This window comes from Symphodus melops (assembly GCF_947650265.1).
Source record: "Symphodus melops genome assembly, chromosome: 8".
Classification (NCBI taxonomy): domain Eukaryota; kingdom Metazoa; phylum Chordata; class Actinopteri; order Labriformes; family Labridae; genus Symphodus; species Symphodus melops.
In genome coordinates, this window is record NC_136698.1 from 20975893 (window position 1) to 21856828 (window position 880936).

Sequence of the window (880936 nt, forward strand, 5' to 3'; positions counted from 1 at the left end):
CACCCACATCCCTCCTTTTTTGAGGAAACGCTGCGGCCTGACAAAATGATATGTATAAAACTAAACGAGAGCAAAACGTGAGACAAGATCTCATGTGTTGGCTTGTAAGGTGACGGTGATACAGCGGAAGTGAAGCAGTGCGGAGCCGAGCAGAGGGAGCTGTGGTTCTGCCACATTAAGGCTTTGCAGTAAACATCAGAGCTGAGATGCTGCTGCCCCCCCCTCCCCAAATTAAAAAAAAACAACTAATACCGAGACTCATGTCTTGTCGATAAGCCGGCACGGACAGAAAGACATGCAGCGACTCACTCACCCAACACACACACGCACTCACAGTTTACCGACACACACAATCAACAGATCACTTTGAGAGACTTGCCACCGCCTCTTCAGGTTTTCTGTTTGTTTTCTTTTTTATTCCCCTCTCCACCACTACACCGCCACTCCGCTCTGGAGCGGCTCAACGGGCCCCTGAGAGGCAAGGCCAGAGGGGAGCTGGGTGAGCTGGGGCTGTGGACCAAGGGTTGGGTAGGGGTGTTGGCTGGGGGGTGGGGGGGAGGTTAGTGAGGGGCAGTTCAGTAGTCTGCAATAGGCGCAAGCTCGGGATAAAGGTCCACTGTGATGTTCTTGTAGAGGCTGCTGAGGGAGATCTGGGGGCTGTAGTGAAGGTTATTGAGGCCGTCCAAGTGTTGCCGCTCTTTGGAATACCTCAGGAGTTTATACCTACAAGACACACACATTCCTGACGTCAGTATTCATCAACTTCACCTGCACTTCTCCTTCCCTCCAGCAGGGGATGTTAAGCAACAAGGCAGAGGTGACATTAAACCCTCTCCTGATATTAACATTCAGTCACAATGTGTACTTAAGGTACTTCTTATTTGCTATCTCCTCTGGCCTCGGCCGAACTGGAAGTACTTCCAGACCCACCAAGGATCGTCCCAAAGCTCTTACTGAAACAAGGAGAGAGGATCGAGGAGAGAGGAGGGAGATGAAAAGGAGCCATGACTGAGGAGACAAGAACTAACTTCACAAACTTCTTTTCATTGTCAGACACCCCCCCCCCCCCCCCCCCCCCCCCCCCCCCCTCTTCTTGTATATATTATATGATTGGACGCTGCAGCGGATCAGACTTCTCAACATGAGCGGAGTTTAATACAGGAGAAAAGACAGACATTAAAAAAGCGGGCTAAACGGACTGTTGGACATTAAACAGAATATAAACATCTGTGAGTGTGTAAAGAGTAGTCTGTGATGAGCTGGGATTAAAGTGTCTGACGAAGATTAACAACCAAAAATTAAGTTCTATAACTTCTATAAAATCAATACATAAGAGTGTAGGCCCATCACTCCCAACATTTGAACACTTCATATTTACAGTTTTGATTTACTGTTTGACATGAATCAGAAAACTAAAGATCTTTGATGAAGAGGGAGTCTGTCAGTCACAAACACTTACATTCACAGTCCTTTACCTTCTAAAAGTTTCTATCATTTAGATCCTAATAAATTATGTTCAGTATTCCTTAGACATGTTTAACTAAGATTATCATTATCAAGACTATCATTGTCGTATTATAAGTCAAATCTAATACAAATAATGAACAGACGAAATAGGGAGAACTCAATATGAGATCTGTTTGTCAGTAGAAATTGTCCTTTTGGTTTGAAGCAGACTGCAGGTTGTTCTTCAGGTGTTTGTTATCAGGTAAAGAGACTAAAAACTGTCACTGTGTGTGTTTGATTAGAAATAATACAGTGGTTATTTGTGTGAACATAAACAGCTGTTAAAGCTGACTGACAGTTTGTGATCAGCTGATATCATCCTCAAAACAGATGTCGCTTAACATGGTGCTTTTGAGGAAAAGACGTCTCACGTGTCTTAAAACTGATTTCCTTGTTCCTCTCTTTCTCTGTTGCATCTCTGGTAGGCGGGACTAAGACCCAAGTGGAGGAGACAACTTGGAGGACACTCGATGCAATTCAGGGAAGTGAGAAGCACCCCGAGTATTCAATAGTGTTTGAGTTTTGTCTTCACACTTTCCCCTCCTGGTTGTTTAAATGTCGGTCTAGTTTTTGTAGTTTGTCCGACTACGTCACTACCAGTCTACATTTTTTTGGGCCGATTTGACACATTGGTGTTGACCATAAGGAGCTGCTTATCTACGGTGGCTAGGAAGTGCAAAACAAAATGAAAAGACCAATGTTAATTTGTATCAAGCTTTGCAAAAGTGTTTCTCACTTGTTTTTTGCACTACCCAGACACCATAGTTATCAGTATAAGCTCTTTGTGAATCATATCGTGTATCCCTAGGTATACATGTCATTTTTATTTTAATTACACTCCTGCAGAAATAGTTTAATGGTTATCAATTTTTTGTGGATGATCAAAATTCATATGAATGGTTTTTTCATATTTTTTCTTTATTCAAACTGAAGACATTTGGGGGTCTGTGCCGGTTGTCTTACCTCCCAAGGAACTGCACCTCTCCTCTGTGGTGGTGAGGAATAGACTTGTATTTTCCGATCTCTCCCTCTGGTCGTGTGACATTCAGACCTACATAGTGAACCCTGAAGAGAAGCCATTACACGTTACAGTTTACTGCATTCAACCAATATGAGCATGAGCATGCTAGCCTTATTGAGACGCTTCACATTTAACATTTCTCCTCTACTATGATCTTTATGCTAAAATAAAGAACGGTTTTTGATCTTCAGATGAATATTCTTACATTAACATCAGTCCTGGGTGATCTGATACCCAGCCTTCTTGAAATGTGGGAACGCACATCAATGTATCCTGAAAAGGTCTGAATACTTTTTGAAAGTTCCTGAACTAACCTGTTCCACAAGTCATCATCTTCTCCTCCCCAGCCCCAGAATGCATTGGGAAAGCCATTGATCTTACGAAACTGCTCCACAGTGAGTCCACTCACACCACCGAAGAACTCAATGTATGGAAGGCTGCAATAGACGACAAACACCGTGATCATTGATAATATTACCTAGTACCGATAGCCTAAGTCTGAAAGATGATACTCTCCACACTTTCATCGTGAACGTACATGTACATGTATTTGTCCAGCTTGGCAGCAAAGTGGCGTGGCATCTGACCACAGCCGTAGTAGTTTCGATCGTTCTCGGGGATGTGGTCAACATCATGGAAGATCAAGCAGTCCCAGTCCAGGTCCTTCATGGCCTCGAGAAACCCCACATTAAACAGCATTGCTCTGTTGAAGGGCTGGCTCCCGCTCTAAACATAAAACACACATGCACGCGTGCACGCGCACACACACACACACACACACAAACCGAGTCAATGCATGCTGCAAAGAGTGAAAAAGAAAAGGAGTCAAGGTTCAAAGGTGACATATTCTCCTTCTTATCTTATTTAAATAAGTCTCAGAGCTCCCCAAAACATGTGTGTGAAGTTTCTTGTTCTAAATCCACTCTGATCAGGCCTATAAATCCCTTTACTTCAACCCTGCTCAGAACAGGCTGTGTTTGTCGACCACGCACCTCTCTAGAAGGGCTTGGGTGGCTCGGACTTTCTCGCTCCATTTAAGCGGGCAGAACCCCCCCCCCCCCCCCCACACACACACACACACACACCCCCAGACAGACAGAGACAGAGACAGTACCTGTTCTATGACATAAAAGGCAAACTGCAGCCGCTGTCTCTGCAGCATGGGGATGAGGTGCTGGAAGAGGATGGGGAGATGTTCGTGGCGGTTTCTAAATGGGATCAAGATGGCCACCTGCAGCACAAGCAACAAAATAAATTAAAAAAACAGAAAGAAAACCAATATTCTGTTGTTTATCTGTATGCAGCGGGATTTGAAATGAGTGGCATTGAAATGCTTCCACCCACCTTCCAGCGAGGTCTGCAGTCCTTTGGTTTCCAGTGGCCTCCGAACTCAATGTCAAAAAATGTGGAGAACTTGACTTCTTTCTCTTCGATGGGGATCTCGGTCATGTTGACTTCCATAAGGCCCTCTGAGGAGGGGTCAGCAAAACAAAAGAGCGACGTCAAAAAAACCACAGGAAAGCATAGGACTGTTTCACTTACATAGATAACAGAATGTCAGGCTCAATAACACACTCTCAGATTCAACACCCACCGGAGCACCGCAGTTCTTTTAACTCTATATACTAATGATAGCTGCCTCGCACCTCATTTCCTTTTTACATTTAATGAAGACATGTTGTCTGAGGACATGGACCCCTCATTATGTTTCACTGAGGAACATACTTTTGTTCAAGGGTGTGATGCTAACTACCTTATTGTAAATGTAATTTAAATAGAGGAGATGCAGTGTGCATCAATGTGCAGGTGCAAAGAATCATCCAGGAAGAAAACAATCAACCAGGTCAGCTCCTACAGGTATCTTGGTATACATCAAGATAACCTGTTTAACTGGAACACCCATGTTATTCGTTTGTGTTCTTGTTTACAGCAAAGACTGTCTTCTTATGTAGACTCAGGGTGTTTGCTGTTGACGATAACTTTATGTTTGGACAGTATTCTTAGACACATGATGTCAGTGTGGTTAAGGCAGTCCCTGATCAAACCCAAGATTTCTCGTCTGGTGCAGACTGCCATGAAGGTGATGGGGAGGACCAATAACCTCTCCCTACAGCCAATATATGAGCAGAGTCCCCCGATGTAAACAGAACCCACTGTGTGTGTTGTACAATAGCATCATGGTGTTCCTGTACTTTTATATATTTTCCTATCTTTGTTATTGTGTCTCTCATGCTGTGGTTTTGCAGATCTTGTGCAATATGAGTCGTGTTGTATTGCATTGATGTGAGTCGCTTTGTTTACGTGTGGATGTGGTTTTCAATTTTTTTAGCCATTGATTCTGAAGGAAGCAGCTAAATGTTGGTAACGTATCGTAGGGTCCAAACGAATCCAGACCATTCAGGCCCAGAATCTAAAGTTAGGAGGACATACTGGCTGCTACAGAAAAGCCAGTACTTCAACAGAACATGTATCCTTAGTGTCTGATCAGAGAGTAAAGTCAGTTCATCATTTAATTTAGCAGAAATCTTACAGATTGCTCCTTAAACTTCTCTACCAAAAGAGACTTGTCTTGCAGGGCACGTTGCGTGGGGTTCTGTGTGAGAGCACATGAGCAGTATTGAACCTAGTGTATGGGAAGGAATGATCCATAATGGATCTGGTTACCACCATGGATCTTATGACATAACCCACCCTTGATCAATGTTTCAGTCGGAAAGACAATATTGTTGAAGATCATGTGCACAGCAGTGACCGGTGACACTATGGGTGCAAGTCTGTTAGTCGAATAAAACTAACAATTAGATATTTTACAGACATGATATCAAACCATATGTTCACATGTGTGAAAGTAAAAAGTGAATTGTTACTTGTGTAAATGTGTACTAAAGTAGGACTGACTAATGAGTAAGGTAGCAGCCGGAGCGCCGGGTGTGTTGCAAAGGATCATGGTTGGTATGTGTCACAGGTTCAGCAGAATAATGCAAAGGAAAGGTCAGAACCAGCTCCGTGCACGTGAGGGAGATGAAAGCTGCTTCAACAAAAGGATTACTTAAAAAATTCATTTCTGCACAGAGGATGGACTTGAGGTCTTTAAATCTCAGGAATGTAAAGTATAATGTCTGCTTTTTCCTTTTTTCAACTGTTGTTATGTCGGGTTAGAAAATGCTTTAATCCGTCAAGAATACAAAATTGAATCTCAGTTCTCAAAGGAAGAGTGAAGCCCAAGTATAGAACCAACACAAAGTAAAACCTCCGCTCTCCTCCAGCCACACACCTCCAACCAATCTCCACTCACAAAGAAGTTTAGCACAAGCAGCGGACAAAATTGTCCCTTGCCTCGAACTGCTATTGCCTGTGGCCTGGGTTGTTGTATTAGCAGGCTAATGTTAGCACACTTTAGTTAGTTTGTAGCTTTGGCTTTGAGCTCCTACTCGTTACAGTAGGGTATCTTTTCTGCTCAGTCTTTGACTTTAATTTTGAAGACTTTCAATCAGTCCAGCACGCCATAACTTGTATTTAGTGAACAATATGCAACTTTTTTCTTTGCATGAAACATTTTAAGGTAATGAGGGAGGAAAGTTGCTGCCTGCCTCGTCTGTGTGGCTACAGTTTCCATCCCATGAACTTGTAAGTTTCAATGAAAAGGCGATTTTTAATTTTTTTTTTTAAAAATATTTCTGGTCACGTTCAGTGTGTGATGGTCAGTGCTGCACTCTCCATAAAGATAGCACCATTGTCAGCACTTAAACTGGTAACCTTTTGGATGAAATAAATAAGTATTAAAAGTGCATCCTATCCACCAGATTTTATGCTATGTGAAGTTGGCCTTAATACATTTTTTTCTTTAACTAGCAGTTACTTTGCACACATCTTATTTGAATAAGAAGAGAGCAAAAAGAGTTGGCCAGATTTACACACACATTTGACTTTCAATCAAATGTGGGAGCAGAATGCCGTGTGGGACTCATCGACTCACTCATAGAAGGTAATCGCTCTGGACAGGGGAGGTTCTGGGCGTAGGTGAAGTTCTCAGGGAGGTATGTCGTTGGCTGGACCAGGTACTCACTGGAGTTACTGCCATCAGGATAGTCTGCAGAGAGAAAATAAAGCTAACATCAGGCCTAGCAGCAGGACATGATGCTACTTGAAAAAGCTTGATGCTGCTCAGTTCACGGACCCAACGGCTGTCAATACGAGTCAAGTTCCATGAAGAAGAAGAAGATTTACTTTACTGATCCCTGAAGGGAAATTAATCTGAGTTTGCACTCCGAGTGAGTGAGCTGCCCCGTCAGTTGTTAATAAACATTTTCACATGTTTTCAATTTGGAAGTCAAGCTATTGGAATGTATGGAAAATATACAGGAAAGTTAATGAGTAATACAAGAATTACTAAAAAAGTATCTTAACATTCACAAAACATCTTTTTCCCAACATGTGAGGGCACCTAATGCTATCCCTGCTTTCAGAGTCATTGTTCCCACTTCACGGCCATCATGTGCATCTTCCACATCAACTGTGGGATTGAAGCTGAACTTTTCCAACCTATACATGAGATTATCAGTGTTTCAGTATTGTTACATATCCAAAAGTAAAGTGGTCTGAAGTTAATGTGATGAAGAGCTGAAAGACACTTGCTTACTAATGGTTCAGCTAATGGTTGTAATCCTATTAATAATAATTTATAATTATTCTCATAAGGGGAAATTTGGTTTACATTGTGTTTATTGGACATGAACACACACGTAGGCCGAACTCCACACTCACGCACAAACAGGATCCTAGTCACATGCATTAATAGGGAGGTCTCAGAGTGAGGGGGCTGCCCACAGCAACGCTCCAGAGCAGTTTTAGGATTCGGTGCCTTACTCAAGGGTACCTCAGCAGTGCTTAGGAAGTGTACTGTCACCTCTCCAGCTACCAAACCAATTTCCAGACTTGGTCCATGCCGGGACTTGAACCGGCAACCCTCCAGTACTCAACCCAAGTCCCTACAGACTGAGCTACTGCTTCCCCAGAAGTATAAGTTTAGGTTCATGTAGGTCATGCAGGCCACAATGACATTTCTAAAAAAATGTGTGTAAAACTTACCCGTTCCGTTGAGGGTGTTGTTTTTGTTAGTGTATAATCGGATCATTTGGCCGATGGTCCTCACATTGTCCCTCAACATGATGCCCTGAGCCTGCACCATGAAGAAGTATGTGTTGGCTGGAAGAAAGATGAAGGAGAAAAAGTTCAATGACAGGACATAGGGGGATGTGGAACCAGAGTTCAGCATTTAACAGTGTCATCACACCATTCCTGACATTATTCTAAACACTGGCATCCCCCACGGATGCGTTCTCGCTCCACTTTTTTCTTATGTGTGCTTAATTTAAGCAGACAAGACATGGGGTGGTGTGTTATCTAAAATAATTAAACAGCTTGCATGGAAGAGGTGGAGACATGTGAATGGTTCAGGACAACTATAGCATTACAGCAGATCCTTAACAGTCGTACATTAGATTTTAAAAGCAAGTTCATAAAAAAATATATAATTTTTTTTAATATTTTCTAAGTTTGAGAGGTCATACAATTGTATTGGCACTTTTTCTTTGCTCTCATGTTTGTGAGTCAACAACAAAAAGTCAAAATAAAACAAAAATAAATGAAAAATCGCAAACTATTATAACCATGACAATGAGAACCAGATCTGTTGAGTCCACACTCAAATTTGGAGCAAATATGTTATTGATCCTCCTTTTTGTGTGAAATAAAAACAAGTTGTGTTTTTGATTTTAATTAAGTGTGCATCGACTGTCACGGACAAAGATTCACACAGAACCATAAAGTTTTTGTCATTATCAGTGACACAACATTAGTATGCTGTCTTTCCTTTTTTGAAGTAAACGGCCCTGTCGGAAGAACAAATAAAATTCATGGAGAAAGTGTCAAAGAACTAAGATAAATGTGGTTCATCAGCAAGTCTGTGAACGGATAAACTGTGTTATGGGATGATAGAAGTCTTAGGCCCGAAATATGCTCAACGTTAGATACGTAGCCGACAACGCAGGATACGCACTTGTGTACCTGGCGTTTGTGGTCGCACCAAAATGTGCGAGGTACAACTACGCGTCCGCAAGTTGCAGTATCATCAGTCCCGCTAGAGGCGCTCGTGGGCTTAACATATACAGTCGCTGGTTTCTATGGTTTCCCCGGACGTTTGGCGGTTGACGTGCATATAGGAGGCGGTTTTTTAAAAATGACGGAACAGGACACTATGTTTGAGGAGCGTTTGATGGATATGGTTCGTGATTATAACCATCTTTATGATATCCGTTTCCGGACCACACAAACGGTAGACAAACCGAGCTCTATTTGGCTGCCTGCCCCCTACAGGAGGCCTCCGGTAAGAAGCGTATGTTACGTTTGGACTTTGCGAGTGACAATCAGAACGTGTACGTGTCCGTTTGGTACTAACGTTGAGCATATTTCGGGCCTTATCACAAAGTATCTGTGCAGCCTTGTTAGAGCCTGAAATGTTATAAAACTATGGAATAAAAACCCAAAATGTAAAAAGTGGTCGATGAGCCAAAACGTAATAACTTTTCACCCAAAAGGTAACAAGTTGTTACATCCTTTTGGGCAAAAAGTTGAGTTTTGGGCTCAGCATTTTCTTACATAATCGACCACTTATTACATTTTGGGTTTTATTACATTGTTTTGGGTTGTTGTTACATTCCGGGCTCTAACAAGCCTTCTCACTGGCAATCTGTATTGGGCCCTAGCATGCTTCAATCCTGAAGTCCATTTCATTTGACCAGTGTTACTGCTCCGTTCCGTGCTCACACCCGGTACATTTGTGTCACACGGGTACACAACGCTGACAGCGATCATTATGGAGAAATCCAGAGTTTAATGACGGTGTCTGACATGACTCAAAATAATTCACCAGGTACGGTGAATTACTGTCACGCTCACTTCGTTCTTTGATGTGCAGACGCGACTTGACTTCGTCCTTTCTGCTTTTGCTTTTCTTGAGGCAGCCTTTTTGAAAAGATAAATATTCCCCTCATTACCTACTCCCTTACATAGACATGTATCAGTACTCTAGCTGTAAAGCACATAGTGCTTGAACAGTGTCATTTGTCACAGTGTAGAAAGAACTACCAATGCATGAAATGACCATCCTTCATTCTCAGGTTGATGTTGAAGCAAATAAGTCAGCTACATACAACAGTCTACAAACTTCTTTAGCCTTGTTACAAGCTAACAAACGGAGAGAAGCAGCCACAGACATACGGTATTTATACCTCATATACTCGGGCTGTGCATAGAAAAAAAATCGACATGGCAAAATATCATGTGTTCCTTGCACAGACACATCGCTGCAGATGTCACAGAATGGACGGCTGCAGGGCTGTGATGACAGTTGACCTGTGGTCTGTTCACAATAACACCTTAGACAGAGCTCTGGGATTCAAATGTTTGAATGCACTTCTCAGATATCTGAGGACCTGAACTGAAGTAAGTGAAGTTTTAGGATCCTTAAAATACCTCTGCTGGTATTCTCAACTACAAAGAACAGCTGTAGAAGTAGGACATAGTCTTTATTCAAAGAAGTGTTGGGGGGGGGGGGGGGGGGGAGAATACTCATCCCTATCATATATCCTATGTATTGTATGTTTTGCACATCTAACATATTTACTCCTGACACAATAACTTAGGAGTGTGCCATATCATTAACTAATTGCATTTTTATTGTGTATTACTTTTGTTTTACACTGTGCTTCTTTGCTTGTACAGCACTTTGGTCAACCAAAGTTGTTTTAAATGTGCTATAGAAATAAACTTTGACTGAATGATTACAGATAATGTCTTCTTTGTTGTTTTAACGATGTTTGACGTGACAATATTGATGATGTCACTCAGTTTGCGAGAGAGTTGGAACAGCTTCCCTGCATATGATCAAGAGCACACACACAATGCCCAAGCATTACAACAAGCCAAGGTGACGTTAAAGAGGACATTATCCCCTTCTCCACCTTTTCAAACGGTCTAAATGAAATACCTGTGCTGTGGTCAAAATATAACATGAGTCAATCATTTTATGAGGTTTGGGACCCTGTAGAAACCTTCTCACTCAGAAAGCTGAAACTGAACAGTTTAAGTCATTTTTAAACTATTTATTTTATCTGGCTTTTACCTCGAGTTGAGTGTTTTATCCCAACAGCAGTGTCCACTACAACCTTTACTACTGTTTAGCATTTGAACTTATTTTCTTTTATGTTTTTTATGATGTATGGATGAAATGTATTTTACTAAACTTAATGTGCAGCACTTTGGTCTGCCTTGGCTGATATAAATGTCCTATATAAATAAATTTGACTTGACTAAAATTGGCAGACCTGCAAAAAAAGTGCTCTCGTCTGGGGTGGAGATACAAGGGTAGGGGATTTTTTTTTTTTTTTAAACCACAATCCAAATTATTAAGTCTCAAGTTGAGAAATTTTGAAGTTGAGCATTTTTCTTTATTTTGAATGCTGTAAACGTCAATTTTTCATACTATGTCCCTTTTAAAAATGAGTGATCAAACAGCGCTAGCAGACAATAAACAAAGACCACCAGCCTCACAATCAATGACATCAGAGTTTCTACTCATGGCTCAGGTTCACTCGCAGGGAGGTGGTACAGCTTCAATGGAAGTTACCTAAAAGACACATCTGCAGACTAGTGGTGTGCAAATGTGATATAACGATCTTTGAACATGTTGACGATCTGCCAAAGCAGAGAGATAATAGAACTGGGATAATATGTTTATTCTAATATGCTGCAGTTTTTGCTCTTACATAGACGCGTGTCCCTTCCTCTTTTTCTCCGCAGTGGAACTGGATCACTGCTGAATATGAAACTTGAGAGTTAATCTATAGAAACAACTCAAGCCCGATTATATGCAACTGTTTTCATACTTTTCCAAACCGACACGGCGTAAGCAAAACTTAACTTATCCACAGAGTTTACATCCCTTTCCACTTGAAGCTCACTTGTTGTGATAACGGAACCTCAAGCAACTAGGCTACATACGTTGAAACGGAGGGAGATGATCATGCAGTGAGGTCCAGACCTTGGTCGTCATTCTTTCAACAGTAGATCCACAAAGCCGAGTTTGAAATGCACTTTAATCCTGTAGGCCATTTTGAAATGTTTACTCAACTCTCCACGGTTTGACCTCAATACTTGCTCCGGTGATGTTAGTGTTTTTTTTAATGACTCCAAAATAAGTAAAAGGGGACATATAATCTTTTTAAACCTTTTCAAACAGTCCCCTGTGGTCTAAATCAAACATCTGTGAGGAGATACCAGGAGAGGGGAGGTTTTTTTTTTTTTTACTAGAATCCAACATGTGATGTCACAAACTGAGAACATTTGAAACGGAGCGCATTTCTCTGTGTGGTAAGACTAAGGCAGATCAAAACAAAAGGACTGGATGGATTTAGTTCAACATTTATTGGGTCAATAGATACTCAGGTTACCCTAATATATGTTCAAAAACACTGTGGAAGTGAATTTTCATTATATGCCCCCTTTAATGACTAAGACCTGTTCTTGTTTTTATGAATGACTAATATTATTAACAAAATCGAATAAACTATTAGAAGGTTTTGTATTGGTCTTTACTCCAAACAGCGCAGTCATCACGTTGGACTGTTTGGTACATCTCCACTCTAGGGATGTGGTTTGGGCAGGTAAAAAAAAACAAAAAACGCTTAATGTCAAGTTCAACCTTTAAAAGCCAACGTAAAATGACTAAATGTGCCTTTGTGTTTCTTTCTTTGAAAATGTTGGGTGTCTGCTGTGATCAAAAGCTTGAAGCATTTTTGCTGTATTGCCCTAGCAGCTTAAATAAAAATGCCAACACAAACTATACTACACAAACTATCGATACAGCTGAAAAGACCTGAGGTCCCGCCATGTAACAGTTTTTAGATAGACACAAACCCATCTCGTCTTGCCAACCTTTTTACTTTATCAACGGTTTTGCTGCTAGACCTCAGGCTATCTTAATTCTTGAGTGAAATTTCCCAGAACTGTCATTCCTCCCGAGCATGACTAGCACTGACTGCCAGTAAAAGCCTGCACTAAGAGCATATAATTCCTGTCGGCACACAGCCACTTCCTCCAGCATGTGATCAGAAGAGAAAAGATCCAGTTAAACTTCACATGAACAACAGCTAGAGATACCACACCAACAAAACTGGGGCCTGTCAGCACGAGTGTAGCAGTGCCTAAAGGAGTGGGTATACTCCTCATTTTGACCCCAAATGTTTGCTTTCAAGTATCCCGGTCAGGACAGGATCAATCGTAAACAGCGAAATAGAAAAACACTATTCTACATTTAGTCGGTGTATTAACCACTTAGAGACCAAAAGGGAAGGGTCACGGCTTCACCATCCTAAAACTAAAATGCAGCATACTACTGAATATTGTCAGTCAATCAGTGTGTACCCTTTGGAGACTGAAAATTAAGTGGTTATACTGTATATTCTTCACTCGAGACATGGAGGATGTAGGCAACGACAGCCACACTTTCTTTCTCAATATCATGCAGCAACTATAAGACACAGCAGTGTACTCAAAAACCCAGGCTGTATTTCACTGTACATCTGGTATAGGAACTGGGCAATTGGAAACTGGTCCAACCGATATGGGATGTTTAGGGCCAATATCCATATTATGGAGAGAGGAAACGCTCATACTGATATATTGGCTGATATTTCAACATCATTCTGTACAGGTAGGTAGATATACACATTAAACTCTTGTGGAAAACGTATATGAAGACATGAGAGTCACTGCACATGTACGAGCATTGACACTTTGTAATCCATACAGCACACTTTTATGGTGAACACAAATTAAATGCATTTTGACTGGCAAATTAAGGAGTAATATCGGTACATGTCTGCGATAAAGTTAACGGCGATAGCATCGGCATTGCAGGGGATCAACCAGGCTCTATTTTTTACCCATCAAATTATTTTGTTAGAATATGTAAGAATAACTCAGAATTGCATATATCTGCCATACGGCATTTAAAGGCTGACGTCTAAACCAACACGACAAAAATGAAAATGTGTCCTGAAATCACATAAACTGGAAACCTTTGGGTTGCTGAGTTGTGGTTCATTTAGACCCTGTGATTAGTAGCAGTGTAAGTCAAAACCCTAGTCATGGGTTGGCTCAGCCTGCCTGTGTTGATGCTGGGAATCCCCGAAATTAACATTAGCACTTCATTCATTCACAAGCCAGGTATCAAACTCAAAATGATTCGCGTACTACCTGTATATCCAATAAAAAAAGGAACGCATTTTATCAGCATATAAACTCCTTGGCTATCAAGAGGAGGTTGTATGGTGTTTAACATCGAGAGCTCAGTGGGCACCATCACGCCTCGGGGGGACCTTTAAGCTGCGGGCTAGTTAGCTCACTGTGTTAGCATTAGCATCATGGGCTGTGACAGCAGCTGGAGCTTAGCGAGATGCAGGAGATAATCCAGCACATAATCACATTAACTGATGCTGTGAGTAGTTTACAGTGAAATCACTGACCTATCCCGGGGGCCACGTAGATGAAGTAGAGACAAGTGGTGGACATAGAGAAGAAGAAGATGAAGGCCAGAAACGATCGGTTGGACATTCGCAGCAGCCGCCTCCAGTTCACCATTTTGGCTTAGGCCTGCTTCTCTTCCTCCGATATGAATCCCATAAAATACTCCGTGGAGTTAAAAACGTCCTCAAGTTGACAGAAAAAGGGATGTCAAATGTGTAGTCATGGAAACCCCTGCAGCAGCATCAAAGCCCAGAGAAGGCTAACACTAGCGGTGCTACCTGGCCTGCTTCCCCCCCTGCCAAGAAATTTCCAGATGGAAAAAGCAGGCCTGTAACGTTAATATCAGGCAACCGAGACCCTCGTGGAGCACCGCCGGTCGTGCATATTGAAGGCGTCACTCTGCGGACCAGGAGCGCTGTAGCATCTCTTGTATATTAAGGATACTCGTGGTAGCCTCCCATGGTTACAGCGTCTCCAGCGAGGTTTTTATCGTGAAGGTGGGTCATTGAAAGGGGGCAGGACCGCCCTGCCGTCTCCCACACACAAGTCTACTCTTGGCCGGTGTGATGTTTCCAAAACAGTCCGCTCACTTTATCAGCAAACCGCCAACACCCCGGGGGTCCGCTCATGCCACCACCGAGGGTCTCAACGCCGGTTCCACGCTCTTTAGATAGTCAGCACACATACGAGCGGAATGAGATATGTCAGAAAAAAACTCAATTAAACTGATATGAAATCCGCCTCCTTTTCATTTTCTGCTGGCACTGCAGCGCCAGTTTCCGGTTGGGGTTAACGTCACCCGTCCCCCGTGTTGTCATGGAAACCCTTGTGCGCGGTGGTGCGGTGGCTCTACGTGTAGCGTTTTATTGACTTTTTTTCAAAATCTTTTAGCAGCCTTGATCAACCATAAACTATTTTACAGAGACAAAACTAAACACCTGAAAGAAAATCTGTGAAAACTGCTCAAGGTTGGGGTACCCAGAACCTTACAGTTGAAAAATTCAGATTAAATTACACAATTGACATCAACATATAAAGCTACTTTAAATGTACATGTAAAAGTGGGCTTGAGCGTTTTGATTTGATTAGTTCAGAGCTCACATTGGAAATCGAGTAATAGATTAAGGCAAGATTGATCATGAAGAAATGCACTTTATCATAACAATACTGACACTAGTTTGTCACCATGGTTACTGAGATCTTGAGGAGCGTGAAGTTAATTTCTTATTCCTGACAAAATACTTCAGGGAAGCAAACAATGACAAGATACCAAAACTATTTATTACTTTTCAAATTGCAAAACAAATCCAAAAATAGATGAAATAGATGAAAATGTGTTAGAAGTTACGTGACTGAAAAGGAATAAAGAAGCATCGGATTAATGTTTCAAGAGAAGAAGGAAATGCTCCTTGCAGAGCGGAAATGCATCAAATACAGACAGAACCCCTCGATCTGGTGGTCTTTAACAGAAAACATCACTGTTTTCTGGAATTCCCTCCACTGATTTCTTGAATCCAGCTGGCTGTGGCTGAAGTACTTTATGTCTCTGTGAGGTAGTTGGTCCTGATCCAACCTCTCTGTGTTCTCCAACAGAGGTGCACCTTTGTTGACTCTCAGTTGTTCTGGGACGCCTGCTGCATTATGACTGAACACAAACTCAACATCTGCAGGTACTCATCCGCACCGTCCGACAGGCATTTTCCAACGACCTAAAACAGTAAGGGGAAGACAGAACACACACACACACAGTTTATACAAGGTTCAAATTTGAGGTGGGGAAAATCGTGATTCCTATCTTCTAGGATTTTAAATCAATTAATAATTTCCCAAAATTTTAGCAAATCAGCTAAAGCTCTTTCACTCAGGAAAAATTCAAATGGAGCAGGAAGAAATTCAGCCATTCCCACAGGTGACTGGAGTAGAACCTGAAGTATATACTCACTGAAAAATAGGAGTATCAACATGAATGTGTTCAAAATATGTCCATTATTATTCTAAATAACAGGTACAATATGTCAGCGCAGCAGGAAGGTGTATGTTATTTATATATACGTAGAGTTGCTACATGTTTTGTATGATCTCTATTTATGTGTTTTTCATTCTCTTGTACCTCTAGGTCACATTTTAAGTACCGTAAATTTCGGACTATAAGCCGCTACTTTTTTTTTTTTTAAAGATTTGTTTTTGGCCTTTTTGCCTTTATTGATAGAGGACAGTGGATAGAGTTGGAAGGGGGGAGAGAGTGGGGAGAGACATGCGGGAAGGTGGCCACAGGCCGGACGCGAACCCGGGCCGCCCGCGCGAGGAGCGAGGCCTCGCAATATGGTACGCGCGCTGTCGCTGCCGCTGAGCTATCGGCGCCCCAAGCCGCTACTTTTTGTCGCGGTTTTTAACACTGCGGCTTTTAAAACGATGCGGCTTATTTATGGATTTTTCTTGCGGGACAATGATCTTGTGCCGCAAAAACATTTGACTTCGTCACATCGGATCTTAATATCCGTCATTTTGCGCTTTATGCACGCACCCTCATCATGGAAAACACACGGAGAAATACATATGATGCAGCTTTCAAGTTAAAGGCAATTGACCCGGCTGTCAAAGAAGGAAATAGAGCTGCTGCACGTAAAGTTGACACTGACAGCGACAACGAAAAAGAGACTGAGGAAGTGAGTAATGAAGTCATTCTGAGGCAGTGAATGGATGGACTTTTTCCTGTGAAATATATTACGGTAATCTTTTTCATCAGCCGTGTTACAGACACTGTTTGATAAAGGATTTACAGTAGGCTTCATATTTGCGGATGTTACCAGTAGTACGTATTTCATTAATAGTTAAAAAAATGTCTTTGTGTCACGTCTTTCTGTGTAAATAGCTCTTGTTATAACGTGGACACCTGCGGCTTATAATCAAGTGCGGCTTATATATGTACAAATACATTTTTTTACCTATTTTTAGCCAGTGCGGCTTATATCCAGGTGCGCTCAATAGTCCGGAATTTACGGTATATCTCATTTGTCTGAAGGGACTTAAGGTAAGCATTTAAAATCTGAGTATATGAAGGCATGAACAAATAAGTCAAGTGAAGTTGTTTTCTTTTTCTCCATAGTGTCCTGAGATAAACCCTTGTTTGATCACTAAAGCCACGTTTCCACCAAGCGCTTTAGTTCGGTTCGTCTCGGTACACACAGAATTATCTGGCGAAATTCCCAAATTTCCCGTAACGTTCTACCTTTTGGGACCCTTCTGTTGGGGTGCCAAGAATATCGATCAGACCCTAAAAGATGGAGCTAAACACTGCAGTCTGTTGATTGGTTGAAATAATTGTTACTTTCAGTGCGGCAGCAGCAAACACAACCCCGCCGTGTCTAGATACACAGTCGATTGTTTATTTGTCTGTATTTCTCCTCGCGGCACACAACCTTCTCTGAAAACAAGCTGGATTGTGTTTCTGTAAAAAAAGAGCCACATTATGAGTACATGAATTGCTGGATGTCTTATATTGTTGGTTTTGTTTACCGTCGCGTTTTTCTCCTTTGTTGACATTATTAGCGGGTTAGCTGTTAGCAATTATCATATCATCATCATATAATTACGTAGCTGGCGCAGCTATCAGCATGCGACTTACACGGCTAAATACTCTGCATAGTTTTGATGACTTTTTGGTAAAAAATGTATCCGCCCTGTGACGGACAGCCCACTGAAATGTACTCAACAAAACTCTTTTTTTCTTTTTTGCTATTGATGCTGTTTATATTCCCTGTTTTACTGTTTTTTGGAGCTGCTGTAACACCCAACTTTCCCCCATTGGGGGATCAATAAAGATTATCCTTAAACGGAAAATGTACCTAAATTTGGCGCTTGGCGGTTGTTAATTTTTGGACCTTGAAAGCAGGGTTGGTTATTTTCAACAACAAGCATGATTTTGAAAGTAGCATTCCCTCTGTGCCCACTCAAAAGCCACACCCCTCTCTTACATGCAGCCTTGGCTCCAGAAGTGGACTGTAGCTCATCGCTTGCAGCGTGTAGAAACTATGTTGTCTCATATCTTATAAGTAAACACTAAAATTTATCAGAATACTTTATTTTTATTTTTTAAAGTGACTATTTTACTACTCACAAAGGCCAACAACAAACTCACAGTATTAACTGTCATCTGTGACGTGCTTTGAGTGTGGAATAGTGCATGTACGGGGTAGAGAAGGAGCAGAGAGAAAAGGAGGCGTGTGATTGGTTCATCAGATTGGTACCTTGTGGCAGACAGATGCCAGAATTTTCTTTGTTCCTTTTTCAAACAAATGACATAGTAATATCTGCCAGGACCTAAAGACCATTTCAACCAAAACCTTTTTTTATTAGTTACTAAAAATTAAAGTAATGTATTTTATTTGTATGTAGATGTATTTTTGATGCGTTTTGTTTAAAGACTTGTCTTTTCTCGTATTTAAATAGGCTGTGGACAGTATCTTATGTGCTTTTGAATCCTGAGCTCATATTTACCGTACAGTCTGGAATAGAACTGGCCCCAGTTTATAACACACGGTCTGTTTTTGGTGAGAAGAAAAAAGGTGTAAACTGTCTTCCTGCGTGATGGTTTTCAATGCACTCAGCAAAGTCTACTAAGTGCCTATTCTGTGCAGCTCATTTTGCACCATCTCTTTTTCTGTGTGGCCTTTGCACTCCTACAACCTACAGTACGGTGGTACAAGCTCTCAGCCTATGGTGAAAGTTCTGAAGTACCGACAGCCTGCGAGTCGTGCTGCCCTCCTCCGCTGGTCAATCAGTCCAGCACTCCACGGTCAGCTTTAAATGCAGGATTTTGAGCTTATTAGTATTTTCTAACATTTCAGGTTGCGTGTAGTGTGTGATGTTGTTGGCTCTTTTCCAACATTTTGTACTGGTATATTGGCCGCACTGGTATAAAAGATGCATCCGACTTTTTAGATGAAAAATTAGGTGTCAGAAGATTGTCCCATAGTCCAGATTTTACGGGAATTAAAAATGTTTTCGTACAAATTTGTCTCTGATCTTAAACATTCTCTGCTTCCTGAAGCGCCACAAGATTCACTCACCGCCATCTTCTCTGTGATGGCCGACTTCTGCTTGTCACTCAGGTCTCTCTCGATGACAGATTCATGGACCTGAGTGAGGATCTGTGTGGCTGCATAGCCTTCGTCTATTACGTCCTGAAAGAGGACATTAAACATGTGAGACACATACACTCCAGAAAATGTCTTTACATCTTTACTCTCTAAATGAGAACTGACATGAAAACAAATTCATGTCAAAGTTAACAGTTGGGACACCTACCCTGACTGCCACCTCAAGTTTCTCAAATGTTCCTTTGAGGCATATCTGAAGCAAGTTGTCAATCATCTTGTCAGGGACAACCTTCAATAGATCAAAACAAACAGTGAGATATGAAGGGCAGGCGGTAAAGCAGGTTTTCAGGTGCGTTTCAACCACAGTCAATACATGAGTTTCTCAAGGTTCAAAGAAGACAGTCTCACCCCGGCTATTTCAATAATGCAGCACTCTGTGATCTCCTTGTCCACATTAAGGCGTGCGGCACTCTGGAGGAATGTGATGGCTTTGCGAAGGTCTCCCTCTGAAACCTTCACCAAAGCTGCGATACTCTAGAAGTACAGAAACAGTCATCACACATCACATCTGTACCAGACAGACAAGGAAAGCAGTCGCAGCTCTCTGACAAACCTGAAGCCTACATACTCTTCAGTGTGTGTGTGTCTTTTTTTTTTTTTTACAGGTTTCTGCTGTTTAGAACAATAGGCCCCAGTTCCACCTGGCGTTTTTGCATCAAAAAAAAGCGCTCGGGAGAACTTGCATGAAGCGTTGTGTAAGATCTTTTTTTGTTAGGAGCAGAGAGGACGTGGGTACAACACACGATAAGTAGGCAAGGCCTAGGCGATTAAAACGCGGATTTATTTATTATCAATATAAATATAAGAAATGTTTGACATGACCAGCTCGTGGGCACAAGACATGCGTCTGGAGGGGCCGCACAGAAACAAAGCGCCGGGCAAATCTCCTGAATAATAACAATAATAATAAATTTTATTTGTAGCGCACCATTCATTTAAAAGAAAATCTCAAGGGGCTACAAGTAGGCCTACCATAAAACCATTAAAACAATAGCAAGCGTCAAACTTCTGCTGGAAACAAGTGAGAAACCCCGCTGGTGCTTACAGGGCCTTAGACCTGTACCAAAAACAATTCACACCATACATTAGTGGAAGTTGTAAACTTAAGACCCCACCTGGCTATCAAAAATAAAAAAATGTACTGAAGTCAGATTAAATGGAATAAAAATCTACTCTAGCAGGAACTCCAGTCTTCACTCAGACACACATCAGGCGCCCCCTTGTGGCCTCTCTATGCAGAACACACTGAATACTTTACAACACATTTCAGCATTTTACAAACTTGTCATTTGTCATTTCTAAGAGTCTTAAAAACAAGCTTCAGTACTGTTCTGTGAAAGTCTCTTCAAACTTAAGATCTACTGCTATAAAGATCGTGTAGAGATTTGATGAACGATCACTTACAGTCCATGAGAAGAGTGTGGTGGTGTATTCATGCACAGACTGTGCTCTCTGTTTTTTCTAACTCTCTTACGATTTTTTGACATTTCAAGGCCTTGCATGATTGAACAGTCTCTTAAAGTTTCACATTCAACAGTCTGAAAGGTCCAACTCATGGAAACCATAAAAGTACCAGGTGGCATCACTGCTCCTTTCTCTCCTCCTCAGGCTTTAAATCAGGCAGAGGGGAGGGGAGGGGACCATGACTGCAAGAGAGATTGTTGGAGGGGATGCCGTGCTGCTAGCCAAAAGATCAGCTACCACCATCAGACAGTGTCATCCCACAACCATCGCCGCCCTCATTCATGAACGGCCTGTTCTGACCTCAACCTCAACCACAAGAAGGTGTGGACAACAGCAACGTCAGGAATGCATCTTGTCTCATCTGTTCTTTTGTAAAGCATCTTGAGACAACACTTCTCATGAATTGGCACTTTCCAAACAATAAATGATTGATTGATTAGAAGGACAAAAGCCTCTTAACAGAACACGACCTGACGGCTTGGCCCCCTTGCACCTCAACTTACACATCTTTATGAAATGCTCAAATGAGTCAACAAAACATCTGCGATTAAGAAAGTGTTTGATGGGTTCTCTTTTACCTCTTTGGTGTATTTCAGATTCTCCTTCCCACAGATCTCCAACAGGCGCTCTTCTTGGATCTGATTGGCCAGAGGTTTGAAGCGAAACTTTGAACATCTGGAGGTCAAAGGCTCAATAATCCTAAAAAACCCTCAGTTAGGTTAGTATCTGCGGAACACAGAGTGCGTCTGTGGTGTGATGATTGGGAGAAGCATGCTGACCTGCTGATGTAGTTACAGATGAGGCAGAAGCGGGTCGTTCGGGACTCCTTTTCCATCGTTCGCCTGAGAGCGGCCTGAGCCGGACCAGTCATCGAGTCCGCCTCATCCAGGATGATGATCTTGAAAGGAGGACACGGCTTCCCACTACAAGTAAAGCGAGACATAAACGCTAAGGTTGCATGTCAAAGTGTCTGTACAGAGACACTTCACAGACATGTCCCCGTCTTTAAGCATACTCACTCTGTGCGTGAGCCAGCCACAGTGAGCTGAGCAAAGTTCTTGACCTTCTGTCTGACGACCTGGATACCTCGCTCATCCGACGCATTGAGCTCCAGCACCCTCTGCCTGTACAGTTCGGGACTGCAGGAGGATCAGAGAAGGAGGACGGGATAAACACAGGAGCAGCAAACAGATGATCTGAATATATACTGTGACAGAGCATTCTGGAATCACAAAGAGCAGAAGCCTCTACGTCTCGGCCTCAACACGACAGCGCACTGACCCATAAAGTTCTCTTGCAGCAGCTAAGATGGTGGAAGTCTTTCCTGTTCCAGGTGGGCCGTAGAAGAGCAGGTTGGGAAGCTGTAATCAAAACAAACACGTTGAGGATTTGCAACAACATAGAACTACTGCTATAACCCAGCTTTGAGATTCCTCCTCCTCTCTAGTGCTGAATTAATAAATACAGATGTAAAGTTAATGAATGGGGTTTATCTTTGCCTATCTATCTGGGCTTAACCTGCTGGGGTCCACATGTGAGACGGATGAGCAGGGCTGTCTTTTCAGATCTATGGAAGCAGATTTTTTTTTATTTGATAGTACTTAGTTAGTTACTTACTTACTCAGTACAAGTGCTAGACGATACAAACAAAGCAGAGGAGGACCGCAAAGGAAAAGAAAACAACACAGAAACATCAGCTGACACACACTACAACCAGTAAAGACGTGGAACAACGAAATACATGAAAGAGGATACAAGAAGGGAAAGATGATGGATGGAGGGAGAGAGAGAGAGAGAGAAAGAGAGATGATGGGGGACAAGAGGAGAACAGTGTTTGGTATGTGTAGAATATGTTGATGTGTGTGTTCATGTTGTGGTGTGACAGGTGAATGTTTGTGTCATGTTTATATTGGGGGTAATGGTTTGGGGGTTGATTGTCGACTGCCGTTAAGGATAGGATGGAGGGAGAGGGTGATGTTGCTGTTCTTTGGTCAGGTCCTGCAGCAGCAGCAGCAGCCTCGAGACCCTCAGGAGGGGACCTGGGGTCTCATTTATAACCGTTGCGTATGGACAAAACGGGGCCAGAAACTTGCGTACGCCCTTTCCCAAGCAAAGTTTGTGATCTATAAAAACAAACTTGAAGGTAAAATGTGCGCACATTTAAGGACACTCTGACCCATGCGTACGTACATTTTGGAGACATGGTACATTGGCGACACACACAGCAAAGTGGTGAATTGAAGGCTGCAGAATGTATATTCATTTCACTAAATATCAAACTTACTGACAGATCCACGTCATTATAATCATTAAAACCAGCCGTTCTTTCATACGCGGGCATGTTTGAGCCGTTTTTAATGAATAACTTTAAATATGACAATATTTAAACATCAAGAAATACATAAAAGTCCACTACTCATATTTAATCAGCACCTTATCACTTATTAACCCGAACGGACCTCAGAAGACCAGACTGTACACTGATGACATCGCTGATGTAGAAATCAGATTTATACTAACACAAAAGCCATAGCACCAACAGTTCAAATGAATATCTTTAAATATCGAGCATTCATCATCAAGTAGGATTTTTAGTTTGAATAAAGATGACTGAGCTGCAAGACGCACAGAGCGCACAGACACAGCGGGAGCTTCACACATTTTGTCTTGTCCTTATTCAACGCTTCTTCATCACCTGTACGTATTTATTGTGTAAATAATACAAGAGTGGGCATTTCTGACACGACCATTAGACCTGTATATAATCATAATTAGTCACAGAGCAGAGGGAGTTTATCATGAAAAACATGGCCAATAATTAAAAGTTGTTTATTGATCAAACTATTGCTTAATATCCTAGACTGATGAAGACTGCTGACTGGCATGAGCAGTCTGACAATATAAATAAATCATTGTGGGTCCCGTAAATATATAAACATTGTACATATACTCATGCGTAATGATGAACGGTGGATGTTTTGGCACTGCAGCAACGCAGTGTCATTCTGAGGTTTTCTTTAGTTTGTGAACCTCTCGCTGCTGCAAACTACCGATATGTGCTTTCTAACCTTCACTTTTTATTCACAAGTTCTTCCTTTTCTGGGTCAGAAAGTTTATTTTCTTCGTCTAAACTTTCGTTTTTCGGCGCGATCCAGCGCTGAAACCTTTTATCTGCCCCCTCGTTTGGATATGCATTTTCATTAACGAGTTGCTTTACACTATAGTCCTCTGTATATATCCCCCCCTTACTACCTGGATTGTATTTATGTTTACATTATTATTTTATTCCGTTTTTTGACTTCCTGTTTTGATTCTACACTGCTGCTGCTGCTATAACGCTGGAATTTCCCCATTGGGGATCAATAAAGTTATATCCTATCCTATCCTTTGCATTGACCGTTTATGGTTGAATGTGGGCGTGTAGCAGGCGGAACATGAGGATAATCTACATACGCAAATTTCCAGGTGGATTGTGACATATAAAGGGAACTTTGCATGAAGGTGTGCGTACGAACGGTTTCATAAATCTGAATTATTTTGTACGCAAGCCATTTCCGGGTTGTTGCTGCACATACATTTTTAGTGTAGATTATACGCACTGTTTTATAAATGAGACCCCAGGCCTGTTTAAGGTGTGCACATGTGAGAGTTCCCGTCGCCGTTGTCGTCTCCCCCCTCCCACACACACACACTTTGGTTGCATTGCCAGTCCTAACCGTCCTATCAAAGGACACATCAGACCAGCTCTGCATCCAAGTCAACCACTAAAATTGGTTTGACTTGGATGCAGAGCTGGTTTTGACTTGACATCTTTCAAAGACACCTCAGGGTCTGATACTCACGTCTGCTCCTTCCAGAGACTTCTTAAGCACGGCCACCACCTCCTCCTGAAAGGCCACCTCATCCACACACTTCGGCCTGCTTGGGTTTATGAAGAAAAACAGGCCAAGTTGATACTGATTTCACATAGAACTTCCTTGACTGTAATAATAAGATGCTTGTTATTCAGCTCTGCAGGGACTGTCTCATATCATTATTGTGCTGTAAGTAGAGAAGCACCAATCCACGCCTTTTCACACTCATTTCAACTTTGTGCTAGCTCCACGTACAAACAGGAAGCAGCAACAAACTGTTTGATAAAAAATCTTTTATCATACAGAAGTTCCACCTCATCCGAATGTCGCCATGGAAACGATCTGTGGACAATTCTTACTGTGCAGGCCTACTGTATACAACAACCTCGCTTATTGCATATTGTCCATGCTGCTTGTGGGTGTGAACCATGGCACGAAGAAGCAAATGTCAAACACAGTAGAGCAAATGCCACGAAGATCAAAAAAAGATTTTTTATTGCTTTTAAAACAGCCGCTTGTAAGTGTGTTTCTATTTGCCTTTTGTTCCAAATGTCTCGCACCAAAGACTTTCAGAATGAGATTTCAGTTCACTGTTGATGTATAAAAAAACCTATTTATATCCAGTTAGTAATCTGGAGAGAACAGCCTTTCCTGTCAATCACGGAAGAATCCAGAACATCCAATCAAATGGTGGATCACGCAGCTCACGTTATGCTCTTTAGAATATTGTTCACTGAACTTTAACAGTGTCTGCTCGTCAAGCATCCCATAATCCTTTGCCTCACTCTTGTGTTGTGTCCAATACAAAGTGAATGAGACCTGAGAATTGTCACGTACAGCTGAGCCTGGAGAGTGTGTGAGCTGAGAATGTTTAAAGTGCCCAACAATCTTTTTGATCCGTAACGTGGATCTGAGCCATCAGGCTGATAACCGATGTCAATAACGTCAATATCAGACCCGATACTGATAATAAATCTGTCCCATCTCCATCTGTAACCTCTTCATTCTGGTGATGACAGACACAGAAACAGTACTGTCAAAGCACTTACTATTTTTCCACCCATGGAACCGCCTTCGCTCTCTTCTCTGTGCCGGGACCAGCTGCTGCCTTATCTTTCTGAGGTCTGCTTGACTGAATAGTTGCTCCTTTCAGAAACGCCTGCATGACTCCTCCTGCTTTTTTCTTCAAGCAGCAGAAACACCTAAAAAAAAAAGGTTACACGTTATTATTAGCATAACCATAAAGAAGCTGAGCAAGAAAACAGTCCACATTTTGAAGAAAAAAGCAAAAAGCAGACTGTGGCTTAGTAGGAGAGTCTGTCATCTCACAACCTGAAAGTCAGGGTTCAATCCCGAGTCCTGTAGCTGATCTGATCATTTCTGGTCTGATATGTCCTTAGACAAAATACTTAACTGCTGCCCCTGCTCTATCGGTGAAGTTTGTATGCTTTACATGAAAGCATAAAAAAAGTACACAGCCAAATATCAGCAGTTAGCTCCCCTCGTAAATCACACACAACACAACAGCTAGTTCAGACCAGACAATGTGATTGGACGAGAGGCGAAGACAACAGCACAATATGAATCCTTCTCCTCAGCACTTCAATCAACACTTACAGCCTTATCCATTAGTCTTAGAACCTCACACAACAGACGATATTATCAATGGTATATCATGACACTGTGAATGTCTTTAAATGTCTATTTCATTCAAAGACGCTTACTTTAGCACAGATTGAGTTATCCAGTTACCTAGCTCATTTGCTCATCAGAACTGTAGTAGCTGATACTAAACAGGAGATCTAAATCGCTATAAATGCTCTTTTACACAGTGTAAAGTAATGTGATGTGAGGAAATACAAACTTTAATAATAGTTTCTGCACGAAGCTTAGCAGCATCACGTTCGCATTCAAAACTGAGAAATGTTGCGGAGACTTTTAAAGCTTAACTACAGTGCAACAAATAATGCACACATCTTTAAGTACAATACTTCAGCGATGACTTGTCTGTGTGCTGTTAGCTAGTGTGAGCTAGCTGTAGTTTCTTAAGATAGACACGTTACACTTACTTTAAACATCAATATTAAGACGAACTGTGCGAGCAGTTCAGAATCCTGCTGACGAAGTTACTGCGTGTCCAAACCAAACAAACATAAAGGAATATATCCTAATATCTCGTTTTCTTGATGGTCGGTAGAGCCAGCTTATTGACATGCTCAGCACTCACTAGCTGTGTGTCTTCCCGCCATGGCTCAGGAATCAACTTCCTGTGACGACATCTCACGGCGTTCAATCAGAAACTGAGGATGCTGTAGTTGGCTCCGCCCACCCGCGCCATCCTTTTCTGGCCTCCTCCTCTGCTCTCGTCTCTCCACGTCGATGAACACCCTGAATGTCCTGTGTATGTTGCTTGATTGTTTGGCAGTAAATGTGTTTTTAGATTACTTTATAATTTGTTGTTAATACTTATTTTTATTTATTTTTCTGTCTGTTCTTAGTTTATTATACTCAAATGCTTGCTCTTCTTCTTGTATTTTCACTGCTTCAACACTTTCATTTCCCCACTGAGGGAATAAAGGATGATCTAATCTTATATTATTTTATACTACAGTTTAGGATGGTTTAGAATCCCTAGAAGCAGCACACCTTAACTTGCCTTTTTTGGCGATTATATACAATTTTGGAAAATTAAAAGGAAAGCTTAATGATGGCACACATGAGCAAGAACAGTGTTTATTCAGTTAGTTATTCTACTGCATATATATCACACTCAGACCAGTATTGTGCTTTGCTTTGTCTGCCAGCTGCTCTCTCTGTTAATGGACAGCCTTCAGTACAGTGCCTGCATGTATTTGGCTGGCACAGTGATGATAAGTGAGAGGCAGGGTGAGGCGGAGTGCAGATGTCTCCAGCTAATGGTTGCCTCCCAGGAAATCTTCACAGCCCCAGGAGGCATTGGCTCATGAAGAGATGCTAATGCCCCCCCACCCCCTTGTCTGGCATTGTTTGCCTGAATCAAAACACGGAGCGGGATCAGAAGAGGGGCCTCTGGTAGCACTGAATGAACCCAGGCAGACATCAATGATGAATGATGGGTGGGGGCTATTGATTTGTTTTGTTTGAGCGAGCACTCATGCAATAATGATGTTGAAATAAAAGCTGCCTGGCGAGGACATTTTCTTTTTAGCGACTTCCAAAAACAATGTTGTTTTTTGAACCATTCTCTCTGACATTTCCTCTTCCTGAAATCAAATAATCTCAGGAAATGTTTCAATTTAAAGATCACTCACAAGCTCCAATCCATTTACAGCCCAGCTCCAGGCACCAGGATTTCTCTCATCGACCTATTAACACCCCACCCCCCCACCCTCCCTTCTGTTTCATACTTCCCCCCACTCCGCTGGCAGGTACAGCAGCCCTCCGATTCGTTTTCTCTCATTGTGACTCAGCTTCTTTATTAGAGCAAACAGAGCATCATCAAAGCAGCAGCAGTGTTTTCCAACGATCAAGAGGAGTGTCTCTATCAGTGGAGTGGACCGTCAACATATACTTTAGATACATTTTTATCTGTAGCTCTCTTCTGAGGGAGCATCCTTTCCTCATCTTTTTTTTGCTGTGTGGAATATTGTATTTTGGACTTGGAGATTTGATTTTGCTCTGTGGATATTTTATACCAGCTTCAAGAGAAGGACTCCATCAGTGGGTTACTATTTTTTGTTGACTTTTCTGATTTTTTTCTGTTGCTTTCAATTTTACAAAGCGACTCAATTTTCTGGGTATTTTCCCACTAACTGGCTAGTCTGAGCTGCTAACAAAGTGAATTTCCCTTTTGTTCACTGACTTATTGACTGGCTGCTATGTAAACTGACAAGCAAATGAAGGAGCTATTTGTTCACTGAACACGGCTGACTGCTTTTTTTTTATCATTTCATTGGATGACTTGGCAGCTGGCTGTATTATTCCCACACTGTCTGTATTGAACCTGTGTCTGGCAGGTGACAAACTGTTTATTTTATTTCCATGCATACTATTTTGCTGACTGACTGGACTGGGAGTGGCATCATCAACGTCATCCCCAGACTTCTTGACTTTTTGTTCTCAGGTGATGATATAAAAAACAAAGACAGAAACAGAAAAAAAGGAGGCACTGATAGAAAAAAAGGTGAAAATTAAATTAGGTAAGAAGGCAAGATTGTTGGGGGAGCAACGGTGACAGGAGGAGGCGTGGCAGAGAAAGAGAGAGAGAGAGCAGTGAGAGAGAGAGGGGCGGAGGAGAGTGGACTCGACCAACACTGTGAGATGCTGTGCTGGCTGAGAGAAGACGAGATGTCGGTCCAGGAGCTGCTACAGAGGGTGGAGTGTGTCATCACTCATGTTGGTAAGTCCTTTCCCTCATATTTCTTTCAGCATCTTCAACTCTATAAATGAGTATATCCAGAGGAGCTTTCATTTTCTCGACCGTCTCCTTCGGGAACAGCTCTCTTCTGTTGGAACATCCAAGCTGATGCTTGAAGAGTTATGTGTACTATGAGGTTCTGCCTTTTCTGTAAATCCTATTTGTGTACATTGTATTGGGATGCAGAGCAGATGAAAGAGAAGCAGGGGATCACCATCCTCTCATCAGGACCACTGAGAGCAGAGGGATGCTCTGCACATGGGCAGAGGAGGAAGTGTGTCATCAGGGGGCAGGCGGGGGACTCGTTGAGAACGATTAATGTCTGTTTTTCTGGAGTTATGAGCAAAGATTCAGTTCATTAACAATCTCACACTGCATTCACACCCTTTCTCCTTCTCTCGGTCTTTGCTTTTTTTAAATTTCCATCTCTCCTCTTGTCATTTTTTCTGTTCCCTTCTCTCCATCCCTTCTGTGTGTCCTCCATTCCTCCCTCGCTCCCATCTATCCCAATCCCCTTCCCTTTCTTTCTGCCTTCTCATCACCATCCTTCCCTTTCCTTCCTTTCTCTTCCTCGTCCTCTCTTCCTTTTTTCTCTCCTTCTGTCTTATCACTGTCTTATTCTACGTCCAGGTTATTTTCTGTCTGTTGAGGAAGTAGGTTAATGTGCCACGCTGGAGAGTATCGCACGGCATCCTCCATCACGACACTTCCTGCATTGAGTAGAGCAGCGAGGGGTGTAGGGAGGCGGAGGAGGGCCTGTGCAGAGTGTTACTATGGAAACTGTGCTATAGCCTCTGCCATACTAGCAGCCCTGCATTGATATATTGGGAGCCAGGCACACATGGGATGCATCCAAGGGTGTTTGCAGCATTGGTTGCAGCCCCAAGGTGACAATTAAACAAGGTGTTTTCTTTTTCGCTTAGGGATTTCGGTAAAAGCCTGCTTGTATACTCCTTACTCTATGTCATGCTATTGTCATTTTTAAGAGTAATACCCAGTGCTTAATATTTAGAGAGAATCATAGGCATTAAGCTTTTTTTTTTTTTTTTTTTTTTGGAAAATCCTTCCTGTAACTTTTGCTTTTTATGTTTTATGTGTTTTTAACTACCCTTTTATCCTTTTAAACACTGTAGCACTTTGAGATTTAAAAAATGTAAAGTGCTTTACAAATAAAATTTATTATTATTATAAAAAATGTATTATTAAGCTCAAAATGAACAACAGTATACACAATGTTGAGCCCCTTAGATGGGAGTAGACTCATAAAGTGCAGACCCAGATAACAATTTTAAATGTCAATTTAAACATTAGGAACAGTGACCTCAAAGGTCAGTCTGGTTTTTATCCACAAGTGTTTATACTCCTTTATTGTTTGGCTGTGGTTCAGTCGTTGTCTCTCAACTGGAAGGTAGGGGTGATCACCAGTTCCTGCAGCCACATGTACGATGTGTCTTTAAGTTGCTCCCGCTGCTTTTTCCCAACTGTGACCATCCGAGGAGCATGCTCAAATCATGTGCACAGGGAACTTAAATTAATTGATCATTTCTTGGACATAACCACACTAAACATCCGTCATAATGTCAGCGTTGTTCAGGGCAATTGTTTGCATTCAAATTAGAAACATCAAAGTCGGCTGACTGCAGTCTCCATTTATGAACCCCCATTGAGCAGCAGGGAGCTCACTCCTTTCTGCTTGAACCTCACCGCAGTTGGTAAAGGACTGCAGCACAGCTTCTAGTCGTGCTTATACTTAGTATTTGAAGGCCACTCACTGACTGTAAGTGTATGCCTGGATTATTACATTCAGTCTCCCTTTTCAAATGTTGAGGTTTTTCAATACTCTGTCTTATGTCTTTGTCGTCTGATTGTCAGGTTGGTCCATCATTAGTGTCACAGAGAAGAAGGCTTGTGTGATGAGACATCATTGATCTAAGCTGACCTCAGCTCTCCTCACTGAGCGTTAAATCACTGATGAGTAATCAGAGGAAACCCTCGATGTCACAGAACTGTCACAACTGCTCTGTTTAACCACTGAGTTCAGCTAATCATCTGATCTGTTTCGGTCAGCCGTGCAGCTTCATGACAACCTTGGAAAAAAAAAAGATTTTCAGTATGTACCAAAACTGTTCGTGTACATTAAGCGCTGTTTTCAAAGTTATTTGAAATGTGTTTTTTCTTAGAGAGAGATTCATTAATGTAAGAACAACTCAACTTGAGAGCTGCTCGGGAAATCTGCTTTAAATCCACATGCTAGGCTACGCTACAAACAACAAGAGTCACACAAATATGAGACCAATATCAACTGTCCCATTTTATTCTAAGATCACTTTAAAAAGTGTGATCTCCAAACTATTGGGTTTGAGGTCAGATACAATAAAACAAACTACAACACTTGAGTTGGTGAAAAATAGAGATGATAACATGAACTGAAAAGACAGGTAATACTTCACAATAAGGTAACACATTCTGCATAGTTCATGGAGAAGGAATGAGGAACAATTAAGAACTAATAAAGCTTTGGTTAATTGTCAGATAGTGTTGTTGTACTTCAGAGTCGTCTTTGAGGTCTCTGCCTTTTCTCAGAATAGAAAGCATTTTTACTTGGTCTTGTCACAGTCTCTCAATGAGCGGATTTTAAATCAACAACACCACTGTGATTTTTCCATGTCAGTACAGTGATTTGAAGGAAAATGCCCCTTTCTAAAATAACATATAAAATGAATTAAATTGTAATGTTTTACCCCCTGGTTAGTGTCATGGTTTGGTCTTGTTTATGTTTTATTGCAGAGTTTTGCATTCTGCTGTTTTAGTTCTCCCAAGTGTTGCTTGTTTTAATTGTGTGATGTTTCCGAGATTCATCTTCAGTGTTTCCTTGTTACTTTGTATCCTTGGGTCTTTCTATGCTGTCGGTGTCTTCAGTTCTCTATGTTGCATGATTTACCCTTAGTTGTCTTCTGTGTTTATGGGTCTTGTGTTCAGTTTTGTGTCGATCCTGCCTCTGTGTGTTTCCCTTCCTTGATTACCCTGATTGTCTGCACCTGTGTCATTAGTCTCACCTGTGTCCCATTAACCCATGTCTATTTAGTCTCAGTGTTTCTTCCATTCTGTGTCAGTTCATTGTCTTTTGTAGTTTGTCGTATGTGGCTCTTGTTGTATGCTCCTGTTAATTGTGATTCCTGGTGGCTCCCTGTGTGTTTTGAATTTAGCTAAAAGTGGTACGTTTTTGTGTTTTTGCTAAAATAGATAATTTTGTTTTCTGCAAATGGGTCCTCATTCCTGTTTTTTCAACCGGCAATGTGACAGTTAGATCCGCAGCCTCCCGATGTTCTGGTCTAAGTAAATGACTCGCCTCCTGCAGATATAAAGATTTTTCTGTGATGTTTACAGTCTTGGTCTTGACTCAATCCCTGACTGTCTTTGTCTTGTTGAAGCATTCCTGTCTTGGTGTTGGTTTGTGTAGTCTTTAAAAGTAGATAGTGAGTAACTTCTTATCCAATTCTGTTGACTAGCTAATGATGAGAAGTGTGGGGGCGTGCAGTATCTCCACTATCCAACAGCTAGCGACAGATTAAACACAGTTAAGAATAGGGGTTAGTATTGACCCATGTACTTGCTTGCCTTGCTCTGTTTAAAGGAGTTAGTAAAACAGGCATAAGTCCATCAGAAACAATACACAGAGCTCAACAAATCAGTCATTCATTTATTGAACTGTCTCTACAAAACTGTGACTATTGTAGAGCTCAATATTTCAACTGATCCTGCCACAGTCTGTTTGACAGAAAACTAGAGAAACGTTATTCTGGGTATTACTCAGAACTGAATCATTACCTAATTACTCTTTTGATACTCCACAATGACATGAAGCTTCAAAATGGGTAGTTACTCCATGAGCTGATTGTTAACTAGGGGTTAGTTCTCATTTGGTACAGCTACGGAAAATGTGTGTACCTTATCTAGCATTAATTCTCTGTAAAGTAATTGTTTGCTACTCTAAAATGTGATGAGGAGATAATCGCTCATTAAGGGGCTGGCTGTGTCTCGGTGTTAGTCGCTTGTCTCTAAACCAGAAGGTTGGGGATTCAGTCTACAGCTCCTGCAGCCACATGTCCACTGTATGTTGCTCCTGCTGCTTTCTGGGGCTGGGAATAGATGTGTATGAATATGATAAGCCAACACTGATGGACATTTTGGATGACAGTGTGTATGTTGTGTGACCTGTGGTGTAAAAGCACAAGACGATGTCTATTTATCATTAACTTAGGGTTAAGTAGTAGTTAGTTAATCCATTATTCTCCAGTAACTATGCAAAACTTGTGTGCCTGAAGGTACATGCTCGATGGTATTTTTTTAGTTTTCTGACTTGTCAAAGCGCTATGGTCACACCTACACGTTCACACCCAGATGGTAGAGGCTTCTATGAAAGGTGACCATCAGAAGAAACTAGGAAGTGACGATTCATATGCCACGGACGAAGCAGGGTGCATCTTGGAGTAAAGTGTCTCGCTGAGGACACAGGGACATTGCAGGAGCCAGGGAGCAAACCCGGACCTCCTGGTTGAGAGAAGACCAACCATAAAGCTAGCAATGTAACATAATACCTAGTTTATAATAGTCAAGCAAAAAGGCTTATTTCTGTAAAGCAAGGTGCTTACAGGAAACTCTGTCAAGGGGTGTGTGGGAGTTCATGAATGCCCTTTTTGCCCCCACTTGAATTTCCCTCGGGATCAATAAAGTATCTATCTATCTATCTATCTATCTTTTGTGTGTTGAGCTCAGTGCTGCAAAAATAAGAGACGACAAAAATATCTCATCAGAAAACACTCTCAGCAGTGAGATTGCTTTTCGGCTGGGCCTGACCGAGTGTATTTCTTTGAGCTGGAGAGAAAAGGTGAGGCGATTCAGCAGTTTTGTATCTATTGCTGGATTTGTGCTGAGCATCCATGGAGCTGTTTCTGAAGTCCAATACATGGTTGGCAAATAACTCTCTCTAATACCACAAATACTAATTTCACTGGACTGTTTGTAAAGCTTTTTCAGCAATATTTGTTTGTCAGCAACAGTGTCTATTCAAAGTTGTTATACCGTATCCAGATTCAGATACTGTATTCAACTTAATAGACGTGATCTCCCCTGAGTATTGTCACCTTCTATGTTGCAAAACAGGTGAACACCATGGTGAGTGGGGGCTGTCCTTGGCCCAGTGATGAAAGCCCTTGTATTTCCTGTAATACCAGGGAGGATTAACTGGTACACGATACATGTAAAGACAGCCGTGTAACGTTTGTCAAATTTATCCCCAATGTTCAAGGGGCTAAGACCTTTGCCTGAGAAACTTGCAATGCAAATATTTTGAATTATAATTACATTATAAAGAACAATAATTTAAAATTAGTGCTTACCCTTACTAAGTTCTGTGGTTGCTGAATCTCAAACCAAAAACTGTATCGAAAGTATTTCAGGACAGCAAACCCGCAGCTTAAATTTCCTTTTTTTTTTTTGTTTCGGACTCAAGGGTAACTCCTATTTGACACGTATTAGTTGTCTGATCAGAGGGCACCAGGCTGCAACAGAGGTTACCTCGAAAATTAAGCGAACAGTAGGCTTCTCTCAAAGGGACACAATAGATGTCAAAGTCAAAAATATCTGATATTAAAACAAAAAATTAAAAAAACTATTTTTTAAAAAGAATTACTGATATAAAAACTGTCGAACTTCATTCGGTATCGAGGAAATGAAGTCTTTCCCAATCCCCTCTACAAGGTTGTATTGAACTGTCTCTGTGCCCATGTACCTGAGATCTGCTGTTGTGTTGTCTAGCCACAGAGAATTTTTACATCATTATTTGTGTTCACAGAATGTTTTTTTAGTTTGCTTTTAGAAGTAATATAGAAAAGGCAGATGACTTTGGAAAATGTTGGGATGTTTCGGTGTGTATTGAGTCATGACTTTGTGTATTTGTTCGGGGGGATTCATGATTTCAGTGTTTTTAAAATCCTACCTATGGTCACAGTCAGTATTTTTGGAGGTTTTTGTCGATTAGCATGGCTTTGTCTATCAATTTATGGTTTCATTTTTTATTGTTATATTTCTAAAGAAAGCCAGGCCTTTGATACACATGTATTACAGGAAATGTCCTTTTGTGTTATCATGATATCATTCTGTACTCCACCACGTACTCCTACACAAACGCCCCCTTTGTCATTACCCATAAAGCATGTGACAATGTGACTCACGGTGAAATCCTCTATTGGTGGCTGATGACATCACAGCAGCACCAGGATGTGTAATTTACCGTAACGTCTGCCTTCCCCTCATGCATAATTCACTAACGCACATGCTGCTTTATGCATACTCCATCTAAAATGGCTCCCCCTGCCCCATCCCAGTGAAGCAAGCTGTCAGGATGATTAGTGCTGAGGCATGCAGAAAACAGCTCACAATCAGATTCTTGTTCAATTTAAAGCTCCTTTGACTTGAAACCCCTGCGCCCCATCCAGCCGCACTCTGTCTGTGAGCCCCTCCTAAACTGGTTCTCTATCAAAGGAGGGTGTGTTACAGGGACCTTATGAGTGACCTTCAGAGTTTCCAGTGTAAAAGGTCACGCTGTGGGGAAGAATGATGCTGAATGTTGCTGTGTTCGGTTGCTTGGGGCAACAAGGAGAGTAGAAAGGAGGACAATACATTTCTTTGAGCATGCAGGGAAATTCCTCCTTTGACACTGACAGTGTAAATGTGGACTATATTACATGTAATTCAGTATTCTTGGAGATTGATTGGATGGAGGCAGAGCGAGACTGTAACTCAGTTTTGGGAGACTGCGTAGGATTGCTGATCAACCCTGATACAATTTAGCACTGACTTATTACCTTTGGATTTACTTTACTTTCTCTGCTCAACCTCTCTCCGTCTCCGTCTCCTCTCCATCTTTTTTCCCTCTTTCTCTTCTCTCCCTCTTTCTATTATCTTCGTCTCCTCTTTCTCACCGTCTCCTCTCCCCCATTTATTTTCTCTCCCTCTTTTTCGTTACAGTATCTTCTCTCTATCTTTCTCTCCCTTTTCTCTTCTCTCCTTCTTTCTCTTCTCTCTTTTTCTCCTTCTCTTCAAGTTGGTTCCCATTTGAATAATGGAAAGACTCTACGCTTGTCTATTTCTTATGAATAAAGCCAAAACAAACAAAACCTTTGTAGGTAGTGTTTGAATTTTGGGTATTTTAGGTAGTGTTTGTGTCATGGTTCTCTGTGTTTCTTCTAGTTTTAGTTTTCATTCTGTCCTTAGTGTTACTTGTTTCCTAGTGTTGATTGTTTCCCTTGTGTGCTTTAATGTTTCATAGTCTTGTGTTTACTTTAGTCTTGAGTGTGTTTCCCTGTGTCCTCCTATGTTGCCTGTTAGTTTATTTCCGGTCTTGTGTTTTAAGTCTAGTCTTGTTTCCTGTTTTATTTTGTATATCTGGTTTTGGTGGTGGTGTCAGTGTTGGGTTTTACTTTGTACTTGTCTTCAGGGTTCTGGTCTTGTGTTCTTTGTTCCTGGTGTTTCCCGCCTTTCTGATTACCCTGATGTTCCTCACCTGTCTCGTTAGTATCACCTGTGTCTGATTACCCCTTGTCTATTTAGTCTCTGTGTTTGCCTGAGTTTCTTGTCGTGTCAATGTCAGTGTCTTGTCAGTTGTCGTGAGTATTGGTAGTCTGTCGTTGATCGTTTGTTCCCTGCTTTTTGGATTTCGTGTGGAGTAAGTTTTTGTTTTGTATTTTTGCCTTTTGATTTTAAGGCTGCTTTTTGTTAAATAAACCTTTATTTTCTGCAATTGGGTCCTCCTCCCTGTTTCCTACCCGGAACGTGACAGTTTGAATTTTATACTTCTACTTCTACTTTATACTTATTTTTATACTTAGAGCATTTTATGCAAAGCTCTGTCAGACAGAAGCTCATGATATCTTTGTATTTATTTATTGAATCCGATTTGAGAAGAGATAACATTTAGACATTACATTCTGACATGACAGTTATGTTACAGTAGTTATGGTTACTCTTTTTAGTTTGTGTTTCAGTCTCTAAAAACGTCTGGAGGGAAATTGCAAGATTCAGTACTTAACTTTCTTCACCACTTTGCAGTTAATATGTTGAGATTGCTATCAATAGATATATCATCCCTCATGGTGTAAATCCACGTCTGTCTTCGACTTGGTGTACTGTTTACAGACTGCTTGGTAGAATTACATTTAATGGGACAGGAAACTGCTTTCCAGCACTACAGTAACAGAGCTAATAGGATTAGCATAAAAGCCAGAATTGACTGGGTTCTTGGTATTTTGAGAGTATTTCTTTACATAGTTCACATATGCCTCTCCAAGTAACTGCAGGTACTTTATGTTAAGGAAGAACATATTCAACATATGTGCAAAACACAGAGAGGGTGTCTTGGTCAGTGGGAAGAGCGGGTAAAATATTAACATGTCAGAGTAATTACTACAATATATCAGCATCAAAGGCGTCAAATACTTGACATATTTCCCACAGATGTTGAAGCTGTTGTTGACAGCAAAGAAAATATTTTTTTTGTACAAAGTATTGCTCTTTTAAAAATCACAATTTGACAGAGAAAGTTCAATAAATGAATGGCTGATTTGTTGAAATTAATATATTGTTTTAAAGCCAGTTTTAGCAGCTCTTAAATACTAGCCATTATTTTTAACGTAGCCCCTTGATGCCTGAATTTTTTTTCAAGTACATTTTTTTTCATGTGTTTCTGCTTTCAAGTATATGCTAAATTAAGTTAAGAGAGTTAATTTGACAAGCACATAAAATAGCTATTAGCACATACATAGCACATAAAACGGATTTTGTTCTGTCTCCGACTGGTCCTATGACAAACTAATGCTTGCAAAAGGTTCTTAGGTATATATTGAAAGGAATACAACATAAGGTGTCAAGGGGCTAAATGTTGGTCTTGGGCAGTGTTTCCACTTTTTTTTGTTAACAAGCAGTGCATAGTTACTTTTCAAATCCAACAACAGTATTACAATTACAGAAATTTAAATGCACCTGTTTCTCGTGACTTTATGTGATAGATTTGTCTTATCAGCTGTCCTATCTAATAAAAATGAAAAGGTCCAAAAGTATAACTTAAAAAAATCTGCCACTAAGTCTTTGAAACCTCCTTAGAATATTAGTTTCAAAATAAATCTCGAGTCAAATATTACGATAATAAGTAGCCAGGATAACGGTAATCAAATTGCACGTCATAGTCTGAAGTACTGTAACTCCAATACAGACGCTCGGGCTGGATGTTCACTTTCTTTCGTCCATGGAAAGAAACATAAAATAAAAGAGCCAGTGGGCACTGAAGAGCAAAAGTCTTCCGGCTCTGTGTCAGTCACAGTGAAGTGAAGATGTTGTTCAGAGAAAGGTGAAGAAGTTATGTCCTTCACACTTCCTACTCCTAGTTACTTCATGGAGAAGGAAATCTTTGGCTCTTACACAAGCATGTTTTGGTGAGTTTTAGTAGTGCTAGAGGACAATCACTCAGATCTAAAGCAGATATTCTGATTACTACACAATCATAAACTATGCTGTTAACAATTACATTTCCAGACATAGTTGTCTATAGTTTGCTTTGTTGATGTTTTGATGACTATCATGAAAGTCCTCAAGTTTCACTTTCCAGCATTGACCTAGTGATGTGTAAAAAACAACATATAGAGGTGAAGGGGTTCAGAGATTTATCTCACTAATAGCGGCTCAGGGTTGGTGGTATTACCAAGAGGCCCCCTGGAACAGTCCCTAGCCTTTGTTGTCATGACGTCAGAGTTGCATTCTCTCCCCTTCCTCTTCCTGCCTCTTATACAGGGATGTGGTGGTGGGAACCCATATCCTTTGGAAAGCATTTGTCTTTATTTTTGTCAGCTGGACTCAAGCCAGCTGACAACTTCGGCACATGACAACACAGCTGAACAATAGAAAATCAGGTTAGCAGGAGCACTGATCGGGCCCTTGCATCCCCTGATGTGTCTGAGGGAGCAGCAGCTGCTGTCCGAGCATGGGGTCTCTAAAAATCAAACACGTAATATTACTCAATGTGTAGACCTTATAAAAATCCAACAGTGCTGGTAATTCCCACTCCCTGTTTGATAATACATCAACAGATGTCATATGTTTTTATTTGTTCACTCCTGCTTTATGCTGCACAACATTTGTGTTATAGTAAGGTCATTTTACTATTTAAATCAGCAGATATCTTAAATGTTAGACCTTTAACAACAGCTGTGTTGACTTGTACGCCGTTTTCACACATGCTCTCCTTAAAATATGTAGATAATTTCATTAGGACTGCTCCGGACATTCTTCAGACCTCTTCTTCAGACATTCTTTAGTGGTAGCATGCATACAGTACACTCTATGCACTGTGCAGCAATCACAGGATATTAACACCACTACCCTCTCCCACGCACTCAAGGTGACTTCTCCCGATTATATCCTGCTGCGTTCTCACATCAGCTCACTCAGACTTGCTGCAGAAAAAAACATACTAGAGGGCTGGAGGTGAAACTTCGGATTAAGTCAGAGTGAAAAGTAAAATGCAATCAGGAGTTTTTCAGGGGTTTTATGCACGTGTGAAAGCCCTATAGGTCTAATGAAAACTGAATAATGTATCAATGTGTCAGCTGCTGTACTCCCTGTCTCCAAGATTATGACTCACTAAAGACATGTAGAAATCCTAAAGTAAACTGAGTAAATATGTCGCAGTCTCTGAAATTTAATCTCAGAAGTCATTGGCTACTGTCTTACCTTGATGCATCTTCTGGAACAATGTGAAACTTTTTCTTTTTTTTTTCAAAGAAGAAGATGTTTGGGGTGGAGATATCATGAAAGCAGCTTTTTAAAAAGAAAACAGAAAACAACAGCTGTTCCCTTAAGCGGTGGGACTGGTGGGAACATGCTGCTTATCAATTATTTAAAGTGCTGGAGGCAGTAACCGTATTGACTGGTGGTGGATTACAGTGACTAATGAGCTCATTGTGTGGCCCCTCAAAGGACTGAAACTTTAAATGTTTGGTCCTATTTGTTGTCCATGGGGTTGCACTGCTTCCAACAGGAGAAGGTCAATCCCAGTGAGGTGATGTAATCCATGATGTCATGAAGCCTCCTCCCTGCAGCTGAAAAATTCACTCCACAGTCAGTATGGCTGTGTTGATAAGGAGACTAATCTTGTCTAAGCTCAATCTTAATATTGAACAAGTGTTAGCTTGAGATGCTTAATAAAAGCACATATGGGATAAGGATTCCTCCGCTGTATTCCTTGTGTTCCTGTTGTCCACACTGCCTTGCCACCAAGGTGGAGGTCGGAGCAGGCCGTGCATGAATGAGGACGGCAATGGTTGTGGGGGACGACACACTGGTGGTGGCTGGGCGTCAAGGACATTGGGTGAAAGCGTGGCAGATCACCTCACAAGGAAGGAAGGTTCGTGGAGCTCCGTCTACTCAAGAGCCTGGTTTCTGCTGCTGCTCCTGGGCCTCGGGGGCTTCCAAACACTGACACAACAAGTGACTATTTCTTTGTGTAAGTCACCTGTTAGCGTCTCTAGTAGTTACAGTAGCACGGCTAAAAATATATCATTAAAACTGCCTCTAAATAGATGACAGTAAGAAGATTAACTGGAGACACTGACTTGTGAAAAGATCAGCAGGAGATTACCAGAGTGTGTGTGTGTGTGTGTGTGTGTGTGTGTGTGTGTGTGTGTGTAGGTGTGTGTGTTTATGAGGAATTCTCTGTCCTGCTGCTTCGTTTACACTCTGGCTTCACACAAACATACACATGACACTCAAGCAACAAAGCCATGTAGACCTGTGATTTATTAAGGAAAGATCTATTTTCAAGACGCGCGCTTATGACGCATGTTTTGCTTGAGAATAAAGGTGGAAGGAAAAGGGAGGAGGCTGCACTTGTTTGGATTTCTGTTTAGCTGAAAGAGTGACACTAGTGGTCAATGGGAGGAGTAAAGACACACAAGAACCTCAGTTTACCAAATAAAGCACAACTGAAACTAATTTTTAACACATCCGCATAAAAATTGGAAAATATACAGAAAGAAAGCCAGAAAAAAGGAGGATATAAGAAAAACAATTAGAAAGAATTCCGCTGTGTTGTTGTGCAAGCTTTTAGATATAGCTCCAGATGTGTTTGGCTAGTTTACCTGATTATTGTTTGACATATGGATGAATATACTCATTCATCAAAGATCGGATCATCAACTGTAGTGTGCAACAATGATGGTCACAATAAGGGAAATTAGAAGAGGCACACATCCTAACTGACCTACTGCCGGTACTCACAGTATATTCTGCATACTGCCCACTAACCTGACAGTTTGTGTTCCTTTGGCAACATATTAAACAACAGGTTACAACACATATTCCCATTCTGAGCGATGTTGAAAAAAGCTAGCATCAAGTTATTGACCATCGGTAAATAAATATCAACTACAATACACATCTGTCACATCCCCGGGTTAAGTTTTCTTTGTCTTTGTTACCTTTGCCTGGATCTTTGGATTTTGTGTACCGACTACTGGACTGATTAAACAGATTTTGAAACTGCCTGTCGACCTGAGTCGTTGCTTTTGGGTTTTCTGTGTCCAGCCGTGATGAGTAAGTAAAGTAAGTAAGGAAGGTTTATTTATATCGCACGAAAACGTCACAAAGTGCTTCACAATCAGAAAAATAAAAACACAGTGCATACAAAACAATCACAATAAAAATACAGAGACAGATTAGAAAAAGGCATGAGGGCAACATCTGCCCATTGCTAATAGAGCTACGTGGTCATTTTAACCGATTAGATAACTGTGTAAGCAAAATCTTTAAAAATAAATTCAGTAAATTAACATTAGTTTGATATTGTGTTCATCACCTCAGCTAAGTGTGAAAACATGTTTTGTATACTAACTGAAATTGTGGTGGTTCATTTTAGTTTATTTTGTTACATTTAAAATGTTCATTGTATTTACAGACTACAGACTCTCTTGTGCACCTAATTAATGAGATGATGAACCTAACCATAACTATGAAGCTGTCGGATGTACTTGTATGCCCATAATGCAGTTTGTCTCTTAAGCATCATGTTCCAAAGTACGTTTGTATCCACAGTGTTACTGGACTCAGAGCACTGCTGTACTGTGACTGAACACATCCGGTGTACAGGAGCTGCTTCTGTTTTGCTGTTCTTGCAACTGGCAAAGTATAAAAGGACACTTGAAATAAACATGAACAAAAAAGGAAAAAGTCCTTTTTGTCGAACTGACAGAGAAAGGAACAAGTGAAAGAAAAAGGTAGAGGACAGAAACACCGCGATGGGGTTGAACTTTAAAGAATCTCAGAGCAGCCTGTATCTCACTGCTCTGTAGCAAAACAGCAAAGCCTTTAAATAAAAGGGGAACACACAAGGAAGGGAGGGGGGGGGGGGTATGCAGAGGGGAAGGGAAGTCTCAGCTGCCTGATGAGAGTATTGTTGAGGATATTTGTGTAACGTGTGGTAAAAAACTCAGCAGCTCAGCCGGTCACGAGGCTGCCAAAAGAGGCTCAGACCCCTGCTCTGAAGAAAACACACCCACACACACAGTTACATTCCCCTCTCTCTCTCTCTCTGACTCTTCCCCTCTCTATTTCTTTCTCTGTCTCTCTCTCTTGCCAAACAAAAGAGGCGGGCTCTCCCTGCACTGTTGTAGGAGACCAGACAGACTTGGTGATTGGACTTAAGTGTCACTTGATCACTCTGTATGTGCCTGTGTTGTGTGATATGTTGCCGAGGATGACGGACTGGATGCTGATTTAGCGGCGTGACTCGGACCCTCTTGTCTGTGTGGACTGTTAGAGAGCGAGAAGAACAACATGGGATCAGTAATGTGTAAGCAAAATATTCGAATCTTAACAGTTTTGTGTTTGTGTGTGTGTGTGTGTGTGTGTGTGGGGGGGGGGGGGGTGGCTAGTGTGGTTGACATACTGTACTATCTCGAATGACTCTAATGAAGGGTCAACACACAAAAAACTGTGAAGTGTCAGAGCGACTGTGTCAGTCATTTCTCAACCTGATGGTCAGGGGTTCAATCCCCAGCTCCCCATGTCCGATGTGCCATTGGACAAGACTCTTAGCCCCAAGTCATTAACTGCTGCTTCTTCTGTGGTCTGTGCATGTGTATGATTAAGATCAGATAACAGAGATAGATACTTTAACCTCTGCCAGCAGAGTGCTTTGACGAGTCAGAAGACTAAAAGCCGCATTTGTCAAATCTATCTACTATGTACCCCAGCCAATTGTTTGGTGCTACTGCTTCGAGTGATGGAGGTTTGACCTTTGACCTATCCCTAATGACAACCATGAGGAGGAATGTATGAAGTAAACCTTCACTCTAATCTTCATCTTCAGGACTTGTTGATGTGTAAGCTGTAGTGTGAAGTTCAGTGATACTCGGGGGGCTCTCAGGCAGTTCAGAGGAAAAAAAGCAGGGCCTCTGTAACTGTACGGTCAGGTATAGAGGACATGCATAAACTGAACCCCATTTTCCCATGATATTTAGTATTAAAAAAGACTGTTTCTTATTTGTTTTCACGGTATAACTTCCATAGGGATCTTAAGATAATGAGTTCCTGGTTATCAAAGGAAAACAAAGAGAAAGAATAAGTTTGGATTCATCTCCTATTTTAAACCAAAGTCAGCAAGGCCCAATTATCTAATGGATCCAAAGACCATCTTGCCAGATGTCCATGTGATTTGAGGCATGAGAGTGATTTTAACCACCCTGATCTGCTCGGAAGATGATAAATAAAAAGGATATTCAATATTTAGGATCAGCAATTCTATTGTGTGGGGAGAACACAGAGGTCAAGCAATCTGTTGATTGTCATGTAGAAAAGAACACTGGCCAATTAGGAAGCAAGCAGACTGAAGCAGGAAGCACAACAAACATCAATCATGGCAACGACAGCAAACGCAAAGCACCCTTGGGCAGGTATTTACACTGGCTGAATCTTATTTATAAACCTCTTCTTCAAAGAACCATAGGCCAATATGCCTTGCGTTCCTTATACATTTTTGAACGGTCTGTTCCTTGTGTCCGCACTGAGCTCGGGAAATAAGCGTCCAGTTTTGCTGCTCCTTCTACTTTGTTTGAGCTGCAGTGCTCCTGTTTCTTTGATTGATTCTTCATCACATTTCAGGACAGAGCAAACATAAATGACTCTTGTTTTTCAGATGAGATCACAATTCAATCAAAGACCCATCACATCACCTGAAGCACGGTGCTACACTGGGGCTAGGGGGCGCTATAGCCCCATCACAAAGCCACAATATTAAGCCCCCTCACATATGGCTGCTTTGTTTGAAAAAATTCATGAAAATCAACTATTAGATCCCATACATATTAGTCAAGCCCCCCCTCAGCACTGGGAAAACAAAAATCCTGGTGCCGTCCCTGCATCACCTACAGTGTGCACTGCCGTTGACTCTCCTGACACACCTATGGTGACCATAGAAACAAGCTGAGATCAGACATCCTGCATTATCAAAATGTGTGTGGGGCTTTCCTTGTTGCCCCACACACTTTCTCCTGAACTTTCTCCCCCCACCCCCCCATTGTTGCCTTTGGCCTTTAGAGGGTCAAATATGATTACATATTAATGTGTTTATAGAAAAGGGGTTAAAATAAACACATTTCAGTGTAATCTTTCATTTGTCTTTAAAGATGTCTTGTAAATGCTGTGTCACACTTAAGTGTCAGAAAGTGTTCTTGCTGTGGTGACTTTAATCATGGTACACTATCGTTTTATCGCTAGTTAGTAACACCATCACTAACGCAGATTTTTACCTGATATAATGAGCTCAATAAAAGGTACTTGTCAGCAAAATACATAAAAACATGAAAATACATGAAAAATTAGAGTAGTGATCTTTTATTTTGAAACTGTGCAATGTCTAACAAAATTAAAAAGAAGATTGGGGGGGGGGGGGGGGACCGATAAAGATGATCCAAAATTACAAAAACATTAGGGGAAAAAAATTCTAAAAAGAAAAACAATGAAACTGGAAACTTGCTCTTTGATGACCCATTCCTGGGACATTTTAGACTTCTCTTATGAAGGCACAGTCTCCTTAACACACAGACAGCTGCAGGTAGAGAGAAACTATTGCCGGGTAAAACTCCCTCGAACACGTGCCTGTAGCAAAAGCACGTTTTGCAGAAGCTACCCAAGGACCCATGACACTCTGAAACAAAAGCAACATAATGACAATCATTTAAAGATGTTTGCTCGGGTGAACATCACCCGGCTACAGTATGGTCAAAAACAGCAGCTGAGGCTTGAGCGTGTTTCAGCGTTGACTGCATTGCTGTAACGTTGATGCAGTGTCTCTTAAAATAACACCTCTGCAATGGGATAGAGCAGGCCGAGGTGAATCGCTGTACCTGAGTTTAGAGTCACTCCCTCACAGCTGAGGAGGCGGGTTTATGCAAATTACCTGTAATAGGATTTACTTCTAACACGCTGATTATGACGGAGAGACAGACGGTGAGAGATGCAGAGAAGTTAGAGGCATCCTGCTGGACGCGGGCACTGTCAGAAAGAACTGCAGTAGCACCACTGTAGGAGAAAGAAAGTGTGTGTGTGTGTGTGTGTCTTTAATGTGTGTGTAAAGACGCAGCAGCCCTATAGAGGAAACATGGATTTTTCCATCGTCTCTGCTGCAGAGCCAGTGTGCAGGCTTAATTAGGAGATACAGTAGATAGAAGCACACACACTTGCTCATGTCTGGTGAGCTCATTTTGTCTAATGATCTGAGATGGACCCTGTCTTCAGGCAGAGACGCCCGACCATCGTGTCTCGCTGTCCACATTGTGGTAAATATGGACAGGCCTACTCCACCGTACGGATCTCCACTGCTGAGATGGAGTGTTACTTCCACTTCCTCGGGGTGTGTCAGGAGATTGAGGCAGCTACAATAAGAAGTACGTCTACTCATCCCTATACATCCATAACCCCATCTTCCCTTCAACATGCTTGTGTCGTGTTTTGCGTGTCTTGAGTCATTTTCATAATTCAGAGTCAACGACAACCACAGCTCGTAGGTCTTTGCTTTCTGGTTGTTTGCTTGGCAATCACAAATTTATTGACGCGATAGCTCAGAAAGAAATGGAGGAAACATTTTCAAACTCTGTGTCAAAATTGATCAAAGGGTCAATTTTACTGCGACTTCACATCTCTTGAATAGAAGTAAAATAACCATATCTTAGAGACTCCAGGGGAAATTTTGCATTTATTTTACGTTTATAAATTCTCCTTTTAATATCCTTTGTATACTTAATTTTGGCTGTCACATTTTCAGCCTCTAACTTTAGTTTGACCTCTCATGTCGGACTTTTATGTATTTGCTATGTTTACTTTTTTTTAAATGAATTATTGAGAAAGCACCAATATATTCCCAGTCGGTATACAATTTGCATGTGTGACTGGTCAAAGAAAGTTCTGACAGAGTTAACAGGTTACTACAGTGATGTTTTGAAAAAGGTTTCTAGTTATTGGGGGGCTTAGTCTCAGTAGATGTTGCGGTGATGTCTAAACTCAGGCCTAGAAAAAAATGAAAGTAAATGGTGATAGAGTTCAGTAACAGACTTCACACAAGATAAGAGGTTCATTTGCTGTGCTGCCAATTGTTATAATGTGACAATGGTGCCTTTTGTTTGGATAGCTTCTTGAGTTTTTAAAGGTAGAGTCAGTAAAAATGTTTTTTGCAGCTTGTCAACACAAATTTCAAACTGGACCCTTCCTCCTGGGTTCATTGCCAAAAAAGGCTCACACGTAGTGGGTACGTTTATTACTTGTACCTACACTGCAGGCAACTGCAAGCTAGCTAACAGCAGGTGTTCAGCACCGTCATATTCGCCTTTTGAATCCAACTTATCGCTTTATTCCATCCACCCCTAAACTTACCTGTGCACTATCATTGGTTTGAGGAAACACACCAGCTCCCCTCTCAGAGTCAATCAAAGCAAAACATGAAAATAATTATTGAGATACATTACTTTGGTACAAGTCTGTATTTTAGTTCTTAGGAAAAAGCTATTGACTGTACCTTTAAGTCAACATTTAAGAAAAACTGTAAAAGCAGATTCATCATTTTGCAGTTCCTTCAGTGTCTTTCCTTGAGCGTTATGTTCTAATGACTAGAAAGAGTACAAAGAGTGACGCTTGTTTGAGCCTGAGCGTTTTAGCTTTCTTATTGGATCACCAGAGTGAATATATCAAAGTGAAAACAGAATACTTATTCAAACCTGTTTAAATCAATTCATTTTGCATAAAAAATTGTCTCAAGATAAACTCTGCGATTCAGCAATATTTGTTTTGTGTGATTTATTTTACACAAGTCAACACCAAGTCAGAATACCTGAGCAGGATCAGCAGGAACACCAGTGAGATTGTTCTCTGACTTGTTTGTGCGCCTGGAGGTGCAGTAAACACACATTGTGACTTATACAGCGATAAATGAAGGCCCATTTCTTTCAGAAACTTTCAATGTCATCTGACAAATGGAGCATCTCAATCAATCAATCTATATTTGTATAGCGTCAATTCATAACAGGCGTTATCTCGAGACACTTTACAAAAGCAGGTAAAGGACCTTACTGTTTGTCTGTTAACATTAACGAAAGAGCAGCTAACAAGACCGTGCTCATTGTTATGTTTACAAAAAGCAGGTAAAGGACCTTACTTATGGCTATATTACAAGAGCCAAGCTTAATCCGTCATAGCGTGGCAAGAAAAAACTTCCTTTTAACAGGCAGAAATCTTCAGCAGACCCGGGCTCACCTCCTATTAAGATTTCAGATTTCAGTTTTTTTACTACTAAGATTTCAGTAGTTAGTTAGGAGATGGTCTCGAATTAGAGATGTGAATGTCATTCTGGATTTTTGAATGGATATATCCCACTGAGACTTATCATTGAACTCTCCTGATTATTGTAAGTTTCAACTCATTGGTTTGCTGTCCAGTCTGTAAGTGTAAAGGTGTATCCACACCTACCTTGTTTGGTTCACTTGAAATGAATTAAAAACCAGTGCAGTACTTTTGAGTAGGTGTGAATACAAACCATCGAACTTAGGTGCGCACCAAACAGCCGGACCAAGACCCAGCCGAACAGGTGGTCTCGGTTCGCTTCCAAACGAACCCTGCTACGGTTCGTTTGAGGTGTGAAAGCAACCAGAGCTCAGTCCGATCCACTTCTAAAAAATTAAGGGAAATAATTGTTCCCTTAATGCACAGCACAGTGTTCTTGTTTGTTTCTATTGCCTACTTCTTTGATATAAGACGCGGAGGTAATCTTTAGTCTATCTTTCAGACACTTTCACTGGTGTTTCACTTCTCTGTTCTTTTATTATCCAATACTTTTAAATCACACAGACTATGAACTGAACAGCAGCTGCAGCAGAGTTTTCCTGGCGCTTTTCCCCCGCGGCAGTCTGATCCTCCTCCTTTCCCCTGCGCCACATACTTCACATATAACCTCAACCAAATTCATCATAACACTGGTTGATTGCCCACACATAGGTCTACATTTTTAACACAATTAAATATTTTTTTACCTGTACTAAATAGATGAAATTGTTGTTAAAATGTGCAATACCAGGACAGCGAGTGCAGCACGCAAGTTCTCCATGATTGTTTACTTTCATCTTGCGATTACCGCTTTACCCCGCCCTAAACCTTTTTATCGAATGATTGAACGATCTTTGCACACGTGGTTTTGTTTATGAATTCTGGGCCTTTTGAGAAAAGTGCAATGTGAAAACAAACTGCACCAAACCAAAAAAGAAACATTGTATTTGGTCCGAACCAAAGAAAGCGGACTAAAGGACTTTCCTGGTGTGAATACACCCTAAGTTTTGGTTAGTTGGAATGCAACGCCATTGTTTGGCTGTAGCAGGGTGCTGTTTTAGGGTGCACTCACACCAGGCAAAGTTGCTCTATACTGTGCTGAAGCAATGATTGAAGTGTAGGATCGAAGCACTCGCACTGGTCAAACAACCTGGACTTTGGGGTTGAACATGCTTACTGCAGGCATGGTACGGATTGCATAGTTGGAGTGTGGCATTATGCAAGAAAAGCTCTTAAATTGCAGCTCAAACAAAAATGTCAACAGACATCTTAAGTGACTAGCTGATGATGATAGTGAAACATTTTGAAACTCAGCGCTCAGATACTGCCTTGAGGAGTTTGTAGACCAAATTCAGCGCTAAAGGAGAATGTATGTTAATAACAACTTGAAAATTGGCCGAAGGGAAATGCATGCTTGTAACTTTTCAGCGGTGGTCTTTGTGTTGTTAAATTGGTATTTCCTAAGTTATTTTTGGGTTTGAACAGATACAGTTCATCTTAGGGCATTTTGACTTCACCCGCAGTTCACAGAATCAGCCAAAGAGGAAAGGACCCAATCTGTCAGGGTTATTTTAGGACTTCATGGTTAGAAGATCAAACTCTCAAAAGGATTATCGGAGGGTGTTTTTTCAGGTAAAGCTGATATCTAAGCAGTTGCAAACAACCCTGCATGTCTTGACAGATAAATAATTGGCTTACATAGTTTCCCAGTGGGCAGTTAGAGGCAGCAAGCCCAACAATGTGACTCTGAACAATCAAAACCGGCCAGTGGATCTACATGGAACCAAATTCTTTCATGTTGGAGAGAATAGAGAAACACTTTCTTGTTCTCCACATAACAATCAAAACTTTCCGCTCAGGAAAGGCTGGAAATAAGGTCTGTTTGGAAATCATTTTCAACAGGTTATTGAATCTGCTATCGAACAATCACATCAAAGCTAAGTCAATGTTCAGCAGACATGACCCATGACCATATCAAAACATTAAAACCAGCCAGAGTCATCACGCTTTCATTATGTTTGGTCTGTCAGGAGAACTAAGTAAAGTTGATTGTCTGTGTTCGCCCTCCATATGCAGAGAGGCTATTATATAACTTAATGTGTCACAGCACATACTGTTATTAACTACAGGCTCAGCAGTCATGTTAATAATAGGGATTATGTGTACATGCATTGCATTTTTGGGCTAATTACTTTGTGATAAAAACTTCCAGCAACTTCAAAACGTCAACTCCCACTTGACTTCTTTTGGATCACGTCTGCCTGCTTGATAAACTGATCCCATTCAATGTTAAGTGGGAAATACAAGAGGATACTGGAGAGGTTGCAGGACAAGACAGATTTTTCAGTTTTTGCCACTACAGGATGATCATTTCGGTTTTTGTACACAGTGACAACATGTTTCTGAATGAGCCCGACTGGTGGTAGAAAGTAAGCAGGCGGTATTTTGCTATCAGTTAACATCTGAAAGTTATGGACCAACTTAAAGCCTCAACAATCATTGTAATTGATTGCTAAATAGACCTGAGCTTGCATAGGACTTTTAGCACTTTTCTAGTCTTCTGACTACTCAAAGCGCTTTTGCGCCTCAGATCACACCTACACAATCACACACTGATGGCAGTGACCATCAGAAGTAAGTCATCACATTCATACGCCGCTGAAGAAGCAGGGAGCAACTTGGGGTTAAGTGTCTTGTCCAAGGATACATTGGACATGTTGCCACAGGAGCTAAGAATTGACCTTTCAACATTCTGGTAGAGACACGACAACCCTACCAACTGAGCCACAGCTGCCCTGTGCAGATTGAAAAAAAAAGAGGAAGAATCAAAAACGACCAAGTACTTTGAGTTTTCTGTTGTATCTTCCATAGAAGTACACTGATTTACATGATGTCTTACCACAAGCTAACCTTTAGAAATGTGGCAAGGTTTCATGACCCGTTCACTCTCGAGACATTTGGTCAACAATCTGACTATAGCTGGCTCCACGCTTGACAATTTTATGCTTGATTTTGGGCCTGATTTGCCTGTGTTTGTGTCAACAGTGACAGATTTTTAATATTATGAGTAGTTCATATTCACAGTTTCAGTTTGAGCATAGAGAGCAGTACTAACAGGAAAATGTTCCGAAACCCCTGCTGTGTGTTTTTGTCAGCCCCTGTGACCATTCAGGTCAAGACTGGGCATGCTCAGCAAGTGTCATCATTCACATCCTTACAACAAACAAGAAGAGTGGCGACTATAATGGGTGTAATACTTGCATTTGTGGTGAGTCAACACATTTTTTTGGTGTTAGGACATTGTGCTTCATACATCATATATCATGCCTGGGCCTGTTTGTCAGTGGTGTGTGCGGTGAGGCGATAATGGTATTCTGAATAATCTGTGTGTGTGTCCGTATGTGAACGAGGCCTGTTATCAGCAGATCCTGTCATTAGACATCCTCTGATTGTCTTCTTGCGCTGACGCCTTCTTCCTGAGAAACAATAGGAAACCCCCTTCCCCTTCAGGAGCAGCCGTGAAAAAAAACAATACAGTCACTGTGTGATGTATGTATGCATGTTTTTGAGGGAAGAGCATTTAAGCACCGTTTCCACCAAGAAGTTTGGGTTCTGTACACTTTGGTTCAGTTTGGTACGGTAAACTCTGCTCTTGCTTGAGTCTCCACAGACAACCGTAGCCTTATTTGATAAGTGGAGTGTAAGCCAGATGGAGATAGCTGTGAAATAGTGTGACATCATAGCAGCCCAATATAGTGGAACCCGCTATTAGTATAAGTTCAACAAAAAAGAATGGTTTAACTCTCCTCCAGTTGAAATCATGAAACCAATGTGTCATGCCATGAGAACTAGAGCAAAATACACAAAACACAAAATAAGAGAGCATTCTCACAGAGAATAATGATCAAAAACATAATAAACACAAATTGACATATTCACACAATGTTGATAACATTAACTTCAACTGTCATGTTAAAAAAATTGTCATGATGTCATTCTGTTACCTAATTAGCTTAACAAAAAACACATCAGCGATTAGCTACAAGTAAGTCATAATATATAAACAAATACATTAACAAAAATACAGTATACCTCATTGGCCAAAGGGGGTTAAAAAACCTGACAGAATAAGAGAAACCTTCTTCAGAAAACTATTCTTAATTAACTTAATGTTATAAGACTAAAGTATTCCTTTATTAAACGTAGGTCATTGTAATATTTGACTCCAAATTAAGAAATTAAACTGTGCAGGCCAAACTGACTCTGATGGCAGCTACAAATGGGACACAATAAATAATAATAAGGAACACAATAAGGAACCCTTTACGACTGGCACCCCAACAGAAGGGTACCAAAATAGTAGGACAGAACACATCACTTATTTTGGTACCATTCCCAACTTTTGACAGTGGAAACGCCAATACAAGGGTACCGTACCAAAGTGAACTGACCCAGAATGCTTGGTGGAAACAGGGCTTTAGTATTCATATTTCGATTGTGTACATTCTAGACAACAAGGACAGCAAGACTGGCTGTGGCTCAGTTAGTGTAGTTGTAAACAAACAAGAAACAACTTTCTTCCCCCCACCTTCAGGTTAAGAGGTATAACCTCTCAACCTGAAGGTGGGGGGGATCGATCCCCAGCTCCTATGGCAACATGTCCAATGAAGACACTTAACCCCGAATATGTGTATGTGTATGAATGGAGTTATATCTGATGGTGACCTTACATAGCAACCTCTGCCATCCATTAGTAGGTGTAAACTGTGGTGTAAAAGCTCTTTGAGAAGTTGGAAGGCGAGAAAAAAGCTAAACAAGCTAAAGTTTATTTGACAAGCATCAGCAACTCCTAAATAGCTTCTGCTATTTGGACAAAGGCTGCGACTCAGCTACAGAGAGCGGACTGAAAAAGAAAGAAGAATAAAAACAAAGAGAGAGAGAGAGTGAGGGACAGACAAAGAGGGCTCAAACAAGATGAAGTCCATACATTTAATGCCTTGCTGTGTCAAATCATCAAGCATAGCAGAGTCAATGAGAAGAAACAACTCTTACTGGACAACATAACCATGCTATTTTTATGCCATACAAATAGATACGTTTAGGTATTACAAAACTTCCTGAATCGGAAAGTCGGACACATGAATGCATCATCAATCCCGAAATGATCGGGGTGTGGCCTCTCCTGTGAGCATGTTGTTTTGTTATCTTAGTGTTTTAGTAATTCATCCCAGTCCCATAAATATGCATCCTTCATGTCATTATATGGAAAACACTGATTCTATTGACTGTGACTTACATAGGTCTTTTTGTAAATGAATAACGTGTCGATCAATATGAATTACATGTTCACACATCACTTGTGTCCTCCCTGCAGCCTGGCTGCTGCTGTTCCTTCTGGGGCAGGTCATGAGATATGCTCAGGTCCTGCAGCCTCAGGTTGCAGTGGTCACATGTTAACAGAAGATGGACTGTATTTCCGCTGAGATTAGAGACAAGGGCTTCTTCAGGCTACTATAGCCCCATTTCAACACAGCAGTCTGGTATGGATCAGTACAGTTTGGTATGGTTTGGTTTGGTAAAGCCTGATGCTGTTTGCATTTCCACAACCAACCGTGGCATATTTGGAAGGTGGCATGTAGTCCAGATGCCGATAGCCACGTCAGCTGTGGCTGTGTGCCATGCACGAGGAGAAATACAGACAAATAATCGAATGTGTATTTAAACACTGTGGGATAGTGTTTGTCGCTGAAACACGGAGAGTAACAATTCTTTCGACCAATCAATTGACTGCAGTGTTTAGCTCCACTTTTTAGGGTCGATACTCTTGGCACCCCAACGGGAGGGTCAAAAAGTAGGATGGTACGGATCGGTTATTTGGGGATCTTTCCCGGTTTTAGTCTATGGTAGGGGTGTATTGGTATCGGCTCCGGTACCATCTTTAAGTACTTGTACTCTTAAAACTACGCAGATATAACGGCACCAATACCACTTTGCAGCTAATGCTAGGGGGCTAGCGCTAGGGTTGTCCCAACATTCTCCAGCGTTGGCTGCAAGGCCGCAAGCCTCATAGCGCTAGCAGCATGAGACAGCTACAGCTAACTTTGCAGCTAATGCTGGAGAATGTTATAAGACAACAGTGAAAAAAGTAAACAGGAAAAAAAAGTAACAGAAGCTTGTCCTCTTTTAAGTGTTTTGGAGCCCAAGTATGAGGTTCCCAGCCGTCATCACATCACAGACACCATGTTTGCTTACTGTACTCTATCCGAGGTAAAGTACCTGTTTATTTCTTTGAGCCTACTTGAGAGTGTGTGTCTGTGTGTCTGTCTTTTATCATCTTAAAAACTAAGTTATGCCTCAATTTCAGTGGCATTAATATTGGCATCGGTGAGTACCCAAACATAAGTACTTGTACTTTGACTCGGTTTGCAAAAAAGTGGTATTGGTGCATCTCTAGTATATGGAAACTCCGCAAAATGCGTGTAGAACCGAGACTAACTGAACTGAACCACTCGGTGGATGGGGCTTATGTTTACAAAGCTCCTAGAGCAGGGTTTCTTAACCATGGGGCCACCTGCAGGGCTGCGAGGGGATAATATTTTTGCATCTGTCGGCCGTAAAGGCCATGATTGTTGGCCTGCATTATACTCTCCGACCACCAGAGGCAGTAACGCGCCAGACAGAAGTAGGCCTACATCGCGAGAAGGAGAAGAATATTTAGCCTAACATCTATAGAGAAGTCTCAACTCTGCTCGGTGACGACCCTGAATGGAAACGTACTGGAGAGGTTCTTAAAAAAATGATGACAGCAATGGGGGCAGCGCTACACAAAAAACTAAATTCATGCGCAAGTACAATCCTGATTTTATCAAGTTCAGTTTTGTTCACTCAATGGAGGGAGTGAAGTAGAGCCAAGAGCACAATGTGTGGAGTGCGTTCTAACCCTATCCAATGAAGCGCTGAAACCTTCAAAACAAATACGAATTAATTGGCACCAAGGTCATGTTTAATGCTCTTGTAAGGTTTGCTTGGCACTGACTACTTTACACTTCATCATTTATATTTAATCCAATTTGTATTTATTTTCAGAATGCTCTTTTTAATTTCAACAAATCTACGAAACTTCATTGAGCACCTAATTGTATTGCTTTTATTGCTAAGTTTATATTGTTACTTATTTGAGCAAAATTAATTAAATGATCTTGTTAACTTGTGCAAGGTTTTATGCACAATTAGCCTATGTATAGGTTCATATTGATTAAAAAACATACAAATGATGAACAGTATTCATTATTACTACATAGTGACACAAACAGCTATTAAATAAAAATGACCGCAAAAGTCAAATCAGAACCATTTACTCGATTGGGCACCAGACTACCTTGCCCTGAAAATGTTGGGGCCCAAGATCAAAAAGGTTAAGAAACCCTGTCCTAGTGGACTCCTTTACTACATATGATTAGTGGTATAAGCAAGATAAGCTAAAAAAGCATTATAAAGTTACACATAATAGCCCTATTCAGACATATTTACGCCCCTGTGATGTTAATTAATGGGGGATAAAGTGATCCCTCCATGTACCGTCTTTGGAGGTAGTAACAGAGGCGTGCCAGAGGAGAGACAGTAGCTCTCACTGAGCATGGGTTGAGGGAGGAGGGAATACAATTTGATAATTTAACATTCTTTCTTATAGCTGGATTTTGTTTACATAAAACACCAGTAAAAGATCTTGATAATATCCATCTTGTGATGTCCCACATGTCACTCTCTGTTTTCATTTTTGATCCATAAGGAGTTCCTTTTTTCGTGGTTATATGATATTTTGCATTAAGATAAGACCCTTGAGATGTGCCATCTCGTTTTTAAGGAGGTCCCAAAATAGGACAAAGTTAATGTCAGAACCAGGATGTCCTTATTTTATTTCAAAATAAAAGCAGGTTTGTAACAGGAAGTAAAGTGCCCTTACCTTGAGATGGTGCAAAAATTCATAATAAAGGCATAACAGCAACTGTTTGAAAAGCAAAATAATTGGATTTCAAACATGCAATTACAAAAGTGATTAATCACGAACAACTCTTGAAATCAGCGATTGATAGTGTGCTTAAAATGTACTATTGGTGTGTATGTGTGGATGCAGAAATGTTTTTCTTTTTACGTTCCTTTCCCATGGATATGTAATTGCTCTCACATGTTGCTCTGCTGACCGACCCATGTACTCCTTACCGTCTCTTACACCTGATTCAGAGCTCTGACTCATCTCCAGCTCATTGTCCTCACTATCAGAGAGGATGACACTCATAGTCCTCACATGCTCAGATATCTTGAGCCAATCAAATGTCCATTTCCTGTAAGTATCCATATATTGTGAAATATATGTCCTGACACAGGATATTGTGTGATCAAACGTTGCCATAACATTACATTGGTGACCTGAGGCAGAGAGATAATTTCACAGCAGGTATGGATCCTCGTAAAGCTCATATACCGTTAGTCATACTGCCTCACAAACTCGTACAAAACTTCAGAGTTACAGCACCTCCGTGCCTCGAGGTGTAATCTCCTCTGCTACGTAAGCTCTTTAACACAGACTCAATTGTCAGTGTGTGGGAGGTCTGTTGCTTTGAAGGAGCAGAAAAGGTAGACTAGACACTACAGTGGTTACCTTATACTTACACACAAACATACAGTATACACTCACACAGTCTTTAAGGAGTAATCTGTTAGATATCTACTGAAATGATAAAGTGACCTTACTCTATGATCAGACGTAAAGAAAACATGTTATGTTAAAGTGCTGGCTTCTCTGACCAACAATGCAGCAGCCAATATGTCCTCCTTCTAACTTTAGATTCTGGTCCTGAATGGTCTGGATTTGTTTGGACCAGAGAAGGTGGGTGGTTTTAAGGCACCCTCGGACGCCCCTCGGTTTGCAAGATATCAGGGCAAACCAACAGGTGATGCAGCAATGGAAGCTCTCTCTGATGTTTTAAGTTTGGACTGCAGTACCACTGTTCAACATTTGGTGTGAGAGTTACATATTGCTCCTTTAGGTTATGTTAAGTATCCTCTGTTACATTGAAAGGCGATATAGAAATTTGATCTATCATTATTATTTGTATAATTGGCTTTGCTGTACCTTAATTTACACTGACAGGCCTTTCATTATACTTTCATTTGACTTAAACATGTTGTGGCTTCTTAACAACATTTCTTAAATTACTGAGAAAAGATTTTGGGGGAAGATTTCTCTAGAAATCTTTCATAGAAGTTATCAAAGTCAGCTGCTGTTTGATCATGGTGTAAGTAAAATATGGATAGAAGGACAAATACAAAGATGTACTTTATTCAATCCCTAGCAGTAATCTTGTTAGTCTAAATTAAGCATTGGGGAAATAAATTCATAGTGAACATTGAATTTAACGTCATCGATATTCATTCACATTAAAAGTCCTCTTGATAAAGCATCACGTTATTTGTCCATGCGCTCTGCAATCACAATAAAGTCAACTACTTCTCTCTCATAAAATCGAGCAGCTGGAAGGGCAAGAATTTAATCTGAACACACATCATGTTTATTCCTTTTTTCAAAATCCCATTTCAGGTATTTGAAAACTGGTCTACAGTGACAGGAAATGATAAACACACACACTCATTACTTGTCTGGGAATATGAAATTGTTCATGTTCTTAGCGGAAGTAATTCCCCAAACATATCTGAAAGCTACATCGCCATTGTACTGAAACAATGTGTGTGTGTAGCAGACTTAAGATGGACGCTGGCATTCATGAAGGCAAACGCTCAGGCAGGCATCATGATCAACACGTTTATTTTCTGTAACGTAGCAAAGAGGGCACATGTCACACGTACACACGGACAGCAGTATGGTCTCTCTCCCTGTACAAAAGCCGTCCCTCTTATATTTCAAAGTGCAATATGGAACATTAAATCAACAAAAATACATTATAACACACCTGTAACATAGCAAAGAGGGCACATGTCACACGTACACATGGACAGCCCCCCCCCCCACACAACAACAGGTAATATGGAACCAAATAAGCTATTTACAACAGTACTCTCCATGTAAATAAAAAACGCACAGGAAAAGTGATTGTACAGTTCTGGACAACATGTTTTGAGAATGTTCACAAACATTAAATAGCAAAATATTTTAAAACAAAAATATTTACTCGGCTACATGTGTGTAAGTATATGTGTGTTTGTGTGTGTGCGTATGTCTGTGTGTCCTCACATGTCCACATTAAGCACTGAACGTCAGTATGTGTCTGTTTCTAAGCTCCATCATGTGCATGTTTGGGTTTTAGTCCTGCAGGACTTTAAGGACCTGATTTACTAAACATTTGCGTGTATTAAAACGTGTTCAAACTTGATACCACCAGCAAAAAACGTGTTATCGGATCTACTAACAGCGTGCAGTAAGGATTGTGTCTTTCATATGAGCAAAACAACTCGTATTGTCCAAATAGTACGTTTGTCTTAAAACGCAACATGAGGCGTTTCTGCCCCAGCGTGCACAACACTGGGAAGACAAAATGCAAAGAAGTTAAGTTAGTACATGCAATGCGATTTACCAAACAAGGCAAAAGTTGCGGTGATTGTGACAGTGTCTGAATTTAACACCTTGGAAAGGAACATGCTAATCCAAGAGCCCCAGTGTTACGCACAACAGTCTGCAGTTAGGAGGAGACAGGCACAATAAAAGACGTGTTAACAAAATAAATGGTATGTTTTTTTTTTTTTTTTTTTATCTTGCTTCAATAATAGTTTAAAAGAAACACCATGATAAACTATAACTGAACATTTACAGCCTCTGCATTCTAAAGAATTTTTACATTGAAACTTATGTCTTCCTATTTCCGTCTTCTCGCCAACATTACATTTTAAACAGGGTTTCTTGGGTTACGTGTCTCTGGTGCACTGCAGAGCCCCCTCCCCTGCTGCTGCGCTGTGGGATGCTTGGACTGGGGGACCTCACCACTGCTTGTGCCCCCAACTTCAGTACCTGTTGCCATGGCATTTATGTCCGATCAGACACAGTGCTGACCAGCTTCTTGTGCGCAACAATGGCACGAGTGGCACACACACTGACCACCAGTCAGTGCCACAGAGGACTGTACAATGTATGACAATTCATTCAAAAGAGGGAGAGAAGAAAAGAGAGGACGTGTTTAATTCTGAGGTTTTCTTATAAGCCACGTTTTCCTTTTGTTATATTCAGATTTATTTGCTATTACTTGAAAATACTGGACGTTCATTTGCCTCCCACTAACACCTATTTTACGCTTGCAGTCGTCCTGCTTTCTGTCCAAACTCTCCGTCCAAACTCTCCGTCCAAACTCTCCGTGATGTAAACCAGTAGAACAGGCAAAAGCCTGTCTGAAATACTACCGCCTCCACAAGGTTTGCACCTGACGTCATTCACGCAAATATTCTTCGTAAATCACCTGCCAAACACCCACAAACCAAATGTGCAAACTTTTGCAGTGAACACGCAATTTCGTACTCTTTAATTGAGATCTTAGTAGATCAGGCCCTAAGTGTGTGTCTATAGTTGTGTCTATAGGGGAAGGATGCACTTCTGTACCAACAGAAACTAGTTTAGCAGATTATGAGGGTACAAAAATTTAAAGCCACTCGTTTGGTCTTTCTATAAGTGTGGAGGAGAGACACGTGAATTACATAACTTCTGAAAGCATTACATTTTCACATTTGTGCCGAGTTAGCACCACCAGGGGGTCAGAAGAGGGGGACAGGCGATGTACTTGTTAGCTTAGCTAGCAGACTGAAAGAAAGTAAATGAGCTAGATGCAGTGGTCGGTATATAAACACCTTATAGCCTGTCAACTTAGTCTTGAGCAATGTTCCCAAATTAAACAGTCAGTCTCAGTTGTGAACTATGGAAACAAAAATCCACGTTTATATTTTGTGGTTTATTTGGGGGCAGATTCTAACATGGTGCTGATGGAGGCTGGTTGGAGGGACCCCAACAGACTCAAGCATCATGAAAAACTTCAGACACAACAGCAAATACAGCACAAAATCGCGCCTGCAAAAATGAAACACACATGACTGGATCCGTGCATACACAATCGCTGTCAGTCACTCCCACATACACATACATCCCCCCACTGTAGCTCAGCCCTGTTCTTTAGACCGCCCTGCCTCCTCCCTTTTCTCTTGCACTCTTTCTTTTATGCGCTGTGCCTCACTGCCCTCCCCCTCTGACTCCTCATTGGTTGTTTGAGAACAGAGTTGTTTCACTACAGCTGGAGCTGGAAAAACTGACCACAGACACATGTAACATCGACAACACACACATCTACAGCACACACACAAACACACAGTACAGGGCTGTTCTCGTGCTGTGTGGGTGTGTTTGTGAGTGTGAAACTCGAGAAAAGAGCGAGAAAACGTGGAACTTGTTGGTCCACACGTCTGGAACAGTTGATGATGAGGATCACTGTGCTGCATGGATGGTGAGGAAGAAACAGTTGCTGTTGACAGACCGGGGTTGCTGCGTTGCTGTTTTGGGTTGTTCTCACTGCTGCTGGATGTCATGATGTAACTGCTTTTTTAATGGGATTACTTTTTCATATGGAAGGATTCCTTTTCATGTCTGAATGTGTTCAAGCCAGGAAGCTGCTATGATGAAGAGTGTCAAACACGTAATCGGTAATGTTTACACACCAACACACACTCATACTAACACTGTTAAACCTGCATTAACACGTAAAGTCCTTTTGCCTCATTTTGTACAGTAACACCAGCCTTAACTCCGTGACTCACAGTTACACTGCTAGCTGGTCCAACATGGTACAAATGTGTCTTTGAGTAAACTCACTTGTTGCACTCTCCAACACCAGAAATGACAAGGTAGACTCCTGCTTGAACCATGATTCCCATGACCAACCAGAAAATAAATAAATGTTGGATTGTTTCTCTGTCAGACCTTATTGAAACTAATTGAAGACTTCTGTATTGCTCTTGTTTATAGTAAATGGTATTTCTGTATTTTGTAAAAACACACACCCACCCACACACACACCCACCTACACACACACACACACACACACACACACACACACACACACATACACGTCTTTTGCCAGCAATGCTTTTCACTGTCTGCCTGGTGTCACACTTTTTCCATTTCACCATTTTTTCCCCCTCTTGGCTCTGGCATAATGTAGTTTACAAGGTATTTCCTTTTGCACTTTAAAATAGCTGTAGATGGAGCTACAGAACACCCATGAAACAAATAAAAAAACAACAGAATTTAGCCAGAAAGAGAACGTACCAAATATGGGTAGTGATTTGTTCCAAGTTTTGCAAAAATGCTTCATAGAAATGCTTCCCACTTTGGTTTTTGCATTTGCCAGCCACAATACCCTGTGCATGACAATGTGAGAGCTATTTTCAGTGTTAAGTTAAATACATTTCTTTACCGGTTAAAATTAAGGGCTACAGTAATGGATGTGGAACATGGATGTTCAGGTTGTTGTGTTTTTGTTATATGAACAAATGAAGCATTTGACGCAGTCTCATGGATGAATGTCTTGATAAGCTTTTTGTGTGTTGGAAGAGTGTAAGTCCTCTTCAGCTTCTTCAACACTGTTGATTCTGCCACTCTTATGCAGTCACCAAGACTACAGTGTAGAAACACAGAATCCCATGCCAGCAATAAAGCAAACAGTGTTGCTGCAAATAACAGGCTCCAGGGCTGAATTTTCTCTTGATCTCTCTGTGCACATAAAAGACCACAGAGCAAAAGGCTGAGACTACAGGGGGAATGGAGAGAAAGAACTGGAGTCCCCATTGAGTTCTTGGACACAGAAGAGCCACTCAGCACATGTTGTCTTCATTATGAGCTTCTTCAAAAAGAGAAAAGACTAGAAAGTGCAGAAATGCTGCATGTCAAGAGAACAAATTAGAGAAACAGCCTAATTGTTTCAAGGAATCGTCAGAATTGATGAGCATGTCTGGACAAATCTGGGACACGTTATTTTGATCATTTGAATTCTTTGTGAATTGATTTTGTTTTTGGTCACTTGGGATGGTAAAAGCACGCTAAAAACCACCTTTAAAAGAAACCCAAGTATTTTAAAGGAGCAATCTGTAAGATATTTACAGACTTAAATGATAATGTGACTACTATCAGACATGAAGGAAACGTGTTATGTTGAAGTGCTGACTTCTCTGGCAACAATGCAGCAACAAGTATGTCCTCCTTCTAACTAACTGGTCCTGAATGGTCTGAATTTGTTTGGACCAGAGTAGTAAAGCCATTTTAATATGTTTGATATGAGACCAGTTATCAGGTCAAACCAACAGGTGTTGGCGCGATGGAAGTGAGCAATGGAACTGTTTCAGATTGAAGTGATTGTACCCCACCTAAAAAGCCTCTGCATGTTTCTTATAACCTCCATGAGCAGAAACCTGCTCAAACTAGGAACAATATTGGAGATGCTTTTGAAAAATGGAGAGAGGTTAGAACACAGAAAGGTTTACAGACCAGTGCAGAGCTGGCTAAACACTGAAGCTTCAGAGTCCACAACATGACGACCTGTGTGAGCATCCACTCTAGAAAGGAGGGGGCAGGGGGAGACAGCTCTCTGAAATGTTTTGAATTCGGTCTGCAGTACCCATTTTAAAGGTTTTAGAGTTATTATTGCTCCTTTAAATAGGCACCCACCGCTGGCAGGCAACACTGAGTCAACATCAAGAGTCAGACATCAATCAATCAATCTTTATTTCTATAGTGTCAATTCATAACAGGTGTTATCTCAAGACACCTTACAAAAAGCAGGTAGAGGACCTTACTATTTGTCTGTAAACATTACAAAAGAGCAGATATGAAAACACACAAACAAGTTCACAAGGTATCTCTTCTTTCTATCAATGTAACCATCACTCCTATATTGGCTCAATTTGGGTCTCAACCAACCACAGGTCATTATGGATGGCTGCTGAAAAAAAACATCTATTGACACATAAATATTATGCAATGATCCATGTGGAAAGAGGCACGAGTTAAACCGACCTACCTGTTGCTCTTTTTCCACCTCTCCTTTTTGCTGAACTGCTGCAAATGGCTCAACTTGAACAAAATAAATAATAAAGATAGATGTCAATCAATGTTCCATCAAATAACAATCACATTTCATTACAAGCAAAATGAAAGGCAACATTTTTTTTAAAGTGACTACTATGTCAACAAAATCATTTTACCTCTGCTCATAAGTCCTGCTGTGTTTCTGATGAGTTTAATTCTTGAACGTTGAGCTTCAATCTGTTCGTGAACAACAGCAGTGATGCTGTATTACAGCGTGCTGTGTAATCCTTTTAAATTTAGAACAGACGGACGAAGGTGTGTTTGCTGTTGGTGCGTGCAGACGGAGGGTGAGGAATTGTTGGCAGCACAGGTTTCTTTAGACACCTGACAACTCGGCACAGTGTCTTCAAGTGTTCCCATATTGTCTGTGAGGTTTTGTGAAACTGAGGAAGGTCGCAGCCATTTTAGAAGTCAGGACGTCCAGTGTCAGCAGCAGTTTTCCTCCAGGTACCATCAGAATAAACACAAGTATTCCAAAAGAACATAAAAAACATATGACAGCTGATTAGCTTATAATTAATTGTCAGAAATGTCTACAGAAAATCTGACATATTACCTCGACTCTAAACTTCTGAACCTGCTGTTGTCATTGTAATATTCTCCTGCCTTGGCTGTTCACACATGCTCCTCACAGCGGGAGACAGATGGGACAGGACAGGGGTCTTTGCAACACTATAATGGGAATATCTGCCTAATTTCAGTTTTTCATGTAGTTCAACGGAATCACAGTGTTGACAAAAGAGCGGGGAAAGAACATATTGGAGGTCAGAAAATATAATGCAAATAAAGCTGCTTCCGACTCTAAAAAAGGAGGACTAAGTTGCTTATTCAAAAGAGCTATAACTTAATCGTTACTGTTGATGAATGTGGCAGTCATGTTGGATTTTCAATCAGGCTACTGAAGGCTCTCAGAGTTTCAATGTCAGAATTCCGATTTCAGGGGACGTTCCCGATGACAGCTCTGAGATCAAATGGAACACACCATTTGTTCTGCACAAATATTAGGAAGCTGGCAGGAAAAACTCGGGGTAAAGTTTGAATGTGTCTGTTTGTGTCTAGTTACATCCAAATATGCAGCACGTGTATTTCAGGAGCTTGTAAACTTTATCTGTAACACAAGCTTACAACTTGTTATATGAGCACTTCCTGCGCTTCAGTCCTGTGGCAGTTTCTAAAAACAGATTGTTTCAGTCTGGAATTGAAGCGGTCAGAGATCAGGTCTGTCTGCACCATGCCGCCTACTTTGATGTTCAGACAATACAGAACATCCTCTCTGCGTTAGTGCTGGACTGTGGTTGCATAACCCTGCTGTTCCATATGTTCTTAGACAGAAAGATAACATTTCTTAGATCCTCACAGACTTGCACTCAGTAGCTGGTTTTATCCTTCAGTTAGATCCACCTCATTACTTAAAGCATACGACTCCCAATTGGTTATTTGAAGCAATATGTGTAGCTTTTATTTTTGAATGATGAGACACTGCAATATTGGGAAATTGACCTCAACCCAATTTACACAATTTTGCCACAAGGGCCACTTCTTGTCACTTCAAAAGAAGCAGTCGATTCATCTCCATTGTGCCTCAAGTGCAAAACAGAAACTGGTAGTCTTACACACTGTTTGTGGCATTGTAGAAAAGTACAGCAGTTTTGGCAGGACATCGGACAAGACATAATAGTATTCTTTTGAATTGGATAATGGAGAAAGTCCCATCCAGGATTCAATGGCAAAGGGTGGCACTTGAATATGTTGCTTTGGACTATCTGACATGCAAACTACACGGCAAAGATGATGTTTTTCGTAAAATATGGGAACCTTTTTTGTCATGTATGGGCTTGAATATTTCTACCATTCTTTCAAGAGGGTTTGTATCATAGCTGAGAATGCTCTGCCTCAATGACGCCCTATCATGCATGGCAGTGTACACTTGGTTTATTTTCCTTGCTTATTTTATTTCATTTGTCTGGAATGATTCCTGAATCTCTCGCCTGTATAAATTTAAATTTGTATTGAAATGTGTGTGTGAGCCAAATGAATGTATGTTTGTTTTTGTCAGTTGTGTTCCTGTTTTATTTTTGAAAATTTAAAAAACCTATATTTAAAAAAAAAAAGAAGAAGCAGTCGAACATGAAAAACCTTGATACTATCAGCTGATCCAAAATTTAACGCTGTGGAAGGATTTTATGATCTGTTTAAGAGGTAACAATAAACAACAGCTATAGTTAACAGATGAATACAGTGTTTTTGTATGCATATGAGCTGAATCAAGCTCTAGTCTAAAGCCCCGTTTCCACACCTTTTCGGGTCGGCTTGACATTCTTGGCATCCCAACGGAATGGTCCCAAAAAGTAGGACGATACATATCGGTTATTTGGGAATCTTTCCTGTCATTGGATAATCAGCTCTCGTCCATGGAAGTCATCTAACCAATCACATCGCATTCCTCTCTCATTGTCCTCTTATCATCATTCGGCTTCCCCTTTTAAATATGATTCTTCCTCTGCCTTCGTTCATGCTGATGTTTTGTGTACCCCTCCAGCTCCCTGTCACCGTCCGTCTTCACAGAATCATCACCTATCAATTCTTCACCCATACAGTCTCAACATGTCATCAGCTTCATCAGCACCAGGGTCTGGACTCCATCGGGGGATTTATTCTGTCAATGCTTAGAGCGTCATTCTCCAAACACATCAACCCCCCCATAGAGTCCAAACTTCAAAGACTTTCTGTCAAGTCACATGTCCATGTTATTCATTGTTATAAATAATTGTCTTAATTCACTTGTCTCTCCTGGTTGAAATATGAGTAAAAAACAATCACATTATGAAACTCTGTTTTTCGCAACATGAGATATCATTTTGGGTAATGTCATTATAACAGTATTTCATGGGAATTATAACACATATAAGCAATAACACTGTGGCTGTGGCTCAGTGAGTCAATCGCCTATCATCCAGAAGGTCGAGGATTCGATGCACAGCTCCTGCAGAAATATGTCCAATGTGTCCTTAGGCAAGACAATTAACCCTGAATTGTTCCTGCTGCTTCGTCGGTAGTATGTCAATGTGTATGAATGGGAATGAATAAGTTACTTGTGATGGACACTTTGCTCTGCCATCAGTGTGTGAATGTGTTGGTGTGACCTCCAGTGTAAAAGAGCTTTGAGTAGTCAGAAAATTAAAAAAGAGCTTTAGGCCATTTACCATTTACAAGTACAACAGTACAGGCTTTTTTGGGTTTAATGACATTTGGAAAATGGAATTGGGCTCACCAGTGAGGCACGTAGCAGCCTGAATGATTGTACACTGACTCTTCCTTGTGCCTATATTTTCTAAGGAGTACATAGTCCATCTTAACCCTCAGATCTGTTGGTTGTACATCACTCTGCTTTTACTTTTACCCTTCTGTTTCTAGACTTCCCCCACACCCATATTGGCAACACAAGTGTCTCTGAGACTCAATATGAAAATGTCAAAGCATCTGCGGTAAATACTCCACTGTGTACTTTTATTCTGTGCAGGATGTTTATCCAACCATCACAGGCTGATTTGTTATTCTGGGTGGATGAAAATCACAGTTGCCATCTTAAAATCTAAGACATGTGTAATACATGTGTTCCTTTGCTAGATTTTGTCTCAACGGTGTTCACATTCAGCCCAAACAAAAACAACAACCAAAAAAGCTTAAAGCCGATGTACAGTACCTGCTTTTCCAGGAGCTTTTTAATGAACACCGTCTGCTGAGGAAGATGATGGGGATAAAAGCTGGGAAGCTTTTATACATGCAAAAAACTCTTGATATTACAATTTTCACCAAGCAGACCCATTGTATATCTCCTGCAACAAGTCTGAGTGAACTGTTGTGAAAACACAGCAGGATATTCTCCGGGGAATTCATCTCGAGCCAGTGGAAGTGACATTTTTATTGTCCACAATTTCTGCGTCTTTTCTTTACTTCACGCCTTACCTCAGGAGAACCCCCGCCCCCCTTCCCGTATGACAGGGATAGTCTGCTGCTGTAAGGTGCATATGTGAACAGCCAGGTTGGGAGAATACCGAGAGCAGTCTTACTGAAATATCTAGATATTTTCAGGAGTGCATGTGTGAAAATGGCTTAATTAACCTTGAATTAAGATATGTTGGCCAGTCTTCTGATTTAGTATCAGGCAAGTTTTAAAATCAAGCTTCTGGTTATCTTTTGTGCATTTTAGTTCATAAATTAATTGATGCGTGTTTTGAAGCAATTGTAACACTTTGTACACTATTAAGAAGATAAAACAGCAAAGTTAAACATATTGCGAGCTGTATTTTTAATATCCTTGGTATGTCAGCAGACTCAGAAACCAAGGACTGAGGTACTCAGATCCTCCATCCCTTAAAGGCCAGTCTCTCACTACCACTTTAACCCCCCCCCCCCCCCCCCCCCACACACACACACACACTGACACGCAACCTAGCCAAGCATGTTCCAGAGTCATAAAGTACAGCCAGTGTTAATGCATGTCTTTATTCTTAGGGACAGAGAGAGGTCTGTTTACTGCATACTGCGCTTGAAGCTTCAGGCTGCAGGAGAGACCATAATAACCATTAAAGCAGAGAGTACATGTGATGACAGAGTGTAACCACTGTATCTCTTCTAAATTGGGAACAACACAGATTAAAACTCTGAAACTCATAAATTAAGGAACTTACAGGATGGAAATGTTCACCTCAGGATGACACACCAGCCTTTCAAAGTAGAACTGAAATCAAGATAAATAGATTTTCGAAGGCTATTGATAAGGCTCATTGTTTCCCCAAGCAACTCCAAGAAGGAGACGCAAAACACTGTTTTATGGAATAGGTTCCTTTTTTGTCTTTATTGTTGAGATAGGACAGTGGAGAGAGTCGAGAATCAGGAGGGGAGAGAGTGGAGAATTATATGTTGAAAAGGAAACATAGGTGGGATTTGAACCTGGGACACTATATTTGAACCTGGGGCACCAGCTTGGAGGACTATGGCTTCCACACATGCATGTGTTTGTTTCATTGGATCACCAGTGCCCCCAACCCTGTTAGTAGTTTCCGGTTGTATGTTCAGTCTGCTTATCAAAATCTGAATGTAATGCTTGCAAACACTCAATGAAACAGCATTTCCAAAGCTTGATCCAAAGGCAACTGGATGGTTGAAGATCTTGAAAAACTTTGTTGCCAACTCAGCTAGTGATAGTGCTGTGTGTCATCCTTGGTCATTAGCATGCTAATGATCCACAGAAGCTTCAATTTGTAGCTCCGGCCACCAGAAGGTTTATAAGTGAAGAAGCCTTTGATGAAACATCTTCAATTGCTTCAACCAGTGCAGTGTCCTTTGGATCGAGCTTGTGACTTATAGATGTCACCTTTCTGTTACTGCAGGGGGCTATGGAGTCCCAATGATGGCGTTTTTCATGCTGCAAATCCCGTCTCAGCCTCACTTTCAGTCAACCTAACAATAAGCTGAGAACAGGAGCAGCGGAGGGTTTTAAGCCTCTTGACAAACTTTTAAGATAAATTACGCGCCTTACTGTGCAAATTACTAATCCATCATAAAATCAAAATGGATGAGTGGTCAAAATGTTTTCCTTTTCCAGTGTGAACTGATTGAGACATAAGCTAATACATTTCTGTAGAAAGTGGCTATTTTAAATGAGGTGTGCATGTGACGGTGCTTCTGCAGGACGCTCGACGAACTGCAGGATTTTGCACTTCCACGTCAGCCTAATTTTTCAACAGCAACAGGTTGCAGCCATGTCCTATGTCTCTATTTTATGTTTTGTATGGGCTCTAATAAAACAAGAGTAAGAGCTGATTTTCTTTGTGTTTTGATCTTCTTGATGTTTCTTGTGCAAACTCAGGATTTGTGTGCTCTCACAGTCTGTTTAGATTTCATAAATGTTACAGTGCATGTGTCTTTATCTGATCACTGTGTGTCTCGCCCTACAGATGAGATCATGCAGCAGGAGATCAGGCCCCTGCTGGCAGTGGACATCATTGAGCAGCTTCATCGCCAGTTTGCTTTGCTCTCAGGTACGGATCTCTGCTATGCTGTTGTTTTACATTTTGGCTTCTGACAATAAGACTTATACACTTTTATTTTTTATCACAATCTTATTTGTGACATGACATGACATACAGTACAAATTGGATACATAAAATAAAATGATACTAAGGTCCTCTGTAGCCCTGTTTCCACCAAGCGGTTTGGTTCGTCTCGGTACGGCACGCATTTTGCAGCATTTCCATAGACTAATCCTTTCGGTGACCCTTCCGTTGGGATGCCAAGAATATTGAGCTGACCCTAAAAGGTGGAACTGATCACAGCAGTTGTTGAGTTGTTGATTGGTTGAAAGAATCACTTCCTGTGTGACAGCGGCAAACACAGCCCCGCTGTGTTTAAATACACAGCCGATTGTCGATGGCCGATCTTTTCTTCACTTTCATTTTGCTGCATAAATACAAATAACCTTTCATGCCCCTCTGATGAAAATACTTCTGCTTGTATCTCTCCTTTTCAAGCTGAGAGAGACTTTCAACGCTTACACAGAAGGTGAAAGTTTCCCTTTAAACAGTTCTGATGATTTCACAAATAACCGTAGCTTTCCTGATTGATGGGGTTTAATGTTTTATATCATCAACAACTTGCAGCATTTCTATCTCAATCCCAAAAATGGTTGCCCCCCCCTCCCCAAGTTTTAGAATTTAAGCCCTATACCATAATCTACGGCTACCATGCAAAGCACTTTTACATGTACACCTTCACACACTGGTTGCAGAAACTGCAAAAAGTGCCGACCAGTTTTACCTCATCCCATTTATTTGACACTGAAGAAGCAGAAACTGAACCTGGGGTTAAGTGCCTTGGCCAATGACACATTGGACACGTGGCTGCAGGAGGTAGGGATCCGTATCCGACTCTACCACTGAGTCAGTATTCAGGCATAAACAGTTTTTACTTAAAATTAGCCATGCTCTCGTTTTATGATACATGTTTTTTTATCTTAAGGAATGGCAGCTTTGTACTGCAGGTTGCAATATTTGCTTTCAAAAGTTCAGTCAGCTTAGTCCCAGCATTCACTCGTTGGTGCCCTCAGACTTTCCAGATGTGTTGTTAACGGTGGCACAGCTGCCTGTGCGGTTCTGGATGGATTCTTCTCATTCCTCCTCTCAGCACTCTCAACAACAGTCAAAATAACAACTGTGTAAAAAAAACCCTCTGTCAGCATTACTTTCCTGCAGAGTTACATAAGTTGATGGCTTTCACACGTGTGCCATTTTTAGGTCTTTATAACATTGTCACATGTAACCATTTTTGAAATCACAGCTGTTTTTTCTTCTTCACAGTCACAATGTTCAAAACAACGGGATACCTTTCTTGGAAGTTTTGTTGTTGTAAAACTTTAAACTTTAGCAGATGCTGCTCTTTGCTTCACCTGTTCAGCTCTTTGGTTTTTACAGCGTAATGCTATGTTTTAGGGTTAGGGTATCTAAACCACAAAGAACATGACTGTTTAAGATTTAAAAAAACGGTCTTCTGCAATCAGAAACTTCACTACTTGTCACAAAATATGTTCTTACGTCACATATGCGACCCGTGTTTACATTCGGAAACAGTATGGATGCCCTCACAACAGTTTTGGAGCTGTTTTTTTTTTTACAAGTGCAGATTCTGCTCCATGTTCAAGAATACAGGCGAAGGTATGACGTTAGGGACGGTTATTTTTCATTTGTTTTGTGGATGTGACGTAGAGAGACGGAAGCTTACTCTGATTGGATAGGATTTAGGGAACTACTGCCACTTAAAGGTCTGGCATGCTTATGAATGAATGAATGTGCTTAAAAACACACCTCTGCGGTTGTGTGGATGAAGTTTTTTTCTAAAAACGAGGTTGTGTGTATGTACGTTTTTTTCTAGACGGAGGTGGCATATTTGTTTTTACAAAAACCTGGCTACGTGTGGACAAGGCCTTAGGCCAAGGCACTTAACCCCCTGGTGTGTGAGTGTCTATAAAGGAATTAGCTGATACTGATGGAGACTTTACATAGCAGCCTCTATCAGTGTGGGAATGTGCACTCCCAGGCTACACAGGCAATGACTTATGTTTTTGAATACTGTCTTTAGACACTCAATAAAAGTCCAGACAGGATTGTTCTTCTCAAAAATCTTCATTTCATAACCTGCAAATGCTATGGTGGCCACTTAGGGGCAGCAGAAAAAACTGAGAGCATAGCATTACCCTTCCTAAAAAGTTGATACAGCTGACGTGTTGGCAGAAAATAACCACAGACACAGAGCTACATTGGTATTGATTTGGCCAATCGTATTTTCTGATTCACCAGATGATGTCGTATTATTATGAACTCTTCAGCTGATGTTACATGAGCAACATAAAGGGTAATATAATATGATGATAGGAAACTTAATTGAACAGGGACCTTTGAACTATCTTTCAAGTTAGTTTCTCAGTCTTCATTTCGATCCATTTTCTTCTGTCTTGACAGATTTCAAACAAACATCTGGCCCCCGACCCAGTATGACTTTGTCAGTCCTGCTTTAAAGGCTGTGGCATGTGTCACTTTCTCTGTTTGACAGTTTTTCTTTCGGGTGATGTTTTTGTTTTCTTTGTCTGGTCTTTTTTTGTTTGTCTGTTTTTTCACTAAATAAAGATAAAAAATAATCTTTTTTTATCTATGTTTTTTATTTTCCATTTTGCTAGTTTTATAGCTTTATTTTGGGGCTTTTTATCATTTATATTAGAGACAGAATGTTAATATGTAAGGATGAAAGATAAATGTTAATGCTGTTGGTGACTTAAAATCTTGTTAAATGTGTCTTTTTATCTTGGCATTTCTGCAGCAAACATTTTCAATAGTCATTCCCTTATGTCTGAAATGACTGAAAACACTTTGGCAGAAGTACAAGATGTTTGTAAGCTCAATGGTGCCCTCTTGTGGATTTTGCTGATATGGAGCAGCACAAGAATTGAATGCCATTGAACATATTAAAAGCAATTCCCAGGATGTCCCTCGAGCTTTAAGGTTTTTTTTTTACAGATTTGTGTCACAACATGTTAGTGGCTTTAAATATTACATGTAAGATATTGGGAGATAGTTACCAACTTTCTGCCGAACATCCTTGGCTATTAATCAGTTGTATGAACCTTGACTGTATCATAATATATAGGTTTAAGACAGCTGAAAACCTGAAGGAAAACATTGCTTTTTTATTGATGTTGTTTGTGTTGTGTTTTATGTTGCAGGAGGGCGAGGCAAAGACGGCGCCCCCATCATCACCTTCCCAGAGTACTCAGGCTTCAGTGAAGTGCCAGAGGAAGACTTCCTCAATGTTGTTACCTACCTAACCAGCATCCCCAGGTACACACACACAAACACACATGCAGACACACTTGTATGAGTGACGTAACAAAGTTTCAAAGAGATTTTGATCCAATATGGTACTCAATATGGTATACTCAAATGGACTTATGTGTCAGGAAGCTCAGGGCCCAAATATTTCTGTTTCTGATGGAGTCACATATTATTCTCATTTTTCCTACTCTTTGTGATTTCATGAAGGGAAAGCAGCAGTTTACATGTACTTCTCCTTCCTGTCTCTAGCCTGGATGCTGCCAGTATCGGCTTCGTTATTGTCATCGACCGGCGGAAGGACAAATGGAGCTCAGTGAAGGCGTCTCTATCCAGGATCGCAGTAAGTTCTCACAGACACTTCACACTCAAATAAAAACATCTTATTAATTATTCAGTCTCTACAGCAACAACAGTCACTATAACTTCACAAATGTAGTCAAACTAAACAGGACAACAGTAAGCTGATCAATCGAGCTGGCTCTGTGATCGGCTTCTGACTCACCTGGGGTTACTTTTGCGAGCGAGGACCAAACAAAAACAGATCTGATCTTTGAAGGCCATCCTTTGCACTGTGACTTTAACGGTCGCTGCTTCAGTTAGCGACTAGTGCTATCTGAACTTTAGGATTTCTGGCTACCCCCAGACATCCTAAACACACACTCAGCTTTTCAATCAAGTCATATTTTCTTTACTGTGTTATAAGTAAACATTTATTCAGACCACATTTAGAATTGTTGAGGTATATTATTGTGGACAGAGGAAGAAAGGCTGGGATGACATTCCTGCAAAATGGAGGACAGACAGACTGAGACTCTATAATATATTATGTTTCTTGTTTTGTTTTCGGCTATGGCTCACAGTCGCCTGTGTTCAATAGACAATTGATTTGATATTGATTTATAGTCATTGAATTTCATGGGACCACACATGGTTCTGGACCCAAAGGTTGGGAAAGCCTTAAAGGTCCTTTGTTTGTTCAGCAGCAGCCAGATTTGTTCAGTTGTGGCTGTAAAGGCTCACAAATGGTTTCATTTTTAATTGTTGTGTTCTGTGCTTGTACAGTCCATAATGTTCATTGTGTGTATGAACTGATCAGATCAAGTGTCTCTGCTGGAGATATATATTGATATTAAAATATGTTTTATAGTGCATATTTTTGAATCTCTGCCAGGAGTTTCTAATAAACAACATATTGTGTATACTGTCATAGTTCATTATTATTTTTGGTCATCCTTTCATTTGTTTTTGGGATTATCTGGTCTCTATCTTAAATTATTTTCTGTGGAGGACCCTTTCTCACAGCTCAATCCTGTCACTTGTGTTAATGTCCACTAGAGGGCAGTACAATATTTATCACCAAGCTTTACAAGAAGACCACTTGTGACCCATCATGACATGTTTTATCAGGTTATATTGTTTTTTTATGCATTATTGAACTGAAGGATCAGTACATAAAACTGTCTCGACTGACTAAAAGCTGTCAGATCTCATTTCACCTGAAGCCTTTTGCTTGATTTTAAAAGACAAAAAAACACGAGACCAGTGGACAGTGCCTGATGAGTTTTTGAACTGTGATCTGTGGTCACAACTTCTGCACTTTTTTAAAGACACAATATGCATATTTAATTTTTTTTCTGTACTCTAAACTTATTGTTTGTTAAGTGTTTTTTTATAATGTAATGTTTATTATTCTGACGTGTACTGCTGCCCTCTTGGCCAGGTCACCACTCTGAAAGCGATCTTGAGCTCAATGATTTGATTACCTGATTAAATAACAATGAGAGTAAAACTAACTGTAAAGGTCTCCACTGTGGGATAAATAAAGGTTTATGTTTTAGTATCTAATCTGAGAAAGGTGATAACTGTTGAAAAGGTACAACTTGATGTTTAATTTGAGATGTTTTAGTTGCTTTAAATAAAATGTTCTTTAAATGAAATGAAGCAGAAATTGTGAACATAATAATAACAAAACAGCCAATACTTTACATACTGTAAATGTGTATTTTGATGGTCATAGTATTGTTAAAGCAATTTAATAAATGACAAATATAATAATACAAATCCAGACATATGGATAATTGAAATGCTGTTGTGTTTTAGGGGGCATTTCCAGGAAACCTGCAGCTGGTGCTGGTTTTGAGACCATCCAAGTTTTTTCAGAGGGCAATCGCAGACATTGGGATCAAACTGCACAAGGATGACTTTAAAATGAAGGTACCGGTAAGCATGCTGTCATAAAAAGCATACATCAAAACAAGTTCATTTATGGCGTATTAGTGGTTATTTTAACTGAGTGCATGATAAATAAATGATCCATCCAGTATACATCAGCTCGTCAAAGTGGTGACCCATCAAACCTTCAGATGGTAACGTGAACATGATGTAACTGTTTGTCAAGAGGCTTAAAACCTGCCTCGCTGGGTTGACTGAAAGTTAGACTGAGACAGTGTTTCCATCATGGCTGCTGCTGATGAGTCTTTGGAGCCCTCTGCTGTAACAGATGGCTGATGTCACTCATGCTTCGTCCTTTATTATTTACAGTCTATGGTTCTAAGACAGCACTGTGAGGTAGACTATGAGGTTGTGATGACCAATATGTTATCCATATGTGAAACCTTACGTGCATCTGTACAAGATGACACTGAATGAAAGTAAAAACTAAAACTGTGCATGCAAAAGAGTAACCTTCTGTGACTCTGTGTCATGTGCAGTAATGTATAGGCTGTTATCTGCAGATGGTTATTTTGGCTTCAGTGGTTTACTCATGGGTTCTGCACATCCTGTGAACCGATCTGTTGCAGTGTTTCTCATAGGCCTATAGCATACTGTATATGTGGCGCTATGTGGGTGTGTGTGGCGCTATGTGAGTTCTGCCGAAGTAGCACTCTTGACTGGAAATTGCACTAGAGTGAAGGTGTGCTTTACTTTTTTTCCCTCTCATGTCACATCTTCCCACGTCAGACTCTGAAAGAAGCACTTTCCCCTCACTGAGCCCACATTGTATGAGATCCTTCCTACCTGATGAGCCTCCTACAAACACCATGTTACTTATTTCTATCTCAGACTGTCTCTGATACATTTATTGCTCAAGCTGAGAAAACAATATCCAGGGTTTTCTCTGATGTTTGGATTGCTCCTCCAAGAGGATATTATATGACATGTTTTCCAAGACTAAGTTATAATGTCCATGCCAATTAAATTCAAATACCTCTGTCTTTTGATTTAGGTACATTTGATACTGCAGGGTTCACAGTTTCATTGTTATACAAAGTGAGGTTTGATGTAAAAGCTTTGATCTTGTTTGCAGGTTGTTATGCTGAACTCTCTGTCGGACCTGCATGGCTATGTGGAGAAAGGTCAGCTGACCCGGGAGCTAGGAGGAAACCTGGAATACTGTCACAGTCAGTGGATACACCATCGAACTGTAAGTAAAACATGCTATTATCAATTCAACAGATTCTGAGATGTTGACCAGAAATAGTATGGACTCCATTCAGTGTTCTGTTCCTTTGTACCATTTTCTGTAGGCCATAGAGAACTTTGCCATGACGGTGAAGAGCACAGCTCAGATGTTACAGAAGTTTGGGACGGACCTTGCAGAGACAGAGCTGCCTAATGATGTTCAGTGCACCAAAGACCTGCTCACAGCGCACACTGACAAACACAACAACCTCAAGGTGAGAAAGTACTTCATTACACCCACAAACCTACATGGACAGTGAAGTTGTTTTCACCGTTCAGGATGAAACAGATTTGTCTGTGGAGGCCAGGCAGCATGTGCACAACTTTAGAAATCAGATGTTACATGTCTAGTGTGGCTGAGACTCATTTATGAATCCATGTGAACCTCTTTGTGTCTCAAAGTGCGTTTACACCACAGGTCACACCTACACATTCACAACTCACATTCACACCCATTCACACACAGTGTCCATCAGTATTGACCAAGAGGCAACCTCTAGTCTTGAAAAATGAAGCCAATGTAGAAGTGCAAAATCCTGCAGTATGTTGAAATGTCCACTAGAGGCTGACTTCAGTAACAAATGAAGTCAAATATCAATCAATCAATCAATCTTCATTTATATAGCGTCAATTCATAACAGGCGTTATCTCAAGACACTTTACAAAAGCAGGTAAAGGACCTTACTGTTTGTCTGTTAACATTAACAAAAGAGCAGGCCATCCTCGGGGGGGGGGGGGGGGGGGGGGTAATAAGATATGAAAGCTGGGAGAGAAAGAGGGAGAGAGAGATAAGAGATCCTGGTGCCAGTTCCCCCGGTAGTCTAGGCCGATAGCAGCATAACTATGAGCTGGTCCTAAGCCAGCCCTAACTATAAGATTTATCAAAAAGAAAAGTTTTAAGTCTATTCTTAAAAGTACCTAGTGTGTCTGCCTCCCGGACCCTGACTGGGAGACGATTCCAAAGGAGCGGTGCCTGATAACTAAAGGCTCTACCTCCCATAGTACTTTTAGAGACTATAGGCACCACGAGCAGGCCTGCATTCTGGGAACGTAATGTTCTTGATGGAAAGTACGGTACAATTAACTCTTTAAGATAGGATGGTGCCTGACCATTTAGAGCTTTGTAGGTGAGAAGAAGGATTTTAAATTCTATTCTAGATTTTATAGGGAGCCAATGGAGAGAAGCCAATACAGGAGTAATGTGGTCCCTTTTCCTAGTTCTAGTAAGAACACGAGCTGCAGCCTTTTGGACGAGTTGGAGGGTCTTTAGAGATTTACCATAGCACCCTGCTAAAATAGAATTACAGTAATCCAATCTGGAGGTAACAAATGCATGAACTAATTTTTCAGCATCAGTTTGTGACAGGATCTGTCTGATCTTAGAGATATTACGATGGTGAAAAATAGGCTGTCCTTGAAATTTGTTTAATGTAGGAATCAAAGGACATATCCTGATCAAACAGAACTCCTAGGTTCCTAACAGTGGTACTAGAGGCTATGCTAATACTACTAAGGGCCGTCATATCGGCAGAGAAAGTCTCTCTAAGGTTCATCGGTCCAATCACTATAACTTCAGTCTTGTCTGAGTTGAGCAGTAAGAAGTTTCTGGTCATCCAGGTCCTGATGTCCCTGAGGCAGGCTTCTAGTTTACGAAGCTGGTTGGTGTCTTCTGGCTTCATTGCTATGTAGAGCTGAGTAAATACACACTACAGGCAAAAAAGCTTTTCTTTCAGCATGAATAAAAATGTTTACTGCCAGGTACAAAAAAACAAATAGATCTGCTTAGTTATTCTCATCACTGGAACAGATTGCAGGGGATTAATTTTCCGAAACAGCTCCATTTTGATTTTGAAAACGATACGTGTTATCCGTAGTGGCTGACCCTCGCCTTATGAGATGCAGTACTCCCACCCTTCTTGTATTGTCATCTTAGTTTACACAAATCCAGAGTCTAGTGGAGGTCCAGATGAAATGTCAAATTAGACAAAAGACACACATTTCATGTTATTGATGTAAAAAGGCCTTTAATTTAACAATGACATGTGTGGTAATGCTTCTTTCTCTCTAAACCAGGATGAACTGAGGTTAGCTCTGAAGCAGGGCACCACCTTGTTAGGCTGCATCAAGGAGCAGGCAGCCAAGTCAGAGAATCACAAACTCAACCCAGATGAGATGGAGAACCAGACCACTGTGGAAAGGTAACAGTTGTCAAAGTTGTTCTTATAAATGACATCATATATCTACAGTATAGCCATGTAGTCCCAGAGTAACTCTCACTGCGGGTGTGTATGTGTATGTACTGTAACTAGTTCCTGTTGTGTGTTCAGGCTTCTAGCTCAGCTGGATGAGACGGAGAATGCCTTTGAACAGTTTTGGTGTAAACACCATCTGAAACTGGAGCAGTGCCTGCAGCTACGCCACTTTGAACAGGACTTCAGAGAGGTATATCTGTACATCTGTCTGTCTCTCTGTCAGCCCGGCTGCCTCTGGCCGGAAAAGCTTTTGGTTCTGGTCTCCTTCTCCTATCCACACAGCTTCAGATGACTACAGCTGTATGAGCACATTTTGAAAAACAACCCAAAAGAACACTTGGTAAATTTTAAAGGAGATCTTTAATGCTGACCTGTATTAAAAAACAAACATATGTTGGATCACCACACTCACATTCGCAACTAAACTTACAGTAGCTAAACTTAGCTATTTAAAAAAACAATATTAAGTTGTTGCCGTCATCCCAGGGCGTGGCTTCCTGTTGCTCTAACGATACGTTACGTATTATTAATACGTAACAATACGTTACGTATTATTAGTTTACAAGACTTGGGCCCCGTTTACACGAAGACGCTGTGACAGAAGCACAGCAAAACAACCCCACTCCAGATTCAAAGTACAGATCGTCTACACGGCAGGTCTTGCCTGAGTGAAAACGATGTAGTTCTCATGCCCGGCCAGTAGTGGGCAGTGGAACTTTCCAACGCAACACGTGCCACACTCACCAGTATAACCACTTCCTCCACAACATCCTCCAAGGATACTAGTTCTCCCAGGTCTTACCCAAATGCATATGGTCGCCCTGCGTTTGGGTAAAGGTTGAACTATTTGCCGCAAGTATTTGATGCTCTTTTGGCGCCGACAAACACGATCATATCAACTTTCTGTTTTAAGAGACTATACAACGCCATTGTTGTTTATATTTGTTCTCGGCTACTGCGCATATCCAAATTTATGGGGGGGATGTGGTGTGGTCATCGCAGCAAGAGAGTTCACTCCTTTTTGTTCACATGGCTGCGATACGCCCCCCCATATCAGTTTCGCTCCACCTTGGAGCTAGAATTCAAAAGCTTGCGTCTTCATGCCCGTGAAACACCAAAGCCATGTGAACGAAAGGCCAATTCGTTTCTCAACTGTTTCGTCTTACTGTCACAGCGTCTCCGTGTAAACGGGGCATTGGCAAGAAGCTGATTGTTAGGTTCTGTCAACATATTATAGAAAAGCGTGGAACAAAGCTGTAAAGGACACGCCCCAAGCTTCAAGCTCAGTCAAATTTCCCTCCAACCGCAAACAGTGCTAGCCAATTGGTGGAAAGTGGGCATGGGGGGGAAGGGTGTCTTAAAGAGACAACAGCTGAAATGATGGATTTTATTGACACTTATATCAGATAAAGAAGAAGGTTTTTGAGCTACATATCTCACATCGCTACTTAGAAGGTTTCCCTTACTGACAAAATTAATGTCAAAAATTGAGGTAATAGATCTCCTAAAAAGCATAATATTTTATTATCTGCCCTGAAAAGTTTCCTTTGTGCCGAGGACGGACTCCATACATGGGGCGCTGACCACTTGGCTTCCGGCATCCCGTCATATTGGTAGATTTCCTATCTTAATTCTTGTCAAATCTTTGGTTCTCCAGGTCAAAGTGTTTTTGGACAATTTGATGGACAGTCTAACCAGCCTATTAGACATCGGGGATTGTGTGACCAGAGTGGAACTCCTGCTGAAGGATCTGAAAACACTGGAGGAGAAGGCTAAGGTCAGTCAGATGGGAAAGAGACAATTTAGTCTTAACTAGTTATTAATAGTTATTAATTACTGAGTGCCTACAATATAGCTACAATATTACATTTATCTTATCTGTTTTGTTGATCAGGAAAATGTGCCATTGGAACCAAATGTATTTATTCCAAAAGTAACACGTACAACTTTATTGGGTATGAGGTCATTATATAGTAATGAATTCTTCTGTTAGGCAGAGAATGTTTTTCTTCTAAACTCTACTGTAGTGCTTTGAACAAGCATACTGGTGTCTCTGGTAGTGATAGCTGTCTCTTTGTTCTCAGCTTAGCACACCCTCATTTGGCTACATTTACATTTCAACAAAGCTAAAGATGGGATTTTCTTCTGAGAAACAGCCAAGACAGCAGAAAGCAAAACTCCAACCAGCGTCTTAATCAGATAGTCAATCAACCAATCAATCAATCTTTATTTATATAGCGTCAATTCATAACAGGTGTTATCTCGAGACACTTTACAAAAGCAGGTAAAGGACTTTACTGTTTGTCTGTTAACATTAACAAAAGAGCAGGTAACAAGACCATGCCCATTGTTATGTTTACAAAAAGAAGGTAAAGGACCTTACTTATGGCTATATTACAAGAGCCCAGCTTAATCCGTCATAGCGTGCTGACATCACAGATACTATCACATGGTTTTCCTCTGCTCTGACCTAAAAGGTCATTATTATTTTTATGTGGATCCACAAAAGTCTCAAAACTGAACGGATTTCAACACTTCTTCCAACCTTTAAGAACTTTCATGCTCTTTAGAAAAGACAGCAACACTGAGCAGTGAGGATCTTAAAGGAGCCGTGATGCAGTTTGAGTCAGATATCCAATGTATTGTACCGTTGTTCAAGGTTTTTTTATTGGTAAATGTGTCGCGCAGACTAAAGATTTAGTGTTTCAAAGATACTTACAACATATAGTAATACAAATTCAAGGCCTTAACAACCAGACAGATAAAATTAGAACAAACGTTGTGGATTACATCAGGTCAGGAAAGAGATCTTACACAGACACCCACTCAAGAGTTTAGATTAGTCTGTTGTCTGTGCCCACAGTACATCTCATGGACTTGGTGGTGCTGCAGATAATATGTTAATGTCCCTTTTTTATCCATACTCTATCACCATGAATTAATGAGATGGGTGGGGCACATACTCATACTGTTGACACACATAATTTATTCCGAATCTGAATCCTTGTTTTTTCTTCCAGCTCACATTAGAAAAGGCCCAGCTCCATGCTCTGCATGGTGACCAGCTGATCCAGAGCAACCACTACGCGGTGGACTCCATTCGACCCAAATGTGTGGAGCTCAGACGGGTCTGTGACGACTTCAGCAACGAAGCAAAAAAGAAGACGGATGTCCTGTCCAAATCCCTGCAGATACACACAGGCATTGATAAGGTGAGAATATTTCCGAAACTTTGTCCATTTCCACAACAACTTATTGCATCCATGCATCATATATGTCTGTATTATTATTGCTTTATGTTTCTTTTGTGTGTATGGTCATATATTGATAGAAATAATTAATAAATAAAAAAGGACTGGAATGGTTTAAGACAGGAATGCTGAAGAGAAATGTTGGGCGATGAAAGAGTGGCGCACGACATGCAGCAAGGGTCCAAGGATGGATTAATGTCCTGTTTTAACCAGTTTACATTCTGTACAGGTGAACCAGTGGTGTGAATCTGGCATCTACCTGCTGGCCTCCCAAGCTGTGGATAAGTGTCAGTCTACGGAAGGAGCGGAGTCAGCACTGACTGACATCGAAAGCTTTCTGGAGTCGGCACAGAAGAACCAACTGACTGAGCTGAGGAACCTTCATAACCAGTATGAGGTCGTCCTGTCCGAGGAAATCAAGGTATGTTGTGCAAGAGCACATGTTTACAGAATGACTGGAGACAGTTGATGACGTGTGTTGACAGGGAGCTCTCTGCCTGCAGGCCAGTGTGCTTAAGGCGCTCAAGCGTCTGGAAGACGTCCAGGAGATGTTTGAGAAGCGACATGTTAGTCTCAAGAGGCTTTCGGCTAAACAAACGAGGCCTGTCCAGCCTGTCGCCCCGCGGCCTGAGTCTTCTCCTAAACGACCCTCACTGAAGAACCCTCCCAGGAATACAGGGAGCCAGCAGCGTGAGTTAGATATTTTTTAATTATACACAACAGGAAAAAATTCTTATTATTTAAGGTCACATATTCTCCTCCTTTTAAAAAGTTACAATAATTCTCAGAGCTTCATGTGTGTGAAGTTTCTTGTTCTGAAATGCACTCTGATCCTGTATTTGATCATACCTATAAACCCCTCTATTTCAGCCTTGCTCAGAACAGGCTGTTTCTGTGTCTGTAGCTTTAAATGTAAATGAGCTGTCTGACCACACCCCTCTCTGGAAGGGCTTGGGTGGCTCCGACTGTCTCGCTCCATGTCCTATTGTTTACGGTGAGAAGGCAGACACAGAGGGCAGAACAAACACCTAGCTTTGGGAATGTCACCCACCTAGAGGAGAGGCTACTTGCCTTTGTGACGTCATGAAAGGAAAATCCCCTATCGGCCTGTTTGAGCATACATTTTCTGAAAAGTAGAGAAGGCAAAAGATGGAGAGGATGGACTTTTCTCATCTTTGGGGGTTTGTAGACAGTCTAAAGAGACGTTACATCACCTTTAATGCTGGACATTTCTTTGAGCCACTTTAAGAAAGTGTCTTAAAACTAAATGCACATATTGTAAGACTACCTCTGAAGAGAGAAATAAATACTGTTTCTTATCAAACTTCCTCTCAATGTATTTCAGCTCTGGCCCGCAGAGCTTCAGATAATTCCAACAGCAGCAAGCCACCAGTCGACGCTGATCCCAACAAGAAGAGGATTATACGCAAAGCCAAAGGAGGCATCAAGGTAACGTTCCCACTTTGAAATGTGGTTGAAACAAGAAGCACATTTGACATAAATCAATTAAAACATGTAGAAACAGCAGCTGGTCATGACACCTGGGTTCACTAAGAGTAGTTTGATTGCATTCACTGGGGAGATTAATTCTGCTTTAACACAGGGACTCAAGTTATATCTTCTAATGTAACTTTCCAATTATGGTGCTACATGAAGGCAATTACATTTCTGTCCAAGGCTACGTAAAACCAGTGCACAGTGTTGCACTGCAAGTATATCATATCAAATTTAGTTAAGAGGACTTCTAAGGAAACATAAAGCTGACAGTCAATCTACTTCGCAACAACATGATGAGTCATAGCTCGACCTCAGCTTCAACTGGTCAACAGTGGGTAACAAAGCAACTCACAGTCTCTCCTTTCACCACATCCTTCCTGTGTGAGATTTTTTGTGCGGTTGCCTCAATCAAGACAACATACAGATAAGAGATCTGTAGTACAACACAAGTTAACACTAATTCACCATTCTCTTTATTTTAAGGGAGTTGTTCATCTTCAGAGAGTCAGGTTTAAAAACGGACAAAAAATTAAAAAAATTATAGGAATTTGTTAGCAAAGGGCATGACAGACAGTGTGTGTTGTGTAAATCGATATACATATTTTAGTGTGTTGAAGTGTATGGTGAGGGATCAGAGGGCTTGAAAATATTTGTATCTGCGAAAGGGTGGGGGGTAACCGCTGTATTAGATCATATTATAGTCATCATGAGTCATGGAGCATGACATTTTACACAAATCGGTATAATATGCTATTTTAAAATTTCCATTTCTATATGGTTAGGTAGGAATCTCGTGACCTCCTCTCAGAGTCTCACGACCCCCACTTTGGGAACCACTGGCATGTCAAAGAGACTGTCTTTAAGTAGCCTACTTAATTTAAGAAACTGGCTGCTGCTGATGAAGACATTGTCATTCAAACAATTGGTTGTTTAAGTTATTAAAAATTGCTTCTCATTAAGCATTAGCTATAACTCCATCATCAGCCTAATGAGCCTTATGTCAGCACATTGACTCCTAAACTCCCCTGATGTATCACATTAAATGCAGAAGAAGAAGTTGTTGTCATAACAGCTATGTATACTGACTGACATTGATATCCCTAAATTCACTCACAGCCAGACAGCCTTAGACAGCGGAGCCCACACTGAACAGGTAACCTAAGGTCTTAAAAAAATGAAGCCATAAAAGCCTGCACTTGAGGCTGTCTCCAGGAGCACAGGAAGTCACATACACACCACAGACAAAAAGTTTGTTTTTACAGCACAAATTAACACGTTTACAGCTTGGTGGAAAGTAAGTATGTCTGATTAGTTATTGTTATCACTGGCACAGTGTGCACGGGGTGAATTATTTTTTAATTGCTCCGTTTTGATTTTATGAAAAATGTTTGTTATCCATAGTTAACTGTGTAGCTTACATGATTGACAAGTGGGCGTGATGTCAAGACGCTTAAAACCCACCTCAGCTCCAGCTCTCAGCCTGTCATTAAGTTGACTAAAAGTTAGGCAGACAAAGGATTTCCAACATGGCTGCTGCTAGTCATTGCTCATGGTTGGTTAGTTGTAACTTGCAGCTCTGCAGATGTGCATGCTGTGATAATATTTACACAGAGCTGTTACCCCAGAATCCTCCATGCAGCCATAAACAATATCTAATTTAACCTCATGCTGTGCCTTACCCTCACTCTTTAGCACAAAATGTAGATAATGAGCAAACTAACAGCAAAACAAGCTGAAATTGCTTCCAATCATAAACCACTGCACCAGTCTTTCAGAGAGCTTCCCTATCGCTCCACAGGAAGGTCAGATCTGAGGTCACCACAGGCACACACAGCAGTGGCCCAGAAGCTGCTGTGATTCATTGTTTTGTCAGTGGTGGTGATCGTGATTTAAACACAATCCCTCCAGCTGACGCAGGGTCGTGCAAATCAGTATGCCACCCTGCTGCTGTTTGCTTCTACACTGCGATTTTGCTCTGATCTCATTAATTGGTTTACAGTGTGCATAATTTGGATGCACGCCTCTGGGTTATTTTGTGGTGCTGACAAACACAGGCTGTGGGTGTAGTGATAGTGTTGGTGTGTTAGACCGTAAACCTTCCTCCATAATTGATGAAGACAGAGCCATGTGAAGATGGTGCCAAAATCAAAAGTTGTCGTCTTGTACTTGAGTTTGAAATATTGAAGTTGTTTTTTTTTCTTTTTCAAATTGGAGTTTCCGTAACGAAACATTGACCAAAATCGCATTGTTGGCATTGCAGCTGTAAATATAGGTCAGAGATATTACTTGCCGAGTCCCAACTCTGAGTTTACCCTTCACTGGGTGCAATGTGAAACTTATTGATGGATACAGCATGCAGCTGTTGCATGTTCAAGTTAAGTCAGACAAAAGTAACTTTAGAACTGACTGAAATAAGAATGTCAGCAAGTTGTTGTTGGGGTCAAATTTTAGAACCAGCGCCCTCATTTTCTTATTTCTTTTCTGGCATTTCCATTTTGTGCAGGTCTTGAAATAGCTATTCTTTTCAATGGGGAAAGAAATGACTTCATGTATGAAGAGATGACTTCATGGATGCATTTATTTGTTTATTATTTCTGAGTATCACACAGTGACCAGTGATTCATGGCAATAAGATGAAAAATTGTTAACTCGCTATCTTAATTTGGATTAGCAGCATCATACACTAAGCCTGTCCTTTTAAGTGAATCTATGTGTGTGTGTTTGTTACTTACAGATTGAGGTGATGCATGAGGAAAGCCAAGGAGGCTCCACCCACGTGGTAGTTACCAACGAGACAGAGGAGAGCTTGTCCAACAGACGCAGGTAAGGCGTATTTACGTGCAGCTTTCCTTAACGTCACAGCCCTGAAAAATTGTCATTTTCTAGGTAAGCATACATTATGTTTTAGATCAGCCTGCACAGATTGTGTGGATATGTGGGAGTCCAATGTGGAATCAATCCGTGTTCCCCCATCAGTCTGTCGGCAGTCAAAGCATGACATTTATACACATAACTCTTCTTCTATAAAGGTCAGTTCAAGATATTTCTTACTACATACATACATACATGCTTCTGAATCACTTTTTATATATCATATTATTTATTTTATATCAGTTCAATTTAAAAGTTCAGTGAGTTAATAAAAAGTTATCAAGAAAACTATTTTTATTCCCTTTTTGGAAAATCCAGTAGGCGTGCTAGATTTAACTGAGAACATGAAGGAGACTGAAGAGTACATGTTGACAGATATAAGGACACTGAAGATTACAGATATGAGGACACTGAAGAGTACATGTTGACAAATATAAGGACACTGAAGAGTACATGTTGACAAATATAAGGACACTGAAGAGTACATGTTGAATGTCACTGTATAAAAAATATTCGGCAATACAATTAAAGGGATACTTCACCCATTTGCATGAAGCTTTGTATCATTAGAAACATGGTAGTAGTATTGAATGGTCATGAATCCAACCCTCATTTTGCCCTGAGATGAGAAAAATGTGTTTTTCTTTGCCTGGTTTCTGAAGAGTACATTTTACGTTTCACGCTGTAGCCTTCAAGTCTTCATGTTATGCTTTGCAAAGTTTGTTCTGTATGTTTGTGTGTACAGCCGAGACCGTAGAGCCAGTACCTACCTGCATGTGAATAACAAAACGTAACTACATTTTGAGCTGCCATGCAAGGCAACACTTCAGGATGTGTGTCTTAGATCAAACCAAATAAATATCTATTAACAGCAGATGAACTTGCAGTCAGGTCGCGCCCTTGTGTACAAAGGCTGTAATCCATGCAGGTGGCCCAGGTTCACGTCCAAGCTGTGGCTCCTTTCCATAATGTCATTCCCCACACTGCCTGTATTTCCAACTCTAGCCCCTGTCATTATCAAATAAATACAAAAAGCCACCAAAACATCTTTAAAATATATCTATCATCAGTTAAGTGTAGTATATAACTGTATTCCTAGTTTCATGCTTCCCATTGGGGGGATCCACAAATTAGCTCTCTGAGCTGTAAGAAAGGTTCCTTATAAGGCCGTGATGACCCTGCAAGCGCCCGGTAATCCAGCCTGACTCAGTTCTTTTTTTTTAAATAAAAACCACAAGTCAACAGGATACGGCAGAGCAGTTGTGGTGAGAAAAAGATGAGAGTCAGAGAAAAAGAGAGAAAGAGGTCCACAGGGATAAGGGGTTGGGGGGAGGGGGGGAGTGAGAGCACAGGATGTGGTCAACAACAGGAAACAGAACAGAGAGACAGAAGGAAAAAAAACCTCTTTTCAAATCTGATGATAGAAAACTTTTATTTTTTTTTAAATTAAAGACCGGAGAGACTGAAATTGCCTTTGACTTTTACCCAAACATGTTCTATGTTTTGTTCTGTGCATACCTCTGAGTGTAAACTCAGTCATCTGGGAACATTTAACTCAGAAAGTCTGACAGGATGTAGCGTTACTGGTGTCTGGAAATCACTTTGCACTTTGTTAGCAAACTTATTTGGTCTGAACAGCAGTCCAAAGTCTCATTCACTGTACCATTTAACAATGGTCGACAATAGAGAAGGTTCAACACGAAATCTGATCATGCGTTTCCTTTATATTGTACAATCAAAAAATAAATAACATTCAAAGTACTAATGCCTCTTATTTTTCTATTTGGCCAGTTGATCGATTCATTCATTATATACTGAATAAATGGATATCATACCTGAACTGTTTTGACCAAACTTCCCTTCTTTAAGTCTGTTGTTTAGACTTAACTAAGAACTCACAATGAGTCCAATAACAAAAACTGGCAGATGCTAAACTTGTGAAATGTTCTGTCCTTTTTTCATCTCAAGCTTTGTACTTTTGTAGTACTTGTCTGATTAGTTATTGACATCATGGGCACACACTGTACGGAGGGTGAATTTGTTTTTATTTTAAACAGTTCTGTTTTGCTTTTATGATCGAAAAATGTTATCCATAGTTAGACGAGTAGCTGAGATGATTGACAGGCGAGCGCATAGTAACGGTTCTCTTAAATGGCTTCAAACCCCCCCACACACACGCAATTACTTTAACCTAAGATGTTTTTTGAACCAGGCTGTAAACACATTTATTTCTGCTGTAAAATTACAATTTTAGAATATGTGACCTCCTCTAGTGGACACTCAATGAACTGCAGGTTTTCTCCACTTGTGCATTGGCCTCCTTTTTGTAACACTGGAGGATGCAGCTTGATTAGTCTAATACTTAAAGAACTTAAAACCCTGTATAACAATACGCTTTGTAGTTTGCGCTTGGGAAAACAGCATCTTCCATCAAACCTTTGTGGCTTCCTTCGCACACCTTCATAAATTCCTCACAAGTAGTTTCAATCTGACATCAAGGGCTGCATTCAGCTCTAAAAGCGATGACATTTTCCTTTAGTGACAACAGAATTGATAATTCTCTTTCTGAATGTTAACTCAACTGTGTTAAATACATTTAAAAAAGGGTTCTCTGGATCGCACAGTAAAAAAAAACATCCTGCAGATAACTCAAGAACAGTGGGTCTCTTTGCTTTCCAGAACAGCCGTGTTCTTTATTACAAAATACCAAAAACAGTCAACAAATAGTGGAATACAATTTTAAATATGAGAAAAAATGTTTGCATAAGGTAGTATCTTTTGTTTGTGTGTTACAAGTTCTCATTACTCCCTGTGTCTTCATGGGACAGGAATTATGTAAAAGCAGCCATACAGTAGTAAGTGCTTTCGTAAAATGGCCAACATAGGAGCATCACTTTCACTGTTGTACAGTACAAATTACCCACAATTCCCCTGGAGTGGCTGTACACTGCAGGATTTGTTGCTGCCTGCCATAAAGATCGCACATCTGTGGTGTGACCGTGCGACGTGATCATTTGATTGTAGATGCAGGGGTGGTATGGAGCTTTGCCCTCCCCTGAAAAGAACACATGCTCCTGGGGAGAGACGCCCATGGCCTTGGCACAGATCCCCATAAAGACGTCATCGATGTACATGGAGGAGTTCAGCATCAAGGTCGCCTGGTAGATCTTAGCAGCGACATCCCCTGAAACCACATACCCAGCTCCTGCAGTGTAGTCTGGGTAGGCTGGCCAGGGGTACAGATCATACGGAACGTGGTACTTGCTTCTTTTCCAGCGAACTGGAGGGGCTCCTCTGTGTACATGCCCCACCCAAAGGTCCTTAGCCCCTGATTCACTACTCAGGAGCTGCCTCAGATACCTAACCAAATTGGGCGTGTGTATGAAGATGTCATCATCGGCCGTCATGAGGAAGTGTGCCTGAGAGCAGTACTTATAGCCCCAGTGGAACTGCATAATTAGTTTGGTAGTGAGGTTGTGGAACGTGTCCAAAAAGTCCTGCTGAATCAGATCGCCATAGTTCTCATCCTCCTGCATTAGTGCACTCTGCACCCTGGATCTGTGCCCCACCTCAGGGTGCACACCAAGGGCGAACACCAACCTCACGCTGGCTTCAAGCTCTGACCAAACAAAGCTCTCGTTCCCCCATGTGTCCCTGATGGCCTGTCGCCGCTCAAAGTTCTCCGGGGAAGATTTCACAAACAAAAGCAGGAGGACCTCGTCAAGTCTTTTCCCTTCTCTGCCAGCAACCCCACATTTGTACGGGTGGTTGATTAGATAAGGGTAGCTCCCAAAACCATCAACGCTGTTGGCGCCATGCTTTCTTTTTTGATCATTGGTAGCGATGACAAAGGAAGAATTGACAAAGTCGTAGCTGTTGTCCAGGTAGCGGTAGGTGTAGGACCTCATGTGGCTGACAACATGGTGGTCAAGTTCCTCCCAGCAAACCATCACCACACACAAGACCAGGCCGGTGGTGAGCAGCTGCACACACTGGCACTTATGGATTCGGCGGAAGTTCATGAACATTGCGACTAATTCTTATTTTGCTGCTCTTGATATACTGTTGGCATGTATCCCTTTTGATCCAGAATTGCACTATCCTGGATCTATTTCTGAGTCTGACTTACTCGTCTCCACTTTCTTCAGATGGTAGAGTTTGTTATTTCATTTCTGCCTCATTCACGTTCAAGCTTGACTCCTCATTTGACTCAAACATTTGCCTGTAGCCTTCCTTTCATCTATCCAATTGTCTTCAATAATATCTCATCTGCTTTACCGTCTGTCGTCTGTCTCGTCTCACACATATCCTCTTTCCTCTCCCCCTCCTGTCTACCAAACTGGTTTTTCTTTTTTAATGTTGTCAAGTCCAGTAGGCCTTTGTCAGGCTCTTCGGCTGTCTGGGTGCACCGTCACTGATCTTCCTCCGCTGTGTGAAGCAAAGGCTTGACTCCCTCATAGTGAGTGAGTCAGGCTCCAAAAAGCCCCGGGTAAAGTTCAGTGTCCCTCCTCCAGATGAAGAAACTCAATATAGGCTTGGGTCTTCTATCCTGAGGACCCCTAGTTGGTTTTACTCTGCTACTCCACTTACTTTGTTCCTCCTTTATTCTGGGTTACTGTGTCACAGAAATACAGAGGACCTGAGGAGCAGAGACACAAGATTAAACAAGCTTTAACAAATGATTTTAGAGGGAGCAAAATGCCCCACAATTATCTTTCATTAAAAGAATAAACATTGTTGGTTGGTACATTATTGAAATGAATTTGCCGACTGTATTGATTGATTATTAAAGCAAATAAATGTATCACGTCAGTCATCCCACAAATCAATGAGAAACTGTCAGGTCCCAGCCTCTATAAATATGAGTGTCTTTTAATCTGGATTTATTCTTTGTTTTCAAATGTCTGTGGGTTTTAGCCTGTTAATGCAAGATTTTACTTTAGGTGTAGAAGAAGAAAAAAAACGCTATATATTGTCTAACTTCTCATATGGGACCAATAAAAGTCTGGTTAATGAATTAAAGAAAACAAATAAACAAGCATAAAATGACAATCAAATGCACTTTCACATCATATACAAACAACACATGCACACAATGTTCCAAACACAACACATGCTCTGGGTGGGGCTACATTGTTCTTTGGTATTCTCTCTATTCAGTGTAGACAGAGTTAGGACAATAGGCTTAATTCCTCTGACTCCTTATAAGCTTTGAATTGCTACTGGTCCTGTCTTTGTATTGTAGGCCTATGACCAAGTTTACTAGAGTTTGGGCTCGGTTGTGGAGAGGGTGGCCTTCTTATATTAAGGTGAGGGGTTTGATGCCTGGCTCCAAGAGTCTACTTAATCGTTTGTCCTGGGGCAAGACACTGAACCCAGCAGTCCATGTGCGTGTGTTTGGAGTTTGGTTTAATCCTGATAAACAGATTGGTTATTTGTGTAGCAGCTTCTACCACCAGTGTATGTGAAAGAGAGTGTATTTGATATGTAGAGTCAAGCACTTTAAGTGGTCTGAACAGTAGAGAGGGGTTAGGAAAGTCAATGACCGAGCCCTAATTGGCTGAAAAGGTGTACAACACAAAGACAGGGCCAGCAGCAAATTAAATCTTATAAGTAGTCAGAGGAATGTCAACTATTGTTCTATTGTGTCTACAATGAATGGAGAGAGTAAGTAACAGGGATGTCAAACTGGAAATATTTACCGTGCCCAAGCACGCTTCAACCCTAAACTCCAGTTCGTTTTTACCAGTGTGGCCGTTTCAGTACACTTCCTTGACTTTGGCACATTTCAGAGGTGTGCTTGGGCACGGTACACTTCATGCATAAGCATGAGGGTACACAACGCTGACATCCATCATTATAGATAAATCCAGAGTTTTATGGGGTTTTCTGACTAACATGTCTCAAAATAAGTTACCAAGAAGCTGTCATGATCTCTGTTTTTTTTTAAATTAATTTTAATATTATATTAATATTAATTTATCTGATTAAAGTGACTCAAAGGAAAACACAAAGTCAATAAAATAGCTGTTGTGTTGTTCTCCGATGTGCAGAGGCAGATTCGACTGCACATCTCCCTTGTTTCGTCTTTAGTCCACCTTTTTTGAGCATGCTTCATGATAACAAAAGCACCAGGTGCTGTATAATGACTTTACAGGTAATCGTGCTCAGGCACAGTTAGTTCTAATGCAGTAACACTTAAATCAGATCAGATTAAATCTGTTTGTTGAGTGTTATGCAAATCCACACCATGTAAACACAGAAAAGGGATGGCTGAATGCTATCAGGTTTGGAGGCAGGCAGGGTTTAATCCCTGATTTGTAGAAGGCGCATTTAACAGGTACATGCTTCAACATGAGGCAGATGAAAAAGCAGGCTAAAACAACCAGATTACTTCCTGTCAAACCGAAGGTGCTTCATCAAATGATAATAATAAAACAAACAAACAAACAAACAAACAAACAAAAAAACAATAAGGTGTGAGGATACACACCTTATATTGTGACACCGCCCCCAGACTCCATGCACTTATCAGACAAACAAAATGCTGCAGTTCTTTCTCCTCATGAATGGGCGCGTGGGTGATATGTGATTTAAATGGAAACAACAAATGTAGCCTATAGGAGTCCACCGCCTTTATTAAAGCACGTAGCGGGATTAATCTAGCACCTGCAGAAAATAGCAACACATGCAACTCACCAAAGACAAGCAAGAGATTCGAGTTTCACGGAGATGAAGACTTTAGGTTGGCTATGACTTAAGAGTCATCTTAAACGCCAATTCACCTATCCTCAACTGTGTGCATGCATGTTGGATTCGCTGCTGGAGGTACTTGTGTCACCACGTCACCGTCGCGCGACAGGTAACCAGTCCTTACCCTCTTGGCAATGTCACCCATACGCCCAATATTTAGCTTCGCTCTGTTGTAATTGCAGGTGAAATAGTTTTGATCGTTGGAGGTCGCCTTTGGCACATTAACCACGTCATGCTTTATTTGGTCTTCGTGCACTACTCCACTTTATTCCAATTTAGATCAGTGCTCATATCTTATCCATCGTTGTACTATGGTCCCCTTCTTCTTTCAGTATTCATCTTTTTCACATAGCTATAATACGTATATATTTAGTCAGCTGTTCTATTATCTGCCATGCACCGCCATCACTTTATTATTTATTGTCTGCCAAAGTGCGCATAGCTCTGTATTGAATTGTATTGTATTATTGTATTTATTTCCGGTTACTGCATAATAGATGTTTACATCTCTTCACTACTGCATGCAGTATATTTCTGTTTACATCTTTATTTCGATCACTGTCCACTTATACTCTTTTATGCTGTATTCAACTTTGTAATTTTGTATTTTCACTTTCTACTTAAATTTTGAGATTTAAATTTTATATTACGTTTGCAGTATACCTGCACTGGTTAATGCTCTGTGCGCCCTTGAATTGGCTCAATTGGGACAATAAGGTTTTTTGAATTTTAATGTTCCTTAGATATATGCAAGGCTGAGTTATTTAAGTGTATAGCAGGCCTAATGTTAATATTTTAGGTCTCAAATGTCTCAATGTCTTAAATGCAGATTTTAGTGTTAAATCATATATTTACTGATTACTGCAGCAGACTTTTTCTGACTAAATTAAATGTGTAACACAAGGCACATCTGGCGGAGGTACAAAGAAAAATGTTTGAATAGTGATTTCATGCCTGTGTAAGTCCTGAAGTTTTGTTTTTTAGTACACAGTAGTTCAAATCCTTGAAATGCAGAATATAAGCAAATATTTATAGCACATAAATTTGTCCTTGAGGTATCCACTTCTAGATGCGTGCTCAGTGCTACAGGAGCACATTCCTATCATACAACTGTACTCTGAGAGCCTATAAGGTTTCATAAGAAAGTCTGTATATAATGTTTACATGCACTCTGTAGGTCCATTTTCTAGCTTTTGCTTCTTTATTAATGATTGCTTTATTAGAATCTCAGATGCATCTTTCTTGAAATTTTGCCTGCAAACTTAGTTTGCTGCCATCTTACGCATTTTTTTGTTATCATGATATGCCGAGTATGTGTGTACCGAAAAAAAAGCTTCATTGTACAACTGTGAGTTAAAATATTCATCATGAGGAGAATTTACGAGACCACAGTATGTGTTTTCTTATTTTACTGCATTAAAATAAAAACACTGAAGGAGCCATAATGGGCTCATTGAGGAGAGAAAGTTGACCCTGATTGCAGAGGCACACAGATTTTAGGAAATGGTAATCTGCCAGACGTTGTTCATCCTATTGACAGCTGATAAGATGAAGCTTGTGCACTCGACACATTCATACATGCCCACTCGGACACAACGTGGTTTACTAGAGTTTGGGCTCAGTTGTTGTTGTAAGAAAGTGATCTTCTTATATGAAGGTTAGGAGTTTGATGCCTGGCTCCAAGAGTTGACTTAATCATTTGTTCTGGGGCACTGACATATAAAGTTAAGCACTTGAAGTGGTCTGAACAGTAGAGAGGGGTTACATATCTCACATAGGCATAAATAAGATTCAAACATTGTGTTTTAACAACAAAACCTCAGGTATACTGTTAATCACAGCTAAACTAACTAACTACTGTAAAACCATTCAAGTAAAGCCATAAAATACAAAGATGCAAAGTCATGCTCTTTCTTCTATCATTATCAGTGCTGAAAAATTCCTTTATCAGCTGTGGCACCTGTGAGTGTTCACATAGTGAAGGTATGTAGCGTCCTCTTTGTTCAGACGTGCTCTGATGCTCTGTTGATGTAAGACATGTCACCCTGATGTCTTCCCTATATTTCCTTTGAGACATTTGAGTCCCGCACCTAATCATTGGAGGTTAACCCCAAAAAACTCATATAAAATCAATTGCTGAGTTGCCAGTGTGTCTTATGTTTATTCAGGGATGACACAAAATTGAGACTATAATAGAAAAGCGAACTGTTATTGCAGAAGTTATACTTTCAACACCCATTTTTCTTAACTGACTAACTGTAAATCTGATTCAACATCTTTCATCAGCCACTTTGGTCTATTTGTCTACTTAAAGCAGTTTTGTTCTCTTTACTGTACAAGTTTAGCATTTTCAGCTCTGAGCGTCCTCACCTTTACCACATTTCCCAGTTTAGGATCAACAAAGAACATATCCATCTATCCAACCAACCAACCACAAACATGCCCTTAGCACTGTTCTGCACGGTTTGTCTCATATAGGCCAACCCATATTTTCCAGAGAGCTGTTGCTAATGCTAGGACACGATTTCCTTCCTTTGATCACAGGGTGACCATATTTTCAAATCTCCAATTCAGGACACTTTAATTTTACCGCATTGGTGACCTGCACTGATCACACAAGGTGGTTGGTTGAGGTTTCCTCCTGAGTAGCCTGTTTAAATGAGTTGTCAGCAGCGTTTGCCTCACTGATGTAGATCACTCTGAAGCCACCGTTTGTCTTTGCTTTTGATAGTCTTGTTCTTTTGGAAGAACGCTTTAACTCTCCTGGAGCTCTTTGGATAGCGCTGCTGCACGACAGCTGGCCTACCTGTCACGACACAGCAACTAGCAAAGTCCACATTGACACATGACACATGACAAATAACTGTTGAACTTTGATTTGTCTTGCATTAGTGAGATTTTCTATTGCTTGAAACAGCCTTAGCAACAACATTAATTGACATATAGACAGATGACTCAGTATAGCATGGTGCTGTGTTTTGCTTGACTAAAACCAGGACAGAGACTGTTTAAAAACCAGGACATAAAACACTTGTATTGTCAAAACTGGCACAGTAGTTCACAGAAATAGACTGGCCCATGACAGCAAAATCATTATTGTGTATTGAGCATGTTGTCAACTATTTTGGCGAACTGTCTTTAACTACGTGCAGGGTAATTTGAATGTAAGTGCCAACCCAGCACAATACCTATAAAAGAGGGGCTTAAGCCTAACAGAGCTTGAGCAGAGAAGCTGCTGACGTCTGCACAATCTTGCCACACAAAGGGCTGAACACATATTTCCACAGCAGCATATTATAACACTGGGGTCAGCTAACAATGGAGGGCTCTGACAACATGTGTCCGAAGCCGCGACACAGATAGATCTTGTGACAACACATGCCATGAGGAGATCAAGTGGGAAGCTCATGTCAAGCTTCATGTCAACATGTGATCTGTACATATTCATGTATGATCAGCTGATTATTTTACACTCTTTCAAGAAACTATTCAACGTGAAATCAAGTCAGAAGAAAAACTTTGCCTTTACCTGATGATTTGAGTTTTAGAAGTTTTTTCTTTTCGTTTCTATTTCTTCTTAACAAATAGGAACTGAGGTCTTTTCTGTTTCCTCCTTTCTAATATAATATGACATAATATATTTCATAGAAATACAAGTAGGGCTATCATCATTTGTCTTTACCCTCATCTTTTATGTCAAATTGATAACAGAATGGTCTTGACAAAATACTTTCTGACTCGAAGTGGGAAGTTAGGCCATTGCTTCTCAGACTGTGTGGTGACCAAGTGGGGGTCTAGCGACATGAAATTGGACCTGTGGCCTGGGCAGGGCCATGTTCGTATGGGGGGCCTGGGGCCCCCCTTTTATTCCCCTTAAAATCTGTTTAAAAATCTGATTGGCTTTCTCAGGGGCCAAGTCAAAATGCTGTGCTATGAATAGTAGCGTGTGGCACATTTCCTTTCGAGACTTTGAACAGGCATCTTCTCTTTGAGACACACAAGGAAATTTAACATTGCCACTCTAACCCTAACCCTGTGTACCTTTTTCAAGTAAAATAACATATTCATGGTTAAATCTTATAGATTTTGCACACACTTACTTAGTAGGGAAATAAATGCACAAAACAATTCTTTATTAAACATTTAAAAAGACACACATCCCCAAGTTAGTGGTTGCTGGATCTAATCTGAAAAGACATAACTAAGCATAAATATCCACCCACCAAGATGCTCTTGTTAAAGTTTATCTCTTATACTCACTCTTAACATTCATCATGTTACTGTGGGACAGAGAAGAGTAGGATTGTGAGATGTGTAGCTGCTGTCTCTTTAAGCCCCCTCCCCTCATTCAAACTTTCCTCCAATTGGCCAGTTTTGTTTGCAGTCACTAATGGTGCAGCCTCTGTATTGGTGCACATGATGTGCCTTGTTTGAAATTTGCAACAGACCGTCACACGTAAGAATTCCTTTGAAGTGAAGAAGTAACACCTTACGTAATGTTTGGCAGGAAACTCGTAGAATTCACTATTTTTACACCTCATATTACCCTAGTTTTAAGCAGCTAACAACCACAGTGATGTGATCTAAAAATGTTGGTAGCCCAGCAGCGAGTCTGATGGCACTTAAAACTGGAGCTACGCTTCATGAAGCTGCACGTAAACACATGCATGCCCTGAAGACAGTCACATGTGTATTCACTAAGAACTAGGCATTCACTTCACATCTACAAACATTACGTTTCAATGTAACAACACCTAGCTCATGGGATCTTATCAACTAATTATGACTGATTGATTTATCGACTTTAATGGTTTTTGATAGCATGTAACAAATTGTGTGTAAATTCAGAGAGAGCTGATGTTGTACGCAGATGGCTGCAGTAGTAGTTGACTGTGAATGTTCAGGCATGTGGCAGTCTGCAGGGTTTGTTATCTCACAGTCCATGCAGGCTGTTACACAGATAGGTAAAAGAACCACGGCCCCTCTATGACCTTAATCAATGGATAATTTCTCAGTACAGTTACAGTAAGATGGTCAAACCGCTGATATAAGTCCTTGTGTACTCTTTTAGCAGTTACAATTTTCCCTGACATGAGTGTTTTTCACTTCTTTTCACTTTCTAATGGCCTGAAGATAACAAAAGCTGATGAACTCATAGGGGAAGAAAATAATGAAAGTGGAGCAGCTTAGAATATGAGACTCTTTCTCATCAGCTGCCGTTTGTAATTCTTAGGAGTGAGAACATAATCTTCGGGCGCACACAATGACCGACACCATTGCTCCGGCATTCATATTTGACACCACGCTGTTTCTTTTGCTCGAAAACAGAAAGAGGCCAGATCATCTCACCAACATGTGTTTGACCGACACTTCAGCAGACAATACAGATGAGTTCAGCTTACCACGTTGTAAAGAAAAGAACTGGATTCTCAGCCCCTCAACAGCACGGGAGTTAAATTAAAAAAAAAATTCTCAAGCGCAACATATGCTTATAACTTCTGCTTCCCTTGCCATTTGGCAGCTTCATGAATGTCTATCTTTCCCACTGTGATTTGAAGCAGACAGAACAGCTTACATGCTACCTACCTCACTGAATTTGACTGCCTAAGTATGCGGCTGTTTTATAGGTTTTGGTGCTCTACATACTTTGGTATTGGGCGTTGAGGTGTAATATTTCAGGCATGTGGAATATTCCTGTTATGTTGGTTGCGGTAGCACATGCCTACTCAATGCGAGTTAATTCTTACAGTCTTTAAGTCTTAGATGCCTCCAGCAGCTGGTCAGAGACACACATATTAAAATTTCCTTTTTTTAAAAAAATAAGACCTTCCCGAGTTCAAAAGAAACCAGAGAATGATTTCATAGAGGAGGATAAAGAAATGTGATGACAGAAGTGGTGATTCATCCAAGAATGATTTTGGTTTACGACAGTCGGCCTGGTCGTATTTTTCTAATGTGTGCCCTGTTTAATTTTAAACTAATATTATTGTTGTTAGATGTTATAACCACCCATGATCTGTATTACTTAACATTGTCTTGTAAAATTGATCGCTACATAAATAAATAAATGCTAAGTTAGCTTCTTAGCATCTCTACAGTCTCATGCTATAGTTGTACTATTAGTCAAAAGTTTGTGTCCTGTGTTGAATGAAGTTTTCCCAAATGATCACTACATAAAGGGGGCGGGCACTGACACTTGTCACTCATTTTCAATTAAGTGAATGGAGGAGGATGCTTCAGTGCTGGGGCTGTCGCAAAGAAGCTAATATAGACATATTACATGTTTTTCTTGTAAATATAAAGTTTGCTTGCTGCTCTCGCTTCCTGATACTCTAATAAATGTGCCTTAAGGGATTCATGTGCTCCATTACTTTCATTGAATCCTGTTATGAGAGAAGGAGTCCACTGAATTATTTTGAACGTCTAAGGGAGAGCACAGAACTCCATTTATGGAGTGGCTGAAGCGCAATAGTTTCCTTCTACATTTATAACAATCTGTTGCAAGTTATTTTAAGAATCATTTCTCATCTTTACTGTATAAGAAGAGGAGGCTGAGCCCTACAAGTCCATACCAGGGACACACCAGCTGTCCCTGGTTGTACTTTGTGCCTACCAAAATAACTGCTGAGATGTGGGAGCACTGTGACATCACTGCAACATTTTCCACTGGGTAAAAAAACACAAGCAGCCAGCCAATCTGTTGGAAACAGGCAGACAAAAGATAATGCAAAAGATAAATGACTTTATTAGTGAAAGTAACACAATAGAGTGCCCCTAAAATTATGCAATATGTTGGGCAGGTATCATCAGTTGGTGCTCAGACAGCATGTGGCTGCAAAACTCATGGAAAGGAAAAAGTGCCACTCAAAAGCTGAACTGTAACTTTGAGTGTTTGGTGATCTTTTCAAGGTCTTTAAGAGTTTCTGTTCTACAATTTGGCTAGCCTTTCTTTTTGTTCACAGCCTGTCAAATCAGCTGCGGACAGATTTGTGTGAGTTTGTAGAACTGCAGCCAAACCCATAATTTTAACGATACATCTGGAAGAAGAAGGGCACCAAAGGTGGCAGAATTAATGGGAGAAAGTACAAATATAAAACCCATGTTTCAGTCTCGTATCGAGGCTCTGATTATTTCATTGAACTTGTGACTTCTCCTGTCAGGATTTATGAAATCACTGGTATGCAATCGGATAACAACGCCAGCTGCACAGAGATATTGATAGAAAGAACAAGAAAAACATCTTAAAAGAAGGATGTCGGTGGCCTCAGTATGTCAGTCCACATGAAATGTCAAATGTCAGTAATGTGACTGTAAATATTAATGGTGGAGGCATCAAGACTTATGTTAGAGCAGGGGGCTTTGGAGTCCCATCAATGGTTGTCTCCTTGTCGAAAATCCTGTCCCATCCTAACTTTGAGTCAGCCTAGCAACACGCTGAGAACTGGATTTTAAGCCTCTTGATGAAACATTACACCATGTCCGTCTGTCAGTCAGGTCAGCTACCCCTCTAACTATGAATAACTCTTATTCCACCTCCCCCATACAGTGTGTGTCAGACTACAGACTTATTTAGGTATTTGAACCAGGCTGTAAACGTGTTAATTTCAGCTTTAAAAACAGGCTTTGTTGAATGGGTGTGTATGTAACTTCCTGTGGTTCTGCAGCCAGCCCCTAGTGGACACTCGATGATGTTCAGGACTTTGCACTTCCACATTTTGCCTCTTTTTTCAAAGCCGGGATTTTCAGCTTGGTGTTACCATACAGCAGCTCCTTAATAATGATCAAAGTGTGCGCTTCTTGACATTGCTCAGCTTCCATGTAAGTTATTTACGCAGTGTCAGCAAGTGAAGATAAACTGTGTGCTTTAGTAAAGTAAAGCCGAATAAAGAAATAGACAGAGAGCAGGACATGATGAGCACACAGGCAAACTACATGGCCGCATGCGTTGTAGGAATTAATATAATCATATATGTAGGCCTCTTTGTCACATTTACGAATGAAATAGGTTTGTGTTGAAAAAAACTTAGCTGGATAGAATGTTGGATGTGGTCTCAGAAATCGCAACTCTGCATTTATGTATTTCATTTATTAACATAAACTATCAAGCTTCAGAAGTGGTGCTGGGCTGTAAAAAGGCCTGTTCCACACCAAATTATTTGCACTGGAACAACCATCAAATAGAGACCATTGCTACCTACTGGATTACTTTGAAACCCAAATGTTTCACTACCCAGTTAGGGACCATGAAATTCTTCTCATTTTCCGCTTGTTCAGATAAATACTCTAGGGTTTTCAGGTTCCTGTATGGGTCCGTTCTTATCTAACATACATTTCCTTTTGCTTAACTCTTACTAGTGTGATCCAACTTTGCTCTCTGGTCACATGTTCACAGATCACAGTTAAACAGTGTGCTCATGTTTCTGTTTAGCAGACAGTTTTCAGTTATTAAAAAACATAATTTTTTCTGCAGCTGAAGTCATAAAAGAAGCAGTTATTGTATCTCTAAAAACACTTTTTTTATCCTTATTTCGTTGATAAAATTGATCTTTCTTGCAAACTGTTGCCTTTGTATGTTGCACATTGATTTATTATCTTTTGTTCAAATATAAAAACACAAACAATGAATCATTTGTATCATTGTAGAAGCATATTACGTTGTGACATCTTTATGCATACTTGTGATGGACTGTAAATTCTTTGAAGTGTAAAGAGCCTACAGGACCTTTCCAATAGCTTATTAAGTTGATGTTAGGTTTGTCTGTAAAAGTCCACTTTTTTAGACAAGTAGTATTCAGGCATGTGTTATTTGCATTGAAAATAGTCCCTCAGAAATGAAGCTAAAACCTGCCCAAAGGTAAACATGATGGTTGTTAGTTTTCACATCCTGTTAGCTCTCTGTGTTCCTGCTCAGCCTTATAAGCCTGATCATCCCCTCCACCTCACTGGATCCCTCCTGTAAACTCTGGATCTGCAGTCTCTCTGCTCAAAAGTGCTCTCAGTTCTGAGACTGTTTACTTGTTTGACTTCATCACCTTGACACACTCTACACCCCCCCCCCCCCCCCCAACACACACACACGTCTCTAACTTTGTCTGTCAGTCTGATACTGCAAGCTGACACCTCTAGCCTTGAACACTGGGAGGTAATATAAACTCAATTTAGAGTGACACCCTTCAAGCACATGCACGCACACACACACACACGCACAAACACACACACACACACACACACACACACACACACACACACACACACACATTCACACACACAAACACACATACTGCTACGGTGACTTACCGGGCTGTTTCTGAGTCTGTGTGTGAGGCAGAGATACATCCTTCGGTTTGGCTTGGCTCTGCTCAGCTCCTGTAAATTCACTCCTGGAATCAGTCGGCTTCTGACATTCTCTTTCTCGCTATTTCTCCAAAAACCTCTCTTTTTCTCTCTCCTCATATTCAACATCTGCCACAAGATTTCCCCTTCTCTTTGCTTTCCTCTCACTTTTTCCCCTTTTCATATCCAGAAGCCTACGTCGACAACTCAGCTGAGCTCCACAGGTCTGCTTTTATCGTCCTCCACCCTACACTGAGCATATGTGTCAGAGGGACACTGTGTGTAAGTGCTGTTGGTGTGTGTCTGGGTAAGTGGGTGGGTACGTCTTTTAAAAGGGGAGGAACAACTATGCGGTGTCAGACACTATTCATGGGAAGAATTTCTGTTTGAGTTGAACAGGATAAACAGAAACCACAGTGCTCACTACAAAGATAATGGATGGATATTAGTGCTAATGCTTGTTGCCTGCAGCAAGGATTGAAACCTCAGTGAACGCAAAACTTTTATCCTTTGTTGACAGTTTCCTCCAGGAAACTGTCAACAAATATTTTATCATGTACACCAAAAGCTTGACATAAAATAGTTCTTCGTAAAATCCAAGTTTCTTTCAAACACGCAGCTTAATGAGAAATCTTTGAGATGGAGCTGAATGGAGAGAACATTCATAAAAGAGAGCTAATGTAAACCTGTTAAAGACATTATGTGAAATTCGATGTTCCAAGATTTGAGTCTTCAGTTTGGTTTTGTGACCATGCTCATGTGATACTTTGGATACATTTGAACAATGACTCTTGTTCTTAAGGAAGCTTCGATCCTTTGACATTAGCCTGAACTGTGTTTTTATCAGGGAGGAGTGACTAGTGACGCCTAAGACCTAGAAGCTCTTTTGTTTGTTCCAGCAGCTTGTTGGGTACTGTGATTGTACTATCCATATTGTTTGTGGTTTGTATGAATTGACCAGGCAGCAAAATAGTTTATCCGCTGGGTATTAATTACGTTTTCTCATTGAATCTATTGTGGGAACATGAAAATTCACATGCTAAATTAAATGCTTGTGGGCGGCAGTAGCTCAGTCTGTAGGGACTTGGGATGGACAGGAGGGTCACCGGTTCAAGTCCCTGTACAAACCAAGTCTGGAAATTGGTGTGGTATCTGGAGAGGTGCCAGGCCTCTTCCTGAGAGTATGTGCCCTCAAGCAGTCCCCTCACTCTGACATCTCTCCAATAGTCCTTGTTCATAGGATCCTTTGTGTATGATTCGACAACTGAGTGTAAAAGTAATTTTCCATTGTGCGATTAATAAAGTATATAAAAAATATGAATTTTCTTAAACATACTGTATGTAAATTCCACCACTAGGGGGCTCTCAATCAAAACAACAACAAAAGATGACGTGGAGGCCAGCAGGGAATTACGGGAGTCTCTGATGCTCCCCTCCAGAGTCTCTGTATTTTAATTTTGAACAGTCTAAATAAATGTATGACTTGAAGCCGATAGTTTTTTCAAACATTTTATAAGTTTAAGATAATCCTGATTGCAGCTTCGGTCATTGAAGATACACATACCGATCATGCCGATGAATAAACAAGCCAATACAGAAGTGAAAAAATCTGCAGTGCCTCAAGTGTCCAGTAGAGGCTGGATGCTCATGCCGAAGAATACCTATAAAGTCTCATATTAAAATGCCCATTTCCAAAGCAGAAAAAAAAACCATGGTTACAGTATGACACAAAAAAAACTTGTATCAGGGCGTTGTTTCTCTTTTTGGCACATGGTAGGTAATTTCTTTTCTAACTAATATGTTTAGGTTTTCTATTGCCTATTACTTATTCATACATTTTCATGACAAGGGGCGTGGCTAAGTTGACTGACAGATGGAGGAGTTGTAGCTGTTTGCCAGGGGACTGAAGGCCTTCAGCTCTTTCCCCTGTTACTATAGACAAACTGAAAATGTATGAGGAGGTATTTCTAATATTGTGGCTGCTGCTGAGACCAAGTTTTATACTGTCTCTGCTGCATAGTAACTAGGGTTGCAAAGGGGTGGGGTGTTAAGCTTGGGAATTTTGTAAATATTCCAAATCAGAAACTTTCTATGGGAGTTATGGGAATTGATGGGAATTAACTTGAAACTGAGGGTAACATATTCCCCAACTATATTTAAGTTCACTGTTAAGGGCCAATCTTCAATTTTGTAAATAACTTCCCAGAATTTTTCATCCTTAGTATAGCAACTGAAGTGAATGAGCAGCAAATGTGTGCACGAGTGTGTACAGTATGTGTATGAAACATTTGACATGGTGTCTGTACTTTTAGTTATATAAAACCCTAATGCAACTTTATGTGTCCAGTAATAATTGCCAGTACATCAAATACCTGAGTTGCATCAGCTGACAAAAACATCATGTGCAAAAAACTTAATTAGTGCGGTTAAGGAGAAGTCTGTGTTCATGAGCATGTGTGTGAAATTGTACAAATCAGCACCAGCACATATGCTGTGCGTTTGTACACACAGCCAGGGGTTGTGGTGTGTGTTCAGGCAAGGAGCACACAACACAGCCCCTGTACTTGTACACATTCTTACTTATAATGAGGTTAGAGAGAAGTAGGTACTTCAGTTACAGTCTGTGTGAATGTGAGGCAACAAGAGAGACAACTGAGACTGGAGAGTCTACAGCTGCTCAGACATTTCTTCAATTTCCTGTGTGCGTATGATAAATGGATACGTCTTTTGCTTTTATCTTTATGGATCTATGAGACTAGAGTGTGCATCCGAAAGCCTTTTAGCACAAGGCTTGTAATAGCTTCTTAAAATGCACCGGGTCAAAACTTGTATGTACACAGGAAAAAGACCGGTACTGCCTATGGCTCAGGTTGACTCTGTGTTATGGATGTGAGTTCTCTGTGTGTTTGAAAGTTTAGGATGAAAACAAGTTGACAAGGAATTACGACTTTCTTTCATAGTTCCTGTGTCTCTGGATTACTCGGAAAAAGCATTTAAACAGTTTCTTCTGCTTAAATCTTACTGATCTTGTTAAAGTCTTTTTGAGTTTCATAACCTCTTGGTGTTCCAAAATCTATGAGTAAATCCTTATTAAGTTGCTGCAAATTAAGTGCTCTGGAGCCTCAATAACTTCCATGTAAATTGTAAAATGAACTTGAGCTTGTGAAGTGATCATGAGCAACTCTTCTAAAAACTCAAAGTTCTTTTACACTGCAGGTCACACGTGCCAAATCACAGCATTAACTAATCTCATTCATATATATTCAAATCCTGCCAATGAAGCAGCAACAACAACTTGGACTTAAGTGTCTTCCATCAATCTTTATTTGGATCGCGTCAATTCATGACAAGTGTTATTTCAAGACACTGTAAAGCAGGTAAAATACCTTACTTATTGCTATATTACAAGGACCCAGCTTAATTCGTCATAGCATGGCATGAAAAAACGTCCCCCTAACAGGCAGAAATCTTCAGCAGAACCGGGCTCATGATGGAACAGCCATCTGCTAAACTGAGCTGGGATTGAAAATGGAATGGGGAGATGGGATAAGATGCAGAAAGACACATCAGACAAGTGGCTGCATGGAGCTGGGGATCGAACCCCCAACTAAACCTTTAAATAACTTGACATTTTTATCCAAAATCGTGGTTAATAGTGTATACTCAATGAAAGTCACATAAAGCTGTGTGTTTTTAACGGAAGCTGTTTGAACTCTGATGATGATTTGCCATCAGTTGGAAATGTTTATAAGAGAGGCTGTGCTGCTTGAGAGAAGCAAACATTGTTCATGTCTCTTGTGTTCATCGTCTCTTTCTTTGGCCAGTTGCTTGAGGCTACGAGCAAAACACATCCAAACAGTCCTATAACTTTCTGTGCCCAAGTGAGAGATAAAGCTCTAAACCACACTTCCTGACAAAACATCCTATATGTTTTATCCTCTTATATGACCTCATTAGTCTTGATTAAGATTTTTGATTCAGGCTGCACAGTGGTGTTGTGGTTAGCCACTGTTGCCTCGCAGCGAGGGGCTTCCTGTTTCAAACCCCTGTGCATATAGTTGGTGCACACAGTCAATGCATCGTGCAGCAGTTACGGGATGTAAACGTCAGTCCCCCCTTCCATTGGCTCGAGGTGAATTCTGATTATATCCGGTTGTGATCTCACATCAGCCCGCTCAGACTTATTTGATTTTATGGAGCTGCCTGTTTGAAATGTCTCTGCTCAATCCTTTATTGCTTCACTTTGTGACCCCTGTTCTTGAAAGGTGTTACATAAATAAACAAGACTTACTTACTCACTTACTTGCTGCGGGAAAGAAAACTCTGAGGCTGGCAGGAGAAACTCTGGGTGAAGTTAAAATGAAATATTTGACTGTTCTCATTCACACATACAGCTCCTCTGGCAAATATCAGTTTTTTGCAAGTGTGAAAGCACTATAGATTCCCTGTAGGTGTAAATGTGTCTGGTTGACTGGCTCTATATGTCAGCCCTGTGACTGACTGGCAACCTGAAGGGGGTACAACGCCTCTCGTCCAATAGCACCTCTTACACGGTATAGAAAATGGTTTGATGCATGATTTAGCAACATGTTGCACACACAGACTGTGTGAAACCTGTCTAATGTCACAATAAGATTAATTCCAGGGTCCTGGAGAAAGAGAGCTGGGCTTTTCCATGTTACCAGTCTAATTTGCTCCACTCTGATGTCCACACCCATGAGTGGGACTCTGTCATTTTGTCTTATAAATTTCATGAGGACCTTTATTTTTTTATACAGCACCTGAAGAAGAACCTGAACACAGTGTTGTTCACTTTGTGTTCTTTTAATGCTTATAGTGATCCACAGTGTTGTGATTCATCTTCATTCACAAGCTACACATACTATCATTTGAATGATTTAGCATCTCCTGGAAGTTGGACATGAATGTTCTGTGTGTGTTGCTCATAATGGATATGACTGGAAAAAGGAAAGCGCTCTACTTTGTTCCAGAGTAAAGAGTCTGTTGTTCTTTTGAAAATGCTTTTGGGAAACAGATCCTGATGAAGTCTGATCTCACTGCTCATATGAAAACAGCCACAAATCAATCTCTTCTCATTGAGGGGCTCATTACAGCTGTGCCAAGATTGAAAAGCCATTATTTGTGTTTTCATGTTGCTGTCATTAACAAGTTAGTGCGGGTCCCATGTGACCAAAGAGCACTTCACTGACATATTTATTGCTGATTACTGATCCATTAGTTTGTTTGTCAGTTTGCAAAGAGTCCCTGTGAGAGCACGGATGAATAAATGAAGGCCTTTTGGAGGACTTTGTGATAAGCAGTGTGCTTGAAATCACCACATTGTTTTGTCTTTCTCTGCAGACACATCATGACAGAGCTGATCGAAACAGAGAGGCTGTATGTGGAGGAGCTGCAGAGCATCATGGAGGTACAGTGCGTCCATTGTCTAGAGGAGTTTCTCGCACTGTGCTGTAGAGTTAGGAAACATCTGCAGTCTTACATTGAGAAGATGACGTTCTATTTGTTCTGCAGCTTGAGGAGCAACATGACTTTAACTCTCCATAATCAATGCTTTGTGTCATTGTTAAATTTGACCCTCAGACTTTAATTTCACAATTAAAGGCTGAGAACTGACAGCCGTCCAGTCCTGATGAGTAAAGAGGCAGGAGCACAGATTGACAGGCCTGCTCTAAAGGATTGCTCTTGAAGGTTATGTTGACACACCCTGATATAAAAATCACTTGGGTGTTATTTTTAGCATCAACATTACTTGACATTTGACTCAAAGTCATCGATTAATGACACTCAAAATTGTTTGACCCTTGTATAAAATGTAGTTTCACTTAATTTCCAGTTGTGGTCTGTGAGTTAATGTCTGATCATAATCCATCTGGCCATGTCACACACTTACAGAAACACATACCCTTCTTGAATATAGCAGTATCATGTAGAGGGTTTCTTAACAGCACAGAACAACTGTAATAAAGCACTTCCTATAACTCGCAATGTGACTTTAAACCTTCTTCTAAAAAGTCGCTTTAGTGACCATGAGAAACAACTTCTCAGTTAATACATAAATCCAATCTCAGGATTTTCCGGCTTATTAGTGATAATTAATCCCCAAATATACCTCTGTTCTTACCTGTATTATGACAAAACCTCTGCTAAACTGAACTCACAAAAATGTTTACATATATCATTTCATGAAAACATGGCAAAATGAACCTTGTTGGACTGACTTGGAGTGAATTTGGCTCAAAAGGTAGAGATAGACACAATTTGGTGTCAAACTATAGACATGTGGTCCTCAATGTTCGCTGTCATCCCCAAAATCCGGTTTGTTTGACTAGTGTGAGTGCTCCGAACCATGCTCAAGTTCTGTACACTTCCTTGGCCCTTGGACGCGTTCGAGACGTGTGCTTCAGCAGGGTATAGTTCAAGCACAGCCTTCATTCAGCCTTCATTCAGGAGAAATCCGGCAGTGTTTTAGCCTTATGTTGACTAAAATGGCTCAAAATAAGACAAAGTAGTTGTAATTTTCTCTATGCTGATCCCACAGCTTGCCCTTTATTTAGTCCGTCTTGTTAACTAAGCATGCTTCAAGGTCACATAAATCCATTCATGTGTCGTATTACAACGTTCTCCAACTGAGGGCCTGTGGAGTCTTTGAAATCTTTGATGAATATCAATAGCTTGACCTTATTTAAAAAGAGATATAAACGTCAAAAGATAAAGGCTGCGTTTTTTTTTTTTTTTTTTTACAACAGTAGAAGAATATCAGTTGGTTTCTCATTTTACTGAAAAGGACATAGCTCTCAGTATTGAATTACAGTTATGAGTGAATGTAGTTTATCGAGGCCTTCAATAACACTAAGACTACTGGTGCATTCTTGGATTCAATACGCATGTGTTGATTTGGAAAGAAGAACACTTCATTTCTTGGTTTCATAAATTCAATCTTCAGACACCTGGAAGTGTTTGAACTTTTTTTGATCTGCTGGGTTGACTGTGCGATCAATTTACTCCTGGATCACAAAAGCATGAAACTGATTTTAACTGCACTGTACAGTGATTAAATGAAGCCCAGTATAAAGTGTTAGTGTATTAGTCCATACCTCATTTTCATCACCCAAAGAAGTCGATCTGTGGGTTGAGATAGGGAGAGGTTAACGATCTTTTACTCTTATCATCTCAGGTTAAATTGATTAGCCAGGACTGGTTCTTTTCACAGATTGTCGATTTATGGCTAATTTTGCATTCTGCTGTCTCTCTCTTCTTTGTCATCTCGTCTATTGTAACCCCCCACCACCACAACACCAGGGTTACTTTGCAGAGCTGGATAACTCAGAGCTCAGCCACCTCATTCCTCCCTCCCTGGAGAACAAAAGGGACATACTGTTTGGGAACCTGCCAGAGATTTATGAATTTCACAACAGGTAAGGACCACCACTCCAGTTGAACTGTTTCATCTTTTTGGATAGTAACTAGTCAAAGTCGGAGTTGAAGCTGTCATCAGTCTTCCTGCAGTTCTTGCCACTTCTTTATGAACTAAGGGGTCATGATAGATAGATAGATAGATAGATAGATAGATAGATAGATAGATAGATAGATAGATAGATACATCAGATAAGTTTTTACCACTGTATAACTTTAGTAACACTTCCCTTCCCTGACCTTCCCAACAACAATCGGTACAATCCTTTCTTAGATCCCTGCCTCTGAAATTCCTACGTCTTTCAAACTGTTTCCATAGGCTTCTAATATGTCACGCAACCCAGCCTTTTCTGTCAAATGTGTTGAGTCCTCCTTTTTTGTTAAATGATAAACTTATTAAATCAGACAAATTTGAAATCTATACAATAGCACTATGAAGTCTCGAAACTTCTGACACAGTCAACCATCAGGTTGACTGTGTCAGAGTGCCATCAACCCAGATGGCACTCAAATGGTTTGAGTCATATTTAACTGATAGAAGTCAAACAACCAACATTCATCAGCTCTTATTCTACGCACTGGGGTACCACAAGGATCCATACGTGGCCCGCTTTTGTTTAGTTTATATATTAATGATCTGCCGTTGGTTTACCCTGATATCAAAAAACAAATGTATGCAGATGACAGTATATGTGCAAGTGTCCAAGTCAAAACATCTAGCTGATGCCAAACTCACCGCAGCCATGGCTCAGATAACCAACTGGCTAAATCGTTCCTGCCTTCAACTTTATGTCAATAAATCTGTAGGAATGTTTTTCACAAAAATAAAATAAAACATTGTTTCACATATGACTATTTCTGGTCAAAACATTAGTATTGTTCCGCAATGTAAGTATCTGGGCATCATGATTGTTTCTGTTCTTTGTTTCAAAGCACACATCAAGAAAGTGTCCAATAGGGTCAAATTTAGCCTAGCCAATTTTAAATAAATTGGAAATGCTCTAACTTTTAATGCTGCCAAACTGTTTATGGATGCCATGATCATGTCACATCTAACATACTGTATAACAAGCTGGAGACAAACTAGCAGCTCGTCATTAAAACCATTAGCAACCCTCTACAAGAAAACCCTCAAAGTGTTGGACCAGAAGCCCAAAAGTTCACATCATTGTATTATAATAAATAACCACAAACTACTAAGCTTGGATAATGTAGTCCAATACAGAAACATCAGCCTGGTTTTCAAAATTTAGCATAATACCGCTCCTCCTCCTTTGAACTCATTCACAAATCAGCGTAACATTAGCAGTCAGTCCACTAGAAGCATGACACAAGGTGACCTCATTCCGTTTAGGAAAAGCACATTCGGTCAACTATAATTTTCTGTTAGAGCAATAAAAACTGGAATTCACTGCCCACCACTATCAAAGATATACAGATATACTCCACCTTTACAACACACCTTAAAAAATGGTTTACTGACAACTATAATTGCACACATTAATCTCTGTCAGATGTGATATGTGGGCTCGATGTGACATGGTCATTGCTGCTGCCGCTTCATCTCTGCTGTCTTGTATGTATTTTAAATGAGGCCTCTGTGATTGTTCTCATGTTTCCTCTGTGCTGTTTTGGTTGTATGCACTCTTTGATATCTCTGTTCAAACTGTGCTTGTGTGTGACATGTTATGTCTGTATGCCTCTCCCCCTTTTGCATAGGCCCTCTGTTATCACAAATGTCATGTCATTTATTGTACTTTAATCTTTAATTATGCACTTCAGGTTGCCGATTCACGACTGGCCGGGGACTACAGCTGGACATTAGCAGCAAAGGCTAAAGATGTTCCCTTTAATGTAAAAGGGGATTGTCCACAAAATAATAAACTAAACTAAATTAAGAATCTATGTTGGACCATATACTACTCGCACACTTGTAATTTGGTGACTTAAAACATTATGTAAGGAGTTCCAGCATGTCAAAGCCTTCTCACTTTAGCTAACTTACTTTGTTTGTTCCTCATTGATTTGCAGGACATTTCTGAAGGAGCTTGAAAACTGTGCAGAGAAACCAGAGCTAGTGGGAACGTGTTTTCTGAAAAGGGTGAGTAACTCAGAATCAAAGGTGGAGAGTCATTGAGTACATTTAATCAAGTCCTTCTAGTGTTTAAAATGGGTGCTACAATCCAAAATTAAAATCATTGTAGAGAGCTGTCCTCCCGCCCCCTCCTCTCTAGAGTCTGTGCTTACGCAGGTTGTCATGTGGTGGACACTGAAGCTTCAGTGTTTAGCCAGCTCTGCCTCCGTCTGTAAGCCTTTCTGCGTTCTAACCTCTCTTCATTTTTTAAATGCATCTCCAATATTGATCCTAGTTTGAGCATGTCTCTTCTCGTGGAGCTTATTAGAAACATGCAGATGCTTTTTAGTAATTTACACTTTTTATGTGTTTGTATCATGGCCAATAGTTTGTAGATTGAGTATGAGGTCTTCCGGCCAGTGACTGACGGATCATTCATATTCCAGCAGCAGCTCAGATTGACTGTAAGAGACCAGAGCTGACGCGACTCAGCTCTCTTGACTCTTCATGTCTTTGTGTTGACAGAAAGAAGAGCTTCAGGTGTATGAGAAGTACTGTCAGAATAAACCCCGCTCTGAAGTCCTTTGGAGACAGTGTGGAGACAGTCTTTTCTTTCAGGTAACACACACACACACACACACACACACACACACACACACACACACACACACACACACACACACACACAGACACACACACACACACACACACACACACACACACACACACACACAGCTTTAACTTCTATCTACAGTAGCTCCCATATTATAATAATAATAATGTTAGTTGTAGATTAGGCTTTTATTGCCATTTCTGAGTACTCAGAGACGCTAAACAAGGAATAAGAACAAAATAAAACTCACTTTCCAATAGGCCGCTTGTTCAGTTTGGTTCAATACAGTACACAATTGTTGGCGTTCCATACCTTTTTTGGTACCCTTCTGTTGGGGAGTGCTCCAATCTGAGCAAAAACTTTGGAGCTAGACAAACTGTAGTCCTTGTTGGTCGAAAGACTCTACACTTCCTATGCGACCGTGTCAATAAAGGATAAACACAAAACACACCATGTTTAAATGTCCTGTTGATTTGGGGAAAGTAATTTCAAGGCTGTTTTTGTAGCACCGCCCCTGGACAACCTCAGAGGAGCAGACCTTTCTCGTAACTATTCATCTTAGTTTACAGTGTCACACAATGTTCTTTGGTGCTTTTGTTCGTGGAAACAAAAGCGTGCAGGTGGTAGTGTGCTGATGGAGGTGCTTAGACAGGTTAGAGGTCAGCCAAGTTATGGCGAGATTTATAGGTGATAATGAGGAGTTTGATGGTTTGGGCTAGAGTTCATGAGAAAGTTTACATGCTGTTCATCCATAAATTCCCATGCATATAAAAGCAACAAAAATGTTTCCAGAGCACTAGAATTGTCTTGACCGTCTGCAGCTTCACTTCCTCATGAACTCTAGCCCAAACCATGCATAGCTCACAGCTCTTACATTGATCCCTTACTGAAAGAGGATATTTGGTGTTTGTGACAACAGGAATGCCAGAAGAAACTTGACCACAAACTGTCTTTGGACGCTTACTTGTTGAAGCCTGTCCAGAGGATCACCAAATACCAACTGATGCTGAAGGTAAAAAACTGCACACTCATCACACCTTTAACCCGTTGCTTCTCTTCCCCCCCTCCTTTCTCTTAAACTGTGTCACTTTTATTTCAAGCATTGTTTTGATTCTTGATTCTTATCTTTTGAAAATGTGTAACTCGAAGCAAATTCAGCCATATTTTATATGAAAGCTATGAGAATTATGCAAATGAACTGGCTTGACAAAACATGCTGGACTGACTCACAGTGTGCAGAATACCAGACAATTTGAGACATGCTTTCTTTTTGGTCAATGGTGCAGCCAAAGTAGATATGTCTTCAGTAGGGATCTAATGGTACCTCACAGTCCAATAGAGAACAAAAGTAATGATGTTTTGTAGGCTAGCCCAGAAGTAGCTTCGCCATGGGGTCTGTTGAGAATTCACCTATGTGATTACTGTATTGGATTTTGGATCATTGCAGAAAGTAAGCTGTGGCAAACACACGCCTGTGATGCGTAGCTGTTTTGTTCAGCAGAATAATCTTTAGAGATAAACACCATTTATATGAAGTTTGAAGCTAGCCAAACCGTAGCTTAATAAGTTGTTGATTAAGCTAATATTTGCAAGAGCACTGAAAAACATGACTAGAGGCTGTAAGGAGGATTAGTGAGAGAGTTCCCGGCATGATGACGTTGAATGTCTCCAACAACCACTGTAGTCTCAGTACAGGTAGTATTTCCCACAGAGCCAGGTAGACGGCAGTCACAGCATAACATGCATTGTCCTGTGAGTTGAGTGCATCGATACATCTTTAGACCTTAGTATGTGATGGATAGTATTGATATTGATAGTCTGTAGGAGGAAGGACACCAACAAAGGAAGCTGGGATCTCCTCTTAAAGTGGATGTAGCAAACAGATCTGCAGCAGGAGAGCGTAGAGCATGTATAAACTACAACCATGTCCTGGAGGTTTCCAAGATAAAGGAGGGTTGGAAAAGATTTTTTTTTACTACCTAAGAAGGAAAAATGGATTCTGTATTGACTAAACAAGCGTTTAGCTGCAGATAAGGACGTGGAGGAAAAAAAGCAGAGAACATATTGATAGGCAAGGAGGTTTGCTTGGATTTTCACCATTTTTCATCAGCTGCCTGCAGGGTGGTTCTGTCAGCACCCACCGAGTCAGACAAACACAGAGCCAAGAGAGAGAGAGAGAGAGACTTTTCAGAGAAGAGCTCTCTATATAGACGAGTGTTTGTAGCAGTAAAGCTGCATCAGTAAGAAAGAGTAAGGCGAGGGATGAGCTGATAAGATGGATGAGGCAGGAGAGGGCAAGGATAGGAAGTGGCGGTTGCAGTGGAGCGGCACAGAGAGGTTTAGGAGTTTCAGGAAGGAGGGAGTAGAAGGAGCTCTTGAGTAGTGGAAGAGAAGTTTCAGAAGGAACTGTCATGGAGCAGTTTTTGTTGAATAAAACACAAAGTTAGTTACTGATGTTGCGAGTAGAGAGAGAGTGAAAGAGCATAATGCAACGTAAAGGCTTTCAGCTGTCAGAAGTGTAAAGGTTGCTGGGTTGAGTAAATAATTATCCCACATTTGTTTGAGTAATATTCATGAATAACAGGGCACTATGCGCCGTAATTATCAGCCCACTAGTTCCGCCTGCTCCATGTAATCCCCCACAGGAGGTACTAAAGCTTGAGCCTCTTGAGATACAAATTTTTACACTACAGGGCTCAGAGTTATGAACTCAGATTGACACTTTCTCATGTTGCTGAGAGAAAGCTGATTCGCTGTAACCAATCTGGTGGTGACAGACTTTTCTGTATAATTTTCAGGGAACCATCGTCCCACCTGACATTTTAATCTTATCTAAACAATGCTATATCTGTTTTGTGCGAGACAAATAGCCTGTTTTAAAACAGTGATAGTTTGAAAAGTAATTTTTGTAAACTTGATCAGATGACCTTTAGCAAGCGATATAGTACCGGTAAATGAAATGGGTCTTGGTCTCAAGTCCGGTCTCAAAAACACCTATTGAAGGTCTCTGAATCGAAAGCATTTTTCTTGGCATTGTTCTGGTCTCAGGCTGGGCTGACTCCCAATTTTAAATCAAAACTGCTCAAGACCATCACTGATAGACAAGTTTTCCACATCACGCCCCCTGTGCACAAGTTGATGATTTTTCAGTGATATTTATGGTCTGGGTCTTGTTTCGGTCTCGCCCTGCCTTGGTCTTGGTCTTGATTTGGTCTCAGTCTCGGAGCACTCTGGTCTCAGGTATGTCTTTGTTTCAGTTCGTTTGCTCTTGACTACAATACTATGTTTAGCAGCCCACTTATAAAGATTTGCTCTGTTTTCAGTCATTGTTATAACAAGCGGCAGTAGCTCAGTCCATATGGACTTGAGCTGGGAATCTGAGGGTCCACAGCTTAAGTCCCATTATGGACTAAAGTGTTAAAATAGGTCTGGTCTCTGGAGAGGTGCCAGTTCATTTTTAAAGTACTGCTAAGGTTTCCCTAGCAGCTCAGGAAAGAAAACACAGGTTGGATTCAAACTTGGGTTGCCCGCTCGGAGGACTACGTCGTAGTTTTGATCATTTTTGTGGTTGGTCTTCCCTTTCCTGTCCCCAGTAATCTTTTCTCTCTAAACGTGTCCCACCTTTTTGTCCTGCAGGAGATGCTGAAATGTAGTAAAGGGGAGGGGACGACTGAGTTGGAGGAAGCTTTAGCCACCGTGCTGGACATCATCAAGTCAGTCAACGACTCCATGCACCAGATAGCCATCACTGGCTTTGAGGTCAGTGAATGCACACACATTTTTGTACATACATTACGTTTTCAACATCCTCGCCTTCATATACGCTGAACTACAATACATTATAAAGTGAAGAAATTGAAAAAGGAGGAACAGTTTGAAAAGTCTAACCTAAGGTGTAACCCTATTAATGCAATTAACCTGGCTAGGTTTAAAAAAAAAAGACTTGATTGGTGAGAGACAGAACACCCTCGAGGCAAAATCAAAAATGCATTTATTGCAGGGGCTGCCTGGTGTTGCCTCACAGGAGCCTCTCTACGTGGAGTCTGCATGTTCCCTCGTGCATGCGTGGGCTGCTCAGGCTTCCTCTGACAGTCCAAAAGCATGCTCATGACATTGGTAACTCTAAAATTGTCCGTAGCTGTGAATGTGAATCCATGCCTTACGCGTCCAGCATTCATTTCCGGCCTTGATGGTACCAGCTCACCAGCCAACATTTATTCTAAAATGAATGCTGACTCACAACACAATAGAGAAAAAAACTGTCACATAATTGAAATGTAATTCGTTTTCGTAAAAAGCTGTCTCATTTTTTGTGTGCCTGGGGTCCGCAGAGCTTTACGAAGTCAAAGTGAGGTCAGAATCCAAAAAAGGTTGGAACCACTGACAAATAAAGTGGTATTACATGTGGTTAAGTTCTTAACTGCAATTAATCATTAACATCTCTCAGCAGTGTATGAAACTCTTCCCCGCTCGCACACACAGATGAGTTACAGTCATAACTGTCTCAGCCCAGCGTCTGTCTGAGTTGTCACATCATAGAGTCACTGGATACCAGGAATTTATTTTATATTTACGTGACTTTCTAGTTCCAGTTACTGGTTCACTTACAAACATCTACCGTTTCCGTGTCCAATTTCTCATGAGTGTCACATTCACTTAGTCTTGACGCCACGTGAGGAACAAACTGAGAGCGTCCAGGCAAAATGATGTATCAAACGAATCATATCTGTGTTGTCAATAAATGTGATCAAAATATCATACTGTGAGGTTTAATTGGCTGTTTATCACATCTGGGCTTCAAATTGTATATTTTTAAATGCCACTTTATGATGTCTGAACAGAGAATATATTAAAGTAAGGGGTGAATGTAGGTGCTGCATGGTGGTGCAGTGGTTAGAGGGGTACACGCACAGCGAGGAGGTTCCTGGTTTGAATCCCTGTCTGACAGTATCCTCTTTGTATGGGATTTGCATGTTCTCCCCGTGCATGTATAGGTTCACTCTTGATACTCCAAGAGTGAACCTGTGCTAGTAAAAATGGGAGAACTTTTGTGTGGTATTAGCGGTAAGTTAGAAGGCTCTCCACGCCAACCATCCAGAAGAACTTATGAGAGTTCAGGGAAATGTGAACCACTAGTCTTAGCTGCTTAAATATTTCTAACAAAGTCCACCCAAGCCCATCAAGTTTAAAAACAGGTCAAGAGACATATTAACCAAAAAATGTCAACTTTTTGAATAGGTCAGCGAGTTGAAACAAAGCTACTCGGTTCATAAACCATCAAAATGTGAAGGGGGCAGAAAGGGAGGTAGCTATGTTCTTTTAGATGTGTACTTTTGTCTCGCTCAGTAAATAAACATTTCCTGGTAATTACCTCGCTCCCAGGCAATAACAGAGCAGGCTTCTCATTCTGCTTGCGTTCTCAAAGACTGTAATCTCCTCTCTGTTCACAAACAGTGATGTATAGCGTGATATGGATCCTTGGGTTTAATACATCGGGCCCTTTATAATTGATTCAAAAATCACTACCTTTTAATCTAAGTAAGGCAAAGGATGCAAAAAAAGGGGTAGATGAAGTCTGTGTCATTTTCTATTGGAGGCCTATACATAAAATGGGGTTTCTGAAATTCTTCACCTTGGAAGGAGTTTTACAGAATGAGTTTGTCAGTGACCTAAAACAAAGTTTGCGTGTACGACAGCAAAAAACAGGAGCAGCCCTCTGACATCATTCCGGCTGCCTCGCACTGCACACAGAACACACACCGAGCACCAAGTAAATCAAAGTGATTTACAGGTTTTATGTTTGATTCACTCACACAGAAATTAAGTGTCTTTTCAAATGAAGAGAGAGAGAGAACTCAAAAAGAAGCGTTATGTCAGTATTTTTGAACTTGTTTGGTTTTTGCAGCTCGTAGGTGGCTCCTCATTTGAGAGCTTTGATCTTGAGTCTTTTTGCGACTGACTTGATGAACACATCATTTGTGTGATTTGATGAGGCTGCATCAAAAAACAGAACTAAAGCTCATTAAACTAACACAATGAACATTTCAGTGACTGTCATGACAGATGCTCAATATGTGTGACTTTCTGTGTTTTGGTTTTCACAGGGGAACCTGAGTGAACTTGGAAAACTGCTGATGCAGGGATCCTTTAATGTGTGGACGGACCACAAGAAGGTCCACAGCAAGGTACGACTGCACCCTTAAGACAGACCCGGCAAACATTGAAAAGTCATGCGTGTCATTTTAACCTCAATACAAAACTGAAGCCACCATACAAGCTGTTTAGCAAGTTGTTATTATTCAGCAAAAAACACGAAAATGTTTAAACTCCACAGTGTCAAAAATGTGGATGTTTGTTATGCATATTTATCTTGGCTCTAAAAGAACTCATTTGAGGTCCTTATCAGCTCAAACATATAGAAATAATTAAACTACATCATCATCAGTTTTAATCATTCTCATTTTGCTACCTCAGAGCCGACTAAGCCGTCTGACCCCCTTAGGATTGTTAGCGCCCCACTTGGGAAATCCTGCTGCTGCCGCATTAACTTATACGATAGATAGATAACGGTAGATAATTAGGAATCAATCTGTAATAAGGATTCGACTGATTTCAGGTGAAGGACCTGGCCAGGTTCAAGCCCATGCAGAGGCACCTGTTCCTGTACGACAAGATGCTGCTGTTTTGTAAAAAACGAGAGGAGACCACTGATGGACACGAGAAGACCCCGTCCTACAGCTTCAAACACTCGCTCAAGGTCAGACACACACAGCCTGAATGTGGATGTATGAGCAAAGGGTTGATTCCATTAGCCATTCTATTGATTCCATCCCCCGGTTACCTCTTGTACACAACGTTGCATTACAACATATGCATGCCTTTATGTTATTATGAAGCGTGGTTGATTACAAGACAGGCCGACTCAACAATTGAAACAGGACTTCTGGTGGAACAACACAGAACATGGCAACTACTTCAATTACTTTCAGTCATTTTAGTATTGATAACAACGGCTGTTCATGTTATGCATACGCGCTTGTGCTCGTGCATGAACCACAGATCGGTGCACTCTGGACTTTGAGGGTAAAGCGTGCTCTTGCATGGTTGGGACTGCCTGGTGTATGTTCACCATAAGACAACATGTGAAGGTAGAAATTAGTTTGGGACGGACTTGATTCTTTTAAAGCTGAACAAATACAGAAAGATTATGTATCCATTAGTTAAATTCGAGTAAGAACCATTTTTCTTGTCTCCAGGGGGGAATTCAAAGCCACAAAATGTGATGAATAAATGTTACATGGAAGTCTGATTCTTAGTGATGAATTCATAGTGGGACTTTACCTGGTTTGACCCAGCTAGCCCAGAGTCTCTCAGGCCATTGTTTTGGTTTTATCTGGCCTGATTGACCCTGTTTCCAGCAGAAGCTCTTTGCAGTCAAAGGCTCTGATGAACAAACTTCAAATACCTTTACAAAGTTAATGACTAACTCTGGAAGAAAGTCAAATACTTGTCTTTGAAGGATGACTAGTAGTTCTCAAAGGAATGCTGATGGGGCTGATTGTCAACTATCAGCTGACAACTCAACAGACTTTATAATGTTCCAGTTTTTCCTTTTATTGGGAACACCATCAAATAAAGGTTGCCAAATGTAAAGCTCTAACAGGTATTTCAACACTGTATTCTAATATTAAACTTGTGATTTGGCAAGGAGGCTGTTCCTTACCAGCAGTTGGTCTCTGACATTTCTTTGTAAAAAAAAATCCCCAAGGAACTGGAAGTTTTATTGATGAAGATGCTGTACAACCTCTAAGGTTCCTTCTCTAAACAATTCGACAGAGAGCGAATTACAAAGGAATTTTAGTGTGAAAGAATTTCAGTTGTTTCTTGTTTTCTTTTCAGAGGAAATGATCAGTATATCATGCTTGTATTTCTGTCTGTAATGAAGTGGACACTTCCAGGGTTACATTGATGCAGACTGAGAAATTACTTCAGGCTGTAGTATGAACACAGTGCGATTCACTGACAAAGACCTGTTGAATGACTGGTGAAGCTTCTCTCTCACACACTTCCCTCACGTTGTTTCTAAAAGTAACTCCTGTATGTGAAAGATGATTCATTGAAGGTGTGTACAGGCTGTAAGTCATTTCATCTCTGACCCCCTCACTGGGAGAAGAACCCTCATCCGTAAAATAAAAAAAATCAAACCCCTGCCCTTCCGGTTGAGAGGCAACAACTGAGCCACAGCCACCCCATGTAGCTCATTTTACCTAAAGATGTTTTTACATGGTGGAGGGACAAAAAAAAGAAAACCAAACTGGGACAGGTAGCTAAAGGATGGGAGGCTGCAGGAGAGCCAAAGTTAAAAGAGGTTGTACGAATGTGCTTGTTTCGTAAGAATTGTGTCAACAATTGCAACTAAAGTTATCCTGTGCTGACGTTTAACACTTAAAAATGTATCATGTTACCTCATACGGGAGATCCAACGACGTATAAATCCTCAGGGCTCTCCTCCAGGTCAATGTGAAGACTTCCAATTCACTTGTTCTCTGGTGTTAATTGAATACCTGATGATACGGTCGAGCTGTACCTCACTGTGTCTCTGCCTCACTGTCTCTGTGCAGATGAGCGCCGTGGGGATCACAGAAAACGTCAAAGGCGACTGCAAAAAGTTCGAGGTTTGGTACAACGGCAGAGAGGAGGTTTTCATCATCCAGGTTTGTCTTCTTTGACGTATATCCCTTCAATTCTGCTTTAGGTCTTTACAACACAAAAAAGAACTCCTTGTTCACAATGCATTGCCAGGCTTACAACTTTTACTTTTCTAAAACATGTGCATAAGGGGGATTTTCTGAGTTTTTGTTTCAAATATTTTTTATTAGAAGCAAAGAACAAAACAAGTGTGCAGGCCAGACAAGACTTATGCTTCATTTTTGTTTTACAGTGCTCCATAGAAGCCAACAGAAATAACTAAAAAACAAACAGTCAGACAGTTTCTATGAGTTTTTATCACGTTCATCACACAAACTGTTTGTCCTGATCTGTTTACTTAATTTAATTTTAAAACACAAAAAGTAAATATTTCACCAAGAAGGTTTTATTGGATGGATGTCAAAACAATACAAATGTATAGATATTTTTGTGCTTTAATAAGACAGGATGAATGTCGGGAGGAGAGAGTGAGGGATGGCCACAGATCAGATTCTAACCCTTGGCCCCTGCAATTAAAACTAAAGCCTTTGTACATTGGCCACGTGACATCAACGCTCAGCTATCCGGCGCCCCTCAAATATTTGTGGAGAAGAATGATGTAAATCTTTTATTGTGTATCTGACTCGTGTATTTGCATTTGTAATACAAACAAGATACTTGTGCCCTAATGTAATACTGTGATCATGTCAGCGGATCACTTGATAATAAACATAAATATATTTAATTAAAAAAAAAACATGAAATTGATGATTTTTTAAATGCGAAATAACACATCAATTCGAGCGTAAGTGCTTTTATTTATGCCACAAATAAAAAATGTAATACGGCTTTCATTAAAAAGACACACTGACGACTCATTATTGTTGAGAGATTCGATAAATATTAATTTGGTCATAAATTCCTCTCTGAGGATGTCATGGGTGTCTTCTACAGTGCTCCTCTTGGGGGCAGTGTTGCACCACACAGCACTTCAATGTCTCAGTGAAGCAGCTGGTGTAGGGTGGCTTTGTTGTGTACATGACTTAATGTGCACTGTGTGTGTGTGTGTGTGTGTGTGTGTGTGTGTGTGTGTGTGTGTGTGTGTGTGTGTGTGTGTGTGTGTGTGTGTGCGTCGGTGTACGTGTGTTTTCTTCCCCAGGCTTCTTCCATGGATGTAAAAAATATGTGGGTGTCTGAGATTCGCAAAGTTCTTACTGGCCAGCTCGAGGCATGCAGAGGTACGCACACACACACACACACGCACACACGCGCACACACACACACACACACACACACAGACACACACACACACACCGATGCACTTGTGAATTACTTTCCCCTTGCGTATATGTCAGAGTTGAGATCAGTTTCAACTTATAGTCAAAGGACAGGTGTGTGTCTGTGTGGATCATTTTGACCTGTTTAAATCATGTCGTATCATTTGCATACATGTGGTGTTTAGCCTACGGCCTGTCGTTGAATTTCTGATAATGCAGTTCATTTGTTGCTGCTGCTGCTGCCGCTGCCATGTGTCAAATGTTCAGAATTCTTCAGTCCAGCCATTTTCCATTATAGTAGATCTTGTGCAAAGTTGGCACTGAATGTAACGCATTATTGTGTTAATAAGACATAAGTAACATTTCTCTTCATGGAGTCACTGATTGTCTGTTCCATTACTCTGTCATTATTTCCTGCTGCAACGACTCAATTTGTTCCTGTTATCATGAAGATTTTTTTTTGTCAACACAACTATTTATCAGCACATCTAGGAGTCATCCATCGCTGCAGTCTGGAGATTGGCTTGTTATTATCTGCGACCCCAAGTGCCAAGTCAAGAAAATGTCTTCATTCTAACAGCTACTGTCTGTGAGCTCCAGACAAACAGGAGGGAAATTCATTACAATATGGAGGATGTGCAGCAAAAGACTTTCTATAAACGTGTTCAGCTTTGCCTGAGTGTTATGTTAATTGTAGTTCATGTTAAAACCACACTAGAGACATATCATATATATTATATTTTTCCTTCTCTTTCAGTCATGCCACTTGATCAACTGATGAGCTTATTTGAGCTTTTTGTATTTTCTGTTAATGAGGCTTTGATTCTGGTGGAATTCATGTACAAAACACCTGAAAAACACCCTAAAGAGCATATAAGCCCAGAAAAGGCGTAATATGGGACCTTTAGATAGATAGATAGATAGATACTTTATTGATCCCGAGGGAAATTCTTTACCATTTCAAAGAGTCTTTATCTTGGATGAATTATATGTGCTGCTACAATTTTGTTTCTGTTCAAAAAAAAAAAAAAAAAAACATATTTAAAGGAGCATAAAGCAGGTCTGGCTTGCATAAAGCAGGACCCACCAATCTAAACAAAGATGTAAGCATCGTAAGAATAACAGTGAATACACATCTGTCACAAGTCACAAACACTTAAAGGCACAAACGTGCACACGTGTTACTCTAAAAACACACAGCCAAGCAAAGCTTCCTCAGTGTCCCTCTGTGTCCACTGGCTTCTGTCCTCTCTCTCTCCCGATCAGTTTCTTCGTCTCTCGGCCCCTCTCTCTACCAGCAGCTGTTGTCCACGGTTCCACTCTGTGGTCCTGACTGACAGGAAAACCACTGCCAGTGAGACACACTCTCTGCCCGTCTGACAGCCCATACCGTTGTGTGAAGGAGCGTGTGTGTGTGTGTGTGTGTGTGTTTGTGTATGTACCTTGCCTACCTGTGTGTGTGTGTGTGTGTGTGTGTGTGTGTGTGTGTGTGTGTGTGTGTGTGTGTGTGTGTGTGTGTGTGTGTGTGTGTGTGTGTGTGTGTGTGTGTGTGTGTGTGTGTGTGTGTGTGTGTGTGTGTGTGTGTGTGTGTGTGTGTGTGTGTGTGTGTGTGTGTGATTTACACCTCTGACTCCATGTGAGGAGCGTAGAGGAAAGACAGAGGGAGAAAGAATGAAAATTGGTCGGGGGAGAAGAGAAGAGGGAGATTAAATGTGAAGGTGAGAGCAGAGAAGGGTGGGTGGGTGGTGGAATGATAGGTAGAGAGAGACAAAAAAGACAGACGCACAGAGAGATTTTCAGGGTGGAGATGGAGGCTGAGAGGCAGCACGGATGAAACGAAGGGAGACTGAAGGGATGGACAAGAAGAGAGGGAGGGGCGCGGGTGAGGAGGGAAGAGGGGAAATGGAGAGGAGCTGCAGTCGTTAAAGCTCTGGTTGTTGGAGAGGGAGAGGTCGTGTAAATGTGATGAGAACGGGAGAGAAGAGGAAGAGAGATTTTGTTGGCAATTCAAGGAAAAATGACACACAGCACAGACCCTATTAAAACGAAACACAGCAGATTCTTATTGGACAGCAGGGGCTGAGGGAGGCTTAGGCCCCAGTTTAACACCCCTTGTGTCAACCCAAAATTGCAAAACAATGATTGGCAATTTGCCAAGTCAGAAGCTGGACAATTCAGGTTGTTTTGCAGGCTGCAAGTATGTTTTCTTTGCATTAAAAGAAGCAGATATGCTTTTGTTATTAATTCAATTTGTCGAGAAACAGGTTTCATAAAACATATGCGCGAAGGAGAGGAATTATGCCTTTTAAATATATTCAAGTCAACTCTTGCACACTGCCTAAATTCAAAAACAGACAGCTTTTGGTACTGAAACGTGGCAACATTTTTAAAAACGTGTTTTTATTGTCGTTTTTCTTGTTTTTTTAGAGTTCTTTAAGAATCAAACTAACAAGCTTTGTATGATGCCACTCTGTTGTGTTAGGGCCTGTGTCCACAGACTTTATACTTTATGTGTGTTTCAGTAGCTCCGGGTGTTTAATATTTACTGAAGAAGCTTTTCGAAGGACAGGTGAACCGAAAAGAAAAGATGAGTCAAACGGGCTTCTCCTCCGCCATTGTGTTGTTAACAAAGCTGATGTCAGAAGTCCCCCCATTCTTTAGTCTCATTGGTCGGTAAGGGAGTAGTGACATTGACCAGTGTGGCAGTTCCACTTTTAGAACAGCTGAACTACAGTTTTTCTTTTTATTATGTTATTGATCTGTGGACACTGGAGTATAACGTCTATGATAATTTGATCTCTGCATTCCAAGAAGTTATGATTAGTGGCCACCTCTGCATAGGACAGTTTCCCAGATGGCTGCAGCTTCTCTAACAGTAGCACCACCCCCCCACCCCCGCAAACTTCTGTAAAGGGATGTGAATAATACTGCTCCATCATCATAGACAACATGAGATAATGGACACCAATTAGTGCCTATAAAACACAGTTTCACTCAAGCAGCTACATACAGTTTGATTTGTCATCATCATGTTACCACCTTTCAAATGTTGCTAAGATCTAGTTTAGTGGATGTGCTTCAATTGGTAGATGGTTTAGTTGGTTGTCTTACAACCAGAAGTTTGAGGGTTTGATCCCAAGCTCCAGCTCCACTTAACCCCCGAGTTGCACCCGCTGCTTTGTTGTTGCTGTACGATTACGTTTAAATGGGATTAGTTACTTCTGATGGTTGCTTTACATAGCTGCCTCTACCATCAGTGTGTGAATGTGTAGGTATGACTCGCAGTGTAAAAGAGCTTTGAGAAGTCAGAAGACGAGAAAAGCTCTAAGCAAGCTCAAGTCCATTTAGCGTGTACCACTTAGTTTAGAGCATATACTGTATGTCTTCCCCAACTGAATACAAATTTTTTTTAAATAGAGATGGGAATGTTTCTATCATCTCCCTCTCACTTTCTATTCACATCTCTAGACTCTTCTCTTCCACAGCTCAATGCGGAGATCTTTATCCAGGCTGTATCCAAAAACATCGCCACCACTGGAAAACTTTCTTTTTTATGAATGTATTACCTCCTTATGAACCAAAGCACCTTTTTGCATGGCTTCAGGAAAAAATAGACAACATGAGCTGTTCTTTATTGGTCTCCTGAGGAAAGCATATTTAGATGCTTAATAATGAAAATGACACAGCAAAAAAACATGGTGAAGGGATATGTTATGCTATCAAAAAAAAACACATAAACAGGGACAGCGGGTGTAAATAGGCGAGCAGGGCTAAGCTCTCTCTTTCTTATTCAATAAAAAAGAGAATATTGTTCTATAAATTATTATGTTTTGATCAACTCAAATCTAGAGGAGCAAATAAATCCTAATAGTTACAAGAAAAACACAATCATATATGCAGAGGCAGTCTTGTTTTTTTAGCCCAAGCACTGTAGCGTCTTGTTCCTTTCCCTTCAGTAAATGAGTGACAAGGGGTAAAGAGATGACCCCTTGGCTACAGACTTTTGACCAATGACACACAGCTGTTGTGTTACAGACTGTAGAGAGAAACTAACTTAGCCTCTTTCAACTTAGACAAAATCTATTAAAGGTGGGGTTGGTCATTTTTCATTTTCTGTAGACGGAGCACTGAGGAAATGCTACTTTCAAAATCTTGCGAGTTTTAGAAAATTACCAACCCTTCTTTAAATATTGTAAATATAATTGATTGTTTCTTAAAGGGAGACCTATTCTGCTGATCCATTTAAACACAGACATGTAACATTACAATGTTGGACGTCCAGCCTAAACCTCTAAACACAACATTTCCTGCTGCTCTGAACGAGACATTGTGAGAACTTTACGAGACTTGAACCTGACGTCATGTTCTAACTAATCGTTATGTGCTGGCCTCGGAGGTAACAACAGACATGTTACAGGAGAAAGAAGGGATACGTGTAACAGAGGCAGAGCAGTTGGCGCAGAACAGTGCTGTGTTGATGTGTGTGTGTGTGTGTGTGTGTGTGCATGTCTCAGTGTGTACTGTATGTGGAGCCCCTGCTGTGGGTTGACACGTCATGCTTCTGCAATACTGTGACGCAAATGTGAAATCACAGAGTGAGAGGCCAACATTCAGTGGTTGCAGAATTGCAATGAAGGCACAAAGATGAAATGACAGCAGAGCCTGTTATGGCGCTTCTGCGCAATCAGACTCTTAAGAATGTATTAGGAACAGAAAAAATTAAAAAACACACAGCTCCTTGCATGCTCAGTTTGATGAGATGCACATTTGTCTTATGCGTAGTTAAAAGCTGACACAGTGTCAGTCAGGAGACGAAGTCTGGTTTAAACAAGACTTTGAGTTTGATGCTGGGTGTGTCTGTGAGTACACACTCTCACTGTGTTCCTCGTCATCTCAACTCCTGCCTGCTGCTCTTTTGCTCAGGTTCTTGTCTCAGACTGTTCTTGGCTACAAACACTGATATGACCAACCTTGTATGAATAAAACATCACTGGATCTATGATAAAAAAAATATATATATATATATATATCCCTTTTGCTGAGCATAATATTCGGGGCATGTGGAATATCTTCTTGCTGAGTCGGCATTCCTCCGACAGGTTCATTGGTTGCTTGGAACAGGAGGTGACAAGCCAGATCATTCACAGAGCTTGGTATTTCACTTACGTGAGCAATGCGTCCGGCCAAGGCTGCTCCTTTCTTGTCTGCGGTGTTATTTCACCAGTCGAGTCTTCCAGCACATTTCTTGTCACACAGCTGAATGTTGTTGCAGTCCGGCCCTGATAAAGTTGCATTTATTGAAGCTTCTTGTTTAGACACAGGGACACATAGACACATATCCACAAGCTGTATTCCCAGTGACTTCAGTGTTGTGATGTTTCTCTCTGGCTTTACAGCACCAGAGGGTGATTTCTATCAGGCCCATAAAAGCAGCGCTCAGAGTCCACGCGGCGTTTAAAGAGATTTTAAGCAAGAGAATAACTCAACTAGTTTTCTGGAATAAAAGATGTCATCTTTTAACACTGCACTGGAGGTCACAGGCCGTAAACATAGTCAGAAACCCCTTAACCTTTCTGTTTAGTGTGTAACTGTAATGCTGAGGTAACAACAGCAGGTACTTATGTGGGCAAAACACCATAGAAGACTTAAATACTCAACACTCATTCATAGGAGTTAGAGCTTTGTAAAGTGTGCATCCTTCTTTTGAACAGTTAATTCTCTTAGCAATAGTGTAATACTGTATTATTATAGGCTTTATGTGACTTTTATTGAAGAGACAGGACAGTGGTTGGAGGAGGGAATGATTTTCAGGAAAGGAGCCATAGGTCAGATTTGGGCACATCCATAGTACATTGTTTGCTTTCAATGTTTTTCTTTTACAATTTAGCATTTATTTTTAAAGGACAGCTGAAAACGGACATGAGACATTGGGTGTTGAGAGGAAGTGAAGGGGTGAAGGACATGCTGGTTAAGAGGGCCGTAGTCTCAGCACATGTGACAAGTCCTCTATCAACTAACTGAAATGGCTCCCCTTTTTTGTAATGTTTTTGATTAATCATATCTCCCTGGGGCCAGTAGGATTAACGTTTAGCCCCTTAAGCTTTACCAACTGTCCTTTGTGCTGTGTATTCTGCATGGGGACAGGGACATGAACCATGACCTGGACCAGGAACTCATATAAGATAAATATGAACAAGAGACAGCCGATACTTCAAGGTCTTTGTGTAGCCCGATAGACTAACTAGCCCAGTCTTCATTCTTTGAATCGTGTCTTAGATAGCCCTTCACTGAGTGCTTGAAATCACTCAAACTTTTCAGAACCTTTCACTGTCAGGCTGAAGGTCAGGGGGATGCTGTACATTTAATAATGAATTGATCATTTTGGAAGGCAAGAAACAATCTCTCTTGTGTTCGCAGAGGCCAGCCAGATCAACATCTACGGAGGGCCGATGAGGTAAGACAACAACTGAACACATCACTGAGGCATAAAAAATGACATGTTACGCTTGTCTTTCTTTTAGTAGTGGGGAACAGAACTTTCCTTTCTTTCTATTTCAGCTTTAATTTCTTCTTGTGTTGTATGATGAGCCTATTTTGGTTGTGTTCTTTTATTTATAAAATGAGTTAAACTACATAATACACAAATTAAAATGCAATAAAGAAAAAAAGAAGTAACGTCTGGAATGACGACTGTGTATGACCATTGCAAAAAAAAAGTGATACAAAAACTGTACTTTTTTGTCAAACCAGCCCATTTGGGAAGGTCAGATCGGGATAAGGATGTTGGACAGCAATGTTTCTGAACTCTGCTTCCATCTTCTTAAAACACAGATTTTACTGGTTTCTCTTCTCCAATAGGAATGTGCGTAAGATGGCGCTGAGACAGTCTGATTCATCAAGTCCAGAGTCTGGCTTCAGAAGATCCAATCCCAGCCCTAATATGAGACAGAAGAGAGGTAAGAGATTTTTTTGTTGGACTCACTTCAACCACAGACAAAGTATTTTTTTAATCTTTTTCTATTTGTCCTCAATTACCAAACTTTTCCAAGTGCTCTTTGGACAAAGTGAAAAGTGAAATGGACTGTGAACACTTTACGTTGCACATGGGAACCAGTGTTGAGTTTGTTGAGGTAACAAAAAAAGTAATAAAAAAGCCAGGTTAGACAGTACACACACACACACACACACACACACACACACACACACACACACACGCACACACTCACACACACACACACAAAGCTCAAAGACACTTATCAAACCTTTGCACTCACAGTCAGGCCAACAGCATGCAGGGATGCAAGGCAGCCTGGAAACACACAAACACACACAGATACAAGTAGAACACACAAGCACACACAATCAGTTGTCAACCCCAGTTGAGGAGAGGATAACAGTTACGATTTCACGCTTGTGAGGAAGCCCTCTGTGTTATTTTCCAGTGAGTGAAAATATCAACAGTCTATCTGTGGCAGTTGTGTTGACCAGAGTGTGTGCTTGTGTGAATGTGTGTGTGTCAGTGTTGGTCTAGTGTGACAAAGATGAAGTCATGGCAACAAGAGAAGCCTCCTCTAAAACTCATTTCCAAGGAACCACTTCTTCTCTGAACTTCCCTCTTTCATCTCTCCCTCCTTTGTCACATCCTTCCCTCCTTTCCTTTTGTCTATTTTTTCCTTCCTAGCTTTCTTTGCCAACTTTTTCTTTTCCAGCTCGTTGCCTCAACTCCATACACAAGAAGGTCACAAACTATACTTTAGTTCGCTTATCTTGCAAACTTGCATCTTCATGTCCTCCTTTAATTTTACTTCACATTTCTTTGAGTAAAGCATAATGTCCTCCACTATTTCCAGATTATTTACAAATCCAACTAACTGAATGTTAATTTACTCCCAAAGTCATTGTGAAAGTGTCAAAATAGATGCATGTACATTCTTTTAAACCTACAACATATCTGAAACATTTAGAAAGTATTTCCATAACACTGAAGGTATGAACAGCTGCCCAGCATTTGATCATAAATTCCCACACAATCTTCATCATCAGTTAACACAAGTGTGCAGATATTTCTCACATGCTTTCCTACATGATAAGAGGGGGGAGACAGGTAAAAGGTCATGCCTGCTGTTGCCATGGTGATTTGAGTGACTGTCTCTTTGTGCAGTTAAAATCAGATTAAGGAAAGTCTGGTGGTCCAGGAATCGATTGTGTCTCTGCTCACACTGTGTGAGTGTCTGCAATCGTACGACCAAAATATGAAACAGGAAATAATGCGACTGATCAGGAGCAGCTGATCGAACGGCGATAGGCCGTCGTGCCTTAGTGTACACTGCATGACGGACACCAGGCAATGAGAGGTATGAGCTGTTAGCATTTGGCCTGAATGTTTTCTCTTAAGAAGCACGCAGTAGCTGTAAGCATTTTTTTAAGTACATACATTTTTTTTGTGCATTTGAGATGAGATGAGATGAGATTCAACTTTATTGTCATTACACATATACAAGTATAGTGCAACGAAATGAGGTTTGGCATCTCACCAGAAGTGCAAATAAGCAGAAAGTGCAAGAGTTCGTGCTAAATATGTACAGTGATTATAACATTTACAGATGTGGTTAAAGAAAAGTGAATTATTAAGTATATATGGCTGGATGGATTATTGGGATGCTATAAATATAAATAAATGCTATAAATATAAGTGTATACAGAGGATTAAATATACAGGTTAAGGTGCAGAGAAAATGAATATACTAGTTTACAGGTAATATACAGAATATGTACAAATTATACAGATCAATAACTTACAGTGGTGATATGGACATACTATAATACAATAATGTGTGTGTGACCAGGAGTGGTGGGGGGATGAAGGATGTGAGGTGATATGCAGGGGAGGGGGAGGGGGGGGGGGGGGGGGGTCAGGAGGGGGCGGAGTTTGAGAGAGAGACAGAGTTCAGAGTTCGGGGGGTAGAGTTCAGTAGAGAGACAGCTCTGGGGAAAAAGCTGTTCCTCAGTCTGCTGGTTCTGGTCCGGAGGCTTCTGAAGCGCCTACCGGAGGGCAGGAGGGTAAACAGTCTGTGGGCAGGGTGGGAGGAGTCTTTAAGGATGCCGTGAGCTCGCCGCAGACAGCGTTTCCTCTGGACATCCTCAATGGCAGGAAGTAGACACCTTGTGATGCGCTGGGCTGTTTTAACCACCCGCTGTAGCGCCTTACGGTCCGTGACAGAGCAGTTTCCGTACCAGACTGTGACACTGCTGGTTAGGATGCTCTCAATCACACAGCGGTAGAAGTTCCTCAGTACAGCTGAAGACAGGTGGTGTCTCTTCAGTGTCCTCAGGAAAAAGAGGCGTTGATGAGCCTTCTTGACCAGACTGGAGGTGTTTGTGGACCATTATTAAACATTCAGATCCAGATCTCCTTTTGGTTGGTTTTACACAAAACACACACTCATAACAAATTCATACGCACACTCCTCCAATTCCCACTGCTAGTCCAGAGGTAAAGGTTAGGAGTAGTTGACAGCAGCTGTTGTTCTTGGTCTCACTCTTTTAATGGCTGTCTGGCTGCTATTATAGACCCAGTCGTCCAAACCCATACCTGTCTCCTCAAATCCACTCACACTTTCTTTTCTCTCTCTGTCCTCCACCTTCCTCTCTTACTCCGTTTATCTCCACTCCCCCTCTCTGCTCTCCTTCCTCTTCTCTTCTTCTTCTTCTCTCTCTCTCTCTCTCCACGTTTCCCCTGTCCTGAGTTCTCTTTTTAAACACACTCTCTCTCTCTCTCTCTTCGCTCCTTAGTTTTTCTTATCGACCCATCTCCTCTCCTTCTGCTCACTCCTTTCTGAATCCTTACTCCTCTCCCTTTGCCTTATCTCTCTTCTCTCGCTGTTTGCTTCCCTGCATGATGTGTTACTGGTTAAAAATTATAGCGCTGTTTGCGTTTAGCTCAATGCTGTGAATTTTCTCACCCCCCCACCCCTCCCACACACACACACACACACACACCTTCCACAAACACACACACTGAGCAGACAGAAAACACATCACATCTCAGCAGTGATCAGCTGCTTCCCACTGAAGAGTTACACACATACAGTACGTGCATTCTTGATGTGTGGGAATTCGTCTGATTATTCAAGGGTAGCTAGTTTGTCCCAGGCATGTGACACTGTGGTGTTAACTTTCTGCTTGAAAAAAAAGGGCTTTTAGACTCCCGCTGTGGGTAGCTTTGCATAAGTTTAAACGTAGACTAGTTTGAACGTAAGTTCTAACTCACGAAGGAGTTTATGCTGTATCTTAAATTTAGGTGTTGCCCCAGCTGACTTAGCTCCAACGTAGGTCTAAATTATAACTTAAATCTTATACCTAGCTCCTAGGTGTAAAGTCCGCCGTAAAATCTGGTGGTCATGGTGCATTGTTTTGAGAGGTGGGATAATTTAGAGGATGAGGAGGATCGGAGGGTTTTAACGGCTGTTTTGCGTCGGCAAAGAGAACTATGCGACAGGTTATGTCCACTATTAGGGCTACTATTGTTTACAAGCAGTTTTAGAAGATTTTCTAACAAGTGATTAAAATGTCACAGTTTAAAAGTGTCTGCATTATTTGGTGTCTGTAATATGGTTACAGTTTACTCATTGATTTGACTTCGGTGTGTTGCAGTTAACGGTTTTGCCACTCGATGTCACTGTTATTATATTAAACTAGCTTTAGATAGGCTAATGGTTATGTGATTAATTAATCAACATGATGATTTTTCACATTTTACATTTTCGTTGATGTTTCTGAAGAGTGTATCCACAGTAGCGGTAGTAATGTAAAACTTTTTTCCAGACGTCAGCCAGCTTGTTGCGTTCAGGCTCTATAGGCAGTATTGTAGCAAGTGCTGCGTTAAAAAAAGTTCATCACTGATTGGCTGCAGACGTCAAACGTCATATCTGTGACAATGTTTTTGGTTAGTTTGGACGTTATGCTCTAACTAGCTAAGACGTAACTTACATCTCTGTGGTGCAACCAAATAATGACATAACTGTTTTTGTTCCTCCCTTTTGTGTGTTTTCTCTTCATATTTCTGCCTAAGTTGTCAGTGTTTCCTGTTTTATTTTAAAGTTCTTGCCCCTGTAGTTCATCTTTTGTGTCACTTCCTTCTTTTGTATGTTTCTCTCGAAGTGTTTTTATCTTCCTCGTCAGCCCTTCATATGTCATCGTCTCGGTGTCGCTCATGGTGTTTTATGGTCTTACCTACCACAACTTACCTCGTGTTTCCTCCTTTTTTTCTGACTGTTTTGGTGTCTCCTTGTGTGTTATTTGGTTGGACTTTGTACCTTGAAAGAAGCAATCCTTTGTTTCTTTCTTTTTGTTCTATGGGTCCTTGTCTTTGTTTTTGACTAACTGTGATGGGTCAGGGGTACCTTAAACAAATGTCACAACATCATCACCCAAGTGCACGTGCATGATTTCAAAAAGCAGCTTTAAAACACAGACACCGCGAGGCACACTCTTCTTTCTCTTTTCACAATGATTCTGAAACTTTCTGATAAATGATCGCAATATATAGAACACCTCAGAAAAACCCAAAAGGTATCCTCCTCCTTTTCTTTTCCTGCTGCACTAACTCCTGCTCCGTCTTGCTTCCTACTCAGCTGATGCTTCAGCCAGCCAATCAGGCCACTCGGCTGCTAACGCTAGGAAACGCTTCACCTTGCAGGGACTTTCTAACAGGAGGTCTCTTCCAGCAGGTAACAGCACCATGCGAAACCCTGAGTGCTCTTCGTAACAATCATCTTTGTCGACACCTTGTCCATCATTATTTTAATCACAATCCCCATAAACCCCAGCAGCTTCTTTCTTGCCTCCATCCTTCCTTGTTCCATCTTCTTTCTCTGTGAAATGACTGCTGTCCACTCTTTATTCTTTCTCACTTATTAATGTCTGTTAGTGTGCATCTCATTGTTGCCGGGCAGATTTCTCTGCATCCCATCATGTATGATTTCTCAGCCTAATAAAGGTCAAGTCTCCCTCTACTCCTCATCCTCTGCTTTTATCTCTTCTTGTAAGTATCGCTTCCCTGATAAAAACACAGGAACTGTGATTCAGGAAAGAGAGGGTTTTTATTGAAGACAGGAAGAGAACCAGCTAGAGTCCTAACAAAGTAGAGCGTCTAAACACTGCTCGAAATGTCACCTTCTGATATTCAGGCCTTCTTGACATTTGGAAGAGCATTTACATTTTTTGCAGGAGGGCCGGGTGTTGATTTCAGGTGCTGCTTGCCATGTAGTAGCTTTTCAGCCACTTTTCAATGCAGCGCATACTCCTAATGAGACATATAAGTGAGGGTGGATGTGTGGGCGGAGAATGGGATGGCATGTCATTGAGTCAGTTTTCCACTGGAGCAAAGCTCTCCATAAAACCCCTGCAGTAATCCGAATGTAAAGGAACTTCAAGTGGTACAAGAAAACATGTTCAATGTGTTGCCTTTCTTCAAAGCAAAAAGATTTCTGAACTTATAGTGAAGTTTATTAGTATAGAATACTCTTCTCTCTAATCATTTCTTTAAGTATAACAACAGAACCATGCCATGAACACTTTGTTGATCTGAGTTAAGAAAAAGAGGAAGACATGCCATGTAACCTTTAATGGTCACAAATTACACAAAACGCACTTCACCGTATTTCTCTAACAGTAACATTTGTCCCTAGTCTGTCTACAAACCCCCCAATAATGAGAAAAGTCCACCCTACCCATCTTTTGCTTGCTCCACTTTTCAGAAAATGTGTGCTCAAACAGGCCGTTTGGAGATTTTTCTTTACCCTTCATGACATCACAAAGGGCAGTAACCCCTCCCTCAGGTGGGTGACACTCCCACAGCCAGGTGTTTTTTTTTCTGCCCTGGGAGTCTGCCTTCTCATCGTAAACAATAGGACATGGAGCGAGAAAGTTACCCAAGCCCTTCCAGAGAGGGGCGTGGTCAGACAGCTCATTTACATTTAAAGCTACAGACACGGGCACAGAAACAGCCTGTTCTGAGCAGGGCTGAAGTTGAGAAGTTTATAGACATGATCAGTTACAGAATAAGAGTTGATCTAGAAAAAGAAACTACACACACGTTTCTGTGGAGCGCTGAGACTTATTTACAGTGGCTGGAAGGACGAGGATATGTGAATATGCATGTATACTGTTGTCTATGTGCTGTATGTACAAATGGGGGAAAAAAAATGCCTAGCCCAAAATGTGTGGACATTCTTCCTTCCTAAAGTTGTGGACTTCGACCTAGCTCTCGACTAGCCTTACTAAAGCACTGACCCTTTTCCCATCCTTCACTTCTTGGATTAGCTGGAGCACCATCTGTGAGCCCGGCCTTATCATCCAAAATAAGTGTTCAACCCATCGAAAGCCCTTCAGACTGCATGGGAGTAAATCCCTGAAGCCACAAGCCAGGTTCCCAAATCTAGTGAAAAATCTGAAGCTGAAGCAGTTATTGTAACAGATTGATGTGATCCCCAGCTGAGCAACATGTTCAATGTATCCTTGAGCCACACACTTAACCCAGCATTGCTCACGCTGCTTCAGTGGCTGTGTATGAATGGATTTGTTACTTCTGATGGATGATACTACATAGCAGCCTCTGCCATCAGTGTGAAAGTGTAGTTGTAACATGCTGTGTAAAAGAGTAGTCAGAAGACTAGAAAAGCACTTTACAAACTCAAGTCCATTTGAAATGTTATCATTTAAAGCAACTATATGTAGGATTTTAGTTGTTTTAGTTGATGTGCTTTGGTGCCGATCAGTGGTCTTATGAATAGTGGTGCCTCCCCCTCATAGATAATGAGTATGTGCGTTCAGCTGTGACCATGACGACTATAGGCCATGGCTAAATGGCTAAATTGGAGCGGCTAATTTATTGCATGCTGGTTTACAAGGTTTGTAAGTTATAATGTGATACAGCTTATTTAAAGATGGACACAGAAAGAGACAACTTTTGATGTAGCTTCATCGCTACCTGTCTGCCTTTTTTCAGTCTATTAGATGAGTCGAAGAAAGAACGCTGTTGCACGAGAAGAAAAAAAACGGAAGCGCCACTTCTGTTTTGGTTCTACGAATAAAAGACCAAGGGCTGACCTAACCAGTGCCCTTTTCATCTTTTTTATCAGACATTGTTCTTTATTAGAAGTACCTATTGTGTTAGCCTAGGCAATTGTATCAAACAGTACTGCTGCAACACTGCATAGTGAACTATAGAGTTGTAAAGCCATATGCACTTAAATAAATAAATGGTAAATGGTGAATGGACTTGAGCTCATATAGCGCTTTTCTAGTCTTTCTGACTGCTCAAAGCGCTATTCATACCCAAAGACACATCAGACATGGTGATCAAAACCCTTGACCTTCCAGTTAAAAGACGACAACTCTTTCAACTGAGCCATAGCCGCCCACTTAGTCCTAATAGCAGATGGCTGGGGACAAGACAGAGACGCTATTCTCCTCCGTTGCAAGTAATTTTACTATTAAATAGACTTTAATGCTCCAATTTATAGTGGAAAAGTTACATATTGTTGTTTAAATGACGGCTCCATGAACCTGAGCTACTTACGTTACATGTTTACGAAAATATATATCAACCTTCAGCTGTAAGAGTCTAAAGAAGAAACTCTACTTGGCTCATTACTTTCATTCATTCTTAACAATAACCCTGAAATAAAGCTCCATCTATCAAGATCAATGTAGTTTTAGTTGGTCTCCATACTGTGAGTATAACTGCCAAATATACTTGCAGTTTCTTAGTAAATGAACACTGTACCCACTGCCCCCAGCACTGTGCTGTCTGCTGCATGAGATGGAAATCAATGCAATGAGTCGATGGCAGGTGCTCTTCAGCAGAGCAGACTCACCGTTAACAAGAACGTTCCCTCTCAATCTCCTTTGTTCTCACGTCCGCTCAATAAAACCAAAGTGTTATATCTCTGCGGAGAGGACTGAAACCCTAGGATGACTCTGTCTGTGACCTGAATGCACCCTGACGCACACAGCATGACACAGCATTCTGACTACACAGTGAGTCGGCAGCCAGAGTTCAAACGGCAGGTTCAAAACATGATTGACCCCAGTCATCCTCATGGCAGTCACTAAGTGTGCACATCATTTTAAAAAGGAAACGTCCTTTAGAATAAGCTGTTCCACAGTGGTGTTGCAATGATGTTGCATCAGTAAAGAGACATCCTGAAGAGTCACATTTATTTAATTAGTGATGGCTGACAGCTATTTATCTGACGCCTCTTACTCTGGCCTGACTTTGAATATCTAACGGGACTCATCCTTTTGACGTCAGTGAACTGCACAGAAAACTGTTTTTGAACTATTTCTTTTTTTTCCAGTCAAGAAATTATCAGAATTTTAATTCTTTCCGTATTCATTAAAGTGAAAGTAAGTAAGTGCAAACTGTGGATTATACAGCTCAACTGCAAGACACGACATGACAAAGACATGCTGCGGAATTGTTTTCAGCCCATTCCGTCTTCTTCCTTCCATCGCTTGTTCTGTTGTTATCCTTCTTTGTGTGTCTTATGGAGCATTCTGCACATTCCTCCATTCAGCTCAGCTTCTTAATTTCCTCTCCCTTTTTCTCTCCCTGTTTTCCATTCTGCTCCTTCTGCCTCTCCTTAACCTCCTGATCTCATATCGTGAACCTTTTCCTCTTCCTGATGCCTATATAGAACCTGCTGCTAAGGAGACCGTGCCCTCCCGCCGCTTCTCTCTTACCTCCTCTCTTGCCTCATCATCCTCCTCCTCTTTTGCAGCGAGACGCACAAAAGGTACCTGATTTAAAGTCCTCCATCATTCTGCTTCATGGCTCAACACAACGCAAAATACTGTACACATTTGATTTCAACACGAGCAAGGAAGACAAATTTCAAGTGAAGAGATAAGAAAACAATATGGATTTTGTAGCTCAGTACATTCCAGGATCAGTCATGACTAAAACACACACTCAAATTAATTCTGCAATGAGAATGTTGTTCACATGTTCAAAGAGAGAAAGCAACAAAAAAGATATTTCCTCATTACCTTCTGCCCATTTGCTGCTTCCTTGAAATGTATGAGATGCATAGAGAAAGTGAAGCCTGTGCCGAGCATGACAACAATGTTAAAGGGAAAAAAAAGAGGCTGCAAATGAGTAGAAACACATTCTTTTCATAAAGCGACAATATGGAAATCAGAATTTTGATAAGCTGACATTTGGAGCGTAGGGTGACATTCAAAGTGGAGGTAGAAGTACAATTTGCTCGCAGGAATACAGATGAGAAGTTCATGTTCAAACCAAGCAGACGCAGCAGAGGGATTAAAAACACCAGAGGAGAGCTACTGAAGTTTTCTCATGAAACACTTCCTCTCCGCCTGTTCTCGGATTTTATTGTATTTCATTTGTCCTGCATGCTGCCGACACTTCTCCAATATCGTCCGAGCGATGAAAGTGCTGCAGGTCACATTGGCTGCAAAGTATCTGCAGAGTTGGGAAAGTAGTTGTAGCGTTTTGGCCTCTGATTGGATCAATAGTATCCACGTAGTTTACAGCAAGAAATCGTAAACGTCAAGGTTAGGATAGAAACATACGAAATTGAACTTCTGTACCTGTGCTTTGTGTCTGCCAGTGTAATCAAATGTCAGAGAGATATTTGGGCTTGTCTTTTCAGCCCCCCCTTCAGAATGCTTTTTATACATGATTAATTCCTATCAGAATTAGTCTTCCAGCCACTATCATTCAAAGTCATAACAGAAAGTACCACGTAAAACGTTTTATTTGTTTTTACAGCAATCAATTCAGAACTTCTTTTTTAATATAAATTGTGTTCAAGGGAATCAGGAGTGTTTAAATCAAGAGACACTCATGGGCATGATTTCATACAGTTTAACCAGACCATATACACAGCAAACATGTTCTCCTCATTTCAAAACATTCACTCATTTTGGCCACCAGCTTACAACATGGATATCATGCTGCTTTACTAACAGCATGAGTCAAACTATGAACACTTCAGAGTATAGAAAGCAGGCAGCGTCACTTCTTTATTCTATCTGTGAAATATTGTAACTAGAGGAGAATCAGGGTTTGAAGAGGGGGCAATTAAAAATGAGGGTGTCTTCTAACACTCATGATGGTGATTAATTAAGCAACAGGAATGAATATTCAAAAAGGTTTTAAATCCCTCATCCAAATGGTTGAAGAGCGAAGATGTGTGTGTGCTGTTCCATCTTCTCTGTGTACCAAATAAAATAACAAGCTCTCAGGCCTGTATGATCAGAGCCTTTATTTGACCTGCTATTGGTATCTGAAAAGTAGTGGCTGCAAAATATTGTCCAAAGGAGGACTTTGTGTTCATGCTCTTGTTTTTAAAGCGTTTGTTTTTTTTCTAATTAAGCTTCTGGTTATTTATGATTCATTCCTCGGCTAGGTCCACTCTCAGCGAGCATAAAGAGCAAAAGACATGAGATTAAGAGCGATCCAACTCCGTTTGGTTACGAAGGTATTCAGAGGCATGCAAAAGTACTCTATGTTTAGCTTGTGGTGCACAGGCTTGGGGCATGCTGAGCCTTTTATTTTGTTGTTTGGTTCTTTCAATTCATTCTTATATTTGTGGAATATGTGTTGTATGGGTCTCTGTGAGTGTGTTTTTTTTATTTTTGTTTGGCCTTGTCTTGCCTGCTGTGTTGATTCCAGTTGTGATTTGTGAAGTGCTGAGTTATTTTGAAATGCATGGTCAACATTTGAAATAAGTATGTTTTGTTTTCGTTGTTACGGAGCACCTAAAGAGACATCGGCAGGAACAAATTCTGATTCCTCCTGGTGTGGCAAAACTCATGTGTGCAAGATCACTTGTCTGCAACATCGAGTGAGTGCCGTAGAACTTCCTATTTGGGCTTTTCACACTTGCAAAAAACACCTGGAAAAACTCCTGAAATGTTTTGGATGTCATGTGTGAACGCAAACATCCGATTTTTTTCACTCACATTTAACCTGGTGTTTCTTCCTGCCAGCCCCCTCGTATTTTTTATGAATAATTTTCCTCAAGCCATTAGGTCGGTGGTGACATTTTTACACCATGTCTTGAGACTTTCAGGAGCAGCCATCCTGAAATGATCTCAACATTTTCAGGTGTGTATATATGAACATGGCAAAACATTTCTTGCAGGAAGTAGTAAAATGCGCACTCATGTGCACAAAACCCTTTTTTGTGAGCAACAGATGTGTGCATCTGAAACTTTTTATTTCTGCCCTTGTCCTCTTAGAAGCTCTGTGAGTGTTCAATAGCGGTGAGGGATTTCTGGGATTTACAGTCATTGTCTACTTGTTGGAAAACTGCATGAGGAGAGTGGAAATGCACCTGGATGAATTGGCTCGTGTTTATGTTTCACAATGTTGTGTGGACAACTATGATTGAAAGGGTTGTGTAAAGCATTTGACCTCCCTCCAGATACTTTGCGTGGTGCTATGGCTGCAGTCAAGAAACGTCAGAGCATAACTAGCAGCACTGCTGCTGCTGCTGCGGTCACCTCAACTGTTCCTAGATCCACCTCCCAACCAGGTAACTGCACGGCTGGGCTCAACCTATAAGGCGTTTTTGTAAGTGTCTCCTCAGTGGATTTCACATTTGTTTATGTGTTGAAGCAGTGTGGAGAAAGTTCATTTTCTTTCAGTTCATTGTTTGGCTTCAGGCAGTTTCCTTTCATATTGTCCTGTTTTTATTTCTCCCAAAGTGTGTGATGTGAAACTTCATCTTCTTTCTACAGCATATACCTTTCATCCTTCGATTGGTCTGTATGAAAATGCTCTGATTATGATCCTCGATGCATTCCAAATCGGAAACTTGTCCTTTCCTTTGAAAGGGACCGATGAAACTGTAACGAACCCGACACCTTTGAATCTTTGTTGCATTCCTGAAAATGTTAAGTGGATGAAGGGAGTAAAAATGAAAGAAACCCAGAAGATGATCTGAAGCTTGGCTCAGGTATCCTCCCCAGTTTTTAATTCTGGTAGCATCACACACACGAGCAGAATCTTAACAGATATTCTTCTTTATAATCTCAAGCATGAACATACAGCAAGATATGAAAATCGCGGCACACATATGACAAGGTTTTTACTAAGATTATCGCCTCACCTCACATGACATCACGCAAACAACAGAACCAGCTGTTAAAAAAATAACAATGAAGAATACTTTGGTGTCGAGGAAAATTACTCCTGCAGGACAGCAGAGACACAAACTGGCTGCCTTGATCCTTTTTTCTGCTCTTTATACTCAGTTTGCTCGATCTCCAGCTGCAGTGAAGAGCTCAAGGAAGGGAGAGAGAGAGAGCTTGTGAGAGGAGGGAAAGAAAAAAAATAAGACAACACAACAAACTCATGAACACTACATCCCGTGACAATCTTTAAAAAGCCTTTTTGAACCCAGGCCATCGCTCTTAAATCCCATGTATGAGGGTGCCGCCTCTGCCTGTGATGCTGAGAGGAGGTTTCATCAGGAGGAGACGTGTGATGAGTTCATTTGTTTTGCAGGCTGGATCAGAACCTTCTTGGAACAGAACACAAAATAGAAACAAAGCTATCGAACATAATCCAACTGCTGCGGGAGATTTGGATGATTTATTGTCTGAAAAATGCTCAGTTATCAGCATCTGATTGATATATGCTATGATTGTTCTGTGTGCTTTCAGCATGAGAGAAGCTTGGAGGCCTTGAATTTGTGCAAATATTCAGATGACTTCACATTGCTTCCCTATCAGTGAGCGGTGACATCACCTGCCAAGTGGAGCAGTCACACCCCACCTTGTTTACGAGTGAATAATGTGGATTTGATTCCCCTCAGGCTGGGCACAGCGGCGTCTCCCTTCCATGGACACGGATGACTTTGAGACGATCCCCTCCAGCGCCGAGGAGTCCTCCAACTCTTCTGAAGAGGAGGGAAACAATAAGAATGTAGGTAACATTTCAGATTGCAGCACGCTGTAGTCAGAAAGTGTTTGAGAATGAACCCCAGATACCAGAGGGAGCATCACTTGGCCTTCTTTCTAAACTGTATTTCAAAATTCTAATGCAGAAGAACCCCAAGTGTTAGTCGTTTTATTCTGAATTAAAACAAGACATGAGTTCATTACAGCTCAAAATTGTCAAACCTTGTACCCTGAATGAAAAATGGAGCTCAAGCAGACATGTTCTGGTCCTGCAGGGAGACGTCGGCCTTCTCCATAAATCATCTCATTCTGCAGTCACTCACCGTCCCTCGACAGCTCTCCACTCATCCGTCGTTTCCTCTCCACTCATGCTTCACTTTCACCTCTTTTCAGCTAAATCCCCTTCTGATCCCCCCAGTTAGAAGACCTCTATGCCGCTTAATTATTTCCCATGGACATGTGTCTCATTAGCAGCGGGCACTGACGACTTGACATTTAAGAAACGAGAGAGGAGAGACAAAGGAAAGGGAGGATTATAGCTGCACAGGTCTGCTGGGTATGGCTGCCTTTCCACATCCATTATAACCTGTTGGATATATGGCAGTGAGACAGATGCCAGGTTAAATTATTTGTTATTATACACAGTCATAAAAATGTAAATCCTCTCTGTGGGTACTACTTGCAGACAACAAGGAAATAAACAATTGAGACAACAAACTTTCTCTTTTGTGTGGATGTAATTTTAAAAAAGAATAACTTGTATTTACGTTATTTTTATAGCACCTTTCAAGGAATGAAGAGTCACAAAGTGCTTCGCAAACATATAAAAAAGAAAACAAAAAGACAGATGAAGCTAAAGCAAGTTTAAACAAAGACCCACAAATCTTAGAGCCAGAGCGTTCAAAAGTGTCGGAGCTACGACCTCCAAAGCAAGTATAAGGAAATTTGGCTCCAAGATTAAAAAAAGAGGGCATGATAATGAGGCCACTTGATAGATATTCGAAAAACTCTCAAAAAAAAATAAAAAAATAAAAACCAGCCACTCAGTCCAATGCTAAATCTGAAAAGGACAGATGCCACAGGGTGCAAAAATGTTTCTTTATTACAAAGTCTTTAACCCTGTTCAATTGACGGACTGTTTAGCTTTACTGTAGAATCCTGTTCATCTCTTACAGTCTTGACCCATGTCCAACCTGGAGAAAGTATAACTTAGTAATTTCTCCCTGCAGAGTGACAGCGGGCGCTTCCGGGTGCAGCTGACCTACGAGTCTCGGGAAGCAAAGGACCTCACTCTAGAGACGGGCGACTTGGTCCAGTTTGTAGAGGAGGCAGAGAACGGACACTGGTGAGTTCCAGCTGGCTCCACATTAACGCTGTGGGAAGTCAGTCTGCTTGTTCTTGCCCACCCATTGTTTTCCCTTGTTTGGTCGAAACCCTGACTAAGCACTTTATATTTAAAGCGTCTGGCTCGGTGGGTCTCCATCTGCCAATTCAAACACATCTTGTTCTGAAATAAAGGCGCAAGAACATTAACTTATTCATTTTGTTCCCAGTACAAAACAAGCAGGTGTCTCACAAGTGAGCCTGAAATAAACAGTGTGACATTGCATAATATTTTATTTAGGGCACTCTTGTTAAGTGTCTGAGTCCCTCGGTTCGCTATCAGTAAAGTATCATTACTGTGCACATCCTCTCTCCCCGCTCTTAATTGTGGTGATTTTTCTGTTCTCTTGAGAAGTTTATATCTTTCCCCTTTTTTTGCAGAAGACTTCACTGATAAAGCACATTTTCTGTGACAAAGAGAAGAGCATGTTTTACATATATCTCCAGTATTAGCAGAACAGCACTTTACCATTTAAAGAACTCTGAACCTTCAGATAAGAGAAGAGGGTACTTTATTGAATCCCAGATGGGAGTTTCAGGTGTCCAGCAGCACAAAGAAAAGTAGCTGTAGGTAATATAAAATAAACGTGGAAACAGAATAGATAAGATTAACACAAATAAAATAGGAGAGCTTTACACTGAAAACACGCACATGCACAAACAGGTGGACATACCCTAATGGAGAGATGTCAGAGTTGCCCACAGCGAGCGCTCCTGAACTGTTGGGGTTCTGTGCGTTGCTCAAGGCCACATTGGCATGCTCAGGAAGTGACCTGGCACCTCCACAGCTACCAGAGCAATTTCCCGACTTGATCTGCATCGGGACTTGAACCGGCAACCCTCCAGTTCCCAGCTTTAGTATGTACAGACAGCAGCCCCACATCTGGCTGACGATGGGCCGTAAATTCTGGTCCCCAGAATATACTGTAGATCATCTCGGGTGAATCACAAGACTGAAATACTCTTATTAGGTTGATGTGAGAAATTACATTTCCCCTTCTGACTTTGTCACATCAGGCAACATCTGTCAGGCTTATTTATAGGCATGCATATTTTAAAGTCCCGCCACCACAGAAAAAAACTGGCCCTTGTACAAATGTAGTTAATGACCCCTGACAGTATGATATGAGGAATAAAGTATAGTATAGTTTTACAAGATATAAAACCATCAACTGACTGCTCTTAACGTCAAGGTGAAACGAAGGCTGTGCGTTATATAGCGTCATGTTTTACTCCTCTTTTCTTTCTCTTTGTTCATTACATTGAAACACTGACTTATGTTTAGTGTCCGTCCAGCCGAGAATAAATTGCCTCTGTTATTTACAGTGTCATAGAACTCCTCTTGCCTATTTAGTAAGAGACAGAGTAGGGTCATCCCCTTCACCATCCGAGGAATCACAGCATCCTATTGAATAAGGTCAATCAATCATGGTCGGTCAATCAACACTGCTCCACACCACTGTTTCTTATCCCAAAATTCTCTAATAGATCTCACAAAAATTACATGTCGAGCTCGAGCTGTTGCCTCGATTTTGCAGAATTGGTCCTTCAGAATTCTCTCTCCAGAAGATGAAAATTTAAGAAATACAGCAAAGTGGGGAAAAAACACGACTCTTGACCTTGAGAGGGAAGTTTTTAAGCTACAAGTTATCTTTTAATTCAAGACTTTTTACAGTTGAAGGCAAAATCAGTCATTGTTTTTACAAACACCTGTTGCTATTTTTTAAATAGCTGTCTCATGCTGTTCGTTTTTTTTCCAAAATACACCCCACCATAGTACTTTGCCTCCAGCCTGATAGATAACAGCTCCAGCCACCTACAACCCTGAAGAGCACAAATAGAAAATGGATGGATAGACCTTACAATATAATGCATTACAATACAACAACACTATAAACTTCAGCTCCAGACGTTGCGCTGAATCCATCCTGTCTGACATGGTATGAAGACAAACCGAGCAATAAGCCTCAGAAGGCAAAATCGGATGTCGAGCTGTTGTGTTCCATTGTTTTAGATTGTGTTATTGTTTCTAATATTATGTCGTTCTCTATTGCAGGAAGCCTTTTTTTTCACCTCGGCTACTATCTGTAATCATTAGCCGTAGCAGAGACTTCCCTGGTTCTTGAGCTGGGTCCACATTAATCAACCAAGCCTTAAAAAGGAAATGAGAGACGAGTGCTGCCCTGCTCTCTCTCTCCTCTCAGGATTAAAGGCTCAGTGTGGCCCGTTTTGAATTAAAATTTCATTCACTGTTACATTTCCCTGATGAAGCAGTGGGGGATCCAGCAACAGAACGCGTGACTAATGGTCTATTGCCAAATGGCTGAAAACACAATGGCTTCAGATGAATAATAAATATCGGTTTCATTCACTGCGGCAGCCCCACCAAAATCTATCCTTTTGGCAGGCCAGAAAAACAGAAAAAGCCTCTGAAATCCACCGCTGAACACACTGTTGCGGCCTCATGCAAGCTCTCTGCATTTAGAAGTGACTAATACTCAGTCAGATAAAAGCTCCACTTGCTTTGAACATGCTTATTTCTCATCGGCTCATGCATATTTCAGTGCAAAAAAAACAAAAAACATGTCCCTTCTTTCGTCTGAATCTATGTGGGGGGTTTTTTGCAGCCGAAAGGTCTCATTCATTCACACTCGTCTTTCGTCCCTACATAAGCAAAATAGAGACCTTTTATAGTCTCCTTTATTCTTTAGCTTTTATGTTGGATCAGAGTTAATGTGCAACTCCATCTGTCTGCTGCACTCTCACATGCGCTCTATGCATGTGCTTGGGTGTGTGTTCATGTGTCTATGTTTCTATTGGTCCATCCTATTTATGCGTATAAAACAAGTTTGGAGATGTGTTTGAGTGTGCGCCCACGATACTTCCTTTTTCCATCACAAGCTGTTACATGGTTGCTAGCGTTCCCGTCTCAAAAGTTTGTCGCACCTTTCCAGATTTAGGCTTTCATTTCACACCCACAACACACACACACACACACACACACACACACACACACACACACACACACACACACACACACACACACGCACACACTGTTCCTGTCCCAGCTCCTGCAGGCTCGCTGCTGGCACTGTGAGGTATATTTGTATAACGGCTGAGAACACATTAGCACATCCAACCACATCCTGTCAACACAGTATGAGATGAATAAAGAGGGAATTACTTGATTCTGATGTATAAATGAGCCTTAAAGCAACTTCCTACATCCTCAAAGTCGACTTTTTAGCAGGCAAAGGCGTGCTGGTGGCTCAGCTGGGAAGAGAGAGGCTTCTTCAGACAGATTTAGACAAGGTCTTTTTCCTGTCTGGGCCAGTTGCTGTTGCTGCATACAAAGCTAAAGAGACACAATCATACCAGTCGAGGAATAAGGTTTTTATTAGATGATTCAGCAAGTCACAGTTTATATCCTCTACCAATATTCTGTGTACATCAGCACAAATGTGACCTTAAAGGGAGGAGGAATGTCATACTAGTAGAGTTACACTTTTTCTAAGGATGCAATTTTTCTGTTAACCAGTCATTAAACACTTTTGATCAATTTCAATAAAAAGACTCCTGTGTCAAGAGGTGAGAAATAAATGTTAAGCTTTCAGTTCTGTATTGTGTACTGTCTAAAAGCTCAGAGTAGTTTACTTTCTGTTTAAATTCACTGCAGCTTTTATTTTGAAATAAAGCAAAGGCCCTTAGATGGAGGGTTAGAACATTTACTTAAGCACAGAAACCGGAAGTGATTAGGGATCACAGACAGAAGTCAGACCCTTTAAAGTAATGTTAGCAAAGGTCAATGTGAGATATGAGTCATCAGCTGAGCTGTCATCAGCTGAGTTTGTTAAAGTGAGAGTAGACACTGAAAGATGCAGCAGTGTCCTTCTTTTACATGACTACAGGAAAACACGGACGAGGACCTACAGTGAGCCTGAAGGAACAAAATAGCATGAAGATAATCAGGATTTAAAAAAATAAAATAAATGCATTACATTCTGGCTTTTAACTAGTTAATGCTTCTTATATATGAAACTGTTGTGAAATAGTTCATCTGACTTACGTACAATCCTCTGAAGTTAAAACAGACCCTGTCACACCTCTACAAAAACGGTAGTGCTTGGTGTAAATGGATGCTACAGAAACCAAATGCTAATTGATTCACATAATATATGCCACATTTTTTGACTAAAATAAAGGAAAGGTTTCCACAGAACTTGATTTACCTTGCATCTGGAGATGACTTGGCACTGGATGGGGAGAGCTTCTCTGGGTAAATTTGTAAAAATAATTAGTCATTTTTAGTGTTTTCTGATGCTTACTGTCCTTCAATTTCCCTCTGGATAATAAGAGTCCTTTTGGTTTAACAGCTTCTGAAATAAAGCATTAAATTTTGAGAAGCCAAGGAAATGTTTGGACATGAAAATGAAGGTGCTGTTTGCGTTGACTGTCTTCAAATGTATGAGTGAAGACCCTCCCCGACATTGTGTTTTACATTCTAGGCTAGTCAAGAACCTTTTAACAGAAGAGACAGGGCTGGTCCCATCCAGTATACTGCAAACTGCATCTGAAGGAGGTCACTCATTAAGTAACATCTCTGCTATTTCACACTAACCACTGGCAGCACTGCTCTAACACTCTCACTAAACCACCAGCTCCTCCCTCCTCCTGCTTTACTCCAACTTCATCAACTGCTCCCTCGCTCTGTCTCACATGGCGCTTGGGCCAAAAGGGATTGGGTGGGATCGGGCTCGCCGGAGTGAGCTGCTCCTCTGGGAGAGGGAGGGACTGTTGCAAGGGATTGAGGTTGGATGGCAGGATAGAGATGCAGAGCTTCTTTCCTGTAAAGTTGAACAATCAGAGCATGATTCACTGATTGCAGCACATACTCTATGACATTCATCCAGTTATTTCTCTCTCTCTCTCTCTATCTATCTATCTCTCTCTCTCTCTCTCTCTCTCTCTCTCCCTCTCTCTGGGTGGTTTCACATCAGGGACCGGGGCCTGGATCCACCCTAAAGTTTGGTTCATTTGATCATATCACACAAATCCTCCCGTACTGTGCCGAGTCCGTTGAACAGGTAGTCTCAGGTACAATTCATGGTCGGCGGGAGTGAACATAACCCTGTTCAAACAAGGAAGTGGGCGCTATATGCTGCTTCAAAAACATGTATTCGGCCTGTTTCATCTTCCGAGTTGCATGATACCTGTGGAAGTAGGAAGAGGGTCGTTGTTGGCGTCTCAGAACTAACAAAAAACATCCACACATAATCATTATGTATGCAGGATGGACTCGGCCCACGAGTGGTTGCCATGGTTGCTTCTTGGAGGATTTGCAAACCAACGATGTGCGTACTGTTTCGGACCGCGTGCTCTCGGGCATGAAACAATGTTACTAACGTGAACGCAGAACAGCGGGGTGGAGGGGAGGGAGAAATAATCGTGCCTAATGTGAAAACGCCTGCTCTCTTTCTTTCTCCCTTTCTCCCTCTCTTTCCCACTTTTATATTGTTACACGATTTGTCAGTTTGAAAAAGTAAAAACAAAATGTTTAGATTTCACAAACACAAAAAAAGAGCAATTTCAAAAATGTTTTTCTCTTGTTCTATTTTTTTCATTAAGTTTAGTTTGAGGAAAATGAACCTTACACACTTACATCGTCCAAATAGGCTGTACTCTCCCTTCTCTACTTCTATTTGTAGAAAATGACAACTGTCTGGCCATAGACTGGCTGTCACTCTGGTTAATAGACCTGCTCTACATTCATAAGTCTTTAGAAAAGTGAGAGCGAGATAAACAAACACCTTTTAAATCAATCTAAAGCTGACATAGAACAGTGATAGCACAGACTTTGTCGCAGTGCTGATAAGTTTTCTGCCACAAAGTGGTTTTCCTCACAGGACAGTCACTCTAGGACTCTTTGCTCTTTCTGTCTCTCTGTTCTCTCACTTCAATGTCCTCTCTGTCCTCCATCCATCTCTACTCCATCTCCCTCCTTTCATGCTGGCTTGAAGGCTGGTCCCCGAAGTGTTTGTCGTGGCCTTGCTTGTTTCGCTACGGAGCTCAGTCCGCCCCCCCTCTTCAAAACCACTATCACTTCCTTCTCACTCGCCCTTCCCCCTGTTTTTCCCCGTACTTTTATCTTCCTTGTTCTGTTTCTGAGTATTTTATTCTCATACTTGAGGAGGACAGAGCTCTGCGCTCAAGTAGTTGACCTTCAGTCCTTTGGTTAAGTGGAGCCCATTTGCAAAAAAGCCCTCTTCACCTGTCTGTGTTGATTGCCCATGTCTGCCTTCCCTATAATTCTTTATGCACTCTACTGGCTGATATTGTTGCAAAAATTGAACGCCTCACTATTATGTCTTTTTGGTTTATAGTCCTCTTAAATCTGCATAGTTGCTCTTTTATGTTTCATTGGCACTGCAGACCAGGCTGTGCATTCCTCTTCTTAAACACTGTGTTCGAATGCCACAGTTTTTTTTTTTTGTTTTTTTTTTTTGCATTTTTTCCTCATGCACGTTTTGAGCATTATAGAATAAGCTTTTTGAGATTTGTCGTAAAGTTTAATCTGACTTTTAATCTCTCTTGTTTTTGCAGATATCTTCAGCGATCTGTGTACAGCAGCACTCTCTGACTCAGATGGAAATGAAGCCAGCACATGGGGAGATGTGTCCCAGGACAGCAGATGAACTGGAATCACTTCTGTAGTTTGTTCAGAAGGACTATGAACGTTTCTACTGGATTACAAATGTGGCAGATGGCTCGAGCAGTAGTTTTTTGTAATATCCTAAACTGGACATTCAATATCTGTGGCTTTCCATTTTTCTGTGTGGTTTTACATTTTAGACTACAAATATGGCCTCCACTGTATAACGACTGTAGCTTTTTCTACATGACTTATCGAAGCTTCTGGAAAAATCCTGAATCTTCACCTTGAAAGACCACATTGGGAAAGCCATATAAGACTTTCAATTCAAGGAAAAACCAGCTGGCGTCTGTGTATAGCTGAACACTGCATGGATCTAGACACTGAACTCTTTTGTCTGAAGTTGGGGGAATTCACATTATGTACTGTAAAAAAAACGTCTAATTTCTGACTTGGATAACAGCCGGAAAAGAAGTGGGAAATTCAATGAGGCAGCCCTGGCATGTCGCCCTGTTTTGCTGCTAAGCTGTACTCAAGCAAAACTCTTTCAGACCAGGTTCTGCCTCAGCTGCTTCGACTTTTCAGGTTCAGACACTTTACAGTAACTGCAGTCTTCAGGAGAACCTAGAAGTTGTCGTGCTTGCCTTTCCTCATCACTGCTCGAGTATCCGCATAATATCTTCAACATCAGATATATTATCTCGACATGCTGCTCTCCCTTTGTTGCACATTCTCTGTAAAAACTGTTTATTGATACAGATGTTATGCTGTTTAGTCTTTTCTTTCATATATTTCATTCTGGAGTCTTGAAATCTATTGCAATATTTGGTTCAATAATGGTAAATGGTCAATGGACTTGAGCTTGTAAAGCGTTTTCCTAGTCTTCAGACAACTCAAAGTGCTTTTACACCACAGGTCAAACCTACACATTCACACACTGTGAGGCTGCTGATAAGTGACCATCAGAAGTAACTGAACCCATCACACACACATGCACCATTGAAGAAGCAGCTTGGGGTTTGGAGTGTTGTATAAGGACACATCGGACATGTTGCTACAGGCGCTGGGGATCAAACCCCTGGTTTAGAGATGACTCTTCTGAGTCACAGCCACCCGCCCATCATGCTTAGGAAAGGTTGACATCAAGTGAATAAAACATCTTTCACAGCAGAGGGGAGTGGGAGTCAAAGTCTGAATTCCTAAGATTGGGTTTGTCCTGTTAGCTTCCATGAGGCTTTTTTGATACACAGCTGAATTTGGCTCTTTGTCACTAAAGGGAGCCTAACCTAACAGGGAGCTCACAATGAGTTGAAAGTGGGTAAAAGGATCCAGAGAGGTGATTTGACTTGCAGTCATTCGACACTGTGTTCACATAGTGGAATGATTGATGCAGCTTTAAAAAGTTTGCTTTGCCACACTTAAGAGAGTGCAATTCAAAAAGAATTTCCTTTATCAGCTAATGACAGTTAAATTACTTTCCAACAGAAAATGCACCTGAGAAACAAATCAATCATCTTATGGTATCCAGTAATGCACTCACTTTGAATAGCAGATAGAAGATGGCAAATTACTTAAGCACTGCTCAGGCACATCTCTTCTTCTTTTTTTTCTGATTAATGGAGAGATCCTGTCAGTGGTGTTTCAGGAAACAGATACATCTCTCTGACAGTTTGTGCTACTTTGACTCGTCTCTACTTAATGGACACCATCAAGCTTTTAAAGACTTTTCATCCTTTGTTTTTGCTTCATGGCAGCTGCAATCCATACACAGACAGTCCATACTCATTCATTTGTTTTCCGTTTTTTAAAACATGTAAACACTTACTTCACAATAACTCAGATTAAATGCTATTCATGTAATTAGAAACCCTGATGTCAGTTTGCGAAGATGGGCCTTGAAGAATGTGCAGCCTTTACATTATTGCATATTGTGCACTGTTTTTCAAGAGATGATGTTCGTAATATTGAATAAACTGAAAATTGTCATGGCCGCTGGCTTATCTCAACATCCTGACAGCATCAGTCCATGGCTAGCAGTCTCCTCCACACATGCACGATCAGAGACCACATTGATTGTATTCTGGCCTTTAAAGACATTCTCGCTTAATCCAAGCCATAGTTCTGCTTTGCATTATCAGATTCATGGAAGTCCTTTATCCTTCCCCTCTAAAAGAGCTTACATTGTTGTTCATGCTTCTCTTATAAACATCGTTCAAAGTTGTCAACATCACTAATGTAGATCAAGTATGCTGAATTCATTCTTTGTCAGAGATTGTGATGATTATGAGATGTATTTTTGTTCGAAAGTAAACTACAGTATGTTACTGCAAGTGATTTTTCAAGAAAATGCAGTTTTAGGGAAAACAGCTGTACAACTTCATACACTAAATCTTTTACCTATTGGTGGGACCCTGCCAACTCAACACCAACTCAACATTCAGAGAGCCATTAAGTATATTACATTATATATGTAAGTTAACATCAGTATTTGTCTTATTTTGCATTTTTTTTGTCTGTAAACATCCATTTACTGTATGACTGCTGTTGTATTATTTTACTACCACCCCCCCCCACCCCCCCCACACCGATTCATTTTGGAATTGTGTTGCATTTCTACTGAAAGATTGAATCGTATGGATTATGAACTGAGAAATCTGAAACAGCGCCAACATACAGTATATTACACAAATTGATTGTATGTTATGTCAAAGTTAAAAACCCATGTATTTTCTCCAATGACAGATGACTTCAGATTTACTATTTTACTTTATTGTAATGAAAGGAAAAAGGGTTTACTAAATACAAGCCAGAATTTAAGAACATGCAGATATCGAAGACAGATCTTGGACAATAAGTCAGTTGAAGCTCTCTCATCTTGATAGGCAGATGAACAGTAAATGAATGGATGACTTGGATGGATGGGTATATGGTTAACTAATTAATTGCTTGAGTGTATGTATGAACGGATGGATAGACGAATGACTTGCTAGTGTCGTGGAGGGAGGGATGTACTGTTGGATGGTGAAATGGTGGATGTTGTAATCAAGGGATCGATAGATGACTGGATGAGTGTAGCTAGGTAATGGATAGATGGAGTTTTACAATGGATGGATGATTGGTTGAGTGGATGGATGGATGGTGAAATGGTGGATGTTGGAATCAAGCGATGGATTGGTGAATGCATGGATCTTCGATTGGGTTGATGGATGAATGATTGGAGGGTTTGGTCGACTTAGTGTGTGATAGTTGATGAGCTGATGGATGGACTATTTAGAGATGAATAGATATAGAAAGATGATGATGGATACATAGATAGACAGATATTTTGATATTGTCACTGGGTCACCATCTATCAGAGGGACAGACACTATTCATTTACATAAAGTCTTATTGTAAAGAAACACACTCCTCTTGAACATGCTGTATATTTTGTTTATCCCATGTTAATGAAAAGTATTGTATCTTTGTAAAGGAAATATTTATATTGTACTTCATCCTGCTGCAATTGAATTGCCATTTAACTACAATATAGAATGTATCAAGTTTGTCTATTATACAATATGTTATTGTATTGTACATATTGGTTTATTGTGTATGCATTTACAACATGACTTTTAAAGTATTAAATAATACAACTGGTGAACTTTATGTATTCATATGGATTTATTTTTTCATTGTCATTGATGTATGATGAGTACAAAAATTAGTTTCACTTAAGAGTCAGTAGTGTTCAACCAGCAAACAAATAGCGTGCTTATATAAGTGTCCATACTTTCACAGAAGCTAACTGGTTCAATTAAAAAAAAAATCGTTGTATGAAGATTGACGAGCGGGAGTCCCGTTTGTCTGTTTATTTTCTATGCTGGTACTGAGTAAGTAAGGGTCAGTCATACAGTTGGCTCATTTCGACAGCTCACAGCTACCTGGCAGGGGTTTTAAGTATCCCGTTTTTGTATTTGTGCATGTAAACATTCTCATTTCAGAAACCGGGACACGCTATTATCCCGGTTTTGAGAAACTCGATGCTACCTGGAGGATTCCCAAAGACAAACGGGTTACTGTGGCATGTACACTTTACCCCAGTTCCTGACAGCGCTGCCATCACCTGCGCAGGTGCAGACTCAGCCAAGTGACGTACACTCAGCAACAAGAGCTTCTTATTGGGGCTTCTTATTTTGCAATAACTTTTGTGTTTTACTAATAAAACATGAAATATAATTGAAGGTAGGCTATAATATAGACCACACATGGGCAAAATAATTACGGCCTGATCCAGCACGCGTTCTGTTGAGATCGCTTCTTTTTTATTCTAGTATAGCAGTGATCAATCATCTACCTTTGTTGGATTGCTTTTAATTACTTTTTGGATGGACTGAACTTGTTTTGGATGAGCAAACTGCCGCGTTGGGGAATGGGTTTCTTCTTTTTCTGTGGACTAAAAAGAGACTAAAAAGACAATTTAAACGGAACTTTCATAGATCATATTTCTTTTGTTTGGATCTATTAGTTTATATTGGATTCATAAAGCAGTAATTAAACAGATTTGTTGTTATAATTTAATTTTTCTGTATAAGCCACATTGTTTTCATGTTTCTCAGATTTCTCTGCGGTTTGTGTTGCAAAAAATAAACTTGAAGTGCGTCTGTGCAAATAAGATGCATTAATCAAAAACCGGGATACAATAATGGATCATGCAGGGATATGAATAACCAGGGTTCTCTGTTAGCATGTAAACATCATATCCCGAATATGATCAAAACCGGGATATACCAGGCTTATAACCGGGACACTCAAGTCCATGTAATCGCAGTCAACAACTAAAAGATTCCAACCTTTTTTTTTCTAAGGATTATATTTTCCAGTAGCACCAACATCTACTTGAAATGTTCAAACATATCCTGCTTGACCCAAGAACAATAGGAAACATGGGCATTTGACTTGTGTTCACTACGGATTTGTAAAACTACAAGATGGGAAGGAAAACATTTTCACTTCAGCTGAGCAGAAGATTGAACCTCACAGACTGCTTTTCTCACCAACCACAAATCCTGAGACCAAGAGGAGAAACAATGTGAAAAAATGGGGGGGAATATGTGATCATTTTCCAACACCTTACTGTGTCCTCTGTTTCCCAGACCAGACTTGTGCTGAGAAATGAAGGGCTCTCAAACGAGACGTTATTAAAATCTGTGAAAGCAGGTGTTGAATTTCCAAGCAGTCTGAGGAGAATCTTCTCTGCACTTTGTCGTAAAACTCCTTCAAAAGAAAAAAAGAAAAAGTAAGGCTGTATTATAATAAAAATTGATTATGCCAGTTGGGTTGGGGGGAAAGGGAATGTAACTGGGTGGGGAAAAGATGAAATCTTTACTGTTTTAGCTGCAGACATAGACATCAAGGCGATGAATAGCCAACATATGGAAATGGATTTTCCATATGTTGAAATACTGCATGTGGAACAAAGGCGTCATGTAAAGCTCGGCTGGTTTCTTTCTGTCCTTTTATCAGTGATCAATGACTTCTCAGGTATTGTGGAGTGACGCCCCTGCATCATTACCATTCCAGTGAGGCCTCTACACCCCTATCAAGAGGAAGAGAATAAGCTATTAATGTTAGACTTATAGCATAATATATTCTCTGTCTGTGACTGCTGCTAACTCTTTCATCTGCTTTTCACTGCCCCCAGATGAAACCATAATTTAAAGCAGGCAGATGTGTTATAAAGTCTTAAATGCTTCAGATTGTCTGTCTGGCTTCAGACTGTGACAGGGAGATGAGTTTAGACTGCCATTCTTTTTCTATATCAAATATATATATTAATTTTTTTTAGCTTTTACTTTAATTTTGATAGGACAAATTTATATTTATACATTTTTTTAATTTAACTATTTAGTCCTGACAAGTAGCTCGGGAAGGTCACATGTTGGTGCAACAAGGTTGATGTTGATGTAAAGTCATACAATCTAAAACTGGGCGTTAAAAGTGACAGGAAGCCAGTGCAGCGAAGCAGGTGTGATGTGATCTCTTTCTAGCGTTGAGATGTGCAGCCGTGCTTTGAACCAGCTGTAAATGACGAAGAGCAGACTGATCAACACCAACATACAAAAAGTTTTGGTAGTCCAAGTGAGAAGTGATTAAACCTTTAGTGGCAATTTTGGTACACATTACATATGGCCACCCTTCTGCAAATTAGTAAGGTTGAGAAGCATGTTATCCTCACTCAGCCAATCAGAAAAGATCACCCTATATCACTGATCCTGCTATTGTGACATTTAAACCAAATATGGAAACTTTGTCGATGTTTCTTTTTCTAAATAACATTAAAAAAAAAGATTTTTAAAGAAGAAAGAATTTTTTAAAACAGAAATAAAGTTCTGTTATGTCCCCCAATAACACTCTGAGGTTGAATTTTTGAATTTCAAAGTATTTAAATTAGTGCCCTATAAAAGGTTAACATTGGAAGGACTTGCTGAAATGCATTTGCAGAACTACCTTCCCAAAAGCCTCGACTGGAAGATGCTTGTCTAAATGACTAGACAAATGTGTTTATCAAAAAGGACCTGAGGTCAAAATTAACACCTATATTGATGAGCCAGATGACTGTAATGGTCACTGTAGTTTGTTATACTGTAGACAGTTGGTAAATTATAAATGGACGAGCACTTTTCTAATCTTCTGGATGCACAAAGTGCTTTAACACCGCAGGACACACCTACAGCTTCAAACACTGATGACAGATGCTGCTATGTAAATTGTTCATCAGTATCTACTAATCCTTTGCATACACATTCAGAAGCCGCCAGAGAAACAGCAGGAACAACTTGGGTTAAAGTGTACATGCAGGAGTTGGGGATCATACCCCACCCTTCTGGTCAAAAGATGTCAACTCTACCACTAGTGTTGTAGAACTCAAAACAATCTTGGTCTATAGACTTTTGAAAGTCTGCTCTTGGAAATCGAAAGCATTTGTACTTGGCCTTGTGTCGGTCTCCGACTGAGTGAACTTCAAATTTTAAATCAAGATTGGTCAAGGCCACCACTGACAGGCTATTTTGTCAAGTCATCACTGAGATATAAAGGAAAGCTCCTCCTTCTAAATGTATAAATAGCTTCAATTTATTAAAAATTTGATTTTAATACCTCCACGACCGCCCGTGGAGGTATTAAAAAACTCGGGCCTGGGACGAGTTCGGGGAGGCCATGGAGGAGGACTTTTGGTCGGCCTCGAGGAAATTCTGGCAAACCATCCGTCGCCTCAGGAGGGGGAAGCAGTGCTTCAGTGGAGGTGGGGAGCTGCTGACCTCAACTGGGGATGTAGTTGGACGGTGGAAGGAATACTTCGAGGATCTCCTCAATCCCACCTTCACGTCTTCCACTGAGGAGGCAGAGGCTGAGTGCTCAGAGGTGGACTCGTCCATCACCCAAGCCGAAGTCACCGAGGTAGTTGGCAAGCTCCTTGGTGGCAAGGCACCAGGGGTGGATGAGATTCGCCCTGAGTATCTGAAGTCTCTGGATTTGCAGGGGCTTTCATGGTTGACACGCCTCTGTAATATCGCGTGGAGGTCGGGGACAGTGCCTCTGGACTGGCAGACCGGGGTGGTGGTCCCTCTTTTCAAGAAGGGGGACCGGAGGGTGTGTTCCAACTACCAGGGAATCACACTCCTCAGCCTCCCTGGGAAAGTCTATTCCAGGGTACTGGAGAGGAGGTTCCGGCTGTTAGTCGAACCTCGGATTCAAGAGGAACAATGCGGTTTTTGTCCTGGCCGTGGAACACTGGACCAGCTCTACACTCTCCAGCGGGTGCTCGAGGGTTCATGGGAGTTTGCCCAACCAGTCCACATGTGCTTTGTGGATTTGGAGAAGGCATTCGACCGTGTCCCTCGCGGCGCCCTCTGGGGGGTGCTCCGTGAGTATGGGGTTCGGGGCCCTTTGCTAAGGGCGGTCCGGTCCTTGTACGACCGGAGCAGGAGTATGGTTCGCATTGCCGGTATTAAGTCGGACCTGTTCCCGGTGCGCGTTGGCCTCCGGCAGGGCTGCCCTTTGTCACCGGTTCTGTTCATTACTTTTATGGACAGAATTTCTAGGCGCAGTCAGGGGCCGGAGGGGGTCCGGTTCAGGGACCACAGGATCTCGTCTCTGCTTTTTGCAGATGATATGGTCTTGTTGGCTCCATCGAGCCCGGACCTTCAGTGCGCACTGGGGCGGTTCGCTACCGAGTGTGAGGCGGCTGGGATGAGGATCAGCACCTCTAAATCTGAGGCCATGGTTCTCGACCGGAAAAAGGTGGTTTGCCCCATTCGGGTCGGTGGGGAGTCCTTGCCCCAGGTGGAGGAGTTTAAGTATCTCGGGGTCTTGTTCACGAGTGGGGGGAAGATGGAGCGTGAGATCGACAGACGGATCGGTGCGGCGTCTGCAGTCATGCGGTCGCCGTATCGGTCCGTCGTGGTGAAGAAGGAGCTAAGCCGAAAGGCGAAGCTCTCGATTTACCGGTCGATCTTCGTTCCTACCCTCACCTATGGTCATGAGCTTTGGGTCATGACCGAAAGAACGAGATCTCGGATACAAGCGGCCGAAATGGGCTTCCTCCGTAGGGTGGCTGGGCGCACCCTTAGAGATAGGGTGAGGAGCTCGGTCACCAGGGAGGAGCTCGGAGTAGAGCCGTTACTCCTCCACATCGAGAGGAGTCAGTTGAGGTGGTTCGGGCATCTGGTTCGGATGCCCCCTGGACGCCTCCCTAGGGAGGTATTCCGGGCATGTCCCTCCGGGAGGAGGCCTCGGGGTAGACCCAGGACACGCTGGAGAGACTATGTCTCTCGGCTGGCTTGGGAACGCCTTGGGGTCCCACCGGAAGAGCTGGAGGAGGTGTCTGGGGTGAGGGAAGTCTGGGTGTCTCTGCTTAGACTGCTGCCCCATCATCTGATCCCCGCGACCCGGTCCCGGATAAGCGGTAAAAAATGGATGGATGGATGGATTTTAATACCCGGTTACGGCATCACCCTTGCCCTTGTTGCAGTCAAAGTAAGTGACACGCTCCCGACACACAAGATGAGGATTTCAGTGATATTTATGGTCTTGGTCTCGACTCTGTCTCCATCCCTAAATATCTTGGTCTTGTCTCAAAGCACTCTAGTCTAGGGTTTGTCTTGGGCTTGGTTAGTGTGGTCCTGACTATGACACTATCTACCACTGAGCCTCAGCCGGCCATTTGTGGTCGAGTGATCTATCTCAACAACTAGGCTGCCCTCATCATAAAATTGAACACTTTCTAAGCAGCATCATTACTGGAGTAATCAATCTAAAAACACCAAATACCTGAAAATCTCATTTCCTTCCTTTCCTTACAGCCTCCACACTTCTTTGTGTTAAGTGGGCTGGAGGACATTTTCATTCAGTACCATGAATTCACAGAGTTGTTTATTTTCACTCAGTCCAGTGTACAGCATCTTACTGCCCCAAATACTCACAAGAAAACCATTGCGTATAAATAAATCCACAGCAGAAAATGGTCTCTAATAAATGCGCTATTTTTTTTTTCCAGTTTGACAGAAAAGCTGTTTGCCCAGATGTTTGAGGAAACCATTCCTCTAAAGGAGTTAAATACCTAAAATGTATTAAACTAAAACACAAATGCAGGTTTATACTTTTTATGGTGTGCAGTGAAAGAGTGAGGAAATTATTCTGTACTGAAAGATAAGATGATTTTTTTAAAACTATATTTTGCATTTGTTTGTTTATTTGTTTGTTGCTATTGTTACTGTACATTAGTTGTTTACATCTGTTTACATCTTTTCATTACTGTATATAATTCTGTTTACATCTTTCGTCCCATCATGGCCCACTTATACCTCCACTCTTCTTTGATATATTTAACTTTGTAACTTTGTTGTTTACATTTTGTATTTAAATGTTGACAGTTTACTTTTTATCAACACTTTATTTTCTTTGTGTAATTTTAGTAAACCTGCACATTTATTTGCTGCTCTGTGTGCCTTTGAATTGCCCCCGGGGACAAATAAAGTTTTTTGCATTAAATTGAACTGCTGATGAGAGAAGTCCAAAATAAAATCAGCCTTATACTTTTGATCTGAAGAAGATGATCTTTGATGAATACTTAACAGTAACGGCTCACTCAGTTTACCCTTTTGAGGAGTAGCTTTCTTAGCCGTATATTTTTTACCCTGCGGCCAAACACAGCAATACTGTACCAATTACTGAGAAACGCAGACAATCAATTTTTCAAACAAAGTTGTACTGTTTCCAAAGAGCTAGCTTCAAGTAGGACATTACATCTAATACATTTCATAAAATAAAAATATCATGTCAATTATATTCAGATGCATTAGCTCGTCAGTAAACATATTCTCTTCCTCAGGTTGGTTTCACCTGTTTGTCTTGACTATGGTCAAGTTGGAGTTTGATTTCATCGGGCGTGGGCGTTGAGTAGCAGATAGAGAACTCCCACGATTCCCCGTCAGTCTCAATGCCATCTTTTTGTTTTGGTTGTAAACCCCCTGCTGGCGGAATTTACAATGCATTTAAGGACAAATTTCAATGTGTGGGAAAATGTCAGCAAACAGTTTTATACAAGTTTTAGCATGACTCTTGCGCTCATGTCACATACCTGTTTACGGCTTATTTTTTTAGAAGCTTCATTAATCAATAAAAGCTGTTCACATGTTTAAAAAAAAAACCAAAGTGTAATCTTGTAGATTTACTCCAGTGGAATCACAGCCATCATTTGGGAGGTTGATTTTGCTTTTGGTTAGTGTATAAGATAAAGGTTTGACTTTAATGCCCTTTGCCAGACTTTAAAAATACACCAGAGCAACTTCATCTTTGCCAAGTTAGCGCCTTCATTACTTTATATTTAATTCCAAGTCAATGCACATTTGTTGTTGCTGTTGTTTTTGAATGCACATCTTTTTGCATTTTATATTTTTACTTTGTATACTTATATGTTATCCTTTATTTTTGTATTTCTGTTTTAAAAAAAAAATCTTTTAATACTTTTAGAATTTTACAGCTTGCTCCGCGTGGTTCAGATGTATGTTCAGTATTTAGGACAAAACTTGACTTTGTTATGCCAATAAAGCAGAAGTGAAACAAACAAACCAAATGACCCTCAGGGAAAAGTTCCTAAAAGCACTTTTTTTGATAGCAGAATCACTACACTCTCAGCTCAAACATGCAGACTTTGGCCGAGAGGAACTAAAGCTGACATACATTGGGAAAATGCAGCTCTGCAGAGTTTTGCATATTGTAAATTAGCAAGTCCCATGAGTCAACAAAATATAAACAGAATGCCCCCTGAGGGAAAAAAATGGGAAGTTTCAGATTTCATGGATGAATAAGTGTGTGAGAGGGATGTGAGGAAACTGCTGCTTTTGATAGGGTAATATGCATAATATAAATGAGCATATCATAACAATGTCTTTATAGTCGGAGGGCAAAGAAAAAGAAAACAACATATAAAGTATATTCTGGAAAATGTTTTGTCAGTGGAACATTTTATGCTTCAAGTTTACAGTGTTTGCTTTTACCTTGACCGTGTGTTTGAACATACATTTGGTAACCTGAATGTCTACCAACCCACAAAACGTGAAATAAATTCATCCAGTTCTTTGTTTGTGGTCTGCCTCAGTCTTACAACACAGAGAAAAATTATGCATTTCAAATATGCTCTCCTTGTGACATCACAAGCGGGATTCCAGTAAAAAAAATCCCCTCCCCTGTTTTATCCCCAAATAAACTCCACCCACAGCCTATAGTGCAAAACATTTATGCAGGTCCACCATTTTTATTCCCCTCCAGTGAAGGAGTGATGTCTAAAGGGACAACTCGGGGGTGGCTCATTGCATTTGAAGAGACACCAAAACGGAGGGTTCTGAGAGAGCTGGTTTGTACAGGGTCACAAACCTCCTCTGGTGCTTGATCTATATTGACCAATACACAGCACATATGTTTAATTTAGACCACATCAGGCTTTTTGAAAGGGTGGAAAAGGGGGATAATATGTCCCCTTTAGCTAAATATGTACTGTATGTCCACTTGCAAAAACATGTATGGCTGCATTTATTCTGTGGCCATATTACCGCAGTCAGAGACATAATTTCTGTTTCAGAAAAATGGACAGTGATTGAATTTTTTTTATCCATCCTCGGGGGGGGACCTAAGAGAGCTCAAAAGGAGAGGTTAGAATACAAAGATAGTGACAAGCTACTGCTTGTCACTATAGACATATCTTATTGCTATAAGATAAGAAAGCTGGGAGAGAAAGAGGGAAAGAGAGATAAGAGATCCTGGTGCCAGTTCCCCCGGTAGTCTAGGCCTATAGCAGCATAACTATGAGCTGGTCCTAAGCCAGCCCTAACTATAAGATTTATCAAAAAGAAAAGTTTTAAGTCTATTCTTAAAAGTACCTAATGTGTCTGCCTCCCGGACCCCGACTGGTAGACGATTCCAAAGGAGCGGTGCCTGATAACTAAAGGCTCTACCTACCATAGTACTTTTAGAGACTATAGGCACCACAAGCAGGCCTGCATTCTGGGAACGTAATGTTCTTGTCGGATAGTACGGTACAATTAACTCTTTAAGATACGATGGTGCCTGACCGTTTAGAGCTTTGTAGGTGAGCAGAAGGATTTTAAATTCTATTCTAGATTTTATAGGGAGCCAATGGAGAGAAGCCAATACAGGAGTAATGTGGTCCCTTTTCCTAGTTCTAGTCAGAACACGAGCTGCAGTGTTTTGGACAAGTTGAAGGGTCTTTAGAGATTTACCATAGCACCCTGCTAAAATAGAATTACAGTAATCCAACCTGGAGGTAACAAATGCATGAACTAATTTTTCAGCATCATTTTGTGACAGGATCTGTCTGATCTTAGAGATATTACGAAGGTGAAAATAAGCTGTCCTTGAAATTTGTTTAATGTAGGAATCAAAGGACATATCCTGATCAAATAGAACTTCTAGGTTCCTAACAGTGGTACTAGAGGCTACGCTAATACTACTAAGGGCCGTCATATCGGCAGAGAAAGTCTCTCTAAGGTTCTTAGGTCCAATCACTATAACTTCAGTCTTGTCTGAGTTGAGCAGTAAGAAGTTTCTGGTCATCCAGGTCCTAATGTCCTTGAGGCAGGCTTCTAGTTTACGAAGCTGGTTGGTGTCTTCTGGCTTCATTGCTATGTAGAGCTGAGTATCGTCTGCATAGCAATGAAAGTTCATGGAGTGTTTTCTCATAATACTACCTAGAGGAAGCATATATAATGTAAATAAAATCGGACCAAGCACTGATCCTTGAGGCACTCCATGGCTAACTTTGGTGTACAAAGAGGACTCATCATGAACATGCTGAACAGACTGAACAGACTGAGATCTGTCTGATAAATAGGATCTAAACCAACTTAAAGCAGTCCCTGTAACTCCAAGCAATTGTTCTATTCTCTGTAACAGAATCTGATGGTCAATTGTGTCAAAAGCAGCACTAAGATCTAACAGGACAAGCACCGATAGAAGTCCCCTGTCTGAGGCTAACAGAAGATCATTTGTTACTCTAACTAGTGCAGTCTCAGTGCTATGGTAAACTCTAAATCCCGACTGGAACTCCTCAAACAAGCTGTTGTTGTGGAGAAAAGCACACAACTGATTAGCTACCACTTTCTCTAAGATCTTGGAGATTAAAGGAAGGTTAGATATAGGTCTATAGTTAGCTAGAGTTCCTGAATCAAGAGTAGGCTTTTTAAGGAGCGGTTTAATTACAGCTACTTTAAATGACTGGGGTACATAACCTGCCGCTAAAGATATATTGATCATATCTAGTATGGAGCTGCTAACTAGGGGAAAGACTTCCTTAAACAACTTGGTTGGGATTGGATCTAAAAGACAGGTTGATGGTTTAGACGCAGAAATAATCGAATTTAGTTCTGCGAGGTTAATTGGAAAAAAACAGTCGAGGTTAGTATCAGAATTTGGAACCGTTTCTGCCGAATCGAAAATATAGGAGGAATCTGCACTAAGTAAAGGTAGTAAGTTGCTAATTTTGTCTCTAATGTTTAGAATTTTATCATTAAAAAAGCTCATGAAATCATTACTGCTAAGGGCTAAAGGAATAGATGGCTCAAATGAACTATGACTCTCTGTCAGCCTGGCTACAGTGCTGAAGAGGTATCTAGGGTTGTTTTTATTTTCTTCAATAAGAGTAATAGGCAGTGCGGGCCTGCCGTAGAGCTTTCATATATCGAGTATGACTATCTTGCCAAATTAAACGAGATTCTATCGTTTTGGTGGAGCGCCAAATTCTTTCACATTTACGTGACGTTAGTTTTAGAGTACGGGTTTCTAAATTGTACCATGGAGCTGATCTCTGTCGTTTGATTGCCTTCTGTTTTTGGGGGGCGATTGAATTCAGAGTAACTCTAAGTGAATCCACCGCACTATCTACAAACTGATCTAACTGAGAGGGACTAAAGTGATTATAGGAGTTTTCAACTGGGTTAGGGGATGGAACTGAAACAAAGGCAGCTGAAATAGCTTCCTTAGATTTAGCTACAGCATTATCATTTACATTTCTAGAGAGCACTTTTTTATTAAGAGGAGTTAAGGTTGGTAAAAAGAAATCAAAAGTTATTAGGAAATGGTCTGATATCAGAGAATTTTCCAGAAAAACCGACAGACTATTAATTTCAATACCATAGGCTGAAACAAGATCCAGGGTGTGGTTAAATCGATGAGTAGGTTTGTTTACACCCTGGGTGAAGCCAATAGAGTCCAATAGAGACATGAAAGCCGTGCTAAGACTGTCATTAACAACATCCACATGGATATTGAAATCACCTACAACAATTATTCTACCACTGCTAAGAACTATGTGTGATAGAAATTCTGCAAATTCAGATAGAAATTCTGAATATGGGCCAGGAGGGTGGTAAACTATAACAATTAGAACTGGCTGAAAAGTTCTAGAGACTGGATGTGAAAGACTGAGTGCAAGACTTTCAAAAGAGGTATAATTCAGCTTTGGTCGAGGATTAATTATAAGACCAGAATTAAAAATAGCTGCTACTCCACCACCTCGACCAGTGTCTCGAGCTATATGAGCATTCAAATGACTGGGAGGGGTGGATTCATTTAAACTAACATATTCATCCTGAGAAAGCCAGGTTTCTGTTAAACAAAGTAGATCAATATGATTCTCTGATATTAGCTCATTTACCAGGAGAGATTTAGATGCTAGGGATCTAATGTTTAGTAAGCCGCATTTAATTGTTAGATTTTTTTGCCAAATCGTATTTGTAGTTTTGATTTTGACTAAATTGTTATGAATTACGCCTCTTTTATTGAGGCTGGAATTGCCTATGACAGGTCTGGGGCGGAGAACAGACACAGTATCTATAGTATAAGTAGGGTTACAGCTATAAGATGATCTAACTGAGTTACAGTTAGATTTACAGTCACAAGGACAGCTATAGACGTCTCCTCCTTTCCTAAACTAGAATCTTCTTCTAGCCCCCCACTGGTGTAATAAACTCCATTGATCTGCCGTCCTTTTTCACCTTTACGAAAAAACAAAATACCTAGCTCTTTCAAGATTGTTGATTCAATTACAGATAATGATAAATATGATAATGATGATGATGATGAGGATTTTGTTTGATTATGACGTTATTTAGGATAGTTTTGATGCTGCAGCGGTCGTTGTCTGTCAGCGCCTGTCTGTCCAACCAGTCTTAAAGCTGTTCTTTTGCACTTCCTGACTTTATTTCTTCCTCTTTTTTTAACTTCTTCTACTATAATACAGATGGTGGTCTGATTATGATTCAAGAGAGGGAGGCATCTCCTGCTACAGTTGTGTATATTTATATTTGTGTGTCTGTTGACTGAGCGTCAAAGAGCAAAGGACTGAGTAAAAAATATAAAGGTTTGGGGAATCGTAGAGAGGACAAAGGCGGGCAGAAAGAAGATAAGGTCTTGACAAAGCTTTGTTCCACACAGCGAACCCTCCTGAGGGCTGAATACAGAAAGACAGACAGAGATTGTGTGTGTGTGCATGTCAGTAAGATGACTGGAGGAGCGGTCCGACAGCCTGAGGAATGCGACAAGCATACTAAGGATTTCTCAAAAGTCAAAGTAGAGGAAGACAAACAAAGGCATAGCTGGAAGTGTCTTTACAGTCCTGCAGACTGCATGCTGCTGAGGGCCGCTGTGTCTATGTGTCTTTGTAACGTTGTGTCTCTCTCATTGCATCATTATGTGTCGATGTACTTTTGTTTGCTGAGTGGGATAAGGTAACATATTGTTTCTATTGTTTAAGCTGATTCCCAAGGACAGGAAGAAGAGGTACTTTCTCTTCAAAGTCCTGCAAGTTATTGCATCATAATGTGGCTACTTAAAGGTTCGGGCTGAGTGTTTAGATTGAATTTGGGTCACAGTCATCTGAGTACAGCAATTCAGTTTTGTCCTGACTGCTTAATGTGACATAAAGGTCCAGAAAAGTTGCAGATTATAGCTTTGGGATAGATTCTTTAAAAAAGGGCATACTAATGCTCAAAGAGAACCAAGCTGTTATCTGAATGTTGCTGCTTCGAAATGAAGACCTTATGACACCTTGAATTTTGAATCTTGAATTTCCCTCGGGATCACTTGAATTTCCCTCGGGATCAATAAAGTATCTATCTATCTATCTATCTATCTATCTATCTATCTATCTATCTATCTATCTATCTATCTATCTATCTATCTATCTATCTATCTATCTATCTATCTATCTATCTATCTATCTATCTATCTATCTATCTATCTATCTATCTATCTATCTATCTATCTATCTATCTATCTATCTATCTATCTATCTATCTATCTATCTATGAGATGAGATGAGATTCAACTTTATTATCATTACACATATACAAGTATAGGGTAACGAAATGAGGTTTGGCATCTCACTAGAAGTGCAAATAAGCAGAAAGTGCAAGAGTTCGTGCTAAATATGTACAGTGATTACAAAATTTACAGATGTAGTTAAAGAAAAAGTGAATTATTAGGTATATATGGCTGGATGGATTATTGGGATGTTATAAATATAAATATAAATAAATGCTATAAATATAAGTGTATTCAGAGGATTAAATATACAGATTAAGGTGCAGAGAAAAATGCTTATACTAGTTTACAGGTAATATACAGAATATGTACAAATTATACAGATCGATAACTTACTGCGGTGATATGAACATACTATAATACAATAATGTGTGTGTGAGCAGGAGGAGTGGTGGGGGGATGATGGATGTGAGGTGATATGCAGGGGAAGGGGGGGGGGGGGTCAGGGGGGGGCGGAGTTCGAGAGAGAGACAGAGTTCAGAGTTCGGGGGGTAGAGTTCAGTAGGGAGACAGCTCTGGGGAAAAAGCTGTTCCTCAGTCTGCTGGTTCTGGTCCGGAGGCTTCTGAAGCGCCTACCGGAGGACAGGAGGGTAAACAGTCTGTGGGCAGGGTGGGAGGAGTCTTTAAGGATGCCGTGAGCTCGCCGCAGACAGCGCTTCCTCTGGACATCCTCAATGGCAGGAAGTGGACACCTTGTGATGCGCTGGGCTGTTTTAACCACCCGCTGTAGCGCCTTACGGTCCGTGACAGAGCAGTTTCCGTACCAGACTGTGACACTGCTGGTTAGGATGCTCTCAATCACACAGCGGTAGAAGTTCCTCAGTACAGCTGAAGACAGGTGGTGTCTCTTCAGTGTCCTCAGGAAAAAGAGGCGTTGATGAGCCTTCTTGACCAGACTGGAGGTGTTTGTGGACCAGGATAGGTCCTCTGTGATGTGGGTCCCCAGGAACTTGAAGCTGGAGACACGTTCAACAGCCATCCCGTTGATGTGAATGGGGTTGTGCGTGTTTCCTCTCTCTCTCCTGAAGTCCACGATGAGCTCCTTCGTCTTGCTGGTGTTGAGAAGCAGGTTGTTGTCAGTGCACCAGGTGGCCAGATGCTGTACCTCCTCCCTGTAGGCTGTGTCATCGTTGTTGCTGATGAGGCCAATCACCGCTGTATCGTCCGCAAACTTGATGATGGTGTTGGATCCATCATCTATCTATCTATCTATCTATCTATCTATCTATCTATCTATCTATCTATCTATCTATCTATCTATCTATCTATCTATCTATCTATCTATCTATCTATCTATCTATCTATCTATCTTGTCTCAGTGACATTTCAAAGATCATAGCTTTGTTGGAAAGAACTGTCAAGAAGGAATATGTCAGGTTAAAAGAAGCCATGTGTTGTGTTGCCTTGTGAGAAGGAAAAAATGTGGCAAACAAAAGATTCTTGAAAGGAACAATCAGTAAGATATTGACTTCATGAAATGATGAAGTGACTTTACTCTCTGATCAGACGTTAAGGAAACATGCTATGTTGAAGTGCTGGCTTCTCTGACAACAATGCAGAAGCCAGAATGTCCTCCTTCTAACTTCAGATTCTGGTCCTGAATGGTCTGGATTTGTTTGGACCAGAGACGGCGGTTTCAAATCACCCCCAAATGGCCATTTTGGACACCCCTCAGTTTGCCAAATATGAGAGCAGTTATCAGGTCAAACCAACAGGTCATGCAGCGATTGAGGTGTCCAAGAGCAGTGGTTCAGATACAAGTGATTGTACCTGATCTAAAAAGCCTCTGCATGTTTCTAATAAGCTCCACGAGCAGAAACGGGCTCAAACTAGGATCAATATTATATATTATTATTATATATATTTTCAAGCTGTGAACTGGTTATCTACCTCCACTCCTGACCTTGAAGCTGTGAACCAATGAACTATTGGTCTGATGCACTACTCCATTTTATCTGTTTATAATGTTTACACCGGTCTGATGCACTACATTTATTTATTCTGTTTATAGTGTTTACACCGGTCTGATGCAATACAATTATTTATTCTGTTATAATGTTATACTGGTCTGATGCACTATACTTATATTCTGTTATTTTGTTACTCTGGTCTGATGCAATACTCCCTTTATTTATTCTGTTTATTATGTTCACACTGGTCTGAATCCACCTTATTCTGCTAAGTATGCTTATTTATGGTCTTTAGGCATTTTTCCACTTTATTCTGTCTGATATCAGCTCTTATATCGTATCCATCATAGCACTATGGTCACTTTATTTTTCAACATTCATCTTGTTTATATAGAGCTAGTATATATTTAGACTGTTGTTTCCTGCCATGCACCACTATCACTTTATGGTTCACTAGCTGCAGATAGCTTTATAGTTATATATTATATTTCTACTCTATTATATTTCTGCTAACATCTTGACACTTTACCCTCTGCTGTTCTTCGTGTCTAACTCTGTGATTGTATTCTAACCTGTACTAACACCCTTGACACTTATTCTTCTTTGACACTTTATTCTTGTTGATTGGTTAATTGTTAGTATAGTTACACTGTCGTTTTCTGCTGCTCTGTGTGCCCTTGAATTGCCCCCCCGGGGACAGATAACGTTTTTTGAATTGAATTGAATTGAATATTAGAGATGCTTTTGAAAAATTGAGAGAGGTTAGAATGCAGACAGCGCTCTGCAATATTTAGAATTTGGACTGCAGAACACATTTTAAACAGTAGGTGTCACATATTACTCCTTTAAGTCACTCTCTGAGAGCCTTGGTCAGGCTATTGATACTTTAACTTTGAAAAGTTAATCAGTGCCTATAATTATGACGAGATATGACAGATTGTTTTTATATCCAAAGTCAGTTATCCTATCATACTAATGCTAGATAAAGCCTTTATCTCCGAAGAAAAATCCCTCATCATTGGGAAAAATCTGAGAGCATTGTTAGAATCATGGTTTCTGATCATTACATATCATACCAGCCTCTTCATGTGTTTGAAGATCACAGGGTTACACTGAAACCTCACATCAGCGATGAATTACTTCACCAACCAGCATATGAAGATGCCTGACAGTGATTCTGATGTGTTTATCCACAGCACTGGGGCATTAAATGCTCTGGAACCAGCCTGGCCACATAATGAATCTCAACTGTGGGCAGCTCGGGCTGAATCAGTGGACTGGTGATGAGAGCTGACTTTGACCTAGGGTTTGTCCTTCGCTTAGAAGTAGACCAAAGAAAGATATTTTTAAGCAATAATCGCTGATGGAGGACAAATCCTATTCCATGAAGACCCCATGATGGCACTTGGTGGCTCAATGATGAACGGCTTTATACACATTCCAAGAAGAGGAAGTACTGAAGTTCTGCTCTCAGATTTTCAAGTATTAACTCACGTGTTTCATCTGTTTTCTACTGAGTGTTGTTGGTGCATAAAATGTCATGAAGCAAAGATTCTTATATGTTGAAAGTCTTTGCTTTATTTAATGAATCTGAATTTCTTTATCTTTTTATTCACGTTTCTTATAATAACCCAAAGGTGCAGTGTCAGAAAGCCAGGTTTAGTGTGTGTGTGTGTGTGTGTGTGTGTGTGTGTGTGTGTGTGTGTGTGTGTTTGTGTGTTTGTCTAACAGTAGGGTTGCTATCTGGCTGAGAGGAATTCATCATCTGTGCGTATGTGTGTGTGAGAAACACACTTTTGTTTCTCTGTGAAGGGGAAACAAAAAATCAGTTCACAGAGCTTTGGGCCTTTTAGAACTCCTCCTTTTTACTCTTTTATACAAACCTCTTTTGGAAAAGTGCTCTTTGCCTTCCCTTTACTCTGACAGATGAAACTATTTAAAAAATATTTTTGACTGGCATTGAACAAATCAGTTGTGCATGGTCAAAATTGATAAGATTACATTTTCTTTTTCAAGTATGCATGATTTCTTGGAAAAAGCTATGCAATGAACCAATTAACTGGAAGGGCAGGGCAAGATCCTGGTCCTCCTCTCTGCATGTTTGATAATGTTTCTGCAACTTAATACATAAAAGGTGTATCTAAAAAGCAAGGAGAGGAAGGAGCATGCAGCCCTGTGGTCTGCCGGGGGTTCAGGTCGACTCGAGGGTCGAAGAGAAGTGGTTCTCCAGTCCAGTCCAGTCATACCAACTTTGGTGGTCAGGGTGGTATGTGGAAGAGATGAAAGCGAATGGGATGATTTAATTGGCAACCAGGATCTCTTCTCTGCAGGCTGGCCCCACTGTTGAGGAGCTAAGCCAGCATCATGTTTTATGTACATTTGATATCTTCATTGAAACTATGCAGTACACAGATGTATTTTGGCTCACGGACAGGTTGACATGACTCAATTTCTTGAAGAGAGACAATACTTACTTGAATTTCCCTCGGGATCAATAAAGTATCTATCTATCTATCTATCTATCTATCTATCTATCTATCTATCTATCTATCTATCTATCTATCTATCTATCTATCTATCTATCTAATGAGCTGAATAAATTCCTCTGGATGTATAGAAGAAATGTTTGTAAATTTCTCTGTTGTGAGATGAATAAAGGAATATCTTATCTTACATACATTCACCACATGCAGTATGTCAGGGTCAGCATGTTACACATGACTTGTTCTATTGTGGAGAATGGACAATGCATGGACATAACCTATGTCAGTATGCAGGAGTGTTGAATAGCATTGAGTGAATCTCTGCAAAATAATCCAGGTATTTTTTCCTGATAAGATCATACGAAATTATTTCCTTTAACAAGAACAACCGTAGCTGGAAAATTGTGTGTTAAAGCCTGAAGCCAGTCTTACATATCTTGCCAAAAAGCTTCATCGTATTACAATTGATGTATTAACATTGAGAGGACACGGGAAGTACTGGAAGGTAGTCTCGATATCATCACAAAAACACACAAAAAGTTGTTTATATCGAAACCGAAATGCTGTTGCAACAAGTCTCTGGATAGACACACACCATTCAAATTCCTAAAGTGAATTCCCTTTGCTTGGGAGCCGGCGGAAGACTATGGGGAATTTCGAGAAGGCTGAAACTCTGGAAAGCAACAGGAGCAGCCTCAGTGCGCATCGTGATTTGAATACACGGACCAATCAGCGAGCACGCACGACGCAAGCCGCAGACTTTACGTCACTCTTGTCCAATCAGAACGCGGCACCAGTTGTTCGCCTTGCTTTTTGAATTGAGCTCTCAACAGCAGGCTGAACACCTTCGCTATATCACGATTAGCTGTCAACAAACTTCTGTAGACGCTTTTAGAAAGTTTGGATTATTTTTTTAAACTCTGAATAGGCAGCATGCATTGATATCAGATTGGAGATATAACGGAGAGATGTCGGAGCTATTCTAAAGAGGGTTTTTGGACCGAAAGGGAACTCTTCATTATATTGTGACTTTCTGACTCGGAAGCTAATTTGGCTAAGTTAGCTTGAGACCTAATTTAACTGCGCAGTGACTGGTTTAGCTCCTTATTCTCTCATTAAAGGTACCTGCCATCGAAAAATTCGGTAAGTTTTCATTTAGTTTATGTGAATATTTTTTAATGCTTTTGATAAACGTACGATACTCGTTAGCTGTCTGGTGCCGCTAAGCTCGGTGACGAGTAGAATCAGGGTCGACAGGTGTTATGCCGAGAAATGCACCCACCTCGCAGGACAATGCATTTCTACACTGTCTAACTTTGCATCCACACTTCAAATACAATACTGCCGTAACTCTACAGGCACTTTTCAAAACACTGTTCTCAGCTCACATTCGCACAGTTCCCACAACAAAAATGACACTTCATGTTTACTAAGTCAAACCTCGCATACTTTGTCTGTCTATTTTAATTCTAGCACTTCAGCGAGGTGAATGTACTTCTTGGCAGGGATACGTTTTATAGCATAACACCTGCGATTACACAAAGTTTCCTGTTGGCCTGATAATTCAAAGTGTTTTACTCTTTAATGACTGACTTTGATAAAGTGCATAAGAGGCGGCTGTATGGCTTCTTATATGAAAACAACCGAGCATAATCCAAATTTGTACACTTCCAAAATTTCATCTATCAGACTCTTTTATTGAAAGCGAAAGATGAAAGATTAAGTACAACCCAAACAAAAATCTGGAGATTTTGTGTGAAGTTTGTGCTTTCTTAGCTTTTACAAAAGTTATGAAAGTTATGAGGAATCCTCTCCAGTTGAGTTGTCAAACTTCGGCAGGATTTGAGTTTGGCAGTTGTCAGTCACACTTCTCTTGCAGCTTCACTGTCTTTGTCTTCTTGTTATGTTCTCCCTCTGTGTCTCACGCCATTCGTTTCCTGTAACTTCTGATAGTTTGGACAGTCTGGTGTCGCCTTCGGTTCCTGCCATGGCTGACAGCAGCATACTGACTTTAGGAACAGCTCGGAGTCTCTTGGACTCTTCAGTCTATGATTCGAGGATCGCAGAAACCACTAAGGACCATATATTTCTGGGCATGGCATGTGAAGATGGGGAAGGTCAGTCTGCATAGTCACTTCTATTTCTTCTGCCTAAACCCTTTCCCCTCCTTTTTAAATATATCAAAACACAACAGAAAAATACAGTATGAGTATACGGTATGATTTTGATATTAACAAAGTTGGTGCACGTGCTGACAAAACCCACCATCGAGTGCATCCAACGCCATCACACACTGCCCACCACCAAATGTTTGAAACTTCACCTCCATTCCATCACTTGTTAGCTGCAGGCATACATTGCAAAGCTGACAAGGCTGGTGGTGCCGCTTTTTAACATTTGTAAACTAAAAATGCTGCATTTAAAGCACACTGGTTTATAGTTTAGTTTTTAGTTTTTTTTAATTATGCGTTGGTATGATCTTTGTGGGACGTTTGATTACTCAAAAAACCCAAATGTGCCACAATTACTATGAGCTCTCTTGTGCATGCAGCAATATTAATAAAAAAAACAAAATAAAATGGAAATATCACAATATCAGACCAAACCCTCACAACGACACCACCAAGTATCACTTTGAATTTCAACATGATGAAAATCAAAATGAATCACTCGTCAGCTTTTTTTTTCTTTTTTCTTTAAAACACTGTAAGTGGATGCTACACTGTCGTAGCGTTTGACGTCTGTTGGCATGTTTACTTCAGACATTCCAAGACCAGAAACCAGCTTTTAGCCGGGCGTAAAGCAGAATGACTACCCACTCTCAGTCATACTACAGTCTATTGTTGACGTAGTGTGCAGTACTTTCTTCCCCCATTAGTTTATTGCATGGTTTTCCTCCGCACTGATTCAGGTGTGCTGCCAGTCAAACTTAAACCACCAGCCATAGATGACTCTTGATTCGTCTCCCTTGTGAATATGTGTGTGGTTAACTGTCTAACTGTCCCTCTTCATCTCTCAGACATGCATCCAAAAGTGGAGACGAGGGTTGTTCTGGTAGGAGAGGCTGGCAGAAATGGAGCTCTGCTCAAAGCAATGCAGGTACGTATGCTCCAACTTGCTACTCTTAAAGTGGCCAACCTCGGTTATCTTAAGTGGAAATCATCACAGTGTTTCACAGCTTATTTTTGTCCCAATCCTGTGATGATGAGTGGAATCCATTCCTATCCAGCGGGAATTCTTTGGGAATCCTGCAAAAAGGTCTACAGCTCTCTGTTGAACATGTAGAACTTGTCCTATCGGCATTAGAATCGTGGTTTTAAAGCGCGATAGCTTTAAACAGCAGCTTCCATTTGTTTAATTAGTCGCCATAAGTAGCCCACTTAAGGTGTTGACAGTCGTTGCATAATAAACCAAACATCCTGTAGGAGCTGATACCTCAAGACAAAGTCTTTGTTCATCCGCCTGCGGAAACGTACATTATCATCATCACACACTCAGTTGGGATATGATGCTTGTGTATGTTTCAGTGCTTGTTTGTTTCTCCTCCAGTAAGATGCGTAGTTTTGTGTCTTTGAGAATAAGCATGTGAAGGTGGTTTGGAGGCGTGGCGGCAGACTAAGTGCTGCTAGAATGACTTCCTCCCTGGGTCTCCTGAGCCCTGTCACTTCTGAAGGCTTCCCGCTTAAATCATCTATTTCTCCCTGCCAATCTGCAGTGCAGCCACATCCAAAGACATATGCCGACAGCTCCATCAGAGCGCTCCCGATTGCCTGCCTGACCGCCTGCCGCCACCGCTCTTGCAACTCACAGAACAAGAGCCCCCGCCCTCCCGCTATTTTTTTTTTGCGTCCTTTTCCCTTTCTGTCCTCTTCTTTCCCTCCTCTCCTCCGCCCTCGCTTGGGCTTTGAACTTTTATATTAATTTTTAACAGAGTTTTCTCCTCCTCCCCTGCATACCCCCTCTAAAGCTTGATATCTGTTTGAAGTCTCTGCCTTTAGACTTTGCAAGGACAAGGACTCCGCCCCATCTCTTCCTGCATCCCCTAAACTGAGACAACCTCTCATTTGTCCTCAAATGGGAGTTAATTTGAATTATTATTTTTTTTTGTCTAGCTTGCTTTGTTTTTTTTCCCTCATTCTCCTGTCCTCCCTGCCTTTTTACCCCCCTCTGCTCTCCTCCTCTGAAATGCCAGTGTTTGACATCGACTTCCTGCTGGTTGGTTTTTTTCTTTACAGGCCATCAAAGTAATGGAGGTACCCGTGGTAAAGATAAGGGAAGGCGAGGCGGGTGCCGAGGAGAAAATGATGATAAAATCTATAGTCAATATGGTACAGTACAGAGTGTGCGTCTTTGTGTGAATGTCTGACACTTTGATTGGAAGTCGGGGACGTGCTGCATGAGTCTTAATTCAAACTGGCAAGTCACTCAATCATTGTGCATGGTCAAGTCACTGATGGTGGAAATGTTGATAACGGGGACCGGTATCTCGATTGCTCTCTAACAGAGATTTACACTCAAATATCAACGCAAGTTTTTCAACTGAAGAGAAGCCATTTAAAGGTCATCCACTTCCCTTTTAAAAAGGGCACATTTATTTTAGCTGTTTGTCCTGTGAATAATGAAAGCACTTCACTGTGAATGCTCTCCACTAACGGAAAGTATTTCTGAAATGTAACACAACAGCTTTGATTTTTGAGTGTCATCTCCTGTTCTATCAAAATGTAATAGCTGCAAACTTACATTCACTTGCTTTCTTTTTAAAGGTCAGATGAGGAGATTGATGAACTTTACTTTCAATGAAACTTTAACTAAAGTCAGGTTGGTTAAATTAGCGAACCAACGGCATCTTAAGGGTTAAGTTAGCTTAAACGCACAGGAAGTAGATTCTGCCACCAGTGGGAGGGGCTTAATCAAAACAGGAACAAAAGATGACACGGAGGCTTGTGGGGAATCATGGGAGTGAGTCTCTGCGACTCCAATGCCCCCCACCAAGATCGAATGAACATGTTTCGAAAAAAAACATGTTTACTGACAAGCTAATGTGTCATTGACACAACAGCAGCATGCAGTCATCTACAGCAAGGAGGCTGTCAGTAGCAGCTCACGCTTCCTTATGTAGTGGTCTTTGATGTTACATACAATGTTTCCATGGCAACGATTAACATGTTGTCTGTAATGACTGCTCTGTCATGGTGTCCGACAAGACATGTCAAGCCCTGTTACAATTATAATATTACAGAGTTCTTGGGCTTTGATAACTGTTGGAAATATTTGAATAATGACAGAAACTCAACAACAACAAACATACAACATAGATTTAGTCAATTTTTAGTTAATTATTTAGAGTAAAATTTATACATTTTATTTCTAATCAACAATAATACAGTGGACCTGTGCTTAAGTTTAGTCAAAACTTTCGAAACGGCAACAACTTGCAACCTTTTAAAGAAATTGCAACATTCAAGGACATTGTTGGAACTGTTTAACTTTAAAAACTTAAATTAAATTAAATTAAATCATCTCTTTTGAAGAAAGAAAGCAAATGGTTGTATTCAAGAATGTGAAACCTTTCCTACAGCAGTGTCTCGCTCAGTCGTTGTTCTAAACGATGTCATGTGGAGTCTAATTCTAACTGTGTGACCTTTAACCTACTTTGCTTCTGTCCTGTGTCGACTGCTGGGAATTTTTTTTCCAGGTGATTTGTTTTTCAGGCAGCTCGTCCTGAGAGTCTTTCTCAATGCATTCCTTTAGTTTTTTGAACAACAGGGACATATTTACAGGTCTTTATGGCAGTAAAACTACTTAATAAAAAAAAAGAGAGAAAAAATCCAACATGGCTGCCACGTGCATCAGTTATAACATTTAAGCTCTTACTATTTCATATAAAAACAGCTTGTTCCTCTTTGTAAATAAATCAACAACGCAGAGGGCATCATGCAAGTTCCATCTGTGGACTAGTTGTCATGTCACGAAACTATCACGTAGTGTGTGATCTGGTCTTAGCTAAAGAAACAAAGGAGGCGACTGACTTGTTGACAAATGGCAACTGGAGCGCAGGCAACTCGACAGCTCAGAGTTCCAGTTACTGATCATACCAGAGCAAACATTCACATGACGTGTAAATCATCCTCATCAACCTTCATTTAAGCCTGGAAAATCATCGAGGTTTCCTCATTTCCTTTCACGTCAAGGTAGAAAACAAACAATCCCTCACTGAGGTGGACTCGTTCGAGATACTTGATTTGGTTAGTTTGAGAGAAATGAGAGAGACCATCGTCAGAGCGTTTTGTAAAACATTTGGATCAAAGATGCTTCAGGTTTTCCTCTTTAACGTTTAGGTTGTTTATTTGGCCATCAGGACATTAACTTTTTTTGTTCTGTCTTCACACAAGATTAATGAATAAAGTGAGTGTGCTAACAACTGAATAACCACCAGCCTCATTAACAAGGCTAACATCTGTTTGTGTAGCTCATATATCACATTTGGCTTGTCTGATCCATCACTTCATATTTCTCGCATATCTCTTCAGGACATCAACACGCCGTGCCTGCTCACAGACAACGTCCAGGAGTTTGGAGACGGAGAGAACACGGACTTCGAGACAGTCTTCGTCCTATCAGACTTCGACTGTCCCGAGTACAGCTACCTCTACAAAAGGGACAACCGCATCGTGGGGCCTCCTGTTGTCCTGCACTGTGCTGCAAAGGACGAAGTGAGTCCTTCAGTTACAGACTTTTTACCTTCATGCCCAAAACAATGTCTTGAAAAGAAACTGAATTCATGTGAATATCTCGATTACATCCCTGCTCGGGCTAAAAGCACAACTCTTTCTTATCAGATGAAACATTTACAGCTTCACTCTGAAATTCAAGCGCACAGAAATGCATGATCTGTTGGGGGTGGGGGAGACAAAGGCCGGCCTGAGATGAACCCTGATTTCAGGAAGCAGGATTCAGAAAAATTCATTACTGCTCTGAAGAGGAGCCGCCTCCACCTGCTGAGTTGTCTGCCTGACGGAGTCGGCTCATGTGGTGCTGATGTGGAACATGAGCGTTTGGACCTGCCTGCGGCTGCTTTCAACAAGAAGGAGCACGCCACACATTTGTCAGCTAAAGACAGTCATGTAGTCTGTAGAGGATCATACAGATTCACCTGGTACGAGGCCATCTCGCACTAACCTCTGTTAGTCATTTATCTGAGAGGCATTGTAACTGTTATCACCCTGCTTATAAACATCCAAGTTTCCTGGTACAGTCTTTAAAGGAAGAATTTTTGACTTTATAATCCACTAGGTGTTGCCCTTGAGCACCCGCATAAAACCAAAACAAACAGCTGTTTACAGTCACCTCTTATGTTAGAACACACCAAATAATTAAACACCATTAAGCGCAAGCAGCAGACAAAATTGTCACCTCTAGCCTGTATAGAGAACAAACATAATGACGTATGTTTGTAGGCTAGCCCAGAAGTAGCTTCGCCATGGGGTCTGTTGAGAATTCTTTTGACGTCACGACCGTTATGCTTCATCAAGATCAGAAGCTAGTCAAACTGTAGCTTAATAAATTGTTTATTAAGCCAATATTTCCACGAGCTCTGAAAAACATGACTAGAGGCTGTAAAGAGGATTAGTGAGAGAGTTCCCGGCGTGATGACGTTTAATGTCTCCAACAACCACTGTAGTCTCATTTAGCTACTCGTTAGCAACCGCTGTTTTAAGTACCGTATGCGTAAAACTTCAAAATTCAGAAGTGGGCCTCGTCGCTCACATAGTTTATCTTGTCTAACACAATGTCAACATTGCTTAAACTAACCACAAACCCGTTCAAAATCCACGGCCCTGATGGCCGTACACCCGGCTCAACTTGATCGACCTTCTCTTTGTAGACAGTCAGACAGAGAGAGAATACACTGGGTTTCTGACATATTCATGTATAAAATGTTGCCACTCCGCCTGTGAAATATTTCAGTGTTTGCAGTGGTCCTCCTGTGATTTTTTAAAAATCTGATTGAAAGACAGAAGTGAAAAGTGTACTCGCCTGATATTTAAAAGTGTGTGATGATGTGTGAACTCTACCTCTCTCACAGCCGTTACAGTTCTCCTGTCGTCCTCTTTACTCCACGACGATGCTCAACTTGTCGCTATGTTTCACTGGCTTCAGGAACAAAGAGGAAATGGTGAGTTTATCAAAGTCACATCGTGCAACATGAACTTCTGGATAGGAAGATGTTTATCAGATAACTTCATCAGAGATGCTATTCTTCTGGATTTTCTCACCTGAGATGTTTACCCATGAAACTTAAATCAAGAAGTGTTACCTACGCTTAGACTTTATGTTTTAGGTTGTTTAATAAATCACCGCCTTGGTAACCTGTATATTGACCTTTTTCTACCTTTTTTAAAAATAAAAAAAAAATTCGTATAAGATCACCATCTCAGATCCGTACACTAGCAGACGATCTGCACTCAGCATCTACTGCTGGAGGTTATGTTCCTCTGCAGCTGATAAGACAGAAAGCGAGAAATGATGTGATGTATATATTCCTCTTTAATGCAAAAACTGACGTGATCCTTTGGGCTTCAGTAATCCATCGAGTATGGTGGCGGTGATTCAAGTTATCAGAGTGCTGTGAAGGGTTTCTAACAGAATGAACACTCCTTTGTTTGAAATGTACCATGAAGTCCAGTGTATAAGTTTTATTTTTTTCATCTAGAAATTCTTAATGTGTGATTGATATACCAGTATAACATGCTGACACACGCCAAACACTGAGCGACGTGGTTATAAACGCATCAGCATTCATTGTGGATTGAAAGCTGACACAATGTTATGAGGCATTTACAGAAAAATGTGGGAAATTGTTCTTCAACTAAACCTTGTCGAGTGAATGAAACAGTCATAGATTAAAGAGTGAACAGCGGCGTCGAGCAGAGAGCTCGGCATCTCAGCGGCTGTGCTTCACAACTTACAAGAACCTGATAGAAATTGTCAAATAGGAAGACAGTTGAGACTTTTTTTCTTCAGACACTCAAAGTGCTTTTACACCTACCCTAACCCTGATGTGTAGCGAGAACATCAGAATACCTCATCCCTTTCGTACGCATTCACACGCCGCTGACGAATCAGCAGAAGCTTCTTGGGGTTTAGTTTCTTGCTCAAAGACCCATTGGACGTGTACCATCCGGTTGAGAGACGACAGACTTGTTAAACTGTTAAATGTATTGAACAATACCCCCTAATACCTCGGTAATATTAACCTGCTCATTTGTGCTAAGCTTGTGCTTCATTGTCCGCAGAAAAACTTGGTGAACCTGGTGCATCACATGGGTGGAACCATCCGGAAAGACTTCAGCACCAAGGTTACTCATCTCATCGCCTACTCCACTCACGGAGAAAAATACAGGGTAAGAGTATTTTAATAACCTTTGAACCCAGCTTTGTGTGCATCTGATACGAATAATATATATATATATATATATATATATATATATACACACACACACACACACACAAACTTTATTAAGTCTTGAAGGAAGTTCTGGTTTTACACTTTGTTATTGGAGAGACATGCTTCTCACACACGCTGACCTGAGTCACATGCATGCACAAACAGGACCTGTGGACATGCGTAAGTAAAGATATGTCAAAATTGGGCTGCTACACAGGGAGCAGTTGGGGGTTTGATGCCTTGCACATGGGCACCTTGGCAGTCCTCAGGAAGTGCTCTGGTACCTGCGACCCTCCGGTTCCCAACCCAAGTCCCGACAGACTGAGCTACTGTTGCCCCCCTCCCCCCCTCTCTTCGTCTGATTGCTGAGCATCTCTGATGGAGTCCATAGTTCCTACCAGCGCAGCTTGAATCCCATTGGATATGTGCGATGTCAGACAATGAGGAAGACTGTTTATTGAACTCAGATGAAAAAATGATCCAACTGGAGTTTTCTTAAAGTAGAAGAAGGATGGATGGATGATGAGTCTGACTCTCATCTTTCTCTCTGCCTGAATGAACAAATGCTCCATAATGTTCTTCTTTCAATCATTTCAGGCTGTGATGTTATATTTAATCTTCTTTATCTATTCTGTCACTCAGTTAGTGCTCTCACTTCCCCCTCCTTCTCTTCCTCAAAGGCTTTTAGAGGGTGTACTTTGTTCAAGCAGAACAACACAACATGCAGCTCGCGCTCGCTGGCTTCCTGACAGGCAGTTTTCCAGTTGAAAAAAAGAGTGTTTCAAACGTCGAGCCTCTGATTCTTGTTTGTGCAACGCGCCTGAAGTAAAAACAGTTTGTACCTGTCACATTCACGTCGTGATTCTGAGCGACAGGATGATCAGGAGTTCTCACACACTGCGGGGAGTTTGTCGTACTTAGAGCATCGACAGATGAACTTTTGAAGCTTTTATTGATGTCTGTTCACCACATCTCATGGTCACACATTCACTCATTTGTTTTCTTCTTCTCCCCCCTCGCTTTCACTTGTGCCTTCATCACTTAGCTGGCGGTGTGCATGGGGACCCCCATCCTCACTCCGTCGTGGATTCTCAAGGCCTGGGAGAAGAGAGATGAAGTGTGAGTTGAAAATCGTTAAAGGATGCATTTGTTTCATTGTATTCATATTGACCTCTTTTTGAGTTTGATTTATACTCATAAAGGCATGTCAAAGACACAATTCATGAATGGTTTTCAAAACATTTGTCTCAGAGATAACAAAGTTCATGTTTGGAGATGAAGAGGAAGCGGTGCAGGTGGAGTCACATGAGCTCAGACTGCAGGGCCAACTAGAGAAGTCTAGAACTCCAGACATTTAATTAGCTGGGAGATTTACTATTTTCTCCAGAAAACATTTGGACTGAAACCACTTAAATCAAAGAAGCCTGGGATGTAGCGGCAGGCTCTGAGCTCATTTAGACAGTTTAATGGCTCCTAGGCCAACATCACTTAAAGACCTGAATGAAGTCCGAGTGAGCTCGTCTAACGTAGATTTGCATGTTGCGTTTCTACTATTCAAATGTATGTTTGTACGCCGGATGTGTTGAGAAACGTTTAACAATATGTTGACTTTAGTTCATGTTTTGGTACAGTAGCAGGAGAAGTGGTGATCCCATTCATAAACGGACACAGTGAGTCAGTGGTTCTCCACCAGTAGCTTCAGGACCCAAAAGTGGCTCACAGAACTGTTTTCAGTGCTGAAAAAAAGTGTGTACATGTATTTATCATCCAGGTTTGAAACTGCTAACATTTCCTTTGTCTTGTGATTTGTTAAAAACCGAAAATCAGGAATTGAGGATGTGACTTTTCATGAAGGAATCTGTGAAGAGGGCCGAGCCGAAACTTGTTTATTTCCACTTTCATTTGAAAGTTAACCACACAGCAGGATTTTCTATTTAATGACCAAGTGGAGTGCATGAATAATGATCTACAACTATCCTCTGCTGAGAGGAACAGAAGTGAGTGTAGGTAAACTCATTCTGCTGGATTTGAAACAAAACGTGTAGAAACATTTGGAAATCAGGGAGAGTGAGCGAGTCGTGGATGATGTGCCGAAAAGGAACCACTGATTGGATTTCAACCTGAGCCGCACGCTTGAAGGGCTAAAGTTTCGCTGCATGGGGCACTAAGCACTGTGCCACGAGCGCCCCGCGACCAGGCTTTTTGATTATTTCTTTGGCATATGCATTCAATAACTTTTGGAGCTATAGTGTTGGGAGTGCTTGTGCGTCATATTATTAAAAACTCAGCATCTGAATAAGTGATGTGTGTGTGTGTGTGTGTGTGTGTGTGTGTTAGCTGACCTTTTTCTGAAGTTATTTTTCACAGTCACTCTAACCTTAAAAACATCTGATAAAATTTAGAAGAAAACAAAAAAACACTCCCTGAAAATGTCTCAGAACTATTTTCAGCTCTGGATGAAGAGCCTATCCGGTCTAACGTCATAATTACTTATTTGCTATATGTCTTAACGATTTGAAACAAAACATGTAGAAACATTTCATACTATTTGTGTGTGGAATTATTCAGCGATGAATTACTGAGACAGCCTGTGTTTTTGGGTTTATTCAGGCGAGGTCTGATAAACTCTTCATGAGGGCATAGTGTGTCCCACCGAGTGACCGGATGCCTGGACGGTGGAGTTTGTGGCAAAGAGGGTCAAGAATGTTGACTTTTTTTTTTTTTTTTTTTGCTGCACTTATTTTCAGGGTATCTTTTAATATTAGGTTTTGGTTTGTTTTTTTCCTCTAAATTAATTAATTATATTATTGTGTGATTATTATTTGATTAAATTATTAGTGTTTTTGCAACAAACAACTTTAATCTGCTCAATTTATCCAGGCACAGGCTTAAACAGTAGGAGTTCGCCTCGCGTTTTGAAAAGTTCCATTCGTTATTTATCGGAGATCATCACAGCATGAGCAGCAAGCAGCCGCACAAGGCCACACAACAGACGATTATAATAAACAGGGCATCAGGCCGGCGTCATTACTTTTGTGACACTACAGTTATCCTGTTGCCATGGACGAGACTTAGCGTGTGTTTTTTCATTGTGCTGGATTTCATTAAAAAAAAGTCCATAGACTCAACATCGAGGAGGAGACGAGCGCTGGCGGCAAAACGAAGATTCCAGAAATATTTATACACAGCACAATAAAAAATGTAAACGGCTGACTTGCAGCTGCACACTCTCAAACATGGCGCTAACGCTGTCTTTTGCCACGGCCAATCAGACGTCAGGACACTACCAGAGCCTAGTCAATCACACTTTGCCTTCGCTTTTAGAGCCTGGCCAATCAGACGTTCACTCCTGCAGGTGCTGCTAGCTCCACCCCAAAAGTCCTAAGAGCGTCGGAATTTAGTACATAACCACCAGTAGGGTCTTTTATCTGGGAAGATAATTTACCCAGAACTACACATTTACTGGTGTAAAGTCAGTTGAAACACACGTAGTTCCTCCAAAAGACCATAGTTGTGGAGGATTGTTCCTCCGGTCGAAACAGGGCTTAAGTGGGTCTACCTCTAAGAGACCCCTTAATATACTGGGAGGGGAGTCCATGAAAAGACACTGACAGGACTTGGAGGTCAAAATGAAGATGTTTGTTTCCTCCCTCTCTCTCTGTGCAGGCTCTTCCATGCAGGAGAAGAGGAGTTTCGGACAGAGTTCAAAGTGCCTCCCTTCCAGGACTGTGTGCTTAGTTTTCTCGGTTTCTCTGATGAAGAGAAGGTCAACATGGAGGAGCGGACTCTCAAACATGGTCAGTGCTTGTGCACATAAGGAGTTTACAGTCAATTGTAATCTGAGTATGTGGATTCATTTACAGATGCATACTTAGAATACTTAGAAAAACTGAAACCAGCCGTCCAATCACTCATCCTTTCCTCCATACAGAAAGAATGTAGTGCACTCATTCAGCAGAGTTCAAAAACATTTAGACACTTCTCACTCACTCACCGATACAGCCAGTGACCTCAGTATTGTCGCACAACTGAGATTGGCACAATTTAAATTTAATTTCTGAGCGCTCATTGATGTCAGACATCATTTAGTGTATGAGTTATATTTGAATCAGGGACAGTGTACAAAAAGAAACATTAGTCTCTCTTTGTACCAGAATTAGCTCACTGGCTAATTTAAATCTGTTGTCTTAGAGCAGGTGATGCAGACAGTAAAATACTGATCAACACATAAGAGAGAAGAAAGACGTTGAACAACATGCAGATAATTAAACATGTCAAAGTTTCCCTGAGCTGTAAGAGAGTCGTCCAGATGACACATTCATGCTGACGAGACTTAAAATCAATGTTTTAATTTGGCAGTGCAAACGTTTGTGCAACGTTTAAAACAAGTTGGAAGATTGTTACATTCTTTAATGGCTTCAAAAGTAGGTCTGTGTGTGGGGAAACTCTGACTTTAAAATGTCGCGTTGACCACGTAGTGTACTATTTATAGTGGAACGAGTGACTTCAGAGCGGATGATCAACACCGGCTATTAAGAGGTGTAGACAAAATATTTCAAAGAGTAAACAAGGTACAGCAGGATACAATGAGACACATTTAGCTGGGATGGAGCTCCAGGAGTTTAAACTTGAGTACAAGTGTAACCTGGAGTGTGTCACTCTTTTACAAAATGAAGACTTTCCAGTCGTCAATTGAAGCTGCTCTGCGGCAGCCCTGTAGTTTCTGTGTGTGTCTGCAGAAAGGCTGAGGAGGACATCTGTCTCCAGCGTTGTAGTCCTCTGCTTGTTTTGTTCCTCACCATGTTCCTTTTGTGTTTTGTTTTAAGGCGGCAGCTATCTGGAGGTCGGCGATGAAAGGTGTACGCACATGGTGGTGGAGGAGAACTCGGTGAAGGAGCTGCCTTTCTCGCCGACAAAAAAACTCTACGTGGTCAAACAGGAGGTATGCATCTAAAGACGAGCAGGTTTGACACCTCTCGTACTGGTTACAGACGAGGCCGTGTACTCTGAGGTTGTGCTGCAGGAAGATACAACACAGGAGGGCAGGCGAGGAAATCATGAATCCTTTAAGTTGTTTCCTCTTAAACAGAATGCCCAATGATCAAGCGGTCAGGATTCCTTTTAGGTTAAACCTCAGTCGATACGCTCGCTGCTCTCCTTCTCTCTGTCTGCGCTGTCAGAGAAGGAGAGTCAATAATAGATTTCCCGTCTCAGTGGATGAATAATTTGCACCGAGGTAGAGCGGTGGTTTGGTTGTATTTGTAACCCCACAATCAATAGCTCCTTTTCTGTACTCTGCCACTTTCATTGGTCTTCAAAAGGAGAGTGTGGATCATTTCTGTATCATGGTGTTGTTTTTTTTATCAGCTCAGTGAAATGCTCTCTCTCTTCTGTGCCAGTGGTTCTGGGGAAGCATTCAGATGGACGCCCGGGCTGGGGAGTCCATGTATCTCTATGAGAAGGTGAGTGTATTATGGGTAATGTTGTCCATGTGGATTAAGACTACAGATCACCGATGCAATGTAAATAATACAAAAACTGATTTTTTTTTTTTTTCTTTCTCTCTATTTTCATAATTATTTGCAAACTGTATCAGTGTAAAAGGGCCTTAATATTCTTATTTCTCTTATTCCAAGCTTATGTTTATGCTGCCATTATTTAAGTCATCTTTATCCTCAGAGCACCTGAGGCCCAGGCCCCTCTCTTGGAGCCACCAGTATCTACTCTGAATTCTCAAAATCTGACTTTTTTTTACTTTGATCAATAAAGTCATCCCTTCCCTTTCGCCCTTATGAAACAATGAACTTGATCACCACATGAAGAGATCAGCATACAACCATTTCCGTCAGATTTATCAGCATAGTCATAAATGATGAGTAAGCCGGAGACATCGCTCTCTCCGAGGATCCCCACAGGATCATTGCAGCTGCTGTTCTTGGACACTTCTTCCTCAGATCACACATTTCCCCTGCAGCTTCACAGCAGGGATAACTGCACTGTCCTATATGCTTGTGTATCTACATGATTACTGGTAGTAAAGGCTCGGGTTAAAGGTCAGAGTGTATTTGAGCTCTCCTGATTGACAAGTCCGCCCAGCCGTTTTTATCAGTGATGAAATCATTTCCAAGTCGTATTCAGGATGATGAAGAATCAAAGGGAAGAAGCGCTTAATAATGCAGACATGAACATTTTAATGTGGCATCGTCTCTCATTTTGAAAGGTTTGAAGGATGAATGTTTCCTCTCTTTCCCAACCTCACCTTAACTACACTTTGATTGTTTTTGAATATTTTTCTTCTTGGTATCCTGCACAAGGACTCGCAGCACTGTGGCTCCCAACTTATGTACCACGACATTGTTTGAGCCCGACCGAGATACATTTTGGGGGATTTTTGTGCCTTTATTGTGGAGATAGGACAGTGGATAGATTTTGAAATCAGGGAGAGTGAGCGAGTCGTGGATGATGTGCTGAAAAGGAACCACAGATTGGATTTCAACCTGAGCCGCACGCTTGAAGGACTAAAGTTTCCCTGCATGGGCACTAAGCACGAGCGCCCGCGACCAGGCTTTTTGATTATTTCTTTGCATATGCATTCAATAACTTTTGGAGCTATAGTGTTAGGAGTGCTTGTGCATCATATTATTAAAAACTCAGCATCTGAATAAGTGATGTGTGTGTGTGTGTGTGTGTGTTAGCTGACCTTTTTCTGAAGTTATTTTTCACACAGTCACTCTAACCTTAAAAACATCTGATAAAATTTAGAAGAAAACAAAAATACACTCCCTGAAAATGTCTCAGAACTATTTTCAGCTCTGGATGAAAAGCCTGTCCGGTCTAACGTCATAATTACTTACCGTACTTGCTATATGTGTTAATGATCACATCTCTTTGAGCCGTAGAGTGGCCAGTCCTTTAGCATAATATTAATCATTTTATTACCAATATGATGCACAAGCACTCCCAACACTATAGCACTCGGCACCTAAATAAGTGATACATGTCTTTGCTGACTTTCTCCATCTTTTTTCTTGACCCCTTGTCTGTCAGAACGACAGTCCTGCCATGAAGAAGGCCGTGTCCCTGCTGAACCTCACCACCCCCAACAGCAACCGTAAACGCAGACGTTTCAGGGACACGCTGGCTCAGCTGTCAAAGGAGACGGAGATCTCCCCCTTCCCTCCGCCACGCAAGAGGCCGTCCGCAGAGCACTCCCTCTCCATGGGGTCTCTGCTGGACATCTCCAACACCCCGGACACATTAGCAGGTAAGAAGAAAATGAAGGGGCGCGAGAACACACCTGTTTGATCCGACTCCGTTTCCAGTTGGCGGTTCCACATTCCTGGTTTATTTGTAGAGGAGTCTTTTTTGTGTGTGAGATTGTTGATCCTTCAGTCTCAAGATGGACCACTTTTTGTTTCAGAAGAGAGAATAGGGAACAGTACAGGCGATGATTCTGTGACCAGAAATAGGAGAAGGAGAAGGAAAACCAGGGACAGAAGGATCAGGTCAGACAGGGAAGAGAGGAGGAAAAGATCCAGCCTGAATACAAGAGTTCTTCAGTCACCAGAGGAGGATCAGCAACAGCCAGGAACCTGCACAGGTCAGGTTTTGCTTCCAGACTCTGTCTTATATTGTCAGCAGATATGAGTCACCAAGATGCATTAAAGAAGTTGATTTGTGTAGGATGAAATAACTGAATATATGATCATGATCAGGAGGATTTCTTTTCAAAGCAAATTTCAGGAAGCAAACAGTGCTGTATGTTTCTCCTTTCAAACTAGACTTAGACTTCCTTTGTCATTCAAACTTGAACTTTATAGTGCAGATAAGAAGGAAATTTCCTTGCATTGGCTTGCAGTGCAGGATAAAAAACAGCAGCAAGTATTTATATAAGGTAAGTAGTATTTACAAAATAAGGTGCAGATATATAAATAGATGTAAAAACAAAAGCTATGTGTGAAATTACTGAACAAATGGTGTCATCATCTGCTCGGTTGGAGCCAGAAAACAGCCTTCCACACATACGTAGACGTGATCTTAAAGTCGACAGGCACTTTGAGACTGCAGAGGCCAACAGTCAACTCTTGCTTGTTCTGAAAATCTGCAGATGTGACTTTTATTTTTATTTTTTTACCACTGTTAGAATTGAATTTGAATCAATCAAGCTTGTTTGTGAATCCTATTGTCAACATTTCTCCGTGGTTTTTCTTCATGTTAGGCTGCTGTTTGAAGCATTTCTTCCTCATGTTTCTCCAGAGAGCTCAAAGCCCTCCAAGAGTTCAACTCCGGCTCTGTCCAAGCAGTCAGCCAGGTGGCAGGTCTCCAAGGAGCTCTACCAGACTGAGAGCAACTACGTGGACATTTTAAGCACCATCCTCCAGGTATCACTGCGCGTCTGTGTTCGCACCATGTGGACTTTTCTAACACTCTCACAGGCTGGCCAGTCAGTTGCCCCTGACAACACTTTCAGGTTAAGCTACAATCATTAAAGGTGTGTGTGTGTGTGTGCGCTTGCATGCTCTCACTTGGCCTGTCTTATCTGTCGGTCCCTGCAGAGTCAGAGACAGCTGACCAGTGAGGGAGAAAATGGCCTGCCTGAGCATCTCTGTCTGCTTATCCTTCAAAATCTTTTTCTCCTTTTGCGTTTTCCTCAGCTGCTCTTCTAGGACTTCCTCCTTTCATGTTGTTTACTATCTACTCACTCTCTCTCCCTCTCCCCCTCTCTACCCGTCTCGTTCTTTGCTCCATGAACACCTCTCCTTGATTTGAATTGAACCATTTCCCCTGCTTGGTTTAAAGTTTCAGGTTAGCTCTGTGGTGAAAAACAGACTCACTATATGATGCTAAAATCACTTTTATAATGTCATTGCAGCTCCACTACCTTGTGTTGTAGAAAAGAGAACACTAACTTAGACAAAGACGTGCCAGAGACCAGAGTCGAGACCAAAACGTTTAGTGATCCGGACAAGTCGGGAGCAGATCAGTAGACGAAAATCCTCCTCTGGTGTGGAGGGGGCATGTCACTTGTTTAGTCAGCAACACTGGGACGCTGTTGTTTTATAGATGGATAGATAGATACTTACTTTATTGATCCCGAAGGAAATTCAAGAAAGGGCTGTCATACTAATGATTTGGAAAAATAGCAGTGTTGGTCTGGACCATTCTTGGATTTAAAATCAGGATAGTCTATAAGTTATGTTTTGCGCCCCATGTGCAGAAGTTAAAGTCTTCATCACTTCAGCCCTTTGCCGCACGTCCTCTCTCTCTCTCTCTCTCTCTCTCTCTCTCTCTCTCTCTCTCTCTCTCTCTCTCTCTCTCTCTCTCTCTCTCTCTCTCTCTCTCTCTCTCTCTCTCTCTCTCTCTCTCACACTCACTCACTCACTCACTCACTCACTCTCTCACTCTCACACTCCCCCCCCCCCCCCAACATTTCCTGTCCAGAGTCTTTAAAACTCATGCTTTTGTTGCGTTTGATTTTTCTTTGTCTTCTTTTATTTGCAGCTTTTCAAGGTTCCTTTGGAAAAAGAGGGGCAGGTGGGTGGGCCCATTCTGGCCCAAGAGGAAATGAAGACAATATTTGGATGCATCCCAGACATCTATGAGGTTCACAAAAGAATAAAGGTAACAAGTCTCAGATCATTTATAGAAAAAAACACTACTGACCATTTTGAAGAGGTGTCGGTGACCTTTTGTTTTTGTGTTTGCTCATCAGAATGACCTCGAGGAACTCCTGACAGACTGGTCAGAGGACAGGAGCGTTGGTGACATAATTCTCAAATATGTGAGTGCAAGTTATGGGCCTCAGATTCAGAGCTAGGTTAGGAAAGTTAACTTCTGCTTCCCTCAGTAGTGCCCCCTTAGTTGTGTTTTAGATAGGACTGTGTTTTAAGTTTAAAAAAAAATATCTCCAGAAAAACCTGAAACCATGTAAAGAAGTGGTATCCTGGAAACTGTTCCCTCAAAAAGACGAGTCAGACAAACGTCTTTTCCACCATTGTTGTTGACAAAGCTGATACTAGAAGTGCCGCCCCTACTTGATTTTCTGTTTTGAACACGAGTGCTCTGCGTCTGTGGACACAGGCCCTTTATGTCTATGTTTTGCTGCTCATGATGTCTTCCTTTATCTAAGCAAGAAAAGTAAAACGTGTTAAACTAAATCCTTTTGAAAAGAAGAGGTCGTGATAAAAACATCTCCACATGTTGTTAACATTTATTGAGTCACCTTTGAATTACTCAAGCACTCAGGTTTTGCTGTGAAACATCCTAATAAGTACTTCCACTTGTTTTGATTCATCATTGGTTTGTGCGCGGCCGCCTCTGATGCTTTGAATGGTGGCTTCTGGGCTCCTTACTGAGCAACCCAATGACTGTGTTGGATGAATATGAATTGTTGTTTCCTCTCCCTTCAGTCGAGTGATCTGGTGAGAGCCTATCCTCCATTTGTCAACTTTTTTGAAATGAGCAAGGAGACCATTGTTCGCTGTGAGAAACAAAAGCCACGCTTCCACGCTTTTCTCAAGGTAGGACTTTCAGCTTGATAGAAATTGTAAATGAATTTTACATAAGACACTTTTGAGGACCAGGACAGCCGTTTGTTTTCAAACCTTGCAGATGATGAATACAGAGACCATCATGCTCCTCCTCTGTTTGCACACTTTCTACTTCGTGTAACCTGTGCCTTCACAGATTTCAAAATAAATGAACGATAACCTTTTAACTCAAATAACACTGTAAACCCATTTTTCCTAACAATAAAACACCCGGTCACACCATCACCAGACCCTGGAGCCAGGCTCATCGACGGAATGTGTTTCCGTGAACAGATGTGATATCACGCTTTGCTCTCATTTGACAGATCAACCAGTCCAAGCCGGAGTGCGGCAGACAGACGCTGGTGGAGCTGCTCATCAGGCCTGTTCAGAGACTGCCCAGTGTGGCTCTTCTTCTTAACGGTAGCTCCTTTGTAAAAATTCAAACTCCTTTGTCTTGTGCTAATTACTTTCCTCCTCGTCTTCTCCTCCTTATCGTCGTTCTTCCACACTGGCCTCCTTTATCTTCTGTTGATACCTGTCTGTCATTTCTTTTCCTCTCTGTTCCTTTTCTTCTCTCCTTTCTCCACATTATTTTCATCTCTTCCACCCTGTCTACTTGTTACTCAACTTTCCCCTTTCTTCCTCCGTTACAGACATAAAGAAGCACACGTCAGATCACAACCCAGACAAGATAACACTGGAGAAAGCAATCGAGTCTCTGAGAGAAGTCATGACGTGAGTCTGCGGGACCGCACCTTTCCTTTTTGTGATGATCACACAGTCGGCATTGTTTGATCATTTCCAGCTCCACGTCTGTCTTTTCTTGTTTGACTTTTTCATGTAGTCAAACTTTGCTTATTATTAAGAAACAAACAAAGAATATAAGAGCACCTTGTGTGGAGCCGGTTGTCTCTCAGGGTGAGGGTTTGATTCCGCAGACGCATGTCCGATGTGCTCTTGGGCCTTTAACATAAATAAATGAAAATAAATAAATTTCTCCCACTGCTTCAGCAGCGACATTTGCATGAAAATGAATATTTAATATCAAAAGTACAAAACTTTCCAAATGGACACAAGAATGGAGTGTCCCCTTTTAAAGTCTGTCCAGCCGTCCTCCCTGTCTATGAATGCTCAGGACACTTGATGTTCCTTATGTCTCATAATAAGCTCCTGCTGTGTGTTTACACTATCTCTACACTGTATTTTTTATTAGTAAATGTATTATGTTGATGATCAGAGAAAGGATGAGTCAGTAAATGTTCCACTTTTCAACTCTACAACTGTGATGGATGAGGAAAACACAAAGATGAAGAATATTGAACTCATTCCTCCGTCCTCTAACGTTTACTCTCCCTGTCCTTCCACCAGCCACATCAACGAGGACAAGAGGAAGACGGAAGGCCAGAAGCAGATCTTCGATGTTGTTTATGAAGTTGACGGCTGTCCTGTAAGTTTTGGGATTTGTCCTGCTTCTCGTGTTCACAGCCTACTTTAGAAACGACTCACGTTCTATGGCACTGCATGACATCGCGATGTGAGACTGTTCAAACAATTACTGAAAGACATCACAATAATCTGTGATTCTTTTTTTTGTTTTGTTTTAAAAAACGGACGAGCTAATGTATCAGAGTATAACTGACGTGACGTTTTTATCACAGTGACATAACATCTGTTGTTTGTATGGCAACGATAAACATGGTGGCTCTGCCACTGTCATCCTGTTGCAAGTCTCCATTACAGATTTCTCTGATGTTGATGAATGTTGGAAATGTTTGAAGTCATTTAAGTACTCAACAAAAGATTTCTATTTGGAGATTAATAAAGTATTACATGATAGAATAAAAATACAACAACAAAACAACCCACGGAAAAGACACCCAGCCAACAACAACTGAACCCCAACAATTAAAGAACCCAGAATAAAACCCGACCACCATCAGAACCTGAACATCCAGAATTGAGACAACATAATAAGTCGGTACTATGAATTCACTGATGTGAGAAAGTCAAGCTGAAAACAGAGGTTTGAGTTAATGACCAAACAAACCCAGACTTGGTGACATTTACTTTTCCCATGGCCTCTCATTCTGCTCCTCAACCCTTCGACTAGATTACATGATCTCCCATGCAATGCAGGCTAATATATGACTGTCTCAGTCTCTCTATCTAACCTCTCTCTTTTAGTATCTCCGTTCTTCACACTGTCCCCTCGCCTTTTCTATTTGTGTTCCCTGCAGGCCAACTTGCTGTCCTCCCATCGCAGCCTGGTTCACAGAGTGGAAACGATCGCCCTGGGAGACCAGCCCTGCGACCGCGGGGAGCATGTGACCCTCTTCCTCTTCAATGACTGCCTAGAGGTGAGACTACATACAACTCCAGCAGTCATCCTTTTTTAAAAGCATTTCCTTTTTATACATTTTGGATGTCGAGAGGATTCTGGTTCCCGTTTGTCGTCCCACTCGTACCATCCTTTGCTGTTCATGCGAGCTTTGGCTGCAGATATGAACAGACTGTCCATCGTGCTAAGATCTGGGCTTCCATTAACTTTCATCTGAACAACATGTATCTTTTATAAATCTTTATAAATAGGGTGTTTATTGCAAGCGCAGCTAAAATCTGCCTCTCAGCTCCATTTCCTCCTTTTGCTTCTCAAGCTGCTGAGGAGTGACCGTCGTCCCGGCTGTGGTCAGAAAGCACAGGGGAGACTTATTGCTCTGCTCCAGGGCCGCAGTCGTAGCTAAATTGGGGGCTAACCTCTGTCGCTCTGACTTACAGCAGCATGCAAGACACGTGAGCCCAGCTGGAGTCTTGAGGAGTTGGGCTGTTTATTGTTGCATGCACAGCTTTAACTATTTGTTCTTCCTGCTACCCATCGCTCTTTCTCCGTGCTCGCCTGACTAAACCATGACAAAAAATATAACTCATTTGCTTGCACTCTCAAAGTCTTCCGGTCTCCTTACTCACCCTACCAACAACACTCAAGCTCTCAGCTATTCTCCAACAGGACTGCAGTACTTGTTTTTCAAAAGGATTGCCTCGCAGATTTATGAGGGCGACCTTTCTTATCATGGGAGCACATCTGCAAGCTTTTGAGGACGATCTGTTTTCTGTTTTTTCAAAACCATCTTTGACGTACACCTTAATGGTGCATAGTTACAGCCTTACAGAGATTTGTCCCTCCTTTTCATTTTCAGTGCCTCACAAATACCTTTCACCTTCAGTTTTTCATCGTTTTCTCTTCTTAAATGTCTTTTTCTTCCTCTGCACAAATGTGAAACAGTACAGCAAACACCTTCCATAGCTGAGCTAAAAAAAAAGAGCCATTCAGTAGATGTGCACGTCCGATAATTCATTTCAGTTGACGTATCCTGCTGATCTACATTTTAAACTCACATAGTGTCACGATGCTGGATGCCCAAAGTCAGCGTGGGCAAAGTTTCAGATCATGAGGTAAACGTGTTTTGGAGTTATCCCAGGATAGGATGTGAAGCCCAGACTTTAACAAGACGCTTCGAGTCTTTATGGAGGTCGTTCACATCAGCTGCTCTGCCAGCACAGTAGAGCAGCTGTTCCCCAGCAGCCCTGCAGTGTTCTGCCCCCCTGAAGAGTTCCAGAGAGCTGGCCAATCAGACGACAGTGGGCACATGGGCGAGGGTGTCTTGAATAGCGATCGGACTAATCCGATCTTATATCGGTATCAGGTCAGATGTTGACGTAATTTACGTATCGGACTGACGGCGCCGATCCTCGTCACTGAACAAGACAGATTGTCTGGCACTTTAAACGTCTTTCGAGCAAGACAAGAATGTTTAGACTGAAGTGTCACAAATCGTTAATATCAAGACATTCAGACGAAATGGAACAGCTCCTTTTTAAATGATCAAAAGTTCAATTCTTACACTTAAGTTTAAAAGATTTATTTTGAAAAATGTATTATTGTTGCAACTTCCTGTTTTTATGTGACGCCATCACAATGCAATATCTGTACAAATGTATCGGGACTGAAAAAAAGTGGATTTTGCCTCTCTAGTCTTAAAGAGACAGCGGCGAAATGAAGACGGCAGTATCAGATCAGTAAGACGCTGCTCTACACGTTTAACTTTTTGACTAGATAAAGGGTGAAAATTATGATAATATGGGATCTCTAAAGCCCCCTTTCCATGTAACCAGTCCAGTATGGATCAAAACAGTTTAGTTTGGTAAAGCCTGATCCGGTTTTTGTTTCCACAGCCAAACGTGCCATATTTGGTAGGTGGCGTTTAAGTCGGATGCTGATAGCCTCATATCATATCAGCTAACAGCTAACCGGCTAATAAATTGAAAAAAGGAGAAAAACGTGTATGTTTAAACGTGTGTATTTAAAAACGGCAGGATTGTTTGCCGCTGTCACACGGAAAATGACAATTACTTCAACCAATAAACGGACCGCAGTGTTTAGCTCCACCTTTTAGTGTCGGATCGATTTACTTGGCAGCCCAACAGAAGAATACCAAAAAGTAGAACAGTACTTGCCGGTAATTTAGGGATCTTTCCCGGCTTTAGTCTATGGCAATAAAATGTGTGCTGTACTGAGACGAACCGAACTGAACCGCTTGGTGGAAACGGGGCTAAATGTTTTTAAACGATTAACATTCATCTTTACTGTTCTATTAACGTACAGTGAGTGCTCTACCTGTAGAGACGCACCGTGTGGACTGAGTCAGGAGACACGTGCTCTTTATCTTTACAACAGTTTAAACTATGATATCATTGAACATGTCTTTCTTTCCTGTTCCGTGTTTGTTAGAGTGGGGAGACTCAGCATGTTTGCAAACACATGCTGTGATCCATGTGCACACTCAGTGGTAAGGAGGAGGAGGAGGGGGGGCTTTTGCAGAATAGCAAGATTGAATGGATGATCAATTCATGTGTGCACAGTCTATCACTGCTGACACAGGCTGCGTGTGTTAATTAGCAAAGGGCCAGCCGAAGAACTGGGCAGGCAATCACGGCAGAGAGGAGGTGGGTGGCTGCGCTGAATCAGGAGTGTCAGCGACACCTCCTAATTAGCCCGTGTGAGTGCGTGTGTTTGTGTGTGGGTTGAACAAGCTTTCTGACGATTTTCCATGTAGGCCTAAATGTATTTTATTGAGTGAATATTATGTAAGAGTGCCTCCCTCTAACTCCCCTCCATCATCACTTATCATTGATTAACTTTTGCATTCACATAATCCCTCTCACCCTCCTCACTTAAACTGTCAAAATAACAATGACCTACGATGTAGTGTCCTGTTTTATCCTCTCCCCCATCTCTCTGTCCTCCCTCCCTCCCTCCTCTCTGTTTTCGTCCTTCTCAGCATCTAATTAATGTGGCATTAATGAGTTGCATCGTTTACCTCTATGAAGGCCGTATTGATTTATTGCCAAGTAACTGATAGCTTCTCCCCATGCTGCAAAATGCAGCCGCACTCAATTTAGGAACCGCAACGATACGCACACACACAGTAGCTGTTATTTGGAAGTTTCCCTTCTTCACATTTACCTCCAAAGTTGCTGTCTCATTTTGTGTGTGTGTGTGTGTATGTTTGCTTCTGCAGATTGCGAGGAAGCGACACAAGGTGATCAATACATTCAAGAGCCCACTGGGACAGACGAGACCGCCGCCCCCGCTCAAGCACATTGCACTGATGCCCCTGTCCCAGATTCGAAGAGTGCTGGACCTGCAGGACACAGACGGTAAGAAAGTCATACAGTACGCTGTACAGTGTTGTTGAGATGTCCGAGCATACCCAGCACTCATCTCACTCCCTGTCTCATGTATGGATACTTAGACCAGCCCAGTGACGTACTTTAGCTTGCTAACAGTGACTCTCAGCACCCACCCACGGGGCTCAACAGTCTTTAGTGGGGATGCACCGGTTCAACGTCGACATCGGCCCTGTTCACAGACATAGGCAGACTTTGCCTTGAACTGTAACCAAGATTTTTTTATATATATAATTTTTTTGATGCCAAATCCATTTAATGCCAACATCTAGTACACCTAACTACTGATTTGTAGAAGAGTTTTTTTGTACTGGTCAGTTGAAGGAACCAAAACTGACTCATTATTGTCAAACACAACAGAAAATCATAGCGTCGTGGGAGTCGCACTAAAAGAAGTCATGAAACAAACATCAGTATCAGAGTTGGCAATCAGCTAAACTGTTATCTCAAACATCGACCCCGATTGTCCCAATCTGCTGTCTCTAGGTTTCTTTGTTTTCACTGCACAGTCTTCTTGGTAGATAGGATTAGTGCTGCTGTCACAATATTTAACAACAACATGGTTTGTTAATGGAAGAAATAGAAAACTCAAACAAGAGGAGGACCAATGCTGTCGAGAAGTAGAATCACCACTGAACGTTGGCGGGATGAAAGGGGAGAGATGCAGACTCACTGCTGTGCGTCTTTTTTTAATATCTCTGCTAATGAGCGAGGTTAAAAATAATGCAGCATATTGTAGAAGTGGACCTCTCTCTCTTTTACTCCAAAAAAAGCTTTTAGTTTGGTTGTCTTGTCTAAGAGTCTCCGTATTTAGAATACTTTATAACACGTCGGGGTAAGTTGAGAGGGGTCTGAAAGTGTTTTTTCCAAACGTTAGTTTTTCCTTTTTTCTTAGTCTTCTCTTTTTTTTTTTACAGTTGTCTCCACACAGAAAACAGTAGTGGTTGATGATGGAGAAATGTGGATGAGGATTAGAAGTTGATTGTTGTCTTTCATGTTTTCTCTTTCTTCTACCGCTTTTGTCTGCGTTTATCTTTCCATCTGTTTCTCCCTCCCTCTCCAACACCTTGCCTTGATCTGAATCTCTTCCTCTCCATCTCTTAACTGGCTGATTCCCCTCCTCACTTTATTTTGTCATTCTTTCAAATGTCCATCTATCCCCACCCCCTCTCTTTTGTTTTCCGCCTTCAGAGTGTGTGAACGCTTTCGCCTTGGTGGTTCGCCCCCCGACTGAACAGGAGAACTTGTTGTTCAGTTTCAAACTGGCTGGAGAGGAAACCGTTAAAAGCACCTGGCTGCGAACCCTTTGCCGCCATGTTGCCAACACCATCTGCAGGGCTGACGCGGTGAGTGCTGTAGTCACACATTCAGATCACATTCAAGTAAGATATAAATAAAGATTGTTGGATACAACTGGCAAAGACATTTTAAAAGCCCTGTAAATGTTTGTATATATAATTAAACCTTTGCTTTACTACGGGGGTTCAAGGATACTTTAAAGGAGCATTATGTAACATATCTACTGACTGATGCTAATAACTAAACGTAATTCTACATTTAAAGGTCCAATCTGTAAGATATCTACTGAATGAAATGACAATGTGACCTTACACTATGAAGGAAACGTGTTATGTTGAAGTGCTGGCTTCTCTGACAACAATGCAGCAGCCAGTATGTCCTCCTTCTGTCTTTAGATCCTGGTCCTGAATGGTCTGGATTTGTTTGGACCAGAGAAGGTGGGTGGTTTTAAGGCACCCCCACACAGCTGTTTTGGACATCCCTTGGTGTGCCAGATATGAGAACAGTTATCAGGTCAAAACAACAGGTGTTGCAGCAAGAGCAGTGGTTCAGATAGAAGTGATTGTACCTGACCTAAAAAGCCTCTGCATGTTTCTAATAAGCTCTACAAGCAGAAACATGCTCAAACTAGGATCAATATTGGAGATGCTTTTGAAAAATGGAGCGCGGTTAGAAAGCAGAAAGGTTTACAGAACGATGCAGAGCTGGCTAAACACTGAAGCTTCAGTGTCCACAACATGGCAACCTGTGTGAGCATCCACTCTAGAGAGGAGGGGGCAAGGGGAGACAGCTCTCTGCAATGTTTTGAATTGGGACTGCAGAGTCAGAGTTGCATCTTGCTCCATTAATTATGCTATTTTGAGGTTAAAGTTCAATCATAACATTTAAGACAAACAACAAATGGATCAACTTGACAGAGTGGAGGTTTTGGAGCATTTAAAAAAAAAAAAAAAATTTATTCGCTTTTTCTCACGCCTCTATCTGAAAGCATTTCTACTGGTAGACTGGTGCAGACTGTAAAATCCTGTAATTGTACACAGGAGTCGTGATGTCCACCTGTGCTGATCACTCGTTGACTTTAACTGGTCTATCCTGCACTCCACAAGCTTTACTTTCCGAACAGTAGACCACCGTTTGCTTTTACAGGAACCATTATGACCTCATGACGGAGAAAAGATGGTGCAACGCTGTCATCCTCATCAGTGTTACCATGTTTCCCAGCACAGAGTACATTTTCACTTAATTCAGTATCTTGTCTTAACATTGTATTAATTTGAAAGACTTTACTTAAACAGCATTTAGATGTTTGTATTTATGTATTTTAAAGTGGACAAACAAGAGGAGAAAAGTGAAAAGAATGTTTTGCTCTTCACATTGTTTCTCCTCTTTCCAGCAGCTGCTCAGCATGTTTGTATTTAATTGAAATAATCTCCAGTATTCGTCCTGATGGTGGTATAGAAAAGTTCTCCAATGCCGTCATTAGCGAGTTTTTAATAGTTTGGATGGCAAAACAGCTCATGGCAATGAGAAGGGCTGCAGTCATAACACAGCAATCATTAGAAATTCTCATGCCGAGCTGGTTCTGTCTCATTACTGGATTTTGTTTAATTAAAGAAAAACACAATCATTGCCACACAGTCTTTATGTTGTAGCTTTAGTGCTGCATTTAACAGAGCCAGCAGCAGGGGGCGATGTTGGCCTCTGGTCTGCCTGCCTCCTCACAGCTGCATTCCTAATGCTGTTTCCACTGGGTCAGCGCTGCGATGTGAATACCAACGAGATAGAGCTGTGCTTGTTAACAAGCCCACTGCAGGGTGCGGGGGAGAAGAAATAAAGACTGTGTGTGAGAATCCTTCCACACGTCTCCTCTTCCGCCGTGTCTTTGCAGCAAATGCACACTGATTCACGTGGTATCGATGACATGTATGCACATTTCGAGTAACGATTTCACACCTTAATGTGTTTTTTTTCCTCTTGTAACCAGGAAGACATGATTCAGTGCACGGACCCAGACTCACTGCAGGTCAGCACCAAGGACATGGACAGCACCCTGAGCAAAGCCTCCAGGGCCATCAAGAAAACTTCCAAAAAGGTAAAAAGGCTCAAGAATCTTCTCCAACGGCCCTGTTACCAATCGAAGGCTCATCATAGCACATACATGATGAGCAGCCAATCCCCGCTGAGTCCACTCTTTGATGAGTCCATCATTCAGTAGAGTGGCCGTACACACTCTGCCTGCATAATGTGCAGGGATTCATTTAGGACAGCAAAGGGAAGGACATGTTTACTTTAACCTCGACACAAAATATCTAGAGAAAGAAGCAGAGAAATAAATAGATATGGATGATGAGATTTTAAACAAGACCCGATGAGGACAACTCTTTTCTGTTGGAAGGTTAGGAATAAGAAAAAACAGTTGAATATTTATAGCCTCTTTCTGAGGATTACACAAAGGAAGAAGACTACAAGCGCATGATGAAGCGAGCTTGTTTATCTGCTGTCCAGTGTGTCGGACTGTTTATCGGAGAGAGCTGTGAGCAGCCCGACACCACACACTCTTCCTGTGAACTCATTTAGGAGGAAGCAGAGAAGGTGCAGCTAAACATTTTAATATGAAACACATGAAGACAAAACGTGGCAAATGTGTCCAACATTGTGCAGAAAAAAAGGAATTATTCGATTTTTTTTTTAAGGCTGCTGCTTAAAACATTTAAAGGAACGACAGAGAGCAGTGGAAGTGAAGAGGTAAAAGTGCGTGACAGATGTCAGGTAGGAAACTAATCGTAAACTGATATACAGGCTGATATATTTCTTTGATCTTTAGAGATGGATACACTGTACACACACGTTTCGTGCATTGATCCATCAAATGCTGTTATCCAACACTCGTGAAAAAGATATATAAGACAGTGTTTTTTCTTTTACAGTTGAACAAAAGCCTATATTACCAGAAAAAGAGCAGTTTTAAACTGTCTTCCTGTGTGACAATTTCTATTGTGTTCTGTAACGTCTACAACACTCTCTTTTAGTTCTCTGTTTTCACTTTTTGGAGTTTGCTCTTCTACGAGCTACAGCACGCCAGTCGAGCTCAGCACAGACACTCTGCCCGACTTCACTCTTTACTTTAATATGACTGTTTCAATCTAAAGAGCACTGACGAGGTCAACATTGTTTGGTACAGCTCATTGATGCCGATGTTAGGACTGTGTCTTTAGATAGCACTGTTTGTGCCGTCTAAAGACGACCTCATTTTCTGAGCGCTTCTCACCAAGCCTTATAGTTGCTAGGTTGTGAAATGTAACCCCCGCTTCCCACGGCAGTGACAAATCCTTTTAAACAGCTCTTTGTGTATGTAAATTTTTTTTTTTTTGTTACGAGAAACTCTCGACATCAACGTAAAGATGTCATGTCCGGGCTGGAGAAATTTCCGGCTTCAGATCTGGAAATTGTTCCCTTAAAAAGACGAGACGGATTAGTGTCTGTTGTTGACAAAGCTGACATAAGTCCCGCCCCTTATTGATTTTGATTGGTCTGTGAGGCAGACGCGACATTGTCGAGCACAGTTATGTTCCAGATGTTGAAAAGTTTTCATCTGAGAGTGCTCAGATTAAAATGGCAAAACGCTGAACTGCATCAAAACTGTTTTAGTCCACAGACAAAATGATTCTGTAGTCTCGGGCGTGAACAAGTCTTCCTTTTTCGAGCGCTGCCTCAGTGCCTTTTTATTTGAATATTTTTAATTCAATTGTTCATACAATTCCAACATACTGAACACAATACACAATGGTCATGTACACTTGGACATACCCGAGTGGCTTAAGATACACTGTAGAGGAGAAAGGAGAGAAAATAAAGGAGTGAAACTGAGATCACACAGATTTGAAATGGAGAAGTGGAAGTCACTTCGGCATAATTGTTCTGTAACCTTAACAACGGGATCTAGCCTACGGCACAACCCTGCCGGAGCACAGCCCATCACTTTAGTGCAGAAAAGAACAAGTGGGATAGGAAGTCAGACAGTGTTTTATTCTGAAAATAAACCCAGTTTTGAGAGTTCAGGAAAACCACCGTAGTTTTTTTTTATCTGTTGATGAGGATTAAATAGTTTTATACCGGATACATCATATTATCTCCTGCTGTCACGAGTTAATCTGTAAAATTACCGCAGGAATTCTTTTCTCTGCAGTCCAGTCCGCAGCTGGAGCTCTGAGCTGCGGACGGAGAAAGCAGGTGGTGGGTGAACGTAACACACAATTCACACCACGTCTTTTTAGTCTTGGGTAACTAAAGACGTAGGTTACTAGGGAAGGTACACGTGCACCTATCCAACTCGTCCTGATTAGTCAGCTCTCAAAAACGCTCTTGACATGACACAGCACTTTTGTGAAAAGTTCAAACAATTCAACTGAAGAAGACGTTGGGCGCTCATCCTTCTTCCAGTCTTATGTGAAAGCAGGCATTGACAGTTAAAAAAAAAAAAGAAGTCATGTGTGAACATGTCCTTTGTTTTGTATGTGATAAGAGTCTCCGGTGAAACTTTTTAAATATGTAGTTGTGTTGTTCGGGCGACTTTAATGCTGATTATCACAGGTATCTTTGGAAGTGTTTGTGTTGTCATGAATGGAATAAATTGGCTGTTTCGATTTCCCCCTATTATTGAACAATGGCTACTTGTTTACAAAGCTTTGGAAATGTTCGTTCTTGCTACGTGATGCCAGGCTGAGCCGAGTTTAGAAGAAGTCAAGAACAGCATGTCGTATAATTACCCTCAGCAGCGATCAATATAAACCAAGAGAGGGCTACGAGCAGACTCAAAAAGACGAGGGGTTGAATATCCAGGATGTTGTGTGCAAAATAACACATGGTGACAGAAATATGACTTCCACTGTTTTTGTTTGTGCCAGGTAACAAGGGCCTTTTCCTTCACCAAGACCCCGAAGCGTGTGATCCAGAGGGCGTTCATGGCCAACAGTACGCCGGACGAGAAAAGCCAGAGGCTGAGCTGTGAGAACCGCGTCAGCAGCAGTTCCACTCTGGCTGTAAGTACACACTTTATCTGCAGAGAGGATCTTCCGTGTGTCGTTGTGAAGACAACTCGAGCTCTACTGACTGATCACCTTGTTTTTCTTTTTAACTAACCAAGCCTCCCACTAGGACACGCGTACACATGTAGGTGTTTTATGAACGTGTCCGATTTCTTTAACCCCGTAGCTGCACACTTTATTTCAGATTGTGACCATAACTCGCCGGCTGTTTGTCCTGGTCTGTGTTCATCTCTCTGCCCATCTGTTTTTCCCTTCCTTTTGATGCTCTCCATCTCCTTTTACTGAGAACCAGGCAACTGATCTCGCTCATCAAAAAATGATAGGACAACTTTCAGTCGATGTCGGTCGTTTTGATGTAACTTAATTATTGAAACACACACGGAGAGCGGCCTGTGCTCTTTAGTGTTCTGCGTAGTTATTTTTTACTTATTTGGCTCGACTTTTGCACAGTTTGGAAGTCTTTTAATCATAGAAGGAAGAGACTTTGTTTGAGTACGCATGATTTAGCTTGACAATAATGACCTACCTTGAGTCCACTGATGGAAGAAATATAATGTAAGATCAGTGAGTGGCGTCGAGGGGTTGATTGCCTGCAATCATCTGACACGTTAGCGCCAATGAGAAGCCAGAGGTCACCGCCTGCTCACAGCACAGGACAAAGAAAAGACGAGTTGATTTGAGTGGATAGATGGGAAAGGGCCTCGCCAAAGATCTATCTGTGGATTTTATGAATCTATAGATCATTCAAATGGAAATGGACTTAAATCAGAAAATAGTTTTTTTCCTACAATATTCTAGATCTGATCCAGCCATGTTTTGAAAAATCTCGAACTGAATAAATGTTTTAAAAAGATAAGACCAGGTGTCATCCAAACACCCCTCTCTTTCTTTCCTCTAAGATGAAGTCCGATGTTTCTGCCCACTGTTTGAACCTTGAGAATATCCTCTGCCTTTGAATTATATTCCAGCATGTCTTCTCTCCCTGTTATGGTTGTTATGTTTCTCTTCTTGTTTTGTTTTTTTCCACGATTTACAAATTCCTGCTCCAAATGTATATCCTCTCTGTTGTGTGCTCTAGATGTCTCGCTCTGCCTCAACATTCAGTTTGAGTGATTCTGCCAAGGGTAGTGCCATGGTGCAGCGCTCAAACTCTCTGGACCATCCTCCTCTCAGAGCTAGGGTCTCTGTCTGTATGCGTAACCCCTCCAGCCCACACCAAACTCCCCCTCATAGCCCCGGCCCCAACACTCGCCCAGAGTTCAGCCATAGCCTCCACCCAAACTATTGCAACCAAGAACGCAAGTCCATCCTTCATGCTCCATTATCGGCCCAACCAACTCAACCAAGATCAACCCCATATAATCCCCAGCTGCCAGCCTCTTCACCCCGTCACACCTCCTCTTCCCCACGTCACACCTCCTCTTCACCCCTTTGCACCTCCTCTTCCATTCCATCTGTCTTAAACTCGGATCAGGCCAACACCAACACCTCTCAGCCAAAACCTAGCCAGCATGTGTCCAGACACCTACCCTCTGTAAAGTTCCAGACAAGGTTCCAAGCTCCTCAGCCGGTCAGTGTCAGAACCTTTTCTGAGTCTTCCAGGGATCCTCTAGTCTCCTTGGATCCACGCAAGGCTACCCTGACCAATCCTCGTAGGGAGACTCTGCTCTAAACCAGCGCTAAGCCTCGCAGTCTGACGTGAGCGAACATTATTGTCTTATTTCAACTCTGGGTGCACCAATACTATCCTGTGTTTATTTTTTACCTTAATATTTTCTGGATATTCCCTGCTAGCTTTTTAACATTCAAAAAGCTCTGGTGCATTTCTAGCCCCAAATCAACTCCTTAGAAGCTGAGACCCTGAGATAAACATCATTTTACCAATCATGAGTTACATAATGCTCGGCCAGACGGCTGCGCTTTGAACTTTAATAATTTGATTTCCTGGCGTGGATTGAATGATCCTCCCCAGTGAGTTTGTAAGAGGAAGGGCAGAGATTTTAAGGGTTGATTTGGAAAAGCTCCGTCCCCTCTGAAACACCCGGGTTACTAACTGGTGTCGGTGGTGCGTGAATTTTCACGAGGTGGCTGTAATGAATAATGTGTGTATAAATATGTGAAGAAGTTTATGATGAAGATTGACTGCTGTAGAGCTAACACAACAAAAATGCTTTTCCCCACGGAGTCGGTGAAAACAGGTCCTCATTATCACTTCCTGTCTGTCATAAAGGTTTTAATGGAAACGTGAAAGTGGGCGTGACAACAGTGCAACAACGTCTTCTTTACATTCACAGCTTTCCAAAACTTTAAAAACTAAAAGGAATTCAAAATCTCCGATAACCTCTTTTTCAAATGAACTTTAGAATCTTCTGTTAACGCCACTAAAGGACAAATCCAAATGTCATGGAAAACCTTGAATTTTTGATGTCACGCTCTTTGTGTATCGGCCTGTTTACACATGAAACACTCACCGAAGGAGCCCGCCTGATGTCTTATCTGAGGCTCAACTTGTGGTAAAGGATCACCGAGCATGTGGGCTCATTTGCCAGTGTGACCGCTAGACTCTTCTCCTCGGCTGGAACAATTTACCAAGCAACATTTACAAACTCACCTTTTTAAGTAAAAGCTGAAAACAGATGGTACTAAAAGAGCTACAGAGCTGCACAGAAACTTAGCTTTGGAGACTTTGCTGAGCACACAGGAAGATTAAAATTCAGACTGCGTCTTATCTGCTGGATTTTATATTACCATTGTCATAACTCACAGTTTATGATAAAGGCTAAACATTTTTCAGTCTTTAGAAGTACCTATGTGCCATTTCATGATCTGCAAGTGTATTGATCTTCTAAGTATCTATTGACAAGGTCCCAGTATGATTCTTAACGTGTCTGCAATTGTATAATACAATATAATCATGTATTATACAACTCCAGAGACTCTGAAGTGTGTTTCACTGTGTGACGGCAGGAAGTCAGACTCTTGAGATAGCTGTTGTGGGTTAAAATGCAGAGACCTGGTGATTGTTGGCGCACACAACATCTCCTTTGTGTCAGAATTGAAATTCAAATGAGCCTGATGGAAATTTCCCCCCGGCTTTTATTTGGAAGAATTGTTAATTGGAGAAGTAAATTCCTCCTGTGTGCAGACTCTCTTTATCACATAGAGCCTCTCTGATAGTGCATACTGTACAGAGGGGAACATAAGTATTTGAACATCCTGTGATTATGCAAGTTCTCCCTGAAATTTACATTGTAGGTACATTTACACTGTGAGAGACAGAATATATATATATATATATATATATATATATATATATATATATATATATATATATATATTATTATTATTTTTATTTATTTTTTAAAGCGATAAAATACAATTAATTTAAAAATCATACAATGTGATATGATTTTTATTCTGTCTCTAACTGTGGAAATGCATCTAAGATCTAAATTTCAGAACCCCCCCAAGATCATAACTTCTAAATGGGAGAACGTGCCAAATCACTGGGTGTTCAAATACTTAAAGTCCTCACTCTACATAAATCAGGATGTGTAGTGTGTATTTCCTCGTTGTCCTTTACTACACTGTTTAATTTGCCCTTGCCCATTGCACGCCCTCATATTTTGGGATGTCGCCATTCTAGTAGTTTGAAGCAAGTTTTTATCACGGAGAAAGAATAGCGGAGAGGGCCTCCAACGTTGAAGAACAATGACAGAAGCGACCAGTTATAACATCTTCCATGACCTGCTCTGTTGCCTAAACTGTGTTGACGATGCCACGCTAGACTGAGGCACAGAGACTGAATACAGTGAAAGACGGTACCAACCTTCTCTCTGTGTTATCTTGGCACTGCTTTCCTTCTGCAGTCTGTCATACACAGTCCTTCAGGTGTGATGTACAGCTCATGGAGCAGGTAAAAGAACTGCCGTGACAGGGTTGTGATCAGCCCGTCTTAATTAGCTCCAATAAAAACAACATCTGGGTAAACTTTATTGTTGACACTGCACTGAGAGCACCTCTGTGTGACACTGGCGATTCATCACGGAGACTAAGGACGATCTGTTGTTGTGTGCGCACTGAGTGAATGTCTCAGATACTTTCGAGCACTCTGGCTATAAAAACAAGTGTTCATTAGCATGTAGCGTCATTATGGCAGCTGCATGATGAGGGTCAGGTGTGTTGGCTCTGTTTCGAGTGTTGCCCTCGGCCCCGCCTCCCTCTCCTGTGAAAATAACCTGCTAATGTACCCACTCATTTAGTCCGCATCATGCTCTGTATCTCTCAACAACACTTATGGATAATGAAGGCCACCTTTCTCTAGTTACTGTAAATCACTTGATTCGAGTGCAGAGGAAAGAAGAGTGTGTGTATGTACATGAAGCAGCCAGGTGGAAAGCTACTGATGTGTGATTGTGTTGGCAAAGGTTGTGTGTCTCCGTTACATCAGCACCTAGGTTTGGCTTTGATGGCACAGCGGCTCTTGAACACTCAGCACTCAGTAATTAAAACAAGGCTGGAGCATGCAGGCCGACCTTCTGCCATTAAACCTAACTGCAGCTGTTCTGAAAAAAATATCTAACATGCATTCAATCGTTCAAAGAGTTAAAATGCTAAGGAAACACTAATGCTTTCTTTATTCATTTAATAACAAAATGTACATGTTCCTTGTTATTTAAAGGGTTTCCTCATTCACCACTTAAAGGTGCACTTAGTAGTTTTGATTAAGAAATGTAAAAGTTGGAGAAGATTCTGTGATATATTCATAACTCGAAAAACAAACTCTCCTCAGAGGAAAATGTGCTCCCTGTGTGAAGATGAAATGCAATGTGAGAAATTTCACAAAGTCTTTATTTCAAGAGATTGAAGTCTGGAACCAAGACTACCAGCTGCCCCAATACGCGTGACTGTAAAGTGTTTGATTCCAAGAAAAAACGACTAAGGTGGTGATAAAAAGGTGAAAGTCTTCTGGAGTTAAGGAACTACCCATCTCACAACCCATTGCAAATGTTAAAGTGTCTTCTTAAACATAACTGTAGTTGTTGTTTCTACTCTTGATAGATGTGATGTCATGTTTGCTAATACAGTAACTAGCTGTTGGCAGCAGCAAGCTCCACCAATCAGAGACGTCACTGTTGACACTCTATGACTGTGGGTAGTGTAGTTCTTTGTCCCATAATCAGATGGAATAAACCATGTTTTTCTTTAAGGAGGTTGATATGAGGAGCGTAAACAATCGTTTCACACTCGGGCAGCTCGCTGAATCAACCTGTGATGGTTATGACATTATGGATAATAATCAAACTCACTATGATGGATGGATAGATAGATGTACTTTATTGTTCCCAAGATGGGAAATTGTGGAGAAATTGAACAGGATTGTTTCATCTGGTTCCATATTGTTGACCTCTTCACTTTCAGCTTTTCTTTTCTTTTTTCTTATTTTTGGGCCTTTGTTTGAGAAACAGAGAGGAGAATGACAAGTGGGAAAGGAGCCACAGGTCAGATTAGAAACCTGGGCAGCCTGCTCCAAGGATTCAGACCTCTGTGCAAGATTTCAGAATTTAAAGTCATAAATCGATAATTAGAGATGATCTTGATTCTGATTCTTAAACTGCTTGTTGCACTCAGCCTGTGTCCTGTTCTCTTGTCTATTAATGAAATGAAAACTATAAATGTACTGCATGCTTGGAGAAAAATTAAGAAGCTGTGCTTGTAATGATGACATGTTAACTTTGAATTGAAAGACTGCTCGCGTTTCTTGCCCCATTAGACCTAATGGGGCTAATCCTGAACCTAAGTATCTGAGCGAGTAGAGCAGAGCTCTGATTATTCACACTGATGTGAAAAATGTCCAAAAAACATAAACGGGAGCCATCTTCCTAAATCCTTAATTAATCCTTTAACCAACATGATGAGTTAGTGACACATTATTCAGTTGTTTTCCGGGTTTTTTTAATTCTATTTCTCTTTCTTTTTCACAGGCCCACCATTCCCCCTCCATGGTCAATCTGCCCTCCATGTTTGAGAGGAAGTACCACACATTCAGTCGCTCAACCACCCACCTCTTCTGAGATGCTCGTGCTGCTTCAGCGGAACGCCTCCTTTGTCTGTAACAAACAGCAGGACATGACGGGATGCGTATGAAGTCAAAGCTAATTTTAGAGTTTCTAAAACGTGTCTGTGCTTGAGATCTGTGCAAACCCAAAACAAATGTCATGTAGCCACATTTTTAAAATGCACTGAAACTGTGGACAAACTCAAATCTGTTCAGAATTGTCCGGCTACACTTGGTGCATCTTTGCTGCCACTTTTGCCAAGTAGAGTTGAATTGAGAAACCTCTAGAGTGTTTGCAAAAACGATGTACTTTAGCTGACAACTGACAAAAAATATATAGTTTCTTGGCGAGCACTAAAGGGGGGTTGGCGGATCTTTAAACATGCACAATGCTTGAAATAAGAATTCATCACAAGGATTTACCTTGAACGGTACTGCACCACGTTAGCAGCTACATTTAGCCATTAGCACCACGCTAGCAGCATTAGATTAGCATTGGTTCTGGTGAGTTTAAAGCCTTACCCTAAAAAGAAAAAGTGAAGGATGCTCTGCTTTTTGTCTACATTTGTTGATTATTTTAGGGTGTTTTCATTGGATATTAAAGTTATTCACATTTTACAGTTTGCCTCATGCTGGGCCTTCTGGTCGGTTACCCAGTCGGTCTGGTTGAGTGACCCGTTAACACTATCTAAAAGTAAACAACCTCATTTGACCTCTGGTTGAAATAGGGACTTCAGACTGTCTCTGGATGATTTAGTTTGATTTCTCCTTGCATCAAAAGAAGCGTTTGATTTCCTGTTTAACAAATGCATGTTGCTAAGCTCTGTTTAGGAAATGTTAAAGTTAAATTTCCCGTTGATTGATTTTCCCTTTGCTGCGTTATGGCTCTTTATTATTATTATTAAGATGCTAGGTAAACAACCTCTTATTTAAACTGATATTTAGTCTTGTGTAGTTTTAGATGGTAGACTTAATTTTGCTTGATTTCATAATGACTTATTATAAACTAACCCAGCTTTAAAGTGTAAAAGCACGTTTGCTTCCAGCTTTTATAAAGCTTTTAATTTAGCATTTACAAGATTCAGCGGAGTCTGCTCTTACGCTCCCGTCCATGTTTGAAATGTTTTTTTTGTTTTTTTTTACTGTTTCTTTCTCTTTGTGTCTGCCTAAGAAGGGATGCTGTGTCAGTGTACATATTTATTCTGGACATTTTAATGTTTTTCTTCATCTTGTTTCTATTTATGTTTGTTTTATTTTTTTTGTTTTTTTTATCGACTTTAAATCATCTCCTTTTGTTTAATCACTGTATTAAATGCACTTAAACATGTGCCCCAAGATCTCGGCTTCTTTTTTCGTAACCGTCGTTTGTCTTAAAGAGGGATTCATCATGTTCATTTGGGAGTCATGTTGACTAAATATTCACAAACATACTTCGAGTTCCTCCTCACGAATAAACGGAAGATTTTCTCCTGGGTGCAAAATAAACCTCAGATGTAATTCTTTTTTAAATGCTCATCTTAATTATCCAGAACATCCATTGTTTCGATAAAGGTGAAATCGATATTTAACCAGTTCAGTAACTTAAAGGTCCCATATTATGCTTTTACTGGTTTTATATTCTATGTAATGTGTTTTCTGGTGTCTTTTGCATGTTGTTTAGGCACATGTATTTGCAAAAAGTCAAAGTCCACGGAAACGTGGCTTCAGTGACCCATAATGTCACTGAATCAAGCCCATTTGCTCACTGTAGGGAACACAAGCTCTGCTCGGACTGTAGCATTCCCATATTGGGAATGCTACAAAGGGACGGGACATATCAGAGAAGAAGAACCCAAACGACTGACCAATTACAAGAGAGCAGATCGGCCGACCAATCAAATCAGACATATAACACAAGGGGTCCTGCTTGTTTTTTTTTTTTTTTTACTTCATTGGGGATTCTGAGTGTTTGAAATACAGGCAGATGAGAGAGCCTGCATGGAGCGGCAGTACATGAAAACAAACTTTTCGAGTGTTAGTGATTGTGAACATACTTTAGTAGACATAGCTTAGATATATGAACCCCAAAAAGGTACATAATATGGGTCCTTTACATGAAGCTTTGGATGTTTGGTCTGAAAAAGTTTCCACGTGCGTTTGGCATCTTTGAGTGTTTGTGATTTAGTTTGTGATTTGCATACTGCTTTGAAGCCAGCTCATGAATGCTCCTCAGTACTTGTCTGTGCTTCATGCTCATTTGATGTAGGAGTTGGTTCAGAAGTTTCTGGATCTCCCTTGACAAAAAAGTGCTCTTCCCCAGTTTCTCCTTTTTCTTCTTAAATAGGAGCTGCTGTTTTAAATTCACTTTCCAACCAAAGTGGAAGTCTTGGCTTTGAAGAATGTAAACCCATTGGAGAAATACTGACAACTGGGCAAAAATTATTTACACTGATGAAGAAGTTTGATAGCAGCATGCTACTTTTTATGTAGACATGGCGCTATTCTGTTCTGCTTACAGCATCGCCCACAACTCAAACCTCTTCATGTGGATGGATATTTAGAGACTTTAATCCACATCTTCAGTGGTGTCAGACTGAGTGAGTGACGGCGCCTGTCTGTTACTGAAGGGGGCTCCATGGCCTATTGCTGTTCATGTTCTACCAAACTATTGCGTCACATTTTGCTCTTTATACAATTTGATATGCCTCGGTAATCTGCCCAGACTCTTCTTGAGTCAGCCATTAAATATTTTAACGGCAGAAAAGACTGATCACTCTATTCACCACATCCACCAGTCAATTGAAATTCCTTTACGTTTATTTACAGTGAATGAACCATATGTGTTTACTTAACTTAGACTAACTCAAACTAAGATGTGTTACAGGCAGTAAAGCCTTCACCCTCTCTGTAAGAGCAAACTGCTTCATAGACTTCCCCATTAACACATTTGCTGCAGCTGGGTAAAAAAAATAACTCAATGGAGGGAAAAACATTTCCTTTTCTCTTAAACCACAGAAGTCAAACTAAACCCTTAAATTAACCCTTAGCTTTTTCAGTATCTCAATGAATTTAGGTTAAAGGTTTTTGAATTAAACTAAATATGTTTTTTCTTTTGGTCAACTGTAACACTTGTGTAAAAGTCCAACTTTAAGTCTATCGATAATTAGATATTTTAAAGTAATTCTGCTCTACTAACTGCATTTAAAATGTGTGTTATGGTACTCTGAGATTAATTACAAATAACACTATGCCACTCATATAACTCACTCATCAGTTATTTTTCAATATAGGACAATATGAAACAGTTGTCTCTTTGGCTTTGTTCAGGCTGCCGCCCAAATCTGATCAGAATCCAATCTAACTTGCAATTTGTAATGTCGACAGTCTGACTGACTGTCGACATTACAAATTGCAAGTGACCAGATCTGATCTGTCTATATTGACGTAGCTGGCGTCTGATCCACTTTGATTTCTATGGTAACAGGTCACAGCAAATACAACAGCAAAATGAATGACAGAGAAGTGTGATTATTTTTTGATTCAAACAATCTTATGGAGCAGTCTGTCTGCGGGCTTGTTTTACTCCATGTTTGTTTTGATTCTTGCTGTTTACTTTCACTGACCAAAATTAACTTCCAGCCTGCCGGATCTATGTCATTGTTATTTTTCTCTGCGTGAGAGTGACACAGATGTTCAGATTGAGTCGGACTCTAGGTATCAGACTTTGAAAAAATAAGATCTTGTGGCTTTTTGTGTTCAGAATGGGAAAAAAAATCAAACCACATACAACATGGATGTGCTAAAAATCAGACTTTGAGGTGCAATTAGAAGGCCTTTGTCTCTATCTTGTCTCTCATCTAAACTTAACAACACTGCTTTATCATCCTCTAATATGTAATAAGTGCAGAACTACTTTTAAAGATTGTCCACCTTTCAAATGAAATCAAAATGTTTAATTGTTGTATTTTATTTTTTTGCTGATAATTTTCTAATAAACTTTCTTTACTAAATAATCTCAATGAATAAAGAGCAACACAACTCACTGCTCTAAGGTCTCTTATTAAGCAGGACTTCCTGTCTTCAGATTGGCTGGCAGGTAGTGGGTGGGGCTTATCAATTAATACAGTGGCCCAGGTGTGTTAAGTGTGTGACGTAACAGTGGCCAGGGTGGATCACCTCGTGTGACCTGACATCAGCTACCTCCATTTTTTCCCTTTTGTTTGACCAAACTGTAACAACAACCAAACTTGAAAAAGAGACCACGTGCTTAGGCTGCCCTGTTGTGTGAAAGCTGACGGCAGGAGCTTGCCACAGACAGCTGACTGGAGGTAAAACCCACACCCTCCGTCACCAACCAGCCTTTGTTTTAGTATGCCTTTTTGTGCCAGAGAATGATCATCCCCTCGCTGCCGTTCGTTCTCTGACACATAGTTTTGACACAGAGGATTCCCTCCTTCCTTATTGATCACAGCAGCATCTTAAAGCTCAGACATGTCCTCCTGGTGGACCTTGAGTAACTTGAGTTTCTAGACTTGAATGGCATGAGTTACTTAAAATAATAAACTCAAAGTTCTCCAGAACGCTTCTTGAATATTTGGCTTGCTCATGTAATGTTAGCTTGAGTCTCCAAAAGAAATACTTCCCTTCTTTTACTCGGTAAAGAATGATTGAGGCAGTTTTCCTTTCAGTTCTTGATTATGGTGATGTAATTTATGGCCGTGCAACTAGCACCACTTTAAAGCCCTTAGATGCAGCGTATCACTCTGCACTCAGGTTCATCGCAGGTGATAGTTTTGGGATGTATCATTGTTTGCACTTAAAATTAGAAGAGACCAGCATATGTAGTCATTTATTTATAAAGCTCTTTTAAAATAAACTCCCTCCATATCTCTATGCTTTGTTTTAATAGCACTAACCGCAATACTCTCTGTCATGGCTCACCCTGCAGGTTCCAAGAATCCACACTGAGTTAGGACAGTATGCTTTTAGTTGCTATGCACCAAACACCTGGAATTTGCTTCAGAGATATTTTAAGATCAACACATTAATACAATTGGGGCAATTCAAAAATGTAATCTCTGGTTTGATTGATTTTAGCTGTTCTTGTTTTTAACATTTTAAATTGTTACTTTTACTCTAGTTTTTATACATAAAACTGACTGCACTTCCTGTTTTATTTCTTGTTTAATTTCTTGCTGTTACTTGTTTTATTTGTATCTTGTGCTGTACCTCGGCACCATTATATATGGTGTGTTTTCCAAGGATATAAATAAATAAATGATGATTATGATGTTGAATATAGGAGCCCTCAATGATCATGCTGCTCTTCAAGGAGCCATCGTTCAGTTTAGCTCAGGAGGCAGAATCTTTAATGTTCTTGAATATAATCATGAAAACCTTTATTATTTACTAAGTATGACATGAAACAAAGAATGTTTTTTCAGGCTTATATTTGGGTATAAATTCATGTGTTGTTTCTTGTCTGAAACAGGCTCAGTTTGTAGTTTCTTTAACTCTTTGTTGTCTTTCTTGATGAACCATCATTTACTTGTTGAACTTTGACATGCTTCTATCTCATTTAATGGCTTCCTGCTTAATTTAATGTGGTCAAAATGCTCAAGCAACACTTCGGGGTCATCCTGTCTAAATCGTGAATAAATTTGATTTTCTTCATTTTGACCTCTCCTAAGCCTTTTACTCTTCATGCACTTTGTCAGTTGGTGACACATGTGCCAGAAATTCTTCTGCTTCTTCAGTGCTTTGCTATGCTGAGACTCACTTACCTTGGAAATAAGTGACATCCCAGGAGTGTCAGCCTTCTGTGGCTTCAATCCCAAAAAGTGTTAAGGACAACCTCACTTTTTGAACATGATGTCAACTATGGACTGCCTGAAGAAATTCTATTTTGCCTGGAATAGTGTGCTCAACAAGTGCTCTTCTGCCCTGATGATTGCAATACGTCACCTGAATAAGGAAGAAAGCAAACTTCAGAATGAGCAGCATCTTGAAAATCTTGCAAGAGATAACATTGATGTACTCAAACAAATGGAGAACACTGACATGAAACTAACTGAATATGAGAATGAAATCAAAGATCTTAAGGAAAGAGGATGACCCTAATGAAGGTCATGAGCGGATGCATGTCGGTCTAATTTGTCAATAAAGTTGATCTTCATTTTCAATCTTAATGCATCTTGTCAGCTGGCGTGTGCTTGTGCCAGACAACCCTCTGCTTCATCAGCGCTTAAGTGAATGTTAAATAAATGAAGACATAGTTACTGTGATAGCATTAAAGCTGATTTAGTAAGAATTGAAATAGCAAGGCATAAAAAAAGTAGTAGTGAACTTTAACACAGCTTTAATGAAGTACAGTTGTAATTAAAAAGGTGCTAAAATCCTGCTCAGTGAGTTCACTCACCTCCTGCAAAGTCCAACCTTCACAGCATGTCCTCTTGCCCTTAGCTTAACTATAATCACATTAGCCACCCCAGAGTCGGCTGACTTCTTCCCACTGAGTCAAGGTGTGTTTTGAATGGTGAGCCTTTTTCATTTTTTTCCCCACATTAGTATTTATGTCACGGCAGTGGGCTGGGAAGAGAGGTGCACCTGTTTTGTCCTCTTCACATGCATCCTCTTCAAAGCATTAGCAGATAATCTGTGTCTCCTGGACGAAGCGTGGGATGTGCCAGGCTGCCAGCTAGCAACTGCAGGTAGAGCGCCATGCAGGCCTGCGGCAAGGCGAGGCTGGGGAATAGCCACAATGAAAAGGCACCTCTTCACGGAGGACACTCACTCTTTTCATATTTGCCTTTGCCGTTACTTCAAAGAGCCTCTGACTGGCTGTTTAGGGTGGAACGAAATGGGAGACCAGTTAAAAGGAAGAAGTAGGGGGGCTGGAGCTCGACAGGTCTGCTGACTTCAAGGTACCTTTTAAAAAGAAGACTTGTTCAAACAAATAAACCGAGTTAAGTCTACAATTAAACAGTAAATTTGACTCAACAACAACATTGAAAAAGAGTTTTTAATGGGAATACGCAATGCATACAGATGAAAGAAATAATGTCCTCTCTACAAACGGATTACACAGAGGACAAAGAGAGAGCTGTTTGACATTGAATTCCCTCAGAGGAGAGCGAGGGTGTGAAGACTGGACCGATCTCATGTATAGGAGTTCTATACTGTGAGAAAAGTTTTCATTTTCACTGAAAGTTTCTCTTATTTGACCATGACCAAAAAAATTAGCCTAACTTTAAGCAAATCAGCGGATACTCCAGACAGGTGGATAGAGACTTTTTGGAGGATGACACCTCCATCCCCTTTAACTTAGGAAGCTAGAATTTTATGACAGAAACCAAGACCGGCTACACAATGAATTTTTGTGACACTCTTATGACAATGTGACACCCTTTTGGTGTTGCTTGAATTCAACCAAAACCAATTCTCCAACTTAGACTGGAAAGTATTCAGACCCCTTTAAAATGTTCCCTCTTTGTTTCATTGCAGCCATTTGCTAAAATCAAAAAACGTAATTTTATTTCTCATTAATATACACTCAGCATCCCATCTTGACAGAAAAAAATGGAAATGTAGACATTTTTGCAAATTTATTAAAATAGAAAAACTTTTTTTTTCTGTCGAGATGTGCTGCTGAGTGTACATTAATAAAAAATAACTTTTTTGATTTTAGCAAATGGCTTCAATGAAACAAAGAGTGACGAATTTAAAGGGGCCTGAGTATTTTCCGTACCCACTGTAAGTACTCAAAAAACCAAACAAACATGGTTTAGTCCATTTTTTAATGAATTTCAACGTAAACACTATATTGCAGGTTTAACATGAATAATATTACTATGATGAAGGGAAATACAAAGTTATAACTGCAAGCAGTGCTGGCCAGGTCCTTGCATCTTCATCAGGGGTGTTTCCAGAAGGGTCACCAGGGCACCAGGGCCCCTTGAAATCTGATTGCCACCCTAGAAGTCATCAATAAAAATCCCTAACTTCACCAATAACATCTTGAATTTACGTACTGCCTTTTAATGAACCCAGGGAAGCACAAAGGTTTCCAAAAAGCATCACCAAGGTCTCAGGATGTTTTTTTGTCTGCAGGTTGATCTCCTCTGAAAGGGGTACGTCTAGTTGCCAAGTGTGTTGCCAGTGGGTGGCACTATATCAATAGATGGGGGAGATCAGCATCATGCATGAAACATTTTGAGCAATGCGGAATATTGCATGTGAATAATATAGACTGATAAAATATTTGTTTCCAATGTAACTAAACTAATTTTTTTGTGGGGGGGCCTTTATTAGATAGGACTGCTGAGGAGAGAGTGGAAATATTGGGAAGGGAGAGTAGGGGGTGACAGGATGAGGATCTTCTCTCTTCATGGGGCAAAACTTCTACATAGGCTAGACAGACTAAGTGAGAGAGACTGAGAGAGAGAGAGAGAGAGAGAGAGAGAGAGAGAGAGAGAGAGAGAGAGAGAGAGAGAGAGGAAGATCATGCTGGTCCTTGTGGACTATGGTTGACCTTCAGAACATCAATATGCTCCATGGAGAGGAGAGCTCAGCTGGATATTGACCAGCTCTGATCTGCCTTCCTGGATTTTTCTCCACACTCTTTTCTTCACAGCCAATTACTTCCTTAATTGGTTCAATGTGTCCCTCCTTCAACTGCACACAGTGATCATTGCTCATTTACAACCGCTGGAGGCTAGATACTCTCCCCACTGACAGGTCCGAGTCAGAGCTGCCAAAAATACACCAGATATTTCACTCGTAGTCCACATGTGATGTGTTCAATGCAAAAACCCTTCCATACTCTTTATTTACAACAGTGTACAATAACAAACAATATAATATTTGAATTATTGTATATCTTGTTATTATTTGCTTCAGATTTGTTCAATTTTTTTACTCAACAAAATCCCAAACAATTCCTTCATGTGCAGTCTTACTATGTAAAATGAATGCCATTCATTCATTAGGCCTTTTCCTTTGAAACTGTTGAAGTTGTGGACTGTATCTTTAAGACATACTTAGTTGCTAAGTTACTAAGATTAAGTTACAAGATTCACAGACTCAAACCAGTACTCTATCACAAGACATTTCTTCAAAACTGGGTTTTAAATGTAGGTACTGTAGGTCAGTGTAAGCTATAGTGGGAGATCTGAAGTACTCTGGCACCACTGGTCACGTAGTTTTGTCTTTATTTTTGATGATGTAGTGCTCTCTGTAGAAAAACGCTCTTAGTCTTTGCTATTTACAGTTTGATGGTATCAATATTTGTGTCTTTTTGTGCTGCGGGTGTCCATATACTTGTTCAGATCCTTAAGATCTTGACTTCAGCGGACCACCATATTAAGTTCAGTAGGTTGTGACTCAGTTGGCGGAATCAGTCATCTCTTAGCCAGGAGGTTGGGACACTACCAGACTACAGAAACATGCATAAGACAAACATTAAAAATGGGATCAGTTACTGCTTGACAGAGCAGCCTCTGCCACCAGTGCATGAATGTGTAGGTGTAAAAGCTCTTTGAGTAGGCAGAAGATGAGAAAAGTTCAACCTACCATAAAACATCTACCATACTAAGTATGCTGTACCAGTGCTATATCAAACTGTCTAGACCTAACTTTGAGGGCTGTCCATAATTCATAATTCCTCAGTCTCATTCAGACTGCTGCAGACATTCAGAAAGTCCACATTGGATTTGTCAGTTAGATTCCTTCAATCTTTGGCTCTTTGGATGTTAAAACAGGATTATCCCTTTTTATAACACAGTTTACCCCACTTCATTCAGAGAAAAGTCTGCGAGTGCTCAGCTCAAAAGTCCTGAAGGTTAAAATTTGGATTCAGTAAAAAACTCTTAGAAACTCAAGAGACTGTGTGGGAGAAGAACTCATCAAGGGCAGAGGGAGCAAGTGAACAATGTGAGGAATCAAGCTGTGCATACACTACTCAGCATGCAAAGTGTGTTTGTGAGAACCAGCTGAGTTAAAGGAAGAATGTGCAAAAAAGTGACTCATAAATAAAGGCAGAAATCCAGTCTATCCTATGAAAATGTCTCTGTGAGTCCTGACTGTCTACAATGAGTGAGAAGCTTGAGTCCCGCTGGCTGTGTTGTTGTCATGTGTTTACATCAGTGGTGTCCAAACTTTTTTTCTTGCGGGCCAAAATTGTCAAGTTAGAATCGCTCACGGGCCACAGGGTTTTTTTGTTTGTTTGGTTTTTTTAAAATATTGGAAGGAACTTTTTGTATTTTGACCACTTCAAAAAATAGTGGGAAACTGTTGTGTTCTAATTTTTTTGGAAAGAATAGTCAGGCTTTTATAGGTCTCCCTCGCTAACATGAAAAAGAAAAAGAACGAAATATGCCATCTGATGAGGCCTGGGGTCAAAATCTTCTGATTCTTCGAACGAAGTCAAGGGCCACAAACAATCCACTCAAGGGCCACAAATGGCCCCCGGGCCGCACTTTGGACACCCCTGGTTTACATGGATGGGACGGCTGGCTCCTCCCCTGTGAATAAAAGCTGTTTTGTTCAAGGATTAGATCAAAGAATACCAACGTACTCACTTCCTATTTGATTGTCATCTAAGTGTTTTTAATTCAAAGTCATTGTCAATTTATTTGCAACGTGAAGCTACTAGAAGCAACGAGGGCTAACATTAGCCCACTACCACAAACAATGCAGCACACATGAAATTACAGGTTGAGCAAGCCACTGCCCTTAATAATGCTTAATTTTGCTGCTTTACATTTGTTCACTCCTTCGTGTGAGTGGAGAGTGGTTGAAGGAGTGTTGCTGAAGGGGAGAAGATGCTTCACAATTAGCAGTTTGTTTTGGTTTCATACTGGTGTGACATCTAGTGGATTAGAAACTCAAATATTCTTTCTGTAATACGAAAAACAACATTTTACAGTTCATCTTAGGTCCGGCATTCTAAACCTTCTTATTCTGCATTCAGGTTAACTCTTAATAACAGTAGATTTATGGTGAAATGAAAACTGAAAGAGAGAGCAGTATGGAAAAAGAAGGTGACTATGAAAGAGAATAATGGTCATCTTAGACAGATTGATAAAAATAGTTCTTTAAACATGAAACCTGTAGTTTGTGTTTTCTCCTGATGTGCAGTTTGTCAAAAACAATTGTTGATGGACCAAAAGGAGGTAAGGACAGATGATTTGAAGGGAACCTCAGCTGCACCACGTTTAACTAAATACAAGTAGATCTCAGTGTGATTTGAACTCTTTAAAAAATCTGAACTGCTGTTTGGTGAGAACCGCTGATGGACTGTAAACTGGGGAACAATATTCATTTAGTCCATTATGTCCTTTAAACCAAAGTAGGCTAATCCCTTACTGCACTTTTTAAGAGGCCACTCCATTTATGAGATGTCCATTCAAGAGACCTTTTAAACTTTACAATCTGAGGTGTTGAAGGAAAGTAACAGGCTGATGAAACATCTATTTTAAATCATTGTTTCAGTATTTTCTCTTTGTGTTGGTATTGCCTTACCAGCAAAAAAGAAGTAGTCCCAGTAATCTTAATCATTTTTAATCATATTCTGGAATTTTGCATTAAGAAAGATATTGTGTTTCCTCCAATACTATAAGATGGAGAGGTGGAGACGTTTGTTGCAGCTTATGAACACAACATTTAAACCGGGCCCTCTCCCTCCCCCAGCACTCACTCACTGCAGGACGTCAGTTTACTGCTTGTATCTACACTGCAAGCTAATGCACACTAGCAGAAGCCAACCGCTGGTGTTTGTCACCTGCCTGTCCAACAGGAAGCAGACGAACTCCACGTCCAAAGGAATAAAGTCAACACAAAGTTCACCCTCGTTGTGGAACGAGCTTTATCAGCTGGGTGTTTTGCCTCGCTGGTTATGTTTTAGGTTATTTTCCTCTTAGTCGACGTTTTTCATATTTGGCTTGAATTTCGTCCAATTGCTGATGTGTGTCCATTCCTAAATTTATCTTCGCACTGTTATTGGTTGGGGGAAGCATACCAACTCCCCGCACAAAAACGATGCAATCAACCAAAACAGTGAATCCAGACTGGATTCACTGTTTTGGTTGATTGGGTCGTTTTTGGGTCATCTTTGCAGTCAGACACCACACACACCCCACATGTATGGAGGATGAAGCAGCTTTACTTTTTTTTTTAGTCTGTATGCTATTCTTTAGAAAAAAAAGGTTGCTGACTATCTTTCAGGACTTGTGATTATGACAAAATAAAACATTTAAAACACACAATGCAGTCATGGCTTCAGGAAATCAAAGGAGACCATATTCAATGAACCCCAAACACGAAATGAAAAAAAGGGTTTCATGTTTTATTGTGATGTATTTTCATCTTATTTGAATAAAATAATTACCTGTTCCCCTGCACACTTGCTCATAGTTCACCAGTTCCCAGTTTTTGTTTAACCCTTCTTTTGGGTGTAATTGGAGCTTCATTAGGGAAAAGCCAACAATAACTCCTCAACACACCTGTCCTCAAATGGGTTAGCATTGTCTCATCCAAAGCTGCGCCTCCTAAATCAATTAATGGATTTCTTGAGGTAGCAGCTGCCAGGTTTCTCCCACGACTGAGGGAGGTATTGTCTGTCTGGGTCCCTTTAACAAGGCCCAAATGGATTAACATGGATGAGAACTTAATTAGAGCACTCTGCTATTTTTCTTTCCGACTCTGTTATTCTTTCTAATGCCTCTTTTTTTTTTACTCCACTCTGTCCACAGTGGTCTGTGTTCTCCTGGCTGACGTGACAAGCTGACAAAGATGGCACAGGAGCGACGAATGGATCAGCACAGAGGGAGACAGAGATGAAGGGGTGGACGAAGAGAGAGAGAGATGTGAGCAAATGACGGCCGATCGATGCCTGAAATGAAGAGAGATGGCTGTATGGCACCGGGGGCTTCTAACTGCTTATGAGTCCTTAAACAGGTGAGAAGCACTATCGACGTCTCGCTAAGCTGAGTGTTTACTCACTATAGGACATCAAAGGCAGCGCGAGGCTAAGGTTATTTACATGTTTTACCATAGTAATAATAGGACCGGGGCGTTCAGTTTCCCCTTCAATTCTCCACACTGATACATTTTTTCTTTGACACACTGCCTGTGCATGTGTGCATACATAAACTTTGTTGTTCTGGCATGTTCTTCATGATAAGCTCTGTGCTCAGGGGAGATTGCGAAACACAACACATCCTATTCCGCTCATCAATGGATCCCTCTTTCAAGTTTGCTCCAAACGGGCCAGAATTAATTATCAACTAACTGGAGATCAGTTTTTTGTTTTGTTTTTTTGTTTACCCTTCTCTCCCTGCAGCTCTGTTTGCAAGGACACTGAGCACATTGCTGTTTATGAGGCCTTAGCTTCATATATGTGACATTCATTTGTGCACAGATGTATTCATCAAGAACAAGGAGTAGAAATAGAAGGAACACAGAAAAGGCTTTCTTTTCCCCTGGAGGTGATGCAGGGAGCTTACCAGATGTCTATTTACATAATCTGGCTGTACTGGGTTGATATAGTGTAGCACATGCTGTGAGATCTTAAACGCTGGCTGTGTGTTGACTGCAGGTTACAGGACTTGTGTGTGTGATTTCAATGAGCGCTATCTGAAAAATGACTTAAATCCAAAGGGAATCTCAACTTGTAGGGAGGATAATAACAGCTTTAGTTAATTTTCTGATACATAATGTTATAATGAGACTTGATGCGGTCGTCTCTCAACTGGAAGGTTGCAGGGTTGATCCCCACCTCCTGCAGCCACATGTCTTGGGGCGGCAATAGGTCAGTCCATAGGGACTTGGGTTGGGAACCAGAGGTTTGCCGGTTCAAGTCGGACCAAATATGGAAATTGATCTGGTAGCTGTAGAGGTGCCAGATCACTTCCTGAGCACTGCCGGGGTGCCCTTGAGCAAGCCCCCCCCCCACCACCAACAGCTGTGGAGCGCCTGCCAGGGCACTCTGACATCTCTCAGAGGTCCTTGCAGTGTGACATCTCTCGATTAGTGCATGTCCATAGGATCCTGTGTGTGTGTGTTGCTCATAATGATAATCAGAGTGTAAAAACAGAATTTCCCTTGTGGGATCAATCAAGTAAATCTTAATCTTAATGTCTGATGTGTCCTTGGACAAGAGATTTAACCCCAAATTGTTCCCTCTGCTTTATAGCATATGAATGTGTATGAATGGATTAGTTAATACTGATGGTATCTTTACATAGCAAGCTCTGCCATCAGTGTGTGAATGAGTAGGAAAAGCACTTTGAGTCATCAGACGAGAAAAGTGCTTCACAAGCTCAAGTCTGTTTACTGTTTAATTCTCCACCACATTTAATGGTGGAGATTAGGCTGTTGGGCTGACCTATGGTGGCCCTTGAAGATGCTCCAGTGTCCATGCCTTCAAATGTTTTTTTTAACAATATCAATAGGGTATCAGGCAATAGTCTTTTGCTCCCCACTAGTTTTGTTGTTTAGGCAAAGCTTGAACATCTATATTTATTACCCAGTCTCTTTGTTTAGATGAAACCAGAAAATACAGGAAATACGTAAAGAGTGGCTTCTGCAGGCATAGAGTCAATATTCAATGTGAACTCAATGTGAACAATGTGTTCAGGGACTTGCTCGAGAAGTTTTCTGAAAAAAACGAGTTGTTTTTGATGGTCAGCTTTGCGGTTCCTAAATGCTCTTGTTTTGGGGAGAGAGAGAGAGAGAGAGGTTTTCTTCCATGTGATGTGTTATTTTGGTGTGACTATTTTTGCCTTTTAATCAATGGTATGTGTAGTTAAGCACATTCACGATATCAACAAAACGGAAGAACATAGAGGGGAACAGAAATCATCATTACATGCACAGAGATCACATAAGAAGCGCACATACAGTCAATGATCTTGTGCCAGTCCCTGGATATAAAGGTCTGCACACTCTTCAACTCGCTCACAGGGAATTTCCAGAATATTTTTCCTGCGATGTTCTCACATCAACTCACCCTCACTTGATTTATGCCTTAACTTTAGAGACAGGACAGTAGAAAGTCAGACATAGGGAGACAGAGAGAGAAAGAGAGAGAAATTAAGGAATGACATGTGGAGCCATGGGTCGGTTTCAAACCTGGGCTGCCCACTTGGAGGACTATAGCCTCAGCACTAACCACTGGTGCCCTCAGCCATGCATGGACTAACATTATAAATCTGCCCCACCTCACCACCTCAGATTTTGATGAAATTCGGTATGCAAGTTGGTACTTGGCTGAAATGACCATTTTGCTCTAGGTGGTATAGTTCCTGAGAAACAGTACTCCCATTTTTCCATCAACAACGAAGTGCTGAACGTCCCTTACACGAAAGCGTTTTTGGGAGGCCTTTACTCAGTGGCTATGTGCTCTGTAGTGCTAAAAATTACAATGCCCATCTAAATTTCTAAAATGAAATTAGTGTTGGCCTAGTAGGAGGCCAACAGCCAGCTCCTTTAAATCAGGCCTTAAAATGTCATTATTCACTCAGGCTTTCCATGAGAAATATACTTTCTGTAGTACTGCAAAAAATTAAGTACTTTTACGTTCTTTTACGTCTTTTAATGAAGTACAATCTGTCTTTTGCTCTGTTTCTGTTGCATTCTTTCCTTATGCTCTGTTTTCATGTATTCTTGTTTTTGTGTCTGTAAAGCACTGTGAATTGCATTATGTCTGAACAGTGCTATATAAATAAACCTGCCTTGGCTTGCCTAGCAAATTTCACACCAAATCTGAGATGGTGAGGAGGACCACTCAGCATGGAATGACCCTTACATAATCTTTTCTGATTCATCCCGTCAATTGCACTCAGGAATTTACATTGTTTAAAATGTGTTTTTCCTCTATCAACAAATTCAAAATGTCTGTCTGGGTACAAGGGTTTCATGTGAAACCTTGTTGCATCATTCAGTTGCCTCTCTTGTGCAGTCATGAACTGTAAAAAAAGAAGAAAAAAAAGTCCTATTCTACTTCTGCTGCTGCTACTCGAAGAAAAGATCCAACAATACAGACTTCACTTGCTCTCCATTGTGTTTTTGCATAAAGCGTGACTGAACGCACACATCTGAATAATCAAATGCAGCTTTTTCCTTTTCCAAACACTCAAGGTTACACCCTTGACGTCCATCCCAGAGTGCTTTTCACCTTCACTACCCTCTGTTTGTTTGAAGCTTCAGGCTGATGCAAGAGGCAGACTGCAGCATCAGACAGAAGAAGGGACTGTCAACCTGATCAAGTTAACCAAGACTCCAGATGAGGTTAAAGGCATACTGTGACATACAGTGTGTGTGTGTGTGTGTGTGTGTGTGTGTGTGTGTGTGTGTGTGTGTGTGTGTGTGTGTGTGTGTGTGTGTGTTATGTTCACATGTGAGGCCTTTTGTGCTGTCAACCAGCACTGATAGGATGGCTGGGTCTTGTGTTTGTTTGCTTTCATGATGACTCATTCATTAGTATTCAGAGCAAGTGTGAGAACAAACACACTCTCCCTCTCTCCCTGTACACACAGGTTAAGTGTCTAGTCTTCGACCTGATTCCAGTTATGTTCCCTTCAACACACTCGTAATCTTCTCCTCCTTTTTTCCCCACTTGCTCGTCTTTTTGGCTTTGGCGGAGATGTGTGAAAAGGTCAGCGCTCTCAGGAAGTGGCTCTGCTGCTGATGAAAGTGGAGAGGCAGCAGATAAATTGACCTGTCATTTTCTGGCTGCTTCAGCTCCAGATGAGCTCTAACTGATGTGGTGTCCACTAATCTTGCTGTTTGCCTCTTCACCTCTGAGCATGCACGAACAATGTTTCCGGTTTGTTTTTCCTCTTCGAAAGGAGACCTGAATGTGACTGTTGCCCTCAGCTGAGACAGTTTTAGACAGACTACAGCTTTATCAAAAAAAGGCTCCTCCAAAGGCTGGGCTGCAGGAAATTGCAAGATTCTACCAAAACTGAACAGTTCAATCATCCTGATGGCTGTGATTTAGAAAGACTTATGAAATGTTCTCAATGGAGAGCTTTCAGAGCCATGAATGTGCATTCATTTTGAACTGCAAAGTCTCAAAAGTGCTTCAATTCAGCAAACATCGAAGAGCAAAAATGTTCCAGCCACAAGCTGATAGTGTTCATTTCTGACTGAAACTAGTGGGATCCCCTCAGCCACTATTTTCTTTTCATTTGTAACTTGTCAAACATAGTTAAGAGGTCAGTGGCACTCGCGTTTCTTTTCTGGTTGCTGTCCTTCAGAGTTTTGTTTTGACACGCCTGTGAAGTCCAGTGACATATGGAGTGTAAAAAGTATTCATGAACATAGTCTGAGTGAGAAGCCTTCCACAAACAAATGGGTTAATCAGGAGTAAATTAAGACATTTTTTGTTGATTAAAGTGTTTTTAAATTAAAAATGGCGACGATGAGACAAAACTGTTATTACTTCCATCTAATTTAGGTGAGTGTGACGAAATGTTATTATTCATTACAAGTGGCGATGATCACATTGTTGGTAAAGAAGTGTTAAAGCTCCTCAGCTGTTCTAAAGTCATTGTAAATTGCAGCGTACTTCATCAGAGGTGTGTGTGTGTAGAGTATGTCTGCAGATGGAGCCTCTCCTCTTGTGCTCTCTGCCTGCAGTTCTGTTAAGTCCCGCCCCCTGGAGCTTTGTGCGCTTCTAATTATCAAAATAAAAGCTCACCTCTGACCCGCTCGTTCGTGCTTCTTTGTTTTAGAGCTAAGGTAATCGTATCATACTTTTGAATAATCGCCAAGAGCATATTATGAGAAGATTTGAGTTCTGATCACGTTTTTTAGGATATCCTAGGAACGAGTCTTATTTGTTCTACTATATAGTAAATTAGTTAATCCACAACACCTATTACAGCAGGAGGATTAACAAAAGCATTTCCATGACGATTTTTTTGACTAAACTATTTTCTATTTTTGTCAACTAAAATGATTATGCAATTTTAGTGATAAAATCAATAACAGATGACTAATATCTGATTAAATGTGAAGGATGTTTTCATCAGGAGACTAATGAATATGACTCAATTAGAAAATATTGTAAAAATATTGTGAACACTAACAAGGTGGACACTCAACCGGTAACTGTGCATTGTTGTGCATTACAGCTTGAATTGAGAGCAATACAGCTTGTAATCCATATGGCATACTCTCTGCTGCTCTAATACAATGAAACTCAGATTAAATTAGTTTTGACTGGTGAATAAATCTGTGATAAAATTAGCTGATACCAATAGTCACTGGATGCTAAGGCTGGCCGATTAACCATTCGGGCTCTGTTAAAATCGATGTAAATGCTTAGGTGTACACCTTTGTATAGCAGTATTATTTACTTTTTCCTAAACTTTACATATCACATTTGTTAAATGGGATAAAAATACAAATTTCCTCTGTGTTTCAAAGTGAACTCTTCACTTTACACTCCCTTTGTTTTCCAGCTCAGAGTTTGTACATTCAGAATGAATATTTTAGCAGATAAATAAAAAAATAATTTAAATAATGTATACAGTGTTTAAGCTGTGATTAGAATAAAAGCAGGTAAACACTGTTCTCAGGCACGACAAAATGAAACCTCAGCACACTTAAGCTCCTATGTTTGTAACTCAAACATTTCAATGAAATTGACTCTTTAATGTAATCTTTTCCACAGCCGGCGGGAAACATCAGACACTGAACCAGAAAATAGTCAGAATCATAATACCAGCTCTCCTGGATCATCATTAGTTTCACGTTGACATGAAGAACATAGTTAATAATGATGTTTTCTACTCATTTACTTAACGTGCCTCATCGAGATAAGTCCAAGGTGCCTCTGTGAAAATGTTTGTGAGTCTGTGTGAGAGTGAGAGAAAGACGGAGGGTAAGATGAAACATAAGGATGCTAATGTCTTATTGATGATGTAATCCTGGAGGGGCCTATTGAAGACGTTTCGCCTCAGCAACGGGGGATAGACACAAAAAAAGACAGGGAGAGAGGCAGAGCGTTTAACCTTGATGTGGTAATGAGTGTGGACAAGAGGACAGAGAGGCTGGGACCACTTGTCCTGCTTGGTAAAATCAAATGATCTTTTTGTTAAAATAGTTTTCCATCATCCTGTTATAGTTGGGCACACAGGCTGCAGAATATGACTCTCTCGTGATTTTCAGCGAGATGCTCTCCGGACTGTTTACCGCCGTCAGGCACATGACACCATTTATTTTTCAAAATGGAGTGAATGCGTTTGTGTTCTCAGGCAAGATGGTTTGTTGACCTCCGTCATACAGAGCGTTTGCTCATGCAAATGTATTCCTCTGAAGATGCTGAGCTGGAAGGATGTGCACATGATGGGGCTACCACTCATTCTCGTTTAGATATAATGTATCATTTTATATTCTGACAAGATCAAAACGTTTTATGTAAAAGCATTAAAGAGGAATGCATTTGACACCAGATGTATATATGAATATAGCTGACCTGTATGAACTTCAAATGCTGCACCCTATCAATAGATTTGATGTTAATTTTCATACTCTTAAATGGATCTGTTAAAAAACAAAACAAAATCCCTGTCAAAGCATCCAAGTGCCTCAAGTGATGTCATCAATGCTGGCTTTGGCTGTCAACTCAAACATTCATCCAAACCTACAGGAAAAGGTTACTTAAACTGTGATGAGCCGTTTGAATTCAAAATAAAGTCTATCAGCACGAGGGCGATTTAAAAGATTACATGAAGAAGAATTGTCTCTTTGTAGACTCCAGCCCACTGCTTTGGTCATGTTGGGGGCCAGCCAGGATGGCAAAGTTCAGGCTGGGTACGTTTGGAGAACTACGACAAAAGACTCTATATCCCAGCATGCCTTGCAGGTACTCCCAGAATGCTTTGCCACACCTATAGGTGTGAAGTCTGGGAGGTATAAAACCGGCCATGCGCCTTCTCTCTTTCTCTTTCAAACGTCGTCTGGCGACGTCCGGGGATACCCAACTCTGTTCCTGTTTCAACACGCTTCTCTTTGTTTAAAAGTTTTGGCGCGCAGCTGATCCAAAGGCCTTGAAGCATACCGACGTCCTAATTTCCGAGCCTAGATCATCTACTTGAACGCATCTCAAGGAAGAGCGTTTTATTTCTCCCATATTGAAACGGTATTGAGAGAGACTGTAAGGATTACGTCTCGTTCCGTCCTTTAAAGAAAGGACATCCACGGAGATCACCTCGCTCGACGGAGGACACTACGGCCCTTTTCTCAAACCCCTTTGGACGCACCGCCATCTCCAAACAACTGCAGAAAGGCCGTTCCAGGACCTCTTTTCTTCCTTTCATCAACCGTGGACAAAACGGTTACAAGTGAGGCTTAGCTAGGTCTGGGCAGTTAGATATAGAGAGTGTGTTTAATAACTGAGTTATTATTGTGAAACGGTGATAATATTTGCTTGGTGTTTGACCACTGTGTCTTAGGTTTTATGAGAGTAAAATCTCTTTTGTTCTCCTTATTTGTGCCGCTGTGTCCCGGGTGTTTATCTGTGAGCTCCTGCGTCATAACCGGGTAATAGACTCACTATCAGAAAGATTAGTGTGAACGCCGTCTGATACAAATCCGGCTACTGGCTTCTGTTAGTGAAGTAAACTACGCTCTGAGTTGTGGTGAGCTCCAGTCCGAGATTGAGCTGTCGAGGTGCGTTGTTTTCCCTCTCGCTCTCTCGCCTTTACACACACACACCTTTCGGTAGACGCACACACATAGAGATCTGTGGCTTTCCAGACGCTGCTGAAACGTAGATCATGTTCTGTGTCCGCCATCACGTGACCACGCGTGGTCGCCGCCATTTTGTCTGTCTCTGTCTGTCAGTCCCTCCCTCTCTCTCTCTCTCTCTCACAGAAACACGCACACACACACACACACACACATGTGCCACGCTTGTTTGTTTTGTTTGTTACCTGTAGTTTGGTTTATAATAGTTGTTTGTTTGATTGAGTTTCATTGATTAACTTGATGTTGCTTTGTTAAATAAATTCTATTATAATTTAAAAAGTCATTGTTTGTGATCACTGTGGATTTGCTTTGTGACTTAAGGCTGGGTGAAAGGGCTTTGTGTTCGGATTTCACACCTTCAATTAAATACCGATTATTAATTATTAATGATATTAGTATTTAAGTAACTAATTCTGAGACTGATATTTTGTAATATTTTGGTTGTTCCCTGTTTACCGGGTGGTGCCCCGCGGTTTATTAAACGCAGTTTAATAACAATTATTGATTTAGATTAATAATTAAATAAACTTAATTATTAAATTTATTTTGACAACTAAATGTTACACCATAAAACCCAACATAACCGTTGGTCAGGTATTCGCTCCTGAAAATCCCCAACAGTGGAGAGAAACAGTGTTGAAAGAAACCGGCAACACTCCAAGCTGGCTCGCAAATGCAGTATTTGTGTGTACCTGGAACGTCCATATACTCTATACAGCTCTTCTTGTCTGACGTTATTCTTGTCAATAAATAGAGCGCTGCAGTCGATCCTGATCAAGTTAATAGACTTGCTACAGCTAACGAGTTGGTTGTTTCTGCCAAAAATAAGAAATCTGTTCTTTTAGATTGTCAAGAGGCTGTTGGTTGTAGGCTCATGAAAAGTAAAATGCAATAATGAAAGTTTTTTTTCTCTGTAGGGCGGTAGTGCATGTTGGAACTGTCATATTCTAAATTTGATCCAAGTTGTTTAATTGAGAAAATGACAGTCCTATTTTGCCAATTTCAAAGCCACTGACACATTTCAAATTTAGAATGAAGTCATGAATGTTTTGCTGAGGTCGGGGCACACTTGAGTGATCACTGGTATTTTGTGTAATAAAGACTTACAACTCCATCTGAGCTGTTTTTTTCTCTTCTTGGCATTACTATTGTTGGGCCTTCCAAGTTGAGCACAGGCAAATAAAGGACTTGGGCCTGCTTTTCTCTGAAAAGTATGATTAGAGTATTGAGAGAGATAACAGAGTTTTGAGAGGACTCTTAGTTCCAGCATGCCTTACAGGTACTCCCAGAATGCTCTGCCACACCTAACACATAGGTATGAAGTTTGGAGTGGATAAAACCAGTTGTCCCCCATTGTTTATTCTCTTTCCACACATCGGGAGATACTCCTTGGCACGCTGCTATTTGTTTAAAAGTTTTGGCGCACAGGTAACCCGAGGCCTCGTAGCAGACCATCGTTCTGAATTGTGAGCTCAGATCATCCACTTGAATGCATCTTCACAAATAGCGTTTTATATCTGCCGAATTGAAACGGTATTGAGAGAAATCGTAAAGATTATGTCTCGTTCCGTCCTGCAAAGACAGGACATCCACAGAGAGCAATCCACTCCACAGAAGACACCCCAGCCTTGCTCGTCCCCTGGGACCCGCTGCCATCACCATTCAACTGCACAGGGACGGCTGAAGACCGCTCCAGCAAAGGACCTTCGTCCTCTCATCAACTGCAGACAAACTTTTACAAGTGAGTCTTGGTTTTAAGTGTGGGCAGTTAGCTTTAAAAGCGTGTTTAATAACTGAGTTATTATTGTGAAACAGTGATAATTTTTTCTTGGTATTTGACTACTCCTTCTTGGGTTTTACGAGAGTAAAACCTCTTTTGTTTTCTTTATTTGGGCCGCTGCGTCCCAGTTACGTTTCTCTGTGAACTCTAGCGTCATAGCCGAGTAATAGAATTCATTATCAGAAAGATAAGAAAAATTGCTGCAGACACTCAAAATCCCCTTGCTATAAAATACCAGCTCGTTAGCTAATGCACACCATGTTTCAAGTATGAAATCCCAAGTCCTCACCAAGGATTTCACCCTTTGAGATCCGATGCTATAGCTAGCTAGATATAGCATGCTAACTGAGGACATCTTTGGTTCTAAGAAGCCATGTGAAATCAGTCCTTATTCTCTGGATTTTAAGGGCCGATGCGGTTTCTGTCCATCTTTTTTCCTTCTCACTCAATCTTTACGACAAAGAGACATTCTTGCTCACTTCACAACAACACCAGTTTGTCCTCATTTTTTTTCTGATCAAATTTTGTTGTTGTGAATGTCTAGCAGTGCATGTTGGGAAACTATTCACTAGCAAGGATCATTCCACAACCAGAGACGTTTTAGACACAGTATTTAATGAGAGCTCATTTGAATGAGCTAGACAGATGAATATGTGCAAAGGTAATGATTATGATGGAGGAGGATGTTGTCGGTTGGCTGTTCTGGAAGAATGAACTGACTGAAGAGGAGACTCTGAGTGGGGGAAGCGCCTCAAGCGTGGTTCTGTCCAAGCCGCCCCCAGACTGTACCTACACCTGCATGAAACAAAAACAAACTGCTGATTGTGACACCTCCACTATCCTGAATTCTCCAAACTCCTCCAGCAACATACCTCAGACCCCTCTCCACTTGCGGTCACAAAAAGGATTTATCAACTAGAACACACCCTAATCAAGCACCATTAAGCGCATGCGGCGGACAAAATTATCCTTGGCTCAAGCGGCAATTTCCTGTGTCCTGAATTGTTGTGTTAGCAGGCAATAATGTTCTTTGGTGAACTCATAGCTTTCTAAATGATAAACAGCTTCATAAGTAAAGACGTCCTCTCCATGTAAACATGATGTGAACACGGCTTATACAACTGTACAGCTGGCGAGACTTAAGCTTCTCTTTCATTGAAAACACACATTGCACATTCTTCCTGTCAAGAAGTTGGTGACACAACTCTGTGGAGAGCAGAAGTTTGGTGTCAAAGTCACAAAGCACATTCATAGCTGGCTGAGAATGTGGAAGGAGAACAAGTTGTTTTCAGCTCTCATTATCAGTCAGGCATGAACATTCTTGTTGGCCTGTTTTCCATTTTCACATTATTCTGTTTTTTGGAGGACTTTCACAGAAAAAAACACAATGTTGTAGAATCACCTTTCATTCTGTGAGTGCAGCATGCTGTCACATCATCAAACTGAGACATAGCACGTTTTCAATAAAAAGAAAAATACCTCTGTTTTAGTTTGACCGCATTCAAAGAGCTGTACAAGTTGTTCAGATATGTTGAGGTTGTGGTTGTATACATTTTAAATACAGGGGTTGGTAATTATTTAGAATACAGCCATCGTATTTAGAGATGCACGATCCACCTATTATATGATGCAATCCGATTAAGATACATATGTAACAGAGGAGGGGAAAAAATTATTAGTATAGTAAAAAGTATAATATCCTGATATTTTGCGTGTCAATATTATATTGATTGATGAGAAATAAAAAGAGAGATGAAAAGGCTGAGAATGTTTTCTTGTTCTTGATTTAATTTTGTGGACATAATGTGTTTAACATAAAAGTTAAATTACAATATATTGTAATACAAATCTCAGCACATCATAAAAAAGGTTTAAAATTGTGATAATATTATATAGTGGAGCCCCTAGTGATGCCCATCTATACCAATACTGATTCTGATATCTATTTTGATTATAAATCGTTACTGTTGTTGTTGGTATTATGTGTAAAGCTAAAGAAAGCTGGCATTGCATTTCTGATTGAAAGAGCAACAAAATAATAATTATAAAATGCATAAAAATCAAAATAATTCTCAATAAAATAAATTGAACTTTGCGCTGGAAGCAGTTTTTAAATTCGGCATTTTGATCTTATAGAAGGAGCTGTTTGTCTGAGCGTCGTCATGGAGACAATTTGGCATTACTCAACAAAGGTTTAGACTCAAGTCTGACTCAAGTCACAGATTTGATGACTTTGGACTCAACTTGACAAAGCCATGAAAGACTTGCAACCCGACTTGACAACACTTGAGGTTTGAATGCGTTATTTTAGGGCCCTATGATTTCCGCGATGGGGAAAACATGGATGGAATCATAGAGTTATAACATTATCTACTATGCACAGAATATTGTGAGATTAGTCTTAACATGGGTGTGATTTGTCTTAAAACCCTACATTTTTCTTTAAATACAAACTATGATGACTTTTATGCACATTTGGTGTACCTGCAGCTTTTCGCTGCTGCTTCTCTTCTCTCTGCATGCTGCAGGTTTGCTGACACAGGACTTGAGAACAAAGACTTACGACTCGAAAACATAATGAAAAACATCCACAAAGTTTCCACAGTAGAGGGTGCTGTGAAGAAGAGTAAGGGGGGTAGAGCTTCTTCTGAAAGTCCACACTTATTCCCACTGCCTTGAGCGTGTTCAGCGACAGATGGTTCTGACAGCAGCAGAAGGCCAGCTGTTCCAAACTCATCTGTTGTTGCTCCTCCAGAGTTATAAGTCAGTGTGACTACAGAGCAATTGTTGTTAGGATTCCGGTGTCAGCAGCCTTAACTGGATGAGGATGTGATCTTTGTACAAACAGGAAATGGCCGTTATGACTGCAGTGTTGTGTTTATGTAAATAAAAACTGTCAGGAGACTGATTACAGAGTGAGGGCAGGGCATCTGAGCATGGGGCCTCCAGCTCTGCCATGAATATTTGATTCCCTCTATTGTTAAGGAGAAAAAATATTCATGAAATCAGAGGAGCTTCACTTCACCTGCCTCTTTTCCCTCCTCCGATACTTTCTCCCCCCTCCTCCCAGCAGCTCTGCTGACCTCCACTCCAATTTTCATCACTCTCTCTTTCTTCTCCAACCTTGTCTTGTCTCCCTCTCTCCCGACACTGCTCTCTCTCTATGTTCGCTTTGGCTTTACATCTTGGCCCGGATCCAATCTCCTCTCCAGTAATTGCCTCATCCAAAAACTTTCTGGAGAGGAGTAGAGGAGCTTTGTGCGCTCTTTTGTGTACCGACGACACTGATTGTTCGCAAATGAGCTGGCAGCATATTCATTCAGCGGAGGGTGATAAGGAGGTGCTGTCAGGGGCCAGAGGACAGAGGGAGATAGGACGGAGAAAAGGATGGAGGGAGGGAAGGAGTGAGGGAGAAAAGAGGAAATGGCATAGATAAAGCAAGGGGAGGGAAGACGCAGACAGAAAATAAGGGGGGGGGGGGGGGGGGGGGGTTGGAGGGAGAGAGAGGAAGAGGAAGAGGAGATGCAGTGTAGAGGAGTGAGCCGAAGAAGTGCTTACTTTTCAGAAAGAAATAATCAAGGCAGATTCTCCCAGTAGCACCAATTAAAGTCAGCCAAAGAAACCGTCTGAGTCAGGGAAATGTTGATATGTCAGCGAGCATTCTCAGTCACAGCTTTTGATGCTATCATGCAGATCTCTTCATTTTAAGAACACCAGACGACTGTAAGCTTGACTTGATCCCCTGAAAGTTGTTTTTCTTTAAATTCATTGACAACTGAATTGTGCATACAAATCTCTGCATGCTTTAGGAAGGGATGTTTCTGATTTTAGAAATGTAAAGAAAGACATTTTAATAGCATCAATTCATAACAAGTGTCATTTCGAGACACAACGCTATAAAAAGCCGATTAGAGACCTGCCTTTTTGTTGTAAAAGTTTATTCATCATGAGCACTTAATAACATTTAGCAAAAGTTACAGAAGCAAAAAAAAACTTCATTTAAAGAGGCAGAAACCTTGGGCAAATCTAGGCGAACATCCATTTCCTGAAACTTTAGGCTTGAAAAATGGGATACGATTCAGGAAGAAGGATAGGGAGCGCATCATGTTGATGATGTTATTCCGTCCAGATGTACAATTTCCAACATGGCTCTACTGCATCATTAGGCTTTTTCAGACCATAGGGACTTTTTCATAGTTCTAGGAACTGTTGGAGCCATCTCCCTTTTTTATTAATTCTGCACCGTAGGGACAATGAACTGTCTTAATTCTTTGAACCTCGTTTAGAAGAACCTTTTTATCTTCTGCTTCGAGTAGATACTTTCCCAACACAAGATGGAATGAGATTGTCAAGGCATTTCTGAGCGATGTTGCTCTAGCAACGATCAGTCGTCTCACGGCGGTGCGAATGAAGACAGAAAAAAAGTCCTCATGGTGTGTAGTTCTCAGGTAACTCCTTGGTGGTTAGCTCCTCTTCAAGACTGAAGTTATAGTGACAAGACTGAAGTTATAGTGATTGGACCTAAGAACCTTAGAGAGACTTTCTCTGCCGATATGACGGCCCTTAGTAGTATTAGCGTAGCCTCTAGTACCACTGTTAGGAACCTAGGAGTTCTGTTTGATCAGGATATGTCCTTTGATTCCTACATTAAACAAATTTCAAGGACAACCTATTTTCACCTTCGTAACATCTCTAAGATCACGCAGATCCTGTCACAAAATGATGCTGAAAAATTAGTTCATGCATTTGTTACCTCCAGATTGGATTACTGTAATTCTATTTTAGCAGGGTGCTATGGTAAATCTCTAAAGACCCTTCAACTCGTCCAAAACGCTGCAGCTCGTGTTCTGACTAGAACTAGGAAAAGGGACCACATTACTCCTGTATTGGCTTCTCTCCATTGGCTCCCTATAAAATCTAGAATAGAATTTAAAATCCTTCTTCTCACCTACAAAGCTCTAAATGGTCAGGCACCATCCTATCTTAAAGAGTTAATTGTACCGTACTTTCCATCAAGAACATTACGTTCCCAGAATGCAGGCCTGCTCGTGGTGCCTATAGTCTCTAAAAGTACTATGGGAGGTAGAGCCTTTAGTTATCAGGCACCGCTCCTTTGGAATCGTCTACCAGTTGGGGTCCGGGAGGCAGACACACTAGGTACTTTTAAGAATAGACTTAAAACTTTTCTTTTTGATAAATCTTATAGTTAGGACTGGCTTAGGACCAGCTCATAATTATGCTGCTATAGGCCTAGACTACCGGGGGAACTGGCACCAGGATCTCTTATCTCTCTCTCCCTCTTTCTCTCCCAGCTTTCATATCTTATTACTGCTTGTCACTATCTTTATATTCTAACCTCTCCTTTTTCTGGGACCTCCTGAGCTCTCTTAGGTTCCTTGGGACTGTTGGTGAGGATGGCCTGCCCAAAGCCCCCACCCATTCTTCTTTCTGCATCTTGTCCCATCTCCCCCATCCCATTTTCAAGCCCAGCGCAGTTTAGCAGGTGGCTGTTCCGTCATTAGCCCGGGTCTGCTGAAGATTTCTGCTTGTTAACTCATTCCCCGCCATTGACGGAATTTTCCGTCATTTGGATCCAACCGTTCCCCGCCATTGACGGAATTTTCCGTCAATTGGTGTTTTCAGTGAAATATGATAGGGGGCGCTCTGACGGATGTTGTGAAAAAGTTACAGGACTGTGGGGTCAAAAACCAACAAACAAGACCAATTATAGATACAGACTCTGATAATTCATTTTTTGACCTCCGTGAAACTGATCTGGATGAAGACGGCAGCGGCGACAGCGAATGGAGGGATTCAGGAGCTACATTCAGACCTTCAGGACGTGTAAGAGGTAAGATATGATCACGTTATTTTTTGATTCACCGTGATAACATACGCATCTGCTAATTCATGAGATAACGTGACGTCGAAATAACATATCCCTCAGTTTTGTACATAAACTATGTACCAAACGAATTTTTGACGGACATTTTATTGTAATTTCCAGACACAGAGTCCAGGTCTCCAAGGTCCAGGTCTCCAAGGTCCAGACATACACGTAGGTGCAAGAGGTGAGTGATGATAACATATTTTATTTAGTTTGATATTATGTTACTTGGATTGTATGATTATTAGATACTACAAGACAAGAGCATCTGCTAATTTGTGAGAGAAGATAAAAAAGAAATAATTTAGCTTTCATTTTGTACACAAACTATTTACCAAATGAATATTTGTATGACATTTTACTGTCATTTTACACACAGAGTCCAGGGATTCAAGGCCCAGGTGTCCTTTATACAGAACTACCCAAGGTGAAAGAGGTAAGATATGATATGAAGAGGCCGAAAAATACTGTTCCTCTCTTTGTGCACATCACACTGTTGAATAAAAAAATTGTCATTCTAATTATTTACAGGTCGAACACAGCAAAGAGGCAGAGGTCAGACCTGTGGATCTTATGGGCATGGTGGAGGTCAAGTACCTGGTGACCAAGCAAGAGGCTCTGTAAACCAGCCAGGTGCAGGTCCTGGTCCAGGTAATCTGATGTGGAAAGAAATGAACTGGCAGCCAAAAGACTTTCCTTTTCACTGAGAATCCTGGACCTCTAAATGATGCTGCTGCTCTTGATCATATCATTTGTAAGCCTGACCTTGAAATGTACTGGTCTACAGATGACATTTTGGCCACGCCCTACTTCAACAAGGTCATGTCCCGCAACCGGTTTGAAATCATATGGAGATTTCTACACTCCAATGATTATGAATCAAGGCCAGCAAATAGCACTGACAGGTTGTACAAAGTCCGCCCTGTCTTATACTACCTTATATCTAAATTCAGTCAAATGTATCAACCTAACACCAACATTTGCATTGATGAGGGTATGCTTCTGTGGCGTGGACAGCTAGCGTTCAGGGTATACAATCCCCAAAAACCTGTCAAATATGGGTTCAAATCCTACATCCTTTGCGATTCTGACCACAGGGTACTGTTACAACATGAAACCCTATTGCGGAGAAGGCACTTCCCTGGGAGACACAATTGTCTCTCTTCTTGATCAGGTTTTTGTTCAACTAATGTTTTATTATTGAAAATAATAATAATAAAATTTAAGTGTTTGTAAAAACAAAGTATTTCTGAGTGTATAAGAGAAGAAAAATGTATAATATAGTTTGTAAATGTTGTAGTGCTACACTATTCAAAGAAAATGTATAATTTTATGTAATCATTTTTATTTATTTTAGTTATTTATTTTAAAATATAACTGTAGTTGTCAAATGAAAGAAAAAAGAATCCAAATGTAAACTCAAAATCAAATGTTTTTCTTGAAAATAAGTGTGTTTTACAAAAGTGCTGTTTTCTCAGCAAAATATTCTGTGGGTCTTGAAAGATTGGTAAAAATGGTGAAAAAGGCTGCCGCTGGCTGGCAACCATTCTAGAATTCTCTGGCGGGGAAAGAGTTAAAAGGAAGTTTTTTCTTGCCACGCTATTACGGATTAAGCTGGGCTCTTGTAATATAGCCATAAGTAAGGTCCTTTACCTGCTTTTTGTAAACATAACGATGAGCATGGTCTTGTTACCTGCTCTTTCGTTAATGTTAACAGACAAACAGTAAGGTCCTTTACCTGCTTTTGTAAAGTGTCTCGAGATAACGCCTGTTATGAATTGACGCTATACAAATAAAGATTGAGATTGATTGATTGAAAATGTACCCAGAGATTGCACTGAGATGACAAACTGACTTTGGAAGAGACAGAACTTGACCGTGTAACTGATTGGTTGAGAAAGTTTGTGGCAGAACTGGATTATAATTTAAAGAGTAAATCAGCTGATCCCCATAGCAGGGAGACGGAGGGAGAGGTAGAGAAGGCATGGCTAAATTGAATGAAGAAAATGAATAAATATGTTAGAGAATGTAACCAGTCTTTTGGTTTTATTTTACGCTGAACTCAAGTTTCAAACAGAATCATAATGATAGACCAATTTCGCTCATGTCAAATTAAAAAAATACAATAATATCTAGTAAAGTGCCTGTATAACCTCCCTACAACACCTGGGCATGCTCTTGATGAGGTGGTGGATGGTGTCCTGAGGAATCTCCACCCAGACCTAAACTAAAACATCCCCCAACTCCTGGACAGTCTGTGGTGCATTGGTGCGTTGGTGGATGGAGCAAGACATGATGTCCCAGATGTGCTCAATTGGATTCAGGTCTGGGGAACGGGCGGGGCAGTCCATAGCGTCAATGCCTTCATCTTGCAGGAACTGCTGACACAGCCACATGAGGTCTAGCATTGTCTTGCATTAGGAGGAACCCAGGTCCAACCGCATCAGCATATAGTCTCACAAAGGGCCTAAGGATCTCATCTCAGTACCTAATGGCAGTCAGGCTACCTCTAGCAAGCACATGGAGGGCTGTGCGGCCCGCAAAGAAATGCCACCCCACACCATTACTGACAAACCGCCAAACCGGTCATTCTGGAGGATGTTGCAGGCAGCAGAACCTTCTCCACGGCGTCAACAGACTCTGTCACATCTGTCACATGTGCTCAGTGTGAACCTGCTTTCATTTGTGAAGAGCACAGGGCGCCAGTGGTGAATTTGCCAATCTTGGTGTTTTCTTGCAAATACCAAACGTCTTGCACAGTGTTTGGCTGTAAGCACAACCCCAACCAGTGGACGTCGGGCCTTCATACCACCCTCATGGAGTCTGTTGTTGACCGTTTGAGCAGACACATGCACATTTGTGGCCTGCTGTAGGTCATTTTGCAGGGCTCTGGCAGTACTCCTGTCCCTCCTTGCACAAAGGCGGAGGTAGCAGTCCTGTTCCTGGGTTGTTGCCCTCCTACGGCCTCTTCCACATCTCCTGATGTACTGGCCTGTCTCCTGATGCCTCCATGCTCTGGACACTACGCTGACAGACACAGCAAACCTTTCTGCCACAGCTCGCATTGACGTGCCATACTGGATGAGCTGCACTACTTTAGCCTCTTGTGTGGGTTGTAGACTCCGTCTCATGCTACCACCAGAGTGAAAGGACTGCTAGCATTCAAAAGTGACCAAAACATCAGCCAGAAAGCATCGGAACTGAGAAGTGGTCTGGGGTCACCACCTGCAGAACCACTCCTTTATTTGGAGTGGGGGTGTCTCTATCTGTTGTCTATTCCACAGCATGTGAAATTGATTGTCAATCAGTGTTGTTTCGTAAGTGGACAGTTTGATTTGGAATTGACTTTTCCATGTCAATTGAAGTGTAGTTGACTTGGAATTACATTGTGTTGTTTAAGTGTCCTTTTATTTTTTTTGAGTCGCATATACATTTCAGAAGAACTTTCAGGTTTCAAACACAAAAGGAAATTGCTTTGCAGGTCTGTCATTTTGTTTTGGCTTCGTTTGTGAGCCGTTGAATGCCCCAAAGCAACGGAGCTGAGCTGACAAAGCCGGTGCAGCTAGAGACATTGGGAAAAATCCACCACCAGGACTTTACTCCCGTCAGATTCCCTGTCTTGTGTTTCACAGCTGAAAAGAAGGAGGCAGGATGTTTAGTTGGATGCATCCACACTTAAGATGTCTGCTCAGATATACAGCTAGGCTGTGCAACCTTTCAAAGCTCCAGGCTCAGTGGAACAGCAGCGTGCAGAAGCTGACATTCTCCTTTCTGTCTTTTGTGCTCAGAAACGATCATAGAATAAAATTTTACTTCTCTTTCATTCTGTCTGACATTTAACAGTCACACACACACACACACACACACACACACACACACACACACGCACACACACAATAGAACTCAATACATTTTAATGTTATTTTTCATTGTCGTCTTTACAGACATTGACTGAATGTGTCACACTGCAGAAACATGGTTCATGGTTTGTTTATAAACACTCTGTGGATTGGATGCATGTTAATGAGCAGTCTGCATTAAATAATTGAGTATTTTAATGCATTCTGTAGAATAAAGATTTATCTAAATATGTTTACAAGTCTTGATGGTGAAGACAGAAGTCTTAGGGCCTGATTTACTAAAGGTTTGCGTGTATTAAAACGTGTGCAAACTTGATACCACCAGCAAAAAATGTGCTATCTGATCTACTAACAGCGTGCAGTGAGGATTGTGTCTTTCATATGAGCAAACCAACACGTATTGTCCAAATAGTACGTTTGCCTTAATGAATATGCAAAATGAGGCGTTTCTGCCTCAGCATGCAAAATACTGGGAGGAGAAAATGCAAAGAAGTTAAGTTAGTACACACAATGTGATTTACCAAGCCAGGCAAAAATTGCGGTCATTGTGACAGTGTCTGAATTTAACACCCCAGTGTTACGCACTGCAGGCTGCAGTTAGGAGGAGACATATGCACAATAAAAGCTGTGTTAACATGTTTAAATAACAGAAAAATAAATGGTATGCATTTTTTTGTTTTATCTTGCTTCAATAATAGTTAATAATAAATAAATAAATAAAAGTAAACGCCATGATTAAACTTTAACTGAACATTCACAGCGTCTGCATTTTAAAGAATTTCAACATTGACACTTACGTTGTCCTATTTCCCTCTTCTCGCCAACATTACATTTTAAACCGGGCATTTCCTTTTCTCGGGTTGCGTGTCTCTGGTGCGCTCCAGAGCACGCTCGTCTCTTCACTCTACAGTCCCCTCCTCTGCTGCTGCGCTGTGGGACGCTTGAATGGGGGGCTCATCATGCTTCTACCCCCAACTTCAGTACCTGTTGCCATGAGATTTATGTCCGATCAGACACAGAGCTGACCAGCTTCTGGTGCGCAACGATGGCATGAGTGGCACACACACTGCGCACCAGTGCCACAGTTCGTTTGCCTCTCACTAACACATATTTTGTGCTTGCAGTCGTCCAGCTTTCTGTCCAAACTCTCTGTGATGTAAACCAGTAGAACAGGCAAAAGCCTGACAGAAATACTACCGCCTCCACAAAGTTTGCACCTGACGTCATTCACGCAAATGTTCTTAGTAAATCACCCGCAAAACGCCCATAAGCCAAACGTGCAAACTTTCGCAATGCATGTGCAATTTAGTACTCTTTAATTGAGATCTTAGTAAATCAGGCCCTTAGGGTACTCTTTAGCTTTGCCTGATTATATTTCAGTCATAATTCATTTTATACTGAATTTATGATTAAAAAAGGGTTAGGGTTATATCCCTATATATCATGACTATTCAAAATTGTGGTCAAGGTTAAAACCCTATATTTAATTGGAAATTGAACAAAGACTCTGCAACTAATGTTGAAACAAATTCCATTGCCTTTGGAAAAGTGCTTTTTGCTTTTATTAACATTTTTAACAATGGCATCATCAATCGGTGGTAGTGTATACGGTATTCAGTTTGCAAACTGGTTCTGAATGTTCAGGCTTTGTTAAAGATTTGTGCATCTTTAAGGTGATTAAAGACTTTGTACATGGCATCATCTGTCAAAGGCATCGAGGGCAGCTTCAATGCACGTATTACAAGGCTGATACCGATATTGATACTGGGGAGAGAAAAAGCAGATGCAGATATCAGCTGGTATCTATCGAGATAGATGGATTTAGATCTACATATATATTGCATTGATCAGACACTTTTTGGAAACTATATAATAGTACAGTATAGAGCACAAAACAGTATTGTTGTATTCCATATAACACTCTCTGCTGGTGGCAGCCCAAATGACACCTGAGATTGTAACTCAATGAAACACATGAAATGCTATTTGAGTGGCAACTAAATTGAGTAATATCTGTAATAAATTAGATGGTAACAAAAGTCACTTGATATGCAAATATAGGCCGATATTATCTGCTGGCTGATGAATCGGTCGGGTTCTCGGGAGTATTGGTACAACGGAGATTAACCACTTAGCAGGAAAAGGAATTTTGAAATCAGTGGTCCAAGTATGCTTCAAAAGATGTGCTTGTCATTTATCCCAGTGGTCATTAAACGCTTTAAAATGGCATGTCATACAATGTACTTTGTAGATACTGACCCAAACATTGTTCTCAAACAGAATATAGAGTGCTTCAATAGATAAGGACTCAAACATGGCGGGCTGTCTTTTGACTATGGTCAGGCTTTGGATAAAAGCCTTCAAGTGTTCCTCTTGAAATCCATTTTGTAATAATATGCAAATCTACGTAGAGAGGTTGCCACATTGGGGCTAGTGTGCAGGTGAAAAACAATAATGCCCTCCTGGAGTCAATCAACTTGCTGCATGCTCCCAGTTATTCTGTTAGCTGTTAGATAAGCAGATACTATTGATGCATTTTGCATGCCTTAACGTTGGTGACTTGTTGGTGTTGGTAAACCTTCATCACAACTCTTGCCAGCAGACAGCGATGTTCTTTTTGCTTGTTAATGTTTCCCGTCATTGCTAATGGTAATGGGGTTTTTGCACAACTGGGTCTCTTTAGGAACCAAGGGGGTAGGGGTGCGCTCTGAAATTATATCTCTAAGAATTATGTTTGAGATGTTTGTACAAATGATTTGGCATCTTTGGCTTAGCAGTAGAGTCAGTTGTCTCGAAACTGGAAGGTCAAGGTTTCGATCCCAGCTCCTGCAGCCACATGCTAATGTCTCCTTGGGCAAGACACTAAGCCCAATTTGTTTCGTTGGTGGCACATGAATGAGTATAAATGGATTAGTTAATATAATGGACTCTTTACATAGCAGCCTTTGCCTTCAGTGTGTGAATGTGTAGGTGGGAAATATGGTGTATAAGTATGAATATGCAGTAGACTAAAAATACTCTATACAAGGTTCAGTCTGTTTACCATTTGTTTGCCTCAATGCAAATGTGAATAAGAGCTCAACTCTGTTATGCACCTGCTAGCTGTGGCAAGAGGTTATTATTGATGGGAAACCCTGACACATTGAACATGGTGGATTTTTGTCGCAATAAAACAAGAATGGTCTTCTTAACAAGTTAAATTTATTGAGACCTTGAGAAAAAACAACTTAAATTTACTGCGTATCACAGGAAAACTAGGTAAAAACAACTGGAGGTCCAAGGACAGTCGAAAGCTATTCGCTGTTTCATAGGCCAGCACTTGAGTCGGCTCTTCCTCTCTCAAGCGCTTCCTACCTATTGGAAAAAAAAGAAGAAAAAAGATGCTGGCACTGAGAAAAGAACAGGTGAAAAACGTTACAATCTTAAAAAAGTGTTAACTTGAATGTTGCAGAACACCCTTTATTGCGACTTTAGAATTGGCTTGATATTTTTGTTTAAGTTTATTCTTCACACATTGATGCTAATAATAATAATGCATTTTATTTGGAGAGCACTTTGCATTCGAGAATCTCAAAGTGCTACATAGTTTGAAAGAATAAAAGATGTGATGTGATGCTGCCATTCTTTTTCTGTTTTGGTAAATCTGAAATTCTAAAAAATACATATATCTGACTGCAAAGGATATTTTGTCAGTATTTTTTATATCCACACATATACACACAAAATGTATTTGGTAACAAGTGGGCGGGCCCAAAGCCATTTTTACATTCAAGGGGGGCCCCGGCAAAACAAGTCTGGGAACCACTGCTGCACCACTGCTTAAGTAGACCTATGTCCATTTGTCTTGATTTGACTTGATGACCCTCACCTTACAAAAAATATATATCTTTGATGAAGTTTAGTTTTTACATTACATTTTTCAAGGGAATGCTGAAAACAGTTGAGGTGTGCCAAATGTGTCTTCCAGAGAGATTCAAAGGTTGATCTCAGGGCCAGCAGTAATCCCTGGTGATCTACTGTAGCTGCCAGCTGGATCAAACTGAATGAAAGATTGTGTCTCTACCTCCCAACAGAAGAAACGAAACAACAAAACAAAAAAGAAATGATGCAGTCACACTGCATGTAAAGATGTGAAATCTGTACTGATCTGATAGTTTAGAAATTAATATGTGAAGAATCAGAGAGGCATGCTGAATTAAAGTATGAAGAAAAAAAAACTCAGCAAAAAACAAAATCTCTAAGTTAAACAAATACAAGAGAATTTGGAGTGAAAGAATTTGGTTTTAGAGGTAAATTTTCTTTTTCTTCCCAAATTAGAGACTACTTGAGCCAGAACATGAATTGCATGACGGTGTACATTTGTGCTGTGAATGGTAGTGCTGATACAGATCCCATATTTCTGATTGGATAACACATTTTTATGGAGCGTCCTATCAGTTTCAAAATGAAGATATGTGGTGCATTAATTACATAAAATAGTTGTGCATTGAGTTGTGTCAGCACCGGGGAAAAACTTTTCTTGGCAAGTGGTTTATTAATGGGCCTCTGAGTGTTGTGAGAGCTCGTCAGTACAAAGCACCACACATTTGTCTGTTCACCTTCAATACAAAAGCACTGAATGTCAAACTGCATGATGAAAACAAAAATGAACAGAGTCAAGAATTAAATATTTAAAGGACAGCAGAGTACAATCATGCGCAAAACTGGAGCACCTGCCCCTTTACGCCTAAAGTGCCCTTTTGTCAAAGTTATTTTGAGTGTGTGTGGCCCAAAATAATAAAAACAAAATAACAATAATTTAGATCTAGATTGGTTGGTCACATGATTCACAACGGGCCTCACTCTGCCGTCATTGCCCTTGTATGCCCATACATGCCCATACGGCCACTGCTAGTCTTGTGAAACCAAAGAAGACCCGAGAGGAAGTAAACAACTGGGTAAGTTTTGCAGCGGTATTCATTTGTGCGCAATGAGCATCCTCTGTCGTCCAACTCTGCACACACACCTCTCACAAGTTATGGCCACAAGTTAACCACACACAGTGTGCTGGGGGGGTTGGGGGAGTATGTCAGGCTTTCATTGTTTTTTTTTAATGTATATTTCTCTTGTCATAGGCAAAGTGCATTCAAGAGATACCGTGTTATTTTACTGTCAAGCTGTTTTTTCCCATGTTTTTAGAGGCAAAGAGGCATAGACTATTTCACTAAAACTATGCAATATGCATATTTACATAATTTTAGACTATTACAGTACAAAGGCAACAATAATAGAAGAATTTAAAGTTTGATTTTCCCAACCTCTCATTTAAACATATCAATACTTGTTTGTTTATGTCTGTCTGTTTATGGTTGTCTCGCGCAAAGTCGATAGTCAAACTGAAAAAAGCATAAAAATATTTAAATACATGATTTCTATATCATTTATAACGAATTAATTTAGCACCAAGAATAATAAAGGGCAGACTACGAATGTGTGTGTCACTGTGTGTAGTTGTGTGTGTTTTATGTGTAGGTAAAACGGAGACTAACATTGCTTTGTACTGGCCTCAAACAAATATATGACGTGTGGAAAATAATATGGTATGTTGTATTTCCTTGTTACACTCTTTATGAATATGGGTTGCTACCATTCAACCAGTTCATATTGCAAGCTACGTTTCTGTATGGTGTTTCAAATACATGCTCCATGTTCCCCCTTTTAACTTTGAGCACCTTCCCCCTCCAAAGGCCTCCAAAGCACGGCCCTGAGCTCGAGCATAACAGGCCACAATGAAGAGCAGCTCTCCTTGTAGTCGTCATTGTCAGCAAATGACAGTGGGGCAACCCACGGGCAAAATGAGCTAACTGGAGATGAGACTTCAAGTCAGGCAGCCACGACTAGGCCTATATCATCCACTAGAAGTAACGCCTTTGCACCTGCTGCCATTGTGGAGCAGATAGCAGAAAAGAGGATGGCACAGCAAAGTACTCTGCCTCCAAACACTAATATAACCACTAAAGAAGGTTCTCCTCTAAATGTGCTTCAGTTGTAAACTAGTCAATGGGTAAATTCTGCCAAGAGAGTGGCTGCAGTATGTTACTTTTCTTTTAAGGGTAGCATATTTTGTTTTGCGTGCAAGATATTTGTGGATATTAATGAACATTCAAAGTCAATACTTGGTAGTATTGGGTTCAGCGACTGGAAATATTCAAATAACCTAATAGCTGAGCATGAGGGCTATGAAAGGCACAGAAAAGCCATACTTGCTTTCATCAACCATACAACTTATATTGGCACTGTTGACTGTCCTTGCCCCTGATACCTTGCACACCAGCATACAATCATTTTTTTATTTATTTTGAAAGTCCACAGCATGCTGGCAGACATGAGCCAGAATGCGAGCTGTCAGTCAGCCTGCACCAAGTTTTCCACATCTGTATTTGCAGTTGTGACTGAAGGACTAGTGGCAGAGCTAGACAGAGGATATTGCTCATGTAATGGTGTTCAGGAAAGCTTTGTTTTTTTTTTAACACATTCCCTTCAATGTGTCTGCAAAACCTGCGCTCACCTGCGTTGAGCCTTTAAAATATAAAGTCTATGGACTTGGAGGAGGACTTATTGGAAGAAGCGGTTCAATTCCAGAAATGTATCCAGAAGGAGGAGAGCACATGAAACAAATGCAAATGAACTCAGGTTTTAGGGAAAAGAAACACCACATCGTTTGTTTCATTGTCCACAGACTACCATTAACTATGCAGCTAGAGAGAGTGAACTAATTTGCACTTATGTCCACTGAGAACAACTTAGTGGATTGGATTTTTAAGGACATTAACAACTTTTCTACAAAAAAATCCAAATGAAAACACCTCTAAAGGTAAGACAATGTTTATTTAATTAACGGTACAGTGTTTCAATCATAAGTCATCGTGATCTTGTGTTGCCATGTATTGTTTTAATAGACCTATGGAAAAGCTGGCAGTGATAGATTTTTGTTTACCTGCAATCTCGTTTTAGCGAGCATCATGTATTCTGTAGTGCATTATTATTAGCAGTATTTTGAAGGCCTTAATTCTCATTTTGTTCTGAAATCTGTCACTGCCAATGGGTGGTGGTGCTGAATAAGCTCACTTGTCCTCGTGGCCTTTTTTTTTCGGGCAGATGAGCACTGGAAGAAATCACCACTGCTAACAACTGCTACAGATGACAGATTTTCTTTGTTCCTTTTTCAAAGTATATGTGTTATTAATTTTTGTCAGGCTCTAAAGTCAATTTCAACCAAAATCTTCAAAAGTGTATCTGAAGAAAAATGACCAATCCTGCCTTTAAATAATCCTTCCCTTGTGTGTGTGATTTGTGGGTTCATGCTTTGGAAAAAGTTGTAATATATGGAGTTTATGCATGTCTAGTACCTTCTCTATAAATAGTCAATCATTCATATTTGATCCTTTTGACGATCTGCTCGTTCTTCGTCATTTTCCCGTCATCTCTTCCTCTGTGAGCAGAAATAGAATACTGTAATTTCAGAGAAGATTGGCATTGTTTTCCAAAAACTCAAAAAACATCCTATTTTTCTTCATTACTATTATTTCTGGTCTTATTGTTCCCCGACAACGCCACAGTTTTAATTTGGGACGGCACTGATTCAAGGTGTAGATGTGGCCAATTATCCTGCCAGTAAGGCCTGTCAGAGTGAACTCGCTCAAAGTGATAATTAGCAGGCGTAATCACAGGCGGATGTGACAGTTAGAAAGAATGAAACAGGAACATATTCATCTCAGACAAAGATGAAACACGACTTACATTTGCTTGATCAAGATGGATTATCCTGGTATACTAGTGTTACCTGTGGATGTCTTGAACCTACAGTGTCAGAGGGGTTTGTGTTTAAAATAGAAAGGCAGAAATCAGCACCTGAACAACTTCCAGTCTTTGCCAAGAACAATCAAACTTGCTCTAAAAAGCCTTCACATACCTCAAAATCAGAGTCTAAAGCCGGGCAAAACCCATGTGATTGTAGAAAAGGTTGACCAGAGCTCATACATGTGCTTACACTGTACCACTTTATTGTCGGGCACTACTTGAGAGCTCATGCTGTACTAGTCAAATCAGGATAAAGAATTAGACAATTTTAAATAAATCTCACACTGACTTACACACTGAAGCTCAAATCTGATTGCAATATCATCAAAATTAATGTTGTTGTTGTTGTTGTTGTTGTTGTTGGTAGTGTTGTGTAAGGTCGTAAAAATCTGTGGAGAATCTGGAATGCCAAGGAAACACCAGATGTTATGTGAAAGACTGCTACATGAGAAAGTGGGAGCTGCTGCCATACTGTTGTTGTATATGCTGCTGTGATGTAAACCTTAATCTAAATTATACTTCAATTGTTAGTATACATATTCTCTTTAACAGGTTTGTTTTGTCCGTTCAAATTGACAACAGTCAACATAGTGTTTGTTTTCACCGGGGGTTCGGGAAGTAGCAGAGAGATCTCCCATGATTCTCAGCTAGCCCCAGTGGATTTTACATACATTAACCTACGTTTAACCTTAAACATTATTCCTCAGAAATTTATTTAAACTTTGTGCTGGCTTCATATACTATGGAAGCCTGTTTCTACCAGTTGAATTTTTTTTTTTTACATTATTGCATAATAATGTAAAATACATATAATAATGTAATTACATATTATGAAATAGTATCTCATAATGAAATACTAAGTAATAATTATGAGATATTATCTCATAATGAGATAATATCTCATAATAATGAGATGCTAAGTCACAATTATGAGATACTATCTCATAATTGACTTAGTATCTCATAATTATGAGATAATATCTCGTAATTATGACTTAGTATCTCGCAATTATGAGATATTATCTCAGAATTATTAAAAAGCAATACTTCATGGAGAAAAAAGTTAGTATTTTTTTTTTTTTTACAACTGGCGGAAATGGGCTTCCATAATATACAGAAGACAAAGGTGCAGCAACAACTGTAAGGTTTTCAAATGATTCATCAGGAGGTTGTCATGCAGAGTTGTCACGCTGCTCTGGCTTTTGCTTGTGCTTGGACCAGTTGCTTCAATGCCAGGTGCCTTTTCTGGTTGATCTGCAAGTCTCAGTGTGCATCTGACGCTGACTGGACCACCTCACAATCTGGTTCAGAGAGTTTTGAAAGGTTTGGAGGTTTCCAAACCATGACACAACAGAAAAAGATCAAAATTACCTGACAAAAGCGTAGTAAAAAAGGGTCATGATGGTTTCGTCAATCTGAAAACAGGCCAATTTCCTCAACTTGGACTCAATAATAATATTTGATCTATTTGGCCCCATCTCTGCTGACGGAGCTTGAGTTGCGTTGTCTCACATGCACTGTTTTTACAGGCTTACAGCTGCTACAGATGGGTTTTTTTTCAGAGCACACAAGATCTTAAATATTTTCAGGACATAAACAATTTCAATCAAAAACGTAAAAAGTGTATCTGGAGGAGATTACTAACCCGGCCTTTAATGACAGTTCCAGTGCCGCTTGAGATCAAATGTATTTCAATAGGGGCTGAGATCTGGTGTGTCGCCTTCGCCACCTGGTTTATGAAATTGCACTTTATCTCAGGTAGCTGTAGAAATGTAACCAATTGTTTCAAGTTGGAGTCATACATAATCAATGTGCGTTGTGCAATTCTGCCAATTCTTCACACAAATGCTGCCATTCTTCACACTAAACCTGGGGGGTCAGGTGGTCTCATGACAGGTTCTCCGTGTTGGGGTAGAAATTCATCCTTTGTATGAAGAGTAGCTGTTTCTACTAAACTAATGACTGGAAGCTATCACGACCAAAATGAAAATGTGTGGCTTGCCAGTGTTACGGCTATATGTTGTTCCCTGTGCTGTTTGTCCCTTCTGTTGTCTTTATCCAGACTTTTGGAGTTGGGACTGTTGTCCCTCTCAGCCATGGATTGTGTGTTGTTGAATTTAGTGAAATTATTTTCTGATTTGATCTTTGTAATGATTTAGTTGACTGTCTATTGATAACAAATCCCTTTGTTTTGACTTGGGTAAGGTGCATAATGTGTCTTACTTGTGAGTTTATTGTAAGCCACATAGGGCCACTTTATGGTGAGGCATAACCAAGCAGCAACTTCTGCTGTTCAAAAATAATCTTTGTATCTTTCTTTGTTACAACACAATGTAATAATAGTCCCATTTCGACCAAAGGCCCCCAGAACTTAAAGGTTCAGGGACTTGTCTCAAGGAACAGTCCTTTGTTTGTAATGTCCAGGCTATTCACTCCACTGTATGTTGTCTTTGTGTAGGATCATGTTTGATTTTGTGCTTTTATGTAACTCCCTCTTCACAAAAGCACCATTCTATAAAATATTTAACAACTGTATTCGCATCAAAAGTCCTTCTGAGATTAATTGTACGTCAAATAGTTCACCTAGAGTAACCTAAACCAGGTTCTTAAATCTTAAAAAGGAAATGGAGGCTTTGCATCAGCCATTTAATCCACTCATTAATTATACATGAAGCTTGCAGAATTATAATAATTGTTTACCAATTGGAAACCACCTTGGGCACCATTCATCTCTCCAATATGCCAATACAGTAACAATGCCAACAGAGTCTCCTCACTAAGTCTCGCCACTCAATAAAATGCCACTAATTTATTCAGCGGTTAAATAAATGCATGCCCATATTGTTGAATGCTATATTGTGTTCTCTGCCATTACACGGGAGAAAGAGGAGGGAAAGGGAGGGGTTGAACAATGGCAGGCAGCATGGAATGATTCTTACACAAAACCTCCTTGGGAACAAACATGTAACAGGCCCCTCATCCCTCCTTCATGAGATTTAAATCCACATCTTGATGCTCAAAGTGCTTCCCATTTCTTGGTGCTAAATTTGCATCTCTTTGTAGTTGTTTGATTGAGTTTCCCAAATGAAATGTAAAACAGTTACTTCAAACGGAGGCTCTGGTCCCAAGAAAGAACACTGTTGAGCAACAGAGAGGATAAAACCAACATAGTGCAAAGGTCGCAGGTGCTGTCAATACAGGTATTCAGTACTGAAGAGTTTCTTTCTTGAGTGGGTGTTTAGGAAACTGAAATTCAAGCCCTTCTATTAAGCATATGTAACAATGTAGATGTTTCTGTAAGTCATATTAGTTGTATATCCTAAAGAAATGTTGTGCATAGTGGAGATGACAAGTGGGGGAAAAAATTCCACTAGCTACATGAGAGGTGTTGAGTTGAATTGAAGCACTATTGTGAGCCCTTTTTTTTAAGGTTTGATGTTTTTTTCTCTCCCACAGCCAGAACGAGTTTCCTTTAATTCAATAAACAAACACCTTCAACATCACTATGCTGTCTGGGATCCAAAATGAAATGACAGATTTTCACAGAATAACTTATGTTATTTTATTATTAGTCTATAATAGATATAAATACATGTATTGGTTACATGATAAAATCTGTCAGCTAGCTACTGAATTCAATAATAAGATTACTATATGTTCCTATATGATCAGACATAAAGAAACATGCTAGGCCTGGGTGATATGACTAGAAATGTTATTACAATAAAAAAATTCACATCAGTCGATACCGGTAATTATTACGATAAATGTTAAATCATTGATTCTTTCAATTTTAAAAGTAGATTTTTGCTCCTGAGTGAAAGTTAAAGCCAGATGATTAATTATGGTTGACATATTCTTTGTCAACCTGTAATGTAACATTTCACCATCATAGGCTCAGAGCACAGAGCTGATATGACAGCTCGCTGCTGGCCAATAACACTTAGCCTACTGGCCAGCTGCTCACTGAGGGTCCACACCATTTATATTATTTACAATAAAGTCCACACTAACAGTGGTTTGAGATGTTTGGTCATTTCTTTCCTTCAGTGTGTTTTTATCGGGTCTTATTGTGTTAAACAGTGAAGGAAATTACGTTTTAGCTGCACTCGTCTTTGGCACAGTTAATAAAGCATGTTTTTGTTGGACTGTAAATATCCAAATTGTCTCCAAACTCCTGCAGCCAAGCGTCCTTTCTTGTTGTCTTGTCAACAATGTTTCCTCCTGCTTTGAGCTGGCAAGCTCAGGGCTGTCTTCTGTTTCGCTAAAGGCTTTGTTTTCATTCTGCCTCAGACGTCTGTAAGCCCGCCTACCCATATTCCTGCAACATGATAGGCTGTTTGACGTCTTTTTCTTCTTCTCTTTAATGTCGGATGGCGACTAGTGTTCGATGTGCATTAGTGCCCCGTTTGCCCTTTCAGACTTAATTGATGTCACCTGTAAAATGTTGGCTTCAAAGAGGCTGCAATGGCTTGAAATGTTTTAACTACAAATTAGACAGCACTTTGTGACTTAACTCTGTAACTGTGACAGAACAATGTCATGTGGCATTAGGTATTTTTACTTTATTCACTTAGTGCCATGGTGCTTATGAAGGTTACATAGATGTAGTATCTGTATTTCTCTGTTGTGGGATAAAAAAAGTTTGTATCTTAAATAACAACAACTTGCGGTGCTCACTCGAAAATCCCCCTGAATGAAACTATCTGAATAAAAAACAACTTACGGTGCTACGACAACTACTCCTGACAGTAGCTTACTATGCTAACACGGTGCTAACTCAGCTACCTGAAAAAGCGTTTTTATTTGGCCCCGTAGTTAACGGTTGCTGTCCTTCTCGTCAAAAGACACACAAATATATTTTAAAAGACTTACATTTCCTCAATCTGTTGATTTCGGAGGGATAATTGAGACCAAGCCGTCCTTCAATGGAGTTTGGTGGCCGGTCTGTTCTGCCCGAGGTTATGGAAATAGTCGGGGTGAGGTGGTTGGCTCACTCTGAGGGGACAATAAAAATGAAATCCATCCATCTTTCTTGTTTCGTGGGTAGCTGGAGTTCAAAGCAAAGCCACATACTGGTCTGTGCAACCTACAACCGAGCAAGCATCGGTAGCCATCACTCCATCCCTAGCGAGATAAACAATGGTGGACTTTCACAAAAGTTTTCCTCAGGTTGGGGGGGGAGTCTGTGGAGTCCATGGATTGGAGATACCTGCAGGGGAGGATACTTTTCAACTAGTTAAATAACTAGATGACAAAAAATGATACAGGGTGATTTTCTCTTTGCTGGAAGACTTACACAGACCACAAACAAATGACTGGATGGGTTTATTTCACATTTTGTATGCCGGTGGACACTAAAGTTACCTCATATTTTACCTCGATTTTTCAAAACTGTTAATTGGTGGCTGCCAACCATATCAACTTTGGTGAATTCTGTTTATTTTGTTAAATTGTATTGGTAATTTTATTTTTGCAACCTTTTCGTTACTGCAAAGGTCCCATTTTTCCCAACACGTTCTTGTGTGTTTGGTGTTTTAAACTGTTTTTTTTTCTTCAAATAATTATCTAATGAAACTTATTATATTTTTGATAACTCAAAACACGCCTCCTGCCTCTCAGTGAAACGAACCTGAGTCCTTTTTCCAGTTTGTTACTGTAACATTCAATTAATTCCTTGGGCGAAACAGGAGTTTCGCCCAACAGTTAAAGTTACCTTCACTAAAAATAAGGGGAAAGATACTTCCAAACCACTAATGTACCCGCTGCCACAAGTTGATGCACCTCACCAGTTGGAGCTGTAGCTGCAATTGTATGGTGTTAGACACAGCTAAAACGACTTTTTGATTGGTAGAATGTACAGAAACACCTACTCATGTTGGAAATTGGGGAAAGAAGTGAGTGCCTGACTCGCCAACATTTTCGTCATCACAATGGAGTCAAAACAGGTTTATGTTAATGTTAAGATACTATTTAATCCGCTAATTATATTTTACACCAACATTTCACTCAAATGTGACTTGTAATACACATCGTCTTTGTGGCGTCCACACTGTTGTTTGTTGTTACAACATTCTGACTTTTTAAACTGAACACACTCAGTCAGATGAATTCTGATAAAGTCAGATGAATGACTCCAACTCTGTTCTTTGGTCCACACCAGGGTTCATTTGAGCATTCACACCACCCCAAACGAAACGAAGCGTAGCAGAGTTAGTTTTGCACGGACCAAACGGCTTAGGTGTGAACGCACCCTTAGTAACATGGTGAGTTTTGGTGAAATAACTTAATTTTTGTACTGATTTCCATGGTGCCCACTAAGATGAACAATGAGTGTATACTGACCATATACCAAAAACACAAAGACAACCTGTAAATAACATGAGGTCTTCATGTCTATCCAACCCACTGATGCATACAGATATGCATAAACATGGTTGGTTCACTCTTCTGTACGAGTGTTGACTTGTACAGAAAAGTGGATTCCTCCCCACTGTTTAGTTACACAGTCTCTCTCAAATGTAAAAAAACACACTTGTATGGACTCAACAGCCACCCTGGCTGTTGGATGCTCATCAGTCACATTCTGCTCTGTAAGCGAAAAGAAAAAGGGGAAGGGATGTTTGTTTGATGTGTGGCTTGAGTCTCATGAGGATGTTTGGCCGTGGGAAACAGACGCTGCTCGAGTCTTGGGGTGTGATTATAAACCCTGAGATACTCCCTCAGTTTCCAGCGGGGAACCAGTCCACTTTGTTAAGTATTGATGAACAATGTTAAGACTCTAGGATGCTTTGCACTGCATATTTATTGGTTTGAAGGTGTATTTAGTGAGGAGAGGGCACCAGGTTGTCTGCTCTGCAAAGAGAATGCCAATGTCACATGATCATTTACAAGATTTACGGATCCAAACCCAATGAAATCCAGTCAGAGTCAAGTATCAATAATACAATTTTGTTCAAAGTGATCGAAGCGAGATTTCATTAACCTGTAATTTCTGGATTTGTTTTCAATCACATATCTACACTGTGCCCGATCGAAATAATAATAATCTGTAATGAGACAGTTGGCCTTGTCAAAAGTGGAAACGTAAAGCGTCATTATGAAACAAAGCGTGGCCACTTCAAACAGAATTACCCACACAACTCTGAGGTAAGGACCAGAGAAATAAGCCAAATGCATGAACTATGATAATCAGGTCAGTCACACAACAGGAGCATGGAACTGAAGCCCCACTGTGAGAGGCATTGGTCTTTGGCAAGCACAAAAAAATATTCACTGACGCGAAAATTGTAAAGGAGTGCATGAATGGAGTAGCAGTCGCTCTGTTTGAGGGAACTCAAGAAGATGACATCATACAAAAAATAAATCAAATACCCCTCTCTGATTCCACTGATGTAAGATGAACTAACATCCTTGCTGATGATTTATTGGACCAAATGAAATCTGTTGTTAAAAAGGCTGAATGCATTTCATTGGCTTTGGATGAATCCACAGACAACACAGATAATTCCCAACTTCTGATGTTTGTCAGATTTTTCGATGAAGAGAAGGGGGAATTTCTCAAAAATGTGTTCGGCCTCAAAAACCTTTATGGGTATACAAGAGGGGATGACATTTATGCTTCTCCAACCTCCTCCTGTAAGAAATAGCAATAGCCGTCTGTAACGCTTGGTCCCTAGCTGTGATCACAAACCCATGATGTCTCTGATTCAAGCCCATTGGCTTGTTGTAGCAAGCACAAGCTCCCCTTGGGCTGGTAAAAGGGTAAAAGGAGTAGGACATCCCTGATAAAGTCTATTCCAGGGTACTGGAGATGAGGATCCCCCCATTTGCCGAACCTCAGATCCTAAAGGAACAACAATACGAGTTTCTAACCTGTTCCCGGTGCCCGTGGGCCTCTGGCAGGGTTGCCCTTTGTCTCCAGTTCTGTTCATGACTTTTATGGACAGAATTTCTAGGTACAGCCAGGGCGTTTGGGGATCACAGGATCTTGTCTCTGCTTTTTGCGATTGATATTGTACTGTTGGCTCCTTCTAACCTGGACCTCCCCAGCACACTGGGGAGGTTCGTTGCCAAGTGTGAAGCACCTGGGATGAGGATCAGCCCCTCTAAATCTGAGGCCATGGGCCTCAGGATCTTCTTCACGACTAGGTGGGAGGATGGAACGGGAAATCGACGGATCGGTGCAGTCATGTGGGCGCTGTTTCGGTCTGTCATTGTGAAGAAAGAGCTAAGGCGAGGCTCTCAATTTACTGGTCAATCATCGTTTCCTACCTTCACATATGGTCATGTGCTTTGGATCATGATCAAAAGAACAAGATAACGGATACAAGCAGCTGAAATGGACCCCCTTCGTAGGGTGACTGGGCGCACCCTTAGCAATAGGGTGAGACGCACAGCTACCAGGGAGGAGCTCGGATTGTGAACGTACTGTAGTAGACACAGAATGTATGAACCACCAAAAGTGCATTATATGGGACCTTTAAAGGTTCATAACCTTTAAACCTCGCATGCCACTGTGTCATTCATCAGATTGTTTTGTGTGCCAGCCCTGGAAAGGAGTAACTGTAAGACTTGTCAATTTTTGGAGGACATCATCTGCTCTGCAGTGTCACTTAATGTGCACATTCATCACAGAGGTTAATGCAGAATTTGATGATTTGCTTCTACACAACAATGTCAAGTAACTTACCAAAACCTTTTTTATACTGCTTTTCGATCAAACACAGGAAAAGAGTGAAGATGGAGAGCTTAATTTAAGTAGAAAAGAGCAAAGCTGCAGGTTGTTAATTTATATCTGCCACATAAGAGTAATGCTGCTGAGGATGGGGGAAAAGGATGGCAAATGACAAGCACAAAATGGAAGGAACCTTTGCTCTTGGGAGAACGATCTGTGAGAAATCGAGCGAAAGAAGTACACGGAAAAAGTTATTTCAAACTGTGTGATTGTAAGTCCACTCCTCTTAACACTGTTGGGTGATTTTCATGTCTCAAGTTAACGTCTTCATGATGAGCATTTATTTGAAAAGATTTTAAAGTCTATTTTCCTCTCCTAAAAAAGTAGTCCATTAAAATCTGCAGTTGAAGTTGTAACCATAGCAACATGGAACTATGTAACAGTCTTAATATTGGCATTGTACTTTCTTTTATTATGGTTATCAAACTGTTCATTTCCCGTATTAGTGAGTTGAGGCAAAGACAGATATCCATCAGACATGAGTTTTTTGTTTGTTGACACTGTCTTCTCCCTTCACCATTCTTTAGACTTCATCCCATACCATGTTGGTTTATCAGTCCCTCCAGGATTACGCAGACTTTTTTTGAAGATTGTCAACCTAAAATGCCTGATTTTGCGGCAGCTTTTCAAAAAGATTATAATGCATGTTGCAATGGTTATAGATGGGTTTTTTTGTGCAATTAAATTGCAGCAGGGAGCGATAATTGCAGAACTAGTTGAGATGTTTTTAGTGCAATAAAAATGAGACTTTCCTCTTTTTTTTCAACTATTTATTAATATACCCACACACATTTGTTTCACAAACAGACACACTATCCTTGCTTATTTAATTGATTGTCCTTGCTTCTTTAAGCAGTTTGATGCAGCAGCCTCTGTCACTGTGATTTGTCTGAGCATTGCAGTCATTCTCCTTACATGTTTTACTGTAGGTCCTCAGCTGTAATTTTTAGAGGTTAATGTGCAATGTTTGTGTTGGACATGTCTGCATCTGCATATTGAAAGGGCAGCAAGTTTGGACAATGGTCATTAAACTTTGGTGACGTATGGCTTGCCGTTTATGCAAGGCAAATTATTTTGATTGGTCAAATTTGCTGAGAAGTTGCGCGATTGGTCAAAATTGCAAGTTTGCCTAGAGTGAACAGGGATTGACAAAATTTGTGTTAATTGTTGCGATTCTGATACTGCAATTTTCTGGAGGGACTGACTTATGTGTTGCCTTCATGTACCTGTTCAGTATTTTAGATTTCTGTCATATGGGGGGGGGGGGGGGGTTTGCAGAAAACTACTGATATTTGAAGGAGGAGCAGTATTTGCAAACAGCCATATTTTCACTCCGAGTTTACCTGGATTTTGTCCTGCCAGACCCTGAGTATTTTTTTTAATTCACCTGAGCCAGTTGGAGAGGATGATGTTTATATCATGAGACTGAAGTCAGTGCATAGACTGTATGCACAAGACAGCTACTGCTCTTTCGTTGTGATTGTGATTCTGCCAAACAACACGTAACAATGCTATGAAGCCATATAATCATTATGGCATTGCATAGTGGACTGTTGCTATTTACGGATCACTTTTTTTTTTTTTTTTTTATCTCCAGTGGTACTCATTCCATAGTTTGAGAATGAGGGTTCTTGATATAATTTCAGTAGTGCATATCTAAAAACGGCTATAGTAAACAATTTTTTGTATATTTTTCCCTTGTTAATCCTTTTCTTTTTTAACAAAAAGAAACACCAAATTAACCAGACTTTTTTTCTGAATATTCACATTTTAAATTCTGTGATTAGAGCCAGTCTCCTTTGTGCTTCTCTCTCTAACAGTTTGTTGTTCTTCAACGGTGATCCATGAAGGGAAAGCAGATGGTTGCAATCAGAATCAAGTATTAAACACAGCTGTGTGATAAACTCAGTTAAAGTCCTTCCAAAATGTAGTCAGCTGTCGTGTATTCAAGTTTGAGATTGAGTCGGTGATGACTCATCCATAAGCTCAGTTCTGTACAATAAAATCAAAAATGACACTAAAAGGCAAGTGTTACAACATTTCGACACTAAAAAAAGATACATAATGAAGCTGTTCATGAAGTTGCTACTACCGTAACTAAAAAGCATCATGATACATAGCAAGAGACAAAGCTTAGCAATCATGCACCCAGATGTGATCCAGGTCAGTCTGAACAATAATATAAGTCTTCTTGGCTGATTGAATTCTCGTAAATATTCATATGAGGGGTGAGTGTACACGTTCCACTTTATGTCATGTCAATCGTCTGAGCAAAACATGCACATGATCATCAATATGCATCACGCCAGTGCAGGAAAACTATAAATATTCAGTGGTGTCTGTGAATATGATGAACTTGAGACCAGTATGTAGCATGTATAGAGTTTATACAATGTTGTTATGTATTGCAGTTAATTTAATGTGGCTAGTAAATTATTAGACACTAGGGTTCGGCTGCTGGAGGGCAGGTTCAACAAATAAAGACTTGCCAGAGTTACCAGTGCACAAAACCCAAAGTAAAGCCCAAAATATTTACATACTGCAGTTCATGAACCGGTTGGATTTTCAAGACACAATTCAATAATGGACACACTAAACAGTACTCCAGTGCAGTTGTTCAAACTGCCAACCTGAAATGCAGTAGGCTGTGTTGGGGTTTTCAGGAGTGAATACCTGACCAACGATTAGGTTGGGTTTTATGATGTAAAATTTAGTTGTCAAATTAAATTTAATAATTAAGTTTACTTGATTATTAATATAAATCAATAATTGTTATTACACTGAGTTTAATAAACCTCGGCGCACCACCCTGTAAACAGGGAACAACCAAAATATTACAACTATCAGTCTCAAATTGATTAATTAAATGCCACTATCATCAATTAATTAATAATCTGTATTTAATTGAAGGTGTGAAATCCGAACACAAAGCCCTTTCACCCAGCCTAAGTCACAATGCAAATACACAGTAATCACAAACAACTGCTCTTTAAATTATAACAGAATTTATTTAACAAAGAAACATCAAGTTAATCAATGAAACTCGACTCAACAACTGTTATAAACTAAACTACAGAGACAAACATAAACAAACAGGCGTGATGTGTGTGTGTGTGTGTGTGTGTGTGTGTGTGTGTGTGTGTGTGTGTGTGTGAGAGAGAGAGAGAAAGAGAGAGATCCAAAATGGCAGCGTGACCACGCGTGGTCACCAACCTGGTCTGGCCACAGATTTCTATGTGTGTGCCTAAAGGGAGAAAGCAAGAGAGAAAAGAGCGCACCTCGAAAGCTCAATCTCAGCCTGGAACTCACGCACAACTCAGAGCATATTTAACTTCACTACCAGAAGCCAGTGGCCGGATTTGTATCAGACGGCGTTCATACTAGTCTTTCTGATAATGAGTCTATTACTCGGTTATGACGCGAGAATTCACAGAGAAACACACGGGATGTAGCGGCCCAAATAAAGAAAACAAAGAGGTTTTACTCTCATAAAACCTAAGACGCAGTGGTCAAATACAAAGCAAATATTATCACTTTTTCACAATAATAACTCAGTTATTAAACACACTCTCTATATCTAACTGCCCAGACCTAACTAAGCCTCACTTGTAACCGTTTTGTCCACGGTTGATGAAAGAAGCAACAAAAGGGTCCTTCGCTGGGACGGTCTGCAGCCGTCTCCCTGCAGTTGTATGGTGATGGTGGCGCGTCCAAGGGGTTGAGCAGGGCCGTGGTGTCCTCCGTCGAGCGAGGTGGATGTCCTTTCTTTACAGGACGGAACGAGACGTAATCCTTACGATCTCTCTCAATACCGTTTTAATACGGGAGAAATAAGACGCTCTTCTTGGAGATGCGTTCAAATGGATGATCTGAGCTCGGAATTCAGGATGTCGTATGCTTCAAAGCCCTGGGAGTAGCTGCGCGCCAAAACTTTTAAACAAAGAAAATCGTGCTGTGAAAAAGGAAGCAGAGGGGTATCCTCGGACGTCGCCAGACGACGTGTGAAAGAGTGAATAAGGGGACACTACCGGTTTTATCCCTTTTTGCAACAGGTGTATACAGTCTGATCCTTAATGCTTTGCAACTTTTAATACAAGCTAATTTAAAAGGTACTTTTTTATAGCCACAGTGTATCAAGTCTATAGAATGGTTTTGTTAAATAATTCAACATTTTAATTTAGTTTCATTTCCTTCAGTCAGAAGTGTGTGTGGGTGGGGGAGATTGGTTGTTTGGGCAGGCCAGTCAAATCAAATACACCCTGTGGCATTCAAGATTTTGTTAATATTACATTTTTGCAGATATATATTGTGTTTCAATGCAATGTTACAAAATTAGCTGCATGAAAAGCCTTTCATTTCACTTACACACTAATTAATCATGTTGTGAAGTCAGTATTAAAAGTCACATCAACCACATGCCATGAATAAGAGTGCAATCAAAAGGGCCAATCCCTGCTGTAATTAAAGGTTTAGCAAATACATAAAGCCTACAGGGATTAATAGAAATTACTTCAAGGACTTGTAGTTGAACCCATGTAATCTACTGTAATACTCCCATAATTAATAAAAATAATTAATTGAATCTCTGCTACTTTGTAGTTCACTTAGCCCACCCACTATTGACACAGTTTAGATATTACTGCCCAGTACAGGAATACTGCTTATTGTGACTTGATTTCGCTGAATCTAAAAAAAGAAAAGAAACCTAGGCCACAGTGAGGGGCTGCTACCGGGATATTCGTAACTGACACGTCGTCCTTCGGCTGCTCCAAGTTGTAAATCAAACATCTGCGGACTTGTTCAAGATGCATTTATTTACCACCACCAATAAAGCCACTGTTTACACACACTTCCATTACTAACTTGTTGAAACGAACAAAAGAAAGGTTCAATTATTAGCCTCTAAACGGCGGTCAAAAACTTAAGCAGCACACCTGAGGAAGCAGCACACCTGAGGAACAATTACCTCTTCTTCTACTTAACCCCTTTCCACATTACTGCTGTCCAATACGCCACCTACTGTGGCAATCGGGTAATGACCTGAACACACAGTACAAAATGGCTCTAACACTGCTTAATGAGGATTATTGAAGATGCAACATAATTGGTGAATATGTGAACTAAATTGACAACATCCATTACGCCCTCTTACACTTATACATATTGAGAAAAGTAAGGAAAAACCCTAAACCAAGCAACAATCACTTGGTACCAATAATAACTTTCCACATTATGTTGTGTGGTATGAGTTTACCAGTAGTGCTTTTGAAAATAAGAACGTTAACTTTAAGTTAATAGGTGGAGAAAAACATACGGATTTATATTTTGCATTAATGCCCTATCCTAGAGGTGGCTCAAATTGACTTACATAATGTTTGACATTTTACACATCAATACAGCAGAAATCAAGTATAACTTCTGTAAATGTCTCTCTGAGTCATCACTTTCTACAGTCAGTGAGAAGCATGAGTCTCTCCAGTTGTAATGTTGTCTGATCAGTGTTTACATGGACAGGCCTTGAGTATAAAGCTGCTTCACTCAAGGGCTAGAGCAGGGGTACTCAAGTAGAAACTCAAAAGGTCCATTCAACAAATTTCTGTCCAGGGTCCGGAACAGTAACAGTAACGTGTAATTCCAAAATTAGAACTCCGAACAAAAAAAGACAATAAATCCACAAAACAGTTGAACTATGCACAAAGCATGATGTGCTCTGTCCACATCAGTGTGAAACATGACACTTATTTGTGCCACTATCTTTACACATGGGCACAAAAGGTGTGAGGGCCAGTCGCAGACACTGGTGTAAGTTTTGTTTTGGTGTTAGTTTAGTGTGTAATTCTGCTCTTTGTTTCATAATGACGTTTTACATGACCACTTTAGACAAGTCAAGTTTGGGCCTCGCTATGATTTTTGCTTTACTAAAGAACAGGTACCGTTCGCAAATCTGACTACGTTGTTGTAGCTAATGATAACCTGTGTGACCATCGGTGAAGTCAGTTTTATGTTGGAGGTTCGATGTTCTGTTTGCCCGGTGCGAAGCAGAGCGAACATCATGCAATTTGACATCAAAATTCGCAGGTACGATTTGCCTCTTTAAACTATGCAAAAACTTAAAACTAACTTCCTGCAGAGGAAAAAAAGCACTCGAGGAAGAAAAATAAAAAGCACTCACGGCCACAGTGAGTTGCCATAGTGACGTTAAACAACAGCTAATAGGACATTTTTGGACATAGGATAGATTTGTGATTGGACACAGAATTGGAATATTGATATTTGTCTCGGTCCGTATTTCATTACGTTTGGGTCCGGATTCGGACCAGAGTCTGCCAATTGAGGACCCCTGGGCTAAAGAAGAGAAGAAGACACACATAAGTGTGTTTTGATCCTTAGGGGCCAGTTTTTCAAAAGTAAGCTGATCTGATTTTGGATCAAATTAAATGTTAAAAATGGGTTCTTCAAAATGGAGAGAAGGAATCTTAAATCAGATTAGATTATGGAATCCAATCCTAGTTTTAATCAGGATCAAACCTTCACTTTGTGTTGTTCAAAACTTGTGAATGAATTTTATCCAAAATAAGACGATTATCCTGATTTCAACAAGTACGATATCAATGTGGATTGGAGGAAAAAAAATGTTGTAAAACTTGAAAAATGGTCAAATAATACAGTTCAATCAGGAGAGACAAGTGATATTAAGAATGACTATTACAGTGAAAGAGTGATTGACAGAATGAGATTTGACAGAACGTTTTGGCGCTTGGACTCTATGGGGTGGAAGATGCGATTTCGTGATGAAGTTCTGCTCGTCGTTAGGATAGATCCCCCATGGAGTCCAGATCCTGGTGGTGGAGGTCTGATGATTTGATGAGACCGAGGTGGAGAAGAATTGATGGGAGTTGACTCTGCTTCTGAAGATGGCAGTGATGGATAGATAGATAGATAGATAGATAGATAGATAGATAGATAGATACTTTATTGATCCCGAGGGAAATTCAAGGCATCCAGTAGCATTATACAGACAGGCAGGACACAAGACATTAGTTACAATACACACCCGCTGTCCCCACCCCCTGTATACAAAATCCCCCAAACAAGATATAGCAGCCCCTATGTGACTAAGAATAAACATAATTATATGTTAAACCTGTGCAGTTAGCATTAGCAGTTAGACTTAAAACTAATATAGCATAATGTACATAACCTGTGAGGAGAGAAAAACATGTGTTGGTTAAAAGAGACCTGTAAACAGCTAAAGAGCCTTAGAAACAAAGTGCTGACCTTCTAGAAACTAGTTACATGTGCATGTACAGAGGTGTTTGAGCTTATGCCAGAGGTGTGAGTACAGTCGTTAAACAGTCGTTAAACAGTCAATGCAGGAATGTAAATTGGTTCACCAACTTAAAGGAGCAGTGATTTGCATTAAGTGTCCTAGACAATAACTTGAAACCAGGAGTGGTTAGGGTGATAATCGTTAAGTACCCAACTATTGAAGAGCAGATTAGCATTAAGTGTTGAAGACAATAGAGTGAAACTTGACCTAATTAGGGTGATCATGTCAACCCTTACAGATGTAGCATAACACAACAGTGGGATGAAACCAGACATGATTAGGGTGATTGTCTTTAAAGTGACCAGTGCTCAGTAAAGTGACTATCAATATGCATTACATTGTCCAACTGGGGGCTGACTCTGAGGTCAGCAGTGCAGGTGAGGAGTGAGAAAAAAGTGAAAAAAGATTCCAGGGATCACCGTGCGCTTCTTCCCTGCCGTGACAGTGAAGTGTTATACAGTCTTATTGCCAGGGGGACAAAAGAGTTCTTGAGCCTGTCCGTGGAGCACGACTGTGAGAGCAGTCTTTCGCTGAACATGCTCCTCTGCCCGGTGAAGGTGCTGTGCAGAGGGTGGTGTGTGTTGTCCATGATGGAGAGCATTTTGTCCAGAGACCTCCTCTCTACCACTGTCACCAGTGAGTCCAGCTCTGTGCCCACCACAGAGCCGGCCCTCCTCACCAGTCTGTCCAGGCGTGCTGCGTCCCTCTTCTTGCAGCTTCCTCCCCAGCACACCACTGCGTAGAAGAGGACGCTGGACACCACAGACTGGTAGAACATCTGCAGCAGCTTTTTGCAGATGTTGAAGGACCCCAGCCTTCTCAGGAAGTACAGACGGCTCTGTCCCTTCCTGCAGGTAGTGTCCATGTTAGGCAACCAGTCCAGCTTGTCATCCAGCTGCAGCCCCAGGTACCCGTAGGTCCTGACCACCTCCACGTCGACCCCGCCGATGGAAACAGGTTCAAGATGTGGTTTCTTCCTTCGGAAGTCCACCACCATCTCCTTGGTCTTGGAGGTGTTTAGCTGCAGATGGTTGGCACTGCACCACGTCACAAAGTCCTCGATCAGGCTCCTGTACTCCTCCTCCTGTCCATCCCTGACACAAGCAACTATCGCAGTGTCGTCCGAGTATTTCTGCATGTGGCAGAGCTCAGAGTTATACTGGAAGTCCGAGGTGTACAGGGTGAACAGGACGGGGGAGAGCACGGTCCCCTGTGGTGCTCCAGTGCTGCTGACCACAGTGTCAGATGTGCAGTCCTTCAGTCTGACGTACTGTGGTCTCTCTGTGAGGTAGTCCGTGATCCACCTCACCAGGTGCGAGTCCACCCTCATCTCGGTCAGCTTGTCTCTCAGTAGGAGGGGATGGATGGTGTCGAAAGCGCTTGAGAAATCAAAGAACATGATTCTCATCACGCTGCTCCCTTTGTCCAGATGAGAGTAAGCCCTGTGTAGAAGATAGAGGATGGCATCGTCCACGCCCACCTTTGCCTGGTATGCAAACTGCAGGGGATCCTGTGCGTGTTGTACCTGGGGTCTGAGGTGTTGGAGCAGCAGCCGTTCGAAGGTCTTCATAACGTGGGATGTCAGAGCGATTGGTCTGAAGTCGCCTGGCTCACTGGGGTTCTTCTTCTTGGGGACATGGGTGAGGCACGAGGTCTTCCAGAGCACAGGAACCCTCCCGAGCCGCAGGCTCATGTTGAAGATGTGCTGAAGTGGCTCCCCCAGCTCAGCAGAGCAGGCCTTTAGCATCCTGGGACACACCTTGTCTGGGCCTGCTGCCTTCCTGGGGCGGAGTCTCTTCAGCTCCTTGCTCACCTGGTCTCTGGTGATGGTGGGGGGGAGGGGGGATGGATTGTCACTGGAGGTTGTATCTGTTCTGGTGGAGGTGTTGGGGGGAGTGAGAGGGGGGGAGGGGGTGTGTAGAGGGGTGCTGGGGGGGAGGAGGGGTGCTGGGGGGGGAGGAGTGAGAGGGGGGTAGGGGGTGTGTAGAGGGGGGAGGGGGTGTGTAGAGGGGTGCTGGGGGGACGGGCACTGGCTGCAGCGACGGGGCTGTCGAACCTGTTAAAAAACAAGTTGAGCTGGTTTGCTCTCTCAGGGTCCCCGTCTTCTGCGTTGTTGTTTTTCTTTTTGCAGCCTGTGATGGTCTTCATGCCCTCCCAGACCTCTCTCATGCTGTTCTGCTGCAGCTTCTGTTCCACCTTCCTTCTGTACTCCTCCTTTGCCTCTCGGAGTCTGACCTTGAGTTCCCCCTGCACCCGCTTCAGCTCTGCCTGGTCTCCCTCCTTGAATGATGGGGAGGTAGAGGGGCTCACAAAGCCAGCTTGAAAGAACTAGGGAAGAAAAATAATCATATTTAAAAGGAGAGCTGAACAAAGATAGGCCGAAAATGAAGGAGGAACACTGCGCCATTGGTTAGACGAGGTCCGGTGACAAAACCCATGGACGGCCCAAACTGACAGCTCGAGAATGATAGCGGAAATGTGATAGCGTGAATAAAGGGTGATTGGGAAACCTGATTGTGGATCACTTGAAGTCTTCCTTACGGAACTTTCGCTAAGCTTTATTTGTATCATTTAGTGTATATACTTATATCAAACCTGCCAATATGTACGCATGCAGCAAAAACTGCAGACTCTTGTGTTGAGTTTTTGAGATGCAAGGAAATGTCTATAATCATTCTGAGCTCGTTACTAACAGACTGTGTAACTGCAGCAGTGCAGCGAGGGTTTTCAACCAATCAGAGAAAGACAGTGCTCTTGTGCCTTGTGTGCCGAACCAATAGTGTTACAGACTGACGGCCTCTGCTCACGGATTTGCCTTTTGCTCAACAGATTGTATAAAGCAATTAGGATTGAGAGTAATAGTCAGTAAGAACTTTGATACAGCTATCATTCTGGATCATGGTTGATTATATAAAACAACTCAAGAACAGAAGACTACATGTTTTAAATTGAATGCATCACTTTATAAAAATGTACATGATGAACACTAAATTAGATTTTAACAAATCACTCAAATTCTGCATAAATGGATCAGAACGTACAGAAAGACATTTCTGGTTTTAAAAATGTTCTTGGGGGGAGACTTCCAGAGATGAAAGAGGAGTAGAACAGAAGAAAATTAGTGACTTTTAATTTTAAATTGCTGTGAGTGGCTCATATTTGACCAAGAAATGTACCTTGTACTGTAAGGATTGCCAGATCGACACAAAAGACAGCTTTAAAATAAACCTTTGGCTGGTGGAAAATCAGGTTGGCTGGTAACTTTAAAAATCTACAAGCCAGACAAGTGCAGGTGCATGCATTTTTGGTTGATCTGTAATTACGACCCAGAAAGCTTTTTGAGCTAATTTTAGTGATGAGCAAAGTGTTTTTTGTTGTTCATTCTATTGTATCAAACAAAATTGCCCAGCTCTAAATAGCCTACGAGAGAGGGCTTTGTATAAGTTTCACCAATTGATGAAGCAACCCTGTGCGTTGATTGTCCTCATCAACAACATAGGCAGTACTCATAAAATTTTGCCAGGCTTGGCAGGTCTGTTTTGATTTATATTTTGCACTTGACTTGTGTAACCGTTGTAGCAGAGAATCAAATCAAGCATACCAAACTGCAGCAAATCAAAGCCAAACTTCAGATCCGTCTCCTAAAAGTAGGGCTTCGACATGCTGGTCCCTCCTCCTCAGATGAAAAACCCTGAACATTATTTATTTATTTAACTATTGAACAGGGTGATCCAGTCCAATGTTGCTTTGAAAAAAAAAAGAACATAAAATTAAGACAGATTACCTGATCCTGGGATGTCCGATGGGATTTCCTTACTGGATCATTTTGATCTAGATTAAATAGTAACTGGCCCTTGTTACCTGTTGGCTCTTCATTTGTGAAACAGAATTCACCAAACGTTGGATTGTTCACAGACTCATAGCAATGATTGTAGTGTGCTGTGATTTGACCATTTTGAGACAGGCTGGTTTTTTGCGAAGGACAGTTCTTTGTGCCGCTTGCACTTAATTGTGCTTTTATGGTGCAAGGCAAGTTTATTTATATAGCACATTTCAACAACAAGGCAAAGTGCTCCAGACAAGACATCAAAAGCCCAATGACAGAGGAAAGAAAAGAAACAATTTTTAAAAAAGTGAAATTATTATTAAATCTCAAAATATGTTAGGATCTTCAATTCCCCCCTAACTAGTATCCAGTTTATTGCCTTATTCTTAGCAATCTTTTGTTACCCCGTAATTGGTATCCATTTTTATCTTTTTCTTTGCAATCTTCAAATACCCTGTAATTGGTATCTAGTTTGTTGTATTTCTAAAAATGTAATTAATTGAAATAAATAAAGCGCACACAAGAAAAGAGTTAAAAGCTTCAGTGCAGAGTTAAAGTATAAAATCTTCATTTAACGCAATAGGTGAGTCAAGTGAATCTTCACTCTAAAAACAACGACCTCAGTTTTGTCTTCGTTTAGCTTGTTTGCACATGCACTTCTTGATTTGTTCAATGCATTTACCCAGTGTTTATATGGGACCATTTTCCCTTTCGACATTGTATGATACTGTATATCTCTATGTAAAATCTCATTTTATTGTTTTTTTTTATAATCTGAGCTAACAGGAGCTTGAAGATGTTTAACAGAAGAGGTCCCAGGATGGAACCATGGGGAATTCCACAAGTAATTTTGCTCAGATGTAAGTGACCTTCAGAAACAAAGAAGTCCCTGTCCTTTAAGTAAGATTCTAACCAGTTTAGCGCTGTGTCAGAAATCCCCACCAAGTTTTCCAGTCATAAAATATATTGTGGTCAACACAGCACTTGAGATGAAGTAAAACGGTTCTGCCACCATTCGGGTGTAAATGGATGTCATTTAGTCGAAAACCTGACTGGCAGACATCAAAACAGTTGTTCAATGTCAAGAAGTTATTTAACTGTTGAACTAATGCTTTTTTGATAACTTTACTTGAAAAAGGAGAGTTGATATAGCCTGTTATTGTTCATTATTGTCTTGTCTAGATTGTTCTTTTTAAGTAGTGGCTTGATGATTGCTGTCAGACATGCCTGAAAGACATGCCTCATTGCCTGTGCGCCGACGTGAGTGGCCGCACTTTCAGTAGCTCCGTCCCTGTCGTAATAGCAGCGGAAAACTTTCTTATTCAAGGGAAACGCTGCTCTCGCTCCGGTCAGCGGGACAAGCCGGCATCGTTCACCCGATACCAGAGGAGCTGAGGCGGCGGTATAGAGGCTGTCGAGCCGGGGCTCTGGTAAGGGCTAAGCTCGCGGCTAAGCGATGGAGGTACAAGCCCTCGGTTCCGGTGATAGTTATGGGGAACGTAAACTGTCTAACCAACAAGACAGATGAGCTGGCTGCTCTTGTGAGGAACAACCGGACATTTAGAGAGTGCAGTTTAATGTGCCTCACAGAAACCTGGCTGACTCAAAACACCCCGGACGCTAACGTGGATCTACCGGGCTTTACTACAGTGAGAGCGGACAGAGACACGAAACGCAGCGGAAAACGGAAAGGAGGAGGACTCGCGCTGTTTATTAACAACAGATGGTGCCACCATGGACATGTTACTGTGAAGGAGGCAACGTGCAGCAAAGACATCGAGCTGCTGGCGGTGGGTCTCCGTCCTTACTACATGCCGAGGGAATTCTCTCACGCGATCGTGGTCTGTGTTTACATTCCACCCCGGGCACACGCCGAAACTGCGTGTGACGTCATCCACGCGACCACCTCAAGATTACAAACGCTGCACCCGGATGCTTTCATCGCCATCTCAGGGGACTTTAACCATGTTACTTTGAACTCCACACTACCGGACTTTCACCAGTTTGTAAGCTGTCCCACCAGGAAGAACAGGACAATAGACCTCCTGTATGCAAACGTGAAGGACGCCTACACTGCCACCCCGTTACCACCTCTGGGTAAGTCCGACCACAACCTGGTCCTACTAAAGCCACAGTACAAAACTATGATCCAGAGACAACCGATAACTACACGCACCTTCAGAAAGTGGTCTCCTGAGGCAGAGGAGGCGCTCAGAGACTGTTTTGAGACCACTGACTGGAGTGCCCTACGAGAGACCCATGGTGATGACATTGAGGGGGTCACACACTGCACAACTGACTACATGAACTTCTGTATGGACGTTGTGGTTCCCACTAAAACTGTGCGCTGCTTCCCGAATAACAAGCCCTGGATCACCAGCGATGTCAAGGAGATCCTTAACAGGAAGAAAAGGGCATTCAAGGAGGGAGACCAGGCAGAGCTGAAGCGGGTGCAGGGGGAACTCAAGGTCAGACTCCGAGAGGCAAAGGAGGAGTACAGAAGGAAGGTAGAACAGAAGCTGCAGCAACACAACATGAGGGAGGTCTGGGAGGGCATGAAGACCATCACAGGCTGCAAAAAGAAAAACAACAACGCAGAAGACGGGGACCCTGAGAGAGCAAACCAGCTCAACTTGTTTTTTAACAGGTTCGACAGCCCCGTCGCTGCAGCCAGTGCCTGTCCCCCCAGCACCCCTCTACACACCCCCTCACTCCCCCCAACACCGCCACCAGAACAGATACAACCTCCAGTGACAATCCATCCCCCCTCCCCCCACCATCACCAGAGACCAGGTGAGCAAGGAGCTGAAGAGACTCCGCCCCAGGAAGGCAGCAGGCCCAGATAAGGTGTGTCCCAGGATGCTAAAGGCCTGCTCTGCTGAGCTGGGGGAGCCACTTCAGCACATCTTCAACATGAGCCTACGGCTCGGGAAGGTTCCTGTGCTCTGGAAGACCTCGTGCCTCACCCATGTCCCCAAGAAGAAGAACCCCAGTGAGCCAGGCGACTTCAGACCAATCGCTCTGACATCCCACGTTATGAAGACCTTCGAACGGCTGCTGCTCCAACACCTCAGACCCCAGGTACAACACACACAGGATCCCCTGCAGTTTGCATACCAGGCAAAGGTGGGCGTGGACGATGCCATCCTCTATCTTCTACACAAGGCTTACTCTCATCTGAACAAAGGGAGCAGCGTGATGAGAATCATGTTCTTTGATTTCTCAAGCGCTTTCGACACCATCCATCCCCTCCTACTGAGAGACAAGCTGACCGAGATGAGGGTGGACTCGCACCTGGTGAGGTGGATCACAGGCTACCTCACAGAGAGACCACAGTACGTCAGACTGAAGGACTGCACATCTGACACTGTGGTCAGCAGCACCGGTGCACCACAGGGGACTGTGCTCTCCCCCGTCCTGTTCACCCTGTACACCTCTGACTTCCAGTATAACTCTGAGCTCTGCCACATGCAGAAATACTCGGACGACACTGCGATAGTTGCTTGTGTCAGGGATGGACAGGAGGAGGAGTACAGGAGCCTGATCGAGGACTTTGTGTCGTGGTGCAGTGCCAACCATCTGCAGCTAAACACCTCCAAGACCAAGGAGATGGTGGTGGACTTCCGAAGGAAGAAACCACATCTAGAACCCGTTTCCATCAGCGGGGTCGATGTGGAGGTGGTCAGGACCTATGGGTACCTGGGGCTGCAGCTGGATGACAAGCTGGACTGGTTGCCTAACATGGACACTACCTGCAGGAAGGGACAGAGCCGTCTGTACTTCCTGAGAAGGCTGGGGTCCTTCAACATCTGCAAAAAGCTGCTGCAGATGTTCTACCAGTCTGTGGTGTCCAGCGTCCTCTTCTACGCCGTGGTGTGCTGGGGAGGAAGCTGCAAGAAGAGGGACGCAGCACGCCTGGACAGACTGGTGAGGAGGGCCGGCTCTGTGGTGGGCACAGAGCTGGACTCACTGGTGACAGTGGTAGAGAGGAGGTCTCTGGACAAAATCCTCTCCATCATGGACAACACACACCACCCTCTGCACAGCACCTTCACCGGGCAGAGGAGCATGTTCAGCGACAGACTGCTCTCACAGTCGTGCTCCACGGACAGGCTCAAGAACTCTTTTGCCCCCCTGGCCATCAGATTGTACAACACTTCACTGTCACGGCAGGGAAGAAGCGCACGGTGATCCCTGGACTCTTTTTTCACTTTTTTCTCATTCCTCATCTGCACTGCTGACCTCAGAGTCAGCCTCCAGTTGGACACTTTAATGCATATTGATAGTCACCTTACTGAGCACTGGTCACTTTAAAGATAATCACTCTAATCATGTCTGGTTTCATCCTACTGTTGTGTTATGCTACATCTGTAATGGTTGACATGATCACCCTAATTAGGTCAAGTTTTACTCTATTGTCTTCAACACTTAATGCTAATCTGCTCCTCAATAGTTGGGTACTTAATGATGATAATCACCCTATTCACTCCTGGTTTCACCTTATTGTCTAGGACATGTAATGCTAATCACTGCTCCTTTAAGTTGGTGAGCCAATTTACATTCCTGCATTGACTGTTTAACGACTGTTTAACGACTGTACTCACACCTCTGGCATAAGCTCAAACACCTCTGTACATGCACATGTAACTAGTTTCTAGAAGGTCAGCACTTTGTTTCTAAGGCTCTTTAACTGTTTACAGGTCTCTTTTAACCAACACATGTTTTTCTCTCCTCACAGGTTATGTACATTATGCTATATTAGTTTTAAGTCTAACTGCTAATGCTAACTGCACAGGTTTAACATATAATTATGTTTATTCTTAGTCACATAGGGGCTGCTATATCTTGTTTGGGGGATTTTGTATACAGGGGGTGGGGACAGCGGGTGTGTATTGTAACTAATGTCTTGTGTCCTGCCTGTCTGTATAATGCTACTGGATGCCTTGAATTTCCCTCGGGATCAATAAAGTATCTATCTATCTATCTATCTATCTATCTATCTATCTATCTATCTATCTATCTATCTATCTATCTATCTATCTATCTATCTATCTATCTATCTATCTATCTATCTATCTATCTATCTATCTATCTATCTATCTATCTATCTATCTATCGTTTTCAGGGCCTGTGGAAAGACACCTGAAGAAAGACACTAATTTACAATATGTAACAGATATGCAGCCATGATTTGGGAAACTTTTTAAAAAAAAATCTGAATCCAGAATATCAAGACAGTAGAAGTAGTCATTGTAATGTGCTCCAGGATTTTATGGTTAATCTGATTAAATTGTGTCATGGTGCTTAAGTTAGATGTAAATGGAAAAAGCTAATATCCTGATATTGAGTTACTGACATTTTGTCTAATTTTCTGGATTTTTCTTTTTCCGGAAAGAAGGAAGGACATTCATTAAGACTCTGGTAGAATGAAGTTCAGATGCTACTTACACAGGAGGGTTTGTTAGCCTGTTGACAGTAGCAAACAGGGCACAATCATTATTATTGTTTCTTCTGATGATGTCAGAGAATATTGCCTTGCATTCTTCTGTTGTTTACTACCAACTCACTGGCTGACCCACAGGGCAGGGACGGTGTGGAAGAGAAATACCTTTTTAGTGATTTTGGTGATACAACGTTTTGTGATCAACTTTCTTTTAATATTTTTGTACACTGTGATGTACTCTCAAATAAAACACAGGAGTGATCTGAGAGGGCAACGTTTGAAACAACAACCTTGGAGATGTCCAAGCCCTTGGAGACGATTAAGTCCAGAGTGTCCTCTATTGTGTGGGCTCTGTTACCTGCTGAGTCAGCCCAAAGCTATCCAGAGTGTAACACTTACATTTAGTACCTCTGTCCTGGAGGTTATCAACATGGATGTTAAATCACCAACAATCATAATACAGTCAAAGTCAATACAGATCACAGCAGTTCATTGCAAAAGTATTGTTGGAATGTAAATATTTAGGAACATGGCTTGTGGGAGGAATGCAGGGCCACGTATTCAAAAGAAGCAACATTTTCAAGAAATAATTGCTTACATTGGATTGAACTGTAAGACAAAATTGCAACTCCTCTTTTATGCACTCTGGCCTCGCTAACAAAACTGAAGTTGAGAGGGGTTGACTCTAACAGCTGCACTGTTATTTTGGTCTAAACAAGTTTCAGTTAAAAACATAAAATGAAGCTTGTGCTCAATAATAAAATCATTGATTAAAAATGATTGACAAGAGAACTCAGCAGGGACTTTATGGACTGGTGCCAGCGGAACTGCCTCCAGATCAACGCGGCTAAAACCAAAGAGCTGGTGGTGGACTTTCACAGACACAGACCCACTCCCCTCACACCGGTGAACATCCAGAGAAAGGACATTGAGATAGTGGACTCTTATAAGTACCTGGGTGTTTACCTGAACAATAAACTAGACTGGACTGATAACACAGGCTCTCAACAAGAAAGGACAGAGCAGATGTCACCTGCTGAGGATACTCAGGTCCCTTAAGTCCAGGGAGCACTCCTGAAGACTTTTTATGACTCAGTGGTAGCATCAGCTATCTTTTACGGAGTGGTCTGCAGGAGCAGCAGCACCATGGCTGCAGACAGAAACAGACTGAACAAACTGGTGAAGAAGGCCAGCTCTGTCCTGGGCTGCCCCCTGGACCCTGTGGAGGTGGTGGGAGACAGGAGGATGATGAAGAAGCTATCATCCCTGATGAATATCTCCCACCCCCTACATGGTACTGTAACAGCACTGGACAGTTTCTTCAGTGACAGGCTTCGGCACCAGCGGTGTCTGAAGGAGAGATACCACAGGTCCTTCCTTCCTGCTGCAGTCAGACTGTTTAACCAAGCCTGCTCCCTGTAGATCATAAAACACACCAAACTTCTACCTCTTGTGCAATAATAATGTTGTAAGATGTCACCTGATCTTATTTGTATTTTTATTTTTAAATTTGATTGCATTGCAATATTTATTTATGGGACAATTTGTGCAATAACATTCCATCCTTATATGCACTGTGTGCATGATAGTGTTCATACTTAGACTCTGCATATTTTACTAGCTCTTTAATTATTGTTTTGATGTGTAACTTCTCACCTGTGCGCTGACGCGAGTGGCCGCATATTCAGTAGCTCTGTCCGTTATCTATCTATCAAAAAAAAATCTTTTTTTTTTTTTTTTTTTACACCTTGTGATTTTCTTCTGCTATCCTGCTTTGCTGCTGTAATACTGAAAATGTCTCTGCTTGCAGAGAAAGTATTATCTTATCTTATCTTGTGATGTCCCTTCCATTGATCTAATATTTAGTTGAACCAGCTTTAGGGTCCTTCAAGCTTAATCTGCTAACCTTTTTTGCGACAGGTTGTGGCTCACAAAGAACAGATGCTAAGTTTGCAAAATCACATAGCTGCAGATGTTTTCTTGTCCCCTTTTTCTTCTATTCATCACATAGATTTTGGAACCTACTGATGTGCAGGGCCTGGCTTATCCTGGAGAGAGTCATGTCTGCTGTTATCCTTGCAGCCAGGACCCAAAACACATCACTTTGACCTTGAAATATTCTGCATTTCTGTATTTCAGCATGTGTGTTCATGTTCATTAAATAGAGTGTAAAAGGTGGGTGGAGACCCCGATGTTTCTCCTCTTTAGGTCTTTCCTTGGGTAGGGGCAGATGTGATTCTTGCTCAAGGTTTTCACACTGTGGCTTAATTTCCATGTGAGGTGTTGTTTTGTCTCTTGTCCTCTCTTTGCAGAGGGAACTAATGGTTGATGCAGGGAGTGCAATGGGTTAGAGGTGAACAGCGTCACCCCTGACATTTTCAGGCAAAATCTATCTGCCTTAAGTAGATTCACTGAAAATATTAAAATTGACATTAAATTGGACAGAATGGGCATTACATGCAGTTGTAAGCCAGTTATTCCATGCTAACAACCTGCTGAATCTCTCTTCTGCTCTTCTGGCTGGTGGTATGGGGCCGCTGATAAACATCCAAGGGGCTGACCATGTTAAGTAGACCAGTGGAGTCCTGCTTCAGGACTTCAGATTGTTGCTTTGTAACATCATTAGACCCTATGTGCAGTATGACATTCTTCACAGTCAGGTGTTCAGCCACAATATTCAGGATCCTTTCTGCTAAATCAGACACCCTGGGTATGTCTGTGTTTTTACTGCACATCCTTCACATCTTTAACAGCAAAGTCACCAACAATCAGAGTTTGAGGCCCAGGCTTTAGCTTTGACTGTAGTCTTTGCTTATTCTTTCAGTTCTGGTATCTGAGAATGGAGGACCAGATGAAGATCCAGGGCTCTGCAACAGAGGGCCATATCTGTTCTGTAGTTGCACCCTTGGTTGTAGGGGAGGTTTGTTGCTAACCATCCCTTTCACAGCTGTGTCATTCCTGGTTCCAGGGTTGAAGAGGCTCTTTGCAGGGGAGGTAGTGCGGGCCAGCCAATTTCGTCACAAAGCTCAGTGCGCTGTGCTGTGCTTTGCCTGTAATCCGTCCTCCCGTTTCCCCAAGAAATTATTTATTCTTTGGCTATGCACCAAGACAGTTCCAAGGAGGCCTCCCCCTCGTAGATTTATCAGGCAATACAGAGCCCATCTGTGTCTTTGTAGACATCTCTGTGCTCCTTAGAAGTGTGTTAGTTTGCTCTTGTCCACTATTCTGAGTTAGTGGCAATGCGGTGTCACAGTCCGCTCACTTCTAGGCGATGAATTTTTGTTTCGATTATATCCATTTTCTGTAGTAGTTGTCTTTAGTTTTATGAAGTCTAGTCATCTGTCGAAAAGGGACGCATTTTGTGACTTTATGTAGCGATGAGGAGGTACAAACATATGGCTAATATGGCTAACCACCACAGTCCAGGACTGACTATCCATTCATTTAGGCTTAGACATAAAAATAAATTATCCGTAAAAGAAACTTGCAAACTTCTTCTTTGATTATGTAACCACATCTGCAGCCCTATAGTGTTGCATACTGGCATTTGTGACATTGTCACTGCATAGCTTTATTAAAGTCAAGTCAAGCAATTTTATGTGTAATGGTAAAGGAAAATCCTAGACAGTACCATCACATATTGGTCTTTTGAATTGCATGTCTGCTCTGTAATCAGGCATAGATGGCAAAATGTAATGTCTTAAGCAAAGAATATTCAGTAGCTCTCATCCTGCTGATGTGCAGGGCCTGGCTTATCCTGGAGAGAGTCATGTCTGCTGTTATCCTTGCAGCCAGGACCCAAAACACATCACTTTGACCTTGAAATATTCTGCATTTCTGTATTTCAGCATGTGTGTTCATGTTCATTAAATAGAGTGTAAAAGGTGGGTGGAGACCCCGATGTTTCTCCTCTTTAGGTCTTTCCTTGGGTAGGGGCAGATGTGATTCTTGCTCAAGGTTTTCACACTGTGGCTTAATTTCCATGTGAGGTGTTGTTTTGTCTCTTGTCCTCTCTTTGCAGAGGGAACTAATGGTTGATGCAGGGAGTGCAATGGGTTAGAGGTGAACAGCGTCACCCCTGACATTTTCAGGCAAAATCTATCTGCCTTAAGTAGATTCACTGAAAATATTAAAATTGACATTAAATTGGACAGAATGGGCATTACATGCAGTTGTAAGCCAGTTATTCCATGCTAACAACCTGCTGAATCTCTCTTCTGCTCTTCTGGCTGGTGGTATGGGGCCGCTGATAAACATCCAAGGGGCTGACCATGTTAAGTAGACCAGTGGAGTCCTGCTTCAGGACTTCAGATTGTTGCTTTGTAACATCATTAGACCCTATGTGCAGTATGACATTCTTCACAGTCAGGTGTTCAGCCACAATATTCAGGATCCTTTCTGCTAAATCAGACACCCTGGGTATGTCTGTGTTTTTACTGCACATCCTTCACATCTTTAACAGCAAAGTCACCAACAATCAGAGTTTGAGGCCCAGGCTTTAGCTTTGACTGTAGTCTTTGCTTATTCTTTCAGTTCTGGTATCTGAGAATGGAGGACCAGATGAAGATCCAGGGCTCTGCAACAGAGGGCCATATCTGTTCTGTAGTTGCACCCTTGGTTGTAGGGGAGGTTTGTTGCTAACCATCCCTTTCACAGCTGTGTCATTCCTGGTTCCAGGGTTGAAGAGGCTCTTTGCAGGGGAGGTAGTGCGGGCCAGCCAATTTCGTCACAAAGCTCAGTGCGCTGTGCTGTGCTTTGCCTGTAATCCGTCCTCCCGTTTCCCCAAGAAATTATTTATTCTTTGGCTATGCACCAAGACAGTTCCAAGGAGGCCTCCCCCTCGTAGATTTATCAGGCAATACAGAGCCCATCTGTGTCTTTGTAGACATCTCTGTGCTCCTTAGAAGTGTGTTAGTTTGCTCTTGTCCACTATTCTGAGTTAGTGGCAATGCGGTGTCACAGTCCGCTCACTTCTAGGCGATGAATTTTTGTTTCGATTATATCCATTTTCTGTAGTAGTTGTCTTTAGTTTTATGAAGTCTAGTCATCTGTCGAAAAGGGACGCATTTTGTGACTTTATGTAGCGATGAGGTACAAACATATGGCTAATATGGCTAACCACCACAGTCCAGGACTGACTATCCATTCATTTAGGCTTAGACATAAAATAAATTATCAGTAAAAGAAACTTGCAAACTTCTTCTTTGATTATGTAACCACATCTGCAGCCCTATAGTGTTGCATACTGGCATTTGTGACATTGTCACTGCATAGCTTTATTAAAGTCAAGTCAAGCAATTTTATGTGTAATGGTAAAGGAAAATCCTAGACAGTACCATTACATATTGGTCTTTTGAATTGCATGTCTGCTCTGTAATCAGGCATAGATGGCAAAATGTAATGTCTTAAGCAAAGAATCAGGAGGAAAATGATGGGGGCAGACAAGAACTTCAGATGAGTCTGACTTTTGCTCTTTTCAACTATTTAATTGTATTGCCCTCTCTCCTTAGTGACGGAGCCATGTGAGGACCCACACTGGCATTCCCTCATGTTGACTGTCAGGCCAGTAGCTCAGCACTGGTTTCAGTTGATTGAGGTTAACAAATAGACACACAAAGCTGAGTCAAAATACTTTAGGGTCAGGGAAGAGACTCTCAAAGTCAGGCGTTACTGAGTGTTTGTGTGTGTTTTTTTTTTCTTTTTGGGGGGGGGGGGACATACCAACATTACAGAACCTTTTACACTGTTGAATGGTTAAAATCCAATATCAGGAAGGGTGTCAGTAACCCAGTCCATAGTGACTTCTATTGGGAACGAGAAGTTAGACAGTTTAAGTTTGCTTTTCCCTTGCCTTATTTTTGAATTGAGCTGGATGTTAGCCAGAGTGATGCCATATCATATCTTGTTAAATGGACTTGAGCTTATATATTGCTTTTCTAGTCTTCTGACGACTCAAAGAGCTTTTAGTCAGGTCACACCTATACATTCACACACTGATGTGTTTTCTGTGTCAGAATCAGAAGTAACAAACCACATTCATGCACACTCAAACACCGCTGAAAAGCAGCAAACGGGTTAAATATCTTTCCCAATGACACATGTTGCTTCACGAGCTGGGGATCGAACCCCCAACCTTCTGGTTGCGAGAAGACCAACTCTGCCAATAGGGCCTACAGCCGCCCAATGTTAGAAGATTTGTTTCATGAAGCTATGCTTTTCTTCAATTGTGCAAATTACATCTCAATGACCTCTTAACCGCAGCGTAACTGAAAATAGCTACTCAATTTCTGTTTAAAATTATTTAACACTGACAGCCGTTTAAAATGACAGTTTTAGGCTCTTTGCAAGCTCTGGATTTTCCAGTGAATGAGCTAATTAAGCAATATCAAACATGTGTTATGTGTTTCCATGTTTGTAGAGGTGAAGTTTTTGCATTAACCGTTCCGAACTTATCCCCAAAACATAAAAAAAAATCTGCTGGGAAAAAGTTCAGCATTTCAAACCTAGCAGCTGTTGTCTCGATGCTCTCCTCATCACCCACCAATGACAGGATCTATCATCAAAGACCTAAGACACTTTTTGTTGTGTTTCAACATTGCCTCATTACTATTGGCTCTCAAAGGTATTGATATTCAGTTCATATCACAAGTCATTTCACATTCTAATTTGCTGCTGATCACTTCCTAGAGTCACTTGCTTATCCCAGAGAGGAGAGATGCATACTTGTGTATCCTATGAATGGGGTGGGTAAATGGCTGAAGTTAATGTTCCTTCACTAAAAAATGGACACCTTAACGTGATGTTTGTCTTTTATTCTGGTAGATTTTTTTAAATGTCAAACTTTATGTTTCTGTGAGTGGGGAAATTGCTCAATGTTATTATTTTAGAAGTACATGCATGTGTGTGTATGTTGGGTTGCCCTCAGGCAGCCACAGGAGACAGTGCATGGTGAAAATTGCTTTCTGAGTTCATCTATAAACAGCAAAATAAAAATCTGAAGTGAACTCGATATGAAGGTCGTAAATATACCCGCCCTAACGCATCCATCCATCTGCCGTCTCTCTTTCTTTCCCCTCTTACTTCCTCAATCATAGAAGTTGCACGAGAGCACATAGACCTCAGGGAGAGGACACACTGTGTGTCTGTAGACTTCTGTGTTGGTGCGTACATGTTATTTAGAGTCCATTAACCTCCACCAGCCAGAAGTCGTCTGGGAGTTGTTAAGGAAAGTGTGCCCCATTAAAAAAGATAAATAAGAACACAAAGAAAGGCAGAGACAGATGTTTTAAATGTGATTTTCTGTACAATTTTTAATTACTGCTCAGCTGAGCAGGGAGTTCTCTGAGTGTGTGTGTTTGAGAGTGTGTGTCTTGACTCAGGTACATAGTTTACCGACCATCTTCATTGTCTCATTGTCTGTGGAACTTCCAGTCCCACAATGTGACACTTTAGGTTTTTGGCATTGTGGTTTGAGGTGTTTAGTTGGAAGTGAGTGGGGGCAGACAGAGTTGCTCTGAAAGCCATATAAATGTAATATGCTAGTAAACGAAACTACCTTGCATGTTAAAAGCTGTAGCAGCCACATTGTACAGTATCATTGGAATAATTTACAAATAAATAATACATAACACACACATAACGTGTCCTGTTTTCATTTCCAGAGCGTTTTCCTGTGCAAAAAGCTTTGGAGCTACTTGGGTTAAAGGGATACTTCACCCATTTACATGAAAATGGGTGAAGTATCCCTTTAATTGATGGAGACAATTTGGAGACAATATTCCGATGGAGAGTGAAGTGTATTTTACATGCAACACAATGTAATATAAATAAGTATGTGAAGTGTAAGTGTGCTGCTGAAACATGTGAGCTATTGGTGGGACAAATGGTGTTCTTAAGGTTAGAGATTGATTTAACATCAAAGACAATAAAGGGGTCTATTTGGGGTCATTCCTTAAGACTTTGAAAGATAAACAGTTTGGTATTGAAATGAGAACAGGATACATTGGGGGAGATAAGAAGTTTCCCCTTATGGTGACCTGTGTAACCTTTGAAGCCATATGTCCTGAGGAACCACAGGGGGTGCAGGACTGTAGGAGAGGCACACCTGAATGATCAAAGCCTAAATGAAGTCGTAAATGTCCTGATGTTGTTGACCAATGTTGCATAAATACTAGGGTCTTTTCTTTGTTCGAGAGGATCACAATTGGCTGGTGACTCTCCCAGGTAACATGGCTAATCTGGACTGATGCTGTTTTTGTAAATAAATGTTTTATATTACATGCAATTCAGTGTCAGCAGATATTTCTTCATCATCTACACATCATCGTCAAGGACTTGAGAAACTACAAGACCTATCGGAACAATCAGAGGAAGAAGATTCAAATCAAGGGGTAAAACGTCATGTTACAGAGTTGCTCCATGTCTGTTTGCAGGAGGACTAATGCCCACCTCCCGAGATGATTGGCCTGATGTATTGCCTAGACAACCAGGCTGCACTGGAAGAACCCGAGTGCGTTGTTCGACCTTGTGTTTGCAAACCGAACGCAACTGTTACTCAGCCGTTCACACATAGATGATTTTCAAGGTGTGTACATGGTATGTTCCGACAGTGTACATGTACTCTTTGTGACATTATTACTGTCTGTCTGTCTGTCTGTCTGTCTGTCTGTCTGTCTGTCTGTCTGTCTGTCTGTCTGTCTGTCTGTCTGTCACATGCTCACACACGAACACTAGCTCACACGCACACACACACACACAGACAGACAGTGTGCGTGTTTTTTTATATTACGAATACAAAATTTCACATGAGCCATACCATAACTGTGACTGTCAAAAAGGGTCAACATTTGTGTTCTCTTTGCTCAATATGATGCGTTTTCATTCTTCTTTTTTTTTTCTTTTTTTTTTACTATGACGTTCAAAATACCTTAGTAGCCTGATGGAAACGTGACAATTTAAAAAATATATATTTTTTTATTTTGTTACAGTGTCATCCTGCAACTGTTTGCAGCTTTTCAAATGATCCATGCAGTAGTGTTAATGGTCCAAAAGGGGCAAAAATGCAATGTTCCATGTTGTTTTTAATCTCTGATATTCAAAGCATGTTCAAAAATGTGTGTGTAGGTGTTATTAATACATGCAAAAGCAGTCAGGAAAAAACTGCTGTGTTCAAGGTGGAAATAAAGAGTTTTTCTTTCTATTACACAAAGGCGATTTAATTGTGTTTTATGGAAATTCGGAACAAGAGTCCACATATGTGGACATAATTTTTCCATAAAAGTACATCATGTCAAAAGATGATGATTCGTTTTTCTTCCAATTAGGTTCCAATAAGCCCAAATAGCAAAGACAAATAAAAAAAAAATGCATGTAAAAACAGCTTGGTACAATTAAATGTAATTGATATAATTCAGAAAATAAAGGACTCAGGATTTTATTAGGTTTTCTTTGACAAAGTAAGTTGATTGACAGAATATTATTTTAATTTTTTATGTATTCCCCCCGTCATATTATTATTTACAGAAAGAAGAATATGTTAGATATTCTGATCCACACACCATACCAGTAGGTGTCGGAAATGCACCAAATAGTTGTTTGCCAACCGCCATGAAACATCAAAGAAGAAGAACAGTCTCTGGGTGGATCCCAAGTCCCTTAATTGCCATAAGTAAGGTCCTTTACCTGCTTTTTGTAAACATAACAATGAGCATGGTCTTGTTACCTGCTCTTTTGTTAATGTTAACAGACAAACAGTAAGGTCCTTTACCTGCTTTTGTAAAGTGTCTTGAGATAACGCCTGTTATGAATTGACGCTATATAAATAAAGATTGATTGATTGATTAATTGCGGTCTCCTCGGTCCTCTGCCGAACCGGAAGTAGTTCCAAAGCCGCCATGTTGAGGATCGTCCCAAACTCTTATAGCGAACGGAGGAGAGAGGATCGAGGAGAGAGGAGGCTGATCCGAGGAGCGATGACCGAGGAGACACGAGAGCTGACTTCACAGAAGTCTTTTCACTGACAGACACGTCCCCTTCTTGTATATCACTCATTGATTGGACGCTGCACAGGATCAGACTTCAGTGAAACTTCTCAACATGAGCAGAGTTTAATACCGGAGAAAAGACAGACATTAAAAAGACGCTAAACGGAGCGTCGGACATTTAAACAGATGATGAACATAAGTGAGTTTGTAAAGAGTCGGTCTGTGATGAGCTGGGATTAAAAAGAGTCTGACATGAAGATTAACAACCAAATATGAAGCTCTATAACTTTTATAAAATCAAAACATCCTTCATGTTCTGTTCATCATCCCTCAGACTGTTTGAATGTGCCACTATGTTTAGTGCAGTCCTTCTCAAATAGGGGGCACAGCGAGATGTTGGGGGGGGCTCAAGAGGCATGGGGAACTTTCAGCATATAGAAGTGAAAAGAAAAACAGAGGAGGCGTCAGAGGAGGCGTCAGAGTCAGGAAAAGTAATCCTAATAAAACCAGGAAATACAACATCATTTTGATAATCAAGTAACTGCAGGGTCCGAAAATAACACCCGCCATGCGCCAAATGCGGGTAGATTTTCCTTTTGGTGAGTACATTTCAGAGGGCTGTCTGCCACAAGGCGAGTAAATGTTTTAACAAAAAGTCATCAAAACTTTGCTATTAATATGTAGCTGCAGCTATACTCCTCTTTCTGTTGCCATGACCTCCACGGTCACAGAGTCAGACACACCAACATTAATTTCAGCGCAAACACACACACATACACACCCTGGAGTGCCAGCCACCACACGTGACGCTGTGCGCCGCTTTTATCTTTTAGTGCATCAGGACACAGTTGATCCATAAGGACCGAGTCGGAAACACACCTGATCCGGTCAAATGGTCGGTTCAACTTTTCTCCGTTCACTCTCACCGTGTCTGCAGCTGATGCTAGATAGTGCACGCTAAATGCACGCTCTAATAATGAGCAGGCTGATTAAGTGTCAAATATTGTCAAAGATAAATTATTTTGTGGAATTATAATTTATTATTCTCTGATGGATTTTACTTTTTAGTCTGTAATGCTCTGATAAAATGATTGAATCTGTGACTAAAATCTGTGATCGATTCAACGAAACATAATGCTTTCTCTATCAAATATATTGTAACAAATGTGTATGTGACACAAACACACAATTTATTATTTCGGCCAGTAAACAATATGTTCGGCCTGTGAATTTTTTTTATCTACTTGCCACCTTTGCCATGAGTCAAAAAGTATTGTTGTATGCAGAATTCTGGGACTAGCAACTTATACAGTGGTTTGTACAGATAAATAAATGCAAGGCCCGGACAAGGTGTGTCCCAGGATGCTAAAGGCCTGCTCTGCTGAGCTGGGGGAGCCACTTCAGCACGTCTTCAACATGAGCCTGCGGCTTGGGAAGGTTCCTGTGCTCTGGAAGACCTCGTGCCTCACCCCGGTCCCCAAGAAGAAAAACCCCAGTGAGCCAGGCGACTTCAGACCAATCGCTCTGACATCCCACGTTATGAAGACCTTTGAACGGCTGCTGCTCCAACACCTCAGACCCCAGGTCCAACACGCACAGGATCCCCTGCAGTTTGCATACCAGGCAAAGGTGGGCGTGGACGTTGCCATCCTCTATCTGCTACACAGCACTTACTCTCATCTGGACAAAGGGAGCAGCGTGATGAGAATCATGTTCTTTGATTTCTCAAGTGCTTTCGACACCATCCATCCCCTCCTACTGAGAGACAAGCTGACCGAGATGAGGGTGGACTCGCACCTGGTGAGGTGGATCACGGACTACCTCACAGAGAGACCACAGTACGTCAGACTGAACGACTGCACATGTGACACTGTGGTCAGCAGCACCGGAGCACCACAGGGGACCGTGCTCTCCCCTGTCCTGTTCACCCTGTATACCTCTGACTTCCGGTATAACTCTGAGCTCTGCCACATGCAGAAATACTTGGACGACACTGCGATAGTTGGTTGTGTCAGGGATGGACAGGAGGAGGAGTACAGGAGCCTGATCGAGGACTTTGTGACGTGGTGCAGTGACAACCATCTGCAGCTAAACACCTCCAAGGAGATGGTGGTGGACTTCCGAAGGAACAAACCACATCTAGAACCTGTTTCCATCGGGGGGTCGACGTGGAGGTGTTCAGGACCTACGGGTATCTGGGGCTGCAACTGGATGACAAGCTAGACTGGTTGCCTAACATGGACACTACCTGCAGGAAGGGACAGAGTCGTCTGTACTTCCTGAGAAGGCTGGGGTCCTTCAACATCTGCAAAAAGCTGCTGCAGATGTTCGACCAGTCTGTGGTGTCCAGTGTCCTCTTCTACGCAGTGGTGTGCTGGGGAGGAAGCTGCAAGAAGAGGGACGCAGCATGCCTGGACAGACTGGTGAGGAGGGCCGGCTCTGTGGTGGGTACAGAGCTGGACTCACTGGTGACGGTGGTAGAGAGGGGGACTCTGGACAAAATGCTCTCCATCATGGACAACACACAACACCCTCTGCACAGCACCTTCACCGGTCAGAGGAGCATGTTCAGTGACAGACTGCTGTCACAGTCGTGCTCCACGGACAGACTCAAGAACTCTCTTGTCCCCCTGGCCATCAGACTGTACAACACTTCACTGTCACGGCAGGGAAGAAGCACACGGTGAATCCTGGACTCATTTTTCACTTTTTTTCTCACTCCTCATCTGCACTGCTGACCTCAGAGTCAGCCTCCAGTTGGACACTTCAATGCATATTGATAGTCATCTTACTGAGCACTGGTCACTTTAATGATAATCACCTTAATCATGTCTGGTTTCATCCTACTGTTGTGTTATGCTACATCTGTAAGGGTTGACATGAAGATGAAAAACACAGACAGCGAGGAGGAGATCCGAGAAGCCTTCAGAGTCTTTGACAAGGATGGTGACGGCTACATCAGTGCAGCAAGCTGCGACACGTCATGACCATTTGCTGTGCTGCATTACGGTGAGTTTGTGGCAGACCTCAGTCTTAGGGAGCACATATGAAATGCATGGGGGGGCAAAATTTTAATTTGCCTACAGTATATTTTGAATAATCCTGTATTCGCGCACACCACATTACATAGAAAAAAAGTTATGATATATGTGTGTGTATGTGTGTGTGTATATATATATATATATATATATATATAGATATATATATATATATATAGAGAGAGAGAGACTGAGAGAGAGAGAAGACACTTTGGAGCATAGAAAATGAGTTTTTACACATTGCTGTGGAAGTTCCTAAAGCTGTGCAAAGGTGCAGTCTGTGAGAACAGTGGGCACAGCCTGGATTTATACGGATATCCATTACGAAATTAAGCCAGCGAAAACTCACCCAGTTTTGAAAAATCCATGTTTACGTCGCGTGGCTACAGTGACGTAGGTTACGTCGCCTATGTAGCTGTCTTTTTAGTCAGGCCGTGATAGGCTGTTTCAGTGTAGCATCAATCAAACAAAATCACCCCATTGTTTCTTTGTATTTTTAAAGTTTTACTGATAAAAAAATGCAGCATCAATGGAACTTGTAATTAGCATCTACGATAATATAAAATATAAAAGTCATTTTTTAAAAAGATTTGTGCCTCAAGTGGGGGGCACAAGCATATTTGCGGGCGGGCCCACCCCCCATGGCCCGCCCATATCGACGGGTGTAGTATGTGGTAGCACCCCCAAACCTTCCTCAGTGTAGTCTGGTTTATTTGTGTTCGATTAGTATGGTAAAATCACCACTGTACTATTTAACCATTTACCAAATTACTGTACTGCTAATACTATTCAAAAAACCCTTAACAATCCATATCAGTTTGAAGCTGAAAAGTACTTTCTCCATTCTTGGTTCTTATCAGCTTTCCCCATAGTGTCTGTTAGCATAGCTTCCTAGCAAGATAGCTGACGTCAAGTTTCAATTCTGGTAGTAAGGTCCTGTCTACTGATCTGTGATCAGGTCTGTAGCCTCAGTGGTCAAAAACATGAGGAAGTAATGATCTAGTTTCATCTGTTGCGCTTGTTATGGTTAAATGAATAAGGCACGATCCTATGTGGCTAACTTATGAAGTCACCTGTTATAACTGAATCTACTATTCTAGATATTCTATCTACTATGTCTACTATTCCTAGGTGATTCGGAGCTCACGATAAAATCATCTAACATCCAGACAAGGAGAAACGGTCCACCTGACCGCAGCCAGGATTTACTGCCTAAAAATATCCGTCCCGTAGGATAGAGATTAGGTATCAGTACAACCCCTTCATAGCTACCCCTCTACTGTCGATGCTAGGTGGTATGAGGTGTGGAAAATCAGTATTTTGTTTAGTGTGCCGTGGTGCAGTGTGTCCATGCTTACCTCCGAGGCTCGCGGGGCGTCGTGAAGAAACCCAATCAAAAAAGGAGGATTTGGGAAGATTTTATGAAATTTATTGAACATTTTAAAAAAAGGTGAAAAATCTGACAAAGTCTTGTAAAACTCCAATACAAATCAGTAAAGTAAGAATTTATAAAAGGAAAAAATAAAAGTTAAAAATAAGATATTAAAAATTAAAAAAAAAACTAAAAAAAAGATGTGCCTGAAAGCTACATTTTTTTCAAAAATTTTCGGTCGTCAGAGACTAAGACCCCAAAAGGGGAATTTTTTGTTCAGAGCATCGTGGAGTCAGTTGGCCCGAGCCAAAAAGACCCCCGATCAACATTTTCAAAGGTTCAAAGGTGCTTATGTGTTTGTGTGTGTGTGTGTGTGTGTGTGTTTGGGTGCATTCAGAGTTCACCGATGTCACCTTCAGGTCGCATAGGCTTGTGTTCAAATGCTGCAGGTGCAGATGCATGCGAAGCAGAGTGAAAAAAGCAAGAAAAAAAAAAAGTCACTCACGACCCCAATGAGTTGCCATAGTGACGATCGGACACGGGATAGATGTGTGATTGGAAACAAAATTGGAGCATTGATATTTGTCTCCGTATTTTATTACATTTGGGTCTGGATCCAGACTGGAGTCTGTCAATTGGGGACCCCTGTTCTACACAATGCAATTGATGAGCTGAGCTTGTGAATGTCAGTGACGGTCATGGCTTTTGAGGGAGCACAGAGAAGACGGAGGGGGTGTTGATGGAGCACTGAGGGAATGCTACTTTTAAAATCATGCTAGGTTTTTAAAAAATGGCCAACCCTGACTTTAACTACAATGAAAAGCTCATTTGTATGTTACATTTGACACGCTGCTTTAATTAAGTTTAGTTCTCTTGAATTACCTCATCCACTGACTTTTACATTTTTTTAATGACAATTCTTCATCATCAACTGCATCCATTTCTATCAACATCCACTCAGTCATATCGATGTTGTTGCAGGGTTTGTTGTGTTCCATAGGCTTTGAGCCTTTGTGTTCAACTTGGCAGGCAACCCTTTCAGAAGCCCAGTATGAAGGCTTTCTGCAAAGGCGTTTGAGTATTGAGAATCTATTAGACAGCAGTGTACGGTTTGGGTACCACACAATTGAGACATATTTCTTCTCTGAAAACTGTATTTTATGGTTAAAGTGGGAGGCATCCTCTGCAATAATGTGTTTCATTTACTCTGTACATAAATGTACAAAGTTATGAATATACAGTAGCAAACAGAGAGCGCAATGAGAAAAATGTAAACAAGCAATTGCAAATTCAAAATGAGGCGCTCCTTAATCCCAAAAATAAATGGCCCTGTGTTGCTCTAATTGAATCAGTAGATGAGCCTCATAAGTCAAACCTAACTGAACAAAGAGACAGCAGCTTCTCTGTTCAATTACACTGATTCGATTTAAAAAAAAAAACAACCAAAAAGACCAGAAATTGATGAAGCAGGTAAGTATCTATTCATCCATCCTGCCAGGACATTCATTAGACATTATGAGGTTGTGTCAGCCAACAGCTTTCCCAACATACTGCAGCCCCAGTGTATGCATCTTCAGTGTTTGTTTGCAGAAATTATTTAAGGGCTTTTAAAACTTAGCCAACACTTCTCACCATCCACAGAAATTGTCATCAAATGGTATGGAATGGATTTATCACTTACCACCCCAGGAAACTGTTGCTGTCACGAACAAAGAAGCAGCTTTTATCTTTTGGCTTTGTAATGTGAAACAGCCGCCACCACGTCTGCTCCTCACAAGTCCCTGACCAGGTGCTGCCAACACTCCTCCAGTGAGACGAGCTTTTGGCCACTCAGAAACTTCAGAGAGGGGGGCCAGCTGACATTATACTCTAATTAGCATATAATATCATCTCTGCCCCACTAAGAAGAGGTTCTTAGCAGAGAAGGAGTTTACAGAGTATAAGAAGCACAGTCATGAGTCCTCTCGGGATTTGTCAAACTGGTAATCACGTTTCAATCAGTATCGGCCATGCCAGGTTGTCATCAAATGACCAAGCAGCCAATTAACAAAGCTTCCCTCTGGTTAGTCTGAAATTTGCTAAATGTGGCAACACAGTCATCAAGTTGGCGGCAGCAGTTTGGGGTTGAAAATAGTCTAAAAACAAGACGGTCTGCAGGCAGCTGCTGCTCTCTGAGACACTTGACGTCAGAACTGCGTCATATTGGGGACGTTAATGTTAACACATACTGTATATTTTTTTAATGCACATCAGCTTTTTACTCAAATATAACTTTTGAAAGCGTTTCACTAATCTTCGTCATAATGTCCTATTTTTTGTGTTGTTATTAAAACACTTAAGTTGTGAACACACTGAAGTCGAAACAACGACCCAAAATTTGCACATTTTGGGTTGCTGCTTTGGTTCAAAGTTTGTCAGCCCTCTGAGCCCCTTCCTGGTCTGGCAGTTGTCTGCCTTCCCTTTTGACATCCAGCCCCCAGTTTGTAAGGATGGAATTTTCGGAAATTGTGGCATTTCATTATATTGATTTGAGAGAGATTAGAGAGATAAGAGACGCTACACACAGGCTAAACATGGGGTCCACAAAAAGGACCCTATGGACATGCTAATGGAGAGATGTCAGAGTGAGCGACTGCACATGAAATTGCGCCCAGGCAGTTGAGAGTTCAGTTGATTGCTAAAAAGCACATCTGCAGTCAGGAAGTGAGCTGACACCTGTCTAACAACCAGACCTATTTTTCCGACTTGGTCTACACTGCTACTTGAACTAGTGACCCTTAAGTTGCCATCCTTTAACATATTAAACTATCTTGAATTGATTTATTGGTCATCAGAGAGCTGCAGAAGCTATCTAACCAAATTTTAATTATTGCCTTATTACATACCCATTACATAACAGCTATGTTCACCAAGCCTAACTAAGACTGGCTGTAGCTGAGCTCATTGTTATGATACTCATGGGCATTGTTGTGAAAGTTTGTGGAGCAATGAACACTGTCAAGCAACACACCTCCATCATGTCTGACTTCCCTAGTGTTTCGACAGAGGAAACACCAACGAATATAAAATAAATAATAAATCTGCAGAAATAAACATAAGGAAGTAATGGAGTTGTGTGCAGACCATTTACATATTCCTAATGCAAACTGAACAAACGGAACACGAGTCCTGTCAATCAATCCGTCAATCATGAGCGATCATGTTTTTAAATAGAAGTCCTGCTTGGTCTTTGCTTCCTGCTCTTGTGTTGGGATATGGCTTAAGTTCTGTAGGGGGCTTCGTACAGCCAAAGAAACAATTCTTATGGCCCAGCAAGCTGTTGTCAGGAGAACATTAACGTCTCCCACGGTTTATTTTTAAAATGCCCCTTGCTCATTAGTGCTCATTGATGGCTATCACCTGTGTGTTGTATATAGTAGGTAGCTTCTGCTCTGATTGAATGGTTTCAATTTGGCAGCCTACTGATGAAATTGGACTACCACAGAGAGCACAGCACCAAACCGGAACACTGCCAAGTTGAGCTCAGCGATGCTCCCTACCTGCAACAGATTAGCACACAGCAGTCTAACACATCGGTCCATATGGATGAATTTGAAACACTGCCCTGTGGTGGTAATATTTGAGAGTTGGGTTAGGCATTTTTTCCATTCTCTAGAAGCATCAAACAGGATAGCTGTCCTTCCTACACTGATGAGTTTAGACGGACTTTGTACATTTTTGTTAAAAAGTGCAATATGAATTGATAATTATTATTATAAAAGCTTGGTTTTGTAAGTGCATTACATTAAGCAGGGCTGGGATCATTATTCATCACACATTTTTTTTTATTTAAAAGGTGTTATGAAAAAAAATCATGATTAAATGATCAATCTGTAACTCTGACACCTAGGGCCAGATTTACTAAACGTTTGCGTGTATTAAAACGTGTGCAAACTTGATACCACCAGCAAAAAACGTGTTATCTGGGAGCGCTGGTGGCAGCGCGCGCGTCTTATGTAGCGAGGCTATGTTCCTCGCGCGGGCGGCCCGGGTTCGCGTCTGGCCTCTGGCTCTTTCCCGCATGTTTCTCCCCGCTCTCTCCCTCATTTCTGCCTCTATCAACCTTCCTCTCTCTATAAATAAAGGCAAAAGGCCAAAAATAAATCTTAAAAAAAAGAAACGTGTTATCTGATCTACTAACAGCGTGCAGTGAGGATTGTGTCTTTCATATGAGCAAAACAACTCGTATTGTCCAAATAGTACGTTTGCCTTAATGAATATGCTACATGAAGCGTTTCTGTCCCAGCGTGCAAAATACTGGGAGGAGAAAATGCAAAGGAGTTAAGTTAGTACACCAATGTGATTTACCAAGCCAGGCCAAAATTGCGGTGATTGTGACATTGTCTGAATTTAACACTTTTGAAAGGAACGTGCTCATCCAAGAGCCCCAGTGTTACGCACAACAGTCTGCAGTTAGGAGGAGACATAGGCACAATAAAAGACGTGTTAACATGTTTAAATAACAGAAAAATAAATGGTATGCATTTATTTTTATCTTGCTTCAATAATAGTTTAAAAGAAACAAAACGCCCACAAGCCAAACGTGCAAACTTTTGCAATGAACACGCAATTTAGTACTCTTTAATTGAGATCTTAGTAAATCAGGCCCCTAGTGTTTAAAATGGGACTTCCGTCCAAATTCAAAACATTAAAGAGAGCTGTCTCCCCCTGTCCCCTTCCCCATAGAGCCCATGCCCACAAAGAGTAGCTTGTGACAGACTCTGAAGCTTCAGGGTTTAGCCAGCTCTGCATCATTTTGTGTTCTAACCGATCTCTATTTTTCAAAAACATCTCCAATCTTGATCCGAGTTTGAACACGTTCTGCTTGTGAAGCTTGTTAGAAACATGATTTTTAGGTCGGGTAGATTCAGTTATAAACATGTTGATTTGCCATTTAGCTGGCTAACCCAGGGGCGAGGGGGAAAACAGCCGTGTGGGGATTCCGTATACTTCTCTGGTTTAAACAAATCCAGACCATTCAGGGCCAGAATCTTCAAAGGAGCACATACTGGCTGCTGCATTGTTGTCAGAGAAGTAAACACTTCAACAGAACATGTTTCCTTATCGTCTGATTATATATCATTTCTCTGAGCAAATATCTCACATAAGAGTCCTTAAAGTAAAAAAAAATAAAGTAAAAATTGCAGTTGTAGTTTTATATCAATGCAAATTCAACGGATTTAGAGAAAAGGTATTAATTCAAAAGTTCAGTCAGAACAAAAGCATCCAGCTATCGAGTGGGGCACTGCACAGTTGCACGTATAGTAAAGGATGTTTGAGGTAATGCATAGCTACCTTGTTGATGACTACATGGCAGTGTCCAAGAAGTCAAGTCACATTTATTTATAAAGCCCATTCAAAAACAGCAACAGTTGATCAAAGTGCTGTACAATGCATTCAAGAAACAGTTTACAGGGGATCACAACATACACAAAATAAAAAAATAAGACATGATAGAATCAATAAAAAAGACAATGAAAGCATGATGAACTGTCTATTCAGGACCAGAAGACTCAAATGCTGACATAAAAATGTGTCTTGAGATGGGACTTAAAGGAGTCATGAGAAGAAGAAGGAAGGGGATCGCTGAAGGTTGAAGTACTGTCTTTCCTTTCTTAACTGCTTATGTGAAATGGAAACCTTGTCATCATTCAAACCCCACCTTGACTCTATAACCTTTTCTTTAATTATAGGCTAACCTCCTCAATTGTTTTTCTTGCCGTGGTGGACGCTCGCTACTATATCTGAATTGTTGACATGGGATAGTATGGAAGAAACAGTAATGGAGGATCGCAGCAGAATGCTTCTGCTTTTGGCAGGCCCCACATCAAGGAACACGACAGCCGTCTTCCTGGCACTGAGACACAGGGCCATGTCACATGTCTTTGTGCGTGATGAGGCCTGCCGTCTTAGATGAGACATGCTAAGAGTCTATATTGGGCAAATAGAGGGAGAGAAGGAGGTGTACTTTCAATTTCAGCTCATTATATCATATTTCCATGAAAAAGGTTGTGAGCAATAAGGATTTGTATTTTTTGGGGTTGTTGATGAAAAATGAATATGTTTTTTTCTTTGCACTTCCCTATTTAGCCTTCGTTAGCAGTAATGCTGCATGTACATCTTTATTTATTCACTTGGTTTTAAGACTTTTATTGGTATTAAACAAAAAACAAAGTTATGTGTGCGCACAAAAGGATGGCCTTCAGTGTATTCATCAAGGAGCATTTTTAGCAGCACATTAGCAACATAGAGAGTGAGAGCGAGGCTGGCTTATTTTAATAACGTCTTGAATTATGCACAGCAATAATCACAGCCTGGACTTGAATATTTATGAACCTGGAGAAAGAGAGAGAGGCAGAGGCTGTGTGTGTGTGTATGTGTGTGTGTGTGTGTGAGGAAAAGCGGGTAACGAGTGGGACTGGTGATGATGAAAAAATGAGTCTAAAGTGAGGACGGAAGGAAATGATGTTAGAGGGAAACACTTTAAGTGGAGAGCAAGTGTCCAAATGTGGTATTGTGTGTGAAATGAGACACAGGGCAGAGAAGAAATTGAGTAGGTGTAGTGTATGTGTGTTTGTGTGTACGTATGTCCATGTCTATGTGTAAGTTTGAAACAGAGTGAACAAGTGTCAGGCTGTTGTTAGTTTGAACTTTTACATCGGAATATACTGTTGGGAAAAACATTTACTGAAACAAATGAATATGTTGATAATGTTCACAGTATTAACAACAATCCTTATCAACCAAATATCAACCATTTTCACATCTGCACTCCTTAAAATATCTCGATAATTTCAGGACTACTCCATAGATTCTCCTGACCTGGCTGTTCACATACAGTATGCTCTTCACAGCAGGAGACTATCCCTCACAGGAGGTGGTGACTTCTGAGGTAAGACATGACGTAAAAAACAACTCAAAGTCGTGGACAAAGCAAAAGAGTCCAATATAATGCTATAATGACAATATTTGTCTTTATATCAATGCTACGTGTAGTTCAACAGAATGATCAATCAACAAAAGAACAGAGAACAACATACTGACGAGAAGACCACGTAATGCAGCTGTTTAGTTACGTGCACAGAGATCACAGTGGTTGCGTGTAGACTAAATAAGGCTCCTATTGGTTCAAGTTGAATTCTGCAGTTCTTCAAGTGTCCACTGGAGGCTAGCTCCATGAGTTATGCATAGTTTGGCGCTAGGCTGACCTGTTTGACAGGGAGGCGTAATGTATCGGTTCATGAAGAGGCTTAAAACCCACCTAAGCCCTAGCTCTCAGCTTGTCGTCAGGTTGACTGAAAGTTAAAATGACAGCATTTCGAGCATGGCGGCTGCTGCTAATGAGCCTCCAACAGTAACAGATGGATGATGTCACTCAGGCATTAATCCAAGAATTTATGTTTGCCAATTTGAAAAGCAACAATAAATGTTATATTTTCATTAATTACTTGGATCTTTAAATGTAAATGAACTATGCTTGACCACGCCCCTCTCTGGAAGGGCTCGGGTGGCTCGGGCCGTTTTGGTTCATGTGCTATTGTTTACAGTAGTGATGTGTCGGTCGCGAACGTAACAGCTCTAAGACTCGGCTCTTTGAAGTGAACGACAGGAGCCGGCTTGTCATTGGGAGCCAGATTGGAGCCGATTAGTTTTTTTCTTGTCTTTTTTCTGTTAAAGCCGGATATCATTGGTGAAGATGTGCGGTTGCGTCTGTGTCCTCACTGAGCAGGGGGAGGGGAGGGCTTATACACGCAACAGACGAACAGGAGAGAGAGACAGACAGAGGTTGACTCCTCTGTTTTGTCCTCCTCATATTTTTCTTTAAGTTTCGTTTCATTAAAACCGAAAGTAAACACGATCGCGAGTCTCGTGACGTGACTGCAGGTCTATTTTTTAGAACGGCATTTAAATGAATCAGAGCAACGATGTAACATAGTTTTAAGAGGCAGTGTCAATAGAGTTATCATTTGTTGCAGCAAGAAAGGCAGGGGATGATCAGGCAAAGAGGAGATGAGAACTTTTTATTTTGAACTTGATTATTTAAAAAGAGCTAAGAGAATGAGAAACAGTGAAACTATAGATGCAACAGATAGACGATAAAGATGTAAATGTAGCCTGGGCTGAAAAATGAAAGGACATGAATCAGAATATTTGAAGTTCATGTTCAAGGCTGAACAGCATTTTATAATATTATTTGGATGTTTGGCTGGATAAGTAAAACTGTGACTAAACATGGCATTACAATTGTAATAATCATGACTCAGTATACTGAGGCTTTTCATTTTAAAAATTGAACAGAGGTTGAGACAGGAGGGGAGGAGAGAGAAAGAGCAGGAGAAGGAACCAGTGAGATGAATGTGGAGTCAGGTCCAGGAAGCCCATTATCAGCCCAGGACCCAGTTACATACACAGACCAGGACCCAGTTACATACAAAGACCAGGACCCAGTTACATACAAAGACCAGAGTCTCTCTATATCTCTCAGTCAATCACCATATCCTATACCAAACACTTCAAATACAGTTAGAGATCACCTTAGTTGTTATTTATTGTGAGGCAGCAACACCACACACACAACTACTTCAGTTATAGTTTTATATATTTTATGATTGCAGCAACACACTCATACAAAGACACACTAAACAGTTTTGCATGAAATAAATGTTTTTCGAATGTTGACCTCGATATTTCAAAAATCCTGGCCAGGGCCGCTTGTTAATTTGGGTTTTTCCTCTCTCTCTCTCTCTCTCTCTTTCTCTTTTTTCCTCTTCAAGCTGCAACTCTGCAGAGTGTATAAATATAAGTGTGTTTATATCATAAACATTTGATATAATGCATATTTTTACAAAAAATCTGAAGAGCCATTTGGGAGCCGAAAGAGCTCTTTTTGGTGAGCCAAGCCAAAAGAGCCGGTTCTCTAAAAAGAGCCGGAATTCCAATCACTAGTTTACAGTGAGAAGGCAGACTCAGAGGGCAGAACAAACACCTAGCTGTGGGAGTGTCACCCATCTGGAGGAGGGGTTACTACCTTTTATGACGTCATGAAGGAAAAATCTCCTGTTTGAGCACACATTTTCTGAAAAGTGGAGCAGCAAAAAGATGGAGAGGATGGACTTTTCTCATGATTGGGGTTGTTTGTAGATAGACGAGGGACACATTAGTGTTAGAGAAACATGGTAAAGTTCAGTTAGTTTGAAGCCCTTTTTCTCTTTGTTTTTTTTTTCCAATTTGGAGGTATTTTCTGAACTAACCTTTGTTCAGGGATGGGACAACAATTAAGGACCTTAGAAAGATGATAACTTTTTTTATTTTTTGAATCCCACACAGTTGGTGAAATAGACTAAACTTGCTAATTGCGCAACAAAACAATTTCACAGCTTTTGCTTCTGCAGTTTATTCAGACTCATGGTCTAATTCACAAAGCACAAAGTACTAATGATTTTCAGGCATGCTGCTTTTTTTAATTTATTTTAATAAACTTCTTAAGTCCAATTCAAGATAATTATCAAAGTACCAAGTCCTGACTTTGAGAGGCTTCAAATACACAGTCACACACTGTACACACCAAGACTAAAACATCCCCTCTAAAGGTAAAAGCTCATGGTTATAGAAAACCTTTTTCTTTTTTTCTCCTTATTCATTTCCACCTCTCTGCTCTGTCTTCTTCCTATCCGGCCCCTTAGATCCACTCCCAGCCCATTTGCACCGGAGGAACCGTTTCCCATCCAGCCCTGTGATTCCAAAGATAGCACAGGAAGTTAATTTTCACGCAAGTGGACTCTGCCACTTCAAGTGTTGCTCTCCAGGCCTCAAGCACATCCCGGCCGGCCTAATTTACCTCAGCAGTGGGTAGCTCCATGTCAATTAATGACGCAGTCCAATGGTGCAAGGAGGGAAAGAGCGAGCACATGGGCTTCCATCTCATGGCAGACATCTTGTTTTCCACTTGCCAAAGTTTACCCTGAGTCACCTTGAGGCTCTGTGAAGAGGTATCAATATTTCAATATATCAAAGGTTTAGTACTAACTGTTGGTGTCACCATGATGGTCGACCTAGTCAATTAAAAGTTAATTTAAAGCTCTGTTCCCAAAAGCTATGACTGTGGGGCTCTCCCAATTCAACAGCTGACAAAATGTGTCCCTGTAAGTGTTGGGGATAGCATGTATGTTGTAAAAAAAAAATAATCTAAAAGCTGCCTCACAATTCTTTCACATCTATAGTCCAGTTTAGACCAAACCACACTCATGCCCAAATAGTCTGAAATGCATCAGAAATGATTAATCAGACATCCATTCAACAAACATTACAGAAGAAACAGTTTTGCTCATTCCTTTGGCGCACTACCAAATGTTTGTAGAATGTGAGCGCAGCCATGAGCAGCTGTACACACAGGTTCACAGGAAGATCACAGGACAACGACAAGGTTATGCGGAAATACAGAGAACATGCAAGTCTTTTGTCTTTGCTGTTTATTTGTTATGACGTATAGTTGAAAAGTTGATGTGATACAGTATATGATCAGGAGTCTCTTTTGAAATTAAACAGATGCTCACTCTGTTCTATTGTCTGACTTCCTGTACAAGTCTGTTCTCTGGGGAAGATATAGAAGATGGCTGTTAAGAAAAGGGGCAAAGAACATGACGAAAGTGTCATGCTTTTGATTGAAATGCACTTATTCCTGTTGTGGAAGTTAGCCATTTCCCTTAATTAGCTGGTTTAATCTAAGCCAAACAATTTAAAACAAACATTCTATAAACTGTTGTGTTCAGGAACAATTTTGTCCATTAAGCCCCTGGAACATGTTATCAGTCCATGCAGAAATCAAGTATCAGCAGCATTAAAGGCGTATAGGCCCGCCTCTCATTGATTCAGCTATATATGGGTTTATAGTTATTTCCCCCGAAATCCAGAATAAAGCATGTCTTTAGTAAAACAAGATTGATAGAATCCAGGACAAATATGTGAATAAATGTATGAACTTGTGTCAAAAGCTGAGATGGCACAAGTTTGTTTTGAAAGAAAAAAAAAAAAAAACTTCATGCAGTGACTGCGTCCTTTTTCACAGGGTCTGCACTGCATGATCATGGATGCTCATTCAGATGTATCTGCTTCCACATTTCTTTACTCAGCACATGTACGCTTACTCCACACCTGAAGGCATCAGTGTGGACTAGGCACGAGGGAAGATGTGTGGGACATTTTTGATATAGTACAAGGTAAGTGATTTACGAAGTGATCTTTGAGAGATGGAGAGAAACATGGAAGTGGAGTGAAGTTGATAGCCTCTAAGGCAGTGTAGCATAGTGGAGAGACAGAGTAGGAGTGTGTAGGCTGAGAGAGAAGAAGAAAGAAAGGCAGAGTACTTACAGCTCCTATCTGTCCTGCAACTCTGATGATGAATGGGATAAGTCTGTAGGTTTGTGTACATGTGTGTATGTGTGTGTTTGTGTTGAGGACAGTGAATAGCCAGGCAAGTCTCTCTGCTGCTCAGTGAAGCGAGAATGCTGCTGTTACTGATGGTCTGTATTAATCACACCATCAGCTACTGTCTCACACTGACACACACACACACACACCTGTAAAAGGCTTTTATACACTGTGGCAAGGCTGCAACTGAACTGTCTGAATTGTCGTCCTGGTTTTTTCCGTGTAAGTATTGCTTATGTTTTAACCTATCATCTTAATGACTTGATTTGCCTGTCGTTTGCCAGCCTCCTTGCCTCCATGAGTTACAAGATAATTGTCTTCTCACTATTTCCATCTAAAGTGACACGCAATAGCTTTCCAGTAGCTAAGATTTATATTTGACCTGCAAGTCATTCTGTGGGATCATAAATACGTCTTACATCACAAACTTTGAAAATGGATTCACGTTTCAGCAGGTTGGGAATATTCTAATTTTGGAAGACCTCTTGCTGTCATAGACTTGCACTCTCTAGGAGATGCAGCTGGCCCTCGGCACTGTAGGAAGAATCTTCATATGATTTTTACTGTCTACTGTACTGTGACTGCTGCACAGTGCATAAAGTGTCTGCACACAGCAATGGCATGTTGTTCTCTCTTTTGTTGATGTTGTCATTCTTCAATACATAGAATTGATATAAAGGCAATATTGTCATTATAGCGTTGTGTAGTGGTCTGCTACCTTTGTGTTGTTATTTTTGAGGCAGACCTCCTGTAATCATCTAGATTTTATCTAGAGTGCATACAGTATGTGAAAACGGCTAACCTGACGGTATAGGGACACCTTGCTGTTAATCGAACATGTAACTTTATTGTCAAATACACCAGGGACTAGAAGACAAGTAGCCTCAGGAGACACATTTGCAATTTCCAATAATCTTTCACAATAAAAGTCCCAAGTTATTATGTTGTTGAGATGCTTTTATTAAAAGAGCAATATCAACAACAAAACACCTCTGCAGGAGAGAAAACAAATGTAAGCCCCATAGACTCAGTTAGAAGTGACAACGTGAACACTCAGCGACTTAAGTATGGCATTGTGGGCATGTTTAAGGGGAATTATAATGCATGTACATGCCTTTATTTTGTAATACTGTGGTACAATACTTTAACCACAAAAAGCAAAACAAGATACCATAACATTATTCTCATGTCATATCGCTGACCATTAGAGAACCTCTTCACCAGATGTTCCTCCTTAAAAAGACAAGAACACACATCTCTATGATCAATCTGAGAAGAGTGACATTTTTTCTATCCGTTCACCATCAGTAACAAATGACCTACCAAACAATTAAATTAAGGGATGTATTTATTTGTGTTTTGGCAGAGAGAAGGAGCTGATTTACTATCAAAATGCCAAGAGCGATGAACATCATTTAGTACAAACATCCACTCCTTGGAACGTCAGCTAAAAAAGACAGCTCATCTCTGGCTTTTTAAACTGTATGCTTTAGTTTTAAGAGATAAATGTTCACTTTGTATGTTACAAAAAGTTCATGAAGAGAAAAAAGACTGCAACACAGTTAAGCCTTTGGGAGAAGGAATACATATCGACCCTAACACTGACTCTGATGTCATACATTATTTACATGGAGGCTCACATTCTGATATTACATAGAAATAACTATGGCATGCTTCACCTTCTTTTTCTCCCTCCTTCCTTTACTCTTTTCCTTTTTTTTTCGATTTTAGCTCTGACCAGAACAGTGAGAGTGCATCGAATGATTTCTGCTCCATAAAATATCTGTAAGGGACTTTGCGGACTGTGCCGCTCTGCTGCAGCAGTGATAGGCTTGCCTTTTTATTTTGTGTATGCTGGTTCTATTTCCAGACATTGAAACTCACACTATCCCTACTCTTACTTTGTCTTTCCCAATTCAGCTTCATCTTTTTCCTTCCCACCTCTGTGTCACTTCATTTCTCTGCTCCTCTGTTTCCTGGTTTTTCCTTTTCTTCTCTCCTAATGAGTTTTTCACACATTTTGCTCGAGTCTGAATCACGGACCAATTTGTTACAATCATGCAGATCTACCCCAGGTTCAATCAGGGAGATTCACAAGCAGACAGAAATATGTGATGCGTGAAGATAATCCAGTCTAATTGGTCAGTATTCTTTGGGTAAAATCCTAGAAGTAAACAAAGATGTGGTATAGCCACAGATTAAGTATACTTCAATAGCTACAACTATGGTCAGTCATCTGCAAAGTTGAGTTTAATTTTTGGGGTATATTTATATTAGAGCAGGCACCTTCTTTCCACTCATACTCTCATTGGCTAATTTGGCGAATGAGAGCAGCCTTATAGATGTATCTACATGTAGGTTAATGTTGGAGATATGACTGTCAAAGATAAGGCCAGGGTCCAAAATAATGCCAAGATCTTTCGTCTACTCACTGTATTTCATCGACATGGATTTGAGGGGAAGGTGGATGGGCTGTCTATGATTTTTTTAGGACCAATGGTGAGTCTTTCTGTCTTGTCTGCATTTAGTTTGAGGATGGGAAAGGAGGGTGGGTCAAAGATCTGGGACAAACAGGGGGGAGTAGGATGTATAGTCATTTTCACATACAGTATGTACTCCAGATAATTACGGGGGGATTTCCTTGGATACGACGGAGTTCACCACACAACGCTATAATGACAATTTTTCCCTTTATATCAATGCTATGCTTAGTCTGATGGAATGACAACATCAACAAAAGAGCAGAAAACAACATACGGGAGAACAGAAAACATAATGCAGCCGATTAAATACAGAGATCGTAGTGGCCGCCTGCAGACACTATGCACCGTGCAGCGATCAGAGGGAATAAACATCACTCCGCTCCCATTTGTTCGAGGTAAATTCTCTGAAGAATCAACTGCCTCATTCTAACATTAGCCCTCCAGACTAAGAGAAACTCAAGGGTAAAATCAGAGAGAAAAAGTCGGCTGTTGTGGTCAAACATACAGCCCCTTTCGGAGAGTCTCTGGAGTTTATCGGAAGATTAGATTAGAAAACTGTATTAATCCCCAGCCGGGAAACTTTTTTTTGCCACCTGGTCAATGTGTGTTCTGCCTTTGGGTGACTGTCCTCGTTGTCACCTGTACCTCCATGTCTCATCTGCGCCTGATTACCCTCACCTGCCCAGTATATGTCTTTAATCTTTGTCCTCCCCTCAAACCACGTCAGTAGGCTACTTATTCCGCCTCTTGTTTGTTTGTTTCTTTATTCATATTTGGATGACTTTCACAGTTTACGAGAGAGGACGCCTATACTACGAAGCAGGATTTGAGCTTAGCGAGGTAACTTCAGGGTTAACCCTGGGTTTTCAGTCCTATGAGGGTTGATTACTTTTTAACTGGGTATGTCACTACGGTTATGTTGGAGATAAGAGATCAAACTTTGAAAATCTCCACCCACTGACCAATCAGATCTTTTGATCATGGAGCTCCTGGAGCTGATCGAGAGGGAGGGAGGACACTTCACGTGTCCATTTAGTTAATGATTATTTTTCACTGATATCCTTCATCCCTCAACAGAGACTGAAAAGAGCGCCATAACATTTTAGTTAAAGATGTACAATTGTTGGTCAGAGCTGCAGTTTAAATATAACTTCTCAAAACCGTTCTACTCTCCACTTTAAAGAGTCAGAGCAACACATTCAGATCAGAGAAGAAACAGGAGTTATTATAGTCAGTTCTAAGGTGAACTAACAATGGAACAAATGATTTTTACTCAATGATTTTCCTTTTTTTGTCCCTCCTGCATTTGTTATTGAAGCTGTCTCTTGGTAGCCTGTTTGTCTTAATGTATCTATATTGTTAATATAGTTTGTAGTTTTTGTAAATATAATGTTTGTAGATTTTGACGATCTGCTGACGGCAGATGGAGTGATGATTGCGATGGGTTAAATGACGCTAACTCCACCCCTTTTACGTGAAAGCACTCTTGGTAATGCTGGGTTGACGGATCAGGTTGATAACCAGCTTCGTAGGACTGATAACCACGATCTCTTATGTTCGGGTTTATTAAACCAGATAACACAAAGAGACCCTGTATATGTTGAAATCGCTTCGTAGTACAGGCCCCAGGAAACAAGTTAAACATAACTTGGCTTCATTTATGCCAACTGGAGATATCAGGTACTATAAAGCTGGTTTTATAATTTCTCTGATTAATTAGGTTTGCTTCAGTCTGTCTGTGTGCTCACAAATAAAAGGGCGGTGCTTAGCCTTCATTTGACGCTTCTTCTGCACACAATGGAGCCATCAGTATAAATAAAAAGACGTGGTAATGAATGAAAGTTCAGTGCATCACTGCTGCAGAAGAGACACTGCAGAAAAATACTGTTAAAGGGCTGCATGTTGGAGACCCCAGATTTCCCACACCAAATGAGAATAAACAATACCTTGTATTTCCTCACAAAGGCTTGGTTTCTGCTATACAGTTATACAAAGATGACAAACCAGTGTTGTACAAGAATGGTGTTGTAAAGAAGTATCTGATTTGTGATTTGTTCTGTAGTGGATACATCAAGACCTTGGAGTCAGATAAGATGGAATACAACATTGTGCACTTTACAGTAAATAGATATTGATTTCCGATATAGCCTTGGTCTTTTTTTTATCACCTTCAATCTACTGCCTATACTCCCTGTGTTTTCATGTGGTACTTAAGTAACAACATTTGGTGGCCTCTGAACCGGTGTGCCTTCCTCAGTCCAACCTTCAGTCTGAATAGTTTTATCAGTCACACAGAAAGAGACAGGGCTACAAACCCACGCTCATGCAAAGAACCTGCTCAACAAATGGAACAAATCATACGTCAACACAAGTTAATATGTTGTTTAGATGACATGAAATTAAGAAAATAAATGAATGGACAAGGGGTTGGGGGAACTGGCAGAAGTCTTGCAGCTGTGGCTGATTAAGCCTGTTTTGGAGGTGAGCCAGTGAGCCCTGAAGTCGATGCCAAGGTAGATGGAAAACAACCCAGTCTGTCTCCAGTGCCGAGCTGTCTTTTTTTAAGGAAGCACAAAGCAACAAACAAAAAAAAACAAACGTATTGACATATCTTTACTTGACTCATTCTATCACCTTCTGCAAAGATTTAGAATTAAATGGTAAATAGACTTGAGCTTGTATAGCTCTTTTCTAGTTTTCTGACTACTCAAAGCTCTTTTACACAAAAAGTCACACCTAGACATTCACACACTGATGGTAGGGGCTGTTGTATAAAGCAACCATGAGAAGAAGAACTAATCTCATTCATATACATTTATGCGGCTGTGGCTCAGTTGGTAGACTCATCATCTCTCAATTGGAAGTTGAGGGTTCGATCAGGAGACGCGAGCTGTGTCCTCTGTGGCTCAGGCGCGACACTCGGGCCACTGTTTCACATCAGACCGCTGTCCAGTGCTCAGTATGATCAGACATAAACCAAACGCCCTGGTAAGAGAAGCAGTGGTCAGGTCCTCCAGTCCGTCCCGTCCTACAGAGCAGCAGGCTCTATATAGGACTTCATCAATTTTCTAGGGGGGCTTAAATCATCTGATATTGGTGTTTGCACACTTTCTTTCATATTTGTGAACATTCACATTTATTTTCATAGATACTTTGAGCAAAGTAATATTTTCAGTCTCAAATAAGTCAGACAGTACTTTTGCACATTTTAGCCAATCAGTTTAAAATCTGTTAATAATTTATTCCTTTTGACACGCTGGATTGTTTTAGATACTTAAAGAAATGTTCAGTTTGGGGCTTTGGAGGGGGGAGCGCACCAGAGAGGATGAGCTGGGAGAGTAAGAGAGAGAGAGAAACAACACGAAAAAAAGGAAATCCTCAGTTTAATGAATAATATAATGTTGGTGAAAAGAGATAAATACCTATAAAAATGATTACAGAAGCAAAATTAAAAACATTGATGATGATTTTGGAAGAAACTTGATCTTTTAATTTTCATTATTGCAATGTTAAAAAATTGTAATATTGTTGACCTGGACAATTGCAACATTTTTATGGATGCTTGCCTGGTTTTTAAAGTTTTAAATGCACTAGCCCCCCCCCCACCATTGAACGACTTCATTTAGGAAAAAAATAACGAAGGACAAAGAACCAGAGCCTTAACCAGAGGTGATTGTGTTATACCGAGGCGCAAAACAAAATTCAGTGAAATGGTCCTCTCTGTAAGAGGAACACAGTCCTGGAATAACTTACCACATCACATTAGAAACTACGACAATTACTCATCTTTTAAAAACAATCTTAAACACTGGTTAAAAACAAATCAGACATGTACCCATGTTTAACCACTGCTCCCGGGGTGTTTTTTAGGTCTATTGTTCTGGAACTATGGGGTAAAATGATCTTTTATGTTGTCTTGATCTTGTCTATCTATCTTCTGTTTTGTAATTATCCATTGTATAATTTGTCATTGTGAGGTTTTAAAGTTTTTTGTTTTATATTGTCTGTCTGCTGAAATTTAGCAGTTATGCTAAGTCCGGCACATTTACACTGATGCTTAATACATCAGTGTTGATGAATGTGCACTGTCCCAACTCAAATAAACCAATAAATGAAATCAATAAATTATGCATTCTTTTATTGAGCCTGTATATCTCCTAACGACTATAACCGCAGCCTGTTTTTGTAGTCTGTGTCAGGTTTCGTCAAGTTATAACAATTTCTTAATGAGCGTCATTAAAAATGTACAATATCATCAACTTGTGACTGTTGAATTGGTTATGTGTGTGGAAGCCAAAGCTGAATATTTGGCAGGTTTAAGCAGCATGATGCTCGGTTAATATTTCATGACAGTGCTGCTGATTGTTGATGTTTGTGTTCTGTTGCGTGTCCTCGACGCACATGTTATGGGTAAATGAATAAGGCACGATCCTATGTAGCTAACTTATGAGGTCACCCGTTATAACTGAATAGTCTACTATTCCCAGGTGATTCGGAGCTCACGATAAAATCATCTAACACCCAGACAAGGAGAAACGGTCCACCTGACCGCAGCCAGGATTTACTGACTAAAAATATCTGTCCCGTAGGATAATTAGGTTCCAGTACAACCCCTTCATAGCTACCCCTCTACTGCTAGGTGGTATGAGGTGTGGAAAATCAGTATTCCGTTTAGTGTGCCGTGGTGTGGTGTGTCCATGCTTACCTCCGAGGCTCACGTCGTGAAGAAACCCAATCAAAAAAGGAGGATCTTGGAAGATTTTATGAAATTTATTTAAAATTCAAAAAAAGGTGAAAAAAATCTGCCAAAGTCTTCTAAAACTCCAATACAAATCAGTACAGTAAGAATTTATAAAAAGAAAAAAATTAAAAGTTAAAAAATAACATTAAAATTTAAAAAACAAACAAACAAAAAAACACGTGCCTGAACTCTACATTTTTTCAAAAGTTTCAGTGAGAGAGACTAAGTCCCCAAAAGGGGAATTTTTTGTTCAGAGCGACGTGGAGTCAGTTGGCCGGAGCCAAAAAGACCCCCGATCAGCATTTTCAAAGCCTTTTTATAGCCAATCGTCCAGTCTCTTTGTCTCGAACCTTTGGAAATCCCCTGAGTGAGTGTGCTTCTGTGTGTGTGCATGTACGTGCTTGTGTATATGTGTGTTTGGGTGTGTGGGTGCATTCAGAGTTCACCGATGTCACCTTCAGATCGCATAGGCTTGTGCTGCAGATGCATCTGCTTCTGCGCTGTGGTCACATTCACACCTCGATGCCATCTAGAGGTCACATATCTAAGCACCCTCGCACCCAGAAGTCACCACAATTTCACTCATGAACCTCTTTGCTTTTCGTAAGTTCAAACCGGTACATCTCAAAACCACATGCTATCATAAGTGTGTGTGTGGTTCATCGCTGTATACGCTTTACTAAAACATTGTCAGGGTTACATTATCACTTAGAACAAAAGAAAAAAGAAAAAGACAATGCTTGCAAGAATATGAGATTACGTATGAGCAAACAAAAGCAGTTATGATTATATGATAGGTTGAAAAGGATTAAATGATTATCAAAAAGCAGAAATTGCAAAACAAATTCACCAAATTGCACAATCTTTTCCAGCATTTTCAACAGTTCATGTTTCAGTTAGTCTCTTAAATCAGACAGAAGTTATATTAAATCAGAGCTTATTTTAGTTTTATCTTGATATCTAGAGAAATATTCTACCGTGTTATACAGTATTATGAATATCAGCCTGCACGGTGACCTGTTACTCTCTGTATAACACACTCCTCACACATGGTAAACATGTACACATCAGTATTGATACAGGCCAAATTTATATTATTTAGCTTTGTTTTTGTCCTAGATACTTTTTTAAAAACCTTACCAGACTATTTTTTTTTTTGAAACATCACGGTCCAGTCAATGAACCGCATCCATATGTTGATTTTAATTACAATTTATTGGTTTTAAATACAATTCCAATCACAAAAACGATATATCAACATCAACAAACGTGTCAGTTATTAGGTTTGCTCATGTTAAAGGAAAATAAAAACATAAATCATGCCTGATAAGTAACCTAGCTTAGACTGCTAATATGTTAGCTCGCTCATAACACTTTAAGCCATGACACATAAATCGCACTGTATTATTTATTATGTACTTACTACTTATATTACCTTAGAGTCCACAGGTCCGCTAGATTAGTTTACTGCAGAAAAAACAGCTTTTACCAGCTTAAACAAAGACGAAAAAACTGAACAGAAAAGCTCTGTGGCGTCTCGGCTTCACTTCACGACGTAACTGTTATTTTCTAAGAGAGCTACGCAAGATCCGCGGCTGTCAATCATCGCCATGTATGATAGATAGATAGATAGATAGATAGATAGATACTTTATTGATCCCGAGGGAAATTCAAGCATGACGTAAAATCCAGTTTTTTAACCTCAAATAACTTATTCAAAACAAACTTCACAGAAAAATTAGCACTTTAACACCATGTAGGGTGATAGTAACTAATGATCACAGCAGAGTTTAGGTTTGGAAAAAAATTATGTGACGAGTATTTTAACTTTACAGTTTGACCCAAATCCCATCTGTTATCATTGAGGAGGTGGGGTTTATGACCTATACTGCAGCCAGTCAGCAGGGGGAGCTCTAAAAATAAAAGCTTCACTCCACAGGGGATCTTGTCCCGTCTATTATTTTTACAGTCTATGGTTTATTTTGAAGCAAAATCCGCCTCCAATCATCTTCCTCGAGCGCTCTTTAATGCGATCCACTCTGGATAGCTGAAAGCCAGGTTTAAGTAAAGCACAGGGTGGCAGATCTGCAAATAGTATGGCACTAGCCCCTGCTAGTTTACCCCTGCTGTGGCATCTCCTGAAAATTCCATAGAGAGCTGGTGCTCCTCCGGCAAGAATCTCTGTGTAACTTTCTGGATCAGAAGAAGATTTACTTTACTGATCTCTGAAGGGAAATTAGGTGTTTACACTCTGAGTGAGTGATCTGCCCCCGGCAGGCGTTCCTGAGCTGGTTTGGGGTTTAAGTGGCTTGTTAAGTCTTATTAAGTGTCTTACCCAAGGCAACATGTTGCTTGCACAACACATTGGACACATACAATTCTTATGATTATTGCATTATAAAATTACAGATATCTTTGTTAACTGTTGGAAATATTTGAGCTGATGTTAGTACTCAACAAAAAATACTTTACAACATAATGGTTTTTACATTTTTACTTAATTTAGGTATTTAAATGTAAACATTCTTATAAAATTTTACATTATACCTTAAAGTGGCCCAAGGACATATTGGAGTTGCAGGACCTGGGGATGAAACCCTGGACCTCCTTCGTCGTTGAGAGACGACCAACTGAGCCACAGCTGAAGAACTTAATCCATGCCTTTACATCGGTGTAAAAGAGCATTAAAGATGGTTATAGGCTTGGTGAAGTGTTGTGCACAATCACAGGGTAGGTATTGAAGGATAAAAGTTGCTATTTAATCCTTTTCCAAAATGTTGTTAATAGAAATCTGACTCCTCTAAATAATTACCTTGAATCTCTCTGCGCATTCTTTTGATGGGATGAGAGGAATGACTGAAGACGTCTCTTTCAGGTTAACAGAGTTTATTAACCCAATGAATCAAGAATAGAAGTTACAGAGTCTCTGGGTTCAACACTACGTGTCCCTGACAACAGACAGATACCTGGTCAGTTTGCAAAGTCTGAGCCCCGACTAGCTTTCCCTGAACCCTTTTATACATTAGACAGAGATTATCTAACCAAATTATGCATTTGAGAATGTGCGGTTTCCTTCCTCCGATTGGGCAGCTTTCCAAATGATGCGCCTCCGGATGTTTGGTTCCGCTTCTCTCATTGGTGCATCATACTCCCGAATCCTTTGTCCTTCTATAGGGGAAGACACATCCTGCCTGGCCTGTTTCTTATCACAAGAAGACATCTAGTCTAGTCATCATTTCCTTTTAAGCAACAAACCATTTAAGTAATTAACTATCAAGGTCCACTGAACCTATCAATGTGGGTGAGTGATTAACTATTCAGGGCCTTAAACTAAACCTATGTTTGATTTGGTGGTGAGTGATTCAGTTTAAAGGGCCACATCAAACACATGTTGGAATGTGCACTCACTTCTGCAAGCCCTCTTCACAGAATACCTTTAACCTCTGAACTGAAATCTCAAACAATTGGATTAAAACACTTAGAGTAAAACATGATATAATATAAATGTGAGCAACAATCATTCATACAATGAATATCTAATCATTCCTTTGTATTTGGTGATCAAACCTTTATTCAACACTACATTAATGTAGTAAACACTTTGATTATAAGTAGAAAGAGGCCTATTATTCTAATAGTATGTAGACTTACTGTAACTTTGTCCTTCATTTCATTTGTCCTGATCTACTAAGATCTCAATTAAAGAGTACTAAATTGCGTGTTCATTGCAAAAGTTTGCACGTATTGCGGGTGATTTACTAAGAACATTTGCGTGAATGACGTCAGGTGCAAACCTTGTGGAGGAGGTAGTATTTCTGTCAGGCTTTTGCGTGTTCTACTGATTTACGTTACAGAGAGTTTGGACGGAAAGCTGGACTGCAAGCGCAAAATAGGTGTTAGCGAGAGGCAGATGAACGTCAAGTGTTTTCAAGTAATAGCAGATAAATGTGCATATAACAAAAGGAAAAAGTGGCTTATAAGAAAACCTCGGTATTAAACACGTCCTCTCTTTTCTTCTCTTCCTCTTTTGAATGAATTGTAATACATTTGGCTGTGGCACTGGTGCTTAGTGTGTGTGCCACTCGTGCCATCGTTGCATGATGGCATTGTTGGTGGTCAGCGCTGTTTCTGATCGGACATAAATGCCATGGCAACAGGTACTGAAGTTGAGGGTACAAGCATGATGAGCCCCCCATTCAAGCATCCCACAGCGCAGCAGCAGGGGAGGGGACTGTAGAGTGAAGAGACGAGCGTGCTCTGGAGCGCCCCAGAGACACGCAACCCGAGAAAATGAAATGCCCAGTTTAAAATGTAATGTTGGCGAGAGGAGGGGAATAGGACAACATAAGTGTCAATGTTGAAATTCTTTAAAATGCAGAGGCTGTGAATGTTCAGTTATAATTATGGCGTTTCCTTTAAACTATTATTGAAGCAAGATACAAAATAAATGCATACCATTTATTTTTCTGTCATTTAAACATGTTAACACGTCTTTTGTTGTGCCTGTCTCCTCCTAACTGCAGCCTGCAGTGCGTAACACTGGGGATCTTGGATGAGCACGTTCTTTTCAAAGGTGTTAAATTCAGACACCGTCACAATCACCGCGATTTTTGCCTTGTTTGGTAAATCACATTGCGTGTACTAACTTAAGTTCTTTGCATTTTCTCCTCCCAGTATTTTGCACGCTGTACACACGTGTATGCCCAAACTATTTAAAATATATTTTAAAACTTTGCCAATGTCTCGGTAGGTCTTTAAAGCAGAGCTCAGATAAGTGAGACACTGTTTGTTGTGATCTGAGCTAACCTTCTATTGGACATGCGCAGGTAACATCAGGGCACTCTGTGTAAAAGTAGAAAATGCTTTAACTTTCACGCATAATACAAGAGTGTCATAGACTGGTGTAGTTTTGAATTTCCCTCGGGATCAATAAAGTATCTATCTTTTGAGTCCTAAAACCAGGAAGTGAGTGCGCATTTTAGCGCTGTGGTTCTAACCTCTAAAAGTCAATGGGGATTATGAATGGGTTTGTGGTTAGACGCCTGAAATAAGATCTGTGGTTAGCACAAGCTGAAGAGATGTTGATTTTTTGTTAGACGAGATAAACTACATGCGCTAAGACCCCACTTGTGAATTTTAAAGTTTTTACGCAAACTTTAAACGGCGGTCGCTAACGAGTAGCTAACTGAAACTACAGTGGTTGTCACAGACATTACATGTCATCACGCCTGGAACTCTCTCCCTAATCCTCTTTACAGCCTCTAGTCATGTTTTTCAGTGCTTTTGTAAATATTAGGTTAATAAACAACTTATTAAGCTAACGTTTAGCTATCTTGTCAAATCCGCTGATTAGATCAATGAAGCATAACGGTCGTGCCGTCATTACAAACCGACTCTCTCGGCTGCATTAACTCTTCAAACTTCATATAAATGATGTTCATCTGTAAAGATTATCCCGCTGAACAAATCAGTTATGTATCAGAAACGTGTGTTTGACACAGAGTTTATTTTCTGCAATGATCCAAAATCCAATGCAAAAATGCCATAGGTGAATTTTCGAAGGAACCACCGGCGCCCTTTTTTCGGGTTGGCCTACAAAAATAAGTCATTACTACACCAGTCTATAGAGGTCAGAGTGCTCAATTCGGTCGGCAAGGAAATGCGTGCTTGCGCGGAGCAACACAATAGACAATGAATGGACAGCGCCACCCGCGTCCTGTCTGAAAGGCCCTCAAGAGTTATTCACAATGAGGTGAGCAACTGACAAGACTGATAGGCAGGCATGTTGTAAATGTTTGTCAAGAGGCTTACAAGCCACCTTAGCTCTAGCTCTCAGCCTGTCATTAAGTTGCATGAAAGTTAGGCTGACACAGGATTTCCAGCATGGAGACCACAGCCAAGGGCACCCCAAACCCCCCTGCAGTAAAAAAAAAAAAAAAAAAGTGATGCCACTCAGGCTCCGTCCATTAATATTTACAGTCTATGTTTTTGCCTTGTGTTCCAGTTGTCACAGGCAGCTCAAAACCTGTGACAAATTATTGGAAGAGAAAATTATTTACTCTCAACATTACATGTATGTATGTATTATTTTTAGGACAGCCATTTAAACCAAACAATTCAGAGCATTGGGCAATTGCTGCTCTCCCCAATGTCTTTCTCCAACTCTGCCCCTTAGGAGTAAGTGGGACCAGCTCTTTTGGATTGAGAAGACCAGTGGCTGGTGAGACAGAAAACAACAGAGACAACAGTCAAAGGAACCAGCAGGGTCCTTACACAGTTTGTATCAAGTTTTTTGTCCATTGATTTGTTTATGTAGCATTTTAGACATCATTAAAATCTCACTGATCCCAATTTAAAAATATACTTATCTTTGATATCTTTTTAACGAGCCTATTTTTTTCTACTTCAGCTCTGTTGTTGGCCTCTAATGAAGTTATTTTTTCCCTGCCTAGTTTATTTTGGAGATTTCTTTTGGATATGTGCTACCATTTGGGACGACTGATGCACTTTGCCTGAAGCATGCTGACCATGGACATTCTTATGATTGTTCACCCCTGTATGCTTCAGGCTATGTACAAGTCTGATGACTTACAATAATTCTACAACTCAATGGAGGCCAGCAGGTACTGGTTCACAAACACACAACATATACAGTATAATACCATGGATAACGCAGCCACTTTCTTTCACTCATGCTGGCTGGCCCTTGCTGCCCCTCAATTCAACAGCTTGGCAGAGCAACGCTTAACCTTTTATAGAGCACTCATTGAAATACTTTGAAATTCAAAAATTCAACCTCAGAGTGTTATTGGGGGACATAACATAACTTAATTTCTATTGAAACATTTTTCCCAAAAAATTTATTTCATGTAAAAAAATAAACATTGGCGAAGTTACCATATTTGGTTCAAATGCCACAATAGCAGGATCAGCGACGTAGGGTGTCTCTTCTGATTGGCTGATTAAGGATCACATGCTTCTCGACCTTACTGAGGTGCAGAGGGGTGGCCATATGTAATGTGTACGGAAATTACAAACAGTCAGTTGCCCAATAAAGGGTTAAATATTCAAGGAAAATGGGACAGTATTTACTGTAAAAAGTGAAAATATATTTACTACAGATAGCATCCATTTCACAAAACAAAATGGTAACATTATACTTATGGTGTAAATTGAAGCATTGTTGCATTGTCCTTTAACTTAACTCAATGACACAAAGAACACAGGTACATCTTTTACTGATCTGATTGTAATGACTGTACAATGAAAAGAACTGCTTTGGCTTCCCCTACTCTCTGCACGTGCGCTGTACACTATCTTTCCCTGGTCTGGTGTTTCCAGGAGGGTCCGCTTCAGTCAGATTTTGTCATCTGAAAACTATAAAAATATTTTAGCCACAAATGTGAGCTCATCCTAGCTTAACAGTCAGCACTGCACTTCCTTGGTTCCACAGCAACACACTAGCCAAGTGTGACGTCGAATCGGATGAATGGTTGTTGAGGAACTCGGCTAACAAACACAAAGGCAGACAGAGATTCCTGGATTTGTAGAGAGATACTAATAGTGTATGTTCAGTTGTTATGCCAGTTATATAATTTAAGAATAATTCTGTTCTCTTTATACTTTATTGATATCGCTGTAGTCAATTATTACTGTCAATTAAGAAAGTATAGATCTGAGAACATGTAAAGTCTAGAGGGGCTTTCAGATAGCAAGGTTGTGCTGGCCGTCCATGCTCATTGCCGAAATGTAAAATAATATTTAACTTGGGTGCAGTCCACTTTCCTGAGCTCCAGATAAGAACTTCTGGGACATCGGAGAAACATCTCTCGTTGGTATGAAATATTTCCAATAGTTTGGGCATGCCAGGTGTGTTTAAAAAAACAGAATAAATGTGTATGTATTTCATGAATACGCTCACTTCTTTCCTTTTTTGTCATATCCTCCTCAGCATTCTTTCAACTGATTATTGGATAGATACAAACATACTGTGCATCCAAAAAGGAACTATTTTAACGATTTTTGTTCCAGTCGCCTAGCAACATGCGATGTTCGTCTCAGTGCCCTACCCTGCAGACAGTGTGCACACACTGCGAACGATCTGACGGCCCTTTTTGAGGCAAGAAACATGATGACAACAAATTTTAAAATCTCATACAGATTATTTTAATCTATAACTTTTATTTCAGTCTAGAACAAAATGAAATATTCATAGAAGAGTAGAAATAATTAGATTAGAATAAACGACAAAGGAATGACACAAGTCATAATGATGCTTGTATATCCTGTCTTTTCCACGTTTTGGCTCTATGTCACTTTCCTGAACAGCTCCAGTGTTCAGGAAGGGGACAGAGCAATGTTTAAGGTCAAAGTGTGATGATGGTGAAAGTGATAAACAGAAAGAAATGGTGGGAGGTTGAAATTTTCTCCAGAAAGGAATCAGTGATGGTCTGCCCTGAAGAGTGACAACAAAGAGATCCAATCTGTGATAAAAGGGACTTAAAGTAAAAAGTTCAGGTCAAGGTCTTCGTGGGGGCGCAGAGTTTAAGCGGAGGATAAAGGAGAGGAAAAAGAAGAGACTAAATATCATCTTGGTCTATTAAAGAGAAAGGTGAAAAGAAGAAGAAAAAGTGGAGATGGTTGTGGAGTAAGGACAAAGCTGAAGATAAGTTAAGAGTGCAGGGTTTATGCTGTGGGATTTATAGTCTCTGGTTGTAGGGCTGGACACTTTGCCATCTCTCTGACTATAATTTCATTACAATTCTCAGCAGAGAGTTTGAAATTCCCGAGGCCTATATACCATTTCCAAGGACTCCACTGATGCGTTCAAGTGTTTCAGAGGGGAGTTCTGGAAATTACACTGGCATTGGTTTCTTATATCAGTCCAAGCGTCCTGAAATAAAACGATAATGGAGAACACACAGTAATCCCATAGTAGTGATTTAGTGTTACAAAGTTCAACCTGAAATTTCAGAATTGAATTATTTGAGCTGTTCTGGAGAGTTGTTGGTGTCTACAACTGTTGCAGACTTTTATGAAGTTGGGTGAGGTTGATATGTGTGTGGGCAATGTATGATTGTAGCAGGTCACTGAACACTAACCTTTATTCTCTCTTAGACTGTATCTTTATTCTCCTGTTATTTCCCCCGCCACCCATACATATTGTAAAATCCCTCCCAGACTCTCTCTGCAGACCAGACCCTCGTACCCTAGTGTCCCTCTCTTCTTTTTCTTGTCTCATCATGCCTATATTTTCCCTCCACCGCTCACCTTTTTTTTCCCCATCCCCATTTCCTGTATATGTATCTCTTTTAATGTGACACAGGAAAAATGAGTACAAGACAGCCACAACTCACCTGAGGCAAAACTCTCAAAACAATCAAATATTAACTCAGAGGTACCCTTTTGTCCCCCGTAATTACATGTTCCTAGACAATTGGGAGGATTGTCTAAATATAGATCAAGGTTGCAAATAGCTTAATAAATGCTCATCAGTTGCTCTGGCTGTCTGTTCTGTCTGAATGTCCAATTTGTAGAAGAATCTGGCACACTATTCTGTGAGATCTGCTTGTTTTGCATCTGATTGTCAAGTTGAGCCAGCAGCACCTCCTCTCTCTGTCATTTTACACATAGACTGTCACATAGATCAGCTTGCATATTTGTTTGCAGTGGGTTATCAAGTTTATACAAGTTTTTTCACATGCCATAAACCTTAGTTAATCAGGCCTCTGATTAACTTAGGTTAATCTGTGCGTGGCTGTCAGTACCATCATTTGTGAACAAGATGGTTATTGCAGTGAGGCTCCAATTGCATAGAAAGGGGTCAATGACCACATGAAGGGGCTACTGTCTGTGCTGTGTAGCCCATTGAGAGGTGCAATTGCTAGTGTTTTGTGAATCAGAGAGAGTTCACGTCCGTTTCTGGCACTGCTCTGGGTGGCAGCTTGTCATAGTAGCTCTGACCCCCCTTGTTATAGTTTTTAAGTTAATTTTGTTAATATTGATTTTTTCATTATTTAAGTCTATTTGTATTTTTTCTCCCTTTATTTAATTAATGTAAACTTGATTGTAGCCGGGTTTTTTTTAAATTTTTTTATCTTTTGCTATTGATGCTGTTTATATTTCCTGTTTTCTGTTTTTTTTGGAGCTGCTGTAACAGCTTTCCCCCATTGGAGTATCAATAAAGTTTATCCTTATCCTTGTTTTGTTTAATTAGTGCAGGTTTAGAGGGCACAAAAACTCTGCAGTATTTTAAGGAATCTGGCTCTCAGTGTCAAATTGTACAGCAGCTTTGCAAAGGGACTTACTGGGTGTCACGTGCCATGAAAATTACCTCAAAGCATCAAAACTCAGTGTTCAAATAACTTTTTCAAAACCTTACAAAAGCCAATTAGAGTTCAAGTTCCTGCCCTCACCTCTCCACTCTGCTCACTTTGAGTCCCCTCAGCCTTTCTCTCCTCACCTCTTCTCTTGTCCTTTGCCCTGTCCTCCCTCTCCTCGTCCTCTCCTCACCAACCACGTGTAAGTTGGAGGTGTTTGAAGCCTCAGGGCAGCCTTGTTAACTCGGCTCTCTGAGACCTTTCCGTTCAACAGCTCTCCTTTCTCTGAGCTAAATCCCCCCTTCTCACTCGCTGCCTGGAAAACTGATTTCCTGGAAGACTCAGTGGTGGACTCATTGGCTGACCTGCTGGAAAAGTGAGAATCTGCAGGGCTCTGCTAACAGGCTGACTTAACAAAAGACTGGTGAACTCAGCAACTGTTCGATGTTGCCAGAAACTGAATGACATCATGACTCAAAAGCTAATTATTTAATTTAATTCAACTTTATTTGTAAGGGACCATGTGCAATGAATACATAAATGTAACCATTTGATGCATTACACCAGAGTTAGCCTTAGGCTAATTTACAACTGCTGTCCACTGACAGGTAACAAATACAACATGTATAAAACATCATAAATCACTCAGCAAGCAAAAGACAAGTTACAAATAGCAACATATTGCACATGAAATGTCACTTGCAGGCACACACAAGCACACACACACACACACACACACACACACACAGATACACACTTTGTCAGCCCCTTGGGGAGATAAAAATGAGTGAGACAAAAAGTTATACAGAGTAATTGACTGACAAAATTAGTAAGTGCATTGTTGAGTGATTTTTGTAGATTACCTTTAAAGCTACAAAACAAACAGTTTTGAATTGTCCAGAATAATATTCCATTGTGTAATGGCTTTACCAGAGAAAGCTGCATGCACAAAGGCTGAGTAGTGAAAGGGTACAGTGCAGTTATGTATAGACACTACTGGTGGTAGTCCAACTCTGTTATGAAAGGTATTTAAAAACTTGATTACAGTTAGGTGCTCAGTGTTTGTGTTGGAGAGAAGCAGTATGTGGTAAAGCCTGCTAGCTCACCCTTCTTTGAAAACATTTGCTATCACTACATGTAAACCACAGCAGCCAGATATCAGTCAGAGGTTGACAAACACTTTAAAATATAAGCTGTAGGTCCACATACCCAGCCTTGCCATTGCATTTTGCTGTCATGATGTAGTCGTTTGCACTTTTAACAATGGACCAAGACTCAGCTGTCTTCTGTCCTCGCCTTTGGCGGTGCAGAACTTCGGACCATACAGCGAGAAAGTCATTGTTTTATTAGCAGTGTTTAAGTCCTGCAAAGTCTTGTTCTGAAGCACTATACACATTTAGTTTCCTTCCATCAGAAAAGCATTTTTGTCAGATGGCCGTTCCACCTTTGGTGGTCCCGCTAATTTATCCATCCGCTGAGTGAGACACACTTCATTATAAAAACCCCTTGGGATGGAGACTGGGGGGGAAAAAGAGAAAAACTGTCTCTTTATGTGATCTGCCCTTAACTGACATCAAGCAAATGCAAATGGACAAACTTGGATGGGGAAAAGAAAACATTCAAACAAAGAGGGGCAAATATCCTTAAAACAGTCAGGGAGACAAAGAGAGGGCATCATTCCATGTGGAAGGTAGAGCCTTCATGTTTTCCCAGGGGACTTAGCCATCCTATCACCTGCACTCGGAGACAGGGAAGAAGAAAGGGAAAAAGGTGAAAAAAGAAAGGAAGAATAAAGGCATGAAAAGAGTCTGAACCTGAGTTCTGTCATCCAGGATTTTCTCTCCTCTAACCTGCTTTTCTTTCATACTTTGAAGAAGATGAAGCCCTGAATTGCTGCCGAAAAAGCTCATTTTAGTTCTCCAATGTAAAAAGGTGCACCAAAAAAAGACTTCCAAAAACTTCTCTGGCACTAACACGGGACTGAAGCTGTAGCGACTGATGGTGATGCCAAAGTAGTTGCAGCAAAGTTTACCACGTGTGGCTCATTTAATGCAATCTTAAAGGTGTACTTTTTCTGGTTTTGTCTGCTCTATAGTATGTTTTCCAGGTGTCTGTGCATGTTTGGGCACATCTATGTGCAAAAACAAAGTCCCTTGAAGCGCGGCTTCTCCTATGTCCTCGTGTTAGCAGTAGCAATAGCAGCATGAAACACTCGGTCCCTGGCCCCCCTCGATGAAAATGGGTTTGTGACATCACAAACCCATGAGGTCCAGAATGCACGTGGGGACATGAAGGATTCTGAGCGTTAGAAATACAGACCAATAACCAAAACCTGTCACGGATGCCAAGCAGCATACCTTACTAGCCCACATCTATTACTTCCAAGTGAAAGAGCTGATCCTGCGTAGGGGCAGACAACAGCCTATGGTATACAAAGGTAGCCAAGTCTTGATCTTCCCGGATTACACCAGCAAGGTGATGACTCAACAGCATACCTTCTGAGACCTAATGCGGATCCCCCAATGCTTGAGAGGGGGAGTAGGAAAATGCACCACACAATGGAAGTCTTTCAGTTTAACAAGACTGTATGTGTGTGGGCAAGGGGAGAGAATAACCTTCTAAATAAGCCCGACTGTAATACTCTGTGTTAGATTATTTTAATGCGTTGCACACTTGATGCTGCATTGATCTGTAGCTGTTTTTAGTCAGCTAAGATTCCTTGTTGATTCCCATTAAATATCTCTGGAAAAAAAATATGGATAAGCCTAATCGTTTCAAGAAAATGTTTGACCTGCTACCCAACATTAGTAATTCAAACATTATAATTGGTGGTGATTTAAACTGTTATTTAGATCCCTATTGAGATAGACTTTCCACATCTCCCCCTTCTACTATTGCATTGGTGCAGGTTTTTAAAGACGTTTTCAGGTGCAACTGACAACTGCATTTCAGCCCATACTGTGAAGATCTGGGAGGCTTGGTCAGAGGAATTGGTCATTGCTCTGTCAGAGGTTTTGTGGAACAATAGTGTGTCTATGATACACTCTTGCTCTGTGAATACCATACCAATTTGTGGGTGCTTACAGTTCACTTCCCTCATGCCTGCAATGCTCCCTAGCACATGGCATGATTAAGAGACTTCAAAAGACTAAAGAGATGCCAAGAGACTCATTCTGATAGACTGGAAGTCGTCTTCGCCACTTTCTTTTCAAAAATGGATCTCTGAAATGATCTCAGCCGTACATATGGAAAAACTGAAGTTCCTGACGACTAGTTTGATTGAGAAATTCTTGGCCATCTGGAACCCATTTCTTGCCCATTTGGACAGGACTGATGTGGGATGAAACCTTTCTTTGTGGCCACCAATGACCTTTTCAGGGACAATATGCAGTGTATTTTTGTGTACTGAATGACGGGAAGCTGAGAAAAAAAATCTATGTAAAAACCCTACTTTTCATTTGTTTCAAATTATTTTTAAGTCTGAGCCGTGTCTGTGTTTGATTGTCTGTTTGAATTCCTATTTGTCGTTGTATTGTTTGTATTGTGTTTAAAAGAAAAAAAAAACTACAAATAAAATAATGAAAAAAAGAAATGCAGACAGATGAGAGAGCCTGCATGGAGCGGCTACATGAAAATATTTTTTTTTCGAAACATTAAAAAAAAATATGAGGGCCTAAGAGTAATAATGTCCACCCAGTCTACCTACTATATATTGTGATTTATCTACATGTATTGTGCTAATTATTGTTCCTGGTCGTACAGTGGCAGGATTTTAATCAAACAATCTATCTTTATTTGTATAGTGCTGATTCATAATAAATGGTATCGGTTTGTTATATTACAAAAGAAAAAGGGGATAGAGGGAGTTGGGATAAGGAAGGATTTCTCCTTTGTGTTCTTGGCATTCTTGTGTATAATGTCGGTCAATGAGCTTCTCTTGAGTTCCTGTTACTTTGTGTCTCAGTGTAGACATGTCTATGATCAATAGATAGTCCTTTTGTGTGGCACTGAGATTTTGAGTCTGTGTGATGCAGAGATGTAGATCACATCATGATTTTCTCTGCAATTAAACTAAAATTAAATAGTTCGTCTTTGTATGTACTTTTTTCCCATTTTTCTGTGTTGCACTGTAGAAGTTTAATCACTTTTCACCATTTATCACATCACACTTCACATTAAGCAATTTAATCAAACTTAAAGGCGACAAATTTAATCTGCCTTGTTTTATCTCTGCTTCATTTCAGAGCTGAAGAAAAGAGAGTGAGAAAAAATTCAGTTGACTCTTGTAGTTGAAGATGTTGAATCACTCGTTTGTGTCTCATTGAATCCCATTTATGTCACAACTGTGGTTTGCACACAGTTAGTCTGAAAGATAGAAAGTGTAGCCCAATGAAGAACAGAGAAACATTCTCTGTCGCTTCATGAAAGGTATTTAAAAACTTGATTACAGTGAGGTGCTCAGTGTTTGTGTTGGAGAGAAGCAGTATGTGGTAAAGCTTGCTAGCTCACCCTTCTTTGAAAACATTTGCTTTTATGTACACGAATTAGAAAAGTTTTTTAATTCTCTTTGGAACTTTTTTTATGTGTATAACTTGTAGGCGCTGGTTCAAAGTGCTTTGAAATCCTGAAACAGAAAAAAATACAATATAGGATGAAACACCGAATCCTTGAGCCTTTCTTCTGCTTCAGCCTTGTCCTTATTTAAAATATAACTTTCATAAAGTGGGTAAAAAATATTTATAATCTATAGTAAGTTATCAAATTGTGGGGCGCAGGAAAGCCTGGTAGTTAATTCATGTGTCCACATGGCCAACTCTCTCCTTTTGACATTTCCTCTCTCTCTCTCAAACAGTCTGATCTTATAAAGACAAAGGCCCAAAAAATATCTTTATTGAGTGAGTAGAAAAGAGCCATACACGCTCCATTTCAGATCATTAAATTTTTTAAAGACAGTCAACAGGGGTCAGAGAGCATCGGTTACTTGGTATAGAAACACAGATTGTAAATTCATAAAATAAGAACTGTAGACCATCTTGAATCTTACCCCTGTCAAAAAACTGCAGTTTTGACATGGAGCTACAATAGTTTTATGTCAATATTTTTTTTCTCCTGTTTTCTGTCACCCACGATTACTGACCCAGTTCTGAAAAGCATGACAAAGCAAAAAGCTTCAGTACCACTTGGCCATCATTTAGGGTTCAGATCTTAGGAAAAGAAGATGGATTTTGAAGTAGCGTCTGAAGATTTTAAAAACTATTGGTGCTCCAGTATCCTTGTTGTTACATGCCCAATGTGCAGAGGATATAGTCCTCCAAGCAGGCAGCCCCACTCTGACCTGTGGCTCCTTTTCTGCATATCATTCCCCACTCTCTCTACTCCGAGTTCCTCTCCTTATATTCATTTGACAGCCCTATTTTTTAATTTTTAGAGTTGTTGGTATACCACCAAAATGTTCAAATGTTATTGTGCACCACAGAATAATGTGACTGTCATCTTCTCTCAGACCTAAACATGTTTGACATTTCATCCAGAGAGAAATTGAATTTTATTTATTTAAGAACAGAAAACAAAGTTGTTCTACGTCCTCCATATTAGAATAATGATTTGTGCAGATGCTGGCAGATGTAAGCTTTAACTTGATATTTTTAAGTGCATCTCAGGTGATGTTATACAACCGTTATATAACAGTTACTTTCAGCATTGAAAGATGAAGTAAAGAAATACTTTATGTTTTTGAGTAAATAACCCAACACTCAGTATTCAGCTGTATTCATCTTTGAAAGTGCAAATAACAGAACAACATAGATGTTACATTGGTGATATCAAATAACAGAACAATAAGGACGTTGAACTGGTGATATCAGGCATTTTTCACATCATTCAGTATCAACTCAGGAAAGAGCACCAAGAGTAAGAGTTTTTTTTTTGCTGTTTACAGTGATTGGAACGGTCAGCGAGTGTCAGATATTGATTTTAAGATTTTTATGTGGGCCATGCTCTTTCCTGTTGAGTTTATAAGGTTCCGCCTCAGACATACACTGAAACACACATTTTTACCCAGCCCTCATGAGCTCATTATAAACACTTCAGCAGGCCATATGCAGCGACCTGAGGCCGCTAAGCAGCCCTGATTGATAGGCTAGTGAAGACCCCAGTCGGCAAGTCCTTGAACCAATAATCATTCACGCACTGAGTGCCCATCTGTCCTACTCACCTGCCAATAGATTTTGAGCCGCGTGCTGATAGAGCGCTTAGTGACTCCCGACAGACAATACAGCCAGTCAGCAGTCAACGCACTCCTGATGACAAAGAGAAAACTATGTGTCAGGAAAATATCATAACACAGTAATTCGTAGCAGCTGATGATGTAATAACCTTACAGGAAAAGTCAAATGTTTTAAAAGTTTTCCTAAATGGGACAACTATGGAGTAAAAACTGAAGGTGGTCATTTCTGTTCATCTGGTAATCAAACCAAATATGAAAGGTACAATCTGTGAGATATCTACTTAATGAAATGATGAAATGATCTTAATCTCTGATCAGACATTAAGGAAACATGTTATGTTGAAGTGCTGGCTTCTCTGACAACAATGCAGCAGCCAGTTTGTCCTCCTTCTAACTTTAGATTCTGGTCAAGAATGGTCTGGATTTGGACCAGAGACACCGCTAAGACACCCCAACACAGCTTTTTTAGTCACCCCTCAGTTTGACAGGCAAACAGGAGACCAACAGGTGTTGCACGGTCGAAGCAGCAAGAGAACTGGTTCAGATAGGAGTGATGGTACCCAACCTAAAAATCCTAAAAGATGCTGGAAAATGGAGAGAGGTTAGAAAGGTTTACAGACCGGCGCAGAGCTGGCTAAACACTTCAGTGTCCAGTACATGGCAACCAGTGTGAGCATCCACTCTAGAGGGGGGGTGGCTCTCTAAGATATGTATATTATATATATATATATATATATATATATATATATATATATATATATATATATATTATTTAACCAACAAATGTGGAGAAGCAAGGTAATGAAATCAAAATATCAAACCATGAACCAATCATCAAAGAAAGAAACGCCCTAAGCAGAATTGCACTAAGCACACTAATACGTTTAACTTTAAAACAACATGTTGCATGACCTGCTTCTTCTTTATAAACTGGTGTCAGGTACAAATTAGCCATGTAGAAAATGAATGGTATCACATCTGATAACAATACAGCATATAGTCTCCAGTAGCATTTTGAAATCTTATAACATCTTTCAACTTGGAAATAGATATAGATCATTGTGATTTACTTTGTTTCATAATAACATAACATAACATACATTATTGCTATCTCGGAAACTCACAATGTATATCCCTGGTTACAATGTGTTGAGGTGCAATAAAACCAAGGGTAATGTACAGTAGTTGTCTGGAATTGAACTGAAGTAAAATAAGAAAAGCTCAAACATACAAGGAGTTACATATGAAAAAAAGTCGAAGATATTTGTCAGACTCAATGGAGCGGAGAAGAGCCATGATGACTTGAGAGGAACTGCTCTAATTTCTGTGAGGTCACTGAATACATGTTTGTTAGATAGAAAAGCGGCTGTTTGTGTGTGTATAAAATGTGCATTTATGTCTTGGTGAATTTGAATGTGTATCTCAGGGGTCTAGTGAAGTATGTATGTATGTGTGTGTCACAATCCGAAGAGGCAGCAGAGACATGGATCCCCCTTGACACAGTGAAATACTAAAAGCATCATTCTGTCACTGTTTGTAAATGTAAAGCATGTCTCCACAGCAGGAAGCATACACATGGATGATGGTTGTGTTCATGTATGTATGTATGTGTGTTGGTTACATAATCCCTTATGACTCCCAACAACTGAAAAACACGCCATCATTTCTCCATACATCAACAGCTTTCAACATGGGCCTGATTAACTATGAATGGCATTTGGCTGCTAATAGCTACTAAAAGATAGCATCACTAAAAGATAGCATAACTCCCTCCTGCTATCTGGGTAGGTCACAAAGCTTGTAGCACTTAACATGCATGCCCAAACACGTGCAGATGTTGTCCTACTCCCTGCAGTCCTCCCTGAATAGAGCAAGCGACGACAGCTCTATGTTCACTAATTGCAGAGCTCCTCTCTGAATGGCCCAAGACAGGTAATGGGGTATTTTATGTGTGAGAGCTCAGTAGACTGGTTGATGTCTGTTACTTTTGAGAAGGCTGTGGGAAGAACCTGTTTATTTACGTTTTCTTAACTTCTCCTGTCTTTGTCTGGAGATGGCATTTTCTAAAGAAAGACATTTCTAGACAGTTTTTATTTTTGTACCCCTTTTTCCAGTCACGCTTGCTGTCTAGCAGAAGTACAACACAGGCTAATTTACAATCCTTGGTGTTTCCCATTACTCACCAGCAGACAACTTGAATCAGCAGGTGGGACAAAGTTTAAAGCTTGCAAATCTGTGTGTTCAAAGTGTTCAGGCTGGAAAATGCTGTGTTCTGCTCTTCTATACCAACTCTACAGTGGTGCTTTTAGGCACAATTACTGCGTGAGCATCTATTGATGTGTATGTGTTGAGCTGAGACTCAACTCAGAAGTCAAGGAACTTCAGTTCTTTTGAACCTCACCTCTTTTGTTCTGCCTGGTTATTTTTTTTTCTCCCCTGGTCTCTGTGTGTCTTTGAAACAGATTTACAAAGCTTTGGCAAGTTGAACCATTCAAGTCAACATCTAACTTTTCTTTCCATGGACTCTGTAAGAAGTTATGCTTGCCACATTATGATAAAAAAAATAGACTATTTTAAATCAATGGGTCAGATTAATTCATTAGACACCCTACAGTAATACAAACATATTCGCCTGTGTGTGGTGGGCAGTGTGTCTGTGTGTCAGAAAACCAAGACAGTAATTAATTAAATCCATAGTGTTCATTGGCGAAGGGAGGGGCAGAGGGGCTACATGGCCTGTTGATAAACCCATACAAAGTCAATAGACGATGTGTCAAAGCGCTCAGGGACTGAGGAAAGATCAGCATCAGTTAATAGACTTGGCCGAACTACCTGAACACTATGCAGTATTGTACCTGGGAGAGCAAAGGAGAATGACAGTTTAATCGTCCCTTCTCGTAGGAGACAGGAACTTCCACAACAGCTGTAAGTCAAGACAGTGCATGACTTAGGAACTCAAACATTAAGAGGTGCTTTTAATCTGAAAACCACCATCCCTAACAAACAGTTTGACAACAGATTTTTGTCAGTGGTATGGAAGCACATAAAAAAAATGTGGACCCTTTCTGAGATCCTCTCTTAATTGTGAGAACCTGTTGCAGCTTCAGTGCATTTGAAATGCACAAAGGCCAAGGAATTAGGGCTAAAGGTTGCTCCAGCACTCGTGTTAAACCTTATATTCATCCATCTTATGAGATATGTGTATATAGCATGTGTGAAGGCTTTTCCATGCAAGATAGCATGGTTGTATTTTGTTTTCGTGCCATGCACACTTTTCCGACCCTACTCTTAAAGCTTGACAAAAACAAAGGAAGCATATGGATTAAACAATGTAAAATGTTTTAAAAAACAAAACCAATGTATGAGGAGAGGGAGGTGTGTTTTTCAGTGAGTTAGTGTGGTGTAAAACTAAACTAATATAATCAAACATGGAACAACAAGGAGCTGTGGTTACGATGAGAGGATGAGGGAGTACATGGGCGGACTGCGGAGCTTTAAATGGCCTTTACCTGAGAGACTGGCCACCAACAGCTAAACACAACAGCAGGCCCTGCTGGTGGGAGGGCCGTTACACACATTTAGTGCCAGAGGTGGAAAGCAGTGAATTACTTGTGTTGCTGTAATGGAGTAGTTTGTTTGTGCGCTTTTTAAGTAGTTTTTTTTAAAATCTGTAATTTTACTAAGGAAATTCTTGTTTAAAGAATTGTTCTTCTCTACATTTTAAAGAGGACATATTATTCTCCTTCTCCATCTTTTCAAACAGTTCCCTGTGGCCAGCCTGTGCAAATGTTTTTCTCTAGGCTGGAGGAGGAGTCAACAGGTGGAGATACCAGGGGAGGGGATTCTTTTTTTTACCAAAATCCCACTGTGACATCACAAGGAGAGCAAATTTGAAACAGAGCATTTTTCTCTTTGCTGTGTGTATGAAGGACTGGATGGGTTTATTTTTACAATTTGTAGTTTAAAGCTTCAGCGTAACCTGCTTCGAGGTGGCCACATCGTGACAAACATAAGCTCAGACAGGCTCATTTAAAAAACAATAAATAGATTATTTTGCCTTTCAGTATTAATTGCAGCTCAATCAGCCTCTGATCAGACCTTATAAGCTTTGATTATTACATATCATTAACACTAAAATGGCCTTGGCAGTCAATTTGACTGCTTTATATTGTATATGTTGTTATATCTTTGTCGCTAGCAGTCCGGAGTGCTAATTTGTTTACAGAATATAAGAATTGGCTAATCAGTACAAGACATTGAGAAATAGTCTACCTTGTAGTTTACAAGGAGTCTTCAAATGTCTAAAACAAATAAAATGATGCGAAACATAACTGCTGCCCTGCTGGCCCTAGAGTTTTATTCTGAACTTCAACAGCAGTGATTCTAATGCAGGCGACCTGTCAGATCTTGAAAGTGACAGATACTTTTCCTAGGTAAATAAAAATACCTCATCCTCATCAGAGAGTGATTCAGAGGCTATACCTAGTAAAAGGAAGCGGCTACGTCATTGTCTACGGATCCAGATGTTCGCAGCTGAGTTATACTCCACTCTCCTGTGCTGTGCTGCCCTGTGTTCATTGGTTTATATCCTGGGTTATTCAATAGTTCTGCTTGTCATAACATTATTAGAATTATGCTAATATTATAATTATTGAGGTTATATGAACCAGGACCTGCTCTTGAGTCAACTGAAGTGGGCAACCAGACCACAGAGACATCTGGGCCATAGACAGCTGTGGAAAAGGAGAAGTATGGGATGGTGTGGACGGTCCTTCAGCCAACTGAACGTCTAGGTTGCAGGCAGAGTCAACATGTCCTAGCGGAGGCTGCTGGTCCCACAGCGTACGCAAAGCGTAACATCTAGGATGCACTCACAACATTTTAATGTGTTTTTGATGATGGCATGCTGAAGCACATCATAGAGTGCACCGTGGTATAGGCATGTCAGCACAGTAGCTGAACTAAAAGCCTTCATTGGTGTGTTATATATCCTTGAAGCACTGGGGGAATGAAGCACGGAGTTTGACAGTCTGTGGTTGGAAAAATGTTTTTTTTCCAATTTTAAGAAAACAACGCAAAGGAATCGATTCAAAGAGATCATGAAATTTATGTGGCTTAATAAAAAGGAGACCTGACGTTTGCGCTACTGCCTGACTCTTGGAACAAGTTTGTTTAGAGCAGCACAGTCTGCTACAAGCCAGGTGCCAACATAAGCCCGGTGCAAATATACAGAACATGGGGAATAAGTCTGACAAATTCGGTATCAAATTTTGGCTTGCTGCGGATGCTGAAATGTGTGATATGTGCTGAACTGGGCTCTGTTTCTTGGGAAGTAGGAGTGATGGAGCAGGGCAGCTCGTGGGAGAGAGTGTGGTGCTGAGACTGACGGAGCCATTCCTGGAGAAGGAAAGAAATATTACTACTGATAATTTCTTCACTTCTCTGAAACTGGTCACAGAGGCACTGCTTTTCATAAGTATTCTACAGTTTTCTATAGTCAACATTGCTAATGGTCTTTTCTTTTCTTCTTTGTTGTAGAACCACACACACATACACACAAATACATCTGAACGAGATAGATAAGTTCAATTTCACTGTAATGCCCTTATCCGACACCCTAAGGTGATTGCTGCCACCCTTTTTTGGATCCTTTAATACTTTTCATACAATCCGAATTATTCTTTTTACGTTATATCTTACCTCAGGAGAGGCTGATGATGAGGCTGTGATGTGTCCCTGCGGCACAATATACAAATTGTAGTCTAACAAGACCAAACTTCACAAGCATTACAACCACAGCTGCCAGACTATTACGTCTCCCCAAACCAAACCTAACAGAAGTCAACAACAAGGCCATCACGCATTGCAACTTCAATAGTACATCACCCTTCCACTGAACACTTAGCTCACCCCATTTCCCTTCGGATGGAGGTAAAGAGCAATGAGGTGCAGAAAGGGTCATTTTGAGAAGAGCCTGATCCCTGCTAACATTGTGGCCCTAAACAAAAGGCCTGGATGAACAGGCCAGACTGGGAAGTCTTGACATAACTCTCACTCTGTTTGTGTTATAATCTATATTTTGTGAATGGGTATTGTCTGGACAGCAACGGTGCTTTGAAAAAGAATTTCCCCATGGGGACAGTAAAGACTGTATGACTGCTAGTATTGCAGAGCAGAAGGCCATAGAGACTTTGCAGATATGCTGCTGGCATGGAAACATCTGCCCAATGTATCAGTGCATGACTTTGCACAAGGTCTTGTAGACCATGCAAATGCGAGCGAGCAAGAGAAAAACTCCCTTCCAGCCCCATGAAGGTCGTGAAGGACCATACACTGAATATCTGCTGTCTGTGGCTGTTTTAGCCAAATACCGAAAAGGTTGAGGATGACATTCATCCATGCACCAAATCTTCTCAACATTATGTCTTCTGTTATAAGCTACATGGAGGTAACAGCTGGGATGAGAAAGACAGCCTCAGGAGGATTCATCTGAAACCTGAGCTAGCAGCTCACATTTTTCTGGTGCGAAACATTATTCACCATCACAATGAAAAGAAAGAAAGACCAAACATTAAACAGTGCTGACTGTTGGCTTCACACTCTACTACCATAAAGCTAATGCTAAAGTCAGGGCCAGTTTACCCTACCTTGAGTTTAAGTCTGCTGTCACATTTACTTGTTTTGGAAAAAATATGTAATCGTAAAAGCAATAAGTCCCATTACATAATATAGATATGTTTCATCAAAACAATTAAATTAATTCTGATGAGTTTTGCAGATTTATTTGGTTTATCTAATTACTTTAGATGGAGATTTTGTTCAAAATAAGAATATGTGGAAGGAGTCGAGAAGTAATGAGTTATTGGAGTATATATTCAAAGAGCAGTGATCTTATTTCTTGGCCAATGCTGCTCTTTCCTGGGAAACTGATTGAAGTGTTTTTTTTCTAAATGCAGGAAAATGGGTCCAATGAAGCTTTAATTACTCTTTCAACATTTATTCTAGCAGTAAAATGATATAACATTTGTCATCTTTTAAGTTTTTTGCAGTTGAAGTAATGTTCATAACAAGACAAGACAGTGTGCTGTGCAGTTTGTGCATATCACACTAAAGCCTAAATCCTCATAGCATCTTTTTTTAAAAACCTCTCAGTATGGAGCTGCCACTTCACTGCCGCTCATGGTGATACGCAAAGCAAAGAAATATCTGTTTGAAGCTACACACAACTTTTGTTCACGCTGAAATATATCTTTGTGATTTATCTTTGGAGGCCCTACACTTTGAACACACAGTCAGCTCTCCCAGCTGTCATCAGTGTGTCCTTTCCATGGTAAATAAGGAGAGGTAGGAGCCAATGATGTAAAAAAAAGTCCCCAGTGGACACAGTGCCTCATAACTGATGCAAACAACTCTCATTTTCTACCTCTTCAAATTGGTCTAGGCGCCCAACCCTGAGGCTGAGGTAAGAGGCTGATTCTCATTATGGAGATTGGCCAATTTCAATTTCTGTATGATCAATCAGAGTGCTATCAGCCAATCACTGCAGCTCTGATTTTCCCAAAAATATCCCCGCTTTTTCGGGATGAAAAACATATATCTCTGATGTTTAGCTGGCATTTTGACACAACACACACATGTAGTGATGCTTCTGCACATGTTTACAACCACATACACAGACTGAGGAAGGGATATAAAAAGGACTGAGAAGCCAATAATGCAGATTGAAAGCTTGGTCCCCTCGGGTCCGTCTGTCACCCGGCCACAGAGGTGGCCAGAGATCAATACACCTATTACCTAGTCTGAAAAGAGAGAGCAAGGAGGCAGAGAGAGTGAGGGAGAGAAAGAGATGCTGAAGGCCAACATGGTGTATCTCATATCACGATAATAACCCTGGTGGCCTTCTGACAGCTGTCCACACAGAAAATATGATGAGGGATAAAGAAGAGGGACATGAAGACAGAAATTCTGATAGACAAAGAGACAGGCAGCTTCACGGGCTGATGGATGACATGGTGTACAGATGGAGATTAGGTTTCATTTTTTTAAATATTCACAACCCATGTTGGTTGACAGAGTCAATGGTCACTGTCCATATGCCATTAATCTATCCATATCTTATTTCCACATCTCTGTTTGTAGAACCAGGAAATGGATGATGAAGTTATTGCTTACAAGCTTGGTGAAGCAGTAACACACAAATGTAAACTTTATTGCATTTAAATGTGTACCCCTTTTTAGTCTCATTCTATCCATGTGTGTAGATCTATGGACAATTTGATCCACGACTTGTTCACAGACTCCAGCTTTTGTTCCCTGTCTAAAAAAACCCAGACGTTCTATATTTGGAAATTGCTTTGTGCCTCTCTGCCCATATACAATCATGACTGTCTCTTTGGTGACAGAAGAATGGTACCTCATATTACTAATAACAACCTGTATTAGGTCCAACGTTGGACCTAATACAGCTGCAAGAATGTAAATCTGAAAGAACTCTAGGCATCCCACTGAGAAAGAACAGAAAGATGAAATGATCAAGGTTGAATTACTGTATACTGGGCTTGTGGTAATGTCCCACGCCCCATGTATGGAAGATGTAATTAGCAGCCTACGACTCTGGGGGTGCATTCAGATTGTCCCTTCAACCTACTTTCACTATCCACTTAGCTTAACCTCCTGAAAACGTCACGGGGTTAAGGAAAGGTGCTAGGGGAATTCATAAAGGATTTAGGGAAAGGAGATCTCGCTGTTTTGACAATCCGACCGCATTTCCACTCGGCAACGTAATAATACGAAATAAAAATTGTATTGCATGCTTCACCAAGACTGTGCATCATCAAGGGCATACATAAGCCCAGGCTTAAGACCAGTTTGTGCAACAAGCCCCTGGTCACTAACAGTTGTAGGCATTGGCCAAGAGTACCTTTGTTTTGTAAACAGTTCAAGGTTGGTAAGACTTAATTTCCAAAATATTCACTGATATGAGCTTTGTGGTTAAAATGGGCCTTAAAATGTTCAAATTACCCTTAAAGTAACAGTTTGGGATTTAGATTGTTCCTGTGATTGCTGTTTTTGTGACAGCATATCTCATTTGTGATATGTCCGAATGTAGCAGGATGATATGTCTCATCCCTGTTTAAGGTGAGCCTGTGTTGCTTCTCCTTTTTGTGGGCCCTTCTTAGCCAATCATCTGATGGGGGGCACCCTATAAAGCCAAGCCGCATCCTTTCCTCTCCCTCTTGCTTGCCGTTGTGCCCGCCCAACTCCGGGTCGCTTCACTTCCTCCTCCTCACGATCACCGTCTCAGGTAGGTTAGCGGTGGCTGTTTTGGCCTGAAAATCATGTTTTATGCGTAGTTTCATTCATGCGTTCATGCTTTTGTTTAGAGAAACCTTACATGCGGACCTGCTGCTGGTATCGACCATTGTGGCGTGAGAATTATGCGCTCTTCGGCGTCTTGTGTGTAACTGGATATGGCCTGATTGGTATGTGCATGGCGAGTCTTATAAATCTTTGCGGGTCTTCTTTTTCTAAATATAATATAACATATAATATAACAGTGGTTGTGTGTGGCAGGGACTGCTTGCTGGCTCGTGCTGCTCCACTGGTGCGCTCTTACGCTCTGGATGGGTTTGGTGCAGGAGCTTACTGCTGCTTTGCAACCCGGCTGCTTTGCAATCCGGCTGTCTGCAACCCGGCTGCTTCGCTACACTGCTGCTTTACTTGGAGTTACTCACTTGCTGCTTTGACTTTGCCTTACTAGGCTGCGTCTGGTGAGGGTTGAGCACAGCAGGAACCAACCTGAACTTGTTGACGCCTAATTTGCCCGTTCTGTGAACCCTCCTGCCTCCGTTCAGGCTGCTCTGCTGGCCCTGCTGGGTTCCATTGTCATTGTGGGCCTTGACTCAGATGCCGTCTCGGGTAGCGAGGTCATGGGAAGGTGTATGAAATATTGTGTTTCATAATTTAGTTTTCTCTTGATTTGATTTTGTTTCATAATTTGTTTTTTTGATTTATTTGTATTTTTGTTCCTGTAATATCTTTCGATTTATTTAGTTATTGGTGTTAGTGAATCCTTTTTTTTTACTGATATGGTTGATAATTTGAGCACTTTATAACTTAATCAGTTCAATCAAGCTTTGATTTCTTGTTTATTTCATTTGATTTTGGGTTTGAATCAAATTGCAGGTTGTTTTGGTAGTATTTAGTTCCTTGAGTGTGAATCTGTTAATTGGTGGCCGCCAACCAGATCAACCTTGTTAATTTTGTTTTGTTAGTTTGTGTTTTGGTCATTTGATTTTTGCAACTCCCTTAATCTTGTTTTCTTTTTTTTGTCCTTGCAGTGCTGAGAGCCAGGGGTGGTGGGGCTGGTGTCCCGGGTGGTGGATCCCCCTCCTTTTGTCCTGCTGTGTGTTCTTGGTCTTCCTTTTGGGTCTCACAAAAGTGTGTGCGAGTGACTGCCACGTGTGATTGGGGTGCTTTTCATTTTTAGTTGCCGGAATCCCTCACCCCTCATCATATCCATTTCATCATTGGTAAGCCTCAGTACTTGCAAGGGTCCCTTTGTTTCTTCCCATCCCCCGTGTGTTGGTTTTAATTGCTTTTTTTTAAAGTGATCTTTTTTATAAAAATAAAACTTTATATTTTTTGATAACTAAAACCACGTCTCCTGCTTTTCAGTGGAACGAACCACGTGCCCTTATAGACACTAGAGCATTCAATTAATTCCATGGGTGAAACTCCCAAGGTGGCGTTGTTGTGCATTTTTTTGGGGTTGTGTTAAGGCTAACTTAACTAAAAATAACCATAATCCTAAAACCAGTAACGTAAGCACTGCCACACTTAGAAGGAAGAATGAAGCATACAATATGAAAAGAACTCCCTGCCCAATGTGAAACATGGCAGTGGCTCCTGATGCTTGGGGTCTACCTTTTTTCCTCTGGCACTGCAAATCTGCAGCATTTGATGGACTCAATCAAGTATCCTGAAATCCTATTATAAAATGTAATCTCATCTGTGAAGAAGCTGAATCTTCAGCGATATTGGACCTTTTTAGGTCAAGGTCTTTTTTTATTGTTAATTTTTCAACACATGCTGGACAAACAGAAAATTTGTAAAAAATGTTCCTCTAAGCCATGGTGTAGACTAACAGTAGAAAGATTTTAAAGATATATATATATATACATACAAAGGCTGAAAATAAAAGTACACATATACAAAACTTTCAAGATATTGTCAAAGATGAGCAATTCGAAAAACAACAGGAGCAGCAACAAATGTGGATGGACTTGTATTAACCGCAAGCAGATAATTATATCAATCAATCTTTATTTATCAATCAATCTTTATTTGTATAGTGTCAATTCATAACAACTCTCATTCCATGATTGATTATTAAACAGCCCCGATTTTATAAGGCACTAACTTAGTGAATGAATAATCAATATTTGTTTTTGTATTTTAATCGTCCTTTTGTTTTTTAAAATGGCTGATGCTTCTATGTTGCTGATGAGGAACAGTCTTTATAAAGTGGCATTCATGTAAAAGTGTCTGGCGCTTATTGGTTTCCAGTTCAGGTTGGAGGCAGAGAGAGAGACAGTGAGAGAAAGAAGACAGGACAATCGTTAATATACCTCTAAATCCACCGAGTCTTGGTTTCAGTAAAAAGTTTAGAAAGATTTTAAAGTAGTCCTCACAGCCACCTGACTTGAACCCCATGGACAATCTCTGGTGGCATTTGAAGAAGGCGGTTGGAGCACACAAGCACAAACAAATACCAGTAGATGGTTTATTCTTTGGGTCACCCAGAGGTGCTATTGCAGTGATGCTCACAAGAAAGTTGGACCATGAAAGGGCAAGTAAATACTGTTGTGCATTTACCACCAGAATTCATCAGATGTCAAACAGAAAAAAATAAAATAAAGATTGAATTCTAATCTAAACCACATGACACACAGACCGCATAACACAGTAAGCAGCTGGTTGATCACAGGAGCAGCACTCAAATTCTTGCTGGAATAATGTACAGAGATGGCAGAGTTCACAGCCCATAAGGAAAAGCCAGTGACAGAGTTGGACTATCATAATACTGATTGTGGAGTCCCACTTGGCTCTCTTTTCGGGCTTCAACTTTTGAAACTTCACATATGGCATGTGTGAAGTTTCAAAGTTAATAAGTTTATCTTATTTGCAGAGTATAGCTTTTTTTTAAATTCCGGACATGACCTAAAAACTCTTGCAGGAAGCATAGAAAATGAAATTGAGGATTGAGAGGTGTTTCAGGCGAAACCTAACGGCAAGGACAGCAGCACCCTATAGCGATGCATGCTTAAGGTTGCAGCGATTTCAGTTCTGCTTTACTGTTGCATTATTCCTTATTCATAGCTTTCATGTGACATCACACTCTTATAGAACCGCACATCTGGCGGGCAAGAAAGTCTTTTAACCAATGTACGCTAAATAAGAAGTCATTGTCTCATTTGCAAACACATTTGCATGTGTTTTTATCAGTTTAGTTTAAAAAGAAATTCAAATGAAAGTTTTTGTTTAATGTGAGACACTGACAGGCACAAGTGTTGCTTCTACAAAATTAAAATCAGAGAAAGAAAACACTGAGGACATGAGTGGATTAATGCAGTTAGACACTTGGTGGGAACAGACTCCTCCTCAGACTGACATCAACGATTGTGTTGACTAAATCTACATATTTAGTTCCTGCTGTTAACTCACTTTATTGCCCCAGAACAGTAACATTGGCAGCTGACAGTCATCCTGATGCTATCGAGAGCTAACATTATCTAACTAATGCTAACAGATGAGCACTAAAAACTACTTGAATAATATATAACATTTCTAGAACTTCTTTTCCAAAACAGCAGCATAATCGTGACATTCTAGTGTGGTACGGTTTTAAAGAGTGACCATGTTACTGATGACTAAACAGATTATTGCTCTTCCCTCTATACATTTGGGATTATGGTTTTGCAATATAGCATAACTCTCACGATCACAGGTAGGAAACAGGGGAGGGAGGACCCAATTGCAGGAAAACCAAATTAATCAAAAGACACACTAAATCGAAAAGGCAAAAATACAAAACAAAACTTACTCAAAAACTAAATCCAGAACATCTCGAAACACCAAGTGTGAAAAAAACAAAGTAAATCCGGGGAACAAGGAACAGACGACAGGCAACGGCGGACACTGTTCGCAGACTAACACTGGGAAAGACAAACAGACCATAGACAATGAACCGACAAGAGACTGGGGAAAAACACAGACTAAATAAACAGGGTTAATTGGACACAGGTGAGACTAACGAGACAGGTGAGGACAATCAGGGTAATCAGACAGGCGGAAAACACATGGACCAAAGAGCACAAGACCAGGGGTACATCCCAAGTTTCTTATTTGCAGTCTCCTCGGTCCTCGGTCCTCGGCCGAACCGGAAGTAGTTCCAAAGCCGCCATGTTGAGGATCGTCCCAAAGCTCTTATAGCGAACGGAGGAGAGAGGATCGAGGAGAGAGGAGGCTGATCCAAGGAGCGATGACCGAGGAGACACGAGAGCTGACTTCACGGAAGTCTTCTCACTGACAGACATGCCCCCTTCTCGTATATCACTCACTGATTGGACGCTGCACAGGATCAGACTTCAGTGAAACTTCTCAACATGAGCAGAGTTTAATACGGGAGAAAAGACGGACATTAAAAAGACGCTAAACGGAGTGTCGGACATTTAAACAGATGATGAACATCAGTGAGTTTGTAAAGAGTCGCTCTGTGATGAGCTGGGATTAAAAAGAGTCTGACGAAGAGGAGTCCGTTTTATATTCTCACTTATTTATCTTCTGAACGTTTCATCATTTAGATTCTAATCAATCATTTTCAGTATCCTGACACATAAATATCTGTGTTTATAAAATACAGAGTTCGTTGTCTAAATACAGGCTAGGTTAAGTCCAAACTGTTTAATAATAATCAATAATTATAGACAATTCAAAATGAAATCTTTTAGTCAGTAGAAACTGTCCTTTTGGTTTGAAACAGACTGCAGGTTGTTCTTCAGGTGTTTTTTTTTTATCAGGTAAAGACACTAAACACTGTAACTGTGTTTGATTAGAAATAATACAGTGTGTGTTTGATGAGAGATAATACAGTGCGTGTTTGTGTGGACATAAACAGCTGTTCGGCTGATTGACAGCTGAACGTGATCAGCTGATGTCGCGTCATGTGACGCTGTCGAGGAAACAACGTCTCATGTGTCTTAAAGCTGATTTCCTCGGTCCTCTCTCCTCGACTTCGTTTCCTCCGTGCATCTCTGGTGGGCGGGACTAAGACGCAAGTGGAGGAGACAACTCGGAGGACACTCGGTGCAAATAAGGGAACTGAGATTGGGCCCAGAACACTAGAGGACAAGTACAAAGTAAAACTCAACACTGAAACCACCAAAACCAGTTATACAAAATAAAACAGGAAACACCAAAGACTAGACTTAAAACACAAAACAGGAAATAAACTTACAGAAAACAGGGAAACACACTTCAGACTAACGAAAACACAAGACTATGAAACCTTAAAACACACAAGGGAAACAAACAGAACACTAAGGAAAACATGAAAACTACAACAAGACAAAACACATAAACAAAACCAAACCATGTGTTAGAACAAAATGTATATAAGTTATCATGAAGTGTCATTGTGCAGGGCCGTTGTAAAGAAAGTGTCTCTCAGTGCTGAAAAAGTACATTCTGTACTTTTTCACTCAGGTTGTTTTGCAGAAATTATCACCCACACGCAGCTGCAACAAAGGAAAACTGCAAGTGTGCGTCATCAACGGTGGCGCCTGCTTCTGATACCAGAAGAATGCTGAAGATACCCAAGGACACGGCAGCAGCTTATTCTCATATATGTTCTTATAACAAACATTGTGTGCAGACATGAGTGATCGCGCCTGCTTTTTCCCCTCCCTTATTGCTCACTCTTATCTTATGTAAATTAGGGCGTTTTTCTTCAATAAAAAGAAAGGACGAACTGCAGAACAGCAGAGTGGGTTGGAGATTGTGAACTTTGCTGTCTCTGGCTGCTCTCCTTGCAAGTATATTTGAACATATCTCTGATCTCTGTGTGTCTGTTCTCCGAATCTTTTTCAGATGCAGCATAACCTAGACTAATGTAAGACAAAGCTGCGGAGTGTCAGTTTTGGACCTGACACCATGACAATAACTAATAACTAAAAAACAATAAAAAAGGCTGGTAAATTCCCTTTTATAGTGTTTGGAAAGAAAAAAGTATCCCCCCAATAGTCGCTTGTTTGATTATACAGAAGAACCTCTTGGTTTAATTTCAACCAGTATACCAACTTGATGTTTTCTATAAACTAACCTGCAGCAGGTTTACTAGCCATGATCGACCACAAAATTCTTTTAGACCGCCTGAGGGACTGTGTGGGTGTCAGGGGGACCGCTTTGGAGTGGTTCAGGTCCTACCTGTCAGAGAGGTCTCTATGTCAGGCTGGGGGACTCCACCTCGTCCTCTACTCCACTTCCTGGGACCTATCTTGTTCACATTATATCTCCTCCCCCTTGCACAGATTTTTCAGAGACATGGCATGTCGTACCATCTTTATGCCGATGACTGCCAGATCTACATGCCGATCTCTAAAACCAGCCACTGCCCCCTGACACCCCTGATTGACTGTCTATGTGATGTCAAGGCTTGGTTAGGCCAGAATTTTTTAAGATTAAATGGAGACAAAAATGAGGTTATGGTGTTTGGCAGCGCCCCCATCAACCTAGGAACCCTCAAAGAGTATGAGCGTCCAAAAGTTACCAGCCTTGGCATCACCATAGACAGTGATTTTAAATTTGACAAACAGATAAATGGCGTTTTAAAATCGTGCTTTTATCATCTTCGTCTTTTAGCAAAAGTGAAACCGTTTTTATCTTTTAATCTTTTAGAACAGATCGTGCACGCTTTTATTTCAAGTCGACTGGACTACTGCAACACACTTTATTCAGGTGTTAGCCACAAAGCCCTCTCTCGTTTGCAGTTAGTCCAGAACGCAGCAGCACGACTTTTAACAGGGACCAAAAAGCGAGAGCACATCACCCCAATCCTCGCATCTTTGCACTGGCTCCCTGTTCATTTTGAAATCGATTTTAAAATTTTATTGTTTGTTTTTAAAGCTTTGAATGGACTGGCCCCACAGTACATCAAGGACCTCGTCCAAATTTATACTCCGGCGCTCGACTTGAGGTCCGAGGGCCAGCTCCAGCTCATGGTGCCTTGGGCGAGACTTAAAACCAGGGGGGACAGGGCTTTCTCTGTGGTTGGCCCCCGACTTTGGAGCGCCCTCCCCCTCCACGTCCAAACAGCCCCCACGGTGAAGTGTTTTAAGTCTCGTCTTAAGACCCATTTTTATTCCCTGGCTTTTTAACTTTGCGTGAGTTTTGTGGTCCTCTGTGTCTTACTTATTTTACTAGTTTACTACATCTTTTATTGATTTTATTGTTTTATTTATGGAATCGTCTTGGAAATTTTTGTTTAACTGTTTTTTATTATCATATGTACAACGCAACATTTCTTTGTTGTTTAAATGAATATATATGTGCTATATAAATCAAGTGGATTGGATTGATTGGATGATAGTGAGCATGTGTGTTCATCTGAAGAGTTTCTGTTGAGTAGCCACTTCAGTCATTTTTATAAAAGCCCCAGGATACATGCGAATTTTTTGAGCTTCACTGTGAAACATTTTCAACTTTTGCAATGCTTTTACACGACAAGTCACACCCCCTCAGGCAAATTCATATTTTCAGTATTTCCTGTTGACTTTTTGAACAATCCTGACATAATTTTCCTTGCGCTGTCTGCATGCAGTCTGTATTTGATCTGTCTTGATGCAATGTGTCTATGCACAGAAAAAATAGCACACAACTTTGTTAAACAGTGTAATCTTGAGTAAAAAATACAGCAAGCTTGGAATGTTCATTGATTTCAAAGGATATTTTGAGAAATGGAAATAGTAAAATTGCATGCAACCTGATAAACTGAGTGGTAACAGTAGATGCTGAGTGAAGAATCACTTAATAAATGATCACGCTATGTGATGAATTTTAAATTGATTAGATAAAAAAAATGGATTTATGTGATTACTTTTGAGACATATATTTCACTTCTATTCAGTATTTATCTTTCACAACACAAAAATGCATTTCGTCATTGAAGGAAAATTATGACAGGGGTAGGAGTAACAAAAATTAAACAAAGAAGCATAGTTTAACTGGGATAAATATTGGAGATGCATTTGAAAAATGGTCTTGAAGTTTAGAACGCATAAAGTTTTCATGACCAATACAGAGCTGGCTAAATACTGAAGCTTCAGTGTCCAGGAGATGGAAACCTGTTGATATCACCTTAGAGGAGAGGGCCGGGGGAGACGGCTTCCTGCAATGTCTTAAATTTGCACTGCAGTACCCACTTTTAATGCTAGGTGTAAGAGTTAACATTGTTCCTGTTATTACTGTCATTCCGCATGTGTTTTTGTTGGATTGGACTTGAACAAGAACTACTAGAAGTAGAAGCTCTACATTACTTTAATCACATATCATGCAGTGCATTGAGTCTCGTCTCCAGGACGACCTAAAAAGCAACTGTCCTAACATATTCATTGCATTATGTCATGAACATTCCTACAGCTAGCTGAGTTTTTTATTTTTTTTTATTTTATAAGAGGACCCCACATCCCGACAAAGTGGATTTCTAAAGAATGGCGTTGGGGTAAAGAAGATTCACAAAGTACTTTCTGACGGGCCAAAAAGAATAAAAAACATTCTTAACTAACCCTTTTTCCAGTTGTTTTGCAGAAAGGCATTTTAATAACTGTTTTTCCAAAGACACAATACTTGGTGCTGCAGCAACATGCCAACTATGACAGAATAGGAAGAAGAGGGAAAACATGAACAACAAAGAAATAATGTTGGCATGCAAAACAGGAGAAATCAGAGAAAAGAAAGGAAAGAACCAAAACAAAGCAGCACTATGGAAAGGTTGTCATCCTGAACAACAACATTTCAAACACGGACAATGCTCTGCTGTCGGTGCCAAGATCTGTTTTTCTACCTCTGTGCTCCCATCAAAAGAAAAAGGATAATGAACACCAATGGTCCCAGTTAGAGGGGAATGCTGAATGGGTGAGGCAAAGACAGAAAGGTCTTGGTATGCTGTGCTCGAAAAACCAATAATAATAAATCTGATCTTTTGAAGCTCAGCAGACAGAGTATCGGACATTTAAATAGCATGGTATGTAAATGGCCTTGAGCTTGAGGATAAGCGTTTTTCTAGTCTTCTGACCAATCAAAACACTTTTTACACCACATGCATCACATTCACACTAAATGGTAGAGGCTGTGATGTAAAGGGTTTACCTGTATTAACTCATCCATTCATATGCATTCATACGACCCCAACAAAGCAGCAGGAGCAATTTGGAGTTAAGTGTCTTGCCAAACGTCATCAGAGATGTGGCTGCAAGAGACAAAACAACTCTAACAACTAATCCTCTCCCCCTCCCAAATCATATCTCATAGCTCATAGCTTAGCTCTCTTAAGCTCCCCCCCCCCCCCCCCCCCAACCTATCCCATCCTATTCTTCTTTCAGCATCTTGTCCCATCTCCCCCATCCCATTTTCAAGCCCAGCACAGTTTAGCAGATGGCTGTTCCGTTATGAGCCCGGGTCTGCTGAAGATTTCTGCCTGTTAAAAGGAAGTTTTTTCTTGCCACGCTATGACGGATTAAGCTGGGCTCTTGTAATATAGCCATAAGTAAGGTCCTTTACCTGCTTTTTGTAAACATAACGATGAGCATGGTCTTGTTACCTGCTCTTTTGTTAATGTTAACAGACAAACAGTAAGGTCCTTTACCTGCTTTTGTAAAGTGTCTCGAGATAACGCCTGTTATGAATTGACGCTATATAAATAAAGATTGATTGATTGATTGATTGATTGATTGATATCCATAAAAGGCTTCCCAGGTTGGTGGCCAGTTACCAGATATTGATGATACTTTTGCACACGTTATTTTTTAAATGTATGCCAGTGTATGTATGTGAGTGAGTCTAAATAAACGGAAGTCTATGCAAATCTAACTTCAGTCTTTTATGTGTGCCTGTGGAGCAGTGTTGTGTAAGTACAGATAAACACCTGTATACTCTCTTATAATAAATCTGCATTGTGCCATTTGGTATTCATGTTTTGCTCTTAAAATAAAGATTGCAGATGTCCTTGTCATACAGGCCAGGTCAGCATCTGTTGTATCGTTATCAAACACAACAGCAACTTTTTGATGGAAAAATGTATTGATGTATTGTAAGTCATTAAAAATGAGACGGCTACTACATGACATTGTGTCTGGAATCTTTTTTTCGAATTGAACAGAGAAGGGCAAGAACTGAAAGTGGAGTTATAGAAAGTTTATAAAATACATTTCAGGACCTAAGATGGCAATGAATCAAACTTTCTTATTTCAAACCAGTTTAAACATACCGATGAAGGATCTACATTAAAGGTTACATATTGCAAAATACACTTCATCATGTTTTTCAATATGTGTCCCAAGTCCTTCTACAAACCTTCCAAACATGAGAAAAGTCCATCCTCCCTGTCTTTTGCCTGCTGCACTTTTCAGAAAATGTGTGCCCAAACAGGCAGTTTGGAGATTTTTCCTTCATGACATCACAAAGGGCTGTAACCCCTCTTAGTCTGCCTTCTAACGGGTTTATTTTCTCCACAACTTCAATTACCCTTTTACCCAAACAGAGTTCCTGAGTAACACATCTAACATACTACTTTAATGTACCTTTGCACTATTTTTTCTTCTCCTTTGACACTCTTGTAGCACAGGTAGGTCCTCCATATCTCACATTTGTTGCCTTTCATTTTTTGTTTTACTTTGTTTCCATTTTTTTGCATCATAATGGTTAATTTTTCTTTGATCTCCAGTCCTTTTCTGGAGATCCTGATTACAGTAGCAATAGAAAGTCCAGTCTTACACCATTTCTCACTAACTCTGAGGGATGATTCACCCCAATAGGATCATTATTGGCAGAAGGCTCATTTCCAGAACAGTGGAACACTTCAGATAGTTCAAACATTTCAGAGGCGTTGGTACCAGTCTCTGTATCCGCTTGCATGCTACCAACATAAACACCATCCAAGTAACCCAACATTTTTAAATTTCCTTTTGTGATGGATTTTACCTGCACAGGAAGTAGTGAGTTTAGCGACCACATGGTTGAGAATAAACAACCACACTCTCCACTGATGGTTCTTCTTGTTGTTTTGAGTCTTTCTTCATCACTGCTTTTGTTCTTTGTTTAGCTTGAAAAGTGAGATTATTTTGGCTGCGCCCGTTGCCTCCTTGTCCCCGTGTGTCTTTTCCTTTTGAGGACACTGCTCCAGTGTTTGACCGTTAAAGAAGTGGGTACACACACTGTTGTTTTCACTAATAAGTGTTTCATTTTGTTGAACGTCTTGAATGTTGTCTTTTGTATTCCGCATGTTGTTGTTGCCACTGTGGAGGCTATTACAGGTCAACAGGTTGTGCATGGTATTCTAAGACATTACGGTTGAGTGGTGGGTGATTCCTCCAATTGTTCTCCTTTTTTAAGAGTATTTTCATTCCAATAGATTTTCTCATTGTGTCTGCTATACGACAAGGTGTTTTCAAAACACAGTAGGCTACACAATGCTCATGTAATACAGTGATGCAAATTAGTTCTAGTGTCAGCTAATATCCCCTTTTCTCAAAACCAAAATGTGCAGAAACTTGAGATCTAGTTATTAAAAGAGTGTAGGCAAGTGAAAGGGCGAGGTGCCATTGAGCCAAGCTTCTACTGTATGTTTAATCGTGCTATACTTTGCTGCTTATCTGAGAGAGTCTCACAATTTAATGAAAGGACTGTAGTTTGAATCAATCAAATGTGCATGTATTTCTGTTGTCATTTATCATTTTCTCTACAGTACAGGGATAATGAATAATGAGGTTGCACTTTGCTGGCCTTAGCTCACGTTCAGGCAGAAGCAGTGTTTCGCTTTTCTGTTCTGACTGTATGAGAAGGGTTTCCTCAGGTTAAACCAGGTCTCTGGCAGGAGTTTGTTTAAGGTCACAGGAAGGGCCATTGTTTTACTGATCGAAGCTGACTTGAGACCGTCTCTATCTCCCTGTCTACTCATAACTAATGAACAAGATATGAAATAATGTAATGTTGGGGAGGAAAAAGACTTAGGGGGAAGAGTTTAGAGGAGTTAAAAAAAAGCTGCACCATTAATGGATCAGACCGTCAGTATGAACATGATACTTTCTCCTTTGCTATCAATTGGTGTTAGGGGGTAAGGGAGGGAAATAGCATTCAATATTGTTTGGGTAAAATGTATTTCCTGTGGGGCAGATCAAGTTAGCATTTGATTCCAGCAGAGAAGCAAACACACGGATCATTATAGAAATGGGAGCCAGCTATAATAGTGTTTCTTCTTCAAAACATCTGAGCCATTATAATAATCTCACAACAAAAAAACTCAATACTCTCTCTGTCGATTTCAAGCTGACTATGATAATCTCTCTTCAAAGTAGTTTTTCTTTTTCACAGCAGAGACAGAGAGCAGAGAGTATTTAACATCTAACACTGTCATTTACAGTTTCTATGGGATACACAATTTGTAGGTTATTGTTCGACTGGAGCCACACACCACCAGGAGACGGAGTTTTGTTCAATTAAATCTTTTATTTTAACATATATTACTCTTCAGTTGTACTGCTGATTGCCATGGTTCTAAAGGAAAAATAAATGAATTCATTACAGTATTTATTCAAACAAATCATATGCACAATCTTCAAATTAAGTACTTCAGTTGTCTAATAATTATCAGTCAAATAATAAATGTCATTCCTTTAAACAATCCAAATTAGAAAGAAATCTTTTACTCACATTGGTCGTGGTCAAAAGACACATGGCAAACAGCAGTCCATTACAGAAATGTTTGTGAACAAAAAGGAAGAAGAGCTTCTTCTGACCCCTATTTATAGGTGAGGAGGGTCTGACCTTTACAACTATAAACTGCAAGGCGTCTCCTTGTGGTGTGGAGGGGAATTGCTCTGCAGTTTCTTACAGCCGCCCCCGGATTTGTGTAGCAAATACGTTTTACTTTGTTCCTTCATCCAGGACTTCAGGGAGTGAGATTAATCTTGAAACAGGGCGTGTGTATTCTCGACCCTGAATTATTACCTTTGCACTGCGAACGTTTCCATCCCTACCAGGGTAGGTTTCAGATATCTTTCCAATAGGCCATGATGCTCGTGGATGTTGGGGGTCAACTATCAGTACTACCTGACCTGAATTCAGGTTCTCCTTGTCAGTCTCCCATTTTTGTCTGGTTTGAAGATTTGGTAGGTAGTAACGAATAAAGGCTGTCCAGAAGTTGTCAGCTAAGATCTGACTGTGCCTCCACCTTCTCCTGCCAAGGAGTTCACTTTTGCAGTATATTGCTTGAGGAAGAGAGGAGTCTGGCCGCCCCATCAGCAACATATTTGGAGTAACTGGATTCAGATCAGAGGGATCAGAGGAAATATATCCGAGAGGTTTTGAATTCAGAATGCCTTCTACTTCAATCAGCACTGTGTGTAGGACTGTCTCTGTTACTGCCTGGCTTCCCAGTGCGACACGGAGTGCCATTTTTATTGATTTTATCTCTCGTTCCCAGCTTCCGCCAAAATGTGGGGCTGATGGAGGATTGAATTGAAAGTGAACTTGTGCATGGGCCAGTTCCTGCTTCAAGTCCGGTGCCATGTCCTGAAAGGCATTTTGCAACTCGGCCTCTGCTGCTCTGAAGTTAGTCCCACAGTCAGAGAGGAGTTCGTGTGGTTTCCCTCTGCGGGATACAAATCTTCTGAAGGCCATTAAGAAGGAATCTGTGTCCATACTGTCCAGAAGCTCCAGATGTATACAACGTGTTGTTAAGCATTTGAAGAGTATTCCCCACCTCTTCTCTGTGCGGCGGCCAATCTTAACCATGAAAGGCCCAAAACAGTCCATGCCTGTGGACCAGAAAGGGGGTTTAAACAGTCTTAGACGAGCTGGAGGAAGGTCTGCCATTTTGGGGATGACTGGATTAGCTCTCCATCTCTGACATTCTTTGCACTGATGTTGATGTTGGCGGATGGCTTGACGAGCACGTAGGATCCAGTACCTGCGTCTTATTTCTCCCAGGACCCGCTCAGGGCCTGGGTGGAGCAGTTTCTCATCATAATGTTTGATAATGAGTTTGGTTATGGGATGTTTTGGATCCAATATAATTGGATGGATATTGTCAGGGTCAAGGGTCTCCACTCTTCGAAGTCGTCCTCCGACTCTGATGAGACCAAGATCTGGGTCATATTCAGGAGACAGTGGGAGTAGTTTGCTACTCTTCGGTATGAATTTACCAGCTTTGAGGTTGTTGAATTCCTCTGCGAAACATTCTGACTGGGCCTTTTGCAGAAGATGCCTTTCTGAGTCTATGTAGCATTGGGCTATGTTTGTGGTTTTATCTGCTGTACCATAGAGCTGATCCTTTGTCTCATTTACCAGATCCTCCCAGCTGTGGTAACTGCTCAAATCTGGGAGATTTGTGTCATCTGCCATTACTGTACCGCAGAACATGGACTTTCTCAGCTCCCCAGCAGTTTCTAAATTAGCTGGTACACAGGGATTGGCTGGCCAACAACTAGGGTCAAGCGAGAGGAATCGAGGGCCTTGACTCCATCTATTTTGCTGAGAAAGCTCAAGGAGGGTTTTGCCTCGTGTTAGGTCATCAGCTGAATTACTCTTTGAATCAACATATTTCCAATTTCTTGGGTCAGTTAGGGTCTGAATCTCAGCTATTCTTGTGCCAACAAACACCTTGTACCGACAGGAGTCAGATGTTAACCATGATAGGACTGTGGTCGAATCTGTCCAGAGGGTTACTGACTGGATTGGAATGGTGAGTTCAGAACTGAGAAGGTTAGCCAGCTGAGCTCCAGATAGAGCTGCACATAGTTCGAGGCGAGGGATGGATAGCTGGCGTTTAGGGGCTATACGAGACCTGGCCATGATAAAGCTGATCTGGGTTTGACCATGGTCGTCCTTAGTCTGAAGGTAGGCCACTGCACCATACACTCGCTCAGAGGCATCGCAGAATACATGCAAATGGAATTCAGTTGTCACTGCATTTGTACAAGGAGGCAGATAACAGCGCGGGAAGTTAATGTCGGGCAGATTTTGAAGCTCCAACTCCCATGCTTGCCATTTCTCCAACAAGCTCTTGGTTTTGATAATGCTATCCCATCCTCTTTCCTGCTTCCACAGATCCTGTACTAGGATCTTTGCACGGGTTGTGAAGGGGGTCAGGTAGCCTAAAGGATCATATTGGCTTGCCAGTACCTTGTAAATATTTCTCATTGTAGGTTGATGGTAGGTGATGGATCTGTTCTTATAGCCCAGCCTGTCAGTGAGACAATTCCATTGGAGGCCTAGTGTCAGCTCTTTGGGGTCTTCATTTCCTGAAAGCCACAATTCACTAGTTTTGGACTTGGCATCTGGTGGGAGATGTTTTATTACATTTGGATCATTACTTGCCCATTGTCTGATGTCAAACCCACCATCAGCCAGTAGTGGTCTCATCTTATTGATGAGGGACATGGCTTCTTGAGAAGAAGGGAAACTTTGGAGGCAGTTATCAACATAAAAACAGCTTTGGACAGACTGAAGGACCTCCTCATTTCCATCACAGTGGTCGTTAACATGTTTGTGGACTGCATAAGTCGCACAGCATGGGCTACAGGTTACTTCCAAATGGCAAAACCTGCCATTCATACACAGTAGGCTCCTGGTCAAGCTGCATCCCTCTCCATATGAATCGCAGTAAAGATTTGTCCTCATTCAAAAGGTGTACTTGATGGAACATACTCTTGATATCTCCACAGATCGCTATTGCTTGTTGGCGGAATCTTAATAGGACTCCAATGAGAGAGGGACCTAAGGTTGGGCCAGGCAGAAGACATTTGTTCAAATTCTGTCCCATGTATTCAAAGGAGCAGTCAAAGACCACTCTGTGTTTGTTGTTATGTTCAACCATGTGGTGTGGAAAATACCAAGTTTCTTGTGGCTGGTCAACCTGCTCATGGGGAATCCTTTGGACAAAGCTGGCCTCCACGAGCTTGTTCAGTTCCTCTTGGTATTTTTCTGACAGTTTTGGATCTTTGGACAGACGCCTTTCTGTTTGGTGGAGGCGTGGCAGTACAGCTTCCTTTGGGGCTTTAAAGACAGGAATGTTAGGGGCTCTTAGCAGTGGAGTGGCATAGCGCATTACACCATCTATGTCTACTCTAATTGTCTTAGACTGGAGTAGATCAAGAGCTAGCTTATCTTGCTTTGACCTCGTGGCTGTTTTTTCACTCACATGGGGCAACATGTCAATTTGCCAGAGTTTTTCAACATTTTTGAGTAGTTCACTTTGAAGGCAAGTAAGAGTGCAGTAGTTTTGAGTTGGAAGTAAGCTGGCTGGCCCCTGGAGAGCCCATCCCAGTTTGGTGTGTACTGCCAATGGACCACCTGGTGGTCCCACACATATTGGCTCAGTGGCTGTAATGAGGTGAGCATAGTCTGAGCCAATCAGGACAAGAGGGCGAGCATGATCAATTGGCTGTAATGGAATACCTTTAAGATGGTGATATCGCTCTTGAAGTTGATTCACAGGGTAGGTGTGCTCCGACAGTCCAAGATTTCCTGCAGTGAATGCTCCAATGATAACATGCCTTTGAGTTGGCTGGTTTACAGGGGAAATTTCAAAAAATACAGAGGCTCCTTTAACCTGCACTACATCCTGTCTGACTGTACGGAGTGAGATGGTTCTAGGTTGAGTTCTAAGGCCCAGGCATTGGACCGCTTGAGGGAGAAGAATAGATCTATCTGCACCATCATCAAGGATTGCATGAGTAACAAGGGTTCTTTCGCCGTTGTGAAGGCAGACATTGACTACTTTCAACATGACTCTATGGGAATGGTTGGGTTGGTCCATATAAAGAAGCTCTGAGGGAGATGACGTTAACATCACAGTGGCTGCTTTGGTTGCGTTGAAGTCATGGAGAATAGTCAGGTGAACTTCTTTACAGATGTTACATGGCCTCTTTAAGGTGCATTTGTCCATTTTGTGCATTCTCCCACATTTAGTGCATCTATCCTTCTCTCTGATCCATTTCAAAATGTCATCTTTGGAAAGCTGTTTGAAGTCTGTGCATAAACCTAGGAAATGGTCTCTGACATTACAGTAGGGACAGTAGGGCAGAGGTTTATCATTTACCTTCACTTTGGTGTTGAGTCCATGTATCCTGTCCTTCGTTGACATTGTTGATGAGTAGACAGTGGAGACCTGTCTAGGGGGCTGTCGTACCTTCCTTGTTTGCGGGTTTTCCTGTTTGTGAAGTTCAACAGCTCTTTCTGATATTCGTTTGGCTCTCGATTTTGACTGTAGCCAGGTTGAAAGGTCAAGGAGGGAGTATGTTTGGTTGGCCTGTCCAGTCAGTATGCCACGGTGGATACAGTGCTCAACAAATCCATCTCTGTACTGCACAGGGAGTTTACTGAGGAGTCTGTCAACATGAGATCCACATCTTAGTTCAGAGCCATCAGGACCTTCTAAGGACAGCAGCATTCCTAGTAGAGCATGCACAGAAAGGGAGAAATCATCAAAGGCTTCTACATTACCAATGTGAATAATGTGAGAGTTTAAGATTGCTCCAATTTCACTCTGAACTAGCAGCCTTGGCTGACCATATTTCTCTTGGAGTGCTAGGAGAGCTGTGGAATATGGTCTTGGATCATGCATGCTGGATCTGGCCAATTTGTGGGCTCCTGGGTGCTGAAGATGATCTAAGAGGATCTGATATTTATACTGCTCCGTAAGATGTGGGTGACTTCCAAGGAGATTATCTAGAGCCATTTTCAGGAGGGCAAAATCACTTTCCCGACCACTTTTAAACACAGGAAGTGATTTCCTTGGTATTCCATAGGCAGAAGCAATAAACAGATCCATAATATTGGGCATTTGACCTTGTAAGGGAGCAGATTGTGGCTCCTGGGATAACACCACTGGCATTGTTGGTAGACTGTTAGGGCAAGTGGGCTGCTTGGTACCAGGCATGGGCTCTGTATAATCAGCGGTTTTGACAGGAACTGGAGGTGCAGGCAATGGTCGAGTAAACAGAGCTGAGTGGGTCACCTTAGTATGTTCACTGGGAAAGGGTGTAACATGGACAAAGGCAGCAGAGATGGACAATGGTTCAACTTCACTAGCAACTGGGGCTGATGAGGGAGAGTCAGCATACATGAAGTTTGAGGGGGCAGGAGTGAAAATTCTGGAGGGAGGTAAATCATAAAAGGAAGAGGTGGCTCCATTTCCTCGAGGAGAATGGAGAGTCTGGGGAGCATGTGAAAAGGCCCCTCCAGTCTGACCGTCTTCAAAGAGATTCTGTTTCACAAAACTAGAAACGAGCTGTGCTGACTCAAGGTCCTTTTCTTTAATACGAATTCTTCGGTTCATGTCAACTTGTCTGACAATTCTCTCTGTCTCCTTATGTGCTTCTTCCTGCTTCTGCTGAGCAGCTTTGGCTTTCTCATCAATTAATTTACACTGTTCATCAAGCTCTGAATCCTCCTGTCTTTGTCTTTTAAGCTCCTCCAACTCGTCCCTTACTTCCTTCTCCTTGAGAATGGTGGCTTGAAGATCGCTCAAAATTGAAGATCGGCTACTCCTGGAATGCATACTACTCCGAGAGCTTACAGGGAAACTAAAGGCTGACTTGGAGTGATGAGTCTTCTTGATGTGTGAACTATGTGAGCCATGGGACAGTGTGGAGGCCTTCTGCTTGGGCATGTCAACTCCATAATAATCAGGGGGTTGTCTAATTCTTTTAGGTCTAGCCCCAGGGTCATGTGTTATGGACCTTGTAAGAGGTTTAGCTGATAATTTACAAGTTTCTGATGGTAAAGGGACTTCTTCAGGATAGGTTGGCAATAATGGCTCAGATAAGTGGCTAGGCTCGGTTTGTTGAGTTGGTTGAGATGGATTAGATGATTCTTGAGACAATTCGGGGGTGGCCTCATCCTTGTGAGGCTGGGTTAAGTCTGCTACACCTTGGGCTCCATCCGTGTGCTCAATAGAAAGAGCCTGGCCTTCATCTGTGAGTTCATCAGTCTCCTCCATTCCAGCAGTCTATCTCTCAGAAACTTAAGGTCACTGTGTGGAGTGTGGCTCAGTCTCCGGCTCGAAGGACCATTTGTAGGTTATTGTTCGACTGGAGCCACACACCACCAGGAGACGGAGTTTTGTTCAATTAAATCTTTTATTTTAACATATATTACTCTTCAGTTGTACTGCTGATTGCCATGATTCTAAAGGAAAAATAAATGAATTCATTACAGTATTTATTCAAACAAATCATATGCACAATCTTCAAATTAAGTACTTCAGTTGTCTAATAATTATCAGTCAAATAATAAATGTCATTCCTTTAAACAATCCAAATTAGAAAGAAATCTTTTACTCACATTGGTCGTGGTCAAAAGACACATGGCAAACAGCAGTCCATTACAGAAATGTTTGTGAACAAAAAGGAAGAAGAGCTTCTTCTGACCCCTATTTATAGGTGAGGAGGGTCTGACCTTTACAACTATAAACTGCAAGGCGTCTCCTTGTGGTGTGGAGGGGAATTGCTCTGCAGTTTCTTACACAATTATTTAGGTAGGAGATGTTCCAAAGGACTATTTTCCTTGCTGATTCAGCAGACATCAGACAAGTTGACCAGTCGAAAGGTAAGAAAACACTCAGCAAACTTTAGCAGCATTTATTGAAGTTGAACAGAAGTATAGCTTGTGCAGCTGTTACAGTTATCATCCATCCTTATTTCAGACCGAGCAGGATCAGAAAATCTGCAAATAAACAATGTCAGCTTGGTTTGTCAATGTGGCTAACATTAGCAACGCTGGCATCACCAGACTTCGGTCCCCCTTGCATCTTAACTTCCATCTGTCTGTCTAAATGTGCTTTGCGTTGCTGCTGCTGAAATGCAAGTTAAACCTACAAACCAACCTTTTGTAGCTCAAAACCGTGGGGCTTCCATCCACTTTACATCTGGCAGTAGAACAACAAGAGAAAAGCTTTAACCACTACTCACATTGAGGGCCCACATATAAAAGTAGGAGCAATTAGTCAACCACAGGAGAAATTCTGGTGCCACCTTAGGAGTTTGAATTTATGTAACTTGCTTTGTGCAGGTCTTCCTGATTGTCTGTTTCTTTCTATTCATCAATTTAGCTTTCCCTTTGTAACTATCAGATGTTTGTACAGCAATCAGTCTGGTTCTGCTCAATGTTTTTGCATGTCAGTACAAACAAGAACGGAGAAGAAATTTTACACAAGACCAAACAAGAAAAAAAAGATAAACAATAAATATCAAATGATATGGCATATAAAATCAGGAGAATCTACTCAGAGCAGAACATTTGAACATTTAACTTTAACGGGAGTTAACAAATTATGATGAACAATTTAATTTCATTATGCAGCAATGTATTTGCTGTGAGCCAGTGTTGTGTATCATTAAAATTGGAATTCAATCTGTAATAAATTAGTTTGAGATTTATATATACTTTTCATTCGAACTCAGAACAAAGAGAGGTCTTTTACAAAAATGGGAAATATAAGTGGACAGAGAATTGAACCTTGTGGCACGCTTCACTGCCCTTCATGTTAAGTGTCATAGGATAGTTTTATTCTTTAGAGCTAAAAAAAAACAAAAAAAAAAAACTATCCTATGACAGAGCAAACACGAGGAAGCCACAATGCAAAAATACAAATTTGAACCGAACATTCCTGGTGTGCACTCGATCAATATCATGCTGAACGTTGTATTGTTCCTGCTGCTGTACCCCTGTTTAGTAGCATGGCTGTGCACATGGAACCCATACATCATCGAACATGGGGGTTCAGCTGCTTACGATTTAGAATTGGAACAAGTGGGGCAGGGCTCACTGTCGGATGCAACAAAATTCTGGATTCTAATTTCAAACAAATGCATGAGTACCAACATTTAACTCGCAAGCTTTTAAAAACAAACAAACAAAAAAAGCCTGAGAGGTCTTACCCTAATCATCAGTTTAAAGACAACATCTTGAGAGAGCTGAACAAATGCTTCTCTTTCCAAAGCATATGAGGAAAACTTGTGGAATTTATGAGCCTTAACATCACAGCGCAGTAATGTTTTGATAAGAAGACACATACAGTTCACATTTGTGAAGCAGCACAAACCTCTGCTGACTGCAGGTGGTACGATCATGAAATGACTATTTTACACACATTTCAACTTAATCATCTATTTATGTGATGTGTGAAATCATGACAATGAAGGTGAGTGATGATTGTGTTAAAGCTTTGATTGACGGTGCTTAATGAGTACAAAAGTCAGGACTAAACTAGATAAGCAGTGTTATTACCACTTTTTACTACACTCTCTTTCAGACTTCATAATGAGGGCGACTGCTATCACTTTGCCCCTTCGTTGTGTCTCTTCATGACTTAAGTACGGAGCGTGACCATCAGGATGTCTGATGGGTGTCAGCTTATGGTGAGTTTTAAGAGAAATGTTGTATACAAGGTTTGCTTGACAATTTAAAGCGTCAGTTTGCAATATCATTTATTTATACTCAGCTCTCATCATCTTGTGATTTATTCTGATAAATTCTTGATGCATATAGAGACTTGTCATAACATTATCACATTGTTCAGTGTCCATGTAAACAGAGAGGTGGGAATCTCCCATCTGTAATGATTTGGTCTGTTTTAGTTTTCTATTGCAGAGTTTTGATTTCTTATCTTGGTCCAGTTCTCATTTTTCCCTAGTGTTGTTACCCTGTGTATTACTGTTTAATTGTTTGTTCTTATATACTTAGTTATATTTAGTAAGTAGTTATCCTTGTGTTTCTCTACATCAGGGGTACTCAAATATCTTAAAGGGCCACAAAGATATTTTTTTTAATGACTCAAAGTGCCATTTATTGAGGTAGGTTCGGCCACGTGCAATAATACTGTAATATTCAATACAAAACAAACAAAAAAACAAAACTAAAATACAAACTAAAATAACATTTTATTGACATTGTTGTTGTTGTGTTGTGTCATATGGGCCTGATTTACTGAAGGTTTGTGTGTCTTATGTGTGCTATCTAATCTACTAACACCATGCAGTGAGGTCTCATATGAGCAAACAACACGTTTTGTCCATTTAATACGTTTGCCTCAATCAGTATGCAATATGGGGCGTTTCTGCCCCAGCGTGCAAAATACCGGGAGGAGAAAATGCAAAGAAGTTAAGTTAGTACAGGCATTGTGAGTTATCAAGCCTGACAATAACGGTGATTGTGACAGTGTCTAAATTTAACACCTTTGACAGGAACGTGCTAATCCAGGAGCCCAGTTTTACGCACAACAGGCTGCTGTTATTGTAGTTAAGAGGAAATATAGGCTCACTAAAAGAAGGGTAAAGTTATTTTTTTTCCCCCAAACCAGTTAAAATGTTTTGAATGACAGATTTTTTTTTTTTTTATTTCTCTTCAATAATAGTTAAGAAAGAGAAACACTATGATTAAATTAATATTACTGAACATTCACAGCCTCTGCATTCTAAAGGATTTAAACACCGTTAGGTAATCCTGTTTTCCTCTTTCCACCAACAACACATTTTAAACTGAGCATTTCTTTTTTCTCGTTTTGCACGTCTCTCCCCATCTCGTCCCGTCTGGTTTGCTCCTCTTCCTATCGCGCTTGTCTCCTCTATCTAGGGCCCCGTGCACTGTAAAATGCTTGGATTGGGGGAACGCACCACTGCTTGTATGCCCTTATTCGATACCTCTTGCAAGGGCATATATGTCCAGTGTCACACAGCGCTGGCCAGTTGATGGTGCATAACAATGGCCTGAGTGCAAGCCTGCATCTTGTCCCATCTCCCCCATCCCATTTCAAGCCCAGCACAGTTTAGCAGATGGCTGTTCCGTCATGAGCCTGGGTCAGCTGAAGATTTCTGCCTGTTAAAAGGACGTTTTTTCTTGCCACGCTATGACGGATTAAGCTGGGCTCTTGTAATATAGCTATAAGCAATGTTCCCTCTAATTTTTCATGTGTCTGGGCATACACACAAGCTCCCTGAGCACACTAAGGACCACTGTGAGCAACATCAGATGTGCACGCTGTGGCCACACACCAGTATCATACCTGTCCAAAACCTTGGATCAAAGCAAGTTACATGGCTTATTAAAAGAATCGAATTACAGCAGCAATTTTCACTAGTTTACTTTTTAAAGTGATTTGACAAACTTTAAAGGAAAAAGACAAAAATCTTGTTGTTCATGAGATGTGTAGTATGTTTTATGTGAAGAGTCTTGCTTGGCCATGTGAAGAGTCTTGCTTGGCCATGGGAAGAGTCTTGCTTGGCCATGGGAAGAGTCTTGCTTTGGCCATGGGAAGAGTCTTGCTTGGCCATGGGAAGAGTCTTGCTTTGGCCATGGGAAGAGTCTTGCTTGGCCATGGGAAGAGTCTTGCTTTGGCCATGGGAAGAGTCTTGCTTGGCCATGGGAAGAGTCTTGCTTGGCCATGGGAAGAGTCTTGCTTGGCCATGGGAAGAGTCTTGCTTTGGCCATGGGAAGAGTCTTGCTTTGGCCTGGGTGAGGTCCAGTTGTGGCCTGGGTGAGGGTCCTGTTCTGGAAGAAGTGATACATATACACCTTTCAGACATAACATTTTGTTCACATTAAAACATTCACATTTTGCACAATGATGTGTGCTGTAGCTTGTGATACAGTGTAAATTCCTGTAACTCTGTCTGTAAAATATGTAATTACTCAGTTTTTTATTATCATTTCTACTACCCATACATTGTCTAGTAGTAACATCATTTAATGATTAATATCCATAAGTAAAAAATCTTTGTAAATGTCACTAGAATATGCACAAATCTGACTTAAATTTTACCTTATTTTTCACGTCTGTCCTTCTCACTTCTCCAATGGTTGTACACTTTGTCCAGGTTGATGGCTTCGTCTGCTTCTTGCTTTGACTTTATGCGCATCAGCTGGTCCAAATGTGCCACTTCAAGACGATTTCTGTCACCCAGTTTCACCGCTTGTTCTTCTATTTGAACATATTCCGACAGCCATTCCATCTTAAAAGAACCGCATTTCTTTTTCACAATGGCTTGGTGAGTGGATGTGTCGCTGCCCGTTCGTTTCGCCATGATAAGGGGTTAACATTTGCTTATCGTAACTCCACCGCACTGTTGTTAGCTAGCTAACCTGCGTGGCGCGAATGGGCAGGGTTAATATGCAAGCACTGTCAATGATTGGCTGCGTAGCGTAAGTGAACCGAATCATATCATTGGCTGGACACCTGTCACTCACTGAGTTACGTTGCAAAATGGTACAGAAAACAAAATTATTATTGTTATTATTATTGGTTTAATTGATTAGATAAGATTAGGACTAATATTAGATATTAATTAATACGTTTATGTTGAATTTTATTTTATGCGCTGCATAGATTTTCTTGTGCGCTGAGAATGTGCGAGCAGTGCGCGATTGCACAAGCGCGCAGCTTAGAGGGAACATTGGCTATAAGTAAGGTCCTTTACCTGCTTTTTGTAAACATAACGATGAGCATGGTCTTGATACCTGCTCTTTTGTTAATGTTAACAGACAAAGAGTAAGGTGCTTTACCTGCTTTTTGTAAAGTGTCTCGAGATAACACCTGTTATGAATTGACGCTATACAAATAAAGATTGATTGATTGAGTGTCGGTGCCCCAGAAGAAACAGCTAATCATCATTCACGCAAGTTTTTTTTCGTAAATCACCCGTAAAACACCCTCCAACCAAACGTGCAATTTAGTAGGCTACTTTTTAATTGGGCTCCGAGTAAATCAGTCCAATACAGCCGACAAAACTTCAATATGTGAACTGCTCCAAAAATGAAAGTGAAAGTTAAAACTACGCTTGCAGCAGTGAGTGACCCAGTAACAGGGTATCTGTGTATAGTTGTTGTCATGGAGATCGTTCCCGGTATACACGTGCCACATGACCCAAACAAAAAACAGTGAAAGAATAACAGTTCGGGGCCACAAACACCCTATTGAAGACCCCTGCTCTATGTTATAGTGTGTCTTGTTACATTCTGTGTGCCTTCTGTGTTCTCTGCTTTACTTTGTAGTTCTCAGTGTTGTCTTTATTCCTGTTTGTGTTTTCTTATTTATATTAAAGTTCTGGTCTTCAGTGGGTACTTCTCAGTTCTCTTATTTGCAATCTCCTCACTCCTTTGTCGAGCCGGACGTAGTTTGAGACCCGCCATGATAAGGATTGTCCCAAAGCTCTTATACTGAAAGGAGGAGAGAGGATCAAGAAAAGAGGAGGGAGATTGACGAGAGAGGAGGAAGATCTGAGAAGTGTTGACTGAGGAGACAGGAGACCTAATTTCACAGAAGTCTTTTTACTGACAGGCACGCCCCCTTCTCGTATATTATATGATTGGACGATGCAGCCAATCAGACTTCTTACCATGAGCGGAGTTTAATACCGGAGAAAAAACAGACATTAAAAAGACACTAAACGGACCGTCGGACATTGAAAGAGATTATAAACAACTGTGAGTTTGTAAAAAGTCGGTCTGTGATGAGCTGGGATGAAGCGCTATAACTTCTATAAAATCAATACAGACGGTGAAGTCTTCCTTCATTTTCTGTTCCTGATCCATCAGACTGTTTGAATGTCTGATGATGATGATGATGATGATGATGATGATGATGATGATGATGATGATGATGACAGTTTGATGAAGAGGGAGTTTGTCAGTCACAAACACATTTTACATGACATTTATTTATCTCCGTAAAGTTTCTATCATTTTGAACCTAATCAATCATTTTCAGTATTCCTGAGACATAAATATCTAAAACAGAGTTAATTGTGAAAATATAGGCTTGGGTAAGTCAAAAATAAATGATAATAATAACAACTAATAAATAGAAAATTCAAGATGAAATCTGTTTGTCAATAGAAATTTTCCTTTCGGTTTGAAGCAGACTGCGGGTTGTCCCATAGCACTGTGGTAAAGAGACTAAACAAGAGACTGTTACTGTGTGTGTTTAATTAGAAATAATACAGTTTTGTATTTGTGTGGATATAAACAGCTGTTTAAAGCTGACTGACAGCTGAACGTGACCAGCTGATGTAATGTTACGTGACGCTGTCCAGGAAAGGACGTCTCATGTCTCTTAAAACTGATTTCCTCGTTTCTCTCTCCTCTGCTTCATTTCATTGCATCTCCCCAATGCAATCTGGTGCAACGCACGTGGAGGAGACAACTTGGAGGACACTAGATCAATTAAGGGAACCAAGAAGTACCTAGTGTTGTCTTGATATCTGCCCCTCTGTGTGTTCCTGGCTCCTGATTGCCCTGATTTTTCTCACCTGTCTCATTCGTCTCATGCATGTCTGATTACCTCATGTCGGTTTAGTCTCTGTGTTTCATACCCTCTGTGTCATTTTTTCGGTGTGGATGTCCATTCATGTTTTTCTGTGCCTGATGTTTCCTCGTGGCTCGTTTTGGTTATTTGTTTGCTTTTTTTGTTAAATAAAAACAGATGTGTCCTCCTCCCTGTTTTCGCAACACACTCTTGATACCATCGTAATGATTTTAATTGAAGATATATTGCACATGTTAAAACAGCTAATATTGTCATATTACAGGCCTTTTCATCTTCTACTCTCCTGTTTGTACTTGTGGAAACAAATGACAGGCAAAACAAACAACAACCATGACTATCTGCCATTTGGACTACTTGATTTATTTGTGTCCAGGTTAGGTCAATTTACAGATAGAAGTAACATTTTACGCAGCAGTCAGTTGGATTTAGGACCAATCACTCCACATCATTGGAATCAACCAAAGCTATATCCACCTCCACAGACAAGAAACAGCATTTAGAAAGTATTTTTGTTGACCTTTTAAAAAAAACCTTTGCATCATGCTTTTTAAAACACTTTTTTGTCCCACTTACATTAGCATTTTTGGTGTTGGCCCTGTTTTAGTCTCTACAAACTCCTAACAATATATCAGCCTTTTTTATTTTGGTACTGAGTACTGTTGTGTTTTTGTAGCTCTCTAACTTTTTATTGTTAAATGGTAAATGGACTTGAGCTTGTATTGCCCTTTTAACACGTTCACACACTGACAGAGATAGTATGGGAGTCCATCAGATGTGACCAATCCCATTAATTCAGGGGCAATTTGGGGTCCTTTCCAAGGCAGATATCGGACGTGTTGCTGCAGGAGCTGGGGATCGAACCCTTTACTTTCCAGTTGAGACAACAACCCTACCACTGACCCACAGCAACCCTAGGTTATAAACATTGGCTATATTCAATCTGTTTCAGAGAAAATAGTTGCCTACTAATGCACATGTGGTGCACTTCTGAATTGAATCTACAGCATAATGGCCCAAGCTCTTCCACCACATTCTCTGCTTGTTTGTACATGAAACTATGGGGACTGTGAGCAGGTTTGTGAGCAAGTAAACGGACCATATAAACCAGAGGGCACCCAAAGCTGAAGGAGGCTAAAACACTTTGTAAGGCTGAGAGGTCACTATGAGCTACCTCTCAGGGTTCAACAACTTTACCAAAACATCTTCTCTCACTATTTTTGATTAAGTATTAAATATATTTGTATTGTTAATTAGTCATAGACATTATATTCACATCAATCCAACTCCCAGCCTGATTGGATGAAAAACAAGTACATCTTTGAAGATGTAAACATGATATATACTAAAGTGTCTAGCCAACCTGGCACATTATTCCAGCTCCGGTTTGCCCCATAAACCACATTCTCTTGGGTGCACTCATATTTCTGCAGCCATATGTTCTCATCTGTTTTGGCTCTCAAGTTTTGAGCGTAAAACAGCAGATAAGGCTCAACAAATCTTAGCGCTGAGTTAAAGTGAGAGGAAGGGTTGAGCAGAAGGGCAGCAACTACTAAATTATGATGTTGCTCTGTTTCCAATACCTTGAGGTGCGAGAAAAAAAAACTCAACAAACAGTAACTTAACAGTTAATACAAAAAAAACAAAACTATAGCACGTATAGAAAGGGTTTCTGAAGAATACATGTTTATTCAGGCTTTTAAGGCCATACCTGAAAGGCAGTAAAGACTGAGCGCAGAGTGATGTATCTTTCTTTACACTGCAGTTCAAGATGGCATCTTGCAACAATACAAACAAACCTTTGTCAACTGGAGGCAGAAAGCTTCGATTAGGTCAATGCCTTTGATCTCTTGATTCATGGGGCCTGACTCCCTGAGAGAGAGGGGGAAGAAGAAGCAGTTTGGGACGGGAGGGAGGCCTTAGAAGACGAGAAGGATAAGGAAAAGGAGGGCAAGAGTTTGCAGAATGCCGGTAGATTCTCCATCCAAAAAACTGTTCTCCACATCTCACAGTTTCTTTCAGGAAATCGCTGACTGAGAAGGGGGAGTGTGGTTCTCCTTTCAGGAGAAGCTTACATTGTTTCCTACTTGTTTTTTCCCCCACATCCCACTTTCTGACTGTTTTTTTTTTTTTTTGTCAATCTTCCTTTTAACCTTTTTAACCTCTCCTTCTGTGCGGACTATTTAAGCTGGAGCTAGTAAAGGCATCTGATTCATCTCTGGATCTGCTGTCCTTTTACTTCATTTTGTCTACTGTCTCCACCGTTTGGTATTTGAATTTGTCAGTCAAAAAAATCTGTCAGCAAACTGTATCACACTGTATGTGCCAGCAAAGAGTTCTACAGATTACTTCAATATGTAAATGTTGGCTAATTACTTACAGGGCAAGTTGCAGTTGCTTATTTGTTTACAACATTTTGCATTAATGAGAAAAAACAGCAGCAGAAGAGTGATGTCAAATTTTGGGAGGAGACAGTTGCGATGACTTGCACCAAATGGTCACTGGCTGGTCCAATAAGGAACTGGGACTGGCATGTCAAGGATTTACCCAGCAAACATGTGGTGCATGTCAATTTATCAGTAATTTTGTTACTGATATTTGCATTCTAATCAGTGAGGCATGTTCACGAAACAGGCTCAACATTTTTCAAATTTGCTTCCTTCACAATCGAGCTCATTCGCTGCCATGTTTGACCCTGTTTCCATCTGCCCCTTTGATGTAAGATCTGTCGCTGCCTAAACACTAACTCTGGATGGGTAAAATCACAGACGAATGACGCCCTAACAAGGTAAATCAAGCTTACATTGGTTTCTATTGCCAGGGAAAATACTGTATATGTTGCTGACAGAAAGAAAAGAAGGATAGCTGGGAAAATAGTCTTTTTTTTTTCTTGATATAGGAACAAGACTAAGGGGTACACTCTTTGTCCATTATCAGCTATTTCAAATGTGTTATATTGTTCAAATGGTGGGCCACATCAAGTACCATGGTTAAATAAAACAAAAAAGACGCAAAGAACAAGTGTCTGTCTCCAAAATGTGAAGATGCTCTTAAGAGTAGAAGTTTAAGTTTAATGTGTCTTTGTTCGCCCCTAAAAAACAGCTAGAGAGAGAAAGGACATCAAAGTGAAGTAAAAAATGACAGAAGACGTTTCGATCCTCAACTCCTGCGAGCAACATGTCTTGGGCAAAACACTTAACCCCAAATTGCTCCCCCTGCTCCGTCAGGGTGTAAGGGTGTCATGTTGAAGGGGTTGACCTCCAGGTTCTGCGTTCAAATCTGCACAACTCTCAGTGTCTTTGTGTCCTCTTCATGTGTGGGTGTTAAGCCTGGCCTCCAGTTAACGCCCCCTGAACTGTAGGAGGCATAAGTTAAATGGCCCATGGGTGTGAAAGTCACTGTGAATTCATCATTGCTTCCTCAAGCACCTGAACTCCACAGGTTCCAAGGCCACACCATTAATTTGGCTGTGCTGCAGCACAAGCTATCCTGCTTGAAAATAGTTGAGTCCACCTGCTCGAGGTGCACAGCATTCTTGTCCTAGACATTCCAGTTGTGAAACATGCAGTTAGAAAAATTCGATTTATTGTGTTCATCAAACTGAAAATGCACTCTTCAAATGCACGTGACCATATGAACTGCTTTAGGTCAGGCTAACACAATTGAGGTTTGGGATCGTTTAACCCTGTCATGTATACGCCACAATTGGACCCAAACTGGACAAAGCATTCTGCACATGCCCCATAGTTTTCACTTAGGGCTTTAACCTAGTAGTCGAACAGCATAAATGTTTACATTTGTTAAACTAGCATTTGGTATGTACTAAATGTACAGATATGTGGGGGCCCTGATGGCATAGAGGTTTGGTCAGGCCCCTGAGTTCAGCCTGTTTGTGGAGCCTTTCCTGCATGTCATATCCAACACTCTACCCCTGATTTGATTTTCTGTTTGCTGTCCTATGAAATACAGGCAAAGAGACTGTAAAACCCTACAATGCTGGCATACAACTAGTTTTCCAAGATGTTCCAATAACTAGATGAAAGGGGACTATGGGGAGTCTTACATGCTTCCATCAATAAATCGATTCTCCCCCGATGCTTGTACACAGGAGGGAGGCATCCAGGGGGCATCCGGAACAGATGCCCGAACCACCTCAACTGACTGCACTCGATATGAAGGTGTAGCGGCTCTACTCTGAGCTCCTTCCTGGTGACCGAGCTCCTCACCCTATCTCTAAGGGTGCGGCCAGCCACCCTACGGAGGAAGCCTATTTTGGCGGCTTGTATACACAATCTCGTTCTTTCGGTCATGACCCAAAGCTCATGACCACAGGTGAGGGTAGGAACGATGATCGACCGGTAAATCGAGAGCCTCGCCTTTTGGCTTAGCTCCTTCTTCACCACGATGGACCGATACAGTGACCGCATGTCTGCAGACGCCGCACCGATCCGTCTGTCGATCTCACGCTCCATCTTCGCCCCACTCGTGAACAAGACCCCGAGATTGCCAAAGAGGGCAACCCACCTTTTTCCGGTTGAGAACCATGGCCTCAGATTTACAGGTGCTGATCTTCATCCCAGCCACACTTGGTAGCGAACTGCCCCAGTGTGCACTGAAGATCCGGGTTTGATGGAGCCAACAAGATCACATAATCCGCAAAAAGCAGAGACGAGATCCTGTGGTCCCCGAACCGGACCCCATCCGGCCCCTGGCTGCACCTAGAAATTCTGTCCATAAAAGTAATGAACAGAACGAGTGACAAAAGGCAGCCCTGCCGGAGGCCAATGCGCACCGGGAAAAGGTCCAACTTACTGCCGGCAATGCGAACCAGACTCTTGCTCCAGTTGTACAAGGACCGGACCCCCCTTAGCAAAGGGCCCCGAACCCCATACTCTCGGAGCACCCCCCACAAGGCGCCACGGGGGACATGGTCAAACGCTTCCTCCAGATCCACAAAGCACATGTAGACTGGTTGGGCGAACTCCCATGAACCCTTGAGCACCCGCTGGAGAGTGTAGAGCCGGTCGAGTGTTCTGCGGCCAGGATGAAAGCCGCATTGTTCCTCTTGGATCCGAGGTTCGACTAACAGACGGATCCTCCTCTCCAGTACCCTGGAATAGACTTTCCCAGGGAGGCTGAGGAGTGTGATTCCCTGGTAGTTGGAACACACCCTCCGATCCCCCTTCTTGAAAAGAGGGACCACCACCGCGGTCTGCCAGTCCAGAGGCCCTGTCTCCAACCTCCACACGATGTTACAGAGACGTGTCAATCATGACAGCCCCTGCACATCCAGAGACTTAAGATACTCAGGGCAAATCTCATCCACCCCCGGAGCCTTGCCACCAAGGAGCTTGCCAACTACCTTGGTGACTTTGGCTTGGGTGATGGACGAGTCTACCTCTGAGAACTCAGCCTTTGCTTCCTCAGTGTAAGACGTGACGGTGGGATTGAGGAGATCCTCGAAGTATTCCTTCCACCCCCAGTTGAGGTCAGCAGCTCCCCACCTCCACTGTAGACAGTGTTGGTGAAGCACTGCTTCCCCCTCCTGAGGCGACGGACGGTTTGCCAGAATTTCCTCGAGGCTGACCGAAAGTACTCCTCCATGGCCTCCCTAAACTCCTCCCAGGCCCGAGTTTTTGCCTCCACAACCACCCGGGCTGCGGAATGCCTGGCCTGCCAGTACCCGTCAGCTGCCTCAGGCGTCCTATGCGCTAGCAACGCCCAATAGGACTCCTTCTTCAGCTTGACGGCCTACCTTACTTTCGGTGTCCACCACCGGGTTCGGGGATTGCCGCCACAACAGGCACCAGAGACCCTGCAACCACAGCTCAGAGCAGCTGCTTTGACAATGGAGGTGGAGAACATGGTGCACTTGGACTCAATGTCCCCAGCCTACCCTGGGATCTGTGAAAAGCTCACCCAGAGGTGAGAGTTGAAGACCTTGCTAACAGATGGTTCAGCCAGACATTTCCAGCAGACCCTCACTACACATTTGGGCCTGCCGAATCTGACCGGCTTCCTACCCTGCCAGCGTATCCAACTCACCACCAGGTGGTGATCAGTTGACAGCTCAGCCCCTCTCTTCACCCGTGTGTCCGAGACACACGGCCGGAGGTCAAATGACGCGACCACAAAGTCTATCATCGACCTCTGGCCTAGGGAGTCCTGGTGCCACGTGACTTATTGACATCACTGTGCTCGAACATGGTGTTTGTTATGGATAAACTGTGACTGGTACAGAAGTCCTATTACAGAACACCACTCCCCCACCACGATAAAGTAGCAGTTCAGGGGGAATATCATTAAATGCAGGTCTAATAATATGCTGAATGGATCATTAAATCCATTCAGCATATTATTAGACCTGTAGTGCAAGGTGATTGCGACAACTCCATGATATTTTCTTATATTATATTCTATATACAATATAATGATATCATTCTCAGGAACAAAAATAATTGTAAGCAAAGTGAACTTCTTGTGTGTCATTTCAAACACAGAAAATGTTATTACTTAGCATATTTACATGCACATTTCTTTTTTTTTTTATGTTTTCCTTACATAATCAAATGTTATTTTTTTTATTGTTTGAACGTTTTTTTGGGGCCGCTGCAGTTCAGTTGCTTGTCGTTCATCTCCTATCCAGAATGCTGGGGGTTTGACCACCATGTCTGATGTGTCCCACGACAAAACACCTTACCCCAAGGTGATTGGGATCTGTTACTTCTGATAGACACTTTACACAGCAAACCTCTGACGTCGGTGTGTGAATGTGTAGGTGTAACCTGTCATGTAAAAGCCCTTTGAGTAGTCAAAAGACTTGAAAAGAAGTAAACAAGCTCAAATCCATTTGCCATTTACAAAATGACGAGTAGTGTCTGATTTCAGACTCAGCCCCAGGGTGCATCCACATTACATTGTGCCTACTCAAACTGTCAGTAAGCAGTAGTCAGTATACTATCTATGCTGTATACTTTCAGTACCTACTATTCAGTAGGCATGCACAGTAAGCAGATGTTTGTGCCTACATTGTTTGATTCATTCAGTATGGAAGTGGCATCTTTTGCCTGAACCAGACGCGTCAGTCATCTTTTTTTTGAATATATATATAAGCTTTATTTAAGAAGAGTAATTCACATATACAGTAAGGTAAACAAAACCAATATCACAATGTAAATAAAGTAAAGACAGATTAAATAATAAAATAACATACAGTATATACAGAAAATAAAGTAATACAGAATATAAAGTCAAATCTATAAAGACACATACATAAATATGGAAATCAATATTTAAACAGACGGGGAAAGATTTCATAATAATCCAGACATCTGCTACATTTGTTGTTGGTAAATAAAAAGAGTGATTTTAGAAGGGACTATAACTCTTATTAAACATTTCTTAAATTAATCCATAATTCTTTTGTTTTGATTTTAGGCATAATGTGAAGTGAAGTTTTATGGTTAATTTCTCACAGCATTGTGGGTGGTAAAATACAATTAATTTCCTGAAAGCATGCATCCGCTCCATACTGCATAAAACCCAGAAGTTAGTAGCCACACTGAATGGTTCAGCATACTTAGGTGGATACAAAAAATGCATACTGAATTACCACGAGAGTTCAGGCTACTGAAACTCCCTACTGAGAAGTCAGTACTGCATACTGAACTGAGGCAATTCGTTTTTCCCCAAGGCTGGTCGTGCTTTAGCCCTCCACATTCACATCTGATTCCTCTTCACTGAACGTCTGTTGCTACACACACCTGATCCTCATTACAGATCACCTGCTGCTGAATATATACCCTGGTTCTCCTCGTACACACTGCCAGATTGTCTCCACTTTACAGTGTATATCAACCAACTTGTCTCGTGTCAAACCGACCAGTGAAAGTGAACCTGTGCTTTTGGATCTTTTCCGTGTGTTACCTGTGGGTAATTATCTGTGTCCTCTCATTATTTCCAGTGTCCCCTGCAGATGAGCTCTGGAGCCTCAACCACCCAGGCTCTCACCGTTAGCCTCATTCCCTTGGGCTCTTATCAGCAGAGACACAAGCCTCCCAGCACTCTCAGCCTTTTTCCCTGAGTCTCGCCAGACTCCACCAGCCTTACTACCAACAGTCTCTCCACATTTTCCAGTAAAAAGTTTATTATTATTTGAATCATTTGCTTGAATATAGCAGAAAAAGTATAATCGTTGAATATTTATTGTATTTATTCCTGTATTCTACTGAGAAGATTTGTTGTCATTCTGTCACACTTTGTAGTCACATGATCAAGAGACAGGAAGTGAAATGTAATGTTGTGTAGAACTCTGTTGAAGCTAATAAACAAGTGACCACGGAGCAACAGTTGTTTTGCTGTCGACATGGGTACTATGTGTGTGTAGTACATAGCAGTAGCAATTTATTAATGGTCACATATTATGCAAAATACCCTTTACCATGTTTTTCCAACTCTAATGTCTACAGTCTGTCTACAACCCCCCCCCCCCCCACCCCCCCCCCCCAATCATGCTCAAACAGGCTGTTTGGGGCAGTAACTCCTCCCCCAGCGGGGTGTTTATTCTGCCCTTTTGAGTCTGCTTTCTCATTGTTAGCAATAGGGCATGGAGAAAGCTCGAGTCACTCAAGCCCGTCCAGAAAGCGAAATGGTCAGACACAGCTCATTTACATTTAAAGCTACAGACACAGAAACAGCCTATTTGGAGCAGGGCTGAAATAAAGGGGTTTATAGGTTTGATCAACTAAAGGATCAGAGTGGATTTAGAACCACAAAGACACTTCTAACACATGTTTTGAGGAGGTCTGAGACTTATTTAAACTGAATGAAAATGAGGAGAATATGTGACCTTTAAGAAGACAAGATAAACGTTCCATAGTGTTTGGATGAATGAGTCTGGAGTGACTGAATTAGAACTATATAGCATTAACCACAAGAAGCCCAGCTCCCAAACAGAGAGACGAGGAATACAGGAGCAGATATTTTAGAAAAAAAGACTGAAGGCTTGAGCAAAAGAAGCTGAGAACTAGAAGTCAAAGAAGTTGAACTGAAAAACACAGAAGAAAAACATCACAGATAAAAGGAGAGACATACACAGATTGTCAGACAAACAGAGAGGTAGTGGCAGGGCAGTGGATGATGTTGGTAGACAAGCGCTCATGCAGCTTTTTGTCAAAGTTTGGACGTTTTTTCTGTTGAATATAAATAGCTGTTTATATTTGTTTCATAGATTATGTTTGCCTCTCGCTGTTAGGGTAGGTGCATAGCATGAGCATTGGCTCTGAACAGAGAAGTGTTTGTGTGTGCTTGGGCTTGTGTGTTTCAGATATTTAAATGTGGAGACACATATTTGTACAACTCTGTTTACTGGTCAGGAGTTCTTTAAAGGGGAGCAGGAATTTAGATTCCATAATATCACAGACATAAACTTCATCCAAAACTGACCCAAGATCAGAAAGTAAAATCATTTAAACACACAATATGTAGAAATTTAATTTAATGTTAACAGAGAATTCCCATGATTCCCCATCTGCTTTGATGCCATCTTTTTTTCATTGAAAGCCTCCTGGTGGCGGTATTTAAATCCTGTGTTTTTTGTAGCAGCAGTAAAAAAAACTTCTTCACACTGTTACGGTAAACAATTACGTTGGTTAACAATTTAGAGCCTTATAATGTAATTTTTTTACCAAGTTAGACGCCAATTAAATTTCATACAGAGTGGAGGTACCTGAAAGAATCTCAATTTGCAGCACTACTGATACTCACTTACCCCCCTCGTCTTCAAAACCCACACTCTTGTTGCCAAGAACACGTGCTATCTGGAAACAAATTGTACTTCTGAAGCCTGAGCAGAGATAACAGTAATTACTCATCAGGGGCTTTTTATCATACTTTGGAAAGCTGGTGCCGCGAGAGTCTCCATGATGTTAACTGATCTTAATTAGTTACATTTTATAACACATCATCGGCAGCCTATCCAGTTCTGGGGTCTGATACACGCCGAGGTGGTTCTAACTGCCAATGATTTTCACAACCAATGATCCAAGAGCAACCCCTCCAAACCAGGCCAAATCGAGCACTCACATGAGCCAGAGCTGGCTCACACTTGGTTCTCTGGTGCCAAAACACAGCCAATTGTGATGGAACTGTCAGTCTGACCCAGCTGGCTGGGATGGTACAGCAGTTCAAGGCCAACATGTTTGGAGAAAGCAAAAGCAGCATTTAGAGATTCCCCTTCAAATCTAGAAATGGAATACTGCTTTTCAAACTGTCAGAATCCTGATTTATCACCGTGACCATAATCAATTTGACGAAAACAATGTAACAAAGTCATAATTTCATTAGGCAGGCATCTTTTATCCAAAGTAATGAACATCTAAGAGTATACAACACCCTTGGGTGTTCATAGAAGAGCTGGGTCTTCGGCCTTTTCTTCAAGGTGGGAAGGGACTCTGCTTGGGAATGAGAGGTAAAGAGTCTAAAATGCATCTTAGGACTGTGTTGTGAAGGGTGCAGGAACCTCTAGTTATTTTCATTCATTCATTTACTGCTCTGTGTGCCTTTGAAGTGCCTTTGAGCACAGATCCATGTGGAATCCAAATGTTGTGAAACACAGGTGGATAAGGCCCTGTGTCCACATTTTTTCCCTTTTTCAATTGTTATCAATAAGGAGAGAGCGTTCACAGCAGCAGGCAGCCGACTGGAGAAGAAAGGCAACACCAAGTGACTTCTTTCCAAGCACTACGCCTTTTTTGTCATGTTGCTCAATGTGCTCAAGTTTAAGATCTGTGAAATTTTTAGAAAGGTGTGGTTGACATCACCATTGCTCTTTTCTATATATATATATATATATATATATATATATATATATATATATATATATATATAAATATATACTGTATATATATTCCCTGTTATTTTTGCTGCCTACGTATTGTGTCTTGTACCCTTATCCTCTTTACTCTGTGTCTAATTGGGAATTTTTAATTAAAAAGTAACAGAGCTGTGTCAAGTGAAACTAAATATACAGGCTCTGGAGTTACCAGTATATGTAGGACTTCTGCTGGGTGTTACCTGACTTGTTTTTTCAATCTTAAAATACAACCAGAGATGCAATAATGACTCAAATACCATTTCCAATTCTCATATCTCTCCTGTTAAAAGATTCAATGTGTTAGATATTTACTGAAATCTGCAATTATAAAGTGACCTTACTCTATGATCAGACATTAGGGAAACATGCTATTTCAAAGTACTGGCTTCTCTGACAACAAAGCAACAACCAGTATGTCCTCCTTCTAACTTTAGATTGTTCCACTTGCCCGCTTCCATCACTGCAACAATGGAAGCGGGCAAGAGAAGTGGTTCAGATAGAAGTGATTGTACCCCACCTAAAAAGCCTCTGCATGTTTCTAATAAGCGCCACGAGCAGAAATCTGCTCAAACTAGGATCAATATCAGAGATGCTTTTAACAAAATGAAGAGAGGTTAGAACGCAGAAAGTTTTACAGACCGATGCAGAGCTTTCTAAAGACTGAAGCTTCAGTGTCCACATGGCAACCTGTGTGAGCATCCACTCCAAGGAAGAGGGGGTAGGGGGAGACACATCTCTCCAATATTTTGAATTTGAAGTACCTATTTTCAGCACTAGATGTCATAGTTACATATTGCTCCTTTAACCAATGGGCAATTTAATGTTCCTTGACTGCATCTTTCCCCTTCTCTCTTGATCCTTCCAACAGATCACAGGGAATTAGACACTTCTTCCCACTTGCAATAACCAACAGCAGTCCAGGTCATTTTAGTTGAAAACAGCTATTTTATTTCAGAGGAGAGAATCGACAGACCCTAAGTAATAAACAAATTAGTCTAAGGCAACCCTCAACCTTACTTGACAAAAATAATTGAAAATAAAAGACAATATTCTTACTTACCTCCTAACAAACAAAAGATGAGAAAAGTCGTCAAACAAAACTAGGGCTTCTCTCTCTCTCTTGCTTTGCAAAGTAACATGGTTGGGTTTCACTGTTGTCCACAGTTAACCAAACAATAACCATCCAGGTTTCTCAAATAACACACTGAAGTTTGCAGGGTGGCTGGCTGGTTTGAGAATGGCAAGAGGAAAGGGGGCGAGCAGGATGTAGCAGCTGGGTTTTTTATCTCAGGCTCCACCAATAAGGGTTTTTATCCTGACTCCTACCTCTCTCCAGTCAGCAGCAGCCTCTGCATCCCACCTGACTGAACTAAAAAGTCCAACCACGCCCACTGACACAGACACGTCCACTGACACACGCAAACAGGCACACCAAGGAGACAGGGTTGAACAGTTCACACAGGGTCAGAACAGTATATTTTCAGTTTTACAGTAACACAAGTCACAGTATGAAAACAGCCCAGATGGTTTGGTTCCCAGTTTTTAGGTTGATTTGATCAGAGTTGAAGGAATAGCCTGGTCAGTCCAGTAAGTCATACTGAATACTTCTTTCTTGTTTGTGAACTATCTCAGAAACATTGTGTTTTGAAAACAACAGTAAACAAGAGACTGTTTTTTTTGTTTGAAAAAACATTTCTTGACATAGCAAGAGCAAGTGAGAAAAAGTTGATTGTGATTGTCCAATTAAAACTGGACTTGTAAAATACTTTTGAACATGTAAGTCTGACTGAAATGGTACCAAGCCAGACTGACCCCGAATTCCTACACACATTGTGTGTACTGTGGTCGATCAACACTACGCACTATGCTTTTGCTGTCATACTGGGCAATTACTGTGTTTCACACCAAGCACTGCGGTCCGCCTACGGAGCATGCCACCAGCGCCACTACGCTCTGCTCCGTTTTGAAGACACTGAGGTAACACACCTAGATAAGGAGATTGACTTACTCTAGAATGTATATAACTCAACAACATGTACGGAACTGTACATGTTACCACTCGATTTCCAACCAGTTTTTTTGCTTGTTAGGAAACGTCATGTGAGGATACGTTTATAATGCTTCATGTTTTAAACATCCAACTTTATCTGGCTGTCACCCACCTAACAAAGTCACAGTTTAACAAAGCCTAAAAGGCTACTTCTATAGTACGCTATGATTAAACAAGAGAGACTTCACAGCCTGACAACATCCTCAAAAGAGCGTGACCTGGAGCTGGAAACTAAAAGAGACAGAGGAAGGCCTTTGCTGTGGTGAGAGGTTGCCATGTTCACATGTTGTACAAATATGTGTCTCCACTGTTCTGACAGGTAGGCCAAAGCTCTTTATCACTCTGTAGTTGTTGAGTGTTCTGAATGAGAAATGGCATTTCAAGTGTTTTTGTGTGTTTGTGACCTAGAAAAAGTGTTTTCAGGGAGAGATTTTATCTTCCTTTTTTTTGCTGAAATAGCAGCACATGTTGTCCTCATCATGCCGTACATGTATTTGTACCTGGTAGTTCCGAGGATTTTGGCATATGGTTATTTTGATGTGCAATATCCTCATATGGAGCTGCCTACATTTGTACCTAGACATGTCCTAGAGCTGCACCAAGCTTGCACTGCTTCTGTTCTCTCATGTGGCCTTGTCCCAGCTTTTTGTTCCCAGTGTGCATGTGCATGACTGTTTTTATGTTTTCAGCATTGCCTGTTGTTGTTTTTTACTCTGTCTTTACCTGCCCCTTGGATTTCTTTGTTGGACTTTCGTGTGTACCATTATACACTGCCTGAGCCTTTCACTTATTTGAGTTGTGATTTTTTGGTTTATTATCAGGGTATGATTGCTTGTGGCAGTTTTGCTATTAGTCTTGCTGGTATGGCTTGGAGGCCAAAACATGTATGCAGTCTGTCTGTTATGTCTTCAATCTAAAAAACTCAATGTTATACAGTGGGACACTTTGCGATTAAGTAAGGGCTTTCCAGCAATCCTAACAAGACTGCCTCAGGCCTGGTGGAAAATCTGCCTAAGCTGTACAGCAAGACTGTTGCTGGATTGAGTTACAAAAGCAACAATAGAAACACAAGTCCACGTATATTAACCTCAAACATCAGGAGACACATTTAGTGCTTGTTGGTCATAAGATCTTAAATTTACAAACAGCAAAGGGTTCTGTAGGTGCTACCTTATCGTAGTGGGAGAGTTTGAGTGCCCAAATGATCCTAGGAGCTATGTTGTCGGGGGCTTGAATGAGATTCACCCTGATTATCTTAAATCTCTGGATGTGCAGGGGCTTTCATGGCAGACACATCTCTGTAACATTGTGTGGAGGTCTAGGACAGTGCCTCTGGACTGGCAGACCGGGGTGGTGGTCCCTCTTTTCAAGCAGGGGGATCAAGGGGTGTGTTCCAATCACGCTCCTTTAGCCTCCCTGGTAAAGTCTACTCCAGGGTACTGAAGAGGAGGATCTGGCTGTCAGTCGAACCTCGGATCCAAGAGGAACAATGTTGTTTTCATCCCGGCCGCGGAATATAACTTTCATGGACAGAGTTTCTAGGTACAGCCATGGGCCGGAAGATTGGGGGATCACAGGGTCTCTGCTTTTTGCGGATGATGTGGTCCTGTTGGCTCCATCGAACCTGGATATCCAGCACACACTGGGACACCTCGGGGAAGAGCTGGAGGAAGTCACTGGGGCGAGGAAAGTCTAGGCGTCTCTGCTAAGACTGTTGCCCCCGCAACCCGGCCCCAGATAAATAATGGAAAATGGATGGATTGATGGAAGATACTAGATACTGCTTCAAAAATGTATGCAGTCCAAAGAGATACAATTGTAAAATTCAAACAAGAGGTAATCTCTCTCTTCTTTCCCAGTACTTTTTGAGCGTAATTTGTGTGGAGTAATGTGCAATAAGCCAACCCTCATGGATGTATGTGACCCTCAATCATCGATTTGATGAATGGGCAGTTCCTGATTTTTCGGCCAATTAAAGGGTCCGAGATCATCATTTGATCAACCAAGACTTCTTGGTCATTTGTGCAAAAAATAAATAAAAATGTTTTGTCAAGGGAAATGTGAATAAAGCCGTCCTATATATCTGTTTGTCAAAATTGTGTTTCATGGAATTATTCTTCAATGAAATCTAAACAATATATTTCTTTAAACAAATTGTGCACCATTTTTTCAGCAGCAAAGCTCACTGGTCAATGGCTCCTTAGGCCCTGTTTCAACCTAGTGTTCAATGAAGCACTTATACACTGAGAATAAAAGCACCCCACCATGTGTTGTTCCATGACAACAGTCTCTTAAACGTCCTCTGCATGACTGCCACTGCCCTGTTGCTTTATGTTTTATATTTGAGATCCTTTTTTCCATCACGATGACCATCAAACAGTGGATTCTTGACCTCTGACTTTTTCTAGACACGAAGGAGGATGTGGGGACAGGACAGGTAGCTTTATGCAGCATTTGATGTAAGTCGAGCTGAATCTATTTTAACGAAAGCATGCAGCGTCTCCTGAGGCAGTGTCCCTTCTGGTCTCATGATTTTGCCATTTAGCATTTTGGTTTGGTGGTATTTGTACAATCACCTAACCCTTCTCAACATCACACAATCACCATTAATAAAAACAGACTATATTGGTTATGCTCTAGCCAGTATCAATGGATAATCTAGCTAAAAAAGACTTGTGTATTTTACAGTTTCCAGCAAGTTTGGGCTGTCAGCCAAAAAATATTAAACTATCTTAAAAAGATATTGATCTCAATTTCAGAAACTTGTGTACATTTTGCTTCCTGTGTTGGCTGCTAATGTTGCCACCTATTCTCAGACAAGGACAGAGAATATTGTCTGATCCATCTCACGTCCTTCAGTCTGAATATAAGCTTTTTGGACGGCAGTGGCTCAGTTGGTGAAGTACGACTGGGGGCTCGTGCAGCCACATGTCCGATGTGTAACTTGGGCAAGATGCTCAAATTAAAGCTGCTCCCACGGTTTTGTCAGCAGCACATAAATGGTTATGAATGGTATTAATCATTTCTGATGGTCCCTTTACAGAGCAGCCTATTCTGTCAGTGTGTGAATGTGTAGGTTACTGACCTGCAGAGAAAAAGTGCTTAGAGTACATTACGTTTGATCAAGCAGTCGACAGAAGGCTAGAAAAGACCTCTACAAGCTCAAGTCCATTTACCATTTACATGTATCATAATGTTGCTAATTATTGTAAGCATTGTGGTCTATTGGTCTTTTTTCTTTTATATATGCTGTTTATTTTATGGATATTTGACGCAATATGGATAAGGTGTGTTAAATGTTACCAAGGTTGTCTCTGTTGACATGTGGATCTTTGTTTCTACTGTTCTTGGATTCCTGTGTGCAGCACTGGAATCCAAGACAATCAGCCTTCCCTCTTTTTATGACAGTTGAACTGACCTAATTAAAAAAATAAAATAAAAAAGTCATGCAATGGCTGCTGTTTCTCCGGTCAGACATCTCCTCTACTTTCTGTAAACGAGCTAATGGTCAGGATAAAGCTGCAATCACTTCCTACTCACTGCACACTGAAAGTTACAAATCACTAACTTTCCACACAGCCACAGGGGGGATTTAGTTTCATGGCGTGGGTGTTTTCTTTGACTTAATGAGAGGAATCTTGCAGGAAAAGAGTTAGAAAACCACTGCTACAGCACTGAACACTCTTACTCACAGCTTCCATGTTATTAACATATACTTGAAATGAACTCATGTGCATTTACATATTCTTGTGTTTTTAGGTGCCTACATGTGGCTTAAAAACCTCAGAAAGAGATGTTGCAACTACAGGGACTTTAGGTATTGGCTTCCTGCTAGTTGTGCATTCTGTGTTTGACTTAGTGCTCACTCACACCATGTCCTGCACCATGTTTAAGCACGATTCCTCCCTCTCCCCATTCTAGTCAGGTTCACTACATTTAGATTTTAACCTCTGTGGGATTTTGGGGGGATTTGTTAAACTATACATTTTGGAAAGGTTATGGTGTCAAAAAAAACAATGTTTGCAGTTGCCCAGATGTCAATGTGGCGGCCATCTTGGATTTGGCTGCCGTGAAACTTTAATTTGTAATATCTCAGCTTCTGAATAAGCTGGAATGTTGATTTTAACTGCTAAACCCACATTTTCAGGGTCAGCGAATCCAATGATGCTAGTTACAAAGCTACACAACTTTACCCATAGATGCATAAGTGGGTCAAAATCATCATTGCTTTCATGCATCAAAGCTTGGGAATTGTCATCATTCTGGCACTGGCTGCTGCGCTGACACATGGTTGTACAGGCTAGTACTTAGCTCTGCAGGAGCACCTCCCAGAAGAGCAGTCAGATTTACAGTTACTCAAGGAAGGCTTTTGGGGCTGGGAGGACCTCTGTGGCTACTGGTTTGAGCTTGCCATCCGAGTGTTTGAAGTAGCCGTTTTGTAGAGGATCCAGCTGTAGATCCTGGAGAGTAATGGCTTTCTGTACCCATACTCTTGTCTGGACATGGACTCTCAAGATGTGCTTCTTCAGAGCTCCAAGTTTTGGAGGGAGCTTGTCACTTTCTGCCCAATGTTTGCAGAAGAAATGCCATCGCAGTTGAGTGATTGCCTTGATGTAGATCTGCTTGGGTGAGTAAACTGCACATATAAAGGATTTCAGGGCGAATAGCATTACTTCTGTCACATCTGCCTCACCCAAAAGCATCTACATAGCATAAATAATATCTTCATCTGATTTGAGGTAGAGCTGCAGCCAGGTTGTCTTGCCTATGCAGGAGCACCTCCTATGTGATCAGCCCCAGTGAATGCATTAAGGCTGGAAAAGCATTTGCTCTTTTTTACCTAGAGCTCACCACTGTAGTTCAACCTGCACAACACCAGAAGCCATAGAAATGGATGTGCTCTTTAACATGAGATCACAGTTTGCTGTGACTAGCACTTAAACATCTGTAACTGGTGAGTAAAACTCCAACTGTGCATCAGCATTGTTTCAGCAGTTTGTTGACACATCCTACAGACTCAATGTAGTATCATCTTTCATTTAGACCTGGCACTCTTCCAGTCTGATCAACTTAAAGTTTTATTTTTTGGGGCCTTCATTTGAGAGATAAGACAGTGGATAGAGTTAGAGTCAGAAATTGGGGAGCAATAAGAAATGGAAACGACATGCAGGAAAGACGCAGGTTTGGACCTAAACCCAGGACACCAGGCCAGAGGACCACAGCCTCCATACCAACCAACCAAGTCCAAAATTATTTTCAGAGCTTTTTTTGTCTCAAACAACTCCTGTGCATGTATCACTTCTTAGCAGCTATTTGTACCATTATGTTGTCAGGCCAGAGTAAACTGCGGAGTGCCTGGCATATTTCTTTAGTTTTAGCAGATGCAGTAGTTCAGTAATAGATTCATTAGACATTAATTTAGTACAGTAAGGGCCTGATTTACTAAACGTTTGTTTGTATTAAAACATGTGCAAATGTGATCCCACCAGCAAAAAATGTGCTATCTGATTTACTAACAGCATGCAGTGAGGATTGCGTCTTTCATATGAGCAAAACAACACGTATTGCAAAACGAGGCGTTTCTGCCTCAGCGTGCAGAAACGTTAGTACACGCAATGTGATTTAACAAGCCAGGAAAATATTGCGGTGATTGTGACGGTGTCTGAATTTAACACCTTTGAAAAGAACGTGCTAATCCAAGAGCCCCAGTGTTATGCACTGCAGGCTGCAGTTAGGAGGAGGCATAGGCACAATAAAAGATGTGTTAAAATGTTTAAATGACAGAAAAATGAATGGTATGCATTTATTTTTTTTATCTTGTTTCAATAATAGTTTAAAAGAAACACCACGATTAAACTATAACTTGTGGCGGTCCACTAGGGGTGCTCATCACCAGATGGCATTGGCAGATAGGCTGGAGGAGATGGGATATAAGGGGTAGCACTTCCAGATGAATGTTGTTATTGTTTTGATGGAAGTCTGAGAATAAACTCACCGGCTACGGAATCTCGCTCTCTCCTTCTTTCGATTTCCACATTGGTGAACCTAGACGCTTGTTTGAACATGTTGAGCGCCGCCGATCATGCCGCCGCTTCCGCTGCCCCGGCTCCATGGCCGGTTCCTGCCGTGTATGCTGCGACGGTGAAACTCCCGGAATTCTAGTAACATGACCCCGAACCCTGGTTCCAGCATGTGGAAGCCCAGCTTTGGCTTTGGGGGGTGACGGTGGACGAGACACGGTAATACCATGTGGTCTCTGCTCTGGACGCACAGACTACATGGTGCGTCATGGGCGTGCTCAGTGAGCACCGGCGGTCCGGTTAAGCTGCTGTTCGTCACCGATGGTTTGTCTGGGCGCCGCTGGCTGGTGGACTCGGGCATCCAGCGGAGCATCCTGCCTGCATCGACGGTGGACACGCTGGAGGACGGCCACGGACCCCCGCTGAGCGGCGCCAACAGGACGAGCATCCGCACCTTCTGCACCAGGTCTGTGACTGTCTTTTTCTGACCGTAGGTTCACCTGGGACTTTGTTGTTGCTTCTGTGGCTGTGCCTATATTAGGAGCAGATTTTCTGTCTGACCGTTATCCCATCCCGCACATCCAGGACTTTTCTGTGTGGCTGGCCGGGGTTTCCGTCTTTTCTAAGGTGGATTTGGTGCGCGGCTACCACCAAGTACCGATACATGTGCGGGACATACCAAAGACTGCCATAATAACTCCGTTTGGATTATTTGAGTTCCTGAGGATGCCATTTGGCCTGCGGGGGGCAGCACAGACCTTTCAGCGGCTCATGGACTCGGGATATACCCTTTTTGTTTGTGTACCTGGATGACATTTTGGTGGCCAGTTCTTCTGCCAGGGAGCACATAGAACATTTGAGGTTGCTGTTTAGCCGGTTGAACAAGCACGGCCTGATTGTTGACCCGGCTAAGTGCCAGTTTGGGGTGGCTGTAATCGACTTTCTTGGTCACCAGGTGTCCTCACAGGGGGCTGTTCCACTGCCTACAACTGTGGAGGCTATTGCCAACTTCCCTCGACCGCTGAAGGTCAAACCGAGTTCCTTGGGATGGTGAACTTCTACAACCGCTTCATCCCACGAGCAGCTCATCTCATGCACCCCCTGTATGAGGCCTTACGGGGGAGGAAAGCTTCGCAGGAGTTGGACTGGTCTCCAGTCAGACTGCAGGCGTTTGAGGATGCAAAGTCTGCACTGGCTGGCGCTGCTTTGCTGGCACATCCCTCCCCTACTGCTCCTTTGGCTCTCACCACAGATGCCTCAGACAAAGCTGTGGGTGCGGTTTGCGTGCAGTGGGTAGCGGGGGCATGGCAGCCTCTCACCTTTTTCAGCAGGCAACTACGGGCGGCGGAGAGGATCTACAGTGCCTTTGACAGGGAGCTCCTGGCCTTGTTCCTGGCCACTCGCCATTTCAGGTTTCTGTTGGAAGGTCGCTGTTTCACTGCCTTTGTGGCCCACAAGCCCCTGACCTTCGCTATGGGTAAGACCTCAGAGCCTTGGTCCGCCCGCCAGCAATGCCAGCTTGCTTCCATCTCGGAATTCACCACAGACATTAGGCATGTGGCGGGGAAGCACAATGGGGTAGCGGACTGTCTGTCATAGGTGCTTATCTCTGCAGTCCACCTGGGCCTGGACTTCGCAGAGATGGCAGCAGATCAGGGCAGGGATGAGGACCTCAGACCTGGCGCACAGCGGTAACAGGTTTGCGGTTCGTGGAGGTTCCCTGCCATGAAAATGGGTCCAAATTACTATGTGACGTTTCCACTGGTCTATCCCGCACTATGGTTCCTGCAGGTTGGCGCCGACGGGTGTTTGACGCCGTTCATGCTCTCTCTCACCCTGGTGTGAAGGCATCTGTCAGGCTGGTGAGCACAAAGTTTGTCTAGCCTGGCATGCGGAAGGATGTCGGGCTAAGGTCCATCAGCACATCAGGACGCCACTGGAACCCATCATGGTGCCAGAGCGGAGGTTTAATCATGTGCATGTGGACCTGGTTGGTCCTCTGCCTTCCTCCTGTGGCTGCACTCACCTCCTCACGATGGTGGATAGGACTACGAGGTGGCTGGAGGTGGTTCCCCTCTCGTCCACAACTACCGACGAGGTTGACCAGGCCTTTATCAGCAACTGGGTCTCGCGGTTTGGTACGCCGTCTGACCTGACCTCTGACAGGGGAGCCCAGTTTACGTCGGAGCTGTGGAATGCAATGGCTGCGGGGCTGGGAGTGTTACATCGCACAACGGCGTATCACCCGCAGGCAAATGGACTCTGCGAACGTTTCCATCGCTTGCTGAAGGCTGCTCTGCGGGCCAGTCTCACAGACAGTGGTTAGGTTGACCGGCTGCCATGGGTCATGTTGGGCCCGCGCTCGGCCCCGAAGGAGGACCTCCGGGCTTCGGCTGCAGAGCTAGACTACGGTCAGCCGCTGAGGGTCCCGGGTGATTTCCTGCCTGCAAACTCAGCTCAAGGGACATTGGGGGCCTGGCGCCCCGCTGCGCAGGGGGCCACCAAGGCAGTGGTTCCTGTCCCCTTGCATCACTGTTGCCCCGCTCCCACATAAATGTGTGTTTATCCAGCATGGCGGGCATCGCTCCCCACTCCAGCCTCCTTACGATGGCCCCTTTTGGGTTGTGAAGGCGGGGCTTAAAAACTAGGGGTGCTCATCACCAGATGGGATTGGCAGAAAGGCCGGAGGAGATGGGACATAAGGGGTAGCACTTCCGGGTGAATGTTGTTATTGTTTTGATGGAAGTCTGAGAATAAACTTACCGGCTCCGGAATCTCGCTCTCTCGCCTCCTTCTTTCGACTTCCACAAACTGAACATTCACAGCGTCTGCATTCTAAAGAATTTCAACATTGACACTGACACATTGAAAAACATTGAAATGTCATCCTATTTCCCTCTTCTCGCCAACATTACTTTTTAAACCGGGCATTTCCTTTTCTCGGGTTGTGTGTCTCTGGTGCGCTGAGTACTTCTCCTCCTCCTTTGCGTGCTCGTCTCTTCACTCTACATCCCTCTCCCCTGCTGCTGCGCTGTGGGACGCTTGAATGGGGGGCTCATCATGCTTGTACCCCCAACTTCAGTACCTGTTGCCATGGCATTTATGTTCGATCAGACACAGCGCTGACCAGCTTCTGGTGCGCAACTCGTGCCAACGAGTGGCACTCACACTGCGCGCCAGTGCCACAGTTCATTAGCCTCTCACTAATACCTATTTTGCGCTTGCAGTCGTCCAGCTTTCTGTCAAACTCTCTGTGACGTAAACCAGTAGAACACGCAAAAGCCTGACAGAAATACTACCACCTCCACAAAGTTTGCACCTGATGTCATTCACGCAAATGTTCTTAGTAAATCACCCGCAAAACGCCCACAAGCCAAACCTGCAAACTTTGGCAATAAACACGCAATTTAGTAGTCTTTAATTGAGATCTTAGTAAATCAGGCCCTAAATGTGTATCCTGTTAAAGAACAGATTCCTGATTGGTTGACACAGAGGCAAAGTTATAATGAAGATATATGCATATATATTAGGGCTGTCAAAATGACGTGTTAATTTGTTTAATAAAGTACAAAATTAATTAAATTAATTTGGCACTATTTAATTGCACTCTGACATCATTCAGTGCAGAGCAGTTTTCTAAACTTGATGAATAACATTACATAAATATCCTGGTACTTTTACTGTTATTTTCTCGGTACAAGAGAGCAAAACCATCCCATCTGCATTATACACAGGCATCTGTTTTGCAGTTTTTTCACTTACAAAACATTTATGAAGATATGCAGTATATTGACAGTTTAATTAATTTTTTGTATATTTAAATGTTTGTGATGTGTACATATTTAGCATACAGGTACAGATAAACAAAAATGAGACATACAGCTGAGGAAGAGGAAGAACAGAAGGTTAATAACATTCAAGAAGATTCCAAGAACAGAAATGTGATTTTAATTAAAAGCGTTAGCCTGTAACTGATTATCAACAGAAACACACTGGTTTGGAAGAGTCTCACATCCTGCATGATGCTTTGCTGCAAAAACTGAAGTTCAGTTTGGAAGTCTGTCTAAAAGTCTTCATCATAAGTTTGCAAAATAATACTTTCCAATGCATTAGCACTTATTGGAGGCTCTTGAACTTTGCCTCTTAGCCTTAAACTTATTTTCTCACTCCCACAAGAAATGTGCTACTTCAAATAAACTGAACTGAACTGTGACAGGACTTAGATTACTGATCAACGTGGCAGAAGAAAAAAACAAGTCAGCACCAATTGGAAAAGGTGACAATGTTGAACTCACATCAACTTATAAAGTCAGGAAGGGAAGGGCTGTGTTAGTTTCTACTGACTGTATTCACACATTTGTAGACAAAAGTGTCCCATGATGGAAATGTGACTCTCATCTTTGGACTCTCTTACTATTAAGACAGAACTGTAACTCATGTTCCTGGACTCTTTGAGGAGTAATGAATCATCAGGTTGTTCGAATCGATCAATCAGTTTGAGTTTGACCTCTCTTAGCCCTAAACGGGTGACAGCTGACCTATGGTGCCCTCAGAGGGAGTGTGATAAGACAGACAGTTTGGTTTGCAGGACTTATAATTCAGTTGCATGTGTGCCTCATGCAGGAAATGTTTTTGCTATCCTTTTAGCAGCTATCAGAAGAACTGCGAATACTGATGACCACAATACCATAAATTTTATAGATGCTGCCCTCTCTACTCACTCCCAACTCACCCGTGACGCTAGCCTGGGACAATTGGGAGGCCTCAGCAAGAGGTCTTTCAGCCCTGGTTTACCGCAAGAGGAAGTTCAGGTACCTGGGAGTTTTCTGCATAGGTTCGATGGGTCCGACAGAAACACAAAGACGTCCATAAAACTTATTATAATGGTCAAAACAACACAAAACAGCTTCATAACGTGATATTGTACAAAGGTAAGCAATATACGCCAGAGGCTACGACATTAATAGCTAGATTTATGGAGCAAACAACACAATATCACGGCAGCATCTTCTAACACGACTTACCCTCAGCAATGTGGAGTAGCACTGTGAGGTGAGTACGGGAGAAGCTACGGAAGCCCAGGAGGAGCTACAGAAGCCCAGGAGGCTCAAACTAGGCAGAGTGCAAAAGGGCAATTTTACAGGCAAAATCAGTAAAACAATCAAAAATAACAGTGACTCATTAAGATAAAATTAACAAATACTTATAACGTCAGCAAACATAAATTTAAAGTAATAATCATAAAAGTGCATTTTTAACCCTGTTACACTTCCGCTGGGTCTTCTCGAGGCTTGAACCCTGCGGCGATCGCGGAATGCTCTGAACCTCCACCCACAGAGGGACAGGTGTGTGAAGCCTGTGGGCTTGCTTTGGCATAGCTCCCATTGCCAGATGTGGACCTCCCTGAGTCATCCAATCGGGCCTGGATGCAATGTCTAAAGACTGGTCAAATAGGTTACTGCACAGGGTCGTAAAGGGTCTTGTTTTTAGCCCCCCCATTGGCCGGGGAAACAGTGGTTTCTGGCCCTCCTCTGCCTTGTGCATGGCAACCCCTGGCCCCTGCCGGGAATAGACCTCTCTCAGGCAGCGGGACAAATTTGGCATCCGAGCCCAACTGTCCGGCAGTTGTGCCTCCTAGTCCATCTCTCAAGGCCTCAATGAGGCTGTTCTTGAGACTATGAATAATTCTAGGGCACGTTCCACATTCTATTATTACCAGCAGAGATGGTAGTTGTTTTTATCGTTGTGCAAGGAGAGGGACCTGGAGCCTGTTACTGTGTAAATTTGGACCTATCCGTATTATATTTATAATTTCAGAACTATGTTTTTGTGTTTATTGCATCACAGGTCCTATAGCTAGGCCATGTAGACTTAAATAGACATATACAATAACATATAAGCCACATTTAAATGAACACAGGATACAATAAAGAAGCAAGCTGTTACCAGAAGGCTCAGTTTTTTAAAAGTGCAACTCTGCTTTTGCAAATCTAAATGCAAAAACCTTAGCTTTGTGAGCACTGAACACTTAACTGTCACATGATCAGTCCACACTTTAGTTACTCTTCTGTGAGACAAAATAACAAATCATGGATGCTGCTTGCACTCACACAAGTTGAAAATGACTAGTTGTGAACATTCCAAAGTCAAAAAGATAACTAAAAACAAATCCCTTGCAGTGCTAAAAACTATTTCTGAAGCCACACTCGTGGCTGGTATACAGAGATATTTCTTTGCAAGAGATGACAGCAGCAGCAGGTCTGCCTGTGCTTTCCACCATTGTAGTGGATTGAAATTCAAGGGCAAAGGATACCGCTCTCTGTACCTTATGACTTTTTTATTGGCCTTCTCTCTTGAAGGTCTTGCTGCTGCTCTCACTTTAAAGACTTACCTAAACAGCTGGTTCAGTGCTGCCCTTTTCTTCTTTTTGGAAGGACAGTCATTCCCTAAAGAAACAATCATGTTATGTTACTGATGTGTCATGACTCATCTTAAACGCTTTTTTTCTTGCACCTTACTATATATAAATGCTACTCTGCAAGGCTTCACAGTATCAAAAACAAACTGTGTGGCTCATCCTGGATCTGGGGACTAACTAACTATCACAACTTTGACCGGTGCCATCACTTTGAATATAAAGTTTATTACTCATCCTTATGTCCTCGGCGTTGCAGATATCATTCTCGTTGAGTGTTTACCTCCTCCCCTTTTCTGAGCTCAATTTAGGGTGTGAGCAAAGTACCCTAGGTGGGGTTTCTGCTTCTATTCCAGTGACAATCATATTTCTGACATTGTCAGTTACCATGGCTGGTTCTTTGTCAGCAATGTTCCAGTCAACACAAACCTCTTTTAATAAAGTGCCCAGTTTTTAACAGATTAAGATTTTTGTTTGTACGACGTTGCCTACTCAACTCCCAGTCCAGAGAGATATGGTGCACAGTAATCATCACATAATAATTAGTTGCCAAAGATGTCCACGCATTGGTTGTTTTTGCCACTCGTTCAGCATCATGCAGCTCTTTACTTTGTTGTACAACTCCAGCACCCTGCTTCAGGTCTATCCCCCTGAGGATCAGTCACATGACTTTGTCGATATTTTGATCTTGAAGATAGGTAGAAGGATGGCTTAACTCTCAGTAAAGACCGTGGTGACGGTCAACATTCGGTCTCATAGATCCATAGTAACGCTTTAGTGACTCTGAATGTTTCATCCTCAAATGATTTCTACCTAAAATGAATCTGTTTGTTGTTCTGTGTACACATACATTACAATGCTTGCACTGCGGACGAAGTCGTTAACAGATACAGAGACTTTTTTTTTCCACACATCTGTTACAGTACATTTGAATGAGAAAGCATTATGTCCTGTTGAATCAATCACAGATTTAAGTCAGAGATTCTATAATTTTATCAGAGCAGGAAATTGAGAAATTAAAAAAATATATTTAATGGCCCTTGTTTTTTAAATGGGTAGTTCCCAGAGATAGAGATAAGCCTTGAAGGTGGACAGTTTACAAATGTTGTCAGCGTTAAAACATTACTTTCGATTAGATGAAGGTCCAAAATAAATGCAGACATTTCTTTTAAATCACACCCATTAGACACCCTTCAGGCATGCTGTAAGTAAAGTCCCTGCAGCGTCTCTCTGTTGTGACAAGGATGGAAAACATTGACACCTTCCAAATGCGTTGAGATTGACTCATTGAAAAAAAACACACAAAAAAACAAGTCAGTTCAACTCAGTTAAATTTCAAATAATAAGAAGTAGAATTCAACAGTGTCTATGTTACCATTCCCGTTACAACTTTAACAAGTACGGGACAAGCTCAGCCAAGACAAAAGAGTTAACACCAACATCCACGCAAACTTCCTCACAAGAAGTCAAAAGAACCAAAGAAGCCTCAACTGTGTCTTTCTAACAGGGATGAACAATTATGGGAAAACAAACATTGCGTTATCTTTTTCCTTTAATGATGTATAAATTATAATGATTTAAAAAATACAATTCTAACAGATTTACAGAAGTTAAGTATTAAACCACCACTGATGCCCCAGCTGCCCTAAATAAACACAGGACCAAAACTGGGTTTTATGTTTCTGTAGTTAACATATCAGTATAGTAGAAGCTCTTTAGCTTAATGACGTTAATGCTTAAATATCATTAGTATTGTTATTGCTATAGTATTGCTATTTTCAAATATACTGTTTTACCAAAACTAAATAAATAGTTACTGTCACTCCTGAACAGAAAAACATATTTTCAAGGTTGAATAATTGATTGAGTTGATTAATTTCTATACTAGCTGGAATGCAAGCTGTTAAGGCCAAAGGAGGCTGTACACAATATTAAGTTCTGTGTGAAAAGTTTTTAGTTATTTCAGTTTGTTGTTATTTGCCAAATAAATGACTATCAGACTTTCATGATTTAGCTGAAAGCTTCATCACCTACCTGTGACTCATACAACACTTCACTGTCTGTGTTTCTGGTATAGCAGGTTAGAGTAAACAATCACTTACATATCCGCTAATTGACGGTCTGTGAAAATATGGCCACAGCATTAATGTCCTGATGCTACTGTAAAGGAAAAAAACTATCATTTTAAATCCACCAAGCGTCCGAATGTCATACATTTCACATGAAGGGACATTAAAGACTGTGTATGCACCATATTCAGTTCTGTGACCAGTGCAGGTAATATCAGAGGTAAACGGGCAGAAGTGCTGCTTGTTAACAGGCAAGGCAGGCATCTGCTTTGGGGCCCGAGACCAGCAGGGGACATGAAAGGCAGAGGCAGAAAATGTGCTCATTTTGCAATGATGGTAGGAAACCTCACTGTCTGGGCCCCATGTGACAGCACCGACTCTTGTTGCCCTGCTGAGGCCGATTTGAGGGAATGGCAATTGATTTATTTGCCTATCGGGCCCCAACAGACTCTAGAATCAGAACTGAAAACCAAAAATCAACAAGTTTTGTTGCATCATACAACAGAAAGATGTCATCATGACGTAGCCCCGCACATCCTGCCATGTGATATTAAACACATGTACGCCTCATGATTGCGATTTTAAAATGATGTGTTTTTTTTTTTTTATTAAATGTAGGTCACAACAGTTCTGCAGAGAGTGAGCCTGTGATTACAATTTGCAGGCCCACTGCACTGAGGGCAAAATTGATTGACTCTAATCTCACAACTGATATAATCTCCTGTTCTGAGGGAGAGAATGACAGAGAGAGAGAGAGAGAGAGAGCGAGAGAGAGAGAGAGAGAGAGAATGTTAATCCAAACCCAGCACCGACCGCTCAGCTTCCATCATAAACCAGCACTATAAACTTAACTGTACGCCAACGCTTAATCCAATCCATATGGCGTCAGATTTATCTGCAGGTAAATCAGTGCATGGGATAAGTATCTGCTGGCTAGATTAATAGAGTGCAGAGGAAAGTAAAAAAAGGATGAGGAAATCTTTTAGGGCCCTACAGCACATGATAGGAGTGTAAGTGTATGTGTGAGGATGAGGGAGATGTCCTGGAAATATTTTAAAGCCACACTTAGAACATTTAGTATATTCTGCCCTGAAATGATGCTGTAAAAAAAAGCTTAAAAATTAAATGAGGGGTGGGTGGGCTACGTGCGTGTGATTAAAATCCCCTCCATATATACAACATATTCTGCCTGATGTGTGCAGTCTCTGGCTGCATGGCGCCTTCCTTCACTGAAAGTTCAATTCTCTGTTGGCCTGATTGTTTGGATGCATATGGGTGGAAGTCAGTGTTTTGGCAGATCAATAAAACAACAAGTATCCCGTTAGGGTGCAAGGATGGTTATCTTCCTGAGAGAGAGGGAACCAAAAAGAGACAGTGGGGCCTCAGAGGGCTGTGCCACTGCAGCAGTGTCAGGGTTATGGATAGCCAAGGCAGCTACTTTTTGTGTGTTTGCGTGTGTGTGTGTCTGTGTGTGTACAAGTGTGTGTGTGTGTGCGTGTGTGTGTGTGTGTGTGTGTTCTGAAGCAGACTCCCCAGAAAGGCTGTGATTAGCAGGACGGTAAATCACATTAAATCCAGGACACACAGACCCTGTATTGGGTGAGCGTCCTTCGTTTTTTTGCAGGCATTTTTTTTCAAATATCAGAATGAACAAGACAAACACAAACAAATACACATTGATTGGTGAGGTGATGTGGGGAAAAAAGGGCGCATGGTGGCCTAGTGGTTGTGTGTGTGCCTAATGTACAGAGTCAGTACTTCTCCAAGCGTACAGTCCAGGGTCCAATCCATCCTGTGGCACTTTTTCCTCATGTCTTTCCCCACTCTCTCTGTCCCTGATTTCAGACTCTATCCTTTGTCCTATCTCTAAATAAAGACAGAAAAAGCATTACAACCTCCAGGGAAGATGGATGGGGGCAGCAAAACAATACCCTACACACACACGCACATTTAAAAACAACAGAGTTGACCAAAGTGCTTTACAAGATAATAGATAGAAAGCATAAAAAGGGAAAAATAACAATCGACAATGCAAAAACAAAAAAAATCCTTTTCTGCATATGGCTTTTTCGGTGTGATTTAAACACAGGCAACATGGGTGCCAGCCTAACCTAGTCAACTCGTTCCACAGTTTCGGGGCTACAACTGTGAAGGCCCGGTCTCCCCTATTCCTTATCCTGACCCGTGGATCGTGTTCCCTCTCTCTCTGACCTTTTTTACAAGTTGACTGACTCTCAATCTTTGCACTATGTAACTCAAAAAGCTCTCAGGGGTTGCTTTAAGTCCCTTGATTATAAATAGGTATGCTCAGGGTGTATTATAAATAACACACCGTAATCTCCCAATGCCTGTCAAATACCGATGCACCTGCAGGGACATTGCTATTCACACTTCAAAAACTTTGAAAACCTCATCTCAGAACTCTTCATCTATCAGATAAGAGTTGTACCTCATGGTTAATTCATATCCCTGTACATTTTACAAGGGGATTTAGTACAAAAAACAAAATAAATTATTTCCACCCTATGATTTAAGCATTTCTTTAATACCTCATTAGCTGTTTGAAGTTCCCCTCAGCTTGCAGAGATCTCTAATATTTTATAGATGTAGAAGCTGTAAACCGTCATCTGCAATAAAAGAGATAAGGTTACCTGGGCAATATGCATTTTACTCTCTATGTATATGAGCATGTAGGTATATTTAGTGCCTTTATTTATTGGCTACAGAGCCCAGCACACCCTTTAATGGCTCTCATCTTTTGTTCTCATCTTAAGGATCAATGGAAACTTCTTTTCTGAGGCCGTAAAATGTTTTACGACTCCTTCCTGCATCCACCCCCCCCTTTTTTCCCCCCCTCGTGCATGAATATTATCATCTCGGAGTTGGTACAGCCAATTAGCCCAGTAAGAAACACCAGGCATCGACTGCATTGTTCCAGACACATGCATTGTTTTATTATGTCTATCAATTCAGTCCACACCTCTGTCTTTAGTTATTGCATTTGTTTGTGGGGAGGCAGGCTGGGTGGGAATGTGAGTTTGTCTGATTGCAGAGTCGTTCTCATGTAAATTATAGAGGAAATTATGAGTTTGCATTGTCAGTTGTGGTGGTCAATTTAATGGTGATTTGAACTAAGTTGTTCTCCCCCCAGTGAGAAGCTTCTAATTAAAAACTATTGGGTAAATATTTTGTTTTTCTTGTGTCCGACATAATCAAATGAAGTCCTTTTCATTTGCATATCTGACAAGTCATTGAAAATAAGATTGTGTAAACACAGTTATTCAATGGGCAATACAAACCATATTGAGTGGTCCCAGATCAATGACCTTTGCATTTTGTGATCATGTCTCAAGTTGAGTTATTTTCCAGTTATTACATTTACACATTTAAAGAGAAAGCATCACATTTAATGTGTCTGTAACTCGTGTTTTTTGTCGACAGACACTTGATATGGAGCCTTTTAAGTTGCTATCCTTAAGCAGCATGTACATGATATTTAAAGAAAGAAGGAATTGCATTCTTGTCTGGTTTATATTCAGTTTTTTTCCAAGTGTTCTAACTGTATGAAGGGGAAGACAGCTGTGGTTTGGTCAAGTTGTTCCCGTACCATCCGTAATAATTTATACTTTATTAATCCCACAAGGGGAAATTGTCTAACACACACATAGGCCGAGATACACACTCATGCACAAACAGGGTTCTAGTGACATGCATTAATGGAGAGGTCTCAGAGTGAGGGGGCTGCCCACAGCGAGCGCTCCAGAGCAGTTTTGGGGTTCGGTGCCTTGCTCAGGGGCACCTCGGCAGTGCTCAGGAAATGGACTGGCACCTCTCCAGCTACCAGACCAGTTTCCGGACTTGGTCCGTGCCGGGACTTGAACCGGCGACCCTCCGGTTCCCAACCCAAGTCCCTACAGACTGAGCTACTGCCGCCGGACATACAATACATGGACATCAAGGAACCCAGGTTTCTTACCTGTGGCATGCATTTTAGTTTTGGAACTTGGGGCATTGTTTGAGGGTGTAAAGTGTGTGGCACAAAGGGATTTTGATGTATTGAATTTCATTTTGTTATAATCACTTGCCGCAAAATCTGAGAACCAGCGTAAAAAAAAGTTTGGATTGAGTTGATTAAACAGCTGGTATATTTTAGGCTTAACATGAATAAAACCAATCACTGTCGCTCGCGTTAAGAGGAAGGTGCGCCTCCTTGCTGGATTTTTGGTATTTACACTGATATCATTTATTGTTCTTAAATAGGCCGAACACTGTCCAGCTCCTTTAACTTCTGCCATTTTATTGAATACACAGGACATTGTGTGGAATCTGTTCATGTGCGATGAAGTGATATTTCATATTTCAGTCCTTTACTTTAGTCTCTAAAGCATGCACAGTTGAACCTAGACAGTCTGTATTCATGAATGTTGGCCCTAATGTTGATGGAAATCATCATGATGTGTAAGAATTACTGTTTGTTTGATTTTATGTGTATGTGTGCTTCTGCATGTATTAGGCAGACCAGAGTGCAGATAGAAAAAGAGCTTGAAAACTAAAAGAAACAGAAACAGAAACACAATCTTTTCCAGGATCTATTCCACACTCAATTTGAATTTATCATGAAAAAAAACACGTAAACATTGAACTGTGGACTAGAGCTGCTGTTGTGTGTTGTAAAGCTCAGGACCATAGTTTTCTGCATCCCCATGATAGGAACGTTCCAGCTTTGAACCTAACCACACCTCGTTTAGAAACACACACACCTCTTGGCAATTTTTCAAACAGTGTGAGCGCAGGGGGTTAACACGACAACTACGTCAGGAGGAAAATAGGAAAAAACACCTGCACACAGAGATGCTTTAAGGTGAGCATGCTGGTAATCATGCTTTGTCTCCAAATGCATTGGAAAGTTAAACATAATCATTGACTTTACAAACTGTTAAACAGACACTTTTAACATTGCAAACATAAACATCACAAATATGATTGGGTCTTATGATGCATAGAGTGCTCATTTCCCCATAAACCTTTTGCAAAGATGCTCAGTAAAATGTCAACTTGAAGTTTGAAAAGATTACTATTAAAGCTCATATGTTCTCCTCCTTTTTAACCAGTTTAAGTTTCAGAGCTCCTCAAAACATGTGTGATGTTTCTTGTTCTAAATCCACTCTGGTGCTGTATTTGATCATGCCTATAAACCCCTCTATTTCAGCCCTACAACAAAAAAATATCCCTTTAATTTACCCCTTTATTAAATAAAACAAACGTCTTTGATTCAGCCTGACGTGCGTCGCAGGAGAGGATCGGAGGAGATGTTATGTTGTTAATTACTGTGCATGTTTTGCAGATTGCCTTGGCCAGTTACTTTGTCATATTTATCTTATTTTTAATATTCTGTTATGTCTGTAATATGTCTGTTTTTCCTGTTTTTAGGATGACTTTTAACATCTGTCTGGGGACTACAGATGAAAAATAGCCCTTTGGCTAATTCTGGCGCATTTACAGAAATGTTATTAATGTGCACTGTCCCTGTTTTCAAATAAACTTATTATTATTATTAAAGAAGAGGCTGTATATTCACATATTCACATTACTAAAACCTATTTGACACAAGACGAGTTGAGGGAAAAGCCATAGAACCTCTTAGTTAGTACAGAATCACAAATGGCTCTACCAAAAACTGGCAGTGTGGATTCAAGTCCATTATGCTTTGCACTGTTGGAAAAATGTAGAAAAATTCTAATTCGACTATACTGCAGAAATTGCTGAAAGTCTGCCATCATTGCTCTTCCCCTGACTGTTTGATTTGATCTTTGTCTCCTAATGGCTGTTATCTGCACTCCCAAGCAGGTCAATCACAGTGTCAGATCACTCAGGTCGCTGAAATTCACTGAATCAGGGCTTTTAACAACTTCAGATCCAATTCCCCCGTAATGTCTCCTTGTCTGTTTGAAAGTGTAAATTATGCTTTCAGTGGGTTTTTGAGAAACTTTCTTGTTAGGTTACCTTTTTCATGCACACATCTTGTTTCATCTTTTTTTTCTGAACACACTACTGATCAGATTAGGTGGGAGTTGTGGAGATGAAAATGATCCTCAGCTGTCAGGAAGGGCATATGCTCTCAGGCTCAGGAGAGCTGCAAAGGTGAGAAATCCTTTTAGTCTGATCTACTTTTTTCTGCTTTTTATATTCAGTACAAGGCTCCCCTCCTCCATTATCCTGCACCCTGTTTCCTGGTTAAGAAAGGAAAACACATTTAAGAACATCAACCCTGCATTTCTAAAGGTCTGCCTCCATGCTTTCTACAGCTGAGCGACACATCAAGCCTGTCAGAGGTTTCAAATCTGGGACACCTGAACCCTTTCAGCATGAAGTTGTTTCAGAAGAGGTCTGTTTGGGAGTGTGAGATACTGTGCTACTGGTAACATAAAGATGTGCTGCAGGCTGGCAATGGAAGGTTCTTAAATAGAAAGCTAGTAATAAAAGCCACACTTTGTGAACAAGTGAGATGGAAAACATGCATGACATTGAAATCAGAAAAGAAAAACCTCTCTGGCTTGAAACTTTTAGCTTATAGGCTCTGTGATTCTTAAGCATGTCATTTTGACATTTCATGTTTTTCCTTTTAAAAATAAAGGAAAACATTCATTCATCACCATTCATCCACAAATCAAATACTATTTTTTTTTTTTTTAAGTAACACAAAGTATGTAAATTCCACCACCAGAGGGTTATTAAACAAAACTATAACAGAAGATGATGTTGAGGCACACCCAAGATGAAAACGAACTCCTTGTTAAACATATACCGGTAGTCAAGACGAACCTGCGACACTGAAACTGACATAAGAAAGAGATTACACAGAAGCCAAATACACATCTCCAAGTATACTTTAAGGTTAAAGATATAAGTCTGTTTAATCAGAAAAGGGTTGGAATACAGGAATCCAAAACACCAGCTGAGGTATCCAAAACGATAGGCAAAAGACTGTGCAGTAAAACGGGAAAAAAAGTTCAAAATACAACATTGGAAATTTACTAAAGGCCAGAATGTCGTCACAAAGGAACAAGACAAAAAGGCTCAGAAGGAGGGGAACACAGAGACTAAATACTCAGTGGGAGTGACTACAACTAAACACAGGTGAGACACATCACAGATGCTAGAGACACAGGTGGAAGTGCAGGAAGCAAAGGGTAAGAAACAAGACACAGGATAAGTATTAAAGCAAAGAGAAAACATGAACAATAACAGAAGGAACTACTATCCTGGCAAAGTGACAGATAAGTCAAGGCTGCAGTGTATCATCCGCTCTGCAGAGAAGGTGATCGTCTGCAATCTGCCATTTCTCCACAACTCTCATTCATGAACCCTTTGAACATTTTTTTTTTACATGTGACATTTTTTTAAATTCTAACTTATTTATTGGTAAATTGCTTCTTGTATTGTATTTAAGTACTTGCTATTTTAGCCTTATTTCCACCTTATATTAACTGTTTTTTAGCACTGGACTAAGACAAATTCCTTGTATATGTAATACTTGGCAATAACAACCAGTTCTGATTTTGAAGGCTGAGGAATGAGAGCCAGGATTCAGAGAAATAAAATACAAATACATACAGCTCAAGGTAGCACAGATACATTACAATGCAGTACACATCATTTAAATACAATCAGTTTGATTTCTCTGTGTGCATACCAAATTTATTTCAGATATAAACAGAAAACATTATTATTATTATTATTATTTTTTAAAACAAGGAGAGGAGGCTATTTCCATTCTCAAAATAACTTTAATCTATAATCTAAAAAATAAATAATCTAAAAACTGAAAAAAACAGATATCCTGTGAACCTTTTAGAAACTTAAAAAAAAACGTTTTAGTTTGCATAACATCGTCGTTCAGTAAGTATACCTTGGTGTATATGTAGCACTGGACTGAGTCTTTAGTGGATTTGTAAACACAGATCACTGGTGTTTTTATCAATAGTGGGAGAAACACGTGAACCGAAACTAACGGGGAAAAAAGCAGTTTTTTAAAAGCTTGTATAAAAAAACAAACAATTATTCCACTATGAATGCCCCCAAAGTTTAGAGGACATGTCTTAAAGCCTGCAGACACCGCTGCACACCGCCAGGGCGAAAACCGACACATCTCCTATATGGTTGGATCTCCGGGATTTTCCCTCCGGTCCTGTTCGACAGTCCACTCACGAAATCCCCGCTAGGCTACATGGAGGCAGGGAGGAATGGTCGATGTTCAAACTTTCACAAGACAGCGGACGAGGGAGTTCTCAGGTCGGACTGACATTGATGCCCTCCTCTTGAACTATCCAGAGGTGATGCAGAGGAGAGGGACGTGTCTGGGAATGTTTAACGGAGAGTCTTTGGGAAATATTCCTTCTCCTCCTCCATGGTTTTACGCTTCATCTGTTGTTGCATTATCTTGAACGGGAAAGTGGATTTGCATTGGAAAGACATCAACTCCAAAAGGGGAATTTACCTCCTCTTGTGCGCGGACACCGAGGAATGATTCACCGTACAGGTAGGTGGACTTTAGGGTTAATATGTTTTCAAGTTAAGCCGGCGGTTTTTGTCTTTCTCTCTCTTTCTGTGTGTGTGTGTTTCTGAGCAGGTAAAGTTCATCTAAATAAAAAGTACGTTATTAGACTTTCACTGCTTGCACGACACAACAAGTCTCTACTTTCTCCTCCGCGTCTCCACGAGCTCACAGTCGCACAAATTCAGGCGCACGGAAAGCACGCGCTGCTTGCTACGAGTTTAAACAGCAGCCGCTGCAGCGCTGTCCATGGTGCTGAACAGAACCGCCACATTATTCCTCTCTCTCTCTCTCTCTCTCTCTCTCTCTCTCTCTCTCTCTCTCTCTCTCTCTCTCTCTCTCTCTCTCTCACACACACACACACACACACACACACACACACACACACACACACACACACACACACTCCTTGCATACAGTTTTTCGCGTGGAAGGATTACATTTGGCACGTGATTCTCAGTAAAAAGGTACAGAGAGCAGAAAGAAAACCTACAGAAACGTCAGCTGGACAGACAGACAGTAGGTTAAGGAGTCACTCAACAGGAATGCAAACACTTAACCTTTCCAAATGTGTAACTCTAAAAGATGTTACTTAGATGAGAAACTGAAGACAGTCCTGTAAAACTCAAAAGCTTAATACATGGGGGTCATATGCTGGTAAGAATCTGGTGTCATCCCACAACTTTAGTTTGCGTCTTATCTTATAACTGCTGAGTACAAAAATGTGAGTATGTTTAAATGACTTCCGTGTGTAACATACTTGAATGATCTATGTGAAAACCCATCAGGAGCCTCCTCAGCTCGGTTATTCTACCAATTGTTTTCATCAGCAATCACAACCACATTAGCATGAAACAGCATAGAAAGCAGCCTTGCCGTTCGAGACAGGCTCTTGGGACTTGAACGTTGCCAACCAGAGCATTGCTGCCATGGACAATCTGGAGGCAGAAGCTGTGGCTGCACTGGCCAGCTCTGAGTGGGAAATGTGTGATATCTGAAAGATAACACGTTCATTAAAAATGACAAACAAAGGCAGACGCAGTGGGATTTAAGCAGGGGATATGACGAGGTTCATAACATTTAGTAGAACATGTTGACATCCTGTTGCTCTTAAAATCTCAGTTTACATGACCTATTCTTGCTCTGTGGATTGCTCTTTTTCTCCTGTGATTATTTCTTACTTTGACACATTTTCCTCGTTGAAGACAGCAGGTGTGCAGAGGGAGATAAAGCGATATGCACCTAGCCAGAGTCATCTTCTCAGGATGCCTTTAATATATCGGCGAGGCATCCACATAAATTGTCCTTTGTAGAGAAAATGAAAGCCGAGTGGATTTATGTTAATATTGCTGAATTGCCATGGTGACTGAGGGTCATAGTTTGCCCACCTCTTATTTACCACATCAGACATTGGGATGTCTCTCTCTCTCTCTCCTGTTCTCTGAGCCACCAATCAGGCTGTGAGTACAGCTGAAAAGTGAGCAAGTGCACTCTGAGTAATGGCTGACACACAGACGGCTCGCTGAGCTGAATCAATTCCATTTGACTCAGTTTGATTTGAAGTCTGCGTGCCTCTTCCGTCTTTTAAGTCATGCAGCTCTGTGTGTGCCTCTCTGTGTTTGTACGCAAACATCTGACTGTGTTTGTGTGCAGCCACTGTTGACATGTGGGCGTATACTGTGCAGTTTTGTTTTCTTTCCAGGGCTCCAGTGGCAATATTTTGTTAGTGATTTGATGAGAGTAAGTTATCTTATTGAGGAGGCTGTTTGGGAAATACAGACATGTTTCCCTTGATTAAGAGAGGATTATCAACCATTGTGCGTGTCTGCTGAGAAAATGGATGCTCAGATCCAGCTTTGTAAAATCTGATACCAAGCTGATGCTTTAGCTCTGATTCTATGCGGATACCAGTGTTAAGTGAACAACCTATATTCCTGTCTGTGAGGATGGGACAGGGAATCATTTTATTTGTAAGGCAGCATTAGGTTCTTTTCCAACTTTACCATTTGCTTTCAGCTTTGTATCACTAGAAAACGTGGCGTTTTTTTTTTTTTTTAAATGGTCGTGCATCCAGCCCTAGTCTGTACATCCATATAGATTGTAAATAGAGCAGGCTAATTTCAGTGGGAGTGGCCTGCATTGCTGTGCATTCTGGGAGTCGTTGTCTTTCATCCACCAAAGCCAAAAAGACACTTTATGCCTTTTCTTGATCATGATGGCAACAACTTCAACACTTATTTCATATTTCTACAACCTGTATGACCCAATGTCATGTTATGTTTCATCTTATCCATGGACAGAAGGCAGATTTTTGTACTTTAAAATGTTGCATTTTTTAAAACTTTTTTGCTAAACTATTATATTTAGGAAACATGATGGCAGTTATATGAAACAGTTTAGTTTATTCTAACTGCACTCAAACAGAGAGGGCTTAATCACTGCAGACACTGTGTGTTGGCTTTCACACATCACTGTTGGAAAACACACACATTCACATCCACGCACACACACTCAAACATTCACACACACACACACACACACACACACACACACACACACACACACACACACACACACACACACACACACACACATCTATACAAACACGCACACATTCACATCTATACATACACAAACACATACACACAGCTGTGTGAACATAATAAGATTATCCTTTTAAGGAAACACTTGAAAACTCTCTGCCACTGGTATTGAGTGAATCAATTTCTCACTTCAATGATTGGTTGATGAATTACACAACACACATCAATTAGCTTTATTTATTCTATTTCTTTCTATGTAAGTGTTAACCCTTTCATATAAATACATTCAAATGGATAAAAAAAAACATTTTCAAATGTAACATACACTATTAACTATATGAATCCCTTATGATACCAGTCTTTTTATATTTCTGCACAATGAGAGTCAAGCTCCCATACTGACCAACATTGTGGCCAAAGTCAAACTGTGTAATGTCTGCATGCAGCTCACAATCTGAACTGTTAGTGTTTCAGTCTTATCAAACTTTACTCAACACAAACGTGTATGGATATCTGCACAGCTGTAGTCACTTTTTAAAAATCCAACTTATTCAAAATGGAGTGTGCAACCCCTTCAGCAATTAAACATTTAAAAAGCACATACCCTAATATAATAAAAAAATATTGATGTTTGACGACTCTGAGATGGCATAATATGACCATGCAAAATATCATAATACTACGCTATATTGATTTTATACCACCATCTTTACTGTTGACTATTGGCAGGATCAGTGGTTCACAAAGTAGCCCCCAGGGCTTGAGATGTCTTGCAGAATAACTAATGTTGATATTATTTCCTATAAATTTAAATGTTTTGTATCTGTTTTTGTAAACAGATACAACAAGTAGTTCAATTTAAAATAAATCTGTATCACCAGTTAAAATTACACTGAAATTAAAATGTAAAATACTAAAAAATAAAGGTCAATCAATCAATCAATCCCATTTTATTTGTATAGCACCTTCTAGTACCAAATGGTGCACAAGGTGCTTTCCAGGGTAAAAACAAGAACAAAGCAATACAACTAAAACATAATTAAAACACAATGGTGACATGAAAGAGCAGCAGACACAGCTGCACCACAAAAGGTGCACAAAGTGCATTGAAGTGTAAAAACAAGGTTAAAAGCAATACTACTAAAACATAATTAAGTAAGTCCAATTAGTGGCTAAGTTTGAATTGCGAGCCCGAATAAATGGGCGGATTGGATATGAGCTGGGAGAGCGTTCCATAGTTTAGGGCCTAAAACAGCAAAGGACTGCCCCCCCCAAAGCTTTGTACTTGGACCTAGGGATGACCAAGGTGGTGAGATCTGCGGAGTGCAGATTCCTGGCTGGGTTATAGAGGGTTAAAAGTTCGCAGAGGTAGGCCGGGGCCAAGCCATGAATGGCTTTAAAAACAAACAAAAGGACTTTGATGTCCACCCTGTACCGTACCGGGAGCCAGTGAAGGGAACAGAGGACTGGTGTGATGTGTGAGTGTTTGGAGGTGCCTGAGAGGAGGCGTGCTGCTGCATTCTGTACCAGTTGGAGCTTTTGGAGGAGAGAGTGGTTGAGTCCAGCGTAAAGGGCATTGCAGTAGTCCACACTGATGAAGGCGTGAATGGCCTTTTTGAGGTCAGCTCGGGACAAGAATGGTTTGACCTTCGCAAGGAGTCTTAGGTGGAAAAAACTCACCTTTACCACTGCACTTATTTGCAGCTCTTTAGGCATAAAAGTGAACACACCTGTGTGTCTGTTTATTAGAGTCAGCCTGGCTGCTCTGCACTAAAGTCAATACATAAACATATTCTTGACATGTTTACATTACATGCAATGTTCTTTTGTGTTTCCAGAAAGGCCTATTACTATGTATGTGCATGTGTGTGTGTGTCTGGCTGTGCCTTAGCCCACTCCAGGAACATAGGGGTGTCCCCAGTCTCTGACACTTTTATTTTGGGGGTCATGAGCAGAGAAATGTGGGAACCCCTGGGTAGAAGTATGTGAATAGAGTTTCGAGCATATAAGTTCATTCTGCTTGTAATATTCTTTTAATATCTGTATATAGTTCAGTGTTCTTCTTCTCTCTTATGAAGTGTGTGTGTGCGTGCGTGTGTGTGTGTGTGCGTATGCATGAATGGTTGACCTGTATTTTAATGTTGCCATCATCTGCCCAGCGAGAACAGATTGGAGTTAGCTAAACTAGTATCTAGCACAGCATCTTTTCTCTTCTTGTGTTTTTTTGTTCACTGTCCCTGATTTAAATAAACCTTTACACCGAGCTAAGCGGAACAAGCATCTGAGTTACTGAGGAGCTGAGCAACTCCTGCCGTCAGTGACGGTCTGAAAGCTTGGTCAATCAATTGTAAAATAATGCTGTTCATACACATTAACCAAGGATGCAATGTGGCTCTGATAAATCATCAATCAGAGAATGAAATGCTCATACTATTTGTCACTAGAACTGATTTTAATGAAAGCAGTGGAAGTCATTAAACAAACTGTTGCCATAGTAAATGTGTTGTGATAAACGCAGTTCAGATTGCAGTTCAGATCAGTGAGCATCAAGTTCAACTTCATTGATGACCCTGCCGTCGAGAAATGACGATCACCTTTAATTTCACAATCACTTTATAATGAATACAAATGTTTTTGAACATAAACTCAACGAGAAAATGATTTCAAGCATATGTCTTACAGAATGAATCTCACTGTATGCACAATCCGTTAATTTAAAGACATAATGATGGAATAAATAAATCATCAACATGCAGATTAAAAGTCTACACAGGGACACACAGCAATTTAGCATCACACTACAAAAGAATGGCAGTTTGATCGAATGATGTCTTGTAGATTTCCTCGGAGTTTGTCACTCGTTCACCTTCAAAAATTACAATTGCCAAACAAGCTTCGAGCGGATTCTGCATTTCTAAGAGTCTGTTGTCCATCATCAAAAGCCATACAGCAAATAACGAGACCTTTCCCTGAGATTAGCGGCGGGCAAAAATGTGTTGAACTGCAACTGTCTGTGACCTGCATTGCTGTGTTAGCATTCTAATGTTAGATGTCTGCAGTTAGCTCGCAGCTTCACATGCCGGAAGGCCGACCCAACACAGGGGAAAGATCAGGTGGGCGGCCGGGAGGCCGACCAAACGCGGGGGATAGTTCAGGTGGGCGCCCAGGTGACTGAACAACCACAGGGTCAGGATATGGCCGGACCATCGAGGAGACGTCGACAGGTGTCAACTGGACCGCCGAGTAGACGACGTCAGGCGTCGGCCGGACTGCCGAGGAAAGATCAGGAAATGGCCAGACTGCCAAGGAGACTTCGTCAGGCATCAGCCAGACTGTCAAGGGACTGTCCGACATCGGTCGGATCGCTGAGGGAACATCAACGGAAGGCAGAAGGTGCTCTGCAGGACCAGGACAAGAAAGCGTGAGGCGATCTGCAGGACCTGGATAAGGAAGTACGACATGTTCTGAAGAAACAGGAACAAGAATCTGGGGGTGCTCTGCGGAACCAGGATCAGGACACAGGGTGCACTCAGCAGGGCTAGGAACATAAAGCAGGGAGCATTCTGTGCTACCAGAATCAGGAAGCAGAGGGTGCTCAACGGAATAAGGAAGCAGGGGCTCTGAGGCACAAGGAGTCCGAGGCCTTGACTGAGGCCCGAGCTGAGGCATGGGCTGAGCACTGGGCCGAGGCTCGGGTTGAGGTCTTGGTTGAGACCTGAGTTGAGGCTTGGACCGAGGCTTGAGATGAGTACTGTATGGGGTTAAGCCAAATCTCCCTCATGCTTAATCTATAAAACAGAGTGGATGATAGAAGATTGCATAAAAGTAAATTTCCTGCAAAGGACAAATAAATCTGAATCTGAACAACCCAATTGGGGGTCCGACAGAGAACACTGTCACTTTTTGTATATTGTATAACAGACAAGTTTAATGATCTCTGTGCATATATAGATATATAGATATACGTTTCTCCAAGAATGGTCATAGCTACTTAGAATAGACTGTAGTCTTCTCACAACAAGATAACTTCTTCACAGTGTACCCAAACTGAACAACTACACAAAACATGTGTACTATCAAGTACTGTGCTGAGGCTCAGGCTGCTAAGAATGACTCGAATCAGAGACAAAACCTTGAGGGTCAAAAGAAGCTTTTGACCAATCAGGGAACATATGCTTAAGCCAAGGTCTTAAGTTTATCTCCTTTTGGGCTGCAGAAAGAGCTGCCAATCTTTCCCTGTTAGAACAAGCTGTTTTATAGTCATTGTTAATGCAGGCGAGGTGTTACGCAAGCTCACGCAACCCCAAAGAAAAAGATCCTGCTGGGTCCATGTTTAGGTCAGTTCATTCTGTCATGGATAGAGGTAGAAAAACAGGGAGGAGGACCCAATTGCAGGTAAAAAAAATAATTTAATGAACAAAAAGGCAACAAATGTACTTACAAAAATGTCCAAACAAATATCATCAAAATCCAAGAGACAAATCCACAGAAGAAAAAACAGGTAACCCACAGGAGCATGGAGACAAACAACATACGAAACCGACAGACTGCAATGAACTGACACAGAAAGGAATGAACACAGAGACTAAATAGACATGGGGTAATAAAACACAGGTGAGACTAATGAGATAGGTGAAACTAATCAGGCTACTCAAGACAGGCGTGAAACACACAAGGAGCAAAGAACACAAGACCAGACACTGAGGATTACTACAAAGTCAAACCTGACACCGAAAACACAATCTAAACCAGAGATTACAAAAATAAAACAGGAAACACTTAAGACTGGACTAAAAAAAACACTAAACACCAAACTAGGAACCTAAACACAAGAAAAACAGGAAACAAACTTACAGCCAACATAGAAGGACACAAGGATACAGGGAAACACACCAAAGACCAACGTAAACACATGACAGTATGGGTTCATTAGAAAAGAGTATATACTGTATATGAATGTGCTTAGTTGACTTTATACTTTTCCAAAGATACCACAGTGAAATACAGTTTGTCCAAACAAATCCAGTCCCTCCTTTTACCTCACTTGGAGACGCTGCATGGATTTATATAAACATCCACCACCACTCATACGTCTGCATCCATTCTGTGATAATCCACTTCTCTGCCCCTTCAGTGCCCAGTAGACTTAATGTTGAAATAAGCCTGGAGCTTAGTGTCACCCAGACCTGAACGAAGATGACCTGACTTGGATGATTCAGGCCAGACATAATTCTTGTGGCATCCATCCAACTTCCACTTAGCTGTAGAAACACTTACCACAAAGCCCAAACTATTTGTGCTCTTTGCCCTTTTTTCTTCATGTGCACAACCCATTGGGTTTTGAAGTGTGTAGTATGAAACACCACTCGCTTTTTAAATAGAGAGCTTTTGGTAGTGTTGTCTATCTATCTATCTATCTATCTATCTATCTATCTATCTATCTATCTATCTATCTATCTATCTATCTATCTATCTATCTATCTATCTACTTCTTAAGTGAGACATTAAATTGTTGTTTACTTTTCCCAATGCTTACAAATGGATCCAACCATTGTTTATTGTACTTGTTGTTAGTCAGTTGCAATTTTAATACTTTGAGCTGAAGCAAAACCACAGCTAATTTGGTGTGAAGGCTCACTGAATAATTTGGCTTTAACCCAGATCCATGCCTCAAGTTCTGCTTGAGAAAAGTACAGAGAAAGTTCAAAGGGTCAGGCAGGCACTCATACAGAACAGAAAGCCAGAATGAAATGATGGAGAGTGTGCGAGCAAAGCAGAAAAGCTGAAAGGTAAAGAGTGGAAGTTGGTTGTTACTGGGAAAACAACGAGGGAAAGCAGATGAGAGGGTCGGTGAGGAATTGCGAAAAAAAGTTACTACCGGACTGATTGGCTGGATCTGAAATGACAGTACACAAAGCATGTGTGAAAGCGGAGAAACAATGTCGACCAGATAAAACTTCAAGAAGAGTGTGCTAAATTTGTAACATTTGATTTGATGTTGTGTGATAAATAAGCACCTTCAGTTTTTTTTTTGCTTTTTTTTTTGTATATATCTCATTGTACTTGTGATGATGAGGAAAGTTGCCAAAGGCTTTTTAAATAATAAGCTTTCGTTGTAGTTAATCATTTATTGAATATACATATGGATATGAGTCTCCCGCTGCTCTTCTTGTTAAAAGTGAAAACAAAATATCCCTTGTAATTTCTGGCACATCGTGCTGTTGACCCACATTTGAAGCCAGGAAATGTGGAGAGGAGTTCTGGCTGGTGGAGCTGCAGAATTCATGCATGGTCCCTTCTCATGTGACTTTCCAATAGAGCTGTAGAGATCCCATAAACCATGTGTGAACCTGGATGATTTAGTTCTGATTTTTGAGTCCTAAACAGATTTTGAAGTCAGCCTAAATATCAGGTGTCATCAATCATGCAGTGTAAAAGGGGGCGAGAAGGTTGATCACTGCCCAATCAGATGTTCCCGACTGGCCAGAAGAGTTTCTGGCATGTGTGACATTTCAGTCATGTGACTGCTAACTAATGCAAAGTGAGAGCAGAGCTGCAAATGGATTCCCAGACTTTTTTCTACCCTGATTTTTTTTCTGCACAAACTGGCAGACAGCATCCGGAATCACCATGACAACAGCAAGCACGTCTGTTAATCTATCTTCCTCCGAAGAGGTTTGTAATCTCAGTGGGACCATCCTGGTCAAATATGTGCTAAATAATAAATGAAATCTGCAGACCACTGCGGAATATTTGTTCTGATTTAACTGCTAGTTAAAGCTTTTTTTTTCTTGTGTGTGTGTGTGTGTGTGGGTGTGTGTGTAGGTGTGTTTCTGTATGTGTGTGCATCTGAAATATACTGTACATAGATATGACTTCAACCTTAATCTGTGGGAATTTTTAAAGTGTCAGTCGCGACAGTTTGGGTGCATTATATGGGAGGTTTGGTTGTGCAGGATGAGTTGACACATTTACTGTTTTGTTTCGAAACATGCAGAGCTTAGCAGGGTGTATAGTGGGTACAGTTCAACACAACACAGACTCTTGTGTCAATCTGGAGCACGTCATCATGGAAAGTTCAGTGACTCTAATGTTAGTCTTTGTTCTGTTTCCTCTTGCAACTCCTCCCTCTTCTCTAATTACCTGCTGCACACTGCACATGAGGAGCCTCATTCGTCAACAGTTTTCATGAAATCATGACAGAAAATAACTTATACTAATTTATACAAATAATGAACATGGGAAGAATTAAGAATGAAAAGAAATGTTGACATTTTGAAAGAAACATTTAAAATCAGTTTTTTTAATTTTATAGCTTTCACTATTTCCTGCCTGCTCACATAGAGGATGTGGGGCTCCAAAAGGTTTGCTTCACTTTTCGGGACCCGCCTGCACAGTTTTTATATGGGCGTTCGATAACGACTGCTGTTTATGTGTGCTTGTAGATGTGTGTGTGTGTTAAATGAGTTTTGTTCCGAACAGGAAAGTGAAACAAAAGAACGCTCTTAACATTGATCACAGAAAGGATTCATCCTGTGTGTGTGTGTGTGTGTGTGTGTGTGTGTCTTTCTTTCTTGTGTGTCAGGGGTGGGAAAAGTTAATTATCAGAGAAAGCACTTTGCAAATGTGTGTGTGCGTGTGTGTGTGTGTGTCTGTCTGTCTGTCTGTCTGTGTGTTTTGTGAGGAGTTCTGGGTTGTTACTGCAGCCAATGAAGCAGAGAGTTGAGTGCAGATTTGTATTTAAATGATGTGCTACTTCTCACTTTGAATCCTCTCCTCATGCATACAGAAACATGGATTGAAGCAAAGACACACGTGTTTACAAAATGTCCACAGAACTGCTTCGCCCTCACTTAAAATCTGCTTTAATACAGAGTGGCTGAACCCTTTACACGGGCACACAACCATTGTGTGCAGAAAAAAAACATGTTGACAGACACCAGCACAACTTGTTGGTTATATAATTCAGAGATTCTACGTCTTCCTGTCAGTCTCCCATCAGCCCTTTTCTCCTCCAGCAGTAGCTACAGTATGTGGGATCTCAGGTGTTGATTGATGTTTGTGTCGGCTTGGAAGTACATGTATTTGAAGGTTTTGGCTTCCATCTATCAAAGTTTCCATGAGGAGGATTTCTATGCAATAATTTTACCATTAACTACAAGAAAAGACACTACCAAAGAAGATTTACTTTACATGTGGAAGCAACATGCAATATGGGCAGGGGTTCGTCCAGAGGCTGGTGGTCAGGGGTGGCAATACCTAACTGTGACTGCCTCTTTTCCCCATAGGTATGGCTTATGTTTCAGCATGATTTTGCATTTCTATGTAGAGCTCTGAATTTCCAATGTAAGAAAATAAAACGTGTATAAAACTTCAATGTTAGAAGTTGATGTTGTTATGATTAACGGAAATAGACTGAATAAATGCTCTTCATCTGTGTATGTGCATTTGGGGAGTTGGTGCCAAGCCATAAGAGCCAATCACACAGCAACATGTCTCCATGTCTCCACGCCTGAGCACATCTGGGGGAAAAAAAGAAGTGGGAGCGTCTGAAGTGAGGCTGTGAGTGCATACAGACGACCATGTCAAATAAGTGAAGGATTGAAGCAAACATAGAGCTCTTGCCATTGCTTCATCTAGGCGGGGAGGGCGGGTGTCATTAAACCATTACTGGATTTGATTAGGTGCTTTGGTCAACATGAGCGCTGGGAGTCCTCGCCTTCAGCTGAAAAAGTTGAGGATGTTTTTGCAGCATTAGATGAGAGAAGAACGTGCAAGCTGTTGGTATGGTCTGTGTGATAGGGCCCTAAATGAGTAATCCAGTTGGGCCAACTTGATCAAGAAAAGTCAGGACACCTGATTATGGGAGATTTTAACTGTAGAAAACCAAGGACACAATCAAACCATCACTCTGGACCCTGGAGTCATTTGTTTAACAGATCATTAAAAATCAACTCAACCTGGAGAACGTACAGAAAAACGACCCATGTGAGATGAAGAATCACAACTGTTCTTTTTGGGATGAATTCAAGTCAAAAATGAGAGTGAAACAGTGTGTAGCGAGTGTGCTTTGTGACATAGTGCTTGAGGCCAGATTCAGCAAGGTTTATGCCAGTATGTGTTAGTGTTTATGATTTTTTTTTTTGTGCGAACCTGGCCTTGCAGGAACTACATCAAACACAGAACATCAAAAGAGAGCCAGAGTCAGGTGGCAGCCAAAAATAAAAGAGGTGACAGGAAAGGTGCTGAGGATAAGTACAGCTGAGGTTCTGCTGGGTCAGGGTGCCTCTGGGCTTAAACGTGGGTCTGCCCTGCTGAAGGAGGAAGCTAAAGAGAGCGAGGGAGACGCTGAGGCAAGATGCTTTGTCATGGGGCCAAGATCAGGTCAAACTTTTACAATAGCATGCAAGGCCACACACGTCTGTAGAGTGCTGTAGCTCACACTTTATTATATTTGAGGTATTCTTGATGATGTAAAAGCCAGCTAATGAAACATTGGGTGTTTCAACATGATGTACTTTTAGAGAAAAATGATGTCCACATATGTGGACGCTAGGTCCGAATTTCCATAAAACACAATTAAGTCACCTTTGTGTAATAGAATGAAAAACTCTTTATAACTACCTTGAACACAGCAGTTTTTTGTCTTGACTGCTTTTGCGTGTATAAATAACGCATAAACATAATGCCACATAAATAAAAGAGAAAAAACCCAACATGGAACATTGCATTTTTGCATGGATCATTTGAACAGTTGCAGGATGACAGAATGCTTGTAACAAAATATAAAACTATGAAAAAACATGTATTTTTTATATTTTCACATGTCCATCAGGGTTCATGTTTTGACCGTCATAGTAAAAAAATAAATAAAAATGAAAACATCATAAAAACAAACCACAAAAACGTGTAAGGGTGTGATCATAGAGGAGCGAGTGTGTGTGTAGACCTGTGACCTGTGACAGACAGACAGACAGACAGACAGACAGACAGACAGACAGACAGACAGACATAATGTCACAAAGACTACATGTAACACATCTTGAAATTCACCTATTTGTGAAACGCTGAGTAACAGTTGTGTTCGGTTTGCAAACACAAGAAGACTTTGCAGGTCGAACAACGCACTCTGGTTCTTCCACTGCAGCTTGGCTCTCTGCAGCGCATCGCATTCCTCATGCCAATCATCTCTGGGAGGTGGGCATTAGCCCTCCTGCGGACCGAGGCATGGGGCAACTCTGAAACTTTACGTTTTACCCCTTCATCTGTATCTTCATTCTCTGATTGTTCCGTTAGGTCAGCATCTGCACCGTGATGCTGGGCCAAGAGGATCTTTTCCACTTCCATACAGAACTGAAGGAACTGGATGGGTCTTGTCTTTGGTCCAGCACATATTGCATGGTCTTTGCGGTAGAGAAGCCAGCTGTTGGCTAAAACCAGATCTATAAAGTGCATCACCATCCGCATTGTCCACTTCTTTGTAAGGGTGCTCATGCCATAGTAGCTGATCATTCTATCCATCAGGTCAACTCCACCCATCTTGGAGGTGAGGGTGACGTATTGTTTTAGCTTCTTATCACAGCGCTGGCAGGTGTCTTCAGGCTGTGTACCATGAACAACAGACATTAACACTACTGGTTTGTTGTCATACCACTTCACCACACAACTTTCCATCTTCAGCAGACACTTCTAATGAGGTTCCTCTTCCTGCGTTTTTCATGGCTTTGTCACTGGGTAACTTGTGGTCTGCTCCAGCGAGTCGATTCTTCATTATTGTACCAGTTATGTACAGCTCCTTCTCCATCATTTGTTGTGCACCTTTGATGGTGGTGAAGAACCGGTCACAACACACTTTTGGTCCAGGTTGCTTCCAGGAGTTTGACAGAGATGCTCGATGACTAAGGCATCCAAACCCAGGCCCTCAGGTTCTTCGACCTTCTTAATCAGTGACTTTGTACCTTGATAGAGCTTAAAGTGAAGTACAGTGCCATCTGCAGTAGCACAAACAAATTCCGGCAGGTTTGGCTTCATTGGCAGACATTGTCTGCACGGACAGGCTCCCGTGAAAGGTACCCTCTGCTCATCAATGGATGCGCAATCAGGTCGATTCAGAGACTTGCAGCCAAGCAGAATCCGATCGAGCAAAGGCCTCACTTTCCAGAATTTGTCCAACATCCTCAGTTCTTCCGGCACATCATCATCAATTACCACTTTTATTGCTCCCCTCAGTTTGAAGAATCTGACACGCGTGAATCTGTCAGTGATGGCAGTGATTTTCAAGGCTTTGGACCAATCCATCCTAATGGTTGGGTATCGGATGCAGGACATCAATATGCAGGCCCCAAAAAAGTGGTAAACCTCATCGACTGACATGTTGAGTGGGTACCCACTCTTAGATAGTGACATGACATTAGAACATTCTGAAATTATTGTCATCAGATCTCTATCTAAGTACTGTTCAAAATAGTCTAGTGGTGTCCAGCCATGTCTGTCTAGATCAGTTTCGTCCTGATGCTGATACTCTGCGAGGTTTGGCATCAAAGGAGTAGCCTTCCAGCGTATTCCATGTCCTGCACAACCAGAATCAGAATAAAATGGTATTTATTGCAGTAAGTTACATTTTACCCATGTACGCAAATAAGGGTGTATAATTAGTGCATAAAATACTTGAATCTGTGTGTTTACATAAAATTTTAAGATTTACCCTCAAGGCGTGCTAAAATAACAATTACCTTGTTTGGACAATCCCTTTTTCTTTTCTTTGGTTTGGCCTGGTCCTGGTGTTGGCTCGTCAGAGTCCTCTCCTGAGCTATCAGCCTCAAGTGTTTCAGTTCGACATCGCCGTCTGGGAGTGCGTGATGAACCTGTCCCTGTACTCTCTGTCCCTGTCAATGAACCTGTCAACAAGTGTTGTAAATAAGCATTTTGCCTAGAATCCTTCACATAGCCCAGAGGCCCTAATTACATAAAATAAACAAAAATCTACTGGGTCTTGGCTAACCATTATCTGCACCACAGAGATGTTTACGTCCTCTGCTGTGCTCAGTGGGCTCAGGAATGGGGTCCTCATCAGCACTACTGTCACCCTCATCCTTACTGCTGTTTTGCTCCTGTGGTGATGGTTGGTAATTCTCATCCAGGATGGGGTCATCGTTGTCAGACAAGTCCAAGTCTGAGTTGTCTTCATCAATCAAACCAAGACGCTGCAAAGCTTCTTGCACAGAAAAACGCTCTGGAAATAAAAAAAAAAACCAGGACAAAATCAAATACAAATATCAATGTGATTCATGCAGCTATGTATTATTTATTTGTAAATTATTTCAATGGTACAATAATAGCTGCTACAGCTTTTAACTGCACCAGTTAGCTGCAAGCTAGTTTAGTTTACTAGCATGTTACATTTTACTGATATTTTTAACCCAACTAATCTATGTATATATGTATTTAGTGATTGAATTGTTATTTATTAAATTTAGCAGCTAGACAATGTACAGCTTTTAACTGCACCAGACTTAGCTGCAAGCTAGTTTAGTTCACTAGCATATAACAAACAAAATAACAAATTAACCCAACTAATCTATGTATGTGTATATGTATTTAGTGGTTGAATTGTTATTTATTACATTTAGACAATATTCAGCTTTTTAGCTGCACCAGAGATACTCATTTTCTCATTTTACACGTTTTTTTTTTTTTTTTTTTAAATTTGCTGGCCATGACAAGTGTCCAACACTTCTATAAATGTCTAAATAATAATCAGCCATAAAATAGGACGGGACTTCTTACCTGGTCGATGTCTATGTATAGAGCTGCCACTTGAAACGTCTCTTGTTTTGGCAGCCATGTTGAATTTCTACCGTAGCATGATAGACGCTTCTGACACCACCAGATGGCAGTGTACGTGACCACGTACTAATCTATAATGGCCCCTATTCAGCAGTGAACACCATTGTGGACATAAGAGCAAAACAATACTGTCCACGTATGTGGCCGCTGAGCCTTAAGTGGATACAGTTGTTTGAGAATTTACTATTATTTAATTTGAGCTAAAAAATAGAAATTGACTTCGGCCTCGTGTCCACCAAGCACTGGCTTGGTGGACACTTTTCAGGCAGAAAAGCGCACAGGGGCGTTTGCATGGGCATTTGTTTGCTGAGAAGAAAAGCACTGCACGTCAGTCCTGTCTTTATAACAACACAACTCTATCACTGTACCGACAAACCAGGCAGCGAATAAACAACAAATCATCGTCAGAACGACAAGGCAAGATGTTAGTTCTACGTCCGACCGTGCAAAACTGTGGCTTCGTGATGCTAACGGACCGCAGCACTCATGGTATATGTGAGGCTTGGCAGTGATGCAACCATCCAACATCATAATTGAATCCCCCACAAAAACAGAGTAGTTCAGGTTAAATTATAGCTTAATGATAATTTAAGCGAGGATGGGCGAGGATGAGCTGTGATTGGCCATCGTGTCCCCCTGTACTCTGCGCAATGTCCGCCTTCAAAATCAGTCATAGCACTCAAAAATCAGCTGTAACTCTTATAAAACTTTAATTCCTGTATTATTTCTTTCAGTTTAAATTACTCAGACTGAAGTTGTGTGGCTTTGACTCAGATCCCAACTTGTTTTTACACCAGAACAGATTTTGGATCACAGAACAGCTCTATTTAAAGTGCTAATGAATAAATGTCAGGACCCTCGTTTCTAGAATAGAGCTTGTCTGTTTGTGCAAATGAAATCATATCTTTTCTGATCACAACAGAATAGGAAGAGAAATCAGTATATCAACCAATACTTGAATCTAGTTGGAAATTGTATTGTATTACAGCTCCTGCTGCATATCAAAGTCAACCTTATTTCCTTTGATATGTGATCTAGTGGATAGCCAGCAGTGGTTGAATGAGTATGAAGGATGCTCTAACCAACGAGGAAAACATCCCGGGTTGTACTTCTACAGAATTTAATCTAAGAAAGAAACCCAGAGAGGAGGAGATTGTTGATTAATGCTGTTAGACGCTCCGCTGACCCTGACAGGGAATAATAGAGCAGACGTCTGCCCATCCTGACATTAAATATAGTCTGAAGAAAAATATTCCTACCTGTCTAACAAACATTACTGCCCCAGAACAGTGACGGAAAGTGTCAGCCACCAATGCTCCTGGTACTATCATTGGGTAACGTTAACTCGCTACTGGTTAAAAAACGCTCACAGATGCTTGGATTATGAAATATTTCTTGCCCTTCACTTCCGTAACAGAAGCATGATTGTCCCAGAGACATCAAATACATTTGGCTGTCATCCTGTAGCCAAAAAAAGATTCTCCACTATATAGAGACATATCATGCGTGTGTATTTAAGTACTAACGGGCACTTTACAAACCTCTGCAATAAGTGTAAAAATATGTGGGTGAATGTGACGTGTAACAAGAAAGTGGTTAACAGAATTGAGAAGCACTTTATAAATACAGTCCATCAACATCTTTAATGATTAGATGAATATAATTGTGAGTGTTCTCTGTCCTTATGACCCTGCCACTGTTACTTAAAAGTAAATAAAACACTAAATGACTAAATTATTATTGTGAGCAAATAGGGGAACGTGAACACAAGCAAAAAGGAAACAAGCTTGGGAAAGTAGCTTCTGCCTTGTCACGATGAAGGTCCATGTGTGTTCACTATTGAGGAAACAGCCCTGAGGAGGCGAGCAGCAAAGACAGAGGGTGTGTGTTCATGAAATATTCTGCTGCAACGCTAAAAGGATGACACTACTATACTGCTATGTTTTAAACACACCTGATATTCCCAAACTGTTGGAAATATCTTTCAAAACAAAAGCATTTCTTACCGATGTCCTGGTAGGTCTTTAAACTGGAGCTCAGGGAATTGAGACACCATTTGTTGTGATGTGAGTTACTCTCTTATTGGATGCACGGAGGTGATGTCAGGGAGCGCTGCAGGAAAGTAGAAAATGTTTTGACTTTGGCACAAACGCGCAAGAGTGGCGCTAAGGACCCCGCGCTGTGCTCAACTCAGTGGCAAGGACAATGTGTGCTGTGCTCAGAGCAACCCATACACAATGAATGGGTATGAGGGTGGCGTGCACCATGTGGCTCATGCTATCTGAAAGGCCTTTCTCTGTCCAGCTTTCTTGCCTCTTCCAGTATCTCACTTTACTAAACATTGATTTAATTTTGTATGCATTTTCTCTGTTCTAATGCCGGTCAAATGTGTGTTGTGATTTGTGTTTTTGTCTTCATATATGTAAATATTAGGTTGAGTGACTGCACACTATGTCTGTTAATTGAGAGACACTTCTTCTCTCGTCAACTGTGTGTACTGAGTTATGGGACAAAGTGTCCCACACCTCAGCACACACAGGGGCATTAGGATCATGGTGATGGAAATTGTTTCAGTATATACTTGAAAAAGCCATTGTGTCCACTTAAGGTTGGATCTTTTAGGCCTGCCTGAACTCGACCTCTTTGCCCGTTAGTAGAGATTGAAAGAAAAGTTTTATGTGAAAAAGTTTGAGAATGAGCCACGACCTTAGTTTGTCTTTAAGAGACCTCTTCAGAAAACAATGGGTGAGGTCAGAGATTTTTTTATGTTTTATTAAGTCAGAGGTACCAAAGGTTTTTGTTCATGTTGCATTAATATTCAATAATATAAGACAGTCTGCAGGGACTTGGGTTTGGAACTGGAGGATCACAGCATGGTTCAAGTTTAGATGCGGACAAAGTGCAGACACATTAAGGAGACCATCGGTTAACAGTTGTTGCCCTAGTTTTTGCGCTGTGTCCAGCTCCGTCACTACTCGTCAGCCCCAGTTGGCCTTTGGTTAGGCATTGGCAGTCGACAGCATGGTTGGTGAGAGGAAGCTCTCTGATTGGCTGTTTAGCTAACAGGAAAGAAAAAAACGGAAGTGCCTCCTCTGTTCTTGTTCTACTAATAAAAGACCAAGAGCTAACCATACCAGTGCCCTTTTCATGTTTATATCTGACATTATTCTGTACTAGAAGTACCTATATATATATATATATATATATATATATATAGGCGCTGTGTCCATGAAGCATTTTTTTGTGCCCAGAAAAACTCTGACTGTGCGCTCAGGAGTGCTTTCATGAAACATTTGTATGTTAAGAAGTAAAGCACTGCACAACCATTCTGTCTGTCTCTATGACAACAGTCTGTTGACAATGGCCGCAGTATGAACAACACTACTATTCCCAGTGCTCAGAACGCGATGTGGACATATGGCATTCTATATCTTCTGTTCCTTCTTAACCACAGAGTATGCTGCTGACCTGTTCATACATGCACACACAAAGTTCATTCCTTTTATATGGTGTGGGATAAAAGCAGTGTAATGTTCTAAAATGTTTTATCACATATGTTATATTAAAATTCTCTTCACAATTCTCTCCTTGTGCTCTGTCTCCCTCCCTTTGTCTCTTTTGGTTCTGTAATGAGTTTAGCCTCTGTCTTGGGGTTAACACTTGTAGTAAGTACAGAATAAAAAATGCAATTATTCTAATTGTTTGTTCTCCCATTCTCAAACTCTTCAAGCTAATGGGCTGCTACTATCAGCGTTTGCCTGAATACCCTCTTCTCCCTGGCAAACAACCAGAACTGTACTTCCCCTTCCCTCACATGAACAACTGGAGCCTATTATACTCGCTGAACAAAGTATTAGGATGATTATAACATGTCCCCAATGCTGGATTATGTTAGTCATTCCCTCTGCCCCTCTTTTATGATTACAGCTGGATATTTAGTTTTCCTTTCTGTTTTTTTAAACACACGTTGTGTTCTTTGCTCTGATTGGATGTGGTGTCTTGCTGCCTCTTCTGAGCCATGCTGATATCAATCAAGCTAAATTATTACAATGTATCATTGTTAATTAAAAAGATGTTTGCTACTGAATTGTATGTTTGCTACTGAATTCTATTTTTTTTTATCATCACTGTATTGTGATGATAAAACTATCACACATTGTAGATTGAGTTTTTTGCTTTTATGTTTATCAGAGGCCATCTTTAAAAACTGTCCATTGTCTTCTTCAAAATGTCTTTATCTCTTACAATAACTTCTAAACAAACTAACCTAGCAGGATGAGTGGCAATGCATTTATATTCCAAAATCAGTATGGCAGGTTCATCTGTTGAATATTTCAACAGATGAATGAAAAATTATATTTACAATAAACAGAAGTTAAATTTGTCCATGATTTTGAAATATTTTGGATTCACTTTTTTCAGCTTTTTTAATTTCTCTGTCATCTGCATTTTTTTTATTCTCCTCTATCCATGATGATCCTCGTTCTTTTCCTTCTCCACACAATCAAAAAGGCTAACTAAGTTAACTAGACATATTTTTCAGGGATTGAGATTACAGTGAGTCCTCCAAAGCAGAGGTTCTCAACTGGTGGCTCGCGACAAAAAGTAGAGTGGGTTGCAATCATGTGCTTGGGAAAAACTGTTTAAAAAAAAAAAAAAAGTATTTATTTTGTTCAGTTTCCTTGTTTTGTCAGATGTTTTGCATCATCTGAGGCTAAAACCATTTGATGGAAGTTGCAAACTGCACCATTTCTCATTAAATAAATCTGATTGAAGTATCAGAAATTCGGATTGTGCTTTTTCAGGGAGGAGTTGGTGGTGGGCCCTGAGGCTAGGCGAATTGAGAACCACAAGAGTCTTTCATAAGAGCCACATCCCTAGTAACTGTCTGCTTCTCTCCGTATGTTTTTTTTCTTCTTCACAACGGGCTATTGAGGGAAAACAGGCTGTATGGTTTAAACCCCCCCCCCCCCCCCAAAAAAAAAAAAAAAACCAAAAAAACCCTCTCCCCGCTAAAGTACAATCACATGTTGAAAACTCTATTTCTTCTGAGGGATCAAATCTCAACGATTCTGTCCTCTCACCAGGTCCCTCTCAGCTCCCTCCTTCTTTCCTGCATTCTGTACTTTTGGGCTGATGAGAAATCGTTTTCAACATTAATGAAAGCTAAAAAAACATTGACCACAGGGTTTTTAAGTGGCCAGAGGAGAACCTCTTCTCTCTCCTCCTCTCGTCTGTCATCCTTGCTGCTGCAGAGCTGATAAATGTTGCATGGTGCTTGCTTGACAGAACTTTCTCCTAATCCTCCAGTCAATACTTTCCATACAGCTGGTTCAACATTGGTCCATCCCTGTCACCTCTCTCTGCTTTTCTTCTTTATTTTTCTTATTGTTTTTGGGGTTTTTTATTCGGTCGTTGTCAACATTATAAAGGTGGATATCTAAACAATATCAACAATCAGTTGTTGGGTGTTTGTGTTCAGTTGATAGTCTGATCAGAGTTGAAGTATTTGGCTTAAAATGAGAAATACTAAAATTAAGCTCTATCCATTTTTATCTTCTGGATTTTTAAATATTTTTACAAGGACTTTTTTATAGTCAATGGTTGGATGAAAGAAAATAATCCCAGCATCGATAGTCAAAAGGATTTACGATTACAGGTTTTATTCTAAAAGAAAGAGTGTTCAAAATTTCACACATAATTATAGCGGTTAGGTTGTTGGAACCATGTTTACATCATGTTTACATGGACGGGCTCCTCCCCTTAAGTATAATAGCTATTTCAGTCAAGGATTAGAGACCCCGAGCAAAAGTAAAAGTTTTCCATACTTTTTATGGAGAGGATTTGAAAATAATTTTGAGTTTAGTTGAAGATAGATATCATATATGGGAGGGGTTTCAGGCTGACAAATTGGTGGCATCACTAAATACCTCACTGGTTGACCATGGATTGTTCTTACCAAATTACCAATGCTCTAAATAGGACATATCACAATGTGGGCTACCAGCTATGTAAAGAACAGGTGGAAGTAAGTGTTGTTAATTTTAAGACAAAACACAAAAATAACATAAAAATCCACTTCCAGTCAATATTTCTTTAATGACCCCTCATCAGAGCCACAACAAATAAAAACAAATATACATCATTGTGGATATTTTGAAAATGTCTTAAAAAAGGCTTAACGTCCAATAGTTAGTAAAATATAGGCCCTGAACCCCCGACAGCTGAGGAGGCTCTACAAGATCACGCTGTAATCAAGACATCTTGCGTTTTCTTTTTGAGGAAGATTTGTGGGTAGCTACCTGCTTTGACATTGTGTTGATCACATGATGAAATATACAATTGGGAATCTGTATGTTGGGTTTTTGACCGGATGCTCCGTGTGTTACTTGTCTGACTTCCTGTCTGAGTTGATCTATTCTGTACAACTTTACTTGGGCTTACAGCTGCTGGTACGCTCAGGAGACATACATACATACATACATATACATACATTACAATTAATTTCAAGAAAATATTGTGTTAAATTTTTAAACGCATTTAGTCACAGTTTGCTTCATAAACAGTGATGGGTTGAATAATATAACTGTCCCTAAAGCTGAATCTATCAACAGACTGGATAATACCAATGTAGCGTATCACGATCGTGGTTCTACTCTGACAGACACACTGAGACTCTGTGCAGGCTGAAAGGTAGACGACTTTATTGTTCAAGGTGGAGCCTTTATATACTGTTCAACAGATGTCACAAATTCCTTCCCACTTTAGATACTTCTGTACATGGTATGAAGAAACACATCTCCTTGACTCGAATGTTAAACCTCTATTTGAGGAACACTTCAACATTGTACTGTCAACTGAGGCCGAACATTATACTTTTAGAATACCTCTAATGACATTCTTCTCTTCAAATATGGTCATAGCTTCTCCAAATAGATCGTAGTCTGCTCACAGCAAAGTCACCTCTACAAAGTGTAACCACACTGAACGTATTCACAGAAATTCGTACCATCAAACAGCGTGGAACTGTTTGTCATCATCCGTGCTAGCACCATGCTAGCTCTGCCACGAGTACAAACAAGAGGTGTTTGCAGCCCATACTCGACCGAATAATCAAGTCCCACCCCTAATATATATCTTTATTGATTATTTCTGATATACATGTATAAAACATGAAAATTACTTACACAGTTTTAAAAAGATGACCTTTGTGTTAAGTGGATGAAACAAAGGAAGTGGTCATATCTCCAGCAGACTCTACACAGACAAGCAACAAAAAACGGTCCAGAGAAAACTGAATTATAGTAGAACGAAAAAGTAGAAGAAGCTGTTTTTACGGTATAAATAAACAGCTTTACATCCTGATAAAAACAATGAAATAGGTCTGATAAGTTGTTGTCATCACTGGCACTGATATTGAAAACGATGCATGTCAGAGAATTCAATTATAAAGATACAGTGTAATTGTCAGTAATAAGCACTTAAGTAGAAGTGATCATGGAACTTTTCTGACAAAGGCTGTGCTATTAATGGCTCTCAGCTCATACAACACAACACAAACTGCTCGCACAGGTGGATGGAACATGGAGAAAAAAAAGTATGACTCACTCTCTTTAAGCCTTTTGTGTATTTCTTTTTAACTCAGCATGTTCCTCTTCTCTCTCTCTCTATCTCTCACTGCTTTACAAGCAAGAATTACCGCTTCCAGCGTGAGAGAGCCATAAAGAGGCGGGCGAATATAAATGCTGCTTGGATAATGGGGGTGTGATGGGCAGTGGTGAAATTTTTACTGCCTGTTAGTACCTGTTACATGTTGCTTTTATTCATTTATCCTGCTACTTTATAGAGAGGGACACTTAAAATGTGGACACAGCTTGATTTAATTGACTGAATGAAGTTTCCACTGTCCAGATATACAAGTTTGAACTACTCCTTCAATAAGGGCTCTGACTGAAAGGTGAAAAATACAATGTAAAAGATGTACAGTGTCTTTTTTCGTCAGTTGTTATCTGGTTGAAATGTCAGTTAATGTCCATCATCAGACTTTTGAGAGGTTTTAAGAATTTTAGAGCCCTTCACAAGTCAGGCCACATAATATTTGTCAGAAATCAAACCTGTTAATGAAGGTCCAATGTCCTACATCTGTTGTCTGTCCCACAGACTCATTTTAAGACTGGTTGTGATTGAGTGTTTGAGGCCATGGCAACAATACTTTGGAATTCCCTGCTCCCTGCTTCTTGAAGCTGCAAAGGGATTCTGCAGATCGAATTGAGTTTGAAAAACAAAATTCTTCTCAATTGCCTTTAATTTTTAATAACCTGTCAAAGCCTAGGATCCATAGCCCTGTGTGTTTTGTGCTACGCTGAACATAATCATTACCTTTTTAATTTTTGTTGTTGTTGTTCCTTTGTTACTTGCTTGTTCTTTATTTTTTTTATATACGATTTTCAGTACTGTGGATCAACTCTGTTGTTTGTAAAGTGTTCTATACAGTTGAGAAGTTGAGTATTTCTGAGCCCCATTGCATTGTCATGGGAACTTACTTAATTTCCAAAGTTTTCCTGTCGGGACCCTTTTTCCAACCCTCCCACCTCTCACCATACACATTCAAAACTCTAGGTCTCCACTAGGGGGCCCAAGCTACACTTTGGGAATCGCTGGTTTTTAAGAAATAAAGATTTTTTTATATTTTCTTTTTTTTGGGGGGGGGGGGAGGGGGGGGGGGGGGGGGGGTTGGGCTTTTTGTGCATTTATAGATAGAGATATTATACAGTTTAGAGTCAGATAGAGTCTGAAATCAGAAATTGAGAGAGTGGAGAATGAAATGCAGGAAAGAAGCCACAGGTCGGATTTGAACCTGGGTGGCTCACTTTGAAGACTATGGCCTCCATCGACGGGATGTGCACCAACCACTGCACCACCAGCGCTCCTGGGAATCACTTCCTTAATGAGATATTGTCCTCCAAAATCACAGCGACCACAGTAATTTTTGGTCCATGAAAGTTAAAAGCATTATCAAAGAAATGATGGCTGTGCTTTTTGCAGCTTTTGTACTAAAGCTCCCAGTTGTACTCCCGCAGCCATTGGTTCAACATCAAAGGTTATGTGAAAGCTTTCTATTGTGAATTTTAAATGAATATCAGATGAACTTGCCTGTGGTTGTGCAATACATGTTCAGTGATGACATATTGTAAGCCATAATTGTTTCCTGCAAAGCCCTGACTCTTTGTTGTTCATAAAGTGTGGCTTTTTGTATCATAGCACATTCTTGTTGCATGCACTAAGAGTTAAAGGCAGGGTTGGCAATTTTCAAAAACCAGCATGATTTTGAAAGTAGCATCCTCTTTGTTTTCCATATTCACCCACCTCCTCCCCTCTTATCTCCCTCAAAAGCCATGTCCCTCACTTACATGCACTAATGCCATTGGTCCAGAAGCAGATTTCAGCAATCCCGAACTATTCTCGACCGAATACTTCAGATAATCAGGGTGAATCACCCACCCCTGGCGCCTTGCCACCGAGGAGCTTGCCAAACACTTTTGTGACTACGGCTTGGGTAATGGATGAGTCCACCTCTGAGGACTCAGCCTCTGCTTCCCCAATGGAAGACATGACGGTGAGATTGAGGAGGTCCTCAAAGTATTCGTAGGTGATGAATGGTTAGCCAGAATTTCCTTGAGATGGTCCAAAAGTCCTCCTCCATGGCCTCCCCGAACTCCTCCCAGGTCAGAGTTTTTGCCTCCACAACAGCACTGGGTTTGGGGATTTCTGCCACAACAGGCACCAGAGACCCTGCGACTACAGCTCAGAGCAGCCGCTTCAACAATGTAGGTGGAGAACATGGTCCACTCGGATTCAATGCCTCCAGCCTCACTGGATCTGTGAGAATCTCTTCCGGAGGTGATAGTTGAAGACCTCACTGCAGAGGCTTCTGCAAGATGTCCCCCAACAGACCCTCACATGTAGGCCCCCTACACTACCTGCGCATCCAACTCACCACCAGGTGGTGATCAGTTGACAGCTCAGCCCCTCTCTTCACCCGAGTGTACGAGACACACGGCCAGAGGTCAGATGACATGACCAGGAAGTGTATCATTGACCTCTGGCCAAGGGTGTCCTGGTGCCACGTGGACATCCGTGTGCTTGAATATGGTGTTCGTTATGGACAAACTGTGACTAGTACAGAAGTCCAACAATAGAACACCACTTGGCTTCAGATCAGGGAGGCCGTTCATACCAATCATTCCCATCCAAGTCTCACTGTCGTTGCCCGTGTGAGCGTTAAAGTCCCCCAGTAGAACAATGGAGTCCCCCAAGAAGGCCTGGTACTCCACACTGCTGTTTGGTCCGTAGGCCAAGACAACAGTCAGAGATCTGTCCCCTATACTGAAGGCTTAGGGACGCGACCCTCTCGTTCACCGGGGTAAACTCCAACACATGGCGGCTGAGCTGTGGAGCGATGAGCAAGCCCACACCAGCCCACCGTGGGCAACTCTAGAGAAGTGAAGAGTCCAGCCCGTCTTAAGGATCTGGGTTCCATAGCCCAAGCTGTGCATAGAGATGAGCCCGACTATATCTAGCCAGTACCTCTCGACCTCCCTCACAAGCTCAGGCTCTTTAGTCTAATAGCAGGTCCTCAAAAAAGGCCTTAGTTTTCGAGATACCCCTCCCCGACATGGATTGTTGTGAAATTTCATTTTGGTGCAAAATGTGTTTTTTGGGCTATTGTTTAGACCTACCCCAATCTCTGAAAAAGGCAAATCCGAATAGGCCAAAGGTGACAAAAAAGCATAGAACTTGAGAATAATCACTCCTATCTTCATAAAATCTGCTGAGGTTTGTACCATGTGTCTATCCTACATCACCAAAGAGTCAGAATGTAATTCATCTAAAGAAATATTGAAATATGGTCCTTTAAACATAACATTGTTTAGGCGGAAATTGTACTTTTGTGGTGAGGATACCTGTACTTGCCCTCATTTACAAAAAAAAAACCCCATACATGTCAAATAAGCTGTTACTGCATTGCCTAAGATGCTAATCAACAATAGCCAGTTGTTGTGTTGAAGTTGCAAATGAGATTTAGATGAACCAATCTGGAATCATAAAACACTATTTTCATGTTGGAATAGACTTTACACTTTGATATATATATATATACACCTATTACAAAAATTGTGGAAAATACATGTGGAGTACGTATTCCATATTGAGGTAATTTTATATTTGAGCAAAGTACGGCACCATATTCATCAACTCTCACTGATTGCAGTGTGTGGCAGGGGCAACCACCAATGGATGCCTGTTACTTTAAGAAGTAAATTGAAGTCAATTGAGTTCCACCAATGAGAGCAGGGGAAGCACTGTGGCTTCACAATTCTATCCAAATCCCTTCAAATCCTCGCACCTGGCTTTGAGAAAAATGCAGTATGTGATAAACTAAAGGAATCACCAAACAAATGGCAGAAAACAGGTAATGTCTACACAAATGTAATACTATGTATGGTATTCTTGTTTTGATATACATTTAGACAGTAGAATACAGTATGTTATATTGAATTATACATTACTATATCACCAATCACACAATCAGCTATCTGAAGCAATGTTATAAGTCAGCAATCATCAGCATTGCATGCAAAATAGTAATGGATCTTGTTGCAGAGCTTAAATTTGGATGGAAATTTAAATTTGAAGCTTATTTCATGTTACTAAGAATGGAATAAAAAATAAATACAATAAAAAGTACAAATAGGCAACACAAATTAACTGTTCTATATTTTCCATAGTTCACTGTCAAGCAAGCAGGCACTTGATGAAAAGTTGTGTTTATTTTGTGAAAAACCTCTACAAGGAGACAAAAGGAATCCTCATGTCAAGAACCCAACTTTAGAGGGACTTAAAACCATATTAAAGGTTAGCCCAGGAACGGGATGATGAGCTCCATAAGAGACTGACCCCCCCACTCAGATGATATATTGTCCTTCAAGTGTAAAGCCTTGTATCATAGGTCATGCAGGGCCAATTACTCAAGTTCAAGTAACTATGTGCCGTTGCTTACTACTACTACTACTACTACTGAACAACAACCATTAAGGGATCAATGTCATGGCAAAAGACTCCCCCGAGAACCTGGATTTGACATTCGCAGCCAGTGCTTCATTTGCAGCCAAAAAGCCACAAGGAAGGAAGGCCTGACCCCTATAAGCACTGGCACAGGTGAAAGCACCAGGTCAAAGGTCCTCAATGCAGCCTCAGAGAGGTGTGATGAGAAAGTTCATCTTTGAATGCAGATCTATTTGCTTATGATGCAAAGTATCACAGAAGCTGCCTGGGACACTATATTTCACAAAGGAACATCACAGCAGCAAGAAAGAAACTGTCAGAAAAGAACTTCAATGAATATGAGAAAGCTTTCATTGAGCTAACTGAAGAATTAAGTCAGACAATTTTTTCTAAGAAGATGACCGTCACAACACTAAGCGCTCTAACTCAGAGCTATGTGGGAAAAGTAAGTACTACTGAAGAACCTGCAAAGTATTCAGCTTGGAAACTCAAAACAAAGTTGATCAAACATTATGGAGATAAGCTGATTTTCATTGAACGTCCTGGACAGTCTGATCTGATCTGTTCTAGTGGCATTACTGTTGGTCAAGCAATGAAGGAAGCGGCTCTCCTCAGAGAAATAATAACAGAAGATAGTGAGACAATGCCTCCACAGAGAAGAGAGTCTCTAAGTGATACACAAATCCTACACCAGGCTGCAGGTATTTTAAGGAAAGCTATGGAAAACGTAGAGCATGAACCTCAATTCTACATAAGCAGTGATAAGATGTCCCTTCTCCAGTGCAGTAAATATGTACCAGACATTTTATATGATTTTGTGAACTGGTGTGTTAGATCTCATGCATTTAAAAAAGTTCAGACATGTAATGATGACCCAGCTACAAAGGATAACATAAGTGTTATAACCTTTTGCCACGATCTAATTGCACAATGCTGCAACAGCCGTACACCTATCACACTTGGACTGGGCATCATGATCCATCATGAGTTTGGCAGCAAGGCCCTTATCAACAATCTGTATCTGTATCTGTAGCAGCAGATCAATTGCAGAGAAGCAAATGTGTTTACATACCAAATGGTCTGTCAAGAACATCAGAACATGGGATAATTGATGCTGCCATTGACAACTTTGACCAGAATGAAGAGACACTAGATGGAATGCAATGGTGATTGTTGTGTACAGAAGAGGTGGTGTTACTACAGTGCACAACTCCATCAAGAGAATTCCTGAGAGGTCCCTCACTGCTCTGACCAACTGTGATGTTTAGGTCGAGATGCTGATTTTCTTTTTTCAATAAAACTTCTAATTCTATTTATGCCTTGTAATTTTCTCTGTAATAGAGATACACTTTAGTAAGATACTCACATTCATACTCAGCGCATCAGAGCCATCGACAGCAACAACAGGAGTTACAGTAGCAGCAGGCTTGACATTTGGTCTTACCCATTTATTTCTTGCCTATAACACAGGACAATCTTCCTTCCAGTAGCCTGATTCATGGCAGTAGTTACAAATGTTTGCTTTGTCAAAGTGACCTCGAGACTTGAATGTACCTACTTTACCTGAACGCCTCGCATCATCTGAAGCTGCCTCGAAATGTTCTTCTCTCCAGCCAACATCCTCATGCACAGCCACACACTCCCTGAAATTACTCTTATGGAGCAACTCATATTCATCTGCTGATGCAGCAGCTTCACCCGCAGTTGTTACCTTCTTTTCATTCAAAAATTTAGCCACACGACTTGGAAGCACATTCTTAAAGTGCTCCAAAATGATGAACTCACACAAGCTTTCAAAATGGGTCACATTCAGTGCTGTCAACCAACGTTTAAAATGTGTAGACAAATCTCGGACAAATTCAACATACGTTTGGCTTTGACCTCTCTCCCAAGACCTGAAACGCTGCCGATAAGCCTCTGGAACAAGTTCATATGCTTTCAGTACTGCAGCTTTAACTTTTGCATAGCTAGAACTGTCTTCCATACTTAAAGACAAATAGATTGCCTGCGCTTTCCCTTTAAGGACACCTGCAGCAGGACAGCACAGTCTGCATCAGGCCAGTCCCTAGCTTTAGCAACCCGATCAAACAAGACAAAAAATGAATCAGGAGCTGTGTCCCATTCCAGAGGTTGCAGCCTTCGGAGGGCGTGGCCTTCGTGGACCGCGAAGGCTGATCCATGTGGTCTCCGAAATGAGACGGTCTGGTCTTCCTACTTGCGTCACCAACTGTTCGGTCTCCTAGCAACCCTGAGAGTGTCCGTTTTTTGATTGCACAAAGCAAACACCTAATTTTAATTTTTTAATTTTTATATTTATATTTATTTTATATTTACAATGGAGCCAGGAGATATTATTAATTTATTTATTTTGATAGTACAGTTTTTTATGATTCTGAAAAAGAGAGAGAGGGAGAATTATATGCGCCGACGTGTGCTTTACGTGTGCTTTTCATCATCATACTTTATCACCATTTAACATCTTTCAAACATGGGTGTCGTTAACTATTGGACAGAAATAAAACCCAATACTTGCATTTAAAAGTAAAATTCGTATCAGCTGCGGAGGTCTGGGTTGGGTCTGCCATGGATGCCATTGTTGATGTTTACCGTTGCGCGCAATGCATCTTGGGAAGGGAAGATTGCAAAGGATCCAACCGTTGAAGCCTCCAAAATCGGGGAAAGGAAGGCTGCATTTCTCGGCTGCATTCGAAGGAGCCGCTAAATTGGGAAAGCAATTGTCTTACGCTGCAGCAGCTCTTTGTAGGTCAGAGTGCAGACCCAGGTGCACCAGACCCAGGTGCCTCTGATCCTGCTGATGAAGACAGCCAGGACACACCTCCTGCAACAGACAGACAGCAACCTGACAGAGACCAGTGGCCATGGCCACAGGGTCGTCACAACACACACCTGGATTTTCTTCAGCAAAATATGATGACCATCATCAGCTTATAAGCTTACAAATGCCAACTGTCCTCCATCTTCCATCTCAAGTGACTCAATTTGGCTGTTTTTAGAGAAAGGATATAGCTAAAGAAGTCTCATTTGCAACATAACTGTAAAAGCTATCTCCACACAACCACTGGTTATTGTTTCATAGCATCTTGGGCAATGCAGTAACAGCTTATTTGACATGAATGTATGTTTTTTTTGGTAAATGAAAGAAAGTACAGGTATCCTCACCACAAAAGTGCAATTTCCGCCTTAACAATGTTATGTTTAAAGGACCATATTTCAATATTTCTTTAGATAAATTACATTCTGACACATGGTACATACCTCAGCAGATTTTATGAAGGTAGGAGTGATTATTCTCAAGTTATAGGCTTTTTTTGTCACCTTTGGCCGATTCAGATTTGCCTTTTTCAGAGATTGGGGTAGGTCTAAACAATAGCCCAAAAAACACATTTTGCACCAAAATGAAATTTCACAACAATCCATTTCACTAATGGGAAACCCTAAAGATGAGAAAAAACATGGTTGTGTTTTGTTCTACGTCGGGGAGTGGTGTCTCAAAATCTGAGGGCTTCTGCTGCTAGACTACTTCCCCTTCAGTGAGGTGACATTCTATGTCCCAACAGCCAGAAGTTGTGACCAGGGGTCAGGTCACCAAGGCCCCCGCCGTCGACTGCCGCCAGATCTTCTGGCTTCATTGATACGTATAGCTGAGTATCGTCTACATAGCAATGAACATTTATGGAGTGTTTCCTCATAGATGAAGCATAAAAAATGTAAAAAGAATTGGTCAAAGCGCTGATCCATGAGGTACTCCATGGCTTACTTTGGTGTGCATAGAGGACTCATCATGAACATGCACAAACTGAGGACTTAAACCAACTTAAAGCCATCCATGTAACTCTCCCTGCTAGAGTTCCTGGACCAAGAGTAGGCTTTTTAAGAAGCGGTTTATTATTTGCTACTTTAAATGACTGTGGTACATGACCTGCCACTAAAGATATATTGATCATATTTAGTATGGAGCTTCTAACGAAGAGAAAGAATTCCTTAAACAGCTTGGTTGGGATTGGATCAGAAAGACAGGTTGACGGTTTAGGAGCAGAAATAATACAGTTTAGTTCTGAAAGAGAGAAACAGTTGAGGCTAATATCAAAATTTGGAACTGTTTCTGCTGTATCTGAATTATAGGAGGAATCTGAACAGGGTAAAGGTAGTAGGCTGCTAATTTTGTCTCTAATGTTTAGAATTTTCTAATTAAAAAAGTTAATGTAATCGTTGCTGGCGTAGTTGGGAGTCATTAGTGCCGACATGAATTACAATTGTATCAAATATACTTTTAGTCATGTTCAGCAGCTTTAAGTGAGATGTGATGTCACCCGCTCTGGCCCTGGGTATACACTCAATAACTTCATGTTTCTGAGTATTGAGTCTCCAATTATCAGAGTTTTTGTCTCTGCAGTGTTGCTGAGAGGGAAAAATTGGTTTGACACGTGAAGTGGATGGTGGTGAACCGTGAGCTTCGTTTTATGACGATGCTTCCCTCGGACAGTAACCCAGTCAGCCTCTCGGCTGCACGGGAGCTGCCTAAGGGATGTTACGCTATGTCGGCCTGCACCGGCTACAGATGGCTGGCTAACTACTGCTGCGTACCATGGCTGTGGCTCTGACTCAAAGTTGCAGAGTTGCCGGCTGTTTAACTCAGACACCCTCGCCTCCAGAGCTATGAATAAACTACATTTAATACAAGTACCTTTATCAGTTAATATGGCCGTAGCCACCATTGAGGAAACCAAGGTCATATCCTCAGTATTTTTCCCATGTAGCGACATGACTGGTCATCTCTGCATTTTTTCCCTTAAGCTTTGTTTCATTCAAACTGAAAGTCGTGACGTGACTGCAGGTCTATTTTTAGAATTGCAATCAATATTAATATTAGTACTGCATCAATCAAGTTATCATTTGTTGCAGCAAGAAATGCAGAGGACGATCAGGCAAAGAGGAGGAAAGGTGAGAATTGTAATAGTGAATGAGCCTACAGATGCAACAGATAGACAATAGATATGCTCCAGGGATCTCCAACCTTTCTTCACCTGAGAGCTACTTTGAAAAAAATCAAGATCACATTGTTGACATTTAGTTACACAACACACATCAGCTGAATTATTTGAAGTTTCAATAAGCCAATCAATAATCTTAAATTCACATCAAGGTCAAGAAAAAGCATGAATATTTTACACTTCTTGTGCTAAAGTGCTAAAGTGTAACCTACTGTAAATGTAGCCTAGGCTGAAAAATGAAAGGACATGAAATGAATCAGAATTATTTAGGGCCATGGTAGTGCTGGTTTAAATGATAATGTTTGGATGGATGAGTAATAATGTGACTAAACATGGCATTCAAATATTAGGTCAAATTATAGTAATCATGACTCAGTAGTAAACCTAGACTTTTCAAAATTCAGCAGATGATGAGACAGGAGAGAGATGAGTAGGGACAAAGACAGGAGGAGGAACCAATGAGGTGCATGTGGACTCAGGTCTCTCTCTCTCTCTCTCTCTCTCTCTCTCACTCAATTACCAGATCCTATACCAAACACTTAATATACAGTTACAGATCATACAAAAACACACTAAACAGTTTTTACTGAAATGAACGTTTGCCGAATGTTGACCTCTGTATTTCAATAATCTTGGATTCGGCCCTGCCAGTAAAAGAGGACGAGGAGTAGCTAAACATCTGACACACAGAACAAGAGAGAGCAGGAGAGGGAGAGGCAGGAAAAGAAGGCATTGTAAGAGAAGCTAACTGCTAAGTTAACCCTTAGTTTAAGATAAACAAAAAAATCAATAGCAGATAGATCGCTAAAGAGCAAGAGTGCTTGGTGATTACTTCTGTAAGTCGAAGTATGCAGTGATTTAGAAACAACAGTTGAAAGAAACTACATAAGATAAACAATTTACCTTTAGCTCTATCGATCAGTACAGGAGCAGCAAGACACAACAGGAAGTGATGCAATACGCTCACCGTAAATGTAGTACTTAGTGTTGTGTTCACGTCCACTCACACAAGTTTTTCATATTCATGTTTTTATCATGCTTGTTTCTGTGGAAGTTCTGCCATTGGTTGTATTGTGTATAATAGGGCAAAGTGTGACGTTTCATATACAGCATTGTGTTAACAATCTTTGTTTGATTAAAACAAAAACAAAAAAAAGATCACTGTATCCAGGCATAAACCCTAGCACTGAAAGTACAAATGTCAGAATGATTCAAATTTATTTATCCAACACTTTTTAGGGGAGCAAAGTTAAAAAAAAAAAGATTCATCCTTGTGCATGTATGCTTTTATTTGATCATTTTATTTTATCACTAGAAATTGGATAATAGCATGTGCTGAATTAGCCACAGGTGGGACTTGAACCTGGGCCGCATTTTTGGAAGACTATAGCCTGTTGGTATAACTATGGACTATATGCATATCACATTATTTGCAGTCTATAATTGCAGTCAACACGCGAGTGTTGTGCCTGTCCAGCAGCTCCTGTTCACCTCTCTTCTTCTTATAAGCTACACAATTACTCATAGAACGTTAGATCCAGTAACGATCATTTTCCCTCACGATAAGTAAGCAAGGTTGTCAGCGTCAGATATACTGCCAAAAGAGCTTAAAGTTTGAAACTTGTTAACCTTTACATTGTCTTAGAAAAAAAACATCTTGTAATGTTGTTTCCAGTGCCAATGCTTCCATCAAGTCAGCTAGCACAAGTTTGGAAAACTGCAGCAGCGAAGATGGACAGAAAAAAGGCTGGATTTTTCAAGCTGGCTGGAAAGTAAAATTCCATATAATTCCATATAATATAATGCGACTAAAAACAACAGTGTTTTGTAAGGTTCTATAGCTTAATGAACTACACAATCAGGAGTCTTTGAAAGCTTTTGTGCAGGATAGTTTTTCTTAGTTTGTCTTAACATCACTGCTTCCATTTCACACAAAGAAATGATAGCTACCAGAACAGTTTTGGTGTTTCCTCAATCCAGTAACTTTCATGTCAGGGATTGGCCATCCAAGGAGGCAACAATGAGGAGTCAAACTTGACCCATTTCTTAAACTTGTGCCCAAGAAATATAACAGTTACAAACATGGCTCGTGTCTGTGCCTGTGTCTATGTCTAACTGTGTGCTGATGGAATTCCTCCACAGGACTTGTGTTTAAATGACAAAAGTGATGCAGGAAATAAAACCAGCTGACTTCTTCTTCACCTGCAGAAATGTAGCACCTTTTTTTCCTTGAAACTCATGCTTAAATTATTCTCTCACATGGAAACAGTCTGTGCTGGACTCCAAAAGCGCCAGTTACACATACAGAGTGCAAGGCAGATGGTTGACACAGTCAACAGGAGACATAAAATGTCTGCTTGAAGAAGGATTCTCATAATGTTGGGAAAACACTACTGCAGAGGCACATGACTTGAACTTGGAAAACCCAGCAAAAATTAAGATGAAGGTTCGTAGCCACACAGCTTTCAGACACCAGAAGAACTGACACGACAGCAGTACTCCGAGATAATGGATACAGCATCAAAATCCCTGGACGGTCCTTCTCCATTGAAAGACTTGTTGAGGATTTTGTGATCAGCAAGGGCGACTGCAAAAACATCATACAGTTTCACAGCAAAGATTTGGATAAAGTCAGGCTCACACTGTATTGAGATATGTACCTGCATGTAACCAAACAGCGAGCGAGTTTGTTTTGCTACTTTTCAGGAAGTAGTGGACTTTCTGAATGGGGGTTAGGGAGAGTACATGAGAACCATGTTGCCTATAACAAGGTTTCAAAATGCATGCATGTAATTGCTTAAATGAGAAATAGATGAAACGTCGCTTTTGGTGTATAGGGCACCCACCATCATGAACATAAATTGGTGCTTATGGCACAGTATGTAAAACTAGACAATTCCAGCAGAAATTGTGAGGCTGTGTATGCATTTCTGAGTTATACTGCAGTAAGACTGTTTAACTGTAGTCAGCTAACAGCTAAGACAGAACTCTGTCCCACTCAGTGGGTGTGGACTGTGGCTGTTTCCGTTCAACGTTCGTGAAGCTTTTTTATTGCCCTCATGGGCGCTGTCATCTTGGAATTTTGGAAGTTTTGAGGATATAATAAGACAAATATTAATATTGACAATAGTAGTAGTGTGGTTTGCCTTTCAGGCAACCACCCTAAATTTACCACCAGGGAGCTCTCAATCAAAGCAATAAAAAAGATGATGTCGAAGCTCGATGCAAGTTATTCTCTCTGCTATGACACTCTCAGAGTTAACCGTAGTCAAGACAAACGAATGAAAACGACCTGAGAAAGAGAACTTGTTTACCGATGTCCTTGTGTACCAAAGTATAGTTTACATGCAGTTTTTATTAAAGCAGCACATACAGTACAGCAAAAGTACAGAAGCGTTCAGTAGCAACTCCCACCTCCCTATGAAGTGGCCTTTGACCTAACATCCAGGTTTCAAGGGCAAATGTAAAAATATGGTGACTGTCATGGCAGTGTAACCAGGTCTTTACAAAACTGTAGAAAATAAACTCAAGGTCTGGGATCATCACAATTAACTAATGATGTCCTGGTTCGAGGGTAAAGACTAAATATTAACAGAGAATATCTAATCAGTCTTAGGCCATAGAAAAGAGTGACTTCACACAGAGAATGATACACAGACTCAAATAGAATTTTTTGTTTTAACAGATTATTATTTGAATTGTTCCAAAGCATACAAACACTTTCAATTTCCCCCTTTAAAAGAAAAAGAAATAAAATCTGGCCAGAATAAATGTTTTGCTGCAGCTTTTAACCCCTTAGTTCAGTTTAGTTGTCACTCCTAGAAATGGTCCTTGGAGTCACAAACGACAGAACGATCTTACTGATGTAGAAGGCATGAAATCCAAGTCCTGCTGCAGAATTGAGAATCCCAGTCGGTAGTCCACACAGCCACAACCACGGTCACTCCTGGCGGTAGTTATCGGCTCCAGAGCAGACGAACACAGCCTCTCCTTCACACCGAGACACCTCGCACGCAGTCCGGGCTATTACAACAGATAAATGTTTCAGACACAAAACGCTGGAAAATCCCCAGGTCTGGATCCCGTTTTCTTTAACTAACAGAGAGCTAACTTGACGTCTAACTCCTTCTGCAGTCAGCATGGAAGAGAGCGTAAACAGCGCGCTCACGCGTAGCCGCCATCTTAATTACAACAGACTGGACTCAACCCACTACACCTTTACTAAAGTGCCGCTTAAATACGGCGAAATCATTAAATATTGTTCACATAACCTTTTAAACATATTAACAAATTATATGCAACAGCAGTTAACATATATTACATGTACTGAAATACCCACACTATGCCTGAGACAGTCAGTGCGGCTAATATGAGCATTTACTACGGCTATACCGTAACATTCTCATTTTAAACAAAATAAAATGACAGAAGCACAATGTATATGAGCTTACCTATTACAACAGATAAATGTTTCAGACATAAAACGCTGGAAAATCCCCAGGTCTGGATCCCGTTTTCCTTAACTAACAGAGAGCTAACTTGACGTCTAACTCCTTCTGCAGTCAGCATGGAAGAGAACGTAAACAGCGCGGTCACGCTGCCACCTAGGGAACATTACCAATAAGCGTTTGTCAACTGCTGCAAAGTGTCGAAAATAATGCTTCAACTGCATAATAAAAATAAATAAATGACTCAGCCTGACCATTAGTGTCTGATTATACAGTGAAACAGGAACTCATATTATTTTGTCACATATCAAATATTAGTTTTTATCTGCATATGTGTTTATCTGTAAACATATGAAATCCCCCATATATTTATGAATCTATTTTTAGGTGGGTTACAGCAGCTCTCATGGTGATGACCACGACAAGACACGCCCTGTTGCGAAAATATAATTAGGGATTCCTCTGGCTTTGATAACTGTTGGAAGTATAAGAAACAATGTAAGTACTCAACGAAATGTCAATCTATCAGTTTTGAATTCATTTCAGAATTCTGGTGTAAAAATTCCACGTTCTTTTAAATCTGACAAAGATCATGTTATTTATGTGACATATTTATACTGTTAAACATGAAATGAGATCACCTTCAGTTGTCACCTCACTGCATCATAATAGCATGTTAAATCATTTTTTTAGCTTTTTTATTCTTAAAAGGAAGCCTGCCATTATTGGCTTGAAAGACTTTTCCGCATTCCCCATGAATCTCTGCATCCCTCACTTCCACTGCATTTCTGATTTATTTATACATTTCCTGAAAATCTTTTGACTCTGCCGGTTAAACAAGGCTGAAAAATTAACTTGGACAAAAACTGGATGTTTTTGATTCTGCACTCGTATTCAGCTGCCATAAATCAGCTGCTGCGGCTCCTTTATGGACGCCTCATCATGCATACAGGATGTCTTCACCATATGTTGAAGGAGGGGGCTGTTGGCTGCCTCATAAATCATGACCATATTTAGAATGCCAGAATAGGTGCTACTGACACCTGTGTGGTATGGAGATATGTGACTTATATGTTAGGTCTCATTATGCTGTCATGTATTAAGTAGGTGTGATGATCAGATGGCAGAGACTATAAAACAGCCTGTGACAGGCCATGCATGCCAAATGCTGTCTTCAAAGAAGGGCAGGGTTATTTTTGAATTTTGTCAAAGATAGAGGCGCCTCATACTCTGTGTATATGTGTGGGGTTGTGTTTGTGTGTATGCTGTCTTCCAGAAGGGAGGTTATACAAGACTCGTTATTGTGCCACACACAAGGTAATTTAGGCCAGATTTTGGGTCGGATTCGCCCTTCAAAAGATCAGGTTAACCCAAAGTAGATTGGCACTTTAATTAAATATTGTTATCTCATTTGTTAAAAATACTAAACAGGTTTAGTTTTCCATCTAATTAATTTTCAGGGCTGGTGGAAAACCAAGAATTAACACATTTTTAATTTGAGATTCATTATGAAGTTTGTTAGAGCTCGAAATCTACAGTAACAACTCCCAAAAATATAGCATCAACCCGAAATGGAATAAAAAAAATGCAACAAAACCCAATATGTAACAACTGGTCAATAATGTAACAAAATGCTGGGCCCAAACATAGTCACTTTTTTTTTTAACAAAATGTAAAAAGTTGTTATATTATTCAGATAAAAAAACATTTTGCCTGGCTCATAACTTAATAACTGACCCAAAATATAACAACTGTTCTGGCTCTCAAAATGTAACAACTGTTAAATGTCAGTTGTTACATTCTGGGGCAGGTAAAAAACAACTTGTTACATTTTGTGCAAAATGTTTCAGGTCGTTGTTACATTTTGGGTTGTTGTTACATTTTGGGCTCTAACATGGCTTTTTTATCCCTTTAATCTACAGACAGGACATAGGCTAGAGTCATAAGTCACATTGTGGGCAGCTTTGGCTCGATTGGTCATTGAGTCATTGCCTCTCAACTGAAAGGTTGGGGGCTCGATCCCTAGCTCCTGCTGCATCATTTGCTGCTTCGTCAGTGGTTTATGAACGTTTATGAATGGGGTTAGTTACTTCTGATTACTTTACATAAACCTCTGCCATCAGTGTCTGAATGTGTAGGTGTGAAAGCATCAAAGGACTAGAAAATCACTTTTACAACGCAGGTCCATTTACTTATATGGGGGAAAGGAGCCACAGGAAATTGGACCTTGGGGTGCCAGCTTGAAGTCTGTATATAGGTCGCATGCACTAACAACAAAGCAACCGGTGCCCAAGAATGAATTTTATTGATATCAAACAACAGTGTTTTCTTTTCTGTGATTGTTTATTATTAGGATAACAGAAAGAACTTGTTTATATTGAAGGATTAACATTAAAATTGTAAGCCTTCTTTTTGTGGAAAGAATCAGACAGAGGGTGGGGAACGACACACAAAAAGGAATTTGGTGACGATACCCCCTGCATACAGGATGCACACACTGATGATGAGACACCCGGCTCCCCATAAGTATAATTTTTAGTAAATCAAAGCATACAGCCAGCTGAATCCTGTGACTGTTTAAGATGCTCGGCCTTGAGTGGCTCTTTAAAAGGGGTGAGAAACTCTTCTGTTGAAATTCAAGGGACTCATTAAGAAGTTTTTTAAAAGTACTCTGAATTCCTTAACATCCTGAATATTCAGGAAAGTCCTCGAGAAATGTTAAGATGTGTTTCATATTTGAAGCAATTGCACAAAACCTTCAACACAATTAAAAAAGTTGGAGAGGGTGTGTTTGTAATGGCATGGTGAAAATGTCCGTTCCACAGAAAGACTTCTTTGACCTTTATTAAATGTTCAGGTTGATCTGGTCCAATGTTCAAAGCCCCACACTCAACCATGCAAATTAAAGAATAGTTGCATATCAGCGGGGTAAGAGCATGGAGTCAAAGTCAGAATACTGGAGCTCTCTTTGTTGTATTATTCAGTGAATCCCGTCTGTGAACAAAGGGGGCTCTTTGATGTGATTGTACATCCTGTAGCAGCTAGTTGAGAAGATGAGCCAGCGACTCGATATCAGTCCTGAGTCTTTTTCCTGGGTTCAAGGCTCTCCTGCTGAGAAGTTTCTGAATATGGTATGGGATGATGTACGCTTTATGTAACTGTTGAGCAGTCAAAAAAATGCTTTTTAAAAAATATCAAGTGGGGATCAGGTCTAACTTATTTTGACTTCACCACATCAGAGCTAGAAATACTACTCGCCTTTGCCTGGTAGATTTTAACATTTTACTTCATGCACTTAATATACAGCAACACCTAGATTGTAAAACCCTTGTAGATGGCCTTACTTCTGGTTAATGAACCACTTTTTTCATTTTTTTTCCTCATAAAAAGAACAGTCACTGAGTACATTATATTTGAAAATGTAAAGACTTGACTCTCAGAATTACATCCTTGCACACCACAGCCCGCCAGTGCCACGGTGTTGCGACGTCAGACGGCGCATGCCCTGCCCCAATTGGTCCATTTCTGGAACAATCGTGAGTCTGTATATTGTGTTTTATTTTGAAATTGACCAGACAATCTGTGTGTTTCCTTGTCTTCCTGTCTGGGTCGTTTGATTCTGTCAAACTTGACCCGTATTAGAAAAGCAGCAGAGCGTAGTAATGCTGCTGGCACACTGTTGAAACAAGTGCATTGATTATAGTGGCAGCAAATGACAGTGTAGTGCGCAACAATGACGGACTGCGGTGCACACCGAGTATGTGGATATTGAGATAAGTTTACCCTGACAGGTGACATGTTGTCAATCACTGAAGAAACTCTCCCCATCACCCATCACATCTAGGTGTATTTTTCCTTCTTCTTGATGCTGAACATGTTTTTTTTTCTGAACTTCATTATTCCCCTTCTTACTTCTTCGTGGGACATTTGCTGTAATAGGATTAATGGCTTGGTGTTGTGTTGTCAAGCTGAGATAACACCTCTTATAAACTCATAGCTCAAAGCATGCATGCGGTGTTTTTGACAGAGAGAAGTGTTGGAAAGTAAAAGCAGCAGAGGATTTGTTTGTATAATAACAGCAGGGAGTGAGCTTTGTAGAAGTGGTGTCAGCAGAGTCACATGGATAGTTCACTATGTTCATACACTATTCCAACCACATTTTAAGTCTTTTTAGGCGTTGTTATTGTCAACTAAAGTATGCCAATTTCTGAATGCTGAAGCAGCAAATGAATACTTTTGTGTTAAACTTCACATCCATCGAATATGCTACATTGTCAAACCAGTAAACACTGCTTGGAAGAAAAAAGATTTGTGGTACTGCACACTGCCTTACTTCTTAATTCAGTCCCTCCAGGAAGTCGCAATGTTGCAATCGCAACAATTCACGCAAATTCAACCAATCCCCGCGATTTCTGGGGGACCTTGCAACTTTTCTGCAATCAGAGTAGTCCCCAGGGAAAACGGCCAGCTATACGTCACCAAAGTTTAGAGACCACGGACCAAACTCACTTCCTGTTTATCTGCACTCAGGAGAGTGAGCATGAAGCGTCTGTGCAAAGACAAGCGCTGCAGGTCCGTCCTGTCTCCATGACAACAGTTTGTTGACAAAGTGCCGCTGTGTAGCTGACACTGCTCCGTCACTTTTTATTGCACGTTTAATATTTGAGATTTGAGTTTTTTTAACCCAGCAGACAAGGAGCGTGTGTGTGTGCGTGCACATGTGCGTATGTGAGAGGAAGACGTCACTGAGTGAGGCAGAGGAATATGCTTCACAAAGTAAATCATTCTGCTCAGGTTAAAATATCAATAACAATTGCGCAATTTTTGCTTCCTGCCGCAATTTAATTGCGAAAAACTGCTAAAAACATCGCAACAGGGAGGGACTGTTAATTCCACCACATGTATGTTAAATCTGTGTCTCCTCTCCCTCAGCAGCAGAGCTGGTTTTTACTTTAGTCAATGTGTTTGAAGACTCCTCTGTATTTCACCTTAGCACTCTGTCTCAGCTCCTACTCCCGAGTCCTCAGCAGATCGAATAATTCTTTTGCCATATGCTGGAGCACTTGAGCCGCTCCGGTTCTCAAGCCAAGTCCCTATGGCCTGAGCTCCTGCCACCCCCATTTAGCTCATTTTGTTGGGAACATTGACCTTATGTGTGTTTGTTGTTGTGTGGCTGTGACAGCAGGAGTTTCTGTAATTACCACAGGAACTTGTTGTGACTCCGGCTGTGGAATCTGGTGGAAAGTTTAGGGTTATGCCGTAATGATTTTAAATTCACAGGTTGCCAAAAGAACTGGCTCAATTGTGAATTCAATAAAAGGGGAGATAAAGGTGTAGGGCCATCAAGCAAATCATCAGCCACTGTGCTTTCAAAATATTATATGAGGGGACAGTCACTCATTGAGTTCAGTCTATGGTAACATGCGTTTAAGTAGCAGGACTACCACTCTGTTCAAAGAATACCAAACATGCCATTTGCATAGCCTTTGAGATGTCAAATACATCTCTGATCATGATGTTCTCATCATGTTATCTTAAAGCAACCTCTTCGAGACAACTCCTTTGTTCAGATATTCTTCTAATAAGATGTGAGCTGCTATGTGAGTTTCACCCTCTGACAAAAATTCATTCCAGGCAGCCAGAAAAAAAAAAGAGAAAAAAAAAAAGTCTTTGGGATGAAGGCCTCTTGAAGTGCTTTGCGTGAATGGCATGAATTCAGTCAGTTATGTAATGTAATACAGTGATGTGCAGATATGTCCAATGGCGTTGTTCTTGGAAATGCATTGGCCTCTCGCATGAAGACTACATCATTCTAAGATGAAGAAGAAAAACAGGATCTACAAACACTTCACATCTCCTTCATACATCTTACATCTTCTCTTCTTACTTCTGGAAAGTTCATTTGGTATGTACCGTATGTAGGTGGTATCAATCAATCAATCTTTATTTGTATAGCGTCAGTTCATAACAGATGTTATCTCGAGACACTTTACAAAAAGCAGGTAAAGGACCTTACTGTTTGTCTGTTAACATTAACAAAAGAGCAGGTAACAAGACCATGCTCATCGTTATGTTTACAAAAGCAGATAAAGGACCTTACTTATGGCTATATTACAGGAGTTGATACATGAACAAATAATTTTTTGAAGCATGCGGTGAAGAGCACAGTTAAAGGATGCAAAGACGGGCAGTGCGAGTTGTTTGTGGGGCATTTGTTCCGTCATTGTAGCTGTCACACTGCTAACATATGAGTGGAGCTAAATGGTAAATGGCAGACGTAACACCCATCTATTACAAAAAGCTCTCATAATATTACATTATGCAAAACATTAAGGGATGACAAAAGCTCTTCTAAGTGCTCTCTCCACCCCATCTTATATCACAAACAGCTGTATATCACAGGCACTGCCTGCAATGACACTGTACACTGGAGCATACAAATTCACCACTACCGACTGTTACTAACAGTTTGCACTGTTAAATAAAGAAAGGCACTGTAGACGGTATGTGTGGCCTTTATTGAGGCATGGTTAATTCAAGAATTAACTGCTTGTGTTTTCTTAGGCTAACCAGTTTCCTGTTTCACAGTTGATGACAAATACCCCTGTTGCAGTTAGTAGGGACAACCACCCAAACCAAATAATTGAGAGGTAAATGCACAATCAGATAGATTGCTTGAGGAATAAGATGAGAGGGTAGGGGGAAAGGTATACCGAGCGACTGGTCGGTGACCAGAATCAATCGATCAATCATTATCGTATTGCATCAATCCATAATTGGTGTGTTTATCTCGAAATGCTTTGGGAAAATGTGCAGGATGGATTTCTCCTTTGTATTCCTGTAGTTCACCTTGTCTTTCCGTAGATGTAGAGGTCGGAGGAGGCCATGCATGAAAGAGAACGGCGCTGGTTGTGGGGACGGCACACTTCGATGGTGGTAGATGGGTTTTAGTCAGTTGCTATGGGGACGGCACAGTCGGATGGTGGTGGCTGGGTTTCACTTGGTCGTTGGTTGGGAGAGCTCCATCTACTTGATAGCCTGGCTTCTGCTGCCGGGACAAGGCCTGCTGGGCTTCTAATACACTGACACAGAGAGAGTAATCAGACCTTTTTAAGCCTGTTGAATGATTACGCATAGGTTCTCTCAAATATATCTCATTTTCTGCCAATCTCAGATTTAAGCAGTTCACTGTGACAGACTTGCACACAGCTGAAAAACATTTGTATTACCTCCGTCCTGTAAATGCGCCAGTTCTCTCCTGTAAGGCTTATGTAAACTTAAGTTGTTTTAGAAGAGCAGCTGTTCTCAATGTAATTCACTAACACTGCCACGTTGGGTTTGATTGTTTTGGTAAATAACATCAAGCTTCCTCCTCGTGCAACTTGGCTGCTGAACTACAATAAAAGGCTGAAAATGAATGAAAATGTTGTGGCATACTGAAAACAACTTTAGTGTATTTTATTGGTCTGTGGCTTCCTCAGGTTGGCTCAGTGTGGGTTACTCATTGTTATGGTATGTTCCTGCAACCGTGCACACCTGAGAACATAGGCTGTGCACTGTGTTGGCCATTACAAGTAAATGCTGTTTGGAAAGAAGAACCAAAATGAGCCTCTACTGTAATCAACTATCTGTCTGTAGCATTAAAAGGTAGTTCAGCAGTGGTGGATAAAAAAGTAAGGCTACTAAAACTGTTATCAATTTCACTCAAATACTAAATAGTTAGTATGCAGGTAATGTCCATGGGTGTTCCCTCTTAGCACTTCACCCAAGGGACCCAGTTGTAGCTCTGGACTGCCCTGACATGACACTCCCTGTGGCTTACAAGAGTGGTCGAGATCACAGCATTTCTGTCAAGAAAGAAGAAGAGTAAAGAGACAGGAAGGAAGGAAGGACTCAAGATGCAGAAACTCTGCAGATGTGTCAAGAGGGTAAATTTCGGATGTGTCATCGAGATTTTAGAATAGGAAATGCAAAATGAAATTAAATGGTAGAGGGCAAAGTAAACAAAGGGGAAATAAGTACATAAAAAGAGAAAGGAAGGAAGGTAGGTTACAGTTTGATAAAAGCTGTTTAATCATACATGCTCCCTTAGTGTTTAATCAAGAGAGATCAGTCAACAGTCTGATAAATAAGCTAACACATTTAAAATTCTGCTGTTTCTGAATGTGCATCATTGTACACATAAATATAGTAGAAATCCAGAATATCCTCTGGAAATGTCTCTTTTAGTCATTACTGTCTATAATAAAGAAGCTTGAGTCCCGCTGGCTCTGTTGTTGTCAGAGCTGTGTTACATGAACAGGACGGTCGGCTCCTCCCCCTTGTGTATTAACCTGGTTAAGTAAAGGACGAGAGAAAATGAGAAGAACATACTCAATGCTTATTTGAATTTGACGTTACCTTGATTAGATTGTGGTCTTTCCGTGTAAGTTTACATGCAATGTGACGCTCTAGGCACAAACTAAAGAGAGCTAATATTAGCCTGCTAATACAACAATGCAGGCCACAGGCCAATTGCAGCTCGAGCCAGGGACTATTATATTGACTGCTTGTGCTAAACTCCTTTGTGCGGACAGGTAGGGAGGGTGGTTGGAGGTGTGTCTTTGGAGGGAAACAGAGGCTTCAGTATACAGTAGATGTCGCTAAACAGCAACAGTTTGTTTTGGATTCATGCTGGGGCTCAGGGGCGACATCTTCTGGATCGAAAAGTCACACATTCTTACTTTAATCTTCCATTAACATATGATTCTACCACATTCTACCACAGGTGGAGTTATATTCATAATAAAGAGTCACTCTAAACTGTAGTTAACCTAAAGTTTCCCAAACTCCCTGAGCTCCAGAAAGCAACATATACTATGAAGGTAATTTGAGCTTTAAGAGCCATCCCTTTGAACACTGCCTTCTTTCAAGAAGGAGGTGGAAAGTGATTTGGGTCATTCTTTTTCTTTCCCTGTTGTGCCTTTTTATTGATCTTTTGTCCCACCTTGCTGTCCTGTTTCTGCCTGTGTGCATCATTGGGGAGTATGGTCAAACTATGTTTACTTTGACTCCCAAGGAAGTTTCAGGGTCACCCATTAATATGCCTAAAAGTGGTTTAGCCCTGGGCGAAAAATATTGAAGTTGAGATGCAACAAAAGCGACAGAGATAAGTCGAAGCCAAGGACAAACAGATTGGGGCTCTCTACAGGTGCCAGAGCAGGGGACTATTAGATTATCTGTAAACGTGAATTCTTTCTCTGACGTTTGATGGGGGCTGAAAGCAGATCTACATTTTCCTGGAGGGCCATGCTTTGCTTACACTATTTTTAAAAGGTCTTTACAATAAGGAAAACTTCTTTATTGTTGTTCTGCTGTTGTTTCCAATGTGACACATGTTCACATCGACACACAGTGTTTCCATTTGCATTACTTTCCATTTTGATTTGACAAAGACATTTCTCTCTGTGACATTTGACAATTGTTTTTGTAAAGACAATTCACTGAGAAGGGGCCGAGGTCAGATTTGAACCCATGGTTACTGTATGTAGGCTCACATACAAGCGCACAACATAACCAAAAGGCTATCTGACAACACAACCGATATCTTCCTATCCTTATGATACCTTCCTGTCCCATTTCTTGCAACGCTACACATTTAGGTCACAATATTCACCCATCAATTAGTTTCTTATTAACATGTTAATTAGCAAAATACTGGCTGCTTATTAGTTGTCATTAAGAGCTTCTTAGCAGCCTACCTTAAAAGAAGAAAGGGTAGGGAGTAGAGGTACACCAATGAGCTGAAATGTGTGTTGAGTGTGTCGTCTCTATTCTAATGGGCCAGAATTGGACACAGTGCTAATAGGCCATTAACTAACGGCGTCAGGTCAGTCTGTAGGGACTTGGGACTTGGGTCTGGATCTAGATGGTTTCAGTCCTGGTGTGGACCAAGTCCAGTATCTAGAAAGATGTACCTAAGGTACCACTCTCGAGGTACCCTTGAGAAAGACGCTTTCCCTCCCCGCAGCTAAGAAGTGTTTACTATTGGGAAATGCTGGTCAGTGTGATGTCTCTACATTACTGCATGTCCATAGGATCCTGTTTGTGAGTGTATTTCGGCTTATGTGTGAGCAGCAGAGCCTGACTGAATAATCTGTAATATCAGCATATATAAGCATATTCTATGACAAACGTTATTAGCAAATTTTATTGCAAATATGCACCAACATTATAGATTGATAGATCAATATCTAATGTATTTATACAGAACATAGATCTAAGAAAGCTATTGGCTGATATATCAGTATCAGTATTTTTTACTCCCCGATATCGACATCAACATCCCAAAAATGTCATATCATCAGGCCCGAGTGTGTAGCATGTTCAACAAAGTTGCGTTGAGGGAATTCCCCCCTCCACAGGATTAATGAAGTATATCTCTCTTCTTCCTCTTAAAGCCTTCAATACCCTCCTGCTTGTTGATCGCAAGTTACAACATTGTTAAACATGGATTATGATCTAACATGTTTTGTTGAGTATGGCTTTTAGAAGGTAGACGTATCACAGGAATACTTCATTAATATCACTCAATACGTTTGGTCTATTCTCATAATAAAGCACCAAACTTCTTGTCTTCATGTCTTCACTTCTCGTTATGTATTTGTGTAACTTACCATATGTTCCCCATTCTTAAGTAAGGTCTTGTTCAAAACAAATTTGTGAGTAGTTGATGATCTTATGCATGTTTATGATTCGATTTGTGGATGGACAGATGTGTTGATTTGAAAAAAGCAAACATAATTAAAAATAATCAATTTTTATTTGTATAGTGCAAATTTAAAACAAACGTTATCCTAAAAAACTTCACAAAGAGCAGCTAAAACACCTTACAGTTCGGTATATTATTTGAAAAAAGCCAGCATTAATCCACTTACTGCACTAAACAACATTTGAGCAAAGTTACAGCCGCAACACGACACATGATGAACAGCCCTCTGTTCGAAACTGTGCCAGGCTTGCATAGCAGCAGGCCTCTCTCTGAGGAACTAACTGGTCAACAGAGGTCAAGAGTTCCCCGGAAAAGATGTGGTTAGTTACTTCATACGGGGAGATGGCGAGATGAGGAGATGGGGAGCTCAAGGTGTAAGTTCTGGGCAGTCTAAGCCTATAGCAGCTTTACTCGGAGCTGGTCCTTAAAGAAAGGTTACCAAAGGTAGAAAAATTGGCAAATAGCTCGTCAAATGAAACAGAAACTGTGTCAAAAAAACTGTTTATTTTATAAGTTTATTTTACATGTTATAGACAATAGCATAAAGACATCACCACATTTAATTAAAAAAATGTTGTATAATATTCTGCATTCAGCTGAATGAACGGAGCCTTTAAAATTGTTTGCATTAGTTTTACATTCAGAAATGTCGGTCTAAAGCCCAGTTTTTTAAAAAAGCAGAGAGATTTGTGCTATATGTTGGCTTTTAGCTAAAATTCATTGCAGAGAGGATTACTTTCTCATTTGCATAATAACATGTCAGCATGGCTTTCTTGCTGATTTAATCCATTACCTGGCAGGATTATTGTCAGCGCTAAAAGCAGGAGGCATGCTTCACCTGCACTCTACTGAGTAACTCAGGCATATAGAAGTGTGGTTTCATTTAAAAGCTACATGCAACATATAGACACATGAATATATTAAGTTCATACAGGGTTGTTTGGATGAACACTTATTGGACACTGGACTTTTGTCATGGTTTAAAATGGGAAAACAGAAAGCCAGGCCTTTATTAGAGTTACTGTAGTAACCCCTATATACAAATACATATTCCCCCAGACAGGCTTATCCACTCTGTAAGGAGTTTGAATCAAATGAACAACCTTGGAAGAGCTCTGAAACCTTGAGTGGAAGGAAAAGACTTAGTTGGGGGTAATTTTTGATATTCTTCATGCAATTATAACCATGAAGGGTTATACCATACAGTCTTACCATGGATATTTTATTCCATGAGTGATTTCAGCTATAAACTGAAGTACTGAATTCTATCAACTGAAGTACTGAATTATTTTTTTTAAAATGATAACTTAATTTTAAAAAACCTATTTGCTTCATTGTATATACTTTCGGTGTACATTTACCACGAGGCACTCTTCTTTCACCCTGTAAGCACATTTAACCAATAGGTGCAAAAAACAAAAAAATAACCTTGAGGATGGGCACAGATGCAAATATTGATACTTTACTTAGTTACTTTAAACGTTTCTTTTATTAAAGGTAGGGTTGGTCTTTTTGAAAACGAGCAAGATGTTGACAGCAGCATTCCCTCACACCCCTCACTTCCATTCATCAGCGCTGTCTGCTCCTGAAGCAGACATTGTCGAAACTACGTCATCTCATAACTCTTTCAGCAGTAAGTAAATACCCAGTATATATATATATATATAAGAGAACATGCAGAGAGAGATATTGGTTCATCAGATAGACCAATCACACTGTCTAACTGGTATGAGACGTCATTTTTACGATCTCTCTCAATACCGTTTCGATTCGGCAGAAATAAGACCCTCTTTGTGAAGATGCTGTTATGATTCTGTTCAGTATAGTACCCTCCCACTAGTGTGTTGTCTGTCTTGCTCCTCCTGGTTCTCACCCCATGTGTCTGGTTGCAATCAGCGGTGGCAGCCCAGCTGTATGTCATCTTCTCATCAACCTCCTGTGTATATATACCTGGTCTCGTCAACCACTCCCTGCCGGATTATTGACTACTCAAGCGGTAACTAGTATCTTGGCTCCCATCCGTTGTCAGACTGAACTTTTTTTTGATGGTTCCTGTTTGTAACCCTTCGTGTTTTTATTTTGTCTTCCCCTGCGTCATCAGTGCAACAACTGGAACCACCTGCTGCCTGCCTGCCTGCTCTTCACCGAACCCACACTCCCTTCACGCGTGTTTTTTCACCACAAGAGATTCACATCCACTGTTACTCACTGAACATTAAAGAACACTGTTTGCTTGTGGAAACCTGTCTCTGAGTCGTGCGTCTGGGTCCAAATCCTCACCTCTGTACAAACCGTAACAGATGCGTTCGAGTGGATGATCTGAGCTCGGAATTCAGAACAATGATCTCCGGACGTCTGAGGTCGACGTGTAGAAATAGAATAAACAATGGGTGTCAACTGGTTTTATCCACTCCAAAGTTCACACCTATGTCTTAGATGTGGCAGGGCATTCTATGATACGGGACTCCTCTCAGAAGTATTTTTTTATCTCTTTGAATACTCTATTCAGGCTTTTCAGAGAAAAGCATGCCCAAGTCCTTTGTTTGCCTGTGCTCAACATATTTATATTTATAATCTGTGTTATAAATCGTGTTTTTTATACTCTTTGTATTTTTCTCTATTTCCTATTTTATTTTGTAGTTTTGTCTCATCCTTGCCTCCGTCTTTACAGATCCTTCTCCTTCTGCTTCCGCCTTGTTTGTCAGCCTCGCTCTGGATGCCCTCACCTGTGTCTTGTTATCCCGATTGTCTGTGTGCTTAGTCCTGGCATGTCCTCCATCATGTTGCCAGGTTATGGTGTTTCCCTCATAGACCTCATCCCTTGTGTATGATCTCTGCCTGTTTTTTATATCTTGTCTTTTTGTCTTATCCTGTGGATTGTTTACCTTTCTGTGTTTCCGAGCCTTAGGCTGCATTAAATGACTTGCCTTTTTTGAACGATCGCTCTGAGTACACCTGTTCATCTGTGGTGTGCAGATGTTTGTGTCACTTAGCTGCAAAGCTGCTGTTTCCCTGAATGTAGGATGAGTATGTAACTCCTCTAACAAGGGGGTACAGTTAAATCTCCAGTATATCATCAATTCAAAATATTTTGCATCAAATATTCTAGATGTCAGTGTGAAATGATCAGAAGGTTAGAGAGGTTCAAAAGTTTCAAGTTACTCAATCTTTGAATTCACTAAGTCTTTTAAGGAGATTGGTAATAGCAACTCTAAAAGAGCAGTAATGACCTTCAGTCCACACAAATACACACAACACCAATGTATGAGGAAAAGAGAAATACACTCAACAAAAATATAAACGCAACACTTTTGTTTTTGCTCCCATTTGTCATGAGATGGACTCAAAGATCTAAAATTCATTCCAGATACACAATATTACCATTTCTCTCAAACATTGTTCACAAATCTGTCTAAATGTGTGATAGTGAGCACTTTTGCTTTGCTGAGACAATCCATCCCACCTCACAGGTGTGCCACATCAAGATGCTCATCAGACACCATGATTAGTGCACAGGTGTACCTTATACTGCCCACAATAAAAGGCCACTCTGAAATGTGCAGTTTTGTCTCACAGCAAAATGCCACAGATGGCGCAAGCATTGAGGGAGCGTGCAATTGGCATGCTGACAGCAGGAATGTCAACCAGATCTGTTGCTCGGGCATTGAATGTTCATTTCTCCACCATAAGCCGTCTCCAAAGGCGTTTCAGAGAATATGGCAGTACATCCAACCGGCCTCACAACCGCAGACCACGTGTAACCACACCAGCCCAGGACCTCCACATCCAGCAGGTTCACCTCCAAGATCGTCTGAGACCAGCTACTCAGACAGCTGCTGAAACAATTGGTTTGCATAACCAAAGAATTTCTGCACAAACTGTCAGAAACCGTCTCAGGGAAGCTCAACTGCATGCTCGTCGTCCTCATCGGGGTCTTAACCTGACTCCAGATCGTCGCCGTAACAGACTTGAGTGGGCAAATGCTCACATTCGATGGCGTCTGGCACGTTGGAGAGGTGTTCTCTTCACGGATGAATCTCGGTTTACATTGTTCAGGGCAGATGGCAGACAGCGTGTGTGGCGTCGTGTGGGTGAGCGCTTTGCTGATGTCAATGTTGTGGATCGAGTGGCCCATGGTGGTGGTGGGGTTATGGTATGGGCAGGCATCTGTTATGGACGAAGAACACAGGTGCATTTTATTGATGGCATTTTGAATGCACAGAGATACCGTGATGAGATCCTGAGGCCCATTGTTGTGCCATACATCCATGAACATCACCTCATGTTTCAGCAAGATAATGCACGGCCCCATGTTGCAAGGATCTGTACACAATTCTTGGAAGCTGAAAATGTCCCAGTTCTTGCATGGCCAGCATACTCACCGGACATGTCACCCATTGAGCATGTTTGGGATGTGCTTGACCGGCGTATACGACAGCGCGTACCAGTTCCCACTAATATCCAGCAACTTCGCACAGCCATTGAAGAGGAGTGGACCAACATTCCACAGGCCACAATTGACAATCTGATAAACTCTATGCGAAGAAGATGTGTTGCACTGCATGAGGCAAATGGTGGTCACACCAGATACTGACTGGTTCTGAGTCCCCAGACCCTCAATAAAGCAAAAACTGCACATTTCAGGGTGGCCTTTTATTGTGGACAGTCTAAGGTACACCTATGCACTAATCATGGTGTCTGATGAGCATCTTGATGTGGCACACCTGTGAGGTGGGATGGATTGTCTCAGCAAAGCAAAAGTGCTCACTATCACACATTTAGACAGATTTATGAACAATGTTTGAGAGAAATGGTAATATTGTGTATCTGGAATGAATTTTAGATCTTTGAGTCCATCTCATGACAAATGGGAGCAAAAACAAAAGTGTTGCGTTTATATTTTTGTTGAGTATATATTCTATTATACAGATCTTTTTCCTGTTGACATATCTTATATGTGTACCTTTAAACAAAAACTAAGGCTTGATCAACCTGTAAAACACCCTTGAAAATAAGATAAACAAATTGAATCAATTCCCTTTAATGGTTTCAGTCTTTGTCCTTCTGTTAAAGGTCCAACCGGATAAAAGTAGAGATCTCAGAAAAAATTAAAGTGCAAATAAAATAAATCCTTTCAGTGAGGCTCCGATGATGTACTTCCAACCGCCTCTTAGAATGCTGCATTATCCACAGTTCAGCATCCAGATGAGACGACAACACCCTCAAACAGCCACCACGACCTGGTCCGTGGTTTAATCCTCGCTCAAATAAAACCAGCCTGCACACAAGTCTGCAAAGCAGTTACTTCACAAATTATAATAATCAACTCAACTGTGGCTGAATTAATTTTTTTAACACAAATAAATCATCTATGAACTTAAATGACTTTCTTATCAATTTACACCCAAATATTTCAGGAATCACAAATATATAAATCACTCCACACGTGCATTGCTAAGTAGCTTACTATTACAGCAGACTACCATTCCTTTTAACTTCATACTTTACACCCAATATCCTAACTGGTTTTAGTTCTTTCAATATTACTTTAAAATAAAATACAACTGAGACATTTTACCAACAAATTTTGCATGCTAATCAGCTAATTCAGCTAACTCCAGATATCCACATCGAAGGAGAGAAACAGAAAAGAGTTTTTGCTGACGAACTTCTCTCACAATGACGACACTGTCAGCTCCACTAAAATATTTTTGAAGTCTCAGACACACATCATGAACCCATCTTATTTATCTCTAGGTCTAACAGCTTCCTTTTTACACATGAATTTCAACTGAAAAGTTGGAAGAAATCATATAGAAACTTCTGTCCACCGATGCTGCAATGTTTTTTTTTCCACTCCGTGCTGGTGGTGCATTTAAGGAAATTACGTAAATGTTCCATATGTTTAATGAACACTTGTAAATATGTAAATGCAGAAAATAATCCTGGGTTACAAGTACAAGTTGTTAGCTGTCATCAGTGCTTTTTGCTTTGGGTCAAAGGGGAAATGTATCCAAAAAAAGCCCATTTCCTTTAGCTTTTGGTGTAAGGGCGGCAGGGGCAAGTCCATAGGGTTGTCATGGGGCCCTCTTCAAATCCCAAGCTATGATTGGCTATTCAGAGGCAGGGCTTATCTATACAGGCTACTGGTTCAGTTCTTAATTAAATTGCTTGTTCTTGTGTACACTAACTGTTAATGGACTTCATTACCAAAACTGTATTTCTGCATCTTGGACAGTATACAAGAGCTGCATTCAGTTTCCTATATCACTTGTGAATTTGCACATATTTGTTTTTGAACCATGACTAATCAAGCTAAGATTTATGCCAAATTGTGTTTCTTACAAGTACATACGACAAGTTCGGACAGAAAGGGTAAAAATTTTACATTGATTTGCAGAAACGTCAGGTTGGCCACCGCTGATGAAAAGCCTGGATAGGCTCCTGGGGGCCGTCTACGGATCAGTGGTAGAGTCTGTCTCCTCTCAGTGAGCGATCAGCAGCTCCTGCAGCAATATGTCACATTTTGTCTTTGGTATAAAGACACCCAAGTTGTAGCGTTTGTGTATGACAGGGATTGTTTACTACTGATACACACTTTACATAGCTGCCGCTACCATCAGTGTGTGAGTGGGGGACTGGGTACGTGTTCCTTGAAGTATAAAAGCATTACAAGACTAGAAAACTCTAGACCAGGTCAAGTACATTTACTCTTTAACAGTTTTTCCATTAAGGTTTTGTTAGGTTTTTTTTTCCAACATTGAAATAAACAAATGTTGAAGTTTTCTTGGAAAAAAGAAAACCAGGAATGTGTTTACAAGTGTACAAAGATTCAACAGTTTCATTACCATTGCATGACTGTATCTGATATTCTTTCAGATGTGAATACTAAAAGGTGGGACAGGCCTGTCAGGGGACCAGCAGGGGTCCATTCCACCCTGCAACTCTACATAGTTTTACTACTGCTGCTGACAGCAAAGTCCCGAAAGGAGTGAAGAGCTGGAATCAGAATAGTTCATAGGCACACATACAGAAGAGCTTTGTGTGCTCTCTATGTTTCCTCGTGCTGGTTGAGTTGCACTTCTATGTCTTGTCATATTCTGAAGTTGAAATGTCATTGACACACTCCTTGAGAACCTTCTGACATACACTCACGGTCTGTGAGTTAGTGTGTGTGTTTTGTAAGCATGTATTGCAGGGAAGGGGAGATTGTACTTTAGAAGTAAACCGAATCAGTTTGAACTGTGTGTATCAGTACCCAAGAGGGATGTTTTCTGTGACTGCTTTGGAACTCTACTGCCAGTCTGGCTGATGAATGTATGTCACATCATTTCAAGGTTGCAGCTAAATGGCCCAAATGGCACAGTGCCTGTCATTCCTCTGTTAGCACCTGCTGACAGTAATTGACACATTTTTACCAACACACTCTACACGTAAAATATTTTAAATACGAGTCTGTGTGCAGCAGAGACAGCTGAGAGTTTGTAATTACCGAACAGTCCTTCCAGGAAGTTGCATTGTTGCAACAATAAACAAAAATTCAATCATTACCAACTTTTTTTGCAAATTTGATCAATCAAAATAGTTTCCCTCGCGAGTTCCACATAACAGTCCCACTGAATAAACAGTGAGCCATACGTGACCAAAGTATAGTGACCAGTGAACAAACTTATTCCCTTCTTTATATGCAGACATGTCCGACATAATCGATGCATATTTAGCAACAACAAATACAACAAGGACCATGCAAGGCAAATCCCCATTGTTTCTGCACAGAAACGGGGGTAAAACATTTTGCACGCTATGCAATGTTGTGGTGGAACACAAACGAAAGTCACTGATCTACGGCAAAACACACAAGGAGAATGACTGAAGGCATGACATGACAAATCACAGTGACAGAAGCTGGTGCATCCAGATTGAAGTGCTGAAAGAAGCAAGGCCAGTTAAATAAAGAAGCATGGATAGAGCATGTCTGATTGTGTGCGACTGTATATTAATGAAAATAGTTAGGAATAAAAAGTCATCCAAATGTTTTAAAGCTTAGGCCCCATGTCCATCTTGAGTTTTTTACAGGCAAAAAAGGCACTGGCTCTTGGGAGCTTGTGCATGAAGCGTTTGTACGCTTAGAAGAAAAGCACTAATACAAAACATGAATTTGGATGTGTGAAGAAATTAGATGAAGAGTGTGTGTGTAAGAGAGATGTCACTGAGTTAGTCAGATAAAGATGTAACTACACAAAGTAAAAGGTTAAAATTAAGACATCGCTCAGTCACATTGAAGTGAGTGCAAGAAAATAGTTTTATAATAAAAAGTCTCAATTTTTACATGGAAAAAACAGAAGTAGTATAGCTATTGTCCCTTACTGCTGCAATTGAATTACAATAAAAATGTCTGGGGGTAAGACATGACCACTATACGATGCTGTAGTGACAATATTTGTCTTCATAGCAGTATTACGTGTAGTGCAACAGAAAGATAAAGTCAACAAGAGAGCGGAGGGACTTTCGTGGTCGCATGTATACAGTCTCTATATGCACCATGCAGAGGTCACGGTATATAAACGTCACTCCCCCCTTCAATTGGCTCGAGTTGAATCCTCCTGATAATATCCTTCTGTGTTCTCACATCAGCTCACTCGGACTTCCTAAGGAAAAAATACTAAGGGTCTGGCAGGAGAAACTCCGGATGAAGTTGGCGTAAAAAAACGAACAAAAAAACTCCTGTCTGTTTGCATTCACACATACAGCTCTTCCTGCAAATATCTGGAGTTTTTCTCCAATTGTGAAAGCCCTATATTTCTCTCCATTAATGGAGCCCTGGAAGGTCTCGTCCTTCTCTTGAGTTATACAACACATCGCCGAAGAAGCTTTCCTAAACCAATGACGGCAACATGGAGTCATTATTCCTACAGAGTGGTAAATAACTTTTTTAATAGCATCATATTGATGGTGTGGTTGCTTGCTCGTGAATAATGTACTGTATTCTTGTCACATTTGGAATGCAAAGACAATAAAAAGGCTTGACTTAACTTGGCAGGTGTTTGAGAGGTTCCAAAAATCAACCCATCACATCCTGTGTTTTCAGCTTGTGGGTGATGTGATTTGATTCCTCTGTAATGTTGTTTCCTCTCCTAACTTGTACTGTCTTATCACACCATATCCAATCCTTCCCCCGATCGGCACGTTAACACTTTGGTTTCTGACACCACAGTAGGATTTATCAGCAGAGTCAAGGAAACACATTGAACAAAGCGACTCTTTATGGATCAAAGAATCAGACTATCCGATTCTGCTGCCGATCTGCAGCTCTCTAAATCTGGGTTGCTCCAGACTGGCTCATGCACTCAGAATACTATCAGCCAAATCAGTTCACTGCCAAATGAATGATGACAAAAAGAAAGGCCAGGCATGTAGCTCTGAAATGGAGTGTGAGGCTGACAAGGATCTCGGCTGTGAGAAAATGATGAATAGTTCAAAAAAAGGTCAAGAACACAAGAACCACAACTTCAATAAACAGATAGAGCTCATGATTATCTGGTCATGTTGTAGTGCAACACATCACGCCAGAAGTCAGAAGAAGTTGAGTCATTCTCTGGGATTTAAAGTAGCAGAGCCTCCTCTTTCAACAGGCTAAGCTTACTGAAGCAGATGCAATGCTCTTGTTTTCTACCTTTAATGACAGCTAACCGGGTCAGTTTAGTCTCATTCATCATGGATTTATTTTTAAAGGCTGGGCTGCAGAATGCATGTTGCACTGCCTCTCTGCCAAGATTTGGGCTGCGTTTCCTATTCAACTTGTGTATTATAGTGTGGAAGCTTAGCTGGAGATTGCACAAAAGGAGTATTGGCAGGGGTATGTATTTGTCTGCGTGTGGAACAATGTGTCTCATCACAAACAAACACATTAGCCAATTGTCCCAGTTTTAAGGATGAGACACATTTAGAGCAAATACACAGCATTGTCTCTCCTGGCTAAGCTCCTCATCCACACACCGTCTCCTAGACTTGATGAGGAGGAAATTAACAAATGAGCTGTGAGGATGCCATAATAGGATTTCAGGATGATGTGTATTTTGTATTTGGAGGCGGTGCATCCATTCAAAGCACACCTTCACACTTGCACCTTGAAAACTCATCAGAGGATAAACATTGTGCATCGTGGTGACTCTCTGACAACAATACAGTTTGAGCTTAGATCGCAGGATTGACTCTTGTCTGGTTGTCACTCATGTTGATTTTAAGACCATCTGCAATGAGTTGAAGCTTCCCAACAACCCCCTGTAGTGTTGCTGAGCCTTTTTAAATCTCTGTGGATCAGTGGGGAAAAAACGTTCCACAACAGTCAGTCCAATTCAAGAACAAAAGTAGACTACAACTGTCCAAGGGGCTCGGTGTGGAAGCTTTGAAGACGAACTTTGAAAGTCGACTCATTTTTTACAACCTACAACCATTCTGGTGTAATTAGGTCAACATGGTGTCTTTCAACTATTATGCTTCTATTATCATACACCAACTACAACAAGTTTTTTAACTTATGAAAAAACAGAATAGTGCTGATAGTTTATGGGCTGGTACTTTTCGAAGAAGCTGTGCCTCTACTAGAGCTCGTTGAAAAAACGCTGCAGATCCCGTTTGCATGGCACAGAGGACTTTTTCCTTTGCTAGCCGAGAGTGGGGACTCAGGACACAGAGCTTAAAAACAAGATGGTCCCGGTCAAACCAGGACGTATGGTCAACCTAGGCTGGAATCACCTTTCTCCTCTTCTGATTATTCAAAGTTGTTTTACAGGTCATACCTACACATTTACATACTGATGGCAGAGGGTACTGTGTAAAGTGACCATCAGAAGTCACTAATCCCAGTCATAAACTTGCATACACAGCCGATGAAGCTGCAGGAGCAACTCAGGGTTAAGTGTCTGGCTCAAAGACACATCGGACATGCCAGGAGCTGGGGATCAAACACCGACCTTCCGGTTGACAGACGACTAACTCTGCCAACTTTCCCACATGCTATTCCCCACTCTCTTTCCCTGATTTGTGATTCTATCCGCTATCTCCCCCAAATAAATACTAAACACTCGTCAGTTCGATGTTGATATCTGATAGATGTGTGTTGGTAGGTTTGTTTTTGTACTGTGCTGTCATTCATGCGAGCTGTGTGTGCCCTGAAGTTCCTAATGGGTAAATAAAGTTACTTGACCTGAAGTAAACAAAGGTTAACAGTGGAAAACAGTATCATATAACTCATCAGGAAGGGTGGGACTAGTTCCCATAGACTTCATTTGCATATCCACTCATTAATTTATTCTATGCATTTACCCATTGCTTTAACGGTACCTTGGTTACCTGGCAACATTTTAATATATTAGTCATGTACGGCCATAAAACTCTTGGATTTCTCCATAATCAAGGCTAAACTGTACCGTGAGCATGAGCAGAGAGCTTGTGGGTAGGTGCTAAAACTACAGGGAATGTAGAAAAGAGTGCTGGTGACGTTAACAGTAAATAAAGATTTTTAATATGAGCGTTCAGAGCAGCGGAGTGGCCACACAAAGGAACTCAGGAAAAAGACAATGGGTGCTGTGGTTTTTCTCCAGGGGCCACCTGTTGCTGCAAACTCACTGTCCTTATTAATTACAATTAAATGAGTCACTAGGTAGGATATCATTTCCGGTAGAGGCCAACTCCTTCCCTTAACTGCTTTGTTACATACTTTAAAAGGGATATACATACAACAGGAAGTAGGGAGGTAATACGCAGCATTCACAGGTCAAACTGAGAAGCCTTTGACATGTCTTCTGTTGATAAAGTGGCAAGGAGTCTGACCCAGAATGGAGCAGTTAATGGGCCATCGTGGTGGGGGACATTACTTGATTTAAATGTCCAAAGTTACAATATGAGCTATATAGGAGTGTGCTCTAAATAATTATCAATACTCTTGATACTCTGACACATAAATATACCTGTCGCCAACTTGATTGGAAAACTGCTAAATTTAATTATGAGCTGGCAACATGTACTGTAACAGCGAATGGCTTGTCAACAGAAGGCAGTAACATATTTTTAGAGAATTAACAGTCTGTCAGATGTCTCACATATATGGAAGCAGTGTGATCTGCTCTTTAGAAACGTGTGCCACCATGCAACATCTTAACCTGATTCTTTTGTTCTTGCATAACTTGTCATACATAACAAATTGGCAACACTTAGAAGGCAATTATGGCTGAAATTCTGTGTAGCTGAACTATTCAAATGCACTTCCTGCTCTGTGTTTAGCCTCTCATAATAATCCTCCAGGCAACTTTATTCACCAGGTACACATGCATATATTAACACTCCTGTTTACACTGCTCGAAAGAGACACAAGAAAAGACAAAGATACAGAATCAGTGAAACAGAAAACAGCTGCAGCATATACAGGCAAACAGATGTACATACATAAAACTGTGATGGAGAGTGCAAATGAGCAGATATAAATATGGTTAAAATAAGTTCCCTATATATTAATACAAGATGACTCAAAGACACACTCAAAAAAGGATTTAAGAGTCCGCAGGGTAGAGTACAAAATGGAAAGTCCAGTTCAATCAGTGGCGATCTTGGAGTCTGTTGTGGCCTAAGGCAAAAAAATCACATGGGGTCCCTCGAAACAGTGTTCATCACCATTATGTTCTAAATAAACTGACACAACACATTTTTAGTGGATGTGATGGTATTAAAGTGTCTCTTGTCTATATATAGAGGGCGAGACAGGCATCATTCAGTCAATTATATAGCAAGTCAAATTTATTTATATAGCACATTTCATATGACAGGCGTAGACTCAATGTGCTTTAAAAGAAAAAAATGACATATGAGTTACAAAAATGATATAATGTAGGAGCATAAGGGATAAAAACGTATTACATATATAATAAAGGCTTAAAAACAGACAAAATAAAAATAATAAAAACTCAATTAAAAGCTTATGCTATTTGCATGTTTTTAGTTTGCTTTTAAAAGAACAAACTGTTGTTGCGGACCTAAGGTCATGTGGTATGGAGTTCCAGAGGGTGGGGTCATACTAACTGAAGGCACCATAGGCTGAGTTTTGGTACAAAGAGGAGTTGTTTATTTGAGGATCTCAGGGTTCTGTCCAGTGTATTGAGTGAGCATGTTAGTAATGTAAGGAGGGGCTAGGCCTTTCAGGGATTTGAAGACACTTAAAAGTATTTTAAAATAAATTCTTTGTTTTCTGGGAGCCAGTGAAAAACGGAGAGTAAAACAGGAGTGATGTGCTCAATTTTTTTGGTTCTTATAAATACTCTAGCTGCCACATTTTGGATAAGCTGGAGCATATTCAAAACCTGTTTTGTAAGACCAGCGAAAAAAGCATTGCAGTATTCTAATCGCATATAAATAAACGCATGGACCAGCTTTTCAGAGTCAGATTGTGACAGGAGGCCTATATCTTTAGAAATATTCCTAAACTGATAGAATGCAGTTTTGCAGTTATGTGATATATGTTTTTTGAAGTTAAGTTCAGAATCCAGAACCACACTCAGACTTTTTGCATGCTCACATGGTTTAACTGATATAGGAGCTAGTTGATATTGGTTCTGATGTCTCAAGGGTTTTGTCCCTACTGAGAGAATCTCAGTTTTATTGTCATTGAGCTGTAAGAAATTTGTGGACATCATTGACTCGGCTAAAATCGTTTCCATGAACAGAGATATATACATGAGTGTCATCAGCGTATGAATGATATGAAACATTATATTGATGAATGATGGAACCAAGTGGAAACATATTGAGGTTGAACAACAGTGGACGAACAATTGACCATTGGTGGACTCCATAGGGGATGTTTACTTCATCAGATCTAAAATTATCAATATAATAATATATAACTGTCATGTCTACTGAAGTACGTTCACAATCACAAATTTTTGATGTACCTGCCGATCCATGCAGGCTCTGCTTGTATTTCAATCAGGAGAGACTTAATTAAGAATGAACAATTATTTATTACAATGAAATGTGCAACAATTGTAGAATGAAATGTGCAAAGTCTTTTGGGGGCTAGACTCCGTCATGACGACTTCATGAGCTCTGAGGGGTAGTGAGGCCGACGCGGGATAGGATGCCCCCCCTGTGGAGTCTAGACACTGGTGATGGTGAAAAGGATGGAGGCTGAGAAGAGGAGTGGGTTTCAGCCTAGGCCTGGACTCTGCTGAGCTGGAAGGAGGTGACTAGGGTGGAGGAGGGTTGCGGCGTATGCCTGCAGCTACGAAATGACTGTGCAAGAGAGAGAATTTTTAAACTATTGACAGTAAGCCATTGATTGGTAGAGAAAGTTCGTGGCAGAGTCTGGTTGGTTAATTCCAAGATGATACACGCCCACGATCAGCTGCTTGCCAGAGAGAGATATGAGAATGAATGAAGAGGTGAATGAATGAAAGAATAACACCAGCCTTCCTGTCTGAACATACACTGAGCTCCATTTCAATCAGGAGAGACTTAATTAAGAATGAACAATTATTTATTACAATGAAATGTGCAACAATTGTAGAATGAAATGTGCAAAGTCTTTTGGGGGCTAGACTCCGTCATGACGACTTCATGAGCTCTGAGGGGTAGTGAGGCCAACGCGGGATAGGATGCCCCCCAAAATAAAGTGAGAAAGACAAAGGTAGAATAACTATAGGTTTTACCTTACGGCTGCCTGGAGTCTGTGGGAAAAAACATTTATGAGATAGATGATGAACATTGATTAATTGTTAAATACGATCAGAGAATATTCACCCTGTGTAGTTATTGTATGGTGACTTACCTGATCATGCGCCAGTCTAGGTTCTCACCTGACGTGGCTTTGCATGACCCTTTTAAGCTGCCCTACAGTCGTGTGGCACGCATGTTGGGCTCGCCGGCCTCAGACAAGTAGCCCGGCACGACTACTGTACCTGACCTATAGCCATCTGGCCCGGCGTGTATTGGATCTGACAGACCCGACACGTGGCCAGCATGACTGCTAATCTGCCCTGTAATCATGTGACCTGCATGTAGGGTTCAGCGACCGCTGACATGTGGCCCGCACGAAAATGAGGACTGACCAGCCGCCATCCGGCCTGCGCATCTCGGTCCGTTGACCGACACGTGGCTTGGAAGACTGCTAGCCGCCCTTAGTCATGTGGCCCGGCACGAAGGGTTCGGCGACCGCTGACATGTGGCCCGGCATGACTCTTAGCCTACCCTGTAGCCATCTATCCCGGCGTATCCAGGGTCTGCCAAGACCTGATATGTGGCCAGCATGACTACTAAGCTGCCCTGTGATCATGTGGCCTGGCACGTAGAGTTCGACGACCGCTGAAGTGTGGCCCGGCATGACTCTTAAGCCTATTCTGTAGCCATCTGGCCCGGCGTATCCGGGGTCTGCCGAGACCCGATACGTGGCCAGCATGACTACTACGCTGCCCTGTGGTCATGTGGCCCAGCATGTTGGGTTCGGGACTGCAGACATCTGGCCTGGCATGACTCTCTATTGGTCTGACATAGTAGCCATCTGGCCCGGCGTGTATTGGGTCTGTTAGACCCGACACGTGGCCAGCATGACTGTGAGAAGAATGAAGTACTGCAAACGTGATGCCCGTGATTTAGAAGGAAGTTAGACTTAACCTTATAGAACATCATGAAATACACCACCACCAGTTATATGTTTTTCTTACCATTTGATAACGTTTTAGTCATCTTTGGCTTACTGAACCGCCAGATATCTGGACGAATATAGGACTGGAAGTCAGGGGAAGACCATCATCTGAGTGGACACCTGGATTGACTGCTGATGTGGAGCTGACTATTCTAAAGGAATTACCTGAATAGCCATGAACCTAACTTATTTATGGCTCGTGATTGATGTAACACGTCGCCGGTATGAAATAAGTTTAGTTGACCTTGGTGCAATGTGATTCAATCAGCCAGCGCAGGCAAGCTAACCAGAGCTTCATGAGCGAGGCAGCATACTCAGAAATTCTTTTAGGTGCTACCATGACAACACGCGTGGAAGAAATAGCTGTAGAATGTTAAAGTCATGAAGAAGTGATTATGAAACATTTGTAATCATTAATGATGTAGAATAAAGAAATACAAGATGCATAAAAATAGGAGTCGAATCTTGATGCTCAGGAACCTGTGATGACCAGGTTGAGATGCTGCAAAAAGCAAACCATGTTAGCATTATTCGCAGCATCCTTGGTACACATGTAACTCCTGACGAAGTTTGCAGGTCCAGGAAGGTCTGAACGAATTGAAGACCAAGATATGGAATTTCAGTTTTATGATGGATGATTAGGATTGTATTGGACATGAATTATAGCAATGAATGACCGTCCTGCTGTCATGATGACTGAGTTCTCGTTGCTGTTGCGACTGAACGATTAGGATGCAGTGTACAACTGAATAGTTGTAACCGATTTATGACAAAACAGATGAGTTCATCAACAAGCGTTTACTTGGATTAATAACAGTTTACAAATCTGCGGTCCATACTAAACTGAGACAGATTTGACTGAGACAGAATTTTCATAATGTGCAGACCCACTGAGTCATCCGATTTGCGTTCCGATTAACCTAAATGTAAATGGCCTGTAGACTGCCATGCCGATGCAGAGTGCAGTTCCCCCCAAAACCTATAGGGATGCACTGAAATAAGATGAAAGTTTAGCATTGACTTTATGAGTAGACACAGCCTGCTGGAATTGATATTAAAGAGACACGATTGTAATGCGACCCGCTGAATGAGGTCAAATTACCATGCCTAGTATGAAGGGGCCTTTTGCTTAAATAGTAAGTTAGTGATCTCTGATTTACTTCGGGATTACATATTCCTGCACAAGTCCATCGGTCTGCTGAAGTTGCTTCCGACCACGTGCCAAATAGTGTGCCTTAACTGGACAATCACCTACTGTTCGTGCTTGCAACTCTTATAATTGTGATGCAGGTTGATTGAGCTGCTGGTTGGTATGGGTGGAGAAGCCAGAGCGGGGAGCCATGAGCAGAATCCTATATTGCTGGTGAGCCACACCTTGTTGACTGACAATATAGTGAGAACTCCACGTGCGCTTTAATCTATGATTATCATCACCACCTAAATTAGGTTCAACACGCATGCTAAATCACTTATACTTTAGCAGTAGTAAACTACTCTGTGTGGACTCGTTGCTGAATTAGAGAGAGCTCTCACGGGTTTACCTGCCAGCCGGACAACTGTCAGAGTGAAATGACATTCAATTATCAACACAACAGCGCCGCCTGTGGTGCTGTTTTGAATTACCGTGATAATCTGGCCATACCTGGTTTAAAGACTGAATGAGAAAATTTTTTTAGAGTGCATATAGCAGAGATCGAGTATATCCTGTGTATTTGCCTCTCTTAGTCATGCTGACCTCCAAGAGAGCGACGTCCGAGTCCCGCTATCTCTGACGATGACTGAGCTGTAATTACAGGATCTACATTTGGTTTACGAGGGCTGCCCAGCCGCTCGTCCCTTTGAGCATGAAGTTGTTAAGCTGCAGATTTATAGACAGAAAAACACTACACTCGCCATTAATCTGAATGTTTTACAACATTTAAGATTATGGTAATGTATAGAATTATGCAAAGTGGGGCTATAAGCCGACTTGGGCGCAACTGTTAGCCTGTTAATGTGACAATGCAGTTTGAGTTGTTTTGGATTCATGCTAATGCCCGATGGCGACATCTAGTGGATCAGAGCGACCATCCTTCCTCTGAGCGAAGCACTTGAAAGTTTGTAGAGACTTCTTTGTCGGCATGTACGTATTGAAGTATTTCAGCATATCCCATTCAAAGTCCATTCTAATTGATATAGTTTGCATGAACTAGTCAAGCTGCGTCAAGTTTGACCCACCTTTAGCGACATGTATTCGAATACATGTTCCGTAACTTAAAATCAGATTTAATTTGGGTGACAAACGAGGTAAATGATCATGCCAAGTATCGCTTGTTAGATAAAACATATTACTCATAATTGATTAAATATGAATTAATTCCAGACGTCATAATGCAAATCCTCACAAGTATTTATGCTGCCTTAGTATGACTAAATCTGATGACGTTGAGAAGACACAGCAATATGTTGAATATACCCAGGCATAAAAAAAAAAAAAAAAGGACTACTAGCCTGTTCATGCTGGAAACATATTCTTGAATGACCGGCATCCGTGCCATAAATAAATTAATAACACCCTGAGTAAACGAAAAGTCTAACACCTGAGGACAAATCCCGTTGTGCAGTGATTAAAGGGGACTTCTAAAGAGCTTTTGACAGATCTGAGTTTATATGGTTAAAGGAATAGAGCATGAAAATTGGTTCACGAGAATTACGCTTATTGTGTAACATATTGATATGATTATTCCTACTGCTAAGATGCCATTAGTTCACTACTCCGACCGTTTATTTAAATAATTGAAAATCGTTTAAAACGAGAGAGGAATGCATTTGTGATTGCGTAAGGAGCCGGGTCGTGAATGAACCGATTAACGCATATAAACAGTTTTGATTAGTTAACCACGGTTTAAGGATTAGCCCGACACAGTAATTATGTGTTTTTTCAAGTTATTGTGACATAAACAAGCTTAGTCGTGCCAGCCATGATGCCCGCTTCCTTACGAAATAAAAGTTAACAAGGATGTGCCTGAGACCGCTGTAAAACATGATGATGTTTTTCTCTGCCTGTGACACCGAGCAGCGGAGGCCAGCAGCTGCGTGGATTAAATGCAGCATGAACATTATTCTTGAAGCAGGCTGTATTTTGAGTGAGAATGCTGTCACTGAGAAATGAAATTTAAGCGACTGTGAGAGACATGATGCAGCGTTGAGGTAATTACCGAACTTCACAGATTTTGGATGATCAGGTTGCTTCCTGCTCCTGCGTGTCCTTTCACTGCCCGTGGGGCTGAGGTCATTCGAGTGGAGATGACTTTCTCCTTTTGAGTTGTATCTGATTTAGGCAGCGTCTCTCGCTGACCGCAAATTCAGCACGAAGAGTGAATTGGTCTCAGGCCAATGAGACCACAATCAAACCACTCAGACCTAAAGAAACACCTTCTCAATAATCAGCTGTGTCAGCATCAGCGCACTTAAATTTTACGCGTGTAATTTCGTTGCAAAAGTTTTTTACTGTGTTAATATTAATTAACATAGTAAAAAACGTAAAACTTAAAATATTAATTAATTAACAGTTTTTAGGCTGTGATGGTTTTCGGGAAAAGAAACCATCTGATTAGTTTTCAATGACTACTGCTTTTAAATGACTACTGCATGTATTTGTTTTGTGCTACTGACAGTTATTTGTAATGTCATGTTTTAATCCTGTGTGCACCTGCCCGGGGACAGCAGATGGAAACTAGCATCCGCTAAATCTGGTACAAAGCATATTTTCGTAAGATTAATGTATTTTGTACATTGTCCCTGACAAATAAACTAATAAACTAAACTAAACTAAACTAATTGCGGCGTATGTCTGCAGTTACGAAATGACTGTGGAAGAGAGAGAGTTTTTAAACTATTGACAGTAAGCCATTGATTGGTAGAGAAAGTTCGTGGCAGAGTCTGGTTGGTTAATTCCAAGATGATACACGCCCACGATCAGCTGCTTGCCAGAGAGAGATACAGGTAGTAGTAGGGGGTGTGGTTTAAGAATGAATGAAGAGGTGAATGAATGAAAGAATAACACCAGTCTTCCTGCTGAGCTCCATTTGTCACACTCAGAATCACCCCCCAAAACAAACAAATAAACAAACAAACAAAAAAAAAAGGGTCCCCACGAGTGCCAAGTCTGATCTGATTTGCCGATCTGCTCTCTCATAATTGGTCAGTCAGATATGTCCCACCCCTTTTACCATATTGGGAATGCTACAGTGAGTCCAAGGGGAGCTTGTGTTTGCTACAAAGAGCCAATGAGCTTGGATTAGGGACGTCTTTGTCTTGTGATGTCACAACACAATTTTTCAACAAGGGGGGTTCGGGACCGAGTGTTTCATGTGGCTATTGCTACTGCTAACAGGAGGATGTAGGAGAGCCGCATTTCCGCTGACTATGAATTTTTGCACATAGATGTGCCCAAACATGCACAAGACACCTGAAAAACACATTAAAGAGCATATGAAACCAGAAAAAGCATAATATGAGTCCTTTAACGTTTAGAAGGAATGTCACAAGGGGATTGAATGTTGTGTTATGTTACGACAGTATCTGCACAGAGGATGAATTTAATACAGTGAACAGGTTCATAGCATGTTTTTGTCCCTGGGTTGAAATGTTCCTGACATGTTCAGGCCTGAGTGTCAATCCGAGTGACAAGCTGTTTTAGTATCTCGTTATTTTGCATCACCGTGTGGTACGGCGCCTGCACCGGTACGGCGCCTGCACCGGTACGGTGCACCGTGGCCTGCCGTAAGTCTCTGCAGCGCATCGTGAGAGTAGCTGAGAAGATCATTGGTGTCTCTCTTCCCCCCCTTCTGGACATCTACAACACACGTCTCACCCGCAAAGCCACCAGGATTGCAGGTGACCCCACCCACCCGTCTCACAGCCTCCTCAGCCTGCTGCTATCTGGGAGGAGACTGCAGAGTCTCCGTGCCCGTACCAGCAGGCTCAAGAACAGTCTTTTCCACCAGGCTGTCAGGAGACTTAACTCCCTCCCTGCTCTCCCCCCCATTCGTCCCCTCAGCCCTCCTCCCACCCTCTGCCTTCCTCCCCCCTCTGCCTCCTCACCCCCTCTGCCTCCTTCCCCCTTTGCCCTCCTCCCCCCCTGCACCCTGCCACAGTCTGCCCCTACAGCATCTGTCATTACCCCCCTCCACCTCCACCCCCCGCGTGCTCCACTAATTCACGCACCCTAAAAAAAAAACTCTGCACAGCCGTTTACTGTTTATACTGTTTATGCTATTTGCACCTTTCAACGCACTACCTCACTTTTTAGCTTAATCTGCACTCTGTTTATATTGTTAATATTTTAATTTATCTACATACATACTACCTCATGGTGAAATACTCACAAGTGCCCTTGTCTGTCGATTGTCTGTCGTTCGTTATTTGTTGTCCAAATGTCTTTAGTTAAGTTATTTGTTTTATAGTATTGTTTTTTATTGCTAATTTTTTAGTGCTCTTTTTATGCACTGCAGGTTTGCACTGGGGTTGGGGGGATTGCAATTTCATCTGTGCTGTATGTTTAACATGGAGCATATTTGACAATAAACAACCTTGAACCTTGAACCTTGAATTTTGGCTTACACGATGAACTGCTGCTGGTATGAATCGTAAAAAGCTGTGATGAATAATCCTGTTAGATTTTTTAAAAAGTTAATCAGCACTGAAAAAGCTCCCTCTGATCCTCCTCTTTGTTTGTAAGTTTTGTGTTTCATTCGCTTCAGTCTCTACCTTTTTGATGTTATTTATCAGTACATGTCTCTCCATGTCAAACATTTGACTTCCCTGCTCTTAGTAACTTTCTACCTTCTTTTGACTGCCTTGTACTTCTCAGACTGAGAGGGTACTTTTGCCCACACATTTCGGCCACATTTGAAATTTAGGACAGATTTGCTTCTATTTTAAAATCTCTAAACTTAATTAGTGCGTAACTGGCCATGGATCAAGAGCCACACTTGGATTTAAAGATATCCAACAATTAGATTTGATTTAGCTGAACAAATAATGACAATGAATTTACTGTTAAATCAATAATAGTTCTCGATAATTTGGCGATAGATCTGCATTAAGTTTTCTGTATTGTATGTTATTTTTCATTTTTATGATTTGTGTGAGCATGCTTACACTGGTCACTCACTGAGCATGGGGAGGTCATCACCTCAGTGCAGTGTCAGATTTCTGTGTGGGACTGATTGGCCCTGGTGTTAAACTAATGTATTCCCTTGAGTTGTCAGTGCTGATTCATTAGTTGCCTGCAACATCTGAAAGCAGACCTTTCTGTCCGTGCTGTATACTGTTAGGACCTCCTGTTCAGGAGGTGAGCACCGTAGGCTGATATTTGCACCTACTTTGTCTGATTCATTCAGTGTGGAAGTGAGGTAGCCCGGTTCAGTCTGCCTCACTACTGGAAAGTCAGCACTCCATACAGAACAGTGACTCTATATAGAACAGCCATAGTCTCCCTGTCGGAGATCAGAGAAGTGTACAATTCTGCATAAGCACCTGCAGCTCTACAAGTGTAGTTTATTCATGCTGGGACTTTGTCATTATGTTTCTCTTTAAACATGAGCCTGGTTGCCTTATTGTCTCAGCTGTAGAGAGTTTTGTCCTTCTTCCCTTTCCCAGTTTCGTCCAGCTGCTTGCCAGAGTTGTTTTTGTTGTTTTTTGTTTTGTTTCTCACTGCTATTGAGAAAAGGGAGCCTATTTATTGGCTTGGAACTATTTTGGTTATTTTTTCCCTCTAGTATTTAATCGCTTGTGGTTATCCCTGTGAGGATAACTTTAAGAAACTTTCTATCATAGTCTATGAAATGACCCGACCTTTATTTGAGACAGGCGTCAATTTGAGTCGGGCCTTTGATTGTTTTTCAAAAAAATGCATCAGAAAGAATATTTAACTATGTACAAAATTAGAATAGTGAACTTTTTTAAAAATTGCTATTCACTTTTTTGATTTAACTTTTTCGGACATCCCATCTCTGCACTCTGCAGCAGAGCAGGGGAGAGAGAGGGAGGGACTGTTAAAATGATGGCACATGAGAATGTTGTGAGTAATTTAAAGAATATGTGATGTGTAAAATCTTGCACCTTTTTTCAGAAATTTCACAAGCACACGCTCTCTCAGTTTTCGATGTATGAAGTCTTTTAACAGGTCATGCTGCTGGAGACTCTGATGCTCTGTGTGGATGCAGATTTTACTTTTTTTTCTCCACACACATACTGTATGCACAAACAGGACCTGTGAACATGCATTAGTGAAGAGATGTCAGAGTGGGGCTGTTACACAGGAAGCACATTAGAGCTGTTAGGGGTTCAGTGCCTTGCTTAAGGGCACCATGCAGAGCTCTGGAAGTCCCAACTTCCTTTTTTTTGGGTCCGCACCAGGACCTGAACCACTGACCCTTCAGTTTTCTACAAGTCCCTACAGACTCAGCTACTGCCACCCCATTCATCATTATTCTCTCTTTCTTGGAAGTTAAAGTTTGTCTTTGTTGTTTGTGTTTTTGTGCTTTTCCTCCTTAATTTGGACAATTTTAACATTAACTACATTAAAGGCCTGCAGTTTTTTTTTACCATAACATGCAGCAACACCAGTAAAAGAGACTCTATCTTACATTAAATTGGGGCCTTTATTTCAAAGTACGCTTGATGCTTTATAAGCAGTTAGTGAGTTACCCATAATTCTTTAGTGAACAGCAGTGAAGGTTTTCTATTTCCCTGTTCCCTCATGAACATTATTACTTGACAAGCTTGTTACAATTGTTCTGTTTATTTTCATTATTTGATTCTTCTTCCAATTCCTTAATTCTCTGCTTGAGTTTAATCTAATTTAAATTGCTTTTCATAAAATTCCCTCATCACAGGTATGCAGGATGATCAACACTTCCTGAACGTAGTCATGTGGCCTCTGAGAATTTTCATTTCCGACATGTTGAAGCTTCACGGTGCATGTGTGTCTCACTTTTATCTTTCATCATATTTTAGACATATTAAAAGTTTAGTTCGTGACCTGGGATTAGATATATTTTTAACACAGTTTATTACTTATTTTAATTGTATTAACAATTGCAGGCATTTTCTTTTACAACCTTTCCTGCTAGACCAGGGGTCGGCAACCCGCGGCTCCGGAGCCGCATGCGGCTCTTTCATCCTTATACTGCGGCTCTGAGTCGCTTGGGAAAATAAATTACTAAAAAAAACTAAGTATTTAATTTAAGTGTATTTTATTTGTGTTAGTTCTTTAATACTTTAGTTCTAAATTGGAAGATTATTGTGATCTTGACATATTAGAATAAATATATTTTTTTGTTTTTCGTCGCTCAAAATAAACGTCATACTAGCGAAAGCCGGTATACCCGCCAAAACGCCGTCCATTTGTCGCGACTTTCAACCCCAGCAAGGCAGTCTGCAATCACCACAATGCAAGCATCGTTTGGGAAACGATTCCGTGAGTTCAGAGAGGAAAAAACCACATTGTCCTTCCCCGTCACTCCCCTGATCATCGATCCATCCCTGCTAAATGTGACTGCATTTGCAGGTGTAAGTCAACCTGATCTGGAGCTGGAGCTGGCTGACATAGCTGACAAAGACATGTGGGTGTCCAAATTCAAACGCTTGACAGAGGACCTTGAAGATGTTGCCCGTCAGAAGGCCACTCTTGCTCAGAATCACAAATGGAGTGATATTGAGAACCTTCCAAGACCGGACAAACTCGTGTTTGAAACATGGAATGCCATCCCCGACACCTACATGAACATGAAGACATATGCCTTTGGAGTCCTGTCGATCTTCGGATCCACATATGTATGTGAGCAGCTATTCTCCACCATGAACTACATTAAAAACAAACACCGCTCACGCCTCACAGATGACAGCTTACAGTCCTGCGTAAAGATGAGAGTGACTTCGTACAGCCCCGATTTGCAGACGCTGTGCGCAGAGGTTCAGGAGCAGAAGTCCCATTAACCAGGTAAAATAAATATTTATGCAAATAATACAAATATTTATTTTTCATTGTTTAGTGACGCAGTGCTTTTTCCCCCAATTTATTTTTTAAATTCAGGCCAAGGCTCCGCTACTTGCTCTGAAAGCCCAAAGGCGATATAAGGATGACGGCTCACGGCATTTTTTGCTTTTGTTTGCTACATGGATAATTTAAGTTCATCTTTTTAATTTATTTGAAAGAGACATTCAGACATTGTATTATTATTTCAAGAATTCAAAATGTTCAAAATGTGTTCATTACATAGATAAAATTGAATTTTCTCTGTAGCACTTCGTGGATTTCATAAGCAACACACTTTAGTTGTTCATACAAAGTGTAAAGGTAAGAAAAAGTAATATATACGGTGTTATCTTCATTTTAGATAAGATGATAACCCATCTTCAAAAGGGTGGTCAAAGCACTAATAAGTGTACGGCTGGGGTGAACCCCGAAGCATGAAAGGGAAGTTGTTGTTTTTTTAATATTTTTTCTTTCTATTTAATAAATGTGTTCATAAATAAATTCATTTTAGATGTCGAAAAGTATTTGCGGCTCCCAGTGTTTTCTTTTCCGTGGAAACCGGATCAAATGGCTCTTTCGGTGTTAAAGGTTGCCGACCCCTGTGCTAGACCAACAGACTATTTGTTGTATACTTTCTACCAAGATCAAAGTGATTGACGATTTGGAAGCCTCTTTCTCTCTCTCAGACAAGCTTTGGGAGAGAATATATTAATAAGTTTTAAAACCTTGGATAAACAACCAAGCAGGAAACAGAATGCTCTGTTATCTAGAAACTGACGTCAAGATGATGAACTGTGACCAGCGCCACAGTCATTTTGTCTATGCAAGTCATGAAATCTCGAGGGGGCAGAACCATTTGCAGCTCCGGAGCTTCTCAGAAAGACAATCATTTAAATTACTGCTCAAGAACTAATGGAAACCAATGGTTTAAATGTATTAGTTCTCTCCAGTTGATGTAACGTGAACCTGAAAGTAATACATATCCAAATTGATGTATAGTGACTAGGGTTGGGTATTGGTTGGGTTTTATCCGATGCCTATTTTTCAACGGTTCCGGTGCTTAAACGGTTCTGAAACCACTCCTTGTGGTTGATGAAAAAGTACACACTTTGTCTAAAAACAATACCTTTTTATTTCCAGGTCGAAATCGAACAAAATGTTCACTTCAATCTTTAAAAATTATAAATGCAAGTAACATATGGCAATAATAAATAATACACCATATACTGTACATATTAACATATCATCAAATAAAACAATACTGTGTCAAAGAATATAACAACACTGGAGATAAATATAAAGATTACAAACAGGGTAACCTATTCCCCATCTTAAAACTCCTGAGTCCCAATTACCTGAACTGAACAATATACAACATGTTAAATATTAGATACAAATATAAAACTGAAAATGAAATCCAGTATTGCACATTTGTACTGCACATTTAAATGTGCTTTTGTGACTGGTGTGTTGAGGGCACTTTACATCAGTGTTAACGGCAGTGGCACAGGAGGAAACCCTTTTCAGAGGGTTGAAGGCTATGGTTGAAGAGGCCTGAACGCAAAAGTTCCTAGATTTTAGTGAATGGACAATTCAAACCGTAAAATATGATTGGATGCTGACGTGGACTGCAAAGAAGAGAAAATATAATATGAGCAATCATACAGTAGTAATGCCAAACATCAGTTGTCAAACGCCTTCGTTTAGCTTTTGCTAGCGTGCTGTAGCTTGGGGTGATGAGCCCAGGAGAAGGGACCCAGTTTACAAACTGCTACAAACAAAGCTATTGACTCCAATTTCGTTTAATTTAATTCCCTTCCTGTTTTGTTACAAGAGAAATGTGACACTTCCAGATGGATAATTCCCCATGACTCTCAGAGTGAGAGAATTATCTCTTACAGATTGAGATAATGTTGAATGTGACCTATTCCAGCTCTATTTCCAGGAAACAGGACAGTTTGGCTGATTATTCCTGTAGGAGCTGTGATGTAAAAATTAATCGAAAGGAATATTCTATTTTTTTCAATCATGTGTTTCCCACTGCTAAAATATTCCTTGCTGTAAATACCTTGTGGAGTAGCAACGCTGCTGCTGATAAATAATTTACCACTGATAAATGAAGCAGCGTGTGGTTTACAGAGTGTGTGTGTGTCTGTGTGTAAGAGCATGTGAACCCTCATTTTACAGAATATGTGTGTAAATGCAGTCATTTCATTTGTCTGACAGGGTGTGTTGTGTTGTTTTTTGTCAGTGTGCTGCCATGATAAAAAGGCAGCATATGTTCCTTGCTGTACCGACGCCTCTGTCACAAGCAGCAGTCTTGTAAGGCATTCTCCCCTGACAGAACAGCTGTAGCAATTACACACACACACACACACACACACACACACAAACACACACACACACACACACACACACACACACACACACACACACACACACACACGTTTTTATTTCTCTGCAAGTGTATACAGAACATCTCTGTGCGCTTTTTGCCTGACTGGAAAAAAAAAAAAAAAAACTAAATAAAATACATGCTGGCTTCATAAAACAATATGTCCATTAATATGTAAATATACAAATCATGCCTCCTAATGTCCAACACAAGGAAGTGCATCTCTTCGCAGATGGATACAAATCTGCTAGAAGCTACCTGAAGCGATGGTGGAAAGGCTAGTTTTGTTCGTTTTAAAAAACTGATAAAGAGGATGACAGATAAACATAACTCGGATTCACAATGAGTGCAAACTTGATAAATCATTTGGTTTTGATAATACAAACTCACTTCACAACCGGAAAATAGCCTGTTAGCTACCAGTCTTTCAGCTCAGCTGGCACACTATACTGTTTCTCTGAAATCCAACACAAAAGTTACATTTTTTAAATGTACTCAAGGCACGTTACAGGCCGACATATTACAGAGGGAAGGATTTTCACAGACACAACATATATCATGGAGATTCTCATAAGATTCCCACTTTTGTTGTTCACTTCATATTCCAATGACTGAACAAGTCATCAGGATAACTGTAAATTAATTAAATTTGCAGATGATGTTGCTCAGATAGGCCATTTAAAAGACAATGAAACCAATTACACAATTGGTGCTTGGATAACTCATTGATTTTAAATACAAAGAAAACTAAAGAAATGATCATTTTAGAAGGCAGTAATCTCTTTCCCCTGTAAATATGAAGGACAAGGAAATTGAAGGCACAGAATGCCCAGGATGAGGACTAATAGAGGCATTACATCATTTGTAGCCCGCAACAAGTTCTGACTATACAGAATGTACTTGGCTGTCTGCACTTTACTTAACTTGCCACTGAAATCCCTCCTTTGGATATAGTTTGTTTTATGTGCTTTTATTATTTTTTGTGCTCGTCCTGTAAATGTTTTGTTTGTACAGTGTTTTATGCTCTCGGGTACAAGACAAATTCCCATAGGGGCAATAACGATTTTCATTCATTTATTCAGAATGAATGGACTTTAGATTGACTTGCCTCCGTAAACATACGTGAGTGGAATCAAGGCACTGAGGGGAGAGGTGTGTGTGCGGGTGTGTGTGTTGGTGTTGTTCTTTGTTACAAGCTGTGATACAACCAGCTTTGCTTCTATCGCATGAGAGGAGGATGGACTGATATTGAAGGCCACTTTGGTACCATTATCAAGTGTTTGTTATTCTTGCATTTATTCCTTTTCAGCTGTTAGCAAGGGGTGTAACAGTATTTGTCTTTGTCCTGTCCCATCAGTGTTCGGACATCACGGCTTCGATGCATGCAGTCGTACGATGTATATGTCTGAGTGGAGAAAAATAGGCGCCCCCCACTGCACAATCCAGGTAGCGGAAATGCTCGTAAACATTTACTTACCTCTATTGAATAACATTCGAAGAAGAAGCAGACAACCAAGTACCTCAGGTGTTGAAAGATGAAGCCAATACAGAAGAGCAAACTCCTGCAGTTTGTCAAGTGGCCACAAAAGGCTGGCTGCAGAAGCACCAGAAATCATGTACACACCCACCACCACCTATATCCACATAGTCCCTGATAAAAGCCCTCCTAAGTCAAACTTCCTGATCTTGACTGATTTATAATACAGCTTGTTCAAACTATTAAAGGCTAAAAGGGTTAAAATTGGTTATCTGTAGCAGCTGTAAGCCTGTAAAAACTTTGACTAATCTCAGACGTTTTCTAGCCCATGCATGCATGAGCACACACTCAAAGCATGACCTGAAATCCGCTTCTGGACCTATGGCACTAGTGCATGTAAGTGAGGGGCGTGGCTTTTGAGAGAGCACAGAGGGAAGGGGGTGAGTGAATACGGAGAACAGAGAGAGTGCTACTTTGAAAATCATGCTAGTTGACCCCGTCTTTAAATAAAGACTATTATGAGGTCATGAAGATGCATCCCGAACATTTCAGCACTTGAGATATTAACTGGAAATATAAATGTGCATTAACGCTAAGTGGCTTCAAAAATATGTAACCAATCCTCCACTTCCTACCCCATAAGCTCTTCAAGTATTTTTTTTTTTTAAGTAGATCATGTATAATGTTCTCCAGTACACTGGATTTGAGAAGATAATGACTGAGCTTAATGTAAATGGAATGCACTTATAGGGTGATTTTCTATTCTTCAGACCACTCGAAACTGGGGACAACTGGGGGAGGCAGTAGCTCAGTCTATAGGGACTTGGATCGGGAAGCCAGGTGCCCTTGAGCAAGGCACCAAACCCCTACCAGCTCAGGGGGCGTTACCAGTGGGGGCAGCCACGCACACTCTGACATCTCTACATTAATGCATGTCCACAGGTCCTGCTTGTGCATGTGCATGATTCAGGCCTGTGTGTGTGAGAAGCATGTCAGTGGAAACCACAATTTCCCTCTCAGGAATTAATAAAGTGTATAAAATGAAAATAAATTAAACATTTTTACATCTGATTTTAAAACTGGGCATGTTAAAATTGGACTTTATGAGAAGTGCTTTTCTTCATTCTAAAGTGTATGAGGAGGTTTTACGTGTGATACATAGGTTGCTTTTGGAGAATAGTTGCTCTTGTTATGGTCATAATATAGACTATGAATAAAATAAACTACAGGATTGATTGGGCTGAATATTTGTCATGCAAACTAATGGAAACATGTTTGCCATCAGTTGCTGTTACACATTCTGCTGATTAATTGAGCTACTGCAGTGTCTCCATAACAATGATGCAAAGGATTTGTTTGGCTCTGGTCAACATCAGTGATTAATGTGTGCATATTAACTTGAAAGAAGGCCAAGAGAAAAGTGAGTTACGATTCTGTGAAGTTCAGTGAGGATGCTCCCCTCCCTCCCGATAACCTGATCTGAACATATCCTGCATAAAAAGTTCTTCATCCTATCAACCATCCCAGAATCCCTCTCTGACGCACACACACTCACACACACTGACGCACACACACTGACACACACACACTCTCCCTCTGATGCCTTTTCACACTGAGGTTTTTCAAGTGCTTGTCGAGTGTGTGTTGTTTTTTTTCTCCAGGATATCCAGGCGCTGTATATAATGGCTTGTCTCTCATCCATTATGTTGGGGCCTAAACAGATCAAAGTGCATTATGGGAGGAGGAACAACCTGTAAATGATACAAGTGCGCTGCTTTCACCCAGAAAAGAGTTTGTATTCCCGCATGTCAGACACAATTACATCAGAGAAGAGAACAGCAAAAGAGAAGGCAAAGTCTGGGTTCAATTTTCAGCTCCTGCAGCCATGTTTGATGTGTCCTTGGGCAAGACACTTAAGTCCAAGTTGCTCCTGCTACTAAATAGGAGGAATGTGTATGAATGAATGGAGTTACTTCTGTGGGTCACTTTACATAGAAACGTTCAACACCAGTGTGTGAATGTGTAAAAAAGTGCTTTGGATAGTCAGAAAATTAGAAAAGAGTTTTACAAGCTCAGGTCCATTTACCACTTTAATGTATTTGTTTACATGCTACACACACACAGGCTGAATTTCAGGAGAAATTTAAAAGTGAGTGGGCACACATGAAAGTATACATAAGCAGTTGGGGACATGGTGCCTTGCTCAAAAGCACTTCAGTAGCAACTCTGCAGCAGAGACCATTTTGCAGACTTGGACTTTGACTAGGGATCCTCCAGATCCCAACCCAAGTCCCTAAAGACTGTGATACTGACGATTAGATTTTGTCACCTGCTGGGCTTTCACGTGATAACTGCTCTCATATCTGGCAAACCGAGGGGTGTCCAAAATTGCCGTGTAGGAGTGCCTTAAAACCTCCTACCTTCTCTGTTCCAAACAAATCCAGACCATTCAGTACCAGAATCTTTAGTTAGAAGTAAAGACATACTGGCTGCTGCATTGTTTGGGCTGCTGCATTGTTTGGGCGCACCCTTAGAGATAGGGTGAGGAGCTCGGTCACCAGGGAGGAGCTCGGAGTAGAGCCGTTACTCCTCCACATCGAGAGGAGTCAGTTGAGGTGGTTCGGGCATCTGGTCCGGATGCCCCCTGGACGCCTCCCTAGGGAGGTGTTCCGGGCATGTCCCTCCGGGAGGAGGCCTCGGGGTAGACCCAGGACACGCTGGACCCAGGACACGGCTGGCTTGGGAACGCCTCGGGGTCCCACCGGAAGAGCTGGAGGAGGTGTCTGGGGTGAGGGAAATCTGGGTGTCTCTGCTTAGACTGCTGCCCCCGCGACCCGGCCTCGGATAAGCGGTAGAAAATGGATGGATGGAAATGGATGGAAATTCGATATTTTTGAAAATGAAAAGAGAATTCCCCACCGCCTATATTTAAGGTTTTTCAAAGTGCCTCACTTCCATATGCTCAAGATAACCTTGTGCATCTGTTAGTTTCCAAGTGGAATAATAAAGCATGGTGTTAAGCAACCTGGAGGTAATGACTTTGGATGTTTGATACTATGAGTAATTAAATGAATAGTGGGGTTTGACTCTTATATTCATTATAGCTACTTGGAGGAAGTGTACATAATGCCTTTTAAAAGTTACAAGCATCCAAAGCTGATGATTTATATGTGGGGTAGTGCTTCTCATTCTTTGAGTGTGTGTGGTGGATTCAACTGTTTTAAGAGTTTGTGTTTTATTAAAATAATTGTATTAAGTCACTGAATTGTGACCTTTAAAGGTGTAATGAAGTACTTTGGAGGTGATGTCACAGGAAACTACATGTTGACCTGAAAAACATAAACATTTGGTGTCCTCTTCAAGTCATTCATCTCTTGCAGCACTTAAAAATTCTTTCAGATCAAATATCCTCCTCCTTTAAAAGTTTTAATAAGCCTCAAAGCTCCCCCAAACATATGTGTGACAATTTGTGTTCTAAATCCACTCTGATCCTGTATTTGATCATGTCTATAAACCCCTCTTTTTCCACCCTGCTTAGAACAGGCTGTTTCTTTGTCTGTAGCTGTGGGCTTTGTCCTTTGTGATGTCATGAAGGGAAAATCTCCAAACGGTCTGTTTGAGCACACCTTTTATGAAAATTGGAGCAGGTAAAAGATGGAAAGGTTAGACTTTGCTCATCATTGGGGGTTTGTACACAGACTAGGGCAAGTGTTAGAACAACATGGTAACATGGTAAGTGTATTTTGCATAGGTTATCTTTAAAGATGCTGGTTACTGCTAAACTCAGCATTCAAAAGACAAAAACGCCATAGAAAGCAAGTGACTAACTGAGGGTCTGGTGACATCAACAACAGGGTTGTTTATTCTGTCTGTTTGTAGAACATGTAAGCAATGAAAGAATACCTTAAAGAAAGCCTTAATTGTGGCTTTATCAAAGAGTTCAAGAAATTCATTTATCAGACCCAAGAAAAAAGGCTGCCTAATCAATCAAACCACGTAAACACAATACAAAGGGTTGCTATGGTTCGCTGCTGAAACTCTTTTCCTCTCATAAGTAGGAGATTCTGTTTTGCTATATGAAAGAAAAAACAACTTTGAGACCGTGAGGTTCGGGAATGTGTGAAGCTAAGGAATTTAAAATAAGCCCTCGAGATACATGTTGCTCAGGGATGACAGTTTACCCCTGGCCTTGCCAGGACAACAAACGTGACCTTAATGTCAGAGTCAATTTAGTTTGGGAATGGAAGCTGAGAGAAGTAGTAGTAAAAGGAATAGGAGGAGGTGTGAGGAATACATATAGCATCAAGCCTATCTAGTTGACCTTGGTAGAAAACGACAGAAACAAATTGTTTCTGATTCTTCCCTCTGCTCCCCTTCCCATCCTCTCACCTCCTGAATCCCTCCTCCTATATTTTACGTCCTTTTCTGCAACACTTATCAGAGTAAACTTAATTGTAAGAGACGTTTAAACTGTAGACATCTATTTCAGTTCCCTTTTTACTGTTTTGTTAAAGTATTGTTTCTCTGTCATTTTTCCCTCCCCTTACCCTTGCTGCCAACCTTCTTATCCTGCCCTCATCTGCTGGTTCTCTTCCCTTTTGTCTTCCTCTCATGAAGTAATAAGCCCAGACACTTTGAGCCCAGAGGCTCTTCCACTTGTTGACCCCATGGTATGGCTTATAAGTAGATTAAGAGGTTGGTCTTTTTTTCTGCCCGTATTGTTGCACACAGGAACCATCTGAATATGTCGTATCAAGTACATTTGTGGAAAATGTAAAGAAAATGATTTCCTAACATTGAACCCCAAAAGATCATTAAAAATAACACAGAGACATGTATCTAATGCTGACATTGAGAAATCTTATTGATATTGGAAATTAAAAACTCATTTTGAATTTGTTGCCAGCTACAAGTTTGAACATCTTTTAAAAAAGGGTCATGTTTACTGTACCGTCTTGTTGCTTTGCTTTTTATTCTTTTAACAATATTTTGAAAGTGTTTGCTGAACTGAACAGAAACATTTCAGTCATTTTGGAAGTTGATTGTTGTATACATTTTTTTCCCAATGTATAGGATTTCAGCTGTTAAACAGTTCAGGGTCTCCTTTGTTTCCTTTGCCTTATTCTACTTTTCATAATGCTCCAAACATTTTCCACTCAATGTTCTATACCAGGGGTGGGCAATTATTTTTTACAAGGGGCCACATGAGAAACCCACATTTTGTCAGAGGGCCGGACCAACGATAAATTAAACTCTGCTCAACTTTCTCTCACTGTAAAATACAAAAGTATATATTTTGAATAGCTGGTACTGGCAATCGGAAAAATAAAAACAGTCTGTAAATATTTGTAGAAATAGGCTTTGTTAAATTGTGGTGTACAGGTCAACAAAGAAAATACTATAGATGTAATAAACAAAAAAAATGTCATGCAATTTATTTTTAACTTTGTTATCTTTACAAGCAAAGAAAAACCTTATAACAAGTCCAAACAATAGCTTTGAATGTTTTTCATCTCATTCATTCACTTCAGTGAGAATAATCCAGTCTATCCTTATCCAGTCTCTTAGTCTTTAGTCTTGTACACATTAGTCTTTAATTACCTGTTTATATTTTTAGCTAATTGTTATTATTGAATGTTTACATTGTACACAGAGAGCACAGGCTACCAAAAATAAATTCCCTTTTTGTTAAACATACCTGGCCAATAAAACTGATTCTGATTCTATCTTGGGCTTTAACAAGGACATTCAAATCTGTTTGAATGTCTAAGGTGGCTATGTGAATGACAGCACTGATAGAGGATCTGCATTTGGATTTGTTGAACTTTATCACTGGAAATGTCTGTTCACAAAGAGGACAAGCATCGTCTGAAAATTATTAGAGTCATAGTCGGCCGCTTTGTCCTTCAGCTGAAGCTCCAAGTTTGCAGCGATGTCCTTAACCGGCCTTGTTACAATGCGGAGAGTGGCACGTTGTCAAGTGCTCCTTTTTCTTCATCAGTTTGACAGAGTATCCAATAAACACTCCATAATAAACTCTCCGTCAGAAAACGTCTTACTGTTTCCGGCAACTCGTCCTGGCGGCTGCATCTCTCTGGCTGTGTAACCTTTTGTAAAAAACCCTTGTTCGGTTAGCAGCTTTGCTAGAAGATAGCAATCAACATTCCACCACATTCCAAAGGAACTGAAAAATATTTATAAAACATTACAGGCATTAGGACAAAGTGCACAGAAACACAATATACAAGGACTTACATACAGTTAAAAAAAAATCCAAAAAAATCATTAAGGGCCCAGATGATAGAAAATAAACAACTGTTAACAAGCTAAAATAGAACAAGACAGGTAATACAAGTTACAGTGCAAGAAATGAATATATCATTTGATAACTCATCCAATCATTGAAAACAATTATGTAAAATACAATCTGATCTAGAGTTATTTTTGTAATACAGGGTTCCCATGTGTCCTTGAAATCCTTGCAAAAAATTAATGAAGGCTTGGACAGTTTTTGAAAACAGACATGAGTCATTGAAAGTGATTAAATTTATATAATTTGTGCAAGAATAGAAATTGAAGTCTTTTGACAATTGTTGTTACTTAAAATTAGTCAATCGACCACATAGCCTGCCACAGTAACACAGCTCGAAGCGTTCACACACTCAAGCCTCTCTCTCTTTTTAACTTTACAGTTGTCTGTGAGCTTCAGTAAAGCCTGCTAGTTCTCAGTTTAAACATTCTCAGTGTTGTAACAGTAATAAAATTCGACCCATGCCTCAAACTATGCCGTGTTGGGTCCTTGCACTAGAGGGAACTGGGCCTGGAAAGTCCTTGAAAAGGATATTTAGTAGAAAGTTTATTTAATATGACTATTTTAAACACGAATACACAATTTAATCAATCTAGTGTTATGTTTTTAATAATAAAGAAGAGTATTTAATGACATAACAATTATGTACAATAAAATCTAATTTAGTGTTATTAAATGTAATAGCAGTGTGCATATTTACGGACGAGCCACAGCTGGTTTTGGACAAACCAGATCTTTTGTGTCCTCAGTGCAGAAGTCCAAAATGCTGTTGTATAGATACCACTGACACGTAGCACTAAGGCCAGGTAAATCACCTGTGCAGTGGGCAAGGCTTCAGGATCAAGGATCCCTTCATTGCGAAGAAGCAAAAAAAAATACTGTTCCTCACTGTTGGTAGACTTCTTGGCAAAGACCACTCCTGGGGCTGTACTGGTGAAGAGGAAGTGGTGATACGTCTTTACCTGGCAGAAGCTTCAAGGGGGTCATAGTGCTTATCTTTCCCAGGAGAACCAGATGTTTTTCACCTACAAAAGGACATAGCATTATGATATGCCCCATGTTAAGAACATGACATTTACCATGTGATTTCAAATGCTTTTACAACCCATACTTTTGTATGTATTAATCTATTTGTTGCTATAATTATTTCCCCACATTTTTGTCTTTCACATACACTGCACATGCACATGCAACGTTTGCTAGCCTACACACTGACTCACTCACAAGACAGACTCACACACACAAAGACACACTGACTGACACAGATTCGCTGACATACAGACAGGCGCACACACACACAGACTCACTGACACATGTACACACGTACACACACAACGATACACAGGCATACAAGCAGACACACACATCCTCACACAGACTCACTCACTCACTCACACACACACACACACACACACACACATACAGACACTCACTCACATAGACGATCAGACAGAAAACCACACAGACAACGATACACAGACACACAGACAGACAACCTCACACAAACACACAGACTAGGCTACTACTAGGAGATACACCAATAGCAAGTTATTTTCTTTTTAGGTCTCCTAGCCTGTACAAACAGAAAACAAGCATCATGTAGCCAAGCAAGCTGAGTCCTTACCATTGATAATTTCTCTGATTTGATCCTGTCTTCTCAGCATCTCCTCCAGTGTGAAGAGCTTGTAACAAGGGCCACTATTGTGGAGTTTGCAGCTACATTTGTAGGCTACTCCCTGGCTATCTTCCTTTACATGATCTCATTTACATAATTATAATCAGAGACATTGGTCAGCCATGAGTGGAATATCTTCCTCCTTGCCTCCGTCACACTCACTTTCTTCTTTTCCATCACAATCGGAACCAGCCGTGTCGGTGCCGCGAAGTCCGAGTTGGACTCATAGGTCGGACTCACTCTCAGCTGCTGGAGCGGTGAAATTGTCCATAATAAGATCGATCCAGTTGTCATCTGAAGTAACATGTCGTACTGGAATTTAATTTAAAAGTTGAGCAATGTCGTCATTGTGAAAATTCATTTTGTCTCAGCTGTCAATCTGTTTCTGTGTCCGTGTTTATCTAAACAGATGACAGATGACGCGACACGCTGACCGGTGTTGTGAAATCGGACACTCTTTCATTTTATTTATGTTAGCTATATTTATCCTTTGTATTTTAGTTTAATTTTGGCATTGTATTAAAGCTGAGACTTTATTTAATTAGAAACTTGTAAAAGCTGAAAATATCCCAAATTTCTATTTTCTTCAAAAAACGTGTTTCTTCAGAAACAGGCAGTTGCGACATCCAACTTATTTTGATGGAACGCGTCATATATAAGTAAAGTAGGTCATGGACTTGGACCCATAGGATAAGAGTCAGGGACTCATAAGGAAAGGGTCAGGGACCCAAAGGAAAGAGTCAAGGGCTCCAAAGAATCATGAAACACAGGACACATCATCAGTGGTGTACCTTTGAGTCACGGGGTGTTTTAGCCTTTGAACACTACAATCATGAGAATTGCCCAGTCTTAAACGGTGCAGCTCATGGGACTATGCAAGGCAGGGATCATCCTCTTCCCTGAGTCAATCTTAGAGCTAGTGGCATACCTTGTTCACCCTCCTCCTGGAAGGTTGGGAACTGGGTGAATGAAGGAAGAGGAACCAGGATCTAAGTGAGAGATAGAGGGATGATAACGTCATCAGGGTCATCAGTTGGGCACCTTCCTTCAGCAACGTTTCGCTGATAGGCCCTCTTGTGGTTGATGAGGGCTGATACTGCTGGTTTGAAAGATGCCAGCCATTAATTGTTCTTTAAAGGAAGAACGTGAAACACTTACACATAAATATAGCTGAAATCAGCCTATCTTGTGTAATCATTGTTGACAGTGTCAACAATGAGTGTTAGTTAGTTAGTTAGTTAGTTAGTTAGTTAGTTAGTTAGTTAGTTAGTTAGTTAGTTAGTTAGTTAGTTAGTTAGTTAGTTAGTTAGTTAGTTAGTTAGTTAGTTAGTTAGTTAGTTAGTTAGTTAGTTAGTTAGTTAGTTAGTTAGTTTATTGTCCCGTGAGGAAATTAATTTTCACAGCTGTACAGGCAGGGAGACACCATTTGTGCAATGGTGTTTTCCCCACTCACACATTTAACACACTACAGTCATCTGTGGCAAAGTACAGATATCTATTTCCATGATCACATATTGTTCATTGTTGTGTTGTTGTCAGAGCTGTGATTACGTGGATGGGGTGGGCGGCTCCTCCCCTTGTGTATAGTGTTTTTAGACATTCTGTTTCCATTGATGTGCAATTTGAAGCTACGAGCAAACTTAAGTATGGACTGTCCAGATGATAAGGGGAAAAAAAAGTATATTTTCCTTTCTGAAAACTTGTGGAGTATTGGAAACATCCACATCAGTATGGCCACTTGAACTAAAATGCTTAGTCCTTATTATATTTAGCAGGCATTATAGTGTGTTTACAAGGAGATGTTCATACAGTTAGCAGCTGCTTTTAACACTTTGTGCCCAGTTGTTTGTTCCAGACATTTTTTTAATGGTAATTTTGAGATGGGGCACTATAATGAAATTAACTTAAAGTAGCATGCATTCACAGGTCTCAGTTGGTATCCAACCCTTGGGCTAGGATTGCTGGGTTTGGCAACCTGAGAGAAATAATCCATTACCATTTGAAAGAGCCCAAAATGAACAAAGCCCACCCTCTGTGGCGTTAGACCCTAATTAGAGCCCAATTATGTAGATGAAGGGAGCTGTAATTTTGAAATCTCTCCAACATACCTGGGTTAGTATCTGCTTCTCCAGTCTGGAATATGTGGGCATTCTGGGGCAGGAATAATAGCACGGTTAATTGAGGCAGACAAACTTGGACTGTGAACAGTAATGATTTCATCAGTCTCTTTCAGCTCTTTGATGGCTGATTAGGTAATTGAATTGTAATTTGATTCTGTTTCAGAACAGCTGGATAATGTGATGATTTTCATTTACAGCTTGTCAGCAAATCACTACTGACGACAAAAAAAAACTGAACATAATTTCTATTTCGAAAAAAAACCCCAATTTGCTCTCATCTGATCTCAACTTTCCTAATCAGGATAAATTAGGTGATGACAACCCGACAAAAAAGAGCAGACAGCGATGGAAAGAGAGAGAAAGAGAGAGAGAGAACAGAAGAGAAGGGTTTGCCATATACACTAATGAAATATATTTCACTCTTTGGCATTCTAACGGTTATCCAAAACTGCCACCAGAGGCCAAGGAGTTCCCAGGGTCATTACAGCTAATGCGGCAAGATAACCCTTAAAAAAACCCTTAAAACCATTACAACAAACACACAATAGCTATTGTTCTGAACCGTCAAAACGGAATGTTTAATTCTGCAAATAAATCAGACGTTTTAATGTTGTTAAGCTGTCTGACTTCCCATCCTGCTCGATCTGCTCCTTTAAAAATAGAAGCCTTGCGTATCTGCTGCAGCAGGCTCAACACACTGACTGAAGTGAAAACCAGCTCTATTGCCCTGGCGGATTTGGACCAAACATGAATCTGGTAGAATTTGGCAGTGACGTTGGTAACATGCATATGAAATCATGTTTGTGTTGGCATACATGCATGCCCAATCGTATTCTAAACAAGTGAAAGATGTCAACCTGCAAATTAAAAACAAACATAAATCCATACTGTTTTAGTTCATGCAAGATCTGTTCTGTCTCTTTACAGTATGCAACAATTGAGCTCTACCATGCTTACTTCAGTAAAACACACTACCAATAACAGGAGACTGACAACAGACACCATGGCTTTTGTTTGGTTTTATTACACAGACAAAAAGACTCAGCAACCTGCTCTGACTGAAAATGAACAGTGTCTTTCTGGAGTTCCCACCATGCACAGTCCCCTATAAGTGAAACAGGCTTTTCAGACATGTTTATCTCTTTATAAAACTAATAGTTTAAAATAGCTCCCTTGACTTTGTGCATATCCAAAACTGAGACAAATGTGTTTGTGTCTCAAACAGCCTCCAAAGTGCAAGACTATATACAACATCTCTGCTGCGTACAGATGTGTTTTGTGCTGTGCTGGATATTCCATTACAAGGTCATTTTATGGTCAGTACTTTAGCAGCTATGTGGTGCACAGGGTTAGGGGTTAGACCATTATGGTTGTATTTGTGATGTGGAACAAAAATAATTACACATACAAATCCTCTTATTCAGCCCTGGATATCCAGAAGCTTTTGTTTACGTGTTTTATGTCTGCAGTCTGAGTCTATTTTAAGAGACCAAGAAAACAGAAAAGTCAGCACACACAGTGTCCTTTAAGCTTGTATTATCCGCGCAGAGCAGTTACAGATTAACAACAACGGACATGTTTCAGGGCAAATCCTTTATTAGCTTCTTCTGTTCTTTTTATAGGGAACACCTAGCAATGTCAATTAAACCACTGTTAGTCAGGACTGAAGAGTAAATAATGAAGGGTGTTGTTTTTTAAATATACCAGACCTTTGTAATCCCCTTCTAGCTCTGCTTGATACAAGTTAAGTCAAACATTAGCCCTGAGTGTTGGCATAACAAATCCACAATGTCAAATAAAACATGTTGACCATATGCTATACCATGAGCATATTATGACTGTGCTTAGGTTCGCCATAATTTCCCGCTCTCTCTCTTCTCATTTATCTCCTTCTGCTTTTTTTTCACTCAGTTTAAAATTCTTCCTTTTCATATTTGTCATCCCATTTTTCACCTCTTTGTCACCTCCTTCACTCTCACATCCTTGTCCCTCAACCCTCCTCTCCTGACGATATAGATTCATTACAGTTTGATGATATCAGATGATTGCTCTCTCCCAGCTGGAACAATAGGTTTGTAACCCCCCCCCCCCCCCCACACACACACACACACACACACACACACACACACACACACACACACACACACACACACACTTCCCCTGGATGACTGCTTTGCCCATCCCCTCTTCTTCTCCTTAACCTCGTCCTTTCCCCCCCATCTGTCATCTCACACTCCTTTCTTTCTCCTCTTCCCTAATTTCTTTTCCTTATCTTCTTTTATAGAGCCCTGCCAATACAGGACTTATAAAACTGTTTCAATATTAGTCAGTAAAAATAAATCATCCATCTGCAATTATTTTTAAAATCTATAACTTTACAAAAATAAAACGTATGGCCACGTCCCTATATATACAGTCATGCTGCACACGCCTATTACTCTTCAAGGTGTGTAGAAGAAACTGCCCAAATTTGGCATTGCTTGGATGTATACGTCTTCTGATAAGTACGTTCAAATAGACATCCAGTTTATCACTTAAAACAGGCCTTATATTGAAAATTGAATGAAATCGGTGCACTTCCTGTTGGGTTTTGGGACTGGGTTGAACGTGCAGACAGGGTTGATATTTTACATTTTGTAGGGGGTGACATTGAGCCATTTAGCCCCTGTTGTTTAACACTGAAGTTGTCAGTAATGTTTTTTCCATCCAAGTGTTCAATTATCTGGCTGTAGCCTATCTGAAAGCTGTTTGCTAAACGCTAATAAATAACAATAGAAGAAAAAAGGCAAATGGCAGGAAGCAGGCAAGTGAACGGGTTCAGATATAACTATTTCTACCCAACCTAAAAATTTTGAAAAATTGAGAGAGGTAAGATTTCTAGACTGATGCAGAGCTGGCGAAACATTCCTCTCCTGTAGGGAGGAGACGGCAGTGGGAGACAGTGCTCTCCAGTGTAAAGAATGTGGGCTGTTCTACCTTTTTTAAGCACTAGGTGTCCCAGGTACATTATGCTCTTTTAAGTAAATAAATGGTACATAAAAAGTCAGCTTTTTATTAGAGTTTCCCATTTTCCCCTCAATTATTCTTTTTAGGATTACATTACACTAAGTTAGTCAACATCCTTTATTTGATTTGCATATTATACATGCATTAAATTGTTTCCTGTCATGGTTTGGTTTTGTTCTGTATTTAATCTTGTTTTAGTTTTCATTATTTCCCTTGTGTTCTGTGTATGTATGTTCCTAGTGTGGTTTACTTTAGTCCTTCGTGTGTTTCCCTGTATCTTTGTGTCCTCCTATGTTGCCTGTTAGTTTATTTCCTGTCTTGTGTTTTAAGTCTAGTCTTTTGTGTTTCCTGTTTTATTTTGTATATCTGGTTTTGGTGGTGTCAGTGTCAGGTTTTACTTTGTACTAGTCTTAAGTGTTCTGGTCTTGTGTTCTTTGTTCCTTGTGTTTCCCGCCTTTCTGATTACCCTGATGTACCTCACCTGTCTCGTTAGTCTCACCTGTGTCTGATTACCCCTTGTGTATTTAGTCTCTGTGTTTGCCTCAGTTTCTTGTCGGTTCATTGTCATTGTCTCGTGGTTTGTCGGTGTCCTGGAATGTGTTGCTTCTCCCTGCTCCCTGTGTTTTCTCCTCGTGGCCTTTTTGGATTTCCTTTGTTTTTGCTTTTCGGAACGTTTTGGATTTTTCCTTGTAAGTTTTTGTTTTGCCTTTTTGTTAAAATAAATTGGTTATTCTGCACCTCTCCCTGTTTCCTACCCAAAACGTGTCAGTTTCCACTTCTTATTGGCCTTATTGTTGTTAATATCAGAATCCCCCGAAAATTACCCTTTTTTAAACCATTGCAACATGTTTCACAGAATATATTCTGTTTTTCTACACACCAGGGTTTACCTACACGTTCGTTCTAGCATCAGGCATTGTTTTATACATACTAAGACATCATAACGGGTGTTCTGAAAGACCTAATATGCGTCTTCGTCTTCGTTAATGTCAAGGTTGTTTGGTTCCACTTATTTAGGTAAAATTGTGTCCAAATCTTTCTCCATGTCTCTTTTAATATGGCCTATACGTCTTAAAGGGACTTTTCTGAAGTATTTGGTGATTTGTCAAATGAACTAGTAGTGGTCATTAGGAGCATGGAGGAGCTGGACAGGTACCTGTGACCTCATCAACAGAGGTGAGTGACCTGACCATTTGATCACACTCACGGACTAACTGTATCAAGCATGAATAGACATTTGGACATTCACACTTATACAGAACACAGAGAACAGGACGTGGAAAATGACATTGATTCCAAAAATAATTATCTCAGCAATACCGACTGCAGTTGTGACTATTAGACGGAAAAACAGTTCAATACAGCAATGAATTCAGCAAAAAAAATATCCATCAATCACTTGAACCGCAGAAGCCTATATGCCAACTTCCACAACATCAAGGAATACCTGAGCCAGATAAAGACACCATTTAACATTATAGCCATATCAGAAACTTGGATCAAAGATGAAAGGAGGACGGACTTTGAGTTAGAGGGGTATGAATTTAATAACATTAATAGAAAAAACAAATCCGGAGGAGGGGTTTCCATATACATAGACAATAAACTGAAACATAAGCTCATTAGTAAAATGTCTGAATCCTTGGAAGACATACTTGAATGTATTACCATAGAGATATGTTTTCAGAAAATGAAAAATGTGATGGTTAGTTGTATATACAGATCTCCTGGATCAAGTCTAGAAGTGTTTACGGAATGGATGGAGAAGATGTTCACTAACTCAATGCAGAAAGATGTATACATTTGTGGTGATTTCAACATAGATCTTCTGAATGTTAGTAAGCACAAAATGACAGAAGAATTTGTTAACACAATGTTCACAATGGGTTTATATCCTACTATCACCAAACCAAGCCGAGTCACCTCTCACTCTGCTACCTTGATAGATAATATATTTACTAACATACTAGAAAACAATACAAAGAGTGGACTCTTACTGACTGATATCAGTGATCATCTACCTATTTTTAGTGTGCATTACTGTGATTATAGGAAGGAAATGAACATTGAACAGTATAAGTATGTAAGGATAAAAACAGAAGAAACATTGTACACACTAAAACATTATTTAAACAAACAGAACTGGAATGATGTCTATAAAGAGCAGGATGTTGACATGGCATATGATGCATTTCTTGAAATATTCAACTTCTTATATGACAAAAATTGTCCCATGAAGAAGTACAGTAATACAAGGAAACACACAAATAGTCCATGGGTCACAAAGGGGTTGCAAAATGCTTGCAACAAAAAGAATACACTGTACAGGCTATTTATTAAATATCGAACAGTTGAGGCTGAAAATAAGTATAAAAAGTACAAGAATAAACTAACCAACATTATAAGGAAATATAAGAAAGAATACTATAATAAGTTGCTGGAAAAAAATAAGAACAATGTTAAAGGATTGTGGAATGTATTGAATGGCATCGAAGAGGTGGATCAGTGAAAACAAACTACCCTGAGCATTATGTGGACAATGGCAACACCATAAATAATATGCAGGATGCGGTGAACGGCTTCAACAATTTCTTTGTAAATGTGGGACCGGAATTAGCTGCAAAAATAAAGCCAGAGGGAACACAATGTGGGGATGAAGAGTATATTGGGGACAGAAATTGTAGTACATTTTTCTTAAGAGCAGCGGAGGAAAGTGAAATCATAGAAATAGTAAATAAATGTAAACATAAGACCTCTACAGATTGGAATGATATTGATATGAAGACGATCAAGATGGTCATTGGAGAAATTGGAAAACCACTGGCCTATATCTATAACTTGTCATTTCAATCTGGAACATTCCCAACAAAAATGAAAATAGCAAAGGTAATACCACTGTTTAAAACAGGAGACCGACACCATTACACAAATTACAGGCCTGTTTCACTGCTCTCTCAATTCTCCAAAATACTGGAAAAACTCTTCACAGCCAGAATGTAGAGCTTTATTGAAAAACACAATCTGCTTACAGACAGCCAATACGGATTTAGAACCGACAGATCAACATCTTTAGCACTCACGCAGTTGATAGAAGAAATAACAACATCCTTAGACAATAAAAAAATAGCAATTGGAGTATTCATAGACCTGGAAAAGGCATTTGATACCATTGACCACGACATTTTGATTAATAAACTGGAAAAGTATGGTATAAGGGGTGTTGGACTGAATTGGAAAAGGTGGATGAAGTCAAATTTCTTGGAGTGATTCTGGACCACAAAATATGCTGGAAATCTCACATATGCCATGTACGGTCAAAATTGGCAAAAAGCACTGCAATTTTTACCAAAACAAGACATATTCTTGATTATAAATCATTACACACCCTTTATTGTTCCTTAGTATTACCTTATTTATCATATTGTATGGAGGTCTGGGGGAACAATTATAAAAGCAACATTCAACCAATTTGTATTATACAGAAAAGAGCCATAAGAGCCATACACAAGGTTGGCTATAGAGATCATACAAACGCTTTGTTCATAAAATCAGGAGTGCTGAAATTTGAAGATTTAGTTAAAATTAAAACCGCAATAGTGGTGTATAAAGCAAGGCATAATCTACTGCCAATCAAAATCCATTAATTGTTTACAGAGAGGGAAGGGGGGTATAGTTTTCGAGGAAATTTAAATTTTAAAACGCAGATAAGGTGCGTACGACATTGAAAAGATTTTGTTTATCAATCTGTGGTGTGACTTTATGGAAGAAAGTGGACTCAGAAATAAAACAGAGTACAACCATAGGTCTGTTTAAAAAGAGGTTCAAATGTGTAGTGATGAGAAATTATATGGAAGAAGAAGCGAGTCACAAGTGATGAGTGTTGGGGGAAATAAACGGATACAATAGAGAAATTATCATTAGGTATGAGCATTCATAGCTGATTGCATGACTTATTTCAAAGAGACTTGAATGTAATAATAATAATAATAATAATACATTTAATTTGTAAGCGCTTTTACGAGGGCTCAAAGGCACTTTACATGTAAAAAAAATCACAGTAAACAGTTAATAGAATTATTATTTTATTTTTTTCTTGTTATCTTTAAACACTTTACCCAACTTTGAGATATAAATTGGGGGTAGGAATTAAAAAAGTTTTTTACTTCTTCCTACTTCCTCCTATATACACATGTGACATATGACATACATTGTTCTTTTCATTTAATTTTATTTCTACAAACCAATATATATGTCCATTTTTGATTGTTTTCTTGTGTGAATACTCTGCTCTGTACACATGATTCAAAATAAACTTCAAACTATGATTTTAAATATCAGTAACGACAGTTTATGACAATAAAATAACAATAACAAACAGTAAGCTCTGCTAAAAGTTAAAGGTAACATATTATTCTAATTTTCAACAAGTGTAAATAAGTCTCAGAACTCTCCAAAACATGTCTTATGTACACTTGCAAGAAATGTACATGAAGGAATTTTAGAGTGATCGAGCGTCCAAAGCTGCTGCTTCACCAGTCATTGTTTGAGTTTGTGTGGTGGTTTCAAACCTTGTGTGAAAGATTTGACACAAAAAAAATAACCAGCTGTGTCTAAGAGTTGATGCGTTTTGTTGTTATTAACTCATAAATTAACACAAAAGTCGTATGAACTCATACTGAATCACGATCTTTGAAGGTGTAATGAAGTTTCAGAAGTAGTGACACTTTGGAGACGATGTCACAGGAAACTATAAGTTGGCATGTTAAAAAAAAACATAAACATTTGGTCCTCTCTACAAGTCATTCTTTTACTGTTGCAGCTCCTAAGGTCACATATTATCCTTCTTTTTCAACCAGTTTAAATAATTCTTAGAGCTCCCCAAAACGTGTGTGAAGTGTCTTGTATCCACTCTGATCCTGTATTTGATCATGTCTATAAACCCATCTATTTCAGCCCTGCTCAGAACAGGCTGTTTCTGTGTCTGTATCTTTAAATGTAAATGAGCTGTCTGACCACGCCCCTCTCTGGAAGGGCCTGGGTGGCTCGTGCTTTCTTGCTCCATGTCGTATTGTTAACGTTGAGAAGGCAGACTCAGAGGGCAGAACAAACACCTAGCCGTAGGAGTGTCACCCACCTGGGGGAGGGGTTACTGCCCTTTGTGATGTCATAAAGGGAAAATCTACAAATGGCCTGTTTGAGCATACATTTTATTCACTTCATCAAGAACATCATTAAATTCTCCATAAACTGCTGGTTCCACCCCACCAGCCTCCAGAACAGAAACCGCCTGCAGAGCATGGTCACACTCTGCTCTAAGATTATTGGACTTTCTGTAAGGACTCTGTCTATGCTTATATTGGTCTTCATGCACTACTCCACTTTATTCTGTTTGATATCAGTTCTCATGATATCTTATCTATCATAGCACTCTGGTCATTTTATTCTTTCAGTATTCATTCATTTTATATAGCTCTAGCATATATTTAGTCTATTGTTCTATTGTGTGCCATGCGCCACTATTTCCTATTTACTGTGCTAAATGTCTGATTACATCTTTAGTCTGATTGCTGTGCACTTAATACCTTCTGTTGTATCTAACTTTGTCATTTTGTACTTTAACTTCCTACTATCTTTGGTTACACTTTTAGTATAGATGCACTGCTGTTAATTTACTACTGTGTGCCTTTGAATTACTCTCCGGGGACAAATACATTTTTTGGAATTAACTTGAACTGAATTGACATTTTCAAAGGATCAACTTTTCTCATGATTGGGGGGTTTGTAGACAGAAGGGACACATATTAGTGTTAGAGAAACATGATGTGTATTCTGTATAATCCAGTATGTCACCTTTAAATACAGAAACAGCAAACCTTTTTAAACCGAGATGATTCAATTAGAATGGTCACAATTATATAATAAAATGCCGTCCATAAACAATTATGACTTTAGTTTTTATTTCCCTTACTTCTTCCCATAGGACAGTTAAGGCTAGCAGCAGTGTGTGTAATGTTATTACAGAGCATATTTAATAAAATAGCATGTCCTCAATGAAAAGGATGAAAGAAATTGCAAATCAGAGGAACAAAAAATCCATTTAACACAGAAGAAAATGAAAAAAAAAATACTAAGGTCATTTTCAGGTACGTAAAACAAATTTACAAACTTTATTTACAGTAATTATCACTAATAATACAAATAGCTACAAAGTGTGGGTGTCATAGCGCTGCCGTGTTGCTTTGACAAGCAGCAAAAAAGATGCTGATTGACTGTCACAGTACCAACATTTCTCAACGGCATAGCTGTTGAGACAGTGATCATCAGTATGCATACATGAGTACCATCCTTAATGAAAAACAGAGGGCCAATCAGAGACTGTTCTTTTTGAGTTTTATGTCGATAAATCTCTTATGAAAACATTTTGTTTGTCTTTTATTGAGTCTATTTGAATTTTTCTGATGATCTGTTGGTTTGGTGACTTTAGCATGGTTAACAAAATCAGAGGGGGAGGTAAAGTTAAGCTTTGCCCAAAGACTCTTGGTGTTGACTTAAATACTCTTGGCCATATTTTTCAAATCTGGAAGACCTTTCGGCACACCCTCTGCACACAAAGTTTAGACTTCTGCTAACAGCAGTTCTTGCAGCTGTTGTTTTTTTTCAATAAGCTGCAGATGTTGTTGCCTGTATTGTACTGTCGACTGTTGGACTTTGTGTCCTTTATCTCATGATGATATGTTAGGGAAGTTTTATATTTTATGTTTTTGTGCTATTTTTTTTATGATGGATATTGTTTGCGTGGATCTCATTTCAAAACCACATTATCCCTGTCGGACAATAAAGACCAATCCAAAACAAATCATAAGCAGAGACCATTTTACATACATTTATTTTAATGTCAAACAAGGCAAAGTTCAGATCAGGAAAACACAGAAACAACATAAGCTCAAAATAAAGATTGATTTGTTGGCTTGGAAGTTACATGAAGGCATGTATGTACAGAGTTTTTTTATCCTCACTGTTTATCTTTACTATTCCATTTTGACTTGGCACTAGAAAGACGACAAGATACTTGAACACACATTTAGGGAAGATAACGCTCGAATGCAGTTTTTGGTTTGGTCGATGAGCCCTGTCATAAACTGGCTCAAGTATGAAGACAGATATGAGATAGGACTCTATAAACTGTGAGTGTGGATGTGCAGCATAAATGAAGTGTGGGGTGTTGTGAAGCAAAAGCAAGTCAATGTGGCATGAGAGAGAGAGAGCCACACTGGAGTTAGGCTTTTTATGCCCTGAGAACAACAGGCTCATGTGCTCTAAATTGGACCGGCCATGTCCTCTTGAAATAAAGGAGACAGAGCCGATTAGTAATAGCCTGTCTATAAAAGGTAAGGCAGTGACTATGGTATTTAAAGGTATAAAATGTTGTGCAGACTTTAAATCATAGAAAATCACTCTTTTATCATGTCTTATTTGCTACTCCACCACTCCTGGCCAATTACAATTGACATTTCAAAAAGCAAAGTGTCTCCAGTATGAAATCACTTCTTTATATCGATTCTCCCCTCTCGTTATTTAACCTACAGTGAGCCCTTGCTGAAATCTGATCAAAAACACCAAGTCCACTAATGTGCAAATAGTTTTCTTTATAAGCAACCCTATCTCCAGTTTCCCTTCGAGTGGCTGTGTGATTTTCTGATCCAGCACTGTTCAACACCTGGCTTTGGTCTTTTGCACTTCTTTGGCTTTTACTCCTTTAATTCATCCCTCCTCTCAGCTTAGATTGGGCCCAAAAAATCCAGCCTGACCCTACCCGAGCCTGTGAAGGTTCTGTCGGAACCTGGCCCGACACAATAACGGTAATTCAATCAGGAGAGACTTAATTAAGAATGAACAATTATTTATTACAATGAAATGTGCAACAATTGTTGCACACCCCCCTTTTGGGGGCTAGACTCCGTCATGACGACTTCATGAGCTCTGAGGGGTAGTGAGGCTGACGAGGGATAGGATGCCCCCCTGTGGAGTCTAGACACTGGTGGTGGTGAAAAGGATGGAGGCTGAGAAGAGGAGTGGGTTTCAGCCTAGGCCTGGACTCTGCTGAGCTGGAAGGAGGTGACTGGGGTGGAGGAGGGTTGCGGCGTATGCCTGCAGCTACAGGATGACTGGAAGAGAGAGAGTTTTTAAACTATTGACAGCAAGCCATTGATTGGTAGAGAAAGTTCGTGGCAGAGTCTGGTTGGTTAATTCCAGGATGATACACGCCCATGATCACCTGCTTGCCTGAGAGAGAAACAGGTAGTAGTAGGGGTGTGGTTTAAGAATGAATGAAGAGGTGAATGAATGAAAGAATAACACCAGTCTTACTGTCTGAACTTACGCTGAGCTCCATTTATGAACATGATCATTTTTAAATAAGTGGGGAGTTAGTTTCAACTACAATTCCGAGTTGTTACTTCAGATCCTTCAATGTGAGTGAGCTGTGCTTCTGTCACTGTCTGTGTTGTTACGCCCTCTCGCCCGAGTGTGTCTGCACAGTGTCTCTCTCTTTTCAAACCTCCGACTGGTTCCGACCCGGCTTCTGCTTTTCTCTGTCGGATATTTTGCTGATACGGACTGCTCTCCTGTTGCTGAACCTGCTGTTTTGTGGACCACGTCTCCTATCAGCTGCTACATGGTATTGCTTCCCTGTGCTGAACTTGCGTGTAAGCTTGTGTGTCACTGTGCACGGCCTGACTGACAGCTCAGGATCAACAAGGAAGGTGTGTCACATTGACTGGGCCAGTGCTGCAGCAAGCAGGATAAACTTAAGAACAGCGAGAAAAGCAAAATAAAAAAAAAAACTGAAACAAAGCATGGATTAAGGGCCCACAATTATGTATTGAAAAACAACGTCCTATCCGGCCCGAGGCTGAAGGCAGGCCAGGTTGTAGCCCTCTACTCAGATGGTAGAAGTAAGGGATAAGACATCCAAACTATAGTTGTCTTCTTTGCTACAATAATTTGTGAATGACTTACCGGCATAACCCTGGCTCCGCCTTTCCCTTTCTCCTTTTAACATCTCTTTACTTTTATCACTGTTTCCCCTTTTCCATTTCACACGTGTGTTTTTAAAAATAAAGTACAGCTGTCAAAATAATTAGTTTAAAATACAATTGCATGTTTGAAATTCCATTATTATGCATTATAAAGCTTTAATTTTGATTTTTTTGTTTCTTTTTGCAAACAAACCTGCTTTTATTTTGCAATAAATAACGTGATTACATTACAGTCCTTAACTATTACTGGCTGAATGTGAACTGCTGGACATATATGGTTTACGTTCTGCATGGTTTTGTTGATCCAACGAGGTGCAAAGACATCAATTAAATTCAAAGCTTTATTGTCATTAAGTTGTACACACAACAGTATTGCAGGCAACATAAGAGGGCATTTCTCACCAGGGTCTAATAAAATACAATGAGACATAGTAAAAAATACACACAGAAACACACACACCTACATCACAAACATTCTCAGTGTAAAATGTCCAAAGCTATAAATTAATAATTGTATTTATAAATAAATAAAACAAAAACCATAACTAAGGCTAAGACCAAAGTGTGGGAGTGTGCATGTTCCAGATCAGCAATTCAGCAATCTAACAGCTTGTGGTAGGAGGCTGTTGATCCATCTGTTGGTTCTGCCTTTTAAACTCCGAAACCATTTTCCTGATGGCAGCAGTTCAAAGAATTTTGGAGAAGGTAAGAGGGGTCCCTGACAGGGCCATGCTCTAGCAGCGGCTCAGAAGGAGTTCTTAGACAGAGGGGAGGGAATCTCCAATGACTCTACCAGCTCCCCTAACTATCCTCTGCATGTTAATGTCTGACGTACTGCAGCTGGACTACCACGTCGAGATACAGTATGTCAGAACGCTCTCAACCATCCATCCATCCATCCATTTTCTACCGCTTATCCGGGGCCGGGTCACGGGGGCAGCAGTCTAAGCAGAGACACCCAGACTTCCCTCACCCCAGACACCTCCTCCAGCTCTTCCGGTGGGACCCCAAGGCGTTCCCAAGCCAGCCGAGAGACATAGTCTCTCCAGCGTGTCCTGGGTCTACCCCGAGGCCTCCTCCCGGAGGGACATGCCCGGAATACCTCCCTAGGGAGGCGTCCAGAGGGCAACCGGACCAGATGCCCGAACCACCTCAACTGACTCCTCTCAATGTGGAGGAGTAACGGCTCTACTCCGAGCTCCTCCCTGGTGACCGAGCTCCTCACCCTATCTCTAAGGGTGCGCCCAGCCACCCTACGGAGGAAGCCCATTTCGGCCGCTTGTATCCGAGATCTCGTTCTTTCGGTCATGACCCAAAGCTCATGACCATAGGTGAGGGTAGGAACGAAGATCGACTGGTAAATCGAGAGCTTCGCCTTTCGGCTTAGCTCCTTCTTCACCACGACGGACCGATACAGCGACCGCATGACTGCAGACGCCGCACCGATCCGTCTGTCGATCTCACGCTCCATCTTCCCCACACTCGTGAACAAGACCCCGAGATACTTAAACTCCTCCACCTGGGGCAAGGACTCCCCACCGACCCGAAGGGGGCAAACCACCTTTTTCCGGTCGAGAACCATGGCCTCAGATTTAGAGGTGCTGATCCTCATCCCAGCCGCCTCACACTCGGTAGCGAACCGCCCCAGTGTGCACTGAAGGTCCGGGTTCGATGGAGCCAACAAGACCACATCATCTGCAAAAAGCAGAGACGAGATCCTGTGGTCCCCGAAACGGACCCCCTCCGGCCCCTGACTGCGCCTAGAAATTCTGTCCATAAAAGTAACGAACAGAACCGGTGACAAAGGGCAGCCCTGCCGGAGGCCAACGCGCACCGGGAACAGGTCCGACTTAATACCGGCAATGCGAACCATACTCCTGCTCCGGTCGTACAAGGACCGGACCGCCCTTAGCAAAGGGCCCCGAACCCCATACTCACGGAGCACCCCCCAGAGGGCGCCGCGAGGGACACGGTCGAATGCCTTCTCCAAATCCACAAAGCACATGTGGACTGGTTGGGCAAACTCCCATGAACCCTCGAGCACCCGCTGGAGAGTGTAGAGCTGGTCCAGTGTTCCTCGGCCAGGACGAAAACCGCATTGTTCCTCTTGAATCCGAGGTTCGACTAACAGCCGGAACCTCCTCTCCAGTACCTTGGAATAGACTTTCCCAGGGAGGCTGAGGAGTGTGATTCCCCGGTAGTTGGAACACACCCTCCGGTCCCCCTTCTTGAAAAGAGGGACCACCACCCCGGTCTGCCAGTCCAGAGGCACTGTCCCCGACCTCCACGCGATATTACAGAGGCGTGTCAACCATGAAAGCCCCTGCAAATCCAGAGACTTCAGATACTCAGGGCGAATCTCATCCACCCCTGGTGCCTTGCCACCAAGGAGCTTGCCAATTACCTTGGTGACTTCGGCTTGGGTGATGGACGAATCCACCTCTGAGCACTCTGCTTCCTCAGTGGAAGACGTAAAGGTGGGATTGAGGAGATCCTCGAAGTATTCCTTCCACCGTCCGACTACATCCCCAGTTGAGGTCAGCAGCTCCCCACCTCCACTGTAAACAGTGTTGGTGAAGCACTGCTTCCCCCTCCTGAGGCGACGGATGGTTTGCCAGAATTTCCTCGAGGCCGACCGAAAGTCCTCCTCCATGGCCTCCCCGAACTCCTCCCAGGCCCGAGTTTTTGCCTCCACGACCGCCCGGGCTGCAGAACGCCTGGCCTGCCGGTACCCGTCAGCTGCCTCAGGAGTCCTATGCGCTAGCAACGCCCGATAGGACTCCTTCTTCAGCTTGACGGCCTCCCTTACTTCCGGTGTCCACCACCGGGTTCGGGGATTGCCGCCACAACAGGCACCAGAGACCCTGCGACCACAGCTCAGAGCAGCTGCTTTGACAATGGAGGTGGAGAACATGGCCCACTCGGACTCAATGCACCCAGCCTCCCCCGGGATCTGCGAAAAGCTCGTCCGGAGGTGGGAGTTGAAGACCTCGCTAACAGAGGGTTCAGCCAGACGTTCCCAGCAGACCCTCACTACACATTTGGGCCTGCCGAGTCTGACTGGCTTCCTCCCCTGCCAGCGCATCCAACTCACCACCAGGTGGTGATCAGTTGACAGCTCAGCCCCTCTCTTCACCCGGAGGTCAGATGACATCGACCTCCGGCCTAGGGAGTCCTGGTGCCACGTGCACTTATGAACATCCCTGTGCTCGAACATGGTGTTTGTTATAGACAGACTGTGACTAGCACAGAAGTCCAATAACAGAACACCACTCTGGTTCAGATCAGGGAGGCCGTTCCTCCCAATCACCCCACTCCAGATCTCACTGTCGCTGCCCACGTGAGCATTGAAGTCCCCCAGTAGAACAATGGAGTCCCCAGTCGGAGCACTGTCCAGCTCCCCTCCCAGGGACTCCAAGAAGCTTCTATAGACAGTCTTGAGGAGGCTGATGGAAAGAGAGGCTTGTTTCAGCTTCCTCAGGATGACCAATCTTTACTGGGCCCATTTTGTGATCCCTAAGGTGGTATTATTCCAGTTTAGGTCCTTCAAGATCTGCATCCCAAGGGACTTGATGTTCTTCACTCTCTCTACTGCGCGACCACTGATTCTGGAAGGAGCATGCTCGGGCTTTGACCTCCGGAAGTTGAGAATCATTTTCTTCGTTTTGTCCCCATTGAAGAACAGACTATTTTCTCTGCACCAGCCCTCTCTGTGTTTTATGTCTTACCTATACATTGATTACTAATTTCTGCGAACGAGTCCAACCGCTGTAGTGTCATTTGCGAACTTCATGATCCGGTTTCCCTCATGTCTGGATGCAAAGTCCTGTGTTAGCAGTGCAAGCAGCAATTGAGAACACAGCCTGGAGGAGATCCAGTTCTTGGCGTGAGAAGTATGTGGCTTTTATGTATGGTTTGACAAGCCGCCTTGTCACTTCTTCACAATTGGTGAATGTCATGAGTCATTTAGACAGGATACAACTGGTTTCTTTACTACTGGTATTATAGTGGATGTTTTGAAGCATCTGGGAACGATGGCCTGACTGAGGAAAGATGTCATCTGCTAGCTCACAAGAGCATGTTCTGAGCACACGTCCCAGAATTTTATCCTGGCCTCCCGCTTTTTGTGGGTTGACTCTGGCGAGTATACTGCATGTGTCCGCTCATTAATGGTAAGGGCTGGCCTGATAGAGGGTGAAGAGGGACCAGCCCTCCTTCTGGTTGTCAGATTTAATACTTTAAAGCAGTGTTTCCCAAACTTTTGACAAATGAGAAATGACAAACCATCGCGACCCTATTCACAATAGGTCTCGTATATAAATTGAGAGAGAACCAAATTTGTGCATAAATTAACATTCCTGACCATTTTCATTTCTGCATCACCTATACATTATCATTTATCCTGAATAGAATAACCAGTCATTTTGTTTTATGGATATGTTATTGAAAACATATGTATATGTTTAATGAGTATACTCATTAAATACATTATATATAACACTAAATAAAAGCTTTACATTAGAGTTAACAGGCTACATTGTTGTTTTTATTTTCTCTCATCAGTAAAACTCTACATTTGAATTACTTTTGAATCAGGCAAAATAAAATGTGCATTTTAGGAAGTTAACAGGTTCTCGTTCCTCATCAAAAACAAACAGTTTTCAGAACAATATGAACACTTAATAGCCATACTGTCAAAAACACATTTCATTAAAGTTATTTTAAATGGTCATGCCTGTTATCAGAACAATCAGGCTTGTGTTTAAGTGCAGCTGTTGTGTCAAACAATCAATTGAACGGTCAAAAAAATCCAAATGCAATAATCACACCAGATATATTCCATGTCAGATCTCCATAGGAACATTGCCTATTACTTATCAAGAATATTTTCTTTTGTATATGTATATAGTTGTTTTACTTAGACCTTGCTCTAATGATACATGAGCTTGCTTGCTTGCAGAGTAGTTGGGTCCTTTCATACTGAATGCGGTCAGAGCAGCCAGAAGGGTTGTCCTCAGTACTCTCTCACATCTCTTCGAACCCCTCCATTTTTAAAGCGCAGAATATTTGGAACAGCATAAGGCTCTGTAGCAAATCATGGCAAAGCGGTCTGCGCGAAGATGTCCGCGTTTTTACGAAATCTTGGATGTGCACGGTTGGGTGCTCAGACCCACCTCGCGCTGTTGCGCCGGCCTCGGTTGTGTAATATCGCCGCGCTGCACCGTGCCGTGCGCAAGAAGCATGAATCAGGTTTAAGTGATGTTGCGAATTATTTGGCGACCCAAATAAAACCCACTTGTGGGTTGCGACCCAGTATCTGGGAATCACTGCTTTAAAGTGTGCAAAAAGGTTGTTGATCCTGTCTGGAAGAGAAGCATCATCGTCGTTGACCCCCTGCCTTTTGTTATTGTGTTCAACTATGTTCTAACTATACCAAGATGTCTGGCTATTAGATTTAGAACCAGTGACACAGGCCATGACACTGTGGCTGCACATATTTGTTAATGCAGTAATAAATCAAAGGAAACTTTCCTCCATTTATCACCTGGCTTCCCATTCATCATAGGACAAAAGAACAAAAGTAGTGAGAACACGCATGCTTATCAGATGATGAGGTTGTTGCGAGACAGGAAGATGTAAGCAAGTGCATTAGGAGGATTTAGAGAAGCTGAATATAAGCAGCCACAGACAACATTCCATTAGCATAAAGGCTACGCTGTATCACGTCAAGGGGTCCATTCATAAGGTTGACTAAAATAATCCAATCTGTAATTTTTACTTTTAAATAAAGAACCTGAGAGAATCTACCAGATCTACCAGTTCTATCTTTGTATCAGCTCTGTTTATGATCATTCTCACATGTGGTCAATGAGCAGCTTCATATCTGTTGGTCCAAAATGAAGGTCATGTGTCATTATGTCATCAATGAATATATCCTTAAGGTGACAATTAACACAATATCATCAACATGGAACTTTATCAACTCACACTATAGCCACACATATTTGTCCTTGTAAATTGCACCACACTATTCCGAGCTGATAATTGGCGCTTGTGCACAAACAAACAATGGAAGCCTTATCCCCAATTTCCTATACCCTGTGTTCGCTGTGAGTGAGCACTATGCCGCCGTTTGCTACCTCTCTAGTCAATGATTGTGTTTCCACAGCAAGCCATGTGGTCCTTCTCCAGAGCATGTGGTAGCAGCGCCATTATGTAGAACGGACAAGCACATTTGTATAGTAAGTCTTTTATTTAGAGCTTGTTTTGGATGATGTCATTCAGTGATTTTTCATTTCTTCTCTCTTTTTTCTTTTATTTTTATTTATACATGTTCAGAACAAACTAAACTAGTTTGGGTACTACAGTCCATATTCAAAATATTGGAAACAGAGAGAGCTGCCGTCCTCTGCCCCCTCCTCCATTGTGATGCTCAGGTTGTCATGTTGCAAACAATGTTGCTTCAGTGTTTAACCAGCTCAGAATCTGTATTTTTAAATGTCTTCATTTTCAAAAGCATCTCCAATATCGATCCTAGTTTAAGCATGTTTCTGCTTGTGGAGCCTATTAGAAACATGAAGAGGCTTTTTAGGTCGGGTAAAATCACTTCTATCTAAACCAGTTGTCTTGCCTGCTTCCATCGATGCAACACGTGTTGGTTTGTGGTTTGACTGGCAAACTGAGGGGCGTCCAAAACGGCTGTGGTTGGTTGTCTTACAACAGTCTACCTTCTCAGGTCCAAACAAATCCAGACGAATCAGGATCAGAATCTGAGCTGAGAAGGAGTACATACTGGCTGCTGCATTATTGTAAGAGAAGCCAGCACTTCAACACAATTATGTTTCCTTAACATCTGATCAGAGAGTAAGGTCACTTAATCATTTCATTCAGTTGATATGTTACCTATTCTTAGTTTATTTCATGTGTAATTATTCTGGAGCTTTAACAAACCCCCTATGTATTGTTACAATGTAAAAAAATTGATTAAAAAGAAAAAAAAGAAAGAAAAATCCAAGTTTTCTGTCAATTAAATGGCCCTTGGAACTTGGCGTATTCCCAACAAAAACAGGCCTGGCTGGTTGCCAGTTTACATTTTAGCAATATTGAGGTAACAAGGAGTTAATGAACTTCCACATTGATCTGCTCCACTTGCTTTCTCTGACGTACTGAGTCATAATTAAAGTGAGAGGGGACAGCAAAATACTGATTGCCTTTTTAACATAATAATGTGTTAATGGCATATTTTTTGACTTCTCTTGTTTTCCCTTTTACCACAAATCCAGCACAGTAAAAAGGACAGCTCATCAGAGCGGCCTTTGCAAAGATTTTTAAAAAATCCACTGCACAGTTTTGTGAACTGGTTATGAGCTGAGATGAGATGCACAAATGACAGGTTGCTTGTGTACCCTCAGTTTGTGTAAGCTTAAAATGTCCTTCTCAACGATTTGTTCTTTGAAGATAAGGTTTCAGGACATTTTATTTTTCAAGCTGTTGAAAACTTGACTTTTTAAGTCCAGCCAGTGTGAAGCGTAAAGTTAAAGTTTTTGGATATTTATTTTTTCGCTTGAAATCAAATCCCATTGTTGATGGAGTGAAAGAGGTAAGCGGTAGGCCAATGAGGGGAATGGGGAAGGAAGCAATCGTGCTTAAAAACCGATACGGGACAACTTTTCCTAGTGTGAGTGTACCCTTAGGGCCTGATTTATTAAGATCTCAAATAAAGAGTACTAAATTGCGTGCTCATTGCAAAAGTTTGCACGTTTCTGTCAAGCTTTTGAGCATTCTACTGGTTTACGTCACAGAGAGTTTGGACGGAAAGCTGGACGACTGCAAGCGCAAAATAGGTATCAGTGAGAGGCAAATGAACGTCCAGTGTTTTCAAGTAATAGCAGATAAATGTGCATATAACAAAAGGAAAAAATGACTTATAAGAAAACCTCGGTATTAAACCTCTGTGGCACTGGTGCGCACCAGAAGCTGGTCAGCGCTGTTTCTGATCGGACATAAATCTCATGGCAACAGGTACTGAAGTTGGGGGTACAAGCATGGTGAGCCCCCCATTCAAGCGTCCCACAGCGCAGCAGCAGGGGAGGGGGCTGTAGAGTTATTAAATCAGATAGCACAGTTTTTGCTGGTGGTATCAAGTTTGCACACGTTTTAATACATGCAAACGTTTAGTAAATCAGGCCCTTAGTCTCAGTGACATCACCTGATTCGCTTTTGAAGCAAACTTTGAAGCCCATTGATGGAGGTCACAATATTGGAACTGCCATCTTAAACTACATCTTGCTCAGCCTGGTCACAGGCAAACAGCTGGAGATGAGATAATCTTCCTCCTGACAAACAGCTACAACAAGCCCCACAGTGAGTCAGATCCATTCTTTTGTACCAGGCTGTGAATATGTTAATTTCTGCTGTAAAAATTGGAATTTCAATATTGGGTGTGTATGTGACTTCTGGTTCTTTTGAAGCCAGCTTTAAGTGGGCACCCAAGGAATAACAGTTGTTTTGCTCTTCTTTTCTTGATTTTTCTGTATCCTCTGAATCACCTGATGTTTTGATACATGATGGACATAAATACTTAAAGCACAGCTGAAAAACGTAGCATCCACGTACAACTACTAAACCTGGATACCAGATCATTTTTTATTAGATAACTTTTTATGTTTGCATGCATACTGTGTATATATACATCTTAAAAGTCTGCATTTATGGGGTTTTGTGACTTTATTTGCATGTAAACATGACTTTGCAATTGTTCCAGAATCAGCCCCACTATATGTGACAGCATGTAAGGCAAAGAGCCTTACATTTGCCTGGGGTATATCTGGAAAGAAGCCACTTTAAATGACAAGTGCATTTGTATTCAGATGGGCTGTTCCCACAGTAAACCAAAGTCCCCATGTTGAGGTCTGACCTGAAACTCTCGGTCCAATTTGCATCTGCATCAACATACTTGGGAGAGAAGTCTGTTTTATGAATTATCTGGAAGAATACAATTTTGTGATTATGTTTGATTCTATAGCAGTAAGTTTTGGGGAAAAAAAACTTTTCTGGTATATTAGATACAGAATTATTCAATGGAGCAAACTAAAATACACATGCCATATATGTGTGTGTGTGTATATATATATATATAGCTAGTTTACATAGGGTGGTTTAAATAAATACGTCTCAGACTCCTAAGTTTGTAAAAACTTTCAAAGTCAGTTAGCAGGTTACATGGTAAATGGCCTTCAAAAGTCCTTTTCTTGTCTCCTGACTTTTCTAAGAGCTTTTACATCGCAGGTCACACATACACATGCACAAGCTGACTGTAGAGTTAGCTGTGTAAACGGGCCACCAGAAGTTACTGATCCCATCCATACATATAACGTTGGTTTAGTGTTTTGATCAAGACACATCGGACATGTGTCAGGAACTGGGGATTGAATCTTCGATCTTCCAGTTGAAAGGTGACCAACTCTACCAACTGAGCCAAGGACGCCCCAGTAAGTTCATATTCATAGTTCATATTACACCTGAGCCTATCAGGTTTGAAAATAGGTCACCTCTATGAGCTGATTCTTTTATGGGAAGTTTTGGCTGCTCTACCCCTGTTTTGGGGGTTCTTAAGAAACAACAGAATCAACATTCAAAACATGACTAAAAAAGAAATCAAAATGGTACCAAAAGAAGCTCCATTTGGGAATGAAATGAGCCGGCTTTTATTTCTAAACTAATCCAAATGATCTGCAGTGATAAGAATTCCCATCACTCCATTGACCTAGAAGTATTTTTTAAATGCTTTAATTAGCTGTTCAACTGTCTGATTGTTTTAACATCTTCATTTTGAATGGTGGTACCTCCAAGGCTCCTTAAGAAATCTTTATTGAGTGACTCACACTTCTAAAGTCTGTTAATGCATACATGTTCATAATATACCTGAGCTAATAATCTGCATACCTATCAACAAGTGATGTGTCATTCGGAAATCAAGTTTGACAACAGGGGCACTGAAATTGACACAATCTGAACGTTCTGAACTGGTTGAGTAGTTTTTGTCTCCTGACAAAACTATATAAAATGAACCTGTTTACTTCTTAAAATCAAATACTTAGGATAAGAGCAAAAAGGCTGTGTCTTCATGCATTGATTATCTATACCATTGATCCCACTCAAGGTCGCAAGGGGCCTGTGGCCAATCCCAGCTGTCATCCGAACAGAGAAGGTTTACCCACTGAACAGGTCGTCAGTCAATCACAGGGCTGACATATAAAGATAAACAACCAAAATTCACCAGCAGGCAATTTAGAGTGCTTAACAAGCATGTCTTTGGATTGTGGGAGGAAGCTGGGGTACCTGAGGTAAAACAGTCATTGATTGAGAACATGCAAACTGCACTCAAATATCCCCATGTCAGGCTAATGTATGGATACAGTGTCAGACCAGGAGCCCTATTGATTCCTATAAAAGCTTCTCAGTGGCATGAAGGGCAAAAAAAGCCTGATTTAGATTTTCTGAGTTACTGGGCCCATAGAGCATGCAGACTTGGAGTTGCAGTCCCATAGAACTGATCTGTGTTCATTATGTCTACAAAATATCAAAATTTTGCATGTGACAACTTTAAGGACCAAATAATTGTTTAAAGGGTTATTTAAGTGCATGCATTGTTGTGTTTGTATCAGATGTTGATGTACTTAAATTAGGAAGGAGATATCTACAATTCAGCAGATAAATTTTTTAAGCTTATGGGAAAAATAATTTAGGTAACCTTCAATTGTGTTGGACTGGTACGAAATGGAGGTATTATATGTATTTGTGAATAAGGGTAATATGTTATGGACTAACTTGTGTACATCTTCATGTGTTTTACTTATGTGGTATAAATAAAAAGTAAAAAAAAAAAAGAAGACGTTTACACTGCTAACTCCCATGAGCTGCATTAAAGGCTCTCCTTTACTTGCCAACCTATCTGTAGGCTTTAACTGAGGGCACTGTTGACCCAGTCTGGTTAGAATTTTCATGTCCCATTAGCATGGTGACCCAGAACTTCCACCAGATACATGTGCATGCGTGTTGTGTTCCCTTGTCCATCAAGTTTTCAGAGCTCATCACAGAGACGCACAGCTGGAGTCCTAAGATGATGGAGCTCCTGTGGTTAATTACAGGGTGAAATAATACTATTTATGTAATATGAAGCCCTTATTAACAAAACAACAAACACATAAGGTCATTGTTTCCAATCAATCAAAATAAGGTATTTTATTCTGAAAATAAACTGGATATTTCAATGTTGTTTCGGTGTCCGGCTCCCACTTCCTGATGCCCTGTGCTTGGGCGAAAAATAGCAGTCCATCGTATCTGCTGCAGATGGCTCTGGACTGCCTGATCTTGGATGGACATGTTGACAATGGAGTAAAAACCCAAGATGAACCAAACAACCAAGCATCTGGTGGAATTTAGCATTGAGTCGGAAAATGCAATGCTGTGGTGAACAGATGCAGAATGAGGAACATCTGCTATTTATTTAATGTTAGCTAACTTAATAATTACATGATTACTCTTTATTATAATAATGTAAGGCTTTTCTAGATTATATTTTGATGTTCAGTTTGATCCATGAGTGCATGTACTGTATGTTTATAGAAGTTGCACAGGAAAACTCTCTTAAACTAAAAATACCCATCTCTTTCAATGTTTTTAAAGACTGCAAATCCTCTGATTTCTCTTTAGACCTTTCAACATGAGGCCATCAATGAACCCTCACTCTCTCTATCACAACTTCTAACCACTGTCCTCCTTTACGTCATTAGACAGCTGAAACTGCTGACAGGCTGAATGTGTGTGTAGTTTCGAAGACAGACAGCTGCTCTGTGTGTTATTCAGCATGCTAGCTGTCTGGAGGGATGTAGCCCGCTGCCATCGTGCTTCATAAATAGTCGAACACAGTGTCTGCTGTATAGCTTTAGTACTTCCCTTTGAAGTGTGCTTTTTTTCCTCATCATTTTTGCAAACACTAATGTGAAACATTTTACTTTGTAGTTCTAATGGCAGAATGAAGAGTGTCTCCTTGATTAGTAGGCCTATTTCAAATTTGAGAGTATGTGGCAAAAACACGCACAAGCACACACTCCCTCTTATATACTCATTACTGGTTACCTGCATAACTAATTAGTGCTGACAGCTCACTCCCTTTCTCTCTCAAAGAAACACTCACATAATCACACGGTGACATCAATCACAAATGGAAGTGTTTTCATTTCCATTAATATGGTTTTGCAGATTAAAGCTGACCCATTTTTTGCTAATGGAGCCTTCTTTGGACAGGAGAGGAGAGGGGAATGAGGCCACACCAAAGTAATGGTTATTATACACCTCCATAGAAAGACTTGTGTACCTGCAGGGCCTCACAACAGGTTTACTGTTGTTTGTGATTTGTTCACTAACACAAAGTGGCCCAAAGAAATTACCTGTGCAATATAAATGTGTGTCCAGTTTTGTTACTAAATGCCGCCGATAAATATGATGTAATGTGGCCTGCGGCAGTAAATGGGTTTGGTTCATTTTCAAGCCTTTTTTTTTTCTTTTTCTTTTTAAACATTAGTGCATTCAGATTTCTTTTTGTCTGCCCACATTGTGTTTTGTCTCACTTTGGAACAAGAATCAAGAAGTTTTGTGACATTATTGAGTTTTCAAGGATAGCAGTGACTGATGCAAGAGCTGTCATTGACTATCTTCACAATGCACCAACGTAGAGTATAGAATATGTATGTCTGACATATTTTGGAATTGACAATAAAGAACCTTGAACCTAGAGTAGGCTCACAGGAGTTTGTTTTTGTAAGTTAAAGGAGCAATATGTAACTTTCATATGAGCAAAACAACACATATTGTCCAAATAGTACATTTGCCTTAATGAATATGCAAAATGAGGCGTTTCTGCCTCAGCGTGCAAAATACTGGGAGGAGAAAATGCAAAGGAGTTAAGTTAGTACACCAATGTGATTTACCAAGCCAGCCGAAAATTGCGGTGATTGTGACGGTGTCTGAATTTAACCATGAGACACTTTTTCCTTTTGTTATATTCATATTTATCTGCTATTACTTGAAAATACTGGACGTTCATTTGCCTCCAACAAATTTTTCTAATTTTCTAACTAACTAACCTATTTTGCGCTTGCAGTCGTCCAGTTTTCCGTCCAAACTCTCTGTGACGTAAACCAGTAGAACACGCCTGACAAATACTACCGCCTCCACAAGGTTTGCACCTGACGTCATTCACGCAAATGTTCTTAGTAAATCACCCGCAAAACGCCCACGAACCAAATGTGCAAACTTTTGCAATGAACACACAATTTAGTACTCTTTAATTGAGATCTTAATAAATGAGGCCCCTAGTGTTTAAAATGGGCACTGCAGACCACAATGTAGAGAGCTCTTCTCTAGAGTGGATGTTCATGTATGTTGCCATGTTACAGACACTGAACCTTTAGTGTTTAGCCAGCTCTGCATCAGCCTGTAAACCTTTCTGGTTAATATATTTACAAATCTGAGGGATTTGTAAATTTATTCTTAGCATAATTTATGTCACATTTTATTCCAAAAAAACTGGGCAAATGACAGTATATTCAGATCTACAGGAACAGGGCCACTAGATATCCATAAATCCCTCTGTGATTTTCGTTAAATACTTAAACAAAATAAAAAAGGAATTTTAAACCCGACTTTATCACATGATTTATCACAATTTTTTAAAATATATGCAAATGTGCACATATTTACCTCACAGACCTGCTTCATCACCACACCCTCTCTCGTGACCTCCGCTAATCTGAAGGAAGCATCCTCTCCCCACCTACATGTAATACATTTTTTCTCATCTTAACTTCAGAACTGAAAAAGTTTCATGGAAATATAGATCATTTAAAAAAATAATCCCTATTCACCTCTTGCATTAATTTATCTAACAAATGTAAATCGAAAATATTAACCATATTTTATAGCTTATATTGCTTGTAATTGGGATGAAGTAAACATCTGCTGAGTATTTTAACCCAAAGTTGTTTGATTGTGTTGAATAAACATGTACAAATGCAGTGGGTTCCCCAGTTACTCAGTCATGAACATTGGCAAAAACAGCCACTAAAGGGTTAATACCAGAAACAGACCAACAAAGATATCTGACTCAACACAGACCAACCAGGAAACAGACACTTTTTCTCTCAGGGAACACACACACACACACACACACACACACACACACACACACACACACACACACACACACACACACACACACACACACACACACACACACACACACACACACTCACTCACTCACTCACACACACACTGAAAAAAAGACAGAACATAACTTTCACTGTGAGAAATAAAAGACGACTTCCACAGAGAGACGACAGCTTCAGGAGAGAATTGTGGGAATACTGGAATACTGCCACTTCAACCAGTTACTGACTGAACGCTGTACAAAGCTTTAACAAAGTTAGAATAAAATCTGTGGAGGAGGGAGAGGAACCTCAGCAGTCCAGCCTGTTTGAGCTGTCTGCATGTTGTGACTTTTGCTTCACACAGAGGAAAATGGCTTCTTGTTCAGAGGACGGTCTATGCTGTTCTGTCTGCTGTGACATCTTCAAACATCCTATGATTCTGTCATGTAGCCACAGCTTCTGTAAAGCCTGTCTGCAAAGCTGGTAGAGATGGAAACAATGTCCAGTCTGTAAAAAAAGATCTTCAAGGTCAGAACCTTTGTGTAACTTGGTGTTAAGGAACTTGTATGACGCCTTTTTTCCTGCAGAGGGATCAGAGAACTTCATCAGACTCTGGGCATCTCTGCAGTCTGCACTCTGAGAAACTCAGACTGTTCTGTCTGGATCATCAGCAGCCAGCGTGTCTCGTCTGCAGAGACTCTAAACAACACAGCAACCACACATTCAGACCCATTGATGAAGCTGCACAAGATCTCAGGGAAGTGCTCCAGGAATCACTGAAGCCCCTGAAGGACAAACTGGAGGGTCTTCAGTAAGTCAAACAAAACTGGCATGAAACAGGAGAACATATCATCACAGAGTGCAGTTTAAGAAGATTCACCAGTTTCTAAAGAAGGAAGAAAAGGCCAACATGTCTGCTCTAAGGGAGGAAGAGAAGTGGAAGAGTCAGAGCATGAAGGAGGAGATGGAGGCTCTGAGTAGAGAGATAACAGCTCTTTCACAGAGTCAAAGCTACAGAGGATGAGCTGAGAGATGCAGACCTAGGCTGCAGTGGAAAGAGCCCAGCAGCGCCCCCTCCTGAAGGATCCGCAGCTTCCCTCATGAACTCTGATCGATGTGGCCAAACACCTGGGCAACCTGAGCTTCAACATCTGGTTCAAGATGAAAAACAGTCCTGTGATTCTGGACCCAAAACACTGCTAGTTCAGACCTCATCCTGACTGAAGGTCTGATCATGTATGAGAGGAGGAAAAGAGCAGCAGCTTCCTGATAATCCAGAGAGGATTGAAGACAGCCTTTCTGTCCTGAGCTCTGAGAGCTTCAACTCAGGGATTCACAGCTGGGATGTGAAGGTTGGACAAAACACAAACTGGGAAGTTGCTGTGTGTGAGGACTTAACAAACAGTAAGGGAGACACACACACTGGATGATGGAGAATACAGTTTTATGATAATAAATACATAGCATGGACTCCGTGAGATAAATACACTGATCTATCAGTGATAGGACGACCTTAGAGGATCAGAGTGAATCTTGGCTGGGACAGAGGAAAGTTCACTGAAGTTCACTTTTCACTGAAAAGCTGTTTCCCAACATTGATGCTGAAGATTCCCGTCCTCTGAAGACTATATACTACCTAGGGTGTCTGTAACAGTGTAACAGTGGTGATGAAGTTGCTAAATATTTTGTGGTATAGGTTGAAAACTATTTCAGACATCAGCTGTCCTCCTCCAAACACACAGGAGCGGCAGCAGCTCAGTCTGTCAGGACTTGGGTTGGGATTTGGAGGGTCGTCTGTTCAAGTCCTGATGTGTACCAATTCTGGAAATTGGTCTGGTAGCTGAAGAGGTGCCATTTCACTTCCTGAGTACTGGTGAGGTGCCCTTGACTTCTTTGGAGGGCTCACTGTGGGCAGCCCCCTCACTCCAACACTCTGCGTGTTGCACGACTTGACTCTGAAGGAATACATTGATTGCAAAGAACAAAATATGTAGGCTTCTGGGAATGAGCTTTGAAAAACATTTTTAAAAAAGTCTAAATTATAGAAAAAAAGAGGGACTCAGTGTGCTGTTTTCAAGCCATTTATGACAGAAATACAGATACAAGATGGCAAAAATATATTCATCCATAGAGGGGAAATGCTTGATAACACACTAAGGGGTTATCATCCTTTTAATCCTATATATTTTTCATGTGTTTGGTCACAAAGTTAAATTATTAGTCACAATGGTGTGTTGTGTTCAGTTTTGTATTTACGTTGAGGTAAATCATTTCATAATGTAAGTTGACAATTGAAAGTGACGTATGGATCTAGTGGGGTTATAAACCTCATAATTCTTGGTAAGAACAAATCCAAATGGACTCCTTCCAAACCCTGCATTTGTCATTTCATCGCTGAACTCAAACAGATCTGTAGCTCATTGGACTAATGTGACGGGCTACAAAGCTGCAAAGTCTTTATCACATTGGAAAGAAGTTAATTTTGCTTGAGATCTTTAAGAACTCACAAATTATGGACGTCTAACCCTCCATGGTCTGTTCAAAGTTTATACTATATTTTTGTACATTTTTATAGAAATAGTTTGAATAGGTTGTAAACCTCTTGTGGTTAAAAAAACAAACAAACTATAAATTAGTGTTTTTTATTGAACTGTTACATCACTAAGAAGTCAAAGTTACATTTCGTCTTTTGGACAGTCCAGCTTAATATATTTTTAAGGATCAATGAATAATATTTGTTGTGACTGAGACGATAAAGTGACCTTACTGTAAGATCAGACATTAAGGAAACATCATAAAAAAACAGCTAAAAAAAGGAGGAAAGAGGAGTAAAATGACAATCATGAACCTTAACAATGTACTTCATTAAAGGAGTACAATTTGTTCAGATATCTACTGAACAAAATGGTAAAGTGACCTTACTCTCTTACCAGACATTAAGGAAACATGCTGTGTTGAAATGCTGACTTCTCTGACAACATTGCAGCAGCCAGTATGTCCTCCTCCAAACTTTAGATTCTGGTCCTGAATGGTCTGGATTTGTTTGGACCAGAGAAGGTGGGTGGCTTAAAGACACTCCCATACAGCCGTTTTGGACATCCCTAGGTTTGCCAGATATGAAAGCAGTTATCAGGTCAAGCCAACAGGTGCTGCAGCGATTTTATTATGATTTATTTTCCATCGTCTGGTCTTAAGTTTGCAGAATTATTGTCAGCTGACAGGCCTGTCATAGTATTTATTATTAGAGGGGGTAGGGCTTTTGTGTTTTTATTTGGATTTGATAAATCAGTCAGTTCCAAGTCAATTTTTGTATTGTGCCAATTCATAACAAATGTTTCCTCAAGACACTACAAAAGAGCAGACTTTTGAAAGACTTTACACTTTGTTAAGTTATCTACAAAGACCCAACATTCATTCATCACGATTGATTGATTAATTGATTGATTGAAAAGTCTGCCTCAGAAGCCTGGGTGACCTCACTGAGACAACCTCCAAATGTAGTCTATGTTAGTTTGACCTCAAAGGGACATACTGCTACCTTGTCTTAATTCAGCATTTCCTTACATTAATTTAAGTGGAAAAAAGGTTTTTAAGATGCATTTATTACCGTCAGATTTTTAGGATACAGTCTGTGACCATCTTGGCAAGCTACTGAGAACGTGTGCAACGTGTTGGAGATGCCTGGTTTACTATTCAACAAACATAACATAACAGGAACTCATGGTGTGTCTCAACTGGTGTAACGTCAACCTCAATGGGATTGATAAAACTCATTTGAATGCCACAATATTCATAAAGATCCTTTTTGACGGGTTTTAGGAACTTAAAATCTGCTTTTATATGCCTGTAATAGATGGATAGATACAAAGATGCTTTATTTATCCACTGGAGGAAATTCACGAGTATCCCATAGCTCACACATTAAAAACAAGAACAAATAGTAAAAATACGATGTAAATTTAAAACTGCTTAGATATTATACAGATAGATGATTAAAATACTAAACGTCTTTGTAGTCAGAAATACTTTTACGATGGCACAAATCCCCAGGATGTTAGGGAGAGAAACAAGAACGAGGCAGGCGGTGACTCCAGTCATGAGCTGCCACCTATGGTCTGTGTGTTAAAAAGCCTCATGGCTGTGCGGGCAAAGGATCTCCTGAACCTCTCCGTACTGCAGCGCAGTGAAATTAGCCGTCTGCAACTACTTTTCTGGCTGCAGTGGACGGTTAATGTTATTGTGCTGCAGGATGTTCCATTTTCCACAAAGAAAATGTATACAGTGGTAACCATTGAACTTCCAACGTCTTAAGCTTAACAAAGGGGAAAAAGATGTCAGCTACTTTAGGCTTTCGATATTTGCATCCCAATTGTGCTTCCAAACTAGCTATGACATCACAGATCACGCTATTACACAAAGACGTGAATATCAATTATAGAAACTAGAAACTGGAACTGTGATTGTCTGGAACTGTGAGTATGGTACGAATAATCAAAGCATTAGTTCAGAGTAAGAGACTGAGTATCAATAACTTACTTGGATTAAGTAAGTATTAAATAGTAACTGATTTGATAATTAATTTTGTGGGAATTTGTTTTTTTAACGTCACCAACCCTAGAGGCAATGAGCGGTGCCTGGGTTGTCGCTGCCTTCAAGGATGGGAAAGCATTGTACTTAAAGTCAACACACACAGCACAGGGAGATTTCAAGCTCTCTCTCTCAACCTCTTATTTTATAAAGAAGCTTTCTCTCAAAGTGTTTACAGGTTACTGAAATAACAAAGTGTGCTCTTTTGTATTGTTTTCCCTGATGTGTGAGCCTGCCTTCTCCATGAAATAAGCTACTGAATCCCTTTGTAAGCATCAGTCCTTGTCATATGTAAATAAAGTGAAGCACTGTCAGCGAGGGATTTAGAATCTTAAGACAACGGAGGCATAGGAGTACGATTTAGCATTAAAAAGGCGAACCTCAGGTTTTTTTTATTTTAATTTAAAAGTATAATGGTGAAGAATGTATTCAAAATCTATTTCATGTTTATTTGGATACTTTATAAACATGACAGTTTAAGGAGCTTCAGAAGCTAATCTAGTCCATACACCACAACACTCTTTTAGTTTTGAACCAGTCCTTGAGAAGTGTTGACCTCGAATAAAACATCCATGTGCTGGGAGAGCTCAGATAGCAGATGTGGTTCATCTGGATTCAAGTTGTTAAAAGAAAAGATAAGCTGAAAAACAGCCAAACAAGGAGGAGAGAGGAATAAAATGACAATCATGAACCCTAACAATGTACTTAATTAAAGGAGCATATCTGTAAGATATCTACTGAATGAAACGATAAAGTGACCTTACTCTCTCCTCAGACATTAAGGAAACATGCTTTGTTTAAGTGCTGGCTTCTATGACAACAATGCAGCAGCCAGTATGTCCTCCGTCTGGATTCTGGACCAGAGGAGGTAGGAGGTTTAAAGACACTACCACACGGCTGCTTTTATCGCCCCTCAGTTTGTCAGGCAAACAGCAAACCAACTGGCATTGCAGTAATGGAAGTGGGTAAGCAAAATGGTTCAGATAGAAGTGATTGTACCCGACCTAAAAAGCCTCTGCATGTTTGTAATAAGCTCCACGAGCAGAAACGTGCTCAAACTAGGATCAATTTTGGAGATGCTTTTGAGAAGAGGATAGAACGCAGAACTGTCTAAAAACGCTTCGCTTCGAAGCTTCGAAGTCCACCACATGGCAACCTGCATGGTACACACTCACGCAGGTTGCCATGTTCAATGCAAAGCAATGTATTTAATTTAGACTGAAGTACCTATTTTAAACACTAGGTGTCAGAGTTTCATATTGCACCTTTAACAGTCAAAAGAAACACTTAGAACACAACTTTTTTTTTATATCAATGGAATGATTTTTCGCTTCACAGAATGCCACTTTTGATCTTTAGGATTTATATGTTACAGATTTATCAATCCGGCTTCTTTAGTGTTTCTCTGATTGTAATCGATGCACAAACACGATGAAGTGTCCTTGCCTCTTTTTCAACATTTTCTGTCAAAATTTAAAAAGCAACAAAATTTGATCAGCTGTTTTGCTACCAGAAGAATTTATGTACGCAGCCATTTTCCCTGCTCAGAAACACCACTCACGATAATTTGCCACTTCGCAACATCTGATCTTAACCGTCTACATCTGAAATGCCCTGCCACCACATGTGTCCTCGCGCCACACCTTCCGCATTGTATAATTTGAGAGGGTGCTGTGCCCATCCATTACTGTAATTTTCTAAAATGGACAATCACGACTACCACACATGGTGATTGGACACATGTGAAGGTTTTGGAAATGGCAGAGTTCAAACTTCTATCTCAGAGTCTAGGTTTTTTTTTTCTGTTCTTTCAAAAACAACTTTTATAACTTCTGTAAAACTCAATGCCTAACTGGCCTCTATTTAGAGATAAATAAAACCACTTGTGCCCTTATTACAACTGGACTAGTATCCTTGGCTGGCTCCTCTTGATGACAGCAGGATATTCACTCTGCCATCGATTATGGCTGTTCTAAGCATCTGTAAACTGCCTTCAGACGAAGCACTTTTAAATGCTACTTTCAAATTCATGCTCATATTTGAAAATGAGATTTCTTGATATGAAAGGCTCAATTTGAGACTGAGTAGTAGGAAGGATCAACTTGTTTATGCATCGTGTGTGTGTGTGTGTGTGTGTGTGTGTGTGTGTGTGTGTGTGCATGTTTGGCACGGACAACCAGTTCCTGGAGATGCACAAACACACTCACACGAAGCCACATCCACACTTAGACTGACTCACTCTCTCTGTCACACAAATGCCCTCTCGCTTACCCACACACACACACACAGTCATTTATTAAGTGCCACATTTACACATATGCACAGACTGGCATTGTTTCCTGCTCCTGGGTGACTGATCAATCAATTGTTTGGTCCCAGTGGGAGTGACAAAGGCATGCTATTATCACATTGTTTAAATATCGGTTCTGGACCACAGCTGATTTCTGTCAATGCTCATGTATCAATTACACATGTTGCTTCTGCTGTAGGCTGTAAACATCACACACAAAGCTTCCTGTTGAGACTAAGTGGGCTATGAATGTGAATGTTTCCAAATAACGCTGATCATGAACTGGCAGCCCACGGACCCAATGCTTCCCACCTGGCCCCAAAATTGTTCAGTTTACAAACAGGCGGACTAGAGAGAAAGAGAAAGAAAAAAAAAAGTACCATGTCAAGTCCGCGTCTGCACACCGCAGAACAACACAGAGAACATTTACTGGTACTTTACTCTGACTTATTTTGAGTCATGTTAGTCAGACACAGTCAGAACACTCTGGATTTCTCTATGTTAAAGGCTTTCAGCATTGTGTACCCGCGTGCTTGTGCTTGTGCACAGAGTGTACCGTGCCGAAGCACACCTCTTCAAAGTGTGCCAAATCCAAATAGCTATTAAAGTAACTCCAAACAATTGAGTATGATTATACTTTCAGCACATGGCGTAATTGTCGACAGCGCAACCAATGCAACTGCAACGGGGCCCATACACAGTCAGGGGCCCATGAAGGAAGAACAACAAAAGAGCTGTCCAGCAGCTGTATCGTTTTTATGAATGAAATAGCGTGAGTTGGGTCGGTAAGGTAGGCTAACGATAAGTGGCTGGTATGGGAGGAAGAAATGATTTGTCCAACCATCTCGATCATTGCCAGTCAAGATGAGTTGCTATGAGATGACATGAGTGGTTTCTCCTTTCTGCAGTAAAAGAAAAGTGTTTGAAAGTTAACCCTAAAAAAGATATGGAACTTTGGCCTCTGTCTGTGGTGCTGAAAAGGTGTGACATCAGTACTGACCCTGCTTCTCCGCCTACTGACCCCCCCTACCGCTAAAGTGTCTCTTTTTTCACCGGTACATAAAATTGATTTGAAAATGACAGCCCCTATTTTGCCAGAAATCAAACGTCGCTCTTCAGATCAAATAAAACGTTACGAAGCCCAGACCTGTAATTAATCAATATAAACATAAAATCACAAGACATTAGGTAAATTGGATAAAGTACTCTTCCCTTCTGATATCTGTCAGGTTTATTTATGTATAGGCATATTTTTAAGTGCGGCCTCCACAGTGGCCCTTGTACAAATGCAATTGATAACCCTTGACATACAACTGTTAATCCACCCATCTGCACTTCTGCAGTGTATGAGTGCAACGACGGAGAATCTCCACTCACCTGTTTTTGTTTCAGACTTGATGTGGACTTTTAATAAGGTTCAACAAGATAGTTCATACAGCTGAAACTAAATGTCTTTAGGTGTAAGGGAATACCAAATGAAGCCTGAGGTGGAAAAGAAAGGAGTTTGTCAGAAAAGGACTGCACAGCTTTTAAAAAAGCTTAATGTGTGCCAATGCAACAAAAACCACTCTAAATGGATAAAGTGCATCCCTGACCAGAATCACAAGGAAAACGCTTCTCATTGCTCACATGTTCTAACTATGTTTAAATGCACACTTGCAGACTACTTTTTGTGTGCCAAAGTAATTCATAACACTCGAACATTTAACACACAATTGACTTTTTACCATACAAATTGTCCAATTCACGGACCAGACAGCTACGCTGATAGGGAAATGCAACTTGAGTGAAGCTATTGTTGTGTTCAGAGAGTCAATGTTTATTAACGAGCCTTTTAAAGCAGCTTCATGCATAAAAAATCAGGAAATAACTGCAAAATACTCACATCAGCATGACCTTGAAATATACAACTGTCCATTTTTTTTTTGTTTCTTCTTTTTTTGCATATATATATATATATATATATATATATATATATATATATACATATATATCTTCACAGCATGGTTAAATGGTAAATGGACTTGAGCTTGTAAGGGAAAGTGGGAAAGTGCTATGACTAGAAAAAGAGTGGTCTTTTTCTAGTCATAGCACTTTCCCCCTGCAGGTCACACAGGTCTACACATAAACAAACGGTAGAGACTGCTTTGTAGCGTGTCCATCATGCGACGAAGTAGCGTGGGCAACTTGGGGTTAAGTAGCTTGCCCCGGAACATACCAGATATTTTTCTGCAGGAGCTGGGGACCGAATCCCCAACCTTCTGATAGAGAGATAGCAGCCACAGCTGCCCCCATCAGTGTGAACAGTGGTCAAATTGTTCCAGGGCTGTCCCAGGCTTAAGCCCTGACACATACAGACACAGTTTCCAGCAGATGTGTGGAGATGAGCCTGAGGCGGTCAAACATCAGGACAGGGCACAGAGTTGTATTTTATGTGGACAAGCTGCTCTTGCTGGCTGGCTTCAGGGAGAAAGCTGCTTTACAGACAGGAAAAATGGTATCACATCTGTCGAGTCTGGAACTCGGAATGAAATGTCATCTATGTTTCGGAATGAATTGAACTTCCAAAAGAGAAAGGATGTGATGATGACTCTTCTCCTAAATGAAAAGCTTTTGTCTGTTTTCGCCCCTGACCTGCAGTCCCCATCGCATCCATGGGGTCAGAACCACCTTTACTACCAATGAACAGGGTTGGCTTGTTTTTCCTGCTGACTGAATGTAGGTGTAGCTCAGGGGTGGCCAACCCACGGCCTGGCTCTTTGCCCAGTCTTGTGCTGCTCCTCAGTTTTCACATTGAAATGTGTGTGTTTTGTTGTGTTAGTGTATAACACTGCCTGTGTGCATCAGTAATTCACACTGTGCGCGCTACAGTCCGGCAGTGCCCAAACTACGCTGTAGGCTACTTTAAATGGATTGCGCTGCAGGCATGTGTCAAACTGAACAGAATATGATAACCCGGACAGGAAGTCAGACAAAGAAACACACTGAACAGCCGCTCAATTTCAAAATAAAATACAATATACAGAATAGCAAAGATTTTGTTTGTGTGAAACGCAATTATAAATTATGTGTTTGTTTATGGACTTTATCGAACTGAGAGTTTGTGCGTGTTAGTGCACACAATATTCATGGTTAATAATGACTAGCCTATGGTCTTCGCTTTAAATCCATTTTTAGCCAGGATCATGGTGTGTGACATTTACAGTAAATTGTTAATTTTTAGATTTGAAATCTGTGTATGAGTGTGATAGAAATAGGGTATAGTGTATGATGTGGCTCTCAGAGTCACACAGTAAAAAATGTGGCTCTTAGTCTCTGACTGGTTGGGCACTCCTGTTGTGTCTCTCACATGTGCAGTTCAGGCATGAGGGTGGTGTAGATGAGAATAAGACTAGTATTGCATTTTTCATCGTAGCGAAAAAGCTGCAGAGATGCAGCAAATTACTCTGGGTAAGTTTTTGGATACACTCGTTATTTTTCCAGCAGTCTTTTTCATTTTCATGCCAATGGGGGAAGCAGTAATTTGCTTAGTGGCTATCATCTTGAAGAGGCATATGGAGGCAGTGTCGCAGCATGAAGACAAGAGTGTCTGACAGAGATCGGATGAAGCTAAGAGGGAGAGGGAGGGGAAGGAATAACTAAATGAGTGAGGGAGATAAAGTGGCTGATAATGTTGTATCTTGACAAAAGGCTGTAAAAAAATACACTGTTTATAGGTTAGAATTACACAGTCTGGTGTCATAGAAACCTCTTTTTCCCATTGCATGTATTTATAGGGGAGGCTATGATTAGATTGGTGGAGTCATTCGTCTCTCAACATCCTCATGCCTGTCACGTGCCATGTTTCACTGGGCAAGACACTTAAGCCCAGGTTGCTGCCACTACTTCGTTGGCGGCGTATGAATGTGTATGAATGAATGAATCACTTAAAATGGACGCTTTACATAGCAGCCTCTGCCATCAGTGTGTGGATGTGTCGATGTGACATGCGTGTATAAGCCCATTTACCATTATCGGTCAAGTTAAAAAAAGGGGATATCTGCATCTAGCTTCATAATGTACTTTCAGCATTAGCAAGAGTTGTATTTTGGGGGCTTTCAATCTCACACCAAAGTGTTGGAAAGCATTCAAATTTTGACCTTATGATGATTGCAAGAGTGATTAGGCTTTAATCTCTTGGCAGGATGGATTTCTGTAAAGAAGAAGAAATCACAGCAGTTGATCCAAACGTTGTTGATGTGACATTTCACCAAAACCGGCTTAAATGTCAACTTAAAGCTTTTAACAGTTTGGGGATTGTTCACTTCGTTAAAAAATGGATACAATTTCATCATTTTTCTCTGGAAGATCCACTGCTCATATCTCGGCTCAAATCCAATATTCTTTGCACATATTTGTATTTAATATTGCAGAGTGCCCAGAGAAGAAGACAAGACCAAGACATTTAGGGTTCAAGCCCAAGACAAGATCAAGACCGTATATATCACAGAAAAATTATCATCTTTCCGTGGCATGTCACTCACTCAGACCGTAACAACGAGGAAGCTTGCGTCCCTAACTGGAGGATTAAAGATAAATTATGAATAAATTAAAGTTATTTGTTGTTTTAGGAAGGTGAATGTTACTTCTAATCACAGTAAGGATATCTAAAATAGCCTTTCAGTGGTTTGAGAGGTCTGAGACAGAGCCCGAGTAAAACTGTGCTCCAATCCTAGGAGAGCAATATAACACTAGTCAGGTATCCATCCCTGCAAAAAATGAATGTGCCTTAGATGCACTTATAGGAAGGAGAAGGTCACATACTTCCAGTTTTTCAGGCCTCATACTGTACGACATGGATTACACAGAATGTTTTGTATGTGTGTGTGCATGTATTTGCATAGAGAAAATGATTCTGATAAAACTCTGAAATGTATGTTATCTGTTGTATATTTTGTAGCTTGATGATTTATTTAAAGTCTGAATGTTTGTGCAAACCCAGCAGGGTATTTGCAAATAATGACAATCCGCTCGCCCAGTCACTTTAGGCCAAAAGATGAGGGGCTTACAAAAAGTTTCCACTGTGAACACAACGGGACAATCTGTGTCCGTATGATGAAATATCAACAAGGCCACCCTCAGTCGTCACTGCTGGAAAAACAATCGCAGCAACAGAAAATGGTACGCGAGAGAGAGAGAGAAAAAAAAGATGCAAAGAGATGATGAAAGAGGCAGTGAGAATGAGAAGACGTGCCATTAACGCCGGAAGACATGTCATTTCTCTGTGGGGAAGGTCACAGCAGGATTTTTAGACACTGAAAAATAAAAGTGGATAAAAGCATGATGACTAACGCCCTCCCTGAGGTGTGCAACACTTAATTAAATTACAATGTTAAAGGTGCAATGTAACACCGAGACACTACATGCACTGTGAATCACACCACCTTTAGAAGAAGAAGAAATGAGGCCAAGACATTAGATATGTGGGAATTGAACAGAATACATTTGTTTCTGTGTTTTGAAGAGATTTGAGAGTGACAGTGTGTTAAAAGACTCATTATCCAACAACCAAGAATGTCTGCAACCAATTTTATTATATTTCTAACATTGTTATCATGATATCACGTAATTCTTTGTTTTAGCCTAGAGCAGGGGTGGGCAATTGGCGTCATTTTGATGACATTAGAAGATGACAGACTGCCTCAGCTTTGGTGTGATGATGTTGACCATTTTATATTACCATTTTTTTTTTATTGTTGTGAGTGGATTTAAACAGTACGGCTCAAAATGACCTGCAACATAATCAATGTAGTGTGACTTTCAACATAATACAAGGGTTAATACTAGGCCAATAACGTAATAACAAGCCAATAATGTGATAACTTATTACATTAGTAGCAATTTATTATGCTGTTGGCTCTATTACATTTAAAATGATCAAAATGATTACGTTATTGGCAGGTATTATGTTGATGGCTGTTGTTACTTTATTGGTTGCTACACACATCAAAGTGTTAATAGTGTGTAGATTGCAGTTGTGCAAAGCAGATATTTGTGGTCGTTTTTTGTGTGTAGGTGTATATGTTTGTGCATTCTTCAGGAGTGCGTTTTATTTTAAGCGAGATGTGTAAGCACGTGTGTATGACTGTGTTTTAGCATTACCTGACTGCTGCATTGTAAGTAACACTCTTAAGGTGTTACAGAAGAGTGCATATATCACCACACATGTTTTGACTGCCTGTTTGCATAGGCATAGTTTATTCCTTTCATCCTATTTCTTTGTTTGGTCTCATTCACACCCAGTTTGAGTCATTGGTGAAGGCAGAGGTGTGACCAATAAGATCCAAAGAGCTTAGGAAACAGTCAAGTTAGAACTACAGAGAGGAAACTTGTGTCAGAAAGCTAGGCAGAAAATACGTCACTGCTCAAGTTAAATCCACTGCTTGTGTTTGTTCTGGTAAAAGTGAAGTCTGCAGGGACATATTCATGTTTTAAAAATTAACCCATCTGAGCCTCACTGACTTACTGATGTTTGTTTGTATTATTTAAGCATTTGGGTCTTACAAATCAGTTTAATGTATACATTTCCAGTCTGTGAGCCAAGGTCATTGGTTTTCACATATGTATTCCTCCAGCATCAGCATAACATCCAAAGAAATTGCACTTTGGCCACTCCTCCACCATACTGAAGCCTCTGCTCTCCTCCTATCCCCCTCCAATTGAGTTCACAAGTTTAGCGCGAGCGGCGAGCTATATTGTCCTTGGCTGGAGCTGCAATTGTCTGTGGCCTGCATTGTTGTTTTAGCAGGCTAATGGTCGCACTATTTAGTTAGCTTGAAGCTTCACATTACATGTACATTTGCAAGGAATCACCAAGATCTAAACAAGCTTATGTGAGGGTAGGCTATGTTCTTCTTTTCTCTAGTGCTTCCCTAAAACAGCTTTCACAGGCAAGGGGAGGAGCTGGATGTCACGTCCATGTAAACACTGCTCTGACAACAACACAGCCAGTGGTACTCGATCTTCTCGCACATTGAAGACAGTCATGAGATATTTACTGCTGTATGCACTGTATGTGTAAAATGTTGCACATTCTAGCTATAAAGTTAAAAGACGGATTATTATTTCGAAAATTGAATGTTGATCCAGCTTCTATGAACTTAAAACAAGCAAACAGCTTTGACATTTTACTTGAACTCTTCTGAAATCGCTGCTCGTATAGTAGGATTTTGAGGGAGACTACGGTGTGTGAAGGCAATGCACATGACTTGGCTGTCATCTTTGTTTAGCTTTCTGTAGGTGTTTTATCATTATCTATGTTAGATATAATAGAGACACAACATAAAACTGACAGTGTATGCTCTGTGAAGCACCAGCAATTGAGTGACTTTACAGAGTTGCAGGAGTCGAACTGTATTGATCGCATGAGGAGGGAGTAAATTAAGAAGGGGATGTAATGTAAAAAAATGCTGCAGTGACATTGATTTAGACGGACAGTAGATGCTAGATCAACAAAAACTCCTGGATGGCACGTTTCATTGAACAGTTGAACAAAATGGCCGACAGCCCGGATAAAAGCTTCATTACTGCTTTCTTGTCACGTAAAGGGCCCCATGTGACACTGGACTGTGAATGTAGTCAAGTAGAAGAGGACAACATTCAAATGTTTCATCTCTAGTTTGAATGCAGTCTTCAGTATTGCAAAATGTTGGCCACTTCAAATTCTAGTGGCATGCACTTGTGCAATAAACATATATCCAGTTTGCCATCTCCTGTCGGCCTGAATCCATGTGCAAAATTGGCAGTCTCCAGAAACTGAGCATCGCATGTGATTGTCCCCAAACCCCTGAGTTTCGGCTGAAGTTCGTCTACCTAGCTTGGTTATTAACCCATGAGCTATGAATTGAGAAGTAGCAATGAAAGTTTTGTAACGGAAATGTTGTTTGAAGTGCAGGCCCTCTCCTTCAGAGTCTCCCCACAGCGATCCAGAGCAGTATCAGTTTGAACAGTTAGCACAGGCAGTAGGTGCTGAGAAAGCTGATGAGGGTGAAGATGTCTCTGAATGGTTCATCACCTACCTTTAGATTAGCTTAAAGACCAATTTAGCTTCAGTCACTGGCTTTCAAGCTGGTTTAATTGAAATACTTTGTACTCAAATGTTGAGATTTGGAAAGTCCAAAGTAATGTCCACCACATGACATCACATATTTATTTTTGGTACAGTTCCTTCGAGCTGTTTGACTTAAGTCTGTGATCACTAACGAGTTCCTTTGACATTGGTTAAATTAAAGTCTTTAAAAAATAAAAGCAGGGTGTTACGATTTCACTTAAGGCTGCATCCAAGTGCAACACACAAACACAGGAGTGGGTTTAAAGGGGCAGTTTTATTGTCCACAACAAGATGAGTAGCAGGAATGCAGAAAGAGGTTTGGGGCAGGCAGACAAAAACACACAAAAAAAAGTCTTAAACGGCAGAAAAATCTTTAAAAAACTATCATACTATCTTCTTGATCCTGAGAAAAAGTGGATTCTCGCTGCTACTGGTGGTTCACAGACAATCTGGTGAAGAGAGGAATAAAGATGCAAGTTTTTAAACACTGTATGCTTGATGTGGAATTGCAAACATGAGAGCAGCAAAGAGTAGGAGATTGAGAAGCTTGACCAGGTAACACAGAGGCAGGACTGGAGAGTGAGGAGCCCCGTCTGCCACACAGACAAACACAGACAGACAGAAACAGACGGACAGAAGAGGGTGATGGGGAAACTCAAGAAAGCTGAGGTTGAGGCAATTGGTCAGCAAACCTCTTTGCGTGCTAACCTCTCTCCATTTTTCAAAAGCATCTCCAAAATTGAGCACAGTTTGTTTGTGTTAGCATGTTCTGTTTTCTGCTCATGGAGCTTATTAGAAACATGCAGAGGCTTTTTAAGTCGGGTACAATCACTTTTATCTGAACCAGTTCTCTTACTCACTTCTATCGCTGCATGAGCTGTTGGTTTGCCATTTGCCTGACAAACTGAGGTGTAAGGGGCAAAACAATTGTGCATGTTCGCCTACCTTCTCTGGTCCAAACAAATCCAGACCATTCAAGACCAGAATCTAATTAATTACTCCATGTAGAAGGAGGACATACTGGCTGCTGCATTGTTGTCAGAGAAGCCAGCACTTTAACATAGCATTTAACATTGTTAAATGTTACGTCACGTTTCCTTAATGACTGATTCGTAGAGTAAGGTGATATCATCATCGAATTCAGTTAATATTAAGCACATTGGACCTTTGAGTTGTAGATTAAATAAAATGTTCCCAGTGTATTATTGGATGACATCACTCCTCACCCATGACCTGTGAGTTATCATGTCATGGGCAGTGCGTTTCATGCAAACTAAGAATGCGAGGGGACAAACACAACACTTCTGCCCAAGGGTTTTGAGCAACATCAGTCTGAACTAATTGGAACCATCTTGTAAGGTGGCAACCAGTTATTACAATACAATTATAGACTAACAGCTTCCCACATCTTGGAGGCAGTGAACCCAAATGTGTCATATATAATCAGAACTCTGATGTGGGATGAGGACGTGGCAGTCATCACTCCTGGGATAGGCTAAGACAGCTGTCAATCAAGCTCATGTACCCTGCCTCCCACCACCCCCACCCCACACTAAATTCCTTTGAGCCATATTTTTAACCTTACAACACCAATGTTTTGGAGTTTTCTTGATCAAAGAGAGATTTCAAAGCAAACAAACATGAAATTTAGTGTCATATTGCTTCAATTCCACTATTTAGCTGTAAGTACCGCTTTAGTTCGTCCTGGGTATAATATTTAAGAGCTGCAGACAAACGCTGACACAATAATAGGATATTGAATTTCAAAAAGTAAACCTGAAAGATTTATTTAAATCCATATCACAAAAGAGGAGTGCAGACAGGTCTGTTAACTGTTTAATGAGGAAGTCTTTGAATGTATTCAACAATGTATCTAAATTGTACATAATGCTGCTCGTTGTCCGCCAGAAACTCTTTTAATTGTGATGCTGCCTCTCTAGGCCAGCATTTATTTTACTTCTTGAAAAGATTGAATATATTACTAGCTCTCAATGAAATGCATCTATTTTAATTCAGTTTGAATTACTGCAACCCTGATGTTGATTGCTCTGTATTCAACATGAGTTAGCATTGACCAAAACATTTAAGATCTAGATACTGGTCCATATGTGATAAATGCTTAAATTAAATGACAGTTGGACAACAAAAGTAAAATTACAATGATATGTTATGAAATTAAATTTGATTAAGGATTTTGTAACTTATCAATTGGAATCAAATCTTTTTTATCAATAGGATTTGAACAATTTAGAATTTGCTTCATCACAGACAGATTGAGACTGAGATGACCAGTTAGGTGAAGACCCTGTGCAGCTTTATTTTAAATTTCACATCCCCTTCTGCTGTATATCTTTTCATTGTAAAACACATCCTTTCTTGTAACCCTGCTGAGTATCATTTTCTGCTCCTATATCCAATTTCAGCTTAACTCTCAGCCTGAGCTGGATGTTATTAACACCAGTATAAACAGTAGTGAAGCACTCGGGCAGAGGTCAGTGAGAGCAGAGATGAGCTCAACAGATCTGGGATTAAGTCACCAGAGAGACAGCGGGTTAATCCACTGGGCCGTTCACAGATCTCATTATTGAATATAATTATATTCCCTGACAAAAGAGACATTGTGAACTGTTGTCTGAACCTCACTTCATGCAGGTTTAGAGTTGGGGTAAATGAGACGTGGAAACACCATTAGTGCTGACTCTGCTGACTGAGGAGTGGCACAGTCTGAGCTGGAATTTGACACCTCTCCATTATGTCCGGGCCTGGACTCAAGTGCAGAGGATGTTTTTAAACAAAAAAAAAAAAAGTCTTTATTGTTCTTGCATGCATATGATCACAAGGCAGAGAGATGAATAAATAAGCTATGAAAAACCTGAATCCTAATGTAATCCAAAACTCTGGAGAAAACAAAAATCACTGCCAAAAGGCAGGCTCACAAGTCTATGAAAATTTATCCTAATGAAAAAAAAAATAAAAATAATCATTCAAACACAAAATCTCTGCACTAGGCAGGAAGGAAAAAGGCTATGAAAAAAAAACTAATCTCCATAACTAATAATCTATCAAAAATAAAATCCAAGGCTGAGAGAAATAAACTGCCTAAAAACAAAATTTCTGCATACGGCAGGAGACTAAGGCGAAGAAAACATTAACAAAACCTATAACAAAAAAAATCACTCTTCTTGAGAGACATAGACCTCACCCCTCACCACTGTGTGACACATCAGCTGTGTATGGGTACTTTCCCATCTAGGTTTGAGCAGAAATCTCAATATGTATATGCATTGAAGCTTTATGTGTGTTAGTGTGCACAAAAAAAGAAGCAGACTTTGTTCCCACGAAAAAAAACAAAAAAACCCTTAGAAGCAGGTAAAAAAACAAACTTTTTAAGATCAAAAATCTCTATCAAGAGTGGTCCTGATCAGGACAGGCAACACATTCACCCATTCTCACAATGATTGCAGAGGAAGACTTGTGAAGTACCCATCAATATTAACTCATCTCATTCATACTCGTGCAGCGGGGGAGCCATTTGGACTTATTAGCATGTGGCTGCAGGAGCTGGGGATGCAACTCCATGACCTTCAGGTTCAGAGTCAATCGACTCTCCGAAGCCTCAGATGCTCACAAGTTCCACCTGAATCAAGTTGACTCTAATTACAGAGCTCCTCCTTGAATGGCTGAAGCATGTAACAGGGTATAAAAGGTGTGGAGAAACAACATTCTGGTTGGTCTGTGTTTGGCACTTTACAAGAGGAGGCTCTGATAAGAGCAGATTTTTTCAAGGTTTATTTATATATTTTTTTATGTTTATGTGCGACGTCTGTGGAGCAACTATACAGTACGTATGCCTTTGTTGGCTGCCTGAAACTATAATCCACTCGTCCCTCTGTCCAAGGTTCAAGGTTCAAGGTTCTTTATTTGTCAAATATGCTCCATGTTAAACATACAGCACAGCACAGCCTGGCTTTTCACTAACACGACATGGAGTAATCAAATGACTTCCTGTCTCATTGATATGTTGAGATTAGGCATAAAGCAGATGATCATACATGCTAAGCTTCACAATTGTTAGAGCTTTTAAGAGCAACCATATTTGTTGTGCAGAATTGGATATTAGTGTGTCTGTAAGGACTAGTCCTGGCTCTGTATGTTTTTGTTCCACTGCAAAAACTCCAATCTTATCAAGTGTATCCGATTTCATATTTCACAACACTTCTTATTACCACACATTACCCTAAAAGATCCTGATCAACATCTTATTTTCAGATATTACAAGCTAAAACATCAGGCCTGAGATGCTTTTAATAGGTGAAAATAAAATCTGCTCACGGAGGCAAGACAATTTGACTTGAGTTTCTTAAAGGACATAAACGAATAAAAAAAACGAATGACTTCATTTGAACCAGAAATTAAATTAATCATTCAAACAAATATCTCCTGTTTGTTTCCACTTGAAATAAATGATGTCTGTACAATCTTAATATCCCGCCCATATAACAAAATAAACAAGGCCCCCTCTAAAACATCTCCTCTTCCATGAACGCTTTAAAGACGAATTTGCTTTTATTGTGTTTTCATGGATTTATATTTTTGCTTTGTTTTAGCTCCACTAAAATACTTCTCAGTTTTACAAACATATTTAACTAAAACTATATTATAACCCCTCTCCCTGTCATTGAACATTTGTTGAATGTTGCTTTAAACATGATTATGCGGTTTTAAATTCAATATAACATCTCACTCAAAGAAACTTACTGGCAGGGTTGGAAATTTCTAGAACTAGCATGATTATAAAAGTAGCTTTCCCTCAGTAATCCGTCTACACCCACCCCCTCCCTTCTGTGTGCCCTCTGAAGCCACGCCCCTCACTTCCATTCACAAGCTGAGCTCATCGCTTGAATTGTGTAGAAGATCTATCTATCTATCTATCTATCTATCTATCTATCTATCTATCTATCTATCTATCTATCTATCTATCTATCTATCTATCTATCTATCTATCTATCTATCTATCTATCTATCTATCTATCTATCTATCTATCTATCTATCTATCTATCTCTCAGTGTGGACTAGAGCAAGCAAAAGGTAAACAATTAGCAGTGAGACAGGGAGGCGTGATTTGGTTCATCAGATTGGTACTTTGTGGCAGACATCTGTCGAAGCGTATCTGGAGAAAATGAACAACCCTTCAAAAATTCAAATTTGCTTGCCCAATTGGCACATCTATTTTGAGTCATAACAAAATCATTGCAGGCCTCATTTGTCTTTATTAATATCTTGAAATAAAAAGTACGTTTACAACTTTTTGTAATTTATTCCGCAGACCTCAAAGCTACAGTTCGCGAACCCCACTTTGAGAATCACTGATTTAGTGCATTGAAGGTGTAGTGCACAAAGGTCGAGCATCAAAGGTCCTCATCAACAATCCAATCAGTTTTTGAGTTTAACCAAACCTCTTCAGATTAATTTTATTTTCATTGTAGAAAGTGAAGCTGTTGATGCCAGGTCACCAAAGTTGTCCTGCTTCATGTTTCAATTACATGATCTGAATACAAATGAGAGGATGCCTACTTATTTTTAATAGAGTTAAGTGAATGCTGACATGAGCAGGAGTCAAATTCAGAAATGGTAGGACAAAAGGGTGAGATCTTTGGACAAATGAGGGATTAGCTTTTTTGGAAGATAAGGGGGTCAAATTGAGAGTGGGGATTTATAGTTTAGTAGTAATGTTTAAAATTAAGCTTAAAAAAGTGTCGAGAGAGAGAGAGAGAGAGAGAGATTTAGATTTTTTTTAAAAAACTTTATTCACACATGGTGATGACATTTATCTTCAATATGAAGTAATATTCAAAGATGCTCTTTAAAAAGATGCCATAGAAGGTGCGCACAAGTTCAATCAGTACTTTTCTCAGTAATTTACAATAAATGTACTGTTCTTTACTTGGCACACTCTAGAAAAACCATACGTTTCAAAATAAAACAATAAAACAAAATAAAGAAATAAATAACCCCTTCACATACACACAAACAAAAACAAAGTAAACATTTCACATCATCACAGTAAGCTAGCTCCCAGGACTTTCGCTAGATGCAATGCTCCTGGGGATATCTGTCCATATATACTGCTGATTCAATGTAAACTGCTGGACTCCTTGGAGGAGTTCATTTAACAAAGGTCTTATGAAGGTACATTGACTTCAATCAGTGGCCTCTATACGATCTGGTCCCAGACCTCAGTGTTAACCAATAAGGATCTAGGTAGGGACATGCTGCCTCTGGTGCAGGTGATCCAGCAACACAGCAGGCAAGAGACAGTGTGGACAACATAGTCACTCCTACACAGTTTGTCCAAGCAGAGAGCACAGAAGTGAGCCGGCAGAAAAGGACCCAGACGCTGCAGTAGAACTCGTTTGAAGACTTTTTGACAGATAAACTAGAATTCTGTGGTTTCATCATCATCATCAATATCATAATAATCCTCGTCGTCATCAACAACTTCTTTTTCTTCATCATCACCAGCAGCAGTATCATTAGCAGCAGCAGCAGTAGTAGTAGCAGCAGCAGCAGCAGGAGCAGCAGCAGTAGCAGCAGTAGCAGCAGTAACAGCAGTAGCAGCAGTAGCAGCAGGAGCAGCAGTAGCAGCAGGAGCAGCAGTAGCAGCAGTAACAGTAGCAGCAGCAGGAGCAGCAGGAGCAGCAGTAGCAGCAGTAACAGTAGCAGCAGCAGCAGTAGCAGCAGGAGCAGCAGCAGTAGCAGCAGGAGCAGCAGTAGCAGCAGTAGCAGCAGGAGCAGCAGCAGTAGCAGCAGTAACAGTAGCAGCAGCAGTAGCAGCAGGAGCAGCAGCAGTAGCAGCAGGAGCAGCAGCAGTAGCAGGAGCCGCAGCAGTAGCCGCAGGAGCAGCAGTAGCAGCAGGAGCAGCAGGAGCAGCAGCAGTAGCAGGAGCAGCAGTAACAGCAGGAGCAGCAGTAGCAGTAGCAGCAGCAGCAGCAGCAGTAGCAGCAGGAGCAGCAGTAGCAGCAGCAGCAGGAGCAGCAGTAGTAGCAGCAGCAGGAGCAGTAGCAGCAGGAGCAGCAGTAGCAGCAGGAGCAGGAGCAGCAGTAGTAGCAGCAGCAGGAGCAGTAGCAGCAGCAGGAGCAGCAGTAGCAGCAGCAGCAGGAGCAGCAGTAGTAGCAGCAGCAGGAGCAGTAGCAGCAGGAGCAGCAGGAGCAGGAGAAGCAGCAGCAGCAGCTTTTATAAACAGTTGTTTTCTCAGTTTAGGCAACAGCTTTCTTAGTCTATGTGTCTCCTGATCAATGAAGGTTCCTCTGCCTTTATCTCTAACGAGATCTCTGGCTGCCACATAGTCTTTTGTCAGAGAAGTAGTTTTCTACTTTAACCCTCCACCTATTCTTTGTTGTTTGTAGAAACAGTTTGATTTTTCCTGCACTGTATTCTCCTTTGTTTGTCTGTCTGTGTGAGAATCTATTTTCACGTGTTTCATTGTCAGTAACAAGAGACTCCTCATCAGCGCTGACCTCTGACCTTGGATCAGATTCTTTTGATGTTTTTACTGTTTTTCCTTTTGCTTTCTTTGCTATTCTTTTCGTTCCTTCTTGCAAAATACTGTGACCATTCTTTAATTTCCTTTTGGAGCGAGTACGAATAGAAGACTCTTCTTCCTTCATCTCCTCCTCTGCAGTCTCAGTGCAGCTCCTCTGCTGCCTCTTGCTCTGTATCAACACTAGGCCCATTCTCTACCTCCATCTCCTCACCTGTCTGTTCCTTTCCTCCTCCACTCTGTGTCTCCTCACCTGTCTGTTCCTTACCTCCTCCACTCTGTGTCTCCTCACCTGTCTGTTCCATACCTCCTCCACTCTGTGTCTCCTCACCTGTCTGTTCCTTACCTCCTCCACTCTGTGTCTCCTCACCTGTCTGTTCCTTACCTCCTCCACTCTGTGTCTCCTCACCTGTCTGTTCCTTTCCTCCTCCACTCTGTGTCTCCTCACCTGTCTGTTCCTTACCTCCTCCACTCTGTGTCTCCTCACCTGTCTGTTCCTTACCTCCTCCACTCTGTGTCTGCTCACCTGTCTGTGTCCCACCTGCACTGGATCCTTCAGCTTAATTTCTATAAGGACATGTTCTGATCAGATGCCCCTCCCTGTTACATTGTAGACATTTCACATTTTCTGAAGTGACATAAATCACATAATCAAAGTCCTCCACTCTCAGGGTGAAAACAAGGTTAAGCTCCCCGTTTCTTTTATTTAAGATCATGTAGACCTGACATCTGTGTGAGACCACATGACTGAGCTGCGGGGCTTTACAACCCAACGACAGCTTCTCAATGGGAGAGACGAGTTTCATGATAACTCTCTTTGTAGAAAGTCATCGGAAATAAACAGCGGACAGTTCGATATATACTCAACAAAAATATAAACGCAACACTTTTGTTTTTGCTCCCATTTGTCATGAGATGGACTCAAAGATCTAAAATTCATTCCAGATACACAATATTACCATTTCTCTCAAACATTGTTCATAAATCTGTCTAAATGTGTGATAGTGAGCACTTTTGCTTTGCTGAGACAATCCATCCCACCTCACAGGTGTGCCACATCAAGATGCTCATCAGACACCATGATTAGTGCATAGGTGTACCTTAGACTGTCCACAATAAAAGGCCACCCTGAAATGTGCAGTTTTTGCTTTATTGAGGGTCTGGGGACTCAGAACCAGTCAGTATCTGGTGTGACCACCATTTGCCTCATGCAGTGCAACACATCTTCTTCGCATAGAGTTTATCAGATTGTCAATTGTGGCCTGTGGAATGTTGGTCCACTCCTCTTCAATGGCTGTGCGAAGTTGCTGGATATTAGTGGGAACTGGTACGCGCTGTCGTATACGCCGGTCAAGCACATCCCAAACATGCTCAATGGGTGACATGTCCGGTGAGTATGCTGGCCATGCAAGAACTGGGACATTTTCAGCTTCCAAGAATTGTGTACAGATCCTTGCAACATGGGGCCGTGCATTATCTTGCTGAAACATGAGGTGATGTTCATGGATGTATGGCACAACAATGGGCCTCAGGATCTCATCACGGTATCTCTGTGCATTCAAAATGCCATCAATAAAATGCACCTGTGTTCTTCGTCCATAACAGATGCCTGCCCATACCATAACCCCACCACCACCATGGGCCACTCGATCCACAACATTGACATCAGCAAAGCGCTCACCCACACGACGCCACACACGCTGTCTGCCATCTGCCCTGAACAATGTAAACCGAGATTCATCCGTGAAGAGAACACCTCTCCAACGTGCCAGACGCCATCGAATGTGAGCATTTGCCCACTCAAGTCTGTTACGGCGACGATCTGGAGTCAGGTTAAGACCCCGATGAGGACGACGAGCATGCAGTTGAGCTTCCCTGAGACGGTTTCTGACAGTTTGTGCAGAAATTCTTTGGTTATGCAAACCAATTGTTTCAGCAGCTGTCTGAGTAGCTGGTCTCAGACGATCTTGGAGGTGAACCTGCTGGATGTGGAGGTCCTGGGCTGGTGTGGTTACACGTGGTCTGCGGTTGTGAGGCCGGTTGGATGTACTGCCATATTCTCTGAAACGCCTTTGGAGACGGCTTATGGTGGAGAAATGAACATTCAATGCCCGAGCAACAGATCTGGTTGACATTCCTGCTGTCAGCATGCCAATTGCACGCTCCCTCAATGCTTGCGCCATCTGTGGCATTTTGCTGTGAGACAAAACTGCACATTTCAGAGTGGCCTTTTATTGTGGGCAGTATAAGGTACACCTGTGCACTAATCATGGTGTCTGATGAGCATCTTGATGTGGCACACCTGTGAGGTGGGATGGATTGTCTCAGCAAAGCAAAAGTGCTCACTATCACACATTTAGACAGATTTATGAACAATGTTTGAGAGAAATGGTAATATTGTGTATCTGGAATGAATTTTAGATCTTTGAGTCCATCTCATGACAAATGGGAGCAAAAACAAAAGTGTTGCGTTTATATTTTTGTTGAGTGTAATAACCTTCCGAGAAGGCAGCGACAGAGACGACACGGGAACGAACGTGTCATTTAACACCGCTCCGTGTTCTATCACCATGTTCGCCTTTTCTACGCTGTCTAAAAACAGCACCACCGCTCCATTCATCCGGGCCGCAGATTTAACACTCTGCGGACCCACTACCTCAGCAACAGCCAAAGCGCATTCATTCACTGAATAACGAGAAGCACCGGCGATCTTTACGCCATGCTTTCTCGTTAAACCTGCAAATTCAACCCCCATTTCCTCCACACGTGCAAACACACTTCAATCAGGAGAGACAAGTGATATTAAGAATGAATTTATTACAGTGAAAGAGTGATTGACAGAATGAGATTTGACAGAATGTTTTGGCGCTTGGACTCTATGGGGTGGAAGATGCGATTTAGTGATGAAGTCCTGCTCGTCATTAGGATAGATCCCCCCATGGAGTCCAGACCCTGGTGGTGGAGGACTGATGATTTGATGAGACCGAGTTGGAGAAGAATTGATGGGAGTTGACTCTGCTTCTGAAGATGGCAGTGATGGGGAGGTGGAGGGGCACACGAAGCCAGCTTGAAAGAACTAGGGAAGAAAAAGGATCATATTTAAAAGGAGAGCTGAACGATGATAGGCCAAAAACGAAGGAGGAATGCTGCGCCATTGGTTAGATGAGGTCCGGTGACAGAACAGCTGATTAACCCACGGACGGCCCAAACTGACAGCTCGAGAATGACAGCGGAAATGAGATAGCATGAAAAGGGTGACTGAGAAACCTGATTGTGGATCACTTAAAGTCTTCCTTACTGAACTTTCGCTAAGCTTCATTTAGCATACGCTGGTCGGCAAAAAACACACCCGCAACTAAAACTAACTAATCTCACACACTAACAATAAAACAAACACCCAATACATCTAACACGTAGATAAGACACTTTAGCGTAACACTCACTCAAGAGCTCCACACGCTCTCACACACCAACTCTCAGGACATCCACTCAGAGGGAGAGAGAGAGAGAGAGAGAGGACGAGCAGAAAAGGAGCCACTAGGCCTCATGTTTTTCCGTTTTCTTATGACATTTTCTGAAGATACATTTTGACATCTGTTTAGTTTTAAAATGATACTCCAGTACAGGAAAATGTGATCACACGTTAACTTAATCCTTATCCATGGACGACTCAAGCATCACTTCAGCGTGGATATACTGTAAGCTAACCACTGCTGGATGCTGAGCAGCTGAGGAGGAAGCCAGCATTGCAACACATTTGGGGAAAAAGTGCTTTTGTATATTTATTCTGTTTCTTCATTTTAAAATAAAATAGATCTTCATTAATCTTGAACATAATTCTGGCTGATGTTTGAAATAAAGTATTAAGTGCAGTACTGGCTTTATTGTTACACCTTGGTCTGTTTGTGCAGACTTCAGGTCTTGGGATGTGATTTTAGGTTCAAAGAAATGACAGAAGAAGAAATGGGCCCACTGCAGATGCCATATGATCATATCAATGCATGTGTATTGGACCAGTAGGGATAGCGTAGCCTACTGGCTAACATCTGCCTTCCTCAGCCTTAATCCAATCAAGCGTTCGGAGCTGACTCCTACTTTCTGCCATCCTCGTTTTTGTTCTGGCCCTGGTGTGGGTAAAAAAAGTCCAACTGTCACGGATTAGCAGGCAGGAAACAGGAGAGGAGGACCCAAGTGCAGAACCAAAATTTATTAACAAAAAGATAAAACAAAAACTTACAAGGAAAAATCCAAAATCCAAAAACCAGGAGGAGAAAACACAGGGAGCAGGGAGAAGCAGCAACCAAAGCCGACGACATGCGAAAGCTACTGACAAAGACAAACCACGAGACAATGACAATGAACCGACAGCAAACTGAGGCAAACACAGAGACTAAATAGACAAGGGGTAATCAGACGCAGGTGAGACTAACGAGACAGGTGAGGAACATCAGGGTAATCACTAAGGCGGGAAACACAAGGAACAAAGAACACAAGACCAGAACAACTGAGGACAAGTACAAAGTAAAACCCAACACTGACACCACCACCAAAACCAGATCTACAAAATAAAACAGGAAACACTAAAGACTAGACTTAAAACACAAGACAGGAAATAAACTAACAGGCAACATAGAAGAACACAAGGATACAGGGAAACATACTAAGGACTAAAGTAAAACACACTAGGAACGTACATACACAGAACACGAGAAATAATGAAAACTAAAACAGGATCAAAAACAGAACAAAACCAAACCATGACACCAACATCACAAAAGTGTGTTGTAACTGCTGAACTGTACCAGCCCCTCATACAGCTGGACCCCAGTTAGTGTAATTATGGTGGCTATGTTGTGTCTGAAAAGTTGACAAGAGTAACAGTGCACATTTTCTTCTCACATTTTAATTTGCAAACAATCTGAAACCACAAAAAGCCACTTCCCTGTTGTGGGTTGGCATGTCTGTGATGTTTCTCCTCCAATGACACAGTGAAAGTAACTTTGCACATGACAATCACATTATTGATGAAATGATAAAGCTCAATATGGGAAGATATGGGGCTCAAACCTGCGTTCCTCACCATTGTCTTTTCTCTCTCCTATCGACAGATAATGCCTCTTTAGGTTTTTTTGTTGACTTTCATTGACAAACTTTGGCATTCACAGCAATAATGCATGAGAGGCGACAAGAGTGAGTTCTGTCACATGGGCCCCCCTTTGGGAGATCTCCTACTGTCATTGCAAAATTTACACACTTGGAGCAACTGCTTTGGTTTAAACTGTCTCAGCCCTCAGGGGCCCCCTGCTGGTCTGAGGCCCCAAGCAGGTGCTTTGCTTGCCTTGTTGACAAGCAGCATCTCTGCGGTTACTTAGGATCAGATCTATTCAGCTCTCTGCTTTCTCCCTGGTTACTCTTCCTGTTTAGTTTCCAGGGAGTGTGTTTTGTGTTTTGACCGTGTAAGGACAAGAGAGTGTCATGTTAACATTTTACAGCCCTTTAAGCCAGAACTTGAACATATATTTTTATTTATACCACACTTACAGACATTTTGTTTTTCAATTCCATCCTGAACTCTATGCCAAGTTGTGAGGTTGTCAAATTCAGTCTCACAGCTGCTGTTTGTATTTAACAGCAACCAGATAGTTTCCCTATAATATTTATATTTGACTAAATGAATTTGTAATGCATGTTCTATAAAAGTGTATCATTTCCCCCTGGGAGACAGTTACGGGTAAAACGTCTCTCATCCCCATGTGTCTTTAAGAGCATGCAGTGGAGGGGATGAACTCGGGTGGCTGTGGAGTTCCCCACAAAGCCGCTAGGCGCGTCTTTGCTCCATGAAAGGCTGCAAAGAGAGACCGGAGGAGAGAAGAGAAAGAGGAGGAGGAGGGGGAGAGGAGGGGAGAGCAGAGAGAGAGGACGCTGTTTTATCAGCCAAGTGCAGCCTGAATCGTGAGGAGCGGACGATGGGGGGAAAAAATCCCACTCTTGTTTCTTTTTCTCCTACATCTCCGTCATTAACATGTAGACTGGAGCGCGTCAAAAGACCCGGAGCGTAATGGCAACTGATGTCTAGGAGAATATCATTCTAATTATAGTTGTGAAAAAAAAAACACAATTTGGATTATCAGCGGACTTGTTTTTGGACTAAGAGGGTTTCCTCATTTTATTTCCCCGCGTGTGTAAATGACGAACCGTATTTAACCTGAGTTTCTACCCTCTGGAGTGAAAAGTGCGCCAGTCTTATTTCCCAGGTTTATTTCCTACGTTTGAGCGCCGGAATTTTTGGGGGACTATGTGGCTTTTGAAAGGAATGCACCTTATCCTAACGGGACGTAACGCACAGAGGAATATTGTCTGAGGTGGGGGAAAAAGGCAACGGATGGGATCCTTCCTGAACGGTAATTACACATTCAGAGTTTATTTCTGGAAGCTTCAATAGACAAAATAGAAGCATTTCTGTTGTGCGCTTTCAACCTTCACCGTTGAATTCAAGCAAGTGTGATGCAGTAGGCTGATTTTTCTTTTTTTTTTTACTCAGCTCATGATTTACTCTGCAGAATGATCCAGAGGATGTAATGGTGATGGAGGACAAGTTCAAGTGGGCGATGAGATAATAAATGTCTACTTTTCTTCATAATAACGTTATTTCTGCTTAGTGGAAGAGTACTAGTGATGAGAGGATCTGTGCATTGGAGAGGCTGTTGGAAACGTCCCCGTGCACAGCAGAAAGCTGCGTCTCCTTCGCTTCTGTCTGCTACTTTGGGCTCACCTCTCACTCTGTTCCAAGCGCATGGACGCACTGAGCTGCGCACACTTACCCGGCAAACTGCGCAAATTAAATGTGTTTTACAAAACCTAAGGCTATGGCTGAAAAGACAGAGAGCTTAGTTTTGTATCAGGAATACTGTCCTGCTGTGGAAATGAATGATAGGTGAACAAATCAATCATCATCAGCCTGTCGTTCAACACATGCAGACTGTGAGTGCGCGACTAAATCTGTCGCTGCTCAACATAATCTTCCATTAAGAAAAAGAGACATCTTATTTATTCACTCTTCCTCTGCTCTAATCCAATTTGAATTCCGGATCCAGATGCTCAAATTATTTGTTAAAATGCCCGTAAATGAAATTCTAAAACCTCCTTTCCAGGCTGATTTCATTTGACAGGATGTTGAAAATTTTTGAGACTGTGTGTGTGTGCGCGCGTGTGCGCGTGCGTGTTTCCGTGTGTGTGGTTGTGGATCTGTTTGTGTGTGTGCGTTAGCGCGCACTGGGTGAATAGAGTGTCTCTCTTCTCTGTCCGGTTCTGTAGGAAGAGGAGGAGGAAAGTTGCGCCTATCGGCCGCTGCGGGGGCACACCATCACCATGTAAAAACTGGATGAATGCGGTATTTGTGTGTGTGCGCGCGCTCCTCCAAGGACTTGTCACATCGAAAGTGGAGTAGAAAGAGCATTTGGATGCTGTGAATGGCCGTTGCAGACTGAGCCTTAAAATACTTAACCCTATCACCCTCTCACATCCTGGTACAGACTTCTTGGGGTCAGAAGTAACTTGTTACAGAGCAGTAGTCATTGCTTTAGCTCTCTGGGTTAATACAATCTCACTTTGCAGATGATCTTCATCAAGACTGAGAGATTATGCATATTTTTGGTGACATAGAGGCTTCTGTCAAGGCTGCACAGTGGCTCAAGACGTTAATGGGATTTTCTGTTTGGATTTGCCAAAATACAGTCAGTGGTTGATGCCAGGGAGTCTGCATTCATCAACATGTAGACATGGCCCCCAGTGCCCTCTTGGTCTGTAGGGCATTTGAAGTAATATTTTAAGACCGTGTCACATTTGATATCTGTTCTTTTAAGCACAGCTTTACGTGATGTCTCATGAATAGCTGAACCGCCGTTGAAGCTGGGAGATAAAATGCTTCGCTGTGTCTCTATTAGATGCATTTAACAGTGAAAAGGCACAAGCTCACGTGACCAGAATCCAATTCAGGGCGCTGGATGACACAATCTGCCTCTGACCTTTAATGAAGTTCCTTGCTGCATTATTGTGCGGTGGAGGCTGCTTGCATGCTGTTTCTGCGGGTTTGAATGTGTGAGGGAGAGGCTCAAACAGTTCACACCGCACGGTCCCAGAGGCTCTGATCTACATAACTCAGCCCTGAAGAAAAAAAAGATCTTCTCACCACTCAATCGCTGCCTTCCCCCTTCAAGTCTCGCTCCCCCGGTTTACCCACATCCTGCTCTCCTCCTCTTTCCTCATCTTCTGTTTTTGTACATAGGAGGGAGCTAGTCCATAAATTATAGATGCCTTGTTGACTTGTGCTGTTGTGCTTTTTCCTGGAGAAAGTGGCCGTCTTACTCCCTGGTTACCTGTTTTGTTTGAGGCGTTCTGGAAAGCCCTTAAAGTTGCAGTGATGCTGCAAAATTCAAATAGGGAATTGATTGTAATCTACCAGCTATTGATACCATTACATTTATAACTCATACCCTTTCCAGTTCATCAACTCAGACCTTTACTGTTTGTTCCTGTTCCAGGTGAGATTACAGTCAAACTGAGATTGGACAGCCCAATGTCACCCTGAGCTCTTCTTTTTGTCGACAGTTTATCCTGCACGGTTGAGCATATTCAAGGGTAACCTCCCTCTCACAACAGCCATTGTAGGTGGAACCTTTTGAGTCCTAAAAACAGGCTAAATGTGTAAATCCTACCCCCAGATGTCATGACTTCAAAAGACTCATGATAGCTTTTCAGCATTCAGGTGTTCAAAAACTTGAAGGAATAAAACTTTGGGTCCCAGTTAAAATTCTGTGAATGTGGCAAAACACGGGAGTTTCCAACATTTTGGGTTTTGATAATATCGTAGACGTGTTCACTGTTTTCAGTTGTTAGCTCTGAATAGCAGGTCAACTTCTTACAAGGTTAAAGGAATTACTACAACCTTGCCCTCACCTGTGGGACAGCTTAATAAAGGTGAAAAAATAAATGTCAGAAATTTGCAGGATAAGAATTAATTTATTTTGACTTTGTTGTACAGTGTCTCCTTTTACAGTTTTAAAATAGTGTTTAGTTTTTTGTAGAGTTATTTTTTTCATGTTTTCTTGTTGTAATTAACATGTATTTTATTTGTCTGCTCTCAGCTTTATGTTGCTGTATTTTTTTTTTGTGGAACCGACTTTAGGAGAAATGCACAAAAAATCCCTATGTACCTGTACAGTATCCTATACCTGTCCAAATGACAAACATCTAATTTAATCTTGATTACCTATTTAACAATATTCACACCGAATTACCCACAATCCTTGATTTTAGAGCTTAGAAGGGTCTAGCTATTCAAATGTAACTACAACACACGGTCTGCACTGTATACAATGAGTTGCCAAATCACGGTTAAATAAAGTGATTTATGATTTTTCTTTTTGCTCTCATGTCTTTAATGGACATAAATACTGTACATTAGCGTATTGTCTACAGCAGGGGTCCCCAATCTAAATCTAAACCTATCTAAATGCAGGTGACACAACAATACAAGAACCTGAAGACATAATTTTATTATTACAGACTATTTATTTAAGAAGTACAAAAGGCAGAATATAGGTAATTTCCATGGAAAGACAAATGATGTATAGACTATTTAGTCGATATACAAAATGTAACAGTGTCACAGCTGTGTGACCCCCTCTTTTTGGCTTGGGGGGGTATCCCCACCCCCACGTTGGGAACCACAGATCTACACTGTGTAACGTCTAGAGCACAAAGTGTGACCTCATGTAGTTATTCACAGCTCACAGCTGCTTCTGAGATGACAACATAAACAATGGTTTATATATTTTTTGAAGATTTTAACAATTGATGACGGAACTATAGTACATTTTGAAAGTTCTCGTAAGAGAACTAAGAGAAAGCTTTATTTGCTTTGCTAACCTGAACCATACATGTTCAGTTAAGCTGTCTATAACCATAGCAGTGACAGATAAAGACAAACTGAGGCTGTTTTTGTGGATAGAAACGTCCATGTGGCTCGCCAACAAAGGCATTTGCTCTTTACCAAGTCTTTGGTTCATTGCAGTGAATTAACAGCAAAGGTTTTCTCTCTCTGCTGCACTCTCTGTGCTTTGACTGCAGCAAAGTCTAAATAGGCAGATGAATAGCTGAAAGAAGTGCTGGTTTAATCCTGCACAACCCTAGGAAACACTGCTGAATATACCACATTTTGTTGAGATCTAATTACACTGGAATGATGGCAACCAAGAAACAATTACAATATTTTAAATGTGCATCTTTCTTTCCTGAGACAGCAGAAAATAAATTAGGTATTGACAGGGACACAAAGAGGGCACAAGTGGTCTCACCCAGTAGATCTATACTTTATTTCAGAATAAAAGGGACCCTGTTTTCCCACTTAGTTTCCTTTTGCCTCTGCTTTTGTTGCAGGATGAGTTTTCATTGGATAGAATGTGGATGAGTCAATCTGTTAATTTGTAATTGGAAACTGTTCCAATTTTCAATTTCATTGGAAAATTTGAGCCAGATAGACATCAGTTTAAATAACGCTGCTTTCGACAGTTTGGGGATTATAAAATACACATATTTTGTCGTAGTCCAAAGAGGTCCTGCTTCATTTGCGAACACATAGTGAAGATTGACCAGGTATTGTAATGGTGGTTTGGTTATCACAATAAAGATTCTCCTTCAAACTGAAGACAGATGTTTTCACATCAGTTTAAATTCAAATTGGCAGACGTGATCAGAAACAATTAATATTCACATGAAGTTGCAGGTGGCATAACTGCCATTTAAACATTGATGAGGTAATGCATGTGATGCCTACACTTACAGTATATGTGCCATCTCACTGAGTTACTGGCCAACTCTTGCAATTTGACAGCTTTTAGCTGTGACAAAGTATGACTGAAGTGATAAATATGGACTAGAATTACCTTACTTTACTTCATCAGATATTCATTACAAAAAGATTTATTGAAGATGTAAGGCTGGTACAACAGAGTGCACTTAACTTTTCACAGTAGGACATCATTTTATAATCTTATAATGTTTCCGCATTTTTGAATGGGTAGAACTGAAGATCCTGGTTTTCTATGGGAACATCTTGATCATACATGTCTTGTTGTTCGTTTAGTTTAGTTTAGTTTATTAGTTTATTTGTCAGGGACAATGTACAAAATACATTAATCTTACGAAAATATGCTTTGTACCAGATTTAGCGGATGCTAGTTTCCATCTGCTGTCCCCGGGCAGGTGCACACAGGATTAAAACATGACATTACAAATAACTGTCAGTAGCACAAAACAAATACATGCAGTAGTCATTTAAAAGCAGTAGTCATTGAAAACTAATCAGATGGTTTCTTTTCCCGAAAACCATCACAGCCTAAAAACTGTTAATTAATTAATATTTTAAGTTTTACGTTTTTTACTATGTTAATTAATATTAACACAGTAAAAAACTTTTGCAACGAAATTACACGCGTAAAATTTAAGTGCGCTGATGCTGACACAGCTGATTATTGAGAAGGTGTTTCTTTAGGTTTCTAGAGAAGTTATTAAGATCCACAGACAACTTCAGACTATCAGGAAGTTGATTCCATTGTTGAATAGATTTAAATGAAAAGGCTGTCTGTGCAAATGCAGAGGACCTCTTTGGGACGGCACAGTTTCTGCGAGTGGTGGAGCGGGATGTTCGGGTCGTTTGTTCAGAATAAAGTTTTATGAATTCTTTCATTGAGGGTGGAGCAGTATTGTTAACAATTTTGAAAACGGTTCTTAGATTTGTATATTGAATTACATTGTCAAAACTTGATATGTTATATTTATTGAGAATATTGCAGTGATGATGGCGAAGGGCTTTTCTATCAAGCACCTTTAATGCCTGATTGTAGACAGATCTGAGTGGTTTGATTGTGGTCTCATTAGCCTGAGACCAACAGGACAAACAGTAGGTGACGTGTGAAGAGATCATGGCATTGAAATACATGAAAGATGCTTCAGTAGTCAAACTATTCCTAATGTGTCTAAAGGTGGAGATATTATATTTAATGGAGTTGCACATTCTTTTAATGTGTCCATGTCCCTCCCATGTACACGTAAGCTTGTCTGCTTTGGTTGACAGCTTTGACTGAGCCTTGAAATATACCTGTTTTTACCGAAGACAATGCGTTCACATGATGGCTGTCTCGAGCCCCTCTTTCTCCTTTTTGGGTTTTTTTTTGCTACGCGTGTCGTAGCCAACCTAACAACCCCGTTAAAAATGTGCCAGACGTTGTGGCAAGAAGGCAGTATGGACATGGGGGGTGTGAAAGAGTCAAAACAGCAGTAGGGACAACCATGGCAGGACATTTCAGAGACATTTTCAGAGAATAAAAAAGTCTGCGACTATCCATACCTCCTATGTCGCCATGTCAGTGGTTTATATCCTACACTTTTGGAAGTTCAAATGGCATGAGTTCTTTGATTGACCCTTGACTAATTTTCCTTGCATAATCAGTGTGTGTGGAAGGGTCATTCTGACATGTAGTGTAAGCAGTGTCAGTGGTTAAAAGACTAAAAGGGGGCTATATCAGTGCAGTCCATTAGCCATTTAGTGCAGTAAACTTGTCCAGTACTCAGAGAGATGGGGGGCTGTTGTTCAGTTGGTAGAGTTTGGGAGCGTTTGAAATGTCCTATTGGAATGTGGACGGATTGTCAAAGTAACGCGATCGCCTTTTCCTAAAGCCTTTATGAATTCTACTAACACCTTTCCTTAATCCTGAATGCAGCCTTGGTAATCTTGGAGGACAAGGCAAAGTGCATATTGATTGTGTGTTTTGCAGACACCTAGTAAATTCGCAAAGTGTCTCATGGATGAAATCCGCCAACCAAAAAAGAGGTTGATGCATCTCTAATAAACAGATCTTCAAGGAAATAGAAGTTTGCATCCAGAACAATGATATACAGAAAGTATTTCACCCATTCATATGAATCACAACCTCATAGAGTGGTTAATTTAGAGAGACAATTTTCAATTTGTCTGAGGAAGCTTTTCACTGTGGGAGCCAGTGAACAACACTAACAATTGCTGAAATTGATCCCTAAAGAAACAGGCAACAGCCTTCCTCATGCTGTGATAGTCATGACATAATTCTTCAACATTCTTTTGGCAGCACCTGGGCTGTTGTAGGTGCACCTCTCAGCTCTGCTTATGCTGTTTACCTTTTAGTCATCACTGATGTTTGAATCCACAGAATGAAAGTCAAAACAACAACTCTTGTGCTTGTAATATAAAATGCAAAATAAGGTTTTGGGACGGAAGCCAGGCATAAAAGGAGTAAAAAGGCATGTGTTAAAATGGCTTGTCATTGAAGGTGACAGTGCACATAGACATCACAGCAGAACAGAACAGGGGAGTCACAATCCTTCAAGATTCACATCCACATGAAGAATTCAGAGATAGGAGAGAGGGAGGAAGCTGTTTTTGCTCTAATAAAGTAGACCACAGGGTGTACTAATTCCTGCATGTTATCACTGATGACAGACAGAGGTGATATGAATCGCAGCAAGCAAGCAGAAAAGATAAAATGCCATTTCAGAGTGTGAACTGTGATTCAGGAGTGTGGTCGCTGAAAAAAAACTAAATATATATTGAGAATCAAATTCAGTTGTGCAACATCTGAGGAATCCAGACTGGGTGTTTCTAATGGTGGGACGACTTTGTCCAATGTGCAGAATAACGCTGTCCATGTGGTTGCAAACTGGTTGAAGCGACTACTCACTTGTCACCTGCTCTATGTTAATCCACTCCTTTGCTCACTGATGCAGATGTGTGACCATTCGTTAGTTCTACCCGTATACTTCCATCGATGGGTAAAGGGAGGAAGAACACAGAAACAGAATGACCCAAAACCATTTAAAGCTATGGCTCGTATTGGTACATGACTTTCTCTTGCACTGCAGTTGTGTCATTTACAGTATATCATTATTTTCTTTAATCAGCAGAAGGGTCAGTGAAGAGGTTTCCTGTTGCAACGCAAAAAAACCCACAAACATACACTGCACCCCTGAAAAGTTGGTGACAACCTACTCTTCTATTGAACAAATCTCTAGTGTCTCTCATCAACACACTACTGTTTAAAACCAACAGCATGAATGCTTGGCTGGTTTTGAACAGCACCCTCACAACTCTTACACACACACACACACACACACACACACACACACACACACACACACACACAAAAACAATACTGATGAAATCCTCAGGAGCAGCACAAGGAGGGGCATAATGGAAATGACTCATCATTACTGTAGACTCTAATTGTTGTAAAGTTTGAGCTGAGAGACAGTTGAATTATTTTAACATGATGTTTTTTTTTTCTTCAGTTATGCATAGGTCATGTAGGAATGTATATAAACGTCACTTCCCTCTCCCATTGACTCTAAGTACATTCTCCAGAGAATATTTTGCTGTATACGAGAGGTCTGGCTGGAGAAACTTTGGGTGAAGTCCTTGTGAAAAATGTGGCTGTTTGCATGGCTTTTTTGCATGGTTTGCGTGGCTTTTTTTGCCCTATATTTCTGTCTTTGGTATGACCAAAAACAAGTGAAATGAAGTGATGTAAGATATGAAACCTGATCTCATTTGGTTGTGTCAATGTTTCCTACTGTATTGGCATTGTTGTAAAATGAGAGTTTCAGCATACAAAGAAATACACAGGACAATAAAAAATAACTGTTTATGAGCATCACATTTACTGATATGTTGGTTTTCACCATAGATTCTGTACTGTTGAGGACATTGGAGTAAAAGTGGGTATAAGCACTCCATTCATTTGACTGCTCTTCAAACCACTCGCTCCAGTGTCTGCCTTGCTAATGGCTCCTGACAGAAAGGTCTATATAGAGTAATGGAAATCTCTCTTTCTTGCTTAGTTTGCTGAGTGAACACAGCTGAATGAGCTGAACAGGGGTAGCAGTGGGGATGTGTTTGCATGAATTGCAGTACATGATGCATAACTAAAGTGTTGTGCTTTCCATACCAAAAAATCAGCCGGCACTATAATTAGATGCAAAGAAACCCACATCATAATAGTCAGAAAACCGACTACAAGGCTTAATTAACTGTGGGAATCCAACCAAGAACAACAAACCAGGTCAGATGCAGAGTATTTAGCCTTAAAAACATGCTACAGTAAGCCTTACCTTTTGTCTGTAATGTGGAAGATACTCAAGTGTTTTGAACATCAATATCCAAGGGCATATCAACATATCATTGACAGTTAAAAAATACAGAAAACAGAAGCCATGGTGTGTGGAGACAGTGTGCTCTGTCGAGTGACCTGTGCTGAACTTTAATCAAGTTTTGCTCGTAATTAGTTTACCGCCTCCAATTTCATGTTATTGGGTTGTGAGAGCAGTTGGCTGTCATGCTCAGATGACTAAGTACAGGAATTTTCTCCAAAGTAAAAGCCATGAATCAGTTGGCATTGGTTGTTGGTCTTTTCCTCTCTCCAAATGTAATCACTAAGATCTATGATTGCCATTGAAGTATTTACAAATAGTTCAAATAAAAAGAGTTTAAAGACCAACCAGTTGCTAGAGTCATAGTCATATATTTTGTTAAGTATACTTTACCATGTTTTTCTAACACGAACATGTGTCCCTAGTCTGTCTACAAACCACTCAATCATGAGAGTCCATTCACTCTGTCTTCTGCCTGCTCCAATTGTTCTAAACAGGCTGTTTGGAGAATTCCCTTCATGACATCACAAAGGGCAGTAACCCCTCCCGCAGGTGGGTGACACTCCCACAGCTAGGTGTTTATTCTGCCCTCTGGGTCTGCCTTCTCATTGTAAACAATAGGACATGGAGCAAGAAAACCTGAGCCATCCGAGTCCTTCCAGAGAGGGGCGTGGTCAGACACAGCTCATTTACATTTAAAGCTACAGACACAGAAACAGCCTGTTCTGAGCAGGGCTGAAATAGAGGGGTTTATAGGCATGATCAAATACAGGATCAGAGTAGATTTACAACAAGACACTTCACAGACGTGTTTTGGGGAGCTCTGAGACTTATTTAAGATGACTGGAAAGGAGGAGAATATGTGAGCTTTAAGTTTGAGAACCAAATCTAGCTCAGGAGTTTTATGTTCAGAGAAGTGTTTCCTACTTTCTGCATTTTCCTTTTAGCTAATTAAAAAAAAACCCTGTACAGCACGCATGGGTAGCTAGTTTGCCTAATTTAAAGGACAGAGTCTTGTATCTGTCCCTGAAGGTTTTAGTTTTTAAACGCTTTGCATCCTTTCACACATTAGTGTCAGCCGAAAGATCACCTGACGATGAAGTAAAGAAGAACAGACTATGCTTGCAGGCTGGGAGGGCTGTTAAGGTTACACTGCCAGCGAGTGTATGTGTGTGTGGGTTTACATGACTGGGGAGTGTGACTGTGTGTGTGTGTGTGTGTGTGTGTGTGTGTGTGTGTGTGTGTGTGTGTGTGTGTGTGTGTATGTGCGTGTGTGCATGTGCGTTTGTGTCCGTGTTGATAAGTCTTTGTGCAAGCAAGCATTACCAGTACGAGGAGTTCTTGAAAAAAACAAGTGTACAAGTAGAGCAGCATTAATTGACTGCTGTGCTTCTGTGAGACGAAGTTGCCACAGCGTTGTTACACTCTCTCTTCTCAGGTATCTGTTTGTTTTTAATGAATGTAGAGTTATTTATACCCAGCATGTACAGCGAATACTGATCTTCCCAAGATCAGTATTCGCTGATATTATACATCATTTTCTAAAGGAGCTTATTTGTGTCTGTATTTTTAACCCAGACTGCAGACGTTTCTTATGCTTGTGAGGATCAGAAAAGTCAGTTTACTATCAGTAAGGTAGTTTGATGCTTCAATATCCTCTAGGCTTGTTACTGTATCTGAAGCAACTATTCTGATTGTGTATTGTTATTGAACTTACATAACTGTTCTGTTGCACAAATAGAGCACATACCTCCAACAAAATTCTATTTTGTCTTTTTGAATGATTTCCAATTCATTCTGATATCCTGATCTACAGTTTTGGTGGTAGCCGAATTAAACCTGTAAAATGAACTGCTTGAACTTGTATGGCTAATGTTAATATTTGAAATGATTGCTCTCTCACTGCTTCATCTAAATCACATCTAACAGATTTACTCTGTACTCTTGGATCTGGGAATACTGATCGCTCTATGGCTGTTTTTATTATTAAAAATAGTTTTTTTTATAGACCTCGGGCCTAGTACAGATCTACAGTAAGCTGTTTTTTGTAAAACTCAGTTTTTATGTGTGTTTTGATCTTTCATACACACAAACTACGTTTTAGGTACCTGAAAACAATGCACCTTTTAGGAAAACTCCTTCCAGGGGGATGATTTTCAGAAACTCTGATCAAGTTGTCTGAGTGCGCTTGTAACATCACACTGTCTGAATAAACAGCGGAGCTCACAGCTGCCTCATACAGCGCTGACAACGCTAACGTAGGCGGTTTTGGACGAGATATAGTCTGACTTCGGGGTGGTGGATGTGGGTGGACAATGAAATGGTCATTGCAGAGAGTTGGCATGTCAAGGACATGGGCTGTTTAGTTGTCAGGCTCATTTCAGGCGTTGCAGTGCGTTTTTTTTGTTTTCATGTGGATGAAGATTGAAGGCATTGAGTGTGGATGGCATTATTTATATATCATTTTTAAACAGAGGAAAACCTTATTTGTTTTTATCTTACCCGCCTATATGTGAACTAGGCTTTAGTGACACAACTTATCACATAGACTGCAGTAGACTTGCATTATCATATGATAACAGAAAACAATAATTTATAACTAATTCCAACCAGAGAATTCAGTCAAACGATGGAAAAATTCCTGGAGTTTATTTCTTCTTCTGCAAACTTCCTGTTTCTGCGTCACTTTTTGCTTTCAGTTCTGGTGTTAGTTATGGTATGTTCCAATATAATTATTGAATAAAATACAAGTAATGTGTGTGTGAGTCATATTTAAAGTGCCACACTATTTTTTAGGAACAAACAATACTCTTATTTTGGAGACATACTGTTCAAGCCAGTGAACTATTTCATTTTTTGTAGGCCAATTTTCCAAGGCATATTAATCTGTAAGTGCCAAACTATGATGCAGTTTGTATGCAGTCATCTGAATGTAATTTTGTATCGTACAGTGGATGTTGTTGTAAGGCCTGGTTCAGGTATGACAGACAGGACGATTGTTGTCTGGCTCAGGAGTGAACCTGTTTTCTAACCATTTTATCACACAGACTGTTGTAACCATGATATTAGGAATATATTTGATGTTTTCAGGCATGGGCTTGGAGTGTAACATGTAAAGTGAGACAAAGAGTGTCAGGCTATACGCTGGACACTCCTTGTTTAATTACATCAGCTGTGCTCTACAAGACTATTCATCTCAAACACAGCCTATTAAGTTGTGTCTTAAGAGGAGACTTAAAAGCCTTAGAGAGGCAACTTGGAGTGCACACCTTTAAGGCACACCCTGGTGTCAACATTTAATGAACACAAAGTCCAGACTTTAGGCCACAGCAGTGCTTGTCACAGTCCTACTTCAGCCTCCAGCCTCTAAAGGTCCCCTGTTGCACCCTGGGGAGGCAGGCTTTTTATAAATGTACCACAAACTAAATGTCTAATTATCTTTGAAGCAGACTTGAATTCTTATGTGGGTGACACATGGTTGGGGAGTATGAGACAAGCAATTTAAAGAGTAAAATGGAAGAATTCAGTTGAAAGGACAGAATAGGTTGAACAACATATAATGATGCAACCTGCCCAAGTCCAAAGACATTTTGGAGTTTAAATGAGGGTATTACTGTGTTGATGCTGTAGCCTGTCTGCACACATTTTCTTGAGGCAGCACAGTACCCGCTTGTGCTTATGTCCTGAAGGGATCCATCCCGCGCTGAGCCACTGCGGTGGCAAGGAAAGCCAGTTTCACGCCAACCCACCACTTCCCATTTGACCCCTCTGGCAATCAGGCACAAGATGTCTGCCAGGTGAACCAAGCAGAAAAGGGAAGGCTCGGTTCTTCCACCACCCACACGGATCACACCAGCCGCTTTCCGCTTTATCCAATCTACGTTACTCACCAGCACCGGCCTGCTTAGTATGGACGCCCACTGACCGACTGTGTGACTGAGAGAAAATATCCATGCATCGATTTTGCTCAGTCGAGATGATGGAATTCAATATAGTGGAGGCAGATTGGCGCTTAATGCACTTATCCTTCGTGTGAGGTTATCTGGCAGCTCCTGTTGATGTAACAACCATTTTTAAATCAGGTGTGTGTGTGCTTTATATTGTCCAGTCTGTGCTTATGTCACTGTCGGTTATATAAACTTGTTTAGTATCTTGTTCTTATGGCTAAACTCTGATTTTAACAGGGTACATTGGGCATGTGAAAAGTCTTCTACTGGCAGGCTGCAGAGCGATGCAGGAAATAAGGGGTAAAGGGAAGGGGTGGAGGATGAGAAGAAGGTGCACAGAGGATGAAGAGCAGGGGACAGGGGGAAAGTGAGCTGACACATCCTCTTGGTGCTCGCGTACCTTACTGCTCCCTAGGCTAGCATGTGTGTGTGTGTGTGAGTGAGTGAGTGCTGGTTTGCGGTATGTGTGTGCAGCGCTGCAGGCTCTGTGCTGGAGTTTAACTCTGTTCGGAGGAGCGGAGGGAGCACAGCACACTGATCCAGACTGACAGGCAAGCACACAGGCTACATTCCCCGGTCAACAGCCTGAGCAACAGTCAGCCAGCCTCCTCCATGGGCAGGCAGCCTCGAGACTGACAGCTAGCAGTCAGCAAACAGTGTGGCAAGCAGGTAGGCAGGCAGGAGCAGGGTACACATTCAAATAAGCACTAATTGGAAAAAAGATGGTTCCTATAAGAGTTTATAATTGCTTCTTGTGATTTGAAAGATGATTTTCATTCAATAAGCACAATTTCCTTTGAACTGGTTTGATCTGTTTACACTTTTAAAAAATCAAAAATCAAACTATATGAAAATATATATTTTCCAGATTGTGTAAATATATGCCATGATTGCGAAGCTGTATATGTACAGAATTTATGGCTTATATTTGATGAGTTTCAGCATTTTGGAACACTTTCTCTTTCAAGAAACTATGCAAATGTTAAGAAATTCTCCGTTTGTCAAGAGGCCCTGTATTTGTTGACCGATTGTTGAAGTTATTTATAACTATTAGCTTGACCTTGAGATTTTAAAGTCTACACAGAAAGGTGCGCAGCAAGTCCAGATGAAATAATGTATTTTATCTCTCAGATAAGAATAGTCACTTTAGAACAAACTCTTGGATGTGTATTTGGGGCATTACAGGGAGGAAATTGAGGTGCAGGGCAGGCTTATTATCCTGTTCAATCAAAGGAGCAGTATATAACTCTGAAAACTAGTGTTTAAAATTAAACACATTATAGAGAGCTGTCTTACTCCGTTTTCTCCCCTCGAGAGTGGATGCTCACGGGTTTTGTTGTTGTGGACACTGAAGCTTCAGTGTTTAGCCAGCTCTGCATCGGTCTGTAAACCTTTCTAACCTCTCTCCATTTTCAATCAATCAATCAATCAATCAATCAATCAATCAATCAATCAATCAATCAATCCTTTATTCATCTCGCAAACGGAGAAATTACAAAAAGCATCTCCAATTTTGATCCTAGTTTGAGCACGTTTCTGCTTGTGGAGTTTATTAGAAACATGCAGAGGCTTTTTAGGTCGGTATAATCACTTCTATCTGAACCAGTTCTCTTACCCGCTTCCATTGCTGCAACACCTGTTGGTCTGCTGTTTGACTGGCAAACTGAGGGGCGTCCAAAACAGTTAGGGTGCCTTAAAACCACCTCCCTTCTCTGGTCTAAAGAAATCTAGACCATTCAGGATCAGAATCTAAAGTTAGAAGGACATACTGGCTGCTGCATTGTTGTCAGAGAAGCCAGCACTTCAACATTGCATGTTTCCTTCATGTCTGATTGTAGAGTAAGGTCATTTTACCGTTTATTTCAGTAATATATTGGGGTTTTTTTAAAGGGTGAGACCGATTTTAACTTATATAATTATACTGTGTGGAATACATTTTCTCTCACTAACATTATGAGGTAAAAAATGGAAGAGGAGCGAGTGGGTGATTACATTTTGGAGCATTTAAAGAAGCCACAGGTCGGATTTGGGCTGCCTGCTTAAAGGACTACATCCTCCACAGATGTGGCATGCACACCACACTGTCGTTCTTTGACTGAAATGCTTATTCCAACCAATTGCACGATGTGGTGCAAAAGAGTAAATGAACATTGATTGAGAATTCTGCATTAAAACATTTTCAGATCTGGTAAAAACAAAGAAATCACATTTTGTCGACAGACTCTTGTAAAGGCATCACAGCAGTTGTTGAACATTTGAAGTGAAAGTAATTTAGAGGTCAGGTAAACAATGTTTTTCTTTCTTTGGAGGTGTCTTTTGCCATCTCATGGCATTGCCCAGATTTTAGAGGCCTTCGGAGTCTAATCCTCCACCATCTGTACATGTCAGGGACTGTGCAGTTTTGCAGAGGCACTGTAGTTATTGACAGGGAAATGCTAAGCTATGACTCATATATTACTTCAACAGTAATATATGCTGTAATGTGTAATGCTGTAATATAATGTGTTGCTAATGTATTTAGCAACACATCCACATGAGCATTTTAATCAGACAGAACAATGGAAATACTATGCGGAGGGGGATCAGTGGGTTTACACCAAGTTTCTGTTCAGCCTGTTTGCATAACACCAGTAAAGTTAAGGTTAAAAATATTGCATTTGCATTGCTCGAGGGCTTTTGAATTTATTCTTCCCCACTGGCATTTAATAGTAGCATGATCACAGAGCATGGCAGAGGATTTGTGTTGTTAATAACTATGTTCCCAGCTGTGTTATTTTCAGTATCCAGAAATGTGGCTTTATTTGGACACCCAAAGGAATGAAAATTAAATATTTTTATGATCAAAAAAGAACAAAATAAAGACATTTGAGTATAAAGGTGTGAAGAATCGATGACACCATTAATCAAAATCAAGCAGCATGGAGTTAAAGAGGGACAAATCCATGTGTGCCACCAACAAAACAAAAAAAACTAAGCTAATAAAACAATAAAAAGAGACTATTGAGAAGGGTGTGAGTGGGCTGGGAATAACTGCCATGCCAAACAGCATGTCCGTGTTTGTGAGCAACAGAAGAACAGATGCACTTAAATGAGCTACCCTGAGCTACAGCTCTTCAATACCTTTTTTTCTTTAATGCTCCTCCTATAGTTGTGACCTGGAGCTGTGTAATAATTTGCATTGTGCTACTTAACTTATTATTTATGATCTCCCTTATTACCATTTCAAATGACTTATTTATCTCCTCTCCACAGCGTTTGCCAGAGTTTTTTCCAATGGATACTTTTTTCTGCCTGATCAGAAGTAACATAAAACAATACTGTCATTTATAAGGAGGGGGTTGACTGGATGTCCACATCCCGTCTGAGGTAATGCTTATGTAATAAAGGGAACCTTGACTTAAAGCAAAGGCTACCAGTTTGATATAGAGCTATTTCTTTAATTGTTCCAGTTTCCTCTAAATTACCAACCACTTTGGTCAGGAGCAATAAGTAGATGCAAAGACAGAGTGCAGAGTTTTCCACAAGGTTGGGCGTAAACAAAGTTTTGGCTTCTTACACAACAAATGGCACAATCAGTAAGTTGGACACGGTGAGCTAAAACAGTTGTACTCCAGCTGCAGCTTTCTTGTGTTCTGGAGGGATTGGCTTTTGAGCGAGGCCTGAATGGTACGGCTGGAGTGTTTGTTTTGCAAATGTAGCACTTTATGGTTGGTTTCTCCAGTGACCCAGGCTTGTGAGCATTCTGTAGTTTAATCTTTTTTTGCATCTGCATGCTATTGTGTCCACCAAAGTTTGTCTCAACGGTTCAGTTCCTGAGTATATTTCTGACCTGATTACAACACAACCCAGCCCCCAGGTCATCAGATGGAGGTCTTTTTGTCATACCTAGAATTAGTTTAAAATCCAACAAGCACTGCCTTTAGTGACTGTGGTGTTTTTCTCTGGAACAAACTTCCTGCTGACCTGAGTACCATCACTATTGTCTCTCTTCCAAACACCAATAGCACTCTCTCTGTGTGTGTATACGTGTACACATGGGTTGTTTTTGTGTATGGATGTTTCTATTTCTGTATTTTTTCCATGACTGTGGAAACTGTTCTCTGCTGTGCTTTAAACCTCAATGTAAAGTTCATTGAGCTTACCTGTAATAAAATTTCCTTTATAAATGGCCCTTAAATGTCTTCCTGCTCCCACAGTGATTAAAAGTGAAGACACCTCTGTGCTTTTTTCGAAGGCGCCTTTACATGTCTTTATTGTTGCGATAAGACAGTTGATAGAGCTAGAAATCTGGGAAAGAGAGCAGGAAACGACGAGTGGGAAATGAGCCACAGGTCGGACCCGAACCTTGGCCGCCTGGCCAGCAGGAGAACCAACCACGGCCCCACCAGCCCCCCACACCTCTTTCCTTTTGAATGGCTCATTTAAAAAAAATAAAATAAAAATCTCTTAGTCAAAAGTAATCTACTTGTGACATCAAACATTTATTTTAATGTTTCTGTCTTTCCTATGTTAGTGCTATGCTAATTTACTTCTAGATCTGCAAGTTGTTAAAATAAGTTTTGTAACTTTCAGTCAATCAGAATTTCTCTTTTCCTTTTAAATAAAAGCTGTTTTTTTAACCAAACAACTAATACAGTTCCTTTAGCTGAAGATAGTATAAAATATAATTCAAATATTGAAAAAAAGAACAGTTTCATAAGAAATGCTATAGCTTAAATCTTCACTGTAATTGATACATTAACTGAGTTCTTGAAACATATATATCAGATAAGTGTTTTCTCTTCAAACAATAAAACAACAACATTGTATTTCATAGAATAACCACTTGGCAACATTCTCTAACCTCCAAGTCAGGTTGTGAGGTTTGTTACCACGTACAGGCGCATGTCCAGTGGGGTGGCATGGCTCCTGCTAGAAATCCAATTAGCCAGGTCGCCACCCCAAAAATATTAACACCCTATATTAGTTTGTGCAAGTTAGACTGTGCAGGTATTTGCATGCACATATGTACATGGCCCCTACTTTAAATTGGGCCACCTCTGGACACACCCCTGCACTTATTGTAGTACTGAATCTTAAAGGAGGACTTTGAACCTTATAGGAACCAGATATTGTTAATATGGACTTCTGTTGAACATTTGAAATACTTGAAACCTAAACATTTGTAACTTTTCAAACCCAGTGTGAGTAGGTAATAATAAACACTTGTACAACATAATGGTCAATAAACATACTTTTATTTGGTATTAAGTATCACGCTCTTGCCTCAGAAAGGATTAGTTTAGACTAGAAATCTGTGATTAACTATTGGTACGAGATAAAAAAGTGTGAGTTAACAGCATCAAGTACTGTGTCGAGGCTGCAGCTGGATTACTGAAGCCAGCTAAACTTCCCTTTATGGACACACTGAGGTAATTGAACAACTGTGGTTTGAAACTATTTATAGTGGACGTTTTCCTCTTCCTGGCTAATCTTGCCATTTTCCTTCCCCTCACTAATACTCTTCCACTCACACACACGCGCACACACACACACACTCGGGGTAACTGGTATTCTCGCAGACCATCAAGAGGTTGAAGTTTGGCGGACTTGCAAGCTAAGCACATCCCTCAAATAGTCATAAGCACCTCTTCAATAAATCCCTTCCACAAGCCCTGGTGTGAGTGTGTGTGTGTGTGTGTACCACAGACAGAGGTGAGATGAGATGCTTAAAATAGGACAGACAAAGGGATAGAGGAATGATGTTGTGAGGATTTATCACACAAGGGTAGCGAGTGGAGAGATGGATGGATGGATGATGGGAAATAGAAGGAGGATATGGATGAGACCGACTAAAGCGCAGGCTGATGGAGTGTTTAGCTGGGTGACTGACTGAGCCATAAGTCTCCTGTGAGCCCTTATGTTCTCTTCCTCTCTCTCTCTCTCTCTCTTTATCTGTTCTGTCCCTCTCTCTGCCTCTCTTTAAAATAACACTACGTTCTGTGTGGTGACAAGCCGGGATGAAATGATTGGCCCTTAGTTTTCCCCCGACTGCCCTCTTAGATAATCACTACACCTACTGGCTGCCTCCGCTTGCTGACTCTACTTTATTAAAGCCAATCCCTCAATACATTATGCTACTGTGGTTAAGTGTCACTGCTTTGACTGAGCTGGATTTGAATTCTGCAACAGTATACTTTTCTTACTTTGTGTGCAATACAGCAGCATTACAGAACATATTTGACTGGAGTGGCCCATCTGGTAAAGGGACTTGCATGCAGGTGTAGCCTGAAGTAGGCTATGTGTGGATGTCCAAATAGCATGTATTTACCTTTCTGTTTCTACTGCCACCAGTCTCTCCAACAGCTTTAAGACAATACAAACTGTATTAAGAAAACAATTGTAATACTCTGATCATTTTGGGAAAAGTGAGGACAGCTGAAAATTTTGAAACCTAGAACCCAATTAAACATGGATGTAGTCTCAGTGTTGTCCCTCACCGATTTCTGAAGATGCAAATGAAGCTAAATGATGGAGGTCATCATATTGGAAGTATAAGGGGGAGCTGAGGATGACCTAAAGTGTCCCTACAGCTACAGCTGTCCTTAGGTCAACTCAGACACACACCTACTGTAATTGTGAATGAATAGAAAGCTTAAATATCAAAACGGATGAGTTAGGGTTAGTTTAAGTGTGTGCTCATGAATAAATAAGATAAGAAACATTTTTTAGAGCAGGCTTGAGTTTGCTGCTTTGCATTACCAACGAGTTTAAATATATATAAGACGCAGAGCAAACTCGAGAGCTCCTTTTTTTTTACATTGTAAGCTGGATATTCACTCTCATATCTGTGTGTGAAGTCAGTGGTTATCTGTGTGTATTGTAGTGACTTTGCAGGTAAAGGGCAGTCAACTTCTTTAAGCTTTTTTACTTTTAAATCATGACTTGTAGGGCAAAAAACAAGCATTGGCTTTGGTCTATAAAAAAACTATCACAAAACAACCAACATATTCAGTCCCATGGATTATCCCATTGAGCATCCCCTTCAACATTATTTGTCATTTGATTCATTTCACCCTGAAGTAAATTCTTAACCTCAGTAATATAGTGTGGTTGAGACCACTGGACTAAATCAAACCCTGCAAATGTAAATGAAACTCTAAAGCTTCAGAAAAACTGGGTTGTGGAATTTTGTGAAAAAACATCATATTTAACTTTTAAAGCAAATTCCTTATTCCAAAACAAAAACATTAGGCATAAAGGTTCACTGCAAAAGCAAATAAAATCAATGGAACGGAGAGTGGAAGATGACAAGGTTGACATTTGTTAACCGGGGAAACTATAGGTGCTCTTCATGCCATTCATGTTAGAGTTTGGGGGCTGCTGCAGGAGATGGCTCGGTCACAAGTCACTATCAAGTGCATAATGGGTAGTGAGCAGCAGGTTGAGTGCATCTCAACGAGGCCATAATAATAAGAGAGAGCCAATCTATGAGCAACTTCATGAGTTTACATAATAATTTAGTACGACATTTTACACATAAATAGCAGAAATCTAGTGTTGGACGAGGCTTAAGAAACAAACAGCAGTTTGTTTGGTTTCATGCTGGTGCTGAAGGGTTATATCTACTGGATTCTTAATTAAATGCCTAACTTAAGAGAAAGCTAGTAAAAAAAAAAAAAAAAAAAAAAAACTATTGATGAGGGTAGGTGTGTGAAAAAAAGATTTACATGCGATTATGATTGGGAAACTGAACTAAGAGTATCATAAGTTAGAAGACAGCCATTTCTCTTATATTAATGGAATTAGGTGAAAGAAAAGTCTTTTGTTCACAATGTTACTGTTATAAATGAATAATCTTGAATCGTATTGACATGAAGTATTATAGACCAAAATGATAAGATAAGAGATAAGATAAGATAATCCTTTATTCATCTCGCGAACAGAGAATGTCAAGCATTACCTCAATATGGTACAAGACAAAATGTAGAGAGCCGTATATCAAAAAGTGTTGAATACTTATTTTCTTTTATTATCATTATGTTTTATTCATCGCAGCGATAGTAAATGTAAAATCTCTATTTTTGAAAAGTTGAGTGTTAAGAAGTAACTCTATTGCTGCAGCGAGTATGTAAATCCAGAAAAAGAGTGTGCCCAAAACGGAACCTCGCGTGACTCCATGTGTGACAAGCCCTGTGTGAGATTGATTGGTTTTCATGATGACAGATTGAGAGTAGTCCGTCAGGAAGGATGTCGATCATTCCAATCAGTTCTTGATATTCGCTGAATTTCTTGTATTTGGTGAAATGGGATGAAACCTGCATGGATTTTTAATGGTGGTGGCTGAGTGACAGTTATGACTTGTGATGAACCTTTTCTTGTTACTTTTTGTTATTTCTTTTAAGTGACAGCCAATTGATGTTGGACTTAAAGAGCAGGTTTTCAGATAAAAACAATGCTCTCTTCAGACACAGCTTCTTTGTCCCTCAGCTCCCAAAAATGTAAAATTTTGATATGCCACTCAAAGTTTGTTTGTTTCATGCCTTTTTTGTAGACCATAGAAAGTCTTTTTTCTTCAGTTCTGAAAGTCTGTTTGTTCTCCTTTAGTTGTACTCTTAAGTGCCAATCTCTGGTGCAGATGTGTGAGTGCAATATCCTGCAGTTCTTTAGACCAAAATGTCCAGCATTACATCAATGTGGTACAGTGTCCGCTTTAGGCTTGCTGTAAAGTCACATTCACAGATGAGTGATGTCATTCAGGCTACGGCCATTAATATTCATAGTCTATGGTCTAGACACAGCTCCCTTGAGTGGGTGGAGCATTCCACCATGCTGGGGCAGGGCTAACAGTCTGTCACATGTTTGAGCATCTAAATATCATGTAAACAAGCCAAAGGAAGCACCCTAACATTGACGTTAACACAGAGCAGAGGCAAATAATTATTTTGCAATCTTTTTTGCAGGTTTATTAATATGTAAGATGTTGCATATTATACCTTAAAAGACAATACTGACTTCGGACAAAAATACCACAGAAAAAAAAGACGTAAGGAGGAAAGACCAATGTTCCCTGTGATATTTAGTGCAACTTTAGTCCAACTTCAAAGTTAATTGTTGGAAACACATACCACAGGTTAAAGTCCATTAACACTAAAATGTATCACTGAAATTTTTTGCCTAACAATGACTCAGGAAAGGCATTAATATGCATGTACATGTGGATTTAAAGCTTCAGAGCGGCAAGCTGCTTCGAAATAAATAGACCCAGCATGTAAGCGATGAAAAGAGCTATGCGTGAGATGCTCTAGATATGGACCCTGTGGGCACACACACACACACACACACACCCTGGCTACAATGACAGCAGATCTGCAGCTGTGACAGAGCCAGAACATGACACAGCTAGACACTGTGTACATTGGCTGAATTTCATTCTGTCGAGTTTTGTATCGTTGGAAACCTTCAGATGTGACTGAAATTTTAAAAAGATTGCCCTAAAACATGTTGTGTGTGGGCTTAAACAGTGTCACAATGTGGTTTTCACACTGTCAATGCACATATTTCATTCAGACATGTTAAAGTTGAACTTTTTTATTTATTTTAGGTTCAGAATTATTTCTGAGATGTCAGTTTAGCTTTTGTTCAGTTTTTTTTTTGTTACTCAGAAGCATGGTTGTAGTCTTTCAACATATAGGAAAATCTGTAACTGTATATTTATAGACACATTCAACTCTCCAAAACACACACACACACACACACACACACACACACACACACACACCTAAAGACACATACCCACGAACAAACAATGTCACTTTAATAGCTGTTGAGCGTCAGTGAAATGGCAGCATGGCTGCAGGCTGCTGTGGCTGATCTGAGCTCATTAGACCAGCGAGCGACTCGGACTGAGGGGATTCAATCGAGATTTGTTACGCCGCTACTGCATTTCTGACCCGGCCCAGGAGGTGAAATTATGAGAGATGAAGTGAAGCATGAGAAGAAGGTATAGAAATGACAAACATACAATAGAAAATGGGGGAAAAAATAAATTAAGGGAAGCGAGGAGACATTGGCTGAAGATAGAGAATGTAAATTGACATCAAGAGTTAGAGGAGGAAAGGAAGTGCAGAAGAAAACAAGGTGAACAGGTGGAGAAAATATAAAGAAAATGAAGTCATGAAGAAGAGCACAATGAAGGGAGTGCTGTAAATGGGAAGGATGAAGGTGGAGACGGGATGATCTGATTTAAGATGCCAAAATAGAGAGAGAAAAGAGGAGGAGGAGGAGAAGAAGAGTGGAGAACAGGAGTTGAGAGGGTGCAAAAAAGATAAGATGAAAACCTTATTGATCCCTCCAGGGCAAAAGCAGCAACAGAAATGAATAAAAACAGCAGGGAAGATAAGAGAGGAAGTATGAGGTTTAGAAACAAAACTCTCCAACTCGCAACTTTAAAACCACCAAAAAATATCAAAGAAAATATTCAAATGGTTTGAGATAACAGCAGCAGGGAGTGATGAAAAGGTCCAAATTGTTCAGATTAACATTGCTGTGTCTATAAATAGCAGAAAGGGGTATGAAAGCGTGATAAAAGGCAATGCATGGAAGAAAGACTGTATATGTCCAGGCAGTGAAAATATGCTTGAATTCACATGTACTGGTCCACTGAGGATGAAGTATTCATACATATGTAGAGATAAAAATTAAGCAGGGAAGGGAGCAGAGAGGAGAGGATGAAATGATACAGAGTATAAAAATAACAGGAAAGAAATGAAGAGGTGTGATTGAGCAGAGCTTTTTTGGGGGGGGGGGGGGGGGGAGACAGGGAGGAAATGGAATGAAGACGCTGGGGTGAAGATTGAAGAGGGATTTTCCAGTTGGTTACCCGGTCTCGACCACGTGTGAAATTTGCTCTGAACACCCGGTGGCGTTCAATCACCAGTCAAGTGAAGCAACAGAGAAATTAACGCCAAAGTACAGAGAATGAGAAATGAAGAGAATAGAAAAAGGAACAAGGTAGGGCCATTTCTAACACTTTACAGCGTTTTTCTTTTTTTTTTCTCTCTGAATCACTTGGATTGAATGATTACTGCAGAAATTGCTCTCGTTACAAGTCATTAAATCAACTATTGAATCTAAAATGTTATTTTTATGAGCACATATGACCTTATCAACTGACGAGGTTAGGGAATTGTATGTTGTTGTTTTTTTACTTCTTCTACTTGATGTTATTTAATTCTATATATCAAGTCTAATACTTTTGACACAAGTTTAGTAAGCTGAACTTTTCTGGTTTTATCTACAAATGCTGCCTGTTTACTTTTAGACAAAATATACTTTGAGGGACTTGATTTTAATTTTCCTTACTTTCCCCCCTTAAATTCTTGCAGTTTATCATAAGTACCGTAAATTCCGGACTATAAGCCGCTACTTTTTTCTCACACTTCGAGCACTGCGGCTTCTACTCCGGTGCGGCTAATGCATGGATTTTTTATGGGGGACAATGAGCTTCTGCCGCAAAAACATTTGACTTCGTCACGTCGGATCTTAATATCAGTCATTTTGCGCTTCATGCACGCACCCTCATCATGGAAAACACACGGAGAAATGCATATGATGTAGCTTTCAAGTTAAAGGCGATCGACCTGGCTGTCAAAGAAGCTAACAGAGCTGCTGCACGTTAAGATGACACTGACAGCGACAACAGAGACTGAGGAAGTGAGTAATGAAGTCATTCTGAGGCAGTGAATGGATGGACTTTTTCTTGTGAAATATATTACGGTCATCTTTTTCATCAGCCGTGTTACAGACACCGTCGGCTAGGCTTCGTATTGTAACGGTTCATGTTGTAAAGTCAGTAGTTGATAATGTGTTCATAATTCCGATTATGTGGAGAGTCAGTGAATGCACCAGCGAGAACGTGTTGAGTGGCTGTATGAGAGAACGCTGGGGGAGAGAGTTGGATTGTTACGGCAAGTTATGGTTTTGTTCTCCGCTGTAAACGGCGTGGTCACGGCCGACAGTGATCGGGTTATTAAAAGTTATTATTTGAACGCTCTCGTCGTCCTTTAACGTCCGTACGGACGCTACAGTATTTGCGGATGTTACCGGTAGCCTACGTCTGTGTAAATAGCTCTTGTTATAGCGTGGACACCTGCGGTTTATAATCAAGTGCGGCTTATATATGTACAAATACATTTATTTACTTATTTTTAGCCGGTGCGGCTTATATCCAGGTGCGCTCAATAGTATGGAATTTACGGTATATGTTTTCACTCGGTGTAATGTGTTTGCTGTTTTAGACGTCACCTGTGGCAGTACAGATGGATGGATAGATTAATGAATGAAAAGATGTATTGATGGAAACTTCCTTGATCCCAATTAAAATTCAAGAATTGGTGATTTGTTTGGCCGTTATTATAATGTCCTACATTGATATAATTTATCCCACTGTTAGTGGTGGGAAGGATTTTTTCATCATCTCACAAGCTCAAACTTCTTTAAAGGATAACACGTGTGGTATTTAGTGTAACTTTTCTTTCGTAATAACAGAAGCCTTGAGGAGCACTTAAATGAAAGGGTTTTTTTTCATCCAAATCTAAAACAGCAGTAATTTGTGTACTGTCACAGTGATTGCAACCATTTTCTTTATTAACTGTCAGAATTCTTGTTGATAATGAGTTTTTAAATAGTCATAGTGGAATTATAAAGTGTATATTTACATTATTAATATCCCTACTTTCAGTTGGACAACTTAAGTTTGTATATAGCTAAATTATTTAATGCAACAGCAGCAGAACAAAGTTTGTGTTAGGAATCTAAAATCGGACTGCATTACTTCTCGTAGTGTAATATACTGTAAATGCAGAAACTTGAGGAGTAAAGGGATGATATCTCAATACTCCCTCCCAGTCGCACCCTACAGGTGGATGCTGGTGATGGCGTTTAGGCAGAATACAGTACTGATAAAGGTCAGAGCTGACAATGAAAGAGCAGAGAGAAAGACCTGAAAGGAAGTGACCTAGCTCCACATCGCCTGAATTACAAGGTCTTCATATTTTTTTTCTAACTCTAGTCATCAAAGGTGGCCTCCCCTCTTTAGATCCAATCATTTGTGTCTCTAATTTGTCTGTTGTTTCTGTGTTGTGTTGGAACAGCTGTTAGACAGTGACAATTACTTTTAGATTGGTTGGCCTGAAAACAGCCCTGTTTTCAGTCATCATCAGGTCCAGCTTGAGGATCAAGAAGATCTTTGAGTTCATCATCAGTTCTTATGTGAACCAACACCTTCTATTGGAAATCACACTGTAGCTCATTCTGCACATGTTAAGTTGGTACACTGTGTCAAATAATTACTAAACAAAGTCAAAGAAACTGAGAAGAACACAAGAAGACAAGCTTGGTTATTTTTAAAAGCCCTTTGTTTGTTTGTTATTTCCCTCTTTTTTCCACAACGAGGTAGACAGACATAAAGACAGCAGGGCAGTGAGAGGAGACCAGAGAGTAGGGAAAACAATGACACAGAAGAGATAACGAGGACAAACAAAACACAGTGAGAGAACTGGAGATCAAACGCAGCCGTGTGGCCATAATGATTTTGTTCCCATTGGCTGACACATCAGTGACAGAGTCGGACACAGACACAGCTAAAGAATACAAGAGATGTGTTCCACAATACCTTTATTATTGTTTCATAATGTTATGTGGAACTTGGTTTGAGGTACTCCATACAGTATCCACCATGTTGGATTTTGCTTGAAGTTTCTGCCTCCTTATACAGTTTTTCCTTCTGTAAAAAAAGTAACTGTCAAGCTCTATGGACCAGAGTCTGGCAGGTGTGACTCAGCTTCCCAACAGGAAACACAACCATATAACTTAAATGTCACATTTTATCATCATTTTCTACACATTTTTAATAAGTCTCAGAACTCCCTAATACAGGTTTGTGAAGTGTCTTGTTGTAAATCCACTCTGATCCTGTATTTGATAATGCCAACCCCTCTATTTCAGCCCTGCTCAGAACAGAGTGTCTGTTGCTTTAAATGTGTCTGTAGCTTTAAATGTAAATGAGCTGTGTCTGTGGCTCTTGCTGTTTCGCTCCATTCTATTGTTTACAGTGAGAAGGCAGACTCAGAGAGCAGAACAAACACCTAGCTATGGGAGTGTCACCCATCTTGGGGAGGGGTTACTGCCCTTTGTAATGTCGTGAAGGGAGAAAATCCAAATGGGCTGTTTGAGCACAAATCCTGGAGCAGGATGGACTTTTTTGTATTTAGGGGGTTTGTAAACAGACTAGGGACACATGCAACTGTAAGTGAAAGAAAATAATGATAAATCATGTTTAGCATTATACAGTATGTGACCATTGACTGGACATTTTGTGATATATGTTTATCTTCGACTTGCATGTAGAACACAGCGGGAATGGGAGTCTCCTCTCCAATAGTGTTGAAAGGTGATTATTGCTGGTGTTACCTGTCGATATATAGATCAGTGGTTCTTGTCCTTTTTTTGCCATACACCCTTTAGCGGTAAAAGCAAAAAAAAACATCAACCTACATTTTTTCCAAATAAAATGCAATATAAAGGACAATAAATGTTTAATTCACAAGTTTCATGTTATCTACATTTTAAATAGCATTGCTAGCATCTTCCTCTATTTATGTCACCACATTAATTTTATATTCCTTGTGCTCACCATACCAGCGTTTTTACTTGCTGACTGGTTAATGTCCTTTTCAGCAGCTCGTGATGACAAAGAGCAGCATGTCATTTCTTTCTTTCCAGTCTTGCTGTAAAACCACTTGCAGCCACTTTTATGGACTCATTAACAAGACCGCGGAACAATCAATGAAAACAGCTTCCTTTTCAGCGCTCTCACTGCCTCTCGCTCTTGTTGTCTGTCTGCTATTATTCTGTCAGCGCCGGCACCCTTTTGTTTGTGTACATATAATTTTTTTGTGTGCCGTTGTCGATAAGCGGTCATTTGTTAAGAAATATGGTTGCATGGAGGAGGGGTAGGTGCTTCTGTCTATGAGTATTGCTGTTTGGGGGCTGGGAGGATTGAGCTGATGACTGTCAGCTTCCCCACCATGTGTGGTTTGACTCAAGAGAGACACTGTGCCTGTGATTACTAAGTCTAACTCAACAGATGTTTCATAGGGTAAAAATGGGGATTTCTGCTCAGGAGTCTGAGCTGGCAGATGGAATACTCAAATTGTTTGCTCTCCTAATGCTTCACCTTCACTCCCACATTTTGCCACTTGCTCATAAGGCCTCGGAGGAAATAACATCAGCAGATGCAAATTGTCATATCCGTGGGTTTAGAGCGAACAAATAGACCAGCCAAGAAAAAACATTCACATATTCAGTCTGTTAAATGACATAACAAGTGAAAATGTCTGCCAGCATAAAACATATATTTACATATTATTACATAGAAATGGTTTTGATGGAGTTTCACACGTTTAGGGAGCCTTTATATCCAAGGCGAGCAGCATTTTATTTTCAGTCAAAGTTCTTTGTTTGCGATTTGATGATGAAAAAACCTGATATCAAATGCGTTAACAAGTCTCGAGGCTTAGTACTGCGTTCATAAAGAAATAAAGAATGAGAGAGTCAAAATAAGAGATAAGATAAGATAATCCTTTTTATTCGTCATTCATATATATATATATATATATATATAGATATATATATATATGTACATACACATACATACATGCATGCATACATACATACATACATACATACATACATACATACATACAAATGTGTATGTGCCATGGGCTGCATGGTGGAGCAGTGGTGAGTGCTCTTGCTTCAAGAGCAAACTCCCTGTCGGACAGCAGCCTCTGTGGAGTTTGCATGTTCTGGAGCATGTGCATTTGTGGGTTCTCTTTGCATTCTCCAGCGTCCTCCCACAGTCTAAAGACGTGCTCTTTAGGTTAATTAGTGACTCGGTATAGATAAAGGATGTATGGTTAAAGCCTTTTTCAGCTGAACTTCCTTTGCCTAAAACCAATGTGAACAACATCACATTAATAACTGTCTCTCAACAAAACAGATTTATTTTTCCTGTGCATCATAAACTCAAACAAAATTGAGAGCATTAATTAATTAAATTTGGGCATTTCCAGCCAATACAGTCATGATTATTTATGTAAAAACGCTCAAAACGATGTTTAGTTTATCCCAATAACATGCTAAATATTCAGCATGAATAGCCTATCGACATGGCGTCATACTGCTGTCTTTTTCAGTTCTGACCGCCCTCTGTATTCAAAACAGTTGTTAACATTTTTTATCAATGAACAGACCAAATGGGTATCTTCCTTTGGTTTCCTGGTTTGACATAATCCAAAGGGCCCATTTAGCAGGCTTGAACAAATAGATAAAATCTGCTGACTTTTACCCTCGAGCATCAACATTGCAGCCAACATTATTTTACATGATGCTGTTTCTCATAGTCGTAATAAAAGGAAGCCATTCAGTCAGCCAATCTATCTGTTGAGCTCAGTTTGAATACATTAAATAATTTCACATGTGACCAAGAATAAGTAAAAAATACATGAGTTTATTGTATTTCTCATCATTTTCTTATTTATCCATTGTGCTGATATAGATTTTGCAGCTTTCTGCAAGATTATTGTTTTTTTCGTGTGTGCTTGTATTTGTACGTGTGCGTTCATTTTTGTGTGTGTATGTGTGTGTGTGTATACACATTTTTTTAAATATCATTGGAGCAGCATGACCGACAGAAAAGAAACAGGAAATTAAATGACTTGCAGTTTTTTGCTATCAAAAAGTTGGTGTGATTTTGTTTTTTTGTGTTCACACATGGGTTTTCAGCAGGTAAGAAACTCTGTGTCAGACTGTTTGTTTGGAGAAAAAAAAAGAGAGGATTTATTGTGGCTTTTTCTCCTGCTTTATTTATTTGAAAACTGTTGGAGGGAGATCTGTGGCTTCTACAACAAGCGCACCCCATCTCTCCTAATAATGTGCATATGTATATCTGTGTAAATCCATTCACAGACATTTGAGATTTATAACCAGATTAGTGATGGTGATGAAGAGAGACAGATGGTGTCAAAGAAAAAAAAAAGTATAATGAAGCTGTAAGCACTGGTATCATTGCATTCTTCTTTATTTATGATGTATTTAACACACTACAAACAACATTTGATGACATAAACACATCTATACATTATCTGACAGAATGCTGAGTAAAACTTCTGAAACATGGCATCCACAAAGCCCACCTTTAAATAGTGTCTGCCTTGTATTTTATTCCACTTTTTTTTTTTTTTACACTTGCAGCTCTCCTCTCCTCTCTCTTATACCCGTTTGTTGTTTATCATACAGCAGTGCTCAACCTCATCTGAGTTTAGAAGGATTCAGCTGAGTCGCACACAGTCACACTGATATAGACATGTAATTCTAGATTCCCCAGCCAAAGAAGTAAAAATCCAGTTTCATACTTGTGAAGTGCATTTTTTTAAGGCTTCTTCAAGGTGTTAGGATGTGAAGCAAAGGAGCCTATTGCCTACCATGCAGAGATGTGTGGTTGCATTATGCTGCTGAGTCCATTATAAATGAGTATATCTTGTGTAACGCTCTTGTGAGGAGTTTTTAGCTGGATCTGAAAAAGACAATTAAACACTAATGTCGCTTTGTGACATATGAAAGCAAAAAAAAAAAAAAAAAGATCACAGCCAAGATGACTGACTGAAAGCCAATTGACAGCACAGAAAAGAAAACAGCCTGTATTGAAAGTTTTGTCAGGAAATATTCCCAATAATTGATAACCTACATTGGACTGTTAAAACTCAACTGAACTTATAGGCCTTGTCCACTAAAAGGCCAGCAGATCGGCTAGTTGAGCCGTGCACCTCCACTGATTCCTCATTGTTACGGTCTCAATTCAGTCAAACCATATCGTTCATATCGTTTATTTTCCAAACTGTATTCCAGCGGGTGGGGGGGAGGTGTTTGTGTGGATGATTTTGACATGTCGAGGGAGAAATTATGTTATAAAAGTGGCGCTCCAAGCTCTGTTAGCCAGGTATCCCAGGATGCTTTGAGCAGTGAGATGAATAGGGGCGATTTCTGTTGGACACATGTCGATTACGCCCACACAGTCCTGAGAAAGGATCTAAGCTGTTAATGCTTTGTCAATGCCTATATATATATATATATATGCATATACCACATAGAGATTTTTAACATTTCAAGTCAGGTTTCCAGAGGCTTTTAAGGTCCAATATTTTTCGGGTTTTAGATGGTCTTTAGTGTGTTTTCCAGGTGTTTTGTGCATGTTTAGGCACTTCTTTTTGCAGAAATTTAAAGTCCACGGAAACATGGCTTCTTGGCACAAGCTCCCCTCGACTGACTGTAGCATTCCCAATAAGGTAAAAGGGGTGGGACATATCTGAGAACAAAGCCAAACGACTGACCAATTACGAGAGAGCAGATCGGTGAAATACAGACAGATCAGATAAGAAATCAGAGAGTGGCAGTACAATAAAACAGACACTTTTCTCAAACATTAGCAATTGTGAGCATACTTTAGCAGACGCATAAATTAGTGATATGAACCCCAAAAATAATATGGGACCTTTAAGACATCAATCATGTACAGAAACAAAACAACATTGTTACCAGCCAAAATGACGCATCACAATACTTGCCGTGCAACTTTTGCAGGTGGATTTTTTTCATTTTCCTTTCTTCCCTTTTGTCTGTCTCAGTTTGTGTCTAGATACCTTTTGTTCTGATGTCGATAAACAGCTGCACTTTAAACAGGAAGCGTTATCAGAGCATGCCGCTATACCAAACAACAGTAAACAAGAGTGAGCGCAGAGCAGCAGTGTTCAAGAGGGGGAGGACAATTATGTTTGACTCAAACAAACCTTGTGTGAAAAGACTCTTATTAAGAGTGTGTGGGTACACGCTGCATGTCTAATCAGTACGGGGTTGAGTCACACCTGTATGTTTCTGCCAAGTGCAGTGTTTGTCATTTCTGTTTTTGGAGCTCAGGGATACAAGGTATGCCAAGTCTATTAATTTGTACCTGTATAGTGAAACCTGTCTCTGTCTCTTCAGTGTTTTTGTGGTTTGTGGTGCAGCAGTGTTGCTCATTAAAACTACTTCTTCTCTAACTTCAAACAGAATCACGACTCTTGATAATCACTGAAGAATTGAGGTGTTCACACACAAACACAGCAGGTAGACCAGGAGGTAGCATGAAGTCAGAATAATGTTCGTATTATGTTGAAATGGTTGTTTCAATATTATTTGTATTTGGACAATTTTCTTGTCAAGTGACCCATGGAGACTGCTCATGCCAATGTTCATGCTTGTCCCATAAATTGGAAGATTATTCCACTTGTTTGCTCCACTAGTAATACAAACTAGGATGAAAAAAAGAAACATCCACCATCGTCAACACATGTAAAACCCTGTTGAATGTTCAAATATGCTTGAGCTAAGATTGATGACATGATTTCACAGGCATGCAGTTTGTCATAGCAACACAACAGGCTTGTGAGGTTTCCACTTCCTCAGCAGTAAGAAAAAAACTGACAGTTAAGGCTTATGAAGGAAATACTTGTCCCTGATAATTATGCTCAATCACAGGCTGATGCGTGCTGTGGAGCTGTACAGTGGCACTTTTTTCGATTGGATTCCAAGCAGAAAACAATTACTTTAATGCTGCTACATTTATATTTACAGTATGTGCCACCCTGAATAACTCCAGTGCACAACAATGATAATCAAAAGCCAGGCAACATTTGAGTTTGAATGTCAATGTATAAAGGCCACTCTGAAGAACACTGTTGTTGTGACCCTGTTGGGATTAGTCAAAAATATTTTAATGGACTCTAGAAGTTAGGAAAAAAAAATTGGAAACTATTGATTTAAACGTACCTTTTGTAGAATGAAAAAATTGTATACACTAATTATTTAAATTATTATTCTTTTTTTTGTTGAGTACTTATATTAGTTCTAATATTTCCAACAGTTGTCAAAGCAAAAGAAATCCTTGATTTTACATTTGATGCGGGACGTTTCTTGTAACGGCGGCTGCCATTACAGAAGCCCTGACAGACATTGTTATCGTTGGCATAGAAACCGAGATGTTACATCAAGGGCAGCTGCATAAGGGAGCCTAAATTGCTATTGAAAGCTGCCGTTCTGTTGCTGTATGTGCTGCTGTGATAAAAAAGTTGCCAATTTCACTCGGATACATTAGCTCGGCAGTAAACATATTCTCTTTCTCACGTTTGTTTCACCCGGTCGTCTTCACTCCAAACTCAGTTTGTTTTAACCGGTTGGGGGTTGAGTAGTAGAGATAATCACTCCCATGATTCCCCATCAGCCTTGATGTCATCTTTTGTTCTTGTTTTAAATGAGAGCCCCATGGTGGCATGATTTACATCCTGTGCTGTTAAGAGTGATAACTATGAAACAGTATCAAAAACCAAAATCTTGTTCAATGAAACTAAAAATATACACCACAAATTATTCTCCAAATCCAACATCTTTGGACACAAGTTGGATTAGCCTTTTTGTACGTCTCCCTCCTTTATATTATCATGTTTCTGATAGCTCCAGTTTGCTTGTGGAGCACGCTGAACACCATCTCACGCTCAGAAAAAGTAGGACCGTAAGCTTTTTATCACACGCTCTGGTTTGATCTTTATCTCCTCCTTTCGTCTCTCTCTCTTTCTTCTCCTTCTGGTTGTCCTAATGTAAACGTCTGCATGCCTTGCTTTTTCATCCCTACCTGCCACTCACATCTTACAGCCTCTGTCTCATTGGCGAGGCGGTGCGTGTATTTGCATTAGAATATGGTGTCTATGGAGGAATATCTGTGCAAGTAAATAGGATTTCCTCAGTGTGTGAAATCTGTAGGTGAGCTCATTGAGGTGGAACATTGACTTCTAAGCAGTGTAAAAAAAAACAAAAAAACAGACATAAAAACATACACTTGGGATGACAAGCCTTCATGTTCCACACTCATGCAGAAACACACACACACACACACACACACACACACACACACACACACACACACACACACACACACACACACACACACACACACACACAGACACACGCATACTTTTCTACCAGATATGTGCTGTCTGCTGCAGAAAGGCAAGCAATTGTCACTTGTCGTCTGCACATGCTTCTTATTGATGTTTTATCACTCGTACAATGTGTTCCCTGTGCATTATTTACAAACAGAATTGAACCTTCCCACAGTTCAGATAATGTTCTTTTTACAAATGTTTTTGCAGGGCACAAATTGTGACTTATTTTACAAAAAAAAAGCAAGGCCATAACTACATGATATATGATGCATCTTCTCATGTGTATCAAGGGAATGTCAACTCCACTTTTTTTCTAGTTAAATATTGTAAACAGTAGAAACAAAAAGTGGTAGTATTGAGTTTCTTTCTTTATCCATGGTGTGATTTGGGTCAAACATGAAACAAGCCAGTCAGGTTTTCATCTCCCATTCCTTGTCAAAGCCAGACATGCTGCATCTGGAACAACATCAAATATACAGCAGATTTGAGCAATTCTTTAAAAAAGAAAAAAATAGACAAGGCATTGGCTCGTGCAACTTCTTTCCTTTCCAGTGTTCCCATGTACATACAGTGCAGAAACATTGTGACGCACAGATTTTTAAGTCATATCTGCTGCATTTATTTCTCTGCAGCAGCAACACCAAGTGCATCGCCACATAAAAATAAGAGACACTGTGCACACTTATGCCGGAGGCACAGCAGCGTAACTTTGATTATTCAAATCCCCAGACATGCCAAAGAGATCTGTTAGAGTGTACTGTTTAATAAGTTGTGTTTACTTAACATGAAAGGAAGGTATGCCATAAATGGTATGTTTTTGGCCTACATTAATGCTGCAAGAACTGGAGCAAGGCTAATGCATGTTGTAAAATCAGGAATCATATATTTGTGTTCATATTGGTAGTTTTTGCTAACAGATGTATAACTGTCTTTGTAGCACATCTAATGTATTTTTGCATGCACGTGTAGCAGAGAGCTCAAATCAGAGGGAGCTTGGTTTCATTGCTGTTTTTGCCCCCACTTGCAAAAGTGATTATCCAACAAAGCTCTGTGAGGTCTGAGCATTTCCTGGTCATTACAATGTCCACACAATGCATAAAGAAGGATAATGATGGCAGAAGACATCACCACATCCATATGAATGCATAAGAGCAGCAACAGTTTTACATGGTATTGTAGCAGCAATTCAGGGCTTCACAATGTATGTCACAAGTGGTACACAAGTGCCTTTTGAGTCCACTCATCTATATGCATCTGACCATCTGAATAATGCTCCCTTAGGATGGGGCTTTGATTTTTCTTTTTGCATCAGTATCACAATAAATAATGCAGCCACAATACGTCTCATCATGTCTCCACATAAGTGTATAATTTGGGGCTGTCAGAGTCCAGTAGGTGTTGCACTCCCCCATCCCTCTTTTTGTGTTTGAAGTGGAGCCATTTTTAAATCTGATCTCTATTCCTATATACAACCCAAAGTTGATTTAGTTCTCATGTCTTTGAAGTAAGTTCTACCAAATAAAGTATTTTTGTCCATTTGGAAGGTCCTTGAATAGTGCATAAAACTCCACCATTGTGTCCTGAGTTGGCGGGACTGTCTTCATATGTGGTGGCAGGTCTAAGAGGTTAGATATAGGGAGGGGTTTATGTGAATGAAACAGGTTTATACTTCTGAGCAGAACACAAACAAGCTGAAGGAAGCACCAGCCCATTCTTTGTGAACACAGAGCTCAAAACAACAAACCAAGATGGAGTTTTACTTTATTCTTTCTATAGAAAAGGCATTACTCATGAATATATTTCGTATGGATATGTATACATACATATATACATTAAAATGCTGCATATTATACCTTAAAGACCAACAAACCCCACTCGTGTGCATGTAAGGAGCAGGTACACATCATGAGCACTGGCCCTAAAAGTGACAACTGTATCAGTTAGAAAGCAGCAATGACAGTTGTGCTTCACTGTGAATCCCTATGCACAGCAGTGAAACAGGGCCAGATGCTTTAATATGAAGCCTTGGATGGAGAGAAAATTGAAGATGACAAAGGAAAAGAAAATGTTTACCCTGTTGGAGAATATTTGTGATGTGCACAAAATCAAGGAAAGTAGAGTGTCACATTCTGTACCATCTCCCTGCTTGGTGGGCAAATCACAAAAACCCTGTGTCTCAATTTTTTTTACCAACAGGACAAGGAAGAAAGTGAGGAGTGTCCGATTAGATAACTCCCATCCTCTCTTCAACCAATTTCAGCTACTGAGCTCGGGGAGGTCCTACAGAGTCCCTCTAGCAACCAACAATGTCTTTAAGAAGTCATTTATTCCAAGTGCAGCAAACGCCCTGAACCTTACAGCATGACTGAAGAGATCTGAACAATGACATGAACTGTCAATGCAGCTGCTATGTTATGTGTTATTTACAGCTTAAATATCTATATATATATATCTATATCTATCTATCTATCTATCTATCTATCTATCTATCTATCTATCTATCTATCTATCTATCTATCTATCTATCTATCTATCTATCTATCTATCTATCTATCTATCTATCTATCTATCTATCTATCTATCTATCTATCTATCTATCTATCTATCTATCTATCTATCTATCTATCTATCTATCTATACAATTTTAAATACTACTTTTTTATATACTATTTTATGTATATGGAAAGCCAAAGACAAATTTCCACCTCTCGTGGGACAATAAAGATTTATTCTATTCTATTATTTTCAACCTATAGCTCTCACTAGATGTGTTGCAGTAGGTGATAAATGGGATAAAACAAACTGTTTTCAAATGCAAAATAAAGGAGTTTCAAGCATGCAGTTAAAGTGTGATTCATCGTGATGAACTTTTGAAATTCAACTTAAATGCCATTAACAATCATGATGGTTTTTCTGATTGATCGTAGACGTTTTGCTGTGGTTAAGACGAGGATTCAGACTAGTTTAGGAGAAGATGGTCTACTAAATTCTAAATTCTAGTTCTGTGACTGGGCTTAACTTCCTTGAGTGGAGGCCTGGCAAGTTTCACCACCATCTACAACCTTGACCTTTTCCCACTGATTTCCTTTTTTGTTACAAAAAGGTCAAACAACTTCCTACACCTGCACTGAGTGTTTAGCATTTACAACATAATCACATTACAGTTACCATTTTATTCAGAATGCCTGCATGTCTCAGTCGTGTTGCTGCTGGTAGTGTGCATCCAAGTCTGTGGCTGTCTCCCAGAACAATCCCCGCTCACAAGCACAGCGTCTCTGGAGGGCACTCCTCGTTAAGGGTTGGGTATTGAATTAAACTGTCCCACTCCACCACAACCATCGAACATCTGTCCACATGCATACTGATACACCTTGCTTGTTTAGCTGTCGAGCAGTGTTGCTGACAGTCATGTTCCTGCTTAACTGGCTGATGTGTGTGCAGATGGATTTACCCAAAAATGCCCTTCTGCTTCTTGTTTATCTTCTAAAAATAAATTGAGAATAAGCAATAATACATTATGACATATAATGATACCTCTTGGTGTGAATACTGATTAAGTTTTTTCCTTTTTCTTCTGTGTTGCAGGGAAGGACTTTGAAGTGGACCACACTGCTGCTACACTACACAGCTCCTCCTGCCTCTGCTGCTGAACATGACTGTCTGCTCGCCTCGGATTTATGGAAACCCTCGTCACTGACTGGCATGTCTACTTTCTAAGAAGTGGGGCTTGAAGATGGTGTCTTTACAGTGTTCTTCATCATTGCAGTGTTTGTTGACAGGACCCTTTTAAAGAATATATTTCCATTTGCTGAGGAATATTTTCCCAGATTTGCCTTCACCAAGCTCAAGGGAACTGATGGCTTCTTCATTTCCACCGGATGGTTTGCACTGCCAGAATTTTAAAAAGCATTATTAATATCCACGACCCCTCCGTCTGCTCCGGAGCTATCGACCTGCTTATGTCTCTGGGTGAATGGGATTTCCGTGTGATTGTATGCCTGTGTTTGCATCTGCATGGTGTAAGTAAGAAATAGGAAATAAGCGGTTTTTTTTTAACTTGTGAAAGACGAGACAGGACCCTGCACAAGTTGCAGAAACGGAGTAGCAGATATGTGCCAGTGGAGGCACCATTCGAGGACTGGGTGTTCGCCTCTTCAGACTGCAAAGAACAGGAGCAAGATGATGGAATACTTTGGGCTTGGCTCCTTTGGCGCTTGCCAGTGGGTGTCTTCTCTACTATGGTTGGGGCTGCTGTTGCTGCAGGCATGTCCGTCTGCCGTGTTGGCTCAGAAACTTGACGAGAATGACCCAGTGGTCACCACTGTCTATGGCAGGCTGCGTGGCGTTAAGAAGGAACTCAACAATGAGATCCTGGGCCCTGTTGTGCAGTTTCTGGGTGTTCCTTATGCTGCCCCCCCAACAGGCGAGCGCCGCTTTCAACCACCTGAGCCACCATTGTCCTGGCCGGAGATCCGCAATGCCACACACTTTGCCCCGGTGTGCCCTCAGAGCATTGTGGAGGGCCGCCTGCCAGATGTGATGCTGCCAGTGTGGTTCACAAACAGCATTGATGTTGTGACTACATACGTCCAGGACCAGAGCGAGGACTGCCTCTTTCTTAACATCTACGTGCCCACTGAGGATGGTGAGTTAGCCTGCGGGCCCTGGGCAGGATGATTGTAGAGGGTAACAGGGGGCAGGGTAGAGGGAACTGAGCCCACATCCTTCTGTTAGCGAGAAGAGAGTGTCGTCGGGGTGTGTTTTATTTATGTGAGAGTCTTTTTTTTCCGTCTGTGTCTAAATAGAAGGAAAGCATGACCTTGTGCATGTTTAATGTGCATGAAACTGCTTATAGTACACAAGTGTTTGAGAGTGGATCTGTGAAAGAGAAAAGGTTGTGCATGTGAGTGTGAATGGCCTCCATTCAGGCTAATCTATCCCCTTCTAATCCCACTCCATAGCTGCTGCCATTTCCTTCCATTTTCCATCTTTTTTAAACTCTCCTCCTCCTCCACATCCATGTAGATCCTCTAAACTCCTTCTCCTTGTGTCCTCTGCCCCTCTTTCTTTTCGCTCTTTTCCCTTCTTCACTTGATTTTCCCTCGCCCTCTCTTCACACTCAAGTCCATAGCTCATTTTAGCCTATTGTGATCCACCACGATGGCTACAGTTCATTAAACAAGACAGTCGTTGTCAAGATCATCACCGATTGATTTGGTCGACTGGCTGAATGACTGGCTGGCAGACTGATGGACTGAATACTGCGCTGATTGAGCTGGTGTGATTCATTCTTTCCCTCTTTCTTTTTGCCTCCTTTTTTCTTCCTCTTTAGTCTCCTTTCAGTTAATCACCTGTGGTGTGTGTGAATTAATGTGAGTTTGTGTGTGTGCATGCCAGCTCCTGTGTGCGTTGTGCGTCCAGGGGCTCCATGTTATTCTTTAGTCTTTTATTCATTTTACAGTCAAAAGAATATCCAAGGAATGTGCCAGGAAACCGGGCAAGAAAATATGTAGACAAGGAGGTATGTATGATCTGACCGCAACCTATACCATGCCACAGAACGAGTAAACACCCTGAGAATACAAGGAAAGTAAGAAGAATTGTTTGGTGCAGAAGAGAGCTATAGTGAGTGATCAAGATCTATGAATTATTTAGGTCTTAAATCTGGGATTGTGTCAAATATTGACAAAAAGGAAAGGACCTTTTGCACTTGATCTGGACGGGAGTTTAAGCCCACATAAAAAAGTTAAAAAAACAAACAAAAACAAAAACAACAACAACAACAACAACAACAAAAAAACACTTGACTCTCTGCACATAGCTGCCACTTTTTTCAACTTTAGCCCTGATTTGGCCAAATAACTTGTAGACCTTGTGATGGTGGGATAATTGGTGAGAGAGTGTTGCACCACACTCACTGGTTCATTGATTTGTGCTTCCAATGGTCAGCAAGATTGGGCGCTTTGATTGGCTGCCAGATGAGAGTTCAAAAGGCATATAGTAATGATGGCTGATGTGAGAGAAGATAACAGCATATTAGATCAGGCACACTGTTCCAAGCACACACACACACACACACACACACACACACACACACACACACACACACACACACACACACACACACACACACACACACACACACACACACAGTGATGTAGTTGTATGCAGTGTTAAACAAGATGAGTTCAGGCTGGACCTTGACTGTGTAATCTCCATTAAAAGGAAGCAGAGTTGTGTTCAGGTTGGCTCGGGCCACTGTATCAAGCACTGTTTCATCAAGATAATGCCCTCCTTCTCCTCCTTCTCTGTCTTCTTTGCCTGTCTCTCAGACTATCCCTCTTTATGTGTACTTGTGTTTGTGTGCCTGTGAGTGTGTGTGTGTGTGTGTGTGAGTTTGATAGAGAGAGAGACAGATGCTGACAGTGTCCTTGATAAGGTCTGGGTGTTAATGTCATTGTCTTGGCAGCAGCCTGTATTATCACTTAGCGTGCATTCCTACTCTTCTTCTTACACAGACGTCTTCTTCGCTGTCTCCTCTCCTCATCAGTGTTGCTCTCACAGATACGAGAGATGCTTTTAAACTGGGAGATTATGAGCTTACTTGTTAGTCACACAGCAATGAGAATCTTAATTACAAACCCAAGACACAGACAATATGCTGTGGATTTTTCTCTATTTTTTTTTCTTCATTTTGCAGAAAGGGGAGATTAGGTCCATAAATCAATGTTTTGTAAGAATGAAAATGGTGGATCTGTTGCTGTGTAATGGTAGAAGACGGCTTCCTTAGTGCTGTCTCTGGCTCGTGTTTGCATCAGGTGGGTTTAAGAAAAGTTAATTGATAATTTCAAAATGTCAAAGAACTGTTCTCTTTATATCTTTAAACAGTATTACTGCTCCAAAAGTGTTGCACCTAATTAGACAATGCTCTGTGCAGTTTGTCTGCCTTTCTGTAGTTTGGGATAATTTACCTAAACCAAGCAATTACTTTAAGCATATCTAAGTACTAGCTTTTACTTGGAGTTAGATGATTTTTGTTGTATTTGGTACCTGTCAATAGTAGGCTAAGTGCATTAGCCACAGAAGAAGTGGGTCAGCTCGAAATGTCAGCGACACAACACTGAACCTAGGCTTTATGTTGCTGCAGACGAAGCCATTAGATTGAAGCACCTTATAAACTATTTGTAAACAACAACAAAAAAAATGTTGGGATAAGTGTATGCTATGAAAGGACAGTTCTAAGCACATTTTTTCTGCAACAACCTGCCTTGTTTTGGCACTAATTTCGAAACCTAACTCCTCACATCAACAGCAAACAATTAAAATGTGGACACTGCTCCTAGCTTTGAAAGCACCTGCAAGGAGTTATTATGAGAATTATTTCCATATATTTATTTTTTATAGACTTTTATCGCTGCCAGGGGGGTGAGTGTCAGATGTGGCAATTGTCGAAACATTTTTTTTATTTAAATGTTCTTCAATAAAGGAAGTATATTTGATGCGTTATGAGAAGCACTTTGCATTGTCATGGCAAGGTCAACACAGAGTAAAGATGTACCGTTTAGTCCACTGGGCACGCCATAATCAACATACACAATAAGTCCAAATACATATCTCGTTTGCTTCTTACATGGTGTTTTAGCTCATATTGTTGCCATGGGATACTGGGAAAATAAAGGTTGTCATTTATTCTCAATATAGGTCAAAAATAGTTTATTTTATCACTTTTTTGGAAGGGGTTGCAGAATCAAGCCCAGTTGGAATGAGATGAGTGTTGGAGAGATTAGTTTTCCTAAGCTAGAGGGCTGAGTTGTTTCGATGTAAATCTGAGATTGTTGCATTGTTGGTGTTCCTTTTGAAGTACTTTATTTTGTTATATCAAGCCAAGAGAGTGGGGAGTTGTGGAATGAGTTAGATTGGCAGCATCTTTGGTGTTAAGTGTTTATCTGTTTGATAATATGCACTGATATAATGCTTATGGTTATCCAAGTTGGTCAGTTAAGCTTTTTCAAATTCTGAGTATTCAACTTAGCAGGTGGCTGCTAACTTGGATCTTGCAACAGTTTCATCGCATCCTGTGGTCACATACAGAAAAGACAAGATTTGTTCTTGTTGTCTCATTTTCTCAGGATAAGCATCCTGACAATCCTTCATTGGATTTTCCCCAACATTGTATATTAGTGAAAGTAATATGTTCAGTGACTCCAGCATTATTTAGATTTACAGAGACATAGCCCATTTTCTGTGGATGCTCTCCAAAGTTCAGCCATTACCAGTAAGACAATACAATGTTAGTGAACTGTGCGAGTGGGCACACTATCGTGAGTGGGTTTCTCATGGATGTGAGCAGCCACAGTGACTCATTTGGTAGCAGCATTTGGTTGGAACAAATATGCAGCCGGGAGTATAATGAATCACGATCAATCGAGCTGTGTGAGTAGAGGAACAGTTAAGAGTCTGTATTATTTGTCAAAAATAAAGAATTATATGGAGGGAAACAGGGAAACAGCTGGAAGTGCAGAATCATTATGAGTGACTATGTGGAAGTTTAGAGTCCTTGGTGTGTGTGTGTGGGGGGGGGGGGTGAAATGCAACCAATGTGCTAGAAAACTTTAAGATCCAAAAATAAGCATTCTTACAGGGCGGCAACCAGCAGTGGGAGACTTACACATATTATATTCTAGACTTATTTTTAATTCGAAGGAAATTGGATTTTCGTTAACATCTCTCTGCACAGTAACCAGACTAGAGTCAACTGAATAAAGTGAGGGGACCAGATGGGAGCAGTGACATCAACCAAAGTGTGACGACCAGTAACAAGCAAAAAGGACAAATACAAAGTGAGTCTTCAAGTTTTCAAAGAAACAAACTGTAGATCAGCGTTGAATGTGACTGAGGCAGATTATAACTGCTCTCGGACTCCGCTCTTACTCCACTTCAGGACTACTGTATCGTCCTTTGCCATTCTGGTTCATAGAAGTCTTCTGTGGTTGAAAGTTGTGTCTTTGATGTGTCTGGAACAGAGTACGGTCATTAAGTTATTACATGCTGGGAAAGTGGTCTCTGTAATGAGATCAGACCAAGCAGCACTGCGGTTGGTTGTCTCTCCCTGTAGCCTGCTTTCGCAATTCATTTTTTTAAATTGCAATAAATGTAACAGAGACACACAGAGCACACAGTAACTTTTACTATTTGTGTTCGGTAATCAAACTGATGCTTTGAAGAAGAAAATTGAGATCACGGTCATGAGCATATGGATGGAAATCATTACTGCAAATGTAAAACGTTTGTAGATCCCATGTTTCAGCTCAAGGATAATGACGGAGCTCCTAGGGGAAGAGCTCCGGTTTATGGAAATTATAAGGAAAAAAGACTGTGGGAGCTATAACTTATTGAATGACATATTTTTAACAATGGGTGCCATCGGGTTCATTTTAAAGGCCTATGGATCTACTGTAGTTAAATCATTCACTTTATGGTTTGTGTTCTTGAAGTCATACTGCAGTGAAACAATAGAGTTGTATTGTTTCACTGCAGCTACACTAAATAGTCACACATATTTTTAAACTATACTCAGTTTTTGTTGTAGGCTCTCAAGAGAGAAACTATCCTGAGAGTAAATTATCTGCCCAGTCTAAGGAGATCAGCAGTGTTTTGGGCTTCTCCTATATGACGATTTGGATTGTTTGTCCAAAAAAGAACACTGACATGAATAATGACTCTTGGAAAATGTGAATGGTGTGTTTTACTTTTCTTTTAAAATATAATCTACAGTATATGATCTCAATTTCCTCTAATCTGTTTAGAAGTATTTACGTTTTCATGCTTGCAAACCTGTGAACAAATTGATGTCAATCAAGCAATCAATCTCTATTTGTACAGAACCAATGTATAACTCTGAACACTAACTGCTTGGCTCTACTCTTAAGTTATATAACCTATAAAGATTTGACATGAATCCACCATGAGAGAACATGTTGCAACCTTTAGCTAAGTAACAAGGAAAAATTCCTTTTAACATGCAGGAACCTTGAGCACAATCCATGTCACGTTGAACAATCATCTGCTGCAATTAAGCGGAATGAAATAACCCATTCATTCTCAAACTGTGGAACAAGTACCACTGGTGGTATGTGCCGTCTTTCTTGTTGTTAACTAGGAGAGTCTTACATGGGAGTCTTTGATTTTTTCACGTCTTAATATAAAGATGTACAAATTAAACGGTTGACAAGCAAAGCTGTGATGGCAAGCGGAGGAACCAAATATGACAGGTACAATGTTTGCATTTGTGGCTCCAAACGGGAAATATTACAAAGAAAATGTGGCGAATATGTCGAGCAGCAAAGCAGAAACTGAAGTCAACAACAGTTAACAAAGCAAAGGTGCAAGAGCTGACGTTAGCAGTGCCGATGACGCTTCAGCACCCACTGGCAACAAACAATGCAAAGTTGCATCCAGTTTGGAGGATTTTGGACTATCACAGAGGATGAGCCCAGGCTGTGGTGCGTGATGTGTGGTAAATAATAAATAATTTGCTTATCAGGAATAAAATGGCTTCCCTTGTAATCTGTCGTTAAATAGTCCTATGCTACTGTATTTCAATGTTGGCCATAATAGTGGTACTTGGAAAGCCCTATTTTTCTGTGGTGGTTCTCACTGTAAAAGTTTGACACCCACTGAAATAAACTATTTGATTTCCTGCAGTATTTAATTAGGCAAACAAATGAATATCATATAAATGCAGTGGTAGCAGTTTATAGTTGTATTTTTTCCTTTTCCTAGTCATTCTGTGTTTGCACGATCTCTGTATTTCTTTAACCCAAAGCCGATCGCAGTCACGGTCAGTTCTAAACTCCACAAGTTGTCAAAAGGCATTATGGGTAACAGGAAAAATCTTAGCTGATGCAGAAGTATGCGAGAGAGTAAAGGAAAGTTGTTATAACAGAATTTATAACACTTCAGATAAAAAAAAAAAACAGCAAATATATTAAGCCTGAAAACTCCAAAATATCAGGATAACTGTGTCAGAATGTTAGAGTTCAACAGTTCATGGGTTCCCAGTCAGTGTGGCTGCTCATCAGAAAGCTGTTCCTTTTTTTCTGCAGGCTTTTTTAGATTTTGGTGTCACTTCAGTGTCTTACATACGACTCATGATATGACATTTTAGGAGCGACTGGCAAAATTTAGTTCAACTAAAAATGGTCTGCTTTGTGAAAACAAGCCTTCAGCTGGGCTGGGAGCAGAAGGTCAGAAGGGGAACATGAGTCCATAAACATGTTACTTCCATCAGTGATGTCTGGCCTTGGCAGTACTTGAAACTGTTTTTTGTTTTTTTTTTCTATTTATGAAGGAATAATTTGGTTGGAAAGGTTTGCTCATGGTTTATTCTGCGAAGACATGGTGTAATATTCACCTGAAATGTTTTGGTCATTGTAAAGTCTCTTTAACCTTTTTATCTCTTGCTAATAATACAAGCTGTATCAGTTTTAATGGCAGTCTTATCAGAAAATTTTCCACTAAATTAGATCCATAGTTTCAAGATCAACTGAAGTAAAACAAAAATCCACCTTATTAGATTACTGTATACTATTTGACTATTTATGCTGGTAATAAGAGTAACTGACTTTGTGCTCCATGGAAGCAACTGCTTACACTTAAACCTGTCAGAGTGTTGAGGCCTGATTACAGAGATGCATCACTTGTGGTGCTGCTGCTCCCAAAACACCTGAACAAATCTTTGGGGGAAAAACAAAACAAAAAAAAAAACAGCTGGGGCTGCATGTGCATCCAGATAAAATAATTGGATTCAAGCAAACATAGAGCTCTCGCCTTTGCTCCTCGAGGAGAGGGGGGGGGGGGGACGTCATAAAAAGCGCAGGTAAAGCCTCCTATAAGGACTTGATTGGCTTCTGTGGCCAACAGTGCTGTGACGTTTGCCTTGTGCTGAACAGTTGAGAATGAGTAACCCATTACGCATAACTGAAAACCGGTCGAAAAAACTGAATGCACAGCAGCAGAGAAGCACAAAAGGAAATCAATGGTTCTTGTTCCAACTCTTTACGAGTGACGCACCTCTGTGTGATCGGGCACTTAAGTGTCTAATTGGTGTGTTGAATCCAGGAGTGAATCCAGTGGTTATGTGAAAAAACATGATCATCAGTTCGGACTCGTAGTGAAGTCTGTTAATTTGTTACAACAGGCTGCCAGTGGTTATCGTTCCATTTCAATAAAGCACATTTCCTTTGGTCATTTCTACTTAAAAAAATAAGCAGTTGCCAGTCTGTTGTGTGAGATTTTCAAGTAAAAATTATTATTATTTTATTATTTATACTCAGAGGAATTAAAAATATTTTTGATAGACATGATTAGTGGGAACACATGATGTCTGTTTGTATTTCTGCATACAAACTCTGCAAAGGTTCATGCCCTAGTTTGGCCATTCCAGTTAAAATAATCTGGCTCTGCCCCTGGTTGAAAGTCCCATCATGTTTAGAAGATGTTCAATCAAGGAATCGGCTTTAAAACTTACAATAGACATGCAATGGCAAACTTGGCCATTTCCCAGTGTACACAGTGTTTAATATCTCAAATTGTACTTGAACATATTTCAACATGTTGCATTATTCTGGTTTCTATGTGCCGTCTCTCACTCGAGACGGGTTCCAAATGAAAGCACCATTGTTAATTTGAATTTCATCAAAATGCAGGAAACTTTACACATAGTGAATTTGCTGCTTTTTCCTTCAAAACTCCCCATACTCGCTCATCTTTGTTTTCTTCTTCCTGTGTCTCTTTCTCCCATCAGTCTTGATCTCGCTCAGCACAGGTTGGCCTTTTCCCTCGAGTCTTTCTCCGTCTCTCTATCTGTCCTGACCTATTCACCCTTCCACATCTCACTTTCTGTCTGTCCTTTTCTCCTGCTCTTGTCTCTCTCTCTCTCTCTCTCTCTCTCTCTCTTTCTTATTCCTCTGGCTTTGTCCCAGTTTTGTAGTCATTGAAGGAGGATCCTGTGGGAGGCAGCGTGCACACACGTACACACGAAAACACACAAACAGAGTGGCGGAAATAGCAGGCAGGAATAGGCATGATCATGCTTGTGTTTGGGTCTCCCTCAAGCGTCTCTGTCACCTTAACTCACAACTTAATTTCTCTGCACTGGTTTTTCTTCCAGTAGGCGTACATGTGTGAACATGTGTATGTCAGGGTTTGGATGGCGATATGGATTTAGTCATGCGTGCATGTGGCTGCCTGACAGGGTGTGTAAAAGCCTGGCTAAATATCTGTGATTACTCTCGTGTTTGACTTTTTGTTCTCAGCTGATCCTCCCATGGACCTTTGTATGATTGTTAACCAAATGTAGGCGCATGACGATGGAGAGGTGATGGCATCATGTCATGTAACCCAAGCCAAATCCCTCTTACTATAGTAACATTTGTGACATACACCTTGTATTGAACATGAAATCACTATCTCCTAATCATTTGATTATTCCAAGGACATCCTGCAGCAAAAGCATTGTGATGTGTATTCTTCACAGTATGACCATCACCATGTGATAGTAGCCTATCACCAATGTTAGAACAGGACATCCTGTCCCGTGAAAGTGTCTCCCGTAGATAAAGTCTGGACCATGAGTCCCAACCTCTTTTCTTTGGAGCCCCCCTTACCTGTATATAGGAAAAGACTTTTCCTTAATACTTCCTGATCTTATCGAAAGTAAGTTAGGAAGTTGTCAAACATATATTATGATCTTCATATATTTTCTTCCGTATTGTCATGTTGAATAAGGAACTCTTAAGTGCTCAATAATGACTAATTCGCAATTCGAGGATGCAAGGGGAAAACTGGTTACCTTTCTGGAGGAGCAGGCACTGAATCAGAATAAGGCTTTAACTGTTGTTTGTGCAACAAATATTAAGATTATCAGATCTGAATACAAGCATTTTAATCACAACAAGCTGCTTTCCACACACTTCCAAACACAAATTAGTTCAAATCAAATTATTGAAGAGATTAAAAAAAGCCATTGAGGTGGGCGCTGGTGGCACAGCGGCATTGCGCGCGTCCCCATGTATCGATGCTATAGTCCTCATGTGGGCGGCCCGGGTTCGTGCCCGACCTGTTGCTCCTTTCCCTGCATGTCTCTCTCCACTCTCTCTCCCTGATTTCCACCACTGTCCACTTTCCTCCCTCTGTAATAAAGGCAAAATGCCAAAAATAAATCTTAAAAAAAAGTCATTTAGGAAACTGAATGTGGAAAAAAAAGAGTAGGAAGAAATTAAATCCCAAATAGATTATGCAATTATCTTCTTAATTATAGAGATTGGGACTGAATCTGGCTGGAATCTTAAGTCCAGAGAGCTGCAAAAGAAATGTTGCCCAAAAAAATACAGTGCATGCACCAAATTTCTTGATTTTATCAAATTGAAAGATAACAGGCGAGACTCTGCCCACACATCAACTTAATCCTTAATTAAAAATAAAGCTTCTTTAGCTCTTTGAATGCTTTCTTTTTTATGTTTCCCTCATCTTGTTCCAATATGTGAACATTTATTATGACTTCACTTTCAATTGGGACTCGTATTCTAAAGCCAAAGACAATAAATATTAAGAAAAAGCATACTAAAGATAGAGGCATATTATGCCCTTTTGGGGTTCATACTGTAAATTTAAATTATGTGTCTACTAAAGTATGTTCACAAGCGCTGATATCTGAAAAAAGTGTCTGTTTTCATGTACTACGCTCCACGCAGGCTCTGCTTGTATTTGTAATGCTCAAAATCCCCCACAAAAAAACAAAACAAAAAAAGGGTCCCCACGTGTGCCAAGTATGTTCTGATTGGTCGGCTGATCTCCTCTCTGGTAATTGATCAAACATTTTTGTTTTTTTCATATGATGGCGAGCAGATTAAAACCCAGTGTATTACAGTTCTGGTCTCTGACACCAATCAAACAAGTAATAACTCACTTTCTTTAGCAGACTTCTACAAGAAGGAACACGACTTTGGCACACAGACAATGAAAATACGGATTAATCTGTTTTATTTTCTGTAGCGCAATAATTTATCACTAGAGCAGAAAAAAGCTATACACTTTTTATAAGCTTAGTAGAGTGGTACAGTGCATCAATTATAAATTAAACAACACACAGCGTGGATAAGATCTTCAAAATGGTTTATTTCAGTGGGTGTCAAACTTTTACAGTGAGAACCACCACAGAAAAATAGGGCTCTCCAATTACCACCATTATGGCCAACATTGAAATACAGTAGTGTGGGGATAATTAATTACACTTTACACAGGAAGCCATTTTTGAAGATCACAGTTTTTGTAATACATTTAATCAAGACACTCTAGCTAACCCTAATTTTACCTACATCTTGATGCACATAATTTATGTGCTGGGTCCCCTGGGACTTCTAGAAAATAGTATAAGACAAGTATCCTTTGAATGTCTTTCTTTGAAAATCTGTATTAGCAATCTACTAGAAATATTGAAAGTCATAAATGAGCTAAGAAATAACAGATTATAACAGATATAGCACATGATGCCCCTCATAGTGTTTATTAATTTATATATAGCCATTGCTGGTCCGACAAACATACAAAGTTTCACCTCTTAGACTGCACCCCAGCTCATGCAGTCGTTTGTTTGATTTGTCCTTGGGGAAGACACTGAACCCCAAGTGGCGGCTTCGCTGCTTCATCTGCGGCATATGAATCTATACAGACTCAAGTCTATTTACCAACGATGTCTAAAAAAGGCTAATGCACTTGTGCGTATGACAAATAGTATGTGAATCTGTGAATAACCACTCTGGGTATCAAACCAGAAGTGAAACCTTGAGTCATGATATATGGCAGGTTGCTTGCAGAGTGAGGGGAATTACTGAAGACAGAGAAGTGTATGACCTTGGCGGCTTCTGTCACCTTCTTTTTATCCTTTTGTTTGTTCCTAATAGGTACACATTCATCAGCACCCATCCACCAAAACCCCAATCTGCACACACCAACATGCGTGCAGCTCTGCTCAAGGTGACAGGTTTGATAGCTGCTCATACATATTCACAACACTTGCATTACAATAAATAAATAAGCCGCTTAATTTTTTTTCCCCCTCTTCCCTGAATATTCAATGAAGGTTATTTGAACATTGGCACACGACCAACACCAGCCATGTAGCTCCACAAATTACAGCCGCTGCACAAAGAGGCAGGGATACTGATGTCATAACGTTGCTCCATTTCTGAGATTCATCCCACAAAGGAAAAAAATCAATCTTTTATTCTCCGCTTCGTCTTTTCCTTAGCGCTCCGCCGCTGCAGCCGTAGCAGGGACACATTTTGCCTCATGCATATTTCAGACACAACACATTGTGAACAACGCAGATTGACACTGCGTGGTGAAAAGTAACAGCTTTTCGCATAGTTTCCATTTCACATCCAGTCATTATTTATGGGGACCCTTTCCAAAACGGCCATACAACTGTGTAATGCAGGAAGCTATTTTGCTTCAATGATGATGGAGAGGCAGCTGTAAACTAACCGTAGGCAATAATGTTCGCCTGTGCATACATACAGCAGGGGGAAAGGGAACCAGAGCTATTGAATGAATTATAACGTTGCTGCTCTTGTACCGCATTCTTGTTTTGATCATTATAATCATAAGGTGAATTGTGTTTTTGCTTTCTCTGAGTCAGCATTGGGCCTTCATAGTGAACTGTTACACCAAGAATAGAAAAAGAGAGAAGATGGAGGACAGAGGAGCGGAGGTGAAATGAGCAAATAGAGAATATTAAGGACTAACTAGAGGCAGTAGCTCAGTCTGTAGGGACTCGGGTTGGGACTTGGAGGGTCAACAAGTAAAATCCCAGTCCTGAAAATGGTAGCCTGAGAGATCCCCCATGTCTGATGTGTCCTTTGGTATGACACTGAACTCTGAATTGCTCCTACTGCTTTGTCAGTGGTGTGTGAATAGGCATGAATGTGTAGAAGTGACATGCGGTGTAAAAAGAACTTTGAGTAGTCAGAAGAATAGAAAAGAGCTATACAAGTCAAGTTCATTTACCATTCACTTCTTGCTAAGACGCATTTGAGCAAGGCACTGAAACCCAAGTGCTCAAACATTACCATAGGATGACTGTGGAGGTTCTCAGCTATTCAAGTGATGGTGAATTCAAAACTAATGACCAAACCCTATCAGATACAATAGCAGATAAATGTGTGAAAACAAAGTACAGTAAAGCCAGTATAAAAGCTCAAAAGGTTCTTGGACATCATTAGAAGACAAATAATGTAAAAAAAACCTGAACATTATAATCTGACAGTAGTGACCACTTATCACAATCTAACTGTAAAACCTAGAAAGAAACTCTCTCTCAAGTGACAATGAAGCTATGCAAAACCAAAATTATGATCTCCACACTTAAATGAATTCTCTCTTTTGATCCAGCTATTTTGGGATGCAAAAGAATATTTTGTCGAATAGCCTCCTCAGTAGCTGTTAATTATTTAGCTGGCTACTCTGCATGCTAATGATCTAGTGTTTGGAGCTTGTCTAGTTCATGCGTAAGCAAGTTTTGCATCATCTCTGAAGCACTGAAGTGTACTTGATACTGAGCACACAGAGCTGAACGAGATACCCGTGTTCTCACCCGGACGCGTAAACCAAACCAAAGAGCTAATTGGTTAGACAGTGCTCTGCACACTTCCCCCACGACTAACTCCAAGAAAGTCGAGCATGTTGCACCATGGTGTGCAGCAGTGCAGTCAGGATGAAAGAAATCAACCAGCAATGCTAAACATAGAATCCTTTTATGTACCTTTTTACTATGCAAGCTGTTTTTACCCAACATGCATCTAAACAGCCTGCTGAGCTCTGAAACCTGGTTAAGATATCTTACTTTCTTTTGCACATGATAGTCATTTTGGTAATTGGTTTATTTAAGGGAAGCAGAAGCCATCGTCCCAAGTAGGTGTTCTATGAGCTAAGTGGGATACTGCAGCCCCCCCTCCAGCAAGCTTGTATTCTAGTCTGGTACAAGGGACTATGAAATCTGCTGTTAGGGGGGCTGCCAAGTCCCTTTAATTATGCTGTGATGTTAAATTGGGTATGGAGGGATAGAGCAGAATGCAAGCTGTAAAGCTGGCCTCATGCCCAGGTCCAATGTTTCCTATAAAAAACATACATACTACCACTGCTTCCCAGTCCTTGTGAGGGCTTGTTGGCATAGTTAACAAACTAACTTAGCTCATCTCACTTATTTTACAGTTTGAAGAATTAAAAAAAAAAACTGGGGAAAAAAGACATCTTGAAAACAAACTCCATAACCCTGTTATTGTATTTCTGGCTACATTTGTCCATTGCTGTATTCTTAGAAACCCCACTCCTGGACTGGCAGATGTGTATGTGTCTTCATACATATGTAGAAGTATCATTTTTAATTATCTTTCTCTGCACGTTGACAATGTAGGTGTGTTCGCCAACGTGTGCGTGGAAAGGTAAATGGACAAGGTGATGTCTGGCCAGATGGTGTGTATGTTGGAAGCCCAACACAGAAGCCAAGGAGTCACCTTGACTTGGTAATGAGACAGAGTATGTGGTTGGTGCAGTGGGATGATTACAGAAATACAAAAGACCCAATGATTGGTAAATGCGTCGGTGCACAGTGCTGCTTACACTCTCTTGGGAGTCTTGAGTTTTACACAGTCCTCTTAGTTTGGTGGGTAGAGATGGTCTGTTAACCAGTGACAGCTGTTCAATAGAGGGCACAAGGGTGCTACCCACTTACTCCCCTCCAGGAGATTGACGGACGGAAAAAGGCTCTACTAACACAATGAAAGTAAAAGTTGTGTTATTGAATAAAATGTAAAGTCTACAATAAAAACACTGAGTTTTACTTGTCTAAAGTAATTGATTAGCGACATGCTTCTGATCTTCGGCACTTAACCTGGAGTAACTTCCACTGCTTTGTCGGCAACAAAATAACGTGTATGTATGGGATTTGTTCACCCTGTTGGACACCCACCCATTCAGTGCGTGAATGGGTATGTGACCTTTGGTGTAAAAAAATGCTTTGAGTCGTCAGAAGATTAGGAAAGCGCTATAAAAGCTCCAGTCCATTTACCATTTACCCCAATAACTGTATTAATGTCAGAGAAAACAGTTTGAGGGAACTGTTTGACAACCTTTACCATTTAGAAAAGAAAAATGTGTTTATAGAAACGTTTCAAGTACAGTCATTGCCACTATTAAATATTGTGCACAAGAAATGATTAACTTGTAAAATAAATTCATGATATTGAAGTGCGATTGAAAAAATACCGATGTATATTCAATAAAGCCATCTTCTGTAAGATAAACCTTCAGTTGGAGTGCACATGAATGAGCTGTCATGCTGTCAAGTGTCCTTCATTAGTGTCACTGACATTCAAATAAGCCTTTTTGAAAGCTAATTACTTTCACTGTGAAAGGATCATCAGCCTTCACCCTGCAATCACAGTGTGCCACATCTCACTGTATGATTGTCTTGATTATTCCACTGAAGACTTTTAACATACATGTGAGAACATTTTATTGGCTGAGGTGTTGAATTATCTGCATTCAGTGCTCTAACTACACTCCCTGTTTGCCGTTTACGCACACAGTGAGGTGATGACGAGTCATTGGCTCCGTCCAACATGGTCTCATCCGTAGTATTTAAGTGCTTCACTAACAAATACAGAAGAATGACGGAACAGCTTATTCACGCAATGAGAAGTAATGAGATGTAATTTGCTGTTACACGACTCCATCAATCACCCAAAGCCCTGAAGTCATATTCACTCCAAAGGTGCTCTGCAGCTGACCAGCCCTGGCATTTAAATGGTAAATGGATAGTCTTCTGACTACTCAAAGCACCACAGGTCACACCTACACATTCACACACTGATAGTAGAGGCTGCTGTGCAACGTGAACATCAGAAGGAACTTTCTTGGAGTAAAACCTGAAAAAAATAAATTTCCAGAGCCACATCTTGGATGACAGAATTGCATTCAGATAAAAAAATGAATATTGTTGCTATTTCAAAACATACAAGTGCTGGCAGGAACCCACATGAATTAAAAAAAAACAATATTAAAACAACTTGATTCTAATTGTAAGTGCAGGAAGTGAGTCATATTATGATAATTGCAATCAGCTTCCTGTATCAGCTTTAAAAAAAACATGACTGCATGAATCAGTAGACTATACTGTAAAGAGAATAGGCGTCAGTTGATTTAATGTAGTTTGCTTCTGATGTCTCTTAATCTTTTAGAAGCATTACAGTTGTCTCTAAGTAAAAGTGTATTGCAACAATGATGAAATAAGCACAGCTCTGTGGCCAGACGAAAGCCGCCTTATAATAAAGTTTATTATGAATACAAGTTACTGTTCCATTGGTTTTTAATAGTGCTGAAGAGCTCTGATAGTATTCCCAACAGCGATTGTTTCACTAAAGCTTATTGCATTTATATTGCATCACAACACAACATGAGGCCATTTTGTAAATAGAAAATATACTTACTGAGCAGATGATTGCATAGAAAAAAAAATAGTACTGCCCATTGGCAGAGAAAGTATCTTATAAAGAATAAAAGCTTTATTATAAGTTGTTATTCATTAAGGCAGTTATTGCTCAATTAGGCGATTTAACTGGATTTTATGATCCTTGTCTCAGCTTACAAACACCCAGGAAGAACTGATTTGTTGATGGAAGTACAGTATGTCCAAGACCATTTCAGAACATGGGGATATGTCAGCTGGTTACAATTGAAAGTTCTTCCATATGATCTTGCTAACAAGTTAGCAAAAAAGCAAACTGTTCACAGTGACAACGTTCTGGTGGTAATGATTGATGGGTTAAAATTTATAACAACTAACTTGTGAATACAAGGTCTTGAGTTCATTGTTGATGTCAAAAGCAAACTATGGTAAGGGTTAAGCATCAAACTATGATAACAACTTATGAACTACTTTTTTGACCAAGTGTCTGACAAAATATCACCAGTCGATAACGTTAGCATGTTATCTTATAATTGACCAAATTGTCAATCTCTATTGTGTCCGTTTTTACAGTTTTTGTTTTTAAATCCAAGGATATACTCGTTCTGTAGTTTATCTTGAGTTATGCTCTTCAGTTTTAGATTGTGTCTGACCTAAGGTACTTTCTGAGATTTCAAAATACATAACAAAACATGTCTTATGCTGACCATTTCCCTGAGAGGACTACCACCAGTTTATGTAGAGGTCAAGTTGAGCCACTTTCAGCTCTCTGTTGGTCAGGATTTCAATCATTTTCTTGGTCAGTGTGTATTTGTAATAACCCCCTTAATGTTCTCTCTCTCTCTCTCTTCCTCCCTCCCGTAACCTGTCTTTCTGTCTTTATCAATGTCTCCAGAGAAATTTCTTAGGAAGTCGACATCATTAAGCACCTTGACTCATGTGCTGCTGGGCTTTAATGTTTAATTTCACACCAAACGAGGGGAGGAGGATAGGGAGGAGAAGAAGGTAGATGAACACAGGGTGATGATATGTTTGTTAATTTTACGTGTTTCTGTGTACACGCAATCATCCCAAACCTAGCTATCTATCCTTCATGGCTCGTACTCTCTGAGCAGCAACACTAAGCAGAATATGCGTGTCAGTGTGTACATATGCTCATTATTGTAAATCCTGTAATTAGCCTCACCAGTGCATTCAGTTTGTGACTCTAATTGGACTCTTTAACCCGCTGCCATTCAAATGGCTCATTGTACAACACATAAAGCTGCTGAAAAAATACACTCACACAAACAGTGTGAAAAAACACTGTGCATTATCAACGCTTGGAGGCATTGTCTGCAGCTGTGTTCTCCCATAGACACACAGACACAAACATGCACACGCACACACACACACACACACACATTATGATGGGCTCACTCAAAGATAAATAGCCTCATGGACCCTTGTGCTCAAAGATAATGTATTAAATATTCACTCAGTGCCTGTAACGCTTACCTTTACACACATGCACACACACACTCTCACCCATTGCTTAGAATGCTGTATCGAACAGCTGTGTGTGTGTGTATGTGTCAGCGCATTGACACCTCAGAGCTTCAGATACCCTGCTGTCAATAACTCATCACTTCTTTCATTAAGCATATTGGCAGCCGGTCGAATAGGTTGCATGTGTGTGCCTTGTGGGAGTGTAAAGGAGAGAGTGATCTTATGTTCCGGCTTGTTCACTGACTCTCACGATGCTGTTTTTCATTTTATCTAAGGCCAATTTAACACACATATGGAAAAGTAACACCTAAGAGTGAGTCATCTTGCAATATTGTGTGTGTCCATGGTGACAGATTAAAGCAAAGATGATGGATTATGACTCATAATGTTTGTGTGTCCAGACGGGGTGTTGACATAATCGGAGGAGGAGGAGGAGGTGTATTAAGAGACTATTGATGGATGTTATTTCAAAGGAAAAAGCAGAGGTTTGGGAAAAGGCAAAACATAAGCCAACAGCAAAGAGCAGGAGGTAAAGAAAGAGGCAGCTTAAGACGGTGTTTTACCATTTTCAGAGAATTTTTTTGTATGTACGCAGGTGGTCATTGCACAATACACAGGAAGGTAGAGAGATGCAGACAGGTGAGGAAGCTTGATTTCTATGAGTCACTGTGTTACTATATTGGGGAGACATAAATCTTGAAAAATGTTGCTTTCAGGACACACTCGTGAAAACAGGAATTCATTTGGATTAAATAGGTTTAGAATGTTTTTTTAACAACACCTTAATGGAAGGTTTTCACTGTGAAGCAATTTTGATCACGTAAAATAGCCGATGTTGTGACACTGTCATTTTAGATTTGTCATGGTATTGTGTTGGCGCTGAGCAATAACTTGTTTTGAAAACATGAACAGTTTTAATAAACTACAGAACCATACATGTATAAAAGAGTTTTTGCAATTGTTCATGAAGGCCAACAACATGACTACCATTAACATTGAGTGTCGATAAGATTGGACACTTTTAAATGCATTTTATTTTTTTACAAATGATGAGATGAGACAAAGCAGCTCTGGTGGGAATAATCATCTAACTTTACATGAATGGAGGATGTGATTTTTTGATCCAGTAGCACCAGCATGAAACAAAAACAAATTGCTATTTGGCCACACCTCCACCTGCTGAATCTCCTCCACTCGCATTTGCATGCAGGAGTTATATATTAGAGCACGCCATAATTAAACACAATTAAGTGCAACACATGGTCAAAATTCCTTGGCTTAAGCACTTGCCTGTGACCTGAGTTTGTGTCTTAGCAGGCTAGTGTTAGCACACTTTGGTTTGCTCATACAGTAGCTCCAAATTGCACAAAAAATTACTGTGATCGAAAAACACTTAGTGACAGCCTAATGAGCAGTGATTAAGTCTTCTTTTCTCTAGTCCTTGACTAAAACTGCTTGATACAAGGTCGTCCAATCTATGTAAACATGGTGTAAACACAGCCCAGACAACAGTACAGCTAGCATGACTCAAACCTTTCAATTATTGTAGCCACACATATACAACTTTAAAAATGAAGTCATAACCGACCTGTAACAATAACCTGTTTACTTTACTTTGTCTCACTTATTACATGGCTACTAACCTAGGGAATCAATCATTACAAAATAAATATTGTATTAGAAAAAAAATGGCTCGATAGCCTTCACGAGATGAGCTAACTAAGATGTTAGTAATCACATTAAGCTGAACGTTTCCACAGATGGAAACGTGAACAAAGGAGACCCAACTCAATAGAATCGTCCTTGTCACTATCAGTCTGTTGAGAGTGTATTTTTTTCTGTTCATAAGTCCTTGAACATCATCATATCCCATAATACGCTCTATGGGCCTGATTTACTAAGATCTCAAATAAAGAGTACTAAATTGCGTGTTCACTGCAAAAGTTTGCACATTTGGTTCGTGGGCGTTTTGCGGGTGATTTACTAAGAACATTTGCGTGAATGACGTCAGGTGCAAACCTTGTGGAGGCGGTAGTATTTCTGTCAGGCTTTTGCGCGTTCTACTGGTTTACGTTACAGAGAGTTTGGACGGAAAGCAGGTCGACTGCAAGCGCAAAATAGGTGTTAGTGAGAGGCAAATGAACGTCAAGTATTTTCAAGTAATATAATAGCAGATAAATATGAATATAACAAAAGGAAAAAGTGGCTTATAAGAAAACCTCAGTAATAAACACGGCCTCTCTTTTCTTCCCTTCCTCTTTTGAATGAATTGTAATATATTGAACAGGAGGTGCGAGTCCTCTGTGGCACTGTTGCTCAGTGTGTGTGCCACTCGTGCCATCGTTGCGCACCAGAAGCTGGTCAGCTCTGTGTCTGATCGGACATAAATGCCATGGCAACAGGTACTGAAGTTGGGGGTACAACGTGCAAGCATGATGAGCCCCCCATTCCGCAGCGCAGCAGCAGGGGAGGGGGCTGTCGAGTGAAGAGACGAGCGTGCTCTGGAGCGCCCCAGAGACACGCAACCCGAGAAAATGAAATGCCCAGTTTAAAATGTAATGTTGGCGAGAGGAGGGAAATATTTTACAACATTGAATGCAGACGCTGTGAATGTTCAGTTATAGTTTAATCATGGCGTTTCTTTTAAACTATTACTGAAACAAGATAAAAAATAAAAGCATACCATTTATTTTTCTGTCATTTAAACATGTTAACACGTCTTTTATTGTGCCTATGTCTCCTCCTAACTGCAGCCTGCAGTGCGTAACACTGGGGATCTTGGATGAGCACGTTCTTTTCAAACGTGTTAAATTCAGACACCGTCACAATCACCGCAATTTTTGCCTGGCTTGGTAAATCACATTGTGTGTACTAACTTAACTTCTTTGCATTTTCTCCTCCCAGTATTTTGCACGCTGAGGCAGAAACGCCTTGTTTTGCATATTCATTAAGGCAAACGTACTATTTGGACAATATGTGTTGTTTTGCTCATATGAAAGACACAATCCTCACTGCACGCTGTTAGTAGATCAGATAGCACATCTTTTGCTGGTGGTATCAAGTTTGCACACGTTTTAATACACGGAAATGCTTTGTAAATCAGGGTGTGGCGGGGTTCTCTTATTAAACACCCAAAAAGAAAGTTTGAAAAACACACAGGCGTAGTCGAAGACTGTAATTGGTGGATTTATTTTTCACCGGCCTCCACAACTGCACAATATTTACAAAAATGTGAAAAATCCCCAAAAAAAAAAATAGAAAAAAATATTTACAAAAAATATTTACAGAACAAAACTCCAACATGAGTAGTTAGCAAAAAAAAGTTTCTTCCTCAAGATGTTACCTCCTCTGTAACTTGACTTCCCACTCTGAAGGTCTCAAACAGCCTTCCTTTTAAAGAAAAAGCCCCTCCCACCTGGCATTATGATTTGCATAATATTTCTAAACTGTTACATTTTCTTATAAATGAATGGAGTTTCCACATGTAACTTCCTGTGGATGCCTCACCACTAACTTACCCTTTTATTACCTGAACCTTTTAATCGCCAGACAGCCACATTTCTGTCAATATATTTAAAACAAACATTTCAGTAATCAATAATATCACCTGATTGTGATTCGGTGCCACGTCCGCCTATTTACCTGGCGGAAATGTACCGCCTCTGTTTGTATCAGAACGGGACGCCACGGAGCGTGCATCCAACGCCCTGAATGGTGAGTGCGCTGAAAGTTGATATAAATGTATGACACCCTTGGTCGCGCTATGGAACGGGAAGGGAAAGGAGGAAGATGATGTTTAATTGCGTGATAAGGAGCATTGGCAGAGGGGAAAGTTTGGTGCGCGCGTGTGTGTCAGTGTACGTGTTAGCGTGTGTGTTGGTGTGTGCGCCTGCACTCAGTGATGGAGCCGCTCCGTCACACAGGCCCTATGTTGTATGAAGTTCACGTGCCATCTTTAGCTTTGCACATTCTCTGGGCAGTTTTTGCATCTTTATACTTTATATCTTTTCTCCACTGCTTCCTTTCTCCTTTTCCCACAGTTGACAGAATTAAACTGACTTCTCTCTGTGGATTAATATGATTACACTAAGTCCCCCAAAGTCTGTGATAATGGTCCATAACAACCGCTTGCTCTTCAATGTTATTACTACTACTATTGAAGAAAGCAAAGTGTTGCGATGGGCCAATGAAAAGATGGATCAATAGATAATTTAATAGATAAATAGATACATCGATAAATAGTTGGAAAAGTTGATTAAGATAGATACACAAATAGATGGATGAATATATGGATGGATAGATAACCATTGGCATTTTGGCTGATGGCTGTTTGCTTATGAGCCTGGGATTTGCCGAATATTCTCTTTCTCTTAAAAGGAAGTTTTTTCTTGCCACTCTATCTTTTGCTGCTTTGCTAAAATGCTCATTGGTGGATTAAGCCGGGTCTTTGTAATATAGCAATGAGTACGGTTTTTCTGTCTACGTGTATCGAAATATTATGAATTGGCACTGTACAAATAAAGATTGATAGATGGATATATAAAGATGAGGAAAGACATGTTTCTGACAAGCAGGTGCACTTATAGATGCCCACACAGTGTGTCATCAAGAGTTTCCATTTGATGATATATATATATATATTTTTTTTTTCTCTGCACAAAACATTGGCATTGAACAAATGCCAACTGCCAAATACCGACTGGGGAAAGTAGTTCAGTTGCATTAAAACAACCTTTGTGTTGCTGCTTTCTGTAATCGTATTTTTCCCTCTTATACATGTATTTCTCCTGAAATACTAACAAGACCTGTTGCATGCTGCAAGCATAATATCCCCAAAGGCAGAACTCGGCGACTCAGGTCATTGTACACTGTCTAAAATTCACATAGCAACTTTCTCCTGATGGCTGAAAAGCTGACACTTTCACAGTACCTCAAGGTTTTTCTCTGACGGTAGCAATACGTTGATGCCACAAAGGAAATGCTATGGATGGATAGGTTGTCAGCGACTCAGGGACTGTTATGTAGGTAGAAAAAAAATTAGTATCTTGAAAACTGGCTCAAATAATGTTGTAAAATATTTCCCTGGAATTATTATGACTAAATATACTGTATATTACAGTATGTAACAGTCCCAGTACTAAGCTAACAAGTGTGGATGACCTTTCCTTCCCCTGGGCATGAGCTGTCAAATAGATATGTTTCCTATGGATACAGCACATCTCACACTCTCTATCTCGCAAGAGATAGAGTTACTGTATATGCTAACTTCAGGTTCACAGCTTCGGCAAGCATAGATAGATTTACATAAGTGCATGCAGAAGCTCGAAACATCTACATCTGACAGGACTTCATGTGTGTATAGATGTTCAGCTGCATGGTGTCTCAACCAACAGCATATGCTAGTGTTATATTATGCACCCAAATCCCCCCTATTCCTGCTATGTAACACTAGAATACCACGTTAAGTTTTCTCTGTACAAAACTAAACACAAGTACATCATTGAAATCAAATGGACCCTGTCTCTTTTAAGTTATTATTGTACATGTTTATTTGTATGTTGTTGTGACAAGTTGTAGGATTATCAAACCAAAGTGAGAAATCCACATTTGTATTTTTTATGAAGTCAACTGTGAATTTGATTAGATATAAGTCAAGTCAAGTCAGCTTTATTTATATAGCTAGATAACTTCCAGTTGAAGTCACTGCTTCTCTAATAAAGGTAGGGTATAGGTCATTTTGTAAAAATAGCATCATTTTGAAAGTAGCATCCCCTTGGTGCTCCTTCTTCACCCACCCTCTGCCCTCTGGTCTTTCTCTAAAGCCATGCCCCTCACTTACATGCACGAGCGCTGTTTTTCCAAGAATGGACCTCAGCTCATCGCTTGCATCGTGTAAAAAACATCTTCGTCTCATGTCTCATTTAGAAAAAAAACCCAACTAATTTATAGGAGCACGAGTTACTAATTTCTGATCGAACCTAAAGACCACAAATCTTCAGTACTGTATTTGGAGAAAATTACGATCTCTGCCTTTAAACATCGACTTTAAAGCAACAATATGGAGGAATTTGGTTTGATGCGCTTTGTGCCAAATGGAGGTCTCTGAGAGAAACTGCCTGTCGTAAGGCAAACATGGTACTTTGACGCCCAAACCTCTCTTAGATAACGTGCATTAGGATACAGATGGTGAGATGCCTCAAATACTTTTCCAGAAGCCAAACAATCATGTAGACTCATAAGGAACAGTAATATTGCCAGATTTAGCACAAAATGTGATTCTGCCAGCGTCTTCAGTACCTTGTATGCAAGCTCTTTGCATGTAAAGTATTCTGTGTATTTAACCACTGTCATGATGTCTCTGGCTGTAACAAAATGGCTACATTGAAGAGGGTCTTTTTTTTTGCTAGATGTCTGTTTGTAAGGTTTCAAAAGCTTAAAGCTAACTTCAAGGAAGATCAAGGAAATAGAGAACTTTGTGGCATAAGGTGGACTTATTTAGATTGAGTTAGATGACTTTCTGCAACTGGTAAAGCTGCAAAACATGAAACAACATGATGATCATCTGTCACCGTCCTGTTCCTATTAATCAGCCATTGTATCAAACTGTACGTGACGGGCTAACTGGCTACTTTTTCTAACGATACGTTTGCCAGTGGCATGATCTCGTTGCATTGTAGACAAAGCAGAGACACTATTTTCCCTGAAAAGGGGAGAGTCATTAATCCAACCTTTGAAACCTATATTTAAAGGTGGAAAAGTCACCTAGTGTTGGTTTGATTGTTGAATCAAGCTGCGGTCACTTGAAGTTTAAAGTATCCACCCCATTTGCCAGACAACAACTTGAACAAGTTTTCTGTTCCCATGTTTCATGTCATCATGTTTGTAACTTGTGAGGTGTATGATAAGAGAATTTCCTCATTGTGATAATAGAAAACATAGTTAATCAGTGTCCTTCAAAATGAGCTGTTGCAACAATATAAAAGGGATTTCTCTGAGACGAGGCTAAAGGAGAAAAAGATCAATAGAAATGAACAGATGGAACTTTTTGATAGAAGTTGCTGTTGCACTCTTTAGGGGAAGCAGGCTGATGACTTATTCATGAGTCTTTTATGTTTGACTGTGCGCTCTCAGTGTCCCTTCCATCAGTCACATGCGTTACGTCTTTCTAGTTTTCCCGCGTGTGCTTCTAGATTAGGTGCATCCACCAGTTAATGTAGCACATCAATAATTCTATATGGAAGAATCCCCGGAGCAGAGGGAGTGGAAGGGGGTGAAGGAGATGGAGCTTAGAAAGAGAGGGAAGAAGCATCAATCCCCTACATCCAAAGCTTCATGCATCTCGCTTCATTTACCACCATGTCTTTGAAGTCGTCAGAACTTCAGATTTGTTGTCACTTAACTATTTCAACCACTTTACTGTTAAGACATGTTCTTCTTCTCTTTACCCTCTTGTCCTCTGAATTTTTAACATCATGTTGGTGAAGAACTCTGTAGGAACCTATCCATGCTTTCCTTGCTTGGCTTAACAAAATAAAAAATCTATATATTGATACAAGTGGTGCACATTTTGAAATAAAAACGAACATTCTGTGTCTTGGAAAGGTGTCTTTCCACGACAAGTCGTCAGAGCCGTTTCAGTGCTCACATCTCAATGCTATTTGAATAATAAAGATTGCTCTCAGCGAGCTAGCTGCACAAGAAATAACAACTGAGCAATTCCTTTCAAACATGGATTGGACTGGTGCATGTGAACAAAGGTCACAGGGCTGCACAATGCTTTCTCTGTACTGAGGTGTTCATATTTATGTTTGCACATACTAACAGAATTGATAACAACACACTGTCTCTAAAGTTTATTCAAAAGTCTGACATTAAAAACTCGCTCAAAGTTGTTTGGCTACTTATACAGCGACTCCTCTAATTCAGGTTTGAAGGACAAACATTAACATGTTTATGTTGACAGCATGTATTTATTTATTTAAGATAGTGGTGGGCGGGTTTCTAAAGAAAGACGGTTTGAACGACTGCACCTGCATTCCAGCTACAAATGGTCAATGTGCAGAGCAAAACAAAGCCGAACAAATCTGTTGTAACGCAGTAGCAGAAACTAGAGTTTTATCCAAGACATGAACAGAGGCCAAGACCTATAGTGCTTCATGATTTCTAAGAATCGAGTCCGACTATGAACAATTATCTGTGCACAGAAAAAGAAGCGTAAACCAAGTAACATCTGCATCCAATGAAAGGTTAAAAAAAGAGCTGTAGCTTCCAGAGGCGAGGTGTCAGACAGCCATCAAGCAAAGAGGGTTCCAAGATTGTGACAGAACAAATAAATCTCAAAGAGATATTGTCTAAAAGCAATGTTTGGATAAATGGGTAAAGTCAAAGGGAGAGTCTAAGGCAGGGTGGGCAACTGGCAGCCCAGGGGCCACGTGGCCCACAAGTCAATTTCAAATATCAAAACATTCTAAAAAATAAAGAAATGAAACAAAATCTGCAGTGAAGGAATTTAACACAACACCATGCACAAAGACCACAGTTTTTAGAAGAAAAAAAAACAGTATTTCTTTAAATCTTTAATATGGTAAATGTTTTGTCATTTGCAAGACATTTCTGTTTTATTGCCTCCGATCCTCTCTGCAAATCTCGTTCATGAGGCATTCTTAAAAGCTTTCTGGGAGAAAAAAAGGAAGTGGGAATCAAATATTACATCAGGTTTAAAGGTTTATTGGATTCATGAATTTCCAACGTGTCTGTAATCAGCTGCAGTGTTATTGTTGCAGGTGCGTTGAACAGACCTACAGCTGATTTAGTGTTGTGACTCCGAGAGCTGTCGTTGGGATTTTATTTCCCTCATAATAATAATAATAATAATAAAATACATACGTGATCACTGTTGTAAAAGTAGAGGCTAACATTGGATTTAAAGCTGTGTTTAGCTCTGTAATTAAGAATTTCTGTTTAATATTTGAGTATAAAACAATGGTTTTTACATTATGATGAAAGCTGTATGTGTGTTCCTTTTGTTCCAATATGATTTATCATAAGTGTCTAATTGAGGTTATCTTAAAATTCTGGCCCTCTGGAAGTGAGAAAAAAATTAATGAGGTCCTTCAGAAACCTTGCAAAGACTTTCGTCTTGTTTTGTGTTTTAATGATGGGTGCAATAGAGCTGTTCAGTCTTACACTGCATGTCCAAATAAATTCTGGAAATGACGTGATTGAGAGTCAAAGTAAATGCCATAATGTTACATCAAAGAATATGCTAAGCTATTTTGACTGATGGCATGGGAGGGAAGTGTGTCTATATAAGCATACACTGACTGTGCGTCTGAAATAAGAAAAAACTCAGCAGTTAATCATCAAACAAAGTATCAGTGGGAACGGATAGCTTCCCAGGGAGTAATCCTTCTTCAAATGAACCAGGTCTCTTGAAAATGTCCCACAGACGGTTTGTTACATCATTTGAAAGCTTCTACTACTGATGCCCATCGTGGAGGCAGGTGGAACGAGACTTAAAGTAGGTTGAGTGAAATGAGAGTGAGAGACAGGCAGATGAGTAGGTGAAAAAAAAAGACAGACAAGCGATGTTGGAGGAAATGCATCCCCCTTCTGCACAGCTGGGCTCGCTGTCATGTCAGCCTGTCACATGGGATCTGGTGAGAAATACTCGTATAAAAAAAAAAAAAAAAAAAAAAAAGGCTAACTAGGCCACATCCTGTTCAACACAGCCGCTGCATGGCACTCTTTCACAGAGGAACATAAAACACATGATAAGACATGACAGCATGGCTTCAAGGAGAATTATGCAGCATATATGTTCGCAACAGAAAATCACCTGTTGCATAGTTTGTGCTTTCAGTTTTTTGTACTTAAAAATATAGCTAACAAAATCTATACATATATGCATGTATACATGTATGAATGTTATTATACGACTTCCAGTGAACCTAGTCTTCTGTGGATTTTTTCTTACACTGTTGCTGCTGTAATTAGAATAATTGTAGTTTCACTTTCAGGTGACAAAAAGATAAGCACACTATGGATTCACACGCTCTGAGTGAGCAAAATGTAAAAATGTAAAGTAAAATGTTTAATGAAGTCCAGGATTGTTACACAGCAAGGAAAAACAGTCAGCAAACATATTCAGAGGAGTAGGTCAAGGGCTGGGTCACAAAAAAGGCAGAGATCCTATACACACTATGACAATAAAAAAAAAAAAAACAGCAGGACAAGGCACACCAGGGAAACATTACGTATCAGAGAAAACTAGATGAGTGGAAACAAAGACAAAAAGTGCAGATAAAGGTCAAGTTGGTTTGTAAATTAGCTAGTTTACCACTCAGTCTTTGATGGACACATTGTTCTCCTATGCATCATGTTCTTTTTTTATGTTAGGTAAAAATCTACAAAATGAAAGAGGACATGATAAAAACATGCAAAAAAAAAAAAACCCAAAGGAACATGACTTCATTAACTGTGTCTCATCTACTTTTCAGGTACTTGAATTATTAAAAAGAAAAAAAATGAAAAAGGTTTTAGAAACAATGGTTGCTGAAATGTAAAGTTTCTGATCCCTCAGGCAGATTAGATTTCAGCTTGTTGCGTGATGCAGAACATGTAGAATATAGGGTTTGGTACAGAGCAAGGTGCATATCGGTTCAGGAGACATTTTTTATCCGAAAGGGATCATACAGGTGTTGCATGTGCTGTAGCCTGAAGCATGCACATCTGAATGAAATTTCATAGGCAAAATCACACACAGACGTAACACACACACACACATACACACACACACATACACACACACACACACACACACCTATTCTCTATTCAATACAATATGGAAAGGACGTTAAGGTAAAGTGCTTTTTGCAGGTTAAATAATGTCATGTCCTTCACATTGTGTTGTAGCCTTTGAGCTTGATTCATTGTTTTTTTTTTTATTGTTCCTAACGTTAACATTGCTAACAACATTAGCATTCAGTCCTACAAGCAGGTTAACATTCACCTGAGTTAAATGTGGTTACACATCGCTCCGGTCCATAGTTTAACCTGACACAGCCGACATAAAACTTTATCTCCATTTCACAAAATCTAAATACTGACAAGCTGGGATGCTATTCTTCCACTTTCCTTTGTTTACTTTCTAGTCATAATGCAACATTAAGCCAGAGGGCAGTAACCACTGGTGGGTCATTTGGTACACAACGATGGCGCGCTTCATAAAGTGCAGTGAGTAAGCAACCCGAACCAAATGAAGTATTCAACGTCACAACTTCCCTCCCTGAGTCGCATAGAGACGCGATGTATTTTCCTTTTTGACTTCACAATTATTAAAAAATATTTGTTTTGTTTTATTTTGTTGTACTTTTATATTTGGACGGAAACTTTCCTGTAACATGCTCAGACTTTAATTGATAAAATGATATTTTCTCCACTGTTATGGAGATGACTAAAAAATAGAGCTGTGTTTTACTATTCTTCATCGGCACACAATCTGTGTGCGGTATAACATCAGATGGATCATTTTTCCATCAATTCAGAAGCAGTTTCATCTTATTGAGCTCATTAAGCACATGGCGCGTATCATATGATATCATTTTGTGCTGATAACGATTGTAATACACTCCTGCTGTCCATACACTGTCTTTGTAATGCCATGTGAGAGGCTGTCATTGGCTGCTCATGTTGCTGCTCTATCTGAGAGATCTAAGAGTTAATCTCTGCCTTTTGAAATCACAGCTTTCTGTCAAAAGAAAACCGAAGTGCCTGAGTCTGAACTAGAGGGAATCCATTTGGATTATTTAAATAATGGACTGTAAAGAGTATTTTGTCAGAGTGTGATCACTCGAGGCTGAGTAAGTTAGTGATGTCAGCAAAAGTGCTGATGCATATTAAACTTGCTGTGTCCTCACCTTTTCCCTGCGTTCAGCCCGACAGGCTTATACTAAGCATATTGTCGTGTGAGAGAGCCAATGGAAGGTTAAAGTCCTCCCTGTGGCTTCAGTGCTGATGAAACGCTCCCATTTCATTCATCAGTACAAAGTGTGAGCAGCTGTGTCGGAGGAAAACTTTCTGTTTGACTGAAAAGGCCAAATGACGTGCGAGCACTGTTAAAAACAAGTCACATATAATCACCACGACATATACAAACCAAAATAACAGGAAATACTTTGTTTGTGTTTGGTTTGATTTTGAGATACATGTTTTTATTCCAAACAATGATCATGTAGAAAATGATGACTCACAGAAAAAGGGCAGCGAACAAGCGATAAAATGCTCAACATTGTTCAACACTTGATAATTTTAATTAACAAATCCCAAAAGATTGAAACTGAAACCCCGCTCCTTTTCCAAAAGTCATTGATCGACAACCACCCACGTCATTATTTAAAGAGGACATATCATCCGCCTTCTCTTCCTTTCAAACAGTCACCTGTGGTCTAAATCAGGGTTTCTTACCTGCCCTTTGAAGGGCCGCGAGCGCCACCTGCAGGGCCGCGAGGGGATAATATGTTTGCATCTGTGGGCCGTAAGGGCCGTGATCGTTGGCCTGCAATATACTCTCCGACCACCAGAGGCAGTAATGCGCCAGTTAGAAGTAGGCCTACATGGCCGAGAAGGAGAAGAATATATAGTTTAACGTCTATGGAGAAGTCTCAACTCTGCTAGGTTACTACCCTGAGGCCCCGTTTACACGGAGACGCTGTGACTGAAACACATCGAAACGACCCCACTCCGGATTCGAAGTACAGACCGTCTACACGGCAGGTCTTGCCTGAGTGAAAACGATGTAGTTCTCATGCCCGGCCAGTAGTGGGCAGTGGAACTTTACAACGCGACGCGCAACACTCACCAGTACAACCACTTCCTTCACAACATCCTCTTCAGCGGCTAGTTCTCCCAGGTCTTACCCAAATGCTGCGTATGGTCGCCCTGTGCTTGGGTAAAGGTTGAACTGTTTTGCCGCAAGTATTCGATGCTCTTTCGACGGCGACACACACAAATGTATGGGGGGAGGTGTGGTGAGGTCATCGCAGCCAGAGAGTTCGCTCTGTTTCGTTCACATGGCTGCGATACGCCCCCGTATCAGTTTCACTCCACCCTGGAGGTCGAATTCAAAAGCTTGCGTTTTCACCCCCCAGGCCTGAATCTGAATGGAAACGTAATGGAGAGGTTCTTAAAACGAAAAAAATAATGACAGCAATGGGGGCAGCGCTACACAAAACAGAATGCTCTTTTTAATTTCAACAAATCTACCTAACTTCATTGAGCACCTAATTTTATTGCTTTTATTGCTAAGTTTATATTGTGTTACTTATTTCACAAACATGCACTTAAACATGGTTTTATATGAGCAAAATTAATTAAATGATCTTGTTAACTTGTGCAAGGTTTTATGCATAGTTAGCCTATGTATAGGTTATATATTGATTAAAAAACATACAAATTAAGAACAGTATTCATTATTACTACATAGTGACACAAATAGCTATTAAATAAAAATGACCGCAAAAGTAAAATCATTTACTCGATTGGGCCCCAGACTACCTTGCCCTGAAAATGTTGGGCCCCAAGGTCAAAAAGGTTAAGAAACCCTGCTCTAAATGACACATCTGTGCCATGCTGTGGTTCAAATATAACATGAATCAAGCACCAGAGGACGTTTGTAACCCTGTAGAAACCAGCTCTCTGACAACACTGTTTTTTTGTCTGTGTCTCTTTAAATGTAATGAGCCCCCCCTGAGTTTGTTCTCAATCAATAATATAAATGTATTAAAAAAAGGGGGAGGGAAATGTATGTATAAATGATCCAGGTCAAGGTTGTCATGGTTTGGTTTTGTTTATGTTGTATTTCTGAGTTTTGAGTTCTGTTTTATTTATTCCCTAGTGTTTTTTCTGTGTTACTTTGTTTCCTCGTGTCCTTCTATGTTGTCTTTATTATTGTTGCCTGTTTTACTTGTGCATGAATCTTTCTTAGTTCAGTCTTTAGTATTTCCTGAGTTTTTAGTTGTGTTTCTGATCTTCAGTGTTTACTGTGTAGCTTTGTGTTCCCTGCCTCTCTGGCTTCCCTCCTGTGTTGATTACCCTGATTAGTCTCACCTGGTTCTGATTACCCCATGCCTATTTAGTCTCTGTGTTTCCTCACGTTCTTGTCCATTCATTGTCCTTTGTCCCTTGAACCCTGCACCCTGCTGTCATTTGTTTCCTGAACCCTGCTGTTGGATTATTTTTGGATATTCTTTGTTCCTCATTTTTGGATTTATTTTGGGTGAGTTTTGTTTAATAAATATTATTTTGTCTGCAATTGGGTCCTCCTCCCTGTGTTCTGCTCGTTCCCGTGACAAAATGAACCAACCAAGAAACATTAATGCACAAGTAAAACAGGCAACAATAATAAAGACAACATAGAAGGACATGAGGAAACAAAGTAACAACAAACAAAGCCACACCATGACAGAGGTACTCAGATGGTTTAAAAAGTATGAAATGTCTCAAGGCCTACGTAATCTTCAGGATGAAGAAGGTTTAACCCTTTATCGGGCAAGTGACTATTTTTGGTCATTTCTGCAAACATCACATAGGGCCATCCTTCTGCACCTCAGTAAGGTCCAGAAGCATGGGATCCTCAATCGGAAGAGATCACCATACACCACTGATCCTGCTATGGTGGCATTTGAACCAAATATGGTTACTTTGTCAATGTCTGTTCTTCTCCATGAAATAACAATTTTTTGAAAAGTGTTTTAACAGAAATAAAGTTCTGTTAGGTCCCCGAACAACACTCTAAGGTTGATTTTGTTCCTGTATTTCAATGAGTGCCCTATAAAGGGTTAAGCCAATCAACAATGCTGTATCGATCTTTCACAATCAACTTCATGAACTTTATATTTCACTTAATCACAAACATAAAAGTATTGTAATGTATGTTCCTCTGATAATTACCCAGTTATCATTTAGCATGATTATATCATACAATAAGCGACTATTATGTAAAGAAATCATACACATGTATGCACACACGCACGCACATGTACAAATCTCAACTTGTGCTGAACATGTTTCGATAACATGTTGAGCGCTTAATCTAGAGGTTTGTGCTTCTCAAAGCGCGCTTTCGTGGAGAATCTTTATGAATCATTCAGCAGATGACATCCGTTGACTGTCAGATTCTGGGTCACCTAGGATGAATTTTACAACTATGGCCGAGTGTGTCTTGCTGCTAAGTGCAACAACAAACTGTTCTAAATGAGCTGCAGCTCTAATTTTAGCTGTTGGATTTGCTTCTGATCTCCTGTAAAAGGGCTTTTGCTGAAAGATATCAAATGCATGCGAATGTATTTTTTTAACTATCTCTTTACCCATTGACAATATCTACTACACTTAGCTTGATTGTTTTTAGTGACTCAAAAACAAAAATGTTTAAAGTTACTCTGTAAAATTGCGTGGAAACAATGGAATTTTTTTTTTTAATTATATATAAATATTATCATTGTAAAACCGTTGCAAGTTAGAGTGTGCACAAATTTATGCTTAATGATTGGTTAATGAGTTCTTGAGTTATGGCCACTGATTAACAAAGGCCATTATGAGAGATCAGTGACCTTTAACCTTTTTCTTACATTTTTGTCAGCTTTCTTTGTCTGCCTTTGAACATGATTTTTTGATCTCGTTCAATTTTATTTTTACTAAAATATGTCTTTGTAAGGTCATGTCCTTTTAATGTAAAATAGCGTCAGTGTTGCAACTCTATAATATCTCGGTGCTATTTTTTTGGTTAATCAAAAATCCTCAGTTCATTTTTCCTTAAATAGGTTTTAATTTGTATGCTGATTCGCAATTTTTGCATCAACGTAAAAACCAACATATTGTGCAAAGTCTATAGTTGTCACTGCATGTTTTTTTTATTTAAAGTCCTCTGAGGTCAAAGATCAGGAGTGACAATAAAAGGGGGCAAGGGAGGCTCAGCCACATGGAGTCAGAGTCAGGCATGTTTTTACCTGAAACTCCCATTACCAGATCAAAGCCCGTCACCTGGCTGAAGCCTTGTCTCAGCTCTCCAAAGGGAATGTCAGACATGAAAGAAGGAGTATTTTGAAGAGTAAAGGAAGGGTTGGGCTGAAGTGCCATCTCTTTTTAAAACATCATTTTAGGCAGTAGAGACTTCTGAACTCCTTGAGGGCTGATAAGTCGCCTTGAAGTTGGGAAATGCTTCCGTGACAGGGCATTCAAACTTAACGGAATTCACTGCTGTCAGTCCTGTAGCCACTCATTGATCAGAACCGGTGTGCCTACACTGTGTTTCCCTGTTCATGCTCGGCTGCAGTATAAAACCCCTTACACTTGCAGGACCTTCTGTACTGCACCATGAAAACTTTTGCAAGACTCCTTATATACTTTTACTATTACTATTGATACAATGAGGGTAAATATAGATTTTAAACTCTGTTATTGAGACATGCTACACGCACACAGGCAGACACACACACACACACATGCACAAACAGGATCCTATGGACATGCACTGATGGAGAGATGTCAGGTTGAGCGCCTTCTAAAAGCATTGAAGCATGTTTTCAAGGACCACATGACCAATTGTTTTAAAAAAAAGTGCCTTTTGGAGCGCAAGTGTCCTATCTCAAAATAAAGGCATAAAAAACATGCCTACAGATGTTTCTTGATTTTTCTACGATGGCTGACAAGTCGTAAAGCCCCTTTCACATGATTACAACTTTGTATTAAATGTCCCTATAGAAGTGTTCTGTTTTAGTCTTAAAGACCAAATGATGGACAATGACAGCGCTGCTAATGTCTGAGAGACAATCTGCACTCAGCACAACAACAGCAACGATAAAGATCAGACAGCTTTGAGTAATTATTCTCAGGGCATGGTGTTACGAGTGAGTGATTAACTTTGTGTGTGTGTTTATGTGTGTGTGTATTTGAGGGAGAGAATGATGATTAACGATGAAGCAGACCTTGAGAAGGACAGGCTGCCTGTGGGACAGATGACAGGAGATGGAGGGAGGGGAGGAGGAGGAGGGACAGAGTGGAGAGGTGGACAGAGTGCTGCAGAACCTCTCATTCTAGCAAATGACTATTGAATGCTGACACCTACAATAGCAGTCATTTGCTTACCATATCATTTATTTCCCTACAGTGCATTGATTGATGATCCATCATGTCTTAAAGCCACAGTCAGGGTTAGTTTGGCCAGAAAGCGAAGGAGGGAAAGTTTCAGCACAATCAAATGATAACACCACTTTTTTCACCCACTCATATTTCTTGAAACGGAGAAAAAAAAAAAAAAAAAAAAAATCAACAATCTGAGGTGTCACACTTTGTAAAGGATATTGACGTTTGGAGGTTTTAAACAGCAAATACTTGGATTTTCTTTCTTTGTGGATGATAGCTCGTTGTTGCGTGATCTTCCTCCAGATTAATTTTGGCTGTGGAAAGTGTAAATGAAGGCACATCCAGTCTGACTGACCTGGTGTGCGGCTGTGACAGGCATTTGTCAACTTGTCAAGACTGACGGCAACTTGTCAGTCTGGTTCGTTACCAGTTTAAAACTCATTTCATTTGACCAGAGACAATCTTTACATGAGAAAAACACATTATATGAACAAAGCTAATTGCAAATAGATTTCTTTAAAGGGATACTTCACCCATTTGCATGAAGCTTTGTATCATTAGAAACATGGTAGTTGTGTTGAATGGTCGTGAATCACATGAAGAAAACTTTCAAGCAAAGAAAAACATCTTTTTCTTGTCTCAGGGCAAAATGAGGGTTAGATTCACGACCATTCAACACTACTGTTTCTAATAATACAAAGCTTCATGCAAATGGGTGAAGTATCCCTTTAATGGTAGCGCCAGTAGCATTGTTCATTGCAGATAATAAACACAACATTCAAACTGGGCCCGTCTTCCTGCAGGCTCATTGCCCCCAGATGTGCCCCCTCCTAACAGGACGGGGTGTGTACGTTTAGCCTATACTGTTTGTACACTTCAAGCTACCGCACGCTAGCACAAGCTAACCAGAGACACTGCTTGTCAATAGGCAAGGCAGGCAACTGCTTGGGGCTCTAGACCTCTTGGGGGCCCCTGAGGGCTGACAAACTTTGAACCAAAGCATAAGCCCGAGATGTGCAAATGTTGTAATGACAGTAGGAGTCCTCCCTAAGGGGGCCCCATCTGACAGCACTCGCTCTCGTTGTCCTGCTTAGCGCTGTATACATTATTTCTGTGGAAACCAAAGTGAAAGTCAAAAAAGGAAAATTAATAGGAATTATCCGTCTATTGAAGAGAAAAAAAGAAATAAGAGTAATAACCGGACAGCAAACATGATGGTAATGAATGCTGGTTTGAGGGCCCCACAATTAATTTCTGCCCAGGGCCCCAACAAGACTTTCGAATTGCCACTGAGGCTAATGGCAGTGTTTGGCACCTGTTTGTCTAAGAGAAAGCAGGCCGGCTCTTTGTTTACTGCCTCAGACAGATGATAATTTCTCATCTTTGCCACTACACCCACATACCTAATTATGAGTATGAATTTTGAGTCATGTCCAATCACAGAATTGTAACCACTGTATTATAACTGTAACAAGAAAAAAACAAACAAAAAAAAAACATCAGGTCGTAAGTTCTGAGACCAACACAGGATGTATTGCTCTGCAGCTCTCCAGTCCCAGGACTGTTTGCAGAACATGTTTATGCTAAAAAAAAAAAGAACAAATCTGTTTAGAGATGTTGACGCTTGTGGATCAACTGTAAAGCAGAAGATGTAAAGAATATCAGCACAGCTTTGATCATTCTCTAAAGGCTAATATGTTGATAAAACTTAGCACAACAGCATCTCCCTCCTTCACATTAAACTGCTAAATTCATAGTTCATTTACAGCATGGCATGGCAGATGTGCCATCTCTCCATGTTTCATTCTCATTCATGGAAAACATGCTAATACAATTGATCAAATATAGAACAAAGGCCTGATATAAGTCAAATAAAATGTTATTGGGATATTACAAGCAGCTTTAGGTAATAAAACCTGAACTTACCGTTTTTTACTTTTTTCTTTCAAATGTACTGTACCATCAATATATTTCTTTCTTAAAAAGGCCTCACATAACCATCGTGCAGAGCTCATGGCTCACCCTCATTCCTATGAATTGCCGTGTGATGAGTCCAGCCTGGGTCTGGAGTGAGGCCCCATGCCTCTGCCTCAGATTGTACTCTTCTCTAATCCATTTGTTCCAGGCTCTCATATGAAGAGCAGCAGCAAAGAAAAGAGTCCTCTTCACTCCCATCCACAGGGACAACACCATGACTGAAGCAAAGGCACCCTAAGAGGCATGAAGCCGTCTGCCACACACCAACAGACACACACGCACAGACTAACACACACACACCCTCTCATCGGGAGTCAGACTCGGGGAAACTACCCTTGTGTGAAAGCTCCTGGTCGGGGGGCAAATTAGCCTCAGGGAGTGAATGAAAGCTGGTTTTGGGTTTGTGTGTGGGTGTTTATGCACGTCTCCAGTATGAATATGTTTGCAGAAGTGTTGTGTGTCTGCTCAAGTCTTGGTGCAAAGTTGGCTTTGTGTGAGCCCACTTGAGCTTACATGTGCGTGACAGAGAGAAGCGAGCTGCAGCAGCTTGGCCATATTTGGTATTTAGCCTGACACAGAGACGGATAGATGTGTTTAGGCTAAGATGCTTGACTACTGATCATTTTGTGTTTCACTCTCAGGCTGTTGTTTCAGCATGGCTGGACCGTCTGTTGGATCAGTGTTCATACTGAAGTCCCCCCCACCCACACACACACACACACAAACACGCACTGTAGTAAAAATGTTTCTATTACAAACTTTAGGGTCCTTCATTACCTGAATAACATTTTTTTTAAAAGCAAAACTACACTTTTCTGAGATGATATTTGGTCTGTTTTTTTTTTTTTTTTAGGGGTGGGGGTGCATTTTCCTCGGTTGGCCTGGGCAGTTGGAGGGGGACAGGTAGTGATGGGGATTGAGAGAGAGGGAGGATGACGTGGCATGGGGGAGGAGTGATAGTCAAACCCTCGGCCGCAGCAAAGAGGAATTCAGCTTGTGTACATGGGGACGCCCATTACTAAAAACAGGTCAGACAGGTTGAGCAGGATTATGAGGTTGTAAATGAGCCTAAATTATTATTATTATTATTGATTGATAGCAGATATCATATATTCACAAATGGTGCCATCTGGGAAACGTTGAATGTGCATCATCCATTGCAAAATCTTCACCTGCTTCCGTCCTGCCTGTATTCAGCTACAGATTTAAGAGACATGATTACCTCGAAAAAGATAAGTCCGAGACAGATTATCTGTTTTTGATTGCTGTTCACAAAGTTCAATCCGATGCCATTTTTCTTATTTGAATCGTTCTGTAGGTTTTCGGATTTTTAACTGTACGGAAACTGTGTTGTCGCAGCAGAGCATGTGCCAGTTCATGCTTTGCAGCAGAGCCAAACATTTTGAACAGTACTGTAAGGTACCGTTACTTCTGTCCTGATGGCACTTCCATGCTTGCAGCCCAGACTCAAACACTCCTACCTATTTTACCTCTCATGTTGCATCAGTGCAGGTCTTATAATGGGCAATATGGACAATGTGCAATACACTGCACGTCTTGTTGCATTGGTATGTGCATTTCTTTTTACATGTTTTTTTTTTATTAATTATTAATTATTTTAAAGGGAAGCAGCTGAATGTTTAGCAGCACTCTGAGTACAAGACCAGTTTCCCCAAACGGACAAGAGAGTGTACGACTCGTTACATCTTGTGTTGTATTGTCTGGTATCCCAACTAATTTCACATTAAAACTGTAAACAAGCCCACCTACAGAAAGTGAACTTTGAACTTGAATACTGTTCTTTTCTCAGTTTTGACTTTTACCAATATAAGTATCACCAAAATAATGATGACAACTGGAAGATAACCTCCACTTAGTACAAAACTGCTAGCAAACTTCCTGTGCCACCGAATGATTCAATACATCAGGGTTTACTTGTGAAAGTGGAAATGAGTGTGTGTCATTCACAGTCATTCAGACTGATGTGAAACTCTGTTTGTATTTGCAGTCATAGAAGTGTGTGTGTGTGTGTGTGTGTGTGTGTGTGTGTGTTTGTTTGTTTTGATGTGTGTGTCAATCAGTTGGCATTCATTGGCGTAGGGGTTGCCTGGGCTCCTGCAGCCGTGGCAACAGCTGTGAATTTATACGCTGTAATTGGCTGATGAAAGACACATAATTGAAACTGTAGCAGGGCACACTATTACAAACCCCTGACTGAGAATGTGTGGGTTTGTCTGTGTGAGTGACTGTGATAAGTATTGAAAAAATAGCTTCTTAGCTTCACTCACTGAATCATTGAAAAAAAAAAAAAAAAAGGAAAAAAAAAAAAACTGTCAGTCAGATGATAATTTGAAATCAGAAGTTTGTTCCTCTCTCATCTGTGGTCACTGTGAGAAAATCGTTTTGATCACTGAATCTGGTGCTAATGTCATGCAGTGTGCGTTCACTGAGTCATGCAGACTATTTTCATGGCATGTTATTTCAGGCTTGATAGAGAATATCTTGTCTTGTTTTGGAGTGGAAATAGTTTCATCTTTCAAAGACCCAAGTTGGTATTTGAACCATGCACATACTGGCTTTATTATAATGTCATGGTGGCTGATGGGGACACCATGGGGCCTTTTTAGTCATTTTTGTCCCAAACATGGATTTGATTTGTGTTGGGAATGTGGAACTCAATTAGCTTGAAGTTGCAACCGTCTCTACTCTATTAGGTTAATCAGTAGTTTGAAGCAGGGGACCCCACCCAATGTCAGCTGGCACCACCTCCAGTCCCCACCAAACCCTGGATGGGAGAGGCGGCAACGATAATGAATAGGTGGAAGTATGAAGCATGTCTCTTATAGGGCCCTTAAAATCTACCCTAATGATTGAAATTTACTCACATGAGCTTTTTTTTGCTGGTCTTTCCCCTGACCGTTAATTCATCTGTAAGTTTCAACCACTGCATTGGTTCAGTGGTAAGGGTCGGTCATCTCTCAACTGGAAGGTTGGGGCTTTGATCCCCACCTCCTGCAGCTACATGTCTGATGTGTACTTGGGAAAGACACTGAACCCTAGGATGGGCGATATGAACTCAAATGAAACTCACGATTAATTAAACGTCTTACCTCGATTATGATGAATGAACGATTATTTCGTTTTTCTTTTTATGGTATCTACTGTAAATATGCTTGACGGTTAAAGCTGGGAGGATGTTGTTTCTAATGAAAGAGTGCATATCCGATGAGCTACTTTGTGGTTAATTATTGAATATTTTGAGCTGAAATCAAAGAATCGCTAGAAATTAAGACGACATTAGTCTTAAGGTACAGTTGAAATCGCAGTCTGAACCTATAGACAAAATGTGTCCAAACGACGGACATTTCTTTCATGTTGCAGATTGGACCTGTTGCCTTGTGTCATAAAATAGTTTTTATACTGTGTTGCAAGTAAACATTCATTTAAGACCACGTTTAGACTTTTCTGTGGGAGGACATTATAGCACAATGCAGGACAGACAGTGTCTCGTTTTGACATTGGCTATGGTCCACAATAGCCTGTGTTCAATACATCTTTTCATTGATCAATAGATACACATTTTGAATTCCATGCAAGGTTAGACCCCAAGATATGGGAAAGCTTGAATTGTGTAATACTGATAGGCATGAGACACAGCCGCCTCTACCATCAGTGTGTGAATGTAGGCAACTGTAAGGATGCAAAGTAATAACATCACACATGCAACTAGTCCAGTGATTTCACAACTACAGCTTGATCTATAATGTCTGTATTCCAGATTTCCATTTTAAAAACTGGGAAAGCGCACAACTTGTCTGTGGTTTGTGAGGCTGGTTTGCAGGAGGTAGCTTGCTTTCAGGCGTCAACACTTGTCTCCTTACTGTCCAGTACTACAGCTCTGTGATGTGGTGTGCTCTCCTTTTTCCTCTTATATGACGTGTCTGCAGTGTCATTATTAGGCAGCACCAGTACTGAGTTCAAAAAACTAGTCCCACTGCCCTTTTCTGCCAAACTAAACCAAAGTAAAAGAAGTGAAAATGCTCTGGAGTTCAGAAAAAAAAGCACTTAAAATCTGCCTGGTGTGAAAGCACAGCTAAGACAGTCAATTATCCTCCTCTCTGTATCACTGTGTTTCTCCTTCTCCCGGTGCAGTCACAAAGAACCAGTGGACTTCATGTTGTGTCTGACTTTCCGTCAGCCATCCGGACCAGATCTGTGATGGTTAATTAAGAAGTCTTGAAACAGCAGACAGCTCTCTCTGCTGCTGCACCTAACCTCTCATTTTGTTTTATGTCGTTGAATACAAATATCAGTGAAACCCTGGGTGTGCGTGACTGTGTTTTTTATTTTAATGTCTGCAGACTCAGGTAATTAGTGAGATCTCACTCTGTGATCTTTCTGTCAAGAGTCAATTAGCCCTGTGGGTTTGCGGATGTGGCGACGTCAGTGCTGCAGCACGAGGAAGTATTTGTTTGCGTAATGGGAAAGGGGAGCTTGCTTGTCGAGGTGTTTGACGAGTATTAATTACCCCAGGGTTTGTCAGACACCCAGGGTGCAGAGAGACACCGACAGAATGAGGGTGACAGGTTTTTGTTTTTTTCCAATTTGTTTTATAACTGGACATGCCCATTGAATTTAAATGATTTTGAATCAGTCAATAACTAGATATATAAGGCCATATCTGCCTCCCTCATAATCATATCTTTTCTTGACTGTTTTTAATCAATCAGCTGTACAGTTATGTAACTAAACCTAACCCTTGAGATGCTATTTACCCTTGACAAGGCTAAAATTATGGGGTGCAAACCAAATCCTCTCATCTCTCATCTTTTCTTTAAGGAAAGACATCAAATTGAGTTACCATGACTACACAGATGTTTGGATTGCTATTTAGTTGTAATAATTCTTAAAGAGGATTTTCCTTGTGGTCCGAATGATGCTGTCCCTTCATATTGTTCAGACCCAACTGGCAGCATCTGAGCAAGATTACAGGAAACCATATTAAAGAAAAACCCTTCCGTCAGTTAAAAAAAACAAAAACCCGGAGGTGACATTTATTCCTGGCCCCCATTTGTTCCTTCCAGTGCCTCTACCACACGCTGCGGTCCTCACAGGGTCTCTTCCTGCCTTGGCGGCTGTCAGCCTGGCTCCCTCGCAGCTCTAGGTATTGGTAATGAGAAGCTTCAAACCTCATTGCCCCCTCATTACAGTCAGGGCCTGCTGGGATTGCTGCTTCTTTCCTTCTCTCCAGGATGTCAGTATCAAAGAGTCAGCCCAGTCACTGCTGGACACAGGTAGACTTCTGAGGGCTCCGGTGACGTGTGTGTGCACAGAAAAGAGAAGGCGGAAGGTGTAGCGTTCTTCCTGCGTTTCTTCTGTGATGATTTCATTCCACCCATTTATTGAGGTTGGTCAGGCCACATACAATACTACCGTAATATTCAAAACAAAATGTCCTTTTCATTTAAAACAACAACAAAACTTCAAAATAAAATAGAATTTAATTTCCATTTTTGTTGTATGGGCCTGATTTACTAAAGGTTTCTGTGTCTTAAAATGTATGCAAACTTGATACCACCTGGAAAAATGTTGCTATTTATTTAAAGTCAGGATTCAGTTTAAACAAGAAAAAAAAACACATTTTTTGTATCTTATAATGGGTAATACATAAAAAGTCTTGCACTGACTTGCACACAAGACATACATAAAAAAAGAACCCATCCCAAGACATTTTTACATATTTTTAGAGGATGAAAATCAACAGGGCTTTTTGAGGACCTCCCCCAGAAAGAAAAATATAATTGAAAGGGATTATTTATTTGCATAGACTAATGGAGTTAATTAAGAAAATAAGGTATCCTTTTTCCACAAGCCCTGCTGTACTCCATAGGGTAACACATTCTGCATGATCTCATTTTTAAGAAATAAAATAATGTTTTTTACATCTCTGATCTGCATCAAATCAAGTTTTCTTGATTTGCAGTATTTACAAAGTTTCTCTGAGCTGGTGTTTCAGTTGTATTCATCTTTTATTAAATATCTCAATAAAGCTGTTATTGTTGGTGTTTGATAAAACACTGACATGAAAACAAATCTGAGAACCGATTCACCCCCCTTAAGTTTAATATGCCAAAAACTGAACTCAAAGAAAACCCTGACTGCTCGGCTGAAAGCAGCTCTCTGCAACTGGTTGATGTTGACACACTCGGTCAAACCAAGTCGGCATACAGAAGATGTGATAAGACCACTCCCCCTCCTTCCAGCTTCACACTCCATCAATTCTGAACTGGATCAGGGCTTTCTGCTTAATTGGCTGATCTTTACACAGCTCCTGGCACATGATTGGGTGAACAGAAAGAGATGGAGAGAGAGGTTGACCACTGTTGGCCTGCAGCTGAATTAATGACATCAAGACATATTTTTCTCAATATATTTTCCCATTCCTCTCCTATTCCAGTCAAGCTAAAGCTCTCCTGACAACATGCTTTTACATCAAGATGAGGGTTTAGGTATCTGCAGCAGTATCGTACCACAGCAGCACATTAGCATGCTGTGTTCCCACACAGCCTCACTCTGGCAGCTAGCTGAAAACGAATGGTGTCTGTTGACGGCTGCTTCTGTCCACAATAATAAACATGTTTTTTTTTGTTTTTTTTGAATGGGTCCAGAGGGAAACCCCATAGCCTGAATGATCTGACTGGTTTAGCAGTGACAACATAAAAAACCTCATATTTGTGTATTGTTAAATTCAAGAGCTGCATGCTAACATTTACAGCAGTTAAGATGGGAGACAAACCAAATCCATGCTAGTCCCCTGCCAATTTTTAGGGAAACCATAATGTTGTTGATGCCAAATCCCTGTATTAGTTAGATTTTTTTCACATCCAAGGCTAACCCAAGTATCTACAAATACACAGCTGTTAGGAAAGCTAATTTAAGAGCAAGGCTTTGAGGGCGACTAAAACCTTCCTGCTGGTGAAAGTTTAATTACAGCAAAACCAATCCTTGGGAGAAATATAGTTTAGTAAACTGAAATTAGTCTAAAACTTTAGTTCAAGCTACACTGCTTCAAAAATGATTAAATTAGCGCTCATTGTTTCCAGTTTACAAAAGTTAGCTTGTGCTTCCTTAAGTCATGTAGGTGTGTCTTAGAAAACTCCTTGCACTCGATATTTGTTTTAAATCAAGGAAATATCATCAAGACAACGCTAAAACAACGTAAAGGAGTCATGTCCTGGCATCAGCAACAACTTTAGGTCTTGAAATTGTACCCACGCAAAAACAAGTTAGACTAGCATCTTATCCGCCATTGTTCTACCTTGGCAGAACTGATATTAGAAATCCCGCTCCTTACTGAGTTTGATTTGTCGGGCGGCTTGTTGTTCAAAAGTTTAACTACTGTATTTATATCTCCAAGCGCTGTGAGCCTTAGAAACAACCCTCCTTTCTTCTTTTGTATTTACGTCCCAAACTTTTGGTTGTTACTTTAAACCTTCTATCCCAATTAAGGCGAACATGTGTTTTAAACACATGAATCATTCACATTAATGGATTCTGCAAAAAAACAATCCAGTTTAATTTTAATTTTTTTAAAGTACTTTCTTGTACTTCTCATCTATCTGCCATTTTGTTTGCCCATGGTGGAGCGCATCCTGTCTGGGATGTATCTGCGTAATGCTGCTATATTTAACTTTTCCCCTGGTCATTTGTTTTGCACCCTTTCTCACTAGCGAATATCCCCCGGCCTGCAGGAGGTAGCTCATTCCAAGCCCGCCAGCGAACAAGGCTCAAAACTTTATTACCCACACAGTCCAGGGGAGGTGTCTGTGCCTAACTCCCTCTCTTGCTCTCTCTCTCTGTTCAGGAGGAATTATCCATTTTTGGCGAGGCGGAGTATTGAGCCCCCGAGAGAAGCTATGGAGCCCCTTATGTTTAAATTTAGCCCCCCGTTTTATCTCGGCTTTCTCATTAGCAGCGCTGGAGACTAATTGTTGCTGGTTAAGTCTTTATTGCTGCAGGTTCTTTCACTTGTTCGTCTCTCGCTCTCCCACTCGCTCACTGTTTTTCTCCCTGCTCTTTTCCAAATGGCACAATGGCAGGGGCAGATCTTTGTATGGCAGTAATTAGCTTTTATGGTGTTGCTATGAGCAGGGTCTATTCACCGCCTTGGCCGTCACTCTGCTCGGCCTGTCACTTTATCACCCTGCCATGCTTTGGGCAATTAGTCTGCAAGCACCACCACCACCACCCTCCCCCCACTGACGCCATCGCCCAGCCTTGTCCTTCCAAATCCCCGGCAGAGAGAGAAAGAGGCGTCCATTTCCCTCACTGCACTTTCACAGCAGTGATAAAAGAAATCAGCTGTTACAACAAAGAGCTCCCTTTTGTTTGGCAGCAGTGCAGGGTCTGACCTGCTGTTTAATGACAGGACATTTTTCAATATGTTTTAAATGGCAGATGTAAAATGTTTTTTCTGCAAAGTGCCATATCTTGATGGGATTATTGTCCACATACAAAAAAAAGGAATTAATGATGTTCTCTGCATGTTCAGCAGACAATTGCATTTTGATTTCCCTTTCTGTGTTAATTATGAACTTTTCAAAATGGTAGACGTATTCAGAATTGTGGTCGCTGAGTTTCCTTTTGAAGCATAATTTATGTACTTAATAGGTAAAGTAAATGTATTTATATAGCACCTTTCAGACACAAGGTAACTCAAACGCTTTACACAGGCACAAAAAGCATTTAGACATTTCAAAAGACAATAAGAACATGACTTAGGCAAGACTTAATAGACTTATCGGACCACACACACACACACACACACACACACACACACACACACACACACACACACACACACACACACACACACACACACACACACACACACACACACACACACACACACACACACACACACACCCGAACCCTAACCCTACACTCCACATATTCTCACAAATTATTGTCTCAGAAAATTAAAAGCAGAAAGGACTAGCTGCCATTGCTGTGCTGCAATTGAGGATTTCTTTAAGCCTTAGAATACCTGTTCTCAACACTGTTGTCATAGGTAATTAATATCCAGCCATTTGCGACTTCTTTAATGATCACTGGGGATCCTGTGCATAGCCCTCTGTGAAGACAATGAGGTTCTTCTGGAAAACTCCTAATCAAATGAATTAAATTATTAAAACCTGTGTGTAGCTTTGAAGTGAAACGCTTTTGAACTAAACAGAAAGAAATCATAGAGCGAGGCTCTGTGCATGCACACAGTTTGATTTAACAGCACTTTGATATGTGGCCTCACATGAGAATTGAAATGTGTGGGTTTACTGCCCTCCCTATCATTCAGTCAGCAAGAATGTGACAGGTAGGAAATGTGCACTCTTCATGTAAAAGAAGACTTAAAACACAGACTCAGGCAGAAGAAAAAATGCAGTTGAGTTTGTAACTTCAAGGCAAACAGTCAGATGGGTGATGATGACACTGACTGTTTGTTGGCTTCTCTTGTGTACAAGTGTCCAACACAGATAGTGAATAAAGTCAAGAGATGTCCGAGTCCAGAGTGTTCTGAGACCAAGACAAGACCAAGACATTGAAGGGTCCAAACAGTTTTAAGACTAAGAACATAAAAATGATTCATTGCCTCAAGTGTAGGAACCCCCCAAGGATTTTCTCTTCTTTTGATTGAATTTTACGTTAGAGGTCAAAAGTTTTGACACACAGTAACAGTATTATCGGTAATACAGAATAATATATTATGATAAAATATAGATACTTTTAGCTGTATCTAGGGCACATCAACTAATAGGAGGGTTTTCTTCAGTTTCACTATTTTCCACATTTTAGAATAAGAGTCGGCATTAAAACTATAGAAATAAAACAACTTCACTATTTCTATTCATTTAAGAAACACATGTCAAACATTTAAGCCTTTAGGTGAAAATGGCAATAACATGCGTTTAAAAACGTTTGACCAGTAGTCTATTTTTTAAACGTGTCCACAACAAACAAATTCTGACCATTTACAATTTTAATGTATTTAAAGCACCACAAGACTCCAACATTGAACATTCAGTGAACTTACAATAGGTGTTGAAATCATAAAATTACTAAATTCATTAATCTGGAAGAGCTTTGAATATGATGTTATTGGCTAAACCTGCACAACAAACTGCATGAGCGAAACATTCTTCATACGTCCAAGCTCATCACAAAGAAAAATCATGAGAAGCGGTGGTTGCTAAACACCTTAGAGTCCACATAAGTCCCATCTTTTCCATCATTTTCAAACCTTGCAAAAATCTGCAGATGCACTTACAATGTTTGTACTTGTGTTCATACTTGTAATAACAGTAAGATTGTGCCTTGGACTTTTATCCTCTCACTTACAAAAACGGTGTTGGACTTTAAATGCCTTTGACGTCAACCAGAAGAGCTCCACATGTCACTTTTAATCTTTGATGTTTTTAACTTGAGATTCTAATCATTTTTTGTCATTATTTTTTTTTCTTCAATGGACATCTATGTGATCATTGACCTTCAACTACAGTGACTAATAATGTGTCTAGTTCTAAATCAGCATCTTGTATCCTGTGACACACTGTGGCTCTCTTGCGGATGTCATGCTGTTGAAGATGTGTTCATCCAATGATGCAGCTGTCATCATGTTGTCTGTTTGCACTTTCACGACAGTTCAGTTGATGTGACGTTTTTTCCCCTGCAGACAATTATGGCTCAGAATGGCCAAAAAGAGTGCATGCATACACTTTTCAAAATGTTATCAGGTAGAGTTGGCATGCATTTGACATGGATGTTGTCAGTCATACGAAATATTTTCAGGCATGCTCAGAATCATGGAAGTAAGATTTTTTTTGGTCTGCGAATGGAGATTTGGTCAGATAGTTCAGATGTTTGATTACTTACTGACAAGGCGTCTATTTCTTTTAAAGGAGCAATCATTAAGCAATTTGCTGACTGAACTGATAAAGTGACCTTACTATATGATCAGTCATCAAGAAAACATACTACTGTATGTTTCAGTGCTGGCTTCTCGCAGCAGCCAGTATGTCCTCTTTCTCAGTTTAGATTTTGATCCTGATTGCTCTAGATTGTTTGGACCAGAGAAGATAGGCGGTTTGAAGGCACCCCATCACAGCCGTTTTAGGCGCCCCTTGTTAAGCCAGGCAAACAGCGAACTGCAGCGATGTAAGCAGCAAGAGAACTGGTTCAGATTGAAGTGATTGTACCTGACCTAAAAAGCCTCTACATTTTTCTAATAGGCTCCACGAGCAGAAAAATGCTCAAACTAGGATCAATATTGGAGATGCCTTTGATAAATAGAGAGAGGTTTGAATGCAGACAGGTTTACAGAGCGATGTAGAGCTGGATAAACACTGAAGCTTCAGTGTCCACCACTGACCCAACAGCCACTATGTTTGAAAAAGACACATGCCACTCAATTCAAACGGATTAATGATTTCTGTGTAGACATCCTTGGTATTTTTGTTAACAAACTGTTTTTCCATCAACATAACTGTAAAACATTTTCCAGACAAGAATTGTAATTTCTGTGCTCCAGTAAGAAGGACAAATCTCAATCCAGGGAAACATTTAAACTCCAGGGACCTATTGGCGGCCTTGTCATTGAGCTGCTGTCTCTCCATCTTAACTAAGATATTGATCTGCCTCTTATGCAATTAGTCTGAGCAGACCCTTTCCCCTTCTTATTCTTTCCCCTCCCAACTCCAATCTAAAGATCTTTGAAAAGATGTCAGGGATTGCCCCGGAGTCAAAAGAAGCCAAATTACCTGCTATGTTTCCTCCTTTATTGAGCTCACCTGCCTGCTGCAGGGGTTAGAGAAGGCTTCAACTAGTGATACAATTCAATCATCCTTTCTTTCCCCTTTATACTGCACCCTAGGCCTGCAATCCAGTGATACACTGCTGCAGACAATGGAGACATAGGAATAAATGTATGGGACTTTAATGTGCAGTCATTCAGTCATGCATCTAAGTCGTGGTGTCATGTAAAAATCTGTTGTCCATTGTCACCAAAACAGTTGTAATTCATGACATTTCAATCAGTTGGGCAGTCAACTAATAATCATTGAGCAACATTTTATGAAATGACTTTTATGAAAGTAGAGCTGGAAAGATTGCAGAGACCAAGGCATGACTCTTTCCAGCAGCGGTGCCATTTATTGAAGCTCAACCGAGGCTTAAATTCTCGACACATCACAGCTGCCTTTCATTTTACCAGTTTGACACTGAACTCAATTTAGCTGCTTTCCTTGTCCAGGCAATCTTCGTGTTGCTTGTGTTGCCCAATTTAGTCTCTTATCGTCTCCCTGAAGGCGAACGCTGAAATAAAGGGGAGAGCTGTTTGAAAAAGAGTTTCTTTGTGTGTTTACCACCCCTGTGTTCTCAAGGTTTTTTTTTTCTCCAAAAACTCAAACAGCTATATGGCTTAAACCTGAAATAGTAAGACTTATCGAAGCCAACAACAACTAAAGTCTGCAGCTGTTGCACAGGGAATGAACAGACACAATGGTAAATAGAGAAAAGCTCTGAGCCAAAACGATTTGAGGAGACAACTGAGTAGAACTAGCAAAGCCAAAGTATTCTGAGAAAAAGGGCAATTATGTAATCCATGACCCTGACTGAAAGGAAAAGCATCAAAGCAGTTTTCAAGCATTAGGCCATATGAGTTTCATTTCCCTTTAACAAATAAATTACTATATATAACTTTCAAAGAACAACAATAGAAAGTGAATTGAAGTAAATCCATCATGAAATCATTGTGAGCGTTTCCCCAATGAGCCATTGGGCCTCAGTCACAAATGTGTGGGGCTGCTTGAGATGAAACCCAAACAATCAGATTTCATGACCCAATGTTTTGTAGATTCAGCTGTGGATTCAAAACATGCAATAAAAACAGAGACATGATATTATATCCGTAGATCAGACAGCGCTGTCATAAGAAACAATGTCCATCACACTGCAATCAGAAAAGGCCAAACAGCAGATGAAGTCAAACAGTTCAATCTGGAGGAAAACGTCACAAAAGTCACTGACATAGCTCATATTTTATGAAAATGAATGTTCATGTCCTATCAGCACTCACATATACATTGGACTGTTCTTAAGTGAGATTTAGTTCTGAGCATACAACAAATACTAGATAACATTTAAGACCAAATGTCTTCTTGAGAAAGGTTGGTGAATGTGGCCTGATGTTGTCTCAGCTTCTCATTAATGGCAGGTTGTCATTATGCAGACTGACCCATGTTGTATCTGCGTTACATTCATACTCAAGGGGGTGTTGGAGAGGGGGGCAGAAGTCTGACTTACACGACTCACTGCACTTTAATGTCGCTGATCTTGCAACAGTTGCGAGTGGTGTTGTTTCATTGAAGAAAGGTTGTTGTTAGACACGAGAAACATGCTGAGTCATGCTGACCAAGTCTCTTTAAGTCAGATGTGTCCAGATGTGATTGATGGAACATGTGTTCAATAAGCTAATTTAGCTGGAAGAGAGCACAAAAAACAAGGAACAAATGATGACCAGCAACTTAACATATGAACTCAATATATTTAAAAAAAAAATCTTGAAAAAAAAACAGGTGTAGGTTTGCACATTGGCCACTTTGGCACACTCCCCTTTTGAATACAATGGAAGAACTGAATTAACCCTAGTGATGTTAAACTGTTCTCATTCACGTTCTCCTTTATGCAAAGTTTTATCGTGTCACTTCAGAATGTTGCTCGGAGGGGGAAAAAAGGAAGCTTGAGCCACCCGCTGATTTTTTGACAGCAAATTGTATCCGAGTTCTGATAATTTTTTTTTTTTTTTTTTTTAAAGATTGGCATGAGTCACTGCGGAGGTGGTATTAACAAATCTTTCTACTCCAAAACATATGGGACATTTCCCTTCATCCTATAGGGAATACACTGTCTCTGATCGTGTATTCTTGAGCTTTAAATCATGGCTACGTGCTGTGTTGTCACCAGGAGCTCAAGTCCAATCCTTCACAATTGAGCATATAACCACCATAAATACCAGACTTCTTTTTTTTCCCCTTTTTTTCAGATTTCAACTTTCTTTCGCATCCGTCTGGATCTGTGGCTTAACTTTGCTCCTGATGTTTAGTTAACGGGGAGTAGAAGAGGGAGAGAGGGAGGAGTGAGCATCACTTTATTTAATTACTGGCTGCTGCTGTGATGAGGAGGCTATTACAAGCTAATGACCGATGCCAAGCTCGTCCGACAGCAGCAACGACAGCAAAAGCTTGTCCACAGGTCGCAGTTACATGTGCTGTTTTGCATGCAGCCTGGAGAGGATTGCACATTCATGGTCAAATAAGTATTTAATGTTAAGACAGGCATGGTCTTCAGTTATGATAGCAGTTAGAATTGTCCAATAAAGAGGTCCTTAAACTTAAACAATATCATATGTACTCATTTCACAAATCCGCCTCACCAAAATTGACAAAATTAATTAATGTAACAGACGCTTTATGCTCTAAACTGATCATTTTTAACTTTCACAGGGTCTGACAGGGAAGAAAGAGAAGAGCATCATCGTTTTTAGTCAGCTAATGAAGCAGTAACAGCAATGATTGTTTTCCTACTTGGAGGAGAGATTGTGTGAAACTAATGACTTCTAAGCGATAATTAATTGATTCTCGGCCACCTGAATAAGCAGCGCTTTAACGAGAAGTGACAAGGAGAACAAGTTCCCAATAAAACCATCACACCACATGTGAGGAAGACATGGTATTACTTGGTTTCGGCGTTAAGAGAGGCATTGACAAAAAAAAAAATCTTGCTGGAGGTCTTCATCTGTGAGAACGTCACACCATTTGCAGTGAAGCCGAGCTTTGAGGGGAAGTGAATTGAGCTTTTCATGCTGAAGACTCTCAAGAGTAATGATGACACTGTGGAACCAAATCATCACACTTACAGTCTAAAAAGAGATCTGTAATTGAAATACATAAATCATACGTTTCCATGTCTCTCAAATTAGTTGGAGTGAAGTCTTACAAGAGAACCAGCCACTTAAAAGAAGTGTGTCGTTTCAGGGAAATGCAAAGAATGTTTAAAGCTCACCTGATTCAGTCGCCGAGGAGAATATAAGTGGAGACGTTTGCCGCTGATAGGTTGGTGTTCATCTCTGTAGCGCTGTTTCCAAGCACGACGGAGTAGTATTTCTTTCACTACAAAACATATTTCCAAGATGCTTGAGGTGCAATTGATTGCTGTTCCTCCTGTTCAGAGGTTTTACTTTGAGATCTATTACATCTCTTCCTCTGGGCTTGAAAAGAAGTGCTGAGTTTGCTTCAGCAGTTCAAGATGAATATGTAACACATACACGCAGAAACCCTCTGTGGATATTGTGTCAGTCACTGAAACGGCTGCAGACATTGTTGCGCCTGAACGTGTGATGAATCTCTTATTGAAAGCTCAGCATTGGGCATTATTATGTAAAGGTTCCCTAAACAGCCACGGCTTGACAACATAGACTACGAGGAACACAGTGGCTGTAAAGAAACAGGAAAGAAAGACTCTTTTTTTTCTCCAGTCGTCACTTGCTGTTTGTGAGTCGGGGTGATTCCCTGAAGGCCCAAAGAGCTCTTATCTGCACTTCACTCTGAGTCGGATTTCTTTTTCTTTTTTTTCTTTTTTTTTTCTCAAGGAACATGTTATATTGCTCAACACGATGTGATTTGGATTTTAAGTTTGCTTGTGAACATGCACTTTTAACCAAGTTTTCATTTCAAGTACTAACAGTTACTTCTGATACGCAAAAGCAGAGCAACCTTCATGCTGTAAGAGCTTACCAACATTGTGATTCATCTCGACACACCGGTTTATTCTATTCTGACACCAAGTGCGAAAGTGCAAAATATTCTGATAAACCCACATAATTGGGCAGAGTATGCCGTGTTTCTTTCACACCATAGGAGTTCTTTATACATAGATTTAGGAACTGTTGGAAGTCTCCTCCTTTTTTATTCAATTCCTCACCACAGGAACTATGAACAGTTTTAGTTCCAAGAACTCTGTGAAAAGAAACCTTTTCAGCTCCTGCTTCAGAGTAGATACCATGGTGGTGGTGCCAGTGGAAACAAACATTGTTCATTGTAGTTCTCAGGAACTCTTGTGGAAAGTTCCCCTCAAAAGTCCCCAGAACTGTTTGGTCTGAAAACACTTAAAGCATGTTGTGTGAAGATGCTTATTCCTCTTAAGTTCATGATTTCTTCCACTGAATTGCTGTTGATTTTTTCGACCATCTGGTTCTGGCAGATGACTGTTCACCTATGACACTGGTTCTCTCCAAGCTGGTATCTGCCTGGTTTTGATTGATACACAAAAACCTTTTTTTTTTCTTTTTTTTCTTTTTTTTTTTAAAACACAAGTCCAGTTTCTGCAGTGGAAAATAGCTGATCACAATTTTTGGGGGGTTGGCACCTGGGGTGGCCAATCCGATTTCTAGAGGAGGCCATGTCACCCATCTTTACACACCAGTGCTCGCATAACTCCCTGATAGAATAAACAGAAAAAAGGATTAATTGAAGAAAAGGCTCTTCTCCCTTACATCGTAACGAGGACTGCACAATTATTGTAACAAAATTACAATTACATATCTCCAATGACTTGAATCAGTCTACCTGACGTTTACTAATAACAAAGTCACACAATATCTCACTCGCTACACATCTGTCTCTTTTGAAATGAGGAAGAAGGCGGCCGGTGTTCCAGCTTCTGCAGCTCTCTTTTAAAACTGATCCCCTCAGGTACCCTCAATGATGGCATATAGGTGATTGGCACACAGCACCAGCTTCCAGCCTATCAACGGCTGGGGCTCACCATCCGCCTTTTTCCAATCAAGCGAATATACCTGCAGCATAGCGCAATGTCAGAAAGACAAACAGATGGACAGACAGATACAGTAGATACACAAATAAGGAAAGAGCACAAAGGCACATCTAAAAATAACTAAAACACACTTTAATACACACACGACTCACAGCCATAATGTTAAATAATTTAACTGACTGATTCACCGCACAATGAAAAACCGCGTCCCTTGTTCATGACGACGACAGTCACACAAGAACATGTGGGTAATTCTGCAAAGTCTATAATTACGCTCATTTATTTTGAAATTTATTGCCGTGTTTCTCAAAATTCTTTTCATCTTGCAATCTGCTGATTAAACCTCCGCACTCCTCTCTGATCACCTTAGGACACACTGCCCACTGCATTGGCACTGATTGTTGGAGGCTTCATCAGATGTTGATTCACACCATGCAGAATCATCAAATACATAATTACTGCTGCTGAGGCTACTTAGCGCCTGTGTAGGATTGGTAATATTATTGATAATGTGTATATTATGTGCTTAATGCAACAGTTTATCACACACGACACAAGCTTGTGGGTTTACACTTGGCTCCTTATATGGCTCTATGCACTTACTGCTCTTTTTCACTTCTGGCTAGACCATCAACAACTTTTCCTCTTATACAAGTGCTTTGCACAATGACAGTGAAGTTGAATCTGAATCTGAAAGGCTCTTATGTAAAAAAAAACAAACCCTGAAAATTCAATCTCTGTGATTTCACTTTTTCACTCTTACCTCTATGTGGGTCACACATGAACACAAAAGCACCTTAGGCAGCTGTAAAAGACAGACAATGTATGATATGCTGACTAAAGGGCCAGTTTGTTCGTGAACTGTACACGTGTCTGGGCTGAGCTAAAAGACCTCATGAGATTCTCAAGGTTGCTCCAACAGGTGTATGGGAGTCCAGATACCCTGCAGGCATACTAGTTTATCGAGCTGCAGGAGGCTGTTTGGCTTTACTTTCTTGCTGTCGACTTTATTTTTATTTTATTTGTTCAAGGGAGGTCCTATTTTTAAGGCAGTAGTGTACACTGATGCTATACCACAACAGATACAGCAATAGTTCCTGTGTAACCGTCAGTAAGGGTTCTTCTTTGGGTGTTCATCACAGGGGCCCCTTCCTTCATCTCATCCTTGTTTTTATCCTTTTTTTTAGTATAATCTTATATCATCTTTGTCCTCCCCCCCCCCCCCCCTTAGCTTTAAAAGCAGTACTTTGTTTTTGGTTTTTTTACTGTTTACTTTTATTTTATTTCATCATCCTTGGCACTTTTAGTCCTTTTTTAAACAATTAATTGAAAATAATTTCCAAGAACTGGTAGATACAACAGCAACAATAATTGGTAAATCCTACTTACCATCAACAATGTCCTGAACTCTTTATCCGTCCTCCGTTTTAAATTGATGACAAAGATGCAGTATTTACTTCAGTAAACAAATGTGTTTTGCTCATCCATCTCTGAAATAAGCGAGCTGAGGCAGCTTTTAGAGAAGGGTTGTGTTTGTGAATGAATTGTTTCTTTCTTTGTTTCACTGATCAATTTGTTGACAGCTAGATTTTTTCCCCCCATTGCCTTATAACGTGTTGTAAAGGGATCAAGTCGGGGTCCAGAGAAGAATGTGACACAGTTTAGGAGAAGTATTGAGGCTGGAAATGTGGTGCTAAGTAAATACGCTCCTTTCTTTTTTCTTTTAGGGGTGTTGCTTCGCTGGTCAAAACAAATAAGCACTATTCCAGATTGGAATCTATGTCTATTTTTAATCATATAGTAAGGTAAATTTCATAATTTAGTTCAGTAGATTGCTCCTTAATTTAGTATGATTGCTGTGTCTATCATTTTAACTCTGTATTAGCAGTACATCCTATTGAAACCTTTAGAAAATAGCCTCCACATCGTTCTCGTTCACCGCCTCCATTTTCTCGGCACACTAAGAAGAAGACATTTAATTTACTGGTGTCACCCTAAAGGATTTGTGGGTTATAAACTCTACAAACATCCTCCTCCAGTGTGTCAAGCTGTCTGGTACAGCTTTTAAAATTAGACTTTAAATACAAAATGTTACTTTCCAGCTAATGGAATCAGCAAATAAGGACTTATGTCAAGGGAAAGAGAACACTGTATTCAAGTCTGAGCGGAGACAGGCCGAGGGCGGCATGAATATTAAGTAAACACCATTCTGTCAAGTCAGAGCTATAAGGATGTTCTTTGTATGAGTGATATATTGAGGTAAATACAGTTTGTCACGTGTGTCAGTGTTATTTTGTTTATGACGGCAGCAGCAGAGGTCACTGATGTGTAGCTTTGGGAGGTTTAGGAGAGTTGTTCACGGCTGCTGATACTTATGCGTGTCCTTGCATTTGTGTGTGTGCCCCCCGACGTGTGCATGCCACACCAAGTTGGCAGCAGGGACTCAGCATTCCAATGCACCACACGTCCTCGGGCAATCGCCACAGCGATTTACCCTCTGCTCTGTTGCCGTGGTGACTGAGTCACTAAGAAGGAGGGTGTGGGGGGTCAGACAAGGGCCCTTGTTGCTTAAAGATGATAGTCCCTCTCTATTTTTCTCCTCCGTCTTATTTTCATTTCCTCTTTTTCGAACTCCAATTTTCCTCCTTTTTTTCTCACTGAGAGCTTCAATGATGATGCTCTTATTCCTTTTAACATTCCCCCCTTCTTTCAACATCCCCCCCCCCCCCTTCAAAGTAGTTATAGCACTCAGGGTACCAGGTTTTTCTTTAGAACCACACATCAGCATTGTGAGGACATGAGGTTAAAAACACAGGATTTCCACAGAAAACAAATCATTATGAAAACACAAAACATGGCATCATTGCATCAGAGGCATGTTTGTCTGCTTATTGCTTTATTAAATTGTTAGATGAGGGGCTGGAGAAGGAAGCGTTGTGCTCTAAATTCTAGAGCCTTGGAAGGCTTAAGGTGTGATTGGAGAGGTACGAAAAACCGTGCAGCTGTGTGTGTGTGTGTGGGGGGGGGGGGTTCAATAATATGCTGAGGCTCCTTTTAATCGTCTCTGTCCCTTGATTTTTAGCTGAAAACTGTGTGTGTGTGTGTGTGTGTGTGTGTGTGTGTGTGTGTGTGTGTGTGTGTGTGTGTGTGTGTGTGTGTGTGTGTGTGTGTGTGTGTGTGTGTGTGTGTGTGTGTGTGTGTGTGTGTGTGTGTGTGTGTGTGTGTGTGTGTGTGTGTGTGTGTGTGTGTGTGTGGTCTGATGGAACGGCATCATTAGAAATCAGTGCGGCTCACTAAGATTTCCTCATCAGTATGCACCACTCCACAATAGTGTGACTGATCTTCCGTGACTTCATTGGGAATGTAACCAGACTAGATATCGATAACAGTATTTAATAATGATAATTTACAGATAATTCAAATCTATTTACGAGTCAGAGAGAATGACTCTAACATTATTTATCACCACACTTGGTAAGTGCTAATGCTACTGCAGAGCAACATTGGAAAGAGAAATGTGATGTGCATGTGGAGGCACTTCTTCTTCTTCCTCCCTCATTTTGAACTTTCCCACTAACAATACACACAACAATAGTGTCACATGTGCGTCTGAAGGAGTAATCTGAGACTAAATAAATCAAAAATAAGAATCCAATGTATTTTACATTGGTTTGTTTTACACGTGTTCACTGAGTTTAAGTTTTGTGATTAAAAAAAAAAAAACTTCTTGTAGATTATACACCAGCTCATCAGTAAAGGTTCTCTTCCTTAGGTTGGTTTCACCTGCTTGTCTTTTTGGAGTTTGTTTTCATAAAGGTTGGGGGTGGAGATGCAGAGGGAATCACTCTCAAGATATCCTCCGCCAGCCTCGACGTCGTCTTTTGATTTGATTGGCGGAATAGACCTCAACCTTGATCTTTGTTGTCCATATCTACATGTTTAAATGACTCTGGAGTAGAAGCACATTTTTGTTTTAAAACTTCATTCGAAAGAAACATTTGTGTGCTTTCCCCTCAAGTAGTGGCAAACTTAGTCTGCCAACATAAAACTTGGATTGGCTGTCCTTTGATTATATCCAGATAGGAATAAAAACCCAGAGGAAGGAGTCTGCTGGCTCTGGTCATCCTCTGTCTTTTCTTTTAGCATCCACTTTTTTAATGGAAATATCTCAACATTTGTCCTAAAGACTGGCTCAGAATTAAATAAAAAAAACATGCATGGTCTCAGAGATAATAAAATACTGTTGACCTAAGTGCTGCGGTGATACGTAAGAGTTCTCTCTTTCTCTCTCGCTCTCTCTCCCTCTCTCTCGTGAGGCAGAGTGAAATTTGCAGTTCAGATTGAATCCTTTACAAACTTTAGTTTGAGCACTGCACAGTTTGGTACATACTCTCAGGGTCTCTATGAACGTTGACGTTCCCTTGAGTTCTTTTGAACATTTTTATTTGGACAAAAGTTTGAGTCATGCAAGTTATTGATTCATCTATCTCAAATATAGATTTAACTTTGCAAGGAGCTTTGCAGCCGTCCTGAAGCTCGTGAGGCTGGACTTGTTCTGTTAACGCAGGAGTGCATATTCTTCTCTAACTCAAGTGCTGCACAAGTACAACCAACTAATATCACAACTCCAGACACGCCCTGGCTAGAACTACATGAATTACAATTTTATAAAAATATAAAATATATCTGTTTTACTTGATTTTGTTGACATTGTCAGAAGGTCCCCTTAATAATATAGTCGGACTAAACAGGGCCAACACAAGGCCATCACAACATGTAACATTTAAAAGACAAAAAAGAAAAAAAAAAGAATATTTGGGGCGGCAGTCGCTCAGTCTGTAGGGACTTGGGCTGGGAACTGGAGGGTTGTCAGTTCAATTCCCCCCCCCCCCCACCCACAAGCTCCAGAGTGTGGGCTGTGGGCAGCCCCCTCACTCTTATATCTCTCTGTTAGTGCAGGTCCATATGATCCTGTTTGTTTATTTCAGGGTATGTGTATGTAAGCATTTTCAATAACAGAGTGACACTGAATTTCTCCTGAAGTAGTTCTCCTTTGTCTTATTGTATAGAAAACAGGTCTGAGAAGATCAATGTCAAGGAAAAAAGCAATACTCACGCAGCAAATCTTCACTTAATAGCGAGTGCAGCGTTTGTGCTGGTTTTGTGTCATTGCGCTCCATTCCCAGCGTCTTCTGCCACATGTCTGATGTGTCCTTGAGTAGGACACTTAACCCCAAGTTGTTCCCTGCTGCTTCATCGGCAGTGTACTTCACACAGCAGCTTCTACCATCAGTGTGTGAATGTGTGAGTGTAAGCTGCGGTATAAAAGCTCTTTAAGAAGTCAGAACACTAGAAAAACACTTTACACACTCAAGTCCATTTTACCATATCCTCTCTAGGTATTAGAGATGTGTCATGAGCAAAAGATGCTGCTCTGAGAGCCGATGCCTTGTAGTGAATCACAATAGCCAACTCTCATCAAGTAAAAGGCAGCTCCCAGCTTTTTTTCCGACAGGTTTTTCCTACGACTAAGAATGCTTTTGTAACAGAGTACATTCAAAGAAAGAAAGCTTCTCATAAAAAAACTTTACTTTAACAGGTTTTCAACACATCAAACCATTCATTTTTGCTAAGCTAAGAGCCGTTTAGGAGTCTTTTCCTTCTTCAGCAGGAAAAGATTTAGAACATAAAACAATTGTGCCATCTAACTCAGACAGCTAATGACAAATTTACACATTTCCTGACAATGAATTTGACATGTTGAGAAAGTTTGGATATTTGAATGGATGAAAGGGCATCTGGTCTATAATTAGACTGATAGATATGTCAGTTTAACAAAGTGGGTGCACAAAGGCAACACTGTTAAAGGTTGTCATAATAAGGCTATTACCACCAGCCAATCTGCCTTGTCTCCTTTTTTGTCATTCCACTGATTATTATGCCACTGCAGATGGAATAGAGATGAGATGGCAGACTGCGAAGGCATTCACAGAGTTTGACATCGCCCTTCAGCTCCACAGGGAGAAGGCCTTAAATTAAGGCCTGAGATTTAGCCATTCTGTTTGAGGAGAGGTCAAGGAGTGTTAGGCGATGCTTATTGAACGGAACAATCCTCTGTTGAGCTCCAAAAGAGGGACCAGGTTAAACTTCTCACATTAGAGGAAGGAGAAAATGAGAATGATGAGTACCAAGTGTCAACGCTATAGTGTTAAAGGATGACGCCAATGTGGAACCCCAATAAACCTGCCCACTCAAGTGACTCAAGGGGAGACAGCCCATGTCTCCCCTTTATGTTCAATATTAAGAACCTGGTTCAAAAAGTAATTTGGTTTCAATGGCTCATTTCTTGATTGGTGTGGTAGATTTGTGGTAGAAAATATTGTGTCAGATTTAACAGAGTTAATCAGACATTTGCATAATTCGGGGTGTGACTGGCCAGGAGTCTGGCCAGTGCGTAGATAGATGGTAAGTTAGGTTCGAGTCATCATTTCCAATATGACAACCATCATCGTTGGGCTTCATAAAGCCTCCTCAGTGACAAATGGGTGATATCACTGAGACTACGTCCACGTTTTATACAGTCCATGGATATTAAATGCTTAATTTGAAATAACTGCAGCTATGATTCTGCTTTTGTCAGCTACTATAACATTACTATTCATTTTTAACTAAAGGTGAGGGAGGTCATTTTCTCAAGATACACATTTTAATGTTGGTTGAAATTGTCTTTAGCTACTTGACATAATGGAAAATGAAGGTGCTCTGAAAGAGAAACAAAAACATTCTGTGATCTGTAGCAGTTATAAACGCGTAAAATCTTTGACTAATGTTGGCACTTGACCATGTTTTCTAAATCAATCAAGCCTCTCTACGCCATGCATGCACGAGCCCACACTCAAAGCATGAGCTGACATCTGCTTCTGGACAAATGGTGCTAGTGCATGTAAGTGAGGGGTGTGGCTTTTGAGGGAGCACAGAGGGGAGGGGGTGGGTGAATACAGGGAGAGGATGCTACCTTCAAAATCATGCTCGTTTTCGAAAATTACCAACCCTGCCTTTAATCGGAAGTATGTTGTCAGTAATACATTTTTTTTTGAAAGGAGGAATATATAAAAGTGATAAACTAACAATACTACAAAGGGCTTCTGAGAAACCACTGCTGCGTGAAGACATATTTCATTACACAAGGGGAAATGTATTGTTTTTCACTCTGCAATTAAACATACTACACATAGGCAGGAATGGGTGTGCATAAACAGGATCCTAAAGACCTGCACTAATGGAGAGATGTCAAAGTGAGGAAGGGGCTGCATTCAAAAATGTGCTTGAGCTGTTTGGGGTATGGTGCCTTGCTCAAGGGCACATCAGGATGTGAATTGGCACCTCTCCAGACCAATTCACATACTTTGGTATCTCTCTCCACCACACTTGAGTAAAGAAGATCATATTTATCCTAGGGAAATGGCTGTAGGCAAAATAATTATCATCACTTGAGATCCACTGAGCAGCGGATATCGGGATTGGCTGTCATTTATTGAACCTGCAAATTTAATTATGGCCCATACTTGTGATATTTCTGTGAGAATATATGTTGAGAACTAGATTCCAGATAGTTGTGAATACCTTAGGTTTGTTATTAGGATTAGGACCTTGTAACTCCACTCTGTACTGCTCTAAAGGTAATACTTAAAGTTACCTTCTTTGGATCTAACTTCATCATATTCTCATTTAGTATAGGATCTGGTTATTTGTCACTGTAATATGAATGTTATGGTAATACAATATGTGTCAATTACAAAACCTAAAATGGCTCAAGGCCCTTTAATTATTAGTTTCCTGGTGTTATTTTTCTTACTTTCTCTTTTTAAAGAGTTTTAGAGACCGTCTGTTCTTTCTGTTCTAAACTGCATCTTAATTCAGATCCAGGCTGTATTGAAAAAAGGCTTTAGTGAGCTCACGGTTTGCTTCCTAAAACCTGCTTTAAACCCTCAAAGACTTTTTATAGACTCCTCTCTTCCTCTGTGCGATTGATTGGTGTGGCACTGAGTTTGAGAGAAATATGTGAATACAAAAAGATTATTTTGCAGCACATGCACACATGGGAAGGATGACTTCAAATAATGACAATAAAAGCCTGATTGGAATAAAAATGATTCTTGTAGGCCGAAAAAAGAAACTGATCAGTCTTATTCCTAAATAAATGTCTCTCCAAACGAGAAGGGTGATTTTTGCCGATCATTGTTCTGATGTAACCACGTACACTTGATCCGATTGTTGCGGTAAGACTATACAAACTGAGCTTGTCTTTAAGATGATAGATTGCAGGATGATTGTGAAATGCTGAGATTGCAGATTAATAAGGACGATAAGAAGAAGAACAAAAAAAGGGTCAAATAAAATACAGAAATAAATAGTTTCAGACTTGAGAGATGAGGATAAGGAGGATGAGGAGAGCGGATGAGCAATGTGTGGAGACGTGCAGTTGTTTACAACACATGCCGAGTCAATCTGTGTGCTTTCCAACATCTTGACAGAAAATGATAATGGGGGAATAAACAGAAAATGAAGCGCTTGAAGTTTTGCTTGAGATGGATCTAACTCCTGAGAAGGCCATTGACAGAAACACGTACCTGACGTACCAAAGAGCACGATTTTACACAGAACAGGGCCAACAGGACAGCTCTCTCTGCACATGTCAAAATGGATTTAATCAGATTGAATCCTTGATCTATGTTCATGCATGTCACAATTAAATCACTCGTTGTAGCATCGATATTGGCACTGAAGTTGTATTCACCAACCAGAATGATTTTAACTGCAGTAAAGACATGTTACACATGCAAATATCACTAGTTTAAATTCACATATCTCTAAGGTACAGAGATGGGATTTCTGATATGGCTACTATCGTAATGCTTAGATATGGATTGAATCATTCCAAATGTCATTTTGTTCTACAAGCATTAAACACATTCTAGTTGATTGCTGGAGTATATAATTTTGTATGTGCAATGGTTTTGTGGGATTTATGCTGGAAGTGTTTTAGAGTGGTAACCATACCTGCATGGATAGAGGGTTCCAGCTCAGTTGTGCAAAGTTCATGTGAAATGTGAATCCCCACTAAAACGTGTTCAGCATGCAGGACATTGGGCAAATTGAGGTTAAAAACATTGCCAAGTTAAGAAAATAGTGTTTAGAAATCAAAATCAAAGCAATAAGTACAAAGGATATAAAATGAACTTTATACACCGATCTGCCATGACCTAAAGACCACCTGCCTATCATTGTGTTGGTGTGTTCATTCTCTGTGACCTGACGGGACATGGAATTCACTTGACCTTATATGGTGTGTTGTGGGATTTGTTAATAAGACCTCAGCAGAACATTCTTTATGTCCTGTATGTTGCAAGATTGGGCCTCAGTGGATCAGATGTGGGTGTCCAGGACATCCTGCCAACACTCTGTGTATTAAGATCTGGGAAATTCCCATGCAAAATCGCCCATAACCCTACCGCTGGTCCACCATCGTTGCCTCCATTGGCCACTTTTGGAAGGTCTGATCTGTAAGAACCCAGACAAATCTGCTGAGTTTGGGGCGCTGGTGGCGTAGTGGTTAGATTTCCCCAGAGGCTGTAGTCATCCAAGTCTTCCAAGCGGGCAGCTGGGGTTTAAGTCCTGCAGCTCCTTTCACGTATTTCATTACCCAGTCTCTCTCCCTGATTCCCTACTATTCACTGTCCTCGCCCTTTATCAGTGTTACTTGCATTCATATTCTTAGGCGGTTCCAACACATCAACTTTAGGGACAAAATCACTTCCTACCAAGCATCACCCTTCCAATGATGGGGGCCATTGCGAAAAGTCTGTGGTCATAACCTCATGACTGTATATGCCTGGTTCCGGACTTGTACATTTAATTTATCTGTGACTTCTCTGTTGAAAGGAGAACACAAGCTAACACGATTGCTTTAAAAAAAGGTTGAACATCTGAATCGTTGAAACTTCTGTTTGTTTGAGTTACTCTATATCATTGAAAAACGACCCCCACCAACTATAACAATATGTAGAGCAGACACTTCCCTCCAGCAGTGACATGTTTGAAATATGTAACAGTTCGTGTGTGTCAAACCATGACCTGAGTCACTTACAACACCCATAGAACCCCCCGTACAACAAAGATCAATCGAGCAGCAGGCTTGCAGTTGATGTGTAGTGCGGTGCATTCTGAAACGATTTCCTGCCGACATTTTAATGTATCTATAGGACAGGTCGATGAGCACGCCGGGAAGAATTCTATATTTCTGCCTGATGAACTACTTAATCATCTCAGGAACAGTCGGCTTAGTGAGAAAAATCCATATCCATTTTACCTTTTGTCTTTCATTGGCCACTGCTTCTCAGGTCATCAAAAAATAGACGATGGAGTGAGGGGGAACGAGAGGGAGGGAGCTGGGATGACGGGTGAGAAAGTATGGCTTGACATAAAGAACCAAACAGCTCGTTGTTGATCATAATTTACAGAACAGAAAAGTTAGACGGGGCCGTAAGTCTCTGAACTATACTACAGGCCGACTCATTGGAGTTTGGGACACTTAAAAGGGGAATAGTGTAATTAATGTCGTGCTTTCACACAAAACAGGAAACTCTCAGTAAATTCAAGAAAATGTATGGATGACGAATGTACTAACTGCTCTGTTAAAAAGGAGCTCTCTAAACCTGTTCTGTATTTCTCTAAATCTCCAAGATGCATGGGATAATACACAGTTCTGTCTTTGAGCAGCCTCTGTAGTTATATGGTAGCAGTCTGCCAACTAGACTTTTTATAACTTTAATCAACGGTTTTATACTGTGCTACTGTACTGTATCTTTCTTTTTCTGTCTGACTTTGGAAGTAAAAATCCCTAATACCTTCGTGGTTAGGTCATTCCCCATGTTAGTGCTGTGCAAGATTTGGTATTTATCTGATACCAAGTAAATAAGGACCAGTATTGCCAATATCAATACCGATACTTTTAAATAATTAAGGTTGTTGCATAATCAAATTGCTAATTCTGGAGGATTTTGTTATTTCTTCATTGGTTAATTAAAACCACTGTTTGTTTCAATTCCAGTAAATGTTTATTTATATAACACATTTCAATAGGATACATATATTATATGAATGCATTGTATGGTTAAGGGTATATTACGTGCACTTTAATATAGGCATCATTAAATTCACTTTACTCATCATTATAGTCAATAGTTTCAATGATAACTTGTCTACACTCCTGCACTTAAATACAGGCATATCAATCAATAAAGGCTACCTATCGGTCTTAGCATAATTTATACTTTTTGAGTTGTACAAATTTGTAGTGTTACCACTGTATTTTACAGTTATTATCGACATTTGGATCGATCCGCCCACCACTTCCCCATGTACAAGATCTGTCATTCAAAGAATGGATGGTAGGGCTTAAAGGTCGAAGCTGTGGCGCCTTACTTGTGCATCTTTCTCCCACTTTCTGTGCCCCCTACGATTTTCAAGCCCCGATATATACGCCCCTGTGATGTTTCGAGTTAGTAACCAAGTTGAGACGATGGAGCCAGCAGGGGGAGCGCAGTGCTGTATATGCGTGTAAAACTGACTGTTTGTGTATTTTGATCTCTGCTGAAAGGCCACATGAACTCACAGAGCGGGACACCAATATCTCGCTGTCGCAGAATCAATATGACGTGAGGTGATGGTGGCTCAGATTAGTTATGGGCCTTTTGAAAAAAAAAACAGTCACATCGTCATTTCAGCCTTTTGCTTAGAAAGAAGGTCATCAACAAATCAGCTTTTCACAATATACAGCGGCATCCATGACAATGGAGAGCAATGGAGGTTTTTAACCTCAAATGTTTGTATGTACCAGATTCCTCCAGGCTTGAAGCTTGTTCCTGCTTTCCTCTGGTATGTGAATACCTGATCACAATACCTTTATCAGTTTTTGCTTAAAAGTGACGTTGAAAGCAACATAAATTCATGTATTTTCAACAGTTGAGTTGAACAATCACCACTGGAAGCAAGAGCAGCTTCATAAATCCCCTTGCAATTACAGCTCAGTGTATTGATAGAGCATGGAAAGGGGAAGGCAGGAGAAATAAAAGAAAACAGACAGAGAAATTGGCAGTAAATGATTCTGCTTTATCTTTCATAACTAATTAGGGTTCTTTGGGCAATTTCTATGCATATTAAACTACCCTTTTATTTTGTATTTTTTTGAGGTGGGAGCTAAATGCTTTTTTTTAGCTGGATGCCTTGCATTTTGAACGCAACCGACTTCTCTTGATCAGTTCCCTAAACAAACAAAATAGTCAGGCACATTCAGCAAAGTGTTCCATTAAGTGAATTGCTGCCATTGTCTGCTGTAACGAGACGTCTGTCTCTCTCTACTTCTCCCTATAATCCCCATTCACTTCTCTGTTGTGTCCTCACCTTGTTGTTTTTCAGTCTCTCACCTTGATCCACCCCCCCCCCCCCCCACACACACACACACACTTCACTTTCTCTATCATTCTGTCTCGCTTTCTCTCCATTACATTCTCGCTCCCACACACCTCTCACTCTTGCCTTCCTGCGCCAAATGACTTTTTATCTCGCTCAACACAGTTTGTCTGTTCAGGGACCGTTCAGAGTACATATTGAGGAAGAAGCAAGACAAACACCAAACTGCCTGGAAAATGGGGCGAGAAGGGGGAAACGGTGTCATAGTTATTTTACTGTTTTGTGTTTCATACTTCATGCTCTTACTCTTGGAGTGTTTCTGTTCGTCTTAGCCTACCTAACAACTGACCTCTGAGAGGACTTGATGGAAGAGGAAGATTTATTTAGAAAGAAGGCTGTGGAATTTTTACACTAAAATATCTAAATTGTTTAAAAATGGAACCTATGAGATAAAGTAATAGAGACTAAAGAGATATCCTCTGTTACTCCCATCACTAGACACGTTTTGGCCACTTTATCAGGTACACCTTGATAGCACCGGGTTCATAAAGGGATGGATATGGTCAGTAACAATATTCAGGTGGACTGTGGTGTTTAAATGATTAGTAACACACAGGGACTTTAGCTCAGCCAGTCTGACCATTATCCTCTGAAGTCTGACTTTTGGCATCAACAAGGCATTTCCACTCAGAGAACTGTCGCACACTGAAAATCCGAGTAGAAAAGCAGTCGCTGAAATTGTCAGACCATCCCATGCCATGTTCAAAGTCACGTAAATCACCTTTATTCCCCATTCTGGTGCTTGGTTTGAACGCCACCGGATTGTCTTGACCATGTCTATATGCCTATATACATTGAGTCGCTGCCGTGCCATTGGCTGTGCATTAACAAGCAGTTAAACAGCTGTACCTAATTAAATGGTCAGTGAGCAAAATTGGACAGTGATTGGAGTAACAGAGCTAGACAAATGTTAACAGAGCTGAATGTAAGATGACACATGCTGAATAGGTTAAGTGATAATAAAGGAGAACACAGGCACATCAGCCCATGTTACCGCTTTACTCAAGATTTAAATGACAATGATAGATACTAAAAGTGATTTTTGGAAACATTTTAAAACTGAAAATAAATGCACCTTTTTTTTTCTTTCTGGCTTCAAGAGCAATCATGGATGGATGTTATTATTTTGATTAGATTGCCATATAATTTAACTTTGTGATTACGCATCATGAAATATTTTTTATTCGATCATTTTGCTTGATAATATTCTAATTCTTAATTTTTCCACTAACCTTTACCACATGATTTTAGAACGTTGTTGAGATGAGCATAAGAGACTCGATCTATAATTAATATCAAAAGATTTGTTTGGGCCTTTTAACAAAGAAAGTCAATGTCTTGACTGCACTGTAAACAGCATCGACACTTTAACACAAACGTTATATTCATGAAATGATCCTGATGTCTGTCCAGCCACAAACAGTCGGGTTGGCTTTTGCTCCGGTAGTATAATTAATCATTAGTCCCTGAAATTGTATCAATAACATGTAACAGAGCTGATAGGTTTCACTTTATTCAATGTGTGTGCTTTTACTGGCTCCGCTGCATCCCAGCTCCGGCTGTCCGTAACGCTATGGAGCAGATATACATAAGGCTTCTATTTTTGTAAGATTTTTACCACAGAGCAGATTGAGTGGGATATGAACTCAGATAAGAAAACAACATAAAATCATCCAGTTTATTTTCAAAATAAAACATCACTAAAGCTAGAAATCTGGTGTTTATCGCCGTAATTTACAGCGAGGGCCGCTCCCCTCTTCTATTTTCTTTTTTTTTCCTGCAGATCTATTTTCAATGAACGGTCGAAGGTGATTTATCATGCTACGGTTTAGTGGTTTGGTGACTGCCAATACTGTAGCAGGGCAAGGGTACGAGGAAAGTAAGTGAAGCATAGAAAAATAGTCAACGATTTGAGGTGAGGGGGCACGACTTATTGACTTGACACATTGTAATTGCAGTACCATGCCCTGCACTGACTTTTCTCTAATGATGATTGATTGGAACAAAAACATGTAGAGTGGCAGTAGCTTAGTCTGTAGAGATCTAGTTTGGAGTGTTGTCAGTCCGAGTTGCGGTGCAGACCAATATGGAAGGTGGTCTAGCAGCTTAAGAGTACTTTCAAAGTGTCCTTGAATAAGGCATCCAACCCCTAAATATCTCTGGCTCTCCCTGTGTAGCAGCCTAACTCTGATATATCTTTGCTATTACATCTCCACAGATCCTGTTTGTGCATATGTGTGTACTTTGGGCCAATGCATGTATGATTGTTTTTTAAGTATCATTAGGATTCATATCAGACAATATATGGTGTGTTTTTAAAATAGACGTCAAGTTTCCTCTTGTTGCTATTTCTTTGTCTGCAAACCCCCGCTCCACTTAAAGGTCAGGAGATGGTGCTGAAAACTTTGGAAGATAACTCAGAGGGACTTCTTTAAAACAAAGGAGCTTGTTTTCTGTTGACTTTTTATGCATTGCAGTACATTGCATTACATGAAACTAAATCAGTTGTAACATGCCACCATCTCTATATTTTTTCCAAAGAATTTGTGTGTAAAACAAAAAAAAAACCTGCCTGGAGACTGTCCAGTATTTTTTCATGATTCAGTTTGCTCTGTTCATTCTGTTAAAGCCAAATAATGAGCAACCAAACATACAAAAACAGTATATACATTATTTGATGTTAAAAGATTCAAATAACAAATTAAGATAGCGCACTATTGCCATGATCGCCCTCAAACACATATGGCGTACACATTTGCAAGTATGATGTGAACACCTCCAAGTCATTTAACATCATCATAAAAGCATACCGTATTTTTTGCCTTCATTTCAAAGACTGGATAGTGGAAAGAGTAGGAAATCAGGGGAGAGGGAGTGAGGACTTGGGGCACGCAAACTAACCAACAGGATATTGGTGCCCCAAGGTCTGTAATGGTTGTTCCTTTGAATTGCTTCTACATCGAACCCTGATGTGTTATGGTGGAAGTTCAAGACAGTGGAATGAACCTATCAGACAAGTAAACATACAAATCGTTTTCTAAGCAGATAAATAATGGATGGTAAATACATATAAAGGGCTCTTAATTTGCAATCTCAACATATATGTATTTTATCTTTTGGTTTTCTTCAGTGTATTTATTAATCTGTGCATTTGTCCTGTTGTTTTACCTTGTGAATTGTTCTGGTTTGTGCTTTGCATAAATGTCATCATAAATGTAGAGCCAAGTCGCTAATATTTTTTTGTGATTGATTTGGGATTGTTTTCCATAAGTGGCGCTGCTCGATGAGCCACAGAGCTGTTTGAAAGGAGGAGGAGATCAATTAGCCGGGCCTTGTTGCTGAAGCTATTGACTGGTATGCAAACAGAAGACATTGATTGGGCCTGGGGCTGTGCTGTTGCATTTTCTTCCTGAACTGTGAGGTTGGCCCTTAGTCACAGAGACGTGAGTGGGTGGCCGTCACGAGGGAGGACGCTGGATGAGATTGATTTATGAGGGCTGATATTTGTCTTGGATTTACCCTCCGATCAAGTTAGAGTGGTCCACTCATGATGCAAGTCAAGCACATTAACTCCTCATCCAGAGCCCAAGGATACATTTTTACAATTCCAGAGTTAGTAAAACCTGCCTTACCTGGAGCTTCAAGCCTACCTAAAAGAAAGTTGTTCTGAGGTTTCTCAAGGGAATAAGTATTTTAAGAGGGTCTATAAATGTCTCTTATGGGATAAGCATTCATTTGTGGGACAAAAAAGACCACCCCGCATGGAGGTGAATAAATATAAAGTTACAAAACGTCAGTGAAAAATCTCCTCGCTGCTGCTTTGACTTGCTCATGACTGATTCTGTGATAGTCTTTCTCCGATGCCTTGGATTGTAGAGGAGACTCTGCTGAGCTGCCAAGTCTCTGGTGCGTGTCTGAAGATAGATGAGTAAGATTTGTCATTCAGCCACTGCACCTTATAATTACACAGAGGAATTACAGCAGCACACTAAAAATTACTGACTGAATAATAAGCAGAAATTGCAGACACTTGGATTCCATTTCACAGGTGCTTCACACTTAAGCAACAGCTAATTGAGTGTGGGACATCATTTTGAGAACAAAGCATGGGCTTTGAACACATCAATTGAGATAAGATGTCCGATTGGTGGAAGCTGATAGGAGGAGGTACACTGTTCCTTTTTTCCTCTTTCCCAAATGAAAATAGAAGTACGAGAAAAATGCATCAGAGTTATGCAACTGTTGGCATATAGTTTGGCCATCTTAACAGGATGGGTTGCAATCAAGTGGGCTTCTGCCTTTACTGTCCACTCACAAGAGATTTCGTCCAATGGGTCATTGAGGGGGGCGAGACAGGCTAGACACCAGTGACATTCAAATTCTGATTACAGCCAATCGAGTTGAGAACCCCTCCTCTGCCCCCCTGCGACCACCCACCCTACTTCGACAAGTACCTTCTCGACAATTATCGGCACAGGCCAGTGTTTCATGTTAAAACTGCCGTGAAATTTCCAGGCATTTAACCTAGTTTTTCATGCAGCTCATGTACTCGTAAATTAACAATAAAATCGCAGGAGTTGTCCTAGCTGTCCAAACATCAGGGCTAAGGGGGGAGGGGAAATCCGTTGAGTTTTGGCTTATTTTCATAAAAAGAGAAAATTTGATATCCTGTGTCTGTGAAAGTCGAAGCTGTGCAAGGAAGTGCTCTTTCTCATTGTTTATCTCCTCTTTACCCTTCAGCAGTCTGTAAAAAAAAAAAAAAAAGAAGAAAAAAAAAACTTCTGCCTGAATTCTCTCCAAATCTGTTTGTGCAGTCGATTACACAGCGGCTCTTTACCATTTTAGCAGCGTTTCCCTTGTTTTTCCATGTGACTGCATCAGTGGCAGATGCTGACTGTTACATGTTTGCCACAAGGGGGGTGGGGGTAATGTGGTGTCTTTGTAGATATGATGACATCAAGTTTCATTGAGGGATTTTAAGATAAACAGCAAACAAATATATAACATGTATATACAAAAATAAATAAAATGTATATATAAAAATATACAACGTTTATATATAAAATAAAAGACCATGCTTCTTCTCAAGTAGTTGCACATAAAAACACCCCTCAAATGATATGACAGGTTCCCTTGTTGCAGCATGTAACAGTCTCGTCAATGATTGTGCTTCCACAGTGGGTTTCGCCATCATTGCTCTTTTGAACTTACACATTGAGTCTGTAACAGGGTAATTAACTAATTAACTAATTAATTAATTAACGTCGCATTGCATGAATGAACACCATCATATCATCTCTTTCACTACCGCCAATAGACAATCAGATGTGGGAGGACTTCGCCTAGAAGGTTTCAGTGTGTTACACTGCAGTCTGTAAGCGTCATTTGTGATGTCATCCATTGGTTATTGAAGGGGAGCTTTTAAAGCCCAATGAGGATCGTCACCTCATTGAAAATGCTGTTACAGTCGAACTTTCCTCAACATAGTGACAGGCAAAGAGGTAGAGCTTTGTTGGGCCTTGAGCCGCCTTCATGAAAAACAACTGTCCACTTGCAGTACCACTCACACAACTAATAAAGCATAACTGTTATTCTAATCTAAACAGATTAGTTATGCAAACATATGCCCTGTACAGTGTGTATAAATACATGAAATACTCAGACCAAAATATTTTTTAAGAACCAGACTGTTATTTCTGCTGTCGATATTTTTAAATGGGTGTGCGAGTGACTTCTGGGGCTTCTACCGCCAGCCTTAAGCGGACACTCATGGAGCTGCAGTTTTCTGCACTTCCACATTGGCTTCAAACATGCCTTTTTGCACAAGAACAAACACACCATTAACACACAAACATCACAATAAAAAAGTTTACATTTCTTTGGTAAGGATTTGAATTCAGACAGTTTTTCCAAACCTTTGAAAATGCAGCACAGTTTGCCTTTAGAGCGCCTCATAAAACATTCAAAGGGATCAGTCTGAAAAAGAACAAAAGTCACTTATGATCTGCTCACACCTCAGATTAGAACCTTGAGATGAGGAGAGTTGTGGAAGGTGCCTCAGAATAAAAGAAGAAAAAAAGTTTTAAGTTTAACCTATCACTGTTGCTATGGTTACTTGCTGTTAAGTATACTTAATTTTGCACAGGTATTTAGATGAGACTTAAAGTATGGTGGAAATGTAAAGTGATTTCCATAGATAAAGTACAATTTCAAGGCTAATCATCTATACTAATTGTAGGTCAGTCATTTGAATGTATTTTGTCCTTTCATGAAAGGAAGGCAATTATACAATTTATTCACCATTAATAAAGTCACTCTGGAACACTTATTGAGTAGCACTGTGAGACGAGCAGCTCAAAAACCTCTTTATTAAGTCAGTCTGTAAGATCCTTCATTTCGGCCTCTGTCTGAAATGATTCATTTCAGCTGCTGTCACATGCTAACTCCAAACCCCTGGACAGAGCACAACAAGACTGAGAAACATGTAACATGCAAACAGGCAGGTAGAGTGGGAGCAAAGAGGGAGGGGTCATCACAGACAGCCAACATCGTCCCCATATATGCATATATTTAAATATGGATCAGCAAAATAGATGTCCTTTTTTCTTCATATGCAAATATATATATATATATATATATATATATATATATATATATATTTTACTAAAGCAAGACAACCTAGCTTATAAAAGATCTAGAATGAGAAATACAGCTTGAATGTTATATCTGCTCTCTGAGAAAATTGGATGCATATTAGGTACACATTTTACCGTAATAACAACAATTAGTAGAATCTTCACATCTCCAAAAAGATTGCATATCATATTTTTTTATCATATTTAGAGATGCATATTATGTCATGCCTTGAGGATGATCCAGAAAGGTTTTTTTTTTCTTTTTCTTTCGATCACCTGTGTGGTGATCTAGATCTAAAAAAAATGCTGGATTAATGACATGTATTGTCTTAATCTCACATGGGTTAGGTTTCATGAGGGGATAGCTCACAATGGATTTGCATAATGAGCAATGTGAGTGCACTCACTGTAATCTCTTGTGCTGGGCTTCTCAATGGAGTCATGATAGCCACATGAAGTGTGAAAAAAAAAATAATTACATCAAGTTATTCTGGTTGCATGCATACATATAGATGTCATGCATATCTCTATACCTGCTCTGCATACATGCAGAGAGAGGAACGTGTTGTGTTCCTGCTCCCAGTCTCCTTCAGTAACAGACATATCAGAGAGAGAAATGATGAGCAGTCGCTTCACTAAACAACCAACACAGCAGAGAAAAAAAAGAATATCAACATTCAATCCCCCAAACTGTGACGGTAGAAGATAATAAAAGCAGCCGAACTTGAAACAACACAGAGTTTTGTTGGCACTTTTTGCAACTCGTCTTTTAGTCGTAACAAGAAAGTAGCTTCCCCGTGTCTGACTTCATCTGTTCTCGTCTCCATTTCTGTCTGCCTCATTATTCCCCTTCCATCCTCCAGCCCAACCCCACTTGTTTTAAAAATAAAGAGAACAAGCAGGGAGGAAAAGGATGTTAAAATGTTCCTGCGGGGTGTTTCCTGCTTTGCTTTAGTAATGTCTCCGGCTCCCGCTGACAGGAAAGAAGTTCAGATTCAAGCCTCCGACGAGGAACGTTGAGCCAAGGTGAAATCTTTAATTCATTGCAAAGATACGTGTCAACAAAGAGAATGTGCCTTCATTGAAATGTTGACACAGAGATTTATGGTCATCTCGAACAATACAGACAGAACTATTTACCCTGTTAAAGATGGTTTTGTTTTACACAATCACTTATTGACTGATTAAGTCTGATCATCTTTATTTTGGAGATGATATACCATTGTTTACTCTCTTTGTACTTACATTCTACTTTCCCTGTTCAACCTTCTCTTGTACTTCAATCCTTGTTATTTGACAAGGATTCGATTGAGACAGTCTAGTCCAGTGAAATTTAAGCATGTGAATGGATGAGAGTCCTGCATGCTCTCTGAGCCTCATGTGGCAGGCGATAGATTATCTCTTGACTTTAACTGCTAGTGTCTTTTTTTCTGATTTGAGTCCAGTTTTGTTTGTTTGATATTTAATTGATTAATTGATTTTTTTAAAGGGATTGTATCACCAACTCTCACAAAAACCTCAAGATCAACAACAAGATAATCCATCTCTCAGTCATTTTTACCCTCTATTTCCACATAGTGTCAGCGCCCCGCATTCCGTCAGCACAACAGTTTTGATCCGCCTTTCAGTACATGCCCTGAATCACTGCGCCTGTTTCTGGAGCGTGAGTGTACACGCATCACAAGCGAACTACAAAATCTCATAGAAATAAAGAGAAAAATGTGAAAACAATCATGCCAAACTAATGCTGATGAAGTGATGAAAAATACAATCAGGAGTCTGTATATTGTGTTTTATTTTGAAATTGACCGGATGCTTACTTCTCTGACTTCCTGTCCAGGCTGATCTATTCTGTTCAGCTTGATGCATGCTCGCAGCATATTTGAAATGGCGAGTTCTCATTTGGTGCTGTGTTGAGCAGATTCAGAATCAGGATATTGTAAAGGGATTAACTCTGCACAGTGTGAGTTAATGTTAATGAAGGAACATGTTACCCAGTGCAACTGAAGTGTTTCAATAATTAATGGGCCTCAATGGAGCTCTATGGGACAGACAAATGAGACATCAGACATTGAATACTCACAATATTATTGCATTCTTTGGCAGTTAATTGAGGTTTCTACATTTTCGTCAGGAGATGGTGTGATGAGGCAATCGTACTGTTGAAATGTAGAGGATCTTCTCTCCCCTCCACCTCACCTTTCATTTGTTCAAAACAGAGTTCTCTTGAGTACGAGTATGCTATTTTAGTTTATCAAAGAGCTTGACTTGCTACCAAAAATCTCGGGCAGGTAGCATGCACCCTTTTAAGGAACATGTTAGAACAAGAGGCTGCCGCGGTATATTGTGCTTCTACATCCCACGAGATGGTTATGCAGTTATTGGCTCACTACATACATGAAGGACACGTGAGTTCTTTTTGAAATCATTCATTTTAAACCCAATGCACTGCACTGACCCTTGCATGCCAGTTGTCTGACCTCAACCTGCTCTGGTTTTTCCTTTCCACTGCGAGGCAAACGACTTCCAAATTCCTCATGTCCCCCCTCTTCCACCCACCCTCCACAGCCAGTGCTGATTTAGAGAGCTAGAAAGAGCCGAGCCCGAGATGGATTGATGAAATATTGATGAAAAGCTAAGTGTGTGATTTGTAGCGTGGCATCAAAGGCTTCTGCTTCTCTGCTGCAGTGAGGGAGAGATGAGGGACGATGGGAGAGTAGAGAGACACAGAGCGGAAAGATACATAGATACATAGAACCGTACACAGAGGGAACATACAGATCATGAGAGGAAGTGGACAAATTTACTGTCACTGGCGGTCTGATTGCATCACATTGCAGCATGCTACTGCATCTTTTTCATTGTATTCTTACTTATCACCAATTCTTACTGAATTATTGTCCTCTATATGTATCACTGACTAATATTCCTGCTTCTTAGAAAGTGTCCATACTCCAATAAACATTCTTTCAAATGTTGGTGTCCGTCCTCGTGCCCAGGTGCACAGATTCTATCTTTAAATGTTTTCATGGGGAGCCTGTAGCGCAATGGCAACGCATGCGTCACCATGCACTGAGGCAATCGTCCTCACACGGGCGCCCCGGGTTCGACTCCAGTCTGAGGCCCCCTCCCACATGTCATTCCCCCCTCCCTCCCTGACTTCATACACAATCTGCCTCTCTCTCTGTCTCTCCAAAAAAGCCCTAAAAAAAAAAAACAGCTAATGTTTTCATGTGTTTCTGGCTTCTTTAAATGACGGATAGCATTTGCATGAAGTCAGTCTATGTATCATCTGTTCCTTTATTAATCAATTCAGTATCCACAATCAGAAAATTACAAAAAAACATTTTCATTTAGTTATTTTTCTAATTAATCTGAGACAAAAACAAACAAACAAAGTTTGGTTGTTGTCCCTTTATAAATGTGTTCTATAATTATAATTTGATTGGATAGTGAATAAATCCTTTTTGCTTTAACCCGTGCAGGTGTTGCACGCTGAGAAATGCATGCAACCTGGAGTGCACATTGCTTCATCATTATGTGACGTAAACTGCTCAACTTAAACATGATACAAATCTTCTTTGTGGTGGTTGATCAGTAATGACAAATGTGCTGTAGTTCATATTTAACAGTCAAGGTAGACAAAGCTTCTACTTTATTGATAGGCTGAAAAGAGTTTGGGGTTTTTGAAGGCGGAAAAATGGCGACCTAAAAAAACCTTAAAATTAAATTGATCTTCCAGTTTGGTTATGTCAGATCATTCAGAAATATTTTTTAATGCGCTGATATAAGATAGATATATTTATTTATCAGATAGGTCTGCTTAAGAGAGAGAGGACATGTTGGGAGGAGAGAGTGGATGGATGACAGGCAGCAAAGGGCAGAGGACAGATTCAAACCCACAGCTGCTGCAACGGACTATAGCGTCTGTACATGAGGGGCACAACATAGCCACCTCAGAATATTAAAAGAATAAAGGATTCATGGATTTAAGCCTCCCTACGTGTGTCCTGCTTCAGCACAAAAACATGTAATTCTACAGAATCCGAAAGAACAGTTTCAGTCATTGCATGCAAACTTTAAAAGACAAAAACATTTGTGGGTGGAGGTTATCACTTCTGGACTAACTGATGAGCTGTTACCAACCTAAAAGAAAGTGATCAATAAGGTGAAGCGGCCATCTCAGCACTTTGAGTCATATAGTCCTGCTATCTAAAACAGTGATCTCTTTCACTGTCAATACTTTAAAAATGCAAAAACAACCAATGATACTGACCTATAATTATTTGCATTCTAGTGTCTGCAGTTGAGATGAGCCCGAATCCCAAAATGAATTCAGACAGTAACGGATGCTTAGATGGATACGGATACATATATTTTTAGAAACAAATATAGTATGATCCAGGGTTTAAAAAGAAAAGAAAAAGAGTCTGTCTTCGTTCTGTATGATTTGCAATAACAACAACAACACTCATGGAATAAGCCTCAACCACTTCTTTATCCAAATACAGTTTAGGTACATTCATTGGTTGAACAGACGAAGACAGAGACAGATAGTGACATTCCTGCATATCCCTTCTCTGCAGTTTATCTTGCCTCAGAAGGAGAAGATGTTAAAGTAACAGCATGCAAAAATGACAGAAGTAATGTATCTTTTCTATAAACACTGACTAGACCATGAACAGAGCATGAAAAACAGGATGAATGATCAGTACATGGTTTTAAGCTCCTGTCACAAATTTTACACTACATACATATCCGTCACAATATCAGCACATAGAGTATGCGCACTGTTCTCTTTTTTTTTTTTTTACGTCTTCTCGTTCCAAGCCTCCACCCCTTCACTAACTCCTCTTTTATCCGAGCCAAATGCTAATGCAGCCAGACGGCTCTTTGAAATTGAAATGATGTGAAAATAGAATTGCAGTGGCAAATGAGCTGTGTTTGCTGGTCCCGATGGGGCGAAACCAGGGCTTTGAACACGCCTCTCCCCCAGCGAGGAGGCCCTGTTCTGGGCCGCAGTCTCTCTGGCACTTCCCTCCCTTTTCACGTCAACTTGAGATCTCCCAACGGACCACAGATCAAGCTGAAACTGATTGGGATGGAGTTGGATTCACACATGCACAGACACACACACACACACACACACACACACACACACACACACACACACACACACACACACACACACACACACACGTATATACCTTACCCACATTTGCACGTAGATGCAGTCTCAAAATATTCTCGAAGACCTGCTGAGGTTCACACATACGCACATCCACAGAGCTTAAAGCACACAACATTATTATGCATTGAGGTCTATCGGAAACCTCTTCCATAATAAACCCATTATCATGTTTTAATTACAGGATTGAAATGTTTGAAATATTTATAGAAGGAAAACCATGTGGATACTCTAATTATATATTCTGTGATGAGCTGTCAGGTCTTTACAAGTGTTTTATTTTGCTCATTTGTCTAGCTTTAACTAATGTCATATTTTTTTTATCTTGTATGCTTTTCTTAATGGCAACCTCTGGTGTTGTAAAATGAAGCCTAAGTGAATACGAATGCAGTTCCTTGGGTGTCCACTTGAGGCTGGATGCATAATCCAAGAATACCTGATAAGATCCCATAAAATGGCCAGTTTACAGCAGAAAAAAAAAAAAGAAGAAAATGTCACCTTCTTCTGTTTCAAATTTATAAAGCCTGGAAGTTATGGCTGTTTTGACTGACAGTTGGATGCCCTATAGCTGTTTGTCAGGAAGTTTAAGGCCCACCTCAGGTCTAGCCCTTTGCCTGAAACTAGACTGATCAAAGAATAAGTTGAGAAAACATTTCATGTATCACATGACCTTTTAGATGACCTCAGGAGGCGTTTATTCGGAGCTGTGTCTTCTGTCTTGTTTATGTCTGATGAATGGCTAGTAGCTTTTCCAACATGGCGGCTGCCATTTTTAATACAGTTGATGGTTTTTACTCAGGGTTACCCTTTATGTCTTGAAGAATGTCGTCACTTTGTCTATCATTAAAAGGTCTTGTGCTGTTGACTGTGTCTAAAGTGAGGAATGTTCACTCACTTCACTGGTACAATTAACGTACCTAACTCTATCTAACTCAACTCATCCCACTCTACCCCACTCCAACCCAATCCAACCTAACCTTACCCGATCAATTCTAACCTAAAGTAATTTAACCTAATCCAAGCCAACCTGTAAACTTCCATCAAGCTTTGACCGTAGATTTGTTCTAAAATAAAGAGACTATGGGCTAATGATTACCCGTTCACTCAGCACTGATATGGACTCTCTGAAACACACCCAAAGCAGAAACTAGCTTACTGTTTAATTTATAATAAACCATTGTCTTACAGAAAAGAGGCAAGAAACTTGACTGCTTTTGTAGCTAAAGATGAGACACACACAAACACGTGCCTGTCTTTAACAGTTTGCAGATACTTATAAGCATCAGAAACAAAACCCTAAAGTCTTTTGCCAGGGAGTTTGATAAACAGTTATTTGGAGAGGTGAAAGACTCCGATTCACCAGGAGGGACAGACACTTGGGACATAATTGGATCGACCTATAAAGAAGGGAGCTCAAAAAGAAAAACAGAAAAAAGACACAGGTCGACCAAAATGTTAAACCAGATGAGGAAGTGTTTAACTGTCAATTTTTGAGATGACACCAATCCTAAACCCTAATCCCACTGAATCTGCTTTCTGACACACACACACACACACACACACACACACACACACACACACACACACACACACACGCACGCACACACACACAAATGCACACACACATGCACAAACGCTTCAGTGGAGCAGAGTGGAGTGAAACATTTCACTTTGAACACAAAAGGAATACATTAGAGCATCTCTCAGGGTCTTAGTAATGACTAATGAATGATGGTGTTATATAAGAGGGAGAGTAAACGGCATCAGTCTTCAGTTAGGCAAGATAGTCACCTGCTTAAAAAACAGAATGAATCATTTGACTGAATAAATGATGAGCATTAAAGAGTAATGTGTTGTAATTGCACGTGTGTAAGTTACTCTGTGACTTTGAAATTACACTGGTATGTAGATGAACTGCATTCCTGAAGAGTCCCTGTCTGAATTATGCTCAGAAATGTTTCAAGAGTGACTGAAACTTTTCTCCAGGTCCACTTTTTAAGATTTTGGTTGAAAGATTTTGGTTAGGGCCTGATAGATATTAATAAGTCATGTGCTCTGGAAAAGGAACAAACACAATATGTCATCTGGAGCAGTTGTAAGCCTGTAAAAACTTTGACTAATGTCTGCCACAAGGTACCGATCTGAATAGCTAATCAGGCCTCCCTGTCTCCCTGTCTGTTTTAACTGTGTAGTTCTCATTGGCCATAGTGAGTTGTGAAATGTCACTTTTTTTTAGTAAAGTCAGAGAAGGAAACCGAGCATCCGGTCAAGTAGTTTCATTACTTTATCAACTTTACATCAAAACAGGAATGACTCTTAGAAAGTCAAAGCAACATGTTTGCATGTCTTTGTCTTTATTCCTGCGTGGAGATGATGGAGGAACGAATGAATTAATGTATGTATATAGGTGGGATATACTGTATATATATATGCCGTGACATTTTGTGTTTTACTCATTATTTGCAGATTGTTGTGGTATATTCAAGCTGCTTCACATCAAATATTCAAATCTGAAAAAGCACACTTTTTTCTCTAAACGAGGGGGGATATAAATGATGTGGAATTTCTCATGGGAAGATTGGATTAGAGGGCAGAATGAGTGAATGATACTGAGTGACGGAGAGATCGGGGCAGATTGGATTACAAGAAGGAATGAGCGAGAAATTATCAAGTGACAGAGAGAGAGAGAGAGAGAGATTAGAGAGAAAATGTAATTGTGTGTGTCACCGTGTGTGTATGTGGCAGATAATTCAATTCTGTGTATAAATATGAGAGTGTGTGAATCTATATGCATGGGACTATGTTTTGTGTGTGTGTGTGTGTGTGTTCCACAAGCACACATACTGGCATCTGTCTCGTCATGGAAACTTCAAGCGATTTCTGTCTTTAAAAGAGAAAGAAGCAGTTTCTACTTCACAGTCGGTGGCTGCATAAGAAACACCAGCGTGGCCTGACTTAGCCTCACTTCAGTCTCTGTGCCGCTGTCACTGCTGCCTCCAGCATCACTGGCTGGCCCGTCGCCCGGTATGGAAATACCCCAAAGCCTTAATGGACATTTCATTTAATAATCAGTGATTGATCCCTGCTGGTAATGATGTATAAGCAGGAGGATTCAGGGATAAAGATTATTCTCAGTCAATAATTGGTAAAGGTAGAGAGCTCTGAAGAAGGGGAAGCGACTGTGTTGCCAATAGCAGCACGTCTCCTTAACTCTCCACTTGTCAATATGGCATCTCTTTATTTGCCGGTGGCAATTAGCGCCATGGAGTCATGCTGCTGAGTTAAGAGTCACATCAACCTCACAGAGCTAATTAGACACACTTGACCTTTTCTTCATGAGGCTACTTTTAGAGACGGGAACTTCACTTGAGGAAGGGGCGAAGGACAATTAGAGCAAAGGATCTCAAATGTTTTCACGACACAGACCTTTGAAGTAAAACGCACATCCCGCCTGGATTAACTGTGTGAGTTATTTCCATGCATTCTCTACAAGAACCAAGTGAACACGCCGATCGTCAGACTCGTGTTGTCTTTCCGTATGATGAGCTTTAAATCTCCAAACCAAAAAGGAACCCTTTGATCAGCTGCCCGTCACCTTCACCACCAAGTTGCTTTCACGTTCTTTGTGTCTAAGGAGGGGAGCTCATACAAAGATCCACTCATAACACTCGCAGTGTTTGTCCAGTGAGGGATAAAGTGCACAACGTGAACCCAAAGGTCACCACCTGATAAAGCCATTTGTGTCCTACACTCTTATAACTCCTAAATACAACTCCTGCAATGGCATCTTGGTTTAGGTTAAACAAAGATTGCCCAGCTGGTCAAATTTAGTTGGCACTGACTTGAACTCAACAATTCTGACCATCTTACATTTGCATTTTTTTAAGCCATGACATTTTCCCTGCACATATGATGACATGGTGTGACAATGTGTTGGAAACAGGACACTGTTTCTTGACAGTGTCTTAAAGGTTTTGTGTTTAAAGATTCACTATCAAGTTATATTTTCATACAGCAGCCTCACAATCACTCCTTGGACTCTTCGGCTGATGTGAATAGAGAATGGACTGCACTAGTGAAGCATTATTTCTGTGACAAATGAAAGTGTTTACAAAACACACAGACACATTCACCCATCCACAACACTTTCCTAAACTAATGTCTGAAGATGCAACGGAAAGCACCATCAGAGTCCTCCCATTCACACATCCACACGCCCCAGCCAATTTGGCCTCCAATGTCTTGCACAGGGACGGTTCAACAGAAGCTTGGATACAAACCACCTGAATACAACCTTTAAATTGAAAGACAACCAACTCTAACACAGAGCCAGTACTGGCTCAGAAGAGTTTGTAGATGACTCAGTAATGTCAAAGTTTCCATCACGTTGAAGCCTTCGGCATCTTTGTTTCTGTCACTTAATGAGGGAGTTATTTATTCATTTACTTGAAACTTCTCTGTATCAAGGTTTGATCTGGTTCTGGTCACTATACTGTACGGTCTGGTGATGTAAATAATTCAACAGCAAGCTTTTCCCCATCACACTGTACACCTATCCGCTAGCTAATGAGCTCGCTCCTCACTATGGCAGTTTTCATTGATGTTTGGGCCTCCTCCAGTCCACAGCAGAATCTCCCCCCCAGACACACTCACACACACACTCACACACACATTAAGATATCTGACAATCAAATACGTTTGTGACATTTCGTGGTGTTTAATTATTCATGAAGGCACCAGTGCTGTTTCCATATGTGTCAATGACGCTGAACCAGATTTACACACATGGTGTCGTCAGTGGGACACACATCAGTACACTTACTGTACATGATGGTATGCTTGAGTGCGTGTGTATAGATTATAACTGTGAGTGTGTCTGACGTAAAGGCGGTTCATTTATACAGAGCAGATCTATATTAGCATTTTTATTATTGTATCTTCATGTGGCAGATAAACCATGATTAAAATGCATGTAACAGCATGTCAACGATAAAGCCTTAATATTTCAGAGGTCTTTGGTTTTACTTCTGGACGCAAGTACTGTGGTAATTCATGCGGTCCGAACAGTCAAATGTAAATGATTTGAAAGTAAAAGATCAGCCTCAGTGATTAGCCTTCAAAACCAATTAGCACCTTATTTATGAATTCCCAAGATGGGTTGTATTTTCCTTTACAGACACGTCTTTAATTCCCTAAAATAAGAGCAGGGTGATTGGCCCTCCGCTTTAAATGTTTCATCTCATCTTTCAGTGATGTTTCACAGTAGAGACAGGCTAGAAAGAGAAGAGCGAAAGCTATGACAGCATAATATGATCTGGGATTCATTCCCATGCTGCTACATGTACGTGGCTTTTACACTAATTGGTTTTGTCACCATGAAGCCCAGGGTTTCCTTTTTAAGATCTCCTTTACGTCATGTACGCACAGTGATGGAAAGCAGTTTTGGAAGATGCTGATTTTCACTCAAAATGTAGCTACTGGCATATCATGGTAGCGCAGCAGGCCATGTCACATGCAAAGTGTGTGTGTGTGTGTGTGTGTGTGTGTGTGTACACTAAATCTAGAGCCCGTTTCACCTTTCTTGTCACTGGCGCTGCACAGTGTCTATTTAAGGAAAAATAACTTGAAAATGGAATAAAAAAAGATAACGTGGGATTTTATTGCATACAATAGACAGCTCAGAGTTCAGTCTTTAGGGGATTCTGCCGAGGCTGAATGGTAAAAAGATGAGACAGCCCGAAAACCCCCGAAGGAGAGTTTCAGCATGTTTGTTGTACTTTTGCAGCACAAAGACAGAGCGTTAATTCAAAGCTTTCATTTTTAATGGAACTGCATGAGCATATTTCTAATTCCATTGTACACCACTATCAATAACATGGACAATAATGTCAACAACAAACAGAAGGCATTGTACAAGGACCAAATTATGGAGGCAAAATCAGATTGAGGGTTGTGTTCAAATATCAAGAAAACAGTTGTGCAGTGTCTGCAATATTTTTTAGACAAATCTGAAAGGTTTTGAGATAATTAAGTTGAAACATCATAAAGGACGAATTAATGAGATATCAACTTAATGAAATACTTTACTATCTGATCAGACATCATGGAAACATGCTATGTTGAAGTTCTAGCTTTTGGGGCTATACTGGGTGGCCTCTGATTAATGACCTATACTCAATAAGATGTGCTCCATGTCGAACTAAACCCTAAATTCTTTATTTTGGTAAATCAAACAGGGAGACATCCATGACTGATAATATGCACGTATTCAGTGTGTTTTGTGACTTTGCCCACTTTGTGACAGAACAGCCGTGCCTCTGCGCTTCACATCCAGCTGCTGGCCGGGGCTTTAGCCTCCTCTGCCGACAGTCACAAGCTCAGCAGCTGAAGCCATATAGAATACCAGGATTACAGGACACTTCTGGGTTTGCTTTGATAATATGATCATCTTTAAGATTTTCACTTCACCATCACCTTAAGATTCCAGTAAAGGTACTAAAATGTCAAATGTACAAAGAGTTAGGCTTTACAGATAAGCAGGTGCACTGTAGACAGCCTCCCATAATGCAGATACATTGAAGGGTTGCTGCATTGTATAAATATATATATTAAAAAAAATGTCATAGAGGTAGCTTCAAATCATGCAGAAATTCAATATATTTTCCTAATGGAGCCATTCCTTATGTAGCCTTACACAAACATCTTTTATTTTCTGCTGACTCTTGCCTTAAAGACTAAAGTCAAAATCCATATTTCTTTCTTGTGTAAGTAGGTTCACAAACTGGGGTTTAAAACCTCTGCAGTTCCTGTCATGCCATATTTCACAGAGCAGTGGGTGAACACAGAGCAGAGCTGACAAGTCTCACTGCATGAGGGCAGGAGGCTCGCTTCAAAAGCTGCTTGACTCCCTGATAATCGGACTGGCCACTGGCATATTAGCAGACAGTGTTGGTCCAAATGAGTCACTTAACGAAGAGAAAAAGAAAAAAACACACTTGTCTCTTTAGATGTGAGACACACAGTCCTGACACGTCTTGAGAAACATTCTTAGAGACTGGACAGTGACTGTAGAACAGCTGTGGCCAGTGGCTCAATCATCAACCCAGTCTAGTAGGCTGAGATGAGTCAGCAAACAACCGGCTGTAGGTTGATTTCACACTTCATGTTTGTGACATGTTAACCACTAGATCAGTAACCTGAATTCTTCTATCATTACTGATTAATGGGAAGGAATTAATTGCAAATGATAAAAAGCCAGAACAAAGAGTTAGAGATTCTATAACAAGATCTGTGAAGTATTCGGTGCCCAGTGACAGTGGGCGCTGTCAGACGGGGCCTCTTTAGGGAGGTTTATTATGTTATTGCAAACTTTGCATTTTGAGCACCTGCTGAAGTTTAAACTTGGGGACCCCTTACTGCCATAGGGCAGTTTCTTTCTTTACCTGGTGACAAGCAGCACAACTGCTCTGAAGAGTCAAAATACCATCATCACCATCAACTCTTTGGTGTGTTTTGTCTCTTATCCAGCGCTTCACTCCGATCTAGTCTTCCCGGTGTTTAATATCTTGCTATATCATACACCTCTGTATTGGTTAGATCAGTCTTCACTCCATATGAGTGAAGTAACCCAAACTGGAAGGGACCCTCAAAAATTGGAAGTGGAAATGCGTCTTCCAGTTGTGGAAATGCCCTTTAGAGCGAGTAAAGTCATTACAGCACATGATGTTCTCTCTGTTTGATCTGCTGCTTTGATGTTTGAATAAAGCATGTCCCGGGCCTAATGCTCCCACACTCACATCTCACTCTGAAGGACATTTCTCTAATATCCTGCTGTGTAAGACCTTAGCTGAGATTTCTGTTGCTTCGTTCACAAGTCAGCAATTTGATTGCAGGGAAAATCGTGTCTTTCACCCAAAAATTTAGCGTGCTTTCATACTAGATGAACAGCTCTTAAAAAAAAAAAATCGGCATAGGCAGCAAAGAGCTCATGACATTTACTCTTCCTCTTTTCTCTTTTTTTTTTTTTTGGAGTGCACACTCGTCACACGTCTTTGCACGTCCTCCCCTCCCAGGCCTTTCACTGCTTTCTAATGATTCACTGACATTGACAGTGTGGGTGTTTGTTTCTACAGCAAGCAGTAGAAGAGAGAGGATGATGGAGGAATGCAAGTATAAAATGATTAGCACAAGAGGAAGTGGCGATGGGGGGTAAAAAGTGTGAGGAGATGACATGGGTTGTAGGAGGGTAAAAAGTGTGGGTAGATGACATGGGTTGGAGGAGGGTAAAAAGTATAATAAATGTTGCATGTAAAAACAACAAGGTCAGAGGGACATTCACATTTGAAGGATTGGACAGTTTCACATGTCAGCTTATGTTTACAGTTCTGCAACTGTGTTTTGAAAGCAGCATGTGTTGTCTTTGAATGGAGCCTGTTACATCATGGCTGTGTTGTAGCTTTGACAGCGTTAGGCTAATAAGTACCCACCTGTTTGTTTTTGGTTTGGGTTTTGCAGTCACCACCAAAATAAATTGGCAATGATGAAAATGCTTTGTTATTTTAACCACAATAAAAATTCTTGGAAGGGAATATCAAATATGTTTCGATTAAAATGTGGCTACTGCCTTTATTCTATTTTCTTATCTTTTAATTTGTTAATTTTCGAGGAAATTAAATGTTTTTTATTTTTGTAAAGTAACATGACAAGCTTGTGAGAAAAAAATCAATAAAAAAAAGTATCAATAAAAAGGGAAAGATAATAAAAAAAAAAACTATAAAGGGACATAGCTGACGAAATAATACCTTTTGCAAAAATTAACTATTATTGTTCTGCCAGAGGTGCTGCTTGACAACGAGCAAGGCAGGCAACTGCTTGGGGCCCCAGGCCAGTAGAGTGCCCCCCAAGGGGTGATAGACTTCAAACCATAGCAGTTGCTCAAGCTACGTTTGGAATGACAGTAGGAAACTTCCCTAAAGGGTCCCCATCTCAGTCACTCATATAATAGTAAATGATTGAATAATAGTTGTCTGTCTCTAAATATGAACGTGAGACACAAGCAGCTGCTAATACAATGTGTAGGTGTCAGAATATTTATAACATAATGGGGGTGGATGCTGTTTTTCGGGTCCATCTTTAAAGTAATCTGGTGACAGGCGGTGTGTGGAAGAGGGCGTGAAAGTGGAGGGAATCTTTATATCCCTGTGCAGAGGAGGCAGGGAACATTGGTGCATGAAAATTCTCCTCGATAGACTGGAATGTTGTTTGATGCTATTACATTATTGAAAATGCAAATATATGGCTAGGAGAATTAGCATAAAATTCATAATTGGGGCGGCAGTAGCTCAGTCTGTAGGGACTTGGGTTGGGAACCGGAGGGTCGCCGGTTCAAGTCCCGGCACGGACCAAGTCCGGAAACTGGTCTGGTAACTGGAGAGGTGCCAGTCCATTTCCTGAGCACTGCCGAGGTGCCCCTGAGCAAGGCACCGAACCCCAAAACTGCTCTGGAGCGCTCGCTGTGGGCAGCCCCCTCACTCTGAGACCTCTCCATTAATGCATGTCACTAGAACCCTGTTTGTGCATGAGTGTGTATCTCGGCCTATGTGTGTGTTAGACAGAGTGTAAACTGAATTTCCCCTCGTGGGATTAATAAAGTGTAAATTATTATTATTAACTACATAAACTAAGTGACCAACAGGGTGTCCTATGCACAATCAACCTATATTCTCAGTCACTTTTTTGTGAGCGAACAACTATAATGGCCTGTAGCCTCCTCAGGTTTACCCAGCTGCAAATGCATAATATACATCTCGTATGGTTCTCTTTGGAGAGAAGGATAGGAGGGGGGCCCTTGCACCCTTTTCTGAACTGCTTCCCCTGGCCGTGAAACTTGCCAATGAATTGCTCCAGTTTGATCAGTTTGTTGTAAACGAAAGTTACCCATTAGAGAAATTAGATTTTCAGCTACTTATATCATTGTTGTTAAGAGTTGTTCGCAGAAGGGCACCGCCATGTTAGCATACCAGTCTCACAAGATTGGGAGTCGCAGCATTTTTTCTTTCCATGGTCATTCTTTGTGCAAAACTTATAAAGCTAGTCCAGAACATGAATACATAAAGGAAAGGAAAGAAAGAAATTGTTAGAACATACGAACGTGAAATAACCGAGGTTATCTTGGTTGTGGGGAAGTTTTTTTTTTTCTCTTGCAGAACACAAACATAAGTAATGTGACCTCGCCATGGCTCGATTGCCTGGAGATGCTGTAGATGTTGTATACATGTTTTCTTTTCATTATTTCATTGCCTTTTCCATGATGGATTGTGCTGTTTAAGACAGGGTATTCACGCTGCTCTCGTCCACGTGTTTCCGCACACATGAAGTTCATATGAAAGGCAATGAAGAGACCTTTATTGTTCTTGCAGTCTGCTGCAAGATCTTTTCCTGATAACATCAGTCGAACAATTGTTGTGATACTTTAATGTTAGATTCTAGTACTCCACATCATAAAATCCTTTTTTGGGGGGGCTTATGTATTTCTTTCTGCTGATGGAGGTAAATCTCAAGTCCTAATGTCATGTCTCTTCTGCCCTATCCTTCCACATATGCTGCAGGCAAAAGGCCTGATGATGTTCTGAGATAATAATACATCATCTCCCCCCCACCAAACACACACACATTCCCATTTACAATTGCATAATCTTATGATCTATGTTGGGACACATTTTCCCATTTACATGACATATTTTAGTCATTTCCCAGACACCTCGAACACATTGTGTTGCACAGTTGTCTGGATAAATGGCAGCATTATTCAGTCCTCTAAAGCAATCCTGTTCAGATGGATGCTTTCAATTTTATTGCTCATATACGTAGAGTATCCATTTTGAAAGGCTGGAGAATCAACAAACACAAGATGCAGCTGGAGTAGCTGTTTATGTGAAAACACTTTCCTGCAGTAAAACAATGTTTCAGGGTAAGAAGTGGGAAAGACAGATAAGACCACTTAAACATGGTCGTAATGCTACATCTGTTAGACTGAAGACATTTGGTCAAAGGTACTGAAAATGATTCTACACAATTTTAAAAGATGTACATGCAATCATGCACGTACATGCAGGAAAAAATCAAACCAGGAAAAAAAAGCTGTTTAGAGTCTATAATCTGTACACTATTGACACAGTACCTTTCTTAAACTTATTAGTTGCTGTCTTCTGTCGAGTCCTGCAACATGGCTGGCTTTTTTATCAGATGCAGAAGTGCAAAAACAACTCCTCAAGTACATAGTCAAACCTGTAAAAACTGATAAAAGCATTCTCAGTATGAGTGCAGCAGAACATATCTGAGGCAAATATAAATGCCAAATATATAAGTGTCACTGAGCACCTTAAAATGATATGCCCATATGTACACTCTTATCATTAAACAGGCCTTCAATTTATTTTCACTTCCAACACATCATATCTTGGTCAATGGCCTCACAGTTAACATATGAAGGTGTTGGTAGCCCTCTAGGGCTATTCCTGAATGTGATCCTCTGGAGATAGTTTGCTGTATCATTGAAGTAAGGTGATTTGAATGAAGATTGCACACGGGGTGGAATTTGTTTAATGAGTCAAACAAACATGGGACTACAGGGGGACCAGGGATTCACTACCAATGTGAAAACTTATGTGAAAAATTATCTTTCAGATATCAGTGATGTAACATTATGCATATTAATCCCCACCAATACCCAAGCATCCACCTGTAGGCTCTGAATGGGAGGTTTAAGATATCATCCCATCACTACTTAAATTGCTGCAAGTAAATTTAAACTGTGAGGACTGATGAGGTTGGAGGCTGGACACCAAACAAACTATGTTCTGCTGCAATCAAGTTTTCCTCCATTTTTCATTAAATTAAAAAGACTGCTCATCAAACCCATCAAACAGGTTTTTCTAAACAATATAAAAAGGAATGGACCGTCACTTGTATTACTGTAGGTTCTGACAAACAACACTTTTTGTTGCTTTGTTCTTGATAAACTTAAATTTGAAAAAAACACAACCCAACTTTGAACTTTGAGTGGTGTTAAAATTAAATTGCATACATTGTAAACAAGATGCAAGAACGATGCAAAAACTCACATCCAGCTGCTACTTGTCAACCGACAAAAGCTTTGCCACTAAAATTCCGAGCATTGAATTTAGTTAACTTTTGCAAAATAAAACTAATGTTAAAGAAACGGGTCTTTATACGGTGACATGTTGGGCCCCAGAACAAGCTGCCATATTCAACATGTTAGGAGTGAGTTTGAGATGCACATACATTTCCCACAGTTTGTCAGTTCAGTCAATTCAGTCTTGATTGGTGCATGAATAAGAGTGGAAGAACAAACTGTAAAGACAGAGAAAAAAGACCAAGTCTATGGCCCTACTCATGAAGCCCTTTCACTTTTCAGCACGTTCATCCTTTATTGATCCACCATGTGAAGAGATCCCTTTTTATGTCTGCTTTTTTGACCTGAGCCCCATCATCACACTCGCATTACGTACAGTCCCTGTGCTTCCCTACTACTCATAGTCTCTGTTAATTCCTCTCATCAGATGGTTTGCAGATGTGCATTAGACTCCCAGTTTTACCTTGGGGAATGGATTCTGTATTTATAGTTTACAGCCTGTAGGGATTTTATCCAAGGTCAGTAGTAGATTACCTATTTGGCTCATTGAGCCGTGCGCTCTGTTAGATGCCCTTTTTGATGTGCGTTGGTGATTGATTAAGCTGCTGTGTTTCTATGCTGGTGCGGACCTTGACTGATGCATACAGAAAGCAATATGTATGTATGGATAGCTCTTGTGCTGAATGTGCGATCGATGCATGGACTCTCCTCGCAATAATTACCTCGTCCAGGAGATGGGGAAAGCCTTAGGGTTCTGTGTGTGTGTGTGTGTGTGTGTGTGTGTGTGTGTGTGTGTGTGTGTGTGTGTGTGTGTGTGTGTGTGTGTGTGTGTGTGTGTGTGTGTGTGTGTGTGTGTGTGTGTGTGTGTGTGTGTGTGTGTGTGTGTGTGTGTGTGTGTGTGTGTGTGTGTGTGTGTGTGTGTGTGTATTATCATTGCCTCCCAGCTGGCTTTTTGAATCATGGATTGTTGCACAGTGTCAGAGAGCGTGAAACTCCTCTTTATCAGTCTCCAATCAACGCTGATGGAGGAGAAAGGGAAGGTAAGGGAGATAGACAGTAGGAGACGGAGCATTCTAGAGCATAGATTATAGACCGAGACAAAGAAAATCAAATAGTTATATTTGCTGAAATGAAAGGTAGATAGAAATCACAGATTAATGAAGGAGGTACTGTACATGTGGAGAACCCGGGTTCGGGTTTGGTTTGTGGCTCAGTTTCCGACATGTTATTGCCCACTCTTTTTTCTGCAATTTCTGACTCTATCATTTAATGTTAAATCTCTGAACAATGGCTTGAAACAACACAAAACCTGTGAAGAAAAAAAAAAGTCAAAGTTTAAAAGGAATAGCATGATCTTTGAAGTGGGATTGTGTAAGGTACATATCAATAGTAAGAATTTTAGCAACAGCAGATGGTGGTCAGCTCAGCTCCCCTGTATTTACAAGATGGCCTGAATAGCAAACGAGGAAGCTAGGATATACATTGTAGCAGCATGTACAGCTCTACTTAATTTCTCTTTCTTTAGAAAGAAAAAAAGAAGAAGAGTGTTTTCTGCTGGCAATCTTTTGAGAAAAGAGGATTAAAAAAACAGGAAAGTGAAAGTAGGCAGTGTTTGAATATAAGGCTTTGATGAGAAAATACAGATAGAGGAGTATAAGAAACACACAGAGTCGTATAGAGTTTCGAGCTCCTAATCAAGGATCAGGGAAGATGCCAGCTGACCCCCCACACACACACACACACACACACACACACATAGAAAGACACACACACAGGTCTGCACTCAGTGACAGGTGGGGGAGTTCAGGTCAGTGTCGGGGCCTCCCTGTCACCGGGCAGTTTAAAATTGACACCTGATTGCTGTATGATGTCTCTCTCTCTGGATGTGTGTGGTATTCATGAGTGTACAAGTGTGACTGTGTGTGAGGGCACGTCTGTCTGTCTGTCAGGGTGTGTGTGATAGAAGCTGTCATGCAGCTGTCTTGTCTGCTCTGATCCCTACTAACCCTCAGTCAAACAACATGCCACTGTAATAGCAGCACATGTGCAGCTTACAGAGCCTCCACATCAGTCACATTGACTTTGATACTTTTATTCTCACATCTTGTCAAGTTGCTCAGTCCAACTTTAAACTTTGTTTCTGTTCGCTTGTTGAAACGTCAGTCTCTGTACCCTTTGTACCCGTTTAGGCTGAGAGTTTACAAAGCATATTGTGGTGCACAGTATGTTGTTGTTTTTTCTTGCACAGTATGATTTTTGAGTGTCTGATAAAAAAACATCTGTCCATTTATCTCGCATAACACAGTCAGCTACCTCTACATCCATGTTGAGACCGCTGTTTTCACAGATGCAATTATGAAGATTTCTGACAAACGTGTCTGACCAAATTGTGGAAACAAATGCAAAAAAATGTTTCCAGTACCACCGGAGGCTTGTTTGGGCTCTCTTTGATACTCATACCAATTTTAACAAGCACAACCATGACCTCTGACATTATTACACCATTAAACTTCCCAATTCCCTTTACCTATCAAAACTGGCATGTGACACAGCCAAGCAGGCCGAACAAGCTGAAAGTACATTAGAGCCAGATAACTCAGAAAATAACACTTTGTTTTACACTTCCCTTGGGGACATTTGTTGTTAGTGATACTATAAAAGATAGTTTTGTAAAGTTTTCTATAAGGACAAAAGTAAAAATACAAATACAAAAGCAAAAAACACAAATTATGCTTCAATGCCAATTTTGGCTTTGTTTTGGGTATACATAAGAACAGCGCCTTCTATTGGCCAACAAAGTCAGTGCTAACAGGCTAACACGAGTGTTAGTTGCTTTGACAGTGATCTCTCTGTGCACAGACTTCATAAACGGGTAACACATCCCTCGACAGCGCACACTCCGTGTTCCTTAGACATTTTCACATTTTTTTTAAAAGAAGCGATTCCTTGTGTCTTGGTGCTTATTCAGCACATAGAAAGCGTGAGTCAGCTTTTGCTTATCAAATTGCTTGTCAGATTCACAAAAGAGGACTGGGAGACTGCTGTAGGACAGAATGATATGCAAGCTGCCGGCTTCCTCTTTAAAGTCCCTGCAGAGGAATGGTTGGCCTTGAAATAAAGCAGCAGGATGGTGAATGAGGGAGGAATTATTACTCATCAGCATGAGCCTCTGACTAAAAGTATCTCGGACCTTTTTGAGTGATTCATCGCCTATTCTCTATTCAGTTAACAAATGTGTTTTTCAAACTGACACAGTCATTGGCGTTTTAATTTAATTCTTTACAAGCACCTCCAAACAGAGAGTGCCTTTTTGCCTTTGTCCTGTTGACATTCACTGCTCTATCAGTTTTAAAAATCCAATGGAACTGAAGCTGATTTGCATCTAATTGCTAACTATTTGTTGCTGTGGCTAATGAAGGTGGTTGAAAATGATCAGAGCGGTCATTTCCTCATCAGTTGATGGCTATTTGTAAGCCCTGTGGCATCCCATGTTGTGGATGTGATGGTTTATATGTGCAGAGTGAGTGTGTGTATGTCTGTCTGCTGATTTATTATTCAGACTTCCTGTCTGTCATGCACCCTGCTGGCACACCTTGTTATTCTGCATGTTTTCAGATCTGTTTCTGAAGCAATTGTGTGTATCTCCTGGGGTGTTCTTTGTGTGTCCTCAGTGAGCGTGCATGTGTGTGTCTGGGTTTGTTTGTTACTTTTGTTCGAGCTGGCATGTGTTTATGTCTTCTTATGTGAAAGTTATTTGCATTGAAATTATGAATTTGTGGTATTTACTGAAGAAGCAACTGACAACTGCACCATTAAAGGCTTCTAATAGTCATGGAATTGCTTTTTTAGCTGTTCTTATATTTGAGCCTTTCTAAGAAAACCACAGAGCACCAATGACAATATCTACATGGCTGCAAGCATTAGCTGGTTAGCTTAAGGCCCTGACATATTAAGGAGGTCGTCGCCTTCATTCCTAGTTGGACTGACGGTGTGCGATTGTTTTTGCCATTAGCCTTTGTCGCCACTAGTTCTTTGCCGACTGCTTGGTTTGTCAGAGGTATTAGCTTAGCATATGGACCTTTTGACTGTTAATATGCAGGAAAAGTAAACATCATTCCTCAGAGGTTCCTCATGTGGAACAAAAAAAAGGTGAGCAGATATAGTTGAGCGGTCTCGTTGCATGTTTTTGTTTTATGACTGCAATGAAGGAGAGAAGTGTCTGACCTTGTCTTATTGTGAGTTCACTACATGGTTCCCAACAGACACAGAGTAAGGAGTCATGGATGAGTGTGTGATGTCAGACACAACCGAAGTCTCCACACCAGCAAAGCTCACTGGTCGACTTCAGAGATAGCAGGAACTTCCAGGAGTTTCAGCCATTTGCTTGCTAGCTAAACCATTTTTCAAGTCCTTATTATAACCTAAGCTAACTGGCTAATGCCCTGTTTTACATATAGATTGGTATTGACCCTTTTATTTATATGTGATTAAGAGAGTACATCAGCCTATTTCACTCAATGTGATGGGTTGTATTGTCTTCTAATACAGTCTGGGTTACTATTGAATTGGATGTTCACCTATGTTGGTCAAGGTTTCACCTGTGGTTTTCTTAGTTTGCATAATTGAGACAAGAAGTGAAATAGAAATCATTGTCTGTGGTTTCTAGATAAACTGAGTGTGCATGTACAGTATTAGTCCACACACACACACACACAAACACACACAATAGACGAGCTAAAAATACGACAGGGGGAGTTTGTCACATGCTTCTGTTATGTTCTTTGTTCTTAAAAATGCACTTTCTTTTCCAGCCTCTGCCTTTTTTTTCTCTGCAACTGTGATCATTTACAAATGCTAACACAATGCCTTTGATATGTATAATTGATGTCTGTGTATGCACTGTTTCAGAAAAAAATGTCTTTTGATCCTAAGAGGTTCATATCCTCAGCTAAATCTTCATTTTCAACAGAGAATATTTTTTCACACCTTTTTTTTTTCCAAAAGCCCCTCTTTTCTTGCACCTTAAACTTTCTTAAATGCATACACAGTGAAGTCCTACTGTAGACATGTGAAGTGGACATTGTGCTACCCAGTCTTGTCACTGTGAAGATTTTTCCAAACAAACAAAAAAAGGGGCTGTAGAAAGATGAATTACTGACATACGTTCTTATCTTTTGAGAGCATCTTTTGAAAGCTTTGTGTGTTCTTGATCACCCTGTTTTCCTCCATCTTCTCCTTCTTGGTCCTATAGGTCCCCTTACAAAGAAACACACTGATGATTTAAGTGATAATGACCGCACGGACGACGAAGGTATTTTTTCCCCTCGATGCCAAACTGATTTGCATGACAAAGGGAATCCAACTTACCCTTTCTCCTCCAATTTTTATCTTCTTTGATTTTCTTAAATTTCTTGTCCTTTTTTTGAACGTGATGGACATTTTCTTTTTGCTCTTTACTCGTAAACTCTCTTTTTGGGCTGGATGTGTTTTGTCCTTCTCAGCTTGGTGTCTTACAGTTTACATGTCTTCCACCATTCGTTGATATTAATATTAACTTTAGATTCTCTGCTTGGATTTGCTGTTTCCTTTATCTTTTTTTTGTTTTCTTCCTTTTCTATGTTGCATCCCACTAGCAGATCAAGTGAATTTAACCCTTGAGCTAGCTCTTAACACATTGTGCATGTTTTTTTTTTTCCTTTAATTTGTCTTGTTTAAAAATAAATAAATAAATAAATAAATTAAAAAAACATATAATATGTTAAAAAGATCAAATACTGGCTAACTGGCTTGCACCTATACTAACAATTAACCATGTTAACATTTTGGAGCGTCAAACCAATACTCAAAGCGCAAGATAAGCTGAAAAAACAACAACAAAAAAATTATTGAGAAAATAAGAGTAAGCATATCTCAGCCATGGCTGCTGCAAAGATGTGTGGGTTGTTATCTCTCCTGGCATGGTTTCCTCTCCTACAGGGCAAAGTCGGAGCTAATTTACTGCACACCAGTGTGTGAAGCAAACTCTCTGGTCAGCCACCCCGCAGTGGCTGTAGGATTCAGAGTCTGAGTCCCAGGCTGCCAAATGGGTTGTTCAGTTGCTGCAATAAATGTGCACTGGCGAGCAGACGCGACAGACTTGGCAGCAATCAAATAAGGCAGCATTTGGGTGGAGATTCCATGATTCCATGTGACATTACTGTCATTACGGTTATACTATTCATTATGGCTCTCCATTTAAATGTTTTTTCTTTATTTTTCCTTTGCAGAACACACAATATAAACAGCAAAATATATCCGTCTCTCTTTCTGCATGGCAATTTTCATGGCTAGCTCATGTAGCTTCTGGCAATACAAAGATTTTCAAGGACTGCTTACACAGCACATCGTCGTTTACATTTTAAAAGGCAACTCTGACAGACTGAGGAGGCACACATCATCATATCCATTGAGTTACATCCTCACAGAAATACAGCTTCTGTGAGAAACAGACAGGAGCCATACGGGGAAGGAGAACAGAGCTAATATTGTTATGTCTGATCACGTTAGGAACGGGTAGCAGAGATAATTTGTTCATTTGAATGTAGCTGAATAAGCCTGTAGCAATGAAGGAGATGAATTCAGCTGGCATGTTTCCTTTCCGACCACCTTAATGAAAAACACTACACATGTTTCATTCATTATTATCCTGAAAGCCCTAAGCGGACATACATCTATACATGTTGAATCACTCCATTTTCCTGTGATAACAGGTGAGGATCTTGACTTATTTATCTCGTTATTTCTGTATCACAACACTAGTGAGTTCATTCTTCCAGATCATGAATAAAACAGCTGAAATTAACAAATTAATTGAACCTTTACCTGAGAAAACCAGTGCTGTTACCCTGATATAATGAGATGAATTAGTTGAGATCTTGAGAAAAATCATCAGCTGAAGTTACTTATTGTAATAGAAACAAGAGTTCATGCAGATGTATTGATGAATGTCTGCTTTGGGCTTCCGTAATAACCACAACATTTCTGTCACATCAATAATGCACATGCTCAGGATTATGTTTTAATAAATAAAATACATCATGGGAACAATACATGCAGAAAACACTGTTGAAAACTGTGAGATTAATTCTGCGTCAAATCCAGCTGACAACTGGATGATGAAGTCAAGTCTGTGTGATTAATATCGCAGATGTTCTTTACATTCAAAACATGGGAAGCCAAAAAAAAAAAGACATTAAATGAGGTGGGGACATGAAATACTCCAAAGAGTTGAACATCAAATCAACTGATAAAAAAAGATGATAGAGAAAATATAAAAATCATCGCCCATACAAAGCAGAGACATACATTCAAATTGGGGTTCAGTTGGGTTCTATTCATGCTGCACTCACAAATTGAAAACTACACATACACCAAAACAAAAACATAAACACACTGGCTACCAGAGGCCTGAGAGAAAAGTAGGATAATTTAGGATATTATTAGTACAACAATTCATCAGACTGAAGTTTATTTCCAAGTGGAATTAGTCCTGCTGGTTTTGGTGCAAAAAAAACAAAGAATGTAAACAAGTAGTAGTATACAATTAGTGTAGCATATGCAAACGCTGTACAGCAGTGCAGGAAGATACGAAATGATGGTTCATGCTACTATTGCTCACACCTTATAACAAAAGAAAGAAAACAAAGGTCAGTAAATGTAGGAAGATGAGTACAGACAGAATTCTCCTTTCTGAACATCTTCTGCTCTCAGAGGTTTCATTCAACTAATTTCTCCATCAGTTCTGCCTGTAGGAACTTTTTTTTTTCTGTCATTGTTTTTTATGCTCCAATTCAAACTCCAATCTGTGATCGAGCCTCAGGCAACTGTCAATTTACAATTTTGGTGGAGGGGGAGAAGAAATCTAAATCCTGATCCGAATCCAAAAAATGATTTAAGCAAAGTTGGATGGAGGATTTAGGATTTAGAAGAAGAGGAACCCCCCCGACCTGCACTCACACTCCCAGGACTGACGGGGCCTGAACTCACTTACCTCTTGTGCGCAACAACTTGTGCAATACAACACACTAATGGCTTTGCAAATTTAGGGAGCGTTCTTTGCTTACAAGACAGACCGACTGGTAAATGCAAATAAAATAAATAAAAGTGACGCCTGATCAGCACGGTGGAAAAAAAACACAAAGAACATGACAGCTACTTTGCTGACTTTAGTCATTTTTAGTCTGATACAGCCAGAACACTCAGCTTTTGGATTTCTCCATAATGAAGGCTGTCCATGTTGTGCACCCGTGCTTGTGCTCGTGCATGAACTGGAGCGTGCCGGAGCACACCTCTCCTCTGCGTGCCAGGGCCAAGGAAGTGTACGGTGCTTGAGCACAGATTTGGAGCAGTCACACTAGTCAAACAAACTGGCCTTTAGGGGCGAAGCATGCTTTGGTATGGTACAGATTGCTCAGTTTGAGTGCACCCTTCTGCATCAGTGTGTTCTCTGATTCTCTGTACAGGACACAAAAAATCAATAACATACAGCACCGGTTGAGGTTAATGTGTAAATGTGTGGTACATACAGTAAGCTAGTTAACTATCTGTAGCCCGATTCAGAAACTCATTACGTGTGACTTAAAAAATGACCATATTAAGGTGTTTCCTCTGTAATGACTAAAAACCTGAAGAACAGGCATAATGCAACAACAAATCCTTTATCATTTCTCACATCATGTTTTATATCCAAGACATTTAATCCAAGGAGAATTTGGGATATCCACAAACTGAAATCAGGTATCCAGACTGTACGCCGCAAAGACCATGAGGCCTGAACATCACAATTCTTCCTCTATAGATGTTTAAATAAAGTGCTGTTTGAAAGCTGTCCATTAATCTCTATTATACAGAAAAAAGATGGACCTTAGCAAAGTTTCCATAAACAAGCAGCCCTTTGAAAAGTCACATTAGGGGGAAAAAAAAATGTCCTTGATAGAAAAACCCTGAGATGGATTTGTATCCCCTCAAGGCTTCTGCAGTGCAACTTTAATGACAGGCACCAAGTCTTAATAAGGCACCTCTCCTGTATAATGTGACGAAGTAAACAGCAATTACATCCAAATAAGACTCACAACCATCCGGATCCCTTTGATCTGTGCCATCACGCTGTTTTCCAAGAGCTTCCATACACACACACACACACACACACACACACACACACACACACACACACACACAGACACACACACTGTCACACACACACACCAATAAGATTAGAGAGAGTCGCACAGCTCGCACAGATCTATTCAATGGAATCCCAGCAAGCTCCAAGCATTATCTCGATAAAGGATGCGGGGTAGACAACTAATCCAGTTTAATATAGAGAAAAATATGTTTGAGAACCCCCACGCGCGCACACACACACACACACACACACACACACACACACACACACACACACACACACACACACACACAGACACACAGACATGAGCCCTACCGAGGCAGACCTTGATCAAGCTCTTAACCTCTGACCATCCGTCGCCTTGCAGATGCAAACTGAATGAGCACATCCCCTAACCCCTCCACCCCTCCTGCGCGGCATATCTTGGATTGTACGATCTCTTTATACTCTGTAAAGCTGGGGTTTGTAATCCTTTTGTCCTGGGAATAGAGATGTAAACAGGAAAGTCCCCGAGAGCTGAGGATTTGTCGGAGGCGCGGTTTTCTTTTTTTATATGACGAATATTGCTGCAGCAGTGAAGAGTGGGTATACAGATGTGGAGTCGCCATGAACAGCCTCATCCACAAGGCTCTTATGGGGCCCCTGGTACCCTATTTAAAGTATTATGAGCCAATAGCTGCAAGATATTAATCTTCCAATACGCTCTAGATATATTAGGTTGAGTGTGGAGGGCACAGGAATATAGATTTTGCAGACAACATGAGGACAATCCTGGAGCGCTGAGGAAAGGATGATAAAAGATCAACCAGGGTATGTCTAACCCTGTCTCATCGGGCTTTACTTGTGCAGAGTAACAAGCTGGTGACGTTTTGGCCTTGACTTTGGACTTGATCTCAGACATGAAGTTACCTACCTCTACCCAAACAACAAGGACAATGGAGCGATTCCTACTTGTTCACATTCAGACGGAATACAGACGGATTACACCTAAAGAAAATTCTAACACTGAAGAAACCAATGTAACACTTAAAAAACAATGAGTTACCAGCAGAGCATAATTTGAGGTATAATAAAATATGACATTCAAAGTGTAAATTCAAAGCTCCTACCAGGCTCCACGAAACCTTAAAATCCTCACAAAAATACAAATGAATAAAACAGGGTTTCTGCAAAATAAACTACACAACTACATAATACGTACTGTCCCCCAGGGCTAAATGTGTCATCACAGCCTTGCACAGTTGGAACAGAAGTAAACACATATGAACACGTAACACAGGAAGACACATACACAGTACAACAGCAATCAAAGCAACTTTAGCCATGAATGATTTGGCTGTATGATAAACATGAATGTTAAGATCAGAAAAGCTGGAAACATCTGTAATCCTGTATGCATGTGAATAGGATAATAATCCATTAAAAATATTAAAGCAAACATAAGCATTGTCTCATATGATATGTTTTAGTAGTTAAGGAAACACAATGAAAGCTGTTTACTTCTCAGGTATTTTAAGTGTTTCATTTAAACTGGAATAGTTTTCTTTTTACATAATCCTGGTTGTCAGAAATAATTAGTGCCTGATCAACATGAGATTTTGGGGCCGATACCGATATATCGTCCAATAACCTTCTTGGAGCTATCTTGGATCTGTAGAGATAGATAGATATTGATTTAGATATAGATGATCACTCACTTGCACTTATCAGACAATTGTGAAAAAGATAACTAATAAAGATAATTACCCAACTAGGAAGTAACTGCACAACGGGGTATGAAGATGTACAACATGCATCTTTATACCATGCCACTTTCCCTATGCTATGGATGTGCGCTCTAATCATCAGCAGAGCTGCACTGATTACACAGGAGTGTTACCTCTGAAAGCAGCTGAATTGCTGTTCACCGCTGGGTTTCATTTTGTTTCTTGTTCCTCTCGCCCCCAGAGTCCCCATGGCTCTACTCCCTGCAGCAAAAGATTAAAAAAAAAAAAAAAAAAAAAAAAACACCTCTGCACTTTGTGTCTGCTGTTGGTTTGATAAGTCTTCTGCACACCGGCAGACAGAGAGGATGCCAAAGTTGTTGCAACGGCCCCGAGGCATCTCTCTTGGTTTGCTCAGAGAAATCTAGAGTATCTCACTCTCTTTGATCATAACCTCATCCTCAAGGAAGCAATGAGATACTCCATGTTGGTATGGTACCTATCCAGCAATAAACTCTCCCTTCTACACACTCGTCCCTATGAAGATTGGATGGTCAAATCACGACCGAGAGTGCATCTCATTTTAGCTCTTCTATAAAAGCAAGCTTTAATCTTGCTCTTTGCAGTAGAAGAAACCCTAGAGTACAGCTCGATGTTCCTACATGTTTCAAAACACCTCTACTGACCACTGAAATAATATAGAAGTACTTCAAACAGACAGATAAAAGGGCATACATATTCCAAAATGTCATTATGCTGTAATAGCTTATGCACTGGATAATGGGGGGGGGGATGAGATTTCCTAACAGGTAAATTAGGAATATTTAATACATTTGGGCAAAGAAGGGAGACCCCCATGTTTAGAGGATTTTTTTTGGCTCAGAGTGTTGAAGTGGAATCCAATGAAGAGTGCCAGGAAATCAAACGGAGAGTGAGCTGGATTGCATAAACATAAAACCCTCAAGGTACAGCATGTTCAGTATACACAGGGACTTGTTTCAGCCACTAAATCCAGGTAAATTCAGGTAAATCCGTCAAATGCTCAAACACAACCAAGACAATCTTATCCTGACCTCACCTCATTACCGTTTGAACAGCCATCCAGGATGTGTCTGGCTGCAGCACAAATTAATATATTCATGTAATACTTGAGAGCACTTGTACGCAGACAAACAGTGTAATATCATAAAACACTCACAAAGAGGGCACAAAGATGAGAAATTAGCACATTCTCCCTCACAGCTCTTTCAAATATGGCAGCTTGGATGGTCGCCCAGCGCTTCTTAAACCCCGTTTCCACCAAGCAGCCTGGTATAGATCAGTACAGTTTGGCGTGTAAGCCACATGCTAATAGCCGTGTCAGCTATGTAATAGCCTCACATCATAGCAGCTAATAGCTACCCTACTAATAAATTAAACAAAGGAGAAAAATGCGACACAGTAAACAAAACAAACAATTGAAGACATCCAGCAATTCATCTGCTTTGTCAATGACATGTGGCTCTTTGTTACAAAAACACAATCAAGCTTTGTTTCAGTGAAGGCTTTGTGCCACAAGGAGAAATACAGGCGAACAATTGAGCATTTTAACATGGCGCCGTTGTTTTTGTCGCTGTCGCAGGGAAAGTGACGATTCTTTCAACAGACTGCTGTGTTTAACTCCTCGGATCGATATACTTGGCACCCCATCAGAAAAGGACGGTACGGTTTGGTAATTTGGGAATCTTTCCTCACTTTAGTCTATGGAAACGCAACATTCAAAGTTATCTTACTAACCAATCCAATATATTTAAAAGTTCAAACAGGAGCATTGGACATCCGAACTGTTCCTTTGCGTGCCCCTTGAACTGTAGTCCTGATCCCAGCAGCTTTGGGTTTGAATCCACCTTTGGCCCTTTGCTGCAGGTCTTCCCCTTCTTTTCTTCTCCCAACATGTCCTATGTCTTAGCAGGCAAACCATGCTGCCATTTTTCAAACATTAGAGTAAGAATGTGTTTGAGAAATCATCGACATTGGGTTTGAGTTATAAATGTAGAGACTTTGTTAGAGATCAGGAACATATAAAAAAAAAAGATACATATGGTAATTGCAATTACAAACTGGCGTTATTTACTTCTGTTTAGGGCTTCGAGGCATCGTAGCTTATTAGCATATTAGCAAGTGGCTGAAAAACCTAAATGTAAGGGGGGCAGACGCTTCCTGCAATTTACTGAAAAAACAATCACATGAGACAACAAACAGGGAAGCCATCACTCTTGCCTCAGCTCCACACTCTCTCACAAGAAAGCTCACAGTCCTCAATCAAAACCCCGACTCCCCATCCCACGGCAGTATGACTAGGCAGGAAGTCCCGCCCCTCTGCAGCTTGACAGCCATGCAATACAACCAATCAGGGACGATGTTGCCATAATAATATGTAATCGTCAATCAGATACTGTAAGTCCTCCTCGTGACAATAACAATCACCGTCATTGATATATTACAATGACTATCATAACTGTTATCAATGTCACTGTCATAATCATGGCTGCCGTTTATCAAAAGCTGTCAAAAATAATTATCATTGTTTTAAAATCATCATCCATGGAGTTTAGAATAACAATCAGTGCAAATGTCTTTGTTACAAATGGAACCGTAGCCTCCTCTGTTGTGGTCATTTTTACCATCGCTGTGTGTCATCATTGACCACTTCCACCACTGTCAAAGCTGTCACCATCATTGATATCATCACAATTCAATAAGCATTATCATTGACACGTTACCATCATCGCAGAAATACAACAGTCATCAGCATTACCCTATTGTTTGTGACTTTCCTCCTCTCCTTTTGTCAGGCTTCACACGTACAATCTCCGTACAGTGACGGACACAGGAACACACACACACACACACACACACACACACACACACACACACACACACACACACACACACACACACACACACACACACTCCTACCATTATCCCCTGACCTTTTGTGTCAGAAGTTTCTGGAAGCCTTCCAAGGAGAGTTATGATGTGCCGCTACATTGTGGCTACTGCCTGCTGCGACAGAGTAAGCAAAACAACTAGGAGAGAAAAAGAAAAAAAAAAACACTACAAAGGACAGAGAATGATAGAAGTGATGTAATGAGCTCTGCACTGAGAGAAACAGGAAAGGACAAACACGCAAAAACACATGCACAGAAGGATACAGGCTTTTGCATAGATGTGCCTCCTTTTAATTTCCCTCTAGATATTTGTCTTCCTTTACCCCATTTTCCTTTTGCCAATCAAGCTTTTTTTTCTAAGGTCACGTCTTTTTTAAACTCCATGCTGGGAAGAAACCAATTTCTGCAGCTGCAAGATATAAAGACTCACTGCAATATAGTTCCTCCGTCAGATTGCTGCTGCACAATGTTTCCTCAGTGATATTTTATCTTTGCTCAAACAAAGGATAGTTCAATGGGATGGTAAATGTATCAAAGTTAAATTTAGTAAAGGTAATTTAATCGAAATTAAAGTTTATCAAAAAGGTACGGATGATTTTAATTTGCATAATTTCTAGCCGTATTTCTACAGAATTTAAGTAGTAAAATAAATCCAAATTTATTCATGTGGCTGCCATCTCATCTAATGTATATAACAATGTAACTTCAAGAAGCCATATCGTTAATAAACCACCAGCTAGCCTTTAGTCAGGGTGCAGTTGAAATTAGTTCTCAATATTGATCATAGCTGGGTCCCACTTCAAGGGCAGCACCCGCACAGAGACGAAGGGCCCAGCCTTTTCTGACATGAAAAAAAACCCAACAACAACAAAGTTTTATATTTGGAGAGAGTGTTGAGTGACATGCGAGAAAGGAGCCACAGGTCAGATTTGAACCCAGGCCACCCAATTGGAGAACAACAGCTTCCATACTTGAGGAGCACAAACTAACCAAGGCTACCAGCCCCCCAACATGAAGAAAAAAAGCTGATAAAAAAGTCTCACCATGGTCCAAACCACAAACTACTCGCAAAGCCTTCTGGGAAGTGCAAATTTGAAAAGAGATCTTCTGAAAAAAACAAAAAAAAACAGGGTTGAACTGTTTACTGAATAAACCTTGTGAAAGTGCAGACAGAAATAGTCATGACAACAAAATGGTGGCAGAAATTGGCAGTACTTTTCTTAACGGCTTAAAGAAAGTGTGGAGGGGCCACAAACTCAGGCTTAACAGAATTGAGATGATCTGGTTGACAAGAGGATTTCCGGTTCGTACGTATAACCACGAAGTCAAGAAACTATTTCAAGGCCCCTTTCGTTAGTTAACAGTATTACTTGCTCTTTTCCTGAAATGAAACAACTCACTTGACCACTCAATAGTCATTTTCGTTGAAGTGGCATGCATTGAAACACTGGATATTTTGGGTCAAATGACATGAACCAGCTTGCATCGCTAAAAAAGAACACATTTATATTAAGGCTTTAATATAAGACAACGTTCATCCGTGTGCTTTACTTCAGTTGGTTTCCAAATGGGCCCTTTGACATGCATGCAGCGCCTTCCTGTAAAATTCCTGTAAATAAAACAACACTTGAACTTGAGAATGCATCATTATGATGTGAGTCTTTGTGAAACACTCGTAAGTAAGTATGTAATTTATAAATGGCCTGATTATCATTATCTGTTGTTATTTAATAGTTGTTCAACTAGAAAGAGCTAAAATAAAAAAAAATGGAAATCCCTTTAGTATGGTATGATCATCTGAGCTCCCACCCCTGAGAGTGATGTCAGAGGAAAACAGCCACCATATGAATATTATAAATAAAGTCACTTTCATTTCAATTACTGTTACTGGATGAACATAATGCACTGTGGAAAAAACTTTCCCGACACAAACACCATTGCACCACTGCCGCTCTCTCTCTCTCTCTCTCTCTCTCGCCCCGCTCACTATTTGACATCTTTTTATTCTCTTGTCTCGGAGGTAACGCTTCTCTGTTTCCCTGCCTGGTTAATTTTTAATTCCGCCTAGACTCACTGATCTCTCTCTGGACGGGAGTCCCTCAGTGGTAAAACATCAGTGGGGATAAATGATGTGCGCGGCTGCATGTACTGATGGAGAAAGTTAGGAAGTAGGATGAAACGCTTCATCTCAGGGATACAGAAGATGAAAGCGAAACCTTGTTTTGAACGCGGGTTGCAGCATGTTGTTAGATCTCTCCAAGTCTTCTTATCCTTTTTGCTCGCAACAGAACTCATACCATGTCAGGGGCTAAAGCTTTAAAATACACCCTCTTCTTTGTTCCACTCTAATCATTCAAATGTAACACAGTTTAATGCGGCTAATTCTGCTTCTAACGACAAGCTCAAAATTCTTCTTCCTCTGGTCTCACACTTGACTGATCAACTAGACTTCAAAAACAAAGAAGAAGCAGACATAATGCCTTATGGCATCAAAACTCGATTTCAACTGTATATTTTATTTTCTAAATGTCATTTTAAAGTGTCGATTTGGGAATATTTTGGTTGTGAAACTAAATCAACATTCTGTCCTTTATGCTAACAAGCACCTTTTTAATAAGTTCTAAAGGCAAATGTCCCATTCAGTTTTGGGTTCTATTTAATTTCCCCAGCTGTCAGTAAGTGCAGTCATAGATTAATATTCACAAAATCAAGGCGAAAATTCACCTACAGCGAAACAACCGTGAAGTGCTAACCTGAATTCAAATTAAAGATTTAATAAAGCATCGCTTTTTCATAAAATCGTCAAACCTAATATGGCACTTTTTTATGAGATTTTCATCTAGATAAATCACACAAGTCTTACCTCAACATGACAGTTTAGATTGCCACTCTTACATGTTGACAGTCCATCGCCTGGAGGAAAATTAAAAACCCGACACATTGGATATCCTGTTTCATTAACACCTATATACAATTCAAAAATGGATTAATAAATAAATAAAGCAATGTTTTGCAATCAACACAAACATGTCACTGCCTTCACATTGAAAAATGAATGGGTTGACGCTTCAAACTAACATGGTTTTCATGTTTACAAAGCCAGTGTGCCAAGATTGCTAAATTTAGAAAAAAAAAAAATATGAAAGGGGAGGCGAAAGGCCCCCCCTTAAAAAGTATTAAAATTGCATCTCTGGTTGTCACCTTCAATTTGTTATCTAATCAGTCCTACTGCCTTCTCCACCTCCTCCTTTTCCTCTTTTTCCTACCCCCTTTTCCCTCCAGACATTAGGGAGAGTGGAAGCCCCAAGCCGGTGATGGTTTTCATCCATGGGGGCTCCTACATGGAAGGAACTGGGAATATGTTTGACGGCAGCATCCTGGCCAGCTATGGAAATGTGATTGTCATAACTGTCAACTACCGGCTGGGCGTCCTAGGTAAGGATCCTGCTGTAAAGTCTGATGCACAATCATTGTTGACTTGCTTATCTCTCTCTCTCTCTCTCTCTCTCTCTCTCTCTATATATATATATATATATATATATATATATACATATATATACACACACACACACACACACACACACACACACACACACACACACACACACACACACACACACACACACAAAAAGGTATGTTGGTTATTCCATTGACTTAGCATAGCAGCTAAGACTAGTGGGACTTTTCTTTCTTTCTTTCTTTCTTGTGGTTCTATTAGCTTAGCATAGAGGCTGGTGTTAAAAGGACTTTGTACAATACGTCCTCCTTTCATTATTGGTGTGTCAATTAGCTTAGCATAGAGGCTGGTGTTATAGGCACTTTGAACAATAAGTCGTCCTTTTGATGTTGGTGATTCTAGTAGCTTAGCATCGAGTCTTATTATATGAGCACTTCATATTGTTTGTCTTGTTTTTGTTATTTTGTTAATTAGTTTAGCATAGAAGTTAATGTTAAAATGACTTTGTTTCACTCCTTCATTACTGTTGATTCTGTTAGCTTAGCATGGTGGCTAATACTATTGGGACTTCTTTCTTTGATACTTCTTTTGTTACTGTTGTTACCATCAACATGAAACATACTCTCTCTCTCTCTCTCTCTCTCTCTTTCCCTCTGTGAGTCTATTTTTTGTTGCACTGACATTATGGTGACTTCAGCTTGGCTTGAAACGAATAGCGCACGTTTCTTTGCATTGTGTTTTCTGTGGTATTGGTTTTTTTTCTCTTTTTTTTCTGAACTTTATTCTATCCTTGGTCATACTGTTGATGGTGATATATTATGCTAAAGCTGGTTGTATTACTTAAGCATGTTCCTTCTTATTGAATATGAGCTCCTCTTGTTGTTTCATTTGCCATTGCGGCTGGACCGCTTTCTGCAGCCGATCTCTGCTCTCACTGCTGGAATATGAATCTGTGCTTTGTTTCTATAATAGTATGAAGATCAAAGACAAAAGTAGACTCGCGATAATATATCTCTTTTCTTTTATTTAGTAGCTTTTAATGAATCGTGTAAATGTCTTCCTTGTTCTTCTGTTCCTTTCCTTCCTCTGTTTTATCTAATCTCATCAGTCTCATTTCTTTCCTTCTGTATGTGGCTGTCACTGTTTTACCCAGAGGGCAGGTATACAGCATATCGACATATAACAGAAATAAAGGTTCGCTGCCCTCGTCCTGAATGAGATTAGGCTGTCATTTGTTTGGATGGAAGGCACAGATTCCATTTATGTGTTTCTTTTGTTTCATTTTTTCTCTTCTTTTCTTATTAAAATACACCAGAAGGAAGATATGGGACAATATCCGCCTTTCACTCAACTAAAATACAGTTTGTCTTGGGGGCTTATGTGTTTGCATATATTTGTGTGAGCGTTTGCATAAAGAATGAGAATAAAGGCTTAAAGGCGAGTCTTTGAGATGCTGATCGCAGAAAACAAGAGAAACAACACAGTATTTGTCACTGCAGGTGGTCTGCTGTAGCTCTGTATTCCCTAATCAGTTGTTCAGCCTCTGATCTTAGTCGAGTGACTACAGTACATACAGTTTAAATTGTGAATCCTAAATATCAACGGAAAAGTCCGACATTTTTTTTAAGCATCTGATCTGAAAAAAACTCCCTGGTAGCTAAAAAATCAGTTCCAAGAAAGTTGAACTCAATAAAAATGTTCCAGGCATAGACGCCAGTGGAGCAATTTTGGTTCACGTCTCTTGGAGATATAACTGTCAGTCCTCCACTGACTGGATGGACAACCTCCCTCAGCAACCTTCAAGCCTGCCAAAACCACACAAGTGGACATTAAACAAGTACTCCATCATCTGTAATTACCAATCATTCATTTCTTTTCAATACCCACTTATTCCTTTTCACGGGAGCAGGATGCTTTTCCCTGTGTGCAGGAGGAACACATTTTTTAAAGAGAGCTGTGCACATTATATTGTGGAGAGCATAAAGGAGAAAATAACAAACAGTATGTGAGTCAGAATTAGATTTCAGTCCTTAAGTCTCCCGTTGCCTTGATTCAACACTGCTGAACTTGTAAATGGTCGTAATACACAATATGACCGTTGTTAAATTCTACCCGCCAGTATTACAAGTATTACACATAGATGCTGCCGTAGATGAGTGAAAAATATTTAAGAAAAGAGAAGGAAAATGATTCAGAAAATAACTTTTTTAAATAAAATCACTTCCACTTTCACATTATATTGGAAAACAGTCAAACAGACATGCAAGGAAAAACAATGCAAAGAATAAAACACATCTCCCAATACAGATAATTATTATTTTATTATCCGTATCTCGCTCTCTCTTTCTGATGTGCGAGCCCCCGTCAGTGCTGAGGGTCTCACGGCGTTGTGGGGAACTGTATCCCTGCTGGTTAACATGAGGCGCCGCTGTTTGCGCCCAGATTAGACTCTATGTGTTTGTGTTTACCCCCCTGGCAACGGGAAAAAGCATACGGCTTTACCTCGCCAAATGTGTGAGCGTGTGTGTGTGTGTGTGTTTGAGTGTGTGTGAGTGACAGGCAGAGAGCATGTACTCAGCTACAGTGGGTGTAAAGCTCATAACCGCTGGGCTCTCCAGTCAGTCATCCAATTTTTACTTGAGTGTACAAGGGAGTTCATTAAGTAGCTTCACTGTCAAAAAAACAGGTTTCTTAAAAAAACAAGAAAAAAAAACAAGTAGCCCAGAACCCAGGATAGTGGAAAAATAAGTGTCCTTTATACATACTGTATCAGTACTTTGTTAAGGTCAAATTGTTCTAGATCACCAAAGGTACATTATCATGATTGTGCCAGCATTTGATATCCAGGCTTATTGCTTTAAAATGTAATAGAACCTGACCAATAAATCACCAGATAATTTTAGTAATCATTTTTACCAAGACTTTGAAACAACATTTGAGGGATCTGTGCAGTAAATGTATGTGCATATCTACATCAATCGATCTGTCTAGATTGAAGAAAGGTGTCAGCTGATTTACAGTTTTTTATCTCTCTAAAATAGAGATTGACCCCAAAAATCTCATATCAGCCCTTTTTTTTATAGATGGAACCATTCATTTGGTTTCATTTCCAATTTAAGAAACCTCAGAACTATGAATTGATTGGTCAACATATATTGCCATAAATATTCAAAATACCCAGCATTTTGATGTTGTTGCTGTATTCCTCAACCTGAATACTCCCAACGATAAATAATTGTATAAATAACTAGCCATGCTTTTTGCACGCTTTCACCAATAACCTTCAATCTGGTATTGCATTTGAGTACAGTTTAAAATAATGCAAACAGGATGGATGGATGTCTAATGCATTCGTCTCTGTGGATGCATTTTGCAAGAACCCCATAAAAAAATATCTACTTCTATTAAATAAAGACATGCCATGTGTAGAACACACACCAACAATGCCTTTCCTTATACTTGGTATATGCACATATCAATCAAAGAATCATTTTATCTGACAATTTAATGTCAAGGTAACTTGTTGAGCAATCACATTGTTCAACTGTTAACCTCAAAAAATGTTTTACCTTGGGCCTTGAAAAGACTTTAGATTGGCCACCATATGAAAAGTCCTTTAGGTTGGTGTCTGGTAGGTTGGTGTAAAACAAAAAAAGGCCTTCAGGGGAGCCAGGGTTGCTCATGCATGAGAATATATAGATAAATGAAGGTGTGCCATATCCGGGAGGAACCCCAACTTATTACTCATCTCAAAATTATAATTTCCAAAATCCTTGGAGACCTTGGTGTAGAATCCTTTCTTCATTTATAACTTTTAACTACCTCCCAGACAGATAATTATGTCTTCTTGTTGGCAAGGGCGCCTCTGTCGGTTGAAGTGTGTGGTTAGCCTTCTCCAGTCAGCCACTGCTGCACCTGTTGGCTTGGGAGAAGCTGCTTTGCTGACAGAACTCCCAACCCTCGCACCAGTGATTTTTCTCCTTGGCTTAGTGTTGGCTTTGTGTTTCTGTTAGAGCCAAAGCTTTGCAGAAAGCCATTAGTGGCTTTAAATATGCAGGGCTGCTGACATGAAGCTGTATTTATTGTTTAAGGGCCTTGGCTACAGTGGATTTGGCCATGGGGCCCGTATATAGTATGCATCTGTCAGTGTGTTTCCAATTGTGTGTACGTGTGTGTGTTTAAAGAATTAGGAATTCCTCCCGTTTGCAGATTAATGACATTAGTCCAAATGTCATTAATAAGGGTTGCATTGTGTTATATTTATCGTCTTAGTTGTGTCAATCCTTCTCCAAAATCACAGCCGTAGGAATGGTTTTGTTTTAGCTAAGTAGCTAGTTGCTTAAAAACCGGATGTCCTGTCACCCAAATATATTTTAAGATTATTTGGGCTATTCTGAGGGAACCTCGTTCTTTTTGGAGTAGAGGTCTGTCTTGATCTTAAAACATTGCTATCTAGCACCCACATTGGTCGAATGGTCTAACAGGCGCCATAGTGGTTTTCTGACACACTCCAGACCTCAAACATTGATTGCTACTGCCAATACTTGAATCCAATACCTCCAGAGGGCTTGTTTGTTGTACTTCCAAAGAGCCGACTGTGCCTTTAAGGCCAGGCCCTCCACAGTGTTGAGTTTGTTTGGGCCCGGCCAAAACCTTTAATCATGCTGATTGATGAGGTGCATTTCCCTGACTCAAACCTTCTCCAAATACCCCTTCCATTCCAGCCATACATCAGCCATTCAGCCAATTCATCAAGCCTCTGATTGTTTTAAGATATACCTGGCCAGTAAAATATCCATTTCTCTGCAATGTGCTTCTCTAACTCTACCCTTTTTTTTTTTTTTTAGCACCACAATCACTTCTAAACAGACCTGGCTGTAGGGAACATGCAGGAAAAAGGGAGGCAGGAAAACATGAGGCACATTTCAGGTTCTCAAAATGAATTGCTACCTCTGATTAAATTTGGTTTATATTATAGTTACTGTGCAGTAAATTAGTCGCCTGTGTTTGTACTCGACTTAAAGTGGAATCAGGTACATTTGATGACTCTAAGAACCCCTCGAGTAATTAATAATGTAAAGTGAGCAGGTTGTTATAACAGAACACTGTAGAAGTCCAGCATGGGGCATCACATGAAGTGCTCAACTCTCAATGGGTTCAAGTACAAAAAAACCCACTCCAAATATCTTTCTGCTCATGACAAAACTTAACAAATCACTAATTTGACTATTTGGCATTTCTTCCATTAAAAGCACCGTATGTAAATTATGCTTCCAAGGGGCTCTCAATCAAATGTATGACAAAAGATGACATCAAGACTGGCGGGGAATCATGGGAGTGATTCTCTCTACTACCCACCCAACCTCTGTTGAAAACAAACTGTAAGTTGACGGGTGAAACAGACTTGAGGAGGAAAATATATGTTTACTGACAAACTTGCATATCCTCTCATAATTTACTTGACTTTTTTTTTTTTTTTTTTTTACAATAGCTGTACGTATAGCAAGAGTACGGCAGCTTTCAGTAGCAGTTCCTGAACCTTCTCAAATATCACACCTCCACCCCCTCCTCTTTCTCATATATCTTATTTCCTTTTGTCTTCTCAACAGTAATTGGCCTTTCTCGTTCACGTTAGTTTTTGTCCTGCTGGCTAAATGTTGAGGACTATTATTTTCATGCTTATTAATTTCATTCTCCCTGAAACAAATACCACAAGGATTTGGTTTCATTACTCCGTCTTTGCCTCCACACCATCTCTCCTCTCCTCCCTTCTCCTCCTGTGCCCCCTTGCTTCCTTGCTATTAGCCCCAACTCAGCTAGCTCGGGAGCTCATGGAACGATTCAGTTGTTAAAATGCTTGTCCTGATGAGTGGTTTATTGGTTATTTGGAAAGGAGAGTATAAAAACTTTGGGATTTGTGTCAGCATTCATTCATTCAAGTTCACCAAGCCATCTTATGCTCTCTAAAGCTTTTTATTTTGGATAATCTCTTCCAGATGTGGCAAAAAAAAGCTTGTCCACACTTCAAAACTGGCAGAGATCATAAATGGAGGAAAAGCTTTGAGAGTTTCAGTTTTTCAGATATCTAAGGGAGTGAAAAGGGATGAGTGAAAATCACTTCAGCCTTGTCTGCTCTTTTAGAAATGAAACCAGAAAAAGAAAACATGCTCATAACCTGAAGAAACCTTTAAAATAACACTGATGTTTGATGGATGCCACAAAGTCCTCAGCAGTGTTAGTTTTGTCCTATATATGAGAAACAGTATGCAAGCCATTGACCTCCTTTTTAGTAAGTCTTCTTTGTTAAATGCTTATATTTATCTGCTTCTGCACCATTGATGGTACATACTGTAAGATGAGGACACAGCTCTCATTATGTCACCTATTTGTTAGAGAACAGCATTTTTTAACACGCTTCCAATTTAAAGTAGTGATACTCATGAGCCTCCAGTGGCCTTTAGAGGAACTGCATGTCAAGTTTCCTGCATTTTTAGCTTTTGAACCTTAACAAAACCTTTTTTTGTTTTGTTTGTGAGGGTAGGGTTCCATCAAAAAAGGTCAACCTTTGCAAACAGCTTGGCTGCTCTGTCCTGTGATCTTGTCTTGTATAGCTTGTATAGCTGTCTGCAGCTATAGGGTAGCATTGATGTGTAGACACAGACATATTTGATGATCACTTCAGTGTTTTCTGACTTGTATTATCTTACTTTGTGATTGCGCTTGGTCCCTTTTTGACAGTGAAGAGCCCACAGCAGCTGTCTCACTCTCAGAGATTGCTGTGGAATCAAACTTCAGACCAAACAGAGACAGATAACATGATCAGACACCATAGCTTTCCATCAGAGATGGTGTGAAATCGGCCCAAATGTGCCATCTGAATACAGTCTGCTCCAGTCAGCATGGTCCATATTTGGCATGATAATTTGATTACAGAAGTGTTTTTCCCAAATCAAAGGTTTTATTGGGAGCTTTTTTTTAGCTTTTGAAATCCGCCTTCACATTTGATGTCATCATCAGTTAGTTTTCCAGTTGAAATTTCTGTCCTGTAATGTTCAGAATGTTGTTCCAGCCTTGGTAAGAAAACAATTTAGAGTGAACACTAAGTCCTTGTTATAAGCCACAGTTTGAATGCTATTTATACATGCCTAATAGCTTCTAAAATGTTGTTTCACTGCATTTTCAGCTCAAAGCTTTATGATGTTTATAAATTGGACCAAATTACTTACCCTCAGAGTTGTTATCTTGTAGCTCAAACCACCAGGACTGTTTCCGCCTTTCATAAAACCCTGATTCCTTTGGCAGTAACCTGGAATTATGGCCTAGTAGTCTCCTGGCCATTGCATGGTTCTTTCAGTCTGCCATTGCTTAGTTTGTTTGTGCTCTGCTCATTTGGCTCAGTAATGTTGGTACAATGTTTTATTCATTGAGTGGGCTGCAATGCCAGTGGAAGCTATGCTATGCTAATGGTGTTCTGGCAAGAACAAGTTTGGCTAGTGAGGTTTACAGCAGCTCTGCTGATGCGTCAGGAATCGGATTAATATGGCCAAGGCCCGGACAACAGACGACCATCTGGGCGCACTCAACAGCGCCAGGTGTCTGTAGCCATAACTTTAGCCACTTGCCACCCAACCTGTCATTATGTTCAAAATGATAAGCAACTTTCCTGAATTATCTGTTATGCATGGCCAAGGCAACAGTCACACTCCAATATGCTCTCTTTCAAAGGATAATTCCTGTCTTCAACCAATTAATGAATGTGATACTTTTTTCATTTGTTTTAGCAGCCATGTTGGCAGTGCAGTGCAGAGCACCATCCTATTATAATGACTTAAAATACGCAGGCGCTCCGCACCAGCCGCCTGCACAGCGCAGCATGCTCAGCACGGCATGCGCATGCATCATTTGGAGATCCATGCTGTGATGATCGATTTTTAATTTGAGATACATCAATAAAGTTTGATTTAACAGTTCCAAATCAAGTTACACATTTCAGCTTATGTAGTGTTGGCTGAAAAGGTCAGCATGCACATTAATTAACTCACCAGCTGCTTCCAAAAGAAAAAAAAAAAAAAAAAAAAGACCACCTCCTGAGCATGCATGTCGACTGATCTCCAGAGGAATTCTGCAAATGTCATGTGCTAATAAAGGCAGTGTGATGTGGTCAGAAGCTTTGAAAAAAATAAGTTTTCAGTTGAATTTAATTAATCAAAATTGGATCCAAGGCCAATAATTAAATAAAATAATAATAATAATAATAATAAAAACATTGTAATATAAAGCAGTAATACTAAATCTGGAGCAATAGAACAATAATTGTCCAAAGTGTGTACAATCCTTTTCTGGACCAATCAATGGAGAAAAAAAAAATGGAATTTATTTCTGCAAGACACAAATGTCTCATAACCCCATGTGCCTAAATGAAGCCAGTATCTACCCACACTGTTGCATGTGCATGCTCACACTCTGAACTAACACATTTCCTTTTCTGCTTTGTTTACTTTACTCACATATTTCTAAAAATATGAAATACTAAACTACTAACTAAACCAATGCTTTCTACAAAAATATTACTAATTCTACTAATATGAAATATACTAACCAAATCACAGAATGTGAATGCTAAACAGTCTAAGCTAATCGCATGTTAACTGTTTTTTGCACAAATACACCAAGACAGATTCCTTGTTCTGGAGTTGGTGTAGTATTGTATTTATTAAAGCCTCTTAGTTTAGTTATTTATTTTAAAACAGAACACTGAGGACAATCCAACAGGTCTCTACATCTGCTTTATTGCAGGTGAGCTGGGACTTATCCCAGCATGCACTGGGTGGGAAGCCAATTGCGCACTTGACAGGTTGCTAGACCTACCATTCATAATTTTGAAGATAGCTCACTGGTGAATTAGATTGGGTATCTTTTACACCTGTGAGAAAAATATCTTAATTATGATTCCTGCTATTACAACGTACATCAGCGTTTCTCCCCCGGAGCTGTTGTTCTCAACATTTTTGACTTCTGACTCCTCAAAATGAAGTTATGCTAATCCCTAGCCCCTTGAGCTGGGGGCTGCTCTGTGGTACATAGTTTAACTAGGGGGAAATTTGAGCTCTGAGATATTTTTAGTTTGCAATGAATTATGATAATTCATGTCTGTAAACATGTTTTGTGCACTTGGCTATTCCCAGCTCCCCTTACTTGTCCACAGCTCTATTTTAACTTCAACTGATAGAAATTTTAATGAAGTCAAATCGACATGTAGAAATATCTCAAAATGAATACACTTTAGCTTCCTTTGCAGATACAGACTTTTCAATTGAGATTTTCATACATGACTGCTGGCCTGGCAGGGGTCAAGGGTGCCAGCTGATTGGCTACAGGTTGGTTGGAGGTTGTCTGGCTGGGCAAGGGAGCAGGGGGCAGTTGGAAAGATGGGTAGAGGAACAAACAGAGATTACAGCCCTCCACAGTGAGCTGTTACTAGGCACCTCACTGCAAACTGCATGTGTAGATACAGTATCATCTGTGGCTGTGTACGCACCCCCAGTGACTGCGTTATTTATTGATCAAAGCTTCGGCCTCTGCTTGGTGAGAATGCATGCTGCAGCAGGAATGTGTGTGCTTGTGTGCGTATGTGCTCGGCTGAGTGTGAGCAATGGGGCGAGCGCAGCAGATGGACATGTGTTGCAGCAGGATCAAAGTGTGTAACACCTCTGATCACGGCAAACTACATATGTAGGGGAGTGGACTAGTCCAGTCTCTGAACAACTGTCTCTCTGTGTGATGGTATTTTTACCCCCCCCCCCCCCCTTTTTTTTTTAACTCTGACAACTGCCTCATTCAGTTCTATTACAGTGCTGGTCTGATGTAGCTCCAGGTCTGCCTGGTTTTCAAAGTCTCAGGCTGTCAGAAGCAGCCTTCTGAAAACTCACCATGCTATCTTCACACCAAATAAAACCATCAGCAACAGGCAATAAAGAAGACAGAGAGATGGAGAGAGAGAGAGAACGATGAAGAGAAAATGTGATTTAGGACACAACGGGGGTCCTCCGCCCTGCACGACACAAGGCATCTGATTGGTTATCAGCACGAGCCACAAATCTGCCGTCGCCATATTTTTAGAGGTCAGATTGGAGCGCCTTGCTGAGACACCAGGCAGCCATGGAGGGAGAGCAGCATGACAGTGTGTAAGAGCGTAAAAGAGATAAATGGTGTGAAGGCATTTGAGGGCAGGATGGACATTAATTTGGTGAAATGTGGCTTGTTTATATGTCCTATTAGCCAGTCAAACAGTGTCTGAAAGAGAGGGTCAGTTCAAAGAGTATGCTTAAATGAAAACATTTTACTGACATATCGCTTCTCTTAAACTCATCATCAATTCAAATGTTGTTTTGACCATATTGAAACATAGGCAGGTGTTGATTATCAGCCTGGTTTCTATGTGTTGATTGTCTACATTTTAAGGGGGTTTGGATGCTTAAGTCAAATGATGCATAAACATGTAGCAATAGTTCATCCATTAGGTCTCGTCATAAGCAAGAGGGATGACGTGTGACACATTTCTACCCAAAAGGGAAACACACAGTATGTACGACATGTACAGAGCTGTAAAGTTCATGATTTTGTAAATTGATGCTCATTCATTGAACAACTTTCAGAAGAGACAGCCCCCCCAGAAAACCCAGTATACTGTTGGTAGGTTTCATGATGAACCTTTAATCCATCAATCTAGCCTCACTCAAACCCCTCCTGGCCTCACTTTGCTGAAACACAAAGAGAACAAACTGTACTCGGTGAAATGTTATCGTAACGTAGCGAGCGTCTTCTTTTCCTCTGCCACCGTCTTTCTTTGGAATCAAGGCGTCTCTCTGCTAAATAGTCACATTAACAGAATACATCCCCCATATTGCCTCTTGGCTTTGTTCGAACACAAATCCCCATAATCCTCTCCAAAGGTCAGCTATCTCTTTTCTCCGTGCTCCTGCTCTCACCACTTGTCACAGAATCATTTGTTCTCCCGATGGAAAAAATACAACTACATAGCAAATGAAAAAAAGATGAAGAGGTGGAGAAGAAGAGAGAGAGAGAGAGAGAGAGAGAGAGTGTGTGTGTGTGTGTGTGTGGGGGGGGGGGGGGGGGGGTCCTTTTGTTTTTCTTCTTCTCCCTTAAGTCTTCTGCTCTCTTTCGCTCTGTTTGTTTTTCATCTCAGTTCATTTGGATTCAGTTGGATGACTTATTGGCATACAACGTACTTTCAAAAGCCAACAGTAAACACTCTATTCATTCTCACTGTTGTGATCTCTGAGGTTGGGATAGTAGCATTGTTACATTGTGCAGAAATCCTCAATATTTTTTATAAAAAAAAGGGGAAAAAAAGTTTTGTTTCATGAATGAATTGTTGAGCCATGAGGGGATACAGATGGTGTTTAGATCCTTGTGTGTCTGAGTCTATACCATCACGCTCAAAGATGTTCTGGGCTGATTTATGTGGGACCTGGATTCACCTTGACATGGTCTTAGCTGACACGTTTATATGAGCTACTCTGTGTATAATTTGTACTTGGATACTTCATTTGAAGAAGAAATAACTGCATGTATCTCCAGAAGTTGCTGTGCATGTAAACACACTGTAACACTGGCAAAATGAATCACAGGGAGGGAGAGACCTGAATACTTACTGTTTGATTTGCATGCATGAGATACATCTGCAGCATATTGCATCCAGCTAATGCTCATTAGAGAAGTTACCATTAATATCATCCACTTTATCATCAAAATGAATATTCATAATGATTAATTATTCTGTTCCTCCACACAAAGGCGTCACTGCTGCATGTCCTTACCGACTGGAGTATACAACATCTGTCTTTATCACACACACACACACACACACACACACACACACACACACACACACACACACACACACACACACACACACACACACACCATGTGACCATCTTTCTCTACATTTATCTCTCGTTCTCGCTGTTTTTTTGTTGGTTTTTTTGCAGCCACATGTGGCTTTCATTCATGTTGTTGTTCTGTTTGTTTCTATGCTTCTTCTTCATGCATCTCTCTCTATCCCAAATTCCAAGACCAACACAGTTTCAGCAGATGGCACCGGATCTTTTGTCTCAAGATAATACTTGTTTTGAATTCACACTATACAAATACAAATTGATGGATTGTTTGATTCAAATATAATATTTCTCTTCTCAGCTTGTTTTGAATGTAAGTGATCTTTCAATGGATGTATCTCATTTGGTCAATTTAAGTAAAACTCCCAAAAAGGATGACAGTAAATAATGCGTGAAAAAATGAAATTGACCAGTACATCATCTAGTTACCCTCAGTATTGAAATAAGTCCTTGGAAGAATTCCCTCGATATTCTTTGGAAACAAGAAACAAATAACAGTTTTTTTCCCCCCTCTCATTACATTTAGTTCTGGTGGAAAACCACACATGATTTGGCAACTTAACACCCATTTATTTATTTCAGATTTTTAAAACTGTAAAATATCAAAAAGTTGTCGACTGTAAGTTCCCAGTTCTGTTGTAACTTTAACTTGCTTTCCAAGAGTAGCTTAAAATTTTGAAAGCGATCAGATGCGCTGCTTGCCGACAGGCAAGGCCGTCAACTGCCTGGGGCCTCAGGCCAGTAGGGGGCCACCATGCTTTCACCAATGCAGTGGTTCAAATTGTGCAAACGTTGCAGTCTGACAGTACTCACTCCTGTTGCTCTGCTAAGTGCTGCATGCATGCTGTAGATAGTAGGAGTAGAAACAGATAGAGGAAGAGGAGTACACATCGTGTTACTGGCGGACAGAATGGTGATGAATGCTGAAGGGAGGGGCCCACAATGACTTTTGTTTGCTTGGGGTCCGAATGGAGTCTCATATCGCCACAAGAGATAACTTGTTTTAAAGTATTGGATGAATTAGGTGTACTGTTCCTTTAACTTCCTGACATCATATGACAGTTGACGTAAGCTAAGTACAGCTCAAGTGTAGTCGGGTAAACCAGCAACAAGAAGCAACACCTAGACACGTGAGGCAGGTATTAGCGCTCAGGCCGGTCATATATTAGCAGTCTGCTCGTGTGTGTGTGTGTGTGTTTTGGGGTTCGTGTGTGAGCGGAGACTGGAGAAGAGATCTATAAGCGCTGGCCTTGCAGGTTCATAACTGGGCCCATGGGAGCCGTGAACTGGTCAGGGTGTTGACAAGTTGTGCGTGTGTGTGTGTATACAGTGTGTGTGTGTTTTCTGTGTGTGTGTGTGTGTGTGTGTGTGTTTTAGTGAGGTCGTGTTTCCACAGCTTCTCTGATAGAGAAGTGAAAGTGGGGAGCATTTCATTTACCACCCCAGGGAGACCTTCCCCCCCCGTCATACATTTATTGACGCTTTGCACTTTAACCGCTGCTGACCCAGCTCATAACCTGAGCCCCTAGGCTTTAAAATCCAGCATGTAACCCAGGTAATAACCAAACACCAGCCATGGACTTCAATCTACAACCTCGATTCACCAGTTAACCTGTTAGCAGCCCTACTGGGTTTATTGTCATCACTGAATCCATGGAGGATTGAAGAAAAATCTGACTGCTGCTCCTGCGAGAGCTAGAAGTGTCGTACTTAGTGCTATGCCATGTTAACAGCCAGTTTTTAGCATTTGTGATTGTGTTCATCATTTGGGTGGACTTCACTTCATGTCTTTCATTTTAAGTAAATTCCAAGTGCAATTTTCTATGTCCTTCTTATACAAAAAACAAACTCCACTCACCTCCATAGGTGTATAAATATACATTTTTTTCGTTGTATTTCAAAGCTTAAATTATGTTGAATTAGCATGTTTGAAGACTTATGTGACCTTTCCATGATCATAGATTAATAACATAATAATTAACTAGTGGGAAGCAGCTTATCGACACAAATTTGACAGTAAAAAATAGACACATAACCACCGGTTATCTTTAACACAGCAAATTTGTTGCACATAGCCCAATACAAAAGGGCCTTTGGAAATAGCACCAAAATAAAAAAAGGAAAAACAAAATGTGCATTAAAAAAAAAAGTACTTTGAAAGGCTTACATGCTTTCGTTATGCCCCTAGGTCAAGGCTGCAAAGCAAACCAAAGGCCCAAAGATTGGTACATTACAAAATGACACAATGCGTGTAGACAAAGCCTGGAGTTTATGAAGGGGAGAAACACCTTTGGGAGGCAGATAAATATATATAGACGTAAAAACAAATGACACAGTCTTGTTTTTTTTATTTTTTTTACAGAACAACAAATATATATTTTTCTCTTCCTTTTTAAGTCACTGTGTTTGTGTGTGTGTGTGTGTGTGTGTGTGTGTGTGTGTGTGTGTGTGTGTGTGTGTGTGTGTGTGTGTGTGTGTGTGTGTGTGTGTGTGTGTGTGTGTGTGTGTGTGTGTGTGTGTGTGTGTGTGTGTGTGTGTGTGTGTGTGTGTGTGTGTGTGTGTGTGTGTGTGTGTGTGTGTGTGTGTGTGTGTGTGTGTGCGTGCGTGCGTGTGCGTGTGCGTGTGCGCGTGTGTGTGTGTACATGCAGTTCTGGGCAACAGAGCAACATCTGCTGTGCCTGAGGGGCCAGTCAGAGCCTCAGCCGGGGGTCGGCCTCATGCAGTGCGCGCACAAAAAAATGCACACACACACAAACTACACACTTTTTTTCTCACAGCCTTCTTTTCAGGTTTTTGTCACTTCTTCTGCTACGTGTCTGTGTGTGCTTTTATGTTTATGTTTTGCTCTTATATCCCTGCCCACTTTTAGTCTTGAAAAATGTAACTCCCCATGGAACCATTGGGATTTATTTTTGCTTGAAAAAACTTTTAAGTAAGCTAACAGCATGTACATTAAAAACTCATGACTCAAAGTTTCCAACTTTTTTAACTTAAATCTTGTTGGAAACACGTGTTTGTGTGCACACTCAGGCATGGGAGAATGGAACTCTGTGATTCATACTGTTAAGGACATTACAAGTGACACACGGTATTAATCACAGTAATCCAATTCTCTTTATCAGTACCCACTGCTGTGCTTTAATGAGCGATCCACATAGAGTGGCTCTGCCTTAGACAGGGTGCTGTTGGAAGATAACCGACTCACTAACTTTCTCTCTGGACCGTACGCCTTCTTGTCAAGCAAAAATAAAATTTTCTAGTATTTATACTAGAAAGCTTCTTGGTTTGTGTTGACAATGAACAGATTTGTTACATGAAGCGTGAGGTAAGGCAGTAAAACCCAAATGCTTTGTATAGAGCGACCATTGTGGTTGGCGAGACAAATGGGATACTAAGAAAACACAACCCATGACATTTACTTTGATAGGTGCACTTTAATATTCTAAATCATGGGTTATTTCCTGAATACTGTTGCTACCAATTTACCACCATCACCCGAAGCACGCTACCCACTTTTCATGACATCCAGACATGGACTATGCCGGCAGCACCACTTTATATCAGCTTCGCTACTTGAGTAAGTTCATAACTGCATTTAAAGAAAACGGTAACGGAAATAACCATTGAGGAGTTGTTTGATCGATTAGACTTCTCAATTAAAGACAAGTGACCAGAGGAGGTGGGTCTTGCGACTTGGTCCCAGGCTGTGGATCCATACGTGGCAGCTATCATTGTAAGCTGAGAGTTCAACTTCCAGCCTGGTAGCTGGCAGGATTGAAAACAACCACATAGTGAACAGAGACGGTACTAAAAATGTGGCAAAGCTACACAGAATTGCATTGTGGAAGACAGTTTCAGCCATCTCACCCTCCTGGAGCCCCACATATACATGGTATACCAAAGCATCTACAAGATAAGGCTGTTGATCAGGCCAAAAAGGTGAAAGCAATTCTTAGTACAGTGATAATTAAATTAGATAAACCCAAGCTTATGTGTCGTTGCTACAAGTAGTCAATGACCAGGGCATGATATGTATTCTACTTGGAACTACTGGCACTAAGGGGAAATTAGCTTAAACTGTGATATTACTTGACACTGTCCAAAGTAGTCTGGAGGATAAAACACTGCCAAAAGTGCTGATCTCTTATTAGTAGGTGTCATGCATTATGCATCTGAATTTCAAAGTGCTTTAGATGTCTAGGGTATCCCTGCAAAAGTACGTGTTTTCCTTTAATTATTTCTTTAAGCGTCAGCATAGCAGGTTCTCTTCTGTCCGCAGTGACAGTGTGTGAGCAGTGGAGGACGTTTTGGCACAGTGCGCTCCATGTTGTGAGAGCTGCAATCAAACTCAAGTGATTATGATTGGCCTAGGTTGAAGGAAATTGATTTAACTGCAGGAGCCTGGATATGAAGTGCTTCTCTGATACCATCAGTTTGGAGAGCGAAGAAGACAACAAGAAAACAACAGAGTTGGCTGGAGACAGAGGAATAAAAATAGTTTATCGAAGTCTGGGACCGTCATTTGCAGCGTCATTGGCATTTCACAGCATGTGCTAAAAGGTGCTCAGTGAATGCTGTAATTTTCGCACGGATTCGGATACAGCATATACGTCGAAATCGATTACCACTTTTACACAGTAAGGGGTTTTTCTGATGTTTACTCAAATGCACATTGATCTTGCCATTTAAGGCACCGATAGTTATCCACTGCAGTTGTGACATTGCTTTTCTAAATTGGATCCATTAGAACCAACTAATTGAAAGGATAACACTAATGCATCAACAGGCTCTTACTTCAAACTTCAGCTTAGTCTGTGGCTCTTCGCTTCTGCATGGCGATCTCGGGACCAGTCTTTCTTCAGTTTGGAAAATGCATGGGCTCCAATGTGAATAAAATATGCAACATCTGGGAAAACTTTAAAGACAAAGGAGTCAAATAAATATCGACCAAGGACGCTGCATGGGATTTTTAAATATCTATTTTTAATAAAGGCAAAAATATATCTTAAAAAATAAGATCATGTTCTTTTTTTTACTACCTGAGAGATTCACTGCTGTATTTTGCATTCCTTAGGTATACCATATATGATCTGCATAGCAGCCAACATTAACTATTGGTTTCCCACAGAAACTGAGTCCTGCAGTCTGTCACATCAAAAACAAATAAAAAAAAAAAAAAACAATAGAGGCCAACCATCAGACTTTATACTACAAAGAGCATTTTAATCCCACGGGTTGGGCCAATGACCAAGCTGTTGTATTTGATGATACTCCTCGGCACGTCGTAATACCTCCATACTACCTTTCTTCGACGTTCTTCCCTCGTGTGTTCTCACCAGCTGTTTCAGGATGTGATGTTGTGATATGTTCACTTCCCTTCTCTCGAAGCAGCTCTCTGTGAGCAGGCACACAAAGAATGTGGGAGTAAAAGGTTCCAGTATGAAAGGTATCGGAAAAAAAACTCCACCTGGGCGAGTCTGGCTGATACTTTCCTGCATTAACATTAACAACATTGAGGGGAGTGCAACATTCTTCTTTTACATTGAATAGTTAGATTGTGTTGATACACAGGTTAAGATCGTCCATCAGCACACATTAATAAAACCACTCTAGATAGCCTGTTTAACTCATTAAATTTGATTAAATATTTGATGTTGTTCACCTTTAATTCATGAATCCCACTGTTGCTGCAGTGCAGGGAGATTGCAGCAGTTCCTTCTATCAGATGACTTGCAAAGCAAAGCAACAATTAATTAAAAAGTAATGTCAGTGCCTTAAACAAATTAAACATTAGAACATATTTCCTATATTTCTGTTTTGTTCCAGCAGTAACTGATACAAGTCCTGCGGGAGATCTGCGGTTTGCTGTTAAACTTTTCTTCTTCTTTTTTTTTTTCTTTTTTTTTGCCACAAGTTCAATTCCCAGCTGGCGGAAACAAAACGTCCTCCAGCTGTTTCTGTATTTTTTTTTCTTCTACTTGTTTCCATCTTACTTTCTTTTTTAAACACGGGATTGCTTCCCCAGGCTGAAGACCTGTGCGACCTTATCTGACCACAGCTATTGATCTGTTACAGAGGGTTGTGTATCTGACTGTGTAGCCTCAGCCTTTATGAGGCTGATACAGTGTGAGCAGCGGTATCGTAGTATAATCTCTGCTGTAGCATGATACCTCTGCGTTGAAATCAATAGAGCTGGGCAGACCACACAACTGTTGGCACAGTGCTTCATCTACTTATACAGTGCCACTCTGCCGAAGCTTTGTCATGGCTGCTACTTCTTTTAAGTGAAGCCAGTGCTGCACAGGCGCTTTTGGAAAAAGTGCTATAAGAAAGTTTTGCATTGTGTAAATGCATTTGTGTAAAACAAACAGCAATCTTGTTATTGATTGAATACATCAATGTATGTCAACGAAAGTATCAGATTAAGAGTAAAATCCAAGAACACAATTTTAAAAAAATAAAACAGTTTGACTTTGGGATTGCTGTCTAAGTGTCGTAAAGTATCTTTACCAACTAACAACTATCAATGTGAGCTGGGTGTAAATGTATTTGGATCGTCTGCAGGATCCCTTTGAATTAATATCCATCAAACGGTTGACTAATGTTAAAGCAAGCCTTTCATTATGCTTATCTAACAATGTATTACAATCTCCAAGGCTCTAGTTTTATGGGTGATTATGTGTAATTTACGAGTGTTTTATGAGTTGTGTGTTTAATCTACTTTGTCCACAGTGTTCTTTTTGTGTCTCGCTCAGTCTTCTGTCGATGCTGCCGTGCTGCCGAACATGATTTTAATTTCAGATTTTAATTACAAGTGTTTACCGTATATGTTTGATTGTTACAGGCAGAAGGAGCACAGTTGGTGGCAATATGGCCGTGTAAATTGTGTTAAACAGCAAAGTAAGCATTTCCCATTAAACACAGTTCTCAGATGCTAACAGAATGACTGGATGGAGGTTGAAGACACATGTTGCCCCCAGTAACCTTTCTTTAATGGATTGGTATACTGGTTGAGCTCTGAAGATGGACTTCATTAAAGAAGTGGACGTTCTTATCACAACATAAATGCCTTAGTTTGGTCTTGGCCATCTTTGTTTTGAACCAGAAGTGACCTTACATGGACTACATGGTGGACAAACTTTATGAATAGAAAGCATGCTTCAGCTTCCACTGACCGTAATAAACCCAAAATATTCCAGTGAGAGATTCTGACAAACAAAGTGCAAATCTTCGACCAGATTATGTTCTGCTGGAAAGCGAAAGTTAACAAAAACCAACATTTATCTAACAGACCGAATGACCAAAATCCCATAGATTCCAAAGTCAATTCCAAAGCAGTCACTCTGATGTTCATATTAACGGTGCTTGAAGTTCAGTGATTGGCCGACAATTCTTATTTCCTATAGCACAAAGAAAAAGTTTGTTACAAATGTTAAATATTTTGCCGTGGTGCTAGTTTCATACATTTTGGTTTTCACTCTTCTACAAATCATTATATTCTTTTTTTTCCATTTACATTTCACACAGTTTCCCAACTGCTTTTGGAGGCTTGGGCCGATATGTGCTTTTCTGGGCAGATACCAATATAGGGAGAAAAATATTGTGGTACCGATATATTTGGCGAAATTTTTCTTTGATCTATTTTCCATTTGTAGAGATAGATATAGATAAAGATATACACATTCACTGTGTGGATCCTCAGATGCAGTTATAAATAATGCTTGTTGTAATGCATATAGAACTGTGAATGTAATACAATGATCCCCAAATGAAATAGCATTTGACCGGTGAATAACCCATATCTAAGATAAAGTTAGCCAATACATACAATCACCAGATAAGCCACTATTAGCTGATGTTATCAGCTGGCCGATGAATCGGTCAGGCTCTGTTGGAAAGAGGTTTGTTCATACAGTCTATGGTTGAGACTTCACACTTGAGATATTTTAGAGTTATGGAGGGACACAACAATGTGAGCTGAATTTAATAATAGACTGAACAGTTTTTTTAATGTATTTTAAGCAGAGACAATCCAAAAGCCTCCGTAATGAGCAGCACGCCAGCGTTCTCCTCTACTTGTCCACACTCATCTCCCCCACCTACCTCCAGCTGTCTCCCCCTATCATCTCTCATTTGTCAGGCTCTCTTGGTTTATGTATTTTTAAATGCAATTTTGCTTATTCAAATTTAACAGTGAAATATTGTTTTCATTAGCGTGTGACAATAAATGGGATATTTAAACAGCCGACTGGCTTTTCAATTTCACATCTGTGGCTTCACGGCAAAGCACGGTTCATAACCGCCGCCAGTGGGCGGAGAGACAGAGGGGGAGGGGGGAGGTGAGAAGTGTTTACGCAATTTAATTTGAGTCTGAGATGAAATTGAAACATTTGCATTTTAGAGAGACAAGTGTGGCTCTGCAGTCCTATTAGGAGTGAGGAGTGTATCAGCCGCCCACTGGAGGACAGCAGAAGAGGACTACATACATTAATATTACGACTCAGAACCCTCCTCCTTATGATAATAAGATGCAGTACTGTCTTGCTCTTTTCATGTACATTATCAAACTTATTTTATATTTTACTGGAGAAATTAGTTCAATAACAATAACACAAATCAAACCAGTTTCTTCAAAATAAAACTTGTTGTAATAAAAAAGCAAAAGGAAAGTTTCTATATTAAGCAATTTTCAAGAAGTTTAAAACTGTTTTTAAAGTGTTTGGACCATGTGAGATTGAAATCAACAAATAGCTGTCAGAATTATATAAATCTTGAGTTCTTAGCGGAACTCCCAAAAAAAGGAAATTGAATACATACTGTAGCATCTAGAGTTTTGTCTTGTATCATGTGTCTTATGTGCTTGTAATCTTGACAGCATTGGAAATAATCAGGAATAAATCGTTTTTTTTACCATGATCATTTTTTTAAAATAATCAGCAGTCTCCGTAAACATATTTTCTGACAAATCTTCTCCTTCTTTATTCATTACGTTTGGTATGTCATTCAGTGTGTTATTTTTTTGTGTGTTAAGATTGTCATTGAAAAACAAACCCCCCCATTTTAATTAAGACATGAGGTCTAATTCAAATGTTACGCATAATAGGTCGCATAAAAATATATTTTTGTTCCAGTCCACCACTCTTCCCTCCAAGTTTTCATGACCCCCTTTGGCGACCCCCACTTTGAAAAACAATGCTATTGAGCAGACTTTCCCTCCTTTGGTAAATTATGTGTGCACTGCACGTCTCTCGATATAATGATTCATTCGGATTTTTAGAACACTGTTGAAAAGCCTTGAATATTTCCTGCATATTGAAGAAAAGGTCTTTAAGGTCATTCAGGTAAAAAGTTTTTTGGTTAAAATATGTACCGAAACAAAGCACTAAATGTTCATCATCAAACATGCTCCCACACAAATTCAAACTATTCTTGTCTGTAGTTTCCGTTTGCCTTTGTAGATTAAAAAAACAAAAAAACTCTCCCTTCAAACACATGCAACCTGAACCCTTTAAGTTCCATTTGTGGACTTGAATGACTCATAGGATCATTGAGGAGAGGTCGCAGCCAGAATAGTTTCAGTGCAGCTCTCCATTTAACCATATTTGGAAATGCTTCACCAATTCATTGCCCTTGTCAAGGCAAAAAAAAAAAACAATCCACAAGCAGTCTTTGCCGCGAGCGTAGAAAGTCTAAGCTTTCTAGCAATTTGGAGCAAAGTGACTTGCCCAAGAACGCATCGGACATGTTGCTGCATGACCTGGGGACCAAACCCCCAACCTTCCAGTTGAGAAACAGTTGAGAATAACAGTGGAAATTGCACTCCTGACCACCAGGGACAATGCTGTTCTTTCATGGCCACAAGTGTCAGCAAAGGAGGGAGACGTCACACATAACCAACTTTATACAACTCCTCTCTGCTGGAGTCCAACATCTGAAAAGATCTGCCCTTTTCAGCCATAGAAAGGAACAAATGGCCAGCTCTTGAACTGACTTGCACTATTATGGCCCAGGGGATGAGAACACCAGGGGATTTTCTTTTTACATTACCAAGCCTCAACTTTCATTTTTTTGTGAGGATTAGAAAAGTGAGTGTTTTGGTGCTTTCAGACCAAACCAAGAAGCAATGTAGAACCTGAGAGAGTGCTGTTTCAGTTTTGACCTACAAGTTGAGTCTGAGCTGCATTTTGTTTCCACTTCCTCACTTCCTGTGTTAATGAAATCCCTCTTGAAATGAGCATAATGCTTTTGACACCTGAGTTCAATGTGGGAAAAAAAAGAAAAACAACTTTGATAATTCTTTAAGAACATATGGGACATGTTTTGGTTACTGATATGGTGAATGTGCTCATATCAAAGCTTAGTACGTACAGGTTTTCATTATTTTTTTTTGTCCAAGGCAACATTGGCATTAATGCAGCTCATTTGGAATGATGGGTAACTGCAACAAACAAGAGTTAGCAAACAAGAGTGAAGAATTAATTCAGAATCCCTCGAAGGGACGTCAGCAATCTTTAGTTTCATTAATCACAGCAGGCGGCTTCCATCAAGTGTCTACCATAAAGGGTGTGTTTGTGTGTGTGTGTAGGTGTGTGTGTGTGTGTTGGTGTGTGTGTGTGTGTGCATCATAAACCAGGGCAAAAACTCTGATATATATTTCAGTGTGGAAGGAAAAAATCACACACATTCATGCATATGTTTTATCTGCACAGAAACACAGAGTGGCAGACGCCACTGGGCTTGTATGAATCATGTTGTGAGAAGAAAACGGTATGGAAAAAGATAGAAAGGTCAAGATGCGAAGCGGCCCAATACCTACGAGAATACTGTCAGCAGCAACACCGAGTGGCTGAATGTCGAGCTACATTTTGGATTGTCTAATGTGGCAGAAATAACCTGCAAAGCTCATCTGTCATTTTGGTCAAACAAATACTTTGACCTTAAAGGCAGGCTTGGTCATTTTTTTTAAAAACATGATTTTAAAAGTAGCATTCCCTCTGTGCTCAATCATCACCCATGCACTCACTCCCCTCTGTGCGCCCTCAAAAAGCCACGCCCCTCACTTACGTTCACGAGCACCATCGCTCCAGAATCAGACCTCAGCTCATCACTAGCATTGTGTAAAAACTACGTCGTCACACGTCTCATTTAGCTGTAAGTAAACACTAAACGTTATCATATTACTTGTAACAACAAAACAACCTGACTATGTTGCTACTCACAACGGCCAACAACAACCTCACAGTACAAACTCTGTCATCGGTGACATGCTTTGAGTGTGGGCTAGTGAGATTGGTACCCGGTGGCAGACATTGGTCAAAGTTTTTATCGGCGAAAAACTGCTACACATGATGGATTTTCTTCGTTCACGTTTCAGAGCATGTGAGTTATTATTTTCAGTCAGGACTTAAAGACAATTTCAACCAAAGCCTTAAAAAGTCTATCTGGAGAAAATGACGAAACCTGCCTTTAAAGCTCAGCTGACATCACACTTTGATCATCTGTATAAGCACACTCAAAGTGAGTTCTAAAAATATCAACCCCTACAGCTTTCACGAATAAGGAAACTAGCAACTGATGCCAAAACAAGCTGATAATGTGTTTGTTTCTGCTGTAAAAAGAATAAGGGGGGGGGGCATTTTAATACAACACCTTAAAAGGGTTCTTTGACTTTTGGAGCCAGCCTCAAGTGGACACTTGAGGTACTACACCGTTATGCTCCTCACGTCGACTTTGTTGTTCAGCACCTGAGGGTGATGCTTCGTTTTCCCTTATTTCCTGAAAAGACAACTCCTTGTCACGAGCCGTGACAGCTTCTGTTTTATTATGTCGACTTGAAAGAGTCGAGCTCCCAACGATTTCCTGTTGTTACCCATGAGGATTGTGTGTGTGTGTGTGTAGGTAGGTGGGGTGGGAGGGGAGTCACAGTTTGTCCTGTGAGATATATGTGGAAAGTAGTTTGCAAACATATCATCTTAATATTTAAAATGCAACTTGTCTGCAGTTTGGACAAAGTTTTAGCTGTTGTTGCTGCTTGTGTGTTCTCTCGGTGTTTCGCTCTTTGTCTTTGATGTATCAGGCAGGATGTTTGATAGAGACATGACAGCTTCACGTCGTGTTCATGTGTTCATGTGTGTGTGTGTGTGTGTGTGTGTGTGTTGCGTCTATTGACAGCTCCAGATTGCTGTGAAATGCACAGAGAGAACAGCCTATTCCCTTTTCAGTCTGAAGCACAGGCAACATCCATCACTAGTGACAGAGAAGGGGGGGACGTTGGAACGAGTGGGGAGTGACAGGTGAAAAAGTGATCTTAATTCTGAGTGGATTTTCTGTGTCTAAAGCCTGAATACACATCACAATGCATTAGAAAGAGAAATGCAGGCGTGGTGGGGATTGGTTATGAGCGCTGGTATTCTATTCGTGTAACTTTATTTGTATGTTTCCTGGTGTTTTTGTTTCCTACCTGACCCCTGAACAACCCTTGAAGCCCACACAAACACACACACACACACACACACACACACACACACACAACCACAGAACAACGCTTTTAATTTAGTTTGCAGCATTAGCGGCCAAGCTAGGGCAGACAGAATGGGAACGACTAATACTGCCCGTGTGTGTGTGTGTGTGTGTGTGTTTGTGTGTGTGTGTGTGTGTGTGTGTGTGTCACTCTTCCTTTTTTTTTATCATTTACCCACATTGATCCTCTCCATCTGCCCTTGTCTCAAAATTGACCATTAAGTTTCTTAACTTCCTGGAGCTTCCATTTATCACTCTTTTTTATATTCTCGCATTCCCGTCCTCTTTTACATCACGTCCTCCCCTCCTCTTACTCCAGTTCCACTCGTTCCCTCCTCCCCTCCATTTCGCCTCTCTTTTTATCTGATTAGAAGTAGAGTTATAACTCCTTCAAGCTGATCTATATAGTTGTCTATCCTATTTACAGGGGCATGCAGTGGATTATACGGGCCCTTCTGCTTACATCTAGTTAGGCTTAAAGGATTGATGGCTCACGTGCACGCACACTCGCTCAGAGGCAACACACAAATGCATACCCAGGCAAACAGTCACCAACCGCACGATTAAACGTGCAGAATTTTCCAAATGCACACGCAAAAAGAGAGCGCAAAACTGTTTCATTTCATGCAAATTAATGCAAATTCATGGACATGTGCAGAGTCACACACTTGCACATGGTCTCCCTCCGGCTAAGTGTGCCCCTTAGGCCAAATGTTCACTCTGACGCAGCATTATCGAGGAACATACAAATATTGGACTTTTGACCTGTGGCTTCTTTTCCGCATGTTACGTTATTCTCCACTTTCTCTGTCCCTGATTTCCAAGTCTATCCACTGTCATATCTCTCCAATGAAGGCCCACAAACCCCGAAATAGAAAAATTAGAATACTTGAAAGGGGAAAAAAAGATCTACACGCTGGATATAAGTGCTTCAACTGTATTTAATGGAAATATGCACACAATTTATTTACCAGTTATTTTTTAAGGAAAAAGGTTAACATGACATACAGTAAGTATATGCATGTCGAAGCAGAAACACATCTTGGTCAACAACACACTAAGAAAGTACAGTTCTTATGCTACATAAACATCAACCTGGATGTCCAGTGACTAAATTAAATGGCAAAGTGGAGATTGAAAGCATTATAATAAAAGACCATGGTGCACAGAAACCAGTGCAACACCAGTGCCACTCGCTGCCTTTTAAGTAGGATGCAACGGAGAGTGATTTCAAAGCATTTAAAAACTACTGCTGTGTAGAATTTGGGGATTTTCTCTTTATAATTGTGCATTGTTTTTTGGGGTTTTTTTTAGATTACATATTAGTTTACTCTTGAATGATGTTTGGAGTATCTTCATGTTTTTTTTTAGTTTCTGATGACAAACAGAACTAGTGCAAAACCTAAAAAACACCAAATGTTGCCTCCAACACACTCCCCCATTTTCACGGTTTAAAAATAGATTGAAAAAATGAAATGTGTGAGTTAATGAATTGTGTTACAGTAACGCCCCGACTCATGGGAGCCCTATGATCGGGCACTATGTGACTTTTTGTAATTCAGTAGCTTTGTTTGTTTGGTGTTTTAGCCGACCCTCTATCCCCTGGACAGATGCTATTTCCCTTGTAGGGGAGTTGCTCTCTGGCTGTGATCACTTTACCTGGTCTGCTACTGGGTTCCAACCTCCACGTCCACCCTATGGTCATGCACTGATCACAGGGAATAAACGTCACCACCCCCTCCGCACTAGCTCCAGGTGAATTCTCATTATTACGTCCTGCTGCGTTTTCACATTAGCTCACTCCGACATCATGGGGAAAAAATGCTAGGGGGCTGGCAAGAGAAACTCCAAATAAAGTCAGATTGTCTGTGTTCACACATGCAGACAAACCTTCAAGAGTTCTGTGCAATTGTGAAAGCCCTTTAAGTCTGAAGAACAAGGAGTGTGGATCCACACTGAATGTGCGCTCTTGACTTGAAACAACTATTGCCAACTCTCAGCTCACGGGTAAATCTTAATGGAACATGAATGAATGATGCCATTCCACTTGACCATCTCTGCTCCTTCTTACTTCTGGTTTCATCAATTTCTTACGTGACACTTAAGTGACTGGTAAATAGGCATGGACTTCTAGAAGTGCTTCTACTAATTACTGCCGCTTTAAAGTGCATGAATGAGGTTTTCAAGCTGAAGGTTTCTTTATTTGTCTCTGGGGAGAAATGTGTCTCAGCAGACAATATGTTTCCCAGTTTGAATGTTTTATTAGATAAGCAAACTGACAACCATAGGCCATCACACTTGTGACTGAATTAAGTGTTCATTCAAATGCATGAAATAAGCTCTCATATTATCAGCAACAGTTTTGATGCAGGTCAACTTAAACAGTGTTTATATGCTGTCTTCATCAGCATGTCATTGGATGTAGAATGTATTTTTTCCAGAAACATCTTGAACCCCTTTAACACCTAACGCCTCACATCCAATATTTATCTGTATGCACACAGATAATGGCATCTGATTGTGGGCCCTTTAATTCACACCTTGTTTACATCTTGTTATCTTGATTCCGCCTGCATACTTTTGGCAGCACTTGTCAACACATGGCATGTCAGAGGTCAAGACAAACAAAGCTGCTGTAAGAGGCGCTACTATTTTTTTTTTTAATCTCTGCAGTGGAATTCTTCCTATAAACACCAATGAGTTAAAGAGTAAATACCAGGTATTATTGGGGGTATTTGTGTTTGTAATTGGCAGCAGGTTCAGTGAGGTGTGTTAAGTACAAAAGCTAGATGGTTGTAGCATGAAACAGCATCAATTTCCTTTGGTTTGGTACTTGGCACTGGACAAAAATACTTGAAATTCACTATTTGGAATGAAATATGCGTTAGAATATGTGCTTTGAATTTCCAATGACATACAGTGCAAGCGAGGCTTGGATAAAAATATGATGGTGTTTTTGTCCCAATAAAAGGATGAGCACTCATCCCTTGTCCTAATTATGCCTCTCCGGCTTCCTGATAAATTACACAACCTTCTCTATGGCCATTAGTTGCCACTACAACCAAACAGCATTGCCTCCTTCAACAGACCCAGGCTTGTGAATATTGACACTGCTGATACGACCTACCCTACCACAACGCCCCCTCTGGTCCCAGCAACTCAACCATGTCGGTCAATGGGTAGCAAGAGCCAGAGACATTACTAGGGTTGTCAATTTGAGATCCCCCATATCCAGAGTTTCATCCAATAAGTCCCACGACACCTCTTGAAGGTCAGACAGTAAGCTTTGGTGCCAGTGAGCCCCTTCAATTGTCTGTTCTGGAAAAGACTCAAAACTAAAATACACTGATATTCGTAAACATGAAACCAGCGGATGCACTGACGTGCCCACTCTACCTATAAGGCCAAATTCTTCCATATATCAAGGTAATACTTCGAGTCAAATATGACATCCTCATAAACCATGTAATGGGCGGCACTTTATTCTTGAATCACCAATTAAAGGAAGATGAGCCTCTCTTTAACTATGTGTAGGAATATTGCTGAACTAACTGATGATATGAGTGTCCCACTTCCTGTCTGCAGATGTGTAATTGTGTGGAGAAAATGCACACATTACATTTCTTCTCTCAGTTTCCCTGATTCGCCGGTCTCTTCTCCTTCCATCTTTAAGGGTTAGCTGAAAACTCATAGAACCTGTTATTATGCTGCGTAATTGTGCATGCTAATTATTTCACCATTGTGGTTTCACAGTATGTTGCTGCTTATCAGGAACGTGACTGTATTGCCAAGTCTGTTATGGTTATGACTTATGTTAGTAAGTTATGAAACAGTGCTATGTGACTGCCAGAAGCTATCCTGATGAAGCCCCCCCCCCCCCCCCCCTTCCCCAAATGAGCATGCTGATCTTCTACCTCCAGCCAAAGATATCCCACCTTCTTCTTTTGGGTTTTAAAAAAGTTAGCTTCAACCCAGCAGATTGGGAAACAAGTATCCACTGAGAGTTTAATCCATGTTTCTCTGTCAGTTTGTTTGATTCGAGAGTGGAGAGCCACACTTCTTTTGCTGTTCATTTATTTTGTTTTGCTATGCAAATAAGACAGTGTCAAGCGACAGGAGCTGTTTAGATTTACGTCATCTAGCGTTTATAGCGTTGCACTTCCTTGTTTGAGCAGTGCCCAATATCACCTCTTCAAGTGGACTGGGACGAGGGACCAGAGTATATTGATCAGAAAAGCGAGCAATACTCTAGAAATGATTCTGTTGCAGATGTAACTGTAAAAGGAAAAGTAAGTCTTGGCTTCACTACAATTACATCGACATTAGTATCCTTTCCTGCAGACAGATATTGTCTATTGTACGATGACACACGATGATTGCAAATGACTGCTGGTAGGTTGAGATCACATTTATTGAAGTTGAAAGTCAAAAAATATGTGAAACATTTGTGAACAAAGACACATCTTGGCCCTTATAACGGATTATGCTTTCTTCCAAAGTTCAGTCAAAAATTCGGAAAAGTTCTTCAGTAAAATGTTTGTGACAAAAACGGCAGAAGTGAACTTCTAAATGTCCTTTGAATAGGTGGATGGACTAATTCACATGAAGCTGATGTTGGAGCTCGACGAGGCCAGAATAATAAGAGAGGAGACACACACACATTTCACCCAATAATGAGGAGAGATTAGCCCGTGTTTCTCCGAGTTCAACTGCACATTAATTTAATTCTGCTGTTCGAAAATGTTTGATGAAAAAGACAGCTCCTTTGAAGCAGACACATTACTTTCTCTCACGCTGGAGACTTGAAACTTGGATGGTGCATATTTTATGCGCTCAGTGTATGTTTTGAATATTAAATGTCACCCTCTTTCAAATATTAAATCCACCCATCAGATGAATATCACAAAGTAAAATGGGCTATTTCAATCATGAACCTCTCACACAGTGAAGACGCTGATGCTATACAGCTTGATGATTAAACTTGGGGATTAACATTGAAAGTTAAGTCCACACATATGTCATATGTGAAACCAAACCTGAACGTACAAATCAATTAAACATGATTAGAAGTGGATACTCTTTGAACACTGACAAAACACAGTGACTTTGAAAGAGTGTTGACTCCTCTGACAATCAGCCTGTCTGTCGCCGTGTCCACATTGTGAATCTGCTGTACCTACTGTAGCTGCGTTCCCCCCCTTTATATCTTCCTCTCTCCCACTGTCTGTCTACGTCTCTTTACTGCCCCAGGTTCACGTCACACCATAACAGGATTCATCTAAGTCAAGGGTTAGATAAAGAGCAGTGGGAGGGACGGGTATAAAAGAGGAGAGAATTCGCCTTTTCATCTCAGCCCCTCGCTGTCTTTCTGTCTCCATAAGTGCTTGTAGACCGTGATGGAGCGTTGCATCTGCGCCGCAGGTCTCGGCCAAAGCCAACCATTGCTCTAATCCTGTTTCCTCCTTCGCACGCTCTATGATAGACTACTTTGGGGGTGCGTTCATGCTTTGAAAATAGTCTGTATGAGCTATTTCATGCATGTTGAGCTATGTTGTCTGCCTGTTTGTCTGCGCCTTAAGTGCCAGGATGTGAGGTGAGCGAGTGAGCGAGTGAGCGAGCGAGCCCTGTTGGTCAGCGGGTCCAGTGAGATGGATAGTGATGATATATGGGTGACACCCCCCACCCACCCCCAGAGGTCGTTGTGGGAGCATGGTGCATTACTGCGATTGAAGCTGATAATGCACCAACAGACTCCGTGCTGTGCCCCTTCTAACCCAATCACAACTGTGCTGATGGCAAGCCCCGCCATCTCTGCTCCTTTGATTGGATGGGGGAGTGATTGATGCGCACTTGAACCCATTCTAGTGAATTATTGTGGCCTGCTGGAGTCTTTAAGAAAAGACTCTGTGGCTATTTATCACCTGTAGACGCCAGTTTGTCGTACTGTCTCCCACCTGAATCTATTAACTCTCTAATGCAAAGCTAAAATACAATTAGAATTTGTCTGCAGGGGGCAGGAATCAGTACAGGAAAGAGTTGTGAAAAAAGGCCTCAAAGAGCTCAACACTATTAAAGCATGATGCACATGCTCACTGGCAAGCAATGCTGTCAAAGTGAACATCTAAAATGCAATACATGCAACCTGTCTGCTGGATCCAAAAACATTCTTTTACGCCATCTTGTGCGTTAAAAAGTCCTTCAACCGGTCAACCCGTGTGCTGGATTCCAAATGAATAGCGGAAGAGAGGAGCAAGGACAAGAGGGCAAGCTTTAAAAAGTAAAAAAAAAAAAAAAAAAAAAAAAAAAAGGAGGTATATAAAAAGAAGAATGTCACTGTGCACAAAAACTGTGTGGTGAACTCATAAAAATGCACAACACATTCATGATGACACAGCCTGCATGTCTGTGATACTGCCCATGTCTTTAGTTCAGCCCATTCAACCTGTTATTCAGCCTGTTTACCCCTTGACAACAGCCGCCTCTTCTCTCTTTTCTCCTGCCTGTTTCAAATGAGCCATGCTTCCATTTGTGCTTGTGTGTGCATCTCATTGAGTGTGTGAGAGAGAGGGAGTGTGTGTGTGTGTGTGAGAGTGTGAGTGTGTTTGTGTGTGTGTGTGTGTTTTTTCTTTTTCCCTTAGCATACAAGTGTCCCAGTGTGTGAGTGTCTGTGTAATATGTGCTACAGAGAATAGTAGAAACATCGCTCCAGTAACTTGCTGCATAATTCTGGGTGCCAGGGGAGACTCGCCTTGTTGGTTCATTTCTATGGAGAAATATCTCCCTGTGTTTGAAGAGGCTAAAATAGAACAGTACAAAGCATAGCAAAAAAAAAAAAAAAAAGAATTCCCGCCACAAACTCACACAATACAGCCAGGGAATAGCTGCTCATCTGTCTGTCTGCCTGTCTGACTTGACTAATATTTTGTTTCAACCCGCAACAAAATCAATGATAATGTTGCTTCAAAAGGTTGTAGTTTGAGCTTTAAGTGAGTTTCTCTACATGTTTTATTTTTCTCTCCATGCACAGAGACCTTCCATTGTGTGTGTTTGGATGTGAACAGTGTCAATTAACTGATTCAGACTGGAGTGTTTCTATTAGGCCTTTCATTCTTGCAAAAAACCTCTGAAAAAATCTCCTGATATTTCCAGGAGGAGCAGTATGTATGAAGTGAACGCAAACAGCTGAGTTTTTTTGTTTTGTTTTTTTTTACTCTGACCTTACCCAGAGTTTCTCCGGACCCCTGAGTTGGTTGATGTGAGAACAAAGCAGGATGGAATCGGGGAATTTTCTTTGAGCAAGAGGGAGGGGGTTGTGACATTTTTATCTTGTGATTGTTGTATGGCCATAGAAGACGCATCGTTCAATGTGAAAGGCCAGGTCAGGAGACTCCCCAGAGCTGTCCTCCTGGAATGATGGAGATGTTTTCAGTAGTGTATATGTAAAACATGGCTTATGAATCTTAAGGAAGGGAACAGACTAGGGATGCTCGATATTGGCTTTTCTACCGATATTCCGATATTGTCCAACTCTTAATTTCCGATACCGATATCACCGATACCGATATATGCAGGCTTTTTACATCAAAACTGTTAGGTAACAACAACATAAAATATCTCCTGTGGAATTAACACATTATGCCTAATTTTACTGTGATGCCCCACTGGATGCATATGTGAATGAAACATGGCTTTCCAAATGTACACACTGAGAAAAATAAGAGAACAAGTTAAATTATGGAAAAAAGTGCCATATTTATTTAGTGTTAGAGAGAAACCTCAACAACAAACAGCCTCAAACAACACCACAGACAATATAAAAAAAAGGAGGAGGCATATATTCAGTCCATTAGTTGTAAACAAACATAGTCAATGAATGACTGGCCATAACTTGTCAAATAATATACTCAAACTGGGCTCAATCTCTTTTGAGAGTAACAAAATCCTCTCTCCTGATGCCTCCAGTACTCCAAAGGGTATCCTTTCGAGGGGATGGCTTCTCCTAGGTATGCATGCACCTAAATAAAGAATAAAAAAGACAGGGAATAAATGTATAATAGAATTCCTCCATTTCTTTAATAGAATTTCTATTATTTATTTTTCTTTGAAGCACTGACTGCCAAATGGTTATTGTATTCATTGAATGTAATGTATATTTTTAATGTGACGCACTCAGCACAGTAGATTAAATTTAGTTTGATGATTAGAGTTAATCAATTACTCACCTGCGCTGTCTCGCTTGTAGGTGCTTGAGCTGCAACTTCATTCTCTGCAAGGATTTCTTGGTACAAGGATTTCAGTTGACTCTTTAAGCGACAACTGTGTGGTTTTCTTCGGTTTCGGCTGTTGCTTCTTTTCATCACTTTGCTGCGCAAATGTAGCAACTCTGCGTGATTCTTCTTGACATGGGTTATTAAAATTGATGTATTAAAGGAAGACACCTTGTTTCCTCCTCGCATAACCGACGCTTTGCAGTCATTGCAAATTGCAAATTTATTGTCCGTAGTTGACACTTGGAAATAGTTCCAAACCACGGACACCTCATTCACCGGGTGAGCTAACTTGTTAGCTACGAGTCCAGCATGTTGTATTTGTTGTTGTTAACGTCATCAAGCGCGCGCCCATAAACGTCTCGTGCTGCGTTCATGCAGACTCGGAAATTCCAATATCGGTTCCAATATCGGTTGTAAAAATCCGATACCGATATTTCCAAATATTACATTTTTAAGTCAATATCGGCCGATAATATCAGCCCTCCGATATTATCGGACATCCCTAGAACAGACAGCTGCTAACTGAGTCAATAAAAAACGAGAATATACATATTTTATTCATAGTAATTCCTTGATAGTAAAGAGTCAACAGTACAGAAGTATGCTGTTGTTTTAGTACCCTTTCTGCAGATGATTGGACAGGTCGGAGAGACTCAACACTTCCTGGTTAGGTTTCACAGAAAATGATGTGACAACAACCTTTATCCACTTTTCTGGAGGACAGCTTAAACTCCAAGGTGACAAGATAAACTTTTTTTTTTTTTTTTAACTGAAGCAATTAGTTTATAGCGAGCTAAGTTCAGTTGGCTTCTTGAAACAGAGATATCCAAGACAGATGAAAAAGCTTTAAAGTAGAGTCGGTACAGGTGCTCATATCTGTCAGTGAAACATGAATCGTACAACATATGTTGTTTACTTGAAGTCTTAAGGTAAGGCACACACTCTGTGGGGAGATGTCAATAATTTACTTTCCAGAACGACTCTACTTTCATCTTAGCTCTTGCACAACACCATAATGGGATGTTGGGGATTTGTAGTGCTGGTGCACAGTGGGACTAAGTGTGAGTTCTGAGGGTAGCATTTGATTTGAGCTCATGGTGTTTCAGAGAACTCAGAGTGCTATTTAAGTCTGCAGCTCGAAGTACTCTGGGTTCTATCATTTTCATGTGCAAGAAAAAAAGAAGCCATGGGAAAAGTTCATGTGCAGACATTTACTCAGGCTTTACTTTCACAGTGTTTCTACAGTTAACGGATTTGGTGAGAAAGTTTGGCGTTATATTGAAAGGATGAAGGTGGTGGGTAGAAGCCCTCTTGTTCTGTTTTTATTTTTCTTGCAAGGGATCTACGGGCCTCAGGTCACCACTGAGATGACAACCTCTGTATTCTGTGCCCCCCACCCCTTCTGCAGCTCCTGTTGTTTTTACACCAGATCTCTTTCCTCCAGTCTCTTTCAATCAATCTCTCTTTCCAAGTACTCTTTGCAACACTGCATTGCGCCCCCCCCCCCCAACACCATAACCAGGGCCAGGGGTGACGGCCTGTAAACCTTCATCCAATCAGTACGTGTCTGAAAGAATTGTGGTTTTGCAGCCGATGCGGATTTACAGTAGAGTCTGTTCTTTGTTATAGAGCTGCAGGCTCAATGGTAGCACACCCTTGCACTCCTCTCCTACTGTATTGCTCAGGACAAGGTCTGCTGAACATTGTCCAACCTTCACCACTTTTGGAAAGTAAAAAGGCAAATGATGTCTCCAAACGTGACATCACTTTGTCTTCATGTAGTAATTCTGCAAAACTCAGTTAATAACCACCTCATGTTGGGTGCTGGTGGGGTGGTTAGCTTTCTTGAAGTTGGTGTCATTATAGGACTGAGTTCATTTCACCTTTGTTGGACAGACTTTTACATTGTCTCGACTTCCAATCTCTTCTTCAGTCCACTCGTACTGCCACCAGAAACAAGCCCCCTCACTTTTCTCTGTTGGTCAAATGATCCTCACACCTTTCAGGTCATACTGTTCTGTCGATGCGAATAAAAATAAATGGGAAGATGATTATTAAAAAACCCTTTGTCGGGGTTACTTGTGCTTCTTCACTGTTTGCATCTTAGGGTGACAATTATTAAGCTATTCATTGATATCACAGCTACATGTTGTTCCAAGTGATATGTCGGACACTTTGCACACTAGAGATGAGTTATTCTCATAATGAAGCAGTGTAGCAGTGAAGCAAGTAGCTTTCTGTGACAGGAATATTTTCATCAAAATTACATGGATCACTGGCACTAGCGAGGAAACAAACTATACGTAAAGGAGTCCTTTTTTTTCTCCAACACTTTCAGTTCCTGCTTTGACTTATTCATTTTGGTTCCTTCCATCCTTTGCTTGCAACAGCCCAACCCCAATCCTTTAACAAGGGCCAAAGGTGCCGACCCCCTACATCTTTTTAATGTGTGCAATACAATCAGCCGAGCTCCGAGTGAACCGCGTGTGAAGGTTTTATATGAATGTGGGAGAGTGCAGGAAAGAGTGGTGAAGGCGTGAGAAGGAAGGAACAGTGAAGGACAAGATACGAGAGCCAAAGGAGATATGAAGAGAGGAACGTGTGAGGGTTGGGATTAGGGAATGGTTGCCAGGGTTACAGTCAGGGTTGTGACCCCTTATGTCAATCCGCCCATTTGGAGCATATTGCAGAGTAAGAGGATTGGATTTTTATGGAGATGGATTTCATCTGCTGGGAAAGCTCTCTCTCTCTCTCAATTTACTTCTCTCCACCTTCGTCCACTTTCATGTACATCTCCCTGAGGTCTTTTTTTTTTAACCTTCCTTCTTTTGTTTCCATGTGTGATCGGTCGACTGGCCTTTCCTGCCTTTCCCTTCTCTTTACTGTCTTGTCTTCGCCTTGCCCTCCTCCTCTCATTGGCGACATCAGGATCAACATGATCCAGGGTTGATATTTTCCAAATGCCGATTTGTTTCTCTTAACTCACATGTTTGTGCACATTTATTCTTCTCTGTATTTTTCTCCTTTATCTGTGGGTTTGGTGATGCTGAGCCTGTTATAGAAAGAGCTTAACTGGCTGTCCTTTTTTTTTTTTTCAAATGTCACACCGTTCTCTTTCCATGCTGCGCACAGTGGCTGATAGAACAGGATTGCACTTTGATGTATTCATCTGCAGAGGGTACACTTCAAACTTCAGACGCCATTTACATTTTGAAGTCAAATGTGATAGCGCAATGGTTGTTTGGATGCAAATGAACAACTTTATTCAATGGGAATTTGGTTGCAGACTATTTCTCTTTGTGAGAATATGCATCAGTGATGCATGAGTCACATTTGTGTTTTCGCTGCTCACCGTGGCTAAACTGCTTACCTGGCACTCCACTCCTACACAGAATGTTTTGATGGCTTTGCCCAGAAAGGCTCCACACTTCCAATTCCTACTAAACTCATCAGGAGTAAACAGAAAACTCAAGGAAACTGGTCGAGAGTCATCATCAGTGTATCATGTTGCAATGGCATCAGTGATGGAGCGACGCCTTTAAACTAGTTCATTCAGGCGACTCGGGTTGCACTGATTTTGTGCATGACATGCGTCATTCCCCACAATCAGCTGACAAACACCTCCTCCTTTATTGTATTTTTTACGCTGCTTAGATTGCCAGTCTCCCCCTCTGCTCTCCATTGCTGGTGCTGCGATACACCAATACTGGGCCTTTACTCTTACCTCCATCTCTGTATGTAACACAATCTGTGAGGGGGGGAAAAGATTGACACCTAGACCTACAGTAGATGCTAAAGTTAAACTATGTTTTGCTGCTGCAAGAAAATGTTTCGAACTGTTACAACCATTAGTTGTCCGACTGAGCTTATCTGATTAATTATTCAGGTGGTAGAAATAAAACACCGACAGACAGGGACAAGATGTCAAGCTAAGTGTCTGGAATTAGCTGAGTAGACACCTGACAGACAGGCAGTGACTGCTGTCACCCAAAACATTCATGTCCCTGTATACTCTAAGGCCTTGTGTTCACCTAGCCTTTTTTTTCTGGGCAGTAAAAGTGCTGTCCTTGTGATGTCACTCCACACATTTTGAAAGAGCGTTTCATGTGGCTACTGGTACAGCTAACAGGAGGAGGTAGGAGAAGCCACGTTTCCACGGACTTTGAATTTTTGCAAATAGATGTGCCTTAACATGCATAAGACACCTGGAAAACACACGAAAGAGCATATCAAACCAGAAATTTCCCCCCCCCCCCTGTGTGTTGATGTGCATCTTCTCACTCACCATCTTCATTTGCAGTGGAAATGTTTGCTGAGATACTCTACTTCAGTGAGCAAGCTTCCCACTCATGCAGCTACATGAATCCTCACATGGGAGATATACTCAGAGAAATCAGCACTCAGGTCACAGCTAGCAGCTCGCTAAAGGCGCCCCATTCGCCGCTACGTCTTCCACCCACCCCTACCCACCAAGTTTCCCAGCTGTTCCAGGGAATTCAATCGGTGACCTTAGCAGCATAATGCTAGTTATGTATGCTACCCACCCACGTAGAAGACCCAACTTTATGAAGAGAGTAAAAAAAAATCATTTCCTCTCAGTATTTTTGTCACAGAAGTAAGCGAATACGAGGGGAAACGCAACACAACCGAGCAATAGTTGTATTACGACTAAAACAGAATCTTAAATGACAAAATATGGTTCTTTACTGTGGAGAGCAAGCAACAGAAACATACTAACCTGACACAGCAACACATGCTAAATGTCAGTCAATCTTTAATTCATTTCTGCCTCCTCCGTGTTGATTATGCAGCACACCTGCTCTCTGCCCCCTGTGTATGTGCATGTTTGCATGTATATGTGTGTGTGTGTGTGTGGGAGTATATAGGCAGCACCCTGAATCAAGCACCTTATTAATCTTATCATGCAGGCTTCCTGCCTTGGTTGACATGCTGGGGGTTAATTATTCAAGTGTGCATGTTTTTTTTGTTTTGTTTGTGTGTGTGTGTGTGTGTGTGTGTGTGTGTGTGTGTGTGTGTGTGTGTGTGTGTGTGTGTGTGTGTGTGTGTGTGTGTGTGTGTGTGTGTGTGTGTGTGTGTGTGTGTGTGTGTGTGTGTGTGTGTGTGTGTGTGTGTGTGTGTGTGTGTGTGTGTGTGTGTGTGTGTGTGTGTGTGTGTGTGTGTGTGTGTGTGTGTGTGTGTGTGTGTGCAGGGGTAACAAGTTAATATGTCACTCAGTGGGGGGTTCTGGTAAAAGCTGAGTTTTTGTGACACCCCACATTGCACCAGCGGCAGTGCTTGTTATGCTGAAGTGTGTGTGTATGTGTGTGTGTGTTAGTTAGTTTTGTGTAAGTGAGAGAGAGAGAGATCCAGAACCAGCCAAATCCCATCTACCCCAGTGCCAGCCACAGTGGAAATAGCCTCTCACCATTAAACGAGCCCATCCTTCAGCGATGGAGCTTTGCTCTGCATAATGTCTTCACCTTAGGGGCCACACACACACACACAGACACACACAGACACACACACACACACACACACACACACACACACACACACACACAGGAGAAACAAAGAGTTTCAGATCATTAATCTCTGTAGCTCCCACCCCCTTAACCCCCCCACCTCTGCACTACTGTCCTCACTCCCTTTGGCAAAGTCATGGCTGTCTTCCTTGACCAATACACATCCCTGAGGCCACTGTGTGTGTGTGTTTTTTTTCTGTACTTCTTTGTGTGTTGGATTTCTCTGCGTGCCCGCAGGCTAACCATGTGTTTGTACTTGTTCACTGCGTGCCAACGTGTGAGCATTGTAAATACGTTTGCGCGTGCGGGGCGACAAATAAGACACAGAAAATAAGATGTGTGCAACATGGAAATGGAAAAAAAAAAAAGCATGTATCCTTATTTGACTGCCAGTAGCAGGACTTCATGCCAGCCAACAGAATGGAGCTATCTCTGGAGGATGCTGTCCTCCTTTTTCTCTCCCTTAAAAAGAATCCACTGAATCACATGCTGGCATACAACAACACACTGCTAGTCTATTAGATCCAAAATGTACTTGTGAAAACTGCCAGTTGTTGTTGAACGGCAGCTCGAAACAGATTGGGATTTTGCTTTAATCGCTTTAGTTACTTATAAGCCATAAGACATTATAAGACACTGAAATCACATGAAAAACAGACGGCAAATGTTTTTTTGTGGAATTTAATAATCAAACAAGAATATTTCATAGATTAATGTAATCAGTCGAGATAATTAACATGCAGCATTCGTATTTTATGTTAAGCCATAAGTAGGCCTTAGCACTCTTTTTTATGTCCACTTTGAATTCGTTGTACAGTAACTGCAGTGTCTCCTGTGGAACCAAACTGTACTACCTGGGCGGCACACACACATACACACACACACACACGCTCGCACATGCACACGTGCACACACACATGCAACTCTCCTTTCTCGATCTTTCTCGCACGTGTCTCTCTCTTGCGTTCTGGTATTTTATTGATCAACCAAAAAAAAAAAGGTTTGGCTGTATACTTGTGCAGCTAGATGTACCCATTGTCTATGTGTGGGACACATTAAATCATGGCATTACCATTTTTTTTCTTTTCTTACAAGGTCAAAAGGTGTCAGAAGTGAGGGTACAGGAGTAATGATATTTTGAACTACTAGCAATGACCACCAGGAGGGTGACCACCAGGGGCACATTGCATTGTAATAATTCCATCCAATCCAGATAAGCACCTTATTTGTATTTTCTATTATCTGGATGTCGCACTGTAAAATGAACACATTTCATTAAAATTGCAATGACATTAATGCAGGGAGATATGAGGAGGATCCACAGAATCAATTAGACCCTGCATAATTACAAAAACACTTCATCTGCACTGTTACCTTCACCCTATTCGTAGCTGTGGGTGTCATGAGGGGGATATGTAGCAAGCTGCTCAAACAGTTATTTAATACATAGATGGCATCAAATTGACCTCATCCTACTACTGTTCCCAGGATGCACCTCTTCCCCTGGCTCAGTCCTCCGCACCTACGCCAGCTCCCTTCAGATCACCCTGACATACAGTATGTGCCTCCACGGAGAGTGACAACATGACAAACATTGTGGTTCCTCGTCCATGGCCATGTGGAGGCCTGTCATGAAAGTCCCCGCCTGCTCTGACAGACCATTTTCTCCAGAGAAAGAACATCCCATTATAACCCCCAGAGTGCTCTGGTCAGATACTTCCTCTAACATTCGGTGACCACTTGTGCTGTCACCGTCATAGCTGCGAACAGTTTCTCTTAAAATGGGTAGGGACGTACACGATTAACAGGCCAAACAAATAAACGGTGGATGGTCTTGTTACTGTGGACCTTACCTCAAGTGTCTTTTTCATTGTGAAGAAAGGTGAAATAATTACAAGTGCAAGACAGCGCCAAACATTGGAAATATAAACAGGGAGGTCAGCACAGACAGGAAAAAAAGGCTGAAAGCTTTCTAACATGCTAGTAAGAATGAAGATGGGGGTATAATAAAAAGGTATGTATGGATGGGTGTGTGTGTGTAGTTGTGTGAAGGAGATAGTTGTAAGGGTTGAGTTGGGTTGACCTTCTCTAAGTGACCCTTGAAAACCATTGGAGAGAAGTAGTGGTAAACACTCTACCACACATTGAGGCTGGGTATACAATGAAAACCACACACCCACTTTCATGATTGAAGGTCTTCCCAACATCTCTTCTCATTAAGTTCAAGCAGACTCAGACTTTAAGCTAATTTGCTACTAAGGTTCTGCCCGTGGAGATTATTTAGAAAAATGCAGAGGCTTTTTAGGTGGGGTAACATCGCCCGACACCTGTTGCCACTTTTGGATGATGGAACATTATTGTGCATGAATTTATGCTAAGGCGGATAGATGCAAACATCTACTAACATTTCACCGAAAAACTAAGACATATTTTATTTACACGAAGAACCAAGATGATATAAAAGTTTTATAAATGTATATATTAAATGATTAAGAATCGTTTTTGAGAACGTTAAAATAAATATAAAAAATAATTTAAAAAAACATGTAACTCACTGGAAATAGAATAAAAGAATATGCAGCGAATATAAACTCCTTTTCAGCATGAAAAAGCCATGGTCTGCATTCCCTAAATAACAGGGTGACATGTTCTGGATCTGGGCAGTTGGAGTGTCTCTGGGATTAAACCTGCAGACACCATATCTTCGCAAAGTAGTGTGTATAGCTGAGCTTCTCATTCTACACCTTGTAATTGTGTAATTACAAATCCATTAAACAATTACAATACATACCCTTGTAGTATAATTTAATATGACAGTCCAGATAAAGAGAAAGCCTTTACACAGAGGCACATTGTCTTAACATAATCCCTGCACTGTGGGGGCAGAAGTCCCTTATTCTTTTCCCATGACACTATCAGCCTGCAGCCGCTGTGGCATATCCAGCTGTGCTAGATGAAGACAGGGAATTACTTCCTGTGTCAGATTAGGGTTATCGTAGCAAGGCTAAGAGTTAGTATTATTGTGACTGATCTAGGCACTCACACACACACACACACACACACACACACACACACACACACACACACACGCACACTACAGAGGAAGAGATGGGGTATTTACCGGGTTATCAACCCATAATGTCGGATAATCTGCACTCCAGGGCAGTTAGCTGGCAGTGAGATTCTTCACGGGGAATTTGGCCTACATAAAAACTACAGGGAGAAAATCTGCAGTCACATTCAGTAGATATGTGCTGTGTATTGTTGTTTCATGTGGAAAAACTGTTAGTCAACAGGGGATTGTTCAAGGCAATTTGGAAATGTAGTTCTATTGGCTGAAGAGAGGGAGGGGGAGGCAACATAGAAGCAAACAGCACAAGAGAAAATGGCTCTGAACACCGAGTGTCTGGCAGTTATACAAATAAGACACAGATGGAGAGGCAAAAGGAGGAGCAGATAAAAGAAGAAAGGAAATATATGAGGGAAAAAAGCCTTTGCAGTGATGACTGATCATAAAATAAGAGTATCTTTATGTGAAATAGAATTATTGCATAAATGTGCCTGATGTTGACTCCTTTGGTTTAGTTTGATGTGTCTGTCAGGCAATGCTTCCATTGGTCTTGTAAGATTGAACCTCGATTCAGAGGCTTATTCTAGAAAAGGGAGGAGAACACACAGTTTGCAAACATCACAAAATATCATATTGAACTAATGGTTATACACTTCAGTTGTGTAAGCTACAAAAAAAGTCTTAGTTGTTGGATATAGAAAAACAAAGCTAAAGGGCTGATTTCACCAAACATTCTTCATGGCACCAAAACAAAAGTGTTTTTTTTGTTCCAAACTTGCAAAATATCAACCCCAAGCTGGACATTAACTAGATAATTTTACTGAATAAGATACTTTTTCTTTGTTGTTGTTTTTTTTAGCCATTTTGTCTTTGTGAGACAGGACAGCTGAGGAGAGACAGGAAATGTTGGGAGAAGAGAGAGGGGGATGACATGCAGAAAAAGGGCCGAGGTCGGATTCGAACCCACAGCTTCTGTTATGAGGACAGCAGCCTCTGAACATTGAGGGGCAGCACTTTTTGTTTTGCTTCTACACTTTATTAACCCCTAAGGGGAGATTCTGGTGTGCACTCTGACATGTGTCTCGCACTCGCCTGAAATAAGCTTGTGCACCAGCAGGACCTGTGGACATGTACTGGTGGAGAGATGTCAGAGTGGGGCTGCTACACACGGAGCTGCTGTGTTTGGTTCCTTGCTTAAGGGCACCTCGGCGTACTTTGATAGTGACCTGGCTCATCTCCAGCTACCAGACCAGACTTCCATGTTGACCTGCTCTGGGACTTGAACCGGTGACCCTCCAGTTCCCAATCCAAGTCTCCACAGACTGAGCTTCAACCGCCTCATAACCACAACCACCAGGCTATCTGTTTCTAGTGCTGAAAGGACAACATTTAACCATTTAGTCGACCAAATGCTCAATCCCTTCTGGTCCATTATAGATATTAATCTTAGAAACAAAAACATTACTCCTACCGTTAGAGTACCGTAAATTCCGGACTATAAGCCGCTACTTTTTTCTCACACTTCGAGCACTGCGGCTTCTACTCCGGTGCGGCTAATGCATGGATTTTTTATGGGGGACAATGAGCTTCTGCCGCAAAAACATTTGACTTCGTCACGTCGGATCTTAATATCAGTCATTTTGCGCTTCATGCACGCACCCTCATCATGGAAAACACACGGAGAAATGCATATGATGTAGCTTTCAAGTTAAAGGCGATCGACCTGGCTGTCAAAGAAGCTAACAGAGCTGCTGCACGTTAAGATGACACTGACAGCGACAACAGAGACTGAGGAAGTGAGTAATGAAGTCATTCTGAGGCAGTGAATGGATGGACTTTTTCTTGTGAAATATATTACGGTCATCTTTTTCATCAGCCGTGTTACAGACACCGTCGGCTAGGCTTCGTATTGTAACGGTTCATGTTGTAAAGTCAGTAGTTGATAATGTGTTCATAATTCCGATTATGTGGAGAGTCAGTGAATGCACCAGCGAGAACGTGTTGAGTGGCTGTATGAGAGAACGCTGGGGGAGAGAGTTGGATTGTTACGGCAAGTTATGTGTTGCTCTCCGCTGTAAACGGCGTGGTCACGGCCGACAGTGATCGGATTATTAAAAGTTATTATTTGAACGCTCTCGTCGTCCTTTAACGTCCGTACGGACGCTACAGTATTTGCGGATGTTACCGGTAGCCTACGTCTGTGTAAATAGCTCTTGTTATAGCGTGGACACCTGCGGCTTATAATCAAGTGCGGCTTATATATGTACAAATACATTTATTTACTTATTTTTAGCCGGTGCGGCTTATATCCAGGTGCGCTCAATAGTACGGAATTTACGGTACTCAAAACACAGCACAAACTGTACATTGTTTCCTTTTGTGTGTGACCATCTTTATTGTGCTTATTCACTCGTGTGTAATAGATCTATATCATTTCCTTGTTAGGGTAATTTCTGTCTACGGGATACCTGTAGTTTACTGGCTGTAAGTCATTCTTTTTGCACAAGATACCCATCAGGTCTGTTGTTTCGGTTAATTCAAGGGCAGTAGATACACATCAGGGCTCCTCGGTGCAGTTAATTTACTGGAGGTACACAGGATACACATCATTCTCTTGTTGTGGTTAATTGCAGAGCACAGGCTATTTCATAAGGCCCCCCCTTTTTGGTGGTTTTTAAATGGGAAAAGGACATTGTTTAATTGAAGTGAGGAGAGGTTATTTCATCAGCAGATGTTATTAACCTTTAACAGTTATTTTGAGTAGGAACAAATCACACTGTTTCTTCTAATTTGGATAAAAACGCATCCTGTTATCTAGAGGCCTGTTACCTTAGTTTGGTTTATTCGAGGTGACGATGGGAGACATTAATGGGCTTGTGTACGGTAGCTGCATCAGAGCAGGTGTTTGTGGGAAGGCTGCAGTGACAATGCATGATAAGTGTGTAAATCAGTGGACAAGGTTCTGAGAGTATGCTGAATGGAGAAGGACATCGCGGTTTATTTTAGGAGCCAGCGAGGTCTCAGTGGGCGTCTGTCGAAGGAGCGCAGGTTAGGACACACAGACAGATGGACGCAGGCCGTTCAAGAGAGGTGACGGATCGAGAGGCTGCACAAGGCTGAGGGGGACACGCAGGCGGCTACGTGCTGAGGTTATCACTCCTGCCTTTAAGTGAGAAGTGACCAGTGTAAAGGAGGAACATGGGTTTAGGTGAAAGATGAGTAGAAGGTGTTACAGTAACAAATCTAAGATGCTGCACTGATGTGAATATTTTTTTAAAAAGCACACAGGGTTTTATGCCAACTGTGCTGTGATGAGGTTCTGCATGACTGAAACAGGAAAGCATCCTGCGTCTCCATTGCAGTTGCCATTACATGAATCACTGTTTATTCTCTGTTAATAATGAGCTCTGGACAATAGTATTAAGCTAACAAAGAGATGTGGCGCCTTTGAATAATAGCGTGCTTGTTGATTTATTCTCCCTTGTGGATGCATTTAATTATGGTGGCTTTATAATTCAGCAGCTTGGTGGAACTGTTTGATATCATTGTGCGTGTAGTCAAAGTCATGGGCTCAACAATCAAAAGCTGGCTTACAAAGGGGGACAAGCAGGCGACAGGCCCGGGACCCCAGACCATGGGAGGCGAGGGTGAAGTCCACGTCAGCACTTCTTTTGTTATTCGAGCGATTCAAATGTATTCGGGAATTACTCTCATTAAATATTATCATTACTAACTGTTTTATTCCTCTGACATTTCTCTGTGTCAACTTCTGTAGTCTGTATAATTTTCGTCCATCAAATTCAAAACATGGTGCCAAAAACCAAACTGAAACCAAACTGAACGAACATCCAATGATTGAATGGAGACAAACTCTATTTCTTTGTACTTTTGTGGTATTCAAAATCATTTTTGTCTCATGATTGGTCTCGAGACCACTTTTTGAAGGTCTCGTATTGGAACCCAAAGCAGTCTGAATAAGTGACATGCCCCCACAAGTTGATGATTTTTAATGGATATTTATGGCTTTGGTCTTGGTCTTGGCTCGGCCTCGATCCCTAAATGTCTCGGTCTCTGAAAACTCTGCTCTCTGATGTGTCTTGGTCTTGGTTAGTGTGCTCTTGACTACAACATTATTCCTTTGCATGGAAACCTTTCTAGAATATTTGATTTTTCTCTTTGTCTTCTGTGTAGGTCTATTATGTTGTAAAGGTCTGGATGGGATTTTTAAAAAACCTCTCTCTAATCTTAACATTAACAAAGTAGCACATTTTCATCTACAAGCAGCACTTGACAATTTATCATCCCTGCAAAAATGTCACTGAATGACTCGAAGCAACATTGTTCAAAATCCAAAGACGGAATCTGGCTCAAACATGTCACTGGTGAAGACAAACAGTGAAGCGCCTGCAAAAAAAAAGTGATTATTATTTGGTCTCTTCCAACCTGTAGAACTTCTAAGGCATCTCTATGCATAAAAACATGCCTGACAATGAGCCAAGTTGTACTAGTTTGTGTTTCTCAGGTGTATTGCTTGGCTTGTGGTTGCACAATGAGGCTGATTTGCAAAGTTTGGCAAATAAATTCAATGATGTCGATAAGTTGACATTGTACCAGAGTTTGTTAACAAAGGCCCAACTGTGATTTTCTGAAATATGCATCTCTGCCGAACAGATTAATCCTCACTACAACATAACACTCAGAAATCACATCAGTTGGAATAAGCAGATGGTGATAGACAGTCAGGGATTGTTCTCTCATTGATCCTATATTTATAGTACTTTTAACATGCACAATAAACAAGCACTCTCATTGGTTGGTGAGAGATGGTCTATGGTAGTAATTATACAGGGGTGGTAATAGCTTCAACATCTAAGGAGTTAAATCATTGGAGAAGATTGTAGCAGCACATCTGGATCCCAAAATATTTCAAATTAAATGTCAGAATGATCTGTTGCTTAACCTATGTGTAATTACGAGCCATTGCAGTATTTCTGTAATTACCATAAGATGCAGATTTAATGTTCTGTCAGCAGTAACGAAAAAAACAATGAAGCCAGTCCATGACCAATAACCATGTCACACAGATCCCTCACATCAGCGTCTCTGTTTTAAAAAAACAATTCTAATAGCTTGTAGAGCCGGTGCCGCCGCTGTCTATGGCTGAAACAGCTTGTTCTCAAATCAATAATAATTAGACGATGAGAGGCTTTTTCCACTAATGATTTCACACAGCAGAGCTATATCATAGCAGTCGGTGCAATAAACATTGCTCTTTTGTCTATGGAATAGGGATGAAGCTGCAGTGAATGAGGGGTACACTTTGGAGACTTGTTTGAGACATGAGGTAAGTGTTAGAAATCCCTGCGATTTGACTCTGTAACTCTCGGAGGCAGATGAGAATTCGTGAACGCATTAAGCATCATTATGGGCACTCTCTGGATACATTTAGTGCATTTTACTGGTTTTCAGTGGGTAACGCTTCTGCCTCACAAGCGAGGAGGTTCCTGGTTTGAATCCCCTTTCGGCCAGGAGCCCCTCCACGTGGAGTTTGCATGTTCTCTGGGTTGTCTGGGTCATGTGTGGGTTCTCTCTGTGTACCTCGGCTTCCTCCCACAGTCCAAAGACATGCTTGTTATGTTAATCGGTGACTCTAGAACAGTCCGTAGGTGTGACTTTGAGTGTGGCTGGTTGTCTGTCTTGATATTCCAGACCTGGGATTCGACCTTCTTCCAGTCCAATGGCAGCCGGGATCAGCTCCAGCCCCTCATGACTCCGAATGGAGGCATCCAACACGTCAGACGTAATTCTTGATGCTATGGCGCAGACAATAACAGAAACGAAAAAGGGTTAACTCATTAACCAGAAGACAAGGTGTTAGCACGATTAGATTGGACTGGATTAGATTAAACTTGATGATCCTCACGGGGAAACTGAGGCAAACAATAACAGCAGACAGCAAACGAGGATACAACAGAGCGAGAAAAGCTCAGCACATCAGGGCGTTGTAACTTTAATGATGTTGGATAGCTGCAGTGGAAAGAAGAACATTATTAAAAGCAAAGACGAGAGATGTGAAAGTTTAGATTTGACAAGGTGATTCCCTTTTCTCTGTGTGGGCAAAAAAAAAAAAAATTGTCTGCTGTTTCTTTTTTTTTTGGACGCTGTCAAAAGTCAATTTCCTTTTTCTAATATTTGAAGTAATGACTCGGGGTTGAATTATTAATGTCTCCTATGGGCGCGGACGTGTGGAGAGAAAAGGGTGGAGGTCTACTGAGGGAGAGACGTAAGGATAGAATCCGAGCGAGTAAGAGAAAAGGAAAAGGGAAGAGATGTGAAGAAAAGATGGACGAACTGAAGAAATATTTAGACTGGGAAGCACCTGGATGCTCTTTACAAAACACCCACACACACAGTATGAGTCATGGATTGCACAGTGTACAGTATACAGATCAATTGCAGGCCAGTTTGCAAGCAATTGGCCAGTCATATCCGCGGTGTGTCATGGATATTTTCTTTGATTCCCTTCTCGATACCAATTGTGGAGGAAATCTCTTTAGTGTGGTGACTGGCTCTCTCTCTGTTTGCTCCTTTAGCTTCTTATTGGGTCGATGGTGATCTACCTTCTCTGTTTATCTTCGTTGTGTCACTGGCTCTCTCGGCGTATTGCTTTTATCTGCCTGATATTGCCCCCTTTATTAAAATTCTCCCTGCCCCCTGCCAATATGACGACATCAAGGACGTACTGTATGTTTCGCTTTTTTCTTTTTTCTGCAGCTTGAAGGGTAGCAGTCTGTAAAATGTGCAGTGAAAGCTGCCTCACCCTGGCTTAAGGAGCTGCTAACCCACCTAGAACAATTTCATTTGTCACGGTGTCAGTGGAGAGTTTCAATGCTCCACAATGCTGTGTGTGTAAGTGCTGTTGAACAAAAAAAGGTCTTTTTCAGTCCGCTCAGTGAGTGTGTGGGAATACCTGCGCTTGGCACATGTCTGTAATCAAGTGGAGAGGGGCCTTCACACATAAAAAGATGTGCTTTGTTCTGCATGTGAAAGTGTTGGTTCTACGTCATCCTAAAGTGAAACACACCTGTAGGGCAGAAACCTTCAGCCTCTGCTGTCTAAGGTCCTGGGCTAATTAGGTCCTGTCAGACACCTCGCCTGCTCATGTGTGACCTCACAGAGGTACAAGCTGTACTAAACCAAGCTTTTTTTTTTCTAAGAAGACACCGTTTCAAATAGATTTTGTAGCCATGTGTTAAATTAGAAGGAGGCGGGTGTGTGTTGCTAATCCGAGACATAAAAGGTGCGAAAATGATTGAAACGCTGATGCTAACCCAGCTGTTGATCACATCTCCAATTCCTTCCCAAAATGTTTTTTGACCTTTTACAGAGATACAGATGGTAGTCGGATTGTTCCTGCTAGATGCTACCTGTCTCATTCGGCTTGAGATGTATGAGTTGGGAAAATGAGGGCCAGGACTTATACCAACTGTAACTATAAGTATTTAGCCAATTGTTGATTCTAACACTGGTGGTTTATTCCTTATTTTTTGTCATAATTCTTCATGGTTTTTTTTTAAAAATCTTTTTCAATTGTTGCTCGTAGCCCCTCCTCTTTAACGGCACTGATCTTCCCCAGGGACTGTGTAAAAAACAGATGGCTTTTCCTGCCCAATGAAAAACCTTTTTGAATCAGTAGTTAATTTTGCTACCCTTCCATTGTTAAGTTAATAAATAGATTAGCACGAGGGCCTTAAGCCCTCTTGTCGACTCTTTTAAAGTCTCCCTCCTTGTCTCTGTGTTGTTTACACAGGTCTGAGCTTGTACTTCTCATTATTACTTTGCTCTCTGTTTTGTGTTGACCCCTTACAAATTCTACTTAGCATGCCTAAGGTTTTCCTGTCTTCTTAAATTGATGTGATATAGTGGAAGCTCAATGGACCCTGGCAGACGGCTGTTTTCCCTCCTCATGTCTTGTCTCATTCCCGATAACAAGTTGACCCTCAACCCCAGGTAGCAGAGACGGCAGCCCGTCTTACATAGCAAATCAGAGATTTAATCAAAACGCATTCAGGAATGATATCAGGTGCCTTTCATTGCTGAAAGAGATCAAGACGCAGCGCCTGAGTAGACGAGTGAGTGAAGCAATACCTTACTTGTGGCATTCAGTTTAATCACGAGCTAATTGCTGTTTTATGCAAATGATGATGGAGTCTGCGGAACAAGTTTTATTGCTTTGCTCGCATCACGTCCATTCCACATAGTCTATTGCTTTATAATGAATCATTATTACTGCTTCCCGAAAATGCCTTCCCCACACTGCTGTTAATAAAGACAATATTGGTAATAATGATTAAATATGACTTTATTGAACAAATGCACTTTCATTAGTTGTTGCTGTAACACAGTGAAGCTTAAGATATCCAGACTCTTCTTTTTTAAAAATCCTCCGGGCCTTTTTTTTCTGTTCCTGGTTGTAGAAAGAGGAGAGGGGGGGGGGGGTCAGCGTAGGATCGCCCCCAGGCAAACCCATCCAGAGAGCGCTAACAGTGTATAAACACCTCCTCCAGCCTCGCCCACAGCCTTGAGCTCGGCAGGAGAAACAGCATGAGTGAGTTTGATCACAAGCTAAATGCCCAAACCCCTCTGGTGTGATACCTGCCAAGAAAGGTTTAAACTTCAGGTGCAAAGAAAAGATACAAGAAAATTTAACGACAATGCAGAAAGAAATGAACATGCTTTGAGGGTCGTGTTAGAAGTTTCTAGTTATCGAAGACTTTTTTTTTTGCATTCATCTCCTCAAAGATTAAACAAAGGGTAAAGCAATGTGATTGAATTTGTTTGTGTCTGTAGATGTTCAGACATTTCACTTAGATTTAGAGTCATGTAATCTTATACCATGTCAAGCCTATGGGTCACAGATTCTCCAAATTCAGAGAGACCTCTGCTCTAACTTCCTGTAGCTAGTGCAAAGAAGACCGTTACTACGAAAACAAGGTCACCTTGTTGCATTTTCCTCATCTCTGGCTTGTTTGGAAGACTTGGCATTGGCTTTCCTCAATCTGAACACTCGTACACCTTCCATATCACAGGCTCAAGACATTTATGTTAGTAGAGCCATACATGGGAGAGTAACATGCCCCTAACTTTAGCGTCCTCTTTAAAGTACATACCAAGCCTATGGAATGGTCTGACAGAACTAGCATAGCAAGGCACGCTATCACGTGTGCTTTTAATGTTAGTTATCCCCATGAGTCATATGTAAACATTTCAGCTCATTTCTGCTGCTGTGTTAAACACCCCTGGTACGCTCAAACTGTTCAAAAGGTCTTTCAAAAAAGAGCTTCTTATTAATGTATGGGTACATTTTTGAACTAGAGTTCAGGAAAGTGAGACGCTGTCTATCCTATTATCGGTCATGCCGACGGGTCGTCACTGAGCGATTTGCCCAAGGGGAACATGTTTAACTTCCACACAGTACACATGGATGGTGAGTGTGACCTTGAGCTTGTGCAGATACTCTCACATATGAATGGGTTTGAAAGCGTCCTATGTGAGGTCCCTCAGTCATAATTTACCTGCCTTAAATCATTTTTCTATATAAATGGATTTACTCTAAGACATGTACGAGGCAACATGTTTGTGGAAATGAAAATGTGGCCTATTAAAGATGGGTGTATTTTGTAGTAAGGACAAAGGAGGGAGGATTTGTGGTTGTGCATGTGAAGTTTGTAAACATGTGGGGGTCGTAGGGTAAGTTTTGCCCCTCGTGTTTACGATGAAAACATTTCCTCTCAAGAGTGCCGATGCAAACGTCTCCTCATCGGCCCGCAGGGGGACTTCCTCAGAACACTCTGGTGTTTGAGAATATCTGGTTGACCACAATTTAGTTTTCTGCACGAGTGAGCTACTGGGCATTCTGGATGGCTGCCATGGATGGATGGAGGGCGTTTGGAACAGATAAGCGGTTCTTAAGATGCAGCGGCGTGGAGAGAGGCGAGAAGAAATCATCACAATATCAGAATTTTTTTTTTTGTGTAAATGAAAAACCTGCAACTCTAGTAAGTAAACTTGACTATAGCGCTCTTGCTATATATCTATAAAGTGCTCTGCCAACACGTGATTTACATGGCAGGGAAATAGTCAATGCCTTTTGATAGAACTTGTTTAAAATGTTGTCTTCTCCGTCGTTTTAAAGGCAGATACTTAACATTTGGAAGATTATGCACATTAGTCACAGGAACACTGGAATTAAAACCAGGAAAATGTATGTTTTCATGTCATGGGTACTGTACATGATTCTGTATTTTTGACAACCTTTTATTTTCTGAAGTGTGAATGAATAATACAGAGGAGGGCAAACAACTACTGGAACTATCTCTGCTCAGAACATTGAAAGGAGCACTTCTAATTTACCCTCACAAGCTGAGTGCCACTGTTTTGATATCGCCTCACAGAAGGTAAACTGTCTTCTTTCATGGCTCTAGTTACGTATTTTCTGATTTATTGCTCAGAAAGAAAACAGCATGGTGAAAGACAACACATTACAGGACATGTTTTTTTTATTTTTTATCAGCATCAGCGCACCAGATTTGATCTTTATGAATAATCCTCAGAGAAAAGGAAAATAAATCACTTGTTCGGTTTGTCGCCACTAAGACAAAAAAACAAACAAAACACCAACATCAACATTTCACACCAACAACATTTTTTTGTCTTCAGAGATTTATCTTCAGAGAGAGAGAGAGAGAGCAGCTGGAGTGCCTCTATCGATGTATGGTAGGAGGCTGAAAATGGAAACTTTGTGGGGTCAACTAGGTCATGACCTTAGTTGCATGTAAGGCTGTTGATCTTCTCTCCTGTTCTTACTGAAGGCTAAATAAACATCTTTAAAAAGAAAGAGAGAAAGAGAGAGAGAGAGAGAGAGAGAGAGAGAGAGAGAGAGAGTCAAGTTAAGGGTGTGAAAGAAAGCTTATTCTGTGAGAAAAAAAAGAGCTATGACCTGCAGTACATCACACATGCAGAGACAGACAGACACTTGTGGTCAACAGGCCCTTGGATCGCTCCTACAAATTTAACATGCAAACACTTGAGCGGTTGGAGCTAAGCATGTGCAGCAACGTGCCATCAACACGACTGCCTGAGAGCACTTCTATGTAATTGTGCGTTTAAAATGGCCATGGTTATTGTTGTTGTTGTGCAGAAGGAGCAGGCAATGAATGGACAGATTTGGGCTTTATGGATCGCCACTTAATGTGGCAACAGACACCAGTTGCTGGAAGCGGAGATCAGTGTTGTGTATGTGTGCGTTTCCATGTGTTGACAGGCCACACATCAGTGTAATGGACTCTGTGTTGATTGAAAGGCCCCGTAGAGGAGTTTGGGGACTAATAACTATCATGAAATTGATAACTTTGGCAGATGTCGGCCCTATTCGCACCTGCTACTATTTTCAATAAAACAAGAGAAAAGCAGCATAATTCACAAATTATGCCCCATATATGAACCCACTTCATTTTACTCTGCAATTTCCCTCTCTGCAGCAACAATAGCAAAACCGCAGAGGAGGGAGTGTAATGGCTGAGAGTAGCGGGCATGAGGCTGGTGGCTCATTGATTTGAATAGCCGGATCAAAAGCAAATCCATCGAGGTGACAGAAACACTTTACACTTCCTCAGCAGCTCGTGCCAGGAAGTAGCCTGAAGCAAGGCACTAATCCTGTCCCTACCCTGTCTGTTACACTTGGCTGTAAACATATTTATCTCTTTCTGGAAGAGAAACAGATAACCAACATTTTTTATTTTTTTTGCGAACGTGATTCAAACATGAGGAAATTAATTTGTTGTGTCAAGTTTCAGAAGTGGGTGCTCTGGAGAGTTTTTCCATCAGCTGCAGGATGTGTGTGGGATGAGTTTAAATTATCGATGCTTTATGGTTTAGGGCTGTCATTTCTTCAATAAAACCACTTACAATGAACTTAGTACATGACACGGTAATGTTTGACCCCATCCACCCTGTCGCCACCACACAGCCAGTAAAAATTTTTAGCTACCATAGCAATAATGACTGTTGACAGTCTGAAAGTGCTTAGATTAGATCCACATTGTCATATTCATTTGTTCGAATCGGTCAATTATATTGGATCCTGAACTCACCTACGCACTACGTCATTGGCTGGAGGAAACACACCAGCTCTTCACGCAGACACGTTCCTCATCAACCAAAAATAATCCCAAACAAGAAAATCCAGTCAGAAGATGAAATCTCAATCACTCCACGTATGGAGGGACTTACATGTGGTGACATCACCTGAAGGGCTAAAAGTAGGTTTATTGTTCACTTACATTTTTTTCTGTCTTATGGAAAATAGTTATCCTTATTTTTGTAATCTTTGTAGTTTCATTTTCTTCAGATTTCAACATATTCTAGCTGGACATATTAGTATTCAACGTCACTTTGTTATTCAGTTTGACCTCTGCTGCGTTATCTCCTCTCTCTCTCTCTCAGTCCCACGCAGACAGACACACATGCCTGTGTACAGAGAGCAGCAGAAGCTCCAGCCCTATAAAAGACAGAGGCACGGACCCAGAGCGAGACAGCAGGAGAAACATTAGGAGAGCTGCAGATGAGTGAGAAAACAAAGAGAGATCTACCTCGTACTTTATATGCTAATAGAGGTGATGCTCCGACACGCTGTAAGCATCCTGAACACAGCAGTCGAACAATGACCTCGGGGTGATGCTGAGGTGTAACACACTGTCGGGAGCTGATGCCAGGAGAGTGGCTGCAGACACAAGTCTGCGAAAGTATCAACTCATCCTGTGTGCTGTCTCTCTGCCATGCTGCTCTCATCCTTGGCTTTTTTGGACTAACTCCACCAATTTTTTAACTGATAGGGACCAACAGTATAAACTATGATATGCAGTCATCGCTGTCACACTTGTTTGATCCTGGAGTTGTTAAGATTCAGTTCACATATCTTCACTTTATTCCATCTACACTATATCATCCTGGGAAACAATCAGTGTTTGCTGTTTCAGCTTTTCCACTTTTCTTTATTTCTCAAGCTTTTTGACAACAATTACTTCAACTGATACTTGGATTAGCAAATGTACCGACTGTAATGTTGTATCAAACTCGGGGCAGCCAAAAACATAAACAAGACCAATGCAGAGATTCATTTCATAGAAGAGGACATATGCAATAGAATTGTAATACTCCAAATAACTCATAGTCTCAAGAGTCCTTTTTGAAACTTTCTGTAAATTGTAAATGTACTTGAGCTTGTAGAGTTCTTTTCTTGTCTTCTGACGACTCAAAGAGCTTTTACACCTCAGGTCACACCTACACATTCATACACTGATGGTAGTGTTTTCCATGTAAAATGACAATCAGATGCTGGATGCCTTCCCCCCAAGGACACATTGGCCATGTGGCTGCAGGAGCTGGGGATTGAAACACTGACCTTCCAGTTCAAAGACAACCGACTGAGCCACAGCCACCCCATCGTCTCAGAACTGAAAACATTTTTATTCAGTCGTGTCTCGGTCTCAGACTGGGCGGACTCTGAGTTTTAAATCAAGACCTTCAAGACTACCACTGAAAGAAACGCCTCTTTCTTCAAGAACAGATCATTACAATTCATTTGTGCTATGATTTTCATCCCCTGGTTATGACTGCAACTTTTCCTGTGTCATGGTCGAAGTGAGTGCTGCACACAAGATGATGATTCTTCATTGATAATTATGTTCTGGGTCTTGACTCGGTCTCGGAGCACTCTGGCTTTGGACATGTCTTGATCTTGGTTAATGTCGTCTTGACTACAACACTAATATGCAATGCCCAGGGGCTGTGTTTTGAATAATAATAGTCTGTCCATTGATCATTAGATATTCTACACCGAGTAAAGGTGAAAACTCAAGGATAAAAAAAATTATGTTAGGTCTTCAACACATCCTTGGGAGGTTTGTTCTACACAAACAAGCAGCTCTGGTAAGCGAATAAGCAAAAAAACCAAAACCACTCCAGTGTTCTGCATTCAATTTGTTTGAGCTTGTTTCACAAGTGACTTCTCTTCAGGGTATTCAATAAACTTGGAGGGGAAAGAAAGGAAACTGTTTATCAGCTCAATGATTGCTTGAATCTATATCCAAATCGAAGGAAACTGTCCAAAGTTTTGTTTTCAAACCAGCGCTGGTTTTCTGCCAAACCCTCTGCAAAAAAAATTAGTTCAAATCATGGATGGATCCAATGGGTGAGGTGAAGCTGAGGAGAAAGTGAAGATGAGGTAGGAGCAGACATGTTGGGAAGGAAGTGGGTTAGTATGAGACACAGAGGACAGGTGATGATATGATAGAGAGACTTGAGCTTGTAAAGTGCTTTTCTATAGTCATGGGGACAATTGTCTTGCCCAAGGACACATTAGACATATGGACAGGAGCATAGACATATGGGTGCATGGTGGCTGGGGATCAAACCCCCAACCTTCCGGTTTATATGGGAACGACTCTCCCACTGATCCACAGTTGTGATCGAAATATGAGTACAGTATCCTGTCTTTGTCGAAGCACAGAATCAGGATTAAAGGCAACATCCGTGATTCGAATTTCCAATACAAAACTTTTTGATGCGACTATTTTTAAAATGATACAGAATCCTTTTTTTATCTACAGTATAAAAAATGACGTTTATTTTCAATGACAAATCTTCAGTCATTTGTTTACAAAACCTGCCACAATGAGGCAACCCTATTTATCATCCAATGCTCATTTATTTGTTAAATTAAGCTGATATCAAAAGCCACTAGTCTTAGTTTGAGCATGTTTCTGCTTGTGGAGCCTATTAGAGTCATTCAGAGGCTTTTTAGGTTGGGTACAATCACTTCTATCTGAAGCAGTTCTCTTGTCTGCTTCCAACAACACCTGTTGGTTTAACGTTTGACGGGAAAACCGAGTGGTGTCTATAACGGCCGCCTCGGGGTGTTTTCAAACCGTCTACCTTCTCTGGTCTAAACAAATCCAGACCATTCAGGACCAGAGTAAGAAGTAAGAAGGAGGACATACTGGCTTCTGCATTGTTGTCAGAGAAGCCAACACTTCAACATAGCATGCTTCCTTAATGTCTGAGTTAGGTCATTTTATCATTTAATTCAGTAGATATCTTACAACACTAATTTATAGCTTTATTAAATAGAATTAAAACCAACTCATCAGTTAGGACGACATCATCTTGGACAATCAAGCCGACTAATTTGTAAAGCATGTTCACATCAAAGAAAGACCTTCAGTTTTTCTTTTTATTGTATTGGTCTATGGGTCTATGTGTCATTTATTCTGAACTGTATTGTCTTAAGCATGCTTTTGAGTTCCCTTCTATTTTCATTTCTTCACTCCGTCAGTCCTCAGTGTGATGTAACTCAGCAGGAGAATAATGTGCGTCCAAGCCAACAGTTTTTACCTAATTAAAATACACTATTTCAGGGAAAGGTCCTGAACTTGAGTTGAATGCCAGAAGGGGTCATGATGTGAGTGTGTGTGTGTGTGTGTGTGTGTGTGTGTGTGTGTGTGTGTGTGTGTGTGTGTGTGTGTGTGTGTGTGTGTGTGTGTGTGTGTGTGTGTGTGTGTGTGTGTGTGTGTGTGTGTGTGTGTGTGTGTGTGTGTGCACGAGTGTGTGAGAATATGTAGGCTTGCCAAAGCTGCAGCCGCTGCAATAGCCTAATTGTTCTTTTGGTAGAGTAATACTGGGAAAGCCTTGTGGGCACAAACGCTTTAATTAAATTAGCTGGAGGGTTTACAAGTTTGGGAAGCAGCTCCTGTTGATGCCTCTGTACTCCAAAAGTTTGATTTAGTAAAAACAGAGCTAATGAGCCAAACTGGGGGAAGTTGGCTGAGAAGAGACGCTCAGCAGTTACTGCAGTGACCCGCATGTCCTCGCTAGTTTTTGAGTGATTTGCCGCCACGGCTGTTTACAACGCTGAATGTGACTAACTGATTTTTGATGTTGCAAAAAGCTAACCCATGCTAACTATGTTATGTGTTTCCAATGTTTTCAGACACATATTCACATCTGTAAGGCCACTAAATGGAGAGAGGAGGGATAAATGGAGATAGGAGGCAGAAAAAGAAAGTGTATGTCAGACAGGACGGGTGTGTGAGTGGAATCCTGAGCGCCAACAGGCTAATTTATCATCGCCCCGGTTGCTATGGAAACCAGCATTCTGGGCAAATGATGGGATGCTGTAGTGGTGTTTTTTTCTCCTCCGACTCAGCCCAGTTGGAGGAGCTTGTGAGTTTATCCTGCTGCCTGCATTAAGAGAAGGAGAAGGTCTGAGAGGTCTGAGAAACAGGTTGCTTGAATAAGTAATTTAGTCGAGCTGTAAGTGGCTTCAAATCCGCCTTTATTAGGATAAGTGATGATGAAAAAAGAGCCAGGCATAGAAACAGGATGATGCTTGTCTCCAATCAGCCAGCCCTGAGTTTTCTTGAACACTTAGCGAGACAGGCCTCAGGAGGCTGGCTTCAGGCGAAAGCTAGAGGTGAGGCTTGCAAAAAAAGAGGAATGACTTGAACATTTTATTTCTACTTTTCGACAGAAAACACACAAACATAGAGAGACTAATCCTTCACTTTTTAGGGGGCATTTTCTATTCTTTAAATCAATCAGATAAATCAATTCAAAATGCTGTTCAAAGTGTTTTGTTGAGAGGGTTTCTAATTGGTGTTGAATTCTTGGGGACTTTTCTCAAATAATGAATAAACACTTCATCCATCATTCGGCTGAAAAATTAAAGGTATTTTTTTTCCCCCTGAAGACAATAAATGATAAATAATAAATAAGTACATAAAGATATTTTATTACCACAGTGTTGTCATCACTGTATCACTGTGTATTTACAGCCTTAATGGACATTTCAGATTCCATTTTTCTGTACTTCTTCAACCGGGGATTTGTGAGGATGTTGACGTTGGGCAGATAAAACAAGAGTGAGTGGGTGGGTGGGATGAGAGTTTAAAATACAGCAATGATGTCATATTGTTTGTTTTAGGTGATAGCCATTAGCTGACACCCACCATCGTCCATAAGTGAAGGACATTGGGTACACAGTGAAAAACAAGGAGCCAACACACTGCATGTTCTGTGTTTGTGGTTATTATTACAACTGGAAGATCCTAATCCTCCGCAGCCTTTCATGGATTTGTGTTCTCCATCTCTGATTTTTATTTGTGTTTTAAAGACATCTGTTTTCCCAACAACTCAAAAAGTTAGCAATGAATAAGATGCTTTGAAACTCTAAATCATATACATGGTGAGAAGAAACAAAAAACTGGGAAAGGCATTATGTATTCTAAGTGGGATGATCAAGTGTCAGCAAGACATCTTATGAAGAATCAGTCATAGATCCTCAAAGCCTCCTCGGCACAGCACAGACAAGGCAGGCAATGATGTAGAGATGATTATCTATGATATTTTTGTGGATTACCGTGCTGCGTCGGAACAAGACACACAACAACATGTAGCACATGTCCAGTAACCTCGTGCAGCAAGAACCAGGCGTTCTACTCCAACAGGACGACTTCATATTTCTGTGCAAATCAAATGTCATGGCAAAAGGGGGATGAACAGCAGCTGCACAGTGGTGTAGTATTCAGTGTGATGCCTCACAGCGAGAAGCTTCCTGGTTAGAATCCCTGTCTGTGTGGAGTTTGCATGCTCTCCCTGTGCATGCCTGGGTTCTCTCCTCCCACAGTCCAAAGACTTCACCCCACTGCAACCTTAAATAACATGCATCTCCTACAGTCAGAGGAAGTAACAATAGGAAAGAAAATACAAACTCTATTTCTCCTGCGAGAAAACAAAACCACAAACTGGTGAAACTTTCTCCAATGTTTTTTTTTTTTTTTTTTTACTTCAAGAATGTTTTTCGCTTTTCAGTTTTCTGAACAATTTGAAAAAAAAGACAGTGATATGTGAAAAATAACATCTGTAAGGTCACATTTAGTACACAATGGTGAAAAAATGCAGCAGGTGCTGGTTTGTTTTAAAGTATTGGAAATGATGATGATTCTGCACTCAGTTGTTCCTTTAACTCACAAAAATCACTGTTGAACATGTGTTTGACCAGGCTGCATCCAGCTCATCTCGCCTTCGCATGGGGATGTTTTCTTGTTTTGATTTTCTATGAAATGGATTATGAAAAAAGGCCTCCTGCTGCTTCCCCCTTTTTTCACCCTCCTCCCCTCAAATTATGGTAGGAAGGAGGAAAACATGTTTACTATGCTTTCTCATTCTCTCTTCCTCTCCCTCCGCAAGTTTGACAGCGCATCATAAATCCATCTCAGCCTGGAGGAAGAGCATCTCAAGGCTGCTGCTTCTTTCCAAAATAAAAAAAAAACTCTTATTCTTAAAAAAAAAAACACTCCAGAGATCCTTCCTGTGGGGAGGGAGGAGACGAAGGAGGAGAGGGGAAGGGAAGGAGGAGCAGGGAGAAGATAGAAGAAAATATGGGAGGAGGGAGAGGCTCAAAGAGAATTATTCATCTTCTGTTTGGAGAAGGAGTTTGTCTAAATGAGGCTCGGCGAGCAGCTGTAGCAACATGCATGTATAGTTCAGATTCAGTTTGGAGTGTTAAACACAGGTCCACTCCTATACAGGCCGACACACATCTGAAGGTTGTCTGGCTTATTCAGGATGATGGACACTTTGAGGCCATAGGCAAGGTAACAGAGAAAACAAGGCTCCCCAAAACACTCCCAGTCAAATTAAAGGAAGTTGATAACTAGCATGTATGTGCGTGCATATGTGTTTATACACGCGTGTTATATTTTAATATGTGGCTGATTGTATTTGTCCGGTCATGCTGAGCTTGAAACAATATTTCACTTGCCTTTCGCCTTGCTCATTTAATCCCCAAATTGGCTGATTACCAGGGCCAAGACGTGTGGATGCATTCTAATGGCCTCATAGATGACTCAGAGAAGGAGCGAGTGGGATTCGCAGAGAGTGTGCCTGGCCCAAGGGCACAGTGATATTGCCAGCGGCACAACTTTTGAGGAGAAAAAAAACTCCTCATCTCCAGTTGAGCCTGCATGATTTCCCCGACGAATTCAAGGACTGACTTTCTTTTGTTCTTGTGTCATGAGCGGCATCTTGGATTCAGACAGTGAAATACTGCAGCTCACCATGGCATCATTCCTGTAGTTTCTCATTACCACATGAGCAGAAAATATTTCCACCCTGTGCCTGTTCATACAGAGTTTATTGTTCATAAAAAATCTATGTAATGAATATATTTTCTCCACAAACTACAGATATGGATAGTGTTTTGTTGAAAAAAAGGCATTAGCTGCAACAACTGGATAAAGGGGTTCACTTGCTGTATATGTGATTTAATTAGGTGTTTTAACATAAGTCATATGATATATTGGCAGGAATTGGGTCTCTCTTCTTTAAAAATAAATAAATACCTGTGAGAAGTCGTTATCTCTTTATGAACAAGCCTAAAATGAACACCATTATCTGACCAATGATGGAAAATGCAGGTTCGGAAACGATTTTTTACCCAAAGATATATTGTGTATAACTCACAATATATGTTGAGAGACACAACACTCGGAGCTGGTGAACACACTGAAACATCTCAAGAGACATACTCCAAAAAAACATTCCTTAACCCCTCAATACGAGAGAAGAGCATTTGAGCAGCTTTATTTACAAAACACAATACGTGGTGAGCTCCTCAAAGATATATTGTGTATAACACACATTATATCTTTGGGTTTGCAACGAACGTATATTAATTTCCCAAAAAAATAAGAAAGAATAATCTCATAATAATTTGTGGGAAGTAGATAATTATTAAGAATGTCTTTTACATTTGGGACATCAGGTTCTCTGTACATTAAAAATAAAGAAGACAACAAAAGGTCAATTATGTCTACAGGAGGCACCACAATTGACCAAACCCAAATGTTCCCCATTGGAACTTTACATAAAACCCCGTTTTTCATAATCATGTCACAAAACTCATACTCTAAAAGGGACTTAATTAAAAGATCTTCAACTGGCAGGAACTAAAGACAACAATTTCAAGTACTTTTTTTAGGATAAGATACCGTTTTTTTGTAAGTGAAAATCAGTGGCCATGCACTCAATCCTGATCCACAGAATCAAACTCTCTGGAAGGAAACTGATATGGGTATGTAGCCACACAAACCCAGAGGGCTTGTTCCCAGCTCGAGTATTACTTGACCATTCTCCTCAGTATTTCAGAGGATGTAAAATTGGAGTCTAAAAGAGTGACTTCAAGTGCTAAGCAACAAAGCCAATCCAGCACTTCCACTTGAGATAAATGTTCTGAAACAATAGAAGGAGACACAACACACTGAACACACTGACACATCTCAAGAGACATACTCCAAAAAACACACTGCTCAACCTCTCAACACACGAGAGGAGCATTTGAGCACAAATGACGGAGCCGTCAATTGTTTCCTGAAGCCTTCTTTAAAGTCATTACTTGTGACATAGCAGGTACTAATACATAGAGAGGCTTATTCATGTTTGTTTTCATTGAAAACAGGATGTTGAGTAGACACTAAATACCGAGAGTTTTGCAGGTGACTTCAGATCAGTATGTTCAGACCTGCTCAGAACCGGCTGTTTCTGTGTCTGTTGTTTTAAATGCAAATAAGCTTTGTCACACCACGCCCCTCTCTGGACGGGCACCATGTCCTATTGTTTGCAGTGAGAAGGCAGACTCAGAGGGGAAAACAAACACCTAGCTGCGAGAGTGTCACCCACTGAGGGGAGGAGTTACTGCCCTTTGTGATATCATCGGCCTGTTTGAGCACACGTTTTCTAAAAAGTGGAGCAGACCAAATGCAGAGAGGATGGACTTTTTTTCATAACTGGGGGTTTTTAAGACCATGGTAAAGTGCATTTTGCATGATATGTGGCCTTTAAAACAGTGTTTAGGTCAGGTTGTCTGGATGGAGGAGAGTATAAACTCCAGTTATGCACATGTATTTGTAAGTCCTTGTCCTTGGCTGGCGGGTCAGCCTGTCTGGACAGAACGTTCCCTCACTTCTGATTAGAGAGCACCTTCATGTTATGCTGACAGCACTTTCATTGGTGTGACATTTTTTTAACTTATAGATTGAAATCCATTACTTAAATGATGGGAATTTTGTTCTAAAAAGCTGGAAGGACAAGAATGTCCTCTCTGTTAAAAAAAAAAAAGATCATGTGCCATTTGTACCAAGACTTACAGCGCTTCCACTGCAAGTCACCTTGTGTGAAAAATGACTGTACTCTTTCAGAAGCAGGGGCAGTGGTGGGTGGCGCTGTTGTATAGTATAGCCGAGTTGGTCCAGGTGGATGATTGAAGAACATTTGAGTCCATTTATTTACGTCTATTGGATGAATTGTGAGGCAATGGACCTCTTGGCTTCGGAATGTGGAGGCCCCATCTCCGAAAAATATCACAGCTGATTGTATATACTGTGACATCATGTATACCGTAAATTCCGTACTATTGAGCGCACCTGGATATAAGCCGCACCGGCTAAAAATAAGTAAATAAATGTATTTGTACATATATAAGCCGCACTTGATTATAAGCCGCAGGTGTCCACGCTATAACAAGAGCTATTTACACAGACGTAGGCTACCGGTAACATCCGCAAATACTGTAGCGTCCGTACGGACGTTAAAGGACGACGAGAGCGTTCAAATAATAACTTTTAATAACCCGATCACTGTCGGCCGTGACCACGCCGTTTACAGCAGAGAGCAACACATAACTTGCCGTAACAATCCAACTCTCTCCCCCAGCGTTCTCTCATACAGCCACTCAACACGTTCTCGCTGGTGCATTCACTGACTCTCCACATAATCGGAATTATGAACACATTATCAACTACTGACTTTACAACATGAACCGTTACAATACGAAGCCTAGCCGACGGTGTCTGTAACACGGCTGATGAAAAAGATGACCGTAATATATTTCACAAGAAAAAGTCCATCCATTCACTGCCTCAGAATGACTTCATTACTCACTTCCTCAGTCTCTGTTGTCGCTGTCAGTGTCATCTTAACGTGCAGCAGCTCTGTTAGCTTCTTTGACAGCCAGGTCGATCGCCTTTAACTTGAAAGCTGCATCATATGTATTTCTCCGTGTGTTTTCCATCATGAGGGTGCGTGCATGAAGCGCAAAATGACTGATATTAAGATCCGACGTGACGAAGTCAAATGTTTTTGCGGCAGAAGCTCATTGTCCCCCATAAAAAATCCATGCATTAGCCGCACCGGAGTAGAAGCCGCAGTGCTCGAAGTGTGAGAAAAAAGTAGCGGCTTATAGTCCGGAATTTACGGTATATTGAAGTTGAAATGACAATAATACATTTCTGTCTCTAAAGCCCGGCTCATACTGCAGGATAATCCTATTTTGAGTTCTGAATCTTCCTTATCAACAAACATAGGGTCGCCCCTGACTCAAGGCTGCTCAGAACCGATCTGCCCAAATTATCTTCGGCCCACCTAGTGCTGGCTGTCTTCTCGGAAGCGCTCGCATGAGCGCTTTGCGTGCTGAGAGAAAAAGCGCTGCATGTCTCCATGACAACAGTTTGTTGAAAACGGCCGCTGTATGAACGACAAGGCTCTGTTACTCTTTACTGTGTGTTTTATCATATTTGAGAATAGTTTTTCCCTTTAGTATGAGCAGTGTGTAAGCTCAGTGTGAGCCAGGCTTAAATGTTCATGAACGCGTTTTGTGTACGATCAGTGCCCATTTTTCGATCTCAATCAATATACACTTAAGGTTTGAAGAGACTCTAATCTTGCTCATCTTTTCAAAGGGTACTATTTCCAAGTTAAAAGCTGCTGCTTATGTTATGACCACAATAGTTTGTAAGTATTTTTAAAGTGGAAGAGCTTCCATCTCAGTTACCTAGCAACAGGAAACTCCAGTGAAGTACTCTGAAAGGGAAAGCACTGCCAGTGCAAAAGAAGACATTTGTGGACCTGGTCATTCATTGATTTCCAACATTCCGATGCTGTAATAGAACATGTTAAAATGCCAGTCCATTGAGAATGCCTCATGTGAGGGAAGACAGCTTCGTTTTCTTCAGTGCTGAGGTTTCAGTACAAGAATACAAATTTCTATTTCACAAAATTTTGGAAATTGAAAAACTGCCATTGAAACAATTGATTTCTGAAGTGACAAATTAAATGACAAAAACACAATGTTCTGTTGATATGTTATGAGCAAAAAAAAAACCAAAAAACAATTATATTTTTCATCGCCGACACATTGCAAAATAAGTCCTGCGAAATGGAAGGAGGAGGATGATGAGGTGCACTTCAAGTGTGGTCACCCAAGGGCTCCAGACTCAGAGTTAATCTGGGCATGACCCAGAGTCAAAGAACCAAAATGATTACAAAAGCAGCGCCGAGTCGTTTGTAGTCGTTTTGTGGTCATTTTGCATCCCTTTGTACTCATTTAATTGGCTTCCGTTTAAAGTCACTTCAAACAGAGGCTCTGGGATGTTGCCTAGTTGGCTCTTTTAGAAATCCATCCTCGCATGTGCCTCTTCCTTTCCCACCAACAAATGCAACTATTACTTAAAAATCTCTTAATCATGGACTTTAGCTGACACATCAATTCAAACACAAATTCTTCAAACCATTTCACGAAAAAATAAGATGATTCACATCCATATGTGACTTGAATACACTTGTCGGTACTTTAATTTTCAGCATTAAAGATTACTTTGAATCAATCAATGACTACCCCTTGAACTCATCAAGCAGCAAATGCAAAGTGTGCAAATCTCTAAAAAGTCCAGATGTGAAGCATGTAATAACCCACTAAAATCTGCTCTTGGTGTTTTTAACTTTAAACAGAGAAGCTGGAGAAAACATTCCAACTCCTGTCTTTTCATTTTATAACCATCATTTGGAATCAATGACTCACAACTGCACTACATTATGTGACTTGTTGTTAATAATCTCGGTCTCTACTATATCTAACTTTAGTTTATAATCCCATGATCTTTAATGAGACCAACAACTTGGATTTGACAAATCTGAGTGCCGCTCCTTCAGCCTGCCAAAACAGAGTGATCTATTAAAATTGATCCATTAAATCTGAAAAGTGCTTGTCATAAGCAGTGCATGGACGCCTGATGTGTATTCTAAATGTGACTGAACTGTAATTACCCTCCCAGTCGAAGCAAGTAGTTACCTGCCTTGTTGGACACAACATCTGACCCCACACTTTACCCTTTAATCTACATGCTGCCTGTCACCCTAAAGTGAGAGAGAAGCCCCAGCACTGAGTTCTTTTCATGTCATTAGAGGGTTTGGAGTGAAAGTAGGCCAGCTATTTCTGACTCATTTTCATTACCGCTAAAAGTCAGAAACAGTGTAGGAAAGTGGAACACCCGAGTAGAATGGAGTGGGAGCTCAGTAAGTGTCTGTATGTGTGGCCATGTGTGTGCTCGTCTGCAGAGCGATGAGGCACTTTTACTGGTTCACTGAAGGGCCAACTGTTTACATGGCACGACTGACGAGAAGACAAGAGAATACAATACATGCATGGACTTTATCTCCTGCCTGTCTCGTCAGACGAAAAAAAAAAAAAAAAATCACACACTATGCCTTTCTACTTCCTCTTCTTTGGGCTTTTATATATGTGTGTGTGTGTGTGTGTGTGTGTGTGTGTGTGTGTGTGTGTGTGTGTGTGTGTGTGTGTGTGTGTGTGTGTGTGTGTGTGTGTGTGTGTGTGTGTGTGTGTGTGTGTGTGTGTGTGTGTGTGTGTGTGTGTGTGTGTGTGTGTGTGTGTGTGTGTGTGTGTGTGTGTGTGTGTGTGTGAGAGAGTCAGGGTGATGGAGAGAAGCAGGGGGAGCAGAGAGATGGAAAAAGAACAGTGAAGAAGACAGACGAGTGGAAAAAAAGAGTGACATAGCAATGCAGCGGAGTGTCAGACAGAGATAAACTTCTGTTGCTTTTTACACAGCAAGCTGCTACCACTGCATCTGCTGACCACAGTTGTTGGTGTTCCCTGTTTTGAATTGGTGGCAGCAGGGTGCAGCTCAAACACCGTGGGTGCTGGCTCCATCTGATGGTGCTAACAACCTGTAGCATATGCTGGAGAACAGGTGGCATTACTCTCAAGCCAATAATCCCCGTTGCCACTCAGTCCAAGACAATCCATACGCAACACAATATCTTCCAATGGTGCAGGGATATTCTGCAGGGATCGACGGCTCTATCAGGAAGTAACACGTCATGGTCCACCAAACTCTGCAAAGATCTCTCTTTTATTAAAAAAGGTAGAAAGCTGTGTCCCCTGTAAAACCCCTTAAATAGGTTTTCTCTAAACTTTGGCAGAGATAATCACTCCCATGATTCCCTGCGAGCCTCGACATCATCGTTATTCATTGTTTTGATTCGGTTTAAGGACTTAAATATTGTGTTTAATAAAAAAAAAAAGTTCTTTATGATGCTCCATGTGTGGCTCTGATGCTGGGTGTTTTAAATGCTGCCTATCAGTCACTCATCATGTCTGTGTGCTGTTTAGATTTTGGCCTGTACTTTTTCTTATTAATTTCAAACAGGGCTCAGCATTAAGCTGGCTTTATCATCTTTGCTTTGCAAATAATAGCTTTCAAACTTTTACCTCTTCATAGCATTGACATCTCTTTCAAAACATGTATTCCCCCTTTATTTACTTTGCAGTCAGTGAAGCACAGAATCCAACCTGCTTTTCATTCAAACATCCACGGAGAGGAGACGAGAGACAAAACGGGAGAGCTTTATTTGTCAGCTTGCCGGAAAGCTCTCAAACCTCAGCCAATTAGTGGAGAGCTGTATAGCTTCACAAAGCTCAATGCCAGCAGCTACTGACATTTCACCCAAACCATATACAAACACACACACACACACAAACACACAAAGGGATGCATGAGCACCAAAATTCAAGTAAGTGTCACAGAAGCTATACAGGCCCAAACATATCCACACCCACTCTTAAATCCTGGAGTGCGCGTGTGATGCTCACACACAGATGTGTAGCCTTGAACACATGAGCACACTACTCACAGACAGAGAGACTTAAGGAAGGGATTAAGTATTAATTTGGTCCTTGTTTAGCAGTGCGGCTCATATCAAAAGGACAACTGGCTTTGTCGACATTCTGCTGTGGGCTGCGGGGCTGATGGGTCTAAATTTGAGCTGTGACAGCAAAGGCTGATTGTTGTATCTGTGTATTTGTGATTTTCAGAGGGCCTTATCAGTCCGCAGCAAAAGAGTGTGTGATGTGTTGATGCAGGGGTCTCAGTTAAAAGGACTGGTTATCAGCATTCAGAATGGCAAAGCAAGCAGGTCTCCCGTATGTTATGTGAGGCGCATAGAAATGGAGAGGACTGAACGTTTGTATGTATTTATCGCTAATTAATAAAGTATTGGTTAAGTCCCAAAAAACAAATTTGAGCTGGGATATAGAAGGAAACTCCTTGCTTCATTGATAAAGGTCAGTGCTCTCAAAAATTCAAATGACTCAAAGAAAGTACTGGAGCACACAAATCAGGTGTTTTGTAAGTTCCAGTACTTTCTTTGGATTAGTATATACTTAACGTTTTTCAGACTGAAGTCAGGAAATGTTGATCTGAAAAACAGTAGGCCTGGAAAAAAAATCGTTTGAACTCTTGAACACAGAGTGGGGCTTCAGCTGCCTACTGTCTAGACATTGTATTGTCGAATAAAACCTTCAGCTGCAGTCAGAACCTGACATCTCTTTAGACTTCTCAGGACGTGTTTGATAGCACAGAAAGTAGACACCATGAAAGCTTACCCACATAAAATTTAAAGAACTTCACACAATGTATTTACTGTTTAAATGCAGTATATATAATTCCTTATGTGGTAGTTTCTGTCTAAAGTTACTGGCTTTAAACAATTGTCTCTGTCATATTCTAATAGAGGTGTGGGAGAGGACTGGAGAGAGGAACAGAAGACACATGCGGAGAGACAGCATCAAATGTCAAGCTGAGAGATGCAGGGATGGGAAAGGGTCAATGGAAAGGCTTCAAGTCCAACAGGAAGCAGCAGTTTGACAGGAAATGGGAACAGAGAAGGTGTCAAGTGAACAGTTGGCGACTCACAAGTGCACGGCTTCTTTTTGTATCAGTGAACGGTTGACAATGTAGGAAACAGACGGAGATACAACATATCTGAATACAGAAGAGAGGAGGTCTAAATGTAAACTGTATCAATGCAGCATTAATCGCCTGGTGTTAACACAGATTGATTATTGATCTGCAAAAGCAAATGCAGCTTAAGTTAAGGCAAAAAATAAAGTTTAGAGCAAGATAACATTTCAATAATTGGTTTCAGTCAGGATGGGGATTTTAGTGCTTTTTTGCATTGTTTGCCTTTATTGGAAAGAATAACTGAAGACAGGAACTGTTTGGGGGCAAGAGCGGGGAAACACATGCAGCAAGAGGCCGAGGCTGGATTTGGACAAATGGCTGCTGCAATGATGACTATAGCCTCCGAACAAGGGGCACGCAAAATAACTGCTAGGTTATGAGACACCCCCCATTAAAGAACTTCAATTGTATAAGATGTATATAATTTTGTTCATTTTAATTAGAACTCAAGGGAAAATACTTACATCATTTTGCACTTTGGAAATAAACATTTCTAACTCTGTGTCTTCAAAGCATGTGAGTGTTGCATAATCACATTGCAACGCTCACTGTCCACACTCTTTGCGCTGTGGATTCCAGTTTCCCCGTTTTAAACAGTTTGACACCTAATTCCCCAGCGCATGTCTATCCGAGCAACAGAGAGTAAAATAGAAAGGGTGTGTTAGAGTAAAAATGTCTTGTCGCACACGGGCTGTTAAAACACTTAAATAGCAACCAGCGGATTTTGTCGCTGCACTCACTTGTGTCATATGCTGTTAGACAGGCTGAAAGACTTCCTCCTTTTGAAAAGCACTGTGAAGTAGCTGTGACTAACTGTAATAGTTCTCTGGTGACACACTGATGTATTTTGGCCTGACTCTTGCTCTCATTGGGGGGCATCGAGATTTAAGAGAATTACTCATTTTCAATAGCCAAAGTTCATGAATTTAGTGATTTGTTCATTTTCTGTCCTGTGGAGTGGATGAAATGAAGAGTTTGCTTCAAAAACTTTAAGCAAAAAAGCCAAGAATGATCAGTTCATCATCAGAGGACTAACTGCTTCACTGACAGCGTTTCTGTAACAAGGTCATGATTTCCCTCTGCCTTCCTTTTGGCGTGCTTTTTCTCATTAGTAGTAGTGTTAGTTTAATTAAAAGGGGACAGTGAAATTTCATAAAACACGTGATTAAGCCAGAATTAGCCAGAAGGCTAGTTTTCATCTGTAGTCCTCTGGCCATGATGGGAAAAGGCAATAAAACACAACACAACCTTTGATAAAAACAATATTATGCCAATATATAAAATTTTTACATAAAGAAAGTTTGTAAAAGGTGGAAATATAAAGAATGTGGAGTAAAGAACAGCAGTACAACACGTAACGGCAGCAGAGACGTCCTCAAATCTTCATCTCGAGGGTTACTCGATTTTAGCAGGTAACTATTTGACTTTAAAAAACGTTCAAGAAGACTGAATTATATGCCATTTGGTTACACTTAATTGTACACAAGTTTCTTGGTCTAGCGCCAAAGGATAGCCCAGCTGTTCTGCCTTGAGAAGTACAGAGGCTGTATCCCTTGTCCCAGTTGCCGTAGACTTGAATTCAACCTCAGCCCGTTGTTGCATGAGAAAAAAAGGTTTAAAAGTATTGTTTTCCTGTGTGTTGATTTGTAATGTGTTCGGCAAAGTCTACAAAGGGTGGTTTCTATATATTGTGAAGCTCTTTTCACTTTGTGATTTGCACTCCTACTCACTACATTAAGGTATAGTAAAGCTCTCAGCCTGCAGTGAAAGATTTACTCATCCAACTCTGAGTCTTACTGCCCGCCTCTGCTGGTCACCTGTTGACTTTAGTTGAGGAGTCTTGTAATCAAACCAGGAACTCCTCAAGCTTTATTTTTGGTTTGCTTTACCATTATGACCTCATGATGCAGAAAAGATGTTAAAAAGTAACTCTGAGAGCTTCATCAGCGTCAGTATGTTTCCCAGCACAGCTTGCAATACACATTTAATGGAGCAGGATTTCCAATTGTGCTGTGTGCAGTGTGTGATGGTGAGGGCTGAAGCTTAAGACGGTGCAAGTCTTTTACACACGTATGCTGCTCTCATCAGTGTATATGACACTGTCAACTTTCTACAGTAAAGAACATGTATAAAAAATGTGTATATCACCCAATTTTATGGTAATACTTGTGTTTAGTGCAACATGGACCTCAGTGTCTTCACAACTAGATGTGATGTCAAGTGTTTGTCTGTCAGGACACATAAAACTGGAGAGTGGCATTTTCCCATTTCTTGTATGTAAAAAAAAAACCTTAGGGAACAACTAGAGGGGTTTTTGCCTGCCAAAGCCGCCAATGAAACTGACAGACCTAAAAATCCTTCAAGACTTATAAAATGATTACCACAGGCTGCTGGTTAGTATTAATTTCAAGCTCTACTTGCACTATTTTGATATTTAATATCTGCGATGGCTGCCAGGAATTTCCCAAGTCAACAGGCTTCCGTAACATGACAGTCTAACAACCAGCAGAGCAAGAGGATCAGACGGAGCAGTCTGCTGACACTTCCCGGCTGCTTCGGTAATAAAGCCGAATGGTGGCAAACAGCAAGACACAATTTCAGCTCAGCGAAGGAGAATAAAGCTGTGTAATGAAAGCACAGATGTAATCTGTACACTGTCTGCTGAGGGGGAGGGGGGGGCAGCAGAAGAGAGAGGAAGGCAGTGGGAGAGACTTTTTTGTTGTTGTTGTTTTTGTTTTTCAGATCAACAGAGTGATGACAATTAATTAATTGTTCAATTTCAGTAACAGGAAGGATGCTTTTTTCTTTTTTTTTCCATAGAGAGGCGTGGTCAGACACAGCTTATTTACATTTAAAGCTATAGACACAGACACAGCCTGTTCTGAGCAGGCCTGAAATAAAGGGGGTTTATAGGCATGATCAAATACAGGATCAGAGTGGATTTAGAATAAGACACATCACGCACATGTTTTGATGAGTTCTAAAACTGATTTAAACTGGTTGAAAAGGAGGATATATGTATAGTATATGTAACCTACCAGTACTAATGCAAAATATTCTCCGGGACCAGTGGGCTGCATTGAAAGGTCTGTTGATTGGTGGCTTGATCCCTGGCTGCTGCAGTCCATGCTCAAGTGTTCTATGGTTGGACACTGGAACCTTACATTTCTGCTGAAGCATTGCCATGACCGTGTCAATGTGTGTGAACATGTTTAGATCAGAACTAATGGGCAGCTTTGTCATTTTCATTGCAGCCTTTGACATTAGTGTATCAACGTACTCTACGTAGCACATGTGACATGTAGAGTAAAAGGGCTCTAAGTGTTCAGAGGACAAGAATGGCTTTTAAGTGCATCCAATTGACCATTTTATGGGTTTATTGTTTTATGAAAGAAGATGGTGGTCTTCTGTTTCGTAAGACATTTCCAGATATCGTTTGTCATTAAATGTCGACCTAATCAGTCAATGTTCTTTCCGATTTAACAGACAAAATTGAAATAATGTATGACAGTAAGTGTGCCTTATATATAATCCATCAAACTTTATGTAGCATCTTCCAGGCTAATTTCATTTCACAGTTAAAAGAGCAGAAAAAAAGTGATTCATGAAAAAGTAGTTTGTAAAAGATTATTGAGAGACAAATGTACACCAACAAGATACATATAATAAAATACAAATTCAAAAAAGGACAACAAAATAAAAAAGATAAGACATAAAAGGAGATAATAAAATTAAAACACAGAAAAAATGTTAATAAGTGTTAATAAAGCCAGACTGAAGAAAATAAATTTGAGATGCATTTAAAGATCTCAATATAAGAGACGCGATAGACCCCACATTAGCACGTCCAAAATATAAAACTCGATCTGATGTTCAGTGGCTACACATGACCAGCCTTTGGGTGACCGTGTCAATAATGGGATCGGTGATGGCTAACACCCAAAGTGAGAGAACGTTGAAGCAATCAATATTAGCAGAAATCACATGCTCCGCGTTACTCTGCGTTATTCTCAGGTCAGACATTTTGATGTTTGTTCACTGGTTGACGTAAATCCATAAGGGAAATGGTTTTTATGTTGAGGAATGTTGACTCAGTTGTTTTTTTGTTGTTTTTTTGCTACACAAGATGTCTGATCTGTGATCGTATTCTCTGGGTTCTTTCAGTATTACAAGATAAAAAATCAGATTACATCATTATTTACTCACCTTCCCTCATCCATTATCTTGTCCTCACCTCCCCCAGCTGTCTCCTGACTTTTGAGTCACTCTTCTGTTTGTGGTGTTTTCTTACCCTCCTCTTTCTTCCTCTAGCTTTGCTTTTAGTCACAATATATGGGTCAGTCAGCGATGATGAATTCAAACTATGTGAGTGTGTGTCTGTGTGTGTGATGTATTATAGCAGTGTGTGTGTGTGTGTGTGTGTGTGTGTCTGTCTTTGTGATTGTGTGTGGTATGTGTTTGATATATTAAAACAGTGTGTGCGCTGCATCCATCTCAGGCGGCCATTCCGTGCCCGGCTATAAATCAAAATCAGTTTCACCGTCACATCCAGGAAACCTGACAGAGACGCTACAGAGCCAGGATGCTGTGAGTGTGTGTGTTCCAGTCCCCCGCCTACTATGCTAATAGTGTACAACCCATTATTGAAGTGGTTGTCATTTAGGATAAGTATTTTACATTTACTACCTGCATCAAAAAAAAATGTTGGGAAATTTAAATAATTTAGTTGCATTATTATTCACGGCCCTGTTTCCGAGGTTTTCCAAGTCCAGTTTGCAAACCAGCCGTTATTTGACCTGTGAAGGGTTGAGTTAAATGGAGAAGAAAAACACACTGTTATAATAACAGCAAAGCTTGTTGTGTTGATGAAATTCAAGAGAGACTATTATATAGGGACAGAGGAGGAAAGACAAAATCCACCATGTTGTGTTTAGCTCTCATCTTTATAGCTAAGTCTGAAGAGAAGCGTTTGAAATGCATTGTAGAAAAAAGATACAGAGTTGAACTCAATGCAGAACAACCAGATCTCACAACTGTACTGCTGCATATCAAAAATCCCCTACAAATCCTTTTAAAATATTAATGAGTGATGCAATGAGACAAAGAGACGACAGGATGCAGAGCTATTCATGGACAGTTCTTGGATTTTTAGTTTCGAGTTTAGCTTCTGATGTCACCAACAGAGGGCGCTATATGGATCGCAACAATCATTATCATTCTCCAGAGTATCAAACAATGATTCACAGTTACATTCCAGTTAAGTGACTGTTTCCTTTTATGAGTTTCCATGAGTGTTTGATAACTGCAACTGAGTAATCCTCTCAATAAATGTGTCTATCTATGCGTATATTTGTCAGAGATAGATCTGAGAAAGATATCTACCGATGTATGAGTATCTGATTTATTTCACTCCCTAGCGTATCAGAGGCAAAAGTCCCAAATCAATCAGGACTTAATATATAAAACAATAAAATAACAATAATAATAAAACATTCCCTATGCTACTCTTAACTAAAATGATAACAGTAATGCCAGCAGTCAAGTCAAGTCAAACATTTGAAAAAAGGGCAACAGACTGTTACATGGGCTCCAGAGTCGAGAAGCTGTGATGCTGATTTACAGTATTTCAATGAAAATTGAATGATTCACTAAAAGTTAAAAGCTGTGCTGTACTAAAAGAAACCTTAATCGTGTTAATTGCGGCAACCCCTGTGAACAAAATGATATCTTGTATGGTACTTACACACACAAGTAGTGATCTCAAACTGAAGGAAACACATCCTGCTAGTTTTATCAATAGTAACTCTAATTTTCTAATTTTGAATCTTTTCTGGAAATTGTTATTTTAACGCACTTCTGGTCTGTGTGTCGTAAAACCTTTAATGCCGTTCTGTTATATTATTTGACATGTACTCATCTCTTTGCATACTTTACGAGTCATCGGAAGGACAGACTGAGTCGTGTTAGGTCATTACATCCACTGCTCTTCCATCCTAGACTTACAGAGAAGGATGTAATGCCATACAATGCAATACAAGGATACCATAATCCCTGCCGCAGTGTTGAAATTGTACACAAAATGTCAAAGACATCCTCTAATCTGAGAATGGCTTTCCAATCCACTAAAAGGGTTTTTAGTGCCATTTCATTGTGTTAAAAACTCTGAGCCACACACACGCGATCGCTAACACACACACACACACACACACACACACACACACACACACAGAAAGTGGAGGCCAGATGGGCACATCTGTGACCAACTGCCATCTCATACAGACCAGGTGTTAAAATGTCCCAGTGTGTGTGTGTGTGTGTGTGTGTGTTTATGTGTGAGTGCCCTAAAAGAACAGTGAGTCCTCAAACAGAGCAGGATCACTACACATTAGTAACCTCCTGGGAAAAAAAAGAAGAAAAAAAAACACCTGGGGGCTGGATTAGGCAGTATAAAACATTTTAGCCCCACCAAAAAAAAAAGAAAGAAAGAAAGAAAAGAAAAAAAGAGCACATCTGCGTGGAGATTGTGTTGTTAGGGGTGTTAGTGGTGTTGAGGAAAGAGAGATAAAGAATGCACAGATAGAGATACAAACATTACAGAAGACCTGGATCCAGGGTTGTCACAGTAACAGTTGTATAGCAGTCATACAGATTCTGATTCAGGAAAATGGTGGATTGATTTCGTATCTTTAAGATTATACTAAGACTTCTGATCACTGCACATTCTCCCACAGTGTGTTTCTCAGTGGTAAACGTCACGTCTCTTACTCCGTGTCCTACAGCATGCGAGCGTTGTTTCTTACGTCGTTGTCACGCACGCTCGCTGTGGACACTGCATCTGTTAAATATTGAATAGAGCTCTGTGAATTTCGATTTCCCCTTCCTTTACATAACATGTTGTACTTCTGTATTGAAGACGGACAAACAGATGTGTGGCGCTTTGTGTTGACGAGCACCTGGATCACATCAGAACACTCAAAGGCTCGTAAAAAAAAAAAAAAAGGTTCACGGTGAGCTGACAGCACTTTTTTTGTCCAGTGTTGACACGAGTCAGAGCTCGACATTGAGTATTATTAATGCATGGTTAATGTCCACTTTGTAAAACAAGCTACCAAGCTCTGTTGAGTGAGAAAAGTGAGCGTAAGCGCCTTGTAGAGCCGCCTCCTTCCTTGTTACTCAAACATATCCACCAGAGAGAAATGGAGCGTCAGCGTCAAGGCGCGCTTGCGTTGCTCTCTCGCAATTCGGAAACTCCAATATTAAGTAATAGGATCGAGGTGATTTTGACACTGACGCTCGCTTGCCATTAGGACAGTCTGTTATTCTTGACTAATAAATGATCAGGGTCCAGTGAACATCTTGCTGCAGTACAAGGATCACGATCCCGTGATGATAGATATTCTTCCTAACGGCTCGGCTCAATGTGTCGAAGGGAGTGTTAAGATCTTCTCTGACTCCCATCATTCACTATCATAGTAACCACTCAACTCTTGTATCCATGTATTGTAAAATTGCTTGTTCTGCTCTTTGATTTTTACTCGTGAATATCAGGTTGAGAATCTCTGAGGTTAGATTGAAATGCCTCTCCTGTGTTGTTCTTTTAATAATAACACTTTACAGTCAGCTATCCGTGCAGAGAGCAGACCTGTTGTTTGACTTCTGCCTGAAATTAATTTATTTCTGATCCAGCGACTGTAACACTCTGAATGTCTGCGCTCTCGATTGCACCTCGGCTTTTTGAAAGTCTCACGCTGGTCGTTGAAACTCAGACATTTACGCCAAAGTTGAAGCAAAACATATCATAACAAAACATCGCTGAGAAGACAGGACCTGTTTTAGTTCACCGACAGAGATCTGTAATGCTTCCACTTGAAGCGAATATGCTGGAAAGCCGTGCATTATTATTAGCTCAACATATAAGTAAGACACGTTCAGCGTGCGAGTACGGTCACATGTTTCTGTTCGCCTTGCTATATCTGCTGCTGTTCATTGTTGCTCTGGCAAGCAACCAGCTGGCCTCCACTCACGCTTTCATTTGCCCCTCCCACCAGGGGCAAATCAGGGAATCAGACTCATAACCCACGTCTGTGCAGCGCTCTTCTCTTTATTACCCTCCTGTCTGGCTGCATCCCATTTTCTCTTATTTGATGCATTCTGCGCCTTGCCCTCCACAAGTTCTTAATCTCCTTTTTTTTTTTTTTTACCCGGGCATGCTGTTCTTCTTTTTCTATCATCCTCCTTTGTGTTTATCCACTCTTTCTCATTCTGTCTCCTTTTCATTCTCTTAAATAACATTTTATCCTGCAGATCACTTCATCCCCTTTTTAGCCTCCATCCATTCTCTCCTTCTGTCGTCTTGCTCCGTGCGAGGTCGACCTCTCCGTCTGTCTCTGGCTCCGCGGAGGAAGAGAAGGAGGCGGGTGGCGCGGACTCGCCCTCCTTCCCTCGTTATCTCATTAAGACGGCTGTCAGAGCACACATGCAATTACCAGAGTCGCCATGCAAACCGCCCTGCCCCCCGTGTGGATTTGCTTTTTTTTTTTTACAAATCAACGTCTTCTCTGTGATGCGACTGCCGGAATGTTTTGATTACAGTGTGTGGTCTTTGAAGGTCAGCATTACATTATTTTGGGGACTTTTAACCATAACGATAGCACATCTATTAAAGGCGCAAATTAATATCAAAAGTCATATCCACAGGGGAACAAAAAATGTAGTGTTCAGGCCTTCCAGTGTAAAAAGTACAGACATTCCGGTCAATCATGTAAAAGGTATTTGAAGCTTTCCTGCTCCATCCCTAGCTAGACGATGCTCACTGTTGGTTGCTAACCCCTCAATTCCACCAGATCTGTGTGCACGCGTGCCCACTCCTGTGCATGACGGCTCCACAGATTCACTCGCGACAGCGCAAGATTACATGATGTATGTGGTCTAAAAGTCAATATGATGCTTATTAACACATAAACAAACACGTAAGCGGTTATTGTGTGTGTTTTTCTCTAAAATAAACCCGGGTGTTTTAATGTTGTGTCGCTGTCTGACTTCCCGTCCCGCTTGTCCTTTTCTCTGCTAAATTGGTGTAGTCGTGCTCTGGCAAAAATAAAAGCCTTGCGTATCTGCTCCAGAGCGCTCTGTACTGCCAGACTTGAGACGCAGCACAGCGACTCAGCTCTGGCAGAGTGGAAGCACACACATTGAGTAAATGAAAATCAGCTCCGCTGCCTGAGCAGAGCGGAAACGGACCGAAATGTGTTGGAATCGAGGGGTAGGGCAACGATGGTGCACGAATACAGAAAGAAATGATTTCTTTTTTTATTTTCATTCTTCGGACACAGTCATGAGATGACATGAGTATTACTATTTTCAAGCTGTCACTCCTCTTTGAGGAATAACTAGCATAATCAACACAAGCATCATCAGGCCTCGTTATTAGTAATGCTAATGATATTCTGGTAAACATTCAGCTTCATCTCATTATTTTGCTTTCTATTAAACTGTTGATCCCCGAACTGTTGAATTCATCACCGCTTTCATCGAACTGAACTTCGAATAATTGATGTTGTAGCCGAAAAATATATCAAAGCAACCAAAGATTGCTACAGAATGGGTCTTTAACTTCCATCGCAGGATTTAGAGGAGTAATAATTCTGTTGGTTTGCAGCCAGAGCGTTGACTGAGTCAGCGCTTCATGCCGGTTTGATCTGGTTATACAGAATCTCGAGGCAGCGCAGAGAGAAGTGTCACAGAGAGAATGAGATGGAGAGCTTGATGAAAGAGATTTATTTCTGGTTGAGATTTGATAACCTGTATTCTGGCGTCCCTTCGATGTCCTCAGCCAGGCTCTGCAGATGTTGTGTGCTTCTCTCTCTCTCTCTCTCTCTCTCTCTCTCTCTCTCTCTCTCTCTTTTTTTTCCCTCTCACCTCTTTCATAATTTCTTTTCAATCAGTTCCACCTGCCTTCTGTGATGGCGCTGAGATAAAATATCGGGGCCGCCCTCGGCTTCCAAAGTGGTTTATTGCCATAGAGACATGGTTCAATTCTGCACTAAGGCCTGAGATAAAACAATGAAAAAGGTCGATGTACAAAGCCAGATCAAAGAATCACCAGTTGTCAAACACAACAATTTGAACCAACGCAGCAATCTGATCACACCACACCATGCAACGGAAATGCATCACAAAGCAGGACTTATCAGCATCTCAAAAGATCATCAAAAAGTGATTAATGTGATTAAAATTGGTGGCTTTTCATGCCTTTTTTTTATTTGATTGGACAGTCTGAAAACAGGGACAGAGACAGAGGGATGACATGCAGTAAAGCCGCTACAGGTAGGATTTTAATTTAGGCCGTCCGCTTGGAGGACTACAGAGCTGAACAGTGACCGCCTACTATTTCAGAGACTCTGGTTCTGGAAGTAAATTTCCTCATTCAAATCCTCCACTGACATTTCACAGAATCCAGAGATTGAAGACTGTAACCACAACCTATAGTGATAATAGTACATTTGATTCAGTGCAAAAAACGGCATTGAAAGAAGTTGAAAAAAGCAACAAGAGTGTTTACATCATTTACTTCCAGAGTAAACGATATAAACCCATCCCATAATTCATTACAAATTATATTGTTTCTTCTTGAAAATAATTTTTGTGTTTGTTTTAGAGTTTGTACTTTTAATACAAGTGTTGTAATTACATTCACTGCGGAATAGGAAGGTTACTAGTACTTTTGGTGTCAGCTAACCAACTAGCCTGCTAGCAAAACTATCCATTCATACACCGCACAGATAGGTGGGAAACATTGCCATGGTAACAGCGAGCTCCGCCAATCAGAGTTGTTGCTGTGACACTGTTATTGTTGGTTGTAGTTCTAACCCAGATACCGTGAATAAACCCTGTTTTGATTAAAACCAGGTTGATATCTGTCAAGCTACTAAAGGAGCATACAGTACTATCATGTCACACTTAGGTAGCTCGTGGTCTACCTGTGCCCCCCTGACTGGTTATATAATTCAATATTAGCATTGGCTGCATCACTTACACATTTTTGGGTAAAAGAAAAAAAAAAAACATCCTTAGAAATAAGTCTCCCAGTCTCAATACATCCATCATAGTAATGATGGAGTTTCATCTGAACTGTCATCTTTGTGATCCGCTGTTCCCTCATCAAAATGATGCAGTGCATGAAAGGCCATAACAAAGAAATAAAAAGCTACACCATTGGATTAATTGTAGCTGAGGAACACCATCCAAAGGAGGAGGTGAATTACATTTACAGTCATAAATTATGCTTTTACCATGACACTTGAATGCATCACAAAAAAAAGACCACAGTCAATCTCACAACTGAAGAAAAGGAATCATCATTTATCCATTCAGATTGGCAAACACACTCTGTTTCATCTGGACTAGAAACTAGGAGTAAAGTGATGCAGATGTGTGTGGCCCTTCTACAGCAGGTAATTTGTGCAGCTGCAACCAGTGCCAGGAAATAGTTCAGCGTTGAGCATAGGGGCGGCTGTTGATCAGTTGGTGGAGTCGAGTTCAATCCCCAGCTCCTGCATCTACATGTCCAATTTGTAATAGCCTTAAAGGGATACTTCACCCATTTACATGAAGCTTTGTATCATTAGAAACATGGTAGTAGTGTTGAATGGTCATGAATCCAACCCTCATTTTGCCCTGAAATGAGAAAAATATGTTTTTCTTTGCTTTTCTTCATGTGATGCAAAAATCGTCATATTGCATCATATGAAGAAAACTTCCAGGCAAAGAAAAACATATTTTTCTCGTCTCAGGGCAAAATGAGGGTTGGATTCATTCAACACTACTACCATGTTTCTAATGATACAAAGCTTCATGCAAATGGGTGAAGTATCCCTTTAACCTCAAGTTGTTTCCTCTGCTTTGTCTGCTGTGTATGAATGAGATTGGTTTCTTCTGATGGACGCTTCATGTAGCAGCCTCTGACATCAGTGTGTGAATGGGTGTGGATGGGTAGGTGTGACAAACGGTGGAACAGTGCTTTCACAAGAAAAGGTGTTGTACAAGCTCAAATAGAAACAACATGATTTTGCCTGAACTATTTTTGTTTATTCCTGACAATCACTACTTGACTCTTTACTCGAATTGCTTTCTCTTTACTGTCGAGCTTCTCCGTAGGTGAATGCCTTCTCTGTTCTTTCAACAGTAGTTATTCACCTTTAAATAGAGGACTTATCGAACCGATGAAGAGGCTGTTGATGGACTGCACATCACATTTGTAGAACTGTAGCCTTTTTCCAGTGTGTGCTTACTTTAAATTTCTTTCAAGATAGTTTTTTTCTCTCCTCAAGAAGCCAGTCTTCACTCTGCAACCCAGTCACAAAACATATTGTTGTTATAAGTCCCCGAAGTGCGTCTTCAAATGTGGAAAAGGAGTTTCTGCTCCTGCAGCCTGGAAACTGCTGCAGGATGATCTGCGTCTGGGGGAGCTGATCCCCTTAAATCTTTTAAAAAGCAGATTGTAGGTTGTAGATGCTTTGAAGGATGACTCTGTGACTCAGGATATGGTGACGTGTCTGGATTGGATCTGTGTTTTATGTCTGTAGCTTGTTAAATGTGCTGCTGCCCCTCATGGTGGTCACTCTTGTAAATGGGATTCACTAACAAAGAAACAAACCACAACCACCACCAGATGAATGAGATTTCTACCTGACCTGATCACGATCCAGACTGTGCCTGCAATTAGAAGAACAAGAGGGAGGGAAGTGGAAGGAGGATGAGTGGATGAGAGGAAGGGAAGGGAGGTTGTGTTGAAGAACTGAGACAAACCGGGTGGAGTGAGATGGCTGGGTACATGTGATTTGTAATCTTAATGAGGTTATCAATATATTTGAAATAGACAAATCAAAATATATTAAAGGTTGAGTGCCCTTGAAAACAGTCTGCCATTTTTCTTATTGTTATTTGTGCTTGATGACATTTATAAACAAATGTGTGATCAGCATTTCACCAAATCTTTCTGAAGCTGGTCAGTCTTGTTTTTCAACAAGGATACTGCTAATCCTATTTACGAGGTATAGTTGATGGTTTATAGGGATCAGGCCATAAATCTCTCTCTCTCTCTCTCTCTTTATATATATATATATATATATATATATATATATATATATATATATATACATTTATTTTTTTCAGTAATTAACTTCATGTTCAAAATCCATCCATCCATTTTCTACCGCTTATCCGGGGCCGGGTCGCGGGGGCAGCAGTCTAAGCAGAGACACCCAGACTTCCCTCACATGTTCAAAATCTTATTTTGTAATTGTTTGTTGAGTGGTTTCTGTAAAGGAAAACATTATCTATGAAATGTTCCAATGATAAATATCTATGCTAAGCTCTCTAGATAATTGTCTGTTGTATCTGTTTGTTATTATTTTACAGCTGGTCAATGTCAACCCCGGGAGAAATAACATCCAATTTCACTTTACCATGATTTAATATTTTCTCAGTAACTCAATTAAACGCGGGGGTGCTCTTTCTCTTAGCTGTAATCATCTTGGGGTCTTTCATGGAAGCATCTTGGCGCCTCCAATGTGTTTTTTTTAACTAACAAGTAAACACACAGGAAAACAAACAGAGCGAGCCGAGAGGCCAAGCTGTGTCCTGTGGGGTTTCCATGGTGACAAGTTAAGAACACTCTTTACCCAAGCCCTTTTTTTGTCTCAGTGATTTGCATTGCAAGCGTGGATGGCAAGGTGTTGTGGGCCCCCTGCGCCTGCACGTACGTCGAGTGTCTGTGTGAAGTCGTGGATGACTGACACCTGATCAGCCAAAGGAGGAAGTCGAGGACTTCATGGTTAGTTTGCTGGAGAACAAAAAAAACAACAAAAAGCAGCCTTCCAATGTGTTGTTTGATTGGGCATTTTGTTAGCGTTGACTTTGTTTGGATTCACTTTGCTGTGTTAAATTGCTCTGCATGCATGAACAGGTTTGCTTCACTTTGTGCACATTTCACATGAAGTCTTGTGTGAATGTGGTTCGGGCAAAACACTAGGTATTGTCACGATAACAAAACCACTTCCACACTCCTTCTGCAAACAGACACGTTGACAGACGCAGGCACTGCAGCATGCCATGACTAATTTATTTTTATCATTTATTGACTTAGACTCAAATTAACACCAGAATGAGACAGCAGCCCTATTTCAGACTGCAGTTCCCAACTACGAAATTGTGACATATTGCCTTCAAACTGAATGTTGCAGAGGTGTAATGGGGGGACTAAGTGATCCCCCCCTGTGCGGTACAGAGGCGAGTTGATATCAGCTGAGACAGCATGGGGAGAACAGTGCTGTGTGTTTGTGTGCATGTCTGACTGTGTGTATTTACGGAGCTCCTGCCGTGCTGTGCTTCCGCTACGTCAAACCACAATTTGAACTCACAGTCTATAGGACACAGAAAGTTTAAGGTGAATCTGCAGCATTCCATTAGAATAGATTTGATACACATGCAGTTTGTAGACTTCATTCATTAAACAAAAAACAAAAAAAAATCAGTAATAGATAGAACCTTAGATTGCCTGTTAAAAAGCACAAGCAGTTCTTTCCAGTGAGGTTGCATTCCTGAGTGCGCTGGTCAGATCAGGAGCTCTGCAATGAGATTCACAGTCAAGTTAGCAAAGTAAAAATGTAAGGTTCTGTTAGACATTCACAAGAGAGAGGTCTGCAATCATAAATGAAGTGGTGTGTTTACAAGCGACGTAACACACTGCAATTCAATATCGATACAAGACTGAAGTGGTGTCCAATTAGGGCAAGAGACTGATAAACTACAAGAACTACAACTAACATGACACATCGGAAAAACGATGCTACGTTGAGCTGCTTGAGACACTAACCACATATTAATAACATGCTGGGAAGCAGATGTGAGAGCCCCCCCCCTGCCCAAATGAGTGCAGGAGCCACAGAGATAATGATGATTAAACTGTATTGGGACCCGTGTAATTAGGTGCATAATGTACTGTGAGGCTGAGTGTACTTTACATCCCGACAGGTTATACTGTCAGACTCAGCTTGTCGGATACATTAAAAAAATGAGGTCTTCAGAAGTCAAAAAACTTTATTAGTTTAGGAAAAAATATTATGGATGAGGTTCAACATGTTTAATTTCTGAAAGGAATTCAACAATGACTTTGTGTTTCTTGCTAAAAGAAACCAAATTATTTATAAAACTTTGACCACTTCACTGCCACCTTAAAAACTAAATTCCACCAAATGTGTGTTCGCTCTGTGTCTTCTCAGTGATGGCAGCGAAGCGGATTGCTTTATTCAATGTGTGTGCTTCCACTGGCTCTGTTGAGCTGCTTCTCATTCTTGTCATAAAGACACACAGGGCTCTCGGAGCAGATAAGCAAGGCTTCTATATTTGTCGGATGCCGATGCGCGCGCTTCAATTTACAACAGAAAAAAATCGAGCGGGACACCGAAACAACATTTAAACATCTGGGGTTTTTTTGGTTTGTTTTAAAGGGTTTCATACAGAATACATTGTATTATCTTGCACTCTCGCAAGTGAATCTGCAAAATTACTGCGGGAATTCCTTTATGTCCGGCTGTGCTGCTCCTTGCTGCGCACTAAGAACACAGCCTGTGAGTGTTGGCGGACCAGGGTGCACAGAGCCTTAACCGAGCAGAGTGCAAAGAGTGCACACGGAATGTACGCGTATCTGGGGGAAGTTCAAAAAAGCCTGTCCGTCATGACTTGAGAATTAAATTTTAATTTATTTGTTCAGCGTTGTTTCACATTTATTTTGGAAGTTGAGATCCACTTGTTGACTCTGAAATGTGCATTCAACAGAAGAGAGACAGGAGGTTGGGATAAAAGAGGAATGAAGGACTTGCGACTGGGAAATGCAGCAAAGGCGATGCCTCATGTCGTCTTGAATATGACCTTGTTACATGATGCGTTTGGTGGGCGTATGTATGGTAAGACTCTCTAATAGAGAGAATGATATGTATACGAGTGGGAAGATAGAAGGCAGAGAACAGCAACACTGTGAGAGGAAAAGAAAATATCTGTGAGAGGATGAAGACTGAGGAAGTGAGAACACACAAGGACATCTAAAAGTAGATGGAGAGGTAGAGCGAGAAGTGAGGAAGATCTAAACATGGCAGAAATGAAAGAGAGAGAGAGAGAGAATCATCGCTTATTTATAATCTCTGTTATTCTCTGACATGATTCAGGCTCAGATCATACATTAGATCTCTCTCAAACAAGCCATGTTTCCTCTCTCCGCCTCTCAAACTCGGCTTCTATCTTTAGCTGCCATCACTGTCCCAAATAGACTGTCTCCCATTTCACTCCGTCTAGCACAAACCCCTCTGCTGAAGAAGATGTGGAAAAAAAACAAAAAACAAGTTAAAGCAAAGATTGAGACATATTCTCTCCGGTGCAGAAAGCGTTTTATCTAGAAAGCATCAGCCGGCCACAAATAAATCCAGTTTTCTGTCTTTTTATTGTCAGAGTTGGGATAACTGTCAAACGTCACGTTTGAGATTCAAATCTGATTGGCGCCTGCTAGCAGCCCCTTAGCACCTTATTATTGGTTAACCCTAATCAAGTTCAGTTTATCTAACTCTGCATTCTTCAAGATGGAAGCGGCATCGTACAGTGTCAAAAAATAAAGTCTTTGCAGCAGTGCAAAATCATCAAGTGTCCACTAGAGGTTGGCTGCAGAAGCACAGGAAGTCACATACATACCCACTCAAAAAAGCTACGACTTTCCAGGGGAATTTTATGTGTTGACCGCCTGGATTGAAATTGTATGAAGGATGGGAGTTATTCACAGCAGTAGTAACTGTCACTGAGCGGTTCATCGGGAGGCTTAAACCCGCCGCAGCTCCATCTCTCAGCCTGTCGTTAGGTTGACTGAAAGTTAGCGTGAGAGCATTTCTGAGTGCAGCCAATATGCGCCCAAAACCCCTTGCAGTAACAGATGGGTGATGTCAATCAAGCCTCGTCCATTTATATTTACAGTCTATGAAGTCTAACTGGAGCTGACACAGAGTATTAATAAAATAAGTAAATTCATTTTAAAACAATCAAACATTAATTCACAGCAGCTAACACGCTAGAATCTAAGCTAAGCCACAGCATCAGCTGGGAAGAGCTTGTTTTGTTCCTGTAGCAAATATGTAATAACATTTATTTACCCACGGATAAGAGTATATGTATTTTATATCAAATTGATACAATTTCAAGACAGAGAAAGCAGCACTCACACCCGCTCTGACATGTTGTCCAGATCTCCTCTTTTCTTGAATGTGTTTCACTTGTTGTCGATAGTCTGCAGGTGTCATTATGTCTGTCTCTTCGCTTCAACTTATTTTTGGTCACTATTTTAGCAATCAATTTCTAAACTTACCAAGAGGCATCAGTATGAAGCGAGAGCTAAGCTCCCCAATCATAGAAGACAGTGGGCTCGAAAAAAAACCACTTCCCGAATCTATTCTCGTTGTATTCTGTGTGCATTGACAACATGTGGCAGCACTGTGTGTGTGTGTGTGTGTGTGTGTGTGTGTGTGCGTGTGCGCGTGTGCGTGTGTGCGTGGAGTCGACAGGTCACCAGCCATCTGGTGGATACAGTTGTCTCTCTGCCATGCTGGCATGAAGGTCAAATACTCACATCCTACTGAGGAACACACACACACTCTCTCTTGCTTTCTTCACACTGAAACACAATACTTACAGACCAAAAACCCCTCTGAGCTCCAGCAAGTGTTTTCTGTGTTGAAAACAAGGACTGACTAATTTAAATACTCCTCCATTAGCCATAGGGCATAGTCCAGCTTTTATTTTGACAGTCATTGGCACATGGTATGTCTTTCGTTTTCTAACTAAAGTGCAAGGTTTTCTCAGTGGAATAACTAGATATCTGGGAAAGAAAAGTATGCCTATGCAGCATGACGTTCTTGATGATTTGATACCGCTTTGTTTGTACCAGATTGTACGTTACCTTTTAAGTTCTGCTGAGGCTCTAATCATGTAACAGTTACATAAGAGCCGCCTGCTGTGTGTGAAAGCAGCGCTGATGAACTAAAATAGTTATTTTCTCTGATTGGGTAATACGTCTCTGCAGGTGAATCACTGCAAGCAACCTTTTCACGTAACATATACAGTAGCATACCATTTTTCCCATTACAGTGACTGTAATGATATAATGATTGGTAAAGCTGGTAATTGCGATTTGAAGACAGAGAAAACAAGACGCTTGAATGCACCACACACTTTCCAATGAAGACGAAGATGATGATGACGTACATATAGAGATGTTTTCAGTTTGGAGAGGTTTTGAAAGTACCTTCCTGCAAATCAACATGTACCAGAGCCTCAACAACTAAACACTTTGTAGTGCACATACTCCAATCTCTCTCTCTCTCTCTCTCTCTCTCTCTCTCTCTCTCTCTCTCTCTCTCTATCACTCCATCACCACAGCTCGTTGGTCTCGCCTCGGGTGCAGGCTGTTGCTAAGAAACGGATAGGGGAGCCAGTGTATGTTTTAGATATGCTTCCTTTCTTCCTCTTCTTCTTCTTTTTTTCTCACCCAACTCTCTGTGACGCGTTCAGAACTTTATCAGTGGGAAATGTCAGAGAAAATCAATCCCCAGCACCCTCCTCAACTTCATTTTACCTCTCTCCACATCTGCTCCCTCTCTCCTTGTCGTTCTCTCAGTGCTGGTTTTCAGTCTAAATATACACAGAGTGCTGAGCCTGTCTCTGCTCAGGGTTTTTGCCTGACTTTTCAACAACATGTTGATTTTCTTGACTTGTCAATGCAATGAAATATCGTTCATCTCTGCTCGGCTTTATCCAGTTTTTAAATCAGAACTCAACTTTCCTTTTCTTGACTTTTACTTTCATATTGTGGGAAAAAATGTTTTTCCTTCAATTCATAATGTCAGCAGAATAGATGTTTAACAAACTGTCTGAATACAAACTCAGGGTCAAGGACACATCCAAGTGAAAAAAAACCCAAACAAACATGTATGCCACAAGCATGCCAAATGCTTTTTGTAAAATCCCAGGCTTCTAGCTTGTTTTGTTTTTTTCTTTTATTACAGTGATACATAGAGATTTGCAAAACATCATTCCCCACAATGACAGTGTTTACCTTTGTTGAAAAAGGAAACAGCACATCCCACCTTTGTACAGGGCAATTACGATGTCTCACTGTCCTGTGGCAGACGATGATCAGAAATAAAGAAAGAAACCGTAAATTGATCAACTTGATGATGACATGCACACGATGGTTCTACCACCAGGGACCCCCAACCCTGAAAGACAAAGCACTAATTGTAACTCTCAGTCAGACTCAAGAAAATAAATCACTGACATTCATTCTTATTTTGAGGTGTGCATCTCAGGGGATTATTCAGACAAAATTCCTTGAAAAGTCTTCATATATATATGGACCTAGATTTTCCTCCCAGCTCATTCTGAATGTTCAAAACACTGTCATAATAAAGGCTGACACAATGACGGTTTATTTGAGACAGCCATCTCGTTATTAAGTTGCACTTTCCTCAAATAAGTTTGAGCGCTCAAATTTAATCACAACAAGTTCTGCATCCTTAAGAGTCACTCGCAGAGAAGGGCGGGACTGAACTATCTCCTCCCCACTGCAACCCTGCGAGGACCTTGACTTGGTTCAGCCCACCATTAACCCAAGGTGAAGGACAAAACCACCTTGGGCGCAATGAGGGGTGAAGGAACACATTGACTCTGCCTGCTGAGGGGCAAAGCTAATGAAGAATAGATTATGTCTATTAACGCTCACAGCAGGGAGACATTAATCAGCTAATGATGGTTCAGTGACACCCAGGGAAGAAGACCTAAAAGGAAAGTGGTCGAGAAAAGATGCTTTGAACTGATCATGGTGTTGGTGCGTGGTTTGTTTAGTGACGTATACGTGCATATTGTGGTGTATATATACAATATGTCTTATAAATAATTGTGCCCTTCTAAACATACGGGTTCAATCTAAAGTAAGTAATGTCAATGGAATAACAAGCCCAAATCAGTCATTAATTGTAATTTGTAGCTTTATAACTGCAAATTAAACTCTTAAAGAGACAGTAACATTTATATAGAAGAACATTAAAGCAAGCGGGGATGGTTGTTAATTGTTGTGAACTACTTTATTTTAACTTAGAGCATATTTAGTACATTAGAGTGGATGTGTCCAGCAAAAATAAAAAATAAAAGTTGAACAGGGCCACGATGTTAAGAACAGAGAGGAAGACTAAGATAAGACTTAGTTTCAGACATATAATTAAGAAGTTTGCAGATTTATATTTTTCTTTAGTTGGATTGAAATGTATGTATGTTAAAATGTATCAAAAAAGTCACAATTTCAGAGGAAGATTCAGAGGAAATAATTATTTTGCTTTTAGCAAGTTCTAGTATCTTGAAAGTTTTGTAAATCTGTACTTTTATTTTCATCCTTTATATTTTACTGTATATTTTTAAGATCTTTCAACTGTTAGTTTACACCGTGGCTCAGAGAGAAACCTTTTTTTCGATATGTCTGTATTTCCAGCATAAGTTGAAAAATTAACAATAAAGATGACCTTGACCTATGGACCACATTTTCAAAATCAGTTTTGTTTACCAACTCAAAAATAAATAAGGGGCGTCAGTAGCCTAATGGTTGTCAGCCTCCCCAGGTACAGAAGCCTCATGGCATAGTCCTCATGGCAGGGGCCGTTTCTTTTTTTCCAGTTAAGGCAAAAATGACCCAAAAATATATTTTAAAAGTCAAATAATACAACGGATCGTTTTCTTCAATGTTTTGGTATTCATTCTGAAACATTTCTTCTTTATTTTTGGACTCTTACAATCCTCTATAATTAAGTGAAATTAGAGCTTGTTGGTAGTGCAGGACAAGGTGTTTCTCATGCAGTTAAATCAAAAAGACAGAGAAAGATCAGGGATGATAAAAACATAAAATAACTTATTTTAAAACATTTAAAACACCTTTGTTTTTTATAGTGATTCTCTCCATTCTCTGCCCTTCAACTTTTCCCAGTTCTTTGACCTCTATACCTTCTCCTACCTATACTCCTTACGTCTCCTCCATGTATATGCATGCATACACACAGCAAAGCTCTCACACACGAGCTTGCTCTCGGGGACGGGCCTGGAGACAACACGCTCTGTAGATGTTGTGCTGCTAATCTCCATATAGTTAATGAGCTGTAAAATGTAGGCCAGGGCTTTTTCTCTGTACCTTGTATAGACAAAGAGGATATATAGACCGCTGTGTCTTAAAGTGGGTTTTTTTTGGGATCCTCAGGGATCCCTGGAAAGAAGAGGCAGAGTTTAATTTGGTCATATTAAGTGCAATTACAATCGAGGTGGGTAAAGAATGAATGGTGCGATCTTGTACTTTATCCTCAGCGACACATCTTCTTTTCTCTTTGTTTAGTCAGGTACAGTCAAATTATTGAAATATTAAAAAAAACAAAACAACCTGCAGTCAAAATATGAAAGGCAGAAATGGAAAACTGAAAGCAAGTGATGCCACTTCAATGCCAAACAGAGAATAGAAATCCACTGTTCCCCAATGGTCGGTGTGCCTCCATGTGCAGCTGATTACATTTGGGTGCACTTGATTTGCGCCAGCAGGAAGCAGCGTGCATGTTGAGAGATGGCTACTGTCTGTATGTGAAGAGGAACACAGTCATCAGAGCTCTGGTTGTTTGCCTCAGCCTGCAGGACGGCATCACAGCACAAATATGTGCGTTCATGTCGCTTTGATCTGAAACGGAAATTACAGAATAACAGCTCCCATCTGCTTCCACGCGTGACGACTTCATCGGCTGACATGTCCCCGGCACATTTGCATCTCATGTTGATTTATAGCTGCAATGAAAGCCAATTAAAGGGAGCGCAAACATATTCATTTTCCCGCAGAAATGGTCAGCAATTGCTTGTTTTAGGAGCAAGAGAAGGATTATTTTTTTATTTGATTTTTTTTCAGCTGAGAGCCTCACTCAACTCTCACGCTTGCTCACACACACATGCTAATGCTCACACAGACGGAGTGCGATTTGCCATATAGTCTGGCTGGCAGCCAGTGCCAATGTGACAGATCATGTTAACATGTGGCAAAAAAAAAAAAAAAAAGTTACACAGGCAGTTGGACAGACATATGCAGTGAACAGGCGTTGCATTTAACCTGGTGTGTTTAAAAGACAGAGCGATCAGAGAGACAGCTGGGTCCGGGAGTTAAAGGACTCCTAAACAATGTCTGGCATGTTATCCTGAAGAAACAACAGCAGGCATCGATGCTACACCCTTTGACTCCATCAGTATCACCAGTTCAGCTCTGATTAAAGCTGCATTTGGCAACTTTCCACATTAGCAGTACCTAATGGCAGCTTGAGGTATCTGTGAGTTCTTCCTCTGCAGCCAGACATCCTGTGAGGTAAGCTAACACACACAAGCGTGCTCTTTCGGTGGTTTTGCTGAAGTCATGCTCTCTGCATGCTTCACTGCACATAGGTAAAGTGACACAGCATTCCTAAAATGAGTGACGATAATATTTGCTTTTTCCCTTTAGCCCCAAATCTACCTGCACTCGTAGAACATGTCAGCTCTGCAACGATTGTATGGTGAACATCTGATGTTTGGAGTCAGTTTTAAATGGACTGGATGACACTTGTATATTTAAGCCAAAGCAATTGTGTATCAATTGTATTACGCACTCGTGTTGCATGCCTTCTTTTCAGCCAACCGTTGAGAATACATATGCATCCATATAAGATGTGTAACCATGACTCCTTTACATGGGGGGAAAAGCCGGGAGATATCAATATGACATGTTTTCACTTCAAGCAGAACAATTCCTGCACTCGCTTTTGCATCACTTCCTCTTTGCACATGTTATTTTCATAAACATAGGAAAGCACACGTATGGAAGGGAAGCCTTGTGAATATGTCATTTGTTCACAATGACAATTGCTCTTGCTGACTGTTGGAAACTAACTGGCTCGGACACAGTAAGGCGAAGAGGGCCTGCCTTTGACACGACACAGAGGATTTCACACTGTCTACTGGTGGGACCATAGTTGCTTCAGGAGTTTAAGTCATTTGCAACACAACAAACTCAACGACGATATGGCTCTGCGTATGGGTGTTTCTTTTCAGTAATCCTTTTTAAGCCAGAATTTATGGTTGAATGACTTCCAGCCAAGACTTTTTTCTACGCACAGCGTGGACATTTGCGACTTTTAGGTCACTTATTATTTGAACACACTTCTTCTTAAAAGTGGAGCAGGCAAAAGACGGAGAGGATGGGCTTTTCTTTTTCACTTTCTTTTCTTTTCTTTGTTTTGTTTTGTCCTTGGGTCCATGTTCAACAGTAGAAAAACAGTTATACATGGGCTTAACACTTAAGAAAGTGATTTATTTGGATATATTTGTAATTCATGGGTCTTCAGTTTGCTGAAAAAACTTCATGAAGCAGATTTCTTAAAAGCAACGCTTTTAGCTCTGTCAAATCTGTCCTAAAAATCGGAAGAAAGAAGGAAATTAAAAGGCTTGAGTGTTGAATGGAGGTCACATCGATCATTTCTGATGCATTCCAGCAGGTCAGGAAATCCAAACGCTGATTGGCTTCCCTGATACAGCGTCAAGCTGATTTGTTGCTGAAATGTTTTGATCTATATTTGATTGTAAGCTGCACTTTCATGCTCACATCTGCGTATACAGATAAATAAGTCATTGTAACATTACCACTGATGGGAGCCGGTACGTCATTTGTGCAGATTTGTGTTCTGCAGGATTTTGGTTTAAAGTTGTTTTTTCCTGCTCAAACAAAAGCCGACTGATTCATCTCTGGTCAATATGGCTTGGTACAAACGTACTACAAATGGAAACAACAACATTGATGTGACCTTGGATCAGTGGTAGAGTCGGTCATTTCTGAAACAGAAGGTCATAGGTTTGACCCCCAGCACCTGCAGCCATATGTCCGATGTGTCCTTGGGCAAGACACTAAACCCTAAGTTGCTCCCGCTGCTTAGTCGGTGGTGTGTAAAGCAGCCTCTACCTGTTCCTTCAGTGTGTGAATGTATAGCTGTGACCTGCGATGTAAAAGAGCTTTGAGTAGTTATAGGACTAGAAAATCCAATTTCAAGTCCATTTACTACTTGTCACCTCCGAAGCTGAAAATCCAGGGTATTAACCAGTGTATTAACAAGTCTACCTAAAGATCAAATATTATTGTTCCCCTATTTTGACTCATAAATCTGATTTGCAGAAATACATGAAATATTCTGTTATAAAAGTTTTCAGCTTTTATGTTTTATGACGGGAGGCGACACGATGCAGTGAGTGTTTGTTGTGAAGTATTGTCGCTCCAGTTTAAAGAAGTGTTTAAAAAACTGAGCCATGATGAGAACCAAATTGCAAACAGAAGGCGAAGAGGACTTCCACAGGAGAATGTAGCCAAATAAATAGTCTAAAAAAAGCTCCGTCACTGACTGCTCAAGGATCAGCACCCTGGACAGCGCCCGAGCACACAGCCCTGCTCCAACCATTAGGCTGCACACATGCAACATTTATGGATTTACCCACATAGTTCACAGCATTTGCAAGTATAAATGAATACTGTATATTAAGTTTTTTATAGAGGAGGAGAAAGGAAGACATGAAAAAGGGTGGGGGAAAAGATAATTGCAACCTGTCTCTGGAGCGTGTTGCTGTTTTGTCAGCGTCCATTGCCTTATCCTTGCAATCGATTGGCTGAGAAGTTTTTCGAGTTCATGCTAGAAATAGACGGCTGACCTCACCACACCGCTGAGCAGTAAGGAAATGAAAAATAAATAATACATATCGGATATGGGTTTCTGGCTGAAAAAAAACATCACCACCATCAAGTCTGTGTGTTGAGGCTGGAGAAGGGAGGTCTAAAGGGAGGCAGAGGAAGGCAGCAAGAGACAGGAAGAAGCTGTAAATGAGAGAGGGAGGGAGAGCGACTGGATGAGGTAAGTGTTTGAATACGGGTGGATTTACTTTGAAACAATACCCCAGATTCTAAGGATATGACTTAACATGTGGAGCTGTGAATGTGAAGTCAGAGTACACCTTTGTGGAGGAAAAAAAACAACAACTACAAAACATGTATAGTTACAGCTTCAGTTCTGTTCTTCTTTTTGCACTGTGGTTCTCATCAAAGTGTCCTCGGTTAATGAAATGAGAAAAACATTTATTTAATGGTCAAAAAGGTCAACTTCATTACGGTAAAATGTAGTCATCTTTTGCCTCAACAAAAGATGACTTGAGTTGGGTACCTTGGATACTTAATTATTAGATATAAGGGGCAACAGTAGCTCAGTTTCTAGGGACTTGGGTTGGGAACCAGAGGGTCTCTGGTTGAGGTTCTGATGTGGACCTAAGTAAGGAAATTGGTCTGGTCACTTGAGAGGTGCCAGTTCACTTCCAGAGCACTGCAGAGGTGCCCTTGATCAATGCACAGGAACCTCAACACGAGCTCAGGAGCACTCGCTGTGGGCAGCCCCCCTCTGAAATCTCTCCATTAGTGCAGTTCCATAGGATCCTGTTTGTGCATGTTCAACAACAGAGTTTAAAACTGAACTTCCCCTTAAGGAATTAAAGCAGCAATATGCAACTTCTCAGTTTTGGTGCACTTTGGTGCACTAGTTGAAGATCGGCATAAGGTTATAAGCTTTTATGAGACAACACTGGGTGGATGTATTTATTTCCAAACAGGGATGTTTATTCTGTCATTTAATAGTTGCTCTCCCATTAGCAGTGAAACAGATCATATTACTGACTTGTTGGGCAATATTATACCTAGTTTGCAACCATTATGATGTCAGAAGTTGCATTATAATGGTTTATTGATGCATTGCATACTTCTTGCGAGACAACAGTTTCAGGCAAGAGGACCGCTGTGCAGACCATAGCGTGTCAACATACTCAATGCTGAGTTGAGCTCTGAGATCAAGTTTAAAACGACATTTACTATAAGGAAAAAGTTACGTATTGTTGCTTTAATAAAGTATGTTTAAAAACATACAACGTGATTGTTATCAGCTGCAATCATGTCCACATATCGGCTCGAACATACCAAAGACTCTACTGAAGAAACTGAATTGAACATCCTAAATTTCGTTTCCATGAGGCATAGAATATAAATGCTGATAGCCCAGCTCTCCATTTGTCCGGCCTGGACATTGTGACGGATTAAGGCTAGATTTAAATGTCAAGCTGCCACCTGACTAATTGGGTTATTAAAATACATGTAGCTCAATGTTCGACCTGCCACATTCATGACTTAGTGGGCTGTAAAAGAGTTGTCAGTGTTGCTGGCAGCTTTTTAAAAAAAAGGAGCTGAGGTATATTTATATAAAAAAATATCTGAGTTTTGAAAGTAGTCATGACACGTTTGAATTATTAACTTTCAGTTTCATGATAATGTATTCACTATGACATAATTGCCTCACACTGGTGCAAAGTCATTTTGTAGGGGAAAAAAAGGTATTTCAGAGGATTTGGACTAAAGAAAGGAACAACAGGGTGTTATCGAGTGTTAAAGGAGCAATTTGTAAGATACCTACTGAATGAAATTGAACGCCTCTTACAGCAGACCAGCAGGTGTTGCAGCCATGGAAGTGGGAAAGTGAACTGGTTCTGATAGAAGTGATTGTACCCGACCAAAAAAGCCTCTGCATGTTTCTAATAAGCTCCACCAGCAGAAATCTGCTCAAACTAGGATCAATATTGAAGATGCTTTTGAAAAATGGAGAGGTTAGAACGCTGAAAGGTTTACAGACCGTTGCAGAGCTGGCTAAACACTGAAGCTTCAGTGTCCACCACATGGCAACCTGCATGAATGGGGCGTCAACAACAGGACTGCAGTACACATTTTAAACACTAGGTGTCAGAGTTACATACTGACACTTTCATAATAACATTCTCTGAATTGATGATCATAATTGGAGGGGGGTTGGTGGTCCCTTCAAAGAACGTTAAAAAAAATACTTAGAAATAAAGTTGCCTCTTTTGCATGCTGTTAACTTTGAAACAACTAAATCAAGAACTTAATCCATTCATTACTCAAAGTTTCAGCTGCTCTCTGTCTAATTTTTTTTTAAACAAACTTCAAATAAAAATAAAAAACAGATGAAAATGTTTTCTGACTGTTGAAGCGGAGGCTTTTGAACAGCTGACAGAGAATACAAAAAAAGACAATAAAAGCCTCAAAGCTCCAACAAGACATGAGCAGAGTGATTTTTGCTTTTATTTTTAGTTTCATTTCTCATTCAACTGGTGGACATCTGAACTTATGTAAATTCCTCTTCAATCAGAGAGGTGACAAGTTTCATATCCCGGTTTGGTCCCATTCAAGTTGACAGACACCTTCAGCTCTGTCTCTCTCTCTCTCACTCTCTCGCTCTCTCTCTTCCTTTAAAGTAGAGAATATCTGCCTCTCAGTGTGACGTTCCAAACTGTCTCCCCGTGGAGTTGGACTCATGGAGCTTCACTCCCTGCGCTCGCCCCAAGAGACCGATTGTCACTTATTTCAGAGAAGAAAACTCCCAGCAGGAGGTTAAATAAAATAAGTGTTCCGTAATGTTAAGACATGGAATAAGAACGGCTTTTCACCAAGAGCCCTTGGAGTCATTATTGTTATTATTCTTCAGCTTGTGTTTTTCTCCAAGAGTTACATAACAAGGTGCTTCTGTTGTTGGTTGTTTTCTTTCCTGGAGTTATGCATCCCAAAATACACATGCAGAGAGAGAGAATTGTTTCAAGAAGTACGGAAAAGCTTTAATATCGGGATGATCTATTTACTTTCCTCAGAAATGAAATACTGCAGGTTATTGGGATGGTAATGAGATAATGTGGGTAATAGAGTAGTTTATTTCTCATTTTGCCTCCAAGTGTGCAGATGAAGTCGCAAACTGTGCCTCTAAACAAGCTTGCAGTGGATCTACTCCCCGTGCGCTCAAGTGTATAAAATGAAATAAATAAGGATTTCCAAGTGGATCAGCACATTTTGCACCACAATGCAGCAGGCTCTTTAATTCTCATAGGTTAGAATGAACATCTGTTTAAATATGCTTTATTAATGGAAAAAGCCCGGCCTTGTTCTTCAGTGATTATTCTTCATCTACTAAAGACAAAAAAAAAAAAAAAAAAAACAACTAAAGGGATTTAGAGAAAGTAGGGAAACAATAAAAACCACTTAAGAATAGCTCTTTTGCACAAACACTATAGTCCCTTCAGACAGTCTAAACACATTTATTATAACACAGCTAGTAGTTTAGAAAAGCCCAGACAACTTAAGTATCTCTTATACCACATGCTCCTTTTCCCATTTCGTATCTATTCTCTGCGTACAGGCTTCAGCACACCTCTGCTCTGTCCGCCTCTTTATTGCAGCACAAAGACAACGAGGCGATTTGTCCTCTTCCTCACAGAGAAGGTTCAGAGCTGCTCTCGAATAAAGCAAGGGAATGTGTGGATGCTTAATAGCAGGGAGGCTAACAAAAGGATAAGTACGGCTGCATCCTCATCTCATTTGTACTTGTGCTGAAGTGCTTTTCACGCAGACGTTGTTTCTACCAAATGTTCTTGGCTGTGTTGAAATGCTTTAACACACCATGATCTTTTAGAATAATGAAGTGGAGTCAGACTGTGTACGAGTACATGAGTGTGAACTTAACCTGGTCTGGTGTGATTTTAACTGAACTTAAACTTAAAAGTTACATCTATCCTTTTATTCTAAAAGTTTTAATAAGTTTCAGAGGTTCCCAAAACATGTGTCTTTTTGAAGTCCACTCTGATCATGCCTATAAGCCCCTCTATTTCAGCCCTGCTCAGAACAGACTGTTTCTGTGTCTGTGACTTTAAATGTAAATGAGGTGTGTCTGACCACGCCTCCCTCTCTGGAAGGACTATGGCTTTCTTGCACCACCCCCTATTGTTTACAGCGGGAAGGCAGACTCAGAGGGCAAATCAAACACCTAGCTATCGGAGTGTCACCCATAATGTAAGTAGACCATTTAACATGCTGTACACTAAATGTGTGTAAAACTTGACACTTGACATGAATTTCATGCGAGATTTAACAAGACTCAGACTTGTCCCTAAGGACTTAAAAACGAACTCAGCATAAGTTCGTACAACCAACATAGTTACAAATATTACAATTAGCAACATTTGTACATAATAATTAAAATGAAGGGTAGGAATGAAACAAACAAAAAAAAGGTTAGCTTTTAACGAGAATAAGGTAACCTCTGTTATTGATCAGAAACAGGGTTTCTCCTGCTGAACAATAGACTGGACAACATCAGTGCATGAGGGTGAAATTAGTCTAATTAGTATTGGGGATAAACCTCTTCTAAAGAAAACAAGACTGCAGCACCTGTTCATTTTCTCCTCGGCTCTTCTGTTCCTGAAGCAGTTCATTAGACAGAGGTGGGTTTTCCAAGCTTTTAATGGTTCCCATTGAGGGGCTGGGCAGTGATATGCTGGATGGTTCACAATGAATGGACATCAGGCTTTAATGAGGCACAAAGAGAATGGAAGGGGTTTGTCTGGACTAATTTCATTAGCTTCCTCCTGTCCCCAGTTATGGTGGGCAGAGATAAAGAGGACATTCTGGGATGGGGCATAAAAGTCCAAAGGAAATCATAATGCTCAGATAAAAGCTGATGTATTGTTTATAGAGCGACCATTTGTGAGTGCATGTGCGTACTGCTGAGTGCATAGATCCAATATGAGTCACTGCCAACATGTGATACTTAAGTAACTGACTAAAACAAGTGCAGCCTGACATATGTTTGCATATGAATATGGACTTTTCCAGCAAGAGACAACATTTTTTAGCGGGAAAATCTCAGTTTGGATTCAGAAATGTATTGTCAAACATCATATATATCAGCTTTTATTACATGTAGGCAGTGTGGAGAGCAAATTAGGCACAAGCTATTGATTTTTGAATTTGATATACTCCCTGAGGTTTGCACCAGAATTTGTTATTTTAGAGACATGCTTCTTACACACATAGACCTGAATCACCCACATGCACAAACCTGACCAGTGGGCATTCAAATTCGAATTCAAAAAACTTTTTTCTCGGGCGGCAATTCAAGGGCACACAGAGCCGTAAATGAAAAACAGTGCAGCTATACTAAAAAAAAAAAAAAAAAAAAAAAAAGAGTCAACTGAAGAATAAAGTGTCACAAATGTCAAATGATAAGTGTCAAGATGTTAGTACACAGTTAAAATACAAAATTACAAAGTTTGATACAAAGGGCATCAAAAGAATAAACTGTCATGATGGTAGTAAAAAGTTAAAATACAAAAATTAAAAATTTTGATACAAGGACAGCGATCGGACTAAGATGTAAACAGACTTATATGCATGTGAACAGAGGTTAAAAACAAACAAAACACGTGTTAGTGGAGAGATGTCAGAGTGGGGCTGCAACACACTGCTACACAGGGAGATCACCAGAGCACTAGGAGGTTTCAGTGCCTTGCTCAAGGGCACCTGGGCAGTACTCTGGAAGTGCCTTGGCACCTCTGCAGCTACCAGACCAATTTCCTTATTATGGTCCAGATCGGACTGGCACCTGCAACCCCTCCAGTTCCCAACCCAAGTACCTATGGAGTGAACTGCTGCCGCCTCAACACTGTGGATGAACACCACATTGTGCCATCATGATAAAACGTTACGTTGGTCTCAAGATGCAGAGATCTGGATGTGCACATTTGTCGTTCACGAGAGCTTAATTACAGTATCAACATAGGAAACTGCTGTTCAGGCTGTAAAGTCTTACCAAAACATACACGAGGAAGTCTGCGCCCAAATGTCTGTTTTCAGTTATTGATGTCCACTGGTTAAAAAGGAAGTCCTGATATACTGCATGCTAAAGCCTAAAGGGTAACAAGGCCAAAGACAGCGCTTCCAAGATGAATGTTTCAGTGCCTGCAATGATTTAAGGCTTCATTTCATTGGTGCAAATTTTAAAGAAATAAGGTAAAGTTTAATAAACTAATAACTGTGACAGTGCATCAGATCATGTTTAAAAGAGGGAAGCTACATTTCCTTTATTCATGACCTCACTTTCATGTCTCTGGTTTCACCACAGGGTTTGTGACGGTAGAAGAAGGATCTCAGTATACTAAAAGGTTTACTCATTGACAATATTTAATTAATATCTTGTTTTCTATGCTTCTTTACACGCTATGCATGAAGCTTTAAGTATTTTCGGCTGCAGGCACATAATGTAAAATGAAGTCTGTAGCCCAGCAGCAGCTGCCAGCGGATTTATTGATGACTCATTGATGACAAAATTATGCACAGCACACTTAGCTAACATCGAGGATTAAGCTGAGTTCAATTGAATTCTCCTGCTGTTTTATAGCATGGATGTTTGTCAAATGTTCACTTGAGCATTTCAGGAAAAGCAAGCACTTTGTCGCTGCAAGAACATCTCTCTCTCTCTTTCTCTCTCTCTCTCTCTCTCTCTCTCTCTCTCTCTCTCTCTCTCTCCTTCTCTCAAGGTGCCATTAAAGAAATCCCCAATTACTCCTAATAATGATGTAATCAAGCACGGCTGACGTGCCAGTGAGCTTTAATTAAGTTATTAATTAGCTGAATAATGGGGTTTTTATTCACCGGCACAGACTCTCTGATGACAAGAAGGTGTGTGTGTCTGTGTGTGTGTGTGTGTGTGTGTGTGTGTGTGTGGGTGAGCCATGACAAGGTTTGTGTTAGCAAGACGGACAGAGAGATGAGAGTGCAGGTGGGTAGAAGACGTAACTGTCAGAGGGAAAGACAAAAAGAGAAAAATGAGTGTAATTTTGTGAGGAAACGGTTTTATTTAGCCAATAACAGCAGTGTTATTGTGGTATGTAATCATTTTCTTCAGAGGTTCATGAAGGACAAACACACAGATTGAGTCATTCACAAGATACTGTGTTTTTTCCCTACAATTACAGCGCACCGTTATTGCCCTCCGAAGAGTGTTATGATAATATTTCACCTTATTTGCTCCCTGAGCTCCACTGCCGGAGGCCAGTTTAACCTCCTCACATGTTGTGCTGAGTTCAAGCCTCCGATGGCTGGCTGACAAAAAACACATCCACGCAATACATAATTACCTGGATATGAATAACCCGAGCTGACCCCGGTGACTGCGAAAGGGGCACTGCCGGTTGATCCAATTAACTTTAAACTAAGGGGCTTAATTTATCTGCAAATGGCTGCACTTCTCCAGGGAGGCTGATAATGTCAAGCTTCATTCATTAAACAGCTCGTCTACCTTATTCCTTTTCTGTCTGTGTCTGTAGTCTTTTTTTCTCCTCGCTAATTTAAAAAACAGCTTCCCCTGAGACTTCAGACTTTCTATGATTAAAAGTAAAAGCACCAGGTGTGATACACCTTCAGCTTCCTGCTTTGACAATTCCCATCACTCCATTACTGTTTGCACATGTAGCCCTCATCAGAAGAGATATGAGATGTGGGATCAAAGAAACGGACAGCATCTCTTATCCCCTTATATGCCACAAACCATTTGAGCCAGCCTGTCACATATTCAAGGGACCAGAGTGTACATAAAGTTGTCATTTGGTGGAGTAAAAGCAGCATTAACTTGTGGGTTGTGTATGTAACATTAGTTCTGTCATCAAAATCTGTACATGGGGACTATCGTGTTATTGGGAATGTCCATCCATCCATTTATTTCCTTCCTCATATCTGAGGTTGTGTCACGGTGGCCTCTCTCCCCAACAACATTGACAAGCTCTTCCTGGGGGATTCTGAGGCATTCCCAGCAAATTCTGGTTCTAGCTCAGAGTCTCCTCCCAGTTGGACGTGCCCTGAAAAGCCTCCAAAGCGAGGATTTTCAAAGTACATGTATATGTACATGCATAGCTCTGAAAGTTAAAGCCACTGTATCCAATGTATCAGTAGCATCCTGAATGTATATGATGGAGTCTTGTGTACATCATAAGCTAAACTAAAAAGTTTCACTTTACTTGAGAGGGTGGCGTTGGCTGAGGAAGAGTTGGTTGTCTCTCAAACTGAAGGTCAGGGATTCGATCCCCAGCTCAGGCAGGCATAAGTGCCAGCTGTGACCTTAGGCATGACAATTAACCCCAAGTTGCTGCTGCTGCCTCTTCGTCTTTGGCGTGTGAAGACCTGTGAATGGAGGAGTAGCTTATGGATGGTTGGGCAGTTTAAAAAACAGCCTCAGCATGTGAATGTGGCGTGAATGGATGGATGTGACATGTAGGCACCTAAAAGGCCAGTAGACTGGAAAAGGACTCTCCAAGTCCAAGTATCGTTTTGGAAAAGTCCAAATTAAAAATATGAGCTTGAATTCTGTGTAATGTTTTATTTGTTATATCATTTCGGATTTCAGGAAGTTTTAGTTTCACACAAACAAAAAATGTCTTTTTCCGAGCGGCATTTCCCAGGCTATAAGTTTAGCTAACTGAAGAAAGGAAATGTTTCATAATCCAACATACTTCACAGTGCAGATAGGCGGCAGTGAGCATGCGTCACATTATAATTAACACAGCCGCTACACTATATGTGACAGCAGAAAACATGCTGGGGGGCACATTGTCTCAACAGCTGTCTATGCATTTCCTCCTCTCTTTATTTAACGGTAATCATGCATTCTGAGCTGACCTCATTTTCTCTCTTGCAGCCAAAAACAAACTTATTTTTTTTCATAGACAACGACAGAACATCCACCCAACAATCTTCTCTTTTCACCCTTATGTCAAGTTTTTTTTTTCTTTTTCCTGCTAAAGATTCTGTGAATACCAAGCGAAATTGCAGTGTAATGACAGGTGCAAAACAAGGCTTGTGATTTCACAGCTGTCACCAGCAGCTGGATATGAGGGATGTTTTTTTTGTCATTATTTTTTTGCAAACAGGGTCACACTGTATCGCTCCATTTGCATTTTTACCATTCCTCGACATCAGAGATAACACTTTTGATTACATCATGCATTTAAATGAGTCGCCTTTATGTTCAGTCCTTGGAGGTAAAATTTGTCTTTGAGACTACAAATAGCCTCCTCTGAGCCTGCTTGGTTATCACTGAATGGAAAAAGCTAATAGGAGCGAAAGCGACTAGCTGGCTTTAATAGAGATTTAGAGATTCCTCTGCCTCCTCTGGTTAGGTTCCATGCACCGCCTGGCTGTGTTGTTTGACCTTGATAGTGTATTGCAAGGTCACAGCACTGCAGTGGCCTAATACTCTAGTTACTGTTTTATGCATTGTGCAGCCTAAATGTTTGTGAGTAAAACATGCAGGCTGTTTTTTAAATGGAAGTGTGTGAGAGCTTCTCTCTTCCTCCCACCTTACCTCCGCTACATCTCCATCTTCGCCCCTTTTTCTCTCCCCCATCTTTTTGTCCGCCTTCCCTTTGCCCTTCCATTATTGTCTTAGCTATCGGCAAATCCACCAATGGCCCTCATTCTTCAATAAGCGGAGGCGATCCCAGCCCGCTGGGGGAGAAGAGGACGGAAGCCGAGTGAATGCAGAAAGGCCTTTTATCTCTTCCTCTCTTTATTCTATGTTGTCTCCCTCACGTTTCCATTCCCTCGCTTCTTCTCTCTCTCTTTCTGCTCTCTATGTCTGTGTCTCAGGAGATTGCTCTGACAGCCGGTTGCATGAACGGTCCGAAGCAGCGTTGCTTTGCGTATAGCAGCCTATGCAGAATTATTAACTGGGCTCTATATGACATCGCTCGTTTGACTCACCATCAACGTTCTGCTTTGCTCAGCCTGTTGAGCGTTAGCCTATGTATTAGGCAGCTGAGTCCATGGTGTGCACTCAGCCTTATTCATAAATAATGTGTAGTACATGTAGCTCAAATTGGAAGCAGTAAAACAGTTTGGATGACTATATCATCTGCAACTGTAAGCTAAAGCTGTTTAGGAGACAACACGGTGATATTTAGAGGAGATTGGAGAAAAAAAGAAGCTTCGCCAACTTTGTCTTTTAGTGAAACTAGTTTCAGATCACGACAGAGGAATACTTGGATGTTTTGTCTTGTGCGAGCTTGTTTATGAAAATCAAACTAATGATCATTAACATAGCTTGATCTAGTTTATGTGGGGTCCCGAGAGTGGTGAGGGTTAAGAAGTGATATGAAACAAAGAACTGTTTTTCTTCATCACTAAGAATTCAACAAACTATTTAACTTAGTGATCTTAATAATCAGCTTCCTACTGCTCAGCGCCTGACTACAATGACAAACATACTGAGGCCGTGGTTCTTTAGCTTTATTGGCATGTGACCCATCTTGACCTTCACAAAACTCGGTGGCCCCGAGGCATCGGAAACACACACACAGCTTATTGCTTTATCCATCACGTTATAGTGTTTTTCTGAGGTGTGGCAAGTCAACATTGATTAAAGGCTATTTCACAGACATGATTGTGGACAGAGGACTTTATGCACAAAGTGGGGATTATATTTTTCTTCGAGTAAAATGTGTACAACCAGGTGAGCGTAAATGAACAAAGCTGTGAGATACAGAAAGAGATCCTTCAAGTTTAGCATGAGCCACATTAGCCCATTGTAAACCGGATAACATCTTGTCGCTGAATTCAGGAACAATGCCTTTTCATGCGACCCCATGTGACCTAGAGGTTGGGAAAGCATGCACTAACAGATCACTTTTAAGACCCTGAGAAGCCCTCACATTGTTTCATCCACTGAGGAAGATCTCTTTTGATCAAATTTATGTCAACCACCACTGCTTGGGTGAAATAACGATTGAGCAGAAATCCATTTAAAGTTCAAGATTTTAAGAATCTTGATAGAAATCATTTCTTTATTTGACGATATCAAATGTAATTTTATCCCCTGATTGATTTTGTTAATTACATCCATTTGAGGGGATTTATTTGGATGACTGTCACAAGCGGATAATCAGTCATTTACAATGTGCTTTATTCTGCTCTCTCCCGTCGTGCACTAATGATGTCATACTGTTTCCAGACATGCAGAGATATGGATTCATTAAGCCAACACAAACACAGTGTACGACTGTAGACTGTAGTGGGACATCAATATGGCGAATCATAATGATCTGTTCAATGTGAGTTTTACTATCAAACAGTTTTTTTCTTTCTTTTCCCCTTTATTCATGTTTAGACAAGCATGTTTGAACGCTCGCTCCCTCATGCGCCTGTTCATTCCCGCCTCACACCGACCATCTGAACCTTGGCCTCATGGGAGTTTAACAGCAGTGACCAAACATCAAGGCTGCATCTGCCTCTTCATTTTATTATGTAATCTACCTCCATGGTAAAATGTGACCTTATGCTGTGAGCTTTCTATTACCAAAGGGATATTCAAAAAATGTCACCCTGATGAAATGATCAAGGGCGGTGTGTTTTTTTAATTCATTTTTTATTTAAAAAAATAAAAAAATGATGTGATCAGGTTTTAAAGTTTCACAGGTAGCGTTGCTGTGATGCATCAAATTTACTGAAAAAATGCAAAGAACACTTACCACCTTGCTCATCTTTATATTTTTCTTTTGACTTCACTGAACAGAGAAACCACCAAAGTTTGATCTACTCAAATCTGAGTGAGTCTCAAGTGAGCCGCCATCGTACCACTCTGTTTATCTTTTTCTTTAACCCTTATGTACTGTATGCACATCATTTTAAGAGCTGCTGAAGCAGACACACAGCATTACACCACTTTCACTTTATATTAGCTTCAAGATGTGTTTTGATTTATTTTAATTAGCTAATCATTTAGCTGTTCCAAACTGCATCTACACTGTGTGTCCTCACCTCTTCATTGGTTACTGGCCTTGTTTTATTCTGTGTTCATTTTACTAGAGATGGGGAAAGAACCGATCTGATATCGGTATCGGGTACGATAGAGACGTAATTTGCGCATCAGATGTCGGACAGTCGACCACCGGATAAGAAATATGGTTGGGTAAATATTCTCAGATCACACAGTCTTGATAAGTTCACAGATTGTCTCCACGACGACGCTCAGACGAGATGGAATTGCTCCTTTGACAAATGTTGCTGCTTCTTCTTTTTTGTATGTGAAGCAAGCAAAAACTTCCAATGTTTATTATTACTTTTTTTGCTCTCTCTATAAGAAATGTAATGCCGGATTTTCTGCAGCTTTGTGTAGCTAGGGGTGTGGCCAGAAGGGTGGCATGGCCCCCTGAGATGCTACTGGCTCTTTATCCTTATAGTTAAATTTTAGATAGAGTGTAAATTATGATATTAATTTGTGTGTGTTTTTGCCCAAGTCTAAAAAGTCTGGACACGCCCCTGTGTGTGTCCTAACACATAACACCATCACAATAATAAATACATTAGATATAATAAAATACAGTTTAGCATGTATTGAATATAAAACCTTGGCTCAACGTTGAAGAGTGTAAAAAAACAATGTGGTGGTCTGACGAGCCTCCCACCAGTGAACGCACACCATCCCACACATCTCTGTTTGCTGTTCTGTGACAGGCAGGGGAATATTTGTCTGTTTACATAAACTGGTCTAATTATGTGTCAGCTATAGATTTAAGCTACCAGCTTCATCAGAGGGTTTAAGTCTTAATGCAGCCTCATTAAACAAACTCCTATCAGTCCTAATTGCCAATACGGTAGCTTATGGCTTCTGCACGGTGCTTCATGATGCAGCCTATGTCTGTGGAAGAAAGCAGGCTGAAGAAACAGTTAGATTCTGTAGAGTAACCAGGAATAGGAAGATACTTTTCATTTGTTTTTGTTTTTTTTGTTTTTTTTTTACTGTTTTTCAATTTTTAAATCAGACTTTTCTTATGGAGTAAACCAGGAGCTAGCTTTATGAAGTCAGATGAAATCATCAAGAAGAAGAAAGGGAAAATAAAAGTCCATGAGGGAGGTTTGGCTTTACTTCTGGCCTTCTCTAATAGTGAAGTATTTTGGGCCACAGGTTTGGCCTTAAGTTTTAAGCTTATAATGGCCTTAAGTTTTAAGCTTATAAGCTTAACAAATAGCAAGAATTTATATTAAACTAAGATTAAAAATATAAACAAATACAAATATATATGAAACTATAAGAATATAAAACAGAAAATGTAAAGAATTGTGCTGTTGAACGTGAAAAAAACATTCTCACAGTAGAGATGAATCTGCTCACAGAGTGCATGTATAATGTGTATTTCAAGCACACAGCCGTGCAAACACACAATCTGCCTTTGTTAGAGTTTTTGAAGTCAGAGTTTTTTAAAGTTATTCCTCATATGTAAAGGGAATTGCACAAACAGTTAATGTTGAAATGTTGAAAGAGATTCGGTGACATGTACTGTATGTTGTTGTTGAACTTTAATTATTCTAAAACATGTACTTAACACATGCAGACAATAGAACCTGTGTGTCTTGCAGGGTTGTGTTTGTCAGTATGTCTAAATCTGCAGTGGTAAACTAGCAGCTGTTCCTTTCATTTCCTATAGGTGGAGCATGTAGCCACATTCAGAACTACAGCTCAGGAACTGCTGGCGCAGCTCCTCTGCAATTGGATGATATTGGTAGTGGTTGGTCTGGCTCACTGTGTTGTTGACAATAGATTTGTCAGAGCTGCCAGGGAGTGTGTGTTTGTGTGCATTTGCTTCTTTGTGTGTGGGAGTGTGTGTTTGTGTAATTGAGTGTTTGGGAATACATTGATCCGCAGGGCTCTGATAGTCTGTTCTGTTTCAGTCTGGTTCAGTTGCACACACAAGTGTCCCATGCCGCGGGGCAACGGCTGTTGTTGCATTGCCCAGAGGACATGTGTGTATTCCAATGTGTTGGGTATGTGTGTGTGTGTGTGTGTGTGTGTGTGTGTGTGTGTGTGTGTGTGTGTGTGTGTGTGTGTGTGTGTGTGTGTGTGTGTGTGTGTGTGTGTGTGTGTGTGTGTGTGTGTGTGTGTGTGTGTGTGTGTGTGTGTGTGTGTGTGAGGTTGCGTGTTCGTGTTTGGGCAAGGTTCAGACTTGATCTGTTGGCCTGCTGGCTTGATGTTTTGTCTAGTGTATACACTGAGCTGGTGGGAGTTGGAAGTCAGAGTTGGACTGTGTTCTCCTCAGCAGCCCCCCCCCCCAACACACAAACACACACACACACACACACACACACACACACACACACACACACACACAGACCTGTTTAAACTAATTCTATACAATCTATACTTTTATCCAAACCAACACAGGCATGCATGCAAACATACATAACATGCACATCCATAGATCATATACGTAAGATCATATGAAAGCATACCCCACATCCATATACAAGCTAACAATCCAGTACAATTAATTGCACACACACACACACACACACACACACACACACACACACACACACACACACACACACTCAAAAGTCCTTATCTAATAGCTCTGGCTGTAGCAGCTTGTTCAGCACAAGACTCAGTGGAAAGAAAAAGACTGTGGGAAATAGACAAAGACAGAAAGAGAGAGATGCATTTCCGATATGAAACTCCACCCTGTCAGCATATTACCAGCTGCGGTGGAGGCTCATTGCATTCGGAGCACATTTTTCTCTACTTTTACCGCCTTCTGCTCTGGCAGTGAGCTCAAATGGTAAAACAAGTGGCCTGGGAAAATGTTAGGAAATTCATTTAGAATCTACAAATGGGTCTGAGTTGCACATTTGTTACGATTAGAAATTCAATAAAAGGAACAAAAAAGAATAGTACATGCATTTTAAGAGAAACTGACAAGCTGCCAGCAACAGCAACTTTTGCTGTAAAAACAAAACATTTAAAGGTATTTTGTTGCGTTAATAGCCTTAATGTCCTCTTCCTGCTAAACCTGACAGGATCCGTGTTTTGTGAGAGTAGCTCTCATCGTAAAAAAAAAGACCCCTGGCATAGGGCATTGATCAACTTCAAAATAAAACACTATATATAGACTGCCAAACACATATCCCATCGCTATATCAACATTAAATCAAAACAGGCACCAAATTGACCTCAGAAAGGCAAAGTAACGTCTTGCGTGATTTTTTCTTTGTTCCAGCGTGATCTTGTGTATCCAGCTGTTGTCGGCTGCTGAGCTTCAGGTGGTGGGGCGGAGGGTGCATGCCGGTGAACTGAGCAAATCACAGATCGTACTGTGATTACCGATGATGCTGTGAGATCTCATATTCATGCGGAAGTACAGAAATAACAATGCAGTATGAGATGATCACATTTAATCTAATTTACCTGCTATTGTCCTTTAAAGAGACTTGTGTAGCAACATTATTATACAAAGTAAAATCATAAGCTACATTTCAGTAAATCTTGGGAAGAATTGAAGACACGTTGGCAGAAACTTCAACCCATAAAAATGAATACAATGCGGTCTCTGTAGCCTTATGTAGCATAATTAAATGATACTTGGGAATTAGAAATCGATGGATTTTGCACAGTTGTCATGGAAATGGTTTTGACTTCACTTGACCAAAATGTCGGACTTTGATAAGTTGGCATTTCATCTTTGCTCAAGGTTGTGATTGCAACAAATGTTTAGTCAGGGAGGCTACATTCTGCTTGATGGTTTTGCTGTATATTCTCGTGCTGTGTGACATCGCCTCTCCACGCATGCTAACTCCTTTTTTTTTTTTTTTTACTATCATTAGCTGATCACATCTATTCAATAGCCCTGCTCCACTCTCTCATTGTTAGGCTATCATATTGTTAGTGCTTTTTAAAAATATTTCTTTCTATTCCACTCCTCCACTCTCGTCTCACCTCTCGTACTTGAACTGAAGACGGTTACAAGTCGTCTCAATCACTCATCAGCTCCAGAGTTATTAGTCAGTCAATTATTTTTTTATTTATTAAAGGTTAATTGCAAAAAATGTTGTAATGATTTATTTGACGATGATATTAAAGCAAAGGTTAATCAGAGCTTTAAAGAAGCGTCTTACCTGCGTGCAATATGTGACATACAGTATGCTTCATAAAAACAGTCGCCTCTCTTTCAATACGACTACATTGCCTTGATTAAATAAAACAAAGGAGCTGCCATGCTCAAAGTAAATCTTGCACACACACACGCTCACAGACCATTTGATGCTTTTGCCTGTGCACTTTTTAATAATTAAAAAAAACTTCCCGCAAAGAGAAAAGAAGAGAAGGGATTTCACATCTCTCTCCCTGAGTGCGTGATGGAGAATCTGTGAGACAGCTGCAGAGATCGACGGCCACACGAGACACAAGACACCAAGAGATGGATTAATTAAAGGCATGATTTATGAACGCTTTACAGTCTGTTTGACTGCTGGAAAGTGTCACTAAATTGCTTCATTTTGTCCCTTTGGTCTTGTCTTCAAGGAGAGATGTTGATATCTCTCCTTTTTTTGCTGATTAGGTCAAAGATATATACAATTGAAATATTGATACATGGCATTACTTTTTTGGGACATAAAGAAATGCTTTGAATAGAGAAGTCCGAGACAGCGGGGAGGGAGAGAGACCGAACGTGGGGATTTCAAAGAAAGATGGTTAAAAAATAAATGACATCCAGATTTAAAGTTTTCACGAGGCTGGATTCCTCTGCAATAAAAATATATACAGTATATTTTACAGTTCAAATGTTGACTTGGCGCGGTCATGTAAAATACTGTTACTGCTGTGACACAAAATAAATCGATAGGAATCACAATTTAAATTCTCTTTTTGCTTGTTCCATCTCTTGTTATTTTTCTTTTGTATTCTGTTTTCATCGTTCTCTGTATTTACAGCCAAAACACACACTCACAATCACACACTTCCCAGCTGGTTCATGTCACCAAATTTATGATAAAGGACAGATTGCCATTTGTCTGAAAGCTTTTTATGACTGTGCAGACCTTGTTGGAGTATAGCACACTATCTATTCTCTGTGTCCCTCTGTGCGTGTGGGAAACATGGATTCATGCAGCAACACTATAATAGGGCCACTATCCTGCAGGTGTTATTTATGCATTGGCCACTCTCTGAGAAACCCCGCTCTCCCTGATTCATTATCCTGAGAGAGGGAGACAGAAGAGGTGAGAAGAGCGGGAAGAGAAGCTCGTAGCCATCCTCCTCCTCCTCTTCTGTGTCCTCACCCTCCTCATCACATGGATCTCCCTGGAGCAGGCGCTGTGAGTGCGTAGTGCCAGTGCAGCAGGCTTTTATTGTGATTGAGTCTGCAGCTTACAAGGAATGATGCAGGGGAGGGTGTCTCTGTCTCGCAGACAGACGGATAACTCAATTCTCAGCTGTTTTTACCTCCACAGAGGCAGGAAGCTGATCATACAAAGAAAAAAAAAGAGGCTATAGAGAGATTGTAGTGTCCACTGCGAGCTAGATGTTTTCTTTTAAAGCTCCTGTGTGGAGCTTTTGGCGACATGAAAGACACAGATTGTTATATTGATGCCTCTATGTGACCGAGAAAACTTTAAACCGCACGGGTTTTGTGAAGAAAAGCACAAAGAGGGACCTTCGTAGACAGACCTAAAAGCATAGAATGTCATGTTAATAGTGGTAAAAGAAAAGTGGTCGTACCAGGGACACCAACGACAAGTATACTAAAAGACAAATGCTCATGTAATACAACATTAATAACTCGAAATACATGTAGTAATGTCGGAGCACATCTAATAAAATTGGCCAGTACTGTTAATCATTGGATGTCTGTCGGCCGATTAGGCTAGTTGAAGCAATAGAAGTGATAAACAGAAGCATTTGTGGTTGAAGCCACAGAAGTAGCTTTCAGTAATTGTCTTCACAATAGTAGAGGCATTGCTGGTATAGCTGCACTGATGCTCTAGTATTTGTAGTTTAACTAGTCGTGAAAGGAGGGCCCTCTTACTGATTGCAGTTTTGATCCAGGAACAGTAATAGTACAGGTGTTTAACGTAGAAGTAAACGCTAACTGTTAACAGTAAAAGCACAAACAGCTATATGAGGAATAGTATGTGCGAAAAGTGTCACTGTGCTGATATTAAGAGATTTAGTTGTATCAACAGTTCAATCGTAGCTTCCCCTTCATTGCATAAGAGCAGCATGGTGATGCTAAAGCTGATAAAATTACCAGATGACACACACACACACACACACACACACACACACACACACAGTCCCAGACAAATACATTCTGGTCACTCCTCTCTGCTCCCAGCTCAGGGCCATCTGTCCACGGTTTGGATTGGTGTTAAACACCAAGACGTCCTTGCTCTATGTGCAATTACTTCTTGCTATCACTACCTTTTTTTTCTACATCTCATTCTCTCCACCGTTACGGTACCTGCATTTACCTCAGCCTCACTTTCTATCCATTTCATTAATTGAGTTATTTTAACTTTCACCTCGCTTTCTTTTGTCCGTCCTCTTTTTTTTTTCTTTTTTGCGAGCCTCTCACCACTCGCTCGCTCTTACGCAAAGGCAGAGAGAAAAGAGAACAAGTGATTGAACATTTACGACTATCTGGAAATCTCATTGCGAAAGGCCTCGTCATTGTGACGTTTATTGCCTTCCAGCACAGGAACCGTCATCGAGGAGGGCCGACATCATCTCTTCGGGGGACACACTCAAACAGCTAGGCGACCACACAAACACCACTCTGCGCACAAATGGAATTCACACCTTCCTGCACAGTCATACATATATTATAAAATCATACACACATGGAGAGAGGTGAGCGCACATCCACTCAGGAACACACTCATACATGTACTCGCTCCCAGAGGTCGGCCATCAATTTGATTTTATCAGCATGAAAGAGACATGGGAAGGAAAACATGGAGGAAGGAAGGTAGGAGCGTGATTTGTCAAGTGCGGCGGTTGTCTGCAAATATTAGAGAGAAATAAACTGTATTTTCAAACCAGTGAAAAATCATCACAAAGCTTTGCTGCACAAATATAAATCAAGGATCGTGTGTTGATGTGGTACCACACAAAATCACTTTATTTTTAATAAATGAGCCATGTTCAGCACTTACATCCACAATCTCATAACGTATGACGCTAACCTTTCATCGTCATGACAACAGTGGTTGTAGCCAAACAAGGAAATGGTTAGGAAAGGCAGATTTTACTGAATGACTTTGTATCTTTTTGACCCCTTCTGAGTTATTTGCACCAAAGTCCCAATTCAGACATTGCATCATGAACTATTGCAATCAAATGTATTACAATGGAACATTCCCACTCAGCTTTGTATTTCTATGGACTTGTTTGTGCTTTGATATCATGAGACAATGCATTTCAAGATGGCCCTTTATGAATAAAGAGGAGAATGGAGACAAGACGTGAGATAACAAATGTCATGATGGTAGAATCCATCATGACTCATACACCGCTGTCTTTATCCTCTTTTTGTGCATAGTCTGGTCGTGTGATTGTGCATGCTTGGCTGTGTTTACTCGTACCTGAGTGGCAGGGCTCTGCTTTATGGTCCCTAGCCATCAGATATAGCAGTGAAGAAGGCATCTTTTGGGACTGTGCATCAGTCTGGAAACAAGTGCTCCATGGCTGTTAGAATAAGATTGAGATGGACATAAAGTGCTTTACATACCAGTCTCCTCGACTACCAACATTATCAAGGACACATTTTAATCTTAAGAAGAAATATTGCAGCGTTGTAACGGCTCTACTATCAGCATATTGAATCTCGTCGCATGCAGAATCCTCAGTGAAGAAAAGATAAATGATACCCATGTACTTCGGTACTGCTTACAGCTTGTACAGTAACAGAAGTGCATTAGCATCATGGAGGGACTCCAGTTAATTCAGTAGTAGAGAGCCTGTGCTCTGATGCAGCATCACAGTGCAGCCATTACTTTCATTATTGAACCGCCTCTGTGTTGCTTCAATGAGAATCAAGGGGCATATAGGATGCTGGACCTGGACTGGATCAACACTCCTCCAATTGTTGCATGCACATTTTGGTCTGAATCAAAAACAGAACAACAACAATTGTAGACAATTATAATTCTTTCCCTTGCAGTGCTTGCTGCCACTGCTGCTGATATCACACCCACGACATGCTTAACAAAAAAAAAAAAAAAAAAAAGAGAGAGATTTGAAATAAACCTGAAGATTGTAGTGCTTGTAGTTTTATTTTGATCTGAACAGTCCAAGATAATAAGGGAGACCCAGACCAGTCGGGGCATGCTCAAAATTAAATTAAAATCCTGTCATGACCCAGATGTGGCAAAATGTGTCCTTATGTAAGAACAGGATCAAATGTCTATTAACGATATGATGATGACGGCGTAATCTGTTTGAGTTTATGATCAGGTCCAGGCTGGTAGCAAAATACTATTGCATATAACAAAGCCCAGTATCTATCTAGATTGGACATTTCTGTACAAACATCATCCTTAAGTGCTGGTGAAGGAAGTAGTGTGACTTGTGTTGCTCAAGGTAGAGAGTAAGAATGTCTCGAAGATGACTTTGATGCCAAATGATTGCAAGTCACTGAGACCTGCCGTAGGTGTTGGATCCTCGAAATCAAATGCAGCCTTAATCCAATTCCTTTGCCCTAACTGTACTGCAACACCCAGAAGATTTAGAAAAGGTGTGAAGACGTACAGTTACTAACAACACAAATCAGTAAATATCTGCTAAAGACAGGATCATCTTGCACTTTCAACTGTTTTAATCACAGGTAGCGCTGCGTCCTATCCACTACCGATCACAGTAGGTTGTCAGTTAATTCAATGCATATACACAGTTCTCCTCAGTGGCTCTGTGTAAACAACCTGATCCATCATCCTCCATCTTTGTTTCCCCCACATGGAGCAGCTCTCCTCAGACTGGTCCCAAATAAGAGTTATTGTTATGTAAATTGGATCAGAGCCCCAGAGCCTGCGAGGGTCCAGTTTGATGCATACACCAGGCAGCACTGCAGAAATCATGTAAGCATCAACCAGCCTTGGGAAGGTGCTCACAACAGGATCTATACAGCAGGAGGTACCATAGCTCAGTGATTTTCTGGGCGCAGTGACTCAGTCAGCACATGCATTAAACAATTTGTTTACTGATTCTATTACTGCCAATGGCACTATGCTAGCACAGCACTTTGGTGGAAGTAGTTGAAGTTTTGTAAATTCATGGTACTATTACTCACCTTGGCCATGACCAGCCTCACCTCATGGAACTTTAAAACACAAGTACAGTATATGCACTTATTAGGGACACTATGTGGTCTGAAAATCAGCTCCCTCACTTTATGTGTTTGCAGCATAGAGCAACCATACCATACTTATTTTCTATATCAGCAAAGGTGCAAAGTACTTAAGAGCCCTGGCCTATTTATTTGACCAGCAGAAGGGAATATTAGATGTGCACAGAAGCCAAAATCATTCTGTGATTACGTTTGACCCTGAGGAGCATCAGGTACTTTGCAGCTCAATGCAGATTGCATTACTTAAAACACAGCCTCTGGCCTCTCTTCATTGTACAGTACTTGACGTGAAACCCATTCTCCTTTGGCAGGCACTTTTGTTCACACCCTGACTTGCTCTGCAGAATAGTCAAGTGACTGCTGCTTGTAGGATGCACTACAACACAATCTGAAGTAAAGAACCTGGCAATCAGCACTTCAAAGAGTAATTGTTCCATGTGAATCATTGAATGGGGACTTATGTTGCCTCATATAGGAACATGCCTTCTTTCCTTTACTATAAAAATGATTGCAATTATGTGATTTGTTACTCTTAAACTGTCGAAGTAAGAGCTGGCACGCCTGGCCAAAGATCGAGAACATAAAGGTACAGAAAAGTGTAGGAAAGAAGAAGAGAATGGTAGTGGTTTAATTTGCTTTCTCTGAGTGCTTGATTACTGTACTCCCCATTTCCTCTGGGCTTTTCAGCATTCGACTTAATATGCCACAGTTGGAGGAGATAGACAAATAAAGGCGAGAAAGGAAAGTAAGAATGAGGTGCGATAGGAAGGAAGGCAGGAAGATTGCCTGAGATGGGAAAATTGCACGCTGTGATAGACAAGGGGCGGTAATGAAGCGGAGAAAGAGTGGAAGAAGTGGGTTAGAGGCTTAAAAGGGTAGAAAGTGAAGGTGGGTTAATAAAAAACAGGAGAGGTGATGAGGATGTAGAGGAGTAATAAATAGAGAAGATGAAGCAGATAAGTCCAATACCTGACTGTCTTTCATTTCCTATTTGGACAACCTGAAACTTGTGTGTGGTTTGGGAAATCGGCAAACAATTTTAAAATCCTGCCATGTGAACCAGACATGTGAGACATGTTAGTGTTCCATAAAAGACTTGACGTCAACATTTGCTTCGAAAAAAAGTCATTTTCCTGAAAGATAATTAAAGGTCAGTGTCCACAAAGAAAAACAAAGGACTTCCAAGTATTTGAACAAATTACCCTCTGAAAATACTATCAATCAGATATCTTGTTTCTTTAACAATAGCCAAAGCTATGAGGGAAGATAAATAAGCTTCTCTTAAAGAGAAACATCCATGATTTCACACACTAAAGTTGTAACTACTCCTCGCACGGAAGACAAAACAAATGTATGGAGCATTTCTTTTCTTTACATTCAAGTACTAACCAGGCCCAACCCTGCTTAGCTTCTGGGATCTCAGGCGGTTAGGTATGACCGTACGTATTAAGCTGTTTTTTTTTTTGTTGCATCTAGAGGAAGTTGCTTAAAAGCTCTTAGATTATCATGAGAGATGTCAAATGGTTAAGAAACAAACGGCCATGGACTAGCAGACCTCAGAAACCAACTACTTTTCTCTTTAAATGCTCTTTAACATTGAATGTTTGGTTGTTTCTCAAACTAAGTAAAACAACTACAATTTATATTGTCATCCGTGAGTCAGAGGTCTTATGTATATAGTGTCCATGCTTCATAGTGATTTTGATGAATGTCCAAAGAACAAAATATTTGGAACATCCTACACGTTGGTGCAGTGGTTAGGGCTGTTGCCTCACAGTGAGGATGTTCCTAATTTGAATCCCTGTAGGACAGGAGCCTCTTTGTGTGGACTTTGCATATTCTCCCTGTGCATGAGTGGCTTCGCTCTGGGTACTCATGCTATCTCCCACAGTCCAAAGACGTGCCCTTATAGGTTCATTGGCTACTTTAAATTGCCTGTAGGTGTAAATGGCTCGACCAATGACAGTTTGGATCGGCTCCAGCCCCAGAGACCCCAAACAATAGTAAAGGGTATAGATAATGGATGGATGGATGTGCATTGCATTTATTGATACAATTTTGAGATCAAACAAATCGGGTTTGACTAAAACCCCTCATGATATATATGATCGGATTTTCTATGCATTTATTACAACATATAACACAAGACATTGTAGTACCACAAATCTCATCTGACATCTATTTGGGTCTACAAGCTTGTCTTTCTTCTTAAAATAGTTTTGCCTGCTGATTCTCTGGCACAGCTGATTTGAAGAAACTCCTCCAACCTGACTATCACGAGTATATGCTTGTGTGTATGAATGCACAAATTCTAGCACTGGCCAAGTGGAACAACAGCACACACATGTCAGGGCATATGTTGGAGCACACATGGCTACCTGTTAAGACAGATTGGGGTTTTGTTCTGTCATTCTCCAGAGAATCTCCAGAGAATCATTTATCCTCCATCTAGTCATAGTGGAAGGGAAGGTTTCTCCCTGCCGATCTCCTGGTGCTAACAGTAATTAGGCTTAGCCTGAGAGCTGGACTCCTTGGTCTACCGTCTTCCCATTTCTCTTTGAAAGCTCAATTTTTTGTCCCTCAACCCCAACTGTCAAGTCCAAAAATACACTGTTACCATTAGCTTACCTTAAGTGACTTCTTTTAGTTCCCTTTTCTCTTTGTCCCTCTTTCTTCAATTCTGACCTACTTCTGTTCTTCATTATATCAACACAGCAGAAATTAATCTTACTTCAATATATTCTAGAACAACAACCTACGGCCATAGCATAGCAAGTTTTTAGAGACTTCACGAGTCTGGTCGATGACCCTGAAGCCTGTACTGATAAAAGCTTTCTTGCCACAACGAAGAGAAGTCAGTCTTATGTGTCACTCTCACGTCCTCTGCTCACGATTCTTCCTGCACTTGTGCATTACTGAGACAGTTTGAGTGGCAAGCTGTGATATTTGAGAACATGTGTTTTATCAGCCTATTGGTTGAGGTAAGAACTAAAAAGATGACAACTAAAATATGCTGAGCAGGTTTGCATTTGATGTAAATACAACCTGTTGTAAATATACATTGAATAAGATAAACATTATCAAGAGAAGAAGTTTAGGCCTATAGAAATAACCCCCCCCCAAAAAAAAAAAAAAAAACTAGGGATGTTCTAGGGACTTCTTTCCATGCAGATTCAATTCAATTTAAATTAAGACTTATCGCCTGAACACATGGAGAAACTAAAGAATGATCGTTGTTTTACGCGTTTCAACTGGTCAGATGGAACATGATTAAACATGATAATTACTTAGGGAGATACACCCTGAAGTAAATACATTGTACAGGTGCTAGATTTCCAAACAGGGCCCTTTAAACACGGTAGAACAACACAACTCAGTATACATGGAAATCTGCCTTTGTTTTTTTTACCCATCAATAATCCAGCAAATAATTTAATTATAATGTTTAGAAAACTGTAACTTTAAGCTCATTGGCCTGAGGTCAGAATTCAGCCACCTGCTGTGCCTGGTAATAATCCACAGTAGTCTTGGGTTATCGCCTTTCACCTTTCATAATCTTTCACCTTTATATCTGTTTTAACATCAGTATAGAGCCAAAAGACTCTCCCCAAATGTATCTGCTGGGCTTCGTTCCCAAAACTCCCCTCCCATTTGCTTCCCTGCGTTCTCCTCTGTAGCCTGCTGTAAAGGATTGTGTGTCAATTAAGGATCAAAGTTGTAAGTGTTTCACAGCAGGGCAAAGCAGTGTCTAAGCCGCTGCCCAACAACGGGCTCACTGGAGCATTAAATGAATGCCAGGCACTGTTCGGATAACAGACCATCAGCTGGATATCTGGACGATGAAGACTCCTGATCCCCAGCCAACTTAACTCCACCGTACACTCCAGACTGATAGAGCTCTGCATTCTCTATTGGCCAGTCACAGAGGAGACTTCTTGGTAATCATTAGGCCGTCCTTGGCCAACTGCAGTGTTCACTTGAGACGGTTCATTAAGAAAACTGGCGAGAGGTAGGAGGCTTGGAAAGTAAGGAATGGACCTGATGCTTGTTACATACACAGTATACTTGGCTCCATATATACAGTGTTTATTCAAGTACATTTCTACCTTTGATTGAGTGAATTCCCTGTACCTTTGCTAATATACAGTTTCAAGCTTCTCAGACATCAACAAAGTCCCTCCTTGCCTAAACGAGCCCCTTGAGGAAAAGAGGACGAGCCAAAAATGTTCTCATTTTGCACCAAAAAAGCAAACTTCTCTGCCCTGAGGGTGTAAAACCTCAAACTAGGTCTCACAAGGATTAAAGTTAGAACAGGTTTGTTGGAGCTCCAAAAGTTTTGCAGGGGTTTGCATACAAAAGACCACAGGCCCGTCAGGGCAACTTTTTACATGAAGAATGCTTGGTCTTGTTATGGGGTAAACTCATAGCTACTTTGAGCTATACTATAGCTTAGGTTTTACTTCTTTTGTAGTAGAAAAGATGATGCTTTTGATGGTAGTTGTAATTTTTTGCTTCAGTTTTTTTTCCTTTAATTTACAAGTATGCATGAAACTGTATGCATTAACCTTCCTATGTTGTAAGGAAGGTTGTAAAACCCTGCCTTCTCAATGATAACAGAGGAGATGTTGGTAAAACCAAATTATAATTAACATCAGATAAGTTTCTCTAAAACCCTGTCGTCATGCTCATCCGTGCTGCGATTCACCGGATGAGCAGAGTCAAGACGAAAGAAAAGAGAAACATAAACCCTGTGTTTTTGGTTAGCTAAAGTGGCGTGACTTAAATAGCATGTCTGTGCTACTGTGTTGATCGTGGTTGCATATTTGTAACATGTCAAAGCCCCATTTGACTTCATCTGGTTCAACATAAGGAGCCTGAAGCATGCTGTTCATTTGTATATACAGTCCAGGTCCAAACAGGTGAAGATTTTTCCTTTGTCGATTGCTAAATTCAATTCAGAATTCTGCTTTTTGGATGGCGAAAAAAAAAGAAAGAAGCAAAACATGTTACATCTAAACTCTGCTACAGATTGTTATGCACTCAAGTAGATATGGCAAACTCACCTTTATACTTTTTTATCTGCAAACCTCCCAGAAGTAATGAGGTACTTTGAGGAAAGAGAAATGAAACAAATGCAGCAGTGAGCTTGCTGTAATTCTATGCATGAGCCTGCCCGTGTGTGATATGTGTTTGCGTGTGAAAGTGAGGAGTCTGATTTGACTCCTGATAAATCTTTCTGTGCTGCGGCATCAGAATGTATTACAGAGCCAGCAGCCGGGGCCAAATCCATTTTTATCTGAGTGCAATTGATGTCACTCCAACTTTGCACAAAAGTGCCTCCGCCGAGGCACCAGATGTGAGATTTTTCGTCTTTCTGCATGCACGCACAGGTGTATGTGTGTGTACTTCAAGTATCTGGGTGTTGTGCATGTGTCTGTGTGTGTGTTCGAGAGGCAAAAGGTGAATCGATTTGCACAAAATGGCTTCAGGGAGGAAAAGGTCTCCACCTTCCCATAGCTGTCCGTAGAGAAATAACCCTGTTATATGGCAGCACACATACACACTGATCCTGTTTTGACAGTGGTTTCTGGCACAGCTTAACGATAATCTCGTGTCTGAACAGAGCGACAGTGAATCGTGTTTTTGACAAGGTGGTTGTTCTTGCCAATGCTTCACACAGCTCTCCCTGCAGGCAGGACGAGCGGTCACCTCTGATGCTGTCATCACACAGACTTCTGGCATGGAGCAGACTGTCCACTGTTACCTTGTGTAATACCACTCGCTCATGACAGATGAAGGGCATTTATCAATCCAAATGTCTTCATACTGCAAACTTTGTGTCACAGCTGACAGGAGCACGATGGAGCTTTAATAGCAAAGGCATTAGGCCTTCCCTCTGGCTCCTTCCACCTGTTGCATGTCCTTTTTCTATTCCCTGTGGTCAGTTTCACACCATTGTCTGACTGTGTCATCCAGCCGTCTCATGTGCTTGACATTTTTTCAGGCTTCTTTTTTATCCTTTGTATTATTATTACAGTTTGATGAAATCTTGAACTTTCTTGGCTCCTCCAGATTGAAATATTACCATTTGTGTGAACTCTGGGTGCCACTTAGCGGAAATGTTTTTTTTTTTTATTGGCTCAACAACAAGAATAAATCAGAAACAACAATGATGTGAAGGGTAAAGTTTATATTTGTTAATATTTAGCATCAAGAAGCGCTGTCCCCGTGGGTTTGCAAGCAGAAAATTTATAATATTACCAAGTATTTCTCCAGAATATTTGTTTGTGATGGTTGGTGGAAGGTGGCAGGGAGACTAATTTTATGTGATGAATTAATTTTAAAAATACGCACTTGCATACTTACACATCTATTGATGCAGCAACTATTGACGTGTGAAGACTGCTGTAGGTTGCTGGTGGAATAATATCTAAACCAACCATTGACATGGCATTTAGCTTTTTGGGGTTCTTTTTTTTTTTTATAATTAAATAAAATACACCAAGATGAGGCCAATAAAGAAATAGAGAAGGGAATAAAACTCATTGTTTTCCAGCTTTGAAGGCAGTCAAGGCATGGCCTGCCTAAAATCAAAGCATTATGGGAGCTTTTTGTGAACATTACTATGTAAATACAGAAAGCATCGACAGACTGTATGATTGCATTAAGATAGTGGAATTTGATTTTAAAACAAGGGCCTATGTGTGATGATGTAGGATGAGGATGAGTCTGTATGACTTCATGTTTACTGCTCTCAGTTAGTTTTTAGAGCTAACGTGTGAAGAGATCTGTGCAAGCTGTGTTTGGATCAGATACGCTCAACTACAGGTGTGAAAGTGCCCTTAAGCTGCACTGTATGCCACGTACACACTTGCATGCTCCCAATTTTCCACTTGTGCTTTTTTCCCCCTGAATTCAACAGAATTTGGAGATGACATGAATCAGTAAATTCACAGTACGCTGACAAAATATACAGATTTATTACACATATGTTGTCAGTATGGAATTGATCTTATTGTCTTCTCACTGGTGTAAAATATGCCAGGCTGAACATTTACTGGACTTATTTGAATGTTTGGATGACACAGATATATAGATTTCAACTATACTTCTGTAAACTTGTGTTTTTACTTGTCTGAAACATGATACTCTATCAAATTTTCATGGGATTCATTTTTGAATCAGTTCAAGGTGCCTGAGTGAAACAAAAATAGGAGCATGAATACCTTTGAAAATATACATGCCATGCTATGCCACAACCTGCACAAAGTCAGAATGCTGGAAAGAAAAGCGGTGTCTGATCCCAAAAGTAACTTGTTAGCCATGAAGCTAGCATGACTGTTCCAACATGCTAGTAACGGTCTGTTTTAATGACATCATGAGAAGGCCAGATCACATGGCCATTCAGGGGCCCAGTAAATTAACACATAGCTGTTTTGTGTTTGGAAAAAAAAAAAAGTAAACCTGCATTAAATTAAACAACAGAATTCTATCAGAGGCGATGTCAAGTATTGCATGCAGTTACTATTAGGTGGCATCTACGTACTACATTAGGTAGCAGTTAATAGAGCCTGTGCCTAACTCTGCATGAGTAGCTTCATTACCTCTGTAGAAAAACGAAATAGACTTTGCTGGTACATAACCACATGCTACATAGATTAAGAATGTAAAAAAACCTAACAAGCTCCTACCCTACATGAAGAATCCCATTTTGTGCCCCATGCATGTCTGCCCTGAGATTAATTATCTGCTCAGCAGGGTTTGCATGAGGAACTCGAAGTAGAGTGTGCACACATATTGGGAGGGTCGTGACCTTGGTCTGTATGGTAAATTGAATAACTTTATCATGCAGATGAACACAGAGTTGAAAATTAGTATACAGTCTCCTCCTGAGGTCTGTTCATGCATTTCCACTTTATACACAGACACAACAGACAAGTCCACTGTAAAATTCCAAGATTGCAAAATGGCTGTGGGATGAGCTGTGCCATGAAAGCACACATGCGGTGTAAAAGACACACACACACACACACACACAAATATTTGTATGTAGATATAGGATTTTCTGTGCAGTGACAGGTATTGCTTCCCCTGTAACCACTTCCACTTACCATGTCCACCCCAGCAGCAGAGTGCATCAACATGCAGAGCTTTTAGCCACAGACAGCCCATCTGAGTAGCTTCTCAGTCCAGACATGGGTGAACTGTCTGTCAAATAGCTCCTTTGCCCTCCCTGCATTGCACTCAGAGACTGAAGTAACATCAGATGGCTGAAAAAGCAATAACCTACTCCTGGCCTTGCCTAAATGATGTTCAATACTGGCTCCGCAGAAGATTGTAAAAAAAAAAAAAAACAGCAAGAAAACCATCTCTTGTTTTCGACTTTAAAGACTTCCTTTTTTTCTTTTTTCTTTTTGAAATCAAAACACAGCTGTAAACCACAAGGGAGGGGATGGGGATGACGTATAAAAGTTGGCCAGTTTCAAATTCAATTTCAAACATCTCCTCTATAACATTGTTGGTTAGCGGACCAAAAAGCTCTCAAAACAGCACGGAGGCTGCAACTTTGAAGTGTCCATTAAAAACATGAATAATACAAATAATGATTACTATCGCACATAATTATGCATACTCCAGTGCAAGATGATCAAAATGTCTCATTTGAATCAACACTGTCTAACAGCTTTCTGCAGACGTTCAAGTAGAGCATCATTTTAATTATGCAGAAGTGTGTCATCATGGAGAGTGCATCTTCCTTTGTTTTGGACCAAAATGATCCCACCAGACCAGATGACTAATCAGAACTCCAATATGAGCCAGATTATTGCTCTCCCAGTTACAACATACTGGAAATGTGTCTTTTTGAGTATTGGCTCAATATCATACAAAAGTCCTATAGCAAGAGGCTCCTAATTAAAGCTGGTTAAAATCCTTTTTAAAAAAAAAAAAGAAAAAAAAAAAAGCAAGAGCCAGTAAGTATTTAAACGGGGATCACAGAGTTCAGGAAAGTGGGAAACTGTTTGTTGGGATATATATTTTCCTCCTTTTGGTCGTCACGGAGTGCTGCAGAAAGATTTTTCTTTACTTCCACGCAGCATGGAGAGCAGGTCCAAGAGATGCTCTTGCAAAAAAAAGCTTAAATCAACAAGATAGCAAGCAGATACCTGGAGGGCGAAAGACAACACAACTTGGTCCTGCTCTAACAGATAATAAAGAGCCAGCAGCAGGAGAAGACCACAACTAGTACCCCTGGTTGGATAAATTGACTCCCTCAGGTCTCAATTGAGGGCTTACTGATGTCTGGAAAGAGGAAGTGCAGGACAAGTATGATTCTGGTCTTGTGTTGAGCAGTTGGGGTCTACACTTGTAGGGTCAAATAAACTGTGCATGGACTGCAAGTGGTTAAAAATGTTTAAGATTGGTGATTCCTATATTATAGTTCACCTTAAATGTAACAGTTTTCCTGATGTGAGCATACCTCCTTTACAACAGACAACATGGTAAAACACTGTCAAAGTTTGTGACCATCCATCAATGAGTTTTATTACATTCTAACCAGTATATGGTGTCAATACACCAACACACAAACCTGGAAGCACTTTCCACACAACCCTTGTTTGGCATGATAAGAGGTGCAGAGTCCACAAAGTGAACATTACTGTTGGATTGAAGCTTTCATAGAAAGAAAACTGCTGTCTGAAAGGTCAGTGCAGGGACATGACCTCTTCAAATGCATGGCAACTGTGGGTGAAGCTGGACATGGGGAAAAACTACAGGATAGTGCAACAGAAAGTTTGAGTCAATCATGTTGTGAATATAAAAACAAATCATGTATCCTATATATATAAATTGCAATATATATTAACCCAAAATTCGCATCGAGTCATTTGAGAGATGTTTTTTGAGGGTAACAGAATCTTTAAATTCTGCTCTTGTTGGCTGCCATGTAGAAAGAAATCTCTCCAGTCAGCACGGCAGAACTAATTGCAGCGTGGATGCAGAATGTACGGCTTCAACCATGGCTACCGCTGCAGATCCTATCAATACACTAAGCTGTAACATTGTGAGCGTTTAGATGCTGGTGCAATAGAGGAGGTGGGCAAAGTGTTTTGAGCGTATCTCTCCATTGCAGGTCATTTTGCCACAGTCCACATCAATTTAAAATGCAGAGAAGGGAAGGAGTGCATGGCGTCTCAGCGGTATAAACAGTCTTATTTTTGGATGCCTGTGGTGTCTTCACAGAAATGTGATGAATAATTCTGAAGTTCGTGTTGCAGACATCGCACCAACAAACAGGCACCCATATGCATGCCCACCCTGCCTACACATACGAGCAGCCAAAGTCACCAGAATATGCACATACATGAATACTAAGTTGCACACATGTTGTGACTACATCCAAATCAAATGTGCAATACATGTGGATCTTAATGAGCTGAGATTGCACTACCACTTGCTAAATACTTAAGCAGTAAAGTTGAACACGTTGCTTCTTTAAAATAAAAAAAAGGGGAACGTATTTGATGTTCAGTGAGTTTCCTGATTGAAGAGAGTGAGAGAGCGAGCAGAGTATGGAGGAACACACACGATCATATGGTTGTGGTGGAAATAAATTGGGCTTTTTCCGAAGAGGATTTGAACCCTTTTTAAAAATAAATCTTGACTCTTGATTTACAGAAGAAGTTGGAGTGCCAGGGCTTGAAAGGATACGTAAGTAAGTAAGTCTTTGTTTACAGTATATAGCACTTTTAAAACAATTAGTTACAATGTGCTTCACAAATGCAAAAAGTAAAAAAAGTCAAACATACACAAAGAAAGAAAAATAAATAGATAGATAAAAACATGCAAAAAAAAGGGAGGTGAGACCTGCTATTTTCGTTTCAACTGAGGATGGTTTTCGAACTCGGGCTGAATCTGAGTACGCTTGACCCCAAAGTTGAGTTTACTTGATCAGTGTGAACACAAATGAACTGAAATGGAGTACCTCGAGTCCGCTTGAAGCAGTTGTCTCGTGCCTGATTCATGTTTACTCGAGTACGGCCCAACGGGAGAAGGAAGGCATCTGTGCTCAAACAAGGAAAGGGACCGCTTCATGACGTAATTCTGAACGGCTCTTGACGCTTCAAAACTGGACAGCACAGAGCCGTGTTGTCATTAAAGTTGCGGGGTAGATGTGGAAGTAGGAAGAGGGTCATTGTTGGCGTCTCAGAAATAAATAAAAAAACATCCGCAGATAACAGTATTGACAAAGCCGTCATGACACCTATGCTTGCTTCTTCTTCTTTCTGTCTTTTTGGCAGATTTGCAACCCAACTGCCACCTGCTGTATCGGATTATGCGAGTTTATGATCGAATGATTGTGTTGTCATTATCGCCATACAATACACATGAGGTGAACAGAATCCAGTTAGTGACGTTAAAAGCTTTGAGCCGGACAAAAAGTAAACTTTGAAATGTTTTTTGAATTTTTCAAACTTTTTTTGGACCTTGATGATTAATTGTTAATTATCTGTAACACCTTCATGTGGAGGGATGATTGTTATCAACTCTGCTGTGCGTGTTGTCATTAGACCTTTGGCTGTAGTCTAAATGGCTTCCATTACTCCTTTGTAATAAGGTTTCAGTTTTATACATCAGTCAAAGGTTAAGAAGCAATTTATTTCAACACAGTAACATGACCATTCATCGCTGAGTTACAAAGCAGTGCTGTTGCTTAGCAACTGTAAACAAGCGACTAACAGTCTCCTGTCTCCAACTTACAAATCAAACAAGTTAATAATTAGTAACTTGTTTTTGCTAATGGTGTGAACTGTTCAGTCTGATGGAGATGAAAGTGGCCTTTCATGCCGGTCTTTTAGCGCTGACGATATTCCAGTAAGAATTGAGCTTCGCTGTATTCAAGCTTTTACTTTGACTGTTTTTTCAGAGCCGCATCCGACCAAAAGGAAAAGTGTGTTTAAAAAACAAACTAAATGCACACGAGGTGAGAAAGGTGTCCTACATCTCAGTGTATATCCCTGGAGAAATTGTGCTGTGATGTTCAATATTTCAGAACTCACACACACAGACACACACACACACACACACACACACACACACACACACACACACACACCTCTTCAGGGCTCAGGTGATGCGAGTGCAGGTGTTGTCAGAAAGCTTTTAGCTCAGTGAGTGCACTGGAGGTTGGCCCGATACGGATACTGTTCACACTCCCTCTTTCTCTCTCTCTCTCTCTCTCTCTCTCTCTCACACACACACACACACACACACACACACACACACACACACACACACACACACACACACAAACATTCAAAAAAAGAGAATTTAATGTGTCAATAAGAAGCAGACGTGTGAGCTCAAGGGTGGAATCTGACTTAAATCTGATTTTAACATGTCACTCCTCTTATTTGTTTTTTATTGAGTCTTTCAGATTGAAATTCACATCTGTCTCATTTCATTTCTGTAATCAGAAAGCCTCAGAACAGCTTCAGAACTTTTTACCATACACTGTTGTTATACTATTGTTATTATTATGAATATATATATATTATATTATATGTATATCTATCCTCTATACATTGCACTGTATAATATAATATTAATATACTGTTATCATACTATTGTTAATATATTTATTATATTTACATCATTGCACGGAAGTATATAACTGAATGTTGTATCTATTGCACTATATTATATTATACTTAATATCTATCAAACTGCTGCTTACATAACTCGCAGCCTCTGAACACACATCTGCCACTTTAAATCATCACTGGTCACTTTAACCTGCCATCCACTGCACATCATTTCTTCATTGTCCTGTTGAGTTCATCCCATTCTTCTGTATATATACTATTTTTTTAATATTGTATTTACAATACTTTTCTGTTCGATTTTTGACTTTTTGATTTCTGTGTAGCTGCTGCAACACCCAAATTTCCCTCTTGGGGATCAATAAAGTAATATCTTATCTTTTTTTCAATGAAAGATTTATTTTAGGGCTTTTTTATGTCTTTATTTGAGGGATAGGACAGTTGATAGTCAGTAACTGAGGAGAGAGAATTTGAGAGTGGTGGATTTACTCTCATGGACTTAAACCTCTTTCACCTCTGGTCTAGCGACGCTCCGGCAGTCTACTCTGTTTTGTGTTCTCAATCATTTAGTGCTGATGTGCCTCCGTTTCCCGCCAAAAGGCTTTAAATTAAAGAGGCTTCAGACTCTCCAAAGAGAGAGCAGCCCAGCTGTCAACTTATTAAACAAATTGTCCACACACGTACATGTACACAGCAGACATACACAAAGTCTCTCACTCTTTCTGCCTTTCTTTTTATCTGGCCCCGTTATGCGAGAAGGTCAAGTATGTATTTTGGCAGCCTCACATATGCCGAGGGATCCGTGAATTACAGCCGACCAAGAGGGAGCCGAGTCGCCCAATCAGACAATTAACTCGGCTCTGTAAAGGCCAGTGCAATTTCATCTTCCACACATATACACACCCACACATACAATCACGTACATGCACACTTGACGCATAATTGTGAGGACCTTACTTTGATTAGATTCTTTTTCAAGCCAAGAAACGTAATCCTGATGTTAAACTTCAACCTCAACTTTTCACTTTTGCAGAATGAGAGTCACACTAGTCAGACGAAAGTGCTATGTTTGAGTTTTGACTGCTGAATGTTGTATAATGATAGTAAGTCAATTACTAAATTGCTGTAACTGCCCCCCCCCGAGGTTCCTTCTCAACATCTAGGATATTTAAACGTTGATGAGCAGAAAATTGTTCTTTAACTGTCAACTTATTGTCAATTCAGTTCATAAATAGTAATGTGAAAAGTAATTATTTTAATACATATGACATAATCCAAAGATAGATCCTGTCTCGTAACAACCAGCGACACCTGTGTTCACTGTTACTCAAACAACAGCATGTTATGAGGATTTCTACTGCTGACAAGACTTAACACAATAGAGGCGGAACAATTCTTTTGTTTTTATTTGGATTCGAGCCACGTGAAAAAGGTTATTTTGGTGTTCAAAGATGTCTCAAGACATGAAGCGTCATATCTACATGCTACAAAAGCTGTTTCCTTAGTCACGAGTTTACGATTTGTCATGGATACTGCCTGTAATGAAATTGGTCACGAATCATAAATGCTGAGGGAAAAAAAGTTGTGTTTTCTAAATCTTCTCAATTAAATGATTAAATAATATCTATGACTACATGATCAGACATGAAGGAAATGTTGAAGCGCTGGCTTCTCTGACAGCAATGTCAGTAGTATGTCCTCCATCTAACTTTAGATTCTGGTCCTGAATGACATTTTTATGCATCTTCTTTTGCATTATTTTCGTTTTCAACATCCCTTTATTTCTATTATAAGGGTTTTCAAATTAAGGTTATTACTGATCAGTGCAATGATATGTATTCTGGCAAAATAACCATAAGTGTACTAGGAATTAATAAATTGAAATATAATGCTGAAATAAAGCTGATATGCAGTCTCATTGCAGATGATCTAATTTCACCTGGTTGCAATTCCTTTTGCTATTTATATATGTAGTATATAGGGCATATACTGTATATAGTAAAACTATATACATTTTATTTGTATGTATTTATTTTGTTTAGATTCCTTTTGCTCTTCCTTTGAGGAAAACCTACAAATGAGAACGCCTGTGAAGCGTGGGATTGTAAATGAGCTGCCTTTGTCTGTGCTGAAATATAGGGATGATTGTGTCATTTTAATCGTCAGCAGAGAGATCATACACGCCAAGCAGGCAATGCTGGAACGCAGCAAAGGGAAATGAGACGACAGGGATAAAGACAGACGAGACAATGTCGCAGAACGACGTGGCAGGAAATCGGACACATTTCCTATTTTTGGAGCATCTGATTACGGGGATCGTATTCAATCAGAATGCAACATTTCACTTGCATGCTCTGACAACAGGACAAATGGGCCGCTGTTGCTGTTGAGGGTAATGCATGATAAGAATTTAGGGTTAGAGAAGGACTGAAAGAGTGCTATGAAGAAAGAAATATCAATAAACTAACACTGCAGCTAAGTGTCAATTACATATCAGAGCACAACATCAAGTTCTTACCAGCATCAAAACATTCCTTGACATTGTCATCATCATTATCAAACAAAAACATCATCATGACAATCATTGAACGTTTTTGGATCGCAGGAACCTTTTCATAGTTTTAGGATCTGTTGAAGCCCTCCCCCTCTTTATTGATTCTGAAACCGTAGGAACTGTTAACTGTTGTGGCTTAGCCAAAGCACAAGACCTTCCTGTCGGGAGCAGCCGCCTCTTGTTTCACCGTCAGCCTCAACTACTCATCGCTATATTGTGGCTCGTAGAGATAGCCACAAACATCTGATTAGATCATAAGACATTTAAAATCCCCTTCATCCATATTAGTTTAAAGTTGAAACATACTTTTTTCACTGTTGTCGGTTCTTCTCAACTTTTTCCATTGAGCCAGTTAGCATAGCTTCCTAGCAAGATAGCGGACGTTAAGATTCGATTCTGGCAGTGAGGTCCTGCCCACTCATCTGTTATAGGTCTGAAGCTTCAGTGGTTGAATATGTGAGGAACTAGCAATGTAGTTTAACCCTCTCTAACCAAAGCAGAGAAATACAGAGCTTTCCAATTTCACAGGAAAAGAAAGGCAGGATGCACAACCATTCAAAAATACTACCAGGTATCTAGTAATACAAAGCTTAACGCAAAGGGTCTTCCTATTTCCTTGTACCACTTGGGGGCGATAGAGAAGAAGACTCGAGTTGATTGAGTAGAGCGTACTGGGCTGGAGGTAGTGTAGACCTGGATGAGAGAGCTTAGGTAAGAAAGAGCCGTTTCTGTTGCTGTTTTTTATTTAGCTTTTTTAATAGCCGCTCCAGTTCTTTTTTTTTTTTACACAGTGCATGTATTACCATTGATTAACCTTGTGCTACTTCATTACATACTAATATACAGACAGCACTAAACAAACTCAGGCGACAAGTACTGATTAGATGATTAGAGGACATATCAAATCCATCAAACCTGTCTGTCTCTAATTGAGACAGCAATGTTTGGTTCAATTAGAGAAATAGGACACACACACTTACACACACACACTTACATATCACTTTGGCACAATAATGCAACACTAGCTAACTTTAAAGGTACCCCAAATGTTTTCTTTTTCCTCCAGAGTTACTGTCAGTGGATCTTAACGATTGCATTCGTTGTATCCTTGAAGCTAAAAAAAACCCTGGAAAGAAACATTTCCTCTCTCATCACACATTCACAAAACCAATATATGGATTCAACGAGAACTCATACGAGACAACAAAAACAGTAACCTGCTCATCAAAAGATGTCTCTGTAGCACTGCTATTGATCGTTACACCACTGGGTCCCTTTAAAGTGGGAATTAGAGGCAGGAAAGAAATTTATACTGGAGACAAAGACAGGGAAAAACATATATTCAGCATATATTCAAAGAGACAGGATGAAGGTAAAACATGAAAGAAGAGAATGGAAAACATCATGATAAGCGCTCTCATCACAGAGTGAAAATGGCATTAACCGGCAGTGGAGACGAGACTGATAGATGGTCTGAACAACCTCTGACTGTACAAACCTCGCACCAACATACATCATTAACCTCCCTCAGACATCCCGCTGTCATCTCTCTGTGTCGCCCATGAAGGCCACGCACACACCAGGTATACAGATGCAGGAAGTCTTTAAGGCAGACAGCTTAGCAGTCAAAAGACGCGCTCTCATGAAACCTTTAAATTGGGTTTCATGCTTTCTAAAAATAAAACAAATATTAAGCACACACAGCATTCTGAAACACACATCGCTGACATTACCGCGGAGAGCAGTTGTTAACATCTGTAACCTAGCAACACTGAGCGCTTCTGAGGAGGTAAACCTGATGACAACACTTTGTAAATTGGGGTTATGAAAAAAAAAATACAGAAAACACCACTGGGATGCTGTGTAACATCATGTAGTGTCATCTTTGAAAGTCAAGCATGGAGTTGTTAAACTGGTTTCCATGGCAATAGTTCCTCTTATCATCCAACTTTTATGAAGTGAGTCGCAGTGCCAGTGGTTGTAGGTGTATTGTTGACATGCTGTTCACCAGAAATCCTAGTTCATCATTGTGAAGACAGAGATGTGCATCAGACTCACAAAGTGACATCATCAACATTAAGGAACATGTAGACACATTTTGCATTGAAGAAGCATGACATTTTGATCTGCTTCCATCATAGTCCAAGCTGAAGGTAAGCAATGATTTAAACAAATAAAATAAAAATAACCACTACACCCTCTAACTCCCATTATTTGTTAAAGCAGAAATTAAAACTTAAGATAAGAAAAGTCCAGCGTTCTGGATAAGACTAACACAGCTGACCTTTTGTGTGTATGTGTGTGTGTGTGTGTGTGTGTGTGCGCGTGTCAGAGAGGTGTGCGGATACGTGTGAGCTTAGGTGCTGACGTGCAAACCGAGCGGCCCGCTGCTGTTAATGGACAGCTAATATCATGAGTGAACGGTAAAAGTAAAGGCTGCTTCGTGAGCAGATGGAAAATCAATAGCCTATTAGAGTGTACAGGGCATGGGGGACATGGGGGGATGGGAGGGGAGGGGTTGAGAGAGGGCAACGATGAAGGTGAGGGGAGGGACTGAGTTAGGATTAGGACAAAGTGAAAAGGAGGAGAGAGGGAATTGGAAAGAAGTGCTGGCCTGTTTTTTTAAATAACTATTTAAATGTTTGGTAAAGTTGTTTTTTTCTATTATAAATTAATAACCGCATACTGATTACAGTGGCAGCTTTAAGAGCTGAAGCACACACACACACACACACACACACACACACGCGCTTACACATAACGCCTGCAGATGTTCACAAACTAATTAATTTCTCTTTTATTTTTATTTAATTGCATATTGATGCTTTGGAAATACTGTTTTATCTCACATTTGTTCCAATAAAAGGACGCTGACTTTAACTAGAAATAGCGCTGCACACACAAACGCACACACCCCACAGATAGACAAATAGATGAGGCCCATAATACTGATGCGTAAGCTCATATCAATTCATACGGAACAGCCTTAAAGCACCATTAATGCGTCTAAAACATATGCATGCGCCCGTACAGGCTTGCAGTCATAGCAGCGCAGCTTTTTGCCCATGCTTGTTATTTTGATGATTTCTTCTCATTACATGATGCTTTGACGATGGGATTCATGTAACAGTCATGCCAATAAAACGCAGCAAGTTGGACCAAATGAGTTAGAATGGAGCTGAAATGAGAGCGAAAGCTTCAGGGGTGGCAGCGATAATGAGAGAAGAGTCCGGCTCCTCTGTATGTCCACGGTAGCCTCTAGCTGGCTATTAGTAGCTGCAGCACACCCACAAGGCCCTGTGACAGTCAATTAAACCTCTTTATCTGGGGGTGCCTGCATCTCTTTCTTTTTCCTCCTCCTCCCTACACTCCTTTTTCCCCCCTGCTTGCCCTTACCTTCAGGTGTCTTTATTCTTCCTGCTTCTCAGTTCCCCCTCCTTTTGCTGCCTCTTCCTTGAACTCTAAATGAGCTTCGTTTCACAAAGAAAAATATCTCCCAATGGCTGTAGCTTGGCAGGCAAAATGGTGTTTACACGGAAAGCCTTAACAAGGCATCTCTGGGTTTGCGTAACAGTGTGTGTGTGATATGCCTTTGGTCTAACTGTTATCTGGATAGGGTGTCTTCCCTGAAGGCTCAGCCATGGCTGTTTATGGAGTCAAGCTGAAGCCACATTTTTCGCCTTTGGTGGCTGATGGACTAAGTGGACATAATGATGGAACCTACAGTAAAGATAATTATGCTCTCAGTGTTATTTATTCTTATTCCTGCAGTAAAAGCTTGTTACTAATCAACTGGACATGAACCATACAATGTGCTGAGCATTACATGAATGATTATGTATCTTTCATTGTGATGTTGTATAATGAATGTAATGTGAAATTATTACTTTTAGCTTTTACATGAAGGCAGGCTAATCATTTACTTTGCTTTCCCCCCACAAAACCCACTTTATTCATCCCTCAGTGACCCACAGAGGCTCCAAATACACACATGCACAAACAAGACTTGTGGACATGCATTAGTGGAGAGATGTCAGTGTTCGATGCTTTGCTCAAGGAAACCTTGGCAGTACCCGTGAAGTGACCTGGCACCTCTCCAGCTACCAGAACATCTTTCATATGTTGGGTCACACAAGGACTTGTAACAGGCGACCCTCCGGTAATAAACCCAAGCCTCTCTGCACCAAGCCACTGCTGCCCCATTAAACGCAACAACTACTGTAGCTAACGTGCAGGTGTTTACTTTAAGAGACGGTAGGATATCTGACACCTCTGTTGACTACAGCATTGGTTCCAAACCTGGTTTCACAGGCCCCCTGCTGTGCCTGATATCTCAGGGGGAGCACAAGTGTAAAATATTCAACGATCAACTCTTTTTTTGTGTGCAATAAAACTCTGTGCAGTTCTTACAGCATGACAGACTTAGAACTCAGGCTTAAAATGCATTTTAATTATAGAAGAAGTATTTATTCGCTTTTACAGATTACACTGTATTGATGTTGTCAAAACCCATAAACACCCTAAAGGAGACCTTTAAAGTTACAAATGTGATGCCTTTCTGTACCGAGAACACATATTTAGGAGCAGTGTTGGTGAACTAACCTGAAGCCTATGTTGTACTGACTCGAAGGAGAATTTTTTGTTGGCATATCGATTGAACTGTAAGAAGACTGCATTTCTGGCTGGATATGGACACCTTTTGTTGACTGCTATTTTGGTTTAATACATGTTTCTTCCTTTGAACTGTCTTGCTTTGAGTTTGAATTGTTGCGTAGTTGTGTTCTATGAGTTTTTTTTCCTGTGTAAATTGGTACTTTTTGGTGGGTTTAACAATTTATAACAAACTTTTAAGTAAGTTGTCGGTTGAAATACGGGCTGGCACCACAAAATTCAGTAAAACTGCTACAATACAGCCACTCAAATGACAGAGACAGCGAGAGAAAACATCCCGATGAACAGAAATGGGCTTCTGAAGAGTTCACATTAAACAGTCATCATATGGGGTGTAAATAAGCAGACGCTCCATATCCGAGTCACTACAGCCTCGTTAAACAGAACCTGCAACGTCGTATGGAGAGAGAGAGAGAGCGGTTACACACTCTGTCATCTGCTCTTTATGCTTGTGTGCTGTATCAGTATTGTCCACCTGTTTGTTTCTACCATATGGACATATTAATGGACTAAGCCTGAGTGATGTCACACACCTGTGAGTCCCATCAATGGCAGTCTCTATGCTGGAAGTCCTGCCTTAACTGTCAGTCAACCTACTGGCAGGCTAAGAGCTGGAGCTTTAGAGATTTCAAGCCTTTTGAACGTATTAAGATTAATGCTTATCCTTTGAGTTATCAAAAAATTCCCCCCGAATCAATACATGAGCCAATCAGACCAATTCCTTTTTTTTTTTTTTTAACCATGCTGTTACAGGCTTGGCTTTTAGAAAGGGTGTCTATGCAGCCAGCCTCAAGTGGACACTCGATGAACTGCAGGATTTAGCATTTTCGCATCGGCTTCATTTTCCAACACCTGAGGTTGTTGATTGGTTTATTACATATTTGTTGTCCATTTGCCCAGCACCACACACAGTTTGTTTTTAGGGGCTTGTGAATCCAGATTTCCACTTTGGATACCACTCGGAATGATAACTATTTCTAATTTCTGTTGTTTTGAAGTTTTAGTTCCAGACGGTGTGGTTCTGTTTCAGAGAAGAGAAAACGCAATTGGGAAAAGTCATTGCTTTGACATTTTCTTTTCAGAAACACAGACCTGCTCAGCAGCAAATAAAGATGTCTGTCAACAACATATCAACGTTACATAACACTCTCTTCTTTAAGAAGTACAGTGTTACAAGTCTGACTTCAGAGGCCCAGACAGTGAAGGAATAAAGAAGACAGTTAAAAGAAGAGAATTGCCTTGACAAAAAGTGGCAGAAAGCATTCAGAACACAATGACGTAAACAGGAGTGAGCTGACGTTTCTGTCTGTGTTTAGCTTCATCAATCCTTCCTTGTTCTGTCTCCTAGACCTCATCCGCAGTAAGTCAGCCCTGCTGTGATGCCGGGTTGTCACAACGGTTACGGTGTTCGGAGATGATTGGTGCCTTCAGCTTCTCCGAATCACAGAGCGAAGAAGCAGAAGAATGAAAGCAAAGGCACAAAGATTCGTATGAGGTTTACGAGCAGAAATAGGGTTTGTGATTAATATTATCTGAATAAGGGAATAGCGTTTTGGAAATACTACTCTTCAGTTTTATATTACCAGGTGGGGGAGGGAGGTCAAAAAAGCTGGTGGTGGTGGAAAAAAGAGAGAGTTAAGAAACTGAAGGGAAGACAAAAGGTGGAAGGAGGACAACACAAGTGTGCGTGTGTTTCAACTGACTTGAAGTTAAGTTACTGACCTGGAAGAATATACACATGGCAACTCTCCGCCAGAGGCCATGTGTGTGTGTGTGTGCATGTGTGAGTGTGTTTGTGTGTTGGAGGTGAGTGTATTCTTGATCATAGCGTGAGCAACCATCCACCTGCAGGTTCCTTCCCTGTCGTTTATGCACACACACATTTGAAAGCTCTAACAGCCTCCATCTCGCTCCCTGCAAAAGGTTCACACTTCCTCCCTACATCCACAATACAGATTATAAATAAATCAAATGTACAGACTTCCTGTATCCAGCAAAAAAAACCCTCATGACTGCACACCTAAAAAAGAAGATATGGAGTTGTGTTCGCACATTCACCAACACTGAGCAGGGTTTGGCTGTTTCAATGGGAGGAAAGTAGTTAAAATGAAAATTTGACTTAATTTTTATTCTCCATTTCATGAGATAAAGTGCTTGATGTTAAAGGGGACTTATTATGAAAAACACACTTTTACAGTGTTTTTGTTTGGATAACCTGATTGTCTGCTGACCCACAGAATTTCAGTTAATCCATCCAGTCCTTTGTTTGTGGTCTGCAGAAGTCTTACCACATAGAGAACAATGCTCCGTTTCAAATTTTGTGTCATCACAAGTTGGATTCAGGTAAGAGTATTCCCTCTCCACCCATGGACTCCACCTCAAGCCTAGAGCAAAACGTAATTTTTTCTACAGAGTAGTGATGTCATGTTAGTGGTGTCATTGCGTTTAAAGAGACACACCAACCAAAACGGAGTGTTCTGAGAGAGCTGGTTTCTATAGGGTCACAAACCTCCTCTGCTGCTTGATTCATGTTATATTTTGACCAAATGACAGCACAGATGTTTCATTTAGAGTGCATTGGGACTGTTAGAAAAGGTGAAAAAAGGGTATAATATGTCCTCTTTAGGATGTTGCACACAATCAACATGTCATCTATTAGTGCAGGAGTTAAAATACCGTTCCGGTGCATCACTATACACTGCAGTCCAACTGTACAAAGAGCTGTTGAATGAGTAGTTGTGACTTGTATAGAGTGTCTTAAATACAAAAGTTACATTAAAGAACTACAATTGAATGTTATTGTTTGTCATCATGCTAAACAGCAGCCTGTCAGCATGCGACACATGCAAACATGAACAACATTTTCTATTGGAGTGTTTTAACGGTCGAACGAGCGATACAGCGCAAAGCACCAACACCCTGTTTCTGTTTTCTCCTTTCTCTAGCTTGTGTAGACGGATGAGTAACGAGAAAGGACAGGGCTCATTTGGTAGAGTCGGTTGTCTCTACACCAGAAGATAAGGTGGTTCGATCCCCAGCATCTACACTAATGTGCGATTTGTCCTTGGGCAAGACACTTAACCCCAAGTTGCTCTCTCTACTTTGTAGTTGGCACATTATGCATATAGGATTAGTAACTTCTGATATAGGCACTTTAAATGTCAGCCTCTACCATCAGTATGTCAATGTGTAGGTGTAGGACTAGAAAAGCGCTATATAAGCTCAAGTTCATTTACCATCAAGGCATTGTCATTCTCTCACTTGAAATTAGTTGGCGTGTTTGCAAAGTAGAGATAGTGCTGCATTGATAAAATCCACATCTTTGATTAAGTAGTTGGGCTCTGACTTGTCAACACCAGAGAAAAACTTTGTTTTCAACTCACCGTTAATTGACAAGTGTTATAATTTGGGTAAACAGCTCGTCCATATGAAGCACCACACATCTGATAGTACATCTTCAGTACAGAAGCTCCTTATGTCGAACTGTTTGCAAGAGGAAACTCATGTTCACAGAGCAGAGAATTACATTTTTAACCCGTGCAGTGTGGACCGTGAGCGTGGGTTTGTGCAACGTGAGACACGTTATCCAACGCTTACCTGCTGTTACTGTGACCAGCAGTGTAACAGTAACTGTTTAAAGATGAGGAAGGATTGGGAGGAAGTCTGTTAGTGTCATAAAGTCAGACTCTCAATGGATAGTTCACAATTCAAGCTTCATCGGTGAGTTATACAAGAATTTCAAAGAGCTGTTTCATGTTAGCTTGTGAGATAATTTGTGCACGTAGCTCTGTTTGTCTTAGTACAAGTTTTGATGATTTGATGATTATCAGCTTCAGATCAGAGTTGATGCTATAATATGCTGACAAAAGGATACAAGAGGGCAGAAGACCATCAGATAAACCCTCTGACAAACTGTTAAATAAAAATAGTCAATGAAAACCATAAGCTTCAGCATTATTTCACATTTATAAACTGTGTCTGCCAACGTTAGCACTTAGCCGTGGAACATTTATATGTGCAGAATGGCAAGATGTGTGCGTGAGGAGTTGGTGGAGACCCAAACAGAGCGATTAGTAATATTAAATATTGCATTTACATGTGGTGGCTATAGTTAATACTCCAGTTGAAATGGATAAATATTTTGATGTTGCAAGGAGATATTTGAATTTAGAGTTTGAGTTTTGCATTTTGAACATAAATTGCTAATAAATAAATCATCACTCACAGTTGTCCCATTTCTCACTGATCTCAGTGAGGCACAAGTTTTGTATTTAACAAGGCAACTGAAAAGTAGCTGCAGATGCTTTGGCTGCCTCTGTGGGTCATGTGGGAGTATTCCCGGCACTGTCACAGCAAAGCAAATCACTTCTTTTCAGCCCCATTTATACCGACGAGCGCTGCATTGAGGGGATCTGTTACGCTTTTCTAGAAATCAATGCAGGCAGGTAAAAACCTGTGATCACCTGCTGAGCTCACCAATAGATCTGTGTGGATGAAAGGAGAAGTGACAGTCTTTAGGGGGAACATTCAATTAAGCAATGTACATTGCTGCTTAAAAACACATCAATCAAAAAGCATTGCGCTGCATAATGAGCGTTTGAACATGTGTGCAGGGTATGAACTGCATAAAATAGTCATTTATCTGTACCTTTTTTCTTTCTTAAGCACACTCTTCCTCTATCATTTCCTTTTTGTCACCCTGTCTCCCTCTCTGCGTAGATTATACATGTGGCGGTGATGAAAGCCTGCATCAGCTCTGATTTTTTTTCAGGCAGCATCATTATTAGATGAGCAAAGCCTTATTTTAGCTCACAGTCATCTCCAGTCTGCTCACACCAATGCAACATTCATGCGTGTGTGTGTGTGTGTGTGTGAGTGTGAATGTGTGTGTCTATATCTGGCTATCTTGAAGCACACTCAGTGAGCTGAGGGCCTACGACACCTGCACTCGCATCACCTGAGCCCTCAAGAGGGATATGTGTTTTCTAGTGTGTGTTTTTTAAAACATTGAACATCACTGCACATTTCCTTCACCATAAGAGCTTGAAGGGCAGCCTCAGAAATGGGACATCTTTTTTACCCGTTGTGCATTTTTTATTTGACTCACACTGTTGCTTTGGTTTAGTATCGGGGAGAAGTTCAGAACAGGACGACAACAAAAAAAAATGCACCAAACAAACGCTTGTTCATTGGCCCAGAATCTTATCAGAGCAATGTGAAAAAGTTTGACAATCCAATTCCCTTTTTTTCCCCTTTTTTTTTTGGTACTTATTTTACACTGTCAGCAGAATGTCACAATTAGCTGCTGGCGATATCCACATTGTGTTATCTACCATTCCAGCCTAAAATCAGTATTCTCACTCATATTTCCCCCCAAACAAATTACAGACAGACACAGCCATCACATATTCAGAAAATACTTTTAAATCTTTTTTTTATAAAAAAGTACCAGAAAATATTGATATAGTATTTTAGATTTTAAAGGAATGTGCAGCTACTACTGCCAAGTCTTGTTCAAATAGTTGTAGTTCTTGTTACCCCACATCAGCACGTGTGTCAATCTTAGGTGACACCTTGTTGGAAGCCTTCAGTGGGGCCCTATGCCATAGGACCTGTATCCAGTGTTGATGTCCTGAGGTCCTTACACATGATTAAAGCCACTGTTATATCTCTTGATTAGCCATAAGTAAGGTCCTTTACCTGCTTTTTGTAAACATAACAATGAGCATGGTCTTGTTACCTGCTCTTTTGTTAATGTTAACAGACAAACAGTAAGGTCCTTTACCTGCTTTTGTAAAGTGTCTCGAGATAACGCCTGTTATGAATTGACGCTATATAAATAAAGATTGATTGATTGATTGATTGATTGTATCGATCTGGGCAAACTCTGAAGACAAAGTGGTACCCTTCCTATTCATGTCCTGTACATGCAATAGTCGTGTTTTATTGGGAAAGAAATGTTACTTGGGTTTATTTTTAATTAAACAAATCTAAAACTAATCTCTAAATATAAGTCACTGTGAATGTCAAACTTTTTACATGTCGCAAGAAATCACAGAAATCATCATCATGGCGCTATGGTAGAGTGAAAGGCACTGCATGTTAACCCCTTGATGCCTATTGTCGCAAATTAGCATCAAACCGCTTGCACTCCAAATGCAGCCAAAAAGGTGCCCATATTCCTCCACTGCCGCTTGATGCACTTTCAATACATACCTAGCAACCTTTTGCAAGCATTAGTTAGCACATGTCCGAAACTTCACGTACAAACACACACACACACACACACACACACACACACACACACACGGGGGATGTTTTACCCTCCCTGCTACCATTTCACATTGCACATGAAATTTCTTGTCCTTCTTGTCAGACAATGCAGATGAGGCATACCAAATATCTGGCCTTACAAGGGCAATGTGTAAGTGTCTATTTTCCACATAAAAAACTCTGCAGAATTATATGTTAGCATCGTATCACCACACTCGAGAGCAGTGTGAAAATGTAAAAGAGTTTTGCAATGCCTCTGCTGTCTCAGCTGGTATCAAAAGGAGCAGTATCTTACAGTCCATCATCTGGACTGTAAAGAGAGACCAAATGTTTCCAACGTGGCACTTCAACAAGGGCCTAATGGAACCACTGCAGAATCCTCAAACTTTTTTTTCCCCTTCCTTCTGTCTGACTTTCTCGCCAAGAGCAAACAAAGTAGACTTTATATAGGAACGTCAAACCACAACACCTCCCTCTGCTCCCCCGCTTGCACATCCACCCACACAGCACACGCACTCACACCATTGCCTGGAGTCTGCAGGGGAGAAGGCAAGGAATGTCACAGCTATTACAAATCCTGTTGTCTCTGTCTCTGGGACAACAGCAGCCGCCCAATTAACCTTTCGTCGGAAGGCACACACCCACGCACAAACAAGCAGACACGCACGCACAGAAGACAGGCCACATGTCAAGAACATTTCATTTGGAAAGGAGGCAGCACAGCGGCCGCCCATTTGATTTCATGTTATCTGCTGAGAGAGTTCATGTATTGACTAATACATACTGCCTTTTTCTTTTCACGTCTGCCTTTTCTGCTCTCCTTCCATTAGCTGTCTGAAAGGATGAATGATTTTAACCGGACTGAATTTTTCTGTATCTACTGACCAAAGACAAAAAAAACAACGACTTTGCAGTACATTGATCAGCTCACATTGTTAATACAGCTCTCAATACTTTTATTTGTTGTTCTATGATGATTGTTGTGTGCACGATAATGTTAAGCTCTTCGGATTGTATATTTGGGAACACAATGTCTGCACATCGGTCTGATTCAAAAAGTTGATTTGAGCTGCAGTGCTCCTCGTTGGGAGCAAATCACTACACCGTGATTAAAAGAGACTCTGAAAAGGTCTGTGCCATTTCTCTGAATCCATTAAGAGTCTTAAAAAATAGAACTCAAGAATAAGACAGCCTTGAATTCATGTGACTGTGCTATTCATGAGCTCTTCAGGTAGTTAGCTTTTCAAAGGTTTTCGTGGCTTACTAAATTTGAAATGCTGCCTTGTGTTGAAATCTATACACATTTATGGGGCAGGTCTGAAGTAAAGGTTACAAGGTCCAAAGCAGTCTAAATGTATTGCTGTATAAGTAGTTAAGCTGCTTTTGATTGACTAAAACTGTTGCTAATGATACATTGAAATGTAAGGGGTCTTTGTAAGACACCCACGGGGAGGCCTGTGACAGAAGGTTAGAATTCCAAAAATGCCAATTGAGAAAATGTTCATACAAATATGCAAGATAACACTGTGTGCATCAGATCTGTGGACCATTTTATGGAGATATTTCGAAACTCTCAAGCTGACCAAGCAGGTTGTGATACAAAAGTGACAAAAAAAATGAATCATTCCCGATTCTTTTCAGATTGGACTGGGCTAATGTCTCCAAACAGACATGAACACATTAACAAACTCGCCCATTTGTGTCCTGTGTCCATCCATGCGAATGTACCCAGCTCTTGGCTTGCATTGTTTTCTTCGCCTGTGGGACTTCCAAGTCCTCTATGTGTATCGACAGCCAATAAAACCTCATCTGTGTTTCTTTGTAGCTATCATTTATTGTCATAGATGCGGTCTATCCACGACTGTGGCTTCCCAGTTACTGAGGAGAGTTCACTGTTATGTCACATCTCTACCCGTCTCCCTTCTCTCTCTCTCTCTAAAAGGGATTATGTCCATCAACTGGATTGCTTTTACATCAGATCAGCAGGGCAGCTAACAGTTTCTGTCATCTGCTGTGTTTGTGTGTGTGTGTGTGTGTTTGTGTGTATCATAGAATATGTGTATTTGTGTGTCTGCTGGTGTATGATAGTTTCAGTTTGATAAACAGGCTAAGCCAGTGTAAATGTGTGCTGGGGAGTCAGTGGGTGACTCAGCAGCCCGTCCATCACCATCATGGGATTGTGGCCAAGTCAGGCTATTTGAACACAGTGACACACACAACATGCAAAAATGATCTCCTGTATAGATGTGTAATCTAATTTCATGGAAAATACATTGAAGCGACATGGGTCAGTTTGATTCCAGGAATAATACATTAAACAGCAGCAGTACCTCAATGCTTTTTTTCCAACACATTTTGACTTGTTCAAATTATTCCCTGACACACACTATCATTGATTTCTGTCCTCTCTGTGTTGGTTTTTTAAACAAGTCACTCATACGCACTAATGAATAGGTGAAGGACAAGATGTTAGTGTTCTTTAGAGGAAGAATGGGAGACTTTTTGATCCAGTAGAAGTCGCCCTTGAGCACGAGCATGAATCCGTAAACAAAGCATGATAACGCTTTCCTTTGCAGATGAGCTGAGTTCAGCGATGGAAAACATTTTTTCTGGCTCAGGCTGCAATTGCTTATGGCCTGCATTGTTAAGTTAGCAGGCTAATGTTAACACTCTTTAGTTAGCCGTAGCTTCTCATAGCATGTAAATGAATGCAGAATGATCTAAAAACACTTTGGTGACATTAAATACGCAGTGAGTATATATACTGTATTTTTTCTCTCTGGTACTTGACTAAACTTTTATACACAAAGGGTGGAGTCTGCCATCCTGTATGTAAATACTACAGCAACACATGGTTGGTAGTCACGTTTTAGGGAGCTATTTACACAGGATATACTTGAGTTCAGCTATATCTATGTGTAGCATGTTCCACTTTCTTCCTTTAAAGTACAACTAAACAGATTGGTGAATAAAGTGGAGAAAAAAAGATAAAGTAAAAATAGAAATAGAAATAATGACTTCCAAAGGTTTGCACATTTTAAACAAAATCTGTGATTGATTTGAAATCTTGTAGTTTTTTCTGTACTTGAAAATGAAGGGGGGCAGAGTGTCAGTGTGTGTGCATACAGTTTGAGGTTCAGTCATCTGCAAACATTGCCCTCGTATCGGAGTGAAAGTCAGTCAGCATCATCATCTGGCACTGTTTTTCTATGTATAAGTAACATGCTGGCTGTGCGTGTGTGTCACATCAGTGTCATGATACAGGAAATGGAACAGGTGCTCTGATGGGCCGACAGCTGGTAAGGTTAGGAAGGACACGTTTAGTGCTCTCACAAGAGAACACACATACAGTACCAGACACACACACACACACACACACACACACACACACACACACACACACACACACACACACACACACACACACACAGCGGTGCATATTAAACCACCGTCTGCTACTTTATATTGTCTCTGTTGCTCTGTGCTACCTTGAGACTGAAATCCACAGGTTAACAGCTATGATCAATTAAGCTGCAATCTTATTGCTTTGCTATCCTGAGAATAATGTGCATGCAGACATCCTTATTCTATTTACAACCCCACATTAAAACAAAAAAGCACACAAACAAACACACACACGCTCAGGCAAAATCACATATGTGGCTGGTGCTAACAATAAAAAGCATCCAGAGACTCTTCTAATTGCACTATCCAGGAGATCATTAAATGAAGATTGCATTCTGCCAGCTGAGGTTCAAATAAAGGGAGAAATTCAATTAGGACAAAGAGGATGCCAGATAGAAATAAAGCGAAGAGGATGAGAGCGCGGCTGGGGGTGATGCATGTCCGCCTTTACCAGTCATTCTGTCAACAAGCTCTAAAATTATATTCCTTTCAAAAAAGTATAAACTTACTATTAAACTGAGAGACTTTTATCGTTCTTTAAAGCATTGTGGTAGGGACGATTACAATTAGAGTGAGTTAAACAAGACGCAACCTTTTTAAAAGGATGATGAGAATACTCACAGAAAAGCAATTCTGCTGATCCATAAAAAAAGCATTCCCTAAAGTGCCACTTTCAGGTTTGATGGTTTCATGATTGTTTATTGTCATTTCGAGAATTAGGACAAGAGCAATGAGATTTGAACACATGTCAAATAAAAGCCAGGCACTCAGCTCACTGGGATTTGTACAAGTAAAAAAATTGAACAATATTCATACCTTTTTTTTGCTATCATGGTAACACAATTAGAAAAATCCCAGGCACTTGATATTGGGTCGTTTCTTAATTTGACTACTAAAAATTGCAAGCGAACTCCTGCACACTGACTCAATCGCACAAAGTGGCAACATTTGAGTGTTTTATCTGTGCAATTTAAACAATGTCACCTCCTCTGATCTGTTTGTGTTTGGAAGAAGCAAATTTAACTTTTGCATTTTAACGATACGCCAAAAGGACGTGGATCAGTGGTGAAGTTGGTTGTCTTGACGACGGTCTTGCAGCCGAATGTCAACATGTCCTTGGGCAAGACACTGAACCAGAAATTGCTCCATCTGCTACGCCAGCAGTGTGTTAAAGTGTGTGGGTTCTGTTAGGTGGTTGGGCACTTTACGTGTAGCATTCTCTTCCATCAGTGTGTGAATATTTTGTTAATGGGTGATGTTTGCTTTAAATGGTCAGAAGACCAGAAAAGAGCTGCTATGTAAAGTGTCCTTTAGAAGTGACTAATCCCATTCATATATGTCGCCAACGAAGCAGCGGAAGCAACTTCAGGTAAAGTGTCTAGCCTAAGGACACATCGAGGACATGTGACTGCAAAATCTAGGAATCAAACCACCAACCTACGAGCCACAGCTGTACATTGGTGCAAACACAAGTATGCAAACACATACATATATATTACAATCATTAGATATATGCAAACATGGAGTTCATGACAACATTTTCTTCACAAATAAATTCTGTTCAAGAAACCTCGACATTGTATTTGTATAACAGAGGCAGTTGAAGAGTTACATAGGGTCCAGGGTTTCTATTTAACCAATAAAAGGTTCCCAAATCTTTACTTGTCATTATGTCATAATACATCAAGGATGTGAATTTTTATTTATTTATTTATTTTTAACGGCTTACAGTATGTATCTCTTATTGTTTAGATTTCCTGCGGCACAAAAATACAGCAGGTCGAGTTTGTCACTAACAGCTGCCACTGGCCTTCAGATATTTAGGCCAGCCGATGTATGTCAGGAAATGTTTAGGAGTGCATATGTAAAAAATAAGGGGCTAATATCACACTGGAATACAGAAACACTGCAAACGAACATAAATCTTACCAATTGTGTTAGTCTCTAATTTCTTATCAGGTTGCTGTGGATCATATAGTTTATAAAGAATTTGTTTCAAGATATCGCAACAAAAAATGTATAACGAATAATAATAATAATTTTCCATGGAAACAGGGTACAAGGGTAGGATTTTCTTCACTTACACTATTTTAGAATACCCAGTAGTAAAGTTGTTCAGAATAGACGAACATCATGCATCATATGCTATAGACATCTGCCTCTTCCGTCTCAAATGTTGCTGCTCAAACTGAAGTGCAAACTCTGAGGAGAGGATTATCAGCCTGGTTATCACATGTCAGCTCCAGCAGATGGCTCGCCCGGAGCCAGAGGAGTCGATGACGCTGCAAATTGCTGCAAAACAACCACTTGTACACCAGTTACAGCCAGTTACACCAGGGAACAGCATGTCAGCATTTCATGTGACTGAAGCGATGAAGAATAAGTGATTGGATATATGTGCGCATGTTGTGGGAGATAATCAGTCCATACCATCCAGCCCACTCCCTCAGCCAGTGGATGTGTATAGAGGTGTGTGTATAGAGGTGTGTGTGTGTGTGTGTGTGTGTGTGTGTGTGTGTGTGTGTGTGTGTGTGTGTGTGTGTGTGTGTGTGTGTGTGTGTGTGTGTGTGTGTGTGTGTGTGTGTGTGTGTGTGTGTGTGTGTGTGTGTGTGTGTGTGTGCGTGCATGCCTGCTTGGGTGTGTGCGCGTGCTTCAAGGTCCAGTTCGTTGTATCTTTGAGATCTATGACCTGGGCCTTGGCCTATACATCACCCTGGCCAGCCCTTCATACCCAACCCTGAGGTCATATATCTACTCTGTGTGAATGTGTGTGTGTGTGTGTGTGTGTATGTGTATGTATGCTTGTTTGGCTACACTGCTACACAGTTTACTCACGGTGCTGAGGCACTGAGACTGTTATGGCCCCCTCAGTAGCTATAACCAACACACGCACGCACGCACACACACAGACACACACACACACTGAGCTGCTGCGGGTTGTTGAAGAGCCCCTTGTGCGTTCTTTTAGGAAAATGTGTTATTGAAGCCACGGCTTTATGGTGGTTATAGGTCTCACCAATGACCACGCTTATACACACACACACACACACACACACACACACACACACACAAACACACCTACACAGAGCAGTATCTGTCATTCACGGTCAATGAAAGACATGGTGTGTGTCTAAGTGTTAGGCTAATGGTGCTGCACTGCCTAGCCTGTTAGCAGCGGTGTATGTGTGTGTGTTCCTATCTCACTGTGATGTATTAGTGTGTTATTATGCTTCAGGAAAATGTTAAAGGTGACCATGAGAGGACTTTGAGTGATTTTCTGCATATTAGCTTTTATTTTAGCAGTAGACAAATCCTTCCATTTAAATGTGTCTGGAGGGAAACAAGAGATGAAAATATCGCCCTTCTCTCAAACAGCAGCTGCTAATTAATTATCATTGAAGAGGGTCAAAATCTGGTGAAATGATGGTGCAGGTTTTAATCCTCAACTCAAAATGATTTTAATTCATAACATTAAGAAACTAAACACAAGTCAAATGCTTCCTTAATTGGTATAGCTGAGCACAGGATGCACTACATAAGAAGAGCAGTTTATTGTATTAAATGTTTTTATTCAATCAGGGGAAAAGTTGCCTTCTCTAAAAGAGCTTTTAGAGGAAGTAGTGAATGTACATTGATGTCTGTTACAAACCCATTATGCAACGCGGAAATGTAAGAAACACTTTTTAAGACACACTTTTACACCGCTGATGCAAAAAGACAACTGACAGGTTTCTGAAAACTCAGTTAACAAGATCTAACAATGGGTTGTGGGTTATATAAAGAAGGAGTTATTGACTTGAGTTATTGGTTCAACAATGGACTTGAATTGGATTTGATTTTAGCATGTCTGCTAATCAGGGGTTGCTTGTTATTGGTTGCTGCTATGCTCCTATGTCTCCTGCCCTTTACGCACACTCACTTCTTGTCCAGACAAAGTACATTAAATAAATATCAACCATACAGTAAAAAGCAAGAGCAGTGTCGGTCATACAGCGGCCATTGTCAAAAGACTGTTATCATAGAGACAGGACAGACATGCAGCACTTTTAATCTCAGTGCACAAGCACTTCATGCAGGCGCTTTCAAGTGCACAGCCAGCGCTTTTCTGTCATCAAAAAAACAATGCGAGTGAGTTGGTTATAGTAACAATCTAGTGAAACTGTAGCTTAATAAGTTGTTTATTAACCTAATATTTACAAGAGCACTGAAAAACATGACTGCAAGAAGGATTAATGAGATTTTATGGCGTGATGACGTTTAATGTCTACAACAACCACTGTAATTTCAATTAGCTACTTGTTAGCAGCTGCCGTTTAAAGTACACGTAAAAACTTTAAAATTCACAGGTGGGGGTCTTGGCTAATGTAGTTTATCTAGTCGAGCAAAATGTCAACATCTCTTAAGCTTGTGTCAACCACAGACCTTATTTCAGGCGTCTAACCACAAACTCATTCAAAATCCTCATTGACTTTTAGAGTTAGGAACCTATGGCGCTGAAATGCTAACTCACTCACTTCCTGGTTTTAGGACTCATTAGTACCAGTCTATAGTTCAGTGTAGCTTCAAGGTCTTCTGTTTCACATGCAGGATGTGAACTTTGTTACTTAAACCTGCTCTTCTCTTACAATGGATATTTTGTCAGATGCTCTCAAAGACTGTATAGGATCAGTGTATTGAAAAACGTTTGTTTCAAGTTTTTCAGCAACAAACAGGCAAAAAAAGTAAATGACTGACAAAAATCCAATCATATCGTCTTGTAAAACAAACAATGGCAACAGGCAGTGGCAACACTTAATAAAGGGCCTGTTTGCAGGTCACACACCTACTGTCTGTTTGTTGGTGTGTTTGCCCTTATGACAGCATTTGCGCCTCGAGACATCCTGCTGTCCTGATATTGAACGCTCTCTGCCCATCAATTCAGCAGATTTTCAGTATTTCACTCCAGCTAAGGTGATGTCTTGGCTGAAGCGAAGCCTTGTGGGAGTATTGCTCAGTGATGTTTGTGCAGAGACTTCAATAGGCGTCAATTTGCAAGGACCTGCTGTCAGGACGTATATGTGTGTGTGTGTGTGTGTGTGTGTGTGTGTTGTGTCTGCGTCTGTGTGTGTGGGTGAAGCTGTTTCTGTTTCTTCTCACATTCCTGGAGAGGTTTGACAGCAAGTCCCAGAAGACACCACGCTTTCTCTTCTTCTTCTTCCTCCTCCTCCTCCTTTTTTCATACTCATCTTTTCATTTCTTACTTTTTCTTCCTTCAACCCTCCATCTCTCTCTCTCCATCTCTCTCTTTCTGTCCTCCATTGTGAGCCGCCCTCATTTGTCCCAGCCTTCCCCCTCTCTTTGCCTATGCTCTTCAATCTTTCTTACCCAGCATGCATAGGGAATCCGACTTCGAGTTTTCATCTTTGAGTTCGTATTCATTGACAGTTCCATGCTGAGCCTCCCAGCTCCTTCTTTCGGAGACAAAACAACAAAATCTGCTCCCCATCTGTGTGTGTTTGTGTGTGTTTGAGTGCCCCCAACTAAAGCCTCTGTGCACATGTGGCTGCTTATTTGGCTCAGACTGATATATGGATTTGCCAATATTGGCCTTGAATTAATAATCAGATATCAGCCCGACTCAGTGAGCCAGCCCTGGTGTGACGCAGGATCTCTGCAGACTGCAGCCTGTCAATACCATTTTATTATTTCATACCAGATGTCAGGGCTGAGAAATCACTTCTGCATGCTGCGATGGGGATTCTCATCTTCACTCCAAAAACCCAGGCTCACCAAGCAGCTGCTCACCTACATAAAGAGTCTATAAATACGCCATTTTCAGGCCCTATGGTTATCTTTAGAGTTCTAATGAATAATTATTGTGAGTGGTAACGGAGCATGAAAACAGGTAAACTGAAAATCAGGAGGTTAAACGCGACAATCTTCGGAGAAAGCCAGATGTGCGTAATATATTCTATCTTTCTCCAGAGTAACGTGTGAAGATGATGCAGTAGCCATAGCAACCGCCTGTCATGTGGAAAGGTGAACATGGAAACTATAGGCTATCAGGAATCTTTAAGCATCAATTGTCACTCATTTGAGGTGAGAGGAAGAAAAAAAAATCAAAGGCAGCTTAATGTGTAGAAGCATGACTGCAGACTGTGTGGAAAAAGATGTTATTGGCTGATAGGCGGATTGAGAGCATTTGGTGGGGGTAGGGTAGTGCAGAGTTGCATCACGAGCCACAATAAGAAGATCTGCGCCATGAAATCAGTTTAGTGTAACTTGAGGCGACGGTGTGCAAACTTTCGTCATTGAGCTTTCGTGTCTTGAATCCCAATGATATCTGCCTTTGTTCTCATCTTGAGTCACTTTTGTCAACTTTTGATTGGAATTTTTACCGTCTGAAATAAAATAAAAACACCTCTTTTCTGCTCTTTATCATGTCTTAAGTCAGCCATGACCTTGCATCTTTCATTGAGAGTTCTCAAAGTCATTGTGAAATATGTAACTTATTGTAGATACCTGACTTTACACAAGAAAGATTCAGGAGACAGGTCAAGTTGGAATGTTGTTCATATGTGACTCCAGAGAATGACATGACGAGCACACGTCTGGTACAGTGTCTAACCAAGCCAGATCATCCCATAAGCTTGGTATTTATCCTCCAGATGATGCTAAAGTCAGGGAGGGGCATGTACCTACTCTACCTAAAAGCTTGTGCGTATGCTAACACTGTTACACTGCCTGCCAAACAAGCCAGACATTGGCCAGACATCGTTGCCGTAGTCACAGCCAACCCTACACGCACAGCTGCTGTCAGGCATAGGGAGTGAGCTAAATGTCCGTACATCGACGGAGATACAGAAACTTAATCACAGTTCTGTTTTTTTGTTGTTGTTTTTACAGTTGTTCCCTTGATAATATCTCAGTCTGACGTGTAATGTTGTCCTCACACCTCAAAAACTGTGATAAAAGGCCCGAGCAGAACGAAAAGGGCTTCATCTCTGTGGCCATTAGGTCAGCTGCTTCCTTTAAAGTAAAGAAAAAACAAAAAAAACATGCAGAGTGAAAATGAAATATTGACAGAGGATTTCACTTCAGAGAAACTTAATTCAAGTCATATTATAACTTGAACAATAATGGGCCAGCTATTATATTCAGTGACTATCAGTATTGCCTACTTTTATCACAGAAATGCACCAATATTACAACATTTATTTAGCAGTCCAACAGGATTTCATACACACTTACTTTGCAGTTGATTGACCAACTTCATGTATGTCTTTTCCATATGGTTGGTGCATTTCAGGGAACATCATAATGAATGTGCGTTTCGATATCTATGGTGATCTCAACAGATTGGAGATCGTAGATCGTGTTCGTATTTTTTCCTCTACAGTAAAGATTGTGTGTGGCTCCAAACAATTTTATCTCTCGAACAAGTCTGTTAATGTTCCCACTTTCATTGTTTGAATCTGCCTGCCATATGACGGATGAATAAAAGATGCCTCCGTTGACGGGTGACTATGAGATGGGCCATGCTTAATTAATATGTGAATCTGTCGCTGGTTCTGCTCTTTCGGAAGTGATAGATGCATGAGGAGCTCATCAACATCTGGGGGGGGGGGGGGGGGGGGGGGGGGGGGCTTCTTTAGTAGACGAATAATAGTCCTAATTGTCTAAGAACCATGTATACATGCTAGAGGTGCTCACTAAATCAGTGCAAATATGTCTTTTTGGAAACTTCTTTTCTATCAAACACACTGATGTCACAAGATATTTCAGGATGCACAAGAAGGAAAGGTTTTGTTTGATTGTCTGTGTAAGTCTTCGTCTGGGGAGCAAGAACTACTGCTACTCACTTTGATGCAGTGCTACCATTGTGAGGTTAGAGTTTTTGTGTTTGGACCCCAGAACGCTGTGATGAAGGGCTGTTTTTTTTTAGGGTTTTTAAATGTAAGCTACAGTTCATGAATGAAAGTCTAATGGCAGGTGGTGATGACTGAGGGCTGGCTGCCGTTGAAAGAGAAGCAGAAGATGCTCTCAGGCTGCGAGGTCACATTGAAGCACTGGTGGCTGGTGAGGTACACAGGTAGACTGCAGCAGGATAGGAGGGGTGTCTTGATCATAGTTTTATGGCAGCAGTGATTACGTGACGAGAGCCAGGAGGTGCTTCTTAATACAGAGACCTTGCTAAGCCAGCTACACCCTCCACTGCACACACACACCCTGCCAGAGAGAAACAGGAAATGAAGGGAGATACGCAGAGTAACACCAAAAGCAGAGCTAATCAAAAGCGGTATCACCATGACAACAACTTGAAACAGAAGCCAAAAAGGGACATCTATAGTTCAGTGCAGGCAGAGTTTATAATAAGAGCATCTAAGAGCAGTGCTCTTACAGCTCTTTTGAGGAGCTGTCCTCAGGTGATCAAGGAGAGAATTCTCGGATCGCAGAAGAGAGGGCTCCCTCATGGCGCAGAGCTCCTGGGGTTAGGAGGCGGTTGGTGTCTGCAGGTCAAATGTGTCTCATGCAGGTTTGTGTGGCAAACACCATCGAGTGATGCACACACATATTTGGCCTTCATGGGCATCCCTTCTCGTCGAATTCAGCCCGTCAAATAAAGCATTTTCGAACATATTTGCAGCATGGAGTAGAATTATTTTAATTTTTTTTTCACAACTGGCAAAAAGTTAAACTTAAAGCGCGACAACTCCCTGCTATCCAACAAAACAGAACCTTGGTTAACTTAGATTTTACAATAGCTTTTTTAGTTTCTGTGTGAAAGTATTTATCCTTTTTAATCAATGTTTCTTTACCTGCCACAAAGCGTTCACTGTACTATGTTCTGTTTAGAGCAGTTTTCTTTGTAAATCCGGCTGTTTGTACACAAACAGGTGGGACCGATCAATATTCATATCATACAAGTGTGTGTTTGATTTTGTTGTGGGGGAACATGCAGCTCCGGCGTATTTCAAACGTGTCCTACTCATGCTTTGATAAATGAGGCTCTCCTGTAGGCAGCTGCAGTGCATGGTGGGTAATCTGTGGGAGTTTGAGGCTTAATTGAAAAATTATCTAACCCTGTTTGGGTGTGTGCCTCTGCGCTCTGTACCTGCACGGATGCCTGCACGTTTAGCTCACTTCCCTGTGGCTGCATCCTCTATGTGTGTGTGTGTGTGTGTGTGTGTACGGTAGGTGGAATAATGAAGTGGATTATGAGTCGCCCCGCGGTGTGAGGAGAGAAGTGGATCGATAAGTAGATATGTGTGAAAGCAGCGAGTACAGCAGAGAGAGGTTGGGCAACATGATGGTGTTTTGATTCTGGAGAGCGAAGGTGTGTGGGCTGCTGGTGAAGAGACAGAGAGGGAGAAAAATGGTGAGACAGAGGTCAAGCCGGAGGGAGACATGGTCATTTTCTTTCGTTATTTAATAATTTGATCAAATTGTGTGTTCATTTAATTATACTTTTTTCCAATGGACGCTCATTTTTAATACCTTTCTGCCCTTATCCTTTAAGTTCTCCCCACTTCCCGCTCAGATGGATTTACTTGTTGAAATCAAACAAGATGAAAATGTATGAGGGCTTACTGTCAGGGAGACAGAAGGGAGGCGCAGAGTTAGAGGAGTACAGGCAGGAATATGAGACAGCCATTGTATCAGGACTCTCTTCTCCCACTTTCTTCTCTCTGGACGTCAAAATCCTCTGTTTCCTCTGGAGACAAATGGTTTTTAATCAGAAAAAATCCTCCCAGCAGAGGTACGCTGAGACAGTCTGGACCTGACGGGCTTCACAAATCAAAGCTAAACCCTTCTTCTGCTCCTTCTTCAGTTCCAGAATTAATTTTAGGTTTGTCAGCCGACATCTGAAGGTTTTTTCTCCTTCTTTTCTTCGCCTTGTTTGTTTTGTCTTTCTGGGGGGTTTTTTTTCTGTAAATTTGCACACTCTAGGTTTGTTTGTGGAACTTTTTGGCATGTACTCACTCTTGATGCCTTGATTTATTTTTGGTTTTCATCTGCTAGCTTTTGTTAGTGTGTGGGTGCTACTTAAGTGTGTGTCAGGCAGCTCAGTATAGAGGCTAAAACTGAGTCGGAAATCTGTGGAGGAGAAAGCCAAGCCAAAGTCTTTGCTTGGACAACGCGAATGAGAAACAGATCATCGGAAGAAGCTGGCAGCCTCTTCTCTATCTCCCTCTCTCGATCTGTCTGCGGTCTTGGATTCACTCCCTGTGTATCATAGCCCATTTAACCATTGCTCTTCCTCTCTGTACGTTACTGTACACGATGTACAGAGAGGTGTGTGTGTGTGTGTGTGTGTGTGTGTGTGTGTGTGTGGGAGGGGGGGGGGGGGGGGGGGGGGGGGCAGGGTATTCAGCTATTTGACCTTTTTGAACCTAAGAAAGTGGATATTTTCCACCAGATGTTTTAAGCAAATAAAAGGGAGAGAGCTTATGAATGCTTTAAAGGTCTCATATTAAGCAAAAAAAAAAACAAAAAAAAACACTTTACCATGTTTTTCCAACACTAATCTGTGTCCCTATAGTCCAGGGGTCCTCAATAGGCAGGAGGAGATGATCGCTATAGGGAGAGAAGTGCACAGGAGAAAAAAGACATGTCCACTTTAAAATGTAATGTTGGTGAGAAGAGGGAAATAGGAAGACATAACGGGCAATGTTAAACTTCTTAGTTAATTCATGGTGTTTTTCTTTGTTCACTATTATTCAATAGAAATGAAAAAAAAATGCATTTTGAATTGTTCTGTCATTCAAAACATTTTAACTGGTGTGGGGGAAAATGATCTTGAGCCTTCTTTTATTGAGCCTATGTCTCCTCCTAACTGCAGCCTGTTGTGTGTAACTCTGGGCTCCACTGTCACAATCACCATTTTTGCCTGGCTTGGTAAATCACAAAGCGTGTACTAACTTAACTTCTTTGGATTTTCTCCTCCCAGTATTTTGCACGCTGGGGCAGAAATGCCCAATGTTACATCCTGACTAAGGCAAACTAAATGGACAATACATTTTGTTTTTTTCATATGAAAGACAAAATCCTCACTGCACGACGTTAGTAGATCAGACAGCCCATATAAGACAGGCCCATATGAGACAACAACAAAAATGGAAATTACATATACATATACCAGTTTTCATGCATCCCTCCAGACAATGTCTGGAAAATATCAGGTTTAGGGCATGTGTGACAGGGGCCCAGTGCCCACCTATAGCGTTTTTTCTAGGGAGACAACAGATGTTTTGCAATCTGAAGTTTGTTTGTGCGCTGAGATTAAAAGTTCTGTAGCCCCCATCTCCATGACAACAGTCAACAGCTGTATTATTGGACACGACTGTTCTTTTTCAGTGCATTTCTTTTTTTCTTTTTTTCTTTTAGCTTGTTTATTTCCGATCAGAAACAGACCATAGAGGAAAGAAAGAGCGGCAGTGATGTAAACAGCGCCTTTCTGAAAAGTTGAAAGACCTTCAAATTCAGCGCTCAGATTGGCCTCACACAAAAAGGTGGAGCGCTTGGAAAAACTATTTTTTTATCTGGGCGACCGCTTGCTGCTGCAAATGCTCTCTGCTCATTGAAGACAATAGAGAAAAGACGCTGGTGCGCAAAAAACAATGTGAGGTGGACATGGGGACGTCTGCTTTGTGAAAGATATGACTGTCCAGAGACTTCAGATGGACGTATTGCACAGCCCAACATGTCACCTCAAATGTCACCTCTTAATACTCAAACTTGGCTGTCTTTGCTGCAGCGTGACTCTGCATCATGATCCTGAATGAAGCACTGTAGAACGACTTGTGCGTTGGCAAGGAGAACTATATCATTAGTGTTATGTTTGCTTTGAGTAAAGGCTTATGGTTTTTTTTCTAATCTGGGTAGAGTTCAACAACAGTTGGCTATGACAGCCTTGTAAACAAACACTTGATAGATTACTAAAATCAATGTTTTTCTTTGGACAACTCCAGTGCCCATCCAGCAGACGGAACACTCCTCTTCAGCCACATGCTGAAACTTCAACATCGCTCAAGTCTAGACTTGAGGTTTTCCACCCAAAATAACCGATCTTGTTGATTCTGCCAGCGCCACATGCACTGTACCAAGCAGCTCAATAAACTCCACAAATGTTTTGTGGACAAACACTGGTATAAACAGATAATCCTTTCCTAGCCAAAAGAAACATAAGCCTCGCCTTTTTTCGCTCCCTTTTAGTTCACATTAATCCTGATTCTAAGCCAAAAGGGATTTGTTCAGCAGCATGTGATGTAAATAACCCTGTACTATAGAGAACAGGGCAGTGTAGAGGACAGAAGAAGAAAAAAAGAGCACTTTTACAAGTGGTGGAAAATAACGCTGTAACTTGCTGTTTTATTGATAAAACAGTTGCAGATGGTTAGAGCCACCATAGAAAGATTACTACAGTATGAGCTATTGGGCCATATAGGCTTTTAAGGCATAGAAGCATCTCTTCTTACATTCTTACACAGGTTAAGCTCTGCTTGTGTTCATTTTACAAAAAGAAAAAAAAACTGAGTTATGATTAAGGTAACACAAAGAGCTGTCTTAGAAATGGGTGAAATTTTGACTTTCAGTGGGAAGCTACCATTAAATTGCCATTTACAAGATATAAATCACTGCACACAATTAATGTTTTGGATATATATTAAGTCTGATGGGAAAGATGACCACTTTAAAAAATCTTGCGATGACTTATGTCTTCTCATCCCTCTGGTACAGGGTTTCCGATGGCTCATTTTTAGAGAGGAAGCTGGACAAGCGGGAGATCTATCTTCGAGACACAGTTTGTCACCTGACAGTTGTGAATTTACAGTTGACAGCTTGGTGATTCACAGTAGCAGGTTCTCAAAAAAAAAAAAAAATCCAATCAGGACACAGTTGGGCTAATATGTAATCTTTTGAATTGGTATTTGACTCAGCCTATTTTTGTTGCTACCTCCCTTTTATTTGTCCATTTCAACTTCCATTATTACCATGGTTTGGTGCCGTGATTATCCATTCAGCCAAGTATTATAGCTCCCTCTGTTTTGTTCAGTCAAAAATGAGAACAACGTTATCATGGATGACTGAAAAGGCCAACAGGAGCAGAGAAGGGGTCAGGGAGACAGACAGCAGCTTTTAGCAAAGGACAAGGCGCACATCATGTTGTGTATTGTATGTACACTCTCTGTTTTTTGTGTTTGCTCATATAGCAGCCAAAGGTCTGTATGTAGCAGTGCATATTATTTAGTATTTTGAATACTAAATGGAACAGATGGAACCACTCCATCGCATCAGTGAATCATATATGAAGTCCAGTGGACTTGGGGGTGAAGTTGTGACATTGTTGATTTTTTTTGTTTGGTTAGCTTTGCTTTCACACTGTACTTTCTAACGCACACCAAAGCCTGTAAAATGTTGTGTACCGTGCCACTTGTTTAGGCTGTACATTAGTTCCTATCAGTGGTTTCTGCCCTGGGGCCTAATTCAGTATTTGTCAGCATTTCCTCCCTAATGAGGCCCTAGCCACCCAGGAAGTGATGTCGCTGTGCAGCCGCTTGTTGCCTCCAGTCTCCCGTCAGTATTTTGATCCATAAAATGGAGTTACATATTGGATGTCAGATTAAACCTACATACTGCCCGGAGAGATGTGTTACCACACTATGCACAGGCATGTGCAGTTTAACATGTAAGAGGACTGTCGGCTGGTATTGTTAGCAACGCTAACATTAGCTAGTTAGCTATGTTCGAAGAACCTATTGATATTTGCCATTTGATCTGCCATCCATCCAAATGCAATTGACATTGTACTGCTTTTTTTTCACTTTCCTTGTTTGGTTCAAATCGTCTTATCAACCAGGGCAAACCAAACTAGAAACGAACCAAGACCATCATTTTCAAGTGAATCAACTGAGAAATTCTCTCTGTTATGATAATGATAAAAAAAAAAACAAGCAGCCTATACATGCTATCATGTTTGCGGTATGGAAGAAAGTAATGATGTTTTTGTTCATTGTTACCAGAATAATGTTGAAGTTTAAGAATCTCGTATGGAGATAGTACTGGAGTGTAAGTGAAGGAGGATTATGATTAAGTTACAGTTTTTCATAAATCACTGATGGGGAGTTGGTGTATGGAGAGCTTTCTCATGTGACATTACACAAAGTGAAGATAATTAACCCAGCATGTTCACTCACAGCATTTGTGAACAACTTTAAAACTGTAACCCACTTTTGGAGTGACTGCACAGAAACTAATTAAAGCTGCTTTCTGCAATATTCTAGTGTTAAAAACACCTGCTAACACACTTTTAATGACCGGATCCAGCTGCAGCACTTTACCTTGGAATGAATATGATCACTTTTCTTCCTTTTTTGTTTTCCACACATTTTTTGGAGAGTCAAACCATAACTAGGAGGCAAACAAGTCTCCAGTTCGGTTTGATCATCACGGTCACGAGGCTTTTGTGGTCCTCAGCCTTGAACTGTGTGTTTCTTAAACAGCCCAGACCAAAGCTCAAATTAGATTTGCACAAGAGAAACACTGGTGAAGTCAGAAGTAGTAAAGGCCAAAGAATGAAAAAAATTGCCACTGAGAAGTGCCTCAGTGATGCTAACCTTTACTCAGACGCACACAAATTGACAAAAAGAAGAGGAGCGAAAAGAGCAGAGTGTTCCATCTGGACGAATAACCTTTTCCCCAGCTACCAGTCAGACGACTGGGCATGTATGATTGTGCAGGTGTTTATCCACGGCTGAAATGCTTCCGTGCTAATCTTTGCGAGTGTGTGAATTTGACTTCCTATACTTCAGAATTGTGCATATTAGTGTTGTGTGTGTGAATGTGCCAGTGAGTATAATAAAAAGAGGAAGGAGAAGCAGTTGTGACTCCGTGGCATTATGCATGTCAGTACGTGTAGAGCTATCTTTGAGGTGAGAGCTGCGTGTGGGTGTGTGCACATGCATATATGCGTGTTTGTCTCCAGAGCGCAAGAGAGTGCAAGAGGCGGGCTGACATTTCCAACCAGCCTGTTTATGACTGGAGGCAACAAGCGGCCGCACAGCGACATCACTTCCTGGGTGGCTAGGGCCTCATTAGGGAGGAAAGGCTGACAGACTGAGAGAGGGAGAGCAAGAGGAAAAACAAGAGACTTTCATATTAGGGGTGAAAAGACAATTTCATGTAGAATGTTGATCTTTTGCCCTGATGCTTTGGGCAATATTGTTTCTTTACTTTCATGTCAATCCCATATAATTACTGAGGGAAAGGGGAGGTGAGAGATAAAGAGAATTAAAGGCAGCCACAGGGGGATGTAGCCTTGAACGCCCTGATATGTCACTGCTATTCATTTGCATAAGCCTTGTGTGGTGAAACCCGAGGGAGAAGTGACTCATACCTTGCACAATGAAAGGTGAAGTGTGATTTCACTTAGATTGTCTCATTTTGAGATGTTGTTTCATTTACTTTTTACAGCAGAAATTAGTCTGGTTAAAAATATGTATTGGGTCGGATTAGCTCATGACTCAATCGGCAAACAGTGTATGGGTGGAATGATAAGAGTTATTCAAAATAAGGCGCAGCTGACATGATTGACAGGCGGCGCACAATGTAAGAATTTGTCAAAGGCTTAAAACCTGCCTCAGCTCCAACTTTCAGCCTATTGGTCTGGTAGCTGGAGAGATGCCAGATTACTTCCTGGGCACTGCCAAGGCGCCCTTGAGCAAGGTACCCACCCTCCAACCAGCTCAGGATAGGTTGAGATAGGATTTCCAGCAACTACCGCTGATGTCACTCCAACGTCCCCTGTAGTAAGAGATGGGTGACATCACTCAGGCTTTGTCCATTAATATTTACAGTCTATACAAAATAAAGCAGAGCTCACGACCAGTGATCATCTGCAAAAGATGAGATTACAGATTTTATCAAAAATAATGTTGGATTTACAGAGCCAAGCTCAAATAAAAACACATAATGTTGACAATAAATCTACATTAAACATGCTTACCATTTTTTATTTAAAAAAAAGATGATCATGCTTCCTCTGCTGCCCCCAAGTGGTCAAGAAAATGCAGCAGTATTGCTTCCATCCCATCAGAGTAAGGGAAATGTAACGTATCAATAATGAAATTACTCATTAAGAAAAAAAATATATTGTTTCAAGTTTCCTGATAGTTTGTACATCCATCCATCCATCCATACATACATACATGGATCGCAGAGGTGTTTAAGTGATTGAGTGTTTGTTGGTTTTTTTTGCTTGTTTTCCTATGCTTGTAGTCTCGATGGCATTGGTAACAAAGATATCTTAGCTTGTCACTGTACAAGTATAAAAAAATACTTTTAGAGCAATCCTGTATATTAAAAATATGGAAATGTACAAAATACTAAAACCACAATTACAAAGGGTAAGAGGGGAAGGGGAAACCTTAGTGTCCTTTCAAGAATAAATAAAGGTTTGAAATGAAATGAAATATTGTATATAAGGTAAATTTGCTTCACTGAAAATCAAATTTACAAATTTATTGTAGAATAAAAAGCACAGAAAAAACAAACTCTGGATTGAAGTTTGAAGGTTTATTAAGTGTATGAGTCTAGTAAGAACACAATACAATTCTCTTGAGGTGCACTGGAGGCAAACATTGCTCCTCCATTGTTAACAGTTTCTATTGACATAAAGCAAACACCTTTTAGACGCATTTCTTGTTGGAGGTAGAGAGAAGAGAAACTGCTGAGCATTGTCAGTGTTACATTTCTCTTTCCCCACTTGTCCCTGATTTTCGCACTCATAATATGGATAACACAATGTGTCCCTTCTCCTCTCGGCTGCTGCAGAGCAGAGAGGCTGCTGATGCAAAGCTTCATGGCTGTGAATCCATCTGAGTTGCCTTTACTATAAAAGCACTAAGCGGCTTATGCTGCCAATATAAAAAAAATAAATAAAAAAATGCATATCTGAGAGACACCTCGCCTCAAGATTTTACCAACATGCAGTCAGAATCCGACCCAGCTGTGGCTTTAGAGAATAATCCATGCTAGCAGTGATTCATACTGTGAGGATAGCAGCTAATGATTCTTATTGTCAGGGCTTTGTGCAGGTATTGACCATTAAACTACCGTAAATTCCGGACTATAAGCCGCTACTTTTTTCTCACACTTCGAGCACTGCGGCTTCTACTCCGGTGCGGCTTATTTATGGTTTTTTTATGGGGGACAATGAGCTTCTGCCGCAAAAACATTTGACTTCGTCACGTCGGATCTTAATAATCAGTCATTTTGCGCTTCATGCACGCACCCTCATCATGGAAAACACACGGAGAAATACATATGATGCAGCTTTCAAGTTAAAGGCGATCGACCTGGCTGTCAAAGAAGCTAACAGAGCTGCTGCACGTTAAGATGACACTGACAGCGACAACAGAGACTGAGGAAGTGAGTAATGAAGTCATTCTGAGGCAGTGAATGGATGGACTTTTTCTTGTGAAATATATTACGGTCATCTTTTTCATCAGCCGTGTTACAGACACCGTCGGCTAGGCTTCGTATTGTAACGGTTCATGTTGTAAAGTCAGTAGTTGATAATGTGTTCATAATTCCGATTATGTGGAGAGTCAGTGAATGCACCAGCGAGAACGTGTTGAGTGGCTGTATGAGAGAACGCTGGGGGAGAGAGTTGGATTGTTACGGCAAGTTATGTGTTGCTCTCTGCTGTAAACGGCGTGGTCACGGCCGACAGTGATTGGGTTATTAAAAGTTATTATTAGAACGCTCTCGTCGTCCTTTAACGTCCGTACGGACGCTACAGTATTTGCGGATGTTACCGGTAGCCTACGTCTGTGTAAATAGCTCTTGTTATAGCGTGGACACCTGCGGCTTATAATCAAGTGCGGCTTATATATGTACAAATACATTTATTTACTTATTTTTAGCCGGTGCGGCTTATATCCAGGTGCGCTCAATAGTACGGAATTTACGGTATTTGTATTGACACGGGAATGCTTCAATTAGTATTTTACTGACTTGATGTATCTTGTAAAAGTTCAGTCTTGTTCAAAAATGAAAACTCACACTAACGCCACATGCTGATACCAATATCACGGTCATGACGTTGTTTTGGCAGACTTAGACTGTGACATATTTCATTGTTAAGACTCCAGTACCTTTACTGTACATCCTATAGAATAATGATTTATGCAATATCTAAATCCAACAAGTAAAACCAGATACAGATTTAAAACACGAGCATTAGATTGGGTAGTGTGTGCAGATCAGAGGTGTGGTGTCAGTTTGTGGGGTCATGGCTGCGTACGCATTGATAGGTGGGTAAGGAGATTTTATGTTCGAGTGCAGGATGGTTGTGATGTTCTGGATGTCCTGGAGTCGTTGTACGCTCTTGCGAGGGTTCACAATGAGAAGTTTGTTGCATGAAGGTGACAAATAGTGACCCTGCATCATAGGTAATGAAATCCTATATCAACAAATATGCATCGTAATGATCGACTACATCTGTGAGTTACAATTCTTTGCTGAAGCCTTTCAAACTTTAAGTGAGCACATTATTCTTTCACTCTCTTCACCTCTGTCCGTCCACATGCCTCCATCTTTATTGTAATAGCCATCTAGAGACCAGGGCTATCTTTGACTCCACTTCCTATGCAGGGTTCATGTTTTTTTTTTTTTCTGAAATGAAACTTTTACACTCCATGTACCCTCTTCCTCACTTCCTGCCTTTTTCTCTCGGCACCTCCCACTTTCCTTTTCTCACATTGTCATCCACCTCTCACTTCTTTCTCTTCTCTTTCTGTTTCTCTGCCCTCACGCTCAAGTGTCTTTCTTTTCACTGTATTTTTGTTATTATTTTTTATTTTGCAACACTGTTTTCATCTCTCACTCTGCGGGGTGCAGTCCTCCCTGTATGCTAATGATGTTCCTGTGCTAAGAAAAGAAGCTGCTTAAACATTCACATCAGGACTCAATACATGCACATAGGCTTAAACAAACAAACACACGCACTGTCAGAGCCCCCCCCCCCCACACACACACACACACACAGACTTTTCTTCTGCCTGTGGAAGTGTGCAGCCCTCCTCTCATATCCTGTTGTCGCAAAGCTGAAAGAAGACATTAAGACACATTGATACAAACATAAATGTACACAATACATTTGTTTCTGATAGTAACTTACTGCCACGTTGTACTTCCTTTGGTCCTCTAAAGCCTCCTTTCCACTTAAGGTTTTTTTTTTTGTGTGTGTGCCTAACAGGAAGCTCTTATGTGAAGTGTTTGTACACTGAGAATAAAAGCTCTGCACATCCGCTGTGTCTGTGGACATCAGCAGTATGACCAACAGTGCTTCATTACTTTACAGATGTATGTTTTATACTGGGATTGGATTTTACACCCAGCAGACACTGAGTAAAGAGGATGTGGGTACAAGATGTGTTCCATTAGCGGCATAAATATAGGAATGATATATATTTTGAAAAAGAGCGCCGGTGACGTCAACAGCACCTTTGTGAAAAGTTGAGAGATCGATGGATTATATATGTGAGAACACAGCAGGAACAAAGTATGAACCACAGGAAGTAAAATATTTGTTTTAACCTTATTAAATCCTAATAAGACTTACTACACAGTTGAGGTCAACATTCAGTTATCGCTACATCAACCGTAATTTACATGGGTTTTTGACGGGCACATGCCTTCCTTTTCAATGTACTTGTCGCTCCAGAACATGCTCGTAACTTCTTTTAATCCTTATACCAATCATTACAAAGTATTCAACACTTAACAAGTTCTGCTAAGTGCCAGATAAGACAGCTTTACTCTCCTGTAGATACCACTCTGTCACTCCAATGCAGCCAAGGCAACCCAAACATCGTTAACTTGAAGGGGAAAAAGAAGCACTATGTACATCTATCTTACTGTACCGACTTGGAAAATCGTTCTGTCCAAGGTGTCCATGAGATACGAGGCACGCCATAATGGATCAAGTAGAAGCCTTTCAGAATTCTCTTCAGCCAGAAAAAAGACTCAAGTGGGGAGATGAATGTATGATCGACAGATTGAAGCTACTAGAATTCAGGTACTTTGTTCACACTAATCCAGTTCTTAAGAATGATTCATGTCTTTAATATGCATGTTTCATTTATTATATCACATCTCTGTCAAGGCACACAAGGGCCTAATGAGCAGACTTATGTAGAAAGATATCTCTTATATGTTGCAGTCATCTATTTCAGTGAGAACATTCACACTAGAGACAGACTGGATGTTCATTCCCTTGGAGAGTGAATATCCAACAACTCAACACTTTATTTTAAACTATTTTATGACATATTCAAGAGATAGCTATGACTGTTGCAGAAGGGACAGTGAATACAGTGGCTGGGTGGTTGGTTAGAGGGCAGCCTGTGGTCCTCAAGGCGGACAGTCCGGGTTCAAATCCGACCTATCTACTGTTCTATCCCTCCAATAAAGGGGAGAAAAAGCCCCAAAATAAATCTTATGAAAGTGAATGCTCATGGCACATGGTTAGCGTTATATTTGTGCAGAGACATCTTCAGATTGACCATCCAATCACCACAGAGTATAAGTCTGTCTGTTGCAGTGGGTAATGCACTCTGGTCCTGTGAAGCCATTATGATCCACCAGTTTTTTACATGATAAACATCCTATTCTTCCGATACAGGCAGTGATTCCATCACACACTGAAGCGAAAGTTGCTGCCATTTGTTTGTTCGGAAGACGTCATTTTTACCTCAGATATTCATTATGCAGTTTTACCTTTAATTTCACAAACTAATGAAAAAGCGCTTTTAAATACTGTAAAATGCAGAACCTGTGATGGAGCTCTGACTGGTCTGATGACCCCATCGAACCTTATAATCAATTAAATGATGTCTTTTGCTGTCTCAAAATTCTCAAAACAGTTTTTCGTTTTTTTTTTCATTAGTATAGTTACAAATAAAATGCTCTTCTTCTACCGCAATACGATAGGAAGTTGGACAATTAAAAAAAAAAAAATACACCAATCAAAATTCATACATCACCTATTTGTTAAACCTCCCTCCAAAAAATTATGTAGTAATGAATAAATGATGACATTAAAATCCCTGACAAGCATAGTACTTCCACAGGTGCAAGTAGAAGCAAGTTAGACAATCATCATAACATCTTATTCTGTTGACAGACACTTAAGTATATGTGCACTCTGTAATAAAACATTTGTTAATATTCCAGTTGTCATGTAATGCTTATGTTCCTTACATAATACTAATCAGGGTATCTTGTGTATTTCCTCCACCAGGCTGGAAAAGCTGCAGTAACAGTTTGTTTACATCCACACACACATAGTAATATCTTTAAAAAATCTCAGAGTCTTCAAGTCTGCAGAAAGAGGAAATCTATACCAACCTCCCTAACAGGGAAATCTGCTCGGGCTGTTTGTGCAGAACAAGAAAAACGAACGGCGGCCCATTTCTTTCTTTTTTCTTTTAAGTTGACAGCATAATATGATTTGCATAAGGGGGGAAGGAGGGAGGAAAGGACTGGACAGGAGGGGGAATGTAATTGAACCAAAAGCAAGAAGGCAGGTGATGAATCTATGGAGGGGAGGGATGTCTGAATATGTATACACAGAGGTGTATACACAGAGGTGTTGCTACATATTGCTGCTTTGAATTATTACCTGATGTCCAAGGGAGGGGGCTGGAGCATTTACCATCAAATATTTACAGTCATAGATGCCTCTGATTTACAGCCTGTCACATGCTATGTTAACCAACACCTTGAGTGTGTTTTCAGAGGTGTGAGGGAGGCGGGTTGCGTGTCGAACAACTAACATTGCACTGACGTGGCTCGAGTTTGATATTTCATATCTTTACATTTTCTGTTATGAGTTCTTCCATCTTGAGTTCCTCATTAGCATGCACAGAAACTCCACCATATGTTTATGTGTACACCCACTGTCAGCTGCAGAGATTATTATGACAGAGTTTGAATGATGAGGATCTGATCACACATACACACACATTTACCCCCCTCTGTAGGTGTGTGTAGGGCTTTATCTCACTCTCTCTATCTCTCTCTCTCTCACTCTTCGGTTGGATTATTTAAATGGACATTTAACTTCGGTGATGTCTGAAGATAAGTAACGCCTTTCAAATGCAAATATAGACACTCACAAAATATGAACGCACACAAAAGCACATCAGCTGTTTCCGTGACTGAATTAGTCGGAGGATTCAAAGTAGGATGACTATTTAGCAGTTTCCCTCACAAACATTTAGTGTTTGAGTAATTCCAATGTGCACTTATTTTTCCCGTTGGGGCAAGGCTTGTTTTTGTACTTCAAAACTTTTTGGACCTCATAGTTGTGTCTTCGATGAGTGTTCAAATACATCCAACATATCATTTAGCTGTGTTTCTGTCTCCACTGTCTACCTCTTTAAACTGAACGAATGAATGTTTGAACACAACATTGGATCTACTGAGTATGCATTGCTGTGAGAGGGGATGCATGTAGTGATAAACCTTTACAGAATGATGACCCACCTGTGTAGTTATCTCAGGTCTGACTAATGTTTTCAGCATCTTTGAGTTTTTTTCCGAACTAAAAAACATTTGCAACTAGCTTGTCTGCAGTGTTTTATTTAGTAGCTGAATTGCCAAAGTTTGAGGAAGATGATAAACAAACCAAACTTCACAAGAATGCCATAAAGCCCCGTTTCCTCTAAGCGGTCTGGTATGGATCAGTACAGTTTGGTGCGCTTCGGTTCAGTAAAGCCTGATCCTGTTTGTGCTTCCACAGCCAAAGCGTGCCCTGTTTGGGAGGCGGCGTCTAAGCCAGATGCAGATGGCCGTGTCAGCTACGTAAAAGTGTGACATCATAACAGCGCGACACAGTGTGCACTGCTAATGAATTCAATAAAGAAGAAAAAGGCGTCACAGTAAACAAAGACCAACATCCAACCTTTCATCTACTTTGTTATTGCAGTGTTCCCTCTATATGCATTTAGCAGCGACGGTGCGCCACTTCTGAAATATGACCACCGCTGTTGACCTGTTTTTCTTTTTATGAGAGGAGAAAAGAAAGTAAATGAAAGGAGAGGGAGAAGAGGAAAAGAAAGGACAGAGCTTCAGCTTATCTATTCAGAAACTACAACATTATATTATTTGCACTTAGGGCTCAAATGTGACCGCCGCTGCTGACATGTTTATTATTTCAGAGAGAGGAACTAGGAAACGAAAGAAGAGGAGAAATAACTTCATCGGATTTTGCACTACACACGCTTCATATCAGGACAATTAACACACCTCTGAGTAAGAAACTGTGCATTGGCATGTGGCTCTTTGTTACAAAACACAATCCAAGTTTGTTTCAGAGAAGGCTGTGTGCCGCGAATAAACTTACATTTAAACATGGCAGAGTTGTGTTTGTCCTTCAATGCCGCTGTCGTTCGGGACTAATCAACGGACCACAGTGTTTAGCTCCACCTTTTAGGATTGGATCGATATACTTGGCAGTCTAATTGAAGGGTACCAAAAAGTAGGACGGTATGGGTCAGTAATTTGGCTTTAGTCTATGGAAACGCCACCAAATGTGTGCTGTACTGAGACAAACCCATTTCCACCAACTGAACCGCTTGGTGGAAACGGGGTTTTAGTCTCCAATGAGACTCTTCTCCAATGTTGTCCCCTGGTGGTGGAACAAACTACCAAACTCTATTCGATCTGCCGAGTCCCTTTGCACCTTTAAGAAAAAGCTAAAAACCCAGACCTTGCTGCCCTTTCATGAACACCTCCAGAATTTAACTAATGACACTGATAAGGATAATACTACCAATGGATTAGAGCTCTCAAGAGCAGCTGATGATGATGTTGATGACGATATATTTAGGGTGGTTGCCTGAAAGCCAAACCCACTATTCACCGTGCTTGTGTACCTCTGGGTTGTAGAGTGGGTAGAGCAGTCCCTTTCACTTGAGCCGCTCTATAGCTACAAGTGGTGGGCTGCTGGGTTGCAGTTTGAACATAACATTTGAGCGACAGTGAGGGCCAATGTATTCATAATTAATTTAACCAAACATTCATTCCAGTGATAATCTGTAGACGACTGAAAATGCACAATCCTTACCATGATACACTTAGGTTTTAACCGTCATCACACAAACAGGGGCACACCTGTAAAAAGAACCCTCTCTGTTTTGTCCCCAGTGCTGTCTAAATAAAGGTTGAATGAGTGAATATCCTGTAGCTCCACATTCATTATTTCCAGTGAGAGATGCTTTGTGCCTCATCAGCATATTCCCCAGCTGGTTGCCCTCGGCTCTCTGTTGTCTTCGGGGCTGTTGCATGGAGGGAGCAGATATAGATGGAGCGCTGCTGAGGCTCTGTAAATATTTGGAGCCGCTGTTGCTACATTTGTTTTGAGCAGACAACCCTCAGACTGTAGGGCAGGAGGAGGGTGAGGAGTGTACAATACACACTGAGGTTACTGTGTGAGCATATACTGTAGATGTATTCTTGTTGTTTTTTTTAATTGTTTTGCAATAAGCGATGCAGTTGTGTTCTACTGGAAGAGTGCTATGTATTTTTCTGAGTGTAAAAATATAGACAGTCAATATTAATGGACAAAGCCTGAGTGAGATCACATATCTGTTCCTGCAGGGGCCGTGGAGGCTCATCGGCGGCAGCCGCCATGATGGAAATGCTGTCTCATGATCATTTTCAGTCAACCTAACGACAGGCTGAGAGATGGAGCTGAGGCGGGTTTCAAGCCACTTGATGAAATGTTACATTTTGCCCAATCATGTCAACTATGCACCTTTTTATGCATAAAACATGTCATACATTAAATCAAAACAGATTTGTTATCATGGATTCCCTGTACAGTCTGTGCCCATGAGGACAATAACTAATAAGACCTATTACTTTTTTTGTACTAGGCTGTAAACGTGATCTCTGCTATAAAAACAGGCTTTTTTTTAATGTGACTTCTGTGGCTCTTGAAACCAGTCTCAAGTGAACTGCAGTTTTTTGCACCTCCTCATTGACTTTTCTAACACCAGAGGTATTTGAGGACAGAATCTAAAAGTCAGGGCCAGTGAAACATTACATGCATCGCTGAAAGAAATAATTTTGCATACACTTTGGTTATTTAGAGGATCATTTCAAACTTTTTATTTTTAATGCTTTATTCAGGCATTTTAATGTCTGCCTCCCCATATCTGAATTAAATTATTTAGGCCATGTTAAAAGGGAGGGGGGGGATCCATATTTACCCTTCATGCAATTTTAATGGCACGTTTGGACCTTTTTCCGTCTTTATTTCATTTTTGACCTTTTGTCTTCTTTTATCAATCAATCAATCAATCTTTATTTATATAGCGTCTGTTAACATTAACGAAAGAGCAGGTAACAAGACCGTGCTCATCCTTATGTTTACAAAAAGGAGGTAAAGGACCTTACCGCTTTTATATACTTCTCTATTTCATTGTCACCTCTCACCTTATTTGCCTTTGTGTCTGTATTCTTGTTTATTTTTTCTGTATCAATGTATTCATCTTCATCTTGCACTGCAGCAGCCCCTTACATTTTGTTTTCTGAATTCAGCTCTGTCTTTAGATTTCACTCGCTGTTATAAGCCACATCTGCTGCTACAGTTTACCTGCTTCAGTGCTGATGTTTTTCCTCTACCATTCTTTCTTATTCTGCCTTTCATGACACGCAGAGTCAAAAGGACAGATAGTAGCAGAGAGAGAGAGAGAGAGAGAGAGAGAGAGAGAGGATTATGGTTTACAGACCATGACTGTGAAAAATAGATGTGTGCAGAGAGAGAAGTATTAAATGAAAAATTCCATCTTTCTCCTCTTCTGGCATTCCCTCTCTGGTTGAACAGAGATAGTGGGGATAAAAGCTGGATTTCTGGATCAGGGTTCACCTTAATATTGTCATCCTGGGGAGCTTAGAGGCCGAGCGGCAGTATCACAGCCTCCCTGATCAGGGACGGTAGCTTTTAGCCACACGTTGGACACAGACACATATGGTCCACCTGACACAGGGGAGGAAAATGGAGTGTGTGAGGCCTCCGCTGAAGGGCTGATAACACGCAGCATTCACATGACTTCACCACCAAAGACTTGAACATCAGAAGGGATAGCTTCAAACATTGCATGCTGTGCAGGACTTTTATTTAAACAGTCAAAGTAGGGAAAACGGTCTTTGAAATGAGTCAAGCTAGGTCAAGAGGAGGAGAGTTTATGGCTCTCATTGGCTATTGTGTCCTTGCCAACACAACAGATGCCCTCACAATTGGTTTTGCATATTTGAGAACACAGTTAAAGTCCTTCTATAGACAGGACAGTTTCTATATACTCCCTATAAACAGATAACTGGGACAAGATAATTGGTGTCTGGAACATTCTGGTTTCAACATGCTTCTCAAACTGTTAACAATCCCAGAGGGATATAAAAAACTTCTCCACCCAGATGTGTTTTGTATTACATATCAGGATATCGTCTGGCTGCAACTTAAAGTTAGTCACATCTGTCACCCCCATGATGCTTAATCACCATCAGACTGAATGTGAGTGACTGGTATTTTCAAACTTTATTTAAAGTTTCGTGTTCCAAAAAACAGAGAAGATGCAATTCAGCAGTTTGATGAGATACTTTTGGAGCTCCCTTCATAGCAAACATCCCTTCACACATTTATGTTTCCTTCCACTTAGCTGCTAGCTCGCTGACTCTCTGTGTTGGCCACACAGGTTTTTTTCTTTCTTTTTTTTCTCAATGCCACTGCACCTTTGCATTTATTTGATATCATGTGTTAACTTTCTTAAAGACCAAAAAACTAACTGTTCTGCAAGAATGTATAAGAGGAAATAATCTGTTATCATGTTGTCAGACTGGCCATGTTCCACATTGGTTCTACAATTCATTAGCGGACACTTTTATCCAATGTGACGCACATCAGAGAGTAAGAACAACACAAGCAAGGATATCGAGAGAAAGGTCAGGAAGTGCAAACAAACAGTTTTAAGCCGGACACACAGGTGCTGACAGACATCAGCAGCTGTTCTTGAGTGTTGTAATCAGCATCAAAACCATCCTAAACCTCATCATTGTCACAAACAAAAAAATTAACATCAATATCATTAAGTCCATAAGAGTTCATGACAGAGCTGTGTCTTTTGCTTTTTCTTAAAAGGCGCGAAGAGACACTGCATGTCGAATGGAGTTTGGTAGTTGGTTCCACCAGCGGGGTGTGTGTGTGTGTGTGTGTGTGTGTGTGGGGGGGGGGGGGGGGGGGGGGGGGGGGAATCTGTTGTCAAGATCGGATCAGACACCTTTAATTGGCAGAGGTAGAGTAATAGGCGATGGGGAGTGTAGCTCTGGATGACAGAGTGTGGTTTAGGAGGAGCTGTTTTTGTAAGCGAGCTGCAGAGTTTTAAATTCGATGCAAGCAGTAACTGGGAGCCAGTGGAGAGAGATGAACAGAGGAACGACTTGTGCTCTTTTGGAGAGGTTGAAGACCAGTCGTGCTGCTGCATTTTTAGACCATCTGCAGGGGTTTGATGCATGCAGTTAGACCTGCCAGTAAAGAGTTGCACTAATGAATTGTATTGTAAGGAACAGAATTTAAATTTGATCCGTATTAGGATTATAGTCGAATTCAATTGTAAACCCTGTGTGGCTTAGATATCCCAAATCAAACATGTTTGCTTTTGCATAATTATGGTATTTCAACATAGCTGCATTAGAAGACCTGTGTGTCTGTGTGTGAGAGAGCGAAAGAGAGAGAGCGGGCGAGCGAACCCTGCCCTGGTGCCCCACCACTCTCTGTGTACTAATCATTCCTCTTGCTTGCTCGTTGTGATTGCCAGCCCATCCCTGCACTGCAGCTAAATTGAATCAATTAAAATCTTTCTTGTTGATGGCTTCTGTTGCTTCCACAAGATTAGGCTTTGATCAAGAAACACACATATAAATAAATAAACCAGCAGAAGGCAAATAGAAAAGGAATAAACCCAATTAAGCAGTCATCGGGGGACACACACGGGCTGTGGGTGTCAGCGAGAGTGTGCAGATGGCAAATGTACTGCGTATTGATTGTCTAGAGGAAGTCTAATCAAACTGTTGGGAAGTATTCTTATCATATATGATCGCAAGCATTCATGGTGAGAAGCGCATGTGCGGGAGAGAATTTCTCCACACGATACTGAACTGACCAAGTTTACCTTTGGGCCTCATCCAGGATTAAGGAAAATGTCAGTGCAGCTAATTTCATTAAAACAACAATAAATCCATCATGTCTTACTCATCATTAGTGCATATGTATCCACTGGCTGATGTTTCATAGTAATGCATTGAAAAAAAAAAAGGAAAACTATCCATACATTCATCCTTCTTTTGTACCGCTCTTCCCATTCAGGGTTGCGGGGGCTGGAGCCAATTCCATTTTTCATTGGGTAAGAGGCACAGTTCACCCTAGACTGTTTACTGGTCAATGAAATGTCATTGGCAAACTATAATATAAATAACGCTGTTATTTAAACAAAACGAGTCATACGTGCATCCCTGTCTTAAAAACAGGAGGATGATGAAATGATTGGAGTACGCTTCTTGATCGTCCCGAACCTTCGACATTATTGGTGTGTTTAATTGGCTAACCTTTCCTGCTGAATCTCTGCTCACACTGTATGTTGTCCACAACATTGTTTTTTGAAAAGCTGGTTTGCCTTTTTTTGTGATGTTTTTGGACGTTGGTGCGACTGAACAAAACATTTAATTTAAAACTAAATGCCCGGTCGGTGACCTTTGGAGTCGGTCCACCCAGTTGAAAAATTATCTCTATTGTTAGGAAATCATTTGTGGAAGTATAATAGCAGTAGGCCATCTACACCAATGATCCAGAGTAAACTCAGATAAAAGACAGCTCAGGAGTTTTCAGGAAAAACAGTGTTTCATACTGTCTACTTACCACATCATTTTCCAAGATACATTTTCCACATCTAAAGCGGCTGCTTATGCCAAGATACAGTTCCCTTCCTTTATTTTTGTTTCTTCGGTGGATTTTCTTCGAAATAAAGCACATTCATTTCATTTATTATCGCTATGAGAGGGCAATTTGTTACACATTCAGCGTTAAAATCGTACATACATCCAGCCAACGATCAACATAATAAGAAGGACATTAAGAAGTAAAACAAAAAATACGATGGTTAAAAACAGATGAAAAGAGCATCACAAGCAATCGTTTAAAAAGGCCATGGCAGCAGGGACAAATGAATTCCTCGGTGTCAGTCATCAGTTTCATCAGCCAACTTTTAAAATTAAGAGCCGTTAAGAATTGCAATATTGCCACCCTTTGCATTTAGACTAATGTGGCAGGCATCCGCTTACAATTTTTTTTGTTACTATAGGCGGAACAACCTGATTTATCTACTTAACTGTCAACTGTCTGCCCTGTATTGTATCTCATTACTCTCATTAATTTCAGCAGGCTGTAGTATTTAGTCTTTATTTCTGGTGACTATTTTGTTATGGCCAATTACAATTATACACTAAGCTTTTCAGCGTGCAGCTTAAAAGCAATATCCTCTCCATTTGTTGCTGCACTTTTAATTCCAAATGTAGAATTTAGTGACTGACGAAACAGTGAACAAAAGAGCTGCAAAGCAGAACAGTGCTGTTTTTTTTTGTTTTTTTTTTACCACAAACAGAGCCGGAGATTGGGGAGAGTTACATAACCCTGTTGTTGTTGTTTTGATATAATAAGTGTTGTCCAAATGAACTAAATCTACTTCTCAAGGCTTTTTTCGCTGGCCATCATTTTGAGGAATTTACATTACATAATGCTGTTTTCCAGCTTCTAGATGTGGACTAAAACATATTTGTCCAAGGAGAAGTAGTGACATCATTTCTTCCTGCAGCCTTTTTACAGCACATCCTGAGAGGCTTTTCTCCACGTGTCTGTACGTGTGGTCTGAATGTGTCTCGGAGGAGGTGGGACTGTAGTGTTGACTGACACTGTGTAATGGGCTCTCCAGTTAGTCACAGAGTGGTTCAATGGTGAGAATGAGAACGGACAGAAGAGGACAGAGGAAGGAAAAGATGTGAAGCTCGGAGGTGGAGGGGAAAGGTTTATGCGTGTGGTTGATGGGTGTGGGGGAATCCCTGGACACCTGCAGCAGGTAATGGAGCTTTTAGTATGGAAATAAGGGAGGCACCAAAATTGCAGCTGGGGTGATGGAGGGGGGGTTAGGACATTGATTGCTGTAAAAGGCTCAAGCTCTCCTGCGGGAGTACTTGGGCAGCATGGACTTGAACATTCATACCACCTATGGATCTTTATGCAGCTGCATTGACAAGAATTGGAATACCTGAGGGGTTTAACTGCCAAGGTGGAAGAAAAAATGTGGGGTGGGGGCTGCAGCTGGAAGTGGAGATTAATGCATAATACCATATAATGGTTGCTAATGTATTTCACGAGCACCTTTGAAAGCCTATTGATGAATATGTACATTTATCACTTCACTTCATGCTTTACTATACTTGGAGTTTATTCCACTATTCTTTTATTGATACTTCTGGAAAGATTGTAGTCTTCCCATTGTGATTTGTGTTGTTTCCTCAAACATCAAAGACAGAGCTGGTCAAACATTAGTCAAACTTATTTGAAAGACTGTAGTCTTAACTTCATGTACAGCGAAAAAATATGCCACGTTATCTACTATGGTAGAAGGAAGTTTATGGAGGACAATTAACTTTTTACAGGGACAAAGGATGAGGTTAACCTTCTTCCACTGACCCATTCATTTTTTGTCTTGTTTTTCTGTTTGACGCTCAAATTTTCTCTACAGCTGAACTCGAAACAACCAACACTTTGTTTGAGATGCTTCAAAAGAAAAGAGGAAGTATGAAAAGAGGAAGTATGAATCTAACGTGTCTTCTGTTCTTTGTCTCCTTCTGCAGGGTTCCTGAGTACAGGTGACCAGGCAGCTAAAGGGAATTATGGATTGTTGGACCTGATCCAGGCTCTGCGTTGGACCAGCGAGAACATTGCAGCCTTCGGCGGCGACCCGTTACGTATCACTGTGTTCGGCTCCGGCGCCGGAGGTTCCTGTGTAAACCTGCTCACTCTATCTCACTACTCTGAGGGCAATCGCTGGAGCAACTCCACCAAAGGTAAGAAAAAATAAACCTTTCCCCTGGGATACCAACCGTCAGTATGGAGACTAGCACTTTAATCTGATCACTGCAAAGAACTACAAAAAAAGACATTGACTATATTTTATATACAGTACATATATAAGTTAGGCACGTTACACTTTGGAAGAGGTGTGCTTCAGCATGGTAGAGATGCACATCATGTTAGGCACGGTACTGATTGTCCAGTGTGAGTGCGCCCTATGAGCACCATTGGTTCTTACTATGGACTTAATTCTCCAAATGAAAAACAAAACTTTTCTAACTTCTCCAACTGCTCGGTGTTGTAGACAGACTTTTATTTCAGCTCATTTATGCAATTTTTGCTCCTTAAATATTTATGAAGAACTCCAAAGGGTCAACTGTGACCTGCAAGGTTAGTGTCTCAATACCAAGTGGAATAATTTGTTAGTGCTAACACTAGTAAACTCACTTTAGAGAGTTTTTAATACAGGCTGACTGATGTTGGCAATTTGACCTCTGACTACAGTCATCTTTCCTACAGTATTCATTGTGGGTGAACAATTAGCATTTTGACTGTTATGGGTGACAATATAAAATGTTAATGTTAAAAAAATTATAGAAATGTTATGAAATTTTATTTTTCTTTTGCTCTAAATTGACATCTTGGGCAGTTGTGGTCAAGGTCACAATTCTCCACAGTAGAGATTCTCGGGTCTGTGAGGGCCCCAGGCAAAAAAAAACAAAAAAAAAACGTGTTCATCTAGTTGTGTGTAATACATTGTAGACACACCAGGATGCTCTGCTAGCTATGATAACACAATGTTAGACGTCAAAAAACAAACACCATAATTTCATGCCAGCAGTGGTTCTGTTATTAAAGTGTCTCTCCCCCATCGTTAGGGCTAGTTCAGCAGCTTTCAGTGATTTACTCTGACATTTAATCATCACTCTCTACTCCTCTTAGTTCTGTCGGGAGTTCTTTTTTTTAACTCACAGACTGACAGATTCATTTCGTTTTGCTTCTGTGACGTTCATTCACAAACTTTAGGTTTTCAAAGGGATAATGCACGCAACGTTTAGCAGGGCTGCGTGCTGTCAACGGGGATGCATTAGGAAGGTTTCCCACTGTTATTGCAAACTTTGCACATTTGGAGCCACTGCTGCTGTGTTTTGTGTTGGATAAAAGTCGCCTATTTTATCCTTTTCCTAAATGTTGTAAAATGAAATCTGACTCCTTTAAATAATTACCTCGGATTTCTCTGCACATTCTTTTGATGAGATGAGAGGGATGACTGGAGACATCTCTTTCAGGTTAACAAAGTTTATTTGCCTGATGAATCAAGAATGCAAGGTACAGAGTCTCTGGGTTCACTACGTTTCCCTGACAACAGACAGATGCTGGATCAGTTCACACAGGCTGAACCTATTTTTCCCTAAACCCTTCTATACTCTAGACAGAGATTATCTAACCAAATTATGCATTTTTAGATATGAGGCCCCCGTCCTCCGATCGGGGCAGCTTCCTTCTGACCACTCCTTCAGAAACTCCATCTATTGGAAGAGAAATCTCCTACCTATAGTCTGTCTCTTGGCACACTGGACAGACATCTGTTGTCTAATAACTCCTTTTAAAGGAATGACCATTAAAGTGATTAACTGTCAGGTCTCAAAAACCTATGTTGGTGTGTGTGTTTTCTGCAAGTTTCCACAGAGAGACACACCTTGATATAATGATAAGTCAGACAATAGGATTAATTCACACAAACTTGTAAGACTAAAACATATTAATAAAGTATCTGGTGTAAATATTAGCGTAAACAAAAAATCTTTATGCTGTGCATTTTAAAAAATGTCTTTATACTGGGTGATCTAGGCCTCTAAGGAGCAACAATTAATTACTGCTATGAACACATTAAAATCATACTTGAATGTAAGTAAAATGGTCTATTATTCTAACATTTGACAGCACTCAGAGCAGAGGAGAGGCATCAATTTTTACCTGTGTGCTATGTTTTCATTTGGACATGATCTGCAGACTGTTGTCGGTAAGCACCACACAACAGCGCAATGATCGACAAGAAGAAATGTCTCAACACACAGCCACACAACAGAAATCCCAAAATAAAGACACAGACACTTTCCTTGATATCTTCAGCCTGCTTCCCATCAAATATCTTCCTTTTTCCAGTGTCCAATGTATATTTTTGTTTGCCATTATACAGTATGTCATTCTCAGGGCATATTGGTTTGTTTCTTTCCTTCCTTCCTGACCTTGATGCTGTTTTGCTCTCCAGGCCTGTTCCAGAGGGCGATTGCCCAGAGTGGCACCGCTCTGTCCAGCTGGGCAGTCAGTTTTCAACCAGCCAAGTACGCTCGGATGCTGGCCCGTAAGGTCGGTTGTAATCTTGAGGACACTGTAGAGCTTGTGGCGTGCCTTCAAAGAAAACCGTACAAAGAGCTTGTGGATCAAGACATACAGCCAGCTCGTTACCACATCGCCTTTGGGCCGGTTATTGATGGGGATGTTATACCAGATGACCCTCAGATTCTCATGGAGCAAGGTATCCTTTTCATTTTCTTTTAAAGGGACATTTCCTGCACTGTATATTCCCTGAATGTCTTCCCTAAACAATCACATGTCCCATCTTCTTTTAAGGTGAGTTCCTCAACTATGACATCATGCTGGGAGTAAACCAAGGGGAGGGCCTTAAGTTTGTGGAGCTCATCGTGGACAACGAAAACGGCGTCCAGGCAAACGACTTTGACTACGCTGTGTCCAGCTTTGTGGATGACCTCTATGGCTACCCCGAAGGCAAAGACATCCTCAGAGAGACCATCAAGTTCATGTACACAGATTGGGCTGACAGACACAACCCGGAGACCCGAAGGAAGACACTCCTGGCACTTTTTACTGATCACCAGTGGGTGGCACCGGCAGTTGCAACAGCTGACCTGCACTCCAGCTTCGGGTCACCAACATACTTTTATGCCTTCTATCACCACTGCCAAACAGAACAGGTGGGTCTGTGGCTATGATAGTATGACCATATATCCTATGTATCCTATCTACTGTAGCTAATGAAATACAAAGATTGTGTGTCTGTGTGGAGTGCTTCTGCATGTTTAACTCGCACTGCAATCATCACTGAATTGCCAGGAACTGAAAGTCATTGAAATCGTTTTCACTTGTTCCGTCCCTGTACAGTCCTGAAGTAAAACATATAACTTTAATATTTTCATCTCATAGGGACATCCATTTGACTTAGTAAGTGTGACTTGGATGCATTTTCATTAGCATCAAGCTATTAATTGATCAAACTGGAACTCACCCTTTGGTTTTAAATGTACTGACGGAATCCTTGTCCACTAATAAGTTTGTGATCCTCACCAAAATCTAAAACGAGCAATTCATGAAAATCAGACATAGTTTTTGTTTTCGTGTCTTATGTATCTGGTTTTTGGAAGAAATCGACTTCAGATTGTTTTTAGACAATAAAACTGAATTTCTGTAAGCCCTAAAGGGACGACTGATTTACGATTACAAGAGATAAAGTTTCACCAGGGAACAAAATAAAGTCTGGGTTTATTTTAATTACACTTTGTTCCTCAAGAGTTTCTCAAAGTTGTACCTTTTTTAATTTGGCTTCCCTCTGCTTGACTGCAAGTTTTTTTTTTTTTTTTTTTTTTTAAATATATAGATGTATACAGTGGTTTGTTGCTTACACACCAGTCTTACAACAAATTGTGCAGTCCAAAAAAAAAAAAAAAAAAAGTCTCAAACTACATGGAGCCAGCACTGGAGCTCTTGAGCAGAGTGGAGTCAGAGTATGTCAAGGTAGGCCTCCGGCTGAATGCCAAGAAAACTGAGGTGATCACCTACAACATCCAAGCGGAATACCCACCCCTTACAACAACAGGAGGCACTGCTTCAAAGGAAGTCAACGACTTCAAGTACCTGGGCTCATGGGTCAACTCGACAGAGGAAAATCCAAAAGTGAGAAAGGCACTTGTATGGAGAGCCCTGAATGGCATGGCCAGTGTATGGAACTCCAACCTCCCTCGACAAATCAAACTCAGCTTCTTCTACGTGACAGTGGAATTTGTTCTCCTTTATGGCAGTGAATGCTGGACCCTGAAGCCAACTCTGCAGAAGGCTCTAGATGGGGGCTACACCTGAATGCTATGTGTAGTTCTGAATATCAGCAAAAGTGCACATGTAACCAACAAGACTCTGTATACTGGACTATCCAGGGTCAGTGAAAAAATAGCCAGGAGAATGAGATGTGCAGGACACTGCCAAAGACACCAAGAGCTGCCAGCCAGTAAACTGGTGCTGTGGGCACTGGTCACGAGGACGTCCCACAATCACATTTCTGGATGTTTTCAAGAAAGACGCAGGAGTGCAAAGCACCAACGAGCTTGCCATAAGTATGGAAAATCTGGATGACTGGAAGCAACAATGGAAGCTCGTCTGAGGATGACCTTGAGAGAGAAAAAGAAAGTGATGAGTGAAGAAATCTCTGCAGTTTGTTTGGCATATTTTTCACACGTCAGACTTCAGCGACATGTACTTTCAATATTTTGTTTAACACTCAGTTCAAAGCTGCTCTGTTCCATCTCTGTATTTTATCTTGTCTAGCTTTAATAAACACTGAATTATCAGCCATATCTAGTTTGCAACATTGTATGAAAAAACATACTTCATTTCCATTCTTCTCTCTTCGAAATGTTAAAGTTTCCCAGAGTCTCTGATACATCTTTGTGTGTCACAATAGCCATTCTACTGGATGTCTGCTACACTAATAATGCCTTTCAGTGTCCTGTATCTGTTGCATAAATGAAATAACGCTGATCTGATTCGATTAATCTTTTGCTCATTAGGTTCCACCGTGGGCAGATGCAGCACACGGAGATGAGATCCCTTATGTGTTTGGCCTTCCCATGATTGGACCAACAGAGCTGTTTCCCTGCAACTTCTCCAAGAATGACGTCATGCTTAGCGCTGTGGTCATGACCTACTGGACTAACTTTGCCAAGACAGGGTAAGATGACCATAAAATCACAGCATCCAAAAGCCATCACAACCCAAGTTCTATTTGCTATTCCCAAGGACTTAGACAAAACATTGATGAATGCCTAAAGGTAGACTAGTTGGCATTAAAAGTACCTATGAAATGAGGTTTCTTTTCTTAAACTTAAAGAGACCAAAAGCAAACAAAGAAAGTTTTTATGTCAAGCTAGCTTCTTTTAATTAAGCAGTTCAACTTGAAACATATTCAAAATGTCCATGATTTATTAATTCAGAATTATTTAAATTCAATGACAAAGAGAATTAGAACTCTTCATGAGGGAATTTGGTAGATTTGCTTGAGAAGAAATTTGACTTTATGAAATTCCAAATTAGAGTTTATCCTGGGATTTCTAATAAAAGATTAGAACAATAATATCTATAATATTATTATATAATATAATATTATTATACAATAATAATATCCAAACTGTGTGCCCACTATCTATTGATCTAATTTGCAAGCTTCCACATACATATGCAGAACATATATCAATAAAACGTAGGCCAGGGTCACATAAACAGTCTTGCTTGGCTGGTGTTCTTCCATCACTCCAACCGCACTTGATCAACATCTAATTAGCATCACAAGCCCATGAGCTAATTGACAATTTCATTGTAACTGTGTTTCCACAATATTAACCTACATTTGATAATCAGAAGAAGTGAATTGTGCTATCCTGTTTAATGGACTGTGTAGTGTAATTGGTATTCTACACAGACACCCTCAACATATCTTCAAGTGCATTCTTAATTAATGGACATAACCTGAAGAGTGACATTCTCGATGGGATGAAATTTAAATCCTTTTTTCCCTCCCTCATTCCCACGTTGCCTTTCAGCATATAGTCATAGCAGTAATTGTTTTTTGAGGGTGTAATGGGGGGACATTGGTTTTTTTCCTTTGCGATGCCCAGTAGCCCTAAAGGGAACAGAAAGGCTCTAATTATCTACTCTATAACCCCAAATTGACGTGGAATGTCGGGTACCTGGGAGATTTATGCCACCAATTTCAATGGTTAAGCGTGATCCTGATGGGGTCTGGCTGGCTCCACATTCCGCTTTTCAGACAATGGGGCGCTCACTGGGTCTGAATGGGCTTCTATAGCTTAAATGGCTAGCTCTGTTCAGCCCAGATTAAGTGTAAGCGGGTCTATTTAGCACAGGATCCCATGTGAAATGTGGACTGAAAGCTACACTGTTCTGCTTATAAGTTGTGAGTTCAGATAGGGATGCTGACCTGCATTTACCATGCAGTTCATTCACATGTTTTCATGCTTTATCTCCTCCAAATGTAGAAGGCACACAATATTTGTAATGACTCATGAAGCACACACTTTATGCAAATTATGTGCATGGTTGAACAGAAGAATATATCCTTCAGTTGTAAGCCTATGTGTTTAAATTATATAGAGAGGAAAATAAAGTGTAAGACTGAATTTTTAGCATGAAAGTTAAAATTAGTGTATCTTCTGATGATATTAGCTTTCTTAAGACCTTTTGATTAAATCAGAATCTTTAGAAAACTAATCATCCGTGAGCAATAATACTGATTTTGACCTTTTTTTGATTTTATCAGGTGTGATATCTCAGACACTCTTGATTAATATTCGATGAAACCTCGGGGCTTCATTTCAACACTGCATACCTCCATGTTCATAATTACACTGATTCACCGGAGGGAGTTGCTACACTTAGGTCAAAATTAAAATTCTAATAAACCAGACAGTCGTGTCTCAGGGCTGTTTTTTTTTTTTTTTTATTTATTTAAACTTCAGTTCTTTCTGACAACAAAGTCACATTAGTAAAGTATTACAAGGGAGGATTGCATAAAATACAGAAGGTAATTTGTGTACTGTTGCATTGTTTTATCTGTGATTTCATTAAATTATTTCCTTTGTTCTTTTCCAGGGACCCCAACCAGCCGGTCCCCCAGGACACCAAGTTCATCCACACCAAGCCCAATCGCTTTGAGGAAGTAGCTTGGACACGCTACAATCAGAAAGACCAGCTCTACCTGCACATTGGCCTAAAGCCGCGGGTCAAAGAGCACTACCGGGCCAACAAGGTACACTTAGATGTCTATTGCTGTTTAGAACCTTTTCTCTCAAATACCGACAAATGCCATCTTTGAATGGGATACATATATTTGTGGAATGAACCTTGCCTTCTCCAACCACGATTATGTTTTCCAAAGGTTTCTGTAAGGGGGTTAGCCTAATGCTGAATCTATAAAACAGTTTAATGATCTCTGTGCATCCATTAAATACATTACACAACATACATCACAAATTCCTTCCAGCTTTAGATATCTCTATACATGGTATGGAGAATCATATCACCTTTACACTTTGAATGTCAAGCTTCTATTAAGAACAATCTCTCATTACACCGCTAGCTGAGTCTATACATTTTGTTCCAGAGACATTCCATATGATATACGTTTCTCCAAATATGGTCATCACTACTCAGAATAGATTGTAGTCTGCTGACAATAAGATCATTTTTTTCACAGTGTACCCAAACTGAACGAAATCACAGACATTCGTAATATCAGTTTCCCAGGCTAATAAAGCCAGGTTTGATGCAATCCAAAAATTAATCAAGGCCTGCAAAATGTACGTGGACTTGGACAGGAGTTTTTTGTATGAAAAACAAAATTCCTGAACCATTAGATGGCGTATTTTCTTTTCAGTCTCTACTTGAAATCAGTAGTCACTGTGTTGTTTGTTACAATTGAGAGCAGGAATTTTTATTACGAATGACAGTCACAACATGTCCCTAAGATATATATTATGAATTAACAACTACTGCAGATCAGGAAACATGAGGCTATTTTTTTTTTTTACATTTCGTATTACTGAGAAAATCCTTGGGATTTGTCTTTTGGTAGTTCTTGGTTTTTTTGGGGTTTTTTTGGCTTTTTTAATGTGTAGTTGAACTGATGTAATTGTGTATATCCATTATGTTATGTACTATGCTTCTTGAAACAGCAATCCCCTCCCTACTCCCATCACCCCACTTTTACCACACATCCAGTTCCTGATCTGATACGTTGCTTACAGTATAGCTGGATTAACATTTTAGGTATACAGTAACTACTCCAAGTTGTGAAATTGATTACATTCTCATCCTCATGTTACACAAATGTTGGTGTGCTCAAGGCAGTTCTTATGTATGGTGGTTAAATTTCTCTGACTTCATTTTCCCTGTCATGTCCTCAGGTCAACTTGTGGTTGGAGCTTGTTCCTCATCTGCACAGCCTCAATGAGGTCACCCAGCTCATCCCCACCACCACCAAGGTTGGTACCAAATCATCGTGCTTCTTATTTAACTACCTGGGTGGATTCCTCCACAGCAAAGTCGGTACCAAAGCAATAAGCTACATAATGATGTGGGAGAAATTCACAGCTCCCCATGTCATGGGCAGTAATGTGGGTTATATGCATCAGCTTAACTATAAGTAAGTAGCAGGGATTCCATACTGCAATCTAGGACGTTATCAATTATTTTTTTATAATATATCGAAGTCATTTTAAATTTATATTGCAGGAAAAATATAAACATCCACACCGAGGTGAAAGCATGGCTTTTCAGCTAAATGCCCACACTGGTTTAATAAATGAGTTTGTCTTTATAAGCTCACATTGTAGTCTTGCACAAATGTATGATTTCCTCACACCTTATTTGCTTTGTCAAAACTGTTTGTGTGACTGATTTCTGTCTGCAGATCCCTCCACCAGAAGCTACCAACCGCCCCCCAAAGAACAAGGTTCCGGCGACCAAACGCCCTAACCCGACTCCGTTCCCCACCGAGACACAGGACAGCCACAACCAGCCACATCTGGTGGACCAGCGGGACTACTCCACTGAGCTGTCCGTGACTATCGCCGTCGGAGCTTCCCTGCTCTTCCTCAACATCTTGGCCTTCGCCGCACTTTACTACAAAAAGGACAAGCGCCGGCATGATGTCCACAGGCGCTGCAGCCCCCAGCGGAGTGCTGCCAACGACCTGGCTCACACACAGGAGGAGGAGATCATGTCCCTGCAGATGAAGCAGCACTCAGACCTGGACCGGGACTGCAGGGGGGTGGGTGACTCCCTGCACGCGCACGACATGGTGCTGAGGACTGCCTGCCCACCGGACTACACTCTAGCCATGAGGCGCTCGCCAGATGACATCCCTCTCATGACGCCAAACACCATAACCATGATCCCCAGCACCATGGGGGGGCTGACCTCACTCCATTCTTTCAACACCTTCCCCGGCAGTGGGCAGAATAACACCCTTCCCCACCCGCACCCACACTCACACTCCACCACCCGGGTATAGCCCAGTGGATACACCCACGCAGGCAGGACTCTGATGGCTGAGGCAAAATCTAACGCCACTGCTACAGCAGAGAACTTACGGCCGACAAGTTGACAAACACAGGTGTATCAGGAGCTGAAAGTCAGCCTGGAGTTGCCAGACACCCATGGAATAACGCTGGGATTGTTTGACACCCTGTTCATACCTGAGGGAATATAGTCATTGGATTACTTGTGATTTGGACACGAGGAAAAAAAAAAAAAAAAAAGAATAATTATGTTTTTTGTAGAAAAATAATTGACAAGAAGAAAAAAGTACATGCAGTGGAAGAAAAAAAAAACTTGAAGCTTAGACAAGAAGGAGGATGTTTTTTTATTATTATTTCTGTTCTGATATTAGAGCAAACCAAGGTACAGGAAACAACTTTTTCTTTCTAGCGACAGATATGGCCTTCGGGATCCTTTGACAAATGACTGCTTGACGGTATTATCTGGAAGCAGAACAGAGCATCAGACACGCCTCGGAGGTGAGAAGAGGGGAGCACTTTGTAAAAGAAAGAAAACATATTGTTTTCCTTTGGCGTCGCGCTGCAGATTACTCTGTTCGTGGGGCACAGAGTAGATGCGGCGCAAAACCAATTTAGGCATGTGCTGACTTCATAAATGGAGGCTATGTAAGATACAGCAAAAACTATAGATGAATAGCTCAAAGAAAGAACTGCGAAGTTCCAAGAAACCCTGTATGCACAATGGAACCATTTTGAGGAAAAAAAAATGTCACAGATACTTTTCATCCATTTATTTTTGAGGATTGGGAACAGTTTTATTGTATAGAACCTATTTACATATCTAGATCTGTACACTAAGCACCAAGGCTGTTTAAAGCCCTCTTCTCTTGGGGGGACATCTATACTGTAAACCTGCCAGCAGGACTGAACCAGTGGGAAGTTGGGATCCACCTACTGGCTTTCTGGCAGTTCCAACTACAACGCAGAGAGCTGGGGGACAAAGGATAATTGGATATTTTAGCACGATGCGCATGACAATTTATCTGCTTGATGGCTGCTCTGCTGATTATGTCATTATTAAGAATAATTTTCACCTTCTCCCTCGCATTGGAGCAATTTCCGAAGGATTTCCTGATTGGATTACAGGAATAATACACCTCACAGGACCATGGGAAATGAAGTTCCAGGTTGCAGATGTTGTGGAGCTGGAGTACGGGGCAGGAAAGGGAAGGGAAGGGCTGGGGATATAGTAAAACTTTTTTGCATAACATAATATAGCTTGAGTGGAGCTGGGCTTATAAGGACTAGTTTTGTACTCTGTGTGTTGGTACTATTTTTTGATAGTGGGTAAATCACATTACATTATCAATCAATCTCATTGTACCTTCAGTTAAGATCAGTGTTCTTTGCTATTCTACCTATTGGATCACTTTACCGTATAGAAGTTATTACCTGCACTGTTTATTTTTTTCTTTCTTAAATCTGAAAGGTATGATCATTGACCTTGGCTTTTCATCTCCTTTATCAAGCCAGGTTCTCTAAACATGTATGCCTGTGTGTGAATAATACAAGTCAAAGGCCAAGCACAGACAGAATGAAAACCTGGAAGTCTGTGGAAATGGAAAGAGCAAGTTAGACAAGATGCAGAGCTAAGGTCAGGGTAGGTATGTTTCTATGATGCACTGTCCATCATAAGTCAAGGTTAACCCTTTTGAAGGCACATTGAAGGAAGAAAAAGGGGCGTCTTTAAGCAGCTGAGACACCCGTCTTTACCTCACTTGAAAGAGCTGCTTCTTTAATCCTTTCAACCCTTCTCTTAATTTCTACAAAAGATTCTCTACTTTCCATTTTTTTTAAACCGAGCTGAGAGGTGGGGCTGTTTAGCAAAAGCGTTTTCCCACTTGTGGCCCAAAGGCATTCAGTTTGCAGACTTCTGCTAGCCTGGTTGCCATTGCTCACATAACTTAGGTCAGTGAAGCTCCCACAGCTAACAGTGTTAGCCACAAGAGCAAGAATATGTCATACAGCAAAAGCAGGCTGCAGTCAGATAGAGTCACTTAAGAGTCACAGGGGGTAAAGTGGTGATCATGAAAACATACGGAGAGTGGAATACCCTGGATGGCAAGCCTATTGTGCGTAGATATAAGATCTGTATACAGGCACAGAAATGCTACTTGGTAAGCTGAAACGCTTATCTCCCTGTTTTCCCCTCACTTAAGTGTCGATGTGTGGAGGCCTCTGCTGTGAGAATACATCCTGCCCCTTTTAGTTTGCTCACAGGCACTGTGCAGTCATTCAAAATAATGAGTGCAGACTACTGTTACCCCATATAACACCGCAGCAGCATGCTAGTTGGGGAAGGGATACAATCTAGTCTGTCTTTGGGAGTGTTGCCTTTTTGGGATAAGATTTAAATTGAATAAACTAATTACATCTGTTGGTACCAGATTGTTTCTGTGGAAGAAGTGAACCACAAGGGCTTGATCTGGGATTTGAACAAAGGAAAGATTCCAAGGCTATTATCACACTTCATTCTCATGGGCCAGAGACTTTTTAATTCCCATTCCTTAAAAACCAAAACAAGCTAACAACATGAAGAAATGTGAATCTCAATCTGTAAAAAGTCAGTCCCGTGGGTCTGTCGGCATTGTACCACCTTTCAGACAATTCTACGTCAACACACACACTTGTAACTTAAGCCATGTGTGCAAAAACCTGGATGTGCATTGGCTTTGTATAGACATGAGTACTCAGTATTGTCTTAAGATATACTAAAAAAGGATTTTTTTTTTATGTTGGCTGATCTAAAAAATACATGACCTTGTATCTGTAGTCCAGGTCGATGGCTCAAATAGATTTCACAATATGTCAGGTTGAGAAGTTACTTATGTTAGGCATTGCTCAAACCACTCCCTACACCCTCTCTCTGCCCACTTCCACTCTGTTTGAGCACCGTCCCAAACGTCGGAGTGTAAGTTGTGGAAGTCTCCAACAAAGAGTATGTACCAATGCGAACTTACTGAACATGTTCAACACCTTTTATTGTCCATCATGGAAGACTCTCTGTCTGCTAAAGATCTGTTATCACATACAAAACTGTAATGCTTTTAAATGAGACAAAATAATAGTATCATACACACAACAAGTTAACAGCAAAATAAGGATCTAAGTCACAAGTCTTTTAAGTGTTTTATATAAAATTGGGTGTGGTGGGAAACTGTCCCAAAGCTGGTTGCTGTATTTAGCCCCTCCACCTTAACAAACCTTCAGAATGAGGTTTTATTGCCAGGTACATTTACACATACAGGGAATTTGTCTTGTCTTGATCCAGCTGTGGGCGTAACGTCAGATGGAGTTCACTTCTTGCTGGAGTATAAGTGTAGAGGAGGCGGTTTAAGAAAGGCCTTTTATCTTCGTAGCCTACTGAAAATATGTGTTAAGGACAATTTGGTAGCTGCAAAATGTGTCTTGAGTGCAAGACGATATACGAGAGTCTACAAATTATAGATGTTATACAAATCCTGATTTTAATTTGATGAATAAAGCATCATCTTTGACACATCTGAAGAACCAAAAAACATCCTGACAAAACATGTAGCTTATGTATCATTCTTTGCTACAGAAAATGATCAATAGGATTAAAATATTATTGAGCTGCCGTCCAATGAAGGCACTGCTCCCAGAGAAATGGCATGAGTAAAACAAGGCCCAACCATTGAATTAAACCTGTAATTGCAATGATGGGTAAATAGTCAAGCGTATGCAAGGCCATGCTAAGTCGTTGACAGTTAGGCTGAATGCCAATTAAAAAAGTGCCATGCGTTCAATTATCTGATTGATGGTCGGTGATAAACACAAGAAAACGGTCGCATGAGGAAAAGGGAGAGAAGTGCAGGTCAGCACCTGACATATTAGAAATTAAATATGGAAATTGCAAGAAGCTTTATTCATGGTGACACATGCTAACAAGCATGCTTTAGCATGTGTGGTGACCACATATAAACAGAGAAGTCCTAATGTGCACATGCAGAACAAGCCGTTCTGCTAGGTTACTCAAGGATGTAAAATTAGACGGATGGTCCTAGAAACGGGTATCAGACTGGTGATTCTGCCATAACTCATGAATGAAGAATTATATAAGCAAGGGAAAGCATTAAATTGCTAAATCATACCTGGAGAAGTCTAGTTTCCAAAGCTAATTGAAACAGTAGCAAAAGAGAAGATAGAAAATCTGCAACTTTTGATATTAAAATCACCAGATGACCTTTATATCCCTGCAAGAAGTGCCAGCTGTACTGATTAAGAAAGCTTCAATGACTTCTACTATCCCTGAAAACTTAAATAAATCAGCCAAACAAAAAGAAATAGAGTGAGGAGATTAAATGTTGATAGCTGCACAAATTGAGAGAACACTACAGTAGATTGCATGCCTGTACTGGTAAATGAGAACGTGAAAAATGTTTGTCATGCACACTTAATGGCATTAACACGCTACCATCAGTTATAGCATATTATATTACATAGATATTTTCAAAAATAGATTTAACACTCTCTGGATTATATTACTTACATTTAAGACAAGTTACACATTGTTTCACCCCATTTGTAATATCTCAGGATTCAGTTTATACAACGTTAATTAAATAAAGTTGATTCATTCCGAATGTTCTGAGACAGGATAGAAAATGTCAACATCTAAACTTGTCTCTTTGCCACAAAAAATAAGTCATTAATGCCTGACTCAAAAGTGCATCATCATTTTCAACTGGAGCTTTGTGCAGGCAGGATTTGAATGTCAATGTTGGTCTGCGTAATGCGTTTCCCCACAACTTTATTTGTCACAATAGAAATATTGCATTACCCTTCATAACATCATAAATGTAAACCTCTACACATAAAACTGCTTTGCTTAAATTCTTTAACAAGCTGACTTTAAAGAAAGGCGGACGCACACACCTACATTTTGACAGAGAAAACATTAGACCTTTAAACGGAGGACTAATAACTATAAAACATAGCTGGAGAGTTAAAGGAGCATATAAAAATCAAAAATTTAATTGCATTTTTTATATTCTTCATATGCTTTGGCAGTTTTTACAGGGAAAATCATCTCTTTGTTTTTACAGAGGAGGAGGGTTAGCTTCAAAGTCACCAGACCACTATACCACTAAAAACACACTCTTTAACACATCTTCTTTTTTTTTTTACTGAAGTCTCTGGTCCATGACTGAAATAATGTTACGACGATGATAATTCAATAACTCTGCAAGAGTTTGCAGGTGATGACAAGCAAATGACTGGTGTACCGCTGAGCATGGGGTGTTGGGTGAAGTTCTCTGTTCTTTAAAGATAGAGTCAGTAGCATTGTACACTGCAGGTTGTAAACACTTGGGGCTCATTGCCCCCCCCCCCCCCCCCCCCCCCCCCAACCCCCCCGAAGTGCACACTCACTACAGGACGTAGTGTGTACATTTACTGCTTGTACCTACACTGTAAGCTACCACATGCTTACATAACCAACCGTGTTAGGCAACTGCCTGCCCAAACAGAAAGCAGGTCAACTCATCTACCACAAATAAAAGTCAACACAAGGTTAAACCTTGTTTTGGAACGAGTAGTCTTTGGGGCTACTTCCATGTCAGTCACATTCACCTGTGTGACGCCACCTCTTCAATTGCTGGATTGTACCTACTCCAAAAAACTCACCTGTGCACTGTCATTGTTTGGGGGAAACACTCCAGCTCCATACCCAGAAACATCCTGTGTCAACCAATCATGAGTCTATTTTATTTTATTTATTTTTTTTGAAAAAGCTGCTGACTCTACCTTTAAGAAAGCCTCTATAACTTGCCTTTCAGAAATATGACAGCCCTTACGGAGTGTGTTAAAGGATATTCATGTACTGATATTGATCTAGTGACTGAGCTTGTACACATGTTATTCAACAGCGTTTCTTCAGTCTGCCTACTTTCTGTTTGACAAGTTTTTAATGTATCATCTGGCTTGTCCTGACAATGAATTCAATTTGGGTTTTTGGTTGAAGTGCAATAGCATTCATTTGAAAATACCAATGTACACCTCCACAAGGCCGATGTAAGATAAAAAAAAAAAAAAAGTGTGAGGATGCCCCAGAGTGCTAAGTGACTCCCACCCAATGTAAAACTCTGTGTGTGAATCTTTCAAAGGCGGAATCTCGGAACCTATCCAGGTAGCATTTCTTCTGTCGTTTCTGTTGAACTCCAACACCAGTAAGTTTAAATGAGCCAGTCTAGCGGGGCGAGTTTCGAATCCACACAAGTTTGGGACCGAAGACACTTAAGAAACCCTGTTCTAGGGGGACGCTTCACTTTTGTTCCAGTGTAAACCTGCCCTGACTGTGGTGTGCTGTCGGCCCGTGCTGCATTGTACAGGACGGACAGGGAGGGGAGGGAACAAGCACTGCGAATGAATGTAACGCAACGTGCCATTTTCTAACATTAAAAAAATCATAGCAGAGATGACGGCGACGACAAACCAAACCCTCAGATTCATCCTGGGAGGTTTTTTGCTAGCAGTCTTAACGGTGGATTTGTTCTTTGAATGCCATGTGAAATGGGGGGGAGGGGGGATTCTATGTGAGCTGGTCTGGCATTTGTAATGTAGATTATTTGTCACTTGTCTTTCTTTCTGGTTAAATAGTAATTACTCTTCTGGAGCACAATAAATGATTTTAATATGCTGATATGTTTTTTCCCCTCTCTTTCTCTTGCGTCTCCATTTTATTTTTTCTGTCGCTGTTCATGCAAAGTGACTAATTCAATTGGTGAAGCATACATCAACTCTCAATCACAAGTAATTACACTGGCAATTTATTTGAGTCTGGATTCAATTTGTTTTTCAAGAACTGAAGGCTGAACAAGCTTTTTCATCATCTGAATGCACACTAGTAACTAAAGGCTGATGCTTCTAGACACTCAGGTTACAGGAAGCCTACGCATCACATACTAACAGAAACAGGGGTAGCAAGGTTTTATATGTCATACAGTCTCCACAATGTTAATCCTTTTCTTTCTCAGGGGAATTAAATGTGATTTGAATGATATGCACTTGGTATTGTTTGCTATATTTGTTTAACAGTATACATGTTTGGAATCCATGGTACAAGTATTCTCTGTCATATAACGTGTTATACTGTATCGCTACACTTCACCACATGTATTGGAGCTCTTTCACTATATAGCCTCTAACTTGTCTTCTAAGACGGTGGCCCTGAGAGTTCAATTCTCAAAGGCATGTGTATATTCATAGGCACAATGTCAGCCGAATGCAGACAACTATTCATCCATTTGACATGTTCACAACAACCAAAGGAGGAAAAGCTGCAGAGTTTTTTGAGTAAAGGTGGTTTCACACTATAGGGACTCAGGCCCGGATCAGAGTGCACTTGAACCCAAGGTCCGGTTCGTTTCATCAGTGTAAACAAAAACACACTGTGCCTGGGGAACGTGCTGGAGTCTGTTTGGAGAGGTAAACTCGAGCACAAATCATGTGTACTCCAGTATGGGCCACGGATGTGAATGCAAACGTGCTCAAGCAAGGATGTTGACCGCAATTTTACGAAATTTTAAACAGTGCCTGTGGCTTCAAAAATCATTGTATCCATGCAGCATGGGCCTGTTTTGTCCTTATAGCTGCACAGTAGAAGTATGAAAAGGGTCATTATTGGCTTCTCAGAAATGACAAAAACATCCACTGTTAGCAGGATGGACTCAGCCTGTGAGTGGTTGCCATAGATTGCTTCTTCTTCTTTTAGTTTATTTGCAGATTTGATAACCAACTATGTGTATACTGATCCCCTGCTGTATCAGACCATGTGCATACTGTACATACATAAGTGTGCATAATCTAACATGAACATCCTCTCCTGTACATACAGGCAGAAGATCTGCTCTTGAAGGTCAGCAGTCGTAAATAGTTGGTCTCTTCCTGGTTAAGAAGCAGTTAAAGAACTATGTGCTAAGTAGCGTTACACCTTCATCTACATCTTTACAATCAAACGCTGAAAATGCATCCAATGTAGCCCACGTATGGCAGTTAACATTACGTAATGTGTTCATATTTTTGGATTCAATTCAGAGCCTCGCAGCTGTGCTTTGTACCAGCAGTAAATGATGAACGCAGTTTTGGCAGAGACCAGAATATTTCTCATTTACCTTATATAACTGACTAACCTTAGATTAGTTAGGTCAGGTCCAGCCCTCTCACTGCGCTCATATCTGATTATTCTTTTTCATTTCAGCAGTTCAAATGTTTCGGACTGCTGCCTCCCTCATGTGAACACAACACTGCAAATAAAGTCAGCAGGATGAGGTGTGTGGGTACGTGCCTGTGTCAGGATAGGTGTAGATGTGAGAGAGGTGGAAGGTATCTTCATTTTGGATGACAAATTATCATTCTGTGGAGATTTGTTGATTTCATGCATTTGAAGGAATACAGTATGCCTAAAGGAGACCGACTCTTTAGTTGCAGTAGCTTTTTTATTGAATAAATTCTCTTTACACAAGATTGATTTATTCATCAATAAGATCACTTTTTACCATAATATTTGAATATGCATGCCAGCTAATTCCTCTGCCTGGAACAACAGTAGCTAAAAATAATATTTTATAACACTTGCTCGAGGAATTTTTTGTTTTTGTTGTCTGAATGTCCTGGGGCTGCACAGCGGTGCAGTGGTTAGCGCTGTGGCCTCACAGGGAGGATGTTCCTGGTTCGTCTGACACCAATATCTCTGTTTTGAGTTCACATGTTCTCCCTGCTTATGTGTTGGTTTTCTCCAGGTGCTCCGTCTTCCTCCCGTGAGTGCACAAGTTAACAACTTGTTCTCACAAGATTCTAATATTGAACGCATCTCTGAAATAAAGACAAACTTGTTCCCGAATGAAAGGGTAAGCGCTCAGTGAAGGCACACCTCATTCCAATGATTCCACTATGTCTGACTGATCAGTTACATGATCTATCCTATGGCCCTTAGTTACCATCACAACCAAAACAGCATTACCACCTATTTAACAGACCCAGGCTGTACTGATACAAACTGACACTACCAACCACACCATATGGCCACTTCTGACCCCTACAATCCAACGGTGTAAGCTGATGGACTGCAAGATCCAGGACATCAACGGGGTTGTCACAATATATTAATGAGGGCACATTTCATGGAAATGTTCACTTTTTGGGAGTTCCAACATATGAAACACTTTAATTTGTGACCCAGAAATGTGTGATGATTCTATTTTACAAGTCAAGAGAAAATGGTCCAAGATCCAATCGTAACTCTTTGCAAGCTCTGCAAACTCTCTTTCATTGGCTGTTATTCAAACTCATAATACAGGAAAAGAAATGGACAATGTGAGAGTTCAATTTGTGTGTTTGACATCCACATTCAGAATTGCACATTGAGTTGCTTCTTTGTAACAATATCCATGTTCCTGGTTTACAAGGAAACTGCATTGCATCACAAACATGTGGATGGATGGCGGCTAGGAAACAGCAGAGTGGGATACTGAAAAAGTGCAGAGAGATTATAAATGTATGGAGATGGATCAAGGTGGGAGATGAGCAACTATGCTTGTATGTAAAAATACCTGGATCAAAGACCTCTCCTCCATCATCAAGACTTTTTTATAGAGAGAGTCTTTTGATGAAGACATGACGTCTTGAACAAGTGTCTGAAATGACATGTTGCAGTGTGACTGGTGGTCAGTGTCGTTTTTTTCTTAGCCAATGTTTCCTCTTTTTGTAACAGCCCTGCATGTTGCCGACTCGTATTTAGTCGAAAGATGCAGGTTAAGAGCTGTTCAGATTCAGAGCAGTGTGCTTCTGTGCTGCTGCTCCTCCCGCAAACTTCAGGCTCTGTTTGTGTGCCTTCAGGGTTGCAATGCTTCATTATACTGTGCTTCCTCTGATCTTAACTACCACACCCAGGCAAGCACTCTATCTCTCTTAGCACACGCACAAACACCCGTGAAAAATACAAAAAAAAAAAAAAAATGTGTATTTTGTTTTAATGGTAATTGGAAATCAATCAGAATTCATCCTCCTTGGAAGACGGTGACATTTTCACGCTCTTTGCCAATGATTAGAAACAAATTATGCCAGAGACTGACTGACATTTGGAGAGCAGGCTGCTGTTTGGAGTGGAGCGCAAAGGATCAACAGAGTTGTGTTTATGCTCTCTGCCTCTACTCTCTGTGTGCGTTTCTTCGTGTTTGTATGTGTGCGTGTGTCTTTGTGTGTGCGCGTGTGGGTGTACATGCATGTATTTGTCTGACCAAGGGCATACACTGCTGTTGGCTACTCAGCCAGCGGGCGCCTGTTGGAATAGCTTGATAAGGGAGGCTTATTTACCATAATAATGCATCTCATCTGTGCACATCAAACACTCCTGCCCGGTCTGATAACCCGCTCTTTAATTTGACACAACTGTTTGATCTAGCTGTGCTGCCGCTGTCCCCGGGCCTTTGTCGCGAGCAGTACAACAGTTGGGTAATTGCTGTGTGCTTTAGCTGTGTTTCACAAATTGAATTGTTTGCATAACTCTGGTGCACCTATAGCTTAGGCTGACAGTGACATGTGACAGGGACATTAACTGTTTTATCTGTGCATCTGTTTTAGTAAATCTGGACAAAAAAATCATTCAAAAAAGTCTTGTTTAGATAGATAGACAATTTGACATTAAATAAGTTAATGAAACAGGGGGGGGGGAAGGAGATACAATTTCAATATAAGAAAGAGATACAGAAAGAGTGAAGTAAGAAAAGAAAGGAAGAATGAAAGAAATGTAACAACGTTTAGGGGCGCTGGTGGCGCAGGGGCAGCGTGTGCGTCCCCATGCATTGAGGCTATAGTCCTTGTGTGGGTGGCCCGGGTTCACGTCCCTCCCGCATGCCCATCCCCACCCTCTCCCCTTTGCCTCCGTACCCCATCCACTGTCCTCCTCAATAATAAAGGCTAAATGAAGAAAGATTGTGGTGAATTACAGTTTGAGATTTATGCATTACATTTTTTTTTTATTGATTTTGGATTTTTTTTTATAGATATATCTTGTCCCTTAAGGCGCACTGTGGATAGACATCACCATCATCATCATCATCATCATCAGTTTAAGACAGTATAATTCAAAATAAAACCCCAACAATGACTAATGTAAAATGCAACTTTCAGTATAAAATGTGACTATTCACAAATTATTAGATTATTGAATGTTATCGTTTGACAGTTATGTGCAAATTCTGTGGATAAACTTTAACCCCACTTTTTCCTGTCAAAATAAAAGCCTAAATGCAACATTATGGAATTTCAGACATGCAAGTAACAATTTGATTTATCTTGATAAACTTTTGAAATCACGATTAAACATGAATTTTGTTTGACAGCCTTAAATAACATTTAGGTGCAAACTCTGTAAATCCCTCTAAATTCTCGAGAATTCTCTAAATTCATGACACGCTTTTTCCTGATTCTACAGTAGATCCCCTCTGTTCTACATCTGCTAAAAGAAACACATAGGTGTTGTAAAACTGGCCAACAGTGATGTAAAGACAACTGTTGTGAATCTATTGCAACTTAAACCAAAAAAATAAATAAATAAACTCACAAAGGCTTTGCCAGAAAATAAATTACAGCGAATCATTTTAAGGATCAACTTTTTCCAACATAAATTAAAATAATGAAAAGAATCGCTGTAATTCCCCAGCCACTTATTATATATTTAAAATATGCTCTGCTGAGAGGCAGATGAGTCACACTATACCCCCTTTAACAAGAAGTTTTAATCACTCTTCTGTTCTGTCCCTGACAACACACACACACACACAGCGAGAGCTTTGTTCATTGTCTGAGCTCAGTTTAATTGGGATGTGCTGCATTTGTGCGTCGTTTGTTTGAGTCGGTCCACTGCATGAGACCCCCGCAGGTAAGGCAATTATAAGCAGCGCACAGTTTGTCTTTATTGTTCAAGGCTCAGCTTCTTCTCAAAGAAAGAGAAAAAACACACACACACAATGGACTTGATCGGAGCTGTGTTTACAAGTTTAATGATCAAACACTTTTGGATAACAAACATCTGTTCGGTGTGTTTGAGGAACTGGCGATGAGAAAATTGAGTCGCAGCTCAGACAACATCATTGATCCTATTTTGGGTTCACATGAACGTGGGTAATAAGATGAAATGTGACTGATGCTAATTTCAGATGTTAACGGATGCAAATACAAGTCTGAAAAAAATAAATGCAACACATCAATCTATCTGTAAACGACTGCTTACTCAGAGCTATTATCACATTTCCTTTTACTCCTCATATCTGATCGTAATGGCGTGCAAACACAAACCCATATTGCCTGAGTTCGAAGTGATTTGCTGTCAACACAAGCGCATGAAGCATTTGTCTTGTTTCATCCTATGTCTACAAGCGATCAGTCTGCCGTGATTGAACCAAACAAATTAAATGGGAGAGGATCTGACGCTGCTCCCAGCCCGTCCGTCTGAATCTCCTTGAGCTTAATGAGATCTGGCAGTCAGCCTCTTCCTGTTGTTTCTCTGCAAGTGAGGAAAGTTGGGGAGTGTTGATATTGAAGCTAATTCAACAAATGTGACAGCTATACGCTCTCTGCGCTGACAACAGTGGGCTGTTTGAAGACTGTGTGGTGCATACAGATATGAATGATCCATCAACACCTTGAGTAATGCAAGGAGGCAGCAGTTTGGGGGTCTTTGTTGCATTTTATGAGGAATCATGAGAAAGACTTCAGATCAGAAACATCACAGTGTAATAGTTTTTTCATCTCGGGTTTCAGGAAAAACTCTCTGAAAACTCTGAAAATCACATCACTTGTTTTATCTATAATCCTCATCTTTGACTTGTGAGCGTTGTGTTTCTGAAGTCTTACTTGTGGTTTTATTCCCCATGGGACAGCTGGACCCACACAATCAAGAAGATTTCCTCTATCTCTTTTTCATACTGACTCTGCTGTTGCTTTGTGTCAATTCTGTTATTAGCCACGAGAGGCAGCAGAAGGCATAAAACACTGGGACAGGTTTGCGGCAGCCAT

At 40.7% G+C, this 880936-nt stretch overlaps 7 protein-coding genes and 1 long non-coding RNA gene across 27 annotated transcripts in view; 5 read left to right on the plus strand and 3 right to left on the minus strand.

Moving 5' to 3' along the window:
* The window catches only part of ect2 (epithelial cell transforming 2), a 305416-nt gene extending 94805 nt beyond the window's left edge, over positions 1 to 210611 (plus strand). Inside the window, exons 1-27 of one of the 7 annotated variants that reach the window (XM_079351251.1) lie at positions 171941 to 172300; positions 173111 to 173274; positions 174177 to 174256; positions 175393 to 175485; positions 177688 to 177870; positions 179244 to 179333; positions 180454 to 180561; positions 181651 to 181724; positions 184272 to 184402; positions 185432 to 185547; positions 186005 to 186067; positions 187653 to 187869; positions 188026 to 188205; positions 188862 to 188986; positions 190107 to 190226; positions 190318 to 190386; positions 191015 to 191125; positions 191461 to 191557; positions 191791 to 191872; positions 192506 to 192584; positions 193375 to 193494; positions 196714 to 196852; positions 198074 to 198228; positions 200166 to 200273; positions 203086 to 203220; positions 204305 to 204924; positions 209211 to 209299. In XM_079351251.1, the coding sequence (XP_079207377.1) occupies positions 173145 to 173274; positions 174177 to 174256; positions 175393 to 175485; positions 177688 to 177870; positions 179244 to 179333; positions 180454 to 180561; positions 181651 to 181724; positions 184272 to 184402; positions 185432 to 185547; positions 186005 to 186067; positions 187653 to 187869; positions 188026 to 188205; positions 188862 to 188986; positions 190107 to 190226; positions 190318 to 190386; positions 191015 to 191125; positions 191461 to 191557; positions 191791 to 191872; positions 192506 to 192584; positions 193375 to 193494; positions 196714 to 196852; positions 198074 to 198228; positions 200166 to 200273; positions 203086 to 203220; positions 204305 to 204898 (3399 nt within the window). In that variant the 5' untranslated portion in view covers positions 171941 to 172300; positions 173111 to 173144 and the 3' untranslated portion in view covers positions 204899 to 204924; positions 209211 to 209299. Of the gene's footprint in view, positions 1 to 171940; positions 172301 to 173110; positions 173275 to 174176; positions 174257 to 175392; positions 175486 to 177687; positions 177871 to 179243; positions 179334 to 180453; positions 180562 to 181650; positions 181725 to 184271; positions 184403 to 185431; positions 185548 to 186004; positions 186068 to 187652; positions 187870 to 188025; positions 188206 to 188861; positions 188987 to 190106; positions 190227 to 190317; positions 190387 to 191014; positions 191126 to 191460; positions 191558 to 191790; positions 191873 to 192505; positions 192585 to 193374; positions 193495 to 196713; positions 196853 to 198073; positions 198229 to 200165; positions 200274 to 203085; positions 203221 to 204304; positions 204925 to 209210 lie in introns of those variants that run through there. The other 6 variants (XM_079351253.1, XM_079351252.1, XM_079351255.1 and 3 more) reach the window with 6 other exon arrangements.
* Positions 389 to 14938, minus strand: b4galt6 (UDP-Gal:betaGlcNAc beta 1,4- galactosyltransferase, polypeptide 6). 3 transcript variants are annotated; one of them, XM_079351268.1, is made up of 9 exons: positions 14704 to 14937; positions 7616 to 7732; positions 6504 to 6617; positions 3872 to 3996; positions 3642 to 3758; positions 3066 to 3253; positions 2842 to 2964; positions 2470 to 2571; positions 389 to 723 (listed from the first exon to the last, which is right to left on the minus strand). In XM_079351268.1, the coding sequence occupies exons 2-9, from the start codon at positions 7713 to 7715 to the stop codon at positions 576 to 578; spliced, it is 1017 nt and encodes a 338-aa protein (XP_079207394.1). In that variant the 5' UTR covers positions 7716 to 7732; positions 14704 to 14937; the 3' UTR covers positions 389 to 575. The 3 variants fall into 3 exon arrangements, with proteins under 3 accessions (XP_079207394.1, XP_079207392.1, XP_079207393.1); XM_079351266.1 differs by having other exon boundaries at positions 14113 to 14936; XM_079351267.1 differs by lacking the exon at positions 7616 to 7732 and having other exon boundaries at positions 14113 to 14938.
* rfc4 (replication factor C (activator 1) 4) lies at positions 15373 to 26864 on the minus strand. The gene is made up of 11 exons (XM_079351270.1): positions 26660 to 26864; positions 25640 to 25792; positions 24579 to 24657; positions 22018 to 22097; positions 21756 to 21875; positions 21516 to 21659; positions 21315 to 21435; positions 19621 to 19746; positions 19421 to 19501; positions 19183 to 19296; positions 15373 to 15822 (listed from the first exon to the last, which is right to left on the minus strand). The coding sequence occupies exons 2-11, from the start codon at positions 25753 to 25755 to the stop codon at positions 15727 to 15729; spliced, it is 1077 nt and encodes a 358-aa protein (XP_079207396.1). The 5' UTR covers positions 25756 to 25792; positions 26660 to 26864; the 3' UTR covers positions 15373 to 15726.
* On the plus strand, positions 28869 to 150501 carry mcf2l2 (MCF.2 cell line derived transforming sequence-like 2). Of its 9 annotated transcripts, none has more exons than XM_079351241.1 (34): positions 28869 to 28968; positions 68992 to 69075; positions 72306 to 72420; positions 72664 to 72754; positions 74515 to 74634; positions 75722 to 75838; positions 75942 to 76091; positions 77950 to 78074; positions 78186 to 78318; positions 79786 to 79905; positions 81149 to 81340; positions 81609 to 81800; positions 81883 to 82069; positions 82725 to 82828; positions 85611 to 85699; positions 107195 to 107261; positions 109154 to 109269; positions 111299 to 111368; positions 111867 to 111959; positions 112874 to 112966; positions 115591 to 115713; positions 118059 to 118139; positions 118571 to 118711; positions 120576 to 120668; positions 121802 to 121880; positions 128337 to 128373; positions 128778 to 128875; positions 133553 to 133648; positions 137621 to 137719; positions 139358 to 139429; positions 140378 to 140488; positions 141773 to 141882; positions 143087 to 143202; positions 149841 to 150501. In XM_079351241.1, coding segments are annotated over exons 1-34 (3594 nt in total). In that variant the 5' UTR covers positions 28869 to 28889; the 3' UTR covers positions 149842 to 150501. The 9 variants fall into 9 exon arrangements, with proteins under 9 accessions (XP_079207367.1, XP_079207369.1, XP_079207368.1 ...); XM_079351243.1 differs by having other exon boundaries at positions 78204 to 78318; XM_079351242.1 differs by having other exon boundaries at positions 74515 to 74628.
* b3gnt5a (UDP-GlcNAc:betaGal beta-1,3-N-acetylglucosaminyltransferase 5a) lies at positions 88250 to 89932 on the minus strand. Its single transcript, XM_079351265.1, has one exon. The coding sequence runs from the start codon at positions 89773 to 89775 to the stop codon at positions 88579 to 88581; it is 1197 nt and encodes a 398-aa protein (XP_079207391.1). The 5' UTR covers positions 89776 to 89932; the 3' UTR covers positions 88250 to 88578.
* Positions 210612 to 395793: 185182 nt separating the features above from the next.
* Positions 395794 to 868129, plus strand: nlgn1 (neuroligin 1). Of its 4 annotated transcripts, none has more exons than XM_079350042.1 (12): positions 395794 to 395909; positions 574887 to 575946; positions 576763 to 576822; positions 671070 to 671129; positions 682897 to 683049; positions 858257 to 858469; positions 860749 to 861015; positions 861111 to 861472; positions 863336 to 863496; positions 865434 to 865590; positions 866747 to 866824; positions 867253 to 868129. In XM_079350042.1, the coding sequence occupies exons 2-12, from the start codon at positions 575412 to 575414 to the stop codon at positions 867853 to 867855; spliced, it is 2649 nt and encodes an 882-aa protein (XP_079206168.1). In that variant the 5' UTR covers positions 395794 to 395909; positions 574887 to 575411; the 3' UTR covers positions 867856 to 868129. The 4 variants fall into 4 exon arrangements, with proteins under 4 accessions (XP_079206168.1, XP_079206167.1, XP_079206169.1 ...); XM_079350041.1 differs by lacking the exon at positions 395794 to 395909 and adding an exon at positions 536949 to 537444; XM_079350043.1 differs by lacking the exons at positions 395794 to 395909; positions 576763 to 576822 and adding an exon at positions 536949 to 537444.
* Positions 509103 to 509560, plus strand: LOC306828596 (pyrin-like; the record flags this gene model as incomplete). Its single annotated transcript, XM_079351118.1, has 2 exons — positions 509103 to 509347; positions 509395 to 509560. 2 exons carry the CDS (start codon positions 509103 to 509105, stop codon positions 509558 to 509560), a joined length of 411 nt encoding a protein of 136 aa, XP_079207244.1.
* LOC306828219 lies at positions 745544 to 747524 on the plus strand. The gene is made up of 2 exons (XR_013779712.1): positions 745544 to 745610; positions 746867 to 747524. It is a non-coding gene; the product is annotated as an uncharacterized lncRNA (long non-coding RNA).
* Positions 868130 to 880936: the final 12807 nt, after the last annotated feature.

Coding starts and splice junctions, on each gene's coding strand:
- nlgn1 (XM_079350042.1), top strand. CDS start 575,412: ATGTGCCAGTGGAGGCACCATTCGAGGACTGGGTGTTCGCCTCTTCAG. Junction 671,130..682,896: donor TGACCGCACGGACGACGAAG/GTATTTTTTCCC, acceptor TTTTCCCTCCAG/ACATTAGGGAGAGTGGAAGC. Junction 683,050..858,256: donor CTACCGGCTGGGCGTCCTAG/GTAAGGATCCTG, acceptor CTCCTTCTGCAG/GGTTCCTGAGTACAGGTGAC.
- b3gnt5a (XM_079351265.1), bottom strand. CDS start 89,775: ATGTTCATGAACTTCCGCCGAATCCATAAGTGCCAGTGTGTGCAGCTG.
- b4galt6 (XM_079351266.1), bottom strand. CDS start 14,227: ATGGTGAACTGGAGGCGGCTGCTGCGAATGTCCAACCGATCGTTTCTG. Junction 6,618..7,615: donor CAACACCCTCAACGGAACGG/GTAAGTTTTACA, acceptor TTCTCTCTGCAG/ACTATCCTGATGGCAGTAAC. Junction 2,572..2,841: donor GATGATGACTTGTGGAACAG/GTTAGTTCAGGA, acceptor GCTTCTCTTCAG/GGTTCACTATGTAGGTCTGA.
- mcf2l2 (XM_079351241.1), top strand. CDS start 28,890: ATGCTGTGCTGGCTGAGAGAAGACGAGATGTCGGTCCAGGAGCTGCTA. Junction 69,076..72,305: donor CCAGTTTGCTTTGCTCTCAG/GTACGGATCTCT, acceptor TTTATGTTGCAG/GAGGGCGAGGCAAAGACGGC. Junction 118,712..120,575: donor GCTTCAAACACTCGCTCAAG/GTCAGACACACA, acceptor GTCTCTGTGCAG/ATGAGCGCCGTGGGGATCAC.
- rfc4 (XM_079351270.1), bottom strand. CDS start 25,755: ATGCAGGCGTTTCTGAAAGGAGCAACTATTCAGTCAAGCAGACCTCAG. Junction 22,098..24,578: donor AGTCTCTGGAAGGAGCAGAC/GTGAGTATCAGA, acceptor TTTTGATTACAG/CTTCCCAACCTGCTCTTCTA. Junction 19,502..19,620: donor GCATTATTGAAATAGCCGGG/GTGAGACTGTCT, acceptor GATCTATTGAAG/GTTGTCCCTGACAAGATGAT.